Source organism: Peromyscus leucopus, chromosome 1, assembly GCF_004664715.2.
Source record: "Peromyscus leucopus breed LL Stock chromosome 1, UCI_PerLeu_2.1, whole genome shotgun sequence".
NCBI classification, from domain to species: domain Eukaryota; kingdom Metazoa; phylum Chordata; class Mammalia; order Rodentia; family Cricetidae; genus Peromyscus; species Peromyscus leucopus.
In genome coordinates this window covers 38594009-39672098 of record NC_051063.1, presented here as the reverse complement: position 1 = coordinate 39672098, position 1078090 = coordinate 38594009, and the positions used below count along the sequence as shown (strand labels likewise).

General features: G+C 41.0%; 2 protein-coding genes across 2 annotated transcripts; both read left to right on the top strand.

Moving 5' to 3' along the window:
• The first annotated feature begins 181628 nt into the window (after nt 1–181628).
• Sorcs3 (sortilin related VPS10 domain containing receptor 3) lies at nt 181629–797034 on the top strand. Its single transcript, XM_028874644.2, has 27 exons — nt 181629–183042; nt 365195–365262; nt 458330–458429; nt 513614–513772; nt 583931–584004; nt 625734–625798; nt 635449–635567; nt 673421–673510; nt 685590–685769; nt 697455–697601; nt 699151–699253; nt 704940–705016; nt 707695–707786; nt 717950–718057; nt 744215–744332; nt 745193–745326; nt 755884–755997; nt 759723–759894; nt 761540–761726; nt 767956–768089; nt 779126–779249; nt 781337–781449; nt 785922–786053; nt 787670–787769; nt 788661–788766; nt 794358–794518; nt 795303–797034. Exons 1-27 carry the CDS (start codon nt 182422–182424, stop codon nt 795365–795367), a joined length of 3663 nt encoding a protein of 1220 aa, XP_028730477.1. The 5' UTR covers nt 181629–182421; the 3' UTR covers nt 795368–797034.
• A 151808-nt stretch (nt 797035–948842) lies between these two features.
• On the top strand, nt 948843–994158 carry LOC114696715 (eukaryotic translation initiation factor 4 gamma 1-like). The gene is made up of 3 exons (XM_037198767.1): nt 948843–949034; nt 968352–968457; nt 989992–994158. The coding sequence occupies exons 1-3, from the start codon at nt 948843–948845 to the stop codon at nt 993684–993686; spliced, it is 3993 nt and encodes a 1330-aa protein (XP_037054662.1). The 3' UTR covers nt 993687–994158.
• The last annotated feature ends 83932 nt before the right edge of the window (nt 994159–1078090 follow it).

Here is a 1078090-nt window from a genome sequence, read left to right as displayed (position 1 = left end):
TGTTTTTAAATATTAAAATTGTAAAATAACTTAATATATGTCTCATCATTCTCTTTGTAGTAAATGGAAAATATTTTTATAGCATTATCCATTTTTAACTCCTAATTCAATGCTGTTTTAGTATACCATTCCTCATATCTATTATTTAAAGGTTCCATTAGGGTTTTGAGATCCATTAGAATTTTATAACAGTAGGAAATGTCGTATCAACAGGGTACCATTCTTCTTTTTTATAATTAAAAATAGATTTTTCCCGTTATTTTAAAGTACCCCATTGTAACAAAAATTAGGAAGTAAGGATAAGCAAAGGGGAGAAAAAGGCTATAATAATCCCTGACCCCCATCTCTGTCACCTGGGGCTGGAGCCATTTGTCCTGACTGCATAAATCTTTCTGCATTTAAAAATTATTTGATTTTATATATATATGAATGTTTTGCTTACAGGAACATCTGTGCGCCACTTGCACACTCCATGACTGATGAGGTCAGAGGAAGGATTTTGTCACCCCTGTAGACTGGTTTTGTCTTTTCTACAATATCATGTAAGGAAGTCCATAAGACATATTCTTTTGGACTTGAGTCTTTAAAATACAGCGTAATAATTTTGAGATCAGCCATGTGCTCACGTGTGTGTATGTGCACATCAATCATTCACTCAATCTTAGTGCATAGTAATAGCCTGTTATATAGAAATAATGCAATTTGTTTGAGTTGTTGATGGGGGTACAAGTTGCTTCTAAATTTTAGCTTCTAGGAATAAAGTTGCTACAAAGATTCATGTATGGGTCATGATGTGGCTAGACATGATCATTTCTCTTGGGAGAAGCACCAAAGAATGGGATTGCTGGATCTGCATGGAAGTATGTATTTCACTTGATGAGACACAGTCAAAGTTCCCTGGATTATATCAACTTGCCATCCTAAAACAATGGATACTCACTCTAGTTGCTCCACATCCTTGTTAACATTGGGCACTGTCTAAGCCTTTCTCGTCTATAAACAGTGATGTCTCCATGTGGTTTATTTCCTGATGATTAATAGCATTAAGCATCTGTTATTGTCATTTTGGTCATTTGTATGTCTTAGTTTGTGAAATGCCTTCAGACCTTAGGCCCCTTTTTATCTCCTTACTAGGTTGTGAACATTCCTCTTGCAGCCTGATGCATGAGCTTTGTCAAGTGTGTGTGTAACAGTTATTTCACTCAGTGTGCAGCTCACCGTTCATTTTCTCAACAGTGTGTTTTGAGGAACAGAACATTTACATTTTAATAAGGTTCAATGAATCTTTATTCTTTTTTCTTGTGTGGCTTTTATTTCCATTGTCTTGTCTTAAGCCATTTCTGCCTACTCCATGACAGTAATGAATTTCTTTTGTCTGTGTTTTGCTTCAGAAGCTATTATACTTTTGGCTTTTATGTTTATATTTATGGATTTAGAGTTAATTGATGGATGGTAGAAGGTTTTAGAGCAGAGGTTCATTTTAAAACCTCTTTAATTAAGAAGAATGAAATACAAATTCTTATTGGTGATGGTCACTCTGCTGTACAAAAGATCTTAAGGTTCTTTGTCCTGGTTGAGATTTTTGTCCCCTGTGGTCACCATCTCCCCTTTTCTTTCCTGTGCTCCTCTTCCCACAGCACCTGCTAAACCACCAGTCTACTCTTGACTTCCCAGAGTTCAAACTTTATATTTTACTATAAATGAGATTATTCAGTATTTTTCTTTCTGTGTCTAGTAATCAGTATAACATTCCCCAAGTTCCTCCATGTGGTTACAAATGTGGGACTTCTCTCCTTTTAAAGGCTTAAGGGAATCTCATGCATATATACCATCTTACTGTATGTTATTCACCTGTTGGTCAAGGTAGACTTCTGTTGATTGATTGGGAATAGTACTTCAATGAACATGGGAGTCTACTCCCCCCCTTCCCCTCCCCCTCCCCTTCCCCCGTCCCCTGCCCTCCCCTCTCCTCTGTCTCCTCGCTCTTTCTCTCTAAGTTCTCTCTATGTAGCCCAGGCTGGCCTCAAACTTCACGTCTTCCAGTCACCAAGTGCTGAGATTACAGGCATGTGCCACCATATGCCTGGATCAGATAATTTATTAACCTAACTTTGTACTCTTCCATTTATAGCTATTTGATCTAAGTCAAGCCAAACTAACTTTTCCTGCCTTTGGATTCTAATCTGCAGAGGGAAGACCCTAATTGTGCTTAGTACTTATCTCATAGAACTTTGAGGATTATGGAATGCTATATAGGATGCTTGCACAGTGCCTTGTAAATAGTAAATGTTCAAGAAATTTCAGCTTTGTTAATATCCAAACATCATCTTGCTCCTAACTGGTAGTTTGGACAATTTGAGAAACTATTTTGAGTGGTCAGATGAGTGGATGACAAGCATCATAGGAAGCAGTTCACTGCTATCTGGATAGATATATAGTCAGGAATGGACACTGGATTACGAGGCTTTCTATTACGCTCCTTAAATAGACATTAAAAGATTGAATGGCTATTAAAGTATATTGTGTCAGTTCTGTCTCTCTCACATTAGCGATTAGTCCTTTTTACACTTCATTTGAGACAGAATGCCAGGAACTCTCTCTTCTGGTTCCAAAATAACACTGTTCGCCTCTACAGCTTAAACAGAAGCAGCTGCTCCCACCTCCCTGCTGTGATGATGCCAGGGAGTTTAATAAGAGTAACAGTTCGCAGTATCACCACCCCAGGATGCCTTAACAATGGCGATGGCCAGCCACACCTCAGCATCTGTGGGAGGGGATTTTAGATTCTCAAACCTAGCTGCCCTTGGAAGTTACCTGGCACTTTTCTAATGCCCAAGTCTCTCTTGATAGATTAATTTCATTGGCTGGATGTGGTGTGTGCATCAGGATGCTTTGAAAGCCCCAACATGCAAATGCTCAGTCAAGATGGAGAATCCCTGTTCCACATTTGTTGTCTTCTGAGAGAGGCTCCCATTCACAGGCTCAGCCTCCAAGGTCATCATGCTTGTTTTCTGATAGGAAATGTAGCCTGCCAAGCCTCTTTGATGAATCTCACGCTACTCTACATAGCTTAGTTCAGTTAGCAACTGAGCTGGGCTAGCCCAGCTTTCAACTTCTCCCTCCTTCTCTTCTCTTCTCTTCTCTCCTCTCCCTCTCCCTCTCCCTCCTCCTCCCTCTCCCTCCCCTCCCTCCCCTCCCCTCCCCTCCCCTCCCCTCCCCTCCCCTCCCCTCCCCTCCCCTCCCCTCCCTCTCCTCCCTTCTCTTCTCTCTCTTCTCTTCTCTTCTCTCTCTCTTCTCTTCTCTCTCTCTCTCTCTCTCTCCTCTCCTCTCCTCTCCTCTCCTCTCCTCTCCTCTCCTCTCCTTCTCTCTCTTCTCTTCTCTTCTCTTCTCTTCTCTTCTCTTCTCTTCTCTTCTCTTCTCTTCTCTTCTTCTCCTCTCTTCTCTTCTCTTCTTGGAATTCCTGCCTATGAACAACCTGCCTTCTCATGTCCTCAATCTCTGCTTTGAGCATAGGTTCCCCTTCCTTTTCTTGTACTAATAGAGGTCAGGCTTCATTTTGGCCCTCTTAAGTAGCAGCATTCTTCTTGTTAAATACCACACACATTCTATTCTTCAGACTAAGGATAAGGGGCAGCTGCCCTCTTTGCTCTACAAATACTGCGTTTACTCTTTCTTGCTGTGCAATTCCAGAAATTCCAGCTTTGTTAATATAAAAAAAATCATCTTTCTCCTCACTCTGTACCCAGGCTGTCCTCAAACCAATCACGATTCTCCTGCCTCAACCTCTAGAGTGCTGGCATTACAGACATGGGTCACCACCATCGCTGGCCCAACACAATTTGTTGTCAGTGCTAAGGAGTGGACCCAAGGTTTCATGCATGCCAAGTAAGAGCCTTACCATGGAGGTGTATCCCTGTTTCTTTTCTTTGGGAAAATATCAGTGTATTTGAAGTTGGACCATCCAGCCATTCCTACCAGTCCTTTGAATTGTATTCAACTATCTGTTGACCTTCTGAGCTTCAGAGGCCTTGCTGGGTGGCTTAGAAAGCTTTGCTGTGCTTACTCCCCTTAGTGTCATTGCTGCCTTCAGCTGCTCTGTGGACGGCTCACATGATGACCTTGGACTTCTCCACTCTAGTAATTCTTCCTCTACCCATCTTAGTCATCGTCCCACATTCCACCAATCAGACCATCTTGACTTTGACTACTTTGCTCTCTGACAGTGGGTGACTAGGCCTCTGGATCAGTGATTCTCAACCTGTGGGTCTTGACCCCTTTGACAACCCTCCGTCTCCAAAATGTTTTAAAATATGATTCATAACAGTAGCAAAATTATAGTTATGAAGTAAAAATGGAATAATTTTATGGCTGGGGTTCACCACAACATGAGGAACTGCATTAAAGGGCAGCAGCATCAGGAAGGTCAAGAACCACTGATCTAAATATGTTCCAGCACAACCAGTACAGCAATTTTCCAGGATCATCCAGCCCTTCCAAACATGAACTCTACTAGTCAGTCACTATTCATCTCTTTCCTTCCGCTCCCTCCCACGTGGACCATAATTGCTACTGTTCCCATGGAAACACTTTCAGCTCCCTTAGCCCCTTCTCTGCTGTAGTGGACTAACCAGGCTAATGTAGAGGGAAGTTTCTCCGTGTCCCACCCAGCCCCATGGTCGGGACGAATCTCTCTCACCCACGGTGGGAGAGGCTTATATTAATTACAAGCTGTATGGCCCATGACTTCAGCTTCTTGCTAGCTAGCTCTTTCATCTTAAATTAATCAATTCCTATTAATCTATATACTGCCATGTGTCAGTGGCATTACCAGTCTGCTGCCATCTTGTTGCTCCTTTGGTGGCAGGCTTGCGTATCTCCCAACTCCATCCTTCTTCATCTCATCTTCAGTTTGAATGCACCGCCCAATCTTATCCTGCCCTGACACAGGCCAATGCAGCTTTATTTATTATCCAATGGGAGCCATACATATTCACAGCATACAGAAAGACATTCCACAGCACTTCCCCTTTTCTGTCTATTCAAAAAGGAATGTTTTAATTTTAACATAGTAAAATTATATATAACAAAATAGTTATCAAGCAAGAATTACCATTACAATATCTAGTCTATTTGTATTTGACAAAATATTCTATCACTTATCCTATTTTTATGAGTCTAAAGTTTCATATCTAAGTTATCTTTTATCAGGACTAAGGAAAATTATAACTATCTAGATTTCAACTCCATCAAAGACCCCAGAAAGTATAATATTACCTGAGTAAACAGGAAGTGCATTGCAAGAAACTTCCAAAATTCTAGAAATGACAGAGACAGCTGGCTGCCTGGACAGTCACCCAAAGTTCCTCTGCAACGTTGGGGCATCCATCTTTAGCCTACAGGCCTAGAGTCTCTGGGCAGAAATTTGAAGCAGAAATTTTGAAGAACTCTTCACCTATTTTGGCAAAGTTCATCAGTCACTTTCTTCTGTGTCCTGCAGAATGCCTGGCAGTAGCTGTGAAGCCTTGTTTTGGCAAAGTTCAGTGATCACTTCTCCATGGGTCTTGCATGTCCAGTCTATGCAATAAACTGTCAAGCAGTCCAGGCAAGATCAGTTTCTTGCCCAAATGACTAACTTTTACCATAAAGAAAGCAAACTCACTATGGGTGTCTTTGATGCCCATCTTCCTCTTTGAAGTAAATTGTTGCTGCCAGGAGCAGACATGTCTCATTATCCAGAAAAGTCTAAGTTTTTAAAATATTTTAAATGCCATATTCTGTAGGTCTTTGAAGTGTTTGAAGATTACCTACCTAATTGAAGTATAATCTATGTATATCTAAAAAACTTAACTAACATGACTATAAATTTGGCTATCATAGATGACTAATTATTAATCTGTATTTCTTAATTATATATTACAATTTTAAATGAGTTGCATAAACATAATATCTTAAACAAGAGTAGACATATACATACAGTATAACAAGATGAACTTTAAGTTTGTATCAATAAACCAAATTCCATACCAATGTAAAATATTTTGAGATTAATAGTTTTTTTTTTTTTGGCTTAAAGTAGATGTAATAAGCTACCCTTTTCCTCATCATTTCTATATCATATCCCCCTTTCTTCTTTTAGAAAGAGATTGACTATGACCAATAATAATTTGTAACCAAACCTCTAAACAAAGACAAACATCTGTGATCCATCATTTGGGAATATGGGCGTAGTTTTCTAGGCTACTTCCTGCTGATTGGGAGAACTGGTAGTCAGTGCCGGTCCTTCTACTTCCTTCTTCCTCATCCTCCCTCACCCTCACCTTCCTGCTTTCACCTCATGTCTTACTGTCTTTGCTTTCTACTTGACTGAGGATGTCACAACCATAGTCTTCCCCTGGCAATCACGAACCATACATCAGTGCTGCCCCACTTCCCTCCATTAAGAAGTAAGACAGGACCCTCCGTCCATCAAAGGCCAGTTCCTTTTGCATGCTGGATTCCATTTCCTCATTTCCCTTGAGGACTTGCTGCTGTAGCTGGTCTCAGTACTCCTCCATCACCAACTTCTCTCCCCAGGAGCCTTGTCATTAGCCTGTGATATTTATTGGCAAGACTCTCTAAAGCCCAAGCATCTTGCTGGCTTTCACTTCCTCTCAGCTCACATTCCAATTTTCTATCTTTTCTTCCAGAAATTCTTAAGCCCAGTATCTCTTCTTGGTCCCACCTATTCTTCAACTTCCTCTTCTAGTTTTGGTCTCCAGTCAAGTTCTAGAAACATCTGTGTCTAGTGGATCCTTGCTTGTCTTAATTGTATACAATCTTTCATCATTTGACCTGGTGGGCTGCTTCCTCCAGAAAACTGAAAGTGTAGCTTACAGCGTCGCTGGTATGTTACTTGCTGTCCGTGCTGTCTGGGTTTATGTCAGCCTGACACAAACTAGAGTTATGTGAAAGGGAGGAACCTCGATTGAGAAAATGCCTCCATAAGATCTGGCTATAGGGAATTTTCTTAATTAGTGATTAATGGGGAGGGCCCAGCCATTGTGGGTGGTGCCATCCCTAGGCTGGTGGTCCTGGGTTCTGTAAGAAAGCAGGCTGAGCAAGCCAGTGAGAGTACTCCTTTGTAGCCTTTTCATCAGCGCCTGCCTCCAGGTTCCTGCCCTGGTTGAGTTCCTGTCCTGACTTCTTTCAGTGATGGACTCTGACGTAGTAGTGGAAGTCAAACAAACCCTTTCCTTCTCTGCTTGTTTTTAGTCTTGGTGTTTCACTGCAGCAGTAGAAACCTTAACTAAGACACCGTCTTTCTCATGAGTTGACCAGAGCTATAGTTTGGTGGCTTTTTTTTTTTTTTTTTTTTTTTTTTGGTTTTGATAACCATAGAATCAAAATGCCCTTCTAAGGCGATCATTTCAGTGGATAGCCATATGACTTCATTGATGATGTCACCTCTCATTTAGCTAAGCTAGTACTTTTTGGGTCTCTTAACTAGAAAAAAAAAAAAAAAACCCATTTGCTCCTTTCCTTGGTTTAGTCCTTGGAAACACATCATTATTCTGGCACACCATTAACCCAGAAATAAGTGGTAACAATTAAGTTCCTCTGAAGAGGGTATTTTAAAATCCTGTTTCAGATGAGGAAACTGGGACTCGGAGAGGTTAAATGATTTTCCTAAGGCCAACTACAGACACATGCTAATAGTGTTGGCTTACTACCATGTAGCTCGTATTCACACAGACATCCCTCCACGACAGATAAATCTCCCTGTGACACTGTAGAAAAGAAAACCTCCAGCGAATGAAAATGTTCTCAATAAGACTCTTAATCATTTTTTCTGGCCTGTGGAGTGGACAATAAACATTTAAAAAGAGATTCCCCAAGATGCTCACTTTTGCAATTGAATCAGTCACTGCTGGTTTGTGGAAAAGATGCTAGATTCTAACTCATGGTCTGTGGCTTGGATCTGGTTGGCAGATGTGTTTTGTTTGGCTGACATGGTGTTTAAAATCATTTTCTGTTTTGACTGTCAACTTTCAAAAACAGAAGAATTTCACATACAAACCTAGACTTGATGGTTCTCTTGAAAGTTTGGAAGATCTGGTGATGTTAGGTTTGCATTCATCTCTGGTGATATTCACGTGGCATAGGCTCACTGCTGGTTTGCATGGATGAGTGCTCTTTGTGTCTTCTCAGGCTCTTGTGGCTAACTTGATGTGGTCTTTGGCTTTTGTGGTTTGAACCCACACTCTCCGAAAGGTATGAAATCTCTATTTCCTAGGTCTACTACCTCACAAGGAGGATTGGCCTATTCTGTAGAAATCCTGAGAATAGAACCCACATCAGAGACTCAAGTTGTTGTCTCCTTTCTACCCAAAGCATACCAGTGAAGAGAGAACATTGTGAATCAGACCTATCAAGATTGGGGCATTAAAGAAAAGTTGGAGCAGCGTTATTGGAAGAAAGAATTTCAACTCCAGTATTATATAGCTACATTTTCCTAAAGAATTAATAAACTTGATAGTATTATAATTCTACTCATAAAGTGATAATTGTACCTAATAACTGATTATATGGGAAAATCCACATTAAAGCTCCCAATTAAAAACAAATATATGGGCAACAGAGATTATAGGGAACTGAAGTATTTGAACTCTGTGAGGTTGTAAGTAGTGGTTGGAGATGTGGTGGGAGCATCAGCATAAGCAGAAGGCAGCTGGAAATCAAGCAGCTTAGATTTTGTTTTTGGGTAGAAAAGGAAAGCAGAGGAGAGAGGTTCTGGAGTGAAGCAAAGGGACAGCATGCTCACACCGTCAGGCCATCTTTGTTTTTTGACACCATTTTCTGGTCAAATGATCTTGGCTCTTTTGAGCTAAAAGGAAAGCCAGGTCTTGTGTAAGCAGATGATACCATGTTATCTGAAGATGTATCTCAATCTTTTGTTATGGTGTATTATATGAGCTGATCATGGATGATGATGACGATGATATATGATATGATGATGAACTTTCTAGTTGGTTATCCTGGGTGGTTCTAGTTCAGAGCTGAGTCAGAGCATCGCTGTGCTGAATAGTTCTAAGACAACTTGACTCAAGCTGAAGTCATCAGAGAGGAGGGAACCTCAATTAAGAAAACGCCTCCATAAGATCAGGCTGTAAGTAAGCCTGTAGGGCATTTATTAAATTAGTGACTGATGGGGGAGAGCTAAGCCCTTTGTGGATGGGGCTATTCTCAGGTTGATGGTCCTAGGTTCTATAAGAAAGCAAGCTGAGCAAGCCAAGAGAAGCAAGCCAGTAAACAGCACCCCTCCAAAGTCTCTGCATCAGCTCCTGCCTCCAGATTCCTGCCCTGTTTGACTTCCTGTCCTGACTTCTTTCAGTGATGGACTCCAATATAGAAGTATAAGCCAAATAAACACTTTCCTCCCCAGCTTTTTTTGACTGTGGGGTTTCATCGCAGCAATAGACACCCTAATGAGGACAGTCCCCTTTTGATAGTTGCTGGTGTTATATCTGAGTTGTTTTGCGCAAAGTCAATTGGTTTGGCAAAAGACTCTTTTTTGCTCACAGAATGCAAGAATTTCCCCCAAGGAAGCATTCTACCTTTGTGACTCCTTTTTGTCCAAGAAAATTTGGAAGATCATTTAGAAATTAATTTGGGATATTGTGTTACTGAATCCTGACAAGTAGAACGTACCTATCCATCAGGTGGGCTTATTATCATAGGAGCGATATAGACATTAACTTCCCTGGCTTCAGAGATGTTTGAGACAAGAAAGGGATAATTGTAGCCGCTCATTATTCTTCCTGTATTAATTACCATGTTAAGTGACAGCTTTGTTCACACCTTGCTGTTTCTGTTAAAGAAAAAGGAAAAGGACAATTTTGTGCAGCTCTCTGGGGATTTGGAGCAGGAGTCTTGGCTTGTGTCCTTAACAGATTTCAGGTTGAAATAAGAAAAGGAGAGAGCCACTCCACTTGTACTTGGTGGTAGCTTAATAGAAAAAAAAATTAATGACTTTTCATCTTATTTCGGCTCAGATGCCTACCTGAGCTATGATTTGAAATGAGTTTCCTAGTCTCGACTCCCCTTGCGAAGACCTGGAGATTTATCAATATCTTGCAACAACAAAGAACATTGCTCAGTGCAATTTGACTCCGGAGCAGCTTTCTCCTCCAAAGAGCCATCACATGTGTTCTTAACGTCTGTAGATTTAAGCAGGATTTATACTTCATAAACCCAAGTGTGCATCCAAATCCTCTTGTTATTGTAAAGAACAACAAAGCCAGCCCTCAAATCAGCCAGTCTTTTTTGTTCCTGTAAACCTCTAAAGAAAGATTTGTTCTTTCCCCAGTCTGCACTTTAAGAATCCAGTTTGGCCAGCACCCCTGTGAGAAAGCCGTATCTGATGACAGGTGCCCTGGCCCTGCCACTTGCCAAGTGGCTGGAGTGGTTTGTCACGAGCCCCCTTCTTTAAAGCAGGCAGAGATTTACGTTTACTGTTGCCTTTCTGGGAACACTGGTGTGTGCTACTGTTATCTAGGCAGAGACATTTTACTATTTCCTTATGGGATTTATCACCACAGTGTTTATTTGCCAGCCAACATTTAGTGTTGTGTTTAGAATTATGCTTGCTTGGCACTAAGAAAGTCCCTCTGGAAAGGTTGTATTTCAGGCAAAGATGGACAGACTGGTTCAGAGCCCATTGCCCAGAGTGGACATTCCAAGACCCTTTACGTTAAACTGATTTCTGATATTCAGAATCAGCCCTAATTTATGTTTTCATTTGAGTTTTCTTACTTGGTACCTGCATCCTCTGCCTGCATTTGAACACATAGAACATGTAGGACACATGATGCTTGGGATACCCACCAAGGCCATGTGTGCTCTGCACAGCTGCATCCTTGCCAAGAAGGACACATAGGTGTCCTGAAGGGAAAATGGGATGTACTTGGAGTTAAATTCTGGTTCTTCCAGTTGCTGATTTTTTTATTAATGTCCCATATTCCAGGGTTGCTGAAAAGGGACTACTTGGAATAACATGTGTAAATCTTAAGGGATGAATGATCAATGCTAGTTTGTTTCTGAGTAATAGCCCTTTTCTCTGGGAAATATATCAGATTTACAGTATGTACGAGTATTATATATGTACATAGTGTGATGCTCAGTCATTTCAGCCTCAGGTCTAAGAAGCATCGATGTCCTTGCATGATTTTATTTTTTATCTGGCCAACAATTCTATCTTTTTAAGGTGACTCTGGGTATAGAAGTTTAAAATACTTTCGAATGACACACTGGTGAACCACCATACCTGTGTGACAAAGGACTTCATAAAAAAGAACTGTATTATACCAAGGTCCTTTGATCCTATTCAAAACATTAAGATCTAAGTTTAAGCTATTTCAAAGGTCTGGTAATTTCTGCTTTTATTCCCATCACAGAAAATGATTCTTATATAGCCCTTGGCCCCAGCTGGAATATTTCTTGTTGTTATTGCTCCCAGAGCAGGTGAATCCCTTTCATGTTCAGTGTGGACGGTCGATGATTGCATCAAGAGACCACCCCCTCATGTGGATGACAGAAAACGCACTGGCTGTTGTTTGGTTGCTAATGAGTAATTGCTCCATGGACAGGCTGTAAGTGTGGCAGCCAGAGCAGGGCTATTGTAAGCGGGCAAACCTTCTGGGTCTTGGGATGCTGCCGTCAAGTTGGGCCAAGGCGAGGCCAGTGGTTGGATTGCCACTTCGTGAGTGGATTTATAACTGAGACCAAGAAAAGAATGTATAGACTTGCATGGCTAGATACCGTTATTATTAAAAAATATTCTGGATAATACACCTATATTTTCTTTTGTAGTAAATTGACTGGGGAAACCACATTAAGTCCTAAAATGTTGCTTGGTGCATATAGGATCTGAATAATGAAATTGTATAAGCAGTAAGATTTCACCTCAGAAATATTTTAAAATTCTGAAGTGCAAGGAGGAGGGGAAAAGGCAAACAAACGGCTTAGACACAGCCGCTGTCGCTTGTCTGTACATCCTACTACACCTTTCTGAGTGTCTTCACTGAGACCTGCACAGTCTAGTACTTGAGGGTGATTCTGAAGCATGATCCTGTAAGAGCAATTACTTTCCAGAGCAGGGGCAGGAACAGAAACACACACCACACACACACACACACACACACACACACACACACACACACACACACACACACACACACACACACACAGCCACTAGAAATTAACTCTTGCTGGATAAGTAGTGTTACTCCCAAAGACGAGAGGAGAAAGGCCACCCACCCAAATCATCATGGCCAAATTAATAAAATCAAGAAATTAATTAAAGCAAGACTTTTTATTCATGTACATGGTCTGTCTACCCCAAAGATGAGGCTTGAGAGGTCAGCATTGGATGGGAAGGAAGACAAGGTTTTTATAGCTCAGGAGGGGATTTCCAAATGGGGGAATTGGTGGGCAAAATAGGCAGGGTTACAGGAGCAGAAAATAAGCATAACAAGTTGGGTTGTAACTACCTCCTGAAATAAATACTTGGTTACAAGGTGGTCATTACAAGGTAGCCATAACAACCCTTTGAAAGAAAGGTAGTGTTGCAAGATGGTTATAAACAACTTTTTGAAACAAAGACACAGTTGCCATTCACGCAACAGACAGTACAGAACCATTTGTAGTTAAGGTTCCAGATGGGACCTAGCCTAGTCCTTGAGAAACAGAGGTTTAATCATAAACAGGAGTGAACCTAGTGTGTCTTTACTATAAGATGGCTTTTAAGCCTAAGATGGAGGCTGGCTGGTTCTGCAGTAGATGGGTGGGTGGGTGGGTGAATGGATAGGAAACAGGACTTAGCAGAACCCCTGAAGATAAGCTGAAAGGGTTCATTTAAGTTGGATAGATTTGTGTGTGTGTGTGTGTGTGTGTGTGTGTGTGTGTGTGTGTGTGTGTGGTGGTGGTGGTGGGGGCAGGGCAAGACTTTATCTGCTAACATCTTACTTTGAGAGAGTCAATGTGGCCCGGAAAACTGTCAAACATGCTGTATTTTTTTTTCTCTCTCTCCTGATCTCCAGCAGCAGGAGTGTGCTATGTGAAGCATTCCCAAGGATTATATTCTTGAATAGCCTTTGAATACAAGGATCGATTCATAGGTAGATATGTGATCCAAACTGGGTCAGCCAGGGTCTCTACTTCTCTGCCAAAGCTGGTATATTAACACCAGAATAAAAGTATCTGCTGAGGGAGCTCAGTGGAGAAGATGGGTCTCTGTTGTCGCCTCAGTGTGGCTGAGACATGGTCTGGGAGCAGAGGTCCGCAGTGCAGAGACAGAGAGAAAGAGAGAACCAACAGTTGGCCTTGGTTGAACCCTTGGGCCCACCCATTTTTAAGATGTTCAGTTGTATTTATCAGCGAACTTCACTTTTGCTCAGGTAAGTTGAAGTTGGTTTGGATGAAGCACAACTCAGAGTGCCAGCTGTTTACGTCCCCGCCGGTCTCCCTTAGTCTCGCAGCATCTCCTGGCCCCTGGCCTGATCCACCCTCTCACTTCCCTCCCTTGTCTTCTCCCTTGGATTTTTCAGCTTCAGGCTCTGTATTCTGTGGTGACAAGGGGTTAGCCTCTCCCTGGGAGAAGAGGAGCCCAAAGTGCCCTTTTGGCAGTAGCCACGGGGTGGAGCCTGTGACTCCTTCATTGCTGATGGGGTCAGATGGGTAAGGCAGGGGCCCATTTTGATTGATAGGCCTATAAAATGGAATTCTGGGACTGACCTCCACTCAACTCAAGCAACACAAAGATAATTGACCTTTGGAAACTGCCTTTGGCAGTCATTTTATTATTTTTATAGGAAAGTCCTGCAAACCAATTACATCTCACAATGGGCCTTTTATGGTGCTATTAGTTTAATGCAGCTTTCAGAGAAATTAGCCCTCAGGGAGCCTGAAATTCTAGGGGAAAAAAAAGCCCTCCATGGACTTATTTGACTTTTGGATTAGTAAGAAAGATGGATTGGTAGTCCAACATCCCCTATAGTCACTCTTGGCATTTGAATCTTCCGACCAAGACACCAAAATCCCATTTTGGGCCTTTGGTGTCTGGACCAAGCAAAAGGAAAAAATAATTCAGAAAAGAAAGAGCTGTCTCTTAAAAGAATTTAGTCTACAAATCAAAGAGGGTTTATTTCCTCCTTAGTCTGAGGTCGAAGAAGGATGGGAATGAGAAAATTGAAATGGCACCTCCATTTGAAAGTCTGAGCTTTCTGGAATGTGAGATTACAGGTGTCTGCCTCAGACCCTCAGCTTGACCTCACCACCTCTCACCCTGGTTAGTTGCAATTATTCTCTCAGTGTAATGGCTCTAGGGCTGCAGTCACAGGGCCAGGCTGTGGGTCTGGTTTGGAGGGGTGGAATACCATCTCAGCTGTCACCACACCCTCTGCTGGGGGAAAGCGCAGGGGAACTGGGCACAGCAAGGTGCAGAGGGGAGAGAAGCTAGCAGGCAGCGAGGAGACTGGGGACTTGCAGGGACTCTGCCATTCCCTGGGGTCTCATCCTCACATCAGTGTCCAGCTCTGTTGGTAGCCATGTCAGTGAGGGGCACAGTCTAAACAACTTGCCTTTAACCATTGCCCAGTTCTTTGAGGACTTTAATGTGTTGTCACCTGCCCCCCCCTTTCCAGGGACTGTTTTCTCTGTCTCTTACATTGTCAGTCCCAGGGCACAACGAGAGCTCCCCAGTTTGGCCACCTGTGGGTTTCCTCAGGCTGTGGGAAGACTTTGCTTAGCTTGAGCAGGCTGCAAAGGCTGAAATGCTGGCAGATACTGTTCATGCATTAGACTGGGCTACCATCAGAAAGGCAGTGATGGTGACCTACCCCAGCTCTGGCCCCCAGGGGGATGCTTCCCAATGTCATCTGTAGTCTCCCAGAGTTAGCAGTACCATGGAGTCCCGATTGCCCTATGTGTCAGGCTCCTTACCAGTACATCCTGTGTCTGCATCTCTCCCTTCTTTGGTTCAGTTCTGCACCACCCTCCTGCAGCTTCTCAGAAACACCTCCCAGTCTTCCTGCCTGTCCCAGAACCTGCCTCGGAGCACCTAGTTCAAGCCAGCCCCCTTCCCCCATCTGAGACTCAAAGTGGTGTATGTCTTACACTGTCACGAGCTCTTTGCATTCCCATCCTCACCTTGAATTCGTATAGCTTGTTGAGTTGTGTCCTGGTTCTTTGTTGTGGTGGTATTTATTTATTTATTTATTCATCCATTCATTATTTATTTATTTATTTATTTATTTATTTATTTATTTATTACGGACAGAAGCTGGAATCTTCTGGGAAGAGGGAGCTTCAATTAAGAAAATGCTCCTACCAGATTGGCCTGTAGGCAAGTAGAAGTGAGTGGTGCCATCCCTGGGCAGGTGATCCTGGGTGGTCTGAGAAAGCAGGCTGAGCAAGCCATGGGGAGCAAGGCAGTAAGAAGCATCCTTCCATGGTCTCTGCTTCAGTTCCTGCCTTGAGCTCTTGCCTTGGCTTCCTCTGATGGCGAGCTGTAACCTATGAGTCAAATAAACCCATTCCTCCCCAGGTGACTTTGGTCACAGTCTTTATCACAGGAATAGAAAGAAAAACAAAAAGTTGTATTTGAAAGGGGAGAGGGAAGAAAGGAAGATGAGGTTAGAGAGAGATATAAGTGAGTACACCTCAGACTCGATGTCTTCTCAGGGTCAGGAAATGATGAAGGGGGAAGCCGGCATCTACACACACTGGGACTGTCTGCTTCCTTCTCTTTGGATTCTGTCCTTGGCACTTGGGATGCCCAAATAGATCAGCTTTATGGGGAAATTAGGCTGGGCTCTCTTGGAAACAGCAGTGTCTTCTTGTAAAGCAGTGAGCTCTGGCTACAGCTACAGCCACAGCTTGTGTGGTGTGGGGCAAGTTGTTCAATCTTCCTCCTCAGCTCAACATTCTCATCTGAAAAACGAGGCTCATGATAGCATCATTATTAGGAGTAAATAAGAAAATGTGATGGAGTGCTTAGCAGAATACTTGACACAAAGGAAGAGCTCAACAAATGCTAGTTATTATTAACGTGGCATGTACTGCCTGACTTTGTTCATTATCTTCTGATATTTCATCTCCCTGTGGGCAGCAGGAGAGCATCCCTCTTCCTCTCCAAGTCTGTGGTTGCTACGGGTAGTGTGTAAAAGGGTCCATTTGCAGAGAGGTCAGGCAGGTTAACATCTTAGCTGTCTGATCTTTGCACCCCTCTGACCTTTCCAGCATACGGCACTTCCCCACACCACACAATTCCAGGTGCAGAGAAGCCACACAGTAGGAGAGGGCAGGTAAAATACTCACCCGTGCTGTTGGGCCACCAGAGGGCCAGGAGACCTGTGAAGAGGCACGTCTGATTATGGCCAGGAATTCAGTCCCATCCCTACATCCCTGAGGGACGCAGACTCATTAGGACTAAGCCGTTTTGTTGGCAGCCTCCCTTTATCATACTTAGAGCCCCCAAGCCAGTGCAGAGGCTGGTCCCCCAAGGAAGGCTGGTGCAGTGGGCAGAATCCGCGCTCTGGAGATGCGAGAGTGTTCAAGCTGAACAAGTCGCTTAAACAACAGCACTATCTGCTGCCTCCCCTTCAGTGTTCCAGACAGATAAAGATAAAATAGCCAAGGTAATTGTGGAGATGGAGTGTCGCCGGCAAATGATCTGAGCACAAAGACCATTTCCAGAGACAGATGGAGTGGAGGCTCGGGTAATTTTTCTCGAATCATGTTTAAAGTGGCACAGTCTGAAAACCAATTCAGCAGGAGTGCTGCTCTGAGAGCCCTGGTCTAGCTGAACTTTGAAAATATTAAAGCCCAGAGGAGCTTACCAGTGACAAAGAGAGGGAGCACTTCCCTGTCATAGCGGGCATTCAAGTGGCTTGGTTGGGGGAGCCAGACCATCACCCCTCGAGGAGTTCAATTTACACTGCCTGGGTATGTCCTGCTGGTGCGCAGTTTGTGGTGAGAAACTGCTAAAGATGAATCCCAGGGTGCAGGGCAGGAGTTCATGTTTTGGATGGGCTCAGGCCAGTCAACTCCCACCCCTACACTGCTTCCTCTGGCACGGACACTTCCCTCATCATGTTACTTCCTCTGGCATAATTTGGTTTGCTCTCGGGCTTCCAGGCAATAGATTCCAGGAGCAGCGTGGCACTTTGGAATCTGAATGAGCTGCTAGCATCCTCAGGCACAGTGCCAGGGAGAAAGCAGGTAGGGACTTCCCTCGACTCTGTCTCAAGCTGCTAATGAAGGAAGTAATGGGTTCTGAAGGTAAAATGACACCATCTTACAGAACACTTTGAAGCTATTGAGAACCATGTTGTAGAAAAAAAGGATCTAGTGACTTGTGGAAGGGTTCATGCTGCACAGCCAAAGGAAGAGCAGACCACAGAACAGCATGTGAGTGCTTCCAGGGCTTGCTAGAAGTTATGCGCGCAGGCCCACATGCACGTAGGCATGCATGTCTGCACACACATGTAAAAGCTAACGGATATTTAGTTTACATTCATTAACAGTCCTGTGAGTTAGGTAAATGGTCATTCCCATCTTACAAATGAGGAAGTTGAGGTTCACAGTAAATGAGGGACTTGTGTGGCCAGACACTGGCCTAGGGCTAGAACCCAAATCTTGTGCATTTCCATTTAGTTTCTTTCTGCTGTGAATGAGGGACATTGAGGTAAACTGATCAACAGATCTGCCACCATGTGCTTGAGGTCTTAACCTGTGTCCCTTTCCTCTAGGAAGACATTCCCTGTCACCCTACCTTTCTGTGCTTTCAGAACTGAATTCACCCTTCTCCTATTGCTTAGTGGTTTAGAAACAGGCTGTTTGCATCTGAACTTGGGCTGAGGAGAATTAAGTCAAATAAAACATTTGGGTTCTTCAGTTATTTGGTCACATCCCGGGTGCCCACCAGCCCCCACAAGGCTGAACTATGCTGGAGAGAGTAAACAGAGGACATTTGCCTCATCACAGAATGGCCCAACGGGCCAGACTGGATAGCCTGTGGCCCTTTATGATTGACACTTCCTGTTCACTTATTACCACTTTCGTGTCTGTTCCCTGCACTGGGCTGTGGAGTGGATAATGGCAATGGTGGAGTCCAGTGACTAAGTGTGGCTTCCTAGGCCCCTCGTGGGGCCTGGTGTCTCCTGCAAAGCCCTCTCCAAACCCTGTCAACCATCCTGTTGCCCCAAATTTCTTTTAGTTCCTTGGCTGTCTGATTGTAACTTGCCATTGAGCCTTTGCACATACACTTCCACCCGCCTGCAGCATCTTCTGTTCCACAGCACTCCCGCCCCGTTTTTCATGTCTAAAGGTTAACCATTCCCCTTTCCTCTAGGCAGCCTTTCCTGGCTCCCCAAGGCTGGGGCAGATGCTCCCTAGACACTCTTACTGCACACAGTAATCCCCAACCCTCCACTGAGCATGCTGTCTCTCTCTCTCTCTCTTTTTTTTTTTCCGACAGGGTTTCTCTTGTGTAGCTTTGCGCCTTTCCTGGAACTCACTTGGTAGCCCAGGCTGGCCTCAAACTCACAGAGATCCGCCTGGCTTTGCCTCCCAAGTGCTGGGATTAAAGGCGTGTGCCACCACCGCCCGGCTGCATGGTGTTAGCCTTCTGGAGCAGATCCTATAACTTTTTTACTCACTGTTTGGTTCCCTTGTGCAAGATCAGTCCCTGCATAAAGGAGTCAACAGGCCAAGGTATGTTTATTGGGAATGCACCATGCACCAGGAGCAGGATGGGCACCGTCCATGGGCATCTGTCCATGAACAGATGAAAAGACAGCTCCCAATTGTCACAGCCTTTGGTGCCCCATAAACACTCCTTGGATGGGTCAAGGGCAGAAGCTGTGTCTGGGAAGGGGGACTTGGTTCAGGAGGTGATATTCTCCTTGGCCTAAAGCTCAGGAAGCAAGATCTGAGGAGAGGGCAAGCTGCATTGCTTTGACTACACTAGTCAAGAAGATAATGATGGTGTGTGAGGCAAACTGGGAGATGTCATCTTCCAGCTCATGGGTGTCAGTCAAGGACAGAGTTTGAGGTTCCTCTCTGCTCCCATCACCCTGAGAAACACCACTGGCAAATTTTACATTCATTGCAAATCTAATTAATCTCAGGCCCTGCTCACATGGATTTACTCTCCTTACCCTGTCTACAAAGGTGGTACAATGGTCACCTCAGAGTAACCAATGGAGTCTTAGTTACAGAGAAATTAAGCTCAGGGCCACTCAGCCAGTGAGTGGGGAGCCAGGATTTCACCTTGAATAGCCTGTTTTTTGTTATATTGTCTTAATCCCTGGGCTGAATTCTGGGATTAAGTGAGAGAATGTGTATCTCATGAGAGATGGGACAGAAAACAAAAGACAGAATCACAGGAGTGTGGAGTGAGAGGATCTTGGAGATTCTTGCTGCTCCAAGGCTCATTTCTGAGCTTTGTTAATTATTTAGACATGATTATTATTCACAAAACCAAAGAATGTTCCAGGAAAAAAAACACAGTTCAGTGCTACATTTTGTTTTTTGGTGGCCCAAACTGCACATCATTCCAGTCCTGGGAGGCCAGGGTTGGACAGAATAAGAAAGAGGACTTGAGACAGAGTAGGTCCAAGGCTGGGGACCTCTTCCCAACACTGGCTTGGTTTGGATGCCACAATACAAAGTCACATTTGTAGGATTTTTTTTTTATTATTTATTTCATGGGACTGGGAATTGAGCCTAAGGCCTTGAGAATGCAACATACCACTGATCTTCTTTGCCCTTACTTTATTACTCTGAAAAATGGGAAGTCACTAAAAGATTTCTATGAGATGAGATGTCTCCCCTTGATGGAGTCAGATTCAAGGTTTGCAGATATGCCTGGCTGTAAGGAGGATGATGGATGGGAAGGTGTATCAGTCAACTTCTCCTTGCTGTGACAGAGACTTTTAAGAAACACAGGAGAAAGGACCCACTTGGGCTGGAGGCTTCAGAGGTGTCAGTGTGTGGTCTGCTGGCTCCATTGTTTCTGGGACATGGCCACTGTGGCAGAAGGGTGATGGTAGCAAAGATTGCTTATATCAAAGTATCCTGGAAACAACGAGAAAGACAGGAAGGGCCAGAGACAAGATGCTCTTTGAAGGCATACCCCCAGTGACCTATTTCCTCCAACCAGGCCTTACCTACTAAGTCTATACCACTTCCCTCCCAGTAAGCCATCAAATTATGAATCTATCAATGGATTAGTCCACTGATGAAAAGAGAATCTTTATGATCCTGTCATCTCTCATTGGCACCACCAGCTGGAGACCAAGCCTTCAACACAAGAGGCTTTTGTGGGGATACTTCATATCTAGACTATAATATATGGATCAAGTATAGACCTATTGCTGGTGGCCAAGAAAAAGTCTTTGATTACCACAGAACTATTTGTTCACAATGGATCCTCCCAAAGAAAGTTCCAGAACTCATTTAGAGGGGGACCATAGACAGTTCCTTGTTAGGAGCTATGTGTCATGAAAACCCTGGGTGAATGGAGCACTAGCTGATTTTCTTGAAGACCAAGGGTTCATACAGTTCCTGGGAAAAGCCCATTAGCTATCCCAGATGTCATCTGTAGGCCAGGAGGAGGCCCCATCAGGGCTGTCCATGTAAGCACAAGGGACCCTGACATTATGCCATTCTGGGATGTTTCACAGATATGTGTGGACAGATTGTAGTAGTGAGCATTCATTTGCCTCCAGCTGCCTAGGTATTGTAGGACACTGTCCTCTGAGTGTAACAGCCACTGTCCTCTTAATCAAAGCAGCTATGGTCACTCACAGCAGCCTCTTAAGATCAGACCTGTCTGTAGTGGGTAGCCATTCCAGCTTTGATCTGGAAGTTCCAACCCCCATTGAGGCTTTGGTAACTGTCATGCCTACAAGGCGGGGCTGAGAGAGGACCCTGAAGACCCAAGATCCGGATGCACTGGCTCTCTTGGTTCCTGGACCCTGAATGCTGGAGGTAGACCGAACAGAGTTCTCCAGAGAACACCGCTGGACTGCATTACGCCTTTCCCAGACTCTGTTACCTATCCCCTCACTTGTAAGTTACCCCACAGAATAAACCTCCCTTTTAACTACGTGGAATTGCCTTAATAATTTCACCAATACCTGCCCCCTCATAGAAGGTCATTAGACCCTCACTAGAGAGCGATTCCAGCTACTCCTTCCTATACATTCTTAGCAGGTATATATAGTTCTCCCATGCTGCATGAGAACTCGTGGTCTTAGGAGGCGATGAGAGTATACAGGCTGGAAGATAACTGGAGGGGGAGGGCGGTTCCCAGCTGTGCATTGTGGGAAGTTGTCCATGCTGGAGGGAAACTTTCAGTTGCACTGAGGTCATCCAGTCTCTTCAAGTAACCCCTCACTCATGATCTATAAGTAAGTCCAATAAACTCATTGGTTTGCTAAGGGGGATCACAGTGGACTTGTTCTTTTGGTCTGTAGTTAGTAACCTACCTAGATGAGTACATGTTTATTTATGTTTTCCCAAGAAAAGTTAACACAACACTGAGTTTCAGGTGACCTACCACAGTTTGAGAGAGATGCACCAAAGAAATGACTCTGAGTTCTCTCTCTTCCTCTCTCTGTCTCTGTCTCTCTGACTCTCTGTCTCTGTCTATCTGTTTCTCTCTGTCTCTGTCTGTCTCTCTGTCTCTGTCTCCCTGTCTCTCTGTCTCTCTCTGTCTCTGTCTGTCTCTCTGTCTCTCTGTCTCTCTCTCTCTCTGTCTCTGTCTCTCTCTCTCTCATCTATGCTAAGGCACTCTTACTACCCCATCTGCTCACCTATTAAAACCGCCTGGTTTGCTATTTTTAAACATTTCAGGTTTTTCCCCTTGTTTGGTGAAATAAAAACAAAATTATCCTACTGGAACATTTTACATTAGATGCCATCTAAATAAAGTGTTCATGGAACCCAGGGCTCATTTGGAAGCAGCTAAGGCTGGCTTGGAGGCTGGGGTTGGGGGAAGACGGGCAAGAGCAGAGAGAGCTGCCATGCTGGGAAGGAAACGGGGAGGCCAGGCTGGGAATGCCTTCAAGAGCTTGGAGGAAGTGTGTCACTGTGGGCGTGGCATAGGAGGAAGTGGCCACGGGAACTGATGACCCTTTGGCTGCACCACTCCCAGGATTTAATTCATTTGTTTTAAAGTCTAAATCATACACTCCTTAGGAAAGTCCCCGTCCACACTTTTATCTTCCCAATCCTCCCTGTTTTATTTTTTTCTCTCTCCTTTAAGATTTTACTGCTTTTCTGGCCCCACTCAGGACTCCCCTTTCTTTGACACCCACTAACTACGTGTGTATCTTTGGGTTGTAAATGGAAGCATCCTGGCAGCTAGCACAAGGGCTTCAAGCTCGTCTCCCTCAGAACGCAGAACCTGCTGGTCTGTCTGGAATGGAAAAACCAGGCCTGGTCAGCTCTGAGCGGTGGTTGGGATTCCTGTCATGCAGGCCCAGCTGAATTGCAGACTGACTCCAACTTACAGCTGGCTGGCACCATCAGGAGGCCCGAGTCCCTTTCTTCCTTACTCCCAACTCTTAGGAGAGACAAGTCCAGCCCGTTGACACAGAGGATGGTGATTTGGCATGCTCCAATGGCAGATTCCATTCCCAGAGCTGTTTTCCTATCTGCGAAGGAAGGCAGTCCACTGGGCAGAATCCTGGCCTCTTCTTGTGGCATCATTTCAAGGACGCAGTGGGACCCTGTGGGAACTTTCAAGGCCATGATGGTTGTTTTTGTAGGTCTGGTGGAGGTTGGGATTCAGCTGGTGAAGTCCCTGAATGTACGAGTCTAGCCGAGGTGCCACAGGCTGGGCAAGAAGGATGGAGGAGGGCAGCAATCAGGAGCAAACAGTGGAGAATGGTGGGCTGGAAGCAGAGAGAGTCAGGACCACTCTTGCCCCAGCGTGAGAAGAGGCCGCTCCACTGAGGCCAGCCCTCTGTCAACTCAGAAGACCTTTCCAGATGGACAGAGATTTGGACATTTCCAAACTGGAAACTTGATAATGAAACATTTACTCAGTTGGAAGAGGAAGTTGGTGAGACTTGGATTCCTGTGTGACTAGAGTTCTTATGGGGACCATGTAGCCTTGGCCCCTGGCACCTGAATTGATCCCAGTGCCCTGATGGTGGCATCAGGAGCTGAGAGGTACTGCCCTCTGCTTTGGCATGTTCCCCATTTCTGCCTCTTCTGCCACTCTGTTCTATAAACTTTCTGCAAAGTGAATGAATTTACCAGAAGAATGCTATGGAGTTTCTGTTTCAGCATAGAGGGCTATATTTAATACTCATGGAACTTTCTATACTGTCTCACCTGCAAGAACCAGGAGGGATCAATATTTTAAGATCCAGACTTCTTATATCCACCCAAATTATTCATTTCCTTCAAAACAGAATGCTCAGTAGTCACAGGTTAAAGGATTATTTAAGATTTCTTTTGTGTACATAAAACTCAACAATGTATATTCAAGCCAGGTTGTTAGCAAACTCTTTGGTCTTTGCTTTTTCTTGACAGCGTGAGCTCTGGAATTTTGAACCCAGAATGTCACCTCCCTGTACAGTGGATCTCACAGTTTCTCTCACATTTCACCTTGGCAGTAGCAGCTTGGTTGGATGAGCATAGCAGAAATGAGTTAACAAGTTGTAGGCCTGGAGACAAGAATATCAATATCCAGTCATGTGGACTTGGTGCTAACACAGGCCTTTCTGTGGGCCAGTGCTCTCAGCCTGACCTTCCCCTTGGGGATGCAGTGAGAAGGAACCCTGTATTATGATGTCATTCAGGCAGGAAGACATTCAGCTTCATGGAACCCACACAGTGTGCAGTCACCAGCAGAGGAGACTTCTAATTCTCCGCAGTGGTGATGGGTTGAGACAGGTGGTCGTTTAATGGGGACATCGTCTTTGCCTGAAGTTTCTTTTCAGTCAAGCTCACAGTCTCTGCTTCTTCTCTTCCTGCCATATCAGTGCTTGTGGAGCAGCTTAAGCAGCCGAGCAGCTGTTTGACAGTTCATGGTCCTAGAGCGGTGGTTCTCAACCTTCCTGATGCTGCAACCCTTTAACACAGTTCCTCATGTTGTGGTGACACCGACCATAACATTATTTTTGTTGCTACTTCATAACTGTAATTTTGCTACTGTTATGAATCATAATGTAATATCTATGTTTTCTGATGGTCTAAGTCAATCCCTGTGAAAGGACCATGCGACCCCTACGTGCTCGCACTACACAGGTTGAGAACCACTGGTTTGAGGAACTTGCTAATCATGGGAAGCTAGGTCAGCCCACTTGCAGAGTCTTTGCTGCAGCATCTGTACACAGTGGGATCATTTGTGAAAGCAAGTGAGATCCTCCTCAGGCAAAGTGTCATTTTAATGGCTTTTCTTAATCAGGACTCTCATCACCTTCTTGGCCTCCTGCATCTCCATGACAGTAAGGTCAAGGCCATCTTCTTCCCCCTTGGCCTCTCTTCCTTTTGATGTCTTGGACACGTGGAGGAAAGACAAAAGCCAACTTATTATTTTTTAAAATAGCTTTTGCTCCAAGACCTATGTTATCACTAAAGGCCATGTGGATGCCTGTGGTCTGTGCTGCCACCGGAAGCCACGTCGATGTCTGTGGGCTGTGCTACTGCTGGGGGCCATGTGGATGTCCATGACCTATGCTGCCACTGAGGGCCATGATAGTGTCCGTGGTCTGTGCTGAGGCTGAGAGCCTTGTGGATGTCCATGGTCTGTACTGCCACCAGAGGAGTCCATGTTGAGGTCCATGATCTGTGCTGTCGCCAGAAACCATGTGAAAGTTCATGATGCATGCTTCTTCTGACTCTAAAGGGCAAGGAAGCTGCTTCTGCAGTGGTGCCTATGACTGTAGCTCACAGTTGAGAATGAGAGACATAGAAGGTGTCTTAGTTAGAGTTTCTATTGCTGTGAAGAGATATCAAGACCACTGCAACTCTTATAAAGGAAAAACATTTAATTGGAGTGGCTTACATTTTCAGAGGTTTAGTTCATTATCATCATGGTGCAACATGGTGGTATATAGGCAGACAAGGTACTGAAGAGGGAGCTGAGAGTCCTACATCTTGACCAACAGGCAACAAGAAGTGGTCTGAAACACTGGGCATGGCTTGAGCATATATGAAACCTCAAAGCCCACCCCCATAGCGACACACTTCCTCCAACAAGGCCACACCTACTCCAACAAAGCCATACTTCCTAATAGTGCCACTCCCTATGAGCATATGGGGGCCAATTACATTAAAACTACCACATTCCACTCTCTGGCACCCATAAGCTTATAACAACATCATAATGCAAAATGCATTTAGTTCAACTTCAAAAGTCTCCATAGTCTATCACAACCTCAACAATGTTTAAAAGTCCAAAGTTCAAAGTCTTTTCTGAGATTCATTCTTTTAACTTTAATCTCCTATAAAATAAAAATAAAAAATCAGATTATATACTTGCAATATATAATGACATAGGCCATACATTACTGTTCCAAAACATAGGGAAGACCAAAGCAAGACCAAAAACCAACTGGGCAAACTCCAAATTCTGCCCCTCCAAGTCTGATGTCAAAGTACTCTTCAGATCTGCAACTCCTTTCAGCTTTGTTGACTGCAACACACTTCTTTCCCTTGGCCTGGTTCCATTCACTATTAGCAGCTTTTCTTGACAGGTATCACATGACTCTGACATCTCCAACATCTTGGGATCTCCAAGGCAATCCAGGCTTCAATTTCACAGCTTCACACAATGTCCTCTCTAGGCCTCCATTCAGGGACACTCCTGACACATGCCTGGCCTCAGCAGATTTCCTTAATCACAGAGGGAGATTCCATAACTCCTTTCTTCTGTCTTTGACTCTAAAGCTAGAACCACGAGGCCAAAGAGGCCAAGTTCTCCTGCTTGCTGGGTCTGGAACATGTCCTCCTCCTTCAATTACATCTTCACCAATTTTCTGTTTTTGATGGTTTCCTTCACTACCTAAGATTGGCTATCCTGAAAATGGATCTGTAAAACAATGTCTGGCCTCAAATTCAGAGATCTGCCAACCTCTGCCTCTGGATTGCTGGGATTAAAGAAATTTGCTACCACATCTGGCTCTGAGTTTTTCTTTAAGCCCTTTTCACAAGTGGAAACTTAGCTGGGTGGGCTCTTGCCCTGATGTCACCAGGCCCTTTATTCCATCTTTAATCCATTTATCTCTTTGAACACAGGACTCAGTTCCATTTTATTTCCTTGTGCTCCTTTTCTCCTCAAATTATACATTTTGTATTTTTCCTTGTTCAGTTTGCTCCTTTTCATTATAAATCTTTATAAGCACAAAAATTAGTAATCACATAACAGAATATATGCTAGGCTATTTTCAGATTTCCTCTGCCAACTGAATTAATTTAAAACTCTTCACTTTAGCCTCAGGCAGACTCTTTGGACAAGTACAAAAAGCAGATACATTCTTCACTAAGATATCACAAGAGTGATCTCTAGACCACATATTAATATTATTCTCCTCTGAAACATCTTCATCAAGCTGTGCCCCCAGTTCAAGTAACTCTAGTACCACTATCTTCCATGCTCCTACTAGTATGACCCATTAAGTAGCATTTAAGCATTCCACTGCCTTCCTAAATCCAACTCCCAAAGTCCAAATTCTTCCAAACTAAAGTGTGGTCAGGCCTATCACAGTAATATCCCAGTCTCTGGTACCAACTTTAGTCTTGTTTAGGTTTCTATTGCTGTGATGAAATACCATGACCAAAAAGCAAGTTGGGAAGGAAAGAGTTTATTTGACTTAAACTTCTAGATCATAGCCCATCATTTGGAGTAAGTTAGAACAGAAAATCAAGAAGGGCTGGAAATTGGAGTCAGGAGCTGATGCAGAGGCCATGGAAGGGGAACTGTTTCCTGGCTTGCTTCCCATAGCTTGCTCAGTCTGCTTTTTTTATAGAACCCAAGACCACCAGCCTAGGGATAGCATCACTCATCATGGGCTCAGCCCTCCCCCATTGATCATTAATTGAGAAAATTCCTCACAGTTGGATCTCATGGAGGTATTTTCTCAACCAAGGCTCCTTCTTCTCTGATGACTCCAGCTTGTGTCAAGCTGACAAACAAAACCAGCCAGTATGGAAGGCTTCTGTGACAGCTCTCCCGTCCAAAGAAACAGTCTAGACAAGAAGCCATTGAAGAGAACTCTTAAAAATTATTATAGGAATGCTGAAGTATAGCTCTTGACAGCTTCTGGCTTCTGGCAGGGGTTGGGGTGGGGAAGGACTTAGTTTTCTTTAAGGGGCTGGCCCCTGGGAGTTTGACCATGTTCCAGTGAGTATATTGGCAACACAAAATGGATTCTCTCTCTCTCTCTCTCTCTCTCTCTCTCTCTCTCTCTCTCTCTCCCTTCCTTCCTTCCTTCCTTTCTTCCTTTCTTTCTTTTTTTCTTCTTTTTTCTGGGAGGAGATCACAAGGATGTGGGGTGGGTGGACCTTGGATGACTGGGAAGTGAGTGTGATTAGGGTACATTATGTGAAATTCCCAAATAATAAAAATATTAAGTTGGAAAAAAACCTCTGTACATTGAGAGTTTACTATGTGCCAGGAACTATGCATTAGTCACATGAGCCTCACGGTGATCATATGACATCAACCATGACATTAACAGCACCATTATCGTTTTCTTATAGATGAAGACATTAAGGCTTGTCTACAGGGTCTCTCCTCCTGATGAGAAGACAACTTAAACAGATAACTGAAATAGAAAAAAAAATCACATCTCAGTTCTCACTCATCTCTCAGAAAAATTAAGTTTTAAAATAAATAAAAACTGTCTATCTGCCAAAGAAAGTAAAAAGAAATTAAGACTCAACAAAATTAAGCAGTTTAAGGATACACAGTAAGTGGCAACTGGTACACACACACACACTATAACACTTTCAAAAGTTATTCTGCTTTGGATCAAAGAGTTGTTTTTCTATTTGCGTGGATTTTTTGTTTGTTTGTTTGTTTGTCTTTTTGTTTTTTTACCATGGTTAGGAGGAGGGCAGCTTTCCCACGAACCACAGGGTTATTGGCTTGGCAAAGGTGATGACCCATTCAGCTATGGCTTTATTCTCCTTCCCAGCTCCCAGGGAAGGAACAGCCCCAGGTTGCTCCTGCAGCAGCAGTAGGCATGAGACTAGAGTGAACTCCTTTATTTCCTGCCTCTCCTGTGGTTTCAGGCCAGCCTCCACTCTCATCTCCATCCCTTCCTTCCATGACAAGATGGGATGCACCTGACATCCTTAGCTATTGATGACTTTTGACAGCCCTGGCACAGGGTTGATTACGTTGCCTGAACTCAGTTTTGGCAGTCAGGGAACAACTTTAGCCCTCAAACTAAGAGCAAAGTAAAGTGATTACCTGAGAAACTGGCAGTGTATGGTGGTCTGCTAAGGACAAAGAGAGGTTTTGTGAGAGGGACTTGTTGATAGAAGGACAGAGACAGTTTGGATGGGCAGGAAAGGAGTTGGGAAGGGATAACTTCATTTAGTATGAAAAAATAGTCATGATACTGTTGCATCATGATTACAAAGACAGTCCAAGAGGAGCGGTGGGCATCCATGTAATTTTTAAACGCTAAGTAGTTTCAAAATTCAACCAGGGTTGAGATTCGTTGGCTTTAAAAAGAAATCATTCTGCCTCTGAGCTAATTATGTTCTTTGTGCAAATCAATGAGCCTGGAGGCATTGTAAGGAGACCATTGAAATATAGATTTACAAGTTGGAGCACACTAATTGGTTTGTTGTTATGATCAACCATATTGGGCAGAACATTGGGTTTCTAGAAAGTTCAGAGGGAGAAGGAAGTTGGGGGTAATAGTAGCAAAGAAATCTGCTAATTCAGCACTTGTTGGGCCCATGCTGGGAATTCAGGGTAGGTAGGTAACCACAGCCAGTGTTCACATCAAATCTTGTAAGTGAGTCCTCCTGCTCAGACAAGGATATTTGTGGATGAAGAAGCACCTAGAGGTGGCAAGCCTCCTTGAGACATTGGCCAAGATCGCCTCACCAGTCTGGCACACAGAGGAAAATTAAGATATTAAAGGTGTCATCTTAAACGCAGAATATGACTGATGGCTGTGAGTCTGAAAACTCTTAGTATGTCTCCAAACTTACAGAGGGCAGTGGTGGCGCACACCTTTAATCCCAGCACCTGGGAGGCAGAGGCAGGCAGATCTCTGGGTTTGAGGCCAGCCTGGTCTACAGAGTGAATTCCAGGACAGTCAGGGCTGTTATACATAGAAACTCTGTCTCAAAAAACCAAAACCAAACCAAATCAACCAACCAAACAAACAAAAAAGAAGAGGAGGAAGAAGACAGCTGTTTACAGAAATCTGATATAAGAGTTTCCTTAGAAAGGCCATCATGCTGTGCTTCTGTGCCTTGGGATGTGCAACATGATGTGTGGGGGTTGAGTATGCTGCCCAAGGGTTACCAAACTGGTTCTGGTAAGTGTAATGTCTCAGGGGCTCTGCCCACTGTCCTAGTGGCTTGGAGAGGACAGATCTAATGCATGGAGCCATTGCCGGAGACACAGGTCCGCTGGAGGAGGAGAGCTATCTTTGCAGGACACAGGACCTGAAGCCTGAGGTTCTGCTGAATGCCCCAGGAATAGTCAAGATAGTTCAAGATGGGCCTGATGAGGAAAGAGGCCAAGGTTGTCCACTTTGACCCTGGGTCCCTGTGGTAGGAAGGAGAATAGCTGAACACTTGGCAAATGCCAGCCACTCTACTTCAACTGTAAACATCCAGAGCATAAAGTGTGCTTCCTCCCTGTGCCAGTCTGTTAGGACAGCTGAACGCTGGACTGCTACTATGGACTGATGGGTTGACTACAGCACATTGACATTCTTGTCTCCAAATCTAAAACCACTCAGCCATTTCCACTTCCTGGTGAGCTCATCCACCAGGCTGCAAGTGCCAGGGTGAAGAACACAGACTCCAGAGCTGAATTGTATCAGTCCTATTTCTGCTACTCACTGGCAGCTGAAATGCTACTGTATTTAATTTTCTTGTGCCTCATTTCTATTATTGATTGAAGAAGTCATGTCATCTACTTTTAAAACAATGCTTTCAGGAGCAAATTAATTCAAGCATGTAAAATACTGAGAAAAGTATCCAGGCTTGTAAGGACTCCAGTATTAATTAATGTTATTCTTTGTGGGAGGGAGGGTCTACACATATAAATATTTGTGATGGCCAGCTATGTAATATGAAAAAGTGAAGCAACTTGAGTTTTGGTAAAATTGCAGCACAGACTTGATGTTAACTGACATCTTGATGTTAATTGACAGCTTTAGGCCAGAAAGCCAGCAGGGAGTGGCTGTGCTGTGGCTGGCTCCACCTACAGAGATGCCTCAGCAGATATTGCTGCCACATGGGAGTGATGTTTAAGGACAGGGTTGTAATCAAGGCTTTAAACATGTCCTCTCCGTCTTTAAGCATTGGCTAGCTCATCTGTGTGTTTTAAGATCATAGGGAGGACCAATTCAAATGTGCCCAGACCCAATCTGCCATGTAGCTCATTTCTTCTACTTTGTTTTCTTTATGATCCCAGAATGTGTGATTCCTCCCCCTACTATTATATGTCCATTACACATCTGTTAAGGGTCTGCCTTGGATCTGAGCCTGGGGGGCCCCCGTAAAGGGGGTGAGAGATGCAGATCCCACAGCTCTGGGTGCTTATAGCTCTGACATTCTCCCTTGCTTGTTTTCTGCCTCCAGAAGTTTGAGGGCTTGGATTGTGTCCCCCAAGAAGATTGTAGTGTCTGAACATCCTGTATTTGGAAATGTGACCTCATTTGGAAAAAGAATCTTTGCAGATATTCAAGTTCAGATGAGGTCATTAGGATGAGTCCAAATTCATTATGACTTCATCTTTATCAAAAGGGAAATTTGGGCAAAGACAGACACACACATACAGGAAGACGCCACAGGAAGCTGAAGGGGGACCTCCAGGTGATTCATTTAAAATGGAAGGGAACACCAATGATTGACAGCAAACCACTAGGCGCTAAGAGCCACAACCTCTCACAGGCTTCAGAATAAACCAAATCCTATGCTCTTATTTCCGATATTCAGCTGCTAACTTTCTGTGGCATAAACTACACAGTTGGTGGCATTTTGTTATAGCAACCCAAGCATAGGAATACAGCTTGGTCTTAAGTCTGTGCATTTGACTTTGTTTCTCTATGTCGATGCTAAACTTCCTGGAGGTAAGAACTGTGTTTTACATGATTAGAATTCTTATTTCAGAAGTCAGGGTTGAAAGTTTCTCATTGCCCACAATGAACAATGGTTAGTAAATGAGAAGGAGAATGGATGAATTAATGAAAGAAATCAATAAACACAGATTCCATCATTATTATTAGACAGATTTGGGGTACAGTGTACTTGATTTGGTGAAATGAGAGGAACTTGGTGGATTAGATTCTGTCACTATCTGTTCTTACGTGTTCTCAGCATGCTTTTCAATATTCCGTTGTTGGATTTCTAAAACTAAAATGAGGACACTATCATCTATTTGGGAAGGCAATTGTAACAGATAAGATGTGTGTGTAAATTGCTTAGAAAATAGTACCTGCACCTGACCTCTGGATGACTTCCAATAAATGGCACTCACTACCCTCAGCTGAAATGATGCTCTACCTGATGGATGAGTCAGAAAGTCCTAAGCTCAGCCAGTTAGTGTGTAAGACAGGCCAGTGGCTTATCATCAGGACCATACTGACAGTAGGAAGGAGATGCAGGACACTAGAGGAAAGGCATACCACTTGAGTGATGGGTAGAAGCTGCAAAAGCACAGTGGTCCAGAGATGCTTAGCACACAGGCAAAGATCTCAGCACACCCTGAAAGGCTTGGATGTAGCACTACTTAGGACAGTTCAGCATGGTAGCTAAATTAAATTTTGACCATCCTTGTTTGGCCAAGAATATTCAACTGTCTTTAAATGCTCCAAAGAAGACAGTGAAAATTATACAATATTTTACAATGGTTGCCATCAAAGTATATTACATTAATGGCATTTTGACATTCCGATAACAAGAGTTTTCAGTCACCTGAGAGTGTACATGGGAGGCCAGCTGTTGCTCATCTCTGATGGATACAGATGTGCAGTTCTGTGGACTCAGACCCTGTGGATGTGGTTGGCACTTGATCATGACAAACACCTGGAATGGCTCTTCTATTCAGTGGTCAGCAAGGCTGAGATCCTGGAGCAGCTGTGATGTGCCTCGGTTCCCAAGCCCACTAGCAGACAGGAAGGCTGGCTGCATTCCATGGCTCTCTCACAGCTGCAGATTTTAAAGATCTTATTCCTAATTGCATGTATTTATGAGCATGTCTGTGTGGGGCATGTGCACATGAGTGCAGATACCTGCAGGGTGTCAGATTCTATGGAGTTGGATTTACAGGTGTTTGTGAAGTGCCAGGATGGGCACTGGGAACCAAACGTGGGTCCTCTGCAAGAATAGTACAGTTCTTAATGGCTGAGTCCTCGCCAGCCCTCGATACTTTAAATATACACAACTCTTCTTATGGATTGTGTAAATTCCTGAATATTGATAATCATACTAAAGGAAATGCTAATTAGGCATGTTCATTTACTTTGGGGGTTCTTTTTGAGAGGCACCCTTTTGCACAGGAAGTAATCGTTTCCGCCTTTGTACAGAGAGGTAAATGAGACCCAGAGAGGTTCAATTGTTCTCCTAAGGCATCACAGTTGGCCTGGAACAGGGAAGTTGGGCTGGCAGATGTTTCAATGGTACTCAAATATGTGATAGAGTGGCTGGATAGAGACCATCATTTATGTTCTGAGTCCCTGCCAGCCCGAGGCGCTTAAGACACCCATTCACCCCTTCACTCTCCCTCCGGTGGAGTTCTTCTCTTCCCTGCTAGGGGTCACATTGGCTGGCTGGAAGGACTTTCCTTCAGCTCCTACCCTTCAACCCTCCCAGGACCAAGTCCCAGAATAACCCTGCAGGCTAGCTGCAGATTCCTGCACCCACCCAGACAGAGCAGGAGGGCAGAGGGGTTCAAGGCACCCTCAGGGCCCAGGGCCTGTGTACTCAGTCTCCAAGAATCCCGTCCAGGTGTGAGGCCGCACAGTTGGCTAATTAAGCTGAAAGCAGCATTAAGGAGCCCAGGGAGGAATCCAGACATCTGTTCCCCTCCATCCTCTACTGGCTCCTTTGTGAGAAAGCCTCTCCCTCCCCAAAGGCCAGCAGTCTCGGGGATTAAAAGGGAAGGGACAGACAGTGGGCACCTTGAAGAGCAACTTATTCTCGCCCCTTCAGGAAGTACTTCTTGCTCAACAGCCACATTGGTGGGGGTTCGGTACCCGATTTGGTAATAGCACACGGATCTGATTTACTTTCCTGCCAGTTGACAGCAGTCCTCTGTCTCTTTGTTTATTTTTGTCACTAGAGTGAGCTACTTCACGGCCCCATCCAAGAGAGAAATCAAGGCCATGGTCTGCGTTTTTGAGGGGGATGGATCAAACAAAATTTTAGCCAAGCCCCACATCTGGCTTCCGATACCTGGGCAAATTGGGAGAGCGAAAGGTAGATGTACACACCACGCAGAACTTCCAGATACAACTGGTACAAAGCTCAAAGGAAACTCCAAATCACCCTGCCCCAGCTTTGTGTCACCCAGGTGGGCAAGGACGGGGAGGAAGAAGGGAACACACTCACAGTTTTGCGTGCTTGATGGGTGCCTTTCGGTGGGTAGTCTCTCCTGTCTTCGTTTTTTACCATTGCCCCTAAGAAAAACTAAGATTTATGGAGTGTTTTGATATGCCAGGCATTTCACTAAGTGCCTGTTTATTTTGAGACAGTCTTGCTGGGTAGCTCAGGCTGCCTTCAAACTCTCCATCCTCCTGACTCGGCCTACCAAGCGCTAGGATTTCAGGCCTACGCCGCCTCACTCAGAGCTAAGCATGTTTTTCTCTCTAAAGGATGACTCTAGAGGGAAAGGATGGCTTTGTTGCACTCTCAGACTCAGGTGTTTGACCCCAACCTATGTCGTTATTACAGGACTATATCCTGCTTCTCATTTTATGTGTTTCATTGTCACAACCCCATGAAGATGGCTAATCACTCCCATTTTCAGCCTAGGAAAGTAGATGAGGCTTGAGCAAATGAAGAAAAGCACTCAGCAATCCGGCCTCATCTCCTATTCCTGGGGCAACTGCTGCTAAAGCCAGATACTCTCAAGTGCTGTATCAGTTGGGTTGCCCTGCTCTGTGCTGCACTCGACTGTTTTGATCACTGGAGTCTCTCTAGTACCTGCAACAGTTGTTTGCAAACAGCCATTTGCTGAACGGGTGAATTTCCAAATTATATGCCATCTGCTTCTCCTCAGAGTGGCTACACTCCATCCCCTTTTGCAGGGTTGTTGGTTCAGAAAGCCGCCAGTCCCAGCAAGCATCACTGCTACCCCTGAGCCTCACTGGGGAGCTTCTTTTCACAGTACAGCCTCTGGACCCACCTTTCACTGCCTCCCATATATCTTTCAATTTGTAAGATGCGCTAAGAAATCAGTGAGATAAAGACACGCCAATGAAATAAAAATGCACTGAGCCTTATGCATTTTAATCTTCAGAAACACTTGGAAACCGCTCTAATTTAATGTTCCCACCAAGGTCCAGAGAGTGTGCGAATGTATTTATTAAATCTAAATCAGATTTTCACACCTGGTATGCTTCTGTGATGTCTTGAGTCACAACATATCAAAACGAAGGTGTATCACATGAGATGAAAAATTAAGGAACATTTTATTCTCCACATAACCCGGTGTCTCTTCCACCTGGTCTCCAAGCTGCTTCTTTTAGCATTTCCTTATACTTGCTTGGTAACATTAGCTCACACCCAAGTGGTTCTTGGGACACTTTTTTTTTGGCCAGTGACCCAATCTTTGGGCCTATTGAGTACCCTTTTCTTGGTGACCTCTGTCCACCTAAGGGACACTCAGCCATCTCAATACAACCTGGAAAATAACTGAGGAAGCAGAATGTCTTCCTTCTAGGCTAAATGAGGATTTTATTTCTTTTAAAGTTTATTGACTATAAACATATGTATATATTTGTATATACTCATACATTGCTGAATGGCTAAATCAAGTTAACTAATAACCCCTACCCCTTCTCCCTCTCTCTCTGTGGTGAGGATACTTAAAATCTGCTCTGAGGCTTTCAAAAACTGCATATAATATTAACTATAGTTGTCATAAAACTATAAAATAGGTCTCTTGAACATACTTCTCTTATTAGATTGGAATTTTATTCCTATTAACCATCATTCCCTGTCTTAGTTAGGGTTTTCATTGCTGTGAAGAGATACCATGACCACAGCAACTCTTGTAAAGGAAACATTTAATTGGGGTGGTTCACTTACAGTGTCAGAGGTTCAGTCCATTATCATCATGATGGGAAGCATGGCAGTATTCAGGTAGATGTGGCGCTGGAGCTGAGAGAGCTACATCTTGCAGGCAACAGGAAGTTGACTGACTGTCACACTGAGGGAAGCTTGAGAAAAAGAGTCCTCAAAGCCTGCCCCCACAGTGACACACTTCCTCCAACGAGGCCACACCTACTAATAGTGGTACTCCCTTTGGGGGACATTTTCTTTCAAACCATTGCATACCCCCCAGTTTTTCCCTCTTCCCCAGGTCCTAGTACCTACCATTCTACGCACTGCTTCTCTATATTTCTTTATTTGATCCTCTTTTATTCTCAAGATATGTGAGATCATGTGGTACTTGTCCTTCTGTGCCTGTTTTAGTTCATTTTTAACATCATGCCATCCAGGTTCACAAATGTTATCACCAGTTATAGGATTTTATTCTTCTCTATGGCTGAGTAATGTCCCATTGTGCACAAAGATCACATTTTCTTTGTTCATCCTTGATGAGTGTTTTGGCTGACCCTACATCTTGGCCACTATAATGCCTGTGAACATGAAAATATAGATGTTGTAGAATATTATTTTAATGTGTGTTACTTTTGTTTATGCTCTGGAACATTCATTTCATTATGGAAGGACATATTTGATTAAATAATATCCACCTGTGGTCAGGAGGCTGAGTCAGCAACTAGCTGACAGGAAGTGGTAGGGAGGAGCCAGATGAGAAAGGGTTTTTAAGGAGGATCGAGGAGAAGCATGTGGGCTTTTTGGAGGATAAGAGCAAGGAGAGGAGGTGAGCTACTTGCTCTTCAGCCTCTGAAGAGCAGAATTCCACCTCAACCTTTGAATCTGAGTTCTTCAGAGGGAGAGGGGTTTAGTGAAGCTCCCTTCGTAGCTCTGTGAGTGTTGGAGCCGAGGGAACAGATTCCCTGCAGCTACGGCCCTGGAGGCCTAACTGCTGCTGGCAGGCCAGTAGAGTTGCAGTTGCTGATTTAGAGAGCTGTGGCCTAAAAAGCAGCAATTGGCCTGGGTGGTGGTGGTGGTGGTGGCAGCGGCGGCGGCGGCGGCGCACGCTGCCTTTAATCCCAGCCCTTGGGAGGCAGAGCCAGGCGGATCTCTGTGAGTTCGAGGCCAGCCTGGTCTACAGAGTGAGTTCCAGGAAAGGCACAAAGCTACACAGAGAAACCCTGTCTTGAAAAACAAAAAAAACAAAAAACAAACAAACAAACAACAACAACAACAACAACAAAGCAGCAATTAAATAAAAAGGACAACATATAGACATCTCTTCGACATGCTTACGTCCTTTCCTTTGAGATTCCTGGTTCATGTAAATCATGGTTTCAAGGCCTTCCTTCTCTGCTCTCCTGAATAAAGTTAGGTTATACTTCCTGTTGGTGATGAGCTAGATAAACTTGAGGAAGTTATTAAGCCTCCCTTCTCCTCTTCCTGCTCCTCCTTCCTCTTCCTTTTCTTTTCCCCTCCCTGCTGTGGATATCACTCTATATAAATAAAACACTGATGGCCAGTGACCAGACAGGAAGTATAGGCGGGACAAGGAGAGAGGAGAATTGGGGAAACAGGAAGAAGGGGGGAGAGACACTGCAGCCACCGCCAGGACAAGCAGCATGTAAAGATGCCAGTAAGCCACCAGCCACGTGGCAAGGTATAGATTTATAAAAATGGGTTAATTTAAGATAAAAGAACAGTTAGCAAGAAGCCTGCCACGGCCATACAGTTTGTAAGCAATATAAGCCTCTGTGTTTACTTGGTCGGGTCTGAGCGGCTGTGGGACTGGCGGGTGACAAAGATTTGTCCTGACTGTGGGCAAGGCAGGAAAACTCTAGCTACAAATGGCACCCAACGTGGGGTGTCTGAGTGATTATTTTATACGTGGATTGTGGGACTGCGGGACTTGGTGGAACCTGGAGAGAAGCTTCCAGCAACACCTCCCCCTCCCTCATCTTCTTCTTCCTTCATCTCTGTCTCTTCTCCTCCACTTTCTCCTTGTTCTTACTCTGTCTCAGTGGCTCTCAACCTTCCTAATGCTGTGACCCTTTAATATAGTCCCTCATGTTGTGGTGACCCCCAACCATAAAATTATTTCATTGCTATTTCATAACTGTAATTTTGCTACTGTTATGAATTGTAATGTAAATATCTGACATGCAGGATGTCTGATATGTGACTCCCCCAAAGGGGTCTTGACCCCACAGGTTGAGAAACATGGCTCTATCTCAACCTCAGAGTTTAATTCTGAACAACACAGATCTTGCTCTCCCAAGGGTGGGAGTCAGGGAGCAGAGACTAAAATCCTGAAGCTCTGCTCCATGTAAAGCAGTGCTGCATCATTTTCATCTCATTACATTGCATAATTGTGTTTACTTCCTTATGAAGTGATGCTGCCTGTCCTTGTTGTATCTTTAGATGGGGGGGGGGTGACACTCCAGGCTGCTGGTGTGTGATGCTCATGCTGTGGTGACCCATGACCCTTGGCATCAGTCACCCATCACCATTATGCACTCCTTGTCTTTCTGAGAAACACAGAGTCTGAGAAAGCAGAGTCACAATACTTAGTGCTTGGTAATTGTCCTTTAATGCTATGCTAAATGTGTCTCTGGAATAGAGAACAAAGAGGTCACAAGGCCAGGGCTCCTTGGAGGACACCTGTTTGCCCTTCTCCTGCCCCCAAACTGCTAGCCCTCTGCCTTATGTGGATCCAGCTCTCCTGTGGGATGAGACACTTGCTGCGTATTGAGTCTGTCAGCACTTCCCCTATGGATCTCAGACTGACTAATTAGCTTTCTTGCCTGATTGCTGAAGCCACAGGACTCTGCCAGGCCAGCACTTTTCCACATGGCACTGCTGGAGAGGAGGGCTTTAACCCTGTCCTTGTCAATAGTGTGGTCTGGATGAGTGTTTGTAGTTTGAGTGTGTACAGGCTCATGGATAGGAGGATGTCAGTATGGGTTTGAAAGGCATGAGGTGTGAGCTATGCTAACAGGATTAATAGCTGTTTTCCTGGATGATCAGGACTGGTCAGAGCTTTGCAAAGACTGAAGCCAAAGAGGCTCATTAATACTGAGAATAATTTCTGGGGATGGGTTTGGATGATTCAAACTATTTGATTTGATGTAAAAGATGCCTTTAATGTTTAACCTGGCCTTTTGGTTTAAAATGAATCAGAATCCACTCAACAAAAGGTCAGGCTTGGTGTAAGATTGTGGAGTATTCCTTTATACTGTGTGAATATATGTCTTTGTGATTGGTTTATTAAAGAAGCTGACTGGTCAATAGCTGAACAAGATAAGGTTAGGCAGGAGAACCAGACTGAGAATTCTGGGAAGAAGGGTGGAGTCTGAGAGTCACGCTCAGACACAGAGAGAAACAAGTTGAGCATACCATACTGAGTACTGAGAAAAGGTACCAAGCCATGTGGCAAAGCATAGATAAGAAATATGGGTTAATTAAAGTGTTAGAGTTAGCTAGTAACAAGCCTGAGCTATTGGCCAGGCATTACTACTACTACTAATTGTACTTATTTATTTTTAGCAAGGTCTGATTTAATTCTGACTGCCCGGACACAGAGAAACTCTGCCTACAATTTTCTGTCATCCATTTCATGAACTGTTTCTCAAGCGGTTGTTGCCAAGGTTAGAAGTGGTTCTTACCTTCAGTAATTAGGTTTTCTTACTTCATACCTCTCCCATGAATGTAGGACCCTGGTGTTTACTGAAAGCTCATTAGGTGTTCCTGGGCACATCCAGGGAACAGCTTGTGTGGCTCCCAAAGCAAGCCTGTCCATCAAGGGCCACAGGTTTCTGCTGGGAACTGGCAATATTCACTGTTGCTCCGCTGCACAGAGCATCACCACATTTGCCAGGAGCAGCTCCATTATCCCACCTGCATCAGCATCTGCCCCAGAGCACCACAGTCTCTTCTAAGAACATGTGCCCTCCTCTTCCACTAAGGCATCACCAATGCTGGAACTTTCCAAGTGCCAAATATGGTGATCTGTGATGTTTCTGGGAAACTAAGTGGCTTGCCTTCCCTGAGCTTCCCAGAAGGTAAGGCTGCAGCTGCTGCCCAAAGAGCACCCAGGCACCGTGTATTTTTCACTGTTGCTGTAGTCCTTCTCCTCTTTCTGTGGCTCTGCAGGCTGCAAAGCATATGGTCAAGAGCCCCACATCCCCCGGTGAAAAGGATGAAATGCATAGAACAGATACACAAAGGAGAGCAAGAGGGAGCTGAACTCGCTTGTATAACAAATTCACTCTCTTCCTAATACATTGATCAGTTCTTAAAGACAATGATATTGATCTGTTCAAGAGGGGCACAGTCCTCAAGATCTAATCACCCACTAGAAGCCCCACCTGTTAGAGCTAACCCTGGGAACTAACTATCCAATACATGGGCTAGGGATTCAGCTCCGTGGTAGAGCACTAACAGCGTGCATAGGGCTCTGGGTTTTCTCTCTCGAACTGGGGAGAGAAGTTTGCAGCACATTCATTCTATAGCAGCTATTAGTTCATTGATTTTTACTTATGACTGCCGACTGTGAGTCTAGCCATTCAGTATGTGCTGCAGGTTGTCTAATCCACAGCTTCTGGGCTGCATGCAGCTACAGGGCCCTACTTAAAACATTATGTGGTGTGTGTGTGTGTGTGTGTGTGTGTGTGTGTGTGTGTGTGAGAGAGAGAGAGAGAGAGAGAGAGAGAGAGAGAGAGAGAGAGAGAGAGAAGAGATTTTTTTTTTTTAAAAAACTTGGTGGTGAGATTCTTGAATGTGAACTTTGTAAATCACAATGTCATGCTGTACATGCCTGGAAGGACTTTTCCCCATAATTAAGACACTTTATCTGAACAAGTCACCTGAAAGCCACGACTTCCTTCTTGGAAGGAGTAGTCTGATAATGAAGGCAGAGTCCTTCACATCATGGGGGAGAAGATTGATTTTCTTGAATAATCTGTTTCTGTGCCGATGTCCCCCAAACCAAGCTCCCCCAAACAGACCCATTAGTCACTCTGGCTTTCTTGTCAATGAATGCACACTCTATTTCCTTCTCCCCATTGCCTCTGTGTAGAACAGACTACTCTGCTATTTAAGTGATTCTGCTGTGCTCTGTGGAAGAGTTAGCTCCAGCTAATAATGAACCCAGGCTTGGTGGGACTTGGATTTAGGTGTAGGATACCTGCTTCTCTTGGGTCTTCAGCATCACTGGGGTGTCAGGGACATAAACATCTCTTGCATCTCTTCCTGTGTCGTATGCTTAAATGACACCTGCTTGGACCCCACTAAGCTACCCTGCTGGAGGAAACTGATGGTTCACATGTGTTGGGGTGGCAGAAGGGTCCAGTGAGAGGGTCGTTTCTTAGAGCCGTACCCCGGGTACCCGGGTCCTTTCTACATCTACAGATGATGTGTGGGCCCTGGATACTCTTTCATGGACATTCCTAAATTGGAGAAGCCATGGAGTATAAGCTATTCCTTTGAAGCCTCCTGTAATTCTAGTCCTTCTCTTCCTATTTAAGGAAGCATATGGGTAGGCATTGTGGAAAATTATTGAGGAAGTCCACAAAGAACTGAAAGCCCCAGCAAGGCACTGCATCCTGTAAATTCCAAGCAGACTTGAGGGAGGATGGAGGACTTGTTTATATCCCATGTTTAGACTCTGTTTTTGCACACATGTGCATGCACATACTATACCATATTCATGCCCCAAAATTATATACGCCACACACCACACACCACAGAGGTTTGAATGGCTTTTAGAATGGTAGTCTTTGTATATTCATAAAGGAAACTTTACCATTGGCGATTAATTCTTAATAGGAGCCTACAATCTTTACCTGGGCTTCTCAAATTGAGTGGTTACAGCATTGGGCAAATGGCCCACTATGTTTCAGATCATGCTAAGACATTAGGAAATGATCCACATTGCACATTCAACAGTAATCTGAATCAGACATACTTTCAGAGCTCGATGAACAAATGTCTGTGGGTTCTTGTAAGCACAGAACCACTGGGTTCCAAGTCTCCAGCTGGCCCTCCAGCAGGGCTTTCTGGTTCCTCCAGCCTGGGCCTCTCTTCTCTGGTCTCCTAGTGCTGGGTGTACATAGTGCTTTGGTCCCTCTCCTCCCCTCTCCTCCCCTCCTCTCCCCTCTCTTCTTTCCTCTCCCATCCCACCTCCCTCCCTCTCTCTCTTTCTGTCTCTCTCTTTCTTCCTTCCTTCCTTCCTTCCTTCCTTCCTTCTTTCTTTCTTTCTTTCTTTCTTTCTTTCCTTCTTTCTTTCTTTCTTTCTTTCTTTCTTTCTTTCTTTCTTTCTTTCTTCCCATATTCTTTGTTGTTCAGTTGGGCTTTGAGCTTTTCAAATGCTGGGGCAACCAGGTTATGAGCTGTAATTTCATCTCTACCACTTCCTAGCTAGGTAGTCTGACTGTTTACATTCCTAGAACTTCACTTTCCTAATCTGTAAAGCTGGAAAAAATATCACTTGGGGGTTGCTTAAGGCACAATAATAACATAACACCATGCCTGCCATGGTACAGATGTTCAGTAAATCCTAGGTATTGTTATTTTATTATTGTTAACATCTATTGTTCCTTCCACCTTTCCTTCATCTCATTCCTCCATGTATCTATCCCATCTACTGGCATTGGGTAAGAGTATGGTATGTGTTAGCTGAATGAATAATGTCAAAGGAACAAATCCTTCCTTAGGTCAGGGGCCACCCTAAGGACCAGTGCTCACCCTCTTTGGGGACAGACAGGAACCAGGCTTTGGGAATTGAAGAGAGGGCTGTGCTGTGCTGAGCAGGCTGTAGAAGGGCTAAGTGGCTGGGAACTATGCTCACCTGGCTCCCTGGCCTCTTTCTGAGTTCAGTATTAGCTACTCTGCAGACTACAGGAGACCCCTTATGTGAGTGCAGGGAGTAGAGAAGGCAGAAACTCCCTTGTGGGTCTCTGCCTACAGGGAGAATTTCTACAGAAACCTAGGCATAGGCACTGGAAGGCCAAGGCTGTGACCATTGAAACATCTCCAGCCCACAGTCCCTTTCTCCTGGAACCCCAGTGCAGATGCAGGGATGCTCTAGCTCTTGGGCATCTCTCTAACCTCCTGCACACTCCCAAAGAACTGCCCCAGCTGCAGTTCCCCTTCTCTAGAGAAACCTTCCATGGCTGCCTGACATGGCTGCTTTCAGCCGCCCCTCCTCCCTTTTCTGTCTCCAATAATGATTTTTGTAGTTAATGAGGTTTCCCCCACTTCTCTAATTATACAACTCTGGGGTCAAGTTTACTAACCATCTAGCTGTCCGTTTAAATCCACTGAGCTTCTCTGCTTTCCCTTCCAGAGTTCTCTTGTGACCCTTTATCTTTCACTGCTGCAGCAAAGTGTGTCTGAGAAAATGGTTATTGTCTAATAAGGAGTCTCAGTGCTGGAGGAGATTGTGTTGTTGACTGTGAATCACAAAGGAAAACACCAAAATGCTTGGCCTGAAGATGCTCATTTATGCCCATTTAGACTTATCTAATATTCAGCATAGGGTTTCTGCATGTTAAAAATGGAACCTCACGATAACAGCACCCACAAAGCTTGATCCTTTCCTAATACTCACCTTTATCACAGAACCCTGTGGTAACTTATTAAGTTATCAGCTTATTAAGTCCTCATTGAACTTATTGAGCCCAGTCTTGTGATGTTGATGTTAGTTATTTGGCTGGGGAAACTTTCAAAAATTCTAGGCTTGAGCTCCACCCCAGGATCTCTGGGCACAGCTATTTGCCAGACCATAATATGCAGCTGAGATTGACAGGTGCTCTGAAGAAAAGCTACTCGGAATTAAGAGCTTGGGATTTAACCACGATGGCCTTGTATCATTTTCTAGCATAAAGAAATATCTGGATAGGGTTAAAAAGACACGGATTTGCACCCTCAGAAGCTGGGGCATGCATTCGGAGAGTTCTTCACACTGCAGGGTACTCCTTCAGTCATTGTCTTACAGTTGACCTCAGCCACCATTCTTAAATTCTCTAAGTACAGCTGGAGTCTCACCTCAGAGGCAAATGATCACTAGTCAGGAAGTGGCAAAGCTAGCCCCAGACCAAAATTTCTGATGCTACAAAATCTGTGTTTTTTTAAATCCTATCCAGCTATTTATGTATGTTAGAAAATGATACAAGGTCATCGTGGTTAAACCCCAAGCTCTTGACTCTGAGTCTGAAGGCATTTAGAGGAGAGATGGGGAGATCAGTAGACATCAGGGAAGTGGGTAAAGCTTTGGTCGAAGGGGTGAGATTAAAGTGGAGCTTCACAGATCCCTCTGATGAGCTCAGGAGACAACATCTAACACCCTTGCTGGGTGCGGTGAGAGCACTTCTCAGTCTTGGCACACACTTTCATTGTGAACAGGTATGTATACAGGGAGGGGGGGGAAGGGTGTGTGTGTATATGGGTGGGAACTTTACTTCCCAGGCTAGACTCCCTGGAATTATTAAGGAATTTTCAAATTTAGCGAGGTATCATCATAAACAGGTCATTAACCATCAGTTTTTACAACATTCTGTGTCAGATTCCCAGAGAGGCCCTAGATGTTTCCAGGCATCCCCCTAATGTCAGAACAGAAAATCTTGCTGCAGATCACTCCATGATGAGATTGTCCTCACTGTGCAAGCAATCACCCCCTGTTGGGAACCAAGGATGCTCGCTAAGCAGAAGCAATCATCTCCCAATGTGGTCTGGATTATCTTATCAAGTGATAAGGAGTTCTCCAGGAGTTCCCAGAACCAGTTCTGAAATAATGATCCAGCAAACCACAGGCCGGCCAGGACTACTCAAGTATGCACACTTCTTACTTCCTGCCCTAACCATCCCCCTATTTAAACTTGAAACTTAACTACCCAGAAGACAGGGATGCTGGTCCCTTCCACTTCCTGAGGTAGTTACATTGAAAAATTCCTTTCCTTCTCTTCCCCATTACTTCACTCATTTAAGATTTGAGGTAAATGGTTGGATCGCCATTGTTTGGCTCCCTGAAGTCAGTTCCCTGTCTCACCCAGGACTCAGGCAACAAGAGGACAATCCAGTGGCATTATGGACATTCACATTGTTCCACCTCCATCACCATCATCCACCCCCCAAACCTTCTTATCTTCACAACCAAAAACTCTGTACCCATCTAGCAGCAACTCCTGTCATCCCTTAGCTTCTTGTGTTAGTGTGCGTGTACGTGTGCATGTGTGCGTGTGTGTCTGCAGTAGCTAGCAACCTTGTGTTTTGAGACAGGACCTCTCCCTGGCCTGGAGCTTGCTGCCCAATGAGCCCCAGGGGTCTGCAAGTCTCCATCTCCCCAGTGCTATGATTACAAGCACAGAGCACCGTGCCCGTCTTTTTACATGGATTCTGTTGCTCCAACTAAGTTCCTCATGCTTGTACAGCAAACGCTTTACCAGCAGAGTCGTATCCCAGCCCCCAGCCCCTTGTGTTCTTGATGGGACTTTGAGATACTCTGCAAAACAACCCTTCAAGTATGTGTAAATCACCAGGGATCCTGTTAAACAAAGCTCCCTGGGTCTCCCCTCCACAGATAGGTTTTATGGGTCTGGAGTGAGTGTGGGAAGCCTGTGTTTCAGATACAGGTATCCTGGGAGCTAGGGATGTTATCGTTTTTTTCCTGAAACACCAACACTCCTCAGCTCTATGTGCCTACTTCATCTATGTGTCCTTCTGGGCTGATGGGTAGTAAGCTGGTGCTGTTTGCAGTGGATCCAGAAGAATCACAGCTCGCCTTCTTTCTCCTTCCCTCCTGGCTCTTTTCCCAACATGTGAGAAACACCAGTTTCGGAGCCTGTGAAATATTTATCCTCTCCTCTCTGCATCCTTTACAATCACTCTGCTGCAAGGCTGTTTTTCTTTGACAGCCCCTTGAGGACTATAGTAGGGGCTGTTTAAAGTGATTTATATATTTCCATTGACTAAAATTTGGGACAATTCCAGAAAAATCTGGGCTTTCTGTGTTCGTGTGCCTGTGTCTTAGATGCTCATATTTATATCTTTCTGTGTTCATCAGTGATTCTCAAAGTGTGGTCCCTGGGCCAGCAGTGCCGCTATCATCTGGGAGCTTGCTAGAAATGCAAATTATTGGACCTCTTGCATCACCTAGGGAAATGCTAGCAGTGGGACCAGCATTGTTGTGTTCAAACAAGCCCCCACCCCCACCCTGATGATTCTACTGTATGCTATTTGAGAATTACTGCATTTGACCCGTAATTTGAAATGTTGCGCATGCATGTATGTGCACATGTAGAGGCGCACAATGTGCATTATTGTGGAGGCCAGAGAGACAGCGATCTCAGCCGTTGCTCCTCAGGTGGACTCCTCAGTCCTACGCTGTGTAATTAAATTCCTCGTGGAAATGCTCATTAATCCTCATTAAAGAGAAGCCAAAGCTGCCTGAGAGAGTCGAGTCAGAGAGGCGCTTGGTTAGTTCTGAAGTCTCACCTTGACTGTTTCCGGGGCCTTTGGGAGTGGCTGGCGGGCCGGGGGCAGTTCCCCTGACCTCTGTGTCTGATGCCCATTTGCCACCTCTGTAGAAATGCCCCTCCAGACCTCTGCTGACACAGACAAGGGGAGAAGCCCCAAAGAGCTCACTAAACCTAGAGAGCATCAGAGCTGGCGTAGCCGGTAATGGGCATCAGGGGTCGTTGGTTGCAGAAAGCAGCTGAGGAACATTTTCCTGCACTCTTTCTCTCTGCCCCACGCTAGCCAGCTTGCTCACCCCCTGAGGGTACTCTGGATTCCTTCAACATCAGCAGCAGGCTGTGCTCAGCAGGAGGTGGCAGCTGAGGCTCCTTTTAGGAAGCGTCATTAATTGGTGGGTCTGCTCCGTTCATGTCCAGGGTGAACAGGAGCACAGAAGGCCAGATGTTGGCTTTGGGACTGTGTGAAAAATTGGCGCTGATGCCATTTGGTCTCGGTTGTTGCATCTTGTGACCCCAGGGAACTACAGTGCTTGCTGTACATATGCCAGCTGTTTATGGCACCTCTGAACAAGCATAAAATCTCTTGCTGGCTGCTTTTTTTTTTTAATTCTTTAAAGTTTTTGTTGACTACTGTGAAGTTTGTTGATGGAAAAATCACTGTGTCTCTCTACCTCCGACTCTGGTAGAGGTTGCCAAGCACTCTATTATTTTGGTAGATGTTTCTCCTGTTTTAGCCTGATGTGTGGGTGATCTCGTGATGAAATCCTTCTTCTGGCAATGGGGAGCTCCTTTATAGCTGGGCAAGGACCAGGCAAGGGGGAATACATCAATGAGCAAATGGCCTGCACCCTGGTGGAGATCACCTTTGAGGTTAGGGAGCAAATAAGTTTTAGCTGGTTGATAGATGCTAGGAAGAAAATGAAGCAGAGTTATGGGTATGGTACTAGGTATCTCCAGCTGCATGGGAATTCCAGCCGCCTTGTCCCAAGACTCAGTGGTTTAGGCAGTCACTTTGCTCACAACGCAACGATCTGTTGGGGTTCAGCCTAGCCAGTGAGATCAGATTCATCTGTTTCTTCTCTCTTTTTTCCTCCTCCTCCACTTCCTCCTCCTTCTCTATATGACTCCTCCACATAGCCTCTCAAGTAGGGGAGATGACTTCCTACACAGATGTCTGGGTTTTCAAGAATAAGAATGGTAATTACCAAGCCTTCTTAAGGTCCAAGCCACCTTTGTTACGTTCTATGATCAAACAAGTCACCATCAGCCTAGAGTCTAGGAGATATGACAATGGAGGAGACATTCTCTGACAGGCACCACAATAAGTGCCTTAAAGTGCACGTTTCTAGGCCCAGTCTGTGCAAGACCAGAGTCTGAGGAGATGGGCTCATTAGAAACATGCTTCCCCTAATATCCACATATTCCTGAAAGCTCAGGACACTGTCCTGAAGGCCCCAGACAGAGTTACAGGTGACCTGTTTGGGAGGCTCAGCTCACATTTCATCTGCTCCAAGAAGCCTTCCCCACTCCCTGGGGACAATCTTGTTCCCATGTGTGTTGGAGCATTCCACATGCATCATTACACACTCCTTGTTCTCTGCAATCAGAGCACTCCTGCTGCTGGGAAAAGTTTTATTGGGGTTTCTGTCCCCAGTGCTTGGCACCATGCCTGATACTAGAAGACAGAAGAAATGCCTGTAGGGAATGGATAATTGAAGGAACCCTAGGGAAAACCTCATTTGAACCCTTCCTTTCCCTGCATGGAGAGTCTAGTAGCCACGAAGCAGGGTGATTGGCAAGTCTACATGAGACACACTGCAGACCCAGGGCCAGCTCGTACGCTCTTTCCAGAACCAGCCTTTTCACCTGGGTCGAGCTCCTCATCCAGGTGACAGACAAAACAGTTTCACATAGAAATTAAATCTTGACAGCTTCCCAGCCCTGCTCCCAATTTCACCACATAAGATGAAAGGAAAGTCAATTCCAATCTAGACCTCCAAAATCCTTCTATGCCATGTCTGTGAAGGCCTGAGCTGTGGACAGGGCCACAGATTGTCCTAGGGGAGCTCTGGAGATCAACCTCAGGCCTGGTCTCCATGTAAAGGGAGCACATGGATTTCCTCAGCTCCTTTCTGTGTCCTTTGGTTCACACAGGGCCTCCTCTGAATGAGTTTAAATGGCTGAAGAGGTTGCCTCCCATTTCATTGTGAGCCACAAGGCTTGGGGTAGAATTTGCATATGGCTAATTATGGTTGATTCCGACTTTGGAAAAAAAAATCATTGATCCGTTTATAACTTACAGTAATTTGCAAAGCAATTACCTTCTGGCATCTTCTCTCTTGCTAAAAATGAGTTGTTATTTCTCTTTCTCTCTCTTGGATGAAAATGGTCTGGATATTACCCATGAAAGACCAGACTCTGTATGCTGGAAAGAAACAAGTATGCACAGTCCTGGATAGCCAGAGCCGAGAACTAAGACTAAATCTTACTCAGAGTCTGGATCTCGAAGCAGGGTAGCCACACTTTGGCTGGAAAAAGGAACATTCTAGAATGCAAGAGTACATGATGGATACAGACACTCTGGGCCTTTCTCTCTCGTGGGGCAGGGAGACAGGTGTACTTTCTGTAAGATGGATATGATGATGAACCTTGATAGCCAACTTTGCAGGGTCTAGAGTCACCTAGAAGACAAGCCTCTGGCCATGCCTGTGAGAGACGATCTTAACTAGGCTAATTGAGGTGGGAAGACCACCATAATTGTGGGCTGCACCATACAAAGTTTTGGCCTCCTGAACTGAATAAAAAGAGAAAGTGGGCGGAGCTCTAGCGTTCATCTCTCTGTACTTCCTGACTGTGGCTGCCACATGACCAGCTGCCTGAGGCTCCTGCCTGGCTTCCCCACTGTGAGGAACTGTACCACTGGACTGCAAAGCTCCTCCTTCACTAAGATGCTTTTGTCTCATACTTTATTGTAGCAACAGCAATTGTAACTAATATACTGTCCAAGAGTTCTCTGCCTTCTGCTTACCGGTGTTGTGGATTCAGACTCAGATGCTCTTCAGTACCTTCCTTTTCTCATTCATGAAATGGAAAGGCTGCCTGTGTGTATTTTCCCAGGTCTGATGGAGGTGCTAAACAAGATGATGAAAGCAAAGTCTTGTACATAGTCAACTCCAAGGTAAATGGTGGTGGCCACGACCTTGCGTTTATTCTTGGGGTTGTTTTGATTTGATGGGTGAATTGTCAGTTTCCAGCTGAGCACCTGTCAGAAATGAATGAGGGCTCCCTGATGTGTGCCGAAGGTGTTAATATAGAGTGGATCTGTCTCATGTACTCACAGAGGTATGCTGATGGGGGGCCAGTCTCTAGCTGTCTGCCCAGTGAGTCTTGTGAACAGTGAGGAACAGGTGTGTCAGACAAGCAGCCCGATTGGCTCACGTGGAGAGCGGTGGCTTAGCAGAAAGCATTTGGAGTCAGAAGTCTTGGGTCATAACTCCGCACTTAGTGTGTGTGATCTTGGGCAAGTCCTTCTACATCCAAAGGGGAGAAAATCACCTTGCGTGGTACCAGGATCTCAGTCAAGATAGAACATTTCTTTTTCTTCTTCGGGCTGTATGTCTATGCTTCTAGCACTCAGGCATCAGGGGCAGGGAGATCACTGCAAGTCTGTCAGCCTGGGCTGCATAGAAAGACACCGTCTCAAACCTGACTCTCCCCAGTTCAGAAAATTTTAAAGATAAAAATAGTCTTCAGTGCAACATTTTAAACTAAGCAAAACCAATCATGTCTAGTTAGGTGTGTGGGTACAAACCTAGAATCCTAATACTTTGGAGGTGGAGGTAAGAGGATTGGAGTTCAAGGTCATCCTTGGCCACACAGTGACTTCATGGCCTGTGTTATGAGACAATGTCTCAACAACAAAACAAACCGACTGAGGGGCTCAAGAGATGGCTCAGTGGTTAAGAGCATTTGATGTTCTTACAGAGAGGCCAGGTTTGGTTTTCAGCACCCAGATCAAGTGGCCCAGGGGGTCTGACATCCTCTGGCCTCTGTAAGTTCGTACAGGTACACACACACACACACACACACACACACACACACACACACACACACACACACATCACTCATTCTCTGGAAAGGAAGCTCTTCTTCCTGACCAAGTGGATGACTGCAGCCTTGACCGGTGGTTGGGATGCCCTCTCTGGCGGGAGGGGAGGTAGTTCTCCTCAAAGCTGCTGTGCTGCAGCATCAGCACCTGCTGAGAACTTATTAAAATGCAAATGCTTAGACCCCCACCTCAGACAACTCTGAGTCAGAAGGATGAGCCCAGCAAACTGCCTCTCAGCGAACGGGCTTTCTTCAGGTCAGAGCCTATCTCTGTGGCCATCCAGTCCGTTTGCTCTGTAATAAAGGTGTCTACGTTTTAAGGTTAGCAAACACTTCCCCGCCCTGAATGAACTGGAAATAGAGCTGTTTCTTTCTAGCTAGGGGCTGCAGTGGAAGATGGCATCCTGCAAAGGAGCCTCCCTCTCTCTCTCTCTCCAAGTTTAATGCCCTGTTCAAATGTCTTTAATTTTCTTGTCAGAGCAGACAGGTTAAATATCTCATTTGCCCGCCGGAGCATCTCCTTTGCAGCCGGGTCGGCTAAGCTTGTGTGGTATTAAAGACATTTTAAGAACTGATGTTCTTTTGTTTCTTCCAGAGAACCAAGGAAAGAGTAAACATGTTATTTCTTCCCTTTTCCATTTAAGTAAATCTCTTTCCTTCGCTTTTAAAAAGCTCCTCGCTCGGGTGGGTTTGTGTACTTACATTAATCCCATCAACTTTCTATTCATGCATCTTTGGAGGAGACATTAGAAAATAATCTCCCTGCCTCTTCCACTCTGCCGGAACCCTATCCGGTCCAGCTAAAAGCCATTTTTTGCATAAAAGCCCAATCATCCCTCGGCTGCACACGTAGTGGGGAGAATGTTTGCTTGTTAAAAGCGTAATTGGTTAATTTGTAGTATGCGGGTTCCATTTCTTCCTCTGCTGACAGAGCCGGCTTTGTTTATGAGCAGTGCTGCTCAGTGGGACTTTCTGTGTTGACACATCTGTAGTGTCCAATACAGCAGCCGCCAGCCACAAGTGGAGCTCTTGAAACAGCATGTGCAACTGAAGAACTCAATTTCAAACTTTGTTTACCTTTCCTTAAGTGTAAAAATTCAAAAGCCACATGTGGTAAGTGGCCACTACTGCGGACTAAGCAGCACTATAACCTGTGTGTGTACAAGAGAAGGGCCTAACCCTCACATGCAGCTGTGCAGAACCCCGAGTACTGGGAAGAAAGGAGTCTCCTTAGGAGAGCACAGGGGAGAGGGTGATCTCCTCTGGAGCTATCACAGGCTGCTCCAACTTCTCCTCATTCTGCACCCCAGCTCTAGGTGGTGGCGTGTCTGGACACTGAGGACCCAAACACAGCTGAGGGAAAAGTAGGGCCCATGTCTGAGACCCTGAGCCACAAATGGGGATTGGATGCACTAGGGTTAGATGTTCAAATCTATTAGGTGACCCAATATCTGAGGTTCTCCTGGGCCTCCTGGGTCCACAGCCAATGGTCTGGTGCACGGGTTGGCCGGTTGTCTGCACAGTAAGAGTGCAAAGGTGATTTGCTTCCGGGCTTGCAATGCTGGGGGGTTTAAGTGGCTGGTGTCAAGGGCAGAACCCAAGCTGGGAAACAGTACTGCTGTCAGTCAGCACGGCCTGGAGATTTATGTTCAGAAAAACCAACAAAAAAGACCTCAAGTCAAATGAGAGAAAGAGACAACCCAGAGGTCGGTGGGAGCAGCGTGTTATCATTGCCGCTGCCATCCTTAGCCCCAAAGTCACTCACTTTAGCTGGAGGTTCCAAGAGAAGTGGGGCCAGGAGCAGATCATAGGGCTGGGGGACAGCATTTGCGATGACCGCAGGAGCTACGCCCACAGACACTGCCTTGAGCAGAGAAGGGGGTGGAGGGTACCCTGGTTCCTTCAACCTTCCCCTGCCTTTGATGCCTCCACTGGTCCAATCTAGTTACAAGTCCACTAACCCAGGAACTGGGCAAATTTATGTCTTAGGTCATCTCCTGAGACAGAGCAGAGTAGGAACTGGGAGAACTGGCTGTGTGTGTGTAATAAAGTGAGCCCGATTGTTTCACCAGCATAGATGTATAGAGGCTCCTTTGTCCTGCTTCCTACCCTAGGCACCCTGTCTGGCACCTCCCTCCCACAGTGTACCCAGGTCAGACCTTTGTAAGAGAATCAGGGTATAGATGAAGCACAGGCCTCTTAGGATGCTTCAGGGTGGAGTTAAACACTGTCAGCGGCAATGGTTTGAAATGAACTTTTTTTTTTTTTTAAATGGTGGCAAGACATACAACAGAACATCCTTCCAATCATTTTAAAGTTCAGTGACTTTAAGCACATTTCTCACTGTCAGGCAGCCAGTCTCCAGAACCCTTCCTCACGTAAAACTGGAACACTGTGTGCATTATGCAGCAACCTGCCTTTTCTCCTCCTCCACCCAGCATTCCGACTATGTTTTCTGACTCTGTGAAGTTGAAGACTCTTGGTCCCTCTGAACCAAGTCAGCTCTGAAGTGGTTGAGGTCTTGTAATTCAGTCTTTATAGGAGAACATTCCAGCAATTGAAAACAAAACGACAAAGAACATCTGGGTAAAACGACTGTGGCTGGATTCTTCTTTTCAGTAGCAGAGGGAAAGATGCTCAGAAAAGGCTAGCTGCCGTGGTGGCTCCCTGGGGCTGGGATTCTTCTCTGCCAGATGTTACAGCCTCCTTTTTGTGGGATCCAAGTTGATTAGGTTGCTACCTGTTTCATGAGCAGGATTTTTGGACAAGAGGATTTCAAAAGTACCCAAAATCTGCTGGAGTAGAGAATATGGTCTCCCTTATGCTACCAAGAAGCAGCAACCCAATTCCCTCCACCCTCTTCCTCCAGCTCAGTCACCCCAGAAACACCCTGCCTGCCTTCCTGCTGGTTGGTTCAGCTGCCATTGAGTTGACCCATGGCTTAGGTTTGACACGGGAATGAATCGATGGCAGGTCAATCTGTTTGCATATATGTAACATGCTTAGGTTTTGAACAACCTGAAAGGGCTTTAGGTCAGGACCTGGAGTAGAGTAAACATTCCTACACTGAAAAATCCATTGTCTACTATTCAAGTGAACTCTTATACCACAATTCTAGGCTAAGGCATTAGTAGTTTTAGCCACATGGTTTAAATAATTAAACATATAAGAAAGTTGAATCACAGGAAAGGATGTTTCACAGGCTCAAAGACTCAAAACTTGCTAGGGTTGGGACCTGACTTCAAGTCTCCAAACTCCAGCCATTTCATCCCCCACACGCTTTGCAAGAATGGCTCCAGGAGTTCCTGGTGGAAGACAACTTGGGTATATTCCTTTCTGACATGACATCTAGAGGCATTTCATGGAACCAGGGAACAGGCAGAGACTTTGGCTAATATGGACAAGGGGGCCTGGTGTATTGGCTCTGTTCATCAGTTGGGAAGTCAGCACCAGCTTAAGCCCTAGGAAGTCCTGGGTGGCATCTGCAGGGTGGCATCCTGGGTGGCATCTGCAGGGCTTGTTGAGATAGGTTAGGTGCCTCTCCTGCCACAGGTAGCACACACTGCAGTGTGTCTACTTGCAGCTTGACATGTGAATGTGCTCCTCTCCAGGAACCAGTAGAAACAGTTCACGATGGGTAAGAGAAGCCAGGCGGTGGTGGCGCACGTCTTTAATCCCAGCACTCAGGAGGCAGAGGCAGGCGGATCTCTGTGAGTTCGAGGCCAGCCTGGTCTACAAAGCAAGTTCCAGGAAAGGCGCAAAGCTACACAGAGAAACCCTGTCTCGAAAAAACAAAAAACAAACAAACAGAAAGATGCGTAAGAAAATTCTGTAAGGCATTTTCCTTCATCTGCTTCATTCAAGAAAACTCCTATAACTAGAGCCCAAGTGTGCCCCTGCTGTGGATATCACTCTATGTAAATAAAACACTGATGGCCAGTGACCAGGCAGGAAGTATAGGCGGGACAAAGAGAGAGGAGAATTGGGGAAACAGAAAGAAGGAAGAGAGAGAGACTGCAGCCACCGCCAGGACAAGCAGCATGTAGAGACTCTGGTAAGCCACCAGCCACGTGGCAAGGTATAGATTTATAGAAATGGGTTAATTTAAGATAAAAGAGCAGTTAGCAAGAAGCCTGCCACGGCCATACAGTTTATAAGTGATATAAGCGTCTGAGTGATTATTTTATAAATGGATTGTGGGACTGCGGGGCTTGGGGAACCTGGAGAGAAGCCCTCCAGCTACAAATGGCGCCCAACGGCTCGAGTTTCCACCTTAAACCTGAGAATATTTAATAACCAATTCTAAACAGAGCCAAAACCAGGTTCCTGCTTCTTGTCTCATATGAGCAGCTAGACGCCTCAAAATGCAGGTTTGAACACTGGCGGGTTCCTGGCGGTTGCGTTTGACCGGCAGTATGGCGGAAATGAGGCATCTGCCAGCGGCAAATTAAGCTGTGTGGTAGATTTAGTCTTTACTAGTATTTAAAAAAAAAAAAAAAAAAAAAAAAAAAAAAAAAAAAAAAGAGGTTTCTGGGCTACACGCTGCTTTGATAAAAGCTTAGACCCACTATTTCTGAGACTTGATGACTCCCAGAGCTGGCGAAAACGTACCACTGCCATGTTGGGAAGCTGCAGTGGGCGGAGCCAGCAGCCACAGCGCCGTTTCATGCTTACAATGGTACATTTTAAAGCAATAGGCTCATGGCTCAAGGTAATATAAAACATAAGCCACATAAAGATGGCTACCACACAGAGAATCTGGATTATGTTCTCTTTGATATTCATAACTAAAGAAAAACATTTGATTACAAAACCTGTTGAGTTATGCCAAAATGTATATTTTAAAGGTACCTTGACTTCAAAATTTGGATATAAGGATATGTTACTTTAAAAAGAGGTTCTGCTTTTGTTTCCACAGAAAGCCAGAGGCTGTGGACTTGTTCCAGATTAAGATACATCAGGTTTCACCAGCCAAGACCCCCTGAAAGGACTCCAATGACACCATGGCCCAGATGATCCAACATCCAGATCGGTTTCAAGGCAACTGGTTCACACAATACAGCCTCACGGACTACCCCATAGGTCTAAAATTTTCTTTGCGTCCCCATAAGATACAGCGCCCCCCTCCAGCAGGAAGTAGTAAGAGATGCTACGCCCAAATTCCCAAATATACCAAGCTGGCTTTAGAGGTGGAATTGGCTCACTCCCCCTCTAAACCCAGACATATTGCTTTAAAAAAAAAAAAATGGTTAAGAGATTCTTGTGTCCCAAATCATAAGAGCCCTCTGGTGTGGGACAGAGAAAAACCATTATTTTTATTTAAAACAGGTTGATTATAAATGTGATCTCTTTCTAAAAAAGAAAAGGGGATATGATATATAGGAGGATATGGAGATGATAAGATAAAAGGGTAGATTAATGAACCTACTTTTAAAGAACAACTTGTTTAAAATGTTTTACATTGGTATAGATTTTAGTTTATGTTTAAAATGTTTTGCATTGGTATAAATTTTAGTTCATTGATACAAACTTGAAGTTAATTTTGTTATACTCTCTCTCTCTCTCTATATATATATATATTATATATATTTCTATTCTTGTTTGAGGTATTATGTTTATATAACTCATTTAAAATTGTAATGGATAATTAAAAAATAGATTAATAATTAGTCATCTATGATAATCATATCTGTAGCCATGTTAGTTAAGTCTTCTAGGTATACATAGATATATTTCAGATAGATAGGTAATCTTCAAACACTTCATAGACCTAGAGAATATGGCATTTAAATAACTTAGAATTCTGTTGACGTGAGACACAATTGCTCCTGGCTGCACCAATTTGATCCCGAGAGAATGTTGGGCTTCTAAGACATTTCCATTTGGAAGTTTGTCTTTTTGGCACAAAATGGCCTACTGGGCAAAGAACTGCCCTTGCCTTGATGGCTGACAGTACAAATGCAATGCTGTCCTTTCTGGACAAGCGGGATACAAGGAAAGCGACCACTGTACTCTGCCAAGACAGGGTAAGATGGTCTCTTAAAATTCCTGCTTCTAAAAATGGTCTGTCAGATACTCTAGGCCTGTAGCCAATTTAAATGCACCAACAATGCTAAAAAACATTAGGTGACTGTCCAGTCTGCCAGCTGTCTTGGTCTACTCTTACAAGATTCCCGAAAGTTGCTTGCATCCATCTACCATTTCTCAGGTACCATTATGTTCCTTCTCAGGTCTTTGATGTGGTTGAAGACTAGATAGTCGTAATTTCCTCAGTTATGATAAAAGATAAGTTAGCTATAAAACCTTAAACTCACAAATATAAGATAGATAGGACATCTTCTTTAATATTGTAACTATAATTCTTGCTTGGTAATTGTTTTGTTATATGTAATTTTACCATGTTAAAGTTAAAACCTTCCTTTTTAAAAAAAGAAAAAAGGGGAAGTGCTGTGGATATCACTCTATGTAAATAAAACACTGATGGCCAGTGACCAGGCAGGAAGTATAGGCGGGACAAAGAGAGAGGAGAATTGGGGAAACAGAAAGAAGGAAGAGAGAGAGACTGCAGCCACCGCCAGGACAAGCAGCATGTAGAGACTCTGGTAAGCCACCAGCCACGTGGCAAGGTATAGATTTATAGAAATGGGTTAATTTAAGATAAAAGAGCAGTTAGCAAGAAGCCTGCCACGGCCATACAGTTTATAAGTGATATAAGCGTCTGAGTGATTATTTTATAAATGGATTGTGGGACTGCGGGGCTTGGGGAACCTGGAGAGAAGCCCTCCAGCTACATGCCCCTGTTGCAGGTGACCACGTAGGAGCTAAAGTCAGCTGCAGGAGAGGAGTGGTGGCTGGTCCCTGCCCATGTCTGGGCTTCCCAGTATAGATGATAGAGCTGGGTCTACATGAAATTCATCTAGAGTTATTTGGAATGAAAGGATGAGACAGTGTTGTGTTGCTGGTCAGTGTTCCCATCTGTACCCCCAACTCAGGGTTTGAACACAGACAGGATGTGTGCTGGGGTACTCTACTTGTGTCTAAAGAAGCTGAAATGTCTGAGTCTGAGGGGACCTCAGAGACTGGTCCAGCCCTTCCATTGTGCGCGATGGAAACTGGGCCTAGCCTGAGGTGATGCAGCCGCTGCTTGACAAGAGAAGGACTGGAATGGAGCTTAGAGAAGCCTAGAAACACCTAGATGGCCCCTAATGTACTCGTTAGGTGGAAGTTACTAGGCACAGCCCACACTCCCAGGGTGAGAGATCATGCTCCCTTTCCTTGGGGAAATGTGATCTTCCCTTTCTTTGCGAAGATTTGCATGAATTATTTGGAATTCTTTAGCCGAAGTGTTTTCTTTCATCCTATTCTAAAATGTGCTCAGTTACTTGTTTATATAATGAGCTTGTGGATATTTAGTTGGTATTTTGGGTGATTTAATTTTGTTGGAGCAGGAGTCTCCTTGCTAACTTTCCTTCTCTTTGCCAGTGGTGCTACAAGTCATAATGATGTAACCATGTAGCCCTGGCAGGACACATTCGGTCCTAGGAGCCAGCATGGGATGCTTACCAGAACCTCCTTGAGACAAACAGCCCTAGAAGGAGACTGTGCCTGCAGATCCTTCTAGTAGGCTGGGAGGGAGACCAGCCTGGTGGCGTTGCACTCTGCTGGACAGCCCCACCTCTTGGAGGCAGGAAAGCCCAGCTTCCTAGAACTAGGGCACACCCTTCCTGCAGGCAGGCCTTTGTGTGACCAGCAGCCGGGGGAGCAAGCATGCATGGAGGAGAGGAGCTGGGAAGAAGACAACTTCAAGCTTCCAGGCTCCTTCAAGGTCCTGGCTCCATTTGCTCTTTGTAGGTCTGGCCTTAATTTTGTACATTTTGTCCTAATGAGGGCTTCTCAGATTCCCCAAACTTAAGGTTCCATCCCGCTTTATTAATGAATGAGAAAGTAGAGCGTGACCATAGCCATAAAATCCTGGTAACTTCTTAAGAATAAAACATGAGCGCCCTGTAACTCTGTGACCTAAGTAAGAGATAGGCTGAAGCCAAAATAAAAGATGATGGAGGAGAAAGCCCCACCATGTTGACTGAAGGAGGTGGAGGTGAGAAGAGAGAATGGGTTAATGAGAGATGAGGAATTAGGGAGCACTTCCTGGAGGAGGACTTCGGTTGGGCAGATTGGAGGCTGTGGGGCTTTCTTGCCATTTTCTCAAAGACAAAGCCCATTTTCTTCATGAGATTAGTGACAGCACCCAAAGAATGTGATAGTGCCCGAAGAATTGACTGCCTGAGCCTTCTCTCACTGGACTTATCCTAAGTGTTCATGTTCCTAGGATCGACAAGGAAGAGGTCACTGGGTGGGGGCTGATGTAGGCTGCACCAGGCAGGATCAAACTGTTGGGGTCTCAGAGAGAGCTTAGGGGGATAGGCTGCTGGAGGCAACAGCATTGATCAGGGAGCTGATGGCATTCACAGAAATATTTGAGACATCTGAATGGTTTTTATGTTATTTACTTACACCCGAAGCAAGTGAGAAAATTAATCAGCCCTCCCCTTGGGTGTCTGAGGATAGGTTGGCTAGAACACAAGGCCTGTAGAGGAAAGGAAGCTAAACTAAGGGGCCAGAGAAATCTCTGGAAAAGGTTATTCTATCCACAACTCTATGACTCATACATACATTCACCTGCCTACACACGTACCATCTGTCTACCTACTCACCTTTCCATTATCCATCATCCCATCCATCCATCCGTCTGTCCTATGTAGGGTACCAGATAGGTCACATCCTCAGAGTGTACCAAGCAATCCTTCCCTGATCAGTCTAACAGGATGGGTTCCTGGCCCTCAAGCCCCTCTATCTCCATGACCAGTTGGTTAAACAACTCTAGTTTGAGTGTCCTGCTTTCTGTGGTCCCATGCCAGGTCCCGCAAAGGATCCCCAATAAATATAGACAGACTCGTCTTCAGAAACTGCCCCTGGTTTGGGGAGATGGCACATCGACCGTGAAAATGGTACAGCTCGGGACATGAAAATAATTGATGGCACACTTAATGTTTGCAGTGAGCGGCTCTGAGAGGCTGCAGGAGTACAGGTATAGAGAGCTCGTATTTCACAGGCGAGGCGAGCCCAAAGGAATGAGACATAAGAAGGAACAGAAACTGACTTGCCCGTCTGCCACGATGGTTACCATGCCCGCTTCTCGGAGGAGGCGATGAAGGCACAGGCAATGTCGGACAGCATGCCTGATGCTGTGGGGCTGGAGCAGAACCAGCCTGGAGCACAGATACTCCCAGACCCCAAAGCTCGTGTTCTGAGGTGTGGTTGGGAGGGCCTGGCCATCATCTCCATGTAACTCTCTTTCTTCCAGGACTTTCTAGAAGCCCCACTGCCATTCTTAAGGTGTAGAGTCAATGCCTGGTGCACAAGAAAGTGAGTTTCCGTTTCTGGGTTACTGTGACTCTGCTGGTCTCCACCACCATTGCCTCATGCATCCTTTTCCAGTAAGGGAGTAGGAGGATGGGGTTATTTATCATTAGTGCTACCTGAGGCTCTGTGAGTCCTTCTAAAGTATTGGCTTGCCCCTGACCACAGTAGAGTTCCTTCTGACTCCTTAAATCTCTCTCTGGGGATCTTTCCTCCTTTCCTGTCCTCTCCTTTCCCCTTCTCCTCCTCTCCCTCTCCTCTCTCTCCCCTCCCCTCCTCTCCCCTTCCCTACTTCTCCCCTCCTCTTTTATCTGGTTTCACGGTAGGTAAGAGAACCTTCCAGAGGTTATCTTACTGGCACTGCCATGAGCTCAGACTTCCTGTTGGTTTGGCCTTTGAGATCAGACCTGGGGCTCTCAGGTGTTCCTAGAGACTCCTGGACCAATGTGCTCCAATCCACCATCTGAGGGATGCTTCTTGGGGACAGGAACCCTTCACCATGCTTCCTATGATTTTCCTGGAGCCCTTGGCAAGCCCAGTCTGTCCTCAGAAGGGAGTATCTATTGTATGTGTGACTTAAAATAATGAGGTAGTTGTCTTAGTTGGAAGTGACAAATCATGGGGAGGGTTTTTCCAGGTCAGTAGCTTTGGACTTGGATACATTAATAAGGAAAATTACTTTTCCTTCATGGTGGGGGCTTGTAGGTTGGCAGGATTTGGGGATTCATGTCCTGTTCTGAGCCATGTTGTTTAGTTTCTCGAGTCTCCCTTTGGGATATGGAGGAGCTGTTCTTGCTGTGATGCTGTGAGGCCCATTGCACACTCAGGGCCTCTTGCCGTTCCTTAGTGCCCACAGCAGGACTTTGGTCTGACCCTCAGGGTCCCTGACATCACCCATTCCCTTGGAGCATTTCAGACATCTCCTTGCTCTCTGCTTTAGAACTGTTGGGCACTTCTCTACTTCTAGCACTCAGTCCTGTCTACTCACCTCTCCTCAGAAGCCTTCCAGCAGTCTGCAGAGGTATTGCCATCTAGAAACTTCCACATCATTCCTCACTGGGGGCCCCTTTTAAAATTCTGCTCATTTGTTAGTACATTAGTCAGTTTTCTGTTACTGTGACAAAATACTCAAGATAACCAATTTAAAAGAGGGGAGGTTTGTTTTGGCATGTGATTTCGGATGCTTTAGCCATTGTTAACTGGCCCAATGGCTTTTGGGTCTGTGGTGGGACAGTACAACATGGTGAGGGCCCATGGCAGAGGAAGCCCGTTCACAGCCAGCTATCAAAGAAAGAAGAAAGAGTATGGCCCCACAATCCCTCTGAGGCTCACTAGCTAATGATGGAAAGACCTCCCTCTAAGCTCCATTTGTCAACATTTCTACCACCTCCCGACAGCACCAAGCTAAAGACCAAGCCTCTAACGTGTGGGCCTTTGGAAGTTTCCCAGTGCAAACAATAGCAGCAGCTTTGGTCAGCTCCCTTTGCTCCAGCTAGGTTGAGTTTCTTTCTTTCTTCTTTTTTTCTTTGTTTTTCTGTATTAAGAAATTTCCTACTCACTCTACATACCACCCGCAGATCCCACCTCCTCCTCCCAACCCCCAGTTCTCTCTCCCAAGCCACCTGCATCCCCACATCCCCCATGGGGAGTCAGCAGAGCCCAGCACACTGAGCCCAGGCAGGTTCAAGCCCCTCCCCACTGTACCAAGGCTGCACAAGGCGTCACACCACAGGCACTGGGCTTCCAATAGCCTGCCCATGCACCAGGAATGGATCCTGATCCCCCTGTCTGGGTGCCCCCCAAACAGTTCGAGCCAAACAACCATCTTTCATATACAGAGGGCCTAGTCCAGTCCCATGGGGATTCCACAGCCACCAGTCCACAGTTCATGGGCTTCCACTAGTGTGGCCGTTCATCTCTGCATGTCTTCCCATCATGATCTCGATGTCCCCCGCCTGCCGAATCCCTCCTCTCTCTCATCTATTGGAGCTCAGCCTGGTGCCTAGCCGTGGATCTCTGCATCTGCCTCCATCAGTCACTGGACTGATGACAGGTTATTCGCAAGACTGGTCACCAGAGTAAACCAGTCCAGGCACCCTCTGGACCACTACCAGCAGTCCAAGGTGGGGTCATCCTTGTGGATTCCTGAGAGCCTCCCCAGCACCCTGCCTTTTTCTATTCCCATGATGTCCTCATCTATCATGGCATCTCCCTATGTACTCACTCATAAGTGGATACTAGATGTGAGGGAAGGGATGGCCAGACTGCAACCCACAGCTCCAGAGAGGCTAGCTAACAGGGAAAGACCCTAGGAGAGACACATGGATGACCCAGTGAAAGAGAAGTGGATGAGATCTACATGAGCAGACCGGGAGTGGGGGAGGGTGGGGGGGCGAGGAGTGGGGGGTGAGAACATAGGGAAATGGGAGGGTCGAGCTGGGATAGGGACAGAGTAGGCTGGGTTTCTTTAAGGGCAATTCTAACAGCTGGAGGTGGGGCTGCAGTCCCTTCTTGTGTTTAAGGAATGTTCCTCTCAGTCTTCATTGAGTTAGATCCATTGGAGACAGAAAGGGGCTTTGTATTTTGGATTTGGAAAGCCTTGATGATTTTTAAAAAATTTCTTTGCATTAGTTTTAATTTTAACAAGTACACAAAATAATAGATATCATGATGGGATTTTCATACACAGGCTATTTTTTTTAGTGCATGTGTGTGTATGTATAGTGCAATACATGTGTGTATGTTTGTTATATGTATGTGGGTGCATGACATGTGAGCATGTCTGTGGAGGCCTGAAGCTGATCTTAGGTATCTTTCTCGATCACGCTCCACTTTATTTATTTATATATTTATTTGGAGAGGATATTTATGACTCTTTGTCGTTCATGTGTCTTTAGCCACATTACTTATCCCATCTATGGTTTTGAGGTCAAATTCTGTGATGAATTAAAGTAGTTAGTGTAGCACCTGCCACACAGGGTGAGGCTCAGGGGTAAAAGGCAGCCAGGGCTGTGATCACTGGTGTCTTCCCATGTGTCCCATGCTAGGCCTGCCCCTGTCCTTGCTAAACCGATTAGGTAAACTACCAAGGGATCTACAGATCTTTGCGAGACTCTCCTATCTTCAGAGAACTAGAGCTTGGGCAATAGGCTACATATGCTGCCTAAGCAAAGCAGAGAGATGAGCAGGAGGTGAATAAGAAAGGCCAGTGTGGGATTGCAGCAGAAGATACTACCCTCCCTCCCAGCACAGAGAACCTGTAGGAATGAACACACACATTGCTACTAAGGAACATGCTCAGATCTTTCACCTGCAGCACTATGGACCCTCTCTTTGTTCCTGGTCAGCTCTTCAAGCAACACACACAGAGATATCTCTACTCTCAGGCTTGGAGCAAAGCAATCCAAGGCCCCTGGTGGTGATGAGCATTGGGGAGGCCCTTCAGGGCCACAAATACGTGCTGCAGCAGCCTTTTCTCCCCCAACATCCTTCTGGGAACGAACTCTTCAGATTGCAGCACAACCCCCTCCCCCATACCTATTCATCCTCTGGGAGGGACTGGCTGGAGAGGACAAAGTGTGCACAAGAATTGTTATGATGCCAGCAGTCTCTTCCACCATCTGGCAGCCCGAGCAACGCTCCCTTTCTATGCAGAGCAGCAATTTCTGGGCTTTCTGATGGAATAGAGACTCTCAGCACGTGGTGTCACCATAGGGACAACAGTGCTCATGTATGGAACATCTGCCAGGGCCATGCCCACCTCTGAGCAATGCTGTCTGTGTCCTCATGGAGACTCCATGCCACAGTAGGATCACTGGTATCATTTTTTAAGTAAGAAACCAAAGCATATGTATTAAGCACCTTGCCCAGGGTAAATCCACATAGCCTGATTCTTAAATTCCATATTCCTCACCTTTTCTTTTAGGATAATCTTCACTGCCTTTGTTTTAAAGCAACAAAAAAACTTACAGTTCCGAGGAGTGAAGAGATTGCTCCAGGACACACAGCTAGTAGGACTGGGTAGGACTAGGACTCTGGTTGCCAGGCCTTAGCCTGAGCCTCTCAGTCCTTGGGAATCTGCATCTCAGTTGATTTTGTGTGCCCCCCCTCCACTGGAGGGGGCTGTTCTTGGAACAGGGCCTGCAGGAAGATGTGGATCCTGGATGTAACCACAGCTGCAGCTGGGGGAGATGAAGGAGGTGGGATGAGCCAGGCCTGAGCCTGGGCGTCCTGCCAGAGCTGCCAACATGAACTTATATTCTGTCTTCTTCTCCTTTTGCCTGATTTAATGCAACCTTAAATAATAATGGGGCAGGAGGAGGGGGATCCAGGGAGGAGCCACCCAGCCAAGCTTCTGTGTGACAGTCTCATCAGACCCTGCGTTCCCCTTTGCTGTTTGAGAAGCAATTTCTCCTCTGATGTAAACATTTTTTTTTTAAATGATAATTCCAGGCTGAGTGGCACCAGGAGCTGTGTGAGACACTTCCCTCCAGCTCCCTCTGCTCCTCAGATGGAAGCAGAATGGGAGCCTGTAACCATGGCAATTCTCTAACGTTCATCTTCCATAAACTATGAACATGGGGGAGTCTTGGTCACCGCTTCTTCCATGAGAAAACAAAGCTCTTTCTGACTGGGAACTCAGGATAGCTGGAAGGGGAGGGGGAGGGAAGTGGCCAGGGGTGGGCTTTTGCCTTTTTCTCCTTTTTTTCTGTAGCGATGGGTGGAATCCTATTTGGTTCAGCCCAAAGCATGGCTCCAGCATTTAAATAAGAAACAGTCCAGGCCAAGTACTGAGAGTGCACTTTATAATTTAGTTGAAGGCAGGAGAGAAGGAAGGAAAGAAGGAAGGAAGGAAGGGAGGGAGGGAGGGAGGGAGGAGGGAGGGAGGGAGGGAGGAAGGAAGAAAGGAAGGAAGGAAGGAAGGAAGGAAGGGTTGCTTCCGAAAGAAAGGCCAGAGGAAATCATGAGGAGTGATGGAGGGATGGATGGCTTGTATTTTGGAAGAGGTTCAAATTCTACCAAACTGCCCAACAAGTGTCAAGATGACACAGCCATTGCTGTCTATGGAATCTGGGTTCTGACCCCCCCTCTTGTGGTCAGCTGGGTGCGAGGTCTCTGATTGTTGGTATCAATAGGATTTGATGAACAAATTGATTAAATGAGTGAAGTCTATCAAATGTTTTATCTTCTTGAATGCAAAGGTCAGTGACCTTCCTGTTATAGCAAACAATTGAAATGACTTACAAGGAGAAAAGGCTTATTTTTACTTCATAGATTATGAGGATTTGGTCTATGATCCTTTGGCTCTGTTGCCTTGGGTGAGATAACATATTGTGGCAGGTATACACCATGGAGTAATACTCCCCTTTTGGCCAAGAAGAGAAAGAGAAAGGAAGAATGGGGTCCCATAATTCCCTTCATGCCCCTAGAGAGTCAGAGAACTTCCTTAGGCCCAACCACCTGAAGTTTGTGCCACCCCATGATAGTGTCAAACTAAAGACAAGGCCTTTGACATAGAGGCCTTTGGGGAATATTAACAATCCAAAATTCAGTAGGGGGTAATCATTATATCTCATTATTATACAGCAAGAGCTATGAATCTCACTCTAAAATTGAAGTCATGAAAATACTCATTTAATATGTCACTCTGGGGTGTTTTTTGTTACTGCCCATCATTGCTAGTGTCCACATAGAGAACTGAGTCTTGTCAGCCTTGAGTATTTGCTGAGTTGGAGTATCAGTAAGAGAAGGGTCTTTCACAGCACCTTGTCTCTTCAATGTGACTGTGAAGGGATGGGTCTGGAGAGTGATCTTGTGGCTAAACCTCACATTTTGGGAAGACCCTCTTGGTTCTTATAAACCCTTTGTAGACAGGAAGCTCCAAGTCATTTCCTCTCCAAGAACCTTACAGAGAGAGGAATTTGACTTTCCTGTAAGGTGGGGTGAGAAGATGCCTGTCCAGAATCAGCAGGGCCTGTTGGCAACAGAAAAACTGCCCAGCACAGGATGGCTCTCAAGTGGAAGCCTCAAGGACGACAGAATTGCTGAGAAACATTCAGTAGAGGGCAGCATGCTGCCCCTTTCTCTACAGGAGAATCTTATTCCTCTCTGTAAGGTTCCCATCTCACAGCAAGGAGTGGGACTTCCTCACCCTTGTGCCCTTAAGAGCTTAGCACAGTTTGAGGGCTCTGCTACTGGCTGGGGTCAGGTGACCTCTCAAATCATCTTCAGTTCAATCATGTGAAGAATAAGACATTTTTTCTGAGTTGTCATTGCGCTAGGGTGTTAAGGCAGCTTATGTTATAAATGAATCCAAAGGAAATATCATTGATGGCCTTAGATGTCTTCTTGTTGGCTGGTGACCTAAGAGTCCTTCTCACCACATTCTTTCTATGCAAAGTTGTAGTTGGACATTTCTCTCCCACCAGTTTGTTCCCAAATACCTAGCAGCTGCTTCCCAAATAATTGACTCGAAAGCTTAATATAAATTAGAAATGCTCGGCCAATAGCTCAGACTTATTACTAACTACCTCTTACATTTTAAGTTAGCCCATATTCTTTATTTATGCTCTGCTGTGTGGTGGTACCTTTATTAGCATGGCATGTTCATCTTCTGCTCCCTCTGCATCTATCTGATGACTCCAGACTCTGTCCTTCTCCTTCCCAGCATTCTCTCATTTTGGCTTTCCTTCCTGCCTAACTTTATCCTGTTCAGTTATTGGTTCATCAGCTTCTTTATTAAACCAATCACAGTGACAAATCTTCACAGTGTACAAATGGATTATTCCATAGCATTCTCCCCTTTTTGTCTAACTGAAAATGATTTTAATTTTAATATAGCAAAATTTATTATATTATATTATATTATATTATAATATTTATTATATTATATTCATTATATCATATCATATCATATATTATATTATATACAACAAAAACAATGATTAAGACCCACAATTACAATATCCAGTCCATTTGTATTTGGCAAACTTAGAGAAAATACTCAATTATCTATTCTATCTTGGTGGGTCTAAAGTTTTATACCTAATTTGCTTTCTATCATAACTAAGAAAACTATAAGTTTAACTATTTAGTCTTTAATGCCATCAAAGACCTCAGAAGGGTGAAATGTTACCTAATGACAGAGATATCAGGCTGCCTGGGCAGTCACTCTAAGTTCCTCTGCACAAAGTACTTTTTGACTTTTCTGGACCAAATGTATTATCATTCCCTTTTCTATTTCTGAGATCTTTGCTTTACACTCAAATGCTATCTCTTTATGAACCCAGTTGTTTCCTGTATTGAATCCTGAATTCCCCAAGGGCAGAGATTGGGTCTAAGTCAACACAGTATCCCATAATACTTTAGAGTGGGACTTGTTAAAGAGCAGATTGATCCCGTGGGGACAGGGTTGCCCTCTCTTCCAGGACATGTCACTTTGCAGTTCCTCCCACAAAGATGGATACCACTTCTCTGCCCTTGACTTTGGACTTTAATTTTGCTTTGGCCAATGAGATACTAGGAGACAAGATGCTACATGATCCTGGAAGGGACTTAGCATGTGGACTAGACTTGACTTAGTTTTCTCACTCTCACCTGACTTCTGAGTAAGGATGAGGAACACATAGTAGGGCTTCCCCAGGCAGCCTGCAAACCTATCAGTGAAAGCAAATGCTTGTTGTAAGAAGCTATTGATATTCAGAGGCTGTTTGTCATGTGATGATCATTGACTAATCCAGTTGTTAGTCTAAACTGTAGCCTGGGAAACACCAAAGGTCTGTGGTGATAGTCCATCTTTGGCATTTGATGCAGAAGTTATTGGAAGCATAGAACACTGGGGGTGACTTCAAGAAATGGTTGGTTATTCCCCAAGTGGAGACTGAGGGAGGTGGAGGAGAAATGGATATTTTTCTAAAGGTCTTCCTCTATGAGTTAAGTATGTTTTTAAAACTCACAGATGATGACTTGTGGGAGGGATTCTCTGAAAAGCATCACTTTCCCTTGTAGTTATGAGCTGTGCTGCTTCCTGTTGTGACTTTTATGAGTAACTCTGAGGCCTAAAATAATGCTCGTGTATGCCTGTGAGGGTGTGTGTGTGTGTGTGTGTGTGTGTGTGTGTGTGTGTGTGTGTTTAACAGAGAAATAGAGGTGGGCAGAGAAGCCTTTTTGAAAATCAGATGTTTCCATCATTCTGCTATTGGGTTTCCTGGCCAGTGAATTGCGTTACTGCTGGTATAAGGGATGAGGCATGAGAGGCTAGGGAGCCTAATTAAGTTCACATCTTCACCAGTGACTTGAGAGTTTGTCATAGTTCATGCCTTTCTAAATCTGGAGGTGCTAGGGATGACGAAGGACAGGCAAGGGAACAATGCTTCTTTTTTAGATAGAACTCTTTATCTATGTTTAATCCAAACCAGTTCTCCAAGGAAGAGGGACTAGTTCATGAATATCCTCCTGTAGAGCCTTGGTGAGTCATTCTCACCCAAAAGCATCCTCCATGGAGCATCTACTATGTGCTGCTGGGTACCAAAACTGCAGCCATAGTTCCATGGAGATCATGGTCTAGGGGGAACATACTCCCAGAGAGTCACATGCATAATTAAAATTTGTTATGCTGACAGGGGTATATGTTGAAGCCATTGAGGGCTAGAAGAACAAGTAGGAGAAATATTTGATTTGAGAATATCTGGGAGGAAAGATCATTTCCAAAGCTCTATTAGGCTACTCAAGCCCTTTGTCTTAGGGATATTGACTGGGCATGTATAGGGAAGAAAGGCACACTGCAAGGTGGTTAGAGGTTGAAACCAACATGGTGGATCAGATGGCCTCTGCTTCAGTCTGATGGCACTTCCTTACCATTAGACTTGCAAAACGGTCTGTTTCCATCATGTATTTGATACTATACATATTTGGAAAATCCTATACAAGGACAAAAACAGATAGTGAACACCATTTCAGGAAATTCTGGACCCATACCCATGCCTTTTCCTACTCTGAGTCATGAATAACTCTCCTCTTTATTACATTTCTCTATTTAAAAAACAACAATAACAACAATGTGACTCTCTTAAGAGATCTGTACCCACCCTTTCCCTTGGATGCACATTTTTCCCTTGTCTGTTTATTTTCTTTCTTTTCTTCTTCCCTCCTTTCCTCCCTCCCTCCTTCTTCCCTTCCTTCTGTCCTTCCTTCCTTCTTTTCATGTGTATTCTAAAGATTGAACCCAAAGCCTCATCCACCACTGAGTGTCCCACCACTGAGCTGTATTCTCAGCCATACTAGCCTTTAATAAACCAACTCCAATTTTGCTTCATATCAATTCCTTCTGAAATTCTTTATAGAGGTACAGTCCAGATATGGGCTGCATCTGAGCAGAGGTCTCTGAGGAGAACTCAGGCTGTCCAGCAGCAATGTTGAGTTGTTTCCCTCATTGCTGATGACTTACTCAGGGCCATAGCTACTCCACATGGGACTCTGCACACATGGGCAAGAGATGCCAGAGCAGCGAGTGACCTGCAGGGATATACAGTAACTTCTGTACCTTGCTCATACTTGCTCACACTGCTTCCTTCCTTGATTCTCTGCTTGCCCAGGGCTTTGAGATATGAGTCTGAACTTGTCTCCTTAACTGGTATGTCCAAGGCTTGCTGAGCCACATGTGTTAGGCATGTAGGTAAAGTGCTCTCCTGATACAGGGAACAAAAGAGAATGTAAGAACACCTTTTCTGGTACAGAGCATCTAGTATTTCCATCTTAACTATTCACAGATCTGGTGTTCTAATGAGTGGAAACACACTGGATGTTGTCCTGTCTGGGATATTGCTCAGTTTCTCTATCTTTTCCTGTTCTGCAATTGTTATTGTTGTTGGTTGGGTCCTAAGACCTCTTCTAAAGCATCAATGTGTGTGAGTTCTTGTGTCTACCTGGACTCTCTGTGATGTTGTTTCTTTTCTAACCATGGCTAACCTCCCTGTTGTTGTTTTTTTTCTTAACTCTTTGGGGGGCCCACCATCCAGCTCTCAAATAATTACATGGAGATTTATTCTTACTTATTAATGCCTGGCCTTAGCTTGGCTTATTTCCAGCTTTTCTTAAATTATCTCATCTACCTTTTGCCTCTGGGTTTTTACCTTTCTTCTATATCCCTTTCTTTCCCTCTGATTCCATGGCTGGTTGTGTGGCTGGGTGGCTGACCCCTGGTATCCTCCTCTCCTTTTCTTGCTCCTCCTCCTTGCTTTTTTCTCCAGCCTAGATTTCTCCCCCTATTTATTCTTTCTTCCTGGCAGCCCCATGTAGATAGAGTTTTTCTGCGTTGCCCATAGTCAGGACAAACTCTGTCACCCGCCCCTCCCACAGCTACTCAGACCCGACCAAGTAAACACAGAGACTTATATTGCATACAAACTGTATGGCCATGGCAGGCTTCTTGCTAACTGTTCTTATAGCTTAAATTAATCCATTTCCATAAATCTATACCTTGCCACATGGCTCGTGGCTTACTGGCATCTTCACATGCTGCTTGTCATGGCTGCACTGGCAGTGACTCTCTCCACCTTCCTGTTCTCTCAGCCTCACCTATCTTTTCTCCTATCTAGCTACCAGCCATTCAACTCTTTATTAGACCAATCAGGCATTTTAGACAGGCACAGTAACACAGCTTTACAGAGTTAAACAAATGCAACATAAAAGAATGCAACACATCTTTGCATCATTAAACAAATATTCCACAGCAAAAACAAATGTAATACATCTTAAACTAATATTCTACAACACCCTGGTACCCAAGGAGGGGGCAGGGCTGCTACAGCTTCCAGGTTCTGATTATTGCCAGTTTCCTGCATTGGTTTCCTTTAGTGCTTTCTCCAGGGGCATGCTGAGTTTCTGCCATGCCTTACTTTCTAAGGCCCTGGCACAAATGGTCTTTCCTCTTGCAGCAGCTGTGAAGGTGACTACCTGATTCTTGACTTGGAATCTCCACTTCCGTAATCTGACAGAGGCCTGAGCAGATGGCACACACCTGATTCCTCTGACTTGGAGAGTTTGAAACAATGTCCTTCCGGGCCTTCTGCAGTGGTCTCCTGGCAGAATTCTAAACACAGGGCCGCTCTGTAGTCAGCATTACATCCTGTGCTTTATGTTGAATTTGTGAAAATCAACCTGGTTCCCTGCCTGTAATCTTTTTCCTCTTAACCTGTCCTGCACCCCCCTGTTGTTGCTTTAGTCACCTTTAAATTAAGCTCTGTTTATGAAACTCCCCACCCTAAAAACTTTTGGTGGCTCTCTATGGTTTCCCCAATAAAGCATAACACAATAGCCAACAAGGCTTTTATTCTTGACTCCAACCCACCCCATCCCCTCAGCCTCTCTGAGTTCACTGCCTCGTGAGCTTTCGGTGCTGGCCTCCCACTTCACTGTGTTAAAATGTTGATTTACATAAAGCTATCTTAGCATTTGCTAAGTGTACAGGTTAGGGGCATGGAGTCCTCAGCCACGTGGTTACATGCCACCATTGTGCCAAGCCTTCGCTTTCATCATCCCTTCACCTGAAGTTCCCTTTCTCAGGGCTGGAAATAGAATTCTTTATGCTTTTTGAGGTGTTTCACAGTACAAAGGATGTCTTTCTTAGGAAGTCCCACTGGACTGCTCCTGTGGGAATCTGCATGTTGCTTCTGGGAGATATCCTCATGTCATTACTTTAACTTTCTTGGCTATTTTCTCTCTAGGTTCATGATATTGGTTCCTTGGAGCCTAAAATAGAGTCTTGGTCATCTTTGTTCATGTGTGGGATATCTGGCTGCATTGAATTCCCTATAAATGGTTAGTGCTGTCAACCCCACAGGAGAGATCTGATGTGGTCCATACGTGGTGGAACTGCCATTTGGCTGAAGGAATAACACATAGCTACAAAGAATATCACAAAACAAGGATGACAATGAGTTGATGGTGTTGAAAAATGAATCAATGGGAATGTGAATTGGAGCAGCTGATGTGGAAAAGTATGCAGTCCCTCTAAAAGTTTCCTTATGAAAGAAATCAGGGCTGTAGTTCTGTGGTCAGACATTTGTTTAGCAAGTACAAGGCCCCAGGTTCAATCCCATAAAGCACACACCAATAACTACTTCCTGATCTAGCAATCCCATTCATGGGTATATCACCCAGAAGAATGGAAGTAGGGATTCGAATGAATATCTGTGTACATGTGATCATGGCAGCGCTCTTCACTACAGATGAAGAGTGGAAACCATGTGCTCTGGACTGAATGCTTGTGTCACTACAGAAGCCATCTTGAAATTCCACCCTTCAACATGATGGCATTAGGAGAAGAGCCTTGGGAAGTAAATATGCCATGATGGTGGAGCCTTCACTAAGTGGATTATTGCCCTTGTGGAAGGAGTCTTAGAGGTCCTTGCTTCTCTCTCACCCCACTTTTTCTCTCCCTCCTCTCTCTTTTTTTGTCATAGGAAGACACAGGAAGGAGATAACAACTGTAACTTGTAAGAAGGTCCTCCCTAGAGTCTGACCATGCTAGCTTTCTCTCAGAATTCTAGCCTCTATAACTGTAAGAGATAGGTCTTTATTGTTTCTAAGATGCCAGGCCTATAGCAGGTACTTTGGTTTAGCAGTCTGATGTGCAGAAGATACAAGCTAAGTTCCTTTTATTCAGAAACAAAATACTCAATACACAGAGAAATAATGTTAACAAAAACTAAAATTCCAACGCATTTCACAACATGGGTGAGCCTTGAAGGCATTACAGAAAGTGAAGTAAACCAGCCACAAAAAGACAAATAGTCCACGATTTAACTTATCCTTAGAGAGGTCGAACTCACCAAGAGTCTGTACTGACCCCTAAGGCAGAATCGGTGGCCTAGAGCTAGGGAAGAAGAATTAAGGGAGTGCGTGTTCAGTTTGGGACAATGAAAAAGTCCTCGATAGACTTGGATAATAATGAGAGTTGCACCCTGGTATGAGTGTAGTCCTGTCCCTGGGGCCCACATTTCACAATGAGTAATTTTACATTATGTACATTGTACATTTTACCACAATACAAAACAGCAAACAACACTGACAGCAGAAACGAATTCATGAGTCTGGGGGTCATGGTCTGGATCCAGAATGGCCGCTGCATCCATGTCTGCAGTTGTGAGGACTTGAGATGGGTTAAGTTATGGAGATGAGGTGAGCAGTAGACATGTTCTGAGCTACTTGAGTTCTTCCTGAACAGGCAGTGGGTACGGGGTCTTCCATACTTGCTCTACTTTTGGTGGGGTCTCCATCTGAGCCCGCAGGTTTAGTGTCCACACAGGGACTGCACCTTTATTGCTCATCATCATTTTGCCTGTCTCTCTGTGTAGGTGTGTCAGCATTGGTCTTGAGCTGTGAGCACGAGCACTAATGCTCACATATCAACAGCTGTGACGGTTCTTCTCCACCCACCCTCTGGGTCCAACCTCTTCCAACCTAGCTCAGTTCTGCTGTGAATCTCCAGGGACTTAAAGATAAGGATCCCACAGCTTCTTATTTGTCTTCCGGGTGGTTCAGAAGGGATCAGGAGATTAAGAACTGAGAGAGATCAAGACTCTTCTGCCAGTTTGGCACTGGCTCTGGTCCTTTCCTGTCCTCAGGACTGATACTGGCAGCAGCAAGAAGGAAGAAGGAGAACCTCCCCCATTCCTGTTTTTAAATAGAATATTTGCTGGAGATTTTCAACTATACTTCTGCTTATATTTTGTATGGTCAGAGGCTGGCTGTGCAGGAAATGTAGTTTTATTCCTGGAAACAGTACACTAGTGTAAATATCTGGGTTCTGTTTCTAATGAAGAAGAGGGGAATGGATCTTCATGACCAGTCCTCGTCAGCTTGGACCTTATTAAAAGTCTTCCTCCAAACCCTCTGGTGCATGAGCAGGCTTTTTGGAGCCCACTGCTTATGATGGGACACCTCGAGCAGCCTTGAGGCAGGGGGAGGGGCTTGGACCTGCCTCTACTGAATGTTCCTCCCCATGGGAGGCCTTGCCTTCTTGTAGGGGGAATGGAGGGTGGGTTGGGGGGCTGGAGGGGCAGGAGGAGGGGGATCTTTGATTGTTGTGTAAAATTAATGAAAAAAATTCTTAATTAAAAAAATAGTCTTTCTCATTAGGACAGGCCAAGGCAGACAGCTGGGCCTTCTTTGTGCTCTCATTAGTGCTTTCCACCTCAACTAACCCAGTTCCCACCCTAGAGCTAACCAAGGGGCAGGGAATCAAGGGATCTGCCTCAGAGGAGCAGGCAAAGAAGCAGGGTGTCCTCCAGTTCAAACAGAAGCTCAAGTCCATTGGCAGGGAGGTCCTCCAGTGCCACCTGCTAGTTACCTTGAGATGTGGGTTGTTATGGTATCAGGAAGACTATAGGGGCTGGTGTTGTGGGTGCCAAGGGCTATTTTCACCTACACTCTGTAAAAGTTGTCTTCAAGAAGCTGGGGTTGCTGTTAAATCAAACTTGCTTCTCATGCCACAGGGCTTGGAAAGGTCCAAGGTACCCCAAACAAGCCTTGTAAGAAGCAAATGCTGTGAGTCAAAGGGAGTCCAGTGAGGCCCGACAGTGAATTTATGCCAGCCCCGAAGCATTGGGACAGCACAGGAAGTTGTCCTGTTCACAGTAGATGTGGTTGGTGGTGGGGAAAGCCATCAGCAACAGCCAAGAAATGACCTATGCCAAGGGACCTTGTAGGAAGCACTGCACTGGGGGATTGGGTTCTCCGATCCCTTTTCTCTCTATCTGCATGAACTTGGTCACATTACTTGCCATCTCTGAGCTACTTAATCTTCATCTGTTAGAGGATATGATACCAGATCCTGGCTTATCAGATTGCAGTGGGTAAACAGGTCATACATGCCACCTGCTCAGCCAGGTGTTGGGTGCATGGCATGGGTTCTACAGACGTGGTGGTGGTGGGTTCCTTAAGTGATGTCCCATTGATGGAGTTTGGAGGCATCTCAAGAGTTACAGTCACCCCTGAGGAAGAAGGAAGCATTCCTCCCGGGGCTACTGTGAAATGTAGGTAAGGAGCTCTGACTCCATGGCTCCTGAATTATTCATGGAAACAGCTTTTGAATAATTGGAGGCCATTTTTCATTATCATTGTGTCCCAGAGAAAGGACCCCACTGCTGAATGCAGAAGCAAAGAAGTACATTCTATTCATCTCAGATTGCCTTCTTAAAAGTGCTTGGAGATGGCTCCAAACCCTTCCTCGATTGGGAGGTGTGTACAGGAGCAAAGCGGGAGAAGAGGATGAGGGGGTGAGTGAAGGGCCCAGATATGGAGGGAAAGGGGAGAGGGAAGGAATGCGTAGGCTGACTTAGGAGGGAAATGAGACAGAGCTGGGGTACACCGTCTGGAAGGGTTTGGAGTCTGGCAGACTTCCAGCCAGCCTGGAGGCCTGTTTTGTGTGGTTTGCATTTGGTAACAAGGACCATTTCTCAGTGTCCAATCACCCGTCCTGATATTTTGATCCCACTGAAGCATAAGACAGTGCAAAAGGGGCAGGACCTGCTCTGCTTCTCTTTCCTCCAGCAAGTGCTCCTTCTGTCTATGCCTCAGTTTCCTTTCCTGATAAGAAGGATGGAGAATGTGTTTTTTAGAGTATTGTTCTGCAGGTTCCCTAAGAGATGTGGTTGGCCCAGAACAGTGTGTGACTTGGAATAGGCTTTAAAAGCTGTTAGGAAAGCAGTTTTTCTCCTCATTCCTCATGAGAGACCCAGCCCTGGGAGGTGAAGACCTGCCCAATGCCAAAGGCAGGTGGAAATGCCCAACAAAGTAGTAATACTGTCAGTCATAATAAATGGACATGCTCTGTTTCTATGAGTTCAACAGTTTTAGCTTTCATGTGAGATTCACTTGGGAAGCCTGGGTTGCGAGTTGGGATAGAGGTTGCTCAAAGCCTGCAAAGTCTCAGTTGGAAAAGGGGAGTCAGTCAAAAGATCAACTTGCATTAAATAACGTCAACCCTAGTAATGACTGTGATATAGTTGGGAATTGCTAGGACAGTGGATTTTAACTTCTCTCTCCACATGTAGTGGAGTGCATGCTAAATGTACACATTTCCATTTATCAATTAAAAACTCCTAATGAATGCATTTGCTTTAACATGGGCCAGTGGCCTGGGGCCGCAGTAGCTCCAGAGTCTAACGTGTGTTGTAGGTGGGTGCTAGAGAGAGGGAAGGTGGAGAGCCCAGACATGGAGGAAAGGGGGCAAAGTGCATTTTGGAAGGAGGAGGCAAGGATGGACGTAGGGCCTGATGCTCTTGCCAAAGGCCAATTTAAAGGTCCACATTGTGTGTGCATGTGAACACATTGATATCCACACGGGTGCAGCATGAGAGCTTGTTTGCCAGGCCTCTGGGACTGCCCATCCCAACCATGAAGCCAGCCTTCCCAGCTCAAGCCTGAGCATTTACCTCTGGCTGACAGGGAAGCCAAGGCTCACATGTCCATTTCTTTGAAACTCTCTCAAGTTCCCAGTCCAGCTAGCTCTTGCTTGCCCCACATGTGTCCTCTCTCTTGAGCCAGCTCTACCCCACATCTGCAGTTTTCTGTTACTGTATCATACGGCTATTGATCAATGTAAGAGAAGAGCAGAAAAAGTTTCATCTCCCAGAGGCAGTTCCAATCCCAGATCCATTGACCCCTCTGCTTTTGAGCCTGTGGCAGTACGTCACAATTAGGAACAAATGCAGGAAACATGTGGCTGGGAAGGTGAAAAGAAAGAAGGGACCAGAGACTCACAGTGTCCTTCAGGGAATACCCAAAGTGACCCACAAGTTCCAACCAGGCTCCACCTCCTAAAATTTTCATCTTTTCCAAGCAATAAGTTGGGAACCAAGCTGTTTGCACGTGGGTTTTCAGGTGACATCCAGATCTGAGCTGTAGCCCTGACTAACCCTGTGTTAGTGATGAAAGTCCCATAAGATAGAAAATTTTAAAAATTGTTTGTGAGTGCCCTGGGACCCCTCATTGGGATCTACAGGAAATGCGAGTGTGAGGATGTCCAGCATCCTGAGTTTGGATGCCCAGCATCCATGTACAAAACCAGGTGCTCTAGTGTGCACCTGAGATCCCAGCTGTAGAGAGGGGGAGACAGACAGACCCCTGTGGTTTGCTGGCCAGCCAGTCTGTCTGAATTGGCAAGCTTTGGCTTCAGCAAGAGTCCATGTCACAAAAAATAAGGCAGAAGGCAATTGAGGAAGACACCAAACATTCACACTGACTTCTACCCATACAGGTGCACATTCAAGTATGATCACTGACACACACACACACACACACACACACACACACACACACACACACCACACCATACCATATTACACACCACACCATACCACATCACACACCACACACATACCACATACACAACATACCACACACATATGCACACATGAGTGAGCTTGTGCACACACTTAAAAAAACTAAGGCATACAGAGGTTCCACAGCAAAATTCTGTGTTCTAATAGTCTATCCTTGATGAATGTTTATAAAAGTACAGGGATTTGGGGGTTTGGGAGTGGGCTGGGTCATCTTGGAAACCTGGGAAGGCTGTGGGGCAGAGTGACATTTGAGGTTGAAGATTAAGTCAAATTGAAAGGTGCACATTTGCTAGCAAGGGTGGGTATCATGATGGAAATCAGAGGGAATGGAGGCATGGTACTGTGTTAATGAGAAAGGGCAGGAGGGACGGGACAGGATCAAAGGGTCTGTGCAGAGATGGACACAGAGGAGGCTAGAAACACAGGTGGGGCCAGAGTAAGGCCTCCAGCGCCACTGCAGGGCCAACATGTGCTCTAAAGGGCACAGATGGAAGGGCAATGATGGTTTTATAGGCCCACTCTGCCCTCTGCTTGTGGTTCATTTGGTATGGAGACAGGTAGGCAGCTGTGATCTGGTGGTGTCCAGCTCTGGCCTCCATGACTCCTAGGCCACAGTAAAGCTGCTTATCTAGGGAAGGTGACAATACCATTTGGAGTGGACAGTCCCAGGTGCCCCTGATGTGACAACATCACCTGGAGTGGATGATCCCAGGTACCCTTGATGTGACAACATCACCTGGAGTGGATGGTCCCAGGTGCCCCTGATGTGTTGTTCAAATCTTAGATGGTCTTTTAATAAAAAGCCCAGAGCTGGATATCAGGGTGAAAGCTAAGAGATCAAAGAAGCAGAACAGCCAGTCACTAGTTCTTACCTCTACAAAATCCTTAGCCTAAAGAGAGTGAGTTCCTGTTTCCTCATGACTTATATACCTTTCTCTGCCCTGCCATATTACTTCCTGGGATTAAGGGTGTGTGTGCTTCCCAAGCAAAGGCATGAGATCTCAAGTGCTGAGATTCAAGGTGTGTGCTGCCACTGCCTGGCTCTGTTTCTATTCTAGTGGCTGGTTCTGTCCTCTGATCCTTCAGGCAAGTTTATTAGAGTACATAATATATCACCACATTTCCCCTTTTTGGTCTAAAATAATAAAAGAAGGTTATAACTAAATCTTTTTGGAGATTTCAAAGTCACTGTTAGGCATGGTCATAGTTCACTGCAGAAAACCTTTTTCTTGGGACAAGTTTTCTGGATGATTCATCCTTTTTCTTCAAATGTCTCATTTGTCCAGTGGTCTTCAGATTCCTTATCTGGATGCCTTCATCTTCCTGAAAGACAGAAATAAAACCCTTCCCCAATCCTAACTTTGGGTAGTTCCCTTTTTCTAATTTTTATCAATTTTGATTTATGATTTCTCCTTAAATTTTTGTTTTATTTTCTAAATCTGGTCTATCATACAAAGCAGTATGGTTTCTTACAATAGGCATTAGGTTCTTTAATTGCTCTGAAGAGGAGTTTCTTCCACAATGACAGGAAAAGACTGAACTGAATTTGACATGGGGGTCTGTGAGAAGCCCCTCAGATCATTTCCTGATGACAAAGGCAAAGGATTACTTTTTCTGCCCCTTGTAAATCTATATTCATTAGTCCAATGTTTGCCTTTGCCACATCCTCTACATAATCTAGAAGGGAGGGGTGTTCTGTTGCCATTGTTCCTTGAAAAAAACATTGTTTCTAGAAATGCCCTGTTTACAGTCCCTTTTTAGGTGACCTTGTTTACCACAATTGAAACATCTGACATTACTATTTTTCTTCAAATCTCTGGAAATTACCTCTCCTATCCAAGTATCATCATGGTCATAAGATTCAATATTCATTGTATCTCTAATCCAATCCTCTAAGGGTGCTGATCTTGCCTTTAATGGCCTAATCACCCTTTTGCATTGTACAATAGCATTTTCAAAAGCCAGAGATTCAATTATTATCTGTCTAACTTCTGAATTTGCTATCATTCTATTTACTGCTGAAGACAGCCTCTGTAAGAAATCAGTGGTTTCTTTTGGACCCTGTATAACTTTTGTAAATGACTCGATTTTCTTTCCTACTTCTTCAATTCTGTCTCAAGCACTCAAGGCTGCCATGTGGCATAAAGCAAGGATGTGGTCATCATATAACGATTGCCTTTCTACATTAGCATAATCTCCCTCTCCAAGAAGTTGATCTTGGGAGATTTCAAGACCTCTAGCTCTACTTGGTTGTTCAATGGTCTTAGCCTCATCCCTCCACCAGGTCCTCCATTGTAATTATGGACCAGCTTCTAGGACAGCTGTAACCAAATCTCTCCAGTCTTGAGGGATAATTCTATTACAAGTTGACCACAAATTTAACATCTGTTTCAAAAATGGGGAATGTATATCATATGACACTATAGCTTCTTTGAGTTTCCTCAAATCTAACATTTGCATAGGAGTCCAATTAGCTCTTATACAGCCTTGAGCACTTGGCAGTTTCTGTAAGATTATTGGATAGATTAGGTTGACTGTTTGAAAGCCTTAGTGTGTTTCTCTGTAACCTTATAATGCAATGCTGAGATTGGTTCACCTTTAAACTCTTCTGTTTGGGTCTGAATATCTCTATGATCTGTTTTAACAAGTTTTTCTAAAATTTTTATCTTGACACTTATATTAACCAACTTTTTAAATGATAAAATGGAAATCATAAAACATAATATTTCTAATTGACATTACATAAATCCCATCTGCATTAATAATCCTCTCATTTAATTGTTCCATTTTCAGATCCTCATTTGTATTATGGAACAGAGACCAAATTCCCTCCATTGTAAAAATATTTCTTATTTTTTAATGTGGGAAAAAATTTTTTTTAAACTAATTTCTCCCTTTAAGAAATTAGTTAACCAAATCTGCTGACAATGAAAATTTACATGTGAGGCTGATTGCTTCTGCATAAAACAGTAGAAGCCTGAGTGGGTTTTGAGGCAGCTACCTAGTGTGGTAGCAGCCCAAGATGGGGATCCAGGGAGAGACCACAACCCACCAGGAGAGAAGAAGTCAAAGAGCCAGCCATCTGCACAAGGGAAAGAAAGCAGCTAACTCTTGTGGTTTTTGGAGCCCAAAAACACTACTGGAGTTTGCTGCAGAGAGGCTGCAACAAAAACTTAGCCAGTGGGTTAAGGACTCTGGCCCACATGGGATGGAGACTCTGGCCAAGTGCAGCTTGGGCATGAGCTGGGGACTGCAAGGCCACAGGCAAGTGGCTTTTTCATGAATTCATACTCTACAAGTTGGATGCCAGATGTTGTTCAAATCTTAGATGGTCTTTTAATAAAAAACTCAGAGCCAGATATCAGGGGGAAAGCTGAAAGATCAGAGAAGCAGAGCAGCCAGGAGCTAGTTCTTACTTCTACAAAATCCTTAGCCTAAAGAGAGTGAGTTCCTGTTTCCTCACATTTTATATACCTTTCTCTGCCCTGCCATATTACTTCCTGGGATTAAAGGTGTGTGCTATCACTGCCTGGCTCTGTTTCTAACTAGTGGCTGGTTCTGTCCTCTGATCCTCAGGCAAGTTTATTAGGGTACACAATATATTAACACAGTGATGTGACAATGCCACCAGGAGTGGATGTTCCCAGGTACCCCTGCTGTGATAACATTCACCAGGAGTGGATGTTCCCAGGTACCCCTGCTGTGATAACATCCACCAGGAGTGGATGTTCCCAGGTACCCCTGCTGTGATAACATCCACCAGGAGTGGATGTTCCCAGGTACCCCTGCTGTGACAACTCCACCTGGAGTGAATGATCCCAGGTACTCCTGTGACCACTGGAAGTCTTCAACAAGGCTCACCACTCTCGAGGATCTAACCCAAAAGAGCATTCAAGGTTAGTTATCCATCCACATGTTCTCAAGGCCTGCAGGCCACTCCCAGCAGAAGGGCCATCCCTGGTAGAATTTTCTGGAATCTGTGCTTACACCCACACCTTCTCTGAAATCATTCCATTAAGTAGTGGACTTTCTGGCTTTGACTAGAAATTTCACATATAACCAGATCCACATCAATTACACATAAAAATAGAGACAGAGAGAACTGGGTATGAGAATTTACTGTGTGGAATGCCTGTGGGGAGATTGGACAGAGTTACCCAGAGCAGCTGGGCAAGCTGAGTTTTGCCACTGTAAGAAAAGATTAAAGGGCAGAGAGAATGGTGCCTTGCTGGCAGCCCCCCACGAACGGTTCGAAGACATTGACAATTTAAAGTTGTGTTCATCATGCATGCCGGGAACCTGACTCTTTTTTTTTTTTTTTTTTTTTTAATTTCATTTTACAATACCATTCAGTTCTACATATCAGCCACGGGTTCCCCTATTCTCCCCCCTCCCACACCCTCCCCTTACCCTCAGTCTACCCCCCATTCCCATCTCCTCCAGGGCAAATCCTCCCCCGAGGACTGCAATCAACCTTGTAGACTCAGTCCAGGCAGGTCCAGGCCCTTCCTCCCAGACTGAGTCAAGTGTCCCTGCATAAGCTCCAGGTTTCAAACAGCTATCTCATGCAATGAGCCCAGGACTTGGTCCCACTGCCTAGTTGCCTCCCAAACTGATCAAGCCATTCAACTGTCTCACCTATTCAGAGGGCCTGATCCAGCTGGGGGCCCCTCAGCCTTTGGTTCATAGTTCATGTGTTTCCATTCATTTGGCTATTTTTTTTCAATAATTGAGTAGAACCAAAATTTATTATAAGCCACAGTCGTCCTAGGGACCTCCATACTATATATATATAGCCTCTATGGTTCTAAGGGCTGTGGTCTGATTGTTCTTTATTTTATATCTAGAATCCACTTATGAGTGAGTACATACCATGACTGTCTTTCTGGGTTTGGGTTACCTCACTCAGGATGATTTTTTCTAGTTCCATCCATTTGCCTGCAAATTTCATGCTTTCATTGTTTTTCTCTGCTGAGTAGTACTCCATTGTGTATATGTACCACATTTTTTCCATCCGTTCTTCTGTTGATGGGCATCTAGGTTGTTTCCAGGTTCTGGCTATTACAAATAGTGCTGCTATGAACATAGCTGAGCATGTATCTTTATGAACCTGACTCTTTTGGGTGAGCTTTGTCCTCATTGCTGGAAAGAACAGAGAGTTGGGGGCGGGGGCTGTGTGGAGCCTGAGACTGTCACCCCTCATCAAGGAGTCACACCCTATGGAAGTTTCAGATATACAGCTATTTGGGGCAGGGTCTTGTGGATTTCCAAAAATGATAATTAAAGTTGACACCCTTGAAGTCCAACAAACAGATACCTCTTCTAAGGAAGTGACAAATGAATTTTCTTAGGAATGGGCCACAGTGTTACACAGCAGCAGAATGAGGGGCTGTAGCTTTCTCCCATCAAGGCTCCTGACTTTGCTATGACTCTGTTCCCTGAGAAGCTCATACATTGTCCACACCGCATCTCCCTGAGCACCCTTCTGCCCAGAGAATCTGTCCTTGTGACCACCCATGCAAACCACGGCATTAGAGAAATTCATCATTATCTGTCATTCTTGACTTTGTCCTCACTCTGCTTGAGCAGTCATTTTCCTCTCTGGGTACATTTATGTGGCTGATTCCTGATCCCAATGAAAGCTTGGAAGGTCAGTCACCAGCTTTGTCTTCTTGGCTGTGGCTTGTGCTGGCCACTGTGGCAACCACTATCAACCACCCCCTCCTTGGTTTCTACCACCTTCTGTTTTTAATATTTATGTTTATTTTTAATTATATATTTGTGTGTGTGTGTGTGCACGCGCGCGCGTGCGCGCGTGCACGCGCACATGTGCAAATGTGCAAGCACACATGAGTGCAAGTGTCCACAGAGGCCAGAGTATTGGGATCCCCAGAAGCTGAAATTATAGGTTATGAGCCAATTGATGTAGATGTTTTGCCAACAAATTCAGGTCCCTTGGAAGAGCAGCAAGTTCTCTTAACCATTGGGCCTTCTGTCTAACCTTTTATTATATTCTTTTATTTATGGTGGCTCTATCAATTATTTATGGATCACTATGACCAAAATGCCAGGAGAATGGTGGACATTCACAACCAGAAAGCAGAGAGGGAAGTTGTAACCAAGGGCAGATATGACTTACTTCTTCCACCCAGGTATTCCCTCCCTCCTAAATGCTCCATAGCCTTTAAAATCATGTCAGAGAGATGGGTACCAAGCACTTAAAAGATAATGCTATGGAGGATATTTCAGATTCAAACTCTCTCAGTGGCCAACTGGCTGTCTCCAGTTAGCCCCAAACCTTCCTGCATATGGACTTCCTGTTCTTTCATTCCCATATTCAACCTATGCTTGTTGTAAGCTAGCTACTCTAAGATCAGGAGTAAGCTTATAACTGAGACCTGGCTAATCAAGCCATTTGCCTTCTTGGCCACTGGGAACATTTCATTCTCCTGGCCAAACAGATAAGGTATAGGCGAGCAAGCAACACAAATCAAGCCACTGAAATTAAAATCTGACACTTGTTTGGTAGATAGTTGGAAAGCGTCAGGCATTTTTCCTGCACTTAATAGTAAATGCCAGCCTGGAGCTGATGCAGGGCATAAGTATGAAAAGAGAAGTCCTTGGATCAGAGAGATGGAGATGGGGATGGAGAGAGAGAGAGAGAGAGAGAGAGAGAGAGAGAGAGAGAGAGAGAGAGAGAGAGAGCATGCTACCGAATCCTGGTTATACCCTGAGCACCTAGAGTCAGGCATTCACAAGTGACCCCTGAAATTTTCAATTAAGCAAACTGGAGAGCTCCTCTTTTCTGCTTAAGCCAGTTTAAGCTGGACTTCTGTAACATACAAACAGCATTCTCACTACTATACAGGCACCACATCCATCATCATGGATGTGGAACACCATCATTTGTCCTCAGGGCTTTCCTAAACCTGGGTCGTTCATGCCATCTTCTTCCTGTCAGAAGTGTAGTTGATTGATGGTGGGTTTGCTTGACACTTGCCACCTGTGTTTGCTCTTCCTGCCCTACTTAGTTGTCATGCCCTCGAAATAGAAGGAGGGCTAGGTTCTCTTCCCATACCTCCAGCATTTCCCAGATAAAGGCACACACAATTACTGACAGGCTCGAGGCAGGATGGGAGCTGAGGCTGAAGCCACACTTCACGCCTACTCAGGCTGATTACCACTCAGGTGTCAGTCCCCTCGGGGAACTGAAGCATGCACTGGGGTTGGGGTTGTTGGTGTTGAATATATATGCATGTGTGTATATATTTGCCATTCCTGCTGTTTTCATGTCAGGTCTCACTACTCTTGAAATTCTTCTTCTATCCCTTGAGATCTTGAGGTCCCATCTTTGCCCTGGGGACTGAGAATGTTCCTGCACACTGAACGGGTTCTGCATCGGGTGTATTTTTAGTTGGCTTGTTTGCATCTGTTCTCTCCCCACTCTGCCTGATTGACACCCACTGGGTGAGAGGCACAGGAGCATAACTACGCTCTGGGAATTGTTTGGCTCCTGTGGATGACTGCACAGCACTCCTCCAGTTGGTTTGAGCCCAGGAAAGGGCACAGAGATTTCCATCTCTCTTAGCTCACCTGGACTCCTTTGTTTAAGTGGACTGCCAGGGCTAACCTGGGCTTGTTTGTCTTCTCTCTGCAGCTTGTAGGAGAGAGGAAAACAAGAGTTTGACTGTTCTTGGTAAAGCCCTCCTGGATGGGTAGAAGCTGGGAAGCTGCAGGTGGAAGAGGTGCTGTAGTGAGCAGGCTCCAGCATGCAGAGGCTGATTAGAGAGGCAGCACTATTTTCTTGAAGTGCTGGGCCCTGGGCTGACGGCAGGGGCTTGATGAGATCTACTGAGAGGCTAGGTGGGAATCAGCTCGCACCTGCCAAAGGATAGTGGTAGTGGAGAGTGTTTAATGAGGGGTAGGTTACAGGGTGTGGGGAAGTTTAGAGAAGCCAAGAAGGCCTTTGAAGTACCCAGGGATTTTAAAAGAAAGAAATTCACTTTACTGCTCCATTCACCAAGACACGAGTATTTCCCACACCATAGGCAGCCATAGATCAGAAGATGCCTCCAGTTCAGTGGATTCAGGAGAGGAACATGGTGGCCTTGACTGGGATGGTGTAGACCAGACCTCTGGCCATCCAACCCTTGCTGTGCTAGAACAGGAAGGCTGTTGGAGGCAGACACTAAGCAAGCTGGAAGAGGGTGGCTCATAGCTTTCCAGTGCCACCACTTGCCCCCAAACAGGGATCTCTGGGATGCAAGAGATAGAGCTGTTCATGCAGACTTCCAAGAGAAGGGATGGGCAGTGTGGGAGGGAGTAGATCTACAGGGAACCCCTTATAGAGCAGGAGAAATGAGGGTATACAAAGTTCTTTCCTGCTCACCTTGGTCTTAGTGAGGAAGGGATGATACAGTCTGGGTTGTCGCAGACACTGACCTTGTATTGTTGCAATACTTCCTGACTCCCAAGGGGAACATGCCAGATGCTCATACACTCACCAAACAATGGAGAACCGTGGAAAGGAATAGCTAACTCCTTCCTCTAGTCCCAACCTCATTCCAGTTCCAGAAACCAACCCTAACAATTGGATGTGTGTCCTTCCTTCTATTGGTCACTTCAGTATATTGAAATGTTTATAAAATATTCACAAAGCATTTTTTCTTTAAAAAATGGCATCGTATAATGTGCAGAGCCTTACAATCAATTTTTTCCACTAAAAGTAAAATGGGTATCTTTCTAGGTCAATCAATAAATATAGCTCCAACTCATTCTTTTTAATTGCTTCTTAGTATTTAATAGTATCTACACATATAAAGATCTTACTAGGAAAATCACATGACTCTTTCAATCAACCAACACAGACTTCCTGGAGACCTCACAGGTACACACTGCCATAAATCAGGCTCATGCCCCTCCATACTTCCAGGCCAGATAAGGCTGTAAGACTTGGCTCTGGAACAGGGGAATTCAAAGGTACATAGTCTAAAAATGGTAAGTGGATATCTTAGAGCCTGGATGCTTAGGCTGAGAAAAGCTTTAAGGAGGAGGGATGGCTGGGACTGGACCTTGAAGGGAGAGGAGACACCCCCCTCCGTTGCATCCTGACAGCCTATGATGAGGCAGAGGGTCTGATGGGCATGTGCAAGGCTGGACAGCAGCTGGCCGTTTGGAAACACCACCATTTAGATGCAAAGAGAGAGAAGCTAATGTCACTCAAAGCCCTTGAAAGCACCCCCCTTCCCGAAGGTTAATTATCCCTTTGGTCCCTAATTCTGTCACACTCTTGATTTGTGTAACAAGCCCTCTTTGTACTGAAAGCTCATATGTCAACTTGAGTTTCGTCTGTGTCTGAATGATCACAAGTTTAAACTCAGGCATGTCTCTATTAATGAGCTTTGACGTGTCATGCATTGAACAGTGAATACTGCGGGACCTGAAGGTCTGCATCCTGTCACAAGAGCATCTCAGCAGGGGCAGCACGTAGGTCCCCCAGGAGAAGAGTCCTATCCTCTCCGTGGGCTAGAGCAGGCTTTGCTCACTCTGGACCCTCTGGGATTCTTCTGTTTTTATCCCAGCTTTTCTCATGCAGTCCTCTCCTAATGGCCTCCCCCACCCTCTGACCTCTCAGTCTATGATATTGCAAAGGACATTGCCTTTTGCCTTTCCAGTTCTGTTTCTGTGTCATTTGGGACAGTCTTCTTCATGCCTTCTCGTAAGCGACCCAGCAGTTGCTGGGGACATGGCTAAGTCCTTGTCCAGGGCAGCAGGGTTCTGATACTTTCATCTCTGGGCATGTATCTTTCTTTTCACATCCTCTAGCTCCAGATGCCAGCAGTCCCAGCATCTCACTTCTTTCCTCTCTTCACTGACTTTCCTCTTTTCCAAGGCTTTTGGGGACTATAAAAAGGTACCACCTAGGTCAATGCAAAATCATGCCTCTGGACTCTTTTCATTTTGACTTTAGCAATGACTACAAACTCTGACAAATAGTAAAAAGGACACAGACGCTGATGCAATCACATTCAAATGTGAAAAAAGTCCCAGCCCTGAGCCCAGTCGGGGATGCACAGTCTCACCTTAAAGAGGTGGTTCTGGAAATTGTGTTTCCTCTCAGGGCACTATTCGAGCTGCTGAAATATCTCCTCTCATTACTGGGAACCTATATAAAAGCTGGTAAATTTTTATTGGGAGCCCATTACAGCTTTACTTTAGGACACCCCCTTCCCTACTTGTCAGCCCCAAGGAATGGATTTCATATGCAGGTCACAGCAGCTGTTTAGGCCTACTGAGCAGAAGGACTTGGGGGAGCCCTTATGTCTCCAGGCTCATTTGTTCTATGCTCACCCTCAGTGGCCTCACTCTGGTGGAGGCTTTGACTTGTCTAGAAAGCTGTGTAAAGGCCACAGGATTCCCTCTATGGAGAAAAGCAGGGAGCCTCAGAGTGAGGGCCATTTCCCATGGCTCTCAGCCAGGCCAGCTTCATGGAGAAGGCTCTGGAAGAGTTGGAGGGACCTGAATGTTCTGAAGGAGTGGAGTTCTGCAAGTCCTGTGGCCTCAAGTCCCTCAGGAATAAGCACCCCAGCCTCCTTCAGTGACTTAGAGCCTGTAGGTAGGTAGGGAGTGGAGATGAGAGCAGCCTGGGCTTCTTAGATGGGTGTCCTTGGCTGACGGACTCCGTCTTCCTTCTCTTCGGCTCACTCTCATTTGAACAGAAGTAATATTCCACTGGGGAGGTTTAAGCACAGTAGCACAGGAAATCCCCCAGTGTCGGTCCTGGCTTGCAATGGATGCCTAATTGACAAGGAGCCTCTCTTTGCGCCTGATTGATGCTGCCTCTGCTGCATCCTGCTTGCGCCTCTCACTCAGTTCTCAGCGGTCCACTCTCACTAATTATTATGGAAATGCTTCTCTCAGTTGAAATACTGTGTTACTTACAAGGTCAGCTCTAAAACTCCAAGTGTCCACACTTTTCTTCCTATTAACTTTTCATGGCTGTTTAACTTTTTATTTTATTATTTGTTGTTGCTTTCTCTAAGTCTTTGCCATATCCACACTTGTTTACTGAGACTATTTGATTCTCTACCAAGTAGTTATCTAGAATAAAGGCTAACGTTGGGGTTTAGGATGGTGAAAGCACCCCTTTTAATTCAACCAAATTAGGACTTAACATTTGGGTATTCAATATTAAGGATCTTTCCTAAAATGCAGTGCAGCTGATCTTTAAGGTTAAGGATCAGTTAACTACAGCCATTAGGTCAGAGCCCCTACACCACCTGCTTTTACTAGTGCAACCTCACTGGAACACATCTGTACCTTCTGATTTGTGAGTTGTCTCTGGGTGCTTTTATGCGACAGTGAGAACCAAATAGATTAAACAGAAACTCTATGGCCTAAACAGCCTAAAATATTTATGGTGTGTCCTTTTACAGAAAACTCACCTCTACAGAAGATGATCTGATGAAGTACTTCAAGGTCCTTCCTCAGTCCAAAAGGACAGAGGAGTCAACCCTATGTAATCCCCATCACCCCCCCCCCCCGCCCCGCCCCCCCCCCAACACACAACGTGAGCAACTCATTTACTGCGGAAATGTGGTACTGTCCTGTGACATACAGTCGAGTGTCGTTGATAGGCAAGCAGGTGTTATGGTGGAAAACTATGGTTCTTTAAAACCCAAGAGTCATCCCAGAAGAAGGCCTACGCTGGAGGCAGCTCACTGGAGTCTACAGAGGACGCTAGGGCAGCTGCTGTCCTTGGTCCTGAACTCAAGCTCAGCCTGGTCTGATAACACTGTGAGTAGCCCCTCCCCTTTCCTCCCCTCTCTTTCCTTCTCCCCCCCCCCTCCTCTTCATTTCTCCTCTTCTTTCCCCCTTTCCCCCTTCCTGCCTCTCTCTTCTCTTCTCTTCTCTTCTCTTCTCTTCTCTTCTCTTCTCTTCTCTTCTCTTCTCTTCTCTTCTCTTCTCTTCTCTTCTCTCTTTTCCTCTTCTCTCCTTTCCTCTTCTCTCTTCTTCCTCTTCCCTCCCTTCCTTTTCTTTCCCATATCTCCCTTCCTCTCCTCTCCCTTTCTCTTCTCTCTGTCCTCTTCCCTATGCTCCCTCTTATCCATCTTCCTTGTGCTGGGTGTCTGTGCTGGTTAGTTTTTTGTCAACTTCACAAATACTAGAAACATGGAAGAGAGAACCACAGCTGAGGAATTGCCTCCACCAATTGTCCTTTTGGCAACACTGTGGGGGCATTTCCTAGATTAGTGATTGTTGTGGGAGGGTCCAGGTTCCTTCTTTGAGCTCCTGCCCTGACTTTCCTCAGTGCTGGATTGTGATCTTGGAGCTACAGGACAAAATAAACCCTCTCTTCCCAAGTTGTTTCTGTCTGTACAACAAGGAGCAAACCAGGATAGTGTCAAGTCTAGGTACTGTACCTCTTAGGTAATCGTCTATCATGGAAGCTATGGCTTAGCCCTCAGCCCTAGGAAGTGACATTTTACCATTTGCTTGGCATTTTTCCCATGACTCCAAAATGTGTTTTTACTGGATTACATCATAATTGGGGGAAGTCCACACTTTGTGTATCTAGGGTAAAGCTGGAAGCAGTTACCAATTCTTTCTGCATACCACATGACCTTATCTACATTGTCTGCTTTTTCAGTGACAGCCTCACTTTCGACTTTTCATTAACTCCTATTCAGTCCTGCCTGCAGATATAGCCAGACATCCTTGAGTGGAATGGCAAGACCTTTGGTTTCATTCTGGAGGTCATCTTGGCCAGATATGCTCTTGACCTGGGACTTCTGAAGTCTTACCCTAGCCAGGTCCCTTCACTTCTGCCCTTTATTATGTCTCCTTCTCAAGTGTTTGCCATCCCATTCCTTCTGATCAACCAGTCATTGTTGTTGTTATTATTGTTAGTTTGAGTCAGGGTGTCAAACTTGTGATCTTCCTATCCCAACCTCCTGAGTGCTGGGATTACAGGAGTTCACCACCATGCCAGGCTTTCTTGCCATTGGCACCACAGAGCTCTATTTGTCTCTTAGGTAATGCATTCTTTGGGCCCCAACTAAATCCACAAAATGATAGGACACGGCCATTCCTCCTCTTTCGTAGTAGGTAGTCCCAGGGTTAAGAGTGTCCTCTGTTAAAGAGAAATGACATGGTCTTAAATACTCTGGAACACCAACTCAACTCCCAACTTTTCACTTTGGTGGACATTTCAGGGTCTTTAGTATGTGTCTATTTATTTGTGTGTGTGTGTGTGTGTGTGTGTGCATGTGTGTTCATGTATGCGTGTGTGTGTGTGTGTGTGTGTGTGTGTGTGTGTGTGTGTGTGTAACTAGGTCAGAAGACAACTTGCAGGAGTCAGTTCTCAGTTCTCTCTCTCCACCTTGTAGGTTCTGGGGATCAAACTCAGGCTTGGTAGCACGTGCCTTCACCTGCCAAGCCATATTTCTGACCCTAGGATCTTTTGATGTACATTCTTCACTTTTCCCTCTCACTACCAAAACAGCAAATATATTTTCAGACTTCTTGACTTGTCCTTGTTGTGATAGTTGTTTATATTTGGCCACATGCCGATGCTCAGATTTGGAACAAGCCAACACGTGATGGCTTTGCTAACCTGACAAGAAGTAGGTAGATTCAAGTGATGGGTAAATAGATGTGTGATAGTGTACCCATAAATAGTTATTTGGCATAATTGTCTGGGGAAGGCGTAGGAGGGAGACAGGAGAGCCAGTAATTAGATCTCAGGTTGCAGAAGTCAGAGATTAATCACTGATCACACTCAGCGTTCTTCATTTTAACCATGAAAGAGCTACAGCTGAGAGTGAGCTGGGGAGTAACTGCTGTGCAACTCGGGGACCAGAGTTCAATCGTTAGCATCTGGGTGGGTGACATGTGCTTGAAATCCTACTGTCAGGAAGGCGGACAGGAGCGCTGGGGCTCACTGGCCAGACAGCCTCGTCAGATCAATGATCCCCAGGGCTAGTTAGAGGCTCTGCCTCAAAAGATGAGGTGGATGGCTCCTGAGGTAGGTCACCCAAGGTTGACCTGTGGTGCATATGCTTGTACACACACACACACACACACACACACACACACACACACACACACACACACACACCACACCTCACAAGCCCCCCACATACATTATACATACACTACACTATATATATTCCACACACACCACACACACACACACACATTATACACACACTACATACCACACATACACACACCACACCATACACACACTACACACCCCCCCACACACATACACACCACACACCACATACACACATAACACACACACCACGTCATACACACATGCACAGACCCCACATACACTATACATACACCATACACACATACTCGTATACACTATATACACAACATTCACACAATATACCATACACACAGCCACACACACCATACACATGCCACACAGACACACATATACACATACACAAACACACACATCACACACCATAACACAGCACACTCACACACACACATACACATGCATGCAGGCAGAGCTGGGAGGAGACATGGAAGCCAGTGGCATAACAGTTATAAGAATCCAGGTCTTCCCTGGTGTGATGAGAGCCCCACCATTAGTCTCTGGGGAGAGTTCAGATATCTCAGGGAAAGGAGAGACAAGGACGACGGAACCATTAATGTTCTGATGTGATCTAGCTTTTCTTTTCTTCTTCTTCTTCTTCAAGAAAATGCTTTGTTCTTTAAAACAGTTCTAAAGTCCCCTCAGCGAAGCATGCTGAGGCTCATTTTGGGGAAACTGAAAACCTGGACAGGAAAACTGAAAAGTCAATATGCAGCTGGGGTCTGCGTACTGAGTGTCTGTTTTATTCCAGATACTCAACAGTCAGTGATCATTTAATCTTAATGACATTCCTGTGAGTCACATTTTATGGCCTGTTCTAAATGAGGAGACCGAGTATCATCCAGTTTAAAATCTGTCCAAGGATCCTGAGCCAGCAAGAAGAGGAACTGGAGCAATTCTTAGTTTAAAACTCACTCTTTTTTCATTTCTCCAAGCTCTTGGGCCGTTCAGCTCCCTGTGTGGGCAGCCAACTGCCAGGTGCTGAGTTATTCCAGATCACCTTTTCCATGATCTGTTCCTGAGTCTCTTGCTGTCCAAGCCTGAAGGTAATCCTCTGGTTCTTATTTTCAGGTAGTGTACTGGGTGGTTTTGGGTGTCAGCTTGACACAAGCTAGAGTCATCAGAGGAAGGAGCCTCAGCTGAGGAAATGCCTCCTTGAGATCCAGCTGTAAGGCATTTTCTCAATTGGTGATCAATGGGGGAGGGCCCAGCCCATGGTGAGTGGTACCATCCTGAGGGGTCTGATCCTGGGTTCTAAAAGAAAGCAGCTGCACAAGCCAGGGGAACCAAGTCAGTAATGCAGCATCCTCCATGGCCTCTGCATCAGCTCCTGTCTCCAGGATCCTGCCCTGTCTGAGTTCCTGTCCTGACTTCCTTCAGTGATGAACAGCAATGTGGAAGTGTAAGCCAAATAAACCCTTTCCTCCCCAGCTTGCTTTTGGTCGTGGTGTTTCATTGCAGCAATAGAAACCCTAACTAGGACAGGTAGTGTCACCTAAAGCTTGGATTGAAGCAGTCCATTATATTTCTTCCCTTGAACCCCATCTCTCCACTCTGATCTCTCTCTTAAGCCCCAAATCCCCTTGTTATGTAGAAGAGAAAACAGTAGACAATTTATAATAATTCAACTTATGTTTTTTTTTAAATTTTGTTATTTATGCACATACATGTATGTGTGTCCTGCACACATATGTATATATAAGTCACATATCACTGATGAGGCTAAACTGGCTTACAAGTGTGAACCCCAAGACCTACCTATCTCCATTTCCCCAGCATTGGGATTACTAGTGTGTAGCACCATGCTTTTTTTAAAAGTGGGTTCTGGGGTAAATCTCAGGTCCCCAAGCTTACACGGCAGGTGATTTTCTGACTGAACCACTTCCCCAGACTCTCAACTTTGTAATGATGCAAAAGTGATAGGCCTTCAGGAATGTATGTACTTAGAATTCAGATTTCGGTCCTTGTCCAAGCTAGCGCTATGCAGTGTTGAACTCTTGCAATGCTGTGCAGCAATGAGCCACATAGCTCCTGGTCAGCCATGTGATTACCAACACACTCTATAATGTGCTGTGGTACTGAGGCCTGACATTTGGTAGGCTAGGTGTAGTAACTGCATTTTGGACTTACAATGTTTTCAACTTACAATAGTCTATAGGGATGCAAGCCCATCATAAGTCAAGTGACATCTGTCACATCAAGAAAATAGATGATCCGAAGAGGGGATACAAAGGAGACAACGTTGACCACAGAATTTTTCTTTTTCTTTTCATCTTCCTTATCCTTTGCCTGAACAATCTTGCCTTGTACATGGAGAGAAATGGATGTTTAAGCATAAAGACAGCTGGTAGCTTCTGATGGCTCTTTGTGGGTTATCGCTGGTTGAGAGCAAGAGATATGGTCCTCTCTTCTCCATGTTGCCTCCTCTTCCAAATGAAGATAATCCATATCCATGAGGTTTGCCTTTCAGACCTGTCAGCCAGGTCTAGATAGCTGTTTCTGGAGGAACTATCAATGTTGAGGTAGAAGACTCTCAATCATGAGTATTACCCAATGATAAAGACACATTTTTTAAAGTTAATCTTTGTCAAGAAAGGGTCTCTCTGTAGCTCTGGCTGTCCTGGAACTTGCTCTGTAGACCACACTGGTCTCTCTTTGGAAATCCAATATTAGCCATCTCCAAAAATTACTCATAAGCTATCACTGAGTGGAGGAACTCTAAGGAACCAGGTTCTAGTCCTGACTCAGTTATGGGCTCATTCTTGGACCAAAAGTCAAAGGCATCCTTTCAATAAGTCTTAGAACCATCCAGGAAATAAAAGAGGGAGTTTAGTCAGCTGGTCCCTGCTCAGGCCTAATTTCTGCAAAGTGAAGCCCTGTACCCAGAAGCCATTGACTCTGAGGCTGTGTCTGCTGCACTTCTAGTGTGTCTACTGTGATTGTGTTAATTGTGTGTGGTGTGTGTAGTCGTATGGCATGATGGGGCCTGGGGAGTAATGCTGAAGCCTCAGAAGTGGAGAACACAGAAAGAAGGGAGCCCAAAGCTCCATTTCTTCTTTCCAGACTCCAGGGTCACTTGCTACGTCCCCCTGTAAGTGTTCCCGTGCCATGTTCTTTGGTCTTGTCATGTCCCCTCTCTACACATATGGTTGACACACATGTCCTGCCAGAGAAGCTAGATTGTTGAGCCTCCCTGCTGTTAGGGCCATGTTCCCTTGCACCTGCAGTGAGAGTGGCCCCTTGCTAGAGACAGGAACGTGGCCGAGATTTCTGCTGGGTTGTGCTAGAAGAGCACAGGACAAGAGCAGCTCCTGGGACTCACTATACCAGTGGGTATTTGACCCTGGTGGCTTAGGCGGTCCCTGCAGTTGTTGGCTATATTATTGCTTGCTGGTGGGGATGATAGAGACATAGGTGCCTCAAATATCCTTATCCAAAAATTGTGATCTCAAATCCAGGAACAGTGAACCAACCAAATCATCCACCTGCCTGGGAATTCTTTCTAGACTCTAGAATCTAGACCTTCTCCTCCTCCTCTGATACTTCTGTAGAAGGGTTAGACATTTTGATTCCTCTTCCCTTCAACCTGAGAACACCTACTGGACTGATGTGACAAAGCCTGAACTTCGGTGCAGGAACTTGATGGCATGTTCTTGAGGTGAGACTTGGGATCCCTCTAAAAGAACAAGTATCTAAAAGAGGGACTACTATATTATCAGCCTCCTCTCGAATGTGGATGTTCTAGTCTATCACACTGCCACATGAATTAGATCACCAAACACTTGCTTCATAGTTTGCTGAGAACATGTCTTTTGAGAACAGGAATCATCCAGTCAACGTTAGAGCACACTGCTTTCTCTGAGGCATGAGATACTGCAGAGGCTCAAGCCTGGCTGGGACCCAGGAGAGAAGCTGGATGACTGCCACACACAACACAAACAGAGGGGATATGGGAGAGAGATGTGGCTGGTTGGTGCTGTACCTGTGTAGGTAATTGCTGAAGGTGAGCCCCATAAGGTCAGCTAAGTAACTACTGATGTTTATTAAATGTGTGGTTTGTTCCAGGAACATGCTCGTATAGGCATAAGTTCATCCAGTCCTGGAGTACCAATGTGAGGTGGATATCAATACTATAATGTCCACTGTATTGATGAAGATCCTGAGGCATAGAGATATTAAATAAGTTGCTCCAGGTCACACACCTTAAATGTGTTGGAGTCAGGATTTGAACACAAGTCATGCTAGTATGCAGGTTCTTCCCCGTCTTTCTGAAGAGGATACAAAATACATGACTGTGTGAATAGATTAAGGTATGGAAAATTACAGTGTCTGTTAGATTCTGCTCATGTTTCCCATTACACAGCAAAGATGCTACCATAGACTATATGTATCCCTACGGGGTGCTTGCCCATGCACAGGCTTAGTGGGATGGGATGAGGTAGATGGTTCTGCAGAACTGACTGGAGGCACCTTTGAGTCCTGCTGTATCAAGAGTTTAATGGTTAAGGACGAGCTGGTCTTCCTGAGCTCATGCCAGGTCGGGTGCCAAATAGGCCCCTCCACCTGCTCTTAAGCCCCATTTAAGGCTTTTCTTCCTCTGGGATCTAGCTAAGAATGTTGGGAACTACAGAGCCTTTGCAGAATAGAGGGACTACTCTATTATCAGCCAAATAAAATGTAGGTGGTGTAGAGATTTTTGGCTATTCTATGACTAATTGCCATGGTCTGATATTTGAGATCTGAAGTCAGTTTGGGGGTTGTTGTGTTAGACCTTTCACCACTTCACAAAGGGTCTCTGTTGCACACCCAACAGAACTTGATGAAGAAATGATCTGTTTGTTCATCACTTAGGAGTGGCGGTTCCTCATGTCTGAGAGGGCATGATGGAGACATGTTTCTTACCTCACCTTGTCTTTCCTCTACTCACAGTCAGGGCAGGCCTTCCCTTGTTGGTTAATCTTTCTGGAAACAGCTGCAAAGCACATTTGAGGCATGTTTTACAGGAGGCAGGTGAGATCCTGTGTTATATACGGGCGGCAGAACAGGACAATACACCATCCCTGGCCCCAAGGAGCTCCAAGCCTGCTGGGGAGAGAAGATGAGAATGAGAAGCAACTGACCACATCCAGAACTAAAGCAAGGAGAGAGGGGGAGAGAGAGAGAGAGAGAGAGAGAGAGAGAGAGAGATTTCCAGGACTGAGAGGAACATGCTGAAGAGTGGCAGGTTCCTGCCTTTTAAAGGGATCTCCTTTGAGACCTGGCCCAGGTGTCCCTGAGCTCTGGAGCTCTGTGTTTTTCCACGCACATGAATTCCTTGCACAGCATTTCCGTTCTCCTGTACGATTGAGCATTGCTCATGTTCTCCCTGGGAGTCCTCACATGGGTGGAAGCCGAGTTCACTGCTATGTTTCTTTTGCCTACTTCCTAACAGCTCTTTCCCAAATTCATTGTGACAATAGCTGCCCGGAGAATGTCCTCAAAAGTCCTGGGGTTCTGCATTTCTCACAGTCTCTCAGAAGGTGCTGACACTCCTGGCCTGGGGACCTCACTTTGCAGTAGGTTCAGCAGTATTGGGTTCAGGCCAAGTCCTTTAAGTTAACTTGATTTACTAAACTGGCTAATGGGCACATAACTTTCTTTCTGTGGCTCTCTTTTCCCGTAAGCCAGTTGTGGAATTTTCTTGAGATCTGACAAATGTGAGGGTCCTGCTCCACCATTGTCTCTGTTCCCTTTGCTGACTGTGATTGATTATGGTGTTCCTTCCCATGGAGACAGGACATATCCTGCTGAGAATGATTTCTCCACAGGATGCTGGGTCCAACAGAATGACTGGAGAAGAAGATTCTGTTACTATGGGTAAGATGGGGCTGAAAACATTTCCCAGTGGGATGATCTGGGGTAGGTACACAGTGTCTCAGGTGCTTTCCCACTGATGAGATAAAATTCTCTAATAAAGTGACTTATGGTAGAAGCATTTATTCTGGCTCAGAGATTCAAGGTATAGCCAACCCATCATGGCAGGGAAGTCAAGAGGTGCGAGCTTGAAGCAGTTGTTCACATCACGTCTACAAATCAGACAGTAGAGAACATTGGATGCTCACTTCAGCTCAGCTCTCTTTCTCCGCTTACATGGTCCATGATATCAATCAGGGAACATTCCACTCATAGTGGGTGGTCTTCCCACCTCACGCAACAAGCTCAAGACAGTCTCCCACAGGCATGCTCAGAGGCCCACTTCCCAGATAATTCTAGATTCTGTCAGGTTGATCTTTAGCACTAACCATTACACAGAGACTTCCTGTTTGCTACAGAGGGATGAAAGTATTTCTGTGCTCACGGTGGCTGATGGCAGAGAAACCCATGGAAAATGATGGGATGGGGTGAAAGTCAGAGAATAGGTTTCAAAGAGAATGATTAAGCCAGTGGTTCTCGGCCATCTCGCACTCTAGAATGGCTAGAAGAATTTAACAATGCTTGTGGCCACCCACATTTAATTGCCCTGGGAACTATTTGAATATCCTTTTAAAGTCTCCAGGGTGAATTTAATGTGTATTCAGAGCTAGGGACAAATCATCTAAGCCTCCATGGACAATCTTTACAAGTGGCAATAGATGGAGGAAGCTACTTCATCCTGTATACGGGGCCTCAGAGAGCAACAGAACCCTGATGTCCCACCCGAGTGCCCAGGGCTGAGGAAAGGCCAGCTCCTGGAAACAGTTCCTGTCAACAGAACTCTCTAGTGAGACACGAAGGTGTGGAAAATGATAGTAACTTCCTGGTCACTTTTTTTTTTTCTCAGAATGGAACTTCATTAAGAAATTGAGGTGTTTAAACCCATTCCCAGGCACAAGACTTTTCAGGATGGATGCCCCTGCTGAGGTTTGGACTGTCTATCCCAACAGGCTTTCATATTGTCTAGATTTTGTGTGCTTGTTTGGGGTGGGTGGCTCCCTTTCCTTCCTTCCTTCCTTCCTTCCTTCCTTCCTTCCTTCCTTCCTCCCTCCTCCCTCCCTCCCTCCTCCTCCTTCCTTCCTTCTTTCCTTCCTTCCTTCCTTCCTTCCTTCCTGAGGGCCTAAGCTGGGAGACAGCCAATAGCCTCATTTATCCCTCCTGAGCCTCAGCCTTAGACATTTGTCCCCCCGACCTTTCTTGCCGGACACATACGTCCCTCCTCCCAGCTACCACAGCTCCATGCTTGCAGTGTTCAAACCAAAGGGCTGAATGTAGTTGATTCCTGCTAAGGAATGGATGACTGCCTGTCACCCCAGCCAATATTCTGGGCCTTGTGCATTAGAAGAGCCAAGCTGCTGTCCTTGGTAACTCTAGTTTGTCGATTTCTAGGGAGTAGAAATTGACACTTGGCACATCCAACCTGTTGTGGTGGGATCTTGTAGGGGTGGGAGGTGAAGGGGTGCTGTTCCTATGTGGTTTTGTGTAGCTGCCTCTTTCACAGTGAGAGCGAGGCATTGTTCAAGAATAACCCACATCTCTGAGGCAGCAGGCTACATCTCTTCCCTTTTAGGAGAGAAGAATAAGAGATAGAGGGGGTCTGCTTCAGGCCACTCCAGTGTGTTTCTAATTATAGTACCCACATTTGTAACCAAGACTTTGGCCTTCCAAGAAGGCTTGATTACGACATTCATAATTCATTGGCAGCCAGTCTATTACCGATTCAATGGTTTCTGCAGCCAGAGAGAGATCTTGATCCTTTAAAAACTGATTTTTCACATTAGAATAGCAAAAGCAATTAGTTTTATTTTTAGCTCAGTTAAGCAGGGGCTCTAATGAGGCTGAAAGAAGGATTTTTTTTTGGCCATCTTTCTTTCTCCCATTCTTTCTCTTGAAGTACTTTGGGAGAAAACCTGGATATTTGCCTCCTGCTACCACTGGGTCTGAATGGGATGCCTCTGGCTGCTTCAGGAAGCTTCCAGAAGGAGGAGTATGTGAAGGTAGAGGGTGGTTTTGAGAACTCCATGCTCATCCTTACGCTTCCTGAGGCCTAGACTCCTACTTCAATACTGATCATACAGATGGGGGTGTGTGCAGTGGGGAGCTTGGCAACTTAGCCCCTAAACCCTACACTACACCTGGAGTTTCTGGCATGGAGAGAGGGAAATAATAACACATGATATCTGGGATTTGCCCTTTCATGATGTGGGCTCAATTGACCATTTTCAGCTCTGTCCCCAACTCTCTCTCACCTTCTTCTTTGGAAAATGTTTTCCCAACACACGTTTCTCATTCTTCTGCTTAACTACTGCCCTCACCAGGCCTGGAACACTCCTTCATCAGCAGTTTCTCTTGTACTGATAACGAAACCCTGAGAGAGTATTGAAAATACATTGGTTTGAATTACTGAGTAGTTAACCTGGTTAGGTTGACTGACTGGCCACATGTATGTGAAGTCCAGACCACTGGTCTGAAGGGAAGCTGGGTATAGTGGGAGCAACAGTGATGCAGGGAGACAGGGCCAGTCTGAAGGGTGAGCCTGACCTTCAGATAGCTAAGGTGGTGCTCAATGCTCAGTCTCTAGTCTGGGGCTGTCAGACTTTCCATTATCCTTTAAGACAGCTGATAATCCAGATTTAAAATATAAAGTCCTCTGATTTTCAAATGTTGGAATCCATTTAAATTTGTTAAGCAACCATGTGTGTGGGAGGTTGGGGGTGGCTGCCTATATAGCTCAGTTGGTAGAATGTTCTTCTAGCATTCATGAATGTCTGGGTTCTGTCCTCTGAGCCTAATAAACCATGCATGATGATGCCTACTGGTAGTCATAACACGTGGGAGGTGGGGGTTAGGAAGATGAGAAGTTCAAGATCATCCCTGGCTACAAAGGGAGTCCAAGGCTAGCCTGTGCAACACTTGGCCTTGTCTTTAAAAAAATGAGTGTTAAAAAAGAAAAGAAAACTATATGGGCCCAAACTGCACATCTGGAGCCTACCATGTTGTTCTTCAGCTGTGTATTTAAGCAGTGAACCCATGCTCCCTGGCTCAGACTTGTGATTTAGAGCATCATTTATAAATGGACGCTTTCCTGTCTTGACTGCCCAGTCCCAAGTAAACACATAGAGACTATTAGTTGCAAATGCTTGGCCAATAGCTCAAACTTGTTAATAGCTAACTCTTACACTTAAATTAACCCATATTTCTGTTTATGCTTTGCACATAGCGGTACCATTATTAGCATTGCATGTTCATCTCCTGCTCCCTGTGCATCTGGTTGGCTGCTCCTTTGACTCTACCCTTCTCCTTCCCAGCATTCTTAGTTTGGTCACCCAGCCTGTACTTACTGCCCAGCTATTGGCCAACCAGTGTTTTATTAAACCAATTCAAGTGACAAATCTTTACAGTATGCAAGAGAATTGATTATTCCACAGCTATCATTGAGTTCTTGTTACTTCATGTGTCCTGATTTGTTGGACAGAAGTGTCAGTCTTACCTGGCACTGGGCTCAGGGAAATCCTAGGGTTCACAGTCACACAATAACCTGAGGGCAGATCCAGCCTCACTCTAGACCTGTGGCCCAGGACTCTACCTGCCATTGTCACACAAATAGCAATGATGTTGTGTAACATCTTTACTGTTGTCTAATTTTAATGAGAGATGAGGACAACACTCTTCCCCAGAACAATTGCATAATGGAGAAGTGCTGTGGATATTGTTCTATATAAATAAAACACTGATGGCCAGTGACCAGGCAGGAAGTAGGTGGCCAGGCAGGAAGTAGGTGGGAGATGGAGAAATGGCGGAGATGGTGGAAATCGGAGCTAGCACTCTCCTGCCTCTTTCACTGGTCTGGGGCTAAGCTAGAGAATTGAGATCGGACTAGCTGCTCCCTTTTTCGGGAATGGAACCGTGTAGGTGTTCCCTGGTTATATGGAACTTTGCAGGCGGTTTAGGTACCCGCCAGCTAGGGAGGAGACGCGGGAGCTGCCTAGGCCTTTGGAGTTTGCCCCACGTTGGGCGCCAGATATTGGAGAAATTATTTTGGCCACTCCACGTAGTTAAAAGGATATTTATTTAATGGCGTAACTCACAAATTAAGTAATGGGTAGGTCTCACGGTCTGGGGAAGGTGTAACGCAGTCCAGCGGTGTTCTCCGGAGCTCTGCACAGTCAACCTCCACCGTTCAGCATCCCGGCACCGAGAGAGCACACAGAGAGAGCGCTCACCCATCCAGCTCTCGGGCCCCCTGGCCCCGCCTCGTAGGCGTGACAGTTGCCAGAGTCTCAATGGGGGTTGGAACTTCCAGATCCAAGCTGGAATGGCTACCCACTACAGAGAAGAATATTGGTTTTTATAATTTTCACTGTCCTAGTTTGCCTTCTATTGCTATGATAAGCATCATGATCTAAAGCAACCTGGGTAGAAAAGAGTTTATTTTAGTTTACAGCTTGCAGTCCATTATGAGATGAAGTCAGGGCAGGAACTCAAGGCAGGAACTGAAGCAAAGGCCATGGAGGAACACTGCTTACAAGCTTGCCTATTTTGCTTCTTTATACATTTCAGGACCGGGGTGGCACTGCCCATAGTGGGCTGGGCCCCTCTCACATCAGTCACTGATCCAGACAACACCCACAGATTTGCCTCCAGGCCAACCTGCTGGAGGAGTTTTCTCAGTCAAGGTTCTTTCTTTCTAGATGACCCTAGCCTGTGTCAAGTTGAAGAGAAACCAACCAGCACAGATGCCACTATGCTACATTAGCTTCGTAGAGTTAATGCTTGAGTTCTTCCCTTGTGCCGGCTGGTGTGAAAGCCAAAGGGTAAAGTGAACAGCACACAGGTTCACTTGCTGTGGGTTGGTTCATAGTCACAGGCTCATGTCACAGGCTCAGAACTTTGTGTCTCGGAGAGGGGAGTTGGACATACTTATTACTGAGTGTCGCCTTGCCTCCAGCACTCTGCGTAACAAACACCAGAGACTTAACAAACTGAATGAAAGTGTAAGGACCGAAGTGGGACACAGGATGGAAGGGAAGTGGTGTGGACCTTACCACTGAACCATTCAGATACTCTCATCTTGTTTTAAGCAGTTTTATTTCCCCTATGAATCTGAGCTTGGCATTTGTGGCATGTTTCACCCTGTGAGCACCTGTCTGTTGTGACAGTAGTACCTTGGGCTGATGCTGAAGAATATAGCACCATTCAAGGCAACACTGCCGGGGAAATGTGGCTTGGGGCCAGAGGTGGGGGTTGTGTATGAGGCCATGAGCAGGAATGGCAGGAAAAGGTAAATGGCTGTGGTAATGTGTTCCTTTGAGACACTGTTTCCAGTTTCCTCGTTCTAGTTCATTCTGATCACTAAGTAGTTCCCAGGACAAATGGAGCACTGCTGTGTCTTCCCGTCTCTAGAACTGAAAGATTGCCTGCCATCCCCAGGGAGAAGGTATAAAATTGGACCCTGGTGGAGGCCAGCCTGGGATGTTGGATGAGCCTCTGACAGGGGATATGAATCTTGGCTCCAGGTCTCAATGAAGGATGGTGGGGATGACAAGCCCACATCAAACACCCCTCTGTTCTAAGGAAGCCATTATTCACCCCTCTGAACTCTGTGGCACATGTGGATAAGAGCTCCAATTGTACACCATCTCTACCTACTGGCTGGGGCTCAGCACCTCGGCAGACAGACAGGCAGCCCTGGAAGGATTGTCACAAAGATCATTCTGCTTCCCCAGTTTCCATGAGCCCTTCTAGTTTCCATGGGCAGTGGCTTTTATCATCCTGTTTTCTGTCATCTTTCTTATGTGTCTTCTAGTCTTGCTAGGGCCATGAGCTCTTTTTCTCAATGGACTGAATTTTATAAAGAATGGCATGGGTTATCTATCCAAGGTGGCTTGTGGGTGTACAAAGTGACTTCATGCATGAGACACATGCTTAGCCTGATGAAGAAATGGCCAATTATTATATTTCAGGCTTCTGCTAGGAGACAGTTTAGAGGTAATCTTAAAAGACGTTCTGACAGATGAGGCACTTTCAGGGTGTCATGGTCATAGCCTTAAAGACCTTTTGAAAGCAAAGGTGTTTTATCCATGAGTATATCTGATTGTCAGCTGGTGAGGAACTGAGCATAGGTGGTAAGGATGATGATGAAGAAGATGGTGATGATGAAGATGAAGAAGAAGAAGATGATGATGACAGGAATACTCACATGTCCCAAGCATGCACATCCAAGCTCATATACCCCTTCCAGCAGTTCTCTAGTCACCAGTATGACTATTCAGAAATGGAACCTCAGAGAGGTTTAGAACCTCAACTGCATAGCTAAGAAGTCAGCATTTCTTGGCCCTGCTCTAGAAATCACACCTTTTTGAGGAAAAAAATTGAGACTCAGGCTGCTCCAATCGCACTTCCTTGCTTGTGGCTTTCTCAATCCATCCACAGACAGGGCTCAAGAGCAATGACTTCAGACCTGAGGTCAACCCCATCCAGGGACAGGGTTCAAGAGCAATGACTTCAGACAGATCCAAGTTCATACCCTTTTTTTGCCACTTAGAAGGCATGTGATCTAAGGCAAACTTTTTAGTTTCTCTACAACTGCTTTCTACTTGATAAATTGGGATCCACCTCATGAGACAGTGTGAAGATTGAGTGATGCAGGCATGACTCTTAACATGGTCCACAGGCCAGAGGAAACACATGGTATTATTACTTACTTCTGTTACAGAGAACATCATAGCAGCCTGCATCTTCCTCCCAATATTTTTATGAATATGTTTGTCCTGTCCATAAGACTATTAGTATGTAGGAGGCAAATTCCATATTGAATTTATCTTTAAAACTTTAAATGCTGTCAATTGAATTAGATGACTTGAATTCATGTAATAATGACAGCTGGCATATAATAATGACGGTTTATTGAGTGCATCCTGCATGTTATGCACCATTCTAAGTCCTTCCAATAGCCTTATTTTGTAGAAGTTGTTACATTTGCTTTGCAATTGAGGGGATTGTGGCATATCTTGGAATTTTACCAATGGCAAATGGTGGACCCTGGGGTGACGAATCTATTCCATAAATTCCCTAAGTATCTGCTCAGCCAGGTCCCATTGTCTTTAAATATGCTTAAAAGCAGTGGAAGCTTAACTCCCCAAAGGTGAGCCATTTGTACGTCACACAGCTAATTTAGAGTGCAGCTCTCTGGACTGCCAGCCCCATGTTCCTCGGGATGAGGTGTGCCCTGTCAGATGGCGTGGTGATTAATTGGAAGAGAAGCTGTGGGAGGTTGACATTTTCCCAGCCTCATCTGTGTTTCCTGCCCACACACCAGGCCCTGAATGTCAAAGCCCCCCACGCTGCTGTGCTGAGGGGATGAGGCAAGCCTACTCAGTATTATTAAGCAATTAAAAATATGGGCTGAGCAGATGTGGGACAGCCTCACTTCCCTGACGTGTTGGGCAACAAGGTAGCTAGCTGCATCTCATGCTGGGAAGCATTTCAGGGAGCAAATGGAAAACAGTTTTCCTTAGCTTTCAGGAAAGGGGACTGGGGGTGCTCTTGCCTGGTTAGCTCAGCAGCTCAGCAGACCAAATGGTCTTCTGGACAATGGACACATGGGCTTTCAGGCACGTGGCCAGTGGCTTCTGAAGCAGCATAGTTAACTTCTATGGAGCCGGGATGGAGTCTGGTAGAGTTCTCTGTGTCTGTGGGTCTGTCCCTAAAGCTTCCGCATTCCCCATTCTGCTGCCTTCCAGGAAAGTCCAGTTCATTCCAGGTTGAGCTAGGTTTTTTTTTTTTTATTATTATTTTATTTTACAATACAATTCAGTTCTACATATCAGCCATGGATTCCCTTGTTCTCCCCCCTCCTGCCCCCCTTCCTCCCAGCCCACCTCCCATTCCCACCTCCTCTAGGGCAAAGTCTCCCCCGAGGACTAAGATCAACCTGGTAGACTCAGTCCAGGCAGGTCCAGTCCCCTCCTCCCATGCTGAGCCAAGCAGTCCTGCATAAGCCCCAGGTTTCAAACACCCAACTCATGCAATGAGCACAGGACCTGGTCCCACTGCCTGGATGCCTCCCAAACAGATCAAGCCAATCAACTGTTTGAGCTAGGTTTTGTTTCTACTAATAAGAATGGGCACAGGTCTTGATCTCAGGAAGAAACAAGTACTCGGGTACAGAGGTCCTTTGCCTTTGGACCTGCAGCTCTTGGTGAATGGGGCCTGAAGCTTTAAACCAGGACCAGAGGACACACTTCAGGATTCTCTTCACCTTCCAGGTTCCTTCATATCTGATTAATAACAGAGTGCTCCTTGCTTGCTCCTTTGTATGTCTGCATTGATCGGAACTGCTGCTCTCTGTGTTGGTGGGCATGGGCTGCCCTGTAGTGGGAGTGGAGACTAAAGTCGACCTCCTACTGAGTCATTGTGTTCAGGTAACAGCCTTGGGAGAGTTATTCCCTCCTGCTATGTGTTGCTGACAAGTTTCCAATGTGTGTGCTTAATGAGCAGTGAGTTGTGGTACGATTTCCCTGGAAGCCCTTGGTTTTGGCTCCCAACAACTGACTCAATTTCAACTTCACAAAACTACAAAATATTGAGTATGGCTTATTGGCATGAAAATTACATAGTATAAGTAGAAAAATTATTAATCTTGGCACTAGTACTGGTACACACATTCCAACACACACACACACACACACACACACACACACACACACACACACAACACACACACACACACACTACAGGTAAGGGAGATATAAATCTTATTAAGTACCGAGAACTTCGTGCCTAAGTGTTGCTAGGGTGGTTAGAGTCAACCCCCTGATAGCCCTAAGAAGGTGGGCTTGGTTATTTATCTGCAATTGGCCAACTGAAGAGACAACTAACAGTGTGAAGCTGAGAAAGAAGATTTATTCATGTGCCTCCATTGGGAAGAGGAGAACACAAGAGGCTTAGTGATTTCCTAAGGACATTTTGGGGTCCTGATGAGGTACAGGTTTAAATCAAGGCTGCGTGGTGTGCTGTGGGATGGCCTGTATGTCAAATCTGTTGCTCTGATTGGTCAATAAATAAAACACTGTTTGGCCAGTGGCCAGGCAGGAAGTAGGTGGGACAAGGAGAGAGGAGAATTCTGGGAAGTGGAAGGCTGAGGCAGAGAGACACTGCCAGCTGCCGCCATGACCAGCAGCATGTGAAGACACCGGTAAGCCACCAGCCACGTGGCAAGGTATAGATTTATGGAAATGGATTAATTTAAGATATAAGAACAGTTAGCAAGAAGCCTGCCACGGCCATACAGTTTGTATGCAATATAAGTCTCTGTGTTTACTTGATTGGGTCTGAGCGGCTGTGGGACTGGCAGGTGACAAAGATTTGTCCTGACTGTGGGCAAGGCAGAAAAACTCTAGCTACAGTGGTGTGTACAGTTAAGCAGTCACAGTCAAATGTGCTCATGGCCATCACTGGCCCATCTCCATCATCGTTCTGGCTCCAGTCTCTCCTGCAAAGTGTCAGAACTGTGTGAACTCTCTCCCTCCTCTGGCTGGCACTAGGCTTTAACCTTTTTATTCTCTCAGCATGAGCAAAATTATAGTTCCTCAAGGTGTTTGGTTTAATAAAGGGAAAGCCACAAGTGTTTCTCTTCAAAATATCTGGAGGGGCCTACACAGACGAGGAGGAGCACACAAGCAGGAGAAAAAAGTCTCTCAGGTGGGTAAAGCACTGGACCAATGAGACCCCTCATCCAACTTCGGTGGGATACCATCAAGACACGGAAACACAAATCTCAGTGAAGTATTGACGGTGGAACGTCTGGGATACTCAGGAAGAGCAGATCGCTGTTGGCTGGTCATCCAGTGGTGGCCCCAGGAGCTCAGAGCTGCCTGGTGTCCTTTGTTTGGGCTTGAGTGCTTCTCTCTTTGAGACTTTGAAGGAGCTAAGAAGATAGCACATCTCTTCCTCTTCCTCTTCCAGGCAAACACAGATTTGGAGAACAAGATGGACAAGCTTTATAACAGTTTGTTTTGGACAAATTTTTGATTTGATGAAACAGTTGCATGATGGTACACTTTCTCATAGCCTTTCTCCCAACTGCCCCTGTATCAATGACTTCCAATAATTCCGTCGAGCAATTATCAAGACTAATATAGTAACACTGATTGGTTGCTCCTTGTCTTTTGTGACCTTGACACTTTTAAAGAATATACCAGAACATAACTTCACTTTGGGGATGTTTATCCTTCAAAATGCATGGCCTTAATCTGATTATTTCAAAACAAAGCAGAAAAATCGGAACAAAACAAATTGAAAAACATTCAACAAAATGGCAGACCAGGTTGATTATAGTCAAAACATAGTACATATATGTGTTAAAATGTAAACATGAAGCAGGTTATTTTGTGCAATAAATATGTGCTAACTTTGAAGGTACACCAATTCATTTCAAAGAAAAAACAAACATTTCTATCTTATTTATATGAGAATAGCTTTGAGGGAAATTGTTAGTGTAGAAAATAGAATAAAGAATTAGAGTTTGGAAATATGCCCTCACACGTGATTAAAAAGTATTTCTCTCTGGTCATGGATTTCCACAGATGGGGACCACATGGATTCTTATCTCAGCTCCCTTGTGTCACTGAAAAGCCTCTCAGTGATGTCTTCTATGAAAACCTTATCTAGCTCTCCCCAGAGACAGTGAAGGTCACAGTGACATTGTGTGAAGAGGACTGGTGTTCATGAGAAGACTCACTGTTGCTGTCCCCTACTAGAGATGCAACAGAAGTGTTTCAGGCAGCCAGGTCTTGATAGACAGCTGACTCCTAATCACTCTTATATAGCTGAATCTTCATGAGAATCCAGGAAGGAGAAGAGAGGAAAGGAAACGTTCAAAAATTCCAATAGTGACCTTTCCAAGAGGCTCCAAAGGGGAGATCTGGCAGAATTTTATTCTTCAGATGTTTCTTATCACCTGGTATGCACCAAGAAGTGTCTGACAGTGAGGAGGATGGGTTAAGATCTCTGCTCCATGGATGTAACAGGCTAGTGAGGGAGGCAGGTGTAAGCAAAATGAGTAAATGGAGTAAATATCAAAGGTGATAAAATCCATCTTGAACTGAACTTACAGCTGAAATGCTTCCAGATGAAAATCACACTGCAGCCAGACGGCCTCTGCTGATGAATGAGGTGGGTAAATGAACACACAGCATCTACTAGGGGTGGGAGAACGGGTGTTGCCAAGTGTCTTATCCACTTAAGCTTTCTCATTTGAACTTTGAAACCAAACTCCTACTTAGACAATTGCATGAAGCAGTTGAAATGCCATTCCTCTGACCCAAAAAAGAGGCTGAATGCCTCCTTCCTGGTTCCAGCATCAGGGGAGGAGATAAAGGAACAAAGCATCCTGGTGTGGCTCACCCTGAGAATAGTAATTCCAGGGTAATAATGGAGGAGACCATTCACACATCATCCAGGGGATGTTTGATGTTTGAAGAAGTATGAAATGGGCACAAAGATATACACCATAGTGTTAATCCATCTGTGTGGGAAACTGAGTCAGTTCTGAGTTGTGGTTTTCAAGGCTAGAATAGGCACATGATGAGAACTCATGTACTCCTTAGCATGTGTAACTACTTGTAATTTTTACCTTCATAGTTGGAAAAGAAGTAAGGAAGATTTAAACAAGAAAATAGAAGTGAATGGGGGGGGGGCGTGATCTTGTAGGATTTCTCACTTGCCCCATGCTATGTATGGCTCGTCTTTAATTATTCATTTATCCAGGCAAATGCTGTTCTCTGTCTCTCTGCACGCCAGCCTATGCTAGAGGAAGTGAGGTGAAAGAACAGAGAAGGGAGGAGACTTGCCTTCTACTTTTGGATAACTTCAATTTTGGGGAGAACAGATTTTAAAGATTGGTTTTTCTGTTTTGTTTTTTTCTTTAATCAAGTTCTGTATTTAATTGGTATTCACAAAACATAAATCAAGTATTTTGAAGTGAACAGCTCAGTGGCATTTGGTTCATTCACAATGCTGTGTGATTAAAATATTTTCATCACCCCCAGAAAAAACAGTGACTTTTTATGACTGCCTCCCCCAGGCCCTGGCAACGAAAGACTGCTTTTTCTTCATATGAATTTGACTGTTTTAGATATTCCATGTAAACAGACTTGTACAGCTTTTGAGTTTTGGGGTCTTGATTCTTTCATTCATCATCATGTTTCCTAGGTTTAAATCATGCCACGGCATGTGTCAGTATCTCTTTCCTTCACATTGGTCATTAATATTCTCTCCTACATACATATCACATGCTGTTTATCCACATATCCCCTGAAGAATACTTGGGCTTCTACCTTTCTGAACTGTAAAGTTGTAACACCAAGAGTATGCATGTATAGCCAGTTTGGACACTTTGGCATGTATAACTAGAAGTAGAAATGCTCAGTCATATGGTACCTCAATAATCAACTTTTTGAGGGACCAACTAACTGTCTTCCACAGTCAATGAGCATTCTACACGAATGAGGTGGGTAAATGAACACACAGCATCTACTGGGGTGGGAGAACGGGTGTTGCCAAATGTCTTACCCACTTAAGCTTTCTCATTTGAACTTTCAAACCAAACGCCTACTTAGACAATTGCATGCAGCAATTGAAATGCCATTCCTCTGAACTGAGAAGAAGGCTGAATACCTCCTTCCTGGTTCCAGCATTTGGGGGCGGGGGAAAAAGGAATGAAGCACCCTGGTGTGGCCCAATAGCAATGTGTGAGAGTTTGGAATGGCCGTCTCCACCAATAACTCTAATGGTCTCCTTTATTTTCCAATGATAGCCATCTTAGTGGTATCTTCCTGTGGTTTTTATTCCCATTTACTGGACGGCTAATGCTGAGTGACTCCGCACTTGCTGGCTCCTTGTATATATTTTTTAGAGAAGTGTCTATTCAATGTTTTTGCCCATTTTTTTTTCAATGCAAATTCCTTGCCTTTTGTCATGGAGCTGTAGGAGTTCTTTATGTATTCTGGGTCTTGGATAACCATATTTTTTACTGTTGTCTTTCATCTTTTTGATATTGTTTTTTGTTTGATTTTGATTTTTAAAATAAAATTTATTGTCAAAATTCAAAAAAAAATCATATGCTGAAATTAACCTGACTCAGTCTATAAAACTCAATGATCTTCTATATATTTAGAACAGCTGTTATGAAGCTGTGGAACTTCACACTGGATTTCACACTTTCACTATCGAATATATTTGTATGCACTTATGCACCACTAGAAATGCAAATCCTGAGACAGACTTAGAACTATAAAATTAATTAGTTCTATATCCTCCTTCATAACTTATGTCCATTACCTTCATCTAGTCCTTCCTTATGCACTAATGTTTAGCCTTTCTTGTTCTCTTTTCTACATGCTCTACACTCTAGTACCATCCATTTTCCTGCAAATTTTGTGATCACATTTTTCTATAGAGCTGCATGATGTTCATATATATATATGAAACCAAAATTTCATTCATGTACTGACGAACAACTAGATTGATTCTGATTCTTGTAAAGCAGCAATAACCATGAGAGTACAATCAGCTCTATGGTAGGATGTGGAACTCCCTGGGTACATGTCCAGAGTGAAATAGGTAGTCACATTCTAGTTATATTTTAAATTTTGAGGAATCTTCAAACTTCCATAATGGCTATATTATTTTGTACCACACCAGCAATGAGCTCCTCTTTATATACATCCTCTGTGATACTGGTTGTCACGTTTCTTGATGACAGCTATTCTGACTGGGGTGAGGTGGTATCTCAAAGTAGTTTTGATTTGCATTTCCATGATGACTAGGGGTGTTGAATGCTTTCTAATAGTTGTTGGTTATTTATGTTTCTTTTTTAAAAAAAGACTGTCTAATCATTTGCCCATTTTTTTGATTGGCAGTTTTATTTTCTTGGTATTTAATTTATGTAATTCTTTGCAGATTCTGGATGTTAATTCCCCATCTGAAGGGTAGCTTGTGAAGAGTTCCCTTCTATTCTGTGGGTTATGTATTTGCTCTGTTGATTGTTTCCTTTGCTGCACATAAACTGGGAAACATTTTAAGGCTTTAAATATTTGTTTATTTTATTTTATGTGTGTGCTGTTTTGTTTTATGTCAACTTGACACAAGCCAGAATCACCAGAGAGGAGGGAGCCTCCATTGGAAAAAAAAAAGCCTCCCTAAGATCAGGATGTAGGCAAGCCTGTAGGAAATTCTCGTAATTAGTGATTAAGCTCACTGTGGGTGGTGCCATCTCTGGGCTGTTGGTCCTGGGTTCTTTAAAAAAGCAGGCTGAGATTGATTCCCAATTTTCTAAGAAAGCACCATATTGATTTCCAAAGTGGTTGTACAAGCTTCATTCCCACCAGCAGTGGAGAAGAGTTCCCCTAGTTCCACATCCTCTCCAGCATAAAGTGTCATCAGTGTTTTTGATCTTAGCCATTCTGACAGGCATAAGGTGGTATCTCAGAGTTGTTTTGATTTGCATTTCCCTGATGATTAGGGATGTTGAGCAATCCCTTAAATGTCTTTCAGTCATTTGAGTTTCCTCTGTTGAGAATTCTGTTTAGTTCTATAGCCCATTTCTTAATTGGACTGTTGATCGTTTTGATGTCTAATTTCTTGAGTTCCTTATATATTCTGGATATCAGTCCTCTGTCAGATGTGGGGTTGGTGAAGATCTCTTCCCATTCTGTAGGCTGTTGCTTTGCCTTGTTGACCATATCCTTTGCTCTACAAAGGCTTCTCAGTTTCAAGAGGTCTCACTGATTGATTGTTTCTCTCAGTGTCTGTGCTACTGGTGTTATATTTAGGAAATGATCTCCTATGCCAATGTGTTCAAGACTACTTCCTACTTTCTCTTCTAGCAGGTTTAGAGTAGCTGGATTTATGTTGAGGGGAAAACTGGGAATCAATCTCCCCCAAGATCTAGCTATACCACTCTTGGGCATATACCCAAGAAATGCTCAATCAAACCACAAGAGCACTTGCTCAGCTATGTTCATATCAACATTGTTTGTAATAGCCAAAACCTGGAAACAACCTAGATGCCCTTCAACTGAAGAATGGATAAAGAAATTGTGGTACATATACACAATGGAATACTACTCAGCAGAGAAAAACAATGACATCATGAGGTTTGCAGGCAAATGGATGGATCTAGAAAAAATCATCCTGAGTGAGGTAACCCAGACTCAGAAAGACAAATATGGTATGTACTCACTCATAAGAGGATACTAGATGTGGAACAAGGATGACTGGACTGCTACTCACATCACCAGTGAGGCTACCTGGAAAAGAGGACCCCAAGAAAGACACGAGGATCGCCCAATGACGGAGACATGGCTGAGATCTACATGAACAACCTGGACATGAGTGTGAGCAATGAAGGGCGAGGGTCGAGGGAAAGAGAGCGGGAGATCCCAGCTGGATCAAGAACAGAAAGGGAGAACAAGGAATAGGAGACCATGGTAAATGAAGACCACATGAGAAAAGGAAGAAACAAAGTGCTAGAGGCCCACAGAAATCCACAAAGATACCCCCACAAAAGACTGCTGGCAATGGTCGAGAGACAGCTGGGACTGACCTACTCTGGTGATGGGATGGCCAAACACCCTAATAGTTGTGCCAGAAACCCCATCCAAGGACTGAGGAATCTGGATGCAGACATCCACAGCTAGGCCCCGGGTGGAGCGCCGGGAGTCTAATTAGCGAGAAAGAGGAGGGTTTATATGAGCGAGAATTGTTGAAACCAAGGTTGGATAAAGCACAGGGACAAATAGCCAAAAGAATGGAAGCACATGAACTATGAACCAAAGGCTGAGGGGCCCCCAAATGGATCAGGCCCTCTGAATAGGTGAGGCAGTTGATTGGCTTGATCTGTTTGGGAGGCATCTAGGTAGTGGTACCAGGTCCTGTGCTCATTGCATGAGTTAGCTGTTTGAAACCTGGGACTTATGCAGGGAGGCTTGGCTCAATCTGGGAGGAGGGGACTGGACCTCCCTGGACTGACCTCGGGGGAGGCTTTGCCCTGGAGGAGGTGAGAATGGGGGGTAGGCTGCCGGGAAGGGGGGGCCGGAAGGGTGAGAACAAGGGAATCTGTGGCTGTTATGTAGAACTGAATGGTATTGTAAAATAAAATAAAAGGAAAAAAAAAATAAAAAAATTAAAAAAAAAAAAAAAGCAGGTTGAGCAAGCCATGGCCAGCAAGCCAGTAAGCAGCACTCCTTCATGGCCTCTGCCTCAGCTTCTGCCTTCAGGTTTCTGCCCTTCTTACGTTCTTGTACTGAGTTCCTTCAATGATCGACTATGGTCTGAAAGTGTAAGTGAAATAGGCCCTTTCCTCCTCACCTTGCTTTTGGTCATAACACTTCATCATAGCAATCAATACTCCTAACAAAGACAATGTTTAAGAGCATTTTGCCTGCATGTCTGTATGTACAACATGTGCATGCCTGGTGCCAGCAGAGGTCAGAAGTCAGATCCCCTAAAGTGAAGTTACAGATGGCTGTGAGACCCCATGTGGGTGCTGGGAATAGAATCCAGGTCTTCTGCAGAGTGAGTGCTCTTAACCACTGAGCCCTTTCTCTAGTCCCTGGAAAACTTCTTCAATGCTGATCTTTTTCAGATAATTTTTAAAAAAGAGTTACTTATTATATATACAGTGCATGTATGTCTGCAATGCAGGCCAGAAGAGGGCACCAGATCTCATTACAGATGGTTGTAAGCCACCATGTGAGTGATGGAAATTGAACTCAGGTCCTCTGGAAGAGCAGTCAGTGCTCTTAACCTCTGAGCCATCTCTTCAGCCCTTTCAGATACATTTTTATAATCTTTATTTCATCTCTTTCTTCATCTTTGCTCCCTCCCACATTGTCTTCCTTTGGAATCTTCCTGTGTAGCTCAGACTTGCCTATGCTTGGTGTTGCCCCTGGAGTGCTGAGATTGCAATCATGTCCCACTATACCTAGATGTTAATGTGCTCTGAGGTACAAACTTTTCCTATTTTAATGAAGTCCAGCCTCCCTCACCTCTCCCTTTCTGACTAGATTTTAGTGTCATATCTTAGAACCTATTATTAAATCCCAGGCCATGAAAAGTAAACCCTAAAGAGCAAAAAAAATGTTATTGGCTTTGCTTCCATGGCAAGCACATGGGTGAACATTTTACACACTTTGCTCAAAGACCATAGAAGTGTAGCCCTAAGTTTGCCAGCTGCAAACATAAAAAGGAAAATACAACCAAGTGTACATTTCTGAGAAGAATGAAGATAAAAGAAAACCAATTTCTCAGTGGATGGGCAGCTGTGCTGGATACTGAGGCTGGGGGACACATTTCTCGTAGCTACTACAAAGGGCCTCTGTGGGATTAATGAGACGTGTGATGTTTAGCATCTTTTGTAGTAGCTATTCCTTCAGCAGGGAGTCTAGAGCTTTCTAGGTGTTCACTTCATGGTATGTCAGTGTCGTGGTGAGCAAAGTAAAGAGCAATGACAACCAATTTGTGAGGTGCCAGCCCTGCTCTTGATGTAAAGTAGCAATAACAGCAGTAATAGGAGTAGCAGAGATGTTACCATAAAGGAGAAACTGAACACTCAGGCCAGTGTGCAGTAACTTTGCTAAGCCGGTGAGAGGCACTGGAACTCTAAGACTTGCTTAGCTACTGCTAGTGACTCTTCAAGTGACCTCATTTCCACTTGCCTGCTTCTGTGTTTCTAAGCTTGGACTTAGAAACCGCCACCAAGGCTCTCGGATGGTCACAATGTTATCCGAGCATTGTGATCCTGTGGTTAAAGGCACAGCTGCGGGATGAGAGCGCAGGATATTCCTTGTTCTGAGGCCACCTTACCTGTGACATCCCCAGACTCAGTGGAGCAATATTCAAACCTAATTCGATTTACTATTCCAAGACTAGACTCAGCTGCTCAAGACTTGGACCACCTTCCACACAAAGCAAGCCTAAAGGAGACAGAATGGCCACAGCTGTCCTTAGTGCTGGGGACATTAACAGTAGGGTTCTTCACTTCATATACAACCATGATAGCTTTCAGTTTGATAAATGCTCATAGCCATTGTGATTTCCCCTGGATGGGAACTACTGTCTCACAGGGCGTGACTTCCACGGTCCTAATGCGGTGCTGCTTGAAGGATGATGAGGATCTCTCTGGCCTCTGATAGGATGAACATCTCTCTGCAGTTACAGCCAAACCTTCACCAGTGTCCAGCAAGAAGTACTTCTTTATAGCCCATTACGAGCACTTACTACACGCCCCCTAAATCACTTAGAACTGGACAAGCCCCAGCAGTGGTGCTGATGCTGCTGCAGCTGGGAGCAATCTTGGACACACCCAGTGAAATGGCCAGGATGACCCAATACATCTCACTTCATCTCCAGCAGTCTATTCCCCTGCCTTTCTCCTCCTTATTAAAGTAAAGCTCCCTACTCGCAGGAAAGAAAATTGCTGCCTGATATTTATATATCTTCAGAGAGCACCGTGCTTCGGAAACCAGAGAGAATGCTTAAAACTATTTATTGAAAGGGAGACTGTTTCTCACCTGAAATCATCTTGTTGGAAAAGTTGCCTGATTTCTTCTACTGCACTTAGAAAGATCTAGATCATTTGTAGAGCAAAGGACAAAAGAGAAATTGATTTTTGTTGGCATGAGGTTGGCTTTCCTCACTTTGATTAGTAACTTGAAGCTGATGAGTCATGTGACAGTTCTGGTTTTTTAGGGCAGGGTATTCATACTGAGATCATAATAGCTATTTCTGACCTTGACTCTGAGCAGAATACTGCAGGGAGTCTTCTGTCACCATAAGTCTTTAGCTGTTGTAACCTTACACTATCTCTGGCTGATCTCTTGCCCTAGGCACTCCCTCTCCTTCTTTCCAAGAGCCATTCCTGGACTCTAAGGTTTTGAATGGGTTGCCAACATCTACGGTACCTTATATGGAAAGCCATCTAAGGTCTGGTCCAATCCGACTGCCCATCTGGCTTGGCATTTCCCAGCCTTCCTGGTGTGCACCCTATACAACAGGGTGGAGGCTCACCACAGTCAATTCCAGTGTTCATGCATCTCTGTTCCCCCTAACTGAAAGTTCTGCTCCTTTCCCAGAGAGCCACCCTAGAGACCTGGGAAGCCCTGCCTCCTGTCTTGGAAGATTGGCTGTTCTCTGGATTGAACCTTATACTTACCAGCCACTCACTCAGGAGCCTTGAAACAGCTCCTGTTTGTGATGTGTGAATTGACCTCAGGAAAAATCAACGTGAGGGAGGGACTGGATGCCCCAGTGAGAAGATAGGCATTTGAACACCGAGGGAAGGCTTTAGGAGGAATAGTCCCTGACTACAGTCTTGAACTTGGACTTTCAACTTTCAGAATGGTCAAATAACAAATGTCTGTTGTCTAAACTCCCCCTTCTTGTACTTGGTATTTTGTCATGGCAACTGAGTAGAAGAGTATACACACTAAAAGTGTGCCTGGAGTATGTGTGTGATGCATGGTGGGAACCTACCATTAAATGTCATGTACGCTTCTGTGGCTACCAGGGATATGGCAGTCAGAATCAATGTCTGAAGATTAGCTAGTGACTTGAATCAGTGAGCCTAATTCCTGGTACATCCCCCTTCACCATGGCTGCCTGTCTCATCTGTTCTATCAAAGACCAGTGTCCTATTACAGTGTGGCCTGGCCTACTAGGAGATGTTACTATGCTGACTCTCCATGGTTACCAAAGCGATTTTTGAGGACATTTTCAATATATGTGACTTTCACTTTCAATGGTTACTAAGACCTCCCACCTCTACTTTATGGGTATATAGATGGTCCCCTCTCCAGGATGGCCTGTGTCACTGTGGCAGTTTTTAATTCATTCTTAAAGTAGCAGCATATTTTTCTGATACTGACTGCTTGCTCAACTCATCTCCATCCACTGTTTTTTTTACCGACTTGAGAACCTGAGGTTCTTCCTATTTCTAAACTTCTTTACGAGACTCTTTGGTAAGGTCTTGTAAGCCTGCCTCTCAGCCTTCCATGCCTATGCTGGCCTTACACTCCCAGCTCGGAGTGCCTGTCTCTTTTAAAATGTGGGGCACACTATTCATGCCGCCTGAGACACTGTGTCATTCCCTCCTCACAGGTTGTCTATGCTTCCTCGTCTGGACCTCACTGGCCAGACAGCCGGTTGTCCGAACTGCTGACAGCCTGGCTAGATCCTAGCTTCCAGTCCCACTTTTCCTCTGGGGCCTCTCACTCTTAGCATTTGCCTCAGGAGCAGTTTTGTGCCTCTCTAAGAGATCATTACAGCATGCACTCGCTACACGCTTGACTAAAAAGACCATCTTCAATTCTTCTGTATCCTTATTCTCCAAAGCATTTGCCATCAGTGAGTCCTGTGGACATGAGGGCTGTGACCATCTAGAGAAAGATGGGACCTAACAAGAGAAGAGGGCTGAGGAAAGTTACTTGGTGGACAAAAGTTACGTTTACCTAGGGGCAGAAGGAAGCAAAGCCAGAGGCCAGACAAGCAGATGGGACTTAGAAACTGAGAGATATTAGCGATTATTAGAGCTGTGCACTGATCTGGCTGAACTATGGAGGAAGGCTTCATCATGTGTTTAAAGATGATAGGAGGGTTGGCTGGAAGAGACAAAGCTAGAGTTGTTACCAGAGATGGAGTCAGAGAACTATAGAAAGACCTGGACTTCTCACTCTTACCACATCAATATGTTGATCAACAGTTCCTGAGGGGAGGGCTGTTTTAGACATGGAATGTGATTTAACAGTGTCCATGGCCTCTATTCATTCATGGTAGCATCAAATTCCCAGGTGTAGCAACCCAAAATGTCTCTAGATATTAATAAGTGTGTCCCATGGACCAGAACTTCCACAGTTGAGAGGCACTACGCTATGCCTGCATTTTCCCAAGCTGCTTTGCTAAGGAGTGAGTGTGTGGAGATGCTCCCAGAAGAGGCTTAGCCAATCAAAGTGGATGATTGGGGAACCCTGAAGGAGACAGGCTCCTTTTCTGTATCAGTGCTCAGACCCTTTGTCACATCAAGCTGTGCAGTAATTCTGCTTTATATGGGGAGAGACCAGTGTAGGAGACAGAGCTTCCTGGAGCATTTTTGCAGGAAATTTCCACCACCCACAGGGAGTTTTCTGGTGAGCATGCTTTGGGGAGGCTACCACAGACAGTTGTGCATGAAGAGGCATCCTGTCCTCATTGGCCCACTGCCATTTAGGTGTTAAGTGCTAGTGGGTGGGTGGGGTTTATGCCACCATTTGATTTCCAGAATCATCTTCACTCTGACCTTCCCTGAGCAACCAGCCCCTTTTCATCTCTCACTCAACTCTCCTTTGATGAACAGTCCAATCTGGGGGTAGTTTCCCCTTGCCCATTTCAAATGCTTAGCATGACTGTTTCCCTACAGCTTACTATATCTCTCCAGCCTGCTGGAGTGTTGCTGAGGGAGGACTGCATGGCTCTGTAGCTCAGGAGGGATTAGGAGGTGTTCTGGAACCTCTAGACCCCAGGGATTAGGGATACTGGTGTAGGATGGTAGATTGGACTGAGCCTGGAGGGTGGTGTGCTGGGTTGGGCACTGGTTAAGAAACTTGCAGACCAACCTTGCTCAGTCTTTGCAATTCAGTTCTCCAAGTCAGATGGTTATTTTTAATTGTCAACTTGCCAAAACTTAAAATCACCCAAGAAGAGTGAAGAATTATCTACATAAAGCTGGCTTGCGGCTGTGTCTGTTGGGGATTGTCCTGATTGTCAGTCGAGGTAGGAGAACTGTGTAAGAGTGAAGAATGCAATCCGAGCAAAGGCAGAAGCAAGGGTCCATATGCTTATTCTCTCTGCTCTTGACTGTGGCTATGGAGGGTCCATGTGCTTATTCTCTCTGCTCTCGACTGTGGCTATGGAGGGTCCATGTGCTTATTCTCTCTGCTCTTGACTGTGGCTATGGAGGGTCCATGTGCTTATTCTCTCTGCTCTTGACTGTGGCTATGGAGGGTCCATGTGCTTATTCTCTCTGCTCTTGACTGTGGCTATGGAGGGTCCATGTGCTTATTCTCTCTGCTCTCGACTGTGGCTATGGAGGATCTATGTGCTTATTCTCTCTGCTCTTGACTGCGGCTATGATGTTTTAATTTCCTGCCCTGACTCTCTGAAATAAGGACTATAATCTGGAATTGTAGGCCCAAACAAACCCTTTCTTCTCTAACTTGCTTTTGGTATGGCTGTTTTTATCACAGCAACAGAGATGAAACCAGGGCCCCACTGAACCACATTTGCTGGAGACTTCTAGATGGACTCCCCGGCAATTCTCTGCTTTTGATTTTCTTTTGTACCTAAGAATGGGAGTTTGTTGAAGAAATCCCCAAGTCTCCTGTCAGGAATACCTTCTGTTTTTCTTTTCTCTTTAGGGAATTTAAAGTTGTTTCAGACTGAGTACATACAACAAGTGGAGTGTTTCTACAAAATATTCTCACGGGAGCAGGTCTGGACTTGCATATCTCCTGCCTCCTGGGTGAGCTTGGCAGTGGAGGGTTGCACACCTGTTCTTTCAGAAAATCTCAGCAATATTCAGTATGTATCCCTTATGCTACAAGGACTATTTTTTATTTCTTTTATTTTTGAGATTATAATACAACTATATCATCATTTCCCCCTTCCCTTTCCTCCCTCCAAACCTTCCCATCTACCTCTCCCTTCTTTCAAACTTACAGCTTCCTTTTATCATTGATTGTTGTTACATGCATATGTGTAAGTGCATATTCACTTATTTTTCTAAATAGAACCTACTCAGTCTGTATGATATTTCTAGTATGTACATTTTCAGGGCTGACGGTTTGTTATTGAATAACCAGTTGTGTTCTTCCCTGGGGAAGACTACTCTTCCCGGCTCTCCTCATTCCTCAGTTGCCTAGAGTTCTTAGTATAAGGTTGAATAGGACTAGCTTCCATGGCACCAGAAGGCAGCATGCAAGTTTCCAAAGGAGGGAAGCAGCCAGCAGTCCTACCCAGCTATTTTTCCTATGATCCACAATGACCACCATGGCATGATAACTCTAACAGTGCAGTAGTGGCATACATACCTTGGCAGTAACCAACAGCTCTTTTTAAAGATCCACTCAACAAGAATGAAACCATGCCTGGTGCTGGAAACATGGCAGCTTGCCAGGGCTAGTGACATCATGGGATTTTGGAGGAGAGCCTGTACCCACCACTTTACCAAAACCAGCACAATTCCTAGCTCTATTCTAAATATTTGTCTGTATACCCACAAGTAAGTGCAGTTCTCACCCCTCATCAAGGGAACTTCCGTTTGCCACAGGCAGAGACCACTACAAAACTTCAGCCAATCAAAATGCAGAGTCCAATGGATGACACATCTACAAACCAACTCCCACACCTAAGGCTCAGAGAGCATTGCAGAAGAGGGGAGAGAAAGATTGTAAGAGCCAGAGAACCAGGGGATTTGCTGTGAGATTGTGTCTCCTAGGAATGTCAGAAGCTGCACCCATAGGATCCCACCAAGATGACTGCCTAAACCTGAGCTAAACAAGGTCAATAGCAACAGAAGTGCCAAAGTGGGTGGGGGAAAGGCCATGAGTGCTCTTTAAGGAAGGAGGTGAAGGGTGTGAAGAGAGCCAGGCTTGAAAAAAACCAAACTATTTTACAACTGAGTAGTCAAATCTGTTTTCATAACAGATCTCAGGGATAAGATATTGAAAAGGCAGTGTTAGAGGCCACAACTTACTTTTGCCATGACCACTGTGGGGGGAGCACCTACAGTGTGGAGCTCTGAGCACCTGCTTGGATGTACTGATGTCATTAAGATAGATGCCAATCTATGTTTGTCTGTTTGCTTTGCTTTGAGCCGGGGCCTCCAGTTCCTGAGGCTTGTCAGCCAGGGCTGTCTGCAATGAGCCTTGAAGCCCAGAGCCGCCAGACACAAAGGACTCAGCTGCAGATGCTCCTGCCTATCAGTGCCAACCCACTGGTACTCTGAGCCTGGTGAGACTTCTGATCTCAGTCTGGAGCTTGTTGATGAACCTGATGTGTGCCGCTCTGTCCCAGAGCTGGCAGGGCCACGGTCAGATCACTCTTTGAACATGGCAAAGTGATGGATGGCACTCATGTTTATTCTGAGGTTTCAAAGGCAGCCATGCAATGGTTAAGAACACTGAGACGTTAAATGAACAAAGGGCTTGGCTGAGACTAGAAGCAATGGACACAGCCACGACTCATTATCAGAGTACAGACCATTTTCTTTTCTATGCTTAGATGTGTAGCTTAAAGGATCCCAAGGTGTAGGTAAATTTTGGGAAGTCTTAATTTGTGTTGAAATTTGGGAAGCATTGCCTTATGCTAACGACATTTTTGTTAAGAAGATGGTCTCCTTTTCATCACCAGATTGTCCCTTAAATTAGTTGAAGCCTGGAGGCCTTAAATTAAAAGCAAGAACTTACAATGTGGCAGATTGAATTTAGGTTCGTGTGCTGTGTATGAAATATATGAGTGGCTTTTGAAAACATAATTTAAAATGAATAGTGGGTTCTTTATGCAAAGCAACAGCCCCTTGAACGTCTGGCTGTTTGGATTGAAAGCCCTGTTTCTTTCTACTCAGTGTTGTGAATGATAGGTATCTCCTCCCCACCCTCTGCCCCCTCCAGGCCAGCCTGCACTGGGAGAGCCACTTTGGAATCTGTGCTAATGGCGTGCTATTTGCTGGAGTCTGCTCCCAAATGCCATTACTGCTCACCCTGGCCAGGGCAGATCTAGCTCCTTGGGGTCTAATTCCCTTCTCTGCTGTTAAAAAGCCAGGTATCTGTGAAGATGAGAACTGGACACTCTCTAATACTCTGGGTTTCACATCCCTCTTCTTTTTGGCTGGGCCCAAGGGTAATTGGGAGGCAACATTGAAGCTTTCTTTGGCTTTATTCAGAGTCCATGAGCCCTGCTGTCCGGGCAAAGGCCAGCTCAGATCACAGTCCTGCTTCTTCAACCTCAGTGCACAAAATGAGTCAGGACCTTTAAAAAGATGGATTCTTAGTCCATGTTCTGAACCATAGAAATCTTTACTTAATTGGTCTGTGGTGATGCCCGGGAACTCCCTAGTAGAATTGTCCACGTTCATTTTCACACTCTCCTCAAAATAATTCGGAAGAGCTGGGGCTCCCAGAGGATGGGACAAGGTCTCCAGCCTGGGGTAAAGAAGGCAAACAAGCTGCTTCAGAGAGGAGGTGCCAGGATTGCAAATGTTTACTGAAAAGAAAGGCCACCAGTTGACCTGCTAGCTCATTCATTCATGAGTGTCCATCCAGTGCCAGATGCTGTCATAGGTTCAAGATGTGAAGATGAGGTCAGGATGAGTTCTCTTAATCATTGACATGTGACTTCTGACTCTGACTTGCTTTCCTTTGTGATGCGATTCCCAGCATCTGCCTCCGAGTTCCCCAGGAGAGGGGGGTGGCAACACCCCCACCGTTCTGCCTCACCACTCACAGAGTTTTGTCACTGACATTTTCCCCAGTACATTTTTTTGTATGACGATGAGTGACATATGGGTACCTCTTTGTCAGACACACATTATCTCAAACACATCCTCACTGCCATCTTGCCTGACTCATTCTGTGATTGCACGAAGTTTGGATGAATAGGCAAGGAAGCAGGGCAGAAGCAATATAGACATGATCAAGATTGTGTCTCTACTTCCCTCCACCCCTCCCTCCCTCCTTCTCTTCCTTGCTTCCTTTTCTCTCCTTCTTTCCCTCCCTTCCCCATCTCACCTTTTTACTTTCTTTTTTGCCTCTTTTGAGATAGGGTCTCACGGTGTAGCCTGGACTGGCCTCAAGCTTGCAATCTCCCTTTCTCAGCCTCCCAAGTGTTAGGATTGCAGGCCTGTGTCAGAACATCCATATAATATACTTCCCTTTAAAGCAACATCAAAAGGTCTGAAGGTTTTTAGCAATATTTCACTGCACTTCACTGGGATGCTTCGGCAAGAATCATCATACTCATTTTACCCAATGAGAATCTGAGACTTAGAGAAACTGGCTGGTAAGGATTTTAACCGGGACTTCTTCTCTGCAGGTGGTGGGTGTCTGTCTGTCTTTAAGATTGGCACCTGGTACGTCTCTTTCTGGCCTGGGGCTCTCCTTTGCTTCCAGAGCCCAAAGCAAAGCCTTCATTAATCCACTGCTTTTCTCAGCTGGCTGGCTAGACATGAGCACAAGGGGGCACCAGAGGGTTTCCGTTCCTTCCTTGAGCTAGAGTCTGGCCTTTTTCTGTCTAGCTTGTAGGGAAATTCACGATGAGAAGGAGACACTGTGTGACTTAGGAGGAGGGAGGACCATAGAGGTAATGCCTCTTTTTAAAAAAACTCAGTTGTGGAGCTTGACAAGTGCTATGGTGTGGGAATAGCTTCTGATGACTCTCAGGGTCTCCCTGTGAATGTTGACCCTTTCCTGGTGAAACAAAGGAAAAAGGCAAACCAAGGCTAACAAGCCATATACAGAGTGGGGGCAGAACACCAAATCCAGAAGACAGGCTAAGGCTCAAAGATCACAGGAAAGAGGGTATGTTTCATGCCTCATGCCCTGGGGCCACAGGGGCCACAGGGGCCATCTGTCTTCTATCCCTTTAGATGCTATGCAGAGCCGGCTGTAAAGCAGGCGGGTAAACACTCTAGAGTGCTGTTGCAGAGCCCAGAGAGCCTGGCATGGTGGTGACCAAAACAGAGAGAAGCAAATGAATGGCAGGTATGGGCTGGAGACAAGCTGGTTGACTACCAGTGCGTGAGACAGAAAACTGACCCAGGGGTTGGGTAAAGAGTGTTGAGGTTATTGAGAAGTGTTGAGGGGGGTCACTGTATGGGGATGGAGAGGGTTCCCGCTATTTTGGCTCTAGTGAGAATTAAGTAATATGCACTCTATCCGGAGAAGCCCAGTGACCACCTGCTTTATAAACTAGAGCGCAAGTGAGCAACCAGGGCCAGAGGGATAAATCTGGCCCTCCCATATTGTGAGGGGTTATCTTGATTGGCAGCTTTGCAAGTTTATAATCATGTTGGAAACAAATAACTGGTCATATCTATGAAGGGTTTTCTAGATTAAGTCGTGGTGGGTAGATCCACCCTAAAATGTGGGCCCATACCCTACCATAGGCTCAGGGGCCCCAGACCAAGTGAAATGGGAAACCCAGGCCAAACAGCAGTGTTCACCTCCTTTGGTGCCCCGTTGCAGATGCTGTGTGCCAGGTTGCTTCAGACTCCCCCCTGCAGCATGTCACCAGCCAGAGGGAGCAGAGGTGTAGGCATATACTCCTTTCTTAGAGTATATGCCATGCCTCATGACCCAAAGTCTCTGGGGATGAGTGGGTAGGAATCATCAAATGCAGTACCAACCTGCTAGGACCACAGGGTCAGACACTCATTGTATATGATGTGGACTAACAATGGTAAGCTCAGGGATCCCGCTAAGAAGAGAGGCCCAGTTACGGGAGCAAGGCTGCCAGATGGAGGTTACAGGTGGGTACTGGTTTGTGGACAAGCTACCTACATAAGGGTCTTGGACAAGAATCTGGGAGATGCTTCCTTGGTCCTTTCTACTCAGTGTTAGCCATGACCCTTCTCTGCCTGCTTCTAAAATGAAAAAAAAAAAAAAAAAAATAGTCGAGGTCTGCACCTGATTTGTTTTGGACAGCCAATGAGGCAATTCTAGAACAAGAGGGCTACTTGTCTCTCAAAGTTGAACTCTGAGGATGTAGCTGGTCTTGGAACCCAGGTAGATGCAAAGAGCATTGACCCTGAATGTGCTTGTGAATGACAGGACTCAAAACATCTGAGAACTGAGAACAGGAAGTCAGGAGTTATTTCTGTGCCTCGAGGTTTGCAGGGTGCCTTTAGAACTCCACGGCAGCAAAATTGCTCCATTTCACACAGAAAAATGCTGTAAAGAAAATCAGGTGGCAGGAATGCTGGGGATAGGCAGATTACAGGGGTCATTAAATGAGTCTCTCCCAAAACCTACCTGATGAGCAGGTAGACTTTGGGTTTCCTGGAGCTCATCTCCTGAGTCTGATTCTCTGTCCTTGGTGGATGTCCTTGGTTCTGCTGGTCCAGGGCTCAAGTTCAGGGTAAGAGATATATAATCAAAGCACCCAGTGGACATGGGTTCTGTATACCCCCAGAGCAATAAGCTAGTTTAATCACCTAGGTTGGTGGCCCTGGCCTGACTCCAGCATGGGAAATTACAGTCTACCCTTCTCGCCTCCTCTCCTGGGGCTGCTGCGGGTTCTCATTTGTGCTATTTCTTTGCTGAGGGACTGTTAGAAAAACCACAGCTAGAAATTGTGCTTTGATTATCCTGAGAGCAATCGGGAGAACCTAAGCAAAAAGTGGGTCCTATGTTGACTTGAGGGGAGAAAAGGAATGGGAGAAGGAGTGCCAGAGAAGAAAGCAGAGCCTGGGGCAGCTTCTAAAGAGGTAGGGAAGGTAGGGTATGTTTTGTACATAGCTGAGTGGTCTGTCTGTCCCTCCTTTTATGGTCACCTTGGTACAGGCTGCACTGTGGTCCATCCCACTGGGTCTGTGATGGAGAAAGAAGAGGGAACAGAGAGGCATTCTGCCCCCTGAAAGATGCTCCGTGGACTCTCCAGTGCCACCCTGCAGCCCAATGCCTATCATTGTCCAAATACTGACAGTATAGACAGCTGGCAAAAGGCACTTCTTTTCAGGGGAATGACATATCTATTACATCTTGCCATGGCCCCTGGTGTACCCAGAGAAGACACAAGATAGATAGATATTTGGGAGAATACATGTGTGGGAGAGATGAACTGTCAGGGCCAGTGAACATTAGGGGAAACAGATTGTGTTGGCCTGGTAGCTCACACCTAGCTTAGTAACAAGGCTGCTCTGGGTTTCAATGTGAGTGTCTGCCAAGCCGTAGCCACCGAGTTCCTTCCCATCCATGTCAACTGGGAGGGAGAGATGGGCACAGAACTGAAAGCAGATTTCCTCTGTGGGAGGAGACAGGTGGGATTCCTGCCTTTAAGCATCTTGAACAGCAGTCTCAATGGTGATGCCAGAGTGGGAGGAGTCAGTAGACATGTCAAGTTGCCTTTACTTAAAGGGGACAAAGAAGAGTCACATTCATCCCAGAGTGTGTCATTCAGAAATATGGGAGATTTTGACCCATTTCTAAAGTTTTCTTCAACCCACTTTTGGGAAACTTTGTGGCTTTCCTGTTCTTAACGCTACACTTTTTTTTTTGAGAGATGTAATTCAAATTCCACAATACTCACCAATTATGAAGATCTGATCATTGTACTCATGGATTCAGCCAACCATAGATTGATAATATCCAGAAAAAATACTGAATCTGTCATTATTTTCTAAATAATGTAGCATGACTATTTTTGTAGTGTCTACAACTTACTGTGTATTCTGAGTCATCTAGAGATAATTTGAAGGATGCAAGAAGATAATGTATAAAATGTGTGTAAATCAACACTAGTTCATATGACAGACATGAGCATTGCAAACTTCGGCATCTTCTGTGGGGTTGGATAGGGGTGGGTGCCTGGAACTAGTCCCTCATGGACACCAAGGGGGCATGACTAAGTAGAGCTGTGGAGTCATGACAACAGCCCTCCTCTAGAATATTCATTACATGATCATCCTGATCCCCTATGTGTTTGACTCAAATGCTTCTTTGGATGTGCTTTGTGAGACACTTGGTCTTGAGAGGGGAGCAAGCCTGAGAAGTGTGAATGGTGGTGCAGCCTAGTTGGGATGCTCTGTCTAGGAAGGGTGTCAAGAGCCAGAAATCTTTAACATGTAGATCCAGTGAACCAGGGACAATTCCAACAACACAACAAGGGTTATCCGTTTCACTTTGAACAGTAACCTGTGCATCAGGCAACCTTGTTCCCATTTTACAGATGGGAATAAGGTGGGAGAAAGGGAAGCTGACAGATGTGATTTTCCTGGTAGGAAGTGGCTAAGCTAGGGTATGAATCCACACTTTTCTGACATCAAAGTTTGTGTGCTGAAATTGCTACAGCTGACAGAGATTTGAGGACTGGTCAAGCCTAGATTTGACTCTAAGATGAACAAATCACATCACATCTCAACAGCATGGCTAAGCCCTCCAATTTTCACTGAATCTCCATCAGTTTGAATTTAATACAATGGAGAAGGGGTCCTTATCCCTGATTGATCCTAATTTTCACCCATATCATCTGTGACTTGAAATGTAAGTGATAACCATTGGCCATTCCTTTCCGAGGACCCCGCTCCAGTCCACACACAGCACAAGGCACCACGTGTCTGCCGAGGAAGAAAGGACTCACACATCCCCAGTTCATGATGAGTTGCAAACAGGCAGTTGTTTAGAGATGGCACTGCATGTCTCTCTCTCTTTCAAAATCAATCTTCAGATTTCAGGCTTGAAGCCCAGGTGCAGCTACCTTCTGAAGGTATGCCAGGGGTTAGAAGCAAAATGCTACACACCACTTAACATGTGAAATATGATTTATCTTCCTGGGCATGTATAAAAAAATAGAAGGAGCAAAAGAAACCTCAACAACAACCCTTCTGTTGAGTTTTGAAATGTAAATGTTTGCTAAAGCTTTGCAGAAGACAGCTTCACTTGGGCCGAGGGCTGTGTGTAAAGAGACATTAAAATGCATCATTTGCTTGGGGCTAAAAGTCATCAGCTTGTGATATTAATGCCCTTTAAAAATAATTTGATGGCATGAAATCAGAGCATGCCTTGTGCAAAGGATTGGCTCTTGTCAATTTTCTCATGGATCTACTGAGCTATAATTGCATTTAGATCATGTCAGGAATGAAAGGTTTTTTTCTTCCCCCTACTGCTTTCATTTTCTGGAAGAGAGGTAACAGGGTTCACTTTGATTCTATCTAGTGTGAAGGGCCTCATTCTGCAGGCTGGGAATGGGCTGGTCAGCTAGAAGGTCATGGCCGTTACAACTGGCTGCTTTTCTGTCTGAGTCCTAAGGCCCCCAGCAGGGTTTGTCTAGCCAAATGCTGGGAAGAGGTAAAAGCATGGGGCACCTGAGGGAGCAGCTGCCATGGGGGACTAGGGACTGATGGAGCCACTTCAGTTGCAAATGACAAAAGCCTTCCTCAAAGTGGCATAGCCAATGGATGCAAGGAGCGTCTCACACAGATCAGGGATGAAAATGAGATCCACACAGCACACCTGGATGCAAGGACTCGGTGTGACAGGTTCTTAGGCTGTGTTCTGGGTGTGCCCAGGGTGACAGGACTGAGCTGGAGTGAATGGTTGTGGGTAGAGGGAGGACAGTGACATTGGAGCTTCTAGCATTGCCTTCATTTAAAATGCTTTAAAAACCTTTTATTTATTCTTTGACAATGCATTGATCATGTCCACCCCAACTTTCCCCTCCTATCCTTCATGGACACTACTCCCAACACATTTTCCTCTCATCCGTCCCTTTTTATTTATATTTATTTTTATTTGTCTATTGTTTTGGTAATCCACTAAGTCTAGTTAGTGCTGCGTGCTGGAATACTGGCTGATCTTGTATAGGCAACCATAACTACAGTGAGTCCATGTATACAGCTGTCATGCTTTACCAGATAACAGCATTTTAGAGCCCTCCTCTTCACCGTCTGCCATGTGCATTCTTCCTTCCCCTTCCAACACTAACTCCTTCTTTTCCATTGTCTGGAGCAATTCCACTCTGCTGCACACCACAGAGTAAGGGTCCACCAGAAGTAATGATCCTATTGTGAATAAATCAATTTGAAATATCTGGATAAATCTTTGGCTTCCTTGCAGATGTTACAGTGGTAAGGAATTAGCCTCTAGAAGATCCCCAGAAAGAACTTTATAAGGATAGAACATTGGTAAAGACACATATAATCCCTCCAAGAACAAGCCATTCTGTAGGCATTTGTGCAACAGTGCAGGGCACCTCTGTAATGATGACCTCTCTTTGAGACACTAGGGTCACACAAACTGATATGACTCTTATCAAGGTGCTCTTTGCCTAGTTGTCCAGGTGACTGAGTGGTCCTAAGAAAAGGTTTATCATCTAATGTCTTTGTGGTCTTATTTATTTATTTTCTGAAAATAATTTTAATGAATCTTTAAACATATACACACATATCATTTCACTTATTCATTCAACACACAGCTGTTGAGCACTTTCTGGGAGTCTGTGCTATGGGCTAGGGCAGTCACATTGCATCATCAGTACCTCTTCTCATAGAACTTACCGTCCTGTGGGGATGAGGGTGATGGCTGTGGCCAATCAGTTTGCTGGTGGTCTCTGCACCACCACTACACTGGGGTGCCATGTCCATTGCCCCTCAGTGAGCTTCTATCATGGTCTTTAGTGGGCTAGTCAACCCCATGATCCTGTCTGAATGGCTTCTAGTCCTGACTCTCGAATTGTTTCCCAGAAGCTCCCGTGGGCTTTCCGACTCATCTCGGGGGTAGATGAGGTCAAAGGTCTCTTCTATAACAGCAACACCACAATGATCATCCTTTGAAATCTCTGTGAGGGCAGTGTGGTAGAGTGCACCAAAAACCACATGATGTGTGCTACCCAAACAGATTGGTGGTCGAGGCAGATATGCAAATCCCATTCTCTGCTAGTAAGTTAGTCATTAAAGGGATTTGCAAACAAACCAAACAATGTTACTTATTGCACTAACTTTAAAAATTGTGATAATTATTGTTCATAAAAAGCTTAATTTATAATAACACGCTGTGAGCAGTAGAATGCATTCATTATTACTAATTGTCATTTTATCTTTGTGTGTGTATGTGTATGGGAGTGTTGGCACGTGCATGACTCAGCACGCATGTAGGAGTCAGAGGACAATCTCTGGTGAAGGTCTTCACCTTATAATTTTTTGAGGCAGGGTCTCCTTGTTTGCAACTGTGTACATCAGCTTAACTGGTCCATGGATGCCTGGGAATTCTCCAGTCTCTGTCACATGAATGCTGGGATTCTAAACACTTGCTGCCATACCAAGCTTTACACGTGTTTTGGGTATCTGAACTCAGGTCTTCTTGTTCTCATGTCAAATGCCTTACCCATGAGCAGTCTCTCATTTTAAATGAATTCATATCTATCTATCTATCTATCTATCTATCTATCTATCTATCTATCTATCTATCATCATCTATTTATCTATCTATAAATCATCTATTTATCTATCATATATAAGTCATCTATAAATCATCAAGCAATCTATCTCTACCTATCATCTATCTATAAATCATCTATCAATCATTAATCACTAATCAATCAATTATCAATCATCTATCTTCTATAAATCATCTGTCAATCATCTATCTATCTATCTATCTATCTATCTATCTATCTATCTATGTGTTTGCCTTGACTTTAATTTCTAACATGATACGTTTTAAGAGATGTAACACATAAACAGGAGCTACTTGGAGCTCTTAAATTTTAAAGAGTGCTAAGGGATCTTGGGACACGATATTTGACAGCTGATGGTTCACAGGCAATAGGAAGGCACATGCAGTGTGGTGGTCAGCACCCCCGCAGCAATGAGAGTTTGTCAGAGGATGTTAGGGGAAGAATTGGAAGGTGACCCTAAGTTAGCTTCAGAAATAACAGAATCAAGGAAAAGTAGGAGGCTAGTTGCTGCCAGAGGCACAGAGCTAGCCTGGGGAGAGCCCCCTTTCATCACCAACCTCAGAATACTACTGTATTCACCTCACCCCTGCAGGAGGCACTGCCACCCCTGTAAAGTGGAGGCCTCTGCTACCTCCCTCAGCTTCTGAGGACTTGGGTGACCACCTCTCAGTTCTGTGCACCTCAGCAATGCATCCACGACTGGCAGCCACAGAGCCTTAGAAAGCTGACATGATTGCTTGGGTTCCTGTAGAGGGAAGGAAACTCCATCTCACACCAAGCCCTGGTATAGAAAGTAGTGAGCAGAGGATACCTGGCAAAGTTCTATGCAACATGGCATGTTTCCAAGAATTTTCTAGGGCTCTGGTTGCCCTCTCTGAACCCATCCTTTGGGAAATCAAGGAAGCTAGCAACAGAAGGCAGGCATATGTTATAAATTCTGGTCAATCACCTGTATTTTGATGTCTCTAAGCCTTGGAGGCTTAGGAAACCTTAGTGGCTTCATGACAGGTGAGGTGCATGGAATACAGAGAGAGGCAATTAGAGTCTGCTGTGCTCCTGGGTTGACCCCCATCCCTAGTGACAGGAGGAAAAAAACACAGCAGTTGCCTACAGCAATTAAGAGCAGAGTCTCTGGAATCAGGCACACATGTCTTTATCTTGGATCTGAACTCTGCTTCTTTGGAGATGGTAGTTTCTGGACATATGCCGGGTGGCCATGTCAGCAAAATGGCCAGCTGGGCTGTCGGACCAGGACTTCATCCACTTAACAAAGCTTTCATGTTATGTGCAGCTGTCTGGGTGATGCTCTTGTCTTGTTCAGGTTTTCCTTGCATTGGAGTGACAGGACAAGCCCCTGGAGGGGTAGGGAGGATGTGATGTAGCTTGAGATGAGAATCTCTCTCTCTCTCCCTCCCTCCCTCTTCCTTATCTCTCTTGCCCTCATTCTTCTACCTAGTGCTGGATTCCCTCTGCCCTCTGTTGATCAGTGAGCAAGCCTGGAAGAACTGATGGCTGGACTTGGTGACCACTCTGAGCAAACAAACACACAAATGTGCAACATGTAAGCATCAGAGAGCCAGCCCACTCTCCTGCCAGGCAGAGGTAACAAAAAGAATTTTCTAGCTGTAAGGATGTATAAAATTATAGATAATTTTATAACTGTAAGCATGGCTCTTGACTGGAGTGAGAAGGCTATATGAGTTCATGGACACAGGGCCACACACGAGCCGTGCCCCTGGCACTTGGTGAAGTGCCCAGCAGGTGAATCACAGTTGGATGGACAGATAAATGACCAGAGCGCACTGGCTGCATTTCCAATTCCTGCTTCCCTTTTCAACAACTCTCCACCCCCACACACACACACTCTTGCTCAAACCTGGGCCTTGATCTGTAGGAAATTCCCCAGGAAGATAGGAGGTTCGACCTGTTTCCTTTCTGATGTGTGTTTCAGTTCCAAGTTGCTGATGAAGAAGACAGTGCTATATCCAGACTGGTAATTCTCAAATGCAATGAGTTTGTCCCTTTTAACTACTGAGTACTATTCCATTGTATGGATGTACCACTGTTGATCTGATCACCACGTGATGGGATGTTAAGTTGTTTCCAGTTATCAGTGGCTCAGAACAAATGACTATGAATGTTTGTTCACAAGTGCTTGTATGTCTGTTGGTTCTTCTCTTGTACTCAGTAGTGGAATTAGTTTTATTTCATTGAGGAGGGGTTCTTACATGGAACATTTGTTAATGAATTTGGAAAACAGAGTCTGGGAGCTTACATCACTTATTGGGCCTGAGCACACCAACAGGGCTGCCACCTCTACTGTGCCTCCTGTGAGAACAGCTGAGGTGTCTTGGTCCAGGCTCTGGTAGGTCTGATGATAATGGGGTGGGGGGCAGGGGTAAGTGATGCCTTTGGGTATACCTGGCAGAGATCAGCAAGAGAGATCCTGGGAAGCTAGAGGTGAAGGGTCTCTCTTCTCTCTCTCTCTCTCTCTCTCTCTCTCTCTCTCTCTCTCTCTCTCTGTGTGTGTGTGTGTGTGAATGTGCACACCTGTGTATATAGGTACACATCACATGCTTGTGTGTGCAGAAGCCAGAGGTCAACATTAGATGTCATTCCTCAGGTATTCTCCACCTTGTTTTTCTCAGTCTCTCACTGGCTTTGGAGTCACAGAGTGGGCTAGCCTGCTGTGTTGTTATGAATGAGAAATAACCTCCATAGGCTCTGGCATTTGAACATTTGTCCCCTGATGGTGGCACTACTTGAAGTATGGGAAGGTTCAGGGTACTGGAGAAAGTACATCTCTGGAAATGAGCTTTGATATATATATATAAATTGAGTTTCAAGGAAGTTTATTAGAAATTCATAGATGGTAACTTAAGAAGGGGGAGGGAGAGAGGGAAGAGAAGGGGGAGGGGAGAGGGAGAGAGAAAGAAATATCTGCTGTAAAGCACAAGAGATCGCAGGAAATAGGGAACCATGGACTAGTTAGCCTGGAAACTTTTTTTTACTGGACTTATGGCAGACATAGAGTGAGATATGGGTAGGGGGTAGGGGCTGGACTGCTCAGTCCGGTTGGCCCAACCATGTGTCCAGATGCCTACTCTCACTTTTAGTCTTGTAGACATGTACAGTATTTAGGAGAAGGGACCCATTTAAGAGATAATAGAGAAACAGGAAGCAAAACTCTCTTCTGGCATTTTTGAGTTCAAGTAAGGACAATTTTGGGACTGCTACTTTGAGGTCTCTACCCTGGCTAGTTTCTACTCTCTGTTCTCATTAGTGGGAAAGTTTTGGTATGTGAAGTTGAGGCACAGGAAGGCTTATTATGCTGTGGACCACTGTGAATAGGAGAAAACTGTTAGATAACTGTAACAAAATAAGATTGAAGAACATTGCCGGGTGGTGGTGGCACACACCTTTAATCCCAGCACTTTGGAGGCAAAGGCAGGCAGATCTCTGTGAGTTCAAGGCCAGCCTGTTCTACAGAGCAAGACCAGGACAGGCTCTAAAGCTACACAGAGAAACCCTGTCTCAAAAACCAAAAAACAAAACAAAACGAAACAAAACAAAAAAACAAAAAACAAAGCAAAAAGAAAGAAAGAAAGAGAGAAAGAAAGAAAGAAAGCCATCCATCCAGGGCTTTGAGAGTTCAAAGCCTCGTGCTACTCCCCGTCTGTTCTCTCTGCATCATGCTTGAGATTGAGAGTGCGAGCTCTTAGCTTCCTGTTTCTGCTTCCATGTCTCCCATCCTCAACAGACTCTTAGCCCTCCGAAATCATAAGCTCAAATAAACTCTCCTATAAGTTGCTTTAGGTCATGGTATTTTATCACCAAAGCATGAAAGGAACTAATACAGCTGGCTATCCAGTGAGTGCCAGAACTCTGCCTGTGTTTGGCTTCCCAGCACTGGCATTACAGGAACACACCAGCCTTTTTATCTGGGTTCTGGAGGATCAGCCTCAGGTCCTCCAGCTTGCATAGTGAGCACTTTTCCGGTGAGCTGTCTTCCCAGCTTGAGATCTTCTCTTCTTTAGTTAGTGAATGTCAAGTTCTACTCACCACTATCGTCTTGCTCCCTCAGTTGAGAAGCAGTGAGTACAGTCCACAGGCCAGGCCATCCTCTTCTCTTGGTTCTAAAAAGAAAGGATTCCATGTGGCTGCCTAAGTGTCATCCATTCTCCCCAGCAGATGGTGGACGAATCCGGCTAATTGAGAACTCCTGTAGCATATAAAACAAAAGGCAGCCAAAGGAACCCACCAGCTAAATGATGTCATTATCAGGCAAGAGGAGGAAGCAGCATCTGCCCCTGCTGTGGCACAGCCACACACAGACCATGTGGGGACTGTTCAGACATCACAGGATGGCAGTGCCCACCCTGAAGGGAAGCCACGGGAGCTGGCAGCTGGCCAGGGCCCCACTCTCACCCGAGGAGGAGGAGGAGGAGGAATTCATGCCCTGGATTAGTCTAGATTTTCCATCTTTCCTGGTCATCTTGTTCCTTCTTCTGTTTGTGACTTTGCGGCCTGGAAAAACATATGCTTTTCTAAGTTTTTGGATCCATTAAATTGGAAAAGACACCTTGTGTACTCACCTCCTGTCTGCTGATGTCAAAATTATTTTATGTGGCACTTTATTAAGAAAATTTAATATCTTTACCCATCTTTTATCTGATGAATCTAAAAATGTCATTTTGTTTCATTCTTATTCTGAGAAATTCTATTTCACATATATATTGGAAAAAGTATTTAATTCATCATCCAGGATTTCAAAGTTTAAAAAATATATTTATACCTGAAAAATAAAATTGTATTTATTTATCATATATGTTTTGAAATTCTAAATTGGGGTGGCTGACTAATGTACATGTTACTTCACATACTCATCATTTTTTGGTGAAGAAAACACTAAGTCTATTCTCTTAGGGATTTTTAAGAGTACAATATATGGTTCAGTCTCTGTGAGCCCCCATGAGCCAAGTCAGCTGATTTTGTAGGTTTTCTTGTGTGTTCTTGGCCCCTCTGGCTCCCATAATCCTCTCCCCTTTCCACAGGATTCCTTGAGGTCTGCCTAAAGTTTGCCTGTGGACCTCTACATCTGTTTTCATCAGTTGCCAGGTGGAGCCTCTCTGATGACAATTGGGCTGTCTATGAGCACAGCAGAATATCATTAGGAGTCATTTCACTGACTTTTTTTTTTTTTTGCCAGTCATGTTTGATTCTATTCTTGGTCTCTGGGCTGTCCAGCCTCTGGGTCCTGACCTTCTAGGCAGTGTCAGGGTGGGCTCCCTTTCATGGTATAAGTTTCAAGCTAAACCAGTCATTGGTTGGCCCCTCCCATAATGTCTGTGTCACCTTTACCCCAGCATATCTTGTAAGCAAGACAAATTGTAGGTCAAAGGTTATATGGCTGTGTTGGTGTCCCAATCCCCCCACAAGAAGTCTCACAGAGACTGAACCATCAACCAGAGAGCTTGCATGGGACTGACCTAGTCCCTCTGAACATATGTTACAATTGTGTAGCTTGGTCTTTTTGTAGGGCTTGTAACAGTGGGATCAGGGACTGTCTCTGACTCTGTTACTTGCTTTTGAGACCCATTTTTCCTACTGGGTTGCCTTGTTCAGCCTTCATAGGAGAGGAGGTGCCTCATCTTACCGCAACTTGATATGCCATGGCTGGCTAATGTACGTGGGAGGTCTGCCATTTTCTGAAGAGAAAGGAGGAGGTGTGGATGGGGAGCTGAAGAGAGGAGGTTTGGGGGAGGGATTGGAAGGAGAGGAGAGAGGGAAGGGAAAATGTGATTGGGCTGGGAAAATTAATTAATTAATAAAATAAAATATACAGCAGCTGGAAAGACAGCTTAGTGGGTAAAGGGCTCGCCTCCAAGTCTGAAGACCTGAGTTCAGGTTGTCAGAACCCACACGGGTAATGAGAACTGACTCCACAAGTTGTCCTCTGACTTCCACAGATGTGCCCTGGCATGTAAGCCCTAGACCTAGATAAATGTTTTAAAGAATGCAATATATATAGATACTAATGATAGGATAACTTACAATAGATCTCTTCAGCATATTATTTCTATCTAACTAAAATTCTTTTCATCACTATGTTCTAATATGGCCCCTTTCCCTAGTCTCTGATGTCTACCAATCCACTTTGAGTTTGACTTTTTTGAGTAGTGCATCCTTCAAATGCTGCTGATATCAATTAATTTTGTCTTCTATAATGAGAGTGAGAGAGAGACAGAGACAGAGAGAGAGAGAGAGAAAGACAGAGACAGAGAGAATATAAATTTTAGGGGTTTCTAATTATAAGATCATGCAGTCTGCATATATGGATGGTTTAATTTCTCCCTTTCTAATTTAGATGCTTTTTACTCCTTTCTCATGCCTAGTTACTTTGGCTAGGATTTCTAGTACTTCTTGTGTTTAATAAAATGGTAAGATTTGGCATCATCCTGTTACTGATCTTGGAGGAAAGACTTTCAACTTTTAGCATTGCTCATACTAGCTATAGGTTATATGTGGTCTTTATTATATTCAGACACACACTCTTGTACTTAGCTTACAAAGAGTTTTCATCATGAAAGGGTAATGAATTCTGTCATATTTTTCCCTGCCTCTATTAGATATTGCATATTTATTTTGCCTTTCATTCTGTTCATATAATACATCACATTTATAGACTTGCATGTATGAAACCAACCTTATATTCCTGGGATAGATCCTATTTGATCAGGGCAAGTAATCTTTTTGCTATGCCTTCTAATTCAATTTAATAATATTTTTGGATAATTTTTACATCTTTGTTCATTAAGGCTATTGGAATACATCTGTCTGCTTTTGTTGTTGTTAGCATCCTTGTCTGTGCCCAGTATCAGAGTTACACTAGGCTCCCCCAAACCTCCCCAGATGTCTAGAGATTCAAAACTCCAAATCAATAGGAGCTCAACAACCCAGAAGGGTGAGGGTTAGGGAGGCTGACTGAAGTGGTTGCTCCAGCAGTACAGTTGGTATTTGTGTTGATTGGTGGATTTTTAAACATTTTGAATATCACCAGGGGAGCAGCTTAATAATCTTCTCAGTAGAATGCTCTAGGCAGCCATTATCAATTGACTGAAGTTAGTACCTTAGATAAAATCCATTCATCAACCCTGGATTAAGGCCTTACTTCCCTCAAGGATATTTGTTTTTAAACATTGGGGTAGGTGCGGGAGGCTCCAAAGACTGGACATGTAATACTATTATCTAACTCTCATCCTGACCAGAACTAGAGACTGAAGACTTCTGGTCTTGCTCCTGATCTCTTTAGGACAATGTACTGCTCCAGGAGTAAGTTATCTGCCATCATGGGAGAAGCAGGGGCCACAATTTTGGGCTAACCATGGGACTGTGCACAAGCTCCTTAGCCCCTCTCAAGTCTGCATTAACGTGTCGTCATTAACATCTGATTTAGTGTCAGCACAGTTATCTTTTGGTGAACTCTATCATCCTTGCTTGGTGTAGAGAGAGGCAAGCTCTCTCTCCCTCTTGTTTCTGTAGTTGGTTGCATGCAAGTTGCTGCTCTTGCAATGGTGATTTTGTTTCTTAATCCTTCATTCCTTGAGTGTGGGGCAGAGGCTTGCTGTGGGCTCTGCATTATTCGCACCTGAATGCTAGGGTAAGCCTTTTCTGAGGCTGCTGTGGAATTAACTTGAAGTTTCTGTATGCTTGGGGTCTCAGGCCCCTGGCGCTTTCTTCCTTCTTTTGTAGCCAGAGAGGCTTGGTTTCTGGAGATCTGACCTCCACATAAGTTGGGTCAATTCTATAAGTTACCTATTTAAAGAAGTTGGAAAAGTTACCATCTTCCAAAAGCAGGTGGGGGGGGATCAGCTTTCAGAGCCCATGCAGAATGAGCTGGCCAATGGCGCAAGGGGTCCGCAAGGCAGTCTTGTGTGCCCCAATTTTAAGCGTGTCTCCATATTGTTTACCATCTAGCAGTCTCATGTTTCCTCCATAGCAGGTTGCAAATTGCCTTCTCCACATCCAGCTTTCTAAGAGGAGGTAGAGGGGCATGGTAGAGAGAGAAAAAGAAGAGGTGAGGGAAGCCCCAAGGATGGAGATGAGAGCAGGAGACCATCACAGAGAGGAAAGACATGGAAGGAAGTCTGGATGTGCTCCCTGACCATAAAATCTCATTCACCAGACCCTCAACTGACTTCTTCCAATCCTCTGGGGTCCTATAGTTGCTGGTCTTTCAGGATGGGACTCATGCCTGTTCTTATCTTCCTCTGGGTGCTCAGCTGAGGCAGGACAAGGAAGGGGTGCTGGGTAGAATGAGGAAGAGATGCTGGACAGGACAAGGAAGAGATGCTGGACAGGAGAAGGAGGAACACTGGCAGTTTAGCCTGTTAGGTGGGGCACAGGGAGTGCAGTGCCTTTGGCCCTAAAATGTCAATGTCAACAACTGCAGGAGCATTTTAAGCAGGAAGGTATAACTTATTCCTCTCTCTCTCTCTCTCTCTCTCTCTCTCTCTCTCTCTCTCTCTCTCTCTGTGCTTTTGTTATGGGTGTGTATTCATTAATCTGGTCCTGTAAATTTGTAATAAGCTCCATTTATGGTGTATTCTCCAATGATTTTGCAAGCACGGGAAAATCCATTTGAATCTAATATCCTCAGAATGCCCTGTTCATTTAGTAATTACAATATTTTAACCCAAGAGATTTCTCCAGCCCTCACTTCTCAGCTCTCTCTGAACCTCACCAGTGTGGCCCACAACCTGTGAGACACTGAGATAAAGTTACTGTATCTTTCCACTTGAATATTTGCAGCAGGTTTATAGAGATTGTAAATATGAATTCATTTTTTACTTATGTGAGTCAGCCTTATTTTTGTCTAAAGTGGACTTTATGAACCTGCACGAATTAGAATAAACACTGAACCCAGTAATTAGTTCTATATTTAGTCCTTCAAAAAGCTAGCCCGTGTGTATGTGTGTGTGTGTGTGTGTGTGTGTGTGTGTGTGTGTGTGTGTGGTGTGTGTGTGTGTGTGTGTATGTGTGCATTGAATATTAAGAAAAGAAGTAGTGTGAATGCTGTTATGATGTGTGAAACTATGTGATCCAAAGATGCATTCCTGGAGGATTCCTGATTATGTAAGACCAGCGGTAGTACTCAGCGGAACTCTTTCTGCCTGGAAACTTGCCACTTCTTTAGCAGTAAAATGGGGAAACAATGCCTACTGCCCAGGATGATCACATAGAACAAGAGAGCCAAGCACAGTAGAAGCCACTGTGGTGCTTGTGTACAGCCTTTTCTACTTAGATACCCGGTGTTCCTAATTCTCCTTGGAGAAGATGTACATTTCTTGCTTGGTCATTGGAAATTCCCAGAAAGCTGTCTATCAAACAAATAATAATATCATAAGAATTAATTGTGTTGGATGAAAGTCATCCTGGGTCTTAATTTTGTCAGATCTTCCCAGAGAGAACTTCCCATCTAAAGAATGCTGTCTTATAGATGGAGACCATTACAGAAAAAAACAGCCAATCAAAATGCAGAGTTGAGATGCTCAGTCTCAACTAATACATCTACAACACAACTCCTGCACCTAAAACTCATGGATCATTGTTGAAGAGGGAGCAGAAAGATGGTAAGAGCCAGAGAAAGAGTTTTCTCTGAGATTTATCTCCTAGGAATATCAGAAGTTTCATGAACATGACTGCCTGAACACGAGCTGAATAAGGACGACAGCAGTAGACATGCTAATGTGGATGGGCAAAGTTTCTGAGGCTTCAACCCTATACAAAGAACTACAGGCACCTAAGGAAAGCTAGGAGCAGGATAAATAGTCTTCCCTAGGGAAGACCAAGACCAAATGGTCAGCCCTGAAAACATACATACAAATAACCATAGTACAGAGTGAGCAGATTGTGTTTACGTATTTGGGAATCTGTCTATCTATCTATCTATCTATCTATCTATCTATCTATCTATCTATCTATCTATCATCTATCTGTCTGTGTATCTGACTGTCTGTCTTGTGGTGTACATGTATGTATGTAATAATAATTAATGAGAAAAGAGGCAGTGAGTTTGAAAGAGAGCAAGGTGGGGTGTATGGAAATGTTTAAAGGGAGAAAATGGAAGAATGGAATGATGTAATTATATTATAACCTCAAAAATAACAATCATTAAAGAATGTTGTCTTTGGTCATCACAAGTAGAATAGCAACAGAAAGCGGAGGGTGATGGAGATTGTGGCCTCCAAGATTAAACTGCTTGAGTTTGTGCCTCAGGTACTTTGAGAGTCGTGTGACTTTGGACATGTCACTTACTTTCCCTGTGTTACAAATCTTTATCTGTAAGATGGACATAATAACACGGATGTCTTAGTGATAATAAGTGTATATATTTATGCATATACATAAGTATATACATGTGTTGCTTAGAATTGTGCCTGGTGTGTAATAGTGCATACACACGAGTATAAGAGTGCATATACCAAAGACTGTGTTTGTGGAGGCAAGAACTGGACATCAGGTGCCATCACTCTGCCTTAAAGGATTGTGGCTGGAAGTACTCTTGCCCAAGGTGGCCTCAGCCAGGGGTTCCAGCAGATGGAGAAGGTGAAGGGGCTTCTGGAGTTGCCAGGGAGATTCCAGGAGAGACTGTGAAAGGAATGAACACGTCCTTCCCTCTCTTGGAAAAAGTACCGGTGTTTACTTTTTCCTTCTCTTTTTCCAGGCCAGCAGACATTATGGGGATTTTGTCATCTCCCTAGATCCTGAAAGGGAATGGCTCTTTGCCAGAGGGAAAGCAGCACCAAAAAGCCAAATGAAAATGACAACAACCAAACTCATCAAACAAACAAGCAGCCAGCCCTCAAGGAAACAGCTTCTGCTTTCATTTCCATCCTGCCCTAGGTGGTGGTTTGCTCTTGGGGAAAGTAAGGAGAACTGATTGCTGGGGAAGTGTGAGACTGCCACAAGCACCATGTTCTCGCCTCCTGCATCTTACCAGCCTCCTGAGAGAGAGGTATCAAGTAGGAATTGACTGAGGGTATTTTGGTAGCACCTAGAAAATATCTAAGTAGGCAAAGCATCAGAGAGTGTCCAGAATTTCTGTAGTATTGATGTATTAATGTTACAAACTACAGGTAAACAAATAAGGCTATGTAGTTAAAACAATAAGCTGAACTGAAGTAAAGCTTCCATGGTGACTTCTGCATGCAAGACTTTGTATGTGCCTTGTGTCTCACCCCAATTCTCAAATCCTCAGCTCTCTCTCTGAGTTGTAGATAATATCATTACTTCCTGTTTCCAGATGTGAACAGTGAGGCATAAAATGTAACTAACTTGTCCAAGCTTATATGCTGGTCAGTCATGGAGTGTCTGTCCATGAAGTCAAGCTCTAGTGTTTCATCTCTTAACTAACTCCACAAGTATCTTGAACTAAACATCAGCCATGGGTATGGAGGTTGAAATACAGAAAGACAAAGTAACTAAAGCCACAGAGCTAAGAGTGAGGACTCAGCCCTGGCCCTATCTAGCTCTAGCAACTTTACCTGTCTAGCTCATAGTCAAATGTGTCTGACCTAGAGTATTGCAACATGATGCTGTTGCTACAAGGTTCACATACAAGAACTACACAGCTAAGTTACCCCAAAAACTTGTCAAAGTTTTCATAGTATTTTAAATAATTTTACAGTTTTATGTTGGGCTGTGCTCACACTTATCCTGGGGCACACGCAATTCATGAGTGGCAGGTTGGACACACTTTTTAAGCTGTGATTTGTAAACTAGAGCTAGGAGTGAGATGAGAAGCAGGGAGACACCTTGTATTCAGAGGTGTGGAAGAATGCCCCGAAGAGGCTGCAAGGCAGAGGTGTGAGGGTGGAGGTGCAGAGGGAAGCAGATGAGTCTAAAAGCCAATGAAGGGCTTGGAGAGAGCTCGGCTGGCACAGTGCTTCTCACGGAAGCATGTGGACCTGAGCTTAGATTTCCAGCACCTGTATGAAAAGGTGGTGTAGTGATACCTGTTTGCAGTCTTAGCATGGAAAAACAGAGACAGGGGCTCCCTGGGACTTGCTGGCTGCCTGTCTTGCCAAATTGGTGAGCTCTGGACCAATGAGAAACTATATCTAATATATATATATAACATATAATACATATATTATATGTGTATTATATAATATTATATAATATATATTATATGGCTGAGAGTGATAGAAGATGTCTGAGGTCAAGCTCTGGCCTTCACAGACAATGCACATATATGAAGAGAGAGAGAGAGAGAAAGAGAGAGAGAGAGAGAGAGAGAGAGAGAGAGAGAGAGAGAGAACATTTCTCGTTTAGTGCTAGTGCTCAATGCTAAAAGCAGCAGCCCCAGTCCCATATTCCCAGTGACCCAACATTCAGGTAACATCAGCAGCAGTCAGAAAAAGACAATGCTTATGAAACAATGTCATCTTCAACAGCAACTTTTCCTTTAGTCAATGACACACTGCCTTCACCCTCCCACCAAACTTTCCTTTCTTTGAGCTGCTTGCAAACATTTCCCCAGGTTACTGGCTCTTTTTCAAGACACCTCTGCAGAGGGGTCCTAATTTGCATCACCATATGGAAATCTTCATCTTGAGCTACATGGCTCCTCGAGGCTGTAATAGCCAACAGAATCACACTTAGCGGTGGTGTGAGAGGCACAGCCTGACAGCTCCTTCCCCCTCAATTCTGACCCCCCTCTCCCAGAATGCAAGCATCTGCTGTAGACTCAGTTATTTTTCTAGGGGGCAAAAATGCCTGTCTTTTTCCTCAAGGAGATGTGGCAGAGTTCTTTCCTCTACTCAGAGTATGATTTAAATATGAATCCATAGAACACAAACACCCAGCACTCAAGGGAACGCTTTCAGTGTCATAACTTAGTCATGTTTTGCTCAGCCACAAACACTGTCAGATCATTCTCAGCTTGATGATGTCCTGCCAAAAGAGACTTAATGACAGTATTTGGGAAGATAATATTAGCCATGTGAAAGCAGTTTATTTTTTTTGCTTTTGAGATTATTAATATAATTATAACATTTCTCTCTTCTCTTTCCTCCCTTCAAACTCTCCCATATACACCTCCCTGATCTTCTTCAAATTCATTATCTGTTTTTTATTAATTGTTATTGTGTTTGTGTACGTATGTGCATGTGCATGCATGTGTGTATAGATTCCTAAATAATATGCTCATTCCATATGATGTTACTTATGTATACACATACATGTTTTCAGGGCTGGCCATCGGGCACTGGACAGCCAATTGGTGAGTTCATCTACCATGTTGTGCTGCTCCTTAGATATTTGTGAATATGTATCAAACCCAAATTTTGAATATTTCATGACTTTGGGTTTGTGGTTCCATTATGTCTCTCTTCTCTGTTAGTTTATTGATTGATTGTTTAATCGAGGATGTGTGTGTGTGTGTGTGTGTGTGTGATATGGGTACATGTATTCATGTGGGTCTGTGAGTGCAAGAGAAAGAATACCTGTCTCTGCCTCCTGTATTTCTGTAGGAGCACCCAGATTACAGATTACAGTGTCCCATTTTGCCTGGCTTTTACACAGGTTCTTGGGATTCAAACTCAGATCTTCATCCTTTCGTGGCAAGTACTTTACCCATGGAGCCATCTCTGCTTTCCTTACTCTGAGTTTGCTGAAGTATGAATCCCGTGAGTCTTAGATTCAGACAGGCATATTAAAAGAAAACATTTTTTCAAACAAACAAACAAACAAACAAACAAACAAATATTTATTGGGTGTCTTGATTGTGTCAGGCACTGTCTGAGGTGCTGAAAACACAATGGCAAACAAGGGCAGAGCTTCTGCCCAGACTCATTTCTTGGCTCGTGAGAGAACAAGGAAAGGCATGTGCACGTTGCCCCGGGTGTGGTAGATCTGCAGGCTGGAAAGAACAGGGACGTTGTGAGAGAAAATTATAGACTGTTTTGGTTTGAGTCTGCCGTGTCCCCCATGGCCTGGGTGTAAAGTGCTTGCTCTACAGCCTGTCATGCTATTTTGGAGGCTGCAAAATCTGGAGCTGGCAGTAGTTTCACTAGAGACAGCTAGACCTGGAAGCTTATACGAGGCTCCTGGCTCCTGTTTTGTCTTTCTGCTTCCCGGTCTACCATGATGTGAACAGTTGTCAACTGCTGCATGCTCCCCCTGTCACAATGATCTGCTGAAACACACAGGACCAAGAAATCACAGACTGAACTCTCCAAAATCATATGCCCAAATAAATCTTTCTTTCCTTAGGTTGTCTCTTCTAGATATTTTGGTCTCCATGCAAAGTGACTAACACAAGAAACAATCACAGAACACTGCATCATTACACCACCCAAAGGCCTCATTTTTCAGATGAGAAAGTTAGGCATGAGTCACTCCCCCAAGCTTACATTAAAAGTTTCTGGCCAACCCACAGCTGACGTAGGTGCTGCTTCACAGGTAATATTATGTTACAGAGAGCAGTGCACTAGATGAAACTCATGTGGAGTGTATTCTGGAGCTTTGTTATAAGGGGGTGTGGGTAAATATAGTTAATGTACTTGGGGAAAATGCTGGGAAGAATGCTATTTTCCTGTTTTGGATAGCTAAGTCCAGGATGCTGTGAAAGCATGAAGTTCTTCTATTCATACTTATTAATTTGGAACTCTTAACAGTGAAGTTCACATCTATGTGTTGACTAGAGAGGCCCCCCTAAACTACGAATTACAGCAAGAGGAGTCAGAGGAGAAAGCAGGGCCCAAGGGAGAAAGGGGAGAAATAGAGAAGATAGAAAGGAAAGTGGTACCAAGAGAAGAAGAATAAACAGAGGGCAGAAAGCTGCTGCTGAGGAAGGCATATGCAATTGGTGGCTTTGCTTAGCATAGCTTATGCACTAGCCCAAGGAATGTCACCTCAGTCTATTAGTGATGGTTCCCATTTCTGCTCATCATACCTGTCTACTGATGGAGCCAGCTCATCTTTGCGGTTTGGTTTTGACTTAATAGCTAACAGTTTCCAGCAGCTGGGTACAAAGCTTTGAAATGTCATCCCTGAGCTTGTCTCAGGCATGACACACCTCCTTTCCATCCTACACTGTATTGTAGGAGTCCTTACACAAAGCAACAATGTCAACCTCTCACTCAAAATCTCTTGGTGCCCACCACTACTTCTTATATTAGGATCAAGCCGGCTGTAAGAAGTGTCCCAATTTTCTATTGCCCAAACTTAGTAACTCAAAATAATAATTTATTATTATCTCTCATTATTCTGAGATTGAAGGGCTCATCTGGGTGACTCTTGCTTGCATCCCTGGAAGATGTCACCTATCACCAGATTGGCTGGATCATCAAATCAGGCATCTCTGTACGTGGCTTTGCCATGTGGCTCCTGGGATTCACAGCCTGGTGGTCATCATAAGGCATTTTCCCACATAGCCCTTGGCTTCTTCAGAGTTAGTGGAGGCAGAAGTGCCAGTCTTTTAGGCCTGGACCTGTCATTAGTACAGTGCCCTACATTCTGTCGATCATGGACCAACCATACGTTGTCTCCACAGAGTAAGCGTTAAAAAACTTGTGGTCATCTAAAATCTGCTACAAATCTTTTGATCTTTTAGTATGAGAACCCTTCATGTATATAAAGGATACAAATCTTCATCTTTATGTCTTGTCTTTATGCTGCACTCACCTGTGTTTTAGCCTTTAAGATATCCCCATCCTCCACTCCCATATACAATCTAAATTGTCAAAGTTCAGCTTTAAAAATGGTATCAGAACTGATTTCATTATTCCAGACAAGATTGCCTCAGTACAGAGTAGCACAGTTGGCCAATCAAGATCCCTTTTATGAAAAATATAAACCTATGCACATAGTATAAGTCTGGAGTCTCTCATTTTTTAAAAAACCAGCCATGTTATGCTGCAGATCTCTATTGAGCTAATATGACATTTTAATTATGGAAAGCAATTGCAGAAAATGTGTCATTTACAGAATGCATTCTCATCACTGGGTGCTACCCACTGCTACTTTTCTAGTCTTTCTTCTGTTAATAAAGGTTCACAGGTGGGGTCTGTAAACTGCTTTATATCCATTTACTTCAACACTCTGGGCATTTTATTTACATCAGTAAATTTCTCACATTAGCCTCCATATGCTGATGTCATATTTCATTTTGCAGCAGAGTGAAACACCTAATTTTTAAAATAAAATGCAGTTAACCCAGATCTTCTTCATCTTATACTCCTATAGTTTTTCTTAAACCTAAATGAAGAACTTTGTTTTTTTTTAATTAAAAATGATCCCATTGCTTTCAAGATAAATTACTATTGCCTTTTATAATAGTTTAAACCCTAATTTTGTCAGAAAATCTCTTTGAGATTTATGTAATTCTAAAATCAATACATATTATATTCACAGATACATAATTTAAAATAGTATAGAGCATCATAGCTTTCCCCTAGAAATCACCCTATACATTTTATTACACCATTAATCAAGCACTCATTGGTTCTGATCAGCTGATTAACTGACCTGTATCATCATGAGGCCTATTTTTCCATGGAACTTGAAAAAGCAAGAAAACAAAAAGTCTACCAAACATCGACATTATCCCTTTTATGTCCATCTTTTCCTTTTATTTGAGAAATGAGATAGGGAAGTTGTTCATTTTAAACTCATGTGTTGTCTTGTTCTATTGTGAAAAAAAAAAAAACCTAACTTTAATTTCCAAGGATTATACACAGTTCATTGGACAATAAATAATAAAACCCACATAAAATTCCAGTTTCCCTCAATCCTTCATTCTTTTCTCCAAATCCTTTAAGTACTTTTAAGTACTTGGGACTGTAGCTCAGTGGTAGAGAGCTTGCCTCTTGTGCCTGAGACTCTGGGTTCAATCTTTAGTACTGCCAAAAAGAAATCCTTTAAATATACCTTATCATGACTCAGATGAAACTAACAATTTGTATTCACTTAAAGCAGCGATGATCTTTCTTCCATCTTCTTATTTATCACAGATTAGTGAACCATGAGAAAATATTTGTTCTACCATCTCATTATGAAGGTTGTTTCTTTCCTGTTAGGGCAGAGGCGAAATAGAGGAAGTGTCACTGTGGTGTTTTTCATTGTCTTCTGTTCCCTCTCCCCACCCTCTTCATGTAGTAGCTCTCTCTCTCCTCTCTAAACTACCTGGGAGCTTGCTCACCTTGAGATGCTCCCTGGCTACTGCAATGCCTTACTTGTTATAGCTCAGTTAGTCACAACTCCTTTGGTTGCATGGATAGCAAGTGTCTTGGGGTTTCTATTCCTGTGAAGAAACATCATGACCATGGCAACTCTTATAAAGGAAAAATATTTAATTGGGTGGCTTACATTTTCAGAGATTTAGTCCATTATCATGGTGGCATGCAGGCAGATACAGTGCTGGAGAACTAGCTTAGAGTTCTACATCTTGACCAACAGGCAACAGAAAGTGGTTTGAGACACTGGGCAGTATCTTGGGCATAGGAGGCCTCAAAGCCCACCCCCACAGTGACACATTTCCTTCAACATTCCACACCTACTTCAACCAGGTCACATCTCCCGGTAGTGCCATCTCCCATAAGCTTATGGGGACCTACTACATTCAAACTACCACAGCAAGACAACTCAAACTTAAAGAAATATATCATGTTAATATTGTAAACACAACTAGCCATAGAGATTAAGATTCTACCATCAAGATACATTCTCTCTCTCTCTCTCTCTCTCTCTCTCTCTCTCTCTCTCTCTCTCTCTCTTTGCAGAACCTATCTTTCTGACCCTTCTTGAAGGAACTCCATAATGCCATCTTCACTTTCTCAAATTTTGAGCAAAATGGAATTCCCCTTCCTTACAGAATCCACAGGCTTAATTCCGTCAATCTGATTGGCTTGAATTAGGTTATGTGGTCATTCTAGGGTGAATGGACCTGAGTATGAGCTCTGGTTGACCTGGCCTGGCTTGTGAAGCTACCTATGATGCTTGGATTGGAATCAACTCTACATAGAGAACAGTGAGAGAATGGGTTCTCAGAAGAAACTGGGCTTCTAACAGAGCCTCTCTCCTGTGAATTAGGACAGTGGAGGAGCTGTCAACCGGTGCAGAAGGGGTGAGAGATACCCTGACTTTTTCATCTTGTTTTTACATCCAGTCTCCCATTAGAGAACCTAGAACGCAGAAAGAAACTCTGGGAAATGTACATCTGAGAGGAGAATTAATGATATGCTACTTGTAACAAAATGTGACAATCAAAGCTACATTTATGTAGGAAATTAATAGCTATGTCTTAATCCTTTTCTTTTCTATAGGAAGAGTCAAATCTAATTTTTCTTGCTTCCAGCCACAGGTTTTGAACTGTATTAGTGGACCATGGGTTTTCTATGTGACTGCTAGGCCAGAGGCTGTCAGTTTGAATCTTGGATCATGAGATGGGGTCCAGGAAGACAGGCTAGCACAGCTAAAGCAATAGAGAGCTACCTAGGTGCTAAAAACAAGACCTGCTAACTTTCTAAAGTAAGTAGAGTCTTGTGACCCTTAATGAGGGGGTTACATTGCTAGAAATGCTTTGTAAGGTGATGTCCTTGTATGCCAATAATCCTATAGTGTAATTGCACAGATCTAGATGGCATAGGTCATTCAGGGTGGCCTCTTGATGCAATTAGAAGAGGAGACTAGTACAAAGTGTGTGGAGCTGTTGCCAGCAAAACTGCCAGACTGCCATCAACTGTTTTATAAGCAGTATACTCTAATAATTAAAAATATAATAAATACATAAATGAGTGACACTGTTATTTATTGTCATTACCAAGTAGTATATTCTGAACATAATAATTTGTTCTCTTCCTTTACATGACTGACAGCACAGTGGGCTTGTTTATACCAGCTTTACTGCAAACACACATGATGTGTTGTTCATTAGGTAAGAACATCCATGCTGTCACTGGGTGTCACAGTTTGAATATGAAATGTTCCCAACAAGTTCATATGTTGAGTGTTTGGTCTCCAGCTGGTGGAGCTATTTGGGGAAATGTTGGAAATTTTGGGAAGGGGGTCCTAGCCAGAGAGTGGGCCACTGGAGAGTACCTTTGAAGATTGTATCAGGACTCTAGTCCCCCTTTCTCTGCTTCCTGTCTGTCACAAGGTGGAACCCCCCTTCTGTTACACACTTGGGGTGCCATGATATCTGACTCAGATTCATTTAGCCAAACATCCATGGACTGAACTGTGAGCCAAAATATGTCTTTCCTTATGATAGGTTGTTTATGTTAAGTATCCTGTCATACCAATGCAATAGAAATGAATACAAGAGCCATGGGGGTTTCTAAATTCATTATAATCTCATTGGATATCACTGCTATGGGATAATGCTCTTGTACATTGGTTTAATAAAATCCTGATAGTTGAGTGGCCAGGCAGAAAGTATAGGTGGAGTGAGCAAAGAAGGAGGAAGCAAGATGACAAGGCACAACTGAAAAAAGGGACCAAGCCACGTGGCTAAACGTAGATAAGAATTATGGGTTAATTTAAGCGTAAGAGCTGGTCAGCAATAAGCCTGAGCTAATGGCCAAGTAGTTATAATTAATAAAAGCCTCTGTGTGTTTACTTGGGGGATGCTAGTGGGAGAGATTTGTCCTGACCGCCGGCCAGCAGGGACACAGGAAAACCTTCAACTACACAACACCATATTGCTGAAATGTTATTCTGTGCCATCTGACTTTACATATAGGTGTTTGGCTCCTAAGTTCAAATAGGGTGAGTCACAGGGTGGGTTCAGATAATGAGAGGAAACTGAGTTATTTGAATCTTCTGGATTTCTGAGTGATGGATGGAAAGAGTTTGGACAGTGATGGAGTCCTGAAATTAACTATTTGACAGCTAGCATAGCTGAACCAGTATTTTGTATTGAATAGCAGCCTTACCTATGATCATCCCTCTTCTAGGAAGCCTTGAGATAGCATGGGGATCCATTGTACCAGACTCCATTGTTCTGTGGTGCAGCCATGGAGGGACTCTAAGCAGTGTTACATTGTTGTTAGAATCCACAATACAGCATTTACAGACCTACCCCAAGAACACAGCCAAACCTTTGAGCATATTTGTCTCTAGATTGTCTTCTGTTTTTGAGAGTCCAGGCTCTCTGAATGAGGCTTATTCAGAGGCATCTCATACAAATCCCCAGGTTGCAGCCAATAAGGAGAATTGTTTGAGAGTATTAATCTGCATAGAATTTTATGTCTGATTGTCATTAACCTTTTAAAATAGAGACAGTCAATATATAAACCTAGATTCCAGGCTTTTGCTGGAATATTGAATGCTCACTCAATATTGACTTCATATTCACAATGGTATCAATGTGCTGTCTCCTTAGAAGGCATGCATTTCAGGTTAGTCATAGCCCCTGTCATAGTTCTGGTCTTCCTGACTTACACTGGAGAGTCAGTCGCTCGACTTTCTATATTTCTACATCTCCTGCTGGCAGGCACCACTCATTTGCTCCACCTACTGGTATTCTTGAGTATTTAAGTTTCTAAGAGACTACTAGATCAGTGCTTTCAGAGTAGCTCTTAGAGGGCAAATAGGGCTGAGATCTCCAAGCATGAGAAGGCTGGCATTTTGAGTTCTGTGAGGAAGGAGAGAGAGCCAATTTTTCAACTTGGGACTTCTATGTGGTGGAAGACTGGACACTGTGGTCTTAGTTACTGTGAGAAGATACTCCATCTCTCAGTCTTGGAAATGCCTTTCAAATGACCAGACTACCTTAAATCTGGACCATCCAGCTGTATCCAGTGAGGGCAGAAAGCAAGGGGGTTTCCTCTCTGAAGTTTAGGGTATGCAAGAACCCAGATCCTTTTGCACAACAATAAAAAGAAATCTTACAGGATTACACAACTCTTCCAGAAATCCAGAAACATAGGGAGAGTTCAGAGCAGGAGACTGAGGAGACACCACACACACACACACACAATTCTCCCAGGGGTACAGGTAGGTTGGTAGGGGATTAGAATCTTACTATACATATGCACGGTTATGTATACATGTCAAAATTATCTTATGTAACTGTGGAGGCTGAGAATTCTATAATCAGCAGTGGAAAAGCCAGGAGAACCAAGAAAACCAGTGGTATCTCTTCAATCTGAGACATACCAGGCTTTCTTTTGGGCCACCAGCCAGCTCTCAAATCATGACACAGAGACTTATTATTAGTTATGAATGCTCAGCCTTATCTTAGCTCTTATTTTAATCTGTTTCTCTTTACCTATGTTTTTATCAGGGCTTTTTTTTTTAACCTTCCTATCTCTTCCTTTCTTCCTCCCTCCTTTCCTTCTCCCCCTCTCTCTCTTTCTGTCCTACTTTCCTGCTTCTCATGTCTAGCTGGTGGCTGCCTGGCTTCTGGCCCTGGGCATGTCCCTCTCTTTCTCCTTCATTCTCTTCTTCTCTCTTGAGCCTAGATTTCTCTTCCACTTATTCTCTCTGCTTGTCAGCCCCACCTATCCCTCTCATGCTTAGCTATTGGCCATTTAGCTTTTTATTAGACCAATCAGGTGCAGTCAAGGTGAAACAAATGCAACACATCTTTACATAATTAAACAAATGTAGCACAAACAAATATAACACATCTTTTCATTGTTAACAAAGGCAGCAGAAGCAAATGTAACACACCTTCACATAGTTAAAGTAATATTCCAAAGCATAAACAAATGTAACACATCTTTGCCTAGTTAAAATAATATTCCACACCACTGAGACATTGAGATCTGTCACTAATTGAAGACCATTAGGCAGATACAACAACTTCTTTCCTGCTCATGGGACAAAGCCACTCCCCCTAGGGGAGGCCATCTGTTTCACTCTGTCTATATGCCCAGCGATAAATTCTCCCCTACCCTACTTTGCTGGACCTAGTGTTTTTTGAATAGCTTGGCCACCACAATCTACTTCTCCACAATACCTTATCAGTATCTGCTGAACTGTACTGATCAGGAGGACTGTTAATTTATATTGGAGCTAGAAAAAAACTCAGAATAGCCAGTGCTGCTGTTCACCAAAGCAGCATTTGAGGTAGGTGATAGATTCATATCAGGCTTTCTAGTCTAGGGAGAGAAACACAACATGCTCCTTTGACCTGATACAGTGTGGTAGTTTGAATGAAAATGGCCCCTTAGGTTCATAGGGACTGGCACTATTGGGAGGCGTGGCCTCATGGGAGCAGGTGTGGCTTTGTTGGAGGAAGTGTGTCACTAGGAATGGGTTTTGAAGTCTCAGATATTCAAGCCATGCCCAGGGTAACAATCTCTTCCTATTGCTTGCAGAACCAGATGTAGAACTCTCAGCTACGTCTCCAACCCCATGTCTGCCACATGCTTTCCACTATGATGATTATGATGATGATGATGATGATGATGATGATGATGATGGACTAAACCTCTGAACTGTAAGCCAGCCCAAACTAAATGTTTCCTTGTAAGGGTTGCTGTGGTCATGGCGTCTCTTCACAGCAATAGAACACTGAGTGAGACATGCAGTCACAATCACCAGACTCACATAACTATCTTCTCGTGTGTGTGGTTCCGGGACAACTACCTGATCATGCTTTACTTTCTTTTCACAATTTCTTTTTACTATTTTAATTATGTGTGGTTGTGTGTGTGTCTGCCTGTGGGTATATGCATGTGAGTACAGGAGCCCAAAGAAGCCAGAGGCATTGGATTCTTCTGAGCTGGAGTTACAGCGTGTGAGTTATCTGACTTGAGTGCTCAGAATGGAACTCTGGTCTACTGTAAGGACAGTAAGTGCTCTTAACTGCTGCGCTTTCTTCAGCCCTGGCTCTGGTACACAGGACTTGACTTTCTTAAGTAAATGGTCTTACTTGAGGGAGACAGTCTACTCTAGGGTGGAGTGTCTAGGGACACACTGATTCATTCTTGATGGAATAAAACAAAATCATTTTATATTGTGGAACCTGAAAGACTCTGGGTGACATCTACACCGAGCAACAACACAACAACACCACAACACCACAACAGCACAACAAGCATCTACGAAGCATTGTTTCAGTTTCCTGTTTGCTGTGTAGCAAATTACCACTTGAGGACTTGAGTGGAAAGCAATCCTTTACCGCCATTTCTACGGATCAGGGATGTGGGGAAGACTTGGCTGAATGGCTCAGGTTTGGAGTGTGGTTAATGACCACAAAGGCCAAAGGATGCCTGGTTCTTCTTTCTCTCCCTCTCTTGCTCTCCCTCACGTCCACTTGGCAGTTTTATTTGCTCTCTCCAATGAAGCTGGACGGCATCTCTTTATGAGGTAGTGACCTCAGGACCCCCAAACCAAGGATTCCAGGCAAGCAGTGAAAACTGCATATTTTCTAGTTTAACTTCAGAGATGGCATGATTCCCACTGCCTCGAATTTGTGTGTAATGAGTCACAGGCTAACCAGATTGAAATGGAGGTCTTAGTGAGAAAAGGCCTAGGATCCAAAGACCCCTCTTGGTGTGTAGATCCAGAAGATTATCAAGACCTGCCACAGAAATCCTTGCTTATCTGTGTTTACTGTTTCACTATTCACAATAGCTGGGAAATGGAATGAACCTAGATGTCCATCGACAGATGAAGGGACAAAGCAAAGGTGATATATCCACTCAATGAAATTTCATTCTGCCTTATAGAAAAATGAAAGCATGTCATGAATGGAACCAGAAATTATCATATTAAGAGTGATAACTCAGATTCAGAAAAGTAAATATGCATGTTTTCTCTCATAAGTGGGTCCTAGAATGTGTGTGTGTGTGTGTGTGTGTGTGTGTGTAAAAACTAGAAGGTAGACCATGAGAGGGTAAAAGAGATCATAAGGGATGGAGAGGGAACACAGAAGAGCACTGGAGGAAGGCCCCTGGGAATCCACATGAGGGGTCAGGGAAGGGTTAAGGATGAAGGTTGAAGAGGATCCACAAACTCTATGAACATGCCACAGCGAGGAACCAGTTCATAACCTGAGCTCAGATACCCAGCACCCACATAAAAAAACTGGTGTGGTGGCACATGCCGATCATCCCAGGGAGGCAGAGACAGGAAGATCCCTGAAGCTTCCTGGCCAGTCAGTCTAGCCAAATTGGTGAACACCAGGCTTAGTGAGAGACCCTGCCTCAAATACTAAGGTGGAACGTGATGGAGGAAGAGACCTTCTGCTGACTAAAGGCCTCCACATGTGCATACACACACACACACACACACACACACACACACACACACACACACGTTCACATGCACACACAGGAATGTATACACACATAGACATCATACACAAAGAAAATCTATGAAATAATTCATAGTCTCAATTCTATTTTCTTTGTGTATACATTTGTGTATGTATGTGTGGTATATGTATATGCACATGTCTGCGTGTGTATGTGCGTATTTCTATGTGAGCATGCAAGCCTGTATATGTATAGGCCTAAGAGGTCATTGTGTCTTTCTCAGTTGCTTTTCACCTGTGTATTTGTGTGTGTGTGTGTGTGTGTGTGTGTGTACGTGTGTGTATGTGTACACGGTGTGTGTGCGTGTGTGTACAGTGTGTGTGTGTGTGTATGTGTGTGTGTGTACACGGTGTGTGTACGTGTGTATGTGTGTGTGTGTAAGCCAGAAGTTGAAATCAATAGTCTTTTGCAGCTTTACCATTTGTGACAAGTTCTCTCACCGCATCAGAGCTTCTGAGATCCTTCCAGCCCTTGGTGTCTGTGTGTTCACACAGCACAGTTCTCCCTCCTGAGAATTTATCAACTTGTTAGGAAGACACGATACAATTAGATGCTTGTGTATGACAGACACGGCACATAGCATCTAATTGTGTCATGCCTCCCTAACCAGAGGAGAAACACATTGTGCAGAGGGCAAGCACGGTGGCTTAGGAAAGAGCATGTCTGTGGGTCAGTTTTCAGGAAAGAGCTCAAGGAAGCCCCCTGAGGAGAGACCCAAAGGGAATTGTTGCTGGGGCAAGGAATGGGAGACACTGTCAGTCCTTGCATTTAATTGTTATTTGCATGTGAAATGAGGGCAGAGACAAGGGAGAGTAGAGAATGGAACCCTGGTTATCATTTAATTGCTATTCTAACTCTCAGTGAATCCAATACCATGCACTGCTCCCATTGTACTACGCCACTTATTTACAGGGCTGCATTTCTAGCTCCCCAGGCTTAGCACATATCACTGGGAATCTGACATTCAAAACTGACTTTTTTGACCCCCTTAAATTTTAATTAAAGTAATTATGCTGCCAACAGAAGCTGTAGTTCATCTTTTCCAATTTACAAAGGAGAAAAAGAACTTGTATCAATTACATATTTACCTTTTTTCTATCCCTGGTTTGTCTCCCCCAAGAGTGGGAGTTGGGTGGGTTAGTCTTTGGTCTAGGTGGTCCTGCTCACACTGTTCACTGTTTTCTGGTGTCTGTGGTACACCTGCTCTGCCCCAGATATAACTGTGTTCCTGAGATACTACAAACAGGTTAAGTTTTTGCATTCAGAGGCAGCCTCCAAGTAAAGGGCATGCCCTTTTAGCAAAATCCTTTTGGCATAAGACCCTTGTGTGTGTGTGTGTGTGTGTGTGTGTGTGTGTGTGTGTGTGTGTACGTGTGTACATGATTGTATATGTATGCATGTGTTTGTGTGTGCATACATTTCTGGCATTGGTGAGTGTTAGAAACTCAGTGATGGAGGTGAGTGTTTTCCATGCAGTTAACTTCCTTCAGTTGAAGTAGGTGCTAAAGGGAACCATTGGGCCAGTCTGCTTAGTAAATACCCATCCCTGGTGGTTAGTAAATACCCATCCCTGATGGAGGGCAATGCAATGGAAATAATGATGCAAGGTCAATTAAGCACAACTCAGACATCCCCGTTAGTCTGCTTGAAATCTTCATTTCTGTAAGGCAGGTTTGCTCAGGATTTAAGCTGCTTTACAAATGCAAAGGAGGAAGATGTGGGGACACAGCACTGGTGACGATGGTGCTATCTGCTGCTGGAGAATGTGGTCCATGCTTTCTGGGAAGGAGCCCTAGGTCTTAGGTTCAGATGGCCTCTTGGAAAGCTGCATCCCCCACCTGGAAGCCCTGTAACCTCAGGCAAGTTACTGAACAAGTTCAACCTGAGTTTTCATATTGGGAAACTTGGGGTAACAAGAGGGCCTGTATCCTAGCATTCATTGAGGAAATGCTGTAAAATCTCTGTAAGGGGGGCTGGATGTCATAAATGCTCTAAGAATAGAAACTTTTGTTGTTGTTATGGGTATCAATGGGAAAAAGTCACACACACACACACACCCATGATGATCCAGTGGACAATCTCTCTAAAGGACAGAGTAGATATAAAAGCCAATTATGCCAGGTACCAAGCATACAGAAGTCAAGAAAGCTACATGCAATTTTGTGAGATGGAGCAATTAGAGGGTGATGTAAGCACAGGACAGAAGAAGAAACAGGAGGATTTTTTGATGAATCTCAAGCCCTTCAGCTGCACTGCTCATCTGTGGATTACCTGTGGCTTTTCACAGAGGCTGGATGGGAGTCTGATAAACAAAACCCTGGTGCCATTGTCAGGCTGTCAATGAACCAGAAATGAAGCAACATCACCTCTGAAATGATAAGTCAGTAAGAGACCCAATCTAGTTGATAAGAATGCAATGCGTTGCACAATAATAGTGTTTATTGAGAACTTCCAACTTGACCAATGCATTGCCAAGCACTCTACGTTGGGTCCTGGTTTAACCTTTATCACGACTTGCAGGGTGGGCCTGACTACTTGAGCTTTACAGGTAGACGACTTCAGGGATTTACCTGCTATGGATAGTGAGAGGTTATCACTTCCCAAAGCAGATGATTTACCACTTGGGGGAGCCTAGGTCCACTGAAAAGCTTTCAGGTGGAGGGGCTTCCCTGAGACTAAGGGTTACCTGCTTTCATTTATTCACTAAACAGCTATTCCTATAGCATCTTCTACCTGGTGTAAGGATGTGGCGTTGAAGACATAATAGTGAATAAAAATAGATACAATCAGCTTCCAGGAAGTTAGAGCAGAAGTGGGTTTGCTCATTCTTGCAATGTTCCCACACAGTCGCTGTGGGTGAAATAAAGATATGGAGACTTTGAAGAGCAGGAAGAAGGCAGATGGGCTTAAAGGTTTTGGGAACTACAGAATAACATGGTGGTGAATTCCTTGGGTTTCCTTGTTGTCTCAAACAGCTTGGCCTTGGAAATGAAGAAACCAACAAAGGAGAAATGTCAATGGCCACAGACAGTAAAAGTATGTTGTTTGGAGACAAAGGACCAGGAGGGGGCAGCCTGGCAAGGCAGAGGGAGGTCTTTCAGATAACAACGTTTCTTTTCTTCTCTAGCCAGCCACAGCAGAAAATCTGGTGGCCTCCCCTTTCCCGCATAAGGGGGTCTAAAGCCTTCCTCTTAAGGCTATAACAAGATGGCAGAGAGTGGTGGTAGACCGCAACCCTTTATTGCTCCCTGCTACAGTTAGCTTCCGCTGCCACCTTGCCACAAATGTACAGTCACCTAGGAAGAGGGAACCTCAACTAAAGAATTGCTTCAGCAAGATTAGAGTGTGGTTAAATCTGTGAGACAATTTTTAGAAGTTATTTTACTTTACATGTATGAATGTTTTGCCTACATGCATGGATGTGTGTAACATATGTGCCTGGTATCTAAGGAGGTCTAAAGAGGGCACTGGATCTCTGGAACTGGAGTTATAGACATTTGTGAGCCATTATGAGGGTGCTGGGAACCAAACCCTGATCCTTTGCAAGAGCAACAAGTGCTCTTAACTGCTGAGCCATCTCTTTAGCCTGGAAGCATTGTCTTAATTGCCAATCTATATAGGAGAGCTCAGCCTACTGCACGTGGTATCATCTTTAGGCAGGCAGGCTTGGGGTGCATGAGAAAGCTAGTTGAGCAGGCCAGTAAACTGGTTGTTCTCAACCTATGGGTCGCGACCCCTTATCAGATATTCCACATATCAGATATTTACATTACAATTCATAAGAGTAGCTAAATTATGGTTATGAAGTAGCAGCAAAATTTTATTGTTGGGGGTCACCACAGTGTGAGGAACTGTGTTAAAGGTTCGCAGCATTAGGAAGTTTGAGAACTACTGCTGTAATCAGTGTTCCTCCATGATTTCTGTTCTAGGTCCCTGCCTTGAATATCCGCCTTGGACTCCCTCTATAATGGACTGTAACCTGTAAGCTGAAATAAACTCCTCTTCTCCCCAACCTATTTTTGACTATGGTGTTTATCACAGCAACAGAAACCAAACTAGAACACTCCCAGTGGGATGGGTGGGAAATTCTTTCTTGAGCGTGTGAATAAGGCCATCCCTCTTCCAGTGCTGAGATGTCTTTTCCTCCTGCTGGGCTGGTACCAGAACATTGTAGACAGTCAAGGCTTCTACCATGACTTGGTCGTAAGGCAGCCATCTTCTTTCTTTCCTTTCTTCCATGTCTTTCTTCCATGTCTTTCTTTCCTTTTCCTTCCTTCCTTCCTTCCTTCCTTCCTTCCTTCCTTCCTTCCTTCCTTCCTTCCTTCCTTCCTTTCTTTCTTTCTTTCTTTCTTTCTTTCTTTCTTTCTTTCTTTCTTTCTTTCTTTCTTTCTTTCTCCTTTGTTGTTGTTGTCAGTGGAGGCCACATTCCCACCTGCCCAGCCAAGAAAGTATCTATTGAGGCTCAGTGGAGACAGAGAACTCCCAGCTTTGTTTAGCAGAATTCTGCTCTCTGCCCAACCCTACCACCCTAGTGTTGATGGAGGCCCAGCAGGAAAGATATCAGATGGCAACACCAGGCACTGTGAGATATGTGAGAATTCTCTCTGAGCAAGATTTTAAAGCAGTCATAAAAATACCGCAACGATCAATTTAAGACATGTTTGAAACATGTGGAAATGTAGAAAGTTCCAGCAGGAAATAGATGGGAAGAAGAATCAAATGGAAATTGTAGAGGAGAATGGCTAAAAATAAAATTTCAAAGGGTAGATTTAATAACAGAATAGAGGAGATATAGGAAATCAGAACTTAAAGGCAGACAAGTAGAAATCTCCCATTATGAACAATAGTGAGAAAATAGAAACAAAATGATATGAACAGTCTCTGAGGTTTGCAGCCATCCAGCATTCATGTTCTCAGAACCCCAGACATAAAGGAGAAAGGGAACAGGTGAGGGAGAGTACTAAAAGGTCCCTAAATCCCTGAACATATATAAAACTATGACTATCTAAGGTGTTGGATACTTAATCAGCTCAGGTGATTATTTCCCAATGTGTGTTTATATCAAACAATTTGTGCAATTCAAATAAGACACTGTCAAATAGACCTCAAAGATCATTGAGAAAGAAGAGAAGGAGGAGGAGGTGAAGAAGGAAACACAGTTCACAGGTACTTGAAACTGCTCTTGCTGAAAGGCACACACTCTTCATTTGGTCTGCCTCCATTTGTATCTATCTCCTTTACTGTGGGTCAGAATCTCCTTAACTCTTCACAGAAGCACGCCAATCATTTAAGGAATGTCTATCTAACATCTGGGGTGCCTAACCTCTCATCCTCTTTCAAGGCTAAAGGTACAGTAAGGGGAACTGGGGCATCTTACTGTCAGCTTTTAAAATGTCTGTTCCAGAACCGCCCAAAGATGCCTGGAAGTCTCCAGTCATTGGGCTAAGCCTGCAGTCGCCTTGGATTCCAGGAACAGTAGAGCCTGACAGACAGATCACCCCATGCTGAGATCACCCTCCAAGCAGGAGCCATTGTCTCCTGGGAGCTGATCATCCCTTCAAGTGATACAGACTTCTTCAGGGTCACCTTGTAAGCTTGAACTGAGAGTATGATCAACCAAATCAATCCCAGTTTTGACAGGATTGCTTGATTATACAATACTTCCATCTCCTCTCTCCAGTTCTGCATATACTTAAAACTCATAGCACCTGCCGATATCTTGCCATCTTGATTAAAATCCTGTCCCCTTTACATCATCACCCTGTTTGCTTTCTTTGGGATTTTCTTTTTCTGGCATGGCCAGACCTGACATATTGTGAGGCCTTGGAGTCAGGTCTCTGGCCCAAGACTCTGGTTACAGTTACGTATCCAAGAAGTAGTGCAAACCTCAGGCAAAATAAACTCAAAGAAATCCACAACAGGACTCATCACAATCAAATTTCTGGAAATCAAAGATAAACAACTCTTGAAAGCAGCAACAGAGAAATGACATGTTACGTATAGGAGAAAAACAATTCAAATAACAATAGCTTTCTCATCAGAAGCCACGGAGGTCATGAAGAGGTGATGTAATGCTTCCCAAGTGCTGAAAGTAAAGCAATGCCAACCCACAATTCTACAGCCAGTGAAAATATCCTTCAAGAATCAAGAGTGAGGCAAACCACTCAAAGATGAAGAGAAACTAACAAGATTTGTTACCAACAGATCCAAGTCAATGAATAGCTACATGAAGTGCTGTGAAAAGAAAGGGAATGTTGGAGCACCAGGAAGGAAGCCAGAATCTGCTACATACAAAGGTAAAATAAATGGCCATTCTTCCCTCAGTTTCTGAATGTGTTTGATTACTGAAGCAAAAATCATTCTATTGTCAGAAATAGTTCTAAAATTAGGTACACAAAATGTTTAAGATATTCATATTTTAAGTAAGGGAAAAGCAAAAGTATATAGATATATAAATGGGAATAAAATCCACAGAAGAGTAGGATAAATCAAACAGAATTTATAAACAGAAACAAATAGGAAAGAAAATGACAAATAAATAGATTTACTCTATAACATGTCATTAATTATATTAACTGTAATTGGTTTAAACATACAAAAGATAGAGACTGGCAGAGTGAATTAAAAAACATGACCTAGTTCTATATTATCCAAAAGAACTTTAAATACAATAATGAGATGATGGGGAATGTGATTCAGGCAAATATTCATCAGAAAAACAGGAAGGCTGGGGACTAAGCTCAGTGATGGAGGCTTGCCTAGTATACCCATGATGCTGTTCATTTTTCTTTCTTTTTTTCTTTCTTCCTTTCTTTCTCTCTCTCTCTTTCTTTCTTTCTTTCTTTCTTTCTTTCTTTCTTTCTTTCTTTCTTTCTTTCTTTCTTTCTTTCTTACCTTTCTTCCCTTCCTTCCCTTTCCTTTTTCCTTCCTTTTTCCCTTTCTCTCTTTTTGAGACAGGGTTTCTCTGTGTAACAGCCCTGACTGTCCTGGAACTCACTCTGTAGCCTAAGATGGCCTCGAACTCATACAGATCCAGTTGCCTCTGCCTCCTGAATGCTGGAATTAAAGATGTGTGCCACCACTGCCCAGCTAATGATCTCCACTATCCCCCCCAACAAACAAACAAAAACAACAAAAACAAAACAGAAGAAAAAGTAAATATTAGAAAAAGAAAATTACTGGCTAACATATATATATATATATATATATATATATATATATATTAGATCAATCTGCCAAGAAAACATAGCAATCTTAAATGTATAGTCATTAAATAATAGAGCTGAAACATTTATGAAGCATAACCCAATAAACCTGAAAGAAGTTGGCAAATTCACAACTATATTCAGAGGTTTCATCATTCCTTTCTTGAAAATAGACAGAAGAACTGACAGAATGTCAAAATGGCCATAGAATACAATACACCACCAATACCAACACTGCCCAGCATGCCAGGTTGATATTTATAGAACACTTCCACCCAGCAATAGTATGATGCACTTTGTTTTCAAGTGTTCACAGAACATACCCAAGACAGACTGGTTGTGGTTTGAACAGGAATGGCCCCCATAGACTCACAGATGAATGTTTGGTCATTAGGGAGTGTGGATACTTGACAGGGCTTAGGAGGCGTGGCCTTGTTGGAGGAATTGTGTCACTAGGAATGGACTTTGGCGTCTCAAATGCTCAAACCAGGCCCAGCGTCTCTCTCTTCCTACTGCCTTCAGATCCAGATGTAGAACTCTCAGCTACCATGTCTGTCAATGTGCCACCATACTTTCTGCCATGAGAATAATAGACTATACCTCTGAAACTGTAAGCAAACCCCAATTAAATGCTTTCTTTTACAAGAGTTGCCATGCTCGTGATGTCTCTGCACAGCAATAGAACACTGAGAGCAAAGTTGCTACCAGGAGTGGGGTATTGCTGTGACAGAAGTGACCATGCTGCTTGTTGGTAGAATGTGGACTTTGAGATTTTGTAATAGGAAAGCAGTTGAATGCTTTATATGGGACTTAATGAGCCACACTAGTAGGAGCATGAAAGACAGTGGTGCTGAGAGCAATATAGATTATGACAGCCTAGCTCAAGAGGTTTCAGAGAAGAAGAATATTAATAGGTGGCCTAGAGACCATTCTTATGATATTTTAGTGAAGAATGTGGCTGCTTTCTGCCCTTGTCCAAAAAATCTGCCTGAGGCTAAATCAAATAGTTTTATATTAGCAGCCTTGGCAGTGGAGATTATGAAATTTCAAGAAAGACTGTGTTGCTTGGTTATTAGTGGCCATATTTATGAAGGCCTATAATGAAAAGGAGCAAACTAAACAAGGAAAAATGCACAATGTACAGTTAGAAGAGAAAAGGGGCACCAGGAAGTGTAACAGAGCTAAGTCCAGTGCTCTAGGAGAGAAAAGGTTTCAATAAAAGCCGGATGCTAAATGGAATAAATGGAGTGGTGACCTCAGGGCAAGACCACACACAGCTAAGCTTCCAACTTGTGAATTAAAGGAATTTTTAAAAAGCTTAGTGGCCAACACCTTTAATCCCATCACTAGGAAGGCAGAGGATGGTGATCTTTGAGGTTGAGGCCAACCTGGTATACAAAGCAAGTTCCAAGACAGTCAAGCTTAGGGAGTGAAGTTAAGTATTAAAAACAGAAAGCTGGTGACAATGTATTTGAACAAGTGGGTCATGTTCCTGTCCTAGCAAGCAGCAGAGCTTGGCAGCTTCAGCTGTGTAGCTCCGGCTTTAGAGTTAAGGATAGAAGAGAGGGGTTATGGAATCTTCCTCTGTGACTAAGGAAAACCGTTGAAGCCAGGCATATGTCAGGGGTGTCCCTACACAGAGTCTTAGAGAGGCCATTGCTTGAAGCTATAAAGGAGAAGCCTAAATTGCCTTGGAGACTCCAAAATGTTGGAGATGCCAGAGCTGTGGAATACCTCCTGAGGAAAGCTGCTAACAGGGAATGGAACCAGCCCAAGAGAGAGAAGTGATGTAGTCAACAAAGCTGAAAGAAGAGTTGGAAATCTGAAAAGCACTTTGACATCAGGCATTTGGAGTTTGGAGTTTGCCTAACTGGTTTTCGGTCTTGCTTTGGTCCAGTGTTTATTCACTATGCTCCCTTTCCTCCCTTTTAGAATGGCAATATGTATTCTGTGTCACTATATGTTGGAATTATGTGATATGCCTTTTAGTTTTCATTTTATAGGGATTACAGTTAAGAGACTGCCTTGAATATCACAGACTTTGAACTTTGAACTTTTCAACAGTGTTGAGACTGTTATACACTACAAGGACTTTTGCAGTTGGACTGAATGCATTTTTGCATTATAATATGGCTATAAGCCATGGGGGCCAGTGAGTGGAATGTGGTGGTTTGAATAGGAATGGCCTCAATAGGTTCATATATTTGAATGCTTGGACATTAGGGAGTGGCAATATTTGACAGGGATTAGGAGGTGTGGCTTTGTTGGAGAAATTGTGTCACTTGGGGTGGGCTTTTAGGTTTCAAATGCTCAAGCCCAGCCCAGTGTCTCTCTCTTCCTGATGCCTTCAGATCCAGATGTAGAACTCTCACCTACCATGTCTGCCTGTGTGCCGCCATGCTCCCTGCCATGAGGATAATGACTAAACCTCTGAAACTGTAAGCAAACCCCAATTAAATGCTTTCTTTTATAGGAGTTGCCATGGCTATGGTATCTCTGGACAGCAACAGAACACTGACTTAGACACAGACTGGCTCTGCTTCTTCCTCAGGATCATTGGCTGCATTGGTCCATGAGGGTAAAGGGAGCAGATATGGGGAACAGGATTCTGACAGCTGTGGGTATGATGGAGACAGCCCTCCAGGAGACAGAATTCAGTGGAGCAGCTCAACTTTATTCCAGGGTATAAGGAATATATAGGACTGGAGAACCTGGGGACAAACCCGAATTTGCATCAAGTGGCACACTTCTATCACAAGGTTCCTAGTATGTGCAGCAGAGAATGCTTCTAGCAGGAATCTGTGCCAAGGTTCTAGCTAAAGATAAATCAGGCATCTGGCTTAGAGACAGCTTTCAGATAAGGTCAGTCCTTCAGGCCTAGGGACATTCTCGAGATAATGGCAGGTAGAGGCAGGAAGTTTTACTGGGGAGAGAGGGAAGGAGGGAGTCTCCATGTTGCTGAGCTTTTGGGAAAAGCAGCCAGGCCATAATAGACTGCAATCTCTGACAAGCCAGCAAGGCCTTCCAACAACAGACCATATCTTGAGTCTCAAGACAAACCTTAACTCATTAAAAGACAAAAACCAAACAAACAAAAAACCCACACAGTATATGTGCTACTAGTGTAGACTAACAAAAACAACAGAAAAATGGAGGAAAATCTCTAAACACTTTTGGACCAAAAGAATATAATACTAAATAATGCTTGGGTCAAAGTGGAAGTCTCAAGGGAAATTTAAAAAAAATTGAACTGAATGAAAATAAAACACAATATATCAAAATTTGTGAAAGAGCTAAAATAATGTTGAGAGCAATTTATAGCACTACATGAGGATATCAGAAAAGATGAGACATCTCAGGTCAGTAATTTACACTTCCACCCTAAGATCTCAAACTAAAACAAGAAGAAAAAAGGAAATAATAAAGAAAACAGAAGAAAGTAAATAGAAAAATGGGGCAAATCAATGAAAGAAAGCTGGCTATTTGAAAAGGGCAGTGAAGTTGACAGAAGAGGAGGAGAAGGAGGAGGAGGAGGAGGAGGAGGAGGAGGAGGAGGAGGATGTAGGCAGAGTTTTCCCATCCCAGAAGCCACTTACAAATGACCACACTGAGGCTTACTACTAACTAGCTCTTACAACTTAAATTTACCCATTTCTATTAATCTACATTCTGTCACATGGCTCATGGCTTTATCTGTCCTCCAGCATGTCCTGCTCCCTCCACGGCCCCTGACAACTCCCCTGACTCCTCCCTCCTTCTTCCCATCATTCTCAGTTTGACTTTCCCACCTAACTTCCTGCCTGGCTACTGGTCTGTCAGCTTGAGAGTACAGAAGAATTATTATATAGCTGCAGCAGCAGGAGGAGGAGGGAGTAGCTAGCAGTACCACAAATGGGAGTATTACTACAGGAGCTGTAGGCATCCAATGGATAATAAATAATCAATATGAGATTTGTGATTCCACACACAATTTGACAATTGAGACAAAGTCATTTTTCAAAGTTTTTTTTAATTTAAATAATGATTATTGAGGCTGGAGAGATGTGGTGAGTAAAGTGTTTGCCATACAAATGGGAGGACTAGGGTTTGAATCTCCAGCACCTATGTAAATGTTGAGCAGGGTTGGTGGCCTGCCTGTAACTCCAGCACTCAGGAAACAGAGTAAGGAGTCCATGGAGCAGAATTAGTGAGAGCTCTGTGTTCAAGTGAGAGACCTTATCTCAATATGTAAGATGAAGAGCAAGTGAGAAAGATATCTAATATCAGCTTCTGGTCTCCACATGCATGCTCATATATAGGCACATGCACCTGTGCCCACACACATGCAAATATACTGATGATCGCTGTGTGACTTATATAATTTGAATAATTTTAGAATTATTAAGGAAACCAAATTCATAGCTTAATAAAATTCCCCCAACAGAAAATTTCAAGATCAGATTATTTAACTGGAGAACTCCACAAACATTTAAAGGGAAAATTAATCTCTTCCAAAAAAGGAGACAAAGGAGAAATAAATCTCAATTTATTGTGTGAATTATTATCGTCTTGATATTAAACATAATACTATAAGAGAAACAATAAGAAACTACAGAACAGTATTATTAATGAATATATGTAGTGATATTTGCTCTGCCCATGACCTTGGGGTATAAGGCTGAAGGAGGTGGTGCTTTTTGCTGTTGTACTCTTAAAAGGAAAGGGATAGGGGTCATTAGGCCTCTTCTCCTTGCTTCCTGCTTTCTGGTGGGATCGATCTGCCAGGTGGATTCACTCCTGGTCAGATCAGCTGTCTACTCAGTTCTGTATTCATGAGTGTATTTCTTCAATTTATATCCTAATAAATTCCCTAATACTCATTAAGCAGACTCCCATGGATTTCTCACTTTAAATATAGATACAAAAAATTTACCAAAATATTAGCAAAAATAATTTAGCAATATGTGAAAACAACTATATGCTGTGACCAAATGAGATATATTGGAGGAAAGGCTGGTTCAATAGAAGAAAATCAATTCATGCTAATAGGTTAAAGAAGAAAAATCAACAGACTGTGTCGATGGATGCAGAAACACAGTTTGACAAAAGCTTACACCTATTTATGATGAAAATTTAAAACATTGGAATATGGTGGATTCTCTTTATTTGGCAGAGAACACCTAGAAAAATGTCAGATAACACTGCAGTTAGTGGTGATAATACTGAATGCTTTACCCCTATGGTCAGAAGCAGGACTAGCATGTCCACTCAACACCTATTGTCAATAGGTAGAAGTTACATTCATTTCAAAAAGTTAAGAAATGAAATAAAAGGTAATAATATTAGCCATTGTGAGCCCACCTGTTATCCCAGCCCTTAGGGGATGGAAGAAAGAAGATGGCGAGTTTAAGGTCAATGTATGTTACATAGTGAGACTTTGTCTCAAAAACCAAACCAACTATATCGACTGGAAGACAGCTTTATGCCTATCACTACACTACCATTGTCAAGGCAAGCAGATTGGAAAGGAAGCAATCAAGTTGTTCTATTTGCACAAGTTGTGAATTTTTTACTTGGAAAACCCTAATTTTTCAACAAAAACAATCCTGGGAGAAGTGAGTTCAGTAAAACCACAACATATGAGACAATCATATGAAAAGTGGTTGTCTGAGAAGTGAGCGGAGGCATCTCCCTGCAGAAGAAACAAAGGTGGAGAACTGGACACAGAAAGGCATGTCTGGTAGGCCTTGGGAAGTGTAGATTAAAACTACAAAGAGATTTCTCTACTCACCTACCAGAAGAGCTAACAGCAAAACTTTTGATAAGACTAAATACTGAGGACCCCTGAGAAAATCTACTGCTCACACACTCCTGGTGGGAATGTAAAATGTCATATCCACTGTGTTTGTCAAAACAAGAAAGTGCAATTCCTGTATCACATGACCCAGTAATCACACTTTGGGGCATTTCTTCAAGAGAAACAAAAAGTTCATATTTGCAGAAAACTTGTATGTACATGCACATGGCAGCTTTGCTCATGATACAGCCAAACATCCCACTGGTCTTTCAACAGGGTCAACAAACTATGACTGATGAAAAGCTTAGGATATGATTTTGAAATAAATCACAGCAGACCGCAGATGCACATGACAACCTGGATGAATCTTCAGGGAATTGTGCCAAGTGAAGGGGGGAAGCCAGTCACAACAGTTACACAGCATATGATTCTATTTATGCAGGCTACTGAATGACAGAATCGCACGGATGGAGAATGAGTGGTTCTGGCCATAGCCAGCTATAAAGATGGAGATGATGGATAGGTGAGAATTGGATAAGGCTGTAAAGGGAGAGGTGAGAGGTTCTGGTAGAGATGGGAAAAACACTCCATAACTTGACTGTAGCAGTGTTAATCTGCGGACTATAAGATTTACTTCACTGCAGTTCTGCAAGACAACACCACTGGAAGAAACTGGATAAAAGATACATAGTGGCATGAAGTAGCTACTTAGATAATAGAAGAATTAGAGGACATTAGGACTGGGCTTCTCCATCATAAGCTTTTAAAACCAAAGATCTCAACTCTAGGATTATGGTTATTGATCAGAAGAATGGGACCTGCATCATATCTCTGCCCTGGGAAGGACACATGATATTATGACCTCCCTGGAACATCACTAATTGGTAACTAAACTTGTCTCTAGGAGCCTTAAACCTAGAGGATTACTCTCCAGCAGGAGGCTTTCTGATAAAGAATAAGAACATATCATTGCCCCTCTCCTGTAAAAGCCAAGCCAAATACACTTGTAAATTAACTTGACAGAAAAATCCCCTTCAGGAAAGTTGCCTCTTCCAGGGTCTTTAGACATAGCATAAAACCTGTATAAAATGAAAATCACTACAATGGTTTCTTTTGCCATTGTCCACTCTCACTCACTGAGAATGTGGCCTGTGCTGTGGTATTTTTGACTATTTTCCACTCTTACCTTTTGAGAGTGTCCAAGTTACTCTGTAATAAACTTATTCTACTTTCTATACTACACTCTTGTGTGCTTCCTCTAAATTCTTTAATGGAGATCATAAGGGCTGAAAAAACCCAGGGAAGGTCAGTGTGAGATCTGGTGACAGTGACTTCTTTTAAAAGTTATTTCTTACCAACTCCCTGTGAATCTACAATGACTTCAAAATAAAACTTTAATCAAAATAGCATAGGCCTTTTACTGATGGAATTATGATCTAGTGTGGAAGATTTCATTGTCTACATAAGCATATATAAATAAGGTCTAGAAAGGCTTGATGATATAGCTCAGAGGTAGTTTGCCTGATGTGTGTAAGTCCCTAAGGTTGATGCCCAGCACATAAAAAAGAAACCTCAGTTGTAGTAGTGTTTCAAAGAAGAGAGGCATATTTTTAGGAGACTATATGGTAGATGAGTGGGCCACATAATTTGCTACTCAAATTGCAACACCTTTGAGAATTAAAGGATATTGCTATTAGTCATTCATTACACTGTGGAAATGGTTCTATAGGAATACAGGGTAGCTCTAATAAAGAAGGGAGGTATATCTGGACCTGGCCAGTGGGGTCAAGGAGGCTGGCTGAAGAGATGTGCCTACCAGAATAGCAAGAGGACACAAAGGCCCTGTGGTGGAAGGGAGCCTGTGCTTCAGAAGGCTAATTGTAGAGGTTTGTGTAGATTCTGTGTGGTCTCACATATCACAAGACCCCCAGACACCTGTTGTGTTAGTGGCAGGCAGGGTTCCTGGGCTTTGGCCACAGCCCACATTCCCTTCCTCCTGCAGTTGTGGGCTGCATGTTTGTTTCCAGGTTGCATTTAGTTTCCTGATTTGCTCTCTCTGCAACACTTGAACACTTCCCCAGGAAAACCTGTCTGATTAGTCTCCAGTGATGTCCCTGACTCTCTCATGAATGGGCAAAAGGGCTGAGGACCCTGAGTTCAGAAGAGAATAATCTCAGACACAACCACATGCCATTTTCTCCATCTGGTAGTGGCCACAACAGCCTTGGGTGTTTCTCCATCACTCTGTACAGTAGGACATCCTTCCTTCCCTCCTTTCCTGTCTTCTTTCCTTTACTTTCTCTAGCTACTCCTTTCTTCCCATCTTTCTCCTTTTCCTTTCTTCTACTCATCTCCCCTTCCTGCTTCTCTCCTCTTTCCTTCTTTGGTTCAATCCTCCCCTCCTCTCTATTTTCATCCCCCCTTAGTCAGGGCTTCCTTTGCTGTGATGAAACACCATGACCAAAGCAACTTAGGGAGGAAAGGGTTTAATTGACTTACACACCACAGGACTGAAACTCAAACAGGGCAGGATCCTGGAGGCAGGAGCTGATGCAGAGGCCATGGAGGGATGCTGCTTACTGACTTGCTCCTCATGGCTCACTCAGCCTGCTTTCTTATAGAACTCAGAACTATCAGCCCTGCACTTCCACCACCCGCAATGGACTGGGCAATCCCTATATGTCACAATTAAGAAAATGCCCTGCAGCCTGATCTCATGGAGGCATTTTCTCAAATGAGGTTCCCTCCTCTTAGATGCTTGAGTCAATTTGATGTAAGACCAGCCAGCACACCCTCTTCTGTCCTTCCTCATTTTCTTCCTGTCTTAGGGCACAAGGCAACAACTTCCTGATTCTTTATAAAACTCTACTTTCCTTCCTTGTGGGATCTTACATTTTCTGGCTGCCCTTCTGCCTCTCAGCCTGTCCCTCCTCTGTCTCATCTGTCTGTCCCCCTGTCCTGTCCCCTCACCAGCCTCAAAGATCTCCATTGGATGCTTCAATGGCCCAAGCTGTAAAAAGATAACATTTGCTCACAGAAATGCTGCTCTGCACTGTGAGTCATCAAGAGGAGGGAAACAGAAGAAACCTACTTTCCTGCAAGAAGTCTTTTCTAACTTCATCCAGCTCATTAGATTGATGCCATCCTTTTTCTTCAGAGTCATGACTAGAGGGAAAATGTTGACAATGTTGCTAATGACTTTCAGCAGTTTAATGAGTGTGTTCTTTCCTGGAGATGAAGTCTCCATTTTTGGCTTGACTTCTTCAGCCTGATCTTGTTACCTGAACACAAGTGGGATCCACAGACTGATTTTCTCTTCCTTTTTAAGGATAAGAACATCGATAAATCCTCTTCTCAGATTGTAGGGAAAGATATGAGAACCATGTACCCAATGGGAACCAGCCACTGGTGTCAGTCTTTGTGGTGTGTACCAGGATGGTACAGTGTGAAGAGCTCTGGCTTTCAACTCAGATATACCAAAATTAAAATGCTGACTATGTACACGATATGTGATGTGTACAGAAATACAATATAGGGAGCACAGAAGAGCTTGGTTCTAGCATCTGAGAGATCCATATCCAAACCTTCAGTTTTGTCCCTTAGGATTTGTATCCCAATCTCTGAGTCAAATTTCCTCATCTGGGAAGGTGGGAACAGTCTTTCTGTTCTTAGAACAGTTATAAAGAGTAAAACAAGCATGGTTGTGTTACTCACCGTTGCATGGCTATGGCCCAGATACATGATGCAACTATCTTAATGGAGGAAAGATTTATTTTGGCTCATGTTTCAGAGGCTCAGTCCATGATTGCTCAGCACTTTGCACTTGGGCAGAACATTATGAAGGGGAAGCAAGTGGTGGAGGAGGCTTGTCAGTCACTCTTGGGCAGATAGGAACAAAGCAAGGGCAACTCAGGACTGTGGCAAGATACAGCCCAAAGGACAAGCCTTCCAGTGACTCACTTCTTCCAAAAGTCCCATCTGGAGAGATGCCAGCTTGCTGCCCAAGGAACAACATGATGGTAGATTGGTAAAGCCATGGAACATGTGGCAAAACACAGATTAATAGAAATGGGTTAATTTAAGATATAAGAGCTAGCTAGCAAGAAGCCTGCCATAGACCATTCATACAGTTTGTAAATAATATTAAGCCTCTGAGTGATTGTTTTATAAGAGACTGTACGGCTGTGGGGCTGGGCAGGACTGGAGAAAACTTATGGCTACATTTGGCTGCCCAATGTGTTGGCTCGAGTTTCCACCTAAAACCTGAGAGAACTTAGTAAGAGATTCTAAAACAGAGCCCCAAACAGCTTCCTACTTCATGTCTCATGCAGGCCATGAGATGCCACAGAATTTGGGCTTGAGTGCAGCATGGCAGATTCCTGCTTTGGTACACAGAGATGTCTCAAAGCTGTGCAGCACACTGCATGGTGTATTTAGCTTTTACTTATGCAGACAAAAAGGGTTTAGGGGTCAGCTGCACACTACCAATGGCAGCATGGACCCCAGAGTTGGTGGGGTAAGTGTGACTGTCCTGGGTACCTCTACCATGTTGAAAAGCTGAAGTGGGCAGAGTCAGCAGCCAGGGCTACCATTACAATCTTAGTCATTCTTAGTCATGCTGCAGTTTGCAATGATCAGAAAAGGATTATAGATACACAAAAGACAGATTCAGATGGAATAAATCTCTAAATGGTTTACATTATGTGTAAAAAATGTATGTAGGCTTGGAAGAGAGAGGAAAAGGAGAATAGACAGTTATATAAAGAAATAGATAATTTTAAAAAATAAAATCCTTAAAGAGACAGTAAAAGTAATATAAAAATAAGCCACCTAAAGATGAAAATCACACAGAGAGTCTGGATTATATTGTCTTTGGGACTTTCAACTGCAGAAAGACATTTGATTATAAAGGCTACTCGGTTAAACCAATATGCATGTTTTAAAGGTATCTTGACTTCAAAATTCATGTCTAAGGACATGCTGCTTTGGAAAGAGGTTCTGCTTTTGTTTCTACAGAAGATGAGAACCTGTGGATTCCTTCCAGTTTAATATGGTTCAATCAAGGAAGACCCCTTGAGAGGTCTCCAGATGATTCAACATCCAGAACAACTTGAAGGCAACTGGCTCAGAGGATACAGCCTCACAGATTACTCCAGTCAGGACTTGACCATAATCCAAAATTTTCTTTGTGTCTCCATAAGACTACCAGTGCCCCCAATCAGCAGGAAACAGCCTAGAAAACTTTGCCTACATTCCCAAAAAATGGATTATGGTTGTTTGTGTGTTTTTAGGGGTTGGCTACAAATTGTCATTGCTCATAGTCAATCTAGTTCTAAAAGAAAAAAAAAGGGGATATGATATAGATATGATAGGATAAAAGGGTAGATTATTGAATCTACTTTTTTTTTTTTTTTGTTTTTTTGAGACAAGGTTTCTCTGTGTAGCTTTGGCACCTTTCCTGGAACTCACTCTGTAGCTCAAGCTGGCTTTGAACTCATAGAGATCCACCTGCCTCCGCCTCCCCAGTGGTGGTGTGTGCCACCATTGCTTGGCCTTTGAATCTACTTTTAAAGAGCAACAACTTGTTTAAAATGTTTTACATTGCTATGGAATTTAGTTTATTGATACAAATTTAAAGTTAATTTTGTTATACTATATATATTTCTACTCTTGTTTAAGGTATTATGTTTATGCAACTCATTTAAAATTGTAATATATAATTAAGAAATACAGATTACTAATTAGTCATCTATAATAATCAAACTTATAGTCATGTTAATTAAGTTTTCTAGGTATACATAGATATATTTCAATTAGGTAGGCAATCTTTAAACACTTCAAAGACCTACAGAATATGGCATTTAAAATGTTTTAAAAACTTAGACATTTTAGACAGTGAGATCTGTCTGCTCCTGGCAGCACCTTTACTTCAAAGAAGATGATGGGCATTGAAGAAACTCCATATGGAGTTTACTTTCCTTATGGCAAAAGTTAGCCTTTTGAGCAAGAAACTGTTCTTGCCTGGATTACTTGACAAAATGTTGTATCTATTGGACATGCAGGACCCATGGAAAAATAACCACTAAATTTTGCCAAAACAAGGTGAGATGGCCCTTCAGGTTCTTGCTTCAAAGAGGAGACTGCCAGACATTCTTCAGGACACAGGGAGAAGTGACTGAGAAACTCGAGGCCTATAGGCTGAAGATGGATGCCCCAACATTGTAGAGAAAATTTGGGTGACAGTCCAGGCAGCTAGCTGTCTCTGTCATTTCTAGGATTTTGGAAATTACTTAAAAAGCATTTCCTGTTTATTTAGGTAATATTAGATCCTTCTGGGATCTTTGATGTAGTTGAAGACTAGATAGTTATAATTTTCCTTGGTTATGATAAAAGATAAATTAGATATGAAACTTTAGACTCACAAATATAGGATAGATGATAAAACGTTTTCTTTAATTTTGCCAAATACAAGTAGACTAGATATTGTAACTGTAATTCTTGCTTGATAACTGTTTGTAATATATAACTTTACTATATTAAATCTAAAACCTTCTTTTTTGATTAAATAGAAAAGGGCGAGTGCTGGAGGATGTCTTTCTGTATGCTGTGAATATATGTTGTTCCCATTAGTTAATAATAAATAAGCTGCTTTGGCTTATGGCAAGGCAGCTTAGAGGCAGGCAGGAAATCCAAGGAGAGAGAGAGGAAGGAGAAAGGTGGAATCTGGAGAGATGCCAACCTGCTGCCAAGGAACAACATGCCAGCTGGTAAAGCCACAGAACATGTGGCAAAACATAGATTAATAGAAATGAGTTAATTTAAGATATAAGAGCTAGCTAGCAAGAGGCCTACCATAGACCATACAGTTTGTAATAATATTAAGCCTCTGAGTGATTATAAGTGGCTGTGAGACTGCAGGGCCAGGCAGGACTGGTGAAAACTTACAGCTGCAGCCCCATGTCTTTATCATCACCGCCACTAATGAGATTCATGAATCCATCAAGGAATTAGTCCACTCTTAGGTCAGAGTGTTGCTGAAGAATTTCTCTCCATCTCCTGCCACCAAGTCCGGCCAGTCCCAGAGCCCACTTACAAAATAAACACACAGACTTACATTATTTGAACTGCTTGGCCATTAGCTCAGACCTATCATTGTCTAGCTCTTACTCTTATATTTAGCCCATTTCTATTAATCTTTACTTTGCCACGTGGCTTGTGGCTTACCAGCATCTTCATATGCTGCTTGTCATGGCGGCAGCTGGCAGTGACTCCTTCTGCCTTCCTGTTCTTTCTTTTTTCCTCTCTGTTAGTCCCGCCTATACTTCCTGCCCAGCCACTGGCCAATCAGTGTTTTATTTATTGACCAATCAGAGCAATTTGACATACAGACCATCCCACAGCACTTACCCTTTTCTTTCTTTCTTTTTTTTTTAAAGAGGAAGGTTTTAACTTTTCCACATCTCCAAAGCCAGCTTGGTATATTTGGGAATTTGGGCGTAGCTTCTCTTACTACTTCCTGCTGGAGGGGGCCACTGTATCTTATGGGGACACTAAGAAAATTTTAGGATTATGGAGTAGTCTGTGAGGGTATATCGTCTGAGCCAGTTGCCTTGAAACGGTTCTGGATGTTGGATCATCTGGGCCTTGGTGTCATCAGAGACCTTTCAGGGGGTCTTGACTGGTCAAACCTGATGTATCTTAATCTGGAACAAATCCATAGCCTCTGGCTTTCTGTGGAAACAAAATCAGAGCCTTTAGGATCTTTGGAAATACCCTGCTTCTAAACACTCTATCACAAGCACATCCACATGTGTGCTTCCCCCCAATCTCCTGGGTGTTTCAACTCAATCAAGGTGAGAGTTAACCATCTCCATCATATTCATACTTACCTCATGCTTCATCTGTGCCAGACCATGTTCTGAAAGCTTTATGAACATTAATTTACTTGATCTTCACGGTGTCCCCATGCCGTTAGGTTTTATCACTGTCTGTGTTTGCAGATGAGGCTGGCAGCAAGAAGTTAAGTGATTTGTTTAAGGCAGCTGGGCTGGTAAATTGTGGCATTAGAATTGAAACACAGATACTTTTGCTCTAAAGCATGGACTCTTACTTTGTGTGCTAGAATGTTTATGGCCATGCTCATCGGGAACTAGTACAATAGCCAGAATTTGTAATGTTCCTGCTTATAACCATACACACCAATGCCTGTGGCTTCTGCAGCAGAAAGAGTTTTCTTGGTTAGATATCCAACCCCACACAGGTATCATCTGAAATGCTATCAAATAAGAATTTTGTTTCTGTTTGGCCTTTTAGAAGAGGTTTATGATGAAGTGAATTGAGTCCTTTTATTTCTCTAAGAAGTAATGGTGGGGTTTTTTGGGGGGAGTACTAAGTATAAATGGATGTTTATTTATTTTGGTGACTGCCAAATTTATGCTCTCTTTTCTGTGCACTAGAAAATTAACCTATATTTTTCATTTTTGGAAGATCATAGCTTCTTTTATTGCTCAAGACGGTGTATTTAGCCCAGGCTAGACTCAAATTCCCTTTAAAGTAAAGGATGTCCTTGTACTTCTAATCTTATGTCTCCTACCTCCCAGAATGCTGGGCTTCCAGGTATACATACACATGCAGTGCTGTGGAGCAAGCCCAAGGCTTCATACATACTAGGGAGCCGTCTGCCATTGAGCTGCATCCCTGGATCCTAAATTAGAGCATTTACTTCATGTCTAGGGCTGGTGATTCAGGCTTGACCATTAAAAGCTAGTAGATACAAAGAAGCAATTAGGAGTTGAGTTGGTGATGATGGAGGTGACAGTCAGACCTGGATTCTGGAGGGAACAGAGACAGCTAATGCTGGCTGTAACACTCACCATCTAGAGGTGTTGGTCCAAGTTGTAACATCCTAGATTTGATGATACTTGAAACAGGTTCCGTATAGGCTCAGTTCTGTGGTATAATTTCAGGTTTAATGTTGCCTGCAGAACCCTGAATCTAGTTTTCTAGTCCTCCAACACATTCTAGGCATTTGCAGTATCTATTCAACGAGAGGAATTTTCTGTTTAGAGCAGAATTTTGTTCTATTGCTTACAATACTAACTGATATCACAGACATTAGTATCTGTCAAGTCCTAAAATATTTGCATTTTAAGAAAGTATGTAGAAAGTATGTGCATGATCAGATCAAAAGAAGAGTTGGCTAGTAGTTATGGCAGAAGCATTATTATTTTACAGTAATTTGTTCTGTCATGTATTGCACATTTATTGCAGGTCAGTCTGAGCCAGGCACCAGGCCAGACATAGTATGGAGACTATACTACTGCTGAGGATACAATATTGAGCAAACTAGATGCTTATTGGCTTCATAGGCACACAGTGACAGGAAGTCCTGACTTGAGTGGTCACCTGGCTGCTTCTGAATGCAGTGCAGGTTTTATTTTTGATCTGTTTTCTCCACAGAAATTCAGTTACAATGCTGGTGGTTATTTTAATGTTACTTAATTAATTTTTTAGTTGTACAGAGGTCATGAAATGGCTTATTAAAAATGAACAGATAGAAGTTTCAAAGATTATTAAACAATAAAAATCAAGCAGCATTTAGTAAAAGGGAAAACACAGGATGCAAATTCTGTCCAGAAGTCTGTCAGAGCAGGAGACCCTAGCATTCAGCTTGTCCACTGGGTCAGGAAGGTGACAAAGTGAGACAGCAAAGCCAGTTCAAGAAAGTGTCTCAGAAAAGATGGCAGTGTTGGGGGAGAAATCTACATTTCCTGGCCCTAAGTCTTATGGAAACTCGCCTTTTAATCTTCGGATTGGTTCCTTTTCTGAGGTTGTGATAATGTACTGTGTCCAAAAGCACATAATGGGGGGACGAGTTCATCTTGGTTTATGGTTTCATGAGGGTAAGAGTCCTCATGGCCAGGAAGCAGACCAGTTGGTGGCAAGCATGGCAGCAGAAGCAGGAAACTGAGAGGCTGTATCTTCAACCACTGGTGGAAAGCAGAGAGTTAGCTGGAAGTAGGTCAAGGCTATGAACTCTCTCGGTCTGTCCCCACCAATATTCTTCTCACAGAACGGCTGCACATCCTAAACCTTCCCAAACAGCATTACCAACTACAGACCAAGTGTTCAGATACCTGTGCCTATGGGAGACATTTCTCATTGAAGCCATTACAGTCCCCATAAAAGGGGTGCTATTTGATGATGAGAGCATAAACTTGAATGCTTCTTTATATGTACCCACAGTGGGTGTTCAGAGGGGAGCAGACTATTTCCCCAGAGTATGGGTTACTGTAATGGTTATTAAATAAACTAACAACAACAACAACAACAACAAAGTACCAGAGACGTTTTGGGAGACATTTAGCTTAATCCCATGGATAACTTAAAGGTATAATTTGCTTTCTCAAGTTTTCTTTAATAGGAACAGAAGGTCTGGTGACAAAATGCTTTCTCAGTGTGACTTCCTTTGCTTTTCCCGTGGACATTGTAGTGGGTAGCTGTTCTAGCTATGAGCTTGAAGCACTGCCCCTTGTGAGGTAGCAGATAACTGTTACACCTGCTCCTGACATTGAAGTACACGTCCCTGGGGGATGGCAACTAGGGACCCTTAAGACCTGGGATGCACGTATGCAGCTCTCTCTTTGCCTCCTCAAGGTAATGGATGCTGAGATCTTGGACCAGGCAAATCAGAGTGGGACATGGCTCAGCTTTCCCCATGATAAATCTTCCATGGTAGTGAGTTAACCCCCAAATAAATTCCTTTGCTTGTTAAATAGACTCCGTGGATTTCTCGAATTAAGACAGAGTGAAGGCTGGTCTTATCCATCAACTTCTTCTTTCTAGCTGAACCAGGCACCATGCCAGCAAAAGAGACAGGGATCCTTTGGTGGATCACAGTCCTCTTCTTTGAATTCTGAACTGATAAGGCAGAAAAACAAGGCATTTGATGAAGATGCTGATATGATTATGGTGATAATGCATGCAGTGTTGGGGACCATGGCACTGGGGGACCATGGCGCTGGGGGCAGGCTTCACAGAGGAGCTGGCTTTTAAACCAGACTACAGTGGAACTGTAGTGGAGGTTACATTTCAGACCTAAGGGACGCAGTAAGAAGGTTCATGAAGGCAGAGCAGTGCACAGAATTTTGGATTCCACTCTAAGAAATGTATAGTGGTTGATCACTGAAGAATTTTGAGGTCAATTCATAACACCATCTTCTTTATGCATTAACAAGTTGAATCTGTAGCTATGGGGTTTAAAAACAGTAGCCACTAGTTGCATATGCTAATTAAACATTTGAAATGTAGGTAGCCTAAATTCAAATCTGCTATAAGAATAAAATATGCACTTGATTTTGAAGACTTGGTGCAAAATATGTAAAAATATCTCAACAATTTTGACGTTGGTCATAAGTGGAAATGCAGGTGTGTGACAAATTCAATGCAGTAAAATGTAAAATTAATTTCACCACAATTACTCATGAGGCTTGCATCTGGTTGCTGGTGCTGATGGTGCTGGTGGGGAGGCTGGCTCTGGGAAGGGAAGAATTGAAAATCAGGAAATGATAGGAAGGTACTGCAACTCTCAAACAAGTGATGGTATGAGTCAGAACCACCACAGTGTTTGATTCTGAGGATGAACAAGGGAGATCAGGTGAAGCCATTTTTAGTCGGTCATGGCAAGGTCTTTCCTAATGTGGGAAATAAAAAAGGGTAGGTGTTAAGGTTGCATGAGATGTTGCCAGGTGTTGGTAGGTCTTGATGAATGCAGTTTTAGCATAGGCATAGTCTCTGTTTTGAATGTGGTTTTTCCTGCCAAAACTCAGGGAAAGACGTAGTTCCTTAGTAGAGTGATCTTGGGATAGTGGCGCTGTTAGATTATGCCTAATGCAGCCTTGAGAGACTTCTATCTCCTGCAAGAACTAGGTTAATATTTGAGAGCATGGGTTGTTGTAAAGCCTGTAACCTCCTCTTCTGTGTCACTCAAATGTACTCTCACCTGTGACAGCATCATTCACGCTCTGACACACATGAGAACTTTACCACATGTGGTTGTCCAATCTCTCCTGTTTCTAGGGCTGTGAGCCAAAATCAGCATTTTTTCTCTATAATGTACTCATTCTTGAGTATTTTGTTATAGCAACAGAAAGTAACTATGACACACGTGCATACACTGTTCAGGTGTGAAGCTTGGGAGAGAATTGGGTGGGGCTGAGGAGTTAGGAGTCAACAGGGAGAGGTAGTGACTGAAGGGCAGACCTGTACATTCAGGAGGGGGAGTTGATGAGAACCAGGCACAGAGAATTAAGGGTATGAGAGAAGATGGAACTCAGAATTCAAGAGGAAAGAGGAGAAGCTAATCGAGTGTTACTGAAGCCAGCCTGGGAGCACCTAGGAGATCCTAACATGTTTGCAAACAAGAGATGTGCGGTACTGGGAGATGGCACACACTAGGTGGTGTCTGTATGTGTAGGGGTCCCAAGTCACCTGAGATCAACATCAGGTGCAAAATCCCAGCAGGGAGCCACCGCAGGTGTGAGGGAGAATGCATTCAGAGATATCTGGGCACTGGAGAAAGTTGGATGAATTCGGAAGGGACGCTGGGGATTGAGCAAAAGAATTTTTAGGCGAATGGAGAAAGGGAAGAATGAATGTAAAAGTAGGTAATAAGCGATGGGGAAATCACAGGGGTAGATGCTCCTGATGGGAGAGGGAACCTCTCTTAGAGGTTCTGGGATTGCTTTCCCAGTGTGTATGTGTGTGTGTGTGTGGGGGGGTCGGGGGCACAGCGTGGAAACTGGCCTGCACCTCTCCCGTGGGCAGACTTGTATCTAGAGCAGAAATAACAGACCAGATCCCTTAAGTCAGGGCAGCTCTGCCTAGAACCGGATCAGAGGAGCTAAACCTTTCTCAGTACATTCCGGCTGCAGCTCCCGCCTTCTCCGGTAGGGGCGCTGGGCACCAGCGGATAGCCGGTTCCCTCCCAGCACCGACTCAGGCGCCCACCTGGGTCAGTAGCTTTGCAACTTTTCCCGCAGCAGTGTGCTGCCCTGGGTCTGGGAAAATTCACAAACGTCAGGTCCACTTCATTCTGGGTAGGCATTGTCTCTGCCATCTTTCTCCGGCCTAGCCATGTCTTCTGCTCCCAATTTTCATGTTAGCTTTGGTGGGAAAGCAAGTTCAGAAGGTGAGGGCTCCGGGGAATCCCTGGCTTTCCAACCCTCTAGCACAGGCCCAGAACCTAGGCGCCCTCGCTGCAGGCTGCAAACATCTCCACCTTTTCCAGGGCTTTCTCAGATTTCCTCCTTTTCTTTCGCACCATCCACTCCTCTGTTCTCCTTTTCTGGATTTCCCCGTTTTGTTTTCACATCTCCAACTACAATTCCCCTCCATCGCGGGCTTTCACCTTTTACAAATAATCTCTTCTAATTCCTAAGAGGAAAGAGCATCTTGGAATCTGTGTCCTTCGCCCAGCCGCCACCCTGTTCCTGTTCTATTAGTCCTTCCAGCCCCCCACCCACCGTGCCGCACTTTCAATTTCCAGATGCTTTCCTGGAACCGCGTCTCTAGCCGGTCCTCAAGCTTTCCTGCTCATCAAAGTCTCTGTCTTCTTGCGGTTAGGAAGGGTCCCAGTCGCATCAGGCGAGCAAACTACAGTCCTCCTGCCGTGGGGGACAGGGGACCTTCCAAATGGTGGCGGGCACTTTGAAACAACTGGCCCTGCTCAGAATCGCGTCTGGAGGTCAGAAGGACAAGATCTAATAGTCTAGGGCAGGAAAACGGGACCTGGATCTTCTCGGTGGGAGTAGAGTCTTTACTACTCTCCTCCCATATCTAGCCCGGGGTCCCGAGGACAGCCTTTGCCCGGCAGCTTTCCGGCATACTTTCCTGACCTCTAGGCGGTTTAATCAGATTACGTCCACAGGTGCTGGGGGACCATGGGTGCGTCAGGAAGAGGGGTGCTGTCCTTGTTCTCCACATTGCCTCTGACCAACCACTCACACACAGGCTCTGGGAGATGCAAACACAGCCTATGTACGATCCGGGAGCACCCACGGTGGAGCGCACCTCCCGCCCCGCCCCGCCGCTCTCACTCGACACAAGCTCGTGTAAACGCTCAAGCACGGGGCCGCGCGCCCCCGCACACCCAGCAACACCCTCCCTACACACACACACCAGCTCAACCAGGTAACCCCCGCACACACTCCGAGGCGCCCTCCAGCCAGCCCCGGAACACCCCTGGTCTCCCTCTTGCTCGCCTGCGCACGCACGCGCACGCACGCACTCCCCGCGCCCCCGCAACGGGAGGGGGCGCAGGTCTCCGGAGGCGGGGAGCCAAGAGCAGAGTCGTGGGTCCATCCCGCGCTTGGCTTCCGCGCGGAAGCTCCGGGCTGGCCCTCGTCTCCAGATCCAGAACAGTTGGCGCTGGAAACAATTTACGCCTCTTCCTCCTCCCGGAGACCCTTATACTTCCCCGCGCGCCATCTCCCGCTCCCAAGAACAGACCCGAAGAGTGAACCCCCAGTTGCGGCCAGGAGCGGCTTCCCAACTCCGCGCCCGTAGCAGGCTGGAGGCTTGGAGGCTGGATTTCCGAGGGACTCCGGATTAGGGTCTGCTGTCAGTCCCTCCTGGATCCCGCTAGCGTTGCCTGTTTTAAAAGAGGATTTTCTCATTACCTCTGAACACCTTTTCACAAATTTTTTGAAAGAGCTCGGTGGGCAAGATTTGGGAGGGAGACATTTAAACAGCAGCACCAAACCCGCCAGAGCATCAAGGGAGCATTTAGTAATTGCTCTTGGGTTGTGGGATCACCCTCTGGACCTGGGAGCCAGCGATCCAGAGGGGGAAGAGCGCAGGACAGGCGAGGCGCTCCAGCGGGAGCCACCTCCTTCCCGGCCGCCCCCTCCTCACTCCCTTGATACACTCGCTCTCTCGCTCGCTCGCCAGCGCGCCCCCCCTCCCCGCCGGACCCGCACCTCGGCGGGCGCCACACACTCGGCAGCCCGAGCCGCGGTAGCCGCAGCGGGATGGAGGCGGCAGGCACCGAGCGCCCCGCAGGCTGGCCCGGGGCGCCCCTCGCCCGGACGGGGCTGCTACTCTTGTCTACGTGGGTTCTGGCCGGCGCCGAGATCACTTGGGGCACGACGGGAGGTCCCGGGCGCCTGGTGTCTCCGGCTTCACGGCCACCAGCGATGCCTCCTCTCTTGTCACGGGCAGCGATGAACCGGTGGCCCGAGGAGCTGGCGACTGCACGGAGAGCCACCACGCTGAGGCGCAGGTCTCGGCGGGAGCTACTGCCCCAGGCGAACGGCGGCGGGGAGATACCGGCTGAAGCTGAGGGAACCTCGCCTGAAGACGTGAGGTGGGTTCGGGGCATCCCGGCTCCTAGCACGGTGGGCAGCTCGAGGAGGACTCGCCGGGCACAGCCCCCCAGTACCCTGGAGCGCGGGGACGCTTGGGCTACTGCTCCCGGAGATGGTGCCAAAGGAAGCCGCCCTCAAACCAAGGGTTCCCGGGAAGAGGTGAAGGCGACGCGGACTGGAGGACCGGCGGCTGAGGAGCTCAGGCTGCCCAGCACGTCTTTTGCGCTGACTGGGGACTCGGCCCACAATCAAGCTATGGTGCACTGGTCGGGACACAACAGCAGCGTGAGTACCCCCATCTAGCACAGATCTCTAGTTTCCTGACAGCCAAGGGTCATGGGGGTCGGGAGCGAGGGGCAGATAGTTGCTTTGGGTCCAGATGGAGAACCAGGCTGGCTAGACTTTTAGAGAGGGGTTTGTCCTGCCCCTTCACGCCCCCAACAGGTTCCAGAGTTTTGTTGTAAGATGGTGTGTGCATCTGTTTACTGAAGACCCTGGCGCTGAGGCTGTCTGGAGGGCTAAGAGAAAAGTGTGCCTTAAAGCTGCCTGGGCGAGGGATCTGTGGTCGCTCTCTCCTGCATTCGGCTGGGAGAGTCACTTTTTTCTTTTCTAGGGAGGGGGTGCTTGAATTCGTGGGTGCAAACAGGGACTGATGTGGAGGAATCTTTAGACGGATTCCTGAGACTGGTGGAGCTCCCCCTTGCCCCCACCCCCACCCCGGTCACGCTAAGGGAACCAGGGAAATAGGGAGACTGAGGCCACGAGGAAACCGACCCACTTGTTCATTTTGGGGTAGCTGCCTGGCACATGATATGCTAGCCAGGCAGGGAGCTGGGCTGCCTCACCCAAGCTGGAAGGCAATCCGAGTGGGGGCAGGCAGGAAAATAAAAAAGTTTAAGAAGTGAAGCGAATTTCCACACCCTTCCCCTACTGCTTATACTCATGCTTGTACTGCACACGCACAGTGGGGGAGCAGAAAACTCACTTTCGCCTCTGTGTCCTGCAAACACAAACGTCTCTGGGGTCAGAGTTGAGTCCCTGCTCTTACAGAGCACATCTCTGCCCCCCTTTCTTTGCCATCTGGGCCCCCAGGTTGTTGTTGCACCAAGAGGTGGCACCTTCCTTAAGCCTGCTCCGGAGTCTTTGGGGCTCAGGAATGGGGCGTCCAGCTGAGGTGGGTCCTCCCCAGGCAGCTGCAGCTGCGGGCAGCACCTGCTTGCCGGGTCTCTCTCACTACCACTCAGCAAGAACTGGCTGCCTAAAGCCTCCCTACTCTCTTTCCTCTTGTGGTCGCTATTTCACCTGGCCTTGCCAAATCGTTTTTCTGGTGTAGCTTTCCAGTTCAGTTGAGAACCAGACTTAGGGCAGAGCAGGGGTTCCATTAGGAGGACTAGGGATTCACAAGCAGCTCTGAGAGCTCATTTGATGGAAAGTACTGCCTCTTTTGTATGTCGCTTCACGACCGGCTTTTGAAAAGACTTCCTGGGGGAAATGTTTGCCTTGTTTTACCAGAGTGTGGGGGCTATAGGGTTGAGTATTGAAGAACAGGGAAGGCAGGAGTCTGCAGAGCTGGGCACACAAGCATTAACCAAGTACAGATTTCCTGGTTGCCAGTGATGCACAGTGGAGGTGGCGCTGGGGCAGCAAAGCCTGAGTCCCAGGTGCTGGGTTCAAAGGAGGAGAAGAGTCCAGATACAGAGGGCAGCTTGGTGACTAATGGCTTCATCTGCCTCCATCAAGACACCCCCCCCCCTCCTCCCCCCCCCACCGCAATCCCCAAGCCTTGGATTGGATGGCTTTGAGCATGGGGCGGAGGCTGGGCAATGGTGCACCTTTGCAGGGCTGTGTGACTGAAGACTTACCTCCAAGTTCCCAGGGGATGTTTGGGGTGGGGGAGGGGAGAAAGGGGGGCGGGATTCCCTGGAAGCAGAGCTTGTGAATTCCGACTTCATTTAATTTAGATAGTTAGGAATTGTGGGGAGTGCTCTTGGTTTTTCTCCTTCTTGAGAAGGTGGTATCCTTGCATATGTGTGGCTTTATTACTAAATTCACTCAGCCAGGAGTGCTTCATCTCTGCTTTACTTTTAAGAGACATTTAAAAACATTGATAAAGTCCCTGGAAATGAGACTTTTGGTAGAAAACATTTCTCGAAAATAATAGGGAAATGTGGATGGCCTTCTCTGCCCATCTTCAGGGTGGTTGAGCAGAAGGGATGTGAGGGATAGTCTGGCTTGTGCCCACTGGGGAAATGCCTCCTCAATCCAGATAGGGCCTAAGGTCCTGGGTAGCAGACCAGCTGGGCATGGGGATTTGCACCATCTATTAACCAGCTCCTGGGACTACTGGCTGTGCTGTTGGCCGACTTCACTGCTCCAGCAAGTACAAGGCAGCTCATCCCCAGGCAGAGAGGGACCGCTTATTTTATTGCGCGACGGCACCTGCCTTTTGAGTACATATTGTCTACAGCACCAGGAAGAAAAGTGTCATTGTCAGACTGGGGTGCTCTGTAAAGGGGAGAACTTTTGGGGAGCAGCCTCAGCAGGATGTTTTTTCCCCTCCCTTGCCAGCAGCAAGAAGAGAAGGTGAGGAGCCATGAGGACAGTGGAGAAACACCTGGAAGTCTTTTTACTGCTGCTTTGAAGTGGAGGGAGATGCCATAAGCAAAGAATATGGGGCCCAGGAGCAGGATCTTCTGGCCAGGGAAGACAATTCCACCTTTAATTATGGCTTCTAAGTGTTAAACAGGCCCTTTGACCAGCAGCTTCAGCATTAGCAGTTTGGGTTTTTCTGCTTTTCTCCCAGGTGCCTTTGGTGAGCTGCAACTCTTGACACAAATTTCTTTGGTGGTGGTGGGCGTTAGTCACTGAACTCTGAGCTCTACGCTGGTAGAGTTTACAGTCAGAAATACGTAGTTTGGCATCCTTAGCCTTACCCTCTTGGTTCAGCATGTACTTCAGGAGCATAGGGCCAAGAAGAGATTCTTGTATATAAGGACAATGCTGCCTTGTTCTTGCTGGAGCAGTGAAGCTGGCCAAGAGCACAGCCAACGGTCCCAGGAGCTGGTTAATAGATGGCACAAACCTCCATGCCCAATTGGTCTGCTACCCAGGACCTTTGGCCCCATTTTGATTGCTTGGGGGCAAATGCTTACTTTGGTACAATAACTGGGGTGGGTTTGCTTGGGAGGCGATGGAGGAGGTGCTAGCAGGCGAACACAGAGAGAAGCAGGAGAGGGAGATGTGTGTGGGGCCTGGCTCTGATCACACTGACTTGGCTAGTGAGGTGAGTAGCCATGGCCTTGGAGCCTCTGCCCTGGAGGAGATTTGCAGTTGTTCTTGCTTGCTGCTGCTTGTCTGCTGCTGGGATCCTGGTGATTAATGGGTTAGAAAGTGTTTCACAAACACCCGGGGGAACCCAGTCCCCATGGCTTACAGGGAAACAGAAAAACACATTATTTTGTCCTTTTCCTTCAAATGGAGGCAGAGGCTTCCTTGCTTGCTCAGTGAGTTGGCAAATGGCCCTGGAGAGTGTAGAGTTGTGAAGGCATAGCCCACTTATTTCTACCTCTTCCTTCTTGGATTAACCCTTGATTCTGTATACTCTCTTAGATCAGGCACCATTTCTTCTTGGCAGCTCACACACAGAGACTTCACAGCCTGGTGCCCCTTAGTATGTCTGCTTGGGATGACTTGGCAGGTAGTTTTCAATTAATGTGCCCAACCTGAAACCTTAGTGAAGAGAAATGAGGAGATGCAGGGTCATTCTAGGTCCTGCCAGACATGGAGCAAGTTAGAAGATATACAAAGAGGTGGGATTTTTTTTTTTTTTTACCCTTAGCTAATGCAGTTAGCCTGTGCTCTAAAATATTTACTCCTAATGTGCAAAATAGTGACATATGTAATCAGATTCATTGTATTTCACTCACTAGAGCAGTTCACTGTGCTCCCAAACAGATTTTTCAAACGGCTTTTGGCTGGATTGCTTGGTCTTCAGCGTCTCAGTGACACAATATCTTAATGCATTTTGCCTTCTCTGAGGCTTAATAAAGAAGCCTGCTGCAGAAACCATTCTTCAGGGGTTTGCCAAAAAAATCTGTTTTTAATTAATATTACAAGGAAAGGCATCTCAGTTGAGACAGAGCTGGGAAACACACGGGGACACAACAGCACTAATTGCTCTCGGTCACTGTCCGCCAGGAGTTGGGGTGTAGGGAGGAGGGGTGAACTGTTTGTCTGCTCCAAGAGCTCTCAGATGGCTGGGTTACTGGCTCTGATTTGCTTTTCAGGTCCTGTGGTGGTTTCCAAGGTGAGCAGAGAAGCAAATGCCTTCACCTGGGGGCCTTATTTAGTGATGGCTGAAATGCAGTATTTGGAACTTGCGTTTTGATTGGCAGGAAAGGAAAGCTGTTGAGTAGGGGCTTCCCCAATTGTGTTGGGTTTAAGAATAGGGGTTTGGTGGATCCAGTGGTAAGAAAGCTCTGGAAGTTCTTTTCTTTTATTTTATTTTTCTAGCTGTATACTCTGTTGTTACTAGGGGAAATCTGGGAGCAGAGATCTGTGGACCAGAGTCGTCTCACAAGGAACAGAGAAGTATGACAGAGCCAGACACACAGACACATGGTCCATACCTGGAGGCTAGCAGTTTATTAAGGACTAGGTACAGGTGGGCAAGTCATCTGAGGCCTGTGGCTACATCTACCTGCCCAACTGTAGATTTCCTGCTTTCTACCTCCTTTGGCCTTTTGGGTGCTGAGAGACATTTCTTTTACAGGGAGAAAATGCAAAGCATGTTTCAATAGACAATTTGGGAGACAAGAGACCCTTTAGAAAAAGAAGTAGAAAATGTAGAATATATTCTTCTCTCTCTCTCTTTCTCTCTCTCTCTCTCTCTCTCTCTCTCTCTCTCTCTCTCTCTCTTACACACACACACACACACACACACACACACACACACACACACGTCCACACACAGAGAGAGCTGGACTAGCTCTGAGGCATGAAGGGAATTTAGCTAACCATGATTATTATTCTGTGTGTTGGAGGCTGGCAAAAGGATTGGACAGAACCTCATCTTCTTGGTAAGCAGTGGATCAAGGGTACTTTGCCTCACTTAGGTACTAAGTGATGGTTGGCCAAGTGGATGAATGAATGGTAGTTCCCACTTTCTTGGAGCACAATCTACAAGCAAATTTGAAAGCACTGTCAAAGATATGATTTCCTAACTCAACAGACACTATACCCAGGAATCACTTTGTTTTGCACATCTCCATTCCAGTGTGAGCTTCTTGAATTCAAATCTAAAGTCCTGTGTTATGGCATTAAAGGCCTTTAACTTGCGTGTCTTGAGTGTCCTAGGTCCACTCTTGCAACTTGTGATTTGCCCCATGGTCAGCTCCTCTGCAGGACTTGTCCCCTGTTCCAGGCTTCTGATTAGCTCTGCTCCAAGACCTCCTCCACTTGAGACATGCTCCTTCTGTTACAGTGCACCCATTCATGCCTCAGTTTAAGACATAAACACAGGCCTCTACACAACCTTCCTAAGAAACATTCATTTCCCTTTTCCGAGTGACTTAGAGGATTTATATACGGCACCACACATTTGATCATTTTTAGTAGATTTTTTTACTCTAATCTTATATTTTTCAGTATTTGTGGGTGAGCGATGAAATATTAATAGTTTAATAAATACTCTATAATCAATTGTGTATTCTGTTCTTATATGTGCCCTATGACTCAGTAGCATTTTGCTCTGGGGACATAGATGGTGTCTAAATTATGGGAAAGGGGGAAATCATTTTTAGTCTCAGATGACAAATGGGTTAATAACATCTCTTAATAATATTGAATGTAAGTGTTCAGTTTGTTATTTCATATGGGAATTTCTTTAGATGTGTGCTCATGTTCATGTGTGTTTGTGTGTGTGTAGGTGCATGTACATGTGTGTGCATGTGTATAGGGATGTCAGAGGTCAATGTTGAGTGCTTTCCTCAATCACTCTCTACCTTAGTTTTTGACCTGTGGTCTTTTAGTGAACCTGGAGCTCATTGATTGGTTAGACTGGCTGGCTAGCAACCTCCCATCATTTTTTTTTTTGTCTCTGCCTCCTCAGTGCTGGTGAGGTTATAGGCATGTGCTTCTATGCCTGGCTTTTTATGTACGTGTTAGGTATTGAACTCAGGTTTTCACTACGTCATTTCAACAGAATAATGTAGGTCTCATGAGCTATCTAGCCACAGGTTCTTAGCCATGATAATTGTGTCAGGTATGGGTTTCATCTTGTGCAGTGGTGCTAAAATCTAGTCAGAAAGTGGTTGGTCACTTCTGTGACATTTGCACCACTATTGTACCAGTGGGCATGTCTTTCCTTATATCAACTCTCCGAGTTAATAGCTGAGTAAGATTGATGATTACTTTTGCCTCTAGTAGTGTGCATAGCACTATGAAAGCTGCCAATAGGGGTGAGGCTTCTAGGTCAGTGCCAGCTTAATTGGTTCATGCTCTATGACTTAAGCGTACATTGTTTTTAGCAATAGGGGTTTACTATCACGTTCTGCAGGGAAATCAATGGCATTGACAATAGCCTGCAATGTTTAAGAGGAGAGAGATCTTTGGTACTTCATTGACCAGCACCTTCAAAAGTGGTGTTGTACGCTAAACACTTTACTGACGAGGCTGTCTCCCTAACCACTTATATGTGCATTTTCGCACAATTTAGATTCCATGAGGTCCTTACTCCACTTGAAAGGGGATAGAAATAAGGACAAGTCAATGATCCTGATTTCTCATGTATTTCAGAGATTAGATATCTACTCACACAGGCTGTTCAGCCATTTGCTGAGCATTTGATGTCTATGTGCTGTTGTTCTGGCTACTAGGGATTGATAGGGATGTGATGGAGGGGTGAGAAACAAATATTCGACAGCGTTTGCCTCAAGGTCCCTCTTGTATGCTTTGGATGTAAGCCTGCTCTTCTGTAAAGTTAAATAACACATGACAACAAGACAAAAGCCATGGGGTAATGTGTGGCTAATTGTTGAGCTATTGTTTGAGGCTATGAGCTTAGAGGAGAAAGCATCACTGTGGGAGATACTACAGGCATCTTACACCTCCACAATGCCAAGGCTGGAGGTGCTCCTAGGAACTGTCTTCATCAAATTACTCAACATGGGGATGAGGCACAAGGCTTAGACAACAACATCACATCCTACAGCTGTATCCCAACTGTTCTTTTGTCTAAGAATAGACTCTCCTATTTCTTCTTGATTTTCTCATTATTCCTTCAAGTTAACAAAGCATTTTCCTTCCAGAAGTGTTCACATACTTGTACTTTTATTTGATTAAAGTATAGTACTGCCCATTTTATAGGTAGAGTAGACTGAGGCCTAGAATGACTGTATGTAAGACTAAAATAGATTCCTCCATCTCGTATTGTTTTTCATGTCACTATAACCAAATATCTGCAGAAACAACTCAAGGGAGGAAAAACTCATTTGGGTTCAAGGTTCAGAGGACACGTTCCATCATGGCAGAGAAGGCATGGTGTCAGGGGTGGCTAAGTCCATATCGCAGGAGCATGAAGAGGCTAGTCACATCATGGGAGTCAAAGAAAGAAGCACAAAGCTTGGCTCAAAGTGGGACTAGGTTATTACCCTCAAAGATCCATCCCCAGTGAACCTTCTTTGAAAGCCATTTCCCATCCTAAAGGTTCCACAACCTTCCATAACAGTGTCATTTGTGCAGAATAAGTATTCAAGTGCATAAGCCTGTGGTGGACACTTCACATCCACATTGCAGCATCCCCATAGTCACTCTGTCCACCCACTACAGTGGATGGAGGCAATAAATAATGGACTCCTTAATATTGGATGAGCTGTATCTTACTAACAATTGCTGATGGGAGTCTTGGTAAATCACCTGACTATTTGAATTAGTGAGTCAATCAAATATAGTTGCTTGTTTTTTTTTTTTTTTTTTTTGTGTGTGTTTGAGTTTAATTATTTATGGAAATGCTGATTATTAATAGAACACTAAGAAATGTTCCACAGTAAATGTAGACAAAGTAATGGAGTCTCAGAACTTTAAGGTTGCACAGTAGATTTTTGTTTGGGTCCATCCTGGGCAGTGGAGGAAATGCTTCCTTCTTTGCTGAGGTGAGAAGGATTTGCAGTACAGACAGATCAGCTTTTCAGGAATATTGGTCAATAAAACTGTGTCCATTTCTAAGTAGGGCTCTGTGTCTTCACAAATGCTGAAGAAAATGTAGCTTAAGGGGAAAAAGCTTGAGATAAAGCTATACAGGATAATTAGGGATTCCACATAATGTAAAGTGTGGATTATTTTGCATGGGTAAGTGGTATGACATATGGTTTATCATATGTGTGAACTAATACTCATGGAGGGATTAAATCCTGAATGCAAATCTTTTTAGCATTTATTGCGAATGGATAGATGGGGAATGTAAAAAGTGGATTTCAGAGCCAGGCTGGTTCAATCCTCTTTCTGTTTCTGAATAGCTATGTGGCTGGCACTAGAAAATTGTTACCTTCTCTCAGCTCGTACAAAGGGGCCAGCTGAAAGGATTTTAAATGAGATTATACGCACCAGAGTTCTCACAAGAAGTACCCAGCCCTTCTGTAGTATGTGTTCCATATATTTTTGCCATTGGCTTAGGTCTGCTTTTATATCTGGAAACAAGGCTTCACTTGGTTTTCACATGGAAATGTTGAAGCAGAGGAAGGAGCTACTTGCCCACAGTTTGCCAAGAAGCCAATGGTAAAGCATCCAGGAGACACAGGCATCGGCAGGATGCTCATTTCAACCACCTCCCACAGCCTCTGTTTTCCACCCAGGTCTCCATGACATCTGATTTTTATGTAGTGCTGACAGGAACAGTGGAAGAGACCCACTACAGGGTGGCTGAGAGGGTTCTGGTGTCCTGAAACTTCTACCTAGAATTTGCAATAGAAATGGTTAGAATCATTTTGGCTAGAATCAACTTTAAGCCTGATGGCAAATGATGGAAGTAAGATGAACGTTTTTCCCAGGGCTTTTTATTGTGTGGAGGGTTAAGGGATCCAGGGAAATGGGAGGAACTTTTCTTGGCTTGGGTATTAGTGTTTACACCTCACCAGGAATCATAAGACATTTCTGGAAGAAAGTGAAATGTGTAGCTTTAAGAAAATAGGAGAACACAGGATGCTTGGGCTGCTTGGTAAGCAGAGGCCTTAGTATCAAAGACATTCCCACATCCATGTCTGGGGATGGACCTTAGTGCTCCATTGTTCTTCTATCTCATAGCTATGTTTGGTGTTAAAAGGAAATATCTGCAGGTATCTGCAGCTAGCCTCTTTCTTCAGGATGATCATATTGTCAGAATCTACCAATTAATTTGTACTAATCTTCTTCACCCATTCAGTGAATGGCTTGCATTCCCTTTTTGCTTTCATTTAGCGCACCCAGGATGGAACCTGAGAGCCCTATACAGACACTAGAGGGAGTGTTACCCTGGGAAAGACATGAAAATAAATAAGATAAAATAATGAAAAAAATGTAGTACTGTGAATTGTTCCAAAGAGAACATTGTTTCCAAGAGAAGATAAGAAGTAGCCTGTAAGTGCATTGCATGAGAGGTTGTTGGCAGATCCAGAATGAATAATTGATTGGCAACAGGGCAGTTTAATTCTGTGGGTTGATTGTCTTTCTGCTTCCTGCAGAAAAGTAGAAGACAGATGTTCAAACTGTTTCACATGGTTCTCAACCTGTGGATTGCATATCAGATATCCTGTGTATCAGATATTTACATTATGGTTCATAACAGTAGCAAAATTATAGTTACAAAGTAGCAAACAAATAATTTTATGGTCAGGGGTCACCACAGCATGAGGAGCTGTACTCAAGGGTTGCAGCATGAGAAAAGGTTAGCACCACTGTCAGAGGCTGAGCTAAGATTGTACCAGTGGATTCCCTGGAGATCAGTGCTCAGCTGGTTTCTTCCGTCTCTACTGCATTTTCTTCCTCGTTCTCTTGTGTCCAGTGGTCAGTCAATAGAAGCTTTTTGAATTTAATGGAGTAGATGCAAATACTTAATACTGCCTAGTTGAAAAAGTAATGTCCTGAGGATGTAGAATGGTCTGGCCTGCTCTAGCTACCTCTAGGTTTCAAGTCTGTATCCCTGGAATATCTCAGTTGTTTCCTTTTGATTCTCAGGCCCTATTTGTCTGATATGGTCCTCACAAGAGCCCTTATGTTGGTTTTATGGCTAAGTAGATGTGTTCTCACCCAGATGGTAAGAACCAGGTTAAATATTACACAGATGCTAGGAAATGAACCCTTTCTTTTTTAAAAAAAATTTTTTTATAATTTAATTTGATTTTACATATCAGCCACGGATTCCCTTGTCCTCCCCCCTCCCCCCCACCTTCCCCCAGCCCACCCCCATTCCCATCTCCTCCAGGGCAAAGACTTACCTGGGTATTGAGTTCAACCTGGTAGATTCAGTCCAGGTAGGTCCAGTCTCCTCCTCCCAGGCTGAGCCAAGTGTCCCTGTATAAGCCCCAGGTTCCAAACAGCCAGCTCATGCGCTGAGGACAGGTCCTGGTCCCACTGCATGGATGTCTCCCAAACAGATCAAGCCAATCAACTGTCTCACTTATCCAGAGGGTCTGATCCAGTTGGAACCCTTTCTTTTTAAGATGTTGCTCTCAATGGGACATGGAGAATGACGAGTGAGTGGAACGTCTTTTTTTTTTCCCCTCTAGACTGGGCTAGAAGAGAAGCTTAAACTGCCATGTTAGGAGGGGTTATGTGGGGCAAGGGGAGGCTTGTTTATTGTTAGAGTGTTGAAACAATGAAACTGGGCTACAGACAAGCATCTTTTCAGGGTAATGGAAGAACAGGTGATCCACAGGAGAGGTCTTCCTCATTTCATGTGCTGTGTTTTCAGGTCTATTCATGTTTAAAGGTGAACTTTTGCTTTCTCAAAATTCCCAAATACCAATCCAAATAATGTTCAATCAAATATCTGAGCACGTTATGGCACATTTAAGTAGCTACATAATTTTTAAATGGAAGGCCTTCAAGCAACAGTGACCTTGACCAAGTCTCCATGCCTTAGTTTCACTGGTCTCAAAATTAAGATCATACTTGATTTGCAAGGTTGTTGGGAATATTAGAGATGATGCAAGTGTCTAGTGCAGTAGGCTACATTATAAGTCAAGAATGTTAGTTCATATCCTCAAAGATGCAAAATGGGATTGGTTGAGTGTCTGCTTTTGTGTTAGATCTCTTGGTATCCTACTCATTTTTTGAACACTTTTCATTTATTGATATGCTAGCCTGACTTCCAAATATGAGTAACAGGGACTGTTTGCCCAACAATTTCCTATGTCCGGCTTTGCTTTTGTCATATTGTGCACCATCTGGGTCAGGGAATTTATGTCTGTCAAAGGGAGAGGAGAAGCCACTCGTTGGTCCCTGGTGGACATATGTGGAAAAGTCCTTTGGGCTAGGACAACTGTGTGGCTATATATTAAACAATCTCCCAGCATGTTAAGCCCCAGTTGCTGTCCCTGGCAACTTGCTTGCATTTTTTTTCTATCTTCCACCCCTATTTTACTCCATGACTTTCCTATCAGACTTCCTAGAGATTATCTCCCAAATGAACTACTTAAATTAAAACTTTTGTTTCTGGAGAAATCTTGTTACTTTCAAGTCATTAATATGGCTTTTCTACAGAATCAGAACTAATGGTATATAGGGATAGACTCACTATAAGGATTTGACTTAGGCAATTTTGGTGGCCAAGAAGAAAACTGTGTGGTTGGGAAGCTGAAGACTCAGGGCAACAGATGGTCTAGTCCTATTCTGAGTCCAAATACTGAGCAGCAGGAGAGACAATAGTGTAAATTCTTGTAAAGACCAAGCATGGAGGCAGAGAAAGACTGATGCCCCAGATTACCAGTGAGGCAGAGAGAAAAAAAATTCTTTCTTCCTTTGCCTTTTATTGTATTTGGGCCTTCCGTGGATTGGATGAGTTGTGGTGTCTCTGCGAGGAAAGACTGTCTGCATTACTCCATCTATTGATTGATTAAAATGTTGACATTTCCCAGAAACACCCTCACAGACACTGACAGAATAATGATCAACCAAATATTTGAGTACCCTGTGGTCCGATTAAGTTGGTAAATAAAGTTATCTATCATATCAAGTCAGGATCTTTTCTCATACTTTAAGAATACTGTTTTGGGGTGTTTAGACACCTCATGCTAGCAAATATAAACCACAGAATCAGGAATAGGTTACTTATCTTTGTATTATTGCCCAATAGGGTCATATAGACCCAAGAATTACAGGCTGTTGCCAGTATTGCTCTAAAACTTGATGTTAAGACCCTATTGCTGAAGATACTATATACTTAAGTCATAGAACACAGAGACATAAAGTTGGTAATCAACTGCAAACTTTATCCCTGTGGCTATGTTCATGGTGCTAGAAGGTGCTAAGCATTCTACTGGAGGAGAAAAGAAAGCCTCAGTCTTACCCACCTGTGAACACCGTAAGCTACAGCAATGACTGGCCTGACGAGGTAGGTCCATCAGTGCAGTCGTGGCACAGATGCTATGTGAGCAACCAACAACTTTATGATTGGTTCCAAGGCCTGCTCTGTAAGATAGAACTCAGATACATGGCATTATTAAAAAGGCTAACAACTTCTGGCTAGCTAGAGCCTAGGTCCCAGAAGGGAATCCAATACATCTACACTGCTAAATAATATTAAAATGATTTCCAGTGACTTACTGGTATTCATATAGATAAGAACATTCCTCAACTCTCATCAGAGAAACTTCTCTTTGAAATAGATGGCAGTTAACACTGAGAATGACAACTGGCCAACATACAGAGAACAAAAGGCTAGAGAGTGCTCAGCACCAACCTGGACACTTATTTTTTCACCCCAAGGCTCGAAGATCTTTGTGGAAGGGTGGTGGTGGTTGTGGAAAGATGGTAAGAGCCACAGATGGTGAGTACCATTAAGAATATGGTTTTCCAGACCTAACAAAACACAACCATAGGTGAACTCACAGTGATTGTGACAGCATGTACAAACTTTCACAAGCTCCAACAAGATAAAATCCAGCATAGTGGGAGAGAATGTGGGATGTAATTCTACCACAGGTTGAATAGCTGTTAACTGGATGGCTGTTGGGAGAGGAAGAGTCAGGTTTCTCTCTCTCTCCCCCCCTCTCTCCTCCTTCCTTCCCTGCCCCCCTCTCTCTCTCCTTCCCTCCCCTCCCTCTCTTCCTCCCTCCCTTCTTTTTATTTACTTTTCTAATGAGGTGATCTCTAGCAGGCAGACCACACATCAGAGCATTCCCCTCTCCCAAGACTATCTGGGCAACTCACACTAACTCAATGGGGAAAGAAGAAAAACAAGTTGTCTCAAAGTTGGGTGGGAAGGGGTGGGAGGGTAGAAAGGGGGGTAAGGGCAGGACATGAGGGTAGTGAATATGTTCAAAAATTTATTGTATGAAATCCTCAAAGAATCCATAAAAATTGTTTTAAAAATCCTGTTTGGGACCCTGCCTTAGGGATGCAGGGTGAGATCAAGATAGTTAGATGGCCCTTCTTTTGTTTGGCACCTGCCAGAAGAAAGGAGTTAGCAGCTTCTAGGAGGGGAACCACATATCCAAATTATTTCTTAGTGCAGTACTCAGAGGTAAGGGGCTTCTCCTACTCAGGGCACGTGCTTGGTTTTCACAATGCACAAAGCTTAAAACGAAAGATTCTTCTTTCCCTTAAGCTTCATTATGATTGGAAGGAGCCATTGGGCTCACAGTTAGCTCTTTCTGCCTAAGATAACACCACTGAAGGACGTTATGATATGCTGGTGAGAATTTTGCTTTGGGATTGGGCCTCTCTGGTTTGAGTTCCTTATTTACATGGATTTTTGTCAGCGAGTTATGTGCCTTTCAGGTCCATGGACCTGGGGACTCTGTTAGAGGTGGGAACTTAGTTTATGAATAAGAGTCATGAGTGGTCCTTTTTAAAATTAGCTACATTATCAGTAAGGAGAAGGAGCTATGATTTTAAAATTAGAAAATTCTTCTTTCAAGCATGAAAAGAGTGGTCTTAACCTTACTTAAGCTGATGTATTTCCATTTATTCTTTCACTAATTCATTCAATAATTTGTTTGCTTTTGGGCAAGATATTTAATTTGCAATAAAGATATTTAACTTTTCTTGATATTCAAGATATTTAACTTGTCTTGAATCCTCCCCCCCCAACCCCTCAACTCCAATCTGTAAAATGAAAAAAAAAAGTTGTATAAACTGGTGTGGTCCCATGCCATGACAAAGTAAATGTCAATCATTTGTGTATTCATGAAATAGGGGCAATCCTCTGTGTTCCCTTTATGTCTCAGTTAAATGAGGAAATGTTGCATATGGAGGCATTTTGAATGGAGCTTGGGTGATCTGAATGCAAGAAGCTGATTTACCATGCTCTCGTTTATTCCTGAAGGAGCTGGAAGTCCCTAACCAACAGATTTGAGGGCTTTTGTAGCCCCTCCTTTCTTCTACCTTCTTAGTGCAAATGAAACACACAACTCACATACTCCACAGTTAAGACCCAGAGATTCTTATTCCAAACATGATGTACATTTTATTTCTAGTCACATCTGATACAATAAAATTTCTAGATAGACTATAATTTGATGTTTATAAAAAAAAGTTTGTTCTAGAACTTGACCTGTATTGATTGCTCTGCCTTTCTCCTTTCAGATAAAGCATCATTGTGGAGCACTTAGTTTGTGCTTGGTAATACAGCATATACAGAAACCTCACATAGTAGACCCTGACAACCCTGAACTTATGACTTATGGTTTCATGTGTGGGAAGCATGCATGGGACAGATATTGCATGAAACAATGAGAGGCATATATACTAGTTTTATATTATTGAGGAAATAACAGTGAATATAATCAGGATTATAGTGAATTAAAAGTGAAGTGTAATATTAAAAATAGCATTAATTTTTTTATTATTTCAACAAAATCTAGTAATATGATTGAAAACAATGTCTCTATTACTAAACCAGTGTCTTTGTACAGGTCATGTTCTGATCTTATTTGAGATCCTGCTCCTTCCACATCTTGGATACCTGGGATTGTAAATTTGCACCCGCGGGCAACATTGCTCTAACTTTCTTCTAGGGCATTTTGTTCTGTCTTGTGTTTCTATTTGTTCTCCTTCCCATATGGACAGAAGAAATGTCCTGCTCTAAACATTTTAGTTGGCAGGTGTAATTGTACTGTTCCCTACCTTATTGGGCCCAGTTTTTTCCTATCTTGAGTTTCTATTTATTTTACTCCTGGATCTGTGTTCCACTTCTGAGATTACATTCTTCTTTGTTGGCTGTCTTTCATTTCCCTGTGATGCACCCTCAGCAGTCTCAGTGTGTGTGTGTGGATGTCCTTGTTCATATTTGTACTGACATAATATTAATGGTTTTCTTTTAGCTCTCGGAAGATCTTGGCTTGGCGGATAAGTCATATCCAAGTCACTCAGTATTAGGAGATGCATTTAAAACATTTAGATAGTCTGAAAATTTATTTTCTCTCACTTTGGCTTGATGGTTCATCTGGACATAGATGAATATAAATATAATCTGTGAAATTCCTTGGTTACTTGTTTTTTGTGTCATCTACTAATTTTGGATATGTATTCCCCTTCCCACCCAGGGACCAATCAGGATGAGAGAAAGAGGCATCTGGTATGGAAACCCTGTGGTGCTGTTCAGATGACTGGTGTGCACTTCTATAACAAAACCTGATGCATTAACAGTAGATTCAGACAAAGTCTGCACTGTGGTGTGGAGGGACTGAACACTTTGCCATTGGTGCTTACTCTCCAAATACAGTTAATGTAAAACACCCAAAAAAGTAGGCCTAGATTTTCCTTTAGCCATTTAAAACTACAGCATTGGTCACTGCTCAGTACATGTTTGTGCGGTACCAGAACTGGCACTGCTGGGCTCTTCACAGTATTTTGATTGAGGAGTGTGTATGTGACATGTCAAAGACTGTACAGGGGACATTGAACGTAGGGAACACTGGAGGGAAGCAGTAGATGAGCTGAGAAATCAAAGATGCACAACACCACTGAGTTGAAGGGGAGATAGTGCAATGTTCTGAGCACACGGACTCTGTAACAGGGAGCAGAGAATCTGGAAGGGGCGGAGAGGGCAGGCCAATTTTTGTCCTCACAGTAGACTTGGGTAATGTTCAGGAGAATGGCATTTTTAATTTGCCTTAAAAAAATCACACTGAGCTGGGTGGTGGTGGCACATGCCTTTAATCCAAGAACTTGGAAGGCAGAGACAGGTAGGTCTCTGTGAGTTCAAGGCCAGCCTGATTTATAGATTGAATTCCAGGACAGCCAGGACTGTTACACAGAGCAACCCTGTCTTGAAAAACCATAAGGAAAAGAAATCACACAGCCCTGTGAGTCACAGGAACAGAAGGATGGAGGGTGGGAAACGTACTGTGGAGTGGCGGCAGTAGGGTGGGCAGGAAGAAGCCTACTTAAGAAAAACTTCGCACGTGTAGTTGGTCATGTGATTGCGATTCTTTACTTCTTTCTGTAGCTCTCCTTGTCCTAGGCCTTTGGAGTACTGCCTGTACTGTCTAGTAGAGGTTTCTTTCCCAGCTAACTTTATTATTATTAGTCAAAATTTATTAGTATATATCCTTTGTACCCAGTACTGGATGTCATAAGAATATTTTCATACAAGTATAGAATATACTTTGAGTATATACACTCTTCTGTATCCCAGTGCATTCTGCTTGTTTTGTCCCCCTGGCCCTGTGATTTGGGTGGCCAGTAGAAGAGGTAGGGGTGACACCAATACCATGTCCGTTCAAAGTTTAGTTGTCAAGAGGCATTTGCATTTGTATTCTATATCATATACCACTGCAGTGGCACAAGAAAAACATGTCAGGATTATCCTGGTCTTGAAGAGGATGAGATACAAGCAGGAGGTAGACATTGCCAGCCTAGTGAGCTCAGCTGAGCTCAGCCTGGCTTTGGACAACAGCGGGCAACACAATCCCAGAGCTGAGCCTAGATGCAATCAGTTCGTTCCCACGTGCCTTGCATCTTGGTGAGAATAAATGATTGAGAGCCTGGCTGTTTGTTTGTAGCTTTCTCTTTTGGCAAACACTCACTGACACAGCAGGTAAAATGACCAGAACTTTAACAATAGTCTGTAGCATGTTTGTGGAAACCTAACTCCAATGTGATGTGTGGCTCACTTGTATTTCAGTTCTTAGCTTCTTGTATGCACACTTAGAGCTAGCCTTAGATAGATCTTTTTGGTGGCTGCTTGCCACTCACTTTTCTTTATGATTCATGACTTCTCTTTCTGGAGCCAAATGAGGAAGTTCAGATCCACAGTCTAAAAGAATTAATTTTGACCTCTTTCCCCCTTCTCAGGGTTTCCTAGTGGCCTAATCAGATTCCAACAGTGCATTCCAGCTGAGTGGTGCTCGGGCCTCTCAACAGGGGCCTTCAAGGCCCATTGCTCAGTGTTTTCTTTAAGAGTTCAAGTTAATTTTTGCCCTAACTGGGTAGATGGAATTTCACTTAAAAGTGGGGAGAAATAGGGGGTCAGGGGATTTCCTTGGTTTGGACTATATTTAAAACATATTAGTTCTGATAAAATATTTAGCTTTTTTAACAACAAATTTAATATGGGGAATGGTGTTTTATTTATTAATGGCGGTTTCAGGGAGATGGGTTGGAGTCGTGCTCAAGTGCACTGTTGTGATTTTACAGAGTATAGTAATTACTGTAATATCTTGTTGAATTATTAATATCTACCATGCCTGCAGGAACATGAGCTTCTGCAGTTGAATTCATTTCAGGAGTGCCTTTTACCTTTTCTGGTTTTGCTTGGTGTTTCCTTTCTTTTCTTGTACACGTGTGGATTTTTCGGAAATGGAGTTTGGGGCAGAGTTGATGATATTGTACAGAAGGCTGTTGTTGGAACCTGAATGCAGGAAGCAGCATGGGAAAGTTCCTGTCCTGGATGATTCCTTTCAGCCACGAAGCCTGAGTGCAGTGTTGGATTGAGGGATGCTGAAGAAAGCATGCTTGGCAAGAAAGGGCTCATCTGTGTGTCTTTTTTCAGGAACTGAGGACAGGGAATAGTGGGAAGCTGTGTGTGCCCAGGAGTGTGTGTGTGTGTGTGTGTGTGTGTGTGTGTGTGTGTGTGTGTGTGTATACCTTTAGGGATAGCTTGTCTTCTATAGATGCAGTTGTTTTGTGACCATGTTGAAATAATACTAATATCCTTTATTATTTGTATCAGTAATTGTTAAGTGGTATCTGACATATGTTCAAGTGGTATCATTGTAAATGATGATGGTGATGATTCTGATAGCTTACAATTGTCATCTGAATGAGTTTGAGCTCCACCTGGATCTGAGTTCAAAGGGACCCGGAGGGGCAACCTTTTTGGTTGTAGCTAAACTGAAGGTCAGCCCTATTATTGCCTACAGCTAGAGACCTAAAGATGCTACAAATTAACCAACATTTGACATGCAGACTTTCCATGTTTGTGTTAAGGGTCAACATGAAATCATACATTGGAAATGGCTTCACAAACTATAAATGCACAGGCACTTTAAGAGGAATTCCACTGTCAGTAAGTTACAGAATAGCTAATATTTGTGATGAGATTTTGAGGGAGAATAGGAAGGATTTGGAGTTGTTTTTTTTTTTTTCTTCAAGAAAGGCATCATTAGAGTAATTCCTTTGGGTAAAGATGGTCCTCTCTGAGGTCCCTTTGAAATATAAGTTATTCATAGACAATGTTTCAGAACTAGAAAGAACAAGAATAATCTAATCACATTCTTTTTCTGATGCACAACTCTGGAATTCTCCCATCGTTCAGGTCACCACTCCCTGTGCATTTACAGCCAGTAGATCATGGCCACCAGGGGTTAACATTTAGCGAGGGATGGAGTTTAGAGGAAATCTGAACTACCTCAGGGCTTGGGTTCCTTCTCAACATGGGGGTCTGTGCCAACCATTTACAACAAAAAAAGCAAGAAATGCAAGGAGTTACGTTCAGGCCCGCCTGGCTCTCATCCTCCTCTGCCTTACTAACTGTCTCTACTCCAGGGAAAATAGTCTTATCTCCATTCTTATTTCCTCAGTGAATTTTATAAAGCCTTCACATTTTAAGTTAGGTTGTCTAGTGGTCAGTGAAGGTCTTGTGCACACACTGGGACTGCTTTGAGAGGAGTTGCAGAGATCGGGACATATAAAATTGGAACTTGTGCTGTTTGCCTAATTTTTCTACTGTCAGGTAGAGAAGGGCTGGCACTGAGGGTCAGAGGTAGCTGTTTCTTAGCTTGTTCCAATGTGAACTTGACAAGCTCCTGGGAGATGAGAGCAAAAGACCCTCTACAGGGCTGACTCTGATCTCGGTCACTCAGATGCTAACGGGATTTCCTTTGGTTTGGTAAATGGGCCTTGGGGAAATCATTGCTTTGTTCTCCCCCCTACACTGATTTTATTTATTTCTATATCTTAAATATGCCTAATAGGAAAATCATCATCTGAACCATTTTAAGGGTATAATTCAGTAGCATTAGTGATGCATTGTTCTGGAACCACCACTACTATCTGAGTCTGACTCCATCATGCAAACAAAACCCTGAACCCATTAGAAGATGACTTCCACCATTCTGTTCCTCTTAAGGTAGCTGAATTCTCTTCTCACTCTTTGAGCAAGCATTGGGACTTCCAGCTCTTCCTTGTGGTCTGCCTACTCTCATCCCCTTGCTAGCTTTTTTTTTTTCCTCTCTCCTTCCTGGAAGAGGATCATGGGGTTGGTGTATAGTGAAGGCTTATAGAGAGTTGAGGTTAAGACAGGTATTCTACCAGTGAGGTCATGTTTCCAAGACTTGTGGTTATCATTGCCATTAGACATCATAATGATGGGCTGGGCAATTATGCCTTGGCTATGCAGTCTGTCCTGGTTAGGGTTTCTATTGCTGTGATGAAACAATGTGACCAAAGACAGTTTGGGGAGGAAAGGGTTTATTTGGCTTATACTTTCACATCATAATCCATCATTGAAGGAAGTCAGGATAGGATCTCAAGCAGGTCAGGAACCTGGAGGCAGGAGCTGATGCGGAGGCCGTGAGGGATGTTGCTCACGGTTTCAGAGGGTTAGTTCAGTAGTATCATGGCAGGAAGCAGACAGACACTGGGGCAGTACCTGAGAGCTTTACATCCTGATCTGGATGGCAGCAGACAGAGAGTGAGAGATGGGACCTGGAGTGGGATTTTGAAACCTCAAGGCCCACCCCCAGTGACACACTTCCTTCAACAAGACCATGTTTACTCCAACAAGGCCACACCTCCTAATCCTTCTATCTTTCTCAATTCCACTCCATGGTGACTAAGCATTCCAATATATGAGCCCATGGAGGCCATTCTTATTCAAACCACCACACAGTCCTACCATGAATAGTTTCTAAACTATTGTGAGCTGATTACCAATTGTGCTTCCACACTTTGTTCTGTGCTGACAAAGAGCAACTCTGCTTTGATCTTGGTCTTCTGAGAACTTGAAATCTAACTAACAGTAGATCCAAAAGTGAAGTCTTTGGAGTCAGGACTCTACTTACTGAGAGCCCTCTACATACCGGTCATGGGACTTTGCCTCCTGTCTTCTCATTTTCCTGTCTTAGTAACTGTAAGAGCTGGGAGGTGTTACCCTCCCTACTTTATGAATGAGGCAACTGTGAGGAAGAGAGATTGTGAGGTTCATGCCTTGTGCAGCTTCAGAACAGAGACAAAACAAAGTGAAAGACTTTTGAAGGATGTAAGGGTGAGTGTTGGTTCTACATTAATCATATGAATGTTAAGCTTTGGAGTAGGGGTTGGAAAGGCCAGGAGGTGGGAGGTGAGGAAATCAGCTCCATTGCAATCTAGCGTGTTGTGATTTAATAAAATTACTGGATAGCATTTATTGAGCCCCTAGTGTATGCCTGACACTGAGTATCACCTCCTTCGGCTTCTCACTCAATTCTCATGGAGACTTAATGAAGTTTCTTGTGAGGAAAGCCTTGCTGTAAAGAGAAGCACGCAAGGCCTGGTGCCTTCAGTAACCTGGCCCAGCAACAAAAGGTGTGGTGCTGGACCACGTGTCGTGTAGAGTCACCTGACCCGAATGCTCCTGGGTACTGGGTGCAGGGCCACTTCCGTTTCTCCTCTTTCCCGCTTGGGCTCACCTGTGCGCCTGTTCTCTTTAAACACTCAGGTGTGGGTGGGTGCTTCTAGGGAGGGGCGGGATGAGGAAAGGCTGGAGGTGAGGGAGGCCAGCTTGTGTGGGAACCAGGGGAGGATCACAGAGGCACAGCATAGTCTAATGACATATTTGCTCTTATTTTCTGTAATCACAGACAGTCCTTCGTCATGCTGAATAAGGGAGGATGTAACTAAATAGCGGTGGTATTGATCTGTCTCAGTGCATCAGCAAACCTCATCTCCCTGCTTTGCAGGAGGGAAAACAGGCCCAGAGAGGTGCAGCCGTTCCCATGGTGGGACACAGAAGAAATTGCTACCAGAAGTAGAAAAAAAACCTATGCTGCCTTTCTTCTTCCTGTTCTGGGAACTGCGGGCCACCTTCCTCTCCATCGGCCTGTTCCGTCTTTAGCAGGAGTGCCTCTTGCTGGCTCCCTCCTCTCCTGCACAGTAGAGGTCCTCTCCATCATTAGAGCAAGCAGTGGGGGTCTGCTGTAATTAAAGGAAGCTAGCAGGGGGAAGCAAAGCAGAGCAAGGGGGAAAGCAGCCGCCAACAAAACATCTTATTTCCCACACAAACTCCCTAACAACTACTGTCTATCTGCTTTCCTGGGAAGCTGCTGGCATTTAGTACAATGAAGGGAAACCCCACAGGACAGTGGGGGAGGCAGGCTACTAAGTCACCTTCAGGCTCCAGGAATTTGCCTTACTCCTTTCTAGTCCTCCCTACCCTGCAGTGCAAAGACTGATCAACTATTAAGAGCTGAAAGAGAACTCAAAGGTCATTTAGTTCAACTTCTCCAGGCCACAGGGTTTCCCCATCGCCTGCCCCTCCAGGTGTCTCTTGACACATGCTCACATGGCTCTTCTCGCTACCCCATATTTGCCAGACCAACGCTCAGGTAGGGATGGGGCACAGCAATGTCTAGCAAACAGCAGTCACCCAAGCCTCTTGTCATTTACATCGACTCTAGAAATGTCTAATTAATTCATTTGTCCAATTAGCCCCTTGCTCTCTGAAATGCTTTTCCTTGGTTGCTGAGCAACCAGGATAGACTTTCAGCACACACATGCAGCTACTGAATGAGCCAATAGCTTTTTCCTTTGCCCTGGCCTCCTCCCCACTTTCTCCTTTGGTTTTTTCCTGATGCTCAGCAGCTAGGAACATCTCCACCATCCCCTAACCTTCGCACCTACCCCAGGCCTCTGAATGTGTTTGCTGTATGTCCGAACACACTTTGGAAGGTAATTTTATGCCAGGCATTTGTCACAGATAAGGAGACTGACAGCTTGCTGGCACCCAAAGATGCATTTGCCAAACAATAGACTGAGCTCTGCTGAGGCAGCTCTGAGAAGACCTTTGCAGGGTTGAGGTCAAGGGTGGGCTCAGAGATGCATGGAGAAAAGTGGCAGCCTGTGTTTGGCTGAGGGCTTGTTAGCAAGTGCAGCTCGAACAGGCAGTGATTCCATTTATCTTTCGACCAGAGCCTAGCCTGGAGTGCACTGTGAGCAGCCGACCTGAGGGGCGATTTTAAGGTGAGACTGGAAGGGGCAGGATCAGCCAGGAAGGGCAGCCCGGTGCCTTGAGGAGTCATTCCTGAAACCCAGTGCACTCCAGTGCAAGCGGGGGAAATGCTGCTGGCTGTTCCAGGGAATCTGTAACCCAGACAAAGCCCAAGCTTCCCACATCTCTCCTCAGATGAGGAAGTCAAACTGCAAAGTCCCAGGGTCTCAGTTCAGCATATTGTACCTTTTATGGCTCGTGGCAAGATCCTTATCTATTAACTCGGTCACTCAACTCACTCAAATTTACTTTTTAAAAAACATTTCAGCATTCTTTGGGGTGGGGAAATGGCTGAACCTGTAAAATGATGTGCAAGTCAGACAACCTGAAAGCCAGGCCTGGTGATACACGCTTGTAATCCAAGCTCTGGGGAGGCAGAGACAGGAAGATCTTTGGGGCTTACTGGCCAGCTAGACCTAATCAGCAAGTCTCAGATGCTAATGAGACTCTGTCTGGAAGAGCTTGGTGGACTGCTCCTAAGGAATGATACTGGAGTTGGCCTCTAGCCTGTACAGGCAAGTGTATACACACAAAATTGTACACACGAATGCATTACTGGCTCTGTTTTTGAATAATTGAAGTTGGCAGAGATGATTTGCTGAGTTCAGGGCTCTTGGTGTGTAGCTTTCTTTTCACATTGGCTTGTGTGTTTTGCTAGGGGCATGTGCTTGGGCCTAGGACTCAAATGTGAATAAGGAACAGTTCCTCGTTCTCAGAGATCCCACCATTGTGAAGATGGAGGAGTAAAGAAGCACCCAGTCTGCTGTGTCCCTTAATGTGGGGAAGGAGCTATGGAGGGGACATACTGGTAGACTCATCCCTGGCCAACAGGGCAACAGAGATTATGGTGTTCTTGGGGACTGGAGAGTGGTTTGGGAATATAGCCCTCAAGCCATCTGGCTTTTTTGTGAAACATGCTAAGTGGTTTGGGAAAGACCACACTGACATCTGAAAATACCGCCTCCGGCACTCTCGGATAACAAGAGAGCAGTTATCCCATCTCTAGGCATGTGTGGGCACAGAAGAGCATGCGTCAGGTTTCCTGGATGAAAATGACTTCCTTTTGAAGTTAGTTTATAAATATGAAGGCTACACATTCACCGTGCATGGACTTGGCAGTTGCTGTGGACTGGTACATTCTAGAAGAGAAATTTTTCTGGAAAACCAGCTGCTCAGCCACGGAAAAAGCACCGTGGCCCTGTCTGCAGCTCTATATCCTAGACCCTCCTGTGAGATCAAGAAAAACTCTTAGTGGAAGGGGTCTGTCCTTGGTACTCGCACATGACCATCACTCATGCTGAACTGTAAAGGGTCACAGAAAGAAACAGCCAGAGACAATGATTACCTTGGCCAGGTCCTGCCAAGATAACATGTCTGGCTTTACTCACAAGCATTGCCTTTCCAGGTCAAGTTCTTTCTCTAGGTCCCAAGCCACATTTCCTTTCTTAAGGCCAGCTTTGCTTTTTGCTTTTCAAGAGCTTAGACATGGCACATAGCAATATGGGGCATGACTTACAGAAAGATGTCCTTTGAAAATTTTCTTTGAAAGATAGGTTTATTTCCTCCAGGAACAAAGCTGAGGTGGTCAGATAGTTTTATTTCCTCCAGGAACAAAGCTGAGGTGGTTGCTATTTTTTTCTCCCATCTCCCATCCATGTACTAACCATGCCCAACACTGCTTAGCTTCTGAGATCAGTTGAGGTTGATATCTTCCGGGTAGTATGGCCATAAACAGTTGCTATTGTTTTCCTGGTGAGACCTGTTATTCTAAACTGCATGCTGGGCTTCAGATCACAATGATATTCATCTCTTTTTAGCCAACAGACAGACAGAAGTCTAAGCTTCTGGAAGGGAAGAGTCCACAGCTTTTTTATTCAGTAAATATTTGATACTTGGCACTTTGGTGGGTGAAACTACCATCATCTTGGGTCTTTCTAAACCAAGAGGTGTCGTTTCTTCATGCTGCGCCTTCTTGGTTTTGGCTTCGGTCTCTTTGGATGAAAAGTGATTTTTGTCTTGGTGAGGTCCATTAAATCTGTTCTTTTCCAAATCGGACTGTCAGTGTCCCATGGCGAGGACTGGGCCTTTCTGTCCTTTTCATCCTTAGTTGCCATCCACTGAGTGATTTGGTTCCCCATTTTCTGGATGTGCCCACATGCATCATTTCCCTCTTCTCTTGTGTAAGGAGGCAGGTCCATCTGGTGCCAGATTTCATTCAACCCTGCAACAATCCCTCCTTTATGACATCACTGCTCATCACCATGGAAACATTTCCCCAAGTCACAGAGACTGGATTGTGGCATCATAGCATCAGGCATCATGGGAGGAGGCGAGAAAGGAAGATAGGAGAGGATTGAAACTGGGGTGGATGAAAGGCCCAGAAAATAGCCAGAAGATGGGATTTTCTTGACAGGAGTCTCGAATGTAGAGCTCAACTAGGGGATGCTGGAGCAGGCCTCATGCAGGAGGAGGAGCAATGTCTTTGGATCTTGGACCCTGGACTCCGATCCTGCTCAGTATGGGTCAAATGAAAATGAATAATTTTTATGAGACCTCGCCTGTGCTTTATAGTTCTCATTTGACACTCTGAAAATCTCCATGGACTGTTGGATGATGGAGGTTAAATCTGTGACCTTTCTGGGGTTGCACAGAAAATTGGCCGAGCTGGAAGATGTGAACTGTGCTCTTAAGCAGCTTCTAGCTGTGTGTGTGTGTGTGTGTGTGTGTGTGTGTGTGTGTGTGTGTGGTGTGAATGTGTGTCTGTATGTGAGTGTGTGGGTGCATGTGAGTGTGTGTTAAGGTGTGTGTACATGTGCATGTGTATGTGTGTGCGTTGGAGTGTGCGAGTTGAGTGAATGTGTGTTTGTGTGTTTGTGTGAACGTGTGTTGTGTGTGTGAGCATGTGTGTCTGTGTATGAGTGATATGTAAGTATATGTTTGTGTGAGTGTTAAGGTGTGTATGTGTGTGTATATGAGTGTGTGAGTTCTGTGAGTATGTGTATATGTGTATGAGTGAGTGTGTTTATATGAATGTGAACATGTATGTGTGTGTCTGTTGGAGAGTGAGTGTATGAGTGTGTGTGTCTGTGTGAGAGTGTGTGTGTATGAGTGTATGTGAGTGTGTGTGTATAAATTAATATACACATTTAAATATGTATACGGGTATATGTACATAGTTAAATTGTGGTAGATCTCATAGTGAAATCAAGCATGTGCATAGTGAGGAGGTAACAGATAGTGAGTGGGGACTCTTTATGATAGTAATTTAGACCCAGCTCTGACCGGGACAGGCACACTTGTGCATGAGGTCTGTGCTTATTCATGCATGTCTGCCTGAGGCTCCATGGCTAGCACCTCTGCCCTGCTCCTCTCTGTCTGGATCCCAGCTTCTCCCATTCTGTTCCTGAAGTTTTTCTTCCAGCTCCCTCCCCCATCCTGGTCCCCTCTGCCTGCCCTACATCCTCTATGTACACTTGTGTGAGGTAGCCACATGAGGTCTATTGGAACATGGTTTTTCTGTCACCTTAATGAGCTCTTCCCTGGCTCTTCTCTATAGCGTTTGCTGCTTGAGTTCAAGGCTTCTTCATTGCACACTGAGGACTTTGGATTGGCCAGACCCTATTTGGTTTGCAAAATGGGCCTGCCTAACTCAGTTGCACACCTTGTTGGTTGAATGCAGCTCTGCTATTCTGTTCTGTTGTGGTATGTGTGCGTGTGCATGTGTGTGTGTGCACACTTGTGTACATAGTTTAATTAGTAGTCATAGTAAATGCATTTGCTGATTATTGAGGGGCGCTACTGGACCTGTTATATTGATTCTATCAGAACCACTTATGACTGGCCTAAAGAGAACTATTAAGTGACTTTAAAACTTTTTCTATTTAAAGTGATCCATGTGGGAGTCATATAGGAGTTAGTTAAGGCAATAAGCTTTGTATAAAATAAACAAGAGTTTGAATGTTAGTTCAGTCTCCTATAGTTTTAAGCTCTTGTACCACTTGTTATATTCTCTGCATTTAAATTAAATGTCTTCATTGATAAAATGAGTATAAATCTTAGTACCTACTGTGGGAATGTTGATGCTCAGAATCAGTAGGAGGCACCTGAGAGGTTACATCCTCATGTCTGTTGTATAAAATATAATTAAGTGGCCACATGTACCATTTGCACTTTTTCCAAAGGAATAAAACCCCTTTCTATCTCAGCAAAACACTTGAATTATAACACAGACATCTAAACTTTCCTGAGTTTGTAGTCAAAGAGTCACAGCACTTGGCATCCTAATTCCTCATCATTTACAAGCACTCTGGGTGAAGGAGCTTAACTCCAACCAGAAACCAGTTCTGAGGGCTTGCTAAGATGGCAGAGACGTTTTCTCATGTGGCACTGACACATTAAACTGATGTGATTCCCTTCCTCTGATGGCAGTTATCAGGAGCTGGTACAGCTACTGGAGAGGGAAATTCAACCTGGTTGTGTGAGTTGACATGCCTGCATGGTGGCTGGGTGAAGGAGGCAGCTTCGTGGCAGGGAAAGGCATCATGAGACAGTCCTGCTATTGACATTTAGCTCTATGACTTTCCCGTGCTCAATTCATCTTTTTGGTCCCCAAATTCTCAGATATAGAAGAAAAAAAGGATGGTGGCTACTAGATCCTTCCCCCAGTTGTTTTTTACTGATGTATATGTATATACAAACATGTATAAGAGAACACATATTTAAACTATTTTTATTATGCTGAAATATACAACATAAATTTATCATTTTAGTCCCTGCTTGGTGCTGTGATTGGAATCCAGAACCTTGCACATGCTAGACAAGCTGTCTGCCGCTGAACTATATTTTAGTAATTTTAAATTATACAGTGTAGTGGTATTAAATACATTCCCAAATGGTGTATGATCATTATCACCATCCACCTGAAATCCCAAATTCTCCAAATCTAAAACATGTGAGTGCAGACATGATACCCGTAGTGTGAATTCAACACCATGCAACTTTGTTTCATGCACAAAATTCTTGAGAAATATTCTATAAAATTACTTTTATGCTGTACATAAAACACACATATAAAAACATGAATGAACTGTATGTTCATGCTTGGGTTACATCCCTGACATAAATTCATTTTGTATATGCAAATGTTCAAAACAAACAAATAAAAAAACCACTATGAAATCCTAACTACTTCTGATCTCAAACATTTTAGATAAGGGACACTCAGTGTGCATTATGTAGCTATTTTCGATTATCATGGGGGCTTTAATATCCTAAAGTAATAATAATCTAACTTGAATTTATACCAGCTTATCTTAAATAGCATACCCAAAACTGTTTTTATATATGTGTGCCCAAAAGTAAATTAATAATTCTTCAAAATGTAGCCAGAGGCTGCAGATTTTTACTGTGCATTTCAGTGAAGTTTTTACACTCATACCTCACTACTCAAACAAGATTAAGACATAGCACCACAGGAAGCTTTCTGTGACCCTTGCACACTTACCTCTACTGAGAAATGATCAATATTTTGATTTGTACCAAGTTTTACCTGTTCTTGAGAGTCATATAAGCAGAATAATGCAGTGTGGCAGGAAGCTGCTTATTCAGGGCTCTGACATGGCTCCAGTGCCATGTCTTTGCCACCTGATACTTATGTCTTTCTAAATCTCTACCCTTTGGTGTAGACTGAGCTCAGTAACCTGATTATAAATATGCAAATGCACAGTGATGTGATCCATCCCCCAGTTAGCCATAAGGCTTCAGCTTTATTTTGCAGCCTTTCTCTCTGACTGTCCTTGATTATTGCGATAAAGATCTCTGCCACACTGATGAGGTTCTATAGTGAAGAATTGGGGCCCAGTGACTATTTGTGTGGGCTTGGAAGCAGACTTCCAAGTTGGACATGGAGATGATTGTAGCCTGGGTGACATCTTGATTGGAAGTTTGTGAGAAATTCTCAGCTGGAAGATCCAACTGAGCCTCATCTGAATTCCTGAAGGCAGAAATTAAGAAACATGAAATATTTATTGTCTCAAGACACTCCATTTCAGAGCAATTTATGATACAAATTTGTAAGTACACACAAAGGCAAAGATAAATGCTGTACATAGTGTACTGCCTTCAGAGTCTATTTTATACTACTTACCATTTTATCTGTATAATTTATTCCTGTGGATAGCTTTGCTTTGTATAATATTATAGTATAGACATACTCAAGCTTTTAATTGTATTAAAGGACATGCAGTCCAAATTGGGCTGTATTTTCATCCTTGTACCTTTTTTTTTTTTTTTTTGACATTCGCACTCACATCTCTTGAGTTCGCATCTGAGAGTGGGGTGGCTAGGCCACAGAGTAAAGTTGAGAAGATGACAATAAGTTTCCAAAGTGGTTGTATGAGTTAAACTTCTTCAAGAAATACATGGGATTCACAATTATGCCATGTTATTGCCAGAATCTATATATTTTTTTCATTTTAGTCACCTTGGCAGGTACAATAATGTGTCCCATTGTAGCGTTTGATTTGATTAATGATGGATGTTGAGCAATGTTCGTATGCTTAATGGCCATTAAGAGAGCCTCTTTAGCAAAATCCTATCCAAGTAGTTTGTTCATTTTGTATTACATTTTCTATTTTCAAACCAGATATGTAATAGTTCTTTATAGTTTGAGTGAGAGTTCTTGGCCAGATGTATTGACTTATAGATACCTTCTTAAACTGCAGTTTATATTTTCGTAAGAAGATGGCCTTCATTTAAAGGAAATATAGTCTATCAATTTTTTCCTTTTGTTGTAAAACCTTTGCCTTTTATAAGGCCTTCTAAAAGATTTATTGTTTTAACTTTGACATCTATGTGGAATTTTGTTCTTTTTCTTTAATGTGTTGAGTTTACATGGGTGAAAAAAATGGATCAAATTTCTTTACTTACTAGAACTCCAAACCCTTTATATTGAAAGACAGCTTATGTTGCCAACAGATATTTTTTATGTGCCTATTAGTGAGTTCTATGCTTGGTCCATTGATGCATTGTTACTTGACACTAATTCCATGCTGTTCCCATATTAGTTTTATAATGAATGCAATTCTTTGATAATTTCAATTTGTCAGTCTAGTCTTTTTATCTCTTTTCATATTTTTTCTTCTTGATTGTCTTGGCTGTTCTAGACCTGTTAGTGTCTCCAGATGCATTTTAGAAACAACCTCTTGGTTTCTCCCCTAATGCCTTCGAGGATCATAGGTTGGAAGTACATTATATAAATCAATCAGTGGAGGAAATTGCTGACTAGTTTTCCTTAATTTCTTTTTAGTATAAAGATCTTATACATCTATCAAAAGACTTATTCCTAGGAATCTGATGCCGTTTGATGTGATTTTTAAAGAGGGGATTTAAAATAATTCAATTTCTGGTTTTTCATTGCTAGTGTTATCTTCAGATTCTTTTAGATTTTCTTTGCATACCATCATGGTATCTTGAATAATGAGCATTTTGAGCTTTGCTTTATACTGCTCATTTTATTTTCTTCTCTTATTGCACAGGTTATGACCTCCCTGCAGTGCTGAATGGAAGTGATGATCCTGGACCTCTTTCTCTTGTTTCTGAGTTCAGGGGAATACATTCAGAACTCCACTGTGAACCATCATGCTCTCTGTAGGTAGTTATAGATACCTTTTATTTGGCCACAGATAAAAGACTCTTTCAGGTCCAACATTTGATGATTCTCTCTGTATAGAAAGTATAAAAGCTAATGTGTAGAAAGAATAATAATGGTATCCAAGTAAGAACAAGAGCAGCGAGACAGAGAAGGAAGCAAAGGACTGCACTACAAAGCAGCTTAAGAAGAGGATTTATTGGCTCCCCCTGTGTTCTTTGCATTCTGAGAGCTGAGATAAATTGTGATAGGATCGTGGCTAGTAAGGTCTGGAGGTAGGATGGGAGTCTGTCTTCCCATACCAGGACCTCATTCTTTCTACTGCACTGAGAGGAGATGAGCAAATGAAATGGATTGTGTAAGGTAGAGAAGGGCTTCTTCTGAATCCTGGTGTATGTGTGTGGTGTTGCATCCCTTTCCCATCACTGCATCTCTCTCTCTTTCTGACTCTTTCCTAACTTCCATCTCCATCTAAGTCTTGACCTTGATATTGGATTCTATCTCCATCTCAGATAAAATGGTGCTATGTGGCTTCTTTTTCCTTCTGTTACAATCTTTTGAGGCTCCTCTGCTCTGAGATGCCTCTATTTTTAATTCGGCATCTGAGACACCCATTACATAATGCCAGTTGACCCTGGCCACTCAAATCACAGTGACTTAGGCTTGAAATTGATGACCATGTCTGGGTCTTTCTTGGTTTCTTGGTGGCATCATATCTCTGCAAATTATGGCTGATGAGAAGTCACTAGTGATTATGGGATAAAGAAAGGTGAATAAGCTTCAGACAGGAGTGAGGGTTGAACCAGCCCTCACCCCAAGAACTCAGCTCTTCATGGTGGCAAGGCAGGTTTATGCCCTGTGGCCAGGACTCTGTTCTGTGCCTAGATTGGATCTTTGGAAAGGCGAGGCTCCAAGCAGCTGAGTTTGCTGCAATATGTCACCTCTCCCTGCTGGCTTGTTTCCCTCCTTGCAAAGTCTAACCCGAGGTTTTATTATTTGGTTTGTTAGTTTTTTATTGAATTAGGATAGTCTCATAGAAGGTGAAGAAAATCAAAAGTCATCATAAAAAAAGATTGAAAACATGAGATAAAAAAGTTTACTTTTTTTTTTGAGACAAAGGCCTGCTATGTAGCCTTGTTTGTCCTGGAACTGACCATGTAGACCAAGCTTACCTTAAATTCACAGAGATGCACCTGCTTCAGCCTCCTAAGTGCTGGGATTGAAGGCATACATCACCACAGAAGACTTAGTTTACATTCTCTTAAAATATTTTGAAATTTTTACTTCTATGTGTGTGTGTTGAGGTCATAGTTCAGCTTTGGGGGTCAGTTCTCTCCTTTAACACTTACAGGGGTCCTAGGGATTAAACTCTGGTCCCAGGCTTGCAAGACAAGTGTCTTTCTGTGCTGATCAATCTCACTGGCCAGGGTTTTGTATTCCTTAAAATATGGATGCAAATGCATTTTATAAGGTTTTTAAATATTTAGGATGCTGCTTCCACTGCTACCTTTCGTCTGGCACAGTTGCCTGTGAACCTGGGCACTTGTTCTATAGCATAAAAGTCTTTTGAGGAAGAGGCAGAGGGTTGTGAAGAGAAATTTGGCCTCAGAGTTTCTTCACCAAGGAAATACTGAACACCCCAGGCCAACTGGTCCAGCCATGAAAGTGGTTGTGTCGGAGGGTAAAGCGTGGTGGTGATACTGCCACCATCCTGCTTTGCATCCTGCTATAACAGTTGTTATTCCACTCTGGATATATAGTCAGTGTCCCTAAAGTAACCAGTTTTCTCTTGAGGCTGACCTTCTGTGGAAGTGTGCATGATCCAGGGACATCTGTCCTGTTCCTGAAAACAAAACATTCAGAGAGAGAGGGGAGAAAAAAATGAGAGAGAAGAGGAACACACACACACACACACACACACACACACACACACAGAGAGAGAGAGAGAGAGAGAGAGAGAGAGAGAGAGAGAGAGAGAGAGAGAGAGAGAGAGAGAAGTATACATAGGAGTGGGACCTTGCATATACGTGCTTAGCAGAGAGGTCCACCAACACTGTCCCATCTCTGAAATTTTAAAGTTTCCCTCTCTTATGTAACTTTTAACATATAAAGGATGGTATTGGAGTAGAAGTTTGTTTACACAGTGGACAACCCAGTTTCTTGGAGCTTGGTTTACAGTAGTGATAGAACCAAGGTCAATGTCAGGTACACCTGCACATGGTCTTCTAACAAATAAACACTTGTGAGGTCCCTAACATTTTATTTTTTAACTGGCTGTCAATCCATTCAGACAACAACACTATACACTTTAAAAAAAGAAGCCAGGAGCTGGGCTTGATGGTAGGCCTGTAATTCTAGCTGCTAATAAGGATGAGATAGAAGGGCCACAAATTCAAGGCATTCTTGGGGTATGGTGAGTTCTTTGCAAGAACTGGGAACTTAGCAAGATTACATCAAAATGTAGAGAAAGGTCAGAGGGTATATCAGTGACATAGCACTTCCTTAGCTTTTGAGAGGCCTCAGGTTATTCCCGAGTGGGGGAAAATGCCACTGCAATGAAGGGAGGGATCTCAGTGTTGCCTGTTTCCCTATACTCTGCCCTGATACCTTTAGCTGACTGGGTTCAAGATGATGACATGTACAGTGACATGAGACTTAGTAAAGGGAAACCCTGCTGACATAGGGGTTCCATGTCTTTGTGGTTAGCTGGTTGGATAGAAGAGACTTCCTGCAATGTGACTGACTTCTAGAGTTCGGATCTGAGAAGGCAGCTATTAAATGAGTTTATACATGTGAGGGTCTGTATGCCAGGGGCACATAGCAATTATCCTATCAATATTAGTAGATATGTCTATTGATAGAAAAGATGTAAAACTAAAGATCATCTGTGACTAGTAACCTAACCCCTAGGGTCAGGGTTTAGAAGCCAGAGTAACATTTAATATGAAAATGTCCAGTGTGAGACAGCAAGGGAGGCTGGCATGATGTTTGTTTTTGAGTATTTTACAGTTTCTTATGACATTGCTGGGTATGATTTCATGGGAACACACTTAAAAGTTGTTTTTACCACCATCAGTCTCCCAAGGCAAGAGCTACAGAATGTGTCTGCTCATGACCCTGCTCTTTTATTGCTCTTCTGGGGCGACAATGATCAGCTCTCAAAGTTCGAGACAAATGAGCCATTCAAGTTTGTTCAAGGATGGAGACACGGCTTAGGGAGGACCCTGGAACTGTGCTCCGACACAAACCATTCTCAAACAATGTAGGTTCATGTCGAGAAGATAATGAGCTCAGGAGCTCTCAGAATTGGGAGTGCCTCTGTGTAGAAAGAGTATAAGGATTCTCTATGGCCTGAGAGGGTACCAGTTAGGTGGTAGGCAATAGCAGGGGGGCTGATTTCTGTCAGGCTGTAGGATGGCTTTTGTCATCACGGTGAGCAGTGATGGACACCTGATCTGGTGGCTTTTCATGAGTCAGCGTAGGTGCAGGATTACATGAGAAGTGGGGTTTCTTTCTAGTGAGGAGAGAATTAAAGGATGTTGAGTAGTCCACACGGGTCTATTGGAGCTGCTGAGACACTTGTCCATCCTGAAAGAGGGATGAAAGGCCCATCAATTCATCATGAGCCGTGTTTCAGGAATATCACAAGGTTATTCCCATAACTGGTCTAGCACTAGAGGTGAGTAGCAGAAAGCAGACTCAAGGAGGTGGAGGAACTTGTCTAACTTCACTTTTCCCTCTCTCAATACTCTCCTAAAACCCACGTTATCAAATACATCTTCTTCACACCTAGTACATTGTTCTCACTGAAATAAATGGCTTTTGAGTAGAGCATCCTGCTTCAAACCAGCCTATGCCTTTAAGTGTAGGTTTTTGCCCCATCAGCCAACACTTTTCTCCCCTTTCTGGCAGAGTCCTTGCCCAAGGCTTTTCATCACAGCATCCCATTTCTCCTTCTTTCTCTTGGTGGAGGGTTCTGGAAAGCCTTCTGTTGACCTTCTTTTAATTGCTAATAATTATTCAATTTTATATAGCCTAGAGTGATAAATATTCATGAAGAGCACAGTGCATCAAGATCCAGCACTTGAAGCTATTGTACTTTTTTAATTAAAGTGAAACATAGAGTTAAGTGCTGTAAAAGGATAAAAAGAATATGTATCTATCTCTATTTCAGTCCTACTGTGAGGCTATGTTGGGAGGCAGCTAGGAATCCTTGACTTGGGTGTTGTCATGTTCTGTACTTTGTAAAGAAGACACTTAAGCCATCTGCATGGGCCAAGTTGATTCATTCATTCACATAAGTATTCATTAATTCTCCCAACATACATTTGCAGATGGCTTCTGTAAGCCCTTGTAGTACCTCTCAGAGGGTCACTGTACAGACCAGAGATTCCAAAGGGCACATGATCTGGTCATGGATGAGACAAATGCATGAGTCAGCCATGTCAGAACTGCATGGAAAACACAGGCAAATGTCGATCCCATTGAGCAGGCTGGTGAGTAATAACCTGAATAGTAGCTATTCTGTTTTATGGACTGTAGCATTCATCAAGACACAGTTTGAGTCCTAACTTCAATGCAGCTTAGTGTGCCTCTCACTCATATCAGTGCCCTGGATGTGGGGGCACCATTGAGCTTGTCTTAGAGAGTGTCTGCTAGACAGACTCAGTTGATTGGGGTCAAACCCATCTCTGTTACTTTAACAGTTGTGTGAATGTGAGTGAGTCATCTCACCTCCTCATGCCTCAGTTTCTTGTGTTAGCTTTTTATTGCTGTGGCAAATACCTGAGATAAGTGATGTTTAAAAAATGATTATTTTTGGCTCATGGTTTTTAAAGATTTACTCAATAATCAGCTGACCCCTTTGTAGCTAGAGTTTTTCTGGTCCTGCCTGGCCCACAAATCTCTCTAACCTGCCAGTCCCGCAGTGGCTCAAACCCAACCAAGTAAACACACAGAGACTTATATTGCTTAAAATTGTATGGCCGTGGCAGGCTTCTTGTTATCTACTTCTTCTATCTTAAATTAACCCATTTCTATTAATCTATACTTTGCCACGTGACCGGTACCTTACATCTTCCTTGTCTTGGCGGTGGCTGGCAGTGTCCCCCTCTGCCTTCCTGTTCTCTCAATTCTCCTCTCTGTTAGTCCCGCCTATACTTCTTGCCTGGCCACTGGCAAATCAGTGTTATATTTATCATTCAATCATCCACAGTACAGCACCTTTTTCTTTTTTTTTCAAAAAGGGAGGTTTTAACTTTAACACCCCTTTACTTTGGGCTGGAAGCAGAGTGGACTGTTATGACGATAGGAGTGATGATGGCAGAGACATCTTATTGCAGCTGAGAAGTAGCCAGATAGATAGGATTGGAAGGGGCCTGGGGTACAGTAAGACCCCAAGGTCACATGACACCTTACTCCAGTGAGTACTCACCTTTGAAAATTTTAATGTTTTTGCCACTTTCTAATGTGGCCGTCAAGTTATGAATCTGCCTGTGGATTAATCAGTTGATTAAGTCAGAGCCTTTATGAGCCAATAACCTCTCAAAGATTGGATCCAGCAGCTGAGGTCGCTTTCAAGGGGAAGGGTCATTCCAAGGGAGGGCCCCAGCAGCAGCCTTTTGAACAGGAGTCTTTGCTGACATTCAGATGGAAACCATAATATCTTATTTGTATAAACAGATGATCATTGATGCTTCCTCACAGGACTGTGTCAGGCCTAAGGTAGCTATTGCTCCTGAGTGGTACAGGTAGTGCCTGGTCCACAGACAGTGATGAAATGTAGACTTTTATAGTTATTACTGTTGTTTGCACTGAGACCTTGGTCCCTGACTTTGGGACATCTTTACTACTGTAGACTCCAGTTTCTTGGAGGGCTGTGTCTGCGTTTTGCTCCCTGAAGAGGCAGGCAAACTGTAGGTGAGCCCTTGGTGAGGTTAATAGACCCCTTGAAAGCTGTTATCAAAAACATTTGAGATGAGCTGATGATGCATGCCTATAATCCTAGCACTTGAGCAGCAGGGGCAGGAAGACTGTTTCAAGTTCAAGGCTAGTCACGTCTACATAGTGAGTTCTGGGCCAGCCAGGACTCCACTAAAAATAAAGAGAAGCAACAGCAAGCTGTGGGCAAAGGTAGGACCACAGTAAATACCTTCTAGAAGGCCAGCCTTCAGATTGAAAATAGGCCTTTTCACAGTGGGAAGGGTAGGCAGGGAACAATGGCATGCTCTCCAAGTCCCCGGCCATGAGCGTTTCCCACATTTCTTTCTCTGGGGAAGATGTGCTCTGGTTGTGTGTGTGTGTGTGTGTGTGTGTGTGTGTGTGTGTGTGTGTGTGTGTAAGTAACTCATGCTCCACTCTGTGGTCTGTGTTTCTCACTTTAAGATGGGAAATGTGAGTTTTATTTGTAGTGTTATAGTGTGTGCCTAAAAATGCTTAGGAATCAGCCCAGGGACTCTCTTCAAGTAAACAAACCCACTTTCTGGAGAGGTGGCTGCTTTTTACAGCTGCAGAGGTGAGGAGAGAGGAGAACCCACCATCACTCCCAGGTTCCTGGCTCCAGAGACATCTTCGTCATCCTCCCCCATCCCTGACTGCAACATGGAGGAGCTCTGAGACTCAGTTCCCTGTGTCTCCCACGGAACACAGCCAAGCTTGCCTTCATGTACGTGTGCGTGTATATATATAAAATCAGTTGCCATCGCACCTATTTTAGTGAGAAAGAATGGCTTACCAGAGGCAGTGGATGGGAGGAAAAGGCCATGGTGCCCTGATTGGTGGGTTGAATACTTAAAGTTAATTTTTTTTCTGGGCTCTGGTTTAAAGTCTTGCGCTATACATACTTTACCAAATCATCAGCTCTTCCTGACCCTGTGCTCCTCATCAGTCATGAGGGAGCTCATCAGAGTCAAGCCTGACTTCTTGTTGTGAGTGGTGACCTGGTGATAGGCAGAGTTATTGTCCTCATGATGTTTCCTCACCCAGTTTGTCTTTCCATGGCATACCACCAGAGTCTCAGGGCTTTGTACTGATGGTTCCTGCTCCATGAAATGTTCTGTACCCATGGAGATGTGTGGTTCATTCCCCCACCTCTTTCTAGTATTAAATTACCTTCCCAGTGAGGCCTGCTGCAGTAGCACCCGCTAAACTGTGTAATTTCTGCACATTGAACTTATCCCTCAGCTCTGCTTCCCTTCCTTATTGGTATGTCTCAGATTGCTCATGTTACCAGTTTGTCTTTTGTGTTCCGTTGCATCATCAGAACGAAAACTCCTTGTAGACAATGCTTGGTTTGTCTTCAGTTCTCTCAGGGTGTAGTGATTGGATGGGTTGGGCATGGAAGAAGTAGGCAGTTATAGCATAGCAGGGGAAACACTGGAGCAAGCTTCTGGATCTTCGTCATGTCTACAGAGATGGGAGAGGAAATGGCTTCTTCAGAGAGCAGCGTGTTTGCTTGGAAGAAATCTTCAGGGTGACTTGGTGGGGGGAGGAGGGGTCACCTTGCACGCCTGGCCCCTAAGTAGGTCCCTGATAGTTCTTTTGTGAATGAACAAATACAAGGCCGGTTCCTCTGCTTCTCTGGCCTTGACTCCTTTCCTGTAGGAAGGAGACAATGGTAGAAGTACCTTACAAGGTTGTCTGCTGTCGGCATCTTTGGAAGTCTGAAGAAAGCTGAGGTCTTAAGTATTTGGGAGGTTAGCTGTTATTTTAAAATGTTCTTTTAGGTCTAATGTGACTCCAGGCAGGAGGATCCCTACTATGGGACTCAAGTCAAACTCATAGAGGTAGTGATTTGGCTAGTGCACCCTGCCCTGCAATGTGTTCTGGAGTTGGATAGAGGTTGTTGGACAAATTGTATGAGATAAACCTTTGTTCACAATTTGGATGCTGCTAAGCCTTTGGAGAATGGGAATCCTTACAGAAGAATATTCATCCAAAATGATGCCTGGGTTAGGAATCTCAGATCCTCTAGATTTGGTATCAGTAGTGAGGTTGAGATGGAGGGACCTGGGTTCCTGACACAAGCCAGTGACATTGGGAGCAGATGTTCCTGAGGCAGTGTCTGAAGTCTTCTGCCTTCTGCTCCCAAGAATAGCCAAGACTACATCTTATCTCCTGTGATGTCATGAGCAACTTGCAGGCCACTGGCTCTTAGCCAGGGTTCTGGGGATTTTCCTGCTCAGGGCATCTGATCAAGCTTCAGGACAGGTCTCCTATGAGCTCAGAGGAAGGTCTAAATGTTCTAGGACTAGGGACAGTTGCCTTTATTCTGCATCTCTCTCAGCACCTTCTGTAAAGAGCCAACCAGGTCAAGGAAACAAAGGGCCTGTGTACTGAAGGCTCCAGAAAACTGAAGAGGGCTCAGGAGGAGAAAGCTTTGATGATGTGGGGCCCAGTACCCAAACAGTAACTAAGAGAGTGTGGTAGCTTGAATAAGAATGGCCTCCATAGGCTTATGGATGTGAATGCTTAGTCACCAGGGAGTGATACTATTAGGTGTGGCCTTTTTGGGAGTAAGTATGATCCTGTTGGAGGTAGTGTGTCACTGGGGTTGGGCTTTGCGGTTTCAGAAGCCCAGGCCAGGCCCAATGTCTTTTTGTCTATCTGTCTGTCTCTGCTGCCTGCAGACCGGAAGTAGAGCTCTCAGCTCCACTAGCTTCATGCCTACTTGCATACCACCACAAGCTCCAATTAAATGCTTTCTTGTATAAGAGTTGCCATGGTCATGGCATCTCTTCACAGCAATAGAACACTGACTAAGACAGAGTAAACCTGTGTTTGCCTCAGTCCTTAGGAACCACTAGCCTTGTTAGGGCCAGAATGTAGATGCCTCTCCATGATTTGGATTCAGCAAAGCTGTGCCTAGAGTGAGCCCCAGATGCCTGACAGGTCTTCACACTTCTTCTTTGTGGGAAGAAGAGCCAGCTGAGAACTACCTGGTGGGTCCATGCAGCTTCTGAGCAGAGTCTGTCCTCTGCATGAGACCTGACTAGGGAGGTAAGCAGGGGTGAAGGGTGCTTCCTCTTGTTTGCCTTGACATTCTGCTGCTGGTGCCTCTTGGGTGTTTTGCTGGTGTCAGCTGGTGTTTGTTACTTGTTTAGTCAATGGCTGCTTGGAGGGAGATGGAGAAGCTAGATATGGTAATTATGGGGTGCCTACCCTTAGAATTCAGAGAAGACAAGCTTATCAAACCTGATAGCCATCAAGCTCTGGAAAGGGTTCCTCCACAATCCTTATCAATCTCACTGGACAACTGATGGGCAACCAGCTTGCTCCATCAGCATGTGCCTTCTAAGTACCTTCCCCATGCTAGGCTCAGGGTTCAGTGTGAAATACATGAGAGCAAACTCTGGACTTTCTCACTGTAGAAAGAACCTTGGAAAGCCTGCAGAATTTCATGTTGGGGTTTTGTAGAAAGTTCTAGAGAGACAGAGAATCCACTAGGATAATACATGGGTGAGGTGACACAAGAGCTGGGTATTGAAGGCTCCATGTTCCAAGGTAGTGACTTCCCAGTGGTTCAGGTCAGCTGTGGGGCCAGGCCCTTTATTCTTGTCTCTCTCCAGGGAGAACCCTGGACAAATCAAGGAGTGTGGGCTTCCATTTCTCAGCTGTGCCTCTGGAATCATGGAAGCCACCTTTAATTCATAATTAAAGGTGATGGCATTCATAGAGTAGACTTGCCATGCGCCAGTAAATGGAGCCCTTGTCAACTGTTAATGGTTATTTTCATCGGCTTCATGTATTGTCTTTAGTTTGTGACATGGTTGCATCCTTTGTAATAGTGCCACAAAGTCAGAAAAGCTTATTCACTCTCTCCTTTTCTTCCATTTGCTTATCATTTATCAAGTATTCACTGGGTGGCACTCACAGGAGCTAATAGTGGAGTAAGAGACAATGAAGTTCATCCCTAATTCTTGCAGCACTCAGATGGGAGCCTGCTCTACCCTGTCTACCCTTCTCTTATTACTCATATATCTCATCTGAAAAATGATAGTGATTATAATACAAATATTAAATGATTGTCAGGGCATTGCATGAGCTAGTACTTGTAAAGAACGTGGTGCTGGGTGTTTAGGAAATCATCAATAAGCATTAGCATTGATAAATAGTGGGAGTGATGGAGAAGCAATCAAGTGGGCATGCAGCTCATTAAGCCCTCAAAGAGACCAGAAGTAAGCACTGTGGGAGTTCAGGGGAGAAACTGACTTTGTCTGCAAGACACAAAGTAGGGACAATTATCTATGTCCAAAGATTGGCTTATCAATCCTTCTGGGGTCCCTTTGGCCCACAAATCCTTTTACTATACAGAAGTATCTGACACCATCTACAAGTGCTTTATTTTTTAGAGAGATTATGGTACCAATGAGTGTGGGCTTGACTCTGGCTGCCCAGTCTGGATGGAGAGGCAGCAGCTGCAAGTGTCACCTGTATGTGGTGACATCACATCACATCATATCTCTTGTCTGTGTTTGAGTCACAAATCACAAGCTCCTCAGCTCATCCATGTCTCCCTTAGTAATTTCCTTAGTATATTGCCTCAAACCCTGACCATTTTCTTAATTCTAACCCCAAAGCATGTTCTCATATATACAAAGACCTGTCTGTGTGTAGTAGTTTTCAGTAAATGGTCTGTCCCCTAAGGGGTGAGGCAGTCTCTAGTGAGGTGGGATAGATTTTGTATCTGCTCTCTTGGCTTCCTTTGCTGATTCACCTTCCTCTTTGGGGATTAGTGTCTCCTCTTTCCAGACCCATTTATGGTCACCACCTTATTGCCCATGGCTGTGAGTTCTTGCATACTGGAATGGGGTGAAGGTAGGGAGGAGCAGGCAGAGGTGGCCCAAGTATCTTTTAAAGGACATGGCCATGATCCCTCGCACAGCCTCCCCTATCCCATCAGTGTCTCCGTTATGGTGAAGATCAGGGTTAGAGAGTAGAAAATGAGGCTCCAAGCAGAAGTCTAGCTTTCCTGCAGGCATGCGTGGGCATTGTGGGAGTACTCTCTGTGTCTCAGTTTGAGGATGTGGTGTTTTGGGTGTGGAGCCGTGGTGACCATCTTGGGGTTGGGGGCTGGGGTACAGAAGGTGTTGGAGGGGACCCACCAGCTGCTGCAGACTCAGACTACAGTGACTTCACCCTCCTGACTCACCCTTGTCCCAGCCTCCTGGATGCAGAACGTGACAAATAACTGATTGTCGTGAGCTCCATACCACCCACAGCCAGTAAATCATACAGATGAAAATCTAGTATCCCCATGGCCATGTCTGTGCTACTGTAACAGCCAGGGATGCTCAGGAACCTTGGACAGAGCCACTGAGTTAAGAAGGCCACGCTGCAGCATTTCTACACATTTGTTTTTCTTTCTCTCTGTTTATGTTTCTCTATCTATCTGGTTCCTATAGCCTTCGCTTCTCTCCCTGTCTTTAAAACCTCTCATTGAACACGATAGAAAAGACCCACACTCCTTGGAGGAATTTCAGATACTTAGTGATCTCCTTTAGGTTTGCAAGCTCATCCCTTCCCCGTGCATCAGCCCACCTACCCATTTAGCCACCAATCTCCCCATCCATCCATCCATCCATCCATCCATCCATCCATCCATCCATCCATCCATCCATCCAAGTGTTCACGCATTTGCTCATCCTCCCTCACCCATGCCCCCATTTTATGCCTTCATCTATTCCAGTCTCAAATCTTCCCATCACCAAGACATTCTGCTCAGCTAGTCTAAGGTCAGTGCCCATGACTCGGAATTCAATATTCATCAGCCTGATTGGTCTGGGTAAGGAGATATTGTTGATGTACTTTAGGAACTGTTTGGGTCTTTTACCTCATCTTAACATCTCCAGGCAGCCCTTTCCAGAAACTAGGTGCTAAGACTCCAGTGGCTGTGTTTTCTTTAGTGATGGACAACCTGTTTCTTCTCTGTATGTGACAACCCACACTGAAATGCCTGGGAAAGGCCACTGGAAATATGAACACATACTAAGGAGGAAGGGTCTGTGTGCAGTTCTCACCTGAATGTGGGCACTGGGGCCAAGACAGCCTGCGGTGTGAGGTGGCTACCACACAAAACCAGGCCAGGAGAGAAAGAGTACCAGGTTTCAGACTGAAAACAGGAATTTGGATATGAGAGCTCACTGGCTCGTTGTCACCCCTGGACTCTATTGCCTATCTCCAGAGGATACTGACTTTGGAGTCCAAGCCTTGGTCCTAGACAGAACTTCCTAGCTGTGTGTCCTCAGGCAAGCCCTAGGCCTCAGCTGCTTCATCTATCAACAGGAGTACTAGCAATCCTACTGACTAGTTGCCATGCCATCCCCACCCTCACCTGCAGCTTCAGGGGAGGAAAGGCAAGAGAGAGCTGTACACTTGCACCATCAGTAACAACATCTCTGGCTTCAGCAAATGAAAATGAAGATAAATGTGTTGTTTATCAGAAATTCAGATTTGACTGGGTGTCTTGCGTTTTACCTCTTGGTCCTCCGTCAGTATCCTCAAAACAGGGTCCAGGGCTGCCTCCTTCATCTTAGTCCTGACTAAGAGAGTTGCAGAGGTGGATATGGGAGATAGATCTTTATGTAGTGCAGAGCATGGTCCAGCAGCCCACAGACTGGAAGCTAAACAGGGAGGAGCTGTCCAGGAGTGGGCTGTGTGTGCCTGCGTGTTCGTGTGTACCCAGCCTTGGCACAGAAGCATGTGCGTGTATAGCTGAGGGCCTTATGAATCAGCACTTGCCAACTGTAGCTTCTGCCAGCCGGCTGTGGGCAGCTCACAGCAGCATGTGATATGCTCCACGTCACTGTTCACTGTGGCAGGAGCACAGAAGCAGGAATTCTATTTTATTCTTGGAAGAAAATGCCAGTGCAACCCAGAGCTTGCCCATGCCAATGGTGTGTGCTTCATTCCCAGATTTCCCCTGCTCCCTCTCTCTTCTCTCCTCTCTCAAATCCCCTCCATGACTGCCTTTCCCAGCTATCAAATGTGGGTGGGATTCTGACACATCCTTGGTTACCTGCTGGTCCACAGTTTGGGCTTCCAGCCCATTCCTGAGAGTTACAGTGAGGTAGCCAGCCCTCAGCAGCATGGCCTTGATATGCAGTGACGGGAATCACCAGGGCAGCTTGTGTGATCTTATGGCTTCTATAGGTACCAGGCATGCACCTGGTGCACAGGCATATATGTAAGCAAAACACCTATGTACATAAAACAAAATAAAAAAAAATGGCTCCTGGTCCAGTTAATGCTTCCTTGTTCTTCCTACTTGGGGGAAACTCTGGCTCCCTGATTTTCCTTCTTTGGTAAGAATGCCTTCATAGTCCAGCCCTTATTCACTTTCCATTAGCCGCTCCTCCTACCTGAAGCTCCAGGCAGGTGAACCGGCACATTTCTAAGAAAGCCATGTGGTCCCTACACACCAGGCTCCTTTCTCCGGCCTCTGTGGAATCTACCTAAGTTTTACAGTTTAGCTCAAATACCCCTTCTCCTGGAAGTCTTGCTGACAGCTCTGCTGACGTGGTCTTCAGGGCTCTTTCTCTGCCTGTGTTGATGTCTCTACCCCTTCTAACTTCCATGGAAATATCCATTTGCTATGTATCTGGCTCTTCATGCAGACCAGATCTGCCTTGAATTATGTCTGTCAGTCATTCCTGCCTCAGGGCCTTTGCACACATTCTTTGTTCTTGGAGCACCTTATCTTCTCAGTGTTCAGGATGTCTTAGTTTAGAAATCACCCTTCAGACTTCCATTACCATAGTGGTTATTTATTGCAGCACCCTGTTTTATCCGAGGAGCCTGTTATGATTGGTCAGTCTTCACCACAGGACATTCACACCTGTGAGTTAGGACCCTTCCAGCTGATCACCCTTGCATCCTTCCCATTTGAGCTAAGCATCATGTGCTGATGATCTGGACACTGAACAAGCAGAGAACATAAACATGAGGCCTGGGGAAAAGATTTCCAGGCCTGGACCTCCAGGATGAGGCTGACAGGAAGCAAGGGTGTGTGGACTGATTTGAAGTCTGCAGTTTCCAGCACACACCACACACACAGTCATGACATCAGCCAGTCAGGGAGAAGAGTCTCAGTGGCGTCATCAGTCTTTTCCTTTGAGCAGTGTGTGTGTGTGTGTGTGTTCATGTGTGTGAAGGTACATGTGCACATGTGTGTACACACATTTGGAGGCTCGTTGTTGATATCAGGTTTCTTCTTCAATTCTCTACCTTAATTTTCAGTCCCTTACTGATCCTGGGGCCTTCCGACCCAGCTAGCCCAACTGTTCAGTGAGCTCCGGGGATCTGCTGGTCTTTGCTTCTGTAGCATTGGGATTTCAGGCACATGCGCCTGAGCCTCACTTTTTATGTGGGTGCTGGAGATCCAGTTCAGGTTTTCTTGCTTCCATGTCAAGCGTTTGATGGGACAAGCCAGCCCCAGCCTTGCATGCTGCAGTTTTAGGGTATGCTGACGTGTGGTGCCTTGGCCTGGTGTGGCCAAAGGAAGGCCTCATCTTCTGAAAGCGAGACATTCGAGGAAGGGCAGCTGTGGTGAGAAGTTAGCTCTGATTCTGAATGTGGATTCTCAGTCCTCCATGTGCCAGGGTGCCCTTACACACAACTGACTTAGGGTGGATGTGGAATCTCATTTCTCCTCTATCAGTGTGCCCTTACACATACACCTGTGCCCTTACATACATCCCTCACTTAGGGTGGATGGGGGTGAGCTGTCTGTTTTGGGGTGAAGCACTTGTCTGGGACTTCTCTGGGCAAGAGTGGGAGGCATGTTTTGAGAATTCAATTTTCAGTAGCTGTAATTTACCCTGCACCACTCAGGAGAGCTGGGTCAGAGGTCCCTCTAAGTGGTGAATAATGTCACTTTTAAAAAGGCCTGAGGACTGTTTTTGTTCAGAGTACCACACTGTTCAGATGCAGAAGCCACTGCTCATGAGAAGTGTTCTGTCCAGGGCATAGACTGGAGGCAGGACTAGCATTACACTCAAGACTCAGATCTCTTACCATCTCACCTGGGTGCCTCATCTGTCAAAGCCAGACCTTCATTGGTTATTAATCCAGAGAGATGACTTTAGGGGTGTCAGGAGCCTCCTGTTAATATACAAAGACAAGTCATTCCTACAGCTCACATCTCCTCTGCTTTATTCAGCATCATGGGAATATTGAGTTCAGCCAGGGGAGGAGTAGTCAGTAGATCCTTTCTCTCTGAACCATGGTCCAGATGGGCACTGTTGACCCATGACTGCACCTTGAGCACCAGAAGGGCTATGCTGATGGTTCCTTTTGTTGGCCACACTTAATAATTCTTTTATGAAAAAGAGCACTGGATGTGTTCTTCAGACACAAATTTTTACATCTATTTATCATTCATTCGTTCATTCTTCTCTCTGTGTGTGAGGGGTGGTGTGCGCATGTGCATACCATCACACACCTGTAGCAGTCAGAGGATAACTTGTGGGAGCGATTATCTTCCACTATGTGGGTTCCAGGGATCAAACTCAGTCAAACTTGTTATCAGGCTTGGTGGCCAGCACATTTCCATTCTGCTGAACTATCTAGCCCACACACCTTCTGACATAGTTTAAAAGTCCATGATTGTGATCTCACCTGTTGAGACCATCGGGTCTTTTAGGACAGTGTTCAGGATAGAGTTTTGGCCAGCACTGTGATCAGCTTGTCTTGCAGAAACGTTGCTCTCCTGACTTGCAGTGAAGGATGTAGAAGGAAGGATTCCTTAATCCCTTAATCCATGGTGTCATGGCAACCAAATGGAGGATTCCATTCACATGGAGACAGGGAATCCCCGGACCTATCATACTCAAGCTGGCCTACTGCATGAGCAACTGGGTTGTGCCCCTGTGATGGGGTACTGATGGAGGGAGAAGGAAAAAGCTGGGGTAGGATGTTGTTTATGGGAGGTGGTGGGAAATTTTTATAAATGAAAAGAAACAGAAAGAGACAAGTATTTCTTATAAATGCCAGTAAAAGAGATATACAAATCCAGTCAGGCCTCACCTTCCTGATTCATCCCTGATAGCTAAAACAGTTGATGTGCCTATTCTTGGTTTGCTCTAGAGCTTCTAGCCTTGGCCTTGAAGACAACACAGGCCTGATGTGGACCTTTGTTGATTCCCATCTCTTGTGCTAACTGAAAACAGAGAACAGGTGCTGCTCTGTAACTCTCCACCTAGTCATTATGTGGTTTCAATCATTCTGATGCATGTTAATTTTGAGTAATCCAGTGGACTGTGGTGTGCATTTGCTTTCTACATTGGAGTTTACCCCCCTTCCCCAAAAAGGTGTTTTTCCCCCTTGTGTACAGACACTGACAAGATGTTCATAAATCCCCCAGGATTTATTGAGGTCAGGGAATTGGTTACAAGTCATTGAAGATAGAGGTACCCCCCTCAAAATGCCCCAAACTTTGTAAACATTAGGCTATAGAATTATCTCTATGGATCCAGGAAAGGAATTAATCCTTCCTAATCAGCTGAGGAATGTCATACTGGATAGAGAGGATGTGATACCAGAGGTGGGGTTGGTGTTGGACATAAGAATACTGTTGCAGAGGACAGAGATGCGATGTCATCCTTTGAGACATATGACTGGACTACAGATGTCTTAGAGATGCAGGCAGTAGGAAATACAGAATTTTTCTGGAGCTTTTCAGCCAAGACAGATGGAGGGCCTACAGTGAGGTCTTGCAAGATTGGCTTTAGCTTCTGTTTCTTAGTCCCTCACATATCTACACAGAATGGGCAGATAGTAGTTTGTTGAATGAAAATAATTATCTCCAGGGACGTTCATAGGATATACATTTCCAACATTCATCAAAGCATTCATTAACTATTAAGTGAAAATTTGAGGAATGTAGAGGCAAATGTCAGGAGTTAGATGGGTATAGTAATGAAGTAGTGATTGACAGCACTATATAGGAAAGCATGTCTCTTTACTTTGAGCAAGGCCATTGGATCATCCCAGAGAAAGACTTCAGAGTTTGGTTGAAACACAATGATTTGAAACCTGAGTAAGCATGAAGCTTCTGCCATTCCAAAGAATCTGAGTTAGCAGAATCAGCATTCTTGACAAAGTTCTCTGGATGAGGAGTATGGGATAGATTGCTTGAGGCCCACACAGCAGCACTGTTCTCCCCAGGGCCATTGCTAATGCTGTCATGACCTCTCCACACACACAGAGACCCCAGGGCTTGCAATGCTTCAAAGGCTTGTGCGTCAAATTAACATTGCTAAGGTGAACTCTGTGGGCCAGCAGATCCAGGAACCGTACCTTCCCCAGCAGATCAGGAAGCATCAATGCAGTCCCTCCCCATTCTTAACTCCTGAAGATAGCAGGCCATGCAGCTTTACTGAGCTTCAGAATGTGGAGTAGAAAGTGAGGATACTCTTAAAGTATGTTTGAGGTTTATACACTGGTAATGAGCAAGAGCTTGGGTCTTCTTGGGGGCCACCATGGAGGTCATGACATACAAGAGAAGATAACTTGGGGGAGGATTTTAAAGCATGTTTTTAAAAATAAGAAAGCAGAGGCATTTATAAGACAATCTGCTTTGCAGAAAGTTCAGGAAAACTCTGTCCACATCCTGCCAAGTCTTTGTGCCATATTAGTGGGATTGGGTATGCTGCTGATTGTAACAGCATCCCAGACAATAACCCTGAGACAACCAGTGATCTACTGATTGTCTCACTTTGTATGTGGACAATGCTAAATACTGAGTGTTTACATCATGACCTTTCTCATTTTCATGATTCTATGGGGATCTATACACACAGCACACAGGCTTCAAGAACATGTCCAGGGTTTCCAGGTTACAGGGTAACTGATGGATCCAAGATTGGATGCCCATCATTCCTTGATTGGAAGCATTGTACACTAAGCAGATTCTTTCGTTTCCCCCATCCTGTTTTATTTTCTTCCTCTCTGAGCCAGAATGTGCCTTCTCCCATCCAGTTTATGCTGTGATGCTTCTATTTTTGGTAGTTTATTATCGGACATGGAGAGTGGAAACGGAGAATAGCTTTGGCTTGTTTTTTAGAGCATGCATTTGGAATCAAACTCATCAAAAAGAGTAGAGGTGTCTGTGCAGGGCACAGGTAGCTGGTAATTACAAAGCAATGGAACCTTGATTATCAGGGACGTTTTTCTTCAGTGTTTACTGCAGATGTTTTCTGTTGATAGTTTCTTTTTAAGGTTAGATTCAAGAGAGCCTTTCTCCTCTCCCTTTCCATGGGTAAGTGAAATTCAGGTGTTAAAAGTGAAATATGGTACTTGAATTTGACTCCCCAAGTGGACATTCAGTTTGGGAAGTTGACATGGCTGGGAGGTGTGAGGATCCTTGGGAATCAAGTTCTGTACCTCTGGCTTACCTTGATTTGGTAATTCAGTTTCTCCCAGTGGCCGGGTCCTTGTTTTAGGATTTGGATGTTAGAATTGTGAAGGTAGGGACATTGTAGTACATCACAAGATCGGCCCTTTAAGGTGGGCTTTCTTGCCTTCAGTTTCTGGGAGTTGGGCAAAGGAGTATGCATGCCCTCAGCCCATGAAGATTTTCTAGCCCAGATCATGCCTGCTTCCCAAGGTAATCTTGCATCCCCGGGTAAGGCCCATCTCACCTCAAGACTAGCTAAAAGCTGCTCAGGCATAAGCAGAGGCCTCTGCATGGCTGCATTCCTGAAGCCTTCTCCATGCTCCATGCTGGTCCTTAGAACTCTCCTCACTACTTAAGCCTCTAAGTGTAAACCCCTGACTCTGACTCCTGGGTTCTCAACCCAGGGTATTGTGATAATTAAATGCAATCTTTTTTGTCCATGCTTGGTCTAGCACTTGTAAAACAGGATATTGTCCTCTATAAATGTGGCTTGTACTTTATCAGCTTTCACATTTTTGTAGGAACTCCCAGAAAAGGTAGATTTTCTAAATTGTTAGGACAATATTGAGTATGCAGTTATGATCAGGGCTTGATACATTTCAGAGACCACAGAAATTCTTGAGAGATTTGAAGGCAGACCCTCTATTGATTCACATCAGACTTCTTTAATAGAAGACAGACAGGCAAGTGTAACTGAATTTAATCGTGATGGTTTTCTTTCTTTTCTGTTAATGAGATCATGCATGCACTTTGGGAGAGGATCTTCCCAAAGACATGTTCACATGTAGAAAGAGATTCAACAAGCTCAGTCCTCTAAGTGAGGCATCAATGAGGAAAATAATACGGCTGTGTGTGTGTGTGTGTGTGTGTGTGTGTGTGTGTGTCCCAATCATATGTTTGTGAAGTGTTGAAGTGTTTGGTTAATATTTACCAGTGAGAGTGGTTAGGATATTGGAAGGTCTGACAAGGGAAGAGGGCCTAGTAACTTTTCAAAGGAATGCCTTTGTAGGTGTTTGTAATTGGAGAAACAAAGGAATAGGAGGGACTATGCATTTCTGCATACATGATGCAATTGTGAAAGGCCTCTTTCCACCTCAGCTCCCAGGCAGAGTCCTGTCAATCAGGGGCAATCATTGTCACAAGTTAGTATGTAACGATCTTGGATGTCCTCTATCTACAGAAGATTATATGTGTATAGATTCGTAGTTACATATGTCTGTCTCTGTGTGTGTATACATGTATGTGTGTAAACATGTAGGCATGAAATAAATGAATCCTTTTATGATTTCTACGGTGTAGTTTGCATTTCCTCCCCCTTTTTTCTCATAGGACATTACTTTAGGCCTGTCGATATAAAATTATACTTCTTTCTTTTTAACGTTTGTGTGAAGTATTCCCTTGAACAGCTGCACTAAGGTTTATTTACGGTGACATACATTGCATTGTTCACAGTAGCTGAGGTACCAAAGCAGTGGAAGTTCCCACTGGTGGATGAGTAGATATAGAAATTGTGGTTCATCTTTCGAATGGACTATTTCTCAGCTGTAAGGTAAAAGAAATCCCCATTTGTGGCAAAATGGATGAAAATGGAGGACTTTGTGCTAAATGAAATAAGCCAAACAGAATAATAAATACTCCATGAATCTTAAAAATTTGAACTCATAAGAGCAGAGAGCCAGGTGGCAGCTGCCAGGACAGGGGCAGGAAAATGGGGAGATGCCGGTCAAGGGTCACACACACTTTGAGTTGTGAGATGAAAAATGTTCTGGAATTTCATGCACAGCATGGGTGGTAGTGATGGATTTTGTTTAATTTGAGAAATAATCCAGAAATCTACATATATTAAATAGTCACAGTATACATTGGGTTGTATCTAATCTTTGTCAATTTAGTATTTTAAAATAAATAGACAACTGCTCAGTGATATTCTGGTTATTTCTGGCTTGGCTTTGCTCTGCCCTTCTTCTCCTCTTCCCCTTCTCTCTTCCCAAATATTTTGTGTATATGTGCACTGTGTATATGCTTATGCATGTGTAGGTGCAGGTGGTCTTGCACGTACCTGGGGAGGCCAGAGGAGGAAACTGCTCCAACCTTATTTTTTGAGAAAGGGTCTTTCACTGAACCCAAAGCTTGACATTTGAGTAATGTGATTGGCCAGCAAGCTCCTAGACTCTGCCTTCCTCTGTATGCCTTCCTGCCCCTAATGCTTGGTATTCAGGCATGTGGCATGTCTGGTTTTCTTTTACCACATGAGTTCCATGGTTTCAGACTGAGGTCCTCTTGCTTAGACAATGAGGACTGTTGCTAGCTGAGCCATCTCCCCAGCTCCTCCATGCATTTCAGCACAGCAATCCAGGTTGCAGGAAATGTCCCTGCCAACACGTTCAGTATGCCTCTTAAGCTTGTCTCCTCACAAGGAGGGTTGGGTGGTCAGTAAGCATGGATGAATAACTCTTGAGCATATACAGCTTGGGAGAAGACAGAAGGGTTGTAGCTCCCCTGAGCACAGACCCGGGCACTGACTTCTCAGAACAGATTGAACATCACATAAGGATCTGAACAAGGATGGAGCCTGGCAAATGGATGTTCTCGTAAATAAGAGTGGGCATCACCCTCATTGTCTAGTCTCTGGTCCTTCTCTATGTGCGTTATGGCCTAGACAGTGGGATTTTTCTCTCATTTATTCTAGGATACCTGCAGTGTTATTTGCCATTTTAGGGTCTAGGTTTGATCTGAGTTCCCTCTTTCATGATCCCTAGGCTATTACCCAAACTGGTTAAAATATTTATAACTGTTTTAGACTTTACATAAAGGACCTCATTCAAATCTAACAGGTGTCAACGACCTTGTGTTTAGCCCCTAACATGTAAATATGCACTGGTCGTGATCGCTTATGAATAATTAATTTTAAAATACACCCAGAATACACTCTGTGACATGGTAGCTATTTATGGCTGTATTAATGAATTTGACTGATGAGCCTGGCTTAATGAGGTCATTCAGCATATTCATGGTCTTGCCTGTGTTTTAGTACCATTACCTAGGAATCTAGGCAAACCCAACACATGTGATGCTTCTGTCATAAACCATTGAATTCTTTTTTTAGTGTTCTTTGTTCCATATTACCACACTTTCAGAGGTGTAAGTTTCCAAGAAGGCCACTAATTAGATCAATTCTTCACAGGAAGCCATGGATCATCTGAGTCCACTAAGCAGCCTTTTATTGTATCAAAACACCTAGTTCTTTTGAATAACATTTGAGAAACAGGGCTGACTTTAGTGGCCCAGTGTGCAGACATGGATTGAAGGACAGGAGTTTAGTGGCCTGTGCAGAGTTACAGTGCACTAAGAGGAACTGGAGCATGGACCCAGACTGCCTGGTTTGTAGTCACTGTGCTGTTTTCTGCAAAACTCAACAGGCATATCGAAGTGGTGTACATACAGACAAACATACATAGTCTCATCACGCCAAACACAGAACAGGATTAATACATGCAAATACATGCTGAGCTTTTTTAGAAAAATTATTTTGCATTTGATGTTTATAAGTCTTTCCATGCTACTCTTGTGGTTTGGGTTATGGGTGATCATACCCTCTGACACAGACACACAAACACAGCCTTGTGTAACAGCTCTCATGAATTAAATTACATGATGTTTAGGAGGAGGAGGGGATTGCTTCATTTAAAAAGAAATCCCCAAATAGGACTTGAAAAACAATACCAGTTGATATCACAGCATGGATGGGGAAATCTCACAAAGCCTCATCCCTAGATGAAGAGCTACAGGCAGTTAATGACTGCTGAAAGAAGGAGAGCCAGTCTTTTCCAGAGGTTAGCCCCCTGGCAGGCTACCCAATCCCAAGTGGTCATCCCTAAGTACAAATAAATATGGCCGCACTAAACAGCTCAGTGGACTGTATTTCTATCTATCTATTTATCTCTATCTATCTATCTATCTATCTATCTATCTATCTATCTATCTATCTATCATCTATCTAAATTCATGTGTGTGTAATGGTAATAAAGCAGAAATCATGATTTCAAAAGGGAGTGGAGCATGGGAGGAGATGGAGGGCGTAGAGGGTAGTTGGGAATGATATAGAAACAGTACATATGTATGAAATTCTTCTAAAAATGTTAAAAAAGAAATGTAATCAGGCACTGGTGAGAAGATTCAGTTAATAAAATGCTTGCCACATAAGCATGAGGAATTGCATTTGAGCCTTAGAACCTATTGAAGCTGGGCATGGTAATACTCACCTATAATCCTAGCATTGGGAGACCAACACAGTTGATCTCTGGAGCTTGCTAGCCAGCTTACTTTGTCAGATTGGTAAGCTTCAGATTCAGTGATAGACCCCAGACTCAAAAACAAACAGATAAAGAAAAGGTGGAAAGTGGTTGAGGATATATGTGGTGCTGACTTCTAGTCTCATATACACACTCACACACAAGCACATGCACTTACACATGTACATACAAACACCCAAAATAAAGAAATACACATTTAAAAAAGAAGCATATTTACACAGATAATTTAACAAATGACTGTAGAATGTTTATTCTGTATAGCCTGGGACTGGACTCAAAGGACAAACCTATACAAAAAGTTGTCCCTGCCCTGAGAATCTTGCAGTCTGGTTGGAGAGATGGGAAGCCACATTTAACCAGCACAAAGAAGTGTGGCACCAGTTGTCCACAATGAGCCATGGAGCCTTCCTTCCTGAGGATTTTGGAGAGAAGAGGAACATTGTGGGATAGAGGAGTCAAGAGAGAGCACAAGTCTCGAGTTCTTACAGATGCAAGACTTTAGGGGCCAGGTCAGATGTGGATGAAGGGAGTGAGGGAAAACAAGGCTTTCTGGTACACTGAGCTCTACAAGTTTAGGCTTCAGTGGGAGGGTAGGGGTGAGACAGCTCTCAGGAGAAATGAACCACTATACTGCTTCTGATCATCTCTCAGCGCTTCAGGGGAAATATAGAGTAGCCAGACCACTGTTTCCAGATTCACCATGTATTAAAAAGGCCAAAGGGAATGGTTAGAAGAGGATGCAAACCTGGGACACCAATATATCTTGAAGGCTTACTTCTATGGGCTCTAGCTGAAAGTGCCCCAATTACCTAGTCATCATTGGTGTCATTATTACTACTGAATGTGTGTACAGAGCTCTTGTATTGTAGACTGCTATAATGCTAGGGGGGATTTTCCTTTAGTGAGCCTTCTGAAGAACACAGGACTGATATATCCATATCCTTAATATGGATCATTATTCTACTAAGTTCACGCCAAGCAGAAAGCAGATCTGAGCTCTGAGATTCAGAAAGAGATCTGAATTAGCTTTGGGCTAAGACATTAATAACAGCTTCAGTGATGACATAGGAGACACTTAAGAGTATCTGTGTATAGGGCTGCAGGGTGAGGGAGGTGGGGGAGGGGAAAACTGTAATCAGAATATATTATATGAAAAAATATCTTCAATTAAAAAGAGAGAGAGAGAACTTGGACAGAAAATGTTAAAGTGTCATAAAAACAGACAGAAATTCTAGATTTTCAGAAAATAGAAATAAATAGATGAAAAATACCCAAAGTTTAAAAAGATGTGAAGTTCTCCTACTACAAAAATTGTACTTGGATGCAATTATAGTCAATGCATTCTGAATTATTCTAAATTATTTCCTCACCCAGCTCTAAAAACAAATGTAGTAATTGCCCATTCAATGGGGCTGTTGACAAAGGGCAACCCTTCCATATCACAAATTAGTGTTCACTGTAAGTGATACCTAAGGTTGCCTTTCACATTCCTGACTCATTGTATGTAGTGAGCTGTGACATTGGGACGGGGTGATATTCCCTGAGCCAACCACTGCCTTCCTGTCATCACTCTGTGAAGGTAAATGAGATGACTTTAGTTGTGTGTCTGCTGTAGTGATCAAGAAGATGTAGGTGGAGAGCGAAACAAACAACGGACCAGTGTCAGCTGGAAACTTAGCTTAAAAAGTGCAGTTTGCGGCAGCTTCAATCAGGGTTGGATTTAGAGGCACAGTGAGGTCACAAGTCAGTGTCTTCTCTCTTTACTTCCAACTTTGCTTTTCCCAGTATTAGCTTTGTTTCCCAGCAGCCTCTAGCTTGAGAAAGGTGACCACTGCTCATTTGGAGCCTATGTGGACCAATGGAAAGTCGGTCACTTTTTCCCTCTCTTCTCCCTCTTCTTCATCTTTGTACTTTCATCCTGGAAATTGTTATCTCTGATTGGTCATCTACCCCTTGTCTAATTGGTCAGTATGTGGAGGTGGAGCTTTTGATTTATAGTCACGTAAGAATGAAACAGAGCCAGGTAGTGATAGTGCGCACCTTTAATCCCAGCACTTGGGAGGAGGCAGAGGCAAGTGGATCTCTGTGAGTTTGAGACCAGCCTGGTCTATAAAGGGGGTTCCAGCCAGAGCTGTTACACAGAGAAATTGTCTCAAAATATAAAACAAAACAAGAATGAGATGGGGTGGGGAGGAACAGGAGGAGGGCCAGGCACATATCACACTGATATCCAGCTGTCACAGGGTGATGCCCTATGGTTCTAAGGTTGTAGATTTCTGCTTCACAGAGAAAGCGCCACACTTAAAATAAAAGCCAAGGACTTAGCCTTAGCATTGGCTGCAACAAAGAAAGTGATGATCAGAAATAAGAATCTATTGGACCCCGCAGCTACATTGCTCATCAAGGCTGGAGAAAGTGAGCCACATCGTTGAATATCCAACCTAAATTCGAGATAAAGCTGTTCAGGCAGATAGAAGAATGCATTTGCTTAGCCTCATGAGGAAGATACTGAAGTTCATCTCTTAAAAGAGTTTAATCTGAGGATAGTGTTCCATTCTTGATTGACTACACTCGAACAGTTTCTGAAGGAGTTGATTCGCCGTTTACCCTTGAACCTTTGAAGTTTGTTGCACTGTGCCGTGTTCATATTCCCTGTGGGTTCTACTTCCCTGGAGAGCGGCCTGAACTGGAGAAAACAGCAGACATTTACCTGTGAGGGGCTCCTTAGAAGAAGCTCCCAGCAGTGCTCTGTGTGCATCCTTTCCAAATCACTGGTTTGGAGCAAAGAGGAAAGGATTAGGAGATGGGTGTGATTTTCTCCATTTAGTGGGTTTAAGAAGTAAGATGTAAGGAGGGTTAAAGGATTTGTGAGGGACTATCCATGGCAAAGCCTAAAGACAGAAAATGGCACTCTTAATTTCAAATCAGTTCTCTTAACAATCAGTCTCCATCTTTTCTGATTCCAATATGCTATTTCCTTTCAAAAGAGTGCTACCTTAAACATTCGCTTTCACTGGAGAGTCCATTCAAATCCATTGCTGAGCCCCAAGGATAATAGCCCAGAAATCATTTAATGAGATCTAGACCATTTTACAAGGCATGCAGAGTTCCCATTTATTGTAGCGCTGCTGCATTCAGTGTGTACCTCTCTGATTTTTCTTTTAAAATGGAGTGGAAAAAAAATTTGTTTTCTGTAGCTTTTCCACTGATTGCTAATCCTCAATGCAGTGGTAATGAAGGAAGTAGCTGGCTGGTTCAAGAGTTCAGGCAAGAGTAGATATTATTGACAAGAGGCCTCTAAGCAGGTATCAAGTACTGAGGTAATTGGTTTTGTGATTTTTTTTTTTTTAATATCAGGCAAAAAAAAAAAAAAAAGATTCTTCCTAACCCTGATAACATTAGTACCATTTTTCTTCATTTTTGCTGCTATTGTTGATGCTTGTGTGTGTGTGTGTGTGTGTGTGTGTGTGTGTGTGTGTGTGTGTGTGTATGTGTGTGTGTATGTTTCAAGAGCCTGCAACAGAATCTGAAAACCTTGGTGTGTGAAGGGGCAGATAGTAAATAACTTGACTCAGTTATTGTGCAAGAACAGCCTTACACAGTACACACATGATTGACAGAACCCATATTTCAATAAAATGTCTTTTATGAAATAGGTAGAGGGCCAGATTTGGCCTGTGGTGTCAGTTCATAGACCGGAGGTGCACACCCTGCTGAAGTCTGTCACCATGGCTTTCTCTGCCCCCAACTGAAACACATGTTCCCACATCTCCAGTGTATCTGCTCTATTTTCCCTGCAGAGCTCTGTTACAAGATTCAGTATTTAAGTGAAATTGCTAAAGGTCCATTTCCAACAACTGCATTTCTGTCTTAGGGACTATATGGACCTTGGATTGGACTCAGGGGCCTAATCTTAGTTCCACAGAAGTAAAACCAGAAAAAAAATCTTCCCATGCCAGTGCTAGAGTTCAGATGAGTGGGGTCTAATGGAATGTTAGGCAAACAACCGCAGAGTTCTAGAACACATGACTGAGCAAAACTAACTGTCCACATCTTTTAAAATGTTGGCCTTCCTCATCCCAAAGGGCTGACTGCAGTTCATTGATTTATCTTCCATCCATCTGTCACTCTGTCCATCTGTCTATCCATCCATCTACTTGCCCATATCCATCCACCCATCCATCCATCCTGTTTGTCTTCATTGAGCAATTATCTCCCACTATAATTTTTGCTATGGACTCACTTCAAATGACCAAACTAATTAACCCAAGGGAGTTAAGTCTTCAAATCCATTGATCAGATAAGAGCTTAGATTTCCCTTCCACAAAGATCATATGAAAGTCCAAGGGGGGACTGCAGCATCTTTATTAAGGGTTATGTTCTCAAGAATGCCAGAGGGATGGTAGAGACCAAATGGAAGGGTTGGGGTGAGGAGCAGGGAGCAAAGGAAAACACAGTTTATGAGTGACCTGGTGGGTCTGTTTTCTAGTGAAGTTCCCTTCTAAAAGAAATCAAAGAGATTTTCCACTCCATCTGGACTCCAGACTAAGGAGATTACCATTAAAGTCAGCTAGTCAAGGGTGAAAATAAGAGTGTGGGAGGATTCATTTTAAAATGTTGTCAGCAACCATCTGGAAAAAAATAGCAGTTACTGTGATTAGGAGGAGGTTTCTTGGAAGGTGAAGAAGTGTATCAGGTAATCTAATCTATCATCCACTTCAGTGGTATTGGGCTGGTTGGGGAAACATTCCATTTTATAGAGAAACATCACCAAACAGGAGGAAAATAATTCAGATATTTTAAACTGAGCCCCTTAGGCCTGTTGCAGGGTTTGTTGTCAGTCAGGACAGATGGCCCATCCCAGTTCACACGTGTGATATTTACCGAGTGCTTCAGGCCTGAGGGCACCAGCACTAAAAACAGAGGCAGCCCTGGCCACAGCTCTGAGCAGAGACAGGCCCTTCTGAAGGGTTTTCTCCCCCTCCTTCTCCCACTCTCCACAGTCCAGTTCAGATATTCCACATCTCCCTGCATTTCCTCAAATGGGTCCATTATTTCAGCACTCACTTAACTGTGGCCGTTTGTGTCTCGTAAAGGAGGCTTGTTGTTGGTTTTTGAAAAATTTGTCTGGGATGTTGGAAAGTCACTATGCTGTGAACATACTGTTTTGGCTTCAGGCACAGACGTAGAGATACCTGCTTATTCTTTTGCCATAGGCAGGTCATATTCTGCATATTGATCTACTGATCAGGGTTCTTGGTTATTCAAATCACATTTATAACTAGCCACTCTTGATTTTTTTGGTTGGGGGACTGGCAAACACTCTGGATTTCTCCTCCCCACTCTCAGGATAGTTTTCTTTCCCTGTTCATATCTAATTCCAATTCCTTCCCTCTTACCCCTTTGCCACCTTTATGCTTTCCTTATGACAGGATATTACCGGGTATCCCAGGCTTACCTTTGAGTTTTCAATCCTCCTGTATCACCCTGCAGAATACTGGGATCACAGGCATGCACCATCATGCCCATGAAAACACATTTTTAAATTTTTATTTTATTATTTATGTGTATGAGTGTTTTGCCTGTATATGTGTATATGTACCACCTCCATGCACGGTATTCATGGGGGCCAGATCTTCTGGGATTGGAGTTACAGACAGTTGTGAGCCATCATGTAGGTGCTGGGAATAGAATCTTGGCCCTCTGCAAGAGCAATAAGTACTCTTTTTTTTTTTTTTTTTTTTTTTTTTTTTGGTTTTTCGAGACAGGGTTTCTCTGTGTAGCTTTGCGCCTTTCCTGGAACTCACTTGGTAGCCCAGGCTGGCCTCGAACTCACAGAGATCCGCCTGGCTCTGCTTCCCGAGTGCTGGGATTAAAGGCGTGCGCCACCACCGCCCGGCACAATAAGTACTCTTAACAACTGAGCCATCTCTCCAGCACTTGAAACTACATTTTTTTTTAAAAGTGACTCATCTTTCTGAATATTTTGCAAAACATTTAAATAAACATTTATAGAAAACTGGACTTTTTGTATTAATCATCTGCTGAGTTACATACTATTTAATTGAACATTGTGGTTATAATAATAAATATGATGACTCTAAGTAGTTTCAGAACAAAGATAACTGGGTTTTGTAAACACACCACTCAGTTGATGGGAAAAGCAGGAGTTGGGTAGATGAGAGTAGAAAAACAGGTGACTCCTTCGGCAGGATCAGCATGAGATGGGCCAGAATCAAGAAAGAGCAAAGGAGTCCATTCTAGATTGAGCTACCACTTGTTTCAAATAGATGTTCCATAGTTTGATGGAGGAGCTCAGTACCATCTAGAACTTAAAGGCAAGAATGTGTCATGATAAACTTTCAGGACCACCAGTTTTTGGACTCATAATTGGCATCCCTTCTATCTGTAGGGATGTTGGGCCCAGATCTGAAGACTAGACCTTATACTACCATCTGCCAACTGAGACCGTGAAGAGAAATCTCTCTCTAATGAACAGGGCACAGATTTCTGGAAGAGCCTGCCAGCTGTTGCTGATGAGCAGAGTATAAAATGTCTCCCTTAGCTGCTTGGATACCCTTCCCTGCCACTGCCTCCCTTTCAGCCCCCTCCGTCTTGGCTCTGAAACCTGAGAATGTTCAGGGACTAGAGAGTCTGGAGAGACTTAGCACCGAAGGAGGCCACTAGTATTAAAATCTGTGCATGGAAAGCCCTTTAATGAATCTGGCTCCACTGCAGCATATGGAATGTCAGCTGGCAAGAGGTGTTACATATACATCCGGGGCCCCATTTCAGACACTGCCTCACTTCCCTGTGGATAATTTTACTTTACCTGTAAGGAAGCACTGACAAGAAGTCATATATTTATTTACCCGCACGCGTACATGTATCTACAAATATTTATTTTATTTATATGCACACACGTAGACAAGTGTGTGTAAATTCCATACATCTGTGATGAGTTTTTCCTCTAGGCATAAGACAGATCAGTGTGGGCACACAGGAGAGGACTATGGAGAGAGACAGGGCACTAATGGGTGTTAAATTAATGAGTTTGGTGATGTAATAGCAAAGAGCACATACTTTAATTTTAGAGAGGTATGTGTTCAAAATCTGTCTCTGGTATTTACTGTGTCTCTACGCCACTTTTTCCTTCATATTTTACTTTAGTAAAAAGAAAAAAAAACGAGTTAATTTACAAAGTTAGTGTGTATATTAGGTTTTATATGTGATGAAATTAACTTAAAGTGTCACCTCAAGTATGGTATCCTTATAAATATTAGTTGTATCTGGGGTCAGCACAAGGGACTTCTATGGGGACTGCTCTGGGAACAGGTTAGAATCAGAACAGCTCATTGAACCAGTCTCTGAACAGCACTGTGCAATAAGTACAAAGTGTGTAGACATATTCTGGGTGCCTTAAGAGTAAAAGATGAAAAGGCCAGATTTCTTGACCTCTATGAGGTGTTTGCAGTAGGATAGAAGAGCCTCGTCTGTAGAGAAGGACATAGTCCTATTCAAAGAAAATATGTAAATGAACATCATTGATGAGATCCACCCACCCACACAGGGATAGAGAGACTCCCTGAATGATTGGTTTCATCTGCTTTTAATGGCTGACAGTCTTCAAACTCAGGGACTATGAGGGGCTGAAGCCACTGAAATGCTGCTGCTCCACACCCGTTTCTGAAACCAGAATAGAATCCACGTTGCTGCCCCTCCCCTGCCCAGCCAATCCAGGCCTGCTCTTTATCCATTATATTAGGAAGGATTCATCCAGGACAGTCTTGAGACCTACTGTCAGGGACACTTGGGATGCAGCTCTTTTATTGTGGAGAAGGTTGGAACTTGACACATGAGAGGGTTTGAGATGAATGAGTTTCCATTGTATTTATAGAAAGCTTGTGTGATATCTCCTAAGGTATAAATAGAACAATGGAGTGTTGACAAAGGGACTGGTTTTCTGTAACTGTGGAAACCCTGCAATTATTCCTGGAACTATACTCATTGTTTATCTGCATCTGAATTTTAATAAACAGGGTGCTTGCTGTTTATTCATGAAATTTCAAATGGAAATATATCTTCCATTATTATCCCCTTCTTGTGAGTCAGGCCCCATCTTGCAAATTTGCAGCTGAGTAAATATATGGAACATTAGCAGCAATTAGATAATTGGTGCCCTGGATCAACCCGCCCGCAGCTGTGAATGAATATGGACTGCACAAATGTCACCTGGTGCAGCCTCCCTGATGGCAGGGTGCTGTGTGCTGCCACAGCCTTGCAATTAAGCACAGAAGTTTACCAGCCCCTCTTCTGGCCCTCCTTCTTCCCAAGGAACTCAAAGTAGCAAAGGAAGGGAGACTCTCTGTTGCCTGGGCTGAGCCACTGTCGGGAGAATTGTCAGGCCCGAGAGTTTGCTTAAGAAATGAGAGCAAGTGCACTTACCTTCGCTTATCCAACTGCTCAATTGCTTAGGGTATCCTGATTACCACAAATAACTAACAAAGATCCGTGTTTGGATTCTGGATTGGGGAGGAAGGGAGTTGCATCTTCTTTTGTTTTTTTCCTCCTCCTGTAAATCCCCCGAATTTGCTGATCCTGGGAAAGCCAAAGGTATGCATGTGTTTGTTACAGTGTTGGAGATTGGTTTGGGGTCTCATGTGCCAAGCAACACTCTATCAGTAAGTCGTATCCACAGCTCCACTATTTTTTCTTCTTAAACTCTGTCCTAGGTTTATCTTGGCTCAGGGCACTCAGTTGGATTTCCCATCAGCAGTCGCATTCAAATCTTTAGCTTGTGATTGTGTCTCTCCCTGGCCCTGGCTTTATTCATTTTTTACTCTTCTCCCTCAGAAAAATTACACATCCATTTTCAGGTGTGGAAGTTGTTTGTCTAGTGGCTTATAATTTTAGGAAAACAGATGGAGACGGTGCCAGAGAGGGACAGTGTCAGAGGGCTGGAGCATCCCAGCCTGACCCTGGGATACAAGGGTCTTAGAGCAGCTCCACAGAGATCGAGCCTCCTCCTCCTCTGTTCTCGGCCACTCTCCCCACCTTTGCCTTTGATTTTCAAGAGCACTTCCTTTGGCCTCTCCTCAGTTCACATGCCCTGGGAGTCCTCTACATCACTTCTTTCTTACTCCACACTTTGTGCTTGGGAGGAGGCAGATGGGGAGGGTGAGGGAATAGCCAGGTTGAGGAGAGATTTGGGCAATGTTTGGGTTTGTGAATGGGTCACATGGGATGGATGTATATGTCTCTTGGTAATCATTTCAGGACACCTTGCTGCAGACCTTGTAGAACAGGAGTGTCATCTTGGATCCTAAGCATAGGGCTCCAAGGAAATTTCCAGGAGAATTAGAATTTCTGGTGGGATTTTGTATCTATCTTTCTTCTTTGTGCTAAGTGCCATCCCTTTAATGCAGGGATGTTTATTGTTATAATTATTATTAGCATTGTTTTACCATGGCTAGTACTTATCAGTAATATAGTAAGACCATACTTCTATGTTAAGTACCTACTTTGCTTTGTGTACAATGACACCCATGAGATTAACCCATGACTCCTGTTTCTCAGATGGAAACTTAGGTTCAGAGAAGTCAGTAACTATTCCAAGATCACACAGCAGGCAAGTGTCAGAGATAGAATTCAAACCTATGTTTACTTATTTGCAAAGTAAATTCTCTCAAATGCTGTGCTAAACCATGTGGCCCAAATTATTGGGTTAGAATTAATACCTGAATTGCTCCTTGCTATAGGTGAGCCTCTATCTGGATAGCCTGATTTTTAATCCCTTAAATTATTTCTCCATTTTGGAGAAGGCATTAAAAACAGTCTCAAACATGTGAGATTCCCTTCTCCCTCTTCTCACCTTTGCTGGACTTTTTCTTGCAGCTGGAAATGTGTTTTTCCAATCCTCTCCCCTTGGTCCTCAGTGCTGCCAACATATTGGCTGTATCACCCACCCACCTGAAACTGGGCTGCAGTGGGAGAATTTATTTGCAGACATTTTAATTTCCCTGGTGATAAGCAAATTAATTTTGTTGTAAGCCTTTGACATCCTAATTGAATGATGGAGTGTCGTGGAGTGTGTTTTACAGATAAAAGACGGTTGAAGTCTTACCATCCATCAGCAAGAATAGGAGCCCAGGCCTGGGTGTGCAGTTTCTGTTTGTGCTTAGTGCATCCTCCTTGGCTTCAGAAAGGTAACCTGGCAAAGGGGTTGCAAGTGTGCCACCCAGATGAACTTCAGAGGCAACTCTGCCAGAGGGATAGTTTTAATTGCTTCATTCATTTATGACATGTATCTTACTGTCTGCTACCTGTGTCCCAGGCACTGTCCTGTCTCTGTGGGGAGCAAGCAGGCCTCTGTTCTTTACTGTTGGGGAAGTCGAGGGCAAGTCAATCAAAAAATGTAATGTAAAATGCTGAGCAGAGGAGTAAAGTCTGATAACGGACACAGGAAATTGGGGTTTTTGAGAGACTGTTTCTGGGAGGTAGTACAGGCCTGATTCAAACAAAGAAGAGCCTTGTAGCCCATGGAGCAGACTATCTGTTGAAGAGAACCTGGGAATACAGGTTTGTACTTTCCACCTGTGTTGGCCAAGAAGCAGGATTTGTGAGTAAATAGAGGATGTCAGTGTTTCGAGCTGACATGGCAGTTTTTTGTTTGTTTGTTTTACATTGCTTGCTAGAGGTATTTATCTAGCTCTGTTATGTGCTGGAGGGTGTTTGAGATTGTGTTGGTATTCTGCAGTAGTTTAGCATTATTATTTATTGTTGTTAAACAAATATTAGCATTCATTATTACTGATCATTTATATATGCCAGACACTGTTCTAAACACTTGCAATCCTCCCAACGAGCCTGAGAAATGAATCCTTTCATTACCTCCATTTTATGACTCAGAAAGGAGAAGCACAGAGAAGGAGTAGTCATTAGCCCAGGGCTGCGTATCGACCTCTAATCTAGGACTTCCATCCAGGTAGTCAGGGCTGAACTTACAATTTCAAACAGCTAAGTGGCCATAACTGTTACTGTTGATTCCCACTGTACTGTGCCTTGGATTTGTAAGTCTCTCCCCTTTGATCTTCTAGAGAGTCTTCCAAATAATAATAACAAAATAATATTGACATAGTTTGGAGTAATTACTCTACTTTATAAACCGGTTTTATTTTAAAATTGTATTATTTTATGTGTATGGTTGGCTTGCCTACAAGTGTCTGTGCACCTCATGGGTGCCTGGTACTAGTGGAGGCCAGAAGAGGGCATCAAATCTTCTGAACCTGGAGTTAAAAGATGGTTTGTGAGCAGCCGCGTAAATGCTGGGAATCGGGAACCCAGATCCTCTTAAAGAGCAGCCAGTGCTCCTAACTTCTGAGCCATCTCTCCAGCCCCCAAAGCAGTTTTGTGTGTATGTTTTTCTTGAGACCACATAACTCTGTGAAATGTTATTATGGGCACTCTATTAAGAGTCAGTAGATGCTCAGAGAGGATGCTAGCTTTGCCTGAAGTCCCACAGCTACTAAGCAATGACAGAACCCAATCCTGGTTGCTTGACTCTTCCCTACTCCTTGCCTCTCCAAATCATTGCCTAATTAGTCTATTTAATGACTCTCTGTCAAGCTGGCTTCATTTGCCCTTGCAAAGACAAGCTTGAGTGAAACCAAATGATTTTGCTGTTGAATGAAAACATTTGCAGGATGCTATTTTCTAAGCCATGCTCACATATGGGCCTCTTGGCTCAGCAAGCCACTCCAGGTTTGGGGATGGCTGTGGAGGCGGAGAAAAGATAGATTCCTTCCTGCCACAGGTGAACCAGTTAGCAGTCTCAGAGGCTGGCAGAAGCTCCCTTACAGGGTGGGAGTGGGTCCTGGGAAAGAGGCAAAGACTATCTCTATGGTGTATCCTGCTAGGGGAACACACACAGAGCTAAGGCATAATTTACAAAGCCAACAAAGGCACCCTCCTGCCTAGTGATGTTTCCTCAGCATTCTAGATACAAACAGGACCGTTTAGTCAAGGTGAGTTATCAAGTACACACAGGTAGTGAGCCCTTGGTTTATGAGGCGTTTACTTAGCATTGGGTGATGGTCATTTAATAACATGCATTATGCATCGTGCTAGAAAGTGCTCAGGAGGAGACTAAAACAGAAAGAGCCAGGGGTGAGAAGCTCATCTAGGACCCGAGAACAAGGCTGGTTTGGCCTTTTCTTTTCCAAGAGAGAGAAGTGAGGGTAGGGGAGAGTAGCAAGAAAGAAGAGGAGAGGCCAACGGAAGGTGGGGAGAAGGAAGAACAAAGACTTGAAGAGGAGAGGGAAAGGAAGAAGCGGGAGGAGAGAATGGGAAAGAGAAGGGGGAGAGAGAAGTTTAGTCTGGGTTCAAACCAGACCAGGTCTCAGCACTGAGAAGGGAAAGTAGAAACAGGTTTAGACCCCCCAACCAAGAAACCATTTGCAGTTGATACCTTCTGTCAAAGGGAACAATCAAGTCTCTTCCATGGAGTGTCACTGGGTACATCAACCACACTCCAGGGCAGGGCCCATAGCACATCCATGGCATAGCTGGTAACACAAAACAAACTCAATGGATTTTTCTGCTTTGTTTTGGCATTTTTTGTCTTACTGATTTTTTTATTATTAAGAATTTTATTCATATTACATACCAATTATAGATCCCCCTCTTCTCTCCTTCCACCCCCTCCAGCCTCCTTCCCCAACCCACCCCTCATTCCCTTCTACAAGAAGGTAATGTCCCCATGGGGAGTCAGCAGAGCCTGATACATTCAGTTGAGGTAGGTCCAAGCCCCTCCCCCAAAACCAAGGCTGTATGAGGTGTCGCATCATAGGCACTGGGCTCCAAAAAGCCAGCTCAAGCAGCAGGGATGGATCCTGACCCCACTGCCAGGGACCCCTTAAGCAGGTTAAACTAAACAACTGTCTCGCCTATGCAGAGGGCCTAGTCCAGTCCCATGGAGGCTCCACAGCTATTGGTCCACAGTTCATGAGTTCCCACTCGTTTGGTTTGGTTGTTTCCCCATCATGATCTTGATGTCCCTTGCTCATAGAATCCCTCATTTCTCTCTTTGACTGGACTCCTGGAGCTCAGCCTGGTGCTTGGCTGTGGATCTCTCCATCTGCTTCCATCAGTTACTGGACGAAGGCTCTATGATGACAGTTAGGGTATTCACCAATCAGATTACTGGGGTAAGCCAGTTCAGGTACCCTCTCCACTACTGCTAGTAGTCTAAGTTGGGGTCTTACTGATTTTTGTATTTGTTTTCATTTTTGTGAGAGAAGAAGAGGAGTGAGGGATGAAAGAAGGGAATGGGAGAGGGAGGATATAAACATAAAGTTGAGTGTGTAGGAGGTGGGGAGGATCTTGGGGGAGTTGGGAATGGAGAAAATATGATTAAAATATTTTATATGAAAAAAATTTTAATTAATATAAACAGAATAAAAAAGAAAGATTTCTCCTCTCACTGCATTAGTGGCTTCTTTAAAAAGTTTGGAATAGATTTTAGATTTTGTCAGAAACCTTTCTTCATTAATTGATATAACCATGCTGTTTTTTTTTCTTGTTGATGTGAAGGTTTACAATGATCAATGCTCTAATGCAGACTAAACTTCATGTATATGGGAGAGATCCCATGAGTTGCATAGTATAATTCTTTTTACTTGTTGTTGGATTTGATTTGTTATGGGTCAGGGACTTCTGCATCCATATCCATGAAACATATGATCTGTAGTTCTTGTTTTTGTAAAGTCTTTCTCTGGTTTGGAGTATTAGGGTATTTCAGGCCTCATGGATTTCCTCTATTTTCTGAAAGAGACTGAAGAGAAATGGTGTGAGTTCATCCTTATCTGCCTGGTAGAATCCACATATATACCCACTGTAGCTGGACTTTTCTGTCCACCAGCCACTCACCAAATAACCATACAGAGACTTAATATTAATTATAAATGCTTGGATGACAGCTTAGGCTTGTTTTTTTTTTTGGTCACTCTTATAACTTAAATAAACCCATTTCTATTAATCTATGTGCTGCCTCAAGGCTCATTTACCTCATCTATGTACTTCCCATTCTGCTTGCTCTGCGTCTCATGTTGTCTTCTCTTCACTCTGCCCTCCTTCTCCCCAGCATGCTCTCTGCCTCCAAAATCCTACCTGGCCATGGACCATTCAGCTTTTTATTAACAATGAGAGCAACACATCTTCACCGTGTACATAAGGATTATTCCACAGCAACCCACTGGACCAAGGAAATGTTAATTATTGGTTCAACTTTCTTCATATAAATAGGGATTTTTAAGTTCTTCCTTCTTGTATGAATTTGCTAGTTTGTGCCATTGTTGGAATTGAATCATTTATATAAAATATCAAATCTGTAAGTGAAGAGTGACTGTAGCCATGGGTTGTCATCATTTACCATCAGATAAATGAACAATGATCATCATTTATTTCTGACATTGGCAGTTTGTACTTTTTTCTTTCCCTTTGCTTGGTAATCCTCACAGGAGTTTGGTGTTTTCATGCTTTAAAAGAATTAGCACATTTTAATTTATGGTTTGTGGAAGGTGCATGCACTACCCATTGCACATGTGTGCTGTGGCATGCAGAAGGCGGCTGGAGGACAAGACTTTAGTTTTCTTCTTTCACTACACAGGTCTGGGCCGCCAACTTTAGGCCTTTTTTGTAGTTCTAACATGTTCATTTAATACTATAAGTTTGCCTCTAAGTATTATTTTTAGTGCATAGGACAAGTTTTGCTGAGATGTATTTTTATTTCAAATGTTTGAAAAAAATCTCAAGTTTTCATTTTTGTCCATTGTTACTCAAAAGTATATTACTTAATTTTTGAATATGTGGGGATTTTCTCAACCTTCTTTTTGTGATTGGTTTATAGTTTAATTGTACTAAAGCCTGAGAACAGACTCAGTATGATTTCTACTGCTTTGAGATGTGCTGGGGTGTATTTTGCCAAAGTGTGTGGTGTTTGTTAAGGTACATTTTGGTGATCATTCCATGCCAGTGTGGGAGGAATGTATGTGGAGCTGTTATTGGGTGGAGTGTGATGTCACCTTTAAACTACAGAATCCTGGTGTGTGTTGATGTGTTCCCAACAGAGAAGCCCTGGGGGTGGCTAAGCATCACATTAGGGCAAATTATGGTCAGATTATTAGCCAAGTCATAAGGAACATCAAGAAGAACAGCATCAGGAGGATGGGGAAGAGTTGGGTACTAGGTCATAGACCAAGTCACATGGGGCTGCAGGTTAGAGAAACCTTAATAATTAAGCTTATAACATGACTCTTATCCCTGGCTCTAATGATTGTGTGTGGCTGTTTGTATATATTATTTTGGAAACCAAAAGTCTTCAAAGTAGGTTATCATGGTTAACTTTATGGATTGAATCAATTTGACTAGACTGAGGGATGCCCAGATAGGTGGTAAACCATTACTTCTGGGTGAGTCAATAAAGATGCTTAGTTCTTACTATGCCTGTAGTAAGACCGAGAGGTCAGTCTAGCCATTCTGACCTCTCTGGGGTTTTTATAATAGCTTCACATCCGTTCTCTCTGCTTTCTTTAACAGAGTACCCCTGTTGAACTTCATCAGGCCTTGTCATTCCTGCCTTGCCTTCCTGTGTCATGCTAAGCAAAGTCAAGGCTCTGATGCTACTCTCTCCTCCCTCCTAAACATTCACCATTTATATGAGTCTCCAGCTTTTGTAGTGAGGTCCCCTTCCTCAAAAACTCTTGTCCCATGTCTGTTCAATTTGTTTCCTCAGTTCCTTAAGTCTTACTTAAAAAATATAAACTATATTTCCTTTTTTCCACTTTTTTCCACTCATAACATTTTCTATGCCAGATATATAATTTACTTATGCATTTTAGTTTTTGGACTGTATTCTCCCAACTGGAATATTAGATGCATGGAGATGAGGTTTTCGCTTTGCTATTGCTTACCTCTAATGTCTGATACATATGTAAAAGTTTCTTTATGGATATTTGTAAAATAACTGATGGCATGAATAACATTGAGGCTATTGCATTTTGTAGACTAATGGTGGCATATTAACATTGCAGAGCCCTCAAGAGGTGAAGCTGACTTCATGCCACTTGACGGAGGTGGAGATGGACTTCAAATTTAGCACTTCAGATGACAAAGCCCATGATAAAGCCGAGCAGTTTCACAGGAGAGAGGGGAACAGGGAGAGAGGAAAAAAGGGACCGTGAGATTAAGGGTGAGGATGAGAATTGAACTTAAATGAAAAATGGCCAGGACCAAGGAAAGTCAACAGTAACCACATCCAGTCACCAGGTAGTCCTTTCTGGATGAGAAATCACTTTCGTTCCCTAGGGCCTTGAGTGTCTAGTTCATGGACTATTTGATGATGGGGTTGGGGTGACTTTCCTTACCTAGTTTCTTTAAAGTTGTGTTTCAGGCAGCAGAACCAGATCCCCTGGCTAGACTTGTACTGTGGACTGGTGTCACCTTTATTTGGAGGGTTTCACTCACTGGATGCCAGCTAACACCGGGTTCTGACTGGCAAATGAAAAGACGAAAGTTCTCGAAGGTATTTTGTGCCCTTGAGAGAGGACTAGTCTTTCTTATGCCCTCCTCCATTAGAGAATAAGGGTAAAAAGAATTGGGTCTCCATGGCCCTTGCTTCCTCCTGTCCTCCAGGCTGGTTTTCTTATGCAGGAAGTGGTTTCTTTCTTTCTAGTCCTTTGCTACTCTGCTGCCCAGGGAATCTAGCATTCTCCTTGGCCCTTGCTGGGTGCCTCCAAGACTCCCTTTCTTCTTTGAAATTGCTACCTTTGCTTGTGAGCATCTTCTACCCCGTGGTCATAAATAGTTCAGTGACAATCAGGAGGCCTAAGATTGACACTTTCTCACTGGGCTTGTGCAATGGCCACACTGTCCATTGAAAGCCACTTCAGCAGTGAAGTAAGTCAAGCCTGGGCAGTCTAGTGGAAATCAAGAAACAGAAATCTTAAGGCACTGAATTACCTCTCCATACAGAAGGACTTTGGGCATTGTCTGTGCAGTGTAATTAGAGATTCTCATTCTGGTTCTGCCCAAACCCTGCCCACTGTCTTCTGTTTTAGGGAAGAAACCGCAAGCCCACCAAGGCAGGAATAGACTGTAATGGACTCTCACTTTAAGAAACTGGGTGCTGGGTGTGGGAGTTTCAGTAAAGACTATGACAAGGAAAAATGAGATTGCTTCTGAGAAGGGCATCAACATGATGAACAAAGGAGCCAGAGCATCTCCAGAAAGGTGAGAAAATATTAGGAATATGCCATTGTGGAAAATCCTATTTGCATAATTCTCGTTATGAATTTGAAACAGGAAATTCTGCCTTCATCCCATGAAAACAAATGAAACCATCTAGAATAGCACAATCCAACAGAAATACCAGGAAGCCACATATGTAATTTATGATCTCATAGCCAGGCTAAAAATTAAAAAAAAAAAAAAAAACACATAGAATTAATTTTAATGTATCCAGTATAGAAACCTAAATATTATCACTTCATCATATAATCAATATTCAAATAGCCACAATTTCTTATGTATTTTTCTCATACTGCATTTGAAGTCCTATGTTTATTTGACACGTAAAGTTCCTCTTAAGTCTGGACAGTTACGTGCAGTCAGTGGTAACCAACTGGATAACACAGGTCTGGGAGATTATTCTCCCTCCACTGAAGTTTCAATTCTTTCATTCCTTCCCCATTAGAAGCACTCTGTGATCCTGCTTGCCATTTGCACTTGTGGTGTGTGTGTGTGTGTGTGTGTGTGTGTGTGTGTGCGCATGTGCACACGCTTGAGTATATGGAGGACTGGGTTAACCATCTCAGGATGTAGGCTTGCTGGTATGGAGGAATGTAAGTAATTTGAGAATGGAGCTGCTTAGCTTTACCTCTGTGCTCTGGGACTTAGACCCTGAGGGAGCAGGAATCTGTGGAGAATGGATGATGGCTATAACACAGAGAAAGGCATCATGATGTGTCACTGTCGGATCATAGACTAAATGGCTTCACCTTTCCCTTCCTCTCTTTTCTTCTCCATTAAATGGGGACAGTGGGCTCGTTTAATCCTTGCCTTGAGGGTTAGTGTGAGAATGAAGGGACACAGGATAGAAAGGAAATTTGAAAAAGCGAAAATGCTATGCATATAAAGCCAGGGTGCCTTTGTTACTTAAGATCATTGAACCCAGCTGGTTCCATTTTTCATCTCTAAAAGAGGGTAACCTTATGTGCTGCAGGAAGCCATGGGGATTATACTCATGTGAATCATACTCACTTCGAGCTTGGAGGGGTGGTTAATGTTTGTCAGGGTTAAGAAAACAAATGGAATTGGACCTTAAATCTGTCTGAAGAAATATCCCCCTTTGTGTATAAGGCCACCTCAGAAAGCCAATTAGCTAGAAGAGTTTTGGGCTCATAGAGGGCTGTGATATGAGAAAGACCAGCAATGAAGCCACTAAAGGAAATTACCCTCATCCAAGTGTCCAGTGGTTGCAAATCCTAAGAACTCAACCTCACTCTGTTACCCCCACCCCCATACTCAGAGTGCTGTTCTCTTCCGGAGACTTCAAGAACCATCTGGTCTTGTTCTCATAGAGAGTATACCCACTCCTTGGGTGTCTTTTTCTTCTTTGCATTTGCTTACAGAAGTGCTTCATTTTGTTAGACAATCGGTGTTTGCTTGCGGCTAAACCCGTTGTTCTTTATGTGGCCTGGTGATTTAGGAAATCATGGTGAAGAGGTGCAGGTGGTGTCAGTGAGAGCCCATGTGTGCAGTAGGCATGGTCATGTCTGACATGAGCATGGTCATGGGTAAACCATGATGAGTTGTTTACCTCTCCACATTGTCTCTATTTATTGCCATTTGTGGCAGTTTGAATGTAATTGGCCCCCATAATCTCATAGGGAGTGGAATTATTAGGAGGTGTAGCTTTGTTGGAGTAGGTAACAAGGTAACTTCCTTGTTAGAGGAAGTGTGTCAACTGTGGGGGTGGGCTCTGAGGTTTCCTATGATCAGGATACCTTCCAGTGCCTCAGTCAACTTCCGGTTGCCTGCAAGATCTAGGACTCTCAGCTATTCCTCCAGCACCCTATGCTCCCTGCCATGGTGATAAGACTAAATCTCTGGAACTGTAAGTGAGCCACCCCAATTAAATGTTTTCCTTTTAAGTGTTGCCATGGTCATGTTGTCTTTTATAGCAATAAAAACCCTAACTAAAACACTGTTGTACCAAATTTTAGGGTCACGGTGAATTCCTGTTGGTCCTCTGAACTCCAGCTATCACATATGTGCATCCATAAGACACAGGCTGCTCCCATTGTCCTATGTCACGTGTGTTTGTTTGCTTATTTTCTTTGTACCTAAAGTGTGTCTGGATCTTTTAGAACACCTGGCACAGAGCTTCTCATATGGTGAGTGATGAGATCTTAGTAGATGGGGATGAAAAGACAGCTCAATGGTTAAGAGCACTGGCTGTAGATCCAGAGGACTCAGTTTGATTTCTAGGATCCATATCATGGCTCCCAACCCTCTATAACTCCAATTCCAAGGGATCCAGTGCCTTCTTCTGACCTCACCAGGAGCCAGATATGCAAGTCATACACAAACATAACATGCATGCAGGCAAAACACCCATACACATAAAACAAGTTTTAGAAACGATCTTATTAGATGGGTGCAAGAGTGGTGATGGAGTTATATGCTTTAAGCAAGAAGAGTAACATTACGACATTGATGGATTTTAATTAATCCTTAATTGTACTACTACTGCACAGAATTTAGAAAAAACAGAAAGGCATACATACATCTGTCATAAGTCCACATTTCATAAAGTATCACCTTTATTATCTTTGCAGCTGTTTTTCTAGTGTATTTTCATGCTCTTTTCTAGCTATCCAACCACAGTCTTTGTGTTTCTAAAAATCCTTAGGTTCCTAGTACATATGGTTTATATAAGTTTTAAGTGATGGGCATGCATACCTTTCTTCTGTCTTGTTTCCTTAAAATCGATAGATTGTTTGAAGTAGGTGTCCTGAGTTGAAGGATTTTGAGTACTTTCAAGAGCTATGGTGCTGCTTGTAGGTTTCTGGTTGCACCTGCTCGAGGAAAGGCTGAACTTTTTCCTAGAACTTCATCTTCAGCTCTGACCTTGCAGTTCTTGGCTGTAGGTTTGAGGAGACAGAGCTCTGTTACAGGGCTGAGAAAAGCAAGGCTGAGTCACAGGTGGCTTATGCTTGACCTGGATCCTGGGTGTCACTGAGAAGATAAGAAGATGATGGCTGAGCTAGGCAGGTGGTTAGGTCCAAGGTTAGTGTAGGTGAAAAGGCAGGGAAGGTAATATGAGGACAAAGATGCTTCCAAACATAACTGCAAAAACATGAGGACCATGCAACTGAGGTGAACCTTGCCCAGGTATGAGTTGTCCTTCTGGAAATCAAGGACTGATCAAGGGCTTTCTGGGACCTGCAGATGCAAAAACATCTCTAAATAAGTCTTAGGAAGATTCTGATATCTGGTTGATCTTTCACACCTCTCACTTCTCTGAACTCCAAAATTGATGGTAGTTGTCTAAGTTCATTGCATGCTTTGTTTTGCAGGTCACAACCTGAGGTATAGTAGGGCTAGTGGGTATGGCTGGCTAGCTTTGTTAGAGCTGCTAGCAGACCTGTTTGTAAGAGCACCCTGTCTGCCTTCTCTCAGCTCAAATCTGTGCGTCCATCCTCCCTCCCTTCGTCCCTCCTTCCTTTTCTCATTCCCTCTCTCCTTCCCTCTCCTCTCCCTGGGTTCCTGGGCTATAAAATTAGGGCCTTGTGCATGCTAGGCAAGTGATCTACCACTGACCTATGTCTCCACTTTCCTCAATTCTTTTTACTCAATGTTATATCTCAGATCAGGTGACACATGCTGGCATAATATATTGGTGTTAATATTTAGGGACATCATTCTCGACAGAGAGCATTCTGGTAGGTGGGAGATAGATGCTTATTCCTATTTTCAAAACAATTTTCTGAAACACATACTTCTGGGCTGTTTTAAAATCCTGGGCAAGATTCTAAAATAGACAAATGAAAAGATGGTTTATGTAACCCTGATGGAGGAAACAGTTATCACACAGAATCATCACGTGCTATCTAAGGAGCAAATCTTGTTCCACTAAATCCATTCTCTTTCATATAGTATATGTATATAACTTAAGCCCAGCAGGGTATTGAAAAAGTTCCTGGATAACACTGGGATCAAGATGGAAGGCTTTGGACTGGATGAGTTATTTAGGGAGTGATATTCCCAGAGCACTCTTTAATGAAGCATTCTTAAACCAGCAGCAAGTTTGTAGAGCAACAAGGTTCTATTCTTGATTCTATGATGTTAACGTTTGCTTTAATCAATGACAAAGAGAGAAATATGGGGATGACAAGAAGATGGGAGAGATAACGGATATGTTGGATGAAAGAATTCAGATCCAAATTGATTAGTTCAGTCTTGAAAAAATGAATTTAATCTATCAAAGTGATGGCTAATAGGGTCATATGCTAGGTTTTATCCTTGCATTAAAATAGTAAAACAAGTGCTCAAGTGCATGATCCGGTGGTTTGGCATACTTGCATTTCAGAAGAAATGAAGTGTCAAGTGCAGAATGGATGTCATTTTAAATAGGGATCTACGGGACTTGCAAGGAGGGACGGCCTTCTCCACAACATGTAGTATGAGGTAGCTCTTTCTGGGCACTGCATTTTGTAGGAAAACAAAAGACACACAGTGTGCTATTGGGAAAATGTATTCAAGTTTTCTGTGCCTCAATTTCATCATCAGTGAAATGGGCAATAATAAGCTCTGGAGGAAATTTTAGGAGCATTGTGAAATTTATGGACACTGCTTAGAGCAACAGGGTCTGTCTTTACTGACTGGGAGTTCAGCCAGTTTTGGATTTCTATTTGTTGTTCTTGTTAACTGGAGTGAACACGATTCTGAGAAGACATGATAGTCATGTCAATTAAAGACTTGATGTCTACAGAAGAGTGTATTTGCTAGCATGTGGGATATGCATGCTACCTGTCAGAAACTGTCTCCAGCAATTCATGTGAGTTATCTGAGCCATCCTCTGCATTGGCTACTCTTCCCTTTTCCATGACAAAATGCCTCACAAAACCAACGAAAAGGAAGAAGGACTCATTTGGCCCGAGGCTTAAGAGGGCACAGTCCATCATGGCTGGGAAGGCATGGCAGAGCTTATTATGGCAGCAGCAGCATACAGCTGGAACTCTTCATGTCTGGGAAGGCCAAGAAGCAGTGACTGAGGATGCCAGCCTTCCCCTTCCCCTTTTTATTCAGTCTTGGATGTGTGGCATGTTACCGCCCACTTTCAGGGTGGGTCTTTGGTCCTCAGTTAAACCTTTCTGTAAGCAACGACACGGAAATGCCTACAGGCGTGTCTACCCAGTGCTTCCAAATTTGGTCAAGTTGACTGAAGTTGACCATCATACATAACCTCTCAATTGTCCTGTGAAATCAGTACTATGGTTTGGCATTTTGTAGCCAGGGAAGTGGAGGCTCAGTGGAGATGCATTTAGACTCAGGCTCTGTAGTTAATTATGGTTGTAGCTAGAGTGATCATCTGACCTTTCATCTCTGTATTGTTGGGTTGTCTATTGTGCAATCTGGAAGGATCTAGATAATTGATAGGATGTTTAGTGAAGATGGTTGGAGGCAAATGGGAAGTCCATTTGTGCTGGGCTCCGGGGGATGCCATATCGAGTTCAGTACCAGCCATTGACCATTTGGGTCACTTTTACCTTTTTCTCTCTATCTGTCTCCCTGCTTTTTTTTTTTCCTGTCTTGTGTTTCTCTACTGATTTCTTCAGACACTTTGCTAGAGGATTATTATTCTTCTTCTATAATTGAAAGATGTAACCACAGTTTTTCTATTCCATCATTTGGATGGCTTAAGGCCAAGGTTTAGTTGTACACAAAGTCTCTTTGCCCTGGTCAGAAAGGCAAGGAGTGATGGAGCTTAGCTGCATGGGTAAATGCATTGCCAGTGACAGGAGAGTGGTCTGACTATCTGATGTCATTTCCCTCTCTCAATCCCAAGGCCATGGTTCCTGTTCACATCCTTACCTGGTGAGGAGTGTTGAGAAATTCCATCACCCTTCTTACATTCACAACAGCACCAGACAGCTGTTTCTTTGGGATGGAGCACAAGAAATGGTCCTCAGAATATCATGGCAACCTTTTCAAATGATTTTCTTGGCTCTCAGCCAGGGGCAGAGATGCAAATAAATGTTTCTTTTAGTTAGAGATTTGGGTTCAAATCTATGTATGTATCTATATATTTATCTATATATCTGTATGTATTTAGGTATCTATAATCCCTAATCTTTCTTTCTTTGTGTGTACATGTTCATATACATGTCAGTGTGGGTACATATTCAGATGTATGTATTCATGTGTGGACACACACATGTGTACACATATGTGTGTATGTATGTGGAGGCTACAGGCCAACTTCAGTTAGAAACTCTCATTATTTCTCAATTGTCCACGTGTTTTTTATACAGCATCTCTCTCTGGGACATGGGTGTGGTGGTATTGTGTTCCCCAAAATATTGTGCACCCTAATAAACTCATCTGTGGTCAGAGAACAGAACAGCCACTAGATACAGAGCCTAGAAAATGGTGGCACTCATAACCTTTAATCCTAGCCTTCTGGAGGCATGGATCTCTGTGAGTTCAAGGCTACACTGGAAATAGCCAGGTATGGTGACACATGCCTTTAATCCCAGGGAGTGAATGCAGAAAGCAGAAAGGTATATAAGGTGTGAGGACCAGAAACTAGAAGCTTTTGGGCTGGTTAAGCTTTTAGGCTTTTGAGCAGCAGTTCAGCTGAGATTCATTCTGGATGAGGACTCAGAAGCTTCCAGTTTGAGGAAACAGGATCAGCTGAGGAATGGACAAGGTGAGGTGGCTGTGGCTTGTTCTGCTTCTCTGATCTTCCAGCATTCACCCCAATACCTGGCACCAGGTTTATTTTCATTAATAAGACCTTTTAGAGAGTCATGATACACTTGGGGATCACAGATTTGGTTATCCTGGCTGGCTTGCAAGGGATTTGTGTGTCATAACTTCCCCAGTGTGGGATGACAACCATGCACTCCCACGCCTGGCTTTTTGTGGGGGTGCTATGGGTTGAAGTTGGAGCTCATGCTTCTGCTGTAAGCATGTTGCCAATCACAGAGCTATCTGGCCTACTCCAGCCTTGGATTTAAATATTTTCCCTCCACTTACTTGGGGACATTAAATTCTCTAAACCTAAGTTCCTTCAGCATTGTAAATCACCTTAATAGGTTTTTGGGAGCAATGAACGAGATTATGGACACAGGACTTTTTTTCATCACTGCCCTGTTTCTGTGAAGAGACACCAGGACCAAAGTGACTCTTATAAGAGAAAACATTTGACTAGGGGCTTGCTTACTGTGTCAGAGTGTTAGTCCATTATGATCATGGTAGGAAGCAGAGAGGCATGACACTGAAGGAGTGATTGAGAGCCTTGCATACGGGGGAGGGAGGGAGGTACTGGGCCTTTGAAACTGCAAAGCCTACTCCCAGTGACACACGTTTTCCAACAAGGACACAAGTACTCCAACAAGGCCACACCTCCTAATCCTTCCAAAGAGTTCATAAACAGGGACCAAGCATGCAAATATTGAACCTATGGGGACATTCTCATTCAAACCACTACAGTACTCATTTGTAACATAATATTTTTATTAATTCCTTGAAAATTCAATACAACACACTTTGATGATATTTATACCCCCTCTTTCTATAACTCCTCCCAGATTCAACTCTTTTGTCTCCAGCCTTCATCTTCTAAGTTCATGTCCTCCTCCCCCGAAATAAACGAAGAAATCAATTTGTGCTGCCCATATGCCCATGGCTGTGTTAGCCATCCACTGGAGAGGCCACACTCTTGAAGAAAATTGACTCTTTTACCTCCAGAAACCATCAGCTGTCCATAAATTCTTAGTTAGGGCTGGGAGTGTGTGAACCCTTTTCTACATCTTGCTGGAATGTGATATAGTTTGACCTTGTTTGGGTCTTCTGCAGGTAACTACAGCTGCTGTCAGTCCAGGAGTCTAGAAGACCCTGTATTGTTCTGGTCCTCCATGATACCAGCTTTTATAGTGTTTCTGTCTCCTTTTTTGTGATGGTCCCTGAGTCTTGAGGGATGGGTAATATAGATGTCATATCTATGAAAGTGGCTGATAACTCCATTGACACTTACTCTGCACTTTGACAAGTCTTGGCATTGACCACCATGGACTTCACAAAGAGAGGTCTCTGATGAAGTTTGAACTGCATCAATCTATAGGTATAGAAATACCAATTTCGAAGGCCATTTGATACTTTCCAAGCAGAGAGTGGTTGGTGAATTGTGTGATTGTATGCCACTATTGCACCCATGGGCATATCTTGCCTTACTTGTCATTATTAAAGTTCAAAGCTGAGTGAGACTATAATGACCTTTTTGCCCTAGTAGTCTATATAGCATCTTCTAGTAATATGAAAACTAGCCAGCAGGGAGCAGCTTCCCGGTTAGCCCCAGATTTTTACATGTCTTGTGACTGAAATGTGTGGTATCTTCAGCAATCTCATCACCAAGTTCTGGTAGGCAACCAAGAGCAGTGGTGATAGTACATATTACATAGAACACCCAAACCCAAAATGCCAGTGGAGATAGTCTACACTTGGTACTGGGCTTTGTATTTGGTAACATATGGCTTCTGGGAGGAGCATTATAACTGCAGTTCAACCCTTTTATATGAGTATATAATATATATTAAACACATAGATATAGAGAGAGCAAATATAGAATATATATCCAAGAAGATTATGAAGCAGTAGGTTGCTATGTGGCCCTTTCACACATCCTTAGTGTTAGGTAGCTCTCTCCACTCCTTTCTTTGTCCTACCATCCCTTTTCTCTCTCCCCTTAAACCTCTCTCATTATTCCCCCTTTTCTGTTTATATCACCCAGGCAAAATACTCTAACCAACCACATTAAGCATCCAGAAAATAGCAGTGTCTCAACTGTAGAAATCAGGAGGGCAGGAGAATGTCTTATTTCCTCGCTGTTCTGGTGTTTAATTGCCCTCAATAAGTCTGTATTGAGTGGATAAGAATCCTAACACATAAAAGGAAGGCAAGCCAGGGCTCAGCCAAGGGGGTCTGACACATTCAGTGAAACCAGACTTTGGGAACTCACAGGCTTAATCACAGACATTTTGGGAACAAAGAGAAACAAACACGAGGTCAGGACCACTGTTACATCAGCGTTCCGTGTTGTCTCTGGACACGATGTTCCTAAACGGTGGTGCTTGTGTTTGAAAGGCAAGTCACTCTAGGACAGCTCTGCTTTTAAAGATCATAATAGATGATGGTGGAAGAGGAGCACTCAGAATCAGGCAGAGCTGCAGGAAGTACAAAGGCCAAATGCCAAGTGCTTTGCTGTCCCCTCGGAGGGCTGTGGTGGGGGTGGGTAGCACTGAATTACTAGAAAGATGAACTCCAATCTCAATTTCCTCCACTTAGGTCAGATTCCCCTTTTGCGTGTGTGCATGAGATGACTGCTGAGCTAAAATGTGCATATTATGGTACCGAGAGGGCAACCCTTCAGTTCCCTGGAAAAAATATCCAAGCTAACATGCAGGCTAGGGAAGGCACTGTTTCTCAGCAGTGCTTTGAAACCTAGAGAAGCTGTTAGTTTCTAGGTATAGCTTGAAGTACCTTGGATGGAGGATGTGGCCAGAGGTAGGGATGACACACTTAGACCCAGTCTTTCGCTGGGGAGGAGGCCCCTTCTTTTGGCCACCCCATTCCTGTGCTTTGGTATCTGAAGTTCAAAAACCAGAGTGGGGACAAGTCAGGCTGCAGGTAACCCATAGTCATACGAGCTTGGTAGTCAGGAGTGCATTCTGTCTGTACAGAACTACTGTGCAAGTCACTCATGGGCACCCAGAGAGGGATAATAAAAACCTTTGAACATGTAGATTGCTTTGAGCTCCTCTGATGCTCCCTGGAACCAGAGCCGTGGTGAGTGGTGACGGCAGGCATTTTACTCCTCAGCAGTGAGACAAAAGGCCACCAAGCTAGTACCCAAAGAGCCTGACCTAACAGCCATCCAGAACTCCTTCATTTGTTCATTTATTCTTCAAATGTTTGGGGAGCACAAATTGTTTTGTTTTTGTGCCAAGCCCTGAACCGGATTTAAGAAATACAGAGAATAAAGATTCAATTTTAAAACTAATCCCTAGAGTGTTGAAATGTTTCTTTCTCTATTTCTTTCTAGCACACAGCAGGCATGGTGCTTAGCTATGAGGCCCAAAGATTTGCTCTTCCCTTACCTTAATCCTTGTTTTGTGGTGGGAAAGTAGGGGAGCCCCCTTATTGATTATACCCTCAAAGTTTCTGGTTTATCTGGGCCTTTTGTTGCAATCTCTTAGGACTGAGATATTCTACAAGGGATGCCTCTATCTGTGTGACTGTGCCCAGGCACACCTTAAGTCCCTTAATCATCCCAGTAGCATTGTGTCTTGGCAATCTACCCCCACACAGGGATAGGTAGATACTCAGAACACAGTCGTTAGACTGAGTAGTTTGAGTTTAAAGTTTTAAGATTCTCTTTCTCTCTCTCCCCCCTTTCTGTCTCTGTCTCTGTCTCTCTCTGTCTCTCTCTCTCTCTCTCTCTCTCTCTCTCTGTGTGTATCCATCCATTGTAGTACGAATCTTAAAAGGTTTTATTAATAAAATTAAACCTGGGGCTGGAGAGATGGCTAAGCCGTTAAAGGCTAGGCTCACAACCAAAAATATAAGAGTTCGGTTCCCAGCACCCACGGCTGTCTCTCCAGTCAAAAAAAAAAAAAAAAAAAAAAAATCAAACCTGAAGCCAGGTACTGGGGTCAAAGCTGGAAGATCAGAGAAACAGAATAAGCCATGGCTTCTTCACCTCGCAATTCCTCAGCTGATCCTGTTTCCTCAGACTGGAAGCCTCTGTATCCTTATCCAAATGGATCTCAGCTGAACTGCTTCTTGAAAGCCTGAAAGCTTAACCAGCCCTAGTTCCTGGTTTTCAGGCCTTATATACTTTACTTTCTGCCATCACTTCCTGGGATTAAAGGCTCTTGTTACCCTGGCTGTTTCCCTTGTGGCCTTGAATTCACAGAGATCCAGGCAGATCTCTGCCTCTGGAATGCTAGGATTAAAGGCGTGTGTGCCACCATTTTCTGGCCTCTATATCTAGTGGCTGTTCTGTTCTCTGACCCCAGATAAGTTTATTAGGGTGCACAATATTTTAGGGAACATAATATCACCACAATCCATCCATTCATTTATCCATCATCCATCCATCCATCCATCCATCCATCCATCCATCCATCCATCCATCCATTCATGTCCAGTTGGCTTACCCTAAAATGTGCACAAAAGTTGTCTATTTTATGAATTATTTTCAGGAATGCAAGAAAGATCTCTTCTCTAGAAGTATGTCTCATTTTCCAGGCTGATGCTCTATGTTTTGTAATCAGCAATGTGCATTTTTTCTGTAAGTATGGACATCTTGAGTTATACATACTTTAGTATGATTTAGCTAGTGTTCTGTTCTTTTAGCTCTGACAGAAATTTCAGTAATGAAAGAGCAATGTCTGGTACCTCTAGAGGTGAAGAGAAGGCTTGAGAGAGGAAGGGGAGGGCCACTGGAGGAACAAACTCAGGCTCCAAAGCAAAGATGCCGTTTCTTTTGCAACTGTCTGAGACAGGATGTTGGTTGTGTTTTCCTAAGTAAATTGAAGAGCTCCAGGGATAGAGTATAGTAACAATTTACTCCTCAGAAATTGTTACTGATAATTATGGCTTCAGGGATGGTTTCCCATGCTGTCCTGCTCAGCCTGTGGGTCGCAGCCTCACATGGGCATGGTGGCCTTAGTCACTGTAATAGTGAGAACTAGTCATGAGGACTTTCATCTTTCAAATCCCTTCAGTGATTTGCACTGGTCCAGCCTCCCTTGGTAGAAGAGACAGCGTTTTGCATTGAAAAGCATTTAGGTAGGTTTTGGTGGAGCTGGCCAGCTTAGGCACTTGATTGCTTTATGTCCTTGACCAAATGATCTCTCTAGTCAACAGAGACAAGAATAGAGCTGACATATTGGGTGTGATGGGAACATTAAATGAGGTGGCATTGGTGTTGGTGAGATGGCTCAGGAGGGTAAAGTGCTTGCTGTACAAGTGTGAGGACCTGAGTTTGGATCCCCAGTACTCACATAAAAGCTGAGTACTGAGATGCATGCCTATGGGTAACTCCATGGCATGGGGTAGTGGGGCGGGAAGAATGAGGAGGGTCAGAAACAGGCAGATCCCAGAGTTCACTTGGCCAGCCAATCTAGATAATCAGTGAGCTTCAGATTTAGTGGAAGCTCTGATTCAAAAAAATGAGAGAATCACAGAGGAAGACACCCACGGTTTGAACGATAATGGTCCCTGTAGGCTCATGGGTTTTAATGACTGGTCCCCAGTTGGAAGTCTTTGGGTTAGGAGGTGTGGCTTTGTAGAGGAGGTGTGTCACGGTGGGGGTCTGAAAAGCCCAGGGCATTCTCAGCTAACTTCTTGCTTCATGATTGTGGATCAGGATATGAGCTCTCAGCTACTGCTCCAGCGCCATGCCTGCCTGTCTGCTGCATTGCTCCTGGCTATGCTGATCATGGACTCACAATCAAAATGGTCAGACCAACAAACTCTTCCTTCTACACTTTCTTCTGTAAGTTGCCTTGGTCATGGTGTCTACACAGCAATAGCAAAGTAATAAAGCCAACACAAATCAAGTCAATAAAGTCCCCATGTGTACTTCTGGCCTTAGCACACATGTGCACAGGCACCACCCACTATGTGAACATGAACATTTACATGCACATAAGCACAAAATGATCTTATGTAGAACATCTCTTATGTGAACAAACCAGGCAAACTTTTCTTTTCCTTTAAATGTTTTTGTTTTGCAGCTAATTTGAAAAAAAAAGAAAAAAGTACTCTTTAAGGCAGTGGTTCTCAACTTGGAGGTCGTGACCCCCAGGGACACATATCAGATATAACAGTAGCAAAATTGCAGTTATGAAGTAGCAACAAAAATAGTAATTTTATGCTTGGGGGTCACCACAACATGAGGAACTGTACTAAAGGGTCACAGCATTAGGAAAGTTGAGAACCACTGCCTTAAGGTATTTAGGTTCGAGATCCTTTCCCCTGAATGGGTGAAGTACAGACTCAAGAGTCTTGAAGAACATTAAGAAAGAGAAGGGCTCTTGGAGGGCTGTCCCCTGCAGATTCCCTTTCAGTGGTTTGCCTGGTGGTGAATGTCTCCGGCAGGGGGCCACTGCTCCTGAGGAAGTCTGCACCATTGCATTGTGCTTGGCACTTATGCCAGCCATTCAAGGCTCTCCAAAAATTGGCTTAGGAAATAGTTTGAAAGTTATTACTTGGGATTCAGGAAACTCCAGGTGGCTTTTAAGAGCTGCCCCCAAATGCAGCCAGGGATGCGTCCTCAGCTGTTCACTTTCAGGACTTTCATTGTTTCTCATGTTTATTTCTGGCAGGAGCCATGGCTCGGGTATTCATGAGCTCTCACTGTCTGCTTTTTTTTCTTCCCCACTGATCCCTTTGTTTCGCTGGGAAAGAAAGACACTTGCTCCCCAATCCCCTCTGCCCCACCATGGGGTTCAAGGAAACTGGCCCTTGTAATTGTAAATTACCTATGAAAAAGACAAAGCCCTGGGCTCCCTTCCTGGCTGAAGCTTCAAGATCAGCAGTGATAGCGAACTTAATGAAAGCTGCTGCTGAGCGGCTGGCCTGCTGGTGGCCGCCGAGATGAAAAGGCAGCAACTGAAGTAGGCTTTGGGGATGAGCATTTCGATAAGGATTTTTGTTTAGGATACAGTTATTACACATGCCACGGGGGCCAGCCGGGCCTCGGCTTCCTTGGAGCTGATTCTGATTTGCTCACTAATAACCCTTCTGCTTTTCTTTCAAAATATGACCTCGATCTTCCCTCCTCTGACCACCAGGAAAAAAAATCAGCCATCCAAACACAATATAGTTAGTTGTCCAGGGTGAAGCCAAATGTCTGAATCTCACTGCTTTCTTCCCCGTCCTTTTCATCGTGGGATGAGGCTTGGGTGAACTCATTTTCTCTTTTGTCTCAGTTCGTCCCCTTGGGCTGATGTTAAACAGCTGTCATACTTGGGCTGCCCAGGAATCCACTTACGAAACAAACCAGCCAGCATTCTTAATTGTCCTCTTGTGACCAGACTAAATTTGTTGCCTTAATTCTTGAGTGCATGAGTTCCTGGGCCCCAGGCCTGTGAGTATCATCTGTGACTCTGGCCATTTGTGCTTCCTGGATCAGAACTTCTTCTGAAGCAGCAGCCACCCTGGGCAGGCTGCTGGAGAGGGCGCATCCAGGAATCAGGGTGGATTCTGTCTCAAGCGGAAGGGAAGTTTTGTCTTTGGTAATCCAATGTCTTCCTGAAAAATAAACTCACAAGTGGGGAGGCCTCATGCCCCGTGGTGCGCAGACACAGCCTGGACACTTCGCTGTTGTGTCCTGTCAGTCTTTTGGAGAGACTGAGAGCTGTTTTATTGGCATCCATGCATTTACCGCTCATGATTTTGGGTATTACTGTCAGTATCCCCAAAGATCTATGGCCTTGCACTACTTCTTACCACCTTGACAGTTTTACAGTTTATTCAATTAGATAGTGGTATGTTTCTTCTCTAGGGAGTGCATCCTTTGGGAAGCTCCCTTCTTTATACTATTGGCCAGTGAACTTTTTCTTTTTCTTTAAAATGTTTCAGTTCCAAGAGACTTCCTTTGACTTTTTTCAATTGAAAACTTGATTGGGTCATTCATCGTCTTTTTTGCTGGATGGCTCACATTTTGAAAGTGATAGCTTTTCCTTTGTTCAACTCACCCACACATCTGTGACATTTTACACTAACCCCACCCAAGCCCTCTCCAGATATGTGGTCTTGATTCATCTCGAAGCATTTCGAGGTGGTCCTTTAAAACACCCGGTAATATCAGAACTCAGAACTCAGCAGAGGACAAGGCAGCAGTTTGTTCTCACTGTTCCTTCTGGACCAAGTTTCCATGTCTTCTTGTGGTGACAAGTGGCTGAACTGCAATACCTGTAACTTCTTGGTGATGTCAGCCCTCCCCGGCATCCATCCTGTCTTTCTCTCCTGAGATCCATGTACAAAGCGTAGGTGGAAGGCTCTGAGGCAGACACAGTTGTGAAGTAACCATCAGGGGCTTGGGCAGATAAAGTGTCTTCCAGGGTACTATGCAGGAAAATGCCCACTTTCTGCAGATTTGAGCTCATGGTTCAGAACTGACTTGTTCATAATTTCATAATTTCCTCTGAGACATACGAAATCCAGTGTCTTAAGACTCAACAAAAGTTCCTTGGTGATAAAAACACACACACACACAAAGACCATTTAGCTAACTGTTACTTCTCTCTCTCAAACATCAGTGAATCCAGAACTCAGGCCAGAAGCTGCAGAGAGGAATGTCTCAAGGTTCCCTGTGGCTTCTTTGGGTACATTCATACAATATTCCTTTTCAAGTCATTAGAAGAGACAAGGAAACAGATACATTCTGTTAATATTTTGTTATTTGAGAATGTTTTGATTTACCCTTTCCTTCCTGAAGGATACTTTTGCTGGATATAAAATTTAGTATTGAGAGTTCTTTCTCTTTCTGTATTTAAAATGGAAATGTGCCTTTCTTTACCTTCCTGATTTTTTTCCAACATAATACTTTTATTGATTATTTGTGAATTTCATACACTGTTTCCTGATCACATCCACTTCCCATTCCTTCCAGGTTCACCCTCCCACCCTTTTGCCACCCCCCCACCTCCCTCCCCCCAATACACCAAGTACAATTTGTATTGCTTATGTACTAATTGGAGCATGGTCAAACTCCCAATGGCCAGCCCTGTAGATGAATTTCTAAACAGTCTTATTAAATTAGAAACACAGAACCAAATACAGGGGTGCAAGCCATACAGATCAGAGCAATAGCCGCCAACTAACCTTAGCTCACCACGTCACGTGGCTTCCCAAGAGTACCTCTTCCTGTCTAACCTGTGTCTTTATTGCCTTCCTGTTCTGCCTTCTCATTGGCTCTAAGCCCAGCCACATCACTTCCTAGGCACTGCCTGTCTATATAGACCTCCAGACCCTTATGTTTGGTACTGGGATTAAAGGCTTGTGTCACCACACTTGGCTGTGTCCTTAAACACATAGAAACTCTGCCTGCCATGTGATCGGATTAAGGACTTCTGTTATGGCTGACTATGACTTTGTCTCCAGACAAACTTTATTTACATACAAATAAAACATCACATTTCAGTACAAATAAAATATTACCACACAGCCCCTTAAAGATAACTGAGTCCTTTCCCATACCCCTGCAACCCCAGAAGCCATCAACTATGTAGAGCTACACTTCAACATCTTTACCACAATTTTTAAGAACTCGCTTCAGTGGTTTACTATCTAGACGGTTTCTTCTTTTTTGTGTGGTGGGAGAGGGGGAGAGGTTGTGGCAGAAACTTTTAATATCTCTCATTCTCAACTATGATCCTAGTGACAACAGAGACCACAGACATCAACATGTGGCAGCCCTAATCATGCACATTTATGTGGTCTCTGGCTGAAACATGGGCAACAGACATCAACATGGCCCCTGTGGCAGGGTGGACCAAAGACATTGACATAGTCCCCTATGGTAGCCATGATCACAGATATCAACATGGTCTCTGTCAGCAGCACAGATCGCCAATGCCAATGGCCTCTAGTGGCAGCACTGACTGTGGCCATCCATATGATCTCCAGTAGCAATACAGTCCACAGGCATCAACACAGTTTACCGCAGCAGCTTGGATTACAGACCAGCATGGCTCCAGTACAGCAACATGGTCTCTAGCGGCAGCACGGACCATGGAGGTTTTTCCAGGAGGCCCAATCCAAAAACTGAACCATTCTTCATCTCAGACATCCTGCCATTGCTCAGAGCCAGGATGATCTAGGGGCTGGGCGATGGATTCCAGGCAGGGCCTCTACGAGCTCCAGGCTACTGCTCACCACCCTGCCAGCTCTAGGTTTTTAGAGCCTTCCTGACTTTTATTCATTGTCAAAATGTATTTCCCCTATATATATGATGGCATTCCACAGCTTTCAGAATTTTTGTGTGTATCTTCAGTTTTTGATTGAGATTTATCCTGGCTTAGACTTGGAGTTTGCTGTATATGATCGGCCAGTTATTTTAAATCTATATACTTTTGCCTTTTCCTGAATTTGCGGCCAATTCTGTCATATTTCTTAGCTCCACCCCTTTCTGGCCCTAGTTTGACTGCCTGACTTTTGCGTGCACAGTCCCATGGGCCTCGTTCTGTTCAGTGTTTCCCCACTATGCTTTCTTTCTGTTGTGCAAAAGGTAATTTCTGCTTTTCTACCTTAAAGCTCAGCTTGCCTTGCCTTTCCTCTCTGATCTGTTGTGTGCCCCAGCTTTTGAATTTTCAATTTGGGTTATTGTGTCAATTCGAAAATCGCCATGTGCCTTCTGTTTTATGTCTCCCATTCCTTTGCTGAGGCTTTCTACTCTTTCCATTGTATCCGTATTTATTCACCTAAGTGTTTTCAAACTCCTTGTCAGGTGATTCCAATGTCTATGTCACCCCAGTGTTGGCATGTGTGGTTGTTTCTCCCTCAAGGTGATAATTACTTTCATCTTGATGTGAACTTTGTTTTTAAAAGAGTTGAATTCGGATATTTTGCATACTATATTATTCATCTTTTAATCTAACATCATTATCTGTATTGGCAGGTATTCTCTGATGTCATGCTGATGGGGGGCTGTCAGAGGAGGGCCTATTGCTCTTTGCAGATGAGCTAAAAGGCCAGGTTGACCCTCTGAAAGGGGAGGGGCTTTCTTATTACTGTTGGATGCTGTTGTGCACATGATGCTGAAACTACCATCTCTCAAATTCAGCCAGAAAATGTTTTCTATCACTTTAGTCATTGTATACTTTTGTACATATAATCCATGTGGTTCTGGGTAACAAGCGATTGCTTCAGTGATGTGCTGAGTAGAAGCCTGATGTGCCTACAGAAGGTCACATAGAGGTGACCAGGCCCCCAGAGTTACAGGATGCGATGAGCCTTGGATCAAGTTAGTTCAGCTTAGTCCAGCCCAGAACTCCTGAGCCTCAGGCCTCAGATATTGGCACTTTGACCTTGCCTGGGCCCTGTATAGCAGCCATCTAGACTCTACAAATTAGGGAGACGTTTACTGACTGCTGAACTAGGCAGATATAGAAGGAGTAGTGCAGTAAGTATGGAGACATCCATTGAAGGTTCAGGGTTGTCGTACCAAAGCTATTGGATGGTGTTGTGTGTGACTATTGCCAGAACCAAATAACTGCCACCTTGAAGAAATAGAATGGGTCCCTTGCAAAATGACTACCCCAGCTGGGCTTGTTGACTATTCATATTTCCTCATGGAGTCCCTCACCTGTGTGTCCAGCCACTCCCTACTACCTGTCCTGTGCAACTGCCTTAATTGCACATGGCCTCTCAGACTTGGGAAGGCTAGAGGAGGGGGCTCCATCTATGCAGCTGTGGGAAAGCCATCAATCCTGCTGGGTAAAGACTTTCTGGTGCTGCCTTTTGGAGGAGCAGCACACATGTGCACACACATACACCTCTCTGTATGTAACACCTCACCTCTGCTCTCTAAGTATGGCCAATAAATTCATTGTTTCCTTAGAATGAACTTTGGTGGAATTGTGTCTTGGTTTGTCCTTGGGAGGAGGGATAAACACTGCTTATGTGTCCCCTGGGATAATAATTTTAGTGACAGATGTGATCCCACCCCTATCAGAGTTGGTTCAGGGCTGAGACCTGGGAAGACTAGCCAGAAAGTAGGCTGAGGGACTCTTCTTATTATTTTAAAATTTCATGTTCTAGGAATATCCTGTGTGCAAGAAGTTTCAGTAAACGTGGATCTTTGTAGCTCTTTGAGTCCTCTCAGTGGTATCTGTACAGAATGGAAAGAATTTGTTCATATGCCACCTTCTTAAGATCTCACAATAATGCTGTGTGGTAGTTAGAGCTTGTGCGGCCATTCTATTTATTGATGATAAAGCTGCACCTCAGAGAGATTAAATGATATACTTCATGGTGTGAGGATTAAAACAAGGTCTTTAGACTCTAAAGTCAAGTGCCTCCCTGTGTGCGCTAGGAGGCAGAGCCTTAGCAGCTCCCCTAAGTACTCGGTGATTCATTGCTCAGTCTCTGCATCTGTAAACCACAGGCCACCTGCACATCCTTGTCGTAGGGGCTGGAGCTAAACCTAGTTTTGAATGTGTCATAGAACACAGTGACATTCTTCCAAGTCATTGCTGATCACTCAGGAAACGTGTGGAGCATTCACTACAGGATATACAGATAACTGAAGGAAATGTGAACATCTTTCTCAAATGGATTTTATACTCCAGAGCCTCAGGATCCAGAGGCCAAATTGAAGTTTGGCATGGTGTGGGAGAATGGAAGGTGGGAGAAGTAGCATGAGAATCTTTTACTTTCTGTAGATAGATAGAAATCCACTTTCATGGGGAAGAGGGAACAATTTGATGTATCCCTTTAAACTGTGCCTAAGAAGTTTTCTTTCCTTGGGGGGAGTAACTGTCCCACCTCTAAGGATAGCCTATGTACTCAACTCTTTTCCTACATGTTCCTCTTAGCCTTCATAAAAGTGAGTATGTCCCTTCATGATTTCAGGCCAGCTCTGGAAACACAGAAACCTGCCTGCCCTGTACATAGGAAACCCAAGACTTGGAAGAGACATTTCAAACAGGAAAAGTGAAAACACACTTCATTCAGGCATCACTGAGAAGACTCAGGCAGGGCTCCCCAAGCCGTTCATTAATACTTACCACAGTGGTTCTGATAATAATAATAACAGTAATAATGAACTCTTGTGGTGATGCCTTCCCTTTGACCCAGTCCATCATCACAGCTGATCTTCCCAGGCACGTGGTGGGTACTGCGCTGTCTCATCCATACTGCAGATAAATGAATCAGTCCTACTTTTTAAATGATTTATGTGTTGGACAGGGTCTTGCAAATTAGCCCAGGTTTGCCATGAATTCATGTTTGTATTCCTTGGCACCGGCCTTCTAAGTAGCTGAGATGGCATGTTGTTAGTGTGCCCTGCTTCACACCCACTGTGGCAGGACTGCTTTCTCATCCCAGGGGCCTCGCTCTCCATTCTCCCTCATCATTCTGCTCTGTAAACTCAGTCTTTTACAACAGCTTCTTAAACAACAAACACAGTCTCCAGTAAAATGAAGATCTCAAGTGAACAGGCTGTCAGAAGTTCCCCTTGTAGGGCCTTGCTTCCCTCCCCAACTCTGAGCCTTTTGTTACCTTAGACCTGCATGGGTGATACCTACACCAGTGCACTCTGTTGAATGGTATTTCTGGTTGGTGATAGTAATTTTCTCAATGTGATGACAGTGATTATTATTAATTCTAGTAGTGCTGTTCTTTTTACTAAAGTGTAAGGCATATGTCTAGAATAGTGGCGTGATTGCTTTTCCTTTTACAAACCTCATAGCTGTGCTATGGGAAGATGTGATCATCTTCACTTTTACAGATGTAAGACCGGAAGTAATGTAGATATAAGTGTCCTGGAGTTACCTGGAGTAAGCGGTGGAGCTAGGACCTGAAAGCAGGTCTCCAGCATGTGAGGGTCCAAGCTTTAAACACCTAAACTTCATTTTCTTGTACAATGGATGAAGGATTGCCAAATGGGGGCTCTTCGTTCCCATTCAGAACGAACTGAGAGGGGAAAGACTGAGCCTCCTCCTCTAGCTCACTCTGGCCCTTTGCCTCTGCAGGTTGCTGATTGGGTACTGCATGCCTGGAGCCTGCAGGCTGTGCTACCCAAGACGTGAACAGTGTATCAAAGCCAAAGACTCCTTATTCACATCCTCGGCGTTAATCAATGGCAAATTAGAACGGAATTGATATATGCATAAGACATGCACATTAATTCCGAATGTGTTTATCGTAATTAGTGCTATTACAATGAATACCAAAGGAATGAGGGGATGATTAGCTACACTTAGTATTTGTTACGGTTTGTTTAAAAAAGTTAAACATAAAATTAGTGGAGGTTTGAGGAGCAATGTTCCATTTGTGTGGTGAATGTGGCTTGAGAGCCTGGAGTCTGAGTTGGGAGCTTTTGAGGGGATTTCTCCCCACCCGAGATTTGATAGAAAACTGAGTTAATGAGACTATCATCCTCAATTAATGATGTGGCTTTCCTTTCTTAATTGTTTGCTTCTCACAGCTGTTCTCTGCTATCACACCTTCATTAAAATGTGATCAGCTCAAAAGATGAAAATGGAGGAGGTAGAAAAGCAGACTTAAAGAATTCGCAAGGATCAGTGAGAACCACTTAATTGATGTATAACTGAACATTTGGATGTGTCCATTGCATATATTTAACATATATTACATAATTAATGACAAGTTTAGAGATAGCTATATACCCATGAAATTATTGCCGCACTCTATACCACAGTCCTATTTATCACCCAAAATATTTCTTCCTGCCATCTTCAGTTACTGTTACTGTTGTTGTTGTTAAAAAAAAAACCCTCAACATTAAAACCTACCCTCTTAACAACACTTCAGTATACAATGCAGTATTGTCAAACATAGCACCTGCTAAATAGTAGGACTTACCCATCATGCCTAATAGAAATTTCTATCCTTCTCCTGGCACCTCCATGTTGCCCTTCCATCACAGCCTGTGATAACTAACATTTCACTCTCTGCTCCTGTGAGCTGACTGTTTCATATTCATTCTGAGAGGTCATGTAGAGTGTGCTCCCTGTGTCTGGTTTGAGTCACTCAACACAATGTCCTTCAGACTCATGTACATTATTGCAAATGGCAGATATTTATTTATTTAAAAGCTGAATGTTACTCCCTATATGTCCATAATTTATTTTCTTTCCTGGGTTATATATTGATGGATGCCTAAAAGATCAGTAGACACTTCTAATAGGCATTAGTCAATGTGCAGGACATTCATCTTTATTGACAATTACTGTGAACTCACATCTTCGTTTGATTATTCTAATATAAGCTTCATAATGACCCTGAAGCAAGTAAGAAAACAAGAAAGAGCCTGATTCAGAAAACAATGTGTGTTCAAAATTATACAACTCCTGGATGCACAGCAGATATTCAGCTCTTAGTCTGTGATCTCAAATCCATGCTGTTCAGTAAGGATGCTGGGCCATCCCTGAAGGAGGTGAAGGTTTAAACTCATGGAGCTAGTTCATACCTTTGCTGTGACTCGAGGGCACTTTGCTCCGTTGTCCTGTAGCTGTCTGGAATGGGTTGGCTGGCTCCTTACCAGATGGTTAGAGGGGCTCATAAAGGGCAGAAGCAAAAAGAAGAGTTAGTTTAGGAAAACTCCAACTCTTCTGTGGATCAGTTGACCAGAGTGTTCATGCTGCTATGACTTTTGTCTTCAAAGGCCTTGTTTCTGAAGAGATGGCAAGGCATATTCAAGAGTGCATTCAGTAGACATTTGTTGAGTACCTGTGTCAGTAATACATCTAAGAGCTAGTGAGGTAAATGAACAGCACAGTCACATGGACAAATAGTTTATGTTTATAGAGGAGACACTCAGAAACATCCATCATGCTTTGAGAAATCTTTAGTAAATTATACCTGGGACTCCCAGGGAACCAGTGAAGGATAATAACATGCATATTGGAAGGGGTGTGGTGTAGGTTGAATATTAATAATTACTGAATGCCTGTTTGGTGTATAGCTCTGGGGACTCAGGGTCTAGAAGAGATGCTCTCCAGTTAGAACTATAAGGGGAGATGATCTACACCCTTACAGTTTCTGGCAGGCAAGAAGCTAAACATGGAGAAGTGAACAAGGACATGTGGAACATACAAACCGACTCCAGCAAGACGAGTTCCTCTCTCTGCTTCAGTACTTCCACGCTGATTTCACCAGCAATTGGGGAGCACAGTAAGTTTGCAAGAACCCCAGCTGTGCACTGTGAAGAGTTTAGGTTTGAAGCCCAGATCTGCTGCTTGCTGACTGTGAAAGCTCATCTCCCAGTCTCTGAGTTTCACGATGTTCAACGGCATCGATCATAGCACAGCATTACATGGTGAAGATTAAGAGAGCTCACGCCCACAAAAGCCTGAGCAGAAGCCAGCATGCGGTAATCGTTTCGCCAGCATAGGTGCTTTATTTGCATGAAGTCTTAAACTCTGAGAAGGATTTCTTTTAGCCAGTTCAGGCTTTCCTCCAATTTCAGGTTGACTTATTCTAAAGCCTTCTTTCTCTTATAAACTTGATGATACGTTTTGATGAAGCAATTCTATATCTTTTCATTAATGGACTTTCCCAAGTCCCATCCACTTTGTTCTAACTATTAGATCTTATGTTGGTGGCATAGATGGCCATGGACTGAGCTGGTCTAACCGTAAGCATTTTTCTCTTCATTTTTTCCAATGTATTGATTCCATTTCTTTTTCCTTTTTTAATTAAAAAAGCCATGAGAACCAGCTGGAATTCACTTGAGCAAGAAAATAAATGTGTTGGAAAGATATTGTGGGTGTGGGGGGTGGGGGCTGGGGGTGTGGTGGTGGGGAGTAATCAAGAATCAGCATGGTAAAGGCCAGTGAAAATCCAGGACAAGAGTCTAGATGTTCCTTCAGGATCACCAAAATGTCACTAGATTCCTAACATTTTTCTCGAAATAGAATCCAGTTTTTCCAGATGTGGCCAGGTGACCATCATTAATTCATTTTACATTGTTCAAAAGGGCAGGATCACGGAGCAGACTTACATGTGTGAGAATCTGGGGACATGGACGTCAACTGATGCTATTTTTTGTAACTACTTTAAAAATTAATATTTCTGTGTGTGCATGTGTGGTGTATATTTTGTATGTGCACACGTGTGTGCAAATGTGTGGAGACCATGGTTGACATGGTGTCTTTCCTAGTCAGTCTCAACCTTATTCTTTTGAGAAAGGGTTTCTCATGGAGCTTACAGTTTAGCAAGTGAGGTCCAGGTCCAGGGGATCAACCTGTGTCTACCCTTCCAAGCCCAACTCTTTTTTTTTTTTTTTTTTTTTGAGACAGATTTCTCTGTGTAACAACCCTGGCTGTCCTGGAACTCACTCTAGAGCAGGCTGACCTTGAACTCACAGAGATCCACTTACCTCTGCCTCCCCAGTGCTGGGATTAAAGGCATGAACCACCACTGCCCAGCCATACCCAACTCTTATGTGGGTGCTGGGGATCTGAACTCAGGCTCTCATGCTTGCTGACTGAAGCATTTCCTCAGCCTGGCAGCGACTTTCTGTGTAGACTGGAAAGTTGTGATTTGGTCTCTGTTCTTCGTCTCTGAAGAAACATTGCTGTCTACTGCTCACTGTGTACTGGAAGAGATAGTGAGATAGATATGAGTGTTTGTATTGGTGTGTGTTGTGTTTATAAAGATGTACAGTTTAGGGAACTTGTCCTGGAAGGTTGTAGCACAAAGCCAGAACCTGATTGAGAGATGATTCTATCAATTTGAACATGATTGTGACATCTGCACGTCAGCTGTTTCCTACTTTCTTTTCTTCTAAAATATTTATATCTTCTTCATATTTCATGCCGCCTAAAAATTGGGGCATCTTTGGCTCATGCTGAATTAAAGGTGTATTTTAACTATAAGTGTACAAAATATTGTCAAATTTAATGAGTATTTATTATATGCCAATAACTATACAAATTCATTGCTTTCCCATTTGTCCACAGTCCACTTTAGGATATCTGTCACTCCCATATGAGGAAGGGGGTTGGAGAGAAAGAGGTAACTATTTTAAGATTAGCACATCTAGTATGAACTGAACATATTTAAATGAATTTAAACTCGTTTGCTAATTCCAAAATCTGTACTTCCTCCTACTATATATTATAGCTTTCAGTTTTTATATATTTTAGTAAATTATTTTCATTATATTTCATATAGTTAATGTTTAAAAATAATAGTTTTTTGATTCCCTTTTCTTGGAATATTTTATTTTTTCAAAGCCGTGTCTCATTGTAGTTCGTGAGCCTATGTCCATTATACAACTCTTGCAAAAAAACATTAAAATGGCCGGGTGGTGGTGGTGGTGCATGCCTTTAATCCCAGCACTGGGAGGCAGAGGCAGGCAGGAAGGGGAGGATCTTAGATGAGTTTTTAAAGTAATCTTAAGGACAAAACTTGGACTTTTAGAAATGTTTGGAATGATGACACCAAGAGAATTTTCTGAGAGGCATGGGAGACAGGGATTCTGAGAACCTCATCCTCCACTCTCATTTTGCATGTTGTGCTAAGGGAACTGCTGTCAGGTTAACAGGGTGGAAATAATGTTTAAATGAGCATGGATAGAAAACAGAAGCCACACCAGTGTGTGAAGTGACTTTGGAGGAGTATCATATTCATCTAAATTAATCCAGGTGTGTCAGAGCCCTAAAAGTTGTTCCTTAGAAGATGACTAAAGGACTCTGAGGAGCTTCAAGAATGAAATAAAGAGGTGCCAGGTGATAGATGCTATAACCCTGAAACACTGGCCTGGGAAAGAGCAGGGCGAACTATAGGATGTTGAGATAATGAAGAAGACATGATGATCACTGGATGCAGTGAGGGATAATGCAAGTAACTCTTGCTAGCATCAGTCTTGCTTCTTCTGCAAGGAACATTAACCTGTTAAGTGTGAAAAACCAAACTCAAACCCAAACTGAAACAATCAAGCCTAAGCCGAGAGAACATTAACAATGTGTCTGAATATCTTCCTGGTGATAGCTCCATAGTCAGTAAAAGCACATTTAAGGGAAACAGGATGAGTTAGTAACTGTTCAATCACACTTAAAAGATACTAACCACAGATATGGATGGAACAGATTATATTTGATAATATGTATACATATATGCATGCAATAGCAACTAATAAAACGGAAGCCATAAATTTGAATGAGGGTGGGGAGGAGTGTATGGAAGGTCTTGGAGGGAGGAAAGGAAAAGGAGAAATGTTGTAATTAAATCATAACCTCAAAAAAAAGTTACTAGCTCAAAGTTAACCTGGAGATGTTTCTCAGTGACCTATTTAAAGCACTGTCCTTGGTCTTGCCTGCCAGGGTATCGAAGAGATGTAGGCATTGCCTCCCTCATCTTGGGAAAGATATTGATGGCATATTCATCCGATGTGCAAATAATACAAAGACAGGAGGGACACTGAATACTGAGATAGAAACAGGATATAAAATGATATTTATAGACTCGAGATCTGGGCCAAGTCTAACAGAACAAATGTAGCAGGGATAAATGTAAAGTTCTACAAATCCCAAAATTAAACTGCATGAAATAGGATGAGGGAGATGTTTCATAGAATTAGTAGCATGAGAAAAATATTATTAAGAGGCTTGGGAAATAGTAAGCTTAAAGTTTGCTATGAGTCAGCTGTGACAAACGAGAACGCTCCTGCAACTTTAATCTATGCTAATAGATGCATATTCTAGAGTGAGAGTTATTATGCACTTTCAGTTGAAAATAGTCTATTGTAATACTTGGATTTGTAAAATTCTTTCAGCTTTTGTGGATACATAGTGAGGCATGGCAACTTGGAAGACATACAAGAAGAGAATTATATGGCAAGCGAGAGAAATTAAGGAAGGGTCAATGATAGCAGCCTCTAAGATATAGGAATGTGTGTCCCATACAAGAGGAATTCTAATTGCTTATCATCAAACCAAGATTTAGAGTTGGTACTAACAGAGCAGTCACAGAGAGACACATTTAGGGTCTCCATAGAGAATATGTTCTTGAAAGGTATTCCTGGTCATGTGATGGGTTTTTCTGCAAGATTCAGACCTTTCTAGGTTGAAAGACTATGTAGGCCGGAAAACATTTCTATTGATCACTGTTGTATCCTTTAGAGGAAGGACTCAGTGTTGTGAGCAGAGGAATGACAAGGGTTCTTATCCTCCTTTAAGAGATCTGCTAGACTAGAATCAAGGAACTACTTACAATGTAGTTGCTATTGTGTAACAAAATGATTTGCTTCCAGGATATAGGTTGAGTAAAGAACAAGCCTGTAACACTAACTGAAAGGTTGGGAGATGAAGATCATTATTTCAAGGTCTTCTTGGGGTGCAGAGCAAGTTCATGGAGAACCCAGACAACTTTGTTAAAATCCTGCCTCAAAACACAAAGTGAAGAAAGCATGTGTAAAGGCCCTAGGCTTAATCCTCAGCATGTCCCTACTCACTACAAAAGAGGGATAAATCAACATGTAAGAGTCTAGGATAGCTGTTGCTTCAAAGCCCTTGCAAATGGTAGCAGTGAATGAGTGATAACCACCTTTCTGGTGATGTGTTAGGACATTTGGCTGTGCTTTTTAGCTTTCTCAACTGAAGTGAGAGGCTAGACTCAGAGCCCTTTCATCTATGACATTCTGGGCTGAAACAGGCTATAATAAGCTATGCATGCCCCCGGAAGGAAGGCACATTTTTAGCTGTGTGTCTGCTCACCTAAGTAGCGTGACATGAGGAAGGAAACAGAGGTGCCACCTACCCAGAGATATTCTACAACTTTAGTGGGGACTAGAATCTTATCAGTCTGGCTTTATTCTATTTAGTTAAGCCCTCATCTTCTCACTTAAGGTTCAGGTGCTAATGGGAGAGACTTGTGGAAAACCAAGGCTTAACTCTGGAAGGAATTAGGTTTCTTGCTTAGTCACCTCTAAAAGTTCTAGTTGAGTCCAGGTTGTTACAAATCTTTTGCTCTTGAGGAAAGACTGTGTGCATGTATACACGTGTGCACGCATGAATGCCATGGACTCAAGTGCCACAGTGAATATGTGGCAGTCAGAGTACAACTTAGGGAGTTAGTCTTTCCTTTGTGGGTCCCTAGGATTGAACTCAGGTCATCAGCATGTGCCTCTACCCACTGAGTCATTTCACAGGCTTACACCTTGTTTTTTGAGACAGGGTCTCTCCCTGACTTGGAACTCACCAATTAGCTATGTTGACTGAACTACCAGCCCCAGCCATCTTTCCATCTCTGTTTCCCCAGGACTGGGATTTCAAGTGCAACCTCACAGGATTTTATGCCTTTTTTTTTTTTAAATAAAACAAAACAAAGCAAAGCAAAACAAAACCAAATCACATGTTCTGGTCTCTCACTCAGGTCCTAGTGTCTGAGGAACAAACATTTTACTTACTGAGAAATCTCCTCAGCCAATAAAAACAAAAAGCAAAAAGAAAAGAAAACAAACACATTTCCCGAGTGCAGGGAAGACTGGGTTGCAAAGCTAAGGATGGTAGGTGCTGTTGACAAACGTGGTGTGGGGTGATTACCATTTGAGGGAAAACCTTTTAAAACTTGCAGAGTGACTTCAAGTGTGCAGTTCACATTTTGCTGTTGGGTGTACATTTGACCTCCCTCTTATGGTCTTGAAGAAAAGCCCAGGGATTTTAGGTATGTCTCCCCGTGAGTGTTGTCTGGGTACAGCAATGGATATCTAACCACCTTGCACAATCATTTTCCATGAACTTAATTCCTCTTATTTGAATATTTCCTGTTAAAAGATCCCGGAGCTGTTTGAGTCATTACATGGGAACTAAAGTCACTGTTTGGGTTCTATTAGTTGTGGTGGACTGAAAGTCAGAGTTAACGTATTTTCTCTGTATGCTGAGTGCTTGGAGAGAGCCATTTGTCTTGCGTAATTCAGCAACCTTGGGAAGGGTGTGCCAGTAAAACTCAGTGAGGACTTTGAAAAACGAAGCATGATAGCAAAAAACGCTTTATGGAGACTGAGACTGGAGCTTCAGAAATAATTTATAAAATTCCTTCTAGCTATTGACCAGTGAAGTAGCAGTATGTCCACTCTATCGACTGAACTTTTAATTAAATGCTGCACCTGGCGAGGTATCTTCTAAGTATCTGGCATTGACTTTGGACAACCATGGGAATCTATCCAAATAAGATTTGCTTGGTTTTTTTCCATAGGAAAAAAGTTTCAGGGCACCTTTTAATTTTTTTAATTAAGAGTGAAGAATCCGTTTGACGGATGGAACCAAGGCCACCTTTGCTGTTTGAGAAAGGTTAAATGATATTTACCAGCAATTTTTCTTGCCAAGAGATATAAAGAGAAAAGCGATCTGCATTCGTGTAGAATGATCAGGCCAGGTAATGTCAAGAGGAGAAGCTACACACCGAGGCTCCAAATGGAAGCTTCCATTGAGGTTAGTTTCTGAAAGATGCACTGAATGTAAAGTGTGACAACTGAGAGAGCCGAAAGACCACAGATGTTTACAGTCAGAACACTCAGCTGTCAAGAGCTAGTCTCCTAATGCTGTGAATGATCAGCCTGGATTAGTCTAATACAAATTTCTTGATGGTTTCCCCCCCAATTCCCTTCGAATCCATTTTTCAAAGAGAGCCCAGTAACTTGCATTAATTTTCAAGGGACTTTTCAAAGGGTTTTTTCATCCACATTCTTATTTTTTAGTGTGAAATTGTCCTTGAGGATGGTATTGTGGTACCATGTTATGAATGGGGCAGTGTTATTAGATGCTCTTGAGATCAATGGCCACACTCTTCAAGGCTGACCTACATATATGGAATTTTGTGCCGCCATTCTAGTGGCCATATTTTCAGAAAACTCACATGTACTTTATGTTTAAAAATGAGAATGTATATATCCTAGGACATTAGGTTCTGTTTACAGCCTGATCAAAAGTCCATGGGGGCTAAGGAGATGACTCTCCTAGTAAAGTGCTCACTGCACAGCATGAGGACCTGAGTTTGGATCTCTGCAACCACTGTAACAAGCTAGGTCTTGCGACACATGCTTGTAATTCCAGCACTGGATAGGTGGCGTCAGGACTATCTATGAAGCTTTCCAGCCAGTCAGAAAGTTAAAAGTTTGAGAGATCCTGTTGGAAAAAATGAAGTAGAGAGTGATTGTGGGAAATATCCCTCTGGCCTACACACACACACACACACACACACACACACACACACACACACACATCACATCACATCACATCACATCACATCACATCACAAACATGTGCACATACTTGAACACACAATCACAAACAAAGCATATTTAGTATTATTTAGTGAGTAAGCCAAGAGGTAAGAATTCAGGGTTCTAGTTGCTGGCCGCTTCTGTTTGCCAAACTCTGGTGGTGTACCAGGTACTGAACTACTGGGTTTGTGTTAGGTGCTTAAATCCTCATAATAGCCCTCTGAAGAAGTCATTCATACCCAAGGATTGAGGAGCCAGGTCTTCTGCTCCAAAACACAAGCTCCTTCTACCTCAGTGTTCATCAGTATTCCTGTGGGCCCCGTGGGTAAATCTTGTGGGTCCAGTGGGTCCTATGAGTGAGTCCTATGGGTCCTATAGGTCTGCTTCTTTGGAATCTCCTCAGACCCTGGTTGAAGGTTAGACCGTCAGCCTCCCCCGTCCTCCAGGACTGGATCAGATATCTCCTGCTGCTAGCCAACTCACCAGGTTGATTGTGCAGAGGTTTGGGAACCACAGGCTGTTATGTCTTCTTGTGGGCCTTAAGGTGTCATCCTGTAGAGAGCGGGTTGGGTTGTTGGCTGTACACTAACAGGTGTCAGCAAATGTTAGAGGCAAAGTTAAAGATAGTGTTTGTGGGAGTGTATGTGGGGTGGGGTGGGGTGAAGGGGTGGAGCATGTGTGGAGAGGTGGGGGTTGGGGGTGGGGGGTGGATGTGTGTAGGGAGGTGAGGGGGGTGTGAGGGGTGGGTGGGTGGGGTTAACCTTTATCCTTCAGCATTTCTAGTGCAGGTGTTATAAAGGTGGAAGTCAAGAGAGATCTAGGAAGGTAGAGGAATTTCTTCAGGCTCTGTAGCTGGAAGCAAGCTTGGGTTCAGAGCCTCTCTGCTTGGTTTCCAGGACATGAGAAATTCTCAGGAAGCAATTCCCATCCAGCCTTCTTGGATCTTGGGATATTCAGAGAGAAATTAAAGGTGATTACAGAAACTAGTCTCTGCTGGGGCTGAACCAAACTAGGTTCAGACCTCTGTCCCCTTTGATTGGCATCTTGTTTATTAGCATTGATAAAGATTTATTTCACACATTAAAAGGTCATAATTTGAATTGTAGGATCACATCCCATTCCTGCCAGCACATTTACTCATTTTCGCCTTTTCTCCAATCGCTAATGCAATCCAGATGGAGTTAGGATGGATTAGAGCAGGATGTGAGAGGAAAAATTAAATTAAATTTAAAGAGGTGCTATTGGAATAACCTAGCTAATCTCAGCAGGGTTGTGTGGCTAATGCATTCCAGGTAAATTTATTCTGGTTGACTAAAAATAGTGACTTGCGTGTGCCTTTGTGTGTGTATGTGTGTTACTGTGTAATAGGAAGCATGAGAGATGGGTAGAATATTAATTCATCTAGAGTTATTAACAACAACTTGAAACCTGACTAACTTGCCTTTCTCCCTCTCCCTCTTTCCTGCCCTTTCTGCTGATCCATATATTGACTATTGACTGTGTGTCTGAGACAGGCCCATATTGGAAATTTCTAGAGAAGAAAAGATGGATTAACCATAAAGGAACTGAAACTTCAGACCAACAGTTAGGTTACAGGAGAGCGGAGACTGCCTATGATTAGCCCAAGAAACACAGGAGACAAAAAACTGTTGCAGGAAGTAGTGAAGTAGCTACAAAAGTCTAGAGGGAGAGAATACCCCTAAATAACCTAGGAATCGATGTCAGATGGGAGTGAAGACACTCCAGCTGGGGAGAACAATGTGAATAAAACCTAGACGCTGAGATACGCTGGGGGCTTCCACAAATAGCCAAGAGTGTATTTGTGTCCGTGGAGAACACTGTGAGTGAGCCAGAGAGACAAAGAGTTTTATTTTATGATCTGGAATGACATCCCTTTGCCTTTTCACCATCATTGTATTTGTCAGTCAGAATCAGAGTGTTCTGTATCGTTATCCATTATCCTCATTTTTTGACTTTTGAAAAGTCTCACTTATGTAAATCTGGTAAATAATTGCACTCAGTTAATGTGCAGGAACCAAATGAAAGTGATGTGTCTGGTCTGGGAATACCCAGCCCCTGCTTTTCTTCTTTGCTACCTGATGCATGTCTGACATAAGAAAATGTGGGTTTTTTTTTTCTTCCATAAAATTCCAGGTTATGTGGCCCATCAGTGTGGCTGGAAGAGTTGAGGTCACTCTAAGCCCACAGTGCTATTATACAGTTAGGACATCAGTGGTCCCCTAAGGAAGGAGCTAATGGTCACATTGTTGGTAATGGAACTACTTCTGTTTGATTCAGTGTTAAATATGCAGGGGGATGTATAAGAGACTAGCAGATAGGGTCATATTGGAGCTTCATATTTCAGAAGCATATAACAGATTAGAGAGAGGAGGGTCTCATTCTTACAGTTAGAATAAACAAAAGGATGTCTGAACAGTCCATGTAATCTACCTGGGCCTTGCTTCTTTTGGAAAGTGAAGTTGGACTGGATGATCTCTAAGCATCCTTTGACCTTTAAATTGATCAAGAACTCAAATAGTTCATCAGGGGTCAATAGTGGTGAGGGGCAGGTCACACTTAAATAGTACCTTTTTTTTTTTTTTAATGAACAGGGCTTCTTAGGAGAGAGCAAGGCAGATAATACAAGTTTTGTCAATGAGAATGCAAAGCTAGACATGCAAACTTCTCCCCCTTGGGAAGAGGGACTCTAAATTGAGGAATTGCCTCCATCAGATTGGCCTATGGACATATTCTTGATAGTTGATTAATGTGGGTGGACCCAGTCCACTGTGCGCAGTGCCATCCCTGGGCAGGTAGGCTTGGTCTGTGTAAGAACGGTAGCTGAGCAAGCCAGGGAAAGCAAGTCAGTAAGCAGCACTCCTCTGTTTGAGTTCTTGCCTTGAATTCCTACCTTGGCTTTCTTCAACGATGGACTGTGGCATGGGAGTAAAAGCCAAATAAACCTCTCCTCTCTGAGTCGGTTTTAGTCAATATTTTCTTCCAGCAACAGACAGCAAACTAAAACTGCAGGGTAAGGTGAAGCTTTGAAAACACTAGCAAGATTTGAATAGAAGAAAAGGCATGGCGTGAGTGAAAAGGGCCAGGGACAGAGCAATGCAGGGTGGAGAGGGCATGCAGAGTCGAGCTTGTTGATGAAATTGGAGTGGTCCTTCTGAATACATTGACCCTTGGACACTGTACTCAGATCCTCTGTGAGCTTAGCACCATCCTTCCAAGCTGCTGGTAGCAGGGTATATGCAGCGGTGAACACTGGGCTGGCACACAAGAAAACCCATTCAGCTTCTAGACCAGCCATTTCTAGGGCAAAATACTAAGGACTTGGCCTGCTAACGGTTCCACCTGCTTCTAAGACCCCCTGAGATATTCCCTTGGCTTCTCCTGAAGCAGGAAGGTCTGTTTCTGTGTACAAGATCATCTGTTACCCTTGGACTTCTGACCCACTCCAGCATCAAACAGCTGCTGCTGTCCAAGTTAAAGATTTTTGGAATGTTTTTAGCCAGTTACATTTCACAAAAGTTTGTGCCTCATCTGTCCAGGTGAGCCTGCCAGAGACCCCCCTGACCCAAATGGAGTGTTCCCATGTCATGTGGCCACACAGCCCAATTAGGAGTGACCCAGGCAGCAGCCCACTTAATATTATGCAGTTAACACCTAACCCTTGGTTTTCTTGGCAAAGCAAAGTCATTGGCCTTTTGGCTTCTGATGGTCTGGTCAGCAATTACCCAGTTATTAAAACTAAATAATTGCCATTAGCTCTTGTCCTCAGAGCATCCTGAGTCTCACCATGGGCTTATTTTCATCTCATTTGCCAGTCGTTCAGTGCAGAGCCATGGATGTCTGTCCTTTGGACACCAGGCAGGTTGAAGAACACAGTGACTCAGGAGGGCCACAGCACAGGGTGCCTCTGCACTTTGAAGGTGCTACATCCTGTGAGTTTTGCACTGTCACACTGCAGTCACAGAGCGCTGCTCTCAGTCTGCATTTCCGTTTGCTTGGAGGTCTGTGGCTTTTTTGTCAGGGGAATAGGTTTTTCCCTTGCTTTTTCTTAGTTGGATATTGCTTGTGATAGTGGTTTGAAATTCACTTTTGAGGGCCGTGAACTTTTTCTCTTGGTCCCTTTCTCTTTTCTTGTCTCTCTTTCGAGTTCTCATTTCTGAGCAATTTCTCTTCTTAAACCTGGGCATTCAAAGGAGGTGCGAGTCTCATGCTTAGGTGTGAGCTTGATTCTCCAGGGGCAGCCTTCCCTGCTCCCTTGATGCTGATGGTGGCTGTCTGAAGTACAAAGGGAGGGTTGAGATTACAGATCGGCCTTCTCTTTGATTGCATTCTTGGCTGTAGATTCGCAGCCTTTTGCAGGAGGAACTTACATCAGGTTGGGACTCAAAGACAGAATTCTCAGCTCTAGAAATAATTACTTCTTGCAGTAGATTGTTTGGGAGCCTCAATACTGAGGAGGACTTTTCATAGCTAGGACTTGGTTGGGGGGCGGGGGGAGTCTGAAATCTGTGTTGTGGGGCAAGAAACACCCTGGCAGCAATTGTGTGTGCTGAAGTTTAATTGGGCTTCTAACATGTTTGCACTGTTCTGTTGCAGTGGCTATGATTGTATTCTACTTGTGTTATGCTCAGGTTGCAGGGACCCCCAAAAGACCACCACAGAGACTGAATCCCATATGTAAAAGCAAAGAGGCCTTTATTTTCAAGCTTGGAGCTTGGACTCTCTGTCCAATGCAACAGTGAGAAAGCAGAGAGCCTGGAGCCCAGGCAGGGTGGGGTTTTCAATCACCACAGAGGTTGGGGTAAGGGGATTTCCAGGGTTCAGGACCCTGATTGGCTGACATTTGTAAAGGGAATGTTTGGAATGTCAGGTATTTCCCTTTAGATGTAGGCCCTCCCTGGGTGGGGTCAGCTCATGGCTTTTTCTGGATGTGAGTGTTACCTGCCAATAAGCCTGTTACGGAAGCTGTATCTGGGCCTCTAAGCCTGTCATGGCAGTTGTGTGGTCAAGCTGTTTCGCCCCCCGCCCCCCACTTGAACTACTTTCAGAGGGCAATTGGAACTTGGATTTGTTCCTGGTTCCCCCCAGCAGCATACTTTTTTTTCCCCACTAGAGGAGGGGGTAGCAGTATTGAGGGTAGGTTTACTTATTTCAGCTAGCTTGTCCATGCTGACTACATGACGGCTAGGGCTGAAGTATAGCTCAGCTTAAAAGGAAGGCTCTGTAGGGGCCACCCTCTGACTTCTTGAGGGACGCTCAGACTCTCTTTCCTCATCTGAGTATTGTCTAAATAAGGCCCTGCTCTGGAGCTTCCTAACTGAGATATCTTGTTTCCTAGACACTCTGTGCTCTTACCACTTTTGAAATGACAGCTGGACCCTGATGTGATCTTGATGGTGGTTTGGGATCCCGTGGACCCTCTTTGAGGAGCACCAGTCTCCAGTCTTCCTTCTAATGCTCCTCCCAGGCTGTCTTTTAAATCCAGCCTCTACCCTTGTGCCTGTCTTCCTTGAGTGGCCTGAAAGTCTGCTTCCATGATGCTTACAAGTGGATCCCATATGTCTTCACCCTGCAGAAGCATATTCGGCTGGGAAAATGAATTTCTAATATGAAACTCTGAATTATGTCTGATTGCACCCCCTAAGACCCCTAGAGTCTTAAATTGGGACAGAGACACAGCCACCTGAAGGAGGCCATCTGAGCAGCAATCAAGGTGGTACACCTACAAGCCAAAATTCATCAAAGACAGCCCGTAAGCCACCACAAACAGACGGGAGGCATGGCATAGATTCTGCAGCACAACAGCCCTCAGATAGGCAGCTCTGTATACCCTGGGATCCTGGACTCCTAGTCTCCAAAGATGTGCTGCCATGACTGGGGTTTAAGCCACTTAGATTATGTGTAGTCAATCTGATACAGCAGTTTAAGCAAACAAAAGAAGGTTCCAAACACACAATATTTGAGGTTACTTTCTAGAGACTGCAGAGCACAAAATAATTCCCTTGGGAGTAGAGAGCACCCCCCCCCCCCCCCCCCCCCCCCCGCCTGTCTGTCTCTCTCTCTCTGTTGTCTCTTTGTCTGCCTATCTGCCCCTTCCCTCTCTCTCTTTCTGCTAGTCCCACAGCACAGACTCATGGACTGACTAAATGTGGTTTTGGTTTAATGTAAAAGGCGTGTTTCTTCACAGCTGAATGAACATTACATCTTAGATCTTTGGATATTCATAAGCCATATGATTCAACATGTAAGAGGAAATGTCTATTTTAAGATCTTCTGCACAGAACCCTCTTAACAAAGACTTGGGTAGGTGAGATGGCTCAGCAGATAAAGATTCTTGGTACCAAGCCTGACAACTTGAATTTTATCCCTGGACCACAAGGTAGGAGAGAACTGACTCCAGCAAGTTGTCCCCTGATGTCCACACATGTGCTACGGCATGTGCTCCTTCCAATAATCAAGCATAATAAAAATTTCTCCCACTAAGGGGAAGTAGACAATATTTAAAGCATTTGGGTGTGATGCTACATTAATAATTCTTCAGTATATTTATTAGATATTGTATTTTACCTGCGCCACTCTTTCTTGTCCCAGCGCTAAAGTGGTTAGATCGAGCTCAGGCCTAATCCTCCTTTGCACTTTTTTTTCCACACCTAGACTTGGGTAGCTATGTTTTACCTTGCTCTTCTATTATTCACCATGGGTTAGCATATTTATGCCGAGTGTTGGTTCACTAGATGTTCTGTTGCAGCCTAGCACTTTTCCGGGTGCTTTGGGGACTTGGCTTATAGAGAGAAGGCCACCTCAGTGTCCTCTCCTGCGCTTGGGGAGCTTGTACATAGGTGGGGTAAGTGTGTGATGCATTGTTAGTGGAGTCAGTGATTTCAGAACATGAGAAGTTCTGTAGAGAAAACCAAAGTCATGTAGGAGAAAGGAAGCTTGGGTCACTTAGAGGTGAGAAAGAATCTCAGAGGAGCTGTGGTTGGCTCTGAGGCCTGAAGAATATGAGGCCCCCCTCCAGGTCAGGCTGCTTGGAAATGGTGCCTAAGCAAAGGGCAAGGTGAGGAGACTGGCAGCGGTGGAGTCATATAGGTCTTGTCTACTTGCTAGACAGTGGTGTTGCTGTGGAAAGAATTTTGTAATCTAGCACATGGTACTTAAACACATATGGAGAGCATGCACATAGGAACTGGGCGTCACTGAACAAAGATACTCATGTGTCTAAGAACTGCTCCTTAGGCAAACTCTGCTATCTAAGGTATGTCAAGAAGCAATAAATAAATAAACATTGTTCAGAAATGGTAAAACGAGCTGTATTTTATTTTTCCCTTAGGAGAATACTGCTTTTGGCCCCCGATTCAAGACCTGTAAATTTTCTTTACATACTATTTGCAGTCAGGTTGGTTGCAGATTTCTCATATCTTAGCAAAATTAAAGCAAGAAGTTTGTGTTGTGAAGTAAGATGGGGAAGAGAATTAACATTACAATCTGACTTCTTGGCAGACAGACTGATAAAAAAAAAAAAAGTAGATAGCGGCAGAAGAAAAATTAACAAGACAGGCCAGAATTCAGCAATCTCATTCATGTGAGGCTGTTAACTCAGAGACAAGCAGTCTCAAATATCACAATAAGCCTGAGACAGCCTGTAAGATATCCATGATAAAACTACAGGCTCCTTACAATGGTGATCCTACAATGCTGTGAGGGAGCTTACATCGTGTTCCATTTGTTTTGTCTAAGAACAAGGGGAAGTAGATACTATTCTAGAATCATTTCCATTTGAAATGGTTCAAAATTCAAAAACAAAGCCTGTGCTTCAGGATAAGCCCCATGCATCTGAAAGGTTCTCCTGCCTCCCTGAGTGCTGCCAAATAAATGAGAATGTGATTGTTTAGCCCTTTGCTCTTCAAAAGCCTCAGTACAAGTGGTAGATGATTTCCTGTGACCTCCCAATCAGAACGAGGCATGATTATTTCTGTTTTTTCTCCTCCCTAAGAGCCAGGTAGGAAATGACGGGCAAACAATGACATTATTACAGTGGCATTTTAATGGGTGTTCAGGGAACTAAGAAGTCAGCAGAGGCACAGCATGAAATATTCATGGGTATTTTTCTTTCTTTCTTTTTGTGCCTCTTTTCACTCCAGATAACAGAAGGGAAAATGTGTCCAGGCCAAAAGTTCTGACTTGGAAAGTATATAGGAAGGGCCTATCTTTGACTTATTGGGGAGTGATGGGCAATGCTCTTCTGTCCTCTCCCACCCCAATCTCTGTTTGATTTTTTTTTTCTTAGTATCTGTTAAATTTTTTTCTTCAGAAAGCTGGGATTCGACCTGTTTCTTTCAGGGGGTCAGGGATCCGAATAGTGGTCCACAACCTCTTCTCTCCCCCTTAGGAATTAGGATAAGCTTTCAGAGATGTGGATTTCCCCTCTGAAGGCTTTGGAGAAGGTTGGTGGGCCCAAACAGATTGACATAACCAAGGTGAGGAAATGGGAGTGAAATGGGCTGGCCCAGCACACCTCTTAGATGTTGCCTGTAAGGTTTTCTTTTTTGTTTGTTTGTTTGTTTTAACTCTGTAGCATCAGGAGATTCTCCAGAAGCACCAACAGGGCTGGACCGTATCTTACCATCAGAGCCCATTGTCCCACCTGCTTTTGTCCGTTAATGATCCTTACAGATAAATTTGGCCAATATGTGTTCCTTGGTATGCTTCCCTTTGGAGGCCCATTTTGTGGTACTCTAAACTTCAGAAATCATGCTTTCATTGAAACTTAGTCCTCCAATCAGTTCCCCTCCAGGGAGCTCACTCTCCTCCTTGTGCCCAATACAGCTTGCCCTGTTTCTCTTCAGAATGCATCCATATTTTCTCCCAGAGAGATGGTCTTTCTGTATAGATCCTCTCCATTGCCTCCATCTGTCCCTGGTCGCATCCTCTATGTGAGATACTCCCTGTCCACTCCAGTCTGGAGGGGTTTCTTTCTTTCTTTCTTTCTTTCTTTCTTTCTTTCTTTCTTTCTTTCTTTCTTTCTTTCTTTCTTTCTTTCTTTCTTTCTTTCTTTCTTTCTTCCTTCCTTCCTTCCTTCCTTCCTTCCTTCCTTCCTTCCTTCCTTCCTTCCTTCCTTTCTTTCTTTCCTTCTTTCTTTTTTTTCTTCTCATTTTCCCTGGCACTTGCTGCTTGGCTATTTGTTTTACACTTGCCATGAAGGTTTTCTGTTCAGCAGAGTGCGCTGTCAGTGCTGGATGACCGGTTCTCTGGGTTGAGTGAGGAGAGAGAGTCCCGATTCCTAGCCTTTGCCTATTTCTGAATTGTAGATATTCGTGCTGTGGTTGACTTCTCACTAACAGTATGATGTCATTGAGTGCCGATTTAGGAATCAACATGCACACTTGGTTCTCTCCAGCTGGAATCTTTTGCCTGCAGCACATCACTGTGAGTATTATCACGGAATTCCTGCACGCTGTCTTACCTCCCCAGCTAAAAGCTAGGCCACAGTGAGCTCAATTCTGGCTTCACATTAGAAATCCAGGGAGTGGGGAACCCATGATGGCGAGCAGTGCATGTGACTTTCCTTCAGAGAGTTTTGACTCTGTGAGTGTGTGAAGTGTTTTTAAGACACTTCCTTGTTAAGTGTAATGTCCAGGCTGGAGAGGGCAGTGAGGGTGAGAGATGATACTTCATACCATTGTGTTTGGAAGTGTGGTCTGTGGACCCAGAATATTAGCATCATGCTGGGGCTGGGTAGAAACCTAATTTTGGCCAGAATCTAAATCTAGTGGATGAGAAACTCAAAGGAGCAGGTTAGACCAGCAGTTTGTTGTTTAATAAACCCTCTAGGTGATTCTTATGCACACTGAATTTGAGAACAACTATCTTATATCTCCTGAATACGTATTAGAACTAAAAATGGTGAGAGGCACACAGCTGTGCCTAATTCACACTTGTTGATTAGAGTCTCTACATTTTCATGAAGCAAGCTATTTTTTCCTCTTTGTGAGAGAATTTAGTACAGAGGACCTTAAAATAGAGATTTCTTTTTGCATATTGAATCATGTGGTTTACAAATATCCAAAGATTTATGCTCATTCAACTATGCAGAAACATACCTTTTACTTTAAGCAAGTTACAATGGAGTTCATTCATTCATTGAGCCCATAAGTATTGACGGCGATAGTGTTACTAGCCTGTCTTCCTTTCTCATGGCCACTCGGGTCCAGGCAGCACAGGGTGAGGTTTTCTTCGCCATCTATGACTTGTTTGAATGCCTTTGTAGCATTTAGCTTCCAAAGATCTTAAATCTTTCAGAGTTGTTAGTATTTACGTAGAGTTTGTTGTTCTAACCTTACAGAACAGGTACCAAAAGCTTATAATAAACTCATAACGATGAGGATGAAGTGTGTTTAAAAACACCAAAAGTGTTAAAAGTACAAATAAAACCTTGATATCCTTTACCACTTTTTTTAAAAAAATGCAGCATTTTGTTAAAGATTATTTTTATTTTATATGAGTACTTTGTCTGATGTATGTATGTGCACCACGTGCATTCCCGGTGCCGGCAGGAGGCCTGAAGAGGTTGTTTGCTCCCTGGAAATGGAGTTACAGACAACTGTGAAACACCATTTGGGTACTGGCAGCCAAACTGGCCTCTGCAAAAGTTGCAGGTGCTCTTAACTTCTGAGAGTCTTTCCAGTCTGCTATTTCTTTCTTTTTTTTTGAAAATTTCATATATGAATACTGTATTTACATAACTTCCCCCTCCCTTTTCTCTCTTGAATTCTGTGTTCCCTTCTCCAAGTCATGACTTCTTATATAATTGTTACATATATATATATATATGTACATACATACATATGAATATATAAATACAGCCTGCTGAGTTCATTCAGTGTTGCTCATGTGTACTTGTGTTTAGGGTTGCTTGTCATGGGGTCACCTTTTGGGGTCTCAACCCTGGAGAGTGGACTGGCTCTTCCTTGACGTGTGTGTGTGTGTGTATGTGTGTGTGTGTGTGTGTGTGTATCATATCATATGTATGGATATATAATGTAGGTATGGATCATATGCTAATAACAATTTTGATGAAAAGGCTAGAGGTGGGGTCTGAGATTCTGCATTTCTAGGTAATACCAATGCTTCTTCTGTTTTATTGACCACTTAGCAGCAAGACTCTCAAATTCTGGACGACATGAAGTATTCTAGGTGGTTAAGCTAGGAAAGTAATGAGATATTAGCTTCTCAAAGCGTAGTGACTTGTTCTTCATATCCTAGCCACTTGAAAAAGAGTAAGTGTTCTTTTCAGAATGCCGAATTAAGATTGATGTGGGTGGTTCTGGGAATCCCCTCTTCACCTGTTTCCTGTGTCCTATGATATGAATTGACCTCCAAGTAGATTTCCCACACTCTGAAGATGGGGACTTTCTAAACTCTCTTGGTGTGGTCAGGAGGGTGGATAGCAGGTAGGTTTTATCTACCAGTCAACTGATTATTCGGGCTTTCTGGAGTCTAAATGTTGAGACTGCTTGCAGGATTTACATTGAGAAATCGGTCTGTGAATCTCTATTGAGTCAGTGTGTAATGTTTGAACATTTAATCCAGAGTGATTGAGAAAGTGACCTTCCCAAGAAGGTGGCAAGGTTTGCTTTCTGAATCACCAGTCAATGAAAAGCTCCCAGGAGCCTTGAGCTCTCCACTACCTGCTCAGCAGAGCCCCAACTTAATGCAGCGGTGAAATCCTACTTCTTAGCTGGCAGGAGCGGTGTCTCTTTGTGATGCCCACTGCAGAGGAATTGGATGTGGCAATATTAAAATTTGTCAGCAGGGCACTGTGCTTTTACTGCCTTTACCTCCTGCCGCTCTTTCTTTAAAATAAAAATAAAACTCAAGTCTAGTAGAGCTTTCCTGCAGCCACCAAAGATAGCCAGTAGGTGTCGCTGTCTGAATCGTTTCATTTCAGGTGTAACTCGTCACATGCTACTTGGGGATTTGGGACAGGTTTAAATGGATAAAGGGAATTAGCACTTGAGCCAGATGTTCTCTGAAAACAACAATGACGATGACAGCATCTAAATGTCTTCTCCTTGACTTGTGTTGGGACTGTGAGAGTGGGGTGTTGCCTGTTTTTGGAAAGGCCCTAAGAAATCAGAAAGTTTGTTATACACACACAAATTCTATCTTATTTTTCTACTTGCGCATTTCACTATATAATGCAAAATGTATTTTTAAAAAGTTGTACTTGAGGTGAGAGTAGAAAACAGGAGGAAGAGAGGGAACTCTTTATAGAGAGGGGAGAGAGAAAAACACAATTTCTTTTGCATCTGTAATATTTCATCTTCCCCCACATGTGGTACTCGTGGATCCTAGGCACAGTCCCTCTAGTCACCCACTGGAAGGGGGTGGCAAAGTTTCATGTCCATTCAGCACTTCTTTTCAGTCCCTGTTTGCCCAGCTTCTGCTGATGGACCATTTGCTATTCAGGAGCGTCACAATCAGGGTTGCCCCTTGCTCCTGCCGAGGCAATTTCCTATGCCAGAAGCATCTGCTTGCTCTGCTAATTGGAGGTGTTCTTCCTCCTGTCCAATGCCAGGCTGACCTGACACGGAGGCACAGTGAGAGTGTACAGAGAGCAGACAAGTGTGCAAAGGCCCAGGCATGAAGGGAGGTGCAGGGGCCAAGGCAGCATGTGGCGCAGGCTATGCAAACAGAATCTAAATGGCTTTACAAAGCTGTCTGGCTCCTGGTACCCTGTGTGCAGAACACAAAATCAGCGTAGTCCGCTTATCTTGCCTTACTTTTGCATCTCCCCTCTCCCACTGTTCTATTTTCCAGAGCTCAGGATACACTGATTCCAAGGAGCAACAGCACAGAGGGCCAGAGAAAATTTAAATTATTTGCACTTAAGAAAGTATATCGAAGATAACGTGGGGGCATCCCATGGCTTTCCCAGGGATGACAGAGTCCTCTGAATGTAGGATTTTAAAAAATCTACAAAGCTACACAGGAACGAGCAATGACAATTGAAATTTGAACCATGTGGCATGCGTATTGGGTTTCTGCAAGCCAATGGTCGGGAGAAAGCCAGCAGGAAGTCAGTGCTCGGGGAAGGTTCTGGAACCGCCCATTCCCAGGTGTTTTGTCCACAAGGGTGCTGCCAGCTGTTTCTATTTTTGGCAGCAGTTTCAAAACTAGGTATCCAGGGTGCTGTTTAGAGCACCTTGGTGGCTCTTTCTTCCTCTCGGAGCAATGCTTGTGTGGTCCTACTGCTAGGAAGTGTGTCGAGGTGTGAGCTGGTGCCTGCTGAGGTGCTGGGAGTCCAAGTGCAAGCCTTAATTGGAAGCAGTCACAATGACCACCTATTCTAACATTTTAGAGGAAGGGGTCTTCAATATAACCTGATGTAGCTGGATGAGGCACATTGATGTCTAGGATCTGGGAAGTCTGGGCTTCCAGTCAGAACAAGGGGTGATTGCAGCTGGGAGTTGGGGTGGCAGGGCTGAACACTGGCTTGTCTTAGGTCTCCTCTGTCTGCAGGAATGACTTTGCAGAGGTCCTTCCTTGTGTTTCAGCTCCTCATCTATAAAATGAAGGATCTGGTGGCTGTTTTTTTTTGGGGGGGGTGGGTGTCATATGGAATATTGACAGTATAACCTGACTAATAGTCAGACATTATGTCATGAAGTCATGAGCTCTTTCATTAGGGAGAATCAAATATCCACGGGAGACAAAAACTCATATGAGTGGGTCCTGGATGATTTCACCAGAATCATTAGGTGATTTAAAGATTAAGTTCCCAGACCTCAGCTGAGCTGCAGAGACTAATTTGTTAGGCGTGGATAGGAAGATGCTCATTTGCCTGAATCAGTCTGGGTTCATCTGATGCTACAGAGAGATCAGGAAAGCTTGTCAGGTGGTATTCTGAATGCCATCACTCTTGTTGAAAGGTCACAAAGCACAAGAACCAGAGAAAGGGGCTGTTAACCTGTCTGGAGAAAGGGTCTACTTGACCTTGACGGACTCAGTGTTCCTGGAGTTGAGTGTGGGGTCTCATTGTGCACACAGGGAGAGGCTTCTGTTAGGGGCCACAGTAGCAGTTCTGGGGAACTCTGTAGGGACAGCGCTCCTCTGGGGTTGGCTCTATCTTGCAGGAGCTTGAGTGGCAGCTCTGTCCAATCTGAGTATGATGCAATCCATGTCAGAACTTGGAATCTTTTAGACACTATGTTTAAAAAAAGAGTAAAGAGAAAGCAGCTTGAAATAACTTTTAAATCATTTCTTTTACTTAACAGAGTATACCCAAATATTATTTCAACATGTAACCAACATAAAGTTAATGTAATATTTGGCTTTCTTTTTTTCTATGTCTCCCCACTCTGGTACATAATTTTACACTTGTAGAACTCCTCAGCTGGCTTGCTCAGTCCTGTCTAAATACTCAGTATCTGTGGATGGTGGATACCATGTTGGATAGTGGATAGCTGTGAGGTATTGGTTACTTAATGTACTGTCCAAAACCCAGCTGTGCCAGCACTGGGGAGCTCAGAAGCACTGGCAGACCCTACCTTCAACATCCAAATTTGCTAATTTGCTAAATGCATCAGAATTTGCATTTAACACCATCCCAGGGGACCTGCACATGTTAAAATGGTGCAGTGTTGGATCAGATTGCCCCATCTTCCCACTGTAAAGTTTTCCATCCCTTGAGTTCTCTATGGATGCAGTTAACTGTGAGGGACCCTGCGTAGGAAAGTATAATAAAAAGAATTTGGCTCATAGAATGGATGATTGGCCTCTGACTCTGTAAAGGGACTGTGGGACCCCTGGTCAGAGGATGGACACATCATTCTGTAATGAATGTTGTAATTTGAATCTTGGCCAGGGTTGATCCCTGGTCTTAAATGTGCTGAGGATTATGTGGCTGCTGCCGAGACAGAGCTAGACCCAGCTGAGTAAGAGATGCTCTCTGTTGGTACTCAAATGGCTTTCTTCTCTATTTTTCCTGCTCTCTGAAGGTAAAATCCCATGATTCCTCACAGATGGAGGGGTCAGAGGGCAGATGCATTATTGTTGAAATTATTAAGGCCACTCCACATAGTTAAAAGGGAGGTTTATTTAGTGGCATAACTTACAAATGAAGGATAGGTAGGTCGCAGCGTCTGGGAAAGACGTAGCACAGTCTGGTGGTGTTCTCTGGAGAACTCTGCTCGGTCTACCTCCAGCGTCCAGGGTCCTGGAACCAAGAGAGGTGGCACATCTGGGTCTCGGGTCTCCAGGGTCCTCTCTCGGCCCTGCCTTGTAGGTGTGACAGTTACCGAAGCCTCAATGGGGGTTGGAACTTCCAGGTCAAAGCTGGAATGGCTACCCACTACAATGCATGACCAAGTGATAAAGAGTACAGGGACTGACCCAGGACCCCACAGAGACTACACACACACACACACACACACACACACACACACACACACACACACACATTCGAGCTGACCCCATCTGAAGCAACCTTGGTCACTGGGGTGGGGTGAGGAAGGCTATGTGGGAAGGGAAGTAGCTGACTGGTGGAGGCTGTCCCCTGACTCTGGAGGCAATTCTTTTTCTCTGTAGAGAGGCCCACTCAGCAGTTTTCCCTGGGCCACATGTCCTAACTATTACCTTTGGTTGTCTTCTCAAATCCTTTCTAGAACATCTCAGATTCCTTCTCTAGGCTAGGCGTACTTGTCTGGGTTGGGGAAGGGACCAACCCCAGGCTGGGGCCTGTATGCCAGGTGATGTTTCTACACAGGGATGCTGACAGGGCAGTCATCTTTGCTCTGAGGTCTGGACACCACGTTCCATGTTTGTCATATCTATTCTCTAGAGCAGTGGTTCTCAACCTTCCTAACACTTCGACCATTTAATACAGTTCCTCAAGTTGTGGTGACCCCAACCATAAAACTATTTTCATTTCTGCATCAGAACTGTCATGAATCATAATGTAAGTATCTGTGTTTTCCAATGGTCTTAGACGACCCCTGTGAAAGGGTCCTTCAATCCCAAAGGGTTGCAACCCACAGGCTGAGAACACTGCTCTAGAACCTTACGCCAATTTGTTGCTTTTAATACCTCTGTCCCTGGGAGTAGTGGGGACGAGGTTGATGCCATACCTGTCATATGGTGGAGATACGTGGATAATGACTAAACTGGAGGGCTCTTGTTCGACATCACCTATAGACCTTCCTTTAAGCTCGGCTGATGGCTCTCCTACACAGGGGCCCTTTGGTGTCACATTGTGAGTGACACCAGCCATAGGATCCAGAGTCTTTCCTGCCTATCTGGTGTCTCTGTGATTAAGCTCTGGGAAGGAGCCTGAACAATGTTACCAGATTGCCTGGAGCTGAAACCTGGCTATTACTGTGTTATTCCTTACACTGTCTGCTGGCCCTTTGGGGACACGGAGTCTCATCAGCTCTCATGAAGCATTGTCTTTTATCCCTATCTCTGACTCTCTTCTTGCTGCAAGTAATGTTACTTTCCTTTTCCCGGGGACTCACCCTCTGTTTCTCTCAATACCTTCTCCATGCCTTTGCCCTTTGGCGAGAAAGCCCTCCTCTGCCATTTCTTCAAATTGTCCTAGGAGCTGAGGGCTCAGGTCTATTTTCTCCTCTTCCTGGAAGCCTTTACTGACATTACTGGCCTGTCAAATCTATACTAGATTTCTGTGATACCATGTAATCAGTTGATAAGTCAAAACCCATCTATCGACATATATCCTGAGTCACTGGAGACACCAAGGACACAGGTGAACCAGATGGGCATGACCTCTGCCATAAATTCTGGGGAAGAAGATGTATTTCCAGGAAACCATTAGCAATACTTACTAAATTAACTGGAAATGTGAATGTGCTGGAAATAGCTCTGGGTTCTGGGGGAGTGTCTCCCATGGAGCTCTGCCCTCAGGGAAGGCTGCTTGGAATAGCAGTTCTCAGCCTGAACTCTGCAGGATGGGTAAACAAACACTGCCTGTGTGGTCTTGCAGAATGAGGAGGCCAGTGAGGCTGAGAGGTGACAGGCATCAAATCCCACAAGACTTCTTGGACATATGCTGTTTCCTTGGTTAACATTAATTCATCTGCCGTTGTCCTCTTACTTAGGAGGCTTGTGTTCCTTGTAGGCACGCAAATGCACTTCCACAGCAGCGGCCGTGTTGGTGCTTTTCAGCTTGGAGAGTGGGTTTCAGGAATGTTTTTGAGCAGGTTACCATATATTGGTTGATGGAAATCAGCTATGATGAGAATATTTACAGTACGGAAATTGGCAAATGCTGGAAATTTGGACACTTACTTCCTTTGTCAGGGAACAGGTGTTTAAACATTTAGCAGCACAGACGGCAGCTGCCAGGGTGCTGTGGATACAGAGCAAGAGGCGACAGGCTAGGGAGGAAGGCGCCTGGGGATGGAGAGAAGGATGCTACTGTGTGTTACTGCTCAAATGTTTTTAGCTTGTCTGAGCTTTTTTTTTTTTTTTTTTTTAATGTATCAAAAGGGAGATCTAGACAGATCTGAAAGAATGATATAGAAAATGAGTGACAAAATGTGTTTGAACTAGAAGCTCCAGCTTGGGCTAGACCACCATTTCTCAACCTTTGGGTTGTGACCCCTTTGTAGGTCGAACAACCTTTTCACAGGGGTTGCATGTCAGACATCCTGCCTATCAGATATTTACATTAGGATTTGTAACAGCAGCAAACTTATAGTTATGAAGTAGCAATGAAAATAACTTTATTAGGGGTCACCACAACATGAGGAACTGTATCAAAGGGTCACAGCATTAGGAAAGTTGAGAACCTCTGGGTCAGGCACACCAGTGTAGACTGGTTACTCCGTCTCCCAATAAACCGTAAGAACTGGCATTTTCTATCCTGTCTTCCTTTTAAAAGGTTTTTGACTATAGTTTGATATTGCCATATAGACTATGATGTTGTCTCTGTTTAACTTTATAAACCATCTTCCATCCTCCATGGTATGATTGGGTATTTTACTTGCCTTTGTTCCTATCTCCAACCCCCTCTGCACCCTGTTCTCCCAGATCTAGCTGATCAGCTTTTACTTCTTGCTGAACAAACTCTCAGCCCTTCTCCCCCAGGGCGGTGGAAGGCAGCTCTCCTGCTTCCAGGAGCCTCCCTGGTATAGATGAGTCCAATTTGCCAGCCTGCGTTATTAAGCAGCATGCCTTGGAGGTCGTGCAGTCTGGCAACAGCCCCTCAGTCCTGCACAACCTGGGCTGGGACTGTCATTTCCCCAGGAGAAGGAAAGCCTTTGTTATCCCTTGCAGGGCATCTGTGGTGTGTTGATTATTTAAGGATAATATTTCTGGCAGTGGGAGCAAACGAGGCGGGAAATGGCTTTTGCGGGTGATTAAATGCTGAGAAGATGTGGCAGCTTCTGTCTGTGGCCATGAGTTGCAAGTACCTGACAAGAAAAAAAAAATGTGACCAAGAGATTTTCTTTGAGCCTTGGTTCTGAGGGCTGGTGGAAGTGAGACGTAGCACTTAGAACTGCGGTCTGAAATAAAAAAGTTGTAAAAAGGGGTGGCCAGCATGGATCCTGGGATGCCATTGATAGAAACTGGTGTGTAACCTTGAACGAGTCATTTTCAGTCTCTACCTTAGTTTACCTTTCCATACAAAGATGGGATTTGACCAGCTGATCTCCAGAATCCCTCTCAGCACTGAGATTCTGTGATTTTATGAACTTCCCCGGCAAGCAGAGACATTCCTACTTGGGTTGTTTATGTTCTAATTCCCAAGGACATATTTCTAGTGGACTGTACTCCAGAGACTCTAATTATTTCTTGTTAGCCGAGAATAATTTTAGCAAGCAGTAAGTAAGCTATGCAGAGCCTGGCTGTTGGGCATGTGTGTTCTGTCTTAGAGTCCTTGGGGAATTCAGTTTAATCCAACCAGCACTTTGGAGGTGTCCACTCTTGGGCTGAATGAAGCATGGTATCCTGGAAGCTACTTGAGGTTTGGAAATGAAACCCCACCTCATTTCAGGTTTGCTGCTTGTTAGCTGTGACCTTGGGAACATAGCCAGCCAACTTCCCAAGGTCTCACCTACAGAATGGGATTCACAGAGTTCCTTCCTGACTGAGGAGCAATAGGGAGAATGTGAATACAGCACCTACCGCAGTTCCTCAGGCATGCAAAAATGCTCAACGCATGTTGGTACCAGACATGTCACACAAACTTTTTTCACATTGAAATAGGACACTGTCATTTACAAAGTCTACAGAGCTCAAGCTCAAGTGCTGCACAATTGAGTTACAAAACAAAAATCTCAAAAACAATTTCAAACACACTTTTGATTTTGTTTTGGGATACATATAGCATGCAGGTCATGGTTTAGACATGCCCGTTCTTTTCTTATTGCAAGGGCCAGGCTTGGTTTAATTGTTGTAAGTACAAAAATGTAGGGTTGTCTAGAGACTACTGTCTGCAGGATCCCTGCTGATGAGGCCCCCAAACTCCCAGTCTGTGTTGAAGGTATCAGTCAGTCCTGCAGAAGGTGGTGACTGATACCGAGGAATGTGGAAGAAGGGCTCAGATCTCAGTTCTTTGAACTAGAAAGCCAACAGCCAGTAGCATCCTGGCAGCAATCGGGAAGAGAAAATGCACTCATCTGGGGCTGCTTCTGTTGAGAAAAGACAGACTGCATTGGCTGTGTGGATTTGGAGTGGTGTTTAAACCTTCTCCCTATTGGCAGCACCATCCCTGAGATCTTCCTGCAGGGCATCACGGGCATTCTTGGTTTTGGTGCTGGACTAGCACTGTGGGGCTTCGAGTTAATACATTAGAAGAAACAAGCCCCGAAGTGAGGGATTGATTTGCCGGGACACAGAGGACTCATTTAGACAGTAGGCATGTACACACAGAGGTTAGCCCTGAAAAGGAGGGGATAGACCCTTTCCTGTAGTTGTTTGTTTGTTTGTTTTAACTCTTTGGGGGCCCACCACCCAGCTCTCCCCAAAATACACTGAGACTTATTCTCACTTATGAATGTCCAGCCTTAGCTTGGATTGTTTATGGTCAGCTTTTCTAACTTAACTTAATTACCACATTTCTCTTTAACTAGGGTTTGCCTCTGGTTTTTTTTAAAAAATCTTTCTTTATTCTATATATCTTTCTTTCCTTCTTACTCCATAGCTGGCTGGGTGGCTGGCCCCTGGCGTCCTCCTCTCCTCCTTTTCTCGAGCTCCTCACTCTTCTCTCTCTTCTTTTGTGAGCCTAGGTTTCGCCTCCTATTTATTTTACCTGCCTGGAGACCTGCCTATCCCTCTCCTGCCTAGCTAATGGCCATTTAGCTCTTTATTAGACCCATCAGGTGTTTTAGACAGGCAAAGTAACATAGCTTCACAGAGTTAAACAAATGCAGCATAAAGGAATGCAACACATCTCTGCATCATCAAACAAGTATTTCACAGCATAAACGAATGTAACACATCTTAAACTAATATTCCACAACACTTTCCCTCTACTCTTTGTTTCTTTGCTGTCATTAAACTAATCTATGAAGTACAGTCTGTGTAGGACATCTTTGCCAAATAATCACATCAAATACGGTTTGCGATGAAGGCTGTCTCTGTGCCTCTTTGGAAGGACAATCCTGAATCCATATGTCTTCTGAGAGCCACCCATGACCTTTTCTTGTCACCAAAGGCCACTGAAGTAGGAATACCCTAAGAACCTAGGTCAGGAGAAGACTATAGTAATCTTTTGTTTCAGGACTGGGAGGGACCTTCCTGTGCCATCTTCTCCTTAATAAAAACACAAGCACCTGACTCCTGACTCGGTTCTCATCTGGGAGAAGATGAGTGAAACCTCAGGAAGCCCTGCAGAGCCCTGAAGTTTCTTCCTTAAAGGACAACAGAGAGGGGTGAGGACGGGGGGAGGGAGAGAGGCTCCTAGGGTGAGGGAAGGGGACTGGCGAAAGAAAGGGCTTCCCCGGGCTTTCCACATGCACGGGTCAATGGGTAAGGTGCTTGCCACATGAGCTCAGGAACTGGAATTCGGCTTCTAGAACCTATGTCAATGTGCTGCAGCTATGACAGTTTATTTTTAAGCCCAGAGGTGGGAACTGGACATCCCTAGGGTGAACTGGCCAGTTAGACTAGCCAAAGTGTAAGCTTTGGGGTCAAATGAGAGAATACATATGGTAGAGAATGAGCTAGGAAGACATCTGTGTTGGTTTCTGGCCTTCACGTGTATGTGTGTTCACACACACACACACACACACACACACACACACACACACACGCGCGCACACACACACACACACACACACGAAGGCATGTATATCTACATGCACATGTGCACCTACACACACACAAACATAAATATACTCATGCACCCCTCCCCCCACACATGAAAAAAAAAAGAAAAAGAAACCACAAACCACACCAGTATCCCTTGAAACAGTCTCTGTGTTGAATAAGCTCTTTCAAGGCTGGCTTGCAAATCTGCTTGGCTTCTTGTCTCTAAAGATGATTCTGTCACAAACCTGTTTTAGTAAACAGTGGATTCAGTAGTAACGGTGCCTGAACAGTTGTTATTTACCTGTTCAAATAAATCTGGATTTTAATCTCAGCTCTGCCATTTGTCATCCGTGTGACCTTGGGTGAGTCTAGTCTGTATTGTCTTGTCCTGAAAAGTGGGACAGTCCCATCCACCTCGAGGTTTGCAGTGAGCATGTGATGAGATTGCATCTGTCGATGCTCCTGGCCCAGCTCCTGGTGTGCAGTAAGTGTCTGTGTCAGATGTGCTTCTGGGTGTGGTGTAACTGTCCTAACTCACCAGCCACTAAGATGCCGGGCATTGTGGCAATGTTTTTGCGGTGTCTTTTCTTTAGCTCCCCAGCGACCTCTCTCTTAGAGTTTAGATTGTTGTGCATCCTGTTGTGTGGGCAGAATGAAGTAACTATCCTGAAATGTCTGTATCCTAGTGCCCGGAGTCTGTGAATGCCCCCTATGTGGCCAAGAAGACTTTCCAGATACGATTAAATTACAAACATTGAGATATTGGTTATTCTGGGCTATCTGGGTGGCTGTGGCATAATCATTTTGGTCATGGGAAGAGGAGGATGGGAGATCAGAAATAGGAAGCCGGTGACCAGAGAAACTCAGCAAAGGGGTTACTAGCCAAAGGGTCCTTCCAGCCTCCAGAAGAGAGGGCAAGAGAAGAATGGTGTCTCCCTGGTGCTCCACTGCCTGTCTACCCCCAGCCCAGCTTTCTCTGTACGACCCTTCTGGCTTGTGATATCTGGAGTTGGAAGGAAATAAACCTGGGTTGTTTTCAAGCTTTAAGTTGCAGCGATTCGTCATCAGAGTTGTAGAAAGCCAGTGTGCTTACTATTATTGTCACGTGACCAGAGTCTGATCGTCTGCTGCCAGATTCTCAATGATGCCAGGCACAAAACCAAACAGTGAAACCAAGGTCTTGCAGCTGCTATCCAAGCTCTTATCGGAAGCACGCACACATCTGGAAACAGCCGAGAAACAGCAAGTTGAAAGTGAAACTAGATCAGAAGTTGAGTCAGGAGGATGGCAAGTTCAGGTCTATCCTGGGCTACAGAGTGAGTTCAAGGCCTGCTTGGGCAACTCACTGAGCCCTTGTGTTAAAATTAAATGAACAAATTGCTCAAAAGATGTAGCTCAGTGGTAGAGTGCTACTTTCTTAGCACGCCTTAAGGCCCTGGGTTTGGTCTCTGATACTGACAAAATAAAAAAACAAAAAACAAAAAACAAAAAACCTTCCCCACCTGGTACTATTTATGCAGAACAGCTCTGAGGAGGAAGTGGGAAGGCTGCCAGTCCCTGAAGTCTCAGGGGCTGTCCTGTGAAGACATCTTGTTATCCTGCAAACAAAGGCTCCTTTCTTATTCCGTGATCCACTGGCCCCTTGGATGTTGATCCTTCTGTCTGCTCTTCTGCCCTCTCCTTTCCCCACATGGGAAGCTCCTGCCACTGCTGACACATTCCAGGAGCAGCTTTTGCCTCCCTGTGACACTGATGAGAGAAGATGGCAGGCAAGGTCCCTCTTCATTCCCAGTCTCTGCCGGCTCCACCCCACAGTGCCCCACCACTGTCCATCTGGGAAGGCATCGGAAGTGCTGAGTAGTGAGCTTATTAGCTATCTGAATTATTTAAGGAGGTATGCCTGCCATTAATGCGTCATTTGTCCCAGACAGGCTTGACATACATCTTAACTTGTGTGCTTCACTAGTTTGCTTACGACAAAGTGGAGGGGAGTTGAGAGTGGGGCAGGGACAGGAGGTGGAAGCAGGGGTGAGGGTGGGACAAAGAGGAGAACCGGCTGCATTGTGGAGGCTTGGGAAGAGTTACCCAGAAAGAGGAGAAAGGAGGCAAATTAAGAAAATAACCGAGAGTAATTTGATAGCAGAATATTTTTGGCTCCAAGAGACTGTGAATTGGGAACGCAGGAGAAGTAGCATGTCACACATTCTGAGGCATCTGTGAGCACACATCCCAACATGATCACTATAATTATAATAATAATAAATGTTCTCTCATGGCGTGACTTGTGGAGGTCACCCTGAGATGAGAAAGTGAAGAGGAAGGGAGGTGGAAAGGAAGCTATTAATAAACCTCACACACAGCCCTCCAACTTCTCTTCCTTTCTCAACACTGAGCCATTCATTCCGGCCCCATGGGCCTGGCTTTGATGACCTAGGAGCCATCTGGTTTGGTATCAGTAACCCTGGGTGGCTGCTCTGATTTTCAAATGGCCTGTTTGTTAGAAGGAAGGCCAGTTCTGATTCCTGTCCTTGTTTGGATCCAGCAGGACCTCTGATCCCAAAATACAGTTTCCTTTTTGTGTGGTTCCAAGGTTGGCAACAAGATCTCTGGGAGGGATGAAAAACACGGCTGTGTCTGCTGAGATATGCTGACCCAGAGCTCTGAAACAAACTGGATTTGGATGGAATCAGACTAGAGCTGTGTGTCACTGGAGAGTTACCTGTCCTTGGTCAATCGTCAAACCGTTGTTTAGTGCCTGATAGATGTTCTTCATCTTAGAGGGGGTGGAAGGGACAGAAGTCTCATCTAAGATGTCTCTTCAGGAGCCTGCTTGTCTCAGGGAAAGGCTAATAACACATAGACGTTAGTGATAGAATGCTAATATAATCGACCCTGCTAGGAACAATACTCTCTAATAGCGAAGAGTGATATTGTTATGCATGCATTATAGCACTTTATTGGCTACTAAAGGCGGTGGGTGGGAAGCACTGCTCTACTAGAAATGTGTATTGCACAGAAAGTGAATGTCACTGGAGATGACAGATGGTGGCAAACCTTGCAGGCAGGCACAGGAGAGGTGTTGGTGCCTAACATCTGGAGCATACTCTGTAGCTCAGATCTTACCTTTGGATCTCACTGGAGATCCAAGAGCCCACTGTGACTCATCTGAAGCCCAGAGAAGCTAAGTAGCTTGCATGTGTCACACAGCTGGTCTGTGAATGATCTGAATTTGGAACCCTTTGTGATGTTAATCAGGGCCAGGACCTGTCCTAGCCACCCACAGCTGCCTCTGCACAGAATGCCTTGTATTTGTGTGTGTCTCTATGCTGTCTTCTTTGATCGGCACAGGGATGGAGTATAGCAAAAAGGTAGATCAGATTTCTTCAGGGCACTTCAGATACAGTGGCTTAGTGGAAGGACATGGCCCCAGTTATCCTCCAGCTGATGCGGGAGGCGGGCACTCCAGTCCTCCCTGAGAGAATACACAGCTGGGATACACACTAAGAAGTAAAGAATGAAGCCACAGGACCAACAAAATCTGAATGGAAAGTTGCAAATGAAAAACAGAAGTTTAGCTGTGTGGCTCTTCCTTACTAAATGCCAAAGACCAGGTGTCCTTTCCTTATTGCAGGAGTGGCAACAAATTACAATGTCACTCCGGTGTCCCCATTTCTTATTGATGCTGCCCGGCTACCCTGGGCCCTGGCAGTGGTCCTGCTCTTTGGTGTTACAGCACATCTTCCTATTTATCTACTCCAGGTACCTCTTGGTCTTCCCCATTCTACTGCCATCATTTAGCCTTGGAACCCCCTGAAGGTAGGGAGCAGACATGGGTTCTGGGACACAGAGAAGGCCATATGTGCTAGTGTGTATTTCTATCCACACATGTGCTTAGGCTGTACTTTCTCAGCACATTCAACACCACAGACTTCAAGCTGGAATCTTACATGGGTCTCTTGCCAGTTCCAAGTCATCCTTTTGACACCTCTTATGATGTTGCTGGTGACTGACCGTCACTGTCATACTCTTATGTGGTGTGTCCTGGGTTGTTGACTTTGCTTCAGAATGTGTTGTCTCATCCTCAGTATTCCTTACCTACTCTGAGCATGTCTTATTTTACCTGTGCTGCCTCCCCTTAGGGGAAGGTGGGAGTTTAAGAAGCAGGTGGTATGGATGGGACCCATGCTTCAGGGATTTGTCATTTCTCTAGAGTTGTCTTTGGCCATCCTGCCACTGAAAACTGAGAACATATAATTGTGTTGGTTTTAAATGAGAGGAGGCCACAGAGGTGTCTAGCTCATTGTTTTTATCAGCATAATAACTACACCTTCCCGTGGCCACTAACCTGGGATTGGATCCTTGAAGAATGAGGTTACTCCATTCCAAGCCACTCCATTCTCCTGTTATAACACACAGTTTAAAAAGATGTATTTTATTTTTAATTATGTGTATATGTGTATGTGTGTACATGTGAGTTTAGGTGCCAGAGGAGGCCAGAGGTATAGGATTCCTACTGCTGGAGTTATAGGTATTTGTGAATCACCCATCATCAGTGCTGGGACTCAAACCTGGTCCTCTGCAAGAGCAACAAGAACTTTTAATCACTGAGCCATCTCTTAGGCCTGGAACACCTCTTCTTTACTTAGCAAGCATATGCTATGAGCTAGGGTGTAAGATTATGGTCCTCTGTCTCTTTGATAAGTGCTGGGGTTTCTGAGAAGTCATATAATATCTCAGGGACTCAGTGTCTGTCACTGGGAAATGGAAGGATGACCTGCTTGGGGTTTCTAGAATGTTTCTAGGGTATTGTAAGGAAGGTTGTGATTGAGGTCTAAGTCTGGCTAGGAACCTAGCCATAATAAATAAAAGTGGTTATGACTGTACTTTTTACAGGTTTGGCTTTGCTATGGTGAATTTTATGGGAAAAGATATTTTTTAAAAAAAAGTGGGATTGGGTCATTTATAGTTCTTTCCAGCTCTAATTTTTATGACTTTTGCAATCTTTGGAAATGATGACATTTGACTTAGTAGATTGATGTCACATTTTTAATCCACTCTCTGTAAAGTGACTTTATCCCTCTAGGGACTGGGGTAGCCTTCCCAATGTTCTCAATGTTCCTGAAGCTTTCACAGGTTGGGGGTGGGATCCCGAAGTCAGAGCTGTCCTGGAGGAGGGCTGATGTAAGAGAGGTCTTCCGATGGCTTCTGATATTCCATCATCTTCCCTCCCATGGTCCCATGTGTCTCTTCCATTTCCTATTCGCAGTAGTCTGAACAGAGAAATGATCTCATAGCCTCACCCTGGGTGAAGAGTTAGCTGTTGGTAAGATTTAGAGTTTTAATATCTTCCAAAATATTTGAGATGTTTAAGACCCCAAAGTCTAGATACATTCTCAATAAAATGAATCTCTAGTAGTGAAGTTCGGGGCTCTTGGAACTTGAAGTGTCAATGCGTGGCAGGGTGTTGTGTAGGTAGGGGCAACAGTCTTCAGCTTTGGCTAGTCCTCAGGGTATACTGGCTTTGGCAGTGCAGCTGCTGTTTTGCTTTACAAAGCTGTTTCACACGCAAATGCTTCCAATGCTAATCCTAAATGCTCAAGTGCTCTGCAGTAAAGGGATTGTGTGACTAGAGCCTTTGGGAAAATGCTGGGTATGATGCTATCCACCCAAAGGCTCCCAGTGTACCCTGATCCATGTCAGGCTCTGACAAGTCCATCATGGCTGAGATTTTTGTTTAACCCAAGCTCTCTCATGTAGCTGAACGTTTTCCTGAGTTCCCGCCCAGCTCCCTCAGCCCCGAGGTCCCAAATAAACACATAGAGGCTTATATTAATTACAGACTGTATGGCCTAATGCATCAGGCTTCTGGCTAGCTAGCTCTTTCATCTTAAATTAACCCATTTCTATAAATCTATACTTTGCCAAGTGGTCTGTGGCTTACTGGTATCTTTACATCTTGTATCTCATGGGGGCTGCCAGCATCTCCACTGCTCTGTTTTTCTCCTTCCTCCTCTCTAGTTAGAATGTCCTGCCTAACCCTATTCTGCCTCACCATTGGCCAAACAGCTTTATTTATGAACCAGTCAGAGCAACACATATTTACAGCGTACAGAACCACATCACCCATCACTCCCACACCATTTGACCAGTCTTCCACTTTCCTCCAGCCAACAACTGTTCACATCACAAAGAACTGGTGTCCTCAGAGTTCATTGGGAGATTCCAAGAAGTGGTTCTCAACAAGGGTTGCTTTCGTTCCTAAAGGGTGTTTGGCAAACTTCAACAGTTTTGGTTGCTGTGGAGGCTGCTCTTGTCACCAGTGACAGAGTCTGCTGAATACAACCAAGGCCCTATAAACTGGAACACTCAAGACAGGGTTTTTGTGACAAAATTGTTTCTGGACTTTGTTGAAGGAGACACAACTATGGGATATATCCTTAATGCTGCTGTAACAAATCATTGGCTCTCCTTCAAGCTCAGAGGCTGAGTAGTTTTCAGGTTCCCACCACATAGCAGGGATGTAAGGCCCCCTCCTGCAAGCAGCTAGGACCAGGGCTGGTGGGGAGCAGGGGGAGGGGAGTATTTTACCTTGTGTTTGCACTCCCTTCTGGGGACCAAGATATTTAGCACCATATCAAGAGAGGCCCGCTTTCCCAGCCAAAAGATTGAGGTCCATTTATTTCTTTGATCTTGTCCCAAGCTTCTTTTTTTTTTTTTCTTGGACTAACAAGGCTTAACTGCTCATTTTGGAGCTGATGTGGACTGGGTAGAAACTAAATGTGCTTGCTGTTGAGTGCAGGCAGCTTCCTGGGATGCAGATTCCTCAGGTCTGTGATTTATCTGCATTGTAAAGCTGAGCAGTGAGGCCTGTTAGTCAGCAGAACCCACACTTTCAGCCTCCCCTGCTCCCTCCACTTCATGGGGGACAGCAGGGCCTGTTAAACACTCACACTGCCTAATTCCTTAAGTTAGCGACCATGAATGTCACTGGGGCCATGGTTCTTACTGAGATGCTACCCATGAAACCAATGCAACTTTCTGTACAAGGTGCATGATGATGGAGCATGTGTACACAGAGCTGCAGAGCCTACAGAGTGTGAATCTTCAGTGTGTGTGAACTTGGGATTTAGTGTGACTGATTTAAAGAGTCCCTCTTTAGTGAGGTGTGTTTGGTGGTGTGTTAGCACTCACATTGGAGTGTGTGAGGGAAGGAGCCATCTCTGTCGCTGATTTAAAAATCACTGTTGTTCTTCGGGGAATCATAATTAGTAATGAATTAGTACCTCTTGTGTTTTAGCTCATTTATTCATTCATTTAGCATATGTTTATACAGTTCCTGTCTATCAAGTTCTATTCTAATGAATGGGGAGGAAAAAGAAAAATGGGATAAAAATCTTCCTTTATCGCATTGGTATAGGAGTTAAGATACTAACTAAATAAATGAAAGGAAGAAGTTGAACTGAAGAGAGGCTGGAGGCATGCTTCCAGCTCAGGGGCAGATCAGGACCTGCAAAGGTGAGCATTCATGACCAGGGTTATCTTCCAGTGACAGCAACTTTCCTGTTCTCCAGTCCTCTGTGAATATAGAACAGTAGAGGATCACGTAGGCTCTGCCTTGGTGTCCAGCGCTCGATCCTGGCCTTAAGATTCGTTTGAGAAGCATTTTAAGAAACGATTTTGAACCTTCTGCTGTCTCCAATCATTACTGCCTGGCTGTCTAAGAGTGCACTACAGAACACCCACCTGCCCATCCTGCTTCCCTGAGGGTATTGGCTGCTTCTGCTGGACTCATCATTAGGTGTCAAATGTTCATCAACACACAAGCTATCCGAGTGGCTCAGCCCCTAATGGTTCCTAACAGTGGTGGCTGCATGAGTCACTTGTTTATTCCAGGCCAGTAGCAGGAGGACATAGCTTCCCACACTGGGTTTTAGCACAGAGCTGACAACATTACTTTAGACATTATTACTGAAGGGAGTGGCTGCATCGGGGCAGGAGAGGAGAACCATGGTTCATTGCCAGGTGGTACTCTTACTGCCAATATCTCTTACCTCAGTGCCCTAACTGATGGGGCTCACTAAAACTGGGGTCTCTGTTGAGGGTGGAAGTAGTTTTTTTTTTTTTTTTTTGAATGATGAACATGTCTGCAGCAGGTGGTGGTAACTCACCCTTACTTATCTTTGGTCTTTGGTTTGCTGTGAATCTATAATGAGTCCTGGTGATCAAATAAAATACTTTGCTTCCTTCTTTCCAGTCAGGAGACAACCTCAGGAGCCCGGGATGAGGACTAACTGGTGCATGAGTTTGCAGTGATGAGAACTTTGAACTTGGCTGTGAGTTCAGCCTCAGGCATCCAATGCTCTTAGTAGATCTGGACAGCAGGTGACAGTTCTTTTCCTTGAAACAATTTTTGTCTGCACAAGGCTGTGATAGTCGATCCTGAAGAGGGATGATTAAGTCCACAGTAGCTGGATTCAAAAGAAGAAATCACCTTTCCACAATGGGCATATTTTCATTTCCCTTTAAAAAATGCCCACCACCCTAGCTCTGAATCCCCTGAGCACAAGGAAAGTGATGGCATGGGGATGACAGTCATTAGCAGGTAATCAGAACCAGCCCTGAGCACGCAGCGCTCTGCCTATGAAAACGGGGCGTGCAATCAGAGAATTATATGGCTCCATTTTCTGATTTCAGTACAGCCTCTCTACATCTGAAACTGAGCAGCCCTTGGCTGTAGCCGGGTCATCTACTCCCAGCTGTGTGTCAAGGGAGATTTATTATTCTTATAGCCTTTGCTCACGGAGGTCCTTCCAGATTGGCCTGGCTAGGGACAACTTTATTTTATTTCATTTTGTTGAGACTCATGGCTCAGCATGGACATTTGTTCTTCCTCCCAGGATAGGTCTCTGAATCTAGATGATGAAGGTGGAGAAATTGATTTAGGAAATGGCTCAGTTGAAAGAACTGAAATAGACACCAAAGGTCCTTTGTTGTCTTATCACAAGAACAGGAGGTTGTAATATCTGTAATTTGAGAAATCAGTTACACCTTAGCAATAAAATGGAATAGTATGCAGCTGTTAAAAGGAAAAAGAAAATGAAATTCTAATGATAAAGCACGATTGCCATAGTCTAATGTAAATAAGGAAAAAATAAAACAGCATATTTTGTAGCATGCTTACATTTGTTTTAAAGTAAGGTTGACATATAATATGTGTCTTGTATCTGCAGGAGCACACAAGAAATGTGTTGGATTTGTTTCTGAGAAAAGTCTCGACTGATGGGCAGTGAGGCAGGGTGTCTTTTTTGTGAAAATTTTTTTTGTGTTTCTAGATTTGTCTCCTCTCTCTCTCTCTCTCTCTCTCTCTCTCTCTCTCTCTCTCCTCTCTCTTTCTCTTTCTATGCTCTTGTTTTACTCTTCAAAACCATCAGTTAAGGTTAAAAAATGAATTTCAAGTGGAACAGAATCTGGCAAGGATTGCTTTTGGACAAAGGAGCCCATTGTACTTTGAATGTGAAGTGAAGCTCCCCAGAAACGAAAGCTAACTCCAGCAGCTCCCATTTCCCTGTGGGATTTATCACTACCAATGTTAAGCAAGGACCAGAACCTGTCAGCAGAGGTGTGCCTTAGCCTCCCTTTGTGGAGATGAATCGATGATGGAGATGAACCACATAGATTGCATTTACAATACACCAATTCGTTACTTGCTATGTTAGAAGCTCGGACCCCTCTTCTGGTGACATCCTTGTCTCCCACCACTATGATCATGGGGCCTCTTCAGCCAGCACCCCCCCCCCACTTCCAGCTGTTAGTGCAGGCAGTCCGTTTCTTGGGATTCTCAGCTTCATTCCTAGACTTTAGGGTCTTGAGGTGATCGTGCAGCACACCAGTGTCCTGTTTGTGTGTCCTAAACAGCAGGAACAATGAGGTTCAAGTTCAACTTGGCGGGTATGGACCTGTGGCTCATGACTTGTTCATGGTCCAGATTTCCTCACTGCCTTCCTTGGTCTTCCCCTGTGCCCCTCTGCCTCATACCCAGCCTTCCTCCAGGGTTCTGGAAGGCCCTGAGGAGAACAGGCCAGACAAGCAGAGGGCCGTCCAGTTCTTTGCACCTCACGTTATTCTGTATAAGGCATTAAAAAACATCTTCTCTCCCTTTCTGGGCTCCAGAACAGCGGGGGGGGGGGGGGGGCGCTCTTAGTCTCCTCTCCCAGGGCAGATGCTGAGGCACTGCATTCTGCTCTCTGCTTTTCCTTGAAAAAGTCAGAAAAGGCTGCCACTGAATTTTGCCAGCAGGGGGTGCTCTTCATGGGGTCTCTCTCTCTCTCTCTCTCTCTCTCTCTCTCTCTCTCTCTCTCTCTCTCTCTCTCTTCCTTTCTCTCTTCCTCCCCTCCTCCCTCCCTCTCTCTCTCCCCTCTCATTCTCTCTTTTTCTCTCCCCTCTCCCCATAGGAAATGTCAACACTGAAATTTTGCTGAGAAAAAGAAACAAAGGAAACCATTGAATGGAATCATTGCCGCTTAGCTGGCTCCTAGCCCCTGCCCCCAGTAAGCATGTTACATCCATTTGGAGGAAGTTGCTCTTCCTTTGAAAGTGAGAGCTGTCTGCACCCTGCCTGTCCACTTCAGCTTTTGTCCCACTCCACATAAAGGTTATTTGACTGTGTGACTCTTGAGACACTTGGTCCTGCCTGGCTTTCTTTTGATAGATGGGATGTTGGCTGTCCCAGGGTTTAACTCTGGTGGATAATTTGGGAACTTCTTCATCTTGTCTCTTCTTAATGGAATGGGGGTATCAGAGGGGTTCTACATCAGTGCCTTTATAATTGTCCTAAGTAGCTCACCATGCAGGGGTTTCTTCTCAAGAATGGGAGACCAGCAGCTGTTTAAGTTTCCATATAACACTGCTTCCCTTCCGATTCCAAGCCCCGGGGGTACAGGCTAGAGCTTCCAAGCCACTATGGTACTAAATAACTCAGTGCAGCAGGCAGCGGTCCTATAAATTACTGACAGCAGTCTAAGAAGACAGTGCCAGGCACATAAATACACGAATTTAGCCAGCCTCCCATTAGCCTGAGGCAGACAGAAAAAAAGGAAAAGTGTCAACAAACCATTTCTTAGTTGGAGTTTTCAGTGGTGGGGATGTTAAAAAAGGAGAAGGGGTAGGGCGAAGCTCCATTGAGAAGGTGGTGATATAAAAGAAAAAAAAAAGGAGGACATCCAGGTGATAGAAGAGGGAAAAAATTTCTGAAAATTTGTGAGTTGGAATTCCCTTGTGAACATGGCCATTGGAGGGTCCTGTCTGAGCGTTCTCATCTAGTAGTTCAGATGTCTCCATCTTCCTGAGGTCTTCCCTGGTGGTGCCCAGGTGAAAATCAAGCTTAGGGTAAGATGTATTCTGTTGCACGGCTTCTCTCTCTCGGTGCTTTTTACCCTAATGATTACTTGAGTCCACCCTTACTCCCCCCCTGCATATTTATGAGCTCCTGAAAGGCAGGGTTTATGCCTTGTGACTGACAGCTCTGTTTAGTTTATTCTAAGCTTGGTGCTACTGGGTTAGGCCAAGAGGAGCAAGGCATGGTTGTGGTACTGATGACATTTTCCCTCAGCAGAATCAAGTATGGTCTTTTGTGCAGAGAATGAGAACTCTCTATTTAATGAACCCAGCTCTCTCTTCCTGTTTTAAGGATAAGGAGATTGAGGTCCAGTGGCTACTTGACCTACATAAGATGACACTCCTGTTTGCACAAGGACTAGAATGCAAACCATTCCTTGCTCTATTTTACAGTATACAAAATAGCACTGTTCTTTGGGCCATTGTCTGAACTGACAGATAAGTAGAGCTGGAAGAACTCAGAGATGTCCTACTCTATAGTTAAGAATACAACTTCCAGGGTACATGGAGAGCTTAAAAAAAAAGAACACACAGAGGACACTTAAAACAAGGCCACTGGAAGAGCAACATCTGAGGAAGCCTAGAAAAGGACTTCACAAGCGGAGGCGGCCGCTCAGGGTGGAGTGGTAGGGCTGGGCCTGGGGACAGATGACAGGTGAAGCCATTGTCATGGACGGCTTCTTTTTTAACTGATCACCTTGCCGATACCAATATGGACTCAGATTCTTGTAGCCAAATCCATATTTGTACAGATGATCACCTTGCAGATACCAATGTGAACTTAGACTCCTGTAGCCAAATATATATCTGTACAGACTTAGTTTCAATCAGCCCCTTGTTCAGATTTTGTTTTCCTCTGTTGCTATGGGAAGGGTCAGGGCCAGAGGGCAACTTAAGAAGCCATCCTACTTGCCTTCATACAAGAAAGTAGTCACCTCTACTTACTAATGGCTTTCAAAGAGGCCCCGTGAGCATGAAAGGTCTAAAGCCACAAAGGAAAGTTTCACACACTGGTGAGTAGTGGAAGGTGGACTGGTCATTTTTTGAAGATTCTTCTTAAGACTTTGGAAGAATTAAGCCCATGTCAGACGAATCCCAGGTTCCTCAGGGGCTGATGAGGGTTGTCAGTGGCAGCCCTGTGTCTGAGCCTTTCTACACTTCCTCAGGGTGGAGATGACACAGAAGACGGAAGGAAGAGAGGGTGCTATGATATTCTGAGACAATATGGAGACAGAACAACCTTAAGCACCCAGAGTCCTGAGGCTCCAGGCTCCCCTTGACCAGGGAAACAGCCTATCTTCATTCATCCTGACACATAAGTGACTCTGTAGTTCTCTTAGGAACAAAGATATTCTAATTTGGGAATCATTAGACAGCCATGAGTTAGAATAGCTACTGAATATTTCCCCACCATCCTCCAAGACCAAGTCAGGGATTCAAGTATTTTGCTAATATCAAACTTACTGTATTTCTGCTGAGGAATCAAATCAGAGAGAAAGTAGAGGATTAGATTGCACATCAGGATGGAGAGTTAGACCCATGGTGGCCTTCCTTGCAAGAAAAAGTCCTATGAAGTTGGAGGGTGGGTCTTGTGTGGATTCAGAACTCACAGTTCTGGAAAGGCAGAGTTACCTGCAAAGCCCCCCCCCCCAAACACACACCATACACACACCATACATCTCTCCCACTGGAGGCTTCTAGGCCATAGGTCAAGCCAGGGAGAAGACAGAAGGTAGAGCTCCCACCCAAGCCCCGTTCACTGCTGCTGGCAAATGGTATAAGCCATTTGGAGTCTGGTCCTCCTGTGACAGGTAAGTTAGTTCCTCCTTTAGAGTACATCCCATTCTGTCCTGCTTCACTAGTTAAGCATGTTAATGATTTTAAAAAGCAATTTGGTCCTTGAAGGCAATGAGCATTTTATTCCCCTTGCTCATAGTACCTGCACTGTTCCTGGTTGTTAGAGGAAACACAGTGGCCATTTATCCTGATGGACCTTGGAAGAATTCCTGCTTTGGAAAGTGAAATTTTAAGTATTCTGGCTATGAAATTCCTCCTTAAAATTATTATTTTCTTGGAAAGCAATCTCCTCCATGAGGCATCTTGTGACTTTGATTTACATAGTCCCATGTTCTCTGAATTTCTACATTTCCTTAGGTTATACAGGCTTCCTTGTATTTATCGCCCTCTTCTACCTACCCTAGGTGGTTATGTGAGCTCCTTGGATCCTTCGTAATGGCTGCAGAACTTCAGAACTGGGTAACTTCTGAGTCACTGACACCTCCATTTTAACCCTTGTATCGGCTTCATGCTTGGGCAAAAGAGGAGATTCTTGGAACATGAATCAGACAAAGTAAAAAAATAATTCCTCCTAATTTTAGTCATCACATCAAACTGGAGACAGACATTACTACATCTTAAATTTTAAGGAAAAGACATAGTTACCACTTTAGAAATGAGTTACTTTGAACATCAGATGACATGACCCCTTTTCCCATGAGTGAGTTTTTTTAAATGTAGAATGGCTGAATGGGAAGTTGAACTCTGTGTACACTAAATGCAGACTCTAAAATTAGGGTGATTAAAATAATGAGACTGCACTCCAGTTTTTGCCCAAGGTCACACAGCTAGTCATCTGCGAACCTATCTTTCAGTCCCAGATCTGCTTGGTTCAAATGTGTTCGAGTCTTCTTGTTTGAAACGGGATAGAAGTGAAAGGTTGGACAATGGAATCTGGATTCGGCAGCACCGGTGAACATTGTCAGCTTGCTGGGGGAACAGCTGTGAGACTGGACACTATGCATTTTTACAAAGCACTTTTGTTTGGAAGTTGGGGGTGGCAGCTAGAGTGAGTGAGGCGAAAGAGGTGCCAAGTCAAGCTCACTGTATTACTGTATACCAGAGAGCAGATGGTGGGAAAGTGGAGAGAAGTAAGAATGCAGAAGATGGGCTATAGAGATCCTAACTACAGATACAAAATTTCTATAAATTAACAACTTTTTTTTTTTTTTGGTTTTTTGAGACAGAGTTTCTCTGTATAACAGCTTTGGCTGTCTGGAACGCTCTATAAATCAGGCTGGCCTCGAACTCACAGAGATCTACCTGCCTTTGCCTCCTGAGTGCTGGGATTAAAGGCATGTGGCACCACTGCCTGTCAATGATTTCTTGAATTTGTAGAGAAAGAAGATTTGTTTTTAAATAGATGGTGAGGAGGGGCAATGACATCAGGAACCCAGACAGGGACCCAGAGGAATACAGGTAGAGGAGTAGGGGTTTTTACTCAGAAGGGGGAAGGGAGGAGGTTTAGTGTGGCTTTAATATGTCATTGAAGTGGAGCAGTTGAATTCATAAGACTGAAGATGTGAAGGGAAGTCTAGATGGAGGTAGAAGTTTTGGATCTGACATTTAGGTAGTGAAGTTGATGGAGTGTACTGAATTTTCCAAGAAGAGACTGAACAGAGGGGAGGGTGAATGTATAACTTTGGGAATGACCAAACTTTTTGGATCAGAGCGAGCCAGTTAGTGGAAGGAAGCCAGAGAAGATGCCAGCAGTTGTGAATGGTACAGGTCCAGACTTTTCTTCTGCCTCAGTGTCTAGGACAGAGTAGAAATGTATGGATTTTGTTGTACTCTGAGATTATCCTAATAGCATCACTCACCCCTGAATTTCAATAGCCACCATGATTCCAAATACCTTGTATGGTGGTCAGGTTTTTTTTTTTTTTTTTTTTTTTGGTTTTTCGAGACAGGGTTTCTCTGTGTAGCTTTGCGCCTTTCCTGGAACTCACTTGGTAGCCCAGGCTGGCCTCGAACTCACAAAGATCCGCCTGCCTCTGCCTCCTGAGTACTGGGATTAAAGGCGTGCGACTGCCACCACCGCCCAGCGGGGTGGTCAGGTTTTTATGCCCATATTTTTGCCAGACTCTTAGACCTGAGAAACGGGGCATGTGTATTGAGCTACAACTCTCTGAATTAAAGCATGAGGCATTGTGCAGTGAGCCTCTTTTCCTTCAAGGGACATTTTCTATTACAGAGTTAAAGATTCAAAGAACCCAGTGGCTGCTGTGGATGGGAACCATGACAAACTGTGTGTTGAGGCTCAAATCAGGTGTCTGGAGGTGGGAATCTAAAGCAGAGAGAAATTTGAAAGATTTTGGCTCAGATTTCGGGTTAACTGGAAGCGTTGAAGAGTGAGGGGAACAACAGTTTTCCTTCTGGTGAGGGTTTGTACTCAGGTACATGGCAGCATTTTGTTCCAGTGTTATCTGAATCTGGGAATCACTAGCTTCAAGGGTAAGACCTAAGTCCTGTGGAGATCACACAGATTCTGGGGACTCCTTAACAGTATACCAGAAGAACCTTAATATGTTAAACATTCACATTTAATAACAGAACAAACCTCAGAAGCTTGAATAATGATAGGAGTGTGAAGAGTGAGTGGAAACTCTCAACTCTTTAGTGTAGTTCACTGCATGTGCCTATATAACTGCTTGTAGGTTTTTCAGCAGGACGAAGAGATATCTGGTGATAAAGAGATTGAGGATAGGCACACCAGCCTCGACCTCTGTGTGCAAACTTACTGTGTCTGAGGATGCCACATACTGAGGGTTGTAGAGGCCAGCCAACTGACTTCCTCCACCAAATGAGACTCTAGATGGACTCTAGAGGATATGAAGAGCTTTATGTGGTGTCAAGTCTTAACACCATGATCCAGGTTTTGTGGAGTGTTTTCCTGAGTGTTAGACTCCATTTCCCATCTTTTTAACAAATATTTTGAAATGTTCACTTTACAATACTGAAATGACATTCAGAGATAATGTAGCCTGCCTACACACATAATTAAATCAACATAATGCCCTAACTGTAATATAGAACAGAAATAAAAAGAGTGTAATTTATAACAAAATAGTATGCATTTCAGTAATGGGAAGGTATGACTACTGTTGAAGATATAATGAAGTCATCAGATGCTTGCTTCTTATACATAGAAATTACCATGAATAAGACAGCTGTAAGGGCAGACTATCAGGTGTGCTGTATTGGCAATTCCAGTGCTATAAACAACATTGCCATTTATTATGTGACTCCTTAAAATGGTGAATAACTTTTTGTAAAGTTCTTTATAAAACAAAAGGAAACCTTCCCTGAGTCTTCTAGCTTTAAAAAATCCAGCCTTTTTTACACCATATAAAAATACTCTTTGTTCTGTCAAATGAATGCAGGTTCTAGGTATGGTTCATGACAAATGGTGTTTTTGTCTCCTCCATGTCTCATGGGATATTTTCAAACTTGGGTATGAGGCAAAATTTCACAATATCTGGGTAGTTTGAATGTAATTAGGCCCCATAATCTGATAAGAAGTGGCACTATTAGGAGATGTAGCTTTGTTGGAGTAGGTGTGGCTTTGTTGGAGGAAGTATACCACTGTGGAGGCAGGCTTTGAGGTCTTTTGCTTAAGCTTCACTCCATTGACTTCCTATTGCCTGCAAGATGTAGGACTCTCAACCACTATCTGCCTGTGTGCTGCCATGCTCCTGGTCATGATAATGGACCGAAGCTATGAAACTGTAAGTGGTCCACCCTAATGAAATATTTTCTTTATAAGAGTTTCATGGTCATGGTGTCTTTTCACAGCAATAGAACTCTAAGACAGTATAATACACAATAGAACTGCCCATATTTTTGTCTTAGTCCACTCTATCCAGTGTTGATGCATCCCACTGGATATACAAAGTGTCCCTTATGGGCAGACCCACTAATTAAGAGTTGATGGTGGCTGGGATAGATCAGAAGGCAAGAGATCCAGCTACTGTCTGTGTACAGTACCCAATGGGTTGCTGTCCCAGGTGCTGAGTAGACTTCTGCTTGGCCTAATGTGATTTCTAGTGACTTGATTGATTCCAAGTCCCACTGAATCATCTTTATTCCCTGCTCTGATCTGTGATTCTATAGTTACCAGTTTTAGTTTTATCTAAACCTTGAGTTATATGGCCTGTGTCTAGACCACTATGCAAGGCCACCTTGTCCTACTTTGGACTAAGAATCTTCCTGCATAGTCTTTCCCTCTAGAGGCATCTACCTGTTTGGATCAAATGTCTGAGAGGCTTACTACCCTAAATGGCTTCATAGAAGCCATCCAATCAAGGATGTCACAGACTGTATGTATATGTTTTAGTCTGGTAGAACTTAGTTTTTCTCTCATTTGGATTTAGTCGTCTGTGAATTCTTATCTATTTCTGTGAAATGCCTGTCAATGATGCATATGTGCTGGGGGTAGACACAGATCTAAGTGATATTTTCAAAGTGTAAGAATTTCAGGAGTTTATCTAGCACATAAATGTGGTAATAAAATAACATTGGCTCATTTGGTGATTGAATTAATTCATGCTTTTTCAGTTTGTTTTTAATCCTTCTAGGACACGAAAGAGAAAAAAAAGTCTGGGGCCAGTATGTTTTTAACACCTTTCCATACTTGATAATATTCTATTTTCAGAAAGAAAGAACAGGCTTCAGGCTCAGAGCCCATGGCAGGGAGCTATATCAACTACACTTCAATAACTGTATTTTCTTTGCTTTGCATTTATTTTTATGGTTACTCTGCATTTGTGGTAGGTGATGCCAATTTTTCATTTTGGTAGGAATACCTAGTTCCCTGCGCCTGATCAGGTAATTTGAATTTAAAAAGGAAGAACCACTAATACGGCTTCTGAGGAAGGTGGTACAAGAGGTATTGACTTTGAGTGACACTGATATTTTGCCTTTCAAGGGGCAGGTACATGCATGTAAAACAATTTCTGGGGCAGAGGCAGGCCACACTGTCAGGGTATTGGCTGGTTGTCAGTTCATTAAATTATTGGTTTCTTGCACAAGGCACTCCAGAGTATTTACAATTTCTGTTGCCTCTCTGTCCCTGGATAGGAAGGCAGCATGTTAATGCCTCATATAATCGGTGATGGATGGCCTTAGCCTGTCAGTCTCTGACACTTTGAGTGTTCAGTAATTTCATTATCTACCCATTTCTCTACTCTTTGCAGTCTAGCACTTATGACAAGATGGTATTCGGTGACAGGGAATGAGCCAGATTCCCAAGAAACGTTCCGTGTTTATCAGGGGTGAAATTCTTTGTGAGAAGCACCCTCCAGTATAGGATAAAGCAAGAAGCTGTGCTGAGAATATTTGCTGTTATAAAAATAGAAAGACATGAATAAAGACCCTAGGTAAAAGGTATGTTTAGTGAATAAATCAAAATAGATTAGAAGTTTTCCTCTCACTTTCTTTTTGTTTTTGCTTTTGTAGTAGAATATACACTCGGATGCTCACCAAATAAGCAAGATCAAGTTGGCCACATTTGTCATTGGTTGGATGGGGCCCAGCTGTTTGCTAACCCAGTTGGCCCAGAAAGAGTTCAAACCACCTTGAGTCTGAATCAAGGTTGAATTCTTTTTTAAATGAGAGCTAGTCAATGTGTATCCTTGATATTTACAATATTGCTTGTGTTCATTTGACTGACATTTATTTACCCCAGTCTTGCAAAGTAGCTTCAGAGAGGAGTGGCTGTGTCAGTGGCCTAAAGTCACACAGCTGTTCAGTGGGACTGGATTTGAATTCTCCCCTCTGAATGACGTCTCCATATCTATAGCCATGGTTTTTTGACATAACTGCATTTTTCTTAGAAAAGTGTTTCTAGCTCCTATTGAAATGTTCTTCCTTTTAATTGTAAGAACAAATTGGGGCGATTGAAAGAAAACAATGGCGTGTCTGATGGCTAATATTGATCTTCAACTCGAAAGCATCTAGAGTGCTCTAGGAAATAAACCTCTGAGCATGTCTACATTAAGTTAGTGTAGGTGAGAAGGCATTCTATAAATGTGGGTGGTACCATGACGTGGGCTAAGGTCATCCAACTGAACAACAACAACATCACAAAGTGAGTGGAGAACTAACATTTGTCCCTCTGCCTCTGGCTGGCGCTGCAATGCTACCAGCTGTCTCAAGTGCTGGCTGCCATAACTTCCATGCCATGGTGAGCTGTCCCTTCAGTCTGTGAGCCGAACTGAACCATTCCCTTCTGAAGCTGCTTTGCCGGGTATTTTGTCAGAGTCGTGAGAAAAGTAACTAATGCAATATCCTAGGTCCTGGGAATGGAAAGGGAAAGTCAACAGTAGAAAGACAGAGACATAGATTCCTAGGTGCCAAACAAGGCATCCAGGATCAGCATGTCTGAGTGTGAGGCTTCACCATATGTTTCTTAAGCCTAGCTTGTGTTTGTAGTTATTAGGGATGTCTAAGAAGTGTGACATATTTCTATAATTCAAGGGTGACGTTGCAAATATTTAATAACGAATAGGATTATGGGCACCAATGAGCTGTAGCTCTAGCTCTAGCCAGCCTCCTGATATACTTGAAGTGTTGTACCTTCCATTTGCAGGGACAGGATGCTAGAAAAGTTGAGAGATCCAAAGAGCAGGTTTTGAGCTTCTTGAATGGTGGTGAGGGACCCGGGGACTCAGCAAAGGTCTGTTTCTAACATATGTCAATACTTTACTTATGTGGCTACACCAATGAGTTAAATATCAATCTTGTAATTCTCATAAAAGATCCTGAAAACTGATGGTAAGGTTTTCTATAAAGCCAAAAATTCTGGAAGTTTTGATTCATCTGTATGAAAATTACAGGGAAGCTCTTTCTAAAGAAAACACAAACTTGGGATGACGAGAATCCAAACTACTGACCATCAGCATCCTGTCAAGGATAATGAGTCACAAACTGGCATTTGTTGCTAGTGAGAATCAGAAGTGATATAGACAAGTTGGAAGACAGTTTGGTGGTTTATTATAAAACTAAACACACTCTCACCATACAATGCAGCAGTCACATTTCTTGGTATTTTCCCAAATGAGCTGAAAGCATATGTCCACTCAAAGCTCTACACAAGGATGCTCATACCAACTTCTTTATGGTTGATAAAGCTTGGAGAACAAAGATTCCCTCCACAAGGTGAATGAGTGTAGTACCCCCTTATAAAGGGAGCAACATTCAGTGTTAAGAAATGAGCTATCATGCCATGAAAATATAAAAAGGAACCTTAAATACACACTGCTAACTGAGAAGAGTAGGCAACATGAAAAGGCCATGCAATATGGATACACACACACACACACACACACACACACACACACACACACACACTTCTGGAAAAGCCAAGACTATCAAGACAGTGGTAAAAGAGAGGGGGAGGGGACTAAGTGGAACACAGAGGATTTTTAGGTAGTGAAACTTTTCAGGAGGATACTAGAGTGGTGCTTGCATGCCATATGTTTGCTAAGACTCAAAAAATACATGATTCTAGGAGTGGGCCGTTATGTAATCAGTAGACTTCGGGTGTAATTATACTTCTACATAGGAGATTGATAGTAAGGGAGGCCATGAGATATGTGGGGGGAGAGGTTTTATAGATACTGTTTCTAAGAATTAGTTTTACTGTGAACCTAAAGCCATTTTTAAGGAAATTGATTGAAATAATAAAAATCTAAAACCCTGGCTTCCATGATTTGACTCTAGTCCTGGGTGGAAAAAGAGAGAAACAGGAACCTCCATTTTCAGCCAGCTTTCCAAATGATTCTTAAGCACACTGGTGGTTAAAACTGGTAGATTAGACCAGCCAGTCACTGGTAGCATGCTGAGCAAATGACTCTCACCTTCCCTGTTCCTCATTCCTTCCATCATGATCATTAGCTATTCTTCCTTTTACATAATCAATTTCCAAAGCTGCCCCTTCTATGAAACATTCCATTACTCAGTGAGCTGAAGCGGAGTCCTCCTCAGCAGACTGCAGGAACTAATAGCTATTCTGAGGAAGCTTTTCCATGCCTGCACTCCCTTTCTTTTTGTTAGGAGGAGAAGGACGGCAGTGAGAAGCCAGCCATGACTGGTTGAGGTCCTATTTCTTCAATTCTTTGTAACCTTAGGAATTTCTCTTTATCTCTCAGGCTCTAGGATTCCTCACTGGTTGTGTGTGGGGGTCTATCTCATATGGAAATCGGGAGTGCCACATCAGGACACAGTGGCTTTTAACAGTTTTCGGCTTCCTCTTCTCCTTTAGGGAGAGACTGTGGAAGAGTGGACAGTGCCCACACACCTGAGCAGGTCTTTGCTTCCCACCTTGGAAAGTTATTCAACTTTTTCAAACTATAATTTCCTTTGTATAGCGGGAGTGAGAAAGCTCAGCTCTCGGTGTAATTTAGAAGTTGAGACCGTTACTCCTCTCTGAGGATCGTCTCTGTGCCGGGCACAGGAATGCTCACTTGGAGCAAACGCTCTTTTCCGCTCACTCACAGCTCTTGTGCTCCGGACTCGAGGAGGTATGAGGATGAATGGATTGCCTACTTCTGTTTGGTGCAAGTGGCAGCACAGAGAGTAAGATCTGTGTCTGATTAAGGATCATCCTAAGGAACTGTATTCAGAGTTGTGTGTTTGGAACAGGGCCCACAAGGAAGAGCTAATCACTGAGGGATTACTTTAGTTCTAACTCTGAAATCTTACTCGAGTTGACAGGTATGTAAAAGCTTATGATGTCATTGTAATACACAGTAAGGGCAAGCTTCAGATCCCAAGAAGAAAAAAGGAAAGTTCTACCACTTTTAAGGTCTTAAGTTGAAACACTGATAAGAATAGAACTTACAATGATTTTGACAGATCCTGGCTTCTTTGATGTTAAAATGGGAATTGTGTTCTCTGAGCCCTACTTCCCGTTGCCAGCTCACTCATCAATTGGTCCATTTTTCTCTTTTTTCCTTTATTTTATTTTAAGCCATTTAAAATATTTTGGTGAGTCATTCTTCTAGGTAATTAGATGAAGTGATTAGAACGGCTTTGGCTCTTTATATTCTGAGACATTAAGTTCCTTTTACACGCCTCAACATCCTCATTTTCAGTAATGACCTAGTACTTAACCATGGTTTCACCAAGATTCTGGATGCATAAACAGAAACTGAAGTGGCAGACTGACTTCCAAGTAATGGGAGGCTCTAACATTTAATATCCTACTCTGGGTGTGACAGGTCGGCATCACTTATTTGGGGAGTATCCAGGAAACATTAGTGCTGGGAACATGTATAGTGGGAAGGACATAGTGGGGATTGGATGACATGTGACCAGCTGTCACAAGCTCCTGTCACTATGACTGGACCACAGCCTGGAGCTGTAAGCTGAAATCGACCTTTTCTCCTCTAAGTTGCTTCCTGTCAGGGTACGTTACCATAGCAACAGGAATGGAATCAGAACAAGATGGGATGCAGTTCATCATGGTGGGATGGACTTGCCCTGGCAGCAGGAGGAAGGAGCCAGCCCATGGCATTGTATCTGTGGTCTGGAAGCAGAGAGAGAATGAGACATGGGGCCTGGGGAGACCATTACAGAAAACCACGACCTGTCCAGACGCAGAGCTGTGGAGCCCAATCCCAGTGGATACATCTACAAGACACTCCTACACCTAAGGCTCAGGGAATGTTGTAGAAGAGGGGCCAGGAAGATTGTAAGAGGCAGATGATCAGGGAGTTTGCTCTGAGATTGTGTCTCCTAGTAATATCAGAAAGTACTCCCATAAAGTCTCACCAACACGACTGCCTAAACATAAGCTGAACAAGGATGGCACCACTCAACATGTCAAACAGAACAGAGAAAAGCCCATGAGGCCTCAGGCCTACACAAAGAACTATGGAAAACTGAGGAAATCTGAGAATGGGAGAGCTGACCTTCTCCAGGAAAGAACACACCAACTGGTTGTTAAATGCCAGATAGATGGTCATCTCTGAAAACACACAAACAGGTAGCATTAAATGGACTGAACAGCAATATATATGTTTATACATATATGCATGCAGTAACAATTGATTAAAAAAGAACAAAACAAAAAAGAGTCCATGAGTTTGAAGGAGAGTAGGGAGGGGTACATGGGAAGGTTTGGAGGGAAGAAAGGGAAGGTGGAAATGTCATTAAATATAATCTCAAAAATAAAAGTAAAACTTAACAAGCAAATAAAGTCTCTTCCTAGTGACATACTTTCTTTAGTATGAAACCTCCTGAAGTTTCCATAACTTCCCCCATATAGTGCCACCCAATGGGACGAAGTCTTCAAACACATGAGCCTATGGAAGGCATTTGTGATTCAAAACACATCAGGAAACCACTAAGAAATTGCACACATCACTTCCACTCACTGTACTGAGGAGAAAAGAAACTGTATCTCCTGGTAACCTCTGTGTGTAATGGCAGCAGGGATGTACTGTGAGATGGGAGGAGAGGGAAACAGTGGGAAGGCTCCCTCCTGAAAGGGGAAGACAGATGGTCATGAAGGGGAGCTGGGGGGATTTGTCACAGACCCCTGCCTTCCTAAGACAGTGTGCTTCTCCTGTGGGGCCCTCACATTCCTCTCAGAAGTACCGGGACCTCTCCTCAACCAGCTCATTTTGATTTTACCATCTTCTTTTTGTTGGCTTTCCACAGAACTTTTAAAGAAATGTTTCCTTGGCTAAAGTATTTCAGAAAACCATTTCTAAAAGCATTTTTATTTTCTTTCTTCCTTTCTTCCTTCCTTCCTTTCTTTCTTTCTTTCTTTCTTTCTTTCTTTCTTTCTTTCTTTCTTTTTCTTTTCTTTTCTTTTTTTTTTTGAGACAGGGTTTCTCTGTGTAGTTTTGGTGCCTGTCCTGGATCTTGCTTTGTAGCCAGGCTGGCCTCGAACTCACAGAGATCTGCCTGGCTCTGCCTCCCGAGTGCTGGGATTAAAGGTGTGCGCCACCACTGCCCGGTCATCATTTTTCTAATGTTCCCTTCTGTTACCTATCCATGGCTTTCTTGCTTCAACCTGTTCTCACTCTTTCTGGGCATCTAGCTGGTTGTAGGGAATATATTTCATGTTTCTGTACGAGACTCCAAACTCCTTTATTCACTCAAGCTCTTACTGCAGGTGAGTGACCCCATTTTTGCTCCTGTGTTCTCAGGAAATGCAGCGTCTTTTTCTTGATCATTTTCTCCTTCAGCCCAGGCTTGAGGTCCTTTGCCTCCTCCAGGTTCAAGGTGTCCCTGGTTTCTTGTGCAGAGATGTGCAGCTTCCCACCCAGAGCTGTTTCCAATTGAACAAGGAGTAGCCATGTACTTGCTTACTGTCTGATGCTGGGGTTGAAATCAACCCAGGGAGGGAATGGCTTTGGGCTTTCAGCCCCTGATGGGTAGGTATACATTACCTGTTTGCGCCTAGTTATCTAGGTACATTGTTTATACAATAATTTCTTTTATTTTTGTAATAATGCCTTGATATTGCCACAGGCTTTACAGTTTCCATAGCACCTTTTGTTGGTACATACTTGGGCATTGCTTCATTGCTGAGCCACATCCCTAGTCCACCACAGCTTTTTCACATGGAGCGTCTTATTTGATTTTGACAAGCACCTAGGTTATGAGCATCTTTAAATATGAATTTTAAAGGTGGAGTGTCAGATGCTCATTAAAGATGGAGCCTGACTCAAGGTCACTCAACCACCAAGCCACAGAATCTGGCTTTGGACTCATTTCTTCTATCCTCCACTTCCCGTGTATGTAAGTTCTTGGTCATATGGATCATGGAGAGGAGGAAGAAGGTTATTAGAAGTTTCTTCTATGTTTTCTGATTTGTAGGGGGGCCTCAATGTGAGGTAAGCGACACCTTCCTTTCTGCGTTGCTTCATCTGATACTTTGATATGTGCCCTCACTCCCTAACTTCATGTACTCTTCACAGTTGGACTGTGGTAGTCAGGGTGGGGGTTTGTGCTATACCAGGATGCAGGGCTAAGCCTGATGAAATGACTTATCCACTGTCACCTAGTTAACATTGAACCCTCAGCTGAAGCATGTTTTGTCATTTCTGTCTGCTGAGTGGTGTCCTCGAAGAGGAATCTTTACCAGATGTTCTGTGAAAGATGGCACTCCAACTCCATCTTCAGAAGTCAGCAGAACCAGCACAGGTGGGATGAAGTTTGGAGAGTGGAGTCTGTTCAGAAAACCAGAATGGATAAAAATGATATAAATTGGGCAAAGTGATTATTTGATTTCTCCTGGGAAGACTAGAGATGGATTTGTTTGTGTGTGTGAGGTACCTGACAACCCGAAGAAAGGATCATCTTTAGATACCCTAAGGGGAGGTCTCTTTCATTCATTCATTCATTCATTCATTCATTCATTCACTCATAACAATGGAGTTTAGGTAAGGAGATAAACAGAAGAAGTCAAACCTAACTGTTTACTATCTCTGAGGTCCTGTCTAGGACAGACTGAGCATCCAGTAGCCCGTGCCACCTCTAAAGAGCACCAGCACTGTGTGACTCATACATGTGAGCTGTGGCCCTGTGCTCCTGCTGCCTGCCTGAGTAGGGGAAGGTGACCTGTGCACAAAGCACCAATACGATGTTGTAGAGAGGTAGAAACAGCCTACCCCGAGAACCTAGAGGAGAACGATTCTAGCTGAAGGATCAGGGATAGTGTTGTGAAGGAGGGGCATATTTCGTGGCTGGCTGATTTGGAAAGGGAGACCATAAGGCATCCAGGGATCACAAAAGAACCTAAACAAGGGCTCAGATGGAGAAAATGCTAGAAATAGTCAGGAAATCTCAATTTCCCATGCTGCTTAAAAGGAGGATGCGGAGGACATTGTGAATAGACACTGATGGAGTCTGATTTGTGGGGTTAGAATTGGAGATGAGGCTAAGCATCACCCTAAGGAGTCAAGGCTCCCTTGGAAGGTCATAGTAGTGAATGAGGCATCTGAGCATGGGCAACAGGGTCTGTGAAAGCTTTCAGCTTGATGCTAGTCACTACCACTTCCTTCTGGAAGGTGGAGTTTGAGATCAGACAGAAGAAAGGGGATAGCATGATTAATAGCCACTGTGCCCACTCACTTCTTCATTCCTGGTACTCCCACCTCACTCACACAGAGCTTTCTCTGCCTCTTGTTTCCATGCTCCCTGTCCTTTTATTCTTATTTTTCCACTTTTCTTCTTTCTTGGGTAAATCTCAGTCTTACTTGGTTTTTAACTCCATCTCTGGGATCCTACTTTGATTCCTATAGATCACTCCAGCCTATGTTACAGGACCCACAGAACAGTGAGGGTGTTGAGAAGGAAGCTGTGAGTATTTTTAGATAAATATATTGTTGGCACTTTTGAACTTTTCTAATGAAAACTTCAGTTTCTACTGGAGGAAACAAGAGCACAGAAAGGTCAAGCATATGTCCCAAGACCACACAGTTCCTAATTACTAGGACCAGGACCCTCAGTCAAAGGACAGTATAGAGCAAGTTCTTTTGAGGGGGTCTTTGTTCTTGGAGAGATGTTGTTGGTTTGCAATATTAAATGGAAGATTTATGTGAAGATTGTGCTGTTTACTTTTGGGAGGGGATTCCTTCATCTTAGCCTTGTCTCCAAGAACTTTATGAACTTTTGCATCCAAGAGAGCCAGCGAGCAGAGGTCATCAGGGCAGGGGGGAAATGTTCCTAACCAGGGAAGAGTCTCAGGGGCTTTAAAAGCTGCATGTCACACCTCCAGATATTCTCAGTTTGGAATCTAGGAATTGGCATTTGTTTGCTAGATACCTTCCCTATTTTCTCCTAACTTTTTGAAATGTGAGGCTGCTTCTAACAGCTGAACTTCTTGAAATGAGTGTGATGGCTCAGAAGTTAAGATTCCACTGCAGCTTTCAACACTTGCTGCTCCTGCCTCTGACAGATGGATTTGTAGCCATTATCCCATAGAATATGATGCATGATGGAGTTGTCCTTACACCAGAGAAAAAAGCTCCATAATTTCCCTTCAAATCTGGGCTTGAGCGAGTGCGGGGAGGCTCAGCTCTGCCGTCGTGTGAAATGGATTCTTGAAAAGAGAATGGCTCAATTGTCTGACCTTTACAGCATATTTAAATATATCTTACAGCGTTCACAGTAGTAAACAGTATAGCTAAGGTTATGGACTGGGAGAACTGAGTGAAACATTTTCAGCTAAGCTGTGGGCTGTCCTGGCGGGGAGACAGGCACTTGGCTTTGGACTGGGATGGAATCTGGAAGGGGGAGTGATGGCAAATATTTTCTCAGTTAGTGCGTGTTGATTTGGCACCAAGAGAGCCACAGCTTTGGAAGCAGAGAAGTTCTTTTTACTTATTTGGGATATATTCCTGCTTCTGTGAGCGGGTAGAAGACCTAACGGTGGCTCTCTATTTATCCATTCACCAAATGTTTATTTGACATGTACCGTATACTGGGCACTGTTGTAGGGGTTGGAGATGTGAAGGTATGGTTTTCAATTGAACATGCTCACAGTAAAATAGAGATGAGTAGGTATAATAAGAAATGTGTGGTAATGGGATATACATTATATACACACAGAATATAGACATAACATGAAAGAGACAGTAATTAGTACTATATAGGAGCTACAAGGAACAATAAAGATAGAATCATAGAGGTAAAAATGATGTGTAATTTGAAGGGTATGTAGGAAACCAATTGTAATGGATTGGTAGAAAGAATGTTTCACATGGAGGGAATGACCCACTGGGTGGAACCATCTTGTCCTGTCCCTGTGAGTGAGGTGGGAACTGTCAGTAGATGGAAAACCACTGGGTCCATCATCTTTGGTGTCTGTCTTTATTAAGGAGATCTTGTATTCACTGATTCCTCCATCACAGCAGGTCTTCTGAAAAGCTGCTCTCTCTCATGTGGTGTACCATGGCCCTTTTAGACACATACCAGCATTATCACCAAGACTCAGAGAAGTCAAGAAGCATGTCCAAAGGTCACACAGTAAAATGACTTAATGGTGATTTGAAGATGCATTGGGGGTAAAGAGAAACAAATGAACGTGAAAACCAACGTGGTGATGACATCAGAGGAACCAGTAAGGTATTTGATAAACAGAAGGCTTAAGATTAAAACAAAGAAAGATTAAGGATAGTTTCTGGGTTTTTCTCTTATGCAATGAGAAGGATGATCATGCCATTCATAGAGCGGTGTGAGTGGCTGGGGACACAGAAATGAATGGCACATTGTTCCCCTTGTTTGAGGTTAGGGAAAATCATGTAGGCTTTTAGCAGTGAAGACTGATCACTCTTTGAGCCTGGGACCCTGTTCCTCATCTTTCATTTGATGTTGGTGTCCTCCTGATGTAACAGGAGGAAGCCTCAGCCCCCAGGGCAGGGGCTGCTTCCTGGAGCTCTGCCTGGCATGTGTCATCCTCCAGTGGGATGGAGTATTTCTGAACATGCTTCCGACAGCAAGCACGTTCTCCTTTAAGCGGAGCCATATGCCACATCTCCAGCGTGAAAATTTAGCCACCACTGAATCATCTAGAGACGAAATAAAGGTTAGGAGATTTTTTTAAAAGCAGAAATAAAGGGCTTTCAGCTCTATTTTTGTAACATTTTTGTCATTATAGAAGTAGGGATATCTAGTGGAAGAAATTTGAAAATCTGGAAATTCAATGAAGGAAATAGAAATGACCTAGCATCCACTGATCAGGATGCCAAAGTGCATGTACATTTATTTTGTAAAGTTAGGTTAATACTTAACATATTTTTTACTTTGCATTTCAAAATATACAAATGTACAAAAATATATATTCTAAACACTTGTTAGCATATTGTTTGATAGGGTGTCTTTACAGTTAACTTCATATTACATAATTATGCATTATATTCAATATCAAGTGTACATACAAGAGCCTGATTTTAATGTCTTCATACTGAAGTACCTCAGTGTAACCAACCATTCTGCTATTGTGGGGATTTGTGTTATTCTTTCGAGTTTGCTGCTGTAGGCGATGATCTGTGACCTTCCTGGGCCCCGAAACCTCATTATGATCATCTGATTATTTTCTCTGGATGTCACCTTAGAAGTAGAAGCTTTGTGCCAGAGGGTAAAAACATTTCTTAGAGATTTCTGATATTGAGAAATTGCTTTGCAGAAAGGAGCTGTAGCACTCATACCCTGACTTTTGTATTGTCTTTAACTTAGAAATTTCCAGGTGGCTGGTGTGGGAACAGTTCCCAGCAAGTATTTGTTTGTTCATTCACTTACTCATTTATTTATTCAGTAAATATTTATGGTGGTAATGGTGGTACCTTGGGAGGAATAAAAATGTCTAAGGCAAGTGGTTATACAACCTTGTGCATTTGTCAAAACTCATGAAGCCATACATTAGAAAGAATGAACTTTGCTGTATGTAAATTAAAGAAATAAGACTTAAGACGGGCTCCAACAAACTAAGGAACTTAAAATCCAGGAAAAGAGATAATGTATGCAGGCTGTAGTTACAACACAGGGCAGCCCATTAAGATGATATATAGGAAGTGGAAGTATTTATTGGAGCAGATGTGGCTGGAAGTGGAGCCAGTCAGGGTTTGCATATTCAAATTTGTTCATTTCCTGATGATACAAAGATGAAAGGACATAAGAGTACCTGCCCTCAAAGAAAGGCAGCATCATGGGGGTCAGAAGTACAAACAGAAACCACGCACGTGATAATTATTGCAAATTACACAAGAGGGACAAGGAAGACTGTCTGGGAGATGTGAGCCCAGCAGGTCTCTGGGAAGAAAGGGCATTTGACATGAGATGTTTCATTTACTCTCCACAGTTGCCTGGCCAGGAAAGGACTTCACACTTATGTTAAGAGGAGGAAATGGAAGCTTAGAGAGATTAAGTGATTTGGCCAAGGTCACACAGCTTGAGAGTGGCAGAGCCTCAAATGAATGACCCCTAGAAGTATACAGTCTGTCCTAGTCACTGGGTCCCTAAGACTGGGGCTAAGGAAAAACATGGGTTGATGGGGCTAGCAGTTGTGGGGGTGGGGGGTGGGGGGTGAGGGTGGGAGGGTGGAGTGTCATCTCCAGGAAGAAGCTTAGAGAAAAAAGCAGGTGGAGGACCAGGGGTTTTACATTTGGGGAAAATGGCATACAAGAGATGAGGTGGAAGCTAACTAACTGTTCAAGCTGTGCATTCTGAACCCAGAGTGTCAACTTAGTAGGAGGGAAGTGATTCCTTTTTCTTTCTTTTTTTTGAGAACCATAGAGTGAACTGCCCAAAGGTCTGCAGCAGGAGAAATTAATCTGGTAGCAGCATCCTGAAGGAGTTAGATGAGGGGTAGATAGTGACTTCCTTTTCTGTCAGAGTTGTCCTGGGTCCAGTGGTGCACGCACTGTCCAGGGTAAGGAAGCCCACGTGTCTTAGCCCCATGGTCAATTCTCAACTAGCTTGGCCCACTCTGAGCTTTCACAAGGGTTTTCTATCTGCAGGAATTCTTTCAAGAATTCATAAAACAGTTGGAAAAACTCTGACCCAGATTTTGTTGTATTATTTCAGTTAAAACAAAGCAAATCAACAGAACCTCTTCCACTCGAATGTTATTTACTTTTCATTTCCTATTTCTACTCCCAGCTTGCAATTCCAAAAATAAAAAGCTTTGTTTTCTTAAACAATAACAAGGCACAGCATTGAGACAGTGCTGAGAGTCAGGCAGAGGTCTTGGTGCACAGCCTCGGGAAGGACTTTGACCCAGAGAACAGCTTGCTACAGAAGCCTTTATTTCTGAACCAGACTTGCTTTTAAGAGGGATCAGGCAGGGCTCAGCCTGGACATGAGGTGGCTGGACAGCACAGGGGTTACTGAGAATCTCAGTTTGAAAGCCAAAGACCTTGAAAGCACCTTCCAGATGATAGCCAAAGGCAATAGGAGCCTCTTTCATTTCAAAGTCTTGGCTGGTGGGTGGGTGCATACTCTGGGGGGATTGTGAATGTGTAGGTGTGAAGTCTTTTTTTGGCACCAGATGTTCAAGTTGCCTCTTTCTATTCTGCAGCACTAAGGTTTGGCCAAATCTCTACCTCCATAACCTCTCCATCATATTAACTCTGTGACACCCTGATCGTATTAGCACTATTGACTTCCCCTGGCCTGCAAAGTGCTGTTTGCTTTCCTGTCTCCTCCACTTTGTCCCACATTTGTTGAGCATACTTCAGCCTTTCTGACTACTCTGCCGCCTCAAAGGTGTCCAGTTCTTTTCAGCCTCCCCGGACTTCACCATTACTGCTTCCCCCAAACACAAGGCTTCCCCTTGGCTGGGTCGTCAGTTGTCTCTCAGGACTCATCATCACTAGCGGCATTTTTGATACTCTGGTGGGAAAGATATCCCAGCATCGCTTTATTTTTCTCTAGTTCTGGGAATTTCACCACACTGCGGAATAATATTTCTTTGTTTGGTTTATAACCCTCCTTCTTCATGTTAGATTTTATACCGGAAATGACGACCACAGCTTCTCTCCTAGGTGTGTTAAAGTTTGAATCTGAAACGCCTTCCAGCCTCATTCTTTGCATGCTTGTTTCCCAGCAGGTGACACAATTTGGGACATTCTGGAACTTTTAGGAGGTAGAACTTGGCAGGTTAAAATAGGTTATTAGAGGCAGCCATAAAGGTCATAGCCTGGCTTCTCGTTCCAGCCTCACTTTGTTTCCCATCTGCTGTGATGGACACAACTGCTGTCACACATTCCTGCCATCATGTTCTGCCCAAGCCCGTGGGGCCAAGCAGTCATGGACTGAACTCTGAAGCCATGAATGAAAATAAGCAGGGTCTCCCTTCAGTTGTCTACATTAGCTATTTTGGTCCTAGTGACTCACTCAAAAGTAACTGATCAAGCGTGCTAATGTATAGTAGTATATGCTAATGTAGGCATCTGGTTTGTTGGAAGTGGAGGAGATTCAGTAATTATACCTGAGCCATTCATTTCCTGGTAGTGTACCTTTGGAGCAGGGATGCCCCCTTCAGGGTTGGTCTCCTTTCATGGCCCAGTAAGAAGATTCAGTAAAAATCAATCTGGGACTTGTACGGACTTCCAAAGAGAGGCAACATCCTTTTGGGCCATGAAGCAGAAACAGTAACCAGGACAAAAATGTCTCCATGTATTGGTTGGGGGGAAAAATCCTTTTTCTCCATCATGTGATCATTCTAAAAGCTTTTGCTGGGTTGTGGGGGGGGAAGCCTTGTTGAGAAAGTGTACTTGGGAGAGTCATTAACTTGGTGTTTGAGTAGTTTAGGGAAGCTCTTCAGTTTTCTCCCTATTATAGTCACTCTGCTTCCCAAGGAGAAAGGGCTTCTGTTGAGCATGTCTGGACTCTATGAAAACCTCTCTCCTCTCAATAGCTTGCAAGGAGCTAGTGCCATACCACAGTGGGTAGGATGGAGGTCTGTGTCTCAGGCTCAGAATGTGAATGAATCCAACTTTGACCTTAGGGACACATTCAGAGGCCTGCTGCCTGTCACCTACTCCTTCACTTCTTTGATTTTTCCCCCCATCTTTCCACCCTTGCTTTGCTGCTCCAGTATCACACACTATCCTGAAACACTGACCCCCCTTTTCAAGATCCAGTCTTCGGCACCGACCCAACCTCAGTGACCTGAGCTTGAGCCCCACAGGTTAACCCGATGGCCTTTGCAGACTATAGTGTCCTGTGACTTTATAACTCTGTTGCCTTTGCAGGCCATCATGTCCCGTGACTTGGTGACACTGTTCCTATTGTCTAAATTCTGTTCCCTTCCAACCCTTGTCAATCTGGGCCTCCGAGTGGCAGGTTCTCTCATCCTCTTTGTCACTTCATTCTCCAGGAAGCCTGCTTTGATTGCTACCTTCTATTTACTGTGGTTACCTCATGCTCAACTCTGTCATGACACTCATTATCTGGCCAATGGGAACTCTGCTGGGGCTGAGTCCGGACTGGGCCTAATTTATCCTTGCACCTGTGGGGTGCACTAGCTCTCTTAATGAACTAGATAGAGAGAGCTGGGTTTGCTGCGTGATGGAACAAAATGAAGTGCAGCCAGTTCTTATTTGTTCTGTGGCTCCTTTGATGAAGGTTCTCAGTACGGTTACATCCTGAATATGGTGCTGAAGACCACAGTCCCCTCCTCTTCCAGATCATCAGATCCCAGTGGAGCCTTGGTGTGAGAGGAAGAGGGGCTCATAATCCCTGTTTTCAGGAACTTACTGGAGGAGGGAGATGGCAAACGGAGCTGGCAGAAGAGAAGCATGGCTGTGACAATTGCTGACCAGCTCTGCCCCATGCTGCCCTGTCACTCACTACGACTATAAACAAACAAACAACAATAACAAACCAAGAAAGTCAGCCACAGTGCATCCTGGAATACAGTATTCTTGACACATTTAATCTAAATAAGTAAAGACCTCACGTTGCAATGCAGAGCATATTCACCATTGTTCTGATTCCTTTGTTTAGAATATTTTTCTGTCCTGATTGTGATCTATATTAGCATTGCCATAACTACACATTAATAGACATGTTTCTTTTAGATAGGCCTAAGTCTAATTCATTACATAAAACAGAAACAATTTTTCATTGTGCATTTATAGGTCATAATCTCATTATCTAATGCTAGTTTATTAGTGGAAGTATCCATGTATATTTATACAGTTATAAGAATGAACATATATTTGCTTGAACTTATAACTCATGGGTGATTGTTCTTTTCTGCTGTGTTCATATAGACCCTACTGACTAGTTTTCAGTTTGGAGTGACACTGTAGAATCTGTCAGAGAATGTGCCATTGATTGCTTGAGTTTTTCCCACTGCTGAATATGGAGGCTGTTTAATTGCTGTTTTATTCCTGAGAGGGGGAGTGCCTATTATAAACATTTCTGTGCAAATAGCATCATTTCTTTTTTTCCTTTTGAGTGATTTCCATGGAAATGTAAGAGTATATTAGGCAAAGTAGAATAAGCAAAGTAAAGCATTAAATAGTTCTGTCATTCTGCCAAAGGCTCCTGGGTAGGCCTAGCTGGCATGCTGTGTCCCCAGGAGAATAGGTGGGTGCTCCATGCTTTATGTCTTCATTTTGTAACTGCGGAATCATTTTTTTGGTAATTAAGTGGTATCCTTGCATTTCAGAAATGAGTTAATCTGCTGACAGTGAGAAGCCAGACCGCTCCCAGTGTTGGCTCTCTCTGATTCCCGTGTCTGTCCACTGCCTGGGATCCTACAGGGAATGCTGTCTTGCTCTGGTGCCCCCAAACCACGGCCCAGGATCTTAGACTAGCTCTTTCACTTTCCAGTTGTCTTTTACCTTAGCAGACATTGGTGAACAACATCCATCTCAGGTGAACCCAAGTAAGAATACTTGAGGCTTAGTAGATGATGAGTTCCACAGGATCAGTCAGGGATGGGATCTACTTAGTTTACCTTCCTTTTTGATAATATCAAACTGATACCATTTTAATTTAATTTAGTGTTTTGTTTAGCATTGAGCCTTTGGTTAGCATAAAAAAATAATAGGTCTCATTATGTTTTTTCCATATATATAAATCTTTGTACTTTTCTCATTTATTGCCCCTACCAGCCACCTACATTCCTTCCACCTCCCTTGCTGGTCTCATTCCTCTGCTCAAATGATCCTACTTCTGCTTTCTGTTTTCATGCCTGTGTATGTGTGTGTGCGTGTGCTCATTTAAATCTGGATTCAACACAGAGAAAACTCCTGCGATGGCTAATCTTCATTGTCAGCTTTGCTGGACTTAGAATCACGTAGGAGATGGCACATGGCCCCAGTGTGTCTGTGAAGGTGTTGCTGGAGAGGGTGAACTTAAGAGAAAGAACCTCCCTGAGTGTGGATGGCGCCATCCCATCTGCTGGGGGCCTGGGAGCGACAGAACAAAAGGAGAAGAGGAGAAGGCTGGTGGCTTGTTGGCGTTTCTATCGGTCCAGTTTCGGGTCTGTTGTGACGTGAGCTGTTTGACTTGGCTTTCCCTCTCAGATGTGATGAACTGAACCCTCTGACATTGTGAGCCGAAATCAGTCCTTCCTCTCCTTTAAGTTGCTTTTGACATGTGATTTGTCACAGCCACGTGCACAGGCTCTATCATCCTGCCGGCTTTGGCTTTGCTTTGAGGTTGTTGTAATGGACAACTTGCGGTGCTTTTGCAGTTTTTTGGTTCTTCTGGAAACATAATGGTCTCATTATGGAAAATAAACCAAGCTTTTTAATGGTTTCCCAATGCCGTTCCTCAGCATATATGGATCAAATTAGTGGACCATTGTATTGTAACACTGTTTTGTGTTGGAATGTTTGACTTTTAAGTGTTTGCTGTTTGACTAGGTTAAGGGGATGGCTCCACGGATAAAGTGCTTGTCATACAAGCACCAGGACTGGAATTTAGGTCTCTAGCATTCATGTAAGTCCAGGAAGGTGTGATTGCCCACCTATAATACCAGTGCTCAGGTGGCCAAGACAGGGGTCCCCAGGGCAGCTGCCTTGTAAGAGTAGCTGAATTGGTGAGTTGTAAGATCAGCTCAGCAAGAGACTCTGCTATAGTGAATAAAGTGGACAAGATCAAGGAAGATAGTAGATGTCAACCTCTGGCCTCCACATGCATGTGTGTGCACCTACACATAAATGTGCTGTAGTGGTTTGAGAGAAAATGGTCCCCAAAGTGAGTGCCACTACTAGGAGGTGTGGCCTTGTTGCAGTAAGTGTGGCCTTGTTGGAGGAAATGTGTCACTGTGGAGGTGGGCTTTGAAGTATCATATATGTTCAAGCCGTGCCCAGTGAGACAGGTCACTTCTGTTGCCTTTGGTTAGAGATATAGAATTCTGCAGCACCATGTATGTCTGCATACACCATACTCCTAGCTGCCATGCTCCCTACCGTGATGATAATGGACCAAACCTCTGAAACTAAGCTGCCACCTCAATGAAATGTTTTCTTTTATAAGAGTTGCTGTGGTCATGGTGTCTCTTCCCAGCAGTAGAAACCCTAATTAAGATACACACGCACTGGTGCACATACACACAAACAAATAAAATAAAAAATTCTGCTTGAGTTGCTGATTTGAGTTTCACAGAAAGATCATACAGTGTGTTTTATCTTGGGATAAGGGCAGACTACCTAACCATTTCTGAAAAGCCTTTAACATATTTCTGAAACTCTGTACTGTACATTTATGTGAAGCAGCATTATGCAATTATAAAGTCATCACCACTGTGGTTCTGAATCAAAATACTGGTTGCTCCTGAAAAATATTGAAAATGCATGTATTCTGTTGCATAAAATATTCACCTGAGATTTAATTCTTATCTAAAAAACAGTCACATCCATTAAATCAGTATGAAAATTTGATTTAATCTTTAATAAATGATGAAATTTGATGCACATTAAGGAATTGTTTTTAAGTACATTTCTTTATGTTCTATTATCAGTAAATGTTTGATTTTTATATTCATCTTATATACCTCTTTACTAGGGATAGATTAAAAACGTCTTAGGTCAAAAGGAATCTGTAGTGTAAAAATGTAAAGAAGTCTTGTTCTAATTCACTGGAGACTTTAAAATGCCTTATACTGGGGAATGAGCAAAGGCTGTGAGGTCCCAGATCTGCTGCTGTGTCATTGGGAAGTTCACTTGCTTCCCCGAGCCTGTGGATCTTGGAGAGGACGGCACTGACTTGGAACATCATTGGCGATATAAAGCATTCCTGCTTGGGATGGTACCCTACCTCTCACTCCTACTTTTGCACCTGGTCTTCTCTCCTATCTTTTAAGAAAGAGAAATGTTCTGAGTGCACTATAAGAGGTCAGCAGGCTGGACAGCAACACAGGCTCACTTGTAGCCTTTCCCTTTTCTTTCAAGAGAGATAGAGACCACTGGAGTCTGTTACAGTGCCAGCTAATAGCTCCCAACTTCTCTCTCTGTACCAGGAGTATTGGTTTACTGTGATTTTCTTTCTTATTCACCTTGCTGCCCATGAGGTATGTAGGTGCACTTGTTTACTGAGGCAGGAGGGAGGCAGGAGGGCTAAGTTACTTGTCTGATGTTACAGAAATATGTGCTGGAATCTCAAAGGCTATTGGACATCACTAACAGTCAGTCTCTCTCTCTCTCTCTCTCTCTCTCTCTCTCTCTCTCTCTCTCTCTCTCTCTCAAACCAATCACTATGTATTTAGTTTCTGGGGAGTGTTCCTTCTTTTTTAATTAGTATGTATGATGAAAACACACTAATCAGTTGTTGCCTTGTTCCTGTATTTACTCAGCCCACAGATCTCACTGAGCCCCACCTTGCACTAGGGCGGATGTAAGCGTTGAGAATGTAGCAGTGTTACAGGGCATTCTCTTGCTCTGTCTTTACAGTGGAGAGCCAGGAGCTTGAGGCTCATCCAGTGTCATCTTCCACCTATCAAGGCACTGTCCTATGCCAGCATGGCCACCTGGTGGTGAAACTTGTGTCTTCCACAGGAGCACAAGGATACCATCAGAGGTAGCTCAGAGTCTGTCCTGCTGCACTATTGTGTCATGTCATATTGGATAGGACTTTGTTCATGCTGTACTCTGTCTGCATTGCTTGGGATTATGTTAATTAGAGGCCAATAGAGAAGTTTCCTAATGCTAACAAGACAGTCTGTCTAGTGCCTGCTGAACCATGGATGTGTGGTGTATAGAACTCTAATAGTGAAGCTAGGCTTCTTGCTCTAGATGTGAGTGTTTGGCATCATTAGGAGTTGTGGTGCCTCCCACTGCCTCAGCCCTCATCCCATGTTTCTATCTGTGGTGTTTGTGGGAGGCTGTCCACCCTGGCCTCTGGACAATAACTTCTGGAGGGTCTCTGGAAAAGTTCCTGATTAATTTGAGTTGTTGGACTTCTGTAAACAAATTCAACTTCCCTTAATGCCATTTTGGTCTCGGCTTTCTCTGGATGCCAGTTGCTGGAGGGTAACTCAGGCCTATACAGGGAGAGTGTCCTTGCCACTGTCTGTCTCAGTAGAGTATTGAAGATCTATGTGTGGCACAGGCCCAATCACAGAGAGCACAACTGCCAGAGTTTGAGGCAAGGCTTAGGCTGCAGCCTGGGCATACAGATGCCTTGCCCAGACTTTAAGGCCCTGTTTGTCTAGCTTCCTGTCTTTTGTGGAGTAGCATGTGTCCTGTTTCACCACGTACAAAAGAAGTTGGCTCTTTCCTGAATCTCATCTAGCCTTTGCACCTTCAGCTACCTCAAACTGTGGGTATGCTGAACCTTAAGAGGCCACATTTACAAGTATACTCCATGCAATACCTAACCAAGGGGGGATGAGCATCCCTACATTCAGGGGAGAATTGATCTGGCCTATGAATTTCCTTTTCAGGAAGTGAAGTGTGGCTCTTAGATAAGGGGCTACCCTCACTCTGTGTCTACATAGATGCCTAATTTCACACTCAAGTCATCTCCTTCCTCCTATTTCTTCTCTTCCTTTCCTTTCTTCCTTCTTCTGAAGGAGGAAGAAGCATAGACACAACAGTGTTGAAGAGAATGGGCATCTTGCCTGTAGAACCCGAGTCTTCCTGAACCTGAATCCCACAGCTTTCTTCGTGCCAAGCCATGCTGTTCTGAGTTAGGCTCTTTGCACACCCCAGAGCAGTGGTTCTCAACCTGTGAGTCATGAACCCTTTGGGGGTTGCCTAAGACCATCTGCATATCAGATATTTATATTAATATTCATAACAGTAGCAAAATTAGTAGCAGAACTATAAAGTAGCCACAAAAATAGTGTTATGATTGGGGGTCACTATAACAAGAGGAACTGTATTAAGGGGTGTCATTAGGAATATTGAGAGCCACTGTCCTAGAAGCTTGCCTTGACCTTCATAGACCACCCTCAGTGCCTCCCCTTCCTCTTTCCTTTGAAATTTTCCATTTCATCTATTTAGTATATTTGTTGTGGTATCTTGAATAAGTCAGTGTATTTGGGCATTTAGGTTGCACTGTTTACCTGGGTATATACACAATGTTTATACATTCTTCCCTGTGTGCGCATGGTCAGTTAGGTTGTCTACAGTGTTGATTGGTCACACATACATGTCCTAGATCTTTTTTTCTCCACTGTGTTTTTATGTTCCTGTACTGAAGTATAAATATGGCCCATTCTTTCAGACAATGCTTATCTATCAAGTAGTGAGCTTCTGACTTAAATGATGTCAATAAGAATTCCTTCCCAGAACTAAGAACCAGAGTTAGCACAATACTCTGGTGAACTAGCCCACTGTTACATGTAGGCAGCACCTGAGGAGTTCCCTGTCAACTTGTATGGGAGAGGATTGTGGGGCCTTCTCTCAAACTGCAGAAAGCTGGAAGATGGAGAGAGGCCTTCAGCTCTAGCAGTTTGATTGTCCCATCCAGAGTCACAACTGTAGGCTTGTCCTTGAGTCCTATAGGACCCTTCACCTCTGAACTCTATCCTCTGCCTCCCTACACTCTGACTTATGTTGGTCTCTGAGGTTCTTGCCATCTACAGAAAAGAGCCTAACCCAGGATGCCTTTGGTAGCCACCAGTGTGATGTAGGCTGCTGTGATGCTTCTCAATCTGATCAATGACAATGCTTCATTTGGAATTTTACTGAGGTTTGCACATTGCATGACCACTCTTTCCTAGTTGGTATGTAGGAACAAGCACAGTATCAGTATGCCTTACTCAGTCAGGTGTTCTCACCCCAAAAGACTGGCTTGTCACTGGCTTTTGTTCATACAGTTGCTTTTGCTGATATGCTTAAAACAAAAGGAAACAAAACTAAATACAAACTTAGTGTCTGTGTGGAAATATCCATCAATGCTGGAGATAAAATTAGTGGAAAACTGGAAAGGTTAGTAGCTTTGGGATAATTCTTAATAGAGATGTGATTGGTGAGACAGCCAGGGGAACACATTTGTTATATTTAAGATCTTTGGGATCTGCAAGATTCTCATTTGAGAATTCCAAAATGCTATACTTTTTGTGGATAGCTTATAGAATGCAGATTGCCAAGCTCGTCAGGCTCCCAGTACTCACATTCAGTTCATGAACTGGGACAACCAGAATCTACATATAAACATAATTTATCAGAAGAATTTGTCTGGAGTGGTTCATGAACCACACTGAGAGATGTTTACCTGGAGAACATAGCCTTCTTCTATGCCATCTTCCTGCCTTTTATCTATCTATCTATCTATCTATCTATCTATCTATCTATCTATCTATCTATCTATCTATCTATCTAACTGTAAATCTACCTACATATCTAATTTCCCTCTCATATAGCTCTCTGCATCTACCTTCTGTTTCTCTTTCTGACTCTCCTTCACCTGCCTACATCTTCATGTTTCTTCACCTCTATGAGTAAGCTCCCCATAGCTCCTCCTTTATGTTCACAGTACCTAATAAGTGTTGGTACATTTTAAATTCCTGGCAAACGCTTGCTGCTTAAATATTCCTTCTACTATAATTTTGGGCTTAATCCTTTCCTGGCATTGAACCACATCCCATACTGTCCAAGTCAGTGTAATGAGTATTGGAAAGCAGGTGTGTCCCATATCCATCCCCTGCCCACATAGAGCCTACTCTTTTGAGTCAAAGCTCTAAATTTAGGATAAAAACTGCCCCTGGGGCCTTCCAGATAGGTATTCAGGAAGAAGAAGAAACCATAATTCAAAACCCAAGGGATTCAAGTTTTAGATTCATGGAGAGGCAGGTAGAATGCTGGAAGTGCCCTCATTTGTGGGGAGCTGAGGTGGCGTAGGCATGTGGTTTCTTGTATATTCCTTAAGTGATGTGTTTAGAGTAGGACATTGTCTTGAGTTTGAGTCTGTGACCCTTGAAGATTTTGTTGGGTTTACTTTGAATTTGGTCTTGAGATTCCAGTTGAAGTTCTTGCAGGTACCTCAGCTACCATGGTAACATCATTGGTGCTGAAATTGCTGAGTTAATTGATACCTTCTAATCAGGAAGGAGGTGGAATTTGAAACCCTGGGAGGAATCAGTCAGATTTTCTAGAGTAAGAATATATTATGAGCTGCCATTTACATCTCATGAGACTTTTCTTATTTAATCCATGTAGGTTTTGATTTCATCCCTGAAAGAAATGGAAATAATGATGTCATATATCATCAGACAGCTATAGGGTTAAATGAGGTGATGGGACTAATTGGTGACTACTAGCCTTACTGCCATTGTTATCATTAGCTGGAATCTTATACACGTTCACATATTAGCACATGTTTGTAGACATCTATTATCACCAGACAAAATGATATATATGTATATGTATATATATGTATATGTATATGTATACACACACACACACACACACACATTTTACTGATGACAAGATCAAGAGACCGAAACCTGTCAAATATTTCATGTTATTGTGAGAACATACACATTCATGTTACACAATGCAAGAGGAAGTTGTAATGTTAGGAGACATCGATTCCCACACAAAGGAGCAAGTGACTCTGCCAGAAGTGGGGTGGTCTTGTTTAATTTGAGGCTTAAAAGGTTGGGAGGAGTGTTTCCAGTGTGACAGAAACATGAATAGACTGAAATTAAAAGGACAATTGATTAGCTAGCTTGACAGAAAATATTCAAAGTTAATGACTTTAAGTCAGGCTTAATCCTGCGACTCAAATAGTAACATCAAGGCACAGATGGCCTTAGTATTTTTCCCGTGGCTTGTGTAGCTTTGCTGCTGTCCTCTGGTCCTACATTGCATTCATTCAGCATCTTAATGCTTCCCTATGCTTTTTACTGAGGCAGTCAAAAGGTGTGTCTGATTTCCAAGGGAAAGATATAATTACTACCACCCCAGTACAAGATATGTTGAAGAAGGACTTGGAAGTGGGAAACAGCAGGAAATACAGTGGACCACAGACGGGCAGGTGAGTGTGGGTTAGGGAAATGAGGATGATGTGATGCTGGGCAAGAGGATGGCTAGGTACTGGCAGGCAGTGAGTGGCATGTGGATGAACCCAGAAGCACATTTTGGGGTCAGGTGGGGGTAATATTCTTTGGTGGCTCTTCTATGTGTATATTGGTAAAGCCAAGGTCAGTTTAGTAGGTAAGGGTCAAACCTGCTTCCATCATGCCTCTGTGAAGCACTAAGGTGTCAGCTATTCCAAAGCAAGTGGCTTCACGGTTGGTGTCCTCCCAACACAGCCAACCTCAGACACGAGGTCTCCTGTGTTTACCCAGGATGGGAAAGCTTTGGCAGGCAACACCAAGGCTCTTGACTTGTGCCTTTCTTCTCTATGCTGTTTTGGTGTAGGAGGTGCCACCGAACCTCAGCATTGCAAGAACCACTATGATGTTTTAGTGTATATAGTAAGAGCCCTTGTTGATGAAGAAATGGCAGGATTTGGATATATGCTGACCTGTCCAGCCTCTATGTGGTCTCTGGAAGAAAGGAACTGTGTCTAACCTATTGCAACTTTTGGAGCAGAGCTGGGTACATAGTAGGCAAGGTTATTTGAATGAAATAACCTAAACAAAGGTCACTTATTCCCAAGGCAAAGTGAAAGTTGTGCTGAATTCCTTGGGAGATTGTATCAGTCAAGCACCAGGCCCAAATTCATTTCTTCCCCTTTATATTTAGTCCTTTTCTTTGTCTCGACATCTTATCAGCCTCTTCCTCTGCAGCAGGAGTCTTACCTGTCCTCGATGTCTGCTTCTGTACCTGGCAGTTCAGCTCTTAAATCTGATGCTGTCATTTGCAAGTATATCTTGTGAGCTTTGCATCATAGAGGTTGGTTTGAACTCTGTGTCAACATACCGCAAGCACTGATGTGCCCTTTTCTCCCTTTCCCTCTCAAGTTTCTCTGGTATGGGCTCTTGCTGTAGCTAAGATACACGAAGAACTGATTTCTACAGAGATATTTTGCAGAAGATACATTTCTCAGGACTGTGACCATAGATTCTCAGGGAAGGGAAGGACAAGGAGATATGATCAAGTGTATGCTGGTGAATCAATACAAATAAATTAGTATTCTTGTTGTTATGTCCTAGCTACACTAGGGAGGGCTTGAGGTTCCTCTTCTGTTTTAGGAGTTATGTGAAGACAAAAGTCAGGCCTATGTTATTTTAGAAGTCCAGATAAGTTTCTTGGCCTGGCAGCTAGCAAAGTGCTGGCTCCCATAGGAGACTGTGAAAGACAGTCTTAAGATCTGGCGCTGCCTCTGACGACACTAAGATATTTGTCTTCCAATGTAGGGATTCTCAAACTCTTCAGTGGTTGAATGGATGGTCTTCCTCATGAGACACAGGGTATAGACCACTGAGAATTTTGGCAAAATGCTAGTCCAAGAGTCTAGACACCTTGGCATCTATGCCCCTTTCCATACCCCTACTTGAGTGAGATGGCCGTTTATATTCCCAGTCTTGGGATGCAGACCTTATGACCAAGATTTCTACTGTCCTGGTTTGAGATCTAAACCAAAGATAGCATGGAAAGAATAGGGACTCTGGGCATGGTGAGGCCAGAAGTTTGTGAAGTTTTGACTAGGTGGACATAAGGCAAAAACAATGTATTCCAGGAAAGAAGATTCCCAGAAATCCATAGAAGAGAGCTGCTCAACAGCGAGCCTGCCTGTAGAGATGAATGACTGATGGATGACTCCATCACCAGCAAGACGGAGTAGTAGGACATCCAGGGCCTGAGCAGTTTCCATGCCAGGGAACTTACACAGCCGCAGGGAAGCAACAGTTCATGAAGCTAACTTGAAGAATGAAATGGGGGCCACGGGGCCTCTTGGTAGTCCTCTTCTGCATTTTTGGAACTCATCTTCAAATCTACCCCCCTGACTCTGATGGAGCACTGACTTCTGGAGCTCAGAGGCTTCTCCCATCTTCTGTTATGCCCCGGTGTGATTTTTGGCCATTACATTCACAGGGATCCCCCTCCCCTCAGTTCCTGGTTTCCCTTCTTTTATTTTGCATGAATATTGCTTCAGTTAAAACCTCTTACCTGTTATATTAGACCATTGTAGTAGCATTTTCCTCCCCCTACCCCATGTTCCTGACTCCTTGTTTAGTCTCCTTAGCTTCTCCTTAGACTTCCCTTTGCCATTTACCAAATGGAGCTGAAGCCCTTTAGTGTGTTGTGGGAGGCAGAACAGTGACATGGCAAAAATGTCCACATCCTGACTCCAGAAACCTGTGATTGCATCCACTCAAACTTAATATGAAATGGTTATCTTCCACTATCAGGCAGGGCCCAGTGCAACCGTAGGTATCCTTAAATGGAGAAGAGGGAGACACAAGAGTCAGGCTGACATCGTGCGAGAAAGACTTAAACAATCAGTATGGACTTTGAGCATGGAACATGGACCATGTTCAAGGAATGCGAGCAGCCTTTAAAAATGCAAGGACAGTGGATTCTGCTCTAGAACTTCCAGAAGGATGTGGGGTGTGGCCCTGCTAATGCCATGATTGTAGCTACTTCAATACATTCTGGAATTCCAACCTCCATAACTATACATGTACATTTGAGTGATTAAATGTGTGGTCATTTGTTACAGCAGCACTAGAAACTTATATGCTCAGTCTTTAAAACCATTATTATCTGGTTTCAGTCCACCCCCACAGTATGGCTTACATGTGGCTGGAAACATTGCACCCCATTCAAAGTGCTAGCTCTCATAGACCACCACAGGCAAAGACCAGAAATGGCAGCTTTCAGCCTTCTTGTTTATTTTCCTCTTGATTTCTTACTTCCAAAGTTCTTGTTTTTATTCTTCTATTAAGATGAACAGACAAAGTAGCTTCTCATAAAAGGAAATCTCTAGGAAGGGCAGCCTCGGTTCCATCCCAATTAGAAAACAGCCAGTTCCATTAGAGCAAGCTTTCAGACTTCTTGTGGGGCTCCCTGAGACGGTGGGTGCATTGCCTCCAGCCTCATGTAAGCCTTGTTATGCTGACTGTCATGGCAGGAAACCATATGTATCTCCCCTCTGGCACAGAAAGTGCTGTAGATCAAGAGCCCCACCCTCCAGTGGTCACTATGGTCAATGCCCATCCGAGTCTACAGTGATTTACAGGATTGAATGAAAAGCTGCCTTGATTGATGCTGGATCACAGATTGGTGAGGGTTGCTTGCTTCACCTTTGTTTGGAGGGGATCCATGAGAGTCTGGGTAGCCTCAGATGCTCGCACTCTAATAGCAAATAAAATAGATGTGATGTTTTCCCTGAGGTATTTTATAATCTGGTTAAGTCTCTGCCTTTGCTGCTTTACAAAGATCCCAGACTAGTGGCTACCTGTAATCTGGGGAACAGCTGATCCCCAGAAAAGCCATGGGTCAACAGTACAAGCATTTGGCTGAGTACTTCTGAGACCTGGGAGGGAAACACTTCCTTTTCAGGCATGGGAAGGAAGGGGAGCAAATGGCCAGGACTGTGTGTGTGTGTGGGGGGGGGCAGTGACAGGATCCATGCAAATAGTCCCTGAAATGAAAGAGCTGAATGACAGGATCAAAGATCACACACCAGTAGCCATGGCCTCCTAAGAACCTGTTAACTTCCTCCTCATCACCATGTGGCCACACAAAATCAGAAGTCCCCATGGGGAATCCTAAGCTTTCATCACTGCATGAGGGAGAAACTAGCAAGGCTGCCCAGCATTTTGTGAGGTCCAAGTTGTCATCACTAAAGAAGTGAACTGCTCCTTCTTGGGGACATGGCATTTTCCCACCCAGACAGCAGATGCCTTCTTGGTTTAGAGCAACATGGAGGGTATATATTACACGCAGGTGTGTGTTAGGTCTCAAACTCAGGACAAATGGCTAACTGAGGTGCCTATTTAACATATCAAAGCAGGTGCTGGCTGCCAGGTTCTCAGCATCTCAAGTGCCTGTTATAGAATCATCCTGGCTGGCATATGCCACCCCTACCCTGACCTTCTAAAACTCCCAGCTTCTCTTCCTTTGCAACACAGCCATTTTGGCTCCATGTCCCCTTGGTTCTTTTTCTTTCTCGTCTCCTGGCCTCTTGGCTCCTGGTTCCTCTCTCATCCTCTCTCACTCTCTCCACCCCCACCTTTCCTTTCATGGCCTGGTTCAGTCTCGATTCTTCCAGCCTCTAGCTGTGCTCTCCCTCATAGCTACTGTAAACCTTCTCTTCAGCCGTAGCTGGGAGAAATCATGCCCTCATTCTTTCATTCAATATGCCATGGGGCCAGTGGTGAGATAGCTTTCTCACACTCTTCACAGCCAGCCTAATTAAGGGAGGGATCTATTGACTTGCAAGATGAGGCTGCTGGGGGCTCAGAAGGCAGGTTCCTGGCCTAAGGTCCAGAGAGTAAGTTGGAGAGTCTGGAGTTCACAGCAAGATTATCTGGTTTAAAGCATTTGCTCTCTCCCTAAATAAGCAGGTTGCCTGTATTTCTCGCTACATTGGTGGTTATATATGGCAGCTTATTTCTTGAGCCAGCTCTTCCCTTTGCTCACAGAGCCCTTGGCCTTGATCTAGAATGGTTGCATGGATGGAGGAATAGAAGGTTAGGAAGGTGTGACCTCAGATTGCCAGTTAAGATGTCCCTTTGGAGCTAGCTGACCCTGGTTCTGGACTGCCAGCATCTGTAAGTATAAGAATTGGCAGGGAAATCTGGGCTTATTTGGCCCCATCCCTGTTGCTGGGTTGCCTGCAACCTACATCATTTCCAAGCCATGGCCATCTCTCTCATTTTCAAAGCCCCTTGGGGAAATGACAGTGAATAGATTTTTAATTCACTTTTAATGGCTTGTTACACAAAACTGGAACAACCCCCTACTATTCAGCAGCCATTTTTCACAAGCTCCTTGTTTCAACAACACCATTTCCTTAATCTGTCATTTGCCTTTTCCCCTAGCTACCAAATTTGGTAAAGCACTTTCTAAACAATTGGCCACTTTCAAAGATGAATAATGCTACTAGCGTCTGTATCATTACCTTCCTTTAATACTTGAGACATAGGTAAACCTCTGAACTCCATGATGGAGGCAGTGTTCACAGTTGGATTGTGTAGAAGTGTTGTCTACCTCCCACTAGGTCTGTGCGTATTCTGTTCAGTGTGTGAAGTGCACCACACATGCCGGGTGGGACTTAGTAAGTACTCAGTAAATGTTGGTGTCCCCCTTCTGTGTTTATACTTCTTGTGTCTGAACTATTCTCATCCCTCAAGTCATGCTCTTTTGCTAGAGCACTGGTGTTTACTTTTATCCATAGTACATCAAGTTCAGGTCCCCTCTATGAACCCCTGGAGAACAACAGCTTTCTCAAACTCAAGTTACACTGGTTGTCTTCCCTTCCTACCTCTGTACTTTTTGCCTTCCTGTGACAGTTCTTGATATTCTTTTGCAAGTCACTTTGAAATTCCCTTCTGGCAAGGCTAGGCAGACTAGCACGTCTAAGGAGACTTTTGAAAATAGTATTCTCAAACGGGGGACATGGGAAATGATATTTTTTCATGTCATATCATCATTAAGCCTCTTATCCTCCATGAGCTAAGGCTCACGTTCTCTTTTGAACACCTGTGGTACTACCTTCACTTCAGCAGATACACTGAGTCTCTCTTGATGGGTGCTATGCTGTGGAGAGTGCTAAGCTTATAGTATTACAACGAGGAAAACAGGGTTCTGTCCTGGACGGTCACTGAAGGTCATAGTAGAGATTACATGCAAGCAGAAATTTATAATAGCATGATTGCAATGTGTGTAGTAGATTAGGAGAATATAGATCGAGGGGAGACCAGTTATGACTTTGGGACTGTCTTAGTTAGGCTTTGTATTGCTGTGAAGAGGCACCATGGCCATGGCAACTCTTATAAAGGAAAACATTTAATTGAAGTGGAGGCTTAAAGGTTCAGAGGTTTAGTCCATTATCATCATGGCAGGGAGCATGGTGGCGTGCAGGCAGACATGGTTTTGGCTGTGTCTTGATCAGAAGGCAACAAGAAGTCAACTGTGACACTGAGAGTAGCTTGAGCATAAGAGAATTCAAAGCCTACTTCCACAGTGACATACGTATTCCCTCCAACAAAGCCAAACCTCTCAATAGTGCCACTCCTTTGGGGGCATTTTTTTTTAAACCACCACAGTGATCAGTGAGACCTGAGGGAGCTGAGGATATTCACAATGAAACTTGAAGATGAGGAGAGAATCAGGTAGAGAATGGGATTGCAACCTCAGAGCAGGGAGAAGAATATATGAAATGGAGGCAGGAGGATGAAATGGAGGCAGGATGGGTCCAATGTGGTGGAGTTTAGAAGTCATTCTGGGAAACTGACCCCTGAAGAGGCTTAAAAATGATGATGGGTCAGGTTGGGAAGACCTTTCTATTACCATGCTGAGGAAGTCAGCTTCGCAACTTTACAGACACCTTGGAACTTAATTTTGGCGGTAGGGAACTGGATTTGAGATCTACTGTGGACAGGCCATTCTGCTAGAAGGGTGGATGAGGATGAGGAGGACTAGAAACTAAGTAAGGAATCATATCCAAGGCCTTCACAATCATCTCCTACCTAACCTGATGGCCCTTTCATGTGATTGTCTGTGGCATTTTACATGACTGATTGACCCCTCCTTCTAAAAATACTTTCCTTATATGGCCTCGGAATGTGCACTTTCCTGGGCTCCCTGGATCTTCCAGGGTGGGGCAGAGAGAGAGAGACAGAGAGAGAGAGAGAGAGAGAGAGAGAGAGAGAGAGAGAGAGAGAGACAGAGATACAGAGAGAGACAGAGAGAGACAGAGAGAGCACAGTTTGCAACCTTGGCTACAGGGAGCATCCTTTCTAACCTTCTATTTCAATGTGCATTGTGGTTCTGCCTAATGTAATACAAGTGCTTGTTAAGCCATCAGGTTGCTTCACTGTCTTCTGAGGAATACACGAAGTAATTCACGAAGACCTGTTAGTTGCTGTGGCTTCTCTGGATGATATTAATTAATTTTGCAGTCCTGTAATAATCATTTGTGGTTATTCTAGGCACTAAAATAGTTATGATCCTAACTACCACATGCTTTGAATAAAAGAGGATCTACTGATCATATCTTTCTGTCATCTGTCTATCTATCTATCTATCTATCTATCTATCTATCTATCTATCTATCTATCTATCTATCTATCATCTGCCTGTCTTCTACTACCCATCTATCCATCCATTTTCTCATAAAACAAACAAGGAAAATATATATAGTAGATGTAGTATTCATTTCTATCACTGGTAATGAAGTTACAGTTGATGAGCCAGCTCAACTTTTTTCTTCAACCCATTTCATGTCCCCTTTGCCCTTAGCCAGCACCTTGGGAATTCAGCATTTCAAGCTGGTAGCATGCATGATCTTGTAATCCAAACCCTCATTCCTGAAGGGTCTGAGTTCTTAATAATTTTCCTTTATTACTGTAGTCTTCCATTAACTTTTACTTCAGGACTTGAAAATAATAAGAAGACTTGAAATTAATTAGAGGATAATAACAATTAAAGGTTTTAAACATCATTCTCCTTGGGGTCATTGTACAATAGCATCTATTTCCCCTTGATAACAGGGACGAATCACCCCAGCTAGTAGGTAACCCCTTCTTTGCCTGTTCGTAGATGAGATGCTCAGGACAGATGGTTATAGACTTCATTTTTCAGTACCGTGCAACAGATGTTTTGTCTCATGGTGACCTTCTCCTGGGAAACCTAGACTACTCTATCAACAAAGCCCAGAGCTGAGGGACACAAGGAGAATATTGTGTGATGGCTAATAGTGCCTAACAATGAAATCAATAACCCTGTTTTCATTCTTGGTTCTCAAACCTCTTAGAAGACAGCATCGTAATCTTACACAGGTTTTGGTTCCTGGCTATGTGGCTACTGTATCCTCAAAGGTCCTCAAACCTTGGTATCAAGCCAGCTGCTTCTAGGTGGTCAGGTCTGTGTAGTGCCAGTAAACTACACAGACCTGAGCACCACTCCCCTCCTTCTGTGGTGACAAGAGCTTCGTGTTGAAAGGCATGCTATGCGAAGCACTGTGACAGTGAAAAGAGCATTAGGGAATGAAAGTGTAGTTCTGGCATAGTTGATGCCTGAGAGAAAGCAGTTCCCAGGAGAAGTTGCTCCCTCTCCCATTTAGGAGGAGTTTTCTGTAGCAAGCTTGACCTCAAGTGCTACATGGAGACTGGATTTGGTTGGTTTCTTGTGTTGGCAAGTCAGGTGCAGCAGTTCCCCATGGTGAGAAAGTCCATCAGCTGAGACAAAGCCTCCATCAGCATCACAATGGCTGCTGCTTACAGGTGCCACAGGACAGTCAGTAGCTAGATACATATTAAGTAGCCTCAGCAAAGAGGCCATCTGTGTACCTGGCTCCTAAGAGTCTGCTCATAGTGAACACCATAGTGCTCACTCAGGAAGTTCACCCTGTGTCCATTTGAGAGTCCAGTCAGGCTGGTTTTCTTGCTGAAATACTTCATCTTTGGAACCTTGCGTTCACAATATGCATGGGTCTGATCTTATCTCTCTTAATGCTGTCTGATCTCTGGTGTCTCCAAGTGATATTTCCAGGCCAGACTCTCCTCTCTGAGCTCCAAAGTCAGATATTTGGCACAGTGTTTGATTTCTGCATTTCAGCATCTCTTGGGTGTCATCTTGAACATACTGCTCAATGCTAGCCCAATCTTTTCTCCAAACTCTCCCAGTATCCTGTCTTATAACTCAGTTTGCTGCTTCCAGTGTCCCAGACCCAGATGCTGATATTTTCTTTGACAAAGCTCTCTTTATTTTATTTATTTATTTATTTATTTATTTATTTATTTATTTATTTATGTATTTATTTATTTATTTTCAAGACAAGGTTTCTCTGTGTAGCTTTGCGCCTTTCCTGGAACTCATTCTGTAGTCCAGGCTGGCCTCTAACTCATAGAGATCCACCTGGCTCTGCCTCCCAAGTGCTGGGATTAAAGGCGTGTGCCACCACCGCCCGGCGACAAAGCTCTCTTAATTATGTCTTGTTGTCTAGTTAGTCAGTGTAGCTAAAATTTTCCTGCCTTGCCCACAGTCAGAACAAATCTCTGTCACCTGCCAGTCCCATAGCCACTCAGACCCAACCAAGTAAACACAGAGACTTATATTGCTTACAAACTGTATGGCCGTGGCAGGCTTCTTGCTAACTGTTCTTACAGTTTAAATTAATCCATTTCCATAAATCTATACCTTGCCATGTGGCTTGTGGCTTACCGGCATCTTCATATGCTGCTTGTCATGGCGGCAGCTGGCAGTGTCTGCCTCGACTTCCTGTTTTCGCAATTTTCCTCTCTGTTAGTCCCGCCTATACTTCCTGCCTGGCCACTGGTCAATCAGTGTTTTATTTATTGACCAATCAGAGCAACATACAGACCATCCCACAGCACTTCCCCTTTTCTTTCTTCCTTTCTTCCTTCCTTCTTTCCTTCCTTTCTTTTTTTTTTTTTTTTAAGGGAAGGTTTTAACTTTTATAGTTCAGTGAACGGCTTTTGACTTTGTCATCAAATATATTCTGTTCCCACCTCTCCTCATTCTCTACCCTTCCTGCTTTTGCTTAGGTTCAGCCCACACCTTGTTTCACCTGGGTGGATACACTTGGCTCCAAATTCACTTTTGTTTCCTCAGTACCTTTTTGTACACAGCATCTAGAGCATCCTGTTAGAATTTAAATCTCCTCTTTACATTGATGAACCAGCCTGCCTCCATCTTAGGCTTGTAAGCCATCTGAGGAAAGACAAACTAGATTCATTCATATTTATAGATAAACCTGTTTCTCAAGGATTGGGCTATTCCCCACCTTTAACTACAGGTGGTTCTGTCCTGCCTGTTCCAGGAAACTGGAAACCTTGCCTTTGTTTCAGGAGGTTATTATGCACGCCTTGCAACCATGTCTTTGTTTCAGGAGGTTATTATGACCAACTTGTTATGCTTATGTTCTGCTTCTGTAACCCTACCTATTTGCCTGCTAAATCCCCCATATGGAAACTCTCTACTCATGAGCCATAAAAACCCCTATTTCACCCTGTGTCTCATGTCAGTCTCTTGAATCTCACCTCTAGGAAGAGACAGCCTGTGTACACAAATTAAAAAAAGAAAGCTTGCTTTAATTAAATGCTTGCTCTTATTTGGCCATGCTGATTTGGGTCGGTGGTCTTTCTCTTCATATCTGTGGGATGAACAACATCACCAGTGTCTTCTGGTTTGACTTAGAGTAAGAATCAAAGTCTTTATAGCTGTTCACAAGGTCTAGTGAGAACTTGACCTCCCAGTCTTTTCTCGAACTCATCTTCCATGACTATCACCTTGTATCTCTCTAGCTTCAGTAAACTTCTTACCATTCCTTGAATTTTACAGACATGCTCCTGCCCCAGAACCTTTGCACTGACTTGTTTTTCTGTCTATAATGTTTACCACCAGAGAGACACACAAATAGCATAATCTCCCACCTCATTGAGAAGTTTGTGCAAATGACAACATGCTGTCAAACTCAGGCCTGGACTCCTATTTGCTCCTTCTGCTTTGAGCCCCTAGGGCCATCCTGACTGTTACCAGTTTCTCATGTCCTCCTTGTGTATTCTTTCCTCCCGCTTGGTATTCTCCACCCTCTGACTGCTGTCATTTGCTCTTTACTTATCTCCTCAGTTAAAATACAACCTTCATGTTGGCCAAGATGCTGCCTTACTTTCTTCCTTGTTTTGTTTTGTTTTTTGTTTTTGCTGAATGCTGAGGATGTAGTGGTCTAATGAATGAATGGCAGGTGATGTAGACTAGAATTGGGGCATGCTGGTGGACTGTAGGACATTTCAGAAAACTCAGTGTTCCTCTTGCCATGTGTAGGACAAGGAATGAACCAGAGATCACATGGCGTTTCTTTATTAAGCCTCAGCGTTGCTTCCACCTGAATGAACTAGGGAGAGGGCCTCACAGTTTTTCAAAATGTCACACATCATACGTGTGGTGATGGCATTGCAATCTCTTTGTGGTAATTAGTTCCCTATCCTCCCAACTGGACTCTAAACTCATGGTAGGCAACATCATCATTTCTTTTATTCTGTTTACGACGTGAGTAACCAGACAGCCTGTACAGTGAAGTTAGCTGGGACCTGGAAAAAGATGTGTTTTCATTCCCTGGAGGTTGAGGCTCCCCCTTGTGGGAGGAGATGCAGAAATTCATGGTGGTGCAGAGACTTAAAGTACATGCTTGTGGCATTCCCCAAAGTGTATGTCCAGCATCTCATTTGCATTCCATTGTTAACTGCTCTTGGTAAAGAAAACCAGCAGGGCTCTGCTCCAATTAGCAAGGAGAGAACGCTCTAGCTGTAGCAAGGACAGGGAGGTACAGTTTACTTTACACCCTGTTCTCTGGTAGTTCCAGGAATTGAACTAAAGGCTTTTGAAGTGTTCTCCCAATGAACCATGGACCCAATCACCCCTTTAAAATTCTTTACTTTAAGACAGGTCCTCACTAAGTCATCCAGGCTGTCCTGTACTCACAATGCAGCTCAAGTTGACCCTGAACTTGTGATTCTCCACCTTAGCCTCCCAAGTACTTGTCTTTATAGATTCATGCCACTGCTCAGGCTGTCCTGTATCTTCACTTCTGAGCACCTTGTTCTTGCTCTGACCCAATAGTTCCTTTAGTTAAAAGGATCCAAACACAAAGAAATGTAAAGAGATGAAAATGTTCATTACCTGGATTGATCAGCATGTACTGGTGTGAAAGCATTTGGAATCATGCTGTGCTCGATAAAGATGTGCAGTTATTGCATTTGATCAAGAAGGAAAGGAAGAAATATAAAGACATAAATGAAGGAAGGAAGAAGGAGGAGGAGGGGAGAGAGGGGAAGAGGAGGACAGGAGTCCCTTGGATTTAAAGGAATCAAGCTTTCAGAAAGGTTTAATGAACTAAAGTAATTTTCCTTCTGAGTAAAATTTTACAGGCATTAAATGCTCTCACTCCACCGACTGTGCTCACGGGCAGGGATGTCTTAGTGATTTATGAATTTGCAGATTATGCATTATCCTTTCAGAGGACAGGAATCCCCTGGGGCTTCCTGCCTGCCTTCCTGAGCTGAGCTGACTGGATTGGCCAGGTGAGAGCCATGGCTCTAATCTGCAGTCTCCTCTGTTTCCACCAGACTCTGAAGCAATGGGCATTATTTAAAGAAGGCATTTAACAACTCTGCAAGCTGACTTGTCTCCCACCAAAGAAGGCATATCATTATCCTCCACTCTATCCAGCAAATCGCATCTTCAATGTAGCCCTCCGACTCCAGGCCGACGTGCAAGCCTCTTCCATTGACAGAGCCTGGGACAAAGGGACATAGTAAATTTAGACATGAAAAAAAATCAAGAGGATTCCTGACGCAAAGAGGCTACAGTTTCTGAGCCTGGGTGTTTCCTCTCAACGGAATGTGATATATGTAAAGGATAGAAAGCCTCTCACTATGAAACCCTCTGGCAGCCTTGCGTAGGGTCTGGGCTCCTTAGTTCCAGTACAGAGAATCCTGGAAGGTAGCAGATAAAGGAAGCTCTAAATTTCATGCTGGCAGGAACTATTTCTATTTTAATCACTTTATCTCATAGTGTCTGACAGAGGGCAGGAATAGATGAATGAGAGAGAGAAGGGAGAATGAGAAATGAGGACATTAATTGCTGGTGTTGAGTGTCTAGCTTACTTGAGCATCTGGGAACATCAGAAGACACGAGAAGTCTGAGAATGAGGAGAGTAGATGTGGTGGGCAACCAAGAGAGCACCAAGGCCAGATACGCCCTTCATTACTCTTTTATCATACAGTAAGTTGTGCGTGTATATGTGCTTCTGCATTGCAGTGGACTTCATGGTTCTTTATATGCAGTATACTACCCTTTCCCCTTTATAAAACCTTCCCTTCACTCATAGGGGCCACACTCTATTTCCATCTCTAAGAAGGACTTCTGTGCATAGCACACAACACATGCTTGGCCCTCTGCTCCATAGCCTGTGAAGTCACCTCTCAGCTGTTTGTCACTCCTGGGACTGTTCCCTCTGCACCATTCTCTGTTCTGTGCATCCCTGATGAGTTAAAAAGAGAAGTAGGTGAGCAAGAAAGCAAGTAGACACCATTACGATATATCCCGATTCTCACCGTATATTAAGGCCAGCATTTACAGCCCTTCTTTCACGAGGCTTTGCTAATTATATTCTATGGATGTAATTGCTTCCTCTTCTCAGGTTACCCATACTTCTCTCCTATGTTTATCATCTCATCTCTTTTTTATCGTCATCATTTATAATCCAGCCAAAGGACCCTGCGTAGTACATGGCATGTGCTCGACACGGGGGATGCAGGGTGGAGTGACCTGAGATTTTTGACTTCAGAAAGGCCACAATCTTACAGAGAAAATGGGCATATACCAAAGTCACACTGACCCTAACAGAGCTGTGAGGGATAGAGAAAAGAACGATAGTCTAGGGATGTCAAGTGCCACTTTAGAATGCCATATGTGCTGATATCTTCATATATATGAGCTTCTCTGCTATATTTAGATGTGCTTACATACACATGAGTTTCCCTCATAGTCTGTGTGTGCGTGTGGATGCATACAGTTTATGAAAAGGGAGAGGTGCATGAATTATTCCAGTTTATTTTCATTGATTCTGATATCGAAAATCCTACATGGACTTTAGCCACTCAGGTAAAAGGATACTTGACAAAGTATGCAAGGAACCTTGTGTCCTACAAGTTTGCCTACTTATTTAGTCTGCATACACTTGTTTCCTATTTCTTATGCCAAGAACAAAGAAAACCAAATTTATTGTTTGGTTATTGTTTGGCCTTGAACTCAGGGTCTCTTTGACTTCCAGAATGTAGCTAGTATCTTTCCATTTCTTTCAAAAGGTGCTTAGTAAACATTTACAGAGTTCATGGATGGGTGATAAACTCCCTGAGGTATGGGGATGTTTCTCTCTGTCTGTCTGTCTCTGTCTATCTGTCTGTCTGTCTCCCTCTTTCTCTCTCTTCCTCTCTCTCTCTTCAACCTTGTACATGAGCCTTGTTTCATTGACCACATGGAGGAACAAAATATCAGAGCAGAACTAACAAGGCTGACGGGCCTGCTGCGACCAGGCCTCTGCCTGACCGAGGGACAGGATTGGTTTGTTTCACTCTGGGTTTTTCTTTACCTGTAACATGGAGATTAAATGTCTGTGCTATCCCAAAGGTTTCCTGGGAATACAGGAATCACAGAGTAGGGCTTCATTTAATGCTTGAGCTCTGCTGTTCCTTGTTTGTATTTAACTGCCAGGCCCACTCTTCTAGAGCAATCCCTTGAGGCATTGCCATGGATCTATAGTCCATCCAGTGTGTGGATCCTGCGTGTTTCCAGGCACGCTCCTCTCTTTCTCTCTGATCTGAGCACTTGCTCAGCAGTCTGGATCATATTCGGTGGTTTGCTGTGTTGCTGTTCAGTCTTCTCTAGCAATTTCCTCTTTCCCGGAGGCTGCTGCAAAGCCCTAAGTGGTAAGAGATGTCAAGGATGTGAAGGCCTGTTTCTTTTGCTCTTGATTTTGTTTGCTCATTGCAGATGTAATAAGCCTAAAGGTTACATCATCATCTCTTCATGGCTCTATTGATATTCGTCTGTTCTGGGCTCCAGGGGAAAGGAAACTTCTTGCCCTTGATATCATGTTTTGACTTTTCATTGGAGGACACTGGTATGACTATTCCCTGCTTGGTTTATTAAATTGAATCCATTCAAGTTAAAAGAAAGATTGCATGTCCAGATCAGGATCTCGCTGTGCTGGAATGGATGGCAGCATTATGGCACAGAGCTGGGGGAAGACTTGTGTGCAATGGAGTCTTTCTCAAAGTTTGAGCCTCTGGATGCCCTAGGGATCACTTTGGACACTGCCTAGATGTAGCTAGAAGTTTTCCTGTGCTGGTCCAGCCCCAAGATCCCACAGCCACTTATAAAATTCCTGTGTCCCACCTGGTCCCGTAACTGCTCAGACCCAAGTAAACACACAGAGGCTTATATTATTTTTGAATGGCCATGGCAGGCTTTTTGCTAACTAGCTCTTACATTTCTATAACCCATTTCTATAAATCTATACTTTGCCACATGGCTTGTGGCTTACCGGTACTTTTACATCTTGCTTCTCCTGGCAGCAGCTGCCAGCATCTCCTCTGCTCTCTCTTTCTTCCTCTCTCTTTCTTTAGAATGACCCACCCAACCTTATTCTGCCTCACCATTGGCTGAACGGCTGTATTTATCAACCAATCAGAGCAACACATACTCAGCATATAGAATGATATCTCCCATCACCTAGGTTCTACTGAGTTAAACTTTCTTGGGGGGAGGGATCCAACAAATATACATTTACCAAGCTCCTCTTGCTCCCTACATGACCTTTGGCTTCAGCATTACTCATGGAATGCAAAGAGCACCACCTCAGAGCACTCAGTCAAGTCCAGTTATACCCTCCACTTCTCATATCCTTCTGGGTAGGCTGAATGCCATCTCTGGCTGCAATCTGTGAACTTACACCAGAACATCAATATTTGCAATTGGCTCAACAACTCTTATTGCATAAGAATCTTCAAATGCTGAGGCTGGTTGTGAAGAGGACAGAGGGATAACACATCTACCTTCAACTTGTTCACAGGTCTATTTGAGAGGGCAACTCATGTAACACCCAGGAGCTGGCAAGGTCATGTTAACTGGGAAATAAGCTGGCTCATTTGGAAACAAAACTTCAGAGGAGAGAAAACTAATAGACTAGCCCTGAGAGGCTAGTTGAGAAAGGTGGACTCTGGTCTGTTTCTGGAGCAACAGGTGGGAAGGTACAGAGAGAGCAATGAAGGAACAGTTAGCAATGTGAGAAAGAGGTCTGAGAAAGCTGAGGTGTGAGTATGGCTGACCAAGCTTAGGACACCTAGACAGATGAATATAGAGCACAGAGTTTGGAAAACCAGATAATTGAGAACATGTTTAGAGTGCACTGTGGAGCACCTTAAAATGCTGGTGTCAGAGGTCTGGGTTTCATGCTTTTGTAGATAAGAGTCAGTAAAGGATTCTAGTCAAGGAGATATACAAGTTAAGAGGACAAGTAGAAACCACCTACACGGAAAACACACGTAAAAGTGCGAAAGAATGTGTTAGTTGGGACCCTCCAGTTAGCAGGCCCAAAGCTAAGATCTGATAAGAGGAACTTAGGAAAAATGCCTGTGAGAGAAAGCAGATCAGACCTGGGAGAGACATGGTGACTCCTGGATTGTGTAGCAGTGTTGACTCACATGAAATAGACAAGTCTGGACAAGGAAGGCTAGCTGGGGCTGGCTGCCATGCAGTTCTGAGAATAGTCCAGTGTCTTTTAGGGAACTGCAAAGTCAGTGTCACTCATCAGAGGAGTCCTGTGTCGTTGAGAAAGGAGTATGTCTGGTGTCCATATTGCATTTCGCTGTTGACTGGAAGTAGCCCTATGGAGATACAGACTTGGCAGGCAGGGAGCAGTGACCTTTGCATCACCGAAGGTGGGGTCTTCAGTCAACAGAGCTCCTCTTTGGAGGAATGGCAGCATGTCTGGCCATAACACTGAGGGAAAATGAAGTGATCTGCTTTGCCCCTGTAGACCCCGAGATGGCCACTCTGCCTTATTTCTGGTTACATTGGTGAATTCTTTTTCCAGATTTTGTCATGGGTGCCCACAGTTGCTTCATGTGCTTTTACGATTGGATGGCTTTGAGAGAATGCTGCCTGCAATAGAAATGGACAAAAGAGAGGTTTTATACATAATATATGAAAGGATGGAAACTGCTGGTGTGTGTGTGTGTGTGTGTGTGTGTGTGTGTGTGTGTTCATGTTCAACAGAAAGCAAATTCTCTGGCTCATTGCTGTGCATTTGATTGGTGAGAACGAGGGATAAATCCCGGGACTTCCTTAATCTCTGGATTTAGCAAAGAGGAAATTAGCTATGAAAGAGAGAGAGCAGGGCCACTGAGTGACCCTTGAAGTACAAGGTACTGTGTAGTTACAGGCTTCTTGCTCTGATGCTGCATTAATGCATCAGGTGGCTTGGAAGAGTCTCCAGTTTTACACATATCCATGCTTCTTCTACCTGTGAGAAACCTGAGGCCTCCAGCCATAGCTTCAAAGAGAAATTCAATGTCCCAAGTCAACCTTGCATGGACTCCTTTTGGCCTATAATAGACCATGATCTCTCTCCTTTAATTTCTTTCTTACTTTACATAGAAGAAATGGAGATAGGGCTGATTGACCCCATGGAGTGCTGAATGAGAATAAATCTCCAAATGAGCACTTTGTTGTGAGTTAAATGCCATAAAATGTTCAATATAATGGCTGATTATTTTTCTTTAATCTTAAATGGATATCTAGAATGGGGAAGTCCCATCCTGGAAGAAGAAATTAATTATCTCAGAGAGAGTTTAATGGCTGCTCTGCAAATGAGTTGGAGGGAGTTAAACTTCGGAATGGGAAAGAGTGGAGAAAAGTGAAATGAGATGTGTATTACATTTAGATAAACACAATTATACGCAACTGGGTATGTGTATGACCCACCTGCATGCTGCTGCATTCGATAATGTTGGTACACTTGACATCTTTGTGGACAGAAGGCTGTGCTTAAACTACTCTCCAGATACATGCTGGGGGCAGGCATGGAACTACCTGCTACTCAGATTCTCAGCTAGAGCAGTGGAAAGGGCACAGGGACAGATTAGGCAACCCAGGACCAGTTTTAGTCATTCACTAATCATATCGCTAGCTCTCTGGGTTTCCTAGCTTCAGCTGGAGGCAGGAAGATAGTCCCAGAGTCTGGCGAAGTCCCCTGACCTGCTTACTGTGAGGTGGGGGCAGTTGCCACAGGATCAGTGGCAGGCAGTATCAGAACATCGGGGACTGAGCCTGCTGCCATTCAGGTATTTGTGTCTGATGAAAACACAAAATCTCTTTGAACTCCTTCTGTAGACAGAACGAGTCGACCCAGTTCCCTCTTAGTCTTTTAGATCCTATTCTGTACATCAGAGTCATCTTGAGATCAAATGCAAGGAGGTGGGGTGTCTCTGATCTCTGGGTGGCCTTGGCAGTGAACAAAGCCAGCTGGCCTGGGCCTGACCTTGCAGAAGGACAGATGTGTAGAGACCACTGTTAATGCCCAATTAATTCCTGTTGGCATGTTTTATTTCAAATGCAAAGCACTGTCAGGATTAATATAAATGCTACCAGTTACTGGGGTGCACTACGTTAATAATTTCTTCCCCCTTGCATGATCCTATTTATCCTTCTCAAACTCAGCGGATAGATACTAAGCCCTCCTCTGGGTGATACTAGATGTGATGTGTACTGCTACACAAACTAAAGTAAGCTTCCTTTTCCCCTTTGTCCCTCTTCTCCACCCTCGCCCCTGCCCCTTGCAGGTGATCCTGATCCTGACCAAGCTGTATGACTTCAACCTGGGGAGTGTGACTGAGAGTTCTCTGTGGAGGTAAGTGGATTAGACTGTCTTAAAGCTGCCCTGGATGGTTTGGCTGGGGAGAAATGTAAGCCGAACAACCGAGAAGTCTGTTTCAGAAGGAATATAGGACTCGTACCTCTGGTGCCCTAGGTGGGAGCAAGCTGGGGGTGGGAAATGGGCCTGGCACTCCTTAGGACTTGCCTGTTGTCTATCTGCCTTGGTGCTTTGCTGCTTCTGCAGGCCACCAGGGTCTAATTCTACTTATTGAAACAGGGGCTGATCAGAAATGGAGGAGGAAGATTCCTTAACAAGCAGAGATCCTTGGCTTGAGGGACTAGTGCTGGAGCGAGGGGTTCTTGCTCTGGGCGTGGATCTGGCCCCAGGCATCACTGCACTTGGAAGGTGCCACAGTTTTCAAGAAGCCAGTGGCGATGTAGACAGAACAGATTCATATCTGCATGGTGGCTTTCATGGTGCCTGTTAGGTTTTGCCTTTGTGAACCCTTCTTCCTATAGAATGATACTAATTTTATTTTGTACTATATAACAAAATATTATAATGCGCAAAAGACCAATATCTTAATAACCCATTTTAAAGCATATTTTTCAGCTTCAAAGTTGATTTGCTTATTTTTATTTTAAATGAAGTTAAATCATAAGGCTCTTGAAAGTTCTGTGAATTGAATGCACTGTACACCTTGTGCCTAAGAGGGTAAGAAGGCATCCTGATGACAGTCTTGGGGCTCAAGGGGCGTGGTAGAGAAGGGTTGGTTGGCATGGATAAGAGGACTCTGATTTAGCTATGGTGCTAGGAGTTCCTCTGGACAGGGAACACCTGTGTGCAAACCTGTCGTGGAATATTTGTGTACACTGTAAAGATGTGTCTCTGCCTAAGGCACCTTCTGATTGGTTTAATAAAGAGTTGAATGGCCAATCGCTAGGCAGGAGAGGATAGGGGGGATTTCTGGGGAGCAAGAGGAAAAGGAGGATGAATCTAGGTGTGTGCATTTCACCAGAGACTCTGAAGAAGTCGGAGATATGGTACAGAACAGAGGTCACTGAGCCATGTGGCCGAATGTGGATTATAAGAGTTGACTTAAGTTATAAGAGCTACTTGGAAAAAAATTCTAAGCTAAGGCCCAGCTTTCATAATTAACAGTGTTGCTGGGTCATTATTTGTGTGCTGGTGGTCCAAAGATAGCCTGACAAGAAAGCTCGATACACAAACCCTTAGGTCCCCTTTCACACCTTGCACACACTCACAAGCACACTGGCATGCACTCACACATTGGGCAACAGCAGATGTCCCCAGCTGCTGTGACTTGGTGCTTACTGCTGAATGCCTGGAGAACTTGTGCATTTCCTTTCATTTTCTCTGCTGTCAGCCTTGGGGAGGATACTTGCCCTAGAGGTCACTTACCTGGTTGCATCACTGCCCAGTGCCATACCCTGGGGTTTCCTGGGCCTTATTGCAGGGAGCCTGGAGTATGAGATGTCTCATTATCTGGCCTACATGCTTGTTAAGGGTTAGTTAGAGCAGATCTCATGGAATAGGGTGTTAGCTAAGTTAAGGTTTTGGGGCTAACTTATCAGATGGTAGAGGCTTGCCTCCCTTTGTATGGGTGGTCTCTACCAAATTTTGCTACTCAGTAAAAGTCAGTGGAGGTATAAGCTATCACCACCTCTAGCAGATGAGAGCTGGGAAGATTCCACTCACGCAGTATTGCCGGGAACTAGAGCTCAGAAGGCTTTCCTAAAGCCCCCAAACAGAGATGCTGCAGGACACTGTAAGCCTCACTCTTGTGCAGTCGGTTTGATCCAATCACGAGAGCAGCCAGCAAATCCTGGCCTTATGTTTAGGAACACCTATGACTGACACTTCCTGTTTTAGAAAAGGTTTGGCTAGTTCCAAGAACGTGGCCCAGCTGCTTGATGACACAGTCTCTGAAGTAGTGAAGTTTTCCCTGAGGTGAGAGTTGCTGTGTTCTCCAGTGGATGCAATATACAACCAAGTCACTCCAGCATGCTGACACCCAATTGCTAGAGTTTAAGTGTGGGTTGGCTCACTGAGCGAACCCTGTAACTCACCTTTAGATGCTTTACTTAGCCCCTGTGTATTAGTTCCTGGGGCTGCCACAGCAAATGACCCCTCATGAGTGGCCAAAAGGAGCTAGCATGTCTCTCTTAGTTTTGTAGCCTGGAAGGCTGAGTTCAGGGTAGTACTAGGGCATCACTCTTCCCTGGAAGCTTTAGGCAGGAAAGTTTTACCTCTTTCCATGTTTGGAGGCCACTCACAGACCTGCTAATTGCATCCCTCCAATCTTGTCTTCATCTTCCCCAATATTCTCCTAGGTCAATGCCCCCTCCCTGCATCCCTGACCATGGGTTTGTGGTTAGATCAAGGCCCCACTTGGATAATCCAGGGTGATTTTATTTCAATAAAATCCATAGTGACATTAGCAAAGATATTCTTTGGAAAATATAGTCCTGTAGTACAGTGTAAGGATCAGAATTGAGTACGTGCTTTATCACACTCCACCACTTGTACCACACCAACCTCTAAGTCCCATTTTCCTTCACAGAAGCTGGGCACAATACAGAACACACATGTGCACTTGGTATGTTTTCTTTGTGGTTCCCCAAACACAAGCACCACACAGTTCCCTAGAGTGTCTGTGATCAACTCCTTTCTGGTTTAGAACCCCAGGGTTCAGGGAGCCCCTGCTTCTTCCCCTCCCTCTCTGCTTACATGTGCCTCGTCTGTGAGCCCTTTCCCTAGAATTTCACATTTCATTGTCTAGCCACCTTCTCCTTTCCCATATTTAATCACTATTTGACATGTTAAATATTTACTTATTGTTTTATTTATTACCCACAGACAACCACTAATGTCTAAACTTTGGAGAGAGGAAGGCTGGCTTATTTTATTTTTTATTTATTTTTTTTATTTTCAGTTAGTGCTATATCCCCAGCACCTAGAGGAGAATTTGGCACTCAAGAGGTGCTTAATACATGTTTGCTCAATGAATGAATTAGTGAGTGATGTGTAAGGATTAAATAATAAATGCAAAACCACTTAGGACAGTAACTGATGTAGGAAACACTTTGTTGTAATTATTAATGATTAGTAGAGCTCTGGGTGTTTGTACAGGGTTTTTATTTCATTATTGACTTTTCATTTAGGGATCCATTGCTGTAGGAGCTTGTGTGAGGGAACTCCTAGGCCATCAAGGGGTATGTTCTGTGTCCTCTAGTTAGTAGTGACTTTAAGGATAAAGACAGGAATTAAGGAGGGAGGAGAATGTCCCAGATTGTTGTCCCTTGGGCTCTCTGGGGGGATGATCAGAATATTGATGTCTACCTTGTTGAAGATATTTTTTGTTATGGACTAGCTTCTCTGGGCTTGTCTATAGGTGATGAGGGAGCCAAATATGAGGCAAAGAGCCAGATGGGGGGAGCATGGGGACCCATTGAGTTGACTGAAGGGGCACAGTCCCAGGTTGGTTCCTCTAGTACAGTTAACAGAAAACAGATTCCATATGGTGTGACATTTTGAGGACTTATAGAGATTTATGGAGCTTTGCTAGTGGATAAATGTCAGACAAGGATGTATTTTTGTGTTAGATTTCAGGACTTTCACATGTTGATAAAACCCACCTTAGAAATTCAGTGCTAGAAAATGAATGAAAAAGACACCGCTCCTAAATTTTGCAGACCTTTGCAGGCTGGTTTGCTGGGGCTGCTAGGAGACTTCTAACCCTTAACTGTCTGCTACCTTTGTCCCTAAGCTTATCTCTGATTTCCTTTTCCTGTATTGGTAATGACGAAAGACTTTACAGTTAGAGCCTAGAGCACTCTGATTTTCCTCCCTAACACAGTGGAAAGATAAAAAGAAACTAAATTAACCATGCACCCTTTCAGCCTCTTGCTTTGGCTTAATATGCTTAAGCACGTTGAAAATGAATTTGGTGATCTTCTGTGCGACAGGGAAGCCCTGGAGTAGCTGATGTCTTGACAAGGTGACATCCCCTGCCAGATTTCAGTGTGATAGGATTATTTGCCCCCACTGGGTTAATAATTCAGAGGACCTCTACTTCTAAATATACAGAAAGATTGAAGGCATCAAATTGTACATCTGTTTCTGTGTCCTTGTGGTATTCCTTCTGCGGTTCCTTGGTCTTGGTAAACTGGAGGTGGCCATAGTTCTTCATTAACACTAAGATGGCTGTGTAAAGTCACCATTTAGTGCAAGTGTATGATGATCTCAGTCAAAGGACACAGTGCATATTAAAGTTCAAGTGCAAAGAATTGATGAACCAGGATTGACTTTTTTGAGGACACAGTGCTTCCCTTGAAAAATCTGGGTTATGACACTGAGATTAGGAGCTTCCCTGGTCTATGGTATGACATTCCCTCTTTAATATTTTTGTCCTAAGTTGAAACTTCACTAGAGGCAATTATACTAATTCTGTCTTCTCTATTCCTGAATCATTTGGTGTGTAGGTACTGTAGACTGATAAAAAGGGACTTTCTGTGCAATCTACATGTGGCAATACTTCTGTGACATCTCTATGTACCTCTGCACACATGGGTACCCTTGCCTCATTTGGAGGCATTTAAAGTCCTCATTTAGAAAAGTTAAACTCTCATAAGGCTAGTTAACCCACTATGGGAGTTTGGAGTCTTTGGTTCTAAATATATATGCCATGGCCAAGAGTTATGTTTTGATTGACAGATGGCTTGTTGGACTTGCCCATCCCCAGTGTAGTCTCTGACAGTGGTCCGTGAAGGCTTAACCTGAGAGTAAAAATACATTGCATGAGTAAAATCTTCACACATGTGCATGGGATCTCCACAACTGTGACTTCCTGTAGAAGCTTTCTTCTGGGTATTGAGTTAGGTGTCCTCAGAGAGTTTATGTGAATTTGTAATTATCTAGGCATAAAAGAGCCAAGAATAAATAAGTAAATACCCCTTACACATTTGTTGGACATTTGATCTTCATCTTTCTCTTTTCTTGCTTTATTTCAACTACCACCTTGAAGAATGGGAGATACTATCTTCATAGAAAAGCTACTAGACTACAGTTGTGTCTCCTGGCTGTCTGACCTCTGGTACCTAGAACAATGAAGGTTCCTCATTAGGATGCTTATGGAGGAAGATTGATTGTTAAGTACGTTTTTTGCTGGAATCCCTTACATCCCTGGGTTGGATGTTCCTACTCTGCTCATGGTCAGCTTTCCATCCTTATATTTCACTGATGATTTGTCCTCAGACTATGAGCTTCTCTGGTCAGGACCATGTGCCTTAGGTGTTTATTGATTTGCCTTGCATAAATATTTAACTTGCATCTTATAAAGGCATAGCTATCCATATAGCGCTTCCAGGAGCTTCTAGCCAAACCTCACCCCAACTCCTCCTCGCCATCCCTTTCTTTGTATTGAGTTGTCTTATTCTCTTGCCTCTTGGGAATCTGTGGCTTTTCATCTGCTTCACAAGCAGTTGTCTGAACCATTTATTTCCTCCCTAATTGTTCTGTCAGTGACCTTTCTCAGGGATGCTGCTTTTTAAATATAAAATGGAGACCTTTTGGATTTATTAATTTTCTGTTTGCCAAGAAAACCCTGACGATAATTGCTAAGACTTCCCAGAAGTTATTAGTTTACAAATTTTAATGACACTCATGATTTATTTATATGCTTCCCTCCTTCTACAGCTGCACACCCCAATTCCTTAGTGGAATTCCTGCTGAATCTTGGTGAATTAATGGGAACAAAATGGAAGATTGGAATGACATATTTTTTTCACTAGGCTTTTAATTAAAAGCCTTCTGTCCTATTCGTTAGGCTCTTCACATGTGAGGTTCTAAAGGCTAGGCTGATGTAGGAAGGATGTGAAATCTTCTCTATAGAGCTGGGACCTTCTCCTATTTGCTTTCAGTGGTAATGAATTTGAAGAAAAGTCCTGAATGGGTCACAGACCATTCAATTGAACAGGTACTAATTGAGCATGCATTGTGTCAGCAGCCCTAAACCCATTGCTGGGAGATGCAGAATCAGATGTTATGATTGCTATCCTCAAGGAATGTTTAGTTTGGTTGAAAGATGCGATGTTTGTACATAGGAAACTGAAGCAGGTATGTGCAAGAATGTATGTGCATACATGAAATATAGTGCCTTTTTCAGTGAGTGAATCTGCTCTAGAAACACTTAAGTTTTACCCAGTTCTTTCCATAAATAATGTAGAACAGTTGTAGAATGAACTGGAGAAAAGATTGTTATGACACAGATATATTATTTTGCTAGATTTAATCAAAAAGTATGTCTATGTGTTTGTGTGATGTGTGTATATACTCATATGTGCATGTGTGTATGTGAGGGTGTGTGTGCTCACCCCTGAAGACTCATATGGAGACTAGAAGTTGATGGTATGTTGTTTTCTTTAATTGTTTCTCCACCTTAGTTTGTGAGACAAAAATCTCTTTCTGAATCTGGAACTTGCTATTTGGGCAAGATTGGCTGGGCAGTGCGTGGCTGAGATATGATTACTTCTGTCCTGCAGTGCTAGAGTTAGAGGCCATGCCACCATGTTAGACTTTTACATATGTGTTCTGGGGATCTGGGTACAGGTGTGTTTTACTCACAGAGCCATCTTCCCAGACTCTTAAAATTTGAAGTTAGTATACACAGAGATGCGTTTCATTATGGCATTTGCATATATGTCATTATACTTTGTTCTAGTCATACCCCCTTTCCTAGTCCTCCCTGTTCGCCTTCCTTCCTGCAAATGGTCCTATTCTTTCATGGCCATTGAATTCTTTTACTTTCTCCTCCCACAGGGATGTCTTCCTTCCTTGCCATATTCCCCTTTCTACATTCTTGACTACATGGACATCCCCTCCTCCACACCTCCACACATGCACACACATATACATAATTTTTGGTGTGTATATGTATATACTTACACCCACACATAAATACAGTTAAATCTGGATTCACATATGGAAGAAAAGAGGCAATATTTGTCTTTATGTGTTTGACTTATTTCACTTGTCCTAATGATCTTCATCAACTTTCCTGCAAATGTAATGATTTCAGATTTCTTTATGGCTGACTATAATTCCATCATGAACATATACCACATTTAAAATCCATTCGTATTATCGTTTAGAACATCTAGACTGGTTCCATTTCTTAGTTGTTGTGAACAGCAGTAAACATGAATGTGTAGGTATCTCTGTAGTATGTTGACTTACAGTCCTTCAGATATATACCCAGAAGTGGTATAGTTGAGTCTCATTGTGGTTCTATTTTTAGTGTGTTTGAGAAACTTCCAAACTGACTCTCATAGTGGCTGCACCAGTTTACATTCTCATCAGTGGTGTATAAGGGTTCCACGTTCCCCACTATAGGTTCCCATATTCACCAGCACTATTTTCCTGTTGAATAAAAGTAAAACTTATAGCTCCAGTAGGATTTAACATCTTTAGAGAAAAATGCATCCATTTCTTTATTGTCAGCAGAGGGGCAGACCCAGGATTTTCAATGGATACCAAATTTGGGGATTCTCAGGTTACTTTTGTAAAATATACATAGAAAACAGCAGCAGGCAAGTAAATATTTGCCTGTAACTTATGCAATCCTCTTATATATTTTAAAACATATTTATATAGTTTATGATACCTCACATGATAGAAATGCTATGGCAGTGGTTATGCTATATAACCTAGGAAATAATGGCAATAAAAGGGTTGGTACTCACACATAGATTTTGTTAAATGTTTTTGTTCTGTGGTTGGGTTAAAACTTGGATGGAGACCTGCAGAGGAAGGGCTTTATTTCCCACAGCTCTTTCTGGAACTACTTGAAACTTAATGCAAAACTGGACTTAATGCAAAGATGGATTTAATGTAAAACTCTGGCAATCCAGTCAATACTTGATGAAATGATCATTATCTCAGCCCACAAGCTTACTCAAAGGTCCAGATGACAACGGTGCTGCCATTTTTAAGAGAAAAACTCCAGACTCCCAGAGATACAATGCCTGGCAAGGATGCACTGATAGAGGATCACTTGATGGAGGATTATCAGAGTCCTCTTTGGGTACTTGACTGTTTTGGACAAGCAGTGAAGGTTACTTTATTTCTTGATTTGGATGTGATAGATGGTGGCATTTGTGATGATGGTGGCAACAACGATTGTGATCATCTTGTGTACAAGATTCAAGGAATGATTTCCTGTTCCCTCAAAAAAGTGTCTTTTAGAAAACCTTTTATTTATTTATTTGATGCAACTTTTGGGGAAGCTACATTCATTGAAGTGATTTGCTATTCTTCATGTAAGTAGCATGGAAGGCAGAGAGGGACCATGTACCATTCTCTAATGTGTTGTAGAATGTGTTTAAAAAATTAAGGTAGACTTCTGTCTCATCCACGGGATTCCAGTTTCGTAAGTACGAATTATACTCCGACATTTGATATTTTAAAGTCCCCCTCATTCATTCTGATCTCCAGGTAAGATTGGAAACTGCTGAGCTCTAAGAAAGCTGTCTCTGTAGTTCAAGGCCTGTCTCTGCCTCTAAGAAATACTCACGCCATCCTCTATTTCTGCCTAAGTAAGGATGGTCTCTTTCAACTCTGAGTCTACAGGCACTGCATCTTGGGCTATCAAACAAGAGGCACAGGCACAATTTATGATACTCATTGGATCCTTTCTTGAGCTAACAACGTTAGACCTGCATGCAGCCATCCTCATCCTTCTTAAGACTCCTGGTGGTTAAGTTTTAATCTGTGTGTCAATAGCCTAACACACCCTATTAACTTGCTGCTCACTCATGGATACTAGCCAGTTGGCAAGTATTAGCCAGAACACCTGCTCAAATGACTTAGCTTGTAGTCATTAAACAAAGAGGCCCCCATTCAGTTCATGGAAGCCTTTGTTCTAAAATGCAGAAGAGAGGAGTTCATTCTGTGTCTTAGGTCATCCGACATTTTACTTTACTGAGGAATCAAGACCCAAGAACACCAAGGAGACAGATCTCGATTATGGGTTTAATGTTATTCCTCCATTTATTATGAGAAAAAGCACCTTTTTATGGCCTGGTCTATTTTCTTTCACTAGGCAGGACCCTGGCATGCATAAATCTTGATTTTTGTCCAGTGGCTGAAAGAGCATATGGCCTGCGTCTGTTGATTGTTATTTTATGCTATCTCCCCATCCGTGCACGTACAATGCCAGTTTATCACAACCACAAATAACCCCAGCATTTGGAGAAGGGATGTGGAATTCTCCTCATCACTTTCTCCAGCCTGAGCTCCCTCTCATTTTCTCAGCAGTAGATTCATTAGCCTTCTAATGATGTTAATAAGTGAGCAGACCAGACAGTCCCTTCTAAAATAACATTTATAAATGGATGCATTTGCCTACTCTCTAAGGTAGACTTTAATTTATTTCCCTGCCAGATGTCCACATGTGTAAAACTATGATAGGTAGGCGATTGGAAAGTGGTTTAAAGCCAAAAATGGGAGAAAAAGTTGAATTCACAGAGAGCCTATCTATTTTCACATTTATAGGATAGTAGATCTTACACACACCATTCCTGCTTTTATATATAATGACTATAAAGATTAGTCAAGCTTTCATTGTTACCTGTCCATCGTTTGGTGGACAATTACTTTATTGGACATAGACAGTTCATGCCATTAGGAGGCTTCTGGCAGTTTCACCACAAAGATCACTGCCCTAGACACAATAAATTGATAAGAAAGTCTCCACTCTGTCAGTGAGGTTTTTTTTAGGAATCACAAGCTTTCAGGGGGAAGCATTTCATATCTTTCTGCTTCTTCCAATCATAATGTCCAAGTTCAAGCTAAAGTTGTCTTAAAATGTAATACAATTATATTTTTAAATGTTTTCTCTTTCAACGAATTTCTCAGATTTGAAAATCTGTGGTCGCTGCACACATGGATACATGGCTCTTCTCACATTTATGTGAGGAATGTGAGATCCATGTAATTCAATACTCCATTTCATAGACGTATAAACTAAGGCCATGAGGGGACTGACAGTCAGTAATTTCAGATCTGAGACCCAAATCCAAGTCTTGCAGTTCTCAGTGGCTGCTTATTCTTGCTGTTGTGTTAGCAATCATGCCTGGCCTTTCCTGCCCGATGCTGTGTTTTGTAAGAGATTTCTGGATAAGGGATTCTTTGAGGACTAGAAACTGGTTTCCTTGGATATTTGTATGAATGATTTTCTCTTTAGGTGAATCATGAGAATCACCTGGGAAATTTAAGAAAAGTCAGTTTCCTGGGCCTCTTTCCAAACGCACTGAATCAATTTCTGGGGCCAAGGTCTAGGAACCCACAGTTTCAAAGATCTCTCTTCTTAATTAGTCACTGACCTACGAGCCTTCGTGACCATCTTAGCATCTAGAAGATTCATGAGAACTTGTTCTGGAGAACCATTCCCCTGGCTCATCAGCTTCCCTGTGCCCATTTTCCCTATGGCTGGCTCAGAGTGACAAGGAGAGACTTATAGCAGCCCACAGTTGTACCTTCGTCATTATAAATGACAGCCATTAATAACTGCAATGGGTTCTGGCACTTACTAATTAGCTCCCATTCTGTCAGCATCAGGCCTGTCTGATTGGGCAATTAACATTGATCTTGGAGAGCTCTGACATAGAGGCTGGTCACAGGCTCTGACTTCCACTTTGAGGTAAACCTTATGAGGGTAAGTTGGCAACTGGGAGTCTACTCTCTATGGGGAATCAGGTGACATTAAAAGACTCTTTCATAAAAGAGTTTTGGTTACAAGCAGAAAAAAATCAACCCCAACTTAAGTTAGATACTGTGTTTGTTGGAAGGAGACTAAGACAGCTCAACATTTTGAAGAAGAGGTAAATAAAGTCTCATAAATGGCAAAGTTTCTGTTTCTCTAGGTGCCACAGCTGCTGAGTGCCTGGCTCTACTCTCTTGAACTGCCATCAGGTGACACCTGCCTTCTCTGTGGTTTAAGTTCTTGCACAGGATATCTGAAGGGATGAGTTGGCCTAGGTAGTCAAAGTAGAGGCAGTCTAAGGGGTGAGAATTTCCAGTCCTGTCCTAGCTCTTTTGTCCATCTCTGGACAAAATGGGAAACACCGCAATGAGAGTTCTGAGATTATCAGAACACAGGCCTCAAGAGATGTCACATATTTTCTCCTGGATTCCTGTATGGAAGTGGCTTGAAACATACAAAATTCGAAAGACTATCTCTTCAATGATACCACTGATGTAAAAGGCTGTCAGTTATTTCCTATTAGGGAGTATGCTGGAGGCTTCCCACCCAAACAGCCTTGCGAGGGTTTGATCCCGAGGTTCTGATGGCTGGAGGTGACCAAGATGAACTGTGCTCTTGGCTCCAGGCAACTGTATTTGTACTACCTGTTCTCTGTCCCCCCCCCCCCCCCCCCCCCCCCCCGGGACCATTGGCTGGCTTTAGCTAATGCTTTGGTTTTGGTAGGTTTCTCCAAAATGTCAAGGAGTTAAAGCCTTGGTCTTCAGCCTGGGACTTTTTGAGGAGATGGTGGGACTTTTAAGAAGTAGGGTCTGTAGGCTCTAGTGGCAGATCTTTAGGTCACTGGTTGTATGCCTAAGGGCACAGTGCCACAGCCACCATCTCCCCCCACCCCCATCCTGCCTTTGCTCTGCAGGTGAGGGTTTTATTTCACCACATGCTCTTGCCACAAGTCTGAAAACAACATCTCCAGTGAGTCCTGTAGTGAAACCTTAAAAACCATGAATTAAATTAAGTCCCTCTCTTTGTAAGTTAATCATCTCAGGTCTTCCACTATAGCAATGGAAAACTGACTAAGGGTGGCCAGTGAGCATTTTCCCAGTCTTGGTGCTGAATTTTCACATCTGTTCTTCTAAAGCAGTGGTTCTCAACCTTCCTAGTGCTGCAACCCTTTAATACACTCTCTCATGCTGTGGTGACCCCAATCACAAAATTATTTCATTGCTACTTCATAACTGCAATTTTGCTAGTTACAAATCATAATGTAAATATCTGATGAGGGGGTCATTCGATCTCCAGAGGGCTCATGGCCCACAGATTGAGAACCACTGTTCTAACTAAACCTCGGCAATCCACCACAGATGAAGGTGATAAAATGGGCCACATTTATCACTCAAATTTTTGCTCCCCCCACCTTGTAATAGTCTCCTTTACCTTGCACTCACCCAGAGATGTAAGAATGCTCTTAATCGTTCACAGATCCACCATGCCTCTTATGATGGTTGAGGGTAGATGATTGCATATTATTTAGATCTAGTTTTCCATTTTGCATATATCCTCCTCTCTCTCTCTCTCTCTCTCTCTCTCTCTCACACACACACACACACACACACTTGCTCTCTCTAATTGCATGTGTGTGTGTGTGTGTGTGTGTGTGTGTGTGTGTGTGTGTGTGTACATGTCTGTGAGCATAAGTATGGAGGAATAGCTTTGTTTCTCTACCTCTATAGCCAAGATATGGAAATGTTCCATCAGTGTTCATTTCTATCTTGTAGCGTATATTTAAAAAAATACACGTGTGTGTGTGTGTGTGTGTGTGTGTGTGTGTGTGTGTGTGCATATGCCTGTGTATGTGTGTGCATGTGCATATAGAGAGGTCTGAGGACAGATTGGAGGAGTCAGTTTTTTGTTACTGAGCCCTGGAAGCCATTATTCTGGCCTGAATCTCTGCACTATTGCTTCATAAAAGTAGAATGTGGAACAAGGTAGAATGTAACACTTTGGGATTGGCCTTTTTTCACTTAGCATGGATCCCTGGAGACCCATGCAGGGTGTGCATGTTAACAGTTTTTTCTTTTCCACACATTTATTCTTAGTGATTTTCTAGTCACTAGAAATACAAATGTGATTGTTTTTGCATGTTGATTTTGTATCTGGTGATGTTCTCCAGTTTATTTGGTGTTTGCTTTTAAACGCTTGCTGTACATTCAGCACTTGGTAAGGGCTTTCTGACTTCACCATGGGACAGAGTGATGTTCCAGAGTGAGGGCTGAGCCTGGGATAATATGTGGTGCTTGACCATGCATTTATTAAGTTCATTTACTTAGACATACCATAGTTGGTATGTTTTTTTTAACTCTTTAGGGGCCCATCATCCAGCTTCTGAATAAATACACAGAGACTTATTCTTACTTATGAGTCTGGCCTTACCTTGGCTTGGTTTTAGCCAGCTTTTCTAACTTAAATTATCCCATTTCTCTTTAACTATGCTTTGTCTGTGGGCTTTTTACTTTTTGTTATTCTATATATATTTCTTTTCTTCTTACTCCGGAGAACGGCTAACTGTGTGGCTGGGTGGTTGTCCTCTCCTTTTCCTTTTCTTGCTCCCACTCCTCTCTTGAACCTAGATTTCTCCTCCTATTTATTCTCTCTGCCTGCCAGCCCAACCGATCCTTTCTCCTGTCTAACTAAGGACATTCAGCTCTTTATTAGACCAATCAGGTGTTTTAGGCAGGCAAAGTAACACAGCTTTAAAGAGTTAAACAAATGCAACATAAAAGAATGAAACACATCTTTACATCATTAAACAAATATTCCACAGCATAAATGAATGCAACACATCTTAAGCTGATATTCCAGAACAACAAACTATACAAATAAAGAAAAAATTGTCTAATATCCTTTAATTAAAACATAGATGAATATAGAGATAGATAGGGAGTCTGAAAGCAGAGTTTTAATATCAGAGTTTGAAAGGATGAGAAAAAGAATGTGAGAAAAGGAAAGAGAGTAAACAAAACTCACACATTCCATTTTTAAGAAATAATAAGTATATTTTTGTGTGTATATGTATATGTATATGTATATGGGTGTATGTGTGTGTGTACACATGAGCATGAAGGACAGAGCTCAACATGGAGTGTTGTTACTCAGGGACGGCCCATCTCGTTTGAGAAAGAATTGTTCTCTCTTTGGTTTGGAGCTCACTGAATAGTCTAGGCTGGCTAGCTAGTAAGCCCATGACTCCTCCTGTCTCCATTTCCATAGCATTGGGGCTGTAAATGCATTCTACCATGTCTTGTCTCCTTTTAAATTTATTTATTTTCACTTTATGTGCATTAGTGTTTTGCCTGTGTGTATGTTTGTGCGAGGGTATCGGGTCCCCTGGAACTGGAGTTACAGACAGTTGTGAGCTGCCATGTGGGTGCTGGGAATTGAACCTGATTCCTCTGGAAGAGCAGTCAGTGCTCTTAACTGCTGAGCCATCTCTCCAGCCCCCATGTCTTGTTTTTTAAAGTAGGCTCTGGAGATCGAACTCAGGTCATCTGGCTTGCACAGCCAGCCCTTTCCCGGCCAAGCTATCTCTTCAGCCAAATAATTATGCTATACATTTGTTCTAACTTGGGAAGATCAGAGGGCAATAAGTCGAGGAACCATGTGTGGAGGGAGCATTGAAGGGAAGTCAGACTCTGGTGGGTGATATGAAGGATGAACATTCTAGATAAATGTAAGGTTCAATTCAGGAGGAGAGAAAGACCAAAGAGCATTCAACGAATGGTCAGGAGGCCAGTATAGTTGACGTATGGATGCAGTTTTGGGAAAGGTGACCATGACAGAAGATTGACAGGAAGTAAAAATCATGTTGTGGAAACTTCGGTGCCTGGTGGAGGAGTTTAGATATTTTTCTGTGGATAGCGTGGAAGAAGAAAAACTCTGTGGACTGAGACAGGACAGCAGAAGAATAACTCCCTTAGGAAGATGCCTGTGGCAAGTGATTTGGTGTAGGGAGGAGTTGTCCACTAGAGGGACCAGTTCAGAGACCTATGCCATCCTTACCTCATTCATTGAGTGAATCATTCATTTCATGCCTTTGCTTATTTATTTGTGAAGCCCTGCATCGTGTGCAGTGATCTGACATAATGCACAAGGAATGAGAAGGCCAGAAGATGAAGTCTGAGGCTCTCTTCTTGAGGGCAACTAGAAACCTCATTTTTTTTTTTTTTAACTAGAAGTTGTTGCTGTCCATTGTTGCTGTCCATATACATTGCAGTCCAAGTGCAGATTCTAAATGCTTGAGCCTAGGTGAGCTGACTGGCCTCAGTGAGTCTTAACCGGTGAGCAGCCACTGGAGACCAGGCTTCATTGGCTTTCTGTTCTTAGATAAAAGTCAGACATCAGGACTGAAAGCATGAAGTGTGGGTTTTCTGGGGGACACTGGGCCTCTTTTAGTACGGGATACAGAGGGTACAGAAGTAGCCTGAATCCTTCAACTTAGTCCATTTCCTCCCTTAAGTGTGCTTCCTGGGGGGACATGGACAGTGATGGTGGAGTAGGGGAGCAGTGATGATGGAAACCCTGATTCTGATTTGTTCTGATGCTTTTGTCTTTTTATCTTCCTGAAATAATGTCTGCCCAAATTCCCACAGTCCTGAGGACTGAGAATGCTGTAAAAGATTTGTTTTTGTTAACTAGGAAGAAGCAATGAATTTCTTAAGTTCCTCTTTCTTCTTTTGTAGGTATTTAAATTTTTATATAATTCTACTGATAAAAATAATTTCCTAGAGCTTGATAAATGAAGAGTACCCTTAAGAATCCTTGCTGTGTAAATCCTGTTCAAACTGTAGTGAAGTTTTGGCATACGCATAACTGTATGTACCTTTACCCGTATACTTTCACATAATTGAGATCATCTTGTATAACCAATTTCTCTCCTATTTTATATAAAGTTTGACTAAGCATTTTTCTCCGTTATTCAAAGTGTTTTCCAAACACGCTTAATGTTTGTGGAATAGGGTATTATATTGCTCTTCCATAATTTACTTAACTGTTTATTCTTCTATTTTTGGAGATTTAGGTTGCTTTCATTTTTCTCTATTTAAAAAGTGTTCTAATGCATACCTAGGTGCATAAATCTTTGTTCTTCTGCATTTTGAATTCTTTCTCTAGGATAGCCTTTTGGAAGAGAAACTTCAAGACTCAGCACATGCTGTCAAACTGGTTTTGAGCAAGGCACATTTTGGAAATTTTTTGGCTAGAAAAGCCAAACTCTGAGATCAGAGATAAGCACTGCACCAGTCTGCAGCGTGTGCAGACCTGAGGGAGGTGTCTATTTATTGCATGATTCAGGGTAATCTGTGTACGTAAAGGTTTTGTGGCATTATTGGCAAAAGTCCTAATATTATCATTATATTTGAAAGGATGCATTTCCAGATTCAAGAGATATGCGTACTATTACCATCCTTATTCTGCAGTGGAGCAGTCTCAAGGCTGTAGAGTGGAACTAATTTTCCTGCTTAGGAGGGTATAGAGTTAGAATTTGATCTTCATTCATTCATTCTAGGGCCTATGCATTTGACCCTACTCTAGATAGTCCTGCTTGGTTGAAGGTTGCTGTTGATATTCCCAGAAGTCTGAGATACATGATTTTCTTAGTGTAAGAGCCTGATGGACTGGCTCATGTGAAGGGTCAAGGTATCAAAGGCAGTTTTCTTGAGTTGCACCTGCGATGTCTTCCCTTCCAAGCACTATTATAGTATCATCAAGAGAGCGGTGCAGATGCTCTAGCCTCTTTGTTTTCTTAGAGTTTGAAAAGGTCTCAACCCCTTAACTCTCTTAGCAGCCACTGAGATACCCATGGAAAAGGAGCTTGTGTGTTTTGCACCCATTTTGTGAGCTTGTGTGATTTGTACACTCTTTGAGAGTTGCTGTTACATAAAAGTGTGCACTCTGGTGCATATTACCTGGGTCCCAATCCCAGCTCTACCACTTCTTAGCTGTCAGATTTGGGCAGGAAAGCTCCTCTTCCCTTCAGTTTATCACTGGAGTGTTCTTGATGGTAGCACCTGGCTAGGCAGCTGAGAGGGTGCTCTGAAGGCAAGGGGTAAAGTGTTTGGAGTAGTGCTTTACGAGTGTTTGCTTCAGTTTCTGCCAGAATTTCTCAGCCTGTCCTAATCCCTATGTTGGAGTCTCATGTCTACCAGGGCTTAATTCATATTTCCTTGGTGTAAGTAGTAAAAACTCATAGAATACCTCCTCAGACCTGCTCTTTTGGTGGCTCCCTTTAATATGGAGGTGGCACAGACTATGTATTTCCTGAAATGAATGAATGAATGGTAGCCACAGACTCTACAAGCTAGTGAAGTGGCCGCACTAAACTCAGCAGACTTCTCCAGGGTAATTAGCGTGTGGAGGTCATGCAGCATGCTAGCATATGGTGGGTGGCTTCAGAGGCAAAAATGTCTGCTTCACAGTTCTGGAAGATGGAAGTTCAAATTCCAGGTGTCAAAGTGCCCCCCTCTAAGACTGTCACATTCATCTCTGTGACAGTCTGTGGGATTCCTCAGCCTGTAGAAGCGTCACTTTCTTGCTGTCTTTATTCCCCTCCCCCTGACTCTATCTCAGGGTCTCTCCTTGTACTATTTGTTCTAAATCAGTGGCCTGTTCTACTCCAGTACACTCCGGTATTAATATCCTGGCATAAAGTTTGTTTCCAAGTAAGGTAAATTATGAACTTCTGGGAAGAAGATGTCACCATAGCAATTTTTTTTTTTTTGAGAAACAGTTCAAGCCATAACTTTGAAGAAATGCTCAAAATTGTTGCTGATGAGGAAGTTAACCAGAAGCTGCAGAATTGTGGAAAAGATTCTAAGCAAGGTTATGAAAAGCCCCTGTGGCACATGGGAAATAGACTTTCCTGGGAGCCAGACTGAGCCAGTCAATGAGGAGAGAGGTCCTTGGAGATGAGGAAAGGCATAAAACAAGCCCTTTTGTATCTTGTAAGTCATATTCAACAAGTTGGTTATATTTGGTTGAGATGATAAACAGTTAAAGGACTTTATACGAAATTTTACTTCATTAAATTTTTATTTATTTTTGAGACTGGAATATACTTTCTTCTGTTTTGTTGTCTACTTGAATGTATTTGTTTTCATGATCTCCATAGCTACCTATTTGTGACTTTCCCTCTTATCATAATGTGCATGCTTTAAATACAATATATAAACTGAAAGTCTGGCTGAATTGGATGCCATTATTTCCCTCACTCTGTTCATATATCTGTTATTATAGTTTTCTTTTCCATAAAGTAGTTCTTTTACAGTTTGTAAATAACCAAGTCAACTAAATCTTTACTTAGGAATTTACTAAGGAATTGCATTCTCAGTTTTAAATTTCTGTGATTTGAGAGTTCTCACCTTTTAAACCTGTTCTTATGTCACAGCGCATCCATGCAGTAGATGGGAAATGCATGCTAGAATTGTTGAATAATCTATGATATTTATTTGGGGAAACACCTGCTTGTTTTGTGCTGTTATCTCATCCATTGCTCCCCAAACCTTCTGAAGCAGGTATTCTTGTTCCTTTCCATTTACTGGATGGAGAAGCTGAGATTTCAGTGCAGGGACTGTTCCAACCATCTGTAGGTCATAAAGGTGGACTTGGGATATTAACCAAGATGGCAGAACCATGGCCTACTCATAACCAGAGAAATCCTTAATTGGTAACTTTGATTGATTGATTTCTTCAAGTGGTCTCTAGTCCATTCTTGTCACTTCAGATATAGGTACCAACTCTCAGATGGGAACTAAGAAGTTCCAAGGAGAGCAAATCCTTTCTCAGAATTGCTGTCTATCATCCCCACCTTTATTGATGCCGTGACCTATATGGGAACTTCATTTCTTCTTTGAGCCATTTTAGCACCCAGTGTTTATTCCCTTTTCCCATATACTTCCTTGAACACTTCAGTCCAACCCTCTCCCTTCTGTGTGGTTTTCTTCCCATTCACCTGTTACTTGGCCTGACCTGTGCAGTCTCTTAAGGCCACCTTATCACTTAAATGTGCACTTCACATGTCATCAATGTGTGGAAATATCTCTTGGGAAAGTCAGAAGAGGAGGATGTATTTGAATCTCCTTGGCTTTGAGGTTAAGAGTCTGCTGAAAGCCTGTCTGGGCCTGGCAGCCATTGCAAGCTGCCTCCTGTGGACGCTTGTTTCTTGGTGACCTATCTGTTCTTACTACCAGCCTTGTAGTGGCAATGTTTCCTTTTCTATAGCTAGTCATCTGTCACAGCTAGATGGTGTAGAATGGGATAAGTGGATATTTTGGAGTGATGGCATATGTTGGAAGCCAGCCAGCTGAAAACTGACAGTGGCACATCCAGAATGCCACAGTTTTCAAAATTCACTGGATGTCGAGTGGCAGTTGCCAGACTGCTTATCAGAGTTGACAAAAGGGACATTTTCAAGAGATTGGAGTATAAGTGGAGGCAATATGTTGGGGGCATTTATCATAATTGCTAGTGTACGTTGAATGGCAACAGCATGCCAGGAATAGGTACTTTCCAATATTGTCTCTAATCTAAGCATTCTAATGGCAAGGTGTTTACTAAAGCACCGGTTTCCTAGGAGCACAATACTGGGAGGATAGTGGACTGTTGTATAGATTTCTAGTTTTGCTATTTTGTCTAGAGATATAAAGAATTGTTACATGCTTATACAAAACTTCAGTTAAAAAAAAAAAAAAACTGAATAGATTCTTCTCTTCCCAGAATGCTTGACAGGAAGCTTAGTGGTACTACAGCTACAGTCCCAGGTCTCCATATGGCCTTCCTGGTGTTGCTGGATAAACACAGTCACAAGAGGATCCATCCAGTTTCAGGCATTTTAGGAAAATCTCAGTGACCTTTGTCATACAGCCTGACCATATCCACACCTAAGTTCCTTTAGGGTTCAGCCACTCCCATTGCCAGTACCACACTTGGGAAAGTAGCCTGGTCTGAAGGTTTCAAATGCTTGTCCACAAAGGACTCATGATACTACCTTTCTTCCTTGGCTCCTTGGTATGCTGTTGTTGGCAGCATCCACTAATGAAGACTGAACTGGGATGTCTTGAATCTCTATCAGAGACAGCTTGTCTGCTCCCCATTGTCCATTATTAAAGCAACAGAGTTAAGGTAATAACACTCAGTTTATGTAGACTCAGAAGAGCAAATAGAGAGGTGATGATGTATGATAATATGAGCTCCCAACTGTGGTTCTTTCAGCTAATTTAGAACAAACCTCTATTTTCTGATTGAAGGCCCCACACCAGTCCAGAATATTCTTAATTTTCTCCCATCCTTGCTTTCCCCACAGCTTCCTGCCATATTTTTTTCATGTACCCAATTCCCTTTTATTTTCTTCCTTTTCAACCCAAGGGTCTCTTTCCTAGCGAAGTACCATTTGAACATCCAGAGAGATGTCCTGGCTGGCCAGTCCTTCAGTCCCTTGCTGGGCAATTATTATTATATAGCTTGCAATCCCTTTATGGCTTATGTACAGGATATTTGTTTCACTAATCTTTCACCCTCCCCCAATAAAAATTGATTCATTGAGAGCATGGGCCCCCTTCATCTCATATTGCATGACTCTTCAGTGTGAAGCATGATGCTGACCCATGGCAAGATTCATGTTCTGCAAGGGAAGAAGGCAAGGAAGTTGGGAAGGCAAGCGTGGCTCCGTAGATGGGAACCAAGGTCGATAGGAAGACAGTCTTGACCTGACTCCTGCAATCTTTCTTTTAAGACTCTCTCAGCTGTATTATTGATACCTCATATAAACCATCAAGCTTTCTCCTCATGCTTAAGGGACAGTGAAAGTGAAAGTCAGAGATTTGCTTAATATACTTCAGCTAGGGAAAGGGATTGGACCAAAACTGAAAGGAGTCCAGGTTTTGGACAGGAAGGCAGACACTCCTGAAAGATCCTGCGATCTTTAAGGGATTTACAATTGAACCCTTTGCTGTTTAGAAAGATAATAGAGTCAAAATGGGAAAACAAGATATGACGACAAATGCTGGGCTTTGGGAAAATTCTGAAAAGCAGTACTCAAGTGAGACCTTGAAGGGAAATAGCTTCCTTCTTGTACTTTAAATGAAATTCCAAGCTAAGTAAGGTGAATCTGACAGTGAGAATCAATCAAGCTGCAGCTCCAAATGCATGGAGGCAAGGAGCGGTACTCAGGTTTCTTAGGCAGTTTTGTGGGTGAGCTTCACCCCCAAGGCTGTGCTGTGCTGCTGTAGTTGTCATTGGTTACCATGCTGTGCTGTGCTCCTGTGATTGATTACCAGGCTGTGCTGTGCTGCTGTGGTTGTGATTGGTTACCAGGCTGTGCTGTGCTCCTGTGATTCGTTACCAGGCTGTGCTGCTGTGGTTTGTTACCAGGCTGTGCTGCTGTGATTGGTTGCCAGGCTGTGCTGTGCTCCTATGGATGGTTACCAGGCTGTGCTGCTGTGGTTGTGGTTGGTTACCAGGCTGTGCTGTGCTCCTGTGGTTGTGATTGGTTACTAGGCTGTGCTGTGTTCTTGTGATTGGTTGCCAGGCTTCACGGGACAGAGATAAGAAAGGTTAGAACTGCTCTCTGCTCATTTCCCAAGTGCATCACTTTCTGGATGACACTTCATCTGTATTATGACTGATATTTGACAAGGGGGTGAGAGGGGAGAACACACTCAGGATAGAGCCTGGAAAAGTGAGCTGAAGAGATAGGAAGAGGTCAAAGAGAGAATGAGGATGTGAGTAGAGTAGATTCTGTAGATGAAAGTAACTCAGGTTTGACTCAATTCTTATTCAGTTATTTCCTCTAAGCAAAAAGAAATGGACACAGATCAATGCAAGGAAGGAAAGGGGTTATGCAACAGAAGTTATGTTATTATGGTGAAAAGAAGGGGGTGGCCATGTGAAAGGTGGGTATTGCTGAAAGAATGAATTATGTAATTAGTTTCTTAAAGAAGACACTCACCAAATTTGTTGATCCATGCATTCTTTATATTTCCAGAGTTAGGAGGATTAGTCAAGCTCGTCACTAATTGCTTACACTGTGAGATAAGCTACTACATCTGTTAGGTCATGTAAAGGAATAATTTTGGTACTTGAAGAAACCTGAGTTTGAACACTAGTTGCCTCAGTTATCAGTTGTAAATAAATGGACAAATTATGTAACCACTTTAAGTCTCACATTAATGTCCTTGTGGAAAGTAGGGACAAATGCTGCTTAGAGGGATAACATGGGAATTAACTTTCATTGAATTATCTGGAGGCATTGTTAAATGTGTTTGTGCTTTATTCTTTTCCATTTCTTCTCTGGTTTATTTTTTAAAAGGTGATCCTAATATTTGTGGAGTTCATGAGTTTTGATTTAATCCTTACTAACTTAGACGCTTTGCTTTGCCACAAGTCTTGTTAAAGACAGCTATTTTTTGAACATTTATTTTATACTTTAATATGAGCAGAAAGGTGAGTGTCTTAGAGTGTTTCTGGGGGTAGTCTAGAGCCATTGAATTCTCCTTTCACAGCAGGCTTCCCTATCCTTGTTCTAGTCCCACCCAACAGACACATTCCTAGAAGTTTACTCTGCTGGGTACTGTTCGAGCCTTTATAGACTCTAAGTATGGACACAAGATAGATTGTGTCTATGTACTCTCTTTAAAAAAAAAAAAAAGATTTGTTTATTTATTTATTATGTATATAGTGTTCTGCCTGCAGGCCAGAAGAGGGCACCAGATCTCATTATAGATGGTTATGAGCCACCATGTGGTTGCTGGGAATTGTACTCAGGACTTCTGGAAGAGCAGCCAGTGCTCTCAACTGCTGAGCCACCCCTCCAGCCCCCATCTATATACTCTTATGTAAATGACCAACCAGTAAGGACAGAAGTCAAGAGATAAATGCACAAAAGATCCAGTAATAACTAAATGTGTTGAGTGGCACATGGTGGTGTGACGGGAGTTATGTGTATATAGGAGAAAAAAGCCAGAAGGTGAGAGGAGGGTGCTTTTATTAAAGCAGTTTGGGGACATCTCACTTGGAGGCAGATTTGAGACCACACTGAGGCAAGTGAGATGCAGTTTATATTATTTAAGAATGCTTTCACTCTCAGGATTCTGCAAGCATCTCTTTAAAATTTGCATCCTAGATGGCCTGCTTGCTTCCTCTTGCTAGTCCTAGCCCTGACCAGAAGGTGACATTTAAGCCAAGACCTCAACAATAATGAGGAGGAATTCCTTCAAAGAGCTGCTTAGTCATCAACTAAACAAGCGAAGATTGTGTTTGCTGTGGCTCATTTCAATGTGGTACAAAGAAATCTGCGTAAATCCTCTAATTGCCAAAATTGACCCATCAATGTTAAAGACCCCTTTTAAGTGGATCATTTTCTTCCTTTTACACAGCCATCAAATGCAGCACTAATGAGGGGTGGTATTCATCTTGTTTTACAACCCCGAGCTTTTCTGTATTCATTATCACACAGGAATTTGACTCTTTGTGGTTCTGAGAAAGAGGAGCTCCCATCCTTGCTTCATATTTTCACACACAGTTGTTTATTTAATTACCAAGGAGCCTTATGGCTTAGTCCAGGTGGCTCTTCTTTTTCCTTTTCTTTGACTGTGGAACACTGCAGAGGTCTGTTCTCTGACAGAAGGAGATGTCCTTGGTGGCCTTGGCTGGGAGGTGGCAGGGGTAGGGGAGATGTCTGTAAACAACATGAATCGTACAGGTTACTATTGAATTGATAGCAATGATTTCAGCGTATTCATGCAAAAAAAAAAAAAAAAAAAAAACCACATTGCAAACTACTCAAACTTCAAGTAAAACTCCTGAGCAATACAATGTGTTGCTCTTTTAAACATGCTCTTCAAGAGAGCCTCCCTGATAGAGTCTTGCATCATTACAAAGTGCTCTTCTCATGGGCCTATCCATCTCCTATAATTTATTTAGTCTATGGATACTCACATCTCCAACTCAGGGCAGAGCTCCTGTAAATACAGTTACTCTGTAACCATATCTTCCAATTTGGACTTAGCCCAACCAGTCCAATATTTCTTTCTGGGTTTGTTTTCGTGATGGAAACCCAGATCATTGCAGGATGGAATTCTGAGTAGAATTTTTAGCAAGCTCAATCCTCTGACTTGAGAAGACAAACTTTTCCTTCATCCCACACATAGATCCTTTCAGGTCAAGTTTCACGTGAGTTGGGAATTCCAATTCCTAAACTCATACTTTCACTGCCTTGTCCAAGACATCTGGGGCAACCAACCAAGCTTATCGTGTTCATTGTTTTCCAAAGGTATTTATAAGCATCTCAAAGGTCCTTGTTTATTATTGGGCATATAAAATGAACTGATTTTTTTTTGTTTGGTGTATGTGTCACTATCATCAATTCTTGTCATAGACTAACATTGTTCTCTTCACTACTGGAAATAGTCATTAACATCTTTAAATGTGATTAAATAGAGTGCTAATACCAGAAACTCCAGATGTAATTTAGAAAACTTGTCTGGAAGATTCATAAACTCATTCTTATAATTCAGACATACATATGCACACAATGCCCATATAGATACATATACACACATGCATGCATATAGGTTAGTCAGCTCTCTGTAACATCAATGAAATACCTAAGATTACCAGAATATAAACAGAAGAGGGTTATATGGGCTGAGAGGTTTGGAGCTACTACCCCATGGTCAGTTGGTCCCATCCCATTTGGACCTGTGGAGAGGCATCATGTTGAGAGTGAGAGTGACAAGGACTCCATAATCCTCCTCAAGGGTATGCCACACAGTGACCTAAGGATATCCCACTTGGCCTATCATATCCCTGTAGTGCATCATATTTACCACATTGGCTTTGGGGGATATTTAATATCTAAACTATAGCAATATCTCATAAGCAATTGGCATATGTGACTAGGGAAGCTAAGAAATTCCACATGTGAATTCTAGTTCAAATCTGTATACTTAAGAATCAGGATTGCTGATGACACCTGTCTCATCTCATAGGCTGAGACATAAAGTCAGCCACCATGCATCTCTTAGAGAGACCCTTCTAGTCTCTGCCAATAACCATTTCTTCTCAAATCAGAGGCAGTACAGACTATGAACCATGCTGAAAGTGTGCTAGGTTAAATGTTTGAAATTAGGAACAAGAGATGCATATTGCTGTATAGACTGCCTAGTGTTGCCTGGATTTTCTTCCTGGCTTCTTCTGTTAGCTGTGTTAAATAATTTACCATCACTGCACCCTGCTTTTCTCATCTTCAGAATGAGCATAATGGTAATATCAGCCACAGAGTTGCCGAAAGGAACAAAGGAGCTCATGTGTAGTAAGTTCTTGTGTTATTCCCTTCCACATGAAAAGAGTTCTAGAAATGATCTCTATTTCTATGATATCATCATCCCTGTTTTCTCAAAAAAATTAATACATGGTGTGAACACTCTGGTGTGATGATGCACATTTTGCTGTGTTACTATGCAGATAAAATATTATGTTAACAAAAGCATACATTTTATTTAGTATTTATATTTCCATTCTTGCTCATATACATTAGTATTGCACTTTCTGACAAATTCAGGTCTACTAGAAAAGAGAGAAATGAACTGTCTTCATTATATGGCAATGGATGTGGAGTCACTCATTTATGCATACTTGAATTTATGCCACTGATTTATTGAGTTCTGCCTTGTGCCAAAATCTTTGCCAGGCCATTATGAATTCCTCATGGCTTTATGATCATCAGTGGGTTGTTGTTGTTGTTTTGTTCCTTTGTTTGTTTACTTGGTTTTGGTTTTTTGAGACAAGTTTTTTGTGTAGCCCTGGCTGACCTAGAACTCACCCTGTAGACCAGGCTGTCCTTGAACTCACAGAGATCTGCCTCTGCCTCCTAAGTGCTGAGATTAAAAGTAAGTGCCACTACCACCTGGTGATCACCAGTGTTTTTGTTCTTGTTAAAATCTGTTGTTTGGGACTGTAGAGATGACTCAGACACTTGCTCCCTGACAGTACAAGCCAGAGACCTAAACTGATCTCTCTGTCGATCTCTCTCTCTCTCTCTCTCTCTCTCTCTCTCTCTCTCTCTCTCTCTCGCTCTCTCTCGCTCTCTCTCTCTCTCTCTCGCTCTCTCTCTTCCTCCTCCTCCTCCTCCCCAACACAGCAAACCCCAAAGGCATACCTGTTGTCTACCTCAAACAGCAACACCCCAAACTATTATCATTTTTTGGTATCTTGATATGAGAAGTTATGAGAAATAATTTTGAGAGCAGTCTGGGAAGAGGAAGGTTCAAGCTGCCTTGAACTTGTAGACTGCCAAGATCAAAGGCACAAAGGACAACTGATTGGAGAGTTGACCTCAGTATGACCAGAGAAGCACAGATGAAGAAGAGTGTGCACATCCCATCCCAGCAAAGGGAAGGCTTGCCATGGTGAATACATTTTTTTTTCTGCATTGAGGGTGACCCTGTGGCCCTGTGCCCACATAAATTCAGATGAACTGAGCCTATCCCACACTTCCCTGTCCTCTCACTCTGTTCTTTACCCCAGTGCACTAAGAGGAAGGAATCATGCAATGATCATCTCTGAGGAATTCTTCCTCCATTGTCTAGCACTCTACAACATCAAAAGATGTAAGGCTGGGCGGTGGTGGCTCACACCTTTAATCCCAGCACTTGGGAGGCAGAGCCAGGTGGATCTCTGTGAGTTTGAGGCCAGCCTGGGCTACCAAGTGAGTTCCAGGAAAAGGTGCAAAGCTACACAGAAAAAAACAAACAAACAAAATGTAAGGTCATTAGCCCTGGAGGAGCCAAGAGACCAGGGCAACTTAAGACAGAAGCAGGAACAGGAAGCATAGTGGGCAGAGCAGTTTTCCATGTTCTCAGAGAGTAGGAGGTACCCCAGTGTGCCCAAATATATGACCCATTGGAGGAAAAGCAAGCCAGCCAGAGGCCAGACAGTCAGAGGATAGAATAATTCATATCCCTGGAGAAGTTACTCTGTCCTATTCACTGGAAACTGAACATGAATTAACTTGGTAACACACAAAACAGCCCAGGTAGGTGACTCTCCTGATGCTGTCTGCTTTGCTGATGAGCAAATCAAGGCACAGACAAGGCTTCCCTGGGACTTCATTGTGAATTAAACCTTCAAGGATAGGTAGGATTTGGTTTGTCAGGAGAAAGAGTTCTACAAGAGGACAAAGAAAGTTATGTGGCTCAAGTTGAATTGTCAAGACTCTGCAGGAGTGGAGCATCTTAGAATTCTGCTCCTTCAGAAATTGTGAATCCCTGGCTCCCAGCCTCACTGTGGGTACCAGCTCTGGGGCCTTTGGCAATCCAGGTGGACCCTCAAATGCAAATTGCCAGGAGATAAATGAGAATTGGCCGCTGTATTTAATTATGTAGCCTTCTGCAATGTGTCTACAACAGACATTTTTCTTATGGGGAGTAATTATTCTTAGCATGCCCATCTGAGTGAGGTTCTGCTTTGGTAATTGGTTCTGAATCCCAGATCCACTTTTATCTGATGTACATTCCTTCTCATGTCTGTGACTTGAGTCTGAGGAATACCTGTTAGAGAGATGCCTTTCAGAGAGCTATTGATTCTGCCCTTCCTGAAAACCCACTGAGGTTAGAGCAGTGAGGTCCCAACATGATAGACAGGCTTGGAATGTGGGCTGCACTTGTTTACCCCGCTCCAGCCTCACTGAAAGGTCGTGAGTTTTACCCCCATGCACATTTTTGTTCTCTGATAGAGAGAGTCCTGAGTGGAATGGTTACTCTTTAAGTGGCACAGTGACTTCTCTGTTTCCTTTTCTTACTATGCACATGGAGGCCAAATGTAGCCCAGTACCCCCAGCTTGGCTGAGGGAAGCACACAAACTTTACAGCCTGTCAACCAAAGCCTGTTTTCAAACCTGTGCCCAAGACAGAACATTAGTGTAACAATAATTGTTGACCACAGCTTGTAATACAGTTCTCTCTTGGTATCTATGAGAGACCAGACCCAGCACCCCCTAAATGTACCAAAATTTATCAGCAAAAGTACTATCAGCATCTCTCCTGTGGCCTTTGGCTGTTCTTCCTTCCTGGCTTTGGCCTTTGTCAGGAACTGGAGGGAATTAGTGTGAGGATACTCGAGTTAGGTGCGTTGGAGACGCTGTCTGCTGGGATCTTTGGGGAAGGGAAGGACATGAGAAGGTTCAGGGTTAATTTGAATGTGCACCAGGATTACTGTCTTCAGTGGATGACTGTCCTTCTAAAATTCCTTTCTGAGTCCCTCCCACCCTCCAAATCTCCAGGGACTTGGTTCAGGAAGTTGAAAACAGGACTTCATGAGGTGCCCCCCCCCACCTCTTTCTTTTCTTCCTTCTCCTCTTCTTTCAAATATCTTAAGAAATTTTGATAAGATTACTCTGCAAGTCATAATGATCTTAATGTAGGAAACCTCAAAACAGAGGATAAAAAGTAAAAAGGAATAAGGGAGGAGCTACTTGCAATGACATCCTTTTTTAGGTTATGATGGTTGGTGTTAGTCCTCAACAGAATCTAGAATCCCTCAGGAGATGAGGCCTCTTCATTACATTAATATAGGTGAGCAGACCTGCCCCCTGTGTGTGGCACCATTATCTGGCTGGGACCCTGGACCGCAAGGATGGAGAGAGGGGACTGAGAAGCAGTGTGTGTTCATCATTCTCTGCCTCTTGATGTGAGCAGCTGCTTCAGAGTCCCAGCCCTATAACTTCCCTACCATGATGGGCTGAACTCTTGAGCGATGAGCCAGAATAAACCGTTTTGCCTTTAGGTTGCTTTTGTTGGAGTGTTTTATCACAGCAACAGGAAAAGAAAGTGAGACATAAGGTATCTGGGTTCTGATGAGCTTCTCCTCTCTGGCTTCATTTCCTCATGTATGTCTCCTGCGCCTGCCCAAATGTGCGTGCACATGCCCACTCCTACGCACCATTACAAACAATATGGGTTGAAAAGTTTGTTTTCTGAAAAGTACAATATGCTGAAATCTTGGCAGAAGGGAAATTGTGTTATGTGCTGAAAGCATCATCATTTGCTATGCGTGAAAGCTTATGGCTGGAAGGACTGATATTCCATTTGCAGAACATGATTTATAATCATGTGCATGTGTGTATGTGTGCGCACACACACAGAGTATACTCACTTATAACAAATGTGTTAAGGGAGGACAAAGAGAGATAAAAAGAAGGTCTGCCCTGTTCTGCAGCAGAAAGCATGGCATGCCAATGTGCCAGCCATTTTTACACAAAGGACTTTTGTTTCCTGTCTGTAAAAGCTAGCAGCAAAACACAGCAAAGGCTCCTGATGCAGAAGGCAGTAGGAGACGTGAACTGCAGATTTTCTCATTGAGGATTTACTTCCTTTTGCATCAGTGGGTGGAAAAAAACCCTTGGTTTTCCACTGTTCCTTGGTGGGCTGATGAGATTCCTCCTGGTTGGAACCCTTTTATTCCTGAATGGGCTTGACAGCCTCCTTGCATTGAAGCACTCCCCTTAGGGATAGGGAACGGCTCTTGAGCTCTGGAGTCCATTCTGAGCACAGCTCAGGCATTCAAGAGCCCGATTTAGCTTTCAGATGGCTGTCTTCTGAAGGGCTGTTCTACCTGCTGAAGGAATGTATGTATGGCAGGCAATTTCTTCCCTCTTTTTTATGGTGAAAACAATTGCCTTTGGTGCGTAGAGCCCTAGCTCCTTCAAATGCGATAGTCACACAATCACTGTTTGGAGATGAGCAGTCTCTCATTTTTATTATAATTGTGGCATATCTTTAATTTGCTTGGCATAATGTACTTAATCCATAATTATAAAATATGCAACTAGCCTTTGGCCTCATTCTGCTCTCCTACCACAGAGGCCACTTGGTGCTTTTATTAATTTAACTTTATACAAGCTAACAGATTGCCATAAAGGAAAACAGAATTTCTCAACCAGTTCGGCTAATAGCTGTGCTTCAGCAAAGGGCCCTGTGGTATGTGTTGAGCAATAACTACCTCTCTCCACACTACTTGCAGGTTTTAATTGAATTTCTGTCCCCTGGATATCATGCTGAAACTATTCGTCTGTTCCAGTAAGTCTTCTGATATTAAACAAGTTCGTCGGGTTATTATCGTAGTGTAAATGCAGTTAGACAGTTGATTTCCATTAAAAAGTGAATGCACTGCCCAGGTGAAATTCACAGTTAAGGGAGCTTATCCTGAATATGGCCAAGCAAAGAAATCCCATTAATCTGGGTAAAAATCCAGGATGCTTGTCTCTGCTTCATCCATAGTCTCCCACTTTTTTGTTTGACAGAGGGGAGATTTTTGCCCTTCTGACAAATTTTGGTGAATGATACAATAAGCTGCCCTTCTAAATAGTCCTTGTTGGGATTTGATGTTAACCCTTCAGGTATGCCAATGAAGGTTGTGTCCATTCACAGAGTTTATCTCCAGTTTTTCATTTGCTATCTCATCTTTAGCACAAATTGCCCTTCTTCTTTATAATATTTTTTATTATTTAAAGTGATTTGAAAATTTATTTTTATATTTTTTTTATCTATGAGTGCTCTGCTTACCAGCATAGGACATCAGATCCCATTATAGATAGTTGTGAGCCACCATGTGGTTGCTGGGAATTGAACTCAGGTCCTCTGGAAGAGCAGCCAGTGCTCTTAACCACTGGAAAGCCAGCTCTCCAGCCCTGATTTTTAAATTTAAACGTATTTTGATCACATTCTTTCCCTTCTACAAGTCCTTCTAGATCCTTTCCCCTCCCTACTTTAAGTTCTTTATTAAAAAACAAGCAAAAACCCAGTACAAGAACAAAAACACCCAAACCAAGAAAACAAAAATAAAACAAAACCCCAACACTAAAATAACAAAACAAAACACCAAATTGTAACCAAATAAAAGCATAAGAAACCTGGGGAGTCCATTATACATTGCTCAACTACACATGAACATGAGGCCTGCCTGCTCTAGAGTGGGTGATATACCAAGTGTCATCCCTTTGGTGAAAACTGATTTTTCCCCTCTCCCAGCAAGTATAAATGACATTTCAGTTGTTAACCTTTACCCTAGTGACTAAGTTTTCATTCCACCCATCCATCCACCCATCCATCCATTTGTTTTTAAATATAGCAAACCAAAATATAATATAATAAAACAAAACCCATCACATTGAAGTTGGACAAGATAAGCCAACAGAAGGAAAAGAGCCCAAGAGAAGGCACGAGAATCAGAGACCCATTTGTTCACACACTCAGTAATCCTGTAAAAACACTAAATTGGAAGCTACAGGATGTATGCAGAGAACCTGGTGCAGACCTGTACAATTCCTGTGCATGCTGATTCATTCGCTGTGAGTTCATATGAACTTTGCTCATGTAGATTTAGACAGCCTTGTTTCTTGGTGTCCTCCATCCCCTCTGGCTCATTTACTTTTTCTGTCTCCACTTTTGAGGGGTTTCTTGAGTTCTGAGGGGAAGGGATTTGATAGAGACATTCCTTTTAGGGCTGTGTGTTCCAAGGTTTCTCACTCGTTGTGTAATGTCTGGCTGTTAGTCTCTATATTTGTTTCTTCTTCTTCTTCTTCTTCTTCTTCTTCTTCTTCTTCTTCTTCTTCTTCTTCTTCTTCTTCTTCTTCTTCTTCTTCTCCTTCCATTTCAATAGTTTATTTTTTTAATTAAGAAAATTTTTAATTCATTTTACATATCAGTTGCAGATCCCCCTATTCCCTCTTCCCACCCCTCCAGCCTCCCTGCTCCAACTCCCTCCTCCCCTATTCCCTCCTACAAGAAGGTAAGGCCTCCCATGGGGAGTCAGCAGAATCTGATACATTCAGTAGAGGCAGGTCCAGACCCCTCCCTCTGCCTTAAGGCTGTGTGAGGTGTCCCACCATAGGTAGTGGACTCCAAAAAGCCTGATCATGCACCAGGGATGGACCCTGATCCCACTGCCAGGGAGCCCCTTAAGCAGATCAAGCTACACAACTGTCTTGCTTATGCAGGGGTCCTAGTCTAGTCCTGTGGAGGCTCCACAGGTGTTTGTTTAAATTTCATGAGTTCCCACTATTTTGGTGTTTTCTATGCTTCTTGTACTGTGATAGTCATTCCTTTCTTTACATTAGGCAATTTTTCTTCTGTGATTTTGTCCAAAATATTTTATGTGCCTTTGACCTGTGTTTCTTTTCCTTCCTCTATTTCTACTGTTCTTTTACTTAAATAAGGAGAAAATATTTTTATTCCTTCTATTTTTCTCACACACACAACTTCAAATTAAATTTATCTTTTAAAAAATTTTTATTTTTATAATTTAATTTTACATATCAGCCATGGATTCCCTTGTTCTCCCCTCCCGCCCCCTACCTCCCCCTCCAGCCCTCCTCCATTCCCACCTCCTCCAGGGCAAAGACTCCCCTGGGGATTGAGTTCAACTTGGTAGATTCAGTCCAGGCAGGTCCAGTTCCCTCCTCCCTGGCTGAGCCAAGTGTCCCTGTATAAGCCCCTGGTTCCAAACAGCCAGCTCATGCACTGAGGACAGGACCCGGTCCCACTGCCTGGATGCCTCCCAAACAGATCAAGCTAATGCACTGTCTCACTTATCCAGAGGGCCTGATCCAGTTGTGGGCTCCTCAGCTATTGGTTCATAGTTCATGTGTTTCCATTCGTTTGACTAATTGTCCCTGTGCTTTTTCCAATCTTGGTCTCAACAGTTCTTGCTCATACAAATCTTCCTCTTTCTCTCCAGTTGGATTCCTGGAGCTCCACCTGGGCCAGGCCATGGATCTCTGCATCCAGTTCCCTCAGTCATTGGATGAGGTTTCTAGCATTACAGTTAGGGTGTTTGGCCATCCTATCACCAGAGTAGGTTAGTTCGGGCTTTCTCTCGACTGTTGCCAGTAGTCTATTGCCAGTCTATTGTGGAGGTATCTTTGTGGATTTCGGTGGACCTCTCTATTTCTACTATTCTTCTATTTCATCTTTTCATAGTGACCCAGATTTTCCAGATGTTTTGTTGCAGGATTTTTTCTTCTTTTTTTTAGATTTAACATTTTCTTTGACTGATGTATCCATTTTTAAAAATCCAATCTTTAACACCTGAAATTCTTTCTTCCATCTCTTGTATTTTGTTGGTGAAGCTTGCCTTTGTGGTTCTGGTTCAAGTTCCTTAATTTTTCATTTCCAGATTTCCCTCAGTTTAGACCTTCTTTATTGCTTCTCTTTCCACTTTCAAGTCTTGAATGGTTTTATTCATTTCTTTACACTGCTGTTTGTATTTTCTTTAAGGGATTCATTCACTTCCTGTAAGGATCTCTATTACATTCATAAAGCCTGTTTTAAGGTTTTTTTCTTGTGCTTCAGCTATGTTGGAATATGCTGGGATTGCTGTGGTTGCTGGTTCTAGTGGAGACATATTGTCCTGAACATTATTGTGTTTTTGTGCTGGTGTCTAGGCATCTGGGATTGGGAAGATTGTAATTCTTTTTCTTTTTTGGTTTTTCAAGAGAGGGTTTATCTGTGTAGCTGTGGCTGTCCCGAAACTTGTTCTATCAACCAGACTGGCCTTGAAGTCACAGAGATCTGCTTGCTTCTGCCTCCCAAGTACTAGGATCAAAGGTGTGTGCTACCACCAGAAAGATTGTAATTCTAAGTGTTGATATCTGGTCTTGTCTGTGTTGGGTGTCCGTTTTGTTCCTTGGTTTCTGTTTCCTCTCTGGTTCTTATTAGGGTATGGGCATTATCTGTATCTTCTGTGATACTGATAGGTGTGGGCACTGGAAGTTCCAATTAAATACGGTTCTGGGTATTAGGTCCTGATACTTAGGAATGGAGATGGGCTGCAGGTCAGTTGAAGGGCTTTACAGCAGGGAGGGAAGCAGGGTGTTCCACCAAGATCTCCTTAGTTAGTCTCCTGGGAATGGGGGCAGAGAGTGACTAGAGGCCACAGCAGAAAGCCTGCTACAGAGGTGGGGATGAGACTGGCGGGTTGGATTTGGAGAAGCAGAAGGAGAGGGGAATTTCTGTAATTGCCTAGTGTGGCCTATGGTTTTCCATGGAATGCCTGCTGGAGCTGGGAGGTCAGATAATGCAATGTATCAGAGGAAGGAGGTTAGGAAGGGTAGGTCTTTAGGATCCACTAAAGATGAAGTCAGGGGAGTCTGCAGCACGTGTTCTGTTCAGTCTGAGCTGGAGATGAGACTAGGTGTTTTATTTGGAGGAGCAGAAGGAAAGGTGAAAGTTTGCAGTTAGCCAACCCGCTTCCCTTGCCGGAGTGGCCTGTGTGCTCACAGGGACTCTATGTTGCCATTCTTATCAACAGTTTGAATATCTGCTGCCTGGACTATTGTTATTTTGAAACAAACATCTTATAGGTATTATTGCCCAACTATATATAGCAAGGCCTTTCTGGTGTTGGCATCTACATGTCCTTATTTTGGTAGGATGAATAGTATGCCAAAATGTCAGGATATCAAAACTGTGGGACTCTGAAAACTCCTAAGCAGTGTTTTACTTATTAAATGAATGGAAAGAAACTATGAATGTAATTAAGATGGGAGAAGTTAGAAATGATATCTGAATCCTGGCTCCATGAAGGTGACACAAGAGAGGACAACCATCTTGCCTGTTGCTGTTCCTTGAGGATCTCCCTTCAAGTGCATTTTGCTAAGTTCCCTCCTATGTCTCACGCTTACAGCTCTCTCCTGATCGTGTTCTCTGATATACTACTTGATGACCTCTCCATCAGTATTAGATGACATCCTCAGCTCTTGGTTTCCTAGTCTTCAACTCCCTTTTGTGATCATTTACCAGCATTACTAGTGGTCTTGGACTCATCTTCATTTGGGACCACCTGGCCTGTGATAACTTGAACTTGGTAATTCCCCTGTCAAATCTCATTCTCACATGCTTCCAATTTTCTCATATTTTTAGTTTACTGAATTTTTGTTTTTGAGTACATAGTTTCTTCCATTTTCTCAATCTAACTTTGCTCTCAAGTTAAGTCAAACATCTCTCCTCCAAACAAACAAAGAAACAAACAAACAAACACCCAACTGTATGTTCTTCAAAGGCCAGAATCAAACCCTGCTTGGCCTGTAATAGGTGCTGAGTAAGTCTGAATGTGAGTCAGCTGGTACAGGTCACCAAGTCAAGAACATTTGGACAATCAAGGGGAAAGTTCCACCCTGCCTTCTTTCTCATAATATGCATTGGATCCAGGTTGCTATTCTAGAGGATGCACTGTTGTTTGCACTTGGCTTTTTACAGCAGTGGGTTACAACTCCAGGATGTGCCCCTAATAGCTATGGAATTTGAAACAACTTCTCTTAGCTTGAATTTTCTTATCTTCAACATGAGGCATAATGATTGGGTCTACCATATTAAATATTGATACTAATTTAATCAGTTTACATTTATAAAATGATCAGAAGAGTATTTGGCACTTAATGGACTCTTAAAATGGTTGGCTATTATTGTTATTAATTTTTTCATTTTATATAAATGATTTATTTGCCTTTAATATATGTCTATCCACAGAGTACATACCCATTGCCTATGGAGGTCAGTAGGAGGCACTGGATTCCTTGGAACTGGAGTTGTAGATAATTATGAGCATCCATGTGGGTGCTGGCAATTAAATCCTAGTTTTTCTACAAGAGAAATAAGTGCTCTTAAACCACTGAGCCATCTCTCCAGTCCCATAGTTGGCAATTAAAACTTGGAGTCATTGACCTGTTAAAGTTTCTCGCTAGTGTTTTCCAAAGATGAACCTTTGAAAATTTAAGTTTGACTTTAAAAAGCATCATGGGTGAGACTCAGTCACTCTAGTGAAATTCCTAGTTAGTTTTTGCCATTTGCTTGCCCATGTCTATGGAAAAAAAAAAAAAAAAAAAAAAAAAAAAAAAGATGGCCTCCCAGGCTCAATGGTGCATATTGAAAAACTAGCATGCTTATCTGAGTAATTAAGTGCTAGGCTGATGGGTCAATGCAGAGACTTACAGGGGATATAATCATTTGTGTTTTTGAATCTCTAGATACTAACACCAAAGGGGAAGCCTTAGAGTGATTAAATAGACTTACAAAACAAGTGGGAAACAACTGTTTTTCACACAACACTGCCAAACACAAACCCACTGGCTCTTAACGTTTACTCCAGAGTTTCTGAACCACGTCTTTTCTCTCTAGTTACTATTACCCCATAGGTTAAGGTCAAATGCCAGTGAATAGAAAATGCTATTTCTCACCTTGGCATGTTTGTTAGAGCTGACCTTTTTTTTTTTTTTTTTTTAAGGAAAAATAGAAAAGCCTGCTGACAAATGGGGACAAGGCTCTAACTGTTGTCACAACAGTTGGGCAATAAATGTGCCTGAAAGTGATTGTATTCAAAGGATCATAATCACATCTTATTGTTCTAGGAGTCTGTGTTGGATAAACATGTCATCAGAAGCTAATTACTTGCCTTCATATTTCAAGCTGTTGGAAAGTGCTGTTTATTTTAATGTTAACATCCTGCTCTTTTGGTTTCTTCTGCCTTTTAACTACTAACAAAACAAGGCAGCTTCTAAAACATTTAATATCTTATGCAACGTTTAATTTAATTATGAGACCCTTAGAGATTGCACACCTGGGTTGCACTGATCTAGTTCCACACAATGCCGGAGACCCTTCTAGAATATATTAGTATCTCAGTATATTATAAATGAAGGAGTCTGGGTTGGAAGCTAGGGATCTTGGCTAAGGTTTCACATGTCTCTGCCCTGCTTACTGGAATGCTTATTTGCACATCTCCGCAGCTGCACACAGTGGCTCGATACTGTCCTATCACAGCACTTCTCATTATTACTAAGGCTTGTTTCGGCTTGTTCACTCTCTACTGTCCAGTATGCCCAGTAGTTACCCATTTTACGGTTTTCTCTCAGACACCCCAGTTTTTATCCATTCCTGATCTTTGACTTTCTAGACATTTTTTTTTTTTAAAAGTATCCAGTCCTTATTCCTTCCAACTCACTCTAATTCATGTTATCTTGAGAAATCTTATTTGGCCCTTAGATACAGATTGTTTTTTTCTGTCTATATTACCAATCCAAAGACAGTATCACTTGAGAACCTAAGATTTAAATCAGTGCAACTGTGTTTAACTCACAAAAGCCACTCAATGGATATAATTTCCCATCACTATTAATGTAGTTCATTGTCTCTTCCTTCAAGCCCCATGAATCTCAGCACTGGCCACATCCTCCAGAAGCCTAGAGTCAAAATAAAGGAAGGTGTACACAAATCATTTCAATGCATGATCATGAAGGAATGCTCTATGAAAGAAAGTCTCAGAGAGGAGAGGAGAAGTGATTGTGCAGGAAAAAGTGAAAGGCCCCCTGAGAAGGAGTCAGCTTCCATACAGGGATGCCTTCTCTGATATCATCTGCAATTACTCCTACTCTCAAGTCATAGAAAATTGTGGCTTAGATATTTCCCTCCATTATCTGCATTATAAAATTAGTTTTATTGTGAGTTCAATTTAGTAATACCATGAAACATTTATTTTTGAGATTTTAAAAGAACTTATTTATGCATCTATACCATCTTTCTATTTTCCAGAGAGATTTTGAGAAAGTTGTTCTGAGCATTTTAACTTACTGCCTCCCTGCATATGCTGGGTCCAGAGTTAGAGCATTAACAGTTCCTTTGCACTAAGCATTATCTCAGGCATGAAGATATAGCCATGGAAGTTTTCACAGAGAACTGTGTTAATTCACTCAGGCTACAAATATTTGCTGAGCTTATACTTGGGATCTTGAGTGTGAGCCAGGTACTCACAGGCCTCTCCTTTCCCATGCTGGCATGCTAGTGGGAAAGTGAATAACAAATAATCACCTAAATTTATAAACAGCCTAATTAGACTTGCAATAAATGCTATGATGAAAGCAGAAAAGGGCTGGGTAGGGAAAGGAGTGTGGGGAATTCTGCATTGGGGAAAGGACTTGTTTTGTTATAAACAGTGGTCAAGATTTACCTAAAACTGCAAGTAATTCGAGTGTTTACCTCTTTTCTGCTTGCCTTTAACTGCATGTGCAAGCACACATGTGAGAAGATATATATATTATTCATTAAAAGATGCTTGTAAGGAGGACATTTCCAAGTAGGGTTAAGTAATTTATTTTGTATGATGAAATGATATGTGACCAGTTACATGACTTTGCAACATTTATAATAAACAGGACACAACCTGATACTTGCATGAAAACAATGAATAGAATTATGTAGTTGAATGTTAATACATAAGCTTACAGCATTACTATCAATGTTGTAGGCTCTGGGGAATGTACTCTGTGTTGCTAAATACGGAATATTTTACTGAAGTGAGTCAGAGGACTGGTGAAGCTGTGGAAGTGCTGAGGAACAGAGGTCCCACATGCTCCCACCATGGGCAGCATCGTAGTGCGTTTCTCAGAAGAACTTACCTTGCGCTGTGATGGCTGTCTGGGAACCATGTGAGATGCAGACTCCACATACTACTAACCACCTGTATCATCCAAGCTTGCACTTTTAAAGGATGGGTTAGTTCTAGGCTTTTCTGAGCCTTCCTATAAGTTAGGGTGCATTTTTGTAACACTTTTGGAGACACAGGCTACGGCACATCATATATATTATAGTCTTCTATTAATGCCCTGAAAAATTACTACAAATTTAGTGGCTTAACACATTACAGGTTTATTACAGTTCAGTACTATAGGTTTAAAGTCTGACTGACATAGGTTTGACTGGGATAAAATCATGAAGCTCTAGGAAACAATTTTTTTCTAGCTTTTGGGCTTGTTGCTATCTCTTGAACCCTTCCTCCAACTTCAAGTGCAGGAGTAGGAAATCTTATCCTTCTCATGCAAGATAACTTCTCACATCAGAGTTAAGGATTCTGTTTTCAAAAATTTCAGGATTAGATAGATTATATATAATTAGATGAGAGACGGGACCAATATAGATGACCTAGGACATGTCCCAATCCATACCCTGAACCATATCATCTAATACTCTTTTGCAGGTAACTTATTCACAGTCCCAGAGATTGGTGACTATAACTCTGAGTACCAGAAGGCAATTGAAATCAGAAGGCTTGGACATCATTGGCCCACTACCATTTGTATCAGTACCATCACCTACTGTGGCTGGACACAGCCTTTTAGAGAGCTCATGGAGCCTGTGTTACATTCTGAAAAGCCATCCCTTCCTCTGTAGAGAAACAGTACTAGGCCAGGTTGCCCGAGGGAAACCATGCTGGGTTTCAGACCCCCATCCATATTGGTGTTGTATGTTAACCTGTACCAGACTGCCTGGCCCTGAGCAGGCTCAAGGAGAGGAAATATCTGGAAGAGAGGTATTGCAGTCTAGTAAGTTTTTTTTTTTTTGTTTGTTTGTTTTTTGTTTTTTGTTTTTTTGTTTTTTTTTGTTTTTTCGAGACAGGGTTTCTCTGTGTAGCTTTGTGCCTTTCCTGGAACTCACTTGGTAGCCCAGGCTGACCTTGAACTCACAGAGATCCGCCTGGCTCTGCCTCCCGAGTGCTGGGATTAAAGGCGTGTGCCACTACCGCCCGGCGCAGTCTAGTAAGTTTTACCCCTCTGTAGGATGGTGATAAATCTGAGTGATGTCTTGGACTAGATGGTGATTCAATTCCCTCTTCTCAGGATGAAGCTGTCTGAATCCCCTTCACCATACCTTTCTCTGTACTTCTGGATAATTATGTGTTGTGGAAATTACTCTGTGTAAAGATATGTTACATTTGTTTATGCTGTAGAATATTACTTTAACTGTACAAAGGTGTGTTACTTTTGTTTATGTTGCATTTGTTTAATTATGTAAAGATGGGTTGCATTTGTTGCACCTTTCCTACATAAGGCACCTGATTGGTCTAATAAAAAGCTAAATGGTCAATAGATAGGCAGGAGAAAGGATAGGCAGGGCTGGCAGGCAGAGAGAATAAATAGGAGAAATCTAGGCTCTAGAAGAACAAGGAGAGAAGAACTAAGAATGAGGGCAAAAGAGAGACACTCCCGAGGCAAGAGGCCAAGTGGCCACCAGCCAGCCAGATACCAGAAGCAGTGAAAGTAAGATATACAGAAGGAAAGAAAGGTGAAAAGCCCTGCGGCAAAAGGTAGATAAAGAGAAGCAGGTTAATTTAAGTTAAAAGAGCTAACCTGAAACAAGCCTAAGCTAGGCCAAGCATTCATAACTAATAAGAAATCTCTGTGTTGTATTTGGCAGCTGGGTGGTGGCCTGAAAGAAAAAGCCTGGTACAATTATGCATACTGGCTATAGTGTAAGCTCCTGGAGCACAATAGCTTCGGTTAGCTTCCCTTTCCATATACCCCTTCTTGCTCTCATGGCCTCTTTTTAAATTAATTGTCACATGAAAACACACACACACAACACACACACAACACACACACACACACACATTCCCTCCTAAATATAACCTGCCCAATCTGTATAATGTTACATGTATGTATATGTTTTCAGGACTGACAATTCTGTATTGAAAAACCAATTGGTGTGCTCTTCCCTAAAAAAAAACAAAAACAAAAATTTCTCCCACTCTCAGCCTTCCTTAGTAACCTGTAGTTCTTTATATAGGGTTAAGACCTCATGGTCTTTCTCTCATCCACTTTGGCATGTCTACTGTTGTTGTCCTTGTTCAGCTCATGTTTAGGCAGTCATGTTGGTGAGATTTTATGGGTGTAACTTCTGAATTTACTAGGAGACACACTGTCACAGTAAACTCCCTGATCCTCTGACTCTTAGCAGTCCTTCTGCCCCCTCTTCCTCAATGATCCCTGAGCTTTAGGCGAGGAGTTGTTTTATACATGTATCTACTGGAATTGGGCTCCACAGCTCTGTATTTTGATTACTTGTGGGTTTTCTCTAATGGTGTCTCTCTGTTGCAAGATCAGTTTTGTTGGTGAAGGGTGAGAATTATACTTCTCTATGGGCAAAAGAGCAAATATTTAGAGTATAGTTAGGGATTATGCTGGTTTAGTAAAGTGATTGTGGCCTCCAAAGGGAGTAGCACTATTTGAAGATGTGGCCTTGTTGGAGTGGGTTTGGTATTGTTGGAGGAAATGTGTCACTGTGGAGGCAGGCTTTGAGGTCTCGTATATGCTCAAGATACCACCCAGTGTCTCAGACCACTTCCTGTTGCCTGCCATCCAAGATGTAGGACACTTGGCTACTTCTCCAACACCATGGATGTCTGACAGTATGCCACCATGTCTCACCATAATGATAATGGAAGAATAGTTTTTTCTTTATAATACTTGCCATGGTAATGGTGTTTCTTCACAGCAATAGAAACCCTAACTAAGATAGAAATTGGTACCAGGGACTAGAGTATTGCTGTCATAGGCCTGACCATGCTTTTGTTTGGAGGAATTTGGACTTTGGGAGTTTCAGTGAGGAAAGCAGTAGGATGCTTTAAGCACTGGCTGCTTAGTGGGGCCTATCAGTAGGAGAATGGGAGATGGTGCTGAGTGATTTGGACTGTGGGGGACTCGCTCAAGAGGTTTCAGAGGAGAAGAATTTTAATATGTTGCCTAGAGGATTGTTCTTCTGATATTTTGATGAAGACTTTGGCTACTTTTTGCCCTTGTCTGAAGAATCTGCCTACGGCTAAGTGAAGAGATTTAGATTAATTCTGTTGGCAGAGGAAATCTCAAAATAGCCTAGTATTGACTCTGTTGTGTGATTATTACTGGCCACTCTTACACAGATTTATGATGAAAAGGAGCAAGAAAATGTAAATTTTGAGGAGAAAAGGAGCACCAGGAAGTAGAAAGGAGCTAAGTCCTGTATTCAAGGAGATAAATAGATTAAGAAATGGAATAAAGTGAGCAGTGACCTCAGGGCAAGATTTCACCCAGCTAAGTTTCCAACTTGTGAAAAGCTTAGAGTCAGGTGTGGTGGTGCATACCTTTAATCCTAGCACTTGGAAGATAGAAGCTGGTGGATCTCTGAGTTTGAGGCCATATTGGTCTACAGAGCAAGTTCCAGAATGGCCAAGCTTAGGCAGTGAAGATAAAAATTGAAAAGAGAAAGTTGGTGAAGATGTAATTGAAAGATCTCTGAAGTCAAGGCCAACTTGATTTACAGATACAATTTTAGGACAGCCAAGCTAAGGCAGTGAAGGAAATAATAAAAAAACAGAAAGTTGGTAAAGATGTAACTGAATGGTCCAGCCCCAGCAAGCAGCAGAACTTGGCAGTTTGGGCCATGTGGTTCTGGTAGAGTCAAGGATAGAAAAAAGGGGCTGTGGAATATTCCTCAAAAACTAAGGAAAGCTGATGAGGCCAGGCATGTGTCAAGGGTGTCCCTAAATGGAGGCCCAGAGAGGCCATTGTGTGAAGCTGCGAAGGAGTAGCCTGGATTGCGTTGGAGATGACAGAGCTGAGGGATAACTGCTAAGGAGAGCTACCAACAGGGAGTGGAACAAGCCCCAGAGAAAGAAGTGTGTTGCAGTCAACAAAGCTGAAAGGAGTTGGAGATCTGAAGAACATTTTGACATCAGACATGGAGATGCAGAGTTTGGAGTTTGCCCCAGCTGGTTTTTGATCTTGCTTTGGTTCAGTATTTCCTCACTATGCCCCCTCTCTATGTTTTGGAATGGTAACGTATAACCTGTGCCATTATATGTTGCAAGTATGTGATCTGCTTTCTGATTTTTGATTTTACAAGTGATTACAGTTAAGAGATTACAGTTAAGGGAGTAGAATGTGGTGGTTTGAAATAATATGGCCCCCAAAGGAAGTGGCACCATTTAAAGGTGTGGCCTTGTAGGAGTAGATGTGGTGGTGTTGGAGGAAATGTGCCACTGTGGAGGCAGGCTTTGAGTTCTCATGTATGCTCAAGATACCGCCCAGTGTCTCAAACCACTTCCTGTTGCCTGCAATTCAAGATGCAAGACACTAGGCTACACTCCAGCACCATGTCTGCCTGCATGCCAGCATGTTGCACCATGATGATAATGGACTAAAAGTCTGAAAATATAAGCCATCCCAGTTAAAGGTTTTTCCTTTTTAAGAGTTACTATGGTCATGGTGTCTCTTCATAGCAATAGAATGCCTAAGACAGTGATGATTATAGGCTTTCCTTCAAGATCCATTACTTAACTAGTCCTGGGTTAGGTTTCAAGTATCAGCATGATTTCTCCCTTGTTGAGCAGATCTTTGTCCGATTAGTAAACTATTGGTTACTGCCAAGGTATGTGTGCCACGACTACACCCTTAGGGTTATCATGCCATATTGGTAGTTGTGGTTCATAAGTGCTGTGGTAGTCTGAAAGAAAATGGCCCCCAAAGAGTGTAGCAGGGTCCTGTGCTGTTGTTCCCTTTGGGGGAGGGGGCCAAGTAGGTACAGAGTCAATGACACAGACCCTGGGAGAACATCAAAACAACAAGCTCAGTTTACTCAGGAAGAGGCAAACCTTATATACCTTCCACACCCTGGGGGAAGGTCTGATGAATTTGCATCTGCTGGTGTGACATGGCTGCCTCTCATTGGTCCAGGTCATCTCCAGATCATGTTTCAGCTGCTGTTGCTAAAGCCCTTAGGCAGACCCAGGTTGGCTCTCAGAAAGTATCTTTTTTACTTGTTTGGGCTGGCTGACCCTCAAGCCTATTAGGGATGAGTCATCCCACATATTCACCCCTTTTTATTATTTCATAGGACATGCTCAGTGGGAGCTAGAGTGCATTGCCCTAACCCTGTTGACCCCACCTCAGGAGAGTTCAGCATAATAGACTGTGCCTGTCTTAGATTGGCTTGCCAAACAAGCTTGTATCTGTCATTGACTACCAGCCCTGGAAGAGCATCAATCCTGGAGAGCTGTCTGGGTGATGGGCTTTAGGCAGTAGCCTTCTGTATCTCAGTGAGCCATGTGTGTATTCTCTCTCTAGGAGGACTTTGATCTAGGAATCTAAGAGCCAATAAAACCTGTAGTGTCACCTTTGTGGCTGCCTTCTGTTGGTGAACCTGTTGCAGAAGATATTTGAACAAGAGAAGGATTAGTCAAAAATTTAATTTCAAGGACATGGATGAGACCCTAGTCATATTTATTGTGCCAATTGAAGTCTTTCTGGTGATGCATTAGTGACCTTGTAGGGGGTGAGGCAATTGTTTCATATCTAGGGTCAAATGTCAGTAATGATATGACCTTTACTAATCCTGCAGTGGTGGAACAAATCATACATTACCTCCCTGAAGCTTTTTCTTTGGCCAGTTTCTTGGTCTGTTGCTGGACACATATCTCTGGAGGGTATCCATATTGGATATCCATATCCATATCAGTGGTATTCTGGGGAAAACTGCAAGCATACCTTTGTCCCTGGGTTAATAGGGGAGCAGGAGGTTGCCATTGAATGGTGATATGATCCCTCCAATGCACCAAGGACAATGTTGTCTCCCAAGGCAAGTAAATAAGCAAGTTGTCCACTTTGGGCTTGTGTGACAGGGTTAACGTATGGTTCTTGGCCCATGAGCACCTCAAGAGTAACAGTGATGTTGTACTGTGTATTAAAACAAGCCTGAGCCTTGGTCTAGTCGTCATAGTCAGCTCGCCAATTAAGGAAGACCATAGGTTCCAACATAGTCTTCATCAAATGGTGCCAGTCATAATAAGTCTTTAAATGCATTGCCCATTGCCGTAGGACTTGCTCAAAATACAGTGAGTCAGGACCTGATTCATTAGGAGCTTCATGGACCATAGACAGGTCTGCAAGAGAGGTAGGTATCCATAGCTGGTTGGCTGCATTGGGGCCCACATTAACTGGAAATGCCATGGTGGGCATGTGCAGCACCATAGGTGGAATAGGCTGGGAGGTGTGCAGAGCAACTGGCTCTGCAGGCAGACATCCAGGCAGATCACTCTGTGGATACTGAAGTGTGGGGTAGCCACTCGAGGTATGGGGGAGCAGAGAGAGGGACTGCCGGTGTAGGCCTAGGTGCTGACGCAAGCATTCTTCTCTCTTTCCATCCCTTCCCTTCACTTTATGCCTATTCTCATCTGTCTCCTTGTCAGCAGAGGCAGAGGAAATACCAGTCATGGATGGAATGAAGGTAATAGATAAGTTGATGTTACATTGTTCCTGGCAGTGCTTATTGTGGACCTTAAAGACTTCCTCAGTAGATGAGGACTTTGGGCCAGCAATTATAGCCAACAAAATGGGCATAAAAACAATTGGAGGGTTACTCCTGAGGGCACTTACCTTTTTCTGGCCAGGAACAGAACTCTCATCCAAATATCAGGTTCCCACATGTTCTCTGAAAAGATCTATGGAGCAAGCACTCTTAACTGCTGAGCCATCTCTCCAGGCATTACAACCCACAAGCACATGCATGCATTCACAAACATACACATACATAGATACGTACATACATACACACACACATACACATATATACATACCCAACTAAAAATAGTCAGTCCATGGCTGTTGTTTCCTGAGGGTCCATCCCTTATATGGAATGCTAGGGGAGCCTGAACAAAAGTATATGCCACCCTACCGTACAGACAGACTCACAAACAAGACATACAAAAAGAAGAAAGTGGGGGTCTCAGCATTTACCTGCTGAAGGGACCGAATTTACACAGTGTAGAGGGGCCTACTCACCAAAATACACCACTCAAGGGGATGCTCCACCAGTGCCTTGCATGAGTAAAGGGAGACAAACAGACCCTGTTCAAGTACCAAATGTCTTGCGTTTCAGCACCAGATATGTCAGGGTCCTGTGCTGTTGTTCCCTTTGGGGGAGGGGGCCAAGTAGGCGTAGAATCAACAACAAAGACTCTGGGAGAATGTCAAAACAAGCTTAGTTTACTCAGGAAGAGGCAAGCCTTATATTACCATCTACCCCACCCTGGGGGAAGGTCTAATGAATATGCATCTGCTGGTGTGACATGGCTGCCTCTCATTGGTCCAGGTCATCTCCAGATCATGTTTCAGCTGCTGTTGCTAAGGCCCTTAGGCAGACCCAGGTTGGCTCTCAGAAAGTATCATTTTTTACTTGTTTGGGCTGGCTGACCCTCAAGCCTGTTAGGGGTGAGTCATCCCACAAAAGAGTGTGGCTATATTGGGAGGTGTGGCTTTGTTGGGGAAGGTATGGCCTTGTTGGAGGATGTGTGTCACTGTGGAGGCAGTCTTAGAGGTCTTTTGGTTAAGCTTTGCTCAGTGTCACAGTCTCTTTCCTTTTGCCTGCAAGATTTAGGGCTCTCAGCTACTACTCCAGCACCACATATGCCTGCATGCTGCCATGTTTCCTGTCATGATGATAATGAGCTGAATCTCTAAAACTGTAAGCGAGCCACCACAATTAAATGTTTTCTTTATAAGATTTGCTGTAGTCATGATGTCTCCTTATAGCAACAGAACCCTTTAGGCAGGTGTCATAGCTGGATAGGACTGTTGGTTGCTTTCCTATTTTGGAAGCTTATGTGGTGGGTATCTTCTGGTACTAAGAAAGCTAGTCTTCACGGTCAATTTCAGCTCAGGGGCCTCTGGGCCCTATGTCTGAAGTTCATGGTCTCTTTAGCAATAGAGATTTATTTTCCACCTCTAGGTGAACCTCAGTTTTGATTCTGAATGATATGTGAAGTATAAATGAACCAGTGACTAAAAGAACATGTGATGGGATTTATAAAAGACCTTTAAGATTTAACAATGCTTCATTGTATTTTGGTACAGCAACACAGAAACAGTATGAGACAGTAAAATTGACCTTTCTTCTCATTTCTCTGTTCTTGAGCACACGGAACTCTCTCCTTTCCATGTGGTTGCCCTGTACAACCTTTCCTTTATTAAACTCTTCTATCCATGGGCTGGGACTGAAGTTCAGTGGTAGAGAACTTACTGGGTTCTGTTTCAAGCATGCAAAATCAGTAAGTCAGTCAATCACTCTGTCAATCAATCTGTTTGGAATTGACAGTTGTGTGTGATTGAGTTTATCTTATGTGCTGTGCCTTTAATTTCTAATTATAGCATTGCAGGTCTTTGCTTTAGTTTAAAACAGTTGTCAGAGGAGATGTGAGAAGCATCTTTGCATCAGAGGTTTCCCAGGTACCTCTGGCATCCTATTCCATAGTCACCGCCTACTACAGTAGTGCCTCTGGTACCCCTCCTCATAGTGAAGAGGCATCATCAGAGCATTCCAAGCACATTCTCCAGCCTCATATTAGAAACCTGCTTCTTCCAGGCTGGCCTACTTTGCTCTGTAATATTAGAATGCAGATAAGCATAGAGGTAGAGCATGCTGATGGGGTCATTACTGAGCTGATCCTGCTTCACAAGCTATCCATTTACTGTGGGAATGTTATGATGTGAGTCACAATTGGATTTCAAAACCACATGTTTGTCACTCCATATCCAGGGGAGACAGAGATTAATATTTCAAAATTTCTGAGGTGGCTCTGTGTATCTGCCTTGTTAAAATACATAATCTCTGAAGCCTGAGAGATAATGCCTTGAAGTTGAAACTATGATTATTTATTTGCCACAACTTCAGCATCATTTAAGCGGCAAAGAATGAAAAAAGAATGACACTCCTCAACAACACCACTAAAACCACATTTAATACAGATTTAAACAGACAGCTGCTCATTTATTGGCTCCCCTGCTTATTGTAAACATGTAGGGTTTTAGCAGCTGTGCAAGGGCTCTGTGGACAATCTAATAAGACAAATATGAGTGGGTGCATTTAGATTGTAGATTAATCTCCTGAAATATTGCTATGATCAATTACTGTAGCATCATGGTACACAAATGTCCTCTTTAAATCAAAATGACCTGCCCACTTGTGAATACCAGCTCAGTGCTTTGCTTCAGGGAAAATCTGTGAGAAGAAAATTAACGCATAGAGAAGTACTTTGTAATCAGAATATTAACATTTTGATTGAATTGATGGAACATTTAGATGGAAATATTCAATTGTCAAAACCAAGCTTGGGAGGGATGCTATATTACACACATGAAATCTGAGCCCCTTTCCTTGATTAGAGAGAATTCTTTTAATAGATGAAGAAATAACAGACTTAAAGACTTCATGTTAAGCATGGAAAGGTGGGCAGTGTTCATTTTCTCATATGTGCAATATGCATATTGGCAGCTATAAAGACAAAGGTTTTAGGTACTGTTGATTGACGGAATGTATAATAGTTTGCTTCAAACACTAAGTAGAACAGCAGAGCAGAAAGGCCATGGTATGTGGTGTGACATCAGCTGTGGATGATAGAGTTGGATCCATCCCCAACTAGCCATGTGACCATAGCCAAAGTCACTTTACTTTCTGGGCTCCACACTAGTCAAATAAAGGCAATGTTACTTACCTTTAAGAATTCACCTGAGAGGCTGGAGAGATGGCTCAGAGGTTGAGTCTTACTGCTTTTACAGAGGATCTTCATTTGACTCACTGTTCCTGCATTTGACAGCTTGCAACTACCTGTAACTTCAGGTCCAGGAGGAGGTTACAGCTTCTGGCAATCAAAGGGCACCTACACTCACATGCACATACCCCTCACTCATACACATACATAATTTAAAAAAAAAATGATACAAAAGCTTGTTGTATCTTTAGCAATGACTTGGCATTTCCACTAGACAAGACATATATTCTTAAGTGGGATTTGAAGTCATGATGAGCTACTCAGTGAGTACATAGTGAACTTTAAGAAGGTAAATTTTCCTTAAAGGATTTTGCCTTGTGACTTAACCATAATGATTATCAGAACATATCCCCTAAATAAAGATTTTCTTTGTGAGAGGACTGTTGTTGAACTTATGTTAGTCATGGTGGACTATGAACATTTACAGGAAGACAAAACAGGACAAAAAGTTTAATATTAGCATGGGGATGGTTACATGAGTTGGTTTGAAACAATTATCCTTGGTTGTGTGTATCAATAGCATGATGGCATCCGTTTTGTGATTTTAGTAATCTTTTCTGATAAGATGAATATGTATGGGTTGCTCTCCTTATGTCCTCTACAATCTTAGCCTCCTGACTACTTTTGTTAGGACATGGCATAAGTGACTCCATTTAATGCTGATTTCTTTCATAGACTGATCTGCCATTAAGATCTGCTATATTGTCTAGAATAGAGGAAGAATCTAAATTTCTTCAGACTATAGATTTTGAGTAAGAATCTGCCTGATTTAGCTTGTATTCTGATATTTCTTTCAACCCATTTAAAGACGAAACTTTTTAAATGCCTGGGTTTATTGTAAAGTGAATGTCTAGGGCACTCTTGTTTGGTTAGGGGTTGGGAGAGTTTGATTTTGATACATGATTAGAAGTGTAACTACTTCCTTGGTCAAAAGAAATACTCTTACAAGCCATTCATTGAGCTGAACTTAGTATGTGAGATGACCAAGACCCAAATGGCTATCGGATCACTTGGTTAGGAAGCAAGAGTCTTTAGAATGTTTAAAGGTTTGAAGGGCTAGCTCTGGGTTCATTGAGAAATTCTGCCTCAATAATGTAAAATGGAGAGCAACAACGATTAGTATGATTTTACTGTTGTGATGGGGAAGGGACAAGGCCAACTAGGACTAGAGAATTCTACAGCATCACTTCACAAATGAAACTGGAGTAGAAGGGAGGGAGGCGAGAATGGCTGAGAATGATATGAGAATATGTTCATAGATTTAACTCAACACTGATTTAAACTAAATCCAGGTAACCACTTCCACTTCCAAAGGAAGTGTGCACTGTGTTTGTCCTGTTCTTGAACAGTCTTCCAAGTTGGTGCTGCCCAGACACCCCTTCCTGTCCTAATCTCTCCATTCAGTGTCCACTCCCAGCCAGACTTTGGGATGAGAGACTAGCCACAGATGTCAGTCAAGCTAGTGAACATTTACGCAGGGAAAAGGAACACTAATTCACTGTCTAATACTTGCCCTGTTTTCCCACCTGACCTCTTCTTCCACATCAAGAAGAGTGCTGCTGACCTACCATGAACTGAAGAAGAAAGCACCCCTGTCCTCAGGAGCCTATCATCACAGAATCATGGGGAGGAAGGACACACATTTGAAGTGTGTGGATAATTGTACCAATTGCTCAGTCAGCCCTCCATACAGAAGGTTGGAGTGTTGCTTTTTAAATACTAGAGAAGAGCAACAGGGTATGGGGGAGGTTCCTGAACCTCATTCATGTGTGATGCCACAGGGTCTGGGAAGCCCAGGAGTCTTGGCATTGGGGTGAGTGGGTTTGACAGCAAAGGCAGAAAGAGTCTCCGGGAAGGAGCTGCCTAATTAATCACAGGCTATCAGAGCTCTTCAGCAGGAAGACTCTCAGAGGTCTTAACAACCCCCCTCAGCAATGTTAAAACCCAGCTGGTATGACTTCATTTTCTTAGAGACACATGATTGATCTGGCTATTGGTGAATGGAGACACCAAGGCTTCTTTCCATAGACGGTGTCGTTAAATGGGAAGATTAAGTGCCTCTGTGTGAAAGCACTAAGAAGACTGAGTGATTCCCCAGGAATGGAAGAAACACAAAGAAAACTCTGAAATATGGATTTTTTAAAGGGAAAACCTTAGACTTTACCCCATTTATTAGCATCATAAAAGGCTTAGTGGAGAGTCTGAGCTAAGAAAAATGTTCCTTTGGGTAGAATCTTTAGGGATTTGAAACAGAGCAGCCAACTGAGTCTGGTGTCCTTGAAGAATGGATTATCTCTCACTGATAGGCCTATTTTGTGTCCCTCTAAGCTTTTAAAGACTGGCAGGAATGGAAGGTCCTTTTAAAAAAAATTAAAAAGCCACCAGATTGGGACAACTCAACTATGTCTCTTCAAGGAGCCTAGAGGTAGGTTTGTCAAAGGGGTTCTATTTCAATATTCCTTTCCAGAGTTCCAATGTAGCCATCTAGTAACTACACCTTCAGTCCTTACTCACTGCAAACCATAGGAGGAGGTAACTTCTCTACTTGAAGAGTTTTGTGACTCTTATGGCCTCACTGTTGGGATAGTTACTGACCTCTTGAACTGAATGAATGAAGGCCTAATACCCAACCTGACTATTGAGCTGTGCAAGTGTGACATGGACTAGTGCACACACAAATTAACTAGAACAATTAATAAAGCCAGTTATTAAGATTCAAATGACATAGACTTGAATACAGGATTTGGGGAATCAACTGTCCAGAGACTCACACCTGGTGAAGCACAGTAGGAAACAAGAGAGATGGAGCCCGTGTTAACAGAAGTATTTGTGTCTCTTTTGAAGTCATTCAAATTCAGAATCTTCAGTATCCCCTAGCAGGATGAATAGGACTTTTTTAAAGGGGGACTTAGCCTAGGAGTTCCCCAATTTGTGGTCCTGTAAGTGTTCTAGATCCTTGGAAGGGAATGGTGCTTATCATATGCTTTTGGCATACCATTCATTCCTCATTCCACACTCAGTGTCAAAGGAATATCTCTTTTGAGTTACTCTAGAGGATACAAAAGAAAACTAAGATCTAGCCAGTGATGTGACACAATCGAGCATCTAGGATTTGTGATAGAAAAATCAATGTGTCTCTTAGACCTTTAAACATAGAACATTCCAGGAGAGTGTAGACTTTTTGTGTTTAGCTGCTAGTAAAGGAAAAGAAGATAGCCAGCACACCACAGGCTTTGAGATGAGTGTGTGGGGATTCCAAATTAAATTCAGGCCAAGAAATCAGGTTTTGGTGCATAAGATGTATGCAAGAATTTTGATCTTAGAGAAGGAGGGATGAAGTCCTGTTATGTGTAGACATGAGATGATCTCCCTGTGAGATAATATGGATATCTATTACACATACCAGAGCACTTGATATAAAGGGAGGGGTAGGGATTTCCAAAATGAGACTTTGAGTTCCCCTGGGTAACTGGGTGTAAAAGTGTAGTTCTTCATAGTCTAGTCCCTCATAGCTCCCTTAATTTACTCCACTCTGTGTCTCTCCAGAGGTGCTGACTACCAGCCTTAGTCACTCTGACACAGCTTTTCTTGCCTTTCATGATTCTGTATTATTTCCTAGGGATCAGATGGACTAGCAGCAAATCCCCACTGCAGTAGTTTGACAGAGTTCCTGAGAATTCAACAAGTGTCAGGTACCATAGAAATGCAACTGTGGGCAGAGAAGATAGACTGGTCTTGCCCAGAATTCAAGCTGGTACAGAGGATGCTGCACAGTTGTCTGCCATGCTGAGGGCATCGTCTCATTGTCCCTTGAAGATGCTCCTGGTCCCAGCCTAGGGGAATACTGCCTCTTGTGTCAACACTTTCTCTTTTCTGGGCACCCTGGAGCTGTGAGGCTCACTTCTCTCAGTTTTCTGTCAACAGAGATTGCAAAGACAGTAGGGTTCAGTTTGTACTGTCAGAGCTCAGGCACTCATGTCTCAAGTGTCTGGGAAGCACTTTAAATGTGTTCAGAGTGTACCTGCATATCCCAGACACCATGCTGGCAAGGGCTTTTGTATCAACATGGTCTTAAGTACTCAGCAGGACTCTGAAAGCCTATCTTTATGTGCTTCAGTTTTGTTAGGATTAGAGTACATTCTTAGACATTATCTTTTAAAATGCTTACAGGGTGTTAAGGCTTAGGACATAAGAGTTACATCTCAAATATAGACTATATCACCAATAAAATATTTTTCTATTTCTATTTCTCTCCTATTCATGTACCATGCAGCTTGTGTGAGGTGCATAGAATAAAGCAGATGGTTGTATCCAAGTAGCAGAACACACATATGATGAACAGCTCATTTTCCTGGAAAAGGTTTGGGTACACTTTCGTACTACATGAACATTTTGGACTTCCATTTCTTCCTCAATGAAGTGCTTTCTTAGGTCACATGATCTGTAGCTAGCTAATAAAGTTAGTGCTGTCAAATAGAGTAATAGAAGGGGGTGGGGAGAGTAGGGGGCAGTTACATATATTCTCTGTGACTGGTAGGTTGGTTATATGCAAGGCTCATCAGGGACCTCAGAGCTAGGAAACACATCTTAGTCAGGCCTCCTACTTCATAAATTTGAAAATCAAGGGACTGAAAATATCAGGTTATAAATACACAGTTCATAGCTATGAGAAGGTGAGAATGTGTATCCTTTGGTTTTAAGTGCAGATTTAATTTTTTTGAATTTTTAAAACTTTTATTTGGGGAAGTTATGATACTTACTGGGAATCCCTATCTGAAGGCATCTAAGTTATTTGGATCCTTTTATACTTGGCAGAAATTCTAAAATATTATTAAGTCAGGTTTCTTTACTTACACTATCCTGGAAAATATATTTGAGTATCTTTATCACCAGGATAACAATGAATTACTCCATTTTTATGGGTATGTACAAAATACAAACTCTATACATATAAATTCTATACAATATTATATTGATTGTTGTACAATATTGTAAATAGTAATATAATAACATAAAATGAATATATATATATGTATATATTATATATATATATATACATATATATTTCTAATGTAGATTCTCAATATGCTCTGGATTAGAGCCCCAAAGAGCTAGCCATGAAACATACATGGCTTGTAAGGTGGGATCTAGTTGACATTTTTTTTTTTTTTTGGTTTTTCGAGTCTAGTTGACATTTTATTGTTTATTTAAATTAACATGTAGAATTTATAAGAGGATGGAGATATGTTTGTCTATTGACTACCTGAACAAAATATTTTTCCTGTATCTATGGTGGCCATTTTCAGGCTTGCTTGTTTTCTTTCTTCACAGTTTACCCGCCACCTTCTTGGTCTGATTCTGTGTAATCTGATAGCAACATATGCTGGCTCCACTCTTTCCTGTGTGTGAGCTCAGCTGCAATGCTGGGCAAGGAAAGTTTTCCAAGAGGAGTATTTATGTGGGAGTATTTGGGTAATCTCAGTGATTCAGATTTCTCCATTCATCAAGTCACATAGTGACTACCTCACCAAGCACAGCAGCAAAATTAATTCAATTTTAGAGTCTCTCTTTTACATGAATGTATTATTTTGCTGGGGACACAGAAGAGACATATAAATAGCGATTGCATCAAAATTCAAACCTGTGAGAAAAAATGTCACAGGCATTTTACAGTTTGTGATTGCTAAGAGATAACAGAATAAATGATAATTGTATGCTTAAGCATTTGGGAAGGTTCCTTGGGTGTAGGCCATTTGTGCTAAAGTTGAATGAATTGGTACGAAAGAGCTAGGCAGAGCAGAAGGAGAATATTCTAGAAAGAGGAGTGACTGAGTAAAGGCTTCAGGTCAGAAAGAAATACAGATTGGAGGGGAACTTGAAATCATCCAGTCCTGCAGGGATGGCTGGGGAGTAGAGAGGAGTAAGCATAGATAAGCTACTGACTTGGAGGCTGGAAGATGGAGATGCTGGAAGGCTCTTCAGGCTTTCTTTCTGGGCTGCTTATGTAGTGCAGAGAAGAAGAGTGATGGGAAGAGGAGGAATTGTCACTCTCTGTCATATCTTTGGGTGCTCACTCTGATGTGCTTACTCTCAGCCTCAAGGTCTTCAACTAGTGATTTTCATGTTTGTTCTCATCCCTGATTTTAACTCATGAATGCCCTGTGAACTGGGTTCTCATCAACTTGTATTCCTTCTGCCTCATCTCTGTCACCTGGTTTTGGTTGATGTTTCTGTGGTTGTATGAAGTTCTACTGCAGCTGTCATGAATTACAGTGGCCAGGTCTGTACACATTGTCTAAGCAGAGATGATGATAAGCATCTAGTGCTGAGGCCAGATATTTCTTTTCCAGGAACATGGAGATGGGTAGGCCAGTGGAGAGAGCAGGAGGTCAATCAGAGTCTTTCTAATATTTTTTGTTCAGATATGAAGTTTTGGACAGGTGGAACAGTGTAAATTCCCTCACAACTTTTCTCCCTTTTGCCTGAGACATTGAGATATCACAGGTTTCTTTTAGTGAGTACTGTAAAAACTGTCCCTCTTACATTCATTTTTTAGAGTTGCATACAATTATAACAGTTAACCTCTTTTAAATGGTTTTCCTTTGACTTTTATTTCCCTGCTACTGAGAATAAAACTGAAAATTAAACCTTGAAATCAAATCCATAAATCCCATGCTACTACTAGAGCAAAGTTGACCAGCCAAGTAGTTAGGCTAAAAGACTTACATGCTGTCTGATCTCAAGAACTGAGCTTGATTGTACTTGTCTATTATACATCAGACTTTACATCGGAGAGTGGCAATTCAAAGTGGCCCAGTGTAAGAAATCCTAGTTCCTAATAATGTGAAGACATCAACCATTTGTGTGTATGTGTGCATGTGTGTGCGTGTGTGTGTGTGTGTGTGTGTGTGTGTGTGTGTGTGTGTATGTGTGTGTGTATGTGTGTGTGTGTATGTGTGTGTGTGTATGTGTGTGTGTATGTGTGTGTGTGTGTGTGTGTGTGTGTGTGTGTGTGTACTACAGATAGAATCTGTAACCTGGAACATATTAAGCAAGCATTATAACACTGAACTATATTCCCACTCCTTTTTGGATTATTTTATTTTAAGATAGGTTTCAATAAGTTACCCTGGCTGGCTTTGAACTTGAACTTCGGCCTCCTACATAGTTGGAATTAAAACGCTGTGCCACTAAGTCTGGCAAAATGTTACCCATTCTTGTTTCTCTATTTTTAGTCACTCTGCCCTCATACACAATTTTTCCTCTACTTAAACCAAATTGAATCAACATGATGGTAAAACCTTGGAAGTAGAAATTTGGAGATTACTTTCATTTATCCAAGCCCAAAAGCTCTATTTAAAACAGTTAAAATATGTGTGGCAGGGCACCAACCAGTCGAAACAAAGTGAGCTAAAAGGGTAAGACTGGACCAGGCGGCTCGGTGTTGTATGGAGTTTTGGGGTGGAGGGAAGATTTTAATGCAGCAATGGAGATTATCAGGGAGACATGTGGGTGCCTTAGGAAATAGCCACTTATCAAAATCAATAAAAAATACCATGGTTGGATATTAGCTTTGACCCTGACTTGTTTCACTTCACACCTTTTAGAGATTTGTTGAAATATGCATAAACATTAGGACTATGATGTCTTTTGCACAGATTGACTACTTTATCATTAGAAAATGTTGTAGCATGAATCTTAAACATTCTTATTAATACAATCAAACCTGAGGCCAGTTATTGGGGTGAATGCTGGAAGGTCAGAGAAGCAGAACAAGCCACAGCTAACCTCACCTGGCCAACTTCTCAGCTAGTCTTGTTTCCTCAGCCTGGAAGCCACTGTGTCCTCATATCCAAATGGCTCTCAGCTGAACTGTGCTGCTCAAAACCTAAGAGCTTGAATGCTTAACCAGCCAAATGCTTCTAGTTTCTGGTCCTCACGCTTTATATACCTTTGTGCTTTCTACCACCACTCCCTGGGATTAAAGGCTCGCTTTCTGGGATTAAAGGCGAGTGTCACCATGCCTGGCCGTTTCCAATGTGGCCTTGAACTCACAGAGATCCAGAGGGATTTCTACCTCTGGAGTTCAAGGATTAAAGGTGTGAGTGCCACCATTTTCTAACCTTTGTATCTAGTGGCTGTTCTGTCTCTTACTCCAGATAAGTTTATTAGGGTGCACAATATTTTGGGGAACATTAGTTTTGTTATTTCAAAATAGACTTTTCTGATATTGTTAGAGTCACTTTGCTCTCTCCTTGGATTCCTACAAAACTTTTCTTTACATTTACATTACATTACTTTTATCCAATTTGTATAATGTTGGGTCTGGCCGTTTTATATAAAATTTGCCTTTTAATTGGAGTGTTTAGACAATTTATACTTAATGTGATTATTGTGTGTAGATTAAGGTCCATTATATTATTCTTTATTTTCTGTTTGCTCGTTTTCTTTGTTTGATATTTATTTATTTTATACCTCATTTGGATTGATTATTTTAATCTCCTAACTTCTTTTTTACCTTATTGGATAAAACCCTTTATTGTATTAGTTTAGAGATTGATTTAAGGTTTATGTTATACATTTTAAACTAATAACAGGTTAGATTCAAGTATCATTTCTTCTACGGTACAGGAACCTTATAAAAGTGTATTTTTATTTTTCTTCTTGTTGCCACTGGAATATTGTAGCTCTGAATTTTCCTTTTCTGTATGTTGTAAATGTCTCAATATAGTGGAATTTTTATATAACATTCATCTTAAAAAGAGTAAACAATCAGAAACATATATTCATCCATGTAATTACCATGTCTGATCTCTATACCTTTGTGTAGATTCAGATTTCGACAGGGTCTCATTCTACTGTCTTCAGTAAATTTTTTTGTACTACAGATATTTGCTCCATATAATGTGACCTACATGTATATGACTTGGTGTTGGATAACCAATTTGGAACCTATTGCGTGGAGAATATTATTTCTCCCATTCTCAGCATTCCTTAGTTGCCTGTAGTTTCTTTGTCTAGGGTTAAATAGAGCCCCGTAAGATTTCCCCCTTCCATGTTAGCATGTATGATGGTGTCATCCTTGTTCAAGTCTTGTTTAGGAAGACATGTTGTTGAAACTTCATGGGTGTAGCTTTGCTGACATTTCTTTCTTTCTTTTTCTTTTTTTTTCATTTTTCTTTATTAAGAAATTTTCTACTCACTCTACATACCACCCACAGATGTCCCCTCCTCCCTCCTCCCACCCTCCACCCCTCCCTCCTTAGCCACCCCACATCCCCACATCCCTCAACTTAAGGTGGACCTGCCTAGGCTCAGTGTGCCCAGCTCTGCTGATTCACTGACATTTCTAAGAGGTGCGATTCACAACAGACATCCTATTCCACTAGCTCGTGTCCTCTTTACATCCTGCTCTTCCTCGATGTTTCCTGAGTCTTAGGTGCAGGAGTTGTGTCGTAGATGGATCATTTGGGCCTGCACACCACACAGTTCCTTGTTCTTTGTAATCTTAGCAGCTGTGGTTTTTTGTTATAGTGTCTTTGAGTTGCAGAGAGAATTCTTTGATGAGGGGTGAGAGCAATATTTATCTGTGAGCATAAAGGTAATTATTTAGAATGCAGAATTATGCTGTCTTAGTGAAATGGCAGTTATAGGTTCTCGTCCTAGATCCATGATCCCACTGGCTCTGGGTAGTTGGCTAGGTTTTCAGAACTAGGCATGATTTCCCTCTTTTTGAGCAGACCTTCAGTCCAATGCTGTTAGTTACCCCCAAGATATTAGTGTTCTCTATTGAACTCTTAAGGTTGTTATTCTGTGCTGGTCTTTGTTGTGGATCATAGGCAGCATAGCTTTCATGGTACCAGAAGGTGCAGTACAAGTTTCCAAGGGATGGTGGGGATAACAGTAGACTTTTAGCTATTTTTATTCATTATTTTATAAACTTTATATAAAAAACTTTCATGTAAATAAAAAAAATCACACAGAGATTTTTTTCATAAAGACTTAATGTTTGCTTGCCAAAGAAGTTTTTGTTAGGTAACAGTTTGATTGGCAGTTTTAGTACTTTTAGTATGTTGCTGGTACCCGAGTTGATGACCCCACACCCATGCACATATGGGCAGCATTACCTAGACTCACTGGGTTCGAAAACAATAAAGAGGATGTGAAATTGGGTTGGGAAGTTTGAGGAAGGAAGGAGTAGGGATATATATATATATATATATATATATATATATATATATATATATATAATCAAGGTGCATTGTATAAACGTGTGACATTTTCTAATAATAATACTTTTTTTTTTTTTTTTGGTTTTTCAAGACAGTGTTTTTTTGTGTAGCTTTGGAGCCTGTCCTGGAACTCGCTCTGTAAACTAGGTTGGCCTCAAATTCACAGGAATCCACCTGCCTCTGCCTCCTGAGTGATGGGATTAAGGGATTAAAGGATGTGCACCACCACCACCTATAATAATACATTTTTAAATGGACTTTATTTTATTTACATTATTTCTAGTCAGTGCTTTTCAATCTGTGAGTCATGACCCCTTTGGGAGGCATATATCAGATATCCTGGATATCAGATATTTATATTATGATTCATAACAGTAGCAGAATTACAGCTATAAAGTAGCAATGAAAATAATTTTATGGTTAGGGATCACTACAGCATGAGGAGCTGTATTAAAGGGTTGCAGCATTGGGGAGGTTGAGAACCAATGATCTAGAGATTCATTCAGTGAATCTACAGAAACAAATAGAAATGACACAAACCAAACACCTACTGTCTGCTGCACAGTGCATTTTTTTTTGTTCTTCGTCCTTATAATTAATGCTGGTGATGATCAGTTTGATTGTAATTGCTTTGCTTTTTAAAAAAAAAAAATCTATGATTCCGGCTGGAGAGATGGCTCAGTGGTTAAGAGCACCAACTGCTCTTCCAGAGGTCTTGAGTTCAATTCCCAGCAACCACATGGTGGCTCACAACCACTTGTAATGAGATCTGGTGCCCTCTTCTGGCCTGCAGGGACACATGCAGGCAGAATACTGTATGCATAATAAATAAAATAAATCTTAAAAAAAAATCCATGATTCTTACATTTGGAATGTTCATGTTTCTTAGATATGAACTTACAGTTTTTAAAAAATTTGAAAATAGCCAGCCATCATTTTTCTTAAAATCTTTTTTCCTGCCTCCAATTCTTCTACTTCTGAAGCCTGCATTGGCTATCCTGTTTATTTTCTCTTTAACTGTATGGTTGGTATAGCCACATGTTCATTTCATAACCTTCCTCTGCAAGGCCTAGTTTGCCACTAACCCCATACAGTGACTTCTCACCTCATGGATTGTAGTGTTCGACTCTTAGAGTTTTGTTTATGTCATTGGTCTGTATTTCATGTCTCTACTGAGCATGTATGTCTTTTCTCTAATTTCTTTAACATAAGTAATAATGTTAACTGTCTCAGTGTCAACAAGGACACTTGTTGACTTAATAACTAATATGTCATTTCTTCACTAGTTTAGAACAAGTTTTCTCAGGAGTAATAATATTGGTATTGGCTAGTTTCTGTTGTGGGGGGATTTCCTGTACATTGTAGAAATTTTAGTATTATTTCTGTCTTCCAGGAGATACAAAAACTTTTTAGTTATGATAATTAAAATTTTCTCCAGACAATGACTAATTTTCGTAGGTGGGAGATAGCAGGAAAATTCCTCAAACTGACAATAGATGGTTTAGACTGTTTGATTTTTCTCCTTATTTTGGACTATACATTTCTGCATCTTTCGATAACAATTTTTTTTAAATCAAATGTCACATATTGTGGCTTCATTTCTGGTTACTGGGGATTTTTGAATTCTTATAAATATTGTTAAGCTTTGTTCTTGACAACATCGTTACTTTGAACAACTGCATTCTTTAGCTGCTGCTTTTCAGAGTTATTAGTCATGAACCAAATAGTATTTGTGCTAGGGTTTAACGTTTGCTCCACTAACAAGGCAGAATTTCACTGTGGTTTTCTATTAGACACCACACAGTTTATGAGGGTCGCCACTGTGACTGATAGAAACATTGCCATTATTGGCCCTCTTTGAACTTCTGTAACTGTCTTAAGTTGTTTTTAGGGTTCCTCCCCATGCTGACCAGTACTCAGTTGAAGACCTGAGGGGTATTCCTCACACATCTGGAATTCACCTTACACATGCATTTTTTACTTCTCCAGGACTGTCTCTAGATGAATATAGATATTGTAAAATTTAGATACATTTGCCTGCTAGACTCTCCTGTTCCATCTGCTACACAAATGGTAGTGGCCTCACCTCAGCTTCCTTTCTGTGCATGTGTCCTAGAAACTCCTATAGTGGTCTAGGGCAATTGTGAACTTTATTTCGTTTCTGTCCTTTGGGGCCTCACCTCTTTATTGTATGATGTTCAGTGAAAAAAATCATTATTTTATGCATCTTATTTTTCTGGAACTCTTTTCATGTCCCTTTATCTTATCTAGAGTTAGAAGTGCATATGTCTTCTTTAATACCCAATTAAGCCAGTGTCAAGAAAGGTGAATATTACCTGAGGCATGTCCTTGAGACAACAGAATGCATTTCATACATGTCAGTTTCTGGCTCTGGGGGTTAGTGACTTCCTGGTGTGGCATGCAGGGTAGTCTTAGCACTTGTGTCTCTTCTTGCTCTTGTACTTGAGCCTTAAAAGATTTTCAAAATTCTTTAAGTGTCTTTCCTGCCTCAGGACCCTTCTACAAGCTACTCTCACTGCAGAATTCTTCCTGGCCTCTTTGTATGACTTCATCCTTCATGGCTAACGTGGATAGTAGCTTTCCTTAGTACTTGTTACCCTCTTTCACTCTCTTCAATCCCTTTCACCTCTTTCATTTCAATTAATAATTCCAGTTGACTTTTTAACTTTAGTTGTCACTATCTAGTTCACCATCTACCTTCTACTTTTTACTGCTTACCTCGCTGGATCCTAGGCTTTGTCTGCTCTTTCACAGCTTGTGGACTGGTTGATTTTTGTCCCAAGGACATTGGAGAAGTATTCAGTGTTTATGAAATAGTGTCACAATGTGACACTGATGTGGATCCTCAGCAGGGACTTGCAGAGCTGAGCCTACAAAGCCATCAAATAGTCCCCAGAGCATCACTGTGTGAGGCATAACCTCATTTTGAGCCTAGAAGGATTTAGAACAATTCCCATCCTGTTTACCTTGTCAGTCTGGCAATCAAATCTCTACCTAGAGTATAGTTCACCCCAGTTTGATGTCACCTGTGCAATGATTCTCAGGTTTGGGGACTCTGCCTGTAGCATGCACTATGGTTTTCAATGGCTCTGAGAGGTGACAAGCCTTTGTCACCCCTACTCTCCTTTGTGCCCTGACTGACTTGGTTATCCAATCTGCTGATATGAAACTTTTTTTTTTTTTTGGTGTGTGTTCTTGCTGAGTCTGTTTCTGTGGCAGGGGGCTCCTTTCCTTCCAGGCCCCTATGTGTGTGGAAAGGGGGTCTCAATGGTGGGATGAGCAGCACCTTGCTTTGCCAGTTGTTTCCAACCCTGACAGAGGTTGGCTGCCCATGGTCTTGGCAGACACCTGCTTTTCTGATGTGCATCTTTGTGCATCTTCGTGAGGACCTCAGTGTTTCTCTTGCAGCAGGTTTATGTCTCTCATCAGTGCCTGTTCAATTCTTCCCTTCTCCCACACTCTTCACTGACGGGTTCATCTTATTTAGCTTTGTCCACTCCCTGGCCATAAATTACTGTTGCCTGACTTTCTGAGGTCCTTCTGTTTTATTCATAGATTTCTTTTGGAGGAGCAGGGAGTCCTTAATTATTTTGGCTGTTGACTGACTGGGCTTCATCTCTGTTCCTTGTTATGAACTTCAGTGTCTACTTCTTTCTTTTCTCTACCTTGTGCTTTCTTATCACTGTTTTACACACTCATAACTGTCAAATCCACTCGGTTTTATAAGCCCATCAGTCCTGTCTACCACCACAGTGTTTCTCAGCGAGAGGTGCGGGGGAGACATTTCTATTCTCAGTATTTTTCATCTGCCATTCCTTTAATCATTGAATATTGTGGGATTCAACTGCACATAATGTACTGGACTAGGGATGAGCAGTGATCATGATGATGGTGAATGAAGGCATGCTATTGAATTCCAATTGTATTATACAGGAAATGTGCAACCATGAAGGTCCTCGAGCTGGAAAATGACTCTGTGACCCTCAGTGAGTATTAGGAGGGCATGCACAATGCTACTGAGAAACCTGCAGCAGGAGCAGGGCAGTCAGAGGTGGGCAACAAGGTAAGGGGGGTATTGGAGCATCCCAAGCAGCCTATCAGGCTGGTTACATCGTTGAGTTTGGGCTGTGCAGAAGAAGAGAGAAGGGCCAGTGAATGACGTATTTCTGCAGCATAGCTAATGGATCTTGGCAGAGATTAGAGATGAAGGAGAGGGAAACATGGGAGAGCTGTAGGGTTTGTCATCATCACTAAAGTGAGAATGGAAAGGAGAGGTAGTGAAGTGAAAGACTGTCTAAGAGAACTGTGGCGAGAGAAGCAATGAGCTCAATCCCAGTGTCCTGGGACTCCAAGGGCAATAGTTCATTGCATAACACTTAGAAGTGTGGCACTGTAGATCACAGAAAATGCTGGAGCTAGATAAATTTTGGGGAGTTATATAATATTTTGTGAGGTGACCCACATGAGCAGCCATGTGGATATGAAAAGGCAATGGATATTGCATGTAGCAGGTGCAGGGCCCCTGCATGGTATGGACATTCAGTGGGTGATGGCATGTTGTCTGCAGAGCTTGCAGGAAATGGTAGACCTGAGATTTCCCTCTGCCATGGCTCACCATGCCATTTTCCTTCAGAATTGTTCTGTGAGTTAAAATTTGGGCCTCATAAATGCTAGATAAGTGCTCTACCACTGAGTTACTTCCCTATCCAACTCCATTATATCCTTCTTATTTTTCTCCCTTTACAATTCCTTTCCCTACCCAGATGCTATTATCATTTGCATATCAAGTTTTTAGTGCCAACATTTTCCTTTCTTCTCAATTGTCACAAATTTGAAATTGTAATGTGCAGAACAGTGGAAAGGGACCATCAGCGTAGAGTTTTGTCTTGTTCCTTAAGGACAGCCAGCTACCACTCCTCTTTGTAAGGAACACTGAGCAACTGAGACTGATCCGGAAGTTCTTTCCTTGTTCTCATTGGCACCAGGAGAAAATAAGGGACGCAAAAGCACTGTAGAGACTGTGGTGGTGTTGTGTCCTCCAAAATATTGTGCACCCTAATAAACTTATCTGGGGTCAGAGAACAGAACAGCCATTAGATAAACAGAGGCCAGAAAATGGTGGCACAGACACCTTTAATCTTAGCATTCTGGAGGCAGAGATCCATCTGGATCTCTGTGAGTTCTAAGCCACACTGGAAACAGCCAGGCATGGTGACACACACCTTTAATCCCAAGAAGTGATGACAGGAAACAGAAAGGTATATAAGGCATGAGGACCAGGAACTAGAGCCTGGCTAAGCTTTTAGGCTTTTTAGCAGCAATTCATCTGAAACCCATTCTGAATGAGGACTCAGAGGCTTTCAGTCAGCTGAGGAATTGGCAAGGTGAGGTGGCTGTGGCTTGTTCTGCTTCTCTGATCTTCCAGCATTCACCCCAATACCTGGCTCAGGTTTGATTTTATTATTTATTTATTTATTTATTTATTTAGATTTTATTTATAAGGCCTTTTAAGATTCATGTTACAGAGATCATGTGTATTTTTCTTTTCAAAGAAAGACTAATACTGTACACATTTCCAGTGGTCCAGATCGCTGCCTGCCACAGCATCACTCACTCTCAGTCTCTTCTTCTTTCTTCCTCTTGGCCTCTGCATCTCTATAGTGTGCATGGAGGTGGAAGTGAGTGCAACTTCTTAGCTGTTCTACCCCGCTGAGCTGTGGTTTTTGCTGGAGGGACAAGGACTCCCTCTGCTCCCTCACATGCATGGCTCCATGCCTTACATGCTGACGCATGTGTTGGAGGAAGCTTTTGGGATGCTCTCCCTGACTGCTAGCTTTGCCAGAGTCATTGAATTAAGCAGGCAATTTCCTCTCACTTTGTCTCTCTGTAAATTTCACAACCATATGGTATGAGGAGAGTTCTTGGATTATAAATAAACAACACTGCTCATAAATCTCAGGGTTTTTGTTTTTCCCTCTAACGGGAATAAAGAGAAACCATAGATTTGTAACTTCAAAGAAATGTGTTGTAGAAGATAATACCTTTTTAATATATGTATACAAATATTTATCTTTCATTTTCCCCTTAGTCAGAGTACTTTCTTTTTGGGCTGGGGTTTATCTATCTGGCCAGTTCTCATGTATTTTTTATTACTGCCATTTTCCAACCTGGAGGTAAACTGTTGCTTTAGGCAACATTATTATAGCCACATGCGCATGGCCAGATTGCATTGTCCACATGGGTTTGGTGCATCTTTCTACTGCTTTGTAGGTATCTCATTTCTTCTTTGTAGGTCACATGCTTCTCACTGATCTTGTTACAAAGCACTAAAGTGGTAGGTCCTTTTAGTCCCCTTCTGGAAGAAGCCCAGCTTGAGCATCATGCACATAGGAGCTAGAATGCTCAGCCATTTTGCTAAGTGTAGCTTGCCAGTCCTTAAACTGCATGTCTTTTAAGGTATGCAGAATCACGATGTTTGACAACCCCTTTAGTTTGATATACTGCCACAACAGCCACTGTGAGTCAGAGAAGCATGCCAGCCATCAAAGACAAAATGCCAGGCAGGATATGGACCCTGGGCTTGGGATGGTTAAGATAGGTAGAGGTTCAAAGAAGGCAGAGCTCTGAGTCAAGTGTTAGGTGCAGAAATATTTCTTTCTAAGAGGCCATTTGAGTTTTGGTGCTTCTAAGTAGGAAGAAAGGTTGTGTGGTCTAAGAGGAGGTGGGGGCTTGTGGTAGGGATTAGGCACATAGGCAGGGGCTAAAGGCAGGGTCAGCAGACAGGCTTTTAAATAATAATAATAATAATAGTGGAAAAATATAAAACACAAATTGTAATATCTTAAAATGCGCTGTCTATAAATAAAGTAGAGCTTGATCATCCTCATTTATTAGTTTATCATTTCTACCTACATCTTTGCTGGGGTGGCAGATTTGGGTCATCTCAGAAAGCCTACAATATTTACTAGATTGCTTGGTGCAACAAAAGTTTACTTTTCCCTGGTGTAGCATACCAGTAATGTGACCGGAGCTGTGGAGAGCAAGCTGAGGGTAGGTGGTAGGTTTAACACTAGGCTCACATGTTTGGATCCTGCCCAGAATCTGTCCTACCACATCGTATTTTTAGTCTGTGGTTACTAGGGCCTCATATCTTGTAAAACAATCATCTATTAAAATAACCCACATGAGAGCATCATACATTTAACACATATAGTGTAGTTGGTCACTAAAATGGTCAGTGATTCCAAGGAATGCTTATTGTTTAATCCAAAGAAATGAATATGTAAACATGGAACTCTTGGCATTGACATTGGAGATTATTAAAAAATATGAAAGACTTTTTATATCATAATATACCCAGTTATTAAGAAGAGTTCTACCAAAACATATAAGATATTTCAAAAAGCAATTCATAGAGAGTTGAAGTTATCAAGGCATTCTTACTGTTCGTTTTTATATTTGTGTGTGTATGTGTGTGTCCAGATGTCTGTGTGTGTGCATATCCATGCCATGCATGCAATGACATGCATATGGAGGGTCCATGACAACCCGGTAGGGGTTTGGTCTCTTCCTCCACTGTTTGAGTTCTGAGGAATACAGTCAGGTGGTCGGGCATGGTAGCAAGCACCTTTCCCCACTCAGTCACCTCTCTGTCCCTCAGTGTATTTTTCTTTAAGGACATGTAATTTCCCCATTGTGGAGATTTATTTCCATCCAATGTTCTACTTCTTTGGCACCATTCTCTTCCATCTAACCCACCACCTTTCTCATCTATTTTATAGTTTGGTAAACTGTGGGATGTTTGTGTAATTTTTGAAGTCAGTATTAGCGGTAGAGAGAAAATTTTATTTCATCTCACTTTTGTCGGTATTGGACGGCTCTTGCCAGCCAGCCAGCCTTGGTGAAGACGTGCTCAGCTATCTGTTGCCCATCACTTCACATGCTCACTCTATCACAGGTGGAACACAGAGGTAGCAATCCAAGTCCTGGGTTGCTGCCTGTTGCTTAGCACAACCAGAGGTCTGCCTTGTCTTCTAGGTATCATGTCTCACTGGCTCTGTGAAGTGCTTTTGAGGAGCCAGGCTGATACTTGGAAAAGAATCCGAGTTCTGTTGTCTAGGAAACCTGGTTTCAAACACTCATTTTGATACTTTGTGAGAAGTGAACTTTAGCAATGCATTTGGCCCCTGTGAACCAAATTTCTTTGTTGAAATACTAGGATGAAGTAAACATGATAGTAAGTGTGTGACACATACTTTATATTCTTTCAAGGTTATATTCTGAGCATTAAGACTGGTGTCAGGGAAGCTAGAAGCTTTATTTGGTAAATAAATAACTAATTATATATATATATATATAATACTGTATATTCAAAAATCACAGTTCCTTTTATTTTAGTGGGTGTGATGTATTCCTTGATGTCTCATATTAATCCAGTCTCCGTGTGGACCAGAAGTTTACTAGCTATAGCTAGCTACTGTTTTTATGAGAAGGACAGAAATCATAATTTAAATTTCTGGAACCCCTACAATCTATTCCTGTGATGGACCCTTGATTAGATGTCCACTGAACCTGCATTCAGGGTGAATATCTGAACTGTGCTTGTCAACCTTTGTAATTACCTGCATCAGTTACTCTGCACTATTTTTTTATTTGCTGTGACAAAGTGCCAGACAAAAGTATATTAAGCTGGAAGGATTATTTGGGCTCACAGATGGGATGCAGCCCACTGCATCAGAGAAGTGATGGAGGTGGGAACAGGAAGAAGCAGGTCACATTACATTCACTGTTAGAAGGCAGAGAGAGATGAACATGCAAGCTTTCCTCCCTTTGATTCAGCTTAGGACTCCAGCCCATGGGACTTTGGTACCTACATTCAGAGTATTCTTCTCACTTCAGTTAGAAGTGACTTTCCAGAAACATCCTTAGAGGCATCCTAAAAGGTGTGCCTCTGTGGTGATTTTAGGTCCAGTCAAATTGGCAGTGCAGAGGAAGCATCACAAACCCATCCTATGACTTAATCTCTGTTAAAGAGGTCAAGAAGACATAGGTGTGATTTCCACTCCGGTCTCCAAACCCCCACAGCATCTCTCATGTTCTCCATTTTTCATCTACAAGGCCAACTGAGAACTCAGGTATAAAAGGGAATGCGAGCTGAGATGGAGGATTTGGGTTTTGAAGCACACAATGCAGTAGTAGCACCCCTCTTGCACTCCCATCACCACTGGGCGTCATTGGAGTAGGGGATAAGTAATAAATATGGCAACTGAGTACTGAATTGTTTAAATTCCGGTGGCGTTTGCTACTGCCTCAAGTCTCTGAGATGTATATTTGCCCATCCCGCTCCTCTGTTCACTTTGTTCTCTAGCCAAAATGTCTACTTGCTATTCCCAAGGTGTTCTATACTTTTGTAGCACCTACCATCACACCCCGTCATAACACAGACACTCACTAAACAGTTGTTGATTGATTTCTGGGTCAAAGAATGAAACAACAGCTTCCTATAAAACCCAAATGTGTTTTATATGCGACAGACTGGATGTTCCAGAGAGATGCATTTGGATATGATGCTGTACTATGTGTTATAGTAACGAGCTCTTAAATGGAAGGTTCCGCTTACCTGGCACATTAAAAACAACAGATTTACACATTTCCTTTATGTGATAGTCCTGCCATGTGGTGGTGAAATCCAGCTGTTCAGAGATCCAGATGTGGTAGACTAGGATTGCAGATAGGCCCCATTCAGGAGAGAGGGTCTCGGGCCAGAGACAGATGAAGTAGCTACATGGTGTCTTGAACTTCAAGAAATGGAGCATCCATGCAAGGTTTTCTCATCCGTATTCAAGGGCTTAATATAGCAACTGCCCAACTCTCACTGTTTTTAGAAAGTCTTGCCTAACTTTTCTTTTATGCTCCTGCACCTCTGATGAATTGCATGGCCAATGTTGATAACCCAGAAAATGACAACTACTTAGCTCTCCACTGTTTCCACAAAGTAGGTCAGGAAAGGGAAGGGAAAGGGAATTACTCTCTGGGACAGCGGTTTCACAGGGCAGAGAACTGTGGTGGCACAGAATGTTTTCTTTCATCCATCAAACATCTTGGACATCTTGCCATCATTCCAATGCTGAGATTTGATGTAATGATAGACATGTGGGTCGAATTCCATGTGCCATGCTTTAGGCTAGTATACTCTTTATCCGTTTGTCAGCTGCTGGGAGTACTGTGACCTTCTTGACTTTCCTATTTCTAGGACGACCAATAACTAGCTGATCTGGGAACAGAAGCCAGGGCCTTTGGTTTTCAGTGGACTTGAGTATGGTGAGATGTGTGCTCTGAGTCTCCCAGGATCTGACTTTGCTGGAAATCACATCCTTCTTTGTCTTTTCATCTGTCTTCAGGCTCCAAATGTTAGGGGATACAGCCCAGAATATTCTCCTTTTACTCACAGGCAGTTTGTAGTCTGTTACAGAGAAGTTGGCTCCACTCTCATTCCTGCTAATGGTGACTCTATTCTTGTAGGCATGTGGACATCTTTAAATTTTCCTTCCCTGTTTCTCCTTCCGGCCTCTCTCTATGTGAAGTAAGCAATAGCATTGTTCTTTGCTCCCTCTTGCTCCTTCCAGCCCACTGTCACCCAGCCTAGTGAAATGGACACCTGATAAGGTTCTCCAGCTCGAGGAGGACATACTTCCCCAGACTGTCATATATGCCCCCAACAGATCAGTCTTTCCAAACAGGCTCTGGTGTTTCTACCCTATTCAGCAAGGCCTGGTGTCTTCCTTCATCACAAGATAAGTACAAGCTCATTAGAAGGCATTGCTTATCTAAACTCACCTCCCTCTTAAACCTGTATAGAAAGCCTCTTTTAGTCCTGGCCCATTTCCTCGATTTGAGAGGTTTACATTTTTTAAGCTTCAAGCTTCTGGACATGCATGACATTCTGTTGGCTTCCTAGTACTCAATCTCCACTTAATCTCTTTTCATGAAGTCATATTTTCCTTTCCAAGAACTCCCTTGCTGCCAGTTGGTACTGTTATAACGTTCATATTGTCATCAATGCCAAGACCACCATCATCATATTAATTATGACCACCATTTGTTAAGAGCCTATTGTATACCTGTCCTGATATGACAGGCACTCTCTGTACTTTCCTTCATTGGGTTCTCAAAAGCTCTGTGGTGTACTTAGTTAAGACAGTTCCACCCATTTTACAGATGAGAAAACTGAAGGGCGTTACTAACCTTGTCTCCCACTACACAGTGATGAGGTGTCGAGCCAGGATTTTAAGCCATGTCTCTGAATTGGCAACTTGCACACTCAGCTATTGTCCTCTGCAATTGTTCTAACTACTCATTTCTCTCTGCTCATTTTTATTTGCTTATTTATTTGCTAATAGTAGAAGAGTTAGTATAGCATGCCAAGGAATGAGAGGCATATAAATGTAAAGTCTTGTTTAATTACACCTTTTATTCCCTCTCATCACTACTAACTGGTTCCTCAAGCCCTTTCTTTACCTCCACTCTTTCTAGAAGTCTAGAAAAGAAGTATCTCAAATAATCCTCCATGTGTTCTATGACACCATTTCTAGGGCACACCTTTTGGGTTTTTAATATTATCTGTTAGCCTTTAGCCTCCGAGACTCACTTATGTTTTGCTCTCTGATTGTTTTGTAGGAGCCGAGCATGTCTCTCCAAATCCATATGATCTTTTCTGATGGATCTCACTTGTGCAATGATTGGGTGGTCATAGGCATATTAACTTCTGGGCAGCACCATGTAGATTCCAAATACATTTGCTTTGCCTCCTGCCCCCTCTTCTTCTTCTTCTTCTTTTTTTTTAGAACATCAGTGGGTTCTCAGTGGTGTCAGATCTGCATCCTTGGAACACAGATCTACATTTTGGAAGCTGCCAGAAACCATTTGGAACAAGATCAGATGCACAAAATGTTGGCATGGCAGGGGTCTTTTGAGGTCATTGAGTCCAACCCTCTCATCTTCCAGATAGAGAGTCATAAAACTGGGAAGTGTTATTTTTAATTGGAAACAAGAAATGTCTGTAACAAGAAGACTCCAGAAACCCGTCAGAGCAGAACTTGCAGAGCTTACTGGATGCTTAAGTTTGGACTGCTACAGTTGATTTGGATCATGCTTCTGCCAGCTTCAATGTTTGTCAACTGGCTGAGTGATTCTGCTCTCCTGATGGGAGCCTTGGCTCTGCTCAACTCCTTGACTTGTCTAATTGAACACTGTCTTTCACTAGGGAGCAGCCCATCTCAGAACAGGTGCTGAAGTCCAGTGACTCCAAGAGGACATGGGCTGGAGGAATGACTTTGTGTATGGAACAGAGTGGGATGTGGGGGACTGGATCCACAGCTAATAGACCTGCAGGTTCTGGCCTAGGTTGGCAGTGAGCACCTTTTGGTCTGGACTTCTGCATCATCTATGTTCCAAGGACTCCAGATCAAGTTGTCTGAGATAAAATACCATTGTGTTTGGTATTCAAGGTGCTCAGAGTATAGGAAGTGCCTGTTTCCATTTCATTAAACCATCCTTTCCGAATGGGAAATAGGGGAAGTAGAGAATGGTGGTCTGATAGCCATAGGAGGGGACCGAGATTCTATCAAAGAACTGACCTGACTCTTGCCAGGTGCTTAGTGTAGATTTTCATCAAAGAACTCTCCTAACAACTCTACTCAGTGGCTAATTGTTATACCCATATTAGAGATAAGAAAACTGATGCCCCAAAAGGTTAGGCGGTGATTTTGGTAGTATGTTACTAATAAGTAGAGGAGCAGGGATTTTATCTCAATTATCAATTCAAATACTCCTTTAAAAAAATACTCGATTGCCACCGGGCGGTGGTGGCGCACTCCTTTAATCCCAGCACTGGGAGGCAGAGGCAGGCAGATCTCTGTGAGTTCAAGGCCAGCCTAGTCTACAAAGGGAGTTCCAGGAAAGACGCAAAACTACACAGAGAAACCCTGTCTCACCACCCCCCCCAAAAAAAATACTCGATTGCCTTCTGATAGAGCGTGCCCTCTTCCACCCTGAGCAGGCAAAACCCCTCTCACATGTAACTTGAGATGCAGGTGCTCAACTGCTGTTGCTTACACTAGTGGCCACCTCAGTAGAACCTAGATGACTGACCAGGTTTAAGTCCCTGCATTGTGACTTGCTGTCTCTTAACTTTTCTGAGTCTCTGTTTCTGAATTTTTATGAAAGAGATGAAATACCTACACCAGAGTGTCACTATGAGAATCAAATAATCCAAGAGAAAGTGTCTCAGAGAAAGCCCTATGCAAATATTAGTTACTTGATTGCTACCATGGCTTAGGGTGGCAGCCTTCCGAGAAATCAATTATGGACCAAAGTGTGTGCCAAAGTTCTCATCCCTGACCTCAAGAAGCTTATAGCTTTGGTGGGGACAAATGACTGTGGGAATCAGAGGGTGTAGGTCAATTGTGCAGCAGAGATAAAAAAACCCAGAGGAGAGCAGAGAAAGCAAAGTTTGCCAGAGTGCAGGGAGCATGAGGCAGCTTTATGTAGGAAGCTGGAGTGAACTTCAAAGGGTCTGGAGAGGAAAGGAGTTTGGACTGGGGGAGATTTGTGAAAACTCTATAGAGTTAATTAAAAAAGAAAAAAGAATTCTCTGTAAGTTGTCATTCTCTTGGGTCTTGGAGATTGTTTGACTTAGAACATCAGTGCTCAAAGTCTGGTCCAGGAACCCCTGGGGTGCGCCTCCATGACCCTTTCCAGGAGGATAATGAAGGCAAAACCATTCCCATGTTCTTACAACTCCAGTTGAGTTTTCCAGAAGTCACATGATGTACATTACCCTATCTGCTAGATAGACTGTAGAGGCAGATGGGAGGATCTAAAATGTAGCCTTTGCACTAAACTGTCTTTCTGCAGGAGATGCTGCTGCTTGTCTATATACTCATGCAGTTTGAATAGTTATTTTTGTTATTTTAAGAGAAATTCAAAAATTCAACCTGTTCTCAGATACAATTTATAATATGCTACACACTGCAAGATGTTAACACATATGAGCCCAACCTCAGTAACTTTTAACGGTATGAAAGAGTCTCAAGTCATAAAAGGTATGAAGCAGGTATTGTTGTGTGCAGACATTGCAGAGGGCACATGGAATATTATAACATTCTGCCACCAGAGTGTATATGACATTTTGGCAACTATGCCCAAGAACTTCAACATGACAAAACCCAAAACTGGCCAGCATGTGTTAAAACTGTTACTTATGCATTTCTAGTGGAACTGGAGACTGACCAGGGTATTTCTATAGGGGAGTTGATAACTAGAAACTTAAAATAGCTTTAATCCTTTGAACTAGTGATTGCACTTGCATAAATCTATTCTGGTGAGACAAATGAAGATGTACTCAAGATTTTTATGCAAGAATATTTGGCTAGAAAGTGACCACCTCACTAGAGAAGATAATTAAAGTGAATTATGGTGCATTCATATACTAAAGTCTTTGAGAGTTTGATTTTGTAGATTTTGAGCAGTGTGGGGGCCTGTTTACAACATTATATTAGGAAAAAGTGGAGTAGAGATTATATAAAGGATGAATTTTAACTTTTTAAGCATACGGATTAGAGGGTATGTATATGTATGTATATGCATATGTATATGTGTATACACATACCAGAACCTTGGTTATGCTGTCCTCTGGGTGATGTGGCTAGGATGCCTATGCTGCCCATTTTTTTTTTTTTTCTGTATTTGAAGATATTTCTGCTGTAAAATTTTAGTACTTTCATATTTGACACTGACCCTAGAGTGTGGCATTCTTTTCATCCAAGGCTATGGAGATACTTTTGAGCTGGTGCGGGCTCAGATGAGTGTGGCTTCTGATCTGTGAGGGGATGTTTCTCTGAATGGTGTGAGGAATGCTGTGGGACTCGAGGACAAGTCTAGCTTCTAGCCAATTGTTTTCTTCCTGCCTAGCCTTGCTAATGAAAGCATTAACAGATTACTTTATAGCAGTGGTCTGTATGTCCAGAGCATTTTGAGTATAGACCATAAGGCCCACCAGGGCAATTGTGTATTTAGATAATATCACATGACTGACACTGGGCAGGCAGCAGGGGGTGCTAGTTGAAAATTGTGGCTTCAGTCCTGTGAGGCGATGGGACGACAAAGGTATCAGAGGCTCCATGAGGAGAGCTGCCATTTGCTCCTTGCTGGGGGAACACTTCTGCTTCTTCACTCCTGGGTGGGAAGATGGCAGGAGTTGGAGGACTTTGGCCATCGTCCTCCATGGATGAGCAGGAGGATCCAGGCAGAACAGCCTGTGCAAAGGAGGAGTGGTTGCTTTGCATTTGTCTCTCACAGCATTCTCAAAATCAGAAGTGAATCTGGCTGAGTGAGTCCTTCAGGTCCTAGAATATACTTCTGCTTTTCCAATAACAGCCCTGCATGGTATCCTTCAGCATGTTTGAGAGGCTAAAAGAGACATCCAAGGTAGTCCCTTGACCTCACAGGAGCCCCTGTCAGCAGAAAGAAGCCTCACATACAAAAATTAAACAATAGCATAAAACAAGAGCACAAAAGAAAATATTATGCTCCTAGACAGCTATAGCAGGAGTGACCCAGGCTGAGAGCTCTGAAGTCAGAGGCAGCTAGGGAAAGGCCTCATGGAAGAGACACACCAAAGGAAGCCTCTTCTCTCTTCAGAGCTGACTTCTCTGGGGAGGGAGAGACTTCATTAATTGATGACACGATTAATAAAAACATTAGGTGCTTTCAATGTGTGAGGGTTCTCTTACCACTGAGCTTCTATGTGTGTGGGGAGGGCGATTTAAAAGTGAGTGTGATGCAGTCTTTTGGGTCTTGAGGGTGGGGAAATGGTCTGAGACTTGCACTAGTTCCCATTCTTTCTTTATACCAGTCCATATTTACCTGGGAGGTTTCTGGATCTGCACACAGATGTAATTGCACATCACATGGCCCCAGTTGGGTATATTGAAATTTTAAAGGAGAGTGGTAAACAGCTGTTCCCCAAACAGAGGTGCCTTTCTAAAAGTGTCTGGAACCTTCTAGTGTGAGCCTCATTATTTTTGTCCCCAGGAAAACTTGGTGAAACAACGTTGAGTCCATTTTCCCTAGGCTTCAATTTGTACATGTTGGCCACCTGCTGGAGGCTATCTTTGATTATGTGTAGCATTTGCTCTGTCTTACCATGTGCCTTTTGGTTGTTTATTACTGATATGGGAAGAATGAGATGGCTAGATCTGTCCACTGCTGGGTGTGTATCTATAAGGCAGCTGCTGTCTGCCCAAAAATGTACAGAGCAGCTTTTCCTTCAGTGATGAGATGGTTGGTCTGTTTTGGGGTCTCCCAGCCATTGTCAATGAAGTGATATGAAGGCTATTTAAGCTTCACGGAAATCCTGTGAAGAAATATTTATATTCCCATTGAGCAGATACGAAGCATGAGCTTCATGTAATTAGCCCGGGGTTCTACAGGCTGCATTTGAAACCAAATCTGCCTGACTGAAATGAATCCTCTTATGATTATGTTGGTTTGCCTTTTTTGAATACCAGTGCTTATCTATGAGAGGGTCCTCTTGCAGATGTGTTAATTTTCTGATTTATATTGTGGCTGCTGATTACAAATCTTTTAATTGTTATGACTCTTAAGTACATGAGTGGTATGTGGCTACATTTAAATATGTTTTTTTTGAAAATATTTTAATGGTATAAATAAAGTCAAGACCTTAAAGCCAAGCCATACTTCTGTAGTTTTTCTACCGAATGGTAGCTTACCAGTTATTCCTCTATTTTTTTTCTGTATTTTTTACATGCATTTTTTAGTATAAACTACTTAGTGAATGTATATGTTTTTTGGGCCTATATACAATGTGTGTTTAACTTTATTATTATTATTATAAATTATTGTTGCTCAGGAGGACTTCAACAATTTTAGAATTATGTCTTAGAGGGTTTGCTAGGTCAAAGCTGTGATATTTACCTTATGAAAAGTGTCATCTATTTTCTCTGTCTCCCTCTCCCTGTCTGTCTATGTGTATAATATACTACCTTTTGTTTAGTTTTTCTACTGAGGACTTCCATTCTGTAATAAACACATGGCTGCAGTGACGAGTAATACGCTATTGTTGCTATCTTTGAAGCCAGCTGTGTCCTTTTCTCTTTCTTTACAAGCCTTCTTCCTTTTCCCCACCTGGATGGAAAGTAGGTCTCTTGGCTGATATAGGTCGGGAATTCTCAGTATTTTGAACCCTAAATAAAACATCCCTACAAATCTACTGCCTAAACCTAGGTTACTCAGTAAGCATGAACTTGTTCACACAAAGGAGTCACATGCTGGTCCACCTCACACCCTTCCCTTCTGTTTCCAATGAGATTACTGGGACTGTCGTCCTGCTCTTAAGTCTACACTTTATCTGATCTCAGGAATTCTGTGTGATTTTCAGGTTCAGAGTGAGCTGAGCTGCCATTGTATGCGTTTAGAACCCCACCACAGCTTCCATTCCAGCAGCAGGGCCAGGAAGGAATAGAGGTGGATTCACTTGTAAATCAGCTCTTTGTGAGGTTGGGTGCAGCTGAAACATGAGCAACAAGAGGTCCCTGGGAGCTGTGCAAGCTTCTGGTCTTGGCATCAGTGTGCGTGTGGTCTTTCTGAAGCAAAGGGCTGTAGCTTAAGATTTCCTGCCTTGCCCACAGTCAGGACAAATCTCTGCCACCAGCCAATCCCACAGCCACTCAGACCCAACCAAGTAAACACAGAGACTGATTTTGCTTGCAAACTGTATGGCCGTGGCAGGCTTCTTGCTAACTATTCTTATATCTTAAAGTAACGTATTTCTACAAATCTATACCTCGCCACGTGGCTGGTGGCTTATCAGCGTCTTCACATGCTGCTGGTCATGGCGGTGGCTGCAGTGTCTCTGGTCATGGCGGCGGCTGCAGCATCTCTGGTCATTGCGGCGGCTGCAGCGTCTCCTTCTGCCTTTCTGTCCTTTTATTTCTCCTCTCTGTTAGTCCCGCCTATCTTTCCTGCTTAGCCATGGCCGATCAGGTTTTATTTATTAACCAATCAGAACAACTTGACATACAGACCATCCCCCAGCACAGCCAAGTGCAGACCATCTCAAACACCTGCACTCAGGCCCATGGTCCTAATCATCCTCTATACGGACCTGCTGGGTAACGCCACAAAGAACCCAAGAAGGGCTCCCACAGGACATACAAATTATCCCACAGCAAAGGGCGGCAACAATAACCAGTTGGAGAACGAAGCTCTTTAAATTGCTGGTTTGGTGCTTGAGGTCATAGTTGGTTATTTGGGGTCAGGTTGGACTTCTTTCAAAGCAATGGGGCCTGCTCCTTGGATAAAGAGGGAACAGGCTAGAGGGAAGTTCCATGATTTTCCATCACAAAGACTTTTTGGGCCACTGTTGATTTTGAGCTGTACTTTGGATACACTGGGCACTGACCTTGGAGTGAGTGCAGTTTACCACACAGACAACTCATAATTGACTCTGGCCTCTCCTTGCTTTCTTCCTCAATGGATTTCAATGGAATACACTGAGAGAAGCGGTTTCTCAGGCCTGGCACATTGAAGCACGGTTATGTCTCTTTATTCTCAGAGTTGGACTTTATTGTCCTGTCATGGAGACAGCTGGAAACAGTGGTCAGCCATCCTGTGATTGTTTATTGGACATCCAAGTGCATAACCCTCTATTAAATGTTGGGAATGCAAAATAAGGAAAAACAAACTGGTTGCTCTCAAGAATAACCCCATCCTGAGTGTGTGTGGAAATGATGGAACGATATTTGACCCAAGTTTTTGCTACATCATTCTCTCTCATTTATGCTTGAGATCATCCATAGCTGAGCATTAGAAAATGCAAATGTCTACTGAAATCACAGATTTAATGTTTTAAATTTTGAAAAGTGATTAAAACAACCATGTGTTTATTGTTGTTTATGGGATTATAATTAGTTTGGTTTTTATTTTTTAATTTTAATTTTTAAAAATTAATTAATTTATTTATTTTACATCCCAACTAACCACAGTTTCCTCTCCCTCCCCCCTTCCATCCCTCTGCCCATCTCCCCTCCATCCATTCCTCCTCTGTTTCTGTTCAGAAAGGGGTAGGCCTCCCATGGGTATCAACAAGGCATGACATATCAAATTGCCATAAGACTAAGTACCTCCCCTTGTATTAAGGCTAGGTAAGGCAATTCAGTATGAGATCCCAAGAATCAGCCAAAGCATTAGGGACAGCCCCTGCTCTCATTGTTAGGAGACCTACACGCAGATTAAGCTACCCAACTGTCAAATATATATAGAGGGCCTAAGTTCGTCCCATGCCCTTGACCCGTCTGGCTCCTATAATCCTTTCTTTCCCTCTTGTGCAGGATTTCCTGAGCTTGGGGTCATCCTTATAGATTCCTGGGAGTTTCTCTTGCACCAGGTTTCTACCTGACCCAGAAATGCCCTTCCCCCCTTTTCCAACCATCTCTTGCAGTATCCCTTCCATTCCTCAAGTTGCCTTCCCTACCTGCCCCCAGTTCACCCAGAAGTTCTCTTCTGTTTCCCCTTCCCAGGAAGATCCATGCATCCCCCTTGGATTCTCCTTGTTACCTAGCCTCTCTGGAGCTGTAGATTGTAGAATGGTTGTCCTTTACTTTACAGCTAATATACACTTATGAGAGAGTGCATACCATATTTGTCTTTCTGGGTCTTTTGTTACCTCACTCAGAATGATTTCTAGTTCCATCCATATGCCTTCAAATTTCCTGATGTCATTGTTTTTAACAGCTGACTAATACTCCATTGTGTAAATGTACCACATTTTCTTTATACATTCTTTGGTTGAGGGATATCTAGGTTGTTTCTAGGTTCTGGATATTACAAAAAAAGCTGCTATGAACATAGTTGAGCAAATGCCCTTGTGTTATGACTGAGTATCCTTTAGGTACATGCTCAAGAGTGGTATAGCCCTCTTATATACAAAAGATAAAAGGACTGAGAAAGAAATCAGGGAAACAACACCCTTCACAATAGCCACAAACAATATAAAATGTCTTGGGGTAACTCTAACCAAGCAAGTAGAAGACTTGTATGAAAAGAACTTCAAGTCTTTGAAGAAAGAAATTGGAGAAGATATCAGAAGATGGAAAGATCATCCATGCTATGGATCTGTAGGATTAACATAGTATAAATAGTCATCTTACCAAAAGCAATCTATAGATTGAATGCAATCCCCATAAAAATTCCAACACATTTTTTATAGATCTTGAAAGAACAATACTCAACTTCATATAGAAAAAAAAAAAAACAACAAAACCCAGGATAGCTCAAACAATCCTGTACAATATTTAAAATTTTATTTTTTTGAGAATTTCATATGTGAGTTTGTCATTTATACCATTTTCTCCCCCCTTTTTCTCTATCCATTAACCCCACTCCTTCTCACATTCATAGCCTCTTATTCTTTGGTTAAAACCTTCTTTTCTGGTAGACAGCAAAGGGGAAATGCTGTGGGATAATGTTTTTTACACTGGTTTAATAAAAAGCTGATTGGCCAGTAGCCAGGCAGGAAGTATAGGCAGGGTGAGCAGACAAGAGGATTCTGGGAAGAGGAAGGGTTGAGTCAGGAATCACCAGCCAGATGCAGAGGAAGCAAGATTAGAATGTTTAACTGAGAAAAGGCAACAAGCCATGTGACTAAACATAGATAAAAATTATGGGTTAATTTAAGTGTAAGAGCTAGTCAGTAATAAGCCTGAGCTAATGGTCACGCAGTTATGAATAATATTAAGCCTCTGAATGATTATTTTACAAGTGGCTGCAGGTCCGCAGGGGTCAGTCGGAACTCAAGAAATCCTTTGGTTACAATTGCCACATACACACACACACACACACACACACACACACATTTACAAATACAAGCTCCTGAGTTTGTTAGGGTTGCATGTATATATATATGTGATTTTAGAGCTGACTGCTTGGCATGCTATAAACTATCAGGAGGTTTATCCCTGGAGAAGTCTTATTCTCTTTCTCAACAGCCATTGTTTGCCTACAGTTATTCATCTAGGGGTGGGGCCTTGTGATAGTTTTCCCAACCATACTGGAATGTCAGAATGTCAACTGGAACGGTATTATCATTTTCCAGCTCTTTTTTTTATGAAGTATATTGTTGAGATTTCATGTATACAGCTTTCTGTCACATATAGAAGATAGATTCTGGTCCTCTGGTTTTGACTGACTTTCCAATCCCCCTTCTACCATGCTCCCTGAGCCTTTATGTAGGGGTTTTATTGAAGATGTATCAACTGGGGCTGGGTATCCCACAGTCAGAAACAGTTGTTCTCTGCATTTTGATCAGCTGTGGCTTTCTGTTATGGTCTCTGCTGCAAAAAGAAGTTTCTTTGATGGGGCATATGAGTTAAAATTCTCTCTCTCTCTCTCTCTCTCTGTGTGTGTGTGTGTGTGTGTGTGTGTAATTTCTTTGGTGGTAAGGTCTCACTTTATAGCTCTAGCTGACTTGGAATTCATTTTATAGACAGGGCTAGTATCTCAGTCTTCTATTGCCGTGAAGAGACACCATGATCATGGCAACTGTTATAGATAAAAACATTTAATTGGGGCTGGCTTACAGTTTCAGAGGTTTAGTCCATTATTGTCATGGTGAGAAGCATGGTGGCATGCAGGCAGACGTGCTGGAGAAGGAGTTTGAGAGTTCTACATCTTGATCCACAGGCAGCCAAAGGATACAATTGTGTGCGCCACTTGGCATAGCTTGAGCATATGAGATCTCAAAGTGACACACATACTCTAACAAGGCCATACCTACTCCAGCAAGGCCACATCCCCTAATGGTGACATTCCCTATGACCAAGCATTAAAACATATGAGTCTATGGGGGCCATCCCTATTGAAACTGCCACATTCCACTTCCTGGCCCCCATAGGCTTGAAGCAATGACATAATGCAGAAATGCATTCAGTTCAACTTCAAAAGTCCCCATAGTCTGTAACAGTCTCAAAATTGTTTAACAGTCCAAAATTCAAAGTCTCTTCTGAGATTCATGCAATCTTTTCAGTGTAATCTCCTGCAAAATCAAAATAAAAAAGCAGATCATATACTTCCAACATACAATGACACAGGATATACATTACCTTTCCAAAACATAGGTAAAGGAGCAGAGTGAGGAAATACTGGACTAAAGCAAGACTGAAAATTAGCTGGGCAAACTCCAGATTCTTCATCTCCATGTCTGATGTCAAAGTGCTCTTCAGATCTCCAACTCCTTTTGTCTTTGTTGACTGCAACATACTTCTTTCTCGTGTGGTATTTCTACTCGCTGTTAGCAGCTCTCCCTGGCAGATATCCCACAACTTTGGCATCTCCAAAATTTTGGGATCTCCAAGGCAATCCAGGTTTCACTTTTAGAGTTTCACACAATGGCTTCTTTGGGCCTCCAAGCAGAGACAACCCTGCCACACATCTGGATGGCCTCAATGGCTTTCCTTAGTCCCAGAGGGAGATCCCATAACCCCTTTCTTCTATCCTTAATTCTAAAGGCAGAACCGTGTGGCTAATGCTGCTGAATTCTGCTGTTTTCTGGGACTGCAACATGGCTCCCTCTTTTAGTTACATCTTCACCTGCTTTCTGCTTTCAATGGTTACCTTCACTGCCTAAGCTTGGCGGCCCTGGAACTCACTCTGTAGACCAGGTTGGCCTCAAACTTAGAGATCCACTTCGCTTGTCTCTATCTTCTGAGTGCTGGTATTAAAGGCATGTACCACCATGCCTGTACTTAAGCTGTTATTTTATTCTTTTGGAATAAAATAAAGTTGGAAGTTTAGCTGGGTGGGGTCTTGCCTTGAGGTCACCACTCCCTTTATTCTATTTCTTAATCTGTTTATCTCCTTGAATGTAGGACTTAGCTCCGTTCAACTTCCTGGTGCCCCTTTTCTCCTCAGTCTGTACATTTAATATTTTTACTTGCTCTGCTTGCTTTTTTTTCATTATACATCTTCTTAAGAGTGAACACTAATAACCACATGACAGTCAATACTAGGCTGTTTTGAGATTTCCTCTACTGATGGAATTAATCTAAGTCTCCTCACTCTAGCTAGCCTCAAGCAGATATTCAGGCAAGGGCAAAAGCATCCACATTCCTTGCCAAAATTGCACAAGAATGTTCTCTAGGCAACACACTCAAATTATTCTCTGAAACCTCTTGACCCAGGCCCAGGCCCTCACAGTTCAAATCACCCTTAGCACTACTGTCTTCCATGCTTCTACTAGGATGGCCCATTAAGCCCCACTTAAAGCATTCAACTGCTTTTCTAATCCAAATTCCCAAAGTCCAAATTCCTCCAAACAAAAACATGGTCAGACCTATCATCACAATAGTCAGTTCCTGGTACCTACTTCTGTCTTAGTTTGGGCTTTATTGCTGTGAAGAGACATCATGACCACGGCAACTCTTATAAAGGAAAACACTTAGCTGGGGCTGGCTTACACTTTCGGATTTTCAGTCCATTGTCATCATGGCAAGAAACATGGTAGCCTGTAGGCAGACATGGTGCTACAGAAGGAGCTGAGAGGTCTACATTTTGTTTGTTTGTTTTTCAAGACAGGATTTCTTTGTGTAACAATCCTCCTGGCTGTCCTGGAACTCTCTTTGTAGACCAGGCTGGCCTTGAACTCACAGAGATCCACTTGCCTCTGCCTCCCCAGTTATGGGGATTAAAGGCATGCGCCTCCACACCTGGCTTGAATTCTACATCTTAATCCCTAGGCAACAAAAGGAGACAACTGTGTGTAGATGTAACCAACAGTCTTATTAAATAAGAAATACAGAACCAATGTAAAAGAGAAAGCCAAGAGGTCAGAGCTCAGAGCTAAAATCTTACCCTTCCTCCTGCGGTGTCCCAGCTTCCCGAAAGAGAGCTATATCCTGTCTATCCGTCTTTTTATAGTATTTTGTTCTGCCTTCTCATTGGTTGTAAACCCAAACACGTGACTGCCTCGTCACTGTCTGTATGTACAGCCCCTAGGTCTTAAAGGCATATGTCTCCAATGCTGGCTGTATCCCTGAACACACAGAGATCTATGGGATTAAAGGCATGTGCCACCACCGCCACACTCTTGCTATGGCTCTAATAGCTCTGACCCCCAGGTAACTTTATTTATTAACATACAATCAAAATCACATTTCAGTACAATTAGAATACCACCACAACTGTGTGCCACACTGGACAAAGCTTGAGCATGTGAGACCTCAAAGCCTTCTTCCACAGTGACATACTTCCTCCAACAAGGCCACACCTACTCCAACAAGGCCACCCCCTCTAACAGTACCACTCCATATGACCAAGCATTCAAACACATGAGTCTATGTGCGGGGGGTGGGGTGGGGGTGGGGACATTCCTATTCAGACAATACAGCTGGCCTCTAACACACAGAGATCCTCTTGTCTCTACCTTCTGCGTGCTGGGATTAAGTGTCTGCACCACCACACCTGGCTAAAATATATTATAAATATATATGTAATATATATTATATAAGTGCAATATATTGTATAGTATATATGATATATATTAAGTAAACATAAAATAATACAGTTCCCTATGACCTTTTTAAATATCCTTAGTGGTTGTACTGGCTGGCTTTGTGTGTCAGCTTGACATAAGATAGAGTCATCAGATGAGGAAATGCCTCCATGAGATCCAGCTTTAAGGCATTTTCTTAAGTAGTGGTTGATAGGAGAGGGCCCAGCCCATGGTGGGTGGTGCTACCCCTGGGCTGGCGGTCCTGTGTTCTACAAGAAAGCAGCTGAGCAAGCTAGGGGAAGCAAGCCAGTAAGCAGCACCCTGCCGTGGCCTCTGCATCAGCTCCTGCCTCCAAGTTCCTGCTTTGTTTGAGTTCCTGTCCTGACTTCCTTTAGTGATGAACAGCAATATGGAAGTGTAAGCTGAATAAACCCCTTTCTTCCCAACTTGCTTTTTGGTCATGGTGTTTCATTACAGCAATAGAAACCTTAACCAAGACATTACTTATCCTTCCTCCTCCCCCCCCACCCCTGTTTCCTCTGTGTTACTACAGGTTATGTACTAATGTACTCATATCTACGTTTTAGGAGCTAGGACATGCAAATAAGAGAAAAGATATGGCATTTGTCTTTTTGGGTTACCTCACTCAGTATAGTATGTTCTAGTTCCATCCATTTACCCTGTGGATTTCATGATTTCACTCTTCTTTATAGCTGAATAGTATTCCAGTCTCTCTTCTCTCTCTCTCTCTCTCTCTCTCTCTCTCTCTCTCTCTCTCTCTCTCTCTCTCTCTCTCTCTCTCTCCACATTTCTGTTTTCTATTCCTCAGTTGGAGGACATTTGGATTGTTTCCGTTTTCTAGCTATTGTGACTAGAGTGACAATGAACATGGCTGAGCAAGTATCTGTGGAATAGAGTGTCGCATCCATTGGGCATATGCCCCAGAATGAGGAGTGGTATGCCTGGGTCATATGGCAGGTCTGCTTTTTAAGAGTTCACAGTGGCTGCACTAGTTTGGAATCCACCAACAGGGGATGAGGACTTCTTCTTTCCACACCTCCAGCCAGTATTTGTTGTCACTTGTTTTCTTGATCTTACTCATTCTGACTGTGTTAAGTCGAAATCTTCAAGTAGTTTTGATTTTCATTTCCCTAATTGGTAAGGATATGAACACTTTTTGAAACATTGCTTAACCATTGTTATTTCTTCTCTTGTGAACTCACTGTTCAGATCCATGGCCCGTTGTTTTTAACTGGGTCACTTGTTTTCTTAGCCCTGTTCACTTAGTTCTTTATATGCCCTGGATGTTAACTCTCTATTAGCTCTAGCTGGCAGTGATTCTCTGCCACTCTGAGCTTTCTCTTCATTTGGTTGTTTCCGTTGCTCCACAGAAGCTTTTTACTTTATGAGGTCACATTTGTTACTTCTTGGCCTCAACTCTTGGACAAATGGAATCCCGTAAAGAGAAGCCTTTCCCACACCTGTGTCTCATAGAATACTGCCTATGGTTTCATCCTGCAGTTTCAGAATTTAAGCTTTCACACTGGGTCTTCAATCCATCTGGAGTTGATTTTTTTTTTTTTTGCGAGATAACCCATGTGGGTCTAATATCATTCTTCTATATGTGGATAACCAGTTTTCCCAGCACCATTTGTTGAAGATGCTGCCTTTTCTCCAGTGTGTGCTTTCTGGCACCTCTGTTAAATATCATATGACTATAATTAAATGCACTCCTGTTTGGGTCCTTTGTTAGAGATGAGGCTAGTTTTTTCACTCCTCTCTGTGGGATCTGCACAGCCCTTTTCTTCCGAGCTGAGGTCCAGATAGGCAGAGCCTCTGCAGGTGATTATGATTGAGACCACTTGTCTTTGCCCTGTGCAGAGTCAAACTCTGCACTTATAAAGTTTTTTTTAAAAGTTCCCATATTTTTATTTCCTTTTAAGTAACATTTAATGATTTCCAGAAAGAACAAAAGTACATGTGAATATTCAAGGAATAAGTAGAGAACTCCTGAGTCCTATTGCTATACATATAGAGGGAGGTGTGGGCTTGAACGATAGGAACTTATTAGTGTGTAATCAGGACTAGAGTTGTGAGTCAGAAAAGAGAAGATCTGAATGATAACCATCATGAGAGAGAGGGAAAAGAGCAAGGGATGGCAGTGTACCAAGATATAGAACATCATGTAGGACAGGTATTTGACCAGATGTGGTAGCCAGCTGTGAAAAGATAAACAAGGACATTCACCCTGACAGAAGTCTTAGGAAGTTATTTTGGAAACAAAATCAGAATGTGAGTCTGGTAGTGTGGATAAAGGTAGAGACTGGCTGGCATTGCAGCTACCTATTTTAGGTTCTGGGGACCTACACAACCAAATATGGAGCCAACCACATACCTCCTGCTTTTGTAGATACAGCCTCATTCTAATGAAAGCTGTAGTGGGCTTCTGGTCAGAGACAAGGTCAGGGTTCCATGCAAACCACTTGAATTCACTTAGGATTATGTGCCAATAAACCCATCAGAAGTTAAAAGCCACCAAAACCTAACATCCAGAAAACACTGCCTTGTCCTATCCCGGAATGATCCCTCACTAACTGGAAGCTGCAGTTTTCAGCTACTGCCCAGCATCTGGAGATAGTTTCTACCTGCATCCCTAAGCCAGGAAAGGATACAAATTCAAAGTGATGTCTATAGCTTTTACACCATCACAAAGTAGAAAGTTAAAAGTTGAGCCATTGGAAGCCAGAGACCATTGTAATTTTATCAGAGGTAGGTTCCTGAATCTAAAACACTTGCTACCTGGCCCTTTTACAGGGAAAAGTTCATGATCTTGACCTAAATCTATGGAGAAACGACACAAAGAATTTGAGATAAATGACAGATATGTAAAGAAAGGAAAGAAAGAAAACATTTCTAAGAGAAAGAGAACTATCTCATCTGTGGTCATGTGCTGATTTAACTGCCAAAGGGATTATTGAGAGGAAGAGGGGTAACACTCCAGGTATATAGAATGATTCCTCAGTTTCGTGGAGCTCAAGGGTTATAGTAAGAGAGGGATAGGGTGGGGAAGGGCTGAGGTGTAAGCAAAGGGAAGTGGAGGCTGGGGTAACAAGAACATACTTCTCCAATGCAGAGTTATGTGGTGTCCACTGAGAACTGGTTGAGGGCCTTTGGAAGTCTGTTCATCTTGTGTAGAAATCTGGCACTGGGAGCTGCTGAGGGCCTAAAGACCAGCTCTGTTGGAAAGCCGAGGGAGCTACTCTAGATGTGTTTTTCTTTTACAATAACTGCTCATATGCTGATTGCCACTAACATCTCCAGATGTTTACAAGAGGAATGGGAATTTTTTGAGTGGATAGAGACCATACTATGTTCACCCTTCAACTCCTGTTGTTGCTATTGTGGGAAAGGCCTTGGTGAGAACACTGGGCACATGGTAGGTCAGGCTGGGGTGAGTCTTCAGAATGTTCATTTCTAGGCCAAGGCCTTCTGAGCACCTGTGGGATGAGACAGAAGTTTTTAATCAGTTAGAGGATGTGCAATTCTTTGAGCAGATTGAGAAGCTAAGAGCAGTGTCTTTTTGGAAGTAAAGCCTTCTTGGAGGAAATGTTGGCAATAATTAGCAAGGTAGAAGTGGCTTAGAGTATAAACTGGTGATTCCCCATGAAGAGGTCTACCCAGACACACTGCAACACAAGTGCATAAGTTAATGTGCCTAGCAATGTTTATTACAGCATTGCTTGTAATAGCAGACTTTATTTACTTCTTGTTGATGTTTTGGCTTTTTTAGATTGAGTCTTTTTGTGTAGCTTTGACTTGCCTTGAACTTGAGATGTTACTTCCTTGGCCTCTTTAGTGTTGGAATTACAGTCTTGCATGATATACAGTATGTTTTTCTTTAGACAGGGTCTCATATATCCTAGGGTGATCTCGAACACTGAGGATAATGAGGAGGAACTTTTGATCCTCCTGCCTCCACATCTACAGTGTTGGATTACAAACATAAGCCACTAAACTTGTTTTATGTGTGCTGGGAATCAAACCCAAGGATTTGTGCATATTAGGCAAGTGTTGCACCAATTTAGATATGTCCCCAATCCTGCAATAGCAGATTTTTAAAGAAAAAGAAAAAAGAAATAAATGTTTCTAAATAGATGAATGATTAAGTAGATGGTGATGTATTTGTGAGCAGAAATGCTACACAGCAATGAAAATGAATGTATTATGGCTACGTGTGTCAGCAAGCGTATGTCAATATCTTAACCTTGGATAAGGGAAGGAAAGTGTATCTACTCTGATTGCGTTTGTTAAAATGCAAGGGCAGGGGATGGAGAGAGAGCTCAGTAGGTTCACAAGCATGAGGACCTAAGCTTAAAGCTTTTCCACCCTCATCCATGGTTTAGTATAGGTGTGTGTGTCTGTAATCCCAGCATTGGGGAAATGGAGAAAGCAGATTTCTGGAGCTCACTGTCCACTCAACCTAACAAAACGAGAGCTCCAGGTTCAATGAAAGACCGCGTCTTTAAAAATCTAGTGGTTGAGTGATAGAGGAAGGTGCTCAACACTGACTTCTGACTTCTACACATGGACACACACCTGTGTACATACTCTCACATGTACACCCCCACCACATACACAGCCACACATACAAATGCAATGGCACTCAAAGTTAAATATTGCTTGTAAATATAATTAATTATTTTAGTAGTTGCCATGCGATTATGGACTCATTATACTTTTCTGTGTGTTAGAAGCAATTAATGAAAATGTATAGAACAAATGAGAGACAATGGGGATATATTACACACACCCCAAATACAACCCCCTATAGTGTTGAGGCACAGCTGGACTCACCTGAGCTTAGGCACAGAAACAAAAGGCCTGTCTCTGTGCACATCTCACATGCCATCTTCTAGGTTAGCTATTCGTCATGCAAACTGGTACTGTGCTGCGGAGAGACAGCCATTTTATGCACATATGACCTGTTTTTAGTGTTTGGAACACTTCAGTTTTGTGATGCTAGTGTCTGGATTTGACTGTAGAAGGGTAAGATGAGACTGTTTCTAAGTGACACCCCATCTCCCATTGGCAGATGTCTGGAGCCCCAAGATACAGGATGGTTTGCTTTCTTGTCAGAGCAAGTTCTGCAGGCACAGCTGTCTTGGCAACAAGGCCAAGTCCTCTCTGCCATCTGCACTCCCCCCAGGCTACGTGGGACTACAGAACTCCATGGTCAAGGCGACATGCCACAGCATGCTGGAAAGGACAGAGTCAAGGGCACCTTTGGTTCTACATGCTTGCTGGCTCCTTGAGGTACCTTCCACGAGGGGTACTTCCTTCTGTCCGCTTGAATGAGCAGAAACTGCCAGAGGCTTAGAGGAAGCTGAGTTATAGAGAGCATCCTTTGTTGGGAAGTCCCTTTTCTCAGCAGCCAATTCTGGAAAAGAGCAAAGTCAGTGTGAATCTGTTTTCAGTGTGTAGAAAGAGAGACTGCATGGTGCTGAGCATGCTGCCTTTGATGGGGGCTATTTGGATTCTGGAAGGGAGTTTGTTGTGACATCAGTCATGCAGGGAGCCCTGAGATTTTAGCTCTTACAAGATGCTTGTTATAGATATGATGGCAAAAGTCTCTGGTTGGAAAACAACATAGAACTAGGTTGTTGTGATAATAAAATTTAAGGTCCAAAAGGAGGTTGTATGATGATCTGAGTACATTTAAATGTCTCATGTTAATAATAGAACGGGACTTAGAAAATATTCCCTCTTTGAGGGCGGGGGGGGGGGTGGGGGGGGGTGAGGGTGGGAGGAGGGAGGACAGGGGAATCTGTGACTGATATGTAAAATTAAATTAAATTATAAAATTTAAAAAAGAAAGAATATGCCTATATATAATTATGATTATGTGTATATAGGGTTTATATTTATGTATATATATGAATAAACATGTATTATTTTATGTAAAAAAAGAAAATATTCCCCCTTCATCCATTTGTGTGCAGCTCCTTTGTGATGTGTTTTAATAAGGCCTTGACCTTGACTGAGCATGTTCTCAAGAGCCCAACTTGAGAAGAAACCCAGACGGTTAGTTTACAGGAATTCCCTCAGCCTCTGTGGACTCTGTGGTCCCCGTGTTATAGCTGATCCCCTTGGCTAGCATTCAGCAAGAATCTGATTAAGTCTGTTTAGCCAGGAACTGCCTTACCCTCTCTGTAATTTCCATCCACTGATCCTCACTCTGCTTCTTGGCTATCAATCCCAATTTTCCTTGTTGCTTTTGGAATCTAGCCAAATCTCTCTTCCCTACGGCAAAACTCCATTGCAATAGGCCTCATGCTCACTGCATTGGCCCTCAGTAAAACTGGCCTCATCATTTTGACAATTGTCAAATGAAGGTGTTTTTGTTTGTTTGTTTGTTGTTTTGTTTTTCTTCCACAGGCTTAGAGAAGTATCTCATCTAGAGTAATACATTTGTATGCATTTTAGATTCAGTTCTAAAGCCTGGATTGCCAGCCTCCATATTCAGTGTTCTTTTCCTACACAGTGCTGGTTTTATGCTGAAAGGAGTGTAGATCAAGTCATTTAAAAATGTTTTATTTCAGTTAATAAAAGCATGCATCTTACAGCCTTTGGATGTTGTAATTTGTCGGCGAGAGCAGTGTTGCTCAGGGTGATAGGCTGATGTGGTATTTAACCTTGATTCTAATATGAGTAAATTACTGGTCCTTTCCTGGTACCAAGTGCTGCTGGATCTCAGCAATCTGCGACAGTCATGCCAACATCTAGAGCATCAGGTATGATTTCTAGGAGGATGGCTGTGTTTGAGTTACTGTTAAACTTCAGCAGTTGGTTAAAAATTTGTGAGTTGGTTTAGAGAAGTTCTCGTTTACTCTCACAAATAAATACAAAGCAAATAATACAAACCAATTCATTTTGAGCACTTGCATCATATCAGGCATGATATGAGGCATCGGAGCTGTTATATGATGTGTTGCTTGCCTGAAGGGAAGTCAAGTAAAAAAAGCAGTCCTGTAATAAAGTAGATAAAAGAGCAGGGAAGGCACGGAAATAGGAAGGAATACTTACAAAGGTGAAAGAAAAACCACAAAGGGATTGAGATTAATTTCCCTGTAGGAAATTTATAAGATGGACAATATTAGAGTTAGGTTTGAAAGTTGGAAACCAACTTATGAAGAGGAAATACGTGGTGGCTGGTTTGGGGAGGGCAGTAAAATGTGGGACATGATTAGGAGAATGCAGTGAAGCCAGTAAGAAAGCAGTGAGGAGCAAATGACTAGTAATGGGCTCCGTGAGGATGGTGGAAACCACCTTTTCAAAGACTAAGTTTGGAAATGAAGCTTATCTGTGTGCACGCCATGGGTCATCTCCCATGAAGTGGGAGGTAGACTGCTTCGAGTGGGTGGAGTGTAGTCTACTAACAGCATGGAGGCTAGTGTCAGGGAAGAGAATGAGAGTATCCTCCAAGCAGAACACTGTTACCAGTGCACGTATGAGCTGTACATTGCCATGCAAAGGGATGAGATACTTGCTACATAATTTATTTGGGAGACAGAATCACAAGGACTTGGGCGTAGAGCTGATGTTGAGAGATATAGGCAAGAGAAAGACTGGGAGTGACTCCCCACACTGTGCCTGTGATAGACTTGAGATTAAGCATAGGAAGCCAGCTTCTTGGGGGACTGAACTTACTAATGTTATTGTAACTGATATAAATGTGGAGATGGTGGCCTAGGGAGAGACTTGAAATATCGTATTCATTTCTTTTGTGAGCATGTGAAGTATACATAATGGGTAAGACCATGTTTTTTACCTGTTGTAGAAAGGAAAATGAATAAAAACCTCTTCATTGAAATTTGTTTTTATTATTTCTCTCCCCCTGGATCCTATTGGTCTTCTCCTCTGATATCATTTTTGTATCCTCACAATTACTTCATGAAGTTGAATTGTCCCCATTTCTCAGGTAAGAAATCTGAGGCTCCTGGAAGGTAAATAACTCGTCCAGGGCATGTAATTAGAGAGCTACAGATGTGGAAAAGAATCAGATTTCCAACTCTTTTACTGGCTTTTGGGACCCTACTTCTCATACTGTGGTGCCTTATCCAGCCTTAATACATGGGGAGGTACTTAGTCTTACTGAAACTTCCTATGTCATGTTTGGTTGGTGTTCATGGGAGACCTGTCCTTTCCTATACAGAAATGGAGAAGGAGTGGATTGGGCATAGGAACAGAGGGGGCATGAGGGGAAGGTACTGGGAAGAGAAGAGAGAGGGGAAACTATGTTTGGAATGTTAAATAAATGAATAAATAAATTTATTTATTTAAAAAGGAAGAATCAGATTTCCATATCTCCAGAGTTTATGGTTTCCTTTTTTCATCTTATCATGGCATTCTGTGAAGTTCCTTGACCCTGTGGAGCTTACCTTGTGAGTTCATGTCAAAGCATAAAGGAAATAATCATAACACCCTCAAAGAGTTAGAAAAGAGACATTCAGAGTGTGATTTGGCATGTGTAGGATAGGGAAATGCATTCTAGTACAGAGGAATTTTGAATGGTTTGGGGAAGAAGGATAGGAAAGCCTTATGCCATAAGTGGTTCTCAACCTTCCTAATGCTGTGAACTTTTAATACAGTTCCTCATGCTGTGGTGACTCCCAACCATAAAATTATTTTATTGCTATTTCATAACTGTGGTTTTTCTACTGTTAAAAGACCTAATGTAAATATCTGTACTTTCTGATGGTCTTAGGTAACCGCTGTGAAAGGGTCATTAGAACCCCAAATGGGTCATGACCCTCAAGCTGAGAACCTCTGCATTATGACAACAACCCTTAAAAGTCATCACCTGGGCTTCTCAGGCTATGAGCCAAGGCAGAACCAGATTAGAGTTTGAGAATGAATAAAGGATTAAAGAGAAATCAAGGACAGGTGATTACTCTGCTATCAGGATGCCAAAGTTAAGAAGAGTTGGAGAGAGATTGAGAACTGAGATTAAGAGGCACAATGTCTCATATTCACAAGGTCAACTAATGACAGAGAGAATACATTGGCCTCTAGCCCCTCGAAAGCCTAAGCCAGAGAAGTGTCCCAAGATTAACCAATGAGGTGCTGGAACACAGGAGGGGAGGCTGGGGATACTGATTGTCTGAAAAGGAAAGTAGCTGTGGATAGGGTTTCAGCAGTCACCAGAGGTTGGCAGGGAGTCTGCCCTCATGAATCCTATTATCTGGCACTTTCTTTTCCTTCTCCAGTGGGAAAGAGGAAGAAGGCCAGCATAGAAAATAAGTCAATGGATTGATCTCCTTTGTTCTCTGAGCCTTTCTGTGTTTTTTCCACATCTGGTCACTTTCTTAGAAATACAGCTCAAGGGAGGAATAGGTAGCAAATAGTACCACAGTCAGAATGAGGGACTACTTTGACCAGTTTAGTGACATTGGTTTTTGACCTGTGATATACCCATGTAAGACATCAGAATCTCTTCCTGGTATTGCCTCCTTTGGCCAGTGGACCCGGCATGCTCTTGCACAATTCCTGCTTCTGACAATTCCTTTGCTTCAGGTTCAGTGGAGGGGTGTGTGAAGTTGGCTGTAGTGCTGTGTGTGTGTGCAGAAAATCCCATCATCCCCCTCTGGTGGAAAAGCCTAGCATCTCTCTCCCTTTGTAGTTCATACTCACATAGAACTGAGGGTTGGATGATGAGAACTGCATCCTGCCCAGTACCATGTTCAGAGCCACTGAGTAAGCTGTGTGGGAGGCAGGCAGTCTTCAGCAGCTCCTTTCTCCATACAGCTTCACAAAGGCAAGAAAGTAGGTCTCGGAGAAAGGTTGGGAGCAAAGCTCAGGAGGAAGACGATGCATTAGTCTAATTGCTCTTCTAAAACTAATGGGGCTTTTTATCTCTGAAGGACACTTTCAAGCACTCGTGATTTGGGAACAGAGATGCAGGTTTGGGTGGAGGGATCCTGGCTCCCCTTTCAATGCAATTCCTCATTTGATAAAACAATCTCTCCCTTCTTGTTTTGTCCCCCTCTCTTTCTGCAGGTCAACAGATTATGGCACCACCTATGAAAAACTAAATGACAAAGTGGGTTTGAAGACGGTCCTCAGTTACCTCTATGTCAACCCCACCAACAAAAGGAAGGTAAGAGGAGCAGTCAGGAGTTCCTGCCTTCTCCTTCTGGGTAGCAGAGTGGCTTTGGCCACGAGCTGAGAACAAACACAGCAGCTATCATAGCAGTTGTGGAGGGCCTACTTTATGTGCTGGGAACCCCATAAGCAGGCTGTGATTTTAACAAGAGGCTTGATAGTAGTAGTAGCAGTAGTAGTAGTAGTAGTGTAGTAGTAGTAGTAGTAGTAGTAGTAGTAATAACAAACAATGGGAACAGCAATGCCTTTGAGATTATGTAGCTGTGCACAGGATTCCTCTCTGTCTGTATAATACTGAGTCCTTTCCATGTCTTTCTTTGGCTTATAGCAAACCTGTGGGGTAGAAACCATTACTGCCCCATTATAGAGGAAAAGATACAAACTCAAAGAGATTATTTAATACTCTAGCTTGAACTGGTTCCAGCTAGACTCTGGAGCTCATCCCTTCTCTAGCTTCCTTCTTGCCTGCCTATCTATCTATCTATCTATCTATCTATCTATCTATCTATCTATCTATCTATCTATCTATCTATCATCATCACCTATCTACCTACCTACCTATCTACTGGACAGCAGTTTACTCACAGAATCCCTTTCACCAAGGGAAGGGGTAGTGGTTCCTGGATTCTTCTACTTGGACTCCAAGTGCTTCAGAGGTAGAGGGCAGTCCTGGCTCTGTCAGCTTCCTGATTTTCTGTTTTCCACTTGACTGGCAGTCAGAATGAAATCACAGGAGGTCAAGTTTTCACCATGGAGACATATGGGAAGCTGAGACCTGAATTCCATGAAATGGTAGATAGCTCCAGGAGCCAAATACTGTATGTACAGTGTATTGGATTTAGAGAGATGTGGTCTATCCCCAGCTAGCAAAGCTCTACTGTTGAGAGCTTAGGTGGATCTGAACCAAAATAATCATAAGGTCATTTCAGTATCTCTAAAATTCTAATAAATTTTCTCTCAAAAATTCAGTTTTTATTCTCCAGTGGCTTTGCAAAGCCATCTTTTTCCCCAGGTAGGTTCAGGTGTAAGCTTCCACTATGTGTGTAAACATAGGCTCTCTGATTCTGACATGGCAGACTTAGCTCTTGGGAGTGAGCTTTCCAATCTCTGACACAGTAGTCTTGGTTGTGGCTTAAATGATTGTTTACACTGCCTAACATATCCCAAAACAGTCTCATTTTTTCTCATTACATTTTCTCTGATGTCTCTGGAAGAAGAGGAAACTCAATTTCTGGCTCCTGCCTCAGCTGTTGTGATCCAAAATCCTAAAGTTCAGGAACTGCAAGAGTTCTCAGACCTCCAGAGGATGTCTGAGTCCCAAACTCTATTATTGGAAGGGTTGTGGAGGGGCTGCTATTGGTTTTAGCTTAGTAGTTTCTGTTTGCAGCCTCCATTATTGGAAGGGCTGCTTAAGTGCTGTTATTGGGTTTAGCTGAGCAGTTTCTGTCCCAAAGCATTGCTGTGTTCACATTTTCCAGCTTTGCCATTTGAATTACTGAATGTTAGAGCTGAAAGGGACCATAGATTTCACTTCTTCCAGTGATTATGAGTGTGTTTTTTTAAAAAACTGCAACCCCTTTGCAAATGGGATTGAAGGCCTAGACTTCTGCTCTAGAAGCATGGCTTTGCCATAGAATATTCATACATTGTGAGGGGTTTGTGAGCACCGCAAATTCCATGAACCCGAGACTCAAGATGTCAACAGAATATTGGATAAGAACCATTCATATAGAATGATTTACCGATTGGAAAACTGAAGCCCTCTGAGGCCCGTGCAGACAAATGCACTAGTTGCTTTCCTCGTCACGGAGAAAATACAAAAGCACACGATCAAGGTAGTTCAAGACTCCAGCATGGTGGGGCCCTCGGTAGCAGGAAGGAGTCAGGATGTCTAGGATTCCCTTCACCACAGATCTCTGGCCTTCTCCATCCTACAACTTTGAAGGAGGCTTATACATTTTGCAAAGACTTTCGTTAGTGGTATACAAAAGGTCACACCTCTCCACACCTGTTTTGTTTCCCTTCTGTCATGTGTGCTCCCAGTGGGAAACTGTCACATACTTGTCACTCTTACCAAATTTTCTCTGCTCCTCCATAACATAGCTTCCAAGTTCTTAGAAGCAAGCAGGTGAAGGGCAGGTCCAGGTAGCTGCTTCAGTTTGGGAGGAACATATATCTGAAGTTTGAGGGTCAGGAACATAGAAATGTTACTTCCATTTGTCCTTCCTGGAGATGACATCCAGGTCGTGGACTGTCTGGAGAACCGTCTCACATTTTATGTCTGAAAACAGGGGTTCGTCCTATTTCATGGACTAAGAAACATTACTAAAGCATGTCAGTTGTCTACTTGGAGGCATTGCTAGGCAAACAGTTAAAGCGTAGATACATATTTTTTTTTCTTTTTCACTCCGGTCAGGAAAAGACAAACAAAAGGGCAGTTTCATGAGTTTGTTTGTTTTCGAAATGAGCAGAGAACTTAATGTTTACAGGAATCTTTTCTGATTCTTGAGACCTTTTTTTACCCAAGGAAAGATGAGATTGGGCCCTGGTTTGCTGTTAGTATTTGACTTTGATTATATTTGGAGCCCCTGATTGTCAGTGACACAAATACATTGCGCATGGAGACTTGTATTGCCCAGAATATTTCTCATCTTTATTCACTGAGACAAAAGGACAAGTCCACATACCACATAAAGAAATATATCTTTTTTTTTTTTTTTTTTTTTTTTTTTTTTTTTAGCCAGGCAGTAGTGGCACATGCCTTTAATCCCAGCACTCGGGAGACAGAGCCAAGTGGATCTCTGTGAGTTTGAGGCCAGCCTGGTCTACAGAGCAAGATCCAGGATGGGCACCAAAGCTACAAAGAGAAACCCTGTCTAGGACAAACAAAAAAAAAAAAACAAAAAAAAAAAAAACAAAAAAAAGGAAAGAAAGGAAAAAAAGAAATACATTTTTTTTTTTGCTTCTGTGTTTGTCTTGAACTCTGTACCATTATTATGATCATGGCATGCAACTTTAGTTTTCAACTTTTCAGGATTCTTTTAAAATATGCCTTGAATCCTGAGTGAGGTAACCCAGACTCAGAAAGAAAGACAAACATGGTATGTACTCAACTCATAAGTGGATACTAGATGTGGAACAAGGATGACTGGACTGCTACTCACATCACCAGGGAGGCGACCTGGAAAACAGGATCCCAAGAAAGACACAGGGATCGCCCAATGACAGAGAAATGGATGAGATCTACCTGAACAGCCTGGACATGAGTGGGAGTAATGAAGGGTAAGGGTCGAGGGAAAGAGAGCTTGGGGGAGCGGGAGCTCTCAGCTGGATCAAGAACAGAGAGGGAGAACAAGGAATAGGAGACTATGGTAAATGAAGACCACATGAGAATAGGAAAAAGCAAAGTGCTAGAGAGGTCCACAGAAATCCACAAAGATACCCCGACAATAGACTGCTGGTATTGGTTGAGAGACAGCCTGAACTGACCTACTCTGGTGATGGGATGGCCAAACACCCTAATTGTTGTGCTAGAAACCCCATCCAACGACTGAGGGATCTGGATTCAGAGAGAAAAAAAAAAAATATGCCTTGAAATTTAAACCTGTCATTACCTGGATTCTCTTCCCAGCTTGCAGTAAGCAAGATTCTTTTGATTCTCTCAGTTCCCAAATTATCTTCAGCTCTCCGTGCTCTTTGCAGTGGGCTCCAGCAAGTTTTTCAGTTAATCTTGTGGACGCATTTGCTTTTCACCTAATGAGTTATTTATTTAACAGATGGCCGCTGCTTTCCTCAGAGGCTGTGAATCCATCAGATGAGATCTGTTGCCCCTGGCGAAACTGTAAATTGTGCTTTTATTTATATAGTTCCTCATAAAAATAACCATTGGCTTTTAATTTTTTCTTTGAGAAGAAGAAATTCTCCAAATCTTGATAGTTCATAAGCCATTAGGTTAAAGACAGAAGTGTGTGTGTGTGTGTGTGTGTGTGTGTGTGTGTGTGTGTGTAGTTTCCTTCTCAGTAACACACTCAGGCAGCGAAGACTGAGCACTTATGGTGCTATCCTCTGCGGAGTCTTTCTCTCCAGTCTTCTCAAATCCTTGCAGCCCTTAGAAACAGGTGAGATAGCAAAGCAGACCCTAGTCAGTTGTCTCAAGGCTTCACTACCATGAATGATGGATCGGCAATAAACTTCCTAATGGGAACTTCTGAGGGATAAAGTTTACGGAAGTCATTTGAGGCTTATAGTGTAGTCTTTCTCACAGGCCATGAATAGGCTGCTAATCTTTTCATATAGCAGATGTCATAATTATAAGTGAGAAAATTGATGAGATGATGAGATGCCTAGAGTATCTTTCATTATCCCAGGCCAATGATATGGTGCCATCAGTATTATTTTATTGACTTGATCTAATCCTCCTACATTTGATGTGAATTCTGTCTCTCTGGTCACTGACTATAATTAGTTCATCACCTGGGTTTGAGTTTGACTATGTTCTGGTAGTCTAGTATTGGAGGATGTCTCTGAGCCTGGCACTTGGAAAATGAAAAACAGTGGATTGTATTTGGAAACAGGAGTGAGGAAGGCTTGCCCCACTGATGTAGGGGCTCTGTTATAGTGGAGCCTGGTGAGTGACAGCTTACAGCTTCCTCTTCCCCTTTCAGGAAATGAACATCCTGGGTCCTCAGAATTCATTATTGTCACTTGAATCTTGTCTGCAGGCCAATGCAGTATGGCAAGGGCCAGGGTCAAGTCTGTTTACCAGATCTGTGTTTTGTACAGTCTGGCTGATGGCTGTATATTTCCCAGCCAGAGATGCTCCATTCCCATGCGTGAATCTCTTAGAGAAGGAATCTTTGAATGGACAGGGAATTGTAGGCATGTTGTAGTCTAATTGCTATGGCTCAAAAGCTGCGGCCACCTGCAGCTTTAGGAATAATGTTGGAAATGGAAAGGATACACAGGTCTAACTGCTAAGGATGTGGCTGAGTCACTGCAGTGTGTGTGTGTGTGTGTGTGTGTGTGTGTGTCTGTCTGTCTGTCTGTCTGTCTGTCTGTCTGTAGTGGATCTGACATCAGAATAGAACTATGATTTCATTTTATGGTGCTTCTAACAATTTCTATGCACTAGGCTAAGCTCAGTACCATAGTATTTAAGGCCACTCTTACTTGAGTTTGACATCTTAATCTTTATTGTACAGATGAAGAAACTAAAGCTCAAGCAGGTCCCCACTTATTTTTGTAAAAAAACCACTAAGAGATGTCTGTGACTCGGTTCTGTTCTCTCTGACCCTGGAGATTGGCTGGCATTGCCACAGGTATAGAGCTCAAGAAAACTGCAGTTGTCATATCAGCAATAACCTGAGGTTACCTGAGGCTTTCGGCTCATTAGTATTGGAGGATTAGCAGTTTCTGGGAGGTGAAGGGGTGTGTTAGATACTCCATTCTTAATTGATTTACCAGTGAGAAGGATAATTACTTCCCAGGCTGCACTGCAGAAATGCAGTGGGAATTACCAGTCAGATTTTCCCAGTGAGCATGCTTTCTCAGTCAAGTTGCTGAAGAGGCATTGTATGCATGTGCAACAGGCCACATGGGCCAATGCCGTTCTCCAGATAAACGGGAGAAACCCCTAGACAAAACAGAAAGTGGAATTCAGAGCTATCACACTCCTACTTCCCCTGACCCACATCTCTTGATTGTCTTGGAGGAATGAGGAAGCTAAGCAGTAGGCTGTCGCACCTCTAGCTCACAGATATTTATATCTCTTAAGTTAGAGTAGTACAGAAAGCAATGGATGTGTCAAAGGTATTTGTCCTTGTGAAGCAATCTGTTAAGTGTCTAGTTCTAGGCAAAGCATTTGAAGAGGAAGAGTTATGATTTTAGAAAAGTATAATTTTTCTGGGTAAATAAGATGCACACATGTCAGCTGTACACACAGACTTAGAGATTCAAATTCCAGTGCATGCAGAAGTCAGGAGAACACTAGTGAGGTAGTGGTGTTTGGTTCCTACAGTGTTCCAGATGATTGTCATCATGGGACAATAGGTGCCCAGAGTAGCCAGAAATGGTTAAAACACTGTTGAAAAAACAAACAAACAAACAAACAAAAACCAGATTTTCTTAATAGAGTTTCACAGGAAATCTTTTTAGGGCTAATTTTAGTAAATGATACAGAGCTCAAGACTTGAGGTAGCAGGATGTGCCAAAGTTGCTTTGACTTCTGTGTTCCGTTTGTATCATTATTCAAGATGATGACAAAGGTCACATGAGAAAAGTTGATACTGGCCAAATGGCCTTTGGGAGAGAGAATGGCATTTAGACTGCCCTGTGAGAATGGAACTGACTGTCACCAGCATCAGAATTCCAGACTAGAAACCAGGCCTCCAGAGAGCCCACTGCCTGACCATGCTTCTAATGGGGATCACAGTTGATACTGGTCTTGCGCTACCTCCAGACCTTCCTGGACTGGACGTAACTCCTAGAAGCCTAGCTGTTTATAAAGCCCCAGTTGTGCCTCATTCACCAGACACACTGCCATCTTCTCTTTCCCCATGTCTTCCCTGTCTCTTAAAACCCAACATGCCGACTGTCTGAGTGAAATTGATCTCTGTGCTGATGGAGAAAAATGAATGGTTCCCCTCCTGTTCATTCACAACCACCTTGATGTTCTTGCCTCATGAATTTACAGTTACTAGAGGGATAGAACAATGTATTAGGAGAAGTGTTTGGGGAAAACATGAAGGAAAGAGTAGAGAAATACAAGAATGAGAATTTGCTCATGAGTGGAAGTCCAACCCTTCTTTTTCTTGGTGTGTTCAGAAAGAGAATCAGAAAACACTACTCCCTTTTTCCCCAAAGAGAAGAATTAGGCCTCACTGTGGGCTAAGAAATCAGAAGGAAGGCAACCACTGCAAAGAGGGATGGTTTTAAGCTCCCGTCGTTCTTTGCAAGTGTGACCCAGCCAAGCAGAGGCCTTGGAGCTTGTTTTGATTCAACTAATCAATTAAAGGAAAAAGAACCCAGAGTAATTCTTGGAAATTCACTCTTTAGTCACAAAGTCCCTCTCTCAGCAAATACATGTATGTGAACCTATATAAATTACTGCTGTATGCTGTAGCCAAGAATTTATTTAAAGGCTCATTAAAATGATTGCTATTTTTTCTTTTGCATTTTATTTGAAAATGGGAAGAATATAAACCCATAGCCTGGCTTTTCTCCAAAGTACCCTTTAGGGTTTCTTAACAAATATATTATCTTTTTAAAAAATAAAAATATAATTTCTATGAGATTATCTAACCGTTTAAGAGGGATAACATAAATTAGCTACTTACTATGTTTTTGAGGGATTTATATTCGTCCACCATAGTTTTAAATTTGATTTTTATTGAAGTTTAAAGTTTTCATGTGTGTATTGAGGATTTCAACAAAGTATCATGAAGATGTCAGGGTTCAAATCCAAGGAAAGAGGGGTTGTTTTTTTCTTCTGTGCAATGAGGATTGAAAGGAAGCTTGTGTTTCTGGATGGAGCATGAGAGGCCAGTCCTGTTTACCTGCCTGGATCATCTGAGCATCACAGATGCTCAACCAAACCAGGAGAATAGATTTCCCTTCAGGCTGGTTGTCAGCTAAGGGCACAGGGCAAAGTTGGAACTGGGAGCAGGAAGATGAAGGGCAAACTTTGTACTACCACTTGAGGGAGAAAATAATAAGACTGACATGCTGAATGGCAAGTGGCAGCTAAGAATTTTGTAGTTTGAAGGCTTTTAAAAAGAAGTTAGTGTCTCTCAGTCTGAACAAATGAGATGTGGAGTGCTGGAGAGATGGCTCAGTGTTCAGAGCACTCACTGTTTTTAGAGGACCAGAGCTGCATTCCCATATCTGGCAGCTCACAACCTCCTTTAACGGCAGTGCCAGGAGATCCAGTGTCCTCTTCTGGCACTTGCACACATGTGCCATATGTTCACACAGACCTAGAAAGGACAATTAAACATGGAAGTGAAGACAGGGGAGTGCCAACAGGTGTGTTGGGTTTCAGAGCTGCAGGCTGAGAGACAGAGAGACGGGTAGGAGCAGATATTCTGGTCCATGCCCCAATACCTCAGGGGTGGTGTTAGCACTCAGTGTTGAAGGATGTGGGAGCCATAGCAGCTTTGGGAAGAGGTTCCACATCATGAGAGCTGTGTAAAGAAGGCTAGTGCCACGACTCTTGGACCAGTGAGGTATCTGAGTGAATACCCAGTCTACAGTATTTTCTCTGCTGCCAAGCCCTCAGTCAACCCCCAGGTTGCATTTTTTAAAATATCACAAGTAAGAACAGTATTAGCAGGGCTCTCAGGAGCAGAATGTTGTGTTCTTCCTGAAGTTCTGGTATACAGTAATACAGAAAGTGCGTCCCACTGCCCCTGAGCTACAGATAGTGATGAAAACAACCACCACTACCACAAGGGAAGGAAATGATCTTTATATATCTCCCTGGGTGAGCTCAACCAAGCAAAGTGATTGTTGCTGGCCTGCATGCTTCCCTTGACCCTGGCCTGCATTCCCATTTCCAAGGTCATAATAACAGAAGTTTTTTATTTAGAACCTATTCTGCTGGTGAATGTGTCTAGGTAATGAGGGTGGGAGTCCTGGGAGCCTTGGATCAGCCAAGCTTCTCAGCCACAATTTTGGAGTCAATGAATCTGTATTCCCTAAGTTGGAGTCTGAGCTGGCAATGCAGACAGAGACACTGGCCTCCTGGACAAACGGAGGTCTGTGCTCATACTAGCAGCCCTATGTGGAAGGTCTCCTGAGTACAGATGCAGACAGTTAGCCCTGCCATCCCACAGCACAATTCTAACTCTGAGAAATGACATGGGCTGACTTATGGTGACCAACCAGAACCAGAGAGAAGAAACGATTCAGAGAGGACTGAGGTCTGAGAAATGTACATGACTGTCTCCTGTCTGGGCTACTAGAGATAGAGAAGGCAGTGGCTCCCCTAGAACTTCTCTGCCTTGTGTGCTCTCTCCCCAGACCCAGCAAGACCAGTGGGTGGTGTGGAGGAGAGAGCTTCAAGTATGGTCCGTGCCCTTCTTGCTGTGTGACCTTAAATGTTTTTATTTCACTTCCTGAAGCCTCTGTTATCACCTCTATAAGTGGTGCTTGTAGTAGTGATATTAATTTTTCAGAATAGCTTTAAGAATTGAATGGCAGTACATGCAGAGGGCCTGGTGTGAAGCAGGAGTTCCACAGTATGGCTTTCTTTCCTCCAGTTAAATGACCTTCTTTTTGGCCTTTTCCTTTGCTCAGTGATATACTCCAGCTCCTGGTGCTCCCTACCTGTGTAGCATACTTCTATCCTGGGAGAAGAAATTTATGCCTTTCTCAATCTAGCTTTAGGCAAAGTTCTTTCAACTTCGGTAACACAAAGTTATCTTTTCTGTGCTCCTTCTCTTTCACACTCTACCCACCCTTTCATAAATCAACTGGTGGGTCATATGTCATGTAATGAAGCAGAAGTTTAAATTAATGTTTTCATAGCTTGACAAGTATATACAAAGCATTTCTACCCATCATTTCCAATCCCCTGTTGACAAGTAGAGCTAACCAGAGCATGATTCATATCCTGGTCTGCCCACTTCAGAGCTCCAGGCAGCTCCTGCGCACTGTGCCCCCCTCCACCAAACTACCTGCTCTTCCATCACCATTCCCTACTTCCACCAAATTCCACTTGCTCCTCCCTCACAGTGCACCCCCAACTCTACCTGCTGCGCTATCACTGGGCCTCTTTCCACTGAACTCTACCTGCTTCTCCATCACTGTGCCCCCAGGCCCCAGCCAAACTCTACCTCCAACTGTGCAGACACATATCAGATACCTACTTGACTACAGGTTAGCTCCTCTGCCACTACATGTCTATAGATCTTCTTGTAGGGCTGGAGAATTCTGTGCATTGATGGCCTAGACCCCACACTGGCAGATATATTTAAGGGAAATATTCACTTGGAAGTAAGAGCTAGTGGCCCCAAATCTGAGATTTTCAGTTATACAAGTTATTATTGGCCAAGCATCTGGAGCTGTGATTTTCCTAACTGGGCATTAGAAAGAAGGATGACTAATGTTTACTGAAAACTTCAGTCATGCAAAACCATCAGAAATTTTTCTTGCTCATGTCTCTAATGCAATTGATGAAGAAACTGAGTCTCAGTAAGAGGAGAAACTAATCAAGTCTTCATAGCCACTTGAAAGAAGAACTATGGCTTTGGTGACTCTCAGGGTACTTTCTGCGAAATTACCCTGGAAGACACTGCATGGCACAGGCTGACCTGCACAGGCACAGAGCTAAGGAAAAAACCAACAGCTGAAGGTTGGCAGTGCTGTTGACTTAGGAATCCTAGAGCTTTCCAGGGCATTGGTGTTAGGAGCATTCAGGTCAAGCCTTCAGGTCAGGGTAACTCTAGTGGAGAACTTGTCCATGAGCACGTAGTTACTATATCAGCTTCACAAGACCAAGTTGGACTCAGAGTAGCCACATGCAGCAAGATCAGAAGAGAATGTGAGCCAAGGTTTAATGAGAGAAACGCTCTAAACTGAGGAACATTTGCTTACATGCAAAAGGTTAGAGAAGACACTAAACAGAAAGACCAGCCTCAAGGAGGAAACTAGAAATACTAGAACCTAATCTGGGCATAAAATGTAAAGCAGGCTGATGAGCCAGTGATGAGCCTAGGCAATTATTGGCAGCTTAGTTTTCTCTTCTTTTCTTTTCTTTTTTTTTTCGGTACCTTTGCTCATAGGATGGTATCAGAGGGGCACTTGACTGATTAATAAAATAGCCAGGCTGGGCTAGACAAGGACAGCCACATACGAAGAGTCACAGAGAGATAGGATGCAATTATCCAAAGTGGTCTTTGGCCTGGAACCTCAGGTCTTCAATCATCCTAGAAAAGGTGGTGGCAGCAAATATATGCAGGAAAGATTTCTCGGACTGCACTCTGAACCTGCAGGGAAGAGCGAACTGATGTCAGAGCCCAGCTTAGCACGGGCTGGGGGGAAACTGCATTGAGAAAAATGAACTTCTGGCTTCCTGGTCTCAGCTGCCCCACCTCGATCCCAAGTCACAGAGCATTAGCATTCGAGACCTCAAGGGAGAACAGCCTTGCAGACAGAAGGTTGTAAAAAGTTATTTCCCTGTGAAGATTTTTCTCGGCATTAATAGCTTCTTGACATGGCTGTCTGGAAACCTGTCCTGCTTCAGCTGGACTCTAAGCCAATTGCAAATGGTTTAGAGCACTCCATGTCACCTCTCTTCTTGAGTGGCTATAAAGATCATTTCTCTTTAGTCTCACAGCTGGTTGCATGTGAGCCTATCCATGTTGATTCTGCCCTAGAGTATTAAGGCAGGAACTTGAGGCTTGAACTGTCAACCCCAGACAACAAGGGCACAGGAAGTGTAAAGGACTGTGTATACCTGATCTTTTCCAATGATAGTACCGACAGGACTTGTAGTTCATCTTCAGTAATCACCTCTTTGATTATGCAAATCCTTGCTTAGGAGCCTTCCTCAGAATCCCAAAGGGGAGAAGATGTCCATGCTTTTGCTGTAGAGCCAGAGGGGCTTAGGTTTTAACTTGCCCTGTTCAACCATACCTGCTCTATCATCTGGGACAAGTTTTAGTTGTTCAGAATTTCAGGCCATTTTGTATAAAATGGATATCCTTCCTGCCTCCCTAGGTCACCCAACATGCTTTGGCTCAATGACATATAGAAAATTTACCTCTGTTCTGAAAGGTGGGAAATTGACTGCTTCTTGTGATAAATATCAAGTCTAAAGCTCCAGGTTGAATTCTCTGATGCAGTGACATCATCCAGGACACAGTTCTTTCTATCTTTCTTCTCTGCCATCTAGAACTATCCTCTGTCTATGGTCTCAGGAATATTTTCCCATCATGCATGACAGGATTTGTTTGCAGGGGTTCTAATATCATACCCAGGTAGGAAAACATCTAGGAGCATGACACAACATATTTTGGGTAAGGGGATGTCTTACAGAGGCCCCAGCCTCCAGCATTGCTTTGAGATTAGTATGCTAAGATTCAGATCAGCTGGCCTAGTGTGCCCAAACTCACATTTAGGTCAGCGGGGCTTTGTGGTGTCAAGATTCATCATACATGAAAGGCAATACCAAAATAAAATAGGTGTTCCATTAACAAGGAGGGGCATAGCAAACATATACATATAATTAACAAAACCTGCCATACTACCTCATGGGATCTTTTGAACGTCAAGTGAGATAAACTACTTAAGTTTAGCAATTTTCCTATTTTCTATCTTTCCTGTCTTTCTGCCTTAGCTCTCACTGATGAGTGTTTACTTCACCTAACCAAAGTGTACTCCTCTTTCAATATTTAGCATAGCCTTCTATGAAGTCTTCCCGACACTTCAGTATCTAATCTCATCTGCAATCCTAGGTAGAATTCTAGCCACAACTCTTGAAATCATATATCTGTAAATGGGTTGATTGTTTCAGATCATCTAAAGGGATTAAAAAATACTGAATCCCAGATCCTGACTATCCCATACCCCTTTTCTTCCCCTCCACATTGTGACTCTGCATTCTAGAGAAGGCTAGAGATATAGTTTAGGCTAGCTTCTGTGGGCTGCTTCTCCAAAGAGGGCCACATAATGAGTCTGAGGGTTGGGAAATATGTCCTAAGTAGAGATTTCTTCATATAGGACACAAAATTAATTCAAAAATCAAGTATGCAATGTATTCACTACGTAACTTCCCTGTAGCATACTTTGTACTGTGTATGCTGTCACATCATGGGACACTGTGGTGATATATTGTGTATCCCAATAAAGCTTACCTGGGGATCAGAGAAAAACGACAAGAACTCACTCTCTTGAGGCTGAGGATTTCGTAGTGGTAAGCTAGTGGCTGGCTCTGTCCTCTGATCCCCAGGTAAACTTTATTGGGGTACACAATATATCACTACATGACACCAACAAACAGGACTGGAAACACTCAGTCAGATTTAAGACTTTGAATGTCAGAAATTTCAGTGTTTTTACTCTACATGTGTTGTCTACATTTATTGAAATATAATGGTTTAATAATGAAAACCAGGGCTCAATCCTTTCTTGCTGTCACTCTTCACACTATCAAGTTAGTATATCTTTGTATTGGATTGTGCTAGCATGTTTGTTTTTTAAAATTGCTATTTGAGTTGCTTATGGGTTTCATAAAAATTGTTAAATGAACTTTGGATTGGGATTAGAAGAGAATTTGAAAATAATTCCTGAAATGGCCCTAAAAATACCTCTGTCATTTGTATTACCTGTTTACACAAAGTTACTCTTTCAACATTAATGTCTATAAAATCATATTAATCAACACTTAAAAATGTTGAAGGTGCCAGCTAGCCTGCAGTATCAAATATTCAGCCAAGATTTAATTACCTATGTAAAAATAAACAAGTCACACAAGCGCATTTCACTAGTATGCAAATTTGTTTATCTTCAATAAATGATAAAATGTATATATACTATATTGTTTTATGATTAAACTTTTATTATTTGTTACTGTGAATGTTTGATTGTACATCTGTTTTATATACATGTGGATGTGAGGTCTCATAAAGATTGATCAGGTGTGAAGGAATCGCAACTGGAAGATTTGACTGTGTCCTGGTTCAGTGCTGGGGAGATGACTCAGTGAGTAGAGAGCTTGAATGCAAACATGAAGACTTGAGTTTGAGTCCCCAGCACCATGGTGTGCCAGGTGTGCAGTGTGTGTCTATAATCCAGCGTCCTACAGGGAGCTAAGCTGGGAGGCAGAGAGGAGAATTCCTGGATGTTCTTGGACCAGCTAGCCTGGTATATGTAGCAGTGAACAACAAGAGGCCCTGTCCCAAACAAACTGGAAGTTGAGGACCTAAGGTTATTCTCTGACCTCCATATGTATCCTGTGGTACACACACACCTACATCCATCTATACATTCACATCACACACACACACACACACACACACACACACACACACACACACACAAATGAAGAGATAGAGACATTCTCGAGGGAGAGCAGGTATGTTTTGTAATAATGTCTAGAACTTAACGTCTTTTTTTTTCATTTTTCTTTATTAAGAAATTTTCTACTCACTCTACATACCACCCACAGCTCCCCCTCCTCCCTCCTCCCATCTTCAAGCTCTCCCTCCCAAGCCAGCCCACATCTCCACATCCCCCAAATCAAGGTCTCCCATGAGGAGTTAGCAGAGTCTGGTACACTGAGTCTAGGCAGGTCCAAGTCCCTCCCCACTACACCAAGGCTGTGCAAGGTGTCACACCACAAGCACTGACCTCCCAATAGCCTGCCCATGCACCAGGGACGGATCCTGATCCCCCTACCTGGGTGCCCCCAAACAGTTTGAGCCAAACAACCATCTTCCATATCCAGAGGGCCTAGTCCAGTTCTATGGGGGCTCCATGGCCACTAGTCTACAGTTAATGGGCTTCCACTAGTGTGGCCAGTCATCTCTGTACATCTTCCCATCATGATCTTGATGTCCCCCGCCTGCAGAATCCTTCCTCTTTCTCATTGATTGAATTCCCGGAGCTCAGCCTGGTGCCTGGCCGTGGATCTCTGCATCTGCCTCCGTCAGTCACTGAACAAAGGCTCTGTGATGACGGTTAAGGTATTCACTAGACTGGTCACCAGAGTAGACCAGTCTAGGCACCCTCTGGACCACTGCCAGCACTCCAAGGTGGCGTCATCCTTGTGGATTCCTGAGAGCTTCCCCAGTACCCTGCCTCTTCCTATTCCCATGATGTCCTCATCTGTCATGGTATTTCCCTACCTGCCCTCCCACTGTACCTCTGTTCCAGCTCGGCCCTCCCATTTCCCTATGTTCTCATACCCTACTCCTCGCCCTTCACCAACCCCCCCCCCCCGACTCCCAGTCCACTCATGTAGATCTCCTTCACTTCTCCTTCAATGGGCCATCCATGTGTCCCTCCTAGAGTCTTTCCCTTCTACCTAACCTCTCTGGGGCTGTGGGTTGCAGTCTGGCCATCCCTTCCCTCACATCTAGTATCCACTTAGGAGTGAGTACATACTATGTTTGTCCTTCTGAGTCTGGGTTATGAACTTAACATCTTTATCAGGTTTTATTACCTTTGGCAAGGATAGTGGATGACTTAAATATGGATATAGAGCAAGGGCTGTATTTTGTATGTTTTTAAATTCTCTTTACACACAGACTAGGCATATTATATAAAGTATCAGTAAATTTTAAAAGGATTGTGTTCTTCTTGAATCTTTTGGGTATGATGATTTTAAAAATGTTTTAAAATACTTTTCTGGTTACACAAGCAAGGGCACTCATTCTCTGCCTCTGGTTTTCAGAGACTTACAGACCAAATTGCTGGTTTATTTCTCTGCTACCTCTTGCAGAGATGTGGGGACATTGCTACCTGCTCAGTTCCCAGCTCCCTGTCATTTCCAGCCTTCACTGAGAATTATCACTGATTTAGAAATCTGATTGTGGTCCATTTCAGAGAGCAGAAGCAGATAAAGACAAAGATGACTTCATATTATCCTCCCCCAAAGCAGCAGAGTCTTGGAAAAGGCCCCCTTTGTATTGCCTCTTTTTTTTTTATCAGGAATGACATCACGGTGTGACAGAATTACAGGGAGCCTATGGGGATTTTGAATGGCAGATCCTTCAGTTGGTTGATGAGTGTTCTCTAAGTGCCTATAGGTGTGAAGGGCATCATTAAGTAATAGTAAAATACGTTAAAATGTGTTAGCAGTTGGAACAATCATCCTATGATTAATTTTCAAAATAATTCTTTGATTCTTGTGACATTATGTTTAATCCCATTTTATGACTGTGGAAATAGAGTCTGAGAAAAATTAAACACTCTAGAAGAGGGGACTGAGGGATGGCTTCGTTGTTATGAACCCTGGCTGCTTTTGCTGGTGACCAGAATATGGTTCCCAGCACCTACATAAAGTGGTTCACAGCAGCTCCAGGGTATGTGACACCCTCTTCTGTCTTCCATAGGCACTATACTCATGTGTACTCACCCTCCTGCAGATATACACACACATAGTTAAAAACAAAAATAATTTTAAAAAACCTCAAGAAAGTTGAAAACCAAGTCTTTCAAGTGAGTTTTGGTTGACTCAAGATTCTCTCCTCTGACCTACTCTAGTCCGGTGGGTTCTATAAAATGTATATCCCTCTTTTCAAATGATCTGGAATAGACTTTACAGTTTCTCAACTTTGGCTGCACTTCAGGGTCACTGGGAAGAAGGTTTGCGAACAGCTCTGTTAGCTATCGCCTAAGTAGGGAGGGGCCTTGAATTTGTATACCTGGAACACCTGTTATCCAAATGAACGTGGATTTCAGATTCCCTTGATTTTGGAATATTTGATTACATAAGACATAATAAAATATCTATCTTGGAGAATAAGACTTTAATTCTAAACACAAAATCCATTTGTGTTTCATAAATGCCGTGTGTGTGTGTGTGTGTGTGTGTGTGTGTGTGTGTGTGTGTGTGTGTGTGTGTGTGTGTGTAGTCTTTTGTACCTTAGATCTTTACAATTATGGAGGCATGTGCAAGACAGTGATGAGAACTGTGACTCATAGGAGAAAGACACAATGTATATTAGCTATCTCTCTGTCACTGTGACAAAATGCCTCATATAGTCAATGTATGTGGAGAAAAGCTCTGTTTCAGCTAACGAGTTTAGAGCTTTCATTCCATTCTTACTTGGCCTCATTGGGCAGTACATCTTTGCGGGGAGTGCATGGCAGTACATCTTCCTTCATGGCATGTAAGCAGAGATGGGGCGGGGGTGGTTGGAGGGAGAAAGAGACACAGAGAGAGGAACTCAAGGGTAAAGGACCCCAATAAGCCCTTCAAGGGCATGTTCCTATTGATCTAAATTCCTTCTTGTGGACCTAATCTTCTAGACATTCTGCTACTTCCAGTCAGTTCTGAGGCTCAAGTCTCAACACATGGGCCTTTAGGGGACATTTCAAATCCAAGTGATAGCATACTGGTTCTGCCTGGCAAGTTGAAGAAGCTCATGGTGAAGCTACCATTCAGTTATATCAACATGCGAGTCAGAGGTTGCCAAGGACTAATGGTGGGGTATGGAAGGAAGGATTTCCAACGAGAGAAAACTGAACTCGTCACTATGGAGTCGTGACAGCAAATTGCACTCAGAAACACCCAGAAAGTTGAGTGGAGCTGGAGTGGAAGCTACTATGAGATGGTAGCAGAAGAGGAAGACAAGTATAAGAGGCCACATTGTATCTCCCAGGCTGGGTTTCTCTTGGTAGAGTAGGAAGTCTTGGTTCAGATCTGTGTCCTGGAAAAATCCCTTGGGGAACCTGGTAGAGGCCTGATTTTATGGAAAGGATGGAATGTAATTTTGTAAAAACAAAACACGATTATGAGACACCTGGGTGTGAAACTATTAGAAATTTATTTGGGATTTAAATGCATTCATAAGATGATACTCTGTAGTGGTTCTGCAGTGTGATATGCTCTGGAACGCTATTCATTCATTTTGAGTGTTTTTTTCTTTTTAATGGTCATAGAGTGATGTGAGCAATGTCTGTGCTGTAGTAGGGGCAACTAACATGTTGCTATAGGCATGAGATGATGTTAACATAGACTTGCCACAATGAGGAAGGAGGAGGAGCCAGATATCACATTATTATAAAGGCAAATCACCTACCTTCATGCTTGCTTTGATATTGGGGTATGAAAAGAACCTGTTAAGTTTGTTTTCAGCCTTTTAACCTGAGCGATAGAGTGAAGAGGTGGGAGTTGGGGATCTGGGTATAACAATAAGGCATAGATGGGCTACAGAGAAGAATAGGTTTATGGGAAAATTGTTTATTTGGTTGGGCCATTTTGATGCCATAGAATATTTGGGTGAGAAGACTGTTAGCCACTTTGATTAATGGGTCTGGATCTTAGGATGGGATGAGCTTGAACTAAAGAGCACACATGAGTCTCCTTGGCAAACAGACAACTTTAACAATGAAATCTCTTTAGGGTTCTTTCTGTTGAACATAGGATCAAGTGCAAATAAGTCCAGCTTACTGTCAATCCTTCAAACATTTATTGAAAATTCACCCTGTGGTCAGTTGATAGTAGACACTTAGAATCTCAAAAATGAACAAGATGTAGCCTATGCCTAAGGACACATAATGAACCAAGTGTTTTTGGTGACACAGAGGAGAGAGAGATTAAGTCTACCATGAATGGTTAGAGGAAGCCAGCACAGGTCACACTGCACTAAGCCTCAGAAGACAATGGGCAGGAGAAATGCTCAGTGGGGGAGAGCTGCCTGCCATCCATCCCATTGACCTGGAATTTGATCCCTGGAACCTACATGGTAAACGGAGAGAATGATTTCTGCAAGTTGTCCTCTGACCTCCACAAACACAATAAACATGTTAAACAAAAGAAATGAATTCTAATTTGTCCAGTGTGTTTTTTATGTATTGCCTTGTAATTGGACTTCACTTTTGAAATTAGGCACATTCCAGAAAATGTGGGTGTTAATTTGGAGGCCATGAAACTTAACATTTCATTAGGAGAGTACACTACCCAATCCAAGATGTCTTACCCATGGGATAACTGATGTTGCGTGTTTTATAAGATCTTTTTCAGCCTGGCTGAACACTTAGGACACCTACATTCACTATTAGGCAAAGCATCATTAGATATTAGAGTCAAGAAGGATATGATGTTTCCCTTTAGTCTAGAATGGCCAGGTTATGCTTGTGCCTTCAAAGGACAGTGCCCCCAAATCTCATGCAGATGGCCCACCCTCATGGCTGATTAGGCAACAGAAATGCGTAGTCAGTTTCTTGCTTATCCTAAGAGAGCTTATTGAAGGTCACTCACAAAGTGGCCAATTCATATTGCTCCCTTCCCCTTGCCACACTAATGGCCACTTCCGAATGATGCCTCTCCTCATGTTAGGCCTCTTGCTTTTGGCAGTGTTGGAGTGTGCTTCTACATTTAATTACAGGGCACAGCAGTGTGTGGTGGTTTGCCTTCAGGTGCCAGTGAGCTTGGAAACCAGCCAAGCAGTAGACACTTGACCTGGTGGTATGGGATAAGTGATCAGCAGCGTTTAGACCCTGGTGTTGCCTTTAGTTTTTGCTGCAGTTTACTGTGTTTTCTGTGCTTTCATAACTCCCTGTGTATCAGGAGCCCATTTACCCCCAGCTTGTCTCTTTTTTCTACTGTTGTGAGTGCCTTCAATTTTTTGACTGGGAAATAAATAAAGTGGAGAGACCAGAGCTTCTCCAGCTGATATGGCCCTCAGTAGCTGGCAGATAAATTTATAACCTGGAACTAGGTTGCTTTGACATCTTCCAGTTGAACAGACTTCACTGGCCGGGGAGGGATGCTTTTTAGGGGCGGGTGAGGGGATGTTACGTGAGAATATTTGCTTTTGGTCAATCCAAAACCTGCTCAGAATTATGCCAGTGACTCCCTACCACCTACAGGATTCAGTATATGATTCCCCACGTAGTCTGCATCAGCCCTTTCCTCCTGCTTTGTGTCTTCCAGGTTCTTCTGCCTTCTTTGAACCCAGACACTCTGTTTTATTTCAATCCCCTGGCAGCTCCAGAGCTGATGCCCCCTGTGTCTTCTAGAATGTGCCTCTCTGTTTTTTTCTTCTCTAACTTGTATTTTCACCATTTTTGAGACCCTGTGCCCTGTCTGCCTCTTCCCAGAGCCCCTCTGATCATGTGGATCCAGCCTTCCTCCCATTCACCAGTACTTTACTTACACATTATTTTGGAACATTTCTATTTATACAAGTATGGTTAGCTCTTCTGTAGCTGGCACTGAGCTCCCCCATTCTTGTACCTGGCATGGTGCTGGCATAAGGTCTTACATTGCTCTAGAGCCCAGAATTCTTCCTTCTACATCAGGGGTCAGCTGTGATACAGGTGTCCAGGCAGGTCCAAGAAAGCTGGATCTCAGCCACATGCCAATGGTTCTCAAGATTTCCCTGGGCAAGGCCTGTGAAGGGCTAACTGATGAAGAGGGCTTTTGCTTCAGGCTTTATCCCAGCTTCCCAGATCTGCTTTCCTGGTCCAGATGGCACCTAGGCTTGGATGCCTCATCCTGGACTCAACTTCTATGTTTAGCATTCTCCTGGCTTCTCCTGTCACTGCAGCAGGACTAATGGCTTCCAGCCGTGCCAGCGTATAGTCTACCTCTAGCACAGTGTGCTAGCATCCAGAGCTCTGTTCCTTTTGTTGGGGTTTGGGAGTAAGGAGACATTTACGCTGGGATTGATTGTTCCCTCCTTGGTGCTTTCACAGAGCTCCGTTTATCTTCTCTTCTAGTATGCATCTCCCTGCAGTTTGGCCATTTATTTCCCTGTCTCCCCTGCTAAACAGTGAGTGCCCCAGGGCAAGAGTCATGTATTATCTGTCCAGGCTCCCTGGTACCTAACACAGTGCTTGGCACTAGGTTGATACTCATTTCAACTAAGCAAAAATCAATAAGCAATTACAAAGCAAGAGTCCATGCACACAGTGCCCAGTTGATGCCGGAAAGCCATCTGAACTCCATGTTGTGTTCCTTTATATTATGCAGCAGTTCCTAAAAAGCCCTGAGAGCATCTTATTGAGTCTCACCCATTGGGTAGAATTACTAGAGAAAAAGGGGTGTCAAGGCAAGACAAGCTGTCTCTGATGCTTTGTCAAGTCAATGCTCTCACCAAAAGCTTGTTCAGAAAGTTCATTTCTTAGTGTGTTTCTACACTGATCCATTCCAAAGCAGAAGACAATAAGATATTTGGGCAAGAATTTGTCTTGCTCCACAATTCTTAGGGAATGAATGACAAGTCATACTTGATATATTTAATATGCATTCAAATGCACACAGATGCTGTACATATTATTTATGGATATATTGAAAATTAAAAGAAGACATTGGGAGCTTGAACCATTATTCCTTAGAATTAATGATTTATTTTTCATTTCAGTTAGTCCTTGTGACACTCCTATTATTTTGGGTTAGGCAAAAATGGGAGTCTCTGACTTTTTGTTTTTCTTCCATGTTTGGCCTTTGCTGAGTATCTGGTCCATTCAGAGGTGGCTGGCTCTGAAAATGCCTTTACTCCTGTTTGAACTGGTCATGCACACATTATCAAGGTCTCTCGCATCCATCCACTTCAATCACTCTCTGCAGATGCATGCACAGACACCTGTTTGTGGATCTGTCCTTTGGGTGCTGCTTCTCCTGTTCAGATAGATCTGCAGCTGTACAGGCTACTATCAAATATGTGCTTCATGCTTTTGACTCTTTTCAAACAGAGAACTCAAAGTCCAACAATCTGGCTTCAGTTCTTTCAATCTCTGTGTGGGTCTAGAGTGTGGAGAGGTAAAAATGGTTGTAATATATAATCCCAAGTCCAAGCCTTTCTCTTCTTACTTTGGTCCTGATGCAAAATTACCAAAAAGTTTCTAAGTCTCTACTGGGCAAACAAAGCCTTAATTGCTTGTTTAGACAAATTGTGATGACGAATTACAAGAATAGATACTGTTCCTTTCCTTCCTTTACCTCTCCCTCCCCAGGCTTCTTAGTAAGTATCTCATGTTCACAGGAAAGACAGTCCAGCAGATAGGGTGAGTGTCAAGAAGAACTGACTGGGAAGGATAGAAACTGTGGTGGGTAATGAATTAATAGTGGCTGACCAGTGAAACTGCTCAGCACCTTTCATAAACTTTAAAAACCAGATACTACTGCTTCCTAGAGGAGCTGCTGAAATATTTTGAAATATTGAAATTTAGAGTCCAGTATTTATTAAACGAATTTGTGATTGGAAGTCTTCCTACCAAGAAATCACAAGATTCTGTAGTTGGAGATTTCTCCAGTCCTGCTCAGAACCAAGTAAACACACACTTATAAACTCTATGGCCATGGCAGGCTTCTTGCTAGCTAGATCTTACATCTTACATTAACCCATTTCTATTAATCTATAAGCTGCCACGTGGCTTGTGGCTTCCAGGTACTTTACATCTTACTTCTCATGGCAGCAGCAGCTGGCAGTGTCTCCTGACTCAGCCTTCCATTTCCCAGAATTCTCCTCTCTGCTTATCCCACCTATACTATACTTACTGCCTGGCTACTGGACAATCAGCATTTTATTTATCAATCAATCAGAGCAACACATTCCAGCATTCCCAGCAAGACCCAGATGGTTTCATTTTCTTAATGTGAAAGATGAAGTGACATAGACGCCGAAGGAATTCTTGCAAAGAATGGAGAAGGAGCAAAGTTGTCATGGTTTTGTGAGGACAGTACAAACTTGACAGCAAACCTGACAATGAGGTACAGGAATGGAGAATTAGATTAACCCCTCTTGGCCCACACCAACAATCTTTAACAAAACCTCAGCTAATTAAACACAACAAAAGTTTATTTTTAAGATAATCTTACATTTATAATTTTAATATTCTATATTTTTTTGAGACTAAGTCTTATGTAACCCAGGCTAGCTTCAAATTCACTATGGAGCTGAGGCTGGCCTTTGAACTCCTTGTTCCTTCTTCCTCTACCTCTCATGTGTTAGGGCTACAGGCATGTGCCCCCATACCTAGGTAGATCCAACAACAGATTAAAATATATATTTTTATCAAAGTTGCCTTCATTTGAGGAATGCAAGATTATTTTATCATTAAGAATATAAAATATAAGCTATTCTAATAATGTAAATGAAAGAGAAAATTATAATGATATTCATGAATGTTTATTTGATAACAGTACCCAGTCATGATAAAAACAAAAACAAAAGCAAAAGCAAAAACACACTTTCAGCCAATTGGAAAATCATTTCCCTAATGGGATAATTTCCCCTACAGAGCACCCACAGCACATATCACACTTAATGGTGAAAGTTGAAAAGTTTCCTTTTTTAACATTAGGAGTGGGTAAGGGTAACCACTGTCACCTCTTCATTTAGCATTATTGTAGGAATTTAGTTCAGTACAAGAGCAAGAAAGAATTGAAAAGTGCAAGGATGAGCAAGTAAGAGATGCTGGTGTGTGTGTGTGTGTGTGTGTGTGTGTGTGTGTGTGTGTGTGTGTGTGTGTAGTCAAAAGAGCTTCAAGGGGATCTCTGGAGTTAATGTGCACACATGGCCAGGTTACAGGATATAATCTTAAAGGGCAGAACACATTTATACACACACACACACACACACACACACACACACACACACACACACACGTCTAATAAACAGTAAATAATGAGTGAGGCCTCTCTAAAAAGTTTCATAACATTTTTGAGACTAAAGAAGTGCTGAATAAGGACGAGACAGAACCATGCTTAAAAACTTGATACTGGGAATTAATTTTCCCAGAGTCACATCTGTTGATTAAAAACAAACCCAATCTAGTTCAGTGGATTTGCCTATGAAATATTTTTTTTTTGAGACAGGGTCTCAGTCTATAGGTCCAGCTAGCCTGGAACTTGATGTTTAGAATAGGCTGGCCTTAAACTCAGAGATCCATATCCTTCTGCTTCTCAAGTGCTGAAATTATAGGGATGTGCTACCATTTTAGCTTTGTCTGTGAAATTTAGAAGTTAATTATAAAATTTATAAAGAAATGTAAGTATAGTTTGTAAAGAAATATAATCACAGCTGAGCATTGTGGCAATACTTGTAATCCCAGTACTATGAAGGATGAAGTAGAAATATCATGACTTGGAGGCTAGCTTGAGTGTTATAGTCTAGAAAGAAAACAAAATATCTCTCCTACCAAAAGAAAGAGAAGACAAAAGAAAAAAAGCCCCAAGAATAGTTAAGCCACTATTTTTGCCTACATTTAAAGCACAGGCACTGTAGAATACTAGCCACACACTCTGCTGTGGAACTACAGCTCCAGCCATAGATGGGACCATGTTTAAAGAAAACTTAGAATTATACACTGGATATAATAACTTATATGTAGTTTCATTAATTAATATACTATAGTATTAGTATAGAAAAATAGATCAGGAAAAATAGTAAAACTCTGAAGGGGATTTGTAACAAGGGGAAAAATAGAAATGCAAAGATAAGTATGCTCTGTTAAACATACAGCTTCACCTATTGAATATACTAATTTTTTTTAAAAAAAGGAATCTTGACTTTTCTTACTCTCACAAAAAAACCCATTTCTGATAGATTGCAGATATAACTATGAGCAGCAGGTCCATAAAGCTCCTCAGCAAAACATAAGGTATTTTCATCTTGACTCTGACATGGGCAGATTCCTTGTATGAGCCAAGAAGAGTTTGACTGTGAAGGAAAGATTGGTGCTCTGGCTCCATTGACAGGAAGCTGTTCAACAAGAGCTTGTAGAAGAGGGGAGGCATTTAGGAAGAGAAAGAAGTTGCAGTATGCACATCTAGCAAAGACTCATAACTAGACTGTGTAAGGCACTTCACTCAGAAAGTCTATGAAGTTGAGACTAAAAGGAGCCAAGGGGATTGTGCTGGTTATTTTTTGTCAACTTGACACAGACTGGAGTCATTTGGGAATAGAGAACTCTAGTTGAGGCATTGTCTCCATCTGACTGTCTTTAGGCAGATCTGTGGGACATCTTCACTAACGATTGATGTGTGGGGCAGCATACTGTGGACAGTGCCACCCTTGGATGGGGGGCCTGGGCTGTATAAGAAAGCAGGCCAAGCAAGCCTGTAAGCAGCACCCCTCCATTGTCCCCACTTCAGTTCCTACCTCTAGGCTCCAGTCATGCTTGAGTTTCTGTCTCAATGATGGACTGTGATCAGGACATGTAAGCCAAATAAACCCTTTCCTCCCTCAAGTTGTTTTTAGTTTTGGTGTTTATTGCAGCAACAGAAAGCAAACTAGAACAGGAATTGTCTTATATAATATCTTTATTGATTATTTGGGAATTTCACGTCACGAACCCTAATCATGCTCACTTCCCAGTTTTTCCAGGTCCACCCCCTACCCTTGTGACCCTCCTCCCAAAGAAGAAAAAAGAAGAGGGTGAGGAGAAGGAGGAGGGGGAGGGGAAGGAGAATGAGAAGGAGGAGAAGGAGGAGGGAAAAGAGAAGGAGGAGGGGGAGGGGAAGAAAGAAGAAGAGAGAGGAGGAGGAGGAAGAAAGAAGAGGAGAAGGAGGAAGAGGGGGAGGAGGAGGAAGAAGAAAAACAAGTCCAATTTGTGTTGCCCATATATACTCACAAGAACATGGTCAGAGCAGCTCCTGTTGGCCAGCTTCATAAAGAAAACAGACCTTCCCTGCATGCACCACAACAAGAAGCCATCAATTGTGGAGAGCTACACTTCAGCATCCTTATCACAGTTTTTAAGAGTTCTCCTCCATAGGTTTCTGTCTAAGCTGTTACTTTGTTTTGTTTTTCTGGTAGAGTAGGGTAGGGGTAAGCCTTGTGGGACAGAAATTGTAACACTTCTTTTCCAAAAGGAGATACATAAATTGAGAGTAAGTGTGAAAACTAGTTGAATTTTATTGGTTCTCAGAACTACAAAAGAAAACTATTCTGAGATATATAAGCTAAAATTGAAAGACTAAAATGAGATAAAGTATACATACTTTTTAAAATCTATAGTGACCATAATAGTTAATGGTCAATTTTTGTGCTGTACAAAGCATTGGCAAGGTTATGAAATGACAGCTATCTTGAAATGATGCTGATGACAATGTAAATTGCTTGGAACTCTTTAAAAAGCCATAGTTTTATCAAATCTAATATACATGCACATGAAGATTCAATAGGTCTACTCTGAGGCAGCCATCGTATAGAAATACTTGGTACAGTAAAAACCATGTAGAAAACGGTGGTGGCAATATAATTAACAATCAAGAACCAGCTTAAATGCCAATCAGCAATAATATACAAAGGAGTCATGGAATTTTTATATGGAATTCTACCCATTAGTGAAAGTGAGTGGGTGACCTCTGGTAAGTAAGTGGCACAGTGCATTATTCTCACAGAATATTGAGCTGTTAAATGTTAGTCAAGTTAAGACAATAAAGAAAGTGTACTCTTTGACCCTGTTTGACAACAATTTAAAAGAGTTAAAAGGAATCAATGTTAATGGAAGGAGACAGAGTGGCTACTTTAGGGATGGGGAGACAGAGGGTATTTCTGTTGCTTATGTATTTTGTCTTCATTGCAGACATGAATACACGGGCAAATCCACCTAGAGAACTTGCTAAGATGTGCATATTTTATTGTGTACTTTATGTTTGTTGACTCCTATAGCAGTTTTTTATTTTATTCTTTAATATGGCATCTGTTGCTAGCGTTTTCCTGGTCCTGCCTGGCCCAGGGTCAGGACAAATCTCTCTCACCCGTCAGTCTTGTAGCTGCTCAAACCCAACCAAGTAAACACACAGAGACTTATATTACTTATAAACTGTATGACTGTGGCAGGCTTCTTGCTAACTGTTCTTATATCTTAAGTCAACCTATTTCTATTAATCTATAAGTTGCCACGTGGTTTGTGGCGTACCAGTATCTTAACATCTTTTCATGGCAGTGGCTGGCACTGTCTCTCTGCCTCAGCCTTCCACTTCCCAGAATTCTCTTCTCTGCTTGTCCCGCCTATACTTCCTGCCTGGCTACTGGCCAATCAGCATTTTATTTATAGAGCAATATCCACAGCAGGTGCCACATTTATTTAAAAAGTGGGCACATAGTTTTCTGTTAAACATATACTTTTTCATAAAGTTGCTTATGTAGGCACATAGCAAAATTGCTTTTTAAGTGTTTGCTCCATACATACTTCACATGTTGGTGACACTGAAGTGGTTTACTGAGCACTCCAGAATGCTATATGAATGGAAGAGTTTTGATGCAGTGGGTTTGCATTTTGCAGTCATTTGGCATGATGTTATGAACTCCCACTCTAGTTTCATGAAGAACGAATTCTAGTCCTGACTTTGCCACTTATTTTGAACATCTACCTTGGGTTCATTGATTAACTTCTTGTCTACAAAATGGGGTAGTGGTAGAGCATTATAATTCTGATTGTGTTGGTTATTAAATAAGTTAGTTCTCAAAAGTACTTAAATATAGCACAGTACTTAATACTTAGCCACATAAGTAAGAACAATAAAAGTCAGGTTTGATGGTGGTGAGAGCAACTATTGGTCTTATTGGGGAGCTTGGGACTGTTAAGGATAGACAGTCTGTTTGACACTTCATTCTTCTTGAGATAGCCATGTTCATCTTCACTTATTGCTCAGTAGCTTCCTGCAGGTTGTCCCATCTGGTTCACATTCTCTATATCTCTACATACTGAGTATGGCTATGTGGGAGCATGACTGTTTCTGTTACTAGTAAAAGTGAAATTGTTTGCTGCAGCCTTGTCATAGTCAGCCTGTCACAGAGGATTTGACAAGGTGACAGGGCATTCAAACCTCTTCATGAACACTTGAAGCCTGTTCTTGCTGTGACATGAACTTGCCTGCATGTTGGGCACCTTGCTGAGTGCATGATTTCAAGTGAAACCAGAAACTCTGAGATTGTTCATATATCCCAGGGTTGATTTCTGCCTTGCTCCCAAGCTTACTTGGGTGTGAAGTTAACTGGCACCATCTTCCTCCTGTTGGCCTATGTCAGAATCTATCACATGTTGCCCAAGGGAGCAGGGACATCAGAGAATACTTCTCTTTGGAATTAATAGGTTCGTGTTTCCTTGGTGGGGTTGCTAAGTTCTGGAGAAACAGGTGATCTTTGCTATGTCTCAGCTTCCAGACTGTTCATTTTCTTTGCCGATATGAAAGAGCAAAAACAGCAGGAATGCAGGTAACTGGGAAAATGACTTGGTGTTGAGCCTAAACTTAACTTTGGGGTGATCATTTAGGTACTGCCTTCCATGCCGTAAGACCTTGAGCTCTTGTTCTAGAAAGAAAAAAAAAGAGGTGTAGTCTGTGAAAGTTAGCAGTGATGTCTGATCTAAGCTAGACCCTGCTCTTGTTCTAATATGAAAGAAGGGAGAAGGAGAAGGGATATAATTAGCCAAAGGAAGGCTCTGTTGGAGATAGGTTCACACTGGACAAGTAAAGTTCTCTATTCAGGAAAAATAGAAGAGCTCATTTATGCTATAGTTTATATATTGGAGGGGACAGTTCCCCGCTCTATAGGAAACAGAAAGAAAAAAATTTTCTCCTACATAAAAGAAAGTTTCAGGGAATATAGGAGTTAGGAGAGCAAAGCTTCATCTCTTTCCTTTCATAGGAGACACAATGAATCTAATAGAAAAGAGGCTGAATGCAGTTGTGTGGTTCTTACATAGATGGGTATCCTGTCTTAAATTGTTGGGATATGTCATTAACTCAACTGTGTTTCTAAGGACAGACTTTATGACTTAGAACTAGGATGAAGGTCTTAAAAACTGTGGTAGCTTGAGTGACAACGGCCTCAGTAAGCTCATATACTTGAATGCTTGGTCCAAAGTTGGTGGACCTATTTGAGAAGAATTAGAAAGCATGGCTTTGTTGGAGGAGGTGTGTCACTGGGAGTGGGCTTTGAGATTTCAAAAGCCCACACCATTCCCAGTTAGTCTTTCTGCCTTCTGCTTTCAGATCAAATATAAGCTCTCAGCTACTGCTCCAGTGCTGTGACTACCTACCTACTGCCATGCTCCCACCATGATAGTCATGGATACAAACCCTCTGGAATCATGAGCCCCAGTTGAATGCATTCTTTTATAAGTTACCTTGGTCATGGTGCTTTGCCATGACAATAGAAAAGTAATTAAGACAAAGATGTAGCTAGAGTTTTCCTTCCTTGCCCACAGTCAGGACAAATCTTTGTCACCTGCCAGTCCCACAGCCGCTCAGACCCAACCAAGTAAACACAGAGACTTATATTGCTTACAAACTGGATAGCCATGGCAGGCTTCTTGCTAACTGTTCTTATAGCTTAAATTAATCCATTTCAATAAATCTATACCTTGCCACGTGGGTCGTGGCTTACTGGCATCTTCACATGAGGCTTGTCATGGCGGTGGCTGGCAGTGACTCCTTGCCTTTCTGTTCTTTCTTTTCTCCTCTCTGTTAGTCCCGCCTATACTTCCTGCCTAGCCACTGGCCAATCAGTGTTTTATTTATTGACCAACCAGAGTAATTTGACATACAGACCATCCCACAGCTCAAAGACCTTGGGAATATGTGTTCAAGGCACACGACTGCCCATCTGGATATCAGAACAACCTTTGTTAAGGCAAAAACAGAGATGTTTAAGAGCCTGAATTTGAGAGGCAGCTATTACATATATAACCTTCATGCTTTTCCCAGCTACATATTGTCCACCTGTCTGTTTGGCCAGGCTCTGTGGACACTGAGGCCTCCTGACTCTTGTCTAGACTATCTTACATCTGGCTTCATTCCAAGAGAGCATTAGCTGTGTCCCAATCTAAATTTTGTGTTTGTATGCAGTTATATGGCATCTAAAGGTAATTGCAAATGGTAAAATCAAAGCAAGAAAGTGAGAATTTTACCATGTTAGTGGATCACTGCCAGTAATTTCTGGTGCAGTGTAGATGAATGAAGCAAGATGGAGGAGGCCAACCCAGGGGCCTAGGAAACCAATTGCAGGTATCACATGGCCACTCAACTGGGTATGAAAACTACAAAGACAAAGTGGCAATATAGATGTTTTTAGAAAGTGACCAAGTCTGTTGGTGTGGGAGTATTTACCAAGAAGACTTGATTCTGTTGAGAACCGAGTCATCAAATGGATTATTTACTTCACAGCATTGTCAGGGACCCGGCCCCAAAGACATGAATGGAGGCCTACCCCACAGAGTTGGAGTAAAGTTAGATTACATAGCATCTTCCTTTTCTTTGGCCCAGGCATGCCTTGTGGGTCTGAGAAGAGAATTTAAGAGAGGGAACCTCTTCCAGGGAAACATCATTGAGAAAGTGGATGAATTAACATCAGATTTGCCTTTTCTTAGAGGTTATCAAACAGGTTAGAGAATTTCAAGCCCAGCATGCCCTCCATTATCCTACTTATTGATTATACACAGTGGAATGGCTAGAGGAGGTATTTAGTCACAGGCTGCTGACCTTCCAGCCCCTGTTTCCACTCTCTTCTCCTTCAAACTCTCCACTAAATATTACATTGTCAAAGAATGCAAGTTCATGCTAATAGCAACCCAAGCTAAATCAAGCTAATTGGTAGAAAAAGTGAGAAAAAAAGTGAGAAGAGAAAGGAAAAGACTGCCTTGCCCTCTAGAATATAAACAATAACAAATGCTTTGTTTAGTCATAGATTGCAGTCATATACTCTTCAAGACAGCCATAGGATGACTATCAAGTTCTGACAGTAACAACCAAGTTTGTTAAAAAAAAAAAAAAAGTATTTAAAAAAATCCATAGGTCTCCTCACTATGCATAATTCCTACTCTGCTCCAGGTGCACAAAATTGAAAGCTAGCTTTATTTAAAATTGCTGCACATTTATGTAAAAATTATAACATCTATAGATTGTTCTCCACAGACTGACAGCAAGGCCTCGTTGCTAAGAACAACACCTAAACAACTCATTGAACATGGAAAAGTCGAGCTGGTGCCTACATAGAGCCTCCACCCGTACATTCCAGTGTCTTTTGTGTAGGAAGGTACTCTGAATGCTGTCAAAAGAGAAGTATAAACACTAAGCCAGCCACAAAACCTGTGTCTGTAGCAGTGTGCTGCCTTTAAGGTAGGCTAGAGCAACGGTGGAGCAAAGCTTGTGGGGGTAACCAACCAATAACTGATTTGACTTATGTCCTACTCCATGAGATGGAACCAACAGCCAACACTGCTTGGGTAACCAAGAACCTGAGACGAGGTAGCCCAGGGGCCTAGGATAAAACCAAATATTATTGATCTAAAAAAGAAAAAAAAACTATATTCTGCTGATACATACTCATAGATCAGTGCCATTTTCAGCTGTCATCAGAGAAGTTTCCTCTTGCAGCAGATGGGAACAAATATAGAGACCCACAGCCAGATATTATGTAGAGAGTAAGAGACCTTGGAACACTCTGCCATAAATGGGATATTGCCATCAAATCCCTCCCCTCAAAGCTCAGGGAACCCCTCAGAAGAGGAATCAGAAAGAATGTAAGAGCCAGTGGTGATGGAGGACTCCAAGAAAACAAGGCCCTCTAAATCAACATGAGCCAAGCTCATATGAACTCCCAGAGACTGAGGCAGCATGCATAGAGCCTGCACAGGTCTGCATCAGGTCCTTTATGCACATATTATGGCTTCTAACTTAATGTTTTTATGGGATTCTTAAGTGTGCGAACAAGTGGGTCTCTGTTTCTTATGCCGTCTCTTGGATCTGTTCTGTCTGTTTGCTTGTTTTGCATGATTCTGATGCTATGGAATGTCTTTTTGTGTGCTGTGAAAATACCTTGCTCTGATTGGTTGATAAATAAAGCTGTTTGGCCAATGGTGAGGCAGAATAGGGTTAGGCGGGACATCCTAACTAGAGAGGAGGAAGTTGAAAGGCAGAACAGGAGGATGCTGCCAGCCGCCATGAGAAGCAAGATGTAAAGATACAGGTAAGCCACGAGCCACATGTCAAAGTATAGATTTATAGAAATGGGTTGATTTATGATGTAAGATCTAGCTAGTGAGATGTCTAAGCCAATAGACCATACAGTTTGTAATTAATATAAGCCTCTGTGTGTTCATTTGGGTCTGAGTGGCTGCAGGACCACAAGGACACAGGAACTGGGTGGGCACAGGAAAACATTCAGTGCTAATTTTTGTTTTATTGTATATTTTATTTTATCCTATTACTATCATTTAGAAGCCTGTTTGTTTCCTAATGAGAGATAGAAAATTAGTGGATTCAGATGGATAGAGGGATGGGGAGGAACCAGGAGGAAGTGAGAGAGGGGAAACCCTAATCAGTATATATTATGTGAGAAAAGAATCTGTTTTCAATAAGAGGATGAAATATTATATTTGTTTCGCTTTTAAATCATAGTGTTTCCCACAGGTAATGTGCTTGCATCTGAGAGTCAGTAGAGAGACATGGCTGGCAAAGAAGTCTTTGCTTTTATACCATAAGGAAAGAAAATGAGGTTTATAAGTGGTTTGAGACTGGGCAGTTAGGCTTTTTCTTTGAGTTGGCAGTTCAAGAGGATGGCAGATGAACTGAATTCTATTTCCTTGTATAAGTGTATCACTTTAACTGAGAAGGCCTAGAGCATCTGTAATATTAAACAAAGGAGTTCAGTGTAACTTCCACTCTCTACTTCTGAAGGACTTTGATACAATCTTCTGGAACTCTTGAGGCCAATACTTTTATTTTCCTGAAGTCAAGGTACAGAATAGAGAACTAGAGAACAGAAGTCTGATGTAGACTAGGCTCTGTATTTTTGCTCATTGTGGTTTGCTGAGCAGAAAGAAGATCATGCTTAAGGTAGGATTCAATGCATAAAGATTTTTATCTGTAGCTGTTGTAGGGATTGAGTTTCTGTGTGGGTAGAGGCAGGAGTAAGGAAACCTGAATATTCCATTTCTTGGCATATTTTACTGATTGGTTGCAGATCATTACCCACTTGACAGAAAACTGAGAGCAAAGAAACTTTCATTTGCACCTTGAATATCAGTTTATAGCATAGCTGTTATGAACTAATTGAGGAATACAATTCAATCTACAAAAGTTCCATTTGTGTTTTTTTCCCCCTAAAGCTGGGTAAGTCTATTTCAAATGGTAAGGCTCTCACAGGCAGTATTAATTCAAAATTTAGAGGTTGAAACAAATATGATTGGAGTCCAGGGAACATTGTGCAGAAACTGAGCTTTCTTGATTTCTCCTTTGCCACCACCCCTCGTCTTTGCAGTGACCTTCTGCTGAATTCCCTGCTAACTTTCTGTCCCAGTCAAGGTCCTGTTGAAAATGCCACCATTTGAAAGGAGTCAGATGTAGTTAGTACCACAGCCAGTGAGATGCTGCTTGGATTCCTCTGACGAAGTGTTATATTTTTAGGGTGGGTATAGTCATGTCTTGGCTTAGAAACATCTGGTGTTAGTTTTGGGGACATTGTCACTAACTTGTGCAGTTTTGTCTCTGTTCCTCAACACCTCTGACCGTCACTCTGAAGCTGCAGTTGACAGAGTCTTAAATTACAGCATCTATGTGAGGGTGAAAGGAAGCCATGCCTGGAAAGGAAGTTCTCAGAGTGTATCTGGGGGAGCAATCACAGGGAATAACATGGTTTTGATTATTTTTCCTTTTTTTTTTTTGGTTTTTGGTTTTTCGAGACAGCGTTTCTCTGTGTAGCTTTGTTCCTTTCCTAGTACTCACTCTGTAGACCAGGCTGGCCTTGAACTCACAGAGATCTGCCTGCCTTGCCTCCTGAGTGCTGGGATTGAAGGCATGCACCACCACTGCCTGACTGATTTTGATTATTTTAAAGGGGATCCATGTTGGTATTCTTCAATTACAGATGATGAATCTGGTTTTATATACTGGTGTTAGAGGGAGGCCTTCTGGTGATTTCTGTCTGAATAGAATAGGAAGGCTAGCACAGGAGGCTTGGAGAACAGCCTCAGACTTGAGTGTCAACAGCAGGTTTCTGCTCTCATCCGGGACTCCTCGCCATCTCTGGAGTGTGTGGCAGTGATTTTGAATAGCTGGCCTGGTTTCAGGTGACACCAAGTAATGTTGAAATCAAGGAGCTGATAGGTGACTTGTAGCTGGATGGTTTCTCTGGTCCTGCCCAGCCCCACAGTCCTGCCCAATCATGCAGCCACTTATAAAGTAATCACACAGAGGCTTATATTAATTACAAACTGTATGGCCATGGCCTGTGGCTCAAGCTTTTTGTGAGCTAGCTCTTACAACTAAACTCAGCCCATTTCTATTAATCTATATGTCACCACGTGTTGCGTGGCTTTACCTGTGTGCCATTACATGCTGCTCCCTGGATGGTGGGATGGCATCTCTTCTGCCTTTGCCTTTCTTCTTCCTGTCTCTCTCTTGGATTTCCTGCCTGGCTATATCCTGAATTGCCATAGCCAGAGCAGCTTCTTTATTAATCAATCATAGCAACACATATTCACATTATACAGAAAGACACCCCACAGCAGTAACTGACTGTTTCCTTGGTGGTCTCTAAAAGTCTCAGTCCTAAATATTGTTTCAGGAAAGTAGTTTTGCTGTTAGGGTCATGTGATGTTGGATATGATCCTGGAGCAAGGCTGCTTTCCTGACATACTTGTCTATAGAGGAATAATTGTTCCTACACCCATTCAGACATTTCAGGTGAGCTCAGGCAATATATTTAGATTTTAGTTTATCTTAACTATGTGCAGTTAATGACCATCTTAGTTTTCACTAATATGTTATTGTGTATATAGTCTACTTCCCACATCCCCTGTGCAGTTTCTAGCATGGAACATTAAATGAATGTTATTTTAGACTCATTTCCCCCTTTCTTACTGGATAGAAGACTTATTTTAAAATAATATTTTACTTTATATTCTATTTTTGTTTGTATGTGTGCTTGTGTGCATGTGTGTATGTATATGTATCCATATATATATATATATATATATAAGCTTCTTCAATCTTTACTAAAACAAGTGAAGCAACTTCTCTCTCTATATATATATGTATATATATACATATACATATGTACATACATTTATACACAGACACAGACACAGACACACACACACACACACACACACACACACATACCTTCATACATAATTATTCCCACTTAGGTTCAGAGAGACAGAACCTACAGAAGTTATTAAGCTAGCTAACCATAATATTTAGCCATCTGACTCTAACTTTAGTATTCTGCTACACAGTGGCCCTAACATATGGTTCTTAGACAGCAGCATTGACACTGTGATTTTTTTTTTTTGTCATCAATTTGATTGGTTAATGTCAGCATGGAAACAAATCTCTGGGTGTGCTCCTGTTTTTCCAGGAAGTTTTAGCTGAAGTAGACCTTCCTTGAACATGGTTGGAGCCATTCTGTGGTTTGGGGCCTCAGACTAAATAAAAAGGAGAGAGTGCAATGGTATTCATCTCTTGCTGCTCCTGTCCATGGATGCAAGGTGGTCAGATGACTTGAGTCCCTGTCACTATGCCCCTTTCACTATGATACCTGGATAAGTGAACAGAACAATCCCTCCCTCATTTAAGTTGCTTTGGTCAAGTGTTGTGTCAGAGCAACAGAAAAAGCAAGTAATGTACTGGCTGAGTAGAGCTGCAGTCTTATAAGACAGGTCTTGAGGGACTTGCAAGCATATTTGTAAAGTTTTGCTCTGCATTGTGTCTTTTTCTCTCTTTAATCCCAAGTTGGCCCCTTAAATTTCTTTAGTATTTATGTCTGTGATCTCGTGGTTTTCTTTTTTTAAATTTTATAATTAATTTAATTTTACATATCAGCCACGGATTCCCCTGTCCTTCCTCCTCCCGCCCCCTGCCCTCCCCCCAGTCCTCTCCCCCCCCCATTCCCACCTCCTCCAAGGCAAGGACTCCCCTGGGGATTCAGCTCAGCCTGGTAGATTCAGTTGAGGCAGGTCCAGTCCCCTCCTCCCTTCACCTAGGCTGAGCAAAGTGTCCCAGCATAGACACTAGGTTCCAAAAAGCCAGCTCATGCACTAAGGACAGGTCCCAGTCCTATTGCCTGGGGACCTCCTAAATAGTTCAAGCTAATCAACTACCTCACTTATCCAGAGGGCCTGATCGAGTTCCATGGGGGCTCCTCAGCTATTGGTTCATAGTTCATGTGTTTCCACTAGTTTGGCTATTTGTCTCTGTGCTTTTTCCAATCATGGTCTCAATATCTCTTGCTCATATAATCCCTCCTCTCTCTTACCAATTGAACTCCTGGAGCTCCACCTGGGGCCTGGCCATTGATCTCTGCATCTGCTTCTATCAGTCATTGGATGAGAGTTCTATCATGACAGTTAGGGTGTTTGGCCATCCAATCACCAGAGTAGGTCAGTGCAGGCTTTCTCTTGACCATTGCCAGTAGTCTATTGTGGAGGTATCTTTGTGGATTTCTGGGGACCTCTCTAGTACTTTGCTTCAAGACCCCATGAGAATAGGAAGATCTTGTGGTTTTCATTCAATTGTGATGCAGGAATAGATTTTGATGTTACTTTCATTTTTTTTTTCTTGTGCCTAGATTAAGAATTGTGTTTGCTCTTAAGAAACATGTATTTCTCTTAGTTTTTGAGATTATAATATAATTATGTCATTTCCTTCTTCCATCCTCTCCTTCCAATCCTCCCTTATATCCCTTCTTCTGAATTCATGGCCTCTTTTTTCATTAACTGTTGTTATATGTATATGCATATGTCTATGTATATTCTAATTGAACTCAAGTTTCTCCTCTTGATATGCCTACTCCCCCCACAGCCCGGGTACAAGCAAACACCAGCACCAAATATTATCCTTCATTTCCCTTTGATGTTATCTTCAGCTAGAGAGGACATCAAGAGAAGTAGCCAAATCGGCCTTAACCTCTAAGCCGGCATGGATGGTAACCGTTGCATATGAATGAAGGAGAATGGCTAATTTGGGTTCATTTCTATTCTTCAAACTGACTGTAGAGCCTGCAAGAAAGCAGTCCATTGTTCCACAGCTGAAGATAATTACTGCAGGGCCATGCTATGAATAGTTTGGTCATGTTCAGAAAGCCGAAAATGTAGGTTCTTTGGGGAGTAAGACATACATCTTCTTGGGGTAGGCCAAGCTATTGTATAATGATCTTACGAAAAGGAATAATTGGGGACACTGTCTTTGACAGAGTAGCGTGGAGTCGAAGCTGTTCTGAGAAGGACGTTTAGCCAAATGGTGTCCTACTTCCTATATAATTAGTGCTGCCCCAGGCTCAGCATCATCGTCTGCTATAGTTATGGACTTCATAGTGTCCCAAAGAAACAGGCCCATCGTAATGGGGGTTGAACCTGCATTGCCCACTTTTTTAAGTAGGTGAAGTCCCTAAACATTGTGTGGCCACATCACTGATAAAGAGTTGTGGGACACTGGCAATGCACTTCTGTTCTTCAAGGAGTTGGAAGCCAGAATGGATTTCTTGTTGCATACAAGCGAAGTGGTGGCCCTCACAATCGTGTGAGAATATCCAGAGTCATTGCTAAAGGCAGGTCCAAGGACTGCATCCTGTGTTAAGATATACAAGGATCCAGGAACACATGATATTTCATAAGCACTTTAGACAGTTCCAGGCTTCACTAAGGTGTTACAAGCCTTTATGCTGAACTCAAATGCTCTCACTTTAAAGAATGATGCAGTGGCACTCACTTTATACAGCTTTATGAAGCATGTGTTATAAAAGTTTCTCACTCATATGGCTCTTTAATACCATGTCAGTATTTAAATATTAAATATTTTAACTATTTAATAGTTGATGCAGATCATCTTGATGTTTACTTCCTGATCTGTAGTAGTTTTCTCAGAGTTAACTATTTTTGACTGAGACGTAATTATTAGCATCTGCAATATGCCAGATGTTGTACTGGATACTGGGGAGAAGAATAGTAAACAAGACATTGTCACTGTTTCCAAAGATAGCCACAGTCTGGAGGACACAAATATTGAGAGAAATAATCACAGGGCTCATCAGCTGGTAACAGAGCAATGGGACCCCGGAGCCAATGGGACCTGGAGCTAGACAGAGTGGTACAGAGTGCATCTGCACTGGGTTCTTGTGGTGACATAGTGTGTACCCTAACAAAATTTGCCTGAAGATCAGAGGACAGAAAAAGCCACTAGATTAAACATAAAGGCCAGGCAGTGGTGGCACACACCTTTAATCCCAGCACTTGGGAGGCTGAGATCCGTCTGGATCTCTGTGAGTTCAAAGCCACCCTATACTGCATGAGATTGACTCAGTTCAGGAGGGAATACAGAGGCAGCCAGTGGTGGCACACACCTTTAATCCCAGTACTGGTAAACACACATGCCTTTAATCCCGGGAAGTGATGGCTGGGCAGAGAGAGGTATATAAGGTGTGAGGAGACAGGAACTAGAGGCTTTTCAGGCTGAGGAGTCCTAGAGGTAAGAAGTAGGTTGTTCCTTTGTCTCTCTGATCTTTCAGCATTTACCCCAATATCAGGCTGTGAGTTTTTAATTATAAGACCTTTAGAAATTCGTGTTACAAGTTCTAATAGTTTTCTATGTTGGATTCTTTGGGGATCCCCAGCAGAGGAAGGACAGACCAAGAATCTTACAAACTTTTGCTCAGATCTAGAAGTCAAAGCAGTCTAATTTCTTCAGTTTTATATAGAAGGAAGCTCCGCACATTTAGCCAATTAACTTCCTTTATCTGATGTGGGGCAGAGTCAATAAGAAGAAAAATTGTAAAGAAACCTCATACTTTCAAGAAGGAATCTCAGAAGGCACTTTTGGAGATCTGTACCATTTCTAGGAAATATGGTGGTCCTGTTATTAAAAGCCTAGAAGACATGGCTCATTCCATTGCCTGGGGTTTTGAAGGCTATCTATGCCATTTTTCATTATCCAATAATAAATATCACAGTGAAAGTCACCTTTAACACTTAAATATTGCTGGGATTTTATGGGATTGAATGGAGCGGACTGCCATGGTATTAAAGAGCCATATGGGTGAGATACTTTTATAACACATGCTTCATAAAGCTGTATAAAGCAAGTGGCATTACTCCATTCTTTCAAATGAGAGCGTTTGAGTTCAGCATAGAGGCAAGAGGGGCCTCTGCTTGTTAATTAAGCATCTTAGTGATGCTAACTTTTCAGAATAAAGAAAGGGGCTCATAGAACTATGGTTTGCACAAGCAGCTCCATCAGCCTGCACTGGGATTTGGGAACAGCGAGAAGAAAGTGGGCAGGCAGTATGGTTCACTGTCAATGGACTGTGGGGCCCCTACAGCTTTTCAGGCTTCCCTTCAGTGGTGGCCAGAGCCTGCTACATCTCCTTAGATCAAGCATATTAAAATTGTTGTTTTCCTCTTTAAGCTGATGGGTTTGTTATTAGATGAGTCACAAGGAAATTGTGTGTTTACTACTGTCTTTAACTTAGTGATCATCCTAGGCTTACTTATTTATTAAACACAAGACAATGGCTGAAGCATTTTCAATGTGAACAAGACTGCCTGGTCCATGTACACCATTGTTCAGACATCACCTCTTTCTACTTTCAAAATTCTTTACCAGCCCCCCCCCCCATCAATATTCTGTAACCAGTAAGGAGTTGCTTCCCATTCTCTATCCCACCAATTTCTGGTGCTCAGTGGTCTGTATTCTGACTCTATGCATTTATCTATTCTGGATATTTCACATAAATGGAGTCAAATAAAATGTGACCTACTGTGCCTGGTCTGTTTCCACTGCTCATAACATTTTAAGGTTCATCCATATTATAGCATGTATCAAGACCCCATTTCCTTTTATGGTGAAATAATGTTCTATGGTGTACCACAGTTTGTTTAGCCATTCATCCATTGATGAACACTTGGGCTGTTTCCACATACATTGATCATATTTTGTGAGTAGCGCTTCTAATGAACAATGCGAATATGTGTTTATCTCCCTTTTACTCATTTAGTTACATATACAGGAGTGAAACTTTTTTTTTTCTTGTTTTACTATTTTGCAGTTGTGTGTGTGTGTGTGTGTGTGTGTGTGTGTGTGCAGATTTCCATGTGTGCATGTGTTGTTCAAGTACATTTGTATATATGTCTTTGTATGTATTTGGGGGCCAAGGGTTAATCCATAAAGTTGTTCTTCAGGAGCCAACCATCTTCATTTTTGAATTAGTCTCTTGCTGGAACCTGAACCCATTGATTTGGGTAGGCTGGCTGGCCAGCAAGCTCCATGTGTCTTCTTGTCTCTGCCCTTCCAGGGGGCAGCCTTTTTTACCTGAGTATTGGGAATCAAATACAGGCCCTACTTTGCCAAATGATGTCTCTCTCCAGCCTGGGAATGGAATTCTTGTGTGATATTTGTCCAGACCATTGAGTAGGATTGTAACCTTTTCCTTCATTGGGAATAGGGTTGGCTGAATAATGAACTTGGCCATTGAATTCAGGATGACTTGTGTCGCTGGTAAATGGAAGCAGTAAAAGATTTCTCCACATCTGGTGGTCTTATCCAGTGGCTCTGCAGAGAGCACAAACACTAGGATCTTGAGTGCAGTTACCAGGAGCAGAGCCATAGGGCTTGTGAAACTCCCTTGAAAGACACTCACTTAGACAGACTGTACAGAACAGGAAGAGGGAAATTTCCCAGCCTCCTGCAACTTACATTTTCAGTGTAACATAAGCAGGTTGCTGTGAGTTCTACAAAGCACCAAAAGTACTGATGGACAATGGATGCAGCTTTCTCAGAGGTGGGGGCATTTGGGTATGCCATGATGGGGCTTCACGGTATACACTAGAAAGAGGAGCTTTCTAGGGATAGGATGACCTCAGTAGTGATTTGTCTAGGTGGGAAAGCGGGAGATTTAGGAAACTGAATGGGGTGGTTCTTTCCACTAATGGTCCTGGGACAAGGGGAGGGAAAGTTCTGTTGGAACCAGTGAAAGAAGGTACATCAGTAACATACCACAGAATTTGGTCTCTGGTCTGGCATTATAAATGTCAAACACATCACAGCAGCAGGTTATTCGCCATTGGTCCTTTCATGTGCATCATCCACATCCTTCTACTACAGCAGCTGTGAGCCTTCACTCTATCTTTCATCTTGGCTGTGCCTTTGTGTGACACCTCTCCTGACCCTAGCTGATTCTGTTTTGTCCACAGCCTCATTCAGCACAGCTGTGCAGAAACACGAGGCCGATGTACAGCAGAGTCCCTATACTCACTTGTGAATGTTTCTAAATATTATTATTCTTTCTCCTTTTCCCCAAGCCACAGTAATGGTAGTAGAAAGTATTGTGGTTTCAATCTTACAGTTGAGAAGAGCGGAAACTCAGCAGTCAGGAGACTAAGTGAGTGGCAGAGGGGGTTTACAACGATCTCACTCATCTTTGTATTCTTGGTGTCTAGTGTTCTTCATAGACAAAGCCATAATAAATGGATGTAAGTCATTTGGTTCAGTGCTGGGTTAAATGGCCAGCTGTAAATGCAAGGTCTGTTTGATTCCAGTTCCATAGTGATGAGATTCTGTATGATTTGGGTTTACTCCAGGTTGATCCTTAACACGGTAAACATCCAAGCAAATACCCTGGTGCTGTGTGAACATGATTAGAGTGAGATGACCCAACTCAGGTGGAGGTAGGGAGTGCAGGCTAGGAGAAGTTCCTGTTCAGTTGGATCAGCTCAGAGAGCTTTCCATCTATCTCTTCCCCTGCTTCTCCTGACAGCCTGGTGGGTGCAGGAAAGTCCTGTGTGTAATTCTTTTCAAGTGCATTGTCAAGGACATTTTCTGGCCCTTGGCTGTGGGATTAGACCCTTTTAAAAAACCCTTGTTAGGAAGGGGGAGGGGAGGAAGAAAGCAAGGTGAAATGTAATTTCCTCTTTAATATAGACTGTCATTTAATCTAATATTATGGAAAATGATTAGATCTTAAAAACCTATAAATTACATTTGACAACTCTCTGGTGTGCCTCTGCCTTCCCTTTTGGCAATTATACATGGCGACAGTGGGTTGTGGCAGCTAGGAGCACTCTGAATGCAGGCTGTTTATTGGCTCTTAATGAGAAGTGATTAATCTAAATCACTGTAGGGGTGGATCCTTTGCGGAGCTCTGGAATCACAAGTAGCAGGTGGACCTTTTGACAAATGTGCTTCTGTGTCCCTAACAACAACAAAAGTTAGCGAAGGTATGTGTGGTGGTGTTTCCTTTTCTTGTGTAGGGAGGAAAAGACACAGGCTCTCTCTCTCTCTCTCTCTCTCTCTCTCTCTCTCTCTCTCTCTCTCTCTCTCACACACACACACACACACACACACACACACACACACACACACAGAGAGAGAGAGAGAGAGAGAGAGAGAGAGAGAGAGAGAGAGAGCAGTCACTGGGGTAAAATAGAAATCTGAAACCACCTTTGGATGCTTGTCCGTCTGGTAACTTCTGTATTCCCTCTACGGCCTCTTCCCACCTCCCTGGCAGAGACAGCGGCAGCTCCTTGTTATGTCTTTACCTGGAGGGTCCTTTTCCCATTTATTACTGTTATTGTGGTTTTCTCTTCCCTGCTAGTCTGGGGACCACCTGGCATGGGATGATGGATCATTACAGAGAGTACCTGCCTGGCAAAATTGCTACCTCCTCATTCCCCCCACCCTTCTTTTTCACATTGAGAAAGAGAGGAAGCAAACCCATACTATGAAATCATTCTAAAACCCAACATGAAAAAAGGCACATGTACACACTAGTCCACAATGCTGAAAGGATGATCCTTTAGAAATAGGATATGAGTGGGTAGGGCAGGACAGGGGCACCCATGGAGAGTGAGCTGTGTGGCAGGGCATTCTCCTTCCTCCTCCTGCTGCTCTTTCCTGCCTCTGTTTGCACTAACTTCTCATCTTTGCCTAGCTGTGTCCTCTTTCTCCTTCACCATGCCACTGAAACTGAGCACAGCGAGAAGGCTAAAGCTCTTAACTCAGGAGGAAAAGTGGAGTCTGAGCTTGCCTTTTGACCTTGGTGACAAGTTGTAACTTCTAGTAAACTGCTAAGCCTGTGTTTCCTTTGCAGAAGGGGTTGTGCTGGGCAAAGCTAAGGTTTCCTACAGATATTCTAATCTCCAAGACTTGTAAGTATGTTAGGTTATGAGACAAGGGGAAATGCAAGTTCTGGGTGTAATATTTATTGTCAATCAGTGAGCCTTCGCCAGACATTAGTCTGGATTATCAAATAATCATGAATGTCTTTGGACGTGGGAAAGTGCATGGGTAGAAGAGCAGTGTCCATGAGAAGTATGCCGAACACTGGACAGGTTGTGCCTGAATTTGAAGACAGATGCAGGTTAGGAGCCAAGAAACACAGCAGTCTCTAAAGCTAGGAGAACAGACTCTCCCCAAGACTCTATAAAAAAGGTGTAGACATGGTTGTGGGCACCTTGATTTCTTCCAAACCTGGTTAAACTCTCTGTGCTTCAGATACATAAGATATTTAAATTTAATAATTTATGGTTACTAGTTATAACAATAGTAAGAAACCAATACAGGGCCACCATAAACCAAACACTGCCTACCGTAATTCCTGTTTGAAATCCCACCAGTGTGATAAGATTAGATACCGAGGAACTTGAAGTGATAAGTCTTAAAGGAGACACCCGTACAAAAGGGCTTGGTACCCTCTTGGAAGGGACCATAAAGAATCTGATCTTGGATTTTTCAGCCTTGGTAACTCTGAGGAAGGAGTAAAAGTCTACAAGTCTATGTTGTTCTGCTACAGGATTCCAAGCAGACAGAGAGGGGTGAGAATGCCTGTTTGCCTTCCTCACAGAGGAGAGGAGGATTAAAGGAGAGAAGAGCCACAAAATGACTCAAAGAACTTCAAAGGCTCTGGTTCTAGATAGGCAGATCCAAGCAGGAGGGTGTGTGTCACAGGGGTCCTGAGCTGTGGTCAGAGAGCACAGACCTAGCAAGAGCTGTAAACATTCTTTTCTTTTACATGTTTTTGGGGGAGTGAAATGTCTTTCTTCTGTGAGAAGGGATCAGCATTTCCTGGGGTGTCTTTTCTCAAGCTGATCCCCACCAGAGTGGAAGGACAGTAGGAAACCCTGGTTCATTACAGCCTGGCTTCTGGTAGGGAATGTTGGAACAAAGGATGGATCCAGCATAAGGTGACCGTGGCTTTGGGTTCTTTGTATTCAGCTGTGTGAGGGCTTGTAAGCAGTCTAGGAATGCATAGTTGAACTCTAATATGATCATCATGCTTCCTTGGAGAGACTGCGCCTGAACAACCTCTGACCTCATGACCAACTCTAATAAAGCTTTCGGTTACATAGGCTCTCTGAGCATTACCAGGACAAATGATGTTCCAAGCATAAGTACTCACCTCCCTGATTGCTGTCTGTGATAACCAAGAGCTCATTCTATCTCTCCTAAGTCCAATAACCTTTCTAATATCTAGTTACACAACCCCCCTCCCAATAGCCCAAGCTAGAGGATTCTCATATAAAGAATTAAAGATCCTTGGGAAAACAGGGTAGCAGGTGACTTTATGAAAGCCTTCCTGCCTTCTTTCTTTCTTTTTTCCAAGCTGTTTATTAGATGAGCCACTAAAGACAGTGCACTAAATAAATACCGTATCAGTGGCTATCTGCAATTCTTAAATTAGTCATAATAGATACTGTGCAATTAATTTCCGTTTACCATCCCCTGTGTGCCCAGATCTTTTCAGCATCTTCTTCCCACACAGCTTCAACAAGATGCTTATAAATGAGGTTTGTTTTGTGGTGGACAATAGACATGCTGGCTGGCATTTTTCCTGTATCGTTTTTGTATCTCCACTGCCTTTCTGATTTGAGGCTTTGAGATAGCGCTTGTAATTCTGAGCTCTCATTGTGACCCTAGACATATGTGGTAGCAAGATGGATGCCTGAAACAGCAGACACCTTGGACTTGTTAATTTAACTGATCCGCCTTTTCTCAAAGCCAAATAAATGCACCCAACCCCCCATCCATGTTTGCAACAGAGTCGTGCTGAGTGCATGCATTCTGTCCAGGCAGACTCACTCCTTGGACTCTCAGCCTGAATCTAGGAACTTGCACCATGACTTGTAGCTTCCTTTTATGCAACTGACCAATAAAAAACTCTATAACAAACTACAGTAAAATATCAAACATAAACAAAGTTACTTCTGAACCAATTCTGTCTCCTTTTCATTTTTTTTTCTTTCAAATTGTAGGAAATTTTCTTCTCCCCTGAGGTTAGACTTGCTTTTAATAAATATTGGAAATAAACATCTTGCTTAGAGATAATGTGACTAGGAATCTATCCACTCCTCCATGTCAGCCTTGTACAGGAGAGGAGTAGATGGGACCATTACATGCCATTTAATGCAAGTGGGCCTAATCCTACCTGGACTAGTAGAGACAACAACTCTCGCCAAAGCTTTCTGAGGATTAATGGAGCTGGAACTGGTTTCCATGCCCAGAACAAGGATACATCAGAAATACCCAGCTTTGGGCTTTTTGATAGGTGAGTGGTATGAGCAGAGAATGTCAGAATAAGCATGGTGGTTTGTAAAAACTCACAGGAGCCTGCTCATCTACAACTAGTGGCAAGATGGAAAATAGTCAACTGACTTGGGAAGGGTCTGGCATGTCACTGGGGTTTTCATAACAGGTAGATGGTATTGGAGCCTTTTGGAGAGAGAGAATGGCACAGTTAGAGCTGGACTTGCATGGGGTAGGCAGGGAAGTTTGGAAAGCTAGAGGTCAAAGTGGAAGTACCTGGGTCCAGGAGAGAGACCAGAAGCATCACTCTCTGAATAGTGAGGTGACTGGCATTGTATACATGGGGGCTCTCTTTCCACATCCTCCTCATGTCACAACTACCCTGCACTGTGAGCAGTATGTGTTCATGACATTGGCTGATAGCAAGCAAGAAAGCATAGCACAATATTGTTTACAGGGGAGACAGAGTTAGTGTGTGTGTGTGTGTGTGTGTGTGTGTGTGTGTGTGTGTGTGTATGTGTGTGTGTACAATTTCAGAAAATAAAATAAAATAGTCATGATCTTACTGCACAGGGATAACCACACTTAACCTGGGCATGTTTTTCATTAAGTGATTTATACAGATACACTGACATGAAGTGTAATTTTAACAAAACTGAGATTCTGTTTCACATATGACCAGTCTGTTTTTCATGCACATTTTGAACATGGTTATTTTCCATGTGCCATAAAACTGAATTCATGTTTAATAGCCATGTAATATTCCATTAAGTGGATTTAGTATACTTTATTTAATCATACTCCTATCAAATATTTGGGTCATTTCTAATTCTATATCATTATAAATAACATGAGATGGACATACAGGTGCATAAACCTTTTTTGGGTCTCTGATGGTTTCCTTGGACAGAATCCTAGAACAGAATTTTCAAGGTCAAAGTAAAGAATATTTATGAGATGAGTTCCATACAGGGTGATCAGGCCAACTTACACTAGAATCACCACTGCCCATCTGCACAGTTCACTCTCAACACTTGTTGGGGTCACTAATATACCCTTCGATGCTAATTTTAATGGTTGCCTCTCTGTAGTTATTTCCCCTCATCTGAGGGGATAGTGTTGCAATCCACCACCACCCCCGCCCCCCCACACAGTGGAAGCCTGATGGTAACAAAGCCTATATACTATTTGTTTTATTTTTGCAAGTATATTTTAAATCAATTTTAATGTTTACATACAAACTAGTGGTGTCATGGCATGTTCATATACATATCTTATTATTTTTATCCTTATATAACCACATATTCTTAGTCTTAGGATAAAGTTCAGTTTATAAATTAAGCACAGTAAGAGACTGTTAATAAACAATGATTCAGTATTGCAACTACATAGTGTCTGCTTTCGGGCTGTGATTAAGTAAAATAGTGATGAGATAAACAAAAGTATCAAAATGTCTAGGCAGTTGATCTGCTAGCTGTGATTACCATATGAATAATGAGTGTGTGGAGATATGCATATGTAGAAATACACATATGTATGTTTAGATATATAGATATACATATATACATACACAACACATACACACACACACATACACACACACACATACACACACACACACACACTCACACATCCACAGTGTGGATACTCTGTACAAAGATGGCTCACATGTTGGCTAGAATGGAGTCAGACAACATGAGATTTTACCAGACTGTTCAGAATGGTGTGCTTTTATTTCTGGAATTTTCCATCTAAAGTTTTTGGATTGCCACTGACCACAGACAACTGAAACCATGGGAAGTACAACTGAGGAAAAAGGGAGACTGAGGATTGATAGACTCACATTTTTAAGATTTTTAGCTGCATTTGATGCAATTGAACACCATCTTGCCATGTGCTTTATTTTTCTTTAGGTGCAAGAATGCCCCATTCTTTGAGTTTTCTCCTTAGAAACCCCCTCCTTAACTACTTTTTGTGACTCACAATTTCTTTGCTCTATAAGCAGTGGTCCATAACTCCCTTTTCTATTTGGACTCATCTCTGCTTGCTGCCATGGTGACTGCAGATATCACTGTCTGGTCCTGTTCAGATGCAGCTGCCATGGTGACTGCAGATGCACACTGCTCAGTCCTGTTCAGATGCAGATACCCTGAGGTCATTTCTGCAGGCCAGCCTACTCTCCTGAAGATGATCCTTGTGCATCCTCTAACACCCCATCTGAATGTGAGTTAGACATATCAAACCAACTCCATCTTATCAAAGTCTTAAATCTAGTCCTCCCATGCTTTTCTATCTCAAAAGTGTTAATTCCATCTCTATTTTTCTCTTTCCTTTTTCTTCAGGTTCAAAAATTCACCAATCTGGACTATTTCCAATACTTAGTTATTATAAGTAAAACCAAGATGTGTGTAGAGGTTCAGAACCTTTTGGTGTGTCGTGTTCCTTTCTTGGACACTACACATATTGGCTGCAAGCAGACTATTTGGGATTTTTCATTCATCATGTACCCACATTTCATCATTTTGCACTCCATCATGGTACAGGGCCCCTTTCCATTCACTCTGGCTTCTTTACTCTTCCCCTGGTATTCCCCCCCCCGCGGCCCCCACCAGCAGCTCTCCAATCAACACGGCACCCAGAGTGAAGGGATTAAAACACACAGGCTTTATTTTTTTAAATATGTATTATATTTACTTATTTTATGTGTGCTTGTGTGCTAAGGGGACACTTGCCATGGTGTGCAGGTAGAGGCCAGTGGTAACTTTCAGCTCTCAGCTCTCTCATTTGACTTTGGGTTCTGAGGACTGAACTCAAGTCCTTAGGATCATATAGCAAGTACTTTGAGCTACTGAGTTATATCTTCATTTTTTTTCTTGACTTGATTTAGTGATTGGTGTGCTGTTAAGTGATGCTTATGTTAAATCCTATAGGACAAGTAGAGAGTGAAAATTAGGCTTAATACACTTACACTATGTTGGGGTAGAAATTGGAGAGTTGCAATCTTGGCAAATAAAACTTGTACAGTGGTAACAGATAAAAGAGCATATGTATAAGCATAAGTATATGTTGATGTCCTGTCTTTAAAATTTATTTCTAGTTTGTATAGTTTAGTCATAATTCAACATAAACACATATATCAACAACTCTCAACACAATTCCTCAACAGTGGCACTACTAACATTCAATGATTGATGTTTTGTGTCAGATAATCTTTATTATAAGTGTTCTGTGCATTGTCACATGGTTAGTAGTATGCCTGATCTCCACTAGTCAGATGTCAGAAACTTCTCTAAGCCCAGCTGTGGCAATTGAAATACCTGCACACACTGCTCTCCTTATCTCTGTATGGAGAATTACCATTGAAGGCTGGACAAGAAGAGTCAGAGAAGGAGAGTATCTGCATAGAATCTGCTTGTGTGAATGTCTATTCTCAGCAACATATCAATTACATCAGTGTGCTTGGGGTCAGTTATGCTACCATCTCACTTACACTCTTTGCAAGTCTATATTGATATTATTGCTTTTCCTTATTGACCACCAATGCACTTGATGTCTACCATTAGGAGTCAGTTGCATAGTAAATTGTAGCGTCCTTCTTTTTCTATTCAGAGAGTAGTCTGCTTACTTCTGTTCTGAGACTCTTCTTAGAACACTGAGCAGAGTTTGTTTCCTGGATTTGGGGAACATCAGGGCAGAATGGGAGACAGAAATGTTTAGCTTTCACTTTTTCCCATCAGTTGTATAAAAGGGAAATGACTAGGTAATTGAATGGCAGCATTCATCAATGCTATTGTTAGACTCAGCCAGCAGCTTGATTCCTGTCTTCCACCTGCATCATTTACAATTTGGAATGCACACTTAGTATAGCCAGAAGTTTTCCTGTGTCCTGGAGCCATGTGGTCCCAAATAAACAACAGAGGCTTATAATTAATTACAAACTGTTTGGCCTATGGCTCAGGCTTATTGCTAGCTAGCTCTGACATCTTAAATTAACCCATTTCTACTAATCTATATTTTGCCACGTGACTGTGGCATTACTGGTCTGCTGGCATCTTATTGTTAGGCAGCTGGAGGGTGTCTGCCCTGACTCGGCCCTTCTCCCTGTTTCTCTGCTTGGATTTCCAGGCTGACTCTTATTCTGCCTTACCATAGGCAGCTTTATTTATTAACCAGTGGGAGCAACACATATTCACAGCCTACAGAAAGACTGTCTCACAGCACACTTATGGCCATTGCTATTCAACTTTTTCCATGTTTTCCTGTAAAAGGCATTATAAACAAGACGTGAAAGATATTGTAGCATTTGTGAGTTGGTGAGTGCCAAAGCTTGACTATCAGTCATCTAAAGCCCAGACAATTCATTTACAATGGATGGTCCAATCCCTAGAGACTGGAAGCCTAAGACTGCCACCCATTAGACATTGGTAGGTTTCAAGTCACCATGGGCTGCACCCCCCACAGAGGTGAGATGAGAGTGGCCCTTCAAAGCAACAATTTTATTGAGTAAATTGACAGCTGGCTGGTTTCCATTCATAGCAGAAGCAATGTTGCCATTTGCTTTTGCTGATAGTGTATGTACAGTTTTTAGCAAGCATGTAAAATGTGCATAAATTAATGTCAAATCCAATATGTGCTGTTTTTCTCCCCGATTCTTCTATATTTTTTAGTTATGACACACACACACACAGACACACACACACACACACCCCACAGAGATAAAGAGAAAGCTTTACCTTCTTAACAAAAGTCTAAGACTGTCACCCATACAGCATTGTATAGTGCAATATTGTTAATATATACACACTACTGCTCTGCAGATCTCTAGAATTTTCCACCTTATAGAACTTTTTACACATTGGAAGGCAACAACCTTGTTCCTCCCCCTCTTCCCCCTTTATTTGTATCTGCGCAGAGCTGTTGCCTCGGATCACTTCAGTCACATCTAGTTTCCTCTTCCTCCCTTCTGGTCTTAGTTGTACAGTTATCACAGGTTATTTAAATATAAAGATGCTGTGTATTTGATGGCTATGTGCCTTGCAGTATGCTAGGCTCCTTTATGCTTATCTCATTTAATCCTGCAATTAACACTCTGATTATTAATATCTCCTCCTCCTGGAGATGAGAAAAGTGGAAAAATTGAGTAACTTCCTCATGTGTTCACGTGCGGTTGCATTCAAGACATCTGAACTTAGAATCTATCCCATTAATAATTCACTAACCTACCTCTGCCCATTCTCCAATATCCACTGCGCATTTGTTTTTGTTTTTAGACAGGGTTTCATGTGGCCCAGGCTGACCTCAATCACTCTGTAATTGAGAATGACCTTGAACTCCTGATCCTCCAGCCTCTGTCTTCTAATTGGTGGATTATAGGAATGAACCACCATGCCCAGCTCCCCAGTGCAGATTTTATGTAAGAACAAGATGGATAACAACTTAAAGCAGAAGGAAGCAAAAGCAAAGCAAGACACAACAACACCCTCAATCGAGACCCCTGTCCCTTTCACGTTGTCAAAATCATGCAAACACAGAATGCACAACAGCCCTCACTGCAGCTTGGACACCTGCACACTAATAATTACAAACCAAAAAGGCAAAGAGCCTAAGCTCTTTTGCTTCTGCAGGGACAATCTCTCTTACCTTTACTAAGAGTCTCATGGCTAGTCCATAAATGCCTAGCAACAGATTATTTAATTTGGATGCTGTTACAAATTCCTCTGAGGAATGATGCATACTTTCAATTTGCCAGGACCATTTCCACTTCTTGTACCTCTTTCATTGCATCACTTAATGTTTGACCCCATAGAACTTTGGATGGAAATCCTCACTTAACAATAAAATTTGTGTGACATGAAATTATTTTCTCTGTATATTTGGCATAATAATGTATAAGACATAGTTTACCATAAGGCTTAATTTGGGACACAGCATTTTCTGTCTTATGTTAATATTATGTTCTCATTTTTTTTTCAGTACCAACATATAACATTGCACATTTTCTTGATTCTTTTTAATTGAGTTCTTGCCCTCCAGGTCAGAGATAGAAAGTGAGTTCTAGAAGTTAGGAGTTTCTTAAAGCTGTGTTTATTTCATCAGTGAATTTCTTAGACATGTTTTAAGAAAACATGATGATTCTATGTGTTTGTTCTGTGTACCTGGCAGGATTACAATAGTTCAGGGAGTAATGAAGAAATTTCTTTCCTTCTGAACCTTAGTTTCCTTATGTGTAAAAGGCAAATAACCATACTGACATCATGGGATTTATATGGGCTTTGGATAAAATATCAGGTGAAATTCCTAGCACCAGTTAAAAATGTAGGTTTGTATTTCCCCTTTCTTTCATTCTCAGAAAACAGGCTCGAGACATCTGAGCTATGAAAGAGACGTAGCTACTGATATCCAAGTATATAAATGGTTTTCCAAAGAGAATGTCAGAGGAAGGTTGCAATAAAAATATGCTCTTGCAAAAAGAAGCTCCATAAAACTACCATACATTGTCAATATGCCTTTTATATGTACATTGATTTCTATAGCTAGACACTCTACCACTGAGCTATACCTCCTAAATTCATTTCTGTATGTATACACATGTGTGTATGCAGGATCTGTGCATGTGTTAGTGATGGTATGTACACTTCTGTGTGTGTATAGTATGAGTATGTATGCAAACATGAGCATACACAGAAAGAGACAAAGAGAGGAAGAGAATTCATTGTACAAGGTATCTGATGGCAAACTTTATACAGAATATTGTAACTCATGGGGTATAAAATAAAGTCCATTCAGGATGGTGGCCTTATCTTCTAATTAAAATCATGGCATGGAGCTTTTGATTCCTGCATAAAATAAGCAGTTTAATTTTTCTGAACCAAGGAAAATAATTTCCTTGCACACTTCATGGACAACCTATTGGTTAGATATACTGTGATATGATGAGACTAGTTATGAAGTCATCATTCTTACTCAGTTACCTGTTTTCTCCAACTCTACAAGCACTGCAGATATCTCCTCTAATATCTTCTTCAGACAGCTCAGTGCCTTCACCAGGGTCCCTTCTCCCTTTAGAATTCCCAGGAGGAAGAGACAGTTGTGTGACTACTAGTCCATACAAAAGCTTCGCCCTGGATTTTCACACACCAATGAAAAAGTTATTGAACTGTATCCATTAAAAAAAAAAAAAAAACCAAACTTGTGATAACTAATGTTGACTTATCGCAATTGTGTCAAAACAAATATTTGAGAAAAAGCACACTCTTATTTTGGAAGCTGGGAAGGGACAAAAGAGAAAAAGAATTGTGAATCTCAGCAGTTAAAAGGTCCCTTTAAAAACTTGCTTTTAAAAATCATGCTAGTTAATAGTTTTATTTTACAAAGTACAGACAAGGGTGATTTTTGTTTGTTTGTTTTTTTCTTTATTTTGTATTTCAGTCCACATGGTTTATACCACGTGATAACATTAGCCTGAAAAATGTTTGGCAGTACCCCTCAAATTGTTAGAATTTTAGTAGGGAATAGATACACTTGCTCATTCAGTCTCTTTGCAAGCAATAACAACTCTTAGGAGTTTTTGGCTGAGTCATTTTTCTTACTAATAATCATCACAACAATCAGAGAAAATAGATTCGATGTTGGGATTCAACAGGAAGTCAATCTACAAGGCATGGTTAGAGGTATGTCTCACTAGTTAGAAGACCATGTAGAAGCCCGGCCTGGCTGCACATGCCTGGTAACTGCAGTGTTGGGAAAGGGGACACAGGAGGATTCTGGAAGTTCACTGGCCAGTCAGCCTATCCAAAATAGTGAGATTTCTGTTTAATGAGCAGCCCTGTTTCAAGACATAAGGTGGAAAACAATACAAGGGGTACTAAATGTCTGTCCTCTGTATAAAAGTGACTGGGCATACCCTCCAGGTATACATAACGTGCGCGCGCGCGTGTACACACACACACACACACACACACACACACACACACACACACACACACACACACGCATGCATGCACATATGAACCGCAGCAAAAGACAAAACTGAATTTAGGAGGTGACTGAGAAAATAAAGCTAAGGATCAGTGTTGGCACACTGCTTCTTATGGATGGTCTGTGGAAATACTGACTGAGCTGAGAGTGGCGGGGCCTCAGGTACCACTTTGGGGTGTTTTGTATTCTAGGTATTTCTGGAATATCAAAGCAGAAAACTGTGGATAGCAGAGTTTACAGTCCTGAAACTAAGGTCAAGTCTGGGATGAGTGATGCTCATTTGGAGACTTAATGTATGAGTATCCTAAGAAAACAAAAGGAAAGAAATAGAGTGAAAGTAGTCAGTGAGTAAGAGAGAGTCAAAATGAAAGGCTGATGAATCACCTCATGATCACAGTCAAAGGAAAAATCAAGCAAAGTGTAATATCCAAAAGATAAGAAGGAAAGACATATGAGTGTGGTGTTCCAAAAAGAGATTGCTTGAGGAAGGATAGAGAAAGTTACCAATACTACAGTGTGTCACTGTCTGTCTAGTAGGTTTAAGCATTAGAAAGACAATCAACCGGGCGGTGGTGGCGCACGCCTTTAATCCCAGCACTCGGGAGGCAGAGGCAGGTGGATCTCTGTGAGTTCGAGGCCAGCCTGGGCTACCAAGTGAACTCCAGGAAAGGCGCAAAGCTACACAAGAGAAACCCTGTCTTGAAAAACCAAAAAAAAAAAAAAAAAAAAAAAAAAAGAAAGAAAGGCAATCATTTCTTAGTGGAGTAAATGCCATTAAAGCACTATGGGCAGGAGCTGAACTACACTGGACAGAATTCTAAATAGTAGTCCTAACAATGCCTTGTCAAGAACATAACTTATATTTCTGGTTGTGAGCCTAGCCTTTAAAGGCTGAGCCATCTCTGTATAATTTGAGCTAGCTGGAACAGTGCTAGAGAGGTTACCCTGGTATTGAGGATGAGGGAGAGCTGGTACACTCACCAACTCAGCAACCACCCAGACCCAGAACCAGGGCTACAAGTTTGCCCTTCCCAACATCCAGCATATCTATGGACTGCTGGAGCACATGAAGGGGCCGTCCAGCAAACCCAAAGTTGCAGGATCTCCAGGACACAGGACAACAACAGGATATCCAAGACGAGTCCAAGTGAGGGCCTAGTATGCATAGTGTAACAAAAACCAGAGGCCTTGAACCAGATCAATGACTCATTGAAATAATCATTGCAAGTAAGATGTATGACCTGTAGGGTATATTGTGTGACTCACTTTGTCACACTATACCTTCCATGATGAGATTTTTCTTTCCTTTTTTCTTTTTCTTTTAAATGTTATTTTAACATGGAGGAGGGAGGGTTTACAAGGGCAGAGGGTGGATGTGAAGGGGCAGGGAGCTGAGTACGATCAAGATGCATGGTGTGAAATCCACAAGAATTAATAAAAAGTTGAAATAGAAAACAAAAAACACAAACAAACCAAAAAGGAGCATAACTTATACCATGAGTTTAAAGGCACTTTGGGTAGCATCGACTCAAGTTAATATTGAAAAAACAAAGATGTCCACACTTTTAAGTGCTTTCCCATGCCACAGTACATATAAAACTGTTAACATGCAAACTTGCCCTTTCTGATGATGCCAAAGCCTTTGGATCATTCTGTTTCTGTCTACTTGGTTTGGGTGTCAACTCGAGCATAGTAGTATTTTCTAAAGGACCTCTGTGGCTTTGTGCTTTGGGAAATTTCTCTAACAATGGTATCATTGACATACTTTTTAAATCATAATTCAGAATGAGAAGAACAAAATGTAAGATCTTAGGAGGGGAGTGTCTTTCCCATGTCTAAAGAAACACATTGAAAGTGAGTTAAAACTGAGGAGGGAGGACCATCTTATGTACGTATCACTTCAAAGATAATAATAGTATGAAATGAAAACTCCTTTTGTATGTAGACCTAGACTTACACCCCCTTTTCAGCTCAGTAAATCTTGGGAAAATAGAACAGTGTGTATTATTTATGTTCATTCCACCCTACTAATTCTATGTTTATTTTCTCCTCTATGTTTTTATTAGATCATGCTTCTTAGTGATCCTGAAATGGAGAGCAGTATATTGATCAGCTCAGACGAAGGGGCAACTTACCAGAAGTATCGGCTCACATTCTACATCCAGAGCCTGCTCTTCCATCCCAAGCAGGAGGACTGGGTGCTGGCCTACAGCTTGGATCAAAAGGTGAACCAGCACTGCTTATGTTTATAAGTTGTCACCTGGGTCCTTCTCTGTGAAAAGCACTTGTTTGCTCAGCTCAGATTTTGGAGAGAATTGGTAACATTTCATTATTTCAATCATGTTGGTTTTTGTCTTCAGCAATGAACTTTACTTTCTTACCCTTTAGTATCAAAATATATACAGGAGCAGGTGTGTGTCTGTGTTCATACATATGTGTATATACTGTATTGGCAATGTTTATTTTTTATTTATAGTCTTATAATGACTTTCTCTAATATTTAATCATTTTACTTTCTTTTCTAAACCCCTGTGAGGTTGGTAAGAGGAAAGTCATTCTTATGGTTTGATGGTGACAACTGTAAACAAAGGTGCAGAAAGCTAATATTCTTGCCCATGCTCTTCCATCTTGTAGCTGGGGGAGCTGGAGTTTGAATGGCCATTGTCAGGTTCTGCATCTAGGGTGCATTCCATCATACTCTGCTGTCTTGATTTGGTGAAATTTTAGTATACCTTTGCTTTCTAGGAATGTAAGGGAAGCTTCAGAAAAGTTTCTGTTATTTTCTGAAAATAAGTTAAAAGTGTTTGTGACCCCCAGAGACCTTCTCTTTAAGTTCTAAAAATCCATGTATTCTGCTGTATACTTGACAATTTCTCCTATATACTTCAGAGAATTCATCATATCTTAAAAAGAATTCCTGATCTTTACCCAGTATTGCTACTCTCATCTGGTATTCTTTAACTTAGCTGCAACATAAGCATTAGTAATTTCTTTTTCCTAATACATCATGTTGGATCTACCATTTTGCCTTATTGCTGAATATCTGCTAGGTGAATCCATAGTTGAATGGATGTTTAAATGCTGCAGAAAGGAACCTATTATGTTTGTTCAGTGTGTATTTCATAATCGAGACTAGATTATTCTTCATTATACTTCCTGTCATCCCCTTGAACCTTAGTACATATGCCAGCTATTATACAATAATATTATGGGATCAGTCAGTCAAAGGGAAAAGATAATTGCAAGAACTATCTAGCATAGAGATAGTCACAGAATAGCCCTGCTGAAATAGTTTATTCTCTCTGCTCTCTAAGGACCTAAAACAGTTGCTCTTCAGTATCAACTTTAAATATGTGATTGTGAATGTATGTGTGATGTCAGCACCTTTAAACAATAATTTCAACATAACCTTTATATCTCTCCTTAGCAGTACCTCATGGTGGGCACCAGGTGCTTAATGCAATCCCCTAAGGACGGCCACATGACATTTGCAGAGCAAAAGCCATTGCAAATATGTTTCTTTCATGGCATCAAGTGGATATTGTGTGAAAGACTTAGCCAAATGTCAGACAGTCTGTGAGTTTAGATGCTTAGTGTAGCCAGAAAATTTGAAGCTATATTGAAAGAAAAATAAATTACTTGAATGTTGTTAAATGGTTGGATGGTAATTCATTCATATGAAGCCCAAAGCACTTAAAAGTATATTTTAACAGAGGCAAGCTAGGCTAGAGGCAACAGACCCCTCACACCAAGAGGTCGATAAAGCAAATACAATATGTCTTGTGTTGTCCCGAGTGTCCTTTTCCTCCATTTCCACAGCACCAGGAATTTCAGGGGCATTACTTGTGGAATATGCTTGTGGATGTAATGCCTTCAACATCGTCTCAGACTTGATAACTATTTTTTTTCACTTAGAATAAATATTTGTAACATGGCACTGGGTGTTGATGGATTTTCCTAATCACATTGCACATTTCCAGATATATTATTCCTTAGGTACTTTTTCTTGTTGACATGTTCTGCTAAAAGTGGCTGACTATTCTTCAGGCTTACAGCTTCTAACAAGTACGTGGTCATTCTTCCTTTGAATAAATGGCACGAGGAGGGACATGAAGCCCCTGGCAATATTTGCAGGGGTGGCATACAACACCTCTGCTTGGCTATCCAGAATGCAGGGCAATTTTTTCTTTATTTTGGGCAGTAATTTAGTGGTATAGAGTCTAGAAGAGTGATGCTATGCAGTAGCAAATGAAGATACCAGTGTAGCTGGGATTGATATACAAATGTGTTATTTCAGGCTAGAGCTCTCTCTGATGTGCATGCATGGAGGCAGCTGTTTTCTTCTAGAGAGAATGAAAAGTGCTGGCATTAAGGTAACTGCAGCATCAAAAGGAGATGTTTGTGGTGAGGAGTGAATCGATGTTTCCATTATTGTGCCTTTGATGAAATGCACTAGCAATTTCTTTAGAATCAGTAAGGCTATCTCCTTACGTTATATGTATTACAAAAGATCTAATTGAATGATATTTTAAAGGGATGATATCCAATTGCTTTACTTTTCAAACTGGTACTCCAAAGCTGCAGAAGACCTGCTAGTGGATCTAATTTGGGAAAAAGGCACTGATGGAAAAATCATGAGGGCTTTGCCTCTTCCCTCAAAATCCTTTCTGCTTCCAGAGGAGCATGGCTGGGGCTTTTGACCAATTCCTTCCCTTCTTGCATGCTGGGCTTTCCACTTCTTCCTAATTCTTTTGCCAGCTCCTGCTGTGGCCTCCCTACAGACTCTCCTACCATCTTGCATTTTGAAATAAAAGGCCTCAGTACTTAGGAAACACTCAGGATTCATTCTTGGCAATAGGAATTTTTGTAGGCATTTGATAACAAGCTTTGAGGCTGAAAGAATCAAAGGAAGTAGCAATTCATAGTTGTCCAAAAGGAAATGATAGGAGCAAAGCTACTCCCCTTCTCTCCTCTTGCAAGCAGGCTTCCTTTTTGTGGGTTGTTGTGTTGTCCTGTAAGGGATAGGCTTCCCCTTTCTACCAGCCTGTTTCCCCATTTATAGCGAAAACAGTTTATATTGTGTCATTTTGAGATTAGCTGGAAGGCCCAATAATCGTACTAAAATAGAATTTTTGAAAGAGTTTATGATGGGTTTTGAAGACAGGGGCTTGTAGAAGTCGCTGCTGTCCTCATTTCATAGAAAACTGAGTGTCTAAACATACCTTAGGATGACAAGGGGCTCAGTGTGGTTCCTTAAAAAGTGGGCACATGTTTTGTATTTGCAGATGCATAACCCCCTAGCATGGGGGCTCACTCATTGTGGGGGAGAGTTAAAAATAGTCATTTTTCTACATGAGGATCAGATTTGCAAAGCCTCTATGGCTACTTATCTTTGTGGCAAGATGAAATTAACAAATGCAGCTTGCTTTGGATTTCAGATATAAAGAATCCAAAGAGATTTCAGATTCTGTTGTTTTCAGGCACTTTGGGATTATACACGTCGAGAATTGCTGACCATTTCAATGTGAAAAGCACTTTCTTAAACATTAACCAAGGTAGTGAAAATTAACTGTTATAGTATTTAGGAGCTGGCTTGAAGCTAAGGAGTTCTCTCTTCCTCTCCCTCTCCCTCTCCCTCTCCCTCTCTCTCTCTCTCTGTCTGTCTCTCTCTCTCTGTCTCTCTCTGTCTCTCTGTCTCTGTCTCTGTTTCTCTCTCTCTCTCTCTCTCTCTAGTGTGTGTGTGTGTGTGTGTGTGTGTGTGTGTATGTGTGTGTGTGTACACCAAGACCAGAGAGATTGCCTTGTCAGTTGCTCTCCACTTTATTTTTATTTTTAAGATGAGATCTCTTTCCTGAACCTGCAGTACACCATTTTTGCTAGACTCATTGGTTACTGAACTCCGAGGATCCTCCTGGTTCCACGCCCCCACCCACCCACAGCTAAGTTTACAAATGACCTGTGGCCACAGCCAGCTTTCATGTTAGCCACACTGAGCTTTTACTTGAAGCTGAGAACTGCACTCAGGTCACCATCCTGACACAACAAGCACTTTACCCACTGAGACACACCCCTAGTCCCTGCTAATATGATACTTTCTTAGTATAAATCATATTAATTAATTAATGTTACTGGGGTCAATACAAGGCTTTCAAGTATGCATGACAAGCATCTACCAACTGAGTTATATACAAACACCCTGATTTTAATTTTAATTGATCAATAATCCATTAATAACTACGGTACAGTGTGAATCTCAATATGTATACATCTAGTCTATTGATTAAATCAAGGCAATTAGCATATCTGTCACTTTCAGAGCTAGTATTTCTTTGTAGTGAATGACAGGTTTTCTGGATCTCCTCTTATCAGCCGAATAGTAGCTGATGGATTGAGGCACTGTTTGAAAGGCTGATGCAGCTTTAGGCATGATGACGCTATGAAATGTAAGTTCAGGTGCAGAGCAGTTGCATATCCTGTGCAGGCTGTGCCGATTGGCTAATACCTGTGGTTGCTATGCCGGATCAGGAGCAGGTCCTGGCGAATTCAATGATAGCTGTGCTGTGCAGGGCCTAAAAATTGAAAATGAAATGGAAAGTTGTGCTTATGGAATGCCGGATACAAATGAAGCTGTGCCTTTCATTTATATTCTTGCTCTAAACCCTCAGATTAAAATGTAATTGTATTCAGATCCTTCGGGATTAGCAGGTGATGATAACTTCCTCCGTAGCCATTGGCAGGAACAGGCTTTTTGTGTCTTTGCATCTGGTGGGGATAAAGCTGTTGAGGATTAACTGGGGATGGCCGTGGTTTTGAAGCTTGACATCCATGGAATAGAAATAGACCAGAAGACATTTTTTTATTTAAAGGAAAAACTTGGCATTTTCATTAGGTCTTCTCCTATTCTCATCGAATCATTTGTGCATCATTTAAGAGAAAGGAAAAACCCATTACCCTAGTCACCTGTAACAGGTGCCACTGTACAGCATTTTCATCAGTGCAGTGGGGGTGTGTTGTGGGACAGTCATCTAGTGAGTGAGGGACACAGTTCAAGATACCCTGTGGGAATCAAAGGTTTTCATCAATCTATCTGAGCTGAATTCTGACTAGCTAAACTGGTTTAATGTAATTTATTCTGTCATGGTGGTACAGGAAGGACCCTCATTTAGTAACAACCTTTGGTTGTTAATGTTCATGAGAATGTAATTAACTCAGAACAACCTTCACTACAATTACAGACCCAGTGGCCTGTGGCCTTCCCAGCCTGTCATTTTATGGCAAGTCCCAGATTTACTAGTCATCTCCTCTGCCTATAGGCATGCATGTCTTCTCACTTGCTTTTCTGTTGCTCTGAGGAACACCATGGCTGAAGGAACCTGAGGAGCAGAAGGCTAATTTCATCTTACTAGTGCAGTGAATCATAGAGGGAACCCAAGACAGGAACTTGAGACATAAACAGCAGAACGCTGCTCTCTGGCTTGTTGCCTCTGGCTTGCTCAGTTACCTTCCTTATAGAGCTCAGGCCCACCTGCCTGGAAATGACCCTGCCCACAGTAGGCTTGTCCTTCGTACATCAATTAGCAATTAAGACAATATCTTACTGATATTCAATAGACCAACCCAATGGAAGAAAAATGAGGTTTCCTCTTCCCAGGTGTGTCTAGGCTAAATCAAGTTGACAATATAACTTAACCAGCACAATTTTTTAATTAAGGAATTTCTTATTCATTTTACACACCAACCACAGATCCCCCTCTCTTCCCTCCTCCTGCCCCTCCAGCCTCCCCCCCACAACCCCCCCATTCCCCCTCCAACAATAATGGCCTCCCATATGGAGTCAGCAGAGCCTGGTACATTCAGTAGAGGCAGGTACAAGCCTGTCCCCCTGTATTAAGGCTGTACAAGGTGTCCTAACATCGGCAGTGGGCTCCAAAAAGCCAGCTCTTGCAACAGGGATGGATCCTGATCCCACTGCCAGGAGGTTCCTTAAGCAGATCAAGCTACACAACTGTCTCAATTGTGCAGAGGGCTTAGTCCATGAAATTTTCAGACAAATGGATGGAACTAGAAAATATCATCCTGAGTGAGGTAACCCAGACTCAGAAAGAAAAACATGGTATGTACTCACTCATAAATGGGTACTAGATGTAAACCTGTCCTATTTCTTAAGGAAAAAGAGTGTTCGGTAAAATAATGAAAGACAACAAAAAATCCAGCATTGTGTGCCACTATTCTTGTGGAAATATGAACAAGTGACTACTTACTGTAGTTAACGAACCAATGAGAGATCAAAGTCACAATACTGCCACAGTCTGCTTGGCAAGTCAATGAACTCACTGTGGTTACTTGCATAAGTATGGGTGAGGGATTTGTTACAACATGGACAACCTGGAGGCAGCTGTATCACTGAAAAGCCCACCCTAACATAGGTGATGACTCACAGAATCTTCAGCCCATTTGCTGCATGACTTGCATGCAGTTCAATAGGTCAGAGTCTCTTCCAGGCAGCTGGTCTGGTCTGAGTCTCCTCAGCAGTCTTTACTGCTTATATAACTTTGGGGATTAAGGTGCCCTATTCATCTAGTCAGTTTCAGGAGCTTCCTGAGATTTAGTAGTTGTTTACTTCATGATTTTTCTCAAGCTTCCCTCCAGAAAGTAATGTTTCAACTCAGAGGAGATTGCTACGAAGTACTCAGATAGGTAATAATGCCTTTCTCCCATGGTAGAAATTTAATCATACTGGATTTATAATCTTGAGAGGTGTCTATAACTACAGGGACACCAGGAAGCACAACTTTTTGGCCTTCTCTGTAATCTTCTGCCTGCTTCCTCATAGACTGACCCTGTCTGTATGTATGTGTGCTCATGTTGTTACCCTAACTCAACCTTGTTACCTACACCCTCACCCTAGATTTCTAGCTTTCTAGTTGGAAACAGGGATTCTGCTCATCCTTCTCTGTCCTTAACTTTGCCCTCCTGCCAAGCAATATCTCTTATTCATCCTCGGCTTTCTGCCTGCACTTGAACCACTCACTCTGGTATGATAGTACCTGGTTTTTAAAAGGAGGATCATGAACGGAAGGTTTTCAAGTGAATAATCATTTACAGGCAGAGAAATGTATGTTGAGCCTACTGAATAAGCAGTATACTCGTGAATCCAGATCCCTGTTCAAGAAACACCATTGAAATCTCACAACTCCACATGTGCCTTTTCGTTCCCTGTCTTATGCCCTCTGCAGGGGCCACTATCAGGTCAGTTTCTAATGCATCGCACAGATGGCTTTCATCTGGTTACATTTATGATGGAACAGACAAAAGACACATTCCTCAAAAGAAAGTTTAGAAGGATGCAAGTAAGGGAAATGATAGAGAAGAAGAAATGCTTTAAGGAGAAATATTTAATACCAACAAATATTGAAAATTAGACTACATTTATTGATATTGAGCTGGCCCAGCAAATCTAGAGAATTCTTGAGGAAATCTCCAACAATGTCCATTTGAAATGAACAAGCTTCATTTTTATGGATACATTGCTTTCTGTACCAGTGCTGGCACAGTTGTGGTGAGACTCTTATCCTGAAATAACATCTATTGGCATGCAAATTACTTTGCTTCTTGGAAAATATCTTGGTAAACCTACCCTGAGGCATACACATTATCATAATTTGATACAATGAAACAATGCCATGAAGTTTTAGGGTTAATAATACTTATCAAAACCATTTATAATGGACTAAATGGGTAGAAACACAGTGAATGTACCACACGAAGAAATTTTAAATTGCAGTAAATGCACATGATGGCCTAATATACAACCACTAATTGAATGATAATAGTCATGTGGTATTGTGGATATACACTTATGCCTAATGTATATGCATGTATATGTATGTATGTTAGTATATCAAATATACAAGTATGTAATAGTACATGGTAAAAAAGCACTTTTTGATTATGAGTATGCAACAAGTAAGACAGAATGAAAAGGAAAGAAAGAGAAGGGAGGAAGGAAGACAGAACAAAAGAAGACAAAACCAGAAAGGGATGGGAGAGGAATGGCAGAAGAAAAGAAAGCAAGGAGGACTTCAGGTTTTAAAACTGTAAGGATAGGACTTGGTTCCAGTTCTCTTCTTCTATGAAGATTAATTCAAAGTCATCTCTTGAAATTGAATTCTAGTTGTCAGGCGTGGTGGCTAGTGACTTCACCCATGTAGAAGTCACAATTGCAGCATAGACGGATGGGATGCTCCCCACATCCCACTCCTTGCTGAGGAGCACTTGGCAGTTGACAGCTGCTGAGGAAGAGAGAATCATCCTTCTTTTTGATTTTAGGGTGTGGCCACTGGTAAGTTTCCTATAATACTCCGTGCTCATGCACATCTGAACACCTCTAATGGACCTTAGTGGACTGTTATTAAAAAATATTGTGAGGTTGGAGGTGTGTGTGTGTGTGTGTGTGTGTGTGTGTGTGTGTTGGATTGTGACATTTCATTGCAAACATATCTGTATCTCAAAGAATAAAAACAGTAGTGATAAAAATTGAATTAAAATGGAAAAAAATTCCTAAATATAAATGGGGTTTGTTAGCAATAGAGTAATATCTGTGGTAGTTTTAAATAGAATTTATTTTCCAAATTTTCTCTGATTCCACTAGATTGCCTTTATAATTAAAAATGTCTGCAAGGTGATCTTTGGATAGAGTTCATTCATGCCAAGTATAAGGCAGCGCTCTTAGAAAGGGCTTCAGGTGAGAATAGGGTTGATTTAGGTGAAATCAGTTGAAATAGTTCTTTAACTCCATTCACCAGAGGCACTATGTTGTCGAAGAAAAGTTTCCTGACTTCAGAACGTACAGGGCCTGACGTCTGCCTCCTCTCTAGCTTTGCTTTTCCACTGTGGTCCCTTCAGAACTGTGAAGCTATAGAAATGGTTTTTTCCTCCCAAGAAAAACTGTGCTTTTGTTGGATATAAGCTCAATCTATATTATTTACAACTCAGACACAAATGTAGGCTTGATTATTTAGAAGGCACCCACTATAGAGAGATGCTAAGGAAGAGATTTATTCTGATAGTGTTTTGGAAGAATATTCCAGCTGTATCCCAGAATTTAATTAGTATTTGCTTATTTGATTTGACAACTATAATGGAAACAAATACTGTTGCAGCCAAGGAGTGGAGACACATCCAGTGTACTGAGCCTCATTCCTCATAACTCTTATATGTCCTCTGTTATATATATTACCAGCAGCCAGACATCTGGGTGTTTCCTGGAAATGGAGATGTATATCCCAAGTTACCTTCTCTCTATTGAGCACTGGCTTTTTATGTTCATGATTGCACCAAGTTCCCCTAGGAGTCTGCAAGGTGGAAGTGATGATTTCTATATTACAGATGTATGTAAGGCTCTCGAAGGTCACACTAAGTTATTCAAGGGCATAGAGCCAAGCCTGCTCTCTGCTTTCTCCCTGGGTCTGACTGTGGTGTGTCCACCATCACTTCATTCTCCCTGGTAGGGCAACAGTCTTCCAGTGGCCTTGGCACAGATGTCCAGTATGGACCAATTTACACGAGACCCCAGTTACAATGAATTCTACAATCATGGCACAAGAAGCAACAAAATTAGTTCTGCTATAGCTAAGCCTTCATTGAAATCAAAGGTTCTTCTGGCTTATTTCTCAGTTGTTGGCACTCGTCAGAAAAGCATCTGTTAAACCACTTCCCAGTTACAAGACATGGGGCCTAGTTCTTCCTAGAGTGGAAAAGTCAGCAAGGAAGTTGGTAGTTGAAGAAATCAAGGTAGTTAGTTGTTAGTTGATGGAGCAGGAATGGTGCGTCCACTTAGATATGCTTTCATTGATTTGTTCAAATCTTCAGGTTAATATATAGATTAAGGTAAATTATTTGCCATTTAAAGAGATAATGCTATGATCTGAAGGTTTTAAAGGAAGCTTATGGAGACAACATCTTTAATATGGTAATGAAGATGGAAGTTGAAATCATTTAACTTCATTTACAAATCATGAATATGTATTATGCTCTAAATGAAAAGAAGGACTAAAACAGATATAGTGTTTGTTCAATTTGCTAAAGAGAAGACAATTTGTCAAGATTTTCCCCCCAAAATTCAAGCAATATGCAAATGTAGGAAAATCAGACCCCCATGTTAATTCCCTGGCATGATGAATATTTTTATAATTCTAATTAGTACCAGTCATTTAGTCTAGCAATTTCCCCCAATCTATCCAATTTGAAATTAAAATAGATGCCTTGATTACCAAACTCATTAGAAAAGAAGCACCCTTTTCACTAACCAGCTCATTTAAGATTCACAAACTGAATGAAGTGTGGAACACTAGTGTTGTCAATTGGCATAAGTGAAGTGAGTCTTAATTGGAAGCATTGTGAAGTATTTGTATTTCTGCATGTTTCACTGCAGTATAATATATCATTCATTAAATATAACAAAAGCAACTATTAAATGTCTTAATTAAGAGGAGTTTTTGCTCTTGGTGATTTTTGTAAAGTCGAAAGTCACAATTGTTTGCATTTGAAGTACTGACGTGTATTAATGTCATGAAGATGAAGTTTGACTCTGCATTTATCACACTAATTATGTAACGAATGGCAGGTTTAATGTGAGAGAAGAAAATTAAATTATAGAGCATTGGCTTTTTACTTCAAATATAAGCACGCATATTGTCCTCATGAGAATTGATGAGAAAAGTCCAGAACTATTTCATTCATGGCAAGGAACAGAGGACTTGGTCTCTGCAGAGGAGTAGGAACAGAGTAGAAAGAGAAAACAGTTGAGTATTTCTCTGTCTGTATTTCTGTTTTAATCAAGGCAGGAAGTAGTAGGTGGAGAGAAATTTCATCCAATACATTTTCATCTACTCAAAAGAGCAATAAGAGATGTGTGATGGAGCAGATTGATATTCTGTCTGAGCAAAATGTGGTGGCAGTGGGAGAAGAGAGGATCTGGCTCCAGGCCAGGAAGATGCTACAAATGGGGACTCCGCTGAAGTGCTGAACTAGGATGAGAGAGGAAGGCAGTCCAGGCCAGATTTTCAACAGAAGAGGCTGTGGAGTGTATAACAATAGTGACAGTTCTGTGGGCATAAGACACAAAATAGTCTTCCTTTGATTTTAATTCTTGATATAATCCACATATCAACCCCTCATTAATACGAATGAAACACTTTATGCAGGGGGAAGAGTTTGGTCCTACCTCAACTTGATTACTTTGTTCAAGCCCATGGGAGGCCTGCCCCTTTTTCAATGTAGATGGAGGAGGAGTGGATGGAGATGAGGGTAGATGGGAGTCAGGGGGAGGGAACAGGGGGAGAGGAGGAAGGGGAAACTGTGGTCAGTATGTAAAATCAATGAAAAAAAGCTTATTAAATAAAAAAAATTATAAAACACTTATCTTTGTAACTGATTTCCATGGGAAATCCAGTTTTAGTTAACAATATTGATGTTCTGCTTGTAGACTTTGAGCATTTTCATTCTGTGTGCTCCCACCAATTTTGACAGCCAATATTTCATTTATTTTTTTTCTGAGGGCTTACCCCAAGCCTTTGGCTTCCAAGCAGCCTGTGTACAGCCTGCTATGGCAGTGCTAGGGTATTAATACCAGGGAATAGCCCTTAGCCAGTGACCAACAGATCTTGGCGAATAATACCCAGGCTCCCATGCTTTTGTGTGTGATAACTCTGAAGTCATGAAGAGCACAAGAAAAAAAAAGTGATACCCAGACCTTGAAGGCCACCAGAAAAGGAAAAGAATTCAAAGATGACTGAGATAGACACTTTTATGTATTATGGGTATTTGCTTGTAAAAAGTACTTGTTTTGCTCTTGGCATTTTGTTTTTGTTCTTCTTTTGTGTCTGAAAATGATGGCATATCCTCATATGTTTCAGGAATTACAGAAAAATGTTTGGCTGACCTGAATGTGTTCCAGGTCATCTTAAAATACATCATTAACTTTCCATTAGCTTGCAGAATAGAGCAGAACCCTTCAGTTCACCATGGAGACTGTTGTAATTGGAGTTTTAATTTTCTATCTCTTTTACCCAACTACTCAGGCACCAGGGAATACTTTCTCTAGCTTTACAGCAAAATATTGGGTGTGTGGTGTTGCCAGAGTCTTCCTGCCTTGCCCACAGTCAGGACAAAGGAGGAGGCTAAAAACATAGAAAAACAATGGAGGGATAAAGGAATACAAGTTTGCCAGGATCAGCTTATTGGAGAAGGCCAATATGCTTCAGCACAAACACAATGTTTATATGATGTCCAAACCCTAATTTTATGTCGAACGGCAGCCTTGAATGCATGGGACAGAGTTGAGGAACCAGGAAAAAAATCTGAGTCATTTACAAAGGTGAGGCAAGGCCCAAAAGAGTCTTTTACAGATTTTTACAAAGACTGGCTTCAGCAGTAAGAGAATGTCTCGGATTCAGAAGCTGTAAGGCAATAATTGAATCTTTGGCCTTTGAGAATGCGAATGCAGCATGCAAAAGAATAATCAGGCCATTAAGGGCAAGATCTGCACTATGGAAGATTGGATTAGAGAAACAATTAATGTTGAGGTTGATGAGCATGATGATACGTGGGTAGGAGAAGTAATTTCAAAAGGTTTGAGGAATGTTAGATGTTTTGGGTGTGGAAAGCAAGGACATTTTAAAAGGGACTGTAAACAGGTCATTCCTAGAAGCAATGTTTATTCAAGGAACAATGGCAACAGAATGCCCCTTCCTTCTGGAGTATGCAGAAGGTGTGGTAAGGGAAAACACTGGACCAACGAATGTAGATCAACAAAGGACAGACAGGGTAATCCTTTGCCTCAGTCTTCGGGAAACTCCCAGAGGGGCCTCGCGCAGGCCCCCCAGTGCAAATCCAGTTCAGTGTGGTTTTCTCTAAGAGTCTTTCCCCATTCTTCATCTAGATAGCTTTGTTTAATTTTTCAAAATTCAGAGCAGGGCAGGAGAGATGACTCAGTTGGTAAAGTGCTTGTGATGTAAGCATGAGAACCTGAGTTCAGATTCCCAGCACCTGTGTGAAAGCTGGGCACAGACACACTAATCGGTACCCAAGGCTCTGGAAGGGTGAGGAGATATAGGTGGATCCCTGGATCTCATTGGCCAGCCAGACTAGTCAATGAGGTAACTCAGGGTTCAGTGGGATACTTCATCTCAAAACATAAGTGGAGAGTACCTAGAGGATTCTTGACATCTACCTCTTGTAACTACATGCTTATATACACAGGCACCTGAATGTGCTCACGCGCATGCCCATATAAACATGTGCAACACACACACACACACACACACACACACACACACACACACACACACAATGAGCAAGCAAACTAAAAAGGAAAAGACCCCTCAAACAAGGACAAGTTTCAGAGAGACAGAAATTGTCCCTAATCTCTCCTAGTTCCTGCTAGCTGCCTGTCACAAGGCCAGCAGCTGTGTCCCACCACAGCCTTTTGCCACGTTTGTTCTTCTTATCCACACATGGGTATTTACGCTGAATTCAAGTTTAGTTGGTCCAGAATTAATGGAGCCAGGGACCCTGGGCTGAAAAAGTGGGTCGAAGGGAATCATCCTCTTTATGCAGTTTTTTTCACGTGTTTGTCAAATCAGTAAACAATCTGAATAAAGATTCATACTGCACATTGAGAAAAACTGTTAGAGGAACCTAACATTTTCTTAGTATTTAGACTACCCAAAAATCTTAAATTGCCTCTGGGCAAAAGATAAAGGTAATAATTGAAAAGCAAGGAGACACATTTCAGAGTGATTCCAAAATAGAACCTGACTTAGTGATTGCCTGTAAGTCACAGGAGAGGGGGTGAAGGCTACCCCTGATCAACACAAGACCTAAAAGGATGCAATTGATCATATATTCTGACTGCCTTAGGCTGAGAGCTGCACCCCTGGTACATTCCCTTCCCGACAAAGGAGAATCTTGTTTCCCCAAAGCACTGAGTAGTGGAGAGGAGGCCCCTGGAGGGACATGGTTGCCCAGGGGTACAATACAGGGTATAATCCTGCTTTTGTTTCTAGTTCTCCTTTAGTTGCTTCTCTGACATTTTGCCCCATGCCTCCCTTGGCTGCTCTGAGCGCCAGAGGCAGCTGCTAGCAGTAGCTGTCTGAGTAAGTTATTGAAGCAGGCTTTTTCAAATGGAGACTTTTTAATTTGAAGTGCCTGGTGGAGATACCAGGGTTATAATCCAGAAGCTTTGTAATAGGCAGCTAGGGAATGAATGGAGAGAAGGAGATATATTAACTTTTCTATCTTCGAACACTGGTGGACTAATATTGGACTTGAAAGTTCTCATAATTAAGATGCTGAGAGGTGGCAGAGAGTCCTGTCTCGAGAGTTTCCCTCAGCGTGGATGGTCTCTGGAAATCTGATCAGAGGTTTGAATCCCTTCAGGGAGCACTCAGAATCAGCAGCTAGGCATTACTCCTGATTGTCTCTGCTTGCTTTTGGTTATAGGCAATTCCTTTTTCTTTTTGGATGCTGAAAATGATAATTTAGGTAAAAATACCAGAGATTATTTATCTCTATTATAAATACCACAGGCAAATCATTAGAAGTAACTGAAAATTATGCCACAACTCTGGTCTTTTTTCTTTCCAGATCACTTATTTCTTGATGTCAGAACCTAAGAATTTTTTAGAGTCTCAAAAGGACTTCTTCCTCTAGATTAATATTAGAAAAATGAATAGGAAGAAGGAAAGAAGCATAGAGACCACAAGCTGTGTCTAACATGTTGTTGACATCATTGAGAACAGAAAAAAACTTATTCTTGCTTGAGGGTGTGGTTCAGTGACCAAATACATGCTGAGCCTGTGTGAGGCCCTGAGTTCTGTCTCTGGCAGGAATAACAGCAATGGAAACAAAAGCTAAAACAAGAAAGAAAAATAAAACCTTTATGTCATGCATCAACCAAGTCAAGCACATGACATTGAGCAAATGCTTATTTGGCACTTATCATATTCCAGGAGATCCATTTATGAGCACTGATACCATCTCTGTTCTCATGGATGGAGAAACATTGATCAAGTAAATAGCTGATGTCAATGGTAAGAAATGCTATAAAGAGAAACTAGATTGGATGAAAGTATATATTAAGGGCAAGGGCTGATTTATCTCCCAGAACATTTAATCAAGGGTTGGGAAGTTGGCTCTGTAGGTAAAGGCTGTGTGAATCTGGTATGATATCCAAAGCCAGATGTGGTTGTGTTCATCTGTAATCACATCACTGCTGTGGTGGCATGGGAGGCAGAGACAGAAGAGTCAGCTAGAAGGTCCCTAACTAGAGAAGAATGACAGAGATAACAAGAAAGACCCTGCTTCAACAAGATGACTGGTAAGACCCTACCCTCTAAGGTTGCTTCTCTCCCAAAATAAATAGTTAAAAGAAAAAATATTTGATCCAATTATTACATTGAAGAGTTAATGTCTTAGAGTTAAACAATACTTGATACTCATAAACATCACTCAAAACTAGGATTATTTTGTTTGTCACCTTCAGATTTCTGTAAATAAATTTAATGAGGTATCATTGCCATTTGATGACTGTATCATTCAAGTTGCACAAATTTGATAAAGTCAACATACATAGCTTCATATAGTTTCATAATAGTCAAAGCTGTGAACAAAATTTCATCATGGAAATACCCTTGTGCTCCTTGGAAGCTCTTTCCTTCTATCTCCAACCACATTCATGGTAAGGGATTTGCTTCTTGTTACTAGAGATTAATTTACTCCACACCTAGATTTTGTTAAAGTGGGGTCTTGTTTGCAATGCTTCTTTTCCTTATAATTGTTTTTGAGGCAAGTATTGTATATATTGATAGCCTAATTTCTTACAGTATCATATTCTATAGCTATACTATAGCTGGTTTATCTGTTTTGCATGTGGGTATTTGGGCTGCATTCAAGTTTAGTTGGTAAGAATAAAATGACTACTGTATTAATATAGACATTTTAATGGATGTATGCTTTTATTTTTCTTAGGCAAAGATCTAGGAGTGGAATGACTGGATCATATACATATGGGAGATGGAGAATGAATATTAAAGACAGTGATAAATGATAAAGTTGTACTATGTTTCACCTCCTCTAGCAGGACATATACATGGCATCTACTGTAGATTCCAATATTGGAACATGGGCCTTTATCATCTTCATCTTCCTAGTAGATGAACATAGCTGTCTCACTATAGATTTCATTTTCATTCTCCTTGTGAATCCAGAGAGTAGAAACTTTTATGCTTATTTTCTATTTATATACTGTGTTTGTTGAAAATTTTCGTTCTTAAAAATTGGGTTATTTTCTCAATACATATTGGGAGTCTTCCTATAGCTGGATAAATATCCTTTATGAAACATATAATTTGAAGCATTTTCTCTAATATGATAGTTCCCCATGTTATTCTATTAAGAGTAACTGTCAGTGAAAAGGAATTCATAATTTTGATGAAATGAGATTTGTAAATTATTTCATATTTGGATCCTCTAAGCATATTTATTGATGTAAACACAAGTTCTATGCTTTTTATCATATATTATAGCTTTATTTTATGTTTAGATGAATGGTATTTGGGTCAAAGTTTATATGAAGTCACAATCAAAGTTGCTTATTATTATTGTAACTATTATTACTGCATATGGACTTAAATTGTTCCCAGTACCATTTGTTGGAAAGGCTACTCTTTCTCCATTGAATTGATTCTACATTTTGGTCAAAAATCAATTGACCATATATTCCAGACCTATTTCTGTACTCCCTTCTACTCCATCAGTCTGCCTGCTTGTCTTGACACCAGTGCCACATTATCTTGATTTCTTGGCCATTGCCGCACTTTGCATTTTCATTTAAATTTGAGAATCAATTTGTTGTTTTCTTTTCCTGCCATGATTCCTTCCGGAATTTTTATTGGGCTTGGATATATAGACTCATGGGTGAAGAAATGCTATTTAAAACATGTTGAGTCTTCTGATCCATGAACACAGTTTATCTTCCTATTTGTTTGGGCTTCTTTCACTTTAACTCAGTAGTATTTTATACTTTTCAGCTGACAGCTCTTAGAAATTTTCTGTCATATTTATTTCTAGATACTTACTACTTTTGATAAATTATATACTTTTCATTTTTCTTTAATTTTGATAATTATATATATATAGTTTTACTATATACATATATGTATATATTCCTGCTAATGAAACTGCATCTATAGTCATACCTACCACCTACTTCCTCCTTCTATGTTTGTTTTTCCATGTCCTTTCCCAACACACATTCCTTCCAATTTCATGTTCTTTTGTTTTCACAGCCTGCTAAGTCCAGTTCGTGTTATCCTGTAAATGCAGTGTGTGGGGTCAGCCACCAGAGCACTGGAAACCTACTTAGGCCATGTCCTCAGAAAAGAGTAAGAGGTGAGGCCTGAGATCACCTAATCCATCTATGCCAGGATTTGAGATGGTTAGACCTTGTGCAGGCAAACATAGCTGATGTGAGCTTATTATTCCATTAGCCATGCCCAGAAGGTAGCATTTCATAGCACTGGCCACATCCTTCAGCTCTGACATTCAGTAGGGTTCTCTGAGTCTTGGTGGTGGTGGTGTCCCATTTAGGTGTCCCATTTAGGGTTGAATACTGACGCTTTTCTTCTTTAGCACTTCAACCAATTATGCTTTCTCCATGGATTGCTGTCCACTGTAAAATGAAGCTTCTTTGGCCAATACTGAGAGGAACCCAGGTCTATAGGTCTAAGCATAAATATGTAGGAGATAGTTTGACAGCTTGATTCTTCAGCAGAGTAACTGCAGCATGTTTTACCCTAGGGTCAATGACCTTTCCAATTATGACATTTTCAGCAAGATTACAGTATATAAAGTGAAATTCCCTTCTATAGAGCAGGCCTTTAATCTAACCAGAAAGCAGTTGGTTACCTCTCATCTATTGTGCCGTTATTACATTAGTGGGCAAGTTGGTAACATAACATTCCAGGATCAAGCAATGAGTAAGACCATGAATGTCTTAATTTCCCATCAGCCTGCACAGCAACTTTTGGCAGCATGAATACTAATTAGAAAGGAGGAAATTTCCTGGTTGGCTTGAGACTCCCTTCTGTCCTTCCTTCTTTCCTTTCTTTTTAATTTATTTTTGTATTTATTCCTTTCTCATTTCCCCCTCCCTCCTCTTTTTCCAGTCCCTCTCCCCACCCCCATCCACTTCTCCTTTATTTCCAAGCCTTCAGAAAAGGGTAGGCCTCCCAGGGATATCAACCAAATATGGCATATCAAATTGCAGTAACACTAGGTACCTCCCTAAATATTAAGGCTGGGCTAGGTAACACAGTAGGAGGAAAAGGGCCCCAAAGCAGGCAGAAGAGTCAGAGACATCTCTCACTCTCACTGTTAGGAGTCCGCCCCACCCAAATCCAAGCTACACAACCACATCATATATGTAGAGTGCCTAGGTCATACCATGCAGGGTCCCTGATTATTAGTTCAGGGTTCAGTCTCTGTGAACCCTTATAAGCCCAGGTTTGTAGATTCTTCTTGCAGGATATTTGATTGCACAGAGACTGTATTAATAAAATCAACTTTGGATCAGGGGGCAGAGCCAGCAACTAGTTGTCAGGAATTAGCTGTAGGGAGTACAGAGAATCCAGGAATAGGGATATAGAGATGCACAGGAAGGAGTAAGAAGGGACTTGGAGTTTTGAGGTCTTTTTAGTTTGGGGGCAAGTGGAGAGACCCTCTCTTGTCAGGTCTCTGGCTAAAAGGGAAGGTCAGCTGATTGCCTCCTAGCCTCTCTGAACTGGCAGGTTTTCACCCCAACATCTGACTCCCAAGACTTTATTGGTAAATAGAATGATAGGGACTTAGTTAAAAACATTTGGCAGCAGCAGCAGAGCCAGCAGGACCTGAAGTCCCACACGAGGCTGTGGCCTGAGAGGCAGGGCACTGACTGTGGGGCTACAGATCCACAAACAGTAGTTAAAACATCAGTAGATTCAGGTGAAGCCTCCAAGCCTATGGAAAAACAACAGATTCTGTGAGTTTTCTTGTGATGTCCTTGACCCCTCAGGGTCCTACAATCATTCCTCCTCCTCTTCTGCATGATTCCCGAGCTCCACCTATTGTTTGGCTATGGATTTCTGTATCTGTTTCCATCAATTGTTGGATGAAGCCTCTCTGGTAATGATTATGTTAGGCTCCTGTCTACAAGTATAGCAGAGTATCATTAGGAATCATTTCATTGACATTTAAAAAAAAACAAAAAGTTGTGTGCTGTGGGATGTCAAATTACTCTGATTGGTCAATAAATAAAACACTGATTAGCCAGTGGCTAGGCAGGAAGTATAGGCGGGACTAACAAAGAGGAGAAAAGAAAGAACAGGAAGGCAGAGGGAGTCACTGCCAGCCACTGCCATGACAAGCTGCATGTGAAGATACTGGTAAGCCACAAGCCACATAGCAAGGTATAGATTTATGGAAATGGATTAATTTAAGATATAAGAACAGTTAGCAAGAAGCCTGCCACGTCCATACAGCTTGTAAGCAATATGTCTCTGTGTTTACTTGGTTGGGTCTGAGCAGCTGTGGGACTGGCAGGTGACAAAGATTTGTCCTGACTGTGGGCAAGGCAGGAAAAACTCTAGCTACAGTTGTGTTTTGTTTTATCCTAGGTCTCTGAGCTATCTAGCCTCTGTTCCTGGCCCTCCAGGCATTGTCATGGGTGGACTCCCTCTTGTGGCATGGGTCTCAATCTGGGCCAGTCATTGGTTGGTCACTCCTACAATCTCTGTGACACCTTTATCCAGCACATCTTGCAGGCAGGAAAAACTGTAGGTTGAAGGTTTTGTGGCTACATTGCTGTCCCAATCCCTCTACTGGAAGTCTTTCTTGGTTACAGGAGATGACTGATTCAGGCTCTATATCCCCCATTAGGAGGAGTCTTAGCTGGGGTCTCTTGAGAAAGGGAGTTTCCATTGCACTAGGTTTCTACCTTGCCCTTGAAATGGCCCCCAGTTCTAGTTGTCTCTTCCAGTTTTTTCTTTCTCACCATCCTCTGGGGGCAGGTGGCGACAGGAACAGGAGGGATCAAGTGAGGGGAGATTGGTTTCTTTATGTCCTATAGCATAAGTGTGTATTATCTAAAGAAATGTTGTCTTATAAAAGGCAATGCCAATAGACTGTGTTGTTTTGGAGACTTTTGGGACCTCCCTGACCAATAACTCAAAGAGAGGAGTCCTGTGCCATGTACTGCAATTTTCATTTAATATCTCATGTCTTCTGGGAGTAACATTGTCAGTTATGCAGGGTAATTCTGTCTGAACACTTTTGTTTTATTTTTATTTCTTTTACATTTCGTATTATTTAAAAAATTTATACAGTTTATTTTGATCATATTCATTCTCCTCCCTTACCCCACCTCCCTACTCACCCAACTTAATGTTCTTTCTCTCAACCCCTCCAACAAAAAACAACACACACACACACACACACACACACACACACACACATACACACACACTTCTGTTTTGTTTGGAAAGCCTTTCCTGAGCGTGAGGTTTGCCGTGGTGTGTGGTTTATATAGTCAATGTCACACTAACCACTGGAGAATACTTATTTTTCCTGTAGCGTCTTGGTTTGGTGGATCTTTGTGCCCAGTTTCCTTTGTCTGTGCTGGGAATTTGTGCAGATCTTGGGCATGCTATCCCGTCCCTGTGAGTTCCCATGTGCATCATCCCTGTTGTGTCTGTAAGATGCTATTTCCTTGGCATCATCTACCACCCCTGCCTCTTATAACTTTTCTACTTCTTCTACATAGATCTCTCATCACTGAGGGGAAGAGTTTGATATACTGGGGGAGACATTGCCCAACTAGACATCATATGCCACTGTAAACCCCTCAGAACAAGAAACGTGTAAACATCTTGGTCATTCGCCAAAGTGGTCCCACAGACATCCCCACACATTGCAGGCTATGGCCAATGGGACTGCTTACTCCAGGACCTGACAGTAAGGCCCTTCTGTTGAAGGCACTGTTTACGCATGACATTGACCATGGAGAAATTGAGCTGGTGTCCAACTGGAAGCATCATCCCTAATGACTACAGTTTATAGTTCTATTTTACTTTTAGTGTTGTATTTTGAAGTCAGTGTACTAACTAGCAGTTTTCCAAAGGATTTCCAATGGAGCCTTAGTTTTAGTTAACCCATCTACTCCCCCTCTCTTCAGCTCTGCTACCCCACCCCATTCTTTAACCGTCTGTGTCCCTCCCTCTTCATTCAGTTCACATGTGTTCTACCGTCCTTCCATTTTCTAAGTTGGGTTGTGAACTAGTGTGCTTCTTATTGTGTCTCCTTTCTTTTGGTTAGTCCGTGCCTCACCTACCCAGTTTCTTCCATACTCCTACTTCTTTCTATCCCCAGTATTCTACCTCACTACTTTAGTGGTACCTATGTAATTCATTCCCCTCAAATTACATAACAACTTCCCCAAAGACCTCTTTTTAGTTTCCTGGTTTCCACATGTATACCAAGTAAAATGCACAAAAAAATCTAGGAGGAGAAGCTAGGTTCTACACATGAGAGAGAACATATGACATTTTTTTCTGGGCTTGGGTTACCTCATTCATGATATTTTTTTTCCAGTTCCTTCCATTCACTTGCAAATTCCATGATTTCCTTTTTCTTTACAGCTGAATAATATTCCATTGTGGATATGTAGCACATTTTTCTTATCCATTCATCTGTTGAGAGCCATTTAGGCTGATTCCACTTTCTAGCTATTGTGGATAGAGCAGCAGTGAACATATCTTTATAACAGGATACAAAGTTCTTTGGGTCTTTTCCCAGGATTGGTATAGCTGGGTCACATGGTAGTTCTGTTTCTAGTTCTTTGACAAACCTATGGCTTGATTTTTAGTGAATGTACTAGTTTGCACTTCCACCAACAGTGTATAAGAATTTATACCTGTTTACCACATCTATTCCAGAATGTATAGCCATTTGTATTCCTGGTCTTATGACCTGGGGTAACATAGAATCTTAGTAGTTTTAGTTTACACTTCCATTATGGCTAAGGATGTTTCATAGAGATTTGCATTTCTTCTTTGAATGTTTTCTGTTCATTTCTGTAGCCCATTTCTCAACTGGGCTGTTTATTTTCTTAATGTTTAGTTTTGTGCGTTTTTTGTATTTTCTAGATTTCAAACTTCTGTAAGTATATATTCTTTGGGCAGTCTATTCCCAAACTCCACAGTAAGTTTTTTTGTTGTTGTTCAGAAGCTTTTTAATTTTTTCAGACTTCATTTGTTGATTGTTGGTCTTTTGTGTTATTGGGATGCTGTTTTGGAAGTCCTCAACTTTGCCTATAAGTTGATGTGTGCACCTTGCTTTTTACTCTAGAAGTTCTAGGGCATCAGCTCTTATGTTGAGGTCCTGGGTCCATTTGATGTAGAGTTTTCTACATGGTGAGAGATAAGGGTGTGACTTTTGTTTTCTACATGTTGAAAACAATTATCTTAGCATTATTTGTTGAAAATGATGTCTTTTATTTCCAGTGTATACTTTTGTCATCTTTGTTAAAAATCACGTAAATTAAGTTAGATAGCTAAAGGTCTTCAACTTTATTAACATGTGTGTCTGTTTTGTGCCAGTATTATGTTGTTCTTATTACCATGGCTCTGCAGTATAATTTCCAATCAGTTATTGTTATACTTCCAATAGTGTCGCTTTTGCTAACCTTGATCTTTTGTGCCTTCATGTAAATCTGTGAATTGTTTTTTCAATGTATATGCAGAATGACACTGGAATTTTTATTGGGATTGCATTGAGTATATAGATTGCTTTTGGTAAGATGCTCATTTTCACATTATCAAAATTTCTGATTGTTTTGTTGTTAGTACATGGAACACATAGATGGAAAATTCAATGATGATACAAAAGATTTAGAAAGCATAATCAAGTACTTTGCCCTAACTGTTGTCTCTAGAACACTTCACCAAACAATGTATAGTATTCATTAGTCATCAGTAAAGATGTCATTTATCAAAGTAGTCTACACTGTTATCATTTATGACTGAATATAATATTCTAACTCTTAACCTGTGAAATAAAACTGTTTTTACTAGTTTTCATAAAAGTTTGAAAATGACCTCATCCATGAAAAACTATTTGAAGATATTAGGGATGTTTTGAGAGACAAGAATTAATCATGGACAAATACCTTTATTATCAAAATATGACTTTAGCTATTAAGGAAGTACAAACTACTGTACTCACATCTAATAGAAGAGATAAAAGTAAATACTTCAAGAATTAGGTGGAGGGTATTCCAGGTAGGATATGTGGAAATTGAGAAGACTGGTTTTGTGTGTGTGTGTGTGTGTGTGTGTGTGTGTGTGTTGCATGTATATGAGTTACCAGTTATTTACACTCATATGTGCACATTGCAGAGATGACAGGAAGACATTGGGTGTCCTCCTCTCTCATTCCCTGACTTACTGCATTAATATCAGTTCTCTGGCTGTGGAGAAGCTTTCCATTTTATTGTAAACTAGCAGACCTGGAAGCCCCTGAGGTCTGTGTGCCTCTACCCCTCCTCTAACACTGGGCTAGCAGAGCCATGTCCAGCAGGTTCTGGGAATTCAGATCTTTGTCCTTGCATAGTAGGTGTTCTTACCCATTGAGCATCTCCCCAGCATGCTCCCCACTCCTTTTGAGATGATCCTTGGAAAAAGTAAGTAATCAAACAGTAAAGATGTTCTCAGCACTTCAAATAAATCAAATAAGATTGAGAAAGTAGTAAAATGATGAGATAGCTAAGCTGAGTGGGGACCTTAGTTTGATACAAAGTACACCATGGAGTAACAGAATGTTGTTCTGATAGTCTGTAATGGGATGTTTGGGCACTACTTTGGGGAAATTGTGCTTTATTATACAGACACAGAAAATTTCTGCTTTACTTTGAAAATGAACTGTTATTTTAACTGCATAAATTTACAGTGGAACTACATAATAATAATTTGATACAGTTCAATGCATATTGATAAAACAGGATAGTTGGTTGGTATTACATACCCTTAAACATTTCGGTTATCATGGTCCAGATGAAGGTGAGGAATAGTCTGTGCTAGAGCACCAAAGGCTATCTGAGATTGTAATTTCTTTCCCACGAACTAATCATTCGTAAACTCCTGATTTGTTTCAGAATCTGGTGTGAATGCTTCTCCTTGTTTCTCTTGGTTTGAGACTTGACCTTTCCATCAATAATTTCATCCCAACTGGGAAATCAAACCCCTTTCTGGCAATAACAGAGTTCTAAAACTCTGTTGTTATAGGCATAGAGAATTCCCCTTCTTGATGTTTCCAGTCCTTGGGAAAAGAGAAAGTTTCTTCCTTCAGGGCATGAGGATGGATGTTGTGATTTTGTTTTCTTGAGATGTGTTCTTTGGGATTACCTCCACTTGTTTAAAAGCTGAGACACATGGTTTCACACTTATTAATCTCCTGTTCTTCAATGTCTGTTTCCTGTGTATGTCTTAGATCTGTCACAGAGCTAGAGTTCTCACTCAGCAAAAGTCTACTAAGGAGTCAATGAGTAGAGGCAATTGTACACATGGTTGTGTGACTGTAAAGATAAATTGATGAAATATCCTAATCATGAGAAAAAAAAATAATGACCTGCCAAGCACATATATTGTCTTAGGGATATTAGAGACCCAGTCATTCTCTGAAGTCACCAACAGGGAGGTCACTTGACAGATTATTCATAATGGGAATAGGACTTGGGTCACTGTAAAAGACCAATACAATTTCACCAAAGAAAGAAACCTGTATTCCTTAGTTACCCAATAAATATCTATTTGACAGGTCAGGCCTCGGTTAATACTAGCATGTAATTTAGAGAATCATTTATAGATAATACTGAAGTGAGAGTGGATTACAAAGAGGCAGTATTAGGCTCTTGAAATAGAACTGCGCATGGTTTCAGGAAGTCCAGATTATCCAAATGAAGTAGTGCTGGATGGTGTTCTCAGCACTCAGGAGACTGGAGTAGGAGGATCACAAATTCAAGGTCAGCCTGGGCTATGCAAAGAGGACCTTTCTAAAAAGAAAGGACCTAATTCCTTGATCTGTTTTTCTCAGATCTGTTACATTTGGGTAGGTGGTTTAATCTCTGAAACTATTTCATTCCCCTTCGCTCTTCTCTCTCTCATGCTTTCATGTAGGACAGGCTGGCTTCAAATTCACTATGTAGCCAAGGACGATTGATTTTGAATTTCTGAACCTCCTGCCTCTATCCACCTCCAGAGTACAGGGATTATAGATGTGTACCACCATACCTGGTTTGAACCTGCATCATTTTCTTTCTGTACAAGAAAATAAACTACAGAAAGCCTACAGGTATACCGTATGACCAGATGGGAGGGGATACATACGTGTGTGTGTGTGTGTGTGTGTGTGTGTGTGTGTGTGTGTGTGTGTGTAAGATCTATGTACAAGATCCGTTTTGTTTGGATATTTCTCTTAGTGTAACCCAGTCCTCAGAATTTTGAAGTAAGACCTCACAGATGAGCAGACAACAATTTTGCCATCCTTACTGGCTGCACAGCTCAGATGGTCTTCTCCTTCAGGGCACTTACTTTGCATCCCTTCCTCTTCTGCTGATCTGTCACCATGCACAAAACTCAAGTCCAAGTGGATCAAAGACCTAATCATAAATCCAGTTACACTAAACTTAATAGAAAAGAAAATAGGAAGCACTCTTGAACGCATTGGCACCGGAGACCATTTCCTAAATAAAACACCAACAGCACAGACCCTGAGCACAACAATTAATAAATGGGACCTCTTGAAACTGAGAAGCTTTTGCAGGGCAATGGGCTTTTAACTTTCTAAGAGTGGGATGTGTTTCCTCTTGAGTAAAGTCATCTGTGAAGTTGTTGTGAATTCTTGCTCTTCTTAATGCCCAATTGTGGAGTCTGAGAACTAGAGAGGCTGGGGGTCTCAGGTGGAGGAGGCAGACTGGGTAATAGTTGGTTAATAGGACCATACATCACAGAGGACAGCTTCCCAGTGGAGCATCATCAGTCTTTGATTAATACGGAGTGTGGACGTTTGCGACTGGACCATCATGCTCATTAAGTCACAAGCTGGGGTTCTGACTCCATTTGCAATTCATCAGGGCCTGCCTGTGTTCTCTAATTACAGAGCTGAAGACAGCAACACTCAGATTATCAAATTCCTTCTCCTTACTGTTAGGAAGATAAGCGGACCAGTGGGGGGTGTCATGATATATGACATGTGAGCTATGAGATTGTTAGTATTCCAATACTTCTAGTGACCCTCGGTGGAGTTCTTTTGGATTGCTTCTTGTTATAGCTACATTTGTGCTGTTATAAAACTAGCAAGGAGAAGAGAAAAATGTAAATTATTATTTATTCAAGAATTTCCTGTTTTTATTAATGTTTCTAGGTATGAAGCTGATTTTATATATTCTTGTTGGAAGATATTTTCTGCAGTGTTGTTGCTCCTGGGTTTAATTTGCTCCCTACATTCTCTCCTCTTAATTAACTCTTACACAAAGAACAGGGCATATCTGTAATACAACTCCAAAGTCTTTATATATCAGCTCTGATCAGCTGCCCCCAGCTTTGATTTATGTTTAAGGGAGCTGGTTTTCTCAGGAAGCCGACAGTTGTGATTTTGGAGAATTCTAGTTAGCTAAAGGCCTTATCACATTCAAATACAATCTGTCTCCTTTAATCTTCTTCATATTGGAAATAGTTTCTTTTAATTTACTACCTCATCCAAATACTGTCCTGGGCTGGGGAAACAGCTCAGTTTATAGTGTGCATGCACAGAGGCTTGAGCTCAGTCACCAGCATCATATAAATAGGGTTTGGTGGCCCATATTTGTAATCTCAGCACATTGCAGTGAGGATGGTGTGGGTTTAGAAGTTCAAGGTCATCTTTGGTTACACGTGGAGTTTCAGACCAGACTGGGTCGCAGGAAACCCTGTCTTAAAATAACAAAATCTTCTCCTAAATCCTTTTAGTGAAAGTGCTTCAAAATGGTGTGTGTTCTCTCTCTCTCTCTCTCTCTCTCACACACACACACAGAGAGAGAGAGAGAGAGAGAGAGAGAGAGAGAGAGAGAGAGAGAGAGGGGGAGGGAGGGAGGGAGGGAGGAGAGAGAGAGAGAGATTATGTGGATATTATTAAGTATTAGCTCATCTTCACACAATCCTGCCTTCTCTGCTTTATCTCAGAGTAGTGTGGACTATAAAATATTCTTCACAGGTGGTTTTGTTTCACTTCTTCATGAATAATGAGTAGTATGAGGAAATGAACACTTTTTATATTTATCTATTAGGGATTTCTGCATTCATCCTGAGAGTTGTATGAATTCAGATTGTGTATCTACAATGGTGACTAGCTTGCAGTTTTCCTTTGGGTTACTCTGCCTATCCTAACCCCAAATGTAATCAAGGCTTTGATCAGAAGACAATTTATTATACTTTGCCCACACAGTGGTCCACATATTTCAAGACACCATTTCATAGATCTCATAACATTCTAAATTCTGTGTATGAAATTTATTTGTAGCTATATTCTACATAACGACCAGGAGATTATCCTTATAATTTAGAACTCACCCCTCTTCAAATTCCAAAATCCTTTATTTGGTTTCCAAAACACCAGGAATCCTTGACTCAGTTAATGTAAACAACCTAGGTTTTGAGTTCTCAGTTTGACTATGACACACAGAAATTTAATTCTATGGTCTGAAACTACTTAAAGTTTCGCATTGTATCTTATCTCTCACTTTAAAATGTTGAGAATTATAGCTTCATCCAGATGGCAATATTTCCTTAATATTTTTCTTCTATAAACTCAAAACTAACCACATGAGGCACATTTTCCTTATTCTGAATATAGAGACAGTGCTACCACAATTCGGGATAGTTCAGTGTGTGTTTGAGATCCACAGTCAGGAGATATTTAGAGCAGAGACAGGAAAACAGGAAAGTCTAAGAGTAAGATTCACTTGGCAAAGCAGGGCAAAGCAGGAAAGAGCAATGCTCTGGAATCCAGGGAGGAAAATGGCAAAATGTGGACAAGAAGTAGCCAACAGAGGTACAGGGCTGAGAAATTTATTTACCTTGGAAAATTTCTAAGAATAACAAGCTGTGTATGATTCTTTGAAGTGTCCCCAGAAGGCAGGGCTTGCTTCACCCTGGCTTTTCCTTCAGTTCTGCCTGAAAGTTATCATTTACTCTTATTTTGATGGTGTTGGTGATTAAACCCTTTCCTTCCCAAATTTGCTTCTGGTCATGGTGTTTTTATCACAGTGATAGGAACCTTAACTGAGACAAGAGCCTTAGGAAAGAAGACTGAAGGTAGACAGGCCAGTTAGGAGGCTGTTGCTGTCAGGATAGATTCGAAGGCAGCCGGGGAACTCTTTTGTGAGCACATACAACACCTTGATCTTTATATTGCATGAGCCCTTCAGGCACAACAATGGGATCAAGCATCATCATCCTGATTGTCAGGGCAAAGAAACTATGATTTTAAAGTATCTAAGTGGCCCAAGTTAACAGAGCTAAAAATGACTGAATTAAGATTCTCAAATTGTCTGTCTCCATAGCAGACATCTTAATTCTTCAAATCTGAGAATCAGATGTTTTAAGAGGGTCTGGAAATTTCCCTGGACCCATGGAGGCGTGTGGCTGCCAAAAACAGAATGAGACGTCTGTTTGCTCTGAATGTTTCTCTATATACTAAGATGTGTGATGTGGGCCAGCCAGGCAATGTGATTAATGGCCCTGGCCTGCTGGTCATTCCTTATGTTTATATGAAGAGCAGCAGGTTGGGGAAGGGCCACCTTGTGGATCATCCATGCTGCACATGAAGCCATTTCTCAGTCTAGCTGGAGTGGATGGACTCATTCCTTTAGTTAGTAATTCTTCTTATAAACATATATGGGTCCTTTTAAGCAGAACAAGCCTTTATTGGGATCAGACTCATGGAGGTAGTAACATTAGACAGAGGAAGAGAAGTGGTTTATATTATGGAGAGTGATAGAAATCATGCACTGAACTTGGACTAGAAAGACCAGAAAAGTATAAAACAGGGGATGTACGGCCAGTACAGTGACTGCTGCCCACATATATTTCTAAATTGAATTAAATTAATTACAGATGAGTAAATTTGAAACTTGCCTTCCTCAGCAGCAGTAGCTACGTTTCACGTGGTCAGTCAATAGTCAAGTGTCTGCTGCCTTCCCTTCTAGGTAGCAGAGATATAGAGCATATTCATCATTGACAGAAGTTCTACCCGACAGTGACTGTGGGTGTTATCTCTCAAGCCAGAAGGGTCGGACTGGAATTTGGCTGTGTCCCTGGCCAGCTGTATATTTGTGCATACTCAGGCAGGTCTTTTAATACTTAATGCCTCTTTGCACTTTTCCCTTCTCCACAAAATAGGGAGCTTGGGGGAACCACAAAATGGGGGACATCTTACAGGAGATTCACTGTGAACAGGCCACCATTACCAGTGCTTCATTTCTATTAATTAATGTTATATTTACAACTACCCTCACAGGTAAATATGATTAGCATCCTCATTTTATAGAAGTAGATAGAGGCACAGAAAAGCACACACAGCTGGTTAATGATGGCACTGGTTGCCAAATTCAGGAGGCTGAAACCTTATATCAGGACTCTCCATCTTTTTCACGACTTCTAATAATGACATTGTTCTCAAAATGATACTGAGAGAATGCAATCATGTACTAAATTATGACCGAAGTCCCCAGTGTGCATAGAACTCAACAAATGTTAGCACGTATTATCTTAGGATTAAGAAAACTATAGAAATCCCCATTTTTATTATCAGCATGAATCTAAGACAGATGGACTCACTCTTTGTTGGAGGCAAATAAAATATGACAGAAATAAAAATTGTGGTGTCAGACATGCCTTTTAACTCTTGCTCTTCCCTAACTTGGATATGCCATTTACTTTGTCTGCCTTGGTTTTCTTATCTATAAGGTATATGTGTGGGAGGGTGGGGGTTGATCTAGAAAGCCCCTGGGCTCTGTTTCCTTTCCCATGGTCTCTGATTCTGAGATAAATGGGATCTGATTTGTGTTGCACACTTATAAGTCATGTATAAATATTAGCTTTTGTAACTGGCTAATTACTTCATGTCAGATAACTAAGCAGAGAGAGGTGTTTAATATGTTTACATAAAGTGTGCCGACCATTTTATCATTAATTGTGCTTATCCAGCACCCTGGTATGAGCATGCTGAGGCAGAGAACCTAATGTGAACACTGATCTGCTCAACCACATTTTGACCAAGATACTGTTTATATTGTGGGCCCCCTTCCATGCACTTGGGAACTGGGATTTAGGAAATGTTTGCTCAAACAATGCCTCCGAATCAGAGGCACATGAAACACTGCTTTGTTCACAGGCAGGCTGAGTTCCTTGTGGGTACTTCATTTTTCATCCAGTCAGGGGAAAAAGATGGGAATTACCAGAAGTTTACACATGGATGTCAATGTACCCTCCTCCTTCTTTTCTTGAAGTTTTGCCACAGGAGATTTAGGACTATTTCAGGGGAGTTATAGGGAATTTCTCAGGTGTGATAAAGATTCTCTTGGTTTTTTGTTCCACTGATTTTTATAGGACTGTGAATGGCTATAAAAATCAGAGCAGGCACACTGCAGCTGTCTTTCTGATGGAGTGGACTGTACCGGAAGCCAGGAAGACTGGGGCCACAGTGGATGGCTCAGACAGTGTGAGTCAGCCCTGGCCTTCTCAGGAGTCTTTCCTGGTTCTGCGTCACACATCTGACCCCTGTAGATAGGGAAGATTCTTCGGACATAGTTCTTGGTCCTCTTCCTCCTTTCTCTTATTTACCACCTCCATGACCTCAGCCACCCTCATGTGTGGTTGTTTTTACTACTACTACTACTACTACTACTACTACTACTACTATTATTACTACTACTACTTTGGGGGCCTGCCACCCAGCTCCCAAATAAACACATGGGGATTTATTCTTACTTATAAATGCCTGGCCTTAGCGTGGCTTGTTTCTAGACAGCTTTTCTAACTTAAATTATCCCATTTCTCTTAACTATGTTTTGCCTCTGGCCTTGTTACCTCTCTTTATTCTATATATCTTGCTTTCCTTCTTATTCCATGGCTGGCTGGGTGGCTGTCCCTGGCATCCTCCTCTCCTTCTCCTTTTCTTGCTCCTCCTCCTCTTTCTTTCCCTAGATTTCTCCTCTTATTTATTCTCTCTGCCTGGCAACCCAGCCTATTGTTCTCTCCTGCCTAGCTATTGTCTCTTTACCTCTTTATTAGATAAATCAGGTGCTTTAGACAGGCAAAGTAACACAGCTTTACAGAGTTAAACAAATGCAACATAAAAGAATGCAGCACATCTTTGCCTCATTAAATAAATATTCCACAGCATAAATGAATGTAACACATTTGAAACTAATATTCCAAAACACTCGTGGTTATCAATGGCATTTATTTGTCCAAATTATCAACCTGCATGTATAACAGACTTGTTTACTGAACTGCTGCTTATCTCAGTGTATCTTATACATATGCCAAATCCTCCATTTCAAATTAAAAACACACTTTTAATTTATTAGCCTTTATAAATGTGCTCCTCTCAATAAATTTTTCTAAGTTTTGATGGAAAATAGAGTCTTGGCTTTTTTCTAAGCTAGTTGTCTTGGGTTGTTCTCTTAAACTACATCTTAAAGTCCCACTCCCTTCCTTTGTCTAACTATTCATGTATTGGCCACGCACCATTGTATCTCCTCTTCATTATCTCTCCATGAAACAGCCAGTCTTGTCCACTAAAAGGCAACTTGTATGTATGCTCAATAACCTTCTATAGGTCACATCTCCCTCAGAACAAAACTAAAAGCCTTCTGTGGCTCACAAGGGTATACATAATTTCTTTCCAACTCTCCCCCTGCACTCTCTTGACCTCATTTACTATTACCCTCCCACTCAGTTACAGTGAGAGATAGGTTCCATCATAGGGACAAAGGATCATTCGCTGTCTCCCAGAGCCTTAACTTATGACCTGTGACCAATAAAAGAATGTGGTAGGTGATCTTCCCTACTCTTTCAATCTCAGTCTCATTGGCTGCAGGAACAAGATATATCATGAAAGCCAATTGTCTTTGGTGTGGCATCTGAATGATAAACTAGATAAAAGAATGGGACTGTTGAGTAAACACCACAGGAGGAGCAAATGCAGAGAAGCTCTGGATACCTTCCCTTGGAACATGTTGAAAGCATGGATATTTATGTAGGGATCATACTGAGAGAAGAAATACTCCAGTTCTTGGGTCAACCTGATTGCTCAAAGTTCATCAGAGTCAGAATGTATGCAAAAGAAAGAAAACACCCTAAACCCATACCCATCACCAATGGACTACTGCCAGGTTTCATGCCACCCTTACAATCTCTACATAAGCTTGCCTCTTTCTTTATTCTGAAAGAACATTGTCTTTCTGAATATTTATTGACTATTTAGGTTGAGCAGAAGACAGATTGAGTTGAAGCCTATATCCCTGTTAAATTTTTCTTGGGCCGGGCGGTGCTGCAGGTCGGAAGTACCCACTTCCAATACCTGTGGTGCCCACTCCTACTATGTTGCCGTTAGTTTTCAAATATTGTCCTGACTTAGTTCCCTTCTGTTACACCCAGTTTGAGCGGTAAATTATCCACTTGGTTAGAGTTCTCACTGACTTCAGGTGTCTGCCAGCATCTAGTTGTTTGTTGGAATGCCTTCCTTAGCCACTCTGTATAAAAATTATTGTCACCTCCATTCCTGAGACCCATTATCCTGTTTTATTGTACTTTTTCATCACAGATTTGCCACTATCTGGAAAGTTAATTCTTAGGTTTATTATCTTTATTTCTCAGTAGAATTAAAGGTACATAGAAGCAGAGGTTTGGTCTCTGTTGTCTAAGGGTGCACAGGGCTTATGTTTCTGCCTTACCTATTGAGAGAATGAAGTTATCGGAGAAAGCCACAGCACAAGATGTTTCCTCCAAGGGAATACTCAACAGGAAAGGCTCATGATTTTCTTTCCTCTGGATATCTTTACTAATGATTGAACATTTTGAGCTGATGTTCAATGAACAATTGCTAGGAGTCTGCTTTCTCCTTGTGTTGGGTTATGAGAGAAAAATATGTAACATAGCCTGACATCTGAAGGATCTTTATGGACTAGTTACACACATACACATACAGAAGGAGGGAGGGAGGGAGGGAGGGAGGGAGGGAGGGAGACAGAGACAGAGAGAGAGGGAGAGGGAGAGGGAGAGGGAGAGAGAGGGAAGGAGAGAGACCCCATAGCAGTAATAATTAACAAAATAGGGCAGTGGTTTGAATATTAATAGTGGCAGATCTCATTATAGGTGGTTGTGCCGGGCAGTGGTGGCGCACGCCTTTAATCCCAGCACTCGGGAGGCAGAGGCAGGCGGATCTCTGCGAGTTCCAGGCCAGCTTGGGCTATAGAGTGAGTTCCAGGACAGGCTCCAAAGCTACACAGAGAAACCCTGTCTTGAAAAAACAACATCAACAAAAAAAAAAAAAATTTATCTGGGCAGTGGTAGTACATTCCTTTAATCCCAGAATTTGGGAGGCAGAGGCAGGCGGATCTCTGTGAGTTCCAGGCCAGCCTGGGCTACAAAGCAAGTTCCAAGAAAGGCACAAAGCTACACAGAGAAACTCTGTCTTGAAAAAACAAGAACAACAACAACAAAAAGAATTTAGCTGGCAGTGGTAGTACATGCCTTTAATCCCAGCATTTGGGAGGCAGAGGCAGGCAGATCTCTGTGAGTTCGAGGCCAGCCTGGGCTACAAAGCAAATACCAAGAAAGGCACAAAGCTACACAGAGAAACCCTGTCTCCAAAAAAAAAAAAAAAAAAAATAGATTTGTTGGGCGGTGGTGGCGCACACCTTTAATTGCAGCACTTGGGAAGCAGAGCCAGGTGGATCTCTGTGAGTTCGAGGCCAGCTTGGGCTACCAAGTGAGTCCCAGGAAAGGCACAAAGCTACACAGAGAAACCCTGTCTCGAAAAACCACAAAAAAAAAAAAAAAAAAATGTGGCACTAGGTTCTTGATTCAGAATCTCTTGGAGTCCTTTATAACACTCTGAGACTGGACAAAAAATAGAATCAATGAAATAATTCATAAGATGTTCAGCTGTACTCATAGATCAGTGCCTTGTCCAGTCATCATCAGAGAGGCTTCCTCCAGCAGCAGATAGGAGCAGGTGCAGAGACCTCACAGCAAGGCATTGTGAGGAGAGAGTCTATATTGGAGGTCTCCATCAGGTACCTCCCCTCAGAGTTTTGGGAACCACACAGAAGAGGGAGAGGAAAGATTGTGGGTATCAGAGGGGATGGAGGACACCATGAGAACATGGCCCACTGAGTCAACTAAGCAGGGCTCACATGGGCTTAGAGAGAATGATGCATCAAGCATGGGGTCTGCAAGGATCTACACCATGTCCTCTGCATAGATGTTGTGACTGTTATCTTGGCTTTTTTTTTTTTTTTTTGTGGGACTCCTAACAGTGGGAGTAGAGGTTGTCTCTGTATCTTTTGTCTGCTCTTGGGACCCCATTCCTCCTACTGGGTTGTCTTGTCCAGCCTTGTTATGAGGTTATATGCCTACTATTACTGAATCTTATTATGCCGAGTCAGGTTGAATTCATTGGGAGGCAAAAGGAAAATGGAGAGGAGTGAATCTGGGCAGCATGGGTGAGGAAGGGGGCTGGGAATAGTGGAGGGAGGGGAAACTGTGGTCGGCATGTACTATATGAGAGAAGAATCTATTTTCAATGAAAAAAAATAAATAACACCCTGAGAAAAGTGGCCTTGTCTCTGCCTCCCTCTCCCTCTAGAGAAACATGTAACAGTTGGTAAAGAGAAGTCTAGAGAGCAGAGGGCAGTTATCTGAGGTGAGTGTGAAGATGGGACAATGTGAGAAGCAGTGGCGGCAGAGGCGCCCAGCTAACTCTCAGAGCCATAACCACAGAGCATGGTTTCAAGTTTTCCAAACAAAGCAGGCTGCAAGGCCCGTGGTATTGTCTGTGCGTCAAAAGCTGTTGAGAGGATTGTTGAGATGCCCTGGTTGTGTGTTTATTTATAGGACGATTGCTACTAGGTGTCAGGCTGTGCGCTGTGCAGAAAACAGTGCAGGGCTGCAGGGGGAGCCTGACTTGAAGGAGCTGAGAAGATAGAAAGATAGAAATATGAATCCAAGACATGGTCTGGAGACCCAGGAGCATGCGGAGCTCCTTCCCAGGAAGAAACCGCTTGGGGCTGGAATGATTTATCACGAAGAAGGAAGGATTGATGGTTGACTTCAAAGGTTGGAAAATCTTTTTGCAGATGGAGAGGATCTAGAAGGAAAGGGCAGAGAAATCCCTTGGCAAAATCTAATTCTGATTGCACAATTTTTCCTCCTTACCAAATTGTCAATCAGCAGTGTATCTTCCAGGAGGCTTCAGGATCTTCTAGCAGTCCATTTTACATAAAACTAATCAACAGTGGAAAGATGTTTTAGCCTCCTCTGGGAACTTGTGGGTCCCAGTACATACTATAATTCATATCTTGTAGTGGGTTCTTGAAGAAAGTGTGTATTTCACTAATGTTTCTAGAAATTCTACACAGTGCGATCTCTTCCTTTCTTTGAATGGCATCTCACTGAGGAAATGTGGTTAAACCTGGCTGCATTTAAAAACTGTCATACCATTCTGGATGCATGTTTTTCTGGTATGGATTTAAGTTATCACTTGGTGCTGGGGCTACCGTTAGAAAATGTCCATTTGGAGGGATAGCCTAGGCATGCTATTTTGTACCATCCCTGTGCTAATTGCTTCCCCAAGAACAGGAAGGTAGTTTTGAGAACTGAGCACTGAGTTGTTTTGACTATGGATTTTCTGCTCTTCTCTTAGGGGAAACTATGGACCACACTCACACAATTCCAGAGCCTTGACTCTAGCTTGTTTACTGAGCAGTTACTATATGCCAGGCATTGTGCAAAAGGCTTTCATGTATACCATTTCTTTTGATATCACCACAGTCTAGTGAATTTGGTTCTGTTTTTTTTGTTTGTTTGTTTGTTTTTTTGTCTTTGTTTTTCTAAACTAAACAACTAAGAATGTGGTCTAGAGAGAAGCTTTAACTTTTGGGTGGAAGAATTCAAGAATGAGAGAAGTGTACTTTTAATGCTATTTGCAGTAGACCTACTTTCAGTGTTACTGTGTTGAAATAGTATATGATAACTGCCAAGCTATATAGAATAGAGTTTTACTCTTGGCTCGGCCCTCAAGGAGATTATAACTTAGTTGGAGTGAAAAGTGATCCCAGAAATGTGGGAGCATTTATTTGAGGAGAATAGAAGGATAGACTTTTGTTTCTTGTATGCAAACTGTATGGCTGTATGTTGAGATGGCCTGGCAGAGATCATGGGGAAATAAAATGGTTTATTTAGTTATCAACTAGTGGTTGACTGTGTTTTCTGTCTGACATTTCTTTTCATGAACTTTTTTTATCTCAATAATTTTTTTTGGAAAAACAAACAAACAAACAAACAAACAGGTGTTGCATGAATCCTAAAAATAAAAAACCAGAGCCAGATATCTGGGTGAAAACTCAAAGATCAGAGAAGCAGAACAAGACACAGCCATCACCTCTTACCTCACCAACTTCTCAGCCTGAAAGAGAAACAGAGTCAGGCAGTGGTGGCCCACATCTTTAATCCTAGCACTGGGGAGGCCGAGGCAGAGATGCTGAGATCCATCTGGATTTCTGTGAGTTCAAGGCCACACTAGGCTACATGAGATTAATCCAGTCTGAAAGAGAAACAGAGCCAGATAGTGGTGGCACACACCTTTAATTCCAGCACTTGGGATCACACACCTTTAATCTCAGTACTAGGGAAGTTGAGAAAGGAAGTAATATGGCTGGATAAAGAAAGGAATATAAGGCAGGAGGAGATAGGAACTCAAGCTCCTTTTTTCCAGCTAAAGAGTTGGTGAGGTAAGAGGTGGTGGCTGTGGCTTGCTCTGCTTCTCTGATCTTTCAGCTTTCACCCTGATATCTGGCTCCAGGTTTTTATTATAAGACCATTTAGGATTTGTGCAACAAACAGGGGTTATAACCAAAAGAGAGTCAGTGTTTCTCTCTGATATATCAAGGATCTAGTTATGAGTGAAATTGACTACCACCCCTCCCTCATCAAGAAAACTATTTCTTTTCCCATCTTACTTTATGGTGGGGGGGAGAAACTAGGTGGATATTAGCATTTAGTAATTGAAGAGATGTTGAAATGTCACTTTTTGTTTTTACTAATGAGACAAAACCACAAATATGGTTCCAAGACTTGTCCCAAATAAGTCATATTTTGTGGCACAGTCAAAGAAGATACCTGACCTACCAGGTCTGGGGTGTCAGAAACTCTACGGGCTGTGGACTTGAGGCTGTCATCTTGGTACCTTTGCTACTTCCTGTTACCATAGCACCTCACTTATCCCCTGAGTCTTAGTTTCCAAATCAGCGTGGGAGCTAACACTTCATTACAAGCCCCTTAAGAGGAGCCTGTGAAGAAACAGCAAAGTGCTTTGTAAACTGTGAGAGAACACAAGTGTCACAGGCTGTGAATAATTCCTCTTTCCCATTCCCAACCTTTGAAAGCAACCGAATCATTTCTAGTCCGCGGCTTTCCTCTCTCTGATTCTGTACATCTGCTGGAAGTGAAAGATGAATCATGAGTTAGACAGCAACAGGGATCCATGCAAGCTAGTTGGAAAATCAGATTTTTTTCCAGACTAGATTTATTCAAATTGACAGAAGGCCTGTGGTAATATTTGGCCATTGACCAAAATCACCCTGAAGATTATCCACCCCTTAGAAGTTCAAGAGATTGGGAAGCTTCAGTTTTCAGCTGCACTCTGGCTGTTATGTGAGTTTCTACTGCATTGCCCCAGCTACTCTTGCATTCAATAAACATGAGGAATTGCACCGTAATAGCAACCAATGCACCCAGACACACACTTTAATTAAAAGAATACATCACACAATAAAGTGCATTTAAATGAAAAATCTTTCCATTGGAAGTACAGCTTCTTCTCTCTGTTTTTTCTTTCTGTGGTACTTTCCTAATGTTTAAACACTTCTAGTAGAAAGAAAGGGCAGGTTGGAATCTAGGGATAAGACTTTTCAGAGAGATGCTGAAGGTTATGACTGCTTCAGCTTGTATGGAGTGCTAGCCAAACCTCATAGTGGTGAATGATGCAAAGAACATCTAATGAGGTCAGAGTGGGGCTGGTGTACACAGAAGGAGCATGAGGTGCTGTGAGAGGACTTTTTAATCAGGGGGAGAAGGGGTGGCTGAGGGAAGGAAGGCAGTGAAAATCTACATACTTCTGAATTGACCTTGCCCTTTGCCAGCGTCCTACCTGGTAATTGTAAAGCCTGACTGCAGATGTTCTTGGGGGAAGGAAGCAGGTTACAGACCCTCCCAATATGCCTGCTAGGATATGTTTTACACCATTGTTGAAAAATATTTTCTGCACAATAAACCATATTCATTTAAAATGGACCACTCAGCAGATCTTGACTACCTCATGTACTTGTAAAACCAACACCAAGCTATGATGTTTCCATCACTTTTGCCAAACATTTCAGGTCTCCTCTATGTCCATTCCTCTGTTACCTCAGCACAGATTGAAAGCAGCATCATTTTTGTCACTGCGTCATAGTCTGTATCTCATGCATGCAGAATCAGGGGGCATGTGAGTCATTGGCATGTCTGGCTTCTTTCACTAAACACGGTGATATCCAGGCCCCTGCATGATTCTCTGCACGTCAACACTTTAACCCTTTTTATGGTTGAGCAGACTGGGGTACCTTAGGAGAACATGTTTCATGATGTGACTCTGAACATTGGTTTGGGACCTGAGAAACCTTTAAATAATTGAGCTGCAGTGATTTGATGCCAAACTTTAGGGGTACTGGATCTACTCTAGTGACAATGGTGGTAATCAGTATTTCCCAATCTATGTTGCACAGTAAGAGATTCAGACTAATCCTCCTTCCCTGCCCCCTTTGTCTTTCTCCCTGTCTCCCTCCCATCCTCCCTCCCCTTTTATTTTGTCTGTGGTGTGTGCATGTGTGGAAGACAGAGGATGATGTAGTGTACCTTCCTCTATTGATATCCATCCTATTTTATGAGACACAGGTTACTCATTAAATGTGAAGCTCACCATTTCAACTAGACTGGTCAGCAAGCCTGTCTCCATCCCCTACCCTTAGTGCTGTGATTACAGCCACATGCTATCATACCTGGCTTTTCACATGGGTACTCAGGCCTCAAACTCAGCTCCTCATGCTTGTGTAAGAAACATTTTATCCACTGCACCATCTCCCTAGTACTCTTTTCCAGTTTTCTTCACTATTTATCACACAGTGATCATATCTCAAGAAGGTATAGCTATGTGCATCTGTGTACAACAAGAGACTAAAAAAGTAGAAATTCTTCCAATGGAGAGGCTTGCTATGCCAGTCCAATTGAAAGAATATTGTATGTTCGTAAGCATCTGTGTGCCATTACAGTTGGTCTAATGTAATGTATTGTTGATTATGATGAAAAGAGATGAAATAAAGAAAAATAAATAGGAAAGCCAGGATTACATGGCCATTTGTTAGATAGGATATTTAGGGAGAGTTCTATCTCAAGGCATTGAAACCCAAGAGAAGCAAAATTCTAATATAAGGACTCAGCCAGTTCACTGATTCTCCAGCAGAGTTAATATGTGGGGCATTATCTGTTGAATGTGCACACTTCCATGGTACAGACAGAATGAGCCTCATGGCGCCTGTTTCTGAGCTCCTAAGGCCTATGCTTTCCTAGGGCTGCTTGTTTGCCTTGGTTCATTTGAATTCTCTATGGTGTTTTCTTCTGGTGACTGCACTTAGGGAAGAATGTGGAGAAACTAGACTAGGTCACACAAACACAACATGTTCAAAGTGCAGGAAAATCATGCTGAGGAAGAAATGTAAATAAATCTTTTGACATTGGATGGTGTCTTGGTTACTTTTCTATTGCTGTGATAAGACACTGTGACAAAGACAGCTTATAAAAGAAAGCAGTTTGGAGCTGATGACTTCCAAGGGTTAGATGGTAGCAGAGCAAAGACATGGTGGCAGCACAGCCGAGTTAATGTCTCGTCCAGCAAGAAGCAAGCAGAGAATACATTAGGACTCGTGTCAGTCATTTGAAACCTCACAGCTGCCCTCAGTGACACAGCACTTCCAGCAAGCCACACCTCCCAATTCTTTCCAAACTCTCCCACCAACTGCGGACCAAGTATTTAGCTATGGACCCTACAGGACCCGTTCTCATTGAAACCATCACAGATGGTTTGGTGAGGCCTCTCTCCTTCTTTTCCTGGTGAAACTTCTCTTGTCCTGAAATGTAGTCTAGAATAGTTGACGATGAGGGATTTGGCAAGTAAGAGTGGAGAGATATGGTAACGCACTTGGACAAACACGTTGGACTTGCAGTTGCTGTCGGCTTCTGTGGAGAGAAGATTATGAGGTCATGTCCTGCTAAACTGTAGCCCTGTAGTCATTTTCCCCACAGGTATTTCCCTTTTCACTAACACTCCTCCTCCTTAAACACTCAACGCCAGAAATCCCACTCCCCCTTTCTTCCCTATGCATGTACCATCAACAACTTTGGTTTCCAAGGTCCACCAGCCAAACAGAATTAAATTGATCTTATCAAGCCAGGAATAAAATATCTACTGGATACTATAAAATGCCCTCAACTGTGGTATCTTCAAGAATGGTTAACTTCTGAGCATTTAGTTAGAGAAGCATGGCTAATGGCTGCATCATTGGGTTTTAGAGTCAATTGCCTAAGGTCAAGTTCAGCCATACCAGGACTAAAACACTATGTTCACAGAGATAGTCCAACACCTACTTTATAGTGTGGACCAAATAAGAGAAAGAAAATCCAGTGGTGCCTACAAAGGGGAATACATTACGATGGAAGCTGATTTATTTCCAGAAATTTGCGTGAGACATTTTAAGTGTTCAAATCATTGGAAAGTGGAGTTTACTATAGTAAAGGTTGAAGGATAAATACTATAATCTGATCCCACGGCTCATAAAAACTAGTGAATGAGATTCAACACTCATTAATGGGTTACAAAACAAAACCAAGAAAAACAACACAAATGAATAAGCAAGAAAACTTGTAACAAACTGGGGAATGGGGACTTGATGTTAAGTACTTTTAAGGCAAATTCACATGGATTTTTATTTCCCAGCAATAATGTGTCAGAAAACACAATTAAAATATAACTTTTGTTGCATATCTTATTCCAATACCTGACATGAACAGATGAAACAAAAGTTATTCAAGACATTTATGGAGACAAGCTTAAAATTTTATTAAAGGCACTTAAGAATACCAAATTGAAAGGAGAAATTCACCATGTGCATTTATTGGGATCTTTAATAGTACAGAAACATCAATTCTCTGTAGGTAGCTGTATTTCAGTACAATTCTTTCCAGTGGCAATTGGAGACTTATCAAGCTGACTTTTGAATGCATGCAAAGACAGACTCACCTCAAGGAGACTAGAGTATGTATTCAGGGGTTGTGCTGGATAACTTATATCAAAAGTTATAGTTTTATTCTATGCTCCATTGTTTGTTTATTTATAAACAGATAAATATCATAAACAAAGACATGGGCAAATTGGCAATGGTGCATAATATAGATTAGAACAGACACATTAAAAGTGCAGACTTGAACTTGATAGAATTATGAGAATCATGTCAGCACAGCCTGACTATGGGCAGCACTTACTGTGCTGGGACAATTAGCTATACATACAGAAGAAACAAAACTGGATCTGAGCTTTTTTCACATTTACAAAAATAAAATTCCAGTGCCTTTCAGATTTAACTTTGTAAGACAAACATTTACTTTTAAGAAGTAAATTTTACAAGCTTCCTTTCATATCTTGTGGCAGGAAAGTTTCTTAATTAAGATGCAAAAAAATACTAACTATAAGTGAATATATATAATATTCATAATAACTAAGATTAGTTGCTCATTAAAAGAAGACACATATGATATCTGAAAGGATAAGCCACTCACTTATAGTGAATACTGTGGTGATATTTTATTTGTGCTGAATTGTGGTGATATTTTATTTGTACGATAATAAATAAAGCTTGCCTGGAGATCAAGGGGAGAAGGCCAGCCATTTTAAGTAAATAAAGAAGTCAGACAGCACATGCCCTTAATCCATTAGCAGGTAGGATCTCTGTGTGTTCAAGGCCACACAAGCTTGGTGACACACACCTTTAATTCTAGTACCAACCATAGAGTCCTGGAAGTCTGTACAGACAGACAGACAGTGACAAAACTGTGTAGGAAGAGGAAGTGAGGTAGCTGGGCTATGAGCCAATGAGAGGGCAGAAAAGCAAGGCATATAAAATTGGGTAAACAGGAAGTCATGCTCCTTGGAAGCTGCAGATTTGGTGAGGTGAGATTAGCTGGTGGCTTTCCATATTTTCTTGATCTCTCTAAGACTTTAACCCAAATTTCTGGCTCTGTGTTTTTTTATTTAATAAAACCATTTAGAAATTTGGCTACAGAATACTTGCAATGCTTACCCTATGTAAGGAGAGGGACATATGTAATGCATAGGAAGAATAGTATAGGCAAAAGATAGTGAAAAAAAAGAATGAAAATTCATACAATTTCAGAGGAAATGCTAATTGAAAATCTTTGGTCTGTGTCCTTATATTTCACAGTAATATGATTCCTTTTATTCTTTGTCTGGCAGACAGAATTGGGGACATTGTAATGTGGTAAGGTTGGAATTCAGTGGAAACCCTCTAATGCCTGGGAAGCAGCATAAAATTCAACAGCCATTTTAGAAACAAGCTGGTACTGCTTTTGATGCCAAATAAAAGCAAGTCCTAGGACCGAAAATTTCTTGGATATAGACTCTGGGGAACACTTGCCCGAAACCATATACACGGATGCTCACACATAATTATTTGTTAGAGCTAAATGCTGGAGATAATTCAAATATCCACTGATAGGAGAATGGATGAGTTATGTCATGTTGACATAACGAGATGCTATTCAGCCATGAAAATTAATGAACTAAAACTGCACTGAAAACATAGATAGAGCTTAGAAAAATAATCCTGTGTGGGAAAAATTCACATTAAAATAGGTTTATACAATACAATGCCATTTTAATGAACTAGAGAAACAGGCAGTATCAGACAACATTATGTTTAGAGATGTAAACATATGTAGTTAGGATGTAAACATGTGTGGTTGGATTGTTAGTTAAACCAATGGGACAAAAAAAAACCCCACCAATTCTGATATATCCTTAGCTTTTTGGATCAAAAGGGAATCAGAAATAGCTACAATGGAAAAAAGCAAGGATCTACTCAACAATGAAGCTGTTACCCACAATGTGTGTCCCTCTTAAGAAAGAGACCTCAAAAGAGACGTATTTTTTTATTTAGTGTGGAAAAGCCACAGAGTACACCTAGGCTGAATGCCAACAGCTTAAGTTCATTTAGCTGCCAATCAATAGAATTCGAAGGCTTGCAAGTCAACCCCTAAACCATGAATGTGTGTGTGTGTGTGTGTGTGTGTGTGTGTGTGAGAGAGAGAGAGAGAGAGAGAGAGAGAGAGAGAGAGAGAGAGAGAGAGAGAGTAAAAGAAATGAGGTGAGAAACAGATAAAAGGGAAGAACAGCCATATCAATTACATATTCATGTGCAGAGATTTTTCTGGGAATTTGGATATTACCTATCTTCATGCACTTTATGGTTCTTAATGGCAGTCATCATGTTATTTGTTAATTGGCATAGTATTGTGAAACGATGGGGGCATGGGAGATAGATATGTAGGTGTCAATTAGTATGAGGATGGGATTAAATTTTATTTTAGGGTCTGTTAGAAGTTCTCTAGGCAGCCATCTTAAATCTAGTGGATTTGAACTGTTCTAGAAGACTCTCAGATATGTGAAGGTCTTATCCATAGAATATGAAGTTAAAGTTGAGACAAGAGTTCATCCAGGCTGTGTAATTATTATACTGAATACTGGAGCCCCTTCTATTTCTTAATTTATTTTTCTTTTAATTTCATGTATGTGGGGCCAACCACTGAAGCACTAGAAACTCAGGTATCAACATTCTCAAAAAGGGAATGATTATCCCTCTATTAGCCAATAGCTCCTCAGTAAGGGGTTGGGCCTAGAGACCATCTACTCTGCATATGCCATCATTTTTGTGTAGTTCTTAGGTTCCAAAGCTGATGAGTTTCCATGATAGAAGACAGCATCTCATAACATTCCTCCCCATCTTCCTGCTCTTACATTATTTCATACTCTTCTTCCATGATGTTCCCTGAACCTTGCTGCTGGTGGTGGGGTGTTAACTTAGATGTCCCACTTAGGGATGAAGAGTCAGATCTCTTACTCTCAGCACAGTGACCAGGTATGCATCTCTTCATTGATGGTTGTCCACTGTACAATGAAGCTTCTTTGATTAAAGTCAAGAGCAGTCCAACTCTGCAAATTTAAGTATTAAATTTAAGGAGGCAATTTGACAGCATGCACATTTGGCAAAGCAACAATAATACATTCTACCCTAGAACTATGATCTCCCCTGCCACAAGCTTTTGATCAAGATTACAGTGATATTTATTTTCTGTTGGTTTTTATTGTGTGCTTTGTAACTTAGTTATTTTATCTATTGAATATAATGGCTTTTATGTACATATTTTGTCAACATAAAGTATTTCAGGGTTTTTTAAAGTGCTGAACTATAGTACTGAGGTTTATTGTAGAGCTTAAAGGGTCCAGCTGTAGTCTTTAATAGTTGAACAAAATGCAGTTGTTACTTCTGTAACCACAACTGCTTTTTCAACTGTAAATGGCTATTTGGTGTTCCCTTTCACATGAGCAATTCTTACAGAAGATGAAGGCTACTGAGGGGCATGTCCTGTGGGCTGGAAGGTGGAACCTGACTGCAGATAGCAATACTCCAGTGTGTCACCCCAAACTTTTGTCACCCCTCGGAAAGTTTGCTTTCTCTTTATATTTATTGTTTCCCTAGGGAATGGATATCTGGCCTGATCCAAACTCACAAAATACATGGTGTTTTGCGCTGTAGGGAAAAAAGTGGTTAAGAGCAGTTCCCTAAAACAACATATATTGTATTATTAACTTGAAAACTGCCTCAAGGGAAAAGGAACTCTGTGTTTAAACCTCCTTCATTTTTAGAATCAGGAGAGCAATGTTCTCACTGGAGGAACAATATTTTTAACTATGGTTTAGATGCATTGTAAGAAACTCCATTGTGTCTCGTGTAAAGATTAGCTTTCCTTTGTCCTCTCATGTTAGTAATGTTTTCTGCTGCCACTTTGGGTAATTATCAGGATTATTGTTTTTGTTCTAATGAAGGTGTTTCCCCCCATTCCTTGGATGGAGCCATCTACTTCTACAAGTCTCTACATGCAATGGCTATACAGCAACCATGTGTGAGGCTGGGTGTGGTCCAACACAGTTGCAATGACCATGGTTGAACATCTCTGCCTTAGAGGGTTTGATTCTAATGAACTGGTTCAAATGAGCTCAAGAGGCAGCCAAGGATGGAAAGCTGGTTTCTCACTCCCAGCTTGTGTCAGACAAATAAAGACTCTTCTCTTAGTTTCATTTTGTCAATAGATGGTGATTAACAGAGACCCCCAACTAATCAAGGGAAGGGAATATGAGTCTGTAAAATGCTAAGCCCTAAATGGGGCATTCATATCAAACCTCCCCCTTCCAAGGGTCAGGGATCATTGCGGCATTGTAGCAGAAAAATTCTCAGGGACAGAGGTGGTAGATGACTATAAGGAAACTCTTTTCTGGACACAGAAGTTCAGGTGCATACATGAACTCATAGCAGTTGAGGCAGTATGTACCAAACCTTTCCAGGCTCAGGCTAAAGAAAATCCCAGCTACCACTCAGCTTTTTGCAGTTGGTAGATTCTGGGAAGAAGAGTAGTACCCTTTAAAGGGTGTGGTCCCTGTTAGGTCTACCAGGCTCCAGTGGAAGGCCAAATATCCAGAGTATATGGATAGTTGCACTTGATGGTTTTGTTTGTTTGTTTGGTCTTGTCTTGTTTTGTTTTTTAAGGACACAAATTTGAGTGGTTATGGAAAGGGGTGTTGATCTAGGAGTAGTTGGGGAGTGGTGACTATGATCAAGATATATTGTACAAATTTCTATAAGAACTAATCAAAATGAGAACAAAGAATGACTCCCCTCCAGATTCAGGCATATGAAAGAAGCACAGTTAATGGCAAAGCCTGGGGAGACCAGCCAATCTGCAAGCTTTTCTAGCAGTGTAAACATATATTTACAGCATAGACTTTCAGATTACACAGTGCAGTCTGGGAGAATGGGAAAGGCAGTTATGTACTCTGTGGTTAGAATTATTATCATCATCATTATTATTAGGAATAAAGTATAGGCATAGTAAATGTGAAACACTCTAGTTCATACAAGGCTGCTCAATAAATGTTGTATTTTAAAGTGCTACCATTTACCATATGTTTCATTTGCCTTATGAAGTTGGATCCTTCTCTGCTAGAATTCCTTCTTTATCTACTTGAAATTTGTCACTGTTTTATTTGTTTGTCTAGGCATGCACCTCTGATTATAAGCACCTTCTCTGATGTCATTTTTATATTCCCAGCAGTACCTTCTCACCCATGCCCCATTCATTAGCAGAAGGCTAATAAGCATAATAGACCTACTTCTAAGATGTGGTCTCTTTCAGGAGTTGTTCACTAGCTAATGTGGCCTGTTCTCTCTGACTTAGCTCCTGTGTTGTGAATTTTTATCTGATGGGCCATGTAACTAATTCATTTGTTGAAAGTGATAAAAAAAAAAAAAAAAAAAACTCAAGTCAGTTTGGCAGAAACTAAAGGTTAATTTATAGTCTAAGGTAGCTGTCACAACCACGAAAAGATGTGACTTAGTAGTTCAAATTGGGTCTAAGATCTGAGTCAGTGCCACTGAGGGTCATCTTTACGTCCTGCAGTATCTTGCTTCTTTTTTGTAGTTATTATTTTTAATCCCAGGCAAGATGCAAGTCCTCAAGTCCAGGTCTTTCTCCAGCTCTTTTAGTCATCCCAGTGGAAGAAGGGCCCTTTCCTTCCTCTTACAGTATGTCTCAGACTTGGCTCTGATTATTTCTCATGCCATGTGCCCACTTTCAGCTAACCAGTGGATCACTGAACTTAAGGTAGGTCTAGATCACACAATGATCCAATAACAGGGAGAGAATTGAACTCAAATGTGGAAGCCAGATGTACTGGCCCAGGAGCAATAGGGATTTCATAAAACTGTAAGAATGGGTATAGGCAGGGAAATAATGAACACATAATTCTATTATATATAGAAACATTCAGCACTTTCTCCCACTAAATTTTATACCATGTAAGGTTCTACACAAATATACACACATTCACATTGTTTCTCTTAACTCTAGAAACGATAATTCAAGAATGAATCAATACTGACTTAACAAGATAGAAATTAATTGACTTCTTCTGGAGAGCCTGGAAGATGTCATAACTGCCTCTTCATATTCTCTTTAACACATAATTACAAACATTGACATCACCCTTTATTTCTCCAATTTATGTTTGTATAGAACTTAGAGCTAATATTAAAATAATACCATACTCGATGTCATTTTCCAAACTTTAACTTTTTGTTTGTTTGTTTTGTCTCTTCTCTGGGTCTGCCAATCATTTGTTCATTCTTCTTATTTCCATCTTGAGTTTTCTTGCTCTTTCCTGTTCCCTGTGTTGAGAACGTTCTATCCTGCTGCTCTGTTCCAATCTCTACCTTCCTTCCATCCCATTGCTACTATCTTGGTTTTGTCTCTACTTGACACCTGTAACATCTTCCCTACTCCTCAAATGGTCCACCCTCCCTCTTCTTCTTAACCTCCCTGCAGTGCTGATGATCAGATCCTTCCTCAGAAGTCATTTCTAGTCTTACGCATCTCACAGATGATGAAACAGAAGGGAGATCAAGATCATTGCTTCATCATTAAGTGTGTACACTGCCTTGTGATGAGGTATACTGTTCCAATTCAGAATGAGATGCTCTTTTTTAACTAGGGCAGTACGTTAGTTTGTGGTCCTCTCAGTATAGACCCCAACTACTATTTCTGCTTCTGTACATGTTACAGACATGCTGGAGTTATATTCCTTCTGGTCAGCATCTGCTGTTCTTCCTCTTCCCGTCTCTTCTCTCACTGTGACAACTTCACACTGACATCGTTCCCTGACTAGTTGCCACTCTTCCATGAAGCTTCCTTCCGTCACCCAAAAGTTTGTATCCAAAGTCAGTTTTACAATGTTGTAATAATACCCGGTCCTGGATAGTTTACTTATTTCAATTTTTATTGAATTTATTTGTGTCTGTGTGTGTCCATATATGTCATGGTGTGTACTTAGAGGTTGGTCAGAAGACAATTTGTGGGAGTTGGTTATTTTCTTCTATCTTAGTTCCTAAGATAGTCAGATTTAGCAGCATACACCTTTACCTGCTAAGCCATCTTGATGACTCAGAGTCTGGATAATTTATTATGAACAGCAATTTACTGGCTTATAATTCTAGTGGCTTTGGAGAGCAAGATGGAGGGAGGTAGAATTTTACAAGGGCCTTCTTGGTGCTTCATCCTATGGTGGGTAGAGAGAGGGGTGTAACAGAGGAGAGGCAAGGGGAGGAGAGGAGAGGGGGAGAATTAGCTCACCAATTGCTCAGCTATTGCTTCTGGACTGCTTTAGAATTCAAACACTTTCTTTGTTCCCACTTGAACTGTGACACATTCTAATTTCAATAATGAATGACTGTGATAATTTATAATTATGATAATGTTACCTAGTATAGGTACTTTTGTTGGCTCACTTGACCCATTGATAAACACTCATTGGATGAAATGAAATCCATCTTTGTGGCTTTACCCCTCTAGGTATTAGGAAGCTCATGCACTTGTCTGTTTTTTTTTTTACGTTATCCAAACCCTGATTCAGAGACTGCAGTTAAGAGGGAGGGCCGTCAGGGAGAGACATAATGTAAGCTGATAGTTACCCTCATTGTTACAAGTTTCTGGGCCAGAAACCAAGCAAACAAAGACATACTTCTCCCCAGAAAAAAACTAGAAGTAGCTTAAAGGGATTATGCTCATTGAAGGCAATCAGAAAGGCTGCCTAATGTATGATTCCAATTCTGTGACATCTTGGGAATCCGTGACTTCAAATTTGGTTAAAAGATCAATGGTCACCAGAGGTTTGTGGGAAGAGGATGATATATATGGAACACACAGATTTTCACAATGGTGACAGTGTTCTCTGTCATAGTATAGCACTCGGCACTTGTGTCTATACACTTGTTAAAACATGAAGATTGTATAAGAAAGCAGTGAAGCTCATGCAAAGCATTGGCTTTACCTAATAATAATTATCAGCATTGACTCATCAGTTATAACAGATGTATCACATTTATGCAAGATTTAATAATATTGGGAGTGATAAGAGGGTATGTGGTAAACTTTCTCTAAGGTGAAATTTCTCTGATATACATCTATTAGCTTTTGCAGTTATCTTTAATTTTAAAAATCAAAATAATGTAAGCATATACTATTTCTGTTGTCATTGATGAGTTCTTGGAAAATTTACCAGCATGTAATTTTGGAGTAAGCTGAAAGGTCAGAAAAGGATGCTATAAGAGTGTGGTTAAGTTGATCCAAAGTAGAGTAAGTCTGAAATGTCAACATCTCTCTCTCAACACCTGCTTCAAATGTGGAACTTTTGGATCTATACTTTTAAGAATCTATGAGAATCATTAAGTCTGGGACAAAGAGGACTTTAAAAGAAGGAGCTGAAAAATAAAATCACTATGTTCTTGGTAAAGATCAAGAGCAGCTTTGTGTGTGTGTGTGTGTGTGTATGTACATGCACCATGTACTTTTGTATTTATATGGAGTTTAGAGGTCCTGTGGTGTCCTTCTTTGGGCATTGTCCACCTTTTCAAGACACAGTCTTTCTCTGGGATCTTGGAGTCATTTGTTGGGCTAGGTAAGCTGGCTAGTGAACCCTAGAAATGCCTATGTCTCTGTCTCCTCAGCCCTATGATTATAGCTTGTCCCACATACCCTGGCTTTTTATGTGGGTGCTGTATATCAAACTCAGGTAGCAGTGCTTGATAGTCCATCACTTTTCTGACAATCTGCAACCCCTAACAGCCTGGATACTAGTAGGTTCCTTCCTCTACCAACCAATGAGATGACTTCCTTTCTCCCTGTCCTCCCACTTCGTGTGCACTCTTCTGATGGGGGAGCTTAGCTATGCCTAGGGTCCACTTCTCTCCCAAATTCTCCTGTCTGGTGAAATGCTCTCACCAGTCTCGAATCAGCAGTATGAGAGTGAATTCAGAGCCAGCAGATAAATAAGTCTATTTATTTTCATTTCAGTTACGCGTTTCATTTTTTTATTACTGTGCATAAACAAGGATTGGAAATAAAAGTGCATATGTAGATTTGTTTTTAATCCCCCAATTCCTGTCTGCTGGCTGCTATTCCTGAAATTGTTTGGCCTACAGCACCAACTGCCTCTGAGCTCCCAGCCAGAAGAGCAGAGAGAGCAACTGCTGGTTAGAGAGGGCAACACTGTGCTGGGGGCCCAACTTTCTGAGTTGGCATGGTAGCCCTGGTCTTCCCAGCTTTGGCACTGATGGATTAAGTCATTGTTTTTGGCAGTACAGCATTTTCTGCCTAGGGCTGTGGGCAGAAAGCTGTTTGAGTCAGATGCTATGTACCATGCCATCTTGGCAATTCTGTGTTTTCAGCGTTTTAGTCAATGCAAGGAGTAAGAGAAATTGTAATTGAGGCTGCTTGTCTATAAATCATGCCACAGAGAGTGAGCACGTCCAAACATTGGGTCCAATAGAAACTTTTGTTCCTCGCCTGGGGGTGGGGAGGGAGGTTGTTAGAAAATAGTCAAAGGCCTCTCTGTGGCTACTGAGCGATGCATCAGGGAGGAAGTAGAGAAGGGATTCTAACTTTCCCGGCCAAATTATGAACTCTAGATGGGAATCAGATGGTAGGGAGACGCATAGCAAGAAGTTATCAAACCGTGTGATCCAGTTGGAAAGGGAAGGGTGTGCTAACAAGCAGAGGAGTTCCTATCTCTGACCCAGCCTCATTACTTTTATCCTGATAATTTGTCTCTGTAAGAACACTGTAGTTTAGTATACTCGGTGCAATAATGTTACAAGTCAAAAAACAAAACAAAACAAAACAGCAATATCGTGGAAAGACTCATCCTCTCCATGTTATGCACACTGCATATGCTAAATATAGTCAACTCTGGGGCAGGTAATATTTGTGACTCAGTGGGTGGGTAACCACTGCTCTTCCTGAAAGGGTTGTGTATACTTTTCTGGTCTTGTATCTGCAGGAGTAGCAAGCTGGGACTCCAAGTAGGCTTTGCTGTTCTTTGAGTGGCAAACATCATTGACATAAAAGCTGTAAGTCACCAGCTAGAGGGGACTCCAGAATTGATCTTACAGGCCTTCACAACCATGAAGTACATTGATGACATGAAATGGGAATGGGAGCGAGGGCAGGGAAATGGAGTAACTTGGATCTTTGGTGCACCCCTATTTTGTGAGTTCTGCCTTGTTTGCTGGTGTGTGGAGTCTGCTTAAAAACCCAAGTCTCTATTCATTTTTCTCCTAAAGAGCCACTGGATAGGAATCTTCTCTCTGGACACTGTCCAGAGAGGTAGCAGGGAAGCCATGTGTGTGAACGCCTGTGCAACAGCATCTAGTTAGGGATTCTTGTAAGGGATGCATTCAAACAAAACATGCAATGAAATGGGGCCTGTGAGTGTGGTGAATAATACTCTCAGCTATTGTGGGGTCAAGGACCCTTGCTTTGTGAGCACAATACCTTTACAGTTTTTTTTTTCAATGTTTTCTTTGTTTATTTCCCTCTTGGATTTCTAGAGGAAATTCTTTTTGAAAATGTTTGCCTCTAACGGCTGTACTGAAGAGACTGAGGGAAAGGAGTGTGTCTCATTCTTCACTTTCCTCTCTGTCAGGGCTGGGACCAGAGACAAAGGTAGCAACAAACTCATAGGGGAAAAGTGTCCTGTCTTCAAGAGATATTCCTCAGGAGGGCTATTTGTTTTCCTTGCTCAAATCTTGGAGGTATGTGTGCTTTGTTTGTGGAGGTAATTCCCTTGTGCAATGGCTTTTAGCTTCTCTGGCATTTCTCTTGGTTTCACTTTGAAAAAAAAAACAAAAAACAAAAACAAAAAAGAAAATGAAAAACAGTAGGTATACTCCAAGTCCAGCTCTGTGGGTAGAAGGAGAATCAGTGTGTGTGGGACCTCACAATACCAGCTTCTCTAGGCTACACTTAGTGTATTGGTGGGTACTGACCTACCTGGTTAGGTGTCTTCTAAGCCTGTTTTCCTGAGGTGGTTCTAGGAGCCCCTGAGGTACCTAAGCTGAAAGTATTTGTGTTTTCAAAGCCAGGACAACCTTGCTTCTCAGGTTTAGAAATTGCAGACTTGTTGAAGAAGTGGAAAGTTTTTGAAATTCACCCCAGAATTAGTTACCTGAAGTCTTTAACATTCTTTGACAGTTTGGGGCTTCAGAACTTATATCAACATCAACATTTCTTCTTTTAATAAGCCACCTGTGTCTTTGCCCCACTCCCAAACAAAAGAGTTTGAACTCCTCCTGGGAGGTTGTTTTGTGTGGAAGTCATATCTTCAGGACTGGGCAGAGTACACATGGTAGGTAATTCATAAAAACTGGTTGAGACCTGACATTTCTTTGTAATTCCTTTCTCAGTAGAATATACACACAGTCTGAAGAATAAGTTAATGTATGCAGCTCTTTGTTTTTATTTTTTTAATTTTTATATGTGCATGGTGTGTGTGTGTGTGTGTGTGTGTGTGTGTGTGTGTGTGTGTTGTGTGTTAATGTGTGTAAGTATGGGCCTAAGTGTGCCACAGTGTTCATGTGAAGGTCGGAGGTGTCACTACTTGCCTACATGTTGTTTGAGACAGGGTTTCTTTGTTGTTGGCTGTAGCATATGCCAGGATAACTGGCCTGTTAGCTTCTGGGGATTCTTCTGTCATTGCCTTGAATCTCATGGGAGCCTTGGAATTACAAACTCACACTTCCATATGTATCTTTCTGTAGATTCTGGGGATCTAAACTTGGGTCTCCATTCTTGTGCAGCATGTGTTTACCCACCGAGCTAGATGCTCAGCCCAGTACTTGCAACTCTTCATGCGAATGCAGACTCCTTCCAGCTCATAACTGAATTACAGCAAGCAATGCTCCTTCTGCAGACTTCAAACCTTGAAGTCATCCTTGAGTTGTCAGTTTCTACCAAATCTCTCTTCAGTGCAACAGCCCTCTCTGCTTCCCTTTTTAAGACATAGCTGAAATGTGGTCAGTTCTCTTTTCTTCCTTCACTACTGTGCTAATGAGATCCAGACCCCCTAACATCCATGATTCCTTTGTTTCCCTCACACCTCACAGCTATTCTGTTATCTGGTCTTATTGGTGTTTCCTACAGTGCTTTACCATCTATTGCTGAGCCTATCTTAGGCATTCCAGTCCATGTTGCATCCCCTCTTCCTGAATGCATGCAGGCATTGCTGCTCCTGTCCCTGTGAGCCCCACAGTTCCATTACTTTCTGCTCTTTGAGAGCCATCAGTGATCCTTGTACTTCCACCAACAGCATGCAGCCTTGTCCCCAAATAGATCTCAGGAGATTCGGCCCTTTAGGATTCTGAGGCTCACTCCCGGCTTTTTCTCTTAATTTATTTACCTGGATGTTTCCTGCTTGAACCATGCTGGTCTGCAGTGTTCCTCATATGCACCACAGCAATGCCCATTGAGGGCTGTCCTCCTTGTCACACTTTCCTTCTGGGTGGCTCTTTTCCTCAGATGCTCACATACCACCCTTTTATTTTGCCCAGTTTCTGTTCTGTGAGCTCCTCAGAGAGGTCTGCCCTGGACACCTCAACAAGTTTCATGTAAGCACTGTGCCCTTATCCTGCTTTAATAGTCTTGGCTCTTCCTGTGTGGCATTCCGTAGCTGATCCTCATTATTCATGGATCCTGCATTTGTCAATTTGCTGATTTGTTGAAACATACTTGTAAGTCCCAGAAGTCAGTGGCATCAACAGATAGTGAAAAAAGTATGAGTCACCTGATGTTCAGATTTCCCATGGAGGCTCAACAAGGGCACACTGCTTCCTCAGCTCAGCTCTCCTGCTGTAAACAGTATCCTCACTGCAGTCTATTTTGCACCACATTTTTCATGTTTCTGCTATTGGAAATGTTTTCCTACTCAAAGTAATCCTCAGGCAGAGTGCAGAGCGGCTGTGTGATGTTCCTAAGCACAGGAAGGCTGTGATGTGCTTTGTGGAGTAAATGGGCGTGCTGCATAAGCTTCCCTGAAGCCTATAGTACTGTTTGCTGCAAGTTCAATGCTTGTGAATCAACGAAGAATGTTAAGTAAGGTGCCTTTAAGCGGAAACACACCTGAAACAAGGTCGTGCACTTATTGTTTGTTGAAAATGTCTTATATAGAGATTTATAGAGGCTTAATCCTGCATTTCTTTTAGAAGCAATGCTTTAGCATTTATTGTATTATACCAGCACTCACACCGACTTTGCAGAGTGTGACTACTGAAGCTAGCAAAAATCAACTGTGTGCAGATGTTTTAGGGCTATAGAAATACACATTTGCTTATTGCCCATTTTTCTGCTACCATGTAAATTTCATGAAACTAGGGATCAGGTCTGTTTCCCAGAAGGGTCAAATATAGCCAAGAAATTATTATGGAAAAGCTACAAAATAACAACTCCCTTTTTCAGGGATTTTCATTTCATTATGCTAATGACCCCAGCTGGCTAGGGCCCTTTGCAAGAGGGATTATAGTTCTCAATCCCCTTGAGATGGTTCAACAAAGCTCACACAGTGCTCTGACTCAGAAGCTCCATGTGTCTGTGCTGTGAATATCCATCTCTTATGGATATATACACACATATATACACACCTGGTGGGTATAGTCTTTGAGCACATAGGCCATGAACACAAAGTTAAATTTGAACCTGATCTCCATGCTATCTTTGTATAGTAGAACAAGTGGCTTGGTCTTCTCCCAAGATTCATTATTTGTTCCACAAAATAAAGATGACTGGAGGTCTTCTAACCAGGGCTGCACTGGACATAGTATCTGGCACCATGTGAACATTTCCATACATACATTCTTCATATTACTGTGTGCTCTAGCAGCCTGGTCTTGCAAATAAGGTCAAGGGGATATGAAACCAAGCCAAGAAGCACACCAGAGCCCTTAACTACTATTTAAGATCAGCACTGGACAGCAGTGGCTGGCCAAAGACTGGATTGCAAATATTAGACATTTGAGTGGCCAGGTGATCTCTGTCACAACTCATCTCCAGATGAAAATGTCTGGAGGTGTTTTTAATCAACTTTCCTTTACAAAATCAATTCATGGGTCACAGTTTGGCCACCTTTTCTTTATATCAATGATACTAAACTTTTCCTCTATATTTCTACAACCGAGGGACTAGAAGAACACTTGTGCCCAAGTAGTCTATTCCCAATAAGTCTGGACTTCACTTTTAACCAATTAATTTGTTTATTTTATGGGACTGAGGTGTCAATGTTGCTGGAAATTTCAGTAGACTCAGAGTTGAGAGCCACTGATGAATAATTGAAGTCTCAAACAGGAGAACCACATAGCAGATGCAGTCTTCTGCCCCACCTCATTTTAGCATCCAGGGATCAGCACACTTAGAAGGCAGCACACAGATTTTGCCAGACTTCGGTGCTTTATGCACAGAGCCAATCACTGTTGCTTTTAGAGGGAAGCCTAATTATCTGTGTAATAAATGAATTGTACATTCAAGACATAAAGCCCAGCTGTTGCTTTTGATTTTAGCTGAGGCTATATTTCTGCTCTCTCTTCACATTCCGGTGGTGGTAGCAGAACAGAATGGGCTCAAATGTAGCAGACATTCTGGCTCTGTGCTCAAAGGCCTCTAATAGAGGTAGAAGTAGGTTCCTAGGAGTCAGAGATCTTCAATTCACAGTCAAATTTTTTGAGTCTAGTGCAGTGGTTTTCAACCCATGGGTCACGACCGACCCCTTTTGTGGTGTCAAATGGCCCTTTCACAGGGGTCACCTAAGAGCATCCGAAAACGTAGATACTTACATTACAATTCATAACAGTAGCAAAACTACAGTTATGAAGTAGTATCAAACATGAGGAAGTGTGTTAAAGGGTCACAGCATTAGGAAGGCTGAGAACCACTGTTCTAGTGGTCCCTAAAAGGAAGTGTGTGATATTCTCATCTCTAAGAACTCCAGATACTCAGTTGGCCTTGTCCATTTGGGATGACTTGAGCTTGTTCAGAATCTCAAAATTTCCTCAAGAATTATCTAGAACAAGTTCTCCTTATGTAATCCACCAGCCCCGAGAGTTGGTGAAATTGCAGACATCTAGGTTCCAGGTCTGACCCACTGAGTTTGAATTTCTAGGATGTGACTGAGTTACACATTGTTCATGAAGTACCTTGGGCACTCTAAAGTTCAGGAGTTGCAGTTGTGAAGCAAGCCCTTCATCCTACCTACATAAGAAAACAGAGGGTATTGCAATCTTCTTCCAGGGCTGTGGAGAGAGCTTAGTTAGTGAGATATGTGCCTTCCAAGTGTATAAACCTGCATTTGACTCAGAACAAATGTAAAAAGGCAGACAGGTGTGATGGCATATGCTTGTAATCTGAGATCTAAGGTCCCCATGGATCCAGGCCAGTGAGGGACCCTATCTCAGAAAAGAAAATCAAGGTGGGCAGTACCTGAGAAATAACATACAAGGTTGACCTTTGGCCTTTATAAGTACATGCACACATGTGCACCCACACAAAAATGTGCCCTTACACATGCACATGAACAGACACACAAATGTAGACACACAAGTATAGAGTCTTACACACAGAAACAGAGACACACATGCACATGTCACACACACACACACACACACACACACACACACACACACACACACACACACAACACTACCTCAAAGCAGCATGATGAGTTTACTGATGTAGCTAGAACTTCTGGGTAGGTCTGTGTATCAGCTAACTAAAATTTTCACACCTTCATCAATGCTCACAACTCTAAGGTTGGCTGGATGATTTTTCTGGCCTCACTTGGATTTGCTCACAGGTCTGAGATCTCTTCTACCTGTTGTTTCCCTCCAACAGAATAGCATAGGTGTGCTTACCTGGCAGTGCTAACATCCCAAACATTGTACTTGTCCACTATTCTGAGAGACTGCATAGAGCTGGGACAGAACCACTCACAGTACAATCTGAAGTCAAAACAAGGAACAGAGGCCACCTGAGGAAGTAATTCTAGCTCCCCCAGGGAAATGTTCAAAACTCCTCGACAAAGAAAGGTCTTGGTTACAGGGAGGATAAATCTACCCACAGCTGCCTCACAGTCTTGGGCCTCTCCATGGCATGCAGATTCCTTTCTGAAACATCTTCCACAAAAGTTAAGGAAACATTGGTAGTGCATGCCTCCTGGGTTCCATGCCTAAGATTATTGCTCTTGGATGAAGAATCAAACACCCACATGCCTACCTGAAGGGACCAGCGAACTCATCAAGTTTAAACCTCATCTGACACTTTAATTTCCTGATAATATCGCCTTAATCAAAGCGCTCATCCGTCTTCTGCTGAAACACATCACCTAACTCTCAGGAGAACCTGCTGTGATGGGAAGCAGCTCCTCTTGGCCGGGGAGAGTTCTTATCATAGAATATTATTTCTTACATAAAGTCAACATTTGCTTCAATCTGAATGTCAGTTTTAGTCTTACTTCTGCTGTTTGATACTATGAGGAAGAAAGCTTGGCTACTGCCCACCCAGATCACCACTTTTACACATTCAAAAACCATGGTCAATCTCCTTACTAGTTGGTCAGTTTTCTGTCCCATGTGTCTTTCCTCTTTGGGGGAACTTCTGAGCTCTTTAGGGTTTGCTTTCTTAAAACCCTTTGCTCATTCCTAACGGCAGCTCAGAGTGCTATGCATGTCAAATTTGGAGCCATATATTCTGGAATTGTCTTGGGGAATCTTGACCAAATTTAGAACACACACACACACACACACACACACACACACACACACACACACACACACATATGTTCTCCTTCAGGAAATGTGGACAGAAAACAGCATCATACAGATAATACTGCGTCAGATAATCTAGGTGACATATGCTGAAAGGTGGGTCAGGGCAAATGCTTGGTGCAGAGGTATAGGGGTGCAGGGTTCTTTCTGTCCTTTCTTTTACCTCTGAAAAAAAATGACTTTGTCTGGGTCCATGCTGCTGCCGAAGGCCATATCTGGATCCGTGGTCCTACTGCTGCCGGGGTCTATGTTGATATCCATGGTCTATGTTATCACCAAAGGCTATGTAGATGACCATGGTCTGTGCTGTAGCCTGAATTCCTGTTGATGTTTTTGGCCTTTGTTCCCTCCAAGGGCTATGATAGAGTCCGTGACATCTACAGCACCAGAGTCATGTTGATATCCATGGTCTGTACTGCCACTGGAGACCATGTTGAGGTCCATGGCATGTGCTGATGCTGGACCATGTGGATATCTGTGGTCCTGCTGCTGCCAGAAACCATGTGTAAATCCATGATCAATGCTTCTGCTTACTGTAAAGGGCAAGGAAGCTACTACTTTTGTCATGGTATTGATGACTTCAGACTCACAGTTGAAAAGGAAGGGCATAGAAAGTTTCTGTGACAATCTCTACTCCCACCCTACCGCCACTCCCAAAAAATGTAACAGAAAACCATTGAAGAGAAATTTTTAAAAATTGTGATAAGGATGCCAAGATGTAGCTCTCCACAGTTGAGGGCTTCTAGTGGAAGTGCAGGTGGAGAAGAACTCAGTTTTCTTTAAGTGACTGGCCACAGGGATTTTGACCATGCTCCAGTGGGTATATGGACCACATAAATTAGACCTTTTTCTTTGTTTTCTTCTTTTTTGAGGGAGGAGGTCCTAAGAGTGGGGGACAGACTTGGGAGGACTGGGAAATGAGTGTGCTTAGGGTTCATATGTGAAATTCCCAAATAATCATTATGAAAAAACACTATGGAAAAAATAACTTTGAAATACACACTATTTTCCTTGTATTTAGGAATGAAAAAAATTATATGTTGCAACAATTAAAAATAGGCAAGAGCACATGAATTTAAGAGAGAACAGTGTGTGGGGGTAGCAGTTGGAGAGAGGAAAGGGAAAGGGGGAGTGATGTAATTATATTTTAATTTCAAAAATATTTTAAAAATCAAATAATTTTGCATTTGAATGAACTTGTATTTTCTGACACATTCTTACTCCAAAAATCCTAAGCAACTTTAGATGCCTGTATTTCCACAGAGACTTGTGTTTCCTTTAGCAAGAACAGTGGCATCATTTCTTCTGAATTGATGGTGGCTGTTATTGCTTTGATAGAGATATTGATTTATATTAAACAATCTAAAACTTAAGTTCTTCTCAGCTTAGAATTAGGCAGTCTAATTCTCTGAGAAGAAAAAAACAAATCTGAACTTGGAATAGAGTCTATGGCAAAATGCATGGTGTCAAGGCCTGGAAAAGTAGGCAGGAAGTCATATGTTAACAAGAGTGTGCAATATGGAGCCAAAGCCATTAAGGAAAGAGAAAACATGGGTGGAAGGCAGGGAGGAGAATGTGGATCACACCAGTACAGTCATCTCACCTCGCTGAGAAACAAGCCTTTTTGCTCAAAGGGTATGGCTTAATATGAGACATTTCTGAATTGTAATATATAAAAATGAATAGACTCTGATTGCAGAGGGAAATGGTCAAGGGAATAGCACTGTGGAGACAAAAGAGTGAATTTTAGTAAATACTACATAAATTGTTTGCAAGATTGTCTTACATGACTATTAGCCTAGAAAATACTCTTCAGCATAAAAGAGAATGAAATGAATTGTGAAAATGATTTGTAAATAAAGGCACTAGCTAAACTCAAGATACAGTGTCAGCCATTCACAGTGTACCCAAATGAGCCATTATTCCTGTGAGGTTATATGAACTTGTTTTTCTTTAAACATCAAGCAACTAACAAAAAAAAAAGTCACCATAGTTTAGTAAAATGAACACTGAGCTAGAGTTGGGGCCCTGGGTTTTGAATTTCACTTCACAACTAACTAGCTGTGTCATGCAGGTCAGCCAGGTTTTCTGATATATCACCCATGTGTCAAAGCAACTGTCTGGACCATCTCCGAAGCCTCTTTCAGCTGTTAAAAATGATGATTCTCTGATCCTACATGGCTGGCCAGCTGCATGTAGCTTCTGGGAGAATTTGGGGAACTCAAAATCATAGATGGGATTTTTCTCTTCTAGTATCTTATGTTATACTTAGAGAGATAGTCTGAAGCATGTGTATTCCTTCTAGATGTGATACCCAATCCCTAGTTATGTATCTGACACTGCAAAGTAGTACATGAAAAATATTTCTCTGTGGAGAAAGAACTGAAATAAGTGTATCATTGGTGTAGAACAATTTTCTAGATGATCCAGGTCAATTAAAGATTTGTGAAGAATTTTATCATTGATTCTAAGCACATATATATTTTAGAAAAGACTGCAAAATATGCTCAGAATTTTTAAGTTGAATATTAGAGATGTGGGCATATTTGCCCTTTCAAACATCTCAAGGTCAAACCCCAGATTCCCAGTAGAACACTTTATTCCCTTTGGCCTTTAGGTATGCTTTGATAGAAAGCTTTGAGAAGTGTTGAGTGTGAAATTGTTTGTTTTATTTATAGGGTACCCTACCACTCCCACCCCCAGCTTCTTTCAGAGGTAAATTTTATGAAGTTTCCTCTAAAAGCATCTCCTTGACTTTAGAATTGTAATTTGCCTTTTTAGATTTTTGATAAATAAGTATCCATCTGCCTATACCCCCCTCCCATTTTAGTTTCTTTCACTTAGCTAAAAGCCAATCTGCAAATCTTTTATGCCCTTACAGCATATTTTGGTAGTGGTGTCTCCTTCCCTTCCTCTTGAATCCTTTAAACCACTTTCTTTGGATCTCTTTCCATCTCTGCTTTATCATCATTGAGTTCTGTCCTTTGGATCAATGCATGATGATCTGGGCCAAGTAAATTGTACTCTTGGAGGGGATGACATCATCTTTCTGTTTTATTTCTAGCATCTCTCCTAATGATAAGACTGTTTCATCCTGGTTATCTACAAGATTGAAGTGGGACTTGCACTTCATGCCAAAACCTACTCACCCATGATGACTCAGCTTTGAGCCATCCCAGAGGGCAAAGCTGAGCATGACTCTTCCCTGCTTCTTAAGTCTTTTGTGCAGCACCTACCTGCTGGCACATCTCTCTTCCTGCCTAGTTTTTGACTTTCTAAGAGTATCAGAATGTTATGTTACTCATAACTTTCACCACCTGTGGAATTGTATGGCTTTGAGCCTAGCTCATATTAGGTATTCAGCTAATACTAAATAGATTGGTGAATAAAATACTCTCAATTCACTGACTACAAGTGATATTTTAATTCAGTTCTAAGATTCCCAATTAACTCAATCAAAAACAGTTCCAATGTTAAAGAACAATATACATAATTAAAGAGAATGCATTTTATAATCTAGAGATTTAGAAATGGGCTAAAAGAAACTGTGTGGGGGAGATTCTCAGACAAAATAAGAGACAATTAAATTGGAATTTTAAATACCAAAGTGTATATCCAATATTTCATGAGACACACATAAAGTGTTATTAATATTATTGTTTCTAAAATTCAAATTAATTGATAATTGCATATTTTATTTTCTAAAATCTAACAACCATACTTCTTGAGGCAAGTTTCAGGGACAATGAGACTAGTGGCCCCGAGGCAGCATCTTGCCATCTGAGTCAAACATATCTTGTTTCTGTTGAATTATTTTAGATGTTTGAATTTTTTTCAGAACTATTATTAAATGAAGACTTCAAAGAAAAAATCTGAGTTTTTAGGCTCCTTTGAAACATGATACAACCTAATGATACTGGATCAACTCTCTTTAAGATGAAGTGCGGCTAAGCCCAGTTTTGGATGGGGCTCTCCCCCTGTGGGTTCCTGTGTCTTACCAGTGTTGCAGATAAAATGCTGTCTGCCAGTTGTCATGGTATTCACCCTGAGCTTTGCTTAAAGTTAAGAGGAAAGAGAAACCCTTTCTGAACGTTCGTCTCTATCAAAAGCAGGAAAATAGAAGACAGCCCAGAGGGCCAAGTGTTTCAGTATAAATGAGAAAATCTTCCTCTGGAGTAAGCAAAGAATCTTTTTCTCTGTGTTAAGTGCCAACAAGATGAGCCCATGTCTAACAAGAACAAATAACAATACTGTTCTCTCACAGTCCTCAAGGTCTGCACTATGGGATACAGGGTCTCACGGTTCTTCATCTTCACTTGATTGTAAGATCCTTCAAGGCAGACAAGTTTTGTTCATTTTACTTACAGATGTATCCCCCCAATCAAAACATAATAGTTGGCTCTTAATTGATGTATGATTTATATTTGTTAAGGAGTGAATCAAGGAAGCCATCAGAGTGAAAGGTAAAAGAAAAAAAAATAATAATCCCAGTGGCTGTCTTCAAGAAGGAGAGAAAAATGTTGCCTGCTGTAGAGTGACAGGGCTAATGGAATAGCATATGTCTCTTTTGGATAGATGTCTTCATGGGGACAATGTCTATCTCCCAAGGACTGGGAGCAAAGCTGTAGTCTGTTCTCTAGGACCTGAGAGAGGGTTGGATGGGATTTGTCCTCACTGATAGCGAAACCAGAGATTCTTGAGGGACTGTTGGGTGCTGCAACTAGAGGCACATGTTGGAACCCTCTTGAACTGTGTGGTCCTGAATTCTCTTTGTTTTCTTGCAAACATTGCTGCAATCCAGTAGTTCTCCATGAAACCCCATGTTGGCTAGCCAAGCCCGCTCACACTCACCACTATACCATGAAAGGAAAAGAGTGTGTGTGTGTGTGTGTGTGTGTGTGTGTGTGTGTGTGTGTGTGTGTGTATGTGTGTTGATGGGGATGGAACCCATGGTCTTGTGCACTCTAGGAAATCCCCCTGCCACTGAGCTACACACCTAGCTTGTTTATTTTATTTCAGAGACAATATTTTCTGTAAGTATAAGTCATCTAAATTCTGTAGATTTTTGTGGGTATTTCAACATTGAGTGTAGACTTCCTGTAAGTGAGAATATCTATATAAATGGGTTCTAATTCACCCTTTCCTTCTAAGGGAAGCTTACCTGACAGCAAATACTACTTTAAAACACATATTCTGTTGCCTCTGGTGACTATGCTTGTTATTTCCATGTGATTGTTATGAATCCACCATTCTTAGAAAATATCTTTGGGATTCAGGTTTTCTGAAAATCCATGGGACAGATAAATGTAGGCAGATGAGTAATGTCTTTCAGTCACAGAGACAACAATCTCACTCTAAAGCAGACATCTGACATACAACTAATGCCTCAGTAAAAACAAGGCAGCAGCAGAGACATGCATCAAGACATTCCATCATGCTCTCCTTCCAGCCACCTGCTCCCTTGTATGTGATGCCTTCAGTATTTTCCTAGGCTTAATGCAACAAAATACCACAAACCCCTAGAACAGAACAGCTAAAACTTACTGTCTCGAGTCTCTGGAGGGTAGAATTCTAAAATCAAAACATTGGTAGACTTCCAAACTTATGGAGAATTCCTCCCCTGCCTTTCCCTCTCCTAGTGTCTAGTGATTTGTCAGCCATCAGAGGCAACACTTGGCTTACGGTTACTTCCCTCTGACCCTGTCTCTTTATGTGACAGTTCCTCTCTCTGTCTTTCCATTGTCCTCCATCTGCTGCTGTCTTTCCCAATAGGTGGACACAAGTCACATGGATTAGGGGCCACCCTAATGATCTCAATTTTACCTCATTGCAGCCAGAAGACCCTATTTGTACATAAAATAACCTTTTAAACACTGGAAATAGAGGACTTTATCATGTCTCTGTGTCAGCTTACAGTAATGCCTAATGCTTCTAGTGATCTCGCATTATTTTATTGAATTTAAATTCCAGGTATAACCTGTTGCTCTCCCTAAAGAATATTCTATTGATTAAATTGTCTCTTTAGTCCATCAGCTCTCAGATGTTTTTCCCTGGCAGGAGAATGCAATTAGGGAACTAATAACCAAATCAATAAGGAAAAGAGCTTGTTCTTCCATATTTCCAGCTGTTCTGATGACTCATTCTAGAGCCAGTGTGTGTGTGTTGCTTTTGTTGTAGTTGTTGTTGTTATTGTTGCTATGTGCTTGTTAGGAAACCTATGGCCATTTTATCATATATATCACATATATTTATCAAATATATACATACACACATATATATGTATATATAAAAGGAGAAAATTTCTTTTGATCTCTGGTGATGTCTAGGGATCATGTCATTGTTAGATGTAGGAGGTGGCATGAAGTGCGATATACAACAGAATATGCCTTTTTATATAGCATATTGCAAAAAAGGTCTGACTTAAGAGTATTTACTATTTACAAAATACCTTATATTTTAATGTTGCTTGAGGGATTTCTAGTTGAAACCATATAGGTTGTATAAAACCTCTGAGCTGATGCTGCTAAGGAGGAGTGCACCAACACACACGGCAGTTTATGGGAAATGCCATTCTGTGGGACATGTCCTATTATTTTGTCTAGTTCTAGCTACCTCAAGAAAAAAAACTGGTTTTAATTCTTATCCTTTTCAGAATAAAAATACAGTAGTATGTCCATTATAATTAAAATCTTTCTGTATAAAATATATGAAAAATAAAATGTACTTGCATGATTGCTGACGTATAATATACATCAACCATAAACAAATATCTGAAAATGATGTAAATATTTAAAACACACACACACACACACACACACACACACACACACACACATACACTATTCATTAACCTGTAATTTAGAGATGACCATTGATAATATCTTTTGCTTATTTCTTCTAATATGTTTCAAGCTTGTAATAGTTAAGTGAACATCTTTTATGTCTTTTGTATTTGAATAGTATATCATGAATGTTTTCATAACATTAATGTTCTTCTTAAACTTCCTTTCGCAAAATTACCATTTCATCACTGTTTTGAATGTTACAGTTTTAATTATGAGTCATATAGCTTCATAATAATTTTTAAAGTGTAGATGATGCAAAGAAATAAATCCTAATTTTCCATAGTTTCTCAGAGATTGGCATGACATTCAATTCAGAACAATATAATTATATGTAATTCTTTCTTCTACTGGCTATAATGTTTTTCATCTTTGCAACTCTAGCTCTTAGTTCAGTGCCTACAGTATCATAGTTGTTTCACAGTCTTTCTGTGAATAAATGAATGAGTGCGTGAATAAATAAATGGAGAATATGAACAAGTCTATGAATGAAGAGCCTGCAAAGACCTAGCTCATGGTAGAATAAAAATACATTTCAGAGTCAGCAATTCACTTTACATTGAGAGAGGAAGTAGCTAAGCCCAGGCCCTTAATGAACAGGAGCCTGTTCTTTCTGTTCATCTGAATCTGCCCATAGGCAAAAAATTCAATTTAATTTTTTCCCCATCAGTCAAGATGAAGAGCTGAGAAAGCAAAAACAGAGACAAGGGAGGGGGCCAGTAGTGCTCATTCTTTCTGTGGTAAGAAGGCCATGTGATGAGAGGAGGCATGCTTCCATGAAGAATGAGCCCCAGGAAGCACTCTCCTCCCAACAGGATTCTCCATGGCAGAGGGACTGATAACCTCCCTGAAGGGTAGAGACTCTAGCATGTCAGAGTTAGCCTCTTGAGTTTTGATTGGCTTGTCAGTAGAGGAAGACAAGACCAATTATCTCTTTGCTACATCTAGATTCAAGTCTGACAATGGATGAGTTTGTACTAATTCCTATTAGTACAGTTATGACACTGGTTCTGGAGCCTCCTACATTTAATTGTGAAACATGTATGTGGCTAGAGTTTTCCTGTCTTGCCCACAGTCAGGACAAATCTTTGTCACCCGCCAGTCGCACAGCTGCTCAGACCCAACCAAGTAAACACAGAGATTTATATTGCTTACAAACTGTATGGCCATGGAAGGCTTCTTGCTAACTGTTCTTATAGCTTAAATTAATCCATTTCCATAAATCTATACCTTGCCATGTGGCTTGTGGCTTACCAGCATCTTCACATGCTGCTTGTCATGGCGGCGGCTGGCAGTGAATCCTTCTGCCTTCCTGTTCTTTCCTTTCTCCTCTCTGTTAGTCCCACCTATACTTCCTGCCTAGCCACTGGCCAATCAGTGTTTTATTTATTGACCAATCAGAGCAATTTGACATACAGACCATCCCACAGCACATGCATCTTTAGTCTGAGCACCTGGCCCACAGATAGCTGCCATGGGAAGGAAAGTAAGTTAGTTCTTGAAGCCCTATTTGGAAAAGTCATATCTTCTTCCCAATTACAGGTCTGGACCTCACAAAACCTATCTCATCTCCAATATAAAAGTACTGCATAGAGACAAAAAATAGATATAGGCAAATTGATGAAAAGATAGATCAGAAGATAGGTGAGTGGAAAATGTCTACCTCCTTTTAGCCAGCAACAGCCATCATGTCCCTTCTTCAATCTAAGAGTATTTCAATAAGCCAAGTTCAGAATATTGGTCATTTTGGTGCCTTCACTCTTATTGTCCCTTCTACTTCATAAATCTCTGTCCAACTTCTACCTACTCATGCTATTTGTTGCTAAAGGACCAGTTGAAGATTTATTTCTTCATGAAATTTCATTGTTACATTTCTACTTCTCTCAATACTTCAGGTTTCTCTATTTTTCCACACATTTGTGTGTGTGTGTGTGTGTGTGTGTGTGTGTGTGTGTGTGTGTTCAGTACCAATTTCCCCTATCACATGGCATACCTGCATATATTCTCAGAAGAGTTACATTTTTGCTTCTTAAAGAATTAGATGGGAAGAACAGGAAATCAAAGTCCAAACGATGTCACGGATTTAGGGAATCCTAAAGTGGCCTCAAACAATAGTTGAGAGTAGATGGCCACCAGGAGGTGGGGGGGGGGAATCTAACCAAAGGGAAACATTTATCTGTACAGGAAAAGTAAGTTCTAGATATCTGTGACATAATAAATGCATTCTGTGTTTTATCATTTCTAGAAAAGTAGTTTAAGTATTTTTAACTCTACAAATAGTAACTATGTGATATGATGGATTTATTGAGCATAATTTGATCACCTCACAACCTATACATACTTAAAAATATCCCATTGCACCTCATAAACATATAATGCATATAATAATTATTTTTCAAAGAAATACTAAGATTTGCTGTTATAGGTCATGTGACTCACTAGTTTAAAGTCAGTATTGCTTTATTCACTAAGCTCATACACAAGGGATAATAGGAGCAACAGGGACTAGTTTTGCCTGTTTTCCCTATATAGAGAATTGGAGACACAGGAATAATGTGAGAAATCCATGGAGTCTGCTTAAAGGGCAAGAAATTTATTAGGAGATAAAAACTCACTATGGCCATAGGAGATTTATCATAGGGTCCTGGAAAGCAGAGCTATGGTCCACACTGTTCTTCCATCTGGTCTGTCTCAGCATCCAAACCCAGGAGGGAGAGAGAGCAGCGGGTAAGTGCATCTCAGGTCTTAAGGGTCCCCAGGAGCATGTACTTCAAGGTCATAGGCAGGCGGAGCAGTTACCTGCTGCATCTCCAGAGGTGGTGCTTCAAGGTCATAGACAGAACAGTTACCCACCATACAGGAATTAGTACTTAGTCATGGAGGAAGAGCACAGTTTGCATAAATACTGTGAGAACTACTGTAGAGTTGGTGTGGGATGGCAGAGACGAGATCAGTTGAATTAGGAGAGACATCCTGATTTTGTGTATGATTGCTTCAGTAACCTTTAGCATCAAAATTTGATACCTTCAGATACAGGATGAAACTGATAGAATATACCATGACTATCTTATATGGTGTTTTCACAATGAAAGTACATATCAGTAGTATCAACTTTATGTCTGTATGTCTGTATAGCTTTATGGAAATAACTAATTCCATCAGTAGAAAATTATATTTTTTCATGGTGCCACTGTTGAATCAATATCGGCCTAACAAAACATAAATTGGCCAAAATCGTTTTAAATACCATAAAGATTTTTAGATTACCATAATTGAAGCATGGCCATATGACCTGATAGTGAGGTTCTGGGGAGCACAACCCTTCAGATGAGAGCTAGTGGGGATGCTATTTGGGGATCTGACTGCATGTGCTCCTATTCCTGTACATTAAGGGCCACCCTCTTTACTGCTGGATTCTTCTGATTTCTCCACCAATAAAATTTTGTGTGTACCATTCTCCAAATACAACTATTATGACAGACTAGATACCAAATTCTTAGAAGGGGAGTTGTGCTGGTCATTGGAAAATTTAAGTTCTGGATCTTTCAACCCAAACTCAACCTCTCCAAGGTTGAGTTTCAGAAAATAGGGCTCAGGTGTTAAGTGTCAGGCAGCCTAAAACCACTCTCTCTCACAACAAGTGACTGAAGCATATAAGCTCTGCCCTTACAACACACTGCTTTTCAGAAGGAGAAGCATGCCAACCATTACTATCATGAGGCAGATGGTAAGTGCAGTAGTGGAATCATGCATGGGATGATCATGTCTATTTTGATGGATCAGAGGATGGTGGTGAGCAGGGGTTGGAGTTGCTAATCACTACCTGCCATTTAAGCTGTATGGGTCAGGTGTATTTGAACTCACAACATGGTAGAATTATTCATACTATCACTGTCATTATTCATTGTCATTTAAATTCATTTCTGTATTTAATTCCCTTATTTGATCGAAAGTAACTCATGGTGAGATCTTATAGACTATTGCTCATCCTTGGTATGTTATACAGAGTGAGTTTACACTGATAAAACAAATGGATATGGAATCTGACTACAGTAGTCAGGCATGAGATTCTTTATGAATTTTTTCAAAGCCCTGGAGAGCATCTAGATTTTTGTTTTCTTCCATAAGTTGCTATATACTATGGCCTGACTATTTCTATTTTTAAGTTATTGTTAATGCAACGGATATTTCACAGACATTTTGTATGTAATCAAGGCATACAAATATAACCAAAATAGCCAAATCTGAAGGATATCATCTGTTTACCTTATAATAAGTGCCAAGTAAAAATAAGAGATGATAAAGAAGAAATGTATAGACTGAAATTGCCACAGGGTTTTATTGACTTATCTGTCTGTCTATCTATCTATCTATCTATCTATCTATCTATCTATCTATCTATCTATCTATCTAGTTTCTGGAGGAGGCCTTGCTTGGATGAAGGCAATTTCCTAAGATAGGTTTATTCTTGCTATCCTGCCAAAGCATGCGATTGTCATCATCTTGGCATTTCTGCTGGCAATTAAAGAGTTCCACTTCATATTACCTATGTTATGTCAAAATCACAAAGAAGTCAAAGATTACAACATGTTCAACATACTATTTGCTTAGATATCAGCTGATGAACATTTTTACGTACATGAACCTTTCCCCTAAGAGAGCAGAATCTGCCTGTTCCTTGTCACTCACTACATTCTTCAGGGTGAATCCTCATGTAATGGTCAATCAATAGATTTAAAGCAAAAAATTATGAATTGCCTTGAATGTTTGAGCTACAAAGTGACTGTGATGGACATAAGAAAAATATTTATACTCAGATCAAAAGCATCAGTCAGTTAACAACAAATACAGCAAGAACGCCTCATGATAAACAAGCCACAATAATATTCTTGTATTTTTATCTGAGTTTAACTGCATGTCTATTTGGATGTGCTGATACTCTGCTGTTGGAATTGGATGGGGGGCACCTGTGCTGGAACAGGGGGACACCTGTGCTCATGTGCCCTTTTGACCCCTGACTTATTCAATTTATTCCTTGCTTCTCTGTTTTTCAGCTTTATAGCTCCATGGACTTTGGAAGACGATGGCAACTTGTTCATGAGCGCATCACACCCAACAGATTTTACTGGTAAGCATCTTTTGTATACTCAGCACTAAATTCTGGGCACCTCCCACTCTAGAGGACAAATGCCTCTGAGCTCTTTTCTGGTCACAGAGAAGTTTATGGACCAGCAGCATTAACTTGTTAGAAGCACAGAATCTGAGGCCCTGTCCGTATTTATGGAATTGGAACACAAATTCCTTGGCTGTTCTTGTGTTCATTGACTTTGCAAAGCACTGAGCTAGAGAAAGCTCATGACCAGGTGCTCTTGGTTGGACACCAAGCTCTCCTCATTTTGGAAATTTACATGTTTTATGGACTTGTGCTGAAAAACACTGTTTCTCAAAGATATCTGGTAAAAAACAATATTTCTATCAAATTCACCTCTCTTCATAGACATTTCTATGGTCAAGTAAGTTTAGATCACAACTATCCAATGCTATATTTCCAAACTTGTGACCCATGTTAGGATAGGGAAGGCTGAAGAAACTCTGACTGAAGCAGCATGCTGACCTGAAGCCAGTATAATCTGTTTCTTATGCCGCTGCTGGTAAGTACTTTAGAACTCTCTCCATAGGGCATACATTGTAAAATGTTTCTGTAAGTGAATTCATGTTGTGAACAGAAAATTAGCCCTTCCTTCTAATCAGAAAGTGTTTTTATTAACTAATGTTCTTTTAATCATGGATACTATTTTACCATATTAAAGCAAATTCAGTATTCATTTATCTTATACACTTTCCTATAATTGTGAAGTTCTTCGATCTTGCTTACTTCAGCAGAAATAATAGATAAAGAAATAGGAATGAGAAAGCCTAGAGCAACATATATATATATTACATTAAATCATATGCCTAATTAAAAAATAAAAGCAAAGTTAAAGCACTTGAAAGTACTACCTATTCACAACTTATTTCAAAAATCTTATTCTAATTTTCCTTAAAAAGACACATGGTTATCATTTATGCCCTACAATATCTGTATAAGTTGGAGATGGTGATGATGGTGCTGACAACTGCCTTGGACACATGAAGAGTCACCAGCACCCCTGCAAACAAATAGCTCCCCCTTTTATCTACAAAGCTATGTCTAGAATTAAAAATAATAATTGCCCATGCATACGATAGCAACTCACCAAGTCCTACTGTGCCTGGTTCAGTGGAGCTGAAGAGAAAATTGAATTGCTCTTTACTCAACACCTAACCTGTCCTTACTATTTTTGCCTCTTGCAGACCGAGTGTTATTTCATCTGTAACTCTTATTATACTATTATTTGGTCTGTCTTTGGAACTATTAATCTTTTGCAGTAGACTAAGACAGAAAAGGGAAATATTTGTTCCTCTGATACTCTAGCAGTATAGTGTACCTTTGCTCAGCTGAAATGGACCAATTTCTCAGAATGCCATTATTCAAGAAAAGGAAAAAATAAAATCCCTCTGCTGTTTTTAGAATAAACTTGAGATTGTGAGGCAGTTGGCCAAGGAGAGAGGAAGCAGAGCAGAAAGCATGATCCATGGCATCCTTGCAGAATGGAAGTGAGTGGACAGAGAACAATGTTTTCCTTTCTTTTGCAAAGAGCCAGAGGGGACTGTTCCAGCTGCTGCCCCTCCACTCCTGTCTTTTGTGGAGCAGACAGAATAAATCCCGAGGTCCTGATAATTGCATTCCTCTCTCCTCCACTCTGTGCTTCTTTAATATATGCCCCCATGGGGAAATATAAAAGTTAGTGCCCATGCCGGCTAGCCAAGTGATAGCTGAGCGTTTCATTTTTATAATTATCACTTCTCTTCTTTCTGATGTGTAATTGCTGTGATTATTCTTTTAGGTATCATAGGAGTCATGGAGGAAGAGCTCATAGCTTTCTGTCTGTTTTTTTCACCAAAGACAGACTCCAAGGTTATCTAAGGCTTTTAACCACTTGTGTTGAAGGCACACAGTTGATATACGTAGTAAGCATATCTTCTACCTCTCTGTGAAAATTCAGAGTGTGTGTTTCTCTGGATGAAAAGAAAACTTTGGCCTTCATGTACTTAATTTAATCCATGTTTTCTACACACATGTAATTGGAAGAGTGTTTGTTTTGCTGTTGCATAAGGTCACTGAACAGGCAAGCTTTCAACACGAGGATGTGGTGATATTTTATCTGTGTACCCCGATAAAGCTTATTTGAGGATCAGAGGAAAAAGCCAGCCCCTATATTAAACAGAATTCAGGCAACAGTAGCACATACCTTTAATCCTAGCATTCAGGAGGTAGAGATCCATCCAGATCTCTGTGAGTTCAAGGCCACACTGGAAACAGCCAGATGTGGTGGCACATGCCTTTAATCCCAGCACTAGTTAACCATAAAGGTCTGGAGGTCTGTACAGACAGACAGGAAGTGACAGAGCTGTGCAGAAAGAGGAAGTGATGTAACTGGGTGGAGAGAGGAAGTGAGATGGCAGGGACAGAAAGGCATATAGGCGTGGGCATACAGGAAGTAGGTCTCTTTGGAGGCTGAGGGTTGGTAAGACCTGAGGTTGGTTGTTACTTGTCCTATTCCTCTGATCTCAGCTAGATATTAACCTCAATATCTAGCTCCAGGTTTTTTATTAATAAGACCACTTATCAATTCATCTTACATGGGGACACTTGACAGTTTCAGATTTGTCCTTCAGATATTTAATATGTGCACTAGAGTCTCTAAGTACTCCACCCTTAAGACTAGTCAGTCCTTTAAGTACTGTATTTATTATCAGTCTTTCAACCCATAAGTCATTCACTGTTTTGCTGGTGCATAAATGTGAATTCCATGTATGATGGGGCTGTGTGCCCATGGGCATTTGACCACAGCTCAATGGATCTATTTACAGCCCAGGATCCCTACGACAAGCCCAATATTATTTTCACCACTCTTCATTAACATTGTTATGAAGTGATGAATATAAAACCAAACATGGAAATGTTCTAAAGCTGCTTTTGGAGAGAGAATTTATGTGCAGTATTGAGGGTGGTAGGGCACATTGGTGGGAAGAAACATGTTAAAGGCAGATATCAAAATAAAAGTCAAGGAGACTTTTAATTTGTAGCTTTTAGACACAGGGTGATTGTGTGAGAAATAAGAAATATTCCCCAAAGGTTGCTTTTTATAGCTTGGACATTTGCAAATGTCTGAGGGGTAGAGATTCATAAATGTCAGCTTTACTCATGCCACCTTCTACCGATGAAACTTAGAAATTTGGGGGCAATGGGATGCACATTGGTTCCAGAGGTGATTTCTAACAAAAGTGCTACAGTGGTGATCATTGGAATGGCTGAGGAAGTGCTTTGGGAGTTCCCTCATTAGCTGAGCCCTCAATGGTGGCAGAATAGGGCACGGCATGAGGTATAATATTTGTTAGCACCCATAATAAAGGCCTCCCTAATAAAAACAGATTATCTAGCCTTATCAAAAGAGGTCATCTAGGAATCTTTTGAGGTAGGATGACCTAGCCATCTGTCATGCTTCAGGAAGAGAGGCAACTGACTCAAAAGCTCCTTGTTTACTGGTAACCATTTCCTTCACCTAATACCAGGTCATCAGGTACTCTTTATCAACTCAGGTGCTCCAGAAATGGGAATTTGCAAGAGCACATGAGAAGAAGTATCTTAATGTTACCTTTCTGCTCTTCTTAGCCTCTGTGGGCAGTTGCAGTCAATGGAAAGTTTGCCTGTTAGGTTTTCCTTTTCTGTTGTATAATTCCACTGGACCTGTGAGTGATTCCTAGGGAAGATACTGAACAAGTAGGCACATTCTGTAGTAGGAGGATTGTTTTTTCTTTTGTTTTGTTTTCTCTGCATCCAGTGGGAACCCTTGTGGTTTGCAGCTTCGTCTCTCTGGTCCTGCACTTTCCCTGGGTGTTCCCCCTCTGTGGGCATCTTTTTCAATGAGATCACACAAGTGCTACTAGCTTTCTTATGTTCTCTGTGTATCTAGACTGCCCTTAAAGTGCCTCTGCTTTCCAATACGATCTCTGTGTATCATCTTGTGGAATGATTAAAAAGAATGTCTCCAGTGTGCCCTCTATACAACTCCTTTTATTATTCTGTCTCCAGAAATGACAAGACATTCTTTGTTGTCAGTATAAGAAAAAATTCCAACAAATAATTATACCCTGAGATGACAGGGACTTCAACTCTGCTATATTTTTCTAAGAGTATTTGGATTATAACATGGACTGGTCTTGAGAATTAAGTCCTTTAAGATGTCAGCTGATGTAGACATTTTAGATAATGCATGTCATGGGATGCAAAGATAGGGCATCTCAAAGATTGCTGTTAGATCTGTTCTGGTGCCTGAATGCAGGCTCAAGGGTGGCTCGTGTGTAAGGAGAGTTGTGCTGGAATCCACGTCTATAGTGTGTTCTATATTGTCCTCTACTACTCACCTCTTTCTGAAAGACCACCAGGGACAGTGGGAAGAAGAGGAAATCAAAACAGGCCCTACCGAAGTATTCTTTAATGGAGGAAGCAGTGATATGGAAAAAAATATATTTTTCTAGTATTGTAAAGCTCTTGCCATTCTAATCTTACTGACATCACATAGGTTTTATTTTTGTTCATTTGTTTTTGTTTTCTTTCCATTCCAACCTATGTCATATGACAATATGAGCTCATTTACAGCTGATTCCTTCCTCCTTGTGGCACACAGCCTTCAGTATGCCTCCATGCAGTGATTTCTGCCTTCTGGTACTCTGTCCTTCCCTCACCTGTGTTCATAGTGCAGGCTAGATTTAATGACTCTCTAGTGAACAGAATGTGGCAAAGGTGATGAGGCTTCTCCATGGAGATTAGATTATAAGAAGAAGTGAGTTTCATCCTGAGTGGATCCTCATGTCAACTTGCTCAGAGCAAGTCATGATCTTATTTTGTACTCTGAAGAGGGCTGTATGCCAAGGAACTGAGGGATGTTCCCCAGTTAGTAAGGAACCAGGCTGTCAGCTGAATATTTTAGTGCTAGCTAGAAACTGAATGCTACTCTCAGAACTGAGAATGAGCTTGGAAATAGATACCTCACCAGCCAAGCCTTCATATGAGACAGAAATCCTGGCTAATACTTTGAGAGACACTCATGAGAGGCACTTTGTGCATGGTTCCCCAAACCCGACCCACAGAACAGTCAGCTTAATATTTATTTTGCTTTTAGACCCTAACTTTGGTGGTGATTTGCTGCACACAAATAGCTAAACAATAACTTTTTGAGTGTACCTTTTAGGGTATAAACTTAGACTTCTGTTCATATATACTGTCCTATGCCCATGTACTACTTGTGTCTAACATTATATCCTCTTTGATATTAAACTCAGATGTTGCACTTGGCCAACCCTTTGGCTCTGGTCTTCCCATATAGAAACATCACTATGTGTGGGTGTTCTGATTACCCGACTCTCAGACTCTGTGAAGTTTGAAGTTTAGTTCAGACTTGAGAACTATGTCCTCAATCTGAATGGGACTCACTTAACTATAATAAGCCTGTCATCTATCTTCTATTATTTTGCATTTGTCAGCATAATTCAATTTCTCTGATATTTTTGATTGTACATAACACACACACACACACACACACACACACACACACATATGGAGCCATATGCAAATATACTCTTTCAGAAAAGTACTATTTTTGGTTAAGGCACAAGAATCTCATTTATCCATGTTCCAGATACCTTAGTCACATGACAGCTGTGGTGTGAAAAATGTAAGAGAATTAGGAAGTGAAAATAGGAAATAAATGCCTTAAAGTAATGTGGCTGGAATGAATGCTTAGACTTATCAACTGCATGTAAAGTCTGCTGACCTAATTGTTCTAGAGCAGTGGGTCAAATATCAGATATTTACATTATGATTCATAACAGTAGCAAAATTACAGTTATGAAGTAGCAGTGTAATAATTATATGGTTGGGAGTCACCCCAACATGAGTAACTGTATTAAAGTGTCACAACATTAGAAAGGTTGAGAGCTACTTCTCTAGAATATAGCCTATATCTTGCTTCAGAAACAGCCTCTATTCAGCTAAGGACTCATTTTGAGTATAGATTATGATTTCTGAAGAACCAGCGGCCGAGTCATTCTTAAGCTATTAATGCATTATCCCCAATAGAGACAGAGTTAAGGAATGGGCAGAATGCCTTGAGATTGTTTCCTGGAAAATCAAGATCTTTTCAAACAAAGTTAACATTATAGGCTGAATTTTTGATGCTGTCTCCAAATGTGCATCCACGATTTTGCAAGCACAGTCATTTGCAATCTCAAGTAATGGGATTTATACATCGACCTGATATAAGGGATCAGATTTAGAGGCCCTTTGCAAAGCAGGGTATGCCACAAATAATATTTAATTCAGCTCTCCCTTACATATTTAAAATGGTGCCGCAATTTAAAAATACGTTATATTCAAAATAATACATGCAAGGTCAGAAAGGGAGATATGAAAGCTCAGCTTGCAAGCAGAAGCCAGTTTTTGCTTTGCTGATGGAGGCCACCCATGCTGTGTGGCTGCTTGAATCTAGGCTGTAGAAGAACTGAGCAAAATGCAGTGCTCGAAAGATATGCACTGTAGTCAGCTAGTACGCCGAGGAATAGAACAGAAAAGCCCCACATAGAGCAACGCCTTCGAAGACTGTAGTTTTCCTGGAGTCATATGCTTGTGCAGTGCTTGCAGCCTACATGGAGAAGCTGGAAACAATGATGGGGATGAAATGTTCAGCAGTTTCATGAGTAGGGAGCAGGTCCAGGAGGAACTTATAGAAAGGAGAGGAAGATGTGGAACTGAGCATCTCAATCACACTATAACAAACCAAAGGTATGGGGACTGTTTACTCTGCAGACTCTTTACCAGGTTGTAGATAGGGGAAACTACCCCTCTCCTCATTAAGAAAATCTGAGTGTTTAATCCCACTTGGTCTGGGGTTATGCATTAGTAAGGCAATCCTAACAACATATTATAGACTGTGAGTCTTAAACAACAATCATACTTTATTTTTCTTTTATAATTCTAGAAGCTGAAGTCTGTTACAGAGTATCAATATGGACACTCCCCTAGCTCATAGAGAAACACCTTCTCTCTAAGTTTCTTCAGATAATGGGGAGAGTGTGAAGTGGTAGCTCTTTTTCTAAGCGAACTCATTGCACCTTAAAGGGATCATCCTCCAGATATGATTACCCCTTCAAGCCCCATCTACAAATCCAATCACCTCAGGGGACAGGGCTTCAACATATGGATTTTGGTGACACGATTCAGTTCACAATGAGGTATAGAGCAGGAAAGAACTCAGAAAGGAATGAGGGAATTGTATGGGAAGATCTATCAAGAAAATTCCTGCAACAGGAATGGCTATGGCATGTAGAAGATGAAGAGGAAGTGCCAGAACTAGGTACATTCATTTTTAAAAGACACAAATGAACCATTCTAGTGAAATCTATTTTTTCTGGTTGTAGACATAAAAAAGCTTTTGTAGACATTCAGGGAACAGTAGGAAAGAAAAGACTACCTTTAATTTCACTGTCCCACAAATACTTAGGAAAAAAATCATGTATTTCTCCCAATCCTCTCCTCCTACACTGTAATATAAATTTTAATGTATATTTAATTTTTTCTAGAGTTGTGATAATGCTGTGTATAGAATTTTATATCTTGTTAGAGTAAAATTGAATATTTTTCTGTATAGCCCTCTGTTCTTCCTAAACATAACTCAAAACTTGCATTGTATTTAATTGATGGCTATATAATAATTTAAGAATTTTTTGTCATTATATTGATCTTGCTTCTGCAGTTTTACCCTTAAAGAAATCGTTATAATGTTTTGAAAACCTCAAAGTAATTATCTTAGCATTTATTATAATTTTTCATGATGGGTTATTAAAACAATATAGACAAATATTAGTATGCCAAATGCTGCTACAGGAAGTTTGGGCCAGCTTTTACTCTAACGAAAACACCATTTTATTACTGTAAGCATTGCAGTGTGGATAGGAAGGGATCCTGGCAGTCGGGAGCCAAGGAGTACCACAAAGTCACCTTAAGCTTAGCAACACACAGTCCTGCTTCAGGGAAAGGTTCCCCAATGTCACAACTCAGCTCTTCTAGGGGAAGGTTTCCCCAGTGAAGTGTTCAAGTTCCACTCTGCTCTTCTCTGCTCTGCTCCATTCCATTCCGGCAAAAGAAGGTCGTCACCCAAACCTCACTCAGTAGATTCACTGGGAGGGAGGAATCAGAAGGGTGGCTGCCTCTGCCATGGTGGAAATAGGCAGCAGCCAACTGAACAGGCACAGCACTTACATAGGGCTTCTTAGGGGTGGAGTTCTGCCAGGGAGAAGATTTTCAGGGTGGGAATTGGTTGAATTTCAATCTCCTTGATCTTGGACAGACTCAAATTGGCTAGATTTCAGGGATTGGTTGGTTTTCCTGCTCAGGGATTGGTTGGTTTTGTGCATAGTTGGTCAAGGGCAGATTGGCTCTGGTTTCAGGGTCAGGATATGTTTCTTTAGTTCTGGTTTCAGGGCTAAAGTGTGTTTATTTTCCTGGCTCTGGGGGTTCAGGGTCAGGGTAGGTTTCTTTGGCTGGCCCTTTTACCTTACAATTACTTCTCATGTAAATTAATTTTAAAGTAATTAAATTTAATATGCAAAAATGGATTCTCTTTGTTTTACTTTGCATTTCCTCTCAGACTGGTGAGTTTATGCATATTTTCATGTATTTATTATCTGTTGTATTTTTCGATGTGACCATCTGTTATAGCTCTTTCTTTAACATGGGTTCTTTCAGTGTATGGTCTCTCCTGCTTTTTTACTTTTTTCCTGAATTTATCCTTCAGTTATTAATTATTTTATGATTTTAAACATATTTTTTACTTGAAAAGGTCATGTTCTCAAATCTTTTCATTTCTCCCATCAAAATGTCTCCCATTTCTTTACTTTTAGATTGTGCTTTGGCCTGTGACCTTAAAAATATTAATTGGTGTTATTTTTAAATGTAATACTGGGTTGTTAAATAGTATAAATATAGCAATATATGATAGATAATACATGACATAAATGGGCTGAGTCATCTTCTGTATTGTGGTTTGGAAAGCTTCTACTTACCATAAAGTATTTCATCCTATGATCATGAAATATTTTAATAAATGGTCATGTTAATGTATATTTTAACAAATTATAGCCTTTTAATTTTGTTAAGTAAAATAACGTCTAAGCAACATTTTCCCAATTAATTATGCTCATACATTAGGCCATTTTCCTCCGATAGTTTTTTGCAGGGGAAACTATTGCCAGAGATCAGACTTTTGAAGATGGCAACACTTTTTCACTTGTGCTTTGAGACCAATCTATGCTGCATTTGGTTCCTGTTTATGATGAACACAGTTTCTGTTTGGCAGGTCTTTCCCACAAATCCGAACAATATAAGAATAGAACCCTAATTCTTTTTCTTGTGTGAAGGGATAAAATATTTCCATTTTGAAGTAAAAATCTGATTATAATTTGGTTGTTAATTGGAAAATTCAAAAAGAAAGGTTATATTCTTGTAATCAAAAGATTTTTAAATATTTATTTTGTTTTTTAAGATTATAATATAATTAGATTACTTCTCTCTCCATTTTCCCCCAAAACTTTCTCATGTGCCCCCCCTTTGTTATCTTTCAAATTCATGGTCTCCTTTTTCATTAATTGCTGCAGGCATGTTCACACATGTATGTGAATATATGTGTCTAACAAGAATTAATAATAAAATTAATGACAAAATAACAAATTATAAGAGGATAAGTCAAAGAAATAATTATTTTCTCATTAACTGTTTAGTTAGTGACTTTAAGAATATCTTTGAAACTATGTAAATTAGGTTCACCCACATAGGCATTTTATTTCACTTTCAGATCATATGGTCCAATATTTTGGATCTGGTTTTTCCAGTAATCAGCACACAACTTATAATTTTACTTGTATAACTACTATTTTCTGAAGGGAAACACTTTTGGCTTATAATAAAATTCAAAAGGCTGCAAGCTGAGGGTTGTGTGTCAGATCATCTGTGCTTTAGCAAATGGAAAGAACCTTAAAGATTGACAAGGGGTGGTTTCCAACCTATGGAACACAAAAGAGTATAAACGAAACCATTAAGATTACTCAGGGGATGAGAGATTCGGTTAGCCTGGTATGTCAAGCAAGGGCAGCTTGGGGGAGATAGAACTGAAAAGCCCTGAACAATGTGTTAGATTCTTCAGTAAGAACATGAGTATATTGGAACAAAGGTGAGGTATGTTTGGAGAATGTTATTTGAATGTGAAGTGTTCCCCATAGACTTTTGTGTTTGAACAACTGGTCTCTAGCTGATAATGCTGTTTTGGGGGGCTGTGGAACTTTGGGGACTATGATCTAACTAGTAGAACTGGGTTTTGGGGAATAGATATTGATAATAACCTTCTCTGGTTCTAGCTTGAGCTTTCTGATTTGTGATCTGTTTTGAGACACAAATAAGCCATGTTTCACATTCCCAGCTCTAACCACCAGGGATGCAGCTGACTAATGTCATACATACCCTGACTTCATGGACTGATATTCCCTGAAACCATGAGCCAAATTAATTTCATAAATCCCTAAAATTATTTCTTTCAGATTATTTGTTGCTGAGACCAGGAAAGTGACTACTGGAGAGAACAGTTTGTAGACTCACCAACACAGGACTTTACCTTCTGTTCTTAGAAGAGTTTGAAATGATAATTGTCTTATGCATTAAATATACTTAGCCAGATCCCCTACTTATGACAACCTTATCATTATGACAACCTTATCATGCCTCAAGACATTGCCAGATATTCTCCAAAAAGAAAGGGATTTTGTTCTCTCCCAACTCCAACTTAGAGAATCAATTTGTTAGGGAACAAAGAGTTAATGTTGAGGGACGTTGAGAAATAAAGCCGAGGAAGTAGACCAAATATAGATTGTGCTGTGTCTCAAATGCTAGAGAATGCTATGGACTTGTTTCCCTGGTTAATGGAGAACATTCATCTCTGGTGCAGAGGAATGGCATGCTATTCATGTTTTATGAAGATTTATTAGTATTTGGCTCTTGCTGGGGATGAACACATGTGTTTTCTGTGTGAAACTCTGTCAGTGGAAGTTGCTGGGTTTTTTTTTCCCTTATGATAGATGTTAATATTCTAAGACATTCTGACCCCAAGTTTCATTCTCCATAAAAGTGTTATACAATTGTAAACTTATAGATATTCAGTTCAGGTTGGGCAGATGACTCAGTGGGTAAAACACTTAAAATACAAGCATGAGGGTGTGATTTCTGATCTCTAGAACTCACATAAAACTGGATACATCCCTGTGATCACAGAACTCTTAAGGCAAGATGGGAAGTGGGAATTCTGCAATCCCCCTTCCCTGTCCCTGTCTCTCTCTGTCTCTCCATCTCTGTATCTGTCTCTGTGTCTCTCTCTGTATCTCTCTCACACACATTGTTAAAAGAAATAAATGATAAATTTAAAAAATACAGCTCATGCATATTTACTAAAAAGGATACATTTTTGTCCATACTGATACACTAACATTAAAGAATTTTATTAAAGACAATCATTTTAACACAGCACTTTAATTATTTTGTCTTCTAGTTTTGTACACCTGAAAATAAATTCTCTGAAAATTATAGTTAGAGTGCATCATTATTATGTCTTTTTTAAAAGTTGCACTTAAACCTAAACAGTTTTATGCATGCATGGTATTCATGAACATGACTTGGGTGGTGGCAAAATAGTTCACTGAATTGATGATACATCCCTATTTTTATGGAAGGATTATGTAGAGTTTGGGGTGGCGAGGACCCTGGGAGATTATCTGCTCTAATGATTTCTCCACCAGTGCTCTTGGAAGCTCTCTCCAGGGTCTGATAAATTGTTCCTGAGACAACATGAGGTTCAGAGAAGCCTGTGGGGTATGCAGTGAATATGTCCTTAGCCCCATTTTTTTCTCCAGCCAGAACTACTCAAATTCTTAATTTGTTTTATACACCACACTCCAGCATAAAATTTCTTTTAAAGTCGGAAGACTATTCATTAAAGAAGCAGGTGAAGTGGGGGTGTCTGGGAGGAGTTGAAGAGGAGGGGTGAGGAATATCAAAACATACTGTATGAAATTCACAAAGAACTAATAAAATGAGATATATAAGAAGAAGCATATGAAAAGTTTGGAAAATATATGCATTTTCATTGGGAGTTTTTCATTCTGTGGAAGGTACATATGGGTGGAACACTCTTCACATTCTCTTCTCCATGCTCCTTACACCACTCTCAAATATCTAGTTCCACTTGGAGGGTATAAGTTTTTGCCAGACCCAGTTCACTATGAGGATGATGTAAGGCCAGCACCTGAGACTCACAGTTCTATCAACGGACTACTGTGATCTGGCAAGACCATCTGTCCATACTAACATGGACATGATTTGGGAATAGTGAGCTTTAATCAGTAAGGCTAAGGCAGGAGAAGATGAGAGGCTGTGGAGGTGGGAATGGTGGTACATAGCACGATGATTGTTCAGCAGTCTTAGTTTGTCTTGTTCAGAAATGGACTCTTGAATCAGGAGGTTCCTTCAGACAGTTACACATTTTCTTCCATCAGCATACTGCTTTTCAATCACAATGCTTTTCTCCCTCTATAAGTATTTGTGTATTTGTGAATCTAGTAACCTAAAATTTTTGCCATGTTGTTTATCTTTGTGAAGAAGAAACCCACATTACTGCTCCCCAAACTAGGAAATACTCTTTACCTTTGGGCATCTCATCCTCATCTTTCATATTTAGAAAACAACATGAATGATAGATTAAGGACCTTTCCTGTCTCTTCCATCTCCCTGCTGATGAATCCTGTCATAGCCAAGCATTCTCCAACCTTTAACTTAACAGGATTGCAGAGAGCTGTCAAGTAATTTGTGCAGCGCTGTTACAATGGAGGCAGAGAGAAGGGAGAGAGAATAATCCCCCAGGGGTCCTTGCTCTGCCCACTCAGCAGTTTAGATAGACACATAGAAATAGAAACATTGAAAAGGTCAGGCCTGTAACCAGTGTGATCTATAAAAAGGCACCAACATATGCAGTAATTGCTAAAGAGTAGACCTAAGATGCTGGGTTTTAAGTGGGATGGCCATGAACTTTTTCAAGTAGTGCTGGGAAATGAGAGATGCTAATTCATACATCTCTTAATATCGCTATCATCTTTTGATAAGTGTCATTTAAAGAAGTAACAGTGAAATACAATTGTTCCTCAGAACCCACGGATCTAATGATCTTGTATGTAAAATATCATGGTGCTTACCTATAACATCTTTCCTAATATTTTAAATAATTTCTACATTAATTCTAATATCTAGGATAATATAAATACTATGCAAATCATTGCACTATATGGTTTTAGAGAATAATGATAATAAAACTAATATTTAATCAATATAGAGGCAGTTTCCCCCTGCATGTTATCAGTCTGTAGTTGATTGAGTCTCTGAATGCAGACCTGGTAGAAATGGATGGATAACTATTGAGCAAAAGATTGGAGTTATGCCTCTCTACTGTCCTCCTCTAGAAGAGACTGAAAATATGCATTTTATCAATGGGAAGAAACATTTTCTTCTTTCTTTTTGGATTCTTTTATTTTGATTTCAACGTATTGTACTGATTAAGATTTTCCCACAACTTAGAGGAACTCAAATTAGCAACTCAAATCCATGGCCCCCAAGTGTTAGCAAAAAGAACAGTTGATTAAGAGCCAAAGTTTCTGTTTCTTCTCATTCCATTTATGTCCCTTGGAAACTCAAAGATTCCTCTGGCTTTCTGAAGCCCTGTTTATAAGCTTCCCAGGCCAGGTTAGAATCTCTCAGATGTCCAGTCCTCTGCTCTCACCCTGAGAGTCTCTTATCCTTTGCATTCTGGTTGTTGATCTTGTGTCAGGTGGTGGTGGAAGAAATCTCTTCTATCCCTTCAACAGTCACCAACTACTGTAGACAAAATTCTAAACAGTCATATTAAATAAGAAGCAAAGAGCCAAATACAGGGGTAATAACCGAAGAGATCAGAGAAATAGTGAAGAGCCACTGACTAGCCTTAACTTACCAGCACACCATAGCTTCTCAAGAGAGAGCTTCTTCTAACCTGTGCTTTCATTGCCTTCCTGTTCTACCTTCTCATTGGCTCTAAGCCCAGCTACATCACTTCTTCATCACTGCCTGTCTATACAGACCTCCAGGTCTCTATGGTTGGTGCTGGGATTAAAGGCATGTGTCACCATGCTTGGCTGTGTCCTTGACCACACAGACTCTGCTGCCATGTGATCAGATTAAGGGCATGTGCTACCACCACCTGACTTCTGTTTTATGGCTTGCTATGACCTCTGATCTCCAGGCAAACTTTATTTATTAACATGCAAATAAAAATCACATTTCAGCACAAATAAAATATCACCACAAACTACCTTGTTTATCAATGGTGTATTCAAAGGAGAACCTGCAGCATATTGACCAGAACTGCCTATGGAAGTGCAGATTATTGAGTCCTACCCAGAAATTCCAATTCTCTATGATTAGACAATGGGCTTCAGGAATTCAGGTCTCATTCCTTAGCAGATTTAATTTGGACAGCCAGAGAAGTTGGCTAGAAGGTCATTTTGAAAGTCAGGAAGACAGATCTGTCAGGTATTCCTGCTTACCTAGTCAGACCAGTTCACCATGACTATCCCTGTCTTTCTGGAAGCTCCTGAAATCTATAGTGAAAGATTTTTTTCCCCAAGCCAATAAAGACATTCTCACCTCCAGGCAATTTAAAAAAAATGCATATACTCCTGCCAAATGAGATAACATATGTAAGTGTGCACTGAAAGTTTCAGAGGATTATTAAAATGTCTTGCATCAATAAAAATGTAAGTCATTATTAAAAGAAAATCTGTAGTTGTTTTGAACCCCATGGCATGAATAAGGTTATTGATTTCATCCTGATGTTTAGATGTAGTTACCAAGGAATTCCATTTAAGAAGCAGTTTTGAGCTCCCACCCTGAAGAGTGCATACATACAAAGAAATATAAGAAAAAAGATCTTGTAGATGGTTTGATGCTCCAGTCTCCAACTCATTTTGAAGTTATCCAGTCCATTGCCACGTAACTTTATGATGTCTTCCCCTTGTGTACAATAGTCACTTCCTGTTGTAGAATATTAGTAAAAGATGTGTTACATTCATTTACGGTGTAGAATATTTGTTTAATTTTGCAAAGATGTGTTGCATTCTTTCATGTTGCATTTGTTTAACTCTTATAAAGCTGTGTTACTTTGCCTGTCTAAAACATGTGATTGGTTTAATAAAGAGCTAAGTGGCCAGTAACCAGGCAGGAGAGAGAAATAGGTGGGGCTGGCAGGCAGAGATAATAAATAGAGGAGAAGAACATGAGGACCAAGAGGAGAAGGAAAGAGGACACCAGGTGCCAGCTACCCAGCCACACAGCCAGTCACAAGGTAGAAAGGAAAGAAAGTAATATAGAATAGAGAAAGGTAAACGCCCAGAGGCAAAAGATAAATGGGATAATTTAAGAAAAGCTGGCTAGAAATAAGCCAAACAAAGGCTAAGCATTCATAAGAAAGAATAAGTCTTTCTGTGGTTATTTGGGAGCTGGGTAGCAGGTCCCCCAAAGAGTAAAGAGTAGATAAAAAGTGTATTTATTTGGAAGCTGGGTGGCAGACCCCTCAAAGAGTAAGAATTAAGAAAATTGAACAATAACTTCCTTTATCCCTCAGGATTCATTTGATTAAGATTCATCCATGTGACTTTCTTTGGATAAGTTCAATAAATGTGAGTCGAGCATGTTTCTTTTGTCTAGACCATTGTAGCTGTGGCTGGTTGTTCGAGGCTCTGTAGTAAACCCATGGAGCATAATTAAGCTTTTACCATTGTAAAGGTCAAGCTCTTCTTCACTCAGGGAATGAAGCAGAGCACCCCATCATGCTCAGTCTAAAGAAGCCAACTCCTTAGCTGGCTCTTTGATAGGATAGATAGCAAAATCACTAACGATTGCCTTAAACCACTGCATAAGTGAGTGATTTATTATGCAGCAAAAACTATAGAGATGATACGCAAGGACAGAGAAGTTGAGACAAGTGAACAGATCTTGGGAGGAAAGGATGATCAGTTTTGGGAACAAGGTACAACTTGAGAAATTGGAGCCAGAGAAGGTAGCATTAAAATGGTAGTTAGGCAGAGGTGGCATTTGAGAGGAGACTTGAGAGATGGGTTGGGTTTCAAGGAACAGAATCCATGTGTGCTTGGGGTTCTCTGCTGTGGTAGGGAGTGATAGGCATTTCAGGCAAAGGAAGAAGATGAGACCCAGAAAGGGATTGCATGTGATTCATTCAGGAAACTATTAGCTTGTCAGTCTATTAGGAAGTTCACAGTGAATTACTATGGAAAGAGAAAGTCATGGAGTAAGCTGATAAGGTGGGGAAAGATTAAAATAACCCTGGAGTTTTCAATGCCAGACTGAAGATGTTCCCATTAAGGTGTGGACCACTGATGGGTTTTCTGCGTGAGCATGGATCATGCTCAGGACTGACCTTTTTCAGAAATTCATTATTATAGCAAGAGGAAAAAAAAAATCTCAGAAGGAGGAGTCGGGAATAGCAGGTGGCCAGCTCAGAGGCCTATAGCCTAGGGTAATGGATTCCAGAAAGAGAAACTAACACTCCAAGAAATTCTAGAAAATGTGCTCTGCAATCAAAAATGTCCAAGGATATCTTCTTACAGAAAATAAATTCAGTTCCTTCTCTGATCCCAGAATGTTGTTTCCTACAATGGGTAACATTTAGACACTTGTGTTCTACTGAGAATTAAGTAGCAAGTCAAGGTGACCACAAATTTATATAGACTTTACAGATAAAATTTTTAAACAAAGACTCAAGCTCAGCATGCTGTTTACACAGTTCTTGGAAAGTGTGCTCTGGACTGAGGTGTAATTTTCTCCAGTGTAAGAATGCACTGAAGAAAGTTCCCTGAGTGGATTTTTCTCTGTGTATTTTGGGGGATGGAAGGAATACTGTAGTGCTGTTCTTTTGGCAAATAGACTTTGGAATAGAAAATAGTATGTACAAGGGATTTACTGAGGGCCTCATGGGAATGACTGTATATTTGAGGGCCAAGGGGAGCAGCACTGAATCGAAGGAAAAACTGGGCTTTTTTGAAGGTATAACAGTGGACCCCAAGGAAGCTTATTCCTAGAGTAGTCCTCCAGAGACACCCAGCCTTGAACTAAGGGCTTAGGTCTTTGTATTTCCATACAACCTGGCAACACAATGTGAGAAACCACCATGGGAAGAATGTGACTTTACTGAGTGAGTGGCATCTATCCACTGCAGAAAAGTCTCAGAGCCTGATCATGCACCCTCATATCAACCCTGAGCAGTGAATGCCTGGAACACAGGGTGATATATACCACATTGTGGTACTTACCAATGGCTTATATTGTATTAAACAATTTTCTAATTCCATTAAATACATTACTGTCACCATCCCCACCCCCACAGACATGCAGAATGATGTAGTGGCCCAATGAATGGGGTTGGCCGCTGATTGTTAAGGTTTGAATCATTGTTGTACTGCTGGGTGAGCTTGGGCACCCACGGCCTCTCTTTCTTCATTTATAAAATGGAGATGGCAATAATAATTTATCTTTCAGGGTTGTGGTGTTATACAAACTAGAAACTAGAAGGACTGGCTTGTGAAGTGGAAAATAGTAGGCTGATCTTTTTTACTTCAAAGGTTTTGTTGTCAATTTTAATCATCTCGTGTTTGTGGATGAGTTGGCTAGACCGATGTGTAATGTCCTCCATGAGAGATCAGAGGCAGAAAGGAGTGATGGACAGGAAGATAATGGCAGGAGGGGACAGAGGCTGACAAGCTGACAGGGTCTATGTGCCCTCCCCAGCACGGGCTAATGTTCTTCTAGAAAGAACAAAAGCTTAGCCAGTCAAAACTTCATTCTTTTCGTACTGGAACCGTCACTGTAGGCATCCAAGGAAGCCCCATGTTTTTGCTTTTCCTTCCTTCCAGGCCATAGATTGTACTTATTTAAGTTCTTTCATTCATCCCCACTACCACGCCAGGCCCCCTTGAGTCACTTTTTGATGGAAGTGACAATCTTTTAGGTTCAGAAACCCACCTTGCTTATGTAAAGAGGCTTGTCACCTGAGGACATGATTTTTGAACTGGGAAGTGAGTGAAACCAGAGAGAAGCAGCAGCCTGGGAGGTAGTCATGGAGAAATGTGCTGTTGTATGCCATTAATCACTAATTGCTAAATGATTTTTATTATATGGAAGCCATAAAAGATCACTTGAGGTTTTACAACCAGTTCTAGCTTTAAGAAAACAATTCCTTATGTCAAAATGACTATTAAATTAAGTGACTCCGTATTAAACATCCCATGGACTGAGATGATTGATGAGCCTGCAGGAGGAGTAAGGCCCTTTCCTTCCCGATGCTCATAGGAAACCAGCGGCCATTTCTCAAAAAGAGACCTTAGGCACCTGAGAGGTGCCATGGTTTCTAAGAGGCACCTGGGTGTTTAGAGTTGGGAGTCTTGGGGAAATGGGCCCCTCCACCTTGTTTTACAGATAAGGAAACTGAGACCCAGAGATACAAACTGACTCACCCAGCATTACTATACCTGTCCTGTCTTATTGCTGTCCTTAGTAATTATATGTTTTCTACTATCTCCAGTCATCTTTTCTGTCCTGGTTTCACAAAAGGCAAATTAAGCCTTGGAAAACTTCTTGGCTTACAGCTTCAAACGCAACCACCTCTGAGATGAGGTATGGTGTAGCTGGAGGGCTTCTCTCCAGGTTCCCCAAGCCCCGCAGTCCCACAATCCACTTATAAAATAATCACTCAGACGCTTATATCACTTATAAACTGTATGGCCGTGGCAGGCTTCTTGCTAACTGTTCTTTTATCTTAAATTAACCCATTTCTATAGATCTATACCTTGCCACGTGGCTGGTGGCTTACCAGAGTCTCTACATGCTGCTTCTCCTGGCGGTGGCTGCAGTGTCTCTCCCCCAGCCTTCTGCTTCCCAGAATTCTCCTCTCTCCTTGTCCCACCTACCTCCTGCCTGGTCATTGGCCATCAGTGTTTTATTTATATAGAGTGATATCCACAGCAGTATGGTGCTCTTCACCTGGTTGAGTTTGGTCCAGACTTTGCTTCCTCATGTGCCAGATGGAGGTAGACCCAGTAACCTGACCAATATGTTTTGACTTTACAATGTATTTCCACCAGCTTTCCCATCCTTAGACTAGAGCACTGTGGAGATATCAAACATGTACCAGCCATAGTTATCTTCCTTTAAAGAACTTAAAGTCAGTCTAGGAGACCTGATCTTCAGTACCCAGTGTATACCTGTGTGACACAGATAATCAGAGCAGTAGATAGTCAGAAGCCTTTGGTGTTAGTGTCTACCCTATGGCCTGGCACAGTGAGGCCTTGCTAAACCAACAGGAGGGGATGCTCAGAGCAGTAGCAGACTGAAGGCTCAGAGTCATAACTGAGCATTATCATTGGGAGGTGGTGAGGAGCAGGAGATTTTCTACTGCATGCTGAGGAAGCCCAGGCAAGTGAGGGACTATCTGATTGTGAGGGGCTTAAAATTAAGGTCAAGTCTGTGGGTGGTGGCACACGCCTTTAATCCTAGCACTTGGGAGGCAGAGGTAGATGGATCTCTGTGAGTTCAAGGCCAGCCTGGTCTACAGCGCGAGTTTCAGGACAACCAAGGCTACACTGAGAAACCCTGTCTCCAAACACCCCCCACAAAAAATAAAGGTTTTGAGTGTCCTATAGCTTATGTTGCCTTCCTGCTTAGTACTTGCTCATTTCTCTCACTTACTGCTCAGTATTCTTATCTCTAACTAGATTATGAGCTTTTTCTAGGAAGAAATCCTGCCAGATTATATCTGTGTACATTCCCTCACACAGTGTTAGGTAAATATAGCAAGGACAGAAGGAAGAAAGGGAGGCGGGAAGACCTTTTTCCCTGCTGTATTAACAAAGGACTGCATGCCAGGAGCCTGGAGAAGTTGCAAGACTTGATTTGCTGAGATGCTCTATAGAAAATTCCAAAAGCTTCCCAGTGGCACATGGGTCTAACCTTAGCTCTACAGCATTTCTCTTGTTTTCCTCAGGACCAGACCTCTAGACATATGGCCAACTTTCCAAGATGCCTGAAGGTGGCCTCAGACTGCTACTTCTCCACTCATTAGGTCTTTCAAAGAACGTTTACACTGCCAATCTACTAGAAGCCAGGCACTGTAGTAGACAGTAGCACACAATGGTAGAGAAAGCAAACATGGCCTTTACCTTGCTTTTAACACTAATATTGTAGCATTGAAATCAGTGAGTGTCATTGTGAGGCATGTAGCAATGTAATTACCAATGTGGTTGCAGCAACATAAGATCAATAATGTTTGCCATATTGCATGTTAAAATGAAGAGATCCAGTATGCTGAAATGCCTGCTTTCATGGGTAACCATACAGGGAACCTAACCTGGGACACAGGAGTCCTCCTCAAAGGCAGTTCACTTCAGAGTCTGTGTGAGTGAAAGTGAGGTGCTGCAGTAATTGAAGGTGGCATTTGTAGCTTTGGGTTCTAACTTAACTGTCCTACTATGAGACTAACTGTGCTTCATGCTTTCTTCCTGTGCACATAGCTGTCTTTCTTACCTGAAGAATGGGAAATATGAACAAGCACCGGCCCCATTTGCAAAGTAATAGGGAACCAGGGAACCTACTGGCCAATACCCTGTCACTGATCTCTGATAAGAACACAGATAAGCATATCCATTGTGTTTAGAAACTTGCATATCAGTTTGGAAGACTGCTATATTTTATTGCATTTGTTAAAAGTGGGGATATTAGAAAATTAATTCATCACATGTGGTTGAAAACCAATTTTAGGGACACAGAGTAAAACCAGGCTGGCTAGAGTTCTTTGCTGGCATGTGTGAGACCTTGAGCTGAGTACCCAGCACAGAAGAATAAAAAAGGAAGAGCAAAGTCAACAATAAAGACAGCTGTATGAAATGATTTCTGCTAGCCTTCAGTGCAATGTGCTCTTAGTCCTACTGGGAGAATGTACATTCTTCTAAGATGCAAGCTGTGAAATACTCAGTGTGTATTCTATAGCTTGGAGTTGAGTGTTTACCAAGATGTTTTTTTCTAGAAAGGACTCTAGATGTTTGTTAGCCTTGATCTAGAAGGTAGAAGTTGTCGCAATAATAAAAGAATTATAAGTTGCTAATTCTAAAAGAACCAAAGCTATTATTTTTGCTGTTCTGGTCATAGGACAAAGTGAAATGATCAGATGTGGCTCAGACAGAACATCCTTGTAAAAAAAGAAAGAAAGAGAAATCCAATAACTTCAAATGACCAAATACATATTATTTGATGTTTGTTCTTTCTTAATCCATTTCATTCCCATCAAATTGCTCAAAAGCTACTTTGATTTATAAATGGAATTTAGGAAGTTAGGAAACTGAAAAATAAACAATTTAAACTTTGAAAGATAGCTCCCGGGAAGCAGAGTAAAGGTACTTAAAGGATTTCCATTTCCTAAGACCCTAGAAACGCAATGGATTGGAGTGCTCTGTTTAACTGCTGTTATGGATGGCCCCCTGGGTAAACTTTATGCTTTATAAAAAGCCAATACTCAGAAAGGGTTTTGTAAAAATAATATTCATTCACAGACTCACTCAGTGGAACAATCCACAGCTGACATTTTGTGACCACATTGCATGAAGGACATGTGTTAACAGTAACAAGTGACCCTCCTGGTGCCAGCTCTACTGAAACTTTTGCTCTTGCATACCTACCTATATGTTGAGTCTTTCTTGGGTATTCCAGGTAGGAAGGTTTGCTGTAGACATTCTTGCTATAACCTAGTAGACTGGAGGGTTTAGAAAGGAATGAAAGGGAAGCAAACACTCTGGGGTCTGGAGATATGTTAGCAGTTGCTTACTGTCTGCCATGCCTTTGTTAGACACTTGATGCATGCCATGACACTCTAGAAGAAAGAACTGTAATAGACCAACACCTGCTCCCATCCACTTTACTTGATTAACTAAATAGCCTTTGTCCCAGCTGTCTAATGTGACCCTACCCTCAAGCTGGCTTCCCATCTTTTGCCTTGTATGGTCTGCTTCCAGGCTTTGCCATACTTTACTTCTTCCCTACAACCATGCTTTCCCCTGCCTCTTCCTTTCAGCAGTAATGGAACCTCTCATCTCACAAAGGAAACAAGATTACAATGTGTACATGTACTTGGCTTTGCTTTCATCCCCTAGCTCACTCACCTTCTCTGCATTGCTCTGTTGTATTGGAAGAACACCTTTACACTCTTGTGAGCTTCAATTTCAATTCATCCTGTCTCTTCCCACCTGCCTACCTATCTCTCTTTATCTCTATCTATCTATCTATCTATCTATCTATCTATCTATCTATCTATCTCTCTATCATTATCTCTCTGTATGTCTCTACCTATAACCTATTTATCATCTCAATTTCAAAACATCAAGGTGTCCATGGCAGACACAATTTTTTCTGCCTATTAAAATTTTAAGAAAGAAAACTGCTTTTCTAAGTGTCATTCCTATTTGTTATCACTTCTTCATTGCTGAATTATATAAAATTACCTATAATGGCTATACTTCCATACCTTTGTACCACAACCACCATTGAACTCACAATGGTATGGCTGTTGACCATGACATGTACCCTTGACTATGATCCCATTGATCCCCAGATCTTGTGCTCACTTCTCATTCCTCACCCACATGATTTCAGCAGTTGTTAATACTGTTTCTACCGCTTTCCAAATTCTGGGTTCTCTCTGGACCATTGTGATTTTCTTCTGTTATTTTTTTTTTAACTTCTCTGTAATTTGTTTGCTGAAACCTTCATTGGTTCCCTTTGATTAGGAGAGACTCCAAATGTGTGTGTTTTCTAGGATTTTTTTTTTTATCATGTCTTCTTTGTTTGCAAAAGGGCACTTTCCCAATAAGCCACATGCATTCTCACCACTGAATAGAGTTCCTGTACAGATTTCTGAGCCATGTCCTCTGCCTCACCCTCTCCAGAATCACACACCCACACCCACACACCTTCAAAGCCCAATTCAACCTCTTTCCCTGTTATTACTCAAGAATTACTAGCTAGCTGCTCTGTGATGTCTCTTAGATCATTTCCCAACATTATCTTGTTTCCTTTATTTGGTTAAATGGTTTCCAGAGATTTCTTAGGTTGTCTTTTCTGTCAATTTACCACAAATCTCCTTATGTGATTTAGAAATCTCAGGTCACCCTGGACAGCACTCATGTACTCCAACAGTCTCAGTCTTCCTGTACCCTTGATTCCCATGCTGAATTTATTATTCATGCAAAAGGCTTATTCCAGACTCACCTTCTCCATCCTTGATTGCACCTCCTTAAGCTTAGTCCTGACCTTTTACCTGGGTCAGCTGCCCACACCTTTCCACTCTCAGTTTTCCTACCACCCAAAGCAGCTCTTTTTGTTTCCTTATTCATTTCTAAAACTCAGTTTGAAAAAGGTCAACCTTTTTAAAAATTTCCACTGCTTACAGCAAGAGAAAACTATCAAAAATTTTAATAGTTAGTCTAATGACACACCAGTGAGTCATGATTACTTGTGAAGTGTGTCATGAAAATTGTGTGCCAATAATCATGAACTTATGTTGATGTTATCACCTTTAAAATGCTTTTTGCAGATTTGAGACAATTCAAGGTTGTCAAAATTATGTCATTCTTACATGTCTGCATTTCTAAATGAGAAGAAATCAATGGAATGACCACGGATGGGTCTCCAACTTCTGTCTGTCTTAATGACCACAGTGAGATACTTTTTAAAAGAACAGGAAGTGATTTGGTGAATATGAACCATTGCTCTGCCCTTTTGTTAAAGATTCTTTGAGATTTTGCTCAAACTCAACCATCTGTGGGTTTTTTTTTTTTTGAGTGTGTGTGCATGTTGTAGGTGTAGTATGCATTCTTGATAGTGAGAATGTGTCAGTTTATATGTGCAGGTGTGCATGCGTATGGGTGCATAGTCCTGTGGAGCCCCAAGGTATATCTTGGTTTTCCTTCCCTGATCCCATCAAACTTTTGCTTTTTAACACAAGACCTCTTACTAAACCAGAACCTCATCACTTAACTAGGCTTGTTGGTCAATAAACTTCAAGGATTTATCTTCCTCTGCTGCCCTCAGCTCCGGGGTTACAGGATCACATTACCACCATCAGGCTTTTTACTACTATTTACTACTATTAAAAACAAACAAAATCAGGGGTTCTGGGGATTTGAACTCTGTTTTGTGTATTTCAGCCAAGAGACCTCTATCTTCACAGCCCAGGGTCATCTTAAATGGGAAGTGTCTTGCATGGATTTTTCAGGGAATAACCGCTGAAAATGCTACTGCCCCCCCCCCCAAATAAATGTACGACCCCTTTATGGTGGCATGGGCATCCTTCTTCTGCCAGATTCCTGAAGCAGCATTTCAAACTCGCAGTCATCTGCTGAGCCACTTGTCTTCACTGATGCTCTACACTTGCCACAGGCACTGAGACTGTCCATCACCAGGACCTCAGTCAGGCTTCTCCTTGACAGGGCAGGGTGGCAGAGCATCATGCAATTCTGGATAATTCCAGAAAATCAGTTTATTATCTTTTAAGTTATGCTAAAAAAAAAAAAAAAAAGAAAGGAAGGAAGAAAGAAAGAAAGAAAGAAAGAAAGAAAGAAAGAAAGAAAGAAAAAACTTTATCTTTCAAATTCCCAGGATCCCCTCTCACACATTTCAGAGCAAATTCAAGGAGACACCCCCCTCCCCAATCCCCAATACCTATTAAATCTTCAGTATTGTGAGCAGATTTTCTGAGCTGGATTGCCTAATGCTGATAACAGGGATGTCTGCCTCAAAGGGCAGCTGTGAGGATTCCATCATAAAACTAACCATGCCTGGGGGACCTTCTGTAGCCTTTCCATGAGCTGAGATAAGTCTGCAGCTCCTTCAGGCAATACATGACCCTGCAGTGCTCAGCTGGGGTCGACTTCACTTTGCAGCTTTCCTAAGTGTGGAGCAAATTAATTCTCTGGTGAGTTACATGTTGTTCCAAGGTAGTTTTCTGTGAGTTATTCCAGCAGGGAGGCCTTGGAATGCTGTCTCTCCTATAATTAATACACAGTTTTATGTTGTATCCATCAGCAGATGGATTTATCATCATGCATTCAGACTTGACAGAGGTCAGCCATTGTCTCTCTCTGTGTGTGTGTCCTCATGTGCTCTTGGGCAAGCTGGCCTCTTTCCCTCTTTCTGAGCCCTCATGTCCCAGAGCATCCTTCAGTCCAGTTAGATCTTGAGCTCAGTGACTAGAAGCCACTGATGCTAGGCTGACTTTTGGAGGCTTAGAAGGGCTCCACTGTCTGGTTGGATTTCATCTCCAACTGGAGTCACTTGAGCCATCCCATTTATCAAACACATCACATTTATGCCTTACAGATAATGGAGGACACAGAATTGGGTTCCTCCCTAGGCCCTGTCTCTCTGTTCCTGGGGCTCATTCATGGGTTCAGTGCCATTAAAAATCCTCTGAAATAGTCAGGATTAGGAGGATGAACATACATCACTATCATCAGCATTGTTGACTGTTATGCTTTTAGGAAACCTATATTTTCATCGAGGAGGCTAAGGTTGAGTGTGATTAAATAACTGATTCAAGTTTATACAATAAGTGGCGGAGTCAGGGTCCAACCTAAGCTGACTTCAAAGCTGAGATTCATTCATGACTGTGTACCACTCCTGTGTCTCAGATGGTGTCTCCTTTAAAGTGTATTTCAAATTCAGTGTCTAGGAGATTTACTGCACAAAGTACATCTGAGTCAGAGCTGGGTGGCTTCTCTAAACACAGGTCCTTTGCCTGAGAGTTGCTTCCCAGCCTAGGAACAAAGCATCACATCAACTCTTTCAATGGAACTAATGTCCCCTTTGAGAACTCTGCATGGAAAGAGACACCGTCTATTTTCCCTGCAATCCTCAGGATACTCCCTTGATAATCAAATAGGATGGCCTCAGCAAAGCTGACAAGATGTTTCCATGTTTGTTAAACAAGAACCATTGGTTTTGCTCAGGAGCATCTGTTGAATAAACAAAATATCCGATATGCCATTTGCTCATTGGAAATTAACAAACCCTTTAAAAATGGCAATTTGTCAAGAGTTATATGAGGCAGAATTTATTCTCAGCAAGTGAACAAATTGAAAACTTCCTTTCCAGGCTTTGCAGAATCCCCCAGAGCCAGCTGTGCAGAAAAAGTTCCGTTTAATTCTTCTATCATTAAGGAAAATATGCAGACAATGATGGTGAAGAAAAGCAAGTGTCCTGTTATGGAAATTGAGGCATCCTGGGGGATGCATAGTCCAGAGCAATTGATGGGAGCTGTTCTCCTTCTGGGCTGTGTTTCCATTTGGAGAATGGAAGTCTCCTGCATGAGAGGCAGATTTTCCTCTTCCATGCTGTTTCAGAAATCAGTTGGTATTCTTCCTGTGGAGTTCTGTAAAACAGGCATGGAGGAAGGGATTGATCTTAAAACATGAGTAAAAAGTAAAAAGCTCATCACCTCTCTTAAGGGATACAATAATCAGAAGACATTAGCAAAAATTAAGCCTGGCACAGGCCCACTTCTCCTTGCCACACAAAAGATTCATACTGTCTGTTCAACTTCTCTTAGTCCTTGATCCTGAATCCATGAGTTCTCATAATACTTAATCCAGGTACATAAGCTTAATGAGCAGTGAATGATGAGTATAGCAGGTAAAAATCTTTGTTTTTATGTTCAACTGTTGATGAAGAAACCAGGATGAAGGTTTAAGAAGGAAGTAGAAATGTTACTTAAACCCATGAGGATGGGGAGCCTGTTGATTTGATCATGGCACTACATTGTTTTGGATAATTTTGAAGACAGAAGGTCCCTGGGCCTGTTGGTTTAAAGACTAATCGGACAAGACCCTCAACTGAAGTCCTACCTGGGGCAGAATGGTAATTTACTGGGATTCTTGGCAAGTGCTGGGCAACTTGCGGTTGATATGCTATTCTTGCTGGGTTGCAATTCCAATTCTTTATTTAGAGGGGTTTGGGATGGGAGGGGTGATTGAGCAGGGCAAGGAGTGCTCAGGCTTTATATAAGTGGGTCCCTGTGGACTCTAGTTAGAAGCTAAGGAATTAGCTGACTCTGGGCCCTCTGCATCTTGCTGCCTCATCTCCTCACATTAGCTCTCTTAGCAATTGATCTTGTAAACTTTCTGAATCAGAGAAATTAAAGATGAAAAAGAGCCTATTAAGTGATCTTGCCCCAGCCCAGGACTAAGCCGAATGACTCCCATGGGAGGGTTCTGGAGCGTCTGGTTCACTTTAATTTTAATTTTCCCGGAGGGTCTGACTTCTTTCCCTTCCCCTAGGCAGCCTTCCCAAGCCGATGGCTGCAGGTGTGAGCATCATTTCTCAGGAGGCGACTGCTCTGTGCCTAGGCTATGCATGCTCATCTTGTACTCTGATTTCCAAGGTCTGAGAGTTGTTTCAGCTTGCGTCTGTAGTATGCTAGGGTTTGAGTGGAAAACTTTTGTGAAGGGCAGGTTACTGAGCTCTACCTATGGATATTAGGTTTTGATTTGACCTTTTATTCCCTTAGCCAATGATGTATATACAGCAGTGTCTATGCTCATAAAATGGTCTGAAGGTATGGTAGTTCATGCTTTTAATTCTAACACTCAAGAGGCAGAAGCAGGTAGATCTCTGTGAATTTGAGGCTAGCCTGCTCTACATGGTGAGTTCCAGGCCTGGCAGGGCTACATAAAGAGACCCCATCTCAATGAAACAAAACAAAAAGTACATAAAATGGAATGAAGTCTACATGATTTAGTTAGGGTCAAGAATCAGAAATCGTTGGGGAAGAACAGAAAGACTCATGGTTAAAATATGTTTCGTATTCCTTAGCCTATGATAGGAGTACCATACTATTAAAATTACCTAGTTTAATTCCTACAGCAACCCTGTTCAATAACCACTTCTATTGTTCTCTCTTCAGAAGTAAGTATCTTAAATCTTTGAGAGGTCAGGGTATATAAATAAAGCTTATTTAGCCATTGATAGTATGGCTGGGATTTGAACCCAGGTCTTTCTAAGTGTAATAATCATGTTTATTCCACCATTGTCTGACACCACCTCCTATTCATATGTACTGGAAAAGGTGCAATTAAGGATGAGGCAGAAGAGATTCAGTGCTGACCTCAAAAGCACAGTCGACTTTCTAAACTGAGAAGCTTAGACTTGTGGTACGAGCTATCCGCAGATTTCATAACTGGGCACATAAGTAATGATTGCTTCCAGGCTTAAGCAAATACTTTATTCATGTATTCTGTGCTTAGAGAATGCTGTGGGAAAGCCATGCAGCAAGAAGAACATGCTTAGTGGGTATGACTGCTTAGCAGTGGCTTGCTGTGCCGTTCCTCCCAGGTTGTTTTAGCTTGTTACTGAAGAGCCCTTTATTTTTTTCAGTTAATGGTCTTTGGGTTCCATTGGCTAATGGGCTCAGTACTCAGTATCTTCATGGTTGTTTGTGCAGCCTAGGATGTTAGATAACAAAGGCAAACCCATTTGGGTCCTGAGTAAGTGGTGAGGCATGAGCACGAGACAACTAGATACAGAGATCAGAGAGATGACCACTGAGTGAGGAGCCAGATGGAGTTTGGTTGGGGAGAAGCATCATAGAACAGCAAATTTTGCCACCATTTGAGACAATAAACTAGGGCTGTGCCTCTGAGCAACTGTGAAGTCAAGAGAAGTTGTTGAAGTTGAACTGTCAATATTTGAATCATTTCTTTTTTCCTTGTGACCTGAAGAATGCTGAGCCAGTCACTTAATTTCTTCTGTAAAACATGCCTCTGTTTCTGTGTTTAGTTTGTGGGCCAATGGTGCATCCTGCATAGGCTCCTTCTTAGCATTAGACGATATAGAAGGGAGTAAGATACTTGCACTGAGTGGCTGATTGATATGTGTTGCCAGTCGACCTTCCTCCATAACCCTTTGTCTCATGGACACTGACAGGCTACAAATTCACCTTCTGATGAGCTAGGAAACTAAGCTGTTTGCTCTGGGTTTGAGTCTGGAGCTGTTGTTTATTAGTGATGATGACTTAGACAAGACATTTTTCCTGTTTCAGCCTTTAGCCCCTTGATGGTAAAATGCACACAAAACTATACATCCTTTGTTGGAATTTTGAATGTTTGTCCCAAAATATAACTGAATATCAGGGTTGTTACCAAAAAGTGGTGTTATCTAGGTGAGCATATCAAGCAAACTCCTTCCTTTGATGTAGAGTAGAAGAAGCATTATTTAATAATAATCAAGTCAGTTGTAATGTGTAGCAAATAAGATGATTGACATGGGCATCATTTGATCAATCATAAGATGACTCATAAGTAGTGAACAAATACCTTTACATTATCACAGGATGTGGAGCAATGGTTACTGTCTTTTTATGGGGTTCCCACCTCTGTTCCCTCATAGAGTTAGCTGCTGTCTTCCAGACACATTTATGTAAATGGACTTATGGCAGACATCCTTTTTCTAACCATGGATCCCAGCCATAGTCTTACCTCGACATAGCTGTAAAGGGTCTGTCAGTCTAGACTCCACACTAGTATGTCTACACTGTTATAATGCACCAGAATGCATGCCCCTAAAAGTCCTGAGGCAAAGACTGTGAAATTCTGTTTTTATTCTCTTTAGAGCTGAGATACAATTAAAAATGTTACCACAGTAATTGGCAACATCTATTAACTTGATGAGAATTGCCCAAGGCGACACATTTTCACCCTTTTGCACATTATTAGTCTATAAATACACCTGGTTCTTTGCTCTTTCTTCTGTAGAACTTCCACAAACTGTCCTCCTCACCCACCCTCCCAAGCTGTCTCCTTAATGCCCTTTGCCTTTTTAATTAACTCTCTGAGTACTTCCAACACTTCCAGTCGGTACCACATAATCTTGTATCTAATTATGTGGCCTTGAGGTTTATCTGAGAGACAGCCTCAAAAGCTCAGCCCTGAGAGTAGTGGAGTCAGTCCACAGAGCCCAGTACAAGCTCCAGCTCTGTGTTAAGTTGCCAAAGGATCTCTAGGGACTCGGCTTCTTGTGTAATGGGAGTGACAATATTGAAATTAGACAGTGGTGTGGCTGTGATCCACAAACTACCAAGTGCTGGTGTCTCCTGTCAGCAGCTCCTTCATCTGCTGAGGTCCTGCTCTATGTCTTCTGGTTCTTGATGAACTGATGGGTATGCACTCTTCAGATGGTGAGTGAGACATCTGGACCTCACCAACAGGAAGTTCCTGTTTCATTAAGGCCAAGGGGAGGCGTAGTGGGACAATTCATGACAGTCAGGCATAAAGAGGGCAGTGCAAAGACTGGGGAGCTCCTGAGCTGTGAAGTCATAGACATCAGAGACCAGATGTGAAAGAAGCCCTGGTCTTTCTCAACTTGTGCTGTGTGGCTTTTTGAATGTAACTCACTTCTGAAGACTCCCCCGTGTGGCAAACTGTTGGCATTGTGTGCCAGATGTTGAGGTGCCTGCCTAGAGCCACTTTCTATACCAATATGAGCTTCTGGGCATTCAGAACCCACTTGGACTCATCTTGACATTTTCTGTCCATGGTTTTCTTTTTGGCATTGCAAAAATGTAGGTCCCTGATAGCTGAATATGAGAGGGATACAATCCGAAGAGATGCAGGACTGTAGTGGTGAGGGTCACAGAGTGGTCCTCTTCTCCACTGAAATTCAGACATTATTGCCAATATAAATGTCTCCCTTGGTCTTTCATGGAAGAGTTCGGGTATGAAGTAGACACTGCCTTCATCCTGAGTTTGGGTTCTTGCTCTTTGGTTCATCCCATGTAAGTACTGGGCACAAAGGGCTGCTTGGTGAATGATGCAGTGACAGAACCTCCCGAGTTATTTTTGGTTAAGAGTCATACATGCTCCAGGTTGCAGTGTTTTGTAAATTTTATGTACACAGCCCATAAACTAAGTATGCATGGGTATGCATACTTGTCTACATATGGATATGTACTTAAAAATTGCTATCTGTGCACCCATACGTATCTGTATTAAAAGCTTTAAAAATGTATTTTCACAAATTTCTGTCTCAGTGACTGCAATATCTCCAACATCTTTCTTACTCTTTTTGCAGTGACTTCTTGTGCTTTCTTCCCAGATACCCTTCCTTTGCAAACCATTTCCCAACATAAGCCTTGGATCCTATCCTGCCTATGTTCTATCTAGTCCCACACGTTCTAACACCAAATCTCTCTCCTGAAACCTTTCCTGATCGACTTTGCCCTCCCAGTATGCTCCTAATGTCTCACTCCATAAACACCTATTAAAGGAATAGGACATGCTTAGGAGGTAGATAACTTGGTTGGAGATAGGACATTCCAAAGTCATATAGCTAGACACAATGATTCTGACTGTTCTCTGTTCAGGAAATGTTGTAATGAACTTGGTCTCTGTAATTGAAAGTGGTCTTTTTAATGAATGAGCACATCCTCTGTGAGTCACAGGCTGTTGTAGGTGGTTTCATTTTTTCTGAAATATGGAACGACTCACAGGAGTTACTTAGATTGTAACAGCCTTATATGTAAACAAATACATCACCTGGCATCACACTGAGTGCTCACTCATAGTAGATATCCAGTGAAAAATTGCTGTCTATGTTCATAGTAGCAACGTGCTTTAGTAGTCCGCAGGTAAGTTCTTATTGATCTGTTACTGCATAGCCCAGTCCTGAGATCCCACTGACCAAAGCTCAGTTTATATAACCCTAGTCAGCTTCTATCATGGCACTGGTTCTGATTCGCTGAGGTTCAGCTGAGTTGAGCTTGCTTGTCTTTGGAAATGGCCTCTTGACATATATGATATGACCTGGGTGTACTTCCCTCAGCTGAAGGATTTGTTTCTAACTATCCAGAACTTGAAAAGAGGTGAGATTAAATTAGATTAGGTCATGATTATTTTTTCTAACTGCTTTCTTGGTAGGATTTACATTATATTTTTAGCCCAGTATGAGCCTTTGTTTTTATATAAAACTTATACAAAGGCTTTATAAAAAGTACTTAGCCTATTACATGAGATTTATATGAGATATAAACTGAGGATTTTTTATTTCAATTTCTTTTATTTTATGAATAATTTAGTCATTTAAAATTTGTTCTTAGAAGCATATATTACATGTTGAATATAGACCCCTTCCTCAGTGTCTCCTTACCTTCCTTTTTCTTTTTCTTTTAGTTTTCTTTGTTATCACAGATAATTTTACTTAGAGAATTAGTATCCAAGATAAGAAATGCAGTTAGAACCCAGGAAAACCCTGTTCCTGAAATATAGAAAAATACATAGCCAGGTGGTGGTGGCGCATGCCTTTAATCCCAGCACTCGGGAGGCAGAGGCAGGCCTCTGTGAGTTTGAGGCCAACCTGGTCTCCAAAGCAAGTTCCAGGAAAGGCACAAAGCTACACAGAGAAACCCTGTCTCAAAAAACACAAAAAAAAAAAAAATAAAATAAATAAATAAATAAATACAGAGTGCTCTTCTCTTCGCCTGTTTCTTTCTTTTCTCAACTTAAAACTTTCAAGATGAATTTCTCTGTGCCATGTCACGCTGTTGTTGTCTGTCAATCCAATACTGAAGTGTAGAGAAAGAACCTGTTTGTTCCAGGTAGGAAGGAGTTCTAGCCCTGATTTCTTTAGAATAGAGAGAGCAGATGCATATCATGCACACGTGGATGTGGGGGTCGGTATGCAGAGCTCTGATAATCTAGAACAAGCAAGCAAGAGACTGATCAAGGCAGAGGGCTAACTGTGACCTCAGAGCGCCCACTAGAGGAGCCATGGTCACTTCAGCTGCAGGAAACCCCTGAGGTGGCGTCGCTGTGGCATTTTCACAGCATGATCGCATTTGTCAAGCCAATCACAGATGACTAGGTTTCACAGACCCGATACTGCTTTGAGGATGAATGGGGAAATCGCAGCACATTGATTTAAAATGAAGTTTTCATTCACTTTGTTGTTTAAAGATTAGTTAAATGAATGAAATCTGTTTAATTGTATTACAGAATTGTCCTCAACACTCATCGTAAACATATTGCTAGGCTGTTATTATTCATGTGTATTTATCTACTCGATAGATGTTTAATAAATGCAGTACAAGATATGGTGCTGTGCACTAGTGAAAAACATGATTTAATCAGATGGAGAGGCTGTCTTTAAGGAGAGTATAATGAAGAAGGACAACATGAAGCACATCAAGCTGACAGTAGAATAAGATTGTTTGAAGCCGGGATCTTTCTGCTCTTCATAGCTTATCAAAGGATGAGTAGTTGAACTTCAAAAATCTCCATTGCCCATCTGAAAAGAAAGGGAGAAGTTCTTTGTTGATCTCTAGGTTTGATTAAAGATGGAGATAATATATTTAAAAATGTAGATGTCCTGACACATTAATCTATTAATTGCAATGGCTATGACAGGAGTACTTTAGTAGTGAGCACTGTACAGTGAAAACTGTTAACACGTGCCACGCTTTTCTAAGTATTTTACATGCTTATTTTTCATAAAGGCATTATTTTGTATTTATGTGTGACTGTGAGCACACCAGTGTGTACCAGTGCATGTGCAAGTGTGTGCACATGTGTGTAGTCTGGAGGCCAGAGATCAACCTTGAGTCGTTTCTTGTGAATGCTCTACCTTATCTGTCTTTTCTTGTTTGTTTGGGTTTGGAGATAGGATTAGAATAGGCTAGCTGGCCAGTGAGCTCCAGGGATCCACCCGGCCTCCCTTCCCAGCACTGGGATTACAAGCATGTGTCTCCACACCCAGTTTTTTACATGGATTCTGAGGATCAATCTTATGCTTAAATAGATGGTGGGTACTTTACCAACTTAATTTTCTCTCCATCCTAATAATAATAATAATTATTATATTAATAATTATAGTAATTATTATATATCAATATATCACATAATATATAACAACATAGATAATAATTATCACATGTAGTAATTTATAATATAATAATAATTATTAATTTCTCCATTGTTCAATGAAACAATTGAGGCATGGAGAAGATAAGATACAGTGTTTGTGATCCTACAGTTAGCAGATTGTGTGACCAAGACCTCAGTCTGGGTTGACAGCAGAATGTATGTTCTTACCTACATCACTAATATGTGGAAGGAAATGGCCTTCACCACCCAAAGCTGAGTATGGGGCTCTAATGTGTGGTTCTCAGCTCTGTCTGTTGCAAGCTCCTGGCCCCTGAGTTACCCCAGCCTAGTGCTCTTGAAAGTCTAAGCCTCATTATCACCATCATCGCATCATCTATGGACTTCTTAAGGATGAAAATTCTAGGTTCCTATCTCGACCTCCTGGGTCAGAAACGCTAAAGATATATCTGAGCATCCCTGTTTTAATGCCCAGAACACCAGTATTGCTACAACTACTGCAAGAATCAGAAAGGAAAGCTATTGCACCAGTTTAACTGAACCAGAATCACCTGGGTAGGGCCATGCTTTGGTGTTTAACAATTTTGACACAGTTCCCCAAGAAACTGTAATGTAAAGTCAGTGCAAGGAGCTTACATGGGAAGTAGACATTGAGCTAAGCCATAAGAGCAACTATGGAGTGTGTAGTAGAATTTGTATTCCCAGTAGAGAGCTTGGGGGAGGAAGCTGTGGTACGTATTTGAGAGATAAGTTCAGGCCTGATAGGTGATAACTCTCTAATAATACTCATTACAAAATAGGAAACAGTTTCAAATGTCTGACCACAAAGGAAACGAAAAGATGAGTTTATACATATGCTAATTAACTTAATTTAAATAATTGCATATTGTGCACATATATCAAAACATCATAGTGACCTGTATTCATGTCTGCAATTATAATTTTCAGTTAAGATACTATTCATGGAATTATTTTGTAATTTAAATGTCTAGATGATCAGTCGGTAAAGCATGGGTATTCTGACCTTATCCATCAGTATTGTGGCTTTGGTTTTCTCTCCCAGTGTCTGGTTCTGCTGTTTCTAGAACATCTGTGCCCTGGAATTCATACCCACACAGACAGAGGAGGGAAAAAAAAAAAAAAAGCCTAGGCTCTCAGCCCACCACTCTTTCCTGATGGCCAAGTGTGCTGTGAAGAGGCTGAGAGAGGAGTTCCAAATTGGATCTAGTTTCACTTGACACCAACCACAGGCTGCTTTCTGACCTGTGAAATGAGGAGCTGGATTAGACTGAGATGTTTCAAAGGTTGCTGTGTCCAGCTCTCCTGGGGACTGTCCTGTTGAGGTGAGCTGTCATGGATCCTGAGATGTTCCTGTCTGACCTACTTTATGTGAACAGACATGAAGACTGCTCTCACAGAGTGCTGCTGCTAAAAATAAGCTGGCCATCACGTGGCCTCCTTGCCAGTCTCCTATCAGTCATGTCTGAGTGTGGGTTCTAGGGGCCGAGTTCAGTGTCTTCCCTGGAGCTTTGACTGTGGCTTCGTAGTTCTCTTTGTTCCTGTGTCCTTGGTCTTTTCTCAGAGCTTGAAAAGGCTTCCAATTTAGGAGAACAATCACTGTCCTTCCCTTCAGCGTTTCCCTCAATCTTCGATGCCATCACTGGGCTCATCAGTTGTTATCAGATTAATGACAAATACGTCTAAAAGGAAACTGCTTCACACATTAGGCTGCTCTGACTAGGTTTTTGTTTTTATTTATTTATTTTTAAATCTCCCCTTTCTTAGAAGAAAGTGAGTGATACACAGGCAGATAGATCTCTCAAGCACAGGAGAGTGGGGTCTGTTCTTGGATATAAGATAAGTTTGTTTCGAAGTTAAAGAATGCTTCAGGCAGGGTCTTATGAAGGTTGTTTTACTGAATTTGTTTTCATTACTCATTGGACAAAAATTTACTGATGATTTTCCCTGTGACAAACCCTGTGACTGAATACATTGATAGATTATTTAACAATGAAATCTGAGGTCAATGATCCTCATAGGGATGCAAAGGTTAGTTAAACCTACTGCATGATCTTTTAACCCAAGGAGAACGCTGATATCTTATTAAAGAGCCCTCATGAAGAGTCATTTTCCAGAGACTGTGATCAGATGACCAGTCCACACAGGCCGAGGGTGCCTCAGCTGAACCATGTAATAGAGGGGCTTTTCCTGTCTGCTTCTCAGAAGACTGTCATTATCCGGCAGTCAGCAAATGTAGGATTGAGAAAAGGAAGAAAGGACAGTGGGCTATCGGGCAGGTTAGTGTATCTCGTTCTTCACAGAACATAATGATAGCTAAAATAGAGTCCTTTCCATACATCAGCTGGGTTTTAAATATTCACTGCTCAGCCAGTCTGGTCTCCAGGACTCTCTGAAGCTAGTGTGATCCTCTTATTTTATGACAATGGAAACTGAAGATCAGTGTTGGCACACACATGCAGAATGTTCTGGGGAGCTGATAGCAAAGAGAGGAAAAATTCTTCTTGATGAAGATTGATGAGGCCTACTCCAAAAATTAATTTTTCCCAATTGTGGTTGTTACGTTTCAGGAGAGCTGCATAGCAGAAGAATTCATGGTTGAGGAATTTAAAACTTCATAAAGATTTTAATAGATTGTATATGATTATAATATCCTAATTCTATCTTGTTCCATGGAATTTTGTTTTAAAGTAGCTTAATTAAAACCGGAAATATAACATATTTAAATACAGCTGCTATTGATGACTTGTTTATAGTATGGGAGTAATAACGTGTCCTGGTACAATTGTCTTCTACCACCTGATGCTCTGTAGAAAAGTCCCAAGAATTTTCTTCCATGCAGTTTCAGTGAGATGCTTATATCTTTGCCCTGTTGCAGACACTAATAACATGGAATATGATTTGATTTGGGTCAGTCTGAAAAGGACCTCTGCAGGCTTCTGAGCTGAAGGCTTGGTTGGAGCAGATAGGCTTCTAATAGGTGACTAATGAATTTAGAGCTGGATGGACTATTAAGATATGGAGCCTAGTTGGAGAAAGAACTTCACTTGGCATGTGCCTTGGGCTGGTATATCTTATCTTCAGACCTTTTCTCTGTTTCTTAGTCTCTGTGAGCAAAGAAGAACTTCCCTCTGTGAGAAAGAATTTCTCCATCATGATGCTCTGTCACCATAGGCTTCTAGCAATGGAGCAGCTAACAACAGATTGAAACTATAAGTCAAAATCTTCCTTTAGGCTCTTTTTCTTGTCATGTGACAAAAACCTGACAAAGACAGAGTGTTATTTCCCTTGTGGTCTGTTCTGTTGTGGATATTGGCCTTGGCCTGGTAGCATCCTCTGTTGCAGTGTTAGTCCCAGAAGATGAAGGAATTTGGATACTGGAGGTGGAAGAAATCCCAGGATCATTTATTCACTTGGTTGACATCTGAGTGAGCATGCCTCTCATGCATCTCCAGTTGCCCCTGGCATCATTGCAGCTCCTCTCAGGTACTGAAGACCTCTCCATTCTCACAGACAACAAGAGTAAGGCCAATCTACAGACAGGCTTTCCGTCAACTCTTTTATCTTTCACTTCAAAAAGCTCTACTCACTACTCACTATTCCTCTACCATTTGCATTCACCTATTTGCTCTTTTTATTTATTTCTGACATTCCTTTCTTATGGAATATCACCAATATAAGTGACTCCTAGTCTGAGTAGTTAGAAAGAAAATATTTGGTAAGATGAGAGACATATACCGAATATGCCCACAATGCTACTTTATGTACAATTTATATTTTGGGACAGGGACATGTTGGATAGAATTTTAACTCTAGGGCAATGGTTCTCAACCTTCCTAATGCTGCAACCTTTTAATGCAGTTCTTTATATTGTGGTGACCCCCAACCATAAAACTGTTTTTGTTGCTACTTCATAACTGTAATTTTGCTACTGTTATGAATTATAATGCAAATATCTGGCAGTCTTAGGCGACCCCCGTGAAAGGGTCATTCCAAAACCCACAAGTTGAGACCAGTTGTTCTAGAAGTGGCTGGGCTCAAATCCTATTCTCCCTCGGGATAGGTGCAGAAGCTTATGGCAGAAGTGTAGCTCTGGCTCAAAGCCACACACCTGGCCTAAGCCCACTCTTGCTGCTTCTTAGCTGGATGACTGGAGGCAAGTTGCTTAAGCTCTCAATGCCTGATTGTGCCTTCTTTAAAAAGAGGAAGAGATTGATTCCCAACTCCTAGAGATGGCATGAGAATTAAATGAGACCAGGATTTCTGCATAAGATAGTGCCCACCACATGTGTGTTCTCAGTATCTGTGAATTGTTATCATCATGTGGCTTCAGGCACATCACTTAATCTCTCTTATTATCCTCTTTACCACAGAGGAGAATTAGATGAATGGTACTTTCTTTAAAAACTCATTTCAACGATTAATTAAGATAATGCTTATGAATACCAAACACAATGTCTGATACTAGATGTTCTTTGTACTCATTAGCATTTGTCATTGTTATTGTGTGCACTTCCCCACACATTTCCACACAAGCATCCCTTGTGCGGCCACGCTCCCCTACCCCAACAGACCCCATGAGATATGTTCACTTTGTTGTTTTGTTTTGGGCTTGCTCTGTTGGCATATTGTTTACATTGTGTTTCCAGAGTGGGGCTTGGGACTTTAAGGAAAGGGACCTGATTGTGTCTGTTCAGTGTAATCTAATTTCCTGGTGAGATGGCATGCTCCAAAATAGCAGTAGTTCACAGGCTGCATGGAAGCATTATTGTTTGCACTAGGTGAGAAAATGCAGATCCAAGGACTTATTTTTGCTGCATTGTGAGCAGTGATGGTACAAAGTCCAGGCAGCAATTAAGTGTCTAGCAAAGGCAGTGGCTTTCTATGGGAGTGATTTTATCTCCCACCAGGAGATGGTTCACAAAATCTAGAATCATTTCTTGCTTGTCACAACTGCAAAGATGCTGCTGTATCTAGTAGAGACTAGAAATTCTGTAAACAGTCTGCCGTGCACAGCAGAAACCCCATAATAGAGAACTACTTAGTAATAGATTTTGACTGTGCTAAGCTGAGAACCCTGAGACTAATGCAGACTTACAACCAGACTTACCCTGGCATTTTGTGTTGGATTTGGACCTGGGGGTCACAGCTAAGGTTGTGCCAAGAAACCTTATTTAGGGCTGTTGGGTTTTCCAGGATGGAAATCCTCTGGGGGCTTCAAAACAAAACAAATAAACACTGATGCTGTAGATCCACCCTCATTGTTTTTGGCTTCACAGATCTAGGCAGGAAGCCTCAGACATCTCTTGGTTTCTACCTCTACTGAGGTAATTATGAGTAGCCAGTTTGTTGAACCGCTGGGGCCAGGACACTGCTAGAACAGAGAGGGGCCTGTTCCTTAAACGGAGAAGGAAGGGCTACTGTGGGTTTGGGCCAGGTGGATGGGGAAAGAGTAGGGGCTTGTCAGGGAAAGGGGCATAGAAATAGATAGGTAGGAGGTAAGCAGTCCATTGGAACTGCCCCATACAGAAGTCAGGGCATCTTTCAACTTCTGACTTGTTCCTTACATGATCTGAGATGAGTAAGTTCTCTATGCCTCAGTTTCTCCTCCAGTTAAATAATGAGAAATGATGCCTGCTATACTCATGTTCAAGATTTACTGTTAGGATCAAATGAAATAAATAAAACAAAACAAAATACATCAATAATCACTGGGGGAAACATTCCATTAAAGTAAGGTCTCAGTTGTTTAGCTTTGGGGGAAAAGCAGTGTTTCAAGGAAGTAAATGTTTTAGATAACTGAAGTTTTGTCTCCTAAGACATTATTGTTTTATTTTAATCAACAAAAAATAATTTGAGTTTCTCGAATTTATATCATTTGCAGCCCTGGTGTCATAAACTAAGAATGTGGGACATAAAGGCCCCTGCTTCATTTTTCACTGTGTCTTCAGCCCTTGGTGTAGATGTCAGACATCTAATGCAGCTGTAATATAGTAACGCCCCAGGGCTATTGGAAGCATGTGGATTAGTGATGTGGAGACTGAGTTTTGAATTTTAGCTCTGTTTGTCATTTTTCTACGTCTCTTACTCTCTCACTATCAGCCAGTAAATCTGTCTATTAATCAACAGTTGCTTCCTAACTTGCTTTTCTGACATGCCAAAGCCCGAAAAAATTAGAAAACTGGTGTTGAGATGGTTTAAACTGGGAGTTGCCAAGCTATGACAGAATAGAGCCATTGACCGCACCTGCAGTAGGTCCCAGAAATGACGCCTGTGATGATCATGTCCTACAGGTCCTGTGAGTTAGGGTGTACTGGATACTGTGATTCTGTCTTCTTCGGTGCATGCATGTTTCAGTGTGTGTCTTGGCCCTTGCAGCTGGGTTTCTGTGTCTAATACTGGCCTGGATGTGTAAGGCAGGAGACAGTAGCCCAGGTGTTCCTTGAGAAGGGTCTGTAAAGAGTGTCCACAGAGACTTCTTTTCTCTCCAGCACAGTGGCTGCACCTCAACCTACTGAGATTTTAACTACCATCTTCAGTCCCCTTGCCCTGCACTCAGCACCACACCACTCAGGCTGTGGTCTGGTGAGACTTCCATTCCCTCCGGCACTAGCCCTGCCACAGCCACCAAATGTAGTTTTTAACTAAGTCTCTATCATTGTGTTGACTACTAAAGACTCAGGAGTCAGACGTTGGTATGGAAATCTGCTGGCTCAGAGGGGCCGAGAAGTGACCAGCTGGCCTTCCTTTTGGGCTGGAGACCCAGCAACAGAACATCTCTCCACTTGTCCCAAACCAAAAGACTGTGAGTCTGTCAGTCTCTCCATACTCCTTCCTGTGGATATCGCTATCCTTTTCCCTGCCTCCTCTGTACTATCTATACCTAATTCCTGTCAAGTGGTTGATGGCTCTGCCCCATGATCCAAGGTTGAATTTATTAGCACAGTCTCGGGCTTCACAGTGTGATCAAATATCCCAAATATCCCAAATACAGACTCTTAGTTGACCTGAGTCTTCAGGTTTCTCTCAACCTATTAACCAGGAGAATTTTTTCCTGGTCACCATATTGAGTGCTTATAATCAAAAAAGTTGTTTGTAAAATAGGAAGAAAGAAAGACAGACAGGATCAGATGGTGTGTGTGTGTGTTGGGGGCAGGAGGAAGGCCAACAGAACAGACAGGAAAATGGAGTTCTATGTGTAAGACATAGATCTGGCAAGAATGAGGCTATTCAAGAGTGTCATGGGTTGAAGGTGCAGCTAGTTGTGGAGTGCTTACCTATCATGAGTATGCACAGGGCTCTACTTTCAATTCCCAGGACAAGGGGGAAAATGTCACAATTGAGAAGACAGATAGAAGATGATGGAGAAGGGAGAATCAGGAAAAATTTCGTAGCAAATACAAAGTAGTAGAGATAGGTTGAGGACAGAGATTCAGACTCAAAGTGTTATGTCATGGACTCTTTTTCAAGAGGCATTGACTCACTGACACCTCTCTAGGTGTATTGTGACCATTTCAAGTGGCAGTCTCTAAAACCAGTCACATTTCTAGGACTTCCAATGGCTGTACTCAACCTGTTTCTCCCTTTCTTCCCCAGGTCGGTGTCTGGATTGGATAAGGAGGCAGACCTGGTGCACATGGAAGTGAGGACAGCAGATGGATGTGAGTGCTGCTATTGGTCAGACTATGCCAGAGATCTGTCTGAGGTCTCTGTCCAACCCTGATTTGCATTTTAATGGCTTGGGAAGATGAAAAGCCCCAAGCTCCATTACTGCCATATCCATTCCTATTTCCCAGAGCAGAGGAATTGACTTCTGGTCCCAAGAGAGACTTTCATTGAAATGAACCCCCAGAAATGAATTTTCTGGGGATATGAGTTAATGTGATGTATTTTGCTGCCCCTGTTAGTAATTTTCTTAGCATCTTCAAACACTGGCCTCCAAAGCTCATCAGGGCATTTTATACTCAAATGGTGACTCTCAGGGGCCACCTGTTTTGACATATGAACCGTTAATAAGGACAGGTTTTCCATAAAAGTAATTGAGATTTGCAAAAATGTTGTTCATCTATTGGACAGATATTTAAAGATGACCTATTATATGCCAGGTTTTGTTCTTGATCATGAAGATACAGTGGTTAAAGTATTATTTTATCTGTGTGAACAAGAGGTTCTGTTCTAACAATGGAACCCCAAGAGTTCAAGTATATACCTTTGAGATTTTTCTTAATTTATTTGTCGAGAATTTTATACAAGTATACAATGTAATATCATATCTATCTCCCAGTTCCCTCTTGAGCTCCCCCTAGGTTCCCCCCCCAACATATTTCCCTTCCATCTTCATGCTTTCTTCTTTTCTCATTTTTTGTAACTAAGTCAATTTAATGCTGCATATGTAGGTATATATGTACATATATGTGTATATATATGTATGTATATATATGCATGGAACTGTCCACTGGAACATGGGAGATCTACAAGTGACCATTCCCCAAACAGAATGATTCCCTTGGCCAAGCATCTATAAACTGCTAGTGACTCCTCAATAAGGAGTGGAGCCTTGTGTACTCCTCAGCCATACCTTGGAAGGGGAAGCAAAAAGAATGTAGGAACTGAAGGATAGGAAAGAATGTTTTGAAATATTGTATTCAGTACATGGCGACTATACTCATGAAATCACAGGACATATAGTTACATTCACAGGACTTGAAAAAGATCGAGATAAACAAACTACAACTTCTTTGTAACATGTCTGACTGTATACATCTCATGTAGAATTTGTGTCAAGCTAATTGTTTTACCAATTGTAACATTTGAGGCTAGAGAGATGGTTGAGTGGTTATGAACACTGGCTGCTCTTCCAGAGGGCCAGATTTGGATTCCCAACACCCATATGACAGCTCATAACTATGTAATGCCAGTTCCAAGGGATCAAATGCCCTCTTCTGGCTTCCATGGGTATTCAAAACATATACACACACACACATAAAATAAAAACAATAAATCTGAAAAAGCCTTTCTAAAAACTATAATACTAACTTTCCAGAATTTATCATATTATAATGCTATATTTTCAAAGGAAAAATAAAGTCAACTTAGATGAAAATATATTTTATTCTAATACATAAAACCTTGTATGTTGGAAACAGATGCAAACAATCTAATTGAAACACAACAGGACAAGCACCTGCCTGTGAGTTGGATCCAGGGTTCTACTACCTTTATGCTGTGAGAACAGTGGGAAAAGAATCCTAATTTCTCTGCAATGTCCTCTGAAACAGAGTATTATCTATTTCCTGTTCACCTCAGAAGGTTCTGGGTTGAGTAAATAGCAGAGGAGCATCGTAGAACCCATGAAATGAACAAAGCTTGTGAGCATGTCCTGCTTTGACCTGCTATATCATCCAGAGTATATCACATTAAGAAAACTGGATATGCTTTCTGCCCCATTTAGAAATTAGTTGACCTTGGACAGAGATTTTGGCCTTTTTGTAATACCTCATCTATTGCTTTATATGTTTTTAATCAATTTGTTAACAAAGATTTTATTGTTGAGCAAAATTGACTGCTAGGCAGAATTTAGTTCTGCAAAAAACAAGCTCATCAATGACACAGGTAGCTTCATGTCATACTGAACTCTTCCTCACTGATAATTTCCAGGTAAAGCCAGGAAAGGGTTTTGTCAGGACACTATGGCAAGTATAACTAGACACTGTCAAATATTTTTAACTGTTTTCCCGTTCCTGAAATTTCTAGAATCCACACTTTAACCACACATACCACCATCTCTTGTTCCCATGCCATTATTAAGCCTCATTATCCAATATCTCATAAGTCATTGTAAAGCCCAATGCTATTTTATTTTTAAGCTCAAGGGCAATTTTAGTATTTAAAAGTAAAATTCCTGGGGCAGGCAAGCTATAAATCTCGGCAGCTGCCTGGAGGTGGAGAAAGGAAGTAGAGAGGAAAAATACTATGCTGTTTAAACCAGCGTGGACTTTAGGCAGCCACATGCTGGGGAGGGAGGGAGGCTTTAGAGCAAAAGTAAGGACGCCCAAAATATCAGAAAAAACATACTCAGATTCTGGCCAGCATCTAAATAAAAAGAGACAGAAAGAAGGGAATGTTGTGCCTTTCTGCTACAGGCCTCAGCAAGGTGGGCAGGCCCAGCTAGACCTCACAGTGGCTCATAGCGACTACAATGGGGGCTGGGATTCTGGCAGGCAAAAGTACAGACTCCCATTAAACACAAAATGATTCTGCCCATACATTTAACGTGGCTTAAGGTGATCCTGCCTTCCTAAGTGTGGTTCCTTGGCCTGATTGACCTGGACCAACTGGACTGTTAGGTCTCACCCAGGCCAGAGATTCTATTCTCTTGAGCAGAAGGAAGTTTTTCTTAATGGGCCTTTATGATACTCTTACATTCACCCATCTGAAGAAGTAATCCTAGCTGATATTATGGAATTGGGTGATGACCTATCTGGCTTCTTCCAGCTCAGTGGGGACATTGAGTGAGGCAGTTGGGCTACCCTTCCAATGTGCCTATCTAAAAGACTTCCATTTGTATAGCAGCCAGGAAGAGGGAGGAAAGGAAGTCTTTGACTTGTGCCTGGAAGGAGACATGGGGGAGAAGTAGAGGTAGGAATTTTTATCCCAGTACTTCTTAACAGCATCCCATGTAAACATAACAATGAAATGGGCTGAGCTCAGTGTCAGATTATTAGTCCATCAGACTAAACTTTAAATCCTTGGATCATAGATCACTGACTCTTAAAATACCTGTTCTTAGAGCTGCATCACTCTCTAGAAATTCAGAAGCTAAGATGAAGTGCAGAGGAAGCTTAGTTACTGGAGCTGCAGACCAAGGGCCTTTGCTTTAATTAGAGTGGGTACAATGAAACTTCACTTTATATTGGGGGTACAGGGTTTTCTTTGTTTAAAAATACTTCAGAATTATCTTTAAGATGTTTTTAAGAATTGTTTTTTGCTTATACAGAGTGCTTAGTCCAGTCCCATGCAGGCTCCACAGCTTTTGGTCTAAAGTTCATAAATTCCTACTAGCTTGGGTTGGTTGTCTCTGTAGATTTCTCCATCATGATCTTGATGCCCCTTGCTCATAGAATCCCTCTTCCCTCTCTTCGACTGGACTCCTGGAGCTTGGCCTGGTGCTTGGCTGTGGGCCTCTGCATCTGCTTCTATCAGTTACTTGGATAAAGGCTCATGTTTGTTTTTCTGAGTCTGGGTTACCTCACTCAGGATGATATTTTCTAGTTCCATCTAGCCTACAAATTTCATGATGTCATTGTTGTGTAGCTTGGTCTGTTTGAGGGGCCCCTGACAGTGGGATCAGAATCTATCCCTGGTGCATGAGCTGGCTTTTTGGAGCCCATTACCTATGGTGGGAAACCTTTCACAGCCTTGATGCAGAGGGGAGGGGCTTGGCCCTGCTTCAACTGAATGTTCCAGGCTTTGCTGACTCCCCATGGGAGGGGATGTGGGTGGGGGAGAAAGGCTTGGGGGAAGTGGGGGGAGGGATGAGAGGGAGATCTATGATTGGTATGTAAAATGAATAAAAAATTTCTTAATAAAGAAAAAAAAGAATCACTTTTCAGCATCATTTTCTAAGTTGTCAACATAGGATAACATGTCTGGGTCTAAACTGGAATTTAGGTTCTCATTTTCCTTCTGTGTTCCAAATACCTAGTATTTAGGATCACAGATTCTTATCAAAGATACCTGGGTTCAGCCCCCAGTTCTGCTATTCGCCTAAGGTCTCAGATGTGGAACACAGGGAAATCTGTCAATTAACTGGCAACTTAGTAAAGACATTTAATAACTTGGAGGTGGTGATAATGAAGTATTCAGGATTACTGCTCCTTATTGTATTATTGCATATTATTGCAAGATTTAAATAAATTAAAGCACATGACCCTAAAATATTGGCCAACTGAGAATGAGCTCCTCAAAATGCTGTTCTTGTCATTGTTATCACCATGATCACTACCACCATCACCTCCTCAATCCTCATCACCACAACCATCATCAGTACCACCATCATCAATCAGCGCTACCTCCACCATCATGCAACATCATATCCAGAGATAGATTATTCCATTAGAATTAGAAACAGCTTTCAATTAAGTCAGACAAGACTGCCATGATGTTTGAATGCCTGTAACTTTGCTAGCTTGTTCCCTGTGTCATACAGAGGCAGAGATTGCTGGAATTTTCCTGTATTAGAAGTTTCACTAGATCTTGAAAGTCTTAAGCACAACAGATGGGGTGGGAACTACCTGTTTTTGTTTGGTTTTAGTATCCACTGTGCCTCCCATGTTAAATTAGGCCTTTCCATCAATGTCACGTCCTTTGATTTGCACTTCCTGTAAGTAGGTTAGCTCCACTTTCCAGTCCACAACAAATAGGATTAGAGAAGCTAAAGAAGTTTCCAGAGTCCCCTTGAATCTGCTTCTTTTTATGTGTTTGCATTTGAGAGTAATGTTGTTATTTAAAATAAACAGCTCTTGGGTATTTCTCAAGAACAGACCTGAAGAGCTGAATTTGCTTTTTGTTCAAAATTTTAATTCACTTTTTCAACTTCTGACAATATGTATATTACCCAGAGGGATAGAAGTTGAGCGAATCATGGAAAGTTCTTTTCTCTGAGGTGGCAAGAGGCCTGATGTCTAGGAAGTTTGAATATTTAGTAATCTCAAAGGCAAAGTGTAATCACAAGCCACTATATAATTCAACATAACAAAAATGTATAGGCTTTTAATAGAATTCAATTCTGTTTAAGTACCACTTACTGCGGGTTTTTATAAAGCCAGCCAAAGAGAAAAAGATGCTTACAGCCATGGTTCTGCTGGTATAAGGAGGTAACTCTTTTGAGAAAGCCTGGAAAGCCCGACCTAGACTTTACTGTGGCATTTGTCAGTACAGATGGGAAGCTCACCTTTCTGAATTCAGAAAGTTAAAAGCTGTCTCCCTGAGCCCTGCAGAGCTTCTGGCAGGAATGCAGCCCCCATGGAAAGAAATGAGGCTCTGGAGGGTGTTAGACTTTCTCTCTGACCAAATTCCGGGATGCTTGTGTGCAAATCCGGGTTGCATTCATTTGTGAATACGCTGCCTCTGTCATTGGCCTGGGAATCACTTGAGAAAAGGAACTAGTGTTTTCTGTGTCCCAGAATAGCAATGAGTGTCTGACGCCTGCAGCTTCCCTGTGTACCTTGGTTGGATACAAAAGAAATGAGTGAACCCATCTAAGGCAGCCCTTCACACCATGAGAAACTCCTGTGCTGTAGGTGAGGATGCTTGGAGACTGGCCCAACCTGGCATAGGAGGGGCCTTCCCTAGACATCCTGCTACAGTACACACCTCCTTGGAAATTGGACCAGATATTCCGGAGGTACCAAGCAGATCCTTCTGCTCATGGTACAGAAGACACATCGTTTGACTGTGACTTTTAGTTTTGTAAATGCAGTCACCACATCAGCTCTTAGAAATGCATGACAAAGATGTTTTCCATTTAGAAACATATTAGTCATCGGCATTCACCATTTGGAAAATCACTACCTGGTTTTCTCATAGGGGTATCTAAATGAGTATCTCATAGGGGTATCTAAAATGTTGTTGTTTTGTTTTGTTTTTCCACTTGGGGATGTTTCAAATAAAGAACAGAAAATTCAGTCTCAATAATAATGTTGACATTCAGTCAGTTACCCAGCATGCAGTTTGGCAGTGTGGGTCAGAGGCATTGCCTACACTCAAGTCCAGGTGAAGTTATTGAGTTTCCTAGGATTCCCTCTTTACATGGCATACTTTCCCATCCACAGTCTAACCTCAAAAGCCATGTCCCTTTTTTTCTCCTTTATTTTTCCCATCTAAGGCATCCTTTTTTCTTTTGCATATACCTGGCACTTAAAGGGTGTCTATAGCAATATAAACTCAGGATATGACTTTAGTATTAACTGCTGTGGATATTGTTCTATATAAATAAAACACTGATGGCCAGTGACCAGGCAGGAAGTAGGTTGCCAGGCAGGAAGTAGGTGGGACAAGGAGAGAGTAGAATTCTGGGAAGCGGAAGGCTGAGGGGAGAGACACTGCAGCCACCACCAGGACAAGCAGCATGTAGAGATGCCGGTAAGCCACCAGCCACGTGGCAAGGTATAGATTTATAAAAATGGGTTAATTTAAGATAAAAGAACAGTTAGCAAGAAGCCTGCCATGGCCATACAGTTTATAAGTGATATAAGCATCTGAGTGATTATTTTATAAGTGGATTGTGGGACTGCGGGGCTTGGGGAACCTGGAGAGAAGCCCTCCAGCAACAATTAACACACACATTTCTTCCCTGACAGTGAAACAGACTGTTCTTTGTTACTAGTGGAGTGTATGAGGGATGTGCATAACTAAACTCCTTTCCTTTTTCTTTCCAGTAAAAGTATAACTGGCATTATACTTTTAAAAATTTTAATTTAAAAAAAATGTATTCCACAATACGCTCAGCATTTTAATACATGATATAGTGAATCCTGGTAACAATCTTACATTGTTGACCCCTCCCAGATGAGATGTGCTCTTACTCAGTCAAGGGTAATTAATACAAAGCAAGCCCAGGATTTGGACTGCCTTGCCCTCAAGTATCACATGGTGATCCATCAATCTGAGTCTCTTCCTGTGTCTGGTACCTGGTGTTACTAAAAACAAACAATCAAACAAGGTCAGGTTATTAAAAGCTTGTGTGGGGATTTCATTGTATATGATAAATACCCTTCTGGGTTTCATTATAGAACTTTTACATATAGTCATATTTACCCTCATTTGGGAAGACTATCACTATACTTCCAACTTGAGATCCTTTAGGAATGTGGAGCCTAAGACAAGTGGTATTTCCTGCTCATCCTTGACCCCCAAAGGTCTTCCTGTGACCCTCAGTTATTTCTGATTGGTAGTCAAGACTGCCTGATAATTCACCATTCTCCTACGACTGAGTTCTCATTAGGCAGTGGGTACAATGGTGCTCATTATTGTATCTTTGAGTTTTGGAAAATCAAAGCATTGAGACTTCCAGTACATGAGTCTGGCTAAAGACGACAAGGTCCCTGAATGTTAAGTGGATTTCAGCAACTCATTTTAGTGCTTGTGTCCTGTTAAATTGAACCTGTCATCCCATGCGGCACAGTGGCAAGCAGAACCAGAGCCAAGAAGTAGGATGCATTTGGCACTGTCTCCCCCTTGTCACGGGCCAAGGTTTGGGTAGGTGTTGATTTTGTTTGGGGTGGCCTTGAAAAGACTTGATTCTTCTTTCAGAGTGTTCAAATGCAAAAAGCATAGTAAATAGCCAAGAAAGAATGAGTCTTTGCATGACTATAAGCCAGTGTCCCTCCCACATGTACCTTTGATTACCAGTGTGAAGAGCTTCCTGAGACACTGGCTGACAAGGACACAGGTTGTCATGTCGGCATTTGTGATTTTTTTACACACGTTTACAGCGGCCTTTCGCTGTATTTTGGTGCTTTATTCAAGGAGCAAATTAGTAAGCTGGTACATATCCACGAATATCCCTGGTGAGCTGCCCCTGTGCTCAAAGCACAGCCTGGGATCCCTGTCTTCTCCTTTCCTCTCAGCAGGAAGAGGGAAGCCAGGCCACCCTTGGCTTAATCTACTAATGATTGCAAAGGAGGGGAGACACTCAATGCCCACTCAAAAGTACTGGAAAACCGATCTTACTGCATGTTCAGGGTCTGGGGCTTCGAAACGTCTGTCTCCCTCATGAGGTGGACGGGAATAACTGAGAGGGCACAGGTGGGAAGAAAGTCACTCTTGGGTCTCATGTGGACTGTGGTCTTGTTTGTTTAGCCACACAGTTGTCCTGTACTACATTTGAAATTTAAATTGCCCATAAAAATTAAAATCAGAATATTTCACCTTAAAAATAAACAGACAGCATTACTGAGAAATCCAGAAGTTCTCATGCCAGCTTGCCTATAATGAACTAGAGCCAATTATTTTGAGAAAGGGTCTCATTAAAGCCTGGGGCAGCCTTGAACTTGTGATCTGCCTGCCTCAGCCTCCTGACTATTTGAGATTATAGGCCTGAACTGCCAGACCAGAGCTATGCTTATGGATTGTTGATAATCATCATCATCAACAACAACAACCCACAAACTTTCTTTGTTATTTTAACTTTAAAGGGAAATTAAGTATGAAGAAAAAAATGATTCTCCACGTATAGTTTTAAAGCAAACTACTTTTCATTTTGACCATTTATTTTAGAATCCCATAAAATGAACAGTAACTATATTTAAGGCAATTTACAGGTTGATTTTTTCACAGAGACATACTTGTAGCTTTTTTGAAGGAGAAAGAAATTGAAAACACTGTTTTGTTGGATAACTGTCATCAGGGGTTGATGCACTTAAGAGTAAGAGATTGTTTGATTGTTCAGCTATAACTCTTACTATAAATGTAGAATTTTTTTGCAAATAGTTATACAAGCTTCATGTTAATAGTAAGTGAAAGTATTCTTGTTACAAACATAATAAAGATGTATATTATATGAAAACCACAGACAATACTACAATATTATATAATATCTTAAGTCTATCCCAATCCCAAAGTAATCATATCTAATCTTTATATGAGGCCTTGAGATCATTACTCTGTATAATTATGGCACAAGCCTATGTACCTAAAGAAATATTTTAAGTCATTAACTAGGCTATACTTGTACATGATGGGAAACACACATTTAAAACATGGTAAAACAATGCATATGGATGAAGTCTGTTGACACATATGTAGCTAGCAAATCTTTCAATAACAGCATGAGACTGTCATATATTATATCTTAGCTCATTCAAATGTTCCTTAATTCATGAACGTTTAGCCTATTTTCAGTTTTTCATTGCTGTGAATAATGTCACAATGAATATTCCCGCCTTACCTCTTTGTGAAAATATATGGGTCTTTTTGTAGAAATGTTCCTTGAATTAAAATTGGTGGTATAAAACATGTGCATGTAAATTTCTGATAGCTTCTTCAAATGTGTTCTTCCAAAAGTTAAGTGAGTTTATTCTTATTAGTAGTAGATGGGATTAACCCCTTCCCCACTCTCTTGACTAACTTAGGTATTACCCCCATTTTGGGGGTAGTGATATCAAATTCTTTGTACAAGAAAGTAAAATCTCATTATTATTTAAAAAAATATTAGTCTGTGATTCCCAATAATGTCCATCTTTGTGTGCTGCTGGGGCCTTGGCTGGTCACTTACCTTGCTGCTAAATGCCACCCTGCCTTTCTTTTTCAGATGCCCACTACCTCACCTGCAGGATCCAGGAATGTGCTGAGACAACTCGGAGTGGCCCCTTTGCCCGCTCCATTGACATCAGCTCTCTGGTTGTCCAGGATGAGTATATCTTCATTCAGGTGAGTGTTGCCAGTGCAGCTGATGGTAGGAAGGGAGACAAGGTGAGGTTGGCTGCCTGCTAGGAAACAAGGGTGTCTTTCCCGAGAATTCGAAGGTGTGGAGCAAAGACACTGTCCTTCACTCACTCCTTGGTTCCAGACACTAGGGAGACTCCAGACTTATGCTGCACTGTGAAGGTTTTCTGGGTCAGTGTTCTTCCCTGGGGATTTTACTTACCCAGGGAATTCTTCAGTTGGATTGCCACTTCACGATAACAGAGCTGTCTTGAGATGGTTAGGCTGGGGTTTGAGGTTATTAAAAGTCAAATGTCTAATGGACTTTGACTTTAAGTAATTTATCAAAGCCATGTTCTATTTCTGTCTAAAGTGGCTTGTCTAACGTGGAAGTGAAATCCTGCAGTGAATTAGACATCACCAGATTTTGCTTTCTGGAAAAGTCTAAAACTTACTAAATTGTCCCTTCCCCTTCCAGAGCTTAATACTTTTTAGAATGTCCAATTCTCAAAGTCTTTTCCAACAAGAAATCGACTAGTAGAGGAAACTAAAATTTTTATGTTGAGTTTTGCAGTGTCTACTTTGTAGTTCAAGGAGATACAAAATGGAGGGAAAATGTGGAAAAGTAAAAGGCAACACTCTAAAGGAAGAGAGACAGATATAGGAAGGTAAATGGTAGATGAAGGTAAGTGGTAGATGACTGATAGATAGATAGATAGATAGATCATTCAATAGATAGATGATAAACAGACAGACAGATAGATAGATGATAGACAGATAGATGATCGATAGACAGACAAACAGATCATTTGATTGATAGATAGATAGATTTATCAAACGACATTTGATGACAACCTTCAGTTTCCCAACCTACTTTTCCATTGTTTACTCTCAGTTGTTTTGCAGATGGTTTCCCAAAGGAAACTTGAACTTTGACACAGCCCTACATTTGCTCCTGAAAGAGCTTCTCTGCCTGTTCCTTAGCCTTTCAGTCCAGGTCAATGGCATCTCCTCTGTGAGTGTGCACCCTGGCTTCAGTGCACCTTAGAGCTCCAGATTATGTTTCTCTAGCCCAGGGCTTATTAGAGTTATCCCTGGCCAAATGTGGACAGAATCCTCTCCTTTCCAAATCAAATTTTACACTCTGGAAGGAAGGACGGTATTTTAAATTTTTATGTCTCTCACTGTTGGCCCTGCAAAGTTTCAATGCAAGTGAATATTTGCTGTGTTGATGGAAACCCAAGAGAAGTAGCCTGCCACCCCAAATCAACCTGGAAGAGAGAGTGGAAGTCAGCATCTCAGGATTGATTCTCAAAGTCACAGGATAGCAACAGCTTCTCATTGTCTCATTCATTGGTGTTTACTGAACACAAACCCTGCAAAATATGCAGTGCTAGCCACTACTCTTTGTGTGTGTGTGTGTGTGTGTGTGTGTGTGTGTGTGTGTGTGTGTTCTTCTTTGCTGTACCTGCCACCTTTGGAATTGACAGCACCAATTTTATTTGGGCTGTGGTTTGTGCGTCAGGATTTGGAGAGGAGGCAATGAGGCTCAGAGGGCCAGTCCTTGCTGGAGGAGTCTCTCTCTCTTTTTTTTTTTTCTTTTTTGGTTTTTCTTTTTTATTATTTTTTAATTTTATAATTTAATTTAATTTACATATCAGCCACAGATTCCCATGTCCTCCCTCCTTCTGCCTCCACCCCCTCCCTCCCCCCAGCCCACCCCCATTCACATATCCCCCAGGGCAAGGACTCTCCTGGGGATTCAGCTCAGCCTGGTAGATTCAGTGGAGGCAGGTCCAAACCTGGAAACAGTCACTACTCTTGATATTCCTCAGATTCTTGCCCTTGACCTGATGCCTTTTGCTCCCAGGACTTACTGCCTGAGCACTCCTGTGGGTTTCAGTACTGTCTCCACATCCTGATGCCTTTAGGTCATGGAGCCATGACCTCCGTCATGTGCTGTAGATGCCTGGGGTAAATGGCTTTCTCCACATACCAGGGTGGGTGCTGTGTGTCAGAAACACAAGATCAGCTTGTGCCTGACACAGCTGATGACATACTCAGTATCAACCCATTTGGGGCATAAACTAGTATCACGCTCACTCTTGCTAAGCTGAAGGAATCGACATCTGTTAGCTTCATCCATGGTTTGAATGTTTACTTCCATCCCACTCTAGTTGCCATGGTCCCCATATAAGGTGATTGCTTTTTTCTTTATCTTTGCTGAAAAATTTAAACATGGGAGCATGAGGTGATTTATGAATTTACCAAACTGACTGTCCTTTTCTTAATGATGAATGTGGCTGAACTATTTTTGGAAACATGCCTTCAAATTTAGAGTGTTTAGATATTCTTCTGCCCAATGTGTTTCATAATGTATTCTTAACTCTTCAGTTAGATGCACAGTTTTACAAAAAATAAAAAAATCCTAAAACTATTTTTTATTATTCTATAAGCAAAGACTTTTTAATTAATTAGCTTGAATTTTTAACTTTGCTTAAAAGAGGTGAGCTGCAGGTTTTCACAGGTTTAATTAATTGTTAGGTACATGTGTGGTCTCTCCTCTAGCTGCTGGGGCTAGGACAAGGAATACAGAAATTTCTTGAATTAGTAGAATTAATTTTTGTAAGAAACACATACACAAAGAGAGAGAGAGAGAGAGAGAGAGAGAGAGAGAGAGAGAGAGAGAGAGAGAGAGAGAAGGAGGGAGGGAGATGGAAAGATGAGATGAGATAAGATGTCATGGGTAACATGGGCGTTGATTTAGGGCACCACAGTTTCTCAGGCTCTGGTTTGCCCCACTTATCTGTGTGACTTTGAAATCAGCTTCATTTGCCTTTTCTATTAAAAAAAAAGTTAATTGTAGCGCCTATTTCTTGGGTTGCATTAGTACTGTGTTATATAACAACCTCTGTAAAGCGTCACAATGATGCTAGAACAGTTGTGTTCTATGAACATGTACTATGCCTTTTATCTTCTACTATGATAAGCTTATTTCTTTATAAAATGTGTCACAAGATGGTGGATGCTATGACTAAAAATAAACCAGGAACTGGATGTTGGGGTATATTGCTATTGCTGTTTTACCTAAGACTTAATGACTTGACCAGAGACAGAGTGATAGGAAACATACAGCTAAGTGTGTAGGGCCTCTCTTCCTTGAACCATGCATGCAGCAGGGCTCAGATTCTTTAAGAGGAGCAGTGGAGTTATCATGGCTGAATAGACAAATTGGAAGGTTGTATACTATATGTGATAATATTTGGAAATCATAAAAAAATTGAAGGATTAAGAAAAGAGAAAAGATCCAATCATTGGTCCCCAGAGCACACCAATATTTACATTCAGGAAGATGAGAAGGAACCAGACAATAAGACCACAACTAAGAGTTGAAAGATAATGTCACAAAGGTGGTAGGGTGCTCTATTGACTGATTCATTTTTGCTCATAAGGCAAATGGCCATGAACGTGGAAAAAAAAGTGAATTTCTTTAATCACTAAATAACCACAGGTTAAGTACTATTACTTGAAGCTATAAACTATTCAAAATTGAAATTATATAACAATGCCAATAGTCTACAGTCAGGCTCCACACAGAGTAGTCCATGTGTCAAGTGGTTTTCCATTGGAACTTAATCAGCTCTTCCCCTGCCATACGAGTTCTGCCACTCGTCTCTTTAGAAATGCCACATAAGCCTTACGTGCCACTGTGTGCTCAGGGTATAGTTATAGCAACTTAAAACTCTAATTATTATGGTCTGCCTTCCTTAATTTCCCATCTGTTCCTTTCATAGAACTGAATATTTTAATTTTAATTTTAACTGCATACTTTAGGAATATAGCTATTTACAGAATATCTAACCTTCTATTTTGGGACAATGGCTATTGATTTCTTCTTGTGAATGATAATAAACCCAGTGAGCTGCGTGCATTTCTCTTTTCCCTCTTCTCATTGATTCTTCCACCACTCACTTTAAGATGGTTACAGGAATTTCTATTGTTTGTCTTGCTGTCTTAGTATGTGACTTTGGTAGACTTGTTTATTTTGTGATGCACTGTGGATGAAGTGTGAAATGGGGTGTGCAGTGGCTTCTCACTTTGTTCACTTTCCAATCAACAGTTGCCAAGTGAGTCATTTAGCACATGTGTGTTCTGCGTGTCCCACTGTTCCTGCTTGATCTTGGTTGTGTAGGTGTATATGTTCACCTGTCCCAGTCAGGCTTTGGGGGAAGCTCCCCCATTTAGCTCTCACTTGTCTGGTTTGTTCTTTGATGGACTCTTGGGGACAAGTAATTCTTGGATGTGGGACTACTCTTACCTTCCCTTGTAGTGGGTAGCCATTCCAGCTTTGATCTGGAAGTTCCAACCCCCATTGAGGCTTTGGTAACTGTCACACCTACAAGGCGGGGCCAAAAGAGGGCCCTAAAGACTCAAGATCCAGAAATGCCACCCTCTCTTGGTTCCCAGACCCTGGACACTAGAGGTAGACTGAGCAGAGTTCTCCAGAGAACACCGCCAGACTGTGCAACGTCTTCCCCTGACCCTGTAACCTACCTATCCCTTCATTTGTAAGTTATGCCACTAAATAAACCTCCCTTTTAATTACATGGAGTGGCCTTAATAATTTCACCAATATTCCCTTGTGTGTTTGAGTGTTGCTTTCTCAGGGTCTACAATGCATGTATTGATCTCTTTCTCTGCAAACTTGGCTTTTATTGAATGCCTGACTATGGCTAGGTCAGAGCAATCTGAGATTCTCTTCTTTGAGATATCTTGTTTTGGTTTTCCTGGCTCTCATTTAGGGAGAGGGGTGTTGCTTTGTTTATTTTGTTATCTCCACCCCCTGGAATTTTTCATCGTATTTGTGAACCAATTACATGCTCATGTATGCCTTGTGGTCATCATCCTGTTTTATCCCTGGGAATGTGTCTCTTTCATTCAAATGATTCAATTTCTCCTTCATTTTTATTATCTTAAAAGCTGCTTTAAGATATCTTGAAAGACACATTTTTACTTAAGTTTCATGGTTTGAACTCTGTTTCTAGAGGACCCAGGTGTGTGAGACAGAACTTCCAGAATGAAGACAGCCTTTTATCCTGCCCCCAATTTGAGCAAAATGAAATAAACTGCCTTCGCGCTGTGCTTAAATCAGTATTTAGTAGTTTACAGGATCGTTCTGTCTAATTGTTCTGGTTGAGCTTCTTTTCTGAATTTAGCCAGATTATATTTTAATTTTTCCTCCTTCCACCAATGCTAACAATAACAATTGCCCTCCTCCTCCTTGTTGTGTTTTCCCTTGCCTCTTGTACTTCTCTTTAAAACCCTTCTCTCACTGAAGTGACCTAATTATAAAGGTTAGTGGTGTGTGTGTGTGTGTGTGTGTGTGTGTGTGTGTGTGTGTGTGTACTTATGTACATATGTGTGCAGGTACACATGTTTATGAAAATATAGATGTGTGCATATGTGTTTGGAGATCAGAGAACAACTTCAGATATCATTCCTCAGGTTCAGGTTCCATCTAAATTTTGAGCCAATGATCCACCTGTCTCCACCTCCCCTGTTCTAGAATTACATTTCATACCCATGCCCAGATTTTTTTCTTTACTTGTGTTCTGAGGGATCAAATTCATGTCTTCTGTTCAAAAGGAAAGCACTTTACTGAGTGAACTAACTCATGCAATCCCATGCAGATGGTTAAATACATACACACACACACACACACACACACACACACACACACATTTTACTTGCATCTATGGATATGTACTGTGTGGCTGCCTGGACCTGAAGAGGATATTGACTCCCTTGTAACTGGAGTTACAGGTGGCTGTGATCTACCATGTATGTTCTCAGGATCAAATGGAGCTGTCAGGGAAGGGCAGCCAGTGCTCTTAACTGCTGAGCCAATTTTTTAGCTGTCATACAGGTGGTTCATAATTATAGAAATGTGGCTACAATTTGTTTGCTTCATGGAATAATCATTTTTTTTAATATTTGTAATATTTTGTTTTCCCGTCTCTTTCTCTCTTTTGTGTTATTGAACCAGTTCATCATTCTTATACCATTTATTTTTATTTTCATAATGTGGTGATATTTTGTTGTACTCTAATAAAACTTACCTGAAGATCAGAGGACAGAGCCAGCTACAGAGTTAGCCTTAGAGGTCAGGCAGTGGTGGCACACACCTTTAATTCCAGCACTAGGATCACACACTTTTAATCTCAGTACTTGGGAGTCACATACCTTTAATCCCAGCACTAGGAAGGTTGAGACAGAAAGTTATATGCTGGGCAGAGAAAGGAATATAAGGCGGGAGGAGACAGGAATTAGGCCCTTTCGGCTGAGGACTCAGAGGCATTCAATCTGAGTATTTGTGGAGACAGGATCTCTCTCCTCTTTTCAGCTGAGGAGTTGGCGAGGTGAGAAGTGGCTGGGGCTTGTTTCCTTGATCTTTCAGCATTTACCCTAATATCTGGCTCTGGGTTTTTATTATAAGACCATTTAGGATTTGTGCAACATCATATTCTTTTTTATTTTTAATATTTTATATGTATGGGCATTTTTGCCTGCATGTATATCTGTGTACCACTTGTGTGCCTAGTGTTCATGGATGCCAGAAAAATGTTTAGGATGCCCTAGAACTAGAATTAAGGATGATTGTAAACCCCATGGCTATAGGGGTTGCTGGGAATCAAATCCTGGTTCTCTGGAAGAGCAGCCAGTAATCTTAACAACTGATCCATCTCTTCAGCTCTGTGTCTTTATATTTTTAACTATTGCCTATTTTTAATTACCTGAGTCCCTTAGGCCACAAAATACCAAAAATCTAGGAGTTTTATCTTATGAAAGATCAGGGTCCCATTTCTGTTTATCAGGAGTCTTACTTCATTCTCGGTTCTGTGCGATTCAACTAATTTTTTCTCTAAGCAGTTTTTCTTATAAGGCAGAACCTTCTGTAACGCAATTCATATGGCTTCCTTCCCACATATATTGTATTTCATGGTTAAATTTTCATTAAGTGTGGAGTTTGCATTGCTCTTTCTTGTTTGGCTTGCTGCTGTAGGATGATTTATGAGGAGAAAGGGGAGCATTATAATTACTTGGCTATTTAAAACCATTTATAAATCCTTATCATGTGTTTCTGAAGTGTTTCTATAGTTTACTAACTGGTTTCTTTGCTCTCAGATCAGCACACCAAACCCCTAGTGCCTTCACAAACTCCTTCCAAAGTCCTTTATTTAAAATAAAAATCAATGTCCCCAGACTCAGTGGCTGTTAATCACCTGCAGGGTAAAATCCAATTCCTTAGCATTGTCTGCAAAGAACCTCCACAGTCAGGGCCCTTCGATGAATCAGCCTCAGAATAACTCCTCACTTTTACTTCCCAAATACTACCTCCCTTGCTTTAATTAACCCTCCAATAAACATGGAGCTTTTTAGTCTCTATGCACACATCATGACGCTTCTCACCACCCATGTGTTTCCTGTATTTTCTTTATGCTTGGGATGCCTCTCTGGGAGACAAACTCAGCCATTAAGATTTAGCAGTAGGCAGCACTTTCTTGAGCTTCCCTGGTATTCTCAGTCTGGATTGGATCAAGCTCCACAGCTGCCTTGTTACCTGTTTCTATTGTATCTTTCAGTCAGGTCTGTAAACTATGAGGATCTGACTACATCTTATTCATCCTTGTTTCTCCTGCACTTCGAATAGTGACTGGTACTCAATAAGTGTTTACTGGACTGAACTGAACTGAGGAGATAAGCCAGGTTCTTATTTTCAGGGCGTGTAGTTAGTTATCTTTTCCAAGCAAGGAGATCTTGTTTCTGCACCTAACAATATAAGACAACTTAAGGTAATTGGCAATTGCTCACTGCATAAGAGATGTCTGTGTGTAGAGCGCCTTTGCATTTTTTATAAAACCACTGTCCAGGAATTGCCCAATGTGTTATTCAGTGCTCCTTTCTATTCATTCATTTAAATATATTAAAATACATTCGGCCCAGTGGAGAGCACGGACAGCTAAACAATTATAATGCAATGTGATGAAAGCTGCATTAGTAGGAAACACATGTTGCTCTTGGCTAAGTGAAGAACTCTTCACCCTGTCCTGGATGAGTGTCAGTGGAGGATTCCTGGGGGTGGGGGAGGCTGGGAGTACAGGTGAAGGTGGAGGAGAAAAAGCACCACACAGAGAGGACAACAGGTGCTTCGGTAGAGACTCAGGACCTATGTGCCAGGACCTCTCTACCCAAGGCTCTTTGTACTTGTTGGAGATAAGAACCTTCCACTTTCTTTCATCAAATACAGATAATGTTGCTTACCTTTCTTTCTAGTTCCTAAAAATCTCAGAAGTAATCTGATTTCAACCCTAGCAGCTCCCAACATCCCTCATGCTTTTCCATCTCTTTCTTCTTTATTGTTGTTTGTTGTAAGACAGAATCTTGCTATATAGCCTAGGCTGGCCTTGAACTCACTATTCTCTCCCACCTCAGCCTTCTGAGTGTTGGAATTACAGATGTTTGCTGCCACATCTGACTCTACCATAGGACATTTTGATAGCTTCATTTTCTTTATTTTATTTTTTCAGCTATTTTTAATTATTTTTTGAGTGTGCATTTTAAAATAATGAAAAACTACCTCAAGTAATTTCTGAAACTTTGTTTCTGGTTTCTGGTCATTTGTGAGAGTATAAATTTGAAAATTGAAATAAGGATCAGGACAAATTTTATTTATGGAGAAGGTGAGATTGTTTTGGTGACCAAGACCTGTTTCTAAATGTTTACAAGGGCAATGAAGATTCGTTTTTGTTCTATGAGTATAGATGCCTCAGTAGAAGAAAACTAGCCAACTGACAAAGTCACTTCTCCATGTTTTAAGCTCATAGATGATGCCTGACAGCATCCCAGGATACCAGGCTGAAGAGCAGTATGCTAGCCCAGCAGCCTCCTCTCAGGGAGCAACCATTGATAAAGCTGTAGAGAGCAGCTCAGCCTGAGTCTAGGTCTCCATGGCAAGCTTGGCCTTAAGGACCGTGTGTGCTACTGAAGGGCCTTTGCTCTCCCTCTGGAGTTTGGTGTTGAAGGTAGAGTTTTGTAGAATTAGACCATTTGTTATACAATTTTAGCAAGTGGATAACAGCAAGTTTAGCATAAGGTGCTTCAGTGGTTCATGAGTTTAGGAAAATTTTCCACTTGATTTTTCTAGTATTACTATTTTAAGTTTAGCTGTAATGCCAGCAGAAACAGAACTCCAACAGGAAGAACAACAGAAAACAACAAAGGAAAGTACTATCAAAAGGTCCAGTCTATCTCTTTACCTTTCCAACATGCTGGGGACAAATGGAACTTCTGACAGCTTTATATTAGATCTCAGGAAAACTTGAGTGAACAACATATAACAGGCATATATCCAAATGAAAGGAAATCAGTATGTTAAAAACACCACCATGTTTTACTGAAGCTATGGGTACAGTATTCCCAAACTGTGTGATATATAACCCCAGTGGAATACTATTTAGCCCAAAAAAGAATGCCATTCTACTCTTTGGTGTGAGACAGATCTATCTGGAGATCATTACGCCAATTCAAATCAACCAGGCACAGAATGACAAGAACTACATGTTTTCAGTCACATGTGACATTTCTAATAGTTGATCTCATTAAAGCTGAGCATGGAACATTAATAGACAGAGGCGGGGAGAATAGAGGAAAGGGAGGGAAGAAGGGTGATTGCTCAAAGGGAAGTAAGTTCTAGTTAGGCAACAGTAAGAAATTCTTGTGTAATACTGCACATTAGAGTGACTCTGATGACTTCTCTGGTCATGTCATTTGCAGAAGAGAGGATTTGGATGTTCGATGAGTCTTCCAGGGTGTGTGTGTGTGTGTGTGTGTGTGTGTGTGTGTGTGTGTGTACCCTACCCTGATTTGGGCATTATACAATATACACATGTAGCAAAACACCGCATTATGCCGCACAAATATATTCAATTTTCTGGGATTATGTATCATTTCAAACATAAAAAAAGTAGAAAAGGATTGTGGAAAAGTAGGTTTGTTGGCTTCTTAGCACTTCCTTGGAGAGAGTCACTTTTTTTGTTCTCTCTTTTTATTGCTTTGCTTAAGTGCCATTCATTTAACCAATGGGTTCTGGTGCTAATAGTGTTTAAAAGCCACTGACTATAACACAGTGTGGGTCAGAGTCCAGGCTTTTCATATGTGGACAGCCAGCCACTAGAAAAGCAGGTGAGATCAAGCCTGTATCTTCTTTGCATATGAATAAGTAATATTTACACATATATTTGAGAGTACAGTTAAATAAACAAAATCCCAGGCAACCTCTAAATAATGAGAATCATTTGATTAATCCATTAGGCTTTTCCCCATGATATCAATTTCACATGAAAATTCACCTCTTCTCAGTCACACATCCAAAGAAAAGCACTTCCAATAACCAGTAGCAATTCCCTTTCCTGGATCTACTACTCTTAGTCCTCTCTCCTGTATGTGGAAGGGGGGGGGTCTATAAACTACCTACACGGCTCCTGAAATTTAGGATGATGCACAGTTTATACTTCACCTTTTATTTCAGGCCTGGCAAAGCCATGCAGGTAGCCATCTAAGCAGACTCGCTGGAGGAGACCTCATGCTTGATCTGCTGCCTCCCTTGAACTGAAGATGTACATGAAGCTGTGGCATCCGTTAACCTGTTTGTGCCTTTCCTGCCTTGGGTTTCTTAATGAAATCAAAAGGCATTAATCATTCTGAAAAAGCCATGCTTTAATGGGAGAGAATCTACCTGAAAGGCCTGTGCTCCACATGGGTAAATGAAACAGACTGTCTTCAAGTTAACTTCTGTATGCTGGGCCAAGATGGTTGAAAACCTTGACACTTATCACTGTAGGAAAGCTCTTCTAGTGATTATTCTAGAGAGTGGTTAGTTCAGCCACAGTCATCCCAATATTCCTCTGGCAAAATGATTCATACCCTGGCTTACTCGGGACAGTGACAAGCAAGAACACAGCTTTGTAAGGCTTCTTGTCTCCACAGTAGATTACACAATGTTCTGTCCTAGCTCCCCACAATGGCATGAGAGGTCACCTTTCATGTGAGGATTCATTCACTCTGAACAAATTGGTACTCACATTCACTTGTATTCATTCAAGTATCTAAAATGTAAGGGGAATTAGATACAAATTACATGCTCAAATGAAAGAGAGAATGGAAACTTGAAGGAGGGAAAAAAAATCTTCCTGAATACTGAAGTACTGCCCACACACTCTCTGATCTCTCTGGCTTTTAGCCCAGGACAAAGTATTTTCCTCACCCTCTCATGTGAGCTTGATACTGTCCTAGGAGGTCACACACAGCAAATTAAACACTCAAGCGAAAGAAGTTCTTTTAGTTTGTGAACATTGTGAATAGATGAGAGTAGCCCTAAAAACATATCTAGAAGGGCTTATATACACTCTCTTAATCTCCCATGTGACTTACAACAATTTGTGCAGACCAAGTGGCATGATTCTGCCCTATAGAAATGAGAATATCAGCATAGTGAGAGTAACCAGGTTGTCCAATGCACCCCACTTCATGGATGGTAGTCCCCTGGATCCTCTATGAGCCACTATGGAAATGCCATAGTTACAGACAGTATGATATAGATTAATTTAGTACCAAATGCTACTTTCAACTCCTAGTACTATTCTGTGGATGTAGTCTGTAGCTGAAAGTTTTCCTGTGCTTGCCCAGCACCAAGATCCCACAGCCACTTATAAAATTCCTGTGTCCTGCCTGGTCCTGCAACCACTCAGACCCAAGTAAACACACAAAGGCTTATATTATATTTAAACTATGGCCATGGCAGGATTTTTGCTAGCTAGCTCTTACATCTTAAATCAACCCATTTCTATAAATCTATACTCTGTCATGTGGCTTGTGGCTTACCGATACCTTTACATCTTGCTTCTCCTGGTGGCAGCTAGCAGTGTCTGCTTGCTCTGCCTTTCTCTCTCTAGTTGGAATGCCCCACCTAACTTTATTATGCTTCACCATTGGCCAAACAGCTTTATTTATCAAACAATCAGAGCAACACATATTCACAGCATATAGAACAACGATATCACCCATCAGTAGTCAAGAGGGAAGCCCCCTCTGTAATGAGGATGGAGCAATGTAAAAAGTGCTCCTTAAATGTTTATGGCACCAAAATCAAGTCAACCAGTTGCTGTTAGATTTTAAGGATTCTGTGTATAAACATAAAAAAGTATGCAGGGTGGTGGTGGCGCACGCCTTTAATCCCAGCACTCGGGAGGCAGAGGCAGGCGGATCTCTGTGAGTTCGAGGCCAGCCTGGGCTACCAAGTGAGTTCCAGGAAAGGCGCAAAGCTACACAAGAGAAACCCTGTCTCGGGGGAAAAAAAAAAAAAAAAAAAAAGTAATTCCGTTTGTCAGGTATGGTGAGATGTCTCTGAAGTGCTGGCCATTAATGAGTGGTCAAAGCCAATTTTTGTTGAGCCCCATAAAACATGCTGAGTGCAACAGCACATGACAGAGGCAAAAGACATTGTCCCTGCTTTCAAACAATTTATGACTCAAGGAGCTAGGAGTCTGATTTGGGGACAGAGCCCTCCCTGGTTTTAAAGACCTGTGCTGTAATCAGGGATCTGCCACCCTTCAGCAAGGGAGCACCCATAGGTTACCTAGACTCTCAGAACACTCATTTGCTCTTCTCTGCAGAATGGGACCATGCTACTTGCCCTGTGCAAATTGGAAGGTTGTTGTGAGGATCAAGGGAGATAATAATGTCTTTGAAATGCTTTGAGAACTACAAAGCCCCACAAAAGGCAAGACTTGACGCTAACCCACATATAAAACTCAACCTCATTCTTTTGTGTATATACACCCTCTTTTAAAGCTTTTTATAAGCCTGCCATAGAAAAGATTACTCAGTCTCTTTGCCAAATTCCTTTTTAAATTATTCATGGGATCAAATCATGGTTAAACATATGTGCATGATAAAACCTGCCTATGTAACTTCCATAGTGTTGTCATTGAAGAAATAAGTCTCTCATGATCTCATGAGACAAGATGTATTCTGGGTTTTAATTATCTTTTAAGAAGTGGAACATCTTTGTCTTGGTTCATTGAGGTTTTGATACTTTATTGAAAAGCCTATTTTATACATCATCATGGGATAGAGAGCTGTCTCTATGATGTAGCTACTATTCCTCTAATTGTTCTCTTTTTGATAGGAAAAAAAGCCCCGTGGCAGTAATTAATAGAGTGTAATTATTCAAAGAAAACTATTTGGTGATATTTTAAATGATGTTAATTCAGCTTTAATGGGAGAGCTTTTTGAATGTTAAATAAATAGCAATTTTATCTTTAGGAACACAATTACAACACACGAGTTTTAAGGGAAATGAAAGAGATAGAGACAATCTTCAAAGGAAATCCAATAAAGACATCTTTAGGTATACACAGTTGAAACACTTCCAGAATCTTAAAATACATGTGCTTTTAACACCCAGTGCTAAAGACAGTTCCTCAGTTGGCATATAGCTGGGACATGGCATGTATTAAATTCAGTGGCTTTGTGTAATGGTTGCTGCTAGTATTTGAGATGCTCTCAGGAGTAAATGCAGAGTGCTGCTGTGTTTATGAAGGGATGTGCTCAAGTAACCTTTGGGTAGGACATCTTATAGGCTCCACCCTTCATCCTTCTGGCCCTAGCTTGTCTCTGTCACTAGATGTGTATAAGGGAGGCCTGCTGTCGCCTTGCCGTAGCTACACTGCAGGGGGCTTGCTTTTTGTTCTGGGACTGATCTATCCTTAATTTAGATCCTCACAAGAGACCTCTTGACCGTTCTGGGGCAGGCACAAGCCTTGAGGCAGTCAAGAACCTCTGAGCCAATGCATCTTCTAAGAGTCAGTGGCTAAGGTCTTAGCATCTTCTTCCCTTCCCATGCCAGGTGCACATTATAAGCTTCATGTGCTAGAAGTTTTCTTCAGTAGGACCCCAGCAGGATTGAGCCGCTATGACAGCCAGTTAGTGATTTTCCTGGAATGGCTTTCTCTCCCCTCTGTTTCCTGATTCCTAATTGCATGGTTCCTACTCTTGGATCATTTCTCTCCAAATGAAATTAAAAACCACTTACATGATTGGTCTTGCTCAGACTTTACTTATCCTTGGAAGACTCAAATATTTACAGTCCTTAGTATGTTGCCAGTAGGTAACTATAGGTAGAGTGAACTATGCCAGAAACAAAGGCACCAGTCTTTCAATGCAAATACTGAACCTCTCCCTTCCTCTCCTTCTCAGACTCCTAGATTATCAATCCATCTCTTTTTCCTTTGTATCTTTAAATTACTAATGGCTATTTTGGAACTTCCATCAATAGTCACACATTTTCAGATATCTACCATTCTTAAATAACAAAGCAACTGAACTTTCTTTGAACCCCACACACCTCTTTATACAAGTCTCATATTTCATTTGCCACCCAATTTATTGAGCACCATCTATATTCATCTTCCTGTTTTCCCATTTCCCTCTCTGTAACCCACCTCTGCCACTCCACTGAAATTGCTTTGGCCGAGCTTATCAAAGAGTTTATGCCTGTGAATTATATACTTACAATGTTTCTCAGTGATTAACTTACCCAGCCTATCTGCAGAACTCCTGACTGCCCTGCCTATTCTGGAACACTGTTCTCCCAACACTTCCTCCATCCTAAACAGTGTGGATGAATATTCTTCCCATTCCTCTCTGATATTGCTTTACTTCCTATACTGGTGGCTTCTCCTCCACCTACCTTCTTTCTGCTTTGGCTCTTCCAGTGTTCTTCTTGGTTCTCTTTCCCTGTTTACCTCCTACCATGAGGAACCCCACCTGGCCCATTCTCTCACTATGAATTATAGACAAATACAAAGGTCTCCTGGTATTTTCATCATAGTATAGAGGCCTGGAGATTCCAGGGTTGGGCTCGTTCACTTGATAACCATCAGTCCTTTAGGCATGGCAATCTTCTCTCTCCATTTGCCGCTTTACTGTATAAATACCTATTTTTTTTTTTTTAAAAAAAAAAACTGTTTGTTCCCAAGAAATCTAATGAAGGTCTATGGAAATTACACCTGTTGTATCCCAGGCCCACATATCAAGGGATGCTTTTCATCCCTCTCGGAGAATGATTCCGCAATTCACTGCATGTTCTACAGTAACTCTATGCTTTTCTAGTATACATGGGTGGAGTATGTCAAACTAAGGGTGTTAAATTATTTTCATTTATTTTATGGGAGTCAAATTGTTTCACCTCTGAGCAACTATTTGTTTGTTTGTTTTTGTTTTTTCTAGACAAGGTTTCTCTGTGTAGGCCTGGCTGTCCTGGAACTCCCTCTGTAAACCAGACTGGCTTCAAACTCAGAAATCCCAGAGAGCTGCCTGCACTGCCTCCCCAGTGCTGGGATTAAAGGCGTATGCCACTACCACCCAGCTATACACAACTGTTTTTTATTGCTACTTACTTTTTTTAAATTTAGAATTTCACACATGAGAACTGTATTTATGTAATTTTTAACCTCCAACTCTTCCCTCGCCTCACGTCTAGAACTCAGGACATCTTCTTTATTACTATGTTGTAATTGTTCCCCAGAGAAAACTGGTTTTCTCTCCCTCGGCAACCTTTGATTGCCTATGGCTCTTCATCTAGGGATGGGGCCTTGTGAAATTTCCCCCTCTCACATGGGCATGTCAACTGGTATGGTCATTAATCGGTTTTCTGCCCCCTGATATTAAATTTCTCTGCTGACACAGTAAGCCAGATTAAACCGAATTGAAAAAGTATAACATCAGGTTCATTTGAGCAAAGCAGCTCCCAGAGAAGAGCCCCCCCGACCCCAACTAAAACAGGGAGACTTTGCAGGTTGTAGGCGAGGGGTGATGATGTTGACGTGTTCTCCACAAGCTGGGGTTGTGCCCAGGTATGGTCACAAGCTGAACACATAGGTGGGGACTTGGGTGGCAACTTCAAGGTGAGGAAGCTGCAGCAGCTGCCAGGAATGTGGAACTGGGCTTTTGGGCATCTTTCCTTTGTTTGGAGGCCCTCTGAGTAGGCAGGGTTTAGAGAGGGGGGGACAGGAATGGGGCTTCCCAGACTGTGCAAGGGCATTGCAGAGGCTCCAACAGAGCAGTTGTTATGCATGTCTTGTCTAGGTAACCATATTGGAGACTTCCCAGGTGTAGTGCCCCTGTCAGGTCTTGAAGATGCGATCATAGAGCTGGTGACCTGATCCTTGTCTCTTACAATCCTTCTGTTCACTTTTCCTCAATGTTCTGAGCCTTAGGTACATTCGAGGTTGCACTGTAGATGTACCAGTTGGAGAGAGGCTCCCCACACACATTTAGTTTCTTCATTTTACCAGTTGTTCATCTTTTTAGTAGCCTTTTTCTGTTGCCAAACAGAAGCTTCTTTGGTGAGGGTGAGCCACACTTTTCTGAGGGATTTTAGAATCCAATCAGAAATAACTGCTTTAAGAAAATGGTGATAGTAAGTTTTCCTGTTGGGTTTTACAACCATTCTAGCCACAGGTAGTTGGTTAGGTTTACAGTGTCAGGCAAGAATTCCCACCTATTGATTGAACCTTGATTAATTGTGAATAGCTATATAGAAGGCTGGGTTACTGTGGTTAGTTAGGAAGACTGCTGGTAGCTTCTCCATACCCGAGAGAAGGCAGGATATGATAGTTGGACAATGCATTTTACAGGTAAGATGGCCACTCATGGTGGCTAATTATACAGCCTCTCGTCATTAGAGACAGCCTCTGAGTTCTGGCCAGAAGATAAGTGTGTGGTCCAAGACAGCACAGGGGTTTTTCCATCATCAGCTCAAAGTAGCCACACAGTTTACAATCTCTCACATACTTGGGATACTTGCTGTTTTCAATTTTGGAAGCAATGACTTTCAGAGTGTTCTTTTTCCCTGACCACATGAATCTTTTCCAGCCAGCATAAAACTAAAAAAAAAAAAAAAAAAAAAAAAAAAAAAAAAATCAACAAAAGAAAAGGACCACATGATTACTTAATGCCAAATTTGTGTCTGATATGTGCACTTTATGTTATTTTTCAACGTCCACAAGCTTTTATATGATAGATATTATATTGTCTTTACTTTTTCAGTGGGGGTAGCCAAGCTTCAGTAGTATAGATTATCTTACTTTGTCGTGGAGATAAGGAAATGGCAGGATAAGCATAGGACCTCTGAGATACTTGAGCTCCTAAAACATAACCAAAGAAGACAACAGCCTATTTCATGTTGGGCTTTTCTTCACATTAGCACTGAATTTATCTTCTCAGGAGCTTCTCTGGGCAGCTTTACCTACACAATAGGTGGTTGTTGTCCAATTTCTGTAGATACTAGGACAGGAAGTCTTGTCCACTCCCTGACAAGTGAACTCTGTGTTAAGAACTGAAAGTCTTGTTGTATGTTAGAAACTGGGCATCATTGACCAAAGAAAGGCTTAATGACATTCAGTACAATGCAGTCATTCCTGTGTCTCTGAGAGGTGATCCTCACATATATGTCTGGGTTTTACTCCCACATCATCCCAGGGATGCAACATGAGGACCCAGTCACAGTGGCAACTCATCTGTAAACAAAGGCAGAGCCTTTTGTCCCAATCACCTGGTCCTAAATAAACACACAAAAGCTTATATTAGTTACAGAATGCTTGGCCAATGTTGCTGGAGGGCTTTTCTCCAGGTTCCACCAAGCCCCGCAGTCCCACAATTCACGTATAAAATAATCACTCAGATGCTTATATCACTTATAAACTGTATGGCCGTGGCAGGCTTCTTGCTAACTATTTTTATATCTTAAATTAACCCATTTTTTATAAATCTATACCTTGCCACGTGGCTGGTGGCTTACCGGCGTCTTTACATGCTGCTTGTCCTGGCGGTGGCTGCAGTGTCTCTCCCTCCTTCTTCCTGTTTTCCCAATTCTCCTCTCTCCTTGTCCCGCCTATACTTCCTTTCTGGTCATTGGCCATCAGTGTTTTATTCATATAGAGCAATATCTACTGCAAGCCAACAGCTCTGACTTATTACTAACTAGCTCTTACATATAAATTAACCCATTTCTATTTATTTCTATTTGCCATGTGGCCGTGGCTTTACCAATCCTCTGGCATCTTGCTTCTTGGGTGGCTAGCTCACAAACCCCTGACTCTGCCCGCCTTCCTCCAATTCCTTAGGTTGATTATTTCTACCTAACCTTGTCCTGCCTTGCCATAAGCCAAAACAACAGCTTTATTACTAACCAATGAGAGCAACACACATTCACAGTGTACAGAAGGATCATCACACAGCAATCATTCTTCTCATCCATATTTTGCATTTGCTCTTGTTGCTCACTGGATAATTTTCCTGGTACATTTTGTGGTTGGGAAGGTAGCTTCCTTTGGATCTCCTTCTAAGACTCAGAGGAGCTGTGCAGTTGTGACTTGGCTAAGTGTCCCCATTTCACTCCCCTACTAAGTCCTTGCAAGTTCTGGACACCTACTCTTCTAGCCCCAGCTCCCAGGAGAACTCCGTTTCCTGTTAATGATAATTATACTGTTGTAAAAACAACCATGGTGATAATGAAGATATCTGGGTTGTTGACTGAGAACTAGACTATTAAGTCTGTTCTCTTTCTATTATGCTTCTAACTAAGATTTATATATATATATATATATATATATATATATATATTAATTTCAGAGTTTCAGCTTATAATTTTTTAAATCACTTTCCTTTTAACTCCAAACCTAACTAATAGAGTAAGCAAAACTTTTGGATTTCTGCAAGCAGCATTTAAGACTGTGTTTCTGAATCCCCTCATGATCACAGAACAAAGGCTTCTGAAGTTTCACTATGGCAGGAACATTGATTAATCAGCTTGATTTGATTCCATCCACCCAGAGTTGGAATAGGCTCAAAGAGAAAAAAAATTGAAAGATTCCTTCACTCTTTCATTCATCCATTCATTTTACAAACATCTCTTGAAAGCTTAACATGCTTCTCTTTGTTTGATGGCAAACAACAGAGGAAGCAGTACATGCCACTTTGGGTTAGGTCTGAGTAATAATAGAACAGTACTCTCCATGAGAAACCCTGAAAATCACATAAGAGAGTACTGTTTCTGGGACATCTGGCACTGAGGAAAACCCACAAGGTACCACACAGTGAGGGATGGTTTACCAGGCAAAGCAGAGCTCTACCTGGTTCTCAAGGCAGGGGAATTGCTTGAAGTGTCCAACTTAAGCACAATGTCCAAGGCAAAGAAGCTTTAATAATAGGAACTGGCATGCTGTGGCTAGGTAGGCAAGTGAGGAGCAGTGTTTTCTGGCATAGTTCCATCTTCATTGTTAACTCGTGTGATCTTGGGCCATCATGCTCCCTCTCTGAAGCTCAGTTACTGTTTCACGAGACAACGGTTGCATTAAGAAGAACTTTGAAACTTTATGATGCTCTTGCTAAGGGAGAACTACTTTAGAGACAAAAGTATCAGTGGGATCTCCGAATAAAAGGCAGATGCATGTGGATTTAAACTATTTTCAAAGGACAAGGGACTATATAGCTTCAACACACCTCCAGGATATTCTTTGACGCCTTAGAGACACTCTTGTGGCACTTGCAAGAACCTCAATATTTCAGAGATCCCAAACTGGAAAGGAACAGTGGACCATATTGTTCCAGGAGGGACTTTCTCATCTTAAAATTCCAAAGATTTGCTCAATATATGGGTTGTCCCTTTCAGACACATAGAAAGAGAATGATACTCTGAGGGATTTCCATATCTCATTTCTTCAATATAAGAATTATGTTGAGAAAAGGGTATTTCTATTGTAGCAAATCTCCCACAGAATTGCTGATTTTTCCTTTTTTTTTTTTTTTCATTCCAGAACACAGCTTCTTGGGGGAACACAAGAGAGAAATAAATAGAGAAAACATGAAATAAAAAAGTCCAAAAGTAAATAAGGTTATGATCCCTGGAGATCACATATCTAGAAGTAAATATGCAAATAAGGGAAATGTAGTGCCTGCCATAGGTGGGTTTATAATAAATACGGGGAGAGAGGGGAAATATGGGGGGGGGGTATAGCACACAAGTGAAACAACAAATAAGGACAATAATTGCAAACTCGGATAAACCTATGAACAAATCTGCACAATGGTGAGAGACAGAAATAGGAATTTATTCATTTTTTCATTAAGACTCTCAACAGATATTTCCTAAGTTGCTACCACCCACCAAGCACAGAAGCCACTCCTGGGAGATGTTGTAGTGGGATAGACAAAGCTTGCTTTTCTTCTTTTGGTTGCTGCTTGGGGATTTTTTTTTTTTTTTTTTTTTTTTTTTTTAATTTCACTACATAGCTCAAGCAGACCTCAAATTCAGAGCTTTCTATCTTTAGCTTCCTAAGTACTGGGAATACAGGCATGCATAACCTTCCATGCCCACCCCCCACCTCCCCACCCACACCCCCCGCCGCCGTGTGTGTGTGTGTGTGTGTGTGTGTGTGTGTGTGTGTGTGTGTGTGTGTGTGTAGGATAGATATTGCTGTCAAGCATCTTTGTCCATTAGTCTCCATCCTATTTGTGGAGAGAAGGTCTCTCATTGAACCCAGGACTCATGGATGGAGCTGGACCAGTCAGAGAACAAGAGGCAGGAAGCTGTAGACTCTGTCTTCTTGGTAGTGAGGTTTCAGGTATGCACTGCCACGCCCAGTTGTTTTTTAATTCATCTGGATGCTGGAGATTTTATTCATCTTTAATCCTTTCTTAGTCCTCAGGCTAGCAGAGCAATCACTTTCCTGAGTGAGCCATCTCTCTGACTTTCTTTTACTTCTCTTCTAATGGGAGTTCATGATTTTAGTGAATTCTCACCTCTGATAGTTATTAAGAAGTAAAAATAAATACTATGGAGCATGCATTAAGAGAGAATTATGTGTATATATAAAATATCCTCAGTTTGCACTTGGGCCTGGGATGTAGGAAGTGATTTCATGACAGGAGGATCCACACACGTGCAGTCTTTCTTCCCCACTTCCTAAATTGGGAGTCAGAAGGTCTGAACAGAAATCAATTCCTGCAATTTATTTTTAACTTCTCTCTTCTTAGCTAGGATTGATTTTTGTCTTTGTGATCAATGGTGCAGAGAATAGTTCCACGTCCCAAGCAGCTCTTGAAGCGCTGGGTCTAGCTGGCCCCACATCCATTGAACAGAGCATTAGAAGCTGATTATGAAAGCAATAGGATGAAGATGTTTAAAGGATGGGTCTGATTAGTCCTGCCATCCTGGGGAGGAGGAGTACCTGCAGACAGAGGTTGGCTGGATGCAAGAGCCAGAGCTCAAGAGTGCCCTGTGGGGTCGGGGAGCTCTGTGACAGACCACCTGTCCCAGTGGCGTGGGGAAGAGAGAGGCCTTGAAGATAAATTTGTTTGTCAGCCACTCCCCCAACCCTCTTGGTTGGCTTTCTTCCTCTCCACACTCCGGAATGTTTCAACTTTATTCCACCCCATGCTACTCCATATGATGCTACAACATAAGCCTTTGTTAACAACAACAACAACAACAACAAAAAGTTTTGGTTCCTCTTGGCTTTTTGGATTTCAGAATTGTCTGAATCTTTTAATCTGTGTCTCCTACTTCTTGTTTTCTTCCAGCTCAGGGCATGTTTCTCAGGGACATAGGCTTAGCCACATCCATGTGTCTTTCTAAGCCTTCTTCCTCTCATGATCAGACAAGATTGCTTGTACTCTCATCTGTGAGGAACACTTTTGGAATACACACATACTTTGGAATGACATGGTGGGGTAATTCCACAGAAAGCAATTAGCAATTATAGCAGAGTCTGCCCTCCCAAGGCCTGATGTCCAGTTCTCTGGGATAAACTTACAGGTTTCCTGCCTGCTTGGCTGGCTCTTGCTTCCAGATGTGTGATTGTGTTTATTATTTCATGATACCATGTAATAGCTTCTAAGGTGTTCTCTGTGCAAGACACAGAAAGTACAAGGGATATGTCCCTTCTCCCCTTGAACTCTTAGAGACACATTTATGAAGTGAATGGTAGATGATTTTCTTCCACTAGAAACTCCACAGTCCTTGGAATTCATTTTTCCCCTAAGCTTTCTTCTATTGGTTTTATATTCTGACTAATTTTCTTCACCACAGAATATTCTGAAATTTTGGAGAGTCCCAAGTAAATGGAGAATATGAGCTATGCTTTTTGTGAATGACTGTAATTATTATGACACCCTGTGGGTTAATTTCTATTTTATTGTAGAATAGATACAGAGAGGTTACACTGTTTGCCAAGATCAAATAAACTGCTTGTAAGCAGTGGCATAGAGCATTGATTCAGGCCATTTAGCTCCACAGCCTTCTTTCTCAACTACTGCATAGTTCTGCCATCTAAATGACAAATCAACACAACCTGTAGATGATTTTGTCTAATGCAAATTGAACCAGAAACTATGTAAGGATGTAAATAAACATGTACAAATTCACCATAGCATCAGTGCTTTAAAACATTGTAACATTATACTAAGCAATTTATATTACGGAATATATATGTACATATATATACATCTATGCTTGTAGCAACAGTTAATGAAAGAAAAGGTCATAAATCTGAAAGAGAACAAGGAGATGTACATGAATGATTTTGAGGAGTGAATGTGGTAAGGGAGTACATTAATGATTTTTAGGAGTGAATGGGGAAAGGGGAATGATACATTTATAATCTCAAAGACAAAAGAAAATGTTTAAAAAATTGTGCTAGAGTTGTTGAATGAACAAATTAGAAACTGGCAATGTAAAACCTGAAGGTACAACATTGAAGATCTCCACACTGAAGAGGCTGGAGACCAGAAAGCAATGTGCTGAACAGCACGGGAAAAATAATCTTGAGTCATTATTTTGCTTTCACCTGAGCCTGTCTCTCTGTTGTTAATTCTCACAAGAATCGAAACAAGTTAGACTGTCAAAAGTGCACAGATATAAAATTCCTGGTTTGCCAACTATCATTTTTGGATGGTCAGGACTCCATTTACAATAGGAACTACCTCTACAAAGGTAAAAAACAGTAAGTTTTATAAAATTATTGAATATGATATGCAATTTTTTGAAGATGCTGTACCGGATAGTTTTATGTTAACTTGACACAGCTAAAGTCATTTGATAGAAGGGAATCTCAATCAAGAAAATACCTCTGTAAAATTAGGGTGTAGGCAGGTCTGGAGGGCATTTTCTTAATTAGTGATTGATGGGGTAGATCCATGGTAGGTGGAGCTATTCTGGGGCTGGTGGTCCTCCTGGGTTCTATAAGAAGCCCGACTGAACAAGCTATGAGGACCAAGCCAGTAAGCATTACTCCTCCATGACCTCTGCATCAGCTTCTGCCTCTAGGTTCCTGTCCTACTTGAATTCCTATCCTGACTTCCTTTGATGATATGGATATGTATGTGATATGGAAGTGTAAGCCAAATAAACTCTTCCCTCTACAACATGTCTTTTGGTTACAGTGTTTCATCACAGTGATAGAAACTCTAATACAGTTGTGGATTAGAAATGAAGTGGTATTTATACCACGTATCATACAGTGTTACATTATGGACATCAAGTGTCACTCGGGTGACTCATGTATTGAAGACTTAGTCCCTAGCTGGTGGTGCTGTTTGTGAGACATGTGAAGGATGATTTGAAAGAGTAGCTATACCTACAGGGTCTCTAAAGTCAAGCAAATGTGTATTTAAATTCAGGTTAGCCCTCTGCTAGCTGTGTGACTTTGCTGTCTTATATTTTTTTGTCCCATCTGAAAACAGCAGTTGGATGGATGTGGTGCCTACAACATACAACAGTCGTCCATTTTCATTGTAGAAAGTGGTATTAGACTAAGTTCACTTTACCACAGATGTTCTGTGGCAGGAATATTACAGGACTAGCTTTCATCCTACACAGGGGTGGCAGACATAGCATTGTCAGTGCTCTTGCATTGCTGTTGGTACACTTTATATGTTTTTATGGCCTTCCCAAAGTGATGATGTACTCTGTGATGTTATTGCCCCAAGACAGTACTTGGCCCCGTCTGGGCACAGAAATGCTGAATGTGCATTTTCCTGTTGATAAATGTTACATGTAACATATAGTGAAGCCAGGGTCACTATCCATCATGGAGTCCCCTAACATGATGAAAGTTCACAAGATAGAGTATAATTTGGTCACAGCATTAATTACTCTGTGGATCCAGCACTGGGTGGTTAAGAACATTTTGTCATCTGCTACTGTGTTTCCCACAGGAAGATGAACTTTCTTACAGCCCCTGAACTTTCTTACAGCCCCTGATTTTTCATGTTGAGTTGCTAAAAAATACTCAAAGGCAAAGGAATATTTGATGTAAAATTGCTATGCAGTTATATAACAATCCGTGCAATTATCTCTCCTCTGTGTTTTTTTTTTTTAAATTATGATTTAGGAAACACAGATTTTAGAAGTATAAAAAAGTGGAAGCCAGAGATTTTCTTTGAGCCCCAACTTTAAGCAACAAAGTAGCATGTTTGGACCTTTAATTATAAAATGATAATGTAATTAGTCCTCCTAGGTTGTATTCAGATCAAATGAGAATCAGTATAATAAAATCAGACTACATGGTGGTCTTCATAAAGATTATGAAGATGGTGTGTGTGTGTGTGTGTGTGTGTGTGTGTGTGTGTGTGTGTGTGTGTTTTATGAGAGAGAAATAACATGGATTGGAGGGATTTAAGAGAAGGTCTTGGAAGAATCAGTGAAGAGGAAAGACTATAATCATAATACAGTGTATGAAATTATCAAAGAATAATGGAAAATACTAAAAAAGAAAAACTAAGAGCATAGAGCACTGTAAAGATTCCAGATGCCATGGCATGGGTGCAGTTTATCAAGACCAAGATAAGAATAAGAGATGTTATCTGCCCTCAAAATCAATATAGTTCAGCAAATGGGCCAACTTCCTACTGTTCATGGCAACAACTAGTAACTACTGCAAGAAGACTATTAACAAACAGCCTGGAATTCAGAAGAAAAAAATGATGAATGGGTCAGGAAATTGGAGGAGAAGAAGGACAAGTCACCATGAAATTGGTTGATTCCAGGCATGGATCCAGATTATATGTCCTAAACTATACGTTCTTTGGTGAGGCTTCAGAGCAGACAATTTAGCCTTATCGCAGACTATATAGTATAATTGACCTTGTCAGGATTTAGTAACCTACATTTAAATCTGAACTCTGCCACTTTGGGACAGCCCACTTTCTGCAGTTCATTCAACCTGTCTGATGTTGATGAAACAACGATGCTCATAAAGCTGATGGACGTGAGAGAAAGCTAACTACAAGGGGGAAGGTCCAAAAAGTAGCAGTTGGCATTTCTTTGTTATACGTGGCTCCCTCGTGGAAATGACAGTGTTGTCTAAGAAACCACTTGACAGATGGTTTCAATCCATCCCTGCTGTCCTGAAATTCACTCATGAGGCATGAAAGTCCCACAATGGCAAAGTTTCATTGTTATACCTACCAGTTCACATATATCTCTAGACCACCTGGAAATCCCAGGTCCCGGTGAACCTTATCTCTAGAAAATTGATGGTCTTGTTTTCCTTGTCCTTTCAAGATGTATAAAATACTGTGAAAATATCATAGAATTAATTATTTTCCAGGCATCCATGTACACCTGCAATTCATCCCATGTGGCTGCAGATACTTGTGTTTTATGGTGTAGCTTATCTCTTTCCTGTTTCTCTTCCTCATATCCATGTTGCCCTTGGGCCTTTGTTCTATGTGTAGAACTGACAGACCCAGTACCTCACAGTGTCAGCATGGACATATCTACATCTTCAGCTGGATTTATCAGTGAAGACATTCTAAACCTCCAAGTTTCCTGTTCTTTTTCACAACTACAATTGGTACAACCCAATCTTTCTTTCCAGGGTACTTTACAGGAATAATAATCAGTTTATTATCTTATCTCGTTTATTCACAAGAATCTAAAATGGGTAAATATTGTTAGTTTCTTTCTTATAGAAAAGTAACCCCCAAATTGCAAGAGGTGAGAGGCTATGTCTGAAGTTACTCAATAAATAAGTGACTGAGTTGAAAATGAAGCAAAAGATCACAGGTGTCAGTGTCTTCATGTTACACTTCTGTCTCACCATTTCACTTTCATTTTCTGTAGTTCAGGAGTACTGTTGAAGCAACAGAGGCTACTGTCTATTTTGGGGAGATTTTACCCAAATAATTGACTTCATAATATCCATTATATAAAAAGGAAACAGACTACATGAACATGGTTGAACAAGCTAACTAGAAAGCTTTTAAAATATGTGAAGACTGCATAAACCAGACTCTTTAAATGGATTATCTAGCACACACTTAGTTCCATGTTTTACAAAACCATGTTGAGTCCATGGTACAAAGAAAAATGACTTTTTTGACAAGTGGAAGGAAGTGTTTTGATAGCAAGTTTTCACAAGCAAGTCTGTCCTTCAATCCAGATTCCATTTCTATGTGGAGAGAGAGAAGAGAGAGAGAGAGAGAGAGAGAGAGAGAGAGAGAGAGAGAGAGAGAGAGAGAGAGGCTTTGTCATCCTTATCAACAATTCTGAAAATGACTACTTTTCAGGTACTGTTACATTACTCAGAAGTATTCACAGATGTTAGACTCCTTGGTTTAAATCCATATTCTGTCATTTCTTGTGCACTTATTCCTTCCTTTTCACTAACCTACCACACAAACACACACACACACACACACACACTTCAGTGTTGGGGGATACAGCACACTTTTGTATTCATCAGGAGAGTCAGATGGGCATCCCAAGGTCTTCTTTTCCCTCTAAACCATGAAAGTCAAAACATAAATATCAAACTTGTTTTCATAATGGTAATCCTTAGCTCATTTAAGCTTTGTGGTCTCTATTTGTGGACCCCCTGGAAAGTCATTCTGGTTGAGGGCAAGGAGAGGAATTTCAGAGCTCCACTCTTAGACAGTATTATCAGATGGCTATATATAAAACTACTACCCAGTCAGTCTCCAGAAGGCCTCCCAGATGTTTTATGGCCACTGGCATCGTTATCTGCAATTCTTCCTGAACAAGTAACATACAACAAGAAACTCCTTCTGTGTGTGCTGTGAAGATGAATTTATTCCCATGCTGTATCATCAGAAGTACTAGTTATATCTTTATTTTTCAGTAGAAGAAATCTAAATTACTTTCTCAAAGTCATTAAATCAGCAAAGGGCAGAAGCCAGACTCAGACACATTTTTAGGGTAACAGCTAAAGTGCTCCATTCTATAAAAAATGAGGAAAGGATCCCCTTTGAAGGAAAATGGAATTGGAAACCAAGTACTTTTGTTATATCTGACAAAATTTTGGTGGTCAAAGTTAAGCATATCAATTATTCCAGCCATTGTGTCTTAGACACAAGCTCATTGTCCTGTGATTTTCTAGCTCATCATTGTTCTCTGCCCTACTGGCATTTCTAGTAAGCAGTGAAGTAGATTGGTGGTTTGCTGATGGTTCTGATAAGCAATGAAGTTGGTTATCTAGCTGGTGATGGTAGTAGTTGCTCCATCAGTAGTTTTTGAAAAGTGAGTTTACTGGCAAGTTCATTACTCACCTCCCCTCTATCCCCTTCTATCCCTACAGACATGAATCATGAAACAGAAAGAAATATTGGCTTTAGTGTCAGCTTTTATCCCAAATCTATTCTTGGTGAAGCTATTTTGGAACTATATATGTTTGATACCAATAAAAGATTTTATGTACAAATCTGTTTTGAAGGAGGTCCAGCCTTAGCATAAGATACAGTGTTAGGTAATAGGCCCACTCTTTCTGACACAGAGATATAAAACTGGGTATTACATTAATACTAGAGAGCCTCTAGGCTATAAAGTGAGCAAACAGCAGTTAGACCAACACTAAATTCTGAGTCAGACAGTCTAGCATAGGGGATGACTTGCTGATAGGATGCTGTGTTGTTCTAAGTGCTACATGATTGTGGTAGACAGATAGAGAGGGATCTTAGCAAAGCGGCTTTGGGGAATGAACTCAGGTTAGCTGAGGCATTCCCATATTCCATGAAGAAGTTGCCATGACAGTTGATTTGAACTTGAAGACCAAGTAGTGATTGCCATGTCTCAGGTTCCTAAGCAGCTGGGGCTACTGGCAGAAAGTTGACTCTTAAGATTCAGTATTCAGAAAACTGTTTCTTTGTTCTTAAAAGCAAAAGAAAATGTGTTCTTTGGGAGAATTATGCAGGTGGAAAAGGGGGGAAAGCCTAAAAACACAGAGACGTATTTTAAATAATCTGAATGAAATTAGTGAGCAAAAGAATTTTCAAAGGTAATTGTGCATTATAAGGCCTTAAGTATCCTTTCATTTTCTTCAAGGAGGAAGAAAGAATGCTAGAGCCACATGATAGGCAGCTGATATATTCCTATACGTGCAGCCATTTTTCTTGGTCTATATTATTCAAATTGTTTGGATCCAACTCAATCTCCTAACTGGAAAAGCTTTTAAATGTCATTTGCTATGAAGGCAACAGTCCTTGTATAAGCCAAATTTATTTTCATTGTGGTCCTTCTTATCCACAAATTTTGATAGCAGCCCCATTCACTCCTGGGCAACAATGGAACATTGATTTTCAGGGACTGAGAAATTGACAAGAACTCCACACAGAAAGATCTGCCTTGTTGGTGGATTTCCTGTCTAAAAATTGCAAGTTGAATGACACATGATCTATCCCTCTTCACAGAGAGATTTGGAAACCTCACTCAATGCAAGGATTGGCCTTAGCTTTAAAAACAGTAAATATGAGGTACCAGTTCCAGGGCCACCATTCACTTGCTGTGTATTTTTGAGTATTTTGTGTAACTTCATTACATGTCAGTTTTCTTCCTAAAAACAAAAAAATAGAAGGCTAGTATGTATAGATGAACAGTGCTTGACACGTGCTCAATAATGTTATCTGCTATTAATCTCTCCACTAATATCTAGTATAATGGTATTATTAAAAATAATAACAGCAGTTAATATTATCATATTTTCTTTTTTATTATTAAGAAATTTTCTATTTACTTTACATACCAACCACAGATTTCCCCTGCCTCTTCTCTCTTCCTAGCCCCCAGCATTCCCCCCAACTCACCCCACATTCCTACATTTCCCAAGTCAAGGTCTCCCATGGGGAGTCAGCAGAACCTGGCACACTCAGCTGAGGCAGGTCCAGGCCCCTACCCTCTGTGCCAAGGCTGTGTAAGGTGTCACATCCTAAGCACTGGGCTCCAAAAAAGTCTGCCCATGCACCAGGTACGGATCCCGATCCCCCTGCCTGCTTCCCCCACAAACAGTTCAAGCTAAACAACTATCTCCTATATCTAGAGGGCTTAGTCTAGTCCTATGGATGCTCCACAGCTGTTAGTCCACAGTTCATGGGTTTCCACTAGTGTGGCTGGTCATCTCATTAGTATTTATTATTATGGGTAGTAATAGTATGAAAGTTAAGCACTCATGTGGTGATATATTGTGCACCCCAATAAAACTTATCTAGAGATCAGAGGGCAGAGCCAGCCACTAGATTAGACATAGAGGTCAGAGAGTGGTGGCACACACCCTTAATCCTATCATTCGGGCAAACAGATCTGTGTATCTCTGTGAGTTCAAGGCCACACTGGGAACAGAGCCAGGCATAGTGGCACACACCTTTAATTCCAGCACTTGAGATCTCATGCCTTTTCTTGGAAAGCACACATGCCTTTAATCCCAGGGAAGTGACATGGCTGTGTGGAGAACAGTATATAAAGGTGTGAGGAGACAGGATATAAGGTGTGAGGAGACAGGATATAAGGTGTGAGGAGACAGGAACTAAGCAGCAGTTTTGTAAAATGAATTGCTCGCTAAACGGTCTTATTAATAAAAAACCTGGAGCCAGTTATTGGGGTAAAAACTGAGAGATCAAGGAATAGGACAAGCCATAACCAACCTTACCTCACCAACTGCTCAGCCTCCAAAGAGACCTGCTTCCTGTATACCCATGCCTATATGCCTGTCTCTGCCCTCTTACTTCCTCTCTCTGCCCAGCTACATCACTCCCTCTTTCTGCCCAGCTCTGTCACTTCCTGTCTGTCTGTACAGACCTCTAGACCTCTATGGTTAACTACTGCTGGGATTTAAAGGTGTGTACCACCACACCTGGCTCTGTTCCCAGTGTGGCCTTGAACTCACAGAGATCCAGATGAATCTCTGCCTTCTGAATGCTAGGATTAAAGGTGTGTGTTACCATTGCCTGACTTCTATGTTTAATATAGTGGCTGGCTTTTTCCTCTGATCCTCAGATAAGCTTTATTGGGGTACACAAAGAAAATACCACCACACAGTTCAGCTGAGATTCTTTCAGGTGAGGACTCAGAGGCTTTCAGTTGAGAAAACAGGATCGGCTGAGGAGTTGGTGATGTGGAGTTGACTGTGGCTTGTTCTGTTTCTCTGATCTTTCAGCTTTCACCCCAATATCTAGCTCTAGGTTTTTTTTTTTTTTATTAATAAGACCATTTAGCAATTTGTGTTACGCACTCATAATAAAATATATGCCCAAAATTATTTGTTTCTGTCCTTCTCATGTTTCCTATGTCTGCTTATAAACCCAGAATGTACAGGTTGACTCATGTCTATGGCAGAAAGAGGCTCAACTGCTCAGTTCCTGAAGAGGGACAGGAAGTAACTCACAGGTTTTGTTTCATGTTTGGTATGCAGATTTCCCTCTGTTCTCAGGAAAAGCTATCATTCAGAGACAGGATGAATGAAAATAAATAATAAAGACTATGTCAGGTTAAGCTTGGCCAAAGCAAGAATGGGGAGTGTCAGAAGAGATAGATGTATTTAATGACCAATGCATTTATCCAAAGGAATCATTTTCACTGGCTAGGAGCCCAATTAAACCTGTATAATGGAAATCCAGAAAATCAGATTAACGAGCCAGTCATTAGTAAGGAAAAGACCCAGCTAATTCTGTGTTTAGCATGACGGATGGGCCCAGAGCAAATAATTGGATGACATTCATCAAATGTAAAATAAAAGGTGTCACTGAGAGGGAGAGTAGTAATAATCTCTGGGATTTACAGTGCTGGCAAATTTGCTTGTAAGGAAGAGAAAAGTTCATCAAAATAGATTAATAGTCACTAAACTTTCTTCCTTCCTGTGTGGTTGCCAGAGAGTCACACAAATAGTAATGGAGAGGCAGCAAACAGGCATCAAACCCTGTGTGTGTCTCCCCAGCACTTTGGAGAGCTCCTGAGGGTGTGCTACTTAAGATTTGGTCTGGAAATAAGCCATTGGCCTTCCACGACTGGACAGGAATGGACAGAAATTTTGTGTGCTTGCCTGTAGGCATGAAACAGTGGAGAATACCAGACCCACAGTCACTGTGGATAAGCAGATTAATCCCAGAAATCCATTATTCAGTTGTGAGTAAGCCAAGGTTTGGGCAGAGGCAGGAGTAAGAAAGCCAGTGATCACGTTCTGGCTGCAACAATGAAAACTATGTGGTATTGAGTACCTTGGCTGAGCTTTCTCTGATACAGTCTCCTGACCTGGAAAGGAAGGATATAGAAAATCAAATGAGGTAAATTGTGCACTACAGCACCTTCCATTTCCTGACATGGACTGAAGAGTGGCTGCTATTATTCCTGTTTATATTACCCCTCCTCCTCTGAGAAGATATGGATTTTAAAATGTCCCATCAACATCATAACAGGCTGTCTAGGAATGCAGGGAAACTCACACACACACGTCAATTGCAGAGCTTTACAAGTGTAATTTTAAAAAGATGTAAAAATCAAAGAAACGTGTTCTGTTATTATAGTGGGATGACTAAGACAGGGGGAAGATTCTTGCAGCCACTTAGAAAAGAGTGGGTATAGTTTTTGAGCTAAGCTTTCTGAGGTTCAGATTTGTCTTGTCTTGGACAAATCACTCAGCATTTTATACCTTTTGTAGAAAAATAATTAAATAATTTATAAAAGAGCTAAGGGACTTCAGGAGTATGGTTGAGGTGCTGAACAAATTTTAGTTGAATCATCGTTACTATTATTACATATCATTGTCTGCCTGGAGATCGTTGTGTCCATGCCAATCATTTCTGCTATTACAATAAAATACTAACTTTATTTTTCCCTGGTCTTGGGGCTGTAGAGTTCAAGTGTGAGGCACTGACTGGCTGATTCATTGCTGGAGGGAGCCTCATCTCTCCCTTTCAAAATGGTGCCTTGAACTTTGTCCTCATCAGGCAGAAGAGAACAGCGAAGGAAGGAGATATTGGGCTGTTTCACACATCCGGGAGGGAAGAGCCTTGTTGTTTAGTCATGCCCTGAAAGCCTCTACTTCTTAATTCTGTTGCATTTGCAGATCAAATTTCAATATGAAATCTTGGAGAGAATTTAAATATTTAGTCAATACTAGTCCATTCCCCTATTCCCTGCCCAATTCTTGTTTATTGTCATGTCCAAAACTTCCTCATTCTACATCAGTGACATCAAAGTCTTAGGTTGTGCCAAATAACCCCAAAGTCCAATGCCCAAATCTTATATAAATATCATCTAAAACGGACATGGGTGAGACTTAAAGTGTTGATTCATCCTCAGACAAATTTCTCTACATCTCTGGGTTCTTGTATGATTGTAATGTAGTGGTAGGTTACATATATGTTAGGTATTTCCATGCAAAATCACAAAAGCAAGTAATAAGAAAGGTTATCAGATTCTATAATAAGTACAAAATCCCACAAACCCAACTACTTTATGTAGATGAATTTCTAAACAGTTTTATTAAATAAAAAACACGGAGCCAAATATAGGGGTGAAAGCCTTAGAGAGATCAAGGAAATGGGGAAAGCCACCAGCCAACCTTACCTCGCCAACTCTGCAGCTTCCAAATGCGAGCTACTTCCTGTCTTACCCACGCCTTTATTGCCTTACTGTTCTGCCCTCTCATTGGCGATCTTAGCCCAGCTTCCTCACTTCCTTTTCCTACACAACTTTGTTACTGTCTGTCTGTCTGTACAGACCTTCAGGTCTCTATGGTTGGTACTGGGATTAAAGGTATTTGTCACCACACTTGGCTCTGTTCCCTAGTATGGCCTTAAACAAACAGATACCCTGCGTGATAAGTGATTGTATTAAGAGCATGTGCTGCCTGACTTCTTGTTTACTTAAAATGCCTGGCCTTTTCCCCCTGATCTCCAGGCAAGCTTTATTAAAGCACAAGTGAAATATCACCACATTTCAGCACAAATAAAATATCACTACACCTTTAATTCTGATGATTGAAAATGATGATTGTTTGTCCTGTTCTCTAGGCAGATTGAGGTAGGGGTTGAGTCCCTATAGCTTTTCTGGGTATAGCCCACACTGCAACGCTCATGGATTGAATTGGACTGCCTGTAGCTTTCCTAGGCTGCAGTTCCACATCAGTGGTACATTTCTTGGGTAGACTCTCATCCCCATGGCTTGGCTGGGTCTTTCTCAGGTGGAAATTTCTGTATGCTGGCCACAGTCTTGCAATTCCTGTCCTAGTGGTGTTTCAGATGAAGCCCCATGCCTTCAGCATCCTTTTCCTGGTACTTAGAGCTTTTCATGGCATCCTTTGAAACTTAGTGGAAGCAGTCATACCTGTGTAGCACTTGAACTCTGTGTGCTTGCAGAGTTAGTACCCGTGGTAATTAATGCCCTCAGGGTTTATTCCTTATGCTTTCCAGACATGTGACCTTAGCCACACATGAGGTCCAACAGGAATATTAGAAAGTTCTGCAGTAGAATCTGGAAAACAGAGGTTCACATGGTGCTAGGTAGTGAGTTCCAAGGCTTTCAAACTATTCTGTCCTCAAATCCCTGATATTCTAGGCCTATAATGGGACTAGTAGCTTTGGAAGTCTCCCAAACGCCCCAGGGACCACTTTTCCATTCCCTTAATGAATGCCATCTGGCTTCCTTCTGTTCATACTAATCTCCTTATAAAATGTTTCCTTGATCACACCTTTTGCTTTCTCATCCAAACCCATCTTTTAACTGTTTGTTTACATGGCCAAGATCAGAATTTTCCATATCTTTACAGTACCACTTCCCTTTGGAATATAAACTTTATCCAGAATTAATTCTCTCATCTCACAATTTACTGTAAGTTGTCTTGAAGGGTGTGACAAACTTAACTTTGCTTAGATGTTTGTTCCACCATTCTAATTCCATACACTGAAATTCTGCTGCCCACAAATTTTAGAACATAGACCCACTTCAGGTAAGTTCTTTGAAGGTAGCCTGTCTTTCAGCATCTAACACACTACTTCAAGTTTTCACGTGAAATCTCATTGGCATCGTATTCTCTATATTTCTCATTCTCATCGTATCTCCACCAGGGTCCTGATCTCTAGGACTAGAGATTTCTCTGAAGCTGTCTTCTGATCCTTCACCTGAAAGCTCTGTTCTTGCAATGTGTGCATCTCTAGCATCCATTTCAGTACCATTCCAGCCTCTCCCCATCACTCTACTTCTAAAGCCCCTTCCATGTGTTTTAGCAACAGCTCATTCCCCACACCAATTTATTTATCAGACTATTTCTGCTGTTATGATAAAATATCTTAAACTAAGTGACTTATAAACATCAAAAGCATAATTCTCATTGTTCCCAAGAGCCTGGCAAACTAAGATCAAGGCAGAGATAGGTTCATTGTCTGTAAGGACCCTTTCTCTGCCTGTGATTTTGTGTCTTGTCTACCGTGCTCTTACACGGCAGAAGGGACAGAGGTGTGAGAGAGGCTAAAAGTTACCTGTAATCATTTTATAAGGCTCTGATGTCTACTTCATTAGGCCAAGTGTTCACAGCTTCATCGTCTTCTAAAAGACCCTACCTCTTACTATTATTGCATTGAGGCATTAAACTTCAACATACATTTTAGAAGAAATGCAAACATTAAAACGGTAACATTTATGATGTCTAGGAAGGAAGGAGGCCACAACCATGCTCTTAGACATAAAGGAACACTTATAGGAATATGTATGCCACAAGAGTAAATGCCAAGAGCCCCACAGGAAAGGAAGAGGTAAAGTTCAGAAGGTGATAGACAGGACAACAGTAAACTGTTGGCATCCAAGACCTTTTCATGAATGCTTGAGGCCTGAACTTAGGTTTTAGGAATTATTGAGTTTTAGCAAATGCAAAGCGGTACACAGTCAGGTAAAATGTCGGGAGGCACCTTAATATCTGGGGGGAATTCTATGATAGTGTAAGTACTTGGGGAACCCCTTGGGCTAGTGGTCTTCCTGTGCCCTCTAATATGTTGGAACATTCCATGGTCCATATGAACCATAATTAGTATTTATTATTGAAGCATGAATATTCCAGGTTGTGTGTGAGCTTGTATGTAAGCTTGTATGTGAGGCAATCTGTGCCAAAGGAGGATTTTGTGAAGTTCTGTAGGAAACTGTATGTAGCTGGAAAGTTTCTCTCCAGCTCCCATCAAACCCCAGCAGTCCCCCAGCCTACTTATAAAATAAACACACAGACACTTATATTATTTAAACTGTTTTGTCTAATGGCTCAGGCTTCTTGTTATCTAGTTCTTCTATCTTAAATTAACCCATTTCTATAAATCTATAGCTTGCTACATGGCTCGTGGCTTACCAGTATCTTACATGTTGGAACTCATGGCAGCATCTCCTGACTCAGCCTTCCTGTTCCCAGAATTCTCTTCTCTGCTTGTCCTGCCTATACTTCTTGCCTGGCTACTGGCCAATCAGCATTTTATTTATACAGAGCGATATCCACAGCAACTGTATTTTAAGCATAGCATATATTTGGGGTGCTTAAATGTGGTGCATATATGGGATCTCCTTTGGGGGGTGATAAAATGCTTTAGGACCAAATAGAGGTGAAAACTGGATAACACTGTGAATGAATTAAGTGCCATTAAACTATGCATTTTAAAAAAATTTAATTATAAAAATTTCATATCAATTAAAAATTATCACCACTATGAATAATAGCAGTCAGGAGTTCAAGTGAGGAGCATAGAGGTGTATGCAAATTTCTGTTAAAGATCTAGTTCTCTGATGCTCAAAGTGTGGTCCCCAGATAGCAACAGCACCAGGAAACTTATTAGAAAAGACAATTTGTTGACTACAACCAAACTCAGTTGAATCAGACATGGGGCCCAGCAGTCTGAGTTTTAATAAGCTATCCAGGTGATTCTAAAGCATGCTAAAACTAAAAAGTATTGATCTAGAGTTTTTTCTTTCTTTCTGATTAGCAGGTATGCTTATATGTGTTGATTTTATAATTTAAATAGAACCAAATCAAACAAACAAATGCACAAGGTTCCCGCCCAAGAGTTACATTTTAATCTGATTCTATGAACTTAACAATTATTTTAAAAAGAAGGAATTTTCCACAAACCGTCAATCTCATTATGTCAACACCCACTTCTGTGCCAATACAAAACAATGTAGATTTATAACAAGTATTTTAGCAAAATAAAAATAAAATTTCTAGAATAAAAAAAAAATCTCATTAGAGAATAGAGTCCTAGGATAGTCCTAAACATCAAGGAATAAACAGATCTCTCATTTTTAATTTACAGCCTGAACTTTGATTCAGGCTTTTTCCCAGGCTCTGCCTTACGCTGACTCTAATATCTACTGACAGCTTGGAGAACCTGCTTTGGGGTCTTCCAATCTATGAAGAAGAGGAAGAGAGCCATGGGAGAGGTCATCTCTTAGAGTGAGGAGTGATGGGTGGCTTTCAAGAGAGACGTTCCTCCCCACTGCTCCCAGCAGTTGCTGGGGAGAGCTGCCAGCTTTGGACAGGAGTGAGGGGACTGGCTGGTCTCCAGCATGTGCTTGGGCTTTGGTAGGAAGGAAGCATGTGCCAGGAGTAATTGCCTCTGCAGCAGCCTGGTTGCTATTGTCCTCCTGCTATTTTCTCTGAACAGGCCATGCTATCTTCTTCTGTGAATATTAATTTCCCCGGAGTTAGGATAATTGGACCAAGAGCAGCCCTCCACAGAGCTGTGCCTTTTTGGCAGGACTTTTCCACAAACCTGGGCCTGGGGATCATTTCTTGGAGTGGTTCTGTGTCATCTAATGAAGGATCTATCCTTTGCCAAGTGAGGTCACAAAGCTCATTCCTGTCATCCTACCTCTGAACTAGCAGAGGTTTATGAATTCCATGTTTGGACTTTTCCTCTTACCTTTAATGCCTTTAATCGGTTTGCCCATGGGAAGGATCAGTAAGCATCTGTTCAATGCATGGATTTATGAATATGAATGGAAAAGTGTGACCAAGTCAGATATTAAATTAAATTCCACAGTAGTGATGCTTTGAGCCATACTAATCATTTAGATGCCAAAGAATGCTTATGATCATGGTGCTATGGTTGTAATGTGTTAATAAATTATTAAATTAGCTAATACTGGACAAATAGATCATGAATTAAACCAGTGCTGATAGTTTCTCTGTTTTCAGTTGAAAATAAAGATTAGCTGTGTTTTATCTGCAAAGCACAGTGACCAAGAATCAACCTATGTTCTCACTTAGAAATTTAGGAAAATGGGAATGATTGTTATAATTGTGCATTTATTGTCTCAGCACCATGATGTAGAAATACTTAAGGCATCAGAGACTCAAAACTAGTACCAGACATACTTGAAAAGGTAATTTTGAGCATAGTATGGTTGCTTATGGACAGGACAGTATTTTCCAACTTGTGGCACCATCTGATCTCTTTTTGTTTCCCCCATGATCTAGGTAACAATAGGTGGAAGAGCCAGCTACTACGTGTCCTATCGAAGAGAAGCTTTTGCCCAGATAAAGCTGCCCAAGTACTCCTTGCCAAAGGTATTGCACACAGGACCTGGTTTCCTGAGACTTGCCAGATAATGCCAGGGATGGAGAGGCTGCATCCATGGGATGCAGGAAGCCACTGACATTTATTTAGTCTGGAGAACTCCTGAAGGATTTTGGTCATTGTTGATGGGGCTGAACCTTAGTACTGTATTCCTTTCTCAGCAGCATGCCAAGCATGGGTTTGATTTCCTGTAACTCAAGCATGTGGTATGATCTTGGGCTCTTTGCCAAGAGTGGGAGAGAAAGGAATGCTGGCTTTGAAATGAGTCTCTTCAGAGGGTTCTCCTTTCTGTAGCAGTGTTATTGACAACCAGAAGGTAAGCTTGACAGGCAGGAGCACAGCTGCTACATGTGGATGTGAAAAGTACACAGAGCAGTTTGCTGGTGTTCTTACTTCTCTTTCCATTTTAAGGATAAATATGAACACTCCACCTGTTTCCACTCCACTCTGGCCTCTTCTGTTGAGTAGAAAGCTTATTCTGTGTATCCCATTTCTTGTGAACACCAGCTTCTAGGTGAAGATGGATCCTGTAAATTTACCATGAACAAAACCAGAATGTGATTATATAATTTAATGGGGCTGCAGGGAAGCTGTCTCAAGGTGTCACTTACCATGTGTCATATGACAAAAAGACATGGTTCTGAGACAAGGCTAAGAAACACTGTAAAAGACTATGTGAGCACAGAGATAGGAGGATTGTGGGTTAAGAAGGTAAATCACTTTATATCTCCTGGTATTTCATTTTAAGTTATTCTTGTATGGGTGTGTTCATTCCATCCTGTCTTCATTATTTCTTTTTGTCACATATTCAACTTTTCTTCCATTAAAGTGGGCAATCTATGCTAAACATTGAATTCTTTAGAAGTCATTTTATTAATGGAGAATTTAAATTACAAAACTCAATCTCTCTCTTCTTTTTACTATTTGTCAAAATTATTAACTTCTCATGTTTTTAGTTGAAGTAGAATTTCATCATTCTCCCTCTATTTCCTCCCTCCCCTTGCTCCTACCAAATAGCCCCCACCCCTTGAACTCTTCTCAAACCCCCACTCTTAAATCCATGCTCTCTTTTCTTTGGTTATATTTGTTATATGAGTGTATATGTGTGTGTGAGTTCAAATATATATAAGTGCAACCTGCCCATTATTATGTTTGTGTGTATATGGTTTGTAAGGCTGATAACTCTGAATTGGAAAACCACTAAGGGGACCTCCCTGGGAGAGGCTAATTCACTTTCTCTCAGCAGTCAAAAGAGGTACGTACAGTCTGGCTTCTATGATTTGAATCTGGCTCCAAAGTAAGTTGGTAACAGAAGGACAGGAGTTGGTCAGAAGTACTTTGATTAGAAGTCTCTCCATGGTCCAGTTCAAAGTACAGAAATGTGCTACATTTTGAGGCATCAAATTGAGTCACACATAGGAAGAAGAAAGGCTTGTCAAAACCACAAATGACTTGCTCATGTTCAGAAGCAGTACTATGACAAAACTGTGCTGTTTGCTTCAGCAGTAGACAAAACTAGATATGACATTAATGGGTTAAAATTGTGTGGTAGTTTCAGTAGATGTTTCTACATGCATTACCTCAATTTCCTGAACCCTGCACATTTTATAAATATCAAAATACTTATAAGCAATAAAAATCAAATAAGTATAAATTTGATAAAACATTTTGAAACATTTTTAAAAATCATGGAATTAGGTCTAGAATAGTAAATATGATAACAAACATTCTTTACCCGCTAAAATCAAATAAATATAAATGTAATAAAATATTTTAAAACATTTTTTAAAAATTGAACTGTGAATTAGCAAAAACAACGCAAACATGTTCTACCTGCTAGAGCTTGTAGTGTGGTAGACAAGCAGCAATAAGCAAGCCAATGTGAATATAGGGAGTATTCAAGCAGTCTAAGGACCATTTTTGGATAAAAAGTAGAGATAACCGAATGTGGATAGTGAGGGCAACTTCCTAGAAAAAGTTGTGTTTCAGAGAATATAAGAAAAAAATAAGAAATTCAGCCTGTAAACAAGGGTATGTTGGAAGTACAAGGCTACTAGGTAATACAGTCATATCTTATTATCACAGAGAAATTGGTACCATGACACTTACAGATGTCAAAATCCATACATGACTATGCCTCTTTCATATCTAGCCTGGCACAGCATTTTCAGATAACCTGTGCACATCCTTTCTGAATACTTAAAATCACCTTTAAATCTCATGCCCTATCTTTTAGAAATCACAAGAAGAAATAGCATGCTATATTTCTTTGGCAAAGGTACAGAACTAAGTGAACTTTGGTCTTTGGAGGCCAGGAATAGGGAAGATCACCTGCACGTGCAAAGGCCTTGTTTGAGAGCAAGCATGGCTCCTTTAACAGAGTTAAAATACCTTGTGAAGTTTGGTTACAGAGTTTGGCAGAAGGGCTGCTGCAGAGGGCAGGTCCCATATTAAACAGCCTTGGGGAACATGGAGACTGGCTTCTGGCTTCACGCTAGCCTGCCTATGGCTAGATTTTGTGGGGAAATCGTTCAGTATGGTGGCTGCAGGATGTATGCATCAAGTTGTCTAAAGCCAGCCAGGAAACTGGTATGAGAGGGTGAGAAAAGGAAAATTCAGCTATAAACTTCCTAAGGGAGAAATCAGTGGTTCCCCGCCCCAGGCCCAAGTCTTTCTACCTTGACCTAAAGTATGTGTTTCAGGTACCCTTCTAAACCATTTCTCTACCATCAGGATGTGTTTACCTCAGTGTGAGTATAGATTTTATGAAATTTTAACCTTCTTAGGAAGGCAACAGTTCAGTCCCTTAGGCATGTGGCTGTAGGTAGGGGTACAAATGAGGCTCTGAATTGATTTCCACCAAGAGTACTCCATTAATGATTAGCAACCCCATGGTGACTTATTGTGGGGGCGTATCAAACCACTCAGGCAGTCCCTTCATAGCATCACATCCAGATAGGCTTCTCATTAATATGAGACTGCTGCGAAAGTAGCTGGCTGGTGATCGATCAATTTATTAGCTGGTGTTGGCCCAGATTTCATAATCAGGGCTAAGAAGCTAGGGACAGAGGGGGCGATGGGAGATTAGTTCTTTGCATTGTTTGAAGAACTGAAGTGACTTCAAGCACATTGTTGCTGTCCCATGCAGTGCAGCGCTATAGCTGTGCTTACATGCTTGGGGAAAAGCAAAACGACAGAAAAGTTCCCTGTAATCACTGCACCTCACACTTCTGTTCCCAGCCTACCTGTTCAGAACATGCACACCTTGACTTTAGAGTATTTTGCAGAGGGTAAGATGAGTAACATTAATGATGAATGGCATGATCAGAATGAGGAACAGTGCATCAAAGCTTCCATAGTTCATTACTGGGACTCTTACCCATACACATGACACTGATGCACCAATTGGAAAGTATGGTGTGAGAGAGTAAGAGCAATGGTAGCTGGGAAGAGATAGTTGAGCTTTTGAGCAGAAGCCTAAACCTCTCTTCAAGCTCCACCACTTACCCAGGAGCGTGGGTCTGCTCATCAGCAAAATGAGATAATGATACTGATGTGTTGGGAGGAGTCAATGAATGACTCACTGCTGGTCCAATGTAAAGTGCTCAGTAAATCTAAGGAACAGCTGTTAACCTGGGGGAAATAATACCAGTGGCCTTACTCCGCCTGATATGCAGATGAAGGTCATGATAGAATGATAGAATTGTATCTCAGATAGCATTGGCCTCCATATTGCTTGAAGCTGTCACTCTGCCACTTTGAACCTGACATAGCCTTTTTGATCCCTTAGGTTCTAATTTTTTCTTAAGTTGCAACTCTAAAAGTTGTTTCTCCAAGTATAAAATTTTGTTTGTTTTTCTTCAAAGGTATTTCGGTTCTAGTGATACCCCCGAACTTTGCTGAGGCCCATGATTCTGGAAAACTGCCAAAATTAAGAAATTTTACTCCTTTACTCCGTTTTAAGTGATTGGGAAAGGATTTATCCATAAAGAACTATTCTCTGTAAGACTTGATAAGACTCAGATGTCTCTCTCTAACAAGGCCAGACTATAAATGAAGGCAGAGATTTTCTGTTCTGACTGCCTGGTCCCAAATAAACACACAAAAGCTTATATAATTATAAAATGCTTGGCCAATAGCTCATGCTTATTATTAAGTAGCTTTTGCTTTGTAATTAACCCATTTCTATTAATCTATGTATTGCCACACGGCCTGTGGCTTTACCAGTCCTCTGGCAGCTTGCTTCTTGGGCAGGTGGTTGGAGTCTCCTCTTTCAACTCTGCCCTTTTTCATCCCAGTCCTCAGTTTGATTGTCCCACCTAGCTTTATCCTGTGTTGCTATAGGCCAAACAGCTTTATTTTTAACCAATGAAAGTAATACATATTCACAATTCACAGAAGGATCATCTCACAGCTCCGGATTCTCATTCTTGATCTCATAAGTGATTAGCTGAACTGTTGTCCTACTAACCAATGTGAACAAAATGCCTGATAATTTGACTTTATCAAAATTAGCTCTGGATTTTCTATCATTTTCTGTCCTTGAACTTTGCCCACTCTCAAGTTTATACAGGCAATGGAGAGCTTGGGCAAACAGTGCAATGAGGAAAAGCCATCCTCCTGACCTTGCTGCATTTCTGAGCATCACTTGGTCTCAAAGAAAATGCCTCTGTCAGTTGTCCCTTCATGCCATCTGCATGCTCTGCTACACACCCAGTTCTTTTTATTTTAGATTTCTTTTCAAAAGCAGCTGTTGGGGTTGGGGAAAAGGTTTTGTAGATAAAGTGCTTGCCATGGAAGTGTGAGAGTTCAGATCCTCAGCACCATCCTATGTGCTCACATATAATTCCTCCTTTAGAGAGGCAGAGTCAGGGGATTCCCTTAAGCAATCTGGTCTAACTCTAATGTGTTCAGGGTTTAGCAGGAAACCCTGTCTCAGTAACAAAGTAGAGAGTGATGGAGGAAGAAGACACCGGAAGTCAGATTCTTATCTCTACACACCAACATCTACACACATCTGGACACATACACATAAACATGCACACCACACATGATGCACACACATGCAACAAAGGCTAAATGCAATATACATAAATTAAAAAAAAAAAACAAGTAAAAAGAAATTTAAAAGCAATTCTCAGCTAGGTGTGATGGTTCATGCCTATTATGCCAGCATTTGGGATGTAGAGCCAGGAGGATATGCAGATCACAGTTAGCCTTGGCCACATAGTGGGGTTGTAGCCAGCCTAGGATACATTAAATTCTTTTGTTAAACTAAACAAAACAAAGGCAGTTCTTTTTGAAGTGCTTGCAGATATTATGACCAGAGTCTGCAATAGTTTTTCCTTATCTAAGTCTGAGTTTGTAGTAACGTGACAATAGATAGAAGTTAGTCTCATTGTGAGTAATAAGACAGGAGGGAAGAGCTTCTTTAACATTATTATAAAGATAGTGACAAGGATGTTAACTTTTGCCTCCTTAACTTTCACAGATCTAGTAGGTCATAGCCACCATTTGTAAGGGTTTATATGTAGTCTTAATCTGTTTGCTCATTCCTCTTCACTCTTATTCCATTCACTGCTATCTGCTCTCAGTCCTCCCATTAACTTATTTAGTATGTCCTTGAAAATCCTGCAGCTATCTTTGCTGGGTATCGATTCCCCAGGGTCCAAGGGGGCTTTGCTATGTCCAGTGTGGAATATTAGTGAAAAAAAAATCTACGTACACTATGTTCTTAATGTCTGTTAACTTTATTCCTCTAAGACAAAATTCTATCAATTCAGCTATAGTTCCACCAGGCATTCAAGGCAGGAATAACTCTAGACATACCAAGCTCTATATCCATCTACTTTATTTCTCTGGGATGAAATCCTGTCTCCCTAACTGCAGTTCCGTCCAGCTCCCTAGCTCATAGTCCTGCTAACGACTAACATCTACACTTCCAGCCTCATCTTCGTCCTCTGTACCCTCTTACTCCATCTCTGCTGCTCTCTACTCCTGGCACTCAGAAAACTCTGCTTACCCTCTATGGAACCTCCATCTTCCTCTTCTCTCTCCCCATGCTGTTCTCTCTCGGTCTACAGAATATGCCTGCCTTTTCTTTCCCTGGGCCCCTCTTCCCTGCCTCCTCATGAATGTTGTTTTACCTCTCACCTTGATATGCAAAAACCTCTTTTGTTCTCAAAGTGCTCTGGGGAACCACTAGGCCTCCTCAAGGTTAGGGGATGGTCTGAGCTTCATTAGCACAGGAAACAAAACTCTGCATCTCCTGCCAGCTTGTCTCCTAAGCTCAGCAGGGCAGTTAGTCACTTAATAGGTAAGGCCGGTCTGGGGAGCTGAACTGTTTACCAACAGGTCTGGGCACACAAGGATTTCATAGCAGAAGACAGCTGGAATATTAAAGGCTGGGTAACACCAAATATTCATAATAAATGGCCTGCCTTCTGACAGACCCTTGGCCGGTCAAAGTTCCGCTTTAATACGCAGCTGAATCTCTATGATATATTCTTGCTGCCTGTAAGGGCTAGGGACCCCTATGTGTCAAATCTAGTTTTACATCTCCATACTTTATCTGCCACTCTGGAGTATTTGGTATAATGTCCCTTTCTCCAATCCATATTGATGATCTTCCACTTTCTGTATGCCCTCCTTATAACTATCTCTTAGTAGTAACTATTTTTAAATATGTCTTAAAATCTGTATGTTCTCTGAGTGATTTCATCCATTCTTTTATATTGATGACTGCTGCATGAACAGCCCAGCCCACATCTTACCACCACCAAGCACTTTACTGAACAGCCTATTCAAAGAGCATCCTCTCAGTTGTGTCTGCTTTACATTCCTTGGGCCTCATCTTTCTCTTCTGTTTCCTTGCTTGTCCCATTGTTTACCTTGTAAACTTTTGTTCTGTGTGCACTCTACAGCAGATTCTTTGGAAAGGACTAGAGATAAAGTAATACACAAGAGAGTTTTACTCTCTGGAAGCTTAGTGTTCAACGAGAAGAAAGACATTAAACAAATAGTTACGTGTGATTACTTATCACTAATCACAAATGTAATGCATGATATCTAAAAACTAAGAGGCCAGTTTTGCAAATCAGACACTGTAGGCATGTCCTCTCTATGCCCTGCATATATTTCCAAATATATACAGAGAAGCATTAAGAACCTACTTCCAGAGTTCAGGTCTTCACACACTTTATACTTCCAAATAAAGGGTAGATGTGCTTCATAAAAGGCCTTGTGATGTAGGCCTCTATTCTTACCTCCTACTTGGGGAGATGTGTGGAGCCCTAAACTTGTGTCCTTTTATGTTCCTCGATCTCTTACTTTTAGGCCTTTCATTCTTATTATCACATTCATTGCTTTAGTGTAGCACTTAGTTAGAGTTGAGAAAATCCAAGGAGCGTCAGGTCTTCACCATCCAGGCATCTGCTTAGGGACATCTTTGGTGTAGGCTTCATTTATCTTTTATTCTTCTTTCTATCTTCCTGCCTTCAGTGTGGTGCCCAGCGGGTAGAAAGTGCTTAATCATTTAGATGTTTATGTAAGTTTTAGGAGACCCAGGATATTAAAAAAAAAAAAAAAATCAAGAACAGGGAAGTATTTTCATTAGCACTTACATCTAAAGAGCCAGCTTTTGTTTTGTTTTGGTTTGTTTTCAAAAAGTAACTGGGATTTTTTTCCAAATCATTGTTGAAATGGCAGGGGGTATTATTGATCATTGTTTTCCTAATAACATTTGTACTTACTTCTGAGGTTTTTCAAATTGTGGCGACATTACCAAGGTTCCATTTCAATGTATTCTTACTATGTTTTCCTTCCTCTGTTTTCTCTGGTGTCATCACCAAAAGACTTTTCACATGTTTTCAGGACCAGCAAACTGGAAAGTAATACATGGGATCCAACTGAGGGAGTTGATGGGCCTTTTTTTTCCCTTAAAGACTTAATATTCTGGTTATTACCTGTTGATTTCTATTTAGCCATGAACCATTTAGAGAGAGAGAAAGAGTTCATATGGAAGCATGAATAACCTATGGCCCATGGCTACATGCACCCTAAGACAGCTATGATGTGGCCTAAAACAATACTGTGAACTTACTTAAGATATTATTACATTTTTTTTGAAAAAAAAAATGAACATTTAATGGGAAACACAGCCACAAAGACCACAGAGAAGTATCTGTGTTCTCGAACAAATATACAAACAAATAAATAAAAAACAAAGCAAAACAAAAAAAACTAACCATTCAAAATACTTCTGCAGTGGCTTTTTAGGTTACATGTAAGCTTGAGCTGAAGGACCCCAGAATTCAGGCAAATTTCTAACCCTCAAAAGCATCACCTGCTTTAGACTTCACATAGGAACAAAACAAAACAACAAAACATTTTTGTCATTAAAAAGTTACTGGAAGCCGGGCGGTGGTGGCGCATGCCTTTAATCCCAGCACTCGGGAGGCAGAGACAGGCGGATCTCTGTGAGTTCGAGGCCAGCCTGGGCTACCAAGTGAGTTCCAGGAAAGGCGCAAAGCTACACAAGAGAAACCCTGTCTCGAAAAAAAAAAAAAAAAAAAAAAAAAACAAACAAACAAAAAAAAAGTTACTGGAAAAGTACAACTTGAGTATTCTTGGTTGTCCTTTATTTAAACAAAGAAATCGCCTATGTAAAAATATGTCATTTGGATCTCAGGACAGTGAGGGGTGATGAAAGAAACTAACCGTTTCTACCCAATAGGCTAGAAGCAAACTGTTAACACTTTTGACTGCTTTCATCATTGAGAAAAGTCCAAATTGCTTGAGAAATCACAGACTAACAAGTAAAATGTGTCGGAATTGTAGTCTATCAAGTGTGACTTCACACCCCTGTCTACCAGCTGTGATTGAGCTCTGTAGCCCTGGAAGGGACATCTAGCCTCTCCATGACTCAATTCTGCACCCTTCAATGGAAGAAACAATTGTTTAACATTAGATCTTGGCTAGGGGTGCATATTTTCTCCTTTTCATATAGCACCAGGCAGTATTTGGCACTCATTCAACATAGTTATTACAATTGTGTGGCTCTTTAATGAGAACTTTGTAGATGAAAATGTCATGTTGCGATATTAAAAAGTTGTACATGCTTGGTAGAACTTTTCAAAGCATTTCCCTAGGACCATCTGGAAGACTTGTTCAGGTTATAAAATATAAGGCTTCCCTCTAGTCATTCTTAGCTATGATCTCAGACAGAGAGACCCATGTCTCCATTCTGTTGAGATCTCAAGGTCAGACTGGGCATACTATCTTTTTATCCTAGCTATTTGAGAGGCAGAAGTAGGAAGGTTCCTTGAGTTCAGGAACTCAAAACTAGCTTGCACATCTTAGTCATCGTCTCAATTGCTATGATAAAAATGCTATGGTAGAAGTATCTTAGTGGGGAAAAAAGGCTTGTTCTGGTTCATTCAAGATTACAGTCCCTTGTGATGGGAAATCACAGAGATGGAAGCATCTGGTTACACTGAATGCAGAGTCAAGAAGCAGAAAACAGTAACTGTGCTTGCTCAGCATACTTTCTGCTTACTATACAATCCAGAATTGTAGCCCAGGGAATGGTGCCACCCACAGTGAATGAGTCTTCTTACATGAATTAACCTCGTCCACATAATCTATCACTGGCAGGTGCACAGGTCTATTCCCCTGGGTAATTATAGTTCTAGAGTTAACTATCAAGATTAGTCATCATACTCTGAGGCCTGTGTCTTCAAGGAGAAAATGATAAAGAAATTGATGAAGATCTGTAGGTCCTTCTGATCACACTCAAGTTATAATCTTGGCAATATGCTGTTTAAAGAGTTAGTTTCTTGATTGAATGTTAGTATATCATTTGTCAGCTGAATGACTGACAAACGAAGTACTTCTCAGGAGGGCAATATAGAATCTCAGACAGGAGAGATGCTCTAGCTTTTTATGCCTGAGGCTGAGTACCTGCTCACCAGCTGGCACAGCCCCAGGATAGCATTTACCTAATACACACTCACAGCAAAGCTGGCTGCCTCTAACCCTGACCATTCCGTGGTGTTCTAAGTTGTGTTCTTCCCACTTACTTTACATTAGTTTAGTTTAAAATAACTTAGCTCATTCATTTTTATGACCAAAACATCTGGGAAAACCCAGGCATTTCTATTGCATTTTTAACAGGGTAAGTGAATTTAATTCGTATTTCCTGCAGCTGCTCTTTCCCCTCCTACTGGGTTCTTGGGCATTCATTCCATACCTACGCAACACGATTTCATCACATGGATATTAGGAGGAAAACTTCTTTCTAATTTAAATCAGTTCAGCAGGAACCTGTAATTCTACGAGATATATAGGCACAAATGAGCAAGTAAAGTCTGTGTCAAGGTGACCTAGAAAGTTCAACCTTAGGGGCTCCTGACAAATGACCTGTAATAAAAGGTCTAGAATTTGTTTTGCTACCTCCCAGTTGTCCAGATCAAATGGCTTATTCCTTAATAAAATGGCAGAGGCGGGGGTGATCATACACACACACACACACACCAGTGCTGACATTGAAGACACTGTTGCCTCTTTTCACTTGAAATGGTTGCAGGCAAAGGTAGGTTTAATAAAGCAGAGGTTAGTCTCTGCCAGATTACTAATTTGCTGTTGGCCCTGGTTACTGATGGTGCTGTTATCAGTGCATTTCTCCACAGATAAAAGTGTGGTTCTCCATCTGTGACCTGTTACATGGTGTATACACTGTATTTATGCATTTTAATGTCCTCACTTTAAACAGATGTTTAAACATGCCAATATGTCCCTCTGATAAATGCACATTCCTTGGTATAGACTTGAATGTGTCATCATTATACAGTGCCTAGCCATGTATATGGTATGGTTTTTTAGAATTATTTTTAAATTGTGAACTATCAAATTAGATTTTAGGAATAATATAGACCAGGATTAGAAACTAAATGAATGCAAGGCCTGTGAACTTAACGTAGCATGTAGAGTACATCATAAGAATAGATTTATCCAGGACTGAGGCCCCGAAGATGCCATGTCCACCTGAAAACCAAGAGATGTAGTTTTCCATAGAGGCCAAACTGACATTTGCACTCATTCTCTACTGGTCACTAGTTTAAACTCACTGATCTAAAAGCTATGCATTCAAATGAAGCTCATCATTCTGTTGAGTCAGATTCTCAGATATTCAAAGTCTAGTTTCATCATTTACAATTTTTACAATCTGGAACAATTTGATGAACTTCTGTGTGCCTTAGTTTACTCCAGAAAAATGGTAATAATCATACTATCTCTATCATAGGGTTATTTGATTTTTAATTTAAAAAAATGGATGACAGAATAGTGCCCAAATACTAGGTACTTTCATTTTCACTCCTTAGGGAGAAACTTGAAATTCATGGAGACTGGTACATTTGTCAGCCATTCATCTTATGGTGCAGTGATTACAGTATTACAGTAAGACCCAGGCACCAAATTCCAGGTTGAGTGTGCTTATTGTTCAAGCATAACTTTGTGTTGTTTGCAGCAGAGCCTCCCTCAGCTTCACTTAAACATCACCAGGAACTCCCAGACACACAATCGTTTCCTGTGGTTATGTGAGGTTGGAGGTCTAGAGCCAGAACCACTTGCCTCCATGCCACCCATTTGATACTGAAGATTCGAAAGTAAAGCTCTGCACTGAAAGACTTAAAACCTAAGTGATGATCAAAAGCTAGGGTGGGGCCTGCTGCTCCACATGTCAGAGTGTCCTGGAAGGCTGGGTGCCTCTGTTAGCACTAACACAAACTTTCAGATATAAAAATAAAAAATGAGCATAGACAAATCCCTTGAAACCATGGGAAATGATACCCACTAAAGCCCCTTACAGCCATCTTTCTGTCACTTAGCAAGGAACAGAAATCATGATGCTCATGATTTATAGCCTTAGTTCAACACAGAACTGCTTAACATTCCCTATAACTCAAGATTTTTCTCAACCATTTCACTAGTCATGGTAATTACTCAAGGTCCCAGTGGGAAGAAAGGTATGGAGATCTCCCTTCTCACAGGCCTTCTGTCTCATTATAGGACATGCACATCATCAGTACAAATGAGAACCAAGTGTTTGCAGCTGTCCAAGAATGGAACCAGAATGACACGTACAACCTCTACATCTCAGACACACGTGGGATCTACTTTACTCTGGCTATGGAGAACATTAAGAGCAGCCGAGGTCTAATGGGAAACATCATTATTGAATTATATGAGGTATGTAGCCAAAATTATCCCTCTCTGGATTGACCTTTCTTTTCCAAGTGTTTTAAATTTATAAGTACAAGTATTGTAGTCCTGTGTTTGACTCCAGCTCTTTCATTGGCAATTGCATTTTGAGGCAAAGGATGTAACTTCTTTGTACCCCAGTTCCATATAAATAAAGGTAAAGTGTTTATCTGGTGACCTTATTGTGAGATGAGTAGCTTGGTGTGTACAAGGGATCAACTGTCCCAGTAAAGTCAGTGTTCTCATAGTATGAACATGGCGTGCCAGAACTGAAGGCACACAGCATAGATGATGCCCTAAGTAGCCTTTCAGAACTCTACACTTCTTATTATATACCTTTCTAGAAAAAGGAACAATATATACATGCAGAAATAAGTTTTTAATGATGCTTATGAACACAGTTTAGAGGAAAAGAAGGAAAAATAACTGGTAAGAGAGTAAATGCCACAATATGGTATGGTGAAGAATTTGCCTTGATATGAGTGCATCATATATGTGTGTGTGTGTGTGTGTGTGTGTGTGTGTGTGTCTTTAATATATATATAGTATATAATATAAAACATATAATATGTGTGCCAGTTAAAGGACACTTTCCCTAGGAATCCACATGAGTACACACAGAAATTGCAGAAAAAATTAGTTACGGATCTCTAGAAATGTGATGCTTCTTTATGTCTTTAAAGCCAATATATGACCTTTGACAACACCAGGAAGAAAAATGAAGTGACCTGAATTATCCTAGGGATGTGATGGGTTCAGTCTTGCAAAGAGTGTGTCTTGTGTGCCAAAAATAAGCAGTGACTGGTGGCTAAACCCACACAGGTTGTGGTGAGTGAGTTCAGTCAGCTCTGGCTGGGCCCTCAGATAATCTGGGTGAGCTTTGCTCTGTTGAGTTCCCGGTCTGCAGAGTACAGGTAGCCTTTTGGAACAGTGGCGGAACAGAAGGTTTGGCACGTGGTCCTGTGGCCTTGCCTGATTTGTTTTTGTCCAAGTTCTGGCATCTGTCGTTGGTATCTGAGTTGTATATTCGTTCACCACCTACTTACTTCCAGGCCCCTACCCTCACATCCCATTCCCAACTCTGTGACTTGTTTTTTACTTTGTTTCATATTTCACTGAGTCAGGTTCGTACTGCCCATATCTGCACAAGTGTGCGGCCATCCACTGAAGCACGCTCAACTTACGACTACCACGTTCTTAAAGTAAACTGAACTCCCTCCCCTAGCAGCCATTATCTGGAAGCAGCAACCTAGCCAGGGTTGAGAACTTCTGTGACTCTCCCTCATCTCTGCTGGGATGTCCACTGCCTTTATCTTGTGCAAGTCTAAAATGATTCGCTTTAACAACAAAGTCTTATTTAAGGAATGTCCAGGTAGAAGACTGGGAGAAACGTCTAAGGGTATAGATAACTTTAGTAAACTTACATTCCTTTACTTTTAACCTAATCAGGAGACAGAAATATGCCTTTGTTATTAGCAGTAAATTATGTCTTGGGGTATGCTTTTGAGGAATATTCCCAAGATTCAGGCCATTCCAGTTTCCTGTTTGTACAAGGACGACTGTGAAGACAATTATTCATGCCCTTGTGGTCTGACCCAAATAGAAAAGTACAGACATTACTGCGGATGATATCATAGCCAAAAAATATAAGTCCCATCTAGAATCCATGGTGTCCATTTCTAATCTCAATACTCAGATAGCTGAGGCAAGAGGATCATGAGTTCAAGTCCAGGCTAGGCTACATAGAAAGATCCTAAGCAGATTAACAATAGATGACAGATAGACAAATAAGAAGGAAAAAGGAAGAAATAACTGTATTTCTGTTGTTGTTCTTGATTAAATGGGTGAGTCTGCCACTGTGCTGTTTATTCTCTAAGACAGGGAGCCTGGGTCTCCATGGTGATTTAGAACCTGAGATGCTGTTGGGCATGAATCAGTATGAAGGATATGCCCAGGTCCATGTAATTTTTTCTCACTACTGAAGTTGGTCTTGTATTTCAGTGTCACTGGGGGAAAATGCCTGGTGCTACTGAGAGGAAAGTAACAGTAGGCAAGGCAACATCTTTAAAGCAAGCTCCGTGAGGCTGCTCTCCGCTCAATTTGATCACCGTTGATTGTGCTTGGACTCTGTGTTCAAACTCCTGATAAAATCCTCTGGGAGCTTGCATTCTAGTCTGCTGGGTTTTGAACAGGTCAGTAAGCAAATTACCTGCTTCCCCTGTCCAACAATAGACCCAAACTGAAGCAGAGAGGAATGAAACAAATGGAGGCAGATATAGCTCTTCGTCTGTTTATTTCTGAGATTGTTTTTTCAGCTTATCACTTTGTTATATAAGAAAACGTACCCCAAAATTGCACTCATCCATTTAATTCTAGGCATAAATAGTCAATCAAATATTCTTCTTTGGCAATGTGATTCTGAACAGCAGTGAGGTACAGCAAGCATATATAAATTGTTCAGTTGGATCTGAAAACAAGGGACATCATGATGAGCTCTATATGCCCCGTTTTTTCTCAGAATGACCCATTTTCTTCTCAGTCCCACCAATACCCTCTGGAGAAAGTAGTGGAGAAGTGTGACTCATCCCAAGTGTTAAGAATGGTAGGAACCAAGGGCTAGACAGACAGGTTAAATTTTTGATGAAGTGTGCTAGCTACTCTAATTGTACAGAATAATGCTTGTCAGGGACATGGGTGAGAACTGGATAATTGATTAGATTTCAGATTCTAGAAGGCATTTAATAATAAGTGAATAAATTGGAGCCTGACATTATCTAGACCATGAGCATATTGACGATTTTTTAATAGATGACGCTGTTTTGTACCCAGAGATACATTCTCTGGTTTGGAGATAAAGCTCAATTTAATTGGTCTCTAGGGGTCATTAGGATTTAACCTTCTTCACTGGAGATTCTTATACAAAGATAGAGAGTGAGAATGGGGAACCATATGGCCAGTTAGCAAAGAGAATATATTTCTTTTGGATTTCAAGTGCCCTTGAGTAATGCCACTGGGAAAAGCAGTAAAGTTTCATGTATAATTCAGCTAAACACATACACATATACCAAATATATTTTGTCTGGTGATATGAGGACTGATGTGTAAGGACAATGTACTGGACAAGTATAGGTGATCCTACCATGGTAAAGACCATAGTCTACCTTGTATTGGAGGCACACTTCTGCTATGTTGTGAGGTTATACAGGAGGAGGTTGAATTCTAACTTGAATTTGTAGTGACTTAGAGGTGACTTGGCTTCAGTGATGGATGGCTGGAGGAAGAGTTTAGGGAGCTAGAGTCAGGTAATGGATATTTGTTTTCATAGAATGTTGAATGGTGTTGTTGAGTAGAAGGGATAAAGATCATAAAGATATGGTACAGGCTTGACACACATTTGATACAGAGGTGGACATTTTCTCTGGGTTTGTGTTTCCTACTTTTCTTTCACACTTACATCACCAGCAAATATTTACACATGTGCTGATCCAGCTTAATTTGTGACCTTATAATGTAATAAGTTAGCATAGCTATTTCCCTTCTCTGAAGGAGAAATACTTTTAGGGAACTATCAGATAGTGGGTGGCTTGGGTCCATGCTGACCACCTAAAGCTGCTGATGCAGTATTCTGTCTTCCCTGAGTCTCTCATGCTGCATGACAGAATGAAAGAATGAAAGGGAGGTATTTCCCTTGCAAGCTTTGGCACCAAGTTTCCTTGGAGAAGGTAGTAGACCAGCTCCACTGAATTCCCACTAACCAGAAAAGGCTGACACAATTTTGAGGGCTAACCTGGTGCAGTAATCTACTGCTATAGGAGTTCTCTTGCTACTTTATTCTCAATTCCAACTTCAAAGGAAAAGTATTTCCATTGCTATAATTGTATAGAGGAGAAAGTAGTGTTTGATGGTAAAATAATCATTGGTTTCTTCTGCAAGGTGCCAACTCCTTTAAACAAGGCTGCTGTTGACTGTGAACCAGTTGAATGCAATACTTTATGAGTGATTTTACTTATATTTGGGCAATTTTTTCATACAGTGTAGTATTGTAGGTTTTTTCATATTCCTAACAATAAATTATATTCCATTTAGTTATTCTCCACTAGTAAATAATAAAAAAATCACACAAACATTCATTCCAGCACCCACAATTAAGCTTAGAGTTCTTAGTCTGATGAATATTTTTGATGCTTCCCTAGATATTAAGTATTCAACTTATAACTCCTTACAGTAACATAGGGTTAGCAGCCATGCCTGAAACCAGCATTGTAAACTACAGTAAACACATAATTTGATAACTTGGCATAGTGGTGACACCTTCAATCCCAGCCCTTGGGAGGCAGGCCTATCCTGCCTATCAGGCAATCCTGATTTACATAGAGAACTCTAGGCCAGCTAGAGCTATATAGTCAGACCTGTTTTCCAAAAACAAAACCCACAAGCTACAAATAGATTTCAAAATTATTACAACAAAATTTTATAGTAAAAAAATTGAACAGATGAAGTTAATTATAGAAATACATTCAATTTCAGTAAAAAGGTTTCCAAACTATTTGTTTCATATACCCTCAAGTAAAAAGCACTCATGAGATATTTTGTATTTTTTATACCAAGTCTGAAAGCTCCAGGTTATATTTCATATTTCCAACTCATCTCAAATCATATATTATTTTTTATCAGAAGTAGTTGATCTGTAGTTATATTTCATAAATTGTATTATAGGTAAAGGGGAGTCCCATACATATGAATATACTGGGCCAGTAGCCAAATTAAATATCAACTCAAATTAACATTGATTAAACTAAATAAAATGGAAAAAGTCTCTTACTCTCACTGACTAGCTACACTAAGTACCATGTGTGGCCAGTGGCTCCTATGGTGGGTCTCGCAGACCAAAATCTCAGATACACTGTTGTACATTTCCCTTTATGGTAGGAAATGTATCAGCAAATGTTCATGTTTATTGCTGAGTAGCATTCCATTCTGTTATAGTTAATATTCGTCAGTTGAAGAGCATTTAGGTTGCTTCCATTTTGTGTGATTGTGATTAAAACATATATAATTACCCAAATGAACATTACATTTTAGTTTTCATGAATAAACACTTAAAGAAAGGATTGCCAAATTAAATATAAATATATGCTCATGAAAAGCCATCCAAGTGTTTTTAAAGTGAAGGTTCATTTAGAGGGTATGAGTTTGTCATTGTTTTACTTGTTCTTCAGCACTTGGTATTATCTATCGTGTGTGTGTGTGTGTGTGTGTGTGTGTGTGTGTGTGTGTGTGTGTGCTCATATGCATTTAACCATTCTGATTACAGCCTGGATGCTTTATCATTAGAGGTTCATTTTTCACTTCTCTAGTAACTGCTAAACTTTCTATGCATGGCCAGATAAACTATAACACTTTGAGTGAGCCCCTGTGTCCCATTTTTTTTTTCCTCTTAATTGATATTTCTTTGCCTTACCTGTGTCTAATGCCTCCCTCAATTCTATCTGCTGTTATAACCTTCAGGGGCCATTCCTGGTCCAGATGGACAGCTGCTTTTGAACCCCACAGAGTGTTTTTCTGCGCTGACCTTGGTCAGACCCTTACTGTAGTTCTGATATGAGGGACAGCCCACGGCAGATCATGCTAATTGCTTTTTCTCAGCAGATCCCTGGTTTTCTTGTCCTGAAGTCCTAGGGACATGACCAACAGATGACCATACCACCTGGCTCCCATGATCTGCCAAGGGACCTGCAGTCACTGTCCCTCTACACCTCAATCTGATTCCCAGAGGGAAATTGAGCATTGCCAACCTGATACTATTGGATTAACTTTTCCTGGGGTGATGAAACTAAATGTTTGTTCACCCCAGATAGGGCATCAGAAGTAAGAGTCTACCAAAGTCCAGCTTGGAGAGCCTGTGTGTTTGTAGGACTGGGGAAAGGTTACTTCCAGGAGCATGAGTGATCCTCTGAAACAGTTGCATCACTGCAGAGTTCTACTCCATCATGGCTGCATGCAAACAGCATCATGGAGTCAACCTTTCACTTAACCTTCCACTTCCTATGCCCTATAGCATCTTCCAGGATCACTTGCATATATGGGAGGATGGGAGGGAATAATGGCTACTATCCCAGATAAGAGGCTTGTGACATCTTTCTCCTCTTCCTTCCAGAGTCTGTCAGTAGTCTGTTAACATTACAATGTACCTAGTTATTTTTGTGTTGTTTTCAATTAGTTGCCATGGCTACTCAGCCAAGGTAATCTTTAAGATGGTGATCATGTTATGCACAAAGAATAAAGCCATACTACAACAGACACTTGTACCCTGTTGTGGGCACCATCACATGCTTCTCACTAGGCTTCCAAGAACACCACCAGCAGCCACACCAATGATTTTTTCCTACAATGGGAGAAAGAATATATACAGTTAATGGAATGCTAAGTGCCTCCTCAGATGAAGAAAAAAACATGTATTTCACTTCTTAATTCTGTTACACTCCATGCAGTGAAGCTAAGAAGTACTGAAGGTTCCTTCATATCAGAGAAGTGTCCAAACATATGTCTCCAAACACATAGATGTGGACATGACTATTAGAATGTAGAATGAATATATTTCTAAGTTGGGCTGCAACCAAACATCGAAAGTTCTTGGCCTGAAAGACACAGCATCTAAGTGGTCTTCAAACTGATGTCCATTTATTCATACAAGACATAAAGCCAAGAATAATCCCAGAAATGATATGCAGACTATGAACCATCCCTACACAAATGGCATGTGCTGTGCTTTTGTGTTCAGCTGCAGGGGAAACAAATTCGGGCTACTTCAAGAGATTTCTGTAGAAATATCTCTTTTCCTACAACTATTGGTCTCCAATTCTCTTGGTTTTGAAATTGCTAATCTTAGTGGCGGGTGGTGTTCTCATGGGGGAAATGGAACAAGCACATTCTGTTTGCTTAACATGCTCATCCCGTGTGTTTGCACACACCCGTTCTTATGCAAAGATGTCACAGGAATTTTCCAGCAATTAGGTGGTCCTGGACCCAGAGTCAGACCTGCTGATTTTCTTCTGGGAAGTAAACAGCAAGGTCCTGATTGTGAGTTGCAGGAGGTCATCTGATTTAGGAGAGAGTTCTCTCACAGACTAGCAATGACGGTACCAGCTTTGTGGCCAAAGAGAGCACCAGAAAGGGCTTCCCTTTAGTAGGAGGATTTGCAGAATGTAAAGCAGAATCCAGTCTCTAGGGGACATGTAAGGCAGCCAGATTTAAATCCTAGTACTAAATAACAAGACAGGCACCAAGAAAGTGCCTACACTTTGGGCTTCAAGGGATCTGGTACCCTTTTTGGGCTTAAGCACACACTCCCACTCATAATCTATCACACACATACAAGGAAATAAATGAAACAAACCTTAAAAAATACCCAGGCTGCCTGGAAATGTGTGAGATTCGAGTCTTTCTAAAGTACGCTGACTGGAAGCTGTTGAGACAGGAAGGGCATCACTAGGGACCATGCCACTTGTGCAGCAAGCCCCATCATCCTGACACAGTTTCTCTGCCTCCACCTCATTCACCTCAAGGTATCGTCTAGTCATTGGTTTCATCCATTACCGACTCATTGTCAAATTCCTCTGATGCAGTCCTTTCCTGATAATCCTATTCTCCTCCTGACATTCTCTGTCCATTTGTTTGAGGCTTTTTTGCTTTTTTGTTTGTCTTATTTGGGTTGACAGTCTCCAAGGCCAGGCAGGTTACTACAAAAACATACTAAAAAAGCCCTTAGTTCATCAACTAAAGTATATCGTTTAGGAGAAAAGAAGAAAAGTAAAGAAAAAAAAAAACCTACTTGTGAAACTTCTCCTTTCCTCCCACTGGTGTTCCGCCAGAGCTGTGGTGAATTTCAATTAACCATGATCCTTGAAGAATGGCAGATACTTAAAATTAGAACCTTAAAACTTCAGTATGGTCCAGTGTGTTGCTTTTCTTGTTGCTGTAACACATGCCTGGCAAACGCAGTTTGAGAAAGGAATGGCTTATCTTGGCACACAGTTTGAGGGATAGCATTTCATGATGGGAGAGCCATAGCAGTGCAAGGGTAAAGTGGCTGGTCTACAGTCTTTTGTCTATATTCTGGAAGCAGAGGTAGATGAATAATGACAAGCTGGCTTCCTCCTTTTCATTCAGTTTGGATCCCCAGTCCATGGAATAGCACAGTCCTCCATTCAGGATAGAGCTTCCTTTTTCAGTTAAATCTTTTTGGAAACACCCTCAAATGAATGCTCAGGGGTGTCTTTCCATAGGAACTCTAAATACAGTCCAGTTGACAATCAAAATACATCCAACAAATATGCCATTCAATGGGGTGTGTGTGTGTGTGTGTGTGTGTGTGTGTGTGTATGTGTGTGTATGTACAGTTCCCAGTTGGGTATACGCATTAAACACACAAGCACAGCCCCCGCCACACACACAGAAAAATGATTGTAGCTGGAGAGTTTTATCTCCAGTCCCACTAAATCCCAGCAGTGCGACAGCCCACTTATAAAATAAACACACAGACGCTTATATTACTTAACCTGTTTGGCCTAATGGCCCAGGCTTCTAGCTATCTAGTTCTTACATCTTGAATTAATCCTTTTCTATAAATCTATACATGGCTTGTGGCTTACTGGCGTCTTCACATGCTGCTTGTCATGGTGGTGGCTGGCAGTGTCTCTCTCTGCCTTCCTGTTCTCTCCATTCTCCTCTCTGTTAATTCCACCTATACTTCCTGCCTGGCCACTGGCCAATCAGTGCAACACATTTGACATATAGACCATCCCACAGTACTTCCCCTTTTCTCTTTCTCTCTCTCTTTCTTTCTTTCTTCCTTTCTTCCTTTCTTCCTTCCTTCCTTCCTTCCTTCCTTCCTTCCTTCCTTCCTTTCTTTCTTTCTTTCTTTTTTGTTTTTTAGAAAAGAAAAGTTTTAACTTTTACACATCTCCAAAGCCAGCTTGGTATATTTGGGAATTTGGGCGTAGCTTCTCTTACTACTTCCTGGAGGGAGGCACTGTACGTTAGGGGGACATAAAGAAAATTTTAGGATTATGGAGTAATCTGTGAGGGTGTATCTTCTGAGCCAGTTGCCTTGAAATGGTTCTGGATGTTGGATCATCTGTGCCTTGGTGTCATCAGAGAGACCTTTCAGGGGGTCTTGGCTGGTCAAACCTGATGTATCTTAATCTGGAACAAATCTATAGCCTCTGGCTTTCTGTGGAAACAAAAGCAGAGCCTCCTTTCCGAAGAAATATATCCTTACATCCAAATTTTGAAGGCAAGGTACCTTTAAAATATACATTTTGGCATAATTCAATAGCTTTTGCAATCAAATGTTTTTCTTCAGTTACAATATCAAAGAGAACATAATCTAGATTCTCTGTGTGGTAGCCTTTACGTGGCTTATTTTTTATATTACCTTGAACCTACTGCTTTAAACGGCAGCATTCTAAGACTGAAACAGCACTGTGGCTACTGGCTCCACCCACTTCAGCTTCCCAACATGGCAGTGGTACGTTTACCACCAGCTCTGGGAGCTATCAACTCTCAGAAATAGTGGGTCTATGCTTCTATCAAAGCAGCATGTAGCCCAGAAACCTCTTTTTGTTTTGTACTAGCAAAGGCTAAATCTACCACACAATTAATGTGCCACTTGCAGAGGCCTCATTCCTGCCATACTGCAGGTCGAGTGCACACTTCAGGAACCTGCCATAGTAGCTAGTAGCTCAAACATGCAGGCTGCTGCTAGCTTGAAAGAGACAACTAGGAACTGTTTTTAACTCCGTTTTAGAATCTTTTTAGTCAGGTTTTAGGTGGAAACTCTTGCCAACACGTTGGGCGCCATTTGTAGCTAGAGTTTTTCTGGCTGGCCCACAGTCAGGACAAATCTCTCTTATCCCCCAGTCCCACAGCTGCTTAGACCCAACCGAATAAACACACAGAGACTTATATTGCTTACAAACTGTATGACCACAGCAGGATTCTTGTTATCTAGTTCTTATATCTTAAATTAACCCATTTCTATTAGTCTATAAGTTGCCACATGGCTTGTGGCTTACTGGTACCTTACATCTCACATGTCATGGAGGCTGCTGGCAGCGTCTCTCTGCCTCAGCCTTCCACTTCCCAGGAATAATCTTGTTTTAATTCTTTCTCTCTCTCTCTCTCTCTCTCTCTCTCTCTCTCTCTCTCTCTCTCTCTCTCACACACACACACACACACACATCCTCTTTCTCTCTCTTTCTCTTATTTATCACACACACACAATCTTGCTTATGTTTTGTCTTTGGAATATGCTGATAATTATAAGAATCTTTTTTCTGTTATAGGCCATTGTCATTTTAAGAATATCTTCTCCTTTCTGGTACATAGAATATCAGTTAAGTGGAATTTGTACTTAGCCTAGGGTGCATGTAATTGATAAATCAACTCCAGCTACTTGTTTTACGGTGGTGCTCTTTTTTCCTTCAAAATATCAAGGACATGAGAATCCCAATACATTAAGAAATCTGGCAAGGACACTGCATTATCTCACAGGACCTTTGTCAGCCAACTAGGGAAGAGAAGAGAAACCACCAATTTTAAAGTCATCTAAAGATACTATGTGAACCACCCAAAGTCCTACAGTGAGCTAGAGGTGTGCACTGATACCAGCTCTCCATGCTGGAGCATCTGTCACACATTGTCTGCCCCATTTCTAAGAGTTCTTAGTGACTGCCACCACAAAGAGTGTTCCCTTGGTGATGCCAAAATCTGTCTACTAGAATCACTTGAGCTAAAACAGCTGTCTCTGAAAGGGGTAAATCCTTTGGTCATTATCAGAGTAACTGCTAATAATCAATTAAAGATAATACTATAGAACAAAGAACAAAGACAGGCAAAGTGAGGAAAGTCTGAAGGGTAAAGGGTGTGTGTATGTGTGTGTGTGTATAGGGATTTGGTGCAAGGTGCAAAGGTAAACAGGGACCTTGGGGAATATGGCATTCCCTACTATAGCAGGAATCTTAGAGTCTTATTAATAAAATCAAAACTGTGGCCAGTTATTGGGGTGAATTCTGGAAGGTCGGAGAAGCAGAACAAGCCACAGCTAACCTCACCTAGCCAACTTCTCAGCTGATCTTGTTTCCTCAAACTGGAAGCCTCTGTGTCCTCATATCCGAACTGCTTTCAGCTGAACTGCTGCTCGAAAGCCTGAAAGCTTAACCAGACAAATGCTTAACCAGCCAAATGCTTCTAGTTTCTGCTCCTCACACCCTTTATAACTTTTTGCTTTCTACCACCACTCCCTGAGATTAAAGGCTCATTTTTCTGGGATTAAAGGTGTGTGTCACCATGCCTGGCTGTTTCCAATGTGGCCTTGAACTCACAGAGATCCAGAGGGATTTCTACCTCTGGAGTTCTAGGATTAAAGGTATGAGTGCCACCATTTTCTAGCCTTTGTATCTAGTGGCTGTCCTGTCTCTGACCCCAGATAAGTTTATTAGGGTGCACAATATTTTGGGGAACACAATACCACCATACCCTATTGAATTCCTTTTCTTCTATTTTGTACTCCCTCATTCCCTGTGGAAGATGCTAGTGATTCTTTCAGGGTTCCTCCAAGGCTGCCATCGTTTTTTGCCCAACATGGTTCTCCATCTCTCACCTTTTTCCTAGGTAGCAGGTATCAAGGGGATATTCCTGGCAAACAAGAAGGTGGATGACCAGGTGAAGACATACATCACTTACAACAAAGGCAGGGATTGGCGACTACTACAAGCTCCAGATGTGGACCTGAGAGGAAGCCCAGTGCACTGCTTACTGGTCAGTTATCAACTCCCATATGGAGTTCACAGGACAGGTTGCTTCCCTAGGGATACTGCTTTGTGGTCTCCTTCCAGAATTAGATCTTAGGAACTTGATCTTGGTGCTAAGCAATGTAGTGAGCATAAGCCCACAGGCACAGCCCACTACATCAACTGTATGGAACACTTAGTGGATTGCATGGGTTTTCCTTTGGAATAGGCAATGTCTTACAACAGATGGTAAAATAAAGAAGTGGAGAATGAGCCTGCACTTCTTAGTAAAAGTCCCAGACAGGACTCAATACGGCTAACCCATCTGTTAGCTGCTAGTTTGCTCAGTGCTGAATAGATGTCATTGTAAGCAAAGATTGCCTTGGGAACCCAGGAGGGTCAGACGGGACTGTCTGCACAGGATGGTCAGTTAACCATTTAGCTTTTGAAGGTCCTTGCTATGGAGAATATTGAGGCAGACAGTGTGGAGGACACGATGTGTAAGATGACATCTCTGCCCCAAGGTGCCTCAACTTAAAGTGGCGAGGAAAGTAACCATCAGTTAGTTCCCTGTTAGTAAATGCTTATACCAGAGGCCTGTTCTAAGATCTCAGATATGAGACTGTGTTCATCCTCAGCCATAAATTGTCTTCTGCCATGTACACAAAGAGATGCATCACCAGGTGACTTCTAGACACTATGTTAAAATCTAGAGACATAGTCGAGTCTAGGTCAGGCAGGGCCACTACTATGTTGTAATTTTCAGTCCACTTCCATACTTTGGTGTGTCTAGTGATTGCTGTGGCTTTGGTTTGGATACGAGGAATGTCACACAAATGGCTGCCTACTCACTGAAACAGCTCACAGAATCATTGGTTGATTTATTCTTTTTGCTGCCAAACCTCAGTGATGGCTTCATCTTACTCTCTTCATCTAATTTTCTCTTTATCTCAGCTTGTCTTTATTGTATTTATTTTTATTTTATAGGCTTATCTCTATATATCCCCAAACCCTTTTATAATGATCATAGGAAACTAAATGGAAAACAGTTCAGTGTTCAGTGAATTTCAGATAATGGCCCAAGTTATTTCAAGTAAAATGATAAACAGGATCAAAATACACAAACACACAGAAATAGACTATAGCTTAAGAAACTAGTTGAGGACTTCAACTATGTCATGTAGTTACCTCTCTTCATTCTCCTTGGTGGTCCCTTAGAACTCTAATAAGCAGGATTTGATGGTTACCATCAGCTCTGGAAGGACATTTGTCATCCTTTGTTAAAGAAAGGACTAGGGGGCCTCCTGAATCTAACCACGAACTAGACCTTGAAGGCTAGATTGACTGCAGAAGAGAGGAGACGGCATTTGATACTGAATGTGAGCAGGAGAGAAAGAAACTGTGAGCATCACTTGGGGCAGCTTCTGATGTGAAGCACTGGGTACATCAGGCAGATGGGTCTGGAGATGAGCATCCAAACAGTTGATGTTCCTAGGTGATGCACGCCCTTTCCCTTGTGCAGGATAAGGGTATGTCCAGAGTTTCTTGAAATGAAGTGATTTTCTTCTTTGTTTTAGCCCTTCTGTTCCTTACACCTTCATCTGCAGCTCTCTGAAAACCCATATTCCTCAGGGAGAATCTCTAGCAAAGACACAGCCCCTGGACTTGTGGTGGCCACAGGTAAGGAACATTACTTTGGCTTTTTTCCTCACTAAGGGCTTCTGGGGGAAGGTTTCTGGCTTATGTGTGGGTCATGGATTCATTTGAGCATTAGATGGAAACTCCCCAGAAAATGAGCAAGATTCTTTCATCTTCAAAGCCCACCATCAGAAACAAGGTTGCAAAGAGCCTTGGACAATCTTAGTTTCTAGGTTAATTCATCCTGCCTCCAGTCCCAGAGCAGTCCTCAGAGTCTAGTCTAGTGAAAGGCCAGCCTTCCTGTCAAAGTCAACTGACTAATCAGATTGTTAACAGGGAATTCTCAGTTTGAGAAAACATGCAGTATGAACTTCCCAGATCTCCAAATATCAGGCAGGGCAGTTTTCCCTTTCCAAAGAAGATACTTTACAAAGGGTTTCACCCCAGAGCTGTTTTTAATCAGGAGGTCTCTGGCGCATGTAAAGGTTTGTTTACACGTGATTAAGCACTTGGCAGAGAGCCTGGGGGAAAGGGCAGAAAAACTTCAGGTTGCATTGTTGCAGCCACTGACCACTGAACATCAATCAGAAGTGACAATAAAGCAACTCTCAGATGAAAATGAAAGTCTCTGGGGGATGTGCCTTGATTAGCATGCATTTCATTTGCATACACCTTTCCAGGAATACATTGTTGGCATAAAGCAAAACCAGCTTCTAATCTTAGAACCTACAGCTCTGGTGTCAGGTAGCTTTTTCCCTCCTTCTCTAATGAAAGCAGATGAATTCACAGTGACTTTCTGAGGATATAGTTTTCCTCCACCAATCCAACACTCCTGTATCTGGATCCCCTGTTCTTCTAGACATGTATTCCACCTCCAAAGCTCCAATCCAATGAATTTTCAATCACTAGCAGCCATCAAGAACTTTAATGAGCTTGGTGGCTGCTATAGTTTGCTGCTGTCACAGGCAGCTCGTCTTCAACATGTATGGACAGGATCCAGCATGACAAACTAACACTACTGTGCCGAGCACAGGCTCTTTTGCTCTGGTCCTAGATTGGAGAGTAATACCCACACCCACAGTCCACATGAGTTAGTTCTTCAAGCACAGGGACCATTAGCCTATCTATTTTCTCATCAAAGTCTACAGGAAAACCCAGGCTGGAGCAGAGGCTATAGTGGGAAATAGTGGTCAGTCATAAATGTGGACATCATTTGAATACTTCTGATGCTAGCCAGGCATTGCTCAAGCACTCTGAACTTTTGTGTTTTGATTGGCAACGTAGGGATGATAAAACTAACAGAGATGAATTGCAGGGATACATGAAGGAATGGATTCCAAATGCTCAGGACATACTAGCTACTCTGCATAAGACACCTATTATCACCCTGTATCTTTGATGTTAAAGCTGTTCTTGCATCAGAAGAATGAAATTTGTTTTTCTCCTTCAGTAAGACCCATAATTATATGCATGCATTATGCATGCAGTGAAATTCAGGAACCCTGTCATCCAGCTCTCTAAGCTGAGCTCTGACACTGACTAGGCTGGTGCATTTGGTTTGGTTTTTTAACTTCTGAGCTTCATGCCTTCATCTGTAAAACAGAAGTCGTTTTTTTTTCTTAGGAAGATATTGCAAGAATAGGGAGAGAAGACCACGTTGGTAAGACTGAACAGAATAGAGTAGGTAAGACAATATTGACCACACACACTTCTAAAGTAGTCTAATGTTATGTCTTTGATGATTTACCGGGCATTCAGGAATTAATATTTATATTCGAGTGTTTAGTCATGTTATCGTAATTTACTAATTACCTTCCATTGCCCACAAGCTCCTGAGGCTTCTTACCAGCCATGGCGTATCTTGAGAGCTAAGACACAGAATCTTGAGCTAATGTGCTGGCTTCTACTTCCTTGCACCCAGCTTCCTTTACTTTGTTGGCCTGGTTTCTGTGGGAGAAAATTTTCCTTCAGGAACATAATTAAGAAGTCATACCAGTTTTAGGGAATAATTAGAAAATAATTAGAAAATCACACTGTTATGCAAGGTGTTATGCAAGATATAAGATATCTTCCATATTATATATATATGCCTTGAGCCTCTCTCTCTGAAGAACTCAGGGCCCTGACTCCCACTCTCTCTATGTTCACTTCCTCTTTCCATATTGTCCTGAGAACTTATCTTAAGGAAGCTGTGGATGAATGCATGCCCTGAAATTCCTTTCACCCTCTTTTTGAGGATGTCTCTGGAGTATTTGGTGGTTTATTTAGTGAGCAGAAGCATTAGGGTTCCCTATATCTTGAGAACTGGCTCCCACTACTAGTGAAGAACTTGCAACCTCAGCTCAGAGCACCTTACAATATGAAGGTTTTCCTTGTCTTGCCTTGATGATATAGCAATGGGATAGATGAGACAATGACAATCCCCTTCAATTTATACATTCTGAAATAGAGGGCAAGATGGAGGCAGCATCATGACCAAGCTCACTCAACTTCTTACTGCAGGATAGTGGTTAATCCTATAATCATCAAACACCAGTTCACACCCTCTAACTGTACCACCTCCATGGCTAACCCACCCATGCCCTGCTTCCTATAAACTCTGATTGTCCACACCCTATATTGCCCCAGTTCTCCATTCAGTTGGCCGTGTGTGTGTGTGTGTGTGTGTGTGTGTGTGTGTGTGTGTGTGTGTGTTTTACCTTCTTTTTCCTACTGAACCCTTGGCATCCCTGCCAGTATAGGTCCTTTTTCTATAGTTTGGAGAAGCATTTCTAACCCAGAATGCTCCAGGATTCGTTCTCTTTACTTCACAAGTATTGAAAGAACAGAGGATGGTTGCAATATCAGGGAACAGATAAAGTTGAATAAAGCTCCTACAGTAGAACCTTGTTTGTTTACAAACTAAGCCATTGGTAAGAAAGCTCCCCACTTTCCTGCCTCCTGCCCCTTTCCTGCTTCCTAGATGCCCCTCAGGCAACCACAGCGCCACTATCTTCCAGGATGCTCAGTAACCACTCTGCCTGACCCTACTTCTACCTTGCCAGTGAAGCCTTTGAGGTCTTCCTTCTCTGACGGCATTGCCCACATTCTTTTGGTTACAGTTGCCTACTGAGATGCTTAAAGACTGAACATGGCCAAACATAAAATAAGACTGGATAATGTCTACTGTGTTTCTCAGTATGGGAACCTAGTTTCTGGCCCCTGTAATTAGCTGTGTATTTCTCAGGGTGCCATTCAGATGTTGGAAGATCCTTCTGAAAACAGACTCTGTTAAGTGGACCTCTGACCACCACAAACCTGCTGAATCAGCATGGTGACACTTTGAAAGAGAGGCTGACAATATCAGAACCAACGTCTAAGAAACTTAAGAGCCAGTAGAGCAGATTCTGAGGGACCATGTGAGGGATGGCAAATCTGTAGCTCTCTCTTCTTTCCCCTCCTTCCTGTTTTTCTTAGTAGACATGACTAAAATATGTAATGGGATATCACAGTTTATTTTCTTGACAGCACATATGGCTTCCATATCCTTTTACCACTGTGCTCCTGGTAGCAACCATGGGGCCATGATCTTCTCCACCTTACTTCTTCATAAATTTTTTTTGGCTGTTTTCCCTTAGACCTGTGCATGAAGAGATGAATTTCCAGAGAGATACCTACAGTTACTCTCAAAAGATCCTCTCCTTTCCTTTTACACCTACTTCCCGAGCCCTAAGCACTGGGGTTATTTTTGGAAGCCTGTGTGTCAAAACAAGTTGGCTAGCTGTGTGCTCCTTGATGCTGATGGGAGCTTGACAAGCTGTAGCCAGTTTTAATTTCTCATTTTGAAGTATTAAATGTCAGGAGCTCAATTAACATTTTCATTATTGCATTTTTATTGTGCTCTTATTTAGGTTACAGATGTGTGGGAGCTAACATTCCCTCCCTGCTCTGTTTAATAAAAAAATCAACCACTATGATAAACTCACATGTTTAGGGTACATTCTTCATTTTTAACCTGTCTACAAGGACACATCAACCTAAGAACAACATCCAGTTCTTTATTTACACAGGCAATCATTCCATAATTACATAGAGTATTGTGTGTGGACCATTGGTATAGAATCTGTGATGAGACTGTCCACTAGTAATGCTAGGGCAATATAAGCAGAGTAAAAGTATCTTACTATATTTTACATCTGTTTGTTTTATGTATCTGTGTGGTGGTATTGTGTTCCCCAAAATATTGTGTACTCTAATAAATTTATCTGGGGTCAGAGAACAGACAGCCACTAAATATAAAGGCTAGAAAATGGTGGCACTCACACCTTTAATCTAGCATTCCAGAGATAGAAATCCTCTGGATCTCTGTGAGTTCAAGCACATTGGAAATAGCCAAGCATGTGACACACGCCTTTAATCCAGAAAGCCAGCCTTTAATCCCAGGGAGTGGTGGTAGAAAGCAGAAAGATATATAAGGCGTGAGGACCAGAAACTAGAAGTTTTTGGATGGTTAAGCATTTTGGCTGGTTAAGCATTCAGGCTTTTGAGCAGTAATTCAGCTGAGACCCATTCCAGATGAGGACTCAGAGGCTTCCAGTCTAAGGAAACAGGACCAGCTGAGGAACTGGCGAGGTGAGATAGCTGTGGCTTGTTCTGTCTCTCTGATCTACCAGCATGGACTCCAATAACTGGCCTCAGGTTTGATTTTATTAATAAGAACTTTTAAGATTCCTGCTACATATCTGTGTTTGTATGTGTGTGCACTCAAGCCACAAGTGTGTGTATGGAGGTCAGAGAACAATTCAAGGAAATTGTTTCTCTCCTTCCATCAGTAGGTCTTGGGGATCAAGTTCAGTTCATAAAGCTTGAATGAGTTATTTAATTAACCATTTGGACCATCTCTTCTGTCCAACTATTTTCTTTTTTTGTATAATTTTATTTCTTTTTCATGTCTTTGATATGCCAATTTTAAACATGTATATTTCATATTTTAGTCACTTTCCCTTCCCATTATCTTCTCTATTCACTATCCCCCTCTTCATGAAACCCTTCTTCTCAATGAGCCGCCTCATATTTTAACATCCTTTTTATTGTTTGAGAATTTCATAAATATATATTTTAATCAAATCTATAGTTTCCCCTTTCCATTCTGCCCTATCTCCCCACCACTTTCCTCTCCCTACTTCGTGTACTCTTTGTTTTTTTTTTAACCCAGTGCATTTCAGTAGATTCCAGTCAGTCAAGAGATAAGTCAGCAAATTAAGTTGGAAACATCTACAAATACACACACATCCATGCTAACACACACACACACACACACACACACACACACACACACACACACACTTGCTTTTCTTAGGCTAAAGTTATACTTGAATAGGAAACCTCTGTTCCCATCCTCTGTGTTTATATATACTCTTCTGCTCCTGGCCATCTTCATTGCACACAAGTTAGGAGCTATCTGAAACTGTCTGGGTAGGCAGAGTAAGTGAGTTGATCAATATTCAGTCCCTGAGACCTACCAGCTAAAGATGCATTTGTGACACACTGTTCACTTGCTTTTCTCATAATGAGTTTTTTCTTTTTCCCTGGCTGGGTTTTTATTTTTAGGCGACCTCAAGAAAGAATGTACACAAATAAACTGTAAGCATCCTTTGGGGAACCTTTACTCTGACACTCCTCCTCTAACAATGAGCACACTTAAAATGTAAACTGACTGACAATTTCAAATGATATGCTTATGTTTCAGGCAACATTGGCTCGGAACTCTCCTATACAGATATCGGTGTGTTCATCTCTTCTGATGGGGGCAACACATGGAGACAGGTAAGTGCAATGATTCAGGGAGAAGCGAGACATTTAGAGTAAACTCTGCTGGCATCTCCCCTTCCTGCAGATTCTTAGACTCCTTATGACTTCGTAGTAGAAAACTATTTCACTAGCTCTCTGGATTACTGGATCTAACAGGCAGTCTAGAGGGGTAATCGTGTGTGAGAAGACACCCGGGCCTGCAAGAGGAAAACCTAAGCTTGCCCTGGATGGCTATGCCATACCTTCAGCAGTATGTATGTAACAGCCTCTGGATGCTAAATGTTGTTCTGGTTCATGGGGATGCATTGATGAAGCTATTTCTGTCATCAGTATGCCAAGGAATCTTGGCAAGTAGTTCTCCCTCACCAGCTTTCTCGATCTGCTTCTTTATCTGCAAAGGGAAAGGATCAGAATGTTGAAACTAGAAAAGTCATGGAAATCAATGATAATTTGAGAATTATATAGACCCAACCATCAGTAAATATGAGACAGCTTAATACATACGTGTCTACAAGAAAAATCAATTCAGTGTTGCAAACAATAGAACTTGGAGTGGTGATTTCAATGTCCCACATAACTGTTGTGTATTTGATGTATGCTGAGCATGAACTGAACTTCTAACTTAGTAAGTTTAATGTAAGCAGTCACATGTGACTGCTATCTTAGTCAACACAGACACAGTTTATGTCAACAGGGTATCAGGCAAGAGCCTCAGGATTTGACATTCCTTCTTTAAAGAAGTTCAAAAATTAAATGAAGGAAATAATTTCACATAAAACAAAATATAGTTTAGGGTGATTGTGTTATTTATTTGCCTTATTATCATGGAAAGAAGAGTGAAGAGTTGGTTCTTCTGGGAAAACTGGGGAAGAGTTAATAATTAGAGGTGATCTAGTATCACGTCTTAAAAAGAATAAGATTTCCAGCTGGGGGAGAGAGGGGAAAGGCATGCAATGTCTAGATGCAGGTGAATTCACTATTAGCTGCCTCACTGGTCAAGTTCCAATTTCGATGGCCAAATAAAGCCTGGGATCACCACCACCAGTATTGTCATCCCCCTCCATGCCATCACCGTCACTACTACCATGACTAAACTTGTTAGCAAGTACTTAACACATGCAACAACTATTTTGAGTACTACACAGAGTGCAATGAAGAATACAACAACTCTTGCTCCAGAGGCTGCAATCAAGTGACTAGGGAACAGACATATGAATAGGTGTCATCCTTCAAAGTATAAAATAATCTATTGCAAGGGCCAAAAGAATTCAGGGGATGGAAAACAAACTCATCCAGTATAGAGAACAATCCTTGTTCAAGAACCTAAAGAAATATGTCAATGGCCAGGTAGCCAATGCTGCACTTCATCCATGCTCCATTACCATCTTGCTTTTCTTCCCCTTTTCTCAAACGGCCCAAGCTTCGACTTTTCACCCTGATGCCTTTCAGAGGAAGATTTGGCAGTGGATGGCAGTATCAAGAAGGAAGTTTGAGTAACACTTTCTCCTTCTCCCTGACTTCAGAGTCACCCTCTGACTAGAACTATAGACTCTGTTTCTCCATCATATTTGAAATATATGTGAATTACAACCTTACATCCTTTGCATGTTAAGAGTGGCCATTAGTAGGGCATTTTTCTTTACTAAAAAGATAAATGTAAAGAATGAAAAATAAGAGTTTTAGGAATGAGAAGCTTACTTCTTCACTGTGTTCATTTGAGCATATGTGCAGGAGATCTCATTATTCCTACTCATCCCCCCTTTCCATCTATGAACCCCTGCTTACCCTCTTCTAGTCTTTTTCTCTGAGTCACCATCCTAACAGCTGCATCTCAGTCATATGAGACAACACCAGAGTTAAGCACTTGAAGAATTACCAATGTCTGTTTTCCTGTATGAACGCTAAAATTGGGGATCTTTGTTAAATAAATACTATCCCTGCTACCATACACCTTGATATATGTGGAATTAGATCTGAAAACATCTTTGTGGAGACTTTTGTATTTTTCTGGTGCTTAATAAATATCTATGAAAAGATGGAGATAGAAGTCATTCAATCAATGGGCCAGTGAATGGATAGTTCAATAAGATTTGGACAAATATATAGCTCAGGTACTGGCTTGTCTTAAAGCCCAGGAAGACTATATTATAATGAATATTTGTAAAAAGTGGTCCATGGCCACCAAATTTGGGTCTTCTTCCAACTTGTAGAGGAATCTAGAAAGTAGTGACTATGTCTAAATGTTCCATTGTTCTAAGGTCTGGAGAAATTCTCTTTTGAGTCCTAGACAAATAAACACTAAAAAAGGCATAGAGGTAGAGAAACAAAGATCATAAAAGTAATTTATAAGGAAGCAAAGATAGATAAATTTCTTTGAAATCATAATCTTTTTTTAGGAAAAGGGTTACCTAGTTGAGCATGTACATTTTGCCTCACCTTCATGTAGTATATTGGTTCACATGACTAGTGGGAAAGGTCCTCGGTATGGCATTTGAGTGGGACAAGGAGAGATATTTGTTCTCTGTGAGGCCAGTTTCCTATCTATTAAATGCAGATAACATGTGTCAAACTGTTTGATAGAGTCCCTGGAAAGCCCAGAATCTAAATGGAGCAATGTGTATAAAAGACTTCAAACTGTTAAGCACTGTAAATGTAAGGCACTGCTGTGATTGTTGCTGTTGTTGTTGTTCCAGATTTTTGATGAAGAGTACAATGTCTGGTTCCTAGACTGGGGTGGTGCCCTCGTGGCCATGAAACACACACCTCTGCCAGTCAGGCACTTGTGGTAAGGACAGCTCTCTATCTTATTAATGAGCAGATCTTCAGTAGAAAAGGTTGGGGTAGTTTATTCTGAGTGGCTTTGAATTCTCTTCTCCATTTCCTCATCCACTAAAACCAGCTTACTTAAATATCCTTATATCATCTACCTTATAGGTAGCAATATGTGTTGTTAGATAAGGCTGAAAAGAATAGAAGGATCAAAAGCCCAGGCAGTCTTGATTTGGAATCCAAATATGAGAGATGGAAATTGCTCTAAAGGAGTGGTAAGGTTCTTGTTAACAGATCCTGAGCTGAGTTCTAAATAAGTTTCAGTTTATGGTTCTATAACTGTCCCATTGTAGATAACCTTTAGGTGTCATGTATATTCATTAATCCAAAGATCAAGAGAGTAATCTGGGCTGATAGTCTAGATTTGTACTAGTTAAAGTAGACTTGGAATAGTTAAAGCTGTGGTTGTAGGCTTAATACTGTAAGAGAGTCTGGACAATGAGGACAACGAGGGACTCCATTAGAGTTGATGAAAGAGAAATCGCCAAGAAGGAAGAAACCCTTGAGAATATGTCTTCATGAAAGCTGAAGGGAGAGATGATAATAGAACCAAATTCCTTAGTCATATCAGATCTGTTATGGAGCAAAAATGCTAAAGGACTAAGTGTCTTAGGGGGCCATTGTCAAAGGACATTTTAAATACAAGTGGAGTTAGAATAGTTTGTAACAGCTATGAGCGAACAAAAGAACAAATGAATGATAAACAATGAAATAATATCAACACAGTTTAGATTGTTTATCTCAGCAAAGCAAATATGTAATGGATCTCAAAGCATATGTGCTTACTCATTAATGAGGAAAAAGAGCAGAGTAAGAATATACCTTGAGGGTTTATATCATGATTTAGGTTTTTAACAAAGGGTAGATGAATTTCTTTTATGCAAATATCTCAAAGAGAAAGAGTTTCCAGCTTCATGTTCAGCTAAATAGTTCTTTGTAGGTGAGGCTAGCTAAAGTGCAGATAGTAGCATTCACAATGGTCAAAAAGCTGGATCCTAGCTTTTACCAGGCCCTTAGTTACCAGTAAGACAAACACTTTAAATGAGAATTTTAGTGCAAAATATTTAGTTGTCATCTGAGAGAGAGTTGATACCCTGGTGCTAAGTCCAATCTTTAGCCAACTTGGTGAAGACTTTTCTCAGTTTGTCTGTTTCAAACAATATAGAATTGTCAGTTTTAGGTTGAAACATGCTTAAAATGTTAGAACCTAATTAGCCTAAGTAGAATAGTTGCATCTCCTACCATATTACTTTACAAGAAAATTATATAAATAATTTTTGAGGATAAAAGGAGTTTCTTTCAAGAAAATTGCTGTACTAGCCTAAGGGTGAACTCGTGAAAATTCCTGATGTAATTATTTATTATCCATTTCCTATTAAATAATAGTCTGGATTTGTTGAAGGAATGTTACATTTCAGGCACTGTTCTAAATTGTTCTAATGAATTATTCAGCTCAACCTTAAATATGTAGTTCTTTTAAAAATTACCAATATAAATACCATTTTAAAATACAACTATATCAAATACCTTACTCAAAGTGTTAGTGCACAGGTGTTAATTGGAGGCACCAACGGAGCTCCTGTGTGTTAACTACTAATGTTTTAGGTACTATGAGGAATGCACAGAGGGTTATAAACTGGTTCCAGCCCTCTGGGAGATGATAGTCAGTACAAAGATTTTAGATTAACCCAAAGCAATGTCTGTTACAAGATGCTGACTGTGATACTGGGCAGTGGTCTAACTGCCGAAAGTGGCATGGAGATGATATTTGGAGGAAGGAAGCTAGGAATTACAGGCAGAAGTGGGTGAGGCAAGCTGGTGAAAGTGAAAACTCTGACCCAAGGCGAAAATTCAGAAATGCACAGAGTACTCAGAAAACTGTATGGGACCCAAGGATGGAGACATGTAAAAGGGTGCAGGATTGAAAAGAACCTGAAATTCACTTCAAGGCATTAAGATGGTGCTGATAGGTAATCCCTCTCATTTTAAGGCCCATTTTTCAATCTGTGGAAGCAAGAGTTGCCTTTTCAGAAGTGAGTAGGACTTGTACCAACAAAGAAGAAAGTTAAGTCTTAAACTCATTTATTTTTAACCCAATGAGACACTGTTTCTTGGCTCTATCATTATGTTTTAGGAACCATCTCAATAAGAGTTGGTAAATTCCCCATACACAAACAGATTAGCTAATCCCTTCCCTTCAAGTGGTGGGAGAAAGAAGTAGCAACTGTATCCTATACTTGACTGTCTCATGCCCCTCTTTGTCCTTGACTGTGGAATTAGGTCTGTATGCTTTTTACTGCTTTTGATAGCTTCCTGCAGAGAACTTTCCTTGTTCTGAGAAGAGGAAGAAAGGAAGGATTTGTTGTTTTCTTTATGATGGAGGAAAAGAAAGTAAGCCTATATGGTATGCAAGAAGAGTATGGTACCAAGAAATTAGAGAGGATTTCAACTCTCACAAAACTTGTTTGGTTGTTTTCTCTTAGAAGCATATTCTTTTCTAATGAAAGACAGAAAGGGAATGGATTCCAAGGGAGCGGTGGAGAGAAACCAGGACAAGTAGAGGGAGGGGAAGCTATAATCAGGATACATTGTATGAGAAAATAATATGTTTTCAATATAACAAAAACAAAAACAAAACTTAGCCTTCCTTGTATTTGACCATTCAGATTGAGCTGTAGATGTTTCTATCCAGAGACATACTTACTCTCAAAGGAACAACTTGTCTTGGAGATCTTGGAGGAAAATGGCCTAAGTTAGAAAAAATTATTGAGAATCCACTTAAGGATCTGTAGTCAGGAACAACCATTATTACTTAAAATCTTCAATGAAAATTTGAGATTATCCTGTTGAATGTAGCATTAATTGTAGCATTATACACTAAATGGAGAAAACTGAATGTATTTACCATAAGTAAATGGTTGAAGTCCACTGTGGTGGGTATGCTAATAACACTGAGTTCATCATTACCTAGTATATAAATGAATCAACTATCACATACATTGTATAAATACCACATGTCAAATTTTTCTTTTTTTAAAAATAAAATACATGATTTATAGAGCCTGCAAAATAATTATATTCTTACTGAATTTCCTCTTGTAAAATGATACTATTTGTTAACCTTTTCTAACTTAAAAAATTAAATATTATTTTTAAACTAGGCTTCTAAGATAGTATTATCTGCATTTAAAGGATGTTAATAGTGATGTTTCCTGAACTTAGACAGGGATGAAGATTTCTATTTATTCCTGTCCATCAATCCACTTCTTGGGAGAAAAGGAATAATTTGCACTTGTGAGTGGATAAATGTCAGCTATTGAATGTGTGTGAGAAATTACTATAACAAATACAAATTCATTCAGAAATTGTCCTTTGTGTGTTTTCTTGAAGGCTGTGGGAGTGTTTTGTAAGGACTTGACCATGTCATTATCATCAATGTTTTCTTATAAAATGGTTGACTAATTTTTGCCTCTTTCAAGCTTTTAAAACTCAAATACAGTTCCTTCTTTTCTAGTAGATTCTAATTAGACTACAAACTCTAAGGCTAAAAGACATAGCTTATTTTTAAGAGGAAGAAAGATTAAGTAGTCAGTTCATTATCATTTTCTCTTATGAACTTCAGACTGACATTATTGTGCATACAGATGTATGTATGCATATATGCATAAATGAAAAGCATTAGCTTACCCAGCCTTACCCAAAGGTACAAAGGTTCTCAGACATAAATAATAGCTACATTGCTTTGCAGAGAAAATAGGAGTCATAATTGAAAAACTGGAGAAGCTTTAGCAAGGCTAACAAGGCATGCTGTTTCCTACAAATTGAAAGGATAGGTAGCTGGATAGGCATGAAGACAAGATAGTGTACAGACTGAGCCATCTATCTGTGACCATGTAACTTTGGAGGAACAAAGACTAGAGTCTAAGTGCTATTTCAGGTAAGCCCTCCCTCCAGTATTGCCACTGTGTCTTAGCAATATTAGAGGGAAATAAGTAATAGAGTCCTACTGAATTCAGTCTTCAAGTGAAAACTCACAATGGATGGGGTGTCTAACTCACAGGTGGGTAAGGGTGTGATGATTTGATGAACCCTGACAGACTGCCCTATTTCCCTTCAATGTTCTTGGAACAAGAAAGGGAAACATCACTTGGCCTTCTGTGTTCTGTTGTTCATCTGTACATGGTTATGGACACTAGAACTTTGTTTTGTTCAGACAAACATTCCTATGAAAACAATAGTTCTAACCAGTGCACACCTCTGAAAAGGAACATTGCATGTGTTGCTCTGAAGAACCTCCTGGTGTCCAGCACACCACACCTCCTGCATTTACAGTCAAATAACAAGGAAGGAAAACTAATAATCATGAACTAGTCTGCTTCTAATGCTGTGCTGGTCTTGTAGGAAAAACTTTGGTTATTTTTGGAATATTCTGTTCTTCCTCTTATGTCAATACTGTAGTCAGAGATACACAGACTAGAAAAGGATCCAAGAGGTCATATGGTCTAGCATACTATTTTGTAGAGCAGACCATTTTGTGACACCTTAAGGGCTACAACATGCCAGGGTAATAGAACAGTGAAAACTGCTTAGTAAATACTCAAGCTAGAGAGTTCTCATCTTCTAACATGGCTTCAGTTGTTACAGGAAAATGTTCTTAATGCTGAGCAACAATGAATTGACTTAGTATTTTTTCACATTGAATCCAGGTACATACAATTTTATAATTGTGTAATTGGATATTTACATTCAATATTTCTTTTTCCAGCCATTCTAAGTTTCCATAAATATATAAATATGCAACTCAATAAAATATTACCGGTTTGTTCATTTGCCCCATATGTATTCATTGATTGCTTATTATATACATCCAGCACTACTACAGGAGCTGAGATACACTGTTTAACAAAGCAATGTGCATGAAAACTTACATTCTGTATGCAAACATTAGACTATTCTTTTTAGTAGCATTACTGGGATGGAAAATTATGTTCCCTTATTCTTTCAATAGTTTTTTTTTCTTTCAATAGTTTTAAAAACTGATAGGTCTATGTATCTAACTATATTCTTTCTAAATTTATTAATGGATATTATCTTGTTTTTGTAGTGAATAACCAGGGAATTCTTTTTAATATGTGGAAATCTCCTTACTAAAGAATAAGTTAAAATGAAATGGTAATTAATTCAGTCTCCATCTTTTTTTTTCTTTTACTAACCATGCAGTATAAAATTAATATAATCTGTCTCCAGGCCAGTTTGTCTTTCACCTTAAATCACACTAATTGACAGGTCTTTAAAAAAGGGGAACTATGATTGAAATTGAACATAGTATTTAAGATACTGCAGAAGCATTGTTTCCTTCCTTGTGCTTGCAGTCTATAGGCACTTATTAGACTTTGTGGCTTGCTCAGCTTTTGTAGTATTACCATTGTTGGATAATACTTAACTTGTGATTGACAAGGAATGCAGATCCTTTTGCCTGAACTCATTGTTTCACTAGTTAATCTTACCTTTTCTTCAGCTTTTTTCTCTTCTATTCCACATCCTACCTATTTTTATTATATTTTATTATTTCATTTTATGTATATGGGTATTTTGCCTGCATATATGTCTATGTTCCATGTGTGTGCCTGGTGCCTTTGGATCCTGGGAATTGAAATGGTTTTAAGTAATGAGACATCTCTCAAGTCTCTATTCCACTTTTAAGTTGACCCTACCTTATAAATCACATCCCTGCTCAGAAAGCCAGATCTGTCTATCTAAAGTTCTTTTTAATGATGACACAACATGGAAACTATAAAGAATCTCAGCATGGACCAAAATTGAAAACAGTAAACCAAATTGCTGTGTCTTCTGAACTTCCCATTTTTTTCTCTTTTGATTGTTGAAATATCACCAGCAGTATCTTCCATAATTTATTTATGTTTATTCAGACTGTATATATCTCATTACCAAGTCCTATTGACTTTACCTCTAAAAATATCTAAAATCTTTTTATTTCTGTGTCTGTTCTCCATGGTAACTCTTAGGCAAGTCCATTTCTTATGTGGTTTGCCATTCATCTACTTGCATCCACTTTGAGTTCTGACAACCTATTCACCACACAGATGTAAAATTTGTTTTTTAAAGTTTAGATCATGTCATATCTCCATATTTCATCTGGAGACAAAGTCCTCTCTGACTGAATTCTGTCCTGTCTGCGGATTTTACTTCTGCTTTCCATTCTGCTATAACCATTGACCATCTTTCTGTCTGGAGAGCAGGTCCACTTCACATGAAATGTTTCTTCTGTCATATCCCTTCCTTCCATATCTGCATATCTTCTTCTTTATTGTCATTTCAGATCTCCATTTATACCACTTCCTTGGGGTAGTACTTTTAGTCATTAGCAAATCACTTTACATTATCATGACTTATTTCTACCTCTTGTTTTTATATCAGTTTATTGGTATATTGTTTGTCTCCTCAAATTAACTATAAATTCCACTGATGATAGGGCCTTTCCTTCACTCTCCTCTCTGGAAATACTGCTGTAGAGTTGTGACTGAGGACACAGCTAGCTCAGGCACACAATAAACATGAACTATTTGATCAGGGGAATTTATTTCATTTTCTATCTGATTTCCTGTGTTGCCATTATTTGGAAGTCATTCAGAATTTTACTTTCTTCTTAACTATTGGCAATCTCACTGGTTTCAATTTCACCTATAGACTTAATATGGGATTCCCATTTTCTTTGGCATGGACATTAATGAGATATTGATACGAGGAAGCAAATGAGAATCCATTGGGGATGACATTCAATGCAATTATCTCAGAGTATTTACAAAGTCCCAACCATCACTGATTCACAGTCTAGGCCCAACGTTCTTGTAGCAAGGATATTAAGATTTTTTTAATTGTGTTTTCTGGAGTTTCTTTCAGGACTTTTATTCCTTATAACTGCTTCAGCCTGAAACAGCCAAGTGTTAGAAATCACTCTTCTCAGGAAACACCCACATGGCACAATTGTGGCCTTCCAAGAATCCCCTGGATCATAAAATGAGTGTCATTGGATGCCATCCTCACTTTGCCCCTGGAGACTCTGCACTTGCTTCCATTATGACATCCTTGAACTCCACTTGCATAGGCTGCCTGTCCTTTCTGGGCTTGTCTTTGGGTATGTGCTGATGCCATTCTTTGCTCTGGCCTGTGCAACAGATTCTTCGTTCAAGATTATTCCTCATAGCAGGGCTTCAGTCTTCTCCAGTTTCTCCCTCTATTTTCACTTAGCTTTGTCTTGAAGCTTCTGTCTTGATTCTGAGAGTATGATGTGACCTCATCATCTGCCTCACAGTGTCTTCTTCTCTGTATAAAGTAAAAATAGCTGCCCTATGCCCTGTTGGTGAATGTATGAGAAGAGGGCACCTCTCATCTTGAGATGCAGGTGGCACTCATTGAAGCTGCCTCTGCACATGTTGCTAGCTAATCTTTATCAGTGAAGAAATTCTTGGTGAAGCCTTGAACTCAGGTTGGCACTATTCTGTGAAAACAACAACCAATCTGTTTAAATTTGTATCAACAAACAGGCTTGAAAAAGAGAAATCATAAAACCTTAACCCCTGGGACTACCAGACAGAGATAACTAGTTAGTGGTCATGGGAAATCCTAAAACTACACTTATTATTGTAGGAAATTCTGAAATACAAAAGTGAGGAAGCTGGAATCATGCTATTTTCACAGCAGTTCAGGTCTCCCCGCCTTCTTCTGCACCAGCTTAGCCTTCAACTTAATTTAAAAAAACGGCTGAATTAACTGAGCCCTTAAAATTCAAGATAGAAGATGATAATTTAGAAATTCATAAAAACTTCTTGACAACATGATCACTTTTCTTTTATGACTGTGGATCAATGTACCATCAATCTAAGCCCTGTTGTCAGACTGACTGCCCTAGATGGGTTAAGATATTGTCCCCAGTACTATTTTTTTAATAGTATTTTTATTTTATAATTAACTTAATTTCACATATCAGCCACGGATTCCCGTGTCCTCCTTCCTCCCACCCCCAGCCCTCTCCTCCAATCCACCCCCCATTCCCACCTCCTCCAAGGCAAGTTCTCTCCTGGGGAGTCAGCCCAGCCTGGTAGACTCAGCTGAGGAAGGTCCAGTCCCCTTCTCCTTATACCAAGGCTGAGCAAAGTGTCTCAGCATAGGCCCCAGGCTCCAAAAATCAGCCCATTCACCAAGGACAGGTCCTGGCATGTAAAGCAAAGGATAACCAGACTGCAACTCACAGCTCCAGGGAGGCTACCTAGTAAAGAGGACCCTAAGAAAGACACAGGAATTGCCCAACAACAGAGAAATAGATGAGATCATCTACATGAGCAAACTGGGGGTGGAGGGGTAATGGAGGGCAAGGGTTGGGAGAAAGAGAGCTTAGGGGAGAGGGAGGTCCCAACTGGATCAGGAGCAGAGTGGGAGAATGGAGAGGGAGATATAATGATGAATGAAGATCCCAGGGGAATAGGAAGAAGCAGAGTGCTAGAGAGGTCCCGAGAAATCCACAAAGATACCTCCACTGTAGACTACTGGTAATGGTCGGTCGAGAGAGTGCCTGAGCTGACCTGCTCTGGTGATCAGATGGCCGAACACCCTGGCTGTCATGATAGAACTCTCATCCAGTGTCTGATGGAGGCAGATGCAGAGATCCACGGCTGAGCCCCAGGTGGAGCTCCAGGAACCTAGTACTATTTTAAATCTGTGTGTTTGGAAAAAAAGATAAGATAGGAACACAGAGGGGAGTTAACAGTAGAATAGGGAGATTAAAAAGTAAACAAAGAAGGGATGGAGCAGGTTTCTGTTGTTAATGGAAAAGGTGATTCCTAGAATATAGAAGTCAATTAAAATCATACTGGAAAAACTGAGTGGATGGACTAAAGAGGGCCTTTCATATTTCTTTCCTTTTTCATGCGTCTATCCATTTAACACTTCTATAGCCCTGATAAGTATTGGGGCTATGAAGATGAATGGAAGAGTCCTTGACCTCAAAAAGTTCACAGTTTAGTAAGAATCAAACACATTTTCTGAAATAATATATAATATAAAGGAAGAAGCAAGCAACAAAGATTCATATGTAAGGTGTCAAGAGGTCATTCAGAGAATAAAAAGATCGTGTTTCCTAACCTCTGAGAGCTTAAAGTCCTGAATACCTGAATATAGGAGAAGACTCATATATAGGAGGAGGTTCAAAGAATTAAATTTTGTATCTAGAGAAGATTTAGGAACCTGAAAGGACAAGAAGGATCTTAGAGGATGAAGAAGCCAAGCACACATCTTTGGGCTGTGTCCTTTGCTTAAATCAAGTTATAGAGAGGTACTTGATACTATCAAGAAAGAGAAGGAAGCAAGCACATGGAATCAGTAGAAGTATTCTTTAAAGAGGTGCATGGTCTGCATCCACAAAGGACCAGGCCTGTCTTATCCCTGGACAAAAGATGGAACATGACAGACAGCTCATAGCAGTTCAGACACTTACTAGCCATGCCTACAAGCCTTTTAAGGTGACATCAGAAGGTGGAATAGTCCCAACATCCATTCTGAGCAAATAGGAAATTGCATTTTTTTAAGTTTGATCTAAAACACACACACATACACACACACACACACACACACACACACACACACACACACACACACACCCTTCCTAAAGGGCATATCTACACTACTTGGTTTATCTGTGTCAGAAATTCCAAGGTCTGAATTGATTGTGCTGTAAATTGAACCTTTCGTTTCATTCTTAGTATTTGAAATGTGACGCTCCATCCTCTGAGCCCTCCTGGACACACATGCCTGCCTGCCTCTGTGTGTGTGTATGTGTGTGTGTGTGTGTGTGTGTGTGTGTGTGTGTTTTCTCAATTCTAATGTGCTGAAATATTTCTACAGGTCTGGTGCTATTCTGTTTGTTCTAGGAAAAGTAATTTTGATCAGATCTTATAATATAGGTAGATGCTGTTGATTAAGGTTTGCTAATCCAAATTGCCAGATAGCAAGATACAGAGGAAACTTTAATAACCTAAAATATGGTGGTCAAAGATTGTGATTTTATTTTCAGCTGTGTCTTCCATGTATTTGTTTCTGCCTCAGGGTGAGTTTTGATGAGGGCCACTCCTGGAACAAATATGGTTTCACATTGCTGCCTCTCTTCGTGGATGGGGCATTGGTGGAGGCAGGAGTAGAGACCCACATCATGACGTGAGTATTTCTTTACTGTGGCAGAGAAGAGACTGAAGACCTCAGTTCTCCTTCACCTATAGACTCAGTATTTTCCTGGGGAATACAATAAGAAATCATTTCTTCTCAGGTCCAGACTTTCCTCATCTATGAATTGGAAATGTTTATATTTACACTCACCAACCCATATAGCTACTGACAGGATCACAGAGACTAATCTCCTAATTGACCAGTGAAATTTCTGATTTAAAGACAAGGAAGCATCCATTCCCTTTACCTCAAACTGAACAGCATAGAAAATTAAGTCTATGATGTATTTGAGAGATTTGGCATTCACATGTAAGTATTTGCTCAGTGTCCAACTTGGACCCAGCCTACCACTCTGGTCAAAATTGAACAGTCAGATACCAATCCCTATATAGAACTGCTACAGGTCAACCAAGATAGGGAATAGAATACATCCATGACTAATTTTTACTTTGGACTTGTGCTATAATACAACTTTTCTGGAGACATCTGTTGTATGGTGTAGATAAAGATTTCCTACAGAGCTTGCTGCTCAGGAAAAAAAAATGACAGCACCTAGTATGTACCAGTTATTGTTCAAATGGACAATTCAGAAAGATATCCCAATTTCATCCTATTACTTAAATAAATAAGATGGACCAATGACTCTGCTTTGGAACCCAGAATACTGTGTCAAAGATTCATATTTTTGTCAGGAATTCCAGGAAGTGAATACAATACTAGGAACACTTCTATCCTTTACTTCAACACTTGTTTGAAGATTTTGGTACATGAGCTGGCTTTCTCAAATTATTCCCCATCCTTTACTTACTCATTAGGCATAAAACAGAGAGCTTTTGTTTTTGTAGGACTTTCTCTAATGTGACTCAGTACAAAGGTTGGGTTCTGGATATAAGTTCTACAGGGCATAAGCACCTGCATTCAAGAGGCTGTATAAGCTGCCTCCTGACAGCATTCAAGCCAGAGTTTATTGATTTCCCAGTTCAAGTTTGACATGGCCCTAGAATCTTGAGCAGTGGCCCCCAATTTGGCCATTCTTTTTTTTTTTTCATTTGTCAAGAAACTTGCCTATTTTGCTTATCTTTAGCTCATAGCCTAAGGTATCCTGCACGCTCTTTGTGAGACCAATTTGAACTTATTGCATGATTCTGTTGTGCATGGCTTTGAACAATACCATATACACACTAATCCGTCAATGGCCTGGTATTCTCTGGACTTAGAATGCAGTTTAAATGTTGTGTCCTCATAATCTTAAATGTCAATAATTTTGCCCTTTATGTGGAGTTGAGTTTGTTACATAGGTATGAAGGGAGACCGAACTCAGAACAAAAGCACTTATTGAAAAGAAGAGATAGTATTTTGTCATCCTTCCTTTCCATGAGGATACAGCAGAGCTTTGGTACCTCTTCTTTCTTGCTTATGAAGATACTTCAAATATGCAGCATGGTTATTTCATATAAGAGGTGGGGAGTGAAAAACATACTTGTCTAATGAAATTAAGATGGGTCTTAGAATCATTCATCTAAACAAACAACCAATTTTTAGTTCTTGCTATAAACTTTTTAAAATTTTTACTTATTATTTGAGAACCACATACTTGAATACAGTGTGTTTTGGTCATAGCCACTCCTTGCTCCTTGCCTCTAATTTTCTGAGATCCCCCTACACACATCTCTCCTAACTTCATGCATTCTACTTTTTCCTTTTAATTTTTTAAAACATAATTCAATGGGTCCACTTGATGCTGCTTGTGTGTCTGTGGGTATAAGGCTGTCCACCAATGAATAGGCAACCTATCAGGAGCTGTATCACTGAAGAAAACTGACTCTCCCTCTGCTAGCAGCTTGTCTACTGTCTTGTATTTCCTTATCTAGTGGTGGGGCTGTGAGTCCTTCCTCTAGTCATGCTGGATTGTCAACCAGCTTGATTTTGTGCAGGTCTTTGTGTAGGCTACCACAGCTATTGAGAGTTCATGAGTTCAATAGCCCTGCCATGTTTAGAAGACACTAAATCTCAATAGTCTTCTAAGTCCATTTCTACTCTCCTCTTCACAGATGTTTCCTGAGAATTGAATTGTGTGTGTGTGTGTGTGTGTGTGTGTGTGTGTGTGTGTGTGTGTGTGTGTATAATATTAATGTCCCATTTTGGGACGAGAATTCCATAGTCCCCAATTCTCTTCACTTTGATCAGTTGTATTCTCTGTATTTATCACCATTCACTGCAAAAAGAAGCATAATCTACAGGTATAAAATTAAATATTTATAAAGCAGTTGACTACTATATCAACTTAGCAAACTCAAAGTAGTAAGTTCTCCTTTGCAGTTTGCCTTTGACCTCTCCAACCAAGAGTTTTTGGCTAAGTTTAAAGAACTAGGCATGAGTTCCCTTCTAGTTTGTAGTCCTTAAATCTAATCAGAGAGACGTTGGTTGCAGCTAAGACATTTGTGCCACCGTTGAACAAATGAGAATATCTTGACAGACCATTAATTATTGTACTGTACAGGGCTCATAGCTGGATAGAACTTTTCAACTTGGAAGCTGCATAACAGTTTCTGGCACTTTTGAATTTTTGTTTGTTTGTTTGTTTTGAGACAGGGTAGTTTTGGTGCCTGTCCTAGATCTCCTCTGTAGCCCAGGCTGGCCTTGAAATCATAGAGATCTACCTGGCTCTGCCTCCCCAGTACTGGGGTTAAAGACATGCGCCATCACCACCTGGCCACTTTTGAATTCTTACCATCAGGAAAGAGGCTCCTAGATCAGTACTGGCTTGATTTCCCCAAGACCTGTCACTCAAAAGAAGCAAGCAAATGTGAAATGTGGAAAATATGCTGAATGAGGTAACCTAGACCCTACTAGCAAACAACACATGCTATCTGTTACATACGGGTTTAACTTTGGAGGTTTAGATTTGGATGTACAACTTGGAGTACCGATAGAGGTTAGAAAATTAGAAAGAGATCGTTGGAGGAGGGGAGAAGGAGGAAGAGCTAAAGTAGGAAGGAGATAGAGAATACTAGTATAAAGTGGAGAAGAGGAATAACTTAAGGGGTAAGATTTAAGTGGGAAAGAGTGATTGGAGAGTAAATCAGGTGGTGTGGGATAAACAACATTAAGTTTAATTGAAAGGGCCACTTGGAATCCTACTGTTTTATAAGCTTTCTAAAACCTAACTACATATCTAGATCTTGGTTTTAGATAATGATGATGTTCCTCTTAGAAGCCATAATTTATCAAAAAAGAAAAGGAGGAAGAGGAGGAGGAGGAGCAGGAGGAGGAGGAGAAGGAGAAAAAGCCTAGTGCCAGACATGCACAGGCCACCTCTCTAAATTGTTGGTCAGGGAATCCAAGAGACCCCAAAAACAATACAGTCTATTGCCAGTGCTCTTGTTTCCTACCAGAACTTGAGGGAAATAACCTACTACTGTTTTTAAATTTTAATTAAATAAGAGTTTCTCTTATGTGGGGAATAATATAGAATTTTGGGGTGTTTAGAACAGGGAGAAGGCCTGGTATCGTTACCAGGATGCTCCATCTGTTTCCATTTCAGGTTTGAAAGACTTTTAACCTAATTGGTTTATCAAGGCCAATCAGTGTTTTAATTTCACAGAATGAAAATAGAATTCAAAAGTTATATATTCTTTTGGAATTGTGAGAATAAGGAGTAGATTTGGGGACAAGGGTTCTTCCCATTGCCATTGAACTTTACTAGTGAAATAGAATGCTTGAATTGTAGCATAATGATGACCATGGACAAAGAGGCTACATTATGGTGCTGTTGATTTTCATCTTGATTTGCAAAATTTTATATGGTTAATAGTTTTTTTTTTTCATTTAAAACACTTCATGGGTGCAATATATGTCACAGTCTGTCAGAGCTTAGAAGATAAAAATGTTAAAGCAATGCTTTCCCTTTAAGGAGATCTCAGGGCAGAGTGATGGGAGTAAGTGTAGATACACTAGTTATCAGGGAACTCTGGCTCCTAAGCCAGGAGGTAAGCATAAGGATGTGAGGACTTCACAACACACACACATGCACATGCATGCACGTACTCATGTAAGCATGCACGCACGCATGCACATACATACAAAATGGGAGATTAAGTTAAGTTCCTATTAGGAAAGATGTTTCTACATTGTATCTCTTGAGTGTTAATTGTATTTATCAGTTTTGTACTAACACAGAATTTAGCTATGTATACTTATTGGATAAATGAATTATTGAATGGATGAATAAGCCTGTGTCACAAGAATCAGAACTGTGTTGTGATCTTTATGACTGGTCTGGCCCATAGTCCTGGGATTTTTATAAAATCAATTATATACCCCCAGGATTTCTGTCATTTAAAGATTAGGATGTAGCAGTTGGTAATTATGTGTCTGGTGGTTGGGTTGGAATCAAACTAGTTGTATCTGCTCTCCGAGCAGAGTTGTATGTGTGAATACAACAAAATGCCAATAGAATGACATAAGGGTACAGTAGGGCAGCTGGCGAGTGAGAACTCCATGGGGAATGGTTTCTGATCCCTCCTGTGAGAATCTGTCCAGTTCTACATTGTATATCTGCTGGGGGATATGCATGGGGGAGACAAGACAATGCCCAGCATAGAGGTCTGTGATTTGCTTGCCTTTATTGTTCTTTTTTCTATTGTCATTTCAAATGTTATTATTTCAACATCTCCCTGGTAACTTTGACAGCAGCCATCTAGTCTAGCCTAATCCACAATGAAATGTGACCATTCTTATTACTTAAGGCTGAGGATACACTGGTTGATTGACATGCCAGAGTGCCTATTGTGGTCTCAGGCAGAGGCTCTTGAGGTGATGGGATGCCTGTGGATGCTAGAGCACTTGGCCCCTTTGGTCCACCACTTTTATGAAAGATTGTTTGCCCTCCAAAATAACACCTTAAGGGGAGTTCTTTTTCTTTTGGCTCAAAGAGTCAGATGGAAAAGCTTCTTTGCCACATTCTCAATACTGTATTTTATTTTTCTTACTAATAGGAAAATTTGGAACCAATTGGCTGTTATTTAGCTGATCTATTACAGGGACTACAGAGGGCTCCACAGCCTCTCAGATTAAAAAAAAAAGACATTTAATGCAAGAATTGTAGAATTTCTCTTGAAAAATCTCAGTTACTTCTGGGAGTAGGCAGAAAAGCACCTGGGAGATTTCAGCCTAATCTTCAAGAATCTAGCCAAAATTTATAGCCAATTTGCATACACCCCTCCTCTTCTCTGGGACAGATATTGCCTTGAGGTGCTTTCTCAAATGTGATTTCATCGGAAACCCCCAGCATCTGGCAGTATAGATAGGATTATCATCCCTGAGCAAATGAGAATGCTGAAGCTCAGAGAAATGTTCAAGACAGACAACATAAGAGCAAAGACTGTAAGATCAAATAGAGGAAGATACTAGAAATCTGTAAGTTTTGTCCAGTAAGGAACCACTATGGTTTATAAGAAAGGGTTGGGATGCTAATGACTTAGTATGTATTGACGAGTGCCCCTCTGTGCTCACCTCCTCCTAAGCTAAAGAAGACCCATCCCTGAATTTTAATTCACAGTATGTTTGAAAAAGACTATGATGAAAGCTTGAAAGAATTAGGGACTAATTAAAAGGGAAGATGTAAGGCAAATTGTACTTGCCATTGGATATCAAAAAAGTGATGAAAGGCAGAATAGTTACAAAGGGCTTCTTGGCTATGCAGAGACAAGGGGCTAAGCCATTACAGGTGGATGGCACAGTCTGAGCAAACAGGGAGAGGTAAGAATGTGCCTGGCCTGTCAAAAAGGGGCTGCAGAGTAGGAAAGGCTACAGATGCCTTCAGCAAATTGGCTAGACTCCACTGTCTTGCTGACTCCCTTTGTAAATCCCACTCTAATTGGCATAAATCTCTGATCCATTGTTCTACTAGCAGAACTAATAGCCAAAGTGAAGGGGAGCGATAACATTTTGCCTAGAAAATTATGCAAACCCCAAAGCTGCAGATGTTTGAATAGAAGCAGAGACCTCATTTCTACTGAAGAGCCAGTAGCCACATGCTCAGCCAGGAACATACTCTAAAGTATGTATAGCTAGAGCAGGACGTGGAGGCCCAGCTCTAAGCTGCAAGTGCATTGTTTAGTGTCTAGTAACTGTATCCGATAAAGTCTCTGGAAATGAACCAGAGCTGTTCCCATTGATCTGTTTTTCAATTTTCTGTTGTTCGCTGGAAGAGCCTGATTTTACTTTGCCCAAAGTAAGTCATTCGAGTAATCACCAAATCCAGTGAAACCCCTCAGTCATAGCTTTTCACGCTGTGGCTTGATTCCCAGTCTTCAGATTATTACTAGGTTTCTCACCACTCAGAGACCAAGCTTCTGTTTGGGTAAGGGACTCAAGGGCTGAATGCTGGGATACTGGGCCTTCCACATCACACCGTGGGGGCTGGCAACAGCCTGAAAGGAAAAGGGTTGTTTTAACCAATAGATTTCCACCTGTGCTCAGTAAAACTCCATCTCAAGAGACAGCATTCACCACTCACATTACCCCTTGCTCAACATCCCTTTGAAGTCCAGTTTCCTCACCTGGATGTGAGGATGAAGAGAAACAACCCCCATCAAGGGGCATTAGCGATATCTGTAGGGTTCCAGAGATGGTTCACTTGGCAAAGTGCTTGCACTGCAAGAACAAAAACCTGGGTTGGATGTCCAGAACCCACATAAACAGCTAACAGGGCACTGTGCACATGTAAGCCCACTGGAAGAGAGGTTGATAAGGGAGAATTCTTGGGGCTCACTGGCTAGGTGTCCTAGACTACTTGGGTGTTTAAAAGTAAGTGGAAGAAAGCCAGTTTGCTTAGCCTTGATGCAGCGGGGAGGGGCCTGCATCTGCCTCAACTTGATATGCCAGGCTTTGTTGACTCTTCATGGGATGCCTTACCCTCTCTGAGTGAATAGGGGGTGGGGTAGGGGAAAAGCAGAGGGTGGAGGGAGGAGGGGAAGGAGGGGGAATTGTGGTTGATATGATAAATGAAAAAAATTTAAAAAAAATATATATGTTTTTGGTTGTGAGCCTAGCCTTTAACGGCTGAGCCATCTCTCCAGGCCGGGTGGTGGTGGCACATGCCTTTAATCCCAGCACTCGGGAGGCAGAGCCAGGCGGATCTCTGTGAGTTTGAGGCCAGCCTGGGCTACCAAGTGAGTTCCAGGAAAGGTGCAAAGCTACACAGAGAAACCCTGTCTCGAAAAACCAAATATATAAATGGGAGAGCCTGTCTTAAAATAAAACAAACAAAAAGTATCAGTCAAGCATGGAGAATGGCATTTGAGGTTTTTCTACAGCTTCGGCATACATGTACACACACACACACACATACACACACACACACACACACACACACACACACACACACACACACACACACACACAGATGGTTTCAGTTTCCAAAGTTTAATGCTCCAATAATGAGCCACCTTGAGGGAAAACTTTAGCATACTAGAGTAGAAGTCAAAAAACTTTTCTCCAGACCGTAAATAGTCAGACTTTGCTGGCTCTGGTCTCTCTATTGCCCCAATTCTTTTCATGAAGATAGCTACAGACAACAGAGACCAATAGGAATCAGTGGGTGCCAATCAAAACTCACTATAAAAAAAATCAAATTTCAAACAGTTTTCATGTGCCATAAAATATATTTTTTCATTTGTTTTCACTCTTTTTAACATTTAAAACATTGTAGGCAAATTAAAACAGATGTATCCCTCAGGTTGTGGAGTGACCCTTGAACAAGGGTGCACTGGGAACTTCATCCAGGCTGATTCTCTTAAAAACACCATCTTAGCTTTTGACAGTGTTGTGATTGCATGAGGCTTCTCTCTGAGTGGCCCATGTGCTATCATAAAGGCATGGCCTCTAGCTTGTGGTGGTTTTGAGAAGTGATTGGATCATGAGGACACTTTCTTCATCAACACATTTATCCATTCATAGATTTATAAATTGATGGTTCATTAGAAGGTGAAGGGATGTTAGAAGAGGGGCCTCACTGGATGCATTCAGACCTGGGCACATACCCTAACGTATATACCCTGCCCATAGCCTCTTGCTTATCCTCCTTGTGGTCCACTAGGAAATGAATGACTTACTCATTCACCACAACCTCTGTCCTGCTGTACTTTTTGCCTCAATACAGGTCTCAAAATAATTGAGCTATCCTACTGTAGATTGAAGCCTCTGCAACCGTGAGCCAAAATAGCTCTTTACTCCACAACTTCATTTCACTCAGTTGACTTGTCACAGTGTCAAAAAGTGTAATTCATTGGACACTGCTTCTGTCTAGAAGTCCCTTCTTTAAATGTGTCTCCTATACCATACTAAAAATATACTTTCTATGAAATGACTGAGAATCTGCCTCATTTCTTTTTCCAAACTTACTGAAATATAAATTATATACCAAAATTTGCACTTGCTTAATATATACATTTTGATGTATACCTTATCAATAACCTACAAAGAATGCTCTGTGGGTTTTGGGGTAAGAACATTTAAGATGAGATCTACCCTCTTAACATAGTTTAAAGTACACAAAACCATTTACTGACCTAGGCACTCTGTGAAGAACATGTTGTAGAACTTCTAGAACTCAGTCATTCTGCATAAATGAAACTTGTTATTTATAGCCATTGAACCATCTTCCATTTCCTCCTCCCAAGCCCTGGTAGCCACCATTCTGCTCTCTGTTTATGAGCTTGATTATTTTTGATAGCTGTTGTGAATGGCATTATGAGGAACCAGTTCTCTGTGATGGACTTTTCACTTAACACACTGTCTTCTAGGTTCTTAGAGTGTTGTCATAAAAAGCCCATTTGTCATTAATATAGAGGTCTCTTCTGTTCTTCCTTTGCCTTTATATGCCTGTTTTTGAGACAGTTTTACTCTGTAGACCAGGGTGTCTTGACCTAGAAGTTACCAAGGAATCAACATTGACTTTAAACTCAAGCTTTAATATCTCGAATTCTGGGATTACAAGGAGGGGCTAACATACTTATTCAAGTGCCTGACATCTAAAAGACTTTGCAGCATTGAGCCCACATATCTAGAGTCTAAGCATATGCTAGAATAACATGGCAAATGCTTCAGCAGGGACATACTATTGCCTGTTGCACCCCTCACTCCAGTGGATATATTTCAACACAGGGCTCTGCAGTTGTTCTCCTGGCTGTGGCAAAATTTGAAATTTGGATTTCGCATCTAGAATTTTATAACCACTTTAAATTTTTTCAATATCATTTTACAAATACAGAAAAATGTGGAGATTAGATCCTAAGTACCTGTTCATTTGAAATTGATGAAAATTATTTTGTCGTCACTGGGATTTAGAGCTGACCTTATTATTGCCCTTCTCAGATTCATTCTACTTTCTCTCCCACAGACACTTCTAGAATAAATGTTGAAGCTTTTTATACTTAACTATATACATGGTATTGATTTGTGTGTTTTTATACTTTTTGGTAATTTCAGTGAGTGTATACCCACATTGTTTTATATATTTTCAAAGTGTATATAATTCAAATAGGCAATAGCAGTGACTTATATGCTCATTTCTATCATTATTGTCTAACTCACGGTCTGTCCATGTGGTTCATGCATTTTTTATGCTCATGGCATTTTGTCATTGAATGAATATGCACAATTTATGCATTCTGCTATCAGCAGACATTTACACTGCTTCTAGTGTTGTCTTTTTACAAACAGTACCTTACCTTTGCACACGCCTCCAGTTAAATTAATGGAACACATTTTCTGATCTACACACAAACTCAGAAGTGGAATTACTGAGTCATGGTGATCAGTAATATGTTAATATGCACTGATAATGTGACTTAATTTTTTGCACAACTTTCTAATCTGTTTTTATACCCATTGTCTACAAGGTTAGATGAGAAGCCTTTTTCAGCCTGAGAAGTGCAGGTTTGCAGTGGTCATCCTCCATAGCCCCGAGCATGATCGTGCCTGTGCATAATTGGTCCTCAGCAGATGTACAGTGAGTGATGCAGTTAGACTGGACTCGAGACTATTTAAGAGCAGGTGCTGGGTTTCTACACATTTTTGATTCTCCTATTATTTTATTTGGTTCAGGGTTTTACACAAACAGTGAACTGTAATGTCATTATAATGACACAAAGAAAAAAAGCTGTCCCTTTTGCATCTCTCTCAGGACTCTTCTAAATTCTGTGTCTTTCTCCTCTTGTTAAACTCTTTCCTTGCTCATCTACTTTTATCCTTCCTTACAGTGTATCCCTTGGCTCCTGACTTAGGTTTCAATAGGTTTGAAGACCACACTTTCTGAGTCACTATTATGAGCTCTAATTCAAACTCACAAAAGGTCTTAGTTCTGAGAAAAGAATCAAAGTTGTTTAGATAATGATTTCCTTTAACTCATGTTTTAAAATTTGGCTTTATTGTTTTTAATTTAAACTTTTTTTGAATTGCATACATTAGTACAGTATGTACATCATTACTACCCCTCAGTTTCCTCCAGCACTCTCTCACTCCCCCTCTAATTCATGACATTTTCTTTAGCTTTATTACTTTGCCCTGTTAGTTCCAGTAGTTTTAGCTTTCTTTCTCAGTTTCCCTTTCACTCCATCCTCTCTCCATTATTTTCAATGTGTTTAATCCCTTCCTTTCTACTGCCTCACCGATACTGTTCAGCAGCCAACACAGACTCTGCCTGCAGGTTTTTTCTGTTGATCCTCCTGCCTGTTTCTATTAAGATCTAGTTCATGTCTCACTTTTGCTCAATACAATTTTCCTCGTAGCCGCTGACCTCTTTTACCACTAATCCCATCTACACCCTAATGGGAAAACAATCAGGTGGCCTGGATGCACACCAACAGCCAAGCATCCTGCCTGAATATTTGGAAGCCAGCAGCTGCTGCCCACTGATGGCTGGCCTTTGAAGAACACTGTTCTTTGATTTGAAATCCATTCTTTTCTGTTTTCTTCACAGAAATAGGGGAGGCAGGTTTCTCCAGGCAAGAGACAAGAATACATATGGGGAGCCAGGTCTTTTAGGGAGAATTGAGCTCTTAGAAGACATTTAGCAGAATGCACATATTGCTGTTCTTGCAAGAGTACTTGTTATTACTTTATTTGACTAGGTATAGTGATAGCCAACTATTAATAAATCAATGGTTTAAGAGTTCTAGAGGCAAGTTAGGACATAAGTAGTCAATCCTCTGTTGAGTGAAATCTTATATTCTCACACCTCTTCTATCTTCTGTGAAGAAAGGTCAACAACTGCAGTATACATACATATATTTATTGTCTAAGTCATTGTCAGAGCAGCATTGGACGTGTCAATGGTGGTGGTTGTTGCTGGAGGGCTTCTCTTCAGGTTTCCCAAGCCCCACAGTCCCATAATCCACTTATAAAATAATCACTCAGATGCTTATATCACTTATAAACTGTATGGCCATGGCAGGCTTCTTGCTAACTGTTCTTTTATCTTAAATTAACCTATTTTTATAAATCTATACCTTGCCACATGGCTGGTGGCTTACCAGAGTCTTTACATGCTGCTTCTCCTGGCGGTGGCTGCAGTGTCTCCCTCCTCAGCCTTCTGCTTCCCAGAATTCTCCTCTCCCTTTGTCCCACCTACTTCCTGCCTGACCACTGGCCAATCAGTGTTTTATTTATTGACCAATCAGAGCAACAGATTTGACATACAGACCATCCCACAGCACTTCCCCTTTTCTTTTTTTTTAAAAAGGAAGGTTTTAACTTTTATACATCTCCAAAGCCAGCTTGGTATATTTGGGATTTTGGGCGTAGCTTCTCTTACTACTTCCTGCTGGAGGGGGGCACTGTATCTTATGGGGACACAAAGAAAATTTTAGGATCATGGAGTAGTCCGTGAGACTGTATCATCTGAGCCAGTTGCCTTGAAACGATTCTGGATGTTGGATCATCTGGGCCATGGTGTCATCGGAGACCTTTCAGGTGGTCTTGGCTGGTCAAACCTGATGTATCTTAATCTGGAACAAATCCATAGCCTTTGGCTTTCTGTAGAAACAAAAGCAGAGCCTCTGTTCCAAAGCAACATATCCTTATAGCCAAATTTTGAAGTCAAGGTACTTTTAAAATACACATTTTGGCATAACTCAACAGCTTTTGCAATCAAATCTTTTTCTTCAGTTACGAATATCAAAGAGAACATAATCCAGATTCTCTGTGTGGTAGCCATCTTTACATGGCTTATTTTTTATATTACCTTGAGCCTATTGCTTTAAACTGCAGCCTTTTAAGCCTGCTGACTCTGCCCACTTCAGCTTCCCAACATGGTGGTGGTATGTTTTCTGCCAGCTCTGGGAGCCATTAATTCTCAGAAATAGTGGGTCTATGCTTCTACCAATGCAGCATGTAGCCCAGAAACCTCTTTTTTGTTTTGTACTAGCAAAGGCTAAATCCACCATGCAGCTTAATATGCCACTTGCAGAGGCCTCATTCCCGCCATTCTGCAGGTCAAGCTTGCACTCTAGGAACCCTCCAGTAGCTCAAACTGGCAGCTGCCGCTCATTTTAGAGAGACAATTAGGAACTGTTTTTAGCTCAGTTTTAGAATCTTTTTTCTCAGGTTTTAGGTGGAAACTCTTGCCAACACGTTGGGTGCCATTTGTAGCTAGAGTTTTCCTGCCTTGCCCATAGTCAGGACAAATCTTTGTCACCCGCCAGTCCCACAGCCGCTCAGACCCAACCAAGTAAACACAGAGACTTATATTGCATACAAACTATATGGCCGTGCCAGGCTTCTTGCTAACTGTTCTTTTATCTTAAATTAACCCATTTTTATAAATCTATACCTTGCCACGTGCCTGGTGGCTTACCAGAGTCTTTACATGCTGCCTCTCCTGGCGGTGGCTGCAGTGTCTCCCTCCTCAGCCTTCTGCTTCCCAGAATTCTCCTCTCCCTTTGTCCCACCTACTTCCTGCCTGACCACTGGCCAATCAGTGTTTTATTTGTTGACCAATCAGAGCAACAGATTTGATATACAGACCATCCCACAGCAGGTGGTAATGTTGGAGGGTGAGAAGTCAGAGACAGAAAAAGAATAAGAGACAGACAGAAAGTTAGATGGAAGGGTATTTAGTTACTGCACTTGGCCTCAGTATATGTCTGCCCTCTGAAGATTCTAGCCCTAGCTGTGGTTTCTGATAATCACTTATGTCTTAGAATATGAACGACAATACTGTCAGTGAATGGAAGAAAATATCCAATACTATTACAAATAGTGCTTTCAGTGGGGATTTATAGTCTCATCTATAGATTTTTTTATTCTTTAAGTGTTTATATAATGAGAATACATTCTTTATAATGAACAAAAGGGAAATAATTTATCAAACTCTACACTTAACATCTTCTAGATAATAAAAGGGAAGAACTGTTTTTGCACCAATGCTAAGAATGCTGTGGTTTATGCTCATTCCACCTTTAAGCCTGTAACTGAAAGGAAGGGAGTATCTCACCTATCCACCACCACCTCCCTGTGCTAAGCACTGCCTGGAGTCACTTGGCACTACATCATTTTGGATAAACATTCCACTGGCAGTCAATAAAAGATAAGAATGCAAAATGGACCAATCCTACACATAAAACACAAATTCAGGAAATTGGTACATAGCACTTTCTGATGAAGCTGTGCTCTAAATAATTTCTTCAAGGTCATCTGGTTAATTTATGCTGCATTTGTAAGTTATTGTATATTTTAAAAATTAATGAAAGATTTAATTATGGCAGGGTTGCCTGTGACCTTTTGTGGAATGACTTCATCATAAATCTGCAGACATTTCAGAACTGTTTTTCAGGTTTCTAATAATTTGTTCTCAAATTAATGACATCTAGTCAATGAAAGAAGTTGAGGCTGGGAAAAAAAATGAGTTGAGATTTGTGGTTTCCTAGCAATGGCCAATTCTGAATCCTGGGTGGAGTTGAAGGAGGAGATGGTGTGTGTGTAACTCACCAGAATCCACAGCAGCAGGTTTAACTATTTACCTAGTAGAATGAAAAAGAAATCCAGTGTGTCAATAAGGGAGAAATGGCATGTATCCAAACTGTGCCACTAAAGATTTGGGGCACACATCTTTATGTGAGTGCTGAGAAACACCTGGACCAATTGGATACCTCTTATTCTTCCCTGATATACATAGTTTATTTATTTATTTTTGTTTGTAAATGAGAGATCTTGCCTATCTTCCAGTTTGTGTTCACCTGTGAGGCCCAATATAGACTTCATCAATCTGTGACCTTCACCCTGTTTGGTGGCTCAGTAAGAACAACCACACTGTCTGTCTCAAGAGAACATTCTCATTTCCCCTAAGCCCAGAACATACTTCTGTCTGTGCCTGTGTCTATTTACTTGATCTAACAGAGTCAAGAGGAAGGCATCTCAGAGGAATGCCATATCTGTGCACACTCAAGAAGGTCCTTTGACCAAGAAAAGATTGGAGTTTACAGCTGCTGTTGTAAGGAAAGCTGGAGTTGGGACATCCCAGGGCACTCTTGAAGGTGCCAGAACCTGGGAGAAAAAGCATTAAAACTGGAAATGTAGGTCTTAGCTGAAGGCTCCTGGGGTTACTGGAAGACCTGGATGTGATCACTGTCCTCTCTGCTCCCCCCCTCCCAGATGCAGATACTCATGGTGCTACTGTCATGTGTGTCTGTGACTCAACTTGAAGGATAGGAATGTTTCCTATGAAAAACCTTCAGCATAGCAAGAATTAGACACCAGCAGACCAGGTTTCTAGTTTGTTCTCTTCTTGAACAGGCCAAAGTTTTGTCCAGGCCTTACTTTCTTGATGGTTTATGAAGGAATTGGGCCAAAGGTTCATCCCCTAAGACTGTTTCAGCCCTAATGCTTTATAATCCTGTTTGTTCTCTTTCATGCCTCATGGATTCCCAACTGGAGACCAGGGCAATAAAGACTGTCATAGTTCAGGGTCAAGTCTGTAATTCTCCACACAGTACAGGTTTGAGACAAATAGGATCATAATTGGGGCTTTCTAGTTATAAACTCCCTACAGATTTTTTCCTTTCTTCCTTCCTCCAACTGTGCTTTCAAGTTTATAAATTTCATGGTGTTCCTGCCTTTTGTGCAAACAGGCTATTTAGAGCTTGAGGTAAGAGCCCCCCACCCATGTTCAAGCCTCAGTGCCAAACTGTGCAGTCAAATGGCTGCTAATGAGTCACAAAGCACTTCAAAGCCCAGTGCTGGGGACTGTGTGTGAACAATGGCTGCCAGTGTGTGCACTTCAATCCTGACTATCATCTGCTGGCTGTGCTGCATTGTTGGACGACTCCTCCAATTTCTTTGAATCTCAGTTTCCTCATCTGTTAAGGTGGAATACATGAGGTAATCCACACAAAGTGGTTAGCATATTTTAAAAGTTTGATAAATATTCCTTCTTGTTGGCATAATTGTTATTATTTGACTGAATTTTGGTTATAATTCACTGTTTGTAAACTCTTACATTAGAGTTTTTGCATATATATGGGTATACTATCTGCCCCCTAAATTCTCAGTCATCCAACCAAATAGATAATGTAAGTAATCCCAATGATCATTCTATAATTGCTGTGTATTTGTGTATGTCTGTGTGGGTCTGTTTGTGTAGATTCACATGTATAAAAATACACGTGGAGACCAGAAGACATCCTTAGGTGTCAATTCCTCAGGTACTGTTCACATACTATTTTGAGACAAACTCTTTAGCCAAAAACATGACAAGTAGGCTATGCTGGTTGACCAGCAAGCCCAGGATCATTCTGTATCCATGTATCTAGGATTATAGGCACACCTTACCATACCCAGATGTTTTTATGTGAATGCTGGGTGTCTAAATCAGGTCTTCATTCTTGCATGTCAAGCACTTTACCAATGAGGCTGGTTCTTCCACCTTTATAGAGACTTAGATGAATCTGTATAGAAGTTAGATTAACCATCCTGGATAGAGGGAAAGCAAGCTGAAGAAAATCATGCTCCCCTTCATGGGAGGCAATGAAATTCCAGCTGTGTACAAGGCAGTGAAAGGTACCACAACATACAAAGATAGAAGGAGGCTAGAGTTTAGAAGCTCAAGGTAATGATTCTTTGCAAGAGGTTTGCTACTAGATCATGTGGCAGTATCTTGGGAGTTGACTACACAGAGATTGAATTTGTAGACAGAAGTGGGACTGGTGGCAAGAAATCAAAGGGAATTTACATGTATCTGGTGAATATGAGAGATTTGTAGAAGTTCCATCAGAAGACTGGGAATCCATCTGGTGGTAACAGAGAGAAGTGGGTCTCTACTAATACAGAGATTTATAGCCTGATAGAAAACTCAACTGAGGAAGTAGCAGAGAAAGTCTAGAAAGAAATTACAGAGTCAGAATTGCCCTTGATCTTTTGCTGAAGATGTTATTCAGGCAAATAAAAGTAAGACTTAGTGGGTATAAGAATTTCTAATGAAGATGAAGTTTCTGAAGAAGGGAAAAGAGATATCCTGATTATAAGTTGGATAATAAGTGAGTTTAATTCAGAGTTCCCTTGAAAGTCACTCTTCAGTCAAGGTCACAAATATAATCTCCAAAGGAATTCTTTGAACATTTCTAGTGCCTTCATTGTAATAACTCCTTGTTCTCCTCATGAAGGTTTGTGGCCAATCATTATCTTCTTAAAACTTTTCTCAGATTTCATAACTATGTATAAAAGCCCTTGTAACCAGAGGTCCAAATGAATCAGATGACTATGCAGAGGAGAGGCAGGTGACCCAGATCTTTTCCCCTGGAAAGAGGTAAACATCTTTATAGAGCTTACTTCTCTAATTACATTTACTGTGGCATTGTTTCCATCGAAATTATAGCAATTATATACCCTGATCCCATTTGAAATCATTTAATTAATGAGTAGCTACCTCTCTGTGTGTTTGGAATTCTAATGAAGTCTTTTCATTTTGTGAGTCACATCCCTCCTCAAATTAATCACCCTTTTCTTTTTAGAAAGGTTTACTTAGTCTGGATGGTGGATTGAAGCAGGTTTGTTATTTAATGTCCCAGGAAACTACATTTGTTATAGAAAACCTAGCACAGTTTAGGATGACCAGAGACAGAATAACTTCTATTCCGTCTTCTCCAAGATTGCTTTAATTCTTGTAAACATCAAGGGACATCTGACTCAATCACAGTCTCTGACCCAGAAATGAAGCAGATAAACTATGGTAGCAGTATTGAAAACTGTGATTGATTTTGTTTGATTAATTCTATTCATTAATCAACCAAGAACTATATTAATTTAGTACCTGTTATACGAAAGAAGTGCCCATGGATGCAAAGATGGATGACTGTAATAGATAGATAAATCTGATTGGAAGGTTAACAGGATATGGACAACTTGTGTATCTAGAGGTAGACAGAAGAAAATACATTCTCAGAAATTATCTTGAAAAAAGCCACATTCTGCCTCCCATCTTTTTATGTTCATTCCACTGAACAAGAGTCATCTTTTAAAAGAAAGTTGAAGATTTCAGGAAGGTTTTTGTTCAAGTTTACCTAGTTAATTTCAAGGCCAAGGAGGACTAGGAACAACCAGATCTTCTAGTTTCTCTGCTTTCTCATTTTGCTATGATTCCCAGACCAACAGTAAAGCAAGAGCACAGAACTGTCTATGACCAGTGTCTTGTTTTTTTTTTTTTTTTTTTTTTTTTTTTTTTTTTTTTTTTTTTTTTTTTTTTTAAACAAAGATTGAAATGGCTTCTTAGGTTCAGAGAGTCCAAGATGAATCTGAAGTAGGGAGACAAACATATAAAAAAATGCATGTGGCTAGGTAAAAAGAAAAATAGAAGTAATACATTTTAATTGATCCCCACCATCACCAAAAATCCATATAATGAGAAATGGCTCAGAAAATTCATTTATTTTGTTCCTGTGGTTAGGAGAACTTCCTCCGGGAACCAAAGGGCATGGCACCTCTTTCCAGGCAGTCATCTATATTTATGTATGAGGTGTCTACTTATTTCAAGGCTCAGTACGAAGAAGAAAAAAGATTGCCCACATTTGGGCTAAGTGTGTGCCTTGAAAAAAGATTGAGAGTCAAGCCTACCAAAATATCTTGATTTAATTGTTGGGGAAGTCTGTAGAAATTCTGTCAATGAGAAGAGTGGTGATGGTAATGAACCTTTGTTGTCTGTGTGATTTTAAAGATTTCACATGCATTATTTAACTGAATGAGAGTTACGATTGCATTGGTCACTATGTTTCTTTGAGTTAAGAAAAGGAATATGACAACAAGGAGCTGGTGAGAAGGCTCAGGAGGTAAAGGCTCTTGCCACCAAGTGCAGCCACCTGAGATTGATTCCTGGGAATCTAAATGGTGGAAGGGGAGAACCAGCTCTTTCAAGTTGCTTGCATGCACAAGCACACACACACACACACGCACACACACACGCACACGCACACGCACACACACACACGCACAAGCACACACACATACACAAACACACACACAGATTAATAACACCAATAACAGCAGTAATAACAACAACAATAACAATAATAATAATAATTTAACAGGTAACTTTTAAAAAGAAACAAAGAATACAATTCTGAAGAAGGGGTCCCAAAATACTACATTGTGGCAATTATAAAGATGAGAAGTGATGCTGGTAGCAGTGAATTTGGTCAAGCTGGAAACTGAAAAGTTCCAGGTTTAGAGCTCAAGGGAGACAGTGAAGCAGATTATTTTTTGTGGGGAAGAAGCTTTTTTTTTTTTTTTTTAAGACTTCTTAAATTGAAAAAATATTTAAATACAATATATTTGATTATGTTTTTCTTCTCCCCTAATTCCTCACGCTTCCCTACTCCAACTTTATGTTCTTTCTTTCTTCCTTCCTCTTAAAAAATCAGTGCTTAGACAGACAGACAACATCATGATGGGGCACTAAGGAGAGATAAGGTCCACATGGCAGGATGCAAGTCCCTTCTTCCATGTTTTAGAGGAATGGGAGGCCATTTGCTACATGACTGGTGTGTAGATCACAGAATATGCTCTCAGTTTGTCTTTGAACGAGCTATAAGGACAGTAAGGGCAGGGATCTAAATAAACAATTTATTTTAGTTCTGTAAACCACAATAATCTGGTTTTGGGAATTATCACAATTCAACAAAAATGGAGGAGCTTTATAAAATGACAGGAACTCGCTCTTTTTGCAAGTCTTGAAAATTAAATTCACTTTGCAAGTTCCTTATGTTCCTTTAATAGCCCTCCACACTTCATTTCCAATTCTTTATCCCACAATGACTATTGCTAGAAACTCTTCTTTTCTATAGAATACAAATAAATCCAGAAGGTATCCATGACCTTAAGAAGTTTCTATTTAGTTAAAAAAAAATAGTCTTAGGTAAAGATGCTAGAAAATTAAGAACCCCTGGATGACCCTTTTTCATCAGAGAAATTTTCATGCAATCCTGGTTTATAGGCATATAAAATAGGCATACAGATTAGGCATTTACTGATAATAAATCAAGAAGAAATTTATTTTAATACAATTCTTTGATATACATATAATTTCGCCACTTATAAAGATGAAAACAAATTTGCATACTAATACGATGGATATGCTGTTTATTTTACATGAAGAATTAAATCTTAACTGAAAATTTGGTACTGCAGGATGGAGAAAGCATCTTCAGCATTTTCCGGCTTTGTTTGGTATTCTGATTTTATAAACCTCAAGGCTAAGAATGTTATTTCACATAAGTATATAGTACAAAATGTCAGAAGTACATTTAGGGCTATTTTTGAAATTGTTGAAAATTTTGTTATAAACTCAAGCCAAAATTCATTTTTAAAATTTATTATGAAACTCTCTAGCAACTCAAACCAAATGGTGATATCTTAAATCAAATAACCTCCCAAAGTATAATCCAAAGATAAACTAATTTGATACTTACATGCTGAGAAATGATTGTAGGAAAAATACTGAAAGTCTTTGTTTTTATAATTAACTCATGCTTTTGTAAGAGCATAAAACTCTATTTGTGCAGTAAAAAATATTTGAGATAATTTTATCAAGTCTTAACTAGATGTTAAGTGTGATGACATGTTCAGCTCAAAGAGTGCGTGCTGTGAGTTCAAAACCAAGGCAGAATGGAAAATGCCTCCAGAAACAACTTGGATTCACTAAACATTTGATTCTGTATTAACTTTTGGTTATTACAGATTCAGAAGTCTTTTGCTGTTGCCAAATCATTCATGAGTCTCACCTTTAGGGGTGTGACCCCATATGGAGTAGTAACCTACTGTTTTATTTTTAATAATTTATTATTTTTGAAATTATAATGCAACCGCAACATTTATCTCCTTCCCTCACCTCCCTCCAGCTCCTCCCATGCATCCCCTTGTTCTCTTTGTAATTCATGGTCTTTTTGAGAAGCTGTCACCTTTATTGTTCAAAGTTTGGTTTGAGGACATCATCATGATCAGGGACTTCAGAGAAATGCAAATATTCAGGCACACATAATGTACTAATGAGAACCTCTCTAGGTGGGGAAACCCATATGTCAAAGGCCTTCTGAAAGGACTTCTTGATAACAGAAAATTTGAACATCTGAAGAAGAAGAGCTCATTGTTGCCAGACAATTTTCAGATCTCCTGAAGCCCCTGACACTGGCTTGGAAATCCTATCATCCTTTGGTAGATTCTCCATGTTTTGCTTTCCTCTGCTATAACCATGCACTTAGGTTGATACATGAACCACTTTGTTCTCCCCAAATAAGTATGAGGAAAGAGCTTTCCCTATTATGCTGGCAATGATTCCTTAACTTTAGAGGAATAATTTTAGATGATGAGGAGCTCATATCTGGGAACTTGATGTTTGTTGTTATTCATTAGAAGGAGGCTTAGAATGCTTTTTAAAATTTTTCAGTTCAATGATATTAATACAAAAATGATGAGTGTGATTTTTTTTGATGGTCTTGCCGCTGTCTTTGTTTGGCTCACATTTTCACTGATCTTATTGTGACACCTGTTTCACTATTGTTTAAGAAAAGAGGTTATTAAGCACTTGGGTATTAATTAACCTGTATTTCATATCCTGCTTATTTTTCTATGTGTGCTATCTGTCATTTCTTCAACTTCCTTAACAGTTATCAAATCATCAGATAATTAGTGTAATATTGAACAGAACTAGAGAATCAAGGTCCATGCAGAAGAAAGACTATGTGTCTGAGTAGTCACTGACTGCCATAACTCATAATGTAGCACTGCTTGGAATCACACCGAAAATTAGTGTTAATCAATTAAGTATCTATATCAAGTTAGTCTGTGGGCATGCACAGGAGGGATTGTCTTATTCATTCATACAAGTGGGCCCATCTTATTGTGGGTGGTACCATCCTTAGGTAGGTAGTTCTGAGATATGCAAGAAATGTTCCTAAGCATTATCCAGAGAGCGAACCAGTAAGAGCCAGCAAGCAATGATCTTCCATGATTTCTGCTTCAGGTTCCTGCCTTGACTTCCTTCCCTGACTTCCTCCAATGATGGATTGCAACCTGGATTAGTAAGCCAATATACCCATCCCTCCCTGGGTTATTTTTGGTTAGACTGTTTTATCACAGTAACCAGAACAGTCACTAGTGCATCATTGTGTAGAGTTGAGGCAAAACAATGAACTATTGTTGTCTTCTAGAACAGATTGAAAGATAAGGAATATGGTAATATCCAAATATTACTAAGGGACTCATCTTTCTGGTCTTAGCTGAGACCCACCAAGATGAACAAAACTCATCATCCTAACAGTTTAAAATAACTATAATTTTGCCTTTGGCACTTGGAGGTAACCTTATGGAAAAGGATAATAGCATGCATTCAAGAATATGGCTGATCAGTTTGGAGAAAGACATGGGAAATACAGCATGAAGCAAGAAGTTGAACAAACATAGATGAAAAGAATGTACCTGTTGAGGTTTCATGAAAACCATCTGAACCAGTCTATAAGATTGAACTGATTTGATGCCTGTGTTCAGTCAGAAAAATAAGCACTTCAAGGCTCAGCTTCACTTAGGTTGTACGCATGGATCAATAGCACATTCTGTTCAGTATCAACCCTGCTAAACGATAAAGCCTAGGCTTGCAGTTGCATGCTCACTAACTACTGCACCTGTTGCCCCTGATCATCGCTATTTGTTAGAAAGTTATCTCACCCTTTACAAGCGTCCCTACTTGTGAGCTGCAAAGACTGCCAACCTATTTCTTTTCCCTTTTCCCAATACATACCTGGGTTTACACCATTTTCAGCACAAAGATGAAATGAATCCTGTTGTCATCAACATTAGTGTCCTAGCACTGCTTTAACAAAACCATAAACTAGATGGCTTAAAATGGCATTCATTATTTTATAATTCTGGAAGCCAATTTCCAAAATCAAAGGATTATCAGGAGAACTTGCTATGTCTTCTTCATTTTTTAAAACCACAAAATCTTCTGGTGTGTGTTTATGAATAGTGTAAGGTTCATAAAAGCATTTTCATACAAATATATCATGTACATTGACAGTATTCATTCCAGCTCCCCTTTATAATGGCTCTAGCCATTTCTTAGCTTATGGCTGTATATCTCCAATTTATACTTCTGTCTTCATATGGCCTTTTCACTACCTGTTCATCTTCATTATCTGTTACAGAATACTTCTTACCACTTTTACAGACATCTCAGTAATCCAAGATGCTCTCATTTTTATTATCTTTTGCTTAAATCTTCATGCTTCTTTTTCCAAATGAGGTTACATTATAGCTTCAAGGATGAGGACATATTCATTCATATCTTATTAAAGACCACCAACCACTCAACTCAGTCTTTTTTATAAAGCTCAGTCTTTCTTTCTTCCTTTCTTTCTTTCTTTCTTTCTTTCTTTCTTTCTTTCTTTCTTTCTTTCTTTCTTTCTTTCTTTCTTTCTCTCTCTCTCTCTCTCTCTCTCTCTCTCTCTCTCTCTCTCTCTCTTTCTTTCTTTCTTTCTTTCTTCCTTTCTTTCTTATTATGTTGTTTATTTATTATGTTTTCAGTGTTCTGCTTGCATGTATTCTTACAAGCCAGAAGAGGGCACCAGATCTCATTACAGATGGTTGTGAGCCACCATGTGGTTGTTGGGAATTGAACTCAGGACCTCTGGAAGAACAGTCAGTGCTCTTAACCTCTGAGCCATCTCTCCAGCCCAAAAGTTTTTTTTCCAATAATTTATATACTATTATTTTATGTGCATTAGTGTTTTGCCTCCATGTATATCTATGTGAGGGTGTTGGGTACCGTGGAACTAGAATTACAGACAGTTGTGAGCTGCCATGTGGGTGCTAAGGATTGAACCCAGGTCCTCTTGGAGAGCAGTCAGTGTTCTTAACCACTGAGCCATCTCTCCAGCCCCAACTCAGTCTTTTTCAATAGTGCTTAAACTTTGGCAACTAGATACATCTTTGGATGGTCTGATAAAATACATCCTTTGTACAGAGATAAACTTACATGTTCTAATAAATACATGTTTTTTATTAAAATTTAGATTATTCAATATCTTCTAATACAGCAGATTGTATATGGGCTGAAGTTGATTCATACCACATAATCTAGGTCCTTTTTAAATGACAACAACTAACAGTGACCATGATTTTTCTTTGTGATCTGGCTAATGTAGACTAACATGGGCTATCACCTCTTCTGTTCTAGGTAATACATACAATCTTGTTAATTTATTTCACAATCATTTAAATTATCATTGATCATGTTAAATTATTCAATTACATTGGCCACATTACCTAGAGAAACACTTCAACTACTGCTATTATTGTCTATCCTTAGGTATACAAAGCTCATTTCCATTATCCTATCCTTAAGCCAGTACCAGAAAGAGAAGTTGATGTTTCTTCCTATTACATCTTATCTTATTAAACTCTACCTGTCTGAGACTGTCAGAACCTACTGGGTCCTGATTCTACCATGAAGTGTATTGACTGTTGTTTCTAGCTGTGTGTCATTGGTAAGTTAGATTTCTGTTGATAAGCATTATTTTCATGTCTTTAAGCCATTTAGTAAGAACGGTAAACAAGGAGAAGCAGACAACAGAATGTTGCGAACTGACTACCTCTACCTCCCTTCTGGCTGATTTCAATACTTTAATTAGGTGCCATTCAAACACATCACTTTACTAGCAGCTGGCTCACATTTTAATTTTTTTCTTCAAAACTGCTGTGCAGACTCTTGTCACCTGCCTTGTTGACATCCAAGTATATCATGTACCTTGTATTTTCTTCTCTCTGCCTAGTAATCTTCTTATAGAAATGAGTAGGATTAATCTGACATGATGCATGTTGTGAGCCATGAAATAACTGTTTAGAGTAGGGAGAAATATTTGCTTTAATATCACTGGCATTGTGATACTCAGCTTGATATAACCTAGGAAGATTTAATACAAAAAATAGTGTTTGAATGTGGGAAGATTTTGATATCTGAGTAGAGAAGGAAAGAGATGTTTGCCAAGGTCATCTTCAATGTCTTATTTTTACTGATCCAGCTATTAATTTAACTCTCTTATTGCCAAGCAAGTAGAACCTTATCATAATAGCTAGCTGTTTTGTTAAATTTTTAAGGGAGCTGACATGGTGGCACATTCCTATAATCCCAAGAAGGATTGGGAGTTCAAGGTCATCCCTGGCTACATAGATTGAGGTAAATCTGGGGTACATGAGACTCTGCCCAAGAAACAAAAAACAAAATATAAGTGAGCCACCTTGCACCTTCTGAATAAATTTAAAACTAAATAGTGGAAAGACCTTGATGGATGACATGACATCTCTGTATTGGGTTTGGAAATGAATGTATTTAGCAAGAATAAAAAAGAAAAAGACATAGAAAATTCAGGAAAAAGTATCAGCTATATATTGGAATAATCTATGCTCAATGCTTCTAGTCTATGCCAAAGTGAGGTTTTAAAAAGACCATGCAATCTTGATAAAGTGTAGCCCTCAGTTTCTCCCTCAACATCTGTTTAAATCTTCTTTTAGATTTAAGTCTGTAAACCTTTTTTTATTTTTCTGATAATACATTCAAAGCTGTTTCCCAAGATTTAAGTTAAATGAGCTACAAAACCAATCTTATTTTTCCCACATTTTACAATTTATTTTAGTCCTCACTTCCTCTTGTAAGCATTATCATCTTCCAGAGAGTTGAACAAAAGATCTCAATGAGAAGGCCTTTGGTTATCAGCATAAGAATATCTAAACCAGGGCAGTGGAGAATGCTAGTATGATTGAGGCTTGCTGAAATGGACAGTCTAGTTCTTCGAAAGAGCTCCCAGCATGACTGGGTTCACCTCTCCATCACAGTGATAGATGTCTTGCACTGTAATCGCATGACATGCCACCCCAGTGAAGAATTGATGGTCAGCATTTTTTTCTTTCATTTTTTTCTAGAATGATTGATCATTCATATTTATAGGCCTATCAGCAACTGGGCTTTACAAAGGTCAGTATTGATTATCTGGACCATGCAGATGGCATTCTTCATTACTGTACATAAATATGACTTTCTTTTATTGGAATGCTGTTTTTCAAGGAAGGCAGCAAGAGAATAAGCATTAATATGAGTCATGCAGTGGGAATTTCAATGAAAAGGCACAGAGATGGCCACAGGATTTTGGCATCAGTAGGGTCATACTTTAGATTAGGTAATACATTTCATTACTCCCAATGTGTGTAAGTATGCACACACACAAACACATACACTCATATACAATTTGTTTTATAGATGAGGAAATTACTTCTAGCACTGGATATAGGTAGACAACCTACTATTCCTGACATTAAGAAGAAATGAAAAAGCTATGTGTCAAAATGTAAATTTGGTTTCATTTGGATTGTAAATTATTTGAATGCTTCCTATAAATCATATTTAGTAATTTTGCAATAAAAATGAGTGATATTAAACTTAATGTGAATGACAACCAGTTGGCTGAAGATGCAAAGATGCTGGCCACTGAAGAGGGAGACTACTCTTTTAAGGAAATCATTTTGGAGGGATCAAAGAAGTCCAGGCTGTCTTGACCTCCCCCTCTCTATTCTGGTGCATTACTGACTGATGCTGGACTTCTTGTGTTTTAGAGTTTTTGGCCACTTCAGCCTACGCTCCGAATGGCAGTTGGTCAAAGTGGACTACAAGTCTATCTTCAGCCGGCGCTGCACCAAGGAGGACTTTGAGACTTGGCACCTGCTCAATCAGGTACCACAACATTGGGATGTCCTGGCCTCTAAAAACAGGAACTACTGCCAGCTGGGTTTGGTCTTCACTGATCTTATTTTTTAGGGGAAAGGAAGGCAGTATGTCATTTGAGCATGTGAGTGTGTGACTATAAGGGAAAAAACTGGACATACACAGGGCCAACAGGGTAAATGACACACATTTCATGATTCTATGTGCTCATTATATCCCTGAACTTCCTAGAGGAGAATATATGAGAATAACTTAGGATATCAGCTCAGTTGGCCATTTATAAGAGAGAAGGGAACCAAGGAGACAGAGAGAGAGACAGAGAGAGAGAGAGAGAGAGAGAGAGAGAGAGAGAGAGAGAGAGAGAGAGAGAGAGAGAGAGACACAGAGAGAGACAGAGAGACACAGAGAGACACAGAGAGTGACAGAGAGAGAGAGAATGAGAGAGAGAGAAGGAGGGGAGAAGAGGGGTAGAGATTGCACTTATGGGAGTCAACCTCAATTTTACTGTGAAAACAATATAAACAATAAAAATAGTATGCCAGAAGTTGTTTTCTCATTACTTTAGCTGCTAAAGCCACTTGTATGCTGATCTATAATCTGAAGTCCTTGTGTTCTCCACAGAGATGGAGAAGAAACTGTATTATATAGACATCGTGGATAGGATGGGTAGAGGGGTGAACCCAGGCCAGGCATACATAGTGGTCCTTCCATGTGGTGGTAAAAGATTAACATGTTTGCCCTTGAAAATTCTGCATGAGAAATGAGATTGCTACATTGAATACTAAGGGCCAGTGCTTTTGTTGACCAACTGTCTTATTTCACCTCCTGTGTATTTTATTGCCTATCTCACTATGAACTTCCTCTTTAAGGGAGAGCCTTGTGTCATGGGGGAAAGGAAAATATTCAAGAAACGCAAGCCAGGTGCTCAGTGTGCCCTTGGCAGAGACTACTCTGGGTCGGTGGTATCAGAACCCTGTGTCTGTGCTGACTGGGACTTTGAATGGTGAGTCCTTTGAAATTTCGTCTGCAGTTCAAACCAGATATTTATCTGCTTGTGGGTGAGGATGAAGATGGAGTTACTTTGACCCAGATGCAGGAGGTACATCTATGGTCTTAGTTTCTGGACCAGACAGAAATTCTACATCACTTGAAAATGAGAATGAGGCACAATGATAGGAAGTACCAGTGTTGTATGATCAGAATTTCCTATGAGCCTTTCCCTTATCTCCTCATCTTCAGTGAGTGAGTAGCTATATTTGATAGTTCTGGAGGAGAGGTGCTGGATACTGATGAGCCTTAAAGAGCTACTTGCCTAGGAATCACTTTTATATATATTTTCTCAAATTGTACTTCTATGTATGGGTACTCGGTCATCATTTCCTCTTATTTTCATTTTAACTCATGTATAGTATTTATGTATTTTTGTGAGACATAGTATAATAATTTGTGTGCATATAACACTGTGGAATGGTCAAATCAAGGCAATTAACATTCCCATCTGAACAAACGTTGGTCAGTTCTTTGTGTTGGCAATCTTTCCATTTTAGACTGTAATTCTTCCTCTGATAACAATGAAAAAGTGTAATGGTATCTAGAATTCTGATATCTAATCTCCCTTACAACTGATGACTCCCAAATATGAAAATTTGCCTCCAGCCCAGCTTCATTCTCCTCTGAGCAATATGTCTATCTAATCTATACAATATACATCTGGTTTTCTAAGAGAGGTGGCATGATTAGTGTGACTGAAGAATCCTTCTTATTGGAAAGTATTTCTCTAATTTGAACCAAGCATAGAGCCATCCGGACCATAGCTGAAATGAAAGTGAGATTAACATCTCTTTTCCCTATGCTCAGATGTAGGCCGTCAAGGAGTCCTTTCAACCTGTCCCTGAAAGCACTTGTGTGCATCCTTAGAGCAGTTATTATCCTGCCAAGTCTACTAACACCACCTTCACTCACCACACTGTCACTCTGAAGTCATGGGTGGGTGTCTGTAGTCCTACTTATTGGACCAGGTACAGTTTTTTTTTTTTTTTAAATTCCAGATCAGATTTTATTACTCTTGTACTTAAGATACCTTAATAGATTCTCTCTCCTTTAAGGAACTGCCTTGTTGAAGGCCCTTTGGCCTGGCATCCTTTTCTATCTATTTTTTTTGTAATTGTTCTTCATTTATTAGCTGTATTACAGCCACACTACCAACTCTATTAATTAATTCAGGCTAATTCCTAGGAGAAGGACTGGAGAATACAATGATTTTCCATGTTTCAGCAATGCTAACACCTTTTAATCTCTCTTGTTTCTTCAAAATAGTTAGCTTTTTAGAAATGCCGAAGATACCTTGTCTCATCTATATACCCTGGTGCTCTCTAATACACCACCATGCTTTTGTCTTGTTAGTATTCACTGTATGAAGTGAATGTGCTTTTGAATGTTTTGTTACCATTGGTCTTTCCCCAGTAGAATGTAAGTGCTGTGAATGTAGGAGCTTTAAATTTCCCTTACTTTTGAAATCCCAGTGCCAACTCTACAGTAAACATCCAATAAAGAGTTGTAATATGTTTTTGAATGTTGTTCTTAGAGTAAAAGACCGTCCCAGTTCTGAGAATATGTGAATATCCCTCTGGTCTCAGCTAGATGAATGCTTCCTATGTGTTCAGTCAGAAGCTGAAGTTTCATTTGATAATTGATAGTGATTATCATGGGTTAGAAGAAACAACTAATGGCTCAAGCATCATCCCGTAGTCAAGAAAGGAGATGGGGCAATAGCAGAATCGTATTTGGAGTTCTGTGGCTCAGACTAGCAACATATGCTGAAATGCATAGTGTAAGATGAATTGCTAAATGGTCTTATCAATAAAAAAACCTGGAACCAGATATTGGGGTAAAACTGAGAGATCATAAAAGCAAAAAGAAGCTAGCCATGCTCTTACCACTTGGAAATCCTCAGCCAAAGAGACCTACTTCCTATGCCTTTCTGTTCTTCATCTCACTTCTCCTATCTGCCCAGCTACATTATTTCCTCTCTGTCTGTACAGACCTCCAGACCTCTATGGTTAGTGCTGGGATTAAAGGCACGTGTCACCTTGCCTGCTTTGTTCCCCAGTGTGGCCTTGAACTCACAGAGATCCTGATCATCTCTGTCTCCCAAATACTAGGATTAAAGGCGTGTGCTACCATTGCCTGCCTTCTATGTTTACTATAGTGGCTGGTTTTCCCTCTGATCCTCAGATAAGCTTTAGAAGGGTGTACAATATATTGGGGGGGGGGCACTGTAGCTGGGAGTTTTCCTGTGTCCTGCCCAGCCATGTGGTCCCTCACCTGCTTATAAAATAATTACTCAGAGGTTTATATTAATTATAACTGCTTGACCATTAGCTCGGGCTTATTACTGACTAGCTCTTACACTTTAATCAACCCATAATTCTTATTTATGTTTAGCCATGTAGTTTGGTGCCTTGTCTCATTTCTGCCTTGACATCTTGCTTCCTCTGTGTCTGGCTGGTGACTCCTGACTCAGCCTTCCTCTTCCCAGAATTCTCTAGTCTGGTTGCCCGCCTATACTTCCTGCCTACTAGCCAATCAGCATTTTATTAATCAACCAATTAGAGCAGTACACATTCGCAGCATACAGAATGACATTCTGCAGCAGGACACAATATATCACCACAGCATAGAGCATTTACCCTTACACAGCAGCCTCCCTTCTCTCATCTCATTTCATCTAGATATTGTCTAGAAGTCATGGTTTTATTGCCTGAATTTACTAGAACTTAAACAGATAACTGAAAGTCACTTGTGTAGAGTGATCATGCCTGCTCCCGATCTGCCCTTTATTCTTAGATAACTTGGCTTCCATGAGATTCATTAAAGTGAGATGTACCACATGGAATTTAAATTTCAATGGTAGAGTCCTTTCTGTGTCAGAAGATGTTTGAAAACAAGAATATTTTCACAGCTGGGAAAATATTTTTAATTATGAACAACAGCTCAGTGTATGATCATATCAGGTAGATGTAGTACTCTTCTTAGAAGTATAGCATGGCTATTGCATTTCCTACTTTTCTCACTGATGTGACAGAGTATCTACAAAAAGCAACTTAAAGTATGTAGCAGTTGCTAAGGCTAATGGTATAAGGCTCCAGTTCATCATGGTAACTGGACTATGCATTGGGACTCTGTAAATATGGGGAGAACAGGAAGCAGAAAGCAGACACTAAATCAAGCCAGGATACAAACTTCTTAAAGCCTACTCCTTGTGACTCACCTCTTCCATAGAAGATATACTTGCTAAAGTTTCCATTGCTTGCCAAATACCCCTACCAGCTTGGAACCAGATGTTCAAAACTATGAGCCTAGGAGGGACATTTCACATGCATGCAAACCAGTGCACCTTGTGTCCTTCTCTAGACTTACTCCATTGAGGTCTACTGCCTTTGAGTATGCCACACTTACAGATTCTGTCTCCTTGATCCAAAGCCAACCCTCACCCATTGATATGAGGACTTACAAATAAAATAGACAACAAAATAATGTTTCTTTCCTTAATCTAGTCTATTAGCATTTGCTGGTCTGTATAAAAATCCCAACACTTACATTTACAGGTTTTTCTTCTGAGAAATTTTCTTAATGTCTGTGTCTTTCCCTCCTTGGCTGCAAAATAAAAATACATAACACATTTCTCACCAGGTTCTAGGGAGAAATAAATGAATTAGTAAATGAATGAGGGTGGTTCATTAATATAGATAAGATGCTTACCTGAGCTGCATACAACATAAGCCTACAACATATGGTAGCTGTTGCTGCTGCATGAGTTGTGAATTTGTCCTCCAGAGTTAAGTGATCCTCATAGGATTTATACCAGATAAATCAGAGCTTAAACATTTAAGTAAGCACTGTTTTCAAAGTTGTACCTTTGGGTGTTATACAATTATTGTGATGCTAGTGACAGGAGTTAAAGTGGTTTTGAGCCTTCTTTGGGGACTATTGTCAGAATCTAAGTAAAGCCGGTTATTGGGAAGAGGAGGGGACCCCTCACAAGACATTTTGTGGTCTTACATTTGTGCTGATAGAGGTCTTACCTATATTCAAGACACTGTGATATTGGTGTCTTTACTATTGCCATTTTAATGAGAGGAAAATGAGCAGTTTCTTCAGAAGTTAACTGACTGCAGATACAGAAATAGTAGAGGCAGAGTTGGGGTTCAAATGCAAAGATGGCTAAACCTTGGCTTATTTCTTTTATGACATCTATTGCTCAGGAAGCCAAACGGGTCTTATTATTTGAGATTTTATGTTTCAGAAGGAATAGGGCCTCCACATTTAATTCCTCTAAAATTAAAACTCATCTCCAAATGACCCAGGGTGACTGCTCTAAGTGAAATTTAATATAGACTATTTCATTAACTCTAAAGACAATTTCAAATAAAGAAATTTTTACCATTGCTAGTGGAATTATAATAGGTATATGGTCTCCAAGTAGACATTACAGATTTTTCTACACAAGGTACTAGATATTTGCATTTCTATTGTAAATCATACCTTGTATTATAAAGAAGGCAAAAAAAAAAAAAAAACCAACAAAAAACAAAACACTTGAAATTGATGCAGGGTCACTAAAAAGGAGAGACTTAGTCTTGTCCCTGGTCACAATCAGAGAATAACAACATCAACAAAAATCATGTGACCTAAATGTGTGCTTTTACTACTTCTGCATATGGATAAAGCAGTTTTGATGGCAATTCCTGGCTTATTAACAATAGTTTTATGGTAAATGTTAGAAATTATTCTCTTTGATTTTAAGTCACTAAGTATCAGCATTGGCTTTGAAATAATTTTTCAGGACTGAGAGAAATGGCTCAGCAGTTAGAGCATCGGATTCTTCTGCGGAGGACTAGGGTTCAGTTCCCAGCACCCTCATGGTGGTTTAAAAGCATCTGTAGCTCCAGTTCCAGGGAAACTGATGGCCTCTTCTGACCTCCATGAGCACTAGGTACATACACAGTGTATATGCATAAATGTAGGTAAAATACTCACACATAAAATGAAATAAATTTTTAAAAAGAAAAATTAAATATGATTTTTCATCAAATATAATTTGTGTTTTGGTCTTTAGTGTTAATCCTGGAAGCCATTATCTGAGCACAGTATCATAGCCTGAGTCCTATGGTTATCCTTCTGGGAGTTCCCAATTCAGTTAGTTCTAGCCATTAACACACACATTCCTGAGCCAGAGCAGGCCTGCTCCTATGGGTGCCTTGGACAATGTATAAGGCTCTTAGAGTAGTAAAGGAGATATAGCCTACATTAGTAAGTTTAGGGAAGTTGTAGGGTGGGAATGGTGTGTTTAATATCTCCTCCATATTGGTGGGAGCTAAAGGACACACAACCTGGGTTCACAAAGGGGAGATAATTTGGCTTAAAGGGAGAAGTTTATTGAGTCTCAGAAGTATCTTTCTGTAGAATGCAAAGTTTAGGTAAAAAGTGTAAACATCACATAAAGATTGGAGTTTCTACTTAGGAGCCTAAAAGATTCCCAGGCTTAAATTTGCTATGAAGAGGTACTCCAAAGCAGTCTTCACCAGGGCCTGGGCGAGGCACAGGAACAAATGCCCACACAAGAGATAAATAAAGTTGCCAATAGAGTCTCAGGTGCTAGAGAGGGACTTGCTCCAAAGCCCTGTGCAGACCCCAGTAAGGCTAGCCCTCTGGAAGAGGAAGATATTTGCCGGTGATAACACAGGAAGTAATCCCCCCTTATTTTCATGCATGCTTTTTGCTCATTTATTGCTAACTTTTGTTGAGTACCTATTATGTACTGGGTTGTAGTAGCCGTTTACATGAATAATCTTAATTTCTCATCTAGCTCTTAGAAGAGTTGGGCATCTTCTACATAGCTCCATTCACTCAAGATAATAATAATCTAATTTCTGAGCTCTGAGACTTAGAATGCCATGGTGGTTTCTTCCTTGTTGCGAATGGAGCCATATCCACAGAGTGAGATTATCCAGCGGCGATACAGATGACAAGGGGAAAGGGATTTGGGGATGCCATACACATGATTTCAGGTGTATCTATGGTCCATTCAGCCTTTGGTTTTATACATATTGAACATAAGTTAGCGTTTTTTTTCTGTAGTGGACTAGCTAAAGTATAAACAAGACAGTAAACAATGTATAAATGAGAGTTATTGCACCAGAATATGATATAACAGAAAACAAAAAGAATATAATAAAGTATTTAGTTTTATGTTCTGAGTCCATTAGTAGCCATTGGTCACATGTGATTGTTTACATTAAAATTCAGTTAAATTAAAATACAGTTCCTTAGTTGCATTGGTTGGTGGTTACCACAGTGGAACATATCTATTTGAAATATTTCCACTGTAGAAAGTTCTGTTGGACAGAGCTGTCTTTTATCGCAGGTGGAGAGGTGGTCAGAGCAAAGCCATCATTGAACAAAGAGATGACCTGTAATCATGGATGGCTTCTTTCAGGGAGTGGTAATGGAGCTATACCATTTATTAAATAAAATAAACGTATATTTAGGGAAGTGGGTGACACTCTGATTTAAACAGAGCAGATATATTAGCAAGCTGTCAGCAGGATAAAGATAAGTCAGGTGGCTCTAATGGGATTAGATAAAAAGAAATGCTTAAGGGGTAATTGTCAGTCTGAGTAATTTTTGGCTAAGATATTATGGTTTCTTTTTCTATGGTTGCATTTGAATTCATGCCTTACCCAATGAGGATGATGATTATTATTCTTGTGGTAGCTGCTTCTGTTTCATGAATGCTCACACTGTGCCTGAAAAGATCCACCTGATCCTAAGCCCATCCTGACACACTCATAAAATGGCATCAAAGTATGTATTAGGCCTACATCCTGAAATCTCAGCTGCTAGGTGGGAAAGAAGAAGGAGAGAGAAAGAGGCACCGTGCTGCCCTCTGCCTGGACTGACACTCACACAGACCCTGAAGCTTCTTGGGAAGAGACCTTAGCTTTCTGACTGGTCAAGAGTTTGAGAATGGGCTAGACAGATCTAACAGTTAGAAACATGCCCTGTTCTTGCAGAGGAGCCGAGTTCAGTTCCCAGCAGCCACAATGAATGGCTCACAACCACCTGTAACTCCATCCAGCTCGAGGGGATCCAATGCCTCCACAGGCATGCACTTCTTGCACCCGTGTGTACATTCTCCCTCTCTCTCTCTCTCTCTCTCTCTCTCTCTCTCTCTCTCTCTCTCTCTCTCTCTCTCTCTCTCTCTCTCTCTCACACACACACACACACACACACACACACACACACACACACACACTTAAAAATAAATCTTTTTTTTTTTTTTTAATTCCAGAATGTTCTTCTTAGGGAACAGGGACCACATTCTGACTAAGTAGTAGCCCTTGGTACTATACTAGCATTAAACACACCTCCGCAGTCTTGATCACCGCTGTATGCCGGGAGGGGCTTCATGCAATGTCCAGCAAGTCCTTCATTCTCTTTCACTTGTTCCTTTACAGCCCACAAGCAGACTGGATTAGATCTATGTTGCGAAACTACCATTTTCTATGATGGCACACACTTTTTAATTTCTGAACTATTCTTGCTCATTCCTTCTTCTGAATCTGAGGCTTTTCCTTAGGTGGGGTTTGGATTATATACATATTCTTAGAAATGGACAGATTTCCCCCTAAACAGGTAGATATTTTACCGCTTTTCTAATCAAGCAACACACAGGGGTAAATTATGTCTTGAGGTAAACTGGCTGTCTGTGTGTGTGGGATCTGGAAGCATACCTCCCTGAGGCAAATCAGACTTTCTGCTGTATTCTGTTCAAATCTCACAATTCATGGGCTTACACCTTTCCCCAGGAAGCTGAAGCAGCCAATGTTTGTTTGTTTAAATCCTGCAGACTCATGAGCTGGGAGGGAGGCTGGACAGTGTGAAAGAGTTTAATATGCACTTAGCAGAAATTAATGAAGAAGTCCACAGCTTGGAGGCAGCCAGTTTCGGTTAGTGTTGTTAAATATTAATGAGGTGCTTTTGCTCTTTGGGGCAGAACAGCACGCTTGATGCACCTTTTTTAATTACTGCAGTGCCAACAGGTAGCAGAGCTGAACAGAACTGCTGAGGATGGTTACATTTTGCAAAGAGCCTTGAAAACATTTCTATCTTCCCCAAGGCTGCTTAAGAGAAGCATCCTTCCTTCCCAAATTCCCAATATTTTCTAGGGTCAGCAGGATCGGTCAACAGGTTCATCTCATAAAGCCATAGGGGAGTTTTCTAGGAGGAGTATGTGTATACCACAGCCCAGTGCTTTTGTGCATAAAGAATGCTTGGGAAGTCAGTGTTCAGTGGTGTACTGACAAATGTTTAACTACTAGGGAGCAATCACTGAATGCTGTATGGATTCCCACAATGACCAGTTTCAACATTATACTAATGACCAAGGAATGGAGAAGAGCTAGGCAGTAGCCTCGCTTTATGCAGTATTCCTACCAGACAAATACATGGATAGAAAAGACCTTGAGACATAAATACTATAACAATATTCATATGTAACTAGCATATGTTGTATGTAGTAACATATATACAGTATGTTATAACTATATAAAACTAAAAAATGCAGTAAAGTAGTAGACTCTTATGTGTTTTGTGTATTTTTATTGACTTTCAAATATAATTTGTGTGAATGAAATGTCATATAAGTTAATTTTTAATAATTGCTTTAACAATCATTAATTACCTGACAAAATTCCCCAAATTTTAAGACCAGACTTCATGGGCTATTTCAAGCTACACTAAGACCGGATGAACTACGGGCCAGGAGCCTCTACTACTAGTGGACCAGACACTTGTCAAAGGATTCACCTGGCAGAAGTATCTCTTTTGCTTTCCTTTCTTCCAGCTTTATTGAGCATGGTTGTATCAAAGCTTCTCTTGCAATCTACCTTCCATTGATTGACAACTCTGCTCAAATGCACTCTAGTAACCTTTTGGGCATTGGAGATACTTTCTGAAGTTAACCCTACAGTGTCAATGAAGCCTCACACTCTTCTTACAGAAATAGACACAATGCAGTGGGGTAATTGGAGAGACTGTGTTTTAATGTAATTTATGACATTAATTTGCTCTATAACATTTATTATAGACAATTTAATTGGTGAAAATAAATGACAATATAGTTTCCAACATATTGTAGCCCTGAAAACTGTGTGCAGTGAACTAGGGATATAGGCTTATATAACCTAAATATGAGAGAAGTATAAAGAAGAAACTGCAAAACACAGAAGATGCAATGATCCATACCCCAGGTATATCATACAAAAATAAGTACAGTGGGCTAAAAGGTATAGCTCGGAGTAGTCTGGGGTTACTACATGGATAGTAATGTACATGATCTCATCCATCAGTCAGTACTTCTTTCTGCTGTGTTAGGTCTGGTGCTTGAGACATCTCCTTTAAGGACTGAAGAAACAATTGAGGACAGATCTTGTCACATTTGTTTGATAGGTCATGACATACAATGAAGGATAAATGAGGTATCATTGCATTTGAATACCCATATTCCTTCCATTCCTGTCCTGTATTCACTCAGATAACTTACTTTCAAAGACTATGGGAGCAGATATAATGTACCACAGCACAGAGAACGGCTTGCTAATCTGTCTCATGTTTCCTTCACACTCAGTGGAGCGATATTCTGATGATGAGGTTGTGCTGTCTGGGCTCCAGGGATTCTCTTCTGATGTTGAATGTGGAAACATGGATGGAGAGAGGGTGCTCTCAGTGAGCTCCAGCTGGCTGTGAGAGCGTAATACCCTCCACCCACATTATTACTCCTATATTTTGACATTTACACATCTAAGCACCTTATACAACTCCAGAAGCAGGGGCATGTTACTACTCAGATGCTGTGGCTGTGATTCTGTTGAAGCATGCAACAGAACTCTAGTTTTTATTTTATTTTTAAGAAAGTATAGCTCTCCTATCTAATCAAAAGAAGTTTGAAATTCTGTTGGCATACATGTGAATACACACACACACACACACACACACACACACACACACACAACACACACACAGCACAAAAGCTTGAAAGTAGTTGGATTTAAAGTTAAAATGAATATAAATTCTGTGCAATCATTTTCAGACAGTACACACCGAATCATTACATAGAGATGTACCTTGACCTTTAAAGTCATCTCCCTGGTTGCCATTTACTTATTTAATTAATTCTGTGATTCAAAGTATGATTTTAAATGTATAGTACCCCCCACTCTCACCTCCAAGCCATTGTACCTGTCACACATTTGAATTCATATACTTTCTAGTTTAGATGGGTTTTTTAAATAATCCATTTTTCTCTTCAGACTATAATTCTAAATGATGAGACCATTTTTAAAAACATATATTTTTTTAATGTGTGGTATTTGCCTCACTGGGGCTAATTAAAACAATGAATTATGACTTTGGGGAGGCAGTGGGACATGTATATATTTATGTAAGCCTTTAACATTTGTACACACATATCATTGTACCATGTTTATTTTCTTGACAGTGACTATGGCTATGAAAGACATGGGGAAAGCCAGTGTATCCCAGCTTTCTGGTACAACCCAGCTTCCCCCTCAAAGGACTGCAGCCTTGGCCAAAGCTACCTTAATAGCACTGGGTGAGTCAAATAACTGAAGAAACTCAACGCATTATTGTCTGTTCTCAAAGATGAAATGAAATGAAATGTATCTTGTTGAAAATAATGAGTGTAGCTAGGGTATGTTGTGTCCAAAAAATAAATAAAGTGGGCTAAAAGATAGCTCAGGTAGTCTGGGGTTACTATGTGAATAGTAGTGCACATGATCACATCCATCAGTCAGTACTCCTTTATGCTGTGTTAGGTTTGGGGCAATGGTCTAATTATGCTCTGACTGTTCACTTAGGGGTTATCCTGAAACACTTGGCAAAGCATTTCCAGGAGATGTGTTGTTTTGCCCTTTCCTTTACTGCTTCTATGACCCACGAAAGATCTGCACAGTGGGCAGATGGGACTGTGACACACTTCTCATGTTTTGATACATCTTGTTGTTATCTGAGGTTCTGTGAGTCAGCTTCTGACTTGAGAGATCTAGAGTAAGGCTGATTTCTTCCTTTGTAATAATCTCCCAAAGGGTAGAGAGGATATGAGTGTTCGACCCCACTCTCAGAGAAGCAAAGACACTGAGCTCTCTGGACTCCATGCTCACCTCTGCAAGTGTTTTATCTGCCATCTTAACCAAGTTATTTAACTTCTTTTACTTTGACTCTGTGTGGTTGCAAAGAGAAGTAGGTACAATCTACTAAGGAAGCATAAACATCATGGGATGGCTGTGTTGAGCAGACTGAAATACTCTAAAACCATGATATTTGGGGCAAATATTCAATTTTAGGGGACTCATTCCTAGATGCCTTTCTGGGCATTTCAGTCCCTTAATGTAGTGGTTTTTATGGAATATGTTCTAAAGATTTAAGTCTTTCAATGCAAATTGAACAATTTCAACTTAAGGATATGTACTGTCAGAGAACAAGGAGGAGAACATAATGGTCACATGGAATCATCTGCAAAAGCCAGCTTATAGCCTTGGCATCTTTTAGAAATCATTAGAAATGATTTCTCTTAAGACATTTCATATAATCATATATGGTGATATTTTAATTATACTCAAATGTGTATGTTATAAATAAATAAAGTTTGCCTAGAGATCAGAGGTCATTAGCGAGCCAGGAATCTCTGTATGATCAAGGACAGAGCAAGCATGGTGACCTTTGAGTCTTTAATCCCAGTACCAACCATAGAGACTCTGCCTGCCATGTGATCAGATTAAGAGTGTGGGCTACCACCACCTGACTTCTATTCCTGGCTTGCTAATGACCTCTGATCTCTGGGCAAACTTTATTTATTAACATATAAATAAAAGCACATTTCAGTATAATTAAAATATCACCACAATCATGGAGCATATAGAGCTAGATCTAATTTTAAGCAACATATGTATGCCAAAATAGCAGATATTAACTAAATAAGTCAGGGAGATGAAAAATCTATTTACTTCCTCCCTCAAAGGACTTCCTATAGGACTATATAGACACCTCCAGTTTTCCTAAGTTTTACACATCATCACACTGTATTACACATTACCAACAGCTAACAAAGGAAGTGGTTGACATAAAGTTTGCCTAGGACACAAGTAGCTCTAAGATGCTGATCTTGAGTTAAAAGCTAAGTATCTTGTAAGTAAAGATAACCCAGAAATATTAACTTATAATAGTTGATTTAACTAAATCAGCAATGATCAAAAGGACTCCAGAATAAGTCGTGTATATAATTGTAAATTTCTCATCATGTTTAAAACAATTGGAGGTGAAAATGATTCTAATACTGTTGGATGTGATATATCATTTCAGTGTGCTATACTAACTACATCTCTACCCTTTGATAGCAGCTGCCATACTGGATCATAAAGATTCAGATATAGCTCAGTTGACAGTTGATAATGATGTATTATAATTTCATTTGAGCTGAGAGCTATCTACAGCATTTGGTTTGCATCATGTGGTACCTCCAGAAGAAGGTGTAGATAGGGTGGGTTTAACCGGAGGGTCCAGGCAGAACACAGGGAAACTTCCATCTACAGGTGGCGTGATTCAGACGTGGGGGTATTAAGGAGTAAAAGTCAAATATGACGCAGGACCTGTATCATTAGAGTTTTGTGGCTTTGGGTCTTTTAGAATAAGACACCGTGGATGGATTGATAATCTTGATACAGAGGATGAAAGAAGACAACAGTGACAACAGTGGTGTTGGCAGTGGTTCTGGTGGTGGTGGTGGTGATGATGGATAGAGTGGCAATAGTGTGACATTTCTTTTGTGGTTTTCTTAGAACATCAGTTTTAGAGAAGATGACTAGATCATGGACTTCCTGGAAGTAATATCTCTGTGGCTGATCAGGTTGCAGGCAAGCTCTTGGGTCAGGGGTCAAGGCAATTGATGTGACACCACTGTACATATGATGGTGTTACCATAGAAGCTGGTAGCTTTTTCCCAGGCTAGCCCCTTTTGTAAATTAATCTTACTGTAGCAAAGTTGAATAGGGGTTTCAGACCTGTGCTTCTAATGTGACATTTGTGTTGAGGAGGAAATAAGGATTTAGCAAATGGGGAAATGTATTATTAAATAGCTCAGTGGTTCCAGAGTAAAAGTTACCATTTTCATTTTTTAAAAATTTTTATTAAATGTCATGTGGTGATATATTGTGTTCCCCAATATATTGTGCACCCTAATAAACTTATCTGGGTATCAGAGGACAAAGCCAGCCACTATATTAAATATAGAGGTCAGGCAGTGGTAACACACACCTTTAATCCTAGCATTCAGAAGCAGAGATCCATCCAGATCTCAGGTCACACTGGAAACAGAGCCAGGCAGTGGTGGCACACACCTTTAATCCCAGTACTGGGAAGCACACATACCTTTAATCCCAAGTAGTGATGGCAGGAAGGAGAAAGTTATATAAGGCATGAGGACCAGGAACTAGAGGCTTATAAGCTTTTCAACGAAAACCCTTTCGGGTGAGGACTCGGAGGCTTTTGGGCTGAGGATTTCCTAGAAGGCTTTTAAGCAGTTCAGCTAAGATCCCTTCAGGATGAGGACTCAGAGGCTTTCAGTCTGAGGAAACAGGATTAGCTGAGTAGTTGGCAAGGTGAGGTTGGCTGTGGCTTGTTCTGTCTCTCTGTTCTTTCAGCTTTAACCCCAATATCTGTGTCCAGGGTTTTTTTTTTTTTTTTAATAAGACCATTTAGCAATTGTCTTACAATGTCCCACTAATGACATCCTGGTATGGAGCAGAGATAGGGAAAAACTGTCTGATTATGGGGACTTAAAAGTTTCATATTCTAACTGCTTCCTAGTACAAAGAAAGTTGGAGGTGGCCATGGGGAAATAGAATGGGCCTCTAGCTGACAGAGGTGCGCTTGCTTTTCCTGCTTCACTAGCCCGGTGCACGCCTCCTCTTGTTCTGTGTGGGAGCCAGCATTGATTTTTCTTGGCTGGTTTAGACACTGATACGATCCCTAGTGCACTAGGTGGGATCAATAATAATGTTTAAGGAGCTAGCCTTCTTGAGATGGAGGGATAGCCGCTCCTGAGTATTGTTTGTCTTTGTGAATAGCTGTAGTTTTGGAGGCTTGGCTTTTAAGAGCAACTATGAGAAGTTATTTTTGCTTGCTTCTTTTCTCTTACCCTCCCTTCCTAACACATGCGCGCGCGCGCGCGCACACACACACACACACACACACACACACACACACACACACACACTACAAGCTGCAGCATTGTCAAAAGTGTCTTTTGTCAAATCTCTCTAGGTACCGGAGGATTGTGTCCAACAACTGCACAGATGGGTTAAGGGAGAAGTACTCTGCTAAGACTCAGCTGTGTCCTGGAAAAGCTCCTCGGGGCCTCCATGTGGTCACCACTGATGGGCGCCTGGTGGCAGAGCAGGGTCAGAATGCAACCTTCATCATTCTAATGGAAGAGGTAGGTGACCACTTGGGCGTCTGCAGTCAGAACCCACATGCTGACAATTCCTTGATCTCAGAAAAAGGGAAACAGAGATGTTATTCTTACGTAAGCTTTTATGCCAAGAGTGAGAGAAGAAGAGGCAGGAAATAATACCTATTCAGAAACCCTCTCCGTTCATCTGTAATAAAGACCCAGTTTACAGTGCCTCAGGGATAGATTGCTTGCTTGCTCACTCATTCACCCTCCTTCTCCTCTCCCTCCCTCTGTCCCTCCCTCCCTCCCTCCATCCCTCCTTCATCCTCTATGCACAGAATTGAACTCAGGACTTTGGTTCTGAGCAATAGCCACAGCCCTTAGGTTTTTTGAGACAGTCTCATCTTGATTCTTTTGACATAGTGACTCACTGTGTAGCTCAGGCCAGACTTAAACTCAGTGCAGCCCATGCTCATTCAAACTTGTCTTCTACATGCTTCCGCCTCCTGAGTACTGGGATTGTAGCTTGTGCCATTATGACCTATCTGGATACGTTCTTATCACCTTTAGGATATAACCTGTAAACTGCGAGGGGGAAATGGAAATTCATATTATAGCTGTGGACTTTCAGAGCCTCTCTTGCTTTATTCTAACCTTTAGACTCACTAATTAGAAGAACCTGCAAGCCTTTAAAGAGCCTGAAACACGTGAATGAGAGGATGGGGAAGATGATTGAAATGGTTGTATACAGCATAGCGTTGGCTGCTTCTACATCAGCTGCTGGCTTCATTAGCTCATTGCTTTAATGTCTTCTGCAATCCAGGCAGTAAAATCTGAGTGTATGCTGTCACTCCAGTCCACTTATCTGATTCTTGCTCCCAGTGTGAGATGTTCCTTCTGCCCAAACCAGGGAGTTTCCTAGCACTCTTTGCTGGACTGATAGAGCTGGAAGGCTTGCCTGATTGACAATGCCCTCTAAATTTATATGCAAATTGCTTGGGGCTCTTGAGATCTTCGAAAGGGAGCAAAGCAAGCCAGGAGTTTCTTTTCTTTTTTTCCTCACTAGTCTGAGCACTTCAGAGCCTTTAAAGTCCAAACCACACTTTGAAGGAAGGTGCAGGCTTCTTATCCTGGCCTGGCAGACACCTCATCCTTCACTCACATTGATACTTGAATTAGAGGACTTGGAGATTCAGAGGAGGTCATTATCACAGTTCCACTAGAGAGTTTTCAGGACCAGAGCTATAAAAACTTTCTCAAATGGATGTGAAGAGCCACGATCTTATCCGTTTCAATTGCCTCCAGTTCATTTCCACTTTAATTTACATTTATAAACTCAAGGGTAGTTGACATTGTATGAGGGTTAAGAGAGCACCCATCAGTATTTCATTCACATCTACGTTGCCATAGTGGGAGAGATGTAAAGGGAAAGTATGACCAGTGCACAGTCTTTGGGCAGAGGTTCTGGCTTGTGCATTAGTCAGAGGTTTGTTTCTAAGAAGAAGGATTCTTGCCTCACAGATTCGGAACATTCAGTTCATGGTCTCCGGTTGCCCCGTGTTCATAGTTGGTGCATATAGTGGAAGAGCTTCCACACTTATGATGAAAAAAAGAAAGGAGTGAAAGAGAGAGCGAGAGTGAACAGAATGTTGTGAAGGGAACCAGACCAATTCCTGTTCCCTTGCAGGGTGACCTCCAAAGGACAAACATCCAGCTTGACTTTGGGGATGGGATTGCTGTGTCCTATGCCAATTTCAGCCCCGTTGAGGATGGCATCAAGCACGTGTACAAGAGTGCGGGGATCTTCCAGGTGACAGCCTATGCAGAGAACAGCCTTGGCTCTGATACAGCTGTCCTCTTCCTGCATGTGGTTTGTAAGTAGCTATGAGTAGCTTTCGACTCCTCTTTTTCCCAGTGGGCAACTCCATCTGTCAAAATTTCACTTTTTTTTTTGTTTGTTTGTTTGTATGTTTTTGGTTTTTCAAAACAGGGTTTCTCTGTGTAGTTTTGGTGCCTGTCTTTGTTCTTGCTCTGTAGACCAGGCTGACCTCAAACTCACAGGCATCCTCCTGGCTCTGCCTCCCAAGTGCTGGCATTAAAGGTGTGCATTTTCACTTTCTAGAGTGTAGAGCTAAATCCAGGTTCATGGTGGCTCCTAAAATCATCCAAGTCAAAGCACTGGAATGCACATTGAATTATAATTTAATTTAATGATGCTGAAATAGATTGCATATTTTAAATGTATAGGTAACGGGGCGATATATTGTGTCTCCCAATATATTGTGTGTTCTAGTAAACTTATCTGGGGTCAGAAGACAGAACAGCCACTAGATAGACGTGGAGGCCAGAAAATAGTGGCACACACACTTTAATCCTAGCATTCTGGAGGCAGAGATCCATATAGATCTCTGTGAGTTCAAAGTCACACTGGAAACAGCCAGGCATGGTGACACACGCTTTTAATCCCAGGAAGTGATGGCATGAAGCAGAAAGGCATATAAGGCGTGAAGACCAGGAACTAGAGCCTGGTTAAGCTTTTAGGCTTTTGAGCAGCAGTTCAGCTGAGATCCATTTGGATGAGGACTCAGAGGCTTCCAGTTTGAGGAAACGAGATCATCTGAGGAATTGGCGAGGTGAGGTTAGCTGTGGCTGGCTCTGTTTCTCTAATCTTTCAGCATTCACCCCAATACCTGGCCCCAGGTTTGTTTTTATTAATAAGACCCTTTAAGATTCATGCTACAAGGTAACATTACCAAGGTTCTTTACTTTGTAATACCATTCTAATAGGTTGGTACACATAAATGTGTACGTGTATACTCACATGCAGATAAAACATCTTTTCCCCTTTGCTTTAGAGATTCCTGGAAAGTAAATAAAAATGGAAGCCATCTAGTTGATGGTCCTAGGTTCATTTTTCACACTATGGGTGAAAAATACATAAATCAAACTAAGTGTTTGGCTCTGTTATAAGAGCCCAAGCAGGATTGAAAAAGCACATGTTTCAATTGCCTTCAAGAACTGAATGTTTTAAAAGACTGTTTTCATACATCCAAGGTTATTTCATGTTCATTATATTGTAAACACAATTTTGTGTTGTTCTATAGTCGGCTTCAATGACACTGGTTGCTGCTGGGTGGAAACAGCCACCAAGATTCTGAGATGTTTTGTTAGCACTGGATGCTTTTTGTGTGTTATCTGTCCTGAAACTTGCATCATGTTCACTGAAACATAAATAATATTGTTTCTAGATTGTGGGCTAAGGGAATGTTGATGTGGGCGGCACTGATTCATCATGCCTCGTCAGTAATACGTAGGGGTTTAAAGACTTCTCTGGCCTTTGTTTTAGCAGAAGCCTTTTCCTTATCCATGAAGAAAGTATTCCAACATCCAAAGGATTCTTAAAACCACAAGTTGTACCAAAGACTGATTATACCATTTGTTTTCTAATGCTTATGTACAGATACTGTATATATACATATATATCTCACACATACACTGAATAAAAGTATGACATGTTATGTTTAGGAAAGTCAGCCATAGCCACAGTACAACATTTAATCATGATACTCAGAACAATATGCAGTTGAAGATTTAGGATTTTTTGGTCCATTTCTGGATTTTCCATTTAATAATTTCAGACTATAATTGGCTGTGGGTAACTGAAATTGTGCCAAGTGAAAATGGATAAGCAGGGACCACCATGTACCCCATAATGTCTTTCTAGTAATATGTCACATAGAATGAAAATTACATATTTAAAAGAGTTTAAGTGGATATGAAAAACTCCATTCCTATTCATAACTCAGTGATTGTGTAAATTCTTGTATGTAAATAGCACATTTCTAAAGAACTCCTGGCAGACAGCAAGCTATTTTATCTTCTAGTGAAAAGAACAACAGTGGTATATAATAACAATGTATAGGAAGTAACCTGGACTATAAATCAATTATGTCTCTACAGTGCCAATCTGTACTACATAACCTCTAGATTAATTCCAACTTTAAAATGGCTTAAGTCAAAGCACTGTTTGGCCTCACAGGGTACCAATAGAAATGAACTACACAGGAAGTGCTTAACCATTCACTAAGTCATTCAGGAAATATTTATTGAGTTCTTAATGTATGTGAGGGACTCTACCAGGCACTTAAAAGTCATCAATGCAAGTATGATCCTACCCTTGTGTTATTCTCATCCTATTGAAGAAGAGCTATTTTAAAAAATGAATCGTAAATAAACACAGTGATGAAGATCCTTATATATCCAGTGCAGTATCTCTCTTCCAGCAACATTGGATTAGGAGCTCATATGAGTCCTGGGCTCAAGTTCAAACTGTTTGAATCCTGATTGTAACTCTTTTGAATGCCTAATATAGTCCAACTTGCTTGGCCCTTACAAAACGTGAATTCCTCATCTTAACTCTTAGATTATAAGGAAGCTCTGGGAACCACAGGGGATGGTGTATATGCTAGGGGCACCCAAGACCACTCCTAGGCATGGTAAGTCACTAGGAGGAAACAGAGAGGTTAGCACATGATTTTATCCTTGGGCATTGATTGTTCCAGAGAAGATATTCAAAGCAAGCCCAGCAAAGGAAAAGGCGTGATCTAGAGAAGGGGTCAGTCAATAAAGTTTGCCTGCCAGGCAAACATTAGGATCTGAGTGTGGATTCCCAGAACCCTTATACTGCCTATGGTTGTGGTACATACACATCTGTAATCTTAGCACTGGGTGGTGGGGTCATGTGAAGACTGGTGCATCTATGAGACTGTTTGACAAACTTGCTTAACCAAATCAATGAGTGACAAGTTTAGGGAGCAATTCTGGCTTAAAGGGCGGGGAAGAAGAACATCTCTGATGTCAAACTCTAGGTTTCATGCACATATGCACACCTAAAAGCATGTACATATGCACACACATACATAAACCACACACACACACACACATGCACACACACATACACATGCACACACACAAAAAGTCACATGTGGCATGCTGATTGCTTTAACAAGAAGTGATGATATATAGGGGCTTTCTACCACAGAAAATTAATAGAGACTTGGAGTCCAAAATTCATGATAGTCACAGAGTCCCTATTTGTCTTATATATGCCAAACTCCAACCCTTAGTAGAAAGCAGATATTATGAATAAACCGTATTGTTTTCAAGGGAACCACTCTTCCCAGGTAACTATTGGTAAGGGTTACTCTCAAAGCCAAGTTCCTAGATACAGTCCAGGGCCAACCTTACATAGAGATCTTTTTGAAGGAGAAATTTCAGAAGCATGTTACATTTATCTGCACAGTATGGAGCATGCTGTTTCACACCTGACTTGCTGCATGATAAACATTACTGGTTGTTACAATAATCATTAGCACTTCCTCTTGCCTTTCTGCCTGATACTTCTGCTGCAATTAAAAAGAAGATAAAGGCAAAGAAAGAAAAATAACTTTACATTCCTCTGTCCAAGGACTTATGCCACCTTTGTAACTGATGCAGCCAAGAGTGGGGCTTTGTCTACAGTTGGAAATAACAATATATCCTAGTGTACACACACACACACACACACACACACACACACACACACATACACACACACACAATGAGAGAGAGGGAGAGAGAGAGAGAGAGAGAGAAGAGAGAGAGAGAAGAGAGAAGAGAGAGAGAAGAGAGAGAGAGAGAGAGAAGAAAAGAGAAAAGAGAGAAGAGAGAAGAGAAAAGAGAATATGCCAGGAACGGGCTTATACTGTGGGTTATGTGCACGAAAAGGAAATGTTCCTTGAGACTTTTATTGTGCTCGTAATTCCCTCCAAATCAATCATGGCTGCATTTACCAGACAGTTAGTACAGTGGAAACTGCTCTTGGCCTCACCTTGGGCCATTAACTAACAAAAGAAGTTGTTAGCCACCCATAATAACCAATTTCACACAGATTATTGGACTTTTATCAAAAGGGGAAAAACTGTGTCGGAAGGTTTTCTTTCCCAATCCATTCAGCTCTCTTCTTGCTCTTCCATAATCTGTCCCCATGTTCAAGTGAAGATCTGGCTCAGGATCTTTGCAATAAAATCTGCTCTAAGGTATTGTTTGTAGTAATTAATTTTGGCCAAACATAATTGACCTGAAAGTGGAATAGACGGGACCATGTTAGTCAATTCACAGAAACTCCATCCATTCATGTCTGATGTAATCTTAGGAAGAGGGAAGTTACTTTGTTTTCTTGGGTGTCAGAGAGCCCTCCAAGACTTACAAGTGCCAGAGATGGGAAGGGATTTCCAGGATTACAGTCATGTACAGTTTGGGTAAACTGTTAAATCCTAAGGTTCTCATGAGGCAGCTTGGGAAGAGTCTTCATACCACTTGGGGAATGGAGTGAAAATAGGAACAATAGCTTCTAGGATGGAAGAGCCATCTTCCCAACAAGGGAAGAATGGAAGAACTGGACCCAGGCATAAGGCTCTGCAGTGTTGATATATACCATCACAATTCTCCTCTCCCTCCTGGGCTAGCACCTTTCTCGTGTGCTGTCTATCATTGACCAGAGGAACACAAAACACTGAGAGATTTTCTTTACCTTAACCACTCAATATGAGTAAATAAAACGTTGAAGAGAAGTTGCCAATGTTTTCTCACACCTTGTTTTTGTGGCTGACCTCAGGCAGACCATGTAAAAATAATTCAAATTTGCTCATTTAAATAATTAAAGTGTCAGCCAAGTGTGTACATGAAGTGCCAAGGTTGAAATTATGTGCTGGTAAAGAATCTTGAGGTGCTGTATGTCTGGAGTCAGGGCAGTGAGCTGTAGGCACTGTGTTTTCAAGCTATAGATGAATGAATGCTTTTGATTTTTTCTTCATTTTATCTTTAAACTGACAGAAATCATATGTTAATCTTGTACAGCATGATGTTTCTCGAACACATACATAAATTGTGTGGTGGCTCCATCAGGTTAATTATTACAAACATTACATCCCCAAGTTACTTTTTTAATGGTAAGAACTCTTAAAATTTGTTTTTAAAGATTTTCCAAATGTAATACATGTAATTCACTGTGGTTTACATCAGAGTGCAATAGACTTGTAAAATGTATTTCATATCTTTGACCAACATCTCCCCCCCACCTGTGTCATCCGCTGACAAACAGTATTTTCTGTTGCTTACTTTTGTAAGCTCATAGATCCCACATGTGTGTGAGATTGTATGATACCCATCACTCTGTGCTTAGTTTACCTCTCCTAAAATAGTATCATCTGGGCCCATAGATGTTGTCACAATGACAGGAAGAGAATATCTGACAAGTCTTAAAAACAGAACCTCACAGATGTAAAATTAATATACAAATGATTCTTGGTCAGTATTTCTCTCTCCTCTCTTTATTTTAGATTAAGTGATTAGTCTCATTTCCACCTGGGTTGTATTCATGAATATTCCTCTGCTGGATGGTGTAGCATAGAGCACAGTGCTTTCTATGGTTTCTGAGAAAAGGGGAGAAGCTGCATTATTATTATTTGGGATCCTGACATTTGCTTCTCCTTCATAGGCAGCTATGTTCTTCCCTCTCTATAAAGTGGCCTTGCACGCCTCTGAGTGGCACTTAGTTTGTCCTCCAGATGATGAGGCACAATGGCCAATTGTTAAACTGGACAGAAACCAATTAGCAACAGAGGATAATGGAGGAGCCTTCCATATAATTCACTGACTTCAAGTCACAAAATGGGCTAATTTTCAAAAATAAAACATACTGCTGTTTATCATCCTATTTAATGGCTAAGTGTCTAGTAAACTAGCTTTGTCCTTGGACTGGAGGTTCATAAGTATTCAAGGTAGATGGGCTCACCAGATGTAAATTCATTTCATCTGTTACTCAAGAAATCAGAAACTTAATTTGAATTTCCTGTCATACCTTCTGCTACAATTAAAGAACACACACACACACACACACACACACACACACACCACATACACACCAACATTTTAGGATTTGTGATCATTGCTTTTTTGTTTACAGGTATGGACATGAAGATAGAGATTAAAAGTCAAGGCTGTGGAAAAGTTGATGGATTGTTCTGGGAACATAAACACTGCCTTTCTCCCTTTTTCCTTTAGGTCCAGTGGAACACGTTCACCTTCGAGTTCCATTTGTCGCCATAAGAAACAAGGATGTGAACATCAGTGCAGTTGTGTGGCCCAGTCAAATGGGGACCCTTACCTACTTCTGGTGGTTTGGCAATAGCACAAAGGTTTGGCCCTTTCTCCTCAGTTCAAAGTTGATCGAGACTCATGTGCTCCAGTTTCTAAGTTATTTTGCAGGAACTGGATTGCAGCAATAACTTGTACACAGTGAAGCTAAGAACATAAGAACACACAGAACTGAACAAAATATGCTTCCTGGGTTCAGGTCCTTACCTTAGTAGAAAAGCTTTAAGTAATTGTTAGAAAGAAATAGCCCTTTGAGAAATGGTAAAAATTTGTCGGCTCTTTTTCTTCTGTTTGAAATCTTTAAAGTGTCATTGACTCAATTTTGCTTTAATTTCTGGCCTTTCTACTGATGTGCTAAGTAATAGCAAGGGCGTTGCTTGGCATCTCTGAGATTGAGAGTTCACATGGGTCAAACACGAGCCAGATATCTATTTGTGAGGGCAGGAAATAAAATTGGATGACATGTAAAGAATCCTCATCAACACATGCCAGGTGTTCTGCAAATACAATTCGCTTTAAGGACAGTGATGAGGTGGCTGTGCCTTACAGTAAGCAAGTACAAAGATCAATTGTTGGAACTTTTAAAATGGGTTTACTCCAGGAAATTGTTGGTGATGATGCTGGTGTTGAGTAGACTCTGCAGATTAGGCTGAATGATCATCAATTGCATTAATGTCCTTTATTGGTTTTTAAAAAGCAACATTAAAATTGTTTTTAAAAAATAGCATGTTTATTATTTATTTATTTATTTGGGTGCATGCTGCAGTGCATGTGTAGAGGTCAGAGGACAACTTGCAAGAGCCACTTCCCTCCTTCCACCTGCCATGTGGATTCCAGCAATTGAACTCAATTGTCAGGCAGCAGGCACGTACACCTGCTGAGCCATCCCATGGATCTGAAATGCAACTTTTAAAGCATTTCAGGTTCGTAGAAAATTTGAGAGGGGCATGCAGAAATTTCTCGTCTGTTTCCTGCTCCCACCAATGGACAGCTTTCCTCTTTATAAACATGGTGCATTTGATATAGTTGGTGAACTTTATAAGCAGATGGTTATCACCTAGAATATAAAGTTTATATATAGGGGTCATTCTTTGGGTTTGAACAAATGTAAGAAACAAAAAATAGTTGCATTTCCCCACAATCATCTGTGATTTACTTATTCATCTCTCTCTCCTCCTCAACATCTGCTATTAGATCTCTAGTTTTTCATTTGATAACATCATATAGTTAGACTCATTAGTATGTTCTGTTTACAAGTTGGAATGTTTTTCAGTTAGTAATATGTATTTAAATGTTCTCTATGTTGTTTCATGTCTTGATAGCCAATTTATTTTTCTAAAGATTTTTTTTAAAACTTATGTATTTAAGTGTTTGCTTGGATGTGTACTATGTACTATGTATTTATCTATGTGTACTATGTGAGTGCCTAGTAACCATAGAAACCAGAAGAGGGAATCAGAGTTCCCTGAAGCTGGGGTTACAGATGGTTGTGAGCTGATGTGTGGGTACTAGGAATTTAAACTGGGTCCTTTGAAAGATCAGTATGTTTCCTTAGCCACAAAGCTATCTCTCTAGCCATTGCATCTTTGTGTTCCCACCAGCAATGGAGAATAGCTTTCCTACTTCTTATCCTCCCCAGCATTTGATGGCATTATGTTCTGAACTTTGTCATTCTATCAGGAATGTGGTGGTATCTCATTTGAATGTGCATTTCCCAGATGACATATTATGTGGAGAACATGCTCTATGCTTCCTGGCCAGCTTATGTTGTGTTTAACGACATGGCTATTGTTCTAAAACCAAGATGCTTGCTTCAAACTGTTTATTGTTTCTAAGATTTACTCACATATTTCACATAACAATTCTTACAACTTTTGCAGATATATCATCACTGCCTATTTCTCTTTTCATTCTCTTGACAATGTCTCTTTCAAAGCGTAGACACTGAAGTTTAATGAAGTCTATCTCATCAATCATGGAGTGCTTTGTGACTTTGATGTTTATCTACAATGTCACTACTGTATACGAGACCATCCAAGTTTTATCTTACATGATATGCTAGGGTTTCTAAAACTTTGTGTTTTACATTTAGGTTTATAATCCATTTTAGTTCATCTCTGAGAGCAGTAAGGCCTGTGGCAGGGTTAATTTGCTTGGGTGTGCAAATCTGCTAGTATTCCAGTTTGCTTGCTTAAAACTTTGTCTTTGCTATGTTTTGGTACCCTTGCTTCTTTGGCAAAGATCACATGTAACTCTGTCTATTCCTTCTCATTGATCTTTTCTCTTCCTTCACTGTCACCATGCTGGCTTGATTGCTGTTAAGCTTGTAGTAAGTCTGAAGCTGAGGACAGTTTCACATTAATATTGTATTGACTTGCACAGGTCTTTTTCTTTTCCATACAAACTTACAATAAGTTTGTTGAGATCTAAAAAAATTACTTTTCAAAATATTTTATTGGGGATGTATCATCGATATGTCAACATGGTAAGATCTAAAACTTTGACATAGTAAGTCTTCGTATCCATAGACATGGAATGTTTCTCTGTTCATTTACTTAGCCCTTGATTTCTTTCAACGGAATTTCATAGTCATATGCAGATCTTTCAGATATCTTATTAGATTTATGGATAAGTCTGACATTTCATTTTTAGTAGTGCTGATGCAGATGGCATTGATTTTAATTAAGATTTCACATGTGCATTACTGGTATCTAATAGAATGATTGACTTATGTATATTCACCCTGAATCTTGAAATCTGGCTGTATTGAACTAAGAGATCTCAAGTGTTTGTTTGTTGTTAATGCTGTTTTGAATTTTTTTAAAAAACTTTTCATTGATTCTTTGGGGATTTCACATCATGTGTCCTGATCCTGTTCATCTCCCTATCCCTTCATATCCTTCTTCTGCCCTTGCAACCTCCCTCCTTCTTTTAGGGATCCTATGACCTTAAATTGTATGCTTCCCAGCACACACACACACACACACACACACACACACACACACACACACACACACACACTTGTGCACACACGGTGGCCAGGTTGGGTTGGAGTTGAGATAGTATCTCTTTTCCCATGACGGTTGGACTAAGATAAAACCCTTGCAAGTTAGGCTTTAATTTATTAGTTTCTTCTAGGGACAGATATTTTTTTAAAGCTACAGTATATTGATGTACTAGAAATTATCCCTTATCCCCTCTTTCTGAAAGAAGCACAAAGACACATTTCTCCAGTATTTATGGGAAACCCTGGCCAGCTGCTGTCTGTAAAATTTACAAAGCCATGAAGGCTCCTTATGACTCACTGCATCCTCCTTGCAGTTTTAACCATCTTACTCTTGTTTACTTTGAAGATCTATTATGTCCTTGGCATGCTTATCTTGGCAAAGTCAAGACAGCAATTAAAAAAATAATACAAGCAATGTACCAAATTTGGAAGAGTTGAATACTAAGACGCAAAATTACTATTCAGTTTTTAGTTAGGAATGATGATGTGAATTCTACCTCTATCCTCACTCCTGAGAGGTAAGGCTGGGATGTGCCTCACTCCTAATCTTGTATGAGATAACAGCACGATACAGTAGAGAGTACATGGGTCTGGGACTTAGAGTCATGTGGTAGGTTGCCAGAATGGCTGTCTTAGGCTATCATGAATATTTGAACTTGATCAAGTTGTTTGTCCTAAGATGTCATTCACTCACTCTCTCATATTGCCTATTGTAAAAAAATCAAAAAACAACTAAGATAATACATATTTCAATGTCACATACTATATGGTCACCAGCTGTATGCATTGTAATATATCACTTAATTAGATCTATTAGAAATAATGGTGAAAGATAGAAAAAGATTCATGGACCCAGGAGACTTTCAGTTTGTACTATTTCTACCTAGCAACTTTAATTTAACTTTGTATATATGGGTGACTAATGCTTTTGCATTTCTGGATTTTTTTTTAAGAAGGGCAACAGATAGTCAGGTCTAAACTTGGTACAATAGAAAGTCTCTCACAGTGTACAACCAGCATCCCAAGTTGAAACACTTGATTAGTTGAAGAAACAGATCTCAGACTCAGAACCCCTAGGTCCATGCAACACATGTCATCGCTCAGCACAAGAATGCTGGATTACTAGGAATGTTTATCCCCTAAGCGTTACTGAGCAGTCATTTTTCTTTAAAAATCATGAGATATAAAAAGAAAAGAGGAATGAGAAAATCACTGGGGGAAAGTTTATTTTTCCCTTGAGAATGTGAGAGTTTGGCTTCTATTTGGGGAATTATTTTCTGTTAATGTACATTTGCTTTATCATCTTTGCTGAGAAACCACTGTATGTAATGAGGCAAATTCTTGGATTGGTCTCAACATAGAGATTTACTTGGCAGGCAACAGGAAACTAAAGATGCAAATGCAAAGTGTCTTTGCAATAACTATTTTTTCCAGAGTGCTGATCCTAAAATATTAAGTGCCTAATAATGGTCTCTATGTATTTGATTTAAAGTAACTAATGAATGGAAAAAAACGATTGAAAATTCTGGTTTTGATTTCCCTGATAATTTCATGTTAGCTTGAGTTATTGGGTCTTTTTGTTTCAAGTTAGGGAACATCATGGATTCTGCACTGAAATCTCTCTCACACATACAGATGTTATGACATATTATGAGATTTTAAGTGCATATTGACAATATAGTTTTAATTTTTTAATTGATCACTAGAGGTATTCCCTTGCTTGAGAAATTCCCATCCACAAGCTTAAGAATGGAGTACAATATACAAGCACCCAGGTCACAAAGGTTATTACCAGTTGATATTTGTTTCCAAAGAACAAAGCTAGCAACACTTGAAAGGTGAAAGTATAAAATAATTTCAGAAAATGACAAACTTGGGTTGAAATCCAGACAGATTTTTCTTTGTTCTAGTCCCTTGGTCAAAACATTTACTTTCATTGAGTTTCAGTTTTATTAACTGTCAAGTCCTAGTACTAACAGTAATAGCTACAATTGATTATTGCCATGAGCTTTAAGTAAAGAATACTCATGAATCACTTAGAACATGGCTAAGCATTTGGGAACATCGATGACATTTACCTATAGATAAAATCTGATAGGGTTCTATAGGTCATATAACTGTCTGAAAAAAAGTTACTTCCTACATTTGAAAGAGACACATTTTCAGTGCTTTCTGATATCACCATGCGAGAAACACATTAATGAAGAAAGGGGCCACATTACACCATGATTTAGCAATCACCACATTTGACTGGAAAAGGAATGAGTGTTTTTGTGTGTTTTGGTGAGTGTGGTCAACTTTAGAGCTGTTTGACTCCCTATGACTAGCAAACTGCTCTTTAAAATGAACTAATTCTAATTTTATTTATTCCTAGCATTTGCTTTATTTTCTGAATATTCATTATTTTTTAATCATCAGAACAGCTTTATTTATTTAATCATTAGAAACCCCATTTTATAGGAGACACTTAGGCTGATAACCTTGGAAGTTAGTTTAAGGTGTGTGTATACCTACTACATGAAGTAGGAAAGTTCACTCAGGTAGTTAAATTAAATAAAAATATTGATACAAATAAACTGACCCTCTAACTTTGTAGCCAGTCCTCATTTTGATGCTATTAATATCAGGGGCAAAATGCATGTACAACATTATCCCTATCTTCAAAGAAATTGTGTTCCATCTGAAAAGACAAGATGAAAACACATAAAATAATTGGTGTGGATGTGTGATGTACAGATAAATAGAAAATAATAAGCATTCCTGAGACTCAGCTGTTGGCTTACATACCTACAATACTATCAGCAGGGGACATGAAATTGTATCAGGCCCTCCATAGATCGTTTTCAGAAGCTTTTTTTTCCCTACTAGATGTGAGGAATACAAAGCAGGGTAAATTCCATTTGTCACCTTCAAGAAATATATTCTATTTGATAATATGAATTTAACATCCAGGAAAATGAATAGGAAGGGAAGGCAGTCAGAACATACACATATAAGCCAAGATGGGCATCCTAGGTAGTGATGGATGCAAGCCTGTGAGCCACAAAGAGTGTCACTTATGGAAATGGTCCTGAGCTGGCTTTGAAGGAACAGCATATCTGAGGCAGAGAGAAGAAAAGATCAAGGTGTAAAAGTTAATCTTTACAAGTGGCTGTGTCCTGTGTGAATCGAGTCATCCAAATCAGAGAATTCATTTTGGGTAGACATTGGAAGAAAAATTTTTTAAAGTAGAAGGATCAGACTTCTTAAAATATATTTTTTCCTTTTGTCATAAAAATCCATATTTAAGGTAAGATGATAAGAAATTAAATTAGACAGAGCTATCATGAACACATGATGCTTCAACAGAAATACCCCTCCTTTGTCTCTCCCCCTCGCCCTCTGTGTGTATGTGTATGTGTGCGTGTGAGAGTGTGTGTGTGTGTGTGTGTGTGTGTGTGTGTGGTGTTTGTGCATACGTGTTAAATCATTTTCAACTATGAATTTTCACATCAATCCATAGTTATAACACAACTATAAATAGTGTTTTGCTTTATTTCTTTCTTGCTTTTGGCGTATTTAAGTTATTTTTACATAGTTCTCAGCATGGCATGCCCACAATTATATATTCCGCCTTTTTATTTCATATGATAAGCACATTTCATACATTGCTGCATAATCTACTGAAGGTTTTAAGTGAGGCAAGAGTAATGATTTCATTGTTTGTTCAATTTGGCAGTGGAAGATTTGATCAAGGTGCACATTTTAAACTGTGGAGATTTTTATGATGTGTGACATTCTCATGACTCACTGTGTAGACTGCTGGTGTGGTGTAGCCTGTACCCAGAGATTTCCCTGCAGCTCACTAGTCCATTAGTCAAGTGGAAATCTTATAACTAAATAGTTTCTCAGAGCTTTTATTATTTGTTGCCAGGCTCGGTTGGATAATTTGTGACCTGTCACATGTGAAGGACTCTTCACTATGAGGAATGTAACCCGAAGCCTAGGCAGGGCATGAGGTATTATTCGAAGGGCCCCACTGCCAGCTGGCCCTGCAGCTAGGACAAAGCAGAGGCAGAAAAGTCAAGCACCTGCCTGCTGGGTTTGTGGGTCTCTGAATGGCCAATTTGCTGGGATTAACAGAGGTCTGGCTTAATAAATGTGTCTGCATGCCTAATAGATTTGAGTAAATGAACCTTAAAATACTTTATTTAATTTAGCATTGGGCATTCTATATCAGTGGCCAATGAAGAAGTTAAGGATTCTGTTGACTGTTCCAGCTTTGTGGGGAAGGTGAAATCAGCCATGTTGCCATAACTGCTGATGAAAAACAAAAGCAATTTGGAAAACAGAATTAGCTTCTGTATTTACCTAGCATTGATGCCTGTCTGTGGCCGGCCACCCAGAGACCAAGCATCCCCATCCATCAGCATTTGTTTGCTATGGCTCTGTGCCCTGACTGGCTGCTGTGATGGCTCACATTCACCCACCTCTGATGATGTGTTCCCTTTGCCCTTCAGCCCTAAGTCCTTCCTTGGCTCTGGGACACTGGGAAGCAGCCAGAGGAAGACAAGATAAAATTTGCTAGGATGGGAGGGAATGAGGTTCTCTCAGAGGAGATGCTGTTGATCAAAACCCATAACCAGCTAATTCTTGGAAGAATCTTCTAGAGAAGGCAGAGGACCACAGGTCCCACTTAGAGCTGACAAAGATGACAAGGGAATGGTGAAGGTTTCCTGAAGAAGAAACTAGGAACAGAGGAGAAAGGCCTTGGTAGTGAGTGAGCAATGGAAAGACTGCTAAGGGGCAGGAAACTGGACAGAAGGACAATTTAAGATATTCACCATCTGAGGGAATAGTTCAGAGTAGAGAAAAATAAACACATTTTTATTATCCCTTTTAAAAATCTTTCACCTAGTATTTTGTGTAAAAAATTTCAGATATACAATAAAATGGTCAGACTTTTACAAGGAACTGGATGTAATTCCTTCCTAAACTTATATCTACTGTGTGTACTGTGCAAATTATGTTTATTATGGAAATATCACAAGTCTATCTCTGCATTACTGTCTATGCATCCATTAATCTTGATTTTTAAAAATTTATTTTAAAGTAAATTTGAGATTATGTGCTTTGTTCTAAATCATTGAGCTTGCAATTCATTGTCTGTGGTTCACAGTTGCTTGAAAGTTTTCCTCCTTGGGGAATATAAAACTTATGAACAATGGAATATATGAATCTGCAGTGTGTATTTACAGTTTGAAAATGCATTCACTGGGTAGCCTACCTGTGATGATGCCTTATCATTACCCTTCTCCAAGTTTCCTTTATGTTCTCAGCCAATCCCCATCCCAGAGTCCTCCTCATCACAGCTTAGATTTGCCTGCTACAGAATATCATAGGAATGTAATCACATAATACAAATTGGTCAGTTTCACCTCTTGTGGTTTTGACAGTCACACATCTATATTTTTATAGGTACCGCTGTATATGCATGCATTAATATTCCTTTTTATCTGTTGTATGAATATCCTGTGACTAATTTTTATTTGCTCATTGGTGAAATTCTAGACTGTCTGCATTTTAAACTGTTGTGAAGAGCTGCTATGAATGTCTTTAACTGTACACATATATTTCCTTATAACTAAATTCTGGAGGCCACAGTTGCAGATTATAAAATGTGATATGGCAAATCACTTTGGAAAAAGTCCTCATAATTTCTAACAAACTAAACTTTCCCCAAAATGGTTGCAATGCTTTTATAGTTCTACTAAAATAGCATGAGAGTTCCAGTTTGCTTTGTATTTTCTACATTGTTTAGCATTATTATCTAAAAACAACTTTTAACCATTATACTATTACATTTTGATGTCTCATTTTGTTTCCAAAGATCTGGGAAGGCCAATGACTCCTAAGACTTAATACAGTAAACAGTACATAAAACTGTTACCTCCAGCCATTTGTTATTCTCTTAGGTTAATCTCTAAGTGACTTCTTAGAGATAATCTAACTCCAAACTTTAGCCATAAATCCTATATTTTATTTTTAACTGTCACATAATTAACTGCAGAAAATCAGTATAGTTGTTTCTGTACCAAATAATAAACACATGCCATTGTTTTGTAGACCACAGAAGAAATTTCTCTAGAAGTTTGTAAACACTGTGCAGTTGGCTACTCTGAGATGCCAAGAGCCATAGTGTTAACCTTTTCTCTACACAGATGAAGAGGAGGCCCAGAACAGACATAGAATTGCCTAGGGTCATTCATTCAAATAGTGATGGAGTCAGGGTTTCAAGTCACTGTTCCTGTCATTCAAGAGGCAGCAACAGTATGGTGTACATATTCTCTCATTTCATGGCCATGACCTTCCGTCTTTCCACAGCATGAATGACACTGCTATGCAGAGCCCCAGTTGGCTTCAGCACACTTCTCAAAACAGGACATTAGGGCTGGAAAAAAATGGCTCAGCAGTTAAGATTATTTGCTGCTCTTTCAGAAGACTGGGATTTAATTCTCAGCACCCACATGATGGCATTCAATGATTTCTAACTCCAGTTCTGGGGGATTTGATACCCTCTTTTTGCCTCTGCAGGTACTACACATGTGTTACACAGAGTACATGCAGGCAAAATATACATACATATATATAGAATGAAAATAAGCAAAATATTAAAGAAACAGAACTCTGAACATACATGGTATCATGGTGTGTATGACAGATTCATTTCTACCTTATCCTTTGTTCAACTCCAAAGGCACATGAGTGGTATTATAAAGCCGTATGTATGATAAATAATGCCTACAGCTTAGAAGCTTTCTTTCATTGAGGGGAAATGGTATTTCTTTATATATTCCCTTCCTTTTTTATTCAATAAAGAGAGAAGAAAATATATCAGAAGCTTAGGGTAGGATCTCTGATTCTGTCCAACTACCACCAGCCTGATCATAAAGGAGTGCTATAGAATTTGAAATAGAAGAAATCAAATTAGTTCTTCAGAAGCCCTGTCAAATATGGTGAACATAAAAGGATTTCAGTCTTACAGAAAGAGCACTGTCTAGAAACTGCATCCTCAAGCCTTTGCATTTCTCTGTGTGCACATATCCAGCCAATTATGAGTACACTGTGAGGGTTGGCATATACTTACCCCTTATAGAGCAGCAGATCTGTGCATATTTCAACAAGCCACATTATCATTCTGTATCTTGTTGTCCCTATGTGTGGAGATGAGAGGGAGTCTGCTCATTTGTGCTTGAGGCATGTCTTCGTTATGTGCCTTAGCTCAACCTCCAGCTGTTATCCCTCACCTTCCACAGCACAGGGATCATGAGAAGACATGGATAAGAAAACCACTGACTCTTCTATTTCAACATCTGCCTTCTCTTCTACAAGAACCTGCTTACATTCTATCTCTCTTTTTGTCCTTGATAAGTCCATATCTTTTTCTAAGTCAGGAGGAAGCAAAAAGAAAACTAAATCACAACCTATTATATATTCATGTTTGTATATTCCCAAACTAATAAAAGTGAGAAAAATGCTTTGCAAGGGAAAACATATAATTTAACAAAAAAAAAAATCAATTGTAGGGCCATTGCATATTTTTGGTGTGTTTTCTGTTGTAAGAATGACACTGTGCTTAAGTCAGGTGATACTGAAGTAAGTAACAGGTTACTTCTTTGAAAGTCCCTGCAGCCCAATGAAGTATGGTGCAGAACCCAAGGGACACTGGATAATGACAGGAAGTGATTCCTTGTTCCAAAAGCCATCAGATACAGGCCTTCAAAGTTGATTTTATTTCACTCAGGAGAAAGAACAAGGTGCTATGACAACTCGAGTGTCACTTAGTGTTCAGGTTTAAATTTTATGAATCTTAAATTGATTAATACCCTTCCTAGTTCCTGGAGATATAACCACAGTTTGGGGAAACCAAATAAAATTGTTGTTGTTGTTTTCCTTATTCTTTTTTAAGTAAAGAACCCCTGAGAGCTGTCCTTCTATGAATGTGCACGACATTCTGAAATCTACAAGAAGGAAAGGAAATCTGGTACCCTATGGAAGTCTGAAGGGGTAATGCTGTTCTGTTTCTTGCAGCCCCTCATCACCTTGGACAGCAGCATCTCTTTCACATTCCTTGCAGAAGGAACCAACACCATCACTGTGCAGGTAGCTGCTGGGAATGCTCTCATCCAAGACACGAAGGAGATTGCAGTACATGGTAAGCTCCGAACATGGTCCTGTGATAGTCTCTTCTGCTCAGGCAGTTCCCTCTTCCTATGCTAGTGCCAAACATAAACTGATTTAGAATTTGCCAGTTTATAGGGAGATCAGTGAAGTCCACCAATATAGACTTCTTTGGATGGAGGTGTAAAATTAAAAAAAAAAAAAAAAAAGCAGATCACAGGTAAGCATCTGTTGCTCCTTGTGGAGACAGGCATCTTGTGGTACATCTAGATCATAGATCATAATATGTTTGGAATACTTATTTGACATAGGCATTTATTATAGTTGAAGGAAAGGTAAAGTAGAAAGACCATAGAAGGAGCTAGATATGATGATCTGTTAAGGTGTCTGCAATGTGTATGCAGCACTTACTGTGTCAAATCAGAGAAGTGATCTACAAACTGAAGGAGTAGTGATCCCTACCCTATAGAACTGATATCTTGGATAGTGAGATGACCTATACAGAGTAAATGTGGTTTTCAGTTATTGATTGTTGAAATTCCATCATCATCATCATCATCATCATCTGTGAAGGCTTCATAATGAGGCTAAAATCATTAGCTTATATAGCTATATGTACATTATATATGTCATGAGAGTTGAAGCAAAACTGCCTAGGAGGATAAAATGGAGTAAAAGGAGGAGTTAGAATGGGGGTCCTATAGAGGGATACACATCTATGAAAATGTCCTTATGAAGCTTAATCTCGTGCACTGTAAAAGTACAGCAATAAAAGTGAATATAAGCTTAGATGAAGGCAGCGAAGATGGTACTCAGGGCTGCTTCTGTGTTCTAAACCATGGAACATAGTTCTTAATTACTACATTCATTTTAAGTGAAATTAATGAGCCTATGCTTCAGTCCCTCCAGACCTCCCATAAGTTCCCAGACAGCCACTATCATTGTAGTTGTCTAGAAAGTTATACAAATGCATGCGAGCCTCTGACCAAGGCATATTTCTTCAGATTTGCCCCAGTGAGTTATTTTCCTACTTCTATGCCCACTGGCCACCAGAGGCCCTTATTAGGATCGGAAGTAAATATTTTTATTGGAGTGTAAATGTTACATTGAAAAATGGTGCATATCAGAAATACTGATTTTCATGAATTAGCACTAAGTGGATAAACATGTGTACTCACCAACCAGGTCAAGAAATCAAGCATTACCGTATACTCCTAGAGACAAATTTTAACCTACTTTCCTCACTTGTGAGGCTTTTTACAGAATAATCAACAATGGAACTGAAAGACAGCTAAGTGAAAAAGCTTCCATTCTAGCCATCCCTGATTGTTTTTCTTTGGTTTGGTTCTTAGATACACAGAAGGGAGTCAGATCTCCTTCTGGGCTTCCCTGTTTGTGTCTTTCATTTCAGCCAATATTCTTTGCAGGAGTTAGCAACATGAGGAAGATCACAAATCTACTCTTGGTGGGCAAATTCACTTCTTTTCAAAAGCCAAAGAGCAACTGAAAATAAGGAAAGGTGTAGATGTAACCAACCGTCTTATTAAAATAAGAAACACAGAACCAATGTAAAAGAGAAAGCCGAGAGGTCAGAGCTCAGAGCTAAAATCTTACCTCCTGCAGTGCTCCTAGCTTCCCAAAAGAGAGCTACTTCCTGTGTGTCTGTCTTTAAATAGTCTTTCTGTTCTGCCTTCTCATTGGTTGTAAACCCAAACACATGACTGCCTCATCACTGCCTGTCAGTACCGCCCTCCAGGTCTTAAAGGCGTATGTCTCCAATGTTGGCTGTATCCTTGAACACACAGAGATCTACCTAGCTCTTCTACCAAGTGCTGGGATTAAAGGCATGCGCCGCTGCCACTGCTGCCGCCGCCACCACCACCACCACCACCACCACCACGCTTTTGCTATGGCTCTAATAGCTCTGACCCCTGGGCAACTTTATTTATTAACATACAATGAAAATCACATTTCAGTACAAATAAAATATCGCCATAGAAAGGTAGCTGAGTCCTTGTGAAAGAGAACTGGTTCCTAGTGTACATAGTGATGGGCCCTTTGCCTGTCAAACCCTCTCATCTCACTCTACCAGCCTCACTTGCACACTCTGACTTCTTGCAGAATATTTCCAGTCACAGCTCTTATCATTCTCTCCAAATCTCGATTACCACAATCCTGATATTCCTGAGTGGAGGCAAGACATTGGCAATGTTATAAAGCGAGCTCTGGTTAAGGTAAGTTGGCTATATCTTTGATTCTTTGGGGCAAAGAAAAAAAAAAAAAAACGGATGGCAGGACAAGAATTGAAATTCTATCCTACAGACAGGTAAGGATTATTTCTCCATATAGAGAAAGAAATAAAGACAAGTCAGAACTGGGTAAGGAGGAGAAAAAAGATGAGACATGAGAGAGGAAAGCTGGGAATGGAATAAAAGCTAGTTTAGTGTTTGAAGATGAAAATTGGTTCAGTGTTTGACCCAAGTATTTCTGAGACAGGGTCTTAACATCCACAATGGAAAATGGATAACCATTTGATGAATCTCCACTAATTGTATGCATTTATATACCATTTGCATATGATTAGGCCCTTCTTAAATAGACATTTAACTTCACTAGGCTACCATTGGCCACACAGCTCAGAAGCAGAGCTCCCCACCAGGGAAATACAGCTATAGATTTAAGACACAGTCGTATTTACTTTGGTGAAAATAAGAGTGTGTTAACAAGTCTCAAAAATACATACTGGAATGTAATGATGAGTAAAGGAGTCAATTTAAGTAGAGAAGTAAGTTATGTGCAGTGGTGTAGTTCTGTGGTATAGAGGCATAGCCAGCATCTCCAAAAAGCATGGAGAAGTGTGACTCCCCTATCCTGGAGACTGCAAGGTTGGCCCAGACATGCAATTCAATAGATACTTCCAGAGCTTTGTAATGATTCTGGAGGGGATATTTGAACTGTATTTTAGAGGATATGTGTCAGTTAACAGGGAAGAGATTGTGCCTTTCAGACATAATGAACAGTACAAGCAAAGCCAATTCCTGCTAGAAGTGCTCAGTATTTTGCAGAAATGACAGAGTTTGGTGTAGTCAACCTCTACCTGAGAGGACAACAAAGTGGACAGCAATGGCCTGGAGTGATTAAGTCATAGTGAAGAACCAAAAGAGCAAAGGTGTAGGCATCAGAGACTGTGAAGAGTGTGGTGTTTTCTTTAAGTAAGAAAATTCTGTCAATAGATATATATGCCAGGCACCTATTATGGTGGCATTACAAAAGAAAGGCTGTTTGTAGGAAGGCCAGAGTGTGGGGATGATTTCAAACAAATACAGAGGTTGTATAGATCAGGAACAATTAAATCATAAAGAGAAATAAGCCAAGGATTCATTAAGACAATGAACAATAAAAATACTAGGAACTTATTGGTGAGAGAGAAGGAGAACCTTTGTAATCCAAACAATAGATAGGAGGTATCCTTGCCATTAACTACTTGAGGACTATGTAGGGGAAAATGTACTTGGGAAACAGTAATGGGTTTTGTGTGGTGGTATTGTGTTTCCAAAATATGTGTACTAATAAATTTATCTGGGTCAGAGAACAGACAGCACTAGATACAAGCTAGAAAATGGTGCACTCACACTTTAATCTAGATTCAGAGATAGAAATCTGATCTCTGTGAGTCAAGCAAAAATAGCAAGCATGGTACACATGCTTTAATCCAGAAAGCAGCTTAATCAGGAGTGGGTAGAAACAAAAAGATATATAAGGGTGAGACAGAAACTAGAAATTTGGCGGGTTAAGCATTCAGTTTTGAGCAGTATTCAGCTGAGAGCATTGGATGAGGAACAGAAGCTTAGTCTGAGGAAACAAGACAGCTGAGATCCGAGGTGAGATACTTGTTGTTGTCTCTCTGATCTACAGATGGACAATAACTAGCCTCAGATTTGATTTATAATAAGAACTTTAAAGATTCATGCTACAGGTTTTGATCTTTGGGTGTGAGTTTGGAAGACATGAGAAATGACTGTACAAGCATGACTAGTTGATAATGTGGATCTGAAGGTCAAGCAGAAGTTCAGGATAGAGCAGCAATGTCAGAGCCAATGCTATGGAGATAATTAGTGTTGTTTGAGAAGAAAATGGGGGCAGGGAATCAAGATTGCTAATATGTTTCAAAGCAGAGGGAAAAAACCACAGGAAAAGATATAGAAAAGGAGCTGACAGAAAGGAAGTAGAAAAAGTAAGCGGGGAGGACAGAGGGGAATTCATGTAGGTAGTATTTCAAGGGAACTTCAGACTTTCTATAAAGGAATTATTCATAGAAGGAGATAAGAATAAGACAGCTTCTTTATTCTGTCTGGGCTACTGTAGAATGAGTGACTTATAAATGACAAAAATTTATCTCTTGAAATTCTATGTGCTAGAAAGTTGAAGACCAAGGCATTGATAAGAGCATGATCCATAAATGGCATTTTCTCATTTTGTGTTCACATGGTAGCAAAAGGGCAAAGTGGTTATCTTCAACTAGTTTAATAAGAGTACTGATCTCATTCACAAGTGCCCTACCCTCATGACCTAATCACCTTCCCCAAGCCCTTCCTTCCAGGACATCATGTAGGTAATGAGGCTTCAAGCATAAACTGTAGGAGGGCACAAGTGCTCAGACCATAGTGTACATGATTACCATATCATCCAGGATGGGGTTGTGTTTTACATACTTGTAGTTATTAAACACTTAAAATATTTGAAGAAACCATTTGGAGATTGCGTGTTCATTGGTGCCTAGGCCTTAAATCTTCAAGAAGTCAGTTACTTACTCACATGTCCATCCCTTTAGACAGGATTAAGTGTATGTAGATGCACAGCTTCAAGGTCACTCTATGACCCCTGACTAACCATTTCTGAGATCAAACAAGGAGGGTCACACCAGCCAATGCACTGACAGGGTCACCTCTTTGCTCTGTTGGGTAATCTTCAGCACTTTTCACTCTTTCTTGGGCTCTGATACTTGCTACCTCTGGTTGATGAGGTGAAGGTCTTCCTGTTCTGTGTACTAGAATTCTGCAACTTCCAGATATTTGGTGGTCATCCCTCCTGACAAGATACTGATACATCTGGCAAACCACATTGGGACTTTGAGACAATGCCTTTGTGGTTGGTAGATTTTTTTTTTTAGACTTGATGGCTGTTTCTGCCTTTCTTCCTGGATCTCCTTTGCTAATAGCAACCCTGAGAGTTAGCTCCAATCATTAAGCCTAGTTCTACATAGGAATCAGAGCTGAGAAAATAGGAAACAATCTACCCTTCTGCCTCTATTCAATTCAGCAAGCATTCATTGGTTCATTGACTTTATATCATGCCAAGAAAGTTTGGAATAGTGAAGTATACTCAAAGTTTTCCAGGGATGCCTGGGCAAGCACACAGAACCTGTCAGAAAAAGATTGCAGCTGACAGATACAATTGTATGCAATGGTGGACATGATCAGTTTCCCAGACCTGTGCTGGCTATAGTGATTTGAATGGCCTGGAGGAGATCACTGTAGGTAGATGGTCACATGAGCGTCCGTTGAGTGAGGTGATATTTCAGCTGAACCACATATCCTCTGTCATTTTCATATTGAGAGAACAGGCATTTTCTGAATCAAAGATCATCAATACACACAGGAAATAATAATCTACAGGAAAATTCAGTTCACTCTCACTCATTTTTTTCAGTCAGAAGTTTGCCTCTTTGAAGTTTTTAGTCACAGAATTCAATAAAATCACACATTGAAAAATTCACTTGTAACCCCATCTTAACATTTAACATCTTAATTTTACATACATTTCTATTTTATAAACTTTTAATCAAAGAATCATATGGAAATAAGATGAGTATTCAACCATCCTAAGCATCCATGTGACTTCATAGTGCTTGACATCACCTTCAACCTAGAATAATATTCTTTCATGTGATTATACCAGTATTTTCTTAATTTTTGAATGTTTAAGCTTTCCATTTATTTCTTATTCTAGTTAATATTATGTTTCTTCCTATGTATGGTTTTTCAGACATTTTGAATTATTTCTTTAGGACTAAACATGTTACAGCTGTGGGCTGAAGAATATGAATATTTTATAGCCTGAAATAGATTCTTTTGGAAAGCAAACTGATTATGGGTGTCAATTCTTTTTCACGTTGCCAGCCACCGTGAGTGGCTCTCCTTCCACTGCAGCCACACCAATAATACTATTTTAACGCAAAACATTCCTGCTTTAACTGGAGAAAACCAGGGCTCTTCTGCTGTTATTTTGAATTTACCACTTCCCCATGTTTCTTTATAACTGCTCGCTCCTCATTTTGAGCCACTGAATTAGGTCTCAATGAAAACAAACAAACAAGCAAACAAAAAGTAGACAAGAAGAACATTTGCTGAGAGCATTTACAAGAAGAACTTTTGTAAACGCTCCCAGCAAATACCATGTCAGAAATCATTTGGAATACTCTCTGAGTTTCAGTAAAAGTGAGAATGAGAGCAGAGAAGGCAGTGATTTGTTCCCTGGCAGCTTGAAGGGGAGACAGAAGAGCAGTCTGGGTGTGTATGACCACCTGGGTCTGAAATACTATGTTTTTAAACCTCATACAGGCCTTATGGCCATGAATACTCTGCCATGGAATACCTATGGAAGACTGGCACTTGAACCCTAACTCTTTGTTCTAAACATTTTGCAGGTGACCAGTGTCCCAGAAGACCAGATTCTTGTGGCTGTGTTCCCAGGTCTCCCCACTTCAGCAGAGCTTTTCATCCTTCCACCTAAGAACTTGACAGAAAGGAGGAAAGGTAATGAAGAGGATCTAGAACAAGTAAGTGAAAGAATCTGCAATGGGACACCTGTCACCACACCAGATTCTGAGTTAATATACATTTGTCTCTCCTCAAAGAGCGAGAGCAGCTTACCCATCAGCCAGGGGCTCTTGCCCCAACATCCAGGACTTTGAACAATTATCAACTCCATGGAGAATAAACAAGGACCTTGTGCATGTTCCCCACCCTACATTGGCTTCTACTAGAAGGAGAGAGGAAGAGTGAAGTGACAGATAAAATACAGAGACAGAGGCAGGGATAGAGTATGCAGTGTTTTCCTATCTGTTTATGGGAATGAGGTCTTGACTTTAAACTGCCTGGGCCCTAGAGATGCTGGTCACTTTAATATTTCTGGAGAAGAAACAAATTGCTTGTAGACACTTTTCTTTGGAGAGAGATGGATTGCCTCATTTTGCTTTGATGAAAGGAGCAGTATTTCCAAAGTGGGTTATGATCGACGGTCATTGTTGAACACATGGTTCATGTGATCAGCACACAGATCTGGAAGCAAATGGGCACTAGTCTGCAGGTTCTCCCCATCACTTCTGCTTCCACTGGGATATTGCTGGCTGCATGCTGTGTCACCCTATCCAATCGTCTCATGATGCTAAGTTAGGAGAAGTGGAAATAAGAAGGCACAAAGCTGCGGAAAGTCTGTATTTAAATACATTTGCTCCTATGTGAAGTAACCGTTGCACAGACTCCTTCTGCACCCTTCCAGTTCTCACCTGGCCTGGATGACACCCATCCACAGTGCTCAGACAGATAAATGGCTGTTGTCCTTTTCTCTGGACTGAAGGAATTCTTGGCATCACAGGGGTGCATGTTGAAGTCATTTGAAAATAAATCCATCTTCTTGGTGCACATATCACTTTTCTAAGCCTTCATTATTCTGAAATAGCAAGTAGCAAGCATGAACTATATTTGGAAGCTACACTATCCATCCATTTAGATAAACAGGTAATTACAGTGATGGATAGCAGCTGTGATATTGAGGTGTGTACAGCCAGATAAGACTTGGGGACAACAGCCTAAGTGAGTCTCAGCTTTCATGTGGGAATTAGAGAGTGATTAAATCAATGTTATGTGTTTGGAGACTTGCTGTAGAAAAAGTAAAGAGGAAAAATTATCCCATAAAAGGAGGCAGCCTTTTCTTTGATGTTTGCCTCCCATTGTCTGTTGAACAGAATATGCAGAGGATTTGGATGAGACTCTGCATGTGCTTTAATCCTTGCAGGTGCCTCTATACCCAGTGTGTTACCTGATCAGATTAAAGAACTAATGATGAGTTGACATTCTTTCATTGAACCCACAACAGGCCTCTGGTTATAAAGACAGGGATAAAAGAGCTCTAAGCTAGAGGTTGAATGAAATACTATGTCTGTTAGAGCTCTCATTCATGGGGATCTCTGGAAAGCTGCTCTTTCTTTTTTGACATACCTCTTTCTGTCTTTCCACTTCTGGGTTTCATGAAACTCTGCAGGATGTGAGCATCAAGTCGATAAAGATGTCCACATCTCATGAATGAACTTGGTTATTTTTTTTGTCAGTTGACTCATAAGGGAGCACTGTCACTTGCCATGTCTGTCCATGAACCCTCTCTCTTGTTTTACAGATTGTAGAGACACTATTTAATGCATTAAACCAAAACTTGGTACAGTTTGAGCTGAAGCCAGGGGTCCAGGTCATTGTATATGTCACACAGCTGACATTAGGTGAGTGCTTTCTGGGAGTCAGGGGGTATGAGAATGGCTGAGCTATTATTTTGAGCAGAAAAGGGAAGGAATAATCTCTAAAACCTTTTCTATAGATAATGCAATACCTAAGCATATATGCGTGATAAAGGCTGATGGTATCTTGGGAGCTACTGCAGGAAGACTTTCTTACAAGTGGCTTTATCATTGAATCCTGCATAATATTTGGAGAAAATGTCCTATTTCTTTTACTTTGATTTTATATGTGAGGGGGTTGGGTTATATGGATGGTACTTGGGCTCTTCAAAAGTCTTTGTTTCTCTGAGTCTTTGTTAGAGGTCAGCTCAGGAAACTTTAAGATCCTATGCCACTTACAGTACGTTAGTCCATGTGGGAAGAGAGACCCATTAGCTGTCTTTAGGTGCCTTACAAAAGGAATAGAAATGGCATGTCCCATTGGGCATTGGTGTGTAGATGCTGAAAGTCTGTTTGCTGGGTGGGTCTTTCTGAAGTCAGAATTTCTCGCAAAGAGCTTCTAAAGCTCACCTCCTAGGGGACTTGTACTAGCAGAGTCTGGTAGAGGGTTTAAGATTATATTTGTGGTTAACCCAAAGTTGCCAGTGTGCTGCCATATTGTTAAGAAGACTAAGGAGACAGAGAATTCAAAATAATCTTTACTCCCTCAGTCACATGTACTCCATATATACCCTAACTAGCCAGTGTTCCCAGACACAATAAAGGAGTTTAAGTTTCTGTGAAAGTTTAGAACAACTCTTCTTGTTATGGAGGCAAACAGGTAGCCTACAGGCATCTGAAGCCTGGGAATCAGGGTGGAGACAGTCAGCCTCCGCTCTCCACTGTCTCCACCCTCAGCACCAGTCTCATGGTGAGAATATCTCTTTTCCCTCCTAGCTCCACTGGTGGACTCCAGCGCTGGGCACAGCAGCTCTGCCATGCTTATGCTCCTGTCGGTGGTGTTTGTCGGCTTGGCTGTATTTCTCATCTACAAGTTTAAAAGGTAAGTGCTGTTGTCTGTCAGTCAGATTGTGTCTGCAGGCAAGGTTCATTGCAGTTGACTCTTCTTATGACCGATGGTCCTCAACTCATATCTATAATGTGATCTTCAGTTTTCTTGCTGCTCTATTTAGTGCTGGAGAAGAATCAGGAGTGACTTAGAATCAGGGAATGAATGTGTATGAGAATCAGACCTATATTCATTTTGTAGGTTTGATGGATTAAGAAAATAAGGATTAGTTTTGAAATCTCTTTATTCTCCTTAATAGTGTGTGAGAGGATTTTCAAACCTCACCAATATTTCTGAAGTAAGTTCTCAGATATTTCAGAAGTATTTTCATACAGACCAACAGCAAGGCAGGGTAGTTAAAAAAAAAAAAAACCTTCATTTTCAATGAACACACACATACACTCATCTATATGTTTATGTATGTTTCTTTATCTCATATTGTCACTATCCAGTATCTCTGTTTTAACCTGCATGCTAGGTGATGAACATATAGCCCAATGTGTAAAGTATTTACCTAGAATGCTCAAGGCCCTGGGTTTGATTCCCGACTACCATTTAAATCATATATAATGGTACATGATTGTAATCCCAGAACTTGAAAGATGGAGCCAGAAGGATCAGAAGTTCAAGATCATGTTGAGCTACACAGTAAGTTTGAGGCCACCTGGGCTATATGAGACTATGATTCAATTTTTAAAAAAATAAAGAATAAAATGTTATATATTATATATTGCTCCCATTTCATTCTTTTTCTGTTTCTAAAAAAAAAAAAACTGTTTAGGCAAAGAAAACCCCACATGTATTGAGAAATTATTTTTGAAGGCCCCAGGAAGGGTGACATAATAGGATATTAACAAAAAGAGTGAAGTTGAAGTCAACAATTATGTACTAGTATTGGTGGAAGTATTAAGGCAACTCTATGTAGTTAAAAGGTAGGTTTATATTGTGGGGTAACTTACAAGTAAAGTGATAGGTTACAGGGTCCTGGAAAGGTGTAGTACATTCCAGCAGTGTTCTCTTGAGAACTCTGCTAGGTCTACCTCCAGCATCCAGGATCTAGCAACTAGGAACCAAGAGAGCTGGCACATCTGGATCTCAGGTCTTAAGGGCTCCCCTCTTGGCCCTGCCTCATAGGCATGGCAATTACTAGAAGCCTCAATGGGAGTCGTACTTCCAGGTCAAAGTTGGAAGCTACCCACTACCCACTAGTATTAATTATGTAAACCTCCCAAGAGATGTACTGGCTTGGGATATAAACTCTGAAGTAATGTGGACTTGGGTTCACTTCTGGTATTTATACTCTTGGGCAACTGTATTGACATCTCCAAGCCTTCATTTTCTTATTCGTTTTTTGTTTTATTTTATAATTTAATTTAATTTTACATATCAGCCATGGATTCCCTTGTACTCCCCCCTCCCCCATCCCCCACCTTCCCCTGAGCCCACCCCCCATTCCCATCTCCTCCAGGGCAAATACTCCCCTGAGGATGGAGTTCAACCTGGTAGATTCAGTCCAGGCAGGTCCAGTCCCTTCCTCCCAGGCTGAGCCAAGTGTCCCTGTATAAGCCTGTCAGAATAGCTAAGATCAAAAACACTGAAGACACCTTATGCTGGAGAGGAAAAGCCCTTTGGGTATAATTAAAGGGAAAATGTCTTAGTAAGAAAAGATAACACCATTTCATGGATGTGTTTAAATTATATACAAACAGAATATCAGTCATCCAAGTATTTGTTTGTGAGAATTTCTGGCTTGTAAGAAATGTCAAGACTGGAGTGTGGGGGTGAATATCAACTGAGTAAAATCTATCCTGTCTTGTTCTAGCATTCCATTCCATGGTAGATGAGGATGGGAGTCAATAGATATCCTGCAAGAAGCAATTTTGTTCATCACATATCTTCAAACTAATGCAAGATATTATAACTTAAAACTTTTCTCTTGGTGTTGAAAGGAGACTAAACTCCCTAGAAAGTCAAATTCTTTACGTTGACAACTCTAACTTTGTAGACTTTCATACCTGAATCCACTTAGATAATGATATCTCAGAATCACTCTACTTTGTAGTTCTCAATTATCAGCCAGAACTTTCTTTGTCTGACAGTGGATTAGTGCCAGTCAAACTGGATAAACAGCATTAAGCCAAAATTTAACCTTTACTTTCCTAGCTCACGTTCCTGTTCTGTGTTTTCCTCCCAATGCTCCAGGCCTTTGGTTGATACTTGGCTGAATTTTCTTTTATTTCCCTGGCCTTTTCTTTTCTTCCTGTCTTGTAGAATCCCAGTGGTGGCTGTGCAGGGCATGCCAGCTAGCAAACAAGTAAAGGTCAGACAGCCTCCTGGATCTTGCACTCCCCTTTGCCTTGTTCATTACCATCCAATAGCATTTCTATAATAATGAGAATGCATCATAATCTGCACTGATATGGTAACTTGGCTTTTAATGTTGACTTTAATCAAAATATATGTAGTTACACCTGGCTACCTAACATTGGTGAGTGGCTTAGACAAGGTAATGGGGACAGTTGTATTTTTATTTCTAGGCTATTTGCTATACCTTATCTACAAGCAAAATTTTCTCTTGATGTAACTACCAGCACAAACTAATTTAAATGTTTGTTCATCCAACAAATACATATTGAGTTCCTACTATGTTCTCTGCACTTAGAATCACCCAACAAGGCTGGTTAAGAAAAGGAGAGGGAAGTAAGATCCCCAAACATCCTTCAAGCAGATATCACCTCACCCCTCATATTGCATCTGCTTCATAGATAGTGAGTGTTGTTTCCAGACATCCACCTTACAATATAATTAAAAATCCTTGTGAAGTGATTTTAACTTTCCAAAAAATCCTCAACAATACCTGCTTTCTGTCACTGTGTTTTTCTGGTTATTCAAGAAAATGTTAGAGCCCTTATATTTCTTCCTACCTTTTTTTTTCTCAATAGGACTTTCATTATAGTTCAAAGTCTGCTTTCTCCATAGCTGGAGCAAATGAATATACACTGTACCTAATTTTGTTTGGTTGCTTGCTTTTTAGGATTCTTGTGCTCCTCCATCTTATTCCTTTTATTTAAACCTGTATGGATATATGGATCAAGAAACATCCCTTGATCTCTTTATGGAAACACAGAGCTCAGACTTGACAGACATCTTCTAAAATTCTACAAGTGGATGTGCTAAGCAATGAAAAGCAACTTGACAGCTTTTTATAATGTTACAAATTGTGATGTCAAAGTCAGTCCCTTCCAGTCATCTATTGAAGATGAAAACATGTTTACTCACAGGGATTGAAATAAAGTGAGCAGTCATTGTAAGGCCTAATGAGTACAAACACTCACAGGTGTCTTTAGCTAAGCAGGAAGGGTAGATGACAAATTGTATGATCAGGAATGGCTTTACTGCCCCCAGACCTAGTGAATATTAATATTACAGTTGAACTTAACAGTCATAAGCAATTGTAGTTTTCTAATTAGAAATAATTTAATTCATTAGACTATATCTGTTTTTACCTAAAAATCAAAGTAAGAGCCAATCAGTCAGTCTGTCTATCTGTCTGTCTGTCTGCCTATCTACATTTTTCTCTAGATTTTCTTTTTTGCCTTTATTCCAGATTTGCCTCAAACACATTATATAGCTGAGGATGACCTTATGCACCTATCTCCTAAGTGCATGTACCCCATGGCCAGTTTGAGGGATGCTGGGGATTGAATCCATAGCTCAATGAATGTTATACAAGCACTTCTTTCAACTGAATTGATACTACAACCCCCAAATTTTCAATTCTGTACATTCATGGAGTATGTAGGTTTTTGCCTCCCAGATCATGCATATTTAAGGTATCAGAAATTGGGTCACATTGGTGTGGACCAGTAGGAAAGGAAACATGAGGACACAGCCTTTTGGAAAGAAAACAAAGACATGAAGATTGAGCATAGAGGAAAGATAGAGACAAGTGTGTGTTTAAAACCTATTTTCAGAATTTTCTTTGAGAGGTATCCTGGAAAACTTCATTAAATATTACCACTTTCAGTCTCATTTGGGGTTGGAATGGAATGCAGAAGATACAAGCATAAAAATTTTACTGATTGAAACTAGGACAAGAGAGAGATGAACCTGTAGGAATGCATGGAACACTGGTGTAAAGTAGGCATTAGAAGACATTTATTGGCCTTCTGTCATTTTAGAATTTAGTTCAACATCCCCACCATTCAATGAGGTAAGAAAAATACCCTCTGGATATGATGTGCCAACATAAAAGTGCAGCCATTTTATTGAAAACCAGTCTAGCAAAATGCATAAAGCACGAGTTTTGAATATTATGTTGAGTCATTCAACAAACATCTAATAAATGCAACTATGTGTTAACTGTATAGCTATGAACATAGGCCACCTAGACCTTGCCCATATAACCTTTTAGTCTAATGAGAATGACAGAACAAGTCAATAAACATCAGCTACTATATCAACCAAAGCCCATACCTTACTAATTTTTGTAGACCCTGTTTTACAATTATACATTAAACCCAGAGAGATTAGGGATCAAAGGAGCCTTCAGAAGTGGCATATGAGCCAAATTCAGAAAGATGGGATGAAACATCACAATGAGAACCATAGATGTCTTATACAGATAGAGGGAACAGTTGGTTCAATGTCAAGTCCCCATGGGGAATAGTCTTTTGTATAGATTCTTACAATTCAATGTTGAGATTGATAGGCACCGAGCGGCACTGATATCAGCCACTCCTGAGAACTTGGCAAAATGAAGATCCCAAATCCATCCAGTTTGGATCTATGAGTCACAAGTCACATTGTACTGAAGACCATGGTTGAAAGCTGTCCACATAACTGTATGGGGAGCTCTAGATTTTAGGCATGGGGAGGAGCCTGCTGAGACTGGAAGAGAGTCAGGCAGGATATCATGCCGGCAGGGGCAGAGAAGAAGTCAGTCTCAGTAAAATTTCAGTCTGAACTTTCTTCCAAACCTAACTTCTAAGCCTCATGCCTACAAACCTACTCCTTTTATGTCTTTCAGGGAAGTTATTTAGCTTCTCTTAATCCTTTCCTTAACATACTCTCAATCCTAAAAAGAAGCTACTGTTATTCCCATTAAACAGAGAAGGAAACTATCAAAATATTTTATATGTTTGACCCAAGTGTGTTACTCTAAAAAGCATAACAATGGCTATGAGTCTGATATTTTGAACTGTTCATAAAATAAGACAATAGGAATCAATTACATACATGTCAACTTAGTGAAAGATGCTATTTGAGTCTCATAAGACTCAAAGTCCAGCTACTTTGCAAATGTAATAACAGATAAATATTTTCAGGCTTTACTGAGTAACTGATCAACACCATTGCCCCTTTAGAGGAAGTGGGTTCCTCTGTGGGTTCAGTATCACCTGGGCATCTTGGTTTTTGGCTAGTCTTGCATCCTTGGATTCAGTGTCTCTGTGTGGCCAGGCATTTTCTCTGACACTGACTGTTCCTGCTAATGACATTTCCTCTACCTACCCTTCAGCACTTATTATTGCTTATTTCAGGCATGCTCTTTTATCTCACTTTGATTTTGTTTCTACCTCATGTAGGAAAATCCCCTGGATCAACATCTATGCCCAAGTCCAACATGACAAGGAGCAGGAGATGATCGGGTCAGTGAGCCAAAGTGAAAACGCCCCGAAAATCACACTCAGTGATTTCACCGAGCCCGAGGAGCTGCTGGACAAAGAGCTGGACACACGGGTCATAGGTATGTGTGCCTGTGCTACCACACTCAGAGTCCTGTGTCCTCCAGATATTCTGTCATTAGCTGGCATTGTATGTGCCACCAGACAGTCCTGGACTGCAAGGATGGGGGAAGCACTGGTTATGGTGACATAATCTTGGTTGATAATTCATTTGCCATCTCCAGCCACATGAAATTGACAGACTATATATATTTTTCCATTAGAATTAATAAAGATTGGAAATATGGGTGTCCCAATGGAGGATGAAGTCCATTACTATTGGACATTTTTTTCCCTTTTAAACCTATAAATCCAAAGGCATAGAAGTCCCTAACAATACTTACATGAATGCAGAATGAGGTATGGACTACCTTTTAGTTCGGCAATCTGCAAACCTTGTGAGTGCTCAGTATTACACATTCCTCAACTGTAAAATGTGAATAATAGTACCAAGATTCTGTCTATTTGTCATATATTGTCTGGAAATCTGTTCTGAAATTGTCCCCCTTGTTAAATGATGCTATGGATTAGTATAGTGTCTGCTCCGTAGTGTTTGCTACATGCTAGCTATTGCTGTAATGAACACTATAGTGTAATATGACCGTCAACCTATTGGTCCTACCTATATTCTATTATGGGAGGAGGATGAGAAGCTTGTGACCTGGTAGGAATATCCAGATGCTGTACCTAGTTAAAATGTATTACAATCTGTTCCAGGCAGTTTGGTATTTGGCAGTGAATGAAGCAAAGGCACAACAGCTTGTGGAACTTACTCTGTTTCCTCTCTGTGTTTTTTCTCTCATGCAGGAGGCATTGCTACCATTGCAAACAGCGAGAGCACAAAGGAGATCCCCAACTGTACTAGTGTTTAACCAAGAAGTCGAGTGGTCAATCACCTTCCTGACTTTTTATTTTTGATGACTATTATTACTATTATTATGGAAAAATGAAAATGTCTTTTTTACCTTTTGTTTACCAAGGGTCTCTTCATAAATAGACAGATGCTGAGCTTTGGGAGGACACAAAGGCATCCTTAGTTGATCACAATGGGATGAAGGAATACATGGTTATATCTGTGTTAGGGATGCATCTTCCCATAGGCTCCTTGCTTTACTCTCCTGTTGGTAGAGCAAAGACCTTCTTGTGTCCTTCTGTCTTTTTTTGAGTTGGGTTTCTGTTAATTTCTATCTCTCCTACCCCTGCCACCCTCCATACCACATACACACACACACACACACACACACACACACACACACACACACAACACATCCCATCCCCTGGTTCAATTGCAGGATGTAGGTTGAGGGGGGAGTGGACGTAGCTGCCAAAGGCACACACACCTTTCCGAAAGAGGCCCTGCCTCGTGCATGTCAATACTGAGGCTACAGATGGCATATTGTATATAACTACAATGTAAATAGCTTTTTATTTCCTAAGAAATAATTTAATGTTTAGTAAAAAAGAAAACAGAAAAAAAAGAAAGATGTGTGCGTTGGCTTATGCACTCACCTTCAGAGCTGACCACCCCCCAGCCTGCTTGATGTGTTGGATTCTGGATGCTCTCCAGCTGTCTGTCACACTCAACTCTTGCGTCTCTGTCCACACCATAGATGGTTTCTGCTTATGTATATAAATGGGGTGGGGTGGGCTTCTTTGGGCAATTGACAAAGGAAAGACTTCATTGGCATCTGAGAACATGGGGGTTGTTTTTCTTCCTAAGATAACATGGAAGAAGTCACAAGGCCTAGTAGAGACTTCAAACTGAAAGCTAGTTGGGGAGATAAGACTTTTTGTCAAAAAGAGAACAAAAAGGATGCTATTTATCAGCTTGAGAGAGCAGTACTCTCTAAAGAAGCCAAAACATATCTAAGGGTCCTGATGTTTCTGTTTCTAATTGGATTCCATGAATATGTGCATTGCTCATGGTGAGTTTCAAGCTGTTCAGAGCTCAAAACAGTCCTTGGGCATGATATTAGGTTCAGTGAGCATCAATTGGCTGAGAAGAGTCAGAGGGGAGACTGGAGGTGCCGTTTGTGGAATCCCAAGTCTGTGCAAACAAACCCTGCAGGCCAATTAGAGGCCTAGCCTTTAATGATATTAGTCATAAATGATTTTAGCAAAGCTGTGCTATTTGCTTGTCAGATGTTACACAACTTCCTTAAAGTTGGATGTCTGCCTCCAGTTCCCTTAAGGTAGTTCTTGCCTCTAGGGTGAATGGCTTTCAAAGCCCTTATTCACTTTCCTAGCACCTCAGCCCCTCCACATGTTTAACATGCCAATTCTTTTCAGTAGGACCACTTCACACCATGCTGTAAGCATTGTTTTTGTCTCCAGGCTCTGTCTGAGCACACTCATTTTAAAGAATGATATACTGTATATATATATGAAAGGAAAGGCCACATTTTGTACCTATTAACCTTCACAGGATGCTGTTCATGTTCCTCTTTGTGAGACACAGGGAGAACGTGATAGAGAAATCTAGCTGGATACAGCATAGGTCAGAGTTAGAAATGTTTCTAAAGATCCTTTTCATTTCAAGGGTTTACAATTGCAATATGTGTACTAAACACTGGAATACAGTGCATGAGTCATATCTATATATATACAGTATATGTACATATACTGTTCTTGGTTTTATTGTTCCATTTGAATATTTCTACTGTAAAAAAAAGACAGTGGTTTTGAAATTGTTGAAAATAAATGTATTTTTGTACATCAAAGCTACATACTTGGCTGAGAAGTCTCTCTTTTAGTGATTTTCTTTTTTACCTACTAAATCCATCAGACATTGCTGCAATACTGTTGTGTGGCCACCTCCCCTGCAGATATGGAAAGAAACTGTGGTTTGGTGATCTCAAAGGGTCTACTGGATCTGTTAGACTTCTCTGGATGTGGGCTTCAGGCACTTTGAGTCTGCTCTGCAAGAGAATTGCAGAAGTCCACAGGAGACACATTGAAACATGGTGTGCCTATTTACCCTTTTTGTCAATCTATTTACCTTTGCTCGCATTGCCACGTCCAACATCAAGGCCTAAGGAAATAGACTCTTCCTCCTGTCTTGGTAGTCACTACTAGATTACACAGAGTAAGGCGTGGATAAATATTTCCAGTACAGAGAGGGAATGAACAGCTTGGAACAATAGTAATTTGCTAGACAGGTTTAGTTTCTATATCCTTAGTAGAACTTCTCTTAAATGGTCTGTTTAAATCAATATCCATGTTTGTTATTCAAGTGTAAATGACTAGGTCTTTGAGCACAGAACTTGGTAACTGCAAAGACTTTGAATCCCATGTCAATTTCCAATGAGTGGTTGATCTGGAAATGCCACTTAGTTCTTGAAGATGTTATTTAGTTATTTTTTTTTTTTTTTGTTGCTGTGAAGAGACAACATGACCAAGGCAACTTACAAAAAAAATTTAATTTAGAGGCTCACAGTTTCTGAGGGTTACAGACTATGACCCTCATGGCAAGGGAGCATGGCACTAGGCAGTCAGGCAGGCAGGCAGGCAGGCAGGCAGGCAGGCATGGTACTATAGCAGTAACTAAGAGCTGACTTCTGATCTACAAGCATAAGGCAGACAGAGAGAGATTATATTTTGGTGCATAGGCATGGAGAAGAGAGAGCTAACTGGGAATGGAGTTGGCTATGAAACCTTAAAACCTACACCAGTGACACATTTTCTCCAAAAAAGTCCCACCTCTTTATCCTTCCCAAATAGTTCCACCAACTGCAGACCAAGCATTCAAATATATGAGCCTATAGAGTTCATTATTCAAACCATTACAGTTACAATTGGGGAGCAATAGTTCTACCCTTCAATCTACTCCTTCCTCCTGTTAGCTGTTTGGTTTATAACACCAATTTCACATTTTCTTCTTTGGTCCTTGGATGGGTAGATGACTCTGTTCTTCACACTAGGTTATTAAGAGAATGCGAACTATGGCATGCATCAAGGAATGTAAGTGAGATGTTTATATCTCTTTATTGAATAAAATATCTGATAGATTTCTGAGTACTTCAGAAACCTAAGAAACCAGAAAGATTTGACCAATAATTTATTTGATGTTTTGAAAACTAATCAACCATTCTGGAATTGCATTTGAATATAAGGGATTAGGAAAATGTGGCTTTCTTTATATTTGAATTTATTTAGAAAGTTGTATAATTCTTAATATCATTATTCTTGAGTCATACTCATCTTTGCATTTCTTTTGTGCAGTCTGGGGAATTGAACCTAGAGCCTGACACACCTACACCAGTGTTTTCTCACCAAACTTCATGCTCAGCCTCACAAGTTGTGAGTTTATATAGTTTTCTTCCTCAAATATCAAGAGTGTTCCTTAGGAATCTCCACAAGAAGTAGTGAGCTTTTCAGTCTATCAGTTTATAACTCACAGTGGTTATATTTCTTTAATAGATTTTAAATTTAGAACTTCTCCAATGATATAAATTATCTGAAATCCCCATCAATGAAAAAATGCTGCTTCCCACTGGACTGAGTTCTTCTGTTTATTTTATGTATGCGTTAATGAGGTTGGTCCACCAGATTAACAATGAACCAAATTGAAATAAAAACAATGGAATAGTTTGAGTCAGTCCAGTCATTTGGTCCAAGCCCTGGCTAAGAATAGAGATTCTGTCATCACCACCAGCATGAGTCTGTCAGATTTCCCAGTAGTAGACTGAAGGAAAGGGAGAAGGCAGAGAGTTATGGTTAGCTTTATCTGTTTCTGTGCAGGGCTCTCAATGGTGAAGAATCTCTTTGTATTAGAATTGCATTCTCCGAGGCTGTTCTAGACCTGGCAGTTAAGCCTACAGAGGCACTGAGGTGCTGGAGCCCAGCTGTCAACTCCATCAGCAGATTCTCAAGATTCTTGTTGAAATTTGTGAATCACAGCTTTCTCTGCCACCAAAATAACTCAGAGACAGGGGATGGGTAGGAGTCACACCTTCTTGCTTCTGATACAAGCTCTTTAAACTACAGATGTAAGAACAGCTTCCAGATTTGCCCCTTTCTTCTTGGGCAAAAACAGAAATATTGAGAGTCACCTAATTGTGTTACCTTGGGTAACACTATTATGTTAGTGTATCTGAATTATTCCTTACAAAAAGCTTTGAGCCACAAGTTAGATCACTGACCCTCAGCAGCTTATTATAAACTCTAAATTACACACACACACACACACACACACACACACACACACACACACACAAATACACACCATTTCATGCCTTGGTAACTGATGTGTAGATTCACAGGAATGTGAAAAGCACATTTCCAATTTCCCAAGTGGTGTAAGATTGTAGATATGGGCATGTTAGAAGAACTTCTAGCCCTTTAAGGGATAAACTCAGACTGAAAGGGGAATATGACTCTTATATTATTACACATAAAATCACAACAGACCTAAGTCCATGTCTCTTACAATAATGCGAAGTTAGAGCTACCCCATACCTCCTTGAAAATGTGAAACTGTATTTTTACTACTGCAGACCACTGGGTATCACCAGACAGCCTGGTTATATGCTAGTATGGCTTCCATATTACAATATTCAGAGGGATTAGAACATAACATCCTATGTGTGTTCATCATTTAATTGCTGCTAGCACCCCTCATTCTGTTGCCTTGCCAACCCAATTGTTTGGCAGCCTGTGGCCAGATGCTTTTGCTTCCCCCATCATTAAACTGAAATAAGGCTGCTCAACACACTGTCTGACCCAAGGCTCATATGATTTCTATTCACCTTTTAAAGAGGTTGGCCCTGTTCATAAGGAAGAAGGCCAGAGAGAAAATAGATACAATAGGAATGTCACATCCTGACACACACCAGATCCTGCCAAGTGTTCAGGTCTGTTTTCCCAGCATTGCTGAAAGGGACCAAGGCAGACCATCCTTGACTGCCCAAGGATCTACTCTATCTTTATGTCCCTTAACTTACCTCACCTTACTTAATTCTTAGAAAAGCAGAGTGCTCTTGAAAACTCTCTGTATTTTCAATCTATGTATCATGAGTAGATATATATGTTCATTTTACAAGGGCAATGGAATATTGGATACAAAGATTGTGGAGGAGAATCTCAGTTGAGGTCAAATTCTCATGGCCAATACATGTTCCTGGAATTAGAGCTATCCCCTTGCAATTATCTGAATCCCTTAGGGAAAAACTGACAAATATGGTCCAATATTCTTATTTTTAAATTGAGGATAAAGTCATTTGTTTTACAAAGTTGGGACTTATATTAAATGGTATAATGTGGATAAGAACACATAAATAATGAATTGATTCGGAAAAACTGCTCCTATTGCCCTGGCTCCTCATCCATAACAGTTTAAAAATGATCTAACCATCTTCTCAGTTGGATTATATGACAAGGGTGGGACAATTGGAATTATCTAGAGAAACATTCTGGGCTCTCTCAAAAAATGAACAGAATTTTAAGATCTGTTCTCTTACATTGGTCCCCAGAGTCACTTTCTTTTATTCTTTTCTTTCTTAATATAACTGATATTACTCTTCTTATACTATATGGAAGGGGCTGGAGATGGGCTCCTCTCCTCCAGGATGCCAGGAACACATGGCAGAAGGAATCTCAAAGTCTCCCAGATTCTGAAATATGCTAATTCTTACCTTGTGGGTACACCCAGAGATAGCTGTACCAATGGGGCAAAAACAGCTTGACATTGCTTGTTCATATGTCTGAGCTCAGGCATTTGTAAATAACTTGCTTCTTGTAATTCACTTCCCCTGCAATGCTCTTATGACATTATGTGCAAGCAAGTCCTTGGATCTCTCCAAGCCTCTCTAACAGTCACTGCTGTATGTTCCTTCTTCACAAACTTTGAGAAACAATCCAATAAAATAATAATTTGTGGGAATGCACCAGTTTTAGCTTCCAGAATGCAGACCACATAATTGTAGAGTGCCTTTCATTTAGTCATAGCTTGGGAGGAGTTGATTCTGGCTGTGCATAGAAAATGAAAATTATTCTCAAAATGTCATCAACAACATGGAGATGGATAATGACAGCCACACATGCATCTGTCATTATGCTTATTCTTTGGTTAGTGATGACATTTTAGCTATTAGAAATTAACCACATAAGTTGGGACCCTCAATGATTTGCTACTCAAGAATCTTGCGGTCTGGTTTCATAAGAGGAGACTTCTGGAGCTGAAGCACCTCTGGTCCAAAGTGTCCCATGTGAAGAAGGCCACTGGACTCTAGAGATGTTTTCCCATGAAGAAGGCCTGATTCCTTCTCTTTGGGACTTCTGGAAGATTCTTAAGATGTGGTGTCTTGTTCCATATCTTACTTGCAGATGATTACTGCTGCCAGTGACCAGGAGCTGGCTGACATGAACATCCTGCTCAACCACAGTGGACAAGAAGAGAAAGGAAGCAGCTGCAGCAACAAAAAGAAAGCAGAATTGATTCTTTTGTCCCCAATTTGTCTCTTCTGGTTTCTGGGTAGAATCACCTGGGAACCACATGATTGTCTCTGTCAACAATGCACCTGTTCCTTGGAGTGCCAAAATCATTTTCTCATCCCATCCTTCCAAAATCTTATGGTTCAATTAGAAGATTGCTGGTTTCTTCTATCAGCAGCTGGAACTTTTCAAAGGAGGGGTACTGAGAAATAAAGTTAATCTTTGTCAATTAGAAAGTGCTACTTGACACATTCTCATTTCAACATGTCAATTTCAGATTCTCCTCTGTGAGGGAAAATTACAGATGCTCCCCAGATTTCTAATCTATTTATAATGGTAACAAGGCAACTGGAGGCAGTGTGTGCTCATCATGAGCTAATCATCCTCCGCTATGCCTTGTGCGTCCTAATTAGTGGTATGTTGGTTGCCTACTGATCAAGTTGGGAGACTCATCTAGGCAAAGCATAGGGAGGGTATAGGAAGACAAAGAACTGAGCCCAGAGGAGCCTGAATATTGGCAGAGTTTCTGACAACAGGTGGGCTTCACACCTTGCAATGAAATGTATCTTTCTTAAATAAGCAGCCATTATTCCCATCAGTGATAACAGAAACATGGAAGGGTTCCAGACTCTCATCTCCTTTCCATATAGGAGCTATCCACAGGGAAATATCATCCTTTCAAAATCTCCAGCATCTCCCAGAAGAAAGGGGGATAATTATATATACATGTTTAACTACTTATGTTAGCTCTTTCTGTGGACCTGGGGGGTCAACACTGATGATCAAGACACATTTTTTAAAAGTACTATGTATTATCTAAACTGGGACACAGTTGAGGATGAATGGAGAACTAGCAATAGATTCTTTGAGAAAAATAACCGTAGAAATCAGGGTATGCAAACAAACATGATGTACAATCAGCTTAATGTAGAATTCATAGAAAGTGTTTGTCCAGCCAGGGATTGTACTTGTGTTCCTTTCACGTATCCTTGAATTATTTTTACCCCTTTATGATATGGAATGATGCTTTTGTACTCTGGTTTAAGAAAACACTGATTGGCCAGTAGTCAGGCAGGAAGTACAGGTGGGACAAGCAAAGAATTCTGGGAAGAGAAAGGCTGAGTCAGGAGATGCCAGCCTGCCATCCAGGGAGCAGTATGTAACGGCACACAGGTAAAGCCAGAGAAAATGTGGCAACATAGAGATTAACAGAAATGGACTGAGTTTAAGCGTTAAGAGCTAGTCAGTGGTAGGCCTGAGCTAATAATGGCTGAGCAGTTTTAATTAATATGTCTCTGAGTGTTTACTTGAGTCTCAGCAGCTGCAGACCAGGTAGGACATCAAAAAACTTCTGGCTACACTTTTAGATCATGGTCAATGAATGATCATCTAATTCTCTGATCCCCCAAATTGTGGAAATCTCCATTCTGATTTGATGTTTTCTGAGGGCTCTTACTAGGATATGAGTGACTATACAGGTCAGTGAGCAGAACACCAGAGAGTTTTAAAAAGATGTTTAAAACATCATATCTGTTCCTGTTCTTGGTTATGGAAAATAGACACCTACCTTGACTAATCCAAGTATTAAAGAAGTTATTAGAGAGATATTAGGGCTCATGGCAATAAATCATGTTTGTAGAATGAAGCTTGGAAATAGGTATGTGTTAAAGAGACATGAAGGGAAGGGAATTGAGAAGACCAGAACTATTTTCCTCACATCATCTTCTCAGAAGCTGCCTCTAGGATTGGAGATTTCAATAATTTCTTCTAATTTTATGTGGCTAATGATATGAATTTCCAGACAAGTTCCTCAACTGCTGATGTTTATGTACCAAGTCTGTACAGCAGCCCTTCAGTATTAGGAGCTGAATGTGTATCTTAAAATTCATGTGTTGAAGCTCTTAATCCCTAGTATGTCTGAGTAAGACTGTGGTTGAGGATTGTGTTTTTAAAATAGGGACTAAGTTAAAATGAGTTGATAATGATATTGATGGTATATTTATAAGAAGAGGGAAGCTACTGAGGCAGCCCAGTGTGTAAAGGTACATGCCACCAAGCCTGACAACCTGAGTTCAATTCCAAAGGCCCTCGTAAACCAACTCCTGTAAGTTATGCTCTAACCATTGCATGTGTGCCATGGGACTCATGTACATACAGACATACCACACTACACACACACACACACACACACACACACACACACACACACACAACACACAATGGTACACACACAAATAAGTTAATAAAGATGTCATAAGAGTTTTCAAAAAAAGAGGACATTAGAATGTAAGTACAAAGTGATAGCCATGTAAAGACATGGGTGTAGCAGGAATCTTAGAGAGTCTTATTAATAAAACAAACTCAGAGCCAAGTATTGGGGTGAAGCTGGAAGATTAGAGAGACAGAACAAACCACAGCTACCCTCACCTGGCCAACTTCTCAGCTGGTCTTGTTTCCTCAGACTGGATGCTTCTGTGTCCTCATCCCAATGGCTCTCAGCTGAACTGCTGTTCAAAAGCCTGAAGCTTAACCAGCTAAAAGCTTAACCAGCCAAATGCTTCTAGTTTCTGGTCCTCATGCCTTATATACCTTTCTGCTTTCTACCACCACTCCCTGGGATTAAAGGTTTGCTTTCTGGGGTTAAAGGCGTGTGTTACCATGCCTGGCTATTTCCAATGTGGCCTTGAACTCACAGAGATCCAGAGGGATGTCTACCTCTGAAATGCTAGGATTAAAGGTGTGAGTGCCATCTAGTTATGGAAAATAGACACCTACCTTGACTAATCCAAGTATTAAAGAAGTTATTAGAGAGATATTAGGGCTCATGGCAATAAATCATGTTCGTAGAATGAAGCTTGGAAATAGGTATGTGTTAAAGAGACATGAAGGGAAGGGGATTGAGAAGACCAGAACTATTTTCCTCACATCATCTTCTATTTACATTTTCTAGTCTTTGTATCTAGTGGCTGTTTTGTCTCTGAGCCCAGATAAGTTTATTAGGGTGCACAATATTTTGGGAAACACAATACTACCACACATGGGTGAATACAGCCATCTGGTGCTTTGAACTCAGAATTTTAACTTATAGAAAATTACCAGAATAAATACCTATTGCTTGAGCAACCAATGTGTAGTGATATTGTGTTCCCCAAAATATTGTGCACCATAATAAACTTCTCTGGGTCAGAGAAAAGAACAGCCATTAGATACAGAGGTCAGAAATGGGTGGCATTCACACCTTTAATCCTAGCATTACAGAGGCTGAGATCCGCCTGGATCTCTGTGAGTTCAAGGCCACAGTGGAAACAGCTAGGCATGGTAACAAGAGCCTTTAATCCCAGGAAGTGATGGCAGGAAGCAGAAAGGTAGTTTAGGAAACTAGAGCCTGGTTAAGCTTTTAGGCTTTTGAACAGCATAGTTCAGCTGAGGGACATCCAGTCTGAGGAAACAGGATTAGCTGAGGAATTGGTGAGGCAAGGTAGCTGTGGCTTGTTCTGCTTCTCTGGTCTTCCAGCATTCACCCTAATACCTGGCCCTGAGTTTGTTTTATTAATAAGACTCGTTAAGATTCATGCTACACCAATGCTTTGTTACACCATTGTGCCCTCAAACGCAACACTGAGGGGAATGATTGGCTGCTGGATTTAGGAGTAGAGATAAAAGGACAGTCAGATTGACTATACTTTCAGATGATCTGAACAGAGGAAGATTTATCCTCTTCCTCTCAGTATCACCAAAGAAAACACATGAATAAGGTTATGAGTACAAAATGGAAATTGGAAGCCTGTTGTCTGCTACAAAAGCCTCTCAAGAGACTTTTTGAATTACTATTGAACATTTATGGAGACTAAAAGAATTAAATATCTGTCATTGGGCTAGGGCAAGAATTTTAGATACAAATATAGCAAAGCACATTCCTGGTTCATAGAACTTAAATTTTTCCAAAGTGTTCTAATAAATAACCAACCTTCAATTGCACATCATCAACTCTCCAGGGAGCAACATGCTTTGATAATTTAGAGAAAGGCAACAGAAAGGAGAGAGACAACTCTATTCTTTTCCTTTGATGACAGGTAGTAGTAAAAGCTAAGGAAGAATTCTCAAAGACAATTACCTTTGCATAGGACATTATAGCATGTTGACATTTTCTCACTTCCCCATCTATAATTCCCTTCCCCTTACCTCGCTGACAAGATGATGGAATTGGGAATCCTTGACAGAAATTGGGAATGTGTCAGAACTGAAAGCTGAGTGGGGATACCATTGGGGGAATACTGAGAAATGGTAGGAAAGATAACATATGAAATAAAATTATAAATTATAGTCTAGACTTTTCAAAAAGTTGACCCCTTTTGCAGTCATGGTGTTTGTATTTATTATGTTGTCTCAAGTTTTCAAAATGAGCATATATTGTTTCATAATTGAAGAAAGACGAAGTTGAAGTCACATTAAGTGTATATAATGGTTCTCGGGCCTAATGGGTTTTTGGTTATTACCCTAGAATTCTGTTTAAATAAACTTTTAAAAGAACACAAAATGAAATTATTCAGCAATACAATTATGAACCACAGATTTTTTTTTAAAGATATATCCATAGGTCAAAATTGGACTGTGGTTTAAAATAAGGCTGGTGGTAGCATAAAATCTGCTACAAAATAGTTTATTGAACTATGCAAATGGAAAAAAGAAACTATAATTACTTAGGTCCTTCACAATGAGTATTAAAGATACAGGAAATCACTATGCAAGATTCTTGGCAAAGGAAATGGCTCTTCCGTTCTCTCTGCCTTTCTTTTATCTTATTCCTTTCACAAAAGTGGAGAAACTTTTTGTTTAGCACTTTCGTTGGCAGCATCTCATCCGTAAGTAATTTGCTATTGTTAACGAATGTTGGAACAGAACACTACCAATTAAGGTTTTAAGTGGTTATCAAACATGGCAAGAGATTCTGCATGAACTCTGAGGTGAAGACAGTAGCTTGAGGGAAGCACAGCAAGTGCTGGGAAACATGCTAAACAGACAGGAAACTTCCCACTGAGTTCCTTCCCTAACATTTTTAACACCTATCTGACTCTGATATTAGGCGGTGGCTGCAGGTAGAAATATAGAACTCTTTCCCAGGACCCTGTTGTATAAGGGAGACTCAAACAAGCCTCACTACCTTTAGAAAAAGATCTGATCCATGAACGATTTTCCATTTTTCAGGCTATCCTTTTAATAAGTGTTTACTGACATGTCATGCAACTACCTTCCATTGCAGTCTGCTCCTTTGACCTGTCAGATTTAATGCAAACATTTGCCACCCCACATCATTTAGATCCATCGTAAGATAGAAAAATATTGTTGCAAAAATATTTTAACTTTTGTATCTCTGTAGATCTGGATTGATTCTAACTATAGTATTCATTAACTATGTAACTTAGGTTTCTGATCTCCTCAGAGTCCAACTTTTTCTCTTGTTCTTGTGAAAACTAATAGCTCTAGAATAGTGTAGACCCAGTATAACTAGACACTATCTGCATCCTACCATCCTTCTGTTTTGTAGGCATCCATATGGTAGAACACAGCGTTCCTCACTAGGACTCACATATAGGAAGGCTCCATTCTTCAAGGCTTCCCCTTTGGCCCCTCTGCTACAGGGACTGTACGTGAGTCAACAACATCTCAGTGGAGCCTTTCTTACTTTCATCAGGAAACAAGTAGATTTAGAACAGACAGTCCCTATGCCAAATCATACCCCACTAATGTTTATACCTGTTCTTTGTCAAGCTTCAAAGAAGAGCCACAGTGTCAGTACTTTTGTGGAGGCAAAATTAGAGCTGGGCAGTGTGAGGCTGGCACAGGACATGGTAGAGGGCTGTTGCAGGTGAATGCTGAATAGCTCAAGGCAGTCAAACTTGCCAGCTGAATGTCTCCCCCTCTCTCTAAGAAATGCAGGGAATAAATAAGTTCTCTCTTCCCCATCAATCAATTAGCATTGTTATTATCAACAATGCATCAAGTTTCTTGTCTTTTAGGATCCTTTGATCATTACAAATGCAACTATTCCCACACCTTCTTTTCTTAATGGTCTCTTTCCCTGCCCCTTGCTTTTCCCCCTTTCCTCCAGTATCCCTGCTTCTTTTCTTTGCTCTTCTCAAATTGTTTTCTGTATAAGTAAATGGCAGTGACAGGGGTAAAAACTCAACAGGGCTCAGAATATCTCTGACAGAGGAGAAAGAAATATTTATATATTACTCTACATTCCTCAAGTTATTCACCAGAAGTTTCGTTTTTCACTAAAATATTTTCCTTATCTTAAATCCACTGACATGAGTATATATCATGAAGTTAAAAACATTGAATTGCATTTTGTAGGCTAACTGCTAAGATTCATGAAGTCTCAAAGCCCTAGCTTGTCCCTGGGTATGTGAAGCAATAGCATTTTACATTTGGTGTCTTTCTATTCTTCTTCTTCTTCTTCTTCTTCTTCTTCTTCTTCTTCTTCTTCTTCTTCTTCTTCTTCTTCTCCTCCTCTCCTCTCTCTCTCCTCCTCCTTCTCCTCTTTTTTAATTCTTTCTCTGTGAACACATACTAACAAGTTTGTCTCTTCATTCTGATGGGGGAAGAATGAAAATATATGCTGTATTGTTTACTAAAAAGATCTTTATAGAATGAAGAGCAATTTTGTCATCTGAGCCCACTCTTGTCACTACTGGATGCTTTTGACACAGATGGATACTGACTGATAGGCCCAGAGGAGAAACTTTTGTGTGGGGTCACTGGCCCCAGGGACAATGGGAGCTACCAGTATGTACTCCAGATTAGAATGTTGGTGAATGGCCTTGTGCTTAGCTCAGATACCCAGGCAGTGGGGAGAACACAGCGCTTCATCCTTTTACAATGCTGTTGCTATTGAAGAGTGTTTCCCAAGGAGCAACATGCATATCCATTTTTCAAGGTAGCTATAACAAATTACCTAACCTGAGCGGTTTAATAATGATATAAATTTATTGTGTCATGGTCCAAGACACTGGAAGTACAAACTCAAAGTTTTGGTTGCATTGCTTCCTACTGGACTGAGGGAGAATTCATTCCGTTTTTCTCTCTTGCATACTGGCTGCTTCTGACAATTCTCGGCATTCCATCTCTTACATACTGGCTACTTCTGCTTCTGGCATTTCTCAGCATTCCATCTCTTACACACTGGCTAATTCTGGCAGTTCTCGGCATTCCACCTCACAGTATCTGCCTTGTCTTTACATCCTTCATTTGCATCCCCTGTGAGTTCTTTCCTCTCTCATGACATCCCTCATTTGGCTTAGGGTCTATGTAGTAATCCAGGATGTACCTATCTCGAGCTCTTGGTTGCAGTATCTGCAAAGCTTCTTTTACCAGATAAGAATTAGTTGCATTCACCAGTCCTGGATGGCTGCTGCACCTTTAGTCAGAATTTAAATCACCAGATCATAGTCTGTTACAGTGGGCAGTTGGGACAGGGGCTCAAGGCAGGAGTCTGAAGGCAAAACTATGACAGAGTGTTTTGGGCTGGCTTGCTCCTAGGTTCACATTAGAGAAAGCTTTTCTGTGCAATGTAGAGCCAACTGCTCAGAAAATGTTGTTGCCCACAGTGGTCTGAGCACTCCTGTATCAATTAAATGAAGACAGTCCCCCACAGACATGCCCACATACCAATCTGATCTACACAATTCTTTAGTTGAGGCTCCTCAGGTGACTCTAGACTGTGTCAAGGTGACAATTAAAGTTAATAAGAACTCCTATTGGTCTATTATTATTTCTTTATGATAAGAAAATTCTCATCTAATTCCTATCATCATTTCCAAATGAAAGAGCAAAGGGTAGTCTGACTTCTCAGGTTCTAAGACACAGAAGGCAATGTTTTTGTTGTTGTTTATTAGTGTTGTTTTGTTTTCTGTTTATAGTGGTCATTGTACATCAATGATATGTCCATCTATTAGAACAGGTAGAGTTTTCCTTCAGATACAGTATTCTGTGTTTTTATAAATTATCATCATGGGATTTTTCCTTGTGGTTTATAGGATGCAATTTGAAAATGAGGTTTCACATATGTCTAAACTTTATCGAATGCATCATTCTGATTTCTCAAGTCATCCTGCATAAAGGCTTGTGGTCTACATCTTATAAACAAATTCGTGGCCATTTTGTTTTCATTTTCTTTCTCTTTGAACCACTGGGAACCCTGTTGATGGTTGGTGTAATGTCTGAAATAAAATGGGAGTATCTTTTAATAACTTGGTTTCTTGTAGATCAATTTAATCCTCTAAAATTCTGTTGTTTCATTGAAAACACATATTGAGATTAAAGGGCTTTACTTATTATCTAAGTTGGAAAGGGGCTTTCATACAACTCAAAATTGATTTGGAAACTAAAGGAGGATGCAGAGCCAGTAATAGAAAAGAACATAGAGATGAATAAGAGGAGACACAATGAAGGGGGTGAGAGTCTTGTCCCAGTACAGATACAGCTTGCTTTTGCTGATAGAAGTTTAGCCTTGCCTAAATGACCCACACATTACATCCTAGATGTACCCTAGACCCTTATTGACTGCACTATCTTAGCCTCGAAAACTGTCACATCTTACTTTTTAAAAATTTTTTTCGAGACAGGGTTTCTCTGTGTAGCTTTGTGCCTTTCCTGGATCTCATTCTGTAGCCCAGGCTGGCCTTGAACTCACAGAGATCTGCCTGCTCTGCCTCCCCAGTGCTGGGATTAAAGGCATGCGCCACCACCACCCAGCAATCTTACTTTTGTTTCAGTTGTTAATTTCTTTATTATTTTTTAATTGAAAAAAGTTCTGATTATGGTTTCCTTTCCACCAGCTCCTCCCAGACCACCCCCATTCTCCTTCCACCCAAATCTATACCCTTTCTTTCTCTCTCTCATTAGGTTACAAACAGACATCTATGAAAACAGAACAATAGTAAAATAAAGTTTAATAAAATAAAACGAACAAACCAGAATAGGACAAAATAAACAAATAAGCAGAAGAAAAAGAGTTGAAGAAAAAGCCCAAGAAACACAGATACAGAGACACACATTCTCACACACAGATAGCCCCTACACACAAACAGCAGCAACAACAAAACAAAACTAAAAACCATAATATATATATATATGCAAAGAACTTGCAAAAAAACAACAGCGAAAAGCCCTGACAAATCATTATGAGACAAAGAACCTACAAAATTGCCATTAAATTCATTTTAGGCACCTACTGTCAGGAATGGGGCCTGGTTTTATGAGTGGTTTGTACACTCAGTAAGTCTCTGTGCACTTCCACTCTCAGTGCTAGGACCTCATATGGTACAGATCCTGTGCCACAGTCTCGGTTAATTCATTTGTGTATGGGTCATGCTGTGTTTAGAAAAACTAAGGTATCATTTCCTTAGTGCCCTCCATCTCCTCTGGCTCTTACAACCTTTCTGTCTCCTCTTCTGCAGTGGTCTCTTAGCCCTGAGAGGAAGGAATTGATAGAGACATCTTATTTTAGGATTGAATGGTCCAATGTCTCTCACTCTGCATGTTGTCTAGTGTAGCTGGAGAGCTTTTCTTCAGGTCCCACCAAGCCCCTGCAGTCTCACAACCCATGTATAAAATAATCACTCAGAAGCTTATATTACTTATAAACTGTATGGCCATGGCAGGCTTCTTGCTAACTGTTCTTCTATCTTAAATTAACCCATTTTACCGGGCGGTGGTGGCACACGCCTTTAATCCCAGCATTCGGGAGGCAGAGGCAGGCGGATCTCTGTGAGTTCAAGGCCAACCTGGGCTACCAAGTAAGTCCCAGGAAAGGCACAAAGCTACACAGAGAAACCCTGTCTCGAAAAACAAAAACAAAACAAAACAAAAAAAATTAACCCATTTCTATTAATCTATAAGTTACCATGTGGCTCGTGGCTTACTGGTACCTTACATCTTGCTTGTCCTGGCGGTGGCTCCAGGCAGCCCTCCTCTCCCTTCCTGTTTCCTTTTTTCTCCTCTCTGTTAGTCCCGCCTATACTTCTTTGCCTGGCCACTGGCCAATCAGTGTTTATTTATACAGAGCAATATCCACAGCAGTCTAGCTCCGAGTCTCTATATTTGTTCCCATCTTCTGCAGGAAGAAACTTCTCTGATGATGGCTAAGCAAGGCATTGATCTCTGAATATGGCTAAATGCTGTTAGGAGTCATTTTATTGCTATGTTCCTTTAACAGAGCCATAGTATTTTGGTTTTCTCCCAGATCCCTGGATTATCTACTGCCAGGTTATTGACCACCTAAACAATGTCAGGAGTGGATTCTGTCTTGAGGAGTGGACCTTAAATCCAATCAGATATTGGCTACACAGTCACACTAGCTTTGTGCCACTATTGCACTAGCACAAAAACTGTCACAAATTCACATCCTAACCCATCGCACATGTGATTCCCCCAGTAATCCATTTCAGTGAACCCACCCTGCTTTCTTCCATCCTGCCTCATGGTGTATGTCTTCTGTCCTGCCAGTAGTCTTTCTATCACCTGTATACCTTTACTAGGTAAGACAGAGAGAGAGAGAGAGAGAGAGAGAGAGAGAGAGAGAGAGAGAGAGAGAGAGAGAGCAGGAAACATGTAAAACTCAAAGTCATGATGCCCTAGGCTCTGGTTCCTACTCCTCTCACACAAGCTGGCTGTATCTATCTAGTGATTCTGTCTTTCTGGGAACCTTCCCATCTCTACAGAATAGGAGCCAGTTCTGAAGAGAGTTCACATCCACCTGGTCTGTCTTACCAAGTCATTATATGTATCGAATGAGATACTATAGTCTGCAGTGAATTTAGTATACTGGCTGAGAGCTATCACAAAGAGCTGAGTGGGAAGGCCATTTCCTGCCTCTCCTGTCACTATGTTTGCACTTCTATCTGAAGCTGTATGCTCCACACCAGCATTCATGAGTGCTGGCTGCTAATGTCTCACAGCATTGGCTGTGAGAGTTATGTCTCTTCGGAAGCAACATTCCAACCCCTCGTGGGGCAAGAACATGGAGCGATTTAGGCTCTAGAGGGTTGCACAGGTCAAAAAGGACTTAAGATGACATCTTGACTCAACTCCTTTTTCATGTTCCTCTGCCATCATTCTGACACTTAGATTGGTCTCTTTATAAGTGCACCAAGTGCTGCACATTCTTGTCTTGGTTTCTGCTCCTAGGAAACTTGCCTAAGACACTATTCCTCTGTGGTCAGATCACAAAACAAAGATTAGAACCAAGTCATGGTGTTTCAAAATGCCTATTGGTACAAGACATTTAAACCCCAAGTCATTTTAAATAGGATGTCTGAAGGAGCAGAGAATATGGTTCATTAATAAGAACAGCTGAGGGTCATAGTCCCTGTGTTATGAGCCACACAGTAAGGGACCCCTGGGAGATGGGATGACTGGAGCAGGTGGGTTATTGTGGCTCATAAGATGTCCAATACAGTGTGGTCCCTCAAGACTAAGTGTCACGCCTTGTCAGAGCAATAGACAGCTTTCCCTCCTGCAGGACTTTGCTTCCATGGCTATTAAGACTCTAAACTCAACAATAATTATCTTCCAGACAAACAGAGCTTTCTTGAAAGTGATTGTTCATGGGAACATCTGCTGTGTGAATGGAAGGCACATATTCTTTGCTCCTTCCTCTCTGCAGCCAATACTAAGTGAATACTTTAAAAGGCTGCCCTGCTTTCTTCTCCACAGCTGGAGTACGTCTTCATTATTTAACTTTGTATTTCCATCACTGCACAAATGGCTTGTTGGAGCCCTTGCCTAGTAGGAGGTGTATGGGTCTTTCTTGATAAGTAAAACTTTCCAAAATCTCTGCTACAGAAAACAATGACATAAAACACTATTCAGTCATTGCTAATGATGCAGAGTTGGATTACCACTCTCATCTGTGACTTTCAGTCCAGTAGTTTCCTTCTTTCCTTCCTTCCTTGCTTTGCCTTTCCTTCTTTTTCTTGCTTTAATGTCTATGTGCATGCTTATACAGATACATGTTCTTTTTCACATGCACATGTACAAACCACATTTTTCAGTATATATGCAGATTGTGTAGCTGTGTATCTCGTGCCTTTATTTTAGATAGATGAGACTATCCATTCATTCATTCATACACTTTCCAATGACTGTTGGTACTTTGGAATAATTAGAAAAAGTGCCCTAGTGTGTCAACTATTTTGTCATCACCATACTTTGGATAGTAAGTCTTCTGTTTGCTCCTTCTGCACGGTATGCTAGTAAAGAGCTTAGGGTTAAAACTGGTAATATCTGGACCCTCCAGCTGGTGACTTTGGCAAGTGATTCAACTTCACCAACTCTTACTTTCCTTTCATCTCAATATATAAATAATAATAGTAAGTTCATTGTGGTAGTGTTTGAGGGCGATGTGAAATAATTACCACATCACACTGAGCTCTTATTTTTCAGATGCAAATAAGGTTGATTTCTATTAGTAAAATTATCATGGTGCTACCTTATTTGGTGATTTTAAGAAAGAATATGTTTTCTTTGCCTATGGGTTAGCCAAGCCAACTTAAGACCATCCTCTTGGCAAAATAAAGAAATAGTAGTCCCATAGAATTTCTGACTGCAAGATTGTCAAATAGGCTGAGAGGCGTCTACCATCTGAAACAATGAACCAGTGACTACAAACGTGGGTAAGCTATGAGTGTCCTCTCAGCAGATATTTATGCCTTACCTGCCTTCAATTTGCTGACAAATTCAAATTGCTTCAGAAATGCTCCAGCCTTGAAGTGTGACTTTAGTGAATGCTTCAAATCCACGATGGCCCCTTTTCCAGTGAATCCTCACTTACTACTAAGACTTTTTTTTTGTTCTTAATTCAGAACTATTTAAGGAAAGAGAAGACAGGGCCCTGATTTTCCTGCAGCTTATACAAAGTAGGTGTTTCTTAAATATCTGTTAATGCCTTAAAGTTATAATCATAAAGAGACAGTGGTTTTGGTCCATGTACATATTAATGAGTAATGAGTATGCACTTCTCTTACAATGAACTCTGGTTTTGAGACCTTGAATGTCACAGTTATAAAGCTACGGTTTCCATGAAGCACATTTGTAGCCTCACATGTTATCAGGGGACTCCATGGTCGCCTGTCTTCTCAGATGTTCTCTGTTTGCCATGCACTCCATTTTTCCTTACTTCCTAGACCACATACTTGCAACTGGAGTGATCAGAGAAGAGCCTTTAAGAGACATGACTATTATTCTCCTCTCTTTCTTTTTGAACCAATAGGTCACTGTTTCTGCTCAGTAGTGGAAATGACCCTTTATACAGTGTTTGTCTATCCCCAGCCTAGGCTAACCCCTAAAGAGTGGAATGGCGTGCCTGAAAGCTGCGCCATTTTCATCCAGTGTGCCTTCAAGTGAAGCAGCTTCTTTGCGATGGTATGCGAATGTTTGCTCTGTGCTCACCCCTCCTTCTCCCACAAGCTGCTATATCTCTTATGAATTAAAAACAAGCAGAGAAAATATTCCCTCATGGACCATATGTTCATAGGGTAAGAGCAAGACAATCCCTAAGCATGAAATTTAGATTGCTCTCTGAGAAGAAGCCTAGGAAAGACTCAACATGCGGGAAATGAAAATTAGCCATCTGTAGAAAACCTATTCTATCCAATAAGCCGTGTAACTTCCGGGTTCAATGACTTGGGTGCCATTAATCTCAGGAGAATGCGGATGCTCAGAAGAGCTAAAGCTGTTGCCTTTTTTTGCCTCCCATGTGAAAAAGAAACAAGTTGACAGAAGCAGATATCCTGCATGAAGATCATACTGAAATCCACCATGGAGGAGTCTTGAGAAAGGAATATCCAGTTCCCTCCTCCTAGAAAGGAAGATTCCTCAGACATGAGCTCTCTGACTCAGTAGCTATGGTTCCTATACCTGAGCCCCACCCACCCTTCACTGTCCAGCATCAGATTGCATTCCCCAACACTCTTGGAAAATGCTTTGCCCAACTTCACTAGTGATTTGTTCCAATTCAGCCACACAATTTGTAGAACACTTTTCAAATCTCAGTTGATACCTTACAAAGATGCACAAAGAACATACAACTTCCCTATTACACTTTCTTTGTGAGATTTCTTCCTGATACTAAAAGCCATATTTATTCAGATCCCTCTGGGGCTTGGTTTTCCTGTTGCCACTTACCATTTCCCTTTTTAAAAATGTTTTCATGATTCTCTGCTTTTATTACCTTTTCCAAAGTTACCACATTCATGCCAAGACTCCAATTTTTGTTCAGTAACTCCAAAGAGGAGTACCAGCTTCAGGATCTTGGGCTTTTTTCTTCTTCCCACAGACAGTCCTCTCCTTCTCTACCCAGTGGTATGCTGGCAAACATCCAACTGGCTTGCTCTCGTGGAGATGCTTTCTATAGCTTAGACTTTGCCATTTACCCAGATATAAATGAACTGGTCCTGAATGATTCTAAACTATCAATTTGGCATTGGTCTGTATTCAGTATTTCTGAACTTTTCAGAGTTGGTTTTTTATAGTTAGAGAGATCCAAGACATCCAAAATATCCTATATAGCACTGACAGTGTCATAACCATATTTACTGTTGCCTTACTAATCATATTTACTATCTTATCTCCACAGCCTAGGCTCCTGCTAGAAACAGTACATGGAAAGCATGAAACAGTAGGACCAATATTCAGCCCTTTTATGGAGGGCTACTTGGTCTTTTAGAATAAATTAGGAGCCAGATGTACACAACTATAAACACTGTGCTCAGGAGGCTGTGGAGGAGAAAGGTACTTTCTACTTTTTTTCTTTTTTTAAACAGATAATAAATTAGAATTCTTATAGATTAGGTTCCCAAGCATTTAGCAAATTAGTTTCTGATGATAAACAAATTGATTTCTGAACCTAAAGGCTGAGTGCCCAAAAGTAGACTGTGGAATGCACCAACAATCTGGGCAATGGCCTGTCACCACTATTGTAATTCTCTATAAAATTAGCTGGAGGCAACAAATGTCAACATGTTTGCTAAAGTGCTAAAATACAGATCTGCATCAGCATATAAAAATCACTGAGTTAGGCTGCTGCCTGTTAGAGAGGAAAAATTAGAGTCTGGAGGAATTTCTGTCCATGTTTAGGTTCCATCTAGGGTAGTTATAGATCTGGTGGCCATGGGTGAATTGGGTCACCTTTTTTTTTTATTGTATCTTAGTCCTTACTATAATGTCTTGCTTGCAAGTCGAGGAAAAGTCATGATGTGTATGACAGAGATATAGATTAGTCATTTAGGAAAGACAGTACATGTTATTAATGGCACAGAGAAATGAGAATTGTCCTAGTTTCTAGTAGATTTATACTTAGTCATGATTTCAACCAATCATGTTTGGGTGACTTGTATTTTGTAAATATCAACTGACCACTTATTGAGTCAAGGAATGAATGTGTAACTGGAAAATTATGTAATAGGAGGTTAATTGACAAGTCTTAAGGAAAAACAGATCTTGAAATGTGATAAAGTCATCATGTGATTCTATCTGGAAAACATCTTCCTTTGGGGATTTACTTTTAAACCAAAGGAATCCTCTGAAGTTTTTTAGAGTTAATGCCATAGTGTATGATGTTGGGGGACATTTGTACACTGTGTGAAGATATATTGCTGTAATTGATTGAATAAAGAGCTGAATGACCAATAGCTAGGCAGGAGGTGTAGTTGGGACTTCCAGGCAAAGAGAGGAAGTAGTAGGAGATAATCAAGGTGCAGAAGGGACACCAAGGAGACATGGAAGGAGTCAAACATATAGAATAAAAGAAAGGCAAAAAGCCACATGGTAAAATGTAGATTAAGAAAAGCAGGTTAATTTAAGTTATAAGAACTAGTGTGACAAGCCTAAGCTAAGGTCAAACTTTCATAATTAATAAGTCTCTGTGTCATTATTGGTGATCTGGTAGCCCAAAGGAAAACCCAATTACATATGGTGTTCAGTGTGGAGACTTGAATATCCAAACATGGGGCCTGAGAAAGCTAAGAAAAGTTCCGGACAAGGAGCTGGATGTGGATTTCTAGTCCTGCAGTCTCTTAGGCAGGCCAGTTCTTGGTGTACAGAAATTCTGCTCCTAGCCACTGCCTGTGGGATTTATCCAGCCAGTGTTATGTGCCAATACCATGAGCTAAGATGAGTTGTGCAGAGTTTGATATGACAGTTTAAGACTTGTCTCATACATTCAGAGAATGCTGCAGGCCCTTAGTAAAGCCAAATCCAGACACAGCAAACCTTTAAAAAGATAAAGTATGTTTAAAAGTGTGCTTGGATGCTGGAGAAAGCAAAGAAAATGGGTATAGACAGTCACAGAAAAAATAGTTTAAAAATGATAGTCTTTAAAAAAGAGTGTAAAGTAATATAAAAAAATAAGCCATGTGTATATATGGGAAATACACAGGGTGTCTGGATCCTGTATGGTGTTTTATTGACTTTGGATTTTTTTAAATGCTAATGTACAAAAAACAATAGCTGCTGAGAAAATTGGATTATGCAAATTGATAAATTAAACTAACCTATATATTTTAAGAATGTCTTAACTTCAAAATGAAAGTCAGAAAAATTTTGTATTGGGGGAGAAGTTATACCTTTGTTTCCACAAGACACAAAAAGTTATGGTTCTCTCCAAAATCAATGAAGATCATATTTGATCAGGGGAGACCTCATGAAAATCTTGGCTACAGAAATGAAAAAAAGAGACCAAGAAAGACTACAGGACAGGGGATGTATATGCTGATCCCTCTAATATTGGAACAGCTCTGAGACTGGATGAGGCATGACAAATCTTATTGGCTAAAGAATCCTCATGGCTTATTATTATATGCCATCCTTTCATGTGGATGGATATATATTTATTTTACCATTTGGTTATACAGTCCAAACAGACTTAAAAAGTTGACAAATACCTTTACCTGCTCAAATAGAGAACAAAAAATTAAACTTCAGCTGACTTGTGCACAACTCACATTCCATACTTGCATTAATGTTGTCTTTAAAAGTTTATGTTCTTTTTATAAAAAAAAGGACCAGACACCAATAATGTCAAGCAGCTCAGGTGATCCTGCCTCAAAATGCCTTTGCTGCAGTTTCATTCAAATTCTGCATCTAGAATAATTTCAAAGCTGCTAGTTGAGATGGTCCATCCTCATGTACTACTCCAGTGAGGATTTCCAGAAAAGCCCTGAACTTTCCCATTACACAGGGACTGGACAACAAGTAATACAGCTAGCTCTCCCAGGACATGATCATTGTCTCAAATTTCTCAGGGTTCCCTCAAGGTGCAATTACACACAGACAACAGGAAGCAGTCTAGAGAACATAACTCCCACATTCCTAAGAGGTGGGGTGGGTGGTTTTGTTTTTTTTGTTTGTTTGTTTTTGGTTTTTTTTTTGTCATTTGGTGTGTTGTGGATATTTGTCATCATTTAGAGGGTTTGGCTACAAGTTGTTATTGGTCATGGTCAGGAAAAAACCTGAACAAAGGAGATTAGATTCAGAGATCTCTTCCTGAAGGGAAAAAAGGAGAGGATATAGTACAGAAATAATGGGATAAATTGGTAGGTTGTTGAGTCACTTCTGAACAATCAATAGTCTCAAATGTTTTATATTCATATGGATTTTTGTATATTGATACAGATTGAAGGTTATTTTTGTTATATTGTATATATGTTTCTACTCTTGTCTAAGGTATGCAGCTCATTAAAAAAATAATGTAAAGTTTTAGTCCTTGAAAACTATTTAGGATAATAAGGAAAGGCAGGTTATTAGTTAGTCATCTATAACAATCAAACTTACAGTCATTTTGGGTATGTTTTAAAGATCAAACAGAGACATATTTTAAATAGATGGTCTTCAAACACTTCAAAGACCTACAGATCATGGCATTTAAAATGTTTTAATAAAATAAGGATGTTCGTGACACTGAGACATGTCTGCTTCTGGCAGCACCAATTTACTTCAAAAAGGATGATGGGCATCAGAGAACCTCCATATGGAGTTTGATTTCATTGTGGCCAAGCTAGCCATTTGGGCAAGAAACTGCCCTTGCCTCAGTTACTGACAGTATGCTGTTCAAACTGGACAATCAGGGCATAAAAAAGGCAATTGACAAACTTTTCAAAGACAAGGTAGGACAGTCCTGCAAAATTGCTACTTCACAGAAAATTCTGTCAGATATTCTAGGCCCATAGACTATGGATGGATGTGTTGCTGGAGGGCTTCTCTCCAGGTTCCACAAAGCCCCGCAGTCCCACAATCCACGTATAAAATAATCACTCAGACGTGGCAGGCTTCTTGCTAACTGTTCTTATATATTAAATTAATCCATTTCTATAAATCTATACCTTGCCACATGGCTGGTGGCTTACTGGCGTCTTTACATGTTGCTAGTCCTGACGGTGGCTGCAGTCTCTCTCTCTCTCTCTCTCTCTCTCTCTCTTCTCTCCTCTCTCTCTCTCTCTCTCTCTCTCTCCTTCTTCCTGTTTCCCCCAATTCTCCTCTCTCCTTGTCCCGCCTATACTTCCTGTCTGGTCACTGGCCATCAGTGTTTTATTTATATAGAGTGATATCCACAGCACTTCCCCTTTTCTTCTTTTTTTAAAAAGGAATGTTTTAACTTTAACATGGTAAAATTACATGTAACAAAACAATTATTGAGCAAGAATTACAGTTACAATATTAAAGAAGATGTCCTATCTATCTTATATTTGTGAGTTTCAGGTTTTATATCTAACTTATCTTTTATCATAACTGAGGAAATTACAACTATCTAGTCTTTAACCACATCAAAGACCTGAGAAGGAACATAATGGTACCTGAGAAATGGTAGATGGATGCAAGCAACTTTCAGGAATCTTGAAAGAGCAGACCAAGACAGCTGGCAGCCTGGACAGTCACCTAATGTTTCTCAGCATTGTTGGTGCATTCAAATTGGCTACAGGCCTAGAGTATCTGACAGACCATTTTCAGAAGCAGGAATTCTGAAAGACCATCTTACCCTGTCTTGGCAGAGTACAGTGGTCGCTTTCCTTGTGTCCTGCTTGTCCAGAAAGGACAGCATTGTATTTGTACTGTCAGCCGTCAAGGCAAGGGCAGTTCTTTGCCCAGTAGGCCATTTTGTGGCAAAAATACAAACTTCCAAATGGAAATGTCTTAGAAGCACAACATTCTCTCAGGATCAAATTGGTGCAGCCAGGAGCAATTGTGTCTCACGTCAATAGAATTCTAAGTTATTTAAATGCCATACTCTCTAGGTCTATGTAGTGTTTGAAGATTACCTATCTATCTGAAATATATCTATGTATACCTAGAAGACTTAACTAATATGGCTACAAATATGATTATCATAGATGACTAATTATTAATCTATTTTTTAATTACCACTACAATTTTAAATGAGTTACATAAACATAATACCTCAAACAAGAATATATATATATATATATATATATATATATATATATATATACAGTACAACAAAATTAACTTCAAGTTTGTATCAATAAACTAAAACTAAAATTTATACCAATGTAAAACATTTTAAACATAAACTAAAATCTATACCAATATAAAACATTTTAAACAAGTTGTTCTTTAAAAGTAAGTTCATTAATCTACCCTTTTATCTTATCATCTCTATATCCTCCTATATATCTATATCATATCCCCTTTTCTTTTTTAGAAAGAGATCACATTTATAATCAACCTGTTTTAAATAAAAATATTGTTTTTTCTCTGTCCCACACCAGAGGGCTCTTCTGATTTGGGACACAAGAATCTCTTAACCATTTTCTTTAAAGCAATATGCCTGGGTTTAGAGGGGGAGTGAGCCAATTCCACCTCTAAAGCCAGCTTGGTATATTTGGGAATTTGGACGTAGCATCTCTTACTACTTCCTGCTGGAGGGGGGCACTGTATCTTATGGGGATGCAAAAAAAAATTTAGGCCTATGGGGTAGTCTGTGAGGCTGTATTGTGTGAGCCAGTTGCTTTGAAACCACTCTGGATGTTGGATCATCTGGGTCATGGTGTCATTGGAGACCTTTCAGGGGGTCTTGGCTGGTGAAACCTGATGTATCTTAATCTGGAACAAATCCACAGCCTCTGGCTTTCTGTGGAAACAAAAGCAGAACCTCTTTTCCAAAGCAACATATCCTTAAATCCAAATTTTTAAGTCAAGGCACCTTTAAAATATACATATTGGTTTAATTCAACATCTTTTTTGATCAAATGTTTTTTTTTTTTTTTTTTTTTTTTTTTTTTTTTTTTTGCAGTTAAAAATCCCAAAGACAACACAATCCAGATTGTCTGTGTAATATTCATCTTTACGTGGCTTTTTTATATTAATTTATCTTTTTTTTGTCTATTTCAAGCCTACGTATTGTGAATCTATTGTATAACAAAATTAACAGTATTTAATTTTGTAGTATTCTAAGACTGAAACTGCGCTGTGGCTGCTGGCTCCACTTACCAACTGAGCTTACCATTTCAGCTTACCAACATGGCGTTTTCTGCCAGTTTTGTGAGTCATAAAGACTCAGAAATAGTGGGTCTAAGCTTTTATCAAAGCAGCGTGTAGCCTAGAAATCTTTTTTTTTTTTTTTAATACTAGTAAAGACTAAATCTACCACACAGCGTAATGTGCCACTGGCAGACACCTCATTACCACCATACTGCCAGTCAAACGCAAGCGCCAGGAACCTGCCAGTAGTTCAAATCCACATTTTGTGGTGTCTAGCTGCCCTTATGAGACATGAAGCAGGAACCTGGTTTTGGCTCTGTTTTGAATTGGTTATTAAATATTTTCAGGTTTAAGGTGGAAACTCGAGCCGTTGGGTGCCATTTGTTGCTGGAGGGCTTCTCTCCAGGTTCCACCAAGTCCCGCAGTCCCACAATCCACGTATAAAATAATCACTCAGACACTTATATTACTTATAAACTGTATGGCAGTGGCAGGCTTCTTTCTAACTGTTCTTATGTCTTAAATTAAACCATTTTTATAAATCTATACCTTGCCACATGGCTGGTGGCTTACTGGCGTCTTTATATTTTGCTAGTCCTGGTGGTGGCTGCAGTGTCTCTCTCTCCTTCTTCCTGTTTCCCCAATTCTCCTCTCTCCTTGTTCTGCCTATACTTCCTGTCTGGTCACTGGCCATCAGTGTTTTATTTATATAGAGCGATATCCACAGCATGGATGTCCCAACATTGCAGAGGAAAGTTGGAGTGACTGTCCTGGCAGCCAGATATCTCTGTTGTTTCTTAGTTTTGGAAGTTTCTTGCTTTGCATTTTCTGTTAACTAGGTAATGTTGTATCCTTATCAGGTCTCTGATGGGGTTGAAAATGAGATAGTTATAGTTTTACAGTTTCCTTGTTACCAAATTTAGAAAAGAATTTTACATAAGAGACATAAAGTTTATAAGATTAAGTAACATAAAAGCTCAAGCTGTTTGTCTAAGAAATTATTTTAAGGGCTAAAAAATACTTTAGCATGATAATACAAGTTATTATTGAAAGTGTTGTAGGTATAAAACTTTGTACTCACTAAGATAGAATAGATAAAACAATGCTTTCTCCAAATTTGCCAAATACAAATGGACTAGATATTATTCTCATGAACTCTTTTTTTTGTTTTGTTTTGTTTTTGTTTTTGAGACAGGGTTTCCCTGTGTAGTTTTGGTGCCTGTCCTGGATCTCGCTCTGTAGACCAGGCTGGCCTTGAACTCACAGAGCTCTGCCTGCCTCTGCCTCCTGAGTGCTGGGATTAAAGGTGTGTGCCACCACTGCCTGTGGACTAGATATTATAAATATAATTCTTACTTATAATTGTTCTTATTGTGTATAGTTTTGATATGTTAGAGTTAAAACCATTCCTTTTTATTTAGACTAAAAGGGGGAAATGTTGTGGAAATATTTGTACATTGTGTGAAGATATATTGCTGTGATTGGTTGAATAAGGAGCTGAATGACCAATAGCCAGGCAGTAGATATACATGGGACTTCTAGGCAGAGAGAGGAAGTATTAGGAGATAATCAAGGGGCAGAAGAGACACCAGGGAGGTATAGAGGGAGTCAGATGTACAGAATGAAAGAAAGGTAAAAAGTCATATGGTAAAATGTAGATTAATATTTTTATTTAAAACAGGTTGATTGTAAATGTGATCTCTTTCTAAAAAAGAAAAGGGGATATGATATAGATATATAGGAGGATATAGAGATAATAAGATAAAAGGGTAGATTAATGAACCTACTTTTAAAGAACAACTTGTTGAAAATGTTTTACATTGGTATAAATTTTAGTTTATTGATACAAATTTGAAGTTAATTTTGTTATACTGTATATATATGTATTTCTATTCTTGTTTGAGGTATTGAAGTATAGGCGGGACAAGGAGAGAGGAGAATTGGGGAAACAGGAAGAAGGAAGCGAGACACTGAAGCCACCTGCAGGACAAGCAGCATGTAAAGATGCCGGTAAGCCACCAGCCACGTGGCAAGGTATAGATTTATAAAAATGGGTTAATTTAAGATATAAGAACAGTTAGCAAGAAGCCTGCCACGGCCATACAGTTTATAAGTAATATAAGCGTCTGAGTGATTATTTTATAAGTGGATTGTGGGACTGCGGGGCTTGGGGAACCTGGAGAGAAGCCCTCCAGCAACACATCTACTTAAAGTATACAGTTTGATAAGTTTTGACCTATGTCTAAACCTATGGAAACAATGTCACAATTAAGATAATAAATATTCCTATGAGATTACTTGGGCCAATTTAGAATTTATCACTGGCCCCATCCTAGACAACCACTAACACACTGCTGTCATTATAGACTTAAACACATCTTATATTAATGTATTTTCATGTACCTATAGTATGTGCTGTTTTATGTATTATTTCTTATACTCCTGAAATATACCTGTTTTAGCATATGTTTTAGGAGGTATTTCTTTCTAATTTTTGAGTAGTTTTCTATTGTACTGATAGACTGCAATATATATATATATATATATATATATATACATATATATATTTGATGTATATCTAATCCATATGTATGTGGATTAGATACCAACCACACACACAGAGATTAATTGGATATCATAGAGTATGTATGTATATAATTTTAAAGTGTCAATGGGCATTCTTTTTACTGGTTTTGACTCTCACAAATATTTGTCATAAGCATCTGTGGAATAGTCTTTAGATGTTTTCAATTGTCTTGGATAAATATCTAGGGATGCTACAAGAGATAGTACCAGCATGTTCATCTCTGCAACAAACCAAGAAATCATTTCCCAAAGCAGATTGTTTGCTACCCTATCAGTAATGGGAAGAGCTCTACTTGGGCCATGGTTTTAACCTTATGGTGGCTAGTCTTGGAATTATCTTTCTAGATGTTCAAAAGCACCTCAATATACTTTAAACTTGAATCCTAAACATTAATATTGATTATTCATCTTTTCATGGTTTTATCAGGCATTTGTATAGCTCCTTTTGTTTAGTAATCTTCAGACAAAGTTTAAAGATTTTAAACCTGAACTATTTTCTTATGTAACTCTAGGGCTTCTTTATGTACTTTTAAAAGATGTACTTATTTTTGTTTTATTTGTGTGTTTGTGTACCTAGCTGTATGAATTTGTACCGTGTGTGTGTAGATGGCAATGGGTGCCAGAAGAGGGTGCAAGATCTTCTAGAATTGGAATTACAGGCAGTAACGAGCCGCCTGGTGTGGGTTCTGGAAACAAAACTCCAGTCCTCTGTAAGAGCATCAAGCACTCTTAACTATCGAGCCATCTTTCCAGTTCTTCTTTATGAATTTTTAATATAAATTCTTTTTTTTTTTTTTTTTTTTTTTTTTGGTTTTTTGAGACAGGGTTTCTCTGTGTAGCTTTGCGCCTTTCCTGGAACTCACTTGGTAGCCCAGGCTGTCCTCGAACTCACAAAGATCCGCCTGCCTCTGCCTCCTGAGTGCTGGGATTAAAGGCGTGAGCCACCACCGCCTGGCCCTAATATAAATTCTTTATCAATCAAGTTTTCTTCTGGACTGTGGCTAGATTTGTTTTCTCAATCTTGCCATCATTAGTTTTCTATTGCTGCATTACACATTATATAGTTTCTATCAGTTCACTGGGTCTTAAGGTTGGCTTCTCAAACATAGTTGGTCTGTTCAGGAATCTCACAAGGAAAAGATGATCTCTAAAGGGCTGGATTCCCTTCAGAAGTCATGCTTCCAAGTTTATTAAGGTGTTTCCTAGATACACATGTCTCTTTGTCTTATAGTCAGCAATATTAAATCCTTCTTGTACTTCAAATCTCCCCAATTTTCCCTCCTATATTTTTGTTGATCTTTTCAGAGTTCATATGATTATATTGGACCTACCCATGTCATTCCAGGTAATGCCTTCTTGGGATTGAGTCTATAGGCATACAACATATCTGCAAAGTCTCTTTTTGTCTGTTAGGTAACCTACTCAGTCACCGTGAGCATTTGGACATGGCAAGAGAATGGTTACATATCTGTGTACCATAGCACTTTCCAAAGAGAAAGGGATGTTGAACTCGATAGGGTCCAGTCTATCAACTTTCTTCATTCCTTTGTCATCTCAGCAATCTTCATACACCTTGAGTAGCAAAGACATTTGCCCTTATTTTGTTCTAGAAGTCTTACAGTGTTACGTCCGTGACTTACTTTAAATTTTGAGTATGGTTTTAAATAAGAGTCATTTTTCCTTCTTCTTTTTCAATATATAGTTGATTCAGCAATATTAATTGAATAAAATTCAAGTCCTCCTATTTAGAATTGCATTGCAAAGTTTACTTCACTTATTCTGCTATTTACTAGGCATGCTTTGTGTAAATTCTGCTTGCTTATGATTTGCGTTTTCACTATTTTCACAGCAGTTTTTAAAGAGTCTTGATGAAATATAAAATATTTATTTTCTCTTATCTTTTATGCTTTTGGTCTCTTATCTAAGGAATCCTAACCTAACTTTAGAAAAGAAAAATTGCCTAAATTATTATGAAAAGATTTATAGCTTTATATTAAGGCCTATAATTAACTTTGAGTTAAATTTTATATTAATATTAATACAGGCTTAGTTTTTTAAAAAAACATCTCTTTTTATGTATGAATACCAAATTACTCTAGTACCATTTTGTGAAAAGTGTCATTTCTTAATTTGATTATGTTAGCCACTTTCTCAACTGTTTTGACTATGTACCCCAGTCTTCAATGCACACATTCTCCCTTTAATTTATGCCCTGATGACTGTAACTTGACTTTATCTTGAAAATTTTAAGTATGGTTTAATTGGAAGTATGAGCAGTATAATAAAATTAAGAATATAAATAAATTACAATATGGTTTAGTTGGAAGTGTAAGACTATCAACTTTGTTCTCTGTTATCAAATCATTTGGGCTTTTAAAGTGTCTTTCTTTTTCCATATAAAGTTTACTGTGCTTATGTTAACATGATTTGATAGCATTTTTCTATTTAGCATCTGTTAGAATGAACATCTTAATAATATTAGTAGTCAAATTTATTAATACATCTTTTAATTTTTAAAAAATATTCTTATATTGTCTCAATGACATTTTATATCTTAACTCATAAAAGATTACATATATGTCATCTAAACATTTTCTGACTTTTCTATTTTAACAAGTGATACCCTTATTTTATTTCAGTTATTCACTATGAGTATAGATATATATGTAGTTTTCCTATCCATTATTTGACGTCCCTGGATCTTATAGCTGTCCTTCACTGATAATGCTCTATCCTTAGATACTGGCTATGTAGGCTGTCTGACCTCATCTGTCTCCTCATGTCTGCCATACTATCATGTCCTGTTAAAACCCAGGTCTCCAAGTAGAAGGCTGGCCAATTGTGGACCTTACCACTTAATTTCCTTTCTCTTAGAGACCACAGTTTTGTGTTATATTTTTCCAGTACTGAAATGTTATCTCATAGACTTTTCCAAGTCTTTTGGGTTTTAATAGGTGGAGAAATAATTCATTCCAGGTACTCCATGAAGCTAGAAATAGACATATTTCCTGTAATTTATTTCAACAGACATGTATTGAAAAGTAGTAGCAGTACAATAAAGGATGAGGGAGAACCCCACATCCTTTTTTGGTTTCCGTATGGATGCGTACACCTGCACATATACAAGAATACACACACACACACACACACACACACACACAACACACACACACACACACACACACACGACACATACACACAAATTTACTAAGTCCTGATGAATGATGCTACACTTATAATTCTGTGAATGGACACTTGCCATGGCTCTCCATAGGAGTATATAGATCTTCAGTTAGTGGAATGAACAGAGTTTTATAGAAATGGGACTAGAAATATTCTGCCAACATTTATAAAGTGATCTGTTTTGCTTATAATATTCATATACTCTAAATGTACTGCATGTCTTTGCCATAAGATTAGTAATGGTGTGTAAAGTTTTCTTTTAAATGCAAGCCTGTTTGTAGATGCAGAAAAATTAAGCCAAAAGAAGAAAAAAGAAATTTAGTTCAACTCTGGGCAGATTGGGGAAAATCACTGTACCATTTTCTCCTGTCACTTGCTTCTAACAGATATCTGAGGCAAAACACTAAGCCTTGCCAAAGTCCCTAAAGCCTCCATACATTGCTGCCAAACTTTGGCTACATACTCAGTGGTATCATCGTCCCTTAATGCATTCCAAGAACTGACTGTCACTGGCATTGCCAAACACAGATGATGGATGCCTGTACTGCTTCCACCAACACAAAATCTGTAGAGCAAAACAAAACCAAGTTATGGCCAAATTCTCAGCATACTTCTTAATTACCCCATTAAATCGTGCGCAGGACTGGGGTGAACGTGTTCTATTCCTGGCAGCCAACTGCTAAAAGGAAGAAAACCTGTGGGGATTTAGAAATTGAATCTCATTTTGGATTAGTGAATTTGGATCCTTTCCACCTAGTAGTTTTCAAGTTTCCTCTTTGTTACTAGGCATGCTAGACTCGAGAAGACTCAGTCAGGTTTAAATTCCTGATTTGCAATGTAGGAAGTCCTTTTGGTAAACTAAATATAATTTACAAATGTCTTTATTTATAGAAGACCATGCAAAAGATTAAAATCTATTTTCAAAAACTCTATATTTTCTTTCTCAGGCTTCTTAATGAAAGATGTCTTCATAGAAACATGGGAACCAGGATGATAGAGTCTAGATTTGGGAAATTGGCAGATAGATACACAGAAACTCAAGAGTCATCATTCTGACATTTAAATCCCACATGTATGCCTCATGAATATATGAGCTGGAATAATCATCTAATTTTCTTTGCCACTTTTATGTATCAACTAGGAATTACAATATATGCTTATATTTTTACTTAAACTATTTAATTCATTCATGTTGAGTAGTAAAATATATATTAGAAATTACTATTATTTTGTAATTGTTATTTATATTTTGTTAACTAAATGAAGGTACCTCAAGAAATGGCTTCAAGAACAGAGGGAGAATTATTGATGATAGTAGATTCAGGCATAAAGTAACCAAATATTATGAATACCAACTATGTTCTCAGTACTTGTTAACTTAAGATTCTTGGTTTTGAGGCTCTGTGAACTATTTACAACTCAGTAGATGATGTATATTGGTGAAATTATTAAGGCCACTCCACTTAGTTAAAAGGAAGATTTATTTAGTGGGCAACTTACAAAAAGGGAAAGGTAGGTCTCAGGGTCTGGGGAAGGTGTATTGCAGTCCAGTGGTGTTTTCTGGAGTTCTGCTCGGTCCACCTCCATCGTTCAGGGTCCCGGCACAGAGTGCTCGCCCATCCAGCTCTCCGGTCTCCAGGCGCCTCCCCTCGCCCCGCCTTGTAGGCGTGACAGTTGCCAGAGTCTCAATGGGGGTTGGAACTTCTAGATCCAAGCTGGAATGGCTACCCATTACAATGTACATGAACCTTAATAGATGAATCCAAAGAGTTTCAATTGTCTTCATAACTGATCATTGACAGCTCAATAATTAGAGTCTAAAAATCATCAAAAAGGTCAAGATTATGCATATAATTGGAATTTAGGAGGAGACTTAGTTGTTCGTAGAATTAATTGAAAAGTCAATGCTCAACTTATACAATTATCACAGTCCTTCTCTGGCCTCCTCTTGTTTCTGAAAGTTCAGCCCTGATCTCATCCATTGGCATCATATACATTTAAAATTTGGCAATGCCCACAAGACAAAACCCAAACATCTCACTATTCTCACATGTCTCTCTCTATATATTCTTTTTGTTGTTGTTGCTGTTTGTTGTTTGCTTTTTGGTTCTTTTTGTTTTGTTTTTCGAGACAAGGTTTCTCTGTGTAACAGCTCTGACTGTCCTGGAACACATTTTGTAGCCCAGGCTGGCCTCCAATTCATAGAGATCTGCCTGCATCTGCCTCCCAAATGCTGGGAGTAAAGGTGTGTACACCACCACCACCCACCTTTCTCTATATATATTCTTAAGAGTTGTGCTCAAATACCGCTTTTTGGGTTAAATCAATCTACCTAGTCTCACAATAAGCACCATATCCAAGCTTTTCTCAGATGAAGTAATTTTCATCACACCTAAATTCCCATAGCATGTTTGTGTCTTTTGGCATTGAAATATAAAGGTAACCGTGAATTATCCTGAATGCCTGCACACAAACACATACAAGCATGTGGGAACACACATATAACAAAACTACCCAGAGGCAATTATGTCCTAATAACCAACGCTTTGTCTTTGTGGTAGGCAATTCTCAGTTTAAGTCCTGTCTCTGGGGCTTACTAGTAATGTAACCTTGACAAAGGATTTAATATTACAGAATCCAGTAGATCTTTTTCAGCTCTAAATTCCTCTGAATTTATTGTGATGTATGTGGAAATAATATATGTGAAGCCCTACTTTGAAGCCCACAGTGGTTCATTCCTGTAGTGATTTCCCTGTGAATTCTTTTTTCAATTACTTCTGGTTCTTTGAACTATCATCTCCACATTATGTGTTTTATACCAACAGGTTTATTTATAGCCTACAAATATATACAAGATTGCTGTTTAAATCATTTCAATGAGTGAAAGAAAAAAATAAGATTGATTTTTAATAATGCATGACCCCCCCTCTGCAGAATTCTGTGAGTTCATGAACAGTGAAATGTGGACAGAACGAGTGAGGGGTGTTTTTAAAAGATGTTGGGAGAATGAAGTTGAATTTTCAAAAGTGAGCAGAGCATGAAGGATTACAGAAAGGGGGCAAGGACAGTGCAGGCAACACACTTTGTTTTAGAAAGAGATTAAAAGGCCTGGAGTAACTTTACATCTTTGGCTGTGATGTAGCTAAATAGAGCCAGCAACATCTTATTTAACCACACAAGGACTCTACTATTCTATGCCCAGTGGAATAATTAAGCCAGGTGCAACACCAGTGCTCCTAGTCTACATGGTTTGCAGTGAAAATGTGAAACTAGCTAGGCAACAGTTTGGCTCTCCAATGGAGCAAGGCATTTCCATTGTAGTGAGGTTAAGATAATTGACCTTTACCAGGAATGCTAGGATTGTGAGATCTCAACAAATGTGAGGCCAAGTAAATGAAGTCTGGTACTGGATGGCCTTCAAAGAAGGTACCATCACTCAATACTAGAAACTTTTAGGAATTACCAGCCTCTCTCTGTTCCCATGTTCCTCCTCAGCAGACTATATATAAACAATACTTGTCTTACCTACCTCTGCTCAAGAGTCTTATGTAATGTTCAGGTGAAACGCACTTGGAGTAGTTAAAACTACTTGTATTTTTATTTAAAATGGTAGTTTGCAGCTGATTGTACTCTCTGTGCTTCAGAAAATAGAAATAAGGTTTATTGGGATAGCACCATTCACTGGTATTTCTCAATGGTTCTTAAGGCTAATAATAAGAAGGAAAAGGTTGATACTGAATCTGTCTCTAAGCTTGGATATTTAATTGTGGGAGTGTCTCTTGTGCCAAGTTTAGATCTCTTTGAAACTATCACGGGTAAGAGCATTGTTAATATCCTATTATTGTGCATTAAAGAGACTCATAATTCTTTAACATGTTTTTTCATCAACACATAGAACTATTGTCTCTCCCACTGAATCTGTGACTGTCTAAACCAAACAAGTAAAGTGATACAGATAATTTTCCCAGATGCAGCATTTTAGAAAACTTGCAGTTCCTGCCTCAGGCACTCCATGGCTTTAATCTCTATGCAATCATTTACCTTGCTGTAAATTTTGTTAAAAAAAAAAAAAGCCTGGACCCTAAAATGAAGAATCACTCTGACTTTGTCTAACTCAGCCCAAACATCAAGCATGTGAATAAAACTGTTGTAGACTCTCTGGAGCAATGTACTGAGCAGCTGAGCACAGTCAAGGGACCCTGCCTATATCAGGTGGAAAAGAAATGTTTTCCACCAATTACCAGTCAGTTCCTGACTTACAGAAAGCATGAGATATGACAAAACACACCTCGGATTTGCTTAGATTTGCAGTTATTTTATGCAGCATGCTTTTATGATTAAGAGTCAGGCACAGGCATTCATACAGATTTGGAAAACTGATGGACACATGTAGCAGGAATCTTAAAAGTACTTATTAATAAAATCAAACCCGAGGCCAGTTATCGGGGTCAATGCTGGTAGATCAGAGAGACAGAACAAGCCACAGCTATCTCACCTTGCCAATTCCTCAGCTGGTCCTGTTTCCTCAGACTGGAAGCTTCTGTGTCCTCATCCAGAATGAATCTCAGCTGAACTGTGCTGCTCGAAAGCCTGAAGCTTAACCAGCCACATGCTTAACCAGTAAAATGCTTCTAGTTTCTGGTCCTCACGCCTTATATATCTTTCTGCTTTCTACCACCACTCCCTGCGATTAAAGGCTGGCTTAGGCGTGTGTCACCATGCTTGGCTATTTCCAATGTGGCCTTGAACTCACAGAGATCCAGAGGGATTTCTATCTCTGGAATGCTAGGATTAAAGGTGTGAGTGCCACCATTTTCTAGCCTTTGTATCTAGTGGCTGTCTGTTCTCTGACCCCAGATAAATTTATTAGAGTACACAATATTTTGGGGAACACAATACCACCACAGACACAGTTAGGTCAATATCTTGTAAAGTCTGTAAATAATACCATGGGAAATATGGATGAAAAGCTTAGTCATCCTCTACTAAGTGGGTTGAATCCTAAGGTCTGTCATTTAGAGCGGTGGTCCTCAACCTGTGGGTTGTAACCCCTTTGGGAGTTGCATATCAGATATCCTGCCTGTTAGATATTTACATTATAATTCACAACAGTAGCAAAATTACAGTATAAAGTAGCAATGAAAATAATTTTATGGTTGGGGTCACCACAACATGAGGAACTGTATTAAAGAGTCACAACATTAGGAAGGTTGAGAACCACTGATTTAGAATGATACAAAGAGATAAAGGCATATAATTCCTAATTCAACCTATGTTGGCTTCTAATAACTTCCTATCACATTTAAGTAGATTATACGATAGCTTAAATGCTGTCTCATGCTTCAGCATAATTTCATGCTTAAGATCCACTCCGAGATGAAGACAGCTTCATAGCTATTTGGAAATATTCAATGGTGATTATCTTCCATCTACACCACAACTTGCACCACGGAAGCTGTATGAATCATGTTAGTTCATTAAACCTCAAAATGCCTCTCATGGCAAAAAATAAAAAAAATAGCAAGGAATCATTTCATCCACTGTTGAGATGTAGCTACTTCTTCGATTAGGATATAACAGCTGTTGAACAGCTGTAAGGGAATCTTGAACTCTCATTCCTGGCAGCTATGCTAAGGAGTATAACATATCTGATTGAAATTGCAAAAGAAATTTGAGGAGACAGGATGCAATTACCTGAATTGGAAGGCAGCCAGCTCACCAGGGTTAAGTAGCAAGCAGCTCAAGCTGGAGAGCTTGCTTCCTGCACATTTCACAGATTACTGGGGACACTCAGTGCCTTATGTGGACAATAAGACCCCATGTAAGTCTTTGATCCTGAACCTATGTTACACCTCCTCTGAATGTTCTAAGATGATGCAGAGATTGTCTTAAGGTTACTTGGAATGGAAGGCTCACGTGGACCTAAAACATGAACAAGACAGACAGGGTGAAAGGACTCAGTGCTGAATTTGGAAATTGCTTCTCCTGAAACAGTTCAAGGGTCTGGAAAACAGAGAAATATCACAAAGAGGGTTATGGCACTTGTGCATTCTTCACTTATAACACATCATAAATGTATCATGATATTTTAATAAGCCAGAAGTCCACAAGATGTGCAATATCTGGATTCAAGTTCTGGATGTTAAGGCTCACATTTTTATTTGAAGGTGCAAGGAAAGATTGAAGATAGTGGTCCTAATTTGAGCTCTCTCAGAGAATCTTCTTGTGGGATAATGGAATCACAACATTGGCAATAATCTCCACCTTTTTGTATGGTGTAGTGGTTTAGAAAAGAAATGTCCCCGCAGGTTCCAGTGTTTGGAGACTTGTTTTCTAATTGGTGGCACTGGAGAGGTATTGGCAGCGCAGCCTTACTGAGGGAAGTATGTTCCTAGGATGAGCTTTATGAATCTGTAGCCTTGCCCTATAACCAATTTGCTTTCTCTGCTTCTTGCTTGCTGTTGAGGATGGGATATTTGCTCTCTCAGTTTCTCACTCTGGCTTGCATGCATACTTGCTGCTATGCCTCCCTGCTGTGGTGAACTATTCTCCCCTGGAACCATAAGCCCACATAAAGCTTGCCTTCCACAAATTGCCTTGGTCATGGTATTTTACCACAGCAACAGAAAAGGAGCAGAAGCCTTGGCTATTACCCGCGGTTACAACTTGCTCCGATTAAACTTCTACGAAACTCCAAAGAGCAATTGCTGCTTTTATCTTTTTTGTTTTGCTTCTAAATATCATGGTATTTATTAGAATGTCTAATAGCTGTGGACTTTATGTTTATCAAAATGGGATGTGTGGTCACAGAAGTTGAAAGGTGTGCTGTATTGCTTGCCTTTAGTGCAGGGAAACACTAGCTGTTTGTGAAAGCGTGTTTAGTTGACACCACTAGCAGACATTAGTGACAAGAGTAAATTTACCTAGACAGAATACATTACTTCATTCTGTATGTGTGAGCATATATATGTATATGTGTGTTTGTGTGTACAGAGGCACACTTGTGTGTTCTTGTACTTTCGTTTTAGTATGGAAAAAATTGCAGGGACCCTATGTCAACAGAGTATTGGACTGTGGAGTTCTCTACTTGATTTTTTTAATGAAAGGACTCCCACTAAGTGCTGAAGTTAGAGGGTCATTGTACTTGTAAAGTTTAATCATATGCTACAGTGTTGTAATGAAATGAGGAAATTCCTTACACAAAAGTCACACAGTGTTTCCTTGCATAGTCTTGAAGTTGTTTAGTCCTTTTCCAAAGTGTGGTCTCTGAACTTGCAGCATCAGTGACACAGAAGGGTTCAGAATCGCACTGTCTAAGACAGACCTGCAGCATCAGAATCAGCATTCTTACAAACTTTTGAAGTTTGATGTGCTCTATTTTGATAATTAAATTTTTAAGGAGACCTACACTCATATAAATCTTCTGTTTTCATTAATACAGCACCTGTCAGCTTTGCTTTAGAACATTTAAAATATCATAAAGCAAACAAAACTTAACACACACTTGTCTTTCCATGATGTTCAGCCTTAGTACTTCAGATTTCCAGTAACTTTGAATATTGTATGTTTTCCAAGCAAATATTGATATTAAGTTTATTTTCTTATTTAATTTTTTCTGATCCTTCAGGTTCATATTTAAGGGCTACATTAAACTGTACATAGATGCTTTGAGAACCACAGACTCAATAAATTAAAGATCCCTTAATTTCTGCTTTCAATTTCTCAACCATAACAATTATTTCCCTTACGCTTAAAGATTTACGTGTTTGTGATAAATGATCATGTTATATAGGCCTATAGTGAGCTGTAATTTTACATAAACTTATTCTGGTTAGGTTAATAATATCCATTTATATCTCAGTTTATAATGTATTCTCTACTTGTGAGTAATAAAATTGCATTTTGTTAACAAAATGACTGCAATTGTGTTTTGCTACTGAATCATATTAGCGTCATTATTCAAAATTAGTGAGACTTTCCCACATATGTCATGAACAGACATTAGCCAGAAGGGTGTGTATACTATCAACACTGAATATGAGATGTGGAGTTTGTTTAGAGATCAAATTGTCCAGAGGTGTGTGGAGTGTGCCTCTTCAATCTTCTGAGCAATTTTAGGAGTCACCAGCATGGGGTTTAGGTTTAGAATTGTATCTACTTTGGAATCCTCTTTCCCCTTCCTTCCTTCCTTCCTTCCTTCCTTCCCCTTCCTCCCTTCCTCCCTTCCTCCCTTCCTCCCTTCCTCCCTTCCTCCCTTCCTTCCTTCCTTCCTTCCTTCCTTCCTTCCTTCCTTCCTTCCTTTCTTCCTTTCTTCCTTTCTTCCTCCTTCCCTCCCTCCCTCCCTCCTTCCATCCCTCTCTCCCTCCTCCCCCTCTCTCTTTCTTTTCCTGCCTTCCTTCCATCCTTCTCTCTCTCTCTCTCTCTCTTTTTCTCTCTCTCTCTCTCTTTTTCTTTTATTCTTCTCTCATTTAATGTCTCTTGACCTCAGTTCCTCTTCCTTCCACTTCTCCCAGTGCCCTCCCCTATCAGATTCATTGCTCCTCCACTTCCCTTCAGAAAAGCGCAGGCCTCCCAGGGATCTCAAGGAACACAGCATAAGAAGATGTAATAAAACTGGGCTCAAACCTTTGTATCTAGGCTGGACAAGGCAACCAGTGTGCAACCAAAAGGGTTCCAAGAGCATACAAAAATGAACAAATAAACAAATAATACCCTCCCTCAAAAAACCCCCAAACAACAACAACAACAAAAACCTGAACAACTCTCTACTGAATGACTACTTGGTCAAGACAGAAATAAGAAAGAAATTAAAGACTTTCTGGAATTTAATGAAAATGAATGCATGACATACCCAAACTTATGAGACACAATGAAAGCAGTGCTAAGAGGAAAGTGAATCGCACTAAGTGCCTACATGAAAAAAAAAAAAATTGAAGAGCACTCATACTGGCAACTTAACAGCACACCTGAAACCTGGAAGCTCTAGAACAAAGAGAAGCAAGCACTTGCAAGAGGAGTAGATGGCTGGAAATAAACTGAGGGCTGAAATCAATAAAATAGAAACAAAGACAACAACACAATGAATCAATGAAATAAAGAGTTGGTTCTTTGAGAAAATCAACAAGATAGACAAACCCTTATCCAAACTAACTAAAAGACAGAGAGACAATATCCAAATTAACAAAAATAGGAAATGAAAAGGGAGACCTAACAACAGACATGAAGGAAATCCAAAGAATCATCAGGTCATATTTTTTAAAAACCCATAATCCACAAAATTGGAAAATCTACAAGAAGTGGATAATTTTCTTAATAGATACCACTTGCCAAAGTTAAATCAAGGTCAGATAAACAACTTAAATAGACCTATAACCCCTAAAGAAATAGAAGAAGTCATTAAAAGTCTCTCAACCAAAAGCAGCTCAGAGGCAGATAGTTTTAGTGCACAATTCTACGAGCCTTTCAAAGAAGATTTAAAGCCAATACTCCTCAAATTGTTCCACCAAATAGGGTCCTCTTTTCATTGATCCTTTACACTCATCCCCACTTGCTTTTCACTCCACTCTTCTGCTTTCTCCCCTGCTCATGTCTTGTTTGCTACAAGATCCTTTCATTGCTATTATTATATTTGATCATACATTTCTTTGTAGTTGCATTACCCAGACGTCTGGGTCCTCTGTCTGCCTGCTGGGTGCAGCCAGTAGATGGCATCGCAGGAGGGTAGTAGGCATGAGTCAGGGGAGGAAGCCGGGATGTTTCTTCTTAGTTCTATGCCTTGGTTGATGTTTCAGGTAGGGGTGAATTTCTTCAGCTATTGTAACTAGTGTTTTGAAGCAATGCTGCACTTTCTACTTTTGTCTGAGTAATCCCAGTTCAGGGATAGAACAACATGACTGCCCCCCTCCCCTCATCTCTAGGACTGCTAATGTCTCTGGTATGGCTAAAATCCTGGTAGGTCACTATTCCATTGAATTTTCTATTTCTATCCATAAGGTCCATCATCAAAATTGTGTGTGTGTGTGTGTGTGTGTGTGTGTGTGTGTGTGTGTGTGGTGCTGCTTGCTTGCTTGCTTATTGGGGTCAAAGGATAGCTAAAGTGTCATTCTTCAGTAGCTATCCACCTTATTTCTTTGAGGTAGGATCTCTCACTGTAACCTGTGGCTTACCTATTAGCTTACTCTGCCTGGCCAGTGAATCCCAGTGCTCATTGTTTCTATGACCCCAGCTATGAGATTATAAGCAAGCACTACTGTGTCCAGTTCTTTACAGGAGTGCTAGAAATCAAACTCTGCTCTCATGCTTGAACAGCAAGCACCTTTATCAATTCAATTATCTCCTCTCACAATTCCTCCTCCTCAAACTTTGTTAGTAAATTTCTCAATGTATAGTGTGACTTCCTGCTGTGGGATAATGCTTTTGTACACTGGTTTAATAAAACACTGATTGGCCAGTAGCCAGACAGGAACTATAGGCAGGATAAGCAGACAAGGAGAATTCTGGGAAAAGGAAGGCTAAGTGAGGAGATGCCAGCCCACTGTCCAGGGAACAGCATGTAATGGCATACAGGTAAAGCCATGGAAAATGTGGCAACATATAGATTAACAGAAATGGGCTGAGTTTAAGTGTAAGAGCTAGCCAATAGTAAGCCTGAGCTAATGGCCAAGCAGTTTTAATTAATATAAGCCTCTGTGTGTTTACTCGGGTATGAGCAGCTGTGGACTGGGTGGGACACAAGAAAACTTCTGGCTACACCTTCTGTTTTCATGGAAGTGTCCTATTGTATGCAGAGGAATAATAAAATATCACAAAGTTTGTTTACAGATATGGCTTTCACGTTTGGTGACTATTGTGGACAAATTTCTAAGCAGTCTTATTAAATAAGGAACACAGAGCCAAATATAGAGGTAATAGCTGAAGAGATCAGAGCAATAGCCATGACTAGCCTTAGCTTACCACCAGCAGTAGCTTCCACAGAGAGAGCTTCTTCCTGTGTAACCTGAGTTTTTATTGCCTTCTCATTCTGCCTTCTCATTGGTTCTAAGCCCAGCCACATGACTTCCTTGTCACTGCCTATCTATATAGACCTCCAGGTACTGGGATTTAAGGCTTGGGTCACCATTCTTGGCTGTGTCCTTGACCACACAGAGACTCTGCCTGCCATGTGATCAGATTAAGGGTGTGGGCTACCACTGCCTGATTTCTGTTTATGTCTATTTGAACTCTGATCTCCAGGCAACTTTATTTATTAACATATAAATAAAATATCGCATTTCAGCACAAATAAAGTATCACAACTGACTGTGAGAGCTTTCACTCTAGCTTACACCATACTATAGGTAAAACTTTAGAGCAGTTGCAAGTGTTGTCAGCCACACCACTGATAAAGAGTGTCATTGATAGGAAGGTGTATGTGATGACAATGATCTGGGCCTTCCAGAAACCTTACTACAGAAAAACTGGGCAGTAAAGAAAAAAGAATGCCAGAGCACCAAGGGAAGCCAAATATTTTACCACTTGAAAGGAAAAGGAAGAAAGGGTTGAGACAGAGGGAGAGAAAGTTCATTCTGAGGATAGATCAGTGAGACAAATTTTAAAGTACACTGCACTCCCATAGGACTGGGCGGGCAGTCTGAACTTCTGTAAGTCCTTGAGTGTTCCCTGCTGTTGATACTGCCAATATGTATATCACACTTGAGGACTCTTAGGTAATTGGGGTTTCTGGATTTTGTTGGATCATGAGAATCACTTGGTTTATTTTCATACAACATTGTATGTATCTTCCCTGGGAACTGTGGTTTTGTTGATCTTGTTTAGAACCTAAAAATTATGATCTTAAAAAATGCTATTATGTGGTAAGTCTGGGAAATGCTAACTAAATAACCATCATGGCATTTCTATGAGTTCCCCATGGAGTTACATATTAATATTAACTGAAATGATTTGTGGTGAGTTTTTACTTTTTGTTTTCCTTATCCATCTCTTTCCTCCCCTCTTTGTCTTCCACAGAGAGTAAGATTTTTGTTATATTAAATTTCTTACTTCTATTTTTTAAAACCAAGAATATTACCCCGAGAACACGAATCCACTTCATCACTTGGTTAATAAGTGATGTGGTGACCTGAGGAATTCACTGGCACAACCTTAAGAGACACACATCCATCCTCATTGTGAGAACTGAGAATTTGAGGTAACAGAGGACTAATGACCTGCTGGGGTTTACACAAGTAGAAATCACAGAGTTGAAATTAGACTCCATCTAAGTCTAGAATCTGGTCTTAGACCTGGATGCCAACTTCCTGGTTATACCAGTTTCTTTGTGTTTGGAAAGCATGCCACCACTGTGCTTCTGCTCTTTCCTCTCTTTAATGCCTCTGCTTGTGGCAGGTCTCTATCTCCCACCAGGACCTGATGCTCTCAGTCTTGTACCATTCTCTTTTAGGCCTTCTAACACTGAAAACTAGCTCTGCCACTGAAAATATACAGCAGCAGGTTCAGAATTACATAGCCCAATATCTGTGGTCTTTATGAATATCCACATTCCTCTATCTGGAGAAAAATCCAAAAGGATTGATGCACTGAGACATCTGATTGTATACCCTTTAGCAAAAGGGTACAATGCATTTCTCTTAATTGTTCCAATTAAAGCCAGATTTTATATCTTTTTCATAAGATCCTGTGGGAGAGAGGATGAGGCAGAAAATCAGCCTTCCTTGGTGTTTTAGTCATGGGTTTTAGTGGCGTGTGTGTGTGTGTGTGTGTGTGTGTGTGTGTGTGTGTGTGTGTGTTTTACAATTCCATAGGGACTGCTGGTTTATTTACCAAATATACATAGAGTATATTGGCACTACACAGAGTCCTGGAGATGCAAAGCTGAGCAAAAGTTGACACAGATGTTGTTGTCCCTGTGGAGCATATGATTTAATGAAAGAGATTATTTTAATTAAATAATAATAGCTATGAATATATGATTGTAATTAGTTATCAGAGCCATGAAGAACAGAAACATGGAAGAAGTAACAGATTAGTAGCATGATCAATGGCCTGGCTAGGTAAACTCATTTCTTCTTTGGTGGAGCCATAATATTTAGAAACTTAAAAGCAGTCGATATTATTTAGCCTTGGTATATGCAAGCAGCTTTCTGTGAGCCCTGGATATGCCTCACCCTACTACATCAGCACAGAAGTCACATCAGTTCTGTGAAAGAAGTCATGACACGTTATTTTCTTCATTTGTGAATTATGAACAGCATCCGTTTTATTTCCTATCTGCCAAGATTTAACTTTGAATTATTTCCAGAAGATCCTGTTTTGAATGATTATTCCCTAGTTGGTAGTGCTCTCTGGGGGCAATGTGGAGTCTTCAGGATGTGGCCTTTGCTGGCAGAAGTAGCTCACCCAGGCAGGTCTCTGCAGGTTACACCTGGACCTTGGTTCATATTGGTTTAAATATTAAGGCAACTACACATAGTTAAAAGTGAGTTTTATTTTGTGGGGTAACTTACAAGTGAAGGGATAGGTAACAGGGTCTGGGAAAGGTGAAGCACAGTCTAGCGGTGTTCTCTGGAGAAGTCTGCTCAGTCTATCTACAGTGTCCAGGATCCAGGAACCAAGAGAGCTGACCCATCCAGATCTCAGGTTTTCAGGGCTCCTCTCTGGGCTCTGCCTTATAGGCATGACGAGACAGTTACCGAAGCCACATTGGGGGTGGTACTTCCTGGTCAAAGCTGGAACGGCTACCCACTACAGGTTCTGTTCATGTTCTGCCTGTTTCTTGAGCTGCTGTGATGCAAGAATACTTTGTGACACATTTCCACAGCCATGAGCTCCACAGTGCCTCCCCACCGTGATGGACTAAATCCTAGGAAACCATGAACCAAAAGAAATCTTTACTCCCTGAAGTTATTTCTGCCATGTATCCTGTCATAGTGATGTCAAAGATGTCACAGTGATCCCAACTACACTGCCTAGAGTCATTCAATTAGTGAACAGTGGATGTTGAATAATAATAATGATAATAATAATGATAATAATAATAATAATAATAATAATAATAATAATAATGCAAGTCTATCTGACTCAAGTTCTAAAGTTTATAAGAACTGTGGTTCACTGCCCCCAGGAGAACATGTAGATGAGGTAGATGGGGTCCATAGAAAGTTTCCTCTTGTCATAGTTGGGTCTGCAGTAGAGAAATTATGGCAATGTGTGAAAACAGAGGATTGCTCAACAGAGAAACATAGAGAAAGTGTCTGATGTATGACCCATGCCTCTGTTTGCATTTTGTGAAAAATATTTTTTCAGAAGCCTTGGGTGAATGTGAAAGGGGTAACTCCTTCACGTTGTGATAAATGATGTAGATGGGACAGCTAACACATGGAAGAAACAGTTTTTACAAAACATTCAGTAAATAAAAAGAAGATCTGAATGGAATAAAATGAAATTCAATGTAAATGAAATTGAAAATCTTTCTTGTTGAATTTGGGACATTGCTGTGGATATCGCTCTATATAAATAAAACACTGATGGCCAGTGACCAGACAGGAAGTATAGGCGGGACAAGGAGAGAGGAGAATTGAGGAAACAGGAAGAAGGGGGAAGAGACACTGCAGCCACCCCCAGGACAAGCAACATGTAAAGACGCCAGTAAGCTACCAGCCATGTGACAAGGTATAGATTTATAGAAATGGGTTAATTTAAAATATAAGAAGAGTTAGCAAAAAGCCTGTCACAGCCATACAGTTTATAAGTAATATAAGCATCTGAGTGATTATTTTATATGTGGATTGTGGGGCTTGGTGGAACCTGGAGAGAAGCCCTCCAGCAACAGGACATGAACTACACAAATATAGAAATGGGAAGATAAAATTCAACTTTTTTATCTCAGGATTTTTGTCTGTAGGAATCTGAAAATGAGGTAGCATGTATAAGGTGACAGTGTCAAAACCTTAATGAGATCTGTGCTTCACTGTGACATATGTAGAATTCAGATGAAAAAAATGAAAACAATTCAGGCACCCTTTCCACTATTGCTTGGAGTCTTAGCTGGGGTCATCCTTATGGATTCCTGGGTATTTTACTAGGACCAGGTTTCTCCTCATAATGGTTTTCTCCATCAAGATATCTCTTTCCTTGCTCTCCCTCTTTGTCCCTCCCTCAACTTGACCATAGTGGAGAGGATGCCTGAACTGGCCTTCTGTAATCAGATTGGTGACTACTCTAATTGTCATCATAGAACCTACATCCAGCAACTGATGGAAGCAGATGAAGAGATCCACAGCTAAGCACTGGGCAGAACTCTGGGAGTCAGTCAAAGAGAGAGAGGAGGGATTATATGAGCAAAGGGGTCAAGATCATGATGGGGAAATTCACAGAGATAGCTGACCCTAGCTAGTGGGACCTCACTGTCTCTGGACTGACAGCTGGGGAACCTGTACAGGACTGAACTAGGCCCTCTGAATGTGGGTGACAGTAGTGTGACTTGGACAGTTTGTGGGGTCACTGACAGTGGGACCAGGATTTATTCCTAGTGCATGAACTGTCTTTTTAGAGCCCATTCTCTGTGGAGGGACACCTTGCTCAGCCTTGATACAGAGGAGAGGGGCTTGGTCCTGCCTCAATTTGACATGCCAGACTTTGTTGATTCCCCATGGGAGGCCTTACCCTCTCTAAGGAGTGGACAGGGGTTAGGTGCGGGGAGGGGCTGACCAGGAGTAGTAAAGAGAGGGGAAACTGTGGTTGGTATGTAAAATGGAAAAAAAAAAAAAACCTTTTGAATTAAAAACAATAGAAACAAAGGTGGTAACACATAGTGTCTCCTTAGATGAGCTGCCTGACCATGGGAAAAGGTTGCATGGTCTCAATACTCGCACTCCTTCCCCACATCATGTCATGAAGCCTTTCTTCAACCTGGTAGCATTAAGAGGTGGGTCAAGGTTTGTAGGCCAAGGAACCATCTCCCTTATGAAAAAGGCTAGAGGGGAGCCTCTTAGTTTCTTCTGTCAGGTAAGAAAGATTCATCAATGGCACTGTTACAAATAACATCTCCTTTCTAGATACTGGGTCTCCTGCCTTGATTTTGGGTTTGCCCATTTTCAGGAACTTTCAACATTGTATATTTGTTTCTTTGTTTATATGGTTGGTCTTATTTTACAATTTTTTTTGGTGCAAGGCAATTTGCTATAGTCCCACTAAGCAGGCTAACGAATATTGTGAAGCATGATCCTAATTAGTCTTAACAATAAAAACCTGGAGTGAGATATTAAGGTGAAAGCTGAAAGATCAGAGAAGCAGAGCAGCAGACACTAGAAACTTCTTACCCCTATGAATCCTCAGACCGAATAGGGGGCCACAGATCCTGTCTCTACCCACCTTATATTTCTGTCTCTACCTCCCTAGTACTGAGATTAAAGGCATGCACCACCACCACCCAGCTCTGTTTGTCTTTTAGACTGGTTGAATCTCCTGTAGCCAGGGTTGCCTTGAACTCCTCATCTCCCTGATTCCTCCTCCCAAGTGCTGGGATTAAAATTGTTTAGAAAAGGAAAACTGTGGTGGTATTTCTAATTGTACTGAAATGTGATTTTGATTGTATGTTAATAAATAAAGTTGCCCGGGGGTCAGAGCTATTAGAGCCATAACAAGAGTGTGGCGGTGGTGGTGCATTGCCTTTAATCCCAGCACTTGGTAGAAAAGCTAGGTAGATCTCTGTGTGTTCAGGGATACAGCCAGCATTGGAGACATATGCCTTTAAGACCTGGGGGGCTGTACATACAGACAGTGACGAGGCAGTCACGTGTTTGGGTTTACAACCAATGAGAAGGCAGAACAAAAAGACTATGAAAAGACACACACAGGAAGTAGCTCTCTTTTGGAGAGCTAGGACCACTGCAGGAGGAAGGGTGAGATTTTAGCTCTGAGCTCTGACCTCTTGGCTTTCTCTTTTACATTGGTTCTGTGTTTCTTATTTAATAAGGTGGTGGTTACATCTACAGAAAGCCATGGAAGGAGGAAGCTTAGGGAGACTTTCATATGATGAACACTGATATATGAGATGAAAAATAAAACTAATCTATTTAGTTTAAACAACATACACCACAGGGTGGGTGATGAGCTTGTTGGATGTGTACAGAAGGGATGGCATGATATTAGGATGGGCTTTTGGGATGTTGAATGAAGCCACTGAGTACAACAGGAATTCAGGAGAGAAAAGTCACCTCAAAACCATTGTATCCATTTTACAGATGAAAACACAGTGTTCTAGAAAGCTGAAGAAACTTTAGTCTGAGTTAACAGCTCTTTAAAAAATTAAGAAAAAGGAAGTATAGAGAAATGGAGAAGTTTTAGGGAATGCTTCAAAAACCAGATCAAAGTCCAAAAAGGAATCCAGCAACACAAAGAATGTCACAAATGAATTGATCTTACCACATACCAAAGCCTCTACCACACATGTTTTAATATCTCTAGCAATATATAATTTCAGTGTAAAAGGTTAAAGGGGATTAGTTCAATGATTTGCTGGTACACAGCAGAACTGGAACTCAGCCATGTAGAACAGACTCAAGAACCATTGTTGGCTCTGATAGTACAGGGCAGGGGAAAACCTGGGAGTTAAAATGGAAGGGGAGGAAAACTGGGGCTCAGAAAAGAATGGCATTTGCACAAGGTGAAGCAACTAGAGTATCTAGCAATGCCTTGTGCTGGAGACCTAAGTGTTGTGGATGGTCTGGATGGAGCTACTGGAATGTAGAGAGGAGTGTAGTGTGTCAGTCCCTGGAGAGCCGGGTTAGGCTGCTCATTCTGGGAGGCTTTTAGAAATTATATATGAACATTTATGGCAAATGCATCTTAGAGACCTTTGCAGTGGTGTTGTTTCCAAGAAAGGGTATACTGCTTACATGCTATTTTCACTTACTTTTCTTTAGACACATTATCTAGTCTCAACTTTTAATGAAAGAAATTAAGGACAAAGGAGACATACACAAAGTACTTGAAATAGCAGGGCTATCATATAGATATAATTTGTATTAATGAAATGCCTCTCTGCTGAAGTTTCACATAATTTCTCTCTTGGAGACTCCTTACATAAGCATGATACTTCCCTGCATGCCAAGAGGAGTAAAGATCACCAAGCTTCTGAGTTAGACTGAGGAATCCCAGGCTTCAGGATATAATCTGATCCTTCAACATCAAAGATCAAGCTAGAAAGGATAACTTGGGGCTCAATTCTGCTTCTCAGAGTCACCACCCCCAAACCCACACCTCAACATGCTTAATTTTCTCCTTAAGCAAGAGGAGAATTTGGTTCTCCAAATTCTTCTCTCAGAATACACTGTTACCACTGTTGGAAAAGCCCAGGGACCTATTGGATAAACTATCTAAAGCCCACCCTGTTGAGTTCTGACAGCTGGAGATCGCTCCTCCCCACTAAACAACAACTACTTTGTGGGTTAATTTCTTGTTCCTCGGCATCTTGCTGTACAGTGTTTTATTAAGAGGAATTTACTCTTCAATTTCCTGTAGTGATTTCAAATCCCCAAGGTTATTGCTGTGCCTCATTTTATAACAACAATTACACACCATTCCCTAAGGTTGTAAAAGATTTGGAAATTTATTCTCAGTAGAGTCTCTGGATGCCACCAACTTGCAACAGTATTAACTCTCATTGGAAACTCCAGTGTGAGATGTGAGATATAGAGGAGAAAAGGAAGCTAAACAAGGAATGAGTCCTTTAAATGCCCTGACCTGGTCCCAACACTCAAGACTTGCTTTAAAAGAGGGATTCATGGGAGTGGTAGCAGTCTAAAAATCACTATTTTTCTCTGGCAGAGAGCAGTTTTGTGTTTGCAGGGGGGCAAGTTTCTTTCCTTCAACCTCTAATCACATAGTTACAAAACTCTCCTTGCCAGAGAGTTGGCTTTAAATCCCAGTGTTTTCATATGGAGTAACTGCTGAGGTGCTTTTAATCCTCAGGGCTGGTTAGTAGAGGCCCACACTGTGCTTGTTTTAAAATATTCTAGCAGTTCACTTGGAGCAGCATCTAGGAAAATCATATATGCCGAAATCAGAGTCTGGGAAGACCCTCAAGTATAATTTCCATCTTTTACAAAGGGGGAAGTGGAGGCCTAGAGATGTGCTCACACTAAAAGTAAATCCCTACATATTTCTCACATTGGATACACACATTCATACTCATACCTCCCCCTACACACACACACACACACACACACACACACACACACACACACACACACACACATATTTGTCATAGAAATGCAGGGTGCTGATTCACTTCTTCATTTTGATTTCTTCTTTTCAGATTTATTATTTTCAATTTTGTTTGACTTAGGTAACTCCCCAGCTTTGGTGAATCTACATGAATAGTAAACAAAATGTGTATCTCTTGGTTCTCAGATTAATTTTACCTGATTGATAAGAAAACACAATGGTATATAGTCCTAACTTAAGATGACAGTTGGAAAAAGACAACAGCTTTTGAAGGACTCATGAGTGACAACTGCAAGGGATACATGATAAAAAGGGGCACTCACAAATTGTAACCTATGTACTTTTCCCAGTCAGTAGATTCAAAGAAAACTGGAAGCGACCCAAGCTGATATGACTCAAAGTTTCTCTGTCTGTCTCAATCATTGTCATCAATGTCTAGTCTCATATTATTTATAAAATAGTAGAAGTTTCTATAAAGTAGGAGAAGGTTTCATGTCAATTTTTTATAAAGACAATCATATTATGTTTTATATTTCTCCTCATTATGCTAGTAGTATGAATGATCAAGAGTGAAAACAAATTGAGGTGTGTGTGTGTGTGTGTGTGTGTGTGTGTGTGTGTGATGTTTCTTGTTGGGATCTAGCAGAAGACCTGGAGATACTTGAAATCTAGATTCTGATTTTATGGCCAAAAGTTTCATTGTATTCGTTGAGAAAATTGTATTTGAGAATTGTGGCAGGGTCCTATGCTGTTGTTCCCTTTTGGGGAGGGGGCCAAGTAGGCACAGAATCAGTGACACAGAACCTGGGAGAATATTGAAACAACAAGCTCAGTTTATTCAGAAAGAGGCAAGCCGTATATACCCTCCACCCTGCCCTGGGGGAAGGTCTGATGGATATGCATCTGCTGGTGTGACATGGCTGCCTCTCATTGGTCCAGATCATGTCTCAGCTGCTGTTTCTAAGGCCCTTAAGCAGACCCTGGTTGGCTCTCAGAAAGTATCTTATTACTGGTTTGGGCTGGCTGGCCCTCAAGCCTGTTAGGGCTGAGTCATCCCACAGGGAATTACTAGGTAAACAGTATGTATCTAGATCTTATTTTTCAACTATGGAGACCCAAATTTAAGAAAGGCAGATGGAAGGCAAATGGTACACAATCAAGCCATAGTGACCTAGGAGGATTCCAGAATAAATTTAGGAGAAGAGAAATTAATGTTGAATGAGCTTTGTATGTGCCCCAGGAGCTGTGCTAGGTGCTTTATTGACAGCCTATTTTCATGTATGAAGCTTACTTAAACTACATGACTTTTGATATAGACAAGCTTACTCATATTAGAAAACTACCACAAAGTCTTACTGCTCATAAATGGGTTTGAGGTTAGAAAACCCAGGTTCACTCGGGAGGCAGAGCCAGGCGGATCTCTGTGAATTCGCGGCCAGCCTGGGCTACCAAGTGAGCTCCAGGAAAGGCGTAAAGCTACGCAGAGAAACCCTGTCTCGAAAAAAAACAAAAACAAAAAACAAACAAACAAAAAAAACCAACCAAACAAACAAACAAACAAAAAAAACACCCAGGTTCATCTGAACCCAAAGCCTAGCATTTTCTATTAGTTTCCCTGAATGTACAATGTTGAATGATTTATACTAGATAAAATGTCATCTGGGCTTTGAAGATGGGTCCATGGGTAAATTACTTGTTATGCAAGCATAGAACCTGAGTTTAGATTCACAGCACCCACATAAAGATCTGGACACAGAGGTATGCACCTATTACCTAGTGCAGGGGAGGAGGATAGTGGAAAAAGAAAAATCCCTAGAGAAGTGATTACTGGCAAACCAGACTAGTTCAAGCAGTGAACCCCAGCTTCAGTAAGAGAGTATCAAAAACTGCATAGAGAGTGATAGAGGAAGGCATGCAACATGAACTTTTGGACACATGAACCAACACACATATGCATGTGTATAAAACTGTATGATATTCACTGTGTGCTTAAAATATTATTAATTCCCCTGATATTTAAAAATCAATTTTATGAAGTCTATCTAATCTAAATAATCTAAAATATCTGGGTTAAGCTTAATTCTAAAGCAAGTTCTTATTGTATTATAGGGCAGCATATCATAGTGATTACCAATGTGGGTTTTGAAATCCATCTTTGTGATTTTGAATACTATTACAGCTAAATGCTGATTGCATGCTGGTAAACTTGTTATTTTATATTTCTTTTTTATTATTTAAATTATATACATTTATAATAATTTAATTACATAATATATAATAGTATGCATATTCATAGTTATATAAATATATTTATAGTAGTTATATATAGTCATTTACCTCCTGTTCAGTCCACTCCCCAGTATTCAATATTCCCCTCAGCATGGGAATAAGTCTTCCCAAGTATATCATCATTGTCCTCTGCATTCTCCTCAGCTTCCTCCTCCTTCCTTTCTTCTCTTCTTCTTTGTTTTTTTGATAACCACTAAGTCCAGTTATTTTTGCTCATGGAAGACATGCAAATAACCACAGCCTCAAAAATAGGTATTATTTCTCTCCCAGCATCTTCAGTAAGAGGTGAGGCCCAAAGAGCACATCACTCATCTATGCCCTAATTTTGGCAGGCCAGATCTCGCACAAGTCTTTTGCAGGTATACAGCTGCTGTGAGCTCATGAGTGTAATAACTGTGGTATGCCCAGAAAGAATATTTCAAAAACAGCATTCTTCCCTATCCTTGAGATCTCACATTGTTTCTCCCTCCTCTTCCAAGATGTTCCTTGAGCCTTGATTATGGTAGAAAGGCAATGAAGTCCCATTTCAGGCTAGTGATCAGTCCCTTAGCCTGAGCACTTTGACCACTTAAGCAACTTTACATGGACAGCTGCCAACTATAAAACTAAGTTTCTCTGACTTCCGAGACTCAGTTTATGCATTTTATTGTCCAACCCCATTAGGAAAATTTGGACAATTTGTGGAATGTTCAATAAATATATTTTTATTTTATAAAGATAAGAACACACTCCTTAACTAAGGGAGGAACTCAGTATTCCCAGCAGTAAAAGAACTAGTAACTGTAACTTCTGTAAGGCTGAAGAGGGCAGGGTAGTTGGATGTTGTGCCTCATAAAAGGAGAGAGATCTATGTGGGAGGACTTCCAGTCAGAAGTCTCTGACCTTCATTCAGAGAGATGCACCATACAGATCTCACCCCACAAAGTAGTAATTGATAAGCACCTCAAACACATTCTCAACTGTTACTTGCAATTACCTGTATCCCCTTGGCAGAACTGAAAGACAGACTAGGTAGAGAGAATGTCTTTCACCTATTTTGTCCCCCTAAGTATTATAACAGGATGAGAAACAATAGGAAGTGAATCACAAACGCATCCATAAATGCAGATGAAGCTAATATCTACTTCAGAGAGTTGTGATGAGGAATATATAACTCAAAAATGAAAAATGATTGGATTGGTCATAAACATTTCACAAAGTCAGAGTTGTGTGACATTGAGAATGACCTTTCACAATATTTATATTTGCTAAATGAAGACCCAGGTTCTGAAAAAAATATATTTGTTAAAAATTATACAAAGGAAGAGCAATTTAAGACTAAAACTCAGTCATTTTACTTAGTAGCTATATGTCCACATCTGAAGAAATAGTTATATATCCAAATCCGAAAAAAAATATCCTATCTAAAAGAAATAATGAAAGTAGTATATGGGAAGAGTCAATATTACTCTAAAATGGCAAATGCAATGGCTTCCATGACCTTTGAGTTGATCTCTCTGAGTCTAGCAAGGCTCTGACACTTCTAGAACATGCTCTGTCACAATCTGTATTCTGTCCCATGGACCATTCCTTTATGATTTAGTTGTTACTCTAGCTATCATTTTCCTCATGAGTTCTGTGTAAATGAGTATCTTGTGTATCTCCAGTACTACTAATAGAAATGGAAAGAAGGACTTCTGACTATAACACCAAAATGTTTTGAGAAGAGATTCTTTCTTATTGTGGTGGTTTGAATAAGAATGACCCTATAGGCTCATAGACTTGAATGCTTGGTGACCAAGGAGTGGCATTGTTTGGAGGTGTGGTCTTGTTGGAGGAAATTTATCTCTTGGGGTGGGCTTTAAGATTTTAGAAGCCCAAGTCAGGCCCAGTGTCTTTCTCTTCCTGCTACCTATAGATTCAGATTTAGCTCTCTCGGCTCCTTTCTTACTATGTCTGCCTGTATGCTTAACTGGGCAATTTTGGAATTTAAATGGTTGCAATTCCAAGCAAAAATCAGTATTTGCCTCTGAGAATACTGATAAGCATATGCTAATTAATCAAAAAGTGGTAACAGGATAGAAACAGAAATTGAGAGGCAGCCTAAAAACAAAACAGGAAGATGTTATAATAGCTTATAATTCATAAGGCATTGGGTTTCTGCAAACACTCGTGGCATCAATGTATGTAGTGATCAGTAATATACATATATCGGAAGACTGATTGGGGAAAGGAGGACCTCAGACTCCAACAAAAGCCAGTGACACCAAGGGCTAGGCACTGTTGTCAAGATGCCCTTCCTCAGTACTATTGTGCAAAGAACTGTAGCACAAATTGTATTCCTGTTGAATTATAGGTGCAGAATAGGAAGGGAAAGACACCTCAAAAGTGGCATGACTTTAAGGACTTTCAATGTCATTATTTCTGGATGTTTGGGAACTTGAATTTAAATGAGCTTTCCTGGCCAGCTTGCTCTCATGCAGTGCCCATCCCAAGCCTTGTCCAAGGTGCTGATTCATTTACAACACATCTGGCATGCACTGTCAGATTTGAATACTCAAAACAAGCTCACTGAGACTCCTAATTATGTATGTGATGGGGGAAAAGAAATGTAATTTATTATAATCCAAGTCTGAGTCTTCTCTTTCCTTTATTAGGTAGCCTTGACTGTTAAGATTTTGCTTTTGGAGTTTCACTATCTGAATTTGAACTCTGGTGACAGATCTCTCTCTCTCTCTCTCTCTCAAGATTTTTGTGGTAGAAAATTAGGTGAGAAGGAAATGGTTAGATTTTTGAAGAGTAACACAGAAAAGATAGTGGAATGAGGAGATTCTGTAAACATTATTTAGAGTATAATTTCCTTTTGATATACTCTAGAAATATTAGAAAGCTTTAATTAATTTTGTGCTTGATTTGGTTTCTTCTAAACATGTATAGTTGCAGGACAGAAGTATACTGAGCATAAGTATTCACACTGATATATTTTCCTATAAAATACTATTTTATACTATTGTTATATTCCAATATTCTGATATTTTAGAATATGTGCATAAATTATGTTAATGTACACAATGTTCCTAGTCTCATAAATATGTGTGTGTATGTATGCGTGTTTATATGTATGATCATGCCTTTATGTATATTATATTACACCTAATGAGTAATTATGAGAAAGAGAGAAGCTGTGTTATAAAGCCGGCACTAAAATCTGTCTTGTAGATTAAGTAAATATTTTTTATCATTTACTTACTGACCTGTAAATGTACCAGTCTTATTAAATAAGAAATACAGAGCCAAATGTAGAGTTAAAAGCCCAAGAGGTCAGAGCAGTAGCTAAGAGCTGAGACTAAAACCACCTTCTTATCACCCACTGCCACTGCCATCCTTCCACTGAGAAAGAGACCTACTTCCTGTGTGTCTGTCTTTTTATTGACTTTCTGTTCTGCCTTATCATTGGTTGTAAACCCAACCACATGACCTCCTTGTCACTGCCTGTCTATACAGACCTCCAGGTCTCTATGGTTGGTATTAAGATTAAAGGCATGTGTCTCCATGCTGGCTATGTCCTTGAACACAGAGACTTTGCCTGCCATGTGATTAGATTAAAGGCTGCATCACCACTGCCCGGCTTCTGTTATGGCTTGCTATTAGCTCTGACCCCCAGGCAACATTATTTATTAACATACAAATAAAATCACATTTCAGCACAAATAAAATATCACAATACTGACCATATCAAGCATTAACTTAAATATACAGATTGAAAATTTCTCCTTATGAATATGAGATATGATCCCATTACCAAGATGCACACATTATTAATAAAGTACCAAGTGTCTTTCTTAATCTGGTGATTCTTTTGACTGGCTGAAACTGGCAATAGTACACAGTTAGATCAACTTTTGCTAATTATTTGACTCCCTTTAGACCTTGACAGTAAAAGTGTGGCCTTTGAATCAGCAGAATCCACATCATCAGAGATATTGTAAAACTACAAAACCTCACATCTCATTCTCACTTGCTACATTCAGATTTATAGTTTGACAAAATCCCAGGTGATTCTTATACATGCTAAGTTTTGAGACACTCTAGTCTAAGTCATTTCAATCTGTTCTTGGACACAGCCAGAGAAATATCTTTTGTATGAAATATTTTCCATTTGCCCTGTCTGGTTATTTAATATGTTGGTAATACTCCCTTTCCTGAGTGTGTCAACATCTTGAAGTATATTTTATGATTGGGCTATAGAAAAACATTGACTATTAGAGATAACATTTCTAGTACTACTAGTAAAATTCAGTATCAGTTCATACTTACAGTGATAACTTTCAAGATCTTACATGTCCTCATTTTAGAATTTTTAAAGGATAAAAAATAAATGTAAAATATACATATATTTTATATATACCATATATAATATACCATAATCATTTAAATGTGCAGTTCTGTGGCATTAAGCAACATCACATTGTTGTAGAAGTAATCTCCAGAATGTTTTCATCTTACATAATTAAATCTTCATACCACACCTTTTCTTCATAACTATTTGCTGTATGTAAAGGAGTAAAATGCCTTCTGAAAATGCCTCAGGAAATCCTGGTATGGGCTAGAGGTGGCTTCCAAAAATTTGTACATCGGTGATGGCCTTGATTTAAAGTCTTGTGAAACATTATATTGTGTATAAATAGCATTTAAAGCAGGTGTCATTGTGTTTATTTGACTTCATATTCTTTTGGCAAATGCAGGCACAAGATCATAAAATTTAAATATCAGTCAATGATTCTTATTTCCATCTTTCAGTGTTAGTTTTTGAAATTTAATTCCTGTCTGAATATTGACACAAAATTGATACCAATTAAATAAAGTATACCTGCAGCACAAATACTCTCATCTGGTTTCACAAATTCTTTTAACACTACTTTATATAATGCATCACAAACATGAGGCTGGCTCTTCTGGCACACATTTTTAGTGCTTTCTTATTTTGAGGACTATCATTAGGAATGTTTTTTTTTTTCTCTTTGTGTGTGTGTGTGTGTGTGTGTGTGTGTGAGAGAGAGAGAGAGAGAGAGAGAGAGAGAGAGAGAGAGAGAGAGAGAGAGAGAGAGAGAGAGAGAGAGAGATCTGGAAATCATTCCTGGATCTCTTGAAATACGATGGTTGCTAAGGTCATAGTCTTCTCTCTTTGTAAGTGACAGATGAACTATGAGTCCTTGTGGATCTACCCAAGTAACAGGTCCAGAATAAAACAATTGAAAACTTCAGAGTTTCCTTTGGATATAAAAACTTCCATATTTTTATGAAAAATAGAGAAGATGATGAAGCACTATCATACCAAATGCAGTATGCAATTTGCAGCAAGTACAATTACCATTTGCATTGTAGACCCTAGTAGTAAATTAAGGAAATGTCCACTCAGCCTCTGTTGTAGCAGAAAATTCGTTCATTAACAGTTTAATTGGGAAAAGCTTTTTCCAATGGAACTGGAGAAATGAGGTAAAAGTACACTCATTACAAAGTGTTGTTGTTGATAAAGTTTCTATGAGGTTGAGGGGACTTGTATTTTTTCAAATAAAAAGAAATTTGAACAAAATAAAAAAGCTTTATAATTACCTCCCCCCATCTCATGATTAGGAGGTGTTAGGTAGACACAGTCATGTACTACAGCCCAGAGATCTGTGTTCCTAGTTCAGCTCTATTTTATTTTTTGTTTGCTTTTTGTATAGCACTGTTCTGTTGTCTTTTTCTCCCATGTTCACAATCATAAACACATGTGGAAATTATTTTACTGTGTCAGTCAAAATGGCATCTCAAACACTTGAAATATTCCAGAAAATTATAGCAGAGAGGAATCAGAAGAGGAGTTGTAAAAGCAAGAGTCAAAAATCTTATCCATGGTTGTGTTTAATAAAAAGGGAATGGAACAGGATGGGTTCACTTTATAGTGAAGACTTAAATTTATTACTTACTTGACTACATGTGCATGTGGAACAACACACTTTAAATATCTACTTTTGTTGAAACTTATGATTACCAAGCTTTTGCTCTGTTTATTTTCTTTTAATTAATTGCTAGAACAAGAGACAAAGCAGTTTCCCATTAATAATAGTATATTCATTATTTTTTGTTGCTGTAATAAAACACCATGACTGAAAGCAACCTGCAGAGTTTATTTGGGCTTACAGCTACAGACAGATAATCCATAATGGTGGGGAACCATGGCAGCATGGTAGCAGGTGGCTGGAATAGGAAACTGAGAGATTGCATCTTCACCTGTGAATGTGACAGAAGGAGATGGGGGAGACAGGAGAGGGTTGAGGTTGTGAATCCTCAGATCTCACTCCTAGTGACCTACTTCCTCCAGCAAGGCTACAGTAATTCCTCAAATAACTTTACCAACCGGAGTCCAGTTCTCAAATTGAGCCTATGGGAAACAATTCTCACTCAAAGTACCACAAATGCCATAAGACAAACAAAATAATGAATACTAAATGAATGATCATGGCTATGCTGGTTTGGTCTCCCCAAGAAAATAGAGATATAGGATTTTGGAAAACTGATAAATGCGGGACTTAGGAAAACTAAAGAGAAAAAATTATTCTCAACTCAAAGAAAATTGTTGCATAGAATTATGAATCTAATGTATATTTAAACCTAGAAACAAAAAATAACACAACTCTGCACGTTGAACTTATTGACAATAGCAATTTTAAAAAATTAAAGTTTTTCTCAACATAAAATATTAATTTCATGATGCTAACTAAAATAATTTGGAAAACCAACAAATGAAGAAAATTGTCAGCATTATTTTAATCACGTAAGATGAAATTATGTTTAGCAGATTTCTTACTAAATATTACAATATTGGATTTTATAAGATAATTCTATGCAAACTTGGTTGTATATGAAAGTAGATGGCAATATGATTAATCACATATAAAACTTCCTGCTTCTGAAACTTAATTATCCCAAAGCTAGTTTACTATACACCTAGAATGGAACTTATCCCTTCTAAGGAACAACCAAGCACAAACGCCATCTTGAAAGGAGACCTGTAAAGTGCAATCCCCATCATTTTGTAATCTGGCAACATTAACTCTTCCATTTTTTTTTTTTTGTTCTGAGAGATCATCCAATTGATAGTAGAGCAAAGCTTTTACATTGTCTTTAACCTTTAATGTTGGTTAAAAAATTAATAATGCATTTTAAGACATGGATTGTGGTGATAAATATTTCAAGCATCATGAATCTATCATGACCAAGATCCCTAAGTCAGTGAAAATGGATAGCAAGCTTACAACATCCACGATCACCCTTTGGCAGGATGACCTAAGAAAAACCATTGTTTCCCCTGTTCTTCTCTTTGCCCAGTTTCAAGTTTCCACACTTTTCTAGGTCAAAGTTGTTTTGCACATTTAAAAGAGGACTTCTATTCATCTAAATTCAGCCTAGTCTAAGAACTTTTTGTGATGAAACATACTAGGTGAGGGGTGGGGTTTCATCTGCAGCCCATATATGCTACTTATCAATTGTGTTTTCCTTCACCCTTTTCATCAGGCTCATAGGACATCACAGCAACATAAATGCCTCTTTCTAATCTGTAAATTACTCATGGTTTACCTTTATTCATGTCTTAGTTGAAAACAAACACATGAATATACATGTTATACACACACACACACATTCACAAATAAATATAACATTATACGTATTGTTTGTAATTAATATATATTTGGTTTCCAATGTATAGATTAAGTTTTTGTTTGTTTGTTTTTTTGTTTTGTTTTTTTGATACAGGGTTTCTCTGTGTAGCTTTGGCACCTTTCCTTGAACTCATTCTGTAGCTCAGGCTGGCCTCGAGTTCACAGAAATGTGCCTGCCTCTGCCATTTGAGTACTGGGACTAAGTTGGTGAACTAAGGCATGCACCACCACTGACAAGCAAGATTAGTTTTTTGTTTTTTTTTAACATGCTGCATCATAATTGATTAAGTGAATATTTCTCAGCTATCATTTTGTATTATGGTGGCTGTGGGTGCATATCAGTAAGGCACATTCCATATTGGCTTATTGACCAGTCATGCACAGTATAGTGTGCAAATTAATCTCTTTGAAATTAAAAGAATAGACTATGATAAGAGAGAATATAATTGTGCAATACAACTTCCAAAATGTTTGTGTGGCTTGTGTAAACCAACACTTGGTTGTAAACACCAAGGAACTCCATATCCACCTCATTTCACAAAAAAAAAAAATATGGTGAAGGAAGTAACCCGATGGCTCATGAGTGTTTCAGGATATTTGATCACACTGTGAATCCTGAGATTTAATTATTTACTGGAAAAACCTGCTTCTAGCTGTGGTGTGGCTCAGCCCTAGAACACACCTTTAATCCAAGAGCTTTCTGCTTGAATATTGTAAGCAGGATTAAATAAAATCAACCATAAGTCAAGAGGCAGAGCAAGCAACCAGTTGACAGAAAAAAAGCCATAAAGAGTGAGAGGAAGTCAAGAAGACAGAGAGAGATGTACAGCAAGTAAGAAGGAGCGGCATCAGTTGTAGGAGGTTTTTTTTTTTAAAAAAAAATTATAGATTTTATTAATTCTATAGGTTTACCTTACTGATGTTTTGTTACTACGGTTACCATGCTTTCCAACTAAATACCTGAACACTAGATGAAAAAAGACAGAAATATAGAAATTGAGAACAGGAAGGACCTGAAACTTTGTTCAGATCATCCTATTCATAACACATCAATTGCATTTTATCTGCCAAGCTTTATCCTTAACTTATGTTGTCATTTGTAGGAGGTTTTTGTTTGTTTGTTTCATACAGCTTAAGAGAAAACTCTCTCTTTCTGGGACTACAGCTGATGAGGAAGTGGCTGAGTGTTATCTCTGCTTCTTGGAGCTAGCAGGTTTTTCAGCCCAGCATCTGGTTCCTGAGTCTTTACTGATAAAATAGAACAATAAAGAATTTGCTTTAAAAAAAATAACACATGGGTCTGTGGTCCAAGCCAAGTCAATCAGACTTTCTTTTCTGAAATTCAGGCATGTATTTGTTTCAACTATGGTAATAATATTCTTGAGGATTATGAAACATTATCTTACAGCTTGATCTTGAATAAGAGAAGAAAATAATGAAGAAGACATTCCAGAGAAGCAGAAATGAGAGAAACCCCAGGCTTTTTGAGGATGTTTCCATTCCTAGCTTCAGTGCTTTGCTCAGATACTTGCCTTTGGGCTTTGTGAGACAATCACTTCATCCTCACACGGAAGTGCAAAAACACACACCTCATTATTTGCTTAAACTTCTTTGAAACAAGTTTGCTACTTGCAACCTAAAATAAGTTAGGTGGGAGTTAAATTTGACTTTACTTTTCAGACCATGATGACTGTAGAATGTGGTTTGGTATTTGTAAGTAAAGACTGTGTATGGAAAGCATTAAGGAACTGGGTCATTAGAAGATATATAGGTTTGTTAGAAAAGTAGTAAAAAATCTAGGAAAGATAATGTCAATATTAATCCATTTATATTATTTTGTGGCTCATAAGAAAATGCCTAAAATCTTTATTCTAACCCTAGGGGTTCAAGGTAATTATTTTCAATATAGAGGAAAATCCTATGACTTAAGGATGTTAAGTGGATCTTATAGTAGAATAGCTGCCACTGTCTGAGGCCTGAAATAGAGAAATTCAGTACACAGTAAGTAAATACAGAACATTTATCTAATCTATGTATAGTGATGGGTCCCTTTGCTTCTTTGGGGATGCTGTGCTTAAAGGGCTTAATTGTTGGTCCCTTAGTGGTTGGTGAACTAATATGCCATAATGCCAGGAAAACTTTTAGAAAGAATTTTGTAATAAATACCTATTTGTAAGCTAATGATCAAGTAGTAAATAGCATCAAAATAAAAAACAATAGAGAAATGTGTGTTTTCAGGTATATGATGTAAGACCTTATAAGCACAAAAAATTAACAAAATATGTAAGGCCACATTGAGTGTTAAATAAGCAAACAGTCTAGAAGCAAATGAAATTATCCTACTTCAAGCAGATGTGTTTTCCAGGCACACAATAATAAGCATAAATTCTGATAACCCAGTAAAAGTTTCTAAAATGGCATAAGCCTGTTCACTGCACATGCTTAGATCTCTCCTTACGCCCATCTGTAATTCAGAGTTGGCCAGGATGTGTTTGCACTCGTGCTGTGAACCCAAATGTTCACTCACTTACCTTGCTTTTCATAAGGAATGAATGAACATCTGTGTGCACGACAGAGTGCAGGTAGGGCTTTTTTGGCAATGTTGTTTTGGCTCTGAGCATCCATGTGAGCTTTGTGCAAGCCTCTTTTTTGATGTCTGGTCCCCTTGTGATCCAACCAGCCATCCTGCTTATTTATCTGAAGCATAAGAGAAGAATGTAGAAAAGACCTGACATGTCAGATAAAGCAGAGCATACAGTGGCTCTTTAAGTATTCAAAAGAAAAATGTTAATGCCAAAATAAAGGGCAAAAGATAAGTGAGGAGAAAAGACAAGAGGGAAAACACACACACACACACACACACACACACACACACACATCATGAAAGAATGAGAGAATGAGCTAGGGAATATTATAAGATTTAGGCTATTTTCCAAGTGGCAAACATGTAGTGAGAGACAGAATTGGGTATTATTGCTCCCAAAATAAAACAAATAACAACAAAACTGTTTTCAAAATGCTATACAGTGTTTGTATGTGTATTGTAATTTTTATCTGGAAGGTCTCCCAATGTATCAGGTGTTAAAAGGTTGCTTGACAGGCCATGGCATTGTTAGGGGATAATGGAAACATTAGGAACTCTGGTCTAGTAGAATAAAGTTGCTTTGTTGAGCATGCACTCTTGGGCAGGCAATTGGGATCCTGATACCATCTTGTTTGTCTCTACTCCTCAACCTTCACAAGTAAACAATTTTACTCCCACCACACACTCTCCTCTATAATATTCTGTCTACCAAAGGTCCATAAGTGATTGGGAATTTGAATGTAACCTCTGAAACTGTTAGGCAAAAATCAATCTTTCCTCTGCTCATGATGTTTATCATAGGCTTTTCCACAATGATACAGAGCTTACTAACACTGTATGTGTTTGTTCTCTTTTCTCTGCAATCAAACTAGCCCTCAAAGTTGTAGGGGCTTTAATTGTAAGAAGTATAATGATAGTACTGAAGAATACTCCCAAACGGCCCATCATGCTGGCTACCTATGGCTACAAAGTGGAAAGAGGCAGGATTGTTTTAGGTAGCATAAGAGGACATCTATTTGCAAACATAGAGAATCTCTCACTCAGCAGATCTTTAATGGGAAATACCTTCCATTTAAGATGTTTCTCTAAAATCAAATCATCTATATATTTAAAACTAATACCTTAATATATATGAGAAAGTAAAATTAAGTGAGAGTTTTCAAAAGCATAATATAAGGGTCTTAGGGGATATAAAATATAGCATAACTATAAGCTATCTGTCAGAATTAATCTATTCCCATAGGTTTGCAATGCTTTTCACTTACTTTGTGGAATTTATCAAGATCTGCAGTATATTATAGACAGAAAGAGAAAACATGTTTGTTGAGAAGCCATACCATGACATGCCATTTGGTTTCTTATATTGTCCTTCTTAAGACACTACCTTCAGGCACAGACTTGATCACAGAGTCAAGGAATACTGTGAAATAGGGTAAATTCAATTTCAGCTTGGCCACTGAGTGAGACCCTGTCTCAAAAATAGACAGAGCTGTTGCTCAGTGGCTAGTCACTTCCTTAGAAGGTATAAGATGCTTGGTTCAGTGCTCAGTACCAGATTTGAGGGTATTTGTTTGTTTTAAGACACAAATACCTTACTTTATATTGCTGTTACCCAGCTCTTTCCTGTAATTGACTGTATCCACTTTTAATTATTACTTTTAGAATACATTTATTTATTTATTTTTATTTTATGTGTATGGGAGTTTTGTCTGTGTATATGTTTTATGTTTGTGTACATGTATGTATGCCTGGTACCTGTGGAGGTCAGAAGAGGGTATTGGATCACACCGAAATTGGAATTCCAGATAATTGTAAGCTGCCGTGTAGATGCTGCAAGTATATCTTGGGTCCTTTGAAAAAACAAGAGCTCTTAACCACTGAGCAATCTCTCTAGACTATAGTGATATATTGTATACCCTAATAAACTTGCCCAAAATTTGGAGGAGAGAGCCAGCCACTATATTAGACACAGAGGCCAGACAGTAGTGGCACATAATCCTATCACTCATGAGACAGAGATCCAGATCCAATGAATTCAAGGCCACATTGAAAACAGAGCCAGGCAGTGGTGGCATACACCTTTAATCCCAGTGCTGGGAAGCACACATGCCCTTAATCCCAGCACTTGAGATCTCATGCCTTTGGTTGGGAAGCACACACGCCTTTAATCCCAGGAAGTGACATGGCTGGATGGAGAAAGGTATATAAGTCATGAGGAAACAGGAACTAAAGTAGCTCAGCTGAGACCCTTTTGGGTGAGGACTCAAAGGCTTTCAGTCTGAGGAAACAGTATCAGTGATGAGATGAGGTTTGCTGTGGCTTGCTCTGTTTCTCTGATCTTTCAGTTTTCACCTCAATATCATGTTCCGGGTTTTTTATTAAAAGACCATCTAAGATTCGAACAACACTGGAGCTGTATTTCTTCTTAAATCACAATAAAAACAGACCACGAAAAACCTTCCTTTCTTAATCTGCTTTTGTCTCACATTTAGTCATAGAAACAAGAGCAGTACCTAATATAGAGCTACAAGATGTTATTTTATTTTTTTAACTAATGTGCTTGTGTTTACGTCTGTGTGGGAATATGTACCGTGTGTACAGGTACCAGCAGAGGCTGAAAAAGACATTGGATTCCTGGGAGCTGGAGTTTTATCAGTGGCTGTGAGCTACCTTATATGGATGCTGGGAATTGAACTTGGGTCTCCTGGAAGAGGAATAATATACCCTCAACCACTGAAACATATATCCTGTTCATTTAGTTCTTAACTGGTAACTCTTGGTGTCTTGATTTGAGCTTTGTGCCTATTTCTTTGCGTGATCATATGTTTATATGAACATTCAGAGAGAAATAACTAATGTTTTTCTCAGTTGCAAAGACCTACTGAATTGACTGGATGCAAAACAGAGTCTTAGCACTTAACTGCACTAAACACATGCCATTTAGTTGTACCATTTTCAAGGTAAGAATACAGATAAGCTTTATAAGTTTTATTAAAAATGAAATGCAACATTGAGCTTTGGACTGTGATCAAACCATTTTGGGAGAGTGTCTGAAAGTTTACAGAGGAAATAATTATATTGCAGTCAATCCTTTTATCAAGAATAGATAGATTATACTCTATGCATTAAATTCTCAAAGACTGAGTAAAGTTTTTAAGTAATAGACTTACTAGTTCTGTAAATAAGATGGGAATTGTCTGTTTTGTAGTCACTAGATGAGTTCTAAAATCTCTGCATGCCCCTAAGTTTGTGCTTTTTCTCAGGGCTATTACACCAATGGCATGCATAGAATGTACAAGGGTTACTAGTTTCTTGCATAAAATCAAGTCATTCAAAGACCTTGGTTGAATTACCCAACTGTGCTGGGGGATAAATAAGCATCAACCTGGATTATATAGTAGCTCACACTCACATCAGAAGACATATATACTAAAGAAGATTAATGGTTATCTACATACATATTGGAGTTGTAGGAGTAAAAGTGTTAAACATCCAGGGGTTAGGCAGCCACATCGTGTTGTCCAGGACTATTTCTAGATTAGAAGCACATTTACTATATCTGAAGGATGTAAATAGAATCCAAACCTACGTGACTTTAATGTAGATGATGTTCTTTGTCTCCCATAAAATACTGTCACAGTACAAGACTGGGCAGCTTTCCAGAACAAGAAGACCTATTGGATTGCTAAGCCATCATTGGGCTTGATGTCTATTGGGAAATGAAACTCTAATGGTTAATGAAGAAAGGGCATCTAGTTGTTGCAGCATGTAGCAAGGGTGCTAAGTAACTGATGCTCCATCAATAAGGTCCTAAGTAAGGGAAAGTGTGAAGGCAGTAGGAGAAAAAGAGGAGATTCAGGATGGCCCCTTGACTTTGAGAATAATACACTCGAATTATGCATGGTGTTAGGGGGTGAGGAGCAAAAGAGTACATTACTAACTGAAAGTCACTTAAAGTTTTAAAAATCTTTTATATTTTTTCATTGAACCTTCATTAGAATTTCAATAGAACAATATTGCTAGCATAAACAATAGGCCCAGGAAAGTGAAGCTGCCCCAAGTCATCTAGAAAGTGACACACTGGGATGTACTTACTGTCTTTCCCTCCCTTGCATCTTGTGACTATAGGTGTGATGTGCTTTCTTCTATAAGGAAATACAGAAGTAGGACATTCTATTGTTTAGGAGCTACATTGTGTAATAGAGGACACAGGAAGTACTGGGACAGTCAAGGACAACTTCCTGCAAAAACAAAGGTTCGAAATGACTTGTCCAGGGATAGAAGGAGGCAAGTGGAAGAGTATGGAGTTTTGAGGCCAGACAGCTCAAATTCCAGCTCCATCACTGCCGCTTTTCAGCCATGTGACCTTGGCAAGTTAATTAACTTTCAACTTTTTTTGTAGCTCAGATGTCTCAACTGTGAAATGTAGATGACTGTTGGGCTCAGATTCATAAAACATCTAGAACAGTCCCTGGCACCCATCCACTTTCAGTAATGGATGACATCTTTGTTAATGTTTAACGGGAGAGCCAGCTCCGGGAGAGTGTTTGTTTATCCACAAACTCAGGATTTTAGTATTTGCTGAAAGTCTCCATGAAGGCTAGAAAAACACTGTCTATGATATCTTAGTACATGATCTAATCTGGACTCTGCAGGAATGTCACAGAACAATGCTGAACCCTGGCTGCCAGCACCCAAGCCACTGATCTGTCTTAGCAACACTAAACCTGAGACATTATGTACCACCTGGTGTGGTGCAATCTGAGAGACACAGCACCACCTGTGAAGCATTCTTGCCAAAATTGTTTTCTCTGAGACTAACGAAGCTTTTAGCAATACTTTACAGCCTCTGGCCCACACAGTAAACACAGGGATGGGTGGGCACATGAATGACACTTGAAGGAAACATTTAGCCAAACGAAGAGTGGAACTTTCCTCAAGATAATCAACCTAGTGTATCCAGGAAAGTTTAGAAAATGAACAAATAAAAGATGGAATGTTTGAAATTACAACTAGCTGAAACATAGTTAGGAAGTTCTTATGCACTGACAGCCCCTTTCACATAACACTTGTAGAAAACATTTTGGAGCAATTTGGAGAGTCCTTACGTGTTGCATTATATCGAAAAGGACTGTTAATGTGTTTAGGTTCACAAGTAGCGTAGTAGTGATATATAATTTTTCTTTTTCTGAAAAGGGGAAACCTCAAATAAAGTATGTGTTTTGCTTTGATTTTTGTTTTAATTATTTTTTTCTCAAGATAACTAAATTGCCGAAAGCAAAATCGGTGCCAGATTTGAGAAGCAATTGAGGCTATTCTGGAGTTAATCTCCTTCTGTCCCTTCCTTGTGACCCCATAGAAATCCCACTGAGGAGTTCTCTGGACCTTTCTAGGAGCATCTTATCTGTAACAACATTTTATTGGAGAATCTCAAGTGCTTTACCTGTGAGTAGCTTATCTCAGTGTGGGAGCTAGGAGAGAGATAAGGAAAACAGGAGGGAAACCAGAAGAGGAAGAAGCAGAGGTGGAGAAGCGAGGGGATGAAAATCAAATTTAAAAACTAAATGTTAGCCAATATGACAAGAATGGGGGGGGTATGAGGGGAACATACACTATGTTACAGAGAAGATTAAGAGATCTCAACTCCAGGTTTCTAACACTTACTATTTATGAGAGAATCAGAATTTACAGAGATAGAAAACTAGGCCAAAAAGCATGCCATAGACAAAAGGCAGAGTTCTGTGTACTTTATTTAGCATGGCACTATGAAACGTGTGAGTTCCTAACCACCTTGAAACTCAGGTGCAATGTGGTTGAAGAGGTTGCCCAAGGTCAGTTTTTCAGCATATGTCAAGGATGCAAGTCCAGGTAGTCTGATTCCAGGAGCTTAACTTGAAGTCAGCTCTGCCACTTGAAGATATATGTAGCTCATAATCCATAACTAGAGAGCACAACAAACTGTGGTTTAAATTTTAATGCACATATGATTTTATGTGTCTACCTAGATTGCTCACCATGGCTGCCCTCATGAGCCATCAGGTTGTATGACAGTCTACCCATTCTAGGACAGAATAGAATGTGGATGTGCAAGGTTACAAGGCTGATTAATTAAGTTGAGTTTCATTAGAAGCCCAAATGGAGAAACAGTTTCTACATTCATAAATTTGTGCAGTGCTCAGGCCAAGATGGGTTCAGAAGATATTTCTTTCTTGTTTTTATTAAGAAATTTTTTATTCATTTTACATACCAACCACAGATCCTGCTCTCTTCCACCCTCCCACCCCTCCAACCTCCCCTACCCCCAACCCACCCTCTATTCCCTCCTACAAGAAGGTAAGGCTTCTCATGCGGAGTCAGCAGAGCCTGGTACATTCAATAGAGTCAGGTCTAAGCCCCTCTCCCTGCCTCAGGGCTGTGCAACATGTTCCACCATAGGTAGTGGACTCCAAAAAGCTATCTCATACACCAGAGTTGGATCGGATCCTACTGCCAGGGGGCCCCTTAAGCAGATCAAGCTAAATGACTGTCTCACTTATGCAGAGGGCCTAGTCCAGTTCTGTGGAGGCTCCACAGGTTTTGGTATAAATTTCTTGAGTCCCCACTAGTTTGGTTTGGTTGTCTCTATAGGTTTCCCCATCATGATTTTGATGCCCCTTGCTCATAGAATTCCTCTTCTCTCTCTTCCACTGCACTCCTAGAACTCAGCCTGGAGTTTGGCTGTGATCTCTGCATCTGCTTCCATCAGTTACTGGAGAAAGGCTTTATGATGACAATTTAGGGTATTCATCAATCTGATTACTAGGGTAAGCCAGTTCAGGCATCCTCTCCATTATTACTAGTAGTCTAAGCTGGGGTCATCCTTGTGGATTCCTGGGAACTTCCCTAGCACCTGGTTTCTACCTATCTCCATGATGTCTCCATCTATCCTGATATCTTTCATTGCTCTCCCACTCCATCCCTGTTCCAGCTCAACCATCCCATTCCCTTATGGCTAATATCAAAACCACTGATAACAGCTTATGTTGGAGAGGATGTGGAGCATGGAAAACACTCCTACATGTTGGTGGGAGTATAAACTTGCACAGATACTTTGGAAAATAGCATGGAAGTTTCTCAGAAAAGTGGAAATCAATCTTCCTCAAGACCCATCTATACTACTCTTGGGCATATACCCAAGGAATGCTCAATCATACCACAAAGACACATGCTCAACTATATTCATAGCAGCATTATTTGTAATAGCCAGAACCTGGAAACAGATGTCCCTTAACAAAGAATGGATTAAGAAAATGTGATACATATACACAATGAAGAACTACTCAGCAGTAAAAGCAATGACATCATGAAAGTTGCAGGCAAATGGATGGAACAAGAAAATATCATCCTGAGTGAGGTAACCCAGACTCAAAAGGACAAACATGGTATGTACTCACTCATAAGTGGATATTAGATGTAAAGAAAAGGATAACCAGACTACAACTCACAGCTCCAGAGAAGCTAGCTAACAAGGAAAACCCTAAGAGGGATGTGTGGATCACCTTGAGAAGGGGAAATAGATGATATCTCCATGATGAGGGGTGGGCAATAGAGGGTAGGGGATGGGGGATGAGAACAGAAGATACATCTTGAAACTTGCTCTTTTATCAGAAAAGGTATCCACAGTCAGAGTGACTTACTTGAGCAGGCATGACACGCCGAAATAGTCTGTCCCTTCCTTAAGTTGCAGCTGCCATGTGTTTTGTCACAATAGTGAGAAAAGTAACTAATACATAAGGTGAAGAAAAGTTATGGATGGTGGTGATGGTAGTACAGTAGGGAGACTGTACTGAGACATCCAATGAAATATAATCCATTGTCCCATGTATTTATTAGATGTATTTACCATAGTAAAAACTACTCTAATAACAATCACATAGGGGGAGTTAAGGGACAAGAAAGCATCAAGTCATGTCAATAGTTGATTCAGAATATACCACAAGACTTCTGGTTTGGTTTTGAGTACAATCAGTAACATTGTACAAATATTCTATGTTGAAATAACTGTTTCTGTCCTATTACTATTGAGCATCCTCATAAAAATATACAGCACAAATTATATCAGTATTAATATTAAATTTTATAAAGTGTACTTCCAGGCATATGGATGGGCATATCCATATACACTATTAAATCACCTGTATCTCAAATTGCTATTTACCCTTCAAACCTCTGCTTAGAATATTCAGAATCTCACAGAAAACCAGAACCTTTTGTGGTTTCTTGCTCTAGGTTAAGACATTCTCAACCTACTCTGGACTTTTGTTCATGTATTGCTCTCACCTTAATATATTTTTAAATTATGTGTTGAAGTGCTTGCTTTAATGATTACATTCAGAGCTCATTCAGAATGTGGAGCAGCAGCTTTCACCTATACCTTTCTAATGCTTGGAATATTATACCTTGTAGAAAAATTCCTAGCAAGGTAACTCAGTGAGTGAATGAAAGGCAAAACCATCTGAGACTGGCTATCACCATTTTTTGGGGGGTCTGGTTCTGGTCCTCTCTATAAAACTCATGCCCATTAGATTAACCCATCACTGTCAGTGGGAATTGTCTGTGACATCTAATAAACTAAACATCCTGCTCTGTCTTCACATAGTACAGCCTTTGAATATGTAAAAATGTCACAAAAGACAGCCTGCCCTTCTGGAAGACAATGATGAAGTGCATAATTAATGATTCAATTTTCTTTAACACAACAGTATTCTGTTTCTTTCTGTAGTGAGTAAATGGAGATCATACACTATGTACGGAAAATGGGCTGGGTCTCCAGTTCTTGCTCGCTGTCTCCTCTCCTCTGGTCTACTCTGGAGAGAACAAAGACCTTGGCTTCTCTCCTTCCTTCCCTTCTTCCTTCTCTCCTTCATTTCTCCCCTTCTTCCTTCCTTCCTCCCTCCTCCCTCCCTCCCTCCCTCCCTTCCTTCCTTCCTTCCTTCTCCTCCTTCTGTCCTTCTTTCCTTACTTTCTTTGAAACAGATTAATACAGACATTACCATGGCCAGAGAGGGCATAGACACTAATGAATTATATACTACTATTAATCTACTAAATGTGCATAGAATTAAATTGCCTCTCAATGACTTGCAGTTATACCTATAGATTAGTTCATCTCTCAACCAACACCAGGGAAGTTTTTTGTTTGTTTGTTTTTCCTAGTAGATGGTGATTAACACAGAATTCATGACTGGTTAAGTTGTAGAGAACAAAAAACTGTGGAATGTTTGGTCCTAAATGGGACATGTGTATCACATCCCATCCTTCCAAGGTCCAGGAATCATTTTAGAAGATGGAGATAAAAGATTGAAAGAGCCAGAGAAGGGGGATTACTGCAAGGAAATAGTACTTTCCTGACACATCAAGGCCATTGCATATATAAAACTCATAGCAGTTGTGATACCATACAGAGGTCCTGGAGAAGCTCAAGCCAGACAAAACCTCCATATTCAGAGAAAATGTGGACACGAAGCCCCACACCTACCTAAGGAACTGTTGGCTATTGATAGTTGCTGGGAAATGGAAACTCACTTTATGTGTGTAGCCACTGATAGGTCTACTATGCTTCAGTCTAAAGCTGTACAGTTGAGAGTATATGGAATGCACGAATTGTACTTTATGTTTTTGAAAGGGACACAAAGTTGGGTGAATATGGAAGGGAGAATTGGTCTTGGAGAGTTGGAGAGAGGGCAGTGAATATGATCAATACAAGTTGTATGAAATTCTCAAATAACTAATTAAAATGAGAAAAGAAATACCACATACCATATATTATCAAATTCTGCCCCATATAATATATTTTTCTACCAAATCATCCTTTAAAAACTTGACTTTTTAAATTACAAGTTTTGGGAGAAGCATAGAGCTTCTGATTTGCAGAATGTGTGCTCAAATGCTGCCTGTACTCATATACATGTCATTGGTTCTGAGGTTAGTAGATTTGCTATGCTGTGGGAAAAACAGAGGACTGTTTATTCATTTTGCTAGATAACTTTAATGCTTTGCAGTTTCTGTGTTTTTATTATTGAAGGTAACAAGTCATATGAAGATCCAAATGTAAGCAGATGTTTCTTTTCCAATCCAGGTCTATTCTATTCCAGTCCCAAATAACCAACACAGAGGTTTAATATTACTTATAAATGCTCAGCCAATAGCTCAGGCTTGCTACTAGCTAACTCTTAAATTTTTAGTTAACCCATATTTCTTATTTACCCTCTGCCATGTGGCTGTACCTTTGTTAGCATGGCACGTTCATCTCCTGCTCCTTTTGCATCATCTGCTGGTGACTCTCTGAATCTGCCCTCCTTCCCATTATTCTCAGTTTGGCTTTTCCACCCAACTACCTGCATGGCTACTGGCCTGTCAGCTTTTTATTAACCAATGACAGTAATACATATTCACAATGTACAGAAGGATTATTCCACATCATTTAATAATGTAAAAATACTAAAAAGTTACTTAGACATGAGTGTTGCTGATAAGCAAATTCTATCTGCATCTTTTCACCCATTAGGTACATTAAATGAAGATGGTATTAGTTTTTGTTCTTGGAATGATATATACTGGGTAACAGATGGGAGGACTGGAAACTAAAGATAGTTTGAAAGAAACTGTGGGATGGAGAAAATGATATTGGAATCAATTAGAAAGGGTTTGGTTCTCACCTCATTGTGAGCCTGCCTGGCTTCTGTCCTTCCTTTCTTACTTCTTCCCCCTCCTTCACTATTTTCTTTCCTTTCTGCTTGCCTTCTTTTCTTGTTGTTCTGGATTATCGAGAAATTCTTTACATACCATTTGTATAGTAAATTAATACATTAAATTCAAGCTAGAGATAAGTTTTTTTTTTTTAAATCTTCTCAAGACAAGATTTCTCTGTGTAGCTTTGGCGCCTTTCCTGGAACTCCCTCTGTAGCCCAGACTGGTCTCAAACTCACAGAGATCTGCTGTGGGATGTCCTGTATGCTGTGAATATATGTTGCTATGATTGACTGATAAATAAAACACTGATTGGCCAGTAGCCAGGCAGGAAGTATAGTGTAGGTGGGACAAGAGAGAGGATAATGCTGGGGAGGAAAAGACTGAGTCGGAAGACGCTGCCAGCCTCCACGAGGAGAAGCATGATGTAAGATACTGGTAAGCCACAAGCCACGTGGCAAGGTATAGATTTATAGAAATGGGTTAATTTAAGATATAAGAACAGATAGCAAGAAGCTTGCCACGGCCATACAGTTTATAAGTAATATAAGTCTCTGTGTGTTTACTTGGGGGACACAAGTGGGAGAGATTTGTCCCAACTGCCAACAGGCCAGGACACAGGAAAACTTTATCTACAGAGGTCCTCCTGTCTCTGCCTCCTGAGTGCTGGGATTAAAGGCATGCATCACCACCACCCGGCGAGATTAGGTCTTAAGACTAATTTATATGTTTATATTTTCTCTCTGCATTTTGAGAGAAGATCTAACCATGAAGTCATGAATGGTCTTCAACTCTCTAACTTCCAGCATCCATTCTCCAGTGCGTTGGGATCACTGGTGTGTGCATCATCACCCATCACACTTTGCTCCAGCATTTAATTTTGTGACATTCCATATGGCCACAGAAAAGGTGGACCATTGTTTTGGATCTCACTTTCTTTCCCTTCCAACTGTATATTTCATACAGTTTGGGTGAGAATTTTGGCCTGAGAGGAAGATGCCAAGGAAGCTGTAACAGGACAGCTGTGATAAGAAGAAGGGTTGTCACTTGCACCTCAGGGGTCCCAGGCCTGCTTCGTGAAGAAGTCAGGAGGTGTGTTGGCCTTACTCAGGTTGCAGCAACTTTAGCAGGAGGAGGAGAAGAAGGAGATGAGAGACAGAGAAACATTTACAGGGACTTAAATAATTAAGAACACAAAACTGCTTCCATTTACAGTAAGTCCTTCTCATCTGGGAGGAAGACAAAACAAAACACACAAACAAAAAACCCACCATAGCTGAAATGAAAGACTATCAGGCAGCACTTTTTATTCATTCAGCATATAAGGATAAATGCAATTAAACTGCCAATGGAGCTCAGCTTACATTTGGCCTTTCAGTATATCCCTGCCTGTGCTGAGTCCCTCGGCAGCATTGATTGGGTATTGTTAACCTTTATCTATTGCATGTTTACATTTCCCTATTAGGGCCAAACATCAATATCAGGCTTTTAGAAAGGACAGAGGCAACCAACAAAGAGACACCAGGAAAAGGTCAAACATTTCTGAGTTGAGGGGTGCCAGTCTTAGTCTGGCCTGGAAGATGCTCTGGTTATGAGGACATGGACAAGGCCCAGAGGCAAGCAAACGTGGTATCTATATTTGGAGAGGACTGAAGACAGGCAGCAATTAGATATAGGCAGCAGGGACACCTCCCATGAGAGGTAAGGAGAGTATACCAGGCAGGGATGTGCAAAGTGGCAGTGGGAGGTGCTGAGCAGAGTGTAGGGTGAACAGGCAGTCTCTGGAAGAGGGCGAGGTAAGCAGGGCCTGCCACTGCCTTGCACTTCACTTCTGGTACCATCCTTCCACGCTTGCTGTGTTCTGCAAGGCTCAAATTCACAATTCCACTCCCCAGGTCAGGAACTTAGGCCATGACAGGATAAATGCCTTGTGTGTAGCCCTTGCAGAGGTAAAGCTACCTTTGGGATTCTTGATTTTGAAACCTTATATTGGCCTCTGAGAAACCTACCCTGAGCTGCATATATTCTCAGACACAGGGTACATTTGACAGACAATTCACCAAGAGTTAAAGTAAAACATAATATAGTTGTGATTCCATCAGTGATCCCTCTTATCGCTTTTCCCATCACCCTTACATTCAAGCTCACTCTTTTGGGGTCCTTTTGCATTAACAGCAGATCTTTAGCCATATGTTAGCTGTGAGGGGAGTTGCCTTTCCAGATGTCTGCTTCTGCTTGCTACTGCTCATCACACCTTCACACTAATACCTGAGACCACTCACTCAGACTCCGGTAAGCCTTGGACTCAGTCCTGTCTGTGTTGCTCAGAATCACATATTCCTAATTATTGTACTAGTACACAAGTGTGGGCAGTTTGGGCTGCCTGGTAGAGAGGAATGCCCATGAGTATCATCAGATACTGAAGACACAGGGGGCAGCTTGGGGAGGTCCTGATTTTGATGGTCAGCTTTTCTTCTGCCTTCTGAGACCAGTGAGGAAGGCATAGACCCTGAGTGTAGGGTGAAAAGCACTTAGGAAAAACACCTTCTGACAAGGAAAAACACCCTGACCCTGACTTGACCCCAGGACCAGGACTTGAAATTGGAACAATTTCTGAGCTTGTGCCAGAGTCGGGCTATAGAATCCCACCAATCCCTGAGCACAGAATTTCACCAATCTCTGATGTCCCTGAGCATGAAATGCCACAATCCTTGAGTTTGCCCTACAAACAGACCACAAAAATCTACCAGTCCCAAGGCACCCTGGGAAATTCTGCCCCCTCCCTCCAAGAAATCCTATATAAGGTCTGTACCCTGTTCAGTTTGCTGCTGTTTCTCAGCCAAGGAAACTATCCTCCTGGATTCTTCCTTCCCAATAAATCTCTTGAGTGAGGTTTGATGTGAGTTGTGACATTTTCACTAGAGCAGACCCCAGCTGTAACAACTTTCACTGGAGCAGAGAGGAGCAGACCTCCAACACTTTTGCTGGGGAAACTTTCCCCTTGTGAAACAGAGCTGTAACACTTCCCTGGACCTGAGCAGAGGGAGCAGAGCTATAATAACTTCACTGTGGAAACCCTCCCCTGACAGAGCAGAGTTGTTACACTTGCATTGGGGAAACCTTTCCCTGGAGCAGATCTGTAAACTGCTATGCTTATGAGGACATTGACATTCCTTGGCTCCCCATTGCCAGGATACCTTTTCCTCTGAGTTGCAATGCCTACACTGAAACTTGTGAGGAGATGGTGGAAAGAATCATCTTGAATTTCACTGTGGGGTCTTGCCTAGTAAGAAGCATAAAAAAAGACTTGTGACAATTTCTTAGAAGATACTGGGAAGTTTCTTAGAGTCCATGTAATCCTGGTCCCAGCCTCTTTGATCCTCTTGTTTGAGATAGACTGTGTGAGCAGAGACATCAGCTATAATGCCCGCTGTCCCAGCTGCACTTTGGCAGAGACAAACAGGGTCTGATGTATATGTTCATGCCTTGTTGATATACTAGACTTCCTTCAAAAACAGGATATGATCTGTTCTTGGGAGAATCATACCTGGGCACAAACTATTAGTCAGCCAAACAGACCTTAAAAGACACAGACAGTTCACAGGTCTTGAGCAAGGATAACAGTTCATATAGCAGGCCATCAGCAATTTCTGTGTAACAAATTCACTCTGATCTTCATTTTCCTTATCTATATAGTGAAAGTGATGACTTTGCCCTGCCACACACACTATTTTCTAAATCTCATGTAATAAAAAAAGAAAATTTAAAAAGGAAATGCTGAATACAACTTTTAAAGGCATTAACAGATATCAATAGGTAAGGTAAGTGTCCTTGAACTAACCATTTTGCTGACTGCGGAAACAAAATGATACTAAGTGATTTTAAAACTCTCTTTTTCTCATTTAACATCATTGGGAGAGTGAGAATGATATGGCTTTGTTTAATGATCTTTGTCAAGATATCTGCTGACATTTGCTGGTGAGATGGTGTCTCTGAACACACCAAGTCTCTCTGTGGTTGGTCATGTCACACCCAACAGGCTGTGTCTTCCAGAATGAATCCGGAGGGCAGAAGGCTACCTCTGCCCACATACAGCTGTGCAAGAATCCTACATTGAACGTTTGGTGGAGAAATCTGGATTTCAATGGCCCCATCTCCTAAGTCTGCTTCTAGTTACCAGGTCATGTGTTCTAACCTGTACTCAGTAACATGTTTGTAGTGGGTTCATTGCTTGTGGACTGACACCCCCCCCCCAATCAGTGGAGGACCCAGGGCTTGTTCACAGTAATTAAAAAAAAGAAAAAGAAAAAAGAAAGAAAATCTCTTTCCCAAGCCCTCCCCTTATATGGGCAAATCCTAACCCATCTCAAGATTGCATGTTTCAAATTGGCAGAAATGTGTTACAGCTTGGTGACAGGTTTCTTCTTGATCGAGGGAGGAATAAAGGAGACTTTTATGGGTGTTCTTATTCATAACTGACTTTGTGCTTAAATGTCTCAGAAATAGGTGGGTGGAAAATGCTTGTGACTGCGGGATACTACAGAAAAATCTGACTTCTAACTGCTCCTCAAGTTCTGAAAAGCCACACTTATTCACCTTTCTTTCAGTTGAGTCGCTGTCTCTGACTAAAATGCAAATATCTCCCAATGCAGAAATAGTGTAAAGTGTAGTGATCATTAGTAGTTAATGCTATTCTGGCCACAAGATCACTTTTGCTTCTCCCCCTAGAAAGTAACATGCCCTTAGTTTTATTAGAAATACAGTGCCTATCAGGACTATGAAAAAAGGAAAGAGAACGGAGTAAAATGGAGAATCGTGGGAGAATTGCCACAGGCATATTGATGGAGTGCCCTGGTGTAATACTGAAAGGAAAGCCATTACTTGATGTTTTTAGCTCAGGTTATATTAAATGTTAGTCACTGTGCTGATAATCTGTCCATCCATCCACCATCCATCCATCCATCCATCCATCCATCCATCCATCCATCCAATATACCTGTTATGTTGATTCCTGAGATCCTGTCTGAGAAAAACCAATTTTCCTGTGCAGAAGGGAATTGTTTACTGGTTAGGGTCAGTTATGCAGAAAATAATGATAAAAGTTGGAATGCCAAGTGGTTGGCCCTGAAAATATACATGCAAGTAATATTATACTAAGCAGGTTGTATTTATGTATTTAGAAATATAGATGTATATACAATATACATATTATATAAAAATATAAATATATACTTAACAAAAATTAGTGAAAGAAGAAGCCATGCATTTGAAAGAGAGCAAGGAAAAGGTATATGGGAGAGTTTAGAAGCAGGAGAGAAAAGGGGGGAAATTGTAGAATTACATTATAATCTCAAAAAATAAAACAAATAATTTTAAACAATTGGAAATCATTATCAATAGGATAGATGGACCCATAAGAATACATGGCTTGGATTCCTTGCCCTGCAGCTATGGAATACTCAAGGAGAGGTCTATTATTTTATTTGACTTATTTTTCACAGTAGTCCTACACGGTAAAGATAGAACACATTTTTCTTTTATAAATAAAGAAAGCAAGCTAGAGAGAAGATGGCATCCATAAATATTATAATAAGAGCAGTCAATCACCATTCTTTTATCAACAAAGTCCCTATATGTCCCACTGAAATGATTCAATCAGAGAGTCAATAGTGTATATGGTCCAAATTTGAACCTGACTTCAAAGCATACAGTAGATCCCTTCATATTCTCCTTTATGAGGATGGAGAGAAAACAGGTGTATGTGTCTGATGTGCTGGAAGGAGGAGCCACGAAGAGTGTGTTGATGACCACTCTTGACTCCCAATGACAAATCATGAAGTAGAATACATGCAGAGTGCTTATCAGGCAGCTTTTGTGCTGTGTTCTTTAAACAAAGGCCACAGCAAAATCACATTTTCAAAATGTCACAGATTCCCCAAACACCCTTCTTCTGGTAAGAGCCTTGCTATTTTCCTTCCTTCACAAAACAGATTGCCTGATTGGGGTTGCCTCCCTTGTTCCCACATCCTTTTTAGCTAAAGAGGCCATGGGAACTGCCCTTTTAAAGTCCTTGAGACAGGATTGGAAGAAGATGTCATTTTCATCCTTTACCCAGAAGACATTGATTCAATAATGGGTTAAATAATGTGTGCCTGCCCCATGAGCCACTCTGGGATGGGCAAGGGAGTCTGCATATTAACAAGGTTTTGCTGAGTTTAGGAGATTTTTCCCCGGACATTTTAGGAATAGCATTTCTCTCTTGGCTGTCAAGAATTAAGTCTCAAGAGGACAAAGAACACAGAATTGCTGTAAGAGGATTTGGGAGTCTTAAGGGAAGAAAATCTGACCTCCCTCCTCTTGGGGTTTAGAGAGAGCCTCATCTTTGCAAGCAGCCCTACCCCGATTGTTGTGAAGGAAGTAGGATCATTAAGTCAGTTCCCGCTGACAGTGGCTGTTGATTGCTATTCTGGTCTTTATGAGACTTATTGGCTGATTTAGCTGTGTGTGTGCTTGTTCTCCAAAGCCAGTAGTTTGCCAAAGGTACAATTTTATAAATCGCAAATAAATAAACAGAAGAGTTTCACTCAAGGAAGCTGAGCAAGCAGAGTTCCCCTTCAGTGCAGGTCACAGGAGGTGATGTGAGTGGCCGCAGGTTTGCAGGGCTCTGACCCACCCTCATCATTACAGGTGGAAATACTGATCAAGGAAAGGCTACTGGATTAGCTCAATTTTGTCCTTCCTCACGCCCCCTGAATTTTCTGTGTTCCTGTATTTCGGCATTGAAATATTGCAAACAGCAGAAATGAGAACATGGGACTTGTTTGGGTACTCCCTGTGCCTACAGAATCCTCGATCTTGGGCACAACTAATAGTTGTCATAAATCATGGCAGGTGGGTTTGTGCTGGAGAATCAACTAAAGGTTAGGGCGAAGGTGTCTTCATGAAATTATGGGAAGCACAGTACTGCTCCCTTTGCCTGCCTGACATGGTTAAGCTGAACGTTACCATTTGCCTATTTTTTTTTTTTGTCAAAAGCAAGATAGTGGACTAATCATATATAATACGGGAGCTCATGATAAGGGATCAGCATACACATGGGCATTCATGAGGCAAATGAGTGAAATTAAATCACTCCCTATGATTTTTACAGGATCTGTCTTTCTTAATTCACAAAACCACAATATAATCATCACCCAAACTGGCTGTTGATTGGGAATTTGAGGAATAAAAAAAGGAAAAACTGTAAGGAGGTACACAGTCATTTTGTAAAGCCATTTGCAGGGACATGTGCTTGAGAAAGCAAGATAATAGTGATTGGCAATTTGGTGAATAAGAAGGGAATTGGATATTCAGAGGACAAACCATGAATGAAGCTGCCTGCCTCCCTTCTCTGGATCGAACGAAAACACCTTGCCTGAGTGTTTACTACTAGCTTCATCTCCTAATGCAGAATGAGAAAAGAAGAGGACGCTTTTTGGGTTAAGTCAACATTTGCAAAGTCCCGAAGTACAAATACACTCTGATTCATAATGCACTGAATTTATATAGCTCCTTTATTTTGAAGAGTCATGCCAAGTAACCAGGGATTCTTTTTAATCCTCACTCTGAACTACTGAGATGAGGCGACTACTAGTGACTACAGTATAGAAAACCAAGCCAGCCAAAATGTTCAGGGAACGATGCTTGTCCCAGCACCATGGCAAAGTCAACTGAATGGGTTTCCAGGAATGCAAGCACTCTGTGCCTTCCACCTCTGTCTTCAGGAAACACAGAATTCAAGTCTCAAAAGAGATGTATTCTGGGAAGTTCTTTTGTCCAACCATATTTGCTAAATATATATAAAAAACCCAGAGTTTTCAAATATTACTTTTATGTACTAACTTGATTTTTATTATTGTAATAAGCACTACGATCAAAAGGAACTTGAGGAGAAAAAGGTTTACTTTGCTTACAGGCTACAGTTCATCATCCCAGAACACAAAGCAGGAGCATCAAGCTGGAACTGAAGCTGAGACCATGGAGAAATAGTACTTACTGGCTTGCTCTCCACAGCTTGCTCAGTTTGCTCGCTTTCTTAGACAAGGCCACCTGCTCAAGGGTGGTACTTCAGACAGTGGGCAACACAGATTTGCTTCACCCACAGACCAATCTGATAGAGATGCTTTCTCAAGTTGAGGTTCCACTTTCCTAGATGATCTCAGTTCATGTCAAGTTGACAAAATTGAAAAAAAAAAATCCAGTACACTTTACAAACAAACAATAAAATAGTATCATTCCATGAAATGGTTTATTAAATATGTGTACCATTTCTACAACAAACAGGAAAATGTTTTACTAGTGCCCCCTATCTATCAAGGAAATGGCAAGTACATGTCCACCATCTAAAGCTGGGATACATTCCTTCTAACACCACCTAAAAGAATTTTAACAAAAAATTTAAGATATTCAAACTCGTATACCTTAAAAAAAAAAAAAGTTAAAAGAAATAGAAATATTTGGACAGAACTCAGGAGAGATACTATAATGTAGGTCATATATGGTGGATCTCACAGAACTCATGGTCACTACTAATCATTTGTTTTCACTGAGCAAGAGAAAGGAAGGAAACATCTTTACTCATCACTATAAAAGTCAACATGGTCATAAGCTTTGCTGCTATAGTTACTGATATTAATCTTCCCAGGCTACTGTCATTCTTGTCTTAATTGCAATGGTCATCTAACTAGCCTAAAGATTTCCATTCTGTCTCTTTTTCAACTTATTCTATAAGAAGCTGAAATTGTCTTTTAGAACTCAAATGTGATCAATAAATTAATTCTTCAAACTCTTTGTGTATCTGATGCTTGCTTTTCCGTTTGGTCCAAAGTATTGTTAAGGGTAGCCTTTGCTGCTGAGGGTCTAGTTGTCTCATAGTAAGGTCTCTGTGAGGCCTAAGCCATCTGGTGATTCAGTGCATCTTCAAGTATCTGTCGCATACTCAAATGGATCCCAAAATATTGTCCTGGAAGTAATGCAATCAGTTTGATATCATTCAGATGTACAAACGCAAAACTGCTCCAGTCTGAGACTTAATGTCTGTTATTTCTCTTTTGACTTTGGTGTAAGGGATCTGTATCAGATTGGTGAATGCCTATGATAAGTAATTAGCAAAGCATAACAATGCAAGATTAGTCTCTAACTGGCTAGTTCAAAAGTGGTCATGACCCTGATGATTAGTTACTTTTTAAATTGTGACCAACTACCTGACTGAAGTAATTTAAAAGAGAGGAATTGTTTTGGCTCATAATTACATTCATCGTGATAGAGATGGCATGGCAGATTCTGTGACTGGCAGAGCCCACAGACTCTGTACATCTTATTTGGACCAGGAAGCAGTGGAAGAGGAATGCAATGTATACTTAGCTTTCTTCATGTTCTCCTTTTTTTCTGTCTGATTCCCTAGCCCATGACTGGCGCTGCCACTATCCAAGGCAGTTCTTACCTTTTTAGTTAAGCTTTTCTAGAAACATCCTCTAAGACATGCCCAGTGTTCTTTTTCTTGAGGTTCCGAACCCACCCAAATTGACAATGAAGATTAAATAACCTTCTCAATGATTTTAAAAGGACACATACAACAATTGTAAAAAAAATTAAGACAACAAGGAGTGTGGTTACTCATGAATTTCAATATAATGCTGTTGAGAGTTAGATTAGTGCCACTGTCTTGGAACATACCTTGGGAATATCAGTACTGTTAAAGAAGTGGGACCTAATAGTCTTTTCTACATAAACATTATAATCCAAAATGTATACAAAATTAAAGATTTACTTATTATTATATTCAATGTGACCATTTTACATTGAGTGAAAATTCAAAATCAGAGAAGTGTCAAACAATAGGAGGCTGTTTTGAGGAAATTATAGCACAGCACTATGAATGTCAGTAAAATGATGTCTTTAAATAAGATAGGAGATTTTATGCTACAAATACCCAGTGAAATATGAAAGAAGAAACATGATATATCACTAAGAACTATCATAGAAAATATTTGGAAGGAAATATATCAATTTGTCTATATCTATTTTTAGAGTGTGTTATACATAGTTTTGACTTCCTTTTATTGATCTTCTATAATCTCATTTTTCAACTTTCATTCAAGTCCTGCCCTAACTACAAAAACCAAAGTGGAGAAAAGGGCAAATAAATCAAATAGAAACTCTAGTGAACAGAGAGAGAGAGAGACAGACAGACAGACAGACAGACAGACATAGAGATACAGAAAGAGAAATTGCTACGCAAATGAGGAAAATGGGACATTTGACTTCTTGCTTTTAAAGCTTTTATTTGCATATTTATTTGTTGGGTGATTTTCAGTGGACCACTCAGCTCTGTATGCTGCCTGTACCAGTGTCTGACTGTGAACTTAGATATATGTGGGCTCTAGTTCTAAGCTTTCCAACACTTTTCTAAAGGCCTCTTAGTGAAACATATAAATAGGCTCATAACCCCATTGTTGTGTGGGGCAGACGGTAAGATCACTGGGGCTTGCTGTCTGTCTGTCTAGCTCCAGGTTCCCTGGGAGGCTCCGTCTCAAGGGAATAAATTGCAAGGTGATGGAGCAGGACACTTGTCCTTCTTCAGCTTCTGCAGACTTGCAGGCAGGTGTAACTGCACACCTATATATATCCATACACTTACATGAATGTACACAACACACACAAAATAGAAAATAAATAAGTACCAAAAAAAGTGTTAATTTTGTAACTAGGCTGACAGAAACAAAGATATTCTAAAGAGTCATTGTGCCTCTCTATCAGATGATTGAAAGAATGGCCCTCCCCCACAAAATGGGGAATTTTTCCCTCAGAATTATCATGCTGGGAGAAAGAAAGGGCACCAGGCAAATGGGGAACTTGTTTCCTGGAAAGATATTTCAGTTCTAATAATTTATCAAATCACCTGACAGGACGAGACTGAAACCCAGGTAATGATAGGTCACTGATGGGCCTGATGCACCATGGCTAGGAAGTCTTAGATGTGCGCATCCTTAGCCCTTTATTTATACTTTCTCCTTACTTCAGGACCCTAGCGATGGACATGAGGGTTGTGTGGATCTCTTTGTCCCTCTTCCAAATTTGGTGTTGAATAAACCCTTTTCCCTTTTCCTTTTCCTTTTTTTTTTTTTGTCAAGTTTTCTCTGTGTAGCTTTGCACCTTTCCTGGCACTCACTTGGTAGCCCAGGCTGGCCTCGAACTCACAGAGATCTGCCTGGTTCTGCCTCCCAAGTCCTGGGATTAAAGGCATGCGCCACCACTGCCCGGCTCTCTTTTCCATTTTTAATTTGACTCTTTAAATTGGGTTATTGAAAACAAGTGACTGAACCTGGCTTGGGACATAGGTTGTGACCCCAAAATTAAAAAAAAAAAAAAAAACATTATACAGTTACAAGAGAGGTAGGAGCAGAGTAAGAATCTAATTTGGGGTTTTCAGCTCTAGGTCCGATTAGTCATCAGGATCAGATGTTTCTGCACTGCTCATACTTGAGGCTATGACAGTCATCAAAGATCAACAATGCTTGGGTCTACAGGCTAGTGTGCTCCCTGGTCTCAAAAGACTGTGATTGGTAATGAAAATACTGTCAGAAACTGGTAGTCTCTGAATCTGTTAATTAGCTGTCCTTTAACCACACTCAGCCTTACCTTTATTAAACACTCCAAATTTGTGGTGTTGAATAATCTTTTAAAGTTAGCTTTTGTGGCTATTTTTACACTGATTGTGATCAAATACAGCTTTGTACATGTGAGCACTCTACCACTGAGCTATACTCTCAGCCCACCTTTGGTTCTATCCTTCATTCAAATCAAGGAAACTGAAGCTAAAGACACTAAGTAACCAAATAAGTGACAGATTTGAGTCCACATACCAGCGATCCAGTTCAAGAGCCCACATTTCAGAAAGCCATAGCTTTGCAACTAGTCATAATTCCTAGGTTCTTCCAATTGTCAGAAGCATTTGGAAAACTCATAACTGATGTAGCCCAAGCCCATGATAATAGACATCTTAAATTGGCTTGGAGGTATACAATCTATAGGACTCATATTTATGGCCTCTGGTTAAAAGTGCTGTCTTAAGGAATTGGATGTAGATTTGATCCCCAGAAATTTATTGCGTAGTAGGGACATCAAGTCAACTTTCAGTCTCTAGATACCACATTTTCAAACAGGTTGTATGTATTTTAAATTTATTTTTTAAACTACGTGTGCCTGTTTATGTGCACATGAGTTCAGGTACCCACAGATGTCAGGAGAGTGTGACAGATCTTCTGGGCTGAAGCTGGGGGTGGTTATGAACCACCTGATATGGATACTGGGAACTAAACTGTGATCATCTGGAAGAATAGCAAGCACTCATAACCCTTGATCCACCTTTCCAGCTCCAAGAAATGGTTATATTAACAGAAACTCTCATTGGGATGCAAAAGAAATTCTAAGAGTGGTATCTAGAAGTACTTACTTTAAATTAGTATTAAAATGACCACAGACTTTATTTATCAAAGCTATTTTGTTAGTTAAAATTGATGTGAAATGGTAATGCTGATATTAACAATAAACCATTATTACATTCACATATTATAGGTGATATTATTAGGAAAGCTTCTATTGTTGTCAAGTAGAATTTCTCCAGCAGTGACCTATCTGACCAGCCTTACCTTTTAGAAAGCACCCTGGAAAATGTGGACTTCTGCAGAAGTCACCAAGAAGGTCCCCACTTGTTTACTTATGGCCATGCAGCAGGCAGTCAGAGCAGTCTCAGCATTATCAATATGGATTTTGAAATCACCCTCAGCTAATAGCCCAAATTAATAGCCTCAGGGTGACTCCAGAGCAATTGAGAAAGAAAATCCATATCTTCACTAAAGATGCCAACGGCTGTTCAGGAAAAGAGGTCTTTATTAATTAACAGCTGTGAACACTGTAAAAACTGGTGCATTGAGGGCACAGAGGAAGACATAGTTAAAATTAGCCCAACACAAGAATCTCATGAGGCTCTCTAGGTGAGGAGGAGAGGGAGCCAAACTGCATTTGATGCAATCTCCTAGACAAGTCTTTGCTTTTAGTATCAGCTACAAACTTTGGAAACATTGAGGTTTGGGACATGTGAAAATCTCTGTGGGTCTCTTGTTCTGTTGTAAAAGCACTCAACTAGAGTGGCCTCCTTTCCTGGGTCCCTCTTGGATATTTTTCAAGGCGGGGGATTTCATGTCAAGTCAATTCACATAAAGAAGGCTGAGGATGTAAACACATCCTCAAGAGTCCTTCCACAACTTGTCCCAGGAGCTATGTAGGAAAGGGCCTGGTGCCTAGACATACTTCTATGTCAGGGGGATAAAAGGATATCTGCCTTGGAAAAATCAGGGGACACAACATCAGTGACCATGGCAGTAGGCAAAAGAGCATAACTTGAAAGCAGAAACTTTAGCATTGTGAAGTACTTGGTCATAACCCACTTGGATGAATTTAACATTTTACCAGTTTGTATTTCCTCACCATGAAATGAGACTAGAACCATCTACTTCGAGGACGTAGTGTGAGGATTCTTAAACTAATGTATATTACATACTTTGTGTTGCTTTTCACATTTCAATTACATTTACTTTCACTATATACTTCTCCCTAGGTAATTCATCCAGGGCTGCGTGTTTAAATACAACCAATAAAATAAAGTCTACACATTTTTATCTCCTTCCATGACCTTTCTTCTGAACTCAAAATCTGTCTACTGCCGAACTTCTTCCTAAAATCTACCATGTATCTCAAACTTATCTTGTACAATAATTGCCCATAAGTCTCCTATAGCTGGATCCATCACAAGTGATGACTAGGGTTCCCAAATACTGCTGTATTCTTTATTCTTCTCCTTATGCAAGTCTGCCTGCAATCCATCTTCAAATATGTCCAGACCTCTAACACCAGTACTCTTAGGAGGTTACTGCTCTCGTTTCTAAGCTAGCTACTCTCCTCTGCCTACTATTACTGTCCCTCAGCCTAGTCACGTCTAGTTCTGACACAGAGGCTAAAATGAGCCTGGGAACAGGTGAAATTATGACTCAGCTGAAAAGGTTTTGATGGTTTTCCATCTCACTCAAGAACAGGGCAAAGTTCCTGCTGTGCGATCTGCAGGACGTCCTGCCTCACCTTTCAAGCCACATGCTTTCTCCCTTCCCTCCTCTTCGCTCTAGCCCAGATACACTGGCCTTGATGCTGTTTTCCCAGGCAAGTGAGCTTCTGCCTCAAGGCGTTTGCTCTTGTTTAAATGCTTCTTGAAATTTTCTTCCCAGGTCATGGTAGGAATAATTCTAGGATATTGTTCCAATACACTTTCTACTACCCCCAAAGCTTCATGCTCACACATACCAGCTTAATCTTTAACTCAATAGCCCCTTGCCCTGTTCTTTAGTGAGATGGAAAACCATCAAAACATTTTCAGCTGAGTCATAATTTCACCTGTTTTTTGTTTGTTTGTTTGTTTGTTTGTTTTTTTTTTTGTACCTTCTATGGCCTGTGAAAACCCTTAGTGATCATTCATCAGCTAGTTGTCTGGATGGCAGGTTCCCAGAAGGAAAACTGAATTTGCTAATTGTGTTGGGATGTGTTACCTTGGTCTAGAGGACAGGTGGCTCACTCGCACTTTTTACTACATAGTAGGACTTCTGGGTATCATTGGCAGTATTTCTGGACTGAATTATAAGCAACAATAGATAACACTAAAAAACATTTGTGTCTATCACAAATGACACCTTCCCTTTGATTCTTAGGCAGATGGTCTTGCCATTCTCTTTGACTATATTCTATAAATTATAGCCTGCCTACACATCATATTTTATTTCATTTTGGTAGATATGAATTTGGGTAGCTACAGGCTGTCCTCACAAGTCATTTATGTTCTCAGAGTTGGGGCTCTTAGCCACTGTGTGAAAGATGTAGTTTTGCATATATTTACGATGCTTACTATTGATTCCAACTTGCCAAGATATAAAATCACCTGGAATGCAGCCTCTGGACAAATCTGTTAGGTGTTTTAGAACTGGTTAGCTGAGATGTGAAGACTCCTTCAAAATATGGATGGAATCACCCCATGGACCAGGTTCTAAGCTGAAGAGAAGTGAGAAAAGGAGTTGAGCACTAGCATTCATGTCTCTCTGCTTCCTGAGTTTATACACAATGTGACCTGTCTTTGTGTCTCGTGTTCCTGTTTTCATGCCTTCTCCGCCATAATGAAGTATACCGTTGAGGTATGAGACTAAATAAACCCTTTCTTCCATAAAGTAATTGGCCCAGTGTTTTGTCATAGCAATTAGAAACTAATGTAGATAGATGCTTTCTATTATTGAATCCCTTTACACACTCCCCTGTTTGCTTTTCTCTATGGTATTTATTACTATCCAATACACGGCACGCTACTTATTATATCACCTATCTGGGACACAAGATGAACAAAATCAGTTACTACTTTGTGCATTTTAATCCCTACTGTAATCTCCAAAACTAACAATGGATGTTGATATCTAGTGGAAAGACAGCAAATGTGTTAGAATAATACATGGATGGTCATTTCCTAAATGGGAGCTGGCTTCTAGGATTTTCTTATGAGACATAATTTTGGATTCAAGTAATGCTGTCTTTGAAAATTCTAACATATGGGTAGAGAGATCTAGATGTTGTATTCTTAATTTATGTCTCATCATAAGAAAAATATTTATTAGTATATATAAACTCATATAATTGTATCTACCTGGCTTACTTTTTATCTATCATTTATCAATCCATCTATCAATCAATAATCTATATATCTTGCTTTGAAGATGCCTCATAGAAGCGAGGCCAGGAGTATGTAAATTGATACTCATAAAGAGCATCTCCTGCCATGTAATAGTCTCTTTAAACAAGCTGGTTGTTGGGATAATCTTCAAAACACCCCAAACCTGCTCTTCCTCCAGTATGCAGTCCTCTTTGTCCCATAAATATTGCGCTCCTGTGATTTCTGCCACCATCTTCCCCTGGTCTACTTGCTTATATGTTTCTTCTCAATCATATCCTCTAAGCATCTGCTCTTTGCTCCGATGTCAAGCTTCTTGCTTCCACAGATCCCTGGTGAGACACGGGGAAGGGAGGGAATTCAGAGAGAAGGAACAGCCTCAGTAAAGCTGGTCTCATTTTTTTGGTTTGAAAATATCCCTTCACCTTGGAGTTCTTACTTACAGTTTCTGACTAGCACACTTGCCCCATCCTGTGGGATGTTCTCAGGGCAGTCTCTCTCTCTCGAACTTTTTGTAGTTCTAAAATTATAAGCTATCTTAAGATTGTGTAGTACATTTCTCTCTAACAGACTATAAATACAACACAGATGGGTTTTACACCTTCCTTATTCATGGATGCATCTCTATACCTAGTTAAGGCTTTGACACATGAAATAGTCTTACTAAATAATTAACTTCAGTGTCCAATATGTATTATGGTAAATTTGTGGGACTTCTTGAGACTGAGTTTTATGACACAATGGACTTTTTTTTTCTTTCTTTTTTATTATTTTTTAATTTTATAATTTAATTTAATTTTACATATTAGCCACGGATTCCCCTGTTCTCTCTTCTCCCGCCTCCCCTCTCCCCCCAATCCACTCCCCATTCCCATCTCCTCCAGGGCAAGGACTCCCCTGGGGATTCAGTTCAGCCTGGTAGTTTCAGCTGAGGCAGGTCCAGTCCCCTCTTCCCTTTACCCAGGCTGAGCAAAGTGTCCCAGCATAGGCCCCAGGCTGACACAATGGACTTTAATATAGATGAATCCTATTTTTTTAAAGATTCATTTATGTATGTGTATTCATGCTGTGTGTGTGAGAGAGTGTGCATGTGCGTGCGTGCGTGCGTGTGTGCGTGTGCGCGCGTGCCTGTGTGCGCACATGCCTGTGTGTGTGTGTGTGTGTGTGTGTGTGTGTGTGTGTATGCATTCCCATGGAGGCCAGGAGAGGGTATCAGAGCTCCTGGAGCTGGAGTTATAGTTGATTGTGAACTACTTAATAGGAGTGTCAGATCCAAACCTATGCCATCTTGACAAGCAACAAGTACTCTTTTAACTGCCAAGTCCCCTCTCTAGCTACCAAGGATCCTGAGGATTCTTACATAAAACATGAAATCATCTTTTGATGAACTAAAACTTTGATGTTGCTCGGGCCTCACTGGAACAAGTATATCGCAGACAGGAGGGCCTTTGAAAGGTATCTTGTCCTTGTCCCCCACTCCTGTCTTTTCCCCTGCTTCCTGGCCACCATGAAGTGAGCAGATTTTGTTATGGACACCTGCTCCCAGGATGTTCAGCCTTACTGCAGCCCCGAATTAATGGATCTAACAAATCCTGCAGAAACTGCTGAAAGAGTGAGTCAAAGAGTCCTTTCTTCCTTGTTACTTATATAGATATTTTTGTCACCAAGATGAAAATGGTAAGAAGTACACTTGCCTCTCAGCATCTTTTAATCTCAGTTCTTTTGTGATGGAGACTGTCTTTTCAGCCCGCATTCTTTCTGTCCCTGAACTCTTGTTTATCATTCATGAACTAAAAATAGGAGATGTTTTTGTCCTTGGTGTTTGCATCCCCATGTCTTGTTCATCACTTACCCAGTTACTGAACTTCCTTTTTTCTTCAGTGTTCAGGTTATTTTGATTTCACTATTTTCTATAATTTTCCTATCATTGTTTCATATTTAAAAGTAAGACAGCCAATGATCCATGAACCCGCATTCCCTTCAGAAAAAGAGGCAGGGAGTAAACTACAAGTTCAAGACAACTTTAGTTTACACAGTGTGTTTCAGGCTAGTTGGGGCTATATAGCAAGTTCCTGTCTTAAAAAGCAAACAAAGAACACAAAATGAAGCCAAAAATCAATAACACCAATGATGTAGTTTGATATGGTCCCTTCAGAAGAAAATGGTCTTTTAAAGAAAGGTACTGATTTGTTTAAATAATGAAAGCATGGTGTTAAGGTTACCAGTGAGTGTGAAATATTTGTATTACACAGGTTAGCCTTCAAAATACAGGTACATAAAATAGCTCAGTGCACTGAGGTATTGAGTTTCTGGAGCATTCTGAAACAATCCCAAATTTATTTGTCGTTGTCTACAGCCTAGTAAGATTATGCTCTCTCTTCACTTTTCATTTTATTGCTGTCTATCATAAAGGGTTGTATTAATTAACCCATAAATACAGATAGATGGTTTTATCCCATGGCCATGAAGAGTGCTTTAAAATAAAGAATCAAGATGATAAACCAGTCTAGTAATTTGCCATAATTACACCAATGAAATATTACATTGACTTACCCATGGCAGTAATGCATGGACCAGGACCTTCTAGTGAAAGCCTCAGTGGAGGAGAACAAGGACAAGAAAGAGCCTGGTTCAAGGCTATGTTAAGGCTGCTGGCCACTAACATGGACAATTGGAAAACAGCAAACAAAGTTGGAGGATGCTGGAAAAGTCTTCTCTGTAAGGAGGTGTCCTTGCTGTCTCTGGAAAGCCTGCCTAGTTTAGGAGATCCGTCACACTTTAATTAAAGTCTGCAGCTGGTGTGAAAGCAAAGGAGAAAAAGAAATTAGGGCAGTTCCCAAACTAATGAAAGTCTTGGATCTCATTTTAAACTTTTCTCTCTGTTATGAAAGAAACATAACTTGTCAGCTGTGCTCCTGCTCACAGTGACGGAGTGCTCAGAGGAGGAATGTTCTGGACTAAGAAGAAGAAAGCCCGGTATTCAGGTTGCTTTCTCCTTCACTGCCACAGCCTTGCTCAGTGAAAACTTGGTTTTGTTTGTTTTGCTATGTTTTAAACAATTGGCAAAATATGGCTGTGCAAATTGAGCAGCTTTGAAGTTCACCCTCTGAAGATCCCATAAAAAAAAAAAAAAAAAAAAGAATTAGCTTTTGCCATCAGCATTACAGATACATTCAGACTTTGCCATCAGTGGGAGCAGGGTCTCCAGAGAAACATAACCAATAGGGTATGTCTTTCTGTTGAGGTTGTCAAGTTCAAAAGCCATAGGGAAGACCAAAGAAGGTGGTAGTCCATGTAAGAACTGATTGTGTGTGTGTGTGTGTGTGTGTGTGTGTGTGTGTGTGTGTGTGTGTGTGTGCACATACATGCAGAAGCCAGAAGAAAACCTTGGATGTAGGTCTTCAGTTGCTAACCAACCTTATTAGAGATAGAGTAGTTCACTGATCTGGAATTCATCAAGTAAGCCAGGGTGACAGGCAGCACCTAGACATCTGCCTGTCTCCACCTCCCTAACACTGAGGTCACTATGCTAGGAATTTTTATGTGGGTTCTGGGCATTAAATTCAGTTCATGCTGCTTTCATGGTAAGTTCCTCACCTATTGAGATTTCTCCCCAGGTAATTAATATAGTCTGGGGCCTGCATTCTTTCTTCAAGAAAACTGTCTTTATTTTCAAAATCTTTATCTGATTGAGGCACACTTTCAATATGAAGGGCAGTATGTTTTATTTAGAGTCTATTTATTTAAATGTTAATCTCAGAGAAACTATTGCTTTATAGTGATAGCTAGTCTAGTGTTTGATCACTGGCCTAGACAAGATGACACATTAAAATTAACTATCATAGTAACTACTATTAAGAATATTTTGTATACTCAATGATGACCCCATCAGTCTACAATGGATAGTTCCGATCCAATTCTCATTCAGCCCATCTTGGTTAAATGCTATGGACTACAAAACAAACCTGAAGTCATGAATTTGGAAAAGGGACCAGTAAGGTTTGATAAGGCTTTAGAAGGTTTAGTAGGGATGGGAGGGATACAAAGGCAGGTGGATGAGAGAGTAATCAGAGTGTATTTTATACATATATGAAATTTTCAAAGGACAAAATTGATTAAAAAGAAGAATGTAATAATATTTAATAACTCTTTATAATTATCAGGAACAAAGAATTCATGTAAGTTTCACAGCAACCCCAAGGGAAGAGATTCATAATTATTCTCATTTTATGGATGAGAAAACTAACATATGGGAAAGTGAAATAACTTCTCATGTTTACAAATAAGACACAGATATGAGGCTTGAACCCAGCGAGTCTAGATCTATAGTCTGAGGTTTTTAAATATCACAGTATTATGGATTTAAATAATTAGATTGTTTAGACCTTTGTTCTTTATGGAAATATGCATACAACAGCAGATAATGTGTGGTGGGTTTAAGGGAAGGATTACATTAGAAAATGCACATAAATATTCTGGTATATTACCAAACATATGATAGATACTGAGCAAAATTTATTTCTCTCCCACCTTTTTAAGTTGCTTTAATTTGCATTGTTTTGTATTTAGAGGTTTCTCATTCCAGACATCCTCACTAAAATAGATTTAGAAATTAATGTTTTTTTTTTGTTTTTTTTTTTTCTGTTCACAGGTAAGAAACCAAGACACAGTGTGACTATAAGACATAATCTTCATGTGGGCAACTGGGCAAGAGTAGTGTATTAGGTTTCCAGAATTCACCCTTACATTTTTCAGAAAAGATATTTAGATGTTAGCAAAGATTCGTGCAGTCTTAGTTTTCTTTTGTCTTTCACCAGATCAAGTTTGAAAAATGTTAGACAAAAATCTCAGTGTTGGGAGAAATGGATCACCCTGCCTAGTTTCCATGAATGGATTTTGGTTAGTGTTTGGAAAGTCTATCTCCAAGAAATTCCTTTTGAGGGAAATGAATAGCATTGGAGTTCAGCAATTAAGGGATCATTGATTTATGCAAAAGTTGCCCACATTTAGACTCAGGTAACATCATTTCAAAAAGAAAAAGAAATCAGTACCTTCTTCAACTTTCATTGTTCCCGCTCTCTGGCTTTCCTGGAAACTGATGAAAAAATACCTCTGTAATTTAGGCCTAATGACAATTAAAGCGCAAAGCCATTACCTACTTTTATTGAACTGTCTTCTGTTTAATGGACTAATTGAAGGAATGACACATTGCTACAGAAATTGGTGTGCTCATCCCAGTCTGCCTTGGTTCCTCTCACTTTAGATTTGCAAACTTGGCTACAGAAGCCCAGTCTTGGACTTTGAGATACCGTACTTAGGATTAGCTCTGGCTTAACTGCCTACGAATAGAGTGACCCTGAGCAGATGATCAAACCTATGCTCATCTTAATGTCTTTGCATGGAAAAGTGAGTGTTATTTTTTACTGATTTCTTTATATTCAATGGGGTAATTATGTGAGACATAAAATTATAAAGTTTACAAACACAGCTCTTGTTATGATGTTGGATTATTTTTTTATAAAGCAAGATTATCATACATGGTGCTGAATTTTCTTTACACTTTAAATTCAAAGTCTCTATTTTAAATACAACAGAAACAGAAAAGCAGCTCAAAGACTTCCAGAAATTACCTGCATTTGGTCATTCTGATTCTTTATGAATCCCAAAGTCCCAATCAGTCAATCACATCTTTTCTGTTTTATGGTTCCTATAACTTGTATTTCAGTTCCCGTCTTCAATGCCATATCAAAATTTAGACTTTTTTTTCCCTCTTAAAGGTCCTTGTGTTTCTCCACCTTTGCACTTGTCTTTGAAATGACCTTCCATATCCTTGACAAAACTCCAAGTTCCTGAGGTCTACGCAATTTGAAACTACTTTAAACTTCCAGTTTACATAAAGAAAACTTCTGCCCCCAAATATCCCATGGCTTCACTATTGTTGTTTTCATCTATATTCCCTACTAGTCCGGTTGGAGGCCCTGAATATCAAGTGAAAATCTTCTTGCTGCTGGGCTGGCAATATTGCTCAGTAGTAGAGGGCATACTAACCATGAACAAGGCCCTGAGTTTACCCTCTTGTACCTGACACAAACAGAAACACATCTTTCTGCTTTCACTTGGAACCTTAGTTCATCAATCAGTGGCAGAGTGACTTCTTGTTGACTGAATTTTATTAACAGTATGACATTGTTTTTATTAATATGTTTTGGAAATCATGGGTCATGTTTCTCACACATCATTGAGTCCACTACACCAGCAAGGTGACTGGCATGTTGTAGGCATTTAATTAATAGCTGCTGAAAATATCGCCCTTCTTTCTCTGATGCAGCGTCTCATCTTGTCAGAACACAAAGACAGAAAATAATTTGCTTTAAAAAATAAAAAACAATCCATTTATTTATTTCATGTTATGATACAATGCACAATTTACACCTTTAAAGAATATGGTTCAGTGTGTTTATGGGAATGCAATTTGAATCGCTTTGACAAACGTCTGTGATTGTGTATCTATCACTGTGGTGGTTACTTTTAATTGTCAGCTTGACTGTCTGAGAGATTAGTATAGCACATTTCTGGGTTGTCTGTGAAGGTGTTTCCCAAGAGAATTAACAAAAGGAGGAATATTCCCAAAATAAAGGTGTCATTGTTCCCAAGGCTGGTGGCCTGGGTAGAAGGAAAGGTGAAAATGGAGAAAGCAGTCTGGGCTTTGGTTTTCTAGCCTCTTGATGTGATGTGAGTTTCTCTGCTCCACCATGCCTCTGTTCCTGTGAAGCACTGAAATTTCTGAAAGTGTGGATCAGACTAAATCCTTCCTCTCTTAAGTCATTGCACTCAGGTGTTTTGTTAGAGTGGAGAATTTAACATAGTCACCACAGTCTAGACAGAATATTTCCATGTTCCTCTCTGTCAGCATCCCTGGAGGTCCCTTATTTTCTTCTAACATGCATTCTATTATGTTTGTATGGGCATGGTACCAGTTGATGTATATTTTTTTTCTTGCCTATCTTAATATTTCTAATATGAATAGCCATGTACAGTATTTTTGTGAGTAGTAATGGCATTCACTAGTCTTATAGAAATACTTTGGAATATATTTGCTGAGTCATATAATAAGGACATGTTTAACTTATGAAAATTACACTGTGGATTTAAAATGAGTGATTTGTTTTTTGTAAAGCCTTTGGCAGTGTGTGAACGTTTCAGCTGTCCCACAACCTTTGCAGTACTGAGTTTTCTCAATGTTGAGCCATTCCAGCATGGCACAAGTACATTCTCAGTGAAATGTTACTTTCCATTTTCCTAATGATTGAGATATTTCATCTTGTTTATGTCACTTGTTTTCTCAGCAGAGCTAACTTATTGAAGCCTCTGCTGTCACCATTGGCCCCATTTTAAATAGACTGTTTGTCTTAACTTTGAGTGTTTAAAGTTCTTATAGTCCACATGCTTTTTTTCTGATGATTAAAATATTTTACCTCATATTACTTCTGGTTTACAGAATTTCATTTTCATTTCTCTTCTGTTTTTTTTTTTTTTCTTGCAGAACTGGGATAATTTCCATTTTCATTTCATTTCTGTTTTCTTCCAGAACTAGGATAATTTTCATTTTCTTAGCATTGACTTTTGGAAAGCTGTCCTGCTTCACTGTAACTGTCAACTTGTTTGAGGAAAGCCTCAACCGAGGAATTTTCTGGATGAGATCGAACTGTGGATGTTTGTGAGGGGTTGCCTGGACTGTTAGTTGATGTGGGAGAGCAAGCCCACATTTGAGGGACCATCCCTAAGCAGCTGATCTTGAACTGAATAAGAAAGCTAGGAAGGAGGAAAGAAAAGAGGTCAAGGGTATAATTATATCATAATCTCAAAAATTAGAAAAAAATAATTAAAAAAATAAAAAACACAGGAAAGAAAGGTAGCTGAGTATAAGGCAGACTTTGAACTAGCAAAAGTTCCTGTGGCTCCTGCTGTACCCTTGGTTGTGAAGTTAGTTCCAGGCTCACAGCTGCTGCTGTGTGGAGCAGCATGAAAATCTTCCTTTAAGTTTCTACTTTTGAGTACATGCATGGGCTTCCTTTAATTACAGATTATAATCTGGAATTGTAAACTGAATAAACCTTTTATTTCCCAAAGATGCTTTTGATAAGTGTTTTATCCCAACAACAGACAGAAACTAGAACCAGAGTTCAAGTTAGACTTGAAGAAGTGTACTTTCCATAATTATTTCCTTACTGACATTTTGTGAAAGAAAAACTTCTATAAATTCCATCATGTTTGCTATAATTGGCCTATCTCTACTGATTTCTTTTTTCTTTTTAAGTTTTTTTAATTGTATATTTTTATTTTATAATTTAACTTAAATTTACATATCAGCCACGGATTCCCCTGTCCTCCCTCCTCCTGCTCCCCCCCACGCTCTCCCCAGCCCACGCCCCATTCCCATCTCCCCCAGGGCAAGGACTCCCCTGGGGATTCAGCTCAACCTGGTAGATTCCCTCAAGGCAGGTCCAGTCCCCTCCTCCCAGGCTGAGCAAAGTGTCCCTGCATAGGCCCCAGGTTCCAAACAGCCAGCTCATGCACTAAGGACAGGTTCCTGATTTCTTAATCAAAATATTGTCCCTTTGCATTTCTTCACAAAAAAGACTAATGTTTTTCCTTTGTTTATATTTCTACCACATTTTAATTGAGACTGAGTTAGAAGCCACAGGGTGAGTTATTGATAAGTGATATTTGATTGTTTTGACTCTTTTGATCCATTCATGGAGGTCATTTGGTAATTTCTTTCAAAGATATTTTGCAGCTTCTTAACACAAGTAGTTCATTACTTGGTTAAAATTTTCCCCATATATTTCGTTGTTTGTGAATAAAGTCAATGTTTTGTTTTGTTCAACCCTAAAATGTAGTTGATTTTTATAATAGCTTGTATCTTTGACATTACTTAACAGTCTTTGGTTCTTATCTCTTTTTAATAGAATTTTTGGGAATTTCAATGCAGTCAAGTAGCCTTATATAAACAGGTTTAATGGTTCCTTTTATATCTATCTGTTTTTTTGTTTCTTTAGCTTACCTCATTGCATTGGTTTCCATGTGTAGTACAAAACTAAATAGAATGCTGAAATTAAATGCCCTTGTAATTTAAAGGGGAAAGCAGTGACCATTATTTATATTATGTTATTACTTAGGAGGTTTTATTATTATTATTTTTAGTTGTCTTCTTTTACGTGTTACTTTCTGTTCCTAATTTGATGAAATAAAGATACATTACCCGTTATTATTTTATTTTTCTAATACTTTTTCTGCATTTATTGAAATATAGTACTTTCCTGTTTTAACTTGTTTGTGTGGAGAAATACAGTGGTTTTAAATGTGCAGTAAGTTTATATTTCTTTAATAAACCACATTTTGTTGTGATGTACTCTTTTTTTATAGGTATGGACAGACTGAAGCAGCTAAAATTTAGCCATAATTTTTTTTTTTATGTTTGTGCTCATGAGGGAAAGTAGTTTATAGGTTTGTTTTCCTTATATTTTTTTATCTGATTTTACTTTTAGGGTAATTCTGGCCCTAATGCCAATGGTAAACTTCATGTAATCATTACTTAGTTCTTCTGCCTCTCTTATGTAAACGTTATGTGCTTCAAATATCAGGAGCGAGACTACCTCATTGTAACTGTGTCTTCCATACTGGCTACAAAAATCTCTGATTTCTACTTATGTGGTAGAAAGTACAGGAAGGGTTCCCTGTGCTTTTATTGGCGTCAGCTGGACTCTGCTATATTATTAGAGGGAAGAGTGGATACAAGGAGATTCTTGGCCATTCTCAACAGCAGTAATCTTATCTGTCTCACTGAACGATCCTCAACATGAATGAGTTTTCTGCTCTTCCCAGGAGATAAGCTTTTTTGTCTAGTGCGTATGTGGTGAATGAGGGATGCTGGAATTTTGAGTGCCATAGAACCATGGCCCAGCTGTGTTTGACCTAATGATCTGGGTACACTCAAGGTAACCAAATATTGACTTGCAACAGTGGTCCGGAGGTGTTGTCTCATAACAGTAAATTAAACGTGTGGACACTTATGTGAGTATGCAAAGCAAAAGTGGGCTTTATTAAGAAGTGTTACAGAAAGTGAGCATTGAGGAAAAAGTGAAAAATTAAGGACAAAAGAGAGAAACCCACACGAGTAGGAGGGGTTTCCAAGAGAGAAATAAATTCACGAAGCTTCTTGTCTAGGGCTTTTATATGACCATGGCAAAATTTGACCAAGGCTGATGTGATTGCTGTGTGATTGTTTAGTCCTCTGGGCTCTCCTGGGGTGAGCTGATGGAAGCCTCAACCAGGGAAATGGGCATGTAATAGTCACATGCTGCCTATAGGGTTCGGGATGGTTAAGTGCCCTGTTTGTCTGTCTCTGAATTGTGCCTTGTTAGCTGCTGACCTTGACTCTCTGATAGTTGTTATTCCTGGCTGGTCTTAATACTGTCATCCTTGCATGGGTATTAGTGGCTGTAATTGGACTATGTTCCCTTTATTCTCATATTTACATGCTTAGCTTCCAGCTCTTTTATGGCAGAAAGTTGATTATATCATAGCCACCAAGATGTAACTTTAGTCTTTCTTGGTTGCTTCATATTTAGCTCCTTGTCTTTGGTGTGGTGTGGGGTAGTCTTCTAGATGGTAGAATTCTGTTAGAGGCCATCCTTACTAAACAATTTATTCTGATCCCATTGCCAGGGGGTCACCTAAATAATTCAAGCTAAACAACTGTCTTACCTATCCAGAGGGCCTAGTCCAGTTCCATGGGGCCTCCATGGCTATTGGTCCATAGTTCATGAGTTTCCACTAGTTTGGCCTGGTCATCTCTGTATGTTTCCCCATCATGATCTCAATGTCCCTTGATCATAGAATCCCTCCTCTTTCTCATTAATTGGATTCCAGGAGCTCGGCCTGGGGCCTGGCCTTGGATCTCTGCATCTGCTTACATCAGGATCCATCTCTGGTGAATGAGGGGGCTTTTTGGAGCTCAGCGCCTATGGTGGGGCACCTTGAGCAGCCTTGGTGGAGGGAGGAGGGGCTTGGATGCCCCTCAACATAATGTACCAGGATCTGCTGACTTCCCATAGAAGGCTTTGCCTTGGAGGAGGTGGGAATGGGGGGAGGTTTGGGGCAGAAAGGCTAGGGGGTCAGGAGAAGGGAGGAGAAGGGGAAATCTGTGGTTGATATGTAAAATGAATAGAAAATTTAATAAGAAAAAAAGAAAAAAGAAAAACAAACAAACAATATAAACAATTTATTCTGTTACAATTAGCAGCATTAGAAACAGTTCCTTTCAGTCTCTGTTTGAAATCTCCATTGTGCCCATTCCTTTCTTTCATGCCTTATGCTACTGTGAATGGTTAGATCTTCACAGCTTCAGATCTGGCGTCTTAGACAATTTACAAACTCCTACCTTTCCTACTTTGCATCCTTGTCTTATCCATTTTATGAAAATCCTGAAGTCGTTATTTCTTTACCTCTCAAGGAAACCTCTGAGGCTACTGTCCTTAGATCAATGTCACTGAGATTATTTTTTCAGGTCTTTCATAATCAACCTTAGTTCATCCCCTAAACAAGCTATTTCTATCAACCTCAGACACCCCCATGCTTCCAGATCCTGCTCTCTTCTCATTTTCATTTCCTGGTTTAATTTCTCTCCATGTTTTTCCTCTCTGTACCTAAGTCCCAGCAGTCTTTTGAGAACAGCTCACATCAAATATCCCCACGAAGCTTTCTTTGTTGCTGATGTTTTCCTTCACTGACCTCCAAGAATACACAAGAGGTAGCCTGGTATAGGAGGGCAATTGAGACATTAAAGAGGTAGTGTCACATTTGGAGTCATGAATCCTGGATTTGAATTCCATTTTAGTATTTAGTATTAGTGAGTCCTTTGGAGACATAAATCCTTAATATTCTCTTTCATTGATTACAAAGTAGGAATAGTAATTATGACTATCTAGAGATTGCTGTGATCAAATGGGTTACTTAATATAAAACACCTATCATATGATAGGCATTCAATAATTGGTAGCTACTATGGTTATGAGTGTTGTCTTTATTGTTCATTGATACCTAATATATGCCACTTTGTGTTACTATGTATCTTCTTCATGAGTTTATATTTGTCTTTTCTAAAAGGAGCTTGAATGGATGTGCTGTATATTATATTTGTTTTGTGTGTCCTAGGGTAGAAGCACTGCAAAAATGTCTTCTCATTTATCAAAATATTTAAGAAGCTCATACTTTGATAAATTACTTTTAGCAGTATATTTTGTTACTGTAAGTACAGAGAGTTAACAGTTTAACAGCAAAATTAATAAAGTGTCTCCAGGTAGAAATCTTTGGTTTGATGTGGCACATTAATTGAGGGTCTTAGTACAGAACTACGCTGTTGCTTTCACGTCGCCATTTGAAATTTAAGAAGGAACTGACTGCCTCGGGATTATTATATACCCTTCAATCCCATGGTTTCCATTTTGAATCAGAATAACTCATATATTTTGCATGTAATGATAACAACAATTAATTCACAATCACCATGAAGCCTGAGAAGCCTAGATATAGCTGGGAATCCTGCCTCTGACATAAGACACAGGTACTAGTCTTTGAGTCAAACTCTTCACTTCTTCCAGCCTCAAGGTATTATTTTAAATCTGAGTTATCAGTATTTTCTCATTGAGATCTCAGAGAAAGCTCTTGGACTGTTATGTAGTAACTGACATAATAGCATTTTATCATCACTAAATGGATGAGTGAGAGCATAGTAATTAATATAATCCTCCTTACCCCTCTCCAAGAAGGATGACTCCCAACACATAGAAAGATTGTTGTTACTGAAAGAATACTCTTCAGGCCAGCAACATGGAGAGTCCTTGACAGCTTGTTAGAAGTGCAGAGTCTGAGGCCACATAACTAGACAACTGAATTAGAATGAGTGTTTTGATAAAAAACATAACTTATGCAAAGGTATTAAAGCTTAGAAAATAATAGTTTGGATGACATTCAGAAACAGTGTGCCTAGCAACCAATCTAGGAATTAGTACCTCTCACAAGCTCCTGGGTGAAGCTGTTTACCCATGGGCCAGTCTTTGGTCCATGTCTTTTCAGTCTTAAAGTTGGTAGACCATTGGAACTGCTTGAAAGGGCCCTTCTTAAAAACACATGACCACTTTCCACTCCGTGATGTAGTAGAAATGGAGTTCACCCCCACTCTCAGAACTTTTGCACTCTATAGTTTATTCTAATACACAGGGAAGTTCAATAGACACTGCGGAAGGAAGATTCATTTGGTAATTATTTGTCTATAAATCAAAAGTAGCATCTGAAACATAATTTAATAAGATCTACATCATTGGGATTTTTACTAGAGATGTTTTGGCAGAAGAAAAGTCTAAGCATCGATATGTACAACTATACAGACACATTGATCAATTTAAATCCTTTTAACTCCCGACTTGGTCTTGCACAGTAAAACGAAGCAAAGTTGAAAGCCTGTGAAAGAGATTATCCTAAAAGGAAGCTGGGTTGCAGTCTGAGTCTGAAACGCTCTGCAAAGGAGCTTCACTGAGCCTCTAGAGCGCCTCACGGTGTTTATGCACCATTGGGTCTTCACCTGTCAGTGGATCTGAATTCAGGGCTGAGCCAGATAGATTGTTAACAGTGTCAAATTTGATTGTTGCAATATGTTCTAAATCACGGCTGCCAGGGGTGGATCTTGCTGACTTTTGCATCTTCCTACACAAGTCTCAAAAGAATGATAGATGTGCATATTCTTTTCAAATCGTAAACCTAGAATTTATTTAGAAACAAGTGACACTTTAGTGGTTAGATGTGTGTGAAAATATTCCACCTACTGGTGAGACCCAAGAAAAGAAATCTTTCTGTGAATTTTATCACCACTAAAAAAATGTAGCATGCATTCATTGTGATTTCTTTTTGTTTTAAGTGATAATATATTTTTAATAAAAACGTTAATTGAAAAGTCATCAATCTAAACATTCCAGTGGTTGAGAATATTACAACTACACATCCCCTGCTAAGAAAAAAAAACACATTTTAAAAAGAGTCAACTTACAAAAAAATTGCAGTGATGATTAATAAACAAAACACATCCCTGAATTTGCATATATTTTCACTTTTAAAATACTAGCCAAACATTCAACATGATAGTTAAAAAGTATGACAAAGACAAAAGAAACATTACTCTGTGTTTGAAATTTTATTTATTATACCTACTAAGTGCTGTAGGTTTTGAAAAATAAAAATGGCAATAAATGTCTCTTGTACACATTTATTATTATTCTTTATACGTACAAGATAATTTCCCTGAGGACAAAAGGTGATGTGAATAATAATAATATGCATTTGCTGAGAGTGGGAACAGATGTTCCTGGCACTGTGCACAGTTCTGTATGAGTATTATCTCTCAGCAGTCATTGCTACACTCTATGGGTGCAATTAGAATAATTTGAGCTCTAGGATGAAGTAACAAAGATTTAGTGATTAACTAGAGAATACATAGGCATAGGTAGATAGATATAGGTGATAGATATAAACTGTTATATGTCTGAGTCAGTTTAAGTCTTTTCTTACAGAACAGTAATACAAGAGCAATTCATGAAGGCCCTTGAAAACACTATTCTGTTCTTGGATTAGGGAATACAATACCTCCCACATCCACATTGGCAATAGTGCCAGCATTGAAGCCTGAGTATCTGAATCCAGATCCCATGTTTTTATGTCCAGTAAGTACTTTTTTGTTTTATTTTCTCTGTGTGTATGCCCTCGTGCATGCCTGTGTGTGTGCGTGTGTGTGTTTGTGCGCGGGCGCGCATGTGTGTATATGCCAAGGCATGCACATAGATATCAGAGGACAAATTGTTGGAGTCAGTTCTCTCCTTCCTTCCACATTATAGAACCAGGGATTAAATTCAGGCTTGGCACCAGGCACCTTTTCCTAACAAGCCATCTCACTGGCCTCAAGGTGCTTCTTAAACAGTGTTAAGTATGTTGTTTGGGCTGAACTCCTCATACATGTCATACTGAAAAGTGACGCTCATTAACATGATAACTCATTCTGTCTGTCTGTTTTCTGAGACTAGGAATGCTCTGTACACAGATAGACATTATGCCAACACACCCAAGTAAAGCCTATAGGAGAATATTTTAATTGCACAATATTTAATTATTACTTGTATCTAGGGACCCCCATAGGAAACATGTGTTCTCTTTATAGGGCAATAGAAAAAATAATCCACTAAAGGATTCCAGCTTTGGTTGAGTAATTTTGTAAACAGTTTCTGGAAGCTAAAGTTTAGATTTCTGGGGGAAGTGAGGGAAATCTGTTGTCTGGTATCTCAATGCTTTAATCATTGAGGAAAACAAGTGAAAGTGAAGAGGGTGAAGGGGGTAATAGAGGGCAAGGGATGGAGGATGAGAACATAGGGGAATGGGAGGTTGGAGTTGGAACAGGGACAGAGTGGGAGAGCAGGGAAAGAGACACCATGATAAATGAAGACATCATGGGAATAGGGAGAAACTGAGTGATAGGGAAGTTCCTGGGAATCCACAAGGATGACCCCACCTTAGACTACTGGTAATAGTTGAGAGGGTGCCTGAACTGGCTTACCCCAGCAATCAGATCAATGAACACCCTAACTGTCATCATAGAGCCGTCATCCAGTGACTGATGAATGCAGATGCAGAGATCCATGGCCAGGCACCAGGCCCAGCTCCAGGAGTCCAATCAATGAGAGAGAGGAGGGATTCAATGAGTAAGGGACATCGAGATCATGATGGGAAAATGTACAGAGATGGCCAGACAAACTAATGGAAACACAAACTGTGGACCAACAGCCGAGGAGCTCCCATGGTACTGGATTAGACCCTCTAGATAGGTGAGACAGTTGTTTAGCTTGAACTGTTAGGGGGCCCCCAGGCAGTGGAATCAGGACCCATCCCTGGTGCATAAGCCAGCTTTCTGGAGCCCAGTGCCTATGGTGGGACACTTTGCGCAGCCTTGGTGCAGGGTGGAGGGGCTTGGACCTGCCTCAACTGAATGTACCAGGCTTTGTTGACTCCCCTTGTGAGACCTTGCCTTGGAGGAGGTGGGAATGGGAAGTGGGTTGTGGGTGAGCCTGGGGGATGGGAGGAGGGAGGACAGGGGAATCTGTGGTTGATATATAAAATGAATAGAAAATCTCTTAATAATAATAAAAATTTAAAAAAATATAACATTGGGGAAAAAGAATTGATTGGTGGATGTTTGTATTCATAGATTTGTGCTACTTTAAATCTTGGTCAGAGAAACTTCTTATTTGAGTGTGTAATGGATAATTCAGAGGCTCAGATCAGTACAATAGGTTAAGAATAAGTGACTGTAACTGTTTGGACAGAGAGTGTGCATTCAGGCATAAATTGCACATTTGTATCTATCTCGCTATCTGTCATCTATCTATCTATCTGTCTATCTATCTATCTGTCTGTCTGTCTGTCTCTCTATCTATCTATCTATCTGTCTGTCTGTCTGTCTGTCTATCTATGATCTATCTGTCTGTCTGTCTACTATCTCTCTCTCTCTATCTCTCTATCTATCATCTATCTATCTCTCTATCCCCTCTCTCTCTCTCTCTCTTCTCTCTCTCTCGTGTGTGTGGTGTGTGTGTGTGTGTGTGTGTGTGTGTGTGTGTGTGTGTACACATAACATATAATGTATATATCCAACTTTAGAGCTCAGGGACCATTAAGGAAGAAAGGCCAAGTGAGTGCTCCTATTATTGGCTGTGGATTTATGGTAATTGTACTAAATCACAGAGTGATAAACAAAGACTCATCACTCTTGCATTCTATCTCTGCTCTTCCTGTATAGTTCTGTTCTTTCCACAGTTACAGAATTGTAATTATACTTGTAATATAATTTTGGCTAGATTTTATTTACCAAAGCATGTTTTTTTTGCACATGCATACACCAATTTATGTATATATGTACATAGTTAAAGTCAATGACTACTTAGGCATCTTCCAAAGAAGAGTATTGTGATTATGCTTCTTACAGGTGTCACTATTGAGTTAATGGCCTTCGTATAAAAGTTTACTTAGTTTTCACATCCCATCTAATAGAAACAAAAAGAAATGTGAAATCCTTTAGAGCACCATTGTTTTTACAGTTGTTGCGATAACGTGTACTTTCCTTTGAAAGGATCTTCTGCTGCCCTCCATCCTTTACCTCTTCTGGGCTTGGTGTACTTTGAACTTTGAACATGACCTACTGGCACTTTTCTTCACATCTTTGGTCTTGCCTATATCTTCTGAATGGAGCATATTTTCCTCTCTCAGTTTATGTCCTCATTTTAGAGAAGAACACGCTTAAGAGATTTCCTGAGAATTATATATGACAGGGAATCATGAGGCTTTGCACTCCTGAAAACTTCATTTGCAATCATACTTGATTGGTGATATCACCAAATATGATGGTCTAGGTCATAGATAAGTCACCCTTCAGAATCTTAAAAGCATTGCTTTATTTGTTGAAATTTAATTCTTTTGAAAATTTCACATATAAATAATGTATTTATGTAATTTCTACTCTTCCCTCTATCCTTCCCACTTCTCCTGTCTTCCTCACTCTTACTCAAATTCATGACCTTCTCTTTAAAAAATATGTAGACAACTTTCTGAGTTCATTTAGTGTATCTTGAATGTATGAGTATTTAGGACTGACCACTTGGAAATGGATAACATATGATGGAGCTCCTCTTGCAGTAGACTGAATCTTCCCCCTTCGACTGCAACAATTGCCTACAGCTCTTCATCATTGGCACCTTGTGAGATTTTCACTGTGTTGCATGTCATCTGGTGGTGTCATTTTCCTGGTCTTGTTTAGGCAAGCATGTTTTTGAGATTTCATGGGTACAGCTTCAGTAATATATATCAAAGACATTTCTCACAGCAGATTGTCTTATTCTTCTGGCTCCTATAATCTTTCCATTTCATTCTTCATGATGTTCCTTGAGTCTTAGGCATAGGTCTTATGTTGTCGCTGTATCAACTGGGGCTGGGCACTCCATAGACAGTGGTTTTCTGCATTTTGACCAGTTGTGCATTTCAATGGCTAGCTCTCTGCTGTAAAAAGAAGCTTATTTGTTTACGGATAAGAATCACTCTTACCTGGGAGTATAAGAATAAACATTTAGAATGCAGTTACTACTTCATTTTCAGCCAGCTTTTACTATTGAAAAAAGTTAGATCTCATCGTAATTACTTTTTTGAAATATATGAGCTTGTTTAGAAATTTAGTGTTTTTGTCTTTCATATTCTTTTGTATTATAGGAAATGATTGGAACATATAGAACACAGATAGGGACTATTGAGAGATTAGTAAGAATCCTAGGGACTGAATATTGGAATCCTAAACAGCAGTGTCTATTAGTCATGATCCATTATGCACTCCTTTTGTGGAAAGATAAAACAGTAGTCTTTATCTTCAATCAAGTTATTGAGTGGGTAGTGATTGTAGAAATGTCACTCTACAATCTTTGGATGTGATTTGTCGATAGTTGCTAGATATCTGCAACTTAGCCTTCTTTTGTTTATCATGTCTTCTCTCCCACTGTGTACGTGGCTTGTGTCTCCCACAATGGATACCTTGTGACTTAAATTATCTACAGGTAGATTCTTAACAAGGAAGAGAAAATGAAGTGGATAAACAGGTGAAATTGAGAGCAGATAAAAATATTGACTTTTCTACAAATAGCTTCATGTGATAGCTTTGTGATTACTTTGTGATTACTCATGACCCAGAATTTTGGAGGTGCTGCTGCTGTGAGTTGCACGTGCTATGGCCTGCATGTGAAGGTCATGAGACAGCTGCCTGAGACACTCCATGTCTTTCTCTTTATTTGAGACAGGGTCTCTCTTGTTAATCTCTAGGTACACCAGTAGCTGATCAGTCAGCTTCCAGCACTTCTGTCTCTGCCCCCATCATCCAGTAGAAGCACACTGGGATTACAGACCAAGAACCAAGGATACTGCATCTGGCTTTTTCTGGGGACCTGAAATCTGGTCAAGCATTTTACCCACTCAGCCATTTTCCCATCTCCTGAAGTTTTAATTGATGTGACTGTAACCAGTTGCCTTCAATGCAAGTGTTTGTGATTCTGGTTTCTCAGAAGAAAAAAAAAAGTGATCATTTCAGCCACATATAATATTCTAAAACTCCTTGAAATTCTTTCAGTTGGTCTGATGCTTTTGGAAGTTTGTAATTTATTTCCTGACATTCTTGCAGTGTTTCCTGATGTCACAAAGATTAATTCATACATGAATTGCCAGTGTGCAATGGAAAGTCTTCAAAATTCTTTTATTTTTAAATTGTTAATTGATAAGTAAGTAGACAGAAACATGATATTTGTTCTTGCAGGAGATTTTACTTACATGTTACATAGCAAGATATATTTTAAGCTAGTAGAGGTGACATGGGGTCACTAGAAGTAAAGCTCATTTAGTCACAGTGCATATGACTTCATGACTGATAAGCTGTTCTGTTTTTATTCCATTTAGGATACTAGTAAGTTTTTCTAGTAACAGTCTGATAACTGCCTTAAATCCTTTATAAAATATGTAGTTAAGAATGTATAAATTAGCTGGGTGGTGGTGGCGCACGCCTTTAATTCCAGCACTCGGGAGGCAGAGCCAGGCGGATCTCTGTGAGTTTGAGGCCAGCCTGGGCTACCAAGTGAGTCCCAGGAAAGGCACAAAGCTACACAGAGAAACCCTGTCTTGAAAAACCAAAAAAAAAAAAATGTATAAATTAAAGAACAAACAACATATGAAGCCTATTGTCTAATAGTGTGATGTATTAATTTAAGAAGGTGTCCAATCAAATACAGAATAGTTTTTGGCTATCTAGTTGAACAATAAATGGTTTAGCTCTTAAGGCTTTGTGGATTCTGTGTCACCAGAATGTCAAGTTAGCTTCGAGAGCTAACGAGAATGAATGATCCACTGGTATTTTCAGATTTATTATAAAATTATCATGTAGCTATTATAAGCCTGAGGTTGGAGTTCTTAGACTTCTGGGCATTGAGGTTTTTGATGGTGGTGTGCAAGAAAATGAGGAACAGCATGAAAAATATCCATCCCCCTGGCAGACATTCATCCTGCTCTAATCTGCCACAGTACCTCTGGACTTCTCCTATATTGATAGCCCTTTTTATACAAGTGAATTCTGAAAGCTGTCTCATTAATGCACTGAATGGATAGTGGTGTTTAACCGATGCCATTTGCAGGTCTCCCTTATCAACGTGTAATAATCCATCATGGGAGTCAATTTCATTCCTAGGCATTTCTCACTGCAGAATGTTTCTCCTAGAAACCAAAGCTGCCCTTCCACTTCCCTTTATCATCACTCTTCCCCTCATGCACGGAGAAGGTGCACCTGTCTTCTCTCTCTCCCTCTTTGCTTCTCCCTCTCCCTGAATTAAGGCCCTCTGGGCCCATCTTTACATGGCTTCTGATGTGTTTGACAATCACTGATGCCTCTCTGGGCTTCAGCTCATGGAGTAAGCAATGTAAGGTGTTAGTTTTTCTGACAGATTAGAAGGTGCCTTGTAACAAGGGGAAAATCAAATCAAATGCTTGTCACAGGGAATTCCAAGTTGTGTTGGAAGGCAGAAGCAGCATGAAAGAAGAACTGCTGAGTGAAGGTGGAAATGTAGTCTAATAAGATGCAAATAAGGGAAAATAGCATCAACTCAGGAGACAGCAGAGACAATCTTCTAAGGAACTGGAACAATGTCTGTGTTTTGTATTTTAATAAGACACCATGTAAATTTGTAAGACTCATAACAATTAAACTAGTTCATTCTAATAATCAGTGGATTATAAATGTCCAGTGTGGGGAAGACTAATGTAGAAAGAATAATCGGAAAGTCAAAAATATGTATTAACTCAGGTTATGAAGGATCATGGTACAAGGTAACAAAGGCAGTACAAATATGTCTTGGTAAAATTTGTGCATAGAGACACATATGAATGTACTAACAAAGTAAAACTGGGTGCAATTAGGCATTTTTAAAAATCCCACATTTTCTAAATTTTCTTTTAGTATAAGCAAACTTACTTATGCTAAAAGATAAATAGGAAGAAATGTGGTCTGTGCATGCTTTTCAAAAGGAAAGATTATAAGCAAGCTTCAGACTATAAAGGCAATGATTAAACCATACAAGCATGAGGAAATATAATCACATATTAGCACACTGGGCCTTCAGTCTATTAGAAACAAGACCAAAGGAAGCTGAGATTAATGAGAGGAGCAAAGACACCAATGGTTTCTTAGCCATCAAGTCACAAAAGCTAATGAAGTAAGTTAGATACAGTAACAAGTTTTTCTTTTCAAGATTGGAGATAAAACCTGTTTTGAATTGACAAAAGTATTTCCTTTTAGTTTTTATTTTGATTTAAGGAAGTCCAAAATGATGCAGACACATGGAAAAACAATAAGATATATTGATAAGGGTGTAATAAGTGATTTGATAGAGATGAATAGTACGGTCAATGAAATGGTTTATTTCAATGGTTACATTGATTGAATTAAGAAACATCCAGGACATTAATGAAGAATAACTGTGTGAGGACATTTCCAGGGGATTTAATGGGAGGAAGACCCACCCTGAGTGTAACACCATCCCATGGGCTGGAGTCCTAGACTCAGTAAGAAAGGAAAAAAGGAAAAGAAAGCTGAGCAATGCTATTCCCCTTTCTCAGCTACCCAGTCAGCTGCCTTGAGGATAAAGTCCCACACACTTAGCTCATCAAAATAAGAATTCATTAGAAAAGAGAGAACCTGAAATGATAATGCAATTGAATAGGTTGCCTTCATAAAAACAGCTGCCCAGGGAGGTATTTTTCAAATTTTCCATGTCAAAATAAACAGAATCCACTATCTGTGTGATAGAGGGGAGCCATACTAAATCTTCAGCTAGAAGCAAAATACATATGGTGCTCATGGAGTTTTGGACTATGATCTTCAAAGGCCACTGAAGCCAGGCAATGTGTACAAGGGAGTAGTGCCTGAAAGAAGCCAGAGCTGTGAGGTGAAGTCTAGGTTGCAACAGACATCTAATGTTTGATGTGCCAGAACTATGGGATGTCTCCTGAGAAAGGCTGCAGGCATGGATTGGAGGTGGCCCAAGAGAGAAGTCACATGTGCTGAGATTGTTAAACCAGGAGGCAGGGCCACTCATGACCTTAGGAGCCTAGAAGATGCTGCTCTCACAAGCTCTAGATATCTGACATGGATCTGCAGGATTTGTTGTTTGTCCTACTGGGTTTCCATGTTGCTCTGATCCTACCATTTCATCCTCTACTCCCATTCTGCTTTCTCTGCACTGGAAATGTTTCTTCTGTGTCATTGTATTGGAATTCTTTAACATATGTTTTGATTTTCTGAGGGTTAAGAGCTAGGAGAGAGCCTTGAGTTGAGAAGAGATTTTGGACTTTGAACTTTAGAACAGTGTTAAGATTATGGAAACTTCTGAAATTCTAGTGACTATATTTTGCACTAAGAGATGGCTATGAGTATATGGTGGTCGGGGTGAAATATTATGGTTTAAAATGATGCATTTGAATGAAGGCCACATTTAAAAAAGGTGTTATTGACATAATTGATTTTACTTTTCAACTTGAGAGTGTTAAAAAAACCAACAAACAAATGAACAAACAAACAAATAAAAAATACACACCTAGCCTATTAATGAGACACACTGGTGAGTGTATTTGTGAGGGTGTTCCCAAGAATGTTTAACTTTGGATGAAAAACCCACCTTTAATATGGATACCAACACCCTTAAGGCTAGGAAAGAAAATTGAATAAAAGATGGAAATGAAAAAAATTCAGCTGATTATTGCATTATTCCTCATTGGCAATGTTAGTCAAGCTGGTTCTGCTTCAGTGTCTTTTCCACAATGGTCTGAATTCCTCTGAACTGTGAACAAAAATAAACTCTTCCTTTCTAAGTTGGTTTTTGCCAGAATTTGGTCACTTCAATGAGGAGTGCTGTACAGATACTGTACTCATTTCAAATATACACATTCATATTTATCTTAACTAAGAAATAAACTATTGGCTGGGCAGTGGTGGCGCACGCCTTTAATCCCAGCACTCGGGAGGCAGAGCCAGGCAGATCTCTGTGAGTTCGAGGCCAGCCTGGGCTACCAAGTGAGTCCCAGGAAAGGCGCAAAGCTACACAGAGAAACCTTGTCTTGAAAAACAAAAAAAAAAAAAAAAAAAAAAAAGAAAGAAAGAAAGAAATAAACTATGCTTTTATAAATAAATAAATAAATAAATAAATAAATAAAACTATCTACCTTTTAGTAGATATAGTCAGGACACTGATAGATACTAAAGCTACAGAGAACCCATAATACTTGTAAAAAGTGTTCATAAGAAAATACCATACAAGGTCTGGGGAGATAGCTCAGTCAATAAAGTACCTGCCAAATATACTGCTGTGGAATAATCCTCTTGTACACTGTAAAGATTTGTCACTCAAATTGGTTTATAAAACACTGATTGGCCAGTAGTTAGGCAGGAAGTATAGGTGGGGCAACCAAACTAAAGATGAAGGGACAGAGAAGGGTGGAGTCTAGAGTCACCAGCCAGACACAGAGGAAGTGAGAGGAGACTATTGTACTGAAAATAAGTACCAATCCACATGGCTAAACATAGATAAAAATTATGGGTTAATTTAAATGTAAGAGTTAGGTAGTAATAAATCTGAGCTATCAGCTGAGCATTTATAAGTAATATTAAGCCTCTGAGTCAATTATTTGGGAAACCGCTGCCAATTTTTTTTGTAATAGGCAGAAGGGAGGGAAATGTCCAATTACAACATGCACGAAAACTTGTGCTAGATTTTAAGCACCCACACAATACATGTGGTGTATGGTGTGATGGAACATGCTTGTAGTATCTATAGAGTTTGCTGGCCTGCTAGCCTAACCAAATTATTGAGCCCATGTCAACCAATGAGAAAAACTGTCTCAAAAAAACAGGGGGGATGGCTCCTGAGGACCACAAAGCTGACTTCTTGCTTTCACACACCTTCAAATACCCATGCTCCTACCCACTCAAAATGCCTCCCCTACAAATGTCATACAGCTACAATTTAAACAATGGTTACCACTGAGCAAAATTACATATAGTGTATATTGAGAGATGTAAATAGCTATTGTAAGGAAGATGAATCTTTACAAAAATACTTCCTGTATAAATATTAATATCTAGCACAAATTTTTATGACATAGAAAAAGAAGAGGGACAATTGTGGAGAAGAGGGAGGTATGTCAAGGGGAGGGAGGTACAGGAGAAAAAGGTAGGAAATAAATATAGTCAAACTACATTGATCAGGAAAGTCAGTATGAAACCTACCACTCTGTATAAAGATGTATAACAATAAAAATAAAATGCACACCAACATTGTTGTGATGCATTTTTCTTTATGGATATCTGTGCTTTAAATAACTCTTATGATGAAATTTTTACATTGTTTTAACTGTTAACGAAATATATATGTTGTTTTTAAAATGTCACGCTTACTAGATAAACCTTAAATCTGGGCATTGGCTTGGTCATCGCAATCACTAAAACAGATGAGTTGTGTAACCACCAACTCTCCCGCCTTTCAGGTGAACCAAGTCAGCTTCTGATATGATTGGCTACCATTGAAATGAGGCCTTTCTATTTACGAAGGCAAAGCAGTCTATGTGAGCTACGGTTAAATTCTCTCTTAACACAGTTTAAGCTACTCGCTCTGGGGAACTGCTACTAACGGTTGCTCTGGTTTTGATTCTCTTGTACGTAACACATTAGGGCAAGCAAAGAAGTGTAACGAGGAGGAGTAAATAGGACAACATCAAAGTGCTCTCTGGAGAAGAATGCTCACACAAATGGAAAGCTCTACTATGTTACTTACCCTCATAGCAATCTTTAGCTCAGTCTCAAGGCCATTGCTGAACTGTGCTAAGCGAAATGAATTTCAGAAATACAATTTACATTAACCACCTTTTACTTATCTGTAGATGACAAACTGGGCTCTTGACAAATTTCCCACAGCATGTCACACTGTATGCTAATTGGCCAGCTAGTGTGAGAGCTCCCAGGTAAAGAAAGCATGTTTATTACTGGAACTCCATTGCAGCTCATTTTCATAATGATATTTTATGATGATGGAGCTAGGGAAAAAAGGTCTGTGACACTGAGAAGCATTGGAAGTACTAACATGCAATATGTTTCTATCTTGACACCCTAAATTCATGCAGCATATGCACAAGACAGTAATAAAAGTGGAATGAAACCTGATGAGACACAAAATGAAGCAACAGGACAATTATAGTGAACATATCAGATGCAACCCATATACAGATGGTGTTCATTCCACACACACAGACATTGGAGTTTTGCACATTTTCGTAGGCCATCCTTTGGGTTATAGATAGTTGGATACTGATGGGAAGAGAAGAAAAGACCTATTGAATACATAATAACGTAAGTTAACAACATGTTTAAAACTGGAAAAGTAAAGCAGTGTTGGGACTCAACTTATTTCTGGGAAATTATAATAATTATCCTCCATTGGTTGCCTCTGAGATGAACCCTAGATAGTGGTTATAGTGTGAGGCCAGCGCTCCTTGATCTAAACTCTTCAAATTATTCACTGCCGTTTTAGGTAAAGCAGCTTCACATCCTTCAGGACCCTTCTTCACAAATTGGAACAATGCTTACCTTTGTTTTGAGGATTAAGTTTGTCAATTCCTGAAAAGAATTTGATATTGAATTGTCTGCTCATTGAACCAGATGAAATTTAGGGCCTATAGTTAATGCTTATAAAATATTTCTCAGTTTGTGAATGTAATAAGATTCAAAATGTATGAAGAGATGAAGTACATCAAGGAGCCCTAAGTCTAAAAGCTGTTATCTACTGGGTAGCAGGTACAGTAGGAACAGAATTAAGCATTGACAGTGTGCAAATGAAGAGGACATTTGATACTAGAGAGTGTGGTGTTTCCTATGTGACATAGGAATTTCTTAAAAAACGATAATTAAACAGACTTGATAAATTCTGAGTTAGTAAAGGCTCTTTCTTTATAAGTTCTCGGGATTTTTTCTCTACTGTCACATATTCTGAGTCTCTTGGGGTAGAGGGTAAGAGGGAATAAAATTAGTTACATTTGCCAAGCTTGATGGGCCAAACAATTCTTTCTTCATTGGACACCTCATTGTATTGATGTCCCAAAAGACACAATTAGAAATTACTGATGGAATGAGATGGTAGAGTTGCTGTTCCTTCAGGCAAGTGTTTTTTAAGTTTGCATTTAAGATTTGGAGCATTACTGTCATCTAACTTCAGGTAAATGCCATCACTTTGGCTGGATGGGATAAACAATGGACATTCTGTACTTATTGACAGATTGAGGAGGGCTAACCGTTAACTAGTCTATTTCTTTTTTTAATCAGCACTGCTTTAGACTAGAATGTATTTCATTTGATTACCCTTTTATGTTTAGTCTCTGAGATTTCAGTGGTATCTTCAGAATGTGTTGGAGCCTTGGAAATTTATATTGGCTCCATTTTTATGTTTTTACTTTTAGCTCTGCTTTGTCTCAATTTATTTCTTATCAGCTTTAACTCTCTTAGCGGGTACCAGACCATGCAAAATGGCAAGCTCTTTGGAGGACCTCTGAAATACCATTACTGCTTTCTACTCACCTAAAGGTATTTATGTCATCAATATATGCCTATATATGCCACTTGTAATAAGTCCCAAATTCATAATTATATAAATGAAACAGTTAATGTTTTTATTATTTGAGTGTTGGTACCTTGGCTGTTCCATGAGCAAGATCATATGTAAACATACACTATTAAATGAAGAGAGTCAGTCATGCATGCTTTTCTATACCTCAATTTTTCCCCTCAGATATATCCTGTAGAATAAACCATTGTTTTTCAAATACATGCATGCATGCATGCATGCATACATACAAGTATACATACATACATACACACATACATATTTTCTGCTTAAAATTTCATGAGATTTCAGAGTAGATGCTGTACTACAAAAAAGGAACCAACACAATGACAAGACATAATTTCATAGTGAGAAGTATGCACAGGGAGGCATAAATTGAAGATTTTCAAGCCAAGAAATTTTGCAAACTTATAAGAAATTGGAGCCAGCCAAAGGCTCTTATGTTGAGACAAAGTGCAGAGAGGTTGTGATTTAGATAAGCTCAGGTGGTGAGGTTCAGGATGAAACAGTATGTTTCACACTACCAGGTCACATATTTATACACTGACAGCAATGATTTAACAAATGGAACTTCATAAACTTAATAAATCATCACTATAAAACAATGACTGTCAAAGTCAGTCTTAGGTTATTGTTTATGTGTTGTTTGTTTTGAGAATGTTCTCAATTTTTAATAATATCCTAAAGCTACAAACTTGCAAATTTCTATAGGTCAGTTTACTCTCAGTCTTCTCTGTACAAGACAGAGTTCATCCTGGGGAATCTTCTGGAAAGTGTCTTAGCTCTTTCTAGTCCAAAAAGTCTCCTGAGATGTATAAGATGTTTATAAGCACCTTGTGAGTTTGTGCTTTGGGACAGTAATCATTTTAAAATCTCACGGTTATTTCATCCTGTCCAGGCATCACGAAATTTAATCCTCCACAATGCTGTGTTTGTGGCTGATCATGTTTTCTGCTTTTGCAACATCTTCCTGTAACTCACCACATGTCAGCACTGAAGTACATTAATGAAGGCAGTAGCTTATATGCCACTTGTCATGTTTGAAGAGGTGCATGACACTATGGTTACTGCAAACTGGAGGAAGGGATGCCTTTTGAGCACACCAACTAATTGGTGTCGAGTCGTATCACCTGGGATTGCTGTGACAGGCATGAATCAGAGTGGCAAAGGGTTGTACCTGTCTCTGCCCTTTCAGGGTCTACATGGCATTTTGAAATTATCAAAGTTCAACATCCCAGACCCCCAAATCTGTACCACCCAAACCAAAACAAATTGTGCTTAAAATTACCTTAATCATCAGGTCAAACAAATTTCAAGGTCTCGAATAGCTGGACCTATATAATTGCTACAGATATCAAATTGCCTTCTTTCTGCCAGTCAGTTCTGAGAGGTCTCTGCTATATTTGAAACTTAGAATGGGGGTTAATTATGATAAGGGAACAGCTCTGATCCCATTGAGGCTTCTTCATTCAATTTTATATATTTAAAAGACCCTTGGTCCTTTTGTGGAGTGGGAAATGTGGTCAGGGTGTAAAATAAAATAAATATATGACTACTGGGCATTCATTGTTTGATTACATGATATGATTTTTCTGATCAAACTACACAGTCCTTGAGAGTACAGAGATTTTGCTAATATTGGTCACCATTGACCTATCAAGGTCATACACATGCTAGGTCATCACTTAATGTTTGTGACAGGATGAACAAGAGGGAGGAAAGAATGGAGAGAAGAAGAAGGAAAAATGGTGAACTTTGGTTCATGAACTTTTCCTTAGTGTGTGGCAATTGTAGAATCTCAGAACCAAGTCCAATTTCATTGTGGTGGTATTCTCTGCTGTCACTGATCCAAAGGAATTCTTTGCCTTCGTCTAGTGGTTGGTTGCAGGATCAGTTACAAAAATGTTCCTGCTGTGATGAGTGTGACTGGAAGGTGGCAGAACTTCCCTTTATGAACTTGGGCATTTGGTACACTTTATTGCAAAGAAGAGAAGGAGCCCAGAGTTAGAATGATGGGCTCTGAAGTTGTGGGCATATTTTTAAGCTGAGGAGGAAGAGCCTAGGTAAAACAGCAGATTCTAACTTTTGTTCTAATTTCACCGTTCACTTTGTTGGCTTACCGTGTAGCCTCCTGTGTCAGAACGGCTGCCAGTTTCAAACAGTCACTTAATTAATTTAGTCAGAGATTTACAAGAAGAAAAATGAAAGAGAGCTAAGCCAAGCGCTTAACTTTAACTTAAAATGAATTACCTAATTTCTTTTTAGAGAAAAGCTCTTCAACTTCACAGGAGAACTGGCAGGGTCTCCCTCATGCCTGCTCCTGAAGACTCATCTCAGTATCCGATTATTTCCATGTGACTTTTAGGGATTGCTTTTCATTTACTATGAATTTAGGAAGTTTTCAAGGGGCTGTAGGAGATACTAATACAGTGATGTGTGTGTGTGTTATATATGTGTATATATACAATAATTTTTCATACAACACATTCTGATCATAGTTTCCCTTCCCCCAGCTCCTCCCATATCATTTCCTCCTCCCCATCTACCCAACTCCACATTCTTTTTTTTCTCTCTTTAAAAACAAACAGACAAAAAATTAAACAATGAACAAAACCCCTAGAATTTTAAAAAATGAAGCCTCAGACATACAGAGAGAGAGAGAGAGCAGAACCCATAAAAATTCAAAATCTTAAACCATACTATACAAGCAAAAGGCTAGTAAGACAAAGACAAAACATAATAAAAGAAAAGAAAACAAAACAAAAAGACCCAAAAGCCTAAACAAAGCCATATGCAACAAGAAGCCTAAAATGGGGGAGCAAAAGTGTATTTGTTCCTTATCAAGAGGCTCTAGCTAGATAAGAATGTTATAACCTTCCCGTTCATTCAGAATATCGTGTCTCCAACCAGGACCATAAACAAAGCTCAGGTTTCCATTATTTTGACCACTCATCAGAGTCTTGCTGTTTCAAGTCCTTTTCGTAGTACAAACCTAGAAAACAGCAAAGAGTCATCTCCCTTCAAATCTGCATATATCTAACAAGCCCAAACATTCCTAGTAGGACACAATCTGATAACATTGTTTCAGATGATTAAAAAAAATTCTATTATACAAAAATGTAATTGAGTGCATCATCAAAACTCTCTGAGATTGTCTCTAATGTTTTTTATTTGTTTGTTTGTTTGTTGTTTCTGTCTTGATTCTTAACAGTAATCCATCCTGTCCTTCCTCCAAGGAAAAGCCCATCAATTCTGCCTAAGTCTTTCAGGATCCCTATCAAATATCTTTGTTGAATATTCAAGATTCAAGACTCAGCACCATGGCTTAAAATAAGAAACTGCTTCAAATGCAGAGTTGTGGGGCCTACTGAATCAGAATTCCTAGACCATATGAGGACTCTAACTTTAGTGAACCCTGGGCCAGTGTGTTTTGATGCTTCCAAACATTAACAAACTGAAATTTTCAGATGTTTTATTTGATAATCTTCTCTGGTCTATTTCTCGCCTGTAAACACATGTACTCTCTGCTGCACTTGTGCCAAGCAGATTAAAATTGTTCCCCTAATATCTTAGACTGTGTAGAGCAGTGGTTCTCAACCCATACATCATAGCTCCTTTGGGAGTCAAATGACTTTTTCACAGGGGTCACCTAAGACCATCAGAACACAGATATTTACATTACTATTCATAACAGTTGCAAAATTACAGTTATGAAGTAGTAATGAAATAATTTTATGGTTGGGGATCACCACAATATGAGGTACTGTATTAGTGGGTTACAGCATTAGGAATGTTGAGAACCATTTGTCTAGAGCCTTCTAACGTGTCCCGCTCACTTCTTCCATCCAGACAATATTTTCTCTCCCTTATGAACTTGGCTAAGGCATCAGTTCCCTCAAGTCACCTCTTTTGACTTCTCAGTCTGAAATCTACACATCTCTTCTCAGCTACCTTAGATTCTTTCACATATCTCCACCTAGAATTTATTTTGAAAGACATCATTGAGTTGCTCAGCATCTCTCTCACTGGGTTGCAAGTTTCTTGAGATTTGTATGTCTATTGATAAGTCCAGGACTTACATGTATGTTCAGTGCTTGATCTAATGGTTATTAAATAATGATCTGAATATTAATACAGAATAGTAAACATATCTTTGTATACAGAAGAGTGAAGTATAATGCACGAAAACTCATGTTATAGCCAAAAAGATTACTTGGAATTTAAGTGTACTTGCTTCTCTTGAAGAGAACCTGGGTTCAGGTACAGTAACCACAAACTGGCTCACAATTATATGTAATGTCAACTCTAGGGGATCAGTTGCCCTCTTCTGGCATCCAACAGTATTGAGTATACTCATGATGCACATATAAAAATGTAGGTCAACACAAAATTTAAAAAAAATCTAAAAATAAAAGAACTCAAAGTAATCAAGAATATTTTTTCAATATATTAATTATTTCTCTTACTTTTTAAAGATTATATTAAAATTAGATATTCCTCTTTTCCTTTCCTTCTTCCAAAACCACCCATGTCCCCCTCCTTGGTCCCTTTTAAACTCAAGGCCTATATTTTTAATTAATTGTTATTGCATGCGTATATGTATAAATATATGTACATATTACTACATACAAAATATATGTGCATGTACTACATACACACCTGCTCAGTCTGTATAATGTTACTTGTATTATGTGTTTTCACATATACACATGTGGGATTGGATAATCTATTGGATAATCATGTGACACTGGATAATCTATTGGTATATTCTTCCCTGCAAAAGACTTTTTCTCCCACTTTCAGCTTTTCTCAGTTCTTTGGGCTTGATGCATCCTGAATTTCCCCAGCCCATGTTATCAAGTCTATTGTTGTTTATATTTACTCATGCTCATACTTAGGATTTTGTTAATCGGGCATTATTGCCTACCTGCTGTGTTTCACCTTGGATGATAAAGCCAAAGAGGCTAAGTGGTATCTTGTACATGAATGATCAAAAATGAGTCTAGGATGAATAAACAGGGATACAAGAGTATTTATTACAAACCCATATGCTTAGGGGAGAACATGGACAAACAAGACAGAAGATTGGGGTGTTCTACTCTTCTTAACCTTAATACTGGGAGTGAAAGGCTGATTTTATTCATGTGACCTTCCCAGTGATAGCTCACGTGAATGAGGTAGCCTTCTGTCCCCATACACAGGGATAAATTACATTGATCTGTCATCCTATAAATATTTCCTTTGCCTTTTACTTTTGAAAACTATTTTAGTTATCTCTATTTCATGATTCCAGAGCCCATCTCTCATATAGAATATCAAAAACAGATGCTAAACCATGAGAGCTCTCACTTTGGTCTGTAAAGAAAGCAAATACCTTGATGAATGCTGGCCTTTATCTGTGAGCTATTTCCACAATTTCATTGTCTAGACGCTTAGTCTCCAGTGTGACAATGTTGAGCTGTTTGGACCTTGACAAGTTTAGATCATGAAGGCTTCACTTATATCAGGGCTTACTGTATGCTTTACAAAACCAGATATTCCCACCAAAATCAGCTATTATAATTGGGAGATCTGGAAGCTCTTCCACACTCTTTTTAATATTTTCTGGCACACATGCCCCTTCTACAAGCAGTTGCTTTCTCTGTCATGTTGCAGCTCAGATCTGTGGACCTTTTTCAGATTCCTAGGACATGCTGTTTCTACTTCCCAACCACCAAAATCATGAACCAAACACCTCCTCCCTTTTTATAAAGCACCAAGACTACATATTTTTGTTTTAGTACAGCATAATGGACTAAGAAAACTAAGAAAGAAATGAGATAGAAACTAAATTTGAAGAGAGAAAAAAAAAACAATGATATAAATGAGAACAAAACTCAGTCAATTCTTAGATTCATTTACCTCCATCGTTTTGTATCCCTTAAAGAGAAACGAATTAGATGTAGATGCCTTGTGTTCGGTTTTTCTTTAGAAACTTGAAGCTTCCAAATGAGCTTTAAATAGAAGAATTTTAGATCAGGAAGAATGAAGTGAGCATGAACAATGGGAAAATGAGTTAATAGGTAAGCCCACAAGTTGGGTGGGGCTACTTCACACTTTCTAAATTTATATTGTAAGTCATACTTAGTAGTCTGCATGTTTGACTATAAACTGATTCAGTGTTCATCATCTCTTCTTCAGACCTCAAATTCTATGAAGGCCTTATTTCTCTGTGGAAATCTCAGATGTGTTTACATCATATCCACTACTAAATCCAAGTATAGATCATACAAGTTTTGGTGGCACTGACTGCTATAGTTTTAGATTGAATCAGTGATTTGGGATTTTTATTGGCAAAATAAAGACTGTCAGTAAACTCCAAAGAGGAGGCAGCAGCTGGGGTGTCAACTCCCTTCAGCAAATGGTATGTTTAAAGGTCAGCATGCTTGTAGAGAGAGGACTCCCAGTCAATCATCTCTTGATGTTATTCCTTACCTAGACTTTCACAGCTTAAGTCTGTTCTATCATTCCTCCACATATATAGGTCACAAACCTAGACACCATTCTAGTTATCCTCCCAAGCTGTCCCACTTGTCAATCAGCTCTGACTCTTTGAGGGTTTCAGTGGCTTTTCCATTCATAGGCACTCATTCTTTTTGTTTTGTTTTGTTTTGTTTTCTGGTTCTTAGTTTTTCGAGACAGAGTTTCTCTGTGTAGCTTTGGAGCCTGTCCTGGAACTCACTCTGTAGCCCAGGCTGGCCTCGAACTCACAGAGATCTGCCTGCCTTTGCCTCCCAAGTGCTGGGATTAAAGGCACAGGCACTCATTCTTGACACTCCCTTTCATCCAAGCCCTCCAAATTCCTTCTTCCTCTTGTAGTTAGGCAAGCCTTTTCACTAATACACAAATAAAATTACAAGTTTTAACAATTTCCAGTAATAGGAAGTTTTGGAGCCATGAACTTTATTTAGTCTTGGAAAGCTTTTTTTTTTTTTTTTTTTGCCTTCTAATCTCATCTTTCTGTCTTTCACTTTTCATTCCCCATCCTTTATATCCCCAGAACCTCAAATCCAGACTATGTGTGGATTTCTTTTCCTTTCTTTTTTTCTTTTTTGGTTTTTGTTTTTGTTTTATCGAGACAGGGTTTCTCTGTGTAGCTTTGCGCCTTTTCCTGGAACTCAGTAGTCCAGGCTGGCCTTGAACTCACAGAGATCCGCTAGGCTCTGCCCCTGGAGTGCTGGGATTAAAGGTGTGCACCACCACCGCCTGGCTGTGTGTGTGTGTGTTGTGTGTGTGTGTGTGTGTGTGTGTGTGTGGATTTCTTATCAGCAGTGTTTTCCTCAGACACCCATTGTTACTTTGCACAGTCTCAATTGCCCAACCCCTAAGCATTCTGACAGAGCTAGCTCACCCAGGGACTTGTGTGAAGCCCCTCCCCTAGTTTACGTGAATTTGTGCTCCCAGAAAACCCAAGCATAAGGATATTAAATGTTTGACAATTGCAATAAGAATTTTATTTTGTTTGCTTTCTAGTAGATATGTCATCATTGCCTGTATATTCCCAGTGAACCATCTTGTAGTATGTTGAGAAGAATCATTTATTTCAGAACCACATAGGATTTGTTTTATTTGACAATATTTTAATTCTTTGTTTTACTACTATTTGCCATGCATTGTTTTTGCCTATACAGTGATGAGTTTCATGATGGCTTTCCACATATATATGTCATTGTGCTTTGTTCTAAATCATTTTATTTTCTTGCTGCTCTTCCTCCTGCCCTACATTTATTAATTATTATTATTATTAATGTTATTCATTGTTATTATGTTTGTATGGTGAGTGCATGTGTTTCTACAAAACAGCATACCTGTGGAAGTCAGAGGACAGCTTGAGGGAGTTGGTTCTCTCTGTCTCCTTCCACCATGGGTTCTGGAGATTGCGTTCAGTCCATTAAGCTTGTGTAGCTAGAGTTTTTACCTGCCAAGCAATCTTACCAGCCAACCCTAAATTCTGTGTTTGTTTTGGATTTGGTTTCTGTGGAACTTGGAAATGACTCAATACTTTGTGTGTGCTATGCAAGCATCCTGCCTTTGAGAAACATCTTCTGCTCTTATGTGATTCTTGTGTGTCTAATTAAGGATCCTTTACATTTAATTATGGGCACAGATGAAGACATGTTATTCAGAAAACCTCCTTAGAATTTTTTGGAGGAAGCTTTGGGAAAGGAGATCATCTTTTATAATCCATAGATTTTAAAAAAGAGTAGATGACCATCTGAGGACTATTTTACCGCTTCACACAGAAAATCATTAAATAAATCATTGAGATCAACATTCCAAAATGGAAAATAGCCTAAAGTCATAAGGACAGACAGGAGCGAGTGACAGATAGAGAAGAGAAAGGATCATTGAAACCATTTTTCTCAGGCTAAAGAGCATCTATACATAAGACTATTTCATATTCTCCTACTTTTTAGTCATGTGAGCAAATTATTTAAAATAATCATTTAGAAAGTTTGAAATATTGTCACTTAGAAAACTGAAGGAGTGAGAAATTAGTATTTATTAAATGGAGAAATAAATAAGCCATATTTCAATGGTGAATGAAGAGAAACATTGAGAGGATCAGGAATACCAGATAGTCAGTTAAGATGGTGTCTCATGCAGGAGGAAAGACAATACATTTTCTAAAGGAAACATGCATGTGTTCATGAGGTCTGGATTGAACGTTTAAGTATTGAAAAGACACGGAGCAGTCTAAAAAGTATTTTGTATCACTTACAGGTTGATGGTAATTCACATGAAAGGGAAATCAGGAAACACCACCACAAAATACATTTTATAAATTTATCTCTTTCTAACACATACTCAATTTAAGGTTAAAAGTTTAATGTCTTTATAGGTGTGGTTTCTGACAGTCATGTGTTCAGGATTGCACATTTGGATGAAGAAAACTGTGATGAAACATACCTAGAAGGTCTTCGGGATACAGGGAAGTCTGGCCAGGCCACATTTGTCACAATGAGTGAACTGTAAGGAAAACCCAATCACTGTACTAAGGAGCCTACCTCAGTTTTCTGACCTTTACTGGCAAACAGCCAAATCAAAACCATAGACAAGATGAAAGGGGACGGTGCCACATGAACTAGCCAAGTCCTCTCTATCTGTCCTTTGCATAGCAATTCTGAGAATACAGTCCTTTCCTGACTCAGTTCAACAATATCATGCACAGGGCAGAGGAGAGCCCTTTGGCCCATTTTTAAAGAGTAATGATAGATGATAAAGAATTTGTTGGCTCTGGACACTTACTGTGTGAAATGAATTTCTATTTGGGGATTTTGGGGTGTGTGGGTATAATGCAAGGGTTCATGGTTTTAATCATGATTCTTTTTGTTAAAGTTATAACTAAAAGAAAAATAGATGTAAATACTACAAATGAACAAAGTAAGGGTATCTGTTGGATGTGAAACAAATGGATAGATTAATTAATACAGTGTGGAAGAAGACAGTCTCCAAATTGAAGTGAACTTGAGATTCTTTTCAAGGTGATTAAAGTAGATGAGATCCAATATATAAAACTGGTCTAATTAAGCAGTTAATGAATTTACTTCTTTAGATCATAAAATATTAGATTTGAAAAAGTAGCCAAGAACATAAACTCCTGCTTATTTGAAAAGAAAGATGATAAATGCATGTCCTTTACTATTTCATCTCTTAGGGACGAAGGTAGAAAATGGAAATATATTGAGGAAGAAGAAGGTGCCCAAAGGGAAATAAACATGAAACATTTTGAAATGTTGAAAGTAGTTGAGATTCAATGTATAAACCTGGTCTAACATTTCTTGTTTCCTGGGAGACAAAGGCAAGCAGAGAACAACACCTACTACCACAGCTTTGGAAAAATAAGTGATGTGTAATTTTCACTTTTCCATTTCATATTTGAGAAGCTTGGAAGTCATCACTCCACCCCCACAGGATGAAAAAAAAATTGGACAACTAAAAAAGCATCAACTATTCTTGCACCCATTAGAGAAATAATGTTACAAGGCTAACCACTTCGCCTGAGCACAAGAGAAAAAGGTAGGTGACCATAAAGTGCAGAAATTCATCTGTGGGATTTCCAAACAAAGGAGAATATAGTAAGGAAACCTAAAGTGTAACTGGTGAATGACTAGAGGCACAATGTGTATAAATCTGTAAGGGAGAGAGAGCCATTGAGTGTCATCAGGAGGTCCTCAGTGAGGTTTTCACAACAGTAGAGGGAATTGTCCACTATGCCTCCAAAGTGAATGCTTCAACGTTCTCTGAGGAGGAAAATGATGTAGACTAGGAAAATATCCACATAAGGAAATGGAGAGTATTGCAATCAGATACAAGCAAGAGTAAAATTAGAATTCTTATCTTTTCCTAGTCTTCATTCATGTAACAGCTAAAAATCTGCAAAACTATGGTAGGCAAAGGCATTTAACTACAAACATGTCTATATTTGTATATGTACATGTATATTTGTATATGTATATATGTATATGCTTCTATATTAGGAAAATGAATTGTCAGCAACAAGTAAAGGATAAAAAACAAGAATTATGATTGTTTTGATATTAGAACATACATAAACTGTCCATGACATAGTATTGTATTGCTTCAAGTTGTAGTTGAATGGGCTGTAAATGTATATTAATTATTCTATAGTAACTACTAATTGAAAAGAAATAGAACTATAACTGAGTTATCAAACAAAGTAAGAAAATGAAATCATATAAAATGTTCAATTAAAAGTACAAGTATGTAAAGAGTTAAAGAAAAACAGGAACAAATTGACCAATATATTATAAAGGGTAGCCAACACAGTAGATATTGACCTCACTATTTTAGTATTAACTTTGAAAGCCAGTGTCCTAAATGTACTCATTAAAACAGAGAGATGGTCAAAGTGGCTAGAATAGTAAGTCTCACCTATGCATTTTGTACAGAAAAAAAAAAACTGCTTCAGATGTTAAGACAACTATAGGTTCTTACCTATAACACCTTATATAGGAATTCTGAGTATGAGAAATAGTTTTCTTTTTAAGGGAAGAGTGCACCAATTGATTATCCAATACCAAATGGTCATCCACCCAAACATACATATGAATGATATTACATTGACTGAGCAGGTTGTATTTAGAAATATATATGTATATGCATATACATATATACATGTAGTCACAATTCATGAACAAAGAGGAAATGAATTTGAAAGAGGGCAAGAAGAGGTGTATGGAAGAGTATGAAGGAAGGAATGGAAGAGAAAATGATGTAATAAAACCTAAAAACCAAAGTAGTAATTAAAAATGTAAATGGGAATAGTGAAATATACGTTGACAACCTAGATTTAAAAATAGATGTACCAATATCTATATCAAACATAAAAGACCTTAAGGCAAGGGAATTTGAAAAGATAAAGGAGGACTTCACATCATGTTAAATGCATATATTTGTAGATGTAACCAAACGTCTTATTAAATAAGAAACACAGAACCAATGTAAAAGAGAAAGCCAAGAGGTCAGAGCTCAGAGCTAAAATCTCACCCTTCCTCCAGAAGTGGTTCTAGCTCTCCGAAAGAGAGCTACTTCCTGTGTGTATGCCTTTTCATAGTCTTTTTGTTCTGCCTTCTCATTGGTTGTAAACCCAAGCACGTGACTGCCTCATCACTGTCTGTATGTACAGCCCCCCAGGTCTTAAAGGCATATGTTTCCAATGCTGGCTGTATCCCTGAACACACAGAGATCTACCTAGCTTTTCTACCAAGTGCTGGGATTAAAGGCATGTGCCTCCACCGCCACACTCTTGTTTGGCTTAATAGCTCTGACTCCCGGGCAACTTTATTTATTAACATACAATCAAAATCACATTTCAGTATAATTAGAATACCACCACATTTCCCCTTTTCTATTTTAATAAAAAGAAAAAAGCAAAAGGTTATAACTAACATAAGAAAAACTATATACAAAAGTACAATAACTATATACAATATACACAAGTAATAAATACCTAAACAATGTCTAGTCCATTTGTATTTGACAAATCAGAGAAAATAATTCCATTATCTATCCTATTTTGGTAAATCCAAAATGTATCTAATTCACTTTCTATCCTAATTAATCTTCAACTATAACTAACTAATCTTCAACTATAACTAACTAATCTTCAACTATAACTAACTAATCTTCAACTATAACTAACTAATCTTCAACTCCCTCAGAGATCCAAGAAGAAAATAATATTAGCTAACAAAAATAAAAACAGGAAGTGCATGCAAGCAACTTCCAAAAAATTTGTGAGTTGACAGAAACAGTCAGCTGCCTGGGCAGTCACCTGAGGTTTCTCCGCCGTGTTGGGGCATCATCTTCAGCCTATAGGCTTAGCGTATCTGACAGACTCATTTGTGAAGTAGGATGGACAGAAGGTCAACAGTTCAACCTTACATTGGGTGAGAGCAGTCCATGTACCAGAAACACACCTGAATTCCACTAGTGTCCTGTCATGATTCAGGATTTTAAATTCTGGAAATTTTTGACATTTTTTTTTTTTTTTAAATTCAGCTGTCCATTCTTCTTGGCTGTGTTTATATGGCTTCATCTCAGCATCCCCTTCTTTTCCACATCCCTCTATTAAATGCCAGTCTACTATTGAGAGGCGTGAGCTTTCAGTTGCTGTTCCATTACACAACAGAAGTCATCGGCCCACTACCTGTTCAGGTGCCTTCGAAGAAAAGGGCACTGTACCTTTTCTGGATTGTGAAGGCCACTTCAGGGATGGGACCATATTGTCCTGGCCTCAGAAGATGCCTTTTGATAAAGCCATAACCACACTTGTTTTGGCAACAATCAGTAGTCCTTTGTTTCATTTCAATCAGTAGTCCTTTGTTTTGTTTTCACATTTCAGTACAATTAGAATACCACCACATATATTCATTAATGATACATTGTAACCATTGTCCTATATGCCCCTTACAACAAAGCATCAAAGTTTGTAAGACAGAAATTAAAAGATGCTTTCCATATTATAATATGGAAACTTTGACATTGCTTGATCATAAATGGACAGAGTCAAAGGGACAGAGTTAAACTGAATAAAACAACCAATGTAGTACATGTAACTGACATGTAGGTTATTTCATCCCACAACACAAAATGCATTCTTCTCCACATGCATGGAACTTTCGCTTAGATAGATTACATTCCAGACCATAGACTACACCTTAAAAATTTTAAAGAGTATAAATCATGTAAAGTATTCTTTTTGGCTATGGTGGAATTAAGCAAGAAATAAACAACAAAGATAACTACATAATTGAAAAAAATCTGGAAATTAATCATCAGTCTAAATAACACATTAATCAGAGAAGCAATCTCAAGAGAAATTTATACCAATTTTACTTAATAAAAATGAAAATAAAACCTATAAAATGTTGGGATGTAGAACAGCAACAACTCTTGTGTCTCAGAGCTGAGACTATTAGATGCTAATGCTGTTTCAGAACATAGCATGATAGCTTCTTACATGCCAAACATATTCATAATACAGGAGAGAGCAAATCCATTCTTCAATGGTTACCCTGTAAGTTCAAAGTATTGTTCACACAAAAGTGTGCACAATGATGTTTGTAGCTCTTTTCTGAACTATGCAAACTGTAAAGATAAATAAGTTATAAAATTTGTATGTAAAAATGAATGAACATAAAAATATTTCACACAGTGAAAAAAACTCGAAAGAAGACAAATGTCAGATGTTCTCGATAATATATGGATCCTAGGATGTAATCTTTAGAATTGCCTGGTTAATTCAGAGTACCTGTAGAGTCCAGGAAACTGGAAAGGAACTGTTGGTGAAGAGGGTGAAGAAAGATCTTAAATGGGGAAGAATACATGCAATCTGAAGGGAAAAGAGGGAGGGAGTAATGGGGAGACAGTTTTAAGAAGAGAGTTGGTGGGAAGGTATGGCAGAGGAGAGGGCGAGAAAGGATCATTAACACTAAGGATACTTGAAAAAGCCATATGAAAATGTAAAAGCTACACACAGACACATACACACAAGAGAGAGAGAGAGAGAGAGAGAGAGAGAGAGAGAGAGAGAGAGAGAGAGAGAGAGAGAGAGAGAGAAGAGAGAGAGAGAGGCAGGCAGGCAGGCAGACAAAGACACTGAGACAGAGAGACACAGAGAAAATTCTTATAAGACAATCTAACTGATGTCACCTTACAAATGGGATTCCCAGGAGCCACAGAGTGCCAAATAAAAGCTCAGTGCCAGATGCTAAATACATACTTGAGTTACTGACCAAGAATATTCCAGAAACTCCCAAATAATATAGTCTATTGCCATTGCTTTTGTTATCTACTAGAACTTGACAGTAAGATCCTATTGTAGAGGATACTATACTTTTGGTCACAGGACGTAGATAAATCAAGTTTTCCCCCATTAGTTAGTTTTAACAAATACTGAAAGTATTATGAATGTCTCTGGGAAAAAGTAGTAAACAGTTTTACACAGTTGTGAACACTGTGAGCTACAATAATGCAAGCATGGGAAGATATGCCTATAGGTGAATGAATGTCACAGAGATTTTTATTTGGGGATTTAAGACCCAATACACAGCAGGAACCTATCTATCTATGCCTAGTACTGTAGACCTGGCCAACAATTAGTGGTTGGGTAGCTTAAACACCTAAAAGCGAACTTACTACAATTATTTTAGACATTGTATAAAACTGCCTTCTAACTTCATATCACTATAATCATAAATTAATGGCACTCTCAGATCGCATTAGAGAAACTCTCTCTCTCTCTCTCTCTCTCTCTCTCTCTCTCTCTCTCTCGTGTGTGTGTGTGTGTGTGTGTGTGTGTGTGTGTGTGTAGTTAGTTGATGGTGGATAATATAGAAACGCAACTGGTCAAAATAAGTGAAATTTGACCCTCAGCCACAAATGGGACATCTATGTCACATTTAAATGGCTGATGTGATTGCCTACACAGGATCTGTATAAGATCAAGCCAGTCAATATTCCAGCATGGAAAGTGTAGGTGATCATGGGACCAACCCTAATTGATGAGCTATTGGCAATTGATAATGACATGTAGAGCATGTTTTCAAAAATTGTAAGGTACAGTACTGATTATCTTTAATATAGAAATGATACACATTTGGGTTTATACATATGTTTAGTCTGACTTAAACAGTATACAATGTATACAAATATTGAAATGTTACTTGGTACCTCTAAAATGTGAATAATTCACATGCTTTTGTGTGTTATTTAGAAATAAATTTGATAGAAAAATTTTAGCTATGTCTCTGAAATAGATGTCAATTTTTAAGGGCAGTGTATTATGTCCATATTCTTGATACTTTGGTCCTGTTCTATCTGCCACCAAAGTTTCCTGAAGTCTTATCTACTCCTACCTGATGATGTTGTTTGTGGGTTTCCCATGCAAGTGTGTGTTTCTATACCCTACCTTCTGAAGATGTCAAAGTGAATTTCATCCCTCCTACCAGTTCTCATTCTGGAATATTCTTCATTCTCTGTCTACCCAATGCCTATATATATTCTCTAACTCTTTTTTGGTGACTTCCCAACCTTTCTCACAATGTCATTCCACATCATGGAAACGATTAGCACATAAATGTTTCCTGACAGAATTGAGATTCCTAGTGCCCAAATTTATCTTTAGAAAATGAAGAGGAAGGGCCACGTCACCTACTTCTTCTGCACTTTCTGAAGAGTTAGGCATGTGACAGATGAATGCCAAACCATCAGGATACATTTAAAACTCTGCGTGGCAGGTGAGTAGGCGAATGTAAGGTCTGCCATTTAAGTGGTTGCAACTATTGAGTGACAAACAAGAAGTATCACAAAGAGCACTTGAAGCAGTAAGGGCTGAATTTCAGTACCTTTTTCAGCATGGTTAGGTGGCATGGGGTTATTGCCAGCAATCATTGCAGTGTGTAATTTTTTAATATGCCAAACAGACAAGTATATGTTGTTTAGCCTTGCTGGTAGTTTGCCCTTTGTCTCTGTTGTTTATATGTGTGTATTTTCCTCCTTAGGAAACCTGGAGGACAAAATTCACCATTGATTTGCACATATTACTGTTGTTTATGTTTCAGTGTGGCATTACAGCAACCTTCACCCGGGTGAGGTGCTTCACACATGCTACGTGTTCTCATCAGAAAAGGTGCTTCCTTTCAAATCCTGGGGACACAGCAAAGCTCCAGGCAATGTCTCAGCAATTCGCATCTCAGAGACACAGGCTCTTCCATGGTGTCAGTGGCTGAGTTTCTGCCCAAGGCTACTTCTTAGGTTACAATTATTTCAACCCAATGCAGGGCTGCAAAGCTGGGGTACCCTTCATAACTCTCTACTTGGCTTTTTAATATGTTGTAGCCTTATGGATCACTGCAGTAAATAAACTTCAGTAATGAATCTGTATCCATTTAACATAAAATTATGCCATTAACACAAAATTAAATGTCTAGCCCAGGATCTTAATGGAGCTTATTACCCCCCAAATGCAAAATCCCCTTTCAATTAAAATTCCTTACAGCAGTAATTGTAGGAATAATTGCACCAACCCACATACATTTCTTCCTTATCATCTTGAACATGTCTCTCATCTTGGCTCTGTAGGAAATCCTTGTGTTGGCAGGATATTAGTGAAGCGTGTTGTAGTTAACACTAATTAATTCTTGTTGGTTTCTTCACAATCTAATGAAACAAAATTAAACCTGTACTTTGTTCATTTGGTTCATATTTTCCAAATGAGACACCTAATGGAGACTTTGTAAAGGGCATGTCAGCTTTGCACAGTTAGTCTCTTTGAGATTTCTCATCATTTTCCAAAGGGAAAAAAATCCTGAATATGATGCCAGTAATAATGATGATTATATACACAAAAGGGGAAATGCTTGTTGCTAAGTGGCAGGAGATTTATTTTCGAAAGTAAATTTCTGGTTATGAATTTATAACCAGCAGTTTCTCCTCATAAGCGACACTGAAAGAATGGCATTGGAGAAATGTCTATATTATAAGCTCAGTTAAACTTACCTTGCCAAGGTAATTTACAATATTACAAAATGCAACAGTTATCTATGGAAAGAAGAATTTTCCATTTCTTTTGAATGCCTACAAAATTAATCACCCTTTTGGAAATTATGATGGCTGAATTTTCTGGGGTTGGGCTTAATTTTTAAAATCTCATGTTTCTTTGATGACCTTTTCCCCCAATTTTACTTGGTTAAAGAAGAGCTACATTAATAAGTTTCAGTAGTTGTCTCAATTATAATCCAGGGTCAACATTTCAAGTCTTGAACAATGTAGACAAAAGATAAAAAAGATCTGTGGCTTTTTTTTTCTTTTGTGAGCCACCTAAAATGGGTGAGGGGAACCCAATTCTAGTCCTCTCCAAGAGTAGGATAGTAGTATAGGTCCTTAATCTCTCATCCCTACTTTAATCTCAGTGACCATCTTCACATGTCTGTAAATGATCTCTAGCTTGCTTACTCTAGTTGATATATATTAAATAGATGTATAATGTGTTGTTTGGAAGATGTCATGAAAAATCTGTGTATGTTCAATAATAGATACACAAACAACAAGTATGGATGGAAGGCTGAATATATGATTATTTATACCATTCTCTTTCTTCCTCTCTCTTCTCTTTCCCTCTTTAGGTACTTATCTTCCCCCCAACACACACACACACACACACACACACACACACACACACACACACACACACATACACACCAAGTATACAATATGTTTTCTCAAATTCTCACATAGAATTTTCAAAGGCAACAATTACTCTATAATATCTAATGAGACAGATTCCCAATTAGCTAGTGACAGAAGTTTTTTATATCCATACTTTCCCATAATAAATATCTCCTTTGGGGCTATGTCCTAGTTTGATTTCTATTTTTCTGTTAAAACACTGACCAAAAACAATGTCATATGAAAAAATGTATTTGTGTTTTCTGTCCTGATCACAGTCCATTATTGAGGGAATCCAAGGCAGGAGAGACCTCAAGCAGGCCAGGAACAAGAATGGAAACTGATACCATGGAGCAATGATGACTCCTGATAGGCTTACCCTGTTGATTCATACTCAGCCATCTTTCTTGTACCTTCCAGGACCACCAATCCAAGGAGTGTGACCTACAGTTGACTGAGAATTTTCACATCAATGATTAATCAAGAAAATACTCCCACATTTAACTACAGATCCATCTAATAGAGGCATTTTTCTCAATTGGGCTTCTTTTTCCAGATGACCCAGTTTGTATCAAGCAGACAAAAGAAAATACCCAGGGCAGACAGAGATGCTATAGAACACATACCACACCATACAGATCTTTCCTTATATTGGGAGAAAACATTTGGCTATTCTTTTCTGAGTTGCATCATCACCTAGTCATGTCAGTTTCTAGGAGGAAAAATCACTAGTTTCCAGTTGTTGCTTTCCAGGGAATGTCTTCAGCATCTAGTGTTAAGCTCCACAGATGCCAGTGATAGACAAGTACTGCAATATCCATTCAAATGTCCATGGACCAGTCATGGAATCTAATAGTTCAGCACAGTGAAAATCAATAGAGAGTTTTAATAAAAATAAACATGGTGAACAAATGTTGAAGTTTGGATATTGAGGCTACTGTAGTTGCTTGAGTTCATAAAAGGATGATACCACGATTTTAGTAGTCAAGGCAGACACTAAATAGCTTTGGCAAAGATAACAATGCTCCTTTCTACAGAACATCTCTGTTGTAATCAACCAACCATTTTAGAGTATGTATTTGTTCAGTATTTTCACTTAACCATCACAGCACAATCAATATTCCCTGGTCCCATTAGCTAAACATTCAAGTGATTCATCTTTTGGTTTTGACTGTGATATATTATTAATTATTTCTCTGCTACTATTGCTAGTGTTTCACAATCCCTATAAAATTTGCTTCCCCAAAGCATAAAGCCATGGATAGCCCTCTGACTTTCATAAGAATAGATAAATATTGGAAATATACTTCCTATTAATAAAGAAGAGATTTATTTATTTTTATAACATAATTCTTTATTAATTCTTTGAGAATTTCACATCATGCACCACAATTCCACTCACCTCTATGTTCCTCCATATCTGCCCCTCACCTCTTCAGTGGATCCCCAAAATTAAGAACAAAACAAAGCAAAACACCATCTCTATCCTCCATCTTTCCCTCCTCTCCAACACCTCATTTGTCCTAGTGTCATCGGGAGCTGCTGTGTGTCATCCAGTGCACCCTTTTGTCCACTCAGTCCTACCCAGAAATGTTCATTGCAGTAAGTCACTGGTCCAGTTCAAGGCCTCTGGCATCTGGCACACCATCACCACAGGACCCTCACTGAAACTTCTCTTGGATATCCTGCTGTTGGCCTGAGTCATAGAGATCCTGAGGGCAAGGTTCAGCAGAATCAGTCCCTTCAAAAGCTCCAGTAGATGATAAATGGGGTAAATGTTAGGGTTGGCCAACTCAAGGCCCAGGATGTAGGCCTGGGTGATAGCTGAGCAGGTCAGGCCAAGCCTCCGGGACACCCCCACCCCTCAGGTGAGGGGCAGTCCAGCTTTCCTATGCCCATGACTTCAGGGACAGCTCTCCCAAGTCTGTGGTAAGAGGTGGGGGCTTCTCTCTAGAGTGTGAGGGCCAGCATTCCCATGAGGGGTGAGGCCAGTTCTCTTGCTGCAGTGTCCAGGGAAGGGCAGGGCCAGTGAAGTATGAGGCTGGCTCAGCAAGACCCTGGGATTTCAATCTCCATGGTTCCTAATGGCTTCCTGTGGGAAGATGGGCCATGGAATCAACACAGACCCCATCAGCAGTAGGACTACAAACCCATTCATGGCCCTTGGCAGCCTCAGATGTCACCACGGCTCCAGTGGCAGCATGGTCCTTGGACATCAACATGGTCACAGGTGGCTGACCAGACCCCCAGACAATCTCACAGCCCTTGGTGGTAGCAGGATTCATGCACATCAACTTGGACCCTGGCTACTGCAGGACCACTGACTCAGACATGGTATTTAACCACAGCCTGAGGCTTGACATCACCAGGGCACCTTGTGGCAGCCCAAGCCACTCAGATCTGTTTGGCCCCAACTGCAGCATGAACCTCAGACACCAACATGCACTCGGGTGGAGCTCTAGATTCTGGGTATTTGCATGGCCTTTGGTGGTAACAGGAGCCATAGCCATCAACACTCATTGGCTGAGGTAGGGCCACAGACCCAGGCGTGGCCCTTGGCAGCAGCTCAGGCCTGGATGTATCATGGCCCCAAGTGACAGCATAGACCACTCAGATCAGCATGATCCCATCAGCAAAAAGATTTATATTTCAGTAATACTGTTAAGATAATTATCCAATAAGAAATTCACATATAATTGAGAGAAGTCTTGTAACATATTCCAGAGTAGTTTGAGAAGTGGGACATAAAAATAAAGTCATAACAAAATGAGAACATATAGACCATTGTTCTGCATAGGTAAGGTTTTTCAGTAGTGTAATAATGGGAAAAGGACACAGAAAGAAATCCAGGAGAGGTGGACTCTGGCCTAGAAGGTCTTATTAGGAAAGTCATTCTGTCTTTTACTGTCTGTATAGCCCTTTAAATTGACTATTGTTCCCCTAAAGCTCTTTCTAATAAGTAAAATTAGACAAGTATAGTATTTACTTGATACAGTTGTTTTTAACGTTAGAAAAGATAAAATATTTAAAATCTTTGGCACTTTGTACTACATGCAATAAATACAAATAAATCTTGTTACTATCTTTATCTCATGCCATCAGATGGTAAATTGCTAAGTAAGAATAATTCAAAACCAAATGCTTGCTACCTAAAACCACAAACTGCCTGATCAGTGAAGGATTAATATGATCAACTCCTGGCATCTCCTACGAGCAACAGAATTTTAGAATCTACAAAAATGAGCATAGAACACTCTGTATAACTCATAAACAGATGACACAAAAAAGCCTGCATGAAATGCCAATGGTTACATGTAAATCTAGTCAGGCTCACAGGTAACATCATAAAAACAAGTTATACAACAAAATTTTCATCCATACTTTGATGAGATTCATACTTAAAAGATAAGGATACAAGCAGTGCTACAGAATTTGGGGGTGATGGAGGAGTATATTCTTTTCAGGGGTAATTTGTCAACATGCCTAAAACCTTATATGCTTTAGCCTTTTAGCCTCAAATATAAGAAGTAATTATGAAGAACTAAGGATATGTCCATCATTCGCATATGATGATGTTTAGCAAGCTCTGTTTTCAATTATGATAATTTTGAGACAACTAACAGAAGGGTATTGAGTCAATAAATATTGACATAACAGAAATATTTCTGTTGCCAGAAAAAAATACTTAGAGTTTATTTACATCTCTAAAATTTATAATCTAGTGTTTAAAAATAATAGCATTACTTAAAAATAAAGAAAATATATATAGCATATTACAAGTATGTTTTCTATGGCTAAAATACACAAAACTTTTGCAGTGGTATAGTAAAATTGTCATTTACATTCTAGTATTTATTTTTGTACTTTCTTTACTTCTGTGTGCTTAACACATTTTCGTAGTTTCTAAATTTCACTTGGTAATATTTTTAATCAAATGTGAAATTTAAAGATACAGAACAAGTATTTGTTCCCCCATTAAAGTTGTATGCAGAAAAAAACAGAAATAACTGTATAATCTCACAAGAATAGAATACTTTATTGAAAATTAAAATCCCATGGTACTGATCTTACCCAAAACTAATGTTCTGTTTGAATCATTTCACAAGGGTTAAGACTTTAATAGAGGATGGATTGTGATGGTTCTAACCCTGTAGTTTTACCAGGCTTTCCTTATTGGGGTTAGAAACCTGCTATCACTGGAAAATCCAGAGACTCAGTTAACCTTAGATTGGAAGGGCATCAGGGATCAGCTTCTCATCATCAATTTTATTGTTATGAATTAATTCTTAGGGACTTTCCTTGTTCATGTGAAACTGAACAAGCTCAAAGGATCATGAAGAAAACTGTGGAATGACTCATAAGGCACCTTTCTTAATGATATGAATCAGCAGGGACCCTTCTAACATGATCTGTGAGTGTTGAGGTAAGCTTCCCCAAAATTTAGAAAACAAGTCTGACTCCTTTTGTTTATTTTCTGCTCTTGCAGGGTATTTACTCGAGAGTATTACTCTTACCTCTATATCACCAGAAGGCTCTATCTTGGTAGAATATTTAAGTAGAATCTGATTTATTTTATTAAATTACTCATCCACCAAACAATGCACCATGTCCTAGCACTTGGTGGGTGTAGTATGTGAATGTAGGTATTGAGGCTGAAGTTTGCCTGGGATGTAAATATATTCATTATTATCACATAGGTGGTAATTGAATATATTTGTTTTTATTTTTTTTGTGGGAAGAACACTTAATGTGAACTGTACCTTTAATAGATTTTTAAGTGTCCAATGAAATGTTGTTAACTGCATTTACAGGGTTGCGTAACAGATCTCTGGAACTCATTCTTCTTGCATTACCCAAACATCATACACATTTGATTAGCAATCCTGATTTCCCCTCCTCCCTGCCTCTGGCAACCATCATTTTGTTCCTTGCTTCTCTGAGTTCAGTTATTTTAGATACTCCATTTAAGTTTAATTATGCAGTAATTTTGTATAATTAGAAAAGGCTACCCACAGAAATGTAATGCCACAGACATCGAAAGCTTAGGAATATACATTTTTTATATCACTTATCCTTAACTATAGAGAAAAGAATCCAAAAATCCATGCTATTTTTTCCAATTCTCTACTTTAAATCATCAATGTAACCTTGTGATTTCTATTTTTAGCCTTGTTGGTTTTAACTTTTAGAATATTTTTATGTTTTTCCTTTAATTTCTTGTGAATCTAAGTCAAGGTATAGTGATTTATTGCAAATTCTACAATTTTTATAGTGTATGGTACAGTACCAACAACAAGAATCTAACAAATACTTGAAGGCTGATTAAGTAAGCAAGTTACTTATTATCTGGCAAGATTGTCAGCACATCTTTTTTAAAAAATAAAATTTATTGTTATGAACACTGATTAGAGCATCTATGTCTGTGATTACATGAGATCCCCTGTAACTGGAGTTACTGAGTTGTAAGTTGCGATGTGGGTGATAGGAATTGAACCTGGTCCTCTGGAAGGGCAGCCAATGTTCTTAACTGCTGAGCCATCTCTCCATCTCCACATCTTTTTTTAAAAAAATAAATTATTTTATTCAGTGTGTGATTTTGTGTATGTGCATGTGCCACAGTTGGGTTGTGGAGATCTTTTAGAAATTGTCTTTCTTTTTCTTCCTTGGGTTCCAAGGATTGAACTCAGGTTGGCAGGTTTTTGTGGCAAATACTATATTACCCACTGAGCCATCTCACCAGCCTTCTTAGCACATACTGAGCAACATCTCTAATCTAGTTGTCTTTACCTGTGTTTTATGTCTGTATGAATTGTATGGACAAAACAATATTTTTTCTCTACCTGGTTATGTATGTGAATCTTCTAATCATGTATTTGCTGGTATCTCTACCATGAGAGTAGCTGAATATTATCACTGCATGTAAATAATTATATTAGTGAGATCGTCTGTGCTAGGAAAATCAATAGGTTATAACTTTAGCCCATTATTAGTGTGTAGTGATTCCAAAGAAGAGAATAACATTGAGGCACTAGCTGGACTAACTAATAAAAATGGGTACTTAGAAAAGACAGGTGTATAGACTCTAAGGGGGGAAAGAGATTTCAAAAGTGGATCTTTAATAGGAAAGTTAAAATGCAGAATATCTTCTTCTTTTTAATCTGTAAGTTAGCATATTTTCATAGATTCTCCCGGAGCAAAAACAGTTCTGTTCAATGATAAATGCTTGTGGTAATGGATGTACCAGTCACTCTGATATGACCATCATGCATCCTTCACATATGTTAAAATATTAATACAGGTAAACATTACACACCATAAAAAAGGCAAACACTCCAGATCATTTTAAAAACATTGAAAACATTAACAGAAAAATAAATGTCTCAAAAATAGTTTGGAGTATGATACATAATCAATTATTTCATGTTAATTTAAAACTTAATCAAAAATAGACATCTCATGACTGTTTCGGACGGTGACACCTGAAGCGCTCAGTTTGCCTATAGTCAATAGATCTGGATAATGCCTACCAGTCTCCCAATAAATAGGGGACATAGTTTTCATATTTTCATTTTTCTATGAAAAGAATAGGACTCACTGTCATCAAACACTGTAACTGGTGGCTAAAATATACTTGAAATGAACAGGACTGAATTAACTCCTTCAAAGTAGCCATGCTCTATGGTTTCCTCTCTCTTCAATTTACTATTAGTAGTTTTGGCATGTGTCCCTTTTTCTAAGCCTCTTTGAACATTTTTAGAATGTGGCCTTTCTGTGTCACAAAGCCCTGTGGTTAACTGCCCTTAAATTTACTTTTCACTTGATAACCTGGAACTCCTAACAATAAAGAGAATAAACACAACTAGATTTCAAAGTGGCAAGGAGAACCTGGTACATTTCTTAAACTTTTTTTTTTTTATTGAAAATAGAAATTTTCTCTCATACAATATAACTCAACCACAGTTTCCTTTCCCTCTGTTCCTCCTAGCTCCCCTCCAAACCTCCCCTCTCTCCAGATCCATTTCAACTCCATTTCCTCTTCAGATAAGAGCACGTCTCCAAGAGACATCAGCCAAACAGGACAAAACAAGACACAATAAGACAAGGTAAAAACCCTCATATCAAGGCTGGACATGGCAACCCAATAGGAGGAAAAGTGTCCCAAGAGCAGGTAATAGAGTCAGACACATCCAATCTTGCTCTTAGGAGTTAAACCAAAACACCAAACTAACAGTCATAAAAATATATGCAGAGGACCGATATAGACCTCTGGAGGTCCCCACATGCTGCTTCAGTCTGTGAGTCCATGTGATCCTGCTTAATTGATTTGGTGGACCATGTTCTCCTGGTGTCTTTCATTCCCTCTGACTCTTACAATTTTTCCTCTCCCTCTTCTGCAGGGTTCCTGGGAGGGAAGGGTCCTGACAGAGACCTCCAATTTAGACTTTCTCTATAATGTCTGGATTGGGTCTTACCTGCTCCCATCTGCTTCTAAATGAAGTCTCATTGATTACAACTGGACAAGGCACTGATCTATGAAGAACCAGATACATTTCCCCACCACTGTTGCAGGGTATGATAGCTCTATATTCAGGCTCCTTTTCAAGGGAAAAAATAGCCCAACTAAAATATAAGGTGAAACTAAGCAAGTATATCTGTATTGATTCATATTCAAAACCAACCTTTTAATTACTGAATATTACACTTATTCATGAGTTCCTTTATGCTAACTTCTTGTTTGAGGAGGCAACCACAGAGGTAAAGACAACTTTACCATTGTCAACTAATGTTTTAAAAGCAAACTGTGGACATAGATAATGTAGAATGTTTCATACATAGTTTTAATTAAGACAAAGGGCATTACATTTAAACATCCCATGAGTAAGCATGCCATACTCTAGGGAAGGGCAGCAGTGAAGCTACACCATAGAGTAGGTTGTGGTTTAGTTCTTGATTCTAACTTACACTTTCACCACCAAATCTGGCAACAGTAAAAGTTTTCCAAATATACAATAATCAAAAACTAATTTAAAGTCAGCTGAATGATGAGTTTAAAGTGTTCCTGGCAGCATTTTTCTTGTTACATATTATGACCTCACTGTAGCCTTAGTTCTGAACACAATATGGATACTTGGAAGTGCATATGCTGTTACACCATGGGACACCAATGTATGCTGCATAAAGTACCTTGGCTCAGATTAAAACTGTTGTGTGTTATGAATTTATGCTTTTTTCTGTTTACAAAGTTTTCTGCCCTTATGAAAGCATAATGTTTTAATTACAAAAACAAAGACACTTAGTATTTATTTCCAACTGTCAGTTATCAATATTTATCAAATTAGTACATCCCTGGATTGGATTGTGTTAGAATGTTTGACTTAAAAATTGCAGTTTGAGTCACGTAATTGGATTTCCTAGTAAAATCAATATGTGAATTTTTATAATAATTTATAAAATGGTCCTAAACAAATTTATGCCATTTTATTTCATTCACATTTTATGGGTGTATGTGCATACAAACATGTGTGCACGTGTGTTGGAGGTACATGTGTATGTGAGTGCATGTGTTTCTATAGCATTGGGGGTCAACAGATTAACCTCAGATGTTACTCCTCTATAGTTGTCCACCTTGTTTTTTTGAGGCAGGGTCTCTCCCTAATCTCCATGTTCACCTATTAGTTCTTCAAGAGATATCTCTGGGTAAGATACTTTAAAAAAAAATCTTAAACCAATATATTAGTGTTCAACCTGGAAATAAATATCACAAGAATGTAGGTGGCATAAAATCTCTTTCAGAGAAAAATCTTTATTGTAGGGCAGCAGTGATACCAGCAAAGGATAGAACTCAACATAATTGTGTAAACATACTTTGAACCAGTTTGGGAAAATAATTCCTGACATAATACAGTACATTTTGCATCTACAACAAATGCCTTCAGATATAACAAAAGAGCCTGAGGCAGGCAGGAGTTTGAGGTTGATGATTCATTTAATCAAAGACAGCTAAAAGTTCCTATGGGAATTTGAGGGTAAGATGTGAAGTTTCATAAACTTCTACCATCATCTGAAGTTCACATTTTGAGAAAGTATGTTGGAATAATGCTCATTTCCTGATTCTTGTGCTTTGTGTAGACACCCAGAGTGCACCAAGGCTGGCAGTTTGTATATATATGTATTCCTCCACTAGTGATGCATCTACAAACTCCTTTGGCTTAGAAACATTGAAGGAAGAAGAAGAATGATGGCATAGAATCATTTATGAAAGCATCACCCTATCCATGAGCTTGAATTTTACCCACAGTCCTCTTCTACATAAAAGAACCTATGCACCTCTTCAAAAACACATTTGGAATTTTCTTGACTTCCAACTTGTAAAGTAGTCATGAACCTTGGCAAGACTTTTCATCTGGTTGTTTTCAGTGTTTATGTTTCAAATGAATTGTCTGATTTCCAATAATCATAAAGACTTTGTGTGTGTGTGTGTGTGTGTGTGCATGTGCGTGTGCGTGTGCGTGTGCGTGTGCGTGTGCGTGTGTGTGTGTGTGAGAGAGAGAGAGAGAGAGAGAGAGAGAGAGAGAGAGAGAGAGAGAGAGAGAGAGAGAGAGAGAAAGGGTACCTTCTACCTGCTACATCCATGCTTGTGTTCAGTGAGGGTGTGATATGATGTCAGGAATTGTTTAACTGCATCAAATAAGACAAAGTCTTCACCTTAAACTGTTCTCAGTCATCTTTCTGCCATCATCTGACGCTGTCTTTCTGAAATAGTTCTTTACTTTTCTCAGGCTAGACAATTCCTCCTTTAAGTTCTCAGCTCAGCTGTAATCTCCTACAGAGGCATTAAAGCCCCAGCACAGCACTTGCCACATTTTACTGTTATTGATTATTTGCCTATTTTTCCTATTGAAGTTCTTAAAACCATTTAGTTATTTCCAGCTTTACTCATGGGTCATTAAGTGCCTATTCCATAACCCCCGGTAAATAACAGCAAAACTTCATTCAGAAAATGAGTGAGTGGGTGGATGTTAGTTGACCCAAGCTCATCTGAATCAGCTATGATCAAAGGTTGGAAGTAATGCTATACTTTGTGACCCATAGTTCAGGGTGAACTCTAATAGGTTTATGGATACTCTGACCTTCTGGATACTTGATATTTTTTTGGCCTTCCTTTTCTTGGTATATCTTTTGGACTTAACTTTTTTGCCACAAGATCTTGTTGGTCAATGAAATTCTCAGTTATGATGTTTTGTTTTTTGCTGATCAAAGGCCCATTTATATTATTGGAATAATGCAGGCATTTTCTTTACTGGAAGCTAAGATATGTACTCAATTATAAACTCTTTTTATCCTATTTTGACACATTAAAATGAATATATATGATTTTAGTTTTTTAAAGTCTTTGCTCAGGATATATTTATCAGCCATCTATATTATATAAATTATAATATTAAGAATATATGTTCCTTGGCTGGAGACATGACATGGCTCAGTGGTTAAGAATGGCTTACAGCTCATGTACAAGACTTGAGTCCAGTTCCCAGCATCCACACTGAGGAGCTCACAAAGTCCTGCAATTCTAGCTTCAGGGGATTAGTTCCCATTTGGCCTCTATGGACACACTCAACCCCATGCAAATAAACACATGCAGGCAAAAACTCATACATATTTTTAAAAAGAATATATGGTTCTCATCCCAAGGGAACATTTTTCATGTTCAACATTTTAAAATGTAATATAATTGCTTACAAGTCATTTCAAGAGATTTCTCTATTTTTATTTTTTATTAATTAAAATTATTCTTTGAAAATTTCATGTATATGTCATATGTAGTGTTACATACATATACATACACATATGTATAAATCTCTCTCTATATATATGTATGTATGTGTATATGTATATATGTATAAACATGTACCAAGGTCAACAATAAAAGACAAGTCATTTATTTTGTGATAGGTAGGAAATAAAGTTTTTGTGTGATGTGTCTAAGTCTCAGTTGTATATAAAAATAATCTAAATAAGAGATAAACACAATGGTACTTAAACTAGAGTTACTTGTTTTATCATTGATAGATTCACAAAATGCCCCCAACGTTGGGCATGCCCAGCGGACCTAGACACTTCCGCCTAGCCATTTCCGGGTCAAAATAGCCATTTTGGGGTAAAAACATCTCCTCTGACCAGGACCTCGTGGCTTTGCATGGTTGTGTAAAGCACGCAGCGCAACCATGTGATCTACGCGCATGCATGGAGTAGCCACATGAGCCTGTGTACACATGTGCGACCCCGCCTTTATAAGCCGGCGCCATATTCCCAGCTTTTCTCCTTATGCATGTGTCTTTCCCGCAGGCCTGTCATGTCCATCTCTCTCTCTCTCTATCTATCTTAATAAAACTCTTGCTAGTGGATTCTGTTGTGTTTCGTGACATTTCCTTGCAGGGTAAGAGAGCCACCAACTAACTAACAATCATCCCTTTTTTATAGTCCCCTAAACATTTGATTTTCTAGCATTGATGTAATTGAGGGGCATTTGTAATCTCAAGTATAAAATTTAAATGTTAAACTCTCTGTCTTTGTTCTCTTTCTCATGTCCCTGACAAAATCTACAGTGGTTTACTGGAGGTAAAATAAGTGTTAGGCACAAAAGTATAACTTTATTAACTAATGGATATCTTGTTCACCCCATGTAAAGAACAAACAAAATAAAACTAGGAATGCAACTAGGATCGTTTCAGATAAGACTCATATTCTTTTATGTGAGTCATTCTCTGCCTGTGAAACAGATCTGTAAGTGAATGTTAGAATGTTTTAACTATTGATGCTTGTACAAAGTTAATGGGAATGAGAAGCCATGTTCAGGAACTTTGGGAATAGTGGGAATAAGAACAAGTAAGGATGATTTCACAGAACAAAAGTTTTGGCAGCTGGAGAGATGACTCAGCATTAAGAACTCTTGCAGCTCTTCCAAAGGACTAAAGTGCTCTTCCCCAGCACCCACATCAGCGACTCACAACCACCTGTGATTCCAGCTCCAGGCACCTGAAGTTTTCTTCTGGCTTTGGTGAGCAACTACATATGTGTGCATTTATGCAAATAATTATTTATTGTGTATACACACATACCATAAATAAATAAGTAAGCAAGCAAGTAAATAACATACTTTTTAAAAAGTTTGGAGATAAGTTTAGGAAATATTTTAACTGGTGAACTACCTGAGCACAAAAGTAAGACTCCATATTAGAATAGTGGAAATGAAGCCTTTCAGCATGTGCATGGCTTCTACTTCAAGTATTTCCTTTTATACTTGGTTCTTCTAATTGTACCTGACAGACTATTCAAATTATTTCAAATTACAGTGGTTGGTGTTTTAATAATGGACAATCAAGTATGTAATCGGAATTTGCTATGGTTTAGAAGCTATGATGACTTGTATTGACCTGGTACACCCATTCTAAGATGGGAATCAAATTAAACTAATTTTCATTTCACATATGTAAAAATTGAATAGTAAGGAAGTTAAGTTCAGGGTGGAATAGAATTAATGAATATTGAATCCAGGAATTGCATGCAGAATATTTGTTTTTGAAGCTTGTGCCAGTGTGCTTTCCTTTACTAAAACTAATCACTCTCACTGCTGCTGTTTCAAATCATTGAGCTTCATTTTTAATTGGAATATAGGTCACAGGCAATCTACTACTCAAATTCTTAAATTTTAAAATTATTTTTATTAGGGTGAAATTAATATTATCTGGTTAGTACTACTTGCATTCTGATAAAGTTTGAAGTCCCAGCAAGATGGGATTTAAAGTATTTGTGAACATCATTGGTTCTGAGTAGCTCATTACAAATATAATCAGCTTTACATATGTCAAAGCTACTTTGAAAGCCAATTGAAATTATTGAATTCAGAAATAAGATTGTGTACAATGTATATTGGGAAAAGCTGTATCAATTATGAGACTGGGCTGAAAAATAAATGTGAAATTAAATGTCATCATTTCATAATAAGATGTTGTGTGTGTCTATCAAGAGATGATTGTCATGTACATATATGGGTATTGGCAACTGTTCTTCTATCTGGATCTTCTTTAAACAATTACTATATTGAGCCTGCACTGACAAATTTGAAAGGTAATTGTATATATGAACCTGCAAAAGAGAAGCCCAAAATATTCAGATGAAGTTTAATGATGTTTTCTGTGTATATTTTGCATAACTGGACATAGGAACCTATGAATTTTAGTTCTAAATGTGCCATAAATATGTCAAAGGGTTACTGGGATTAACAGTCTTTGGATCCATGGGGGACGGGCCCCTTTCTTGTGGTTGACCTTGTACTATTTCCTGGTAAGACTAGAAAGGGGAGCCCTCACTTAGGATTTAAATTATCATGTGAAAAGTTGGAGAGATCTAGGGTTTGTTGTGGTCCATTAAGACAAAGCTACTCTCTCTTGGTCAAAAGAATAGAAACTAAATTATTTCTCAGACACTGGTAGAGTTGACACTCTAAGCTCTCTAAACACTACATACTATTATCTCTTCCTTTTCAGCTGGAGCTGTCAATCACTTGGCCAGAAATTTATCCTCACAAGAAATCTGCTTCATTTGAAGACAAGGTGGAGAAGAGAGGACTACTTATTCCCTTAATGAAATAATGTACTTACCTTTCCCAGAATCTGCTCCTTTGATCAGCTACTTGAAGGACTTCCAACATGGACCACTGATGAGCTTGCTCACTTTGTTGAGATCTAGCTCAGAAGCATAATATTTCATGTGCTTCTTCCTATCTCTATTTCTCTCTGATACTGGTGAAATGCCAAGCATGCTTTCTCTGGCACTCTGGACTTGCTCTTTGCATTCTGCCACTATTCTTTCCCACTATGAAGCACTTGCTGACCTCCCTTGTTGAACTGGCCTGTTTTCTTGAAGACAAGACCTTCTGCTCTTCGCTCTCTAACCCCCTCCACCAGGCTACTGCCAAGATTTATAACTTAATTTTCTTATTGTCCTGTTAATTTTATCTCAGACTAATAATGTCCTGTGTTCCTTTTGAGATCATTTAAAATTATTTTATTAACAAGAATTAATAACCCCCAAAGGGAACCTCAAGTTTCTCCACTAATATTGTAGTTAGCTTTTTCTGGGGATGGAGTAGATTTGATTCTTTTGAGACAGGGTCTCATGAGACCATATTGTCCTTAAACTTACTATATGCTGATATTGCAGTAGCTTTAAAGGTCATTGAGAGTGAACCTTCTCTTCTATTTCCCTAGTAACACTTTGCCATTCCTCAGGCATCCTAGTCAAAAGAATGGATTGTCTTTGTTCCTGGGTGGAGATATGGCATTCTGATATGCTTCAAAGATTTTAATTTATTTTTTATTGAAATAAGAATACTGTATATTATTTCTCCTCCTTTAAGATTTAATCCACCTGGGACTATCAATCACTTCAAGGAAATCACTTCTCAGGAAAACTGTTCTCCTAAAGCCATGTTAAAGGAAATAATTATCACATTAATGAGATTACACAGCTATCTACCCCAGAAACCCTGGCCCTGTGCAATTGATTGCAGAGCTTCCTCATGTAGCACGTGGGATGCCCATGTTTCTGAGTAACCCTTAAAAGCATAACTTTCCTTTTCTTCTTTTGCTATCTCTTTTCCTTACAGGTAAGTAAATCATGTACGTGCTTTCTCTGATTTTCTAGGTTTACTTACTTACTCTCTAAAGACCTCTGCACCCCATCTTCATCCACATACCTGCTTCTCTGCAATGTGGCTGCTTGCTGGCCTTCAGTTCTGAACCTTCCTAATTTCTTAAACTCCACTGCAAAAGGTGTGCCTTTCGCCTTTCTCTTCCCCCTTTCCACCTCTCTTTTCTTGGCTGCTATTGAGATTTTTGAGGTTGTCTGTTCTCCTGTTTTTCTTTCAAACTCAAATAAACCTGTCCTCAAGCCCATTCTAAGTTCTTTTATTAGCGAGCCATAGAAACAAAGGAGGGGGAACACTGACTTCCCTGGTTGGCCTTGAACTTTTGATCCTCCTTCCTCTACTTTCTGAGTGCCAGAATTCCAGCTGTGTAGCACTCTGCCTTGAAACCTTGGTGTTTGCATATGAAACTTAGAATTGACTTCTGAATTTTTACTGTTGAATTCTGGGTAGTGTTGTAGTTAGACTGGAAATCAATTTGAAATAAAACCTATTTGCTAATAGCGACTCTTCTATATCATGAACAGTGTAATCAACATTTCTGGTCTCTATTTGCTCTCAATAATAATTCATAGACTTTTTTGCATGGTTCTCTTGTTCTATTACATTCTTTCATAGCTATGACATGTTTTCATACCATTACCATAAAGAAAAAAAAAGATTTCCTAAGATAAGTATGGCGGTTTATACCTGTAATCTTAGAACTTTGAAGGCTAAGTTAGCAAGCAGGGTTACTAAGAATTCAAGCAAATATTTTTAATATGATTTCTATTTTATTGGTGAGAATGTATTTTAATTACATTTTTCCTTTTCTTTCTTACTTCCAAACCCTCACTTATATTATACCTACTCTTCTTCAAAATCACAGACTCTTTTTACATCAATTCTTATTGCGGATATATATATTTGTATGTATGTATATTTGCATATACATATGTATTTGTATATATTATATATTTGCATGTACATACATTTTTATTTGTTTATACATACACTCATAAATATAACCTGTTGAGGCCATATAACATTTACTTGTATGTATGTTTTCGGAGTTGACCATTTGGCACTGGATAGCTGACTGTTGTGTTCTTCCTGGGGGAAGATCACCTCTCCCACTCCCAGCTTTACTCATTTGCCTGTAGTTCTTTGTGTCAGATCCAGACTTTGTGGGCTTTCCCCTTCCACTTTGGCACATTAGCTGGTGTCGTTGTTCAACTCACATTCAGGCACTCATGTTGATGAGACTTTAAGTTTTAACTTCTGATGTTACTAGGAGACTCAATTTCACAGCAAATTCCTCGATCCTCTTATAATCTCTCTGCCCCCTCTTAAACAGTGTTTACTGATCTTCAGGCATGGGTGTGTTTTGTAGATACATTCATTGGCACTGGGCTCAACAATGTTCTACAATATAGTTTTCTTAATTCTCATAGTTCATCTATGAATTTATTGGGATTTTAACATACCTAGTCTTATTTATGAATCCTGAAAAAATTCTGTCTTTCTTACAGCTTATAAACAATTTATTTTTAATTGCCATAATTATAATGTAAGAGTTTGATTTTAAGTTTAAATCAAAGTGGTCATAGTATAGTTTTTATATCCTTATAAACAGTGTTATCTAGATCTCTGACTTCTTACTTATAACTTTTTAAGTTGTACTTATTTAGCTTGAGGAAATTCCCTAATTTACTGGGATGTTTTAATATGAGTGGGGTTTGAATTTTTCAAAGACTTCATTTCAAAGAACCATCATGCTTTTTTTTTTTTTTTTTTTTTTTTTGTATTTTACTCTTTTGTTGTGGTGAACTATACTAGTTGATTCTTCAAGGGTAAAAGAAATTTGCAATCCTAGGGTAAGAACTACCTCTTAATGACTTCTTGTATTTTTCATTTATTACAGAATTTTGTTGAACATTTCTTTGTGGGCAGCACAATTGCTTTATTAAACAAATTGGAAAATATTGCCTCCTTAACTACCATCATTTTCCTGTAGAAAAAGTTCTTGGCAGTGAGAATTATTTGTACATCTGAGAATCCTTCAAGTTCAGACTCTGTGCGTTAATCCACAAGCTCACTGGAAGGTGAGTAGGCCTTAAGCTCGACTCTCCTTGCTCTCACTGAACCTCTGTAACTAGTCCTTCATCAGATTTTTGATGGTTTCAAAGAAGATCATAATTTTTTAAAGTGATAATTGATCGAAAGTACAAGGGAATGCCCATCTTTTGCAACTCAAAAGCTGTACAGTGATTGATTTCTTTTATATTTTCAGAATACTTTTGACTGGGTTCTAATTTTTCATTTATTTAAATATTTTTATTAATTTTTGAGTTTCATACAATGTATTTTGATCATATTCAGTCCTGAGTCCTCCCTCTCACCCCTCCCTAATCATGTCCTACCTCACTACCCCCAACCTCATATCCTTATTTTTTAAAAAGTATTTAATAACCAGTAATCAATTCCAGTTTTGCTATCTACATACTCCTGGGTTGGGGTAGTCCTCTTTATTATGGTTGACCTACCAGGGGCAACACCCTTAAAGAAAACTGATTTTCCCTCCCCCAGAAGCCATAAACTGTCCCCAGCTCTTCGGTTAGGTGTAGGAATTCATAGTTGCTAGTTCTTTGCCAAAATTCTTTCCATCTTGTCATTTAATTTTTGAAAATATTAATCAGACTTATTTAAAATTAACTGTTTGACAACTCTGATTTATAGGTACCCTCTGATTCTCTTCTGTCATCTGGATTTTTACTTGGTCTTGGTCAAAAAGGACACTTAGTGGGGTATAACTCCTCATCCGTAAAAATATGATTCTGTACCCTGCCCTGGTAGTGGGAACCTGCAAAGTCATTTCACCTTCTTGCTGGCTTTCTGTTAATTTTCAGCTCTACCAATAAAAAGTAGTAAAAGGAGACTAGAGCGTTGGAGGAGAAGCATGTAACTTACTGTCATCTACTTGCTTCATCACTATCAACTTAGCAGTGATTCTTCACTCTTGAGGAGCCCTTGCTGAAGTAGCAGCAACTGGTTCCATTTTTAACATTTCAGACAGACACAGAAACGATTTAATGGGCCTGCCCAGAACATCCAGCGTGAAGCAGGCAGCACCGTTTTCTGAGAAGCCTGGATTTCACCTGCCCCGGAGTTGTCTCACGAGAACAGAGGCGCCACCAAGCAAGCAGCAAGCCCTTCTGGTTTCTGGTGCATTCTCTTCCCATCACTGTCCAAGGGTTTCCCACCTTTACCTTTCTCCTCCAGCGGTGAGTGCAAGCTCTTCGTTTGCTACTTTTGTCTTATCTTAGTGCTTGTGGCTCTGTCTGCCCCTATTTAGTTTGACTTCCATTGAAAAGTTCTTCACATTCAATTATTGATAATGCTGGACATTGCATGCTTTGTTTTTTGTAACCTTATTGTTACTTACATTTTGTGATGATATGATTGATTGTTTGACATTTTGCATTTCTTAATTTTGAAACACAGTGGCACAATGAGGCAAAATGGTTCCTAGAGGACTTTTGCTTGGGTGAAGTTCTTCTATCTGATCATGATTTGATTTTTTTATTTTATTTTACTTACTTAACATTTTTTTTTCATTTATTTTACATACCAACCACAGTTTCCCCTCCCTGCTTTCCTCCTGTTCCCTCCCCCAGACTCCAATCTACTCCCTTCTCTATCCACTCCTCTTCTGTCTCCATTTAGAAAGGGGTAGGCCTCCCATGGGCTTGAACAAAACATGACACAGCAAGTTGAGGTAGGACCAAGCTCCTCATCCTGCAACAAGTCTGGGGTAAATAATCCAGCATGGGGAATCAAAATTTGAGCTGCTTCAAAGCTGAACTTAAGTTCTGGTAGGTACTGGTGTACATCTGTTTAATATCTACATTAACAAAATTATTTTTCAGTGTGGTAGTTGAATTTGTGAGCAAGAGCAGCTTTTTTTTGGCTGGCTTCTGAACTACATAAAATTTAGCTGTTGGAATGGATATGAAAACAGAATCCATTCTTCTGCTGCATTCAAGAAACACACCTCAACCGCAAAAACAGACATTACCTCAGAGTAAAGGGTTGGGGGAAAACTTTCCAATCCAATGGACCTAAGAACCAAGCTGTTGTAGCTATACCAATATCTAAGAAATAGATTTTAAACTAAAATCAATCAAAAGAGATGAAGAAGAGCATTTCATATTTATCACGGGAAAAAAACATCAAGATTAAGTCTCAATTCTGAACATTTATGCCCCCAATTACATGAGCACCTGCATTTGTAAAAGAAACACTACTAAAGCTCAAATCACACACTAAAGCCCACACTCTAATAGTGGGATACTTCAACACCTCTCTCTCACCACTGGACAGGTCTGCCAGACAGAAACTTAATAGAGAAATAAAGGAACTAACAGATATTATGACTCAAATGGACCTAACAGACATCTATAGAATATTTCACCCAAACACAAAAGAATATATATTCTTCTCAGCACACCATGGAACCTTCTCCAAAACTGACCACATACTCAGTAACAAAACAAGTCTCAACAGATACAAAAAATTGGAATAACCTTCTATATCTTATCAGACCACCATGACTTAAAGCTAGAATTCAACAACAACACAAAATGCAGAAAGCCCACAAACTCATGGAAACTGAACAACACTCAACTGGATCAGCACTGTGTCAAGGAAGAAATAAAAGAAAAAAATTAAACACTTCTTAGAATTCAACAAAAATGAATGAACAACATACCCAAATTTATGAGATACTATGAAAACAGTGCTAAGAGGAAAGTTCATGGCACTAAGTGTCTACATAAAGAAGTTGGAGAAATTTCACACTAGTGACTTAATAGCACACCCAAAATCTCTGGAACAAAAAGAAGCAAACTCATCCAGGAGCAGTACATGATAGGAAATAATCAAACTGAGGGCTGAAGTCAATAAAGTAGAAATAAAGAGAATAATACAAAGAATCGATAAAACAAAGAGTTGGTTCTTTGAGAAAATCAACAAGATAAGCAAACCCTTATCCAAACTAACCAAAAAGCAGAGAGAGAATATCCAAATTAACAAAATCAGAAATGAAAAGGACATAATAACAGACATTGAGGAAATCCAGAGAATTATTAGGTAATAATTTGAAAACTTGTACTCCACAAAATTGGAAAATGTAAAAGAAATGGACAAATTTTTTTGGATAGGTATGAAATAACAAAATTAAATCAAGATCAGATAAACAATTTAAATAGTCCTGTAACACCTAAGGATATAGAAGCAGTCATCAAAATTCTCCCAATCAAAAAAAGTTCAGGGCCAGATTGTTTCAGTGCAGTATTCTACCAGAATTTCAAAGAAGAGCTAATACCAATACTCCTGAAATTGTTTTGAACAATAGAAACAGAAGGAACATTGCCAAACTCTTTTTATGAGGCTACAGTTACCCTGATACCCAAACCACAGAAAGATGCAACTAGGGAAGAGAATTACAGACCAATCTCCCTCATCAATAGTGGCACAAAAATTCTCAAATACTAGCAAATTGAATCCAAGAACACATCAAAAAAATCATCTATCATGATCAAGTAGGCTTCATCCTAGAGATGCAGGGATGGTTTAACTTACAAAAATCTGTCAATGTAATCATCCATATAAACAAACTGAAAGAAATAAAACCCTACATGATCATCTCATTAGCTGCTGAAAAAGCCTTTGACAAAATCCAACATCCCTTCATGATAAAGGTCTTGGAGAGATCAGGGATACAAGGATATGTACCTAAACATAATAAAGGCAATATACAGCAAGCTAACAGCCAGCATCAAACTAAATGGCAAGAAACTCAAAGTGATTTCACTAAAATCAGGAACAAGACAAGGATATCCACTCTCTCCAAATCTATTCAATATAGAATTTAAAGTTCTAGCTAGAGCAATAAGACAACAAAAGGAGATCAAGAGGATAGAAATTGGAAAGGAAGAAGTCAAATTTTTACTATTTAAAGATGATATGATAATATACATAAATGACTCCAAAAATTCTACCAAGGAATGCCTACAGCTGATAAACACCTTCAGTAATGTGGCGGAATACAAGATTAACTCAAAAAAGTCAGTAACACTCCTATATACAAGTGATAAACAGGCTGAGAAAAAAATTAGAGAAACATCACCCTTTATAATAGCCACAAATAATATAAAATACTTTGAAGTAACTCTAACCAAATAAGTGAAAGACTTGTATGACAAGAACTTTAAATTTTGAAGAAAGAAATTGAAGAAGCTATCAGAAAATGGAAAGATCTTCCATATTCTTAGATAGGTAGGATCAACATAGTAATACTGGCAATCTTACCAAAAGCAATCTGCAGATTCAATGCAATCCCCATCAAAGTCCCAATGCAATTCTTCATAGACTTTGAAAAAACACTACTCAGTTTCATATGAAAAACAAAAAACTCAGCATAGCCAAAACAATCCTATACAATAAAGGAACTTCTGGAGACATCACCATCCCCAACTTCAAGCTCTACTATAGAGCTATAATAATGAAAACAGCTTGGTATTGGCATAAAAACAGACTCATCGATCAATGGAATCAAATCAAAGACCCTGACATTAATCCACACACCTATGAACACCTGATATTTTTTTTTTAAAAAAAGAAGCCAAAATTATAAAATGGAAAGAGAAAGCATTCAACAAATGGTGCTGGCATAACTGGATTTCTACATGTAGAAGAATGCAAATGGATGCATATCTATTTCCATGCATAAAACTCAAGTCCAAATGGATCAAAAACCTCAACACAAATCCAGTTACACTGAATCTCATAGAAGAGAAAGTGGAAAGTAGCCTTGAATGCATTGGCACAGGAGACCAATTCCTAAATCCAACACCAGTAGCACAGATACTGAGAGCAACTATTAATAATTGGGACCACCTGAAACTGAGAAGCTTCTGTAAGGTGAAGGACACTGTCAATAAGACAAAAAGGCAGCCTACAGAATGGGAAAAAAGATCTTTACCAACCCCACATCTGATAGAGGAATGATTTCCAGAATATATAAAGAACTCAAGAAACTAGACAGCAAAGTATATATCAAATAATCCAGTTAAAAATGGGCTATAGAGCTGTAGTAGGACAGGCACATAGGGTACAGAAAATTGACTCAAACCAGTTGCCAAGGCATACATATAATGTACTTACTTCCTTATGAGTCAACCTGAAGTCTGCTTGAGGGCCTAGCAACAGGTCCTGTGAGAGTTCCTGGTCAGTGCCACAGTTCTTGATCATGTGCAGCCAATGAGGGATGACCACACAATGCCCCTAGATTGTGATACAGATTGGGTGCTTGGAGAAGGGTATAAAAGGCCTTTCTTGTTATTAAATAAATGAGTTTTTTGTTTGCCTTCAACTGACTCCTAGTGTCTGTGCCATTAATGCCACACTTTCTCACCCCCTCCCCCCAGAGAGCAGTTAGAATCCATCAACATCTGGTTTCCAATGTGGGGCTTCCTTTACTTTCTCTCTCCTAGCGCAGGTTCTGATCATCTCCCTCCTTTTACTCATGGTGCTTGACAGTGCCCCCAAGATGGTATGTTTTGGTAAGAAGGCCCCTCAGTGTTGTGTCCTTTTGATCTCTTTGGCAGGTAAGCATTGGTACTCCCATTTCTTTCCTTCTTTCATGTTGTCTGTCATGTTTGTCTGCCTGTCCCATTAGGAAGGCACATTTTTTTTTTCTCTTTTGGTTTGCCTGGTACCTCCACATAAGGATTGACCCCCCAGGAGGTGGAACCAAGGTTCAGATCCCAAACACAATCCCTTGTCCACAGATACCATGTGGGCACATAGCTGTGGCCTAAAAAAAATCATGGAAGTCCCCCATAAGCACAAGACATAAGGGCCAGATACAAATTTCAAACCCTGTTGACTGTCAATTTCTCTCTGACTATTGTTTGATTGCTCTTTCCCTCTAAAAGATGGGTAATCTTTTCATCACCCCTATCACTCCCATATCAGATATCTCTATGATATCTGATGATAAAGTGACAGACAGTTTGGCCCCTGAGATATGTGTAAAGTAGAATGCGGCTGTCATTAAGTCATATACTGCTCCCCCCTCTACTCCACCACCACTGGGGTGGCTGCACCTCCTTCGTGGTATGCTTGGGGCAATCTACCCCAGTACCAGCCTACCTCAGGAGGTGTCTACTCTCCCGCAGCACCAGATGTCTTACAACCTTCACATCCTATGCCCCTGTCAGTTCATAGGCCCATCGAAGTCTTCCCAGTTAATATGAACCCAAATGCTGACACGCAATCTTAGATTCCCACCCCCCTAGCTGATCTTTCCCTCACCCAGAAGCAGCCAATGAGTCAGGCCCAGATTCCCCTACTACAAACAGGTCCTTGCTCAGTGGTCCATACAGTTACCAACTTATTTTGTTTGGTACCATTTGCTTAAAGCTGTGTTGGAGCCTACAGTCTATGATGACCAGACAGAATCCCCGGACTGGATGAATGTCTTACTTAACATCCCAGTGACCTATGATATGCTCACAGGGTGCGGAGAATATGTCCATCCTGTGCACCAGGCACAGATTGACTTGAATGTCTATTTTCAACAGGTCTTGGATTTGGCCATCAAGGACCTACAAGGGGCTTAGCCCTGCCTACAAGTATTGGGCATCTCTGCCAAAGGACACACTCCTGCCCCTGGTGAAATGAAGAGATCCTATCTCCCTCCAATGGCAGCTACCAGAACCCCTGGTAACCCGTAGGAGAGGATATACTTGTGTTTTTCCTCAGAGTGCCACTAAGTCAATATGGGTCCCAGCAAAAAATGTGTACTTGGCCACAGATCATCCTGCTTCCACCAAGGAGGAAATAGCCCAGGATGGGTAATGCATATACTCCCATTTCTTGCTCTCATTGCCCCTCTAAAGACTGAGGACTTGTGGATCCTCATTCTTCCTCATTTTGTATGACACCTTTTGAGATGAGGAGTATTAGTTTAGCAGGCCGAGAGCTAGCTAAATATATTAAAGGCCCATGGTCAGCTAAGTTTCTATATTAACCATTACAGCTAACAATGAAATGTTCCAATTAAATCAGACAAGGGCAGAGTTAATGGCCTTGGACTTTTTATTTTTGAAAAGATTTGGCATGATATAAAGAGGCTTTTTGATCCCTCCTGGATTTTCACTTATGTTTTGATTGGCGGGTTTTGTTTTTAATGTTTCTCCTCTTTAAGTGTCTTCTACAACACATATGGCAATGACAGGCAGCCACTAAGGGGCTCTACAGGTGTTAATGGCTCTAAGACATCCAATTCATAGTCCTTCACCAGAGGTTATGTATGCCTGGCTTTCTGAAATTCAAAAGGCTGCTGCCTGACCCTCCCTACCCAGGTTGACTCCTTAGGGATTTATGCTCTTCAAGGGCTGATTGATAGTCAATGATGGGTAAGAGCTTGTTTGGCAAGCCAACCTAAAACAGGCACAATCCAGTTGCTGATCTCCTCTGTGTGGGGTCAACAAGGCCGGAGGAAAGAACTCCAGCTCCTGCTGAGTGCTCATGTAATAAAATAAAAGTGTGTATATGTAGTAGGACAGGCCCATAGGGCTGAGGAAATTGGCTCAAACCAGTTGCCAAGGCATGCACATAACATGCTTCTTTATGAACCAACCTGGAGTCTGTCTGAAGGCCTAGCAACAAGTGCTGTCAGAGTTCCTAGTCACTGTCAGTGCTTTGGGATGTCTTTCTGTGTGCTGTGAATATGTGTTACTATGATTGGTTAATAAAGAAGATGCTCTGGCCTATGGCAAGTCAGATTATAGTCAGGCAGGAAATCCATCAGAGAGACAAGAAGAGGAAGAGCAGAGTGAGGAATCACCAGCCAGACACAGAGGAAGCAAGATGTCAAGGCAGAACTGAGAAAAGATACAAAGCCATGTGACTAAACGTAGATAAGAATTATGGGTTAACTTAAATGTAAGAGCTAGTCAGTAATAAGCCTGAGCCAATGGCCAAGCAGTTATAACTAATATCAGCTTCTGAGTGATTATTTTATAAGCAGGCCACAGGACTGTGGGAGCCTGGTGGGACTGGAGAAATCTTCTGACTACAGTCAGAGTTCCTGATCATACCCAGCCAATGAGGAACAACCGCACAATGCCCCCAGATTGAGACACAGATTGGGTGCAGGAGGAGGGCATATAAGGCCTTCCCTGCTATTCATTAAACAATTTTGTTCTTTGCCTTCAACTGACTCCGTTTCTGTGCCGTTGACTCTGTGCCTTCTCACTCACTCAACTGAGGGAGCCATTAGAATCCAGCAACACAGAACTAAACAGAGAATTCTCAGTAGAAGAATCTCAAATGGCAGAAATACATTTAAGGAAATGTTCAACATCCTTAGCCATCAGGAAAATGCAAATCAAAATGATTCTGAGATATCATCTTATGCCTGTCAGAATGGCTAAGATCAAAAACATTGATGACAGCTTATTTTGGAGAGGATGTGGAGAAAGGGGAACACTCCTTCACTGCTGGTGGGAATGTAATCTTGTACAGCCACTCTGGAAATTAGTATGGTAGTATCTCTGAAAATTGGGAATCAATCTACCTCAAGACCCAGCAATACCACTACTGGGCATATACCCAAAAGATGCTCAACCACACCATAAGGACATTTGCTCAACTATGTTCATAGCAGCATCATTCATAATAGCTCAAACCTGGAAACAACTTAGATACCTCTCAACCAAAGAATGGATAAAGAACATGTGGTACATTTATACAGTGGAGTATTATGCTGTGGTAAAAAAAAAAATGTCATCATGAAATCTGTAGGCAAATGGATGGAACTACAAAAAGAATCATCCTGAGTGAAGTAACCCAGAAACACAAAACCAGTATGTACTCACTCATAAGTGAATATTAGATGCAAAGCAAAGAATAATCAGGCTAAAATCCACAACCCCAGAGAAGCTAGGTAAAGAGGGGGACACTAAGGGGGACACACATAGATCACCCAAGAAGGGGAAAGGGTTAAGATATCCTGAGTAAACTGGGGGGGGGGATAGAGGGGAAGGGGACAGGAAGGGATGGGAGGTGGGAACATGAGGGCTCCAAATGGCCACATTGGGGGAGAGACGGGGAGGGAGAGCAATGAAAGAGATATCTTGACAGAGTATATCATGAAGGTATGGGAAGAAATCTGCAGCTAGATGTAGTGGGTAGCCATTCCAGCTTGGATCTGGAAGTTCCAACCCCCATTGAGACTCTGGCAACTGTCACGCCTACGAGGCGGGGTGAGGGGAGGCGCCGGGGGACCCGAGAGCTGGATGGGCCAGCGCTCGCGCTGGGCGCTCTCTCGGTGCCGGCACGCTGACCAGTGCAGATTGACTGTGTAGAGCTCCGGAGAACACCGCTGGACTGCATTACACCTTCCCCAGACCCTGCGACCTACCCATTACTTAATTTGTGAGTTACGCCATTAAATAAATATCCTTTTAACTACGTGGAGTGGCCAAAATAATTTCTCCAATATCTGGCGCTCACGTGGGGCAAACTCCAAAGGCCTGGGCGGCTCCCGCCGTCTCCTCCCTAGCTGGCGGGTACCTAAACCCGCCTGCAAAGTTCCATATAACCAGGGAACACCTACACGGTTCCATTCCCGAAAAAGGGAGCAGCTAGTCCTATCTCAATTCCCTAGCTTAGCCCCAGACCAGCGAAAGAGGCACGAGAGTGCTAGCTCCGATTTCCGCCATCTCCGCCATTCCGCCATCTCCCTCCGACTCCAGCCAAGATCACCAGCAGGCCCTGTTTCGGAGCTGTACCAACGCCACCTGCTGGCTGAAAAGGGCTACTACACGAAAGGTAAGCATATTGTTTCAAGTAAAGGTACTTGATAATTTTACACCTTAAAATTGACTAACAAATTTTGAGTAATTCGTGTAATATGGCCGACAACATTACCTCACAAGAATTTAAAAACCTTTTTGCCTGTATGATGAATGACATCTTCCTGGAAATATACGACATTCCTAAGGCATATCTGGGCTATACCATTTTGGCATTCATCATAATAATTCACACAGTATTCAAACACTGGTTTAAGAACAAAGATGAGTCATTATTGGGACTGATACAGGCTTTAAAAGATAGCAATGAAGGCTTACAGAAAAAGATTCTCTCTCTGGAATCTGCTTTCAAAGATAGCAATGAAGGCTTAGAGAAAAAGATTCTCTCTCTGGAATCTGCTTTCAAAGATAGCAATGAAGGCTTAGAGAAAAAGATTCTCTCTCTGGAATCTGCTTTCAAAGATAGCAATGAAGGCTTAGAGAAAAGGATTCTTTCTCTAGAATCTGCTAATCAGGATTTACAAAACAGGCTTGTACCCAAAATTGATTTTATTGATAATAAATATGAATATTTAATGGATAGAACACTAACTCTCCAGAGTGAAGTTGTGGCTACTCAGACAGTATATAAGGAAGAAAGATTATCGTTAATTGATAGGATAAGGTCCATGGAAACATGTGTTTCTGAGGAACATAAAAACTTCTATGATTCCATGAGAAATATGGAGTCCCTTGCAAGAGAGGAGGTTCACTCCCTAGAACAGACCCTAGGTGCTCGTTTGCAAGCCCTAGAAGAAACTCTCAGTAAACATGACAAGGGAACTAATAAGCAGAAGGTCAAGACCATAGAGGTTGTAACATCTCCAAATGGCTCTCATACAATGGCTTATCCTGTTATTGTCCATGAGAAGCCAGCAGATGACACACACCCCGAGCCATATATGACATATACATTACAACCAATTTCAACAAGGGACTTTAAAAATATAAAGGAAGCAGTAGTTACGTATGGATACAATCCACATATGTAAAACAGATGTTAAATTCGTGGTCTACCTCACATAGAATCATTCCAGATGACTGGCATCAGTTAATTTCAGCTGTTCTAGAATATAGTCAGCAGTTACAGTGGAAAAGCTGGTTGAGAGAAGAGGCAAAAAATTTAGAACAACAAGGTAAAATCAGAGGTTTTGTGATCTCCCAAGATCAAATACTTGGTGAGGGATGTTTTGCTGACAGGAATGTACAAGCCACTTATGATGAGCATACAATATCCCTATGCCGTACAGCAGCTCTAAATGCTTGGGAAAAAATTCCAGAACCTGGAAAACCAACTGAGGTATACACAAAGATATTTCAGGACCGCAGGAACCCTTCACTGATTTTTTACAAAGACTGAACAGAGCTATAACAAGAGCTGTGTCAGACAAAGAATTAAGAAAAGTATTAACTGAGTCCTTGGCATTCGACAATGCTAATGCAGAATGCAGAAGAATACTTACACCATTAAAGATCAGATCAGCTCCTTTGGAAGAATGGATTCAATATACTAATGGTGTTCAGTCTCTTAACTACAGTAATGAGGCTTGGATAGGAGAGACAAATCCCAGAGGTGAAAGAAGGCCCCGTGTTACCAAATGTTTTAAGTGTGGTACACCAGGTCATATAAGTAAAAACTGTACATGGGGTACTCCTAGAAGCAATACTCCTTCTAGGAATAGCCTAAACAGGAGACCCCAACCACCTCCTGGATTATGTAGAAGATGTGGCAAAGGCCGACATTGGACCAGTGAGTGCAGATCAAAAATAGATATACAAGGCAACCCTTTACTGGCGGGAAACGCCTCAGGGGCCTCTTGCAGGCCCCAAACCAAACGTAGTACGAACATTCCCTGCCACTGTGGAAGAAATTCCTCTCCAGGACAACGGAATAAACCAATGCCTAATGTAAAAACTGATACTGCAATGGATGATAAAACAGCTTTGATAGCTGGATCACAGTTTACAAAGAACACTATAAAACAAATATTTTGGCAGACTTCCATAAATGAACAAAGACCAAAGCTTAGAATTCGAATTAATGGCCTGGTTCTGGAGGGCCTGGTGGACACAGGTGCAGATGTGACTATAATTACACCAAAATCATGGCATCCAAATTGGCCTCTTCAAGAGGTAGATGTCCAACTGTTAGGGATTGGCACCCTATCTCAGATAAAACAGAGTTCGAGATGGGTTGAATGCATAGGGCCAGAAGGACAGAGAGGAAGGCTGAAGCCTTATGTAGCAAATGTAGCAGTAAATCTTTGGGGCCGAGATCTGTTACAACAGTGGAATACCCAGATTAAAATTCCTACACTTTCAGAAAAGGAATACAGACCAATGCATGTTTCTAGGAATAATATCATAACATGCTATAAAAATCAGTCACCAACCATTCAGGCTGTTCACAAACAGAGCACGACTGTTGTTGAACTCTCAGAAGTACCAACTGCCTTACCTTTAAAATGGCTAACTAATAAACCTGTCTGGGTTGGACAATGGCCTTTGACAAAAGAGAAGCTACAAGCTTTAGAACAGCTGGTTCAAGAGCAGTTAAATGCTCAACACATTGAAGAATCTACCAGTCCTTGGAATTCTCCTGTATTTGTTATAAAAAAAAAATCTGGTAATTGGAGAATGATGACAGATCTGAGAGCTATTAATAAAGTAATTCAGCCAATGGGCTCCCTACAGACTGGGATGCCCTTGCCCTCTATGCTACCAAAAGAATGGCCTATAATAGTTATTGACTTAAAAGACTGTTTCTTTACCATACCCTTACAGGAAAATGATAGAGAAAAATTTGCCTTCACAGTACCTAATTATAATAATTCTCAGTCAGTCAAGAGATATCAATGGAAGGTCCTCCCACAGGGAATGTTAAAACAGTCCTACTTTGTGTCAATACTTTGTGCAGAAACCATTAGAGATAATTCGTGTAAAGTTTCCACAATCCATAATTTATCACTATATGGATGATATCCTATTAGCTGATAAAAAGTTAGATACATTGGAAAGCATGTTTGAAGAAGTAAAAAAGGTTTTGCCTCGCTGGGGACTGCAAATTGCTCCTGAAAAAATACAAAGAGGAGATTCTATTAATTACTTAGGATATAAGATAGAGCTACAAAAAATTAGACCCCAAAAGGTACAATTAAGAAGAGATAGATTGAAGACTCTTAATGATTTTCAAAAGTTATTAGGAAGCATTTCCAACTTACTGGTATCATGGGAATACCCAAAGATGGACTACAAAATTTGGCTAATACTCTAGAAGGGACAAAGAATTAAATAGTCCAAGAGAATTATCAGCCGAAGCTGAGAAGGAATTGGCTCTAGTAGAAAAGACAATTCGAGAAGCACATGTGGATCGTGTGGATCCAGAACTTAAATGCATTCTTGTCATATTCCCCTCCAGACATTCCCCAACAGGTATTTTGATGCAGAGGAAGATATTATATTGGAATGGATATTCCTACCACGTAAACCAAATAAGAAATTAAAGACTTATATAGAAAAGATCTCTGATTTGATTCAAAAGGGTAAATTAAGACTTCGCCAGTTGACAGGAATGGACCCAGCAGAAATTGTAGTACCATTAACTAATGAGGAAATTTCATCACTATGGAAAGATAATGAATACTGGCAGAGAGCCTGCAGTAACTTTTTGGGAGAGATTAACAACCACTATCCCAAAAGCAAGAGAATAGAATTCATAAAGAAGACTGAATGGGTCCTTCCTCACATTGTACGACAAAAGCCAATTTCTGGAGTCCTCACATTCTATACTGATGCAAATAAATCAGGGAAAGCAGGATATAAATCAGGAGACTTAAGTAAAGTGGTGCAAAGTCCATATAGCTCTGTACAAAAGGCAGAACTGTATGCCATTCTTATGGTACTGATGGACTTCACAGAACCCCTCAATATAGTCACTGACTCTCAATATGCAGAGAGAGTTGTTTTACATATTGAAACTGCTGAATTTATTCCTGATAATACAGAATTAACTTCATTATTCATACAATTGCAGGAACTCATCAGAAAAAGGAACATCCTATATATATAACACATATCAGATCCCATACAGGTCTGCCAGGACCTTTAGCACAAGGTAATGATGAGATTGATCAGTTACTAATAGGTAATGTGCTAGAAGCTTCAGAATATCATAAGAAACACCATATAAATAGCAAAGGTTTGAAGAAGGATTTCTCCATCACTTGGCAACAGGCTAGGGATATTGTGAAAAAATGTCCTACTTGTTCCATCTATAACCAAACTCCATTACCTGCAGGGAGTAATCCAAAAGGTATACAAAGAAATGAAATTTGGCAGATGGATGTGTTTCATTTTGCAGAATTTGGAAGATTAAAGTATGTACATCATACCATTGACACCTATTCAGGATTTCAATGGGCAACTCCTATGAGTTCTGAAAAGGCTGATTCTGTGATTACACACCTATTAGAAGTTATGGCCATCATGGGAATACCTGTACAAATTAAGACAGACAATGCCCCAGCATATGTCTCCAATAAAATGAGACAGTTCTTTGCTTATTATAATATAAAGCATGTTACAGGTATACCACACAATCCCACAGGCCAAGCAGTCATAGAGAGATCCAATCGAACTTTAAAGGATATGCTAAATAAACAGCAACAGGTAACAATGACCCCTAGAAATAGACTGCATAGTGCCTTATTAACCTTGAATTTTCTCAATGCTAATGAGAAAGGAACAACAGCTGTGGAGAGACATTGGACAACAGACAAAACTCCTGAGCTAAACCAACCAGTTTATTTTAAGGATGTGCTGTCCTCAGAATGGAAACCTGGATATGTTCTACGTTGGGAAGGGGTTTTGCCTTTGTTTCTGCAGGAGAAGAAAAGCTATGGATACCAACAAAATTAATAAAAATTCGATTCGAACAGGAAAAACCCCATGATGAAGAGAAGTAAAAGATCATCCACCAATGTGACATCTCTACAAGTTGTAAGAAAAATTTAACAATCAAAGGGGGGGTAGGGTTCTGTTTTTGTCTTTACAGGATAATGGAAATACCCATCTTTCAAAACTCATAAGGCCTTGGATATCCGGATGTTTACAGCAGAAAGGAAGAATCTATTGGTACCAATCTACACATGGTAAAATCTCACTGTCTAACATCTTTCTCTCTATCAATCTAGAAAAGTTGTGGTTCCAATTCAATTATAGCCAAGCTGGCTTTGGAGATGGAATTGGCTCACTCCTTCTCTAAACCCAAGCATATTGCTAAAAGAAAAGTTTAAGAGATTCTTCAGTCCCATATCAGAAGAGCCCTCTGGTGTGAGACAGAAGGAAACCAATAAAAGGGACCATTGTCTTCTAAATTCTAATTCTCTCCATGCTTACTCTTGATTTCTCAGAATCCTTTCTTACATGCTATGTCCTCTTTAAATCCAAACCTCCCATTTTTGATAACAAATAAGTTTTTCCAATAGCAATCTCAGAAGTCACCAGAAGGAAGATGGGGCCCCAACAACAACAACTCTACCCAATCCAGAATGATGCCATGGTAATCATCATCATACTACACTTCTTGCCAGAATTTCAGACAATCTTACCCATTACTCTAAAACTTGCTGCAGAACCTACAGTTAGTCTAACTGAGATTTAACTATCTGAGCTTTCTCACAGTACCCAACAGAGATAATACCACGCCCTAAACGGCAGGAAGCAATTCTAAGAAAACGACGCCCCTTCTCCCTTAGGTTTCATAATTCTCAGGTTATGGATGATGGTTATAGGGTTGGGGGTGGAAGAAAATATTAACTCAGGATTGTAAAAAAAAAAAAAAAAAAGGGGGGGGGGGGTGGGGGAAGAAGAAATGGAACGGATAGGTATAAGATATGATGGTAAATCATTGTATATACTAGTAAACAAACTTAGTAAAAGAGCAACCTTAGATAATTTGCACTGTAATTTGTACTGTTATAGAATCTTATATGTTGATACAAATGTAGACTATTTTTATACTCCTGTTTAAGATAATTTGTATATTGATACAAATACAGAACTATATTTATTATAATGTACATATATTTCTACTCTTATTTGAAACATTTTTATATTGATACAAATGTAAATTTATATCTGTCATACTTTATATATGTTCTACTTCTGTTTAGGATATTCGGTATATTGATATATATTTAATATTATTGTCATATTGCATATCGCACTATATATTCCTACCTCTGTTATAAATATCTTGTGTATTGTCACAATTTTGAAGTCATCGTTCTTCACCATACATTTGCTTATAGACTGTTTACCTTATTTACGTGAAGCCTTAGTCCTTAGGTTATTTCGATAGATAAGATTTATAGATTTATAGTCGCCTATGCTTGTCATCTCTATAGTTACGTTAGTTAGGTTATCCAGATTTACAGATACATAGGTTAGATGGGCAGGTAATCTTCAAACACTTCATAGACCTGGAGAATATGGCATTTAAATAACTTAGAATTCTGTTGACATGAGACACAATTGCTCCTGGCTGCACCAATTGATCCCAAGAGAATGTTGGGCTTCTAAGACATTTCCATTTGGAAGTTTGTCTTTTGGCACAAAATGGCCTACTGGGCAAAGAACTGCCCTTGCCTTGATGGCTGACAGTACAAATGCAATGCTCTCCTTTCTGGACAAGCGGGACACAAGGAAAGCGACCACTGTACTCTGCCAAGACAGGGTAAGATGGTCTTTCAGAAATCCTGCTTCTGAAAATGGTCTGTCAGATACTCTAGGCCTGTAGACAATTTGAATGCACCAATAATGCTGAGAAACATTAGGTGACTGTCCAGGCTGCCAGCTGTCTTGGTCTACTCTTGCAAGATTCCCGAAAGTTGCTTGCATCCATCTACCATTTCTCAGGTACCATTATGTTCCTTCTCAGGTCTTTGATGGGATTGAAGACTAGCAGTTATAGTTACAACTTGGTATATATAATATCTTAGATAGAACATATTAAGTATTAGATTCAGGTTCTTTAGGATAGGACACCTTTGAATGATCTTTATAACATGCTGTTTACCTATGCTCTATACTTCTCTGGATTTTAGTATGTGTTTCTTGCTTGATATTGTTTGCATTGGTTGTAGTTCCATCTTATCTAGGTCATTATCTCTCATTATTTCTGGACAATATTTGATAACCATTCCTTTGTATATAGTCTTGTATTAGTTTAGAACCTTCTTATTTAGACAAAAAGGGGGAGATGTAGTGGGTAGCCATTCCAGCTTGGATCTGGAAGTTCCAACCCCCATTGAGACTCTGGCAACTGTCACGCCTACGAGGCGGGGTGAGGGGAGGCGCCGGGGGACCCGAGAGCTGGATGGGCCAGCGCTCGCACTGGGCGCTCTCTCGGTGCCGGCACGCTGACCAGTGCAGATTGACTGTGTAGAGCTCCGGAGAACACCGCTGGACTGCATTACACCTTCCCCAGACCCTGCGACCTACCCATTACTTAATTTGTGAGTTACGCCATTAAATAAATATCCTTTTAACTACGTGGAGTGGCCAAAATAATTTCTCCAATAGCTAGAGAAAACTCCAGGAACTCACAAAATTGTCCCCAGCTAATACTCATAGCAATGGTAGAGGAGATGCTTGAACTAGCCTTCCCCTGTACAGATTGATGTCTACCCTAATTGTCATCATAGAACCTACATCCAGTGTCTGGAGGAAGCAGATGCAGAGACCTACAGCCCTTGGCCAATATCCTAGAGTTCAGTGAAAGAGAGGGAGGAAGGATTATAAGAGCAAGGGGGATCAGGATCATGATGGGAAAAGCCACAGAGATAGCAGGCCCAAGCTAGTGGGAGCTCATGGACTCTATACTGACAAGTGGGAAACCTACAGGGGACCACACTAGGCCCCCTGAATGTGAGTGAAAGTTACATGGCTTGATTTGTTTATGGGTCCCCTGGCAATGGGACCAGGACTTATTCCAGGTACATGAACTGGCTTTTTAGAGCCCATTACCTTTGGTGCGATGCCTTACTTAGCCTTTATGCACAGGAGAGGGGCGAGGTCCGCCCCAACTTGGCTTGCCAGCCTGTGTTGACTATGCAAGGGAGGCCTTACCCTCTATGAGGAGGTGATGGGGGTGGGATGGGAGTAGCAGAGAGAAGCAGGAGAAGGGAAGGAAGGGGTAACAGGGGTTGGTATATAAAAGGAAAAAAAAATTTTTAAAAATTACCTGTATATATACTCAAGTGGAGAGCCCATCAGTTGCTATTTTAATGTCAAGAATATCTTGGAAAGAAAGGCAACACCAAATGTTGTCATCATCATTTTGAAATCCTTCTTTCTAGAATTTGTCCCTCAAAATTCTCACTAAGTAGTTTTAATGACTTCCAAAGATGTTCAAAATGTTTTTGCTGAAGTCTTTCACTTTTACTCAGTAATAAAGTTAGGTCAAAATAAGCTGGTGTCTGTCACATCATTTCTATGTCAGAGAGAAATGCCATCCATCCTGATGGCTTTCAGAGCCCCCCCACATTTCTATTAATCAGTCTTGTAGCTTGAGTTTTCCTGCCTTGCCCACAGTCAGGACAAATCTTTGTCACCCGCCAGTCCCACAGCCACTCAGACCTGACCAAATAAACACAGAGACTAATATTGCATACAAACTGTATGGCCGTGGCAGGCTTCTTGCTAACTGTTCTTATAGCTTAAATTAACCATTTCCATAAATCTATACCTTGCCACATGGCTGGTGGCTTACCGTGCCTTCACATGCTGCTGGTCATGGCGGCAGCTGCAGTGTCTCTCCGCGTCAGCCTTCCACTTCCCAGAATTCTCCTCTCTCCTTGTTCCACCTACTTCCTGCCTGGCCACTGGCCAACCAGTGTTTTATTTATTGACCAATCAGAGCAATTTGACATACAGACTGTCCCACAGCACAGTCTCTAGGGAGAAATGTATGGACCAATTTCCAAATTTGATCATAATTTCATGATTTTTGAGGTCTTTCATTTCTACTCACATTTCCTTTAAGAAAGTGAATGAAAACTTTGACCTAGCATCACATACCCTTCAAGATGAGCTACTAAGAACACAGAAAGATTTGTATTCCAATTCTCTGTTCCTGGGTTGAAGTTAATACCTAACATGGATTTAAAAATCATTTGTAATGATATATTACAATTGGGCAAGGATTTGTCATTACCCCATCTTCAAATGATAAAAAAATGGCATTGAGATTAAGAAATGAGAGTATTCATATAATGTAATAAACTAAGTAGTCTTGAAGAAGTCTAAGAAATCCTTATGCACTTATGCATTATGCTATATACTTTAAACATATACAATCAAATACTATTTTAATTAAAAAGATGTAGGTGCTCAGTACCCTTCATGACATTAATGTACCAGCTAGTTAGCATTATTAACAATGCTAATATCCCTTTGTACCATAAATATATCATATAGCTGTGTTCCTCTCAGCTTTCTTTTACTCATCTTTGAGAATATATTTGTCTATTTGTGTTAATTATATTCAGTTTTCTGAGTGTCCCCAAGAGACAGTCACAGAACACTAATTATAAAGGTGATGTTTGCTGGCAAAAGTAGCAGGTGCTTAATTCGTTTGGGTGCTGAATGTAGAACATTATGGCTATTCTGGAGAGTAGCAAGGCAATTTTCAGTCAGATGAAGTGCATCTGCCCACCAGCACAGTAGCCTATTCTTCAGCTAGGTTCATTTGGAGATGTGGGTCAGTATCTTAGAGTTGGAAAGAGCAGTGATTAGGAGAAAGGGTAATCATAGGTGGTATACGTAAAATATAGAATTGTAAAATGTAGCTAGAAGCAAAACCACCTAACATAAGTGTATGTAAGTCATGTACACACAATATGTATTTCTTATCTTAAAATCAGGAATGAGAACAAAAAACTGACAAATAGAAAATTCTGTATCATATATAAATTTTTAAAAGTAATTTAAAAGTAATTCAACATTGTGGTAAGGATACAGTTCAGTGGTAGAACATTTGCCAGCACTCACGAGGCTCCAGACTCTGTCCTCATTACTGGCCCCAAGTATGCAGATATTAAAATTAATGATTATATCTGTAACAGAAATAAATTATTTTTAAGCTAAAGACAACTGAATTTTTAAATTAATTTTATATCTTCAAATGTATTTACTGTGGGAAAGATGGGCATGTATGTGTGCATGCCATGACATACTTGTGGAGGTCAGAAGACAACATGTGATGGTGAGTTCTCTCCTTCCACCATGTCTGTTCATATTCAGGCCACTGGGGTTGGGAACAAGAGACATTATCTATTTAAATGTTTTATTGGCCCTTAAAACAAAAGACTTAGACATATGAATATTTAGAAATTCACAAATGTATTTTAGATTTCTCAATTACAATGAGGTCTTGTGGCTGGATATAAAAAATACATGAGTGAAATAATTGCAAAAAAAATAATGATTTTATTCTGAAACAAGAAATATGAGTGGCTGCTTAAAAAGAAAATAAAGAAATGAAATTGTCTTGTAGACAAACCAGTTGGGGAGGGGCTCAGGAGGCTTGACCTTTAACTGAAGAGCTGTTGGCAATTGATGGCTGCTAGTAGATGGTTTTTGAGTTTTTGCCATGGGTGTGGCTCCTCGTAGGTTGTAGTAGGGAAGAGGAACGAGGGGAGTGGCCAGGAAGAGTTGAAGGGAGGAGTGGAAGTAGATGTGATCAAAATACACGAAGAACTATATGTAGCTAAAGATGGTGAGAGTGGGACAAATAGTCTTCCCTAGGGAGAGCACATCAAATGGTTATCTAATACTAAAAAGTCAGTCCTGAAAACATACATATACAGGTAACATTATATAGACTGAGTAGTTTGTCTTTATTTTTTAAGGAAGATATACATACATACATATATATATATATATATACATACATATATATGTGTGTGTGCATATATATGCATAAAATGTACATGACAAAAATTAATGCTAAAAAGAGGCCATGAATCCAAAAGGTGGGATATGTGAGACAATTTGAAAGGGGGAAAGGAAAGGGAGAAACAATGTAACTATATTATAATCTCAAAAATAAAAGAAATAATAATAAAAATATGTTGTGTACATGTATGAAATTCTCAAAGAATTTAAATGGACAAAGGAAAAGAAAAGAACAAATTAAATAAATAAGCTTTGACTGTATCATAATTTTAACAAGTGAAGGAAGTTATTTCCCATGATTTCTCTGTGCATTTCATATTGGTTCCAGAGTTTGGTTCTCTTAATTAAAATATGCTCTTGCTATTTTGAATTTGTTAGATAAAGATAATAGGACTTTAGCTTAAAGTATAGTTTGGTCTTGAAATGCTTAGTTCCCTTCAGTTATTGTAAGCAATAACTTCTCTTTCACACTACCCTTGGATATTATTTTCAAACAATTTTCCCTCAAACCATACAAGTCAATGAGCACAATGTCCAATATATTTATTCAGAAAAAATTTGAGTGGACATTTTCCTTTGGCTTCTTGCTTTTATGACACAGCTGGCATATGAGAACTGCCAACTGAGGCTAGACCCTATTCCTAAGTATTTATTAAGCATAGCCAAACCAGTCCCAATATCCCTGATTACCATTGCGATGTCTGGAACACAACTGTGATTGTTTCTCTCAGGCTGCCTATTGCACAAATGTGCACAGTGAATAGGAATGAAGACTAAATGTAGCCTATGTTCTGTTGTCTACATATGTATGGGCTTCATCTTACCAGGCTGGATATACCATGTTGTTGTTTTTCAAAGAGGCCTGTTTGAGTGTGAGCTAGTAGTATATCTAAAAATGCCTCCAATTACCACATCTCTCTGTTCCTTTTCATCTCTTCTTTTTCCACACCTGACCCCACACCACACAGGGGGAGTCTAAAGTATGTTCCTAACCTCTCTTCATCCAAAGCCAGGTGAGTGCAGCCCACTAATTATAAGTGGATCTTTGGTGTCTGAATGAAGGACACACTGCCATCTCCCATCGTTTCTGCTGTGCTATTCATCTGTGGAATCTGGAGCTCTTGGCAGAGAATAATTGTTCACTGGAATTCAGAGTTTCCAGGGAAACTAAAGATTACTTCTCACCTGGACATGTTTGAAGGCAGAGTTTCAAAGATCAATAGCACTTTGGAATTATTAGGTCCTATGCCAAGAAAGAACGGACAGAAGTGCGGTGGTATTCTAATTGTACTGAAATGTGATTTTGATTGTATGTTAATAAAAAAAGTTGCCCGGGGGTCAGAGCTATTAGAGCCATAGACAGAGTGTGGCGGTGGTGGCACACGCCTTTAATCCCATAGATCTCTGTGTGTTCAGGGATACAGCCAGCATTGGAGACTTATGCCTTTAAGACCTAGGGGCTGTACATTCAAACAGTGACAAGGCAGTCACGTGTTTGGGTTTACAACCAATGAGAAGGCAGAACAATAATATTATAAAAAAGACGTACAGACAGGATATAGCTCTCTTTTGGGAAGCTGGGACAGCAGAAGGAAGGGTGAGATCTTAGCTCTGAGTTCTGACCTCTTGGCTTTCTCTTTTACATTGTTTCCGTGTTTCTTATTTAATAAGACTGTTGGATACATCAACATCTGGCGCCCAACGTGACAAGAATCCATTAAAAACAGCTTGGCTTTGCGGCAGGTCCGCTTTCCTGCAAGGGCGGCAGGCGACCGGCGGCGGCAGGCAGAGGTCGGCTTCTTAGTCCAAGCGGTGGCTTCTTAGCCTGGGTTTAGGTCTGCTTGACCTCAGGCTGGACTATTGGTGAGCTGCTTGCTTAAAGCCTGCTTGCTTAAAGCCGGTGTTACAGGTGTTACAAACAACTCAGACCTGCCCTGCCGAACAGGGCCCTGCCTGTAAAGCCAACGCACATGGTCGGAGCTTAAGGAAGTCAGACCCAAGCCTTGACTCAGCACAAGAGGGAACACGCGACTGGATTTAAGCTTTAGCCGGCTACGCTTTCTTGTGCATTCTCTCTCTCTCTCTTTTCCCTCTCTCTCTCTCTCTCTCTCTCTCTCTCTCTCTCTCTCTCTCTCTGGATTTACACCTGGGACACTAGGTGGCTGTTTTGAAAATCCCCTCGGATTTGTACTGTTCTATGCAGATTTGGTAAGTCATAACATATCAGATATTTTAAAGGAAACTATCTAAAAGAGAATTTTTTTCCACATTAAAAAAAAATGGGTTTTATGTGTACATTGGAAGAAAATTGTTTTTTGTTCGAAATTTTAGCCAGTCTGACAATGGAACAACTATATAATATTAGTATTGGTGGAATTATGCAGCTTATCACTATGCTAATCCTCATTTTAATATTTAAAAAGATAGTCAATTTAAGTGCCAGGATAACAGCTTTAGAAGAACTTGTTAAACCTGTAAAAATTCAGACAGAAGAAATTAACAGTGAAGTTGTTTCAAGTCTGGATCATAAGGTTACAGAAAGAAAGCCTGTTTTCACACAGTCACCCTTAATTTATCCTGTAACTGTACAGCAGATGCCTGATCAAATGGCTACACAAAATATTTGGGCTCCAATTGAAATGTTGGATTTAAAAAGGTTTAAGGAGGCAATAGTATCTTATGGCATGCATTCCCCATATGTAAAGCAAATGTTAAACTCTTGGTCAACATATAATAGGATTACTATATATACAGGACTGGCGGGACCTTGCACAAGGTGTTCTGGAACCCAGCCAGAGACTTCAAATTCTGACCTGTTTTAAGGAGGAGGCTAAAAACATAGAAAAACAATGGAGGGATAAAGGAATACAACTTTCCCAGGATCAGCTTATTGCTTCAGTACAAACACAATGTTTATATGTCCAAACCCTAATTTTATGTCGAACAGCAGCCTTGAATGCATGGGACAGAGTTGAGGAACCAGGAAAAAAATCTGAGTCATTTACAAAGGTTATGCAAGGCTCAAAAGAGTCTTTTACAGATTTTTTACAAAGACTGGATTCAGCAGTAAAGAGATTGGTCTCGGATTCAGAAGCTGGTAAGGCAATAATTGAATCTTTGGCCTGTGAGAATGCGAATGCAGCATGCAAAAGAATAATCAGGCCATTAAGGGCAAGATCTGCACCTATGGAAGATTGGATTAGAGAAACAATTAATGTTGAGGCTGATGAGCATGATGATATGTGGGTAGGAGAAGTAATTTCAAAAGGTTTGAGGAGTGTTAGATGTTTTGGATGTGGAAAACAAGGACATTTGAAAAGGGACTGTAGACAGGTCATTCCGAGAAACAATGCTTCTTCAAGGAACAATGGCAACAGAATGCCCCTTCCTTCTGGAGTATTCTGTGGATATCACTCTATGTAAATAAAACACTGATGGCCAGTGACCAGGCAGGAAGTATAGGCGGGACAAAGAGAGAGGAAAATTGGGGAAACAGGAAGAAGGAAGAGAGAGACTGCAGCCACCGCCAGGAGAAGAGCATGTAGAGATGCCGGTAAGCCACCAGCCACGTGGCAAGGTATAGATTTATAAAAATGGGTTAATATAAGATAAAAGAACAGTTAGCAAGAAGCCTGCCACGGCCATACAGTTTATAAGTGATATAAGCGTCTGAGTGATTATTTTATAAGTGGATTGTGGGACTGCGGGGCTTGGGGAACCTGGAGAGAAGCCCTCCAGCAACAAATGGCGCCCAACGGCTCGAGTTTCCACCTTAAACCTGAGAATATTTAATAACCAATTCTAAACAGAGCCAAAACCAGGTTCCTGCTTCTTGTCTCATACGGGCAGCTAGATGCGGCAAAACGCAAGTTTGGACACTGGCGGGTTCCTGGCGGGTGCGTTTGACCGGCAGTATGGCGGAAATGAGGCATCTGCCAGCGGCAAATTAAGCTGTGTGGTAGATTTAGTCTTTACTAGTATTTTTTTTTTTTAAAAAGAGGTTTCTGGGCTACACGCTGCTTTGATAAAAGCTTAGACCCACTATTTCTGAGACTTGATGACTCCCAGAGCTGGCGGAAAACGTACCACTGCCATGTTGGGAAGCTGAAGTGGGCGGAGCCAGCAGCCACAGCGCCGTTTCAGGCTTACAATGGTACAGTTTAAAGCAATAGGCTCAAGGCTCAAGGTAATATAAAACATAAGCCACATAAAGATGGCTACCACACAGAGAATCTGGATTATGTTCTCTTTGATATTCATAACTAAAGAAAAACATTTGATTACAGAACCTGTTGAGTTATGCCAAAATGTATATTTTAAAGGTACCTTGACTTCAAAATTTGGATATAAGGATATGTTACTTTGGAAAAGAGGTTCTGCTTTTGTTTCCACAGAAAGCCAGAGGCTGTGGACTTGTTCCAGATTAAGATACATCAGGTTTCACCAGCCAAGACCCCCTGAAAGGACTCCGATGACACCATGGCCCAGATGATCCAACATCCAGATCGGTTTCAAGGCAACTGGTTCACACAATACAGCCTCATGAACTACCCCATAGGTCTAAAATTTTCTTTGCGTCCCCATAAGATACAGTGCCCCCTCCAGCAGGAAGTAGTAAGAGATGCTACGCCCAAATTCCCAAATATACCAAGCTGGCTTTAGAGGTAGAATTGGCTCACTCCCCTCTAAACCCAGACATATTGCTTTAAAAAAAAAAATGGTTAAGTGATTCTTATGTCCCAAATCAGAAGAGCCCTCTGGTGTGGGACAGAGAAAAACCAATATTTTTATTTGAAACAGGTTGATTATAAATGTGATCTCTTTCTAAAAAACAAAAGGGGATATGATATACAGGAGGATATGGAGATGATAAGATAAAAGGGTAGATTAATGAACCTACTTTTAAAGAACAACTTGTTTAAAATGTTTTACATTGGTATAGATTTTAGTTTATGTTTAAAATGTTTTACATTGGTATAAATTTTAGTTCATTGATACAAACTTGAAGTTAATTTTGTTATACTGTATATATATATATATATATATATATATATATATATATATATATATTTCTATTCTTGTTTGAGGTATTATGTTTATATAACTCATTTTAAAATTGTAATGGATAATTAAAAATAGATTAATAATTAGTCATCTATGATAATCATATCTGTAGCCATGTTAGTTAAGTCTTCTAGGTATACATAGATATATTTCAGATAGATAGGTAATCTTCAAACACTTCATAGACCTAGAGAATATGGCATTTAAATAACTTAGAATTCTGTTGACGTGAGACACAATTGCTCCTGGCTGCACCAATTTGATCCCGAGAGAATGTTGGGCTTCTAAGACATTTCCATTTGGAAGTTTGTCTTTTTGCCACAAAATGGCCTACTGGGCAAAGAACTGCCCTTGCCTTGATGGCTGACAGTACAAATGCAATGCTGTCCTTTCTGGACAAGCAGGACACAAGGAAAGCGACCACTGTACTCTGCCAAGACAGGGTAAGATGGTCTCTTAAAATTCCTGCTTCTGAAAATGGTCTGTCAGATACTCTAGGCCTGTAGCCAATTTGAATGCACCAACAATGCTGAGAAACATTAAGTGACTGTCCAGGCTGCCAGCTGTCTTGGTCTACTCTTGCAAGATTCCCGAAGTTGTTTGCATCTGTCTACCATTTCTCAGGTACCATTATGTTCCTTCTCAGTTCTTTGATGTGGTTGAAGACTAGATAGTCGTAATTTCCTCAGTTATGATAAAAGATAAGTTAGCTATAAAACCTTAAACTCACAAATATAAGATAGATAGGACATCTTCTTTAATATTGTAACTATAATTCTTGCTCGGTAATTGTTTTGTTATATGTAATTTTACCATGTTAAAGTTAAAACCTTCCTTTTTAAAAAAAGAAGAAAGGGGAAGTGCTGTGGATATCACTCTATGTAAATAAAACACTGATGGCCAGTGACCAGGCAGGAAGTATAGGCGGGACAAAGAGAGAGGAAAATTGGGGAAACAGGAAGAAGGAAGAGAGAGACTGCAGCCACCGCCAGGAGAAGAGCATGTAGAGATGCCGGTAAGCCACCAGCCACGTGGCAAGGTATAGATTTATAAAAATGGGTTAATATAAGATAAAAGAACAGTTAGCAAGAAGCCTGCCACGGCCATACAGTTTATAAGTGATATAAGCATCTGAGTGATTATTTTATAAGTGGATTGTGGCACTGCGGGGCTTGGGGAACTTGGAGAGAAGCCCTCCAGCAACAGGAGTATGCAGAAGGTGTGGTAAGGGAAGACAATGGACCAATGAATGTAGATCAACAAAGGACAGACAGGGTAATCCTTTGCCTCAGTCTTCGGAAAATTCCCAGAGGTGCCTCCCGCAGGCCCCCAGTGCAAATCCAGTTCAAACCTTTCCTGCAGCCATAGAGGAAGTCCCTGCTCTGAGTGATTAAATAACCAAATGCCTATTGGAATAAATCATGCTGGTCAGGATGATGAAACAGAGAGAATAGAAAATTCAGGAGAAAACATAAAGAAAATTTTTTGGCAAACTTCTATTAATGAACAAAGTCCAAAATTAACAATAAAAATAAATGATGTTTTGTTGTCTGGCCTGGTAGACACAGGTGCGGATGTTACCATAATTGCACCAGAATTTTGGCATCCAACTTGGCCTCTTCAGGAGGTAAATGTTCAACTGTTAGGAATTGGGACATTATCTCAGGTGAATCAGAGTGCAAGATGGCTCGAATGTATAGGTCCAGAAGGACAGAGAGGAAAATTAAAACCATATGTGGCTAACATAACTATGAACCTGTGGGGTCAAGACTTGTTGCAACAATGGAATACTCAGATTAAAATCCCTCCAATCTCAGAAACAAATCATAAACTAGCACATGTTACTGAGAGAAATATTAGAAGATATTGTTCTAATGAGTGGTCACCAGCCATCCATATTATTCAAGAACAGGGCACAATAACTGATAATCTTCCAAAGACACCAACAGCTCTACCTTTAAAATGGTTAACAGACAAGCCTGTATGGGTCCAACAATGGCCTTTAACAACAGAGAAACTCCAGGCTTTAGAAGAGCTGGTAGAAGAACAGTTAAATGCTCAGCATATTGAAGAATCAACCAGCCCTTGGAATTCTCCTGTATTTGTTATTAAAAAGAAATCTGGTAAATGGAGAATGGTAACAGACCTTAGAGCAATTAACAAAGTAATTCAGCCAATGGCTCTCTACAGTCTGGGATGCCTTTGCCTACTCTGTTACCAAAAGGATGGCCTCTCATAGTTATTGATTTAAAAGACTGTTTCTTTTCAATACCCTTACAAGAAAAAGACAGAGAAAGATTTGCTTTTACAGTGCCTACTTATAATAATTCTCCACCGGTTAAAAGATTTCAATGGAGGGTCCTCCCACAGGGAATGTTGAATAGCCCAACACTGTGCCAATATTTTGTACAACAGCCATTGGAAGTAATACGTAAAAAATTCCTAAATCTATAATTTATCATTATATGGATGATATTTTACTAGCTGACTCAAATGCAGATACTTTAGAAAGAATGTTTGAAGAAGTAAAGAAAATTTTGCCTGGCTGGGGATTACAAATTGCTCCAGAAAAGATACAAAGAGGAGATTCTATTAATTATTTAGGATATAAAATAGAGCTACAAAAAATTAGACCCCAAAAGGTGCGAATTCGGAGAGATAGACTACAGACTCTTAATGACTTTCAAAGATTATTTGGAGATATTTCTCATCTACGAACTATTGTTGGGGTAAAAAATGATGAACTGACTAATTTGTTCAAAACCTTAGAAGGTGACAAGGACTTAAATAGTCCAAGAGAATTATCACCTGAAGCTGAGAAAGAATTGGCCTTGGTAGAAAAGAAAGTGCATGAAGGACACGTGGATCGTATTGATCCAAAGCTGGATTGCATTTTGGTTATTTTACCTTCTAGGCGTTCTCCTACTGGAATATTAATGCAGAGGGAAGATATTATATTGGAATGGATATTTTTACCAAATAAACCAAATAAAAAATTAAAAACTTATGTGGAAAAAATCTCTGACTTGATTTACAAAGGAAAATTGAGACTTCGTCAATTAGCAGGCATAGACCCAGCAGAAATTGTCGTACCATTAACTAAGGAGGACACTGAAAAATTATGGACAGAAAGTGAACCTTGGCAAAGAGCTTCCAGTGATTTTTTGGGAGAAATTAACAGCAAATATCCCAAAAGCGATAGAATTGATCTTATAAAGAGAGCTGATTGGATCTTGCCTCGAATTGTACGGCAAAAACCCATATCTGGAGTTCGTACATTTTATACAGATGCCAACAAACAAGGAAAGGTAGGTTACAAATCAGAAAATATAAGTAAAGTGGTTCAAAGTCCGTATAATTCAGTTCAAAAATCAGAACTGTATGCTATTCTGTTGGTATTAATGGATTTTTCAGAACCTCTCAACATAGTAACTGACTCTCAGTATGCTGAAAGAGTGGTGTTACATATTGAGACTGCAGAATTTATCCCTGATGCTTCAGAATTAACTTCATTATTTATTCAATTACAAGATACAATCAGGAAAAGGAATCATCCTTTATATATAATTCACATTCGATCGCATACTGGTCTGCCAGGCCCTCTAGCAGAAGGCAATGATGAGATTGATAAATTATTGATAGGAAATGTGCTGGAGGCCTCAGAATTTCATAAAAAACATCACGTCAATAGTAAAGGTTTAAAAAAGGATTTTTCCATAACCTGGCAACAAGCCAAAAAATAGTAAAGAAATGTCCTACTTGTTCCTTCTACAATCAAACGCCATTACCAGCAGGATGTAACCCAAAGGGTACTCAGAGAAATGAGATCTGGCAGATGGACGTGTTTCACTTTGCAGAATTTGGAAAATTGAAATATGTACACCACACTATCGATACTTATTCAGGATTTCAATGGGCAACTGCTTTGAGTTCTGAAAAGGCTGATTCTGCAATCACTCATTTGCTAGAAGTTATGGCCATCATGGGTATACCTGCACAAATCAAAACTGACAATGCTCCATCATATGTCTCTGTTAAAATGAAACAGTTTTTTGCTTATTACAATATAAAGCATATTACAGGCATACCACATAATCCTACAGGTCAAGCAGTTATAGAAAGATCAAACAGAACTCTAAAGGATATGCTAAATAAACAGAAAGGAGTAACAAAAACCCCCAGAAATAGACTGCATAATGCTCTTCTAACTTTGAATTTTCTGAATGCCAGTGAGAAAGGAACAACAGCTGCAGAGAGACATTGGATAATAGAAAAAACTACAGAATTAAATCAGCCTATATACTTTAAGGATGTGCTGACCTCAGAATGGAAACCAGGGTATGTATTACATTGGGGACGAGGTTTTGCTTTTGTTTCTACAGGAGAAGATAAGCTGTGGGTACCATCAAAATTGATAAAGGTTTGATTTGAACAAGAGAGACCTCTTAATTAGAGGAGGTGATAGTTCATCAACCAGCATGAACATCCAATTTAAACTAACTTGTATCAATAACACATGCCTTTTCATTTAATCAGATAATAACTTGCCAAAAGGAAACATCCCCAAAATTAGTCTTGGGGAAAGGTTTTTGTTTTTGTCTTTTAGGAGAATGAAGGTTAAGGAATCTGAAGAACACTGGACAAATGAGACAACTGAAGAAAAGGGACAAATCATCTATCCCAAGAAACAGAGTGAAACGGTGTATGGGTATATATTATCTAAAAAATTTTATGTCTTCCTAAATGTTTGTTTCTGCTTTTCTCTAAAGATTTAACACTATTGGTTTTCTATTAGTCCCAGTTCAATTAAAATTTAAAGCTGACTTTGGAGTTGGAGAATGGCTCTCTCCTTCTTTAAACTCAAGCATGTTGTTAAAAGGAAAATGCAAACTCCCTGTATCATGCCAGAATAAAAGAGCCATTTTCTGCTATGGTACAGGACAAAAGCAAAATTAATTAAGGGACTATTCTATTACTAATCTCAACTCTTTGATTCTATTCTGATTCTTTAAACTTTTCTTAAAGTATAAATTTTATATCAAAATTTACAGGATTAATATATATATATATATACATTTTAAACTTTGTTAAGTTATGAATGGTCATATAGAGTACTAACTAATTCTAGAAAAAAGGCTAGCTGCATATATATGTTTTTGTGTTCGAGTCTCTTATCAGTTTTCTGCAGGAAATCACGGCCAGGCCTAACATCAACTAAAGTCTCCAGAAAGAAGATGGGGCCCCACAACAAAAACAATTCCACATGGACAATAATAATATCATTAAGCTGACAAACATCATCCACAGATCAGCTTTGAACTACAAGTTGCTCAGAGCAATTTTGAGATGACTAGCTGAGATGATCCAGTCTCAAAGACTACTTGAATAAGGACTTGAGATAAACCCTGAACTTTGGCATTATACACAGACTGGATAATGAAGGATATAGTTACCTCTCCTAGAATTTGACAATTAACCTAAAATTTTTCTTTCAGGATAAAGAAAACTTTGCCCATACCCAGCAGGAAGCAATTTTAAGAATACGACGCCCACATTCCCAAAGAGGTGGTGTGGGGCGGGTGGTTTTTTCGTCTTTTTAATGGGTTTTGGGTCTGGGATAATTTTCAGTATTTAAGGGGGTTAGTTACAAGTTATTGTCAAGGGTTAGGATAAAGGCTAAGCAAAGGAGATTAGATTTAAGGTTCTTGTTTAAAAAAAAGAAAGAAAAGAAAAAGACAATTACTAGTTTTAAATACTTTACATTGGATTGGATTGTTTTATATTGTAAACAAATTTGAAATTGATATTGTTAGAAAATGCTATATGTATATTTCTAATTGTATTTATACCATTCATTTAACAATGTAATGCAAATTTCTGATCCTTGAATGTTATTATTATCAACTATTAGGATATAAAGAAATGAAAGCTAGTAGTTAGACATTATAATAGAACTTGTAGTCATATTAGATATGTTTTAAAAATTGAGCAGAGATGTTTTAGACAGGTCATCTTCAAACCCTTCAGAGATCTACAGAATATGGCATTTAAAATGTTTTAATAACTTAGAAAATTTTTCTTTTTTGAGACATGTCGGCTCCTGGCAGTACCAATCTACTTCAGAGAAAATATGGGTATTGAAGAAACTGCATATGGAGTCAACTTTCATTGTGGCAAAAGTTAGCCACTGGACAACAAAGTATCCTCATATCAACAGGACAAAATGGACAGACAGAACACAAAACAAAGGACTACTGATTCTTGCCAAAACAAGTGTGGTTATGGCTTTATCAAAAGGCATCTTCTGAGGCCAGGACAATATGGCCCCATCCCTGAAGTGGCCTTCGAATCCAGAAAAGGTACGGTGCCCTTTTCTTCGAAGGCAGCTTAACAGGCAGAGGGCGGATGGCTTCTGTTGTACAATGGAGCAGCAGCTGAAAGCTCATGCCTCTCGAAAGTAGCCTGGCATTTAATAGAGGGATGTGGAGAAAAAGGGGATGCTGAGATGAAGCCATATATACACAGCCAAGAAGAATGAACAGCTGAATTAAAAAACTGTCAACAATTTCCAGAATTTAAAATCCTGAATCATGACAGGACACTAGTGGAATTCAGGTGTTTCTGGTACATGGACTGCTCTCACCCAATGTGAGGTTGAACTGTTGACCTTGTGTACATCCTACTTCACAAATGAGTCTGTCAGATACACTAAGCCTATAGGCTGAAGATGATGCCCCAACACTGCGGAGAAACCTCAGGTGACTGCCCAGGCAGCTGGCTGTTTCTGTCAACTCAAATTTTTTGGAAGTTGCTTGCATGCACTTCCTGTTTTTTATTTTTGTTAGCTAATATTATTTCCTTCTTGGGTCTCTGAGGGAGTTGAAGATTAGTTAGTTACGGTTGAAGATTAGTTAGTTATAGTTGAAAATTATTAGGATAGAAAGTACATTAGATACATCTTGGATTTACCAAAATAGGATAGATAATGGAATTATTTTCTCTGATTTGTCAAATACCTGTTTAGGTATTTATTACTTGTATATATTGTATATAGTTATTATACTTTTGTGTATAGTTTTTCTTTTGTTAGTTATTATCTTTTGCTTTTTTTCTTTTTATTAAAATAGAAAAGGGGAAATGCGGTGGTATTCTAATTGTACTGAAATGTGATTTTGATTGTATGTTAATAAATAAAGTTGCCCGGGGGTCAGAGCTATTATAGCCATAGACAGAGTGTGGCGGTGGTGGCACACGCCTTTAATCCCATAGATCTCTGTGTGTTCAGGGATACAGCCAGCATTGGAGACATATGCCTTTACGACCTAGGGGGCTGTACATTCAGACAGTGACGAGGCAGTCACGTGTTTGGGTTTACAACCAATGAGAAGGCAGAACAATAATATTATAAAAAAGACATACAGACAGGATATAGCTCTCTTTCGGGAAGCTGGGACAGCAGAAGGAAGGGTGAGATCTTTGCTCTGAGTTCTGACCTCTTGGCTTTCTCTTTTACATTGTTTCTGTGTTTCTTATTTAATAAGACTGTTGGATACATCAACACAGAAGCTCACACAAAACCTAATTTTCATGATGAAAGAGTTAGATCAGGGAGCACTGATGTGGACAGTAAGAATCAAGAGGCAAGGAACAGTAAAATCAAGTATACCCAAGTCACTTAGGGACTTGACAGTAGTGTGGTTGATGTTTGCAAATGGACAAGAGTAGGAATGAGTATCTGTGAGAAAGTGAGGTAGCTGTACTTTGTAAGGGTAGAATAGCATCCCGGGAGTCCCCCTGTGCTTTTAAGTGAAATGAAAATATTAGAAGAAAGAAGGGACAGTCATATGAGATGGTTCACTTGATGTTTAGAGAAGACAGAAATCTCATATAGAAAGAAACAAGTACATGGACATCTTAGTTCCTAAATGGGTTACTGGAGTTATGCAAATCTACCTCGATTTAATGATGAGGGAAACTAAGACACTTAATTCTATTTCTACAAAACTACTTGTACATTTCCTGCACATTTACAGTGATGAGAGGCATCAGGATATGGAATTAGCTTCAGTCAGATAAAGACATGGATGCCAGGCCTGTCTCTCATACCCTTCCTTCTTTCCTGCTGTCTTGTGGCCCAAAGCTACACAGAAGACTGAGACAGGAAAGTGAAAAGGAGGGGAGGTACTTGAGAACCCAGCCAGGGAAATTCCACTTCTGCAAGCTGTAGTTGAGATTATTTCTCCTTTTCCTACCAAGTTCCCCTGCATGAGGCCCACCGGGTAGGGCAGGATCACTGTATTGCACTTGATACTGGAGCTTTAAATCCTCTGAGCTGAGTGAACACTCTAACAACCTAAGGTGATTGCAAGTGCATTCTACAAAAGACAGTCAAGGAATCAAAGAGGAAGTTTGACAGAATATGGTCAGATACAGGTATTAGAAAATAAAAATTAAACCATTTTATTTTCATTCTTAAAGTCCAGGAATAGGAGCACTGTTTCACTGTTTTATTATTTTGTTTTGTTTTGTTTTGTTTTGATTTTTCACATAAGCCTGTAAATACTTCCTCAGGAGTGCTAAGAAATGCTTGGAAAAATAAACTAGTGTGAATTTGTAGGCAGTGTTTTATGTTAGAGGTCTTTTTCCTGCTTTTGAAAGTGTCTGATCTTGTATTTCTCTGGAGAGACCCTTTACAGAATTGACGTGAGAGGAGAAAGACCACTTTTCAAACCTCCTGACATTTCTTTATCCAATCAGAATTTTTCATCACCATTTTTGCAGGATCTGGAAAGAGACATCTTGTTTGTTGCATAGATTTGGTGGAAAAGATAAAGTTTCTTTCGTAAAGATATTGAACCAGAAGTCAACCTTCAACTGATGCCAGATAAACACGTTCTAGAAGATGTGAATGGATTACACTGCTATTGTAGCAAAGTCTGTCAATAGCATCTGAGGGTTTTCAGAAGGATGCACCCAACCCCAACCCCACCCAGGAGTGGTGAGCTCCCACAATCTGGCTCTGTGATATGGTTAGTTCAGTAGGATGCTTTCTTCTCTGCTACACTTTGCTGCAGGCCGCAGGAATATATCATAAGAACTCAGCTGGTTATGGCAAAGTCACTACCTGGAGGGATCAGGGAATTCCTCCAGAGGAAGCCAAATCCCAAGGAGTTTTTGGTGTTACTTGGCTTGTTATATATCAGCTGTATTCTGTTATGAAAATTATGTGTGCCTTCATAGTTTTCCCAATTGACTTTTCCCTAAGAAGGGCTAACTGTGGACTGATCACTCTCTGGACATACATATTCCAGATATTTGGAGAACAGCCTCAGGAAAGGCTTTCTCTGAAATCAGAATATCTCCCTTAGCTACTTTCAAGGACTACAGGAAACACCACCCAGGTGGGCGCCCAACTTCCGAGGACTAACAATGATAACAGCCCACATGCAAGTCTCCTGACTTACAGTAAATTCCACAAGGAGACACCGCCTAGGAGAGGTGGATGTTAAGTAATAGCTCTACACAATTTAGTTCGGACCCTCCCTTTATATACCAGGACTTCCAGGGCATAGGGAGGAGAAGAGAAAAGAGAATGGAAGAACTAGATGGGTAAGAACTTGAGAGGAATGAACTGAGATGGGGAAGAACTAGATTGAAAGGCTAAAAGAGAGGACTAGAGGAACGAGATGGAAGATGAGGAAGAGCCATATGGGGAAGAACAAGATGAGGAAGAGCCAGATGAAAGAGAAGGAGATGAGAGAGGAGCTGATAGGGGAAAGAACTAGATAGATGAGAACCTAGAAGGGACAAAACTAGATGAAGGACTTAAGATAGAACCTAGAGGGAACAGTAGATAAATATAGAGAGAAATCAAGCAAGAAAAGAGCTGGACATGAGAACAGAACTGAAGCTGTGTATAAAGGATGTTATACCAGAGGAATTAAAGCAAGTGGACTATAGAGCTCGGTGTGCTGAGATTCTATTTCCTGAAAATAGTCCTCGCCATTAGTAGTTCTCTCTCCTGAGCCCCTGGGATGTATAATATTGAGGCTGGTTCCTCTAAATTTACAAGAACACTTCTACAGTATGTGCTGAAGAGCTGCCTTACTGCAGTTTATACACTGTGTTAGAGCTTGTACAGAGGTCCATCCTGTTCCCTATCAGTACTATCTGGTCTCCTAAGAGAGCACATCAATCCCAACCCTCACAGAGAGTGACTAACTCATTCTAGTTTGCCTGAGACTTCCCTGAGTTTATCATTGGAAGCCTTACTCATGAGCTATCCATCCATTATGACTGGTAAACCTGGGTGAGGAGTCTGTCAGGGGTCTCAGATTGAATGCCAAATCCTGGGAGAGACATCCTTTCAGAATCTTATTTAAACCAGGCTCTGAATAAAGGGATACACATTGCACTATATTATTATGAAAATAATATCCATGAAAAATGGATGCCATGATAAAGAAAAAGATGATTGATATAGTCAAACATCTGCATGTTCTGTCACAGCCAAGATGTAATCATTGAGGACCTATAAAGACAGAAGAGTATCACTGATTACCTCATAGAAATGATGAGTTAAAGGAATAGAGATCATAGGAAACAAACTGCAAATGAATCTTAATCACATGAAAGCACGCTTATCCACATTTACATAAGAGAAACGCAAATTGATAATTCAATACAGCTCAGTTCTTACCAATTGGCCTGCATCCTAAGCTTCTATAGCTTTCTCTAGTTTTGAGACTGTGATGAGATAGGGCTCTCACACTTTGTTGGCAGGGTTGTAAAACAGTACATTGCTTATGGTCAGGATTTAGATGATATCTAAGCAAAAGCACATACCTGTTTCTCCTTTTCTAGTGGTGACTCCATTTCTTGGAATCTACTTCGAAGTTATGTGGGCAAACATGAATAGTATTACTCCCAGGATTATTAGTAATGGCAAATGTTTAGATGGGAACTTGAAAATGATGATTAAGTTAATTATTCCAGAAGTTTTGAAAATGAGCAGTGGGCATCATTTTTGAAGCAATGTTCAAATAAAATAATATCCACTGTTTGGGTGGATTGCTACTGTAAAAACTGAATCCTGAACAAGAAAGTGAAATACTTGTTTTAAAAGAGCTTGTAGTTATGGCTGAAGCTAGATGGATACAAACAATATCAAGAATTAGTAAGCATGGTTGCTATAGTGTGGCCTAATATTAGAAGAAACTACAAGCTACAAAAATAGAAGGAAAAATAACAAGAGTGAGTGTAAGTATAGTGTCAAAAATCATTGGAGATGCCCACTGACCTTGGGGATTTAATTCACGTGGCTTATCTGGCTCCCAGTCTCTATGCTCTTTCCAGTCTCTAACTTATTTGACAACCCAGGTATACTTACAACCCTGTCCACTCACAATCCTAGATATATCTTCTAGATTGCATAGATATGCACATATGCCTCTAGAAACTGTTCCTGTTTGTAACAAGTGGCAGAGTAGGGTCTAGAATGCACATTTATTTGAGACCCTTCAACACCCATTTCCACTCTTGTCCTCTCTGCTTTTCATTGCTGTGATAAATGCCCATGACCAAAAGTAACATGGGAGAAGAAAAGGGTCATTTTAGTTTCCACTTTGATGTGACAACCCATCACTGAGTGAAGTCAATACAAGAACTCTGTTGTTATCACTGGCATGTGAGTGCCACTTATCATACCTTTATAGATACCTTGACATGGTAGTCATTGTTGTATTTCATATGTGTTATAGCTCAGTAGGGGTACTAGCTTCTTCTTTCTCTTGGCAGCTTGCACAGCATTTTCTAGTAGCATGGAGGCTAGATTGCAGGGAAGGGCGTTCAGGTCAGGCAAACCTCAGTAGCTCATGCCGAGGGAACTGAATGTAGCTTTGATTCTGTCGTTGTAGACTGTCATTCTCATTCTGTTCTTGAGCTGTTGGTTGACATTTTGTGGCACAAAGTGAATCATTTTTTTTTTTTTTACTCTTCTATTGCACAATACATCCCAACCACAGATTGCTCTCCCTCTACTCCTCCCAGTTCCCTCTCACCTCCTCTTTTCCCCAGGGAAGGCACTATAGAAAGTAGAGACAGAAACAAAGCACTTTTTACTATTTCTGAGCTGCTAAATGAAACAAAATAATAGTACTTACCCACTTTTGGTCTTTACGTAAAGCCCATTTACATAAACCTAAATTCTGTTATTGCCTGAGTCAATTTGAGTTCAAGGTTTAGTATGTGAAAATAAAAGCATTTGAATGGCTAGTGGAAGGGATGTGATTTCAAGGGAAAAAAGTTCCATCATTGTGAAAAAGCAGACATAGATTCAACTTGGCAATTGACTACACCTTAGGCTTGTCATTATACTATTCTGTACTACATTATCCTCAGCTTTAAATTTAATGATAGGATGTCTGTTTTGCTTTATATTACACAATGTTGTGAGCATCACATAAAATAATAATTTTGAGTTAAGACAAAAACCTTTGAAAACTCTGCACTTAAATTAGAGGTAATATTACTACTATCAGAAGATCTTGAAGCCATCAGCATATTTATTTTAATACATTCTTTTTCCATGCATTGCAAGTGACAGGAATAATTCATCAAGATTTGCACTTCTACAAAACACTCGATGAAAACAAGAGTGGAAGTTTCTAAAGCAAAGAGGATTTCATTAGGCTGCTTAATATGAGTATTTATAGCCAAATTGTTTCCCAATTGACTCTGCAATACTCATTTGTGATTCATAATTCTTGGTGAATAATTGCAATTATCATATGCTTAATGAGACAGTAATTCCCCTCTCTTCTCTTTATTTCCTTTTAGGCAGAACCTTGCATTTAATGGTATGTGCATCAAAAACAGTCAATCTGCTAGAAAGCTGAATACCTACCAACCCCAAAATCCAAGTCCGAGGACATGAACAAATGTTGCACAAATGGAACAGAACAATACATACAAATTAGACTGGGAGTGATCTTCCTTCTTTTAGATAATTATAAAAGCCAAGATTTGAACACTGTATGTGCACATGCTACATGCAAAATGTCTCTTAGGAAATCCCTAAAGAGGGTCCTGAAGGGGTGTAATTCAGTGGGTAAAGTGCTTGCCTTACAAGGACAAGGACCTGAGTTTGAGCTTCAGAAGTCAGGCATGGCGATATGCACTTAGAGTCCTGGCACTGTGGAGGAAAATGCAGACAGATGTTTATCTAGCCTAATAAGTGAGCTCCATGCTAGTGAGAGACCCTGTCTCAAAAACAAGGTAAGCATCATCCTGCAGAACAATACCAGTACTGAGAAGTTATAATCTGGCTTCTTCCACAGCCATGTTCATGTATGCTCTCACCTTTGCATGTGCACAGATGTACACACATACACACCACTCTAAATAATACAAATAAATGAGTCAGTGCATTCTATTTTAAAGACATTCATTTTTCTTTGACTTCTGTGGTGGTAATCCTATTAATGTAGGCTCAGAGCCTTGTGATCAGCCCATGACAACCATACCTAAGTCCCATGGATAAGAACCACATGCATGACGCTATACATCATAGCTGAGTATGCTTGGGTAGGATGCATGAATTCTTAGAGTTCATGTTGTGTGGTAAATGGAGCCTGTGGTTTGGACTCATTCTGATCCTGCACAAAATTAAACATCCAACAGGTAGCAATACTTCATGTCTCTAAAGCACAATTTCTTCAATGGTAGCTCAACTATCCTTTTTGGAGGTTATTTGAAAGATTAAATGATGTGAACGCAATTGGGCACTTTCTCCACCCCCTGCCTTGCAGAAATTGATCACATTTTCAATAAACAACACACTGTTCTTCCTTTCATATCCCTTCAGTCCTCATACGTTCACAGACGGAGGGAATAGTGTCTCTCAGCCCTTTTTCCTCACCCAGGTATGGAAAGAATTGAAGTCGTCACTTCCAGGCACTCTTGACCTTTTCCTCCACTGGAGAACATGAGTGTTTGCTTAATGGAACCATGCTGTCAGTGAATGCTTCATATTAGGAAGGCTCTACATTATCTCACTGAGGTCTCTAAGTGTATGCTTAAATCCCTGGGAAGGTTAAGGCTAGAGAGTTCTAGCTGTTTCCTTTCAGCAACTCTGAGAAGTTAAGCAGGGTTGGCATTGTACTGCAGGTCTGGTTGTTTTTGACTCTGAGGAAGAATGATAAAGCCTCTCTTAGCCTCAACACAATGTCACATTTTTCAACTACCATGTTTATTTAAACATGGCCCTCCAGTCAGCCTGATTTAGGGCAAAGAATGATCATAAGCATTCTTGAACTTCATTGGCCTTCACCCTCAACTTCTTCAAAATACTTTTATTGAAATGAAACAAGTTAGTTGACATGTGCAGAAGTAGCTGGTGTGTAATAGTTTATGGATAAACAGATCCTGTTTCTATTCTTCACTCACAAGCTCATGTTTGCATAATCCGCTGTAAGATAATTTTGTTAGCCTTGCCCCAAGATTCTCTGACTTTTCAAAAGATAAAGTAGGTGAACAATGAGGAACTTGATAAGTTTCCTCAAAGAAGACATAGAAAGCAAAAACTGGTCATGAAAGGATTCCTGTATTTATAGACAGTGTCATATGTAAAAAAAAAAAAAAGATGGATTTTGTCAAACTTGATTTAAAGTTTTAAATTATGTAAATAAAAACAACAACAACAACAACAAAAACTATGTCCAGAAATAGAAGATGGAGTTGGATTCAAGATCTCCTTTCAAGGACCCAAGAACCATATAACTCACCTAGCCAAAGTATACCTAAATGTTTGTTACACAAGGAGGTAACTACTTGTTTTGTGTAAATGAACAAAGAAGTATCCATGAACAGTATCCAGAAAGTGGGCATGGTACCTTGAAGCAGCTACTGAGATGTCCTTTTATTTTTGCCAATGACTGAATAGAGACAGCTACAGAAGTGTTTGGAGATAAATTTCCTCTCTCTCAGTACCTCTCCCAGGCTGGTGTTCTCCAGCACCATACAATACTTACATGATCTTATCTAAGATTTATTACATCGGTGGGTATTAGGAAGAGGAGATACCACAAACTTCATTTCCCAGAAGTGAAACACAACCCCTTGGGCAAGTGGTCAGTGCAGATTCAAAGTGCCCTTCACTTACCCATTTTTGCTTTTAACACACTGGCTTGCTGTCTTCACAGAACAGCTCTATATGGCTATCCTTAAAAAAAAAATCAGAAACAAAATTTGTTCTTTGAATTTGATACCTTTTTGGAGAGTAGTGTGTATTGTCACTAATTTCATAACCTTTTGGTTTTATTTTGACTCTTTAAAATTTTTTCATAAGGTATAAATATTATCTCAAAATTTATGCAATCAATATATATGTATATATACGTATATATACATATATTTAAACTTTTTGTCATATTAGTGGTGATACAGAATACTAACTAATTCCAGAAAAAGGCTTTATATAGCTTCCTGTAATTGATTTCAGGTTTGAGTCTCTATCAGGTAACTAGGAACTAAGTTTTTATACTCTGGATGCACATAACAAATATTGATCCTTTAACTTCTTTGAGATCTGCTGCATATGTTTAAGTTTTCTGCAATGAACCATGAACATAACAGCAAACTCTGAAATCTCTAAAAGGATGATGGGGCCCCACAATGACCATTCAACCTGGAGTATAATAACACTACTAAGCTGTAAAACACCACTAAAGATCAGCTTTGGACTACAAACTGCTAAGGACAAATTCGAGGTGGCTAGCTGAGATGATCCTGCCTCACAGACTACTCTAGCCAGGACTCGAGACGCTACACTTTTCCATTATGCAGAGACTGGACAATAAATGATACAACTACCTCCCCCAGGACTTGACAAGTAACCCAAATTTTTCTTTTCAGGATCCTCTAAAGATGCCAGTGCCCCCAGACAGCAGGAAGTAAATTTAAGAATATGACACTTACATTCCCAAAAGGTAGGGTGGATGACTTTTGATTATTCAATAGCTTATGGATATTTGTCATTGTTTAGGGTGGTTGGTTACAAGTTGTTATTGGTAATGGTTAAAAAAAAAGCTGAACAAAAGAGATTACATTCAGGGTTCTTGCTTTGAAAAAAAAAGAAAGAAAAAAGGAGGATATAAAAATGATAGGATAAAAGGGTAGATTATTAAATCTACTCTGAAAAGAAAAAAAGGGATATAGATATGATAGGATATAAAGGTAGATTATTGAATCTACTCTGAAAAGAAACAGGGGGATATAGAAATAGGATAAAAAGATAAGGTCCCATCTGAGGATCTGGAACCAGAGGTGGAGTCAAGCACAGAGCCAGCTTCTCCCCCTCTTTCAGCTTGTGCTTCAGAATCACCTGTGCCCATTGCTCCAACTGCCCAACCTGAGGAACTGCTCAATGGAGCCCCCTCGCCACCAGCTGTGGACTTAAGCCCGGTCAGTGAGCCAGAGGAACAGGCCAAGGAGGTTTCATCCGTGGCACCAGCCACCATTCTCTCCGCCACTCCACCTGTGGCTCCTTCAGACACCTCTGCTCAGGAGGAAGAAATGGAGGAGGAAGAAGAAGGCGGGGAAGGTGGGGAAGCCGGGAGTGAGAAGGGAGCAGAGGACCCTCCCCTCGACAGTGCTCCTGTTCCAGCCCAGTTGTCTCAGAATTCAGAGGTGGCAGCAGCCACCCAAGTGGCAGTATCTGTGCCAAAGAGGAGGCGGAAAATTAAAGAGCTAAATAAGAAGGAGGCTGTGGGTGACCTTCTAGATGCCTTCAAGGAGGTGGACCCAGCAGTACCAGAGGTAGAGAACCAGCCTCCCACAAGCATCAACCCAAGCCCAGAGTCTGAGGGCAGCACTGTGCCCCCACAGCCTGAGGAAGCAGATGAAACTTGGGACTCTAAGGAAGACAAAATTCACAATGCTGAGAATATCCAGCCTGGGGAACAGAAATATGAGTACAAGTCAGATCAGTGGAAGCCTCTGAACCTTGAAGAAAAGAAGCGATATGACAGGGAATTCCTTCTGGGCTTTCAGTTTATCTTTGCCAGTATGCAGAAACCAGAAGGATTGCCCCATATCACTGATGTGGTCCTGGACAAGGCCAATAAAACACCACTTCGGGCGCTGGATCCCTCCAGACTACCTGGCATAAACTGCGGCCCAGATTTCACCCCGTCCTTTGCGAACCTTGGCAGACCAGCCCTAAACAACCGTGGGCCCCCAAGGGGTGGGCCAGGTGGGGAGCTGACCCGAGGGCCGGCTGGCCTGGGACCCAGGCGATCTCAACAGGGCCCACGAAAAGAAACACGAAAGATCATTTCTTCGGTGATAATGACTGAAGACATAAAACTGAACAAAGCCGAGAAGGCCTGGAAACCCAGTAGCAAACGGACAGCCGCTGATAAGGATCGAGGGGAAGAGGATGCTGATGGAAGCAAAACCCAGGACCTGTTCCGCAGGGTGCGCTCCATCCTGAATAAGCTGACACCCCAGATGTTCCAGCAGCTGATGAAGCAAGTGACACAGCTGGCCATTGACACTGAGGAACGCCTCAAAGGAGTTATTGACCTCATCTTTGAGAAAGCCATTTCAGAGCCCAACTTCTCTGTGGCTTACGCCAACATGTGCCGCTGCCTCATGGCGCTGAAAGTGCCCACTACAGAAAAGCCAACAGTGACTGTGAATTTTCGAAAACTGTTGTTAAATCGATGCCAGAAGGAATTTGAGAAAGACAAAGATGATGATGAAGTTTTTGAAAAAAAGCAAAAAGAGATGGATGAAGCTGCTACGGCAGAAGAACGGGGACGCCTGAAAGAAGAGCTAGAAGAGGCCCGGGACATAGCTCGGCGGCGCTCTTTAGGGAATATTAAGTTCATCGGAGAGTTATTCAAGCTGAAGATGTTAACAGAAGCAATAATGCATGACTGTGTGGTCAAACTACTTAAGAACCATGATGAAGAGTCCCTGGAATGCCTCTGCCGCCTCCTCACCACTATTGGCAAAGACCTGGACTTTGCCAAAGCCAAGCCTCGAATGGATCAGTATTTCAACCAAATGGAAAAAATCATTAAAGAAAAGAAGACCTCATCTCGAATCCGTTTTATGCTGCAGGATGTACTGGATCTGCGGCAGAGCAATTGGGTGCCACGCCGAGGGGATCAGGGTCCCAAGACTATTGATCAGATCCACAAGGAGGCTGAGATGGAAGAGCACCGAGAACATATCAAAGTGCAGCAGCTCATGGCCAAGGGCAGCGACAAGCGTCGGGGTGGCCCTCCAGGCCCGCCCATCAGTCGTGGCCTTCCACTTGTGGATGATGGTGGCTGGAATACAGTCCCCATTAGCAAAGGCAGCCGCCCCATTGACACCTCACGGCTCACCAAGATCACAAAGCCTGGGTCCATCGATTCTAACAACCAGCTCTTTGCACCGGGAGGGCGACTGAGTTGGGGCAAGGGCAGCAGCGGGGGCTCAGGAGCCAAGCCCTCAGAGACAGCTTCAGATGCCACTCGTCCAGCTACTAGTACCTTGAATCGCTTTTCTGCTCTTCAACAAGCATTACCTGCAGAGAGCACAGATAACAGGCGTGTGGTACAGAGGAGTAGCTTAAGCCGGGAACGAGGTGAGAAGTCTGGGGACCGGGGAGACCGACTAGAGCGGAGTGAGCGGGGAGGTGACCATGGGGACCGACTTGATCGTGCCAGAACACCAGCCACCAAGCGAAGTTTTAGCAAGGAAGTGGAGGAGCGGAGTAGAGAGCGGCCTTCCCAGCCCGAAGGACTGCGCAAGGCAGCTAGCCTCACAGAAGATCGCGGTCGGGATCCTGTGAAGCGGGAAGCCACCCTACCTCCGGTGAGCCCTCCAAAGGCTGCACTCTCTGAGGATGAGGTGGAGAAGAAATCTAAGGCCATCATTGAGGAATATCTCCATCTCAATGACATGAAGGAGGCAGTTCAGTGTGTCCAGGAGCTGGCCTCACCCTCCTTGCTCTTCATCTTCGTGCGGCATGGCATCGAGTCCACGCTGGAGCGGAGCACCATTGCTCGTGAGCATATGGGCCGGCTGCTGCACCAGCTGCTCTGCGCAGGGCACCTCTCGACGGCCCAGTACTATCAAGGGCTATATGAAACACTAGAATTGGCTGAGGACATGGAAATTGACATCCCTCATGTATGGCTCTACCTGGCAGAACTGATAACACCCATTCTCCAGGAAGATGGGGTGCCTATGGGAGAGCTCTTTAGGGAAATTACGAAGCCTCTGAGACCCATGGGCAAAGCTACTTCTTTATTGCTGGAGATCCTGGGTCTCTTATGCAAGAGCATGGGTCCCAAAAAGGTGGGGATGCTGTGGCGAGAGGCTGGGCTGAGCTGGAGGGAATTTCTAGCAGAAGGCCAAGACGTTGGCTCATTTGTGGCTGAACAGAAGGTGGAATATACCTTGGGAGAAGAGTCTGAAGCTCCTGGCCAGAGGGCACTTGCCTTTGATGAGCTGCGAAGGCACTTGGAGAAGCTGCTCACGGAGGGCAGCAGCAACCAGCGGGTGTTGGACTGGATAGAGGCCAACCTGAGTGAGCAGCAGATAGCATCCAATACATTAGTTCGAGCCCTCATGACAACTGTCTGTCATTCTGCAATTGTCTTTGAGAATCCTCTCCGAGTGGATGTTGCAGTGTTGAAAGTGCGAGCGAGACTGCTGCAGAAATACTTGAGTGACGAGCAGAAGGAGCTACAAGCACTCTACGCCCTCCAGGCCCTTGTAGTGACCTTAGACCAGCCTGCCAACCTGCTGCGGATGTTCTTTGATGCTCTGTACGATGAGGACGTGGTGAAGGAGGACGCTTTCTACAGCTGGGAGGCCAGCAAGGACCCCGCCGAGCAGCAGGGCAAGGGCGTGGCCCTCAAGTCTGTCACCGCCTTCTTCAACTGGCTCCGCGAGGCTGAGGAGGAGGAGGAGTCTGATCACAACTGATGGCGGGTGGGGCCGGCCGGCCGGGGACTTGGAGCCATGGACACGTGGATGGCCCAGCCAGCCAGCCGCCTGGACTGCAGGGGGGCGGCGGCAGCGGCGGCGGCGGCGGCAGTGGCAGTGGGTGCCTGTAGTGCGATGTGTCTGAGCTAATAAAGTGGCTGATGAGGCAGGATGGCTTGGGGCTGCCTGGGGCCCCCCTCCAGGATGCTGCCAAGTGTCCCTCTCCTCCCCCCGGGGCACAGAGATATATATAAAGTCTTGAAATTTGGTGTGTCTTTGCAGGGGGGAGGGGCACTACCACCTGCCTCTAGGGTCCTTTTTTATTTTCTGAAATCACTCTTGGGACTGCCGTCCTCGCTGCTGGGGGCATATGCCCCAGCCCCTGCACCACCCCTGCTGATGCCTGGGCAGGGGGAAGGGGGGGCACGGTGCCTGTAATTATTAAACATGAATTCAATTAAAAAAAAAAAAAGAAACAGGGGGATATAGAAATAGGATAAAAAGATAGATTATTAAATCTACTTTTAAACCAAAAAAAAATCTACTTATTTTAAATATTTTGCATTGATATGAATCTTTGTATATTGATACAAAATTAAGATATTTTTGTTAGAACATACTATGCATACATTTTTAACTTTTTCAAGGTACTGTACCTATACAGCTCATTTAACAATGCAATGCAAATTTCTAGTCCTTGAAAGTCATTATTATCAACTATTTAGGATAATAAAGAAATGCATGTTAGTAGTTAATCACCTATTACAATTGAACTTGTAGTCATATTAGGTATGTTTTCAAGGTCAAACAGATATATTTTAGATAGACAGGTTGTCTTCAGACACATCAGAGGTCTATAGAATATGGCATTTAAGATGTTTTAGTAACACAAGTTCTTTTTATATGACAATGAGACATGTCTGCTTCTGGCAGTACCAATCTACTTCAGAGAAGATGATGGGCTTCAAAGAAACTCCTTATGTAGTTTACTTTCTTTTGGCAAAAATTAGCCACTGGGCAACTTGCCTTGACCGCTAACACTATGCTGTCCAAATGGGACAACCAGACACAAAAGAAAGGACTGCCAAACTTTGCCAAGACAAGGTAGGAAGGCCCTTCAGAAAATCCTGCTTCACAGATAAGTCAGGCAGATATGCTAGGCCTGTAGGCTGAAGATAGATGCCCCAATATTACAGAGGAACCTTGGGTGACTGTCCGGGGAGCCAGCTGTTTCTGTCATTTCTCACATATTTTGGAAGTTGCTTGCTTACACTTCCTACTTACTCAGGTAATATTATTTCCTTCTCTGGTCTCTGATAAAGTTGAAGAGTTTGTAGTTGTAGTTCTCCTTGCTACCAGATTCAGAAAAGAAATTCACTAAAGAGATGTAAAATGTATAAGGTTGAAAGACATTAAAAGATAGTTCTGGTAATGCAAGTTAGAATAGAAAGTGAATTAGGTACAAGCTTTTGGAATTGCCAAGATAGAATAGATATGGAGTATTTTCTCTGAATTTGTCAATTGTTAATGGACTAGATATTGTTGATGTATTTATTGACTGTATATACTCTATACAATTATTGTGCTTGTTGTATATATTTTTCCTTATATTAATCATAATGTTCTTTTTTTGTTATAGACAAAAAAGAGGAAATACTTTGTGTGTGCTCTAACAAATAAAGCTTGCCTGGAGATCAGAGTCAAAGCTAGCCACTAGATGCCAGGCAGTGGTGGCACACCTTTAATCCCAGCACTTGGGATCTTATGCTTTTGATCCCAGCACTTGAAGAAGGAAACAGGAAGTGATATGGGTGGGCAGAGAGAAGAAGTGATAAGGCAGGGTAGAAACAGGAGCTTGGCCCTTTCAGTCTGAGGATTGCTAGAGGTAAGAAGTCTTTCTAAGAGCTTGCTGTTCTGCTTCTCTGATCTTTCAGCTTTTACTCCGACTCTGGGTTTTTATTAGGATTAATTAAGATTTGTGATACAGGAGAGGAAAAAATCAGTTTTCTCCAATAAGATACACTGGATATATGAACCATAGGTAAAGGCAGGCCTCATGCTTAGAGTAGTTGGCCAATAGAAAAAAGACTTCATATTTCTTTTATACTTTTATATTTGTTTTGGTGAGGTCTTTTTTTTTTTTTTTTTTTTTTTTTTTTTTTTTTTTTTAAAGAATATGAAGTTGGATGGTTAGGAAGGGGTCAGTCAGGTTCTGGAAGGAGTTCAGAGGATACAATGAGATATGTTGTATGGAAAAATTTAAATGATAAATATCCTGGTAAACAAAAATAGATTATTTGATGAAATATATGTGTATGAATTACACATATAATATATATATATATATATATATATATATATATATAAATGAATTAACAAAAGAGATTCCGCAACATTTTAAGATGTTCTAAGTAATGGAGAACACAAGTTAAATTCTCACACACATAAACTACTGACCTTCTACAAAAGTCCTAGGAATATACAATGTATGGAATTGGAAAATTGTATGTCAAGGTTAAAAAATAGGGAAATACTGGATCCTTCTCTTATATTGTACAAAGATAACTTTAGAGTTGAATAAAGATTTAAACATAAGGCCTGAAATGGTAAAATCTCCAAAGGGAAACTTTTATGAAAAATTTATTGACATTGGTCTTGGCGATGAGTTTTCTTTATATGTCACCCAAAGCACAAGGAACAAGAGCAAATACAGGAAAGTAACGTCAAACTAAGAAGCTTCTTCAAGACAAGGCAGCATTCAGAAAAAGGAATAGACTGTGGAATGAGGGAAACTGTTGAAATCATATATCTGATATGAAGTTAACTTCCAAAGTATATTAGGAAATTCCACACCTCAATAGTAACAAATCCATATAATCTTATTTAAAATAATACAGGAAATGAATGAACTTTCTCCAAAAAACATATTTGTAAATGACCACCAGATATATGAAAATATGGTGAACACCTGTGGTCAGTTTGAATAAATTGAAAATAAGCTTGGAGTCACCAATAATGTGTTGGTGTCTCACTAAAGACAGAAATCAAAGCACTTCCCCTTGTTGTCGTTTAACTAAGAGTAAGCCCTGATTTGAATTCTCTCTTTCTCTCTGTTTTCTTCATTGTCCCTGTCTATCTGTTGTATGAGTCTAAATCTGTGCCTGCAAGAATGCTGTCCTGTGAATCTGACACATGTGTGAGTTTCTGTGTGTTGGTGTCTTTCTTTTATTGAGCATCATAGAGAACATCACAAGGGGAAGGGATAATTTAAAGAAACCTTTTAACAGTTTTTCAAGGAATTCTGTCACTGAGTCCAACTGGTCCAGATAATAAACAATATTATAAACATCATTGTTTATCAAGAAATAGCCATATGTTGTATTCAACATTTGTATGCTTTTATTATATATAAAATATTTATTATTATTTATATATTATATACTACAATTTTTGTATTATATATAAATTATACATAATTTTATTGCAGTTTTCAACCTATATTTGGTGGTTTTTAGAAAACCATAACACACATATGAAAACACATGCATTACTCATTTGTCAAAGATATTAAAAAGTTGATAATTTAAGATTAAAGCTATGCATTGCTATGCATTAGCTAAGGTTGTAAAAGTTAACTACATGGAAGACCCAAGGCAAGAAATGTTGGTTGTTACATTAGTCTCTTAAAGGTAGTTCAAATGACAGGCTGAATACATAGCAGGCTAGCAATCTTAAGTTTAAGGTGAGCTCAATGTGTATTATTAATATTGGCTGTGAGGCCCAGAAAATGTTCCAGTCTCTTAGAATGTAAGAGGTATTTTCATTATAAGCATTTCTACAAATATTATTAATCAATAGAGAAATAAAATTAAAACTACAATATGACATTAACTTATTTCTGCTAGAGCAGATACTGTATATTAAAGACATTCTCCAGGATGTTAGGACATAGAGAAACTTAAACCCTTTTCTACTGGAGGCAAGAATGCAAAATAGTGCAGTATAAAGATGCCTTAAAGATGCCTTAAGTATCAAGTTACTTTTCCTAATTACAAAGACTAGACATAAGTATTGATTTTATTATTTTGTCATAATTTGGACACTTTCTATAACTCCACTATCAAAATCAAGAGTAATGGCTCTCAGGATGAACATCAGAGTTGCTACACACTGTTCTCTAGAGTCACATAGGAAATGGTAAGGGATCGGTATTTAGACAAGAGGCAATGATTGACTAATGTTGTAATATGTGGTCATAAACAGTATGCATGAGGCATATATAGATTCAAATGTGTATGTTTCTGTCTGAGACAGAAGCAGCAAGTGCTAAGAGATAGTCCAGAGTGTGCAGTGAAACCTCTTGTTTTATTTACTTTGCACAACAAATTCTAGCTTAGATTCAACAGGAGTGGACGCCCCAGTGTCCCTTCCCCCAGGCTTCTGACACTATGAATATCTTTCTTCACTATTTATTATACCACCATTTAAAGATAAATGGACTCACTGGCTTAAAAATAACTAATAACTGGACTTGTTCTAAAGTTCCTAACTTAATACTATGTGGAAAGAGTAGCATTGTTTGAGTTTTTAAGTCTTGCCTTGAAATAATTACGGACTCACAAGAAGTTAAAAGATAGTTTAGAGAAGACCAGTTACATTTCCCCTAATGATTATCCCTTCCATAATTATAGTATGACATCAAAACGGTGAATTTGACATTGGAAATGTGCATGCTATTTTGTCACATGTGGTTATTTGTATAATCACTGTGCAATCAAGATATATTTTATGATCATAAAGATCCTTCTCATGTACTTCTTCATAATCGTATTTTATGCCCTAGCAATCAGTACCCTTTTTTTCCAATGACTGTATTTTTTTTTTTTAGTTTTCAGATTGTATTTAAGTGGAATTAAGCAGTATGTGTTCTCTTGAAAATACCATTTTTTACCAAATACATTAAAATATGCATAGATGTGTTTGAAATGTCCATTTCTTTTTATTGATGAGTAGTGTTAGATGTTAATGCTTAATCATACAGTATTGCGGGTTAAATGGACTGTAGTTTATTTATGTGAACTTATGCATGTGGAGACCAATGGTTGACACTGAATGTCTTCCTTGATCACTGTTTACTTCACATATTAAGACAACCTTTTTCACTTGAGCTTAGAGCCTTCCACTGGGCTAGCTTGCTCCATGGATCACATGACTACCTACCACATGCTGGTATTACAAGCAAGGCCATCATGGCCACATGTATTTCCATGAGTATAGAGATCTTAACTTAGTCCTCACACTTGTTAATTAACTGATTCATCCACTGAGCCATCTCTTTAGACCCACTTTGATCTTATTAATGTGACTTTTTACAAAGTAATAGTTTTACTATTTGCTTTTAGTTCAAGTTATCTAGTTTTCATTTTATGAATTGAATTTTAGTGTCAGATCTAAGGTTCCATCAATAAAATCTGCATCTTGAAGATTTTCTCCTATTTTCTGTTGAAAACAACAAATTTGCATTTATTTCTATAATGCATTTGAGTTAAGTTTTCTATAAAGCATGAAGTTTAGGATAAGTAACCATTATGATTATTACTATCTTAGCCTATGGATATGAATTATTCTGAAAACATTTTTATAAAGCTTAATCACTATTGAATTATGTCATATCCATGTCATATATTAGAGAATCATACTTTGTGGCAATATTTTTTAGTTCTCTATTTTGACCAATAATAAATGTGTTTTAATTTTCCAAAAATTCCATGTTCTTTTTATTCTTACTTTTATATAATAGGTCTTCTTTTAATTTTATTGTACTTATTTATTTATATTTGCATATTAAAGACAAGATCAGGTTATATAACTCAAGATTGCTTCACACTCATTATGTTGCCTAGGCTGTCCTCTAATTTATGTTATTTCATCCTACAGTGTTGGGATTTCAGGCTTGAACTATGACTCTTGTAGCTTTTGTTATTTTTCCCTAGTATTATTTTAGCTGATGTGAGTTATTATCAATATTGTGTATTTGCATATTTACATTATAGATGAGAAATTGTTTTGATAACACACACACAAAATGAACCACAAGTAAAGGATTGATGTTGTTTGCACATTAAAATCGTATTTGTGACAAAAATTACGAATTAGTTTTTAAGATTTCACTGATTAGGCAAAGGTGTTTATATTAACATATTAATAACAAATATTAATATGTATTTCACAGAAGTGTTAGCACAACCAATAAATATATGAAAATATCTTCTCTACTTATCAAAGTAAATACAAATTAAATCCTTAGAGACAAAGATTTTCACACCTGTCAAACTACCAAAGTTTTAAATCTGATAATATAATATGTAAATATTGATGAGGCCAGTGTAGCCTTGTACACACAGCTCATGATGGTATCTCATAGTGAAGTGATTTTAAAGCATTTAAGGGAATCTCTCATAAAGTTAAAGATATGCTTAACCAAGGAGCTATCAGTTCCAATCTGGGCTGTATTCTCCAGTGAGAAATCTAACACTTAGGCTAACGAAAACTTATATAGAAATACTTGGAGCATTGCTACTTGTAATTATTTTTTTAATTGAAAATAACCACAAGAGAGTGTATGTTCACATTTTAAATATGTATACACTGGGATATTATATAGTTTCTGAGATAAATGAGCTGTAGAGGCAAGTATAACTCAACATTTGGTGATAAAGCTCTGTTGCTGAAGACCATATTTTGAAATATGATACAACAAAACATATTACTTATAATTCAGACTATACATCCATAAGTCCATGTGTCTAATACTCATAATTCTGGACTGTCCTTCACACCCTTCTGGATTAAATATTTATCAATTGTATTGAATTTTTCTCCAAAAGCTAGCTTTTAGTGTTTATAATTTTTCTATTTTTATGTATTCTATTTCACTTATTATTACTTTGATCTCCAGAAATCTTTCTTCTCTTGCACTGGGATTTATTTTCCCTTCATTACTACCTCTACAAAGTGGAAATTCCTCAGCTTGTTTCTGTGCTTGGCTCTTCTTGTATACTGTATGCATTGAGAGCTAAAAATACTGTTGTGAATACTGCTTAAAGGCAAACCATCAGCTTGGGTATGTAGTATTTTCAGTTTTATTCTGTTTAAAACATAGTTACTTATTTATTTTTGATTCACTAGATATATAATGATATAGTTATGCTTCATATTTGAGAAATTTCAAAGTATTCTACACAGACATTTAAAATATTTCTACTGTGGATATAAATCATGCTTTTCTTAGTCACATTGTAGTTATGATGAGTGACTTTCTAATATATGTTGGACAATTGGATTTTGTTTTAGAAGATTTGGGATCATATTGAATTCTTTTAATTTTGGAGAAACTCTATTAAATTGGCTTTATAGCCGGTACTTCATGGCCTATCTGTATGATTTATAGTTTAAATAGCAATATGTTTACAGAATATTGCATTTTTTTGTCTTATTTACCTAACTCCACTAGGCTTTTTCCCAGTTCCTGCTCATGGTGCTATATTGGTGAAACATATTTTTGTGGGCCCATAAACACCAGAGGGATGGTGGGAGATGTTTGACTTATAGCAAAGAGGCCTCTTCCTGGAGACATTCCTTCAGGTTGCCTTCTTTAACTTACATTCGGTGACTATTGCCATAATCTACACAATAACAGGTCTTCCAATGTTCCTTTGGCTGCTTGGTTGAGATGGAAGGGCATGTCAGAAAACCTTGCTCATCTATTGCTGAGTATAGAGCTAGAGGCATCAATCAACTGAGCATGCATCCACTACTAGTGTAGGGGAATTTGTTTATCAAATGAGCAATCAAATTCCCATTCCAGCATGTTCCAGATCTCATAATATGGATACAATGGGCCACTTGGTGTTGCTAGACAAAGAACCAGTAACATATGTTTTGCTTAAAATTGTTAATAGTTTTTAAAATCTGATTTGGGTGAGCTTTTCCTTTGATGTAGACCCAGTTTCTATTTAGAGCATTCTCTTTTGCCTTAAGAGTCTTGTATTTCTGAGGTATAGGTCTACTAAGGAATTCTCAAAGTTTTTGAATATAATAAATATACATCTAGCTTTACTTTTGCAACTTATTTTCACTGTGCATAGAATTCCAGGTTGAGGGTTATTTCTTTGTGCTTTTTGTTTTCCTTCCTATGAATTAATATGGTGTCTTTACTCTTCCATGTCTTACAATGTTTCCAGTGAGAATGAGAAAATAGCTGAGTAATTTATAGAAAGTTTGCTGCTTTTGGATTTGCTGTTTTGTTCAGGATGAAGAGACTAACCAAGAGCTGTTTTCATCCTTCATGTGGCTACTGTCCTAAGTATTCTCAAACTTCATCCTTCATGCACTATTAGAGGTCTCCTGCTCTGCATGTCTCTGATGTCAATTATCTCTTGTCCTCTATGAACTGACGGACTTCTCTGACTTCTCTTTGGTGATTGTTACTCAGCATTGAGTGGCTGCCTTATAGGTATGTTCTGAAGTGCTGAAACTGGAGGTGAGGGCCTCTGCATTGCCTTAGGACACTGCCTTCCACTCATCATCTTTTTTTTTAATTTTTATTTTTTTCTTTATTAAGAAACTTTCTACTTACTCTACATACCACCCACAGATCCCAGCCCTCCCTCCCAAGGCACCCCACATCCCCACATCCCCCAAATCAAGTTCTCCCATGGGGAGTCAGCAGGGCCTGGCACACTGAGCCTAGGCAGGTCCAAGCCCCTTCCCTACTGTACCAAGGCTGCATGCAAAGGTGCCACACCACAGGCACCAGATTCCCAAAAGCCTGCCCATGCACCAGGGATGGATCCTGATCCCCCTGCCTGGGTGTTCCCCAAACAGTTCAAGACAAACAACCGTCTTCTGTATCCAGAGGGCCTAATCCAGCTCCTTGGGGGCCTCATTGCCACAAAGATCTTCACCAACCCCACATCTGACAGAGGGCTGATCTCCAAAATATATAAAGAACTCAAAAAGCTAGACTTCAAAATACTGAACAATCCAATTAAAAAATGGGCTACGGAGCTTAACAGAGAACTCTCAACAGAAGCTCAAATGGCTGAAAGACATTTAAAGAATTGTTCAACATCCTTAGTCATCAGGGAAATGCAAATCAAAACAACTCTGAGATACCATCTTATACCTGTCAGAATGGCTAAGATCAAAATCACTGAAGACAGCGTATGTTGGAGAGGATGTGAGCAAGGGGAACACTTCTCCACTGTTGGTGGGAATGCAAACTTGTACAGCCACTCTGGAAATCAGTATGGCAGTTTTTCAGCAAATTGGGAATAAGTCTTCCTCAAGACTCAGCTATACCACTCTTAGGCATATACCCAAGGAATGCTCAATCTTACCACAAAGACACATGCTCAACTATGTTCATATCAGCACTATTCTTAATAGGAAGAACCTGGAAATAACCTAGATGCCCCTCAACTGAAGAATGGATAAAGAAAATGTGGCACATATACACAATGGAATACTACTCAGCAGTAAAAAGGCAATGATATCATGAAATTTGCAGTCAAATGGATAGAAATAGAAAATATCATCCTGAGTGAGGTAACCTAAACTCAGAAGGACAAACATAGTATGTACTCATTCATAAGTGGTACCAGATGTGAGGGAAGGGATGGCCAGACTGCAACCCACAGCTCCAGAGAGGCTAGCTAACAGGGAAAGACCCTAGGAGGGACACATGGATGACCCAGCAAAGGAGAAATGGATGAGATCTGCATGAGTGGACTGGGTGTGTGGGGGGGTGGCAGAGGGCTAGGAGTGGGGAATGAAAACATAGGGAAATGGGAGGGTCAAGCTGGAACAGGGTAGAGTGGGAGGGCAGGGAGGGAGATACCATGATAGATGAGGACATCATGGGAAAAGGAAGAGGCAGGGTGATGGGGAGGCTTTCAGGAACCCACAAGGATAACACCACCTTGGACTGCTGGCAGTGGTCCAGAGGGTGCCTGGACTGGTCTATTCTGGTGACTTGTCTAGCAAATACCCTAACTATCATCATAGAGCCTTTGTCCAGAGACTGATGGAGGCAGATGCAGAGATCTATGGCCAGGCTCCAGGTTGAGCTCTGGGAATCCAATTGATGAAAAAGAGGAGGGATTCTGCAGGCGAGGGATGTTGAGATCATGATGGGAAGAAGTGCAGAGATGACTGGCTACACTATTGGAGGCCCATGTTCATCATCATTTGCCTGGAATTCTTCCTTATGAATCTACATGTACTGATGTCCTAGGAAATCCACTATCCATACTGAACTCCGGATCAATTGCTTTCACTTGTTTCCCCTTCCTGGCTTAAGCTGGAGGCAATTATTAACTTTACTTTATTAAATGTTTTTTTTCCTTTGGACATTTCTGCTCTGTGCTATGCTCTCCAATTTTTGAAAATAATTTTTTAATGAATTTTCCAGGTTTTATATTTAGCTAGGGCAATTGACTAAACCTCAACCCAATGATTTTCTATTTGTTGGAGGACATGTCTAATGATTATATTTTATTGAATATATATATATATATATATATATATATATATATATCTCCTTGAACTTTTAAGATTTATTATAATTATTGTGTGTGTGTGCTTGTGCACACCTGTGTCTTTGTGTTTACATGTGCATGTACATTTAGATTCCAGAAGCCAGAGGTGTCAGATATCCCTGGAGGTGGAGTTACAGTAAGTAGATTGTGAGGCAGTGGACTTGGGTGCTGGGAACTTAATTTGGGACCTCTGCTATAACCACTGAGTAACTACTTCAGCCTCAAGTCCTTGAATTTTTTCTGAAATGTCCTGTTGTCTAGTTGTTTCAAAGCTCTTGTTTATTTTCAATAAGGACTTTTTTTTTCCTCACTATTTCCATTGCGTTCTTGTCAGGAGAATAAGCATGACTATTAGTGCTCATGTGTTATCTTTGTAAGTGGCCTACTTATTAAACTAAACTTTGTATTGTTACACTGAATATTAAAGTTAGTAGACTACCTAAGGTGATGGTAACATTTAAAGAGCCTGAATATCTAACTTATTTCCTAAAATCTTATTTTATATGATCAAACCTAATATTTTCTTTGGTTTTATGAAGAAACTCCTTTTTAAAAAAATGTAGGTTTTCTACTCCATCTTTTCTAAGAATGGGTGAATTTCACCAGGATACTTGTAACTATTTGGGTTGTCATTTGCTTTTCTCTAATCATTGTGCTGGAATCATAATAGTAGTTTGCATAAGGGTGAACCATATTCCTGATAAAATCCTTCTTATAATAATTAATTATTAGAAAGTGTTGTTGGATTCAATTTTATATTGGAATATTTTCATAATAATCAACATTTATGTTATATTGGTCTCTAACTGTATGTCTCACACTCTGTGTACCCAGATAATTTGTGGATTTTTCTTTCAAAGCAAAACACTTTCATTTGGTGTTGTATTTTGATGATAATCTACAATTATGTACATTTAAGTATAATCTTGTAGCTCTGGGTACCTACAATAGAACAGAAAACTTGCTTCTGAGTCCATCATTCTATTTTTCTTTGTGGTTAAAATGGAATTCCCAGCCTGGTCAATGAGGGGAGGGAATGGGAATAGAGGAGGAATGTAGCTGGAATTTTCCTGCCTTGCCCACAGTCAGGACAAATCCTTGTCACCTGCCAGTCCCACAGCCACTCAGACCCAACCAAGTAAACACAGAGACTTATATTGCTTCAAACTGTATGGCCATGGTCGGCTTCTTGCTAACTGTTCTTATAGCTTAAATTAGTCCATTTCCACAAATCTATACCCTGCCACGCGACTCGTGGCTTACTGGCATTTTCACATGCTGCTTGTCCTGGCGGGCGGCTGGCAGGCAGTGAGTCCTTCTGCCTTCCTGTTCTTTTATTTCTCCTCTCTGTTAGTCCTGCCTATACTTCTTGCCTAGCCACGGCCAATCAGGTTTTATTTATTGACCAATCCAATCAGAGCAACATATTTGCCATACAGACCATCTCCCAGCACAGCCAAGTGCAGACCATCTCAGACACCTGCACTCAGGCCCATGGTCCTAATCATCCTCTATGCGGACCTGCTGGGTAAAGCCATGAGGAACCCAAGAAAGGGCTCCCATAGGACATACAGAACATCCCACAGCAGAGAAAAGGGAAACTGTAGTTGGTATGTAAAATAAATGAAAAAATACCTTAATTAAATAAACTTTAAGAAGTAAACCAGCCACATAAAAAGATGGAATACCTACCAAGTACAAACAACAACAACAACAAAAAAAAAAATGACAATGTACACAGAGAATGGGGAATTCAAAGAGGGAAAAATCAAGTCACCATTTTGTTTAAAGATTTATTTATTTATTATATTTAAATTATTTATATATGTGTGGTCTCTTTGGGGTGAAATGTGAATGAAATGTCTCTAGTGGCCAAAAGAAGGCGCAGGGTCCCCTGGAGCTAGAGTTACAGGTGATTGTGAGACTCATCATATGGATGCTGGAAACTAACGACTGCTTCTTTGGAAGATAGTACAGGATTCTAACCTCATCATCCCTAACAACCATCTAAACAGTTTTCCTTATACCCACAGATAAATGTAGTCTTCATTGCTCATCAAGAACCTTCTTGAAGCAGATGGCAACTATTACAGAAATGACAACCTGTCAAAATGCAGAGTCTTGGAGCCCAGTCTCAATGGATATATCTACACAGTACTCCCACATTGGAAAAGATTGCAGAAGATCATAAGACCCAGAGGATCAGAGAGCTCATGGGATTTTGTCTCTTAGTAATATCAGAAACTACACCCATAAAGTCTCACCATCATGACTGCTTAACCGTGAGCTGAACAAGTACAACAACAATGGATGTGCCAAAGTTGATGAGAAAAAGCCTAAGAGGCCTCAACCTCTTCGTTGATGAGAAAAAGCCTAAGAGGTTGCAACTAAGGAATGCTGAGAACAGGAGAAACAGTCTTCTGAGCACACCAATTGGTTATTGGCCCTGAAAACACACATACAAGAAACATTACGTAGACAGAGCAGGTTATATTTAGGAGTATATATGTATATACATATTCATATATGCACGTAATAACAATTAACAAAAAAGGCTATGAATTTAAAAGAGAGCAAAGAATGGTAAATTGATGAGTTTGGAGGGAGGATGGGGAAGATAAAGTGATGCAATTTTATTATAATTACAAAAAAAAATAAATAAAAGGAGCACATAAATGCAAGCCAACCAAGCATGTGCTAAGGAAATTAAGTTCTCCTATTATTACACAGACTTCTTAGGTGATGCTCTGGGATCCCCTAGGGTGTTAGTTAATAACACCTGCAGAACACACACTGTTACTAATTTGCAAAAGTCTCATCTCATATCTAATTTCCCCTTTATTTCTTTATTATGTTAAATAAGAGTAGTTATTAAAATTGTCTATGATTTCAGTTCCAATTTATTCTAATATTTTATTATTAACTGTGACATTTGTCAGGGTTAAATGGCAGTTAATGTAGAAAAGTCACTTCTGGATCAGAAGTTCTTGTCCCTTCTTGCACATCTTGGCCTCACATTTGATTTAATGAACCAGAATCCTAGGACTGATGCTTGAAGATCAGTATTAAAATATGAAAATCTTTACAAAAATTGTAATGATATCAAAGACTGGGTAGATGAAACATAGACTTAACAATATACAGTAATTTTCATATGTGAATATAATTATGAATAAGCATTGGAGATTCTGTGTGTACCTATTCCAGCAATAAAAGGCAGAGTAGCCATTTAATAATATGCTTTCATCCTGTCACAATGCTAATTTATTTTTAAGTGAACTGGGTATATTTACATAATTATGTGGCACTTGATTAAAATTGGTGTTTGAAGAGTGTGCAATTCTTCATTAGCAAAGGTTTTATAAAACTATGAATTCTGATGAGGAGTAATTAGTAAACCGAATTTTAAAATATTAATAATACTTTTCAAATGAATTCATCTGAATGGGTATATTTATCAGATATTTTAAACTTTAAAACAGAAAAAAAGTAGGCCCTTTTCTATGAAATACTACAGTGCATGCCTAAATTAATGTTATAGTAGAAAATGTGTTATAAAAATACCATACATTACTTTTATATGATTAAAAGTTCATTGTTGAATTGTGTGAATTTTTTCCTAATAAGTACTTTTTAAATATTGTTTTAAATTTACATTAATTAATTTATTTGTTTATTGTGTGTGCTTGCCTGAATTCCATAGAGTGCATATAAAAGTCTGAGGGCAGTTTTTGGGCATCTGTTCCCTTCTTCCAGACATGAGTCTCACGAACAGAACTCAGGTTGTCAGTAGTAAATGTGTTTAACTTTGCTGCCTCTAAATATGATTTTAAATTTACTTTCGGTTTCACAATATTGATAATATACTAAGTGTGTAAATTAATTAAGGGCTCATTTTTCTAAAAGAGAATTCATATATTACTAAAATCTCAGTACTATTTTCTATACATTTTTGGTACCTATGGATTGTAGGCTTATTTTAAACTTAAATTCTTTTTGTAATGCTTTGAATAAAAAATGTCCCTCAAAGCCTCAGGCATTTGAACACTTAGTTTCCAATTGGTGTCATTGTTTGGGGAGATTCAAGTGTAACTTTCTTGCTGATGAGATAAATTACTGGAAGTGAGCTTTGAGATTAAAAGCCTTGCCCCATTCCCAGTTCATACCCTTGCTCTGCTTTGTGCTTATGGGTCGAAACGTGAGCTCTTAGCTTCCTGTGCCTGCTGCCATGCTGTTCTATCATTGTGACTCTAACCTCTGGAACAGGACGCCAAAGTAAACTGTTTCTTGTATAAACTGTCTTGGTTGTGATGTTTTGTTACAGCAACAGAAAAGTAACTAATACACTTTCTGAATTTTATTTAGTTCTTATAAATTAAGTGACACAAAAATGATCTCATCCTTGGTGACATGTTTCAAGTCTGTCCTAAAGCAACCTGGCCCTTAGGTAGAAGAAAGCACACAAAGCTTAGAGATCAAATATCTCAATACTGCCCTTTAATTCATCCACCCAGGATTCTCATGTACTTTGTATATCTTCTCTAAATGTTCCAGTTGATTGTTAAAAAGTACCATTCAGTTTTTAGAATTTTCTAGATAGTTTATGCATATTTGATTTTTTATTCCTGATGTTATTACATATTCCACTCATGTCCAGACTGTTCATGTAGATCTCACCCATTTCTCCGTGTCTCTCTTGGGGTCGCGTTTTCCAGGTAGCCTCACTGGTGATGTGAGTAGCAGTCCAGTCATCCTTGTTATTACATATTTTTTAATTATTGAAAATAGATTCTTCTCTCATAAAATTGATCCCAACCACATTTTTCTCCTCCCTCCACTCCTCCTAGCTACCCCCACCTCCCCTCTCCCCCAGATCTACTGTTGCTTAGTTTCCTCTCCAGAGTAGCAGACCTCCAGGAGAGGACAACCAAACAAGACAAAACAAGATGTAAGAAGTCAGGGTCAAAGCGTTCAGCGTTGGACAAGCAACCCAATGGGAGAGAAAGAGTCCCAAGAACAAGCAAAAGCGTGAGAGACACACCTACTCCCACTTTTAGGAGTCCCCACAAAACCACCAAACTAGCAATCATAATCAATAAACAGAGGACCTCGGTGCTGACCTATGTAAGACCCATGCTTGCTGCTTCAGTCTGTTCCAGCCCCTATTAGCTCCTTAGTTGATTTAGTGGGTCGGTGTTCTCCTGGTGTCCTCCATCCCCTCTGACACCTACAGCCTTTTCTCTGACTCTTCCTCAGGGTTCTCCAGTCTCCCAGGGGAGAGATCCGATGAAGTCCTCCAATATAGACCTTCTCTGCATAATGTTTGTCTGTGGGTCTCTGTCCATGCTCCCAGTTGCTGCTGGAGGAAGCCTCTCTGATGATGACTGGACAAGGCACTGATCTATGAGTTTTGCAGAATATCATCAGGAATCATTTCATTGATTTGCTTTCCCAGTCATGTTTAGTTCTATCCTAGGTCTCTGGGCTATCCAGTCTCTGGTTCTTGGCCATCCAGGAAGTGTAGGACATGGGCTCCCACTCTTGGCATGGGTCCCAAGTTAAACCAAACATTGGTTGGCCACTCCCACAAGTTTTGCATCATCTTGTCTCAGTACACCTTGCAGGCAAGACAGATGGTAGGTCCAGGGTTTTGTGGCTGGGTTGGTGTCCAGGTTTCTCTTCCCTTCAGAGTACCTTCTAGTGCTAAAGAGAATAGATGATTCTCAATAGTCTTTTCTTCTCTTCTAGGGGGAGTTGACCATTTGTTTGTTTTTATTTTAAAGATATTGTGAATACCAGTGTTATGTACTTTAATTTTGAAACATGTCTTTTGACAAACATGTGAATATATATACTCAATTATTCATGTGCACAATATATTAGTACCCAACTAACATAACTAGTAGTTATTTTCTCCTGCCCTAAGCTGTTACCTTATTTCTTAGGTCTGCAGTGCAATTGAATTACAGTTTATGTGTGTTTCCAAGAGAAAGGAAGGAGGCAGAAACATGTAGATATGGAACATTATTACTGATCTAGAATGCTGTTTCACAGGTGTGAAAGAAGAGCATACAAACTTGCATTAGAAAAATCAATGAATCTTTCATGTATTTAGTTGACTTAAATATTATTAAGTGTTGCTAAACGTAAATCTCTTAATGGAGGGTCATAAACTAATTTAGGTCTATGTCTACTAACCAGGAAATTGATAAGTAGAAGTTATTGATCACTATTGGATGCAATTAGAAGAGTAATGATAGAACTGTACACAAAGAATATGTTTGAAAAAAATCAGTTTCATACTTATGAAACAAGTTTGGCAACACACGTATATTTATACATATTTGAAGTAAATATCAGTGTATGACATAATCTGAATACCAAAATATCCATCTGTGTTTTTCTTTAACTAATTATTGTAAAGTGATTTACAAGTCCTATGTGCCAAATGAATACTAAATAATAAAACTCAAAAGTTTGAATAGGAAACGAAGTCTGTATCTGAGGTGTTATACAATTTGAAATACATCTTTTTACAGGCAGAGTTGGAACAGAAACCCCAAACTATCAAATACATAATTGGTAGGAAATTTCTGAATATGCTTTAAATAAAAAACAAGAAAAATGTTTGGGTTGTATGTTTTTAAAACCTTTGTTTTTAGTTCTGAATACCACGGGAGCTGAGGTAACAACATTGTGCCCCAGATGGTCCCATAAGTGGAACTTTAAAATACATTTTTATGATTGTTCCTGACAAAGCAAAATTGGAGCCAGCTTATAATTATCTTCAGAATATTTGCACCTGTAAGTAATTCTAGTACAAGTGCTAAACCAGCCTTGTTAATTGGGCTGTTAATCACAGAGGGAGCAGGGTTCAATATGGCTAGGAGGGTCATCTGTGTTTCTAATTGTTTGTCTATGGAGAGTAACCTGCAAACATTCTTAGGAGCCTGTAAGTTCAGTTGGAATAACTATACTTTTGTCCCTCTATGCTTGAAAAGTCAACTCCTAAAAGTGTGCCTTGCATAAAAGGTGCACTTGATGTGCATTTACAAGCAGTCTGGTTTATTGGTGCAGACAGTGAGGGAGATGTGAGTCCTATTAGTAGGGCTGCTATGGAGAGAGCAAGAGAAAAACGACAGAAGTATTACTCTTGTTTTGGGTGATGGAGAGGAAGTTTGCCTGTAAAAGCACTTTGGAGATACTTTAGAATTGTTTCCCAGAGTCAGCCAAAATCATGAGACTCTGAGTCCAGGTTTCCTCTCTGTCTGTGTGCTTGCACTTCTGTCCTTCTCAGTGAATGCTGTCACCAGAAGAAACTATACATGCAATGATGATGAGCTTATCCTCATCGGATTGTTAAACAATGTATACTTGTATCAAAATATCACACTGTACCTCCAAAAGAGCACAATTATATACTAAGTAATCCAAACAAATTCTTAATAAAATGATCATTACTGAATTTCATTGACTCTCTGTGTGGTTGCTTTTCTGATAGCTATAGAAACTGTGGCCCAGAATAGATCACTGTCTAAGGTCACTTAGAGCAGACCTAGCTATCCTGTTACTTCCATTAACCTATAAATGCATTCTAGATTGGAGCTTTTTGCATGCAAGAGCCCAAGGGCTATACCCCAGCCTAAAATTTTTAGTATTTTCAACATGATTAAGCAAAAATATTAAAAGCATAACATGACCTTGAACTTGTTTCAGTTAACCTTATCATTATCTCATAAATGAGATGGGGAATCAGAGAAAAATAGCACTTCCCCAAAAGATATAAAAAAATCATGTTCATAATAATGGTATTCTCAAAAAAAGTCAAATTATGATTCATTTACATTTTCACTAAGGCAAGAACATAATGATATATCTTACATTTTTTCTTCCACTGATAAGATATAGATTTAAATACTTTTATTTTTTTATTATACAAAATTTAAATTATTCCTACTATCTTAAGATATAAGGGATGACTATTACTTTTCTGGCTTTATTAAAGCGAAAATAAGTGAATATCCATGTGTGTGGGGGTGTGTGTGCATTTGTTTTCTTTATCATAATGGGTCTACAGCTCATCTAAGAGCTTGAAAAGCCGAGTTTCTCATTTTGGCAAAACTTCTGAAATACAACAAACTACAGGAACTTTTCTTTCTCTTTAAATATCTACCTGTGCCCTGGTACCCTTCAGATAACAATGGTAGAATTAGCTCATCGTGTGATTCTCTGCATTCTTTTCAGCTTTGCCTCAGTCTCTAGAGAGTGTTAAATGTGAGAGTGAGACTGGAATAATTTGCTGAGTATCTCCCTTAGAAAGGGCTTTACAGTATGATGTGTGGGATCCTTACAGAAGGTTTCTGTTCTGCCTAATAATTCTTACTCTGAGGTCATCTTTCCTCACCAAGATGGCAGAAACAATCAATGAAACCAGGTGAGATAGCAGGCAAGGGATGACCATGGCAGAAGTTGAAGGTCAACACTTAATTTGCTAAAAAGGCAGAAGAAACAATGCAAAGAGGAAAAACATACTCTTTAGAAGCCAATCTAGCTTTGTTTTTTAAGCAACAGTATTGCTACTCTTTTAATCAGAAAGGAAAGAGAAAATGCAGTGATAGAAGTCTATAACACCTAAGATAAAATGTAGGAGAATAGAAAGTCAGTGCTCTCTCTCTCCCTTCTGTGTGTGGTTGTGTTATTGTTGTTTTATAATCTTGTGCAATTTGACTCCTATTGTTTATTAGCAGTTGGAGTAGAGAGGTGTGGCTCATTTAATAGGTTGCTTCCTATTAAATACTGTGATCACTCTATGTTGTAAGGGATCCAATCAGCCACCATCATCAATGATGTCAGCTCTGCCTACTTTATGAGTTCATAATCTTTGATACTGTAGCCATGTTGACATTACCTCATAGGCTATGGTAGAGTGTGGCTGCAGAATTTTTTTTACAGTGCAAAGATGTGTCTCTGCCTAAGGTATCTTCTGATTGGTGTAATAAAAAGCTTAATGGCCAATAGCTGGGCAGGAGAGGATAGGTGGGACTTCTGGGCAGAGAGGAAGTCAGAGGGATGAATCTAGGTGCCCAGGAGACCCCAATGGAACATAGAACAAGTCAGACATACAGGACAGTGGAAAGGTAACCAAGCCACATTATAGAACACAGATTAATTGAAACAGGTTAATTAAGTTATAAGAGCTAGTTAGAAAAAAAAAGCCTGAACTAAGGCCAAGTTTTTAAATTAATTCTAAGTCTCCATGTTGCTATTTGCAGGCTGGCAATCACAACGAGAGAATACTATTTCAGTAGGGAGAGGCTACTGCATCCTCATTTCAGTTTCCAACCACTTCTAGCAATTTGTGTGCAGATTATAACTATTTGTATTAAAGTGAGGGACCTCCATCTACATAGCTATGTGGAGTCATCATGAATGTGGGGAATGAATTTGTACTGATCCTGCTTTGGAGTCACCCATGGTCCTGTCAGTAACTGCTTATCTATGCTCAGTAAGTAGTAAGCCCAATAAACCCATTGGTTCCCCAGAGAGAACCTTGGTGGAATCATACCCTATTTATTATTGGGACTTTGGGTAGAAGGTATAGATGTTGTTCACATTATTCTTCTGCCAGAAAAACAATTTAGTGACATCCTATGAGAATGATATGTAAGTAAGAACACTTGATCTTTAGCAGGATAAAAGAAGGAATATGTGTCACCTGCTTGCAACTGCCAATTTTAAAATGATCAGTGAAGCTGCTAGTTGTACCTGGGGCTATCCTTTGTGATTAGCATCACTGAAAGCTGAATAGGAGATCATCTGCAATGATGATGGAGGTGGTGCTGACCTGTCTGAGGCCAAAATGTTCACAGCTCAAGGACAAAATGTCCTGATAGGAGCTTTGCATAGGAGGATAGACTGTGTGGCTTCTACTCTAAACACAGTTTCCTTGTCTGAAAAAAAAAAAGAACTAAGGAGAAAGGAATCTACTTTTTTGTGGCTTTCTACAGAGTATGAAATAATTACCATGTAAGTCATTAAAGAATATATTCAACTGAGAAGAAATGATGGCAATGGAACTTTGAAACATCTATTATTCTCATCTAGTTGATTTACAGTTATAAACAAATCTTTCCAAATATTTATACATTATTTAGATATCGATTTATATCATGTATCACTTTTGTCCATATTTTGTTCTATTATCAATGTTGTGTGATATTGTGTCAGTATAGTAGGACAGGCCCACAAGGTTGAGGAAATTGACTCAAACCAGTTGCCAAGGCATGCACATAACATACTTCCTTATGAGCCAACCTGGAGTCTGCCCGAGAGCCTAGCAACAGGTGCTATCAGAGTTCCTGATCATGCCCAGCCAATTAGGGCTGACCACACAGTGCCACCAGATTGGAACACAGCTTGGGTGCTGGGAGGAGGGTGTATAAGGCCTTCCCTGTAATTGAATAAACAAGTCTGCTGTTTTCTGTCAACTGACTCCTAATATTCATGTTTTTGACACTGTGCCTTCTCACCCCTTCCCTGGAGGGAGCCGTTAGGATGCATCAACATGTCAGTATTGTTGGTGGTGGATAAAAAGAGTTCACATTTCTCTTCTTTTTCCTCTTCCTCCTCTTCTTTCAACTCTGTTATTTATTTCCTCTTCTATTTATTTATTTGTTTGATTTTTTTTTAGATAGGCCTATCCAACCAGATGGCCCTGAGCTTATAATCTTCCTGACTCAGCTGTCAGAGTGCTGGGATTACAGATTCATGTGACCGTATCCAGTAATGATGTTCATTGTTATCAAGGCTCTGCTGCCATTGCCCTGTTTTCTTATATACCACTAATTCAGCCCAGAAATACATGATTCTGGGCCATGACCAGAAAACGACAACAGTCTGAACTATTAGAAGAAAATCAGCAACAATGTTTCTCCTTCAAGTCATATTAAGTGTTCCATAGACTAAAGTATAAGGTCTATAGACGTTGCAAAGAAGTTTGTGCATGCCTAGGCAAGACAGGAAGTATAGGGAATAGCTTCACATCCTGTGACTTCATTTGTTTGGATTATACAACACTCTTCTTCCAAGAGGACACCTTAGCAGCCTAGTCCACACACCTTCAGGTACTATAGGCAGATACCCTTCTCTGCACTCTTAATAATGACCCATTTCTAGTCAAACATGCCCCAAAACTCACCCTGAAACCAAGAATGATGGGTCCATCTGGACTAGACTAGTTTAGGGAATGTTCTATGTATGAAATATCAGAAGTATAGACAGCATATTTTTGTCTTTCCATACACCAGAATTTAGTAAATAACAATAAATTTACAAGGTTCAGTGGTTCCAATAACAGAAACTTGTCATATCATTCTCCTACCTTAGCATACTGGCCAACATAAGGCAGGTTCTTAATATTAACTCTGATGTCATACTGAATACAGTAGCTATGTCTAGATATCTGCATGGACGTATTAGGTTTGTGGAATAAATACAAGTTAAAGAGGCTGCAGCAGAGTTCAAAAGGTTTCATAAATACACATAGAGGAAATTTGTACTGATTATGAATGAAGCCAGTACTGAAAGGAAGCACTGCTGGAGCTGCTGAAGTCAAGGTTTCAGAATGAAGTTGTTTTTACTGCAAGGTGAAAGGCTAGTCTCCACAAACAGGAAACAAGAGGTTCAGGTCCAGGTGGACAAACAAGTGGATTTACAGGCAATTGAGAAGGCCATGATAAGTGTGGACTGGACCCACCTACAGCTCTGGGGACAGTTGAGGAATACTCTACTTGTCAGTCCTTGACACACACACACCAGGTGCCATATGGTAGGTTGGTGAGGGGCCAGGCCATACCAACATTAGTTGCCCATAACTTTATGGGGTCTAAATAAAGGGTTTCTATCCTTTCCTAGGTCTTCTGTGTCTGGTAGATTCTTAGGCCTAATTTCCCTAACATGATTTTAATACACTCATGATCTCCTGATGTCTCAATTCACCCCAATAAATTTATAGAGTGGTTCACTTCCTACTCCCTGGAATAAATTACTTAGGTCTGTTCTGGATGAGCAGTGCCTGACATGATGCAGTTTGTGTGTCCATGCAGGGACTGCAGCCACCATTCAGCATTAACTAACACAATCAAAAGCTGCTATAAAATGAAGTCTCCTATGGTAATGCACATCATAAAAAACACTGTTCTATGCAATATGGCATGACTTAGAGTATGACATAGACTGATCTCTTAATGTGGAACTTTTATAGAAAGTATATCAGTGACTAAAACCAGGTGTCTAGTAGCAAAGAACATATGTAATGAACAAAGGTTTATGTAATCCAAGCTTTTTAATCCAAACATAGAACCTTCTGTGATATGTTCTGCAGAAACAACTCCTACCCCTAAACTCTCCTAAAAGGAACCACAAACACTTTTGAGGGTTCTTGTGAACTCCTCACTCAGTTGCCCACTTATACACTTGAGCATGGTTTCTTATTCTATACATTCACTTTGTTTTGGATAAATTTCTTTGGAATTTTCTTAATCTTTGTGAGCCTCTATTTCAGTTTTTTAAAAAATATTTTTAAGGTTTATTTATTTATTATGCATACAGAAGAGGGTGCCAGATCTCATTACAGATGGTTATGAGCCACCATGTGGGTGCTGGGAATTGAACTCAGGACCTCTGGAAGAGCAGTCGGTGCTCTTAACCTCTGAACCATTTCTCCAGCCTCCTATTTCAGTTTTTTGAATAAGAGGCCAAGGAATTGAAAATACCTAGCCCAGACCTAACTATTGCCTGGTAACACAGGCAAAGGCAACCATGACTTTCTGAGATATCTCTGGAACTCATGAGTTCAAGGCCAGCCTGGTCTACAGAGCAAGATCCAGGATAGGCACCAAAACTACATGGAAAAAACCTGTCTTGAAAAAAAATATATAACTTTTCCTCATGATTTTTGAAGTTTCTTGTAAACAACTGATGACTTCCTTATTGATGAAGCATCTCAGGCATCCGGTCATCACCTTCTATTCTTGAGTAATGTAAAAGCACTCTCAGTAAAAACAAAACATTTCCTTTTCACTTTCTCACATACAGCTGGCTCTCGTAGAGCCTAACATGTTTCCCTGCTTTTGCTTTTGAATTCAGGGAAAAGCTCTTTGTGTTATGTTCAAGTGGCTCCACATTAGACATCTCATTTAAATCCAATTTATGAGCTACATCCAAGCTTTTACTCCAAATTTTCCGTCATCTCAGGGTCAGTGTGGTTTCCAAGGAAGCACCCAGTATTATAAACAGTGCAGTTTAAAGCACTGTTCTTTTTTTGGAACTCACCAGGTTGCAAGACCAGTGAAACTGACATGATTATTTTTGCTGGCAGTCTTATCAGGTAGTAACCTACTCCACAGTTCGAAGTTCTTATAAAGTAATACATGAAGCTTTTACAAACCTTAGATTTGACTCTGGTATAATGCAAATGCAATGTCTACTTGTACTTGACAAGAAAGCTTTTGGATTCCTTGGCTCCTTTTGGTAAATTGTTAATTTTTCCCCAGTGTGTCCCCAGAGCAAAGACTGGAAATATTCAGAGGACAGAGCACTGTGCCCTGGGCATTGGTCAGACAAGATATGCATTTAGTCTAAGCATATACATTATTAAAATGTACCTCCCCTCTCTGCCTTCCTCCTTATTAGTGCAAACACTTTCCTTATATTCTCAGGAATATATCTTACATTTATAAAACCTGGAAAAAGGGAGGTTCTGAGGACATCTTGTGTGAATAACAAGTATTCTGTAAATATTTTACTTAATGTATCACTAAGTGATGTCCTCATGAACTATTCTACTATACTCCAGCCATTCACAAATGATTTGTCATCAGAGAGCCTTCATCCAGTAGCTGATGGAAACAAATGCAGAGGCCCACAGCCAAACATTAGGATGAGCTCAAGGAATTCTGCTGAAGAGATTTAAGAAGGATTGTAGGAGCCAGAGGGGTCAAAGACATTACAAGAAAACTCACAGAAACAACTAACCTGACTCATAGGAAATTGCAGAGTTTGAACCAACAACCAGGGAACTTGCATGGGACCAACCTAAGCCTTCTGAAACATATATGTGACAGTTGTGTAGCTTGGTCTGTTTGTGGGACTCCTAACAATAGGAGAAGAGCTGTCCCCAATGTTTGGTTGGTTCTTAAGAACCTATTACCTACACTGGATTGTGTTGTTGGTTGATTTTTAACTATTTTTACTCTTTGGTCTTTGGGGGCCCACCACCTAGATCCCAAATAAATATACAGAAACTTATTCCTTCTTATGAATGCCTGGCCTTAGGTTAGCTTGTTTATAACCAGCTTTTCTTAGCTTAAATTGGCCTGTCTACCTTTTGCCTCTGGAATTTTACCTTTATCTATTTCTGTATATCTTTATTTCTTACTCTGTGGCTTGCTGTGTAGCTGGGTAACTGGCCCCTGATGTCCTCCCCTCCTCCCTCTCCTCCTCTTTTTCTTGCTCCTTGATTTTCTCTTCCCAAATTTCTCCTCCTATTTATTCTCTCTGCCTTCCAGCCCTGCCTATCCTTTCTCTTGCCTAGCTTTTGGACATTCAGCTCTTTATTAGTCCAATCAGGTGTTTTAGACAGGCAAAGTAACACAGCTTCACAGAGTTAAATAAAATGCAACATAAAAGAATGCAACACACCTTTACATTATTAAACAAATGTAACACATCCTCAACTAATATTCTACAACAGCATTGCCTTGCCAGGCCTAAATACAAGAGGGAATGCATAGGTCAGAGGTTGTGTGACTGGGCTGGCTTACCAATTCCTCCACTGGAAGTCCAACCTCGTTTAGGCTATTCATTCACTATTGCTAGGAGTCTTAGCTGGTTCATTACCATCTCCAGAACTCTAGTGGTAGTTCAGGTACTGCAGATGGGACAGTGTACATAAGGCACTGACATGCCTACAGCATCTTAGAATGTAGTTAGAATATAATAAGGTACAAAATAAAACCCAGCAGAACCAATGAGTTTGCACTAATAGCCTCAGTAAGCAGCTCAGTACTATGAACGCTAACAAGAGACACTCCATTTAAGGCAGTGGTTCTCAACCTTCCTAATGCCACAACCCTTTAATACAGTTCCTCATGTTGTGGTGACAGCCAATCATAAAATTATTTGTGTTCCTACTTCATAACTGTAATTTTGCTACTGTTATGAATCATAATGTAACATTTTTCGAGGTAGAGGTTTGGTAAGGGAGTCTTGGCTCACATGTTGAGAACCTCTGATTTAAAAAGTTTTATGACAAACTGCACTTTAAACATGCAGAATTCCTTTACTTGGTTTTGGGAGAGGTATAGAAAAGATGTGGGAAAAATCTGTCTTGAAAACACCAGTTTACTCCATGGAAAGACAAGCATGGCTCTCTAGATTACCTATGTGGTCCTCTGTGCAGCATTTGATCATAGTTCACCTTTGGGGAACAGTGTAGGAATATCACACATTCTTTTTCAAGATGCCCTTTGCTGAAAGCACTCAACAAGCCCCTTTTTACATGACAGGCTTTTCCTATTCTTGCCAAAAACTTCCTATCTACTTCCTCCTGCCACGTATCTGTGGTATAGGTTAGTGCACATCTTCTGTCTTTGCACATCTTCATCTTATTTATCCTAATGACTGATCTCCATGGACACCAGCCAGCTACCTCAGTTTAGCTAGTGAAAGATGGAAGAAAACATGTCAGAGAGTAAAGAGACCAGATGCTGGGGTGAAGGTTCCCCAGCATTCTCCTTGTTGGTCAATGCATTGTCAAGGACTCATGTTTCTTTCAGTATCCAAGCTTCCATCAGATGGCCTATCTCACTGGGTTTGATGATATTTTCTGCTGCTTATATCTTCATGTCCGGTATTGCTAGTCATGGGACATGCCCTCCTCAAACCTCTTCAGGACCCAGGGTCTTCAGGATCCTTTCAGATGCCTGTACACTCTCATCTTCACTCTTTGAGCCTATAATTTGTCTCCTGCTAAGACTCATACTTAGCACTCTGGTCCTGGTTACTTATCACTCAACACGAATAAACACACTTCTTTTCTTATGTTGTTCATTGAGATTGGAATGCCCTGCTCCTCATTCTCTGAGTCTATTAGTCTCCTTAAGAACTTAATACTCATCCCAGTGGCTACTTTCTTTCTCTTTCAGCTTTCTATTTGGACTCATTGAATAGAAGATAAGGATTATGTATAGCTGGAAGAATGATATAGAAGACAAGGTCTATAGCTCTTAAAATCTGATAATTTTCATAACACCTTATGTAGGTTCTTTTTCAGTCATGTAGTTGACAACAACACATGTTAAAAAGCCAAGTAGCCTGGCAAGTAAATACTTTATGAAGAACAAATGTATCACTCCTTTCAATGATATTGTTAAAAACAAGGTTATTTGTACATGTGTATATATACAAAAGAGTATAAAATGTGAATAAAGCCTAGAAAGATTAGAAAAGAGACTAAGACGTTAAGGGTAGGTGTTAAGTGAGTGGGCAGAGCTAAGCAAAAGATCACATGACAGGAAAGCAGAAAGGAAACTGCTGAAAAGGTTGTAAGGGGAAGCACAGAAGTAAGGGAGCAAAGCAGATGAGTGGGGAGAAAAACACATTCAACACATTTGCTCAAAAATGTGCTACCCCAATGCCTAATTCCCCATGTGCTAATTTAAAAATGAAAATAAAAATTACCAAACTTTTTAAAAAGCAATATCATTCCATATAAGAAAATGGTACATTCCACAAACCCTCAGTGCTCACTGAATAAACACTGTGTGCTCTGGGGAACTATTTCTCTCACTGCAATACTCTCCCTCACAGTCCATTGTGATTCTTGGGCCAGGCTTTTCTTTTATAACCTTCTAGGATATGAATATTGACAGAACTAGACAGACAGATTACTCAACTGTAGCTGTTCAAGAATTATCAGAGTACTTAAACAAGTCTATAAGCACCCTATCTAAGATGTAGCTGAATCTATTTTAAAAAGCATTGTAAAGCTGAGGATTTGTGAAGTACTGAGCTGATATTTTTCATTTTAGTTCTTAAAATAGGTTATATTGTCAGAACTTCAAGTCATTAGATTCACATATGACAGCCATTTCTTTTTTAATTCAAATTTATTTTATTTGTAAATAATGCATGAAATCATATATATTAACAGGGTACTAGGAAATTGCATAACATTTTTAAATATATAGCTTATTATCATTTTTCTCTACTGTTGAAGAGCACATGAGAGTGTTTTACTCCTACCTAACTATAACTAATAGTAGCTATTGATCAAGCTGTCTGTATCTTTCCCTCGACAGTTTTCTGACCAGCCATCGGTAGCAACCCTTCTATTCTTGGTTTCCATATCTCGATTACGTATGAATAAGAACAGAGAGCGCCTATTTTTCTTTGCCTAGATTGCTTTATTTAAAGCAATGCTGTTCCAAGCATGTATAAATAAAAAAAAAAAAGATTTTTAGCATGGGATTGCATTCTATGTTCATATGTTCCTATTTTCTTTAGCCATCTTGAGTTGATGGATAGTAAGTTGTTTCTAATTCTGGGAAACTGTGAATAGCACTGCAATAAACATGGGAGTATAAGTGTCTCCTCTGCATGTTGATTTCCTTTATTTTGGGTCTTGGCTCAGTGGTGGGTTCACTGGGTCTTATGCTAGCTGTATTAATGTTTGAGGAATCCTCAACATTGTTTCCATACTGATTGTACTAATTTACACCCCCTCCAAAATGTATAAATGTTCACCATTCTTGACATTCTTACCAACATCCACATTCTTTATTATTTGTGGCAGTATCTCAGTAGATGGAAATGATATGTCATTTTATTTTGAACTGTAATATCGAATATTTTTCATATGCTCACTGGTCACTAGTATATCTGATTTTGAGCAATACTAACTTAGCTCAAATGACCTCTTTAAATTGTATTGTCTTTGATTTATATATTTTTAGTATAGCATAAAATCTTGCTAAACTGCTAATTACTTTCTTTTATGCTTTTTGGGTCTTATAGAGAAATTGTTGCCAATTTGAGTATCCTGATACATTTCCATTTTGTTTTTCTTCTGGTAGTTTCATGTTTTATATTTATGCCTTTATTCAACATTGAGTTGAGAATTTTGTAACTGACCAGCTGATGACTGGATTTCATTCTGTCTTCGGATATTCATTTTTTTTCCAGCACTATTTATTAAAATGAGTATCGTTTCTCCAGTGAGTAGTCTCATCAAAGTTGGTTGACTATGAAAGTATGAATTCACCTCTCTCTATTCTGTTCCAATGCTCTAGTTTCTCAGTGAAAAGACTGCCTTGTCTTCCTTAAAGCTTTGCAGAGTATTTAGAATTCAGTTAGTGTAATGCCTCTTGATTTGTTCTCTTTGATCAAGATTTCTTTGGGTGTGTGTGTGTGTGTGTGTGTGTGTGATTGTGTTTTAGATATATTTTTCTGATACTATGAAGAATGTCATTGGTACTTGTATGCAAATTGCATTGAACTTATATATTACTTTGGCTAGTATAGATATGTTGATAATATTGATTTTTCTAATCTATGAACACAAAATATATATCCAACTTTTCTTTCCTTCTCAATTTCTATCACCAATGTCTTTTTGGTTTTCATTGCAGAGAAACCTGGAATTCATTAAATTAAGTTCCTAGGTTTGTTTCTGTTTATTTTGCTATTGGAAATGGGATTGGTTTCTTGATTCTTATTTCAGATAATTTATTGTTGGCATATAGCAAGACTATTGATTTTTCTATGTTTATTCTAGACAATTCTCCAAGTGATGATAATGGGTCCATTGTGATTAAACATTCTGCTAAAGAGCTACAAGATCAGGACACATCTTTTGTCTATATTGCTGGTAAAACAATGCTGGTCATTATCTATATTTTCTTGTTGAGTCTAAAGTTTTGTATCTAATTTACTTTCTATCATTGCTAAAAAAATCTGTAATTATAACTACTTAATCTTCAGCCCCATCAAAGACCCCAGATAGGTGAAATATTACCTAATGACAGGGACCTCAAGCTTCCTGGGCAGTCTCACCCAAAGTTCTTCTGAAATGTTGAGGCATCCAACTCTGGCCTACAGGTCTAGAATGTCTGACAGACTTTCCTGTGAAGCAGGGAATTATGAAGGATTGTTCTACCTTGTTTTGGCAAAGTTTAGCAGTCTCCTTTCTTGTGTCCTGCTGGTCCAGTTTTGATAGTAACTGTCAGCAATTGAGGCAAGGGCAGATTTTTTGCCCACATGCCTAGCTTTTGCCATAAGGAAAACAAAATCCATATGGAGTTTCTTTAATGGTCATCATCCTCTTTGAACTAATTGGTGCTGCCAGGAGCAGACATGTCTCACTGTCAAGAAAAGCCCAAGTTCTTAAAACATTTTAAATGCCATATTCTGTATGTCTTTGAAGTGTTTGAAGATTGTCTATCTATCTGAAATATGTCTCTATATGACCTTGAAAACATACCTAACATGACTATAACATACCTAACATGACTATAAGATGACTATTAGTATGTATTTATCAATTATATACTACATTTTTAAATGAACTGCATAAACATAATAACTTAAACAAGAGTAGAAATATACATACAGTTTAACAAAGTTAACTTTAAATTTTTATCAATAAGCCAAAATCTATACCAATATAAATATGTAAGATTAATAGTAGTTTTTTGTTAAAGTAGATTCAATAACCTACCCTTTTTATGATAATAATCTACCCTTTTCCCCATCATTTCTATATCATATTCCCCTTTCTTCCTTAGAAGGAAATTGAATATGACCAATAACAATTTACAACAAACCCCCTAAACAAAGACAAACATCTATAATCTATTTTGGGGGAATGGAAGTATAATTATGTAGACTACTTCATGCTGATTAGGGACACTGGCAATCTTTGGGGAACAATGAGAAAATTTAGGATTATGGCCAAGTCCTGACTGGAGTAGTCTCTGAGACTGGATCATCTCAGTCAGTCACCTTGAAGCTGTTCTGGATGCAGAACTGAGAATAAACTACAACAGAGGTGCTTGCTCTGAGATGTTGGATCACCTGGGTCATCTGCTCTCATCAGAGACTTTTCAGGGCATCTTCCTTGATCAAACCTGGTTTTTCTTAACACAGAATGAATCCAGAGCATCCCATTTCCTGTGGAAATGAAAACAGAACCTCTTTCCCAAAGTAACATATCTTTCAACTTAAATTTTAAAGCCAGGATATTTTTTAAATATATAGGTTGGTTTAATCTAGCAGCCTTCATAATCAAATGCCTCTCAGAAGTTATTGTTTGTTCATTAGGCATTAAAAATTTAAAAACAACACAATAACATATAGTATCTAGACTCTCTGTGTTTTTTTTTCCATCTTTATGTGGCTTGTTATATTTTTATTACTCTATTTCTTGTTTAACAACTTTCTCTACCCTCTTTCTTTTCTCTCCCTAGCCTATGTATATTTAAAAAAAAAAAACACTGTAGCCCATTTAGAATGTGTTGTTTTGTTTTATCTGAAACTGTCTTTACTGCCTATCTCCATTTTTTGCTGATCACATGAGTCTTTAAACTGCTAAGTGGCATGGCTAGGACCTCTGCACCTGCCCTGGTGACTGGCTCTACCCTGCCTGGTTCCCTATCAGTCGAGCTTCATGGTGAAGGCATTGGTGAGAGCCATGTTCACTGTCCCAACTCTGGGGACCTTCTGGAACCCTGCTGCTCACAAACCCCATCCAAGTGTTCTGTATCAGGTCTTCTCAAAAGAACTGTCCATTTTTGCTGTTAGCAATGGGTCAGAAAGCTGTCTCTTAAAGGATCTGTGCCTCTGCTCACCACCAGTAAACAGAGTCCACTGAAGAAAATGCTATTACCAAGATGCTGTGCTTGGCTATGTTCTTCTGTGTGTAGAATCCCTTTTTAAACTTTGTCAGGTTTGATGTGTAGATTTTGGCCACACATTGGAACAACATATATAAATATAAATTTCTTTCTCACCAGCAATTCCCAAATAATCAACAGTTGCTTCCCAAATTACCACACAAAGACTTATATAAATATAAATGGTTGGCTGGTAGCTCAGGCTTCTTACTAACTAGCTCTTACACTTAAATTAATCCATAATTCTCACCTATGCTTAGCCACATGGCTTGGTCCTTTTTCTCAGTATGGCATTCTCATCTTGCTTCCTCTGCATCTGACTGACAACTCCTGACTCAACCCTTCCTCTTCCTAGCATTCTCAGTTTGGTTGCCCTTGTCTATATTTCCTGCCTGGCTACTGGCCAATCAGTATTTTATTAAACTAATTCAGATGACAAATCTTTACAGTATACAAGAAGATTATTCCATAGCAGCATGAATTCTTGCATAACTATTCTACCAGCTGCAGGACATTTGACAAATTTATTAACATTTTGAATGTTGGGTTTCTCTTACCTATAAATGGAAACAATGGTAATGATAATTGTGTTTATCCTGTAGGCATATCATGATTATTAAATAAGATGGTCAATGGAATGGCTTACCAGACTGCCTAGCATATTATAAGGATGTACACAGTGCTGCTTATCATCACCATTATCATTAGCACTATCAGTATCAAAATTGTCATAGTTGATTGTAAGCATTTTTCATTGAAGCCACTGACTAATTAGGGCCAATATCTGAAGATATGGTTTAATTCCTGTAGTATGGCTGAATTCTAATTATTTTGTCATCAACTTTTTGTTAGGTTTCCTCTCCTCTAATTTTGTAATTAAGATAGGAAAAAAACAGTGATTCAAAGTTAGACACTTATGCTAATAGACCATAATTTCAATTTAGCAGGTAAGAGCTCAAGCCTTTTGAGGCATAAGCACAGGATAATTAGAACATTTAGTTCAGATTTTGGACAGTGCTGTTGTGTTTTGGGGTAAAGCATCAAAGAACATAAATAATGAGGGGAAACCACCTCATGGCATTTGTCATAAACAAAATGGCATTTAATATTGTTTATAGATCGCTTGAAATTTCAGCTTTATTCAAACACAAGCTTACTTTTTTGCTAAGAATGAGAAGCTAGGCAATTAAACTAAAAAGAAAAAAAATCAAGACATATCAGTGATACTGTGAACTAAGCAACAGTGCAATCCCAAGAATAAATCATACTCAGCAATTCATAAATTATTTCCTTGGAGGTATTTTTTGCTGTGATATTATACTGTCTAGGTCTTCTTCCTATTTGGGAGTTGAGATTCAAGTTCTTCAGTCATATATTTATCTTTCTCTTCCTCCCTTCTTTCTCTCCTTTGCAGAGCAGGGATCATCACGGTGCTAGAAAATTGTGTTTTCCTGTTGTTTGTTAAACAATTACACAGTGAACAGCATCAGAGTAAATAGACAATTATAGTGCAGATGAGTGTTGTCATGGGGTATGCTAGTAAGCATATTTATGACCTGGATGCATGAAGAATGTTTTTTTTTTTTTTTGGTAATTTCATTGAAATCCATTTATTAAGAAAGTTGTATTGTGTGTAAAATGTCATTTGACAAAAGGAAAACATATAAAGAAGAGAAAATATCCATCACAGATGGAAAAGAGAGATCATGCCACACCCTTACAGTTGGAGTTGGGGTTTGGAGGTAATAATAGATGACCGCTAGAGAGGTAAGTGGAATTTTGAAAAGTCATACCTTTCTTAAGGTTGCACGTTCTAGAAAGATAATTTTAGCTATAATATGGAAAATGAATTTGAGGAGATGAAACAAGACTAATAACAGAAGAACAAAGGAAGAAACTGTTATAGGAATTCAAGTAATAAATATGGTGGCCTAAATGAGGGGAAACAAAGTAGAGAAATAAACATGACTAAGAAATAATACAGTAAAATTCACAGAATTTAGTGTTTCTTGGAAGAATCTCATGTTTGACTAATAAGAATTCAAGGACTCTCCTGATTATTTTAATAAAATAGACAGGTCTGCTTGTGAAGACTAGGGTCACACAAAAGGATGCATTTGTGAAGAACATATAACATAGAGGACATCTCACAAAAGTTTGAGGTAGGACACTTGCTATGTGACTCAAAACAAACATTCAAGGCAGGAGATGAAACAGAAGACCATACTGCTACAGCATCTGGTGAAGAGGACTTTCAGATGGGAACTAATTCTATGTCAGTAGATTATGTAGGAGTAAATATTGTAGTGTAAGCATCTGTTAAAGGATCAGAATAATAAGTGGAAGCAGAAAGAGTAGATACCAATATGTGATGATATATTGTATACTGTGTTGGTATTGTGTTCCCCAAAATATTGTGTACCCTAATAAACTTATCTGGGGTCAGGAAACAGAAAAGCCACTAGATACTTAGGATAGGCAGTGGTAGCACACACCTTTAATCCTAGCATTCCAGAGGCAGAAATCCATCTGTTCAAGGATACAGCCAAGCATGGTGACTCATGCCTTTAATCCCAGGGAGTGGTGGTAGAAAGCAGAAAGGTATATAAGGCGTGAGGACCAGAAACTAGAAGCATTTGGCTGGTTAAGCTTTCAGTCTTTCGAGCAGCACAGTTCAGCTGAGATCCATTTGGATGAGGACTCAGAAGCTTCCAGTCTGAGGAAACAGGATCAGCTGAGAAGTTGGCCAGGTGAGGTTAGCTGTGGCTAATCTCTCTCTTGAGGATTTCATAGAGGTAAGAAGATGGCTGGCTTGTTTTGTTTCTCTGATCTTTCAGCCTTCACTCCAATATCTGGCTCTGGGTTTCTTTTATTAATAAGATCTTTAAAGATTCATGTTACATCAGGTGACCCAATGCTTGTGGCACAAATTCACTAAAAAGCCTCTCAGGTCCAAGCTCCACACAGCCAGAGTATCCACCCAATGTGGTCCAGAGTATCTTTGGCTTCTCTCTCTGATCTTCCAGTGTTCACCTCAATAACTGGCCACAGGTTTGACTTTATTAATAAGACTCTTTAAGATTCCTGCTACAGTATACCCCAATAAAACTTGCCTGGGGATCAGAGGACAAAGCCAGCCACTATATTAAACATAGAGAGCAGCCAATGGTAACACACACCTTTAATTCCAGCATTCAGGAGGAAGAGATCCATTCAGACCTCTGTGAGTTCAAAGCCACACTCAGAAGAGAGCCAAGCTTGGCGGCACATGCCTTTAATCCCCCTTTAATCCCAGAACTAAGAAGGCAGTAAGATGTCAGGGCATGGAAAGGTATATAAGGTGTGAGCAAACAGGGAGTCTCTCTCTTGAGGATTTCATAGAGGTAAGAAGATGGCTGGCTTGTTTTGTTTCTCTGATCTTTCAGCCTTCACTCCAATATCTGGCTCTGGGTTTCTTTTATTAATAAGATCTTTAAAGATTCATGTTACATCAGGTGACCCAATGTTTGTGGCACAAATTCACTAAAAAGCCTCTCAGGTCCAAGCTCCACACAGCCAGAGTATCCACCCAATGTGGTCCAGAGTATCTTTGGCTTCTTCTCTCCTGGTGGGTGGTGTGCTCTCTCTGGAATCCCATCTGGGACTACTACCACCCTAGGTAGCTGCCTTGAAACTCAATCAGGCTTCTACTGCTCTATGCTGTAGCAGTCAGCCTCATATCTGGATCATCATTGTTGGCAAATTTGGTGAGTCAATTAAGATTTCTTAAAAGAAAGAATTAGTTAAAAGAGAAAAATTTTCCCACATTAAAAAAATGGAAAACATTTTTACAATGAAGAGAATTTGGTTTCTGTTTCATAACATATTAGACAGTCTGAAAATGGAACAATTAAATGAGGGGATAATCAACATTGCTGGGATTTATATAACATCAATTATAAATACTATTTGTTCGATCATTTTTGTTTTATCATTAAAGAGTTGGATAATATGAGTGCCAAGATAAAAGTTTTAGAAAAACTTGTTAAAACAGATCATAGAGAAATTTAGACCCAGGCAGCAAAATTTAAAGGTGAACTTATTTCAGAATTGCATTATATGGTTACAGAGAAACAGCCTAAGGCTTTCAAACAGCCAACCTTGATCAATCCAGTAACCTTACAGGAACTGCCAAATGCTCAAGGCTGTGTACGTGCTAATTGGACTCCTGTTTAAATGCTAGATTTGAGGAGATTCAATGAACCTATAGTCTCATATAGTATGCATTCTCTGTTTGTAAAGCAGACATTAAACTCGTGGTCAACTTGTAATAGAATTATCCCTCAAGATTGGAAACATTTGCTTACAGCTGCCCTAGAAACTGGTCCATAATTACACCTGGTGGAAAGATGAGACTTAGACAACTGAATGAGGATGTTGAGTTAGAGGTATGGAAATTTCTCAAGATCAACTTCTTGGAGAAGGCAATTATGCAAATATACAAAGACAATATTTATATGATGACCACACCCTAATTTTATGCTGAATGGAATCCTTGAATGTTTGAGACAGAATTGAAGAAGTAGGAAAGAAAATTGAGTCATTTACAAAAGTTATACAGGGCCCCTCAAAAAACCTTTATGGATTTCTTACAAAGACTGTCTTCAGCAGTAAATAGAATGATACCAAATTCAGAAGCTAGACAGATAATAATTGAATCTCTGGGTTCAAAAAATGCTAATACACAATGCAAAAGGATAATTAGGGCATTAAAGGCAAGATCAGCACCCTTGGAAGAATAGATCTGAGATACAAAGAATATTGAATCTCATGACCATGATGATACTGAGATAGGAGAGGTGATTTCCAGAGGTTTGAAGAAAAATTGTAATGTCTGATGTTTCAATTGTGGTAAACAAGGTCACCTAATAATGGACTGTAAACAGGGCATTCCTAGAAACAATGTTTTTTCAAGGAATAATCCCAACAAAATGCCCCTCCCTTTTGGAATATGCAGAAGGTGTAGTAAAGGCAAATACTAGACTAAGGAACATAGATCAACAAAGGACAGACGAGATAATCCTTTGTTGTTGCCAGTGTGAAACTCCCTGAGGGGCCTCTTAGAGCCCCCCATGCCAAATTCAGTTCAGTCCTTTCATGCCATCATAGAAGAAACCCCTTCCAAGAGCTATTAAATAATGTAATGACTATTATAAAAACATCATACTGCTTGGAGTGATAGAACAGATATAGAAAAAGAAAAAATCTGAGAGAAACCATAAAGTGATTTTTTTTTATCAAACTACTATAAATGAACAAAGACCAAAATTTAAAATATGAATAAGTGATGTTCTCATTGAAGGTCTTGTAGACAGAGATGCAGACATAACAATAATTGTATCAGAATATTGGCATCCAAATTGACCTCTTGAGGAGGTAAATGTTCAGCTGTTAGGGACTGTAACATTTCAAGTGAAACAGAGCAGATAAGTTGAATGTATAGGGCCAGAAGGACAGAGAAGAAAATTAAAGCCACATATAGCTAATATAGCTATGAATCTAGGGGGGGATTATTTGCAACAATGGAATAACCAAATTAACATTCCTCCCATCTCAGAAACAACCCATAAACTAGCATATGTGTCTGAGAAAATTATTGGAAGGTATTATAAAGAATGGTCACTGACCATCCAGATTGTAAAGAACAGGGCACAATAGTTGCTGATCTTTCAAAGACATCAATAGCCCTACCTTTAAAATGATTAACAGACAAACTTGTATGGGTTCAGCAATGGCCTAAGAGCAATTAACAGCATAATTCAGCCAATGGACTCTCTACAATCTGGAATTCCTTTGCCTACTCTGTTACCTAAAGGATGGCCTCTTATAGTTATTACTTTAAAAAACTGTTTCTTTTCAATGCCCTTATAAAAAAAGACAGAGAAAGATTTGCCCACATGGATCTGTCAGGACCTCTATCACAAGGAGATGATAAAATCAACTATTGATAGGAAATGTGCTGGAGGCCTCAGAGTTTCATATAAAACATCATGTCAGTAGTAGTAAGGGTTTTAAAAAAGATTTTTCCATAACCTGGCAACAAGCCAGGGAAATTATAAGGAAATATCTTACTTTTTTTTTTTTTTTACAATCAAACTCCATTACTAACAGGATTTAACCCGCCAGTTACTCAAAGGAATGAAATCTGGCAGATGGATGGGTTTCATTTTGTAGAATTTGGAAAATTTAAATATGTACACTACACCATTGATACCTATTCAGGATTTCAATGGGCAACTACTCTGAGTTCTGAAAAGGCTTATTCTGTAATCATGCATTTGCTAGAAGTTATAGTTATCATGGGTATACCTGCACAAATTAAAACTGACAATGATCTAGCATGTCTCTAGTAAAAGGAAACATTTTTTTTTCTTGCTTGTCACAATATAAAGCATATTGCAAATATATCATGCAATCCTACAGGCAAAAGCATTCATAGAAAGATCAAATTGAACTCTAAAGGACATGCTATGTAAACAGAAAGGAATAACAACCCCCCCCAGAAACAGATTACATAATGCTCTATTAACTTTGAATTTTCTCAGTGCTAATAAGAAAGGAACAACAGCTGATGAGAGACATTGGATAGTAGAAAAAGCTACAGAATTATATGATCCTATATACTTTAAAGATGCACTGACCTCAGAATGGAAACCAGTATATGCATTACATTGGGGATGAGGTATTGCTTCTGTTTTTATAGGCTAAGAAATGCTATGGATAGCATCAAAATTGGTAAATGTTCAATTTGAACAAGAGAGACCTCTTAATTAGAAGAGGTGATAGTTCATCAACCAGTATGACCATTTAATTTAACTTAAAGTATACAGCTAATAAATCCTTTTCATTTAATTGGATATAATTTTGCTAAAGGGAACCTCCCCAAAGTTAGGGTTGGGAAAGGGTTTTTGTTTTTGTCTTCCAGGAAAATGAAGGCTAAGGAATCTGAAGAACACTGGACAAATGAGACTTTTGATGAAAAAGGACAAATCATCCAGGAAAAATATCCCCCCAAAAACAGTAAATTGGCCTATTGGTATATTCACATATCTAATAGGATAAAATTTCATAAGTCTTCATAAATGTTTGTTTCTTCTCTTCTTTACAGACACATACAACAAATGGTCTTTATGTTGTCCCAGTTCAAATAAAAATTAAAGCTGCTTTTGGAGTTGGAGCATGGCTCTTTCCTTCTCTAAACCCAAGCATGCTTGTTAATAGAAAATGCAAATCTCGGTTTCATTTCAGAAGAGGCACCTGATATAGGAGAGAAAAAAGCCCCAAATTAAGGGACTATTCTATTGACACTAATCTTGTAATTCTGACTTCTTAAAACTTTTCTTAAAGTATGAATTTTATATCAATATTTATAAGATTAATATATGAATAAATTTTAAATCTTAGTCATGATGTTAATGGTCATATAGAGTACTAACTAATTCTACAAAAAGGCTTCATCTAGCTTCCTGTACACGATTTTGGGTTTGAGTCTCTATCAGTTTTCTGCAGAGAACCATGACTATGCCTAACAGTGACTTTGAAATCTCCAGAAAGATGATGGGGCCCCACAATGATGATTCTATCAGGATAATAATAATACTACTAAGCTGACAAATACCACCCAAAGACTGGCTTTGGACTACAAACTGATCAGGACAATTTGGGGATGGTTAGCTGAGATGATCCAGCCTCACAGACTACTTAAACAAGGACTTGAGACAGGCCCTGCACTTAATCATTATGCAGAGACTGGAAAACAAATGTTACAGCTACTTCTTCCAGGACTTGACAACTAACCCAAAAATTTTCTTTTCAGAATAACCTAAAGAGGCTTTCACCCACAATCAGCATGAAGTAATTTTAAGAACACAATGCCCACATTCAGGAGAGGTGGGGTGGGTCAATTTTTGGTCTTTCAATGGGGTATGGATAATTGTCATTGTTTAGGGAGTTTGATTATAAAGGAGATTAGATTCAGGGTTCTTATTTTGAAAAAAATAAAAGCAAAAAAACTGATACAGATAAGAGGTAGATTATTGAATCTACTCTGAAAAGAAAATAGGGGAGGATATAGATACGATAAGAGTAAAAGGTAGATTATTTAATATACTTTTAAAAGGCAACTACTAGTTTTAAATATTTTACATTGGATTGGATTTTTATATATTGTGTGCAAGTTATGTATATTGATACAAATTTGAGATTGATTTTGTTAGAAAATATTGTACATATATTTCTAATCTTATTCAAGGTATTGTACCTATACAGTATATTTAGCAATGTAATGCAAATCACTAGTCCTTGAAAGTTATTATTATCAACTAATTAGGATATAAAGAAATGAAAGTTAGTAGTTAGTCATTACAATCAAACTTGTAGTTATGTTAGGTATATTTTGAAGATCAAACAGAGATATATCTTAGATATACAGGTATCTTCAAACACTTCAGAGAACCACAGAATATGGAATTTAAGATATTTTAGTAATGTAGAATGTTTTCTTTTTTGTGACAATGAGGCATGTCTGCTTCTGGCAGCACCAATCTACTTCAGAGAAGATGATGGGCATCGAAGAAATGAGTTTACTTTCATTGTGGCAAAAGTTAGTCACTGGGCAAAAAAGTGCCCTTGCCTCAACTGCTGACAGTATGCTGTCCAAAAATGCACAAGCAGGACACACAAGAAAGGACTTCCAGTCATTGCCAAGACAAGGTAGGAAGGCTCTTTAGAAAATCCTGGTTCACAGATAATTCTGTCAGATATGCTAGGCCTATAGGCCAAAGATGGATAACCTAATATTATAGAGAAACCTTGGGTGACTGTCCAGGCATCCAGTTGTTTCTGTCGTTTCTCACATCTTTTAGAAGTCCCTTATTTGCACTTCCTCCCTACTCAGTTAATATTATTTCCCTCTTGGGTCTCTGAAGGAGTTGAAGATTAGATAGTTATATGTAGCTAGAGTTTTCCTGCCTTGCCCACAGTCAGGACAAATCTTTGTCACCCGCCAGTCCCACAGCTGCTCAGACCCAACCAAGTAAACACAGAGACTTATATTGCTTACAAACTGTATGGCCATGGCAGGCTTCTTGCTAACTGTTCTTATAGCTTAAATTAATCCATCTCCATAAATCTAAACCCTGCTATGTGGCTCGTGGCTTACCGGCATCTTCACATGCTCTTTGTCATGGCGGCGGCTGGCAGTGACTTCTCCGCCTTCCTATTCTTTCTTTTCTCCTCTCTGTCAGTCCTGCCTATACTTCCTGCCTAGCCACTGGCCAATCAGTATTTTATTTATTGACCAATCAAAGCAACACATTTTCCATACAGAACATCCTACAGCAGTTATAGTTATAGTTTTCCTTGTTAACAAATTCAGAACAGAAACTCCCTAAAGAGGTGTAAAGTATATAAGTTTGAAAGACATCAAAAGATAGTTTTTGGTTGGTAATACAAGTTAGGATAGAAAGTGAATTAGGTACATTTTGGACTCAGCAAAATAGGATAGATAATGGAGTATTTTTACTGAATGTGTCAAATGCAAATGGATTAGACATTGTTGATGTATTTATTGCCTGTACATATTGTATAGTTATTGTTCTTACTGTATATAGTTTTTCTTACATTAGTTATAACTTATTATTTTAGACAAAAAAGCGGAAATGTGGTGATATATATGCACCCCAATAAAGCTTACCTGAGGATCAGAGGACAAAACCAGTCACTATACTAAACAACTAAACATAGAGGTCAGACAATGATGGCACACAACTTTAATCCTAACATTTGGGAGACAGAGATCCATCCAGAACTGTGAGTTCAAGGCCACACTGGTAACAGAGCCAGGCGTGGTGGCACATGCCTTTAATCCCAGCACTAGGAAGGAAGTACGATGGCAGGGCACAGAAAGGTGTATAAGGCGTGAGTAAACAGGAAGTCTCTCTTGTGAGGCTGAGGATTTCATAGAGGTAAGAATATGGCTGGCTTGTTCTGTTTTTCTGATCTTTCCAATTTCACCCTAATATCTGGCTCTGGGTTTTATTATTATTATTATTAATAAGACCTTTCAAGATTCCTGTTACAGGTTGACCTTTTCCTCTGTTGTGGCATGGTGTGAGATGAGATGCCTGCCATAGCATTGAGTCAGAAGGAAGTGTGTGTCTTCCCAGAGAAACTCAACGAGGGGCCAAATTAGGAAAGCAAAACTCCTTGGAGAGGAATAAGTAGGGTTGTTCAAAACTAGGATCAAAATTTCTATTATTCACACTAATAAATACTTGGATATATGATGTGTGTGTGTGTGTGTGTGTGTGTGTGTGAGAGAGAGAGAGAGAGAGAGAGAGAGAGAGAGAGAGAGAGAGAGAGAGAGAGAGAGAGAGAGGCAGGGAGGGAGGGAGGAAGGTGGGAAGGGAGGCGGGGAGCTAGAAAGAATAAAGCAGAGTGGGCATTAATCTGTACTAAGAAGCAGAATTGTGAATTTGATGGAAATACTCATAGTCAAATGTCCAGTCACTGGCATTACATTTCCAGGAAATAATTACACTGCTTGGCCTGCTACTTTAGGAGTTCAGCATCTGGGTTGGCTGAAACACTTGGAATAGTTAAGGAAACCTGGAGATAAATGCTCTAGAGAAATCTGCTATTTTCCCAAAAAGTATTCAGTTGGCTTATAGTAATGGTAATGATGATAATGATACTCATAGCCCTACTAATCAATTTTAATCATATTTATTAATGCATTACTATAGTTCTACTGTGAAAAGGATTTTATACGCATGTGTACCCAATGTTCAAAATTTCCCAAAGATGTAATTACCATCATTAGCCTAATTTTACAGACCAGAAGATAAGATTGAGGTTCTAAGATACTAGAGAACTTGCCTGAGCCTGCAGAACTGGCTCATGCTAGAATGAAAGAATAATCTAGCTTAATCCAGAAGGACATAAAAAAAGATATAAATTCTGGGTCAACTCCAAGGGACAGCCAATGAAGGGCCCCAAACAATTTTTCATTGCTACTATTACATTCTGTTCTACAACTTGTGATACATGCACTCTTGTAGTCCATTGTGACATGCGATGGGCAGATCTTGATTATTCTAATAAAAATACAGTGAGCCAACTCAGATTGATAGAGCAGGAATTGTTCTAAGTGGCTTATAGTCACCATTCTATTTAGTGATAATGGTCACATGAGGCAAGCACTGTGGTATAAAGTTAAGCACAGTAAACTTAGGTAACTATATAATGTGGTAGATCATGCACTGTACAGTTGATATTTTATCTAGATTTTCTAACTCCAGATCTCATCACTTCTCTGCTTATTGCCTGTTAGCCTTTGCTGCCTTTGAGTGAAGAATTCATGGGTCCTGAATTGCAGAGGCGGGTGCTGTGTCACAGTTGGAATGAAACATTGTGTGGGGGCCTTCACAAGGTTTTGCTGTCTCTTAAAGTTGACCTGGAGCTCTGGTCTTTATGTGCATAAGGGAAATGAAATGTGTTCATGTGGGATCTGAGCACCAACTATATGCTTTGGGATCTGAGCACTAACTGTATGCTGTGGCCAGTGGTAGACTTTAAGGGACAGAGTCATAAAGCCTCGAGGGAAGGTGAGGAAATCCTATTCCTAGCAATAGATTCAGAATCACTTTTCTAGTTGAAAGTACTTTTGGGGTAAGCTTGTAATTTACATAGTAGGCTGCTAAATAATGTTCAGTTCTACCTTTGAGTCTAGAAAATGATCATCTTGATGGGTAATTTGGGTGAAAGAATGGTCTGGGCCAACCTTTTAAAGATTTTTTTTTTTGTCACTGAATTGACTAAAAATTGTGTAACTGTTGATTCTCCTTTAGGAGTGTTTTGATCATAAAGAAGTAATCTGCATAGTCCTTACTGCTAAGGAAAGAGAAAATGAAGCTAAAATTCTTCTGACTTTCTACCACTTACTGTGAGCAACTATGCAAGGGTTGTGATGCTTCTTATCTAAAAGCTGAAGCTGGAAGAAAAAAGCCTTAAAAATCATTATCATACAATTTATACTAAATAATAAATGTGGAGGGGATTCTGTCAAGGATGCTTATTAGAAATACCGTTGACTTGGGTGCTGGGGAGTTCTGTGGAAACAGTTCAAAGATGACTCATGGTATAGTTTTCTCTACAAAATAATAACAATGACTTTGCATGCCCATTTTGCTATTCTCCTCTCCTATACTGTGCACAATAGTCAAAATAATGGGCATCCATTAAGAATCTTTGCTAAACTCTCCTTGAACTTTATATAAAGGCCTGTGCAATGTACACACACACACACACACACACACACACACACACACTCCTGAAAATAGGAAAATAAAGGCATCAAGAACAACACTGAGGCATTTTTGCCACACTTTCTCTTGATTTGTTTTCTGTAATTCAAATGAAATTTATGGAGCACATTATTCTGATCATCCACTCAGTAGATGTTATGGGTGATAAAACAATGAATAAGATATGGTCCTTAAACTCAAGGAGTTTATAATTTATCGAGGTAGAGTGTATTCTTTTCACAGCCCAGAGCAGAGTATGCCAGTTGTTATTCTAATAAAGGCACAAGTAAAATATGTAGGGAGCTCAGAGGATGACGTGATAAAAGTTTAATGGATTAGTAGGTTGTTAAGAGTTTTGACCCTATGCTTCTTCCCATTTGCTAGTTTTTTAACCTTGAACAACTTCTTAACTGCTTTAATTTTTAATTTTCTAACTTGTAAATGAAGACAATAAAACAAACCATTTCACTGATGATAACATGAAAACTCAGCTGCTAATTAATATTAGGATATTTGAGAAGCTTTTCTTGGAGTACAAACTCAGAAAGTTTGTTTGTTTGACCTTTGAAGAAAGGTAAAAAATAAATAAATAAATAAAAAAAAGCCTAGTGTTTTTGATCTGGACACAGGTGCGAGCAAGATTCCCAAGGGGAATGTACAGCACTAGCATTTCATTCTATATGCCCAGCTACTGTGTAGGAAGCTGAAAGGCAGTGTGGTCTCTAGCCCAGGCTCTACTAGGATTAGGATCACTCCTCCAATTCTGTGTCAAATGACAACTTCTAATGTCCACAGTAAAATGACATCTAATGTCTAAAAAGAGTGTAATTCTTCATTTTGAATTATTTATCAGTCACTAACTTGATCAGTTTGTTCATGTTCCCAAATGAGCTATTGGAAACAGAACGGGGTGGAAGTAAAAATTCTACACATTAATTGCCTTTCTGTTGTTGTGGTAAACCACAAAAAACAGCTCATGGAAGAGTTTATTTTGGTTTATAGAGATAAGAGTCCATCAAGGCAGGCATGCATAGCAGAAAGTAGTCATGGCTGCCAGTGCAGGAAGCTGAGAACCTGTGTCTTTAAATACAAGCAGCAAGAGTGAACCAGAAGTTGTGTGAGGCTGGCTTTAAACTCTCAGATCCTGCTCCCAGTGATAGACTTCCTCCAGGAAAGTAGTGTCTTATGAATGTGCACAACAGTGCCAACAACCAGAAACTACTTGTGGCAAATGTCTGAGGTTCAAAAGGACATTTCTTGTCAAAACCACTATACTCTATGGCAGACAAGTGGAGCTAGAGTTCATCAGTTGAGAAGGAATGGGAATGTGAGTCAGTGTCCACTGAGGATTGGGTGTCCAGTCAGTGTAATACCCATACAAACTGGTAGGAATGCCAGAAGGGAAAGCTGATTGTTAACTTGATAGAACCCAGAGTATCCCAGGAAAGGAACCTATAGACATGCTGGTGAGAGATTATCTAGACTAGCTTACTTGAGAGGACCAAGCAGACACCATAATAAGCTACTCAGTCTTCTCCCAGAGATCAGGTCTCAATTGCAGTTTCCTGAGATTGAACAAACTGTTCCTGAGGGAGCCACAAATAAAGGACAATTAATCTCTAACACCCCTGACAACAAGAACAAGGAGGCCTGGTACGTGCAATATAAGGCCAGGCCAGGCCTGAACTACAGTCAGCAAGCACAAGGTAATAACCAAATAAGGACAAAGCCTGGGACTTGTCCAGGCCTGCCCCAAATGGAAAACTATAGCCCTGACCAGACCAGACTAGCTCTCGACAATTAGAACATAGTAATGAGATTGCCACTTTCTTGAGCCAATTGTAGATAAAATGATCTAACTGCCTTAGGACCTCTCCTTGGCTATATTTAAAAGTAGCCTGTGAGCTCCTTTCAGGGTCATTAGAATTTTGCCTTTGTCTGGAATGGCTGGCCCCAGCATGCTGAAAACTTTCTTGAGATAATAAATGCTTTTTTTTTTATTGCATACATGGATGATGGTTTTTTGTGGAACTTCTCCAGGACCCTAACATTACTCACTGGGGTTTTTTGGGAGAAACTTCTTTGACTAGGCTAACTGAGGTAAAAAGATCCACCTCAGTACTGGGCAGCACCATTTCCTGGGCTAGAGTCCTAGGCAGTGGAAAAGGTAGCCAGTTGAGCGTTAACATTCATTGCTTTCTGCTTCCTGGCTGTAGCTTTAATGCAACCAGCTGACTCAAGCTCCTGCTGCTATTATGTCCTTTGTAATGAACCTTTCTGTGAACCTGGGGGCCAAAATTAACCCACTCTCCCTTAAGATGCTTTGGTAAGGGAATTTTGCATAGCTACAACATGATCAACAACAAAGTAATGAAGACAACTTGCTTCCAAATCCTCTTGAGTGAGTTTTAGTCATCTTTATTGGCTTTATCAGTGGGGACCCAAGAAGATAGAAGTGTTAGGAACCTCTCACAATGGCTACCCTAAGTAACCCTCCATTTCCATTCCATGCTGAACAAGATTTCCAAGTTGATTCATGCTACTTTTCATGTAATTTCTTGTAATTCCTAGTATAAGCCTTGTAGATGTTGTCCAGTGATTCTACCCTTGGCTCAGGTTTCTTTTTACTTGGATATGTATTTCTACTCTCTTATTCACAAGCAGAATTACATTTATTTTCCTCTGTGATCCCACTTCACTCAGGCACATTTCCTTGTTTGTCACTTTGTATTTCTTACCTCTGAACTCAATGTTCATGCCACTTCTCAGGTTTAAGAGCATGACATCTGGTGGAGAAAGCAATATTTTATTTACTTTGGCAGTTCTGTCCCTTCTTTCCATTCCTTAAACTTGACTATATGTCCTTTGAAATCATATTTTTTTATTTGTTTTGTTTTTCCATTTACAGGACCTAGGCCAGACCCTTGATGCTACCCTTGAAGATTTTACAACTAAATTACTACAGCTGGCATAAAAATGTGGATGGAGGGTGGCTTAGGTAATAAGAAGGCTTGCACTGAAAGCAAGAGGATCTGAGTTCAAATCCCCAGCATCTACATAAAAGCAGATTGTGACTACATATGCCTATAAACCCAGTGTTGGTGGATGGAGACAGACAGATCCTGGGAGCTTGCTGGCCAATGATCCTGGTCAAAATGAAGGTGCAAGTTCAATGAGAGAACTTGTCTCAAAAGTATAAAGTGGATATGATAGGGAAAGACAATTAGCATTATCCTTTGACCTTTGCAGCTGTATGTATGTGCACATACACCACACACACGCACACGCACACACACACACACACACACACACACACACACACATACACACAGAGCAACACAATCACCAAATTCCCCAGTTTTCTTCTAATTATTTTTCTGAAACTTTAAAGGTTTTCATACCATCTAGACCGCTTTGCTTTTATTTATATACATTTCTTTTCATCTTTTCTAAAATGATTTCTCCCACAAAATAAGGAAAAGGTAGAAATTAACTACCAAAAAAGTTCAAGTGTAAATATATACCTAGATTCTGCCTTTCTTCTACATGTAGGAAGTTTCGTATATGTGATTATCCTGGTTCACTCTTATTATAGAACCTAAGATCTTTTAACTAACATAGACCAAATATCCTCCAATACTCACTACTTCTGTTTGGGAAGGAAGGGAGTAAAGTTAAGAGATGGTAGTTAAACCATCCATTATACAGACTGAGCTAAGAAGTCAGACCTCTTCTAGTTCATGCCAGGGCTCAGCAATTGACTCTCATAATTTCTATAATAAGAAACTCTGTAATTCAGGATTCTAGAACTGCCATAGCTACTTGTTAAGCAAAAATAAAGCTCTCCTCTCATCAGGGTAAAAAGAAACTGTCAAAAATGAATCAATACTAGAGTCTTAGAGCAATTCTTTATGCTCCTGCTGTATGACACACCTGTGAGTGTTCGGCCCATTCATCCTTTCTTAAATAGCCTTATGCATATTGATTGCCGATTAAGACTTTTGTTGCCAACAGAGCAGTCAAGACCTAAAATTACCCCTTCACTTCTTATGACGCTAGGGCACCAGGCCAAAGAGATATTTATGACTACTCCAGATCAGCGAACTAAAGTCAGCCATGGCACAGAGATGAGTCAGAACTACTCTTCATTCTGAAAACACAACTGTGCAATGAACCCTCCTGATAGAGATGGCAAATCTTTTCTACCGTTCTAACCTTGACAAAAGGAGGGAAGAAAGAATAATTACTGAGTATATACTTTGCACCAGACTTTCCAGACATATTGCTCTGTGAGTCTCAGGCCTGGTATATATTTAATGGTTATAATTAATCAAGTAAGTAGTTGTCAAACAAAGCAAAATGTGAAAACAAGCATGTGCTATTTCCATTTTCCTGATAAAGTAGTGCAAAGTTCAGAGGTTGAAAATTGCCATTGCTGAAGATCACATAAATCATTAGTGAAGGAACACAGACAAAATTCAAAGTGTTCATGTAGTGCATTTATCTGTGGCAGTGCAAATTCACTGGCCATGGGTCATGATGGTATAAAGTATTTGTAAAACAATATGTACTAAAGAAAACACTTCTCTCTCTCTCTTTCTCCATTCTCACACACAAATATATAGTTATTATTTTGCAATGCACATATACTTGTTATTTCTGAAATACAAAATCGTTTAAAAGTATTGCTTAAATTTTAGTGGCTCCCTGTAATTTGTTTCCCTATTAATAGTTAATGCAATTGTTAATGTGTTGATGTTACCTATGAAGTCTTTGGACATTATGAAAAAAAGTATATATATACAAAGTTGTAAGATATTATCTGAGTTATTGAATATTGGCTGCCACAAATAGTAAATAGTTCCTTTAGACTATAACTGCTTCAGCTGTGACTACAAAGAATCCACTCTTTTTGTAATGAATATCAGAAGTTATGCCCATTTAAATAAGCAAAAATTGTATAACTCTAACATTAATTCCTTTTGAATTTACACTGTATAGCAATTTTCTCTAAGTTGAAACAGTTTTGGAAGAAGGCTCATTAGGATTCATAAAGGTCTAAAGGGAAATTAAGCTCATTAAGACTTATGGTATAGACAACTTAAAAGTTTCAGAAAGTACCTGACACCTAACAGATAGGCCCAGACTTTCCATCCCCAGTTATATAAGCAGAACAGACTTCTGAGGAGAGAATTATTTTCTGACCTATTAAGCTGTCTGAAAATCCTGCAGAGAATTCCAGGTTCCCAACATTCATGGGTTGTCATCTATTACAGGGTGGGCTTTTATTGATTTAGCTGCTTTTGTGTTGACCATGTTTTTGTAGGTGATCCTTCACCTATATTCATGAAATTAGCCCCAATAAACTTGTTGGTTTACCAAGTAGGACTTTGCTAGTTTTGATAGCACTGTTACTTTTGCCTGTTATCAGTTTCTTATCTAAGGTGAATAGACATTTGTTTCCATCTCTCTAGGAATAGTATCTATCAATCAACACATTATTTGCTAAAGATAACAATGCATACTAATGAAAGGCGTAGACAAGAGTTTGAAAATTTTCACATTCTAAGAAATAACTGTGCTCCTGGAACCATGGGTGCCCTCTTGGAGCTTATAGGCTTTGTATGACTGCTGTGGATATCGCTCTATATAAATAAAACCCTGATTGGCCAGTGACCAGGCAGGAAGTATAGGCGGGACAACGAGAGAGAATTGGGGGAACAGGAAGAAGGAGGGGGAGAGACACTGCCAGCCACCGCCAGGACAAGCTACATGTAAAGATGCCTGTAAGCCACGAGCCATGTAGCAAGGTATAGATTTATAGAAATGGGTTAATTTAAGATATAAGAACAGTTAGCAAGAAGCCTGCCACGGCCATACAGTTTATAAGTAATATAAGCGTCTGAGTGATTATTTTATATATGGGTTGTGGGACTGCGGGGCTTGGTGGGACCTGGAGAGAAGCTCTCCAGCAACATATGAACTGTTTCATTTTACTATTGTTGATTTGTCACAGGGAGGGCCAGTACTAGGGAGTTCAGTAATTGCCTAGAAACATGATAGAAAGAACTTCCTTGTCAAAGGCTGATTTAATGGGAAGAGGTTAAGATAAATGACAGAAACAAAAACTCGTCATGAATGAGTTCCAATAAAGGGAAGCCTGAAAGGTTCTTATCAGTTCACTCATCCTTTGTAAGTCCAAAAGTTATATACCTCACAGTGTATAAGACATGTTTTCACCTCAATTTTTAACTCAGTAATTATTGACAGAACATCTATTATATGATCATCAAAGAAAACATAAATTTAACAAGATTCTTTTCTTCACAAATCTTATATTAAAGTGTTGAAAATATATGCTAAATGAGATATATCATTAAAATGTACAGATCATACATAGGATTAAGCACTGAGAAGTATGGGATAGAGATTCAGTTTTGACAAGATGATCAGTTAAGGCCCCAGGGAGAAGATATTTGAGTATGAAATGATGGCTTTTGAGACAATGAGAGATGACTCTCAGGTGGTGGAAAAGGGATTTCCACATAGAGAAAACAACAGTCATAACGAGAGATTCGTCTGAGAATCCAGGTAGGACTAAGCAACGAAGTGGTGGTGGTAACAGTTGGTAAGAGTCAGAAAGAGATGGCTGCCCAAATAGATTATGGTTATGCAAACACAAAGAACTCTCCAGTGTTTCCAGCGTGAAAGCATTAGGGAGCTCCTTAATTATTGAGAAAGATAAAGAATGTCATAAAAATGTTCTATTTAAAATTTTACAGTCACTTTTTAAAAACTGAGGGCAACAAGAGTTGGTCTTTTGTGTTTAAAACACATCAAACATTTTCTTTTTAAGTAGTTATTTCTCTATATATTATTGAATTATTTTTAATGCATATGTTTGTGCCTGATTATTTGTAAGTACACCACATGCATGTAGTACCTGTGTGTCGGCTCACCTGGAACTTAAGCTAGAGGTGTTCGTGAGCCACCTGATGTGGCTCACACCCAACCCAGGTCCTCTGTAAGAGCAGCAAGTGCTATTGGCTGCTGAGCCATGGCTCCAGGCCCTACCAGACTTTGGAACTAAAGAAAGATTGTGGGTAAAGAAGTCTTATCTTCACATCATAAAACATTTTCCTTCTTTCCACTTTGGGTAGTGCATTAAGTTGTCTTGTGTCTTTGAAATGTACCTCAGTACAGACCTTTCATTGGTCACCTTAAAAGACTGGAGAGCTAACTTCCATACATTTATTAACAGTGAGAGACACTGTACTTACAATGACCTCTAGAGTTCCTTGACCTCATATTCCTCTCCACTGAAGGTTCCCTCTAATTTGGAAGCAGAAAGATAATGTAGGAAACAAATGCATTTAAACATCAGCAAACTTTTCTGTAGATCCAATTTTTGAAACATATAGCTGTGGAGTTGCATTACAGAAGTGTAGATGAATCACAATGAAAAATACATATCTTGGTACACCAAACCCAGAAATTTATAGAAATGTGTACTTTTACTTATTGATTTAAAAATTCCCTGGGCAGGGACTGAGGAGGTGGGATAGTGTTTAAGATCACTTGCTGCTCTTATTCAGAACATCTGGATTCAGTTCCCAACAATCACATGGCAACTGAATGCCACTCCAATTCCAGGAGATCCGAGGTCTCTTCTGGCCACTATCAGCTGAATGCATACATGCAGATAAAACACTCATACACATTAAATTTAAAAATTAAACAAATAATTTCAAAGGCAATTCTGAATTCCTCCGAGATGCAGTAATTTAATGGGAGCAGGATAAATTGTTAAACTGGGTAAGTGTCAAATATTACAAATTAGGGACTCTGAAGGCCTCAGGTATGAAACAAACCATACAACTTTCTAATCAACCTTCTCAAAGCACCTGCCAATGCATGGCCACAAGTTGTATAATAATGATGATATGTCATTGATGTTGGGGTCAGACATCTGAAATCACCTCTGACATCACTTTCAGACATTAGAAAGCACCAAAATATATGATATTTTGTGTCCACTTATGACTCATGATTCCCAAAATGTGGCATGTGTGGTAAGCTGGAATGGCTTGGGGACTGTCAGATGATTTTGCTTTATAAACAGAAAACTAAGTGAATATTGCAGGAAGGCAGCTGGGGAAAAAAGAGGTTGTGACTCCAGTTGCTTTATTATTTTATCCAATTTGATGCCTGCTTCTTTTCCTCTCACCTGGGGCCCTCTACAGTGACGTGTGCAATTTTGAAGAAAACCAGAGGGTAAAATGAATCAGACTAGGCTTTTGTTCCCGGTACCCCAATCCTTGCCAAGTGAGAGTCACTGAGGGAACTTAGTCTTATTAAAGGGCAGCCGGTCAGACCACAGAATCCACAAGGATGCTCTCAAGGCTTAGTGTTTTGCCCAGTATCATTATCATCAAGAACATCAGTTAAATGACTGTGCAGTGGATCTGTTGCCAAAGAAATGCTGTAAATTGTGTTGCTGGAATGCAAGGAGCTGTACATATGCAAATAGGTTTGGTACTATGGTTAAATACAAGCCTCTCAGCCTTTCTCTACCATCTTCTTCAACTTTTTAAGATCTTTCCCTCCCCCAAGTTTTACTACACAAGCTGAGCCAGAATGAAGGGTGGCTTAAATATGTACTGTCCCATTAAACCCATGCTCAGCTGGAAATTTGACTCTAGCATACAGTTTCTTCAACTTGGCACTACTGAAATTTGGGGCAGCATAAGTGTTTGTTGTCAAGGGTGGTTCTGTATCTGTATGACATTGAGCAGTGTTCCAAGCTTCCATCCACCAGGTGCCAGTAGGGTATCTAGCTCTGACTATCAAAGTTGCCTCCTGACATTGCCAAGTGCTCCCTTGCAGGAAAACATTACCCCAGGTTAAGAACACTGCATTAGTAGTTGAAACTGATGAACTGACTAGTGCCCTTTGTAAGATAGTTCATGGTAGTCATTGCTTCAGACATTTCCTTTTAATGTAAAATGGAAAAAATCACAAAAATTGAACAATAACATAACCAGGGAACAACATTATTCACTCTTCTTGAACACTGAAATGAAATTATGATTGTTCTTACTTGAGAAACACACAGTTTGGCAGGTAAGAGCTGTTGTGCATAGCCGGCAGTCCTCATTAGAAGGGTAGGTAGCACACACTTGAAAAGGCTATGCTCTGTTTCACTGGTTCATTGGGTGACTTGCAATAATTCCTGGGAATTTTTTGTGTCAATGGCTATACGATGCCTGATGCTATGCAGTGATTCAAAATGATATTCATAAAAGGCTTTGAGACCTTGGAATGAGAGTCCTATATCAAAATAAGATGTCACAAATGCATTCATGGTTAGCTACTTGGCTTAGCACTTGAACCTGTCAGCATCAGAGTGAAATGCATTCTATGGAGATTGAAGAAGGAAGCATCTGTTCATTTGTACTAAGAAGAAAGATCTAGGCAACTGTGTCTTAATAGTAATAATACAGCAACACTGCTTAGTTCTTTGCATATACTGAGTCATTTCATGCCTATTTCAACAGGCGTTGCATTTTCTATTTTCAATTAAGATTTCAAGATTGTTCTTTTCACTTTCTCACTTATGAGGAAGCTCAGACATAGATTAAATAGGTTTACCAATTTAATATAGCTATTGGGTTGTCAACTTGGGATGTACACACTGATCTGTGGTTCCTAAGCATTGTAATATATATTAGAAGATCAGGTAAGTGTTGATCAATCAAAGATGAAGAATGTACGGTTTTTTTCTACCAGAATGACTGGAATCTAGTGTGGAGATAATTGTGTGAAAGTCATTCTATGCAACTGAGAGTAGCATGACACTTCTTGCATAATGCAGCAGTAGTTGAAAGTGAAGTCCTTGTTTTGGTCAGATGCTGTGATGCTGTAGGGAATATCTGAGAAAACAATCTAAGAGAGGAAAGATGTATCTTGCCTCATGATTTCAGAGGTTTCCATCCATGACTGGCTAGTTCCTTTACTCTCAGGCCTGTGACAACAAAGAAAATCATGGTGAAAGAAGGAGATACTGACTTTACTACAACCAGAAAGCAAGAGGAGAAAGGGAAATGGGGGTTGGGACCTGCATAGTTTTTAAATCATGGTGTCCTGTGACTTGCTTCCTTCAACAAAGCTCAACCCCCTCTATCACTTTCTCAAAAGGCTATCAGGTTATGAACAGATAGATGGAGTGATCCATTAATGAAATAGCCCTCATGATCCCATCTCCTCTCTGTGATTGTGTCTACAAGCTATGGACCAATTATTCAACACAGGAGCCTGTTAGCCTCTCTCTCTCTCTCTCTCTCTCTCTCTCTCTCTCTCTCTCTCTCTCTCTCTCTCTCCCTCCCTTCCTCAAAAACATACCAATAACAAAAGAAGGGAAGGTAATGAGAGGTACATGGCACTCTATAGAGGAGGCCAGAACAAGGCCTGCAGGGATGGATATGAATTTATCAGAAAGCCTGTGTATGAAAGGATATCAGGGAGGGGGAATGGCCTGAATCAAGATCCATCTATATCCAGTATTCTCTCTGACTCTGGGCCTTGCTTGCTAACTTTAATGCTGAATTCATCTGCTACCTCCTTTAGAATGGGTCTTTTAGGATAGACATGTGCTTAATTTTGTTCCAGATCTTGATGTTAGCCCTTACTTCCTTTTGTCATGTGCACTGAATTCACATCATTCTGCCTGACTTGAGTCTAAGCTTCCAAAGGGAAGTATAGCTATTTGCATGCATTGCCCTGAAGTAACAGATACCAGATAGGCTTAAACAAATTATACAAAACAAGTCACTCATTGTATCCTCTGACATTTTTTAAGATGTACTCCAAGATAAGTTAAAAAAAAATACAGACTTTTATAGCTGGCATCCATGATCAACCAAAAGAAAATCTGGTTCAAATTAGTTTGTAATCCCAGTGGATTTGCTCTTAAGTCTTCCAAGGGTGGTGTGTGTGTGTGTGTGTGTGTGTGTGTGTGTGTGTGTGTGTGTGTGTGTGTGTGTGTGTGTGTGTCAAACTCAAGCATACATTTTGCTTCAATGTATTGCAGTACAAATTCTGTAGATTTCATGCAGGGCTCTGGAATGCAGGACTAGGGACGCTTGTTTTGTATGATACTAGGACAAGGTAAAAAAGTCAAGCCTTCCTGGTGGAAGAAGGTAGGACTTTGGGACATTAGAGGAATAGGAAGCAGCACTAAAGCATTGATTAGTTCAATTGTAGTAACACTGGCCATCTGAACAAACAAAAAAGTCTGATTATTTTATGACAGATTCCGAAATCCCCCAAAGAAGCTATTTCGTAAATAGCTTGAGTTTGTCTTTTACATGAGCCCTAAGCCAGTAATTTTGTCATGGGCTGGGAAGAATAAAGTACGCAAGATGATGATAATGAGACTTTTAGCTGAAAATCACTGTGTGGGGTCTTCAAATTGACAAAATCCAAACATCTCTGAATGATTTATACCTTAGTGAGCCAATGTTCAATCTGTGTTAATACCTAAAGGTAAATTATGTTAGTAGCTATTTCTTAAGATAGTCAATTGTATTGATTTCCTATAAGAAAAAAATGGATTCAGGTGAGGAAAATCAAGGTGAACTCAGACACTGTCTTGAAAATATTTGCATTCTGGGACTACCCCAGGGGTACAAAATATTTCCAGGATGGAATATTTAAACAGAAAAGGAAAGACTTGGGGTTTCACAGGCAGACAATGAAGTTCCATCAGTATTTTGCCTGAAGCCCTTAGAGTCCTTAGAAGAAATTGAATGGGTGATGGATAGGTTGTCAATTGAAGATGGAAACAAACTAATGGAGAATTTCGGAAATATAATTATTTGTGCCTTGAGATTTATCAGCTTTGGGTAGAAAACTAAGTTCCCGATCTCATGCTTCTTAGATCTTTGTGTACCAGGCAAACCTAAACAGGTCCCTGATTTCCCTCTAGTTGGGAGAGAACAGCTGACGGTATGTGAATAGGTGGTGTTCAAGAAAGGGTGAGAACTGCTCTCAAGTGAAGAAGGCGCATCTGAATGAAAGGCACTGTGGTTGTAATTATAACTCTGACTGTAACTACACAACTAGCTTGTTCTGAACTGATATTTGTAGCTAATCACTTCCAAATAACAAATGAATAGCACAGTAAATGTTAGCAGGATAATTTTCTATTAATCAAGAATAATGAATGAGTGTACTAATTCCCTCTTCAAACACCCCTAATTTTAATGCTGTTGAATGTTGCTTCTTCAGATTGATTACTAGTGATTTAGAGGGAATTAGATGGTAGGGAAACTCAAAATAACAGGCAGAATATTATTATTTCCTGCTTCATTCATGGAGAAAGCAACTTTCTCCTATGTGAATTCTTGTAGACACTGAGGACCGTATTTCCAAAAATATTTTTTATCCTGAGAGACAGAAAAATATAGATAGATAAATATAGATAGATGATAGATGATAGACAGACAGATAAAGGAAGCAGGAAGTTAATAAGTCGATTAGTCTTTATTGAAGAACGAAGCCACAAAATATGAATGTGTAAAGTTTGGGATAAGTCTGAGTGTTTCTTCAACTTTATTTGATGTGAAACATTGGGCAATGTGCTTAAATCCACCAAATTTCATATCACGGTAAAGAAGTACACATATTTTAATTATCTCACATAGCATTAGGCTGGCTTCTACAGTTTGGTTCTCAATTCTCCAAAGCAATGTACTTTTTGAGAAATAAGAATTGATCTCGATCTTCCAGCATATATAATACAAATTTACAAATTGAAAATCACATATGAAGTAAGAGCAAAGGATGAGACTGTGCTATCAGTCTGTATTAGATACAGATTTTTTTTTTTAATCATCATGGAAGTTCAGAAAAGGAGGGACTAGTATGGCAGCAAGTGTTTCAGTATGCATGTGGAATTATGGGATATAATTTGAAGGCATGGTATGATGAGTTGCTCTTCCATACTCTCTGTCTGCCCTTCCCCTCTTGCCTCTTTTCCCCAGGAAGATGACCTGCTTGGATGATGCTGGTGGGTTTTGTTGCTTTCTAAACTTTTGTAGTCTTTTGTCCATTGAAGAGCTTAGGAGTAAATAGGAGAAAACAGCATGTGTAAGGGATTCCTGACTTCCTTTCTTTATATGTGTAGTGGGTAGTCATTCCACTTTGACCTGGAAGCTCCAACTCCCATTGAGGCTTCAGTAATGGTCACACCTACAAGGCAGGGCTGAGAGAGGATGCTGAAGACCCTGGTTCCAGATGCACAGGCTCTCTTAGTTCCTGTACCCTGAATGCTGGAGGTAGACTGAGCACAGTTCTCCAGAGAACACCGCTGGACTATGTCACGCCTTTCCCAGACTCTGTATACTATCCATTCACTTGTAAGTTACCCCACAAAATGAACCTTCCTTTTAACTACGTGGAGTGGCCTTAATAATTTCACCAATACTTCTTGCCTGGCTACTGGCCAATCAGTTTAAATAATATAAGAGTCAGTGTGTTTATTTTATAAGTGGGCTCCAGAACTGGCAAGGCTTGGCGGGAGCTGGAGAGAAACTCTCTAGCTACACATATGTCTTGCCTTGACTGCTTTCCTCTCTCCTACTGCAGTTTCTCTGCTAGTCTCAAGTAGAGATGGCCGGATGACTCTGACAGTGTGTTACAATCATCTCTGATTTCTCCAAATGCTGCCCACATGTTTAATTTCTTTGCTAATTTTTTCTTGAATTATTGTAGTTTGAGAATATCATCACATCCTTTCTGGGTTATTGACCAAGACACAGACTGAGGTAAGACAGACATATGAGAGAGTAAGAATAACCTCGAAGATGCAGTTAGTTTTCCATATTTCATTGTTTTATTTAAGGTGCTACTTCACTTACTGTTAAGTTAAAGACAAATAAGGTATGAAAATTACCTGGGTGATGTCATCAAGAAGTTGCAGTTACATAGTTTTCATAGATTTGATCTCACTTTTATTTTGTGTTCCCTGAAGGTAACAGAGACACTTGTAGAGAGTGACATGTCCCTTGCTTTCCTACAACAGTTCTGACCAACTAACTTGTTTAGCTTGGTGGACACCTGTAAGATGATAGCCCCATGTCATATCTTCCAGGAGCAAGAGAAACCATGAGGAGCCTAAGAATGATAGAGGAAAACCATTACAGAGAGCTAAGCTACAGGAAAATGTCTAAGGCTAATTGCATATAGGAAAAGCAGCAAGGTCTTCTAGATGCCTCAATAATACTCTGCCTCCCTCAAGATGTTTTCCAGGTGACACATTTCCTCATGTTTAGGGTTGATTTTTCCTTTGGCTTAAATGGGATATTGTGAATATTTCTCTCAGCAGCCTTCAAATTCATTGCATACAGGTGAAAATATGGACTTACCTTTGAGTTGGATAGATTGGAATGCCAGTTTTAAAATATCCTACATGTTTTATTTCCTCTTTGAAATTAGTTTCTCTTGCTTCAAACATAGGACAGTAAAATCACCTTTCAGGTAAGTGCTATTGTCTAAATTGGTAATCTTTATAAAGGGCTCATCTATGAACCTGTCATTTGGGACACAGGCACAGCTGCTTCAGTTCAAAATATTGTTGGAGGATTGGTTATGTCTCAGTGGTAGGGTACTCCCTAGTACGTATGAGAACTTGGGTTCAAGCCTCAACATGTTCCTCTTTTCACCAACTACTATTCTATTCATATGCAGTTTCCAACAACCTGACCACAAATAGTGGTAGCCAAGGCAGACAGCATTCTTTACATTAATTGACCTCTCTGTCCCACCAACTGACCAACATCTTACAGAAATCTCAGATTAGCTTAACATCCTTCAGGACCAACTTGACTTCTTGACTGCTGCAGTACTCTACAATTAAAGAGGATTAGATCTGACTACTGCTAAGGAAGGGATGCCCACAAGATAATGAGATCTATAATGGAATCACACCCTCTCTACACAGGGCTTTCTCTGTACTACTTTGCTCCTGCAGGCCTCAAGCTACTGTTTCTAAGCACAGAAAGATTATTATCCATTCAACCATACCTTAAAATTTTCCATTGATTTTGGTATCAAGATGTTCTCTAAGTTACAGAGATAAACAATGGTAGGTGGAGAAGTGGGGAAGTTTTAAATCCACTCATCAACTGGGGTGGAAATCATTGGTGCCACTTGCTAGATGAGTGACCATAATGAGTAAGAAATGTCTTGGGTCTAACTATGTCTACTTTCAAATACAAAATGACACTTTTAAAATGACTAATGAATGGTACACAATTTGAAACTTTTATGTAAGAATATTCCCTTATAACAAGGACTTAGTATTTTTTATTTTCATTTCCTTCATTCCATTGGAGAAAAATAGGCCTTCGTACAGAGAATTTATCTTCGACGTGGCTTGGGGACTGATATAGATTCAGTTACTTCCTCTTCCATGATCAGATCTTTTCTTTTCTTGTGTATCTCTTTAAGAATAAATAACCTCTGGGCTCTGCTCTGTTCCTGCAAGACTTGATTGCAGGGAGATCGGGGCCAGAGATTCAGTGTTTGTGTAGGATTAAGAAATATAAATCGACTTTATATAATATTCAAATATCAAGGTTCGGAAGGCAAAGGACATTCCAGAAAGTGCACTTTGGACAATACATCTCTATGACTTACATTTCCAGACTAGCAGACATCATATTAAGATAGAAGAAAATGAGTGTCTTATTCATGCAATAAATCTTTCTTATGTAACCAGAGCTCCTTGAAAGCCAGGCGCTAAGAGACAACACACAATATTATTATTATCTGCCTCACAAACAGTGCAGGCTAATTTTAGTGACCTATTTTGCCTGTTTTCATCCTTCATTTGTATACTTGGCCTTGTGAATAGAGTAGTTTGAATACACATTATAGCCATATTTATGTGTATTCTTGCTAAGTGCTTTTCTTGAAGATGCATTATCAGGCATTCAACATAAACCACAGAGATAGAGCCATTTATCCTTGTTAGGCAGGCAAATAGAGGGAAGTTGTTCTTAGCACTATCCTGGGCCTTAGCAACCTTTATTTAAGTCTAAGGTAATACAGAGAGAGGAGTCTGCACTAGATTACCTAGGGTGTTACGGAAAGGAAAAGTAATAATTTTAAACATGCATGCTGGCCATTGAAAAGTTGGAAAAGAAAGCTATAAAGTGCCAGAGAACTCATTGAAAGTGTCTGCAATATGCCAGGTTCTGCAATAGATAATCCTTACATGGTGTATTCTGTAATACAGATCTGATAGGTAGGTGTTAGTATGCCTATTTTGTATATTAGGATACAGGCTGGCAGACTAAGACTTTGCTTAACTGCAATGACTATGTGTCGCAGCTGCAACTTTGGAATGGAATAAAAGACAACTTGTCTCATTGACCCAGCTCTACTTGAAGCACCAGCAGGCAGAAAGAATAACATTGGGCATTAGTAAATGACAGCATCTCTGTGCCTATATATAGGTGCAGTCTCGGGTCTATGGGAGGCCATAAAGCTATGTCTGGGACTCTTAGAAAGTTTTATACAAGGAAAATTATAAACCAAAAGGGAGGCACTGATTCTTTACTCACTGGAAGTTTAGGTGGAGATGTGGAAACTGCCAACATGCAGTGCTGGGGAGCAAGACAAGAGCATGGACTAAGGCTAGTAACAACGTATCAGGAGAGAATACACGGTGAGGGAGAGGGAGAATGGCACGGAGACTGAGAAAAGAAGTCATGCATGGGGACAAGAAGAAAAGACTCCTCATGTCCCACTCCAGTGCTTTGTGTGGCCCATATTGCTAAGTCTTGTTTTAAAGTGATGTTGGTGATTTTCACCTTTTTAAGACTCCTAAGCATTTAAAATACCTATAACATCAACTATGATGTGGGCCACATATATTTAGAAGGAGAGAAGGAAGGGAAGAAAGAAATGAGGGAAGATGAGAATTAAGGGATGGAGGGACAAGAAAGAATGGGAAAAAAGGGAGAAAAGAATGAGATTAAAATGGGAGAATGGGAATGGAGAAGGAAAAAAGAAGAGAAAGAAAAATCTCATCAGTGATAGTTTCAATATTGTCAACTTGGCAGGATCTTGAATCACCTAAGAGATAATCCTTGAGACATATACTAACTGCAGCATCAGCATCAGCAGCAGCAGTTCTTGCTCAGGGGCCTGGACTGCTCAAAAAGCAGAGTGTGAGCTGGGCACCTGCTTTCATGGACCACTGCCTCCTGCCCATGAACATACTTTGTCCAGTCACCTTACTCTTACATTCATGCCTTTCCTGTTATATTTGATTGAATCTCCTGGAACTGCAATCCAAACTAAACCTTCCTTCCTTCCTTCCCTCCCTCCTTCCCTCCCTCCCTCCCTCCTTCTTTCCTTCCTTCCTTCAGTATTTATGTCAATGAGGATAACATGTCCAACTGAATCAATTAAGCAGAGCTCATATGGCCTGCAAAGATCCTCTGCATGTATATTATGGTTGTTAGTTTGGTGGTTTTGTTTGGGACTCCTATCAGTGGGAGCATGTACATCTCTAACTTTTGCCTCCTCTTGGGACATTTTTCTTCCTAGTGAGTTACTTTGTCAAGCCTTTATATTAGGGCTTTTGCCTTATCTTACTGTATATTGTTTTGTAGTGTTTGGTCTTTGGTCATTATATCTTGGAAGTCTGTTCTTTTCTGAAGGGAAATGGAATGGAGAGGTGGATCTGGGGAGAGGGGAGGTATTGAAAAGCTGGAAGAAGCTGAGGAGGGGAAATTGTGGTTGGGATGTATCATATGAGAGGAGAATGTTTTCAGTTTAAAAAGTTTTCTTTAACACAGTAACAAGAAAAGTAATTAACAATAGAAAATTAGTACCTAAATGTTGATTCTTGGCTGTGATAAATGATCCATGTGACTCTTAGGCTGTTGGAACTGTTTGTCAAGAGGAATGTGGAAGAGCTTACAACTTTGGGCTAGAAAAACCTCTAGACTGCTACAAGCAGAGTTTAATGGACTACTCTGGTAGAAACTAGGAATACAAAAATGCTAAGAAAAACATGGATGTCAGAGACCAGACACATGAGATTTAAATAAGAAACAGAGATTCTATCAGGAGCAAGAGGTAAGGACTATTTGTGTGATATTCTGGTAAACAATTTAGAGTCCCAAGAACCTAAATGAAGTTGACTTTGATGGTAACAGACTAATTTGTTCAACAGAATAAATTTCAAGATATGAAACATTCAGGCTGTGGTGTGGCTGCTACCTACTGCACTTATCCATGTTCACAGTGCCAAAAGAACAAAACACTGGACAGAAAGACATAAAAATATGTATAGTTAATTAAAAATGAATGAGCAATTTTTTTAATTTACAGTCAAGATAGACTCTGAAAAATACGCTGTAATTATCATTTTTAATATATTTTTATTTAAAAGTTTTCATACAATATATTTTTATCATGCTTTCCATCTCCCAATCCCCATGGTTCTTTCCAACCTCCCTCTCCACCCAATCCATGACCATCTTTCTTAAAAACAAAACAAACAAACAAAAAACCCAACCAACCAACAAACAAAACCCATTAAGTGTAAGATGAATTGCTAAACAGTCTTACTAATAAAAAACCTGGAGCCAGATATTGGGGTGAAAACTGAAAGATCAGAGGAATACACAAGTCACAGCCAACCTCACCTTACCTCAGCCTCCAGAGAAACCTACTTCCTTTTCTGAAGGGAAATGGAATGGAGAGATAGATCTGGGGAGAGGGGAGGTATTGAAAAGCTGGAAGAAGCTGAGGGAGGGAAAATTGTGGTTGGGATGTATTGTATAAGATGAGAATATTTACCCTATATACCCATGCCTATATGCCTTTCTGTGCCCTGCCATCTCACTTCCTCTCTTCCTGCCCAGCTACATCACTTCCTGTCTGTTTGTACAGACCTCCACACTTCTATGGTTAAATACTGCTAGGAATTAAAGGCCTGTGCCACCACACTTGGCTCTGTTCCCAGTGTGGCTTTGAACTCACAGAGATCCAGATGAATCTCTGCCTCCTGAATGCTAGGATTAAAGGTATGTGTTACCATTGCCTGACTTCTATGTTTAATATAGAGGCTGGCTTTTTCCTCTGATCCTCAGATAAGTTTTATTGGTGTGCACAAATAAAATATCACCACATTTCCCCCTTTTGTCTAATATAAAACAATTATAACTAATATAAGAAAGACTATATATAATAAGTACAATAACTATATACAATATATACAGGCAATAAATATATCAACAATGTCTAGTCCATTTGCATTTGACAAATTCAGCAAAAATACTCTATTATCTATCTGATTTTGGTGAGTCCAAAATGTACCTAATTCATTTTCTATCCTAACTTAGATTACCAATTGAAAACTACCTTTTGATGTCTTTCAAATTTGCACACTTTACACCTCTTGGTGAGTTTCTTATCTGAATTTGTTAACAAGGAAAACTATAATTATAACAATGTAATCTTCAACTCCCTCAGAGACTGGAGAAGAAAATAATATTACCTGGTAAAACAGGAAGTGTAAACAAGGGACTTCCAAAAAATGTGAGTTATTACAGAAACAACTAGCTGCCTGGACAGTCACCTGAGGTTTCGCTGCAACACTGGGGCATCCATTCTTTAGCCTACAGGCTTAGCATATCCGACAGACTCATCTATGAAGCACGATTTTCTAAAGAGCCTTCTTTCCTTGTGTAGATGTAACCAACCTTCTTTTTAAATAAGAAACACAGAACCAATGCAAAGAAGAAAGCCAAGAGGTTAGAGCTAAGAGCTAAAACCTTATCCTTCCTCCTGCGGTGATCCTACCTCTCCAAGCCAGAGCTACTTTCCGTGTGTCTGTCTTTTTATAGTGTTTCTGTTCTGCCTTCTCATTGGTTATAAACCCAACCACATGACTGCCTCGTCATGGCCTGTCTGTATAGATCTCCAGGTTTTCTATGATTGGTATTGAGATTAAAGGCATGTGTATCCAATACTGGCTGTATCCCTGAACACACAGAGACTTACCTAGCTCTGTCTAACAAGTGCTGGGATTACAAGCGTATGCCACCACTGCCCTGTTTTCCTATGGCTTGCTAATAGCTCTGACTCCTGGGCAACTTTATTTATTAACATACAAATAACATTTTAATACAAATAAAATATCACCATATCCTTGTCTTGGCAAGGATTGGGAGTCCTTTCTTGTGTGTCCTGCTTGTCCATTTTGGGCAGCATACTGCCAGTAGTCGATGCAAAGACATTTTTTTTGCCCAGTGGCTTACTATTGCCACAAAGAAAGTAAATTCCATATGGAGTTTCTTCAAGGCCCATCATCTTCTCTGAAGTAAATTGGTGCTGCCAAGAGCTGACATGACTCATAATCATAAAAAGAAAAAAATTATGTTATTAAAACATCTTAAATGCAATATTCTGCAGATCTCTGAAATGTTTGAAGATGACCTGTCTATTTAAAATATATCTCTGTTTGACCTTGAAAACATACCTAATATGACTACAAGTTCGATTGTAATGACTAATTACTTACTTACATTTCTTTTCTTTTTTCTCTTTCTTTCTTTCTTTCTTTCTTTCTTTCTTTCTTTCTTTCTTTCTTTCTTTCTTTCTTTCTTTCTCTCTCTCTCTCTCTCTCTCTCTCTCTCTTTCTTTCTTTCTTTCTTTCTTTTTTTGAGACAGGGTTTCTCTGTGTGGCTTTGGAGCCTATCCTGGAACTCACACTGTAGACCAGGCTGGTCTTGAATGCAGAGATCTTCCTGTCTCTACCTCCCGAATGCTGGAATTAAAGCATGTGCCACCATGCCCAGCCCCTGCATTTCTCTATTATCTTAAGTTGGTAATAACTTTCAAGGACTAGAAAACTTTGCTACATTGTTAAATGAACTGTATAGGAACTTTGGACAAGATTAAAAATATATGTACATTATTTTCCAACAAAATCAATCTCAAATTCGTATCAATACACAAAATTGTATATGATATACAAAAATCCAATCCAGATTGTAGACAGATTGTAAGAGCCAGAGGCAGGAGATGACTTCAAGGAAACTGCCTTCCAGACACAACAGGACTGATGTACATATGAACTCATGGAAACAGTGGCAGCATGCACAGGGCATTCAGTGGTTGTAGTTATTAAAGAGAAACCTTGTGTTCTGCACTGGTACAATAAAAAAAAAAGGTGCCCTATTGGTAAGCCTCACCTAGTGTCAGTAGCAAAACCTGACAGCATCATCCACATGGTACTGGTTTTGAAAACATTACAGATGCAATACTGTGGAAGTCATGAAGTATAGTGTCACGGTTCATAGAGTTGTTGAGACCAGGCAATATGTGGTGGCAGCTTTGCAATCTCTACAATGAAGGCTGGGAAAACACTATGTAAAGTGTGAAGGTGAAACTTAAGTTTCAGTGGAAATCTCAGGATGTTGGAGAGGCCAGAGCCATGAGATAGTTGCTAAGGAAAACCAGATGCATTGAATGGAGCCAGCTAAAGAGAGAGGCTGTGTGTGCTGCAGGCAGCAGAGCTTGAGGGATATTGCTGTCTAAGCCCCTAGAAGCTTAGATGGTTCTGTCATGAGTAACATGGTTCTGCAGGATTTGGTGTTTGTGCTGCTGGAATTTGATCTTGTTTTGGTCCAATTTTCCTTGCTATTTCACTTTTGGAATTGGAACATTTACTTTATGCTACTGTGCATTAGAATTCTATACTTTGTTTTCTGATGTTACAGAGTTTCAAAATTAAGATGAGACTTGAACTTTTAAGCCAGATTGGAGTTGCTAACGACTAAAAGGACAAAAAATGGAAGGTTATGGCTTAAAAGTGGTATGTTTGAGTGTCAACTTGAAAAGCAGTGGACTTGTGGTTAATAATAATTGGTCAACTGGCGGGATCTAAAAGTTGCAAAGAAGACAAGCCTTTAGGCTCAACTGTGAAGTATTGCCTAATTTGTGGTTGATCTTATGTCACCCAATATATTGTATACCCTAATAAACTTATCTGGCGTTAGAGAACAGAACAGCCACTAGACAGACAGAGGCCAGAAAATGGTGGCACACACACCTTTAATCCTATTATTTGGGAGGTAGAGATCCATCTGATCTCTGTGAGTTCAAGGTCACACTGGAAACAGCCAGGCATGGTGACTCACACCTTTAATCCCAGGAAGTGATGGCGGGAAGCAGAAAGGTATACAAGGCACAAGGACAAGGTACTATGTTTGTTAAGATTTTAGACAGTTAGCACTGGTTCAGCTGAGATCCATTCAAATGAGTACTCAAAGGCTTCCAGTCTGAGGAAACAAGATTAGCTGAGGACTTGGTGAGGTGAAGTTGGCTATGACTTGTTCTGTTTTTCTGATCTTTCAGCATTCACTGCAATATCTGGCTCCCATTGTTTTTATTAATAAGTCCCTTTAAGATTTGTGTTACATAAATTAGGTTAGTTGAGATGAGAAGTCCCCCCCCCCTTTTGACTTTGGTAGCACCACTTCCTGCCGTGGTGTTTTGGGCTGAATAAACCAGAAAAAGTGGGCTGACCATGAGTTTTCATGGATCATCACTATCTGACTGTAGACTCAGAATGACTAGCTACCCCCATACTTCTCACCTTTTCTGCAACAATACACTGTATCTCTTGCAACTGGGAGACACAATAAGCTGTTTGTGTCAAGTATTTTATCAAGGCAATAAGACAAGTCACAAATACAATCCTCAAAATATTTTCTATGTCAGGATAGTATAAAATATCTTGTGCAAACCACTACAGACCAGACATAGACTCACTCACTAGTCCTTCTACAATGACTAAATCCGTCTTTGTGAAACACCCATAGGGAGGAGGATTGTTGATCTCTGCTTCTTCTCTCCTGTGACAATAGACCATTTGTTACCAGATGCCTATTGTTCATGTCTACAGTCAGCACCTAATCATGTCTGAGCAGAAAGGAAAAATTCAATTCTGTTGGATCATAATATATTGTCAGTAAAATTGAATATAACTCCAACATTCAAAGAAGTCAATAAATCTGTGCAAACTCCTGGTAAAAAAAATATCTTATGGTGGTTATTTTTCCTGTTAAATAAGTACAATTTGATTTCTATAATGACACTAATTCTAATATATTTCATTTCTTAATTCCGTCTATGATTAGTCATCCTGAGAAATAATCATTTGGCAAGTAGCTTGGGGTTAGATTTCTCATTAGACATTAGTGCACTATGGTAGCCTAATGCCTCCATCTCCAGGTAACCCACTCAGCTTCTTCAGCTCTCTTTATAGTCTTGCAAGACTGCTCACAGGCATCTGAGAATTTGCCAGCTCCCTGATCTGAGCACTATTTCAGTTACACTTGGCATTTGAATGGCTGGTATGAGACCTAGACCGACTCGTTAGCAATTTTTCTATTCAAACATATTCTGTGGCAACTGCCATTTAGCATTTCAATGACTCTTTTGCTTTGTATATGTTCATAATCCATTATACTTCCTACATGTTGGAAGGAAGAAGGGTCAACTGATATTTCTCTGACTTTGATAATGTCCTCTTATATTTGCTCTTCTTAAAATTTATGTATTATTAGTTTGTGTCTCTGTGTGTATATGGTTTGTGTGTGTTTCTATGTGTGTTTCTGTGTGTGTGTTTCCGTGAGTGTGTGTGTGTGTGTGTGTGTGTGTGTGTGTGTGTGTGTTCAGAGGACAACTTTCAGAAGTCAATTCTTTTCTTCCAGTGTAGGATCTACAGAATCAAACAAACTCTCATTACCAGGTTTATTCTTCAAGTGACTACACCTGTTGAATCATCTTGCCAGATCTTTTAAAATGCATTCACGGTGCTTTACTACACACATAGTGAATAAAAATGAATGCAAAGTTTTGATGTGGGTATTTTATTGGTAGATAGAATATATATTTCTGTTCTAGCTTCCAAAAGACCCCCTGTCTATTTGTTTATACTGTGATGTAATTTCAAAGTCCTTTTAATCTGAGATGTAAAACTAAACCACCAAGAAATTCTTAGTAGCTTACATACTGGTGAGTTTATTGGGAAACCTTTGTCAGTTCAGTTCTTTTGAAGAGATGGCCCTAAAAGCCTGTCTGTCATATTGTGCTGGGTTGCTTGAGTTATTGGGGAGTATTTAAGTTAGTGTAAGTATTGCTGGTAATGTCAAGAACAAATTAACCCTGAAATTTGATGATTTGGCCAAATAAATGCTTATTATTTTCACTTCTGTAGAAGTATCCTGGATTGTGGTATTCTCCCTGTAAACTATCCTTGGAAGCTGTGACTCTGAGTTTTGGGTTCCTTTCATTTGCTTTGAAAATTCTGGGCACTCTTAAGTCCTTGGAGTTCTTTACTGTCTGACTTAAGTGGAAAGAAGGAAAGCAAAAAGAGAGAGGAAAAGAAATACTTTATTTGAAAGACAGAGGTTTACATGAGGTCTTTCAGAGTCCGTTGCTGGAAGACACATGTCACTTACCCTAACATTCCTTAGCCCACACCCAATCTACAGTATCACACCACCTTTTCAGCCACTTGCAAAGATAGTTTGGTCATGTTTCCAACAGACAAAGAAAAGGGGAAAGAGCAGAAAGTGTATCCTGGCTGCACTCTTTCCGCATAAATGACATCCCTCCAACAACGTGCAAAGGGAGACAGCCTCACATCTTATCTAGGCCCTGAATCTAGCAGGATTTCTGAGTGGAAATGGCCTTTCTCAATCTCCTTTGCTAAGTATGTTTGCCTGTGGCTTAACAAGATAAACAACGTGTTTCTTCTCCCCAAACAACATGCCTTGGTAGAACAGCGGCAGGATAATTCAGTGGTGCTAGCCCTGGGAAACTGAGGACAAGAGCACAGATGTGCTGGATTGCTCTGTGTGCTTCTCCTGTGCCTTGATACAGCCTTTCCTCTGTACCCGACTTTGTACAAACATCCCCCTCTTTTGGGGACTACCAACTTGGCATATGGGATTAGGATTACCAAATATTCCCAACTTAAGCTATCTCAAAGTAGGGCATATTCTACAGTGCTGAGATGCAGATTTATGGGGAAGAGAAGTTCGACCTTCACTGTTACATGTGAAGTTTTCTTACAGTTACTCTCATATGCCAAAATACACACCCGTATTTCTTTCCAAAACTTATTTTTCAAACCTCCTTTAATTTTTTTAACCCTTTGCCTTTCTCTCTGAAGGTAATCATGGCTTTCAGACTGCAATTAAATGTTGTCTTCTTAATTTGATATTTGTTTCCAGATATTTTATTTACTTGAGTTTTCCTAAATTAGTAGCAATCAACATTTTAAAAACTTATATCTGCCATTGTTTCTTGTCTAGATGCAGCTGGCTTTTCTAGAAATATACACCCAGCTTTCTGACTCCCCATTCCTTTTCATTTCTACTTGTAAACAAGCCAGTTGTTCTCAAGTTGTCTCTTCCTTGCAATGCCTTGTCAAAACAGCTGATAGTATCTACCACACAGTAGTGTTTTGATGCTTCTAGCTGTTTCTTCTGCGACTGCTGCCTTAGAGGAGATGTGGACTGCTGTTAACACTATTATAGGTGATAGTTATACCAAATATTTGCTCTGAATAACATGAGTCCTATTTTTCAGCTGTCAATTTAAATTTCCTTTTTGACTCTTTCTGACTCTCCGAAGCATATGTCCATTTTCAGTTCTGTATTATAACAGTGCCTCCTTTTCTAGTTACCAGTTGCTGTATTGAATGGATTAAATAATACTTCCATTGCAAAGTGACAATAAAATCTTAGTGGCTCAGCATTGTTCAGCTTTATTTATTGTTCATGAATGTCATTGGTTGACAAAACCATCATTTGCTTTCTTGAGTGGCTCCTCTCTATGGAATCCAGGTCCTAGAGCCTGAAAAATCACCTAATCCCTCAGCCAGATCTTGCTAACCAATGATCTGTGTGTGTGTGTGTGTGTGTGTGTGTGTGTGTGTGTGTGTGAGAGAGAGAGAGAGAGAGAGAGAGAGAGAGAGAGAGAGAGAGAGAGAGAGAGAGAGAGGCAAGACAGAGGCCTAGAAAACATGAAAAGTAAGCCTGAAAATGAAATAAAATACAGTATACTTTGGCAACATTCTGTTAAATACAACTTACTCACATGGTCCAAAATGACTTGAAATGGGCTAAATGTATATTTATATCTCTTGAAAGGAATGATTTGGTATGCACATAATTCTAAGACACAGGAGAGCCAAATAAAATAACATGTGTAGAACCCCTGGCAGAGTGCCTGACACATAGGAGGTATTCAATAAATACGTGGTACTGGTAGAGAAAGCATTTTATGTACTGACTGGTCTTAATAAAATCCTGAAGAATTTCTACTGCTTTTCCACATGATTTAATCAAATATATCACTAAAAAGAGGGTGACATTTTCAATTATTGAAACTCTGACATTGCATATATCCCAAAGTACAGTATACTCTGCAAGAAGGAAAAAGTGGGTTGCATTCAGTTTTGCATGCACATAGACTTGTATGCAGTTGAGCATATGGATGCATATCTCAAAAAGCCAGCTAAGAAATTACTGAGATTTCTTTCAACATGGGTTAAAAGAACACTTCTCAACACATCTTCAGGTAACTGTGTAATGTGGCTTTCCATTAACTTCAGAGAAAATGTAAATATAATACATGAAATGCCTCTACATTGTCCTGAAAATGAGGGACTTTCATTGTGTGGAGGGAAAGGATATCTTCTCCCCTGTTCTATAATCTAAGTATGACATGCAAGCTATCACTGAAAACATCCTCTTCTGCCTAGAGTCTGAGAGGACACAAGTCCTTGATATTCACTCTTTGGGCACACATTTGATTCTATGGACTTCGTGTGTGTTGTGTGTGTGTGTGTGTGTGTGTGTGTGTGTGTGTGTGTGTGTGTGTGTGTGTGTGTTTGAAGAGAATTTTGTCTTTGGAACAAATGTCTTTTGATCTTTATGACAGCCAAAAGTAATAATAATGTTAATGAAAGTAATGGCTTGGGAGTAGTTTCTGGAGAATGTCAATCATGAGGAAAAATGTCAGAAAAATATATTAATGTCTCCATGCAGAAGAAGCCTCAGATAGAAATGGCATTTGAAACAGCTAGCAAAGGGCAAATTTTCTACAATAACATCCCATTCGAATCAGATTTACTATGGGCACATGGGGACTCTCGAAAGGTTTAACTGAGTTTTCTAAAGGTTTGCAAACTAAAGATTCTGGTTTAAGAATATCTTAAGCATACAGCAATTTGATCTACATCTCAAAGAAATGAGATGCTTAAGTATGTTGTTTGTGCTAGTACGTTCCTCCATTAAATTATGAAAGCATATTTCTTTCTTAAAGACAATTGTTTTGACTCTAATTATTTAGTTTCCCTCTAATGTCCTTTATCTCCTTCAAGCCAGAGCATTATTAAATCTAGGGACAATTTCTGCAATTTCAACCTAGCTAGGTATATGTTTAGCATAAAGATAGGACCTTGAGAAGCAAAGGTGGCATCAAATATTGAAAGACTTCACTTCACACTCAAAAAAGCTCATATTAGTGATCTCACATTTATTTATCTTCCCTGGTTGCCATTTCAGAGCAATAAACTTTAAGACATCAAAAAAGGAGTAAAGTTACAGGAACAGACATAGTTATAGCCCAATTCAGAAAGTCATATAACAACCTAAGCCAAAATAAGTATCTATGAAAGAAATTCAAGGAAACCCAGAGCAAAGAATATAATAGACAAAATAACATCATAATGAAAGGATGAATAAGATAACAGGTGGAAACTGAAGGTCAGCTGAACATCACCTAAAGCTTTTAAAGATCATGTGGAAGGAAACAGATTTTAAGAACATCACAGATGATTTTACATGAAGATCTGTCCATCTTTCACTAACACATTGAGAACCAAAGGTGGTTGTGGAAAATTTCTTCAATGAAAGACTTTTAAAGTATTTATCCCAAGATGAAAAACTGGTCCTCTATATACTTGGGATACTAAACCATGGCAGCACATTTTGAGCTGACAATCATTTGTTATAGAGACTGATCCCTACACAGTATACTTAGCATCATTCCTAGCTGGTATCCATTATAAGCTATAAACACCACCATATTGATAACTACAAAGACATCTGCTGACAGGGATAAATTTCCTCTGGAGACAAATATCCTCTTGTGCAGAAATACAGATTTTTAAAAAGTCCATCTTGTGGTACAATTGATTATCCTTTGGGTATATGCCCAAGAGTGGTATCACTGGGTCTTGAGATACATTGATTCCCAATTTTCTGAGAAACCTCCATACTGATTTCCAAAATGGCTGTACAAGTTTACACTCCCACCAGCAGTGGAGGACTGTTCCCTGTAAACCGATATTTCCTGTCCCAACTGCCTTTTCCCAAATAACTACCTCAGAGGCTGAACATGAAATGTAAATGCTCAGCTGAGAGCTCAGGCTTATTACTAGCTACCTCTTACACTTAAATTAACCCATATTCCTTACTTACATTCTACCATGTGGTGCTACCTTTATTAGTATGGTACATGCAGTTTCTGGCTGATGATTCTCTGACTCTGCCCTTCCTCTTCCCAGAAGTCTCCTAGTTTGGCTTTCATGCTCAATCTCTTCCAGCCCAGCTATCAGCTAGTCAACTTTTTTTTTGCGGGGGGATTTTCGAGACATGGTTTCTCTGTGTAGTTTTGGTGCCTATCCTAGATCTCTCTCTGTAGACCAGGCTGGCTTTGAACTCACAGAGATCCTCTTGGCTCTGCCTCCCAAAGGCTGGGATTAAAGGCATATGCCACCACCATCCAGCTCAGTCAGTCAACTTTGTATTAACCAATGAGATCAGTACATATTCATGGTGTACAAAAAGATTGTTCCACAGAAGATCCCCTTACTTCACATTCTCTCCAACATAAGCTGTCAACAGTATTGTTATCTTAACTATTCTGACAGGTGTAAGATGGCATCTCAGACTCATTTTGATTTGCATTTCCATGATGACTAAGGGCGTTGAGTAATTCCTTAAATATCTTTTGGCTGTTTGAAATTCTTCACTTGAGAATTCTCTGTTTAGATCTGACCCCATTTTTTAATTGGATTACTTAATACTTTGATGTCTAGTTTCTTGAGTTCTTTATATATTTTGGAGATCAGCCCTCTGTCACATGGGTTAGTGAAGATCTTTTCCCATTCTGTAGGATGCAATTTTGTCTTATTGACTGTGTCCTTTGCCTTACAGAAGTTTTTCAGTTTCAGGAGGTCCAATTTATTAAATGTCGATCTCAGTGTCTGTGCTACTGGTGTTATATCCAGGAAGTAGTCTCCTGTGCCAGTGAGTTCAAGGCTACTTCTCACTTTCTCTTCTATCGGGTTCAATGTAATTGGATTTATGTTTGTCTCAGCCAGCGGGATCTTCAGCAGAGACCCTAGAAGGGGGAATGGCGAATGAAGGGACAAGAGACACAAAGAATTGACAGCAAGACAGTATTCTGATCAAGCTGCAAAATTTTATTTTTCTCAGATGGGTTTTATAGTAAGCAGACCAGGAAACTTTCTTTGGAAAAAGATCAGGGGACTGTTGAGTTGCCAAGCAACCCAACCAAGCAACCTAACCACAAAACATTGTTACTAATGGTCACTGTAGCAGAAAGATAAAGAAATGTTAAGTTATTTTCTAATAACTCAGGACTTGTCCAGGCATGTCAAAAGTTTCTGGTTAGTGGCTCAATACTGGACAACAGAAACTTAACTCAGGCAGGCAATATGGCATGGCTCTTGAAATTGTCCTTGGCATATGTTGAGGTCTTTGATTAACTTGGACTTGAGTTTTGTGCAGGATGATAGATATGGATCTATTTGCAAGGACATTTGCTCAAATATGTTCATATCAGCATATTATTCATAACAGCCAGAACCTGGAAACAACCTAGGTGTCTCTCAACCGAAGAATGGATAAAGAACACGTGGTACATTTATGCAATGGAGCATTCCTCAGTGGTTAAACACACACACACACACACACACACACACACACACACACACACCAAAAAAAAAAAAAAAAAAAAAAAAACCCAAAAATCAAAGACATCATGAAATTTGCAGGCAAATAGATGGGACCAGAAAAAAATTTATCCTGAGTGAGGTAACCAGATCCAGAAAGACAAACATGGTATGTACTCACTCATATGTTGATATTAGATATAAAATAAAGTATAAGCAGGCTACATTCCACAGTCCCAGAGAAGCTAGGTAACAAGGAGGACCCTAAGTGGGACACATGGATCACCCTAGGAAGGGGAAAGAGATGAGATCTCCTGGGTAAACTAGGGGTGAGGGGGCTAGAGGGAACGGGATGAGAGATAGGGACATGAGGGATGGGGATGGCTGAGTTTGAGGAGAGATGGAGAGGGAGGGTAATGAAAAAGATATCTTGATAGAGGAGGCTGTTATGGGGTTAGGGAGAAACCTGGTGCCAGGGAAATTCCTAGGAATCTACAAGGATGACCTCAGCTAAGACTTCTAGGAGTAATGGATAGTGTGCCTGAACTGGCCTCCTGAAATCAGATTGGTGATTACCCTAATTGTCATCATAGAACCTTCATACAGTAACTGATGGAAGCAGATTCAGAGATCCACAGCCAAGCACTGGACTGAACTCTGGGAGTCTAGTCGAAGAGAGGGAGGGGGATTATATGAGCAAGGAGTGGGGGTCAACATGCCCTTTGCATGTTGGTGATAATTGTGGATCTTGGTCTGTTTGTGGAACTCCTAGCAGGAGCAGGAGGACCAAGATCTGTCCCTGACACATGCTTTCTGGAACCTATTTCCTATGCTAGGATGCCTTGTTCAGCCTTGATGCAGCGGGGAGGAACTTAGTCCTGTCTCAACTTGGTATGCCATGCTTTGTTGACTCCCATGGGAGGTCTTACCCTTTCTGAGGAGTGGATGAGGGGTGGGGTGGATAGAAAGGAGGTAGGGAGAGGGAACAGGAGGAGAGGAAGGAGAACTGTGGTTGGTATACAAAATAAACTTAAAAATTAATAAAGTAAGTCCATCTTTAAATGGGAGGATGACTATGCATATCCACCCCTTCAATTTTTAAAAAGCTGCACATATATACAATACCATGTATCCTCTTTCAGCTAAACAAGTGTTCTTTGATTTTCTTCTGAAACCTCTGGGAACTTTTCAGTGGCTTACCTGCCTGTTTCCTGGGTATATTATGGGAATTTTTGCTGTGTTGTTTGTTTTTTCTCAATTTTGACACCTTCATTCTCCTGTTCATTTTCTATGAATAACTTCTTGAGTCCATGACTGTCCCAGACCACTTGTTTTGTTATATTTCCCTAGCCTTTTAGTACTTCTCTATACAGTAAAAGCAATAACAATATGTCGAGTCCGCCTCGACCAGCAAGGAAGACACAACACTAGGCTCTTCTCCAAGCAGTTTATTCAGGAACCTTGAAACAATCTTCTGACCCCGGGGAAAGCCAACCCACAACCTAAATAGCTTCTGGGCAGCCAACCCCAATCTGCCACGTGGGTACTGCGGATAGGTCCAGGTACGCGGAAGCAAGCCAAATCCTTAGCCTTAGCCAAATAAGGAGTTGTTTATCACAGAGAGCACTCACCATCGGGAGGGTGGAAGGCAGAAGCCAGAGCCATATTTGAGGCGTGGCTACACACAGCTCTCTACAACAGTATCATGAATGATTTAACATTTCTGCTTTGTCCTGTCCAGTTTCAAAGCTGCAAAGATATCATGACAGAGACATGAGTCATCAGGTCAACTGAGACCCATTGTGTCCTAGTCACAGATGGCTGCTTTGTATTCACCTTTGTCTTCCTTCCTTCCTTCCTTCCTTCCTTCCTTCCTTCCTTCCTTCCTTCCTTCCTTCCTTCCTTCCTTCCTTCCTTCCTTCCTTCCTTCCTTCCTTCCTTCCTTCCTTCCTTCCTCTTTCTTTCTTTCTTTCTTTCTTTCTTTCTTTCTTTCTTTCTTTCTTTCTTTCTTTCTTTCTTTCTTTCTTTCTTTCTTTCTTTCTTTTTTTCTTTCCTGTCACAAGGAGTGTGATTGCCTGTTTATGAGCCCATTCTTGGGCAGACAAGTGGCAAACATTCGTAGTTATTGAAAGTTAGTGATTGCCATAGCTGTGCACAGCCCAGAGCATGGCACTTGGCATTCCTTCTTTCTATTTTACAACTCTTACATTATTTCTATCTTTTTGGCAATGTTACCTGAATCTTAAAGGTGATTGTATAAATGTCTTGTTTAGGGCTGAGCGCTCAACTGTCGCTTCTCACCAGCACCCTGTGCAGTCACCAATCTCTGTGTTCACTAAAGTTCACTGGAAAGAGAAGCTTCCCTGACTGAAGCTGAGAGTGACAATTATCTACAGATATAAACATATGTTTGGAAGGCTGTTTAGTGCTGTTTGAGGTTAGTGAAACTGCAGCACTGTTGTCTCCTAAAGTTTATGACCTCTCCTATCATTTGTCTGTTTGTTTTGTTTTGTTTTTAGCTAGGACCTAAAATCCAATCAGAAAAAAAAACAAACAAAAACAAACAAACAAACAAAACCTGGTTTTACCCATAAAAGCTGTTCCACAATTGTGCAAAAGATACATTTTATCTGAGAGGTTGTTCTGGTAGTTCACAAGGCATCACAGTCTACTCCCACTGTGAACCTTACCTGTACATTTCTAACAGGAGTCCATAAGAATATACAGCTCGTTGTGCTACAGTGATTTTCTCTGATAGGAAATAGTTCATATCGCCTAGAAAATAGGGGTATCATGTCAACACAAGATGAATGTCATGTTGGTTCGTATTTTCCCCTGAGCACTTTCGTAGCTGGCCTCATTAAGCAACAGCAACTGAAAGTGTATGAATGCAGCTGAGGACTGCAGTCTGTTGAGGAACACAGTTCTGCAGTCCATGTTCTTTGTCTTGTTTCAATTTGATTTCATGCTCTGACCTCAGGTTCTAATTACTCATTTTGCCTGATCTGTGTGCATTTTATTATTAATTTACAAATTTCAAACTTTCTGTGTACTTGTTTTCATCAGTTTACATAGAAGTCCCCTGCCCTTTTTGAGTAGTCTTCAAAATACCATTCTTTTTTGAAATTTTAATTATTTGCAATTTAAATTAAATTATTTACAGGGATTTTCATTAGCATTTCTCCTTATTCTTATACTTCTCTGGCTTTAGAATTGCATTGCTATTAGTCAAAGGACCAATATTACATTTTCCTTTAATTTCTGTGAGAGTGCTTTACCATACAGAAAGTGAGGGCACGTTTTCAGAAACATACAAATCACTTTATTTGTAAAAGAAACACCTGAATTTAGGAATGACCTTGTGTTTGCAGGGCAGTCTCAATCCCACTGCCCCTTTTGTGTGAGTGAGGAATTGACAGCCTTGGATTGTGACAACCATGTGTCTCACTTCCGGCTCCATCTGGCTGTGAAGCTCACATCAGCACTTTCCCTATTTCAGTGTATTCCCACAGCTTAGATTTGCTGCTGTAACTTTCTTTGTCTTCCGTGCTTTTTTATCTTTGTTATTACCTTGTAAAAGAGTTCTGATACATTAGTGGTTTTTATTGAAAGCCACTTCCAATCTGTTTTGGAAATAGGCAAGGTATAAACAGTAAATAAATAATGAACTAGTGAAGAAAGAATTTTTATAGCTTGTTGGCAGCAGAGCCGCTGAGACTGGAAGCCAATTTCCAATTTCTGTCCCAATCCTCTCTGTATATAATAACCTGTCTCCCCCATGAACTTGTGGGTCTTCTACTTTTTATCATGGTGGCTCTGAAGACTCAATGAATAAGCACCAGTGCAATGCCAGATTTACTCTCAGGTGTTTCATTCACTTATGTGCCCCTTGAGGTCAAGGCTTAGTATTAGAGACACTGGTCTTAGCATCTTACATGATTATAGCATTACTCACCAACTAGTAGGGATAATATTGGATTTTTTTATCCCTTGAGTATAAGTTAAGCATAGTGATCTACAGTATCTTCTGTTCTAGTGAGAGAAGTATCTTGTTTGCCATTTACTCTTTGGAAGTTCATGTGGAATGAAAGTTTTAGCTTGAATTTCACTATTATGGTATTCTAACTGGTGCAAGAAAAGGAAACATTTTATTCACAGTTCATGCTTCAGTCAACAAGCTTTCCTCTCCAGCTACATTCTCAGAGGTTAATTTTCACTTTTATGTTCTCCTTGGCAAAATATTTGACAGAAATGGAACATTTGAAAATAGTACATATTTTAAAAGATTACCAGTGAAAGATTAAAACATGATGATAGCAGGGTCATAAAATAATAAATTGAGTAAACTATTTCAAATTAAGTATCAAATTCATGGGAGGAAGGTGATATGAAATAATGATTTAGAAAAATGTGATTCCCAGGCAGAATATGAATAACAGTTGGACTTTACAGACATGATGATGGCCCACAAAGGCTACTGAGAGGAAGTCTTGCTAATGATATGAACCTGTAATATTTGACATTCTTATCATGTCTAGATTTCTGGCTGTCTCTAAAAATGGAAAAAAAAAATCTTGTGCTTAAGTTTTGGAACTGTTGGCTGGAATGAAGCCATGGCAACACCCTGTTTGAAGGCCACAAGACTCAGATTTGACCCAGTCTCCATCACTGATTCACACTAGTTCCTCACTGAGACAACGCCCATTTAATTCCAGTGATGGTATCTATTTACCTTTCACATATTTGCATGCAGGAACCTTACAGACTTTCTTAGCTCGCTTAGAGCCAGATTATCTCAGTCTCATTTTTCCTATTTACACAAGATGCCAAATGTTAACATGTAATTAATTGTACCTAGAAGTCCAATTTTCAAAGATGAAGCCTAAAGTTTCAAGATATACTCTGGTTCCTAAAGACTTTTAAAACTGTTGCCTGCTATTTATACATATCTTATTACTTTTCTTTGATAGATTTCTTCCTGGCTCTGAGCTGAAATGCATAGAGTGGCATGAGCAGAGTGGTAAATTTTTGTCCAAGCACTAAGCTTTCTTTACACCTGGACTCACACTGCCCATGCCAGTTTCAGTTCCCCATCCTGGCTCTCATTTCTTAGTACAATGGGCAAAATTCGAGCCTTGTCTAACAAAGTAATCACTGAAAAGAATAGGACGAAAAACTATGAAGAATATAATTTTAATGAGGCATGAAAGATAAATTGCTTTTTAAAAAGAATATAAAAACTTATGTTTAAATTCTAATTTGACTTTGCATTGTTAATTCTCTAAGATTGTACTTATGGTTATGTGAAGTTTTAATTTTTCAAAGCGTTTTTTTTTTTTTCTTCTGATTGACTTTCATTATAGAACTCTTTACTTCCTGGCCATTACAACTTCTGGCTTAGGCTACAGAGGTAATTTATAACTTTGTTTGATATTTTGGCTTTTGCTTTCATCTTGCTGAGCTCAAGCCTAGTTCTCCTTGCTATGTGCAAATTTTTTTTGCACATTTTTCATGAATTCATTGATTTATTGCTGTTTGGATCATTTGGGCCTTTTTTTTTAAAGCCTGGAAGTCATGGTTATTTGTCATTGTTTAATGTTTTATCATGAAAGTGTTCAAAACCACACAAAGGTAGAGAGACTGATATCATAAATCTCTGTATGTCTGGCATCCAGTTTTAACAGCATGTGGCTAATCCTGTTTTGACTCTTAGATTATACAGTTGTATTCCTCATGCATTAGATAATTCTATTTGTATTTTTAAGAGATAGTGACTCTGATTAACCTAATACCTTAGTGATAATGTAATCAACTATTTCATCAAGTCAATTAAAACTAATATTGGCTTAGTATTATTTATTACTGATTTGGCCAGAATAATTTTAACTATTTTCCAAACTATGTTCAGATTTCACTAATTATCCTATAATTATTCTTATGTTTGGCTAGCTTGAATAAGAGTTTAAACATTATACTTGGTTAATTTTCATGTATTATAGTTGACAATATACTCTTTTCTTTTCCATATTGTGTACTTTGTTCCTTATTTTACAAACTGTTGAGGGAGATCTCAAGTTCTAAATAATTTTCTCTAAAATGTCTTATTGAATTTCCTATCATCTAGACCTTGCTGATTCCACTCCTGTAGTGTTACCAGAGAGCTCATATATTTTCCAAGTTGTGAAATTGTCTTACTGCCTTGATTAAGCTCTGATTTATTTATTTGTGAAAGTGTGCTATAGACCAAGTTGCCCCAGACCTGGAGCATTATATCTACAAAAACAATGTCTTGGCCTTCTCCTTTTCATAATGTTAGGTCTGACCATCTGTAGATGTTAGTAGCTCAGCATTACCTTTATGGAGTTTCCCTCTGACTTCTAAATAAACTAACTTCTGGATATCAGCTCTATAAACTGAATGAGATGTATTAAAGAACAAAACAAAAACAAAATACCAACAAAGAACAACAATAACTTGGAAGCAGATCATTGTATCTCCTGCTCTGTGTTTACTTTATTACTTTGGTATTGGGGGCTCTCACACTATTAGAAATTCTCCCCCTCACCACTCCCCCATGACCTTAATCTGGAAAGCTTGGTGATTTGCTTCTCAAGGATGTTCTATACAGTGAACGGATCAATTTAAAACCTGTCTCTGCTCTAGAACTTTGTTCTTGAACTCTGTTCAGCACAAGAACAGAACTACCCCAGAACTGCAAGTCTTGGGTTGGTCCAAAGCATACTTGTTTTCTCTTTTGGAAAGTATGTATAGATAGATAGATAGATAGATAGATAGATAGATAGATAGATAGATAGACAGATAGATAAATTGCAAAGAGACAAAGGGGCTTTTAAACAAAAACACTGACAGATGCACAACAATTAAAAATATACTTTCTCACTTTGAGTAAGAAAGAGTTCTTTTCAAAATGAGACATTTATAAATTAAATAACATAGATTCATGCTTGGAGAAAGTGGGTAATAATAAGTTGAACCAATGATTTGAAGGGTTTTTTAATCATGATCATAATCATTGCTGTGGGTATTTATTTGTTTTATTGTGTCTTATTCTTTATTTTGTTTTTTGTTTGTTGGTTTTTTGTTTTTTTGTTTTTTTTCCTTTTATTTTATTTTACAATACCGTTCAGTTCTACATATCAGCCACAGATTCCCTTGTTCTCCCCCCTCCTGGCCTCCTCCCCTTCCCCTCAGCCCACCCCTCATTCCCACCTCCTCAAGGGCACAGCCCCCCCCCCCCCCCCCGCAGGACTGAGATCAACCTGGTAGACTCAGTCTAGGCAGGTCCAGTCCCCTCCTCCCAGACTGAGCCAAGCGTCCCTGCATAAGCCCCAGGTTTCAAACAGCCAGCTCATGCAATGAGCACAGGACCTGGTACCACTGCCTAGATGCCTCCCAAACAGATCAAGCCAATCAATTGTCTCACCTATTCAGAGGGCCTGATCCAGTTGGGGGCCCCTCAGCCTTTGGTTCATAGTTCATGTGTTTCCACTCGTTTGGCTATTTGTCCCTGTGCTTTATCCAACCTTGGTTTCAACAATTCTCGCTCATATAAACCCTCCTCTTTCTCACTAATTAGACTCCCGGAGCTCCACCCTGGGCCTAGCCATGGATCTCTCTGCATCCAAATCCCTCAGTCGTTGGATGGGGTTTCTAGCACGACTATTAGGGTGTTTGGCCATCCCATCACCAGAGTAGGTCAGTCCTGGCTGTCTCTCGACCATTGCCAGCAGTCCATTGTGGTGGTATCTTTGTGGATTTCTGTGGGCCTCTCTAGCACTTTGTTTCTTCCTTTTCTCATGTGGTCTTCATTTACCATGGTCTCCTATTCCTTGTTCTCCCTCTCTGTTCTTGATCCAGCTGATTTGTTTTTGTTCATGTACTTCAGGAAAAACAACAGAGACATTCAAAGAGATATCAGAGTCAAAGGTAGAAGAGAGGACAGGGTGATGGGAAGCGGGAGAGCTGTTACCTATTTTCAGTATGGCCTTCCTGGGTGCAAAAGAAGATACCCAGAATTTGCTTAATCTCTTCCAAGCTTAAGATAGCATCACAATCATCATCATCATCATCATCATCATCATCATCATCATCATCAATGTTTTATTCATGTATTTATCAAGTCTTTAATGGTCTACTATGTGCCATGAATAAAAATTAGTGAAGGGAAATCATGACATGATTTTTCCTATAATATGCCTGAAAATTTGATTGGGGTGACCAGCAATAATTAAACATACAAATACATGTGAATTACAAGAGTAAAACATGTCATGAAGCAAAGGCACATGATACAAAGTTGGAAAGGCCAGTCTCATTGTGGCACCAAGAGTGGCTCCATAAGGAATCTGGGAGAAAGGCTGAATAATGAAGTTAAGTGAAGAGAGAGGAAGTTCTTGGAACCCAGATGTGCTGATTATTATTATTATTATAATTATTACTATTATTATTATTATTTTGTCAACTTGACACATCTGAGTGACATCTTGGAAGAAGGAATCTTAATTGAGGAAATACTCCTATTAGATTTTTCTATATGCAAGTTTTCTGGGGCTTTTATTTTTTCTTATGGAATGATTAATATGGAAGGGACCAGGTTGCTATAGGTGATCCAAAGCCTGGTGGTCAATTCTGGCTTATATTAGAAAACAGGCTGAGCGAGCCATGAGAAGCAAGCTAGTAAGAAATGTACTTCTAATGCCTCTGCTTCAGTTGTTGGACTTAGTTCCCTGACTTCCTTGAGTTTCTGCCATAGTCCCCTTCAGTGATGGATTGTGAGTAATTAGGGTGTGAAAGGCAAATAAGCCCTTTCTTCTCAGAGTTGCTTTGGGTCACTGTTTTCTCACAATAATAGAAAGCAAACTAAGATACCAGGTGTAAGCAGTATTGTGTGTAAAGGAGCTGGAGTAAAAAGAAACAGTGAACTGATGGTTCCTTGGTGTGAAGATGACAGCTAAAACTGAAACTAAAGAAACAAATTGAATACCAGCATACCACAAAGTCAGGGGAAGATTTTATTAAGTATTGCCCTGGAAAAGGAAGTGGCAACTAAAGTCATCTTCAATAAATATCATCTAAGATGTTAAGCAGACACCAGGTGGAAGTCCAAATAGGAAATAGGAAGCCTTTGGAAATCCACTCTTTGTCTGGGATAGCAGCTTTGGAGAAACTAAAGATTTGTATAACCAGTAATGAATAAATACAGAATGGTCTTAATATCCAGGTCAGAGAGTTAACTATAGAAATATCAGTGAGGTTAATTTGAATCTGTGGAGGAAACAGTAATTTTGTGTTTTGAGTTCTTTCTAACTTTCTGCAGTGAAAACTATTTGTATTTAATTTATAGTTGTCTCACACATTTAAATAAAAACAAAAGGGTGGAGGAGACTGGGTGGAGGAGACTGTGCAGAAATAAGAGATTTCCTGGATACTCCTGAGGCAGAAGGGATCAACATTTCAGCACACTGTTTTGCAGTGCTCTGCACTCTTGGGTGAGGGGAAGATGAGGTAGTACCCATGCTAGTTCTGTGATTCTCAGATGGTATTCCTTGACAGGCCTTTCAAAAAGACACGGGAGATATCACTGTAGCATGGACCCTTGGTCCTCTGTTATGGTTTGTATATAAAATGTCACCACAGGCCCATGTTTTGCAAGCTTCATGCCAACTGACTGCACTATTAAAAGTTGATTGGCTTGTGAAGGCACTAACTCATCAATGGGTTAATCCATTGATTTATTTTTAATATGTGAATGGGCTCTTAGTAAGTGGGAACTAGTTAGAGGAAGAAGGTCTCTAAGGTCATGTCCCCAGCTCCTTGTAATCTTATTGCTACTTGGATATCTTGAGGTACGCATGCCATGTTCTTCCATGGTGATGTCCCACCTCACCACAGGCCCGGGGATGATGGAGAAAGCCACGCATAAGAATAGATAGAATCTTTGAAACAGTGAGGCAGAATAATTTTTTTTTTTTTTTTTAGTAATTTTCCCTCAGTAATAAGACATTAAGAAACACATGTCCTAATTCCCATATAAGCCATATTCTTATTACTGGTTTTACATGTTGAATTTCAGTACAGGCTTACAAAAGAAAATAATTTCTAGAGTGTGTTTCAAAATCATTGGCCTTTTACAGGTATCTTTGTTCTGTCATGAGGGAAGGTGAAGGCTTCTAACTTAAAATTGGAAAAGTTTGGAGTGCCATTTACCCCGTCTTTTCATCTATTGGTAGGATGGAAAAGTTGGAAAAAACAGTTGGGAGGAACTGTTTTTCTGCCCTGTGTATCTCACAGTATTTTTGCAAGAACACCAAAATATAACATTTTGAAAGTGCTATACATGATATGAATGAAAATTTTTTCTTGTAAAGTTATAGGCATTATGTACAACACAGAGGGTTTA

Bases quoted from the DNA above. Each gene is read 5' to 3' on its own strand.
- Sorcs3 (XM_028874644.2), top strand. From the start codon at position 182,422: ATGGAGGCGGCAGGCACCGAGCGCCCCGCAGGCTGGCCCGGGGCGCCC. The intron at 768,090-779,125 runs GTTTGGCCCTTT...TGTTTCTTGCAG, and splicing joins GGTTTGGCAATAGCACAAAG to CCCCTCATCACCTTGGACAG. The intron at 794,519-795,302 runs GTATGTGTGCCT...TCTCTCATGCAG, and splicing joins GCTGGACACACGGGTCATAG to GAGGCATTGCTACCATTGCA.
- LOC114696715 (XM_037198767.1), top strand. From the start codon at position 948,843: ATGGGCCTGCCCAGAACATCCAGCGTGAAGCAGGCAGCACCGTTTTCT. The intron at 949,035-968,351 runs GTGAGTGCAAGC...GGCTCCTCGTAG, and splicing joins TTTACCTTTCTCCTCCAGCG to GTTGTAGTAGGGAAGAGGAA. The intron at 968,458-989,991 runs GTGAGAGTGGGA...TAGGATAAAAAG, and splicing joins ACTATATGTAGCTAAAGATG to ATAAGGTCCCATCTGAGGAT.